Source organism: Leopardus geoffroyi, chromosome A2 (assembly GCF_018350155.1).
Source record: "Leopardus geoffroyi isolate Oge1 chromosome A2, O.geoffroyi_Oge1_pat1.0, whole genome shotgun sequence".
Classification (NCBI taxonomy): domain Eukaryota; kingdom Metazoa; phylum Chordata; class Mammalia; order Carnivora; family Felidae; genus Leopardus; species Leopardus geoffroyi.
The window spans coordinates 86,353,889-87,394,710 of NC_059331.1; the positions used below are offsets into that span (position 1 = coordinate 86,353,889).

The 1,040,822-nt window shown below is 36.6% G+C and overlaps 2 protein-coding genes, 2 long non-coding RNA genes and 1 other non-coding gene across 16 annotated transcripts; 1 reads left to right on the top strand and 4 right to left on the bottom strand.

Annotated features, from left to right (window-relative positions):
• Positions 1-238: 238 nt before the first annotated feature.
• HGF (hepatocyte growth factor) lies at positions 239-80,932 on the bottom strand. Of its 3 annotated transcripts, none has more exons than XM_045494624.1 (19): positions 80,819-80,932; positions 80,428-80,583; positions 73,605-73,770; positions 69,082-69,194; positions 67,486-67,600; positions 62,485-62,612; positions 56,694-56,814; positions 55,201-55,319; positions 38,983-39,157; positions 36,272-36,399; positions 27,472-27,574; positions 24,269-24,402; positions 18,024-18,062; positions 16,708-16,804; positions 13,858-13,932; positions 12,861-13,007; positions 12,240-12,346; positions 11,974-12,119; positions 239-4,141 (listed from the first exon to the last, which is right to left on the bottom strand). In XM_045494624.1, the coding sequence occupies exons 2-19, from the start codon at positions 80,507-80,509 to the stop codon at positions 3,965-3,967; spliced, it is 2,172 nt and encodes a 723-aa protein (XP_045350580.1). In that variant the 5' UTR covers positions 80,510-80,583; positions 80,819-80,932; the 3' UTR covers positions 239-3,964. The 3 variants fall into 3 exon arrangements, with proteins under 3 accessions (XP_045350580.1, XP_045350579.1, XP_045350578.1); XM_045494623.1 differs by having other exon boundaries at positions 62,485-62,627; XM_045494622.1 differs by lacking the exon at positions 80,819-80,932 and having other exon boundaries at positions 62,485-62,627; positions 80,428-80,730.
• Positions 80,933-239,336: 158,404 nt separating this feature from the next.
• On the bottom strand, positions 239,337-735,269 carry CACNA2D1 (calcium voltage-gated channel auxiliary subunit alpha2delta 1). Of its 10 annotated transcripts, none has more exons than XM_045494625.1 (40): positions 734,360-735,267; positions 643,284-643,365; positions 626,874-626,990; positions 470,432-470,491; positions 432,538-432,579; positions 410,744-410,873; positions 378,262-378,393; positions 359,745-359,814; positions 357,557-357,607; positions 354,848-354,947; positions 331,177-331,335; positions 326,120-326,224; positions 310,241-310,319; positions 309,308-309,357; positions 307,813-307,902; positions 303,977-304,054; positions 301,866-301,940; positions 301,532-301,606; positions 298,420-298,476; positions 294,299-294,370; positions 292,891-292,962; positions 290,621-290,682; positions 286,622-286,698; positions 285,327-285,347; positions 284,590-284,650; positions 278,030-278,127; positions 274,918-275,005; positions 273,743-273,805; positions 273,039-273,142; positions 272,097-272,183; positions 270,647-270,714; positions 270,225-270,263; positions 268,225-268,296; positions 267,036-267,188; positions 266,900-266,952; positions 265,312-265,367; positions 264,877-265,006; positions 262,818-262,927; positions 261,713-261,795; positions 239,337-243,459 (listed from the first exon to the last, which is right to left on the bottom strand). In XM_045494625.1, the coding sequence occupies exons 1-40, from the start codon at positions 734,452-734,454 to the stop codon at positions 243,343-243,345; spliced, it is 3,333 nt and encodes a 1,110-aa protein (XP_045350581.1). In that variant the 5' UTR covers positions 734,455-735,267; the 3' UTR covers positions 239,337-243,342. The 10 variants fall into 10 exon arrangements, with proteins under 10 accessions (XP_045350581.1, XP_045350589.1, XP_045350584.1 ...); XM_045494633.1 differs by lacking the exon at positions 734,360-735,267 and adding an exon at positions 705,095-705,242; XM_045494628.1 differs by lacking the exon at positions 470,432-470,491 and having other exon boundaries at positions 734,360-735,269.
• Positions 341,385-341,489, bottom strand: LOC123607740. The gene has a single exon (XR_006716889.1). It is a non-coding gene; the product is annotated as a U6 spliceosomal RNA (small nuclear RNA).
• On the top strand, positions 351,447-352,566 carry LOC123606386. The gene is made up of 2 exons (XR_006716259.1): positions 351,447-352,099; positions 352,343-352,566. It is a non-coding gene; the product is annotated as an uncharacterized LOC123606386 (long non-coding RNA).
• A 72,025-nt stretch (positions 735,270-807,294) lies between the features above and the next one.
• On the bottom strand, positions 807,295-810,806 carry LOC123607637. The gene is made up of 3 exons (XR_006716827.1): positions 810,657-810,806; positions 808,961-809,069; positions 807,295-807,556 (listed from the first exon to the last, which is right to left on the bottom strand). It is a non-coding gene; the product is annotated as an uncharacterized LOC123607637 (long non-coding RNA).
• Positions 810,807-1,040,822: the final 230,016 nt, after the last annotated feature.

Sequence of the window (1,040,822 nt, forward strand, 5' to 3'; positions counted from 1 at the left end):
AATAATTACATGTTACAGTGGAGGAAATCAAAATACATAGAGATGAATGATTTACTGACAACCACTGATAATGCCACGGATACAAGTTTGGAATAAACTAATGCCTATTTGTCTTAGTTTTGGGATTTCTTACAACAAAGTATATGTAATTTCTGTCAATGAGGTCATTGTTTTCTGCACCAAGCCCTAGAACAGATTCAAACATGCCCATGTGTATAATTATAATAAGAGAAAGGAAGCATTTTGATAAAATATTTTATTATTATTAAGAATAATAATATAATCATGGTTATAAAAATAGCAACTTTATTAACTACAGGAACTTTATATACAAGTCATAACCACAGTGTCCCCTTTTGGGTAAGCATCCAGCCATACCACTCAATAGGCAGCTTATCAATTTCCTATTTACACCAAGACAAACAGTTATAACATCCACAGTATTCCCTTTTCAGTTTCCTAAAGATAGAAACTTTCTGTGCAAATGGAAATGAACCTACTTAAAATTACACTGTCAAGATTTATAGGGACCAGAAAATGTTAACATTTTTCTTGTATTAGTAAATTCTTACTACAAAACTCAGTTGAACATTAAAAGCTAACTTCTTTTTGAACTTTATTGTGAGAGGTATTGACACACAACTATGTCTTTTTATTCAAATTGACTTTTCTCCAAATGAGTTTGTCTATCAATATGTAATATAATTGAAAGTAGTTATATTTGGAACCTTAGTTAATCAATTAAAAGTTTTTAGCAAGAGAGTTTATTAGAATTCCTTACCTCATGATTTCTATATTGCAATACCAGTATTTTTTTCTTAAAAAAAAATGAAATGAAGATATTTAGAAACAACAACAACAACAACAACAAAATGTCTGACAACAATTCTTGACAGTGCTTTTTTTTTTACCCCCCAAGAGAATGTTGCGGCTATAACATTCACTTTGTATAGTACCATTGGTACCAACAAGAAATATTCACAGGAATAAGTGAAATACAATTTTGCTATCACATGCCATTACTGTTATTTTTCTTGCCTTCCAGTGTCTCAAATTTCCCACAGTTTGAAACACTCAGATAGCAAGCAAGAGCCTGTTAATACTAGAAATTGATTCAATATAAACCATTTTACTGGGGACCTGCCCACAGCAAATAGGTAAAACTTATTACATATTTTACAATAAAATTAAGGAAGTATACAAAAGGATTATCACCCCTTCTGCACGGCAGAGGCATTATGACAAATATTTTAATTTTACATTACTATTCCTGGAAGACATAAGAAAATGTCCACAGTGACAACTGCACATAACCATTATTCAAACAACCCAAACAAAAATAGCATTAAAAACTTCTAATTTAAAAGCTCCCTTTGTCCATTACTCAAAATACAATGGATTTTGGATAACTTGGATTTTTCATTTTTTATCATTTATTAAGAAAAGAATGCCCAGGAAATAGTATCTTTACCAGAGAAAAATGACATTATTATTATCCATTGTCCTACCACCTAAAATAACATGGATCTTGTTCATCTTGCTTTTATTGTCAGTTCTGCTGACCTCCCTCTGTTACAAAGGGAACTTCCCAAAGCTATAACTGCTTTGTGTACCATGTCTGATGTTTCATGGGTGGTATGTTTTCACCCTTTAAGAAAATGGAAAACAGTGAATTCAAAATATCTACAAAGTTAGCTTCATCTTGTATCTAGGGAATCCCTATCTCTCGTTCCATGAAAATTTGGAAGAAAAGTCGTAAAAGAAATATTTTAAAATATGAGTTTTTAAAAGTATTAGAATTTCATAAATGTTTTACAAATATCGCTAATATATGACTGAATAAAATTTTGCCAGTTCAGCAAGAAAAAACTGAAAAATAATTTTTGGACAATATACCTTTGAAATTCCTAGTGTTTGGATTAGAATGATATATCATATAAGGAAAGAAAAATACAATCAAATAAGATGGTGGGGACTGACAGCTTTTTGGAAGTCTCTTTGCTTTCCCTGTTTCTTGATACCAGCACATATCTGACCATATGTACATATATATATATATATATATATATATATATATACATATATATGCAAATTGTGCAATAGACACACACACACACACACACACACAATATATATATATATATATATATATATATATATATATATATACATGTATGTGTATGTATATATTGCACAATTTGGATAGGCATTTCTCGACTTGCTGTCCTATACTCTGTGGACTAAGTTTTCAAGTAAATTTAAGAGCATTTTACTCAAGATTAAACAGTGTCCTATGAAACTTTTAGAGCATGATTAGGATCTCTGGCCTTAATTGACATTATTCAAGAGAAACACATGAGAGATATGGTGATACCGGATTGGGAGCATTCAAATAATCATTTTAAAATTTGTACGGGATGGTTTTGTGAAAATTCACAGCCTATCCTATTAGTCCTTGTGATCTCATTTCTTGACAAATACATGATTTTTTAGCTAATCATGTCAAATACAATAATAAACATGATAATCTGGTATTATCAGACAGAATACAAAATTCAAATGAATATTCCCCATGGCATTAGAAAGATGCCGAAGTTGTAAAATGAAATAAAACAAAATTAGAATACCTTGATCAAAATCTTTCATTCAGCAGATTTAACTCTCCTTTAAAAATATAACTGAATTCAGAGTTTAGACAAGCTAGTTTATTTCCTTTCCTATTACATTTTTCCCCTTTACTTAAATAAAGTTTTATTAGGCTAAAAGAGCTCCAGGTTAAGAAATGTATTCTGATTTTTTTCTTCAATATGTACTGTAATGCATAGTTTGATGGAAGTCTCTTTACACATCTTTGGGGATACATGGAACTTTTCCTCTGAAATAATCTTTAAAAATTCAAAGAAGGCGAACTACAAGCCAATCACCCAGCAAGTCTTATAATTAACCTACTTAAATACATTTTAAAGACCGAAACATTTTTAAGCTTCAATTACACAGTTATCTAAAACTAGTAAAAAGTATTTTAGGAAAGTAGATCTAAAAATATCTTTCATAAATAAGTGTCCCTAAATTTGAAGGAAAGAAATAATACTAATACACATATTACCCTCTTCCTTTTAAGAATTAGAAACTACACAATGACTAGGATGATAAATATGTTTAAACACCTAGATTAGGCATTACTTAACTTTGTGGGTCATGACCACACCTTAAATGCCAACCAGTAGAAATTATCTGCAGATTATTTCTAGAGAATGAGCTGGTCATTTCTGTCTTGCACCTTTCCTTAAATTTTCTACTGGTCTTTAGACATTTATAGTTTCCTCTTAAGGACAAACTATATAGGTAAGCACTCAAAATATTTAGAGGCTACATTAGATATACCACGATTTGAACTCTAGTGCATGCACATGTGCACCCAGGTAGGATTATATGGGTACATGATTTCATAAAAAGTATGTGTACCAGTATTACAAGATACACAGGAGGAATGAATGAAATATAGTGTATTGCGTATGAAAGGTAATATAATTTAATATAGAGCTACAGTTTAAGGGCACAGGTATAAATTGTCTTTGTGAGGTTAAAATAATGTTTAACTCATGGTTTATTCATTATTAAGAAATTAATCTTGGAAAGCAGCGTAAAGAGAGTAATTGAACTTTTCCATTAAATCTTTTATCATCCAGCAATTATACCTTTGCAGTTTTTAATCCATTCAAGTATCTTCAGGAGATATGTTACTACACTTGCATGTACCTTAATTCACTTCAACATTTACAAAATAACACTGACAAACGAAACGACAGAAAACACCCATAAATATTAATGAGCATCTTAACAAACATGACACTCAAGTAGTTGTCTCAGGATTGTTTTCAGTGACATTTTAATTCCATGTTCTCCGAAATCTTCTTTTAAAAGGGAATCGTACTGATGCAAGCCTCAAACACAGTTACATCAGCTATGACTGTGGTATCTTATATGTTAATATAATTTTGTGTATCCATTTTGCATAATATGCTACTCGGACAAAAATGCCAGGACGATTTGGAATGGCACATCCACGACCAGGAACAATGACACCAAGGACCATTCTCATTTTATGTTGTTCACAAACAAGTGGGCCACCATAATCTCCCTAGGAAGAAGACGTGCAACAATAACAACAAAAAAGTATTATTTTACAAACAAAAATTAGTAATTCATTAATATTTTCTATATAGATTGATATCTCAAATATACACATCTACACAAAAAGAATAACTGCAGCTATGAAGACGGAAATAGATGTTCTAGACCTTTGGTTGTATTTCTACAGAATTAGTCACGTAAAACTGAGAGAAGTACAAAAGTTCTCTATCGTGTTCTATTGTGTGTAGTATCCATTTAAGAATGACTTGTCTTATACAAAATATTCACTCATCTTTCTTTATGTTTATTTATTTTAAGAGAGAGAGCAAGCAGGGGAGGGGCAGAGAGAGAGAGGGTGAGAGAGGGAGAATCCCAAGCTTGCTCCGTGCTGACAGCACAGTAGGTGAGAGGCCAAAACCAAGGGTTGGATGCTAACCGACTGAGCCCCTAAGGTGCCCCTTCACTCATCTTCTAAAGTGGGTTTTGTCTTTGTTGAATGCGGACTAGTTAACACAAAGCCACTGATAGCTACTTAGAAGGTAGACTTTATATTTACTTTTCTTTTCTTCTGATATTCAGAATATGTTTAACATAGAAAATTTAGAAAATGTAGAAAAATCCAAGTACTTTTGTACCACACCTGTAATCATACAGGTTATGATTAATGCATATGATTAAATTGCATTAAATCTTCTTTTATTTCTAAAGCTTTTTGTTTTTCTTCCTTCTGTCTTGTCCCCAGAATTATTTTAACAAGTTAAATATAAATTGTAATTGATAAAATAATTTTATTTACTGTTCAGAAATTAGTTTTCTTGGCATAAAGAAAGAATACTCCTGTATTTCCTGTTGGTGTTGGTAATTAAATTTATATATTTTTTTTATATTTCATACTCCCCTTCATGGAAGGTAGCCTGTGATTTCATGACCTTTCTCTCTTTCTTTTCTTCTTTTTGTGCAAATGCCTATTATATTAAAGCATAGGTGCTTACCCTGTTTTATCATCAGATGATAGAAGAAAGATGAATAGATTGATAGATTGTTTTTTGTGTTATGTCTTTATAAAAATGTATATATTTATGCTTGTTATTATGTATAATCATTACAAATGTGCTGCATCATTTACATGTACCATGTAGCCTCCTAAGACTGCAGTGACTGGCTTTTGGCACCTCTTGTGTGAAGAAGAGTGTTTAGGACTATCTAAAATTTCCCATAACAGTGATGTGCTGAGATAAAACTAGACTACTGCAAATTTAGTTTTGAAAATACAGGTGTAAGAAAGAGAGCTATCAGCATTATATGATGGGGGAAATCAAGGTAGGGGTGAAGCTGGTGATAAAACAGCAAGGGAAATATGTTAGTCTAAGAGATTTCATATAAGCTATGCCACATGACTTAATAAATCTGAAGTTTTACCATTGATTACTGATACAAACTCTTCAAAGCAATTCACTTTGGAAGACTTTCACTAAATGTGATTCCATTGCTATTATACAAACATTTGGGAGATTTTCTTCAACTGTTTAGATTTCAGTGGCTTCAGGGATTATATTACCTTGTTTTAAATATAAGTCATATTAAAAAAACATTCTAGAGGATAAATACATTTTTGAGACATGGCAGAATCAATTTAAAATTTTCTTGTCAATATGGATAAAAAATAGGGGCGCCTGGTTGGCTCAGTTGGTTAAGTGTCTGACTTTGGCCCAGGTCATGATCCTGTGCTTTGTAGGTTCGAGCCCTGCATCGAGCTCTGTGCTGACAGCTTGGAGCCTGGAGCCTGCTTCAGATTCTGTGTCTCCCTCTCTCTCTGCCCCTCCCCTGCTTGCACTCTCTCTCTCTGTCTACCAAAAATAAATAAACATTTAAAAAATTGTTTAAAATATGGATAAAATACATATATGATAGTGTAATGAATAATTCAATTCAGTGATAAAGTTAGGAATCTTAGAATATATAGATGATAAGTCAGATTACAAGCTGTTCCTGATAAGCAGTTGCGAAACATTTTGAGTAATGGCAGTAGGGTGGGACAAGTGCATAGCTTCTTAAATGGTCGTGAAGATTGGATTGAGCTCAAAACTTTGTGTTTACTTAGTGTAAGTAAATAAGTAAACAAACAAACAAACAAATAAACAAATAAATCTTTCTCCTAGTAGGATTTCTATTATAATAATGGACACAGTAATACTGATTTACTGGAAAAACACCAAATTTGAAAGTGGTTATAAACACATAATCTATTTCTGACAATATCATTTTAAAGCAGTTTTTAAAACTCTTCAACTTAGTAAATATTTTCTTTTCAGGAACATAATATTAGAGCAATATATATAACACATGTATGTCAATACATATTTATGCTCCATATTTAGAGTATTTTCCTACATGTCAAAAGATACTTCATTATTGATTGAACTTATCCCATGCCTTACCGCATATAGTATTCCACAACTCCATAGCTCCTAGGCTTGGAGACTATGTCTCTTATATTCAAAATACATAAACATGCCAGTCAAAGGACACAGGGTGGTGGGGCACCTGGGTGGCTTAGGGGGTTAAGCTCCTGACTCTTAGTTTTGGCTCCGGTCATGACATCACAGTTTTGTGATATCTGTGTTCATGATCTGTGCTATGTACACTGCTGTGTGGCGTATTCCTGGGATTCTCTCTCTCCCTCTCTCTATGCCCCTCCCCAATTTGCACTGTCTTGATCTCTCTCAAAATACATAAATAAAATTTTAAAATATTAAAAAACAAGACATAATGGATAAAAAGCAAGACCCATGTATATATTGCCTACAAGAGACTCATTCAGACCTAAAGACCTATGTAGATTGGAAGTGTAGGGATAGAAAAGCATTTATCATGCAAATAGAAGTAAAAAAAAAAAGCTGGGTTAGCAATATTTATATCAGACAAAATAGACTTTGAAACAAAGACTGTAACAAGAGACAAAGAAGGACACTATATAATCATAAAGGGAACAATTCAACAAGAAGATATACAATTGTAAATATGTATGCACCCAACATGGAGGCCCCCTAATGCATAAAGCAACTAATAACAAACAGGAAGGGAATAATTGATAGTAATACAATGATAGTAGGGAACTTTAAGACCCCACTTACATCAATGGGTAGATCATCCAAACAGAAAATCAACAATGAAAGAGTGGCTTTGTATGACACATTGGCCAGAAGGATTTAACAGATACATTCAGAACATTCCATCCTAAAACAGCAGAATACACATTCTTTTCACTTGCACTGCACATTGTCCAAAATAGATCACATATAAGGCAACAAGTATCAACAAATTCAAAGAGATTGAAGTTGTATCATGCATCTTTCCAACCACAATGTTATAAAACTAGAAATCAACCACAAGAAAAAATCTGAAAAGATCGCAAATACATGTAGGTTAAATAACGTGCTACTAAAACAATGAATGTATCAACTAAGAAATCAAAGAGTAAATAAAAAAAATACATGTAGACAAATAAAAATGAAAACACAACAATCCAAAGTCTTTGGAAGGCAGCAAAAACTGTTCTAGAGGGGTAATTTATCACAATACAAGCCTACCTCAAGAAAAAAGAAAAATCTCAAATAAGCAACCTACCCATAAACCTAAGAAAAGAGCTAGAAAAAGAAAAACAAACAAAACCCAAACCCAGCAAAAGGAAGGAAATATTAAATATTAGAGCAGAAATAAACAAAATAGAAACTAAAAAAAAAAAAAAAAAAAGAACAGATCAATGAAACTAGGATCTGGTTTTTTTTTAAAGATCAACAAAATTAATAAACCTTTAGACTCATCGCAGAGAAAGAGCTTAAATAAAATCAGAAATGAAAGAGGAGAAATAGAAACAGATACTACAGAAACACAAAGGATTATAAGAGAATGTTATGAAAAATTACATGCCAACAAATTGGACAACCTAGAATAAATTCCTAGTAATGTATAACCTCCCAAAACTGAATCAGGAAGAAATAGAAAATTTGAACATAATAACTACAAGCAGTGAAATTAAATCAGTAATTAAAAAAAACACTCCCAACAAACAAAAGTCCAGGACCAGACATCTTCACAGGTGAATTCTACATAAACATTTAAAGAAGAGTTAATACCTATTCTCAAACCATTCCAAAAAAATAGAAGAGGAAGGGAAGCTTCCAAATTCATTCTACGAAGATAGCATTACCCTGATAGCAAAAGCAGATGAAGGGGCGCCTGGGTGGCTCAGTCGGTTAAGCGTCCGACTTCAGCTCGGGTCACGATCTCGCGGTCTGTGAGTTCGAGCCCCATGTCAGGCTCTGGGCTGATGGCTCAGAGCCTGGAGCCTGCTTCCGATTCTGTGTCTCCCTCTCTCTCTGCCCCTCCCCCGTTCATGCTCTGTCTCTCTCTGTCCCCAAAATAAATAAACATTAAAAAAAATTAAAAAAAAAAAAAAGCTGATGAAGACACTGCAAAAAAGAGAACTACAGGCCGATATCTCTGATGAACATAGATGCAGAAGTCCTCAACAAAATATTAGCAAACCAAATACAACAATTAATGATTTAAAAAACCATTCACCATGACCAAGTGAGATTCATTCCTGGGATACAAGGTGGTTCAATATTTGCAAATCAAACAATGTAATACATGACATGAGCAGGAGAAAGGATAAAAACCATAAGATCATTTCAATAGATGCAGAAAAAGCATTTGACAAAGTACAACATCCATTCATGATAAAAACCCTCAGCAAAGTAAGTTTAGAGGGAACATACCTCAACATAATAAAGGCCATCTATGAAAAACCCACAGCTAATTTCATCACCAATATGGAAAAATTGAGAGATTTTCCTCTATTATCAGGAAGAAGACAGGGATGTCCACTTTCACCACTGTTATTTAACATACTGTTGGAAATCCTAGTCACAGAAATCAGACAACAAAAAGAAATAAAAGGCATCCAAATTGTCAAGGAAGAAGTCGAACTTTCACTATTTGCAGATGACATGATACGCTATATAGAAAACCCTAAAGACTCCACCAAAAACCTACTAGAATTGATAAATAAATTCAGTAAGGCCACAGAATACAAAATCAATGTATAGAAATCTGTTGCATTTCCATACACTAATAATGAAGTAGCAGGAAAAAAGAAATTGAGAAAACAATCCCATTTACAATTGCACCAAAAGTAATGAAATAAAGTATACTTTGTTAAGTATAAACTTAACAAAGGTGGTGAAAGGCCTTTTCTTTGTAAACTATAGCACTGATGAAAGAAATTATCAATGACACAAAGAAATGGAAGGATATTTCATGTTTATAGACTGGGAGAGCAAATATTGTTAAAATGTCCATACTATACAGAGAAATCTACAGATTTAATGCAATCCCTATCAATACACCAACAGCATTTTTCAGAGAAGTAGAAAAAACAATCTAGAAAAGACCATGAATAACCAATGTAATCTTGAAATAGAAGAACAAAACTGGAGGTATCACAATCCTAGATTTCAAGATATACTACAAAGCTGTTGTAATCAAAATAGTATGGTACTGACAAAAGATAGACTCATAGATCAATGTAACAGAACAGAGATCCCAGAAATAAACCCAACATTATATGGTCAATTAATCTGCAACAGAGGAGGAAAGAATGTGCAATAGGAAAAAGACAATCTCTTCAACAGATGGGTTGGGAGAACTGGACAGCTACATGCAAAAGAATAAAACTGGAACACTTTCTTTCACCATACACAAAAATAAATCCAAAATGGACTAAGAAATAAATGTGAGACCTGAAACCACAAAAATCCTAGAAGAGAGCACAAGAAGTAATTTCTCTAAAATCATCTATAGCAACATTTTTCTAGATATGTGTATCCTGTGGCAAGGGAAATAAAAGCAAAAATAAATTACCGGGACTACATCAGTCATCAAAATAAAAAGCTTCTGCACAGCAAAGGAAGCAGTCAACAAAACTAACAGACTACCTAATGAATGGGAGAAGATATTTGCAAATGACTTATCTGATGAAGTTAGTATCCAAAATATAGAAAGAATTTATACAAAATCAACACCCCAAAACCGAGTAATCCAATTGAAAAATGGGCAGAAGATGCGAACAGACATTTCTCCAGAATATACAGATGGCCAACAGATACATGAAAAGATGCTTAACTTCACTCGTCAATAGGGAAATGAAATGCAAATCAAAACCATAATGAGACATCACCTGCCAGAATGGCTAAAATAAAAAACAATAGAAATAACAAGTGTTGGCCAGGATGTGGAAGAACAAGGAACCCTCTAACACTGTTGGTGGTGAATGCAAACTAGTGCAGCCACAGTGGAAGACAGTATGGAGGTTTCTCAAAAAATTAAAAATAGCACTACTGTATGATCCAGTAATTCTACTACTGGATATTTACCCAAGAAATATTGAAACACTAACTAAAAAAGGTATGTGCAGCCCTACATTTATTGCATCATTATTTATAATAGCTGAATTATGGAAGCGGTATTAAGGGCCCATAAACAGATGAATGGATAAAGATGTGATATATATATCTATATATATACATATACATATACACATATATACACACATATACATATATATGTATATATACATATGTATACACATATACATATATACACACGTGCATACAAACACACAGGAATATTACTCAGTCATAAAAAAGAATGAAATAAGTGCCATTTGCAGCAACATGGATGAATCTAGACAGTATAATGCTAAGTGAAATAAGTTAGTAAGAGAAAGATAAATACCATGTGATTTCACTCATGTGTGGAATTTAAGAAACAAAACAAAGAAAAACAGGCAAACCAAAAACAGAACGTTAACTACAGAGAACACACTGTGGTTATCAGAGGGGAGGTGGGTGGGGGAGTGGGTGGAATTGGTGTAAAGAATTAAATACCCTTATAATGATGAGCACTGAGTAACGTATAGAATTGTTGAATCACTATATTGTACACCCAAAACTAATGAACACTGCATGTTAACCACCCTGGAATTAAATTTTTTAATAAAATATAAAAAAATATTCTCAGTTTCAGAAATAATTTTAAAGTACAAAATGTGCATAAAAATAAATTAAAAACAAAATCTAAAAAAAAATACATGTAAAATAATGGTTTAACAGCTTGTCTATGTAAAATAGGGATAGGAAAACTGCCAAGTTGAAAGAACAGTTGCCTAACAAATGAAAATGTCCAAGCTCTTGAAACCACAAACTTTGACCTTTTGGTTTTTGAAAATAGAATTTGTTTACACACACACACACACACACACACACGCGCGCGCGCACAATGGCTTAACCAAAAACACATTTAAAAATTTAAAACCAGGCCTGTATCTGCTAACAAAATTACTAATGGGGTTCATTTAGGGAGAATTTGAGAAGATCAGATAACTTTAGAAAAACATTAGAAAAATGCAAACTACTGTATCAAACTGTGTATTGAATACTTTTAATTTGAACAGCTGTCCATTAGAGTTCTGGCTGCATTATTTTATTGTATTTGTTTTTTGTTTTGAGAGACAAATGTCATCATAGCTTGCTGACAATGAAACATGGATTTTCTTACTGTTTAAAGTAAGTGTAGAACAATAATGAAAGGTTATTTTTCCCAATTTCTGTCTCTTAGAACAAACTGGTATACAGGGGTTTTTATTTGAGAAAAATGGACCAAGATACCAAAGAGACAAAAAAGAAACAAAAAACAAACATGAGAAACTATGACATTTATTACATACTGTTTACTTAAAAAAACAAAAACAAAAACAAACAAAAAAAACCCTTTTACCTCACATGGTCCTGACACAATATTTTCGGCACCTGCACATATTTCAGACTCGTTCAGAGTCACCTTCCCTTGATGGTATTGGCTGCATTTCTCATTCCCCATAATATAGAGATGAGCTACTCGTAATAGACCATCAGAGTTGATTGCTAGAATGGTGTAAAAAATGCACAGTTAATGAGCACAAGGTAAGGTGAGAAAAAGGAAACAAATAGAATTGTTTTACATAAAAACATATGATATTGCCTTATCTTTTAAAAATAGCTTACATCCAGTATAACCCCAGCCATAAACACTGCAAGTGGTTTTTTCAGGAATGGTGCATCCATAATTAGGTAAATCAATTGTACTAACAAAATCATCCAGGACAGCAGGCCTGAAAATGGAAAATATAATGATAAATACCCTTGATTGAATCAACACAAAATTAACACATTGAAATTTGGTGTTAATTTGTAATATGAGATTAAGAGAGAATAAACAGTCTTATTTCTTAAAAGAGAAAAAGGGAATGTCTAATCCATTGTAGGTAGTAGAGGTGGGGGTAGGTAGCAGAGAAATGAATCATTTACTTGCTAAGTGGTCGCTGTATTTTTTAAATATTATTTTACCTATTAAAGTTACCAAATGATTACTCCCTAAGCTTTGGTTTTAGAGCAGGTTATTCAGACTTGGTCAAACTTCATTTATTAATTTTGAGAATTTTTAAGATGTCTTTGTCTCTTTGTACACACACACACACACACACACACACACAAACACATATGACATGTGACATATGCTTTTATAGTAAATTTACGTGAAAGAGAGAGAATAGCCACATGGCTAAAGAAAAAGCTTCAATAATTCCAGTGTCGGTTAAAAATACAAAACCTTCTCAAGCAACTAACCTAGCAAGCTTCAGTAATACCAGATCTGACCCTTCAGGCCCATATACCAGCTGGGACACATTTAGAACCTGTTTGCGTTTCTCATCTCCTCTTCCGTGGACATCATGAATCCCAAGCCAAGCTTCGTAATCTTTCAAGTCTTTGTTTCTAAGTAAAAAAATTAAAATGTAAAATACAATTTTAAATTGGGTAGTATTATTCAGGCATATGATCATTTTAGCTTATAAATAGGGCGGATACATAACCTAAATTTAAAATTTGAATCAAAGTATAATAAAGAGCAACACATTTGTTATGAGAGATTCTGAGTGTTGCAAGCACACATAAGGAGAAAGAGCCTTCAAACTGCTCAAATTCTAAATGGCTGTTTAAGAAAAAAACTCTTTTAGTCACACGTGAAAAATTCTCAGGTGAAGCACATCACATGAAGTATAATTTTCTGCAGATTTTCCTTCTTAGCTTTGTATATGTTTGGTTTATTAATGGGGATTGAGAATTTATACCAACAAAATCAAAGTGACTTTGATGAGAATTAGGAAGTAAGTTTACAAATGCTACCTCCTTAACTTTTCCTTAGGCTAATTATCATTAAAAATTAATCCCAGGATGCTTCTGAGCCTGGATCTACATAAGAAAGGAGAAGTGAGAATTGAGAGAAATTTGCTGGTAACTAAGAAAAGGATTTCTATCTGGAAATATAGAGTGCAAGTAGGAGGTGGGGGGAAAGATTATTTACATAATTCTAGCAAAATTCTCTCCCAAATGAGAGTCATGCCAATTGTAGAAAGAAGTGAACAGAAGTAGTACCCAGTACATAAATATCAATTAAGTCAAAGTAAGTTTTGCAAGCTAAATCTGAAAACAGAAAGTACATAATTTGTTCAACACTTGTTGGTGAATCTGTTAAATGAATACACATTTTAAGCCTACAAGCTAAATGGAAACCCTACATATTTTTGAAGGCTCAAAACAAATATTGGTTTCAGAAACACTTTACCGAGAAGGGAAACATTGTCTTGCGGTAAGAATCCAACTTTCCTTTATCAATGATCCTCCACAGATATGTTTATTTCTATGAGAAAGAGGAAAGAGAAACAAGTAACATCTGCGCAGAAAGGGTGCCTGCCAATTAAGGCAAAACCTATGGTTCCATTGTCAAAAATAAATGCATTTGAGAGGAAAATATAGAAATTAGCTCAGCGAGAATAAAATGAACAACTCTTTTACTGGAAAGATGATATTTGACGATTGAAGCATTAGCATTTTTTTCCTCATGTGATAACAAATACGAAATCATCTTTATTTTTGAGTAATGAGCCCTATCATTACACACTGAGATCCATTCCCATCACACATATTCACATGTGTGTGTATCTATCCTTGGGAGAGCAAGTATGTACTACAAATATAGAATATTTAGCATGAACAAAAATCACAAATAACAACAAAAACAATGTAGACCTATTTAAATTCAATGCCTGATTATAAAAATGCAACCCTGAGTTTTTACTTAAACCCTACAAACTATCTGATGGCGGCAACGTATATTTGGACATTATTTCCCTTCTTTCATTACCATTATTTATTTTTGAAATGTTAACTTTGAATATAGTGGAGTTTGAGTAAATTTGCTGAGCTTAAAGCAAGCAGTATAAATTTCACTTATAAAATTAAAACAATTTTATAAGACAAATCATCTAAGAAATTATTAAACATTTGTAGGGAATAAAAAATACTAGCACATTTACTTGATGATATCCTAAATCTGTAAATGCATTATTTTTTGGCAGAGAAATGGAAAAAAACACAACTTTTCCCAATTTATATTTCCAAAGAGTACAGATGTTCAATGCTTCAGAGGGTAATAGAAGAAGGTTCCCAGACTGAGACCACAATTATTTATGGCCAGTACCACAGAAGAGGCTAAGAGTGTATATCGAGTTTTAATTTCTATTCCTCTCAGTATGTGTTTTGGAAGAATAACTAAACAGCTGTTTTTACTGAGGACTTGGATTTAAAAGAAAAAAAATATTTTTTTTTCTAAAAGTTTATAGTACTCTGATCTGATGGAAAAGAGTTTCACCTGCTCCTCTAAGGAGGGAGACTTCTAAAGGACTATTCTTATACATCCTCCCATGGTCAGTAATAAATTTAGAAGTATATGCCTCTTTTTTTTTCTGGAGTAATGAGATTTTCAAAGAATCAGTAATTAATTCATATATGTGGAATCTTAGAACAAATTTATCATAAAGAAAATGAAACACTCTCTCCCCAAAATTGACAGTCTTCATTAAATCTTTATATTTCATAGTCAGCTCTAATATTCTGGTGAGTTTCAAAATTCTGTTTCAGTACTACACGCCTAGGACAGCTACACCACAATTATTGACATAAATATTTGTCAAATTTGGTGGCTTACTCTCTGCAAAAGGGCATATTAAAAGAAAACTTTAGGCCATCTTCTACCCAGTATCTAGAGTCTGATTTATATTTATATCAAATTTATGAATGCCATGCTTGTTAAGAATTAGTGTATTCATAAAAGAACTTCAGTTTCAAGTTGTCTTTATTCTACTTCAATTTCCCTGATTTAATTGTAGCAAAAGATGTACTTTCTACCTCTACTAGAAAGTTAGAGGTAAAAGAACATAGAGGGTCTTCAAAAAGAGGAGATATTTGAGTTGGTATTTGAAGAATGAGAAGTATTTTCCAGACATAAAATAGAGGAAGAAAGATACAGCATGTAGTGAGAACAACAACCTAAAGGCTTGGAGGGAGAAACATGGAATGTCTTGAAAACAAGGGGAAATGGGGCTAAAATGAGTGTATTTTGGGATAGACTATATAATGAGGTTCCAAGAGAGATAAAAACAAAGGTACTTTAACATTCAGATTACCATATGGTGTAATATATGTAATGTATAGGAAGTTGTAAGATCAGATTTCAACTAACTTCTATTTTCAATATTTAATTCTTCCAACATAACTAGTGATTTTAATTTTTATAGGAGTATATTGTCCAAAATGATTTTACTGAAACCATATCATGAGATATGAGAAATAGACATGTCAAGAATTTTTCATCCATGCTGAATAGTATAATAGCTAGGCTATCCAACATCAATATAGTTGGTTAATCTTTTTCTCAGTGATAGACTATTCTATAACTTAAAATTATTATTTTCATTAGAATGCAAATGAAAAAAATTAGAAATTAAAAACAAATATAAAGTTTCTGATATGATTACACATAAGCATGTTAGAAAATAAAGTCATGGGGCGCCTGGGTGGCTCAGTCGGTTAAGCGGCCAACTTCGGCTCAGGTCATGATCTCAGGTCCGTGAGTTTGAGCCCCGCGTTGGGCTCTGTGCTGACAGCTCAGAGCCTGGAGCCTGTTTCAGATTGTGTCTCCCTCTCTCTGACCCTCCCCCGTTCATGCTCTGTCTCTCTCTGTCTCAAAAATAAATAAACATTAAAAAAATTAAAAAAAAATAAAGTCATAATATCGTAGATTAGGGAATTAATTGCATGTGTTTTATAACTGCTTCAGTGATATCAAGGTATAAGTAGGTTCTCTGTGTAGTTGTGTTTTCTTAAAAATTAATGAAGTGTCACTTGTCATCAGAGACAATGTCAACACATAGGGAACCTCCATGAACATTTAAAAAGGCACTGTCTCTGAAGGCACAAATTGTAAAATCCGGAGCTATTTGGCAAGCAGAATCTGGTCAGTCTCCTCTTGTGCCCCCCTCATATGGGTGCCTATATGGATGGTACAACCATCCTGTTGGGAATATGACTTTGCAAATAATTCAAATACATGTGATTTGTGTCTATTAATAATTACCTGTATTTCAAACTAACCATCCATCCTACATTTGTCCGCGTTGGGATTCCATTTACAACTCGCAGTTGTTTTGTTTTGGCACAAGATATTACGGGATCTAAAAAGAGGACCAAAGACAACATTTTGACAAAACATCTTGCAATAATCAGTGCCTCTCAGTTTGCTTAAAAGCATGGTACTTAAACAAATGTAACTACTGTAAGTTTGTCAGAAGAACATTTGGAGGAAAGAAGGTAAGTATTATGACTATAGTGTCAAAACAGGCCTAAAATGTTTGCTATGTTCATCTAAGTAGACAAGTAACATAAAAAAATGAATTAACTCAAGGTAGACAGCATTGCCATAGTGAGAGTGGCTTTGCCCACCAAGCACTAAGTATAGGCTCTTCATATCTAACACTAATTGTTATTTCCTTCACAAACCTCTATACAAAATGGAAGAATGTTCTTTATAGTAGCCATTTCTGAATATCAATGGAAATCCATAGCCTCAATGAAAAAAAAACTATATTTTTTAATACTTCTTTTTTATGATAAGAATGTAGAGCCTTTTGAAACATGTTACCAGCATTGCATTTATTGAAATCGTATCCAGATGACAAAATTATTATGTCCAAATCATTAAACCCAAATGACATGATGCAGAATTCTTTGGCGTCAACTTTTTCCTGACCCTTCTCCGGATTCCTTGCCTTATCCTTTCTATTCCTGTGCATGGTCTAAAATTTCCGTTTGCTTCTTCAGACTGAGACAGAGCAGGTGGTCTCTTAAATCAAAATACTTGAGTATCTTCCTTCAGCCCAAGACATATGTGAAAATCAAAAACAAGCAGTTCTAAAAAGATTTTCATAAATTGAATATTAACCGAACCTCTCAATTTGTATCGTCTTTTACCTAGTGGTGCATGTCAAGAGCCTTAAAAACAGAGCAGGTAGACACATTGCGTAACTTTCCAACCTTCTGGTTTTATTTTTTTTTTTTCTGACTTTAGCATCCTGATTTTATTTAAAGGATGGTGAAGGTCCATTAATGTCCATTTTGCCCAAAATTATGAGTAAGATAAATGCTCTTCTCAAAGTTAAGTATAACATCTTATATTTTCTGATAGAGAATTGAATTTTGATGTTCAGTATGTAGTTGCCTTTGTAACCCCTTTACACAAGCACATAGAGAAGAATTTAATAAAAACAAATAGCTTAACTTATTTTTATGACAGAAGTTAATATAGTGATAAGATATTTTCCATGAAGAAAATAATGACATAACTTCTGACACATAGAGATTCGAATATACTATATATTACAAAAGATTACTTACGGTCTAAATTGACTATTGTAGGTGTGGTATCACCTTCACCTGTAAAATAAATATATACATATACACATAATTCATTCATACATATTTCTGTTATATAGAACCAAAAGTATATATTAAAATCCAAATATCCATGAATTGGATAACTTACTAAAATTTCACCATTTTATTTAAAGATAAAATGTGATAGTACGCTTTTAGTAATAATGTATGACTTTACTGGGTATTAATGACTTTACTGGGTACTGTGAGGAAAGCCCTATTTTATGGCTGTGGAGACACTCAGGTGTGTGGTTTGATGAGCATTGGAAGCTTAGATTACACTGCTGGCCTCACGGAGCAGCCTCATTCTACAGAAATGTCCCAGAGGTGCCCAACATGATACACAATGAATATTCCATTGAATAGCACTAATGCTTATTATTGTTTGCTTGAGCCAGTCATACGGACTGACTGTGTTTTGTTTGCTTGTTTGTTTTTGTTTTTGTTTTTGTTTTTTTATTGTAATTTGGACCTTTTATAGTTTTTCTGAAAATCAGTTTTATTTTGTTATATGGTTGAGGATAACTGAAACACCACATGCTTCACAAAACTCTTTTAAGAATTCTAGAAGATAGAGGGGCGACTGGGTGGCTCAGTCGGTTAAGCGTCCGACTTCAGCTCAGGTCACGATCTCGCGGTCCGTGAGTTCGAGCCCTGTGTCGGGTTCTGGGCTGATGACTCAGAGCCTGGAGCCTGCTTCCGATTCTGTGTCTCCCTCTCTCTCTGCCCCTCGCCCGTTCATGCTCTGTCTCTCTCTGTCCCAAAAATAAATAAACGTTAAAAAAATTAAAATAAAAAGCATTCTAGAAGATAGAAATCAATGTCACTAATGGAAAAAGAGGGATGACAAAATATAATTGCGTTTTGTTGGGATATTTCAAATACTGATTCTTCCACATGGTAACAAAAACAAAAGCATGGGAAAAATAACACTGGGAACTGCAAGTTAATTCTAACTAAAATGTCATAACTTACTTTTTTTTTTTCATAACCTCCCTACCAGGGTTTAATCTCTGCAAAGAGAAAAGCTTGGAAGATGCTAGGATTTGAAAATACTTATGCAATAATGAATGAGGCATGCAACATTTCCTGTAGTTTAATGTCTGACTGTTCAGAATTCATGGTATAGAGTTTAGTCAGGCACTATTTAGACCCAGCTGGTTGTTAATCCCAGGAAATGCCCTGAGCTCAAATAAACCAGCAGCAAAACAATAATGGCATATGGATTCCTGTGTAATACATGCAAATTTGACTGTTATTTATGGGAAATCTCATAAGAATTAATATATGCTAAAGGGTTGTTATTTATGTTCGTTTTCCAGATCTAGATATTTTAAAATGAATAAGGGTAAAGGCAAACATATAAATTTCATTATTTCCCTTTTTAGCTTATCCTTGGGGAGGGTTTTGTCTTAGAGTCAGCTGAAGTCAGTGTTTTAGCTCATAGTACAAATTAAGATTGAGGCCAACTATGGTCATTAAAACATCAAGGATATTGGTTATTCCACTCCAATCAATCACTTGAAAATTCTAAATTTAAAAACTAGATATTTAGTCCTTCTGGTGTTGTGATGAAAAACACTAGACTGACCATTCTATCCTTATTGTATATCAAGTTTCCTATTTTTAAGCATCAAGTTAATAGGTCAACAAAATACTTAGTTCATTATTGTAATTTACTACAATATTTACATTTTTAAAAATTTATAGATATTGTATATTTAGGACTTTAATAACTCGTAGTTATTATATACATATATTTCCATTAAACTGATATTTCTCATGCTTTAGAATAAGCTGAAATACCACTTAAAATCAGATTTCTGAAGATTCTGAATTGGTAACTAGATTATGAGTTTTTTAAAAAGCATTCTAGGTTCTTCTGTTGAACACTTTGAGCAAAACTTTGAGAAACTGCTCTCTAGGCCTTTTCCATTTTACCATCAAATACTATTCTTGCTTCTTCTTTTTGCTTTTCCCATACTATCTCCACCACAGTACTCAAATCTGAAATATACTTATTTATGATACAAATCTTTTGCATTGATTCAAGTTAAACTTGAAGGGAAACATGTCATTGATAAAGGGTTTACCTATGGAAGAGTAGGTAAATGTGTATGTGTCTGCGTTTATATGGCCTCAGAACCAGATATGAATTCTTACTGAAAAAAACCTTCTTGTAATGTATTCTTAGTTTCAACCCAAGCTCAAAACTTTATGGACATCACATATTTCTCCAGGCGGATATCTATGTTCCCATTCTCATTATATATTTTAATATGAATATATATTTGTTAAATTATATTTACATTAATGTCTCTTCTCTACACTGAAAGATAACTGAAGGTAAAAAAAAATATTGTTTATATTGTTGTATACCTAGCATGTTATAACATAGGGTTTTGTACACACTAGCAACTGAGTTTAAAATTAATAAGTGAATAATTAATACAAACTGAGATGGAAGTTAAGTTTGTGCAAGGCACTTATAGTAATAACCCTGGAAGTTGGAGTTGAAGCTCTTAACCACTACATTCTAAGTATTTAATACTGAAGATTTGTCTAAGATCTACAAAGTATGTATGTGCATAGGTAAATATATAGGCATTTCTACAATTTTATTTTTACATATCTGATAATCCTAAAAATGTATGTTAAGTATTGTTCTGTAAACATTTTTTAAAAAGAAATTAAAACTTTTGCATGTTTTTTAATACAAATGTACAGTGTGGAAATGATTTATACAGTCTCTACAGTTAAATAAATAAGAACTCAAATCTTCTAAAGATAAATTTTATTAGCCTTTCACCAGTGGGAAAATATAAATAAATCCTGGCTATAAATATTAGTTAGAAAAATGACAGTGTAAAAATATTTATTGAAATTAATGTTCAGAATATATTGAAATAAAAATGAGTTATTTGCAATAGCATTTAATCACATACTAGCAACACTCTGAAGTCTTTCAATAGCACATTACTAACTTTTAGTTTTAAAATGTTAGTTGAAAATATGTTTTGAGAACTTTTAAATTATTAGAGTCCTGTGTCAGTTAGGTTTATAAACCAAATTACACTTCTCAGAGATTATACAGGACCATTTTACTCTGAACTATGTCGGTGTGCAATAGAACTGTTTTAGAAGCCTGACATTCCCTTCTTCCTAGACCACTGGATATTTTATTAGCTTCCATCATTCTTTTTTTTTTTTTTTTTTAATTTTTTTTTCAACGTTTATTTATTTTTGGGACAGAGAGAGACAGAGCATGAACGGGGGAGGGGCAGAGAGAGAGGGAGACACAGAATCGGAAGCAGGCTCCAGGCTCTGAGCCATCAGCCCAGAGCCCGACGCGGGGCTCGAACTCACGGACCGCGAGATCGTGACCTGGCTGAAGTCGGACGCTTAACCGACTGCGCCACCCAGGCGCCCCTAGCCTCCATCATTCTTAATCATAGAGACGTCACAGAAAGATACCACCAGGTAAAGCTAATGTTTATAAAGAATAATCCTTTAACCATTAAAAAAAAAAAATTATGTGCCAGATAGGTAGGTTTCTTTGCTTTTTACTGCTAAAACTAGAAAGACATCTTCTGAAGAAGAACATTTTCAGGACCTAAGCCAACCCTAATATGGGAAAAATAGAAAATTAGGAACACACTAATTAATTTGAAAGGCTATGATTATAACTAATGAAATAAATATATGTAATATAATAACATATATGTAATAATATATAATTTATTTATAAGCATATAAGGTGTTTATTTACTATTATAGAGAATTTATTTATTAAAAATAGGTTGGGAAGTTACAAGTCACTTATAACCATACTAGATGAATATCATATTTAAGAAGTTTGCCTATTTATGATAAAATTTCAGAAATACGACTAGTGTTGGGGTGCCTAGGTAGCTCAGCCAGTTAAGCATCCTACTTCTGCTCAGGTCATGATCTCACGGTTCATGAGTTCAAGCCCACGTAAGGCTCTGTGCTCATAGCTCAGAGCCTGCAGCCTGCTTCTGAATCTGTATCTCCCTCTCTCTTTCTGCCCCTCCCCCACTCCCACTCTGTGTGTGTCTCTCTCTCTTCCTCTCTCAAAAATAATCATTAAAAAAAGAAAGAAAGAAACATGACTAGTGTTTCCACTTAAGGTAAGAAAGTATCTCTTTAATTTGCCATAAATTATGTGTTTGTATTTCATGGGTTTTTTTTTAAGTTTATTTATTTATTTTGAGAGAGAGAGAGAGAGCATGAGCAGGGGAGGGGCAGAGAGACAAGAAAAGAGAATCCCAAGCAAGCTTCACACTGTCAGCGTGGAGCCCATATAGGACTCAGACTCACGAACTTTGAGATCTTGAGCTGAGCTGAAATGAAGAGTCGGATGTTTAACTGACTGAGCTGCCCAGGTGCCCCTGTATTTCATGTTTTAAAGCAAACATCATTTCTTCATTTTAATCCTTTAAAATGGGTACTTTTGTTCCTATTTTCAGGGTACTTGCTACTGGCTTATGTCACAAGAGAAACATTCTTTTTTTTTTTTTTTGAGTTTTTTATATTTTAATTCCAGTGTAGTTAACATACAGTGTCATATTAGTTCCAGGTGTACAATATAGTGATTCAACAATTGTATACATTGCTCAGTGTTCATCATAATTGTACTCTTTAATCCCCTTCACCTATTTCACTCATCCCCCACCCAAGAAAAACATTCTTTTTTTTTTTTTTTTTTTTTTTTTAAATTTTTTTTTTCAACGTTTATTTATTTTTGGGACAGAGAGAGACGGAGCATGAACGGGGGAGGGGCAGAGAGAGGGAGACACAGAATCGGAAACAGGCTCCAGGCTCTGAGCCATCAGCCCAGAGCCCGGCGCGGGGCTCGAACTCCCGGACCGCGAGATCGTGACCTGGCTGAAGTCGGACGCTTAACCGACTGCGCCACCCAGGCGCCCCCAAGAAAAACATTCTTAAAATAAAGGGTGTCCTTTTGTAGACGTGAGATAGTTTAACATAATGTTTAAAGATGTTTGCTATAAACAGAGCTATGAGATATGTAGTCTAGTAAGATGGTCTTTTGCTACTGACACAGTTTTATAATAAGGCTTTTTCACTCAATACCATATGGAGGATATACTTCCATCTCAATACATATTATTCAGTGGTGCTCAATTAGGATGATTTTGTCCCCCAGGGGACTTTTGGCGATATTTAGAGATAATTTTTGATTCTCAATATTTTTTTATTGACATCTCGTGGATAGAGGCCGGGGACACTACCAAACATTCTATATTGCACAGGACAGCTTCCTACATCAAAGATTTATGCAGTACAAAATGTCACTAGTGCCAAGATTGAAAACTCCCAAGACATTTCTCTAAGCTGACTTCCAGACAAGCTTTCCAATTCACCAAGTTTCACAGTATTGAAAGATTTTAACTAGCCAGACCTTCACAAACATTGGGCATAAATAATTACTTTCTTATTTGCCAGTCTTATTGGTGAAAATGATCTTATGCTTTTATAATTTAATTTTTCTATTAAGTTTTAATCTATTTTTGTTTATTTGTTTAATTATACTTATTCTTTAAGATTCATTTTCTTCATTTTTCTCCTAAACTGTGACATTTTTTTTCTTATTGATATATAGGAGCCCTTTTATATGAGGTATATCAGACATATGTATTTTACATATATCTTTTACTTTAGACACTGATATTCTTTTAACAAAATCATCTTTGACTCAGAAATGTGGTGAGAATGCTCTACACTTTTTAATATTTGGTAAGGCACGAGAAGAAAATGAAATCAATGTTATTTCAGGTCTGTCTATGAGTCTGTTACTGGATGGGGGCTTTGTAAGAGCTCTGCTATACTCACAGCCTGAACAGTTAGTATTGAGAGGGAAGTCTTTATGGTGCAGTCATATTGGAACCATGACCATTTATTGCATATGGATTTCAAATGAGAATCTTCTGAGGAGGAAAATATTATTTAAAAGGTCATCAGAATGTCTCTTTGTCTACAAAAGAGATGAAGAAAGATGTGTGTGTGTGTGTGTGTGTGTGTGTGTCCGTCAGTCTGGAATGCATCCCCACTTTAGGATTGACTCCAGCCCTCCTATATTTCCACCTCTGATTAAGGTATCAATTTAGTGGAGATTCAGTGTATTTAAAATATTTCACCTGAAGAAGATCACTGAAAGTACTTACAACGAGAAATAGGACAATAATCCCATGGAATGAGAGGATTTCCCGTGTAACACCAGGGGCCATGGGCATCATCATCAGGATTGCGGCAGTAATTCTTATTCAGCTTACTAGCATCTGGTTCCCAGAAGATATGCCTGCATAAACAACAAGCTCTGAAGATCACAAGATGCTCAGTTTGTCCAACAGAAACAAACTGTCACCAAGAAGATAAAATCCTAGCATGTAACTTCCATTATAGAAACAACACGAGCTTCTCTTTGGCGTGAATTTTAATTATTTTATTTTAGACTTATTTTTTTGTTCTTACAGTTTGGAATCATGTGCTCTAACTCAGGAATTTGGAATATGCTACGCAATTAGACAGATAAAATGATGAGAAGTTTTGTGATTTGCTTCTATTTAATAATTACAGTGGTAAGGTAACAATACCCCTATTCATAGAAGTGCAGAAACACTGCCAGAAAAACAGCAGATGGCAAAGAAAATCAAGGTTATAAAACACCTAGAAAATGCAAGCTATTGCAAAAGTATTTTTCATGTTTCAAAAACGTAAGAAGCATGACTAGCAATATCATTATAAGACAGAAAGACACACTGAAAAATTAATAGTAATGTGCTAATGAAATAAACTCTAAAATATCATTGTTTATATAATTACAATAGATGATCTTCGGACAGATAACTGAGTAACACTTTCTCATTTTACATCTTACTAAGTTTATTACATAAGAAAAGCAAAAACTCTCTACGTTATTTTGTAAGGCTATGCCCACTCATATAACATCAGTATTTGTATTTATTTCGATGAGCTTAATACAGCCAAATCCCAAACGGCCATTTGGTCCCATGACTGACCAAGTCATGAAAACTGTACAAGTAACTGAATTTGTTTTGGATTATCAATTACTACTATGCTTGATTGTAATTAATGGGTCATTCAAAACAACAGAAAGATCTTGGACAGGGAAAGTTGGACTATCTTTCCAAACTCAGGTTCATTCCCTGGACTAATGACAACAGCAAACACATATAGTAATTACTGTGTACCAGATTCTATTATATGTGATTTACATATATAACCTTAGACCAACCTAATGAGACAGGCTATCTTATTTTTGAGGAAATAGTAATCCAGAGAAGCCAATTTTTCTAAGGTCACATGGCTTATTAGCAGTAGAGCAGAGGTTTGAACACCTGGCTCTTTCCAGAGTCAGTTTTCAAAACCACCATTCCGTACTATGTCCTTACTCAGTTGTAGGTTATTCTTAAACCAAAATGGTAACATGCAACTTATCATTCATCAAATTCCTGCAAATTGTTTTCAAATGACTTTTAACTATTTCTGAAGGTCCAACCCAAACTCAGTGAATTAAGAGTTATAACCATGAGTTTCCTAAATAAACACTTCCAGTGGTATGCTGGTAATGTTTAAAAGGGCACTCTGAGATGTATGTGAAGTCTTTATTTGTTGTCCCTGCTGATTTCTGCAGTGTAAATTCTTCCATCATAAAAACGTCAAGTTCCCAATGTGAAATCTCTGAAGGCAGAATTGGTACACTTGTCTGTCACAAGTCCATAAAAGCTAGGTCCATCCCACCATATTTCTAAAAATGCCTTCAAAAATATCAGTGTTGAAATATAGCATTTAATCTTAATCACACTAATTCTCACTTAAAATTCTGTAATGAATCTCTTTAATACTTAAGATAAAATCCAAAGGTTTTTTTTTTTGAAGTTTATTTATTTATTTGAGAGAGATGGAGAGGAGAGAGAACATGAGTGGGGGAGGGGCAGAGAGAGAAGAGAAGAGAGAGAATCTCAAGCAGGCTCTATGCTATCAGCACAGAGCCCAGCATGGGGCTTGATCCCACAAACCATGAGATGACGACCTGTGCTGAAACCAAGAGTTAGAAACTTAACTGACTGAGCCACCCAGGTACCCCCAAGTCTAAAGTTTTTAACACACCTTACAAGGCAGTATATGGTCTTGCTACTGGAGAATTTCTTGTCTGTGGATATTGACCAACCTTACCAAAATTATTTCTGATTTTCAACACTTCAATCTTTGGGCTTTAGGACAAGCTATTCTTTCTGCCTGAGGTACTCTCCTCCTACACTTCCTTTGACCAACTCCTAGTTAACATATATGTCCCAATTAATGTCCCTTTTTCTAGGAAGCCTTCCAGAGTGTGAAATCCATGAGGCTAGAATTCTGCTTATGTTTGAAATCCCAAAGCTACGGTGCCCAGTACAGTAGCTACTAGCCACATGGGGCTACTGAAGAATTGGTATGTGGCTAGTCCAAATTGAGAGATGCTTTAATTGTAAATATATACCAGATCTTGAAGCTGTAATATGAAAAACATGTAAAAGGTCTCATTGACAATTTTTCTATTGAATACATATGGAAAGGAAAAGGCTTTGGATACATTGGATTAGTAACATGTATTATATAAAATACTTTTGCCTGTTTATTTTTACTTCCTTAAATGTGACTGTTAGTGCAGATTACATGTGTGAAATGCATATTTATGTTAGAGAACACTGCTTTAGAACTGTCTCTACTGGTTTGTGAAGTATATTAAATGAAACCATGTCATCCACTAGTGAGTACATTTTCAAAGAGAATAAAGTTATAATTAAAATAGGACTAGAGGCCAAATAACAACCTCTCCGAGCCCTTACATCCTGATTCACACATATAGAAATATCTTCCACATAGGATTGTGGTGGCCAAATACGATCAAATGACACTAACTTTTTTTTCCTTTTATTCATAGTACGTATATTCTGAGATATTTGTTAAAAATCAGTTTTATGTCGCAACCATGTCTCAGATTTGCCACTTAATTATACAGTCTTATCAAGTCATACAGTTGCTTCCCAATATAACCGTATCATCCTTAAAAGTGGAGCCAAAACTTATGCCCACTTTTTGTTAACAGTTCCCATGGCACCTATCACAGAGCAGAACACATAGTAAATGTCCAATAAAAAATGTGCTAGATTGAATTACTTATCTAAAGGTTTGTTACATGGAGGGAAAAATGCTAAATTGAGTTGCACAGAATGACAAATCTAAAGCTTTTATTACCTTAATATAATATATAAAAGACTAGAAAGAAATAGCAATGTGCGTATCTGAATATACTATCTGCTGTTATCACTACATATTATATATTGAAAGAAAGAAATTTACACACCTGTGTAAGTCTTCCATGTTCTTCTCCCACATTGAACATGTTAGTCCAGATCGTGTTTTGGATAAATTGCCCATATAATTTTTGCCATTCCCACGATAACAATCTAAACATAAAATATATGGAAGGAAGTCTAATGAATACAAGGAAGTATAGAACAAAAACATTTTTTACAAGTATGAAAGTCAACATAAAAGTTAACACACTCTGAAATCAGTATAAGTCAAAGATACTCCTATATTTCAGATTAAAGTATCTTTATTTTCAACCAAAGTTTTCTTCCTCGAAATAAGGGTTTATATATCACACTACAAACTTAAAACAATCAAACAAAAAATTAAATGAGTGGCCCATAGGGACACTAAATAAATGAGAATTTTTACAATGGTATATTTATTTCTCAACATTTTCTTCTGAAAAAATTTGCTTCACAGGAAAGTCACAAGAATGATATAATGAACACTCACATACCCGTCACATTTGTTGTGTTTTGAATTTTGTCTTCCTGAGAAAACATTCTGAGTCACTCAAGCCAGCTGTTTTGCAAATGCTCTTTAATTCCATTTTGTCTGATTATTTTCTCATGATTAAAATCAAGATAAAGGCAGGATTATGGCGAAGATGATATTTTGTCCTTTTCACAGCAGTTTATCATGTGACGTAACATATTTTATCATGTTCCATTATTGGTAGTGAGTTTGATAATTTGGTTAACTGATGTAAAGGAAAATTTGGGGGACCTTTCAGACTGAATCAGCATCTTATTGTCAAACAAATGTTCATAAATGGCTTGGCCTACTTTGGTTGCTTTTGCATGAATCAGTGATTACTATGCTGGTTTTAAAATAATTGTTTTACAATTTCCTGCATTTCTTTATTTATTATCATTTTTCTGTAAATGAGAATGTTTTCTTCTCCCCCACTACGTCTATTTAAGTATTCAACTACTACCAGTAGTAGCAATAAAATGTCTGTAGTAGAAGTGGTAGTATACACATAGACTTGTGTCCTCTTTTTACTCAACATGATGATCTATTCCCATTGCTGATTTTGATACTCAAAATTGTTTCAAAGTTGATTGATGGAAGCCATTTTAAGCTGGTTTTATGTCTTTTAATGTGTCCCATGTGGTTTTATTTTTCACTTTTTTTCAATTGAATAATTTGTGTTTTATTAAACATTGATAGAAATGTCAATATTCCTAATTTTTAAATATCACAAAAAGGAAGTCATGGTCTTCCAAACACATGAGTTGCAGTTCTATATTTGAAAAGAAACACTTTCCTTATTTTAAAATAATAACACACATTTTCAAAGTGACTATCTATTAAACATTCCTGATTTTTATATGAATGAGCACTATAGATTTGACTATAAAATGTTATCTACAAATATACATCAACATTAAGACCATTTGTTTTAAATTTGGTAAACCATAGTCTATTGTCACTGGCTTTAAATATGCTTTGTATAATCATAATAAATAGGTATAAATCCTAATAACAATTTTACATAAACAATTTAATAATATGTTCAGGAATCAGTTAACATAATGAAAAAGAAATATGATAAGCATATTCAAAAGCCATGTTTTCATATCCATGGATCACATTTTGCAGTAGCACTATAAGAAATTTGGGCTTAAATATAAAAACTAAAATAGGATAGGATTTGATACAGATAATATCATAGTCATTCCAATACACAATAAAATTGCTCTCAGCATAAATTTGTAAAATCTCATACTTGCACATATGCAGAATATACAAGTGAATTCATTTTCCTCTGACAGTGCTTCCCTCCCCCCCCATCCCCCCCATGTTAGGAAAGTTTAAGTCTTCAGCAGTTAGGTAGTAAATTCTTTAGATAGACTCTTACTGAAGAAAACAATTGTACAATACAGTATGCTAGTACTATTTTTTTATACATTTTGAATTTTTGCACATACGCTTTCTGTGTCAGAGGAAGAGATGCTCCTAACCACCATCACCCTTTTATTTGAATACAGGCTATGGGACTTTTTATTTTAGAATAGATTTGACTTACAGGAAAGTTGTAACTTTGTACAGAGACCTCTCATATACCAGACAGTTTTCCCTACTTTTAATATATTACATCAGTATGATAGATTTGTCTTAAATATTAAGCCATACTGATGCATTATTAACTGGAGACCATATTTTGTTTAAATATTTTTAGTTAACCTAATATCCTCTTTTGTATTCTAGGATTCCACATGATACCACATTATGTTGAGTTGTCATGTTTTCTGAGTTCTTCTAAATATGACAGTTTTTCAGGCTTTCTTCTTTGATGACTTTGTCAGTTTTAAGGAAAATAGGTCAAGTATTTTGTAAACTGTCCATTTATTGGGTTTGTCTGATGTTTTCCTCATGGTTAGATAATGGTTATAGGTTTTTGAGAGGAAGACATGAATTTTTTATAACTTCTTAACTTGCTGGTGAAAGTTATTCCAGCCTCACCTTATACTCTCTTTGTCCCAGGCCTCCTAACATCATCAGTTTCTCTAAGGAACTCTTGTTTATTTGGGGAATGGAAAGTAAGTAGAAGACAAGAAATCGGTGCCAAATGTGCTTATTTCTATTTGGTGCCATCATTTCTAGTTCCTTTTATTTGATAGAGCTAGGTAGTGTATATGTGTGTGTGTGTGTGTGTGTGTGTGTGTGTGTGTGTGTGTGTGTGTCTAACTTCAGTCTAATACCACAGTTCTTCCTTCCATCCATTCCATTAGTGTGAGAAACCCCATTCCAGGTAACATTATGTTTGCCCATTTTCTCAATTCTACAATGTACACAAAATAATTTCAAAACTATGTCCCAATACTAACAAAAACTTACACTTTAAAGTTCAAAATCTATTTATAGTTATTTAGCCCTAAATATATCCCAGTGAGGCCATATACAGCCAGAAAATCATGTCCAGAAGTTAACTTAGTCTTTCTTCCTTCTCTGTAGTATTGGTATCTATTTTATATAGAGGGAGGCATATTGTTTTTGTTCCTCTTGAGGTCACTTTTTGAATATTGAAAACACTAACATTGCTTAATGGTTAAAACTATATGAAAATATATCTCAGAGAATTCTCATTTTTCCCTTTCCCTTTGCATCATTGTATTTCTACCCACGACCTACCATTACCAACGAACCCAATCTCATTAACATCTTGTTATGACTCCTGTATAATTCCTTCACTTTTTTTGGCTAAACTAATCAAATATATATTTGTAATATAAATGTACAGATTATTTTTATGTATATTCTATATATGTATTATTACATCCCATTTTTATTGCTAGTAGTACGTCTCTTTATTTATTACTAACAGAGTACCAAATATGTACTTTAGTGCTTTGCTTTTTTTTATTATCAATATATCTGAAAATCACTTCATATAGCTCACAGAAAATTTTATTATTCTTTTTGCAAATTTATAATATTTCATTGTGTGACTTTGCCAAAGTACATTTGAGTTGTTTTGCTATTACAGAAAATGCTGCAATAAAGAACTCATGCATATGTTTTTACATATTGTTGGAGCTGTATATTCAAACAGTATATTGTTGAGACAAAAAGTGAATGCATATGTAATCTTAATTATTGTAAAATTATGTTCGATGGGTTTTACCATTTTGAACTCCTAAGAGCAATGTATGAGAGTTCCTTTCCCCAAAAGGAAATGGATAACCAGCTTAGCAAAAAGATAGCTTTTGTCAAGCTTTTGAATTCTTACAAATTATATGTGAGAAATACAAGTCTCATAATGTGAGAAATTTCAATATTTATATTTATTTTTGTATTATGTGAATTTAAGCATAATTTCCTTGTGTTTGAAGGGAATTTATATATATTTATATATATATACACAAACAAAATACATAAAGTTATAAAGTTAAATATATATATAACTTTACATATATATATATAACTTTATGTATTTTGTAAAATATATATATATAGCTTTACGTATTTTGTTCATTACTTAACTTTTTTGATCCTTTACACTGGTTTCAGAATTTTTATATATGAAAAATATTTCCTCTTTACCTATAATATGCATTTCAACACTTACTTCCAAATTTGTCTTTTGTCTTTTGAATTTAATATGGGTTTGTGTGTGTGTGTGTGTGTGTGTGTGTGTGTGTGTGTGTGTGCTTTGCCATGGTAGGTTTTCAATGTAGTTTATCATATTTTTCTTTTATTGCCTCTAGATTTTGAGTGTTAATTAAAAATCATTTCACCATATATAGGTTAAAAAGGGATTCTTCCAAGTTTGCTTCTAGTATCTATATGGTTTCCTTTTTCACATTCAGATCTCTTATATATTTGGAGTTTATTTTGGGGTAATGGTGTAAGGCATGGATTTAATTTTATCATTTTTCCAAATTATTACCTTATTGATCCATTATTATATTTTAAAAGTTCGTTTTTTACTCAGTTATGTATAGTCACATTTTTAATATCATAAATCTCTCTAAGGAGTCTATTTCTCATTTCTGTGTTTTGTTCCAATTGCGAATTTATTCATTGTACTAGAACTACAGTCTGAATTACCAGCTCTTTATAAAATGTTTTAATATGTATAAAGTTAATTATCTCTAATCACCCTTATTTTTCAAGATTTTCCATAGTATACTTATGTATACTTATGTTTACTCTACCAAGAGAACCACAGAATCAGTTTGTTGGTGTCAGAAAAAGACATTGATCTATTTATTAATATCACATTAAATTTGTACATTAGCTTAGGAAGAATTGATGTATTCATGATGTTGTGTTCTCATATCAAGAACAAGGGATGTTTTTCCACGTTTAAAGTACACCTTTGTGGTTTTGAGTAGTGATTTGAAAATTTTATTACACAGATTTTACACATTTCTTTCTAAATTTATTCCTAAGTTTCCATCAGCTTTATTACTATTATAGATATAGTTTTCCTTTTAATTAAATCTTCAAACTATGTATGAATGCTACTTTAGTGATTTTTTTATTATTGAATTTAATTTTATAAGTATATTACTATTTACATCATTTGCATAAATAAAGATCAATATGATCTTTTATTTATATGGAATAACATCTCCAATACAGTGTTAAAGAGGAATATGTTATCTTAACTTGTACTTACAATGTTACATAGTAAAGAAAATATTATACATTCTTGTTTTCTTTTTTACCTTCATAAGAATGTCTCTAATGTTTCCTTATCAATTGTATACTACATATATCCCCATTAACTATATAATATATACTTATATATGTGTTTGTGTCTATACGTGTTTGTGTATGTGAGGATGTCTATGTGTCTATGTGTATATGTTAAAATGTGAATATATATTTTAAAGAAGGCTCTGTCTTAGCTTCTCTCTCTCTTGGTATATATATGGATATACAGATATGTGTGTAGAGTGTGTGTATATTCCAGAAAATCTCATTTGAATGTTTTTATGAGAAAGGAGTAAATTTTGTAACAGAAATTTTAAAATTTATTTACATTTATTATATGATTGCTTTTCTTAGGTCTAAGATGAATTATGTTATTGGATTTCTAAAACTAAATCATTTTTGTCCTTAGACTAAACTCCACTCAATCATTATGTTTTATATTTTAAGTCACTTTATTGGGCGTTTACTCAAATTTCATTTAAAATTTCTATATTCACAAATGAGATGTTTATTGTTTTTTTTTGCTACCTTCATCATGTTTAGATATTAATATTAATATTATATTAATAGATATTAATATTATAATTAATATCTAGATATTAATATTATAATTTCAACATTCCTTGTGGAAGTTTCACATATAATTTATTGTGCTTTACTGTATCTGTTAAGCTACATAGGAAGTTATGTAGCATTGAGATTAACTGGCCTGTGAATGCACCTAGGCACAGTATATTTTTGATAGGATGGTTCATTAATACATTTCTATATTTCTTCCCTAAGAATAGGTCTAATTCTTGGACTAATTGAACTGACCAGGGTCAATTCGTAATTTGAATTTTCTTAGTAAATTATCCATTTTTTTATTTGCCAAGTTTCTTACATGAGGTTATATAAAATAGTCTCATGTTTTCTAATTTTCCTGTTTCAATGCTTATTTCCCCTTTGATAATTATTATTTTATATTTTTGTCTTTTTTTTCTTATATTTTGTCTTCTTTTTTTCACTAGCTGGTGACTATTTTGTTAATTTTTTTCAAAGAACCATTATTTTGCTTTATTCATTAGTTCTAGACCTTATTAATATTTGCTCTAACTTGGTTATATTCTTTTTACTGCTTTTGGTTTATTTTTCCCCCAACTCTTTTTTTTTTTTTTCAACGTTTATTTATTTTTGGGACAGAGAGAGACAGAGCATGAACGGGGGAGGGGCAGAGAGAGAGGGAGACACAGAATCGGAAACAGGCTCCAGGCTCTGAGCCATCAGCCCAGAGCCCGACGCGGGGCTCGAACTCACAGACCGCGAGATCGTGACCTGGCTGAAGTCAGACGCTTAACCGACTGCGCCACCCAGGCGCCCCAATTTCCCCCAACTCTTAAGTTTGAAATTTCATTTACTTGTCTTCATTATTTATGATATTGATATAAGTACTTAAAGCTATGAATTGCATCCTGTTTACTGCTTATAGTGTGTGTTATATAATCTAATAAGTTGTGTTTGAAAAGCATTTTTGAAGAAAGTCTGTAATTTCAGTTTTTAGTTTTCAGTAGAGTTATTCAATATTTAATTGGAAGAGCATTTGATTATATGCTAATTCAGATGTTCAGTATTTAGGAAAATCTTTTCTAATAACAGCCTGTACGTGTTTGTATTTTCTGTTACATGGAAAATATAACAACATCCTTCTGTGTGTGTTTATGTGCATACATGCACACATATCACATATTTAACAATGCCAATGATTAGCTTGGCAGTATCATATAATGGCATAACCATTATAATTTCACAGCTCTATGTCGAATTGGCTTAACAGTGTCTCTTGAGTAGGACTTGGTTTTTAACTTGCCCTACAGAGCTTAACACAATGTTGCACTTATCAGGTATAATATATTGTTAAAAATAATATATTTTTTAAAGTAATGAAAGATCATTTCAAGGAAGGTTATATTCAATCCCAGCTGTGCTATTTGAGAATTTAGGCAAGCTATCTGAATTCATAAAACTGAAACTAATTTCTTCATCTTTTAATTTGTAGATTTATTAGATAAGCAACATCATCAGCTTAACTTTTAGAATCTAAAATTCTCTATTTATTACTTGACCCTTTGGTAAGTGATATATATGGATATAAAAAGCAGTTTAACATACATAAGAAGCCTTTTAAACAATTGTTTTCATTTGCCTCTATCTCAAATTAGCAGTGCTTGTTTACATGAACAAGACAGGGACAAAGAATATCCAGCTGGTACTAAACCTCACTTAAACACTGGTTTCAACTTTATTTCCAAATGACCTTTGAAATCTGCCAAAGAACAGTGAAATTGACTGAAAAGAGACTCAACCCCTCCTCCTTCTATAACTTTTCAGAATTGTTCATAAAAAAAAAAAATGACACTGCAGAAAAAGTTAAAGGATGGGAGATGTATAGGACAATAAATCTATGAGATGAACTTTAAATTTGGCTTGGGATGATTTAGGACTGACCATGATTAAATTTATGGGAAAGAATATGATTGCTTAAAAATCATAACCCTGAATTCATTATGTACTAGTAAATGCCCAGATTTCAACATTATTATTAATCTTTGACAAATGATTTCTTTTTTAAACCTAAATCATTTTAACTTTTCTGTACTACTGCTTCCTGAAACAATTATCTTCAATGGCATCTATGTTTACAAGTCAGTGGTAGTTTATCCCAAACCCCATTGCTACACATCATCTCCACTGCTAACACCCAGGTCCATATCGCTCTCCTCTTTTTACTGAATTACTGAAAACACGCAATGGATCCTCCTGTTTTGGCCCTTGTTAGAATCTCTAGCTGTTTTCTGTAATGCAGCCATACTCATTTGTTAAAATTGAAACCAGACAGATCATCTACATCTTTCAGAACCCCACAACAGAGTCCCTTCTCTTTCAGAGTAAAAGTGTAAATCCTTCCAATTCCTACCAGGCATATGTGATTTTAGCCCAACTGTTTTCTAACCACATCCTCTGCTATGGTCTCCCTTGCTTGTTCTGTACCAGCCACAGTGATGTGGTGTTTCTTTCCTTTCCCTTTTCAAGCACTGTCCCATCTCATGGCATTTTCACTTGCGGTTTCCTCTACCTAGAATGCTATTTACAGATACATGCACATGGTACATGATGCTCCCTCACCCCTTTGAGGTCCTGCTTAAATGTTCCCTTGATATGTAAGAGCTTCCCATACCGTTAAAATCTAATAGCAACACCATCTCCTCTACCTCTGGGACATTTTTCCCTCTAGCATTTACACAAATGAACTTATCATTCCCACTTCCCTTTTGCTTATTTATTTTCGTTGTCTGTTTGCGGGAATTTCTGGAGTCCCATGGAGTGAGAGAATTTTGTTTTGCTCACTAGTATATCCCCAGTGTCTAAAACTGTGCCTGACACTAGTATGCACTCAAATAAACAAATAAAAGTTGAACAAATGAACGTGTAAAAGAAATTCAACTGCAGACTTGGTGATTTTGTTTGCAAACCAGCAAAAAACCAGTGCAACAAGAAGTAGGTCCTCCGCTGTGAAATGTGTTCTCCCTTTAGGCATTAACCCTGAAATTAATCGTGCCCACCCTGAAAATGTCAGCTATTACCTTGTCCACTCGACACATCACATTTTGGAATTTGGGAGCAGTAGCCAACTCGGATGTTTGGATCAGTGGTAAAACACCAGGGTGACTCAGCTCCATCTGGATTTCGGCAAAAATTTTCTCGTAGGTCCCTATTGAGAATAAGCGCGTTAATGCAAACTGCCTGAGTTCTTACAAATGGGGAAACAAGCGCTATTACATTTCTAGAATCCCCGAATGCATGCATGTTTATAAACAGAGTTCTAAGTTTTAGATTTAGGAGAGTTATAACAATTTAGAATTCAGTATACACAACTGACACCGCCCATATGACTGAAATAAAGGCTGTCAGAGGTCAGTATTCTTTTCATGCCACAGGCCTGGACTTCCATACAAACACTACTGCCTCATGAAAGGGAAAAATAGCACCACCTCATTTTTCTTACTCATTCTCAACGCCTGGACTCTCAACTATTATAATTTGTAAACACTGGCCTATTATTTTTACGTTTTCACGGCCGATATATAATGTAGAAACAACATGTATCTCTCATTTAAAATGAAAGTTCTACCTATCCAAACATTTGACACACACACACACACACACACACACACACACACACACACAAAACACAATAGCTTTCTTTTTCTTGAATTCTGTATTCCTTTGATTTAATTTGCTGCATACATTTCTTTCCATTCCAAAATGCTGCTTTATTGATTTATAAAAGTGATCTCAAATCTTATAAATCTTATAAATCTTATAAAATCTTATAAATATTTCTGTAAAACATTCTCTTAATTCTATAGAAACCCTAACTGTTGGAGAAATCGTCAGTGTATTGCATAGACATCCTTTATGTTAGCAGTGATTTGATAGACACTTAAAGTGCTTAATCAGGAAAAAGTCTATATTAATATTCCCTATATATAAAAGAATTTTACCTTAATATAAGGTTCACGTTACATAAGACATGTAATTTATGGTTTGCTCTCCCAAGCAAATGCTCTCAAATTTGAAGCAAACATGGGCTTTCTCTTTAGAGACGCCCTGACAAATAATTTAACAAGATTAATATTCAATCTATTGGAAACTGCATTCTTTGTATCACTTAGGTCCAATCAGAAGTACAATTTTAGTAATATTCATGTTCACCATTAGAAACAGAGAAGTTTTTTGTTGTTTTTTTTTAAGGAAGAAACTTGAGTTCAGTTATAAAACCAAGTTAGTAGGTTATCTAGTCAAAATAGGTCCTGATACAAACTGGGTTATGTAAGATCATGAGAACAGTGATCGCTAATAGCTAAAGCCACTGTATAGCAAGCGATCATAGTTACAACCCTTATTAAAGCCATTAGCCTTCTTATGAAATGATAAAATTATTATGAAGAAAATCTTTTACTTTTTTTAACCAATTTATACTTATATTTTAAAAATGTGTGCCAGTATAAAATATGCGAATTCAGTTTTACATAAATTTTACACAAATTTGCTCTTTTAGATGAATAATTGCCTAGTTAAATTCTTTTGAGTATTTGTACATACACAGCTTCTTACTTGAGTATTATCACCAGTCATTAGAAATTAACAAAACATGTGAATGGCATGGACACTGTCTCCTTTGTGCCTCTTAACTAATCTCTTCTCATTCTCTTTGCTTTCTCTACTTTGGTATTTACTTCTGAGGTGTGAAACACATGGGTCAGGAGCAGAGAGAATTGCTCTGAAGTAAATGAGGGAAGCAAACCCACAATGACAAGTAAACATTTGTTATTATAAAATAATGAAAAAAATATTTATGTTTTTACTATCTAAGCAAATACATTAAATTAGCTAAAACAAGCAACGAACCTATAAAATATCTCCTCTCTCCAGTGGATGGGCCAACTCATGCTCATAATTCTCCATCTTGAAATGTTAAGCTCTCTTATTAAAAGCCAATTACATAAAGCCAATATATGTTATTTATAGGTGCTATTTCGGCAAAGCCACTATGAATGGCACGTGTGTTATAAATTTCAAAAGCAATCATTTTATGTTCCTCATAACAAGGTGGACAATTTAAAAACACATGGCATCGTGGCTGTTCTGTCCAGCAAAAGTCAAGCGGTGAAAAAAAACAGCCATGGAGAAGGCACATAGCGGCAATATAATTGATATTCAAGGGCAGTTCTTTGGCTTGATTCATCTAAATAATTGTTTTACTTTCCTACTCTTTAAAGGGAATCTAGAAACAGCAGAAAACATTCATTTGAGACTTTAAAAATAATATTTCTTCAAGGCCGAAAACACATCAGTTTACAATGTTGATTGAAATGAAGGCATGCCTCTTTTTGTAAAAGAAAAAAATGTAATCTCCCCTAAAATTAATGTGAAATTTTAAGAAGGCACTAGCTTGAAACTTGGCTGGCTATCATTATCCTTAAATGAGTTATGAAATGTACCTGCAAAAACAAAGCTGTGATCAGAAACCTAGAGGTGCGTTTTCCAAAATATGGTACTTCAGCTATCTGATTCAAAACTCACCTAGAGTGCTTATTAAAATGCATATTTGAGGTCCAAATCTCATATCTAAGGAATCAAAATATCTGTGTGGATGAATCTGCGTTTTAACTCCTGTTTATCTCTAGGCACACTAAAGTTTAAGAATTACTAACACAGGAATTATTAGAGTCACCATTCTTCCTCGTTTCCTGAGAGCCTGCTGAAATTTATATGTGCCTAATATACTCACTTGCACTTGAAATTTTCAGGAGTTATGTCATGCTGGTGAGGATACTGGGAATCCCAACGCTGACATGGAACTCCATTCCAGATGGAGTTGATGGTGCCCCGGTAACCTTCTCCTTGACCCTGAATGCATTCAGTTGTTTCCATAGGCACATCTGTGTCATTCATAGTACTGTGAGCTAGTGGTAAAAACAGCATTAAACTTAAGTACAATCTTTAAATCTTTCATCCATCTCTTAATGTTCTTTTGCATATGGATTACTAAGGTATTCTGTCACATAGGTTTTTATAATAATTGAGTAGAATATTATTTCAGTTATCATTATTGCTCTCTCACTCAGCCTAAAGGAGTGAGTTAACATGGTGGACTCAACTATAGAATTTCTCTGCTCATGAAACAGAATATTCTAGGAGCGGCTGGGCGGCTCAGTAGGTTAAATGTCCAACTTTGGCTCGGGTCATGATCTTGCGGTTTGTGAGTTCAGGCCCTGCATCAGGCTTTGTGCTGACAGCAAGGAGCCTGGAACCTGCTTCAGATTCTGTGTCTCCCTCTCTCTGCTCCTCCCCTGAGAGCATGCATGCTCTCTCTCTCTCAAAAATAAATAAACATTTAAAAAAAGAATATTCTAGCTTGACTTTATCTAGCCTAGTTTGAAAGAATGTCATCTAATAGCACTTAAATTTCCTGATTCTGTCTATTCATTCATTAATATTAGATGTACAATCTTTCTATTTATTAATTTTTATATATTTTATAATCACTTTTCTTACTTTAGAAATTGAAAAATATCTATGAGTACTATAGTGAACAATCAGGGAAATTAAAAAGCACTATGCTGTAAGTTTGGTCATAAAAAAAGTAAGAAAGGGAAAAGTTGATCTACAGAGCAGTTATCTTTTAAAAAATCAATTTAGGTGGCTCAGTTATTAAGGGTCTGACTCTTGATTTTGGCTCAGGACATGATCTCATAGTTTGTGAGTTCAAGCCCCACGTCAGGCTCTGTGCACACAGCGTGGACCCTGCTTGGGATTTTCTCTCCCTCTTTCTCTCTCTCTCTCTGCCCATCCCCTACTTTCTCTCTCTCTCTCTCTCTCTCTCTCTCTCTCTCTTTCTTTCAAAAATAAAATTGCTTAGTGTTGACACTGTTTTAAGTCAATTTATTGTTATTACTATCTCCATTCCAAGTTTATTTTCATTCAAATACTAAAATAGTGTATTTTTGAAAAAAATTTTAAAGGCATTTTACTTCCATATGTCGCTATAACTAACATATGCTGAATAGACAGTATTTCTGAAATGGCTATACAATTATTCCGAAAATTAGTTTGTTTAAATACATACAAAAGTTGGTAATGGCATTAACCACTGTTCTCCTCCAGTATAATAAATATATTCTAAGCTATGTTAATGTTTTAATCAATTTGTTGGCATTAAAAGAAATCAATTGTTCCTAGGCAGATTTATTTCATGCTTTTTTCCTAGTCCAAATATAATGCTTACCACATTCCATGGAGATCATAAAAATCTCAGTAACAAAGTATAAAAAGTACAAAATTAAAATTTCACTAATTTTAATTCAGTAGTGAAACTGAAAATATTTAAGGAGCAACTAAAATCCACACACCTTCTCAAAATATCATGAAAATGTTTATGATTCAATAGAGTAAAGTTATGTAAACTCCTCAGTTTCCTTCACAATCTAAATGGTCATTAATGATGCTTCTGGATAAAACTCACATTGCCACACTCTACAACAGCTTCGGATTTGAATAAATATCTTTGATTCATACATTCTGGAATTATATGTATCATTTCTCAAAAGAATTCAGAATTAGACGTGTCTTCAGAGGCTAAGGGTGTCTATAAAAGTTCCATATTTAATAGTGTAAATTCTTTTTAAATGGCTCCTCAATTTTATTTAAATTTATTTATTTCTTACAAATAATCACCAACCTACGGGACTTAATGTTTTATTTAATTGAGTTCCATGCAAACCAAGTGGAGCCTCAGTTTGGCGTTATTCTATGAAACTCCGTGAAAAAGGAGGAAGATTAATTAGTGACCACTTCAACCATTGGACTAGGTTGTATAAACAGATTTCCATGAATTGCCCTTCTAATAACAGTTCTTTTTAAAATATGCTTTTATTTCTTATGTATCTCTTCCACACTTTTATTTTTTATTTTTATTTTTTTAAGTTTATTTATTTTGAAAGAGAGACAGAGAGCCAGAAGGGCAGAGAGAGAGAGAGAGGGAGAGAGAATCCCAAGCAGGCTCCGCTAGGTCAGCATGGAGCCCGATGCAGGATTCAAACTCACCAACTGTGAGATCATGACCTGAGCAGAAATCAGGAGTCAATGCTTAACCATCAGAGTCACCCAGGTGCCCCTTGGCAGCTTATATATATCTACTTTAGGGAATAAAAAATTGTCTCAGAAATACCTTAAATTAAAAGGAACTTGAAATGGAGATAAGTAAAATGTCCAGAGATTGATCTGTAAAGTGGTCATTGAGAGTTGATTTCTGAGAATTAATATATACTGATATTGGTAACATATAGTGATTCAGGAAGAATAAAAATTATTGGCCTGGAAGAAATGACTTGTATAGAAAAAGTGCTACTTAACCAAGTCCTTTATGATTTTAATATTAAAGTTATTTGATGGAATAGACAGTAAGATGGATTTTATACATCCTCAGGAACTATATTTTATCAAAAGAAATACCAACAAGCAACTGTATTTCTGATTATTTGAATTAACTGTTAAATGAGTTGAGAATACTGAGTTGGGGGGAGGGGGCACATCTTTAAAAGGTGATAACTTTAGACAGTTAAAAGGTCAAGCTGGTACTGACATATTTTATATCTAGTTACAAAACTATGATGTGATAAAAGACAAAAACAAATGTCTCCAGAGACCCATCAATTCATTAGCTTAACATTTTAAGAAGAAAATTTTTAATCCCCCACCTGTTGGGCACAAGTTCCTGGGAAACAAACTTGTGACCTCAGGATGCAGCACCCAGGCCATGGCAGTAAAGTCAGAGTTAGGGCACAGAACAAAAGTACTTCAACTGCTCTTCTCAGGGACCTGATTGCCTGTCTTGTGTACTTCTACTGTCTTGCTTTCCTATGTATTTGTGTGTGTTTGGTTTTATTTATTACTGTCCCATTTTTCTCAAGTATTACTCTAACATCGTGAATATGTCATCAAAAAACCCAAACTTGACGATTTTCAATGTCAATCACACCTGCCTTTGCTTAGGTATGTGTCCATCACATCTCACTGAGAACATAGCTAGAGGCTGAGCCCATCAGAAATTACCAAACTCTGCTCCTTGGACACTACGATATCAATATAAGATCAAAAACAAATATAATTTCTAGAATGTGTTATTAGACAAGAATAATTGGATCTTCAATTTTTTTTCATAAATACCTTTGTAAAGTGACATTTTGCAGAAATAACCCATGACAGTTAAAATTTGAAACCATACATAGAGACTTAATGTCAAAACAATTTTAATTGAACTTTTTTTTGTAAAAGGGGAGATAATTAAATAAATATTATCATAATTCATGAGGAACTCAATACCTAGAAAATTCAATGAGTAACCACATGTTCATGTTTAGAAGATATTAACAGGATGGGATACTTGGGTGGCTCTTTAGGTTTAGCGCCCCACTCTTGATTTCAGCTCAGATCATGATCTCACAGTTCGTGCATTGAAGCCTCAAGTCAGGCCCCACGTTGACAGTGTGGAGCCTTCTTGGGATTCTCTCTCTCTCTCTCTCTCTCTCTCTCTCCGCCCCCCCCCTTCCTTCTCTCCTCCCCTCCCCCACTCATGCACAAACTCTCTCAAATAATAAATTCAAAAAAATTAAAAAAAAGAAAATATTAAGAGGAATCGTAAAATTTTAAAGCTAGTCGAAGATGAAAATTTTCCTAATTTGAGAGAAAAGTTTTCAAATTTCAAAAACCCTAAGTAAAAAAAAAAAAGGACTCCTTGAATAAGAATATTGTGGATATTGTGGAAGACATTTCACTGCTGATTCATCCACTAAAATCCCAGTGTCAAGTTTAGAGACCTAATTGTTGGTACTAACTTTGTACCTCAACTGCAAAGTTTCCTGAAAAAAGATTTAATTAAAGATTCTTTCACTTTTAAAAGTAGCAATCATAAAATCCTCATTTGGACAATTTTGTTGAAAAGTTTTTTTTTCTAAACTTCCATTAGTATAATTTAAAAACTTTGATATAAATTTAAGGAGCCACCAAATATTCACTTAAAGACAGTGTTAGTTAAAATGAGTAAATAAAACCCACAATTTTGGATTTGTTGTAAACAATTTGGATTATTTAACAGATTCTAATTTGGAGGTGGAAACTCAAACCTTTGGAAATTACAGAAATTACTGCACATTAATAAAAATACAACATAGTACAGAATAAATATAACTTTTCATTAGGCCTTTCTACGGACTGAATATTTATGTCTCCCCCAAATTCATATGTTGAAATCCTCATCATAAATGTCATGGTATTAGGATGTGAGGTCTTTGGTAGGTGATTAGGTCAGAAGGGCAGATGCCTCATGAATGGGATCAGTGCCCCTATAAAAAAGACACCACAGAGTTCCCTCACCCCTTCCACCATGTGAGGAATCTTCTAGTACTTTGATCTTTGACCTCTCAGCCTCCAGAACTGTCAGAAATAAATGTCTGTTGTTTATAAGCCACCCAGTCCATAGTATTCTGTTATAACAGCCCGAACTAAGACAGGCCCCAACAAGATATAAAAAAATATAATTAATAGTATTCTTTTTGTTTACTTTTATTTTAATAAGTATCCATAACTTTGAAATATATACCTCAAGCAATTTGATGGTTATGATTTTAACTGCAAACTAGCAGTATTGAGATAATATTTTTCTTCAAAAAGTGCCCTCTGAAGTTCGTGAGTCTGTATTTATCCCATTCGACATTCAACTGCTAAAAGTGCCTTCATGGGGCGCCAGGGTGGCGCAGTCGGTTAAGCGTCCGACTTCAGCCAGGTCACGATCTCGCGGTCCGTGAGTTCGAGCCCCGCGTCGGGCTCTGGGCTGATGGCTCAGAGCCTGGAGCCTGTTTCCGATTCTGTGTCTCCCTCTCTCTCTGCCCCTCCCCCATTCATGCTCTGTCTCTCTCTGTCCCAAAAATAAATAAATGTTGAAAAAAAAAATTTAAAAGTGCCTTCATAATGAAAAGCTATATAATTCTGGTGAAAATGTATAGAATAAATATCATAGGCCAAAAAAAAGATATATTAGTACAACAAGGTAACTAAATAATTTTCACCACTAAATAGGAGTTATTATGAAATTCCATACAGCTGTTGAACACATATTATCTGATGAGGATCATGTGAATGATTTTTCATAGACCATTTAACTGTGATACAAATGTTCCTTCTTTATTGCCTACGTACATATTTCCTACTCAAACAAGATGAATTATTCCTGAACTGTAATAAAATAGACTCCTTTACCTGTCCTACTGTATAAATACCAAAACTTGATGCAAAAACAAAACAAATGTTTCATGCCAGTTGATTTGGAAAAAGCTATTAAATTTTGGGAAAGCTATTCCTCTGGACTTAATACTTTATAACATGGGACCTGAATAAGGGAAGATTTTGAGGTCTCCCGTGACCAAAGTGGTAAAGAAAAGAAGCACAGAAATGTCCCTAAATATCAGCTGCAGTTGATCAAGTTTAGCCAAGGCAACATGTGTATATCTTCATATATACAAACATTTTTGCAATTTTGTGTCTACCAAGCACACTGAAAAATCCGAGAAACTCACAAATAAGAGAGCTCCTCACAAATAAAGCATTTTTTTCAGGTGTGCCAGTGGTGGCCACCCTTTGGAAGCACATGTAAAGATAGTTGTATGATCTTTCATGACCTATGAGTGAAGAAATGTTTTTTCTTTGATGAGTGACATAAAGTTTTCTGTTTGGAAATGCTTTTTATAAAAACAACATTGACTACTGAAATTTTGCACTGTTCTTTTACAACATAATCAAATATAATGGGTGCCTTTTGGAACATTAATTTCACTTTGCTGGTATGGATGTGTTATGATCTGATTGCTATAATATCTGGTGGGGACTTTAAGGTTTGAATAAATTTTCTGAGAGAATGAACATTAACTGTTATGTGATGCTTGGGACAGACATCCTGCCACCCAACAGAAAGACCACTAGAATAAGATGACAAATAATGAATCTGATCCATTTTCTCTGTGGAAGTCTTGCTGAGTTTTTGCCGAGAAACTTCAGAGCCCTGATGGAGGTCTGTGAAAGGCAACTGGAGAATACAAGTGCACATGCATATTACAGACAGCCATGCACAGAGTTCCATAAGCTTTCCATGAAGGATAAGTAAACCCTGACATTTACAGTCCCCCTTCTCCCCCAAAATCTAGATATCCCACTGGTGATACACTGTTGCTGTTGCTTTGCCTATAGCTAGGAGCAAGTTGCTCCACAGGCCATTGGACAAATATCTCATTATTCCTTGGAATACTTCTGCACAACCCACTTCTATTCCCAATTCAGCTACTGAAGAGCAACTGAAACATAGGATTTACTTTATGGTGGTCCCTAGAGATTGGGAACAGTGTGTAAAGCTATTCTCCCATCAACAGACTTGTGCTCTTTGGTCCGCAAATGGCAGGATCAGGCTCAATGAAAATTTAAAGAGCTTCTTGTTTTAAAATTGACATGGGAAAGTAGTATAAAGACTCCAAAGTACAAACCTCAAATTGCTTGCACGTTTGCTTTCCCTATGAGCCTAGAATTCCTATCTGAAACTTTTCTTTGGACTTTATCCAAGCCTTTACTGGTATAAAATGCTCAAGAGACAAGACTTTCACGAAAGGTCTTCAGTTCTATACTCTTATTCCTTAGAAGACGACTTGAAAAAGACCTCCAAGTATAAGATCTTTCCCCTGAGAAAGGGTATTGATGGCATTGTTTTTGTCTGACTCAGAATACAATGAGATTTCATTTCTATGAATCTCTGTTCTAGCCTTGGATAAAATAACAAGTTCTGAGAAATAAACAGCTTTCTTTAAGGAAGAAAATAATGTGCTAACATTCTTTTCCAAACATGTAAACACACTCAATTTTATAAGGTTAGATATTCTCTTAAAACCACACCAGTGTAGATTAATTACTAGAAGGAAGGATTCTTTTTATTTATTGTCAAACACACCTGTATTAGTCTGCTTGGGCCACCATAACAAAATACTACAGACTTAAAAACAACTGAAATGTATTTCTCACAATTCTGGAGGCTAGGAAGTCAAACATTAAGGTGCCAGCCAAGTTGGCCAGCCAAGTTGGCCAAGCCTTCCTGGCTTGTAGATGGCCACGTTCTCGCTGTGTGCTCATAAGCAGTAGAGAGAGAGAGACAGAGAGAGACAGAGAGAGACAGAGATCTCTTACTCTACTTATAAGGCCACTAATCCTATCAGATTGGGGTCCCACACTTGTGATCTCATTTAACCTTAATTACCACCTAAATGCCCTATCTCCAAATACTGTCACACTGAAGATTAAGGCTTAAATGTATGAATTTGTGTGTGTGTGTGTGTGTGTGTGTGTGTGTATGGCAGGAGGTGGGTGCATAGTTCAGTCTATAACAATACTTTGAATAGAAATCTTAGCTATCAAAGATCTGCCTAGGTAACATTTCTGAAATGGAGAGTTGTTTCATAGGTATAAAGTTTTAGTTACGCAAAATGAGTAAATTATAGAGACCTAGAGATCTGAACAACATAGTACCTGTGGTTAACAGTGCGACACTGTATACTAAAAAAAAAAAAAAAGTGTTGAGAGTGGATCTCAAGTTAAATGTTCATACACATACATTAAAAAAAGGAGAGTAATGGCAGGAAGAAGTTTTGGAAATCATTGATGTGTTTATTACCTTGATTGTGGAGATGGTTTCATGGGTATATGCATATGATCCAATCAGTCAAATTGTATACATTAAATATGTACAGTTTATATTAATTGCACCACAGTAAAGCTGTTAAAAATAAATAAAATGGCTCTGGACACATATGTGTCTAGAATTTTTAAAAAAAGAAGAAAATGGAGGAGAAAAATAAGGCAAAACATGACAAAATATGTCTATTTTTTGGTAAAGAAAAAGCCCTCCCGACAACTAACAACAAATGAACAAAAATATCTCAGGGAAGCATGAAACCTCAGGATGAGTTCAGGATGAGTTGAGGTGATAAGAAGAAAGCATGAAACAAATCTTCATGCATGGCAATATCTGAGAAAAGCTAAGTTGTCATATGAAAATCTAGAAGCATAAAAGACATTCCAGGAGACACACACACACACACACACACGCACAAACACACACAAATGAAAAACTACCACTATATAGGAATGTAACATTCATTCATTCAACAAATGCTTGTTGAATCCCTGTCTTGTCTGAGGCAATGTGCTGACCCAAAAAGAGACATGATCTGTGTTTTGATGGAGCTTACAAATTTTGATAGAGCTATTAATCAAATAATTTCAAAAACAAATGTAAAGACAAGGCTCTGAGAAGCACATAGGAGAGGTTTATTATGGTATAAATATATACTAAGGAATTTGACCAAGTCAGAGAAGTCAGATGAAGAAATGCTAACTGAGGAAATAGTAACTGAGTGGAAATTTCAGCAATTAGTAGCTGTCAACTGGGTGAAAAAGAATAAAAAAATTTTCAAGGCAGAGAAGAAGTTAGGGGTAAAGGAAATATAAATGAGAATATAGAAAATATGAAGCATAGGAAGTAAGCTATTCTGGCTGGAATAGAGAACCTTGGAGAGAAATGTGGTAGTATATGAGGTTAGAGATATGGGTAGGGAAGTAAAAGATGGTTTTGTTTTGTCTTTGTACTAAGGTAGAAGGAAATCATTGAAAGGTTTTTAACTGGTGTGTGTGTGTGTGTGTATGTGTGTGTGTGTTGCTAGGGATGGGAAATGATATACTCAGATTTTTATACCATTTTGTTTGTAGTATGAAGAAGGGATTGAAGGGAAAAACTAGTGAATATGGATTCATCTCCTTTCAGAAGGCAATTTAAATATTCAAGAAGAAAAATAACACTAATGGAAAAAGGAGAGAGTGAAATGGTTAGATTTGAGAGGTATATACAAAAATAAAATTGACAGTGGTGGGTCAAATGTGAGGAGTGAAGGAAAGATCATGTCTAGGATCATTCTAGGTTTTTGAACCTTAGATGTAATGGTGGTATCAGTCATACAAAGAGAGCTTGAAAAGCAGACTAGACCATCCTACAGGATAAAAGAAGAAAATCAGAAAAAGGTGATAGATGATAAAAATCTCCAACCAGGTGATTTGCTCTTGGTGAGAACTGGAAAACAATTTGACCATCCAACAGGTATATGCTAGTTAATGTATATCCTAATGGGACCACATCAGCCTTACAGGTCTGACATGTAGCAAAAAAGCTGTTTGCAGAGGAACACCTGGGGTTCCAGAGGTCCTTTGGGGGATCTCGGACCTCAAAACACTCTATTAGGACAATTCTAACATATCATTTGTGTTTTATACAGTGAAATTCCTAGAGCACTTGAGGTTTAACGTTCCAGAAAACTGAATGCAAAAGCAAATACGAAACACAAAGCCATCTTCTAATTAAGGTATCAATTGAAGAAATTTGCAAAAAATCTGAATTTGCAGAAAATCTAAAACACTGCCATTGTTCTCCCTATTTTTCTGACAAATATAGTTTTCACTTTAAATATGTTGTATTTATTAGCATCCAATGAGCTCGTCACTATTTTAATGAATTAATATTCTTTAAATTTACATTTTAATTTCTAATGCAGTACATATAGATTCGTATAGCTCACATACACAATTTGGGGCTCTCAATAATGGTAAAGAATGTAAAGATATCTTCAGTCCAAGAAGTTTGTGAATAACTGATTTAAATAATCAAAAAGATTTTCTATGACAATCAACCAAATTATAGCTTTTCAATTGCCAGAGAAGTATTTTCACTTCAGAAAAATATAATTAGTCCCAACAAATATTATTATTTCTCTCTAAAAAGCAGTGAACTAATCTATGGAACTGTTATTCAGAATATAAAGTTATTATAGTGGAAAACCATAAGAAAATCAGAATTTCACTCAGGTATTATACAGGACTCCCAATCTTGTTATATATTTGCAATGTCTAAAATTCCATATACTTGGAAATCTGTTAAAATTTATATAGCCAGGTAGAACCAGAAGTGGATAGTGCAGAGCAAAGATCACTCTGTGGAATACATGTGAAAGATGGTCATGGAATTTTTAAGGGAGAAGATTGATAAAGACACCCACTAGCCCCTTCAAGCCGCCATTTTAGAATTCACTTATATGCAGTTCTGCTCATTCAACTCAGAGTTTCTCAGGATAAATTGGTGAAATGATTCCCCTTATGGGACTCAGTGGGCCTACCTCAACATGGTGATGATGGATTTGACCCAAAACTAAATTTGAGTGACACTGACCCCTGGAATGATTGCTTTGCATATGCTCATGTTGCTGGAGAAGAAAGCCCGGTAGAGTAGAAAGAAGACAAAATAGGAGTAAGAAATGGGATGACATTCAGGGGTGTGGCCACAGAATACTCTCAGAAGCAGTGGAAAAGCATGGACCCTGCTCAAAGGGCTTTGTACAGGGATGTGATGTTGAAGAACTATGAGCACCTGGTCTCTCTGGATGAGGATAACTAACCTCCAGAAGATGGGATCTGCCCTTGAGTTTCTTCATATTCCCTCCTTTAGGAAGTCTCTGCACTGATTGACGGAGATAGAAACCCTATTGACTCAGAAATGGAAAGCTTCATGATGCAGCACCTGGACTTTAAACTTGCCCCTTCAGATGATCTGCCCACTCCATACTACATCAAATGTGGTTCCACAGCTTAAGTATGATTAAACCTTACGGCAACTTTAAAGTATTCAATTCCCTCTTTTCTACCCCTGTGCTTTTGATTCAGTGATTCTTAGTAGAAAATTAGACATGCACATTATACTGTTCCCTATGCATTCAGAAGGACATAGTCTATTCATAAAATTTTGAAACCGTTTTTCAGCTTTATTGAGGTATTAATTGTCAAATACAACTGTAATATATTTTAAAAAATTTTTTAATGTTTATTTATTTTTGAGAAAAAGAGAGAGAGAGAGAGAGAGAGCATGAGCGGGGGAGGGGAAGAGACAGAGGAAGACACAGAATCCGAAGCAGGCTACAGGCTCTGAGCTGTCAGCATGGAGCCCGATGTGGGACTCAAGCTCACGAACCATGAGATCATGACCTGAGCCGAAGTCGGACGCTTAACTGACTGAGCCACCAGGCGTCCCTGTAATATATTTTTTTAAAAGGTATATAGCCAAGATGTTTGTGAACTGTTGCCATTTGGGTAGAAATCGCTTTCTGAGGAACATGGTGCAAAGGTTTACTGAGAAGGCCTGTCCCGGCCACATTTGTCAGGTGATGAGCAACATTTATCCTTCACTTTCTGGGATACGTCCACTGATTCTAAGATTAAAAGGTTGGGAGCAAAGGGACAGGAACTAATTTGTGGCTCATTCAGCTTTTAACAAATAAAAGGAACAGACAGCAGTCATCAAAACCTTGGCTCCGAAAGGTGTGAATATGCCAATGTCACGGCAATGTCAGCTTTTACTTTACTAGTTCTTGCTAGTGCTCTGAAATTTCATTTTATCATAGACCTTGGTGTGTTTTGTTCACTTCTATGCCCCCAGAATCTAGAAAAAATTTTGAGGTATGAGAGCTAGTCAGTAAATATTTATTGAATAACTCCTATGCAAAAGGGGCTGACAATCTTCCTTGTGTTTTCTGTGTGCTCCCTGGAATTGCTGTTCTGGAGAAGTTTTTTCTGTCACTATTTACTTATGACTTTTCAAGACCTTCAGAAAAGACTGAATTTGGATGTGCTACGAGCATAGACATCGAGCACCTACATCTCAGCATAAGCAGAACTCAGCTTTCTTATCTTCCTCCTCAAAGTTACATCTCTCTCAAATATGCATCATCTACTCAGTAACTTAGGAAATATGTAAGACTTTGCTCTTTCCCTATCTCGTTTCCCACTACATCCAATTTGTCATTACATATTGGACATTCAGACTCTTCAGTATCATTCACCCTTCCTCACCTTGTTATGCTCACTGTTTACAGCATTAATTCACATTACTGGCCTGTTCCAATCAGCTCTTATCAGACCCACCTGCCTCCTGTCTCAGCACTCTCCTGCCAATTACTGGAAATATATAGTGATCTTCAGTTGGTGGAGGTGTGTTGGTTTTTGCTTTTGTTTTTTTTATTCCCATTACTAAGATAATTTTGAAAACAAAAATTTATGTTCTCCCACATGTTTTTAAGTTGACATCCACATTTTTTATGGTAAGTTTAAATAGTTGCAAAAGATGTGATTTCTAGCGTATGTTAACTACTGTCATTTTTACACCAAAATTTTTATATTGCACTTTAAAAAAGATTAATGGAGTGATTTGATATCTACCTGTTCTTGGATAAGTGTATATTATCAAACCCTTTTTCTCCTTGAATTAGTATTTCTATTCCACTTTACCCATGGAATGTTATTTGAATTTTTTTTAACTTTTAACTATTTATTTTTGAGAGAGAGACAGAGAGAGTGAGCAGGGGAGGGGCAGAGAGAGGGAAAGGGAGAATCTCAAGCAGGTTCCACACTGTCAGCATGGAGCCCAATGCGGGGCTCAAACTCACAAACTGTGAGATCATGACCTGAGCCAAAAGCAACAGTTGGACGCTTAACCAACTGAGCCACCCAGGTGCCCCTTGAATTTAATGTATTTTATGTTGGAGAGTCTTTTATTCTTAACCCCATCATACTTTTCTCAAAGATTTTTATATTTTGAAATTTATTTAAATTTCTTGTGACCATAGTATTCTAAGGGATAAATACACATGTACCCTACACACACATACAAACACACTTGCACGTATGTATGTATATATTCCAGATAGAGTTGTGTAATTATTAGCAGTACATAGATGATAAGCAGCATGAATATATAGCATTTGCAAAAGTCTCTTTGTTTAGTTTCCCCAAGGTTTTACACCCCAGGACAATGTACCAAAATAAAATTCAGGAAGGATGGGCAGTTTGGTTTTATTCGGGAAAGTAAGAAAGAGTAATTGTGAATGAGAAGGTAAGATTTTGAACTTGACTAACTCCTTAGTAACATGTACATCTCAAGCAGAAGATTTGGGGAAAGAATTAATCTGGAAGTAAAAGAGCTAGAATTTGAGCCTCTAAGCTGTCCATGTCCACAGACCCCATGAGAGTTTTGTGTTCCCGAGGGCTTCACAGACAGCAATCTGGAGGCTTCTGTAACCAGCTTATGTTGTACAACAAAAGTGAAGAGATTTTGCAGGTATAAGTCAGGTCCCTAATCAGTTGACTTTAAGTTAATTAAAGGGAGCTTACCTCAAGTGGCCCTGAGCTAATCAGATGAGCTCTTTAAAAGAGTATGTAGAGCTTTAAAATAACTATTGCCCTTTAATTAGAAATTGCCATTATTGCACATGAATATTCAAGTGGCATGCTATTCAAAATGTCTATTACATTATATTACACCTATTCCATGCTATTTTTTTGTCCCTGTATCTCCTTGACAAACAAAAATTCTTTCCTAAAATATCTTGTGATTTATTGTTAAATTTTGAAGTTAATGTTAAGGCTTTTAGAGGATTTGTGTAATAAAGAAAAATTTTGAAAATTAAGAAATTAAAAAAAATAAAAGAGGATGTAGAGGTCAGAGGCTGAAACTAGCAGAAAACTCTGCCATTATCCTTGAAGAAGTAAAATTCTCTGTTGTGGAGAGGGTCGTAGAGTAGGAAACATCAGGCAATCTTTCGGAGCTCAGGACCTCCATGCTGTAACCACAAGAATTCTGCCAACAACTGCTGGACTTGGAATGGGATACTGAGTCTTAAATGAGAGAGTAGGTCTGGCAGGCACCTGGGTCATGGCCTTGTGAGATCCTAAGCAGAGAATCCACCTGAGTCATGCCTGGACTTCTGACCCACAGAAATTATGGCATAGTAAGTGTGTATTGTTTTAAGCCACTACATTTTGGTAAATTGTTATGCAGCAATATAAACCTGTTCCACAGTTGAAAGCACCACCAAATGTCTTACTTTTGCATTATATGCTTTGCTATAAATGTAAGCAAGAATATTCACAAAACCTTATCTCTTATGCTTTCCAGAATTGCAGAATATCAACTTCCATTCATCTGAATAAGAGTATAGTCTCCAACTATACTTTTACAAACTAAAAGCTTTCCTGTAATGAAATATTTCTGAAATATTCTCCATGCTTAAGAAATGATTTTATTCTTCACTATATGGGTTTGGCTTACATGTTCTACTACCATTTTCTTAGCATTACCATCCTATACACACGATTCTCTGTTTAACAAAGCCATCTGAATCACAACATGTTAGTTGCATAATTAGCCAACACTTCTTTGGACAGAAGAGAAGAAGAAATCTATCTGGTAGTTAGGAAGCATCATATTTATTTTATTTCTTTTCTCTAACAGTGTCTTTTAAAATCACCAAATACTGGTTGGAAAAGAATAGGAAGGCAACAGTGAATGTGCAGATGATTATGCATGTGATCGTGTCTGTGTGTATGTATTTATACTGATCTTATTCCCGAGACGATTTACAGGAGTGCCTAAAAGCAAATATTTGTGCACACAAAACAGAAGGGAAACAGTTGGTTTATTGTATCTAAGTAGTCTAAAATGGTGGGAAGATTAATGAGATTTTAGAAGTCAATGAGTGGAACTACCTCAATCTATACAGAGAAACACTGTCACAGAAGTCATCTTTTATGCCAAGGGACCAAACAGATAATTCAGTTTCCTTAGAACATTGCGTTCACACTGCAGGTCTACCAGAGTCTGCGGTTATTTCACACATGCCAGACATGTCCTCCTTCTATGGGCTTTATTTGAGTTGTCCAAAACATTTCCTCTTATTAGCAGGTCTAGGTGGAGAGAGATTTACCTTGGCAGTATCACAGTGTGAATAATGTTGAATTAGGTTTGTTCAAAGGGATATCCCCATCATGCTGCTCTAGGAAGATATGCAACTACCTATTCTTATCCTCATAACTGTCCACTTATCATGCAGGGTGCTGGTACCTTATCTTATGTAGATTATTTCTCTTTGTACATTCCTCTCTATATGCATATCTTTATGCTGCCAAGCCCATTTCCAATGTTATTATACCTTAGCAAAGTCATGGAATTCTACTAGTCTTAGAGCATTTTAGGATCCAGCTGAAAAAATAAGACTTGTACCCATAGAAATTAAAGCATGCCTATATCTAACTATCCAGTATTATTTCAAAGAGTGAAACTGTGTAAGTTAACCATGGAGGAGGGGACCAAGCATACAGATTTAAAGAGCTACCATAAAGCAAGTGAGGTAAGAAGCTTTTACCATAAATTCAGGAGTGTTGGGTAAAGGCCAGTATATAGAAAATGACCACAGCACAGCTAAAAGACAGGTTTGAACAGAATACAGGCTGCGTACGAGGTCAGCCAGAGGGGTGGGGATCAGCTACTAGAGATTAAAGATTTCTCTGAGATTCTTCTATTAGACTTGTTATTTTTCACCGCAGCCTCTGTTGTTCACCAGAAGAGGCTCACAGTCAGCTGACAGCTCATGTTATGTCTGGGGAAGAAAGGTATGGAAAGGATACCGGGTTGGAAGGTAAAAATCTAAGGTCCTAGCTTTTAAGGCCCTAATGACATTATGATACTGCACACAGTCCCTGATCTTTTTTCTCCCTCTGTGGATATTTTTTAAAATAACATAAGAATGTTTAGGCCTTCATCATAAGTATAAATGTTTTGTGTTCACTTGCACACTTATCTCTTTCAAAACAATGACTCTGAAAATTCAAAAGCCTTGGATAGAATTATGGAATGCATTCCTAAAATATTAAAGCCTACACCCATTAAAGCATCAAGTAAAATAGTTGTTAACTTGTCTCACTAATAATCGCCTGCTTAGATCCAGGCTGAGAGGAAAAGGAAGCAATAAATTTGACCCTAACTTACCGCACATTTTAATTGCACAGTACTCCCAGGGGGTGTCAGGGTCAAGAGTATAGCACCATGGCCTCGGCTTGCCATCAGGATTGCGGCAATAATTATCATCAAAGCCCTTGTCGGGATATCTGCAAACCACACCAAGAAAAGTGTCATGTAAATCTGCCTGGAAGCACCACCCACCCCTCAGTTCACAAAGTAACTTTCGACGGAGCTTGGATACTACTAGCTGGGGAAAGAAGAGATTTCCTGTTACCTTACAAGAACTGCTGATTATCAACTATTGCGTATGTTAGCTTCCATATCTAGTAAGTATAGAACACATCCCTTTGCTAATAAGTTAGATTCATTTGGTACCTGTCCACCAGGTTGAGCTCCCAAACTGAATCCCCTTCTCACAAAGCCCAGTTAAGGACAGATTACATAAACACGACCTCATGTAGCCTGCTCATTAAGAAAACGGGTCTTTTTCTGGGGCAGGCTTAAAGTTCAAACTGAAAGTTAGGTTTCAATAGTTCTGTTACTGATGATAGATCAATTTTGAAAATAGAACCCTTCTAGGTCATGCCCTCACCTCCACCATGGGAGAGAGAAACTCCATTACACCACTTTCTCTGTACCCTCCTCCCTTTAAATTAACAGGGTCCTGAATTGGTGACTTGATTTTAATTGCTACCATATTCCTCCTGCACTCACTGAAAGGACAAGAGATTCACTTAAACACACACACACACACACACACACACACACACACGGAGTTTAATTTAAGAGAAAAACAAACAAAAAGATAAGAACAACACCTTTCAGAAAGATGGAAACAGAACTTCCCTTACAATTGTATTTTCATTCTTTATAACAAAAATAAAGACATTTTTGTCAACTAAAATATTTCATGTGAAAGGAATGAGCCATAGTAGACATATTTTTTTTTAACCATTTAAGCTCAAAACCTATTCCTGAGGAGAAATGTAGACGTGGTTGCCTGACTTCTCCAGACTGGCGATTTCAAAACACACTAGGATAAAGCAGCCAAAGAATTGTTTGCTCCATATTTCATTCCCTGTCTATGGGCATGACCTATGTCATGGTGTCACACAGGTGACCCCACTTTACCTAAGTCATTGAAGATGTGGCTTTAGAAGGACATTGGCCTGTATTTAGCAATAATGCCTCCTTCCATAGCTTGGACTGTGGTCATTACTTAATGGATCTCTGTCTTTTCCCTGCCATGGAAGGGAAAGAGGCAGCTTCTGTTAGTGCTCCCCTTCTGCCCCCCACTGATGCTCCTGTGTTTCGGACCATCCTGATTTCAGGGACTCAGTCTCCTCAGCAGAGACCGGTCAGAGGTGGGGCCAGCATTCTCATATGCCTCGTCTGAAGTCCCTTTGCCCCAAGACTATCCATAAATCATAATATAAGGAGAATTTCTCTAGCAGTTTGTCATGGAGCAAATAACACTTTGTGAAAAGAATCATTGGAAGCACGATTTGGTGGTATTTTACCTTTCTGGCAAGAATTTGTGCCGGTGTGGTGTCTGACGATCCCAGCGCTGACAAATCTTGCCTGATTCTGTATGATCCATGGGACCTCGATAACTTTCCCCATTGCAGGTCATGCATTCAACTAATAAAATTAAAGTACGGCATGTTAATTGCTTCTGACAACAAAATCAAGAACACCACCATTCCATTGAAAGAACAGTAAATCACCTGTTTAGCAAAAAGATTTTTATAACAACTTACATACCATTTTAACGTTGAATTGGGGTCTAATGTCCATAAAGAGTGGCATAAAATACTCCCTACAGAACTCTTCATATAGTGTAAATGGGATTTGTATAGTTAATGTCATAAAAATTTACCACAAGGCCAGGATGCTGCCTTTCTAATTTCTCAGTAACTGTCCAAAAGATACCCAGACTGGACATATAAGATACGCCCTTGGGATCTGCCCTTTGTTGGTCTAAAATGCAAAGAATTTCAGTGTCTGTACTGACAACAGAATAATTCTCTTCTCTCAGCTTACTCTCCAAACACATACGTAGGAAATATACAACTTACACTGAGTACAGGTTATACCCCGGCAGTTAATGTCAAAGTGAGGACCAGATAAACTTGAGAGATCAGCTTCAAACCTAAATCTGGTACTATTCAAAGAATAGGGTTATTTTAAAAGAACAAATGATGGCTTCTTTCTGTTACTGAATAACCATGTCAAATACCTGGGCAGGCTTACATTCTTAACTAGCCTAGGCTACAAGATGACCTGATATTGAACTCCTTGTACTCAGTGTTTTTATAATGTATAAGCTCATGTAATTATGCAGGACCCTACTGATGATTCTGTGAGGTTAATTAATAGTTCTCTTCTGGCTCGCCTCTTATGTCACACTGAAAACTCTGAATCACATCAGCTAGCTGAAAACGAGACTTCTCAAATGGACAGGTTGATTTGTAGCACAGCAGGCATCCTGTGGAATAAATCATTGGTTGGCTTTCTTACGAATCCGGCAAACTTCCCCAAACACATCATTTGTATCTTGTGACTACTGATCATCTAACTTTAGCCAAAGCAGGGAAAAGATATGGATGTTTAGCTTTATCCACTGGTATATAGCCTAATGAGTATCTGTAATAATTTGGGATATAATATTAGAATAATCACTTCTGTACCTTTGATTTGTATAATCTAATAGGACATTAGATTAACTTTCTAGAACATGAGGCCATTTGGCTTGATCCATCTACTTCTTTTAATGTAGCTTAATCTATGAATGACGACAAGGGACCAAGTCAGCTTCCTCTCGTGTGATTCCAATATTCCCCAGACACATCTCAGCTTTCATTCGAATGGGCCACTGACTTATTTAGTTCCCCTTTTCAAAAGAATGCCAAGAGTGATATCTTCACAGAAAACGATGTGGCATTTATCATTCTTTGCTCCTTTGTACTGAATGAAAAAGTAAACATAATACTATGGTCACACATAAGAAATAAGTATCTACATGTACAATTTCTATCCTTGTATAGTACTCAGGAATCAGAATATATCTATAATGTATTCTTTAGCAGATGCAGTTGATGAGAGTATATCACTTTCTAATGAGAGTACATATAATTATTTTCTATGAAGCTGTATTGTGGGGATTATTATAAAACATTTTTCCTGGACTTTAGGATTTTTAATTTTCATAAGGAAAAATAGCTACACAAATTAAACGGGTGATTCTATAAGATGACCACTCTACAGAATGAGTGTAGTAGATCAGTGCTTCTCCAAACCTTACTGTACATAAAAGTCACTGTGAGATCCTGTTATAGAGCAAGTTCTGATTCAGAAGATCAGAATTGAGGCATCAATCAATAGCTCTCAGGGGATGCTGATGATTCTGGTCCTTATAGGTCATAGTAAGTAGCAAGTGTGTGGATAATACATCCTATTCTAAAAGTCTTAAGTGTTTTGTGGCAATGGCTTTTTAGGAGAGAACAGATTTTACTTGGATACTGAAGGATGGATGAGATTTGGATAGGCCATTATGGAGCAAAATAACATAAAATGGTACAGAAACATAAATTACTATGTTACATTTATAGCAAAGTGAAGAGAGAGTTATGGATTCAGTCACAAACCTATGGAGCTATTATTTAAAAATAATAAAAGTTAGTAAGAATAACATTAGGTTTTGGTAGGCAATGAAAGTCATTGATGGGGTGGGAATTAAATGTGTCCTGTGATAGAACTGGGATGGTAAATATATTATAGTTACAAGTTCTTTGAGTACTCAGCACTTTTAACATATAAGACATCATTTGATCCTTGCAATGAGGAAAACAAGGCTCAAACCATTTTTAAGGGACTTACCTAAAACAGAAAATGTCAAACCTGTGCCTGGAACACTGGTCTTCTGACCCACAGTTCAGTGTTCATTCCATTCTTCCTAATTATCTTTTTGTCCCATGCTTTTGTTTCCTATGTGTTCTAATTGGTCATCCTCTTAAGAAAGACTCATAGCAATAATTTTAGAAAGTCGATCTCCCTGGCTTTTATAACATTATCTTCATTACCCTCTGCCTTCTTGCTTACAATAGGTTGCCCCTGTTGTATTGTCACCTATTGGAGGATGGAGAGAAGGAAAGCAGGTAGATTGGCCTTCTTACCCAGGCTGAAAAGTTTGTTGTTTTACTACTGCATCAAACCATCAGGTTACTTATAAAAAGTACCTCAAGAAAGCCAAAATTTAAACTCATAGTCACTTTTCAAACTTCCAGTATTCTAAGAAACTTCTAAGTTGTCCAAGCTCAAAGTCAAGCAGTAGGGATGGAGATCAAGTCCATCTCCTCAGGGAGGTAGGTGGAAGTTATGATCTATACAACACTGCAGAAGGTGAGGATTGGCCCTCTTGATCTATTTCCTTTGGGCTCTGTTTTTGCCAGTGTACTGTTCAACCGTTCTAGCAAGTTTATCCCTTAAAAACAGAAAACAAAAGCAAAATGCTGTCCTAGATGACATAAACTCAAACTAAATAAATGTTCCTATTCATAACTAGAATGGTTTTCTTAAATATATTTCTGGCCTAAATGAAAGTAGAAAACCATATTAACTGCACATGGATTGTAATATAAATAAGATTAACTTAGTATATCTCTCTCATCATACTAACCAAGTTACTCAGAACCTATTGTGTTCTGTTTTTCTCAGTCATAAAACGACAAGTGATCTGGGTTTACAGACTCTACAGACTAAAACTGAAACAACTATTTTGAGAATCCGTGCTGGTGCGTACTTCAGCAAAGCTGAATGTTTGAAATATGGATAGTTTCACAAAGCCACATTTATAAATAATTGTTTCATTTAAATCTTTGTTTTTAAGGATCTATCTCCACAGAATATGAAATTGTACACATAAAGTTATAGCAGAAGTATTTGGGATTTTAAGTGTAAGGCATTAAAAATAATGATTATGATTTAATAAAATATATTTACTTGACTATTTGACAGTCATTAAAAAAGACATCTGTTTCAATAACTGGTGATTGCTTTGTTTTAAATCCCAAGCTAATGTTAAAGCAAGAAATTGGATTTTAGATACCTCAGTTTTTTACAGTATTTGAATTATAATATTAATGCTATATTCTTTACATAATTGTTCTAAGTGTGATAAAAGTGCTTGTTTTCTTTAGGAATGCTTAATATATTTCAAAGATTAAATTTTTAAAAATAACATTAATCATTGGAAATCAGATATATTTCTTTTATGAACCAAACATTCAGATGCATTTCAGAAGATTATTTAGTCAAGAGTTAAATATAGTTACAAAAATCTCAAAAAATACACTTACATTATTTTGTATAGTTTGTATTATCCATGTTATAAACAGCTGGGTTTTTTTTTTCTATTAATTATTGACAGTGCTTTTTGTTTTAGATCTTCTTCAGTAAAATCCTGCTAAAGGATTATTCAGTATAGTGTGAATTTAAATATCACAGCTCAATTCACACTCCCTGAGATATGTTTAGCCTACAGGGCAGGTGTTTGTTCACTCATAAGAGGGCTATTCTAATACTGTCATATTTCTAATTGCTTCCAGAAAAAGAATATCCGCAACCTTTAATGCCACGGTGACCAACAGCATCATGTGCAATTAATAGTTATGAGCAATGCCCTTTTCTAAGGGAGGTGTAGTGACCTCAGATTATTAAAGGATAATAGAGATGAACATTCTAATGTGATGAGGATAACTGGAAACAGGATTTTTCCAATTACTTCTTTTCTAGCACATTTTTTCTATGTTGTCTATCAGTTCAGATCTATGCCAGTGTATTTTGATGAAGGTTGTTATAAACCAGGGCTGAGAAATCTCATTCCCACACGAACTAGACAGGTAACATAAATGCTAAGCTATTTAAAGTTGGACCAAGTTACGTTCCCTTGAAAACACTTTCCCAGGTCAAAAAAAAAAAACAAAACAAAAAATTAACAAAACTCCTTGCAATTGACTTTCAACCTCAGAAAACTGTGATATTGGAGAGTTCCCAAAAGAGCAAGGGTTTTTCTTCCATGTGTAAATTTAAAACAAATATTAATTACAGATTTACTCATACAAAACAGACTTGTGCATAACGTTATCACAGATCAGTTTATTATTTTTAAAAGAGAAGAAAACAATGAAGAAGTTATAGTGAACAGAATATGATACGGAATGGAAAGTAAGAATTTACAAACACAGATGGAACTGGCTCTAAGCACATGAAGTCAAGAATTTTAAATTAACTAACAACAGAAAACAAATTCACCTTCTCCGTGACAATTAAGCTAACAATGGCCTTTTTTATGTGATAAATATCAACCTGGTATTAAATGGATATATGGAAAAATAGTTCCAAAAAATGTGGTTAATAACAAACAGATACTATAAAAGTTGGACAGCCTTCCAGCAGCCCCCTACCCCCGAGTACGTCGAAATCCTACTAAACTTCTCTCAGAACTTAATCCGTGTGTCCTTTGGATTTTTAGAAGCTTAGTTTCTGACAAAACTAAAAAGCCAGCTATTCAGTAGCCAGGTAACTAAGAAAAATGAAACCACATCCAATGCTGAAGTGGTTACTCTTCCTTCTTGTCAGGCATGCAGTTTTCCAGTGCAAGAGGGGGGACAGTGCCCCGTTATGCTGTGAGAGGAGGTGAAAACAGGCGTGGACTTAGGGTGCCTGCCTTCAAGACAGCTGGGGAGCTACTACTGCTTTGATCTCTTCAGATGCTATTCTCAGTGGTGTTTAGTGTCAGTCTGTGTCAGATTTGCTTCTCACCAAAAGGCACACGGGGGGTATTGAACTTTCAGCGACCCCTTCCCATATTCTCTTCTGGGTTCATGTACTCTTGCCACACCACTTCAGAGTAGGTTTGACAAATTTCTGCAGAAGCAGGTGCTAGATGGATGGAATTAGCCTTACTCTTAAAGAACTAAGCTTCACTGGGTTCCTTTCAGGTGGTGTATGGGAGCAGATTTTGAGGTATGTGAACTCAAGACAGTAGATGAGGAAGCCCAAGCTTTTACTCTCCCCAGAGGGATGCCTCAGGCTCTGTTGAAATTCAAACTCATAACCCTTTTGCATTAATCTGATGATAATCAGTTTTTAAGACGTCAAGTAAAAATGCTCAGATAATTATCTTTAGTTGCATTTGAATGAACAACATATTTATTATGGTTTAATTCGTTTCTGTTAACCTTTAATGCGAGATGCAGTTCTACAGAAAGCGGGAGCTGAGTGCCCCACACGGCATTCAGGTTCATTTACCTTCTGAACACTGAGGAATGTCACAGACTTCGTAGCGTACCTCTGGATTGCTTGTGAAACACCAAGGTCCCCCTTCTTCCCCTCGAGGATTTCGACAGTAGTTTTCCTGTAGGTCTTTACCCCGATAGCTCGAAGGCAAAAAGCTAGTTTTAAAATGATAATCATTACAGTATAAGAGCATGCAACTTTATTTTTGGCCTATTAATTTTACTAATTAGTGGGTATGTTTTTCCTGAAGTACAGAAATCATTCTAGCTCAGACTTCCATATATATTAACTCAAGTTCATTTTCATCCATTCTTAAAATACTTAAATTTTATAAATACTCACCTAACTGAACTCCTACATTCAACACCATTAACAATGATTCATCTCTGGATTTGCTAAGAGCCAATCATTCTAGAACCTAACTGAAGTTTTCTGAACCACAATTTCAAAGCTCCACTTGAGCAAGGCCCCTAGGAGAGAATGGAAGAAACACTGCAGAAGGCCTTGAAATCTCACTCTTACAACGTTTATCCGAGATAATTATTTGTTTGTTTATTGCTTTTCTTATAAAGAATAGCCCCCCTTTTTTCTGCACAGTTGAGAAACAGGTTGATGAAGTAACACAAAGGGTCTAGAATCAAATTAAACCTGGATTCAAATTTCAGTTCTCTCATTTCCCAACTGGAGACCTCAGCAGGTAATTTAGCCTCTCTCAGACTGTGTTAGCAAACCTGTACCCGGAGCATAACCCTAACTTCATCACATCTTACACTTTATATGGTTGTTTTGAGAAGTTCAAAGAGATGACTGAGTAATCAACATTCAGTAAATGCTACTTATTGTTAAGCTCACTCTGCTTAGTAGTCTTTACCTTGTCATAGTGAAAAAAAGAATTATTTATTCTCTTCAAAAATTTGACTAATTTTCACTGTGGGGTTTTGATGCTTCCAGATTTCGTTCCTAATAGTTTGCCATTGCGTGCAGAGACTATAATGCATCACCTTCATTTGAAATGTCTAATACCCTAGTTATCGTTTTCTTATTAGCATAAAGTATTTCAACACAATATCAGAAGAATCCAAAGCTTCTTTTATTGTTTAGTACTTCTTGTGGCATTGGCCTCATGATGCTTTCATCTGCTAGATTGCACGTAAAAAAATCACAAGTAAGGAAGAATATATATCTGTGAATAACACTAAACACTGTTTTGAAAATCTGGTTACATTTTCAATATCCGGTTCATTTGTTGCTATAAAGCTTTATTTCTACTCTCACTGATTCTTGCATTCTAAATGGTGTTTAAATTAGAGTGAAGTAAAAGGACTTTAGTCTCTAAGTAAAAACCATTCAAATGTGTCTCGTACCCACTGAAACTTATTTAGGAATCATCATTTTTTTGTTATTATGTGACATAAAATATATATGGATGTTCATTGGGTACCAAGCAATATTTTGCAATGAAATTCTTTCATTTGGACATGAAATACACCATAGTTAAGTCTTCAGAAAACATAAAATATTGGTCAAAAAGAAAAAATCTATTCTAAGAGACTTAATAATAACCAAACATTTTCAAGGAAACTCTTATTACTACAAAATCCGAAATGTCTTTAGATAAAGTTTATTATATTCATACTACATTAGCATTTTAAATATGGGGAAACAAAAATTAGACATTAGGCCATACGATTGACAAAAATTATAATACAATTAAAGCTCATCATGATTTCACAATTCCTAATGGTATTTAATTTTCAAAGGAAAGAGAAGTCCTTTTTTTTCTTTAGCCCTTTTATTCCAGAATAACTTAAGATACCTTTTGTTTATTCCATTGCTTGAAATTTTCTTTTGTTTTTGCCAGTTTTTCAACTTTTCATAGTAAATATAACAAAATACTCATTTTTCTGATAGAATCAAAACTAACCTTTACTTCACATTTTTTTTCATAAAGTAATGCCTAAATTTACCTAAGAAAATGTTCCTATAACTCTATTTCATTAAAAAATAGAGTAGTAATTCGGGGGAAGTAATAGAATAATTAGTAAAGTAGTCTACAATCTTTAGACTTCTCTAAAGTATTTGTTTTACACACACACACACACAAACACACACATATATACCTTTCCTCTGGATTTGTAAAGCTAAAGAGAAGCTGTGAAAAAGTAGTGAACGAGTCAGTCAATGCTTTAGTCGTAAAAATACAAGTAAGGAAGAGAGAAAAAGTAGAAATCAAAACTAGACATGGCAGAAATATGAATAAAGTTTTCTCACTGGAGTTAATAAAAGAAAACTGAAAAGGAAAGATGCATTGCTTTCCGTATGAAATTCCTCTTTAGGACATGCAGAGGAAAGAACAGTCTGGCCATCTCTTCTTTCATTCTTTGCTGTAATAAGGCTTTTTACCCAGATTAGCTGGTTTTCTTTTGTGTCCTGAGGGATAGCCTGCTTTTCTTTAGCATCCTAGACTCAATCAAGGGATGAAGCCAGCCCTGCTCTTTTCACTTTTATGTGTTCATTCAACAAATGTTTGTGAGAACCTATTACATACAAACCCAGTCAATAGGCTCTGTAATAAACTTTTATTCACATATATATATTTGTGGTTCTTTTTCCTTGTTAGCAAGGCTTTAAGAGAGAGTAAAGAAATATCTAAAACTGAGTTATATCCAAATATACTTTGAAATATAAATTAGATCTTCTGAGTGCTAGCCACCTTTTCTTTTCTTTTAATATAAACTGCATTCATAGGAAACTTGATCTAGTCCATCATCTGCTTCATTAATGAATGCTGGTGGCCAATGAAGGATGTAGATGTAGATATCAAGTCACCTGATTTTCTGGTTAAGCTCCTATACTAATTTAATCATCTATCATCATCTTCCCATTAAGCCACTTGAAAAATATTTCAATCTAGAGTCAACAATAAATCACTCCTCCAAACAGATATATATATATATATATATATATATATATATATATATATATCTTTTTCCATTTCCCATACAGTTAATCTGTAGGTAACACTTAATTTAAAAGTGTTAAGCTCTCATGCAGATATTCCAATAAGCTGCTAATTGATGAAAATTGTTACTGTTGAATACAAAAAAAAAAAAAAAAAGATTTGGTTAAAAGCAAGATCTTCTCAGCCCTAAACCACTATATCACAAGGAAATGTTTGTTGGTAAAATAGCTGATTGGACCGGGAAGCCAGTTCCCAGGGAGATCTATTTCACATTTACTCTTCTAGCAGAGAATCACAATCATAGAGAATTTGGGTTGAAATAAGACCTCTACTGGGTCAGGCCAGTGCACTCAACTAGGGTAGGATTGATTTCAAATGCTATTCCTTTGTTCATGAAAAACTTAGATCTTGTATTTAAATAAAATGTTTTCCTCATATAGTATCATGGGAGAGACACCATGCAAATCCTCATGAGAGAACAAAACAATTATGCATATCTATCTATCTATCTATATCTATATATATATAGATAGATATTTGCTTTGTAATATAAGCATAATGCTGTATTTCAGAGGTATTTGTCTATTATCATAAGTAACTAATTTGGGAAAAATTAGTTGTTTTCTGCTATTGAGACCCTGTAAACTGATCAGCTTGGCCACTTACTAGCTAGTGTTAATTAGGCCGGATCACAGGTTTGATCCCAGCGTAGAGCAACTAACTTCTTTTCTTTCTATGTGGGCCAATTAACTCATCTCTGTTTACAGAAATAAAATCATGTTGCATAATTATGCCCCTCAAAAATGAAAGAAATGGAATAAAAAGCGATTTAATCAAGGCAAAGTCACCACCACTATTGCAAAAGCAGATCACAGCATGTGACCTACTGATCGGTGTTTTGTGCCCTGTTTCATGTTAAAAACACAGGCTACACAGTGACACTGGCTGAGCTCAAGATTCTGGCCATCACACTTACTAGTTGTTCATGACCTTGAAAAGTTACTGAAGCCCTTTCTTCTTCAGTTTCGCCATATATAAAATAGAATTAATAAAACTACTCACTATGTGGTTCTTGGGATATTAAATGAAATAAACAAGATAAACTGCTCAGCAAGATACTTGCTCCTGGTACACTAAATCTTGCAATGCATTTAATAACCAGAGAGGAGAATTGTTTTAAACTACTTCAGTTCCTGTTAAAATTATTTGTGAAATAAGTCTTGACAAACTGTGGCTATATTTAGTTCCTTAGTGGGTATTAGAAATCTATGTTTCTCCTCCATGATGATTAAAACTCTCAGACTAATGAGCCTCTGGATGCTGTGTTTACTCATCTTTAAATAGCATTCATCTGTTATAATGAACACACTTCTCTGAAGTGTAGACATTTAATTTCCACGGAATGAGAAGTTTTCTCCAGTTATTAGGCAATAGGTGAAATGGGAAAGCTGGTCAATCTGTGACATGAGTTATTAGCAGAGGTTCTCGATTTTGGCTGTGCTTAAAAAAAAATACCAGTGCCTGGATTATTTCCCTAAAAGATTCTGATTTAATTGGTGTGTGTTGATGCCTGGGTGGCGGGGTTTGTTCAAGGCTCATAGCAGTTGGTTTTAGTGTGCAACCAAGGTTGTGTACCACCACAGTTAAAGAACAGTCAGCCCCCAGGATCAGGTCAGAATCTGATCCGCTGCCTATTTATATCACAGTGAAAGCCTCCACTTGAGCTGCAGAGTGCTGTACCTTCTTGAAGGCGAAGAGAGGGGGGGAAATATATGTGTTTTCTTTAAATCACATTTTCATTACTTCTTCACAAATACCAAGATGTATAAGATGAGGTTTTGAGGTAAGATACTGTTAGGCCATACTTAATGGCGAATTTAGTCATCTTTGGATATCAGTCATGAATTCACATAACCCTTGGCTTAATGCAATTCAGTAAAGTTGGGTAAATTATTATAGAACTGTAGATTATTCTGAAGTACTAACATGAGATTGCTAACACACATATAAAAAAGAAAGGCTCTCCCCTCTTTTCTTCATGCTGTTCTTACCTGTGTTCATGTGGTATCATAGAATTCCAAGGCTGGCATTTGATGCCACTCTTAGTGATAGATACTGTTCCCTTGTAGCTACCTCCTTTGCCAATGATGCAGTTTCTAATGTAGTCTATCAGAGGAAAGCAGAGAAAAGTTTTATAACTATGTGTAGCATACTCTGTATATATTTAAAAAGAAAAAAAGAATTCCATCCAAATCTTTAGGTAATTAATGTTTATAAATTATCTCAAATCATACTGACATTTCTGGCCTAAAGTTTATAGTACTTAAAAAAAAAAAGACTACTTTGGAGTTTTAATTTTGTGAGTATATTTCTGGAAAATAGCAGAGATCAGTCCATGTTCTTAGTGGAGATTAGCCTGTATACTCAACTGGTCAGACAAATTTAATTTGGCAGAATGATTTGCTCAAATATACAGACCATTTTAAGAAAATATTAAAAATAAAAATTAAGTAATTTGCAAATTTTATTCAATTCAAAGAGTTACTTTAAGATAATAAAATAACTGACTTGTCTTTATCTCAGTAAAATTGTGTAAGTTTTGTATATGTGTGTGGGTATGTTTGAGTGATAGTTATATTACGTTCATTATTATTTTCTAAATTTTTGCTAACTTTAGTGCTGCAAAACTGTAGAGCAATTAATTTGACACAAGCCATATATTCCTATCAAATACCAGTATATACACTTGTTAGCAATCTAGAAGATTAAAAAATGGTCTTATACTACATTATGAGTTATGTTTAGGATTTACAGAATTACTGGGGTATATAGATCATCTAATTTTCTTTTTTTTAGGTCATCTTATTTTCTACCATAAATTAATTTTAATTTAATTTAAACATCTACCTTCGTAACAAGGAAGTATCTCCGTATATTACCAAATACTCAAATTAAATGGCACAGTATGATTTAAGAAAACGTTAAACTTGATTAAGTACTATTATTGTAAATACAATCCATAATTATTAATTCGTGTGATAAGAAATTTATTTGGTAAAATTCATATTTATATAACACTTTCCAGTTATTTCATTGATATATTTCTGCTTTGGATCAAAGTAAATACCTGTGAATACAATATCAAATGAACAAAATAGACACATTAACAAATAATATTATCTTAATTATTTTAAAGATTTATAAAGTATATAATTAGGAAAAGTCACAATTAATGTTTCAAAATCTCCACATTTTATTATCAGCAATCATCACTATAACATCAGTTATTCAAAGTTGTTAGAATTTAAAATACTATAAAATAAGCTCAAAATGTACTACATCTTAAACTATTAACTTAAGGTGGCACTTTCTAAAATGAACATGGGGAATATCAGTTCTAGGAGATGCTCCTAGAAATAAACAAAGAGGGAGGGGGCCAATATAATTATGGAGTGTTTAGGGAGTGTTCTTTTTAAAATACTATATTTAAAAGAGTCAAGACACTAGTATCTGTCTTAATGGAAGAATTGACTGCATAACAGATCTAGCATATGATAAAAAATCAGCAGGAAAGAGCACTGTAGCAGGAAATTACACATATTTTATACTTTATTTTGTTATGAAACATTTAGGGAGAAACTAGTTACCTTTGTTTTCATAGAGATCGAATTCATGACCAAACTCTTTTTTCACTCCACTTGTCATGCTATTGAAAGGGAACCAGAGGCATCGTTTCCTTGCTTTATCAAAAACAAAGGCCCTGAAAAAAATATCTAAATGAAAAGAAGGAATACTACTATTTATAAAGTTTTTAAAGAATGGGCACATGGTTTAGCCAAGGAGGGCAATATAAAAAGATATATGATTACATATGCATATAAAAATATGAGTGATTTTTGGACCTACCATTTTGATGGCCAAAGAAAGAACAAAATTAAGTTTTCATACATGTACATTTAAATATCAGAATACTGTTTGGAATGTTCTCATGTTATTCTAAATGATGTTTAGACAAATTAAGACTCAAACAAGCCAAATCAATATATAACACAACGCTTGGGTTACTTCTGAAGACTTTTTTTTTTTGTAAGTACACAACAAGTTGGAAGATTTTGTTTATAGTTATATACTAATGATTATATTTAAAATATCGTGATTAATTTCCAAAGTTTGTAGTTGTGTAAAGTACATTCTAAAGTGACATTTCCTAAAATGCATTAGACAAATCACCATCCAGGAGATTCTACTAGCAAAAGGGATCTGAAATCAAATATTTGGAAAATTTTGCATATTATAGAACTTCTTGGTGAGTTATAAAGCATGGAAGCTTATTAAAACTATGAAAATCTTGTTATTAGGATAGCTGTTTATGTAAGTCAATGTTTCCTAAATAGATTTGCTAACTTGGGAATTTTTAATTTAAGAAATCTATTAATAACCCATAACATATGCTTTTGATATATCGTCTTGAAGAAAATTACTAAAATGTGTCACTCCTACAATTATCATTCCTACAGCTAATTATATTGGATTTTGTTGTTGACTAAAAAAAGTCTTTCTAAAGTAAAATGAGAAGTAGACAAAGCCTTTCACTGAGCTTAGTAAAGAGCACGATAAAATTTTCAGCATATTAAATGCTACCATGTCTTACAATGTAGAAAATGAAGTTGGAATTCTGACCTGTTTACCTTCCTTTAAGAAATGGTACTAAAACTCTTTCTCACTATGTTCATGCTAATCACAATGTCATCATGTACAAGTATCCAATTAAAAGAAACATAGCATTTCTAAGAATAAGGATTTTTCACTTCTAATCCATATAATGTTTTGAGAACATATAGTTTTCTTATAATTTTAGATATCCCAAATTAGCCATTTATTTCTTAGCAATTTGCCAAATTTAAAATATTTAAATAAGGGGAAATAACTTTTACGAAACATGTAAAATATGTTATAAAATTATTTGAAACATTTTATCTTTTATCTCTATTTTTATTTATTCTATGTCCAAAATACCCCAAAAAATATATTCATAAACGTTGTGCTTAAAGATATGTTGAAGTATCTACCTACAAGAACATCTTACAGCTGAAAGAGTAATTAAAAGTAAATCATGAAAGTATATCTTTGCAGTGGTGGCAGAATAACTTACGAGAGAATTGGCTAATGATAGACTTGAATTTTGATCTGGTAGATTGTAGGCTTATGCAATACATGTTAAATTCCCTATTACTCTATTACAGCACCTTGGTGAGAGGCATGTTAAATGACTTTGAACACATAGTAATTAGATAAAGAGCTCATATAAACTAAACAAAAACCTAGCTACAAATTTTAAAGGTACAGAATCAATAACTTGCCACTTAAGTTCACATTAAAAAATAAAATCATGGGGCGCCTGGGTGGCTCAGTCGGTTAAGCGTCGGACTTCGGCTCAGGTCATGATTTCACGGTTTGTGAGTTCAAGCCCCACATTGGGCTCTCTGGTGACAGCTCAGATCCTGGAGCCTGCTTCCGATTCTGTGTCTCATTCTCTCTCTGCCCCTCCCCCACTTGTGCTCTGTCTCTCAAAAATAAATAAATTAAAAAAATATATAAAAAACAAAAGCATACCACACATATAATTACTCATCAATTAATAATATTGCTTTGACATGAGAATGCCTTGGAGGTGACTCATGAGTCCCATCAGGAACATGCAAGATTTGCCTCTGTGAATACACAGGTGATTGCATCCAAAAAGTGGGTATCAGAATTTCCAGCTTGCTGTCTCCATTCACCCTTTTCTCTCATTCCATTTAATGCCATATTCTCTCAGAAAAGTGTTTCCTTGTCTCATTTTATGTCTCCAAATAGAATGGATCCAAACAGTCAGATTCTAGAGTAGCATCTTGTTTTAAGTTTGACTTTAAGAGTCTTTATCTTATCCTTATTTTAATTATCATATTCCTTTCATACATGTAGATTTAGGTTTTCATACATGTAGATTTTTTTGTCTAGTTTTCTCATTATATATGTCAGAAAGGCAATCCCAATACCAGTTACTCAATCATGGATGGCGGAAGAAAGCCTCATATTTTCTTCTCTTGAGTCAAGTCATGGATAGCAATTTTCCGAGGAGCTTAGAATCAGGCATTCTGGTCATCTTTCCTACCCAGCAAAAAAAAGAACTTCAATCTCTGTAAAATCAATATTGTTGATAACTTCTCAAGAGGAGGTAGTGTTTGAGAATGTTCCACCCTGCACCCGTTGAATCACGGATGCTTTCATAAAGTATTACTGGTATTTTCTAAGCATTTTTGTATATTTGCCATTGCTTTTCAGTGATTCTAGTCCATATAACAAGCCTGCAAAAAAAAATCCTTTAAATCATTAAGAGTCTAATTTCAGAGTATCACAGTATGCCCATTCAGTTCTGAATAACTAATATATTTAGTGATTCCAAACACATATGTATATTTGGGATAGACAAGTGAGAAGGATGACACATTTCTGGGCAGAGGAACTTTGGCTGTACAAAGGTTTTATACATGTGGTTTTCTGCACAGGTTGCCATAAATTTGAAGACTAAATATAACTCAACCAGAATATAGTAGGAAAGTATGAAACCTCCTATGTGGGATATGTAAAGATTTTTAATCAGGTCACATGTGTTCTTTAATGCAGCAAAATCATTTTAGTTCCTCTTGAATAAAACAAAGGGAAAAGTTTTTCTTTTGTTTACTAGAGATAAGGCATGAAAAATGTGAAAATCGAGAGGTCACAATGCCTTCCTTACTTGTGGATTCAGGAAAGTGTGTTTTCAGATTCAGAGTTAAAAATCAATAATGAGATGAACTTCTCCCATTTCCTTCGACTCACCTTCCCACGCCTGTGAGGGGAAAATACAATAAATCTAACCTCCTCAATTGCAAAAAGAACATCACTGTAGATCTACACAGCTATGACATTGATTGAGAGTAGTTTTCTCTAATTCATTTTATACAATCCCAAGGCAGGAAAGTCAGGGAAAGAAACAGAATTATCACAGGAATATACATGCAAAGTCAATTCTCCACTCCCCTTGCCAGGAAATCTCTCCCAGAAAGTGGCAGTTTGGCAAGAAAAATACTTCCAGAGGAGTTATAAATGAATAGAAAGGAGACAGTCTCTCTTCCTACATCTGTCGAGGACCTTCTTGACCATACTCTTTCCCTCAGGCACCAAACACTCATTTATCTAAAAAAAAGGCAAGATGAAAGTAGGGTCACTTGCCCCGACTTTACTAAAATCTGTATTCATGGGACATGTCACTGCCCAAATGTGATCATGAATAGAATTCAAAATTGACAAGATACCACATGCAATCGTGTCAAAATAGAATGAGATAGGGAATAAAGGGGTGTCAAGTAAGTGAGAGGCTGGGATGTTTATGTGGAAGAATGGGGAAATGCATTTTCTTCTGGCAACTCAGAAAATTATACAGATGCAATTGTCTCCTTCATGGCCCGAAACTCCCGAGTTTTATCCTTGGGCTCACTGGCAAAGTAGGAAGGAGTTCTTCCCTGTGAGGTTAGGCAGGGAATTTCAAAAGATAAGAAAAGTCGCCTTTGGAATCTCCTCATACCTCTTTGAATTGCCCCATCACTTTTCACCTAAAACTTCATCATCACTATCCCCTAACTCTTTTTGAATAGCCTTTGCTGCTGACACCAATCCCTCTAGTCTTTTAATCTAATTCTCTCAACACCTTTTATTTCAATCCCTTAAGACAATGACGTAAGTTGCAGTAAATTCTGGCTCTTGCCCGACTTATATTCTGAAAATTCCTCCACTCCTCTTGCAAGAAAAAATAAATGTTTACTCTGAATAGAATAGTTTAAAATGTTGGATAAAAGGCAATCTAGTTGAATTTTAGTTTCTAAAGTTCAACTATTCATAAGATGAGAAAACGCAAATTCCATAACCAGAGGCACTGTGGATTCTAAATGATATCAGTTTATGTGCTCTCCCTTACTCACATTTCCATCAACTGGGAGCAACATCTCCTGTTATAATGAGTGAAAACTCAAGTCAAGCTTATACTTTTAAGGGCAAATTACATGAATCCAAAAAATGGGGGGAACCATGATGATAATTAGTAGATGCTGTATTTGGAAAGTTATCCTAAGAACAAAATGAAGCAACTTACTTGCAGGTGAATGGAAGTCCTTTATTCCTAATACATCTATTGGCACATTGGTCTGCAGTGTTCATTTTTTTTGTTTTTATCTTCAGTAATGGGTCTTCTTTAATTAGAGTAGTCTTTGCTGACTTTTTGAATTCATGAAGTGTGTTTCTTCTTTTCTTCTGTCCTTCTATTAATAATAATAATTTTTTTTTAAAAATGGAGGAAAAGCTTTTAAGGCTTATATAGAAAAAAAATGTCCTTAAGGATCATCCACAAGATAGTGATTTTATCTGACAACATACTAGATCTCCAGGGATTGGGGGTGAAGTGAGGTGGGGATTGATACTCTCAGATAGTTAAGAGCAAGAGAGGAATATTGTAATCAGTGAAGAATAAATAACTTGTCATGTAGAGTCACTCATCTACATTCTTTAAAATGAAATATGGTTTTAAAAATTAGGACAGAGTTCACTCTAAAGAAATAAATGACATGATATTCTCCAAACAGTATGTAAGCAAATGCCCGGGCTTATCATATCATGCTCTATAATTAAATTTGTCATTTCCTTCTACAGTTGGCCCTTATGTAAGTTATAGTATTAATTAGATAAGCCAACTCAATTACATGTGAGCAACTTCTCACTAGAAAATGGCACAGTGGATAAATTCTTCTGACTCTCTTTGAAGTATTTCATATTACTCAAGTTGAGCCCTTCTCGTTTCCTACATAAGTGTTTTCTGTGCTTTGGGGCACTATTTCTTAGTATCACTGAATTGTCTTGAAATCAAGCCAACTACTATAAATCAAATGTGTGTAAAACATCATCCTTTAATGTAGCAATATCATTTTTCTTCATGAAAGTATTCTCCAAAGCCCCTAGATAGCATGAAGCCTCCTATTAAAAACATGAAAAACAGAACTAAAACATCCTAAAAGACTTCATCTTGTAGATAACTTCAGAGCATCAAGCGCTTACTTCTTTATTCTCAACTTGCCCAAAGTTACCTAGTTTCTAACGATGGTCGCCATCTTCACAATGAGGATGAAAATGTCTAAGAGACTGCACCTATTGTGTATTAAGGAGAGGCATGATTGTGCCTCTCTTCTGCCTGCCAGTTCTTTTGAACATCCTTGTAACAAAAGCGGTAATAATATATTCATTCTTAAGACGAAGAAACTGAGACACAGCGAAAAATTAATTGCCCCTTAAGCAAAACTCATTTGAAACTCAACCGCCTAGCTTCAGAACCCCCATTCTTAAACACTCGTGATGCCATCTTTTTTAAAAGAATTATAAGAAAGTATGTAGAAATATGGCTTACAAATATTTTTTGAAGATCTGGTTTAGGGCTATCAGTAGAGAAGAAATTTGGATGGTAAGACAGGAAATGCATTCCTGCTCTTTATATGTGGTGAAATATGCCAAGAAAAGAGGGTACAATTTTTGTGCAGAAAATTTGGAAATATGGCTAGCAGAGTGAGGTACAAACAATGGCATCATACTCTCAAATTTGCCAGCAACCACTGGCTCCAGTTGGTTTATTAAACATGCAGATGCTATTCATTAATGTCTATCCTAACCTGAAGTCCACAATAAATAAGAGAAAACATGAAGTCCTCTAAATTTCTGGTTCTCTGTAAAACTCCAGAACACAATCCCCCAAAGACTGGTACTAATTTCTGTAATAATGTTTTCATTTTCAACTTTTCTTTGTCCTACAAGATGGAATGGCTATGGTACAACAGATATAATTTAAATGACATTTTAACATAGAAATTCAATCAACCAAATAATCTATCAACATGTTATTTATTGAGTGTGGACCAAATGCCTTGCATAACGTTGGCAGACAGATGATAATTCTGGCATTCTTACTGACTTGCCAAATGACTTTGTTTAATTACCTGAAATGCTAATATACCAATTACTCAATCTACAAAATGCAAGTTATGTTATATTTGAAGCTATTTAATTATTAAGTAAATATTTGGAAGTTAATTTGGATTAAAAAATGTTATTAATATGCAAAGTTTTAGCTTTGTTTTTGAAATTCCATTCTTTAATTTCTGGCATAGAGAACAAATTGTTATTCTCCCAAGCAAAGAAGTGGTATAATTCTTTTCACATTTTGGTTTCTGCCACAGGACCATGTTAATGGGAGATACATTTCTACATTAAGAATTTCTTGCTTTGACCATAGTGCACTATTTCTTAGGTGCTATGAAATGTTTCACAGAATAATAATCATCTGATTTCCTATATACATCTGAGTATTTCTTAGAAAAAATAGTAGTTAATGATGCTGAAAATCCAGTAAATAAAACTGTTGGTTAAAAGGAAATGTGCACATATACTATATATATGTGTGTGCACACACACGCGCGTGTGTGTATATACACACATATATGTTTGTCATATCTATGTCAAATAAATTCAGCTAACTAACAATACAGAATTAAAATTGGCCTCATGCATGTGTTCATTATACATGTCTAGGTGTGAGAGAAGAGCATAAAGCTAAATTTTAGAAGTGTAAGGCAAACATTAAATTAAGATATGCATTTTACTATTTATCAAATAAAAGAGGACCCCTTGTCAATGCCCCAGTTTCTTTTCTCAATACCATGCAATATGAAGGCAAGTATTGAAGAAAGAGGTCTCTGTGGGATTATTGTTTGTGTTTAATTCTACAGATCCTCAGTTGTCCTATTGAAATGTGTTAATGTGTGACTGTGTCTCACAAAAGTAGCCTAACTCTTGCTTGCTGATAAGTTTTTCCATCACCACCTTTCATCTAAAGATCAAAAAGCATTCAGAAAAGCAAACAAATCTACGATTTTCCTTTACTAGATAGTAGACAGGTGTGAAAAACTTGTCTGGGGCTACAGAGCTTATCAAAGACAATGGGAGCCAGGTATCAGGATTCCCTTTCACTATTTGTTTCTCATGATTTAGAAGCTTTCCCTTATAATTTAGTCATTTCTACTAGGTCAGTGACAAATTACTATAAAATGTGAAATTTAAGCTAGCTGTGTGTCATGTAATCCAGGCATCTATAAAACTAATTTCTTCCTCAATAAAAGAAAAATTCAAAACAGAAGTCGTTCAAAAACAGAATGTGAAAATAAAACTCCTTTGCTGAAAATAGTTTCAACTTTTTCTTCCATATGTATTAGCAACTGATGCTTGTTTTACTGAAAACAGTTAAAAGACCAGCTTAATTTGGGAAGAAACTCAAAGAAAATATCTTTGGATCAGATTTTTCTCTACTATTTTTTCTGCATAACTATTAGTTGAAGTTTATAAACAAAATATTGAAATGAAATCAAAGGGTGAGAGATCACTGCAATTTTGTCATGCTTTCTTGTACTTTAAATTACAACTCCTTTCTCCTCTTCTCCTAGTATAGGAAAACATTCTGGAAGCTATATTTCTTGAAGAACCTGAAATCCCTATTTTAGAATTGAAATCATTAGGATCTTAGTGAAAACCTACAAACAGAAAGTAGGGTCAAATGTATCAAGGTGCTTGAAGAAAGACACATTTCTCCCTCTGGTCCGTGGCCTCACACTCATTTCTCTCAGTACCTCATATATTTTCTTCTCTGTATGGTCTAACCATTGACTTCAAAGGAAAATCATGCAAGGAAAGGATTTGCAGGGTGTGGAAAGAAGCAGGAATCTGGCTCCACATATTCTGAGAAACCTACCCACATGATTAGTGATTAACAGCTTGAAGTGGCAAGATGTTAAGATGAAAGTACACAAATAATTAATGGAGGGAATGGTAGTGACTGGAGACTTTAAACTTCCCAAAGACAAGAATCATAAATACTAGTCCACATTTTCATTTTCATTGCTGTTATCTAAGGACTTGGATTTCACAGTTGGTATTTGAGAAGCAGCAAAATAGTCTCTTGCAAAGAAAATGGAGCAATAGTCAAGGTGAGATTCAGGGCCTCCCTTCTTCACCTTCGTTCGGCTTCCTTGGTCATTGTCATTGTCATAGAAGCCTCTGGCCGTCTGGTCTCCTCCCTATTTCTTCCAACAGCTGTTTCTCCACGCAGCAACCAAAACAACCACACTGAAGTACAATTTAAGTCAGGTATCTTGTCAACTCCAAAATTTCCAACTGCTACCCATGATGTTCAGAATACTTTGGCACACCATTCATGTTTGTGCATACGACCTTATTTTAGTTTCTAATCACAGGCCATGGTACTCCCTCTTGGTACTCAGGTACACCAATCCCACATGCTTACCTGTGCTCATACTTTCTCACCTCTATGCCTTTGGTCATTCTGTGTTCCCCTGACTTAGGTACCGATCATACTACCATCCATCTTTTCATACTCAACCTGGATACCACATTTTCCCCAAACTTCTTACACTAGAAATGAACTCTCAGTCATAGTATAATAGTGTTCCTAACACAGAGTTTTTCTTACATTACTTAGCAAAATGGATTTTTAAAAGGCAATTTCAGTTAATTTCACGGCTTCTGGCTTCAGTATAAATAAAAGAAAAAAAACAGCACATACTTCATTCTCATAGATTTGAGTCAGAATCTCAGCTCTATCCCTTTACTATGAAAAGATAATTAAAGTCTTTAAAATCAGGTGCCCCATGTAAGATGAGCAGAATAATGCCAATCTTATCAGAATTAAATAAGTTCTTTTAGAGCTTGGCCCATAACAGTTGCTCAACAAATGTGGGTTTCTTTCACATTTGTTCATCTTTATATCTTTCACAGGTTCCTGGGCATCAAGTGCTTATTTAGTGCTTCTTTTGTTACAGGGTACTGGATATTAGTTTCCAGTGTAGGTAGAAGCATATAGAGGGTAATTCTATGTAGACCAACTCCTATAAAGATGGCCGGGGTCACTATATTGCATATTTCTTAAGAAACTTTTCAATAAAGTATCTCCTTAACACATCCTGCTCATGATTGATAGTCACCTCATCATAGTATCCACTTTCATTCTCACATTGTATTATTTTACAATACGTGCAAATATAGACTCACGGGATAAATCTAAGAGCATAACAAAAGCAATTAACAATAAAAGCCCTAAATGTTCAATGTGAGATGATATAAAAAAGGACCAACTTTCTTGGTATGTTCTAAGAGGACTGTCCATATTCTCCAGTTTGGAGAATGTCAGAAAAAAAAACTATCAAAATAAACTTACCACCCAAACCAAGACAGACCCTCTTTTGATGACAATTTTAGCATTATCCACTTCAGGAATTATTCACAGCATATCTGTAATCCCCAATTGTCCTCTCCTTGCCTGCCAGCACACTCTGGGGCTGCATTCTCCCTATACTCAGGAAACGCAGTCATTTCAACATTAGCCAAAGTGAAACATCATTACGAATGTATATCTCCTGCCAAAACTCCGTAACGCATGCCAAAAACAAATAGACATTGTCTATGGTTGATCTACTGTTTGGGTTTTCCACATTGTGTTTCCCTCACATTAGCACAGATGATTTCAGGTAACCATATTGTACTTCAGACCATCAACGTTTCAATCTTTAAAAAGGAAAGCCCTCAAGATATTAGCCATGCTCCCAATTTATGCCCTAAACCTCCTGAAATCAGCAGTGTCTTCTGAGAGTTCATTTTAGCATGACATACCTCAAGCATGACAACGTGCTTGATTGAGCTAACTTCTTTTTCACCTCTTCAGAAACCTTACCTAAATGTTTTCAAATCGGCCCTTCCCACACAGTGTTGTTCTCAAAAGGACCACTTCACAAGATTGAAGAAGAAAGCCAGGTGGGCTGAATGTTTTTCCTTGTCAGTTAGCAAATTCTTGATGTTTTCAACCCTTGCATTACATCAGAGACTAGATCAGAGTTCCAATAAATTTCATATTTAACTTATCTCAAAAGATATGGCCAGTTCTCTGGTTTGTGTTATGAAAAGGCCATGTCTACCATGTGGGCATTTGTTCCATTCTTTTATTCCCCTGTGCCCACCCGTGGTGCTCACTACCTTCTCCCTCTGGCATCTCAGCCACTACCATGATAATACGACCAAATACAGATGTTTCCTCTTGCCCTGATAACAACAGAAAACTTCCCAAAGCGGCAAATGAAATCTCTACACTTCCAGGAAGGTAGTATGAACTCACCAGCAATTCCTTCCCAACCTATAAATTCAGGGGAGAAAATGGGAGGCTGAAAGGACCCCTTCTGCAGCTTTAATCAGAGTCACACAATTTTTGCCTCCCTTGCACTGCAGTTTCAAAGGGCAGACATCCATACCCAGACAGAATGAGATCTTAGAAGACAGGCTTTCTCTTTCATTTTTATAACATGCATATACTCAGGGCTTAATCTGCCTTCTCCAAATGAAAACCTGTATAAAGTCTTCATGTAGCCCTGAATGTTGACTGAGTGACGTGGGGTGGTGGAACGTCATGGAAAAATATCCTCTGGAAAGAAGTGAGTCCCTGCTGTACTGACAGTCCCTCTCCCCTCTTCAGACCAGACCTTCTGTTCAGCCTTCAACTTGTCCAAACCAGCAAAATTCCAGCCAGTGTTAGCACTTCATTCCTGTCCCACAGTCCACAGCTAAGAGGCTAAGAGAGCCCTGGGATTGGGTTGGGGGGTAGGGGGGAGCGCATTGAGGGGATGTTAATTATCATTGTAAATGCCTTGCAAACAGGAACAGAATATCAAAAGGAAGCATAAGGAGAGGTTTAAAGGACCCAAGCCACACACAGAGCTGAGGAAGGATGCTGGGGATGGGGTGGAGAGAGTTAGGAAAAGGCAAGGTTAGCAGGAGAGAGTTAAAATCGTAATGATGAAGAAGAAAAAGAGAAGACTAACCTGCATAGGGGATGGGAAGCAGAAGGAGGTGGAGGAGGACGTGCTGCAGCAGCAGGACTGGAAGAAGTTTGGTCACCCACATGGTGCTGCTGGACGCGCTGGCGGATCCCACTGGAGGAGATGCCTGGCTGAGAGAAGCCTGTTCCGACTCAGTGCCTAAAAGAACCAGTCGGCTCTGAGCTGCTTTTTATTGCGATGAGCTAAGTTTGTTGTGTGATTAACTGGAAAGATCTAGGTCTGAACTCCCTCTTACGGTAAGAAACTGTTTAACAACAGCCCTTTACTCTCTTCCACCCCCTTCCTTTCCTCACTAACCACCCCCCCAACAACACCAAAGAGATCCCAGCTCCCCGCGCCCCCCCCCCCAACTCTGCTTAGGAAAGAAACTTACAAAGAAAAGGTCACCTGGCCTGAGGCCAGCTCAATTTGGAAGCTCGAGCTCCAGATCCCTGTGGCTCCTATCCGAGTAGGGAAGGGAGGAGCAAGGCTCAGCCCAATAGCTAAATCAAGGGACAGGCAGAGGACCAATTCGCTAAATTTAAACAGGAAAATACATGTGTTTACATGTCTCTTTGGGAAAAGAGGAAGGGGAAGCAGCATAAGAAGAAAGCAAAGAGCTGCCTTTCAGTCAAATGTGCTTTAGCTCCTAATCTGTCTACTTTCACTGCTAGAGCAAACTAGGGATTCAAAACACTAGCACAGGTTCCTTGGGGTGTTAGAGACGGAGCAGAGAGGAGGGAGGCAGAGGAGGCAGAACCAGGCGGGTCCAGCCCAGGTAAAAAGAGTTAGGTAAGAAAAGGGTGTGGTATTGTGGGGTAAAAATAAACAAGCAAAATGAAAGCACCCACGGTGTCAGGTAAGAAAATTGCCCTTGCCCAATATCTGCAGGGCAGGCTGCTTTTTTCAGAAGCTGTACTACCTCTGCAATCACCACAAATGTGCCTGAAGTGCATAAAAGAAACTTGTCTGATTGAGGGTTGGCGATAAAATGTGTTCATGCTCTCTCTTAAAATGTCTAAGAGATTAGGATTGTCTACTGCCTGTCCCCAACAGATAAATGTAGCATGGACTATGTGTCCTTATACCACATACACACACACACACACACACATGCGCGCGCGCGCGCACACAGGCGTGCACCACTCTCATGCATCTATGTCTATATGGTGCGCATATCTTCTAAGACTAACTTTCACTGGAAATTTCTCAATCTGTTTTAATTCATAAATAACTAATGTGCCTCTCTTCTCCAGTTCCATCCCTCTGAATGCACCCACCAGCCTCCCTAAATCTACACTGAGAGATAAGGAGTTTGTGTGGATTGGCAGGAGTGGGGGGGACCCATGTCTGCAGAATCTGTGAGATCATTGCTCAGAACGCTCATTTTATTGAAAGGATTTGTCTTTGCATCTCCAGGTGATGCTCAGATTACTTTAGGCAAGATGGATTTATTTTGCTTTATTTTGGATGGATTCAGGGGAAGAGTTGCCCCCATGCATCTCTGAGATGCATCAACTAGGAACCAGTGTGTCTGCGGGCAGAGGAAGAGATAGCGGGTGTGATGTGAAAATGACCCTGGGGCCGCGTACAGCTTGGACGGAAGTGTATGTGAGCAAAATTAAAACCATTCACACTACAGCCTTCCCTTACTGCATGGCTCTCATCCCTCCTCCTCCAGCTCTGCCCACTCCCACCTCCAGAAAACACGCTTGGTTTAGGATTGCTAGAGAAGCTTGAGATTAAGATAATTACTTTTGAGCAATCTATACATTATATTACCATTTCCTTCTCTTTAATGATTTTCTTCTTATAAAAACAAAACCAAGCAAACTGAAAAGTCATTTGGTAGCCTCCCTCTACCGTCCCAAGTATCCATTTTACTTTCCTTTTTACTTTGCGATACACCTTTTTGGAAAATCTCAATTTCAGTGTATTGTCTGACCACGATCTTGAAAGGCCCTACAGCAACTCTTGCGCTTTATTAACAAGCATTCAAACTCCTTTTAAAGAAGTTAGATTTTTCTATAAATAAATACATGTAGGTAAAGAATAAAGGCGACCGATCTTTGTATTTACTTTCTCTCTCTCTCAGAGAAAGCAGAATCAGAGCCTTAAGTATGATTGCAATTATCATTATAGGTTTGCAGCAAACTCCATCCTGGGTAGGAGATTTAGGGCACCACAAGGAAGTTGAATAAAATTGTTTAATAGGGCACACATTTTCACAATTCTGAATACAATAAATGCTTAAACCTATCTATAATTATGTTTATATTTCTCTTTTAACAAGTTATTTGGTTTCTCTATGTTAAATGGTATCTAATATATAATGAGCTTTTAGTGTATGCTAAGCATTGTGACAAATACTGTTCAAAATTTGTCTTAATACTTACAATTTTTTTAAGTTTATTTATTTATTTTGAGAGAGAGAGAGGGAGAGAACCTGTGTGCACACACACACAAGCGGGGGAGGGGCAGAGAGCAAGGGAGACAGAATCCCAAGCAATCCCCCAGTGTGGGACTCAATCTCACGAACCAAACAATGAGATCATGACCTGAGCTGAAATCAAGAGTCGGAGGCTTACCTGACTGAGCTACCCAGGCACCCCAATTTACAGTAAACTTATATTAAGAAAAGATTCTCATAATTCCCATTTTTATACTTGAGGAAACTTAAGGACACTATTTCTATCCTGAAATAACTTCCACAGGATTCCAAAGGAATAAAGATCCAAGTGTGAGGTTTGAACAGTTTGTCACATTCCGTAGGATGGAGAAATTTCTGTAAGCCCCATGAGAAGAACCGCCTATCTTTCATTTAAGATTATAATCACCACTGTTAGCCCAGGAAGGAACACATAAACGATTCTCAATAATAAGCTACAAAATAAACCAATATATAAATACCTTAAAATCTCCCAAAACTATAAACAAATATGCAAATGAAATAAATTATTAATTGTGCTATTATTTTACTTTGTCTTGATAACACATTCTCTTTGTTCTTTCTAAATTATAGTAATGATGATTTGCCCATCCCTTGCTATTACCTTTATACTCCTTAGGTGTTAAACTATTCATACAAATCCCCCAAAATGTATCCGAAAATGTTTTGATGAATCAGAGAATCTTGCAAAGAAAATATTTTAACTGCTACAGTCTGTGTAATTACTTAAATACAGGATGAATACTCATTGCCAATATAATATCATTTTAAATCTAAGATCAAGGTCTCTGGTAAACCATGTACACTAGATGGATTGAATGGGAAAAGGTACATTGATGTACTCTCTGTTTCAAAAGGCTGCACGTAGTTTAAAACATTGTATCTTCACAAGCCCCATGTTTCTTAAGCACAAGTGATGTTTGCATTTGTAAATGGGGAAGAAGCTGATATGACCTTGTGCTTTGCAGACCACCGATGAGTTGTGTGCTCTTGGACTCATCATTTAACTTGTTAAGTGACTGGCACATGTGTGGTGTCATTCTGTTTAGTGCTTCTACTCCCATGGACTCAGTTTAGTCATATACTTGGCTTCGGATCCCAGCTATCTCATAAAATGTGTCACTAATTGAGAAAATTAATTAAACTCATATCTCAGTTTCCCTACCATAGAAATGGGACGCTATGTGCCAAATCTCAAATGTATTATCTCACTTAGCCACCCCCCCCCCACTTAAAAAAAAGAGATATATATATCTAACAGGTATGCATTTTTATGGTCACTGATTTATAGGTAAAGAAAGTGAGATTTGGAGGTGATATGTAACTAGCATGAGGTTAAACTGTTAATAAAATGTGACTCAAAGCCACAGCTGTCCAGGTATCAAGTCTCCACATTGACAGAAATCTAGCTTGAGAGATTTCCAACATCCTTCCCAGCTTTAAGATGTGATTATTCTACTTACCTGAAGTCTTTCGTGGTCATCATACAATTCTTACCTTCCACATCTGAGAAAGAAGCACCTGCATAATTTTTGGTATTGCTTATCTTTCCCATGCAACCTTATTTTCTCATTCTTTCCTTCCTTATTTGTTCCTCCCTCTAAATGGTATTTTGTCATCTATAGGCCTCACCACTGAATAATTCATGTTGACTATGTTTAATGTAGAAAATATTGCAAAATTCACTGTAATTTGTATTAATTTCCTTTACATAATATAGCTCATTTCCGGGTGTGTGTATAAAATGTTGGCCAACACATTAATTTGCCTTGACTTAAGTCCAAGGTGCAATCATCTGAATGTCTGTGTTCCCCTAAAGTGCAGACACTGAAATCCTAATGCCCAGAAATGATAGTATTAGGAGGTAGGGGCTTTGGGTGGAGCCCTTGTGAATGGGATTAGTGTCTGTAAAAAAAGTCCTCAGAAAGAGGACACCCCCCTTGCCTCTTCCACCATGTGAGGACACAGAAATGCACCATCTATGAACCAGAAAATGGGCCCTCACCAGACTGAATCCACTGGTGCCCTGATCTCGAACGTTGAGCATCCAGAACTGTAGGAAATAAATTTCTTTTGATGGTATGCCACCCACTCTGTAGCATTTTGTTGTAGCAGCCCAAATGGACTCAGACACAGGTTTCTTTAATAGGAGCTCCTAATGAAGAAGAAATATATATTCCAAGGATAAGAAAATTGTTATTGGGTAATTGATGTTCAGAAAACAGAATTTAAAAGTGTGTCTATGGGAATGCAAGCTGGTGCAGCCACTCTGGAAAACAGTATGGAGGTTCCTCAAAAAACTAAAAATAGAACTACCCTACAACCTAGCAATTGCACTACTAGGTATTTATCCAGAGGATACAGATGTGCTGTTTTGAAGGGACACATGCACCCCCATGTTTATAGCAGCACTATCAACAATAGCCAAAGTATGGAAAGAGCTCAAATGTCCATCAATGGAGGAATGGATAAAGAAGATGTGGTGTGCATATATATATATATATATATATATATATATATATATATATAATGGAGTATTACTCAGCAATCAAAAAGAATGAAATCTCACCATTTGCAACTATGTGGATGGAGCTGGAGGGTATTATGCTAAGTGAAATTAGTCAGAGAAAGACAAAAATCATATGACTTCACTCATACGAGGACTTTAAGAGACAAAACAGATGAACATAAGGGAAGGGAAACAAAAATAATATAAAAACAGGGAGGGAGATAAAACATAAGAGACTCAGAAATATGGAAGGTTACAGGAGGGGTTATGGGAGGGAGGATGGGCTAAATGGGTAAGGGGCACTAAGGAATCTACTCCTGAAATCATTGTTGCACTATATGCTAACTAATTTGGATATAAACTTTAAAAAAATAAAAAATAAAAAAAGTTTAAATAAATAAATAAATAAATAAAAGTGTATCTAATGTCTAGCACTGAACGGTGGTTCAACTAAAACTTTGGATCGTATAAATAACAGTTTTTTTTTAATTTTTTTGTTTATTTATTTTGAGAGAGAGAGAGAGGGAGGGAGGGAGAGGGTGAGACAGAGAGAGAAAGACAGAGAGAGAGAGAAACGAGCAGGGGGAGGGGCATAGTGAAGATGAGACAGAATCCCAAGCAGGCTCTGCAGGGCTGGGACTCACAACCTGTGAGATCATGACCTGAGCTGGCATCAAGAATCAGACGCTTACGTGACTGAGACACCCAGGTGCCCTCAGGTAAATAGCGTTTTTAAATACATAAAGCAGAATCAAAAAAAATATGAAACAAACAGGTATGGTGGCATATTCATTTGAAAAAATTGTTCAAGAGTGAGTGCAATGGTCCCACAAAGCCCACATCCATGCTGTCAGTATGATAGCCTCAAAGCACTTATGTAAATTCAAACTTAAGTAAAATAAAAACTACACTTTAAAGTTGCACTAGCTTTGTTCCAAGTACTTAATAGAGAAATGTGTGTGGCTAGTGGATCTCTTAGCGGACAATGCAAATATAGAATATTTCCATCATTGCCAAAAGTTCTATTAGATAATGTTGATCTAGTCTAAGATGATTAATATAAATGCCATCTAAATGTGTTTATAGGCTCAACAAGAGGAACACAGCAAGACAATGTTAAAGATGTAATAAAAAGAGAACACTGAAGAGTAATCTGTATATTGGTGACATTTAGTTTGAAATTCCCCCTTCTTTCTATTCACATTTTACATAGTTTGAACACGAATAACAGGATTTCAATTAATTTGTCTTTTGAACATAAAGTAACTATGACTGAAGACAGCTCATTGTTTGAAGAGTAAGTATAGACACAAGCACAGAAAAATTGGTCATGAGAAAAATCTTAGTAAAAGAGGTATTTTTAACAAAACATCTGTCTTCCACGGAATTGGATACAATCTGTACTTTCCAACAGAGGGTCCTGAGACTGTGGCAAGTCTTTGCCTATAACATAAAAAAAAAAAAAAAATGACCTAATTGAAAACAATAGACATGACTTTAGGACACATTATAGGCATAATGTAAAGTTTTTTTCTTTATTTTTTAAAATTCAACAGACTCTAATGTTTACTCAATCAAATCATAGACTCAGCCACTCACTCATGCATGACTTTTGCCACACTCCCAGGAAATCTGTTGCAGAGTTTGTGGTGAGACCACAAAGCAACATCCAGGAAAGTGACAGTAATAGTTAAAGTGCCTCATCACAAGGTAGGAATTGTCAAGTGAGTAAAAAAGCGGGGTTATCTTTTCTCTAGAAATATATCATATACACTTATGCAGAGATCAGCATTTTTTTCCATGCAGTTCATCAATGTCTCTATAAAGCAATAGTGTGGTACAGATTAAAATAAATTATCCAAAAATCAAAAGGATAGTCATAACTAAAGCTGTGTCTTGACTTTTGGGAATAGAGAAGACAGGCCTTGAGAACACCAGGAAATCTGAGCTAAAACTAAACTCTGTGATGCTGCCTTTTTAGTTTTCTTTTCTGAGCCATGAGGGGCCTTTCTCTGAATCCAGGGGGCCTAGTTAACTAACACTCATCACCTTGTGCTTAGAGGCCAGCTTTTATGTATTTCCAGGTGTTGGCTGCTTTGTTAAATCTGCAGTGCCCCCAAACTTATAAAGCTTAAGCATTCCACACCTGGCATGTTGGACACTGGCATATTAGTAAAATGTATGAACTTGGGGAATCGATTGCTTTTTTCTGAGTTGAGAATCCAACAAGGATAAAATCATTAGTGTAAGAAAAAAGGAATATTCACAATAAGGTACTTTTCAAAGCAACTGTTTAATCCATTTATTTAGCATCTTAAAAGCCACACAATAAAATTGAGGTTTCCCTTTTATTATATGTACATGTTGCATGTTTATTGTGGTCTTGGGGATATCTGAGGGCAACTCCATTTACCAGATGGCACTCAACACCAGGAATTACATTTCAGACTTGAGAGAAAAAGGCTTCACCTGGTGGAGCACTGCTTTTGTGTGAATGTGTAAGCCTGTATATGTGTATGGGGGGGGGGGTCTTTATAACATACGACATTATATATCATCTGGTCTATTGGCCCTACTCATGAATTACTTAAAATGCTACTTACTGCCATGATAGCATGGCCCCATGTAACATAAGAACCTGGGGGATTTTTTTAAATGACTAAGTTTGTTTAAAACTAGTTTGTTTAAATGATCTAGTTTGTTTAAAAGGCAGTATGGTTTAGGGTTTTTTTTTTTTTTTAATCTTATACTTAAATTCTTAATCTAAAGCCTGGGACTCCTCATTGTGAGTGGTAGGGTCTTTGGCTAATTCTTACCTCTTGAGTTTGGGAGTATTTACACTCATTGGATTCCTGGAGACTTATAGAGCCAAGGGATTATCAAATCCATCAGAAACATCACTGTTCTCTAGCCATGTAGTATTGAATATGAAGACTCAAATTCGTGGTTCCTGAAACTGTCTGTATTCCTTAATTAATCTTGCTATATTTGTATGCTTTTATAATTCACAATAATGTTAGGGAAAAAATAGCAAAGTTATGGAAATTGCCAAGCTTAAAGGACAGATGAAGTATGTTGTTCAATGTTTCAATCTAATTCTGAATAAAGAGAGAAAAATGAACTCTAAAATGAACAAAATGTTCTCACCCTGCGACTCTAAAACAGAATTATGCCTCATATATTGACTAGGTGATGACATTTAGCAGAACACCCACAATGAAGAACACCAGATTATAACTATCTTAAACTTACTTTTTATTTGTCCAGATAAAAGAAAAAAATGTCATAGAGTTTTCTGAGTCTCTTTTGCATGGTTAGTGTATTTGTTTGTTTATATGAATAAGAGTGGTTACAGCCTTCCCTTAAAAGTAAATAAAATATTTTCTTTAGCTATCTCTGTCTACCCCCAAGATAATATATTCATTCTAGCATTTCTTATGTTTAAAGGCGTACTAATATTTTCTCCAAGTTTTCTTTCCCTTTTCCTCAGAAATAAATTTCCAGCTCCCCAAAGTGCTATAAGCCTTGTGGTTTACTCAGCATCCTGAGTTACTTATCAGAAGAAAACATAGTGTCTTGCTTAATTTTTCATTCAGGATTTTTGTACAATACATAGCTTTAATGCCCTATGATATAACACATCTGGTTACGACTTTATTTAATTTTCCTAATGCATGCAAAGCGATAAAGTCAAAACCAACTGGTTCAAGCCTTAATTATACCATTACTAACTGAGAAAACCTGGACAAGTAATTTACTTTACTCATCTGAAAAATGATTATTATATCATTTCAGATTATAATTATCTGAAAAATAATTATAACAAGGGTGTGACAGTGATCAATAATTATATTTATTTTATAACTATTAATTACAGTAATGATTGATTAATAGCCATACAAAGTACGTGGGAAATATTTAGGAATCCAATATAATTTTAGTTATTATTATCCTTATTGGTACTGAAATATTTAAGATACTCTTTTGGTCACTTAATATCTCAACAGAAAATACCTAAATTGAAAGGCAAAGTGAAGATATACTCTTGGCATAATGGTATTAGGAAACCCCTAGTGTTTAACAGTTATTTAATCTAATATTTTGTTATTATTTTACAATACATTTTCAGTGACACTAAATATGAATTTAAATTTTCCAGCTGCATCTGTGTATTAACTAATCTAGAGAAGCAGAAAAAAACACAGAATTCCATGTGATAAAATATTGCAATTGAAAAATTACATATAAGTAAAAATTCTGATATTTTAAAATATAAAATTTGGGGCATGATCAACTTTGCATTGGATTCTTGTGTGGACTCATATCATTAAAATAATTTTCTTGAAGTTACTTAAGTGAAATATAACATACAGAAATTAATAGTGTTTATGTTTTGTTCCATTAAATCAGTTAAAAAGATTGAGTATCAGGGCACCTGGGTGGCTCAGTCAGTTAAGCAACTGACTGGCTCAGATCATGATCTCATGGTTCATGGGTTCAAGCCCCACATCAAGCTCTGTGCTGACAGTTCAGAGCCTGGAGCCTGTTTTGGATTCTATGTCTCCCTTTCTCTGGCCCTCCCCACCTCAAAAACAAGTAAAACATTAAAAAAATATTTTTTTAAAAGATTAAATATCGGGGCACCTGGGTGGCTCAGTCGGTTAAGTGTCCAACTTCAGCTCAGGTCATGATCTTGCAGTCCGTGAGTTCAAGCCCGCGTCGGGCTCTGGGCTGATGGCTCAGAGCCTGGAGCCTGCTTCTGATTCTGTGTCTCCCTCTCTATCTGCCCCTCCCCTGTTCATGCTCTGTCTCTGTCTCAAAAATAAATAAACGTTAAAAAAAAAATTAAAAAAAAAAAAGATTGAGTATCAACACGATTCATCCAAAAAATCCTTATGGACTCAATTTCTCAATGATAAAATATTAACTTTTTCCTATTTCCAAATCATTCAAGCTAGCCTCTCATTTGACATTCAAGTCTATAGAGTACACAATCAAAGAGATATTGCCCCCTTGCACTTTATAGCAAGCAGTGTCTAGAACATCCTAGTAACAACTAAAAGCTATTTAGACTCTGGATAGGCTTTATTAATTTTCCCTTAATATACCCAAAGTGTGTGATGTTTCTCTTCAAGCAGCATGACAAGATAGTAGTAAATTTACCATTTAATTGTATGCACATATACATATACACACACATGAATGCATAAATGAAATCTCTTGGTCAAAAACACCAAAACTACTCTAAGGAATACCAGTTTCCCAACTAGTGGACTGCTAAGATTTGTAATTGACCCAAAGTCAGCCAACTTACAAAAGAAAAAATTGAAATTAAAAACAAAGATCTACTTTTCCAGAACTCTCAAAGATCCCCTATTCAATGACACACATCTTTAGACATTGATTTAAGACAAAACCCAAGATCCATGTCCACTGATGCTCTACTGAGATTGATTTCAGCTCTAAAAAATATCAGCTTGATAGTATATAACTTGTAATAGCAAGGCTGAGGAGCTACTAACATGCATTAATGTTAGAATTGATTATTGATAATTATAACAATGCCTAATAATACATTTATAAGCATATACTTAAAAGAAATTCTAAAATGATATGTTTAAGTCTTTTGACTTGAAATCTTTTGACTTCAAACAATGAGATATTTCTATAACCATGTATAAATCTATATACAAGTGCTGTGTATTTCCTAAAACCTAAATACGCTTTCCTTATATCTTTAATAAATTGCTGTGTGTAACTTTCTATGAGCACTCTGCTAGGTGTACAGATATTACAGTGATTTTATATGTTGTGGTAGGCAGAAGAATGATCCCCAAAGTTGCCCTTGTCCCATTTGCTTGATATGATGAATGTTACCTTACACAGCAAAAGGGACTTGGTGTATGTGTTTAAGGTGAAAACTTTGAAATGGGAGATTATCCTGGGTTGGTAAGGTGGGCCTTACCTCATCATATGAGTCCTTTACATCAGAGAACCTTTCCAAACCTTTCCAAGCTGTGTTCAGAGAGACTTTGCTATGAGGACTGAAGAAAGGTCAGAGAAATGCAAATTGCGAACTTTGAAGATGAGGAGAGGGGGCCACAAGCTAAGGACTGGGGCAGATTCTTGAAGATGAAAAAGGCAAGGGAACAGATTTTCCCTGGGAACCCCCAGAAGGAACACCGATAGGCCATCATCTTTATTTTTTCCTAGTGAGACCCATGGCAGACATGTGACCTGCACTAACAAAAGATAATAAATTTGCATTGTTTTAAGTCAGCAAGTCTGTAGTAGTGATTACAACAGGAATAACAATCCATGCACACATGTTGTCTTAGTCCCTGAGTAGTCTATAAGCTCCTTAAAGGTAGAAGTTAAGCCTTACACTCCCCTGTGTCTTTCAAATTACCTATTTCTATGCTTTCCATTTAGCAAGTATTCAAGAAATTTTGACTGAATGATATAATAAGGAAGTTTTAAAAAATTATTTTTACTGATTAGGTTGTGATGGCAATCTTAATCTCATAGTGGTTTCTGTCTTGCCCTGTGTAATGATGCATTAACTGCTGTCCCAGAGAAGTATTTTGCAATGTGCTGTTTATTCAAGTAATCAGAAGAAAGCACCAAAATTACACTTGACATTGCAGGAAGATTAGCAAACAATAGTGCTGTTTTGAAAGACAGAGATCTGTATCTTTGAAAGGGGAAGTTGCAAAACTGTCTTTTCCTTTATCTGTTCAGATTCCTAAGGAAGGAGGATTTTACAACTAGTATTATCCTTGTTGGAGGCTCTTTTATATGCCTGGCACTCCTCCAGTTCAAGTTTATCTGATACCCTAAGTCTTCCCAAGGCCTCCTCTGGGATACAACTCCACATTCTTGTGCAAAATGTAACTGAAAAATTGATGTAGCAGTACAAAAAAAAATTGCCAAATAATTTATTTAAAAGGAGCAGAAAAATAGAGGAATTACACGACGTCTGTCGACCACAGATGGATTTTGCTAAAAATCCTGGCCTACATCCTGTAGGACCTATGAGTGTAAAGTGGGTAATTGAAAGTATTTTTGTCTGCCCCCCCCCACCTCATTGGCCCATTTACTATTTCTTGGATGACTGTTGTATTTACACATCTTATTACAAACATAAATCATATGTTAAAACCTACTCCAAATCTTGCACCTGCTGGGAAATGACATTAATAATCTTTGAGTGCCCAATGTACTAATAGATATGAGATCATACAAAGAAATAGGAGACATGATCTCCATCCAGGAGAAATTATCTTCTACCAATAAGCCTAACAATGATAACCTGAGAGAGCCACTAGAGATATATAAATTTATGTCATGTATTTTTTACATTTAATTTTATATTTCCATTCTTCTATTATTTTTCCCATGATTTTTAAACTGTTAAATAAGCAGAACTGGGTTTTAACCTCTTTCTTTCTTCCTCAGGTATCCTACTTTTTGGTCACTGTGATGGATACTCAGTGATATTCATCTGCTTACAGTTTCTTCAACTGCTTACAGTTTCTTCTTTTCATTTTATATATATTTTTTTTCATTATATACATATATGTATTTTTTAATTTGAAAATACATAGGGGCACCTGGATGGCTCAGTTGATTACGAGTCTGACTCTTGATTTCGGCTCCAGTCATGATCTCATGGTTCATGAGATTGAGTCCTATGGAATTGAATCCATGGGATTCTCTCTCTCCCTCTCTCTCCGTTTCTCTCTCTCTCTCAAAATAAATAAATAAACATTTTTAAAAGTAACTATAAATACCATCTTCATTTAGAAGTGTGCATGGGAAATCACCAACTTATCTCCCTTATTGATTTTGCTGTAAATAATTTAAATACATTAACTCAGAGCTTGAATAATAGTAGACATTTATCAGAGCCCTAGTTTAAGCATATCCCATATTTTTGTGAATATTTTTGTAAATCCTCATGACAAATGTATAGGCAAGTACTATTATTACCTCCACTTTACAGATGAAGTACTGAGTTTTACTACATACATTTAGTACATGCAAATGTAGGATTGGAATCCAAACCTATGTCACCAACCTACAGTAAGAAAAAAGAAATAAAAAAGAAGAAGAAGAAGAAAAAAAAAAGAAAAAGAGTAAAGTTCTGCACAGTCTACAACAGAGGATACAGGTTTTCCTCTAATTTGAATTTGATTAAATGAAGAAAATGGGGAGAAATCTGTTCCTTAATAATATAACTGATTTCTCCATTTGGTAGGTGACAGTATGGATCAGTCACTTCTCTTAATCATTACTCGTCTGCCCCATGCCCTGTATACATCTGTATAACCTTCCATTTCTTCTGAACCCTATTAGTGGTTACAAGTTTCTTGGACACTGAAATAAAACATTGATTCTAAAATGCTAGTTATCCACTGCTGTGAGCGACACCTTCAGCTAGAAGACACTCATCTTCTCTGACTTCTTCAAAGAAATCCATTATCGGGGCACCTGGGTGGTTCAGTCGGTTGAGCATCCGACTTCAACTCAGGTCATGATCTTGTGGTTCATGAGTGTGAGCCTCGTGTCAGGCTCTGTGCTGACAGCTCAGAGCCTGGAGCCTGCTTCAGATTCTGTGTCCCCTCCTCTCTCTCCGCCCAACCCCTGCTTGTGCTCTGTCTCTCTCTGTCTTTCAAAAATGAATAAACATAAGAAAATTTTAAAAAATGAAATCTGCTATCATTTTAGGTAGTCCTTTCTGCTGTCAAGCATTTGTACTGTTAGAAAGTTCTTCATTCGTACTGCTCTGAAATCTACCACCTTATAATTTTCATGGATTTGGTCCTGATTCTGCCTTTCAGAGTTGAGGAGAATAAGACTTCCCTTTTAAATACCTGAAGGTATATACCACTTCTTCAACTGAGGAACCTCATCCCAGTCCTTTCAGCTACTCATTTTCAGCTCTTACTTTTGTTCAAATGGCCTCTTAAATCACCAAGTTCAGAGCAGAATGGAACCCCATAAACATGATCCAGTCCACACAGAATACAACTCAGCTTATCTCTGCTCATGAATTCAAAATGAAAGAGATGTCAATTGGATTCACTTCTTTTAATGCAGAATCTGCCATCTATTGACAGGCTATTATATGTCCAGAACTGGGAAAGAATTTTGTATAACATCATACCATTTAATTCTCATAACAACCCCCTCGAGTGGGTACTGTGGGGAGCAAAGCATACTATTTCTGTCCAGATGCAAATTTTCTTTCTTCACATTTTGGTCACTCTGGTCTCTCAGTGCCCACTCAGTATCACTTCTTCAAGCAGCCTTGTGAAACTTCTCTTACATAGTTTGTGGATTTTTAGGAACAGTAAAATATAAAATGTACATAAATATATTTTATAGCAGTATTAAAACAATGTAGTAAAACTATTCCCACATAATAAATCCTCATAAATGCAGTAATTTTAAAGTGTTATTTTCCCATGTAATCCATTCTTTAACTCATGCTTATAAGGTTATGTCAGTCCATATATTTACATATAATTTGATTATGTAATATTTACCGATAAATATTTGGTCATAGGATTTTTATCTTTTTTTTCATAATTGAAATCCACCATAACTAGAAAAAAAATACATATTATTAAGGAAAAGTCATTTGGAACATGAAAGTCAAAAGAACTATACAAAAGTATCCATAAATCACAAAGAAAAGCCTTTGAAATATTTACCCACATTTAAAACCAGAGGCCTTGTTTTCCAACTGGAATGAAATTTAATTATGATACCGTTAGGATCAAGGATAACTGTCCAATAATGTGTTTTAAATTAACTAAATGACACCTTACACTCTTTTCACATCTACTCCAGGAACCCCCGATCTTCATAGTTCACAAAAATATAAACAGACTTGTCAGACCTCACTAAATTTATTAAGGTTTGGCAGAATGCCTGTGGGGGGGGGAACCATATTTCAGAATAAAATTTAAAATGAGCAAGAAAAAGAACCTCTTGAAAAGCTAAACAGCAGAGGAAAGCAGGTTGCAGCTAACTGGTAGAATAATGAGTTCCTTTAGTATTTATCTGTCATATATTTACCATTCCTTTTTTTTTTTTAATAAAGTTCTAAAACAGATTTACTGCAGACTGAGTTCTGCTCATTCTGGCAGATGTAATCAAAATCTTACTGAGGTAAAAATATGTGTCAAGAAAATGAGGGAGCAAGATGAAGATAAGCATATGAGCTAGATGATGCTGTCACCCATGCGGAAGCCTTACATTTGTTTTTACCTGCGTCTTGAATTTATATAGTACTTGGTAAATCACTCTTGGATCATGTTGGCTTAGCGGACTTTAGGGGTAGAACCTCAGACTGTGGCTACTTCAAAATAATGAAGGAGTGGATAAGAAGTCTTTCATAATCGTTATGGAAATAAAATGCATTTCACTTCCCATTCTTTAATTTCCTTATTAAGAAATTAAGAAAATATTAAGGAAAAATAAATGCACTTATGTGAATATATATTTACACAGCCAGAATGTGTGCAGAGAAATTACAAGTAGTAAATTCACAATTAGTCTTTAAAGTAATTGGTGGTTTGTTGTCATTATTCTTAACAGGTCATCTCCCCAAAACTGTTTACTTTTACTTACAAAAATTTTGATACTATTCATTAGGGATTTCTGGTGGTGGAACAATTTTCAAAGACAAATCCATTTTAATATATAAATATATTGATATTTGATTTAAGAATGAAAAACTTTTTCAGTAGGGTATAAATTCCCCAAGAGTTTATTAATGCGGTACATTAATTGTTTTCATGATTAGCCTAGTTCTCTGCGACTGTGATTAAAAGTCTATATAGCGTGTAGTCCTGTAAACAGAGGATATGGATTTTTCAGATGGATCTACAATTTAAACTGATTGTTTTTAATGACAGGAAGGAAAATAACTTCTGGAAAAAAATGAATCTTTTTATAAATTATTTTACTTTCATTCTTAAAATAAAAACAAAGAGAAGTCAACTTTTTACCTCCTATTAAATATATCATAACAACAAAGGCATTCAAGATAAAATAGTCAAAACTCAAACAAATTTGGAGACTAAACTGTTCAGTATATAATTACCCCATGAGTTACAGATTGAGTATAGGTTTCACTAAAATAAAATTTAAATGGTAATAATTAAAATGTAATTTTAATTTTCTGCCAAGAGAAATATTGTTTTCATTTTTGCTAATCTTTTCCAGCTATCGAACTACCACTAATGTTACACTTAACTCCAAATAAGGCCACTGATTTCAGAGGACGATGGTAATGTATAACAGACCAAATACTGTGTTCTGATAGAGAGAAGGACAATTCCACTTAACTGTTCAGAAGTTGCACATAGTATTATACTCTTTTCTATTGTTACTATATATTCATTACGTTATACAAATATGATATAAAAAGCACATGCAAATTTGTATTAAAAATATCACCATAGAAACACGTTAGGAATGTTTGAAGTCAAAAGCAAAAATACTGTAAATTTTTAACTTATTACTCATCTTTGATTGGAACCAAAAGTACAGTTAACAAATTAGCATCTAAGTAGGTCCTGCATATTTTTTATGATGTCTGCAAGTAGCCAGAAAATTTTCTTATAGCACAAGCATTTTTCTCACTTAGGTGTCCATGATAATTTTACCATTGCTTCCATTTTTCTCTTCCATTGCACATCGTACCTTTGGCTGCTCTCTAGGGTTTAGTCCTTCATTCTGTTCTTATGCCTAAAAACCTTCCCTCAGAAAATTGTTCAATTGTCAGGCATTACCTCCTTAATGATGAGTAATATGCTTCATTAAATTATGAATCCTCAGTATGTAACTCAACATTTCAGTTGAATTATGTACATTCATTTCTTCTTTATTTTACATTTTTTTTCTATAAAAACTTATCAAGTGTCAGGGCGCCTGGGCGGCTCAGTTAAGCAGGCAACTCTTGATATTAGCTGAGGTCATGATCTCAGGGTAGTGAGGTCGAGCCCCGCATTGGGTTCTGCACTGACAATGCAGAATTCTTGGGATTCTCTCTCCCCCTCTCTCTGCCCTTCCTCCACTCGTGTTCTCTCTCCTTCTCTCTCTCTCTCAAAATAAAAAAATTAACATAAAAAACTTTATCGAGCGCCTACTTTCTGCCAATAATAGTTCTAGGCTCTGAAGATACATTGGTGACAAGATAGACAAAGGTCTCTGGTGATCTGGAGATGACATTTTAGTGGGAGAGGACAGCAAACAAGTAAATAAATAATGACTAAGTTTATTTCAAATAAAAGGGCTATAAAGAACATCAAGCACAATGATACATTAGAATGGTGGGGTACGTAGGGATGGAAAATTTAGTTTGGGCTAGGGAAGACTAAGTGGGAGGGGTGACAAGACCAGAATATCCTAAGGAAATAGTTCTGAAAAATCTGGGACAGGGAATTTCAGGCAGAGGAAGCAGGAAGCATGATTTTAAAGCTATGTTTCCAGAATTAGCCCATCACCTGACCTACCCTCTCAATTATTTTCAGTCACCTTTTGGTCATCTCAATGAATATTTGGATATCAATTCAGAGTCAGTTTAACAGACCACCATATTAACTTCTTCTTTAAACCTGCTGTCCCTTTTAACTTTACAATGTTTTCATTGACATTACCGGTTTCAGATCACGAGATTCAGAATCTTGAATTAGCTGAGACTTACGTCCTTTTCAGGAAGCGTTGGCCATTATTCTAAGATGCTCTCCTGTCTCTTTCTTCTTACCTTCCTGGGTATGTCAACCTACACCAGTTATATGATTTCCTTAAAACATAATTTCTCCCCTGTAAAACAGGTGAGAAACAGAGCAGAAATTATCTCTGGATAATTTTTATCTAGTGGATATAGCATGGGTTTGAGAAGGAGAAAAACAAATTTAAAATGTGGCCCACTACTTAATCACTAGAGTATCAGAAATATGACAGCCTATTTTAATATCCTCCACCATATAAAAGGAGAATCCACAAAATAAAAAGGTATTTGCTTCACAAGGTTTTTGTAAAGAATAAGGGGAAGATATCACATAAAAAGAAATTAACAAATAATTAATGGGTGTTAAGTAACCTTTCTGTGCCCTTTTGATTATGGAACTAGAACTAAAGTAATTAATATAGGAGAGTACAGGTGATATAAAACATTTTGCCAATATTTTCCCCCTCATATTCCCCATGTCATCATCTGACACAAATTCTCATCTCTTCCCACTTGAATTTTGCACTCATCTTTGGATGCTAATTGGAAAATTCAGAATTCTTCTGCCTTTAGCTGTCTCACATCAAGCAAGTTACAATTGGGATACTGGAGCATAGAGCCTGGAGATTTAGTGTAGAGAAGGTTAGAGGAGACAGAAACTGTCATGAGAACAGAGTCTTGGCAGTTCAAGTACCATGTGATTCTTGCTCCACCACAGGGCTCCTTGGGAATGAAAGTCTAAGTTCAGGGTAAGGTAGAAGGAGGATTCAGAGCATATTATTAGAAGAATCTTCTCCATTAAACTGTGATCTTCTGGAGGTCAAAGCCAGATCTCATGCATTTCAGTCTCACCAGTGCATAGCACACTTCTTAGAATATGATAGGTGCTTAATAAATGCATGTATTTATTTTCACATGATGCTAGCGTAGTCGAGTGAATCTTCAAATGAGAGGAGGATATAATACTGAATGTGAAACCAAGACTTCATCACACTGCCAATGATTGAGTTTCTAAGGGTGCAGAGGTTTACATGAAGAAATCTTTGACTCCTGGCACTGTGTGATGTGAGTGACTGGTTATTCTGAAAGGACCACAATCAACGAGCCAGTTGGGAAGGGAGTCCTCACCCCATCCTGTAAACCCCACCACCACCACCACCACCACCACCATGAGCGGGACCTTCGCAGTTTCCTTTGCAGACTTTGCCAACATAGTGACTATAATATCATAAAGCAGGTCCTAGCCCTCAAAGATCAACAGAGAATCTCTTTTTGAAGCTGTCGTTCCCTACACTGGGAGGTCCAGCAAAGAGGGTCTTTTGTTGTGGTCGTTATATTTGTTTTCATTTTTGGTTTTGTTTTTGCTTTTTTTTTTAAACCAAGTTCAAGGCCAGAGAAGTGTATCGCCCATAAAGTCACCCCAGAAGTTCATGCCAGAGGAATTTCTAACAAAATGAATGGTTTCGAATGGAACAGCCTGCTACCAAGTTCACAGCTTGCAATCTCCCTGGAATCTGAAGTCTTGGATTAACCCGAAGCAAAAAGAGCCCCTCATTCTGATGCTTCTGCCATCCCTAATGTCTGCTCCAATCCTATGGACTCTCTAGGCTGGGCAAGCTAATTTGGACAACTAGATCTGTGCTCATACTTAAAAACCATTTTGTTTTATTCCTTCCAAATATACTTTTAGAAGAATCTAAGGAGAAAGTAGCAAAGCCTCTTTAAAAACCTAAATTCAAAACACAGCAGAAGGAACACAGGAAGTTTTACTGAGTAATTGAAGTGATTACATGCAAAGCACTTTCCCATAATCAAGGAGTTTCAAAGGAGGGTAGAGGGTGATTGACAGTGTTGGCCACCCTTGAAACTACATCTTGATTGGAGGAAATAATTACAAGCAGGGAGAAAGAGACCCAGTACTCTACATTTCCTTATTTTCAGATCTAATCTGGGAGAAGGAAGGCAATAGTAGAAAATAAAGTTTCAAAAGTTTGGAAATCTTGTTCCTGGGGAATAAGAAAGCAAGATCCCTTTTATTTATTCACTGAACACCTACTATGCTCCGAGTTGGGAGAAAGATCAAAAGATATGATGTCATGAAAACTATTCCTGTGAATCATAAACCTATAAAAAGATAAAAGGTCATTACAGATGTAATTTTTTTTCAAATTTTTATTTAAATTCTAGTTACTTAACATATAGCTCCTAAAACATTTGTTTCAGGAGTAGAATTTAGTGATTCATCACTTACATATAACACTCAGTATGGCTATTAACTTTTCAAGAAAGTAATTAGAGGAAAGTGACTAGCTATGATGCCAGATTAAGCTTGCTCTCTATCTGCCGGGATGGACCTCTGTATACACATAGGCACAGATAGACGCAGAGCAGTTTCAGTTGAAGCAGGCATGGGGGCACTTAACTCCAAGAATTTTAGAGGCCTAGGAAATCATTTGAAACCCACTGGGCTAGAAGAAAGTATTTATTCATTTCTGTCTGCTATTGATGCTTTGGCCCTTCAGAAAGATCCAGGCTATTTTCCTGGTGTCTTTGAAGTGCTTCAGTCTTCTTCTATCTTGTTCTTTCACACAAATGTTCTTACCTTTAAATCTTGATCTTTTTTAATTCTAAAAGAAGCAAAATCTTGACCATCTTCTCTGAAGTTTCCCAGATTTGCATTTATCTTTTGATTCCCCAATTTGCCTGTAGCGACTAGTAAAAATACAGTATTTAATTGTATAGTATTACTCACTCAGTGTATGAGTTTATCTTAAGCCCCCAAAAGTTCATGACATAACTACATCTTTTGGAGTCAGCTTTCGAAGGCATGAATCTTGGCTCTACCAATTGCCATTACCTATAAGTAAACTACTTACCATTTCCATGCTTCAATTCTTCATCTATAAAATGATGATAATATTAGTATTTTTCTTTTATGGCTACTAAGTAAAATAATGAATGTACAGTGTTTATCATAGTGCCTGGCACATAGTTAGTACTCAATAACAGTGTTTATCATAGTGCCTGGCACATAGTAAGTACTCAATAGATTTCAGCCACTATTATTGCTATCAGTATTATGTTATTTTCTTAAATGCTTGCTAAAATGGAATTCTGTTGAATAAAAATTAGATTAGGTCTGTTTCACATTCTTTCTCAGGAGAAAAGTGGAAACGTTTCAGAATGCCACCCATTCACAAGAATGCATTGCCAAAGCCAAATGGGAGGCAACTAGCAAATCCTGAATGGAACTGGCTAAGCAGAAAGTATATTAGACTAAACAATGAGGTCGGTGATGTAGGGGAATAAGGCATTTATAAGAAAGCATTGGCTTTGAAATCCCTGGTAACCCATGGTCAAGTTGGATGAGCAGAACTGTGATGTGGCCCAGCTGTCTTCATGCTCCTTCCATGTCGCAAGCATTTTTTTTATGATAGGCGTAATACCAATAATATTTAATTCTAACTTTAGGTATTCTGTCCCATTTTATGATTAAATAATTCCCAAAGATCTTTAGTAGACTTTGTAAAATTAATTATAGCTGCCAGAATTTAATTGGTCTAGAAGCAAATGCAAAACTTCGATGTTTTGGGAGACACAGATAGCCAACTACTCTCAGCGTAAGGCTGGACCACCAGTTCCTCTGTGTGTCTTACCTAGTGATAGAGACAGGGAACCACGAAATGCTGAACAAAACTTTAGGTTCTATCAAATACAAAAAAATATGACATTTACAAAATGAAATATTTCATAAATAGTATATTATGCAGTGAAGCACCTTAAAAAGATTTCCTTTAGCTAAGTTCATGTAAACTTTTTTTAATGTTTATTTATTTTGAGGGGTGCCTGGGTGGCTTTGGTTGGTTAATTGTCTGACTCTTGATTTCAACTCGGGTCATGATCTCATGGTCTGTGAGAGAGAGCCCCATGCCAGTCTCTGCACTGACACTGACACAACAGAGTCTGCTTGGGAGCTTCTCTCTCTCTCTCTCTCTCTCAAAAAATAAACATAAAATAAATAAAACAAAATGAAACAAAAGAAAACAAAATAAAAGAAAACAAAATAAAAGAAAAAATAAAACAAAATAAAATAAAATAAAATAAAATAAATATAAAATAGAATGTCTATTTATTTTGAAAGAGGGAGATAGAGAGTGCACGCACACGTGAGCATGTGTCAGGGAGGGGCAGAGAGAGGAGAGAGAGAATCCTGAGCAGGCTCCAAGTTCAGCTCAGAGCTCCATGCAGAGCTTGATTCTACAACCATGAGATCATTACCTGAGCCAAAATCAAGAGTCGGTCATTTAACCAACTGAGCCACCCATGGGCGCCTCGTGTAAACTTTTAAGTTTTGTCATTGTTTCTAATTTGGTTAGCATTCTCTGAGCCATCTTGTTAACTAAATTATGGTGACCATTGGCCCAGCACCATCTTATGTGTAAAAGAAGCTACTTTTTAAATAACTGAAATTTTAACTATTGTATCCTGTATGTGACACATAAAATAAAAACAAAATACTGAATCTAATTTTTAAAAAATAAACTGTATAAATTGTATAATCCATAGGAGACGTTTATGATCACACACCCAGACCCAAGCCATAGTGGTCATTTTGGGGAGAAGTGAAGAGATAGTAGTTTTAATTCTTTAATTATTCTTATTTTATTTTATTTTATTTATATATTTTTTTAAAGTTTATTTATTTACTTTTGAGACAAAGTGTGCATGAGAGTGGGGGAAGGGCAGACACAGAGGGAGAGAGAGAGAATCCCAGGCATGTTCCCCACTGGGAGCACAGAGCTCAATATGGGGCTTGAACTCATGAGCCACGAGATCATGACCTGAGCCAAGGTCAAGAGTCAGATGCTTAACCAACTGAGCCACCCAGGCACCTGTTCTTATTTTAAAGCCAAAGAATCATAGGATAGAATTACGCCATTCATTTAACATATATGGCCCTGAACAGTTATAATTCCTAATATACAAAAAATTATATATCTTTTATTATAGCTGTATCTATATGTGTATATAGGTATGTGTGTATATTGTATACACACACAACTATAGAGCTTTTTTCCTGTGCCATATATTGCTTAAGACATTTTACTCATTTAACAATTGAAATGACCCAATGAAATGTATTATCTCCCATTTTGTTGATGAGTAAACTGAGACCCAGAGTTGAATTCCCTAAAGTCACACAGCATTAAGTATCTACAAAACTAGCCAACCTGCAACCAACAGAAGATGGATGAAAAGAAGAATTATAACCATGAAAAGAACTTTTAGTCATGAAACAATAGAACATTGCATTTGCTTTTGTGAAGTCCTTAGCTATTTTATGGAAGAAAATAAATTTCCATTCTTCTGAGTTTGAACAACAGGAGTGTATGTTCAGGAGAAACATTTTAATCATTACTTATAAAGCTGATTTCTCTCCTGTTCTTTTTTTTAATTTTTTTATTTAACGTTTATTTATTTTTGAGACAGGGAGAGACAGAGCATGAATGGGGGAGGGTCAGAGAGAGAGGGAGACAGAATCTGAAACAGGCTCCAGGCAATGAGCTGTCAGCACAGAGCCTGACGCAGGGCTCGAACTCACGGACCGCGAGATCGTGACCTGAGCTGAAGTCGGACGCTTAACCGACTGAGCCACCCAGGCGCCCCTTTCTCTAGTTCTTAAATCACTCTTGCATTGATCATGTATTTGGGAGAGGTCTTGATCACAACACTTGCCATTTGTATATGTTTTATTAAAGATTGCTGGTTTTTTCCCTGAAGTTTATTTATTTTGAGAGAGGAAGGGAGAAGGTAAGTGGGAGAGGGGAAGAGAGAGAGGGAGAGAGAGAGAGAATCCCAAGCAGCTGCGCATTGTCAGTGCACAGCCCGATGCGGGGCTCAAACTCACAAACCATGAGATCATGACCTGAGCCTAATTCGGATGTTTAACTGACTGAGCCAGCCAGGTACCCTGAAGATTGCTGTTTATTAACAGTCATAACATTCCAAAAAAGAAACTTTTGAAAAAGATTCTTCAGCTCAGCTTGCTTTTTATCATTGCACCAAATAACTTCCCAGGCAGCAAGGCTGATGTCGTTTTATCTGTTCATCAGATTGAAAACCATAGTTTAAAGAGGTCAGGAAACTTGCCAATCCCTTTACATCGGACCAAGATGAGACTAAAAGCCAAGTTTCTTCATTCCTACCCCAGAGTTTTCAGCCACTGCATACTATCTTCTCACATCAAATAGTGCCTCATATTCTAGAAAGAAATCGTGATATAAGCACTGTGTTAGATGGTAGTGGATGATGTTTTCCCCTTTAGTGTTCTCCCTTCCCATCTTCCCACCCACTGTGATTTCACTTTCAGTATCCAGTTCCTCTGACTCTTCTTCTGAAGGTGACTGTGAGGGCTTGTGAATTTGTAGCCCTCTAAGCAGTCCTCAGGGTTCTCAGGCTTCCTTGCCTGAGAGAACAACCGTGAAGCACAATTGCAACTTTAGAGGCCCCTTATGGGGGCTCCTGCCTAGCTCAATCGATAGAGTGTGTAACTTTTGATCTCGGGGTCCTGAGTTCGATTCCCACATTGGGTGTAAAATCACTTAAAAATAATGATAATAAATAAAACATCAGGCATCAGGCCAAAGCAGCCCTTTGCAGGATTTTGCCTGTGATCACTCTGTTGTTTGGCTTATTTACCCTCCCTGTCCTGCTTCCCCCTTCTCTTGCCACTTTCCCCCAGGGTGCTTCCTTAATAAATCACTCATACCTGTGTCCTTGACTCAGAGTCTGCCTCTGAGGAACTTAATCTCAGACACAGCATTTGTTTATTATTATCAATGTTGTTAGTATTGTCATTAATAACTGAGATTTTGCTTTTTGTACCATAGAGTTTGTAATCCCATTGACTACTACACTCTTATGACACCTTCCTACCACTTCTGAAATCCAGATTTAGGCTGGCCACACTGAACACTATCTGTGTATACATTTTGAAAGTCCTCCTAGGGGCGCCTGGGTGGCGCAGTCGGTTAAGCGTCCGACTTCAGCCAGGTCACGATCTCGCGGTCCGTGAGTTCGAGCCCCGTGTCGGGCTCTGGGCTGATGGCTCAGAGCCTGGAGCCTGTTTCCAATTCTGTGTCTCCCTCTCTCTCTGCCCTTCCCCCGTTCATGCTGTGTCTCTCTCTGTCCCAAAAATAAATAAACGTTGAAAAAAAAAATTAAAAAAAAAAAAAGAAAGTCCTCCTAATGTCCAAAAGAGACTGCATATCTTCACGCATTCTTACTGCCTCTCCTACTTATCTCTACTAGTGGAAAGTTGCTAAGGAAGAAACATCAGTCATTTTAATTTTTTTAAAAAATAGTCTTATGTTAAATCAGTGCCCAATACGTACCTGTTCATGCATTTTGTCAAATAATTTTTATTACTTTTTTTTTTCATTACTACTTAGTTTACATTCTCTTTAGTCTCTTCTTATACTACTCTAATAATAGTCTACATTTCTTGGTTGTCTTCATTATGTATCCTCAAGTCTATCCCACACAGAACAACCTTGAAATATGACCATGTTATTTGTTTGCCTGAGGAACTGATGACTTTCCAGAGTCTGGGATACAAGCCCCTTTCCCACCCAACTCTAATCAAAATCTCCAGTCTCATTGCAGACAGATTCTTCTATTCGATGCAATGCCAAAAGGAGTCAAAACTACTCACAAGCTTTGTAAGTGCACTTACACCTTACATGCTAGTGTCGTTGGGTGTCCCTTCTGCCTGGAACACTTTTCCCAGTTTCTCTGGCTTATGCTTATAAGTCCTTAATCATTCTGTTTTATAACCCAATGCCTCCACTGAATTATCTTCTCTGCCTTCACCAGACAAAAGTAGTTCTTCCCTCCTTGTTTGTACAATGAGCTGATTATGATATTTGTCGCATGGTTTTATCTATAGTGTGTCTCTCTCTCTCTCACTTTGGACTCTTGGATTCTGTTTTTTTTTTTTTTACTTTATTTTTTATTTTTTAAAATTTACATCCAAATTAGTTAGCATATAGTGTGGACTCTTGGATTCTTAAGGGTTAGGACTGTATTAATCATCTGTGTATTTTCAGTTGGGGACACATAATAGTTGGACAAAACGTGAATGTTAAAAAAACAAATGATAGGTTTTATGAATGAAGAAAAGTACACGTTTTTAAAGTTTTCTCCTAATTCTGAGGTCTAAACTTATACAACTCTGCTGAATTACTTTGTTGAATTCAGAAGTTGTCCAGCCCACATCCCAATTCCAAGAAGGCCATTAACAGTGTCCCTAATACATATGGTTCACTTACAATGTGCTTGGACACAATATTCTGAGTTTCATTTCCTTGTCTGCAAATGGGGATAATTATATCTACCTCACACATAATATGTAAAATCAACAACAACAACAACAAAACTCAAGATGCTAATCAGCTTTTACAAATGCAGATATTACCATTGGCACTAAAGAGTAACAGCAAGAAAAGCGATAACCTTTGAGAGAGTGCCCATTGAAAGGCCATTTCTGGGAGAAAAGATTTTTCTATTATATTTGAACAAACGCATTCTTTTTTGAGAAAGCTCTAGGTCCACATTTCAGTAAACACTGCTCATCCACTTAAAATGTTAATGAAAATGTCATATAGTAATCTTTCAAATGACCAAAAAAGAATACTTACATCTCCAGAATTTTCAGTAACTAATAATCACATCAGACTGAATCATTCAAAATATTCCATTAGGTGACCACCAGGTTGCTACAGATTTGGCTGTTTCTAGATTTATTGTAAATAAATTTTGGATTAAATATCATCTCATCTCATGAAAACAATATATTTTCATTAAGAAACAGCTTAAACATTGGGGCACCTGGGTGACTCGGTTGGTTAAGTGTCTGACTCTTGGTTTCAGCTCTGGTCACGAACTCGCAGTTAGTGAGTTGGAGTCCCTGCTTCAGGCTATGCGCTAACAGTGTGGAGCCTGCTTGGAATTCTCTCTCTCCCACTCTCTCTCTGCCCGTCCCCTGCTGGCTCTCTGTCTCTCTCTCAAAATAAGTAAATAAACTTAAAAAAAAAAAAAAAACAGGTTCAGGGCGCCTGGGTGGCTCAGTCAGCTGAGCGCCTGACTTCGGCTCACGTCATGGTCTTGCAGTTTGTGAGTTCCAGTCCCGCATCGGGCTCATGCTGACAGTTTAGAGCCTGGAGCCTGCTTTGGATTCTGTCTCTCCCTCTCTCTCAAAAATAAACATAAAAAAAAATCAAAACAGGTTCAACATTGTAGATGTTTATTTATGTCTAAGAGAAGATCATTTGCTTCTAAATTTCCTTTGGCTCCATATAAGTCTTTGATCTCATATAAAATATAGATGTAGAAATTGCTGTATAAATATTGATTGCAATATTTATAGACATGCTTTGCTAAATCAAAATACATGAGAAAGCTTAAAATTTCCAGATTTAAATGATAACACTTCTGGCCATGCCTCTAAGATACTTTCTGTAAGCCCTACTCCTGATTTTTAAAAGTTTAAAATATACATATCAATAGATAAATATTTTTAGTAAAATTTCTGATTGATCTTTATCTCCCTAAGTAATGCCTTAAAGAACTGCATTTCTTTGTTATATGAAAAAACACACACACAAAAAAAAATTGAGGTGAAGTGTATAATGTGCATTATTCAGTGAAGTTCATGAGATGGTACAAATAGTAAGAACTTGTATTTAAATTACCCCAATGGAAATGTCGACATAGGTTAGAAATAGTCAAGGTGCAATAAGAAATGTGTTTGCCTTAAAACGTAGTGTATGTATTTCTTTATGGGTGGGAAAAATAAGTGGAAGCTACTTACCTGCATTGTGCTATAGCCCTGTATCAAAAAGGTTCAGAACAGACTTCCACTAATTAGACAGTGACTAAAAAGAACCCTCGTACAGAATTTTAAATCCCTTTAGCCAGTGTTGGTTAGAAAAGCTCCACCAGCACCAAAACACGAAATCAAAATGTAAATAAAGATCAAAGGCCTTGCACAGCTGGCCATGGTGGCCATCAATTCACACCAGGCTTCGCTGAGCAGTTAGCAAAATCATGGTTAATGGCTGTGCTGAGTGTCAGTGTCACCCTGCAAGCAGTGTATGGCCGGAGATCAGGGAAGGAAAATGGACAAGGGATTATAAAGAAGAGAAGCTGAAAATATCAGCAAAATCCCCGAGGAAAACTTTGCCCCACAGAGAATAAAAATAAAAATAAAAATGACTTGGGCTTTAAAACTTATTTCGCGGATTCATCTTGCAAACATTTGTTCTAAACTGCTTTTTGAATCTGTAAACATTTTATTTTCAAACAAAACCATAGGACATTATCAAGCAACCTTAAATAAGATTTGACACACGATGCATCATCGATGGCTCTGTTTAAATTAGGCATGCAAATTCCAAGTCACTTGCTAGGAATCAAGATTGAATTATATCTTGCTTATATGAGGTTGCTTTATGCACAGAGGCTTCATTCATGGAATAATTTCAAAGAACATGGTGATAAACATGAATTGAATTCTTTCAGAATGAGATTATTATACAGAGCAACAATGGGTGGATCCCTCAACTTGAGAAATAGAACATTTTCCCCTTCCCTTTATAATGCCCTTTAAAGTCTGTCTATAATACATCTGGTGTTTGTTCTCCTAGACTGAAAATAACTAGTAGACCACCAGTAATTTAAATTGTACCCTGTTCCAAGGATATTTGACATGTGGTCCCTTTGGAAGAACTAATGCAAAAAACTGGCTCTAACCCTGGAAATAAGGTTACTATAGACTCACAGAAGGTTGCAATTAACTAATATCAAGAAGGTTAACCTGCAAATTTCTCTCTCAAATACATACTAATCTCATTTGTAAACCATTTTATGCAGTTACAGAGAATGAAATAATAAGGGTTATAATGTTTAATTTTAAATCTGATTTCTTTTTTTTCTAAAAAGCAAAATAAGAAGGAAATGTCACATTAACTTAATAGTTACCAGTTTGCCAAAGAACACACACACAGTGAATTTATTTAATGTCTCAAGTTTATAGATAGATATGAGAGAAAGATTCCTTCTGAAGACCACTATATCTGTGTTTATTAAAACAAGTTTAAAAGAGAGAAATAAAACTTTATATTTGAAGGTCTTCTTCCAACATTCTCCATCGTTTTGATTTCCTAGCGGGGTAGAGGGAAAGGATAGACTCATTAGAATATTGGAGCACAAAGCACTGGAAATTATGTAATTTAACCACTGTACTTCATAGATCAGAAAACTAAAACAGATCACTGAAGTGATTGCTGTGTGTGCACAGCCAGTTACGGGCAAACATGAGCTAGAAGTCTGTTTTCCTGATTCAAAGTCCAGAACACTTTTTTACAATACCATAGTGTCTCTCATAAAATATTCTGCATCTATCACTGTAATTGATAAAATGTGACTAGACTTAACTAGAGGGTTAAAATGGAAGCATATAAAACTTGGTGACAAATTTAAATAAATTCTTGTATAAAAAAAACTTCTATTTTAGAATATTCTTTAATGGAGGTGGCAAAGAGAGTGATTTTCTAATTAAAGGAAATCATCTATTTACTTTTTTTCTTCTTCTTTTTTTTTTTTTTAATGAAGAAATCTAACCTGAAACATTTAAGACTTACCAATAGTTTAAAGAATTACTTCAAGGGCACCTGGGTGGCTCAGTCGGTTAAGTGTCTGACTGCAGCTCAGGTCATTATCTCACAGTCTGTGAGGTCGAGCCCCGTGTTGAGCTCTGTGCTGACAGCTCAGAGCCTGGAGCCTACCTCAGATTCTGTCTCCCTCTCTCTTTCTTTCAAATATAAATAAACATTAAACTTAAAAAAAATTATTAAAGAATTACTTTAGTTACACATTGACTATCTGGAACAAAGTGCTTCAACTAGATAGAATAGGGAGGTACATGTTTCTCCAGTGCCCTATGAATTTCAGTGTTGTTCATCCCTGCATAATAGGATCAGTTGAAATCCGTGGAATATTTCCTTTTCTACCTCTGCTACTTAAGAGACCATGTAATAGAACCACATACCAAGCTAAAACAGCAAAATTAAATTAAATTAAAAATGGAAACTGACAGAATTTTAATGTATATGACAATAAAATAGAAGATTTGTCTATAAAATAATAGAGACCAGTATATATAATTATCCAGAATAAGTAATTTATTGATCATTTTAGTCACTTGCATTTGCCCTGTAGCCCTGCAGCACCCTTTCCCCAGTGACTGCCCTGCCTCCTGTGCCTTCCGGTGTTTTTTTCTTGGCTTATCCATCTGTGGAAAAGTAGATAACTCATTTATTTCCTCCATGTAAATGTTAAATATGGAAACATAACGCCATTAAAGCCTAAAACTATACGTATTGTTGCACTAAAATCATTCTTGATTTTTATAACATATTCAAAATAAACTTGAACAACAGATGTGACACTAAAAATGTGAACAATTTGGCTGAAATGCAGGTCTTTAACACGGGGAGGGAGATGAGCATGTATTTGAAGGACTTAAAACAATATCACTAATAAAGTTAATAATCCCTATACGTAAACCCATCAGTATCTATGATGGATATTTTTACAAAAAAAATATATATTCTTTTACAAAACTACAAAGTAAAAATATTAGAAAATGTTACTTTCTGATCAGGAAATTTTGACATACTATTGACAAAATTTTACTCATGGAGATGTGATTCTGAAAAGTATCAAAAATCCACAAAGATATCCAGTGTGAGTAAAAACACTGTTTGGCAACTCCTTCATATTATGATCAAACTAATTTCTTTTTTTCTTTCAATGTTTATTTTTATTTTTGAGAGACAGAGTGTGAGTAGGGAAGGGGCAGAGAGAGAGGGAGACACAGAATTCAAAGCAGGCTCCAATGCGGGGCTCGAACCCACGAACCATAAGATCATGACCTGGGCTGAAGTCAGACGCCCAACCGACTGAGCCACCCAGGGGCTCCTGATCAAACTAATTTCTAAAATAAGTGTAGTTACTTTTATTTTTGAGACAAAAGTCACCTTGAAAGGGAGTATATCAAATTTCACCTCTGGTTCCCCTTCAAGGTCTGAAGAGAAGGTCTTGGAGAAGGTACAATGATAAAGTAGCTATGAAATCATCGAGATTATCGATGTGACTCACTGCTCCAATTTCTTAAAGCACACTTTCCTCATCTGAAAAATATGGAAACTAATAAATGCCTTGCAGAGTCATGTTGAGTTTCACAAATAATATATGTAAAATGCCTGGTGCAGAAGAAGAATATAATAAATGAGACCTGGTGTTATTAATGTCATAGGAGCACACAGGCCCAGCAACGCATGCAAGGAACTCCAGACAGAGGAAAGGAATAGAAAACACCACAATTTTGCTGGGTTTGGCTCTATTAAACATCATCTTGGCAAGAACAAATCATTTGTACGATGCAGCATTTTTTTATGCAGGTGCGAATACATGATTTATGCACTTATAAATAAATCTGGCTTTACACAGAGTTGACTATGTAAAATGGGACTTTCTTTTTTTCCTGGGGATTTGTGATCATGATGTATCTGTGTATAAAAGAAAGTGCAATTGTTGGGAATTCCTAACAATAGGAATTGTGGAAATGATGATGGTAGGGAATGCTGAGATGTTTGAAAATGCATTTTTTTAATGCTGTTATACCCAAGTCCATGGTTATGGTTTACTTAAAAAAATAATAATTCTGGTATCTAACATACTATAATCAGCATCAGTGTATAAGAAATAATATTCTTCAGGTAACTAGTTGAGAGAAAAAGAGTTTATAATTAAAATCATAGGCAGTTTGCTATTACAGAAAGATCTATATGGAGGGGAATCATTAAACCCAGGGTAAAAATTTGGTTGTTCACTTGCTAACTATGGGACCATAGATAAAACACTGGACTTTAGTTTTACTAACAAAATGGTTAGTGTGTCATTAGTTTTCCTTTCCTTTCCTTTTCTTTCCTTTCCTTTCCTTTCCTTTCCTTTCCTTTCCTTTCCTTTCCTTTTCTTTTCTTTTTTTTCTCTTCCTTTCTTTTCTCCCCTTCCCTTCCCTTCCCTTCCCTTCCCTTCCCTTCCTTTTCTTTCCTAATGTTTTTGTTTAGCCATGAATTTCTTCCTTCAGAAGAAAGTTTACTTATACGCCTGGTATTTAAGGCAGACAAAACTCCATGTTCTCTGACTGAAACAGAGATGGTACCCTAGCATTCTCCCAGCTTCCAGATTGGTCTGCATACCCTAACCATTTCAGTGTACCATGCAAGAAGCCCAGTTTGAAACAATCTTTTCAGGAGTCTTTTAACAGTAAAAATGTTTGGGCCAGTGTTTGACTTACAACAAGTGTTATAATTTCCTTAAGAATATATTTCCCTTTGTGATTATTCAAAGAAGAATAATTGCCCTTTCTCATTTATTTATAAAGGTAACATTTTGGCGTGAGTTATACATCCGAAAAGATAGGATGGTATAAAGCAAGTAACAGTGGGTTTGGGGGAGGGGGTGGCACCTGCATGGCTCAGCCAGCTAAGCGTCCAGCTTCAGCTCAGGTCATCATTTCACGGTTCGTGGTTTTGAGCCCCACAACAGGCTCTCTGCTGTTAGTGCAGAGCTTGCTTGGAATCCTCTGTCTTCCTCGCTCTCTGCCTTTCCCATGCACATGCTCTCTCTATCTCTCTCTCTCTCTCTCAAAAATAAATAAACGTTAACAAAAATTTTTTTTAAAGTAACAGCAGGTTGGGAGCGACAAAATTTGGTTTGGTTCCATCTGTATCCATTTACAGTCTGGGTGACCTTGGTCAAATCTAACTTCCATGAGTCTCCGTATTCTCAGATATCTAATGTACACGATGATTTCTACTTACCCCAAAATATTGTTATGAGCTTCCAGTAAGATAAATATACAAAATTGCTTGTAATATCTATAACACTCACATTCTGTACTATAATCACAGATTTCCACAGATGCTGCTTATAAATTTTTGTTCAATATTCAAATTGATTGCTAGTTCACTTTTCTCTTTCAATCTTTGAAAATAACTACTTTTTGCATAAAAATACCAGTTTATAGTCATCAGTAATATTGCAGAATTTTACACTTGCAATAATAAATATATTTATACTTTAATTCCTAATAGAACTGCAACATATGAAACACAAAGGCATCTTTGCCTCCAGGGCAGATGCGTATTCAGATATGAAAAATCAGTGTCATGACGTGGCCTGTTTCTTGTATTGACATTGATATGGAGATTAGCTTTCACGGGAATCCAATCACTTTTCATATATGAACTCAGAAGTGCCAAAAATGACATGGAAGCAGATATTCACTTTTCTGGCTTCCCAGAGGCCAGCACTGAAGATAAAGCCAATTAGCACATTTGGACAAAGTTTAAGTACTGAAGGAGAGCTTTGATGGGTCTTTAAAGGTATTTAAGCTTTGCGAGTTCTTTCTTGTTTTCCTTCTGTTCTTTTCTTTGTCTCATTCGTATGCTGTGGAAATGATTATCATTTCAAATCTCTCCAAGTGTAATTTGTAAAGATGTATTCAAATTTGCTTCCTTGTTCCAAGCACAGAAGGCCTGCTACACGGTGTGAGATCTGTGCAGCCTCACAGCCTCTGTGTTCAAAACATCTCTCTCTTGGTTTAATACTCGGCTGTGGTCATCTTGAAATCCTTAATAATTTTGAACAAGGGGACCTACATTTTTTTTCACTGAGCCCCACAAATTATGTGACTGTTCTTGGTTCTAAGTTCATGCTTTCTTCTTGGGTTAGTTTTATTCTCCTCATCGTTCACCCTGTTCTCTTTGTTCGATGTCATTTCTTCTCTGCCTCTCTCTAGTCATCTTTGGTCGTCTATTCATTTTTTTAAGGTGATCCAATTAAAAATATTTTTGGTATACGTGTGTATACAGGCAGGGTTTTGCCTACGGAGCTCTCCCCTCCCTGCAGGGACTTAAAGCTTGTTCTTGACATTCAACTCCACATTCCGTGGAGACGGGGAACAAATTTCTAATGAAATGCATTACTGATACAGTCACCTTTCAAGTTAGGATCGCTCCAACGTACAAATGAAAACCGACCCCTCCTTATCTGCCCCATCCAGCAGAATACATCTGGATAAAATATTTTCTAGGATGATCTGCTTGTTATTTTATCATCAAACATCTGACAAATAATTTGTTTCAAGAATTAAGCAATATAAAATAGTGGGATTGATTTAGTGGGAGATATGTGTTTTGGGTAGCTAAAAGAAAGCCACTTTTTAAGTAAGGTGGTTCAGGCATAGAAAATACTGAGGAAACTTCAGGATGAGATACTTTGGTGTTTTTGTGGACATGAGAAAATGTGAACCCCTCTATGTCCCCATGCACACACCTGCATCTTTTTAATAATAGAAAGTAGATGAATTGAGGAGAGTGGGTGATGTGCAGAGAAGCCTGGGGATGCTGATAAAATTTAGTAAATTTAATTTAGTCTCATTTAATCTATCTTATTCTTACCCATTTCCTTACTCAAAGAGTTCATATTTTAAAACTGAAGAATACCTCAGAACTGTAATCTTTCTATTAGTCAGTAATTCCTTTTTCAAATGGTGCTCACAATAATAGAAATTCACTATAATACCACAATTTGTGCAACAGAGGCACAATTTAAATTTGTAGCAAAAAACATATAATGTTGTATGTTATATTATTATACGTATATCATGGACATTATGGTGTATGATGGCCATATTTCCTGGTTTAATCTCTCAGTACACATTCCCATAAGTAAATTCATAAATAAAAAAATACCAAATTAAAATGAGAGGTCTTACCACAAAACTATTGTCACGTGAATGGCTTTTTGGTTCAGTGAACTCCCCAAATTATTTATAGACGTGTGTGGGAGGTACATATGTATGTGCAGGTGTATTTATATACATATACTTTTTTTTTCCCCTGAGAGGAGGAAAGCAAAAAAGACTCAGAGTTACTATCAAATTCCCACATGGTTCTTAACTTCAACTAACTTTAAGGACAAAAAAACTAAAAATACAGAGAAGTGACAGAAATTGGGATATAGTAGAGGGATATATTTCTTCAATTTCTTATCCTTGCCATTCGTAAATAATTTCATGATCATTATCTTGGAGAAAAATATAAAAGACATTTAGGATTTGGTGCTATGAAATTTCAATCAATTGATAGCTTTCTCTTTTATTTGGCTGTAATTGTTGTCTAGAAATATCCGATAGAAGCTGAACAGTCTGCTTGCTCTTTGTGAAGAAGGGCATTTTAAGAAATTACACCTTAAACTATTTTCATCTAGGGACTGGGACTGGCAGAGGACTTGGGCATCAGTGACAAGGAACTTTTCCTTTTAAATTGGTAATACCTGAAGTTTTATAAAATCATTAGCAACAGATTTTTTATTGTTTTTGTTTTTTAAATACACAATAATAATAATAATAATAATATCCTATCTAGACTAGAAAGACACATTTATCAAAATACACGGAGAAAGCAATTATAAACTATCTAAATAACAAACAACAACAAGAATCATCTTTATTTTTCCTAAAATGTTACTGATTTTCAACTGCAGCCTCATGTACTTAGGTTTGTTTTTGGTATGAACTTGATACTAGACGGTTTTGTAAATAATATGTTTACTATATATTTTCAGAATATATTTGATTGCCTACACAGTGTATTCAAGGAGCTCTGATTTTGCTTTTATCTTCATGAGAAGCAGCTGTAGGAAGAGTTTCTACGTTTATTTTATAACAGCTAGTGAAGGTGTTTGTAAATTAGTCCCACTGATTTATTAAGATCCCCGTTGTAACTTAGTACTGGCTTCCTAGGAAGACTGTGAGGACGGACAAATGTAAAGCACACAGAACAACGTCTAGCAGATAATAAGCACCCACTAATTGTCAGATAAGATATTGCTACTGTTGGCACTGCTGCCTCCCTTTGTATTGGACAGGGATCCATTTGGACTGATTGCCCAGCAATCCATTTCCCCTCATTTAAGACAACACTGATTTCCTTTTGCGGGATTGCCACTTTATGTAGCCTTGCAGGGAGTGTAAGTTAAGATGCCTCTCTTCCCCACCAGGGAAGCCAGTGAGGTCCCTGGAGGTTCCTTATGTCCCTGCCATGCTCTCACTGCCCCACACAGCAGTGGTAGGGACTCATGCAACACCCAAGCTTAACAGTCAGTCTCTCACTGGACTTCACATCCTGAACATTTACAGATATGGAGCTGTTTTTCAGAATGTCTGATACACCATTTGCTTTTTTAGGGGTGGCCCTTCCCAGCACTCCTCCCTGAAGGCGTTAGGTTGACTCTCTCCTCCATACTCCTGCACTCTGGCCTGGGGTTAGAGGTGAGGAGGAGAGAAGGCTGAGATTCCCATTCAAAGTGCTTCATTTTCTCCTGAAAAATTCTTTCTCTAAGTGCAGTGATTTGTGGTCTTACCAGATTAATAGATTACACGATCATTTCAGTTCAATATTCTCTCTCCCGCTCAAAATATTTTGCTTGATCATACTAATTTTGAACTGCTAAGTTCTACTAGCTATTGACATAGTGGGAAGAGGTGGGGGTAGACGATATGGCAAGAGAAGGAAAGCAGTTCTACATCTCAAGTGACCAGAGTAAATACTTGTTAAAGAAACAGGGGCAATGGAAACATTGGACTAATCTATTAGAATAGTGCCTGGGAGAAACCGTCAAACTCACAAGTCACCTTGCGATAGTTATAGACACAGGGACAGCAAGGAAGTGGACTCATTGAAGTACTATTGCCTGGGAAAGGCTGTCACACTGTTCTAACTACTAAGACTCTAAAAAGCCTGATTCCTCTTAGGTCCAAGCCTGGTTTTTCAACCTTCCCTTTGATTCTGAGAGCTCCCTTGTATCTTTTCAGTAAATTTCCTCAAGTTACCCAGAGGTGATTTCTGCTGTTTGAAACTGAAGACTAACTGAATCAATGCTGTACAATGTCACTTATGAGATAAGCTCCTGAAAATTAGTGCGACGAGAAACTTTGTTCTCCGGGCATTCTATTGCTTCCCACGAGAGACTCTACTCTATTTCTCTTTCTGCTTAGATGCTACAGAGTGTAGAGTAGAAATAGTTCATAACTGCCGCAGCTATTTTTAAGGTAGGATCATGGGAGAAAAAAATAATGCTCTCTTTTTCTCCTGTTATTTGCCTTATTTTAATTACATTTTACCTTATTTTCATTTTAACTACATTTGCTTTTTATCACCAGGTGTTTTCCTATGCTTAGATAGATGAATAAATTAAAAACTCAACCTAAAAGGAATTACCAACTCAAAGATAGAGATGGTACATTTTTATTTCAGATTATGAACCCATTGGCCCCTTTCCCTCTTGCTGTTCTCCTACACATACCCTAAAAGAATCAGCTGTGAAGACATAAATTTTTATTCAATGTAATAAATTAGTCTTTAGGTTTCTTTTATCAGATTTCTTTTAAGCCTGATATTTGCATATATGCATAGGCATGAACTTTAGTGTCAGTAAGTCAGATTATCATGAAAATTTGTGCAGTTTTTTTTCCTCTGGTATTTAATGTCATTGGACTCTTTTCGTTATATTTAAACTCTTCAGTGACACTCACTAATGATTAATGACCCACTGGCTCGTGCTGCCTTATAACATGAAAGTCACCGAAATGCCTTTTCCCTGGAGAGCAATTATTCTATGGAATAATATCCCCTACCTGGTACATTGAAGCCCCAAAGTCTGGCTGTTAAACTTGCAGTTGTAATTCGTGAAAAAGTCCAGAAAGCCAAGTTTTCAACTGCTGGGGATTTTATGCAGTTTCATTTTACTAGAAAAACTTGTTTCTCTTCTGCCTTTGCCTACAAAGATTTTGAATAAATCGCCAAAATGGCAAGAACTTAAATTAGATATTTGGATACCTAACTGGGAGCTATGTGTCTTTTAGCTTTTTTAGTTCATGAAATTATGCTGCTGACGTGAAAAAAATGCAGAAATTCAGGCGTGTGTGTGTATTCAGAGGCTCATTATTTTTGATATGACAATTAGACAAGAGGATGCAGCTTAGGCAGCAGAGTTACATTTTAAAATAGGATAGAATTTCAATATATAATTCTGCATGTAAATCTCTAGCCCTTAAAGTAAAAAAATGTTTCCTATTCTGATGCTTCCCCCATCAGAAGAATATTCAGAATATTTGTCTCAGGATAAATATATACATAACCCTAAATTATTAGACTTGTAAAATCTAAAGAAGTTATTCATCTCCTTAAGATATTTGATACTGAGGGATGTCTTGTTTGCTTGCACTATCTACATATAAAAAAATAATAATGCATGTTTAATGAGTCAGTTCCTAAAATATTACTTTTATGTATCTTCAACTGTTTTGATGCTGTGAAAGGTGCAAGTGATATTAGTTCTACACAATAAGTATTTATAGTCTTTCTGATGAGATAAATCCATCACACCCATTAGAAGACAATGAAGGCCCAAAGCATATAATACTGATGAAAATCATATGAATTCAGCCAGAAGAGAAATTATTATGAACTTTTGAATCATAGAAGATGGGGGACAATGATTTTGAGCTGAGTTTCCAAGTATGGTTATAGTTTGAATGAAAGGAGAGAGGGAAGAAGGAGGGAAGAGAAAATTATTCCGGACAAAGTTTGGAAGCAGAAATAAAGTGACTTGTGTAGGAAAGTGGATGGAAAATGGCCTCCCTCAAGCTGAGAGTAAATGTTAGACTATGGTAGAAAGTAGACAGATTAGCAAGACTTGGAGTCCCAGAAGTGTTTGGACTAGCTAGTGGCTGAGAATATTAACGGGCCACTGATCTGAGGCCAGAGTGGTGGATGATGGAGTGTAGGCCAGGGAGCCTTTCAGTAATTTAAGTCTGAGGTGATGAAAGCCCTGAGTAGTGAGGTAGCTGTGGGAATCAAGCAGGGGAGGCAAAGATGAAGGGATGATAACTCTTGGGGACAGATCATAATTAGACGATGAAGGAGCAGAAGGAGTAAAAGATGACTCCAAAATTTCTAGTCTCATTCAGATGACTAGAAGAATAACAGTGTCTGTGAGAGATAGGATGCAGTTAGGCCTTGATAAATTGAATGTAGTGGCAAGGCAGTTCAGTGGCAACACCCTACAAGCAGTTGGAAATATGACTCAAGAGAACTGCTGAAAGATCCAGTGTGTGTGTGTGTGTGTGTGTGTGTGTGTGTGTGTGTGTGTGTATATATATATATATATATATATATATCTTGAGATAGAAGTATTTCTATGATGACACTATGACACTTGGATGAGTGCCATAGACATTAATAAACAGGGCACTGGCAAACCTAAACTCATTTCAATTTTGATAGAAGTAAACATAAAATGCCATAGTAAGAAATCCATGTTTTCAAACATAGTATCTGGTGACCCCAGATAAGTGTCTCAGCCACTTTAAACACCAGTCTCTTTATCCATAAGCTGGAGTCAACAACCTTGGCCTTTCTCAGCTCGAAATAAAGTTTCTGAAGCTTTTCACTTGAGTTATGCTTTACACTTATAAAAAACAAAAACAAAAACAAAAAAAACAAAAACAAAAAAAACCCCACAAAAAAACGCCTTCTTAGTCAATTAGCCTATAAGTAAAAAGTCTTTTTGTGTGTTCGTATTTTGTATTATCTCTTAGTGATATAAAGATATATATATGTAAAAAAAGATATTTATGTAATGTATAAACTATATGTGGTGATTTCTGACTAACATGCACACATTTGTTACTTACTCTCAGCTACCTAACTAGCCAACTATGGGGCTTACCTGCCGGTTACTGTAGAGTATATCACTTACCTACCCCAACTGATGGGTAACATGATCCAACCAATGTCTAATAAGTCTCCTGCAACTAACCACCATCTGCCTAGCACCATTTCCTCCTGCTTCCCCAAAAGAGGCCTCTGGGGAACAGGAACATGGCGTCACAGACAGTGGTGTGAGGAGGGGCAGGTTCTGAGAAGAGCGCACACGGTTCCCCAGATACCATCAGGCTGTGAGCGGCCATAACATCCCACAAGTCTCCTGTTTCAGTAGTGGAATGAAAAGAACAGGGGCGCCTGGGTAGCTCAGTCGGTTAAGCGTCCGACTTTGGCTCAGATCATGATCTCGTGGTTCATGAGTCCGAGCCTCGCGTCGGGCTGTGTGCTGACAGCTCAGAGCCTGGAGCCTGCTTCGGGTTCTGTGTCTCCCTCTCTCTCTGTTCCTCTCCCTGCTCACACTCTTCTCTCTCTCTCTCTCTCTCTCTCTCTCTCTCAAAAATAAATAAACATTTAAAAAAAGAAAAGAAAAGAAGAAAGAGGCCAAGAGCAAAGTTGAGAGGGAGAATAAATCATGGGGAAAGAACAAGATGAAGTCCTTCTCAACCCCCAGCAAAGCATTCTAGAGCTCCTCTTTACCCCTATTCCACCTCTATTCCTTGTCCCCTCATTTCTGATACTTGCATTCTGTTGTGTCTCTTCCCTCCTCTATCTGGACTCCTAGCATTCCACAATCCTCAGGTCCAGGGCCCTGAAGACAGGGTCATTAGTCTAGAGTTGGACATAGTCCTGTTTATCATCATTCATCAACATCTAGCAGGACACAGAGATGGAACAGTGAGAAAGAGAAGAGAGGGGCACTTTTCAACCTTTGGAACTGTGGTACAATCACAACAGAGAACTTCCTCACCTTGAAGGTCACTGTTATAAAAGAAATTGATGTCACTGAAAATGTGAAGATTTTATTGTCCTTTTCGTCTCCACTATATGTGGTTCATCTTCAAAGATTTGTATTTACCATTTAAGCCTTGAGAATTTCATTTTATATTGGTCTGCTCGTAGAGTGTTTATTCCATTTTCTTAATCTCTAGGCTAAATCCAGTTATTGATATTTTCTAATTTCTTAACTTTTAATTAAATATTTTAGACCTTCTCTCTGTAATTCTATATGAAAGAAAGCACAGAATCGGTTTTTGGGTTTTTTTTAGGTTAGTTTTATTACAACTCTGCCTCAGTGGCCTTGGGCAAATCACACTGATGTCGTCTTTTTAAGTGTATGTCATCTGTGAAATTCAGTTCCCCCAGTGTAAACTTGTGATGAAAGTATTTGTCTTACTGGGCTCTTGTGACCTTAAATTAGGTAATGTACTTAGAGCATTTGGTGACTATTATTATTTAATAATAGCGTTAAAGCTCTATCTCCTATTACTTTTTAATGAGAGAATCACAAATGTGTTTTGCAATATGGGATGAATTCATTAGTAGAATGGATAATGAAATTAAGAAATCAAGCGGTATTCTGAATTAAACATTTTTAATTCAAACACTCTTGATTTTATAAAGATTTAAAAATTGTTTTCAAACAGAAAGGTTGCGTTCTGAGACAAAAGAAAGTTGGATAAAAATGGAGTTAACGGATGTCTAGAGCCTCAAACTAGTACATAAACACCTCTGTCTTCTTGGAAATAAGACCTGCTGGTCCTGATCTACCATCGGCTTGCCACAGGCAGAACTTTTGCTTTTCCCAGTTGTCACCTGCTCTGTATGTAAGTGGTATTTGAGCCCATGATCAAGGCAGTATCACAGAAACAGATAGGTAGGAAAATACCAGATGCCTGCTTTTGCAGATATAATAGAAAATAATTAGATGGTCTTAATATTGTTGTGAATGTATTTGTAAATATTTTTTTAACTTTAGCTTTAATTTTTGTTTTGTTTTAATGTTTATTTTTGAGAGGGAGAGACAAAGCATGAGCAGGGGAGGGGCACAGAGAGAGGGAGTCACAGAATCTGAAGCAGGCTCCAGGCTTTGAGCTGTCAGCACAGAGCCCAACATGGGTCTCAAACTCACGAGCCGTGAGATCATGACCTGAGCTGAAGTCGGATGCTCAACCGACTGAGCCACCCAGGCGCCCCTTTAATTTTTGTTGATTATTAGAATCATGAAGATTAAAAATAGAACCACAAAATTGTAATTATACGAAAAATAATTCAATACTAGAAATAGTTTGAAAGATTTACAAAATGCTCTTTTCTTTCACTATATACCAGTGTATTTGAGTACCAAGTTCACTTTATGAATAGAGGAATTATAAACTGCATCTGTATTCAATTGACACTTAGATAAATATTTTAATAGTAGAGTAATAGATACCCCATTGTAAGAAATTTTGCTAAACCTATGACCTTCCTGCAGGCATTTCCATATTTAACCAATAAGATGTATAAATGTATGTTTATTCATCTGAAAATTAGTTATATCATTTTCCTCTATTCATTCACATTCTGGGGGAAACAATCGTGTTTTGGTTGTAATATCTGTCATAAAGATATTGTGCAAACTGTTTGCAAACATCCTACTCTCAACAACCTTGAAGGGAAAAAATTAGATGTCCTCTATTCCATAGTTTGGCACATAGAATTCTCTTTGTAAAATATTTATTAATTTTAGAGGTCTGGGCTTTACCAAAGAGATAACATAGAAAGTAGATATACAACCGAGTAAGACAGAATTAGTCACATGTCATCTCAGCTTCCAGGACAAGTCATTTCATTTCCCTCTGCTTAATCTGTGAGATAGGGCTAATAATGCCTTTCCTACTAGGTCGTTAGGAGCAATCAATGTAGCATATGAAGACAACACATGACCTAGGAAAACTGTTAAACACCCTTACCATGCTTGGCATTTACCTGGGAACAGGAGGTTAAGGGCATAAGCATATGTGCACAGAACACACACACACACACACACACACACACACACACACAAAACTCTCCTCCTTAGGGCTGAAAGATGCCACACTACTGGTCTGAAAAGCCTTTCTTTCCTTCTCAAGAAACAACAGTTTATAAACGCAGACTCTGGGCACAGTCACATAAAATGCAACCTATTTAAATTAATTTTCTCTTCAGAACTCCTATACCTCACTCCACCAATCACAACAGAAACTGCAGGCCCTCAGACAGCAAAGCAGGGACAAAGTGTACTCTCTGCAGTGGGCAAGAGGCATCATCTCCCCTTCCTATCAGCTGGTTTACAACAACCTCCATTGGGGTCTCGGAAGAGTGCAGATCCAAGGGAAAGCCGTTCTGTTTGGGACCATTCCCAAAACATATTAAACTGAACATTAGAACAAGTTTTGAAAGGAAAAGAAATTTTAGAAGCCCAGCTTGAATGCTGCTTTGCTGTGTTGCTCTGGGCTTGTTGGCAGCCTGCCGGTAGGCACCTTGCATGCTCTGGAGAGAGGTCTTCTTAGACTTTTTCAAAATAGTTTCATCCATAACTGAACTGAGACTTGACCCCTTCAGCAATAAGCATGGGGTGGGGGAAGTTTAACTTCATATGTTGTCAGAGCAGAAATTACCAAAGTTAATTTAGGGAACTTAGCAAGGCATTATGGCAAAAATATATTTCCAGTAGTATCATCTTTACATTTTGTTATCTTCTGGAGTTGGCTTTGCCATGCTAAAAAGAACCTGGTTTCGATTAAACTTTTTGTAGGGGAAAAGAGAAGGAAGTGACCCCGTCCTCAGAATGAACTGAGTCTCTCAGGATTTGGGAGTGAAGGCACACTGTGAGACTTGCTTACAGTGGTCAGTGCAACATGCTGAACTTACCCCACCGGGAGATATGATCATGTGTCCATCAAAGCCTTGCGCTGACAACACACGGATTGCTTGCTGATGTGGCAGGATTATTTTTAAGTATTATTTAATGGTCTTGAGTCCCTTGTTGGGGAAAAAAAAAGCAAGTGAGAAAATAATTCCTCTTTTTCTTCTAAGTAAGGCAATGTATATCTGGAGGCTCTGACCACATCACTGAGACCTGATGCAGTAAAACAAAGTGCTATGTCTCAGCTGACCACTCCGATACCACACAGGAACCACTTTAGGAACAAAGAGAAGGCAGAAAATCATGTAATATGCACCCAAGAGCATTCATTTCTGAAATTCCCTTACAATATTTGTGAAGGAAATTAGTCACTGAATGAAGATCAGCCCCGTAGACTCTAACATGGGTGACTCTGAAAGTACGACGTGTGAACAGAAACACAGGACATAAAGTCACTATGGCCAGCGCTATTGATCCTTGAAAAGAAAGCAGCTGGGTTCTGCCGGTTATATGACTTGTTCCAAGTCTTCACAGTCTGACAGTTCCCTAAGGGAATTATCTGATCTTTGTAATTGAGAAGTGTAAAAACTTCATTTGATCAACACACCACACGTGGTCTGTAGCAAATATATTAATCTAGCTTACAGTAAACTCTGGACAAGCCAGAATAATTATCAGTTTACTACAAGAAATGCAGTTGCATTGGAAACTGAAAGCACTGCCCGTCTGACCAGCTCATTCTCTTTCCGTGGTAGACTGGGCTGGGGATCCAAACCATAACTTGAAGTGATAAGCACAAAATCAGAACAGAGAAAATCACCCATATCATCTCAATGAGGATCATAAGCTACAAATATAGATTATCTAGCTCTACTCTGGAGATTCTGGTTGGGGCATGGGGACTGTTGTTTAAAAGCACCTCAGATAATTCTGCTGCACTTGGGAATGATTGAGGGATGATCCAGTGGGTACTAGACTTGTTCTAGCACAATGAAATGTATTTACCTCCACATCAAACACATACCAGCCTCTTAACTAAACAGTTCATACCTTATCTCCTGTCCCCTGGACTTAGGTAAAAGAACACTTCAAGGGAAGTTCCTTCTCAGAATCTCTACAGCTGAGTAACTGTTCTTCCAACCAGCACTTTCTTTATTTATATACATCATTCACTTCATTTGATTTTGCTATAACCAGAAGTCTAACCTGTTCCTCACAGAAATTTCAGATAATAATATTATTTATGGAGCACCTATTGATACTGTAAGGACAGAGGCAATGTATTTTACATGTACTACATGTGAATAACATGTAATTACAATGTATTTCCTGCATTCTCTCATTTAATCCTCACAATTCCCTGATGATTTATTTCTATTTTACTGATAAAGAAAATGACTTTCAACCAAGTTAGCTGATTTTCCCAAAGTAAAACTTGTAAAAAAAAACTGGTGAAACTGGAAATCAACTATATGTTGGATTAATTTAAATCCCAGGGCCATCACCACAAGGCATATTGCCTTGTACACTGGTTTCATACTTCAACTCGTGAAGGACACTATTAATTCCAAACATGTGTGTGTCCTTTTGCTGTTCCTCTTTCGCTTCATGGTTTGCCTCCTTAGAGACTTGAGAGAGCCAATTGTCTACCAGAGCATTTGACTGCTCCAGACAAATGATTCAGGAATTTTATTTATGTATTTATTTTGTCCATTTCCTCATTCTATGCATAGGCTCAATGAGAACATACTTGTTATACTAAGCACACATTAGTTTAATAGAATATTGGGAAATGTTGAATAATAGGACACTTTTATTTTATTTTTAAAAAATTTTTTAATGTCTGTTTATTTTTTTTTAATTTTTTTTTAATTTTTTTTTTTAATGTTTATTTATTTTTGAGACAGAGAGAGACACAGCATGAATGGGGGTGGGGCAGAGAGAGAGGGAGACACAGAATCAGAAGCAAGCTCCAGGCTCTGAGCCATCAACCCAGAGCCCGATGCGGGGCTTGAACTCGCAGACCGTGAGATCGTGACCTGAGCTGAAGTCGGACACTTAACCGACTGAGCCACCCAGGCGCCCCTAATGTCTGTTTATTTTTGAGAGAGAGAAAAATAGAGTGAGAGCAGGGGAGGGGCAGAGAGAGGGAGACACAGAATCTGAAGGTGGCTCCAGGCTCTGAGCTGTCAGCACAGAGGCCCTCGTGGGTCTCGAACTCATGAGCCGTGAGATCATGACCTGAGCCAAAGCTGGATGCTTAACCAATTGAGCCACTCAGGCGCCCCAAGGAAACAACATTAAAATAAGTTGTTTTTGAAACAGAGATTAAATAATAATTTAATTTTATTGGGAATACACACATACGTGATGGAAAAGGACATGACTAATAATTGAAGAAAATTTGTTCTTAATTCATCACAGTATTCTCAGAAAAACATAAATTTCTTAATCTTGAAATGCAAGATGTCAGAACAGGCTCCTCCTTATTTTTGTTCCTTCCCTTCCTCGCCCATGATGGTAAGGTAAGTTTAGGACAGAATGTCTTTGGAAATAGGAGAAAAATACAACCAAAGACAACATTGACTTAGTTTTTATGGACAATTGGAAGCATATTAATTATTTAAAATCTCTTCCAGCAATGAAAAGTAGGGTTTTGCCACCTGCTTGCAAGGAGCATGACCTAGAGTCTCCGTTATTGCAAGGATATCTCTCCTAAGGACCACATCATGAGTTTGTGGACTTGACAGAGAATTGGAAAGAAGTTGAGGAGATGATGGGAAAAAAGAGATAAGACATTAAAAGGCTATGATCAAATGACTTCAGAACATTGGCAAAAAATTCTAATGGAGCCAAAAATTAACTCTGTAGGAAAAGTAAATAAATGTTTGACAGCATTAAACAGCCTCTAGACTTTACTAGCATTCGGTGTCATCTAAAATGATTATTTTCTTTCAAGTAGAAGACAAAGCTAAATTTCTTGCTAGATGTTGAAGACACAAGAGGTTAGTTTGTTATTCACATATTCTTCTAGAAACTTATCCAGCAATTAAACTAGTATCACTGAACCTTACATTCTGTCAAGTCCTACCATCTAATTTTGCAGAAAGCATCAATATACTTGACAGATGCCCCAAAGGGAAAAATGTTTATTCTACTCCTCCCTAATTCCACACTCCATTCTTCTTCCCTATTTGATTTGGAGATTGTTCAACTTTTATTCACTCAACAAACTCTTATTGAACAACTGTGATCTAGACACAGTTGTATAGTGACACATCCACCTGTAAATTAATGATTACCACTCGATGAGTTCATAACAAGTAACTTCCCAGGGCAGTTAGAGTCTTTATACTTTTACTCAAGTTCTCCCTTCTTGCTGTCATGTCTTACTATTATGGCCCCAAAATTAAACATCTTGTTTATATTTTAAAATGTAGGCCAAAGTTTACCTACTCTCTTAAGCATCCCTTGACCATTCCCAACCCTGTAGAGTATTGAACATCACTTCTTTTGTGCTTTAATTAAGCTCACCTCTGTTTCTATGATGATTCCTATGATACCTATATATCCTTTTAAATATCCATAGTGAACATATTTTATCTTTCTAATCAACTTTTGAAAAATCATTTCTCCCCATTTTAGTCCCTGAGTTTCAGAGGGAACTGCCTCCACTTTCTTGCTTGCAGGGTAGACACACAACCCTGATCAAAGCCTATCAAACATAATACTAAATTTCTCTGTCTACACTGAGTAACTTAGGGAAAACAAATGACCTGAGTGGTAAAAACCATATTCCACTATGAAACTGATACGGATACTTGACAAGAAAGTATCTCTTTTCTAAGATCACAATTGCTAAACATCATGTAAATGTGTGAGTGAAGCCATTAAGGAGTAAGAACAACCAAGAAGTCAAGAGAAAGAGGACGGACCCTAAAAGTATTATTTCAGTGCCTGGATTTAGCTTTGGCTGAAGCCATTCATACCGCCAGATATTTCAGCTATTCTTGCTAATGGACACTTTTGTTTGGGTTGTGTTCTCATCATTTGCAACTGGAAGAGTCTGCATTAATGTGCCCCGTTTGTCTCTGTCACTATACTGTGATGTAGAAATCGCCTCACTTTATGACCGAACTTGAACAAAATGGGCGCTCAGCTTATTCACTGATTAAAGAAATAAAGAATGAATGAAGGAAAACAAAAAAATAAACGAAGTATAGCCTAAGAATACAAGGAAAAAGACATCTCTTGCTAGAGTCCCAGTATATCAGTATTTTGATACCTTCTACCAAAATAAAACAAAACGAAAGTCTCCCAAATAAAAAATTAACTATTATCAAATTATTGTACTGCATATGCTGGGTCATAATAGTCATGATTCCTCAAAACAATCCGTAACATGGCTTACTCGGATTGGATGGGTTTAGTAAATATCTCAGGATAATCAACTCTTTATTTACTTCTTAACACCAAGTGATATCCTCTGGGTCCTAAAGTTATTTTAAATGGCACATGAGGTGGTGTCTCTGTCGGTTCCCTTGGGATTGGGTTTCATGGTCTAATCAGACTCACCATTAACAGTCTTCTTCTGGACAGGAGCAGAGCTAGTCTGGTGTGATGAGAGAGTGTTGGCCTGTGGCTCAACCAGCTCCACAAGTGTGCACATGTGGATTCTATTTTCAAACCTATGATTGATTTACTTTCTGACTATGGCAAACCACTCCATTCTCCCATATGATGCTTATCAACAAATGGTATCTGCTTAACTCATTTATTGAGAAAAATATAACCGCGTTTCAAAAATTGGGAATTATTTCCCATGAACAGTTTTTGCTTTTCTTACCACTGTGCTGTTCTGCAGGTGTGATTTACTACCTGATCAAAATAAAGTTACTTTGGGACAGTTATTTAAAAATTTGGAAATTTATTATTTCCTCCTAATAAAGATATTGACCTCTTTTAATAATTCAGTTATTTCTTTCATCTCAATTCCTATGTCATTTATAATCTCTAATGTAGAAATAACTTCTGAGGATGTATTGTTTTTAAAAGTTCTCCAGTTAGTTCCTAACCGATTGTAAACTACTCAGACAAGGAGGGATGAGTATTGAAGAAGCATTTGTTGATTTGACTTGCTGACTTTGGAACTTGATGCACTAATTATCAGTTTCCCATATTCATATATAGTGGGGTGTGTGTGTAATTTCCAAATGCAAACTACTGGAAGGAAAAAGGACTTATTTGGGACTTTTTATATACTTTTTTGATATTATACAGATTTGAGCTTGGTTGGGTTGGAAAAAATGTCATAGGCTGTGAAAAATAATTTGAGCTCCTGGATTACTCCTGTACCTTAAAGTCAAGAATTAGGAAAAATGAACTTAAGGGATAGTTTAGAAATGGTTCTGTTATTTGAAAACTGATAGAGGATTACAGGAGAAATTATATAACATGCTGTCATACATCCCAAATTTTCTTTAATTTTTTTTTTAATCTTACTTTTTGTGTTTGGATTTATGGTCAGAGTTATGCTGAGTTACTTTTTTGTCTTTATATTATGGAACACACTAAATAAGAACATCACTGACTGTTTCTTAAAGAATTGAAGAAAAAAAAGACTACTGGGGAAATTGTCTAAGCCTGACACTTTACAAAGAGTGTTGACTTATGATTCTGTGGCCACTGTTTCCATAGTCAGTGGTTTGTTCAGTATTTCTTTCTATTCGAGGATCTTTTTTTTTTTTTTTTTTGTAGTTTTTATGGGTTTTTTTTTTTTTTGCGTTTACCTACCCTTTTGCAAAGTACATACTGAAAGCTGTTTAAATTTTCCCTATGTCTATACCTTGTTACTTTTGTTTTTTTGTAATTGTTTTATTTTATTTCATTTCTTTATTTTAAATTTATCTACGTGCTCTGTGGTGACAGCTGACAGCCTGGAACCGGCTTCAGATTCTGTGTCTCCTTCTCTCTCTGCCCTTCCCCCACTCACTGTCTGTCTGTCTGTCTCTCTCTCAAAAATAAATAAAACATCAAAAAAAACTTAAAAAAAAATAGAGGTGTCTGGGTAGCTCAGTCAGTTAAGTGTCTGACTGTGGCTTTCGTGGTCTGTGAGTTCGAGCCCTGCAAGGGACTCTGTTCTGACAGCTCAGAGCATGGGGCCTGCTTCAGATTCTGTGTCACCCTCTCTCTGCCCCTCCCCCCCCCCCCAAAATAAGTAAAACTTCAAAAAAAATTTTTTAATGTATCTAAAAAGTGTCTTTCATTTTCTTTTTTCTTTTCTTTTTTCATTAATTTATGACTGCTTTTAACTGTATTTATACCCTTCATTATTCTTTCCTTAGGTTTATTTTGTGGTTTGTGTCTTGTTCTATTAAATGCTTAATTTAATCTTGTATGTTTATTTTGTATCAAATTAAGCAGCATTAATGTATAAGACTGAATTTTTCATCTGAGCCCAAGTTTAGCTTTATCTCATATAGTATTTCACAAGTAATGGCTTCAGTTTTGATATTTTCTATCTTGAATATTAAATATATTTACATACATATACATATGCGCACACATATTTATGTAAATGCGTGTGTGTGCGCGCTTGTGTGTGTTTGCGTATTTGTGCTGGATACTCTTTATTTCATTGGTGTTATTTATTTAACATCGTATTTTGGAATGTGCCTAAAATATACTATTTTTTTAATGTTATTTTAGAACATTTTAGAAGAAGTTTTGTTCTAGCACCATGGTATTTATTCACACATATATTTGGTTCAACATTAATTACCATGTGCATCTATATCTTTTTGTTTGTCTACTTGATTTATCTTGAGATCTAGGATTTCTTGAGTCACCTTCTTAATTCTACTGAGTTTCTATAGATTTATCCTTGAGAATCTGTCATTCTTGTTTTATATATTCAATTATTGGTGATTTGTTGCAGAATGATTTATTTTCTCGCTCAGAAACAGTTTTCTGTAAGTTTAGTGTGAATTCTGTACCCAAAATAAACCATTATTTATCTAACTACCTTAAAAACATTGTCTTGTTATGACATGATTTTAGGTTTTAAATATGAATACTTTATTATTTCCTAATAGTTCCTTATTTGTTAATTCTGTGATGATATGCTTTTGATTCTCAATTTGTTTCCTTGGTTGCACAATCTCTAATTTTTAATTGACTCTGATGTGGGGCGCCTGGGTGGCGCAGTCGGTTAAGCGTCCGACTTCAGCCAGGTCACGATCTCGCGGTCCGTGAGTTCGAGCCCCGCGTCGGGCTCTGGGCTGATGGCTCAGAGCCTGGAGCCTGTTTCCGATTCTGTGTCTCCCTCTCTCTCTGCCCCTCCCCCGTTCATGCTCTGTCTCTCTCTGTCCCAAAAATAAATAAACGTTGAAAAAAAAAATTTAATTGACTCTGATGTTTCATTACCTCATCCTTGATCTCCTGTGATATATTTTTTGTTTCACTGATTTCATGTTTCTTAACATTTGTTCTGGGTGTGAAAGTATTTTTAAGAAAATATTTTTTAGTATCTTGTGTAAATTCTATAAGGGGATTTAATCTTATATTGCATTTTATGTTCTTAAAATTGTGGTGGTGTTTCTTTTTATAGTGGTCAGAGGCTTTCTTTTCATCTTTCTCATATTTAATGCAAATAGTTTTATCTGAATATTTTCCCCCGTGTACAGCTGATATGCATCCCCCCATGATTCTTTTACTTTCATACCTAAAATTTCTTACTGTTTGCCTCAGATTATCATGAAATTGCTGGTTTGTGTTCTGTCTGTATTTTGAGGCTCTTTTTTTTTTTTTTTCATTTATTGAGAGAGAGAGAGAGAGACAGAGAGAGAGAGAGAGAGACAGAGAGAGAGAGAGACAAAATCCCAGCAGGCTCTGTGCTGTCAACACAGAGCTCCACTTGGAGCTCGAGCTCATGAACCGCAAAATCATGACCTGAGCCAAAATCAAGATTTAGAAGCTGCTTAACCAGCTAAACCCCCCAGGCAAGGGGCTCTTATTAAAAAAATAATAATGTTTATTTATTTCTGAGACAGAGAGAGACAGAGCATGAGCGGGGGAGTGGCAGAGAGAGAGGGAGACACAGAATTAAATGGGAACCATGGGTTCATCAGTAGAGGCTGTGTATTGATGTATTTGTGGATTTGGTCCCTGATCTTTTTTTTTAATCAAAGGTTTTATGTCAACTAGAGGTCTCTGCTAATCTAATAGAAGATACATTTGAATTTAATATCAAAGTCAAGTCATGAAGGCTTCATCTTTCCTGGACTCATTTGGAGGGTTGAGTTCCTCACTTTGCCATCCTTTCCCCAGCAGCACCCCATCTCCTGTCTTAGCCAGAGGGAAGAACAACAGACAAACTTTGTAGTGTCTAAATGGAACTTTCTTTGAGGCCCTTTCTTGGGTATTTTCACAGAGATGCTTGTGTAGCTCAACTTTTGTGTTTCTATCTGACAATCCATCTTTATCATGTTGGTCATTATCATTCTATGTTGCCTCTCCTGCCTCTCAGTAGAAACCTGGGAGAGGACAAAGTCATCCATCTTTAATGAATAATTCTCATGATGATGATGACATTTGCCTTCTCTTCCCCTTAGTTATCTGTCTGCAGATAAAATTAATTACTCTGGAAATGAGGTTTGCCAATTATTTAACCTGAAGTAATCCCATTTTCCACAGCTCAATCAAAATTCTGGGAGGTAAAACATTTGAAAAAAAAATGTTCTTCACATCCACAATGACAAATCCACCAAAGTACTCATTTTCTTCTGAAAAATATCCCTTTTAGTTTTCCTAGCTCTATAATGATGATGAGGAATGCAAGTCTTATAAAAAATTTCAGATTTAAAAATTTTCAAACTTCTATAGGCTAGGGTTTCTTCAAGGCTAACGGGAAGGTTATTTCTTTAGGTTTGCCACACTAATTTGTCCTGGTCAAGCCAAAATATCATTTTAGTTCATGTGGTATTTAATTGTGAACAGCAATGGCTGGAGAATTTTAAGGGTCACTAGGTCCAGATGTTTGGTCATTAGTCACCACCATATAACCCACCTTCAATATAATAAATATGGATAAAATAAGGAAACACTTCAGCCGTCAACAAGATTAGTGTTCAAGACTAATAGGAGCCTGATTTCTGCTTTTTAACTTTGTTAACATTTAACCCTTTGAGGGCAGAGGATTTTACTTGAAGTAAATCTCTCCTCACACACTCTGCTCTTATTTTCTGAAGTTTATATACCTTCATTAATGGCACGTCCATTCACCAAAGAAGTGCAGGCATGCTTTTAAGTATTTTAATACTTAACATCACACTTCATATCTTTTTCTTAACAACATATTGGAATGTTTAAGAAGGTGGTTTTGTCGGACAGTCAGGTAATTGTCTGATAAAGTGACCTATGTCTGTGGCTATGGAGCAGCCTATTTAAAAGAATTTATTGGACATATTGGGCTGATCTCTACTCCCCCATACAATAAAAAATCTTTTAAGAACCTCTCAGTGTGTTTACCATTTTTTCTGATTATATATAGAAAGAAAAGTAAATATCCTAAAATCTTTTATCTCACGGGTGCAATGGAAATAAAAACCTGCAAGCATAAGGTGCAGACCTTGGAATCCCGCCATACTAGAAGTCATTTCTGTAGGTTCCTCTGCAGAAAATCGGGGATAATAGCAATACTAACCAGGTACAGTTAATGAGATTATGTAGGTGTCCAAATAATGCTCATTTTCTTATTTGCAGAGAAATACAATATACACATAGTTTGAAAATCAAGTATGTACTTGAAAAAGTAGATGAGATTAGTGACTGCAAAGTGAAAAGTAACCAGTCTGGATACTTTTACTAATATTTTGCTGTTATTTTGACATTATGTAATACCTATGATATCTATTATTTTGCATCTAATCCTTTTATGAAAATTCTCACTTTCATAAGTAACCCTTTGACTCCATATTTGGGGAACTGTTTAATTTTTTTTTCTGTCAAAACAGTACTCATTCTGTACTAAGTCACTGTAATTCTGTAATAAGTCACTGAATTTTAAATGTATTTTTTCAAATCTTAATTGAAAAACAATTAAAAGAAAATATATATCTTTGGTCAGTTGATTTGGGTTATTAAGATCTATTTGTAATAAAGACACAATGGCAGTTGTGGGCCCCCTTGATTACAGATGATCTTTGTACTAGCCCATTACCTCAGAACCTTAAGCCTGGCTCTGGCCTCCTCTAGGCCTTGTGTCCCTCCTTGACCTATCATAGGAGCTAGGTGGCAATGATCCCAGTGAAATTAATTGTTCAAGTGAAGAAAAGTGGTAGGAAAACAATGTATCGCCCCGTCCAACCAAAATGCGAGAATCCATTGACCAAATCCCACAAAAGCCTTGGGAATCCTTTCTCTCTTCATGAATTGTATGGTTTTCTGTTTTCTTCTATTTCTTCCTCTCCTTACTCCTGCTTCCTCTTCTCTCTCTCTCTTCCTTTGATTCATTCTTTCCTCTGCTCCACACATTAAGACAAAAAATCTCATCATGTATGGTCTATTCTCATGGTGCAATGCATTTTTATGAAAAGAAAAAAAATAATTAATTTATTTCTATGGCTATTATATGCTTGTAAAAAGCCAAATTTTTTTTAAATTTTTTCTTTTTTTTTTTTTTAACGTTTTTATTTATTTTTGAGACAGAGAGAGACAGAGCATGAACGGGGGAGGGGCAGAGAGAGAGGGAGACACAGAATCGGAAACAGGCTCCAGGCTCTGAGCCATCAGCCCAGAGCCTGACGCGGGGCTCGAACTCACGGACCGCGAGATCGTGACCTGGCTGAAGTCAGACGCTTAACCGACTGCGCCACCCAGGTGCCCCAAAAAGCCAAATTTTTGCACGGACCTATATAATAGTTTTCTGTCTTGTTCATTATCTGTTGAAATGTTTTTGTATTTTAAAAACTCAATCAGCTTTTGATTTTAAGAACTGAACTCCAATATCTATTTACTTACCTATATTTTTCAGGAGCATTTTTCAAGACCATTTGTCGATCAAAATATATAAAATGGTTCCATTTACTGTGTATGTGTAACACACACATACATAACTATATATTGTTCACACCAGTGGATGCATGTATGTGCACAAACATGAAAATTAATGTCCATTTGCTCTTATGAATCTAGAAATAAACTTTCCAATGCTTACATCTATCCCTATTGAATCTGGGAAACTCTGTCACAATTTCTGTTATATGCTTTGATGAAGCTAGGAGAAAATATCCAATTTCTTTTTCAAATGTCAACCATACACTTTATAGATTGTTTTTCTCCATCCTCTCCTGTAACCCTTTTAGTTAAATTAGTACAGCTGTCTGAAAAATCAGATTTAAAGCCTTCAAATGTTTCCTTGGTCTTAGAACAGATCCCTCAGGAGACTTTCCACTAGAAAGGTACATTGGATTAGCATAGCCTGTTTTCCTACCACATTCTTTAAACAAAACTGACAGCCCCAAAATAAGGAGGACAATTTATTGTCAGGACGTGGGTGGAATTTCAGGAGAGGATGTATTTTCCCCCTCCCTGTATGAATTAGACAAAAATAGATTATTTAGGAAACAATTTTATACCATTTAAATGAACTACAGGAGGTCAAGGAAAATACCTAAAACTGGCAGGTGTCCATCAATGAAATGGATGCTTGCGAAGTGAGAAGAGGTTTAAAAGTGAAGAAAATTAGTGTATTGGCTTCGAAGAGCTATCAACCCAGGCCCAATTCTATGATAAAGATACCTGACATATGATAGCAATCTTGAGTGCACACACCATGATCTGGTTTTAGTGGAACGCACACATCAGTGGAAGCCGCGTTTATTGATGAGGCAGAAATAAGGAATCGTGAGATCTGAGACAGAATCTGCAACCCCTCAAGAGAAGAATGGGTTTAGCTATGAACACAGCACCTGCTGCTTTTCACCAAGTGAGATTTAGGGATTTTTTTTTCCTTTTAACTCTGAACAGAGAATTTAGACTTTGGATAATATCTCAGAATTAGAAAACACAACTCTCAGGTGAGAAGTAAAGGTATGTCACCAATTACAGAGAGGTAAATAATAAAAAATAAATAGGAAATATAGGCAAAATACAAAGAATGCTATTGCACCCTTCCAGTTGGGTGGGGGAGGAAATGTGACTGAATACAAACTTGTGTTTGGAAGATCTACTTGGCAAAGGAATTTTCCTCCATGCAACAATAGCCTTTGTATACTGGATTGTAGCTTCTGATTTAGTTTCTGCAGGCGCTAGTTGTGCTCGTGGTATAATTCAAAGAATGAATCACATTCTTATGTAGTGAAGTTCAAGAATCCCCACACAGATGACCTGCACATGCACCTTCACTTCATTATTTTAACCGCAAAATACACATTTTACTACATGTTAGGCAAAAATGCATCTAATTATGACTTGTCATGCATACCTAAATTTTGTTTTTTAAGAAGCCATACCAAATAGAATAGTCTTCCTTAAGGCGAAAAAAAAAAAAAAGCTAGACTTTCAACAACAACAACATATATAATTACATAAAATATATGAGAAAAGACGCACTATTTGTTGAGTATTTAATATGGGGCCAACACGTAAAGAACGTAGAAATCATTACTGCCATCCAGACATGAAAATTACTGAGGGATACCTAGATGGTTCAGTCGGTGAAGCATCTGACTCTTGGTTTCGGCTCAGATCATGATCTCACAGTTTGTGAGTTTGAGCCCTGTGTGGGGCTCTGAGCTGACAGTGCGAACGAAGCCTGCTTGAGATCCTCTCTCTCTTCCATTCTCCTATGCACTCAAAAATAAATGGATAAACCTTTTTAAGAAAAGAAAGATAATGAATAAACTGAAAGTTTACACCTCTTTTTATATAGCAGAGAATTAAGGTCACAGGTCTCACTGCTATGCTAGAAACTGCTATGCTAGTTTCTCACTGCTATGCTAGAAACCCAAAAGATGGGCAGGCAGAGGCAGAGAATCCCTACTTATCTGAAGCAGAAGCACAGAGCTGGACACTACAGCGAAGTCAGTTTCAGTAACAGGACTTCAAACTAGAATTGATGAGTTGCCAGAGACACAGTAAGAGCTAAACACTCAGAAGCGGGCCATTCCTGGGGGTGAGGGGTGTAGGGAGCACACTTTCGTGAGTTTTACTTCCAGTTGCCTTAACAAATTCTAACTGTGAAGATTTGAAAAAAATAATTACTTCATGCTTCCAACAGGAGGGGGGAAAGTAACCATTCTGAAATATGTCCAGAGCTCTCTGTTCTTAACCAGGTCGGGCCCCAAGGAAACTATTTTACCAGAGCCTAACTGACTGGGGTTTTGCCAGAGTCTAGCCAACCTTGGAAAAAAGAAATGCCCAATGCAAGCCACTGATGAAGCCTTTGACATCAGGAAGGGAAATATCCAACTCAGACACTAAAAGAATGAGACCTAATCATGGAACTATAGATCACTTTCCCTCCCACATTTTACCACCATATTAATATGGCTCCTATAGAATAACAAGAAAACAGCTAAAAGAACTTCAAACCTCAGACCCTGTTTAAAGTGTCTCTAGGAAAACCCAAAAACCACAAGGGGGGGGGGGGGGAGGTGGAGCAGTGCATGGAGACAAGGACACTAAAGAAAATTTTAGCCTCTGAAACCATAGCCACAGCAAATATAAATACACTATACGCCCAGAAGGACATAAAACCTCACACTAAAGGCCAATCTACCTCACTTCCTTTTACCCGACAGTCATGTCTGGCTTTTAACAAAAAATAGTAAGGCATAATGAAGATAAAAATACACTCTGTAGAGACAAAGCATCAGGACCAAAACCAAATATACTGCTCCCTAACCCTAATTCACAGGGGATACATTTCAAGACTCCCACTGGATGCCTGAGATTGTGAATAACACTGAACCCTATATATACTATGTTTTTCCTATACATAAATAGCTATGATAAAGTTTAATTTATAAATTTGATACAATAAGAAATTGACAACAATAATAAAATAGAACAATTATAACAATATACTGCAACAAAAGTTATTTGACCATAGTAGCTCTCTCTCTTAAAATATCTTCCTATATGGTACTCACCTTTCTTCTTCTTGTGGTACATGATGTGGGATGGTAAAATTCTTCCATGACAGGATGAAGTGAGGTGAATGACAGGCATCATGACATAGCTTTAGGCTACTATTGACCTTCTGACAATACATCAGAAAAGGATCATCTGCTCCAGACTGTGGTTGACCACCGGTAACTGAAACCACAGAAAACAAAATCATGGAAAATGAAATCATGGAAAGCAAAAAACGTGGATAAGGGGAGGAGGGGACTACAATATAGAGAAATTTTTAAATGATCATCTTGGGAATTTAAATTAATTATGATTAATATGGTAAGGGCTTCACTGGAAAGGCAGGTAACATGCCAAGAATGGATAGGTAGTGTATGTAGAGAGATGGAAATGCTAAGAAAAAATTAAAAGGAAATGCCAGAAATGAAAAGACTAAGAAAATAAAGTATGCCTCTGATCGTCTCATCAGTAGATGGTACACAGCTGTAGAAAGAATTAGTAAATTTCAAGATATGTCAATAAAAACCCGAAATGCAAAGAGAAAGAAAAAGATGGAAGAGAATATCAGATAACTGTGGGATGATTACAAAAGGTGTAACATATGTTGTAATGGGAATACCATAAGAGAAGAAAGAGAGTTGAAGAAATTTTCGAAATAATAATGGCTGAGAATTTTCTAAAATTAATCACAGACACCAAACCACAGATATAGAAAAATCAATCAAGCAATCAATCAAGCAATCCAAACAGGATAAATACCAAAATTCTATACCTAAGCACATCATGTTCAACTTTAAATAAATCAAAGCCAAAGAGAAAATTGTTCAAGAAGCCAAAAAAAAAAAAAACCCAAAAACATTACCTACAGAAGAAGAGGGATAAGAATAACATTGGATTTCTCTTCAGAAACCATTAAAACTATGTAAGCAAAATGAGAATGGAGTGAAATATTTAAGGTACTGACAGGAAAAAAAAACCTAAAATTTTGTTTCCAACAAAAGTATACTCAAAAGTGAGAGTATTTTGATGATTATAGTGTGTGAGGGTAGGCTCATTACTTGTGCAAATGTACTACTCTGGTGAGAGATGTTGATAATGGGGGAGGCTACGCATGTATAAGGACAGGGAACATTTGGGAAATTCCCCTCAACTTTTCTGTGAACCTAAATCTTTTCTAAAAATAGAATAAAGACTTTTAAACCATTACTTTCTTAGATTAAAAAAAAAAGTGAAGCAGAAATACTTTCTCACACAAACAAAACTTAGGAGAATTTGTGGCTGGTTGACTTGCCTTGCAAGAAATGTTAAAAGGAGTTCTTCAAAGAGAAGACAAATTAAATAGGTCAGAATCCCAAAACTACATAAAGAAAGAGTGATAGAGAAGTAAATGAGGGTAAAATATATTTTTTTAGTTTTCCTATTCTTACTTGAGCTAAAAGATAACAATTTGTTCAAAACAATAATAACAATGTATCTGGTGATTATAGCTTATGGGTAAGTGAAATGAATGGCAGCAATATTATAAGGGATAAGAGGGAAGAAATGGGCACATTCTGTTACTATTATTGCATTACGCATTAAGCAATACAGTATTATTTGAAAGTGATTTTGGATTAGTTTTAAATGTGTATTATAAACACTAGGGCAACTATGGGTCAGTCACCTTAAGTTTACATTTAAGTCATATAATCTATCCAACTTTGTGTTGTATTACTTATATTCTAATTTAGATGTGAAAATGAAATATAGTATAGAAGAAAACAAATATTTGTAGAAGAGAAAACTAAGGTTCATAGAAATTAGTTAAATTACATAACTGATACGTGGAGGACACATGATTTTAACCCATTTTCATCAGCTTTCAAATCTTGTCGTTTCTACCACAGTTTCATGATGCTTCTCATTTATGAGCTATCTTTAAAAGATCAAGGAGCAAACTCATCATTAAATGATCAAAGGAAATCAAAGCATAACATAGATAATATTCTTTCTTAAAAATGATATAATTATAAGAAATATATCGGGAAGTAGAAAATCTACTTGTCACATGTACAGTAAATAAAGGGTGACAGTAGAAAATACCTATTCAAAAAAGTACAATTCTTTATATTCCCAGAATGATACTGTTACCAACCAACTTAAAGGTATGAATTGTGAAAGGATGAAACACTGATGTCCTTCAGTGTTTTATAGAGGCATCCAAGTCCTACTTCACAATTCAGTACAAAGATTCATTAATTCCTTCAATAAACTCTATCCACCAGGTACAGCATGCCCTGAAGGAGAAGACCTCTGATATTTGTGCAGAACAGCTCTAATTGTTAGAAAGTTCATCTTCAGATTGTATTAAAAACTACCTTCATTAGTTCTAATTCTGCTTTTTGAATAAAAACCAGTATGTTTTGGAGCGCATGGGTGGCTTAGGCAGTTAAGTGTCTGACTTCGCCTCAGGTCATGATTTTGCCATTCATGAGTTCAAGCCCCACATCAGGCTCTGCGCTGACAGCTTGGGGCCTGGACCCTGCTTTGGATTCTGTGTCTCCCTCTCTCTCTGCCCCTCCCCAACTTGTGCTCTCTCTCTCTCTCAAAAATAAATAAACATTAAAAAACTATTTTTGATTAAAAAAAAAACCAGTACCTTTGCCACATGGTATATTTGGACATATTTGAAGTATTGAAGTATGTCTCATGAGTTGTCTGGACTAAACATTCTTATGTTTTTCCTTTGGGAGGAAAGTCATGACTTTCATTTTCCTAGCTGCTACCTTGAGGAATACTTCCAGATTGGTGGCCCATGCTTGCAGAGAATTTTGCTTGGCCCACACATAGTTAAAAACATTAATTGCCAAGATTAAAAATCAGAAGATATACATAATAATAAATACATTTCACATTTTCGGAAATATTTGAAGGTGTCCAGATCAAAGCTTCCTGAAGTAGTTGCCCCTTAACCAGGGCATGCACTACTCAGTTCAGCACACCCTTCACCAGCTATTGCCCCAGGCAGACCAACTGGCAGCCACCATTTAAACATCTTGCTCTTTCTTTCTCTCTCTTTCACACGCACTCTCTCTCTCTCGCTCCCACTCACTTCCTTCTCTTCCTGACTTCCTTTCTTCCTTCTTTCTTTTCATTCTGGTACCTTTACAACACATGCCTGGTACCTTAGGCAATTCAAATTTGTTCCTAAACCATATGTTACTATACTTCACAAAACTTTATATTCAGAACTAAGCACAGTACTGCATTTTTTTAGACCACCCTCTTTGATCATGATGAAGATAGCAACCACATTATATTTCTTGGGATCCAAATTAAGTTTGTGCTGAATTCACAGTCAAGTAAAATTCTCAAGACTGAAGCACCTATGTCTACACAGCTGGAATTCCTCGAAAACCACTTGTAGACTCAAAACTCCCCTACATCCTACAGGGATACTGGGAGCTCTAGCTAACAGACAAAACATAAGTCACTCCAGCAATGACGCATAGCTATGTTCTAATAACTCAACTCTTACCTTTATTCTCACTTGAGCCTTTATTCTGATGATTAGGTCCTTTGGCTGTGCGGAAGCTCCTGCTGGAACCTTGCCATTCCCGAACATGTGCCTGGTCTTTAGACTCAGACTTTAGACTGATGCTGTTACTGACCTTAAATGAACAGCAAATTCCTTGTATCTCAAAATGAACCCTGCTATTGGGTTTCCCTGTTATACCAGCATCGTGATTTGTCATGGCCTCCATTCTAGCTGCTGGGTTAATATGCCAGTTTCTGCACAGGGCTCTGGGCCCCTCCATGACAACCCTATGTCTGCAGACAGTGCCAGAACTAGGTCCGAGGCATTGTTACTGGTGCATGATGCTTCTGTTAAGAAAATCACACAGATTTTTTTTTAATATAAAAATAGCAGTTAAGTGATATTTTGTTCCATATCAGTTTGAATTTTTAGTCTTAATATTTAGTAGTGATATGATAATGTTGTATATGACTATTTTCATTTTTTATTTTTATTTTTTAAGTTATTTAATGTTTATTTTTGAAGGGGAGAGAGAGACAGAGCATGAGTGGGGGAGGGGCAGAGAGAGAGAATCTGAAGCAGGCTCCAGGCTCCAAGCTGTCAGCACAGAGCCCGACACGGGGCTCGAACTCACTTAAGCCGTGAAATCCTGACCTAAGCCAAAGTCAGACACTTAACCAACTGAGCCACCCAGGTGCCCCTTAAGGACTATTTTTATATTAGCATAGAGTTAGATTCACAAAATATTCACAAAGGGCCACATTTCCAATTGTTCTTTTCTTTCAGTTACCATCAACTTCCACGTTGCTCACTTTAACACCAAACCGTAAGTTATAGTTGGATTTTTTTAACCAGAGTGTTGCATTTTATGTCCCCTAGTACAATTTTACCTGGTTAGATATATATAACCTTTCAGTTCATTTTATAAATACTTTTACATCCTTGATTAAGTTGCTCCATATATTACATATTCATTCTGATTTTAAAGCTGGAAATTGATCATTATCCCTTTCTTATCTACAAAATAACTAAAGCAAACTTTGAACAGGCCAAGTATAGAGGCTTGTGGCTTGTTTCTACAGATAATTCTCTGAGTTAATATATTTCCCGATTTACTATGTCATTAGGACTTGAGTTTTAGTCTTTTCCCCTCTTCTTATTGTAATATTGATGTTTTTAAGCATTGGAGAATATTCTGTATATAAATATGGATTATAGCATTTAAAATTCTTAGTTAAAATTTCTTCACCAAAAAGTCCAGATAAAAGTGATAGGAATCTGGTGTATAAAAGATATAAATAATACTTGAATGTAGAATCTGCAGAACTTGGGCTAATTCAAACTGAAACAGGGAAAAAAAGCAGATTCTGGTCTGACTCTTAAGTCTATAAGGTGTGATGATGTATAAAGAGCACCACAGCTAATAAAAGATGGGGCTTAAGAAGGGGTGAGACAACAAGCTTTGTTTTAGATATATGGTATGTCAGAGTCCTGTAGAGTATCCAAGTACAGATACATAAAGCACAGATAGATGTATTAATTTAGAACTCTAGAAGTTCTGTATAGGAGGAAAAAGATCTAGAATTCAAAAATGAACAGGCATGATGTGAAGTCATAAGAAATGATTAACTTGCTCAAGAAGAGTGTACAGATGAGAAAGGGGAACGTGCAGGAAAAGAACACTGGGGGACATTACAGGACTTGTTTAAATTGTAATATTAACTACACCTTGGGTAAACAATATTGAAAAAGAAATTGGAAAACTGGCCAACAACTCCATACCAATCCCCAAAAAGAGCCACTTTCCAATGGTTTCATAGGGAAGTTTCCACACACATTAAGCTTTTCCAAAGCATTAAACAGGAGATTTTAACTGGGAGAGATTTTTGTGTGTGTATATCAGGGGACATGTGTAAATGTCTGGAGATATTTTTGATTGTCACAACTGGCCAAGGTGGTGAGCGAATGTTCTACGGGTGTCTGGCAGGCATAGGCCAAGAATGTTGCTAAAAGTTCTACATGCGCAGGACAGTTCCCACAGCAAAAAGATTATTGGTCCAAAAATGTCAAGAACCCTGACCTGAAGGAAAAATGTTAAGGTGGAAGTAGCTTATTCTCAGTTTAAATTCAAAGGTAAATGAAATTCCAAACTAAAACTACCAAAGATGATATGATAAAACCATGAGCAATGCTTACTTACAATTGTTGACGTAGTTACACCAATAAAATGTGAGCAAGTCCAGTGTTCTTATAAAAATAATATACCATGACAGAGAAGGCTTCATTTCAAGAGTACATGGATGATTCAACGAAAGTCAACCTGATAATAATATTGAATTTCAAAAATAATGGAAAGAAACTGCATCTCAACATATCCCAAAACATGTTTCATACAATTCGATATCCAACTCTAATTAAAAAAATAATAACCCCAGGCTAATGATTAAAACATATTTAGCATGGTAAAAATATATACAGTGTTTATTATAAAAATGCTATTCAACAGTGAACTCCTAGGGGCATTTCTATTAGAAATTAGGAACAGGAAAAGTGTGACAATCACTCTGTATTAGGTTGTAGAACATAAAAAGACAAGAAAATATCTGAAAGAAGTGGAAGAGGGGTGCCTGGGTGGCTCAGTTGGTTGAGCGACCGACTTCAGCTTAGGTCATAATCTCAGTTTGTGAGTTTGAGCCCCGCGTCGGGCTCTGTGATGACAGCTCAGAGCCTGGAGCCTGCTTCAGATTCTATGTCTCCCCCTCTCTCTACCCCTCCCCTGCTCACGCTCTGTGTCTGTCTCTTAATAATAAATAAACATTAAAAATTTTTTTTAAGAAGTGGAAGAGAAAAAGATCATTATCTACATAAAATATTTTTGAATGCATAGAGAATTCAAGAAAAAAGGAAGAAAAAATTCAAATTTTGAAAGTATACAGAAAATTTTATTAAAGCGACATTTAAAAAATCATTCATTTATTTCATACTGGGATTTATCAAGTAACCATCGAAAGTTAAAATTGTCATTCTGTTCAGTTTAATAATAATGGCAGTAAGTTTGAAATGCAGGCTTTATTTTGCTTTGGGCTCCCCACTGTCTCTTCCTCCTGTTTTACATAGTAATCTCCCCATTTTATGGCAGGGAGCTAGAAATGTCCGTTACATGCTGCCATCTAGATCCCAGAACCACTCTGGCCATCTGTTCTTTCTGAACCCATTATTTTCCTTTGTTTATAGAGATATCCTATAAAGGTTTCATTGATTTGAAGCTGATTTGTAAGAGTAGTTTTATTGCTTTCAATCAAAGAACTAAAAAACAGATATGTAGAGGACCAAAAGAAAGAAAAATTTAATCACAAAAACAAAAGAACACATGAGCAATTAGGTGTATGTTGCTCCTGGATGGGGAGACCCAATCAATAGAGGTGTAAGTTTTCTTCCAAATTAATGATTATAACTCTATGCAATCACAATTCCACTATTAGAAGTGTGACCCTTAACTAATTAATACTGTATTTTATTTGAAAAACAAATGCAAGAAAATAGGGCAGTTTTTACAAGTATAATACCGTGGCTCTTCCCTTCAGATAAAATAATAATAATAATAATGATAATAATAATAAAGAACAATAGGTCCTGTTTATAATAGAAAGGAACAAGAATAAAGGCACAGAGGAACATACATTAAAGAAATTCTGGCAGTAACTTCACATATGATAAATTCTAATTGAAAAGCAGTAAAAATTATTCAGTGATACCCTTCCCCCTTTGTAACACACACACACACACACATACACACACACACACAGATTCCAATTTCATTAACATGTTTAGATTTAAAGTATAAAACCATAAAAGTTTAAAACACAACTTTTATCACCTTGGTGTAGGGAGGACTTAGGTTTGGGGAGTGGAGGAAAGACCAAACATCATAAAGTTATGACTGATATATATACATTTACATGAAAATATAAAAATAAAAAACAGTATACAACAAAATTCACCACAAAGTTTAAAATATATTTGACAAGTGAAAAGATATTTTATCTCATTAGTAATTCAAGACTGCAGTTATAAACAAACAATCAAAGGCTGAATGATTGAACAAACCCAGTGAGAAGAAAACTCCAAACACTGTGGATAGAGATCAGTAAATTTATGAAGGGAAATTTGGTAAAAAAAAAAAAAAAAAATCCTAAGTGCATAACAATTTCTACTCAAATTTATTTCTAGAATTTATTAAAATGAAATAATGTGACAAAAAAACACGAATATGCTTGGTTCTTTGAACGTAATAGTAATAATTTGGAAACAGCCTGAATGACCCAGAGTGGTGGATTATTTATGAAAAAAAGTATAGCATAACCATGCAGAAAAATACTATTAAGTCATATAAAATCTGAATTATAACTAGAGGTAATGAACAGATATACACAAGATATCAAGTAAAATAGAGCAGGTTGCTGTATTCAGTATACAGACTCCACTTCATGGAGTACAATCCCAAATTATTAAACAAAGTCTGGAAGAATACACAACAAATAATTAGAGTGATTACTGAGGCATAGGAAATTAGGATTTTTAATTGTTTTTACTTCATCTATTTTTTTGTGCTGCTTGCATTTTCACACAGATCAAATATTATATTTATATATATATATATACATATATAATATATATATTTGTAATTGTAACATTATATACATATATGATATATATATTTGTAATTGTAACATTAATAGGAGTTCAATTTTGAAAGAAAAGTTGGGTCAGGAAACAAAAACAAATCATATATTTTGACCCAATAATCTCACTTATTATAGTTGATCCAAAGAAAATAATTCAAAATGAGAAAATCTGTAGAACTATTTTATTGGATCAAAGTTCATAACTGCAATTATTAAAACCAATAATGTATCCAACAATAATAGAATATGCCATTTGATCTATTACTATAAAGCTATTAAAATATATATATCTATTTTTTTAACATTTATTTATTTTTGAGACAGGGAGAAACAGAGCATGAACAGGGGAGGGTCAGAGAGAGGGAGACACAGAATCTGAAACAGGCTCCAGGTTCTGAGCTGTTAGCACAGAGCCCGACACGGGGCTGGAACTCACGGACCGCGAGATCATGACCTGAGCCGGCCGCTTAACCGACCGAGCCACCCAGGCGCCCCAAGCTATTAAAATATATTAATGAAGTTTTGTGAGAACTTGGCACAACATATTTGACAAGAATAATAAGTGACAAACAAGATATAAATTGTATGTGTATAAACATTACAGCTGTGTGCATACCGACGATAGACTGAGACAGGCATTATTAAGGTTGGTAGGAATCTTGTTAGTGTGTATATTTCCTTCACTTCTTCACACCTTCATAGGTTCTACTTTTTTCCAGTTTTACTCACTAACTTCTAAGCAACATGAGGGCAACGACATATCTATTTACCTATACTTTTCGAGTAACGTTATTACAATATTTCTACATACACAACTAACCGGTATTGGCCTTAATCTTCCAGAAAGAAAAAAATCACCCAGACAGGGAAATATTTTATAAAAAAAGAGAGAGGAGCCCAGTAAGGGGAGGCTGGGTGGCAACACACAGTGAGCACTGATACTGTTCTTTACTCGTGCCAGGCACTGCTGTAAGCATGTTACACACATTGACTTCTTTGATCCTCATCCTATGATGCAGGTACTATTGATAAACTATTTTACAGATGAAAAAAGGTGAAGGTAAATAGTCCTTAACTGCATATGAGCCCGGGTAGTCTGGAACATTCTGGCTCCAGAGGTTGCCATTTTTAACTACTCATGTCATCTAATATGGCTCTTTGGTATTGTTATTAAAGGAATATATACCAGAGGTGCCTGGGTGCCCCAGGTGGTTCAGTTAAGTGTCCCACTCTTGGTTTCAGCTCAGGTCATGATCTCACAGTTCATGAGTTCAAGACCCCAGTCGGTCTCTGTGCTGACTGCTAAGCCTGGAGTCTGCTTCAGATTCTGTATCTCTCTCTCTCTGCTCTTCCCCTGCTAACATTCTGCTTCTCTCTCTTTCAGAAATAAATAAATGTTTAAATAAATTTTTTAATTAAAAAAAGACAAAATTAAGAAACAAACTGCATATATTTAACTTACACAGAATCCAGACTCTTTGGGGGAATTTATCAGTCTTCATTATTTTTTGTTTTGTGGGTTTTTATTTTATTTTATTTTTTTGAGACAGACCAAGTAGATAAGACTGGCAATTGCAAAATATGGTTGGTCGAATTTTTCTGAATCATCTTAATGGATTGCTGGCAGTGGAACAGGAATTTCCATTATATAGAAAGGAGCAGCCACTAATTCTACTCAAAGCCAATCGACTGAAAGATTTTGCTCAAAAATGTTGTAAAGTCATTTGCAATGCAACACTAAAAGTATTTTCAGGGAGACAAAATGATTATTTTTAGCAGGGAGATTCTCCACATGGTAAAAATGTGTTCCCCACTTGTACTTTGTATGCTTTTGGTAAACTGTAAACTTTACAGATTAAGCTTTACACCTACTGTCAATGCAGTACAGTCAGCTACTAAGCTATTTAAATTGTAAGGATGACTAACTTGTACATCTTAGAGATAATGGTCTACAAACATAATCATGCCTTCATAAGAAACTTCTTTTTTTTCTCATTTCAAAATGATTTGAGACCACTGTACGCCTATAGCTGGGATGGTCCTATCTAGTCTAATGTTATTTTATTTTTTTCGTCCACTTGATGATAAGGAACATAATTATCTTTTCAGCAGATCTAACAACGGTACTGTGAGATATTAGACAATCTACAAAAGCAAAACATTCATATTTTATATCTCTTTCAGGTCAGTGAAACGGACAGTAGTGCTGTTCTGTTTTGTAATATATGGCAATTTTTTTTTTCTGATTTTGAAGCACCCCGTGCCTTCCAAAGAGAGTGGATCTTATGCCTCAGAATGATAACATACATAAAAGCAGTAGGAAGAATAAAGAAAATAGAGAAAGTATTCTTCTTCATCATTCTTATGTCTTAACTCTTGATGTCTTTTTTATTGTATTACATCTCTCTCTCCCTTTCCTTCAGTCTATATATCAAACTTCCCTCCTTTCATCCTACGTAAGGTAGATTCCCTGCTATTCATCACTCAGTGAAGACATCAGTCTACTTGGGGTAATGTCAGGGAACTTACCTCACATTCCAAAATTTTCATTAACTTATGTTTAAACAGTGGAAGTGGATGAGCCTTCAATTCACCATATTGTCACTAAAAAATCTAATGTATCTAGTTAAAGCATTTGTGATTCGATACTTCCTTTTTTGGTCTTTAAATTCCTACATCCATCACCTCAAATAGATCCTAGTTAGATTCACAGCAGGAAACATCAGGAAATATAAAACACGTGCGCTTTGATATCAGAAAGAACTGGGTCCCCGACCGTATTTACTATTTCATGTTTGTGAGTCTACCATTGACCTACATAATCTCTCAAAACATTGGCTTCCATATCTGTCAAGTGAATGCAGTAGTAAAGCCTCTTAAATTCTCATGCAGCTTCATATACATCCTCTGTCATTTAGTGAACGCTCTATGTGTGCTAAGTATTGTATATTTTTTCTTTCTATAAAATTAAATCAAGTCCTCTTTGGACAGCTATTTTTAAGATTCCTTAATATTCTTTCATACCTATATGATACGAGGTATATACACTCTTTGCCTCTCTGTCTTTACAGGCATGGCCGAATTATAAACCAAACGTTGTAAAACGTCCAAAGTGGTATGGTGTTTGTTTGAGAATTCGATGTATCTTACAGACTAATTTGGATTCTTGATGTTTAGTTTTCTCTTTCATTCTGCCTGCAACCAAGATGATAACTGAACAGAGATACAAGAAATGTTTACAGTTTAGTTTATCCTCTCGAGTTCTTCATTAACTTGCTGTGGGTGTTGTTCTTTTAAAAGGCCAAGGTTCATGGTTCTGTTTTTTAATTGCAATTCACTCTTTCCTACTTCTTCCGGGAGCATCGGCTTTATCACTGCTTGTGAGATTTACAGCGCTTCCTTCCATCGTCAGCTTGCTAATAGGCAGTTGTTGTTCTCCCTAGAGTCTCAACGAGGAAATATGAGCACAATGTAATTGCTACAGCTGGAATCGCATTCCACTTCAGAAGCTTCTTAACAGCATTCTCAGATGTGTGAATATCCATTAGTGACCCAAGGGGATTACTCCCTGGCACCAAGTTTACCTTTACGAGAGGCCTGGACGATGAGACTTTCCCCTCCCGGAAGCAGACGGTGAGGAGAGGCAAGGGGCACAGAGTTGGTGAATCCAAAAAGAAAACGTGTGGGGAAAGACAGTGCTTTTCAAAGGGAGGAATTCAGAAGGAAAACTATAACATTTGGCTTTGGGGGTATGTAAGTTTAATATTTATGTTGAGTAAATAGCTAACATATTTATCAAAACATCCAAGGGCAATGAGGCTAAGTAACATGACTTGATCTTCCTGTGTCTGTTTATGTGGATGGTAATTGACAGTAAGCAACACTGAACTTTCACTTCCTGTTCACTGTATCTAGGACAGACAATGCTGGGAGGATGACTCAGTTGCTCCAGCAGCAACTGCCCTTTGAGGAAAAAGCTTCCTGATTTCACCATGTCCCTTTTTAAATATTTCTACTCTTCCTGCCCACCCCCAACAGTTCTTCAGCTTCTCTTTTTGCAACAGCATCTCTAACCACGGTCCCCCTAGAGGTTATAGCAATCACAAGGCTCCCCTTCACAGTGTTCAGATTAACGGAGAAAAATTTTTGCACGGATGTGCCTATTTTACAGAAGAGGTTCACGGGTTTTCTTGCATAAATGATGTCTGCATTACTGCATTTGAGCCAACAATGTGAAAGCCTACCACGTGTTCAAGTAATACGCACAGTGAGAGGAGAAGCAAAGGTGAAATTCTAGGGTGAAATTTATGATTTAAACCCATGATATCAGCTACATGAGGAGAGAGTTCAATTCAGAACCTGGAAAGTATCTGGCCACATTGTACAGTTTTTCACAATGCCTAGTAGAAAATTTTGCTTCTAGTAAAAAATATACTATTTAATGAGTGTAACAAATATAAGAGTTAATAAGATATAGTTTAAAATGGCAAGTTTTGATCAAATGAATGAATGAATGAATGAATATAAGGATCATTTAATTAGAAATTTCTTAGGCAAGAGTAATGGCTTGAATGGTTCATGAACAGATGGGTATTCAGATTTCATCCATTAGAGCATGTTTCACAACCCTGGCTGCACATTAGAATCACCTAGGGAGCTTTTAAAAAAATGTTGCCTGAGCCCCACCTCCAGAAATGTTGATTTAATTGGTCTGTGGTGGGCCTAGGCATGGGTATTTATTAAAATCTCCCCAGGTGATTCTAATATGCAGCCAGGGTTAAGAATCACTACATTACAACCTTGCAGATAGGTTCTTAGAATGACTTGCAGGTTAGAAGAATAAACATATCTTGCTGATCTGTGAGGGGAAGGGAACTTTGTGTGTGTGTGTGTGTGTGTGTGTGTGTGTGTGAGAGAGAGAGAGAGAGAGAGAGAGAGAGAGAGTGAGAAGAGTATGGGGAGGAAGGGATATTGGGAGAGAGGAAGAGAAAGAAGAAAGAGAGAGGGAGGGAGGGAGAAAAAGAAAGAGATAGTCTGATTATTCCAAGTTATAATACTATAACATTTATTCAACAATCCCAATATATATATATATATATATATGTGTGTGTGTGTGTGTGTGTGTGTGTGTGTGTATGGAGAGAGAGAGAACATATATATATATATATATAGAGAGAGAGAGAGAGAGAGAGAGTTCTTACTATCACATAGTCTGTTAAGTATTAATGCTATAATAGTGAATATTAACAGACTGTTGTGGAGCTTATAATCTATTGGAAGGAAACAGACATTAACCAAATAAAGTAAAAATGCCTATGAAATTCTAAGTGGCAAAAGCCATGAAGCAAAAACCACATAGTGTTATAGGAAAAGGGTTCTGTATTCATTGGAAGGCATGGGTTTTCTGATGAAGTGATTTTGAACTGAGATCTTAATTACAAGCAAAGATGAGGAAGTGAAGTGATATAAGACAGAGGGAACTGCATATGCAAAGGACCTAAGCCAGTAAGGTCATCACAGAGACCAAGGGAAGGATTAGTTTGATATGTGCCTGGAAAAATAGGCAAGAGTCAGTTCATGCTTGTTGGCCATGTAATGTTGGTTTGTGAGATAAATTAAGGCTTTTGATTATTACACTAAAAGCTGAGGAAGTCAATGAAGCATTTTAAGAAAAAGTGAGGTATCATCATACTTGTATTTATAATGGCCATCTAGTCATTAGGAGGAGAATGTATTGGAAAAAGATAAGAGTAGATAAGGGAGACTAGCAAACTAGTCTGGGTAAGCAAAGGTAGAAGTCTGGCTTAGGGTGAGAGCAGTTCAAATGATGAGTAGTAAAGGATTTCAAAGGGCATTTAAAATACAGAATGTAGCACTGAGGTAAAAATGTTGAAGAAGGGAACCATGTTTGGGGAGAAGTCTATGAATTTTTTTTGTACATACCAAATTAGAGTTACTTTTATATTCTGTAAACGGAAATATCAAGCTAGTTATAGGTTTTGTGGGTCTGAGGCACAAATAAGAGTTTTTTTAATACGAAATACAGATTTGAGAGTCATTTGCAAACAAAGTAGGGTAATGAATACCATCAGATGAAATTCTTTGAGAGAAAGTATAGAGTTTGAAGAGAAGAGAGCCTAGGGCTTGATCTTTAAAAACATCTGGTACTGTGACCAGAAGAAAACTAGAAAAGCATGTCTTACATTTATTTCAAATTTTTCCCCTTTCATTTTCCTGCATTTATGTATCATGATATAGATGTTTCCATGAAGTTAGAATTCATTTAAACCAAAACATAGTCATTAATGTCTTTGTTCCCCACCAATAGACTTCTCAAAGTCCTAGATTCATTAAAGTTTTGTAATAGAAACACACAGAGATTGTTGTCTCCAACAATCTGTTGCTCAGAGGAAAATAGATGATACAAAAGGGAGTGAGAGGTTTAAAATTATTTTAACACCCAAAATGTTATGAAAATTAATATGGATCTAATCAATAGGGTGCTGGTAATTAACAACTAGTTCTCAAAAATGGAAAAAAAATTCAAATCTGGTTTAGGACAATTGTCCATTTTTATGGTGAAATATTCCCATCATGGCTGATTTCCATTTTCCAAAATGTCACTGAATTCAGAGTTTAGAAGAGATTCACAAAATCCATTCTTACAAGCCAGTTGGAACCAGTTTGAGATGAAAAAATGAAATCTCAAGAGACCACCCAGCCTCCATAATTTCATAGTCCTAGCAAATGGAACATCTGAAAAAGGCCAGATGATCTCATGAGTCCTGTGTTTTTTCTACTCGCCTTGGTAATAATAGTGGTATAGACCAGTGGTTCTCAAACTATGATCCTGGGACTAGCAGTCTCAACTGTATCAGTACAATTCATAGACATGCAAACTCACAAGCCGTCCTCAGACCTACTAAACTAGAAGATCTAGGACCGGGCAATGTGTGTTTTAGCAAACCTTCCAGGGGATTCTGATGCATGCTAAAGTTTGAGAATCACACCTGAACAATAATATCTTGATATTTGGTGGGTTTTTTTCCAAAGAATTATTATTCTCTCGGCCATTTTTCCCATAAGCCCTAATTCTAATAACAGTATGTATAGAACTGTCCTATAGGGAAATCAATCTGGAAGCTTTGTTAAATTCAACAAAGGGAAATTGAAAATGTAGAGAAAAATTAAGATCCTGATTTATTGTGCTGTGAACAGAATAAAAAATGGTCCCAAGGTGGAATCTGTAGCAACATCTTACTGGAAGTGAAGCCTAACACGGAGAGAAATTTTAAATTCCTCCAAGGTTTTCAGCTTGGTGAGCTGGAGGAACAAGGGTTCTACCAAAATAATAATTATTATAATTATTATATATAATTATAAGTCTTATCCACAGACCTATCCTCGTTTCTCTAAAATTTGTTGCTATGATTCCTTTTCTTTTGAACACACTAAGAACTATAAATGAATCTCAAATAACATATATTCTCCTTAATACTATTTTATTTCCAGTCTCTCCACTTGTGGATGCAGGGCTTTATTCATCTTTATATCGCTTGTAAAGTTTGGCAGAGTGTCTTTAACATAGTAGATAGCTCTAGTAACAGAAATACAGAATCTATATGTAGATGAATCACTTCATATGTTGAAGTGCAGAAATCACTTCATAAAGATGATTAATTTGGTCATATTCACTTTGACACCTCAGGACAATGGGATGCGTGAGGTGAAAATAGAAAGAACTATCGGAGTCAATTTTCCAGGAGTTGTCAGGACCACATAGAAACATTCAGACAAGATCCAATCAAAATTCTGTTCAGAGCTGCCTGGGTGGCTCAGTCAGTTAAGCCTCTGATGTTAGCTCAGGTCATGATCTCACAGTTCATGGGTTTGAGCCCCACATCAGTCCTGTGCTGACAGCTCAAAGCCTGGAGCCTGCTTCAGATTCTGTCTCCCTCTCTCTCTGTCCCTCCCCTGCTCACGTTCTGTCTCTCAAAAATAAGCACACATTTAAAAAATTAAAAAAGAAGCCTGTTGAAACCAATACATTCTTAAATGTAATAAGATTAAGTACAATAAGTACAATAAGCATGTACTCCATATATAATAAATCCCTGATTTTAGTGCTTGTCTGATTTGTTTATAGTTCCAATAGTTTGGGGTCCTAAAAGTGTTAACCCTCGCATTTTATATTCATATAGAAGCCAACCTCAATTATGGAAACTATTTTTATTTTTATTTTTTAAGTTTATTTATTTATTTTGGGAGAGAAAGAACACACAGGAAGGGCAACAAGAGAGGGAGAAAGAGAATCCCACGCAGCTCTGCACTGTCTGCACAGACCCTGATGTGGGGCTCGAACTCACGCACCGTGAAATCATGACCTGAGCTGAAATCAAGAGTTGGACGTTTAACGGACTGAGCCACCCAGGCAGAACATGTTTTTAAAATTTAAAGGTAGAATCATCCATCCAAAGATATTTTAAATGTTAATTCTATAATATTCTCCCTCTCTGACATATTTTAGCTAGATGGAAGAAATGTTTACATTCACATTTATGTATCAAAGTGTGCATAAACTTGTTTTCAGAAAATAAAATAGAAAGTCCCAGTAAGTTTATTAAATGAATAGACATTTTTGAGTTGGTGAGCAAAACTTAAGTGTGTTTGCTACGGGAAGGAAGGAAGAAGGGAAGGAAGAGAGAGAGGGAGAAGGAAAGGAAAGGGAAGGGGAAAGGGAAAGAAAAGAAAGAAAAAGAAAGAAGAAAAGGATTTGCATATTCTATACATTTTTAATTTTATTAAAAAATATTGTATTTTTTGGATACAGTCCCACTCCTTACATTCTTCTACCCTGAAATAAACTAAATTATATGGATCTGGGTAGCAAAGAGCTGCAACAAGATTCCTAGAATTGAAGCAGCTCTGTCCCTTAAACTATGACCTCAGGGAGTTTATTTCATATAAGTCTCAATCTGAAAATATGAGATAATAATAATACCTACTATAAGGTGTCGTTCAGAAGACTAATATTTTGTTCCAAATAGAGAAATTAGCCCAGCACTTGAATATCCCAAGCATCTAAAACCTAGATAAGCACATTTTAAGAGGTAAGGATTTAATTACTTGAAAGTTTCTCAGATAAAGAAATTCTTATTTATTTTTAGTTGGAATAATTATATTCCAGTTATGTTTTTGTTTAAAGAGTATTTGTCTTGTATTTATTGAACTCTGCATAGATGAAATAATATATATTAGATTTGCATAAAAAGAGAAGCAACAGATGAAATAAAATTAGACATATTGTTGAAATTAGAACATATATACATGGGTTTTATTTTACTAATTCATTCACTTTTGCATATAATTTGAAAGTATGTAATAAAAATACTAAGAATAATTTAATGAACTAGACTTTCCTGTGCCTTAATTCTTTTTGCTACTCTTTGAAAAGTTTGACTCTCAAGTAGGCGGCTGCCTGGACTGGTCATGGGCAACTGCCCATGACTTCAGAGGCTGCGAAAACATAGAAAGATCACTGAAGGTGTTGGGGGGGAGGGGGCATCCCACTGACCCAAACATGCAAACAAAAGGGATTTTTATGCAAAAAAAGAATATATTATATATAAATAAATTTTCAATAAATATGAATAAGAACAGTACTTTTTTATGGCTCAAAGATTTAGTAACCTAGTTAATTTAGAAAATGGTAAAGTTGGTGAGACATATTTACATATTGATTAGCCAGCAAGGAATAAGGCAATTTCAGATAAAGTAATATCGGGGTAATCAAAATATGGCAAATGGTGGCCAAATGACAAATTTACCACAACTATTAAAAAAGGGAATACTTTTCCAAACTTTTATAAATCTGCCCTTGTGGAAAAACTTTTTAAGTAACAGATATGTCACCCGTTGTTAAGTTATTATTGTGCAAAGGAGAATGTTTGACTTCCAAGGAATTTTGATAAGGAGGTAACTGATATGTTTTAATTAGACCTGCTCTTACAAATGTCCTAAATGAACCTAAAATTTTGGGTTCTATCTTTTACACATACAGGACTTTCTGACAACCAGATACTGGTAATTAAATATAGATCCTGTGTAAAGATGAGAAGCCATAAATCATAGTATGTTTCTTAAAATAACTTAATTTATTGTGTATGTATTTCAGAAAGCCTGGCACATGTTAACTTGCTCAAAACTAAGCAAACAAATTCTGTGATGTTGCACTCGAGGTTTGTTATTATTATTATTATTATTATTATTATTGTCATTAAGTGGTTAAAAGAAGCAAAAGAGACAAAGCTGTATTTAAAAATAAAACCCATTTGGGAGCGCTTGGGTGGCTCAGTTAAGCATCTGACTCTTGAGTTTGACTCAGGTCATGATCTCATGGTTCATGGGATCAAGCCCCAACTCAGGCTCTGTGCTGACAGCAGGGAGCCTGCTTGGGAATCTCTCTCTCCCTCTTTCTCTGACCCTTCCCCACCCATAGAGACACACACACACTCTCTCTCTCTCTCAAAATAAATAAGTAAATTTTAAAAGATAAATAAAAATTTTTCAAAATCCATTTGTTTAACCTCAGAAGAACTTCTTCTGATATTCTCATCCAAATCTAATCATCAGACTATTGAAAAGAGGTCATCTTCTGTAAAAAAGGGAAAGATTAAATTGGATAATATTATTTTTATAAATAATAGTATTACAGAGTATGTTCTTTAAACTGAATTTATTGATACTCATGGGCAGAATCCATGGCAGTTTTCTACCTAAATGGTTGTTTGCATACACTTTGATTTATATGCAAAGAATACATTGAGAAACCATGGAGGAACATCTTTTGTTGTTAACCTTACTTCCTTAGGTTATGGCAGTATAACATCCACGGGTATTTTCTTCTAACTTTAAGTTAATGCTAATGAGTTATGGTGTACAGGGAAAAAGTGCTTGGAGCTTTATCATCTGGGGGTACATTTTATTTTTCAACCATCCAAAGTCCCTCTTTAGCCCATAACATGGAATTATTATAGGATGTTACTCACCATTAGTGATAACCCTTGACTTTTGTCATGCTATCAAGTAGTAGGCTGGAAAAACAAGTTAGCCCTAGGTTGGGATATGCTCACAAACTCTTTTCCACTGCATTTAGACGGTATTAGTGTTAAGTTACATTGCATTCATCATGATGACATGAATACACACGATGCAGTGTAGGAACAGACACCTGACCCAAACTTCTAAACTCAGAGTCCTTCCCCTTCGCATGGGCACTTCTTGATACACTGAATAACAGAACAGTTCTTTCAGTTGGCTGGACAGGCTAATCCAAGCTGAGCACACTATAAATACGTGAGATGTCTCAAACTACACTCCGGACGTTGTGTATTTTGTTTTTTTGCATCGTATTTCATGTCGTATTTCATTAAGCTGCATGTTATTTTTTCTTTGTGCACAAATCTCCTGATAGAGATTGCCCTTTGGAATAGCTCATGAAATGAAGGCATACCCTTATAATAGAAGGCATAACTGGCAAAGAAATAAATATGTCTTGTGTTTGTCATATGCATACTTTAAAGGGAATGGAATCCAAATGTCTTTATTCTATTAGACATAAATTATCAAATTTTTGGAAGACTAGCCCAAGAAATGTTTGCTTCCCACTTGGAAGAAGAGTGTATTAACACATGTACATCAATCTAAATGTCATACATTCTATTTATGAACTGTAAGGAGGATTTAACAAACAGAACACATTTTCTCACCCGCATTCCTTTGTATCTCTCAAAAATCTCCCTCTCTCTCTCCCTCTTTCTCTCTCTCTCTCTCTCTCTCTCACTCAGTGAAGTATATTTTCTAAATTTTATGCAGCTCTCAACGCAGGAAGAAAATCTGTAGTCTGTTCTTCATTTTTTATTCAGATTTAGGAATAATACTGTAAGGAAATTGTGCAAAGAAATTGAACAGGAGTACTATGAGGACTGCAGGAGCCTATGATAACTCGATTACACGAGCAGATAGAAATTCTGTTTGTTTGTTGTTTTATTTTTTTTTATTGAAGTACAGTTGAAGCAGACAAGAGGATCAAGGTGTGTATGGAGAGAACCAACGGACATTCATGGTGGTTCAAAGATTATTGCACAGTTTTTGCAAAATGGTTCACATAAATATTTAGTTTGGGCTCCTAAATTAGTGTGACAGAGGAATGTATTTAATAGATACTAACCATATGAGATTACTAATGGTTTGGTTACTAATTAGAGGTTTGGGGCATTTTTACATTTTCAATCCTGTCATTCTTTCTCACTATCCCTCCAAGGTATTGATAGTTTTTTGGTCCTGATATCTAAAGGCAATAGGTATATCAAACAGTCTTTTTCATAAGATGCAAAAATCCCTCTCCCATCTGAAAATGGGTTTTTGGTAAGCTGCTTCCCCAGAGTTTGTTTTATAATCCAACCCCTGGTGGAAAATGACCCTCTAGAATGTTGGAGCTTTGGGTTTTTGTTTGTTTGTTTGCTTTTGGTTTAATTTTTTTAATGTTTATTTATTTTTGAGAGAGAGAGCGACGGAGACAGAGCACAAGTTGGGGAGGGGCAGAGAGACAGGGAGACACAGAATCTGAAGCAGGTTCCAGCCTCCAAGCTGTCAACACAGAGCCTGAAGCGGGGCTCAAACTCATGAACCATAAGATCATGACCTGAGCCGAAGTCGGGCACTTAACCAACTGAGCCACCCAGGCGCTCCTAGAATGATGAGGGTTTTATTAAGGATCAAAAGATCATGAATAACTATGAACCAAATTGAAAATAAAGAACCATTTCCTTGCTTTAAACATTTAAAATTGTATTAGGAGGAAATTTTTCCATTTGGTACTTAAGTATTTTTAATAACAAAGTAGTATCCAGCATCATGTAATCCTATTGATAATATCATTATCAATTCTGTTTTGAATTCTAGATTAATATTGTAGTAGGTTAAATACTGGCACCTGAGAAGATATGCCTGCATCCTAACCCTGGAACCAATGAATGTGATCTTATTTGGAAAAAAAAAAAAAAAAAGAGTCTTTGCAAATGTGACTAAACTAAGGATCTCAGAATGAGATGATTGTGGATTATCAAGATGGATCCTAAATCCAGTGACAAATGTCCAAGTGCCCGTATAAGAAATGCACAAAGGAAAAACAGGGAGATGAGGAAAAGCCAAGTGAACAGAGAGTCAGATACTGGAGTTGTACAGCCATAAGCCAAGGAATGCCAGAAGCATCCAGAAGCTGGAAGAGGCATGGCAAGATTGTCCACTAGAGCCCTTGGAGGGAACTTGGTTCTGCTGATACCTTCATTTCAGACTTCTGGTCTCCAAAACTCTAAGGAAATAAACTCTTTGTTATAAGCCCTCACTTTCTGGTAATTGATTATGGTAGCCCTAGCAAACGAATTTAGTGTCCAATGGAATAAATTGAAGAATCTATACCCTTCCATTGTAATTATAGACCATTAGAAAAGCAAAGGCAGAAGCTCTACTTTGGGTCATCACCAGATGCAGTAGGTGCTCAATAAAAATGCGTGCTACGTCATCTATCATTTCTTTTGATACCACAATTCATGTAAAGTGGCAAATGTAAAAGACAGAAAGTAAATATTTCAAATCCTGTGGGTTTTCAAAATTGTTTTAAATATGTAGGATGAGGGAAGCAAATTTTCTGCATTTCTAATGTTAGTGTGGAATCAATAGAAATCAATGAGACTGAAAGAGAACCACATAACTATCCATTGTGAAAATATACTCTGTAATACATGTCTTTTCTGTGAAAGGAAATATTCATTTGGAAAGACTGTCAATGTACTATAACTTGCTTTTGCCACAAAACCATGAATTGAACAGCACAAGAGTTATATACTGTTTTCATGTAATATGAGATACACACAAGAGAAAAAAACATAAAATGTCTCATATATGTTATGAAGCACAGTAAAAGAGCAAAGATGAACCCTCATCCCCATTCACTTAAGAATTAGCACATCAGGAATGAGATTTTAGCTTTGTGTCTCTTACTTGGTTTCATGCCCGTTCCTCTTCCACAACCCCGCCCCACCTGTATTGTTTTTCTTTTGTTGCTGAAAAAAAGTAACAAACTTAATGGCTTAAAGCAACAACCATTCATCACCTCAGAGTCTGAGTTGTGTGCCTCATGAAAAAAATGAAAGAATCATGGAGCTGTGCTTATTAAATACTCCACTGTATTAATAAAAACTTCTGTGTCCCAAAATGCTCGGGCCCAAAATGCTAGTTCCCAAGTCTGTTTCTAAGGTTTCTGGCCCAGCAGGCCCAGGGTATTTGGAACCACTTGAGAAATAGATACTAGAATAAGATGGAACTCTACATTTTCTCTTTATTTCCAGTACAGCTAGATTAGAAAATGAAGTTTGATTACCACAACAACCTCAGATGTCATACTCCTCCTTCTCCTGCAATCAAATGTACCTCCAGCCAAAAAAAGCAAATGAGAAACAGCAGAGCCTACTAACACAAGTTTATCATGGGGAAGAGAAAGCAGAGAAGAAAGTACACACCATGTAAAAGGCAATTTATGGATTCACACAGGAGCACAGGCTTTTCACATATTAACTCTCCTAAGCAGTGGACAGGATGTTGCAAGTCTGGGCTCCATCCCCCAGCCCATGCAGACCCTGGTGTCTGTACGAGCTGCTGCCTCACCTCAGCCTCTCCCTCCTTCAACCCAGTTTATTGTAATGTTGCCATCCTTCTGCACCTCATCCACCCAACAGGTCCTATCCCTCAAGAGACCATAGAAAACTTTAGCTAGAACATTGAGATTCTCAGAGTATGGTTGGAGACAGGAAGCCACATTGAAATGTGGGAAAAAATGTAATGGCCACCAATGAAGGGGCACTTTCAAATGTCCTTGCAATGAAGGAAGAAGATACTGAAGCATTTATTAATTTGGCACTTTCTTGACATTTGATTGCTTGTATTTCTTGGTTGATTATTAGCACTTTGTTCAAATAGTCACGTACACATCTATTACTCTGACTAGACTGTATGCATCTCATAACAGGGCATTAATCTTGTATTTCTGTTTACAGTACTCAGTGGTAATTGCTGGCTCTATAGGCACTCGGAAAGTTTAAGAAATGAAGATGTGTTATCAGCTATGAAACTTTATAAGTGACTTTAAAGAAGGAAGATAAATCTTAGCTAGAGTGATTAAGAAAAGATGCTGCCAGTTTTGATAGAACATTGTATCAAACCAGCTTGGCAGACTGACCTAGAGGAACTCATTGATCAAGATAGATGGCCAGAAGATCCGATTCTAAAAGCTAAAGGGATGAGATCAACATAGATTTGATTTTGACTGGTGTTTATGTCAAAGGTAGCCTGATCTAGTGCAGGCAAACCTGGCAACTAGAATCATCAGGGAATCACATTATGTTGGGTGGGAGGCAATACTATTGAGCAGGACAGTGGTTCGTTTTAAACTAGTACCCCAGTCAGCAAATGAAAGTACAGAGAGTACAGGGTATGGTGTTTATCCCTACAAGACAAGAACTTACATTGGCAGTGCAAGTGTGGGCTCTGAGTGCAGTGTTAAATCTAACAAGGGGATTGCAGTGCTAATTAGGAACTGAAATAAACTTATTGCAAGGAATGACTAAAAGGACTAGCATGTGTAAAAGGATAAGAGAAAACTCTGGCTTAGTGGGTTTTCTAGTCCAGAGCTCAAACATAGAAATATCCATACATAAAAGTGCCAACATCAAATATAACAAGCATTTTAATATGAAGCTAGCTTTGGCCAGGAGATTTTGCTTTCAGCGTAAAAGTAGGTGTGTATAAATTTGAAAGATACTCTAGAAGATGAGAGCTGAATACAATGCTAAAACTTTCGAAGAACAAACAATATCAATAATTTGCAGCAACGTAACAGCACTCTAAAGAAATGGTGATATGAAATTATAGTATCCATGCATTCCTTTATAAACCTATATTGCTAAAAGAGAATTATGTTTTTTTTTCTTCTGCAATCTGTTTTCTTTCCATAAAACCAGGATTCAAAGTGACATGTATTTGGTGTTTTTGTTTTCAAAACATATACTATCTTAATTTCTTGCATTCCTCTCAATGCACGGATTTAAGGAATTTTACTATATTTGACTGTCTTCATCATACGGAGACTGGAAACATATGACATGGAGCTTTATTAGCATCTCCTGGCAGTCTTCCTCACTTCATCTAGCATGGCACAGCGTGATCACGGATATCTACTTCTCTTCCTGGGCATCCAGGGAAAAGTGCATTTCCAAGTTCCCCTGAAATTGAATTGGGGCCATGTGACTGGCTTCACACTGTTAGAATGCGGCCTCTTCTAGGCCTGTGTGTTCATCCTCCCTCTGTGCTATTTCGACAGTGATCTCAGACACTGTATCTTCAAGATGGCAGGGTCACAAGACAGAGGACCTTGGGCTCCTAGGTCACCACTTGCCCAACCCATTATCTTTTTTTATGCTGTGAACAAGAAATAAACTTTTATTGTGTGAAGCCATTGAATTCACATGGTGTTATACACTACAAACACCAGCATTAGTTAGTTCGGCTACAACATCTAGCCTGAGTTAAAGGCCTTCCATTTCAGTGTTGCAAAACCATGTTTACATGTCTCATAACTTTTATCAAAGTAACCTTTTTTCAGTTTACTTCTCTCTATTTGGCTTGCAATATAAACACTAGCTAAACCAGCTAAAACCATTTTAAAAGCATTTGGTAAATATGTGTATTTTTATTATCATAGTAGAAGTTAAAGGAAATTTGAAGCTTCGTTTCACCCCTGAAATGAAGAGAGAATATAAAAGCAAGTGGGAAATTCACTAGTTCGTGCTCTGGGAGGAGGAATTAGGCCTTAATATAGAATCTGGCATCTAGGGAGCTGAAGTTTTAATAACCAACAGCGAGAGAAAACATGGTATTGGGTCTGAATTCAGGGTAGAGTTGGAAATGAGACTTCTAAATAAAGCTGGGGCTCAGAAGGTTTGACCACTCAAAACAAACAAAGTTTCTAAAAAAAAAAAAAAAATAGCTCTCTGTGTGCCATTGTAATGATAGGGAAATTTTGCCTATGTCAGGGCTTTGGTGGCAAAGAAAAGTCTTCCATGAGAAGTAAAAATTCCAAGGATTCACACAGCTCTGTACACATGGCACTCCTTGGTGGTGGGGTGGAAGCCGGGTTGGGGAACCTCTCGAATAAAAACCATAAAACCACAGTTAGAACACATCTGCCATAAGGAAGCCCCAGGAAACAAGGGGTCTGTCAAAATGGCCTTGTTAGACCCTCAGGCCAATCTGTCAGAGTGGCTATGCAAGACAACAGTTATTCTACCCCAGCATAAGAAAAATGTTTCTCCTCATTAGTATTGAAAGACATACATCATTAAAAGCCCAAATAAAGATGGAATTCTGGAATTCTTTTTGAGGATATTATATTAGCTTCCTAAGACTGCTGGAACAAATTACCACAAACTGGTGGTATTTTCTCACAGTCCTGGAGGCTAGACATCCAAAATCAACTTATTGGCAGGGTCACCCTCTCTTGAATGGCTCTGGGGGAGAATCCTTGCTTGCCTCTCTTGGTTTCGGTGGCTCCCAGCAATCCCTAACAGTCCTCGGTCTGTGGCAGCCTAGCTCCAATCTCTGCCTCTGTCTTCACAGGATCTTTCTCCCTGTGCCCCCTCTAGCATGTATCCAGCTCTGTATCTCTGTGTGTCTCCAAAGTTCCCTCTCCTTATTAAGACATCCGCCACTGGGTTTAGGGTCCACCTTAATCCAGAATGCCATCAAATTAATTATAACTGCAAAGACCCTATTTCTAAGTAAGGTCACATTCACAGATACGTGAGATTAGGACTTCATCATTTCTTTTTGGGAGACACAGTTCAACTCATGACAGATATATAAATGCTTGTGATAATTCAAAGACATAGGCATTCTCATAACTTGCTGTCAAGGATTTGGCAACTTTTCTGGAAGAAATTCAGGAATAATTATCAAGAGATGTAAAATGTTTCATTTATAATACAAGAATATTTAAAAATACATACTATCTATATGAAAGCCTCTAAATTACATATCAAATAATTTTAATATATAGTAAAAGGCTAATGAATACTTTAAAGTAAAAAAATAATTATGGGGCTCCTGGGTGGCTCAGTCGGTTGAGAGTCTGACTTCCGCTCAGGTCATGATCTCACGGTTCATGGGTTCGAGCCCCGCGTCAGGCTCTGTACTGACAGCTCAGAGCCTGGAGCCTGCTTCCGATTCTGTGTCTCCCTCTCTCTCTGCCCCTAACCCACTTGCTTTCTGTCTCTGTCTCTCTCAAAAATAAATAAACATTAAAAAAAAATTAAAAATATAATTATGAACCACATTTCTTGAAGTGTGATAGTCGTCTGTTAAAAGATATTTGTGTGTGTGTGTGCCACAATTCTTTATTTTCCTTTTCATATCTTTGTGTATATTTTTTCAAGTTTCCTCTAATGGGCATACACATGTGTCACTTTTATAAATCAGGAAAAAAAATTAAACAATGTTTAAAAATTCACCTATTCTTGGGGTCATTCCAGCTGCAATGACTTCTCAATCTCCAATTATAACAGACTGTATCTCTTCCTCTGCTTTTCTGTCTTTTGTTTTCCTGAATTGTAATCATGTCTTTTCTCAGGCACTTTTGATCAATCCTGTTATTGTTTTTCATGTCCTACTGAAATAATAATGTACTGTGTGTGATTACAGACTTGCTGAGGTAAATAGAAAATGATTCTGAAAAACAGCTACTGAAAAAAATCCACAATGCTACAAATATCTCTCAGCCACACATTTGGTGAGTCACATAACAGTCTAAAAGCATTCTGAGAAATTATGCTATTTTACAAATGTATCAGAGAACCATCAATGAAAGAGTGGCAAAGTGACCGTAGCAAGAAGGAAAAGAATCAAGGAAGATCATAATAACCCACAAATCAGAAACTGAGGAACTAAGTAGTTAAAATACACCGGACTTTTTGGATTATTTCAGTATAATGGAAGACTTCCAAACTTTTTGTGTTATCCTTGTTTCAATAAAACAAGGAGCCTAACAAGCAGAGTCACTCTTGAATGTAGAAATGAGCACATGCTGATAATGTTTTAATACCCAACGTGTGTTGTGCACTATGGTCTCGAGACCTATCCAGGCAATCCACTCTATTGGTCTGCAGTGTAGGAATTTACAATCTTGTTGTGAACAACAGCCTGACATTGGCAACCTGGGGCAGGGTAGGGATGGGGGAAGGGAGGGAGGTTAGTTAGATTAACTTTGAAGGTGAATTACTGGAGTATTAAAGTAACATAGAGTGATGAATTAAAAACAGGGAAGTTAGACTTGAGAGCATAAATTTAACACTGAATGAATATTGGAGTCAAGGAAGGCACCAAGAAAAACTGGGGCGCTGGGAAAGCTTGAAGAGAAGCATGAGCTTTGACCCAATCACTGGCTACAGTATCTCTGTTGTGAACATGTGTTCTGATGACTTCAGAGAGGACACTTGGTTGTTAGTGAACCTGACATTCAGTAATAGTAAAATGAAACATCCTGAGTTCCATTTGCCATGCAGTCTTCCTATAAACACCTCACAGATGAGAAAAGTCTTCAGATATTTATATATGATATTTTAATTAACTGAAGTTGTGTATGGAAGTTACAGAGATATGTAATTGCACGGAGATGCCACTACCAAATCTGTCACATACCCGTTCTGACGTGAGACTGTGTTTAACCACAAGCAATTATCAATAAGAAATGTATTTCAAGCAATGGCAGGCTATTTTTCTTATGCCAAATTGTGAACTTTAACAAAAATGACTTTGCTGATTGTTGGCCAATATAGAGAGAAATAATCATTCTCATGTGATTTTGAAGGTCATGTCAATTGGAACAGAATTTCTTGAGCCAAACTGCTATCTCTGTGAACTAGACCACCTTTATTAGGGAACTTTGCTTCTGGGAGTTCATCCCAAGAAGATATAACACAGTATATGAACAGCAGTATATGAACAAATGTCCATTCTAGTCTTGTTTATAAAATTTCTAAAATAGGAAAATAATATTCATATAACAATTAAAATATAATTACTTTATAATTATATACCTTATAGGAATTCATAGAAAAAAAATTGGGTCACATATTTACTTAATATGGGGAAGTGTCTCTGCTACATGATTTACCAAATGAAATTTTAAAGATTTTAACTATTTAGATTGTTAAGAAATGTGTGGTATGGCCCTGTTTTTATGTGGAAGATGTGATATGATAGATGCCAAAAAGTTGTTAGTCATGTGTGAGCAATCAAATGTATGTGTATTTTTTGCTTTTCACTTCCTTATAATTTCTAAGATCATACAGTAGCTGTGTAATAATGGCTAGTATCAAAATAAAATAGAGGAGGCAGTATATTCAATTCTTTCAACCATCTGAACTGCTAATTTGGATTGTCCTATATGGTCATCAGTCCTAAAAATCTTAGGGGCGCCTGGGTGGCTCAGTCGGTTGGGCGGCCGACTTTGGCTCAGGTCATGATCTCATGGTTTGTGGGTTCCAGCCCTGCATCGGGCTCTGTGCTGATGGCTCAGAGCCTGGAGCCTGTTTCTGATTCTGTGTCTCCTTCTCTCTGACCCTCCCCCATTCATGCTCTGTCTGTCTCTGTCTCAAAAATAAATAAAATGTTAAAAAAAAAATCTTAAAGCTAGCTTTTTTTTTTTTTTAAATGTTCATTCTTGAGAGAGACAGAGTGTGAGTCCAGGAAGGGCAGAGAACGAGGGAGACACAGAATCCAAAGCAGGCTCCAGGCTCTGAGTTGTCAGCATAGAACCCGAGGTGGGGCTCGAACTCACCAACCACGAGATCATGACCTGAGCTGAAGGTGGATGCTTAACTGACTTAGCCACCCTGGCACCCCAGTACTAGCTTTCTATTAAGTCTTAAAACACCACAGTTAAAACAATAGACAGAATTGCTATAAATTGTTTTAATTTATTGTGAAAACATTTGCCATTTAATATTAGGCTGTAAAATGGTCGTAATTACAGCATAGTGTATATGCAGGATCTTCCTTAAGCCTATGGACAATTTTCAAGCACTTAAACTTGAACAGTTTAAGTTATGCCTACGGTAAAGAGTTCCATTCCATAAATATTTATGGAGTACCTAGTATGGACCAGGCACTACTCTAGGTACTGGGAATAGAGCCATGAGCAAAACAGGGAAATTTCTGCTGTATGAAGCTCTCATTCTACTGGAGAAGGCAGATCATATCCTAATAAATAAGTAAACTCTATAGTGAAGATGATATGTAATATGGAAGAAAATAAAGCAGAAACGCCTAAATGGGCAGTGTCAGGCAAAGGGAGTGTTGCAGTTTTTACAGAGGGATCAGAGAGTCAGAGGAAGGGGCTAGTTATTCCCCATTAGCGCATGCAGACTTTTCTCTTCCCTTCTCTGCCCTGTCCTGCAGCCCAGGCAAAGGATCTTTACGTACTGCATCATCCACGCTTTCTTGTTCTCTGGATTCTAGCTGAGTTGGATGATGGAAGTTACTAGCAGGAGATCACAAGTGGGAGAGGTCTGGTGATTTATTTCTCCCTCCATGGGTCATGGTTGGGTTGTGGCTCTGGTCCACTTCTCTAGCCACAGTGATTGTTAGGTGACTTCTACATTATGGACAAAACTCTTGCAATTTCTTTCCCTCCCTTGCCTATCAAGTCTAGGGGTTTTCAGGGCTTCCCATCAGTGATTCTTTTGGGGTGCATTGCCATCCCCTGTTGCTTCTCTTTTCTCTGTTCATACCTGTATAAATAGTTCTTACATTAAACTGTTGAAATACTCCTTAACGTGTGCTGTTTCCTGCCTGTACACTTTATGACACTTTAATTTTTACAAACTTTTCCTCCCCCAAATAGACCTTCTACATTGTACTTGGAACTGTGTGTACGTATTTGAAGAATGCAAACGAGGAATCTCCTTGTTGGAATGGATGGGACCCTGCTAATTTATGGCTTGCATAGGTATTAGGATTACTCACACTACCACCGGTGGTGACATGGGGTGGAATGCTGGCAGAGGGTAAGGAGGTTGCAAATCCTGTGGTAGTGACGCTTTTAGTCACTATGGTGATTATAAAAACTGTGGGATGCATTAGCTTTTTCTAAATAACATAAAAGCATGACAAAAGAGAGGCACGCTTAAATTCCAAACTCAAAACATGAGTGGAAAATCAATGGACTCTCAGGCAGTTATGAAAGATTCATCTTATTTAAGCACAGGAAAGACATACCTGATGATCCAGCCCATGGGCCTGATTGCTGAGGTTACAGAATGTCAATTCCAATTAAGTATGTGATGCCTTCAGCCTCTTCTGAGAGAAAGATACAGGTTTAGCAGGAATAAGACCCTGAGATGGGGCATGGAGACATGTGGACAGACACAGACAAGTAGAAAGCACTCAACGCTCAAATCCTCAACAATCCCGAGGAGAGAAAACTGCATCTTCCTCCACTCCCTGCCCCCAGAGAACAAGCCTCCCCTTCTATAAAAACTTACACAACTTCACCAATAACAAGGAGTTACAGATGTTCCTGGTTGTCATGCACACCAATCCCCTCACCTCCAGGCCCCTGGGGAGATTCAGATCTCAGCACAGCCCGGATATAAAAGTGAAAACCCTGCTCAAACATAGGATCTTGCCTATTTGCATAGCCAGGAGTTTAGGCAACATAAATGGAAATTATTTACACAAGTATAAGGCCATAGAAGACAAAATACAAGATTGATTTTAACTGAATTTAGGGAAACCCACCTGGGATGGAGTTAATGTCAGCTCAAGGACTTGGGAGTACAGTTAGCAATAGCATGGTTCATTAACCAAATGAAAACTGAACTCAGTGGTGAAATACTGTCAATGAAGTTGAAATGACACTTCCTGACATGCTGAAGGAAGGAGTGTGAAGGAACACGTAGGCGATATTGGAGTGGATCTACTATTTTTTTAAGTTTATGTATTTATTTTGAGAGTGAGAAAGCATGCAGGCAGGAGAGGGGCAGAGAGAGAGGGAGAGATAGAGAATCGCAAGCAGGCTCTGCATGGTCAGCACAGAGCCCCATGCAGGGCTCGAACTCATGAACTGTGAGATCATGACCTGAACTGAAACTAAGAGTTGAACACTTAACACGAGCCACCCAGGCACCCCTGGTCTGGATCTACTTTGTGTAAGTTGCTCAGCCATCTCCTACTCCTTTCCTGGAAAGGCCAAAAGACACTGTCTTCTCCAAAGATTCAGTGAAAGCTCTGGGATGATTCCCGTCTGTTGGCCAGAGATAATGATGGGGGACGATGGACTGGACAAGGGATCTTTGAATTTAAATTTAATAATGAACTCCTGGTCCTATGTGCCAGAAGCAGGCCTAAGCTATAAGATGTAACATGACGGTTACACCATTAATCTTTCTCTACATCTTCCCCAAATGGAAGAAGGTGGTAGTAGAATTCTACACCAGAGATGAAAATACACAGACTTATTGGAAAGTTATTAGACCTCCACAGAGGTTCTTCAAAGAGGTTAATCCTTAGAAATCAAACCACCACTAATATCTAGAGATTAAAGTGGAGATTTACTGAAGTACAATGATACATGCAGTCTTGATTTGAGTCTGTCTGGTGGTGGAACCAGTAACCCATCCTGTGATTATTTACTCACCCCAAGAATGCACAGTAAGAATGTATATAATTAGTAACTGGCAAAACTACCCTTATTAATTACCTGATTGTGGACTAGGGGCTATTATGATAGAAAAATTTCATCTGTAGTGGAAGCCCCTATAAATGCTATGCTCCATCCAAAATAGAACATTCGAGACAAAACTGCACCGATAGGAGAATTACAGAGATTACCACTGTCATTAACATCCTGACAAATGCAGGGTTTGCAATTCTTACATCCCTGTTTAACTTGTCTCTTTAGCCATTACCAAACCAAATGAGTCTTGAATAATGAGTGAATTTTCTTAAGGATGATCGGTAGCTAGAGATAATCCCAGATGCTCTCGGTATATTTGTCACAAGTCCTTGGTATTTGATATACAGCTATTGAATAAGAAATCACTCTCTGTCAGTTCCCATCAACAAATATAAATAGAAGTAATTGAATGGCTCCTAGAAGGGCAGAAGAATTTTGTTCCCTGGATTGGCACAGAGAAACAAGTAAACACATTATGTACATTGTAATAGTCTAGTGTAATATTCTTGTAATGGACCAGCAAGATATCATAGTTCCTCTGGACTATAACAGAGGGAAGATTTGACACAGTCATGAGATAAGGTAGTGAACATATACTGTTGACTTTTCCTGGTGCAATTCAATTACCTCTACTTATCTTTGTCAAGGAGAAAAGACCTTTAAAATGGTCAATTTTGTAGCATGTCAAATATTATCTTGGTAGAGCTGATATTAAAAAAAAAAAAGTAGATTCTGGGAGGGTGGAAGGGATGGGCAATTGTGATTTTTTTTTCCTACCGAATCTGGTCTCTGACTTTCTCTGCTACCGTGATACACTCTCAGAAGCTTTTCTCCCCAGTGTGCATCTCCCAGACTCCTTGATTCTTTGGTCTCTAGTCAGCTGAAGACCTCAGCAGTCAATCACAAGATAGAAAGAGAGAGAAATGTCAGAGTATGTATTCCCTGATGAACAATAGTTTATTGGTATTTGTTTCCCTACCTACAGCCATAAGCTTCTGTAAACAGGTAACTTTCCTCTCAATATCACAGCTCCCATTGCACTCAGGTAACAGTGATTTCACGTGTGATTTCACTCTAGGGATGGTAATGGCTTCCAGCTGTTGCTAATCCTTGGGTGCTTTACCATGCCTTTCCAGCCTTTATAAATAGTCCCTAATTATCCTTTACGTTACACGTTTGAGCTTCCAACTCTTCTCCCAGAACCTCGGTGGACGTGGAAGCTCTGAGATGTGAGAAGGTAAGATTTGCAAAAATATTTTATGAAAGAGCAAAAGATATGGACGTACGGGGGAAAGCTTGCTCTATTCTTACAAAGGAGCAAATGCTAAGGCCTTGAGGCAAGAGTATAACCAACTACCTTGCTCAAGAAGCAGCAAAGAGAAATTTTGTTGAAGTGGAAAAAGCAAGGGCAAAAATTGTACACAATGAGGTTGGAAAAAGTAGATGTTAGAAAGACTATGAGATCAAGTAGGAACGGCAAGGTTGTTGTGGAGACTTTAAGTTTTATGCTGTAAAATAGGAAACCCACTGGGAAGTTTAAATGGAAAAGTTAAGTTGTTCAACAGAATCACTCTGGCTGCTGTGCTGTCAATAGAATATAGGGGCAAGCTTGGCAGAGATACTTGGAAATGATCTTGCAGTAATTCAGGCTGGAGACCCTGGTGGCTTGGATCAAAGTGATAGCTGTGGAGGTGATGACAAATAGTCACAGTCTCAATACAGTTTGAAAGTAAAACCAACAATATTTTTTGATTGGATAAAAGTGTGAAAGAAATAAGATACAAGAGTGACTACAACTGTTTTGATTAGAGCAGTGGAAAGACTAGATTCACCACGAATTGAGATGACCTTTTAATGGTTTCAAAAGAAAACCGAATACTCTTTGTTTATCAATAGTTCTTATGATAGCATTGTCTAAATACTATATGTCACAAGTTACAAGAATATATCACCCATTGTTATATTGTTATGTGGTTTTATGAAGTTGTTCTAAATAACCAGTTGAAATTTTCACAACTTAATTTACTCATTTTAAAGACCATGGGGTTTTTATATGTAATTTTCATAACAGCGTATGGGACTGTATAAACCAAAGAATTGTTTGATAATGACTCCTCTGTCTTTAGAATCATTCATTTTTTTTCCATATAAATAATACACTGTATTACTAAAGAAAATAGGCTGGGATTCTGAGGATCATAAAACATAGCGTCAAGGGTACTTTTTGAAAAAAAATTCAAGAAGAATTTACTACATGTGGTTAGGTCACTGACGTCAAAGCAATGATGTCTCTCAAGAACAGATGTAGGTTTTCAAAAATTTCATAAATTAAACACGCTGATTTCTTAGAAGTGTTTCAGTTTACAATAATTAGAATCTGATGTCTATTTAAAGGAATCTGAAGTTGTTACTGTAAATGGTCCTACAACTGACATAAGATAAAAATGAGCTATATTGATGAATTGTTAAGACATTGTTTAAGGCTCTATATTTTATTTTAAAAAGTTTATTGAAACTTTAAAAGAGAACTTTCTTAAATATTCAGACATAATTTAAATGAAGTGTGATTAAACACTGTCTACACATGGGTTCATCAAGGCAAAATCATGAAGTAAGAAAGTGTTGCCTTGAATTCCTTTTAATGCAGGCTTTTTTTGCATCCATTTTCTTCTGGATCTTAATCCTTTAGGAAACTATGTAATGATAGCCAACTGAAAGGCTAACTTCATCTCAGAAATCTTTATAATTTCAAACATAAGCCTGACAAGGGCAAAGGACATAGAAAGAAACTATCATATCTGAGTGTCAGAGATGATAATAATAAAATTTGTCATTTCACAAATCACAATAATGTAATATTTACTGGGCCTTGAGAATTTCAATGACATTTCATTGAAAATGTATTAAATAATTCTTAAATGACCCCATGAAGGTCCATCTAGTTAATTTGTATATATGGTATACCATGACTCAGATTATTAAAATGTATCCATTAAAATAATCAGTCCTTATACTACTTCATTCATGCCTCTCTAGGTAGAAAGCCAAATAATAGACCAGTTGTGGATGGATCTCCTAAACAAGTTTATCTCACCTGAACTGAACATCTAATGATATTGTCTGTTGGTCATTAACCAACACTTACTTAAAAATGAAATGTTATATCTATCCAACATGCAGTCCCCAATCCTTAAGTAGTATCAGCATATACACTCTCATGAATGATAATAGACTAAAACAAGCAATGAGATCTTGCTAACCCACAAAAATATAGAAGGCGGATGTGAAAGCATAAACAATTTAAATTACCTTTTTGAGGTAATTGTATTAATTTTGATCAGCATTTGAAAAGAACATTAAGGAGGTGATTAGGTTTATTAAAGTATGTACTTAGAATAGTTTTGCATAAAGGCAGCAATTCTGTTTTTTAAACTTCTCTGCCCCGTTTTAATACTATTAATTTGTATTGAAAAATATTCTTAAGAGCCCAACAAATGTCAATTTAAGTCAGACTACTGAACAAATTTTCAGAGTCTAAATTGTTGGAATCTAACTGCCCGAAACAAGAGTTTTGTCCTTAATTCCTCTACATTCCTAACCATCCAGTCCCATTCAATAATAGCATTTAAATATCTCTTCAGTGTATACATTTCTTTCCATCTTTATCATCATTGGTGTTATAACATATATGAGACTCTCTAAGAAGCTGACCTCTAGCCTTCACCCCAGTTTTTTACATCCAATCTCAAATTGCTCTGATTGTCAATACTGCAATGACAAAGATAGCAAAGATAGCTCTTTGTAATACAAATCTGATCAATTCATGTGTTTAAAGCCCCTTGGGGCTTTCCATTGTTCCAGTCATCATGCCCCAAATAAAAGCCTTACATAAGCCTATATGATACTTTCCAAAAAAAAAAAAAAAAGAAGAAAAAAAAAAAAAGACCATGCTAAAGTTCATTCAAAATCCTTCTTGATAAGTTAGATAATGAGACAATGCTACCTGTTGGTATTCCAAAAGGAGTTTAAGCCTTTGGTTGTAAATCTGTTCCTGGGGGTATCAGAAGTTGCCTTGAGCCCAGATACCATTGATATACCACACCATTTGTCTTATGAGTTCACACTCCCCCAAGGATGGACTGAATGCATTATTGCTGGTAGGAGCTGAGAGTAATGGTGGGTTTTGAGGACTCGATACCTTTTCTATCTTGCGCTGTTGATCGATCGTTCTTTCCATAGTAATCTCTTTGATGGCATTGCCCAAATGTCAAAGTTGATCTGGCTTCAGCTGCAATTGTTACTTAAGTCTCTCTCACTGACCTACACATACCTTTTCTTCTCATCTTCTCCAGCTTCCCAAACTGCCTATCTCTGTCCTTTGCCTCAGCTGTGCTGACTTGCTTGAACATTTCCTGAATTTTCCACATGCTCCCTTCCTTCCAGTCTTTGCACATGCTCTTCCCTTCACCAGTTAGCTTAGAAGTTCCATCTTTCTATAAGCTTTGTCTTTTTAAAGACTGGCTTAGGTGTTCCTTCTGTCCTACTCTATCATCCCAGTGTATTAATCACTCCGGATCTCCTCATCTAATTGAAAGTTTCTTAAGTGTTTTATGATTTTATTCCCAACACAGAGAGGTTTTCCCATTTAAAAAATAAAATTGATTTGATGCAATCACATTGAAATTACTTGCACAGCACTTACTTTTTTTTTTTAAACCACCAAATAAAAGTTAAAACAGTGCAGAATAGGCAAAAATTAACGTATTGACCATCACAATTGTTGCGATCCCTTGTCTTCACTCTACAGTCCTGCTCTCCCAACGCAGTAGACACCTAGTGGCCATAGAGAGGATGTGAAAAAAAAATCAAATTGTTTCATTTTGGACAGTCTATAAAGCCTTACATGATCCAACCCCATCTCCTACTACTCTCAGGCCTCCTCAAGCCTCTGTGGATATCTTGCAGTTTTCCCTGCATGCTAGATCCTTTCTTCAGGCTCCTTATATATGTAACTGTCTCTGCCCTGAGTTACTTGTATGACTCCTTTCTGGATTTAAATCTTAAACAACAACCAAAGGAATAGCTGCCCAAGGTACCTTGTCTAAAATATCCTTTCCTTGGATGCCACTGCTATCTTGCCCCATTCTAGTTTCTCTTTTCGCCACCTGATAGATTTGTGTGTTTACGCATTTCTTGACTCCCCTAATTAGAATATAAACTCAGTGATAACAGGGCTTTGTTTTATAAACAGGTATATTTCCAGTATGTTCAGTGAGTATTTCTAGAAGGAAGGATGGGTTACAATTTTTTAACTTATTTTTTTAAGCAGTTTATTTAATGCTTTAAATCCACCTGAATAGCTGACTTTGTCATACACTCAATACATTGGGTGTTTAGCCCTTGGTCTTTTAATTTCAAATAACAGATGGGTTAAATGGTAGATTGGGTGATTGTGTATGAATAATCCTTTCAGAATTACATTATAATATATTGTGAATACGGTGAAGATCTATAGATTATAAAACTTCAATAAGTAGATTATAGACACAGAATGTTTACTAAGTTTTGGACTTTTTCTTCAATGTTTATATTTTCACAGAGTTGTCACCATGGTATTAATTCCATAAATATTTGAGGATGGACCATTGCAAAACACTATGGGACATAGCAGGGATTCTGGCTGGGTCAATAACGATATTTTATTAGGCTATAATTTTATTTACAGTGGTTCTAGTGACGGCAAGGGAACCAACCTGGTCCTTCTGAAAAGCAAAATCATTTGAAAGGATTTTTTAAGCAGAAGTTATCTCTTTTCCTTTTAGCTTCAGAAGTAAGTGTTTGAGTACGGAGCTGCAGGTGGCTATTTTCCCTGCTTGGAAGAGAAGCCCATCTATAGTTGTATAAAGACCACTCACAGAAATAGAAACCAGTGATACACAAAATCTTACAGGCATTTGTGGTGTGGTTTGAGCTGCTCTGACTTTACAGGTGCCTTCTGATACTTAGGTGTTGAGCTTGGCTTCATTTCTCTGTTGCGGGGAAATAGATTCTACTTACATAAATGGGTTAGAAAAAAAGCTTCCGGCAGAAAGCCGCCACCACGGGGCAAAAACGCCTGAGGTTAGCTAGCGAAATACTGTAATGGATCACAAGTAACTTGTTATATCACCTGAAGGAAATTATGTTCCATCTGGCACCAGTGTACCTTGATCACAAACTCCATTTGCCCCCCAGACCCTTTGCTTCTTACACAAGTCAATGATTACTGTCTCATTGTTTTCTCCACATTCACTTGTATAAGAACTTGTTTTCTTCACATGGGTAATACCTTGCAAGCTCAATAAATACGGAGACGAAACCCCTGTTCAGGGCTCTAGTCTCCTCCAAGACATTAGCCTCTCTCATATTTAATTCTGTGTCAGCTCTCTTGCCGGAGAAGAGAGAACTCCAGACTCACAGTCTGCGACACTTGGTGCTACCACAAAACGTGTCCAATGCATTGCTTGTTATTGATTAAGCTAGTACAAACTGATTTCTGTCTCTGTAACTAAGACTTCTGGTTAACATAAAGATTATTCATAACAGAAGATTTAAAAAAGAAACATATACATGAACTCCATGAAATTTGATGCTGTTAAAGAACAGGGAGATAAATTAGTACTTGGAATTGGCCTCAGGACACTATCTGCACAAATAAAAAATCACATATATCAAGAGATACCATTTGGACTAAAGGCTGTGAGTATTTGAGGGAAAGAGGACATCACATAATTTGTTTACAATAGATATTTATATTTTCATTTAAAAAATGTTGAACTATTTAAAAAAGTAGATGATGAAGAATGTTTACTAATTTAAGGGAATTTAGACTAGATGGAGAATACTAAAGCTGTGTCTACACTAGTAAACCAAGTATGTATATTTGTTAGCTAAAATTTTGTCATTGCACAGTAAAATGACAATTTCATTTTGACCATTTTTCAATTGCTGCAAACCTCTCCCCATAGAAAGGCAACTCCAAAGACCTAAGGTCTATGAGATGGAGTCAGAATCTTTATTGAAGTTGTTTAATAGATTACTATACTGCAGGAATTTAACAGTGTGAAACAAGAGATCTATATAACTAAAAGAAAAAAGATTTCTTCATGTCAACAATTGAGCAAGGAAGCCCAGAGCTAGAGTTACACACAGATTGTGTGTAGAGACAAATTTTGGATCCATATGCTTTAAACTGTATCGTAAGGCAGTGAGTGAGGCTATTAGCCCTGGGGCTCACCTGCTCTGTGGTTTCACAACAACTGACACACAATCGAGTAATGGTTGGCACTTTGGGTCTACAGTCTCACAGAAAGGTGATGTGACTTCCCAGCTGTTGCAATGAATTACCTTCCAATAAAAAATGATATTTGTCACTTACCATATCAAACACCGATGCCACATATGTATTACTTGAACCAACTTCTGATTCCACAATGCCTTTGATTCCACAATTACCTTTTCATTAGGTAAAGATCATAATTCACAGTGGAAAAGAGCAGGATCTTTAAACCCAATCTGGGTTTGAAATCCGATTTTACTACCAAGCTTTGGGATTTAGGGAAAATGATTGTTTTATGCATGTTTCCCTAATATGAGAAATAGGTTGCTAATATGAAATATACAGTTAACAAAAATGGTGTAAGGGTTTGTCACATAGTAGTACCTTAATTACAGCCATTAAGACAGCCCATTAAGGCTGTAATCACAGCCATTGTTAACATTATTCAATATCCAGTTCAGTCACACTGAAAGCATTGAATAAAAGCCTCTTAATGAACAGTAACAGAATCTCTTAATATTTTTCTATGGAAAGGTAACGTTCACCAAACATACCCATGTATCTTTGTTGTTATTTTAAGAATATAGTTTGCTTACACTATTAAAGTGCTCTGCCAAATCTAGAAATATGATAAAATCATTGTGACTACAGTAAAAATGAGTGTAAATACTAAACTCTGAGAGATCAGGTCTGTGGAAGAATTATCTAGAATTGTACATCTAAAAGTGATCATGCTTTCCGGAATGGATCTGAAATCAACTGCCCAAATTTTGCCTGTAAGAATTTACTAAAAGTTGATACTAATGCATATAGTATCAATAGCTATAATTAACCTTTAAGACTTTACATGCCTTCAGTAGTCTTTGGAGAATAAAGCTTTTAAGAATAAGGTGACTTAATTGATTAAACAGCAGTACAATAAAATACTGATTCAGGGAGAATCAGGAAATTGTAACCCAGATCTCTCTCAGGTGTTGGCTATAATGTAATCCTAATTACTTGGGTTATAGGATTTTTCAACAACTTCTGTATTTGCATGAACAACAAGGCTACCAAGTAGGATTTCCTTGTAAGTCCAGATGAGGGTATAGTGTCAGTTTCATGAGTGACAGTTGATACTAGAGGATAACAGAACAGATGACAGGCCAATAATGGGAAAATAACAGGGGGCAAATAGAGCTTTCTGTATTAGAAAGCTGTATTAGATTGAGACCACACTCAACTCCTGATCCTTGACACTCCAATATTTCAGTAAAAGTTGTCCACTATTTTTATGCCTTATTAAGAAAATTAATACTGATCCATAAAACATCTGAAGAGCTTAGGATTCATAAGATTTAAATAGCATTCAATAGTTCAACAAATTTTTATTTACAAACTTCAGCAAATATTTCTCCATTCTGTACTAGGCCTTGGCATCCCTGAACAGATTTTCCAGAAATAAACTTGGCCTTTTGCTTCCGCTAACAAACTGACAGAACTATTTGTACAAGAGGTTTTTTTAGCTACAAGATAACAGAAAAAAAAAATGAGACTAATCGCTATTCAGAATCCCAATATTTTATTACTATGATACAATATTTTAATTGTGGGGCATATTTTAAATGAATTGTACTACGTGGTATTTTAGGAAAATACAAGGTTGGGTCTCCTCTCCTAAAAAAATAACAATAACAATAACAAAACAGTAACAAAATCTAAATTTGTTGAAGATTTAAATATAAAAGAAATTATGAAAATAAGCTAGAAGGAAATACAATTAAAACAACACAACATCATAGAAGTTGACTGCGTGAAAACTGTATGTATCAAAAGCCTCAGAAATAACTTTGGATCCTGCACTTTTGCTTCTAGGAATTGTGAGTTATCAATAATATATGTATATGCACTTATGTACAGAAAGGTTTGCTGCAAATAGATTGTTATTAGCAAAATATTAAAATTAAAAAAACAAAACCTAAAACTCAATTCCATGTCTAACAACAGAATGACCTGATTTGTTATAGACCTAAAAAGGATACTACATTTTTAAAGAACTTTAAATAAATAAAATGTTAATGATGATTCTGGAGTGGCAGAATTAGGATGATTAGTCTCTTTGAGAGAGAGAGAGAGAATCGGAAGCTGGCTCCCCAGCTGTCAGTGCAGAGTCCTACACGGGGCTTGAACCCATGAACCATGAGATGATGACCTGAGCCAAAAACCAAGAGTTGGATGCTTACATAACTGAGCCACCCAGGCACCTCTCTTTGGTACATTCTTTATTTTCAATTTTTAAAAGGTCACATTAATTTTGTGTTTAAGTCAAAATAAACATCAAACTAGAAATGTGGCATATATATAAATGGGACTTTCTCTAGTTTCCCTCTATGTGAGGAAGACACTTTACATAGTTGTTCAGTTAATGTTATCTTTTTTAATCTATCAGAGTTTTCGTAGGAAAACTAATAGAAAAACAACTGAGAACTTTCTGTAAATGTTCATTAAGTGAACAATACTAATCAGATTAGTTGAATTTAGCCATGACAGATTTCATTAAGGGATCTGGAACATACATCACATTTTTTTCTCCCATTTTTTTTTCCCTGAAAACAGAGTTTGATACCCTACATGTTCATGGTAGTGTATATGGGACAGTTTTCAAAAACCTTTAAAAAACCTATCAGAACCTCAGCAGGACAATATTCCTTTTAATGGAAACAACACAGAGGAATTGGAATGCCATCTTCCTCCAGAACATCCAGTTGTTGCCATCCTGGCTAAAACGATGTTTGGTGTTCTAGATTGAAGCAAGTTAGCGTAACAGCCAACACCATAAAACCATGAGAACATGGTCCAAAATTTAAAATATCTTCTGTTTAAAATATCTTCCCTTGTGGGGCGCCTGGGTGGCGCAGTCGGTTAAGCGTCCGACTTCAGCCAGGTCACGATCTCACGGTCCGTGAGTTCGAGCCCCGCGTCAGGCTCTGGGTTGATGGCTCAGAGCCTGGAGCCTGTTTCCGATTCTGTGTCTCCCTCTCTCTCTGCCCAAAAATAAATAAACATTGAAAAAAAAAAAATAAAAAAAAAAAAAATATCTTCCCTTGCTCAGAAACTCCATTTTGTCCAAATGTATTCACACTAACCAGATCTTCTATTCACAATTTGATGACTGATTCCTACGTATTCATTTACAAACACATTGTACTAATAGTATATTTAAACCATATGTAAGGGAACCTCAAAACTAATGTCATCTTCAATAGTTGAGTACAGTCTATTACCTGATACAACAGAACTGATAAGTGATAGCAGTTAATGGCCTACTTTAAAAATAAGACAAGAGGTTATCTCCAGGTGCATGTCTTTATGTATGGTTTCTACTCCCAAAATAAGTGTATGAGTTTCTGACATTAGTATCTAATGTCACTTAATATTCTATGAGCCAATGAAGACAATAACCCCTCTAAATGAGAGTTTTATTATGAAAATAAAGAATGGCTTATTTGAGGGGCTATAATCCTCTAGAAAAGTGAAGATAATTAGGATCAGGGATGGTAATACAATGAAAGAAATCAAAGTGATTGATTCATCAGAGTATAAAGATAATACAACTGACTTTCAGAAACACAAACGGCGTAGTAGAAGCAAAGGCACAACCTTGGTTCCAGTTGATAAGCTATCCCTGCCTAGAAGTGTGGCTGTGGGAAAACTAATAGCCACTTTTTAGTGAGGAGGTGTGGTAGAGGTAGAGTCCTCCCCAAGGAATGTGGTGGAGGCCTTCTCAGAGCAAAAGAAGGCGACATGGCCCAATCAACTCCTATGCATGTATGCATAGCTCTGACATGACTCTGTAACTTGGACTGTGTCCAATCAGACTATATGTGTCGTCATGTATGGGAGACAAAGAAGCAGACGTTGTATAAAAGGCTACACCTTGCTGTACTCAGGGCTCAGTTTTTTTTCAGGTATGAGCCTACTGAGCCTGTGTTGGCAGGAATAAAGTTGCTTCCTGCTGTCCTGTTTCTCTGTGCAAGAATCCTGCTATAGAGGTACCTTCACAGATGCCATAATGTGATTTTCCTAATCATCAAAAACAGTTGAAAGAAATTATCAGTGCCTGGCATATACTAGGTACTTAATAAGTATTTATTATTTTTATTACTTTTAAATATTTATGTAGGTTAGAAGAGAAAGACTCATGTGACACATAATGATATCAATTTCACCTGCCAAGTCAAACATGAGCAAATGTGTTTTAAACAAGTGTGTTTACACTAGACAGTTACATCTTAAATGTTCTCTCCAGCTCTAAAAACTGTCTTTTCTTGTAGCATTTCTTGGCCTTGAACAGTTGTAGGAACATTATCATGGCCTGTCCTTATCTACTTTCTCCCCAGGTGTACAGGGAATGATCACTCCTCTCCTTCAACCACAGGTATTTCTCTTGCTTGGGTCATTTTATGAATCCTCCATCCTCCCAACGCTCACAACAGCTGTTTCTGACTAGTCCTTGTATCACAGGTTAGAAACAGGAAAATATGATCAAGTACAAATTGACCATAACGACAACTTTCATGATTGAACACCCAAGATTTATTGGAAGTCATCAAAGTTACCAAAGATAGTCACAAAGATGATACTCATACTAGCCACAGCATTGTAAAAGATCTCAGTTTTGCAGATTTTTCTCCTGTATGTCCCCATGGAAGCAGAGAACTCCATATTTTAACTATAACCTTATAGGTAAAATTTGAAGCTACACATCTATAAACCTATGGATTTGAACCAATGTGTAACTACATATCTATAGTTCTATAGGGAGAGAAGTTTCCATTTTTATACCACCATTCTGTTTCACATGGTCAAAGCTGTTGATGGGTGTTAACCCCGCCCCCTGGCTTATCTACAGTTTTCTGTAGAGTCACTTAGACTCCATTTTGCTGGTCTTAGGGAAATACTGTTTTTTCCAGGACAAAATACCTGGTCACCCTGGTCTCTGACAGAGTTGGTATGGCTATGCTTTCTACAGCCTGTTCTTAGGATAATCTCCACAGAGTTGGCTTTTATGATAACTCACTTTAAATTCCTCATATACACTGTTGACATTCACGTATAGTGATGGTCCTCAGGTTTTTCTTCCATATGCCCTTGGTTCAATATTTATTGGTACACTTGGTCATGGCAAATTTTTCAGTTTCTTCTTTGTGTCTTTTTCACTACCATAGTCCTGGGCTATAAATGCCAGCCTGAAGAAGAGGTCAGCCAATATGCAACAAAGCATCATTGCTTCTGAAAAGTAAATCTAGGACTGTAAACAAAGCTCTGTTTGAATCATTATTTTTTTCAATAAATAATTTATTCCCATTTGGGGAGAAAATTGAGGTACAGAAATGTTAAGAATTGCATCTACATGTACTCAAAAAGCAAGAGTAGCACTCTGATGCATTGCCAGATCTTCCTGTCTTTAAAGGCTCATCTCTGCTCAGTCAGCAGCTACCATCAGCAACCAGACGACATTATTGCTTTCTTATACCTGATACCAAATCTGGGGCAGATGCCAGTTGATCATATTACCCTTGCCAGCTGAATCTGAACTTAACTGTACCATAGTCTTTCTCAAAAGAAATGCACACACGAGCACTAACAATTGGCAAAAGTTGGCAGGCAAATAGAAAGCTGTTTTCTATCACAAAGTTAGAGTGTTTGCGCTCTCTCTCTTTCTCTCTCTCTCTCTCTGAAATTTAGCTCTTTGTTTACATATCTGCAGAATGGGAGAATTGGACTAGGAAAGTCTCTACATCCTTTGGTGAGCTTAAAAAAAATGTAGTGTGGCAATCTATATATTCCCAGGAAATACATAATTTAGGGATTCCTAGGTATTCTCCATTACAAAATAAATATTTGAATTCAGTATGTTTACAGTATTAAAAGTAGTGTCACCTATGAACTCACATTCATTCTGCATCCCTTCAAACATTTTTCTTCAGGGTGGAAATTTCTCATGCTTGATCACAGCCCAAAGATAATTTGGTCCTGGAAAATACACACACAATATCTGTATTCATCTAGACGTCTTATCCTGTATATGAAGAAAAAGAAAAAAAAATGAAGAGCCACACACAGCTGAAATATTCCATGTGTCTTGTCTTTACTGAGGCATAGTCTCCTGAGAATAGCCATTTGAAATATGTTTTACAAATTGAATTTTTAATGGAATATATGTAGTATGAGGTCAGGAGAAATTCTTTAGTTACTTCTTTGAAGTTTAATGTTTTAAAAATAATGCCAATACAGACTGAGGGATCTTTCAAAATTACATAACTGTGGTTTAGTCTTGCTTTTTAACCTAGAGGTATAATCTTCTTCTCTTTGGAAAGACAGCAGCAAGGCACTGCTCTGAGAAACCTCTCTTTCCCACCCCCCCACCCCACCTTTTGGCCAGAATTATGCTCACATCTGCCCAGAGCTGAGGAAGTTCCAGCAACCACGTGCAGTCTCTGTGCTTTCAGCCTGCAGCCTGCGAAATTACTACCTGTGGGGTCAGATCCTTAGGGCATAACACTTACGTACCACCAAATGAAGGATTCCACAAAAGAGATGGAATGGGAGAGAAAAGGGAGTGGGGAGAGGGAAAGAAAGAAAGAAACTTCTGCCTATTCCACCAAAATACTCGTCATCATTTTGAATTTCATAGCGAGAGTTACAAAGCAGAGTTGGGAACGTGTGTTCCCTTGCAAATGGAAACAAAGCAAAATACTAGAATACCCTTAACAATATTTAGGAATACGTTTACAACAACAATAATATATTTACCAGTTGAAAACTCTGTGCCAGAATTTGTTTACTCATTACCTTAACTCTATTTACTATACATTATTACTTCCACAATATAGGTGAAGAAACTGAGGCCAAGAGGTATTTAATGAACCGTCCAAAGTTACGATTGGGCTTAAGCAGTGATGCTGGCATTTAACTCCCGGGCCCCTGATTTACAAATGTAGCCCCTGGATTGTGCTGTCCAATTGCTAGAATGGATTTATGCAGAACCTATGCATCTTTCTTAGAGCCTTTATAGCACCACAGAAAATAGTGTGTTATAATTATTTTGTAAATCTTAATATGACACAAGTGTGGAAAAATCTTTTTTTAAGCGTCTATTTATTTTGAGGGGGGGAGGTGGAGAGAGAGAGAGAGAGAGGGACAGACCATCTGAAGTGGGCTCTGCACTGACAGCAGTGAGCCTGATGTGGGGCTCAAATTCATGAACCATGAGATGGTGACCTGAGCCGAAGTCAAATGCCCAACCAACTGAGCCACCCAGGTGCCCCGAAAAATCTGTTTTGAGGGCTCCTCACTTGCGCACAGCCTTTGGCCTGTAAGCAGATGCTGTTTTAGGAATTCCCTATGTGACTCTCAGCTTTGCAACACCCCAGGACAACCCCTTCCGTCACCCAGTAGGGCGTCATATCACCATTCTGTCACTCTCTTGCATCTAACCAGATAATTTACTATAGTGTGTGGCAGGACAGTGATCTAGAAACTGGTGATTGTCTTTCTTAGGGGCCCTGCAGCACTCTACTATCTGTAGTGTATTGGATGGCCATGTTCCAGGGTTCTGAGAGCTACAGATGCCGGTTAATCACTCCGTGTCATAATCAGTGTTAGCCCCAGAAAACATCCCCTCCGATTTAGTATTCTGTTGGACATAACAAAAATTCTAAGGAATGTAAAAGCAATCTTGTGTTAATCAGATAGGCATGAATATATAATCAACTTAAAGAGGCAGGATGTGTAAATCTGTTTTCCCATTTTGTAGCACTTAATAGTTTGAGTTTAAATATCTGAATCATCATCAGTAAACCATAGCCTCACAGGTATCTAAAAATGAATTTGTCTGTCTCAGTCATCATTTAATTCCTCCTCCTCCTTCCCAACACTGGAAGTGTTCAAGCAGAGGGTGGTGGCCCGTGTCCCAGGGCAGTAATAGAAAGAATACCTATATTGATAGAAAGTTGGAATGAGATAGTTCCAGAGCCCATCTTGTTATAAGCAGTTGTGACTGTGGGATATTGTGTAGTATTGTTGTATTAGGAATAAAAAGAAGAATATAAATCTTAGGAGCTTTAAACTATTTAGAATACAATTTAAACCTAACCTGATTTCTGTATGAGTGGGGGTAAATTGAATTAGTTTTTTTTTTTTTTTTAATCTTTTGGCTACATTCCCTGCAGCTAATCTATATGGTTATGCCATGTGGTTGGGACAGGAAACACCTGTCTCCCTGCTTGCTAGCACTCACTTAACATGATCCCTGGCAAAACAGTTTTTTTCAGGCCAGTCGAATTCACCAGAGGTCATTTCAATATGGACTATTTCAACTTGTATTACAAACCATCAGTGTTTAACAATTTTCAAGCACTTTCTGGATATGAATCATTACATAGTCACCAGAGGTTTTTAAACTATTGTCCTGAGGTCCTCTGAAAGAGATCATTTGCAAATTTCAAATTCATTGGGATTTCGATACATAAAATACCTTATTTTTACATTTTTATTGTCAGAGAGAGAATATATCTCACCTTACAAAATGGAATGTGTATTTCTAGTTCTTTGTTTTAAAAAGCATAATAAATAAATCCATTCTAAGAGTTTCAAATGTCAATGCAATACATTTGCCTTAGGGCTTTTAGTTTTTCTTTTTCTTTTTACAGTGCTTGAAAACAGAATCCTCATATTTAATATCCCACTCAAGTTCTGGTTTTGAATTTTGCAATGCAAAGTTTGACTGTTACCACCAATACAGATGCCTCAGATAGGCTAAAAATTTCAGCTTTGGGAATGAGTATCTAGACTTATTTTATTTTTTTAACATTACCAAGGTTTCATAATTGGCAATCTGCCAAGAGTGACCAAGAAAACAATGAGTTTGGGCAATTGCTTTACTACCCCACTGGTGTGAGTATACTCCTTTCTACTACCCCAACCCCAACTTGGAAGGGTTAAGAGGCAAATATGGACATAAAAATAGCAAATTACAGAATATTTGTTATAAAAAACAATCCACAATTATTGCATTATTTAGTCATCCTGTAGAACTAATTGGTTGCTTGAGAGAGCTGTTGTTACCCCTGATTGAACTACTCTATTCTACCTATCATCATACAAAATGATTTGCTATCCCAAGTAAACAGCATGTGGCTGTCTCTGACTTACTATGACACTATATACCTTACCCCTTAAATTACAGTCTGCTCTATACCACGTTTTACAACCAGTTTAAAAAGGTCAATTTGACAGACATCAATATAACAGCATGTATCTTTAATGGAAACAAAAATTAATTCTATGCATAAATTAAAATTTGCTAACCTACCTGTGAATGGTTTGTAGACCATCAACTTGCCTTTGTACACAGGTAGACAACTAGCAACAAACTAGATTGAGTTGTCAGGCAACAAACTAAACTATAAAACCAATGTTTAAGTAGATAAAATTAGAAACGTTGGCAGACTTGCCTTCACTTTACAATACAGCCCAGCCTGATGCCACATCCCTCACCTCCAGGACCTGGAGAAGTTTTTGGATAGTCAACTGTTGGAATAATGAGGTTGACCCATGGTGAGGGAGGAGGTGGTTGGAGGAAACCATCTACAGCGTATCAAAAAAAAAGTTGCCGGGCATGATTTCTTTCGGGATCAATGTGCTTATACATGTAGAAATAGGCAGGCACATGTCACATTTTTCAGGAATATATCCCAATGAATATGTCTGTCTAGACCCAAGTAGTTCTCTACCAGCTCTCAATTTATTGCATAGTATTAAAAACTATATTACATTTTGGGAATCCTATCCTTATCAAGAGAATTGTGGACTAAAGATAGCTCAGGAGAACAGGAGCCAGGATTTTTCCTTTCAGCAAGAATTTACCAATCCCTACAAAGAAATATTTCATAATTGAAATGAATTGTTAAATTATCCCAGGCTTTATTTACTAATTTATTTTTTTTAATGTTTATTTATTTTTGAGAGAGAGAGCTTGAGCAGGGGAGGGAGACAGACACACATGCGCGCGCGCGCACACACACACACAGAATCTGAAGCAGGCTCCAGGCTCTGAGCTGTCAGCACAGAGCCTGATATGGGGCTTGAACTCACAAACCACAAGATCATGATCTAAGCTGAAGTCCGAGGCTTAACCAACTGAGCCACCCAGGCGCCCCTATCCCAAGCTTTATTAATCTAATTGGAGGTTTCAAAAAATAAGGAAAATAATAACTTATTAAATAAAAATGATAATGGAAACAGGGACCTACTGTTGCCTCTGAGCCAATGGCCCACACTCAGCTGAGCAAAGCTCATAAAGACCCATTTACTAAAATACCCTCTTCAACTCTCCTCAAAGTTTGAGCCTTATTTTCTTGTCAGCATGACTCAGCACATTGTAGCCAATCAGCAATAATGCAACTAACCAATGAGAATTACCTTCTATACACTTCCTCTCAAGTGATTCATAAACCTTATTGTAACCTTCCTGAAACCAGCTTCTTAGTGCTTTTTGGTTTTAAAGTCCTCTCTTTGAGGGCAGTTTGTTTCATACCCAGTAAAATGTCCCTATCAAGTGAAGTGCTGGGATTATTTTTGACACCCTTTACACATAAAATCTGTATTAATTTATTTTTTTTAAGTTAATTTATTTTGACAGAGAAAGAGCACAAGGTGGGGAGGGGCAGAGAGAGAAGGAGAGAGAAAGAATCCCAAGCAGGCTCCATTCAGTTGTTGCACTGATCCTGACGGGGGTTGAACTCATGAAACAGTGAGATCATGACCTGAGCTGAAATCAATAGTCAGATGCTCAACCGACTGAGCCACCCAGCCACCCACAAAATTTTAGGAAGGGAAGAAAAGAAGGCAAGACATTCAATAGTACAATTTAGAGGAAGTAAAATTAAAATTTTGACTTTGATTTGCAACCAGTCATGGCCTGAAAAACTTGGGCCGTATTTCCTGGGCAAAGATGCAGTGAGATTTCCCTGCTCTTGAACGTTGTCCATTGCCAGATGATTATGAAGACACAAATAGCTTGTAACCACTCTCCCTCCCAAAACAGGAAGGTGTTTCAGGGGAGGTATTTTGGGCTACTCTGCTCTCCATACTAAAAAGCAACAGCAAACAAACAAAAAACCAAAAAGCCGCAAAAGTAGCTTTGCTAATAAAAGATACAATTAGATCTCACTCCCCCACCACCTGAATCCTCACCTCTTCTCTATGCCTCCGCCATCTCCCACTCTGTGTTCACACAAAATGAAACTCTTTGAGTAAATCTGTTGATTTTCATTTAAGCGGATGTTTCGTAAGTTTGAGAGTCAATTTAAAAAAAACTAATTTCTTTGCGAGACAAATGACACCTTGCTTGTGGTGATTTCTCCAACAAAGACTGGCAAGTTCAAATCCTTGTTATTTGTATTGAAGCAGCTGACGAAAATGTTTTGTGTTGGAATTTGAAACCCAGAACAAAGTCTACTGTAGCAAGAGGTCTGGGGGATTTTGTGGAAAATAGTGGAATAGTTTAATTTGTGTTAAGTTTACTAAGTTCTTAAAAAAGGAGGAGACCCCAAAGACATTTGGTATGAAGGCAGAAATGGAACTTGGTTTAAAGAACAAAATCTCACAGCCAAGTTCTAAAATGACTAATTCCAGGGCACCTGGTGGCTCTTGATTTTGGCTCACGTTATGATATCATGGTTCATGGGATCAAGCCCCACCTAGGGCTCTGCTCTGTGTTGACAGCATGGAGACTGCTTGGGAGTCTCTCTCTCTCCTCTCTCTGCTCCTCTCCTGCTCGTGCACACTGTCTCTCTCAAAATAAATAAACATTAAAAAAATATATTAAATTGACTAATTCCAAAATAGAATCCTTCAAAACAGTAACCACCAAATTCTCTGCCACGTGTTAAAGTTCACAGGGGCAAAGGCACACAATTGGAGATAAAATTGACTTGTGATGAATAAAGAAGAGAAATGGAAATAGCCTGAATCTTCAGGTACCTCTCAGTCAACTCCTGTGTACAATTTGCCTCAGAGTAGGTAGTAACATTCTCACCCCCTCTCCACAATATAAAGTGGGATTCCCTGAATGCAGCCTAGGGGTAGTGGGCATATTAGATCTATCTCACATTTGAGTAGGGGGAGTAAAAGCTGAGACTGTGGCTTTAATCTGGGAGCAAGGTCTTTTATCACAGGCGTTAAATAGCAATGCTTTCTAAGTTACCAAGAGTTAAACTGCGTCAAAATACACCAACACTAGTAAACATAGATATGTGATTTCTTACAGGGTTTTCTAGATGCAATAAGACTCTGAATCACGGTTTCTTTTAATCTTCTATCTATTCTAGAGGCCATTGCAGTATGCTTTCCAGAACAATGGGGTCGTGCTTTACCCTCCCCCATTAAATTACTTAAAACCTGTTTTCTTCTTTCTCTAAAGAACTCTAATTGTCAAAAAATGGAAATAGCCAATTTTCTGGACAGATAGACATCAGAGTTCACTCACCACGAGTTTTTGGTGGGTATTCTTGCCTTGGCCTTATGGGCAATATTATGAAGCCTTGTGAAACATTAAGAAGTTTATTTATGTAAGCTGCCACTCTAGAGGAAGAGATGGGAGATGAGAAATTGACAACATGTGAACTTTTCCAATGCTAGAAATATTTCTGCAGAATGAAGTCAAGAGTTTATATATCAGCTTCACTACAGGGAAGAATCTGAAGACACCTGGGAACCTTGCAGACTTCTTTTGAAGATGACTTTTACTCAGACAACCTCAGAATTAGAATGTGGACTTCTTATTTCTTGTCTGACAAAGACAACATCAATAACGTATACCTTGCCAAAGATGATGTCAGCCTTGAAAACAGAAAAGATTTGACACGATTTCAAAGAAACGTCTCAGAGAATTCTGAATTTCCTTGACATAAACTGCCCTTATCTGGAGAAGTGGCTATGAAAATTCACTTTGTTTCTGTTTGCTAATGCTTACTTTTATGAATTAGGAGTTTTTGTACCCTGCTGTTAAATAGAAAAGAGTCAAAATTAATTGTCTGTTAATAATAGCATGTGTATTACCATGTGAAAGGCCACTTACCAATTCAAATTATTATTCATATCCACAACAGCAGCCTTTATGTTGAAAATTACTTCAAGCAGAATTAAATGAATTTGCACAAGTTGAACTTAGTTCCATTTTTAAGGGAAATGGAATTAAGTTTTGCAGCAAAATTCTTAATGAAAGATGTTTAATTTTTGAGATAGAATTTTTAAGTTTCATTACATAAAGGAAATAAACTTCTAATAAAATACAATGAATTTTAGGTAAACTTTTTGAAGTTTATATATGTTGATATATTAGAATAAACAGAGTTGGAAAAAGTTTGTAGATTTCTTCTGTCTTAAAAAGGTTTGTGGTAACAGTATGGTGCTGGCACAAAAATACACACACAGATCAATGGAACAGAGTGGAGTACCCGTACATAAACTCATGCTTATATGGTCATTTAATCCACAAAGAAGGAGGCAAGAATATACAATGGGATAAAGACTGTCTCTTCAGTAAATGGTATTGTGGAAACAGGACAGTTACGTGCAAAAGAATGAAACTGGATCACTTACTTAGTCTATATACAGAAATAAACTCAAAATGGATGAAAGACCTAAATGTGAGATCTGAGACCATGAAATTTGTAAAAGAATACATAGGCAGTAATATATTAGACATCTGCTTAGCAACACATTTATAGATATGTCTTTTCAGGCAGAGGAAACAAAAGCAAAAATAAACTATTGGGACTACACCAAATAAAAAAAGTTTTGCGGGGCAAAAGGAACCATAAAAAAAAAGAAACAAACCTAGTAAATGGGAGAATATACTTGGAATTAATATAAGGAATTAATATCTAAAATATATAAAGAACTTCTACAACCCCAACCCCCAAAGCAACAATCCGATTGAAAAATGGGCAGAGGACCTGAATTGACAAGTTTCCAAAGAAGACCTACAGATGGCCAACAGACAGATGAGGAGATGTTCAATATCACTAATCATCAGGGAAATAATAAAACCACAATGAGCTATAACCTCATGCCTGTCCGAGTGGCTAGTATCAAAAATACAAGAGATAATTGTTGGTGAGGATGTTGGCAAAGAAACCCTCGTGTACTGTTGTTGGGGTTAATTGGCGTAAGCACTGTGGAAAATAGTATAGAGTTCCCTCAAAAAATTAAAAGTATTAAATATATTAAAAATAGAACTACCATAGAATCTAGTAATTCCACTACTGGGTATTTACCCAAAGAAAGTGAAAACACTGATTTGAAAAGATACATGCACCCCAGTCCATTGCAACATTATTTACAATAGCCAAGATATGGATGCATCCCAAGTGTTCATCAATAGATGCGTGAATAAGGGAGATTTTATATATATGTACATACATGCATGCATGCATACATACTGGAAAATTGCTCAGCCATAAAAAGGAATGAGATATTACCATTTGCAAAACATGGATGGACCTAAAGGCTATAATGTTAAGTGAAATAAGTCAGATGAAGGACAAATACCTTATGATTTCATTGATGTGGAGCCTAAGAAACAAAAAGGAGTCATGAGTAAACTAATGATTGCCAGAGCAGGAGGGGTTTGGGGATGGGTGAAATAGGTGAAGAAGATTAAGAGGTACAAACTTCCAGTTATAAAATAAGTCATGGAAATGAAAATGACAGTACAGAAAATATAGTCAGTAATACTTAATAAATCAGTGGTTACAAAAGATTGAGTCATTTTCATAAGGTTTACTTTTTTGTTAGATTTTTCAATAGTTGGCCGTATATATATATATATATCCTGCCTGCATTAATAAAATTTTCTTTTTAATATTTTCTGATGATTAATAACAAATCTTCTGATTTTCGTAGTATAAAAATAGTTTTATTTTATGAACTCTTAATAACAGAGCCCCATAGATTTCTCTTCTATTGAATATACTTATTTGTAGACCCTGTTTATTAAGCATTATATTTTTAAATATCCTTAAATTCTTAGAAAAAATTTTATAGTTAGCCCCCACTTTGACATCATATTTATGAAAAGTATTCTGAAGATTCTGTGTTTAAATGTTTCAATATCCAAGTGTTAGTCCTTTTTCTTTTCCTTTTCTTAGATATATGTTTCAAGGGACGCCTGGGTGGCTCAGTCGGTTGAACGTCCAACTTCAGCTCAGGTCATGATCTCACAGTCCGTGGGTTCGAGCTTCGCGTCAGGCTCTGTGCTGACAGCTCAGAGCCTGGAGCCTGCTTCGGATTCTGTGTCTCCCTCTTTCTCTGCCCCTCCCCTGCTCATGCTCCCTCTCTGTCTCAAAAATAAGAAAACATTAAAAAAAATTTTTTTAAAAAGATATGTTTCTATATATTGAGAAAGCATGTTAAATTTTTCTAAGCTGTTTTCATATCTGAGAAAAACTTACTGTAGTTTTCAAACAAAAAATCATTCTAGCTGCAAATGAAATTCTTATTTTATAAATTTTAACTTTAAAACTGCAGTGATTATGTGATCTGGTGGTGTAGATCACCGTCTTCTGTTCCAGTCTGATTTTTGTTCAATTCTAAATAATTTTTATCCTGCTCTAAAATTTACATTGTAGAATAATATAAAAATCATATTTTATTGTGTTGATTTATATATTTTATTTGTATTTTTAAAATTTTCAATATTTATTGATTGATTGAGATACAGAAAGACAGAGCACAAGTGGGAGGGGCAGAGAGAGAGGGAGATATAGAATCTGAAGCAGGGTCCAGGCTCTGAGCTGTCAGTACAGAGCCCCATTGGGCCGGTGGGAGGAGGGGCTTGAAATCCTGAATGGCTAGATCATGATCTGAACCGAAGTTGGAGGCTTAACCAACTGAGCCACCCAGGTGCCCCTTGATTTATAAATCTTTAAATGTATATACTAAACTCACCATTTTCTCATGGTATGAGAAAAAAGTATAAGGAAAGGAATAGTTGGGTATATAGAGACTTACTATATGGTTTTTATATTAGTGCATTCTTTATTGCTTTTTTGTAATTTTGATATTTTATCAAGAATTACTAATTTTTAAACATTGATTCCTTTTATCTCTCCATAACATAGATTTTTGTTTTCATAAGTATAACCCACTTATTATTTACACTTCATTCCAATACTGGGTTGAAATAATTTCGTAGATTTGTTGTCTACTGAATTGATTTGATTTCTAGAGTGTCTATTTTATCTACCACCTTAAATACACATTTTTACTCAGCTACCAATATTTTAGTTAAAATCAGTTTAAAAATCTTATCAGGACATCTGGGTGGTTCAGTCTGTTGAGCATCTGACTTTGGCTTGGTCATCATCTCACAGCTTGTGAGTTTGAGCCCTGCATCAGGCTCACTGCTGTCAATGCAGGGCTGGCTATGGGTCCTCTTTCCCCTTCTTTGTCTGCTCCTCCTCCACTTGTGCTCAGTCTCTCTCTCAAAAATAAATTTAAAAATATTAAAAATAAATACATTAATTAAATAAAAATAAATTAAAAATCTTACCAAAGGGCACACTTGGGTGTCTCAGTCAGTGAAGTGTCCAACTCTTGATTTTGGCTCAGGTCATGATCTCCCAGTTTGTGGGATCAAGTCCTATTGTGAGACTGAAATGGCAGCGTGGAGCCTGGTTGGTATTCTCTCTCTTCCTTTCTCTGCTCTTTGCCTGTTCTTTCTCTCTCACTCTCTATATATATATCAAAATAAATAAACTTTGAAAAAATACTTAAAAAATCTTCTCAATGAGTTTTACATCTTACAAATATACATACACACACACACACACACACACACACACACACGCACACACACCTTTATTACTTTTAATTGCCTTATCACACTGTTTAGAATCTGCAGCCCATTGTTGAATGAAATGGTGAGAAAGGATATTCTTATGATGCTCTAATCTTAAAAGGCAATTATTTAGAATTTTACCAATAAGTATATTAGCTTTAGGTTTTTCAGACATGGCCTTTACTGCACTGTGCAAGTTTCCACCTCATTGCTAGTTTTCTGAGAGGTGCTATTGCAAATTGCTGTTGTATATTGTCTTTTTTTTTCCTGTGTTTTGTAACTTTTGAACCACTTTCACCCACTTTGTTAAACCCCTGCCTCTGGAAACTACAAATCTGTTCTCTATATCAATAAATTTAGTTTTTCAATTTCAAATATAAGTGACATGATACAGTATTTGTCTTTCTCTAACTTATTTTGCTAAGCACAATTTCCTCAAGGTCAATCCATGTTTCACAAGTGCCAAGAGTTGCTTCTTTTTCATGGTTGAATAACAGGCCACTGTGTGTGTATCACATTTTCTTTATGCAGTCATCCATTCATGGATACTTACTTGTTTCCATATCTTAACTATAGTAAATAATGATGCATTGAACATGATGGTGCAATTATCTTTTTGAGAGTGATTTTGTTTTCTTCAGATAAATATCCAGAAGCAGGATTGGTGACTCATGTGGTAGTTGTATTTTTAATTTTTTGAGGAATCTCTGTACTGTTTGCACAGTGGCTGCACTAGTCTACATTGTCACCAACAGTACAAAAGTGTTCCCTCTTCTCTACATCCTTGCCAACATGTTTTATGTCTTGTCTTTTTGAAAATCTGTTTTGACAAGTAAGGGGACATCTTATTATGGTTTTCATTTGCATTTTCCTGACAATTAGTAATACAGGGCACCTTTTCTTATACTTGTTGGTATACAAGATGTCTTCTTTGGAAAAATTTCATTTCAGTTTTTCTGCCCATTTATTTTAGATTTTTTTTTCTTTTTTGGCTATTGGGTTGTATAAGTTCTTTACATATTTTGATATTAACCCTTTATCACATAAATTGTTTGAAAATGTTCTCATTCCGTAGAATAAATTTTCATTGTTTTAATAGTTTCTTTTGCTATACAGAAGCTTTTTGTATGACGTATTCCCTCTTGTTTATTTTTGCTTTTTCGTTGCCTTTGCTTTTTGTGTCAAATCCAAAAAAGCATCGCCAAGACTGAGGTCAAGGAATGTATTCCCTGTGTTTCATCTAGGAGTTTTGTTGTTTCAGGTATTCCATTCACATCTTTAATTCATTTTGAGTTGATATTTGTGTAAGGTGTAGTAAGATAATGGTCCAGTTTAATTCTTTGGCTTGTAGCTGTCTGGTTTTCCAGGCACTACTTTTTGAAGAAACTGTCCTTTCCCCAATGCGTGTTCTTGCCTCTTTTGTTGTAAAGTAATTGATAATATATGTGTGAGTTTACTTCTGGACTCTCTATTCTGTTTCATGATCTATGTGTCTGTTTTTGATTGCTATAGCTTTGATTGCTATGTGATACTGTTTTGATTGCTATAACTTTGTGGTATAGTTTGAAATCAGAAAGTGTGATACCTCCAGCTTTGTTCTTCCTCAAAATTGCTTTAACTGTTCATGGTCTTGAGTGTTCAATATAAATTATAAGACTGTTATTTCTATTTCTGGGGGAAATGCCTTTGGAATCTTGATAAAGATTGCATTGAATCTGTAAAATTCTTTAGGTGGTATGGACATTTTAATAGTTCATCCATGAGCATGACATATCTTTCCATTTATTTATATTTTCTTTGATGTATTATCTTTGATTTCTTTCATCAATTTCTTACACTTTTCAGGATACAGGTCTTTCATTCCCTTGGTTACATTTATTCCTAGGTATTTGTATTTTTCTGTTGCAATTGTATACAAGATTATTTTATTAATTTCCTTTTGTGATAGTTCATTAATAATGTATGGAATTGCAACTAATTTTTACATACTGATTTTGTATACTGCAACATTACTAAATTGGTTTATTCTAACAGTTTTTTTTGGGGGGGGAATCTTGAGAGTTTTCTTTTTTTTTTTAATTTTTTAGTGTTTGTTTATTTTTGAGAGAGAGACAGGGCATGAGCAGGGGAGGAGGAGAGAGAGAGGGAGACACAGAATCTGAAGCAGGCTCCAGGCTCTGAGCTGTCAGCACACAGCCTGACATGGGGTTCGAACTCACACTGTGAGTTCATGACCTGAGCTGAAGTTGGACACTTAACCAACTGAGCCACCCAGGCGTCCTGAGGTTTTTCTATATATAATGTCATGTCATCTGCAAATAGAGACATTTTTACTTCTTTCACTCTGATTTGGACTTTTATTTCTTTTCCTTTCCTAATTTCCCTAGCTAGGATTTCCATTCGTGTGTTGAATAAAAGTGGTGAGAATGGGCATCCTTTTCTGGTTCATGATCTTGGAGGAAAAGATTTCAGGTTTTCACTTATGAATATATTAGCTGTGAGCTTGTCATGTATGTCTTATATAATGTCTGTATAGTAAATAAAGAGTTTTTTATTTTTATCACAAGTGGATGTTAAATTTTGCATTTATGTTAATCAGGAATATTCTGTCATTTTCTTTCTTTGTAGTGTCTATGTCCGGTTTTGGTTTGAGAGTGGTGCTGGCCTTGTAAAATAAGTTTTGAAGTGTTCCCTACTCTTTTATTATTTGGAAGAAATTGAAAAGAATTGGTATTAATTATTCTTTGAATGTTCGGTAGATTCACCATAAAGCTATCTTGTCCTGTACTTTTCTTTATTGGGAGGTTTTTGATTACTGATTCAATGTCTGCACTATTTGTCCTTATTTTATATTTCTTGATGATTCAGGTTTGGACGATTATGTGTTTCTAGAAAACGTACACTGAAGAAATGTATCCATTTCTTCTGGGTTGCCCAGTTAGTTGGTACATGGTTATTCATACAAGTCTCTTATGAGTCTTTGCGTATCTGTGATATCAGCTGTAATGTCTTTCATGTCTGATTTTGAGTCTTCTCTCTTGGTGATTCACGTCAAAGGTTTGTTATTTCGTTTTACTTTTCACAAAAACCTGCTTAGTTCCATTGATCTCTTCTGTTCTCTTTTAACTTCTATTTATTTCTGCTGTGATTTTTTTTCTTTCTTCTGCTAACTTTGGACTTAGTTTGTTCTTCTTTTGCTAGTTCTTAAAATAGAAAAGTATTTTTATTTGAAATATTTCTTGTTTTTCTTACATAGGCATATCTCACTATGAACTCTTCTTTCTTAGAAGTACTTTTCCTGCATTCCATTTTCATCTGTCTCAGGAAAAATTTTTGATTTTCCTTTAGATTTTTCTTTTTTGAGCCACTGGTTGTTCAGGAGCATGTTGCTTGATCTCCATTTTTGTGAGTGTCAATTTTTCAGTTTTCTTGATTTCTAATTTCATACCATTGTGGCCAGAGAAGAAAGATGTTCAGTAGGATTCAGTCTTCTTGAATTTCTTAAGACTCATATTGAGGCCTAACAGTGATCTATCTTAAAGAATGTTGCACGTGTATTTGCAAAGAAGATGTATTCTGCTGCTTTTGCATGGAATGTTCTGTAAATGTCTGTTCAATTCATCTGGTCTAGATTTCTTTTCATTTTGTCAGTTTTTTTCTGGATTTTTATAATTCCTTTGTTACTTTCTCCTCTTGCTCTCTGTGATTTGATGCTTTTGTGCAGTGGTATGCTTAGATTCCTGTCTCTTTATCATTTGTGTGTCTACTGTAAATCGGTGCTTTGTGGTTACCCTAAGTCTTAGATAAAGCCCTTTATATTTATGTTGTTGTTGTTGTTGTTGTTGTTGTTGTTGTTTTTAACTCCAACTTAGGTTTAAACTCATGGTAAAGCTCTAAAGTTGTATTCTTACTACATTTTATGTTGGTGTGTCAAAATTTATATTCTTTTATGGTGTGAATCCATTAACAAATTATTGTAGTTATGGTCATTGTTACTACTTTTGTCCTTCAATCTTTATACTAGGTTTATAAGTGATAAGCCTCCACCATTACAATGTTATATAATTCTGAATTTAACTATATATTTACCTTTACCAATAAGATTTATACTTTTATATGTTTTCCTGTTACTAATTAGCCCTCTATTGCTTCAGCTTAGAAAGTCCCTCTAACATTTGTTGTCTCACCAGTTGAATGATGATGAAATCCTTCCACTTTTGTTTGTTGGAAAACTCTTCATCTCTCCTTCAGTTCTGTAGGACAACTTTACCAGGTAGTGTATTTTGGGTTGACATTTTTTTTGTCTTTCAGCACTTTGGATAAATCTTGCAACACCCTTCTATCTGCAACATTTCTGCTGCAAAATTTGCTGAAAGAGTGGTTCCCTTGCATATAACAAGTTATTTTTCTCTTGTTTGTTGTAAGAGTCTCTCCTTGTCTTTATCTTTTGCCAATTTAATTATAAAGTGTCTTAGTGTGGGTCTCTTGGGATTTCTGTTTCTTGGAACTTTGAGATCTTACTAGATCGGGGTGTCTGTTTTCTTCCCCAGTTAGAGACGTTTTCAGCCATTATTTCTTCAAATAAGCTCTACCCCTTTCTGGCTCTCTTCTCCTTCTGGGACCCCTGTAATGCAAATATTTGTGCACTTAACTCTTTCCCAAAGGCCTGTTAGCTATGTTTACTCTTCTCCATTCCTCATTCCACCCCACTGATAGGAAAAAATTCACTGCACTTCTTGAAGTTTGAAGATCATCTTTTGTTTCATTTAGTCTGCTATTGAACCCTTGTTGTGAATTTTTCATTTCAGTTACTGTAGTCTTCAGTTCTGTGTTTCGGTATTTTCTTCTATTTTCTCTTTCTATTGAAATTATCACTTTATTTATGCATTGTTCTTATGATTTTGATAAACATCTTTATGGCCATTAATCTGAGCAACTTATGAGTGAATCGCTCTTGTCTATTTCATTATGGTCATTTTCAGAGGTTTTGTATTATTCTTTTATATGGAACTTCTTCCTCTATTCTTTCATTTTCTTGAGGCTCAAGGCTGGTTTCTATGTCCTTATTAAATAGCTATCATTCCCAGTCTTGAAGGAATGGTCTTCTATAGGAGATGAAACTTATCACTTAACCCTGACCCAGTGCTTAGTTGTTTCCCCAATTTTTGCCATTGTCCAAGCAGGCTTCTTTGTTCTTAGTAGCTCCCAACAGTCGAGAGAATTTTAATTAGCAACTAGATGCATGTTGCTTGGAAGCCAGACCATTGGCAGATTTTAAGGTATCCAAGTATACCTCTTTCAGGGGAAGGGTTGGAGATGGGCATTTCTATCTATCCTCTTTGCCCTGAACCCTTGGGGGATAGCCGGTTAAGAACTGTTTCCTTGTTTGCCATCATACCATTGAACCTGTGAACTGAGGACCCCTGGTCAGCAGAGCCAGGCTCTTAAGGGATGTGTTCTCTGTATGGCCACCACAAAGTTTGGGGTGACAAACTTATGCACAAGCTCCTTTCATGGAGACATCAGTGACCTGGATTGGTGCAGAGGGAAAGCCTGGAGATAGTACCCACTGGCCCCCTCCAGTCTCTGGAGAGGACTTGTCTCAACCCCTTAGATGGTGTTAAATTAGAAGCCTGTGTTCCTGCTACTACTTTTAAGATAATGTAGATAGTCCTCTTTCACAGAAAGACTGGACATTTCAGTCTGCTACCTGGGCCCTGGGCCCTGGGGGGATAGCCCTGCTTTGTTCCTGTGAATCCCTTAAGAATTACTTGTTAGTGCTCCATGTTCTTGTGGGTCTTGTGGATGCAAGCCCTGTTGGGTTTCAAAACTACATGTTTTGGGGACCTATCTCTGAGGGGAAAGTCTAAAAATTGGGACACCAGATGTGGTTTCCAAATCATTCACTCTTCAGTGAGAAGACAGGAGTTTTTAGTCCCATCCCAACTGTGTGTCACTGCCAAGCATGGAGTTTATGGCAAGAGTGTATCTGAGTCTCTGCTACCTATTTTGATGTAGTTTTTTCTTTACTCTGGAAAGTCACCCAATATGTAGGAGTAGAAAAGCTAGTTTCTGGATATCTTTGAGAGGTGATATTTCTGAGTATAGCTGTATATTTGGTATGTCCATGGGAAGAAATACATTCAGAAGCATCCTATGTCACACTCTTGAACCAGAACTTCCCTTTGCCCTTTATTAAAATTGCATTGTTTGCTTTTGTCATATGGTTGAGTTTCCTATATATTTTTTATATGAACTCCTTTTCAGATAAATATTTTACAAATATTTCAGCCATCACAGAGGTCATCCTTTTACTTTGCTGATACTTTCTTTGCTGTGCAGAAGCCTTTTCTGATGGGTATAATATCATTAGTCTATTTGTACTTTTGGTATCATATCCATAAAATCATTGCCCAGACTAATCTAATGTCCAATAGTTTTTGTCTGTTTTTCTAAAATCTAGTATTCTTTTAATGATTTTGGCGTTATATTTATCTCTATCATTCACTGATGTGATTTTTTATGTAACACATGAGATAAAGGTCCAATGTCATTCTTTTGCAGGTGGATACCCAATTTTCCCAGCATCATTTTTTGGGAGAATACTTTTTCTACATTGTGTGTTGTCAGCATCCTATTCAAAGATCAGTTGTATGGATTTATATCTGAGTTCTCTATTCCGCTCTGCTGGTCTATAAGTCTGTTTTTTCTGCCAGACCATACTGTTTGACTTCTGTAGTTTTGTAATATATTGTGAAATCAGGAAGTGTGATAGCTACAGCTTTTTTCTTCTTTATTAAGATTGGTGTGGCTATGTGGATTCTTTTGTGATTTGCTATGAATTTTAGGATTGTCTCCTTTTCAAAAATTCTGTAAAGAATGAAATTATGATTTTGATAGTACGTCACTTTGGGTGGCATGGACATTTTTACAATATTGATTCTTCCAAACCATGATCATAAGATGTTTTAACATTAAAAAAAATATTTTTAGTGTTTATTTTTGAGAGTCAGAGACTGATCGTGAGCCAGGGAGAGGGGCCAAGAGAGAGGGAGACACAGAATTTGAAGTAGGCTCTAGGTTCTGAGTTGTCAGCACAGAGTGGTGGTGCAGGGCCCAAACTCACAAACCATGAGAACATGACCTGAGCTGAAGTTGGATGCCCAACTAGCTGAGCCACCCAGACATCCCTTGATGTTTTAGCATTTATTTGTGTCATTAATTTCCCTCATCAGTGTTTTAAAATTTTTAATGTACATTTTTTTTTACCCCTCTGATTACTTTTTGGATGGTTCGTTGTTTGTGAATGGAAACAAAATTAATTTGTGTACATTGATTTTTGTATCCCGCAACTTTACTGAATTTGTTTATTCTAAATTCTGTTGAGTGTTTTGAGTTTTCTGTGTACATAACCATCTCAAACAGAGATGATTTCATGTGTCCCTTTCAGTGAGGATGTCTTTTACTTATTTTCTTACCTAATTTCACTGGATAGGGTTTCCAGTACCTTGTTCAATATATGTGACAAGGATAGTCATCTTGTCTTGTACCACTTATAGGGAAATATTTCAATTTCCCTTACTGATTCTGATGTTATCTGTGAATTTTTCACATATGGCCTTTAGTATGTTGAGGTAAGGTCCTTATTTTGCAATTTGGTTGAGAGTTTTAATCATTAACACTTGTCAAGTGCTTTTTTTCCTGCATCTATTGAGAATATGATTTTTTCCTATAATTTTGTTACTGTGTTGTATCACATTGATTTTTTTATATGTTGAACCATCCTTGCATCCCTGGGATAAATCCTACTTGATCATAGTGTATGATTATTTTAATGTGCTGTTGAATTCAGTTTGTTAGTATTTTATGAAGTATGTTTGCACCTATATTCATCACAAATACTAGCCTATAATTATTTTTCTTATAGTATTTTTGCTTGGTTTTGTAGTATCGAGAGTGATGCTGTCCTCCTAAAATAATTTTGGAAGTATTCCCTTTTCTATTTTGTTTTCTTTTGAAAAGTTTAGGACAAATTGGCATTAATTCTTTGAATGTTTGTTAGGATTCACCTTTGAAGCCATTAGGTTCTGCATTTTTCCTTAGGAGATTTTTTATTACCAATTCAGTCTCCTTATTTTTATGGATCTATTCATGCTTTCTAATTCTTACAAATACAACTTCTTATACATTGAATAATTCTAGAAATTTATTTCTTTGGTTATCCAATTTGTTGGTATATAATTGCTCATAAATATCTTTTATGTTTTTATTTATGAGGTGTTTATTATAATATCTCCTCTTTCATTTCTGATTTTATTTATTGAGTCCTCTCTTTTTCATAGTCAATAGAGCTAAGAGGCTATCAATTAACTTTTTCAAAAAAACAACTCTTTGATTTTTTTTATCCATTTTTTTTGGTTCCGTATTTGATTTATACTGCTATAATCTTAATTTCCTTCTTTCTGCTAAATTTGGACTTAATTTGTTTTCATTCTACTTTCTTGAATTGTAATATCAGGTTGCTTATTAGAGATTGTTCTTTTTCAGTAAACACATGTAGTGCTGTAAATTTACCTCTTATCTTTGCATTTTCTTTATCCCATAGATTTTGATGTATTTTGTTTTCATTTTTGTTTGTCTGGAAACATTTCAAAATTTTGTACTAAATTGTTACTCAATAAGGTGTTTTTAGTTTCCATGTATCATGAATTTTCCTCTGTTTTTACTATTATTAATTTCTAGTTTCATTCCATTTTTGTTGGAAAAGATACTTGAAATTATAAGTGATCCTTGAACAATACTTGTTTGAATTTTGCAGGTCCACTTACACACAGATTTTTTTCAATAAATACAGTGCGGTACTGTAAATGTACTTTCTCTTCCTTAAGAGGATTTGCTTTTCTCTTGATGCTTTAAAATTTTCCCTTGACTTTGGCAATTTGATTATAATATGTCTTAGTCTAGCCTTCTTTGTGTTGTTCCTGTTTGAGAACCTGTAAGTTTTATGAATCTTAGTGTCCACTTGCCTCCCAAAATAAGGAAGTTTTCATCCATTATTTAAGTACTCTGCCCTTTTTCTCTATTCTCCTTCTAGGACTTCTATGACATACATATTCTCTTGTTGGTGTCCCATAGATTTCTCCATTATTTTTTCTCTTTCTCTTCTGACTGCATAACTTCAAATGACCCATCTATAAGTTTGTAGATTCCTTTTTTCTGCTTGATCAATCTGCTGGGGCTCTTTAAAGTGCTCTTAAAGCTCTCTATTGCATTTTCATTTTATTCATTGTATTCTTCAGTTCCAGTATTTCTGTGTTGTTTTTTTTTTTATAGTTTCTCTTTGTCATGTCCCGTGGCTTCCTCATTTTTCTTAAAAAATATTTTGATTTTTGTTTTGTCAGACAATGTTTAGGTCTCCATTTACTTAAGGTCAATTTCTGGAAAAGTATTGTGGTTTTTTTGGTGATGTCATGGTTCTTTGATTTTGTGTGTGTGTGTGTGTGTGTGTGTGTGTGTGTGTTTCATAACCTTTCATTGATGTCTGTTGACTTGAGCAATCAGTCATCTCTTGCAGACTTTATGGACTGTCTTCCCTGGGGAAGGACCTTCATCTATGGGTAGATGTAATGATGCCACACAAGTGGGGTGTAGCAACTCTTATTCCAGCAGGGGTGCAGTGGTAATTATGGGTTAAGGGAGGGCACCATGTTGTATCCTTCTTAAAGTTCCGCCAGCTGAGGTCAGCCTTGGCATAGACTGTAAGGGTCCTTGGAAGCCAAGGTTGTATATTGCCATGGTGGTAACAAGGGCTGGTTGTGTCTTTGCTAGCAAAATCTGTTGGGATTTTTCTTCTTTTCCCCTGTGAGGGAAATTATGGCTAAAGGGGTCTCTGGCACTGGGTCCAGTGCATGGGCACAAATGTGGCAGTAGCAGAGCTGGGATCTGGGGAGTATGTGTACTTATGACAGCAGTGGTAATGGTGTCAGGAGTGAAGAAGTACATTGAATAGCCACAGAACTAGAGTCCAGGGTTCAGGGGTCAGAACAACTGTGGCACCTGGCCCAGGGTATAGCCTCACTCACTACAATGCATCAGTGTCTGACATGTAGGTATGTATAGAATGGTCACAGAGGTGGGGTCCAAGGCATGTATGAGGTTGCAAGAGAGGAGTGATGGGTAGGTGTACTATGTAGCCATGGATCTGGCTCTAGGGGGTGGGGGGCATGAAACAGAGATGTTCTAGCCCCAGGGTTTGGGATGAGTGTAGCAATAGCAAGTCCTTTCCCCTAGCCTTGGTTCATGAGTTTGGCCAATAAAAGAATTCAGAGCCAAGCTCTTAAGTAAAGGAGGGTTTAACAGCAGTTTAAGGACACTCTTAAGTGGGAGGGGCAGGGCAGGCAGGCCCAGAGGTGGCTGGCAGGTGCACCAGGGTTCAGGGCTTCCTTTTCTTTTTTTTCTTTAATTTGGTTGGATTATGGGTCATGGCCTTGTAGATCCTGAATGGGTTGCAGCCAGTCATCTAAGGGAGTCCTCCTACCAATTGAGAGAGGAGGTTTTTGGCCCTATTTGGTCCTTGTCAAATCAGTCATGGCATCCTTCCTCCACTGAGAGGAGGAGGAGGTTAAAACCACGTGAAAATGTATTATAAGGAAGCCATAGGTTACTGTAAGGCAGTGGTCATAGGGGAGAGTGTATTCGATGCCCTATGGTATGTCCCAGCCCTTTGGAACTTGGTTTCTGCCCTTTTATCAGTCAGAAAGCACCTGTTCCCTGCTCATAGGTGATTAACTGCCTCCTCTTTCAGGTGTAGGAGCAGAACTCCAGGCAGCTTCATCAGCTGTGTTCCACATATGTGAAGCCTTTTGTTAGTTGTTTGTTGCTTATTCCTTGTTTTTGTTTTTTACATTGGGGAGGACAAACACTGGGATCTCCTAGTCTGCTATCTTGTCGACTTCACCTGTTAGCTTTTCCTTCTTTATTAACTGTAATGTCCCTCTCCAATAATAAGAAACTTGGTTCCCACAATCCCATTTATCATATATATGTAATTATAAAATATATATAAAATATATAAAAATATATAAAATAAATAAAATATATATAAGTTCCTCATATATATGTGTATGTGTGTATATATATACATATATATATATATAAATATATATATATAGAGAGAGAATAAGTTCCTTTTTGTCTTTAGCCCTACAATTTCCAGTCAAACATTTTCCTAGGTTAATTAAGTCCTTTTTTTCTCCAACTTCCCCCTTCAGTGTGGTTATATCATATGTTGGTAATGCAATTAATCTCATTTGTCACAGTCTGCATTCCTTGTGGGCATCACTCAACATCCTGGTTGATCATCTTTTTTCTTTTTTCTAATATTGTATACTTTAATTCTTTGTGGTGTAAAGTTCTATGAGTTTCAACAATGCAGCATCATATATGCACCATTGTAATAGAACAGTTCCCCCGCGTGTCCTGTTTGTAGTTAACCTCGAACTCCACGTGAACAACCGTTAACAACTCCCGATCTATTTCCCATCTTGATTGTATTGCCTTCTCCAGAAATTTCTATAAATTAAATCATTTAATAGGTAGTTTTTTCTGTCTCTCTTTTTCTACTCAGCAGATCGCATTTAAGATATATTTGTATAGAAGAAAACAATACTTCATTTTATTTCTAAACCATATTATGTTGTTTCTTCAGTCCCTTCTTGGAAGACACATTATGTTTCTTCTGGTTTTAACTATTAAGAAAAAAAAAACTGTAATAAGGTTTGTGTGTGACCCTACGTTTTCAAATAACCTGGGTGAGTATCTAGAAATGTAATTGTTAGATCATATGGTAAGTCTATAATTATATTAAAAAATGCCAGAGGTGCCTGGGTAGCTCAGTCAGTTAAGCGCCCGACTTTGACTCAGGTCATGACCTCACTGAGTTGGAGCCCTGCGTGGGGCTCTGTACTGACAGCTCAGAGCCTGGAGTCTGCTTCAGATTCTGTGTCTCCCTCTCTCTCTGTCCTTCCCCCGCTCGTACTCTCTCTCTCTCAAAACATAAATAAATATTTAAAAATTTAATAAAAATAATTTAAAAATGCCAAAATGTCTTCCAAAGTACCTGAAACATTTTGAATTCTCTAAGCAATAAATGTCTCACATCCAAGCCTACATTTGGTGTGACAGGATTTTGTTTGTGGTTTTTTTACTTAATACGTGTATGGTGGTATCTCATTGTTTTGATTTATGTTTCCCTAATTAAAAATGAAGTTGAGCCTCATTTCATGTATTTTCCAACTATTTATCTTTGGTAACGTTATGTTCAGATCTTTTGTCCATATATTATTGGGTAGTTTGTTTTATTAATATTGAATTGTGAGAGTTTTTTTTAATATGTTGTAGATCAAGCCTTTTATCAAATATTTGATTTTCAAATATTTTTCCACAGTCTATGATTTACCTTTTTATTCTTTTAGTGTCCACTGAAGAGCTTTTTTTGTTTTTATAATGTCAAACTTACTGGCAATTTCTTTCATGGGTTTTGCTTTCTGTGCTGTCTCTAAAAATTGATCGCCAAAGCCAAAGTGATACCGATTTTCTTCTACATATTCTTAGACATTTTATAATTGTAGATCTTACATTTTGGTCTATGATCCATTTTTTGTATAGAATGTAAGCTAGATGTAGTGTTCCCTTTGATTCTACTATCTGGAAGCAATCATGTAGCTCTAGTACCTATACTATCTAGTTCCACTGTTACAAATAGCTGGCATTATTCATTTTTAAATATTGAGTAGAATTCACTATTGAAGTCATTTGGTCTTGGAGTCCGTTAAAACCTATCATTTTAAACTACAATTTAATTTCTTTAATAGACTTTAATCGCAGTTTGACAGACATAGAAATATTTGGTTTAACTGTCTCTTTTTTGATGTTGTGAATTTGTGTCTTTCAAAATACTGCTCCATTTCACATACATTATTGAGTTTATGGACATAGATGTTTTGGGTAGTATTTTCTTATTCTTTTAATCAGCAGTGAGAGCACCACTTGATACTGGTAAATTCTTGATAGTGGTAAATTGTATCTTTCTTTGTTTCTTTCTTTCTCGTTCGGTTAGCTTGTGTAGAGTATAGACTTCAGCTAGGAAAACAACACAACTTAAAAAAATACAAGGAGAAATGGAAATAGCAGGTTAGAAATAAGGAATTTTAATGTATATTTCTCTCTAATAAAGCAAGTGGATAATTAACAAGGAATATCGTAGGCCAAAATAATATAGTTAAGAAGGTACATCTAACTGATAAACATCCAAGAAATTATCTTCTTTTCCATGATTTGTGGATCAGTCACAAAAATTGACCATATATTACTTCACAAAGGAAACTTCCTAAAAATACAAACTAGTAGCACTATTATATGCAATATTCTCTGATGACACCATCCAAAAAATAAATATTAATAACTAGTACCATAAACAATTATGGTAATAAGCCCTATTGATTTAGGCCTTACTGGTTATTAAGCAGTTAACAGAAGCTGGGAGTTTCTGCCTTGTAAAACAAGGCAAAATGAGAGCAACTCAAACTAATTAGGACATATAATTCGTCTTTGAAAAATTACCAACTCGATCAAAATGTTTGAAAAACCACTGACTCAATCAAAATAGATACTGCATGGAACTAACCAGGTATATATAATTTTTGTTTGTTTAAAAAGTTATTTGTATACCTTCTTTGGTTTGTAGAATAAATACATAATACCTCATTTAAACTTTTTATAGACTATTTTATCAATCTGCACATTATTTCTGAGAATACTTCTAGTTTATTACATACTTTTTATGATGCTCTGAGGTAATTCCAGAAACATTAAGAAGTAATTTTATGTCCTATTTTCCATAGTTTATCCTAAAATTTTCTATGATTTTATTAATATTAGAATAGGAGAATTTGTACTTACAGAGTTCTTATCCTTCTAATGACATATTTATGATTTTAGATCATGGAGATCCATGTACTAATTGGAGATCAAACTGCTTCTTTAAAGATACAATAAGTGTATTTAATTCCTTACATTAGAAAATGTGGACTTTTAAATATTATCAAATATTCCAAGTGTAACAACATTTGGAATCAAAAGCTACTTTCCACACATTAAAGCTTTTATTACATAGTAGATAATACTGAAGGAAAAATAAATCTCTGAAGCTTGCCAGAATTTTATGTCCAAACAGAATTGATGATAATACATTTATTTCATGTTTAACATACTTCTAGCGAATTTCCATTTTAATTAAGTGGAGTTGTTTTTTTTTGTTTGTTTGTTTGTTTTTTCGTTAGTGGATTATTTGACAAGGCAACAAAGAGTGTCAGGAATAGATCTGTAGTCCTACTAAGAATATCTATTTGAAATGGGTGATTTAATGATGTGTAGTTATGACAAATAATCAGACACTTTTGTCATTATGATACTATTAAGATTGGACAAAATATTTTTATAGCAAAATAGAAAGTTAAAGGATTTATATTAATTTCATACAAAAATTAGTGACAATAGTCACCTTATTTACTTTTCCTCAGACTTCCTTAGAGACCATTTTAATTCTACACATTTGTTCAATTCGTATGCAAATTTGTTGAGTGTCAAAATGCTTATTTGTTTCAAGAAATGAAACTTAAACCCTACCTTCCCCTATAACTTGATCTTTCTACAATTATTCACTGAAAAACTCATTGGCTCACTAGCAACATAACATACTTCTAATGCCTTTTTCTCAATTCCTGCTTAAATCATTAAGGGTGGTTTCTGTCCTTAACACTTCATTGCAATCACAGTCATTAGGGTCAGTGATTTGCTGTCTAATACCTGCTTTGTTTAATCTCATAACACCATTAACTTAATGGGTCACTCTTAGTCTCCCTCCCCCTTCTTCCTCTTTTTTCTCCTCCTCTTCCTCCTCCTCTACCTCTTCCTCTTCCCCCTCACTGCCTGAAAGTCTCTCCTTTTTTGTATCTTCCCAATACTGGGTATGATGTAAATCTGCAGTGAAAAAAGTTAAAATAATTATTCCTTCTGCAGGTAAACTGTGTATGTACACATTGGCAAAAAAAAAAAAAAAAAACAAACAAACAAAAACAAAACAAAACAAAACAAAACATTCCAGAGTGTGTAAAAAATAAAACAAACTTTGTAGAGGACTTGAATGTCATTTCTATATTTTAGTTGAAACAATATGCCTCTCCTAAAATATATCATAAAATGAACATTAGTGATAAATTAACCATATTGCTCAAAGGGTGTAAAATGAATGACTTCTCCTGAAAAAAAAAATGAATACATACAATACAGTTGCTTTGTTAATTTAAGCATTTTAGAGGTCATTTTTCAAACTGTTTCCGTGGCCTAGAGCCAAATTCCATGCTTCAGGTGAACAAAAATCTATCCTTTCTAAATGAACAGTATGGACTGGCAGTTTACTTAGAGGAGAGAACTGTTTAATGTATTTTCTTTGCTATAACTATCAATAATGATATAAACTATAAAATGTAAAAAGAACCTCTTTGTGTAGTATAAGCACATTGCTTCACCTCTGTGTTAAGATAAATGCAGTTTGTACTCACAGAAAAACAAGCATTTAAAATGTAGTACCATGTCACATCAGTCTTAAAAGGCTTACTTATGTCTCAACCATATGGATGAACATCAGAAAAAAAAATGTCAACTAGATATATGCTTTTAGCAAAAGAAAAAAAATATTTGTGTTTTCATTTTCTGGCTTAAAATATTGCTGTTCTAAATGTTCTTTTGTTTCCTTCCAAAGCACATGAGTATTCCATTCATCTAAAATAATACCAGTGAGTTATGAAACTAAACTTTTCAGTGTTGCAATAAATTAATAATGGATATGAAATTATGAGATAAATCTACATAGCCTCTAGAACACCATTAACTCTTCACAGACTAATAATTTTTAAAATTCTGTAATCAGATTATTTTCTAATAAATCTCATAATGTATACTTCATGATATGATCTGAAAAGTAAGCTTTAATAAAAAGTGATGTTATCAAGGTTTATTGACTCAGTATGTAAGGACAGGGACAGGATTATATCTTTATAGCAGCAAATATAAAAATTCTTAGTAGTTTCAGTTGCATTAAATAGAATCGATTCAAACAGCACTATTTGTCTTGGAATCTACCACAAGGAAAAGTATTATTTGAAAAACTGTAATTTGTTTTTCTCTATCTGACCTATTTCACTTAGAATAACACCCTCTAAGGTCTGTCCATGTTGTTGCAAATGGCAAGATCTCAGTACTTTTTTTTTTCTTTATGGCTGAATAATATTCGTGTGTGTGTGTGTGTGTGTGTGTGTGAGAGACAGAGAGAGAGAGAGAGAGAGAGAGAGAGAGAGAGGGAGACCTTCTTTATTCATCTATCTATGGACACTTGGGTTGTTTCCATATCTTGGCTATGTAGATAATGCTGCAATAAACACAGGGGTGCACATATCTTTTTAAATTGCTGTTTTAATTTTCTTTGGTTAAAGGTCCAGTAATGGAATTACTAGATTCGATGGCAGTTGTATTTTTAGTTTTTTGAGGAAACTCCATACTGTTTTCTACAGTGGTTGCACCAGCTACATTCCCACCAACAGTGCACAAAGGTTCCCCTTTCTCCAAGTCCTTGACAACACTTACTTTTTTGTCTTTTCAATACTAGCCATTCTGACTGGTATGAGATGATATTTCATTGTGATTTTGACTTGCATTTCTCTGATAAGTAGTGTTGTTGACCATCTTTTCATGTGTCTGGTGTTTGTATGTCTTCTTTGGAAAAATGTCTATTTGGGTTCTTTGTTCATGTTTTAATTGGATTATTTGGGGATTTTGGTGTTGAGTTGTTTAAATTCTTTACACATCCCTTCATAAGATACAACATTTGCAAATATATTCTTCCATTCGTTAGGTTGCTTTTTTGGTTGTTGTTAATGGTTTTCTTTGCTGTGTGAAAGATTTTATTTTGGTGTAGTTCCAATAGTTTATTTTTACTTTTGTTTCCCTTGTCTGGGGAGACATATTCATAAATACGTTAAGGATAGTGATTATTTGAATGTAAAAGATAAAACTAACAGACTCTATTTTTTTAATGTTTATTTATTTTGATGGGGGGTGGGGAGAGAGAGAAAGAGTGAGCAAGCATGAGCAGGGGAGAGGCAGAGAGAGAGAGGGAGACACAGAATCAGAAACAGGCTCTGAGCTGTCAGCACAGAGCCCAATGTGGGGCTCGAGCTCACAGACTGCAAGATCATGACCTGAGCTGAAGTCAGATGCTCAACCAACTAAGCCATGCAGGTGCCCCTAACAAACAGACTCAAATACAGAGAACAAACTGGTGGTTGACAATGCAAAGTGGGCAGGGGAGTGGGCAAAATTAATGAAAGGGATTAAGAAGTGCCAACTTCGAGTTAGAAAATAGATAAGTCAAAGAGATGAAATACAGCATAGGAAATATAGTCAATAATATTGTAATAATGTTGTATGGTGGCAGATAATAACTACACGTACAATGATGAGCATCAAGCAGTGTATAGAATTGTCAAATCACTATTGTGTACACTTGAAACTAATAAAATATTGTATGTTGATTATACTTCAATTAAAATAAAAGAAAAATCCTGGATGCAAGAAATGAGGCCAAGGTAAGGGTGAACTTTGGGCAGTGAAAGGAAGGCTTCAGAAAAAACTAAAAAATGGAAAATGTGGGTCAGATCAGAAGAATAGAGCAATTATTCTACTGTATTTTAAGGAAGTGTAATATTATATCAGGGTTAGTAAACTGAATGAAACTGGTGAATGACATAAATCCCCCTCTTTCAGATTATCTTTCCAAGTCTACTTTTTATACATGGATTTCAAAAAGGAAGTGGAGAAATCAAGAACCAAACTACATAGCCCAGACTCGTATCTGCCTTATCTGTGATTGAATCACTAGTAATCAATACCATCAACTAGAAAATAATTCCTGCCTGAATAAAAACGACATATTTTTTATAGTCTCCCCAATTCTTTGATGTGTTCTTTGCTATACAACTAAAATATTATTGTTAAAGTTGTTTTGCTTTCTTATCTTAAAAAATACTATTTAGGGGCGCCTGGGTGGCGCAGTCGGTTAAGTGTCCGACTTCAGCCAGGTCACGATCTCGCGGTCCGTGAGTTCGAGCCCCGCGTCAGGCTCTGGGCTGATGGCTCAGAGCCTGGAGCCTGTTTCCGATTCTGTGTCTCCCTCTCTCTCTGCCCCTCCCCCGTTCATGCTCTGTCTCTCTCTCTGTCCCCCCCAAAAAATAAATAAACGTTGAAAAAAAAATTAAAAAAAAATACTATTTAATATATTATTTTTCTCATTTCATTTCATTTTTTTATAAGTGTGCTCTTTAATCACGATCCCTTATTTCATCCATCCCTGTACCCACCTCCCCCTCATAACCATCAGTTTGTTCTCTATGGTTAAGAGTCTGTTTCTTGGTTTGTCTCTTTTTTTTTTCCCCTTTGCTCATTTGTTGTTTTGTTCCTTAAAGTCCACATATGTGTGGGATCATATGATATTCATCTTTCTCTGACTTATTTCACTTAGAATGATACTCTCTAGCTCTATCCATGTTGTTGCAAATGGCGAGATTTCCCTTTTTTATGGCTGAATAACATCCCTGTGTGTGTGTGTGTGTGTGTGTGTACACATAAATATCACATCTTCTTTATCCATTCATCAGTTGATGGACACATGGGCTGCTTCCATAGTTTGGCTATTGTGAATAATGCTGCAATAAACATAAAGGTGCATATATCCCTTTGAATTATTGTCTTTATTTATAATTATTTATTTATTTATTATTTTTGGTAAATACTCAGTGCAATTCCTGGATCTTTGCATAGTTCTATTTTTAATTTTTTAAGGAAACCACTTGTTTCCATGGTAGCTGCCCCAATTTGCATTCCCACCAACAGTGCAAAAGCATTTCTTTTTTCTCCATATCTTCACCGACACTTGTTTCTTGTGTTTCTGATTTTACCCTTTCTGAGAGGTGTGCGGTGGTAACTCATTGTAGTTTTGATTGCATTTCCCTGATAACGCATGATGTTGAACATCTTTTCTTGTGTCTGTTGGTCATCCAGATGTCTTCTTGGGAGAAATCTCTGTTCATGTCTCCTGTCCATTTTCAATTGGATTATTTTGTTTTGGGTAATTGAATTGCATCAAGTCTTTATATATTTTGGATACTAACCTTTTATCAGATAGGTCATTTGCAAATATCTTCCCTATTTGTTAGGTTGCCTTTCAGTTTTATTGATTGTTTCCTTCACTGTGCAGAAACTTTTTATTTTGATGTAGTCCTAATAGTTGATTTTTGCTTTTGTTTCCCTTGCCTCAGGAGACATATCTAGAAAATATTGCTACAGGTGATGTCTAAGAGATTACTGCCTATACTCTCTTCAGGGATTTTTAGGGTTTCAGGTCTCACATTTAGGTCTTTAATTCATTTTGAATTTATCTTTGTGTATGGTGTAGGAAAGTGGTCCAGTTTCATTCGTTTGCATGTGGCTCTCCAGTTTTCCCATCCCCATTTGTTTAAGAGACGTTCTTTCCATTGCAACTTCTTCCTTCCTTTGTCAAAGGTGAATTGACCATATAATTGTGGATCGATTCCTGTTCTATTGAATTATATGTCTATTTTTATGCCAGTATCATACTATTTTAATCACTACTGCTTTGTAATATAACTTGAAATCTGGAATCACATCATCTCCAGTTTTGTTTTTCTTTTTCAATATTGCTTTGGCCATTTGAGGTCCTCTGTGGTTCCATACAAATAGTAGGATTGTTTGTTCTCGTTCTGTGAAAAATTTTGTTGGTATTTTGATAAGGATTGCATTAAATCTGTAGATTGTTTTGGGTAGTGTAGACATTTTAACAATATTTGTTCTTGAATCCATGAGCATAGAATGTCTTTCCTTTTCTTTCCATTGTCTTCAGTTTCTTTCATCAGTGTTTTCTAGTTTTCAGAGTGCACATCTTTAACCTTTGGTTAAATTTATTCCTAACTACTTTATTGCTTTTGGTGAAATTGTTAATGGGATTGTTTTCTTAATTTAACTTTCTACTGCTTATTTATTAGTGAATAGGACTGCAACAAATCAGTACATTGATTTTTATATCTTGCAACCTTACTTAAATAATGTATCCATTCTAGCAGATGTGTGTGTGTGTGTGTGTGTTTGTGTGTGTGTGTGTGTGTGTGTGTGTGGAGTCTTTAGAGTTTTCTGTGCATATTATCATATCATCCGTAAAGAGTGAAAGTTTTGGTTGTTCCTTGCCAATTTGGATGTCTTTTAATTCTTTATGTTGTCTAATTGCTATGGGTAGGACTTCCAGTACTATGTTGAATAAAAATGGTAACAGTGGACATCCTTGTCTTGTTCCTGACCTTAAGTGAAAAGCTCTCAGTTTTTCACCATTAAGTATAATGTTGGCTGTGGGTTTTTCATATAAGGCCTTTATTATGCTGAGGTATGTTCCCTTTAGGCTTATTTTGCAGACAATTTTTATCACGAATGGATGTTGTACATTGTCTAATGCTTTTTCTGTATGTATGTAAAATGATCATACAGTTTTTGTCCTTTCTCTTATTGATGTAATGTATCACATTGTTGTGCAAACGTTGAATCACCCTTACAACTTGGTAATAAATTCAACTAGACCGTGGTGTATGTTTTTTTAAATGTATTGTTGGATTCAGTTTGCTAATATTTTGTTGAGGATTTTTGCATCTATATTCATGAAAGATATTGGCCTGCACTTCTTTTTTGTGCCTGTATCTTTATCTGGTTTTGGTATCAGAGTAATGCTGGCCTTATAGAATGAATTTGGAAGTTTTCTTCATTTCCATTTTTTTGCAGTGGCTTGAGGATAGGTATTAACTCTTCTTTGCCTGTGAATATGCCTGGGAAGCCATCTGTTCCAGGACATTTGTTTGGGGGGAGTGTTTTGAATACTGATTTAATTTCATTGCTGGTAATTGGTCTGTTCAAATTTTGTATTTCTATCTGCTTTAGTTTTGGTAGGGTATATGTTTCTAGGAATTTATCCATTTCCTTTAAGTTGTACAATTTGCTGGCATATAAGTTTTCATAATATTTTGTTACAATTGTTCGTATTTCTGTGGTTTTGTTGTCATTTCTCCTCTTAATAATTTTGTTTATTTGGGGCCTCTTTGTCTCCCTCTTTTTTTTTTAATGAGTCTTGCTAGAGGTTTATCAATTTGTTTTTTATATTTTCAAAGAGCCAGTTAATGGTTTCATTGATCAGTTCATTTGTGGTGGTTGGTTTCTATATTACTTATTTCTGTAATATTTATTTATATATCATTTATCTAATCTTTATTATTTCTTTCTTTTTGCTGGGTTTGGCTTTTGTTCTTTTTATAGCTCCTTTAGGTATAAATTTAGTTATTTATTTGACATTTTTCTTCTTGAGGTAGGTATTTATTGCTATAAACTTTCCTCCTAGAACCACTTCTGCATCACAAAGATTTTGGACTGTTGTGTTTTTATTTTCATTTGTTTCATGTAACTTTAGATTTCTTTTTTGATTTCTTGGTTTCATTGTTTAGTAGGATATTATTTAACATCCATGTATTTGTGCTTTTTCCAGATTTTTTTCTTGTGGTTGATTTCTAGTTTCACAGTGTTGTGATCAGAAAAGATGCATGGCATCACTTCGATTTATTTGAATTTGTTGAAGCTTGTTTTATGGCCTAATATATATTTTGGAGAATGTTCTGTGCATTTGAAAGAATGGATATTCTGCTGTTTTGGATGGAATGTTCTCAATATATCTGTTAAATCCATCTGGTCCAGTGTGTCATTCAAAGCCACTGTTTCCTTGTTGAATTTTTGTTTGGATGATCTTTCCATCAATGTAAATGGACTGTTAAAGTCCACTACTCTTATTAAATGATTGTGGATTATTTCTTTTGTTTGCTATTAATTGTTTTATGAATTAGAGTGCTATCATGTTGGGGCCATAAATAATTACAATTGTTATATCCTCTTGTTGGATTGTCCCCTTTTTATTATATAGTGTCCTCTTTGTCTCTTGTTACAGTCTTTGTTTTAGGTCTATTTTGTCCAATATAAGTACAGCTACTCCAGCTGTCTTTTGGCATGCCTTTGCATGATAAATGTTTCTCCATCCCTTCATTTTAACTCTACTGGTGTCTTTATGTCTGAAACAAGTATTTTATAGGGAGCCTGTAGGTGAATCTTATTTTTTTTTTAAGTTTATTTTATTTTTGTGTTGGGGAGGGGCAGAGAGGGAGGTAGAGAATTCCAAGCAGGTTCTGTGTTGTCAGCACGGAGCCTGATACAGGGCTCAATCTCATGAACCATGAGACCATGACTTGCACCAAAATCAAGAGTCAGACGCTTAGCTGACTGAACCACCCAGGAGCCCCTGGATCTTGTTTTGTTGTTGTTGTTTTAATCCACTCTGTCACCCTATGTCTTTTGATAGGAGTGTTTAGTTCATTTACATTCAAAGTAATTGTTAATAATTATGTATTTATTGCCATTTTGCTACTTGTTTTGTGGTTGTTTCTATGGATTTTCTCTGAAATTTCTCTTGATTTAATGGATTGTCAGATTTCCTTTTGGATTCCTTTCTCTTTATTCTTTGTATACCTATTAGTGGCTTTTTATTTGTGGTTACCATTAGGTTTGCATATAGCATCTTCTGCATATAGCAGTCTATATTAAGTTGATGGTCACCTAAGTTGAAGCCCATTCTGCTCTTCACCCTTCCATGTTTTAGGTATATAGTGTCATATTCACATTTTTACAAATTTTATGAATTCCTTGACTTCTATAGAAATATTATTTTTACTACTTTTGTATTCTTTACTTTTTGTACTCTGACTTATAATCTGCCTTTCCACTCAAAGAGTCCCCTTTAGTATTTATTGTAGTGCTGGTTTAATAGTAATGAATTCCTTTCATTTTTGCTTGTCTGAGATCAAACTTTTAATCTCTCCTTCTCTTCTGAATGATAGCATTGTTGAATAGAGTATTCTTGGCTTCAGGTTTATCCCTTGTAGCACTTTAAATATATCATACCACTCCTTTCTCGCTTGCAATGTTTTTGCCGAAAAATCTGCTGACAGCCTTATGGGGTTTCCCCTTGTATATAACTGTCTTCTTTTCTCTTGATGCTTTTAAAACTTTTTATTTTTGGCTACCTGTTGCCATTTTAATTACTATGTGTCTTGGTGTGAACCTCCTTGAGTTGAATTTGAAGGGGGGGATCTCTGTACCTCCTAGATCTGGATATCTGTTTCCTTCCCTAGATTAGAGAAGTTTTAAGTTATTATTTCTTCAAATAAATTTTCTGCCTCCTTATCACTTTCTTCTTATATCTCTATAACGCAGATAGTTTACACTTGATGTAGTCACTGAGTTCCCAAAGAGTATTCTCAGTTTGCATTATTTTCTTTTCTCTCCTTTGCTCAGCTTAGATGCTTTCTGTTATTCTGTCTTCTAGGTCATTAATTTGTTTCTCTGCTTTGTGTAGCCTGCGATTTATTCCATAAATATGTTTTTAATCTCATTTATTGTGTTCTTGATCTCTGATTTGCTCTTATTTATATCTGTATTAAGGATCTCACTAATGTCTTCTACTTTTTTCTCCAGTCCAATGAATATCTTTGTGATCATTACTTTAAAATCCCTATCAGGTATATTACTTCTATCTATTTCATTTTGGTTTCTTGCTATGGTTTGGTCCTGTTCTTTCATTTGGAGATGTTCACTGTTGCCTCATTCTGTCTATCTGTGTCTGTTTCTCTGTTTTGGGGAAGCAGCTACTTCTCTGACTCCTGAGGATAGAAGACTTAAGAAGAAGAGATCCTGTAGTGCCCTGCATTGTCATGTCCCCTGTTTCCCAGGGCCTGATGCTTCAAAGAATGTCTGCATCGTGTGTGCTCTGCCATTTAGTCTTGCCCATTTTTTCCTTCAGTCCAGTTGTCTGCAGAGCCTCTCTTGCCTTTGTGGGCAGGGTCTGGTCCCCAGCAGAGGGTGGGGCATGTTTAACAAGGGGTGAAGTGTTCTTTCTGAGAAACAAGACCTGCTGCTGATGCTGGGGGATGCACTGGTCAGGAGATGTAGTGTTGGCAAGTTGTTTCTTCTGAGGGGGGTGCCCGGCAGTGCTGAGACTAAGGGGAGCATGTCTGAAGGGCAGATCCACAGAATCCGGAGGGGTTGGGAAGTGGGGCTTCGTGCAAGCAAGTTAGGTCAGAAATACAGGCAGTATTGTTTTCTATAGGTGGACTTTGTGTGTGTTGGGGGGCAGGGGAGGGAAATGGCATCAGCCAGCTCCTTTGCTTCTGGAGGGGACTCCCCATGATCCCTGTCTGTCCGTGCCATGCTTTGAGATGAGTAAATTATTTTCCCTCCCATCTGCCTCAGTGTTTTTCAAGCTGCTCATTCTAGGCTGTATCTGCAATGGCTGTTGGTAATGCTGTCTCTTAAGGTTGAAAACTCTACTTCCTAGGCCTCAGGGCTCTTCCACAGTGGAGCCCATTGTTTTTTTGTTTTTTGTTTTTTTTTAATTTGAGACCTTAAGCCTAACTGGTTTTAACAACTGACAAAATTTGGAAAATAATATGAAGATTCCTGATACAAAAGTCTTTTTTCCTTCCTTCTCAGTACCACTAGCTCCCTCCCTGCTGTGGACAGCCAACATCCATTTTACTTCCAGACCATGTTTTTGCCCTTCCTGCCTTTAGTTGTGGAGTTTGTTCTGCCAATCTTTAACTTGTTTTCTGGGTTATTTATGCTGATGAGAATGTTACTTAGTTGTATCTATGAGAGGAGGCATACTTAAAATCCTCCAACTCCATCTTTCTAGCCAACTTTATTTTTTCATGTATTTTTTCCCTTATGAGTTTTAAAGTAAATGTGTTTAGTGTTAAAAATAAATTTCAATTATTTTTGCTTTCTGTTAATTTAAAAAGTTAATGTAGTGATAATTGGCATCTGTACTATAGATTTTCTAATTAAGCTCAAAGAATGTTGTTCTATTTTAACTTCCTAGAAGTATTTGTTTTTAAATTTATTTTTCCACAATTCCTATTAGCATTTTTTCAAAACATTCTTTTCCTTACTTTCTAATTTCCTGTTTTTATGAAAGAAGACTCTTGATATTGTATGTTAATTTTGCACCCAACACTTTACTATATAACTTAGTGTTTACAATGCACTGTAAGGCTTAGCGAGTACTATTTCATTAACAAATAATGATAATTTTACTTTCTTCTTTCCAATTTTCTTAACTCATTTATTTTTTTCTTTCTCATTACACTGTTTACATGCTACCATTCAACGTGACTATTGATCTAAAGTGTCATATACCTTTGTTAGGTCATTGTGCAATTTTTTGTGAAAGAGGTATATTTTAGAATGTTTTGCAATACTGATAATCAGAAGGAATGAAAATATAACTATGAGAGAATGCTTTCTGAGATGTTTCTGAAGTGGAGAAGAGGACTGATGTGGATGGTGATTATTCCGAGAAATGATTCGTCAACCTCATTTTGCTATGGAAGTAACGAAGCCAGTAGTAGCATGTGCCTTTGGTGTATCCCTTGCTTTATCTAAAATTGTTTGGTTTGCTGTCTTTCTCCTAATAGGTTTCTGATGCTTATTGGAGTTCTGAAGCTACTCCTGCTGTCACCTCTACTACTCAGTGGTCTGTCTATAGTACTAAGAGCTAAGCGTTGAATGTGTAGATAGCTTTGGGTAGTATTGACATTTTAACAATGTTTATTCTTCCAATCCATAAGCACAAAATGTTTTTTCAATTTCTTTGTATCTTCTTCAATTTCCTTCATAACCTTTCTATCGTTTTCAGCATACAGATCTTTTACATCTTTGCTTAGGTTTATTCCTAGGTATTTTATGATTCTTGGTGCAGTTGTGAATGGGATTAGTTTCTTTATTTGTCTTTCTGTTGCTTCGTTATTCGTGTATAAGAATGCAACTGATTTCTGTACATTGATTTTGTATCCTGTGACTTTGCTGAATTCATGTATCAGTTCTAGTAGACTTTTGATGGAGTCTCTCGGGTTTTCCATGTATAATATCATGTCATCTGCAAAAAGTGAAAGCTTGACTTCATCTTTGCCAATTTTGATGCCTTTGATTTCCTTTTGTTGTCTGATTGCTGATGCTAGCACTTCCAACACTATGTTAAACAACAGTGGTGAGAGTGGACATCCCTGTCGTGTTCCTGATCTCAGGGGGAAAGCTCTCAGTTTTTCCCCATTGAGGATGATATGAGCTGTGGGCTTTTCATAAATGGCTTTTATGATGTTTAAGTATGTTCCTCTATCCTGACTTTCTCAAACATTCTTCTCAAAGCTAGAACAAGCGATCCTAAAATTTGTATGGAACCACAAAAGACCCTGAATAGCCAAAGTAATATGAAAGAAGTCCAAAGCAGGAGGCATCACAATCCCAGACTTTAGCCTCCACTACAAAGCTGTAATCATCAAAACAGCATGGTATTGGCACAAAAACAGACACATAGACCAATGGAATAGAATACAGACTCCAGAATTGGACCCACAAAAGTATGGCCAACTAATCTTTGACAAAGCAGGAAAGAATATCCAATGGAAAAAAAGAGAGTCTCTTTAACAAATGGTGCTGGGAGTACTGGACAGCAACATGCAGAAGAATGAAACTAGACCACTTTCTTACACCATTCACAAAAATAAAATGGATAAAGGACCTGAATGTGAGACAGGAAACCATCAGAACCCTAGAGAAGAAAGCAGGAAAAAACCTCTCTAACCTCAGCCACAGCAATTTCTTACTTGACACATGCCCAAGGGCAAGGGAATTAAAAGCAAAAATGTACTATTGGGGCCTCATGAAGATAAAAAGGCTTTTGCACTGCAAAGGAAACAGTCAAAACTAAAAGGGAATCAACAGAATGGGAAAAGATATTTGCAAATGACATATCAGACAAAGGGCTAGTATCCAAAACCTATAAAAAACTCACCAAATTCCACACCTGAAAAACAAATAATCCAGTGAAGAAATGGGCAGAAGACATGAATAGATAATTCTCTAAAGAAGACATCCAGATGGCCAACAGGCACATGAAAAGATGCTCAACGTCACTCCTCATCAGGGAAATACAAATCAAAACCACACTCAGATATCACCTCACGCAAGTCAGAGTGGCTAAAATGAACAAATCAGGAGACTATAGATGCTGGCGAGGATGTGGAGAAACAGGAACCCTCTTGCACTGATGGTGGGAATGCAAACTGGTGCAGCCACTCTGGAAAACAGTGTGGAGGTTCCTCAAAAAATTAAGAATAGATCTACCCCATGGCCCAGCAATAGCACTGCTAGGAATTTACCCAAGAGATACAGAAGTGCTGATGTGTAGGGGCACTTGTACCCCAATGTTTATAGCAGCACTTTCAACAATAGCCAAATTATGAAAAGAGCCTAAATGTCCATCAACTGATGAATGGATAAAGAAGTTGTGGTTTATATGTACAATGGAATACTACTTGGCAATGAGAAAGAATGAAATCTGGCCTTTTGTAGCAACATGGATGGAACTGGAGAGTGTTATGCTAAGTGAAATAAGTCATACAGAGAAAGACAGATACCATATATTTTTCACTCTTGTGTGGATCCTAAGAAACTTAACAGAAGACCATAGGGGAGGAGAAGGAAAAAAAAAAAAAAAAGGGAGCCAAACCATAAAAGACTCTTAAAAACTGAGAATAAACTTGAAGGTTGATGGGGGGGTGGGAGGGAGGGGAAAGGGGTGATGGGTATTGAGGAGTGCACCTGTTGGAATGATCACTGGGTGTTGTATGGAACCAATTTGACAATAATTTTCATACAATAAATAAATAAATAAATAAATAAATAAGAGCTAAGCATGGTCAGCTTCTCAAACGTGATACCAGGTACATTTGGGAAATACTTTCCACTTGTTTCCATGGTCACTAATGTTAATCCTGGAATGATAGCTTTCTTCACTGTGTCTTATTCCTGGTCAGAGCTTGACTTCCTTGAGGGGACTGAGCCCAATCCAGTATCTTGTGATCTGCCAGTTCAAGGGCAAAACTTTTTAAATGACCATGTAACTCACAAGTTTCCAACCTTGACAACATGTAATAATTATCTGGGGAGCTATAAAAACTTTATGCATGTCTGTTTAAACCCTACATGTCTGGGTTTCAATTCTAGATATCTGATTTCATTAGTCTAAGGTCGGCTCCACAACTGTGCAGTCAGTTTGAAAACCACTGATCTTACTTAACTCTAAAATACCATCTGCCCCTCTTCTCTATCTTCCTGGCTGACATTCTATCATTATATGGACGCCCATGGCTAACTATGGCCTAGATTCGTCTGGGCTTATCAATGTCCTTTGGCCACACTTTTTGTATTATCCTCTTCTAGATGCTCTATTGTCACCCTGGTTCACCTATCAGCCTATTGAAATCTGGTAGACTGTTCCCTCTCTTTATCTTACCTGAGCTGTAAGGACCATGCTTAATTCACACTTGAGACACTGATATGGGTAGTTTCTGGCAAAGCCAAGGCCTAAAACCAGGTGTGCTGACTTGCAGACATCTGTTCTTTGCATTATGCCTGCATACCTTTACTTTAGTTTATTATTTACTTTGCCGTGTTCTAGATTCTCCCTCTTTCCTCTCATTTGGGGCTAATACACTCAATAAATATAAATTGGTGATTATTTTTTTATTTTTTACACATTTTCTCCCTTTGTACACATATCTCATTTTAGACAATGCTGAAAAGATTATGATTCATTATTCCACATAATAACTAACAGCTGGAGTCAATTAAAGTGAGTCTAACTCATATACCACATGGTACAGAAGCTGGATGAAGTTTTTATTGAAGCTAGACATTGGTAATGTAATATGTAACATATACAGACTCCTTATCACGTTTCATTCCACATGTCCTTGAACTTAGGTGCTATAAGAAGGGCATGATCAGATGATGAGAAATTATAACATCTTCATTTTTTTAAATAACTTTTTCTTCTACCTACATCCCCACAAGTATGCTTTAAAATAAATTAGAAATGTAAACTATTATTCATACTATAAGACTAAGAGGATCTTGAAATAGAAAAATGTGACCTAAAGTATTTGATTACCAGTGTTTCTTATAAGGAAGTCATTAAATTCATTTGTGTGTGTGTGTGTGTGTGTGTGTATACTTACATATAATGTATATGTGTGTGTATATAATGTGTATGTGTGTATATATATATATAATGTATATGTATGTATGTATATATGTATGTATGTATGTGTTTCCCTTTAAGCCATCAAAGAACAAACAAGAGACCTTTTTGCTTTTTGAATTACCATTGATAGCCAGGATTTTCTATTTTAGGATTAATCTACTAGAAAGAAAAGTTAATCCAAATATGGGACTAAAAAATAATTTCTTAAAGATCATATTTCTGTAAATTAAGCTGTCATACCAAACTTGAACATCACACTATCTAGTTTAATACTTTGACCACTAAAATATTAAAGAGATATATATTTGGCCTTCAACAAATAATGGCAAATATTGTATTATTCAATGTTATATTATCAAATACAGTTGGACCGAGATTTTTTAAAAGTCATAAAATGTTAAAGTATTTTTCTTAACTGTAGGGAACTACACTCCCATTGCATTATATGCGAATTTCAGAGACATTCATAGACTTTAAACCTGAAAACAGAGCCTTACATTACATTCTCCACAGATCAGATCACATTAAGGACTAAACTCTCATTCTTTTTCACTAATTAGGGCAGTTGTTTAAGCAGTGAAGAGAAAAAGTTCACCTACCACATATAATTGATCAATGAGATAGAGATCTTTGGGAAAGGATGAATCTAAAAGTTTTTCCTCAATAGAAATGCTGTAGAGGTAGGTTAGTCTTATTTTATGATTTATCTTTATAAGTGAAACTCAATTTTTTTCTCTCATGTAGTCTAGTAAGTGTGTGATAGAAAACTCTGATTTCTTCCATCTCTAAATCGAGTTAGCATCTTCACACTACAGTCACACTACATATTTACACACTCTTTAGTATGTATCTTCCATGAAAATGCATAGTTACAACTTAGTTCAGAGATCCTTGGCTGTCAACAACATGAAGAAGATCAGGAAATTCCTGAATGTGATGCAAAATGTGGTTGAGACTGTGGAATTGGCTTGCCTGCTGAGGATTCACAGTAGAATGGGGCAAAGGGACTCTGTAGATGAGACTAGATAGAAGGATGGCCCAAGGTGTATTGGGAGATAGCGGAGTTCAGAGCATCACATACATGCAACAAAAAACTAAGGTGAGACCCAAATTGACAGGAGGAGAAACGCCAAGCTGCACTTCAAAAAAAAAAAAAAAAAAAAAAAAAAAAAAAAAGCTATACGTTTCCTTTGAAAGTAGAGACCTAAATTATTCCATCTGGGAACATAATTATTGCAATGGGGAGACATCTATCTATTAGGTAAAAAAAAATCTTCTGTAACCCCATAGTTATTAAAAAATTTTAAACACTCTATATTCATGCTCATATTATGTTCCCTCCCTGATAAATATTGAGCTTCTTCAAGATAAGAACAAGTTACCCTGTAATTCCACTGCAACATCAAAGCTTAAAATTCCTAAAAAAAGAAAATGGAGGCACTGGCTAACATCATAGACCAGACATGGAAGCTTATCAAGGACAGAGTTCAACATTTGGAGCAGACATTGCACACCTAGGTTCCTCCAGTTCCAACTCATTCCTTCTATCAACCAAAGAAGCGAGGGAAGAGAGGTGTTTCAAAGGCCCAAGTCTTAAAATCCTAAGTAGCTGAGTTGCCTTGACTGGCCAGGTAATTATTTCTCCTACCAAACAGAAATTGGGATTCATGAGCTAAAAACAAATTTCAATTAGGAACCAATATAGACACTATAAATGGACACTGTAATTGTGTTCATTTTGTAACTGCAATTATTTAATGTGTATTATAAATTCTGAATGCAATGCTCTGTCTTCTTCAGGATTTATCTTTAGAAGTCTGAAAACTACTATAGCCAACAGTTTAACAGCTAATGGGTCTAGGTACTATTCTAAGGATTGTAAAAGATAACTGTAAAAGATAAATGCTATTATTTTCATTTTATAGTTGAGTTAACTGATGCACAAGTTAAATAAATTGCTGAAGTCACATGATTAGTAAATTGCATTGCCTGACTCTAGACCTGAGGTGCTTAAATAACTACATCTGGCGCTTTTCATGGCAATCATACTTCCTCATTGTTTTTGAATGACTTAAAAAATGTCTTTGGAGGCTTTAATATCTCCTCGTTTATTCTGAAGTTAAACGAAAATATGTCTAAGTGTGAGTTTTTTTCCTTTTAAAAGTGTTTCTTAGGTCAAATCTGTGTTTGTCTCTCCTTGTCTTTTTTCTTTATTTTGTGGGAACTTTCAAATACTGGAGTGATAGGGGTTTAATTGTGGGGTACAAATCTCTACAGTAAAAGTCTTAGTTTTCCCATTGTTTATGCAAAATTTTGGAGTAAGTGCATAGGCAGAATAAGAACAGACTAGATTTTCTAAGATAAGTTGGAAACAGAAAAACTTAGTGACTTCAACAACAATAAAGACTGTTGTGCCCTATGGTTGATGAAAAGAGGGTTCTGGAATGGTAACAGTGAAAAGATCCTTCCTCAAGAAATGTCACATATTTATCTGATAATTCATAGGTCCTAACTATGTTCCTGTACAACCATCAGTGAATTTCCTTAGGAATAAATATGGATTGCTTGTGATTTGTGTTCAGGTTTAGGGAAAGATAAATGGGTGTCTAATGACAGTTAAATTCTATACTTATACTTTCACTGAATTTCAGCCCTATTTTCCATTTCTACACTTAATATTTCCTGACTCTGAGATGAGAGTTTCTTAGAGTTTCTTAGAAAAAAAAAATTGCTGCCAACATCTTTACGGCATATTTAAGGTTGGAGCTTCTCTACTATCTTTGACAGAAATGTTTATTTTTCTCACTCCCCACTCCTATTGCTGATGTTTACTTTAACTCTTGTTTGTAATTCATTCTGTTTATTCCAGTGGCATTTCACAAAATGGGTGTAAACTATGTGTGTTATCTGACACCTTGAGATCACCTTTCAGATCACCTTTTTTCACAAATCAAAAGGATATTGTAGGTATATTCTTAGAAGATTCACAAAATAAAGATGATATCAAAATGTTAAGTTTTGATGTCACAGTGGGATTATAAGGTTAACTGGTCTTTGTCTTGCAGTTCAAGATATATTAGGGGTGGGAGGTGGAAGATATATTACATATACAGTGTTAATTAAAAGAAAAAATAAATACATAGAAGTAATAATTGAAAGGACATTCTTCCTTTTCTCTACCATCCTTTATTTCGTTTTCCATATTCTAATTTTCTTGCTCGCTCAGTAAGTCCATCTGTACTCTGTTGTGGTACAACAATTGAATGTGGTACACATTCGATTCCTTCATAGGATTTTGAGAAAAATCCTACTCAATATTTAGGGTTTATTTCAAACATGACCTAAGGCCTCAGACATACTTTTATTATTGAACTTACCTAAGAAGCAGGCATTTTATTTTGTGGTGGAGCCCTTTCTTAAGTAATGTGGTGAAAACCTCAAGACAAGGGAGGGGAAGCTGGCTATGTGTACATATGCGACATTCCTCATGACTCTGTAATATAGACCACTCCATCAGACTGTATGTCTGTATGTTACCAAGTATGGGAGACAAAGAAGTAGAAATCATATGAAAGACTGCACCCTGCTGCACTTGCGGTTCAGTTTTTCAGGTACAAACCCTGAGCCCGTGTTGGCACAAAGATGCTTCCTGGAAAGAAAAGCCTCAGTGTCACGACTCTCTGTGTGAAACTCAGTCCTGTTACAATTTGGGCACACTCACCTAAATTAATATCTTTCTCAAAAACATGTTATATCCTTTAAAAATCTATATTTATGTATTTATTTTTAAACTTTTTAACTTTAAGTACAGAGAGAGGGGTCGGGGGAGAGAGAGAGAGAGAATATCCCAAGCAGGCTCTGTGCTGACAGAGCCTCTGACAGCACAGAGCCCAATGAGGGGCTTGAACTCCAGAATCATGAGCTCATGACCTGAGCCAAAACCCACAGTCAGAAGCTTAAGTGACTGAGCCACCCAGGTTCCCCTAAAAATTGACATTTGTAAGAAATTTAAACAAAATTGGTGTAAAAGAAAGTGTAGGGGCCAAAAGATTCATTAGGTTAAATACCTTCCTCCCCACCACCTACCAAATCTAAACCTATGACTTCAAGTACTATTATTTGGTTCTAAAATCTGCATAATTCCCTCTGAATTTTCCTGCTGAGAGATAGAGAAATATCCTACAGCTACTTTATACCTTGGCAAGTGAACTCATTGTTATTGTTTGCTTCTTATTTAGTCCCCCGACCCCCAATAAGACAATTTGCTTGCTGAAAGTTAAACACATTTACATAAACAAGCTACTGGGTCAACTCATGATATCTACTAAGAATCTAAATTTGATACAGGTGTTTTGAGGTCCCATGGATCTTCACGTTTATAAGATTGAATAGTGGGGGTACTTGCACTGATCTTAGCCTAGAACACAAGGAACTCCCTCCTGCTCAAGACACAAAAGTGGCAATTTTTCAGGCTACTCCACAAATGCTTTAAAACAGCACATCTAAAACTTTAGCCCCCAGTGGCCAAAGAGGCTATTCAAGCATGTTCTGTTTTTGTGTTCGGGTAGTACTTCTTTTAATGTTGGATTTTCTACTCTGACCTATATCAGAACTAAATACTAGTGGGATCTTCCTGAAGTATAAATTCTGTGCCTTTTTGTGAAGCATTTTGCCACTATTGTCACACTTAGTTCTCTGGTCCTTACATTTTTCTGAACTTCAGATGCAGAGTAGGTCATGACAGCAATTGGATTAAGAGAAGAGAGCATATTTCACTAATTATTTTTCAAGTACTTGGCAGAGTTGCTGTATAAAATACGTAAACATTAACAGCTTGTTGATTGGGTACATGAGCAAGAATAAGACAATGGGAATAAAAATATAGTAGGAGCAATATAAGTATGAACTCTTGAAATGGACATGGCCCGGTTCTATGAAACTTGAACAAATGCTTTCCAATGGGTATATTAAAACAAATTATAATCTTATTTGCTGAACTCATTACCTTACTGCTGTTAAGAGTAATGGAATGATTTAATAACATGCTCTACTTATCCATGATTTGGGATTTAAAGTTACTGAGTTCTTATCTTAGGGTTCTTGTCAAACTCTGATTCTCATGTAAAATGATATTACCTAATTTATGGTATTAATACCTATTTTATCTAGGAAAATACATGGTGGTAGATCATTAATACATGCCCATGTCTCATAGTTTTGAACACCGCAGTTTAACTACAATATCAGCGAAATTTGAGAATTATTTTCCCACTGAGTCACCACTAAGAACGGGAAGGGATGGACAAGAAGAAACTAAGAGTCAAGTATGTATTGATGTACATCTGGGAATTTTTAAAGAAATTAAACAGTAAGCAAATTCACAGCAGGGGTAATGCCACAAAATGGAAACAATAAACCCAAAATGTGCTCCTGGAATGTGCTTCTGGGAGCAACTAGACTACTTGTTCTTGAATTACAGACATTTAGATAAATTAATATAACTGATATTAGAAAAAAAAATTATTTTATAAAACATTTACTTTACTATTATAAGTACATATTACATACTTTAAAATAACAAATGTCCTAAAATTCTGCTATGTGGAATAATATTGGGCAATTATATGCAATGGAGATGTATCATGTTTGATAGTGAGGACAAAGACAAACTTTGGAGATGTCCACAGTTAATTCTCTTCATTCACTTGCACGAATTCACTTTTCCTGCCATAAAAAGTGACCTAATTAAATTTCAGGATCTTGCTAGTGACTGACACTGTAGTACTTAGTATATACCAAGTATTAATTTAACATTCACATTTATTAAGCCATTTAATCACAGCTGTAATGTCAGTACTATTGTTATGTTGGTACTATTACTCTTTTCAGTTTGTGGAGGCTTAGAAAGGTTAAGTAAGTTGCTTAGAATCACAGTACAAATAACGGGAATAGTTCAGGGAGAGGTGCTGGTCACACTAGGAGGGGTGGTGATGAAAACGGAGAAAAGTCGACAGACAATGTGATTTAGAAGTAAAATTGCTCAAAGTAAAGTATTGGTGAGAGAAAAGGGCATGGACTTCAATAATTAAAGGTTTTGGCTTGAGAACTCTGAGCATGATACTTCCATTTACTAAGCTGAAAGGGGGTACAACTGTTCCAAGAGAAGGAGGAAACTCAAGGTGGCAGAGGATATATTACAATCAGTTGTTTTCCTGCATGACTCTTAGAGATGTCTGTTTTCCTAGGCTGGGTTCTTTGGGAGACTCTGAAACAGATTCTTGGATATAAGTGGTTTATTGGGAAGTGCTCTTAGGAACAACACCTGGGAGGGAAGGGGGAGGGAGGGAAGGAAGGAGAGAAGGAAGAAGAGAAAGAAGGAAGGTATGGAGGAAGGAAGCAGCATTGTGCAGAGGGCTGTGTCATACCGTTCCAACAGAGATTTCAGTCAATGTTATGGAAAGCTCTGCCACTGGGATGTCCCCTCAGAGATGGACTGAAATGAGGTTGATGCTCCAAGTCCTCATAACCTCCTTATCTGCAGGTTGAGTGTGTGTAACTTGAGGGCAAAAGAGCTTCCTTCACCCAAAGGTAATTTGTGCAAATGGGTTTAGTTTGAGCTACAGTCAACTCTCACGGACCAGGCAAAAAAGAACGTATCAGTCATGAACACAGAATCTGGTGGTTGTACCTTATCCTCTCCTACATCTTTACCCAGGAAGAGCAGTCCAATTGGCTGTCAACTATATCAAATTGGATATAAGAATCTATTGGCTCTTATAAGAGATAGAGACAGAAAAGACCCGCACAGGAAAAGGTCATGTAAAGACAGAGAAGAAACGAGAAGCTGCCACAAGCCAAGGAATGCCTGGAACCACCAGAAGCTGGATGAGGCAAGGAAGGATTTCCCTCAGAGCCTTTGGAGGGTGTGCGGTGCTGGCACTGATTGCAGACTTCTGACTTCTAAAACTGAGAGAATAAATATCTGTTGTAATTTTCAAGACCTGAGCAACGAATATGATATGTAATCAGCTCTCTATGCCTAAGAGAGGAAATGATAAGAAACGAATATCCTGTGAGAATAGTAACAAAGATTTAGACACTGCGTAAGGAAAGCCCAGTAAGACATTCTGTGGTTATTTGTGAGTTCCTTAGATTAAGTTCAGTAATATTACACATTTTTCTCTAATTAAACATATGAAAGCCAGAGCATTAGTGAATATTTTTCAACAAGTTATTTTTATATAGCACATGAAAGATACACTAATAAATCTTCATAATGCATATTTGAGAATAACCTGGAAGAGAAACACACAAAATAAATGAGAACTGGACTCTGCTTTTGAAGCAGTGATACTAATTTTTGGTAGGCTAGGAGAAATAGAACAGACCGCAGAGACTTGATGGGATTTCTCCAGTGAAGACCACAGTCCCTTACTGCAATCAATGGCAATGTAAGAAGAGATTAAGAGTTGTTCTAAATACTCCCCTAAATAGAGACAGTGCTTTAAATACCCCATTGTTACTGAACTGTGACTTCTCTGATCTTAGCACCAGCAGGGCAGCGTTTGTGTTTGAAGGGCTCCAGATTCATAGAGTGAATGATTGCGAATGTCATAGAGTGAATGAAAGTACAAACTCAAGTTCTCAATATCCCATGAAACAAGCACAGCAAGGTTGGACGCAACTTAGGTCTACACTCCTTCTAGATTAGAGGGAGTTACCCACACATGCTCAAATCAGCAGCAAACCAGCTGATGGGGCCATGTTCTAATTTAATAATTTAGTATCACTTACCACCCTAATGGCATACCTTACAGTGGAGTGGCCCTGAGACATCACTGTGAGAGATTATTAAGACATGCACTAGGTGTTGAGAAACACCCACTGTAGTTTTGATAACACAATTTAAATTTTTTTAGATCAGCTTGAAAAAACAGACTTGCAGGTTTAGCTTAATCATTCTCCTAGGTTTTTTTTATTGATAATTCCCCTCATTTTCAATTTTTGTTTCACAGCATTTGTAATTATTTTTAACTGACAAAGAATGCAGTAAAAAAATATATGCAGACCCCATGTGCGGCATGATACATTAGTAGTCACTGTTAGAACTGTAGTTAAGCTATTCTTTCTATCGCTTGCTTTACATATATGTACATATATACACACATATGGCATCTAATGTGTACTTACCTTTAACCAATAATGTAAATTTGCTGATTATTTTGCAGTTTTGCTGTTTCCTTAAATTTTATGGCATTTGAATGTAATAGCATTTCATCATAAAGAGATTGAAATATCAAGACAGTAAATAATTGATTTTTTTTGAAGAAATATTTCCCATTACAATTTCTTCAGATTACAGACTATACTGATTTAGAGACAAGTGAAATAACCATAGGATTTGAGATTTCCTCCCCTTGCCTGTGTTGGTCAAACTAATTCTTCTTCTTCTTCTTCTAATAATAATAATAATAATAATAATAATAATATTGAAGGGCAGTTGACATATGGTATTGTATTAGTTTCAGGTGTAGATAATTGACTCAATGATTCTACACAGTATCACCATCTGCTTCACCATTACATCTATGTCTACTGTGCTCCAGATGTCTAATCATTTTTTTTAATTTGAAACACATTTCACATATAACATTGTGTGAATTTAAGGTTAATTTAAATTTAAGTGAATTGGATACATTTATATATTGTAATATGATTAACCCTATAGCAGTAATTAGCACCTCTGTCACATGACATAATTATCTTTTTAGTGGTTGGAATGAAGTTCTAGTCTCTTAGGAAGTTTCAGGATTATAATAACACATTGTCTATTTTCACTAAGTTGTACATCAATCTTTACGAGTTACTTAGTAGTCATTGTAGGTTCGTACTCTTAAAAAACATCTGCCTTACCTCCCTGCCCTCATCTCCTGTAATCACCATTTTATTCTGTTTCTTTTATGAATTTGACATTTTTAGATTCCACATATAAGTAATATCCTACTTCTCTCTCTGACTTACCTCACTTAGAATAATATACTCAAGGTCATCTATGTTGTCATAAATGGCAGGATGTCCTTTTTTCTCACAAAATAATATTTCATTATACATACATTTGACCCTAACATAACATGGAGGGGGGGGCTACTAAGCTCTCAAGCAGTTGAAAATCTACTCCCCAGAGTAGCCTATTGACCCAAAGCCTTACCAATAACACAGCAGATTAACACATATGTTGTAAGTTATATATATTACATTCTGTATTCTTAGAATAAAGTAAACTAAATAAAAAAATTATTTATTGAGATAAGGAAGAGAAAAGACATGTATAGTACTATTCTGTATTGATATATTTTTAAAAACTTGCTTTAAAGTGGACCTGTGTAGTTCCAACTGATGTTATTTAAGGGTCAACTGTATATAATACTTCTTGACTCATCCATTGATGGAAACAGGTTTTTTTCCATATCTTGGTTATTATGAATAATACTATGGGAAATATGGGAGTGCATATACCTCTTAAATGTCCTGTCTTTATTTCTTTTGGGTATCTACCCAGAAATGGAACTGCTAGGTCATATGGAAGATGTTTTTAATATTTTGAGGAACCTCCATATTTTTCAGAGTGGCTGCACCAATTTACATTCCACTAACAGTGCACAAGTGTTCCCTTTTCTCCATTTCCTTGCCAACACTTACCTACTGCTTTTTGATAATAGCCATTCTAAAACGTGTAAGGTATCTCACTGTGATTTTGATTTGCATTTCCCTAATAATAAGTGATGCCAAGCATCTTTTCATGTACCTGTTGGCCATTTGGATGTTGTCTTTGGAAAAGTGTCTATTTAGTTTCTCTGCCCATTTTAAAATCAGATTTAAAAATTGCACTGATTGATTGATTCCTATTGAGTTGTATGAGTTCTTTATATATTTTGAATATTAACCCCTTATCTGATATATAATTTGCAAAAATTTTCCCCATTCAGTAGGCTGATGTCATTTTATTATTCCCTTGCCACACAAAGGGTTTTAAGTTTGATAGGGTTTCATTTGTTCATCTCTGCTTTTGTTTGTGCTTTTATTGTTATATCTAACAAATCATTGTTGAGACCAATAGTGAGGATCGTTCTTCCTGAATTTTATTCAATAAATTTTTGGTACCAGGTGATATGTTTAACTCTTTGATTGGCTTCAAGTTAATTTCTGTGGGTAGTGTAAGATAGGTGTCTAATTTCATTATTCTGCTAGTATTTGTCCAGTTTTCCCAATATCATTCTTTGAGAAGAAGATCTTTACCCTATTAGGTGTTCTTGGCTCCCTTGTTGAATATTAGTTGACTGTACATGTGTGGACTTAATTCCAGTTTCTCTATGTTGTTCTATTGGTCTATGTGTCTGTTTTTGCACCAGTACCGTACTGTTTTTGTAATTGAGTCTAAAATTAGGAAGTGTGATACATCCTACCCTATTCTTTTCCTCAGGATTATTTTAGCAATGTGAGATCTTTGGTGGTTTCATACAAAATTTAGCATTGTTTTTCATTTCTGTTTATGTGAAGGATGCTATTGTTATTTTGATGGGGATTGTATTGAATCTATAGAAGGCTTTGGGTACTGTGAACATTTTAACGGCATTCTTTTGATCCTTGAACACAGTATGTCTTTCCATTTTTGGTGTGTCTTTAATTTCTTTAAGCAAAGTCTGGTAGTTTTTGTTGTGCAGAAATTTCACTTCCTTGGTGAAAGTTTTTACTGGGTATTTTATTGGTTTTGATGCTATTAGGAATGGAATAGTTTACTTAATTTCACTTTTAGATGTCTCACTATTAGTGTATAGAGATGCAATGAATTCTATATGTTAATTTTATATCCTGCAACTTTACCAAAATCATGGGTTAATTGCAACAGTTTTTGTGGAGTAGCTGGGATTTTCTGTGTACAAAATCATATCATCTGAAAATAGAGATATTTTTACATCTTCCAATTCTGATAGCATTTTTTTTCTTTATCTTGCTTAATTGCTCTGGCTAGAATTTCTAGTTCTATACTGAGAGGGGACATCCTGTCCTGTTACTCATCTTAGGAGTAAAACCTTTCCATTTTTCTGCATTGAGTATAATATTAGCTGTGGGTTTGTAATTTATGGCTTGTATAATGTTGAGGTTGTTCCTTCTATACCCATTACTTCAAGGTTTTTATCATGGAATACAATGCATTTTGTCCATTGCCTTTTCTGCATCTATTGAGATGATTATATGAGCTTTATCTTTCATTTTATTAACATGATGTATTATCTTCATTGACTTGGTATGTTGAAGCATTCTTGCATCTCAGGGATAAATCCCACTCGGTTGTGGTGTATAATCATTGTATTTTTTTTCTTTTTTCTTGTTATTTCTTTTTATTTGATAGAGAGAGAACACACAAGTGGGTGAGGAGTGGAGAGAGTGGATCCCAAGTGGGCTCCGGGCTGTCAGTGCAGAACACCAGGCAGGGCTTGATCTCACAAACCATGAGATCATGACCTGAGCTGAGATCAACAGTCAGATGCTTATCTGACTGAGCACCAGGTACACCCCGTGTATACTCCTTTTAATATCTTAAGTTCAGTTTGCTAATACTTTAGGAGCTTTTGCATCTATATTTATCAGGGATATTAGTTTGTCTAATTGTTTCTGAGATTTGGATGAAGACACTGAAGACCGTTTGGATCTTCCATTTAAACCCAGTGCAGTTTCCATTAGGCCCTGCTCTCCCCTTTGCCATGGCTTCTGTATTACCAAGGTCTTGGACTGTGAAGTGTTTTTTAGAGTTAGTAATATGTTTATTTACATGATTTTTTAAAATGAATTCTCTCGTGCTCTCCTGCAGTTTGTGTTGTGTTTGTATTTCACATCATTGTCCTCACTGTATTCGTAGTACCCAGCACAATAACTAATTTGAAGTTCTGGCAATATTCCTCACACCTTAGGAATCTTCTTAATGCTAATTTTTTTCTTTTTATTTTACTTTATCCTTTTTTTTTTTAATGTTTCATGTTTTATTTAAATTCTAGTTGGTTAACATGTAATGTTAGTTTCCGGATTAGAATTTAGTGACTCATCACTTACAAAGCACCCAGTGCTCATCACAGGTGCCCTCCTAAATACCCATCATCCATTTAGCTCTTCCCTCCAGCAAACCTTCACTGATGCCAAGTTTTTCTAAACCTGAAATCATCGGCATCAGAATTACTGAGTTTCTCAGGTAAGATATAGAGGCGTGATCAACTATTAGATAGTAACATAGTAACTGTTAGCATTGTGTTTATATACAAATATTTGAGGAATCGGTAGTTTAAATTGGACTGACAAGGAAGAGAAAGGGATAGGATATTACATGCTCTAACTGGGGAGCTAGGATGTGGACCCAGGCAGTCTGACTACAGCCTGGAATCTCTACAATGTATCTCATGGTGTCTTGCCTCAGTCAGAAATTTTTTTTAAGTTTATTTATTTATTTTGAGAGAGAGGGAGAGAGAGAGCATGCATGCACAAGCAGGGGAGGGGCAGGGAGAAGGAGAAACAGAATCCCAAGCAGTCTCCGTGCCATCAGTACAGAGCTTGATGCACAGCTCGAACTCACAAACCGTGACATGATGACCTGAGACAGGATCAAGAGTCAGACACTTAACTGACTGAGCCACCCAGGCACCCTTGTCAGATTTTGGGGTTTTTTTTGAGATTCTGTGGATGAAGATGGATAGGCAATCTGAAATCAAACAGAAATACTCATCATTCGAGTTTTTTTATAAAGGTTTTATTAGCTTTTTAGTAAGGAACAGCCATTATGTACAGAAACCAGATTTTCAAGTAGTGTAACTTCCTTTTCTGTTTTCTAACTTGCAGTATTATTTGCCAAAAGAATGAACCTGATTGGCAAAGTTCTCTAATACTATTTATAGAAAATCAGTGGTTCAACTTTATGAGACATTTGATATCATTAATATGACTTAAAAGGAACAGAATCTCCTATAGTAGGAATTGTTATTAGTGGGTCCTGATTATCAATCAGCATCAATGAGAACTTTCTTGATTGTCAGCTATGTACAGCTATATAATCTGGATCCAAAGAGAAAAATCAAACATTAAAAAGTAAAGCTTCCAAAGATTGCAATTGAGCTAAGATAGTAGGGTGTGCTTCAAATACATGTTCAAAAAAGGAGTTTTTTTTTTTTTAAATTGGAATGAATGACTTGCATCTAAATAGGGTTTCATAAAGTATAATTCGGAAATTACCTACATCAGAATTGTCACACCTGTAGTCTAACATGCCCCCAGTTACGTAATTCTGGCTGCACAGTGAAAACACCTGAAATTCTGAACTAGCGCCAAAGTCAGACATTTAATTGGGCCACCCAGGTACCCAGATCAGTATAATTTTGAAATTTAAAAAGAGATTGGGGGGCCACCTCAGTGGCGAAGTTTGTTTAGCAACTGATGGATTAACCAACTCTTGATTTCAGCTCCGGTTATGGTCTCACAGTTTGTGAGTTTGAAAGCTGGGACGGGCTCTGCACTGATAATGCCATCTCCTTGGGATTTTCTCTCACTCTCTCTTCCCCTCCTGCCTCCTCTATGCATGTGCGTATGCACACTCTCTATCTCCCAAAATAAATAAACTTAAAAGAATTAAATAATAATAATAATAATAATAATAATAATAAAGGGAACGGAGCACAAGAAATGACAAGTGATATTAGTTGGTTAACCATTTTGCTTTTTACAATAGTTATCATCAACTATTCATAATTTCATACAAGTTCCTTTTTTCTTAAACTAAGCAATTAGACTACCTGGAAAAAGGCAATCCTTCCCGGTATAAGAAATTGGCAATCTTACTCAGTTCTAGGTACATACATTGTTCTTATATCACTGAAAATGTTAGATAAACATTTAAAGATACATTAGGATCCTGAGATACTCAAAATCTATGATAATTATGGTAAAGCATTTTGGAAAAAAATTATGAACCTGAAAAAATCTCAAACTTAGAAATTTTAAGAGCATGCTTTTGGTAAAAATGTTTTTTAATGTATTAAGTATAATTTATAATCTGCTGTTTGAGTCTAGGTTTACACTTTAAAACCTTAGTGGCAGAAATTCAAAAACTGCCTAGTCTATCACTATAATAAATGTGTGGAAGAAGTTCTATGTTAAACCTAGCACATTTGACAGTGGTATGTGCTGAGTGATTTTATGGATTTCTTTTCATTATAATAGATATGAACTTGTGGCCTTAACTACTAATTTTGGCAAATTATAATAGTTTTCCAGTTATGGCAGTAATAATAAATTTCCTTCTTGAATATATTTATCTGAAAAAGTACAGTCCATTTAAAAAATACATTAAAGAGACAGCACTGTTGATTTATTCTAGTTTATAGAAAATGACATACATGCTCCATGAATAACTATACTTTAAGATATAAACACTTTAAGCATTAAGAAATACCCAATACCTTGAATTTGTTGGGACCTCATACTGGTACCTAAATTTTTCCAGTGGTAGCCCCAAACTAAAGGTCAGAGATGAGCCTTTCAGATCTAAAATTCTGAGGCCAGGTTGACGACTGAGGGTCAGTTGAGTTACCTTCCAGAAGAGACTGTCAGTATGTGTCTGTGGATGTGCAAAGGGATATTTTAATCCTAGGTTTACAACTCTGGGAAGTAATCGGGGTAAGGGATAACAGTGGATGTTTAATTTTTGTGTCTGTTTTAAATAGAGGCGTTCTGAATGTGTTTGCCAGCAGAGAGAAGGAAGCCTGCAGAAAGGGGAGACTGAATATGCTTGAGAAAGGAGAATTGATGAAGCAAGGTCCCAAGGGAAGAGGTGGAGAGGGGTTCGAGATGATTGATAGAGGAAATGAGGGTGTCTCTGGGGAGTAAGAGGATTGATTGAGGAGATAAATTGGTACAAAATAAAGCCAGATGTTCAAAAAACAAATGTTATCCACCTTACACTTTCATGTAGGCTTTTTCCTGTTAAAATGCCTTGATCAGAAACTAGAGGTCAGGTTTTCCAGTAATGACCATCGTTGGTGCTCAACATACGGCATTCCTCCCATGCATACTAAGTTTTCTCTCTTAAGAGAGTCCCCAGAAAGAAAAGCAGGCTTACTTTACACTAGATTCCACACAGTTTGGGGCTCATTAATTTATGAGGTGAGCATATGAGGGGACGTGGTAAACTGGTATAAATGTGAAAGAAGTGTACGGGTATGTTTGTTTTTTTTAATTCTTTACACTAGCCTTCACTATTTCAGCTGCTGTTTGCTAGGAGAAATATTTAAAAGTCATATGTATAAAACATAGGCACATTTCAGATATTCTAACTTTGTTTCTTTCAAATGGTTTTCCCCCCCAAGGAAACTTTTTTTTTTTTTTTTTTTTTTTTACAATTGAAGCCCAAAGTCTGAACTATTACCTTCCCACAGGCCTTGATGATGGCAAAAGCGATAGGAAAAGGGTCACGGCTAGGTAAATGACTTGCAAGCACATTTGTTTGTGAGTTGAGGTTTGTAATAGGAAAAGCACGTTGCTAATCCAAGATTTATTTTCATTATCTTGCATGCTCCCCACAGGAAGGCTTGATGAAAATACATTTAGGACAAAGACTTGTGTCTCTTTCAGCTGGATGTTATATAATTAATCCAAACTGTGGTGACTTTAAATGATAAACTTTTATTCTGAATATACTGTTTTTGCACAAGATTTAACACAACATTTTCTGGGATTATAAATATTTTTATAACAGTATTATACAAATTTTTACAAAATGTGTTTTATCAGGCTAGTTAATTTCCACAAAAGTGTCAAGAGAACATAATAAAGGGGAGAAAAGATCTTTTGTTCACAGAGCCAATTGGCCTTTCGCATGGATGCACACTGAGCATTTCAATAAAAGTATCCTAAACACACGATCCAACAATCATACAGCACAACAAAAAAGACAGCTTTGTCAGGCCACGCGGTAAACTCAACCAGCATCTATACAAGACAGTATCCCATTAGTCTCCGTGGAATTTCTTTGAGTTAATTATGTGAACTAGAAGTAAGGTAGATGAAACTATTGGTAAGCGTTATCTGAGTCTTTGAAATTCTGGAATTTATTCAACACTCGATACTTAAGTTGTATTGATTCGCTGTTTACAGAAAGGTACACGGAATATTAGCAATATTAACATTCGGCTAATGGGAAAACAACCAAGTTCTAGATAACGATGAGATATTTTCAGCTGTGGGCACGTGAACTCATTCTATTCTACACTTAAAAAAGTCACAATGTCCGTTTTGTTTCACAAGGTCAAGCTGTCTACCTCTAGATTTCTTAGTGTCAGCTAACGATCAATGGAATAGTTTAGAGTTTTAAATTAAGACATAGAATTTAAGCTTTGGTGGAGAGAAAGATTAAAATGAGATGTAAAATAGAAGAGAGCATCAAATAAGCAAGTAACACTTGGGTTGCAAAGGTCACTTAAAAGGGATACTGCCTATTTGAACCCAGTAAGGCCAGTTTTAAAGTTAATAAAAGGAATATTATAGGAAAACTTACAAATGGCAGCAACACTGTTTTGTTGTTTTTCCAAGTTACGCAGTAACGCCTCAAGCATTAGAAACATGAAAAAAGATCATACTAAAATCTTATAGGCCCAGGACCTAAAAATCTCGTCAGTCAAACTTGCTAACTATGTCATGTTAAAAACCTGTTACAAATATGGACCACGACTGGTGTTTGGCAGTAATGCTGGTTGTTCAAATGAAGAAAATATAAAGAAACCATTAATGCAAAAATCATTCCTGTTACTCAACACCAACGTAAGACTTATTTTGATTTTGTTCTAATGGCAAACTACATGAAACTGGATGAGTAGAGCCAAAATTAAATAAACCTAAGAGTCTAAAAGCTTTTTTTCTTGATCTCTTATATTGTTTAGTCTTTGAAAACCAGTATTTATAACAGGCTATTTAAGTTCTGGTCGACAATTAGAACTCACAGAAAAATCCTAAATTAAATATAACAGTGTGATGGAATGAGTGTTACTGTCTTTGAAAAAATGCTAAACGTACGAAGGCCAGTATTAGGCATGAGAACAATTTTTAGTCAGAAAGCACGTTCTTACCCAATTTATCACCATGTATGTGGGTCTCATAATATAGGTTTGTTTTATAACAGAAAAAAAAAAAGGATCATAGCAAGACTCGTGCACGTAAATATATTTTGATGGCAAATGGAATCAATAGGACCCTGTCAAGAGATGCCAAGGTTAACTGTGATGGAGGCAACAATAATGCAGTTGATGAAAACATACTATTTCAGTGACATTAGCCATGAAAACATATTTAATAGATTTGAAGGATAATTTTAAGGTAGTTTGTTGTATGCTGGAAGCAATTCAGTTGTTTTAATGTGCATCATATATACACACGAACTAACATAATTTGATATTTTGATATCCCCTTCCCAACACTTTCATGACCTAAAATAGTCTAGCAAAAGTTAACAAGAAGTTTTAAATATTTAATTAACAAACAACATGATTTAAACATAGTGTTACTAGAGTGAGAAGTTCCGTATTTTTTTAAATCACTTTGGTGTTTTCTAAAATGTCAATACCAGTTACAAATGAGACTACAAAATCACAACAATGAGATAGAAATGGTAACTGATGTCAACTCCTAGAACAATAGCTGGCAAAGTGATTCCATTCCCGCCCCCCCCCCCCATTTATAAATAAAAAATAGTTTAAATAAGGAAATATACACAAATGGTACCTAGGGTATACTGGTGGTGAGAGGGAATGACAAATGTATGCAAAGCTAAAAACAAAACAAATGTCTTTTAAGCTATGCTAAAGACGTGGTTATGTCTTTGATATGCAGAGCATATTAAAGCATGCTGGATAATGTTATTAAGATTTTGACTTAAAAATGACATATAAGAAAATTTCCAGCATATACACACACCAGAATTTGGCATGTTCAAAATAAGAACAAATGCATTTTGCCATAAAAAATATCTGCACACTTCTAGCGTTCGGCAGAATTGCTCACTTTAACTAGAATTACACATTCATTGTTTTTACCCTTTCTTCAAACACTGTTGACTCTTGAAAATTATTTTGAAAAGCATAAATAATAATCTACCATATTACTCTATAATGAAATATCTGATTTACTATACTAATCATTTTCACCAATGAGGCTGTATAAAAACAATTTTGATTATTCACAATCAAGTATTCATGTGTATACATACAGATTCAAGGTTTCCTATTTGTTCAGATTGTTATAAAACCCTCAGCAAACTGCATGGAAATTTTGGTCAAGTGATCATACCGCTTAAAATGGAGGGACAAAAGCAGCAGCAGCAGAAATGTTTGGATTTTATGTGCTACTATTCAAACGAACAAAGAGGAAACCTAGTATGAATCTTCATTGAGAACATATATGTACTCTTCAAAAAATAAATGTGTCAAATCTGATTTATGTACTTAAAATATCTGTACATAGGTTTTCAGGCAAAAGCACGAGTCTGTATAAAATCCATTAATTCCCATTTCACCATTTCCCTAACCCAATCATTCGGCATTGACATTGCACAGTATATTCAGAGTAATTGAACGACATTTGTAAAGATGACTTAAGTGCATTCCACTGCAAGGTTCAGAGTCTTACATAACAATAATGTCACTCAGTTAACTTTTCAAAGGACTATACTCTACAGTAAGAGAGAAACAAAAACCGAAAGTTAAAGTAGCAGCAGCATCATGCAAAATACCCTTGGTAACCAAAGTTCATTTATCACGAGAAAAAACGTTTTCCCCTCCCCCCAACAAGTTTCTCTTAGAGCTTTTTGAAATATCTGGCTAGCACTACATAACTTTACTGTGAACAAAGGAAACATTACATCGAAGCATTTATTAAGGGCTTACATTTATGAGGAAATAGGTAACATATTCAAATTGCACCTTCAAGCACCTTTAGTTTAATAGTGTCTTAGTTATTATTTTCAAACACCAATTCATTCTCTCAGCTAAACTTAACTGGTCATCATTTGTGTTATATTTTTGGCAGAGAAGCCATTCTTCATAAGGCATTTTATTTATGGCAAATTTTTTTTTGTAGAAAATTAGCCATTATTTCTATTTCAACAGATTACACCAATCTCTCTGTTTTGTTTTGTTTTTTTTTTTTCAATAACCGTTACTCAAAGCAGGAAATAATTTTTAACAGAAGAATACGTGAAGGCAAAAATAACTCCATTTTTTCCTCTAGAGATTTTCTTGGTAAAAGAACGAGAATTGCAGCAGGTCAAAATTCCATGTCAAGGTCAAGACAATTTGTATGATTCATAAACAGTATGGGGAGCCCTTTTACATGTAATCACCAACAATGCAACGACAAACTCTCAAATCATCCAATAGAGCATGTATAGAATTTTGCTTTGATGTTATACATAGATGATGCAGCATTCACACAAGTTCAAGGATCTGATACCCTGACATGCAGCCAGTGGGTGTCATATGAGTCTGCGCCTTACATTTATGCCATGGTATGGGCCCAGCTAGTGTTCTGCTGATTCCACAGTTGACCCTATTTTAATGCAACCAAGGGCTCATGTTTTGGCAGGGTCTGGAGTTTAATTATGCAGATTTAGTTTTAGAAGGTCACAACTGGCAGTGTCTGCTGCCAGATAAAAGCCAAAGTAGTACAAACTGGACGCCAATGATGGACCACAGGGAGGGATTCAATCCAGAAACACCACCACAGTCAGTATAATCCTCCTGTTGGAAAGAAAAGGAAAAAGAAAAATCCTGAGGAAATACTCAGTATGAATCTTGTGGAGCACCCACGTATAGTCCACTTCTCAACTCACCTTACAAAAGTGCTTTAGTTTGAATCCAAATAAATTACATTACCCTAAACTTTATAGTTCAACGTTCTGAATAAAGCAATTTCTCTGGTACTGTTTCAAGAATACCTTACATTTTGAGTTGCAGATTCTGATGATTAAGAAAGAAAACACATGAACAAAAAACGCTGTTAAGAGTAATATACTAGTTGCAAAAAAAAAAAAGGACAAAAAAACAAAACAAAACAAAATCTTCCATAGTACCAGATATTCTTCTTATATATTCATGAACATAAGTAAAAATAAAATTTACTAGCAGATTTTATAATTCCCAAGAATTATGATCTTAGCAATGAGGCTCAATAAGGCAAAGTTTGGGACAGGTAAAATCAATTTAAGAAACACACTTCTCTATTTTCCATATCCCTTATATCCAATTTCAAAGGTGAACATACCATACTGCACATGTAGCATCGGGACCTTCACCAAAATTAAAAATAATAATGCATTTGAACCACACCTGAAAGGACACTGTAAGAACATATTCAAAATAAAGAGCTAAGCTAGCAAGAGATGCTTGTCTAGTTTACAGAACCATGAAATACCAGCAATTGACATCTGCATGCCCCATGGTCTAGTGATGGCTCATGAAGTCATTAAGTTCCCTACTATTGAAAAAATTATCTTTTATTTTGTATTCCTAGGTTCTGTATTCTGTAACTTTTTCTACATCCTTAATTCCCTTTAATTATTGAATTTCATAAAAGGTGATTAGGAGACGGGTGCCTGGATGGTTCAGTCAGTTAAGCATCTGACTCTTGGTTTCAACTCAGGTCATGATCTCATGGTTGGTGGGATTGAGACCCACCTCCACAGCATGGAGCTTGCTTGGGATTCTCTTTGTCCCATTCTTTCTGCCATCCCCCGCATGCCTGCATTCTTTCTCCTCTCAAAATAAACAAATTAAAAAAAAAAGATGTTTAGGAAAGTAATTAGATATGATTTTTTTCTTACAGCCTTCACTATGCCAAGGTGCATCTTCCAATAATCAAAAGAATAGGCTACGTGAGTAAAGAACTTGAGTAAAATGTTCAGAATAATTTCACAGAGACTCTGAGCTGGTTTGGCTTGTTTTCCTCACTAGGGTTTAATACAGTACTTGCCACCCAATAAATAAAATTTCTTTGAGTTGCATTTTCAGGCAGAATGCTTTTTCTGTTTGTTAAAGAGATGTCTAAAAGAAACAAAATCTATTATGAAAAATTTATTTTTCATAATCAACTAAATATAAGGCAAAACATAAAATAATGATCAATTCTTGGTCCTCATTGTATTTGACTTGTCAGGAGCATTTGGCAATGTAGAATATTCTCCCCTTGCAATATTTTCTCATGTATATTTGCCTAACGCTTTTGGTTTCTTCCAAACTTGTTGAGGGTTCATCTTGCTCTCTTTGGCTCAACATGCCTCTCTTCATGCTCTCTACGTGACAAACTTTTCCAGGGGTTCTTTTTATTTACACTTTCTTTCTAGGTAATGTAATCTGGTCCTATAGCTTTAAATTCCACACATCTGTTAATAACTTCTACTTTTATCCTTTTTAATAGGAAATGATTTTTGCCCTTTTGTGTTATCATTTTTCTCTTTAAAGTCTGAGTTTCGGTTTAAATGGACAAATAAAATTGTAAGATATTTCAAGTGTACATTTAGGTGATCTGATACTTAGACATTGTGAAAAGATAACCCCTTCCCCCATTAAATAACATTTCCATTATCCACATATTTATCATTTTCCCCCTTTGGTGACAATATTTAATTTCACAGTGTTATCAACTGTAAGTCATCACATTTTATTAGATCCTCAGAGTGTATTCATAGTATAGCTGAAAGTTTGTACCCTTTTACCAAACTCTCCCTATGTCCCCTTAGGTACTGGCAATTACTTTTCTACTCTTTGTTTCTATGAATTTGATTAAAAAAAAAATTAACATTTATTTATTGTTGAGAGAGAGAGAGAGAGAGCATGAGCACGGGAGGGGCAGAGAGACACACACAGAATCTGAAGCAGGCTCCAGGCTCCAAGCTGTCAGCCCCGAGGCCGACACAGGGTTCGAACTCATAAACCATGTGATCATGACCTGAGCCGAAGTCAAGACGCTCAACTGACTGAGCCATCCAGGTGCCCCTATGATTTGATTTTTTTAAAATAGAATCCATATATAAGTAATGTCATGCGATATTTGTCTTTATCTAGCTTGTTTCATGTAGCATAATGCCCTCAAGGTCCAACCAGGTTGTCACAAATGGCTGGCTGTCCTATATATCTATCTATATAACACTTCTATATCCATTCATCTGTTGACGGACACTTAGGTTGTTTATATATATTGGCTATTGAAAAAATGTCTCAGTCAACATAGGAGGGCTTATGACTTTTTCTGGAAAAAAAATTTTAATGTTTGCTTTTGAGAGAGAGTGCAAGTGGGGGAGGGGCAGAGAGTAAGAGAGACACAGATCTGAAGCAGGCTCCAAGCTGTCAGCACAGAGCCCAATGTGGGTCTAAACCCAGGAACTGTGAGATCATGACTTGAGCTGAAGTTGGATGCTTAACCGACTGAGCCACCCAGAGGTCCCTATGTCTTTTCTAATTAGTGTTTTCGTTTTCTTCAAGTGAATACTTAGAATTGCTGATTCATACAGTTATGTTTTTAATTTTTTGAGGAACCTCCATACCAGTTTTCATAGTGGTCCCTCACACAGGATTCCCATTTTCCACATCCTTGCCATAATGGTGATCTCTTGTCTTTTTGATAATAGCCATTCTAGCATGTGTGAGGTGATATCTCATTGAAGTTTAGATTTGCACGTATCTCCTAAGTGATGCTGAGCCTCTTTCACGTATAGACATAAGATGGATATACTGCAGGTTCAGTTCCAATTGTAGATATCGAATAAAGTGAATATCTCAATAAAGCTACTCAAATGAATTTTTTGGTTTCCCAGTGCATATAAAAGTTATGCTTATACTATAGTGTAGTCTCTTAAGTGTACAATAGCCTTGTGTCTAAAAAAGTACATACCTTAATTTAAAAAATACTTTGGTGCTAAAAAATGCTAATCATCATCTGAGCTTTCAGGGAGTCATAATTCCCCCCCTCCCTCCCGCCCCGGTCAAGGGTCTTGCCACGATTGATGATGGCTGCTGACTGATGAGGGTGGTAGTTGCTGAATGGCTATTGCAATTTCTTAAAATAAGACAACAAAAAGTTTGCTGCATTGATGGATGCTTCCTTTCAAGAACAATTTCCCTACAGTCTGGGATGCTGTTTGGTAGTATTGTGCCCACAATAGAACTTCTTTCAAAATTAAAGTCAATCCTCTCAAATCCTGTTGATGCATGATCAACTAAGTTTACGTAGCATTCCAACTCCTCTGTTGTCATTTCAAAAATAGCCACAGAATCTTCACCAGGAGTACAACATTCTATTTCCAGAAACTACTTTGGTTCATCCGTAAGAATTAAACCTTCATTCATTCAAGTTTTTAAAAAAATTTCTTTAAATTCAAGTTATTTACCATACAGTGTTGTCGTGGTTTCAGGTATAGAACACAGTGATTCATCATTTCCTTGTAACACACAGTGCTCATCCCAACAAGTGCCCTCTTTAATGCCCATCACCCATTTAGCACATTCCCCCAACCCCTGCCTCTCTCCAGCAACACTGAGTTTCTTCTCTGTATTTAAGAGTCTCTTATGGTTTGTCTCCCTGTCTGTTTTTGTCGTATTTTTCTCCCCTTCCCCTATGTTCATCTATTGTGTTTCTTAAATTCCACCTGAGTGAAATCATATGATAGCTGTGTTTCTCTGACTTATTTCGCTAATCATAATATGCTCTAATTCCATCCACGTTATTGCAAATGGCAAGATTTCATTCTTTTTGTTCTCCAAGTAGTATTCCATTGTGTGTGTATGCATATATATGTGTGTGTGTGTATATGTATATATATGCCACATCTTCTCCATCCATTCAAGTTTTATCATGAGATTGCAGCAATTCAGTTACATCTTCAGCCTCCACTTGTAATTCTAGTCTTCTTGTTGTTTCTACCCCATCTGCACTTACTTCCTCTACGGCATTCTTGAACCACTCAAAGTCATCTATGAGGGTTCAAATCAACTTCTTCTAAACTCATGTTCGTGTTGATATTTTGGCTTCTCCCTTGAATTGTGAATGTTCTTCATAACATGTAGAATGGTGAATCCTTTCCAGAAAGTTTTCAATAAAGTTTGCCCAGATCCATTAGAGGAGTATCTGTGACAGCTATAGGCTTACAAAATGTGTATTTCCTAAATAACAAGACTTGGACAAGTGGAAATTACTCCTTGATCCATGGGCTCCAAAATGATGTGTTAGCAGGCATGAACACAACACGTATCTCACTATACATCTCTGTCATAGCTCTTGGGTGACCAGGTGCATTCTCAGTAAGTAGTCACATTTTGAAAGGATTTTTTTCTCCTCAGTAGTAGGTCTCAACAGTGGACTTCAAATATTCAGTAAACCGTGTTGTAAACAGATGTGTTGTCATCCAAGCTTTGTTGTCCATGGATAGAGAACACAGGCAGAGTAAATCAAGCCTAATTCTTAAGAACCCTAGGATTTTCAGAAGGGTCAATGAGCAGTGACTTCAGCTTCAAGCCACCAGCTCATTAGCCCCTAACAAGAGATACAGTCTATCGCTTGAAGATAGGCGTTGACTTCTCATCTGTAGCTATGAAGGATTTAGATGGCATCTTGTTTCAATAGAAGGCTATTTCTTCTACATTGAAAATCTCTCACTTACTGTAGCCATTTTCATTAATTACCTACTTAGATCTTCTGGATAGCTTGCTGTTTTACCTTATACTGTTATGTTATGGAGCTGGCTTCTTCACTTCAATCTCATGAACTAATCTCTGCTAGATTCAAACTTTTCTTTGGCAGCTTCCTCCTCTCTCCCAGCTTTCACAGAAAGGAAGAAAATTAGGGCCTTGATGTGGATTTGGCTTCAGCTTAGGTAATGTTGTGGTTAGATTGATCTCCTATGCAGACCCCTAAAACTTTGCCTTTTTTTTTTTTAACCATTTGTGTGTTCACTGAAATAGCACTTTTACTTCTAATTTCCTTTAAGAACTTTTCCTTTACATCCACAACTTGACCAAATGTTTTGCACAAGAGGCCTAGCATTCAGCACGTGTTGGCCTTTGACATAGCTTCCTCACTACCTTTTAAGGTAAGAGACATGTGACTCTTCCTTTCACTTGAACACTTAGTGACCAGTGTAGGGTTACTAAGTGGCCTCATTTCAAGATCATTTTGTCTCAGGAAATAGCAAAGCCCAAGGAGAGAAAAGGAGCTGGGGAAATGGCTGGTTGGTAGAGCTTTCTGAACACAAATAGCATTTGTTAAGTGTGTTGTCTTAAATGGGTGTGGTTTGTGGTGCCCCCAAACAATTAGAATGGTACTATCAAAGACACTGTGAAAACCGTATGTGACACAAAGACACCAGTGAGCAAATGCTGTTGGAAAAATGGCACAAATACATTTGCTTGAGGCAGGGTTGCCACAAACCTTCAATTTGTTAAAAAAAAAAAATGCAGTATCTGTAAAGTGCAATAAAAGCAAAGCGCAGTAAAATAAGGTGTGCTTGGACCTGTTGCCCATTCGTAGGAATTTGGGCAAAATTCTACTCAGATTCTCTGTCAGCTCTTTAATCAGATTTCTTTTGATATTATCCGACTTGATTTCTTTATACATTTGGGATACTGGTTGCTTATCAGATACATAATTTGCAAACAGTTCCTCCCATTGTGTGTATTGCCTTTCAAGTTTATTGGTTTCCTTTGCTGTGCAGAAACTTTTAATTTTGATGTAGTCCCATGTTGATTTTTGCTTTTCTTGCCTTTGCTGTTGGGATCAAATTAAAAAAAAAGAAAAGAAAAGAAAAGAAATAGTTGTCAAAACCGATGTCAACAAGATTGCTTCCTAGGTTTTCTTCTGGGAGTTTTATGGTTTCAGGTCTTACATTCAAGTAGTTAATCCATTTTCAGTTGACTTTTGTTGACAGTGTAAGATAGTGGTCCATTTTTATTCTTTTGTGTGTGGGCTTTCAGTTTTCCCAGTACTTTTTTTTTTTAATTTTTAGAGAGAGGGAGTGCGAACAGGGGAGAACTGCAGAGGGGGAACAAGAGAGAGTCTAAAGCAGACTTCATGCTTAGTGTGAAGCCCAATGCAGGGCTGGCTGCCATGACCCTGGGATAATGACCTGAGCTGAGATCAGGAGTCAGATGCTCAACCTACTGAGCTACCCTGGTGCCCCATCAGCACTATGTAATGAAGAGACTGTTCTTTCCCATTATACATTCTTGGCTCCTTTGTCATAAGTTAATGGAACATACACACGTGGGTTTACTCCTGGGCTGTTTCGTTACATTGATCTGTGTGTCTGTGTGTGCCAGTACCACACTGTTTTGATTAATGTATTTGTATAATATAGTTTAATATTAAGAAGTGTGATGTCTCCAGCTTTGTTCTTCTTTCTCAAGGTTGCTTTGCCTGTTACGGTTTTGTGGTTTCATACATATGTTAGAATCATTTGTTGTATTTCAGTGAAAAATGTCATTGAAATTCTGATAGGAATTTCAATGAATCTGTAGATTGCTTTGTATGGTATGCACATTTTAACAATATTTTTTTTTTAATTTTTTTTTCAACGTTTATTTTTGGGACAGAGAGAGACAGAGCATGAACGGGGGAGGGGCAGAGAGAGAGGGAGACACAGAATCGGAAACAGGCTCCAGGCTCTGAGCCATCAGCCCAGAGCCCAACGCGGGGCTCGAACTCCCGGACCGCGAGATCGTGACCTGGCCGAAGTCGGATGCTTAGCCGACTGCGCCACCCAGGCGCCCCTAACTATTCTTTTTAAAATTTTTTTTTAATATTTATTTATTTTTGAGACAGAAACAGAGCATGAGTGGGAGAGGGGCAGAGAGAGGGAGTCACAGAAACTGAAGCAGGCTCCAGGCTCTGAGCTGTCAGCACAGAGCCTGATGTGGGGCTTGAACTCACCAACAGTGAGATCATGACCTGAGCCAAAGTCAGATGCCCAACTGACTGAGCCACCCAGGCGACCCCATTTTAACAATATTCTAATTCATGAGAACTAGTATCTTTCCCTTTATTTTTCAAGTTCTTTTATGTTATAGTTTTTAGTGTTTACCCCCTTGGTTAAATTTACTAAGTATTTGATTTTTTGGCAGAATTATAAATGAAATTATTTTAACAACTTCTGTTAGTGTATAAAATAGAACTCATTTTTTACATTTTTTTAATCTTGAAATTTTACTAAATTTATTTGAATAAGTGGATTTCTTAGGGTTTTCTATATACAATATCATACCATCTGCAAATAGAGATAATTTTTTCTTTTGCAGTTTGGATGCCTATAATTTTTCTTGCGTATTTGCTCTGCCTAGAACTTACAGTACTACGTTAAAGAAAGTGGCAAGAATGGGCATCCTTGTCTTATTCATGGCATTAGAGGAGAAGCTGTTAGTTTCTGGTACTTGGCTGTTAGCTTCTTCTAATTTTACCATTGTGGATGATAGCTGTGAGCCTTTATTTTGTTGAAGTACAGATCATATATACCAACTTTGTTAAGGGTTTTTAATCACAGCGGATGTTAAATTTTGCAAGTGCTTTGTCTGCATTTATTGAGATCATACGATTTTCTTTTCCCCTTCACTTTATTAATATGGTTCACACTGGTTCACTTGTGAATGTGAAACTGTCCTTGCATCCCAGTTAATTGTGGTATATGGTTTTGTGTTGTTGGATTCAGCTTGCTAACATTTTCTTGAGGATTTTTGCATCTAGGTTCTTCAAAGATACTAGCCTGTAACTTTCTATTCTTGCAGTGTTCTTGTCTGGTTTTGGTATTATGGTAAGGCTGGCTTTGTGAAATGAGCTTGAAAGTGTTCCCTCTTGCTATATTTTTGGAAGAGTTTGAGAGGGATTGGTATTAATTCTTCTTTGAATGTTTGGTTTAACTCACCAGTGAAGCCATCTGGTCTTTGGCTTCTGATTGTTGGGAGGTTTTTGATAGCTGATTCGATCTGCTTACTAGTAATGGATATGTTCAGATTTTCTGTTTCTTCATGAATCACTCTTGATAGGCTCCATATTTTTTAAGAATTTATCAATTTCTTTTAGAGTTCCCAATTTTTGCCATGTATTATTTATATAGTTTCTTATCTTCTATATTTTGTGATAACAATTTTAATGTTTTTTTCATTCCTAGTTTTATTTTAATCCTCTTTTCCTTGGTAAGTCTAACTAAAGTTTTGTTTTTCTTTTCAAAAAAAAAAACAGTTCTTAATTGCAATGTATTGTATTGTCTTTTTGGTTTCTATTTCACTTATTTCTGCCATGATTTTTGTTATTTCCTTCCTCCTAGCATTAGGCTTCATTTGCTATTAATCCTTGAGGTGTAAATTTATTTAAGATGTTTGTCTATTCTTAATATAGGTGTTTATCACTATAAACTTTCCTCTTAGAACTGCTTTGCTGCTTGCCAATAGTTTTGGTTCAGTGTATTTCCATTTTCATTTGTCTCATTTGTCTGTGTGTGTGTGTGTGTGTGTGTGTGTGTGTGTGTAATTTCCCTTAGGATTTCTTCTTTGACCCATGACTGTTGAGTGGCGTATTGTTTAATCTCCACATATTTGTGAATTGTCCAGTTTTCTTTATATTGTTGAGATCTAGTTTGATACAACTGTGGCCAGAGAAGATGTTTGCTAGGATTTAAATCTTCTCAAATTTATTAAGGCTTTTTTGGTGACTTAACATATGTTCTATCCTGGAAGATGTTCCATGTTCATTTCAGAACAAAGTGTAGAATGCTGCTTTTGGATAGAATGTTCTGTAAGTGTCACTTAAATCCATGTGATCTAATGGGTTATTTAATTCCAGTGTTTGCTTATTCATTTTCTGTCTGGATGATTTATCCATTGATGAAAGTGGGCGACTGAAGTCTCCTGTTTAGTATTATTACTATTACTATATTGCTGCCTACTTCTCCTGTCAGATCTGTTAATATTTGCCATACTATCTTTAAGCCCCTTTATATCAGGTGCATAAATATTTCTAAATGTTATATCCACTTTTAACTGAACCCTTTATCAATATATATAATGATTATGTTTCTTAGTACAGTTTTTGTCTTGAGGTCTCTTGTGTCCAGGTATAACTACCCCAGCTTTCTTTTGATTTCCATTTGCATGGAATATATTTGTCTATCCATTTACTTTCACATACTTTAAGGTGTGTGTCCTTAAAGCTGAAGTGTGCAGTTTTGATTTGTTTTCCCTAATGACTAGAATGTTGAACATCTTTTCATGTAGCTATTGGCCATTTTGATGTCATCTTTGAAAACATGTCTATTTAGTTTTCCTGCCCATTTTTTAATTGTTTTTTTTTAAACTTTAATGAGTTCTTCAAATATTCTGGATATTAACTCCTTTTCCTATACATGACTTGCATTTTTCCCCCATTCTGTAGGTTGGCTTTTCATTTGGTTGTTTCTTTGTGGAGAAGCATTCAAAGTTGCCATAGTCCCATTTGTTGATTTCTGCTTTGGTTTTTTGTGCTTTTGGTATTGTATCCAAAAATCATTGACAGGACCAATGTCAAGGAACTTCTTTACTACTTTGTCTTCTAGGATGTTTTTTACTATCAGGTCTTATATTAAAGTCTTTGATCTTCTCTGAGTTAATTTTTGTGAGTGGTATAAGATAGGGGTCCAGTTTCATTGCCCTGCATGTGTTCACTTTTCCCAGCACCATTTGTTGGTGACTATCCTTTCCCCATGGGGTGTTCTTGGCTTTTGTGCTGAATATTAGTTGACCATATACATTTAAGGGTTTCCTTCTGGGCTCTCTTCTATTCCACTAGCCTATGTGTCTATTTTTGTACCAGTAATATACTGTTTTGATTACTATAGGTTTATAGTATAATCTACAATCCAGAAATCTGATACCTGCAGCTTTTTTCTTTTTCCTCAGGACTATTATGGTATTTTGAATCTTTTGTGGGTCCATATGAATTTTAGAATTATTTTTTTCTATTGCTGTGAATGCTGTTGGCATTTTGATGGGGGCTACATTGAATCCATAGATGTCTTTGGGTGGTACGGACATTTTACAATATTAAATCTATTTATGCTTGTGTTCTTTCTTTCAGCAAAGTCTTGTAGTTTTCACTGTGCAGCTCTTTCGCTTCCTGGAAGTTACTCCTAAATACTTTGGTTTGGATGCTGTTGTGAATGGGATAGTTTATTTCTTTTTCAGATGTTTTATTATTAGTGTATAGAAATGCAACTGATACTTGTATGTTGATTTTGTATCCTGCAACTTTACTGAAATTATGGATTGCTGCCAACAGTCTTTTGAGGGAGTCTTTGGGTTTTTCTGTATACAGAACCATCTTTTCTGTCAATACTGGCAGCTTTACTTCTTCCTTCCCTATTTGGACCCCTGTTATTTCTTTGTCTCACCTAAAATTCGAGCTAGGGCTTCCACACTATGTTGAATGAGAGCAGTGCTCATCTCTGATCTGAGAGTTAAAGCTCCACATTTTCTTCCACTGAGTATAATGTTAGCTGTGTGTTTGTCATATATGGCCTTTATTAGGTTGAAGTATGTTCCTCCATACCCCATCTGACCAAGGTTTTTATCATGAAATGATGTATTTTGTCAAAGGGTCTTTTTTAAATCTATTTATGTCATTTTTATCTCTTATGTTATTCCTGTGATTTATTACATTCAGTTCTTTGACTTTTTTGTACTTTTTAATATTTTCTCTTTATTGAAGTTCTCATTTAGCTTTTGCATTTTCCTCCTGACTTTGGTGAGCATCTTTATGACCATTATTTTGAACTCCTTTAGGGCTGTTGGTGGAGTTGTATCTTGTTGTTTTTAAAAGTTTTCTGTTTTTCTGTATCTTCGTTTTCCTGGACTCTGTGTTGGTTTCTGTGCATTTGAAAAAACACACCATGATTCGCAGGCTTGAAGTGGCTCCCAATAAGTGGGGGGGTGTGCCTTTAACTGTCTGTGTCCCATTGGGGATGATCTCATTCAGCACCTGGATGCAGGCTGATAGGAGGCAGAACCCTGAGGCAATAGTTTTTGAGGTATGTAAATAGACCCACCCCTTTTAGGGTATGACTAAGAGAAGAACATTTTAGTTGGCCTTCACTGTGCCGAACCCTGGGGGAATTTACCGTTAAGAACTGTGTATTTGCCACTGTCCCTCAATACCCAAGAAGATCAGCTCTACTGGCCACCATGGCCAAGTGATAAAGGGAGGTGTTTTTTGGGCAGCAGTCTTAAAAGCCAAATGCCAAATGGATCCACAAGCTCCTTCGGAGACAGACCAGTGACTTGGAGTATGTCACAGGGTCAAAGTGGGGGCATGGCCCACTGCCTTCCTCTGTCTCTAAGGAGGCCTGCAGTCAGCCTCTAAATGTGTGCTAAATCAGAGAAAGACTGGGCATAGGGCATTGATGTTTGGTCCATCTTCTCTAAGCCTTGGAAGGAAAGCTACAGTGAGTCCTCGGGAGCCTGTTGACAATTGTTTCTTTGCTATGGTCTTGTCTCCCTATTAGACTTTCAGAGATAGTTATTGGGGACACTGTACTTTGCATGGAAGCCTTAAAATTCCACTACTTGGTATTCAGACCAAACCCTTAATTCCTCAAGGAAGAGCTAAGAGTTAAAAATTCCCTCCTGATTACACGCTGCTATGCCAGAGGTAGGGATTATGGGGATAGTGTGTCTTAGCATTTCCTACCTGTTTCAATGTGGTTGTTTTCTCATTCACCCAATATGTATGGGTCATTCACCTCGTTTCTCCATTTTTTTTTTTTCCCAGAGGAAAGTGCTTTGTTTATAGTTACAGGTTTAGTGGGTCTGTGATATAAAGTGAGTTTGGCACTTCCCATGTCACGGTCTTGGACCAGAATTGCAAAAACTCACACTTTGTATCTTCAGACCTGAATTCTCCTGTGACCTCTGCAGGGATTGAGCTCTGCCGCCTCTCCTCTCTGATGCCTCAGAAAGGCCCCAAACTTGCCCAAAGACACTATTTTTTCTGAACGATACTTCTAGGAGAAGTGGATCAGGGCAAAGACAAGTCATCTGTGATCCCTCCCCGCCCCTCGTTTTCAAATGTAATCCACCAGCACATCCTCTTAACTTTAGCTTCCAAATAGATCTCCAAACTTCCCACTTCTCACTATCTTGTGTCTTAGTCACCATCACTTCTGGCCTAGACTCCTTCAAAAGCTGCCTCTCGTGTCTCATGGCTTCTACTCTTGCTTTTTCACAAATTTTTTTAACCCAAAAACAGTCTCCTTAAAAGCATAGGTCAAAAATTTTATCCCTCTCAGAACAAAACCCAAATGGCTTAGCACGGCCTACAAAGCCTTATGTAGTCCAGAGCTTGGCGGCCTCTCTGTCTTCTAGTATTCCTCTCCCCACCCCTCCAACTCACTCGGCTCCAATAACACTGTCTCTACAACAGGTCAAGGTGTGTACTGTCCCAGGGACTTCACACTTGGTCTTCTCTTGGTTCTAATAGTTTTCCCTTTAGGTTGGGTAACCACATAAAGAAACAGGATGCTCACTTACATTTGAACTCCAGATTAAAACAATATTTTTTAGTATAAATATATCTCCAATATCTCACACCCAGAAGAATGGTCTAATACACAGGTTGTATGGTACTACTTGATAAATGAATAGTAGGTAGTCAATAAAGCAGCACAGGTACAGCCTAGTTAGAAACACTGCAAACATAAAATAGTAATGTAAAGGCTTGGCTCTTGACCAGCTGCTAATTATGTGTTAATGTGATGGAATGGAAAATCAGTATACAAACAAGACCCATTCATGTAGTAAGGATATGTTTTGTCAAAGAAATTCTGGTTAACATAAAACAAATGTGTTACGAAAAGAAAAAAAAAATATCTCTAACTCTGATCCATTGTTTTTATGTTTATATTTCTAGTGTTTTTGAAATTTATTTGTTCAGTTGTGTTTCCTGTATGTGATGATGCCTGTTGCAGTCAGGGAGGCGGTAGGTGAGATAAGTTATTTGGAGTCCCTCAAGTCTGCAAGTTGATTTCACACAAACAAATCTGCCTTTTCAGTTTCCTGTCATCTTTTCTCATGTGTTTTGCATGGACAACTACATACACCAAGACTTGAAATTATTCTATGAAATAAGAGATACATTCTAAATCACAAATGCACAGATGTGGGAGAAACATTAGCATTTTCTCCACCTTAAAGATAGACCAAAAATCCCACTACCATTATAAGCAAGTAAATCAGTCTGATTTTTAAAGACGGTACTTTGTTTCAATTTAACACACTCAGGTAGAAAAATGATACAGTGCTAACGCTATAGGTACTTGTTTTTAAAATATGGTAATTTTTTCAATTTTCTTCTAGAGACTTCTCTCAAAAGACTCCTAATAAACATATCAGCAGAGAATTCCTTTTTCATTACTCATTAAAAGAAACAACACCTAAATTGTACTTATATGCATATGACTTTGCCCCAAGGCTCTCTAAGACCATGCATGCTAGTGGCTAAAATATTTTCAATTTTCTCTTGTGAAACATGTAACTTGCCCTTTCTTTCCCCAACCAGAATCACCACGGTGACTAATTGCACATAGTAAGAGCTCAATATTTTCTGAATTATACTCATTATGTTCAAAAGGCAAATCGCTGGTGAAGACATGCACCAAATAATGGCTGACTTTTTAATTTAAACTGCTCTGTAGTTAAGTCACCTACAGCAGCTTCAAAGAAAATGTATTCTTAAAATTATTTAGGTAGATGGAACTACACAGTCTAAGACTTTTAATAGGAATAAGTTCTCTAACAAACAATTTGTTCTCCTACACTGCACCATAACACAGTAACCACACTAACTCATGAAGTAGGTAGTATATGTGTTCAACTACACAAATGCATGTGTGTATTGTCTACATACACGTACCTACACATTCATTTTTCATGTACCCAGTAATCTGCTTTCATAAATTAGGTTTGCAGTTTGCATAAAATAATGAACTTTATCGATGATACATATTATTGGCTGGCTTGCTTTGATAAACCATGGCTTTATTTTTCTTTTGTTCTTTACCACTTAAATTGCCCCAAAGCTCTTGTCAAAAGGTCTCACTTGGACCCTTGGGTTTTAATGAAGTCCTAGTGGTCTATAATTGATACTCTTTTTGGATTGCACAGGATACAAGAGTCCTATCTTTACACAGTCATTCTATAAATGCTTAGATACCATCCATTAGAAAAGGTCAGAGATGACACCAGCATCCCAGCTTTCCTGTGAGCAGAAACTAACCCACCACACATTCCTGGGTAGCTACACTAGCACTGAAGCTTAGACTTTGACCTCTATTGGTCTTCAGTGTGAGGAACCACGGCCAATTATCCTCAGTATTTTTTGGTAATGTTTGTATTATTTTTTCAACTCTGTATTGTTTCAGAGAAAATGATACTTCTTTCGATATTATCTTATCAACACTCACATTGCATAGACGAGATTCACTGTTCAGTACTGATAACTGTGTTTCTAAATACTTAAGTCTTATTAATGTAAAGTATATGCCCTCTACATCATCTTCTCAGGACTATTCATTATATATTCCTCAAGGACACAATAATATTAGGAAATCCCTGGTGTGTTCTTTTCATCTTTCAAAAATTATTTCATTAAGATGTACTGATCCCATCCAGCTGAATCCACAATGCTATTTATTTTCTTGGTAAAGTTATAGTTATGGTGAGAAAGAAAAATATCAAAGAAAAATTCAATCATATTTTTGAGGGGAGAGTCTTAGAAGAAAAAAAGTAAATTCATTCTTACCTATAGATTTTTAAAGTAAAGGTAAAAATCTTTTACCTCCCAAAGGAGCTGACCTATAGTTTTGTAGCCTGTAAATCTTACCTAAAAATTCTATGACTGAGAAGTAAACTTCTGAATCAAAGGTGAAAATAGAGTAAATATTTATACTATTCCTCACCTAGAGAATATAATGTGATAATTTTTTACCCTTATGTTTTACTTTCATTTCTATTATCACAAATAGAGACAGGTATAAAAAAGACAACATGGAACCTATGATTTCACTACACTTTTCATATGTAAATGGTATAATCACAAAACATTACTTCAGAGAGCTACCTCTCTATCAATTGAAAACACAGGTTCATGCAGAGGGATCATTTCATTTTGGTCTTTTAATTGTCCAGGTCAGCTAGGTTTCTTTCACTTGGAATCCTGTGCCATGAAGACTATTATGTTATTAGCCCAGGAAAAAAACTAGTTTTCTGAGACTCCCTCTGATATCCCACTTTTCTCCCCCTCTGATGAGCACACAGCACTCACAGTAATGGCCATATCTCCATCTAGTGGTTTCCTAATCAACGAATACCTGGAGAGCAGTGAAGAAAGAACACCATCAAAGTTGCTCTAGTAACACTAACCATGAGGATCCCAGAGCATCAGAGAAGAAACTGCAAAGCTGTAAGTGAAACCATGAACACAAGCTTGGGGCCTACAACATCTATGCAGTCATACTAATAATATAATTCAGAAATTGGTCACAGGTTAATAAGTGATAATTTTAGCCTAGATACTGTAAGTCATTCTAAGTAAAATGAACTTAGAAATTGGAAGCACTTGTACTAAAATATTTTAATAGCATCAATATTGTGGTAGTAAAAAATATAAAAAGTTGATTAAGTCACATTTGTTTTAAAAAGAAAGGAAAGCATAGAATTATTGACTTAGAAAATAATGTTTGATAAAATTGAAATGGCTCATTAATTAATGTCAGCATCTTTTGAAAATTGAGATGACCAGCTCTAATAATTGTCCTCAGGGTATTTTTCTTTAGTAAAAAGCTAGACATCAAGAAACATATAATTTTTCCCGTACGGATTTAATCTTTATACAAAACCTTATAAGAAAATACTGATTTTTAAATAAACATAGGAAAAGGATATGCCGGGTTTGGGATTAGAAATTTAAGCCATATTTGAATTCAGCTATTTACAAAACAATATTAGTACTGGAATTTTAAAAACCTGCTTTCAGGACATTTATTATAATGAATTTAGGGACATGGATTATTTATTAAAATTTCAAGCCAAACACACACAAAAAGAAAAATTAGAGAAAGTGACTGACCATCCACACCACATGAAAACTTGCAGTAAAATGGAGATAGGAGCTGACATCATGGTACAGGCACGACTCGTTGTGCACATAAGTTGATCCTATTAATAACGGGCAAAGTAGCAAGTACAGGAAAAGGAAAGAAAACACAGAAAAGAAGACATACAAGATGAGATTTCATGCAGTTTGCTGGCAGTAGGCAGTTTATGTGAGCCTCCATCCAGAGCAGGGTCACAGTGACCATTGCAAATAAGCATTACCAAAACATTTCACTGCTAAAGGGACACAAGACGTTATTAGCAAGTTAAGCTACTGAGCAAGAGCCGTACTTTCACACACAGTAGGATGTATAATTCACAGGAACTTGAATTACTGAAAATTTGTCTCTGTCCAATCTTTCTCGTGCCTTGATGAAAACATAGAGTCTCCTAGGTTGGAAACATTTTAGGTAATAGGGTTTTTATGTGATCTTTGAAGTTGATTTGAGTGAATTTAATCTCAGGCTTTGGTGACCAGTGGTTGATGAGTGAAGTTTCCCCTAATGAGCACCACTATCCTTGGGCCCACATTCATTCTTAAGAGAATGATTTGACAGGGTCAAACTCCTGAAAATAGAGTAGATAGAACAACCAAAGTCCTCATATCTGGATTTGTGTTGAAGTCTAACCGCATCAAATGGAGAAAAACAACTAGCTGCCACTTAGAATCACTTTCTCCATCAAAGAGGAATGATCAGTAGTCCATGCAGAGATAATGGGGGTTTCCTGGCTAACACCTCTTGCTTTTTAAGTCTTATTCCTCATTACTGATTTTACTTATTTTTTGTTCCTCTTCTAATCACAGCTAACTGGATAATATTTATGAAAATTCCCTTTTTTTCTGTGTATTTGAGTAAATAAGTACATACTAGACAAGTCTATTCTAAATAAATTACAACCTCTATAAACGTACATTAATAGGTGATCTGACATTTTTTGGGAATAAACAATTCCTAAGATGATTCTGCTCTCAGTTTGTATGCTCATTGGAGTATGCAAGCCACTTAATGCAAAGGCACACCTTGAAGAGGCAGAATTGAGAAATGTTGTATTTAAAATTCGTTTTTCACATTAGGCAGAATTGTGGTGTGGCCTTTACGTTTGAGAATCAAGTTTCTTAATTAAAATGGTTTTAAAAACATAAAGCTGATTACATGCATAGTATGTCAGAAGATTGTTTCTTGGAGGAAGACAGCTGACCTATAGGAAAAGCAGCAATCATCTTTACATGACATAAGATGTTTTGCAAAATTTTATGAACTTAGCCCTCTGTAACTGACCTTGTCTAATACACGCAAGGTAAAAATGCAATTAAGAGAAATAATACAAATCTATGACAGAGTCAGGAGCCATGTTAAAAAAAAAAAAAAAGGAGAATTACAAAATATCAGGAAACTAGCTATGTCACAAATTTTTGAACATACCAAATAAAGACTAAAGAAGCACGTAAAAATAAATTTTGTATCTTAAAGATTGGAGTATCAATGAAGGGAGGCAAATCACATCATAAATAACATTTACTGTAATTACTATTGATGAGAAAATGTTTCAAATCATCAGATTGGTGACCTAGGATTGTTAGTAAATTGATGGGAATTGTGTTTGAAAGTACAGTTTCTGTTGCAAGGACAGATAGAAGAAGCAACTGTTGAGCTTACACTAACCATGAACAGTATTGAAATGAAAAATCTATCTACCAGCAAGTACATCATGTTAATGAGAAACACTATGATTAAGACATCATGTTTGAGTTAAAAATGTAATTTGTTTCCTTAAGTTCCTGAAGACAATGACTACTGAGTTAGAATATTTTAATACAATAAACCCTTGGTCTTACCAAGACATTGTTATCAAAGCAGACATCGGGTCCTTTTCGGTATCTGGGTTGCTTCACCATATCACAAGGATCTGGACCATCAGCTAAAGAAACTTGTTAAGGAATACGAAATTACTTGTTCTTTCCACACAGTTAAAAAAAAAAATATTTCCCAAAGCAAGGAATAGACACCTATGCCGTTAGTCTAGTCCCACATGACTAGTTCAAGTACTTAGGGATTTAAGGAAGTAAACGGCCACATAAATTCTTTTGTCACACTAGTGGCTATATGAAGAGATCACTGTGGTTTTTATTTTTACTCTACATGGTGTGGCCCTTGGCAGATGCAATTACTCAACAGTTACCTGTAAAGATAGAAGTGGCTGAAATGAGCAAATAAGACGGGAGCCATACATGTGAACCCGCACAAGGGAGCACAAGGGTGCTCCTATGTAGCAAGACAGAAATATAAACTCATTGGTAACAATAAACCCCAAACACAGCTGGGACTATTCCCGCCCCCCTCTGAAACAACATGAATAAATGAAAAAAGGACAGGGGGTCTGGTCTACAATGCTTTAACAGTCACTGGGCTGTCATTTAGCATATTTATAAGCATAAGCAGTTTGGTGTTAACGGCCACTGCAGATACAGCAAATGACAGGACTTCCTTCTTTTTTAAGGCTGAATAATATTTCAGCGTAGATGTACACCATATTCAACTCCATTTTTTGACTATGGAATGTTGACAGCTCTCCAGCCACACAAGTCCCAGCTAGCAAAAACCCAGCACTACTCCCTAATGGCCATAAATCCCCAAGCCAGCTGCCCCTGCCTGCATGCAAGCCGAAATTTCCAGATCTACCTGCAAACCTGCACTGCCTCCTCTACAAAGCCTCATTATATGAGCAAGAAACTGTTCATATCCTCTTGGTGCCTGGGTGGCATCATTAGTCTATACATTCAAACCACATTTTGCATGAGAGGTTCATTCTGCCTGGGTGAGGTAATCATGGCATGCTGTGTGATGTTATTCTCTTTATGAGCATTATCAGTGTGACGAGGTTAAAGAAGCATTACTTTAAGACGGTGTTTGATTCCAAGCATTTCTGATGTCAAAGGATACAAGTCTGCTCTGCTTGTATGAGCAGTCGTGTGTCACAGGGACAAGTCCCTTTGCTCTCAACCATAATGAATATTAAGTTGGTGTTCATAAGTTTTTCTACGTGAAAGATTCTGCAAAAGAAATAGTTATAAAAATCACAGAAAATGAGCATTTTTTTCTTTTGGGCAAAAATTAAAATCTTTCGAAGGTACTTACATATAATATGACATGTTGAAACACAAAGCATCACCCACATAAACAGTAAAACAAAATGAGAATACGTAGAAGGAAAACATCACCATGTTTTATTTATTAGCATGCACAGTGTATTACCTCTCTCGATACTAGAAAATTGCAACACATGTTTTAGGTGTCACCTTTGTTTTTCAATGCAAAATAAGCACTGCTGAGTTGTTGCAACCCGTAGAATAAATGTTTTATTTGACATGCTTAAGGAACTGTGGTATTTATTACTGAAAATAAACAAAATTACCTTATTTTACACATTAAAAGCTTTGGAGCCCACACTAAGCATCTTGCCCAAGCCAATGGCAAAGTACATCTAGACTAGTGCTGTTCACCAAACTACTGTGAAGATGGAAATGTTTTCTGCTTTTTCCAATATGGTAAATAGCCACACTATGCTATCGAGTATTTGAAACGTGACTAATGTGGCTGAGGCACTAATGTGTATTATTAGTTATAATTGAAACAGCCACCAGTCGTTGGTAAGTACTGAACTGGATAACACAGATACAGAAAGAATAAGGGATTGAAATTCCATGCAGTATTTTTTGCATGTCTTAAACTGCTTCTGCCACCGTTAGCAACCATGAATAGAAATGTTAATCTGTCACTGAAGATTAATTTCTTTATGATGATGTATTTTAAAAAGAAAAGGATTGTTTTCTTTTTCTCCATTGAACTTGGGGCACAAGGATAAAGCCAATCAAAAGCAACCATGATTCCACTTAATATCCTGATTACTTCAAATTGTAAAGATTTGTAGTCAATTTTTAAAGCACAGATTGCCATCAATGACATCTATTAATCAAAGGCCAAAGAATTACGAAACTGTTTGCTAAAGTGGATAGACTGTCTTGCTACGACACAGAGGTTTGCTAAAGTAAACCATAAAGTCATACGGACCAGGTCTGTTAAAAATTCACACTAGTTTCATTTAACTCCTTCCAGAAAACAGTTCTCTGTTAGAAACGTCTGGATCTCTTAGCAACTCTTCCAGCCCTTTCACATGCTCAGATATCCTCACCTCCTCACATTTCCTCCTTCCTAGATGAACATTTCTTCGAGAATAACCTGCCCTCCTTCGCTAAAAACAAAGTGCCTCTCCCCCCCATTCTCAGGGATCCTATGACATGGATTATCACTCTCTCTCATGACTTTGAAAAGGCCCACCTTGGCTTTTTCTTCTATCCCTTCTAGCCAAGTTAAATTCTCAATCTCTTCCAAAAATGGCTAAACATGTTTATGTCTGCTAGTGACTCACCTTAGCTTTGATTTTAGGAAGTGATATTTTCTCCTAGTTCTTTTAGTGTCAATTCAAAAATACATGCGATTCTAAATTTCAGTGAAGAGTAGAAGTAAAACACGTCCCTCCCTAGACTATCTTTGTATAAACCTATTTAGTAAGTAAATGTAAAATGAAATCCTGTATTTAGCTTAGACTTACTCAAAATGACGATTAATTCTAGTCTTACTACAGTTCATATTGTTCTACAACTTTAGAAAAACTTTTAAAGGGGTTCTCTTTTTAGACAAAAAGACATTAAAATATAACCACATTTCTCTTTGTTCTGCCTAAAAGTAGGTAGAATTTCATTCACCCTATTATTATAGTCAAAAGGATTACCACTTACCAGTTAGGATCAATCCTAAAGAATGTAAATTAAAAAAAAAAAAAACATTCAGCAAAACTAAAGATCTATTTCCAACTGTAAATAGTTACTCATGTCTCTCTCACACTCTAATAACAGTCTCTGTTATTTTCTGTAATGATTATAAAAGCGAATACAATTTCTTAGTGAAATCAGACTATCCCTAAAAGGAAGAAACAAATTACCTGGAACAGTTTCCACAGTCTAACACACCACTGAATGATTTACTGTCATTATCGAAGAAATACTGGGTCTGTTCAGTAATGCAGCTCTGCTTTGACAGAGAGGCTGTAAAGTCATCGTCTTCCATCTCAACTGTGGAAAAAACAAAGATCACCAGGAGGGGACGCTACAGTCAGTTCCAAGAACCTTCATTTCCATGGAGCAAAGCGCATGTATTAAGGGCAGGTCCCCTGCTTGGCTTATTTATTGTTGTCTGACGTAGTGGCAGTCCCTCATAGGCGCCCATTAAATGTCAAGAGAAGCAATGAATCCAACAGATAAGAGTTACAAAATAGAGGCCGACATGACATAAAAAAGTTTGCAGATCCTTGGGTCAGGGGAACTCAACACATCCCCAAACAAAATTTTATTAGGACAATTGCTGAGTAACTACATACCTGCCTCAAGAAGCCGTGGAAAGGTCAAACTCAGGAGAAACTGCTGTAGAATAGACCTAAATTGCAAATACAAATTATTATTGACAAAAATCTACATATTTCCTTTACAAATAATGCAGTAAAAACCCGAATAATCTTGCAGGTACACATACACACATTTCTTCCTCATCTGCTTGGAAAAAGTTGAGATCTTGCCAATAGAAAGTTGAGGAGTAGTTTTATATAATTATTTCTTAAACTTTACAAAACACCGTACATTTGTTTCTGTAAAAGAAGTCGCGAAGTCAGACATGTTAAGGACCGAGTGAGGGACCACTTAAGTGTGAAGAGGCCTAACAAGAAATGAGATCATGGAAAGTGGTACCTAGGAAAAGTGTCAATATTTCGTGCCATAGTTTTCTCATTCAGGGGTGCTTATTTTAGTTTTAGAACTCTATGGTGGAATAAAACACAAGATCAAACAAAAATGATTTTGTGCCATGGGTTTGCAAACCATTTACTTTACAATATAGACTGTATCTGTGAATACATAACGTGACATTCATGAACTAAAATATATACCTGTTAAATATAGGACGCTTGGCACATTTCACTTTTTCCAATAAATGACATTTGAACCAAATATTAGTATAGAATCATCTGGAATTGAATTCAGGAAAAAAAAAAAATAAACAGGGGGGTGAAGGAGGTAAATTCTGGCCAGAAAATAGCATAAAGCCAATCATAAAGTAATGAGGATTACTTTGAGATTTAAAAAACCTGAGTGAATTAATATTTAAATATCACTATCACAATAGAAAGTGCCATTTTTCACCAAAAATAGGATTTTTAATCTAAAATCTTTCTTACTTTCATAAACTGGTAGACTGATATGATTTTTTCTGGGAAAGCCTCACCATCAAACGAACGTTAAAGTTTAATCTACAAGGCATAAGGCTTGGGCAATGATAAAAAAGAAGGGAAAGAAGGAAGACGAGGGATCCCAGACACAAAAGGAGGTTGAGTTACTTGACTGACCAGAGCCCAACAATGATGCATTTGATCTTACAGACTTTCCACAGTGCTTTAAACAGTTTAAATGTATTGTTTTCATAGGTGGTAGGGTGTAGGTGAGGTGTTGAAGGAGGTAGGGAGGCTAAGTCAGTAAAAAGAGAGAATTAGATCCATTTCAGCAACATGATGCCTCTAAAACTCTGCCAGCCTCTGTTGGAATAGGAAAGAGCTGAAAAGATAAGTCATGATGCTTTGAATTTGATGACGGAGACATCTAATTTGGATACTGAAGGCAATTAACTGAAACCTTTAATAGATTGATACACCTAAAACTTAAGGAATTGGGTATAAAGTCTCAACAGATCTTGAAGAGGCTGAAGTCCGCATGAGCATATTGTTTTCATATGAAAAACCAAGTGACAGTAACAGTGTTAAATTGATCATTTTGTGAAAACTACCAGTATGTCATTTAGGAAACAAACAGAGTAGTTTCCGTAACAATTATTCACGTGTCACAAAATCTGGACTGTCCTCAAATTCTTTACTATTTCACCGCCCCTTTCTCATTACCAGTAAAAACACAATTGTGACTTACCAGGCAGCTGCAGTGGCCCACCAGCCAATGTGTAATATGTCGGCTATTGATGGCTATAAAAATAATGAAAAAGTCGTTACGTTAATCGACACTGAGTGTTCCTGGGAGAGGCATGGACGAGGTGGAAATTACTGACCACGTATGCCGAGCGATGCCCTGCTCCTTGTTTCGGTGCAGCACCAGGTTCACACACTGACTGATAATCGTAAGATTTGTTGAAAGCATAAACCGATATATTAACCAGGTGTCGCATCAGACTTGGGTCAATCTCTCCAAAAAATCTTCCAATCTGGAACAGAGGACAAAAAAATCAAGTTTCAAATTCACTCCACATGTTAACACCTCGACCACTGCGACGAAAAGAAGACGAACTAGCAACTAAAACTACTGGGGCTTAAAAACCAAAGCAATGAAGCTGCACGGGATATTCCGAAAGAAGTGAGAAGAGCTTAGTTAGGGGTTCTCATTTGCTCCGTGGCTTGGTGTGATGCATGTGGAAGGAATACACACAGTTAAGTAAGCATTAAGATCACAAGTGAATTCCTTGTGGGGAAGAGGAAAGCAGCGTGACGGAGAGAAATGGGTGATATTAGAGAAAGAACAGGAACCTAGGAGCAAACCTGAGGCTCATCAACTGCAGTCCATAAACATGGCCAGTTAAGAAAAAGCTCAGTGTTGACCAATTTTATCTTTTCTGTTCCTAGAAGTTTAGTTATTTACTTTGACAGACAGAGACAGAATTGCAAGCAGTCCCCATGCTGTTAGCGCAGAGCCCAGTCTCACCAACTATGAGATGATAACCTGAGCCAAAAGCAAGAGTTGGATGCTTAATAGACTGAGCTACCCAGGCGCCCCAAGATCCTTTCTTTTTAAAGAGAAACCAGAAATGTAGATTGGGAAATGAAATTAATTGGCAACGAATTCTAATTTGCTTAAAATCCCATTTGAGCCAAATAGCCTATATGCTGCCAACTTGCAAATTTGGGAATGGAAACTTCATCAGTTCAAAGCAGCCATGTATTAAGTTAGATATTACTAATTAATAAATATTTAATATGCAAACATTTTCTCAATTTCTGAGAGATTGACAATAACTACATGTTTTAATAGTAACTGTTATGACTAGAAAGGAAATTCAACTAATATCAGGAAACTGTATTTAGAATTATTCATTAATGGTTTATATTATATTTAGCATTTAAAAATTTATTTTATGACAGAAATATAACAACTCATTAATTTCTAGAATGGTTTGAAGGACTTTTGTAATGCCGATTAGGGAAACACACTTTGGAAACTGTACTTTGTCCCACTGTGGTACCTACCTGGTTAGTATAATCATCATGATTTGCCATCAGAAGAAACCCACCATCATCTAGAATCACACAATCCATTACCTACAAAAATAAAAATAACAATGAACACAATTTGAGGAAGGTTAGGAGGCTTCATTATCAGTACCTTACATTAGATAGATGATTTTATATATATATTTAGAAAGAACATACATGTACGCACAAGGGAGGAGCAGAGGGAGAGGGACAGAGAGAATCCCAAGCAGTCTCCCTGCTGTCAATGTGGAGCCCGACACAGGGCTCGATTCCATGACCCTGGGATCATGACCTGAGCTGAAATCAAGAGTCAGACGCTTAAGGGACTGACCCACCCAGGAGCCCCAGTAGACAGTTACAACAACAAAAATAGGAAAAAACTTCAACTTAAAGATACATGCTCCAGAGATTCTGATGAAATAAATTAAGGACACACACAGATTCAAATTCTCAGGGTTTCATACTGCACCACTACCCATTTAGTTAAAACTGTCAACTGAGTCTGAACAAATCAGAAGGTCAAATCAGAAATAACCTTTTTGCCATTTGGTCATCTAAATGATCCAGGAAGTTGGATAAGCCAAAATAATAATATGTAAAAACACACTAATATTTTGACAAAAAAGATACCTTTAAAAATGCATTGTAGTCACCATGCTTCAGACTAAATTAAAAAGCATGCAGCATAAGGATATTTATAACTACTTCATATTTTCAATCAAAATTGGTTGCGTAATTTGAAATATAAAAGCAGAAAACAAAACAAAAAAAGATCATGACACAAAAGAAATCAATTCCCACCTGGTTTGTATCATGTTTAAATGCATGGATCAGTTTAGTAATTTTTATTGTATAAAATGACAATTAAAAACATTGTTCTCAGAGTTGGGGACATGTGGAAGCAACTTGCTAAAACCTCGACTCTCAAAACAGTCTTTATAGTCTCTATTTACAAAGTCTATGTAAAATGGAGAGAGTATAAAAAATAACATCGCTGGCTTATAATTTCACATGACTAGAAATAAGATGATGTGAACCCACTGTTTGCCTTGGAAATAAACACATACACATAAGAAGATGGGAAGCAAATAGTGGAATTCATCCTTTGTATTCTGGGAATACTTTATGTAGTATCATTCTTAGAACATACTTAACATTTTTTTAAAAAAAATTACTTATTTTTGAGAGGCAGAGAGAGAGGGAGAGAGAAAATCCAAAGCAGGTTTCAACATATTTAACATTAAAAATTTTTTTATTTATTTTTGAGACAGAGAGAGATGGAGCATGAGTGGGGGAGGGGCAGACAGAGAGGGAGAGACAAAATCTGAAGCAGGTTCCAGGCTCGGGGCTGTCAGCACACAGCCCAACTCGGGGCTTGAACTCACAAGCCATGAGATTGTGCCCTGAGCCAAAGTCAGGCACTTAACCAACTGAGCCACCCAGGCGGCCTGAACATATTTAACGTTTGAACAAAGAAATGTCATAATGAAATAGAAGTAACAGGAGACAATGTAAAATCCAATCCATGTAAGTGGAATTTGATAAAAAAAAATAATAATAATAATGATGGCAAAATTGAACTCAAAAAGTTTTCTTGTCATTATGAATACTGTGTGAACAAATTCAGAGAAACTATAAAGGACAGGAAAGATTGCCTTGATAACCAGTAAGGCCACTTTAGTTAGAAACTTCCCACTCAGGAACAGAGCTGAAGATACTTAGAAAACTATCTAACACAATTGACATTGAGTACACTTCATACTGAAACAGGCTTTTTAAAATACTTTCCCTTAATATGTGAATATTTTTAATGGTTAGGAATTAAAAGAATTTATTCAACTTCTTACCTATAAATTAGTTCAAAATTTCATAAAATATTTTTTAGCATTTAATGAAAAATTCCTATATCAAATGACTTTCATCAATGACTTTATGATTAAAGTCTTAACAAGAGTAATGAAAAATTACAGTTAAAATTTTAAAAATTTTCTTACATCACTGTTTCTTTTGCAGTCACAAACTGGACCAGCACACTGAAAGACAAAAATACAATTAACCCCACACATTTTTAATAGAAAAAAGGATTTCCATGACACATTATTATCATGTTAGGAATCTGAGAATAATTTATCCAGTATCAAAGTAAGATTAAATGACAGTCTATCCCATCATAAAAAAAGCAATAGCTTCATCTTTGTAAAATATTAAGAGCTATCTAAACTAATATTTCAAGTTATATCAAAATATTTTTCCTCTTAACTAATTTAAAAAAGTCTTTCCAAAAATATTAACTCATAGTTCTGCTTAATTTAGTAGCACTGAAAATTATACATTGACAAGACTTTACTTTGACTTTTCTTATTTACATTTGACATGGAGTGTAGCATAAACGTTAGGAAATATATATATATCTTACCGGATCCCTGATTGATGTTTTGGTGAAATTCTCTATCCAAGAATTTACATCAATTTTAATCCCAACAACTGAAAAATGATGTAAAGAAGAATTGACACATACATAGAAAAAACGTGGCTGTGATTCTTAGTTATCTACTTTTCCTCTTATATTTGAGTATTTCTGAGCAAATTTAAATTTCTTGGAATTAAATTAATTTCAGCTATATGTTGAAAAGCGGACTTCATTGAAAAGGTGGTTTTAATGTCCATATAATATTTGCTATATGATAATTTATGTAGTGTAGAAAGTAGCATTAAATTTTGGGTTGAATGTTATGTTTATTACAGAGATTTTATTTCTTTGGGTTTTCATTAAAGAGACCGCTAACCGCTCTTAAACTATTAAATAACTTTCGTTTATATTCACAACATACTTTACTCGTTGGCAACCACCTCACCAATTAACTCATATATACAATAAGCTAAAGGGGAAAAAAAAGGTGGTAGTGTCAGGCATAGTCTTGTAATGTGAGGTCACTCCGGTGGAATGTTTTAAGAGGCTTCGCTAGCCCCACCAATGCGTGCATCATGTGCTTGAGAAATGTATGTCCAAAAGACAGATAGGTGGGTGGGAGGGTGAGTGAATAAATGAGCCATTGAGTGAATGAAGGAAGCAGTCAATGAGTTAGTGTGGAGGTAATATCTAGTTGAACCACTGAGGGGTAAAACAGCCCTCAGGAACAGGAAGGTGATCTATCTACCTTCTCAATCTGGTCTAATGTACACTCTCTTACACATTCAAATACGGAATCATACAATGAAAAAAAAAAAAAAAAACAACGCTTCTACTAGATGGCATCCACTTAATCCAGCCTACTTGCATTTCCCATTGATGTTCAGTTTTATGATTTGTTTTGTTTGCTTACTTGATTTTATTTTGGCAAAAAAAAAAAATCATTTTTCCATTTTATTGTAATTTTATATATATGTAAAAAAAAGGTTCTTACCTAATTCATTTTATCAGGCACATGGTATATATATGCTATAACTTATTTATCTTTTCCTTAGAGGATGGAAACTTAACTCTTCATGTTTAACTTACTACAAATATTCACACCCTTGGACAGGTATCCTTTTGTGTATTTCAAAGTATCTTCTAGGACAGACTTACCGAGTGGAAATGCTGGATCAATCTGGCATGTAGAATTCTGATTTGACTCCATTAATTTGAGCAGCAGTGTATACACATACACATCTAGGAAATCCCTCACCTCTATATAGTATCTGTTCTATTTTTCCCCAATCTCCTACATCATTGTATTTTATTTTCAAAACTTTGTGTATCTGTCTTTGACTTTATTTTGCTTAAAGGTTTCTGATGGCCTTCCTGGTAAGTACTGCCAGATTTTAATAGAAATATTTGGTCACATTTAATTTTGGCCATGTCCATATACCATATACATGCTTACCTGCAGGTTTAAGAAGCTTTCCTTGGATATAGATTTCCACAGCTTTGCTTACCATAATGCCTGATTCATAAGCACCAGGTCCGCTTTCTGAAAAAGAAGAAGGCAACAACAAAAAAGGAACACAGGCCTGTCTAGATAAGTCAAATAGTGAATTTCTCTTAAGAGGGATAGGTGGACGGTGTTTTGCTTAAGTATTCTAGTGTAGATAAGTAATGAGGAGGTGAGTTGTCGTCTCTCATCTTCCTCTACTGACCAGACCCATTGGAGTGTCTGTGGGATGTGAATTATTCAGCTTGGCTGCATCCATGTCCACAACATAATGGACGCAGGCCAAATCTCTGCTTCGTGACATATGCTAACTGAGTGGAGAGGCTGCTGAGGTGGAAAGATTGATCTTAGAACCCCAAACAGCCTTTGCATTTTAGACGTAAGTCCCTGGACAAGATGCCAAAATTCTCTGAACTTTGGTTTCCCCTTTTGTAAAAATGAGGCTGAATAACACCTACCCCCAGAGAAGCCCAGGAATTAAATTAGAAAGGTTTTGGGAAAGAATCCAATAAGATAGTTTAAAATGTGGCCTATTGATAATTTTCATAAGTAATATATTTAACTAAAACTGACTAAACTGATTGATGATGTCTTTAAAACTCATTACACGTTCTTTAATAGATTTGCCGTTTGTGAAATGAGGGATTATCTACATATGTTTCTATGCATTATGCATACCTGTTGATATGCTATCTCTACATTACTGGATGACTGTTTCCTGTGTGTGCATTTTACCTCAAGTAAATGGAAGCTTCTGTCCTTCCAATGTCACACTTATACTATACACCTAATAAGGGCTGTTCTGAACAATTATCGTTATTGGGGAAAGCAGGAAGTAATAATTTATCTAAAAAAAAGGAAATTGAGAATGGCTGAATTCTGAGTAATACTTACTGTTAAAGTAGGGAGCAGTAAAAACATAGTTGTCATTATCGAGACTCCTTTTATAGAAGCTATCCTCGTATGTTTCTGGATTTTCTTGCCAGTTTTCTCCAGCCCTAAAGAGGAAATGGCTCATCATTTTTATTCTTGAATCTGCCTGATAACCTACTTTTCTGTGAACATCACAGAATTTTACAGATATGTCTACATCTAATGATACTCATTAATAAGCAATAAATCACCATAGAATAGATAACAAGGGTCAGAAAAAGCTCTTGGTTTTGCTCTGCAGTTTTACTATCCAGGTGATGACGTACAAGTCACTTAATAGGTCAATTAATAGTAATAGGCCTCCTCACCCTAGGTGACAGACTATTTTGGAGACAGAGATAAGATCCATTGAAGAACAGTGAAAACAATGAGGTGCTATGAAAATATTGCCAATAGGCTATAAACTTTACGTTCAGTGTGTATGAATAGAAAAATAATCTCTTTTACTGTGTCTTAGATTTTGGAATAAATATCCAAAAGGATCACTGAATAATCATATAATAGCATTTTTAAAGAAGTAGGGTATTTTAATAATGTAAGTAATGTTAAATGACTCCATTTTAATCTAATAATCAGTTTCTCTACAGAACGGCTTCCTTATAATGTGCACATCCTCAGAGTAGTCGTGTAACGTACTGATTTCTACAGATGTTATTTGAACTTACTCCTTGGGATAAACTCTGGTAATCCCACCATCAGTCACAACGAACCGTGCTTTCACTCCCTTGCTAAAACAGAAGACAGAAGAAGGCAATTTTTTATTTCACTTGGTCTCCATAAGATAATAATTTAGGTGTTGATGACACAAAGAGAAATAAAATGAGTTCCTAACATAAAGGAAGACAAAGTAAATACATCAATACATGCAAACTAGGCTTTAATGTTGCAAATATCTAAGAAATAAAGGGAGGATGCTTAACGAGGTCACTTCATAGTAAAGACCAATACAGCTGCGTTTGGAAGATGGAATTAGCAGAGATGACAGAGACAGCAGGAAGATCTTACATGTGGAGCCAAGACTATGTTACAGGAAAGCTAGTGAAGAATGTTAAGTATTTGGTGTTATAAAAACAGAAGGCAAGGTGAGAAGCAACAGATAGTAAAGGTTCAAGGACAAGCTTCTTAAGAAGGGTCAGCTCATGAATAATCGTGAAATCCATGCTGGAGAGCTTCATCTTTATCCTGAAACTGGAGCTGCATTAAGAGGAAGGCTGGCAGGGGTGCGTTCTATGGAGGACAGAATAGGGGGTGTGGGTAGAGGAATCGGAGGCCCTGAGTATAGACTGAATATAAGCAGTGCTGTAATGTCTCAGAAATTGGAAATTATGAATTTGGCTATGAAGAAGACAGGACAACATTGTCGGAAGAGCTATTTAGCATTTGGTGACTGACTGGACATGGGGTGGAGAAGAGACCGTAAATGAGAATCACAATCAGATTTCTCAGTTTGTTGACTGGGTGAATAGTAGTGTTATTAAAAGGCCACTTGACTAGCATCCCTATTTTATCACAAACATGGAAATTCAGCCTTTTTAAATTTGGTTTGTTCCCACTGCAGTGTGTAAGTGTGGAAAGATAAGTACTGGCAGATGTAGATGTTAGTCCTGACACATACCCAACACTGGCAATACAAGCTGTCAACAACTCCAAGATGAAATTGTTACTAAATTAGTAAAATTTAAATTTATGAGCCCTAGTTTCCAAAAATTTCTCAGAGAAAAGCTAAATTGAAATGCAGGATATATATATATGTTATATATGCATATATATATATATATATATATATATATTCACACACACACATATATATATATATATATTAATAGGAACAAATACTTACATGTTTTTCTGCTTACTCCAGTAATTTTGGACAAGTTCATTTGTAAAGCCTGCATCCAGCAAGACTCTATTAATCAAATCCGTATTACCTAATATAGAAAAAGGATAGCCTCAATTACATCCACATAGTTTTTTCATTAGGATAATAATGAAACAAATATATTCTCTGTTTGTTAAAGCAATTTAGAGTGGATAATATTTCTATGAATTAACAACCATATCCAATATTAATTTTCTGCATGTTTTTGTTGTTCATCTTGCCTCACAGTTTTCAGGCTATGGCCAGAATAGAAAAGCCAATTCTAAAAGAAAATTATTTTGTAAATTTTTTCAAAAAGATATGTGAAGTATGTCAATCAAGAAACATTAAGGAAATAACCTTCCTCTCTCTCTTCTTTTTTATAGGTTAGTATGGCGATTCGAATCTATCATAATTGATGGACAATTTTATATGTAAATATAAAACTACATAATATAGTTTTTTCTTCGTTTGCTTTGGTGAAAGAACTGAATAACTTAGCACAGACCAGCACTATTTCAAGACTGGCTTTTGGAATCTGTCATTTCTGGAACAACCAGAGAGCAAAATAGCCCAAGTTCAAAGGTAATGAAAGGGCAGATGGCAATGACCAAGGGTCAATTAATACATATTCTTAAACAAAAAAACTTCACCTTCTTTCCTTTCTCTTGGTCCTGTGTTTTAAGCCCATGACACTGTGAATAACCTACAAATACTGAAACTTCACATTTATGAAAGAATTTTATTTTACCCAGGTAAGGAATATGTGGTCTTACTTAATATCTATTACTGTAAAAGGTGAGGAGTAGACTGGAAAATATTTTAGTTGATTTTTTAAATTTAATATAACTTCCAGTTTTAAAGGATCAATGCAATCCACAGTTTAGACTTCATTTTAGGAACTATTTTCATTATATTATGTCAGAAAATTAATCATTTTCACAAACAGTCCATTTGAAAAGTGAATGATGCAATTTAATTGCTGCAAATCGTTTTAGGTAAAAGAAATGAAACGATTATTCTAATTTGTGGTATAAATCACTCTTGCGAGCAATTTCACAATTTCATTCATATTTTAATTATACCATAATTTTAAAATCTGTCTTGAAATATGGCCCCTGCTGCATATAATACATAAACAGGTTATCAGTACTGAGCTTTACCATTTTATACACATATAATCTCATTGTTAGAATAGTTCAAAAAAGCGGGAGCCGGGGAGGAGATACGAACACGCTGAAAGACTCTACAGTGTAAACATTTAGGTAATAAATGAACATAAACAGTGAGAATTTTAATTTTAATGGTGGATTAAGTACTTCCATAAGCACAATCAAAATCGCCCAAACCCCTTTAAAGGAAGCCACTGAGATTTCAATCACTGATACTTTTAGTTTTACATATTATTTGATAACATGCCCTAAAATATGATTGAGAAAACTGTAGTATGTAAAACTATCAGAGGAAAATATAAATTTTATAGCTGTTACCTTTTTATAATTAAATCTCACACTTCACATGGTTATCTAAGTACCACAAGCATCCTATTGGATCACAGGAGAGGTGGATAAAAAACATGAAGTGAAATGAAGACACGGGAGAAGAGACAATATGGATATTAGCACTATGATACTGAAAGTACTTTTGTTTCAACATATTTATACTTGCCTAGGAGCTAGAGGCAACCAATTTATATTTTTATTAATTTTTCAATGCTTACTCATTTGTTTTGAGAGAGAAAGAGCGTGAGCAGGGGAGGGGCAGAGAGAGAATCTCAATCTGTACTGATAGTGCAGAGCCCAACGTGGAGCTCGAACTCAGGAACCATGAGATCACGACCTGAGCCAAAATCAAGAGTCAAATGCTTAACAGACTGAGCCACCCAGGTGCCCATAGAGGCATCCAATTAAAGGAATATTCAGTGATATTACACCAGTTCTTTCTTGGGAATCCTGTTATTTACTGAAAGGAAAAGAACAAGAACCATAACAATGGAAAGGCTCTGACTCAGAGTGAGCTGACAAGGAGTAGAAAGATTTGGAAACACTCCTATTCGGTCAGATCAGTGTAGACCTTCTCTACCCTGGCTGGTTTTCAGAGCAGCTAATTCTTGCTCTGGTAGCTAATGTTGATGATGCTAGGAAGTTACTTCTTTTTAGGAGATAAATTTTAATTTGTGAGACGCTTCAGTTCACTTCCTGTAACTGAGCAAGTGCCTTGTTTAACCCTTTCTGATAGAAAGGAAAAAGATTTTAAAGAAGAAGGAGAGGGAAGGGAGAAGGAGGAAAGGACAAAAAACTCAGTTATGGTTCCTTTTTTTAAAAAAAATTATATTTACTAAGGTAATTTTTGCCAGGCAGTTAATTTTCCTCTCATTTCCCATTTCCGGTACATCTTTTCCTGGTAGTACTTTTTTTACAGGATATTTTTAGGAGGAAAACACGGTTAAGATTTTAAATGCTAAGAAACCATTAATCTCTAAAAAGTTTTGTACTTCGAATGATGTAAATTTCTCTGAAAGAAATGTATTGGTTAAACACTAATTGTTAACATTTTTATTTATTCTAACTTATTTTACTTCATAAAGTGAAAAATGACAGAAGCATTTTTTTTACACTATAAAGTTAATGGTGATCAAAACAGAATGTCAGGATGAAAACAAACCATTGACTGACATATTTATACCTTGTTTTTATTCTCTTCATCTTAAAGCTGTTCATATAAATTGGAGGAAAGAGATAAATCTATAAATGCTGTATGTATTTCTCTATATGGCAAGAAAAATGCAACGAAAAACTTTCAAAATATCATAAAAATTAAGTTTCTTAAATTTGAAAGGATCAAGGGTAAAGGTGCCCTATTTACACTGAAACATTTGCAGGTATCTAATACTTGGCTTTGAAAATTTGATTTTACTTCACAGTGAAAGAAACATTCTTTAATACATAAAAGGCCAAACTGTTACATTTTACCACTAAAAATTTACAAAGTAAATAAATAAACCAGCATACCAACACACTGATCTGAACCAAGATTTGACCACTCTGGATATAACAATGGTGAAGCAATTATTATAAATTGGGTGTATACTTACAGGATGGGTTGTTTGGCGTTTTTCTGTCAATAAACTCATTGAAATTTAAAAGAAATTCGGTGTTATTATCTGATATCTTAAGTTCATTGCAGTAATCTCTGAAAAACAAAATATTGTAGGATATTAGCTGTGAAAGTCACAACTTTTTAAAAAGTACACAGCCTTTTATAGGAAGTGAAAACACTTTCTTTTACTACTTAAGTGACTCTGCAACCTGTTGAACAATATTTTGACTTAAGTAAAGGATGAGTCTTTAATCCCTGACTTAATAGAATATAACTTCAAATGAATCTGATTTTTGGGGGCCCCTGGGTGGCTCAGTCCGTTAAGTGTCAGACTTCAGCTCAGGTCATGATCTCACCGCTTGTGAGTTTGAGCCCCACGTCGGGCTCTGTGCTGACAGCTCAGAGCCTGGAGCCTGCTGGATTCTGTGTCTCGATATCTCTCTGCCCCTCCCTCACTCATACTTCGTCTCCTTCTCAAAAACAAACATTAAAAAAAACGAATCTGATTTTGTAACACCATAAACTGATTATTGGAAAATTGGCTGATCTTCCAAATGATGACACATTTCATTATAAAACTGAAAATTCCCATTCAGTAATATCATCGCTGGTCTCGAACTCCTGGGAAACATTAGTTACAGAATCCCCAAATTCTTAATTTTGTTGCAAAGCACAGATTTTGTCATTAGCAACAGTCCATTGTTGTCTTTAAAGTGAAAGCCTTAGGTGATTGATTATTGACAAAATGTTTATCAAATACCCAAGGCATTCTGTCAAATAAAATATTTCATGGAAAAAGAGCAAAGAGCACCTATTTTAGCTCTAAATTTGATCACACAAGTACTTTTCTGTGAGACAGCCAAGCACTCGGGTATGCAGAACTTCCATTTTCATGTCACTGAATATAAAATGACATCTACTCAAGGGTAAAGGTTCAATAAAACTAATAATTTTTACTGCTTCCACCAAGGGTATTTTATAGTGAAACGGGCTTTTCCCTCACATGGGTGCCTGGCTATAAAGATTATGATGGCTACCAGCACCCTTGAGTGCCCACTGCCTTGATTTCGGCTAAGGTATCAGCTCATCACTGCTTAGAGTGTCAGTGAAAATGTCAGCATGAAGAAAATGACAAACATCATTTCACAGTGCTACAAAAACACCTTTGACCTGGTGGGTTCTCTGAAAGGGCCTCTGGAACCCTGGGATTCTGAGAACCATACTTTGAGAACTGCTATCCTCGTTTGGAAATCGAGAACAAATATCAAGCAACATAAATGTCAGGCTGCCATTATTATAATGAGGTTCATACAACAGATGAAAAACAGTAAAATGTCAGAACTTCAAAAACAAACAAAAAAAAAACCCCACCAAACTTCTCATTTCATGGAAAATTTTAGTTTAGAGGCTTGGTTTAGAAAGGATGCACGTCCTTTACTCATTTCATTATCGACAGAGCTAAAATGGACTTCTTCCCACAATTAGCATTTAATTATAGATATCACATAGTATTCTTTTTCATTCTATTTCATCTTTGAAATGCCTCTCTCATTTCTGATAAAGAGCAAAAATATTCCATGTTTTACACTTTTCATCCATTTTTTTTAAATTATTTTTAATGTTTATTTTTGAGAGAGACAGGGTGTGAGTGGGGGGAGGGGCAGAGAGAGACAAGTAGACACAGAATCTGAAGCAGGCTCCAGGCTCCGAGCTGTTAGCACTGAGCCTGACCCAGGGCTTGAACCCACAAACCGTGAGATCATGACTTGAGCTGAAGTCGATGCTTGACGGACTGAGCCATACTGGCGCCCCTGGACTTTTCATCCCTTTGGCTGCACGTGTTTTAAAGATAGGAGGGGAGCCTGGGTGGCTCAGTCGGTTAAGCCTCTGACTTCGGCTCAGGTCATGATCTTGCAGTTCGTGAGTTCAAGCCCCGAGACGGGCTCTGTGCTAACAGCTCGGAGCCTGGAGCCTGCTTCAGATTCTGTGTCTCCTCTTCTCTCTGCCTGTCAATAATAAATAAATGTTAAAAAATAAATTAAAAAAAAAATAAAGGTAGGAATAATGCTCCAAGAATTTATATTTTACTGAGAGGTACTGGATAGTCTTCTGAGATTGATCAGCATTTGATAATCAACACACATGCTCAGATGTTGAAAGAGCAAGGAAATTGCCTAATCTGCAAAATGGGATGATACTACTAATTTATTATAGAGTTCACTGGAGCAGTAAATATAATCATTCACGTAAAAGGCTTCCTTAACATGTTAGTTGAGGTGGATGTTCATTGGTTTGTCCCACAAACTCTAACATTTCTTCCCTTCTCTCATATATACTCCATCCCTAAACACACGGGCACATTCTGCTCTTTCAGTCACCCCACAAGAATGGTACATATGTTAATCCTTGCTGAAGTGAACGATCATTTGGTACAAATTGGGAACCGGAACTAAAAGATATGTTTATCTTCCCTGTGAGTACAGGGACTTCTACCGTATTTTCCACATTATCTAACAGTAAAGCTCAGAAAGTCAGTCTGTGTGGCCTCCTAGTCAATATTTGGGAGAGATGAATGAAGAAGCTTCCTAGAGACAAAACACAGAACTGAGATGGAATGAGAGTCTTATCAATATAGCACATCTAATTTCAAACTCTTCTTATTCTGTTCTTTTATATTCTCCTTTCTAGCTAAAACTGGTTTTAGCAGTTTAAGACACTCAGTTACTTATCTTGACAAGTGGTAAGATTGCAGGTATTATTAATAATGATTTTTTTTAAATATTCTTTACATATTTATAGATTCTACAGGCACCAAATATATTTATTCAGCACCTACTCTGTGTCAGGCAATGGATGTGATGTTGGGTACTGAATAGTAGATAAGTCAAATAGATTCAGTTGTGGCTTTTTTGGGGGAAAGTAAATAACATTAAATGGGCCAGTAAAGGAAGTATAGTATTCTATAAAGCAGTCAGCAATGATGTCTGTCTAATCCAGTGAAAATGGGTAAGGAATTCCTAGATCAAGCAGCTTTGAAGTTGGGGTTTGGGAAGGGGTGGGGTGTGTCTAAGTACAGTCCAAAACAGAAGAGAAAATTAGAGGAGAAGAGGAAAAAAAAACAGCACATGTAGGAACTGAGAGAAGTTTAGTGTGGTTGGAATTTAAAGCAGAGGTTGGCCAACTGTTTGCTGAAGGGCCAGATAATAAATGATTCAGACTCTATGGGTTATGAGATCTATGCCACAACTAATCAATTCTGCCTTTGTAGTGAAAGCAGCCACAGACAATTCATCATCCAACAAGTATGGCTGTGTTCTAATAAAACTTTGTATAAAGCAGGCAGTCTATAGGCTGTAATTTGATGGCCCCAGATTTAGTAGAGTCTAAGGACCACACTGTTAACTGGGACCTAGTAAGAACAGTTTAAAGCTGTGATATAAAGTACAGATTATCACCAGGACACTACTGAGCTATTGGTTCATATTTAGCAGACAAGAAACATAATTTTATTCACATTCTAGAAACTCTCTCTAGTTACAGAAATGAGACCAGACTGGAAGGAAAGGGGGATTTGGAGAAGTCGGGAGATTAAGTAGGGAGCAGCTGCACCAGTTTAAGTAAAGAGAAAGCACTGGCCTGAATGAGAACAAAGGCAGCAGAGTTCGGCAGATATACTTGATAGTGTAAAATAAATTCTGTTTGACAAGACTTGGTGACTGATTAAAAGTTAGACACAAAGGGAAGGAAGCAAAGACAAATGCTTAGGAGACACTGACTGAAACACATTGAAGAGATAGTCCTGTTGTCTTCCATAAACAGGAATGTCTCAAATTGTGTAGGTAGACATTGTTTGATCCTATCTTGTAATGTAATGCCAATAAACCACATATTATGTCTGTTTTGTTTCTAGGCATCATGGCCATCTTGTGGATTTCAAAAGCATTGCCCCAAACTACAGACATCGGATAGATGGGTGGTATGTCTATAGACACAGAATAAGAGACCTTAAGCTAGCACCTTCATGTAAGTGATCTGCAGAAGAAAAGAAGCTCATTAAAGAGACTGAATATGCAGCCGAGGGAGGGAGGACGAAAATCAGAACAGCAAGAGGAGGCAAAGAGTACTCAAGAATTGTGGGATGGGCAGTATCAAACACTGAAGGAAATGCAAGGAGGAGAATCTCATGAAGCCAAGAATATGCTTTATTAACAGAGATGTACCTTATATGTATTCCCCATTTTCAAGAAGGACCAAAAATTCAGGTATCCTTAGGATTACATAAAAATTACTTTGAGGGGTGCCTGGGTGGCTCAGTTGGTTAAGCGTCTGATTTTGGTTCAGGTCATGATCTCATGGTTTGTGAGTTCGAGCCCGACGTCAGGCTCTGTGTTGACAGCTCAAAGTGTGGAGCCTGCTTCAGATTGTCTCTCTCCCTTTGCTCTTCCCCTGTTCTCACTCTGTCTCTTCTCTCAAAAATAAAGAAACATTAAAATAAATCTTTAAAAATATTAGTCTGAGTTACTCTTTAATTTTATGAGCTGTCTGCGGGTTCTTACAGTAATTTCTTTAAGAAGTATAAAATGTAAGAAATTAGTAACACACAATTCTGAATCTATGTTCTTCAACAGTTTAGCCTAGATTAATAGAATTATGTTAATTTGAATATTATTTTATGTGCCTGCTACAGAGTGTGAATCAAGAATTAAGGAAAGACGAAAAACAAAGCTGGAGGCATCACAATTCTCAACTTCAAGTCATATTATAAACCTGTCGTAATCAAAACAGTATGGTACTGGCACACAGACAAATAGATCAATAGAAAAGAATAGAAAACACAGAAATAAACCCACAACTATATGGCCAATTAATCTTCAACAGAGCAGGACAGAACATCAAATGGAAACAAGACAGTCTCCTCGGCAAATGGCGTTTGGAAAACTGAACCACTTTCTTACACCATACATAAAACTAAATTAAAAAATGTAGGAAAGACCTAAATGTGAGACATGAAACCATCAAAATCCTAGAAGAGAACACAGGTAGTAACCTCTTTAACATGGCCCTAGCAACTTCTTTCTAGATAGGTCTCCTGAAGCAAGGGAAACAAAAGCAAAAATAAACTACTGGGACTTCACCAAAATAAAAAGCCTCTGCACAGTGACGGGAGCAATCAACAAAACTAAAAGGTAACCTACAGAATGGGAGAAGATGCAATTACTGATACAATTCAACACCTCCCAAAATGAATAATCCAGTTAAAAAATGGGCAGAAGACATGAGTAGACATTTTTTCCAAAGAAGACATTCAGATGGCCAATAGACACATGAAAAGATATTCAATATTACTCATGATCAGGGAAATGCAAATCAAAACTACAATGAGATATGACCTCACACCTGTCAGAATGGCTAAAATCAACAACACAAGAAACAACAGGTGTTGGTGAGGATGTGGAGAAAGGGGAACCTTCTTACACTGTTGGTGGGAAAACAAATTAGTGCAGACATCTGGAAAAGAGTATGGAGGTTCCTCAAAAATTTAAAAATAGAGCTACCCTACAACCCAGCAATTGCATTACTAGTTACCAAAAGAATTCAAAAATACTCATTCAAAGGGATACACTCACCCCAATTTTTACTGCAGCATTATCTACAATAGTCAAATTATAGAAACAGCTGAAGTGTCCTTCGGCTGATGAATGGATGAAGAAGACGTGGTACATACAGACAAGAGATTAGTCATAAAAAAGAATGAAATCTCATTTGAAACGTGGATGGAGCTGAAGAGTATTATGCTAAGCAAAATAAATTCATTAGAGAAAGACAAATACCCTATGATTTCATTCATATGTGGAATTTAGGAAACAAAGGATGAAAAAAGAGAGAGAGAAACCAACCAAGAGACTCTTAAGTATAGAGAAAAAAACTGATGGTTACTAGAAGGGAGATGGGTGGGGGAATGATTTAAATAGATGATGGGGGGGCGCCTGGGTGGCGCAGTCGGTTAAGCGTCCGACTTCAGCCAGGTCACGATCTCGCGGTCCGTGAGTTCGAGCCCCGCGTCAGGCTCTGGGCTGATGGCTCAGAGCCTGGAGCCTGTTTCCGATTCTGTGTCTCCCTCTCTCTCTGCCCCTCCCCCATTCATGCTCTGTCTCTCTCTGTCCCAAAAATAAATAAACGTTGAAAAAAAAAATTAAAAAAAATTAAATAGATGATGGGGATTACAGAGTAATCTACATCATGTACAGTGTGTTTGTGTGTGTACTCACAAATGCAAATACCCAGCTCTTCATTATTGATGGATACACTGTTATTTCTAATAAGAGCAAAGTCTACATCTGTCTTATTCACTAGTGTATGCCTGAATCACAACATTGCTTAGCCTACAGTAGTTGCTTACTGAGCGAATGAATGAATAGAATGAATAAAATACTGTTGCAGTTTTAAATTATTGCTTCCCTTGGCTTCATGATTTGGCATGGGTCTGACTCAGAACTGTTACCAAAGACTCACCTATCCACACAAGGTATAGCAAATATATAAAACAAAACCAACCTTGGTGCTATGAATGTGTAGCCAGATTCTTCAAAATTATCCGGCTTCAGTGTTTCTGAATCTGCAAAGATAACATTACAGGATTAGATAAGCAATCCACAATATGCATCCTGAGTTTCTATGATAATAGGAAGATAGTAGAATGATAACCTATTAAGGGGGGGGGGGGAGGGTGGTGGTGAAGTACTTATATCCTAAATTGAAACACATCAATGAATGTAAAGGTTCTCAATACTTCATAATATAATTGCAAAATACATTTTAATTCCATAACACAAATTACACCAGTTATATTAGAAAAAAATGCTGTCTTCGAAGTTTCCCATTTACTCACCCTACAGTAACCAATCTTTTATATCAATGTTGCTTCAGAGTCATTTCATTTAAAATGTCAACGTAAATTTTTTATCAATATTATGGTAAAGAAAATGATTTCAATAAACTCATCAATGTCTTTAGTGAATTAGTAACATTTGTCATATTAGATGTAAATTAGTAAGAGGAAGCATACAAACACACAAGTATTTACGCCTCAGAAAAAACCTGAATGTGAAATAGGTTGCATATGAAAACACAAGCATATTCTTTCCCCCTTTTTTGCCGCTAAGGTTTGAGCGATCATGGAGGAAAATCTAGCAGATGAGAAGCACAGAGGATAATATCCAATAGGAATGGAAATATCAGTGGATATGTCAAGTGTACTAAACAAAGAAATTGAGCAACAAGAAAATACTTGCCCTTCATTTTGCCCTTTTTTGCTGTGAAAATCCATCAGAAAGAGAAAGCAGGGAAACAAAAAAAAGAGGGTAAAGCAAAGGGGGTCACAAACAATATTTTATTCAATGACTTTCTTGAATAAAAATATTGTGCATAGATCAAAGGTTTATTTATGTACAGCTGTAGTCTGGGAAAAAAAAAAGACATCTTTTGAAGACTGGAAGGTATATTCTGTCAATTACTACTAGAGCATCCTCTCTGTACTGTGGTTATTTCAAGGGTCTAGTTTGCAAAGTGTTTAGCGCGGGTGCAATACCGGTGATGTTACCCTCTATTCAGAAGCATTTACCAAACATCAAAGACCAACTAGTCATCCCGTCATTTATCAAGTGAAGTACTAGCTCATGCAAAGTTGCTGGTTGTCAAAAGACCATCATATCTATCTATCAAGTGAAAGTGTAAATATAAAGGTATAAATTAGCATAACGAGGGCGAGGATTGCAGAAAGCAAAAGAGAACTGACAAGGGAATGAAAGAAACAGTAGTTTACTTCAGGTCAGATGTAAAAGGTATATATACACATAATGCTTTTTTACTTATCACAACAGCAAATTTAAGTTAGTAGTAGTAAGTGATGTGCAAAGGATATGATGGTCATTTTACTTTACTAAATGTAGTTACCCCAAACAAAGATTAATAAGGACTTTAAATATGCACTAATGTTAATAGTTACTCCACATTCCAAATGATGCTTTAAAAAAATAATTCATTTGAGCTACTGAAGACATTAATTTAGATTATGAGAAGGAAGTTAATTGCCAAGCCAAAGACCAATGCAATTTCATTTATTCAAACAAAGTAGATGTGGAGCACAATATTATTCTCGCCAAATGCAAAAAAAAAAAAAGAAAGAAAAAGAAAAAAGAATAAAAAAAGAATAAAAAAAAAAAAAGATAAAGCCTTATTAGCACAGTGCCATGAGTAGAGACTATGCGATGCGAAACATTTTGCACCAGCTAGCAGACCCTCCAAATGACAGCGACAGAGGACACAGCACGGCAATGATTCTATGAGCACAAAGCAAGGCAGGGTAGGATGGTGGGGATGCCAGTGAGACTGGGTACCTGCTCATATTCTATCCACGTAGAATATTTCTTGTTCCTTGCATGTTTGGAATGGGTTAGAATCATTGCTGTAGATTTGGTAGTAACACCTACTAAAATGTATAGGCCTTGGGCATTCTAAAATCTAGACAGATTTATACATCTGATACTACGAGATAAATAGACTCTGGGGTCGCTTTCATAGTACTTACATCTGGCCTGAGTTATTGTCTCTTCTATTTTGGCTTTTATATAGTAAAAACTGTAGGTTGGTAATACCAAGGCCAAACTGCAATAGAAACAAGAGAAGCATAAACACAAACAAACAACTTAAAAAAAAAAAAAAAAAGACACATCCAGTTAATGGAAAATCCAAAGATCTTCCTCATGGGAAAGAAGAGACATATTACTGTGACAGGAAAACGCATTCAGTAAGTAGAGTACTTAATTCGGTCTTGCCATCCAGAGTCATCCAGTTCTCTATCTCGCATGAAATCAGAAGAGACACCAAGGAAAATAAGCTACTAAATGTGCCCATGAATTCACCGAGAAAGAAATGTGATGTGTACTGTATTTTCAGAAAAGTGTACTGAAATACTTCAAGTGTTAAAAAAGAATATTAAGGTTATGTTTAAAGAAAATAAATATTACACTAACTGCATACCCTTTCATGAAATATGCATTATGTTAGAGTGCTCTGTAGCAAACATCCACCGTTTCACAATCATAAATGGTATTATCATTTTTACTACGCAATGCATAAACCATCTGAAATATACCCCTTTGAGGGGTGAAATACTGACCATTTAAGACTCTAGTGTTTAGGCAAATTCCCCAGTGTCTGCTGATAAGAAAATTCAGATTAATTCCTAGCACTATGAAAGGCTGCCTGCTCATCCTATTGGTTCTTCCTACAGAATATAAAAGGGGTCAGAATATTTTCACAGTATGCAGTTTCAAATAACACAACTGCATACGTGTAAATTCTTCCACCCCTGAAATGGCTAATATATTTGTGTGGGACATAACTAATCATTCCATATCCACATTTACAGTTGCGAATAACCTTCGCTATGCTTTAGTACAGAAGGAAACTTAAGAACTAAGGGTGCAAAAAAATGAAGGTACAGGAAGATTCCCTGACCTAAGTATTTTCAAAAAGTGATGCGTGATTAATGTGACCAAGTGACTCATTTAGCACTCATTTTTAATACTTAATCTAAAATTTAGCAATGCACAGGAAAAGGTGTGCATTTCTAGGCTTCTGAGTATCTACATGTACTTGCAGATCTTCTCTTAAGTCACTAAAGCCGCATGTTTCCCAAGCTTTTGAGAATGTGCAACTATAATCTCATTATCTGCTTTTTTTTTTTTTTTTTTATGGACAGTACAGAAGAGGACAAAATATAAAATTCCAGGTTTTCTTTCTTATGAAAATATATGTTAAAAATAGAAAGGGGAAAAAAAGCAAGGGTTTATTTCCTACAATTTGTTTTTGCAGTCAAGATAGCAAAATGAGTGGATGCTTGTTACCTCCAATTCCCAAATCTTTCTCCTTCATTAAGTAATTCATAGACTATCCTTATGGGGAAAGGTCAGAGAAATAAAATGTTATGTAGATTTAATGAAAATCTCCCCATTCATTTTATAGGTAACTTCCTTTAAGTGGAGGGAGAGATTAAAATTAAAATAAGCAGTGAAATTAGTCTGAAAGCAAGATGACCTTTCATGATTCACTTGCCATTTATAAAATGTAGAGTAGAATTACTGAGCATTTGAAGATTGTCTCCTACAAATTCCTCTCAAGGGAAATTAGGACATTTTTATTGCTCCATCAGCATTTATTGCTAAGAGAAACTTCTAATTAAAACCGATAACGTTATATCATGTGGCTGCTGCAGTGTCACTCTCTAAGCTTGGGTTACATCTCATGTACCATAAAAATAGTGTTGAAACTCCTGAGGAACACAGGAGAAGTTTTAAAATTGACATATCAAATATACATTTTATTGGCCTGCATGTCTCAGGTTGTTATTAAGAGCTACACCTCATTTTATAGAAAAATAGTTACACTTAATTTATTTCCATCTCAAGGCAACGGTTATTTCTTCAACCTATAGCCGATAAGATCTTTACCAACATTTTGAGTCAATGATGTTGTCATATGCAGTGTTTGCTGTCTCCCTCCATATAAAATCAACAGACCAAGGCTGCTTTATTTTCTCCTAGGGATTAAAACCTAATAAAGCCAGCAGCCACCAGGTGGATGATAGAGCCCACGCAATATTTTTGTGACTCACATAAACATGGTTAACAGAGTTAAATGGAATGTAACGTACTTTTCAGCTCAATCATTTGTCTCTATGAAACTAAATTCATCATTAAAAAAAAAAAAGCATTCTATCAGAATCATTACTTACTATATTTCAAACTGTAATACCTAAATTACAACAAAGCTTAAGAAGGCATAAATCACTACATGAAATTTGGTACTTCATTCAGTAAATCAAAACATGCCAATTTCCCTCTCCCCCTCTTTATATAGATGTTATATTTTGTTCTCCATCGTTGTTTGTGAATTTATTTGTACAGCGATTCAAGGGAAGCACTTATAATGAAAATAGACTGAATCTGGCCCAAAGACGTAGATTTGGGCAGCAAATGTTTGGAAAACATGACAAAGTGGGGAAGGTGGGGCCAGAGAACAGTGACTCCATGAGGAGAGTGGTGAGAGGCATGACAGGCAGGCTGTCTGGGATAGAAACATGAGGTGAGAAGATCTGCCTTGGAAGTCCAGATTTAAGTTGGAGTAAAATGGGAAGAGAATAAATGTTTGTGAACAAGGAGCAACATACTCAGAATTGGGGTATCAATCTGGCCACGTTTGGTCCCATCACGGTCTGTGGGAGGGTAAGGGTATGCACGTAGGGGGCATTTGTGAGACTGTTACAAACACATTTAAACAAATTATAATGACTAAAATACTCTCAAAGTATAATTATGACTGCCATCATTGTTGACTCATTGTCAGGGTTAAAGAGATCAAGTTTTTCTAACTTAAAATTTGTTCGTGTAAGCAAAAAGGAAGAGAGCACACTCCCTCACAGTGAAGAGGAGATAAACTGAAGGATCGGGTGCTAAAAAAATCATCTATCTCAACGCTATTAGAGTGTGCTCCACAGACCTGGCTCATCTGCAAACTATTCCCAGCTCAGGACCAGTTAAGTAGAGAAATTGAGAGTAAACATTTAGAAAACTTTTCAGTAATTTGACAGACTAATTTTATGTCTGTAAAATCTATTAATAAAAACTTCAAGCTTGAATTTTAAAACCTTCTTAAAAGTTGACTTAGTAAATAATTTTTGTTTTGTTCTATATAAGTGTGGGTATGTCAAAAATAGCATCAGAAACAGTGGTCTATGTGACTGTACAGTGAGCCAGGAATTGAAATCTTATAGGACTGAGAGGAAGATGATCTAAGATTCAGAGAGAGGGATTTTAGGGAAGAGGAAGAGAGAATGAGTAACAAGGAAATATCCATAACAACCTCAGGATTATGAGCCTGTAGGATGTAGCACCACAGGGAAAGCCATGACCTCAGAGAAGAGTTACACCAAGAAAGCAAAGGAACTGCTCAGCGAGTGAAGAATGGAGAATTTTCAAGACACTACAGGGTATTAGTCTGTCCAATTTTCCAACGCTCAGTCCATTGGTGTGATCGGGATATTACAGACTTGTCACTAGGGAAGGTAAATTACCAACTGAGCATTTATATCAGATCATACTATGAGGTGGTTTTATTTTTAGGTTAATTTGCAAAAGGTAAGTAATGTAAACTAACTGAATTTAAGTGAGGAAATCAGCGGAAGTGATGACCTACAAATGACTAGGGCATTTTGTCAACATGCATTATTGCTAACAGCAATATATACAAATAAATCAAATAGATTTATATCACATATGTGTTCATTTCCAAATTTTATATTCCTAGCTTTTTTCCATCTTTTCCATTTTGAAAAATCAGAAGCTCTAATTTTAATACATTTCTGCATTGGAAAAAATAACTTTTCTGCTTTAATTACAATGAAAATGGTTTATGAAAATGCAAGGACTTAATATTCATCTATTATGAAAATTGCTGCTAAAAATAGGTGAAAGACCCAGAACTGAATACTCTGGTATACGATACGTATTTAAATCCAGTTAATTACCTGTAATCTGTGCCATTCACAGGAGTCCATGTATATGTCCTGTTCCCTTTGTCAATGTATCTCTAGAAAAAAAGTTTGATATGGTTGTTATCACCTTATAAATTCTATGTGAGTTCATATAAAAAGCAGAACGCTAAAATCTATTTATAAATACTGTGGTCATTCCAAACCTTCCTTCACAAACGTCTGCTCTAGTCTACATTTATTTGTTCTGTTATGGGTGTGTGTGTGTGTGTGTGTGTGTGTGTGTGTGTGTGTGTAAAGCAAAATTTTAGCACAAACATCAACATCTGCATCATAACTTTTAAAGTCTTTTTAGTGCAAAGTATTAGTAATTCATGCTGAATTATAAACCTCAAAACATTGGAAACATTTTCTAAAATACAATTTTAATATTAAAATAGGACTAGGATATGTTAAAGAAGCCTCAGATGTTTCCATAGTAGACAGCATTTATAAGAAACTGGTAATATCAGGACTGCAATGTACTGTTTGTACATCCAAATGTATGATTAGGATATTATCATTCTTATTAAGTCATTATTACAGTATTTAGCATAAGAGACGAATTACTTAGTACCACTGAAGGTTAGAAAAAAAATGAAATCCACCAGGGAAAGGAAGTACAGAGCAAAATAACGATGGATATAGAATCGTTCATAGGTCACTATGGAATACTAGTAAAGAAATTATCATTCTTTCTTCCATTAGGTATAGTGATGGCTATTATGCATCTTTACATTTGTTTTAGTTATCTCCAGCTTTATTATCCTCATCAGAACAGTAATATTCACTGAAATGTTACTTGGTGTTCGGCAATACACTAATCACTTTAAAATCACTGTCAAATTTAACTGACCGCTGGACTAAATACTATTATTTTCTATAATTTATTGATGAAATAAAAGTATCTAAGTCTTAAAACTTAATTTGGGAGAATAAAGTAAATGTATAATGCCAGATTCATTTTGTAACAACCATTCATGTTGTCTCCATACATCAAATATTCCTATGATTTACTGTATGTGTGTAGAGGACAGAGGCAGGAAGAACAGGAATTATGAGGTTTTTAGACTAGTAAAATTCTTAAAAAAAATAATGTTCACATACTTCATATTACTCATAAAAAATATGGCAAAAAATATGGCAAACTAGGAAAATATCACGGTGACTCAAAACAAACAAAATTAATGTATAACTTGAGGATAGAACGTGTAGGTCAAAGAGTTCTCATTGGCAGAACAACATGGAAAAGTTGGCACAATTGTTGAATGGTTTACATCTTTCTTCAAGGAGTAAGCGGGTCACGAGTATGGCTAAAGTCTAAGTAAAGAGAATCGACATTTCAACAATGACTGCAATTGATATATACGTCCTCCTGTCTTCTGGTACTGGGGACTCCTAACGGTATTAAGTGAGAAAAGCCACCTGCTAATGAATGATCCCATTTGGATCCTAGCTCCACCCTAGACAAAGATCTGCTGAGGAATTCAAGAAATGTATACATTTAAAAAGGATAACAATGTGAGGAAAAGGATGTAAGTTATATACATACACTTAAATTTCCAGGCTCCAAAGCCTCTGGATTCCATATATTTTTTTAAATAGTCAAATATGTGAATGTCTGTGTATTTACTCCACATATGACTGATAATGGATAGACACACTGCTCATATACATAGTTCCTCCACATCAGTATCAAACAATATGAGTTTATTACTTATTTGTACCAGTGATTTATGGGTGTAGTTGGGTTATCTCTTGATTTAGTTTCAGATTTAAATGCAAGGCAATTATAAAGTGCATAAATAGTGATGGAAGATACACCAAAAAAAAAAAAAAAAGTAAATAATTAAAACACCAAACAAAATAATATATGGAACCCAACAATTCGAAGATCTGCATGTAGAAATCATATAACACAGCTATTACATATTTTCTTCAATTCTGCATGATGAAATGGCTAAGAACATGGCACAACATTAAATTGTGTTCTATTTCCTAAGATGATTAAAAAATGGAGACATGAAATATAATTTTCAAGAATATATTGTTATTAATGTAAAACATCAAGAAACTTAAAGCAACATGCTTTAGAAAAATTAAAAAGAGTTAAAAATATTATTAAAAATACTCTTCCAGCAAAGACCTTAAAAAATGTTTACTTGAGACATCTCTGTTTTATAAATACTGCTTTAATACAAAAGACAAACTACCAATATAATTATGTATATATATGTTTTGTTTAATAAGCCTGACTTAATCCTTACCTCATCTTGAGATTTAACCAGAGTTCTGAATGTTTTTTCTCCACTTTCTCCATCGATCATTTTATTTCGAATCTAAGGGAAGATGAAAGAATCACTTTATTGCACGTATTCAAGTGACTACCATAATATGATTATTAAAGTATCGATATTTCAAGGTTTATACCTTATTTTACAAGAGACTGAATACAAATAGGCTGGTTGTACCAGTAGTTGTAGTTTTCTCTGGGAATATTCTTTTAAAAAGTTACCACATTCTTTAAAGTTACCATGTTACAGTCATTTTACATATTTTAAAATAATAAAGGTATCCTTAATTCTCTTCAGCTACCCCTTAATTTTTAAAATACAACTAATGAAAGAATAGTCGAGTACTTTATGAGACTGATTGTGAGATGTAATAGGTTAAATAATATTAAAGTCACTCAGCGGCATCAGAGTCCCAACCACCATGCTCTTTATTATTACATGATCCTGTTCTATCACCTGAACACACTTTATAACAAACATTCATTAATCACCTAAGACATCCCAGCACTATGTCTTGGTCTTGGGTAATAAAAACAAATAATTACATTCTATTGTTCTACAATGAGGGAGTCAATGTGTAAAACGCATAAAGCAAGTGCCTATTAAAACACACCATGACAAATTCTCAAAGAAATATGGTGGCCTTTGCATAGATGAGAGGAGAAGTTAATCCATATAAAAGAATCTTAAAAATCTTTGCTCTGAAGCGCAAAAGCCAGATCCAAATGCTGGTCCTGCTACTTACTGGCTGATTAATGAGACAAGCTGTTTAACCTCTCTGGACCTAAAATCTATCCTCAGTTCAACAAATAAAGATAATATAATAATAGTATCTATTTCAAAGGCTGTTGAGAATCCATGACTGACACATATTATGTACTTAATAAATATTATTATTAGTTATCCTTATTATTAAGGAAGACCCTCTCAGAGGAAATGGCATGCAGTTTTAGTTTTGAAATAAAATAGAAATGTTTCTGGCTTAAGTATACAAAGACAAACATGGCTGCTTTGCCCTTCACATTGCTCACTGGGTGGCTGGATGGTTAGATTCCCTCCAACTTTTCTTTTAGCTCTGTAGCAATGTCCTCCATCTCTGCGTTGTTTATTGCAATTTGTAAGTTATATTTGTACTGAAATACTTAAAATACCTCTAACTATGGGATAAGAAAGAAGGAAACTAATGTCACACCCAACTAAAAATACTCATTCCTTTTCATATGATCATTTGCATAAGAGAACCCCTAGAAATTTTAAAGACAAACAACATTCACCATTGTGTGGACAGGATCTACAAGAGAAGATAACACAATGACGCTGCTCAACAGATACTGTGGAATGAATGAACCCCAGGATCTGACCTGATCAGGCACACACTCACCTCCACCTTAATGTCATTCTCTAATTCTGCATCAAGGAAATCCAAAGTTACTGGCTCCTGAGATTTGGGGTTCTACAGGGAAAATAATAATAATTAAGCATATATGACATTGAAAACTGATGTTGTATGTAAACAGTTCAATGTATATTCAAACACAAAAATAATTACATACAAGTTACTTACCTAAGGTGTATTAAACGGCTGACAAAACAGTTATACAAAGATATATTGTTTTGCATACATGTATTTTAAGATAATAATAGAGTAGAGGCTTGAGCTTTCAGTGAAGCAAGAAAATTTTAATTTGCCACCAACTGAAGACAGTCTCATTTGGAGTGGTATGTTAGATACTACATTTATAATGACAAGTTCCGTGTGAATATGACAATCAAAGATCTACTTGAAACTTTTTTCCTTTAAATAGGATGGTAAAGGAACAAAATGAAGCCACGTTGATAACATACTTGGCAATAAAACAAAGGTAACATCTAAGTGATACACGTTTCTTTACTTGTGTTCTATAAAAAGTAAGAAATGAGGGAAAATGTTTTAAAAACTAACTTTGAATTTGCTAAGTAAAACTATTCTAAACATACTCTTCTTAAGATGCATAAAGACGCAAGTTTGCTTTATATATTTGAATCTTAGAAATTTTACATTTGAATTTAATAAATTAAGTAAATTTTATAAGATAAAATACGTGGTCAAGTCATAAGGACTTTAATAAAGATTACCTATTGTAATTAAAATCTAACTAGAATATTAATCCTTGGGTTCACTAGATATGGTTTTCTGCTTTAATGTCTCCTGCTGCTTCTTCTTGCTTGCTGGTGTGAATAAGTAAAATTAACTGTGGAATAAGGCATACTCTTTATTTCTATAACTATGTCAAATAAAACTGTTAGCTTGGCAAGTTTACCTCATATGACATTTAAAAATTTTCTCAATCATAAAATGAAGACTTATTTAACCATTTGATAAAAAAATACACTGATTATTTTATAACAATGCTAAGAATGTAATGTGCGATAATAGATTATCAAAGTTTGTTCGAATAATCAAATCATAATAGGTGTCGATAATTTTACAACTAAATGATTTTAGAAACTGGATTTTTAATTTGGACTAAAATAAATGCCACCAAAATGTGATAATTAATTAGATAGAAGTAATAAATACAAATTATGCTGTATTAGTGCAAGGTCACTGGAATTTTAGTGATTTCAGATTCACAGGCTCTTCCAAAATACATTTAGATTATCACTATTTTATTTATTTTTTATTTTTTTGGACCATCAATTGAACGAGATTATCACTATTTTAATTAAACACTGTTTGGACTGACTACCCAAAATAATAACAATAATTCAAATAAATTAAATAAACACTAACTTCAATGCTGAATGACATTATATATGGCATGTATTTATTTTATAATTATGACAAAAATGCTTTCTTTCAAGCTATAACTCCATTTAAATGATGACAGTTTATGATTCCTATGGGTTTTGATGAATGGATATTCTTAAAGGCAAATTAAAACAATAATCTCAACTGTGTCTCATGCTTTTATTTAAAAAATATTCACTGCTCATGAGCTTGATGTGTGGAATCAGAAGATTCTAGAATATTACAAATGACTATTAGACTGCTTAATAGGTGATAATACTGACCATTGTTTGGATAGCAATATATTGGCTCAGAAGCAAATATTCATTTGAAATGTAACATAATTCATAAAGATAAAATAAAAATCAATATTGAAAACAATTTTAATCCTTTGTTTAAAAAAATGAACCAAGAATGTCACTAACAAAAGGATACTCTAAATTGGACTATAGAATTCAGAATTGCTTCTTTAAAGTTCCCTGAAATAAATCCTCTTCACACAAACACCATAACAGCATTAAAAATTTAACATACTCACTGCAAAACAAAGTTAACATAATCAAAATGATAAAATATAAACATAAATAAGAATATTATCTTACATGCAATGGATAATGCATAGCATGACCAGACCCAAACAGCATGCATGGCGGAGGCATTATCGGGAAGAATTGGCAATATGAAGATCATGTCCCAATCCAACATATAAAGACACAGAGAAGAAAATGAAATCGTAAAAGCAAAATGTCAATGCAAAACTTGTACTTTTTAAATGGCAATCTAGCTGACCATTTTTAAAAGACCCATCATAGGCACAATGATTGAAAAATTCAAAAGCAGAAATTTATAATAAAAAAGCACCAAGTGAATTTTGAGAACAGGAATCCAGTCCCTTCATTCCTAATGCTTTTGTTTGATATTTTAAATATATAACACTTTTCATGTGTAAAATTTTAGTATCAGCTGACATAAAGACAACAACATTTGTAGAACTAAAAGGCAGAATGCCTTTAAACAGATTTTAAATAGAAATAATTAGTGCTTAGGATGATTAAAAATATTACATAGTTCAAAAAATATTCCTAAAATTCTAAAGTCTTGTATGGTTGCTAGTTTGCCATTTGAGGTTTCCTTAGAAAGAAAGTAAAAATAAAACAAACCATTTTTCAGGTTGTTTATTTTCAAATTATAACATTTACATGCAACATTTGAAAGTACTGTAAAAATGAAAATCTGCTAGGATATACATGAATGCAAAAAGTATAATTTAAGATAATACACAAAAAGAAGCATGCAAGGAGAGTAACAGGAGACAATTTAATAAATCAAGAAAAGACACTAATTTCATTTTAACCTCTACAGGAGTCATAAAAGATATGAAGACTGATGCAACAACATGAAGTTCAGATTGCACAGAGTTCTAGAGCTAGAAGAAAATTGAAGCTTCTTTTAATCCAGTGGCTCTGCAACTTTAGAACAACCTGGAAAGCTTGAAATACTATTCATTAACTTGGGTCCCATCCCTGGTCACATTAGTTCAGAATTTTCAGGAGATGGAGCTGTAGATCAATATATATATTTAATTTCCTAGGGGAATATATCACGTAGGTTAAAAAACAATTATTCAGGGGCGCCTGGGTGGCTCAGTCGGTTGGGCGTCCGACTTCGGCTCAAGTCATGATCTCACAGCTCATGGGATCGAGCCCCGCATAGGGCTCTGTGCTGACAGCTCGGAGCCTGGAACCTGCTTCGGATTCTGTGTCTCCCTTTCTCTCTCTGCCCCTCTCCTGCTAATGCTCTCTCTCTCTCTCTCTCTCTCTCTCAAAAATAAACAAACATTAAAAAAATTAAAAAACAACAACAACCATTATTCAATCCTCCTACTTTTCCAATGAAGAAGTTAAAGTAAAATGAGGTTGAATGGGGTAAAATAGTTGAATAATATCTTCTCAATATCATACTACCTGTCCATAATAATGCCACTAACTTTTTTTAGAGCAATGATAGGATTACATATAAAACATTAAATCATACTGAAATTCCTTCGGAATTCTGAAATTCTGTAACTGTAACAATTCTCATACTGTACATACTGTACTGTACTAAACTGTAGGAAGTATCCTCTCTGATTATTTTTAATGTAATTATAGAAATATGCACACATAAAGTAACATTTAAATTTTGTTGACAAAAGCGAAAAGATTTTGCAATGAACTTGTCAGGCAATAACAATTTACAATATTTATTTGCAATTCTGGGCATTTTTAATTAGCTTAAGAGAAGTTTCTCTAACCTCTAATCCTAAGATACACTTTAGAAATTCAAAGAAATTTTGGCCTGCAATGTATGGTTTACAGAAACTATCACACCAGAACTGTCTTTTTATTTCCACTTCGAAGTTAATTTTACAAGCACTTGTTAGGAAAACATGGATTGGACACTAATTTCACAATTTTAATAACAAATTTACTTTTAGAAGCCATCTCATTATAGTTGTTCTGATTAACGACATTACATAATTTGCTAGCAATCTTAAGTTAGCAAATGCATACCCCCTGCCATCATTAATAATGCTTTCGTTCCAGTTTGAGAAACGATGCTTATCTCCAACTCATGCTCTGGAAGCTTGATGTCAGGAAAGGCAGCATTAATCAGATGCTTTAGGAAGAGAAGCTTAATCTCAACTCTGATTTAGCATATTTGAAGCCACTGCTAACTTCATTCACAGTTACCTGAACATTGGGTCTCCTTTTTCTTAAATTAATTGTTGGTATACCTACACCAATAGGCTGAAGCAACAGAAAGGTGGTAATTCATCAAGCTACATTTCAACACAGGTAAGGCTTCTATCCTACAATCAATTTTGATCAGATATTTCCTTGATCAGCAGCAGGTATCACAGAGTTCATGACATGTCAACAAATAAAATGAATGTTTCAAAATACTGGTGGTGTATAAAAAATGTTATGTTAGTAAAAGTATTCAAAAAATTGTTTAGGAGCATATTTTAGTATCTTCCTTTTTTCCTAAAAAAGTACATATTTGGATACTGAGAAAAGTATTTTGTCTCAGACAACTTTAATGCTGATTCAAAAAAAAAATCCTGCAGATTTTAGAATTTACATGATTCAAATGTGTTAAAATATAATTATTATAAGATATTGAGAAGTGTCAACATTAAGCCCTTAAAATTTGTGGCTTTGTTTTCTGAAGTGTTACCAAATGTAGTATCTGTGGAACTAAAGGAGAATTTAATCCTAACACTGTAGATTTATTTTAAATATTGACTTCTAAAGTGTGGATTATGCACAACTTCCTATACAATAAATATTTATTAAGATTGACCAAAATAAAGTATCTTAGAAGTGTACCCAATCTGGTTATTTTTATGAAACAAAAAGTAAGAAATGTAAAATGCATTTTGGAATAAAGCAGGATACATAATCCAGTACTTGTCAAATGTGGTCATGGTGGAGACATGAGGAGATTAGCAATGATTGCTTAGAAAATTAGATATGTAAAAGGTTTATACCTACTTTATTTCCTGAGATTCTAGCCTTTTTGAAGGATACTCATACTGCCTTCTACAAACTACAAAATTGTGCTGAAATAATTTAAGATTATAATTTCAGGAAGAAAACACAAGGCATTCAACAAAGAATACTTGCAATAACACTAGACTTTGACCTTATTTAAAAAAAAGGGGGGGGTATTATGGAACAGCATTATCTTCCTTTATTTCTACTGGTAAATTTCTGATGAAAGCACTGAGAATAATTTTGTTAGTATACTAGTGGTTACCATATCTGTCCTTTGTACTTGTCAATTTCTAAAACAAACAAGATGTCTTACACTCTATCATCCTTTTATGCAGTTCTTTGGTCTACCTGAAAAGCATGCACCATCACCCACAAAACACAAATAATGTTTAATCTAATGATGAGAATTCACAAGCGTATTTAATTCACAAGCATAAATTTCAGAGAAAAGAACACATCAATTGTTCAAACGTATTTTAATGGTTTTGTAAAATAGTATTTTCTAAATATCTTTGTTGCACACTTGCTTCTAATAATTTCCTATGCAAAAATATGAAAAGTTAACATAGTTCTAAAAAAAAAAAATCAACTGGGCTGTAATAATGCTTTCTATAGAATTTATATTTTTGTTGTAATTATATGAGTGTTAGTAAATTATTCCAAATCTGAGAAAAATAGATGTTAACATCAAATAGTAGTAAAATTTTTCTATGTAAATAGTGCTTATCAGAAGAATATATAAAAGGGGGAAAACCTTTTTCAAATTATTGCCTTTAAATGATAGATTTATATACATTGTATGTACATTATTCTCATTATTATTCTTTATTATTTTGTCTGTGATATATTTTACTTCCTTTTGGAGAAGGGGTTAAGACCTACAATCATAAAAATGGGGATCCTTCACACCTTTCAACACGTTACATTGTTACTGCTTTTAAATCACTTCAGTTGTGGGAACATAAATTAAAATATATTGGATATACAAAAACCAAACAATGGCATTGCAAATTTTTTAAAAATCTTAAAAATATTTAAAAAGATACAAATTTTCAACTGTGACAAAATCATAGAATATTAAGCTAATCATAAATAACTCTATTAAGACGAACTTAACAGGACATATTTATAAAGGCCTGTGATAGACTAATGATAATGGGGAGAAATGTCTATACCATTTTTATAATAAAATAACCACTTTAAATATAGTGCAGAATGAGAGGCAGCTACATTTGATTAGCTAATATTTAGATCATGATGGAGTTTATATGGAAATAAATTCCCAAGTGAACTTTTAAAATCATCACATTTCCTACAACCACTTACTACGTTTTTGCATTCAATATCAATGGTTCTTAATTATCATTGATTTGAAAAGTATTTAAATGACTCAACATTAAATGTATGTGTGTTTATGAATATATTTGTGTATGTCCAAAGATATCACTAACATTAACTATTCGTGACTGAGGGAAAGAAGATAGTATGACTAAATCTGGATGTATTTCCCTCTAGCATGGGTTAAAGTATCTTCAGTGTTATCTCCAAAGTTAAGCAACAACTTGAAGATGCTCATAACTTACAATTATGTAATATGATTTTGCCAGTTTTTATTTCCAGATAAATATATTTCATCCTACCTGTGAAGCACTAATGGAAAGTGAAAGAAGCTGGATAAGACATTTAGGAAAATATTTCATATCTTAGCATAGAGATTAGAATAAAAAATTCATCTATGTGATTTTGTCACTTTCTGATAACTCCCTGATTAATAAACACCTCCCAGTTCTGAAGCTCATCCCATGGAGTTGTACTTATTGAATTTCATTCCTCTTTTTTTAAGCATGCTCAAAAGTAGAAAGAAAAAAGCACTTTGGGAGATGAAAAAGACAGATAATTACTAGAAAAAAGGGTGATGGAAAATATGATCTGTGCATAGAAGAACATTACTTTTATTTATCAGGTTCACACCCATCTGGGGCAATCTACCTTACAGCCTTAATCAAAATCCCAAGGGGATGTGTGAACTCAGGCATGGGGCGATAATGGCTGTCTTTGAGTTGTGAATATTGGTTAAATATTCCATAGGAATATGGGACAACTAAATTGGTAAGAGAAAATGAATAGTGCTTTCACACTTTCATATATTATAAACTGTGGTCTTGTCATGTATTAACATTACAGACCTAATGTTCCTTTATATTTAGTGCTATATAATGAATTTAAAGATGACAAATCTATTAAGAGCATTAACCATTAATTTTACAGAATTGCATTAATCACTGTAAACAAATTATATACATACCTTTGGCTGAAGATTTGGATGTAATAAAACATAACCATTAGGATCAATTGCAAAATAATAGCCATTGGGGCAGAGCTGGAAAAAAAAAAAAAATTAAAAATCCCTGGGTCACAGTCAGAAATCACATTCTTTAAAGATAAAAAATTCTTAACACATTTTAAAGCATGAAGAAAGACAGCATAGTATCTTTATATTATTTTAAAGACCTTAACATTTAGTTCATTTGGTAAGTTAACTACATGATTTTTGAGGATTACTTAAATGTTTTATAGACAGCTAAATTAGTACAGAACTCTAAAATAAAAAGATACCCAAAGAGCAAATTTCATCTTACTGTAAAACGTGGTGTTAGTCGCTTAATATCTTCCAAAGATACATCAACCCCCATCACACCAAGAATTAGCTGGTTCTATAATAAAAGATAGCAAAAAGGTAGTCTATTTTGGATTAAAAAAATGCACATATTTCTACACAATTATTATATATGTTCATCCTTTTGCTTGACAATAGTTATATTCCAATCTAGCTTAAACATTTTTAAGGGTGAAACAGCTTTTGATACCAATTTACAATGATTCCCACCTTTGTTTACCCAGGACTTTATTATTGTAAATGAAATCCTGATGACTGTGGCTAAAATAGAAAATGTAGGTTTTTTTTTTTTTTTTTTTTTTTTTAAGTAGACATAATGCTCAGCATGGAGCCCAACATGGGGCTGGAACTCACAACCCTTAAACCAAGACCTAAGCTGAAATCAAGAGTTGGACACTTAACCTACTGAGCTACCCAGGTGCCCCAGGAAATTTATTTGATGCCCCTTGTACTCATTATCTCTAATATTTAATTGCTACTGTACAGTCAGTTGTAGCTGTATGTGTGTTTGAGAGATATCAAACATGGGCATCCAAGCTTTAGTTGCAAGTCAACAAGGGCTATGTGGCAAACTGCTATCATAATCTTCTCAGGGACATTAAAGACGAAAATGGTGTTAAAATTTAGAATCAGGAATTTCAGTTTTAAATAGAATTATATAAACTAAAAAATAAATTAAAATGTTGCAACGAAAATTATAAAATCCATTCAATAGTTATCATGAGAACACCATAAATTTTGTGTAGGTGCACAAACACTGAGAAAGTTATATCAACTATATTCTTTTGTCATGGACCAATTCTGGTCTCAGCAAACCCTCCAAATTAAAGCAATCCCTTAGTCCATCTGAATAGTTACAGAATTACTCCTTTATGAGTTAAATTATTTAGAACCCAGAGATCTTTTAGAATGACAATGGGTTCCTGGGGACCCTGGGTGGCTCAGTCAGATAAGCATCCAACTCTTGATTTTGGCCCAGGTCATGATCTCACGATTCATGGGTTTGAGCCCCACATAGGGCTCGGTGCTGACCATGTGGAGCCTGCTTAGAATTCTCTCTCTCTGCCCTTCCCCTTCCCCCTCAAAATAAAGAAACTTAAAAAAAAAAAAAAAAAAAAAAAAACTAACATTTTTGATGGCCACATTATAAAAGTAAAGAGTTCAACTGAAATTTATAATAACTGAACAAATAGTAAGTGCAACAGACTTCATTATGCCATAAACTGGAAATAAATTCCCCTCCAGTCTGGAATGTCAAACAAAGCCTAAAATGAATATATAGTGTTAAAAAAAAAAAATTCTTAACTTGTCCCACAATCTAAAATTCTTTCTGATGCAATATAAGAAATAGGAATGCAACCCTATTTTAAAATCAAAAGTATTTTAAAAATGAGTGGAATCTAACAAGTAAAATTTTTCAGAATTTTTAAGTTGGTAGCATCTCCTTGCATTGACAATATTTCCAGTGCTGTAGAAATCAACATTTTTATGACACTCATGTAGTATTTTTCTTCAATCTTTAAAAAACAGAAAACAAAATAGAGCTCTTCATTTTTTTTAAATATTTTTTTGAGAGCTATTCATTTTATATCAGATGCTTAAGTTACATGATAATTTAAAAACAAAACAAAACAAACTACTGTCTGAATGGGAGCTGGAGGAGGAATGTTTCAATAAAAATACATACATACACCAGAGACAAACATTACCATGGTTGTGTTCTTTGGATTTTTCTTTCTGAGCTCCATGGATATCTTAGATACATTTAAAAAATGTGCACACAATAGTATTGCCCATCTGTCATGTAATTACTCCCAGGGACTGAACTTGTGTTCTCATCAGTTCATAGTTAAACAGAGTTAAGTTGAATCCTGACTCTGGGGAATCAGAGAACTTGACCTGCATTTCCTTTTTCCCAGGTGGTTATCACATAGGCAGCTGTTGCCTCTTACTTCTGGTCTCACAAGACAGTTACATTCTATGTATTTCCTTATAGAAATATCTTATCCACACTGAGCTTTGACGTCACAGTTTATCATTTATTATTATTAATTTTATCAATTAACTTTTAACCTTTAAGTTTGTCTTATTTTCAACTTGGCCAGTTATGTTGAAGACCGGAAGAGTTCCAGTAATGACAAGTCCTAGTTCCTAAAAATAGATTCAGAAAGAAAAAGGCAAATTAGACTTACAATTTAAACTTTGTCATTCTGAATTAGTCTTTGGTATTTGACACTGCATTTTATGGTTACATTATAAAGAGACACAAATACCTAGTAAATGATTTTGAAAGCTTTTTCACAATGTTTGTCTTTAAAAAATCAATTAAAACATCTGAGAAATAATGAGAGTCTATTAGGCAGCTATTGAAGCCCACAACCTCTACAATAATAGTCTGAGAGAGCACTGCAAATAACTTAAAATTATAAAAACTCAAATTACACTAAATATTTCAGTAACCCTGCCCCTCCACTCTTTTGTTCACAGGGATTCCATGAACAGAGTGATATTAAAATATTGTTATAGAATTTGTTTGCCTTCCTTTGTGTAGTTTCACTCTTAATTTTTTCATGCCCTAAGCCAAAGGCTTCATGTTAAATCATAAATGTATAGCAGAATAAAGAGAAGAAACAAGTTATCAATATCACATTTGCAATCGTCTGGAAAATACTATGCTGTTCTAAACAAGCAATAATGCTTCTAACACCCTCTAAGACAAATAGTATTTTTTGACAAAGTCAAATAATGTAGCTAACTGTAAGCATCAAATGCAATAGTCTGGTATAAAGCAGTTTAGTCTAACAAAAGTAATGACCTAGTGTCAACCAGCATGTTGATCATTTCAAATATTAAATGAATCCATGGAGATTCGTTGAAATAAGGCGATTTTCAAGTCAGAGGGTTTTTTTTTTTTTTTATTACTGCTATCTGCAGCCATTTTATATATATATATATATATATATATATATATATATATATATATATTTACCACTATTACCATATATATATTATATATTTATTTACCATTATTTCATTTGAAAACTACATTTTCAAAAAAAATCACACTTTAATTTAAAAATTATTGTTAAAAATTTCAAATTTGCTGAGAAAATATTAGTAATCATGTGAAAAATGACCCCAAATCCAAATCTCATGACCCTTGTTCTAATTCCAGAAACATCCTGGCTTCACAGAGAAATACTTTATAATTGTGCATATGAGAAACCCCAAAACAATGGGAACTGAATTTAAAGAGGAAGAACAAACAGAGAGAGAGGCTTTCACCAGAACAAGATACCAAACTGTTTGGGACAAATACAATTAAGGAATCAACCACACATAATTGGTGCATGATGATATACATGTGGGCTCCCTGTTCAGTTCTAAGCAAGAATATTCAACAATGGAAACATCCTTCAAAATGCAAATTCATATTCACAATGAAAACTTTCTACCTCAATAAAATCAGATTAGAGATAACTCATAAAACTGGACTCCAAAACACAATTCAGTAAATATTCCTTTTGGAGAGATTTCTATTCGTTATAATGCATAGTTTTAAAAAAAGCTAGCATGATACACGATAAAGTGTATATGAGGCAATCATTTTCTGCACATCACTTTGCATTTCTACAGAGTATGGTAATGTGCTTCTAAATATGGTAACATGTGCCCTAAAATGAGACACTAGACTTCTAACATAGGAGATGAAATCATCAATGAACTCCTTGGTACCCAATTTCCATTTCCTTCTTCATTGATTAAGCAGACAAAAAATTTGTACAAATTCCTAGGGAACAATTTAGAGAAATAAGACAAGATTTCTGCCCTCCTGGAATTTATCTGGTATTTTTATATTTTCTTGATTCCAACTCTTTCCATCTCTTCTTTTTATCCAAAGAATCTCACTTTATCTCCCAAATAAAATGAACCCTCCACAATATTGTTCCAGTCTGCTTCTGTTCTTAACTCCCATTAGCTCTCAAAGTGAGTGAGGTACCATTTTCCAACATACCCATCTTTTAAACTGTCACCATCTTTTAAACTCACCCTACACCACCCCCAAATATATGGCTTCTTTCTTCTGAATTTCCAGAGTTCTTTTCATTTTTTTTTTCATTATATTTTGTCTTGGAACGTGTTTACATTTTTTTTTTCTTAATGTAACCAAGATATACTGACCAGCATATATTGCGAATCTGCCACATGCAGCGATTACAGACAAGTAATTAGAAATACAAGACCATCACTTTTCATTCTCAAGTTGGTAAAAGAATGCTCTACGTGTCTTCTGACTAGCCAATTCATGTGCCTCTTTTTTTTTTCTTGCTTTACATTTAGTTTCAGCTTATAGAACAGCATGTTTAGAACCAGAATCTCTTCCTAATGTCATCTGTGCTATCAGTGAGAACCTTACCAACAATGTAGACGTGCTGGTTAATGAACTTCTGGTCATAGGAAATCCTACAGGGCATAATTATTGACTCCTCCTATCATACTCTGTCCTGTGATGGATTTGGAAAAATGAAACATTTTGGCCATAGCTTTAGATGACCATGTGACCTTAAATAAATATGTGATGTCAAGAAGGAACACTGGATAGTAATTTTAGCTAGGATTTGAGGTAAGCAAGCTTCACTTTATCTTTCTTAGCATGCAAAGCTGCTGTTAATAGTGTCTATTTTTCTTCCAACTTCCTGTATATGTTTATTTTACAAGAACCAAACGATAAGTAATTGTAAATGGACTGCGTGTTGCCCTTTGGGGTCAGGATTGCATTCAGGGAAGTAGTATCAGCATATAATTGCACTCCAAGGAGGAAAAAGGGTTAGTGAATCAGCATTTACTTTTCAGGGCTTAGGATTTTGGTTCTCTGTGGTATGTTACACATTAGTCAAATCATTAATAAAGTCTTCTCATCAAGATTAAGCATATGTATATATCTTAAGCATGATATTTACTATTTGCAACTTTAATACAAGGAAAGTTGGAGTTACATTAGATAGTTTTCTCAGTTTCAGCTCTAATGATCTTTTGAATAATTATTTGTTGTACGTTGTATGCATGTGCATGGGGTGAGGGGACTGTCCTGTGTGGCGTATGACATTTAGGAGCCTCCCTGGCCTCTACCCATGACATGTCAGCAGCAACCCCACCCATCCCAGTCACGACAACAGAAAATATCCATAGATATATCCAAATGACCTGTGAGTGGCAAAAACTCCTCCAGTTCAGAACCACTGCTTTGAAATATGATAGGATACTTAGATTAAAATTTGAGTTTCACAATGGACAACTTAACATGTTTTTGTTACATCACACCACATGTGATCATTTTAATGGCTTAGTTCCATAAAAATCTGGGGTCGAATCTCAAACAAGAGATGATATATAAAGAGGCTAATAGGTTCGTGATGATTTCAGAGTAGGGTCAGATTATCTTGCCTATTTAATTGCATGTACTTCTGAGCTTTGTTGGGTCTGGCTTGAGTTGTGGAGGCAATACATGCTTCTGCCAACTGAAGTCTATTATTAAAATATTTCAAAATTTTTGCTTAAAGTCTGCAGTAGCAGGGACTCATTCACTTGACTTTAGGGTTTTTGTTTTGTTTTTTTTTTTTTTTTACATAAAAATTCAGAAAGTTATTGAAATGCCTGTAAATTCAAGATTTGAGTTGTGAAATTCCACACTCTCAAGAGATCACCTAAAAAATAAAGTTAACACTTTACATGTATGGTTAGACAAAACGAGGTTTTTATTATCTAAATTCTAGCAAAGAAGGGTGTGATAGAAGGACTTTCAGAAAGGACTTAATGAATTGGAAAAGATAAATGTCACCTAGAAAGATGCAGAAATGAGCTGTGTGCTTTTGTTAGGACACTCTTTGGTTGAAAAGCCAATCTCTTACCAGTGCATCTAGATACACATTTGTCCACTGGACTTGCTTTGCTTTGTCCCCTGCTAAAACCATTGGTCTTCCCAGAACATCCAAGTATTCCTATATTTTAAAGAAAAAAAAAAATGTTAGGGGGTTGAAAAAAAGAAATGTCGTAGTAAAGACAAAAACAAAAAACTCCACAGAAGAAAATTATCTAAGAGTTAAAAATGAATATGGAATCAAAGTTATTAAGGGAGTAAGTGTATAATCATTTAACTGCCATTTTGGGTATACCATAAATGGTACGTCTACATACTTTGAATCAACAGTACTTAACTCATATTATTTATACAGTAGATCTACCCCCGTTTTTTTCTAATACCAAAACATTCTTTTTCTGAGGTACAGCCAATGATAGGTGAAATACGTTCTTTGTGAATTGTTTTATGTTAATCTAAACTATTTAAGGCTCTGTGATTTACTGGATGGAAGTGCACAAATTTGAAATCATAAAGCAGCCACATACTTGCTTTCATATCACAGACTGTTTGGCTGAAATTCAAAACTACATTTAAACATATCAAAAAATAAATGCAACACTGTGCCAAATAAGACATCAGACTCTAGTGCAGCTGCTGTTTCATTTCAACATAAAACACAGTCAGTATTCAGTTCCACAAATGCCATGTTATTTGTGCTACATCTTGCCTTAGTCTGTTTTGTGGATCTTCAGTTATGTTTAAAATTGAGTAATGGTTTTAAATTGTAACTTATGAATGCTTGAAAATAATATATATTTATATTAACTTAGTTGCTTCAATCTACGAAGTTATTTAACAGGCATATTTTCAGTTGAATGGTTGTAGAAAAATTTTCTCCTCGTTGTAATTTTACTATGTTTGAGAGAGCCAGCAGGCTCCATGCTGGGTGTGCAGCCTGATGTAGGGCTCGATCTCACAACCACGAGACTATGAAACGAGGCAAAAGCCCAGAGTCAGGCACTAAACCAAATGAACGACCCAGGCACCTTGCAGGTTTATTTTACATAGATAGATACATCTGCAGGGGTTATTTAGGAAGTATTTAAATTCTGATTAGAATCTTGTATAATTTGTTCAGATTAATTATTGCTTCCTTTTCTTTGAGGTACCTGCAACTGGAAGAAACTCACTTAAATGATCTGAAATGGGACCAAGTTCAAATTAAATGAAATGAGATTGCTAGTAAATTTTCATTTTACTAATTTTCTGTGATGTTTTTAACATCTGAAAAGAACACATGTAGTTTTTCACCTGAGTTTTGCATATTTGAAAACACTGGGAACCTTGATGTAATAATAATCAATATACATCACCATGATACTCATCCTTTTATTACAAATATTATGGATCATTTTTCATTTTCACCTATTTTCTCCAATTGAACATATTTAAAACAGAAAAGAAACATCTTATTCTTTGAGAGAATAATTTCAACAAGTTTTAAATACCTTGTATTTAAAACTTGTAATAACTTGTAATCCTACCTGAGTATTGATTCTTATCGCTCCAATGGAAGGAATTTCATAGTAATAACCTGAAACATATACATATTTTTATATATAGAGAGAACATCATAATAAATGACCACAAAATTTTTTTCTGGCTTCAGAGGAGAAAAGGCCATGTTTTTTTTCACTTTGAATTCAACAAATACTAATATACCAATATCATAGATGAATGTGGAAAATGTTTCCTTAACGCATATCCTTAACAAATGCACAGGCTTTGTGACAAACTCCACTACATAACTTAAACTGTATCAAATAACTGTGATTTTTCTATAAAACAGTAGGGAACCTGGCATCATTTACAATATTTTTATTATTGGAGAAATTATTAAAGATACATGATAATAGTATCTGACAATTATTGTATTCATATAAAATATTTGCCTACACAGGACTTTCCTAATAAACTGAGGTTCTTTTTATTGTTACATGATCAGTTTGTCAAATAACATCTTGTTTCGTTTTGTTTTCTGTGTATATGGGAAATATGGACTCACTACAGAAAATCTGAATTACCTAGGAATGTGTAAGAAGACTTTAAAAAAAAACTTAACCACTTAGAAAAAATGTACAAACATGTCACACTTTCTCATATGTAAGTTTTATATAATTCATGTATTCTTTCATTCTTATTTGATAAGTATTTACTTGATAAGTAACATTAAGTATCTATAAATGAAACACTGAATGATAATATACCACATCATATACCATATGATCAAATGTCTGAATTTTTATACACTGTCACATAATGTCAATGTTCTCTACAGAAAATTTGTTCAACATCTTAGGCTTGTCTCTCTTCCGATAAACATCAGCTACAACTTTATATTAAATGATAAGATGTAGCACTAGCATCTATCAATTGTTTTTTAGTAATAAATGTGGTGGAGAAAAGAGGCCTGTTACCTTTATTTTCACAGGCCATCCACTGAATAGGTCCTCTGTCATAATTATGTTGGCCAACTGAAAATGTGAATACACGTACCTGGTGAAGTGAAAAAGAGGGATCTGTTAGGCTGCATAAAATGGAACCAAATGGCAACACAAAACAGCTCAACCAAAAAATAAAAGCATGCTTTTCAGGTAATTAATGGGACAAGAAAAATGAAGGCCAGTAAATCTTTCAGGAAGTCACCAGACAGAAACCACATAACCTACACTCAACACAGACTTTAGTCTCTAAATTTGAGACGGCACTTGGGTGCCCCGCACCATGTCCCAACCCCTGTCAGAATCGTGACTAAGGTTTCATTAGCAGAAATGGGATCTTTTGGGCCCAACCAGCTACACCTGTCTCACCTGGTTAAAACATATCCACATACCTAGCCACTGCAAAAAATAATAAGTAAAAATAGTAATTCCCATTTCATAAATATGTGGGGTTCAAAAAAATTTTTTTAATGTTTGTTTATTTTTGAGAGAGACAGACAGAGCGTGAGCAGGGGAGGGGCAGAGAGAGAGGGAGACACTGAATCGGAAGCAGGCTCTAGGCTCTGAGCTGTCAGCACAGAGCCCGACACGGGGCTCGAACTCATGGACTGTGAGATCATGACCTGAGCCGAAGTCGCCTGCCCGACTGAGCCACCCAGGTGCCCCTCATAAGTATGTGTTTAAAACAACATACAGAGAAAGGAGGTCATTATAATTTTAGTTGCTTAAGGCAATCATACTTAGTGATAGTTTCAACTACCTCCACACCATGAAAATATTTTGTACATACATATAGGATTGTGATGTTGGTTATATTACTAACTTTCTACAAAGATGACTAGCATCTATAAATAAGTATGTTAAGCTTCCAGGATTTTTAAAGAGAATCAAAATATTGGCTGTTTCTAATGTGATGCAATACATGTAAATATTTTAAAACTATTCAATTCAACTGAGGTAGATTTTAAATTATAGGAATTTAACTGTTTACTGGAAGCCATTATATTTAATTATAAAATAATTTTATAATAATCTAGGATAAATTCAATGTCACAAATACTTAATAAAATGCCTATTTAGCATATATTGATTTTTACCAAATTAGTAATCTAAGAAAACCAGTATTGTAAGGTAAACATTTTAGCCTTTTCTAAAGATAAACATGCAGAAAATCACTTTTCCATGAATTCATGTTCTGGTTTGAACTATGTTAACAGCTTTTCTCTAATTCATGCCGATTGACTGTTTGAACTGACATTTTCTAATTGCTTTGCCTGTTTCATCTTTGCACATGACTGCAGAGCACAAATCTCAAAAGAGACTTCACATCTGTTTTCTGTTCCTCCACTGGTCGTGGCCACACAGAGATCACTTCATAACAATCCTGCCCCAAAATGTACATGGGAGATGTTGCTGTTTCACTTGTAAAGTTTTATGTGAGCCACCCTTAAGCTGCACAGGTTTGCCTCAGCTAGTTATGTGAGAAGCCATTTGGTGGACACATCTGAATTTTAATCATCTCAAATTCTAAGGGCAAGTGACACATTCTAGGTTGACAGAAGTCGGTGACACCTATTTACCTCCACTCCGTCAATTCCTCAAAATGTCATAGCTTCATTTTCTTAAATTTTGCACATTTATTTTCTTGGCTCTCTATATAGTTCTTATTTCAATATAGTGTCACTTCTTATGTAGCTGAACTTACTCCTAAATGGAAATATTTTTGTAAACAGGTATGCCACCCAACTGATAATTCAATTTAACTGCTATACCTTAAACAATTGTCACATGAATTCAAGGAAAAAACCCAGATGCTCCAGAAGGCACTTGGGAGATTTCCTTTGTAATGAACACTTGAAAGCATGTCTCAAATTTTCAATTTAAAGCACTGCTTTGTCTTGGTGTCTCTCTTACCACAACAGTGTTCTGGTAAAATATTTTCCATAAAGTATTTTCAGATAAAAAAAAAATAAGGCTACATGTATTATATTTATATCCCTGGAAGGTAAGCCTTTCTACTAACATAGGGGTTATACTTAGACACAGCACATAATTCTGACTGATGCTAATTCATCAAACAGTCCAAATAAACACGACTCAGCCAAAAAAACCTACCAGTAAAAAACAAAACAAAAACTTCCCCCAAACAACAAAATACTTGTTGCTTTGTTTTACTCCATAACTTTTGCCTAAGCCCCAGGTTTGCACATAGAAAGATCTGAGAAGTCATCCAAATTAAGAAATTCAGAATTGGAGCTGGGTGTAGAGGTGTAAAATTTTAAAGCACACTAAACATTTTGTGTGTGTGTGTGTGTGTGTGTGTGTGTGTGTGTGTGTGCTTCTTTTGTGTTCATTTTCCACATACATCCTCAGCCATTTGACTGAAAGTGGCATTAACGGACTGATTTATTCCCATATTACAGATTTATAATCTGTACCCCTTTCCTTAATTTTTATTTGCCTTCCTGTAGACTTTGTTAAAGACACCATTGTTCTGAAATTTTCCTCCCAATGGTCACTAAAATCTTAAGAACTACAAATTCAACCTTCTTTTTGTAATTTCTGCAACTGCCTTACCATTACTATATTTCCAAGATCTTTCGAAAATACCTAAGATGCTTATTTTTCTCTTGGTAGATACACACATTGTGCACACACACACATGCACTGCATATATTTTAATGATTTTATAGAATGCTTAGAATTTTCTAATTTCATAAATATACACCTAGTTGAGAAAAAATTCAATATAAAGCACCCTAGCTTTTAAACTCTTTATATAACAGTGAAAAAAAAAAAAAAACAACAACATAAAAACCATTTCAATCCCAACTGCCACACTCCTGTCACATTTGTTTTGCTTTACACATTTTTCCAGGTTATGTGAAAAGAATTTTAACTTCACTGATTTCATACACACGTGCAGTATACATGTTATAGTGCATGTTCACAATAAACTCGTGAAATTTAAAAGACTACGTTTGCACCCTAACTTTCCACTTAGAATTTTAAATGGTTTCGTTCTTCCTAGTCTATGCTATATTACTGCCACCCTGTGGAACAGTGAATAAAGTAACTCTAAAATTCCTAATGCCAAATCCACAGAGATGATGGCTGTCCCTTTATTCCTCTGACATTTTCCACTGCTTCAAAGGTATTGTTCTTGTTTACTTATAAATTTGGGGAAATAGAACAAGAGTAGTTTCTTGAAATATGCCCAACGTAAGAATTAAATCACATTCTCAAAGATCTCTATTGTTAGGGTTTTTAATTAGTATATTTGCATGGTCCTATTTAAAAACAAGTAAATGACATATAAAATCACTCAAAATACTTAATGAGTAGTCGCACAAGCTAACTATTTCATCTAAAGTCTCAAGCAAGTTACTTACTTTAAACCATGCCTACCAAGGCAAAGTCAACTTTGGTGGAGAAAAAATTTCTTTACTCATGCCTAGTAGTACATTTGTAATCACACTATGAGATTCGTGTAACAAATGCATACTGGAAACTTTCTAAGCGAAATAGTGCTAGAAAATGTGTTAAATGTTCCCTCACTAATCTGGATGATTTTAGTTAAGCTCAAGTTTCAAAATGTTTGCTTCTTTGAGAGTCATATATGACTCAGTCATAAATGGGCTTAAAATTATTTTTCATAATCCTGGAGATCAGAGAAGTAACATGGGAAGATAGTATTGGATAAATACTTGACTGGGCTGGAACAGTACTGTATATATCGTACCTGTTAAAGTGCCATATATATAAATGAAAATAAATATTAAATGACAAAAAAATGAAGAGCTGCTTGAGTGGTTTCAACTTCTTACCATATGGATCGAAGACAGGCTTTGGTGTTATTCAAATTAAATCTGTTATAACACGGAGCCTAAACTAGGCTAATAGTCAGCTAGCATACAAAAATGTGGACAGTTTCATTACACTTCTATCATGTTAAATCCCTAATCTTTTTATTTTATGTTATGCAGACTTGTTCAGTGAATGTCAGCAAACTTTTTGAGGCAAAATAAAGTATACTTAATACACGTACCTTTTATGTACTCTATTATTCTTAGGGAAGGAAAACTTTCTCCTCAGTTTTGTCTCGTGATTAGTTACATAAGCACATTCAAAAAAGTTAGGTATATAATTTTGCCTTCAGTTCCTTTAAAAACCAATTTTTCTCTTAACAGATTACTGTAATTCCAACAGTCTAATGTTGAATGTCAAGCCTGGCCCAGTTGACCAGAGAAAACTTTTAATTATCAACAAATTTGGAATATATTTAAAATATATTATTTTAATATTAAGTTTGATATTATTTTAAACAAATAAAATATATTATTAATTTGTTTCTTATAATACACCACTGTTTTATAACTTTATCCTACAATTTTGAACTTCTGCTAATCTGTTTTGTTTTGTTTGTTGAAGACTAAAATACTTGTCTTCAATTAAGATTTTTCCAAAGCCACAGGGTCAACCTATTTTAAAAAGCCATAGGAATTTCTTGTTTCCCAGCAGAACCCAGTTACTGGAAACTGTCACCTCAACAATTATCAGTTACCCAGAGTTCAAGTTTAATTTACAATAGGCAAATCTCCAAGGAATAATGGAAATGAGACTATGAAGAAAAGAGGCCAATAAAACTAAAATAAAAACTTCAGCTATCGAAACATGTTAGAAAAATGATGTCAGAAATGGGTTTTATTAATTTACTGTGTGTACTAAAATTTTTGGCATTAAGCCTATAAAAACACTAGATTGGACTGAATATTTTAGGAGAAATTTCTACAGCGGTTTCCATAATTCACAAGTGTACCAGAATCTGGAGCCTTCGAATAACCCACATCCCTAGTTTTATAGCATTATGAAATAAATAAAAGTGTCCAAATTCACCTTTCACACTTAATTTATTTTATAAAGCCCAACGATCTGAAAGCTACTTGCAGCCTGCAGAGTTTTGATGGCTTAGTTTAATCCATCTTAACCTCTTAACGCTGTGAAAAGCATGTCCCTTAGTGGTCAAGTCCGACTACACAGAAGGCTCTTGGGTGGGCAAATGATGATTGGCACAGCCACAAGGCGGCCCAGGAGAAAGAGACAGATGACCAGCTATGTGCAGTCCGCGAGACGTTATGAAATTTGGATTACAGATCATTTAAATTCTTAACTCTGCCACTTAGTAGCTGTATGACTTTCAACAAGTTATTTAACTTCTCACATTTTGGTTTTCGGATTTCCAAAATGGGGATGATGGTAATGGCAATAAAAATATTTTTATCCTATTATTATTCCCATTGTAAATGAAAGGATACATATAAAGCTCTTATGGTACATGGAAAATTATAAGATCAATCAATATGAACTATGGTAACGAAGATGATGATGATGATGATGATGATGAAGAGAACTACAACTTCCAGAGTCAAATTATCAGTATTTCATGGGCAACGTTTTCCATCAGTAACAAAACAGCATTCCATACCTCAAAAAGAACTCAAAATCATTCAAAATGACACCTTTCTAGAGGAGCAACTTTGGCTTGCTTTATTACATTTAGCGATAAAGACAAGACGCCAATATTGTCTAAATGCCACTGTGTCCATATGAGATATGTGTATAGGAAAGTTCCAGTCATCTGACAAAGGCAAGAATTTAGTCAAGGACTGTTGAATTTGTGCAAGCAAATAACATCAAACTACTTAAAAGAGGAAAACAAAAGGCATTCGTCATATAGGTTTTGCAGTCGTGATCTTTTTTTTAAATTTTTTTAATGTTTATTTTATTTATTTTTGAGAGACAGAGAGAGACAGCGTGAGCAGGAGAGGGCAGAGAGAGAGAGAGGGAGACCCAGAATATGAAGCAGGCTCCAGGCTCCAAGCTGTCAGCACAGAGCCTGACACACGTGAGGCTTGAACCCACGAGCCGTGAGATCGTGACCTGAGCTGAAGTCGGCCGCTCAAAGAACCAAGCGGATTTCTCTCTCCCATGTCCTCCATGTTGCATGCATAATGACATAGATACACGCCTTGGGATTATGTTGGTACTTAAAAATTATTAACAACGATTACAATGAATCACCCTCACGTTATCAGGTAATAAGGAAGTGATTTCTAGTTCTCCTACCCTCTGCATACATTTATAGTTCATGATAAAGGAAGAATAAGTGATGGGTACACTGCATTTCCAAGCAATCTGTAGCTTGGCCAAGACTATCATCAGCTGGGAGGTCGGAAAATAAGTGATAGACTGATTTAGTTCAGACATGCTTGGGTAAGGCCAAATACTTCATTGACACTGATAATGAGAACACTCATGAAAAACTGTGTGTCGGACTTATTAGAGTGTATGGAAAGATGCCATCAATACAATCATATTTTATATAAACTTAAACCTCCCTACTTATAAGATGATACATGCAAGAGTGGAACATCAATTCTGCTCCATATTTGAATTACATGGAAGTAAATATTGATGACATGATTATCTTTAATTTTTTTTAATTTTTAAGTTTATTTTACTTATCTTTGAGAGAGGGAGAGAGAGAGAATGCACGAGCAAGGAAGGGGCAGAGAGGGAGGGGAAGAGAGAGAATCCCAAGCAGTCTCTGCACTAACAGTGCGGTACCAGATGGCAGGCTGGGTCCCACTAACTGTGAGAACATTACGTGAGCCAAAATCAGGAGCCAGCCTCTTAACTGACTGAGCCACCTAGGTGCCCCTAAATGATTATCTTTTAAAAGAAGAACAAAGTTATTGCGTTGTTCTTACATTTTTTTTATTTTTGTATAGTTTACCTTAGGAGCAGATTGTGTATTTACAGGTATGTCTGCCATATCAGTAAACATTTAGCAACGACTATGCATCAAGCACTGTGCTACCCTCAAAGGATTCAAAAGTACATTTACAAATCAGCATAACCCCTACTTCATAGAGCTTCAAGCTCACCTCATAACGTGATGTTAAGATGATTTATTGTAATTGTCATCAATAAAGGTAAAATACCAACATAATCCCAAGGCATGTATCTATGTTACGTAGCCACATGTAAGATGTGACAGGAATATCTGTTCGGTTCTTTAAGATAATATATATAAAACCTACAGGACTATTGCATTTTGCTTTTCTTTCTTTCTTTTTTTTTTTTTTTTTAATTTTATTTGAGAGAGACAGACAGACAGACAGACACAGTGGAGGGAGGGACAGAGGGCACAGAGAGAGAATCTCAATTTGAGAAAGAGAATCTGAGAGAGAATCTGCTCAGTGCAGAGCCTGACAAGGGGCTCAATCCCACAAGCCTCGGATTATGACCTGAGCCAAAACTAAGAGTCGGACGCTCAACAGACTGAGTCACCTGGGCCGCCCCTGTTTTTCTTTTTAAAGTTGTTCTGTGTTATTTTTTAGAACAAGTTCCTTCATAGAGGGAAGTTCAAAATAAGAGAGCAGATAAATAATTAATCAAAAATGGTAACCTGAGAGAATGAAAACAGAGGAAAGATGGTGTTGAACACAGAATGATAAAGGGGTATGTGGGAAAGGGAGTGCTCTATGCTCTAGGAAGACTGAGCAGATATCTATGGTAACTGGAATGCTTAATCTGAGAAGAAAGCAGCTTCAGAAAAAGCAGAAGGGCATGCCTCTTTAGGTCCATTGATTTAACACAAACAAAAGGCCATCCTGATTGTCGGTGATACAATTCTATCCAGAGATTAATTCAAGTGTATTTTCTTTACATTTTCTGTATGTCTTCTTATATACTGTTTGCTTCATGTAACACTCAACTTCCATTTTTCACTAGATTTTAGATACTAAGGATTCTGTAAAATGTTTGGTAGTAGTATTACTCACACCTGAAGAGAATGTGTCTGATAATATTTTCCTTAGTTCAGGGAATAAAGTATCAACATTAATTTTATACTAAGAGAAACAAGTGTAAATAAATCTGTCAGAGAGGAAGACAGAAAGACACACACACACACACAACATGACTTTGACATGGATAATCTCTCGGCTGAGGGGCCAATGTTACTGGCGATTCCTGTTATCAACTCTACAGTAACTCCAGCATAAATAACACATTTGGTTTTTTGAACAAAAGCATATTTTCTATTCTAAAGCTGAAAAAGCTCTTAGTAACTGCTGCAAGTGGCATAATGTCTAAAATGAAGCTTTTTAGAAGCAGTGCATTTGTTATCCGGTATTACAATGTTTTACAAATCTCAGCGCCGCATATATTTAAACACTGCTTCCAAAGGCTTCATTCTTGCCCGATGGAGAAGCCACGCAAAGACAGTAGAGAAGGCAACAAATCACTTTCCTTACCATCTGTTGAAAAATTAATTGACAATTTTCACTGTTACTATATAAAACACATACCCAGATTCCATAATTTGTAACTTGGTTTAGATTTTAGTGGGCTACAGATTATTTATTTCTACTATGGATCTGACAAATAGGAAAGACTTTGCTAATCATTTTTTAAATAACTAAAAAAAAAGTAACAATGTATCTGTCATGCCGTTATAATTTTGGCGACACTTTATTTTGAAATCCATGCATCATATTTTCCATTTGTTCTTATTCAATTTACTGGTTATTTTGAAATTTTCACGTTACAAACTTTTGATGCTTTTGCATTTTTTGATTAATTCTGAGAAGTAAGCTAGGCATCAGAGGACTATTTTCTAACTGGCTAGACAATCTTAAGCGTGTACTGTTAACCAATCTTTTTGCCATTCTACAGAAAATCAAATATCTTTAATTTTGCTAGGCCTGGAAATTATCTTTCAACTCTGTGTCTGGTTTCACTTTCCTTTATTCATTTGTTTGGATTCTGTGATAGAGTTCATTTTAGTTTTGGCACCATTTTTAAGGAAGTGTCGTACACGCGGGTGAACCCTAAGGAACGGGACTGCTGCAGGTAAAGATCGTAACGTGAATGCATTTTAATATGGAACAGCTGTGTGAAGAGATTAACATGGACCCAGTTTTAAAGCCGTACCTATCTATAATCAGGTAGATTAATTCCCAAGAGTAATACACTTCCAAAGAATCCAAACATTTTGTTCTAATTCTTAAACCTTTTGGCCTCATTAAATTGTGCTGTATATCTGCAGCCTCATTCATCAGCTCTCCGGATGCACCTCATCACACTTACCTGGGTTGCTCTGAACGATTTCTAATGTCATCTGGGTGAAAAATGAATGTAAATGAAGCATTCAGCAGCCACGTTTATGCCAAGCAAGAGGCTTGCGGGGAGGGGGGGAGGCAGAATTCAAAGAGTAGTTTTCAGAGTTTTCTCTTAAAGCTCATCCAACTTTATGACTTGGTAATTTTGATATTTTTTGAAAACACAAGGGAACTTTGTTTTAAAGGACGTCTTTTAAAATAAAGTTATAATCAAATAGAGAATTTTTAAGAGTATTGAAAGCATTTTACTACATCTATCAAATTTTATTTTTGCACACTGGCCATTCGAAAAATAACATGGCTAGGGAAATTCTGAGTAATAGATTATGTAACAAATATTAATTATGCAGGTATGGGATTGGTAATACAGGGTTCTAGATCCTGTCACCATCAACATCTTTGCTGCAAGCAATTTCACTGCAAACATTTTGTGGTGTAAATATTGGCTTTAAGGCAATTTCACCATAAAAGATAAAATCATGAAATATAAAAGAGGGTCATTCATTTAAAAAGACACAACGAAAGATGGAAAATGAGTAACAAGATGTAAAGGAATTTATTTTGCGTAATACAAAATATTTGAATTTGTTCCAAACGTATAATGTGGATTCAGAGCGATACTGCAAAATTCACTGCTCTTATTTTGTGGGTTAACCTAAACACTGGTCTTCAAAGTCATTCATTCATTGTGTTATACTTGTTTTGGTGTTTTTGCTTGTTCATTTGTCTCTTCCCTCGGCATTATACTTTTTTTTTCCTCCTTTGTTTGCTAAAATCTCTTCCTTTGTTAAGAGAGGTATCAGTTTCCAAATACTAGGATGCATAATTGTCACTCAGTTTGCATTTTTTGTGTGTGCTGTGAAAGCCTTCTACACTGTTGTTTCTTCTTGGCATACTGGCACATATCCATTGATAGACATTTCAAAGTTCTATAGGAAATGTGGGTTTGCAACTCTGTGTCACAGTATATACCACTGTGAGGGCTAACAGTTATGTAATGCAGAAATACATAGAATAATCACAATTATACAGAATTATACAGTATAATACAGAAATACACACAATAATGCATTGAAGGAGAAAGAAATCTAACTTTCAACCAGTTTGAAAAAACAGAACTGTCAAACCAAACTACCAATCAATTATTTTTTTTTTTATCTCTTATGGCAAAATTGCCTTATGGCCATTTAGTTATGAGGTGAAAATAATTGCAAAGAAAATCCTTGTGGCAAAGATGTTTATGGGATTTTTGCTAATGGCAAAAACACTGGACATTCTGGGTCATGTACACCCTTACATGACAAAGGTAGACAATTAATTATCTTCCATATCAGTATCTGTGGGCTGTGACTCTCTCAGACTGAGTGGGTGGGTGGGTGGGAAGTAGGGAATTCTGAATAAGAAGGAGAAATTAGTTAGAAAGGGGTCCTCAAATTCATTCACAGCCATTTGAAGTCATATATGAAGTGCATATATATATATATATATATATATATATATATATATATATATACACACACACACACTACTTTTGGTGGGTGTATATACATACTCTATGCACACATATGCCCTTAGCAAAAGCAATTAACTATACAAAATGATGTCTTGGCCAAAGAAAAATACACTCAAAGGCCTGACTTAAAAGTGATCATCTGCTATCATCTATTCACTGTTAATTGATATGGAACATGCGAATACCAACAGATGATTTTTTTTGTTTAATAAAGTTTTCCCACATGAGAAAATGCAGGAAGCCATTACACTTCAAGGTAGAGTTCGTAAGAAGGACAAGACAGCAATTTTGCCATAAACGTAATTACTACTTGTTCAGTTCAGGAAGCTATGATCTGCATCTATCTGTCCCTCCTCTTTCAAGGATCTCTGTCAATTATTTTTCTGTTTTGTATCTATAAGCTTTCCCTGTATGTCTCTTTATGAACCTGTAACACAGAATAATGAATTAGCTCTTCCATCCTTAAAAACAGAGTATGGAGATACACACACACACACACACACACACACACACACACACACACACACACACCCATACCTGTGTGTGTATCTAAACTATGACCTTGAGTTGATGGTCTTAATTCCCCCGTGATATTTGCAAATATTTTAGACAAAAATGTTTTATATTCAGATTTCCCTTTTCTCACCCCTCGTTTACTTCTCAACCACCAGCTGGCTTTTATTCATACAATTTTATATTAGAAAGCTCATGCCAAAGTAGCACACATGGTCTCTTGTTACTGGAGATACAATGGACAGAGGGGATGCCCATTTAAAATAGATTAGGGGTGCCTGGGTGGCTCAGTCAGTAGGCATCCAGCTTCAGCTCAGGTCATGATCTCACGGTTTGTGAGTCTAAGCCCCACAAACTGTACTGACAGCTTGGAGCCTGGAACCTGCTTCAGATTCTGTCTGTCTGTCTGTCTGTCTCTCTCTCTCTCTCTCTCTCTCTCTGAAGTAAAGAAACATTAAAATGTTTTCAAAAATAGATATAGGGGTGCCTGGGTGGCTCAGTGGGTTAAGCGTCTGACTTTGGCTCAGGTCATGATCTTACATTTGGTGGGTTCGGGCCCTGCATCGGGCTCTGGGCTGACAGCTCGGAGCCTGGAGCCTGCTTCGGATTCTGTGTCTCCCCCTCTCTTTACCCCTTCTCCACTCATGCTCTGTTTCTCTCTGTCTCAAAAATAAATAAAAATTAAAAAAAATAAATAAATACGCATAAATTTGTATGTATGGATATATCTGTGTATGTAGGTAAGCATATATGTATAAGTGTGATTATCACAAAAACTTTGCAACAGCCACTGAAATTAGAATCACAGAAACAATCAAGTATGTAATTCCAAGAACATCTTAATGTTTATGTTAGGTAAAAATAACAATTAAATATTGCAGAAACTAAGCATTAATTTTCAAAGTTGCTTTGGCATTAATACAAGTGTGTGCCCTTAAGAAACGTGTGTGTCCATAAAGCACAGGAGTCAGTATGTGAGCAAACAGAGAGACTGTTGCATAACACTGGATTCATTAGTTTCACAAAAGTGAATGTGATATGAATCGTTTATCATGTGGTTTACTATGTCACAAAATGCTTTGTTTAAAAGTTTAGTTCCTATAAAAGGTGAAGGGGATGAGAAGCAGTGTTTGAAGATATTAATATTTAGACTGGACTTTTTTAGGATGCATAGAAGGAAAAATGGCTTTAAACCAGTAAATTCTTCATTTATTCAATTAAACAATTTGTGATAGTAGAGGATAAAAACTATTGCTTTCCTGATGACATAAATCCTCTTGTATTAAAACAAGGAAAAAAAAAACGTTTATGCTATGCCTTCAAGACATGTTATTGTGTTAATCCTGGATGCAAATACAGTTTTCAAGGAGAAAAAAATTACAAATGTAGATGAAAATTACTTCTTTTTTTATACATTTTTTATTAATTTAAGTTTGTTAAAATATATACTCCTTAAAATCAAGATTTGTCTGTGACAAATTCTGACATAATATGTAAAATTCATTGCCACATTAATTTAAGAATTCTTCCATTTTATTTTATTTTTTTAATTTTTTTTAATGTTTGTTTATATTTGAGAGACAGAGAGAGACAGAGCCCAAGGAGGAGAGGGAGACACAGAGTCTGAAGCAGGCTCCAGCTCTGAGCTGTCAGCACAGAGCCAGACATGGGGCTCGAACTCACCAATTGCGAGATCATGACATGAGCTGAAGTCGGTCGCTTAACCGACTGAGCCACCCGGGTGCCCCAAGAATCCTTCCATTTTAAAAGAAGAAAAATATCCAGAAGTAAGTGAGATTCCCGGTGGTAGGTTTGGATGATACATTAATAAAATAAAAGATAATTTATCTAAACTTGTATCCGTTTAAAAACAGTGATATAAATGGTGGGGCTTGTACTTACATACTTCTATCATAAAATCATATTCTTAAAATTATGACTAAATTTAAGGTGCTAAAAGGTCACTTCCAAATGATGAAAGTAAGATTAACTACTAGAATTTTGAGATACAGTTGAATTTTGATTAAATTTGTTTTGAGTTCTTTAAAATATGGTAATGTTAGAATTATTTAGAACATTTAAATAAGCTGAAAATTCCTTGCTCCAAGTTATTTTCATAATTACATATTTGTCCTTTAATAGAAATCCTGCTTCCAACTTTTGTTAGATAGTCTCAATTTATTTACTGTCATGCATTAAAAACTATCTCCAAATCTGAACTCGCTGCTGGATACCTAGAGTTCAGAGGTAAACAAAACACAGGCCCAGTCTTGTGGGATCTAGTAATCCAGAGAGGGGACCAAGGAGAGCTCCCATGGGGAGAGTACAGTGTAAGGGACATGTAGGATCCCATACAGTGTGCTTTGTGATCAGAGCACAAGCATCCAAACAAGCCTGAAGGGGAGGGGGGTGTCAGGGACATCCTCCAGGGGGTGATGATTGCCCTGAATTTTGAAAAATGAGAAGTTACTAAGTAAGGTAATTAAATATACATTATATCTTAGATTAATGCACCTGGGTCTTCCCATTTCTTTTCATTCTGATACTTTTTTGGGAAGAACTATTTATAACATCAAGTTATCATCTGAAAGTATTCAGTCAATGGTTCAATTTATTAACTTTTTCAAAAGAAATGGTTTCTCTATACAATTAAAATCACTAGGTCCTTAGGAAAAAAAAGAGAAAAAAACCTCAACCTATGGATGAAACTTATGTCATAACATAATTACAGTATATGTAAGTATTCAAAGAGTTGAGTATTAAAAAGATTTGTAGTGAATTTGATGTTTTATGTGTGTATGTTTTCAATTTTCGATCATATTGCTATCACATATAGGCTAAAAAGCACCTAGGAGTATTCAAAGTATTTTAAAAAATTTCGTCAATACTGTACCCAATTATTCACAATACTGTGCCTGCAAAACTATCGAAATATATTAATTCATCTTTTCCCTCTCTCCTTTTAATTCCTAAAATACATATAAAACAATCTACTAGAGCTCATGATGAACTACACCTCTCCAAATGGTGAAAACAGCAATTAAAACCAAAGCGAATTGGCATTTTCTTCAATAGAGAGTTCTTCTGGATCAATGTGTAATATCTGTTGGAATTCTTGAAACACAAGAAACAGCTTATGATTTATCATTACTTTCCTAATGGATCCTTAGCATTTTAGAAAACTGAATTAAGAATCATTCTCTTATCAAATGTGAAGAGTCAGTCAGAAAGTTGAAATAAGCTGATGGTGGGATTGCTAGAAAGATAGTTACAGTTGATATCCTTTGCAGTATCAGCAGGTTTAGGTACATGGATGAATGTTCGAAATAGGTCTCCCAACAATACTTTTTTCTGCAGTTACATAATCACTGAAACAAATATATTACAGCCTCAAAATTCCTGTCTTCACATTCCTCATTCCTTATGGAAACAGCACACTTTAAAAATATTATGCATATTAAAGAATTTGTCTAATATATTCTATTGAGTGTGTAAAACTGAATAAAGAAAACTTCCTCGAAAATGGGAAGCCAGGAGGGGAAGGGGGAGGTCTCAGGCCCTAACACCCCTCATCAGGTGCAGATCCCAATAAGAAGAAGTACTTTGCTTTTGCAATAAAAACAGCCTACTTTCCCACTCCAGCAGGAGAAAGAATTTCTCTTTGCCCAGGAACGAGCTCAGCCAATAACAAAATATCTCAACTCAGCCAAGGAGAAACCATCGCCACCCTGAACGCTGGCTTTCCTCCAGTGGGTTTTGGCTCAAGCAGTGGTTTGCAACTCTTTTTTTTTCCCTGCAGAGTTCCTCTTCTTTGATATGGATACTTGCCTACCACTTGCCATAGCTTACAATTCCTGAGCTGGAATTCTTCTGCTATTCCTGAATAAACCCATTTTGCTGATAAAATAACTGGCTGTTGTACTTTTTTTTTTTTAATGTTTATTTATTTTTGACAGAGAAAGAGAGCATGAGCGGGGGAGAGGCAGAGAGAGGGAGACACAGAATCGGAAGCAGGCTCCAGGCTCTGAGCTGTCTGCACAGAGCCTGACGCGGGGATCGAACTCACAGACCGTGAGATCATGATCTGAGCTGAAGTTGGACACTCAACCAACTGAGCCACCCAGACGCCCCTGGCTGTTTTACTTTGAAAGTTGACAAAATAAAAATGATTTTCAAATAAGGGTGCAATTTTTGCTGTTATAAATTGCTTCATTTGGAAATCTACAGAACAATGTCTATGAAGATAATTTTTAGACATATGTAGGAAGTTTTAGTATTACTATAATAATTAAGTGATCACAAAGTTTTCCTAGAAAAGATTAAACTGTTCCTATTTTTCCATTCTCTTCTGGTTACTCTCTTCCTATAACATTTTCTCATACAGAATTTATACATAAGAAACACATAGGATTCTATAGGTCCAAATTATTTTATTAATAAATTAGATAGAAGGTAATTAAGGATCACATAAAAAGTATTATGCTGAATAATTCTGTAACTGTGTCAGTGGTTTATAATCCATGATCCATATGACTTTATAATCAGCATGCTAATTTCCCCTCTTAGTGACCCTCCCTCACATCTCTTTAAAAACCATGTACATTGATACCATGAAAGAAAATACTAGAAAATCACACTCACTTTTTTATCTTTGTTGTATTTGGCAAATATCTCCTGGGCTCTCTCTTCTCCTCCATCCGTGAACAACATGATAATCTTATTGCAATTGGCTCTAGAAACATTATACTGTAAATAAAATTTAAAAAATGTGTATCATTCACACACAAAAAGGTAAGGAATATGAAGCAATAAGGAAAGAGCAAGAACACACTGCAAGGAAGGGTGTAGTATCTGTTCAGTAAGTATACTCTAAAGAACCAGTTCTCGGGTCAGGCCAGACCCATCTCTACAAGGGACTCTCCTCACCCCCCCAGATATCCATGGGCCTCACTTCCTTTCGGTCTTTGATCAAATGTCACCTATCAGTGCAGAATTTGCTGAAAATGGCTTTAAATTGTACTCTCTCTCCCAGGTTGTATTTTTCTTCATAGCATTTTACATTGTTTTATGTATACAGTATGTATTTTATTTGTTTGCATTTTGTTGGCTTCCCCTGATTGAATGTTAAGTGCTGTAAGGGCGTGAGGTTTTGTCTTGTCTGATCCTGAAGAGCCTGGCATGTAATAACCTCTCAGTGGTTGATTAATAAATGGATTTTAAATGAATGGTTATGTCAGTTTTATGCCTCTGTAATTGTACCAGAAACAAATAAGTGGTATTAATGAAAAATGTGCATACCCTTCCACATGTATTTTCAATCCATTGACAAACATTTTTGCTCCCTGTCCTCTTCCTTCACCGTATTTTATTCACTTTACCGCCCCAAACTGCAAACTTCTAGTTGATCCCTAACACCCAGCACTCTTTTATATCTTTGTAAAGGCTGATACCTAATCCCAGAATATCCTCCTATCCTCTCTCAATCTGCCACACATATTCGAATCCTGAAAGACTCAATTCCAAAGATAAATCCTCCCTTAAACCTTCAGGTCCCCAAAGAGTCAGACAGAGGAAAACAGTGATTAGCACCAAAGGGCCACTAAGATGAAGAACTAATTTAGAAAGCTGGAGTTCTCTGAGGTCTGAAATCATCATCTCAAGCTCCTACTGTTGTGAAATGTGTTTGCACAAGTGTTGAGAATAAAAGATTTCACTACTTTACGAACGCTCAGCTTCTCTGAAAATGTCAAGCCTCCAGCTCAGTACTGCTGAATGGAGGTATAATGCAAGCCAAATTTGTCATTTAAAAATTTTAAAAGCCACACTAAAGAATGTCTGAAAAATATCTGAAATTAATTCTACTAATATATTTTATTTAACCTAGTCACCCCCAAAATATTATCAATTGAACATGGAATCCATATGGAAATTATTGAGATAATATACATTTTTTTTTTTTCTTTCACACTAACTCTTCAAATTCTGGTGTGTATTTTATGTTTATAATGCATTTCAATTCAAACCAGCCGCATTTCAAGTCTCAACAGCCACATGTGATTCTGAGTAACATAAAGGCCATCACTGCCCTGGCCTTAAAATGATTACTATTTTTGAAAGAAATCATTCATTCTCTTGTAGTATTTAGGTTTCTTAAAAAAAAAAAAAAACAAAAAAAAAACATATCTCACTTTTCAAAGAAGATAAATCTCATTTCCTGTTGTAAAAGTTAATCAAGATAATATTATGCTCTACTGATGAAAAGATCCCATTTTATATAATGGCATCCCACTGACTAGGCCATTAGAACACTGGCAGTTAAAGCTTTAAACCAAGTATTATGAAAACTCAAATACTGACTAATATAATTTGTCACATTCAAGCATAGTTCTTTAAAGAAAGCCATCTGAAAATTGGACTTATCAAAAAGTTTCATATTTTATCATCAAAATGCTTTCGTGAAAGGTGTTGAAAATCCCTTAACTAGTATTAATTTCTTTGATGATTTCATTTTATCTACATATATGAGATGGGCAAAATAACATGTACCTAAAAGACTATTTCATAAAAGTGATTCAAGATTCTTCATTAGAACTTGGTTCCAATTTTGGAAGTAATGTTGGTATTGTTATTACTCAACACAAATACGAGGGTAGGTAAGGACATTGGGGCGTGCTGATCATTTGTGTAATTAGAATAGTAACGTTTCCCAAGAAGGATAGATATTAGGACATACAAAAAAGGCGGAATGAAGAAATGCTTTGCTTTCAACAACATTTTTCCCCAGGAGGAGCCTCCTGAGTAGACATGTGGTCCAGCAAAGTCAGCAACTAGTCAAAGGAAGTGCAACCATCTAAAGAATCACACAATCATAACAATTATATGTTACTGATTTGTAACAAACTAAGAAAAGGAAAGAACTCGACTATTTCAATAAAATGACAGTACAGTTGGTAACTTATTTTGTTATTTCATAACAAATTATATTATGTGTCTTCTTGCTTATCCTTGTATTCTGTGTGGCCAGTATACAGCCCAGAATCTATCATACTTATATTTAATTTTTTTTTTTGAAAAATGCATCTCCGTATATTTGTAATATTTTCTGAAATGAAACTGAGGACTAATTCAAATCTTAATTTAAGGTGTACTGTGGGATAAATGATACATTTAATTCTATTTGATACTTGCTTTAGGGATCTTAATAATAGACCTTGCAATGACAAACAAAAAACAGAGAATGACATTGTGCAATAAGAAGACGACTAGAAGTATTTGGAAGAGGTAACAAAATACTCTTCAACTTTGAATAAGGAAAGGCATGACATGTGGGAAAATTACTTTAAAATGAAGAACTGTAATACGTAAGGGACACATGGAAAGCAGACCAGATGAGACTGGCTTCAAGAATAACTGAGAACAGATTAAAAATAATTTACAATTGTAGAGGCAGTACGAGAGGCCAAAAGGAGTTAAATCATATTTTATCAGCAACTAGTAATGAATCTGGGAGTTAATGTGGCCTCTCTACTGAGACTGGCTCTGAAATAGTACATTAGGCTTGAGAGTCCTTATCATTTCACAACTGAAACCTGAATAGGAGGGAACGAAGTGAGGCAAATTAACAATACCAAGAAGAGCAATTAAGATGCCACCAACTTGGTTGACTCAAAAGAACTTCTTTGAAAAAACTCCACAAACTTGTATTTCTTTACTACAGAAAGAATACATCTTAATCTAATGGTCAATTACATTTGAATTTCAAAGTTCTGAGTTTTCATCCTTCTATGAGCCAACATTCATCATTTCATAAGCATATGCATTTTACCAAATGTAACTCCCCTGGGAACTACAACACTGACCTACTTGGCTTTTCTGTCTCCTTACTTGCTGATCTAATGCTATCTAATAAATATCACCACCGCAAACTCGATATGTCTGAAACGGAGCTATTACTACCCTCACATACCTCTACTTAGATTCCTGTGTTACCAGCCACCTAGCATTCTAGTCCAGAGAACTATCTGATTATCACCACGTCACCCTCCTTAACATTTTTTTTGCCTTTACTCCAACACCAGGATTTCTATAACAGCTAAACTTAGAACACTCGTTAGACCATGTCATTCTCATATTACAAACTTTTCATTTGCTCCTAAACACCTCATTAACTGATACCCCATGGCCTTTTTATTTCCCTTGCAGCTCCCGCATTGCTATGTCCCAGCCATGCCAAACCACCTGCCATTTTTCCAATGTGCCTTGTTGTCTTATATGACTGTGGCTTTGTCCATGTTGTTCTTTTTCTCTGAAGTGATTTTCCCCTCTCTCGTGTACCTACCTAAATTCTACTCATTCTTCAAAATCCTGTTTTCAAGGAAATGCCCCACTTTCCTGACCTCCTTTGGGTAAGTCAAACTCCGCCTCAGTAATGTTCAAATAAACACACTGTGAATGCCCTATAACGGCACTAACGCATTGTACTAGGAATGATGATTTACCATGTCATGCTGGACCATCTTGAGATCAGACAGCCTTGTTTACTTCTGCTATTCTAGCAATAGTAATGTGACAGGAAATTGTGAGGTACACAATAAATATTGGCTGAATGAACAAATGAATGAGGCAACCGATCAGTCATCTTGAAAACTATTTTAGAAGCCTTACTTAGGGAACAACCAAGTCCGACTTGCAGACAAGACTGCATTTAAGGGCCTATTCGGTGACTCAGCAAATATGGTTTGAATGATGAGCTGACTCTGTACCAGACACGTGCTAGTCATTAACTGTAGTAATAATGACCATGACTCCAATACCAAGGCAACAACCCACACTCACATGAGGTTTGCTATGTGTCGGGTTCTGTGGACAATCCTGTCTACGGCCCTCTCTGCTGTACATGCCATGGTGTAAGTGAGGAAACCAAGGTATAGAAAGGTTAGGTTCACACTCTCAACCATGGTGATAATAGTGCCTCATGAGAGATAAAAACCTGAATGATGACTCCTGCTCTAGAAGAGCTCAAAATGACAGACAACATGGCCACTTGAAAACACTAGTCCACAGCGTGAGGTACGTGCTATGGTATGGGGCAGGCAGCAAGCATGCCGGAGTCTGAGAGTCTAACTGGAGACGTGGATGGGTGATCTGGTGAGGGAGAGATCTTCACTGAGGAAGAAATTCCTGCTCTGAGACTTATATCCTATTCCCCTTAATGTCTGCCATTTGGACCTTTGTGGACATTAAGTAACAACTGTAAGAACCAAATAGATGTTTGAAACTAAAACATTTCTACCAACCACTGGATGACTGAAAAACACAAGTTTCCACATAAATATGGCAGCAACTGAAACAAGAAAAAAGAAACGATATTCTAAATATGCCAACTAAGTTTGAAGTGCTTATGCAAAATTAAATAATTATCGTATGAATGTTTCTTTTGGAAAGAGAGTTCAAAGAGATGATGGAAGAGAAGATCTAAAAGGAAAAGAATGTCTACATGGTGTATGCCTTTGAGTTCGGGATTTAAAAATAGAAGTAGTTCAAAGATTTCTACTGCCTGGACACATCTGCTTTTTAAATAAAAGAAAAACAACAGTTATGTAACTGATAGTTACTGGTAGTAGTAACTACCAGCCTACTGAAATTCATATGCTATGATTCAGTAATAAAAGAGAAAAGGGGATGGTATGGATACTTACATTAAGCAGCTGTTCGAAAGCAAAACTAAAGCCTTTCTTATAGTCTGTGATTCCTTTTGCTGTGATGTTATTCACTGCATCTTTCAGCACTTTCTTATTTCTTACGTTGGCTTGGACAAGGTGCTGAAAACAGCTCACATCCTGGGCATTGCTGTTAAACTGTGAAAGACACAAAAGTAAATACACAAATGAACATGAAAATCAATCACACAATTTTAGTTGCATTTGTGACTTCTACGTCCCAATCCTGTTGTGCTTTTTCTTTCATAAAGGAAAATGAGTAAACTGGTAACTGAAGTGCACGGAGGATCAAATAGCAATTTTCATCTAAGCCTCCCTCCTACTGTAACCCTGAGACTGTCACTCACCTTCATGAAGCTTAGCTTCTCTGATTATGAATTTGGGACTTTAATTATGTAAGATCCCTTTCAGCTCTCAAATATCCGAGCATTTAGAGGGGGGAAAAAAAACCCACAACAACAAACAATGAAATGTATTCAGAATCCAGAAATGATATGGAGCAGGTTCAAGGAGAAACTAGCCATTTGCTTGCCTCTCATAAGGAAAAGCTAGGCGGGAAAATATTACACTTAACGACAGGAATAGAGGGTTAGTAATTTTTCTACCAGGTTTAATGGAGGAAAGTAATATGAAAGAATTAGGAACAATGGGTGGCCTTTCAGAACCATCACTCCACAGCTTATATACAGAATGTCGTGGAATCATGAAGGCAAGGCTAAGGGCAATCAGGTCCTGGAAGACAGGTTTTGCTCTAAGTGACGAGTCCCTGAACCACAAGGATGCTACAGGAGGAGAGAATGTAAACTTTGATACCTGTCCAAAAGTGAAAATCTAACAATCATCACCAAAGTAGTATCACCAACCCCACAAAACGTGTTCATATAGTTCACTGGGCATTTCCAAAAGAACATAAGAACAAGAGAAGTAATGCAGTGAGATCCAGGGCACTGAGGTCAGTGGGATCATCCTACCGTTGATCAACTCTGCTATTTGTATGAGCCACTTGGGCTCTTGGGGCTTAGAGTCACATCTGCAAAATGAAGTTAATAATAAAAACATATTTTCTAGAAGGTAGGGGTCTGGCCAGATGAAATGCTGGAGATATTCTTAAAAACATATAATTAAATAATTTTAACAGGTGGATCACAAACCAAAATATAAGCTTTGTAACTGATCACATACTTTTATAAATGTAAAACATCATTCCTTTTTTTCCTCTGGAAATCATTGAAGCTTAATTATAAGGTGCACTGCACATTTCATTAATTCAATAAGCAAATGTTTACTATCAGCCTGTCATAGGTCAAAAAATTATGGCAGGTGATGGTTTTATGCCTTCAGACATTTAGTAAATTATGCACAAACATATACATACATGTAAGCACATATATGATGTCTGCCTTGTGCTGCATTTATTCTAGAAATATTAATCTTTTCCTCTTTGCAAATATCCTACAAGATAAGTATTATTACTATTCATGAGGAAACTTAGGCACTGGGAGGTTAAATAACTTGCGCATTGTCACAAAGCAAATAAGAGACAGGATCAGATTAGCACTGTGACACAGAGTCTGGGGGATTTTAACTATTCTTATAGAGCCTCTTACTATATTACAATATATTATGATTCATTCTGTAAAGCAATATAATATTAGTCCCTAGGAGACAATATCATGAGTGGGTTCTAGTTTGTACTGTGAGCAGTCAGGGGGAAATTCCTGTGAGAAATGACATTTCCTGTGATTCTAGAGAAATGTTTCAGTTAAGACTATGGAGGAAGGCAAAAAGAACAACAATGTAAAGGGCTATGATGTTAGGGGCAGGGAGAAGACTTTCAGAGAAATATAAAGGAGGAGAGTTTAGCTCACTCACATATGACTGAGGACAATGACATAAAAGGAGTTCAGAGAGGGAAGCAGGGCTAGATCATTCAGGGACTAACAGAAATGCTGAAGAATTGGGATTCGCTTTTCTGTCAAATGGTAAGTCACAGATTTTAAGCCACAAACAAAACAATTTAATGTAAAATTTTAAGAGATCATCTGAGCTGCTGTTTGGTAAACAGATTTAAGGTGAGCAATATTTAAAGGAGGGAAAATTATTAGAAGGCTATCATAGTAACCTAGCTGAACATAATAAGGGGCTCTTGATTTGGAGACGGTCAGAACAGGAGGGGGTACAGATCTATTTTGGAGGAAGAATCCACAGCATATGATGGTGAAGTGGGTGTATAGCTGAGGAAGGCAATAGTGCCCTAAATGCCATGCAGGTGTCTGACATGGGCATCAGGATGGTGGAGGGTAGCAGGAGTGATAGGTTCAGAGGTACTTGGGGAAAAGACCAGGGAAGTGTAGAGCTCAAGGGAGGGCGAGTTTTCATAACATTCAAAGTGTGAGACTCAAAAAAAATCTTGGCTAAAGGTTAAAAAAAAAAAAAAAAAAAGAAGAAGAAGAAGAAGAAGAAGAAGGCTTCAGCATAGAAATTTGGTTTAAAACCTTACATGTAACGATTCCAAACCCAGATAAAGACCGCACTAAAAAGGAGTACTAAAGACCAATTTCCCTGATGAACATGGATGCAAAAATCCTCAACAAGATACTAGCCAACCAGATCTAACAATACATTAAAAGAATTATTCACTATGATTAAGTGGGATTTGTACCTGGGATGCAGGGCTGGCTCAATATCAGCAAAACAATCAATGTGATACATCACATCAATAAAAGAAAGGACAAGAACCACACGATCTTCTCAATAGATGCAAAGAAAGCATTTGACAAAATACAGCATCCTTTATTGATAAAACACTCAAGAAAATAGAGACAGAAGGATTATACCTCAAGATCATAAAAGTCATATATGAAAGACCCCCTCCCTGCTAATATCATCCTCAAAAAAACGTAGAAAAACTGAGAGCTTTACCCCTAATGTCAGGAATATGACAGGGATGTCCACTCTCACCATTGTTATTCAACATAGTATTGGAAGTCTTAGCCTCAGCAATCAGACAACACAAAGGAATATAAGGCATCCAAATCAGCCAGGAGGAGGTCAAATTTTCAGTCTTCACAGATGAAATTATACTCTATATGGAAAACCCAGAAGATTCCACCAAAAAACTGCTAGAACTGGTTCATGAATTCAGCAAAGTTGCAGGACATAAAATCAATGCACAGAAATCAGTTGCATTTCTATACACCAATAATGATGCAACAGAAAGAGAAATCAAGGAATCGATCCCATTTACAATTGCACCAAAACCCATAAAATACCTAGGAATAAACCTAACCAAAGAGATGAAAAATCTGTACACTGAAAACTATAGAAAGCTTATGAAAGACATTAAAGAAGACAAAAAAAAAATGGAAAAGCATTCCATACTCATGGATTGGAAGAACAAATATTGTTAAACTATTGACACTACCCAAAGCAATCTACATATTCAATGCAATCCCTATCAAAGTAACACCAGATGAACATAAGGGAAGGGAAACAAAAATAATATAAAAACAGGGAGGGGGACAAAACAGAGAGACTCTCAAATATGGAGAACAAACTGAGGGTTACTGGAGGGGTTGTGGGAGGGGGGAGGGGCTAAATGGGTAAGGGACACTAAGGAATCTACTCCTGAAATCATTGTTGCACTATACACTAACTAATTTGGATGTAAATTTAAAAAAAATAAAAAAGTTAAAAAAAAAAAGCAAAAAGAAAGTAACACCAGCATTCTTCACACAGCTAGAACAAGTAAAAAATTTGTATGGAACCAGAAAAGACCCCAAATAGCCAAAGCAATCCTGAAAAAGAAAACCAAAGCTGGAGGCATCACAATCCCAGACTTCAAGCTGTAATCATCAAGACAGTATGGTACTGGCACAAAAACAGACACTCAGATCAGTGGAACAGAATAGACAACCCAAAAATGGACCCACAAATGTATGGCCAACTAACCCTTAACAAAGCAGGAAAGAATATTCAGTGGAAAAAGTCTCTTCAGCAAAGGGTGTTGGGAAAACTGGACAGCAACATGCAGAAAACTGAACCTGGACCATTTTCTTATATGATATACAAAATGAAACTCAAAATGGATGAAAGATCTAAACATAAGACAGGAAGCCATCAAAATCCTAGAGGAGAAAGCAAGCAAAATCCTCTTTGACCTCGGCCGCAGCAACTTCTTACTCAACACGTCTCTGGAGGAAAGGGAAAGAAAAGCAAAAATGAACTACTAAGACCTCATCAATATAAAGAGTTTCTGCACAGTGAAGGGAATAATAGCAAAACTAAAAGGCAACCAATGGAATGGAAAAAGGCATTTGCAAATGACATCTCAGATCAAGGGCTAGTAATCCAAAATCTATAAAAAACATCACATTTAACACCCAAAAAACAAATAATCCAGTGAAGAAATGGGCAAAAGACATGAATAGACACTTTTCCAAAGAAGACATACAGATGGCTAACAGACACAGGAAAAAATGCTCAACACCACTCATCATCAGGGAAATACAAATTAAAGCCACCATGAGATACCACCTCACACTACTTGGAATGGCTACATTAACAACTCAGGCAACAACAGATGATGGCAAGGATGTGGAGACAGAGGAACCCTTTTGCACAGCTGGTGGGAATCCAAACTGGTGCAGCCACTCTGGATAATAGTTTGGAAGTTCCTCAAAAAATTAAAAATAGAATTAACCTAGGGCGTAGCAATTGCACTACTAGGAATTTATCCAAAGGATACAGCTGTGCTGTTTCGAAGGGGCACATGCACCCCAGGGTTTACAGCAGCACTATTGACAATAGCCAAAGTATGGAAAGAGTCCAAATATCCATCGACAGATGAATGGATAAAGAAGATGTGGTGTGTGTGTGCATATATATATATACATATATACATATACATATGCATATATATATATACATATATACATATACATATGCATATATATACATATATACATATATATACATATGCATATATACATATACATATAAACATATACATACATACACACACACACACGCGCGCACACACACGCGCACACACACACACACACACACACACACACACACACACCAGAGTATTACTAGGAAATCAAAAACAAGGAAATTTTTCCATTTGTAAAAATGTGGATGGAACCAGAGTGTATTATGCTAAGTGAAATTAGTCAAAGAAAGACAAATATCCTATGACTTCACTCACATGTGGAATTTAAGATACAAAACAGATGAACACAAAGCAAGGGAAGCAAAAATAATACAAACACAGGGAGAGGGACAAAACATAAGAGACTCTTAAATACAGAGAACAAACTGAGGATCACTGGGGGCGGGGGGATTGTGGGTGGGGGATGAGCTAAAAGGGTAAGGAGGATTAAGGAAGACTCTTTTGGGGATGAGCAGTGAATGTTATACTAGGGGATAAATCACTGGAATCTACTCCTGAAATTATTGCACTACATGCTAACTAACTTGGATGTAAATTAAAAATAAAAATAAAAATAAAACTTTAAATACAAAAGGGAAGTAGAAAAATGAGTCCCTAAGACAACAGTTGAAATAAGTTTGCATGGAGGCAGGAAAAAAATCAGTAGACTGGGCTATTTGGGGTGACAAGAGGGGAAAAAATAGGTCTCAGGAGGAAAAACACTGCAGTTCAGATACAAAGATGGGGAATTCAAAGTGCCCACTGAACTCATCACATACAATGTCAGTGGAGGGGGCAGAGCCCCCCCCCCCCCCCGCCAACACTGAAGCACAATGGAAAGTGGTAGAACATGCAGAGGCACGTCTTCCACATCTTCAAAGCACTTCGGCTGGGAAGAAAGAAGAAAAAGATTGGGGTACCTCTAAGGGTAAGCCTGAGGTCAAGAAAAGGCTTCCCTCAAGTGGAGGGTCACTAGAGCAAGAGAGGTTCATATCGAAGAGCAAAGGAAGAAAAGATGCAGGATAGTAGAGAGCGAAATACAAAGTTCTTGTGAAGGTGGGAAGGACACTTACAGCCTATGTGTGGAGGAATGACCCTTGAATGTGCATCAACTTCAACGTTCCAGGTAAAGCGCACGGGCTGAGTACGGAATCTGGGTGTATGCATAGATTAGGGGTTGAAAAGGTGACAGTCAACATCTGAACAGCAAAGCAATCAATGTAAAGTAAGGGAGGGGGCACCTGGGTGGCTCAATTAGTTAAATGTCAAACTTCAGCTTAGGTCACGATCTTACATTTCTTGAGTTCCAGCCCCAAGTTGGGCTCCGCGCTGACAGCTTTGAGCCTGGAGCCTGCTTCGGATTCTCTGTCTCCCTCTCCCTCAGTACCCCCCCTCACCGGTTGATGCTCACTCTCTCTCTCTCTCTCTCTCTCTCTCTGTCTCTCTCTGTCTCTCTCTGTCTCTCTCTGTCTCTCTCCGTCTCCCTCTCTCAAAAATAAATGAACATAAAAAAATAAAAAGATAAAGGGAGGAGATGGAAGGTTTGGAGAGAGTACAGATAAAACAAGAAGGAAAATGTCCTGCACAGATAATTAATTTGAGTTCTTTCTCATTTTTATTTGAACACTACTTTCAGGTACATCACATATATGAAGAAAAAGCTCCAATACATATTTTTTGCTTTTTCCATAAAATCAAATGTTGAAAACTTAGTATCTTCAGATTTAAATTCCACTGCCTCTTTCATTCCATTCTTTGATAACTTGACACAATCTTATCTTACACATTCTATTTTGAAAACAAAAGAATGTGAGAATTCCCATGTTAGAACGTTTAAAAAAAAAAAAGTTTGCTAGTACATCAACAGTAAAATATCTGACTTTAGAGAATTATTAGAAATGGTTATAAGAGATGTTATTAACTGATTTAAACGATGAATCATGATAAAATTAGAAGTTATGCTGAAAATGAACACTAAATAACGTATTGCCCTGAGTCTTTTGGTTGGCCTTGAACTGCTTTTAACACATAAGAATGAAGCATCTCGTTAAGTCACTTTAACAAACTGATTAAATGTAAATTCAATTCATTAAATACAAATTCAGTGGTGTGTAACAGAAATTCTCTGATTATACTCATAATAAAATTCATAAATAATGCAGAGAAACGAATAGCTTACAAAGTGTAAGTCCCCAGAGCGAATCTTACCCTCCTAGGAAAGGGATGAGAAAGTTTAAAAGTTCTAAATTAGGCAAGTGTATATTTCACAGACACCTTACACTAGTCCGCTTTTAGAGTAGACAAAAAGAACAGGTTTATTTTCACAAGCTGAAACTGCAGTCTTTGGTAACATGTGCCTAGACGTCAATGTATAAACCACATATTTAATACATGAATCATACATATATTAAAAACCTTAGGGCAAAGTTCACTAATATAGTATTACAAAGTTTCGAAATTGTATCCTGTGAACAAAAATTGATTTAAGGAGGCCAGTTTTTGTCATCTACTAAGAAAATGCTTTAAAAAAAAAAATGTATATTTAACTGATCCTACAGAGTCAGAAATCCAAACTAACACACTGATTCCTTTCCTGATCCCAGAAAATTCAGCTGAGTAGATCCCTTATTAGAACTGCTGAGAAAATCGCTGCTAGCAAGCGGAGAGAGAAAGAAGTGTGGGTCAGAGTGAGCATGTGGGATATAAATCAAGTGGGACTTTGTATCCCTGCTCCAGCAAATGAACATTCATTCCTCTCCTCCTTCCCTATCACCTGTCCCTCTGCCTACCTGCAACACTTCTCTTCTCTTCCTCACTTGGTTGTTGTCCTTACCTCAACAGTTGTTCTTTACAAAGGGCTTTCCTGACCTTCTCTGACTAGATCCAACCATCCCACTGTAACCTCTCCTAGGCCTAGATGGATCTCTTCTTTACGGAATACAACACAGTTAAAATTTCCTATTTCTTTGTATGATATCCTGATAGATGTCTCTTTTGGATTAAAAGTCCACACAAAGAAAACAGCCATCCCACCATTGCAACCTTAGCACTTGGCATATAATAGTATGCTATAAATATCTAATGAGTATATGAATGGAGTTCCATTAGAAGACAGTGTGAAATGTTGACCAAAATCAAGTTATAGGAATGCCTGGGTGGCTCAGTCAGTAAAGTGGCCAACTTCAGCTCAGGTCATGATCTCGTGGTCTGTGAGTTCGAGCCCCACATCAGACTTTCTGCTGTCAGCGTGGAGCCGACTTTGGGTCCTCTGCCTCCCTCATTCTGCCCCTCCCCCGCTTGCATGCTCTCTCAAAAATAAATATTAAAAAAATCCAAGTTATAGATTTCTAAATGTAGAAATTATATTTTAGCTCTACAATATGTTCTTAAACTTGTATATTCCTAAATATAAGTATTCTGTCCAAATAGACACTATTCAAATACCCAAATGAAGATGTACGTAAAACACCTATCATAGAGCCTGACACAAAGTAGATGTTAAGTCAAGTGCAACTCTATCTTTTAAAAAAATAATTTTACTATAAACATTAGTATGCTCAATTCTCAAAACAGAACAAACCCTAGATTAATGATGAACAATATCAGCTTTAGTGGGCTTTAAATAAAGTTCACTAACAGGACGATACAGGTATCCTTCAAACACTAACTTAATGTCTGAAACAGCCTCTGAGATAACCATCAACAATAAATTTCAATGCTTCCAAAGAACCTTCCTGTTAAATATCACAGTCAAATACACCCATCAAATTAAAAGATACTTTCAGAGCTAAAATAAATCACTAACCTTTCAAATGAATTTAAACTCCTGGTTTTATAAAGACAGTATTTTTGTTCTCATGTACTCTGCTAAGTAAGAAATCATTTCACAAAATACTTCGGAGAGACAGAACTCTGTTCATTGAATTCACCTTGGATAAAGATGATGAAATGTTGGCACTGCCTTGATACACACCATAAGTCGAAGTAGCATCAAGTCCTTGGAAAGCAAATTTGTCTACAAATGGCACCCTCATGGGGTGTTCTAACACATCTTCACAGGGCACCAGGTCTACCTTTGAAATGGTTAGCAGGCTCAAGTAGTTTTCCTCTAGAAATAGTAAAAATTAGGGGTGCCTTGGTGGCTTAGTAGGGTAAGAGTCTAAGTCCTGGTTTCGGCTCAGGTTATGACCTCACAGTCATGGGTTCAAGCCCCGCATCAGGCTCCACAATGACCATGGAGCCTGCTTGGGATTCTCTCTCTCTCTCTCTCTCTCTCTCTCTCTGCCCTCACCCCACTTGTGCTCATTCTCTCATTCTCTCTCTCAAAATAAATAAGTAGGTAAACAACAACAACAAAAAACACCCACCTCAAATCCAGACCTGCCTGCTTTGAAATATGGGTAATTCTTGAAATTACAAAATACAAGTGAACTTATTTACATAATCTAAGTATAACAAATAATTTATGTAACAAATTATATTATGCAGGATTATTTATTTCGACAAATTATCTAAATTAAATAAACTATAATTTTGTGTGCCAAGTCTTTACAATTATGATATGAGAAGCTATCCACACTTTGGACACCAGATGGCGATGCAGGAAAATAAAAGCAAAGTGAACAGAGGATATGATCTTTAAAATCTTGGTTAAGTTTTTATTCCTATTATAAATATTTTTATTTTCTTATTTTTACAGGACATTTAAAAATGGGAAATATTATAAGGCAACAAAATGGTTATCCTAAAACTCAGAGAAACAGCTGATAACATTTATCCATACACATATGCACATAATCAGTTAAGAATGATTTTTCAACTTTTTTAGCTATTGCCAAATTAACTTCCAGAAATTGTGTGCCAATTTATAATATATTTGTAACAGTCTCACTCCACTTTCATGAACACGTAACATTTTTATTTGCTAAATCCTAAGTACAAAGATTATTTCAATCTTTTAATTACTTGATGGGTAATGATGTAAAACTTTTTCTCATATATTAATTTTCATATAATCTTGTGAGTTGTCTTATTTTTATTTATAATAAACAAAGATTTAGAATATATTTCTAGAACATTTTTTATTCCTTTACTATTTCTATTATTTCACCGACTTCTTACTGTCAATACTAATAATAAAAATATCAGCTAACATATATTGAGAATCACAACAGTGCCAGGCTAAACACTTTACATGCATTGATTCATTTAATCTTCACCAAGCTTACGGTTTTAGTTTTAGTTTTTAAGATTTAAAAATATGCAATGCTTCACGAATTTGCACATCATGTTTGTGCAGGGGTCATGCTAGTCTTCTCTTTATTGTTCCAATGTTAGTACATGTGCTGCAAAAGTGAACATTGGTTTTACTTTTAATAGTGTCCATTATACAATTGATGAAATGAGTCTCACAGTGTTAAGCAAAGTGCCCCAAATCACACAGCAACCAAGAGTCAGAGCCCTACTTCAAACCCAAACAATCTGACACACTTTCCTCTACGGTGTCTCATCATTTCCAACTGATACCAAAAAAAGTAAGCTGCCATATCCTGTCATGCTACTTTTTCCACACTTCCGGTTGAACTTTGGAACCTTTTTTTTTTTTTTTTTTAAATATAATTAAAATTGCATTTACCAATAAATTCTGGACAAACTGACATCTTCACATGAGTCACCTTTTCATGTCAAGAAGTTATTATTCCACATTCATTTCTGTATATCCATTTCAACTCTTCCACTTACACCTCATATTCTTTTCTCTTTTCTACAGTGCAGATCCAACATATATTATTAAAAGTATTTCTAGGGGCGCCTGGGTGGCGCAGTCGGTTAAGCGTCCGACTTCAGCCAGGTCACGATCTGGCGGTCCGTGAGTTCGAGCCCCGCGTCGGGCTCTGGGCTGACGGCTCAGAGCCTGGAGCCTGTTTCCGATTCTGTGTCTCCCTCTCTCTCTGCCCCTCCCCCGTTCATGCTCTGTCTCTCTCTGTCCCAAAAATAAATAAACGTTAAAAAAAAAAAAATTAAAGAATTTAAAAAAAAAAAAAAAAGTATTTCTAGGTAATTCATGATTTTTGCAAACATCATGAATAGGATTCTAATTTCTATTATTAATCCCTGTCCAGGGAAAACCAGAAGGGGTGGTCACCCTTGCAAGTTAGAGATGCTATAAATATCTTTGTTAATAGCACTATGGGACTTGAACACTCTAGTCCTCAAAATGACATGGTTGTTGCCCAACACTGGCTGCTGGTTTATGGTTTCCTTGGCCTATTGGATAAAAAAAATTGATTAAAAAAAGTTCTACTTTTCAATCCAATTTAAGAAAGTCAGGTCTAATCCAAGTCCTGCCTCTACAAAGTATCAATGTCCAAAGACAGCTGTTTCAATTATCTCCTTGGAGCTATAAATTCCTTCTTTCTGGAGGAGGGGGGGAGAGCTTTAGCACATCAACTGGAAAGGCCCCCAATTTCTAAAATCTTATTATTTAGATAAGATTGTTTTAACTATTAAAAGAATTAATAAAAGGAGTAATGAATTCTGTAAATGTCAAAAGAAAGTCACATTAATAAAATAGTGAAGATATTGACACAAAATTTATGTTTGCCTATAATTATAAAACATGGGCCATCTAAACTTTTGATAAGCATTTTTACTTTTAAACATATATTTCAATTAACGTGAATTACGATGTGCTGAAAATTCAGTCTGTTGACTTTTTGTTGAAATATTGAGTGAATTTCTGAATAAGCCCCAGTATCATTTTTAATATATTCTACTCATATTATCATATAGAAAACTCTTAAACAGCTCTAGTTATATGCATTTGGAGTTTCAAAAAATTGAGAGTATTTGTATTTAGCTCCCTGGCTCATCTCTACTTGATATTTATGTTTTCTTTCTCAACCATCATTTTGTCAACCACTGTGCAATCCTGATTCCACAGCACTTGTCCAGCTAGAAATATGGGCAACTTTCTCATTATCAGTCTTAAGATGTAACAAGCGTATCAGTATTATTTCTATCACAAGTTTTTTTCATAGCCCTGTGGAAATTTGAAAGCCAGCTCCCAAGGATGAAACTTTAATGAAATGACAAAATGATCATATCTACTCTGATTTTTTTCCTCTTTACCAACATTATAATGCAGAGTTTGACCAATATGCTAAATGTTTGTATGGTACCTGAAGCTGATTACTTGGAACATCTTTCCTAGTTGAAAAAAAGATCAGTTGTGAGTTTGGCTGGATTTGCCTGAAAAACTCAGAGAATGATATACATACTTAAAGTATTTACAGAGAAGAGATGCTAGAGTCAGATAAAATAAGTAAGGATGACTCTAATCATTTAAGAACACAAACATATTTAATCAGTGATTGAAATTTATTATAAAATTCTGACAACAACTATGTAAGACGCCCTCCTCCACGGTTATGACTAACCAAGAAATAGACTCAATTGAAAAAGCACCACTATGCGCCTTGCATTTTTTTCTTTTTCAAAAAAAAATTTTTAATGCTTATTTTGAGAGAGACAGAGAGAATGCGAGTGGGTTAAGGGCAGAGAGAGAAGGAGACACAGAATCCGAAGCAGGCTCCAGGCTCCAAGCTGTCAGCACAGAGCCCGACACGGGGCTTGAACTCATGAGCTGTGAGATCATGACCTGAGCTGAAATCGGACACTCAACCAAGTGAGCCACCCAGGCGCCTCTGCATTTTTCTATATACAGTAACATTTCAGTAAAACAGACAGTGTCTCTATAGTCAAAAAAAAAAAGCATCCATTGGTGGGGAGGTGGGAGTGCAGGGGTATAGAAAATAAACAACAAACATATATATATAAAGTATCAGGTGGAGAAAAATGCTAAGAAGAAAAAGAAAGTGAAGTCAAGTGACTGACAATGATTAACTACGAAGAAAAAGAAAGTGAAGTCAAGTGACTGACAATGATTAAAGAGATAGTATAACCAAAACTGAAATGACACTGGAGATTTGGTAGTCAAGGAGGTCCACTCTATTATGGAAGCACTTGAATGAAAAGAAGCACGCATCTATCTAGACTCAGAAGCATCAAGACTCAGGGTAAATCAGAAGCAATTTCTAATCTGTGCATACCAATAAGATACGCACTTAACAGAAAGAAGAGATCTATTTTTTTTTAAGTAAGGTTAGTAACATCACCACCAAGTTCTTTTAAACAGGAAACAGCATTTGGAACCAATAAATAGTTACCAGCATGACTTGGAGAAATTATATTCAACCTAACTCTGTTCCACTGAAATCAAACATATAAATATACATATATTTTATTTATTTATTTTTTATTTTTTTTTTAACGTTTATTTATTTTTGAGACAGAGAGAGACAGAGCATGAACGGGGGAGGGGCAGAGAGAGAGGGAGACACAGAATCGGAAGCAGGCTCCAGGCTCTGAGCCATCAGCCCAGAGCCCGACGCAGGGCTCGAACTCACAGACCGCGAGATCGTGACCCGGGCCGAAGTCGGACGCTCAACCGACTGAGCCACCCAGGCGCCCCTAAATATACATATATTTTAAAATATACTTCAATATAACAAATATTTGAAAAACTTGAGCATGATTAGGGTATAAACTAATGAAAAAAATTAAATAATGAAGATACCTATCAACAGAGCATCAGGTTAAAAAGGAGAGAGAACATGAGGAATGAAAAAAATTTTGGAATACTACATTTTCAAAATGTATAATCATTGGACACAATGTTAGAAAGAGGAATTAATTATGGAAAAAGGCACATGCTAATATTTGATATTTATAAGAGAATTTAACATGCAAACAGTCACTTTATGCCAAAGTCCGTTTCAATGGAAGAAACGACAAAAAGACTTTCACGTCTAGTTCGTGTTTTCAAGTTCTACCATAGACATCAAGATTCTCAAAATGTTTTCTAGAACCTTAGCAATGTGCTGAAAGGGGATTCTGCTATTCACAAATTAAGTTTAAGTCGATGCATTCTACAAGTCAGTACTTTAATGTAATATCAATTTATATTTTGATTTCTGAATTTACGCCTACTAAGTAATTAGGAACAAATATGAGAGCTTAAATAACTGTGAGCAGTTTGGCTAAAGTTACAGCTCAGGTCAGCCCCAGTCACTCTCTTGACCTATTGTCATGATTAAATGAATACTTGGATTCTGAATAATCTTACCAAGTCCTGACATGCCTATGGCGCATGGACTCTTTTCCTAGTCCTTCAAGTCCCAGAAAGTAAGTTGTAACTTTTATATTATTAAAAACAATAAATTAGTTCAAAAGAAAAGTTCTCCTTCAGCCTCACCTTAAGTATCACATTGTCATTTCTAAAACTGCAAATGAAACTAATTTCTAAGTACCAAAACTGCCTTTAGTGCACCATGTAATTAATGGAAAAAATATTTATAATGCTTGTCAACACCTTCTTATAAACTTTCCTTATACATGCAAAGCAATTGATTTATCCTCTGGCAATCTTTTTTTTTTTTTTTTTTTTAAACTAAATAACCTTGATTACGTGCCCTGTTATTATAAACTCTAAATTTGTCCTTTATTTGATAGTCTTCTCAAATAGAGTCTTCCATAATTTCTTTATGTATCTTTTAAATAGAGTTAAGTTTATAAAGCACCCAACTTTACCTTAAAAAGAAAAGCATATAAAAAGAGAGAACTAGGGTTCTTTTAATAAATCTAACTCTACTCATCCTGTCTTAATACTCCCCTCCATAAAGCAAATGGCTACAATATAAAAATATTCATAAACATCCATACTACTAATAATGCTGTGAATTAACCAAGATCTTAAAATCTAAATCAGCAATAAGCATTATAAGTTACAACAAGCTCCAGACAGATGCCTGTTGGACTTTGCTAAATGTACCTTCCTCCAGTACCTTGACTTCCCGATTTCCTCATGGCCTAGGACTCACTGGACAGGCTTTGATAAATGAAGATTCTGACCCTGACGTGTGGTGCCTGAGAGTCCGCATTTCTAACCAGCTGTCAGGGGCTGCTCTGCTTTTCAAGTCATGGGCCCCTCCTTACGTGGCAAGGGTATAAAGCTACAAAATTCTTGGTCACTGACATAAAAGAGAGCTGAATCGACCTAAAAATGTCTTGAAATCTAGATGATGACTATTTTATAAGACATGAAATGAAATTTCTGTCCTAGACTTCATGGCTCACAAAAATGCACTGGCACACCAATTATCTGTCACTTTATTTGTGCTCTGGCAAAAAGAGGGCCTGTTTTGTAAGGATGAAAAAACTCACTTTTAAATTTAAGTAGTGCAACAACTTACAAATGTGCTCATTATTACAGGCAGAGTAGCAAAGTTCTAAGCTACGAAAACCATGCCCTTGTCTAGGAACACACGAGGCATATTCTAGAAGGAAAACTCAAACTTAAAACACAGGAGAAAACGAACAATCCAAGCCATGTCTTTCTTGAAGATACAGTGCAATCTCATATTTAAACAGACCTCCAGCGTGACATTAGTTGGTGTTAGACTGTCAAGTCAAAAACTGGGAAGTACCTGAAATTTTATCCTATTTGCAAGCTAATGAGTCAGCCTCAAAGGTGGTGCATCGTTTCTATACAATTCTACCAGCGCCATCTAAGAGGCAGAGTCGTCTGTGGAGAGTGGGAAGCAGATCACTTAACCAGAGAGTCTTGCTAATGCCACCAGCATGACGCTGTGATCATCCCTGTCCAGCCTCCTGCTATGATGACTGTGGCTCCTTAGTCCTCATCCTGCACTTGCATTTAGACACGGTCATTTCCAGAATCGCTGTTTAGTGCCTACTATCCAGACAAAGAGCAGAGCTTACTTCAACTAATATCAGAGATACTATAAGGAAGCGTATTTTGATTATTTCTTTCTCATGAGTATTAAAGGCTACACTTTTTAATTTTTTTTAAATATTTAATTATTTTTGAAAGAGAGAGTGACAGAGCATGAATGGAGAAGGGGCAGAGAGAGAGAGGCAGACATAGAATCCAAAGCAAACTCCAGGCTCTGAGTTGTCAGCACAGAGCCTGACACGGGGCTTGAACTCACGAACCTGAGCTGAAGTCAGATGCTTAATCTACTGAGCCACACAGGCCCCCCCAAAGACTGCACTTTATAATGACCACATATTAGAAAAACTTCCAAGAAAAAAAGGGACTGAAAAATGCTTAATGTCACCAGAACATTTGCATCTAATTCTTAAGCAACAAGATGTGATCTTATTGAAACGCATGGCCATTTTCTTCCGTTGTTAACTTTTCACACACTGTTCATAATCAGCACACATTTCCTTGTCATCTTCCACTGGCTTGCAGTATTTTACTCTTGAAATGTCAAACTCCCTCAGTTTCATAAACAAACTCCACTCATTGTGTCAACAGTTGAAATGATGTCTGTAAATCAGAACATGCTGTGATTGAATTGTTGCTCCTATCATCTACCACTTTCTTCCATCAAAGCATGTAACCAGATTAGTAGGAAAACAGTCGTGTGATGCTTGCATAAGCTTTGCCCAACAGCAGGCTTCCTTTCTGCAACCAACAATGCCCTGGAGACAACAGAATCGCCCTGGAGATAACAAAGAACTCCCTAGGACATGACATTTGGGATGTAGTTCTGACATCTTACACGTGCATTACATGACTTAAGCATAACAATTACTGTTCTTTACAAAATATTAAGAGACTTAGAAATATAAACCTAAAAATGAGAGGCTGTTTTTCTGTACGGTGGGTCTAAGCAATTTTGTCAAGTGTTCCTATTGATTGTATCCCAACACTCTGGATGACTCACATGATCTTTGGTATGAGGCTGAAGAAAACTGCATGAGGGTTGTGGAAAAATTATCGTCAAAATTTACTGCACAATCACTACCAGGTTTTCTCAGCACCTTATTATAATGCCTCCCTGAAGTTATAAACACTAAAAGTGACATTGTTTCTTTCCTAGACATTCAGTTTCAGAGGAAAAAAAAAGAAAGAAAATACATGCACACCTGTATATGCACATGTGAACACACACACACACATACACACACACCAGCATATTAGATTTTGAAGAGCTTTTTCCTTAGAATTGCCATATCATTAAATTATTATTTTTTTATTTAATGAGAAAGGCCTGGTTAAGGACAAAACATAAGTTTGTTTTTCTCTTACCAAAAAGTTGCATCGTAATCAATTATCTTTAAATGTATCCATTTCAGGCATTTAATAACCCCAAATATAGCACGCTAACCAATAAAACTGATGAATTTTTGAAATTATGAAGTTAATGTGGTTGATGTTAAATATTATATAAACATGAATAAGACCATAGGAGCAAGACACATGATAAAGGAGGTAAATAAATATATAAAAAATTATACTACCTAGGCCAAATGTATAACCCAGACATAGTGTTTAAGTATTCATTTGCAATTATAAGATTAATCTAACTCATATGTGCTTTTTCAAGCCAAAATATGGAAAAAATTACTGAAAGAACTTCTCCACAAGAACATAAATAACAGTCTTCTTTAAAAATACATTCAGATTTGGGGCGCCTGGGTGGCGCAGTCGGTTAAGCGTCCGACTTCAGCCAGGTCACGATCTCGCGGTCCGTGAGTTCGAGCCCCGCGTCAGGCTCTGGGCTGATGGCTCAGAGCCTGGAGCCTGTTTCCGATTCTGTGTCTCCCTCTCTCTCTGCCCCTCCCCCGTTCATACTCTGTCTCTCTCTGTCCCAAAAATAAATAAACGTTGAAAAAAAAATTTTTTTTAATAAAAAAAAAAAAAATACATTCAGATTTAAAAGGGTTTTCTCTTTGCTTTTACAATCTAATCATATTTCTATCTTAGAATTTCTAACAATTCCAATATTTTGGAGTTTTATTTAAGTATATCAGATTTCAGGTGTTGAGTTTGCTAAGTCCTTTATAGATTTTGGAAGGGGGGGTGAGGGAGAGGGGAAAATGGGTGATGGGCATTGAGGAGGGCACCTGTTGGGATGAGCACTGGGTGTTGTATGCAAGTGAAGAACCACAAGGATCTACCCCAAAAACCAAGAGCACACTTTACACACTGTATATTAGCCACTTCGACAATACATTATATTAAAAAATTGGGGCGCCTGGGTGGCTCAGTCGGTTGAGGGTCTGACTTCAGCTCAGGTCACGATCTCACGGTCTGGTCCGTGAGTTTGAGCCACGCGTCGGGCTCTGGGCTGATGGCTCAGAACCTGGAGCCTGCTTCCGATTCTGTGTCTCCCTCTCTCTCTGACCCTCCCCCATTCATGGTCTGTCTCTCTGTCTCAAAAATAAATAAACGTTAAAAAAAATTTTTTTAAATAAAATAAATATATCAGATTTCACAAAAAAAATAGTAAATATATTTTAATTCTCCTCAAGATTCATAAATGAAGATGGCTGTGCTCCAATCCTGCCTTCTCCCTTAGAAAAGTTACTGGAACTCTGATTCTTTATCTATAAACTTAAGGATGGTAACAGTATCGACCTCACAAGGCAGTTGTGAAGACTGAATGAGTTATCATGGAAAACACATAGAACAGTTCCTGCCACATAAGCAGTGTTTAAAATACCACCTCATGACTTGTGATTACTTCAAGGTTAATAAATAAATAAGATCAACAATGAACACATATCTACCTTAGATCTTGTTCATACTGATTTTCTGAAGGGCACATCTATGGTGGGAATAATAAGCTCACTTAAAAACATTCAGTGACTTTTCAATCATGAAAATGTACTCATGATTTTTCTGAAATAATAAAATTAAGCAAAAGTATATAGTTAGTAAAAAAAATTCAGAGTTGACAAAAATATCTCTATGGCAAATGAGGGCCATAAAGAAGGAAAGTAAATGTAACTAACTAATCTACACTAAACAAGCCAATATACAGCAGCTGAGACCAGTAATAATTTTCCCTGGAAGTAGAGTGGGAAATCATGATGGTTTCATCTTTCAAATATCTTCCTGCATTATTTGCCTCACAATTTGCACGGGTTGAGCATTTCCCAATGTCCTTCTTCTTCCCTATTTGTGAATATGTAACTGAGTATTTTCATCATTTTTAACTTGAGATATTGAGATACATTATTTCCAGATCAAACACACTCCCAGTTCTTTCCACAAGCAACATATTCCATCTGCCAATAGGCATTTAGCTTACACAATTCAAGGTACATCAAGTGAGGATGCACAAGTAAGGATTTACCAAGAACTGTCAATGAACCAATAAAGTCTGTTGACCAGGCTCACAGAAACCACAGGGAAATATCTTACAATTATGTTTTTTAAGTAGTCAACAATGTTCTTTACAGCAATACATGTTTAAGAGCCATAATATTATTAAGAAAAGCAATGATCTTTAAGACTTGTCAGGCATTAAGAATCCCAATGTCAATCCCATCAAAATGATTTTATTAAGAAAAATTCAGGGCCACCTGGGTAGCTCAGTCGGTTAAGCATCCGACTTAGGCTCAGGTCATGATCTCGCGGTTCATGGGTTTGAGACCTGCATCGGGCTCTGTGTTGACAGCTTGGAGCCTGCTTCAGATTCTATGTCTCCCTCTCTCTCTGCCCCTCCCCTGCTCATGCTCTGTCTCTAAATAAACATTAAAATAATTTTTAAAAAGAATCATTACTTGCTAGCTAAATGTTGAACACCAAAAATATTCATTCAAAGCCATTTCTTCTGTTTAATCAGAAATCCTTTTAAAGCATATTTAATTATAGCATTGTTTAGTTTCTAGCTAAGGCAGATGCTGTTGGTGTCCCATCCGTATTTCCATGCGTGCCAACCCAAATTTAACTGGCTGAGATTTCTACAAGCCCTCTGCCTGCGTACATGTTGGCCTGGGAACATCAGGGTATTAACGTTCCTCGTGAGCAATTGTTAACTATAAATACTCCAGCACATTTTCCCCATAGAAGGGTAACTCTGATTCATGTAATCTGTGCTAATTCTCAGAATTGTACGGAGGATTAAACTGTATCACTCAGAGTGGTAATGTATTTGATAATCCATCATTTGTTAGTTCTCTCTCTCTCTCTCTCTCTCTCTCTCTTTGGCTTTTCACATTTCTCTAAGCATTTCCTAGAGTCATTTTCTAAAATAAACCATTTGTCCTTGAATCCTTGTCTCAGAGACTCTTTGTGGGGAAACCCAATCTAAACTGATACTAGCAGTGGTTTTAGGAAGCAGATCCGCAGAATGGGATTGCAGAATTAAGTCACTCACCAGTCGTGTGGCAACAAAGACTCCACTAGTAATTGGCTGTACACCAGTCATAACTAGAGTCAAGAAAACCCTTCAAAGGCTGTAGCATCCACCTTGCTTGTGCTAGAACGCAAACTTGTTCTGTGGCCCTTCCAGGCACTGGGGGTCCAGGCCTATCTCCCCCACCTCACCTTCCAGCCTCTCCCAGGCTCACGTACTCCAATCCCACCAGCTCCTTTCTGCCCCTCAGATGCACAGCCGGGCTCCCCTCTTCAGGCCCTCTGCACTGGCTGTTCCCTCTGGCCAGAATGGTCTTCCCTTAGAGTGCTTCAGACAGCCTCCTCCTCGGGCCTCAGCCCGAAGCTTGCCTCCTCGCAGAGCCCAGTTCTTTCTGCCCCAACAGAAGCAGCACCCGCTCTGCTTGGTGTCCCATCACCCACTTTCAGGGAACTTGCCGTTGTCCGAAATCCACCACGTCCCTTTGTTTCTCCCCACTGGAGTGTGGGCTGTGTGGAAGCAGGGGACTCAGGATGAGGACATAATCTATTATGACTGCTGTCCATGTAATAATAAGAGGACACAGCCGGGGCTACATCTACAGGGATGACCATCTATATAAACAGCAATACAGCAGCCATCTGGCAGCCAAGGAAGGACGCATCAGGAGACACTGACCCTGCCAGCACCTTGATCTTGGAGTTCCAGCCTACAGAATCATGAGAAAATATATGTGAGCTCCCCAGGGTGTGGTATTCAGTTACGGCAGCCCTGGGCAACTAAAAGACCAGGTTGTACCTTACTTCACCGGAGACACACATGTGGCCCAGATGAAAAAAAGTCTCAAAAAGAGGTTTTCAGAGTTCTTGCCTAGTGGGAATATATAATCTATGAAATATCTCCAATTACCTGGAGCTCTGGTTAACAAGGGGATTATACCTGCTTCCCTGACTACATCCCCCCTCTCCCCCGCCAGGGATGCCCGTCCAGTGAAAGGAGCAGCTTTAACTTCTCCCTCCCAAGGAGTTTCAGAGACAGATCTGTTCTTCTATGTTCAATACAAAATGATCTGACCACAAATCCCTCAGTTCCGTCTCTATGAATATACCCACTTCAAATGTGAAATTCTATCCACCAGTAAACAGTCATGAAATTTCTTGCCTAAATTCTATTAATTAAAATGAGACGTGGTGACATTCATTTTGTCCTATTTTATTTGCCTCGGAGTTCAACACTCTCTAGCTATGAGTAGGAAGCTCTAATATGGTTCTTGGGAAGTGACACTTTTAAAAAAGCACATTGGTTCTCATGTTAATAAATAATACTTTGAAAATGTAACACACATAATTGTTAATACATTATTATATAACATATTACCAGTGACATTTTCCACCTAACTGGAACAAAATAACACTAAAATTTGTATGGAACCACAAAAGACCCCAAATAGCCAGAGCAATCTTGAGCAAGAACTTGAGCCAGAGCAATCTTGAGCAAGAAAGCTAGGAATGCCACAATCCAAGATTTCAAGATGGACTAAACGCTGCAGTAATCACAACAGTATGGTACTGTCACAAAAACAGACACACAGATCAAAGGAACAAAACAGAGAACCCAAAAATAAACCCACACTTATATGGGCAATTAATCAACGACAATAGAGGCAAGAATATACAATGGGAAAAAGGGTCTTCAACGAATGGTGCTGGAAAAACTGGACAGCTGTGAGCAAAAGAATGAAACTGGACCACTTTCTTAACCATACACAAAAAGAAACTCAAAATGGATTAAAAACCTTAAAGTGAGATCTGAAATAACACAACTCCTAGAAAAAAATATAGGCAGTAATCTCTTTGATATTGGCTTTAGCAACATTTTTCTAGATAGATCTCCTCAGGCAAAGGAAAGCAAAAATAAACTATTGGAACTACATTAAAGTACAAAGCTTTTGCACAACAAAGGAAACCATCAACAAAACGAAAAAAACAACCTATTGAATGGGAGAATATATTTGCAAATGACATATCCAATAAGGGGTTAATATCCAAAATACAGAACTTGTGCAACTCAAAACTTCCCCCCCCCAAAAAAAAACCTCCCACAAAATACTAAATAACCCAATTAAATAATGGGGAGAGGACCTGAATATATTTTTCCAAAGACATAGAAATGGCCAATAGACACATGAAAAGTTGCCCAACACTACTAATCATCAGGGAATGCATATCAAACCCACAAAAAGATATTGCCTTAGACCTGTCAAAATGGCTAGCATCAAAAAGACAAGAAATTCCAAGGGGTGGTTAGGATGGGGAGAAAAAGAAACCTTCACACACTATTGGTAGGAATATGAATTGATGCAGCCACTGTGGAAAACAACATGGACATTCCTCAAAAAAAAAAAAAAAATTAAAACTAGAAATACTATATGATCCAGTAATTCTACTACTAGGTAACCCAAATTAAACAAAACACAATTCAAAAAGATACATGCACCCCTATGTTTACTGCAGTATTAAAATAGCCAAGACATGAATATAACCCAAAAGATAAATGTATAAAGAAAACATGAGTTAACACACACACACACACACACACACACAATGGAATATGACTCAGTCATAAAAAAAAATAATGAAGTCTTGACATTTGTGACGACCTAGAAAGTATCATACTAAAAGAAATGTCAAATGGGAAAGAACAGATACTGTATGATTTCACTTATATGTAGAATCTAAAAAACAAAACAAATGAACAAGCAGACAAAAACCAGACTCTTAAATACAAAGAACAAACATGACTTGCCAAAAGGGAGGTGGTTGGGGGCAATGGGTAAAATAAAGTGGATTGAAAGCTACAAACTTCCAATTATAAAATAAATAGTTCACAGAGATTAAAAGTAGAGTATAGAGAATATAGGCAACAATATTGGAATAACATTGTGACAGATGGTGATTATACTTATGATGAGCACTGAGTAATGTATAGAACTGTTGAATCAATACGTTGTATACCTGAAACTAATATAACATTGTATCTTAATTTTACTTCAATTAAAAAAAGCATAATACATTATGGATGTGTCCACTGTGAAAAATGAGTATTAAAATGGATAGAAAATTGCTATCTAATTATACTATCAAGTTACTACTTATTAGAGTCACATTGATATCAGTGGATACAGGGGTTCATTTCATGTCACCTGTTTCAGCTCCTGTGAGTGAACGAGAATAACTGTAGTGTTTTTTTTCTTCATATTACTTCAATTACTTCACTCATGGGGAAAGCCTTAGACATTTGACTTTGGCATGAAAATACAGGAGAATTAGTAACAAGATAGGACAGCTCATAAGATGGTGCTAAAATATAGATCAGAAATATCTCAGCCTATCAATGATAAAACACTATGAAGTATTTAAAACCAGGGGAAGATAGAAATTTCAGAATTAGTTCAGCAAAAATGCAGTCATCTTATACTTACTGAAGCTACATTCACGAAATCGTCATCTGAGAGGGTTTCCAACATTTCGGAGACAGATGTGCGGATCAATTTAAGTGTCAACCCACTAACACTTCCACTCCTATAAAGAAATGGGTGTGTGCGTGTTAATGACCACATATTTAAGCAACACCAGACATCCCGAGGAAAGGAGACTTTTGCACTAACTCTAGGTCACCTATATAATATTTAAATTATTTTGCCTTTAAAAATTCGTACTAACGAAAGTCACCTTTTTGATAGAGTAGAAATAAATTATAAAAAAATTTTGTCTTTCTTTCCTGTCAGCATCAGAACATATATGTTTCTAACTACAATGCTAAAAATTGTACGTCCAGGGACAATTTTAGGAAACAAGGGATACTTATAGAACATTTACTTATTCAGGAAAAACATACTACCAGCTCTGTTATCCAAGTTAGAAGGGGTTTCATCTTTATTTTTCTTGTCAGTACACATTCTATAATTCTAGGTGATCTCATCTAATTGTAAGATTCATCTCTAGGCAACTAACTCTTACTTCTACATGTCTAAAGCCCTGGTTTTCCCCACTTTTAGACCTCCGGCTGTTTATTAAACAACTACAGATTCTATGTTCAAAAAGGCAAATTACACCCAGACATACTTTTTTTCCTATTAATGTTCTTGGTACCAACCAGGCTGCATTTCAGTCATCCAATTTCCTCCTCTCTTTCAACCCTCCTTTTTCATTCCACTTCACAGTTGCCATGGAAGTGGATTCCTCTCCATCTTCTCTCCACTCAGCCTCAAGTGCTTCTTACCAGAAGCCCCTGAGCTTGGATAACAGCCACTCTATCCAGCTTAGTCTCTTCTCCTCCCCATGCAATTCTGGCAATATACCTCTACCTAATACTGTTAATAGCTCATAGTTAACTAGTAACTACTCAACAGTCATGTAGCCCTGCATTCAAAAACTTTCACAATCTTTCTCCCTTTCTTCCATCTGCTCAAAAGAGTTCCCCCAGATGTTCTCACCTAGGCCACTTTGCTCATGTCAACTGTTTTACTAGAAATTCCCTTCTCTTTCCTCTCCTCTCCGATGCCTACCTTATGAAATCTTAGCCCTAAACATTCTAATTTTATCTCCACAATGGAGTCTTCCCTGACACTTTAAATCAAAGTGTTCTTTCCTATGGACTTCTAGTGCTGTGTCATACCTTGTATCTATTACTTTCTACAATTATTTTAGTTACTTGGGAATAGGGTTTAGTTTCACTAATACACTTGAAGTATCTTTGAGAGACACCTTCATCATATTTGTCTCTATATTATCACATTATATACAGGAGACCTTCCATACCTGTCTGTTGAAATAGTCCTTAAAAATGGTATTTCAACTTCATATGTATTTTTAATTTTGGGATATGCATGTAGGTTCTAAAGATTTTAATATGAAAAATTATTTCTGAAGATTATCATATATCCAATAAGATTAAAATATATTGAATTAGCATTTAGATTTATACTTAGGAAGAATATCAGGATTACCATATGATATAAACTGCATAATAATTTAATTAAAATAAGTTCTGATTTAAATATATCATAAGAAATGAAATGAGAATTGACATGTTAGTTACATTTACTAAATTCATTTTACCTTCTCTTTCTCAGGATAGGTGATAGGGTTTTAACTTGTTTACTTCAGATCATTTTTTAAAATGGTTTTAAAATGTTGATACTAGCTTGTAATATGCATTTAGATGCCTACAAAACCTTGGATTCTTTTTTTTTCCAGTGTGGCAAAGAACATAAGAAGATACAACTTTTACTCAAGGAAAAAAAGCATTTTATACCTCATGTTTTTAATTTCTTGGCATTGCCCTTAAAAACTAAATATTTGGGGCACCTAAGTGGCTCAGTTGGTTAAGCATCCAACTCTTGGTTTCCGCTCAGGCCACAATTTCACAGTTCATGGGTTCAAGCCCTGTGACAGGCTCCGTGCTGTCAGTGTGGATTCTCTTGGGGTACTCTCTCTCCTGCTTTCTCTGCTCCCCCAACTCCACTTCAAAATAAATAAACTTAAAAACAATAAAAATTTTCAACGTTCCACAATTTTATCTTAAATCTTATTAGAAGATTATACACACAAAGCCCTTAACTTGAAGCAGTGAAAAAAATAAATAAAATGATCAATATAAACACTCCTGGAATTCTTTCCTGTATATCAGCATTCCCCTTGAAAAAGTCACAGTATTGGTGCTTAATACATTTAATATTTATCTATTTTGTGTCCAAATCCCTACAAGTTTTTGAATTATTAATGACTAAGTGTCAACTAAATGGTTCTATTTTGTGTGTGTGTGTGTGTGTGTGTGTGTGTGTGTGTGTGTGTAGCAGGAACTGCTAAGTTTTAGCAACCACATACTTTAAAACTTTTTAAGATACAACACAAAAAATTGGAAGCAAATGAATAATTTTTCAAAAAGCTCAGGCTTGAGGACTATGCCATAATTTTCAATTCCAATATAGATGCTCCCTATTTTCAATAGGAGACTATTTATTTTGTTACTGTCTTAATGTGGCTTCTTTGTCTGGATATAAAAGTCATCCTAACTGTTCTTCATCATTTTTTTGACCCAACCCATTTCTCAGTACCAACATGCTACTGTTATCTACAGATCCTCCCTATATTTTCAGTATATAAATATAAAATGTTTCACTACTCACACATCAACCAGAATAAGCATGTCTTTAGGTGATGCAGCTCCTTGGATGTACCTGAAACAAATACCATAGGAGTATTTTCTTCTCTTGAAAAATATTAAATAATAATATGCTTTGATTTGATATTTACTGATTTCTTAGTTGTGCTGGTTTCCAAGCAAGGCCCTACTTCCATTCTATCTGAGTAGACAATGTGCTTCCATTCACAATTCTACAATGTCGACTTTATAAAAGCTATATTTAACATAATAGAGATGTCAGAAGCATAATATTTAAAGTATGTTTTACAGACAGAACAAAAGATAAAGTGATGCATTCTAATATCAGAAACAAAAGAAATAAACTCTTGGATGTGAAAAACATCTATCTATCTATGCCTCCTAAATTCCATTTTGTTGGCCATGAGTTTGAAAACTCACTCTAAGGAATAAGGTTACATCTTATTTTCAATGCAAAAAATAAACACAGAAATAGCTAAGTGTTCTAGGAATACAAGAGAAGCAACTATCAACAGAAAATAAATACAAAGTAATTCAAGACAGAGTAACATATAATACCATTACCAAGAATTTCAAGTGGTGGCTCTCAAATTTTACAGTGTCTAAGAATCACCTGGAGAGCTACTTCAAAATGGTGATTCTCACAATGAACCTGAGCCCTACAAATTCACAAGGTCTGCATATTAAAGCAAGTCTAGGAGAGATCTATTCAAAGAGTTCAGTGACTGCAGAGGAATTAACTTAACTGCAAGCAGATGATGTCCAAAGATTATGCTCTCTGGCCCCAGAATGATGAAGAGGGAGAAGGGGACCTGACTTACCAAATAGGAACAGCTGAACCTGAACTCAACTTTTTAGTTACCTCTAAGGCCTCTATGCCCATGCCTAAATGTAACTTCTCAGAAGCCTGCTGAAAAACCTGCCAATTCGTTTTCAGAGAACATCCAACATTCAAGACTATGTGTTCATGAAACAGTTTATAACATGTACTCCAGTCTGTTTCTCTGCAAGAAGGTAAAGGGAGCAGGTCTGCCAGGATATTCCAAAGAAAGGCAAATCTAATTCATGTCTAGCATTTTAAATAGTCCTGGCATGCTTCTCATGGGAAGATGAGAAAACAGGATATTGTCTGCCTTTTCAGGTTGGCACCTTGCTTCTAAGTCTCCCCACAAAACAACAGGTTCCTGAACCCACTCTATGTGACGTCATAGTCTCAGCTTCACTTCAACAACCCATAGATCCACAGCCACCACACCTGGAGAAATATTAACAGGAATATTATATGGATTAATGATAATATCTGGTACTATTACAAATGGTGGGCCTTCATGTAAATTGCTACTGGGATGTTTAACAGGACATTTTTATAGTCTTAAATGAATTTCTTTGAATCAACCATTGTGCATCTTGGAATTTGTTTAAATGCTAGAAAGAAGTTAGCAATAATCTAAATAACCAATAATAGAGGATTTTTAACAATGTTAAGCATGTCTCTTATGTGTAAGCACTTATAGGTATTGATATGAAAGAGTAGATTACAATGCAATTTATTGTATAAAATGTGAACTCACAAAAAAAGATATGTCCACACATTAAATAACACTTTTAAAAAATAGAAATAAAATGCACAAGTTTAATAGTTGTTTCCCAGGGAATGTAATTATGAGTTATTGGGTATTTTTTGAGATACACGTTAGGAGAATGAGTTGCTTTAGTGAGGAACAAAAAAGGCTTCCTTTTGTGAAAATGAAACCTAAGCTATGTGACCATAACTAGGGGCAGCTTTTACCTTGGGACCAGTTCTCATTAGTTCACTGCCAGAGGCAATCTACCTTCTACTCTATCTAGACACTTCGTTAGAGCTCTACTCCAAGTAAGCTGAGCGCTTTTCAATAGAAAATCCCCACCAGCTAAAAGAGATTTAGAGACGACATTGAATGTAAAACTTAAAACTAGTCCATTTGAAATCATTTAAACACTTTTCATTATTGTTGCTCATTTGAACTCATCTTCATTGAGCTTTCACTGTATTTACTTATTAGAAGAGAAAAAAAAAAATACACCAGAGCTCTGTAAAACAATTAGACAATATTCATTCATTTTAAAATGGAAAGATTCAACTTTTTCACATGCAACAAGTGTAACCTTCTTTTGTCTAGGTCATCTTTCCATTACTACCTAAAAATCCTTACCATGGTCTTCTGCGTACATCATAAAGATCAATCTTGTTTGGAGTTCTACTGTTATCAACCCATGGAGAAGCTAAAAGAGAGAAATTAAATTAAAAACAGAAAAATTAAATCAAAATATTAGCTATCAATCTAAAAGATATTTTGAAAAGTCACAAAACACCTTTCACACTTTCCACTCTTAAATGTTATGAGCAATGTTAAAATGAGAGATACAATCCTTATGCCCTTAGTCTTTTTTAAAATGGAAAACAACACAGCAGTATTAAAGTTAACACGTCAATTTTCCTTTTTCACATTATTTCATAAATAACTTGTAGACAAAGGGATTTCCTGGATGTAACTTACATGTTTACCATGTGTCCAGAGGTTATACCTTTTATTTCTCCTCTACTAACACAAAAATTTACCTTAAAAGAAAAATTATTTGCCACAGATGGAACTGTACTTTCAATTATTTGATCTTTATATTTTCATTCAATGCTATACTATCTTGATCTATAAAAGATAGTTGTTTTTCCTGGATTGTTATTTATATAATAGCATAATTTTTAAAATATATTTTTTGACGTTTATTTTATTTTTGAGAGAGAGAGAGAGAGAGAGTGAGCAAACATGAGCGGGACAGAGGCAGATAGGGGGAGACACAAAATCTGAAGGTTCCAGGCTCTGAGCTGTCAGCACAGAGCCCAACACGGAGTTCGAATTCACAAGATCATGACCTGGATTGAAGTCAGACACTTAACCAACTGAGCCACCCAGGCACCCCAAGAGCATAAATTTTTAACCTTATTACTCACATAGTTGATAATGGCCAGAATGTTTGAGATTATAATTAAAAGATTAAATGAGAATTAAAATAAATCCACAAAGAACTATTTTCCTTAAATTTATTTGATTGATTCAGGTAAAATTCAAGAATCTTCTGTTAGTTTCGGAGACTTTACCATTTTGCAGCTGTCAGAAGAAAAAGAAACATTGTCTAACTGCATTGATTTTTTACATATAATTAATTTACACTTACTCTAAGTCTATACTTTAATTAAACTTAAATGCTTTACACACACACACAACTTAGACCTAATGGAGAATAATAAACGCTAATGAATCAGATGACAATTTTATGCTGAAGAGGTCCTCTCCTTGAACACATGACTCTTATGAAAATTTCTATTGTACATGACTTATGCCCTCGAATCTATTTTGCCTTCATCTTTATTTAAAACTATGGAAATTATGACAAACTTGACTGTGAATCAGGTTTATTAGCCAAACAAGATAATATGGCCAATCAGGATATGTCAAAAAAACAAAACAAGACAAACAAAAAAACAAAAAAACATACTTCTGAGTCTCTCCTTGACTAAGAAATTTCTTTCTCCTGGGCGACTATATTAGAAAATGACTTCTATCAATCAGTTTAAATATAGCACTACTCTAACAACCATTTACAATGTAGTCAATGCAACTGAAATGATAAGTTTACTTTCATTCCTGCAATCTGCACTTGCAAAAACTTAAAGCCACTGAGATCACATTTCACTTTGCTTTTCTTTTTGTGGTAGCACTGGAATAAAGCAATAAGCATGCTGGGAGACATGCCAGTTCATTTTCAAGTATTCCTCTATAATATGTGACTCCCCAAGCTGAGGGTCATCGTGGTAACTACAAATTTAAATGAATGATATCCTATCAGTACACTGCTGTGCTGGTTATACATTTATTGCCTCTCAGATTTAAATTCACCCATTTATCTTACTCTATAAAACCGGATCTGGGCTCTTTAAATATTTTTCTTTTATCAATGAACTCAATTTTAAGCTTTGTCAGCAGAAGATGAAAGAGAGACACTCAATGAGAAAGGGGATTTTGCTTCCTGCTGCTGATTTGTGTCCTCAAAGGCTCTTGGGACCTATGAAGCTCTCCTGATTTCTGGCTCCCGCATGTTCTCCAGCAAACAAGTGGCCAGCAGCACCCCCTGACGATTTCTGTAGTGGAGTGCCTTTCATGACACATTTAGAACCATACAGGGTGAATTATCAGCAAACCATTCCAGCGTGACACTGCAGCAACTTTTCGGTCATTTGGTGGGCGGTGACTATGTCTTCTATAAGAAGATCTGGATCTCGGTCCAGAGGCACCTGAGACTGAGGTTGCTTCCTTGGGCTCTCTATCTCAAATCTAGGGGTAGCTGTTCTTACATATTACATTAAGTAATACTATACCTGGTATTCCTGTATTATTCAGAGTAATCTCTACTTCTAGCTAATCCCCTATGACTCCAATCCCTGTTATTAGTAACAATTCTTAAAAAAATAAATAAATAACTTAAAAAAACAAACAAACTAACTTTCCCATTCAAAATACTGTTTTCTCTCTCCTGATTGGATTCAGACTGTTACAAATGATTGGGTGAGAAAACAGAAGTGAGAAAAGGCCACAACAACCACCATGAGTTGGAAGTGGTTAAATAATGAATTTGATAAGTGACTTAATGAAACGGTATTTGAAAGTCAGGTATAACTTCGACTTCTGAATTCTTTGCCGATGACATCTAGAATTTCTGCTTTCACTGTAAGTGCTAATTGAAATTAACTGTGATATGTAGTACAATGCTCCATAAAATTGAGATTTTTCTTTAAAGACAGATAAAAGGTTTGCAATTTACAGTATGAGCCAGCCCATTATATTTTAATATGGTCTATATTTAAAAATATTAATAGTATTCTCTTACAAGTCTTCTGAGATATTTACTATTAGGAAATAACCCTTTATTATACAAAATTAGGATATTTATATTATGGTAAAATTAAACATCGTGCTTTGTTCTGTGATATTACTAATTAATTCGTTGTAAAATCCATTGTGGCATTTAAGTGGTATATTATTTATAGAGGCTTAAAATTATGGAAGGTCAAATAGTAAAAAGGATAATAACCATATACTGAAATTCCTGGAAATAATCAGTTTCTTAATGATGCATAATGAAAGCCACCTGTTTTGAGAGGAAATTGGAGCTTCTAAAGTCCCGGTAAAAAGCACAATGGTATTCATTTTAGATGTCTCTCTTGCTTTCCACTAAAATTTTGGGAAGACAGGAGAAAGGAGTCAAGTCCAAAAAGGGGACATTTTCCTGAATGTCATCATTAATGGTGTTAATAGCCACTTATGAGAATGTTTTCTCCAATCAAAAATGAACTAGGGGATGTCTTTGACAAATCTACTACTTGACTACAATTCCATTTCACATGATATTTAGAGTGTGCTATGCTGGTTACTGAATCACTGATTTTAAAAGGTATTTAAGTGTACAATTACTCAGAATACTGAAATAAGTCTTAGAGAAATATTCCTGAGAAAGTAGAGCCAGTTTCTAGTTAATATACTCCAAAAATAATATGAGAGTGTGGTTTTTCATTTCAGCTGCTAGGAAATAATATAGCCCATAGTGATGAATTGAGGGCTAATTCTCTTGGTAGATGCACCATTTCAAATGATAGCTAACTGGATTTCCAATTAACAAGTTCAAATGCATTTTTCCAATTCTAACAGATGTCACATTTTCGATCACATGAAATGAAAAAAGTAAACTTCACATACTCAAAAATACCTTTAAACCCACCCTGGTCCTACTGGCCGGATCTAGTTGGTATTATGTGGATCATTATTTTAAGCTTGCCTTAATCATCTTTTATGGATTACTCACAATGGCTCTAACTTGTAAACTATGATAACAAATTTGGACTGTTTTTAAGCCAGAATTAATTCAGCAAGAGGGAGCTGTGTAGCTCACAAAATTTCCAAGAATCTGAATGTTGCTGCCCAAATACTACTGTCTTAGAAGGAATCTCCACATTCCCTAATTCATATCATGGCTCTCACATCAAAATCCAGGATGAGTCTCATTAGCAGAGTGAGGGTTACTGACCCACACAGAGATGCCAGAGAATCTAGAAAGGCAAATAGCTGGCCTTTCCAGATTCTGAGTTATGAGACGTGCTCTGCTCTCCAGTAAAACTTAGAATCTAGGAAATACCCAAAACATGGAAAAAGGATCCTCTCTCAGTTACGGTAACACAAAATAACTTAATGAACATTTCAAATCTTCTGCTTATCGGCACAGTTTATTTCCACTCACATAACAGTCTAAGTAAAATATTACTAGCCTCAGAGGCAGAGATTCCACTTCAAGATGGTATTCAATGACCTATAGCTGGGGATGCTTTTGCCTTCTTGAGCACTTGGGTTTCCAAGTCACTTAGGAAGCGTGGAGAAGGCATGCTCAAGTCACAATCTCAGGCTGTGACTTTCACTCATGTACTGCTGGTGCCGCATAGATACAGAGGAGGTCTGACAAGTAGACTCTCTGGGTAGGCACCCATTTCCAAAAGCAAAATTTCACAATGCAACGCAGGTACCTAACTCTGGTAGGTGGCTGGCGGCCTTGGCCTTTGGTACAGATGAACGACTAAATCAGGAGTAACATCAAATTTTCTGTTTTCAGCAATGTTTCAAGTAAGCCACCTTTAAAATGAGACACAGGAGGAAGGGCTAAATTCAGAACCCCGTAAATACATAAAAGATGTTGGACTTAAGAACAATTTCCACACTAAACCTTAGAACTGGGAATGTTTGTACAAGAAACTCACCGGAATAAAGTGAGTAGAAAACAATCCCATGTTGTTTTTGAGGTTGTTTTTGTTACCAAGGAAATCACAAGCCCAGTCTGCACAAATGTGGTCACTGTTGTGAAGCTGAAAAGTGATTTTGGGGCTCTAAACCTGCTGCGTAAACAAGATAGGAAAGCTGTTTAGCCCCAGGCACATCCTTCTTCAGATGTGGCAGAGACGGTTATAGACAGAAGGGTTCCTCCCACAGAATACTACCAGGAGCAAGCAGCTGAGTTAACCAAAAATTTCTCTTTATCCAAGAGTAAGCAATCTTTGTTTCTTACTTGAGGAACTATAATACACACATACCACAGAGCTGTGAGTGCTCTGTATTTTCTATCTGTCTTCAAACGGCAATTTTTATTCTGGTCATCCAGGAGACAGTATCATTACATTTAAGAAACGTGGATAATAATAGCAATAGGGCAGAGAAAGTAACTGGTATTCTGCTGTATGACAGTTAAATTAGGAAAAGTCACATACACGTGATGGAGAGAACTGCACATTATCAGAGATCGTGGATTTTTATCTGGATTTACTAACTTGTTGGGTGGGACTGGATCATGTCTACACAAAGGTGGTGAGTGCGTGCTATGTGTGGGAAAAAAATGTGTACACAGATACTCGGATTACCCGAGGAACAGCCTGTGACAGGACGTTACGACACTTTTTTTTTTCTCCATCCTCCTAATAACAGTACCCCCTAAGTTTTAGGTGATTACCTACTAGAGACTGTATTTCTCAGTCTCTATTGCCACAATGGGGCCACGTGATGAAATTCAACAACATGTGAGAAGTGATTGATGTACAACGTTTTGGTCACGCTGTTTGTCTTCCACTAAATTTTCCCTTTTTCAACTGAACCGTGACTATGGTCCTGTTGGTCCAGTTAGGGTCATACAGATGAGGACAATAACTGAAGGAATGGCACACAGATGGAACCACAGTTGCTGAAGACCTCACGGACCCCTAGGGTTGGTTAGGGTAACTTAACCAACTAATCTACCTATTGGGTAAGAGTTTTACCTGAGAGAAATACGTATAATCTCTGTCATGTTAGCCATTGTTTAAGTAACTGAATCAATCATGTGACCGGTTAGAACTTTTCCTGGTTACACAGACCTGAGTCAAGTTTTTGTTTTATTTTTAAGAGTATTTATTGATTTATTTGTTTAGAGAGATAGGTAGAGAGAGAGAGGTATTGATTGATTCCCAAGCATCCTCCGTGCTGACAGTGCAGACGGTGAACTGAATGAGCCACCCAGGTGCCCCAGACCTGAGTCAAGTTTTAAAGCCCGGAGAACATATGGGAAGTAAAAGCTTCGTAGAGTGTTTGAAACTTGCACTGTTTTTTTCTTATATTCCTCTATCTTCTTAGGAGAGCATCATTTTGCCTTTGGGGGACACTGCTGATAGCTTTATAATATTTATATTACTAGAATCCAGTTAATTTTGGTTTTATCATTCATCTATTAATGCTGTATTTTGGGGTACGCATGTTTTTTTTTGTTGTTTTTTTTTTAATTTTTTTTTTCAACGTTTATTTTATTTTTGGGACAGAGAGAGACAGAGCATGAGCGGGGGAGGGGCAGAGAGAGAGGGAGACACAGAATCGGAAACAGGCTCCAGGCTCTGAGCCATCAGCCCAGAGCCCGACGCGGGGCTCGAACTCACGGACCGCGAGATCGTGACCTGGCTGAAGTCGGACGCTTAACCGACTGCGCCACCCAGGCGCCCCATGGGGTACGCATGTTTTTGAAAAGTGACTGGTCCCCAGTCAGTGGTCATGCCCAGATGAAGTTTTCAAATGCTGAATGACTGAAGCTTTATGGCAAAGAGCCACCAAGGAGAAGGACAGGCAGAAAGTAAGACTAGAAAGTAATCACTCCAACTGAGTTAACACTCAGAGGAAGAATTCATCCTCCTCTCTTCTCTTTTTTTTTTTTTAATTTTTTTTTTTTTTCTCAACGTTTTTATTTATTTTTGGGACAGAGAGAGACAGAGTATGAACGGGGGAGGGGCAGAGAGAGAGGGAGACACAGAATCGGAAACAGGCTTCAGGCTCTGAGCCATCAGCCCAGAGCCTGACGCGGGGATCGAACTCACGGACCGCGAGATCGTGACCTGGCTGAAGTCGGACGCTTAACCGACTGCGCCACCCAGGCGCCCCACTTCTCTTCTCTTTAAAATAGCCTTGGCTGACTGGAAACAGCTTAATGTAGAACTTCACAAATGAGTTTTGGAGCTAGTCTACCTAGATTTTTCACTAGCTAAAGTACTTAACCTGTTGTCAATAAAATGAGAATAATAATTCCTATTTCCCACTTCCAAGGGTTAGAGTTAAGATTCAATGATACACACACACCAACACTTAGAATTGAGTTGGCATGTAATAAGCAATCCATTGTGGATATCAGAAAAACAGTATCACTGAGTCCCTGGATGTGCTTATTATAGAGGGATTTTTAAAATAGATTATTATAGCAGTGCCTGGGTGGCTCAGCTGGTTGAGTGTTTGACTTGTGATTTCAGTTCAGATCATGATCTCAAGGGTCATGGGATTGAGCTCAGCGTGGAGCCTACTTGAGATTCTCTCTCTCTCTCTCTCTCTCTCTCTCTCTCTCTCTGCACCTCTCCCTGCTCTCACTCTCTAATAAAAAAAAAAATAGCAAACAATCTCTTTTAAAAAATAAAATAGATTATTTTAAGATGTGCTTAGATTTTAACTGCTTACAAACACATTCCTAGGACTACAGCTCGAAATGTCATACCATTTCCCCATCCTACTCCCTCCCCAATGATGCAGGCTGCTGTCAACAAAATTTCCTGGGAATCTAAAAACTGACTACCTGAGGTCACCCCAGAAACTCTTTATAGAACACTGGCTTAGGTTAAGAGAGTGGGGTGAGAAAGGTATACAGGCAGGGGCCTGGATAATTGCAACACTATGCTTCTTGGCACTTTCCATCTGTCTTTTGTCTTTGTTTCATTTTATTTAGAAACTAAAGTCTCTTAAGTTCTATTCTGACACTTGTTTTTCAGTCCTAGTACCTGTCCTCTCAACCTGTTTATCCAGCTTAATTTCACAAATACTATTCATGATACACAAGGCTCTGTGTTAGGTGATGTGGGAAGTATACACCTACCCACACAGCCGTCTCTATTACTGGCACCGCAATACCTTTTAAAACATATGCAAAATAAATTCCGAGGTAAAATAAAATTTAATGGCTTTAATAATACAGACAAAAACCAAGTTCTCTGAGAGAACAAAGTAAAGAAAGATGGCTTTTGGGAAAGCCTTCATGCGAAAGGTGGTGCTTATATTCTGTTTTAAATGATTGATAAGACGCACATGACCAGAGATGAAGTTCTAGCATCAAAGCCCAAAGAGAATGAAGAGGTAGCCTGCAGAAACTAAAATAAAAATTAAACACACAAAAGGAGAAAAAAGGGCAACCTAACAGTGCATGATCAAGACTCAACTGCGTAGTAAGTAAAACTGGAGCTGGAGATTGGGTTAGCGTCTTTGAATGATCCAGATAACTTGTTGAAAAATTCATCAGCTGTCTCTTTGCAATGCATTTTAATTTCACATGTTTATAACTTTCTCTCTCACCTGTGAGGTCCTCCAGAGCAAAATCCACTGTTGTTAGTATGTGAATTCTTAGGATACCTTGTTTCTTCAGAAACAGGACTCTTGCTTGTTCTCACCACATTTTCCCCTTCCAACCCATACTTAACTGTATTGACTCATTAATGAGACAGTTTAGGATTTTAATTTAGTTTCTGAGCAATGAGACTTGACGTTCAGATGGTATCACTATTTTGGCTTGAGTGTGCCTTTGATGTCACCACGGTAATATGCCCAGGACATTTCTCTCACTTAGAGACAGCCAGCAGTAGCTCACATACAGATACAATGTATTATAGCCAAGGATAAGTCACTGCAGTTTTAAAATAAAAGCACTTATTACAAAGTGATTTTTGCTGGTAATTCTACAGATGCCAGGTAACCTACATAAAACATTTTCATTTAACATAAAGGACTATTTGTCAGCAGGAGCAGCAGAGAGCAAGGATAAATTAAGAGGTGGAAGTGGAATATTCAAGAAAGTAAACGGTACACAAAGACTTAATCATTTAGCTGTCCCAACAGTAGTTATTAGCTATAGCTCAGAAATTCGCTCGAAAACAGTAAGTTTTATCGAGAAAAACATCAGGATTTACTGGAAAATGATTTCAGATATGTACTACATACAGAAAAATGTGAACTTGGATGGAGAAAAAGTTTCCCATTTTGTAAGCTTAACAAATCCAATTGGGTAATATTGATGTATTTATAAAATAAAAAAATAAATCGCGATTCTACAAGAACAAGTTGCCTGTTTATGTAAATCAATAAATCTTAATGTTGGTGATGTATTTTAAGTTCTTTTTTTTTTTTTTTTTGGTACACCTAAGAGAAGTGCTTAAAAAAGTATGTGAATTTTTGAAAATATGTTAATTTTTCTCAATAAAATAGAGTGAAGATAAAATGAATTACGTAGCAAAGATGTTTCTATGTGTATGAAAATGGAAGGCATAAGGTATAGAAATTTAAAAGAAAAAGGAACAGAATGAGAGAGATCTTTTAGAAGTTAAAAAGAACTGAAGCTTTTTAGCAATACTTATTCACACATTTCATATGTAGTGTTGTCCACATCCAATCAGTCTCCATTTTCATATTAGCATCCTATTTAACCATTCTTTCCTGTCAACAATAAAACAAATCACTTAATGAATTTAAGCATGACTGGATCCATAGGTGATTACAAAGTGAAAAAGTATTACAACCCGTATCTGTGAAAAATAAGACAGTTTTAGTTACGAGACGAGGTTGTACAAAAGGCAACAAAAATAAGGCTACTGAATCATCTCTATAAATGAGGGTCATTTGAGAATTTCAAAATAGTATTTCTTTTAAGTTTATTTTTATTCATTTTGAGAGAGAGCAGGGAGCATGAGCAGGAGAGGAGCAGAGAGAGAGAGAGAGAGAGAGAGAGAGAGAGAATGCAAAGCAGGCTCTGAGCTGTTAGCTGTCAGCAAGGACACACGGGCCTCGATCTCATGAAACTGAGATCATGACCTGAGCTGAAATCAAGAGTTGGACCCTTAAAAGGCTAAGCCACCGAGGTGCCCCAAGAATTTCACAATATTAGTGTGTGTGTGTGTGTGTGTGTGTGTGCGCGCACCTGTATTTTACTGTTCTAAATCAAACTTACCACTGTACTCCCCAAATAAAAATACTTGTGGTATTTTATTTCAGCCCCCTGTGCCAACATTCGCACCTCCACTCAAACTAAAAATTACAGTCAACTTACACCTTATGTTCACCACTAAACTCATTTATTCTTTTTTATTGACATATAATTCAAAGACAACAATGTGGTAATTTGATACACTTGTATGATGGTGATGGTGTTATGCTAAGTGAAAAAATTCATACAAAGAAAGACAAATGCTATATGATCTCATTTATATGTGAAGAAGCCAAGCTCACAGAGAGAACCGCCAGAGGCTTGGGAGGGGGGAGTGGCAGGAAAAATGGGGAGATGTTGGTCAAAGGGTCAAATTTCCAATAAGAAGATGAAGAAATTCTGGAGATCTAATGTACAGAATGGTGATTATAGATAATAATATTATATACTTGGAAGTCACTAAGAAACTGCATCTTCAATGTTCTCACCACAAAAAAAACTAAGTGTTTCTCCTTTCAATCAGAATAAACACTGCTTTACCTATAGTATTCCACTGCTCACAATGTCTCTACTATTTTCCCACACATTAAATCCCAGACAAACTATTCTGACATTCAGGGCCACATAATTTGCCATTAATAAACCTTTTGATTTAATATCATTCTTCTTCTGTGACAAACTATTAGATTAACTAGGCTTGCTAGCCTCTGACAACACTTGTTCATTTCCTTGTTTTTCACTTTGTGTCTTTTTTCCTTCTAATTAGCCTTTGCCTTGTCTTCTTCAACTTGATTTTTCAGCCCGTAGTTCATAAACCAAACCTAGTCCATAACTCTAGTCAATAATTACCTTGTCTTTTTCCGAACTCCTACAGGCAATCTATTGTTACAGCTGCTCTAATTTATTTGGCATTTAATCAGTTAATGATTTGTATTGTAATCGAAATTTCAAGATGTATAAATTTTGACTTCCTAGTTGAATTAAAACTTCCTACAGATCAGAAACGACTCAGTCTTTTAAAACACACATTTGCAAAGAGTAACCGCATCAGAAATGTTTTTGTCCCCAGTACCTTTTCCTTTCTTACCTTGTACAGCTTCTGCTTTTTAGCTGCCTACATGACCATCTTGAAGGTAAGTGTATCCATGAGACCACTGAATTCTGGCCAACGTCCCACAAGGGGAAAGGCTCTATGTAAAGTCCAGCAAGTACAACTAAAAAGAGGGAGGGGGCACCTGGGTGGCTCAGTCAGTTAAGTGTCCAGCTCTTGATTTTGTCTCAGGTCATGATCACACAGTATGTGAGTTTGAGCCCTGCATGGGACCTCTGTGCTGACAGTGTGGAGCCTGCTTGAGGGATTCTCTGTCTCTCTCTTAAAAAAAAAAAAAAAAAAAAAAAAAAAAGGAAAAAAAGAAAGAAAGAAAGAGAAAAAGGAAGAAAGAAAACATTAAACATTGTCCCTTAAAAAAGAACACAATTAACACTGGTGGGCCTGAGGCTGAGGCTGTATTCCGATGACAGAGAATTAAAACAGGAATGTGGACCCCTTATTTGTGAAGCTTCCCTATCAGCCCCCATCTATACAACTGATTGATACTCTCTGACTTAAGTAAAAAAAAACTTCCATAGTGTAAAATCAAATTTTTTTTGTAGTTGGTTATATTCCTCATACACTGGATTTTAATGACTATCAGCATGAAAAAAAAAAAATAGTGTAGTCACTTCCATTTAAAATTTGTTTATACAGAGGTGCCTGGGTAGCTCAGTCAGTTAAGCATCCGACTTAGTTCAGGTCATGTTCTCCTGGTTCATGGGCTCCAGTCCCTCATCAGGCTCTGAGCCATCAGCCTGGAGCCTCCTTCAGATTCTGTCTCCCTCTCTCTCTGCCCCGCCCCCCACTTGTGCACACGCGGGTGCGCTCTCTCTGTCAAAAATAAATAAACATTTAAAGTTTGTTTATATAGTCATCAGCAAACATAATACATTTAGTTAAACCTTACATCCATTCACAAATATCAAAGTAAAAAAGTAAAAAAAAAAAAAATAGGAATTTTGAAAAAGATAATTGCTCATGGAAAGCAGGACTTCTATAAATACTATAAACGTCAAGGCTCCAATGCTATCCCATTTTCCTCAAATTGGCCAGAAACCTATCAAATGCCACCTTCATAATTAACCAAAAAGAAAACAAGTATTCTTTGGACTACACTGTCAGCTGCTATTTGATGCTTAAAATATTTTTGAGCTATTTTTCTCAAAGTAGTAAGTAACGCAGGGACAACTGACCATCCATATACTTCATACACAAGTTCTTTTGCATTGCATTCTGGCAAAAATCTATGCAGATATAACAACAAAGAGTCTTCTCCCAGAGGTATATTTAACACGAACTGAACCTATAATAGGTCCCATTACTGTAATCCCATGGTTTTGCTGTGAACAAATGATGGAGGGAAGAGAAAGAACATGTGTTTAATAAGACATTAAGAAAATGTCATAAGAAAATGAGTAGATTTTTAAAAAAAAAATTTAACATCCATTTATTTCTGAGAGAGAGACAGAGAGAGCATGAGCGGGGGGAGGAGCAGAGAGAGAGGGAGAGACAGAATCTGAAGCAGGTTCCAGGCTCTGAGCTGTCAGCACAGAGCCGGATGTGGGGCTTGAACTTGTGAACTGCGAAATCATGACCTGAGCCAAAGTCGGATGCCCGACTGACTGAGCCACTCAGGCACTCCCAAATGAGTAGATTTTTAGTTTATCTCTCTCTCTCTCTCTTTTTTTTTTTTTTTGCAAATACAACGAATTATCTAAAAAAAAAAAAAAAAAAAAAGAGTAAGTATTGCCTCCATTGGCATTTCAGTGAGCCACTAACTCCTAATTACAATCCCACTTACATCAGGAATTAGAACAATTTCAGGAGATACTAACAGGTAAATGAATAATTTGTACCTACGTTTTTATGATGGGTAAAAATTCACAACGTTGATAGCTCTTGAAAGCAGTTTATTAGCTTTAAAGTTAATTTATCCAAATCAATTAAGAACTTTTAAAGGAAAGCACTCATGAATTAAGCTGATTTGCCAGTGAGCACATACTCAGTGAAGATGTCACTAGACATGGGTGGCTTCAGCTATGCCAAGCAGCTAGTTGTACGACTAGGTCAAGTCACTCTTTTTACCCCACAGAACAAAGACTGTGGACTTAGCAAATGCCAAAGGCCTCAACAGATAAGGAGATAATGTTAGTCTCTGCACTGGAAATCCCTCCAACATCCCAAGTAACTGGTGAAGAAATAGGCTCAGAGACGTAACATGACTTAGCCAAAGTACACAACGAGGCTGATGGCACTTTTCACACAAATTGAGTGAGTGAGTGAGATTCACCTAGTATAGTGCTCCTCATATGATTACACAGCTTATCTACCTTCTACGTTGGAGACATGAAAGAGGAGGAAGGGAGGGGGTGGAGGAGTGAGAGTAGGAGAAGGAAGAGAAGAAAAAAGATACACAGAATCATCAACCAAATTAGAAAACAGAGTTTATGGATATTCAGTTCAAGGACAGATGTCCGAGTTCAACCCTCCACTAATTACTAACCAAACTACTTTTCAGAACTACAGAGGTGCCTTTATATTATGTCAGCTCTAGAAAGTTCCTTATTTGGAGCCAGTAGTTTTTCCATGTCATTTACATAACCTGATAAGTAGGACTAATGAGACTAGCTGACCATCACTGACTTTCTTCTATATGTAGGCAATTTGCTAAAAGCATACTTAATTATTTTCCTCTTTTAACAATTCTACAATTTATACTTTATTGTGCTCCTGCCTTTTTGCTGAAGTCTGTGGGTGTTTTGCAAAGGTGACCACCACATCAAGTGATAGAAGTGTTATCCCCTGGCTATATTGGTAGCCACACCAAGTAGCTCTGCTCTAAATTACATCTCAGTACTGAACAAGAGAATTTTTTTAGACTCTATTGTGAATCAGAGGGTCCTAGTATCTGAATTATTTTCAATAATTGCTTTATTTTCAATTACTATTATAATACATTATTTCCAATAATTGTGGCAAAAATTTGTAAAAAAAAGATAGTTGACACATTTTTTTTTACAAATATAAAATTTCTACACTTAGATTAATATAGGAAAGGGTGCCTAGGTGGCTCAGTCAGTTAAGCGTCCAACTTTGGCTCAGGTCATGACCTCCTGGCTTGTGAATTTGGGCCCCGCGTCTGGCTCCTTGGTGACAGCTCGGAGCCTGGACCCTGCTTGGGATTCTGTGGGTCCCTCTCTCTCTGCCCCTCCCCTGCTCGCAATTGCTCTCTCTCTCTCTCCCCAAGGTAAATAAACATTTGAAAAAGAGCTAAATATATACTTATGAAATAGATCTTGTTTGATCCTCACAATTCTGCAACATAGCGTGGAAGCTGATTTTTGCATCTTACCGGTGTAGAGACTCCAAGCCCGAGACAGAGGGTTGATGGATTTAGTTAAAAAAAATATAGGACACCCAGTTACATCTGAGTTTCAATAAAGATCAGATACGTTTCTAGTGTAAATACTTCACAAATATTGCACACCTATACTAAAAAATTCTCTGTTGTTTATACAAAATTCAAAATTAACTGGGCAATTTTTATTTTACCTGGAAACCCTACTGAGAAGTGACTTAACTAAGGTCATAGGCTAAACCTTCATTTTCAGACCAATTCCACCATCAGAGGTTACTGTGAGATACTTTTGCTTAGTCATTTGTTTACAACGCCTTCCATATTTCTATTTCACCTTCCTTGTCAACTCACTGTAATCTCAATCATGTCCTTCAATTTCTCACATGAAGAGAAAAATGAATTTAGGCAAATTATTCTAACTGATATTCAGTCTCATGAAAATGCCTACTGTTTTGTACTTCCAAAGTACTTTACAGTTTATTATCTCATTGACAACAACCTTCAGGGAATAAAATGAGGAGTCGGTGTTCATATTTTTCAGATTTGCTGATAAAGGCTGAGAACATTTAGAAGATCCAATCAGTATCTCACAGATACTAGGGAGATCTAAGTCTAAGGTACAAGTCTTGTTATATAAAAATCCAATTAAGTAAAAGTAACATATATTCTATTTCCTTTCATAGTAAGATAATGAACAATCTAAAAGGCTATTTTGACCTTTACTTTAACAGACACTCATCAGGATGAGCCACTCTACATTACCCAGGCCTGTTTCAAAATGGTAAGAGCTAAAATCAGAGAAAAAAGGATGGTTTAATAAGAAATTTTTAAAATCGCTTCACTTAGAAATAGTCTTTACACTCGGAAAAAAGCGTTAAATGTGTTGAAAACATGTCAGCATCAACAGAAATATGTTAGGTTGCTTTTAAGTTACAATATTGTCTTGGAGCATCTGGGTGGCTCAGTGAGTTAAGCTTTTGAGTCTTGATTTTGGCTCACGTCATGATCTCTTGAGACCCTTATCAGGCTCCGCTGACAGCCTGGATTGTCTTTCTGCCCCCCGCCCCCCCAACAGGCTTGTGGACGTGCGTACGCACATGCTCTCTCTCTCTCTCTCTCTCTCTCTCTCTCTCTCTTTCTCTCAAAATAAATAAATAAACATTTTTAAAAACTAGTGTCTTAATGTGCTTGATAACAGAGACTTGGTTCTATTATACAATTAATATTTAAAAAACGTCATTCAGGCTTTAAAAAAAGAAAAGGAGGAATTCTGCCAGTTGTGACAACACATATGAACCTGGAGGACATTAAACTAAGTGAAATAAGGTAGACACAGAAAGACCAATACTAGATGATACTCTTACATGAGGAATCGAAAAGAGTAAAGCGGTAGAAGGAGAGCAGAATGGTGGTTGCCAGGGGCTGGGGCAAGTGGCAAAGGGGAGGTATTAAAAGTTTCAGTTATTTAAAATGAATAAATCCCAGAGATCTTCCGTACAGCATAACATCTATAGTTAAAAATACTATGTTATACACTTAAAAATTTGCTAACCCTCTTATCACAAAAACTGTAATAATAAATAAGGGGGGGGGGAACCTCTGGAGATGACGGATAGGTTTATAATATTGATTACAGTGACGATATCAGAGGTGTATACTTATCTCTAGACTCATCAAGATGTACCCATTGTGTGTGTATGGCTTTTTATGTGCCAACAGATAATAAAAAAGAAAATAAAAAGAACTTAGGAACAGAGTCACAAAAGTTTCAGTTAGGTCAAGTGTATTTCATAGTAGGCAACAAAGTGATTTTAAATAACCTCCTCTAATGGGGCGCCTGGGTAGCTTACTCGGTTGAGCATCCGGCTTCGGCTCAGGTCATGATCTCATGGTTTGTGAGGTTGAGCCCCATGTCGGGCTCTGTGCTGACAGCTCAGAGCCTGGAGCCTGCTTCAGATTCTGCATCTCCCTTTCTCTCCGCCCCTTGCCCACTCACACTCTGTCTCTTGTTCTCTCAAAAAATAAATATTTAAAAAAATTTTTTAAACTTGAAAAAAATAATAAAATGAAAGAATGTAGAAGATAATTAGTAAAGTTAAAGGTTAGCCACTACTACAAAAAGAGCCATCTTTGAAAAGTGCTCATAACACAACATATTTTTCCCTCTTCCTCCTCTGGATCCTAGGTTTTCTCTCTCCTTTCTTATGCATTCTCTCCCCGTCCACCCCCGGCCAGTTCCCTTTCCTATTTCTCTTAGAAACTTTGTCTCTTTTTTCCTTCTCAGTATCACCAATTTTCCTCTGGTACCGGGCGCTTGGTTTTCCATTATTATGCTCATTTTCTCTCTTTTCCCACCTTTCTCTCCGTTGCTCATATATGGAATTTTGTAATGAGGCAATACATTTTAAAAGCTATATGATAAATGTATTCTTATTTTTATGTATTACTGAATAGGTCATCAGGTGTCTCACTACTGTATTTCAAAATAATACTTAAAATGTTTTGTAAGAACTGTTATAACTTTAAGGTTTATTATACCAGGCTTAGTATGCTTAGTAGTGCTGCTTTATTTTTATGATCTTATATACTAAAATTTCCAATCTACTGATGCATGATATTTAATGTATGAGTAATTAACTCAAGAGCATTAGGAAGGGTTGTATTACACTGAACATTTCTGCAAGAATTCTACTATTCTAACAACCTGTGGGGTAATACTACATAGATATTAATATCATTTTATTAACTCATGATTTTCTTCAACTTTGAAAACAGAACAAGGACTCTCCTCGTCCATTGGGTTTCTACAAAAGAAATAACTATCACCGAGCTTACCATCTGCCATTTTCATTCGTGCAGAAGTTCTATGTCTACCACATAATTTGAGCGCTATTCAGTCTGAACATGCCCACATACTTTTATTCGTTGTTATTGCCACACAAAGCTAGAGATTAGCTAATTTCTATTTCACACCCTTCTCACTGTGGTAACTTTTATTATGAATAATTCTATTTGTTAAAGATATTTAGAAAACTCAAGTCTCAAGAAGAAGTCCTCTATATACTGCAATTGTTTGAAGCCAAATTATCTAGCATGTATTCCATGACAGGCCATGACGTTGAGATAGACAATGCATTTTGTGCTTCTCAGCTTGTTCTAAACAGCAAAGTTAAAAATACCAACAGACATTTCATTTAAAGTCTTTTCAATAGGTTCCCAAGATCTATACTAGTCATTAACTTTTCCTTTTTGTTAAAGGTTTATTTCTCCTCACCGGCCTTTATAAGAATAAAGGATATTAAAAAAAGTTTATTCATTTTAATGTGTAAACTATATTGATCTTCATTGAATATATGTCATCACTAAGATACCTTCAAAAGTAATCCAACTTGACACTTAGAGTAGTTCTATTTTCTTTGAAATTTCATTTTCTTTCCTGTCATACTCATTTTAACAAATCCATACTCACTTATTATCGCAAAGCATCAACACTTCTCATATAAAAACACAAACTTGAGGGGTGCCTGGGTGGCTCAATGGTTTGAGCGTCCGACTTCAGCTCAGGTCACGATTTCATGGTTTGTGAGTTCGAGCCCCACACTGGGCTTGCTGCTGTCAGCCTGTCAGCACAGAGCCCGCTTTGGATCCTCTGTCTCCCCCTCCCTCTGCCCCTCTCCCTGTTCGTGCTCTCACACCCACACACACTCTCTCTCTCTAAAAAACAAATGAAACACTAAACAAAAGAAAACAAAACACAGACTTGAAATCTAGAAAGAAATATTTCATTAGTTTCTAAAAATTCTATTCCATCCTCTCATGTAATTCAACACCCTGCCCATGCGGAGGGATGGACCCGAATCCCAGAATTATTACAGGATTCATGATAACCTCTTGTTCCAGGTCCACAGACCCTGCTCACGGTGTCACTGCAGCCTGGCCTGAGGTCGGGTACCAACCGCTCCAGCTCTTCCTAAGCTGTTGTGGTTTAGGGTGGTTTGGGTAGATACAGAGCCATGCAAGGAAGAACACTCTTTCCTTATAAAAGTAGGGTGGTATCTTTTTCTTACAATACTGGAAAAGGTAACAGAGTGTTCTCAAGAAATATTAAGTCTGGTGCTTACAATTTTATTTGATGTCTCCTGAGTCATTGAGCACTTACCTGGATAATATCGGGCCAGGCCCGTGGCACTGCCAAACACCTGCCACAACAACGAAGGATCTTCTTCTCGATTTTTTTTGAAAACTTCATCTAAGGCACTTGTCCAGTTGAGTTCATTTAGCACGATTGTTGCTAAGAGAAACAAAAAGAAAAAGTCGTATCTATAATAATTGAGTCTGTCTTCATTTATTTGCAAAATAATGCTACATATTTTCATCACTTTACCTCTAAAAGTACTCTAATCCAGTGGCTACCCACAAGTTTAGACATGGAATGATTTCCTACAACAAATTTTTGTATGACAGAGGCCATATTGACATTTGGGGCTTGGTAATTCTTTGTTGGGGAGCTATTCTGTGCTTTGCCCGGTGTTTAGCAGCACCTATGACCTCTACCCAGTAGATGCCAGTATCACCCAGCCCACAACCCCAGTGGTGATAAGCAGCACGCTTCCAGACACTGTCAGAACAGAATACAAACAAAACTGCTCCCTGTTGAGAACCAGTGTGATGTATAAACCAGGCCAGAGCAGCTCTCCTGGGAGAAGGGGTGGGAGGCATTCCTCCCCTCGAAGCAGCTCTGAAGAAATCTACACAACACATAAGGGCACAGTTTGATCGCCACCCTCCCCTCAATTCTTGATGAATCTCCATAATAAACGAACATACTTTGATCTGTTACTAAAATTGGAAAGAAAAGATGTTGGTCATTTAGCATAGTTTATTAACTTTAGTTATACCATAGCAACAAACGTATAGATTCTGACAAAGAAAAACATTCATTCAGGGACTTGACAATACATCAGTGTTAGAAATAGGGAGTACCTGATGCTTTACTACTACCTTTATGAACAATAGTTCTTTTTTTCTGGTTACTTCAATTAAATATCAGAGGATGTTGCTAATAAGGGCCAGGCCATAGATCTTGATTCTTACTTATAACTACGGACTGATCTTGGATAGGTATTAAAAACATATGCCATTTGGGGTGCCTGGGTGGCTCAGTCGGTTAAGCATCCGACTTCGGCTCAGGTCATGATCTCATGGTTCATGAGTTAGAGTCCCGCATTGGGCTCTGTGCTGACAGCTCAGAGCCTAGAGCCTGCTTCGGATTCTGTGTCTCACTCTCTCTCTGCTCCTCCCCTGCTCACACGCTATCTCTCTCTCTGAAAAGTAAATAAAGATTAAAAAAAAATTTTTTTAACATATGCCACTCATATAATGAAAGATAATTATAATGTGAGATTTAGCATATAATTTATAATTATGGGCCTCCATGATCATAGTATCTCATGTCTAACATATTAAACATGTAATTAGCTTTGAATATTACGTTCCCTTTACAGAAAAAGATGACATACATCATCTCATATCCCCCTCCCCCTCCTTTATGTGTAAAATATGTACCACGGCCCTAGCAGATCAGGAGATTGCACCACCGTGCACTTGAGAATCTATGGCCAAGCCTAAACAATGGAAATGAGTTTGGGATAAGGACTGGAGATAATGCTTAACTCTTATTCTTCCCTGTGACCACAGCAAATAAAGGAAGCAAATGCAGTCACGGTTAAATCATGCCTGGTATTTTGTAAAGGTAAAAGAAAAAAAAAAAAAGCTTCTATTTAGAAAGATGCACAGCATCTGTGTTTATATTTTAAAGTTTATCATTTACAAAAAAAAAAAAAATGAAAACAAGGGTATTGTGAAATTGTTCTGGGACCAGCATCCTAATGCATTTCTCATTATTGAGAACTAACAAGATTTCCATCTTTATGGATGTGATTACTTGCAGAAAGATCAGTTGTGTGTGTGAATATTCATGAGCTGGGTCTGATCCATAGTGCATGTGAGATACTGGTGAATTCATATTCAAAAGCATGATCCAATGAACATTAAGTGGCCTGTTACATAAAAATTTATATTCACATAGATAACCTGAATACTCACTATTCATGAATATTTATAGTTATATACAAAACAGCACAGAAAAAGAGGAACATTGTACTTTTCTTTAAACATTCATGAGTTTTACAGTAATATTCTACTGAACAAATAATCATGTTTATTTATGATCCAGATACACTTCATTAATTGCCAATCTATTCTAACTTATCTCTTCAATTTCCTTGACTCTTTAATTCCCATTAAGCAAGTGATATCTAATTATTATTTTTAATAAAGTTTTATTTGTTTTTAAGGCTGCTAATTTTTTTCTTAGTTTTATTTGACAACAACTACTAAGTACCAGGCTTTGATATGCTGATTGTGAATTACACTTCTATGTATTTACGGGAAAAGTCAAGCTCTGAAATATTCTTATTATGGTATAGGTCTTAAGATTTGTTGTTTATACACCTGAAAATTCTTTTTCAGGTAAGATATTACTGAGGCAGATTTCTAAATATTTTTCTCAAAACTTGTGTATGTGCAAATAAGCTAAGTACAACAAAACTCTGTATAATAGGTGTTTGAATTGATTTTAAATTTCATTCATATGACAGAAATGATACTGTATACCTATCACATGTGCGAGGTTTTATACCAGTTAAAGATACAGATGCTCCCATTTGCCCTTGTACATTTATAAATATTTTTGAGTGCAATCATTATTCTATTACTCATTAACTTTACTTGAACGACCACAGAAAGAAATCAAAATTCAAAGAATCTGTCATGGGATTGAAAAGTTAGTGCAACCTCTTTAGATTAAGAGTTTGGCTATAGCTGTCTATCAAAATTCACTTGGTCTTTAATCCAAAAGTTCTACTTCAAGGGATTTTTATACTATGGAGAGAGTATGGATCTCTAGTCTTTAATCAGAAAACGTTAGAGAGACACTCGTTCAATTATAATGTTCAAATGCCTCAAAACACCAAAATCACAAAGTAAATCAACTGTTGCACTAGGAATTAATTGTTTTAACTATATTGAACACTTTAAAATGTAAAAAAAAAAAAAAAATATGTAAACCATCAAAGCAAACAAAAAAGTATGAATGCTATTTTAGATCTTTCTTGGTTATTTGGCTATATTTTTCTGATTCACAGTATTACATTTGACTAAGAAACATATCTTATTTTGGTTTCCTAGTTATCTGCTTAAACTTGTAAAATTCCACAGCTTCTCCAGAATTACTAAGGTGTCTAACATCTCTCCATTTCTACACTATTGGCGTAATTCAGGATAAACAATACTGAAATAACTGGGTAATCTGCAGATGATAGAATGAAACTAATGCAGGATATTGGCCATGCTAAAACAAGTTTATGTCATCTCCTGAATCTTTTATCTTCTCCCTGCAACCTCCATTATAATTACATACACAATTTTTTTTCTTTCTCTTATTTAAATTTATAAGTAGATGTTATTTAGGAAGATGTTTATAAATAATTCTTCTGGCTACCACTGGGTAGAAAGCCTAGTGCAATCAACAACTTAAAAGTTACTATTCGATTTTTCATTTTACATTATTAAAATCTAAACCTTCCACGATGAAGAAAAAAATGAGTCCAAATTCTTCAGAATATTATTTTCAGCGAGTAATACTGTTTAATAAGAATATGAAAGTGTACTGTTCATTCTCAGAAAGACTCAATACTCAAAAAGTAACTGTGGTATTCTGACTCACTAAAATTCAACAGACTTTCAGTTTCGGTTTGTGACTATATATTACAAAGATGTTTAAAAGCAATTACTTTTCTGTAGGTCATAATCTTTATTTGAATGTCCAGGGCAAGAAATAAAAATGCAAAGACTTTTATTTTAATTGCAGAAATACAGACATGAATTGGCAGCCAAAAAAAAAAAAATGTTTCATATAAGAATTTCATAACAAATTATCTTTTAAAAAGAACTCCAAATATTTCTTAGCCAAACATAACTTCATCCTCCTTCCAAGGAACTTAACTAAGTGTCTTTTGGCTGCTTGAAGAGTAAAATCAGTCCTCATTCTAAGTCTGCTTTTCAGAAATGAAGATTTTTATCTTTTAGAATATTAGATGTTGCAAAAAATAAGTCTTTTATAATGTGCAAGGCTAAGCTGTTAGAAGCAGTGAATGCTGGAAAAGCAAACCTTGACTCAGGGGCCTCTACTCTGAAAGGTAAGACAGAATTTCCCTGCTAATTGAATCAGAACGCCGAGAATACACATCTCTGTTCTTCTTATACTTAGTTTTCAAAACATGGCCTTGGGGTTCAGCAATTCTCTCTTGTAGAATATCCTATTGTTCAATCTGGCTTCTCGGCGGAACAAAGAAAACTCTAATTTCTAACAGCACAAAAGAAGTACCTTACATTTCCTGCTAATTCTTCCAAGATACATGAGGTAAATCTACATCTTATTTATGACATGGATTACAGAGTCATTGACAAGTTCTGAATGCCATTTTCCTCTGCCAATTTCAACCCACAAAGTGTTGCACTATTGCTCCCTTTTCAATTTGAGTACATTTTCTTGATTTACTCAGGGTTCAGGGCCTCACTGTGCTTGGAAGGCACTACGTGACTATTGGAAAACCTTAAGGTTATTTACAATGCCCATAAATGTCAACCACATCTTCCAAATGAAGCACAGGGAAGCTATCAAAATAAAAACGTAACAGTTATGATTTATTCCAAATATAAAATAATTTTGATAAGTCTGTAGCAAAAATGTGTTTTATATAACACACGATAGTTCTGACAAGTCTTTGATAAGACCTGTAGATATGAAAGCAGTGAAACAAACTAGATACTAAAATTATTTTTAATAGTGCTTGATATGTTACAGTTAAATAAGTAAAACTAGAGAATTGGCCAAAATGTTTAATATACTATTTCCATTTAATAAAAATGATCTATTATAGCCTGGCATTTAGATAAAATTGGCATTTTTATTTAAACTACTGCCAAGTGAGTAATATTTATTAAGCCTTTACTGCGTGACAGCAGGTGTGTTAACCATTTTCTATGCACCATGTCATTTAACTTTTAAAATGACACCTTGAGTGAGATACTAATATTATTTTCTTTTTAAATGACAAAAAAAAAAAGAAAAACCCAGAAAAGGTATTCAATTTGACAAAAAAATACAGTGAGAGCTGTAAAGACAGCATTCCATTGTGTTAGATTCTAAAATTTATAGTTTCTGAGCAATTGATTTCTAAGCTTTCATTATATGTGGAGCTCTGATTATCTACAATTTCAAATGCGGAACAAATTAAAAAAACAACTATGCCTCTGTAGCACAGTATTTCTCAATCCAGAGTGATACTCCTCCCCAAGGAATATTCAGCTACGCTTAGAGACATTTTGATTGTTGTGACATGTGGGAGGCTACTAGCAGGCAGTAGGGAGAGGCCAGGGAGGCTGCTAATTTCCTACCACACACAAGATAACCCCACCACAAAGAACTACCCAGCCCAAAATGACACCACCACCCAGGGTTAGAAATCTTGCTCAAGTACAAGTATAAACACAACACATTCAATGCACTATGTAAAAAGCAATATTCACGATGAATGGTGTCAACAAAAAGCCAAAACAAAATGTCTTCGAAGTTGAGAGGTAAGGTAATTTAAAAATAGTATTTCATGATATCAAGTTAATACTTTGGGCTACATTTCGAGACCCTTTGAGTTGGACAAGTTTTCATTTTAGTCTCAGAAATTCTAAGTAACGCATGATTCTCACACCTTAAGAAGTGAGGATTTTAAAGTTACCTTTTAATGCCATTAAATATCATCCTTTTCCACCTCCTGTGTTTATACATTCACAGTCAATTACAGTTTTGCTTTGTTTTTCTCTTAATGATTCAACACTTACTACGTGATTCTAAACTCATTGTATCTCTGTCACATTTGTTCATTTTATCCTGTAGTGCATAAGGTAGTCATTACAAGTTATATTTAATAGATGAGCTGAGCTGGTGTCACTAATTTTATTCATCAACTTCATCTCTAAAAAGAAAAATGTTAATAAGAAACCCACTGATCCAATTAAGCACACACACAAAAAGAATCCACTTTAAGGACTAGACAGGGTGCATAAATATTAAAATGAACGAATCTTTTCAGTGGATTTGGCTAATGGAATCTCATCTAATCCCAGTGTAAATGAAAGATTAATAAGGTACAGCGAGATTGGAAGACCAAATCTCCTCTCTCTAAGCGTGTCTCAGGCACTAGAATCCATCTCCCACTGTGGATGGGTCAACAGAAGTCTCTATGGCACACGTAGACCCTGATGAAGAGATAAGCCTTACTCCGAACACAGTGTGTTTGGTACAAATATTAAAAGGCCCTTGTCCTTGTCAGTTCTCTAACGCCCCTATTACTGAGATTTCTCTTCAGTTTCCCATAGATTGAGCACGTGGCTAATGCCCAGAACACAGCTGGAGTCCTTTAATGAAATCTGCACATTGTGGCGGGCCTAGATGGAGCTCAGAAGAATCCACCTGATCATTAGAGAAAATAAGAATAATGCAAGGAAAATGGAAGACCCTAGGATCTAATGTCATGTTTATTAATTGAAGGATTTTAATGTCACTTTCAATAAAACAGCGATTACTTGTAAGATTTTTCTTGCAAGCACCCAGGGATTCTGCTGAAGAAATATCCTAAGTAGAGGAAACAAGGTAAAAAGTTTGTTTCATCATTCAAGCATTTTAATTTTTTTTTCTAATATTATCAAAACCAAATAAACCATTAGTAACTTTGGTAGCTAAGAGCCTGTATCACTGGCACAACATTCTACTTACAACTAATCATTTAGCCCCTTATGCTTCTGTTGTTTTCATCTGAAAAAAAAAACCAAACAACAACAACAAAAAAAACAACACCACACAAATGCAGTAAGGATCCTTAGATAATCTGCAGGATTGATGTGATTGTCAAATAAGTTTATGAGTAAAAGGCAATCAGTCAAAAATGGCTAAGATTACAATCCTCTCCTTCGCTGTTTAAAACCTTCTAGGCTGTGGGGCACCTGGGAGGCTCAGTCATTTAAGTGTCTGACTTTGGCTCAGGTCATGACCTCACAGTTTGTGGGTTGGAGCCCCACATTGGGGTCTGTGCTGACAGCCTACTTCAGATTCTGTGTCTCCCTCTCCCTACCCCTCCCCTGCTTGCGCTCTCTCTCAAAAATAAACAAACACCAACAAAAATAAAAACACACAACTTGTATGGTGCGTATGTCTTTTAGCTGCTTTGCACAGATGAAAGCTTTCTTTTACAGCTCAGCTTATTATTTTAGTCTTATCAGTTATTTTCTTTTATTTGAACAGAACATTTCTTTTACATACAGCAATTAGACTGTAATTCAGTTGATTCCATAATGAAGCCACCTTCCTTCTAATTTATTAAGAAACTCTCAAATGATGAGATACTCTTCATTTGAATCATTTGGTTGAAATATTTTAATTTTAATTTTGGAAACACTGCATTAATTTGTAAATAGAAACCAGGAACTTCAGAGTAATTACCTGAAGAAGACATTCCAATTGCTTTCATTGATATTACTTCACCAAAGGTATTTTTATCATAAATTAAACTATTTGTAATTTAAATTGCAAAAAAAAAAAAAGTTAAATATTTGTTTCTATGTATTAGTATTATCTTTCAGGAAGCACAGAGCCTGTTAAATTTTGAACACATGAAAATAACTAAAAACGCTCTAAACATCTTTTATTTGAACTTTTAAAAGTGAAACAAAGTATGGGAGTTTTACAAAAAATAAAAATAAACCGAGGCCATTCAAGTGGAGTTGGAAGCCATGTGAGAATTAAAATGCAATTTAGACCAAATTTACAAGACCTCACACTGAGTTGTTGTTGTTGTTTTTTTGTTTTTTTTTTTTTTTTAAATTTTTTTTTTTTCAACGTTTATTCATTTTTGGGACAGAGAGAGACAGAGCATGAATGGGGGAGGGGCAGAGAGAGAGGGAGACACAGAATCGGAAACAGGCTCCAGGCTCTGAGCCATCAGCCCAGAGCCCGATGCGGGGCTCGAACTCACGGACCGCAAGATCGTGACCTGGCTGAAGTCGGACGCTTAACCGACTGCACCACCCAGGCGCCCCTATTGTTTTTTTTTTTTTTTTAATGCATATAACAGATTATGTTCCTGGTGGTACCCTTTCCTGAAACTCCCATTTATGAATTGAGTATACAAATGAAGGTAGTGTAGGCACAGGCTATTCCAGCTGACTGCCTTCCCACTCATAGGCCTGATGTTTTGAGGCCAGAAGAAACTACCTGACCTTGGAAAAGTGTTTCCCCCTCTTGCAAACCTCATCTTCCTCATGTGTACAATGTGGATAATCAGTGCATCTGCCTCATGGAGCTGTGTTGAAGATTACATGCACTTAGAACACTGTTTGTCACCTAGTAACTGCACAATAATTATTACCAGCCCTTATCATTACTATTATCTTATTTAGCTCTTAATATCCAGCATGCAAAAGATATTTTTTGAGAACTATCTTGATGGAACAATTCTGATGGAGCTGTAAGATGCTAGATGAGGAATTAAAACCTGATATTTTCCCCTTTCCTAAAGGCACATTTTCTCTTACCTCGACCCCAAATGAATGGCCAAAGATACTACTTCACTTTCCTGTTGTAAAGTCTCATGAAGAAACCAGTGTGTTAACTTTTCCAAAACTACTGGCATTATTAGAAGAGAATACAAACTGGAAAAAAAAAAAAACCATAAATCTAATGATATAATTCAGTGTACCGTGTGATTTTGGTGAGGAGGTAATTTTTACAATGGGATATTCCCAGTGGTCCCGAAATCAAACCACATTGGTGAATGCAGCTCTGAATATAGCCCAGACACACCAGAATTCTGGTAGAATAAAATACAAAAGACCTAATATACGCACCAGAGGCAAAAATGCACATGTATGCATGGAGTTATGAATACACAGTTCTGTTAAAGCTGAAAGGAATTACAGACCAAATGAGACATGGGAATTCCCTGGCCTTTGCTCTGAGACTGTCTAACTGCATACACAATTTAATGTCTACCATGTAAATCTGGACTGCTGAATTCACTAAGAAGGATCAAAAAGTATCGAAGCTGAAATAACAAGATACGGTTGAAGAAGAAGGATAACAAGGTTCCTAGGGAATAGGGTGATACTGTCAATGAGGTACATGCTGCCTGGTACCTCAGGGTTTGGGTCAACCAGTTTTAGAACAAAGAGCTGCCTGGTGATTTTAAGGTGGAAAGATCAGATGCACTGAAACATAGTATGCAGTACTGGCTGGCTATAATGGAGAAGAGAAATCCCTTGGTTTAAACACCATGCACTGCTTCACAGTGAAAATAAAACAAAACGAAACATATCTATGACACTAAGCTAGATTGTTACTTAACACAGTTGTGAATGAAATCTAAGATCATTTTTAAGACATGAGATTAACACCCTGTGTCTGTGGTTGCTCATGAATAGAGAATTGTGCCTATGTGCATACATGCAGAGCATGTAGTACGTATTTTGTTATTTATACAAACAGACATTTATGAAATACATCAACTGCCAGCTTTCAAGATGCTTACAACGTACTGAGCGTGATTGCTTCAGATTTTAATGTATGTGATATACTTATTGACACATGAAATTCATAGTTATCAGCCCTGGCTGCTGTGTTACTCAGCAAACAATTTAATAATAAATAATTATTGGGGCACCTGGGTGGCTCAGTCGGTTAAGCGTCCGACTTCAGCTCAGGTCATGATCTCGCAGTCCATGAGCTCGAGCCCCGCATCGGGCTCTGTGCTGACAGCTCAGAGCCTGGAGCCTGTTTCAGTTTCTGTGTCTCCTCTCTGACCCTCCCCCATTCATGCTCTGTCTCTCTAAAATAAATAAATGTTAAAAAATTTTTAAAAATAAATAAATAAATAAATAAAGATATTTTTCTATCTTAATAAGTCATGTGTTTTAAGTTTTCATTTATAGCTTAATATCCCACAAGGGTTTAAATTTATCAAGGTCCAGTTGGGGAAGAACCACAAGTTATTCTGACATAGCTATGAAATATAAATGATTCAACACCTAATCAAAACAAATAATTTGCACATAAACTATTAGAAATGGCTTACAGGTTTTTGAGCTGGTAAATGGAATTCGAAGACAGTAAATGACCAGGTCTTGTTGGTGCTAGCTCTTTGGTATTTCTTAACTTCTCTGACTCTATGACTATATCCACTTAGGACTTTAGCAATAGCTTTCAAATAGCTCCCTGCTTCCAATTTTAGCTCACTTTAACCCATTCTTCCCACTGTTGCCACGGTGTTCTACTTGGCAAATGCCCGCCCTAATGAAAAGTCTTCAGCTGTTCTCCATAAAAGCTGGTCTTAGATGGTCTTCTTCCCAGCCACCCGACTTCCCCTTTGATTGATTTTCTATGTGCCATAAGCCCAAGCTATAATGAGAGTTGTTCCTTTCTCAGAGGAAACAGTGCCGACGCCTCCCTCCCATGTTACTGCACATACTGTCTTCTCTCTCAGGACTTTATCTACCATGGCCACTCATCAACCTTCTTCCTTTTCTCTTAACACAGAGAGCATCACCTTCTCTTTATTGATTTTCCTACCCCACCTCCTTCTCATTTAGCAGAATGTGTATCTCCCCACTCTCCTATAGCTTTTTCTATAGACCTCTATCACATGCTTCCCACATTTCACTATCTTTGTTTATTTTCATGCCTATTATACTGTCCATTACTAGGGTAGACTGTACGTTATTTATTTTTCCTCCAAAACCTAGAATACAGTGGTCCCAGTAGGATGGGACCATTTTGTGTTTAATACACATTTACAGTTTTGCAGGTAGAGGCTGGAGAAAACCACACCTAGGATATCTAGGGTTGTTAAGAAAATGAAAATGATGCTATGTTTAATGCATAATAGGCATTCAGGGACCAGTAATGACTAACATGTTTACTCAAAAATAGTTAGAAATAAATGAAACAGTAAACAAATATGTGTGATTCTCATGTGTTAGGTCACCTTTTTAAGTTAGAGGTAATTTTCAGTAAAGGGTAAAACAATTTCAGTACATCCTTCATTAGGCTACATTCTGAGCAGGTACAAATGATCCAATGATTCCTTTTTCTCCCTTTAACCCCAAGTGGTAGGTGAATGGTATCATCATCTGAACTGGAGGAGTCCAATCATTCTGGTCCTCTTTTTGGCTTCACTTCAAGTTCTGTAATCGATCAACTGCTTTTAACATAGATGATTTGAAGAGCCAATATCACACCATAGCCCAGTTTTTAGGAAGCCCTTTAAATCAACCAATATTTCTATGAAGGTTTCTATTAAGTATCTACCAATTTTTCTGCTTCATTTCTTAATCACCTGATTTTCTATCAAACATATATCTAACAAACACTTAGTGAAATCCTATTCTGCGTCAGGCACTAAGTGAAGCTCTTGGGCAGAAGCTGGCAAATTTTCTTCGTGAAGGACCAGATAGGAAATATTTTTAGGTCTATGACCTACACGGTCTCTGTCACAACTACTCACATTCAAACTGTGGGAAAAAGCAATCAGAGCCAACACATTAACAAATGGATGTGACTGTGTTCCAATAAAACTTAATTTACATGGTTAAAATTTAAAAAAAAGATAAGAAATAACAAGTTTTGAAGAAGATGTGGAGGAAAGGAAGCATTGTATCCATTGATAGGAATGTTAAATTGCTACAGGGACTACAGAAAACAATAGGAGACCCCTCAAAAAATTAAAAATAGAAATCCATATGATCCAATAATTCCACTTCTGGATATTTACCTAAAAAAATTAGTAACACTAATTCAAAAAGATACATGCACTCATGTTTATTGCAGCATTACTTATAGTAGCCAAGATATGGAAAAAACCTAAGTGTCCACCAGTAGACAAATGGATAAATAAGATGTGGTACACACACACACACACACACACACACACACACACACACAATAGAGTATTATACAGTTATTAAAAAAAAGGATGCAATCTTGCCACTGGAGACAACATGGATGGACCTAAAGGATATTGTGCTAAATGAATTATTTCAGACTGAGAAGGACAAATACCCTATGATTTCACTCAAAAATAGTACCTGAAAATAAATCAATAAACAAAAAACGTAATCAGACTTATAAATACAGAGAACAAACCAATGGCTCCCAGAAGGGAGGGAGAGGGGGACTGGGAAAATTGGATGAAGGGCAGAGGGAGATACAAGCTCCCAATGATGGAATGAATAAGTCACAGGAATAAAAAAAACACAGCATGATGAATACAGTCAATGAAATTATAACAGTGAGGTATGGAAGAGATGGACGCTACACTAGAGTGAACCTAACGATGTATAAACTGGTCAAATCATTATGTTGTACACCTGAAACTAATTTAATATTGCATGTCAACTAGACTCAAATAAAAATAGAAAAATAGATGTAACTTTATTTACAAAAATAAGTAGTAGGGCAGTGGGTTATAGTTAGCCAACTCTTTCTTCAGAGCTACAGGGTCATCCAGTCAGGCCTTCTAACATCCTAGGGGAAGCGACACACAGTAAACCTGAATAAGTAATAACCTATCAGTGTTGTTTGTGCTCTTTAAATAATTAAAACGGGGATGTCATAGAGACGGAGTAGGTGGCTACTTTACATCAGGGTTTGAGTAATATTCGGTCTAAAGAAATATTTTAAGCTGAGACATGAAAGACAAAGAACTCTCCATAAAGCATTCTATGAAAACAATAGATACTAATGATACTGACAAGTTGGAAATTCAGATGGCAATAGAATGGCTTTATGATCTAGTACGATATTTCAAGGAGAAAAACTCACAGTTTCCTGTAACACTAAAATATCCAAACAATTACATAAGGCACAAAAGAATATATGACAGATTAAAAATGATTTGGGCACTTTCATTGTAATAAATGAAATCCTAGAGAGGGGCAGGTCTAATTCCAGCACTGTATTCAATCATTCAAAAAACATTTATTAATAAACCTTGACCGGGCTCTTGGAATTAAAATAAAAAAAAATTGTGAAAATTCTTCTCCAGTTGCTCTAAATCTGATAGAGAAGACAGAGAGATAAATCAAAGCATCTTTGATCAAATTTTGCTTCTGCATCACAGACTCTAGCAACAGCCAACTTGCCTATGAAGCTAAGTATATGTTTAGAGACTCAGAGGAGGGTGTGGTGGTCACTCAAGAGTTCCTGGAGCAGGTGGCACACAGATTTTTTTTTTTTTTTTCTATTTGTTTTGAGAGAGAGAGACAGAGGACGAGCAGGGCAGGGGCAGATAGAGGGGAAGACACAGAATCTGAAGCAGGATCCAGGCCATGAGCTGTCAGCACAGAGCCCGACACAGGGCTAAAACCCATGAACCGTGAGATCATGACCTGTTGCTTACACGACTGAGCCACCCAGGCACCCCAAGTGGCACACAAGATTTTAAAGAGGAGTGGAGAGGTGGTAGGAAAGCTGGGTGGCTGATTCAGGGAATACCCTGTGAAGGACACAGAAGTCTTGTCTGTTTTTGTTTTTGTTTTATTTTCTTTTTTAAAAAGGCATTCCAAGCGGTGGATGTTATTCAAAATGTTTGAATGAAAGAGGCATGTGGGACAACAGTGGCAGGAATAGGATTAGGGACACACTGCTAGGATGATCCAGAACACTAACAACAAAATATATTTATTCTGAGAATTATAGAGACCTATAAGCTGAAGTGCAAAATAAACATATTGGCACTTAATACTTCCCTCAGAAGCTATTATGAAGACTGTGCATTGGAAGCAAGACAGATGAAAATGGAGAAGATAAGATAGAAAGCTAGTATCATCAAGCCAGTGAGGAGTAACAATAGTCTAAAGCAAAAAATGAAAATAAAAATAAATAAAACCAAAAAGTGGTGGACCTGGGGAATTGTAAGGAGATTTAAAAGATGATTAGGAGAAATAATCTGCAGATCAAAGTGACATGATGGGAAAAAGGTAAAAAGGAGTCCTGGCTTTCTGTCTTGGGCCCAAATATCACTATTTACAAAGATATGAATATTAAGTCAGGGGGGATATTTGGGGACAAGCATGATGCATTCAATTTTAAGCATAATGGGGGGGCAGTGCCTGTGAGATACCATTAAAAAGGGTTATTCAGGAGGCAATTAGAGAAATGAATCTGTACCTTAGCTATGATATCTACATGGAAGAATCAGACTGGGGAGTCACTGTTTCAATAACAATGAGACCATCAGTTTGAATGAAGTTAGTTATTGACACCAAGAAGCTCTATAGGTCCTTAAGTATCAAAGAAGCTTTACTTAGCAAAGAGAGACTGCCAAAAGGAAACAATGTGGACCTAACTCTGATAAACAAGAACATCTTTCCCCATTAAAATAATCAGTGGGCAGAAGGCTTTATTCTCTCTTGTTTTCACTTAACAAAAAAGCAAAATGTGCCTTTCAAGTATGATTTTCACATCTGCATTAAATAAATGCACCAAATACAAATTCGATGTATCAATGAATGCCTCACAGTCCATCAAGAGATAATGTAAAGATACTGAAACCAATAAAAACCTATTATCTTCTAACACAGTTTTTTTTTAAATGTTGCTTTTAAAAATAGTTATTCACTTAAATCAAGTACGCAGGGATACAATGCCTGCACCTCTTGTATGTATAACACTTCAACTAAGACTCGCTGTGCACTTGGAGAAGAAGCAATTTTCCTTCTGCCTCCCTTAGAATGATGAGGTAATCTATTGTGCCTTTACACTTACTGAGCCTCAGGAGACGGAGGCTCGATGATTACATGGGCTTGTACGACCATCAAGTTCTACCACAGGAGTCGTACATGTATTATAAAGACGCTTCAAATTGCCGAACATGCTCTTCTCACCATCACTGTGTGGCTCTCTTCCGCAATTCACTCACAACCTTTGACTTCCAGAAATGATGTAAATCTGCATCAGCTGTGAATGCATGAATGCCAACCACCCTTATTCCTCAGAAGGCAAGAGTGTCGGGATTTAATTACTTAGAAACATCACATTTTTGTTCCAAAAAAGGAAATTTCAATCAACTTTCAGTAAAACGTCCTATCAGGAGGTAACAAACGGATCAATACTTTTTAAATTTCCATTTCATAAAACCCAAAATTAGGCGCAGGTTAAGAAGTAATAAACTCCATTTGATCTTAAACACAGTTACCATTCTGATATAGACACTGATGGCTTACTGAAATGTATTTTACCATTCTTCCCGAAATGTATTTTCTATGATATTAATCTTATTCATGTTTTTTAAAAGAAGCCTGTACTTTCTTGTCACTTTGTGTTCCATTCAAACTGATGGAAGCCAGAATCTTTTCTATTATTTGTCAGTTTCTCTGGCCTTCCAAATCAATCTGAAGCAAAGGCTTTTCATTTCTTTGATTCAACTGAAATTCTCTTATATTTATTCTATTAAAGTATCAATCTCCCATTTTCTTCCACTTTTATCTGCTATTCCTAAATGTGACAATGTCAACAATTTGTGTTTAAAAACAAAAGCTTGTGCATAAAAAAATACACAAAGATTAATGGAACAGAAGAGAGAGCCCAGAAATAAACTCAAGCATATATGGTCAATTAATTTATGGTAAAGGAGGTAAAATTTTACAGTGGGGAATGAATCGCTCTTAAGCAAATACTGTTGGAAATATTAGATAGCTATATGCACAAAGAATAAAACAACCAGTATCTTAGACAATACACAAAAACTAACGCAAAATATGAATTAAAGACCTGAATGTAAAATTTCAATTAATGAAACTCCTAAAAGAATACACAGGCAGTGAGCTGCTTGATATTGGTCTCAGCAACAATTTTTTGGATCTGACTCCAAAGGCAAGAGCAACAAAAGCAGAAACAAACAGGACTACATCAAACTAAAAAGCTTCTGAACTGTGAAGGAAATCATCAATTTACTGAATGCAAGAACTTATTTGAAAATCATATTTGAAAATAATATCCAAACACTTAAAGAACTCATACCACCTAATAACATCAGAAAGAAAGAAAGAAAGAAAGAAAGAAAGAAAGAAAGAAAGAAAGAAAGAAAGAAAGAATCCAGTTAAAATGCAGAGGACCTAAATAGCCATTTTTCCAAACAAGACATGCAGATGGCCAAGAGAGCCATGAAAAGATGCTCAACATCGCTACTCATCAGGGAAATTCAAATCAAAACCACAATAAGGTATCACCTCACACTAATCAGAATGTCAAGTATCAAAAAGACAATAAATAAATGTTAGTGAGAAAAGATAGAAACTATTTAACACCCTATGAGTAAAATATACCTCAATCCCCAGATATGTACTGTTAATTCTACGCATTCCGTTAGAATTGGCTTATGGTAGCAAAATATTTTGTTTATCATTGTATGTTTAGTAAACTCAGCTGAACTTCAAAGATTGAAACCTGCAGAACTCTGGAATATATCATTTATTACATAAAAGGAGACTGCAAATTAAAAGCAATGTTCTTCTGTTAAGTTTCTCAGGATCCACATAAGAGTGAAAACATATGGTATCTGTCTTTCTCTGTATCACTTATTTCACTTAGCATAACACTCTCCAGTTCCATCCACATTGCTACAAAAGGCCATATTTCATTCTTTCTCATTGCCAAATAGTATTCCATTGTGTAAATAAACCACAAGACCATGGGGTAGGGGAAGGAAAAAAAAAAAAAAAAGAGAGGGAGGGAGCCAAACCATAAGAGACTCTTAAAAACTGAGAATAAACTGAGGGTTGATGGGGGATGGGTGGGAGGGGAAAGTGGGTGATGGGCATTGAGGAGGGCATCTGTTGGGATGAGCACTGGGTGTTGTGTGGAAACCAATGTGACAATAAATTTCATATTGAAAATAAATAAAACAACGTTCTTCACAGAGAGGGAGACAAACCATGAGAGACTCTTCAATACAGAGGAAAAAACTGAGGCTTGCTTGCAGGGTGCTAGGTGTGGGGAAGTGCTGAAGGGGTGAGGGGCATTAAGAAGGACACTGGTTGGGATGAGCACTGGGTGTTACATGTAAGTGATGAATCACTAAATTCTATTCCTGAAAAAAATTACATAATTTGAAAAGAAAAAAAACAAAAAAACCAATGTTCTTCAAAGAAAATATACTTTCAAGGTTTCAGCTCACAATCTATTCATTAAAATACTAAAACCTATCTCGAAATTTGTTGAAGTTCATGTTCATAAGCTACTCACAATACTATAATAACTTTGACCAAAGAGCTATAAAAAGAAACTAATCGATTAATTCTTAGTTCACTGATATTAGAATACTTTTCTATAATTGATTGTTTTCTTAAATATTAAAACAGTGATTTAACTCAAAAAATGATTGAAAAAGAGGATGTGTATATGTGCTCAATACCATGTTGAAAACTTCTACTGGTGATGGTATTTCCATTAGATTAACGTTAAAATAATATATACCTGTTTTCCTAGGAAAATGAGGGCTGCTGATATAGCAGGATAGTTTTCTTAAGCTTATTTATTTTGAGAGAGAGTGAAAGAGAGAGAGAGAGGGAGACAGGCACCCTGTGCATGAGTGGGGGAGGGACAGAGTTAGGGAGAGAGAATCCCAAAGAGGTGCCATGCTGTCAGAGCACTTGATCTAACCAACTGTGAGATCATGACTTGAGCCAAAAACAAGAACCAGAAATTTAAGTGATGGAGCCATCCAGGCGCCCCAAGATAGATTTTGTTTTAACAGATCCTCTAACAATGATCTACTTATTTTATGTGCTCTCTTTTCATTCTCTTAACAGTCCTTTGAGATAAGTACTATGATATGCTTTATAATATTCTCACAAATGCCAAGTTTATTATATTTGTGTTTAAAGATGGTTTATTTGAACATTCACTAGACTATTGTCCTTTTCCTTTCATAATTTTAAACATTTCCTACCTCTTAATTTTTTTCTTTTTGCTATCATCTTCCATCTCTGTCAAAGGCCCATACTCCACCACTAGAGGATTTCTTCCTCAATTTTTCTACTTTGGAAATCTTTCAAACTGTTTCATGAGAATAAATACTAGACAATAAATTTAGACTTATATGATTTTAACAGTAGGACTTGGTTTATAAAACAGGCTGTAATAGAGTAAAATACAAGTGAGTATGAGCAGTGACTTCACTACAATTGAAATAAATAGCATTCTGCAATAAGATGATTATATACCTAATACCTGAATGGTCTTTAAAATTATAGAGGGCTGTTATTCAATTTTATCAATCAGATACTTGACAAAAGCTTCTATTTCTCAAACATTTTTAAAGATCCTTATCCTGAGTAATATTTTAAATTGATGACAAACATTTTGGCCCTTTCAGGAATTATTTTTCAAACAGCTATAAATCCTTTAGAAATAAGTGTGATGGAAAAATTTGGCTGTTTTTTAATATGGTAATTGTATTTTATTCCCTAGACTAGAAAACTTGAATTCAAGCTAAATACAAAAAGGAATTTTAAGATCAAAATACCAGAAATAACTAATATATATGCAAAATTATTGCATAAAAGTTGTTTACATTTAGAAAGAAAGGAGAAAACGTTTTTATAGAAGAAAGATGTTATTTTAAATTTGAGAATACAAAAACTTCAAATAATAAATGACAAAAACACAGAGAATAAAAGATTTCTTCCATTAACCTTTCTATTAGAAATGGAAAAAGGTGGCGTACATGTACTAAAAAATTATTTAAACACTAGATTTTCTTGTCATTTGTTTCTTTGCTTTAGGGTGGAGCGGGTAAGGAAAAAAAGTCAAAAAATTAGATGATTCTGGAAAGGGGTTGTTCTTCTATGGGTCAAGTATGCCCTCTGATTTACAAAACATAAAAATTCAATAGACAAGTCATTTCAAGTATTAAAGATACAAAATTAGCTTCTTTCATAATAAAGCCTTCCAATGACTCTGTGTAAATCTCCTGGTGGTGGGGGGGTGGGGGGGGTTGTGGGGGGAGGTCGTAAGTTCTATATCCCCCCTGACCTAATCACTGCTGTTAATTTCCAAACGATAGGCAGTGATTATATAGAAAGCAGAGAACAAATGGTCTTCATAGGCTGAAAGGGTAGTAATGAAATATTTCTTCAGTTGTGTTCCAGACTGGGAGAATATGCGACAAAGGACCCCAAGTGTCTATGGGAGCTAATAAGGAACTTCTCAGTTTCCAGTTACTATGATTCACAAGAAACAAAATAAAAACAACTCGTACACGGGAATAAACCAAATAGCAAGAACTTTGCTACTTCCTTTACAATGCTATATACCTTAAGCAATATTTTTCTAAAAGTTTAATATATTATTCATTAAATTAAAATTGTTTATGACTTGGTTTGCTCTACTGACAGTAAGTATTGACTAAATCCAATCTCAATACTTGTGTTGCTCATAGCCCCTTAACTTTTAAAATATCATCTTTGTATCTCGAGACAAAAGAGTCTTGGAATCTTTAATCCATTCAAAACCTTTCTTTTTTAATAGGATTTTAGAAAGATCTTTTAAATGCCTTTTTATATCTAGGGAGAAATCTGCTAAGATTTTATACATGAAGCAAAATGCCAGATGATTAAAAAATTCTCATCTCAAATTGCAGACCTCCATTTTCTCTCCAATTGTCAATCCCGTTTTCATTTGCCGTGAACACTACTGTCAGTCTGTTTGGAAAGCTTTTCTAATTTAAGATTTCATTATCTCTCTTCTTCAACCTTTGAATGGCCTGTCACTGGTTATACCCATCATAAAAAGCTAGCCAAGTACTTCTGATTTCCAGCTATCAAATTTACAGAGGAACTGAATTGTATCCACATCTTTTCATGCCTTCCCTCTATATTGCTTCTCAAATTTCTTTTTAGAAACAAAGAGACAGTGAATTTTTATTTGTAGTTCCCACTAAACAGTAAGCAAAAGGGGAGCAATAATTGTACACTTTACAATACCTCACAAACTCCTGGATATTCTGTTCATTAATAAACAAAAAAATTCACATTATTTTAACAGAGATCACAATAAAATGTGAAAAAACAAATACAAATTAAGGACATTTAACAAACATGTTGTATAATATCTCTCCCTTAAAAAAGGACACTGAGAAATAAACACTAGCTCTGAAAATAAATTATGGGAAAATCTAGGATATTCCTTAGTGAGGTATATGCACGCTAGACTGAGTGTTGGGATTTACGTGATCTAAACATGGGTGCCAGCCTTATTGGATGGGATACATTAATTCAGTATCAATATTAACCATGTTTGTTGACAAAAAAAATTTAAACAATTTTCTAAGTACTCAGAGAGAACTTAGAGAACATTATTCATATAGCTCCTAAGAACCACAGGATTTCCATTTGGCCAAATATATACCAACGGGAGAAAAAATTTGTAATGAAATACGGTATAAGAGACATACGCTACAACATTATCAACTATCCAACACTGTATGCTCAAACTGTGGCTGACTTGGTAACATCTGCTAAGACTGGCATGCATGAAGTATGTAGGATTCTCCTACAGTACCTTAGGTGATTCTGAGGAGGCAAATCTAAAATGCTTCTCAGGGTTATGGAAGCAACTAGCTCTAAGTTTTCCCATTGTATAAAGAGGTGTGTCTACAGAGACAAAGGAACCCAGGAAGAAATGTCTCAATAACCCATAAAATGTCTTCCCAAAACAGAGTCAGTTTAAATTATCTACAAGACCCATTATCTATCCAGCCCTGCCCTAAGCCACCCAGGCCAGAAACAAGCATCTTCTTCTTTCCCTTCCCTTCCTTGTTTGTACCTAGTGGATGTAAAATTCAGAGAGCTGCTAGGAAATGCCCTACCCTCTCAGCCCCTTTTCTAGGGTAGGCTTTCATTAGCTGTAATCTAGGGTAAGGAAGAAGAGTTAGTAAATGCTAAGTCAAATTTGGAATTTCAACTATTAGGAGAGAAAACACATTTACATTTCTGAATTGAAAGTTTTAAACCTGTTTATGACTTAAAGTGACCAAGGCCACTTTATTATTATAAAGTCACCAGGAAAGTCACCTTTATCCACAGTCATTCACTGAAAAAGGGTAGAAGGCTAACAAAATAAAGTTAGATTTTCACAACAAACTACATGTTACACTTGTACAACGAAATTATTCATACAGAACAAAGTGAGTTATACATCTTATCTGAAGTATTATGCCCACTTGTCATTCATACAAAATTTTCTGAATAAAAAGATTAAGTAAATTAAATGAAATATACACTCGTGAGACACTGATATTATATAGTCATATAAAATGGAAACCAGTGGGTAAAACTACTTAAGTTTTGTTTAGAACATGCCAGAAAAATTCTCCTGGAAATAATAAGTAGTTGTCAATAACACGGTAGGTGATATGGACACAACCACCATTATATAGGTTTATATTAAAGAAGTGAGTGAACCTTGCAATAGAAGCTATCTCAAGAGCTGATTTACAACTTTATTTTTAATGAGATCTAGGAACTTTAAAATTCCAAATATCATTATGGGTTAAAATATCCCTCAAGTTCAATAAAGAGGCTGAGATGCTTTGCAAATTGAACCAAGAACTGAGTGTTCAAAATTTAATCCATTTGTAGTGTGCGCAGAATATTATCTTCAGACTGATAAAAACAAAAACAAAAACAAAGCAATTTGTCAGCACCATCTTGGACACTGGGGACCATGATCAAATGACTAGACAATCAGGTTGTTACAATATTCTCTTTTAAATGTGACAAAACAAAAAGCAAGCAAAACCACACTTCAGTAACCATAAATTTCAACCTTTATATCTACAAAGCCTGCATATCCACTAAATAACTTAGGGAATTCGCCATGATCAATCTAATTGTTGCTAGAGATGCTTAGAATTGCAAATTCATTGTCTTTCCAATCAAGCCTATTTTTCTATGGAGTTCGGTGAACATTAATTGGTTTCCAGAGCATAAGTGTTTCAAGGGGAAGTACAGAAATCACGATTCTGAATTAAAATGAAAAAAGGGGGGGGCCCTGTAAATCCAAATATAGCAGCCAAATATTTCTAAATCATTATATTTCAGTACAAAGTGTGAAATATCCAACTTAACTTTTTCATGGCATGTCTTTTATTCTTTTAAGCCCTGAGTAGCTTGTTTTATTTATTCGTTTAAATGCTGAGTTTCAGACAATCACAGTTTTTTTCTTGGCAAATAAATTTGTGTTCAAGTCAGCCCTGATGGCCATAACAAAATACCATCCGCTGGGTGGCTTAAATGAGAAATTTATTGTCTCACAGTTTTGGAGGCTGGGAAATCCAAGATCAAGGTGATAGACTTTTTGAATTCTTGTGACAGGATTGTTTCCAAGCTTGTAAACAGCTACCTTCTCTTATGTCCTCACATGACCTTTTCCCTGTGTGTGCATGTAAGAACCTCTTCTTCTAAGGCTACCAATCCTCTAAGATTAGAGCCCCACCCTCTGGAAAAGGCTCATCTTACCTTCATTACCTCCTACCAGCCCCTATCTGATATACAGTCATGTTGGGGGTTAGGATATCAATGTATGAATTTTGGGGTAACACAATTTAGTCCATAGCAATGTAAAAAATCTCTAACTGTTATTACTAATTGTTTTGTTACTCCACAGTCTTAAATGAGTGACAGGATTAGTATTTGTACGATCAGAATACTATAGGCTTGGCCTTTGGGTTTACCTGTGATTTACATTTTGCCAACAGAAAACTGAATACTATATCACTATCTATGAAAGACATGTATTTCAGAAACACCATGAGAAAAAGGCAACAGAGTACAAACTCTACCTGAAAGGAACTGAGTCTCCTTATGACATACTTATTAAATATGATCAAATTACCCTATCCTGAAATCTACATTTTGTACTTCAGGCATGTCCTCAAAAAGTCTTTTTTTAGGAGTACTTACGATTTCAAAGCTCTACTCCTAATGAGGACGAAGGCTAATTATCTAAGCTAATCTTTTTTTTTTTTTCTTTTTTACAATGGATGTTTTCTTTGTTACAAAATGAAATATATTTTTTAGGGGTATCCTTATCAGATTTCCGATTCCATGACTGAAAAAGAACATTTTAGAAGAAGGAACAAAAGCTACTTATTAATATTATGACCATAGTAACATTTTACTGACCGCTCTTTAAAAACATTTACTTTTGTAGTCTTTCAACACACAACTCTGGAGTATGGAATGATGCAACCTCCAGAATTGCAGGAAAAAATACACTTTACATTAATATACACATTATTATATATATTTATGAATTAGCTAAAACAAAACATAAAATAAACCACATATTACTGCTAAAAACATTCTGTATTATTTTATCTTTACACAAATTTAAATTTGTGATAAATACCACCTCAAACAGTAACTCTGAAAAAAAAAAAAACAACAGATTAGAAGTGATGGTAATTTCTCTACAGTCCTTAATCACCAGAGCACTAGGGTGCATTGAGAAATCTCATCTTGGTGGGGCAGTCAATATGGATGCTCTCAAGTCAGGTCATGGTAGACTAACCAGAAATTTTAACAAGAATGAGTTACCATCCTACAAAATTTAGACTAATTAATTGAAAGCTTGTTTTGATCTCTAATATGTGATTATTGATTCTAACAGTTAAAATATTAACTTAAAATTATTTTTAATCATAAAAACTTAAATCTGATATAGTTTAGAGTAATAACATATGTTAATAATTTGAATCCCTAAAAAAATGATAGCTTTGTATTCAGCTTTGTATTACTTTGCTCTTTTGGGATATTAAACATAGGAATATGGAAGCATTTCCTATTTGACAGACTCCTAACATTATTTACCACATATAATTCCCACCATAACCAAGTGAAGTATATTATTTTGTTTTGAGATGAAGAATTTGAGTAAGTAATTCAATGGTAGGCATCCACTTCTTTTAGTCTCTGTAGTCTTGTCCATGAAGCACAACTGAAGCTCAGTGAAATGAATGCTTACTTTACACTTACCCATGATTACACATAGTGTTTAGAATTCTGGTATTTGAAGGTTCAGACCATTTTTTAATGATTTTAATGTTTGTTTATTTATTTATTTATTTATTTATTTATTTATTTATTTATTTATTTATTTATTTTTTGAGAAAGAGAGCGAGAACGAGCGCGCATAAATAGGTGAGGGGCAGACAGGAGACACAGAATCTGTAGCAGGCTCCAGGATCTGAGCTGTCAGCACAGAGCCGGATTCAGGGCTCAAACTCATGAACCCTAAGATAATGACCTGAGCCAAAATCGGATGCTTAACTGAGCCACCCAGGCACCCCCAAACTATTTTTTCTACTAATATAAAATAATTAGATTAAATGAGAATAATCATCAAAATTACCAATCGTATAAAATCTGAGTCAATTACAATAATCACTAAAAAAATTATGAGCTTGGAAAAAATAATGGGATGTTAATAGAAAGTACATTCTTTTTGGAAAGAATATGCTGAAAAATATTCTCACGTTCATTGTCTAGATTTCAGATATAATCTAAAATTTTTAATGGTCTTATATGGAGTATGATAGAGTTCTCATAATATTTTCTTATTATTGCTAATAATCAAGATATGACTTACTATTATCTATACTATAAATAGCCTTCTTACTAAAATAAGACTTCATTTCCTCAAAAGCTTTTAAGTTCCTTCCCTTAAAATTTTTACACAATTTTGACTGTATACTTCCAGTATTTATAGCTTATCTCCAATTGTTGTCTTATGGAGGTGAGTGCACTCTCCAATGTCATGTTGTATAGCAGCCAAGATGACAGGCATCCATCCCTACTTTATTCTTAACTTAAAAGAGACTAATAATATACTGACGTCTGCTATGACCTTCTAGTTGATAGGTTTCGGAAAATTATAAAAGTAACTTCCATGCCTAGTATGTGGAGAATTTTTGGTGCTGGCAGTGGTATTTTGATTACATTTTAATAAAAATAGGCCAAAGGGACACCTGGGTGGCTCAGGTGGTCGAGCATCCAACTTTGGCTCAGGTTGTGATCTCACCATTTGTGAGTGTGAGCCCCAAGTTGGGCTCACTGCTGTCAGCACAGCGCTTCGGATCTTCTGTCCCCTCATTATCTCTCCCCCATTCGCACTCTTTCAAAATTGTAAATAAATAAATAAATAAGTAAATAAATAAATAAAGGCCTAAGACTTTATGGAATGCTTAATATGCATCAATTGATATATTATATAACACTATCAGACATCTAAGCCATGTATTTTGTCATCATGCATTATTCTTCATCACTACTTGGTAAATGTTTTCTTTTGAATGTAACATTATTCATGAGACTGTACTATTATCTTTTTTTTTACTTCTTTTTTGTGCAATTTTTATTTTGTATAAGCAGTCACATGGATTAATAGTCTTTTCACATATTAATGTCTTCTAGTAACCTTTTTTAAACTTCCAAGCATTTATTCCTCAAAAGTTTTATAGAAATGATACAGCCTGAAGTATTATCTTTGGCCAGAAACTTGAATAGGTTTCCAATTTATTCTATAATTAGCCTACCACTGACTCCATGTGGATCACCACCATCCATTTTCTTACACTTTATAATACTTTGTTATAGGGGTGCCTGGATGGCTCATTCATTTAAGTGTCTGACTCAATTTTGGCTGAGGTCATGATCTTGCAGTTAGTGAGTTCAAGCCCCACATCGGGCTCTGCACTGATAGTGTGGAGCCTGCTTATAATTCTCTCTCTCTCCCCCTCTCTCTGTGCCCCTCCCCAGCTCACTCTCTCCCTCTCTTTCAAAACAAATAAGTAAACTTTATTATAAAGTAAAAACTTGGATTGAGAGTAACTTGTTCTGTGAGTATTCTGCAAGATGAACAAACGTGTATAATAAATTTTAAGAGTGATGTCTTGCAATGTATCAATGCAACACGGCAATGTCTTGCCAAATGTCATATGATCACAACTGATTCTCTGTCTCTCTCCCTCTTTCTCTCTCTCTCTCTCTCTCTCTTGCTGCAGGATTGTGGGTGATCATCTCTCATGTTCAGGCTGTGGGGGTGTGGCAGAAATCAGTGATGTTTTACAACATTGAAAGGTGCACACACTGACCCTAATGTATTTTTTGTCACTTCAAAGCACCTATAGACAGCACTTGGCTTTTCCATACCAGAATAAGCTTATGAATGTTTCGCTTCATTCTAGGTCAGGCTGCCTACAGCTAAGAGACCTTTTCCGCTGCTGCCTTATTGCCAGTTACATTGAATACAGTATATGACAAGAGTTCTTTAATACCCTACTGTAATCACCATCCATGTGAGCATATACACTGGCCCCCATGCAGAAAAAGATTCCATTGAGCCAAAACATAGCAGTGATTCCATTATAGTGTAAGTCATCCTACAACTTTCCAACAAGCCTCCTCTCTTTTGTTTCCCTCACACCAGCCATGAAGGTTTTCAAAGTAAGTTCAGGTTAATTTATTTTTCTTTTTGTTTTGTATTTTCTTTCTTATTTTATATTATATTACAGTATTATATTCATTTTTCTATGAATATTTTTGGGTTGTGGGATGCATCATCTTTACAACCCTCAGAGCTGTGAAGTCAGACAGCCTTATTTATTCCGAGGATGCCAATCTATTAAAATATCAACTTTCTAAATCTATAAAAGAGTTTAAAACAATGTAAACTATTCAATGTAAACTATTAATCAGCATTCTATAATTACATAATCTCCATATTTGGCAGAGATTAGTTGTCAAGATTTATAAGAGATTGTGAAAAGCTAGTTCTACAATTATCAGCAAAGGGAGGATACCTTTTTCCTCCAATGTTTATATTGGCATCATTTGAGATACTGCAGCTATATTTGAAAGATAAAAGAAATCAACATCAAGATAAATTGCAGGGGAGCGTGTGTCACTCAGTCAGTTAAGTGTCCAACTCTTGATTTCGGCACAGGTCATGATCTAACAGTTCATGAGTTCGAGCCCTGCATCCGGCTCTGCACTGATAGTGGGGAGCCTGCTTGAGATTCTCTCTCTCTCTGCCCTTCCCCAACACACACACACACACACACACACTCACTCACTCTGTCAATATTTAAAAAAAGATACGTTACAATGCCAGTATTAGTCATTATAAGCAGTTCAATTTAAAGGAAGTATAATTAGTAAAGCATAGGAGACTTTAAAAGGCAACACAATTCCTTAAAATTGTGTCTTCTTTTATCAAAATGGATACTCCTTAGTGATAAAACTTTATTTTTCAATTCCTAAAACGGAAGTAATTTCTTTGCTTACATGACAACGTAAGATTAGGACAAAAGTATGTAGTGCCTGAAAATGTTATGCATCTTGGCGGTTACTATGTTCCCTGTTATTGGATAGTCTTTTAGAACCGTAATAATTTTATAAATAAATATGAATTTCTATTGATAAATGACTATCCAGCATCCTACGAAGACATTCCCTATACTTGCATCTAAAATGTTTTAAAAAATTAATAAATTTTTGTGATTAAAACCACATTGTCTAAATAGTCAGTCCTTCTTTTCCTAGTTTCTATGTTTGTGTTTTTACCAGCCCAACAGATAAATTAGATCTGAAAATCAAGTATGGTTTCAATGCCCTCTAAAATCTAAGTACCAACCAGTGAAATTCTCAAAAGTGAACACTTTCAGATATGGTTCTAATTAAATGTACCACTCTAAAACTTTAAATATATCAATGAGCAAAGATAATCACATTTCAATTCCTGGGACTTTAAAAAGTAATTGCCTTTGAGAAATTAGAACAGAAGATTCCTTATGAGAATATAGTCACACAACTGTCTTAGTGAAAGAAGAGGCTGTTTCCTTCAGCTAAGCCTTCAATTAAAGTAAGCTTTCACATTTATTAAATTCAGAAACCTAGAACAATCCTGTGAATCTGATAGGTTCTGATGAACTGCATGAAGAGTCCCAGTAATTATTAAATTTTCAAGATCTTGTTGACATTTCTGATTTTACTCCTGTGTCATTTACTCACACAGTTCATAACATGGGATATGAATTTTAAAAGACTACAGGCCAGGCAAGGTCAGCATCTTCCTGATGAGATTTCAGCAAAGGAGGAGAAGCCAATATTAAGATAAATGAGACTAACCAAATAATGCAAGACAGAGCTTCTTTTTTTTTTTTTTTTTTTTTTTTTTTTAATTTTGACATATTCCAAAATAGGTCTTAGGATTTCTGAAAACACCTATTTAAATATTTTATCTTCTTTTCAAAATCAAAGTATGTTTTATTCCCTGAGACTAATTAAAATAATCTTCTACAGATGTGTACAAATAGTTCATTCTAAATGGGAAAGGAAAACATGAATAAAATTAAAACCTCTTTTGTAGAATACTAAAAACAAAACAAAAAAACGGTGTACCATGTCACGATATTCTTAAAAAAATTATGGTTAACCTTTGTGTCATTTTTCATGTCTGTTCCAGCATATAAGAGATGAAGACTTAAACTACGTGACTTCAACTAAAACAAAACAAAACAAAATTTCAAATAGAAGAGTAAGAAAATAAAGATTCTCATGCAAAGCGTATTATCTTAACTCCAATGGACAATTCCGTCTCCCAATTCTTACTCCCAAAGTAACAAAGTTAAAATTAACTCAAAAGTAAAATATCAGGAATTTCATTTATCATAGTAGTTAAAAATATAAAGATTGGAATTAGACTTTATTTGAAGTCTGATCCCATTCTTAATAATATGACCTTTCATTCAAGAGTGCTTCAGGGTCCCCTTCTTCAAAATTAACAAAGTTATAGTAAATAAATTAGAGAATACATTTTAAAAGGGAAGCATGGAGTCAACCAACTACTAAACTCAAAAAAACAAACAAACAAAAAATAGGTTGTTAGTATTTAACCAGGCCAATGCAACCTGGAGTCCTTGGACCCCTGTTCACAAAATGCATGCATAAGGTAATTTACTAGACAGGTGAATTAGGTGCTAATTATCTATGGAAAAATGATAAAAATATTTTTCACGTATTTCTTAAAGATCACCTCATTGAAAAACTAAGCAAAGTCACTTTGTCTTTATTTTTCTGGGTAATCTCCTGAAGAGAAAGCTTTCTCTTATCTTCAGCCTTCTAATAGTTTAACAAGTCTCTAAGTTGAAGAAAAAGCAAGTTGAAAAGGAATGTGGAAAATCTCATTTGGACGATTTGTTTTTTCATTTCAAAGTATTCTATAGGACTATGGCCCCAAACTGTTAATTATGATTGGCTCCAAGAGTTGCGAGTGCTGGCGACTTCCATTTTGTATGTTAAATAAGTATGCTTTATTAAAATTTGCCACCATGGCATACGATTTTTAGAGGGGAAAAAAAACTGTTTTAAAAATGTATAAAGTACCAATATCCTTCCTTGAGTATTTAATGAACAATTTGAGGATTTCTCGATAATCCCTATTAGACCATCTGAACTGCAAGGAAGTTTTCTACAGAGTGGAAAAAAATGGACTGCTTCATAGGAATATAAGTGGGAGAAAGTATGAAGAGCCTCATTTTATATATATGAAGGGATGGCAAATGGGATGAGAAAGCCACTGAGTACTCAGTGGGGTACAGTGAGTCTATGCCATGCTGGATCTGAAATGGTATCTCATGCGTCATCCACAGCAGGAAGTAAGTTCCAGGCCATATAGAGGCATCTCCTGTGCCATGCACATCAGTAAGTGTGCTCAAGCCCTCCTCTTCCCAGGTTATACTAGCCCAGGGTGCCCATGTACTGCAAAGAGCTGTGCAACAGACCAGTGGCTCTGGCTACCATACCAAACGTGGGGGGAAGTGGATAGAATCAGCAGTGAGGCAAAGTTCCCCAAAGCACGCATCCCACTTTCCCAAACTGCTAGATCCACATGAGATTAAAACCACAATGCTGTTAACCTTGTTATTTTTCTTTCCTTTGGGATTGGCAGCAATCTATGAACTTGCTCAGAGAATCCCTCTTGACTACTGAAACTGGACTAAAAGAAGACTTTCCCTTCAAGACCAAAAGGGATTAAGTAGGCAGGGTTCTATTCATGTCATATTTGTTTCAGTCATAGTAGTTTTTGCTTTAAATTTCTTTCACATGCAAGTTTTTCATGTAATATATATTTTAAAGTGTTACAAAGATTATTAAAAACAAAATCACTGACTTTGAGTATCTTCTTGGTATGGATAATGATTTTCAGGAATAAGGAAGGCAATCCCCAAATAGGAGACAACAAAATAGAAACACAATCATGAAAGCTTTCTCCCAAACTGAAAACACTCAAGTCGGCCTCAAGTTTCTTCAACACAGTAATGCAGGTCAAAAAACCAGTGCCATGGTATCCACAGACAACTGACAGAAAAATATTGTGACTCAAAAGTTCTATATCCAGCCAGTGTGTTCTTCTAATATGAATTCAATAGAAAGATATAATCTTAAAGTAAGATTATTTTGTTGGCATACCCAACAAACAGTAGGTGATGAAAAATATGAAATAAGGTAGATGAAGTAATTTTTTAAAAATGGGAAACACAATCATATAGCTAAGTACTGTCTAAATAGTTGTAATAGTTACAAAATACAGTCATGGGGCGCCTGGGTAGCTCAGTCGGTTAAGTGTCCGACTTTGACTCGGGTCAAGATCTCAGGGTTTGTGAGTTCAAGCCCCACATCGGGCTCTGTGCTGACAGCTCAGAGCCTGGAGCTTACCTTGCATTCTGTGTCTCTCTCTCTCTGCTCCTCCCCACCTCTCAAAAATGCAGTAAAACATAAAAAAAATAAAAAATAAAAAAAATACAGTTGCAAAGATCAAGATATTTCTTTTAAAAAGCACACAGTTAGAAAACTATTTTTACAAAGTGCATAATGGTTGAAGTTAAAAAAAAAAAATGTGAACCTAAATCCCAGGTAATTCCTAAAAGGACTTGGAATTAATAGTAGTGCTGGATTGTAAGGGAGTCTAATTATGTTTAATTCTCATGTAACCCCAGAAACTGCCTAGACAAACAATTCTGTTTCCATGATCAATAGAGACAAGTCATACATTTAATATCTTCAAAGAACTGATAGGAACAATATGTACTTTAAAAATTAAAAACAAACAGAGTGAATAATCTGATCAAGTTGGACTTTATGTTACAAAAAGAACCTTACATGCATTTAAAATGCCCTTTTAAACAATAATCTCACAGGAAATCCAAAGTATAAGTTATAACTTATATTATTAATCCCTGTACTTAGTTCACTCTGTTTAAATACACTTGACTTGTAATAAACAGTAACAAGAAACATTTACATACCACTTACTCTATTACTAGGTTGGCACTATTATGAAAACAAGTGTGTGAACTTACTTTACCTCAAATCAGTTTAGTCATTTTACCCTATTTTACAGGTGAGAAAATGCCCTGAAATTTAAAGGATTTACAAAGAAAAAAAAAAAAAAACTGCAAAAATTTAGCTTTGAACTAGGCCATCTGGCCAGAACCCAGAGAGTTCTGGATACCCAATTCAGTCTATAGCCTCTGTAATAAAGGGCAACAGAAGAAACATAGCTTTAAAAATCTCAAGTGGTCCTTTCTTCTTACTACTTACTTATGTGGGAAGGCAGAATACAAACTGGTTAGAGAATGGTGAACATGAAGGAACAAAACTAGGAGTGAACAAAGGCCCCGCTTTCTGGGTCATGGGTGGTCCTCAGAGATACAGATTGTACTTGGCAGGATTTGTAGTCAGCATTCTCACTCAGGCTCTGCCCTTGTTAATACATAGTACAAGTGTCCTACCCTGTGTTTTCCTAAGCAACTTACTGCCCTTCCTTTCTCTCAGGGAAGCCTTCTCAAGCAAGTCTTCCATTTCCCGGTTCTCTATTTCATTAGTCTTTCCCTAGCATTTCTTTTCATCTTGAGCCCACCATGTACTGAGAGGGAGATATTTTTTACCTATATCCTAGGGTAAGGGAGACACAGACACACACACACACACAGACACACAGACACACACACACACACACACACACACACAGGTCTAAAATGTACCACTATCTCCCTTTACAATTTGTCTAGGTCTATTTGTATTTGTGCACACTTGTGCTATATAGTTTGTATTTTTAAGAAAATAGATTTATTAGTTTTCAGCTTTCATGGCCCCTGGGAAGGCACAACGACCTATTCAACCAAAGCAGAAGGACATGCCCACTGGATGCATACTCTCCTACAAATATTCACATAGTGCAGCTCTCTGAACGTAAACTGCTAATGGACACCCCATTTCTTCTTTCACAGAGAGTTTACCATGGACTCTTCAAAGACATCAACAAAATTTGTTCCTTTTCTCCCCCAAACAGGAGATACAAAGGACAGACAAGAGCATGGTATTCCAAGAGTTGTTCAAATTCTTTTACTTACAGCCCTCATAGATGTCAGTGGGGATATGGACCGCTGCATGTTGATAGGATATCTGTCGTCCAAAATTAGCATCGTCAATAAAAACAGGTTTTATCCTTTGGCTGCCTGGCTCACTCTCATTTTTTTCAGGCTATACCAGAAAAGATAGACAATAAAAAGAATATTAAACTTAAGATAACAAATACTCTCACATTCAGGTCTTCATTTGCCAAAAGTATCATCTTCCAAAAAAAGATATCTACAGGAATATTTCAAAATAGAGTACCATGATGACATCTAACTCACAGACTTAATGTTGTACTCATTTTGCAATACAAATACAAATAATTGTGTTGTACACCTGAAACTGATATGTTATATGTCAAATACATCACAATAAAAAGAATCCAGCTGGAAAAAAAAAAAAAAAAAAAAACGTTGCAAAAGTAAGTAAAACATAGTACCATGCTGACATGAGACACACAAATTATATTCAGGTATTAACATTAGCACTATCTTTATATTATTCACATTAAAATATAACTTCTCTCATTTCCTCAATGTTGGAGTCACTCAGGATCATCCTGAGGGGACGAGGGCTTTTTCACATGCAGTATGTATTAAAATGTGCATTTACAAAACAGGATAAATTCCTTTAAATATAACTGAATTAAAATTACCCATTGATATATAGTTCACGGTCTATGCTACTAAATTTATATCATGCAGATGAGGATAATTCTTGGTTTGACAACTTATGGTAAACACCTGCAAAAAAGGTAGCAATGAAGGACTCTTTTATATCACGTTCCCTTTATTTTTGCAGGTTTTCCAGTTCAATCAATTTTTGTTTTAAAAATAAAGTATACTAGAAAAGATCTGTTATAACTAAGCACAATTAAATCTGAACTACAACCATTTTGCCTCCTGAGGTAGGAGGTAAAGTCCAATCGATAATGATGCAAGAAAAACCCACAGAAATTTAAGTTTGAAGATTAATTTTCTCTCTACTCAAACTAGGCTTTTGATACTGAACTACCTTATTGCCCTCCCCTGGCAGGAAACTTAGAATTTCACTCATTTATCCAAAATGTATCTCTCTAACATTTTTTGTTGCTGTTTTTGTTAATTGCATTAGTTTTTTTTTTTTCCAGGTCAAATATAGTTGTTTTAGACACTTCCCCGTTTTTAAATTAAGTTCGGACTTCTATTTTCAACTCAGTAGTAGAGTCTGTATTCCATATTCCAAAGTTAATCTCCTCAAAATGAAAACAAATCACATTTGATTCTTTTTGGCCGCACACTGCAGTGATGCAAAGAATCAACAAAGGACTTAATTGGATGACCAGAAAATTCCCTAATAAGCCTGGGAGAAAGTACCAACAACATCAAATCAGCAGGTTTAGAAAGAACTAACTGTATCAAACTTTCCATCCAGGTCTGAACATGTACATGACCAAATAACACATTAGTATGAGATACTTTAACAAACACACGTGTAATTTTTTTTCTAAACACTGGAAATATTTAGACATACATATGAACAATACGGTCTTTAAAAAAATTGGGGCCCAAAGTTCCCAGTCCAATCTATCATTAGGTAATGAAATCAATTTCACAAGTACTATAAACCAAAATATTTTTTAAATGAACGTTCAAGTTGGTTAGGACCAACTTTACAACAAACCATTTTTCTAAGGGAAGCGTTTAAAATATATATACAAGTACCCTCCATATATTACGATGAAGAACTATGTTGTGAAACTTGTGTTTTATTTATGACTATGCATGTACGTGTAAGTGCACATGTGAATACTGTGATGGAGTATTCTGATGAATTTTACAGAAATCTGTCATTGACAAAAATCTGTCACTGACAAAAATATTTGAGAACTCATCACTGTTTTTTATTTCCGCAAAAGCCATGATTAATAACTACCCCATAAGCAAACGGAATATAAAAAATAAGAGAAGTGCTTCAAGTCTAAAAATTGGCAAAATACTTTCATACAGGAATCACTAATCATACCCTTTTCTACAAGAAGGGTAGGTATGTGTAGAATGACGAAAGGAGAGAGAAGAAACAGAAGGAAAATAGAAACCATAGAGCAAAGCGAATTCTGAACCTAACATACCAGCCTTCATTGCAATGGTTATAAAGAATGAAAAGGATAACTGGGATTTGGCCTTGGATTCAACCATGGATTTTAACACATTTGAAAATTCACACTCCATTGTCGGCTCCTGAAAGCTACTGACTTGTGAAAAGGGGCACATTAAAACAAATGATTTTCAGTAAGAAGATGAAGGTAAAGAGGACACCAGCGAACAAATGACATGGCTATTTTTCTCCCCTGAAAATATTCTGAGAAATCTCAACATTTATTTTAAAGCAATGGTTTCTCAGAGTATGGTCCTTGGAGAAGTAGCGGCAATAGCCGCTGAAATTTTTCAAAATGTGTGCTCTCGGGCCCCACCCCAGACGTAATGAGCTGGGAAGGGGCTGAGCAATCTTCAGGGTAACAAACCCTCCAGGTGATTCTGTTACTTGCTAAAATTGGTGCTCCACTGCTTAAAATATCAACAGTTGCAATTAGACATTTTTATTTGGAACCTACTCATGAAAAACTTAGGGTTGATTAGTAACAAGCATATTAACAAACACCTATTTTTTTACCCTCCATGTAGAACACAGTTTCATGAGAGGAATGGAAATGGTAGTATGGGGAGTAATACTTGTCAGAAGACATTTCGAAAGACACTAATCCCTCAAGATACTCTAGGGGTCAGTGCCATGCGGACTTAAGTTAGGGAAATGTTGTTCCATTAAGAGAGTACTAACCTCACTGGCACATCAAAGACTCTTGAGAGAGGCCTCACTCCAGAGCTTAACCCAGCGTTCCCAAATGTATGCAACCCTGAGATTTTTTTCCATATAATACCACTTGCAAAGAACATACTTACAAAATGCCATCGAAAAGCCTATTGGGAACCATGGTGGCCTAGAGATTCGGTTCTATTCTGCTTGCATTAATAACCTCTCGAACTTGAGCCACTCACCATGCCTTGGCCTTCAGTTTTCTGACTTCTAAATAAGTAATGTTGGGCTACAGGTGTAGTGCTAATTTCATTGGGCACATCAGAATCACCTTGGGGAAACTCAGGCCCCACCAATAAAGACGTTGATTACATTGAGGAGGATGTCCGTTGAAAGAATCTCTCAGCTGATTCTAATATTCTCTATCTTAAATTCAGATCCCTCAAGCTAAGAAACTACAGTTATTTTCAGACCTGAAAAAATTATAGTCCCATTTCTATAGTTTTTGAAAATAACACATGATTTTTCATTAGCCTATCTTTCCCAGAAATTTCATTCACATCTATTTCTAGCGAGTTTTACTAGAAATATATGAAGAGTAGAAGGACCAGATGATAGATAATAGATGGATAATGAACTACCTGTGTGAATTAGGGCTGGGAATATATGTGTGCAAGTATTTCATTCAGTCACTTGAGACATATCTGCTGGCAGACTGGAGGAGAGGATTTATTGATATTAATGTTCATAGAAATGTCATTTAGTATCTAAACTACAAATAAGTTCAGCGATCAACAATAGCAAAATGTCATAATAACTGTCACAGAAACAATTTTATATTGTTAAAATAAAAGAGTAATTACATTGGGAATACACATATAAACAGTGTTCGTTTAAAGATGATTTTATGCTTAAAAAGTAAATGTTAAGAAAAAAGAAGGGAGAAAAGGTCTATTATTTTGAGAGAAAGAGAGGTAGAGGGAGAAATGAATGGATGAGTATATAGTAAATGTTAAAAGCACTTCAGTGGTTTTGTAGTTATGCAATATGACTATATCCATGTTTCTGTTCTCTTGTTTTTTCTTTTTTTTTTTTTTTAATTTTTTTTTTCAACGTTTATTTATTTTTGGAACAGAGAGAGACAGAGCATGAACGGGGCAGGGGCAGAGAGAGAGGGAGACACAGAATCGGAAACAGGCTCCAGGCTCTGAGCCATCAGCCCAGAGCCCGACGCGGGGCTCGAACTCACGGACGGCAAGATCGTGACCTGGCTGAAGTCGGACGCTTAACTGACTGCGCCACCCAGGCGCCCCTCTCTTGTTTTTTCTAATACAATGAACATGCACTGCATTTTTAATAAAACAGAACATTAATTTTTGTTTTAAGTCCTTTGTAGAGTGCTACTAAGCATTATATGATTATCTTACTAAAGTAAAAGTTGCTTATATTTCTTCTGAATCCTCTCACACTTAAAAATAATAAATTTTAAATACACTTTATGGAGATCCTCGCATGTTAAAATCACCATACACAGAGCTTTTCGGGATAATTTTAAAACAATATGTAGTTCTCAAAAAAAAAAAAATAATGTACTTTTCAACTTGTATAATCATGTACCTGGACGAGTTTTAATGCACAGTTGCTAAGTACATCAAGAAAAAAATAATATGGCTGCTCTCTGTGGTTCTCCTCTTTATGGTTTCCATAAACTCAAATAATTTCATAAGAATATTAATTTCTAAATGCAACTCATTTATTTCCCTAAAGTTATGATATTACTGTAACTTATGATGATCCCATCATAAGCTATGTCTTTGCCTATCTTGATATATAATGGCATTATATGGTATAATGGAAAATACAGCAAATTTTAGACACAAAAAAAGTGACTGAGGAAAGCAATCTGGAGAAAAGCTACTTAACATGTATTGTTTAATGTGTTAATGAAAAATTTCAAACCAATTTTCCCCCCCGGAATTAAGATTTCCTTGTTTAACAGAACACACAAGAGAAAAAAATAAGCATTTCTCTTTCCAGTATTTTTCCTCCCAAATTCTCCAGACCACCCCATATAAATGTGTACAAGAAACTAACCAGGTCTATTCTAAAGGAATTCGAATGCGTTTATTAGAACACATAAGTGAAACATGAGAAGTATGTTTGTCATACTAGTCATCTCAATACAATTTCAGTTATTGAATAATAGATTAGATCACTCAGAGACCAAAGTACAGGCAAATGTTGGATGGGTAGGCCATTCAATTTTACAAGCAGTACATATCAACAAAGTTAATTTGGAAAGTCAAAATGGTAAGTCTAGGAGGCTCTTGAATATTTAACATATCTCAAATGTACTCATATACTAAAATATCAGTTTTTAATGTTTTGTTAGTAACTGAAAACTTTAAAAATTCTACTGATAGCAAAATGCTCAGAAATTAAAAGTGTATACAGTTTACCTAAACTGCAGTAGAAACTACATGAATCACTTTGTCACAATTCAACTGAACATTCTCAACCAGAAACTTCGTTCACAGTCATAGTGTGGCCAGGTTTGATTCCCCCTGCTCTCAGTTATGTTTTGTGTTCAACAACACTGTGACAAAGTTAGTCGATACTAAGAATGGTTTACTGAGACTCTCTATAGAGACTTTCTACAGAAGTACCCCCATGGGTATTTCTATATCACTAATGAAAAGAAACAGTTAAATGAATGGTGTTTCGTGTAATGATACAATTTTTTTTTAATTTTTTTTTAACGTTTATTTATTTTTGAGACAGAGAGAGGCAGAGCATGAACGGGGGAGGGTCAGAGAGAGAGGGAGACAGAGAATCTGAAACAGGCTCCAGGCTCTGATCGGTCAGCACAGAGCCCGAGGTGGGGCTCGAACTCACGGACCGTGAGATCATGACCTGAGCCGAAGTCGGACGCTTAACCGACTGAGCCACCCAGGCGCCCCAACAAATTTTTAATAACTAGAGACTATAGCCTGGTGTATAGTTCTCCAGTATGTATTTTAAAATTTCTGCCTCTAAACACATCCTCTTCTTTTTCACAACTATTTCATAGATATTATTTACACCAGGGATCTGCAACTTTGATAATGTACCTGTTACGGATTTCAGATTTTTTTTTTTTTTAAGTTTCACTGGTAATCCCACTCTCTGATAAAATCTTAGATATACGCCTTTAGGCATGGCATCATCATTCAACATAAATAATGACCATGCATATATTATATTTAAAATAGACTCTCTTGGTCACTACATCTGAAAAATTTATGTGACCACTAGCTCACCCCTGGAATCTAAGCCTTCTGGGGTGCTGCATTAGTTAAGGCTGGTTACCTGTTCTGACCCTTCAGAGGAAAGCCTCCTTTTTAGTCAATCATTTGCAGCAATTAGAACTGGAGATTCGGCAGAGCAGCTGCCAGCTGAGCATGCCCAATTAATGAATAATGAATAGAGAGAAAAGGTGCCGAGCCTCATCCAGACTTAATTGCTGTGGTCAGGTTGTAAGGTCAGGCTGAATATTAAATAATGAATCCAGTTACAGTGGCTGTAAGAACACTGTTGCGTCTCCTAAGTTAATTGGTTTACATTGCTATTTTTTCCTTGAAGATGATATGATTCAGGGAAGTACTGAGGGGATGCCTAGTATTAGAAAGGAAGTGGGAGTTGGAGGACAGACGCTGAATTACACAGTAGAGACTTCAATTTAATACTGTAACTTTGTTTTACTGAATCCTAACAACAAAAAGAATAAAAATTTTAAATTATGAACTGAATAAACGGCCATATTGTCCTTGCAGAAACATATGACTTTAGCTTTTCATACTACGTTTGATGAAGAAATAAGAGATTTTTTTCAAAGGAATTCAGAAGATTTCTCCAGGTAGTTAAAAAGTCACAATTCCTTCGCTCTACCGTGCAGAAAGACGATAGCATTAATTCTTCAGGGGTAATTTATTCAATACATTAATAAAGAATGTTATGAAGTTAAAATCAAAAGCAAATTGGTAACATTAGCTGTCAAGAGAACACTAAAGAAACAATTCTAGTTCTTTCTTTTTTTTTTAAGTTTATTTATTTTGTGACAAAGAGAAAACACAAGTCGGGGAGGGACAGAGAGAGGAAGATGGAGAGAATCCTAAGCTGACTTCACACCATCAGTGCAGAGCCCAGTGTGGGGCTATCTATGTATATACATTTTGTAACTTGGACAGCGAGTCAAAAGCAAGTATGAATGAGAAATGAAACACATAAGAGTGAACTGAATTAGGGAGCCTGGGTGGCTCAGTTGGTTGAGCTTCCGACTTCGGCTCAGGTCACGATCTCGCGGTCCGTGAGTTCGAGCCCCGCATCGGGCTCTGTGCTGACAGCTCAGAGCCTGGAGCCTGTTTCAGATTCTGTGTCTCCCTCTCTCTCTCTGACCCTCCCCCGTTCATGCTCTGTCTCTCTCTGTCTCAAAAATAAATAAACATTAAAAAAAAATTTTTTTTATATTAAAAAAAAAATAAAAGTGAACTGAATTAACTCAAAAAGGGTTATCGATCACTGCAATAACTTGCTTATTACATGACATTTTAAAAGTTTATTTTATTTGAGGGGGGCGGGTGGAGAGAGAACGCTCCAGTGTGCTGGCAGCATGGAGCCAGATGCAGGGCCGGAACTCATGAACCATGAAATGATCTGAGCCAAAGTCTGATGCTTAATTTACTAAGCCACACAGATGCCCTCAAATTACATTTTAAACACATTTTTTAAAGTTTTTATTTATTTTGAGAGAGACAGAGAGAGAGAGTGAAGGAAGGGCAAAGAGGGAGAGAGAGAGAATCCCAAGCGGGCTCTGCACCACCAGCACAGAGCCCGATGCGGGGCTCAAACTCACGAACTGTGACATCATGACTCGAGTGGAAACTAGGAGTAGGATGCTGGACAGAATGATCCACCCAGGTGCCCCCCCCCCACCGCAATTACATTTTAAATGCAAAACTAGACATTCCTTAAATAAAATGCATTGAGGTTACTTGCTGATGAAAATTACCATAACATTCACAAAAAGTTAAAATATAAATCTGAAAACATCCTCAAAACAAGACTGATGCATTTTTAGTTTGCATGAAGGATGAATGCATGTAAACCACCTGTCCCAGGACCTGGCACAAGGAAGAATGAGAGCCATTAGAATCCCAATCGAGGTAAGTGTGATCACAAAAAGTGTTAGGGCAGCTTTAAATGCCATGGGTAATATGAAATTTTCAAATCACCATAATTAGAAAGGCATGTAATAAATATTACTGTATATGTATGTATGTATATATTTATATAAAGCGTTTTATCTTAAAAAATATATATTTATATATAAAAATAACAAATTGGGGAAAAGGTTGATAGGGTATTTTTCTCTTCTAAGAGATGATGAAATGGTATCTTACATATGAAGATCACTATGTTTTATGCTGGGTAACTATAAAACGCCCACATCATGCCAGTGAATTTTCCAAACTCAGTGAATATCATTGAGTTCTAAACAAATGCACCATGCAATGCTTCTGAAAAGAAAGGACTGGATATGGAATCTGAAAGAGTTATACATGCCACTACTCCATGAAAACTGAGAAGCGATGTTTAAACTATCCTTGCAAAAGGAGCATATGCCCACCAGCACAAAGCATTAGAAAACTGTCAAAAGAGATGCAAAAAAAAATTTTGAAAGCTTCAAAAGCCAAAAGGCAGAATCCTTACAAGAAATGGAACCTAATGTAATCTACGTTTTTACCAGGTTCACGTTTTTTTCCCCAATGAATCTTAATGTGGCTATATTTCACTCAGTGGTGCATGCATACTTCTAAGGTATCCAAGATAAATATCACTGGGGATCATGGATCAGATCAGTAAAGATTTAGGATGCGAAGTCTACCTATCTTTTCAATCATAGAGGCTTTATTTTACCTACTGCAAATCACCAGAGTTTAACAATTGTCAATGATGAAGCTGGTTGGATAAAATATAAGCTGAATAATTAAATATAGACAAAATAATGAATAGCCACAATAAACTAAAATTTTAAATCAAAACTCTCAAAAAATTTTAGCCTTAAGTCTTGACTTTTAACAGCTGCACCACAGGACTTCTATCCCTTCCAGGTGCCCAGGGTACAGGCAGGATGACACAGCACAGTGACTCACGGGTCTTGCTATGGATCATACCAACGGCGTGACATTCAATTCTGCGCACGATCAGATACCATGTGTTTGACACAGGGCAAGGGTCTAAAGCTCATTAAACTGTATTTGTCTTAACTGAAAATCATTACAATAATAGTATGTGCCACCATGGACTAATGTGAACTTTAAATGATACATTGTATATAAAGCATTTAGTGCCCAGTATAGAATAAGCATATAGAATAAGCCACTGGGTGGCTCAGAGGGTTGAGCGCCAACTTGGGCTCAGGTCATGATCTCATGGTTCATGAGTTCAAGCCCCGTATCAGGCTCTGTGCTGAGAGCTCAGAGCCTGTGCTGAGTTTGGATCCTGTGTCTCCCCCTCTCTCTGCCCCTCCCCTGCTCATGCTCTGTCGCTCTCTCTCAAAAATAAAATAAACATTAAAAAGTTTAAAAACAGAATATGTACATATATTTGAGTATTTTTATAATCCAACATATAGCATCCAAAATATTTAAACCATTTATTTTAGATTCACACACAAAAATGGCAATTCTGATCAAACCAATAACTATACAGAAGTAATTAATATTCTATTTCTATGCCATCACCTATTTGAGGATTCGATGTCATTCATTAAGAGAGCCCCACATAAAGGCTGCATATTACAAGATAGTGTAAAAAAAAGTTAGAAAAGAAACCTAGACTTTGATTCTTTCTTTAATAATCAGAATAGATTTCCTTGCTGTTTAATGCATACCTCTACTAGCTCATTCTAGAATCACATTTATCTGTCTACAATAAAATAAAATCATGCAAGACTGGACTTTTAAAATGACATTTAGATAGGACATTCTGTTGGAACTAATTTTAATGTAGACAAGATTCTAAGAAAATAAATAGCAACATAAATATGCAAGAGAACTCAGGAGACTAGACAAATGTCGCAGACAGGTCAGATTTTGAACATGATCAATACAATGAAATGTAGCAAATAAATCAATTCAATTTGTCGACTTGGGGATTTTGGGTTGAACTTACTTCATTTGGATTTTAGTCAGAAACATAGATCTTGGAATGAGGTTAATAAGGGTTTGTAATGATCTGCCTTCTTTTTACTTGCTCTGGGAATTAAGAAAATTGCAGCTTGCTGGTACAACTCAAGCCTTCCGGGGAATCTGCTGCACTAACCTTCAGGGAATTTAAGAATTTGTTGGGACAGATGTCTCTAAAACCTAAACTAAGAACCTCAATAAATTTCAAATGTAAGGAGAACATGAATGTGAAATTTCCTTAAAAAAATTGTTGCATTTGTAGCCTTGTAAAAAATATTTTTGACATTTAATTTTCCTTTCAAATCTGGTTGTAACAAACCTACAATGAGATGAAGACAAATTTCTGCACTGTGTTCACATTTTTTAAAGGTTTTTTGAGGGGCACCTGGGTGACCCAGTCAGTTAAGCTCTGACTCTTGACTTCAGCTCAGGTCATGATGTCAGCGTTGTGAGATCAAACCCCTCACAGGGCTCTCTGGTGAGCATGGAGTGTGCATAAGATTCTTTCCTCCCTCTCCCTCTGCCCCTCCCCTACTTGCATGCAGAAACATGCTCCCTCTCTCTCTCTCTCTCTTTCTCCAAAAAAATAAAATAAATACATGTTTTTTTTTTAAAGATTCTATTCTGAATTTTATTTTCTTGTGCACTGTCTTACATATTTTACACAAATACTAGTGAACAAATACATACAAACAGGTTCCACTTAGAGCTACAATCATTTCAAATAAACCTTGACTTTATTACAATCATATTAATAATTATTAGTTTTTAAAAATCCTACTCATTAGCATTCCTGGATTGCCTACTCTAAGACGGGAAAATTCTACATGCTTTGTATGTGTTAACTAACTTTCACAGTAACTGGGTGAAGTAGATATTCTATTCCCTTTATTTTACAGGCCAAGAGAGTGAAACACAGAGAGATGATATGACCGCCAATACCACCCAGGTAGAAACTGGCAGAGCTGGGATTCAAATCCAAGAAGTGGCACTCCAGGATCCAACCTCTTACCTACCACACTCTACTATCTCCTCTGTGCATCAGTGTGTACAGTGATTATACATGTGTCCTTTGTCATCATGAAAAGGGGAGAAAGCAGTTGCAAACGAAGTATCTTGGAGTGAAATGTCATATCTCTAATTTACCATAAAATAGTTAAGCAAATAATAGAGGATAATGATTATGGAGGTACTATACTATTCTGCCTTCTATGTATTTATTTTTTTGTTCCTGGTAAAAAGTTAAAAAACAATCCTACATTGAAAAAATTTCCACTTTAATGCTATCACCTCTTTGGAAATGAAATTCAAAAACTATTATTTCTCCTAATTATATGCAGAATCAGACGGAACTTTAGTCTGAGAGAGTAAATACAGTAAGCCTGATTTCACGTTTCACGGAGATTCACAGTCACTTAGCATATCAGATCTGCCCAGACGTGGAACCAAAAATCATGATTCTTATGGCACTTGTAGTAACTGCAAACAAATACTCTAACTCCGCTATTTATTCCCAATGTGAATCAGTTTTCCACATGGGGGAAACTACATTGTGCTGACATTACTCTTAGTCCTCATGACTGTTTCAGGGACCAAGAGAGGAGGGGGTGGGTGAGAGAGGATGAGAAAACAATGTCCACAGTCAAGGCCAGCTTTGCCATTCCCCTCTTAACTTGTTTCCACCAACCTTGACACAAAAACATTTTCACTTCTGCCATGCTTGCAGGAGATTTCTTAACTACTATGCAAATAGAGCACCACTTTAAAAAGTAAACATGTCCTTACAAATGCTATGCAAGTAATAGGAGTATCGAAACACATAAACACCTACCCAAACATGCATTATCTCAACAATTACTCCAAATTATTACTATTGCTAGAGAGAAACTGAATAAGATACTTACCTGGCACAAAAACAGACACATAGACCAATGGAATAGAATAGAAACCCCAGAACTAGACCCACAAACGTATGGCCAACTCATCTTTGACAAAGCAGGAAAGAACATCCAATGGAAAAAAGACGGTCTCTTTAACAAATGGTGCTGGGAGAACTGGACAGCAACATGCAGAAGGTTGAAACTAGACCACTTTCTCACACCATTCACAAAAATAAACTCAAAATGGATAAAGGACCTGAATGTGAGACAGGAAACCATCAAAACCTTAGAGGAGAAAGCAGGAAAAGACCTCTCTGACCTCAGCCGTAGCAATCTCTTACTCGACACATCCCCAAAGGCAAGGGAATTAAAAGCAAACGTGAATTACTGGGACCTTATGAAGATAAAAAGCTTCTGCACAGCAAAGGAAACAACCAACAAAACTAAAAGGCAACCAACGGGATGGGAAAAGATATTTGCAAATGACATATCAGACAAAGGGTTAGTATCTAAAATCTATAAAGAGCTCACCAAACTCCACACCCGGAAAACAAATAACCCAGTGAAGAAATGGGCAGAAAACATGAATAGACACTTCTCTAAAGAAGACATCCGGATGGCCAACAGGCACATGAAAAGATGTTCAGCGTCGCTCCTTATCAGGGAAATACAAATCAAAACCACACTCAGGTATCACCTCACGCCAGTCAGAGTGGCCAAAATGAACAAATCAGGAGACTCTAGATGCTGGAGAGGATGTGGAGAAACGGGAACCCTCTTGCACTGTTGGTGGGAATGCAAATTGGTGCAGCAGCTCTGGAAAGCAGTGTGGAGGTTCCTCAGAAAATTAAAAATAGACCTCCCCTATGACCCAGCAATAGCACTGCTAGGAATTTATCCAAGGGATACAGGAGTACTGATGCATAGGGGCACTTGTACCCCAATGTTCATAGCAGCACTCTCAACAATAGCCAAATTATGGAAAGACCCTAAATGTCCATCAACTGATGAATGGATAAAGAAAATGTGGTTTATATACACAATGGAATACTACGTGGCAATGAGAAAAAATGAAATATGGCCTTTTGTAGCAACGTGGATGGAACTGGAGAGTGTGATGCTAAGTGAAATAAGCCATACAGAGAAAGACAGATACCAAATAGTTTCACTCTTATGTGGAGCCTGAGAAACTTAACAGGAACCCATAGGGGAGGGGGAGGAAAAAAGAAAAAAAAAAAAAAAAAAGAGGTTAGAGTGGGAGAGAGCCAAAGCATAAGAGACTGTTAAAAACTGAGAACAAACTGAGGGTTGATGGGGGGTGGGAGGGAGGAGAGGGTGGGTAATGGGTATTGAGGAGGGCACCTTTTGGGATGAGCACTGGGTGTTGTATGGAAACCAATTTGACAATAAATTTCATATATTAAATAAAAAAAAAAATAAGATACTTACCTCAAGTTACTAAAAGTTTAATTAGAAAATACTGTCCCTGTGTACAAATACTATAGGGTAAGGTATAAAACCAGATTATGAGTAACAACTTGTTTAGAATATACACAGGAAGGAAATACCATTTGCTTCCTAGAAAAAGCAAGGAAGTCTTCAAGAGAAAGTAGTACTTGAGTTGGCTTTTAAAGAATACTTAGTATCTGATTAGAAAAATTGTAGGATATCGTCATCAGGTAGTTAGAGGAGAGGATATGTTTACATTAAGTAGCACACTGGATACAGGAATGACTGTCTTAAATTTCAAGGAAGGCTACGTGCCTTACATTCTTCCATGGAACTGTGGCTTACCAAATAATTTAGCCCAGCTACACCAGCAATTTTAAGTTTCAATCGGAAAACTTGTTTAAACAACTATAGTCATAATTTTTTATCATACTACACAATCTGAAGGGACATTAATTTTCCCCTTTACTTCAGCTACTGCTTTAGCTAAATCTGGCTGACACTAAGTATTTTTAAGCCCACCAATGAATATAAATACCACTGATCAAACTAAAGGAGTATAGAAAGTATAAAATGCCTGTGAGGAATTGTTTCATATCACAGTACTTGAAAAGCTTGGGGCGCCTGAGTGGCTCATTTGGTTAAGTGTCCGACTTCAGCTCAGGTCATGATCTCACGGTTCGTGAGTTTGAGCCCCGCGTCGGGCTCTGTGCTGACCACTCAGAGCCTGGAGCCTGCTTCAGATTCTGTGTCTCCCTCTCTCTCTCATCCTCCCCTGCTCACACTCTGTCTCTCTCTCTCAAAATTAAATAAACATTTAAAAAAAAAAAAAAGAAAATCTTATAACACAATAGCTCCCCACAAACTGACCAATTCAGATGTAGCCACTTGAAAGGTTGTATTCCAAAGGAATACTTGATCACCTTTGAATGCTTATTTTCCCTTTAACTGAGGCCATGTATCATCATTATAATAAACAAAATCAATAGACTACACTTGAATATAATATTCCATATATTTAAATCCCTTGGTGATAGACCAGAATAATAAACATGGAAGAATAACAGGAAACAGGAGATTCCCAATTTAATCTTGAATCCCACATATACTCAATTGATGGCCTTCTTTGTATGTTTTATGTATCTTTTGAAAGCTACTCCTTCATTTCCAGCTACTCATGTTCTATACTCTCAAACGCTGCCTGCACCTTCCCTTATATGTTGGTACGCTAAGGATTCTACCCTGTACATTTTTATTTTATTTTTTATGTTGCGTACATAGGTAAAGCAGGCTGGAGTTAAACAACAGGAGGAAGTGGGACTGTGGCAAACTGGAGAATGTATCACACCCCAAAATATTCAGACTCTCTTTGATTTTAACATTGTGCCAGCATACCGAAACATACCTGTAGGCGAATCTGGCTTTGTGACACCTGTAGCTTCACACTTGGCTGGGGAAATTTTGGACACTTGTTTTCAAAGTCTACTCATAAGCTAAGCATAAAAGTATTCCAGGCCAACTAAATACTTCGATGCCTACTAGAAATCTTCTCTTGAATATCCCTGTGCCAGTTTTCGGTATAAAAGTTCTTGACTTCTGAAAATCTTGCCTAAATCCTTTAAAAATCTTTGCTAAAAAATATTCCTGGGTCCAGTGTCCTAGCTAATGTTAATATATTCTCTCCTCTAACGAAAGAAACACTGTAGCCTTTCAAGTCTACAATTACATACAGATCTCTTTGCATACCTGAATACTTACTTCCATTAAACCTTTTTTTATTGTCTGTAATGCATATGCTTTGACTTGATCTATTGGAACACATGACTTAGGATTTACATCTCTGCATACTGTCTTCCATGTGTTATTTTTCCTTCCATAATTTTCTAACCTTTTTGACATTCTGGGAGTGTTGCCTGCTTCCTCTGTGAATCATTGTTGGATAACTTGCATTGTCAAATCTGTTCTTTCTTCCAACGGAATTTTTATTTTAGCAGTTTTGATTCTGATAATTTTATGTCAGTCTATTGGTCACAGTTCACTGGTTCTTTCTTTGGAGACATTAAGCATACATTTAATGTTTTTCTTCCGTGAAGTATCTGAAATATCTCAGAGGAAAAATGTCCTCTGGATCTTTAACCCTACAGTATTTCTACTGTACTGTTCTTGATCTTTTCATATTATTCCTCCACTGCCTGGTTTCTATTTTAAATGAAGAAAGACCTTTCTCGTCTCAGGATTAGGAAACAGTAAAATGGTACAGATTTCTTTCCAAGCATTTGCTCTGGCTTCTGTCACAGTTGTAACTTAAAAACAGATAATGACATAGAACGTATGCTATGGTTTCTGGTCAACAGTGTGCATTTGTGAAGGGCAAGTGTTTTCTTCAGAGACTTTCAATTCCAGTCCTTCGCATCACAGAGACCCACACAGGTCTTGGCTGAAACCCGGGGTGGTGGTGAAAGGGCATCCTTAAAAATGACGTGAAGTATGGAGCACAGAAATAGGAGACGCAGTAAAACCTTGGACTGCAAGTGACTTGTTGTGCGAGTGATCTGCAAGGCGATCAAACATTTCTAGTAAATTTTAACTTGAGATACTAGTGATGTCTTGCCATACGAGTAGTATGTGACGCCGAACGTTACATGATTGTAACTGAGCCAATGGTTCTTGAAATCCGCTTTGATATACAAGTGCTTTGGGTTACAGGTATGTCTCCAGAACGAATTATGCTCACAAACCAAGGTTTTACTGTATATAATTTTGAGTCTGGTATTCTTCATCCAGTTCGTATTTGTGTCAAGTGAAGATTCTGTTAGAACTTTGATTCACTGACTTGTTCAGAAAAATCCCTCACTGAGTGATTACTATGTGCTGGTTACTGTAAGAGCTCTGTCACCTGCTGTGAGTACAAGAGCTGCCCTCCAGGAAGTTACACTCTATGGAGAGACACCAAGGGAATACTTTATAAAGACTGGTTGTGCCTCCAAGAGGAAAGTGCCCACAATTCTTCACAAAATTCATAATGGCTTAGGAAAGAACTAGTAAAGCTTCATCTGTGTTGGGGTGCCTGGGTGGCTTGGTTGGTTAAGTGTCAGACTCTTGATGTTAGCTCAGATCATAATCTCATGGTTTGTGGGACTGAGCCCTGGTTTGGGTTCAGGGCTGACAATGCAGAGTCTGCTAAGGATTCTCTCTCCCTCTTTCTGGCCTCTCCCCCACACATGCTCTCTCTCAAAATAAATAAACATTAAAAAAAAAAACTTAAAAAAAGGTTCATGAGTGTCTTAAATACCAAACAAAGGCAATAATAACTGATGTGAATATCTTGACAATGAGCAGAGAATTAGGGATACAATATTTTAGAAATATTTATATATTAATAATGTGTAATATTATTAAAGGGATATGGATAATTTAGAAGTATAATATAAAATGTAAAACCATTTTTTTAAATATTTAATTGTTTTTTTTTAGATATTATATTTCTTTTTTTATTTTTTTTTTTAATTTTTTAACGTTTATTTGTTTTTGAGACAGAGAGAGACAGAGCATGAACGGGGGAGGGTCAGAGAGAGGGAGACACAGAATCCGAAACAGGCTCCAGGCTCCGAGCTGTCAGCTCAGAGCCCGATGCGGGGCTCGAACCCACAGATCGCGAGATCATGACCTGAGCCGAAGTCGGCTGCCCAACCAAGCCACCTAGGCGCCCCAATGTAAAACCATTTTAATAGCTCTTAAATGTTTGAGAAAAATGTCTAAAATCATATCATTGTCATGGGCATGGAAACGAAATGATGGATATGAGCGAAATGATGGTATAAAATGGAGAAAATGACCACCATCCCACTAGGCACGGTGACCGAAAAATAAATCCTCTCCCACTAACGCAGAACCAGAGGCAAAGTTAAAAATAATAACCACAGGCTCAGAATTTAGAATCCTTTAGTCTCCTTCAGGAGGCAGAACATTTAAAAGAGAAACTCTATTCAGCTTTCAAACATTTGTGTTACCATTCAAATAAATGAGGACAAATTTATTTAATGGATAACGTCTCAATATTTACTATTCTAATTAGTTCCTTTGTTCATTAGATATTAGCTGCTGATGTGTGTGATGATAAAACTCACATTCTACAATTTCCAATCACCAGATTTTAATAATGAATGTGGCTTTCTGAGTTTGAGCAATAAAAATACTACACACAATTAAATCAGTACATAAAAAAACCAGGACAAAGAACAGGGATGGTGAGCCAATTCAAACCAAAACAATGAGATGGCATTATGATTTGTGGACATTTGATATATAAAATATCAAGCACTGTTTGTATAAAGGTGTGAGTATCAGAGTCAATTAAATCCACCTACATTGCAAAACTTTTGGTAAGGTTTGTAAATTACACCATCCAATTTCCACAGATCAGCAAAAATCTTCAAAAAAAAATGTGTAACTACTAAAAAGCATAAGTGGAATATCAAAGTGCAACATTTGCTTACATTTCTTAACTTCTTTCACTGTAAGATAGTAAGTATTTCCCTTACAGAAAACAATTTGATTGTGATCAAAACGCATGCATGCGGGAGGACTAAAAAATAGTCAGTACAGCATATCACTTTATATTCATTTTAACTGTAAAAAGAATCTTCTCCTCAGTTCCAAGTTGGAGACTTTGACTATCTTTAAGTGATAGAAGTCACTGAGATAAGTGAGTGGAATTTTGGAATTAACTTCAATTCGTCAAGATGAGCAAACTGAAGGTATGTTCATAAGCTGCTAATTACTTACCAGTTAGTGTTCTCTCTGTTCTCTCTTTAGTAATAGAACCCTATACTTTGTTTGGGTGCGTGCCTATGTTGGGGGAAGATTCTAATATATATCCTGATTCAACTCAGCCAGGCTAGTCCCTAAGCTGTGGACATCAGATACAAATAAAAGTGATTTGTACAATTTCCAAACATACCCTTAAATGCAAAGGGCATGTCCTCTATTGACACTTGCTTCCTTTCTGTTATCTAGAAGGCGAAAATCACTGTATATATATTGAAGCAGCAGCCTTGGATCACAACATGGAAAAGCTACACTGAACTGAAGAGAGAAGAAAACTTGAGAAAAGGACCTGGGGGCCTGGAAGACTGAGACCGGACACATTAGGCCTTACCTCCAGATGTTCACATGAGAGAAGAATGAACTTTTGTCTTCCTGTAGCCACTTTTACTTTAGGTCTCTCTAGAACAGCCAAACCAATACACTAATCATTAAATGTGGTTCATTTTATTCAGCGTCTAAGGGTTTCCAAGAGTAATAATATTCTCATATCTAAAGCACTTTGAAATTCCCCAATAAAAAGTTTTAGTGAAGTATAAAATGAAATTATCCTACAGTTCTTAATAAATTTTCAAAAAAATTACATGAAATAGTACAATTCTAGCAAACTTGACCCTGTGGCCAGTATTCCAGGAATACTCTGAACCGTAATCAAATTTGTGGACCACCTAATCACCTGTAGCATGTCTTACCCAAGAGGCAAATAGTTGAAGTTTTAATATATTTTAAAGCTGTATGGGTGAGTACAATTTTAGGGGTGGAATGGAGTGTGAATCAAACCCTCTGATTCCTGTTTCAGCCCTCTTTCTACTATACAATTTTCTTTGCAAATTATTCTGGCACTGTCATTATTTATATATAAAGAAGTGAAAATAGTTTCTCGATATTCTGAGCATCATTTTAATTTTTTTCTGAGCATCATTTTTTTTTTTAAGTTTTAAATTTGCAAGTTGATATTTTCCTGTTTAGAGAGTCTTGATTTAACTTGCTAAAGCTCATCTCTTGGTTGAAGAAAGAGAATGCATCTTTTTTATAGATACATTTATAACCTATGGTAACAGTATAGACTCTTTGGGATGGGAGAATGCAAAAAACATGACAAGTTCAATAGGTTCACTTGTATTAATCCTTGTCTCTCTTACATGGAGTTTTATTTTAATATATGAATAAACATCTGTGTAGGCAAATTATGTAAACCTAAGCACAGAGCACAGCTCAAGTATTACAAGTACACAACCCATGTACTCTGTTCCACTTATCATGGACACATTGCTAACTTAGCAGCATAGTGAAAGCAGACTATGAATTATACTATTGTACTATTCAGTGGGGCAACTTAATATTAACAGGGATGGTACTTACTAAAAAGTTGTATCTACATTTGTTTTTTTTTTATTTTTTTATTTTCTAAAATCCTTTTTATTTATTTTTGAGAGAGACAGAGTGCAAGAGGGGGAGGAACAGAGAGAGAGAGGGAGACACAGAATCCAAGCAGGCTCCAGGCTCCAAGCTGTCAGCACAGAGCCCAACGCAAGGCACAAACTCATGAACCGCTAGATCATGACCTGCACCAAAGTCGGATGCTTAACTGACTGAGCCACCCAGGAGCCCCAGTTGTATCTACATTTGTGCACATGATTGTTAAAATCTTGAACAAAGAAAACTCGCTTTTACTATACAAAATAAAAATATAACTTTCGGGGCGCGTGGGTGGCTCAGTCAGTTAAGCGTCCGACTTCAGCTCAGGTCACGATCTCGCGGTCCGTGAGTTCGAGCCCCGTGTCGGGCTCTGGGCTGATGGCTCAGAGCCTAGAGCCTGCTTCTGATTCTGTGTCTCCCTCTCTCTCTGCCCCTACCCCGTTCATGCTCTGTCTCTCTCTGTCTCAAAAATAAATAAACGTTAAAAAAAAACTTTAAATAAAAAAAAAAATATATAACTTTCTAAATAATAAGAAAACCTGACTTAAATAAAACTATTTTACCTGACATCAAAAATATGACTTATTTAATCAGTTTAGAGGAAAGAAAAACATATTTGCAGTATCAGTATCATCTTTAGGTAACATTCAGCTTATGCTCATCAGTAACAGTATCATCTTTGTTGACCGGCAGGTTGGACCCAGCATGTTAATCCATTGGCTTTACTTTTCATGAAATCTTTGTTACACTTTTACAAACTAAATGTTTTAAAAAACTGTAACTAGTGCTATAGTAGCTCTAACTTCCTACCAGGAAAGATAAGGATTTTGCATATATATTTTAATGACTGCATAATTTTTAAATATCAAATACTAATCCCAACAGTGAGATAAAATGTACAAAAATAATGCTCACTTGGATACCAAACAATTAACTATTAAAATGTTTGTATGAGCCATCGGTTTGTCCTTAATATACCTCCTACCTAACTAAAATGACATCATACACATATATAAATATATATATTTCATGTATATATATATATATATATATACATATACATATACATATACATATACATATATGTGAAATCATAATTATATATATTTACCGTAAGAGGAGAGTTAGCACTGGCAAAGCACCTATGTCTAGTAAAAAGAAAACACTTTTTAAAATACTCCAAGTTCTTCATTTATTAAATGGAGAAAACAGTCCACTTTCTTCAGAGTGTTCGATAAACCATGGTGTTGAGCAGTTCAGTTGGTCCTACAACCTGAAAAGGTGTGTGGCATCTCAGACAAACCATATCTATTATGTGTGTGTGTTTTTTAAAATTATTTTCTGGAAGATAATTCTAAATAAAAGCATAGAAATGCATTTTTTGAGTCAGATAAAAAGAGTGTGAAGAACAAATAACAATTATTTGACATTTGTTTGACTTGTTCACTGATACATATCCTAAGCTCTCAGAAGAAAATGAAAATATAAGAAGCCCTCAACGCACATTGTTGGATAAATATGTTAAGAGTATAGAGATATTTCTCAAATATATGAGAATTTAAATGAGTTTAAGGGTCGAATTGTTGGCTATTTTGCAAATGCTTCCACCATAATCATAAGTTAGAAGTAACTTATTTGTTCTAAAATAATCCATGTTTGAAAATCATTGGACTATGTACATTACAGTCATTTATTTAAAAAGGCTTCCTGAACACCTACTATGCTTCAAAGATTGTCCAGGTAAGGCCAGTTGTTGTACAGCTTCCAGGATGTCATTCACATTGTACGTGAAATAAGTGGCCCCCCTGGTAAGGGCAGTTCAGGTCAGAGGAGACCTGCCTAGCAACCCTGGTAATAAGCGCCAGGCTTACAGAGATGGATGGGATCCAACCTCTGTCTTCCATACCGCTAAGGGATGTAGAGTATCACAGTCAGTGCTGTGGGCTGAGGTCTGGACAGGGTGCAATCCTGAGAAACACATAGCTTTTCTACCTAGGAAGATGCCAATGATAATTTGTTAGAGATGACTTAAGCACTACAACTCATCATTACCTCATTGGGTCACACCAGTAGTTCCGTTTATGCTATAGATCATTTTCTGAAAAACTCAACGTGCTAGGTCAGCTTGTACTGTAAAGCCAGTCATCCAAGCATAATTCAGTTTACCTTGGAATATAACGTAAAACTTCCAATACTCACATCAAGATCATCCTTTGCATTGTAGTAGACAACTTCATTGCTCTATAAAAAAAAAAAAAAAAAGAAGAGTGCTTTACTGATTTCAGTAAAAATGTAAAAATATACTGGATCAAGTTCTGAATACATTTTGTGCATATTTTAAATAATAAACCCCTCATGGAATTCTTTTCACAATACACTCCACAAAGATGCATAAAGATTAGCCAATATTTTGAAAAACATATTAAAATACTATATCAGTGATATTTAATAGTACATCTTGCATTGAGGATGAAGTATCTCAGTAGAGGTGTCAGAACCATTTGTCAAGAAAAACTGAAGAATTCATAAAGCAAAAAAGTTATATATACACCCACACCCATAAATCATGAAATTGTAGAGAATAATTCAAGAAAAAAATGTAAGAATATGGCTTAATACTTTGCTGACAGCATGACTTTTAAAAAATACATATATCACATGTTGAAATGATCGAAAAGCACATCTGCACAATATTGGCAGAAATTTCTGCATGAGGTTCAGAAAAGGGATCAAGAATAATTGAACTCAGATAGCAAAAGCAGGGGTGCCTGGGTGGCTCAGTCAGTTAAGCGTGAGGCTTTGGCTCAGGTCATGATCTCACGGTTTGCAAGTTTGAGCTTCACATCGGGCTCTGGGCTGACAGCTCACAGCCTGGAGCCTGCTTCCAATTCTGTGTCTCCTTCTCTTTCTGCCCCTCCTCCCTCCCTCCCTCCCTCCCTCCTTCTCTCTCAAAAATAAATAATTAAAAAAAAAATACTTAGGCAAAGCAATGAGATTATCTAACAAACTAACACTTTGCTATTGTACCAAAGTGGTGGTCAGCACTGGCTCTTGAAGAATAAATGTATACACCCATTTCTGCCAGCCGTCAATAATGCTGAAATATGCCATAACTATAAATTATGGACATAAATTGCATCAGAGTGAAAATGGAAAGGAAAAAAAAAATGAACAAAATGATTGTCGAGGAATTTAAAAGTTTCATTCCTTGAGGCTTCAAGACTAGTTCTATACAATGTCAGAATAATCCATTTATACTGATTTCCTTTTCCTTTCTTCTCCTGAACTGATTGAAGATAAAATCCATCTTCCATATGTCTTCAGTAGTAACCTGAGCACTATGTAAAAACACATTTTCCTGTGTCTCTTTAACATTTAAAACATGGATACTCTACAATTTTATTACAAGAAAACACAACAAGGGGTGCTTGGGTGGCTCAGTCAAACATCCCACTCTTGATTTCAGCTCAGGTCATGATCTCATGGTTTTGTGAGTTCAAGCCCCACATCGGGCTGACAGCAAAGAGCTTGCTTCGGATTCTCTGTCTCCCTCTCTCTCTCTCTGTCCCTCCCCCACTCACAGTGTCTCTGTCGCCCTCAAAATAAATAAATAAACTTTAGGAAAAAAAAAAGAAAGAAAAACAATGCACATTTAAAAACAAAGGAAGTTAATAAAAAATTCAATAAATTAGTGCTTCTTAAAATATATACCCCTTCACCCCACGCCATCTCCAAGATGTTCTATTGTCCTATGACGTTAGAATAAATAATAAAGTTAATTAAAGTCATCTCTTTTTGACTTCAGAGTCTCTGTATATGAATGCTCGTTCTAAATCTCCAAGAGTAAAACATGTCTTGTTTTGTTTCTCAAAGTTATTTAGAGCAAAATCTGCCTCCTTTTTTTGGTTTGAGAAATATATCAAGAGCGCCTTAGTTCTATAAAAGACATCTCTCTGGGACACCTGGGTGACTCAGTCAGTTAAGCACCTGATCCTTGGTTTCAGCTCAGGTCATGATCTCAAAGTTCATGAGTCTGAGCCCTGCGTTGGGCTCTGAGTTGGCAGTGCAGAGCCTTTTTGAGATTCTGTCTCTCTCCACCTCTCTTACCCCAAAAAAAGATTGAATACAGTTAAAAAAAAAATAATATCTCTCTGAAGATGAAACAAACCAAAGACTATATTAATAAATGATAGAACATATAATTCATAATAGTGAATGAAGCCATGAGTTTGAATTTATTTCATTTACAATTAACAGAACTTTAAAAATTACCCTTTAATTCTTCTAGAAAGATTTAAGTAGCTAAAGAATCTTAACATGCATAAAAGTTCTAATTTCTGAAGCATTTCTTACAGCATAAATTCTGTAACAAAGTTAAAATACAAAATCAGAATTCATCACATACATAAGAGAATCTTTTGAATCCACCCGAGTCCCAGATCTAATTACGAGTTTATTGATCCTTCTTGCAAACTCTATAATTTATACTTCAGAGACAATTTTCAACCTGAAATGTGGATTCCATCCAAAGATAAAATATTGAGTAAGTTTATCTTCATTTTAGACTTTATTTCTGCCAACTCCTTACTTATATTTACAAAATTGAAATCCAGAAAACAAGGTGAAATTACATTAAATTTCAAGTGAAGAAAATCTAAGTTTATTTGAGAATTTCCAAATGTTTTTCCTTCTGTTATGATACTGTATCTTATATAAAATCTTATTACTTTTATTTTAGAAACTCTATATTGCTTCTAAAACTTATTGAAAATGTGTATTGCAAAGCTTTTTTAAAAATTTTATGTATCTGCACAAGGCTTTCTAGACTCGGAAGATATGAGATCCCCAAAAATGATTTCTTATATTCAGTAAACTGAAAAGAAAAACCTTAGTCATAAAATAATACTGTACATACAACAACCATTCTCATTGTAACTGGGTATTTTCTAACCCTACTTTCAAAAAGGTCTTTTATACAATGTTCATTTCTTACAGGGTCAAAATATAAATGCAAAGGAGGAGCACCTGGGTGGCTCAGTTGGTTAAGCATCTGACTCTTGGTTTCAGCTGAGGTCATGAACTCACCATTCTTGGGTTCTAGCTCTGGGTCGAGCTCTGGGCTGACAGTGCAGAGCCTGCTTGGGATTGTCTCTCTCTCTCCCTCTCTTTCTGCCCCTCCCAACCTCTCTCTCTCTTTCCAAATAAATAAATAAACTAAAAAAAATAAATACATGAAAAGGAAACCAAAGTGTGACTTTTTAATAGAAAAACAACAAAACTTTAAGTACTTAATCAAATGTGTTCTTAGACATTTGTCGTGATTTAGTAAGAGAACAAGACCTTAATGGAATATGCACTTGATTACACCCCCTGCCTTACAACAAAATTTCTTCTTCACTAACATATGTGATACAGCTTTTGGCTTAGATGCATTTCTTTTTATAAATACACTTTCCCAAATCTTAAGCTTTGAATTGATAGCAAGCATATTCCATTATTCCCTTATTTTACCTAACAGAAAAGCTCAACTGATCCACTTTAGTAAGCATAAATCTGTGTAGGGTATCAGGATTTGGGGAAACTGTAACTGCATTTAATTTTTCAACCAGCACAACTTATGTGGCACTATGATACTAAAATAAGCGGCAAACATTCACAGAACATTTAATTTGTATAACCATACATAAATATTTTTTTCCACTCTCAGTTCTTCATGCCTTCTTAGAGAAAATTACAGTGATCTGCTTTACCGTGGCTTTTGTTTAGAGTTTCAGAATGGCCCAGGAATCGTTTTAAATATAAGCTAGAGGAAAATCCTAATCTGATGGAGTCATAATTCTTTTTCCTATCAGATTCATTTATAGCTATCTCTTCTGCTACGTGAAAATATATAAGATGTGTGTAGCTATGTTACACTAAATCAGGCTGAAATCAGATCAATCTTAAATGGATTGGGAAAAAAGACAATTCTTAGGAATAAAGGACAAGTCACGCTAAACCAGCCCAAATTTTGTGTTCCGGTGTTCTTTGATAGGAATAAATTTTGGTTAAGGTTAACTCAGACTAAAAGAAAATTAGGAGGCGTAATTGTATAGAAACAGTTAAATGTTTTTATAATGAGGGGGTGAGAATTAATAAAAAGGAAGTATCAGCTGGATTCCTTCTTCCTTTTGCTGATCAATCAGCTGTCCCCTGCCTCAATCCTACTTCGACTTTGTACAGCAGATTTTTGGGGTCTCCCAACCAACAGAGGGAGCCACACCTCACTCGTTCAACAGTACTTTGGCAACCTTAACTCTGTACCGTGTTGGAGAAATGAAAGTGAAGACTGTCCATATCCTGGCTGTAGGAAGCAAATTCTGGCCCTCCTGACTCCTATGTGGCAAGAGACTGAGGCGCTGAGACACTTCCTCTCATCTGCTATAGATGAGGAATATCTCTTAGTATCAATGAATGCCATGGCCATCCAAACCAAAACTTTCGCAGGTTTCAAAATAGGAGAGTTAAGAACTTCAGGTAGTTAAAACATTCCTCCTCTGTTTACAATCAGTTCAAGCATGTATGTGTGGGTGTGTGGGTGTGTTTCTGACTCATTCACCTCTCCTGTCACTCAAAATTCCCTCAGTCCCTCCTCCAAAAAATATATAGTTGTACCAGTGTCTTTTAATATTGTAAAAGTATGGCATACCAGCTAATTATCACAGGCACAGAATGCAAAATTGGGTCATCTGGTTTCTCCATTATCCTTCTGGCTAGATGTTTTCATGCACACTATTAACATCATCTTGTAAGGTATTTGCATTCAAATACAAAGATTCTTAGTGGATTTTAGGGTATTACATGCAGTGTGATAAGATAAAGCCAGCAACAGCCTCAAACTAGATTCACAGATTAGCTAAACCTTTAGAGAGCTATTTTCCATCATTTAAGCACCACCAGATGACAAGCACAAATTGTTTTGTTTCTGATTTTTAACCAAGTAGTTTAGTTATTTATTATCTCCTTGAAACAAATTTACCCAAATGTTCCATGCTAATATACTGCTGCTGCTTACTGAAATTGAAAACATCCCCTAGCAAGTTGAGAGATAAATTACTTCAGTATCTCTTTGTCTACTGGGAGTCAAAATTAAATCTGGACAAAATAGACCATTCCATCTTCAACGTGTATATTGCAAGTGACAGTCCCTTGCATGCCACTTTCCTATAAAAGTTGGCCTCTGATGAATAGGATGAATTTATGTTAAAAATCGGAAGCATAAATACAAAGCTTCCACGTGGAAGATGGTGCCAGCGAAAAGATTTAAATGTTGGAACTGAAAATTGAGATTTTATAGCCAACATCTGAAATATATGACACATTGAAAATTCAAATAGAGATTAACTTCCTGTCCTATTTACCAATTCTCTTTTCTTGGCTGTACACTTGACTCTGCACTTGATCCACAGCCTGACATATTCTGAGCAACCATACTGTCTGCTAATGTTGCTTCTCAAGAAAATCGCAGTCTTAGTATTTATCACTCTTCAGTTCCAAAACTGAAGTCAATCAGATGACTATTAAGGATACTCTTGTTATAAATGAATTGTGTTAATGGTTCCTGCCAACCAAGATCCATACTGTTTAGCCCAAATCAGTTATAATTTATGTTTCTGATCAATGTATCTTTATCACAATCTGACCTGGTAAACACACATGCCACTGCCGTTGACTGTGCTCAAGTCAACCATGGTACGTGGGGTGTGATAATCCGCACTGTGGCACTGTGTGAATAAAAGAACTTAGGAACCTATGTGTGTATGTGTGATGGCGTGTGCATGCATGGTGTGTGTGTGTTGGGGGTGAATGTGAGCAAATATTTCCAACAAGAGTTGAAAGTGGTTAAAGCCGTATATTAAAGACAGTGGTTTTTGTAAAAAAAAAAAAAAAAAAAAAAAAAAAAAAAAAAAAGTATTTGTGTGTCATTATATTTGTTTGAGGTTTGAACATGTAAGCATGCTGTGGATGAAAATAAAAAGGAAAAATAAAGACGGACATCAGAGTTGCATCAAAAGATTGGTGGTACCAGCTTACTGGACTGAAGACATGTGATAAACCCACATTCACATCATATGACAAGAAATAATAAAAAGGACCTTACACCTTCATCCTCACACACTCCTGACTGGAGAAACATCAACTTTGAATTAAACCAAAAGTTTATGCATCTATCCTAACAGCCACACTGTGGCATCTTGCTGGAGAAAATTACATGAACAGCCCTCACATAGAGTAAGTAGGTGGTTCTCATGTTTTGACAACTAGTAAACATGAGGATCTGCTTTGTTTCTTTGTTTGTTTCCGACTCAGAAACCCGACTGTCTTTGGAAAACTGTTTCTTCCAACCACGTGATTCAGTTGGCTAGCAAATTACACTACACTACTCTGACCACAGAAACTAACAGGTGCCTAAATCTATCCAATGATATTATCTCATTTCCCTACTCCCTTCTTAGGAAGATTTCAGGAGTACCTATGGTTGCAAAAACTGAAAGGTTTAATGAATCGTGGTGTGACAGAGGCTACTTCTACTAGCTCTCAATTACGGAATTTATTTTTTTTTTTCTTATGCTAGTTAGAACGTGTTTCTAAATCTTACAACTGATAGTACTGATACAAACATCACACTCCCTACAGTGTTTTTCTTTTTTCCTTTTTTCATCCTAATTTCCTGTCACTAACAGTCAATAGTATTTGCCAGAACGTCAATTTCTTTTGGTGGCATTATGGGAACATAACTGTTCTAGGCCTAATTCCACTCTCTGTGTCCCAGATGCCAACTCCTCCTGCATCCGTGAAGACCCATTCCTTCCTCATTCCTTTCCCTTTCTGTGTGTCCATTTTCTCTTTATTCGCATTCAGGTGGTTTGCAAAAAAGATGTGTGGTATAAAAACTCAGATGTATTCTGGCATAAATCTTCTTCTCTTTTCTAAAATTTAAAATTCTAGCAATTCTAGCAGAAGAAAAAAATCAAAGAGGCCAAAAAAAGAAAATCACAATTTTCTTAGCTCACATATAAAAAAAAAAATTGTATTTTTCTAATAGTTCTGATACACTAAAGGTAAAAAAAAAATCTGTTATTGCCAACTTAATATTTTATTAGTATATTAGCAAGTAGCTAAACTTTTTAAGATGATTTCTATCAATTTCTTTACATCAGCTTCTCATCAGCCTTTAGAAATTAGTTGCATTAGTGGCTCAGTCGGTTAAGTGTTTGACTCCTGATGTCGGATGTATCTCACGTTTCATGAGCCTGTGCCAGGCTCCATGACGTCAGCCCCACATCAGGCTCCGCGCTGATAGCTGGATTCTCTCTCTCAGTCTCTCTTTGCCCCTACCCTGCTCACGAGTGCGCTCTCTCGCTCTCTCAAAACAAAGAAACTTTAAAAAATTAGTGGCATAATAAAAAATGAAATAACTATACAAATATTTATTATATGTTTGAATATAACACCTTCTATTAAAGAAGATTGATATTGCTAAGATGGTTTCAAAGATTATCATAGAAAACTACCAATCATCTATTCTTTCTCTTGCTCTCAGCATTCATTCATAAGAAGAAATACATACTGAGATTTATATGCATGCCTAGCCTCAGGCTAGAAATCTAAATACATCTGCTTTTTTGAGACTGGTTGTGAAAAATAAACTAGTAAAGGGATGCCTGGTTGGCCCAGTTGGTTAAATGCTGACTCTTGGTTTCAGTTCAGGTTATGATTTCATGGTTCGGAGGTTGGAGCCCCGCATCAGGCTCTGTGCCATCAACCTTGGGATTCTCTCTCTTCTTCTCTTTTCGCCTCTCCCCAGCTCACATTTTCTATCTCAAAATAAGTAAATAAACTTAAAAAAAATAAAGTAGTAAGGTATTATCTGTCTCAATTTGCGTATTTGAAAGCTAAGAGGAACAGCAGTTGAATTGAATCTAAAACAGGTGTTCTTAATGCCCAGTCAAGTATTAACCCCTCTCATGTACTGTTATCATGAATATATAATAATCAACTTTTTAGAGACATTGAATTCCATAGATACCCTATGAAGTTCATCTAATAATAAAAAGAGTATCCAATAATCTTTGAGACACATTCATTTGTCTTGTCTCTTCTTTTAATGTTGCCTTACAATCTGTTTTAAAATAGGAATTAAATTTTTTTTAAGTTTATTTGTTGGGGGGGGGGGCACGAGTGGGGCAGGAGCAGAGAAAGAGGGAGAGAGAGAATCTCAAGCAGGCTTCATAATGTCAGCACAGAGCCCAATGCTCGAACCCACAAACTGTGAGATCATGACCTGAGCCCAAGGCAAGAGTCAGACATTTAACCAACCAAGCCACACAGGTGACCCTAAAATGTGAATTTAATTTAATACTAATTTCTTTAACCTAATGGAAGAAGAAAGACCTGGAGAATAACTTTGGCCTTTTAAAACTTACCTCTGCTACTTTTCACAAACACATTTTACATGTATTCATTGGGCAATTGCTATTATATATTTGTAATATTATAGTTGTGGTTTTTTTTAAGTTGCCACCATGTTGCTAGCAAACTGAAGTATTCCTTAATAACTGCCCAGCACATTAACCAATCAATGAGTCAAAGCCATCGCAGAAGAGTCTTTACAACAAAAGATACTAGACCCAGGTGTCCTCACTATGTTTAATTACCTAACTACAAATATGCTCAAATACTCCAACCCCAACCCACACTATGAGGCTGGTGACAAAATTGGAAATATCATCCTACATGGGGAAAAAAATTATATTCAACAAAGGAAATGTTCACCAGTTCTACATAAAAGAAATCAAAAACTAAGTTGAAAAAAAAGGAGGGATAAAATTGTTTTGATTGAATAGAAACAGCATTCTATTATGTGCCTACTCAGTGCTTGTACAAGGACTGCAATGTTGTGTGAACTACTATTGAATGGACAGATAAATGAATAAATGAGTAACATAAGCCTAGAAAGAACTACTAGAAATTCTAGACTAAAAATAACAGCAAAATACACACAAACATACACATGTGCACCCATACATTGCATCGGGGTAGAGAAAAAGTGCATAGCTCTAAAAAAGTTTGAAGTAAACTATAGACCACTTTCACTCTATAGGAAATCAAAGAGGAATTCCAATTGGACTGTGATTTTAGAGTTTCTTGGTTGTTGAAATTCAAAGATCAATTCCTATTAAACACTAAGAGCTGTAGCAGGTTATTTCTTCATTTGATAAACTTTACTAAGAATCTGCCTGTAAGGTGTTTTTAGTGCTCCAAATGATATTGATAAATATATTATTTAAACTGTAGAAGAAAAGCAAAAGTAGAATATCTGAAGATAAATATATTATTTTCTTCAGCTACTAAACCTCCCAGGAAATTCAGCCTAGAATTGTACAAACACATCCATGATGCTGAGGAACTTGTTTTAATCTCCTTTAATCTATAACTCTAATGTAGCTTTGGGTATAATCATCTAAAACATTAAAATTTAATCCACTAACATATTTTGTTTTCTATGTTTCTTCCTATTGACTTTGACAGCCCACAGATTTTCTTGACTCATGATCAAAGTCAACAGTTCTTCATCATAACAGTATATGATGTCCTAGTAATAGAGTCATGTTAATTTTATCCAATTGTAATACTAGCACTGCTTTTTCAAATTAATCATTATCAACTTCAGAAAATTATCATACTAACACAAAATATAAAGACTCACACTAGGGCCATTGAATTAGTGAGTATAAAATAATCTGGCAAAAATCAGAGCTTCAAAGAATATTAAGCTGGTAAATCAAATCAATTTATCTTTAATTGGACTTAAGGGGCTATAATAGTATCAGAAACAAGGAGGAGAAGAGATTTTTATATGTGTCCATTATGTGAATGGCATTTACGTGTATTACATCATTAAATGCTAGAAAATTCTCTGAATATATAATATGATCTTCTCGAAAATAATAAATTGATAAAAAACTTAATCAACCTTATATCATGGTAGTTTGCTTGTTGATTTCCTTTCCCCTTCTCCTCTCCATCCCAACCCCCACTATTGAGACAATTGGTCTCCATCATAAGGTGACAATTTGGGCTAATACATCATTGTTCAGCCTGGATATTTTATTAGGTTTAAGTTCTAACTGGCAATAGTCTTAAAAGCCCACCTTATTAAAGCAGAGAGGAGATTTCTACATTTTTAAAAAACAGATAACTCTATATACAACAACAAAACTAGAAATTCTAAACAATAAACTAGAGTTACAACTTAGCATATGGAATAAGTGATGTTCCTTCCCATGAGGAAATAGTTGCTGAGATTTTCTTGAGTGCGGGTGGAAGAGGAAAGGGAGAGCTAAGAGTAAACTACATATGATCTGGCTCCTCTTACAGGTAGAAAACGCAGCGAGAAAGAAAAGGTGTTTGGGAGAAATTCTAGAGCAGAGGGGAAAATGCCACCTTTCCTATTCAGGATTTTGGAATAAAGCCTTTTCATGCCTTGTGGATGCTCATGAACCTTTTTATGTTGTGGAAAACTTTTCTAACGTTCCCACTTCAAATCAAAGTTTAGGTACCTCTCATAGGACCTGATATTTTCCTCCTCTATATATCAGAGAGAACAACATTAGGTAAGTACCTCACTGGTTTGTTGTGTGGAATTAATGATGCAAAGATCAGCTAAACCCCCTTCCTCAATCCTTGTACTTAACACACTATATTGTGTTCACTCGTCTAAGCCCTGTAAGGCGAGAGACAGTATCTTGATCATCTTTGTCCTCAATGTCTCGTTGGAGGTCCATCAAAAGTTACGTTACAGGGACTACTGAACAAACCTGCCTTCCTCACAGAGCTGTTGAGTTACCAGCTTAATTGTCTTTATCCTCTACAGACAAGGTCTTTGAGAACAAGTTTCTACCACTACCTTTAGTTTGGTTCCCCAGAAGCAGACACTTGCTTAAGATTTAAGCACAGATCATCCATGTGAGAGGTGATCCAAGGACACACTAATGGGAGAGTGGAAAAAGGAGACATGGAAACAAATGAATTCAATAGGAGGTGTGTTAAAGAGCAGGTAGGCAAGCGCGGCTCACTTCTTCTCAGAACTGCTGTTTCTCAAGGGTAGTATTCACCCACACCAATGGTCACTGCTTGAAGGCTTTCATTTCTGTGAATTTCTGTTCCCACTGAGGGGGTGGGGGGAGCAAGCAAAGATTTGCAGATGCTTGAGTAGAAAACTATAGGAGTGTGTATGTGGGCTGAGGAGATGTGGGCAGGGAATCAACATCTATCATAGGCACATGAAGAGTATTGTTGAATTATTTACTGAGCCCTTGGCTAAATCAAAACATGGCTTTAAGCACTGACTAGTTAGCAGTGTGACTTCTTGGGCTTTGGTTCCTCAACTACAAAATGATGAGTCAGTTGATAAATATGGTCTCTATAATCATTCCACCTATATATTTTGATGTTTCCTCTAAGTGTTTTGCTTTAGATCACCCAAGAAGACACAGTAGCCGTGTTCATCTATTTCTTTCGGAGAGTCTTTGATTACTTTCTCTTCTCATGTGAACACTCAACAGATCTAAAGAGTTATCTTTCAATTCTGAAAAACAAAGACAAAGCTTATTCTTTTTTATCCACTTGCCATTCCTCTGACATATTTCTGTAAAAACATGTACAAGGGTAAGAAGAAGTTCTACATCACCATTTTTCTTTATATCTTGAAAGATCAGGTCAAAGTACATTCATTTATCCCTGAAAAATAGAAACTGTTTTTCTGAGGATGGACATGTTGAAATGGAACCATCCACAAAATGGCTTAAATGAAACCCTTTAAGACGTAATATGAAAAAAAATCAACCCCATTAATCCTACCAGATAACAATCTGGCAATCTCTTCATTATTGTATGAATTAGCTGTCCTAATCATGTAGGACAATCAGGTGGATCAACTGCTGCTACCTTTCATTCATGTAACGACATACCATTCATTTGTATTTAACCAAAGGAGAAATCAGTTTTTTCTAGGGGATAGATTACCGTTTCATGCTGTACTACCGCTCTGTGAAAATAGTTTTGCTAACACTACAAAGGAAAGAAGGCTGATGCAGAAGACATAAATAGAATAATTTCTGGCATTTTAGAAGCCCTCCAATCCATCTGAATAATACATAATTGCTTTGGAAACAAATTCTTAGTAGCCTATACTTCATTAGCCTAGTTTTAGTAACTGTATTTAATTAAGTTGTATTTCAAAGAGCTTTTTTAAATTCTAACTGTTCACTCAGATATAACTTGCCTCTAATTAAAACATGCATAATTGTTAAGTGTTAATGTATGAAAGCCAGAATCCAAAAGATTCTCAAGGAATCCATAAGACTCTCAAAACACTCCTTGTAACGTTGTATACTGCATTTCATCTGCTGTCCCAAATTTTTAAAAAAGAGAAACAGAGTAAGAAAATTCTGTGGACCAAGCTTTAGTCCTAAGGCATACTTTTAAACATTATTCGTTTTAATTTTTATAATGTGTAAGTTTTAAAGAAAATATAACCTTTGTTCTTAAGAGTATTAAAGATTTTTTTCCATATATTATAGACAGAGTTGTACCAAGCAGCAGCAACATGATGTAATACAAATGACAATTTAAAAAAAATCTGAATTCTATTCCTTGGTTCAATTATTAGTTTCTTGTGGCAAACAAATTAATCTATCCAAAGTTGTTTGTGTTCTAATTTATCAACTGGGCAAAAAACTTCAAAGGGTTGCAGTGATAACTTAATGTTATAATTTAACTGAAAGAATTTTGCAAATTTTGAATACAGATATATAAAATTAATATTATTTTCTAGTATTCAAATTACATTTAGATGGTTTTATACAGTTGTAACCAAGGCCATGATTTAAGTATCCAGAAAATATTTGTTTCGGTGATACAATTTTACAAAAAGAACAGAATAAGAGAAAGTTGAAATATCAAATGAAATTTTCCAAAAATTAAAATAAAAGCCATTTACCTTGCCTAAGTGTAAGTAATGACATACACATAGTTTTAAACAGGAAGTTGAGGACAAAGGAAGATTGATCAGCTAAAGAACTTGCCTAAATGAAGTTATTTCAATCACCAGAGGCTGGTGTCACTTCAGTGGAAAGCAAAAATCCTGCAGAGAAGTCAAACCAATTATAGAGTTGTCTACATTTTAAACTACGCTTCCAGATGTGTTACTGAACAAAGGAACACATCAACATACTCCTCTTTTGATCATGTTGACTTATTTCCTAGTGCATAAGAAGATCAGTATGAAAATATTCTACATTTAAAGAATCAAGAAATTTCAAAGTCAATATCCAGGTGAGAAGTGGGAAGAGAGGGTATTAGCAGCCAATTAACCTTCACAGACACAATTTCCTCTCTACAAAAGTGGAAGGCTGTGTTTTTTCCTCCCATCTGTGGTATACTTTGGCCACTAACATGGGTTATTTGTTGAGTAAAAATTAAGCGGTTCTAGACACACCCAAGAAAAATGAGTAAATTAAAAGGAAAGCTAGTGAAATTGTCATTTCTATTTTACATGTTAAAGGTAAAATTTTCAAACTATATGCAACACAGTACATGAGAAACCTAAAAATGATCAAAGCTAATAAATGGTAATATACATAACGTCCTTTCCATTCAGCAAGTTATACAAAAATCACAATAATGCAACTGACCTAGTATTGTTTGCAAATCACTTAAGATTGCTGAGAATAAGAAATCATATCTTAATAAATATAGAAAGTTGAGGCAAGTTTGAGCTAAGAATTTTTATCATGAGCTTTAGAAAATGTTACTATTTATAGCGCCACAAGATAAAATAGAGGACACCAAATTAAATATGAATTTTGAATAGTGAATTTTTCTCAGTAAAAAGTATGTTTCCAACGTATACAAAAGACATATTTGTTGTTTATCTGAAACTCAAATGTAATTGAGTATATTATGTCCTAAATCTAGTAACCCTAATTTGTAAGATACTATCATATCAATGAAATATATTTTATATTATTTCCACTTTATTGTATTTCCAACAATTTTAAAATTCACTAGTGTTGCAGGTATAATTTGGAAGGGAGGAAGATACTGTACCATTGAACACTAGCTTTGAAATTAATCTGAAACAATGATCTCAAAGGACTGACATAAAAATTACAAACTGCTCTAGCCTTTAGGCCTCCTAGAAAGGCCATGGAGTATTTGTTTTGCAAAGTTGGAATAAATCTTTAGTCAAATGCATTGTATGCTTCAATGGTATTTCTAATTTTGCAAATAGAATTATCTTGCATTGTTCATTTAATTATCATTTTGAAATATGCGAGGGTATCATCAAAATGATTGCATCTATAATCTAGCAATGTGTTATTTACCGATTGTTTGAGGAAAGTCACAAAAGAGAAAACTTGCTGTCGTACCTCCCATCCGGCAGATCACCTACGTTGATAGCCATGACCTGAACAGTCAGGTAGTTACACACTTCAATTCAAACCTTATATTATGTGATTCTTCTAACTCCACAACTAGGTTAAAAGGTACAACCTTCCCAGACAGAGGTCATTCCTGATGTCAAAGGCACACAAAATGCTGACACCTTGCTAAAACCCACAAATTAAGAATTTTAAGTGACACTTAAGTAAGGTTGTTCCTGTTGCCACCAGTTGTTTTGTTGAGATGATTAAAAGTCTAGCTTCCTCAGGAACTCATGAAAAGGACGCAAGACTATCTGCAATAAAAACTATAGACACTTACAATTTCTAAACTAAAGGCAAACCGGTCATGTATAAACAAAACAAAGTAGACTGAAAAAATCAGTGATAAATTACATATAATTAAAAAATATGTATTTTCAAGATTTTATTTCCCTAAAAGTTAGTTTAGTCATTGTAGACTTAATCTGCAATTTCCCTAAGTATAAAATAATAGCTCAATCACACAATTGAAGCTTGATCATTTCACTATTTTTCTCCAAACTTAATTTAAATGACTCTTGGATCCATAGCAGCATCTAAAAATGGCAAATTACGCAAAAGGACATAATAGACCATCAGCTCTCTACATATATAATACAAATTTATTTGTGATAAAATACCACTTTCACAAATTCGGATGCCTTAAAAATTGTAACAGTTTTATTGATGTCTGTATGACCACTTATTGATATTTAATTGACTAATCATTGACTCATACCTGGATTGGGTGTACGAATATCAAGAAAGTTATATATGAATTACTCTGATGGAGATTTTTCTAAATTCCTCTCTCCAGCCACCAATGTCCTTTAAGCATTATTGTTCTAAGGTATATGATTCCATTCTTAGAGCAAACTACAAAACACCTATTCAACAGGCTAGTTAAAATAAATGTTGCAGCAACAATAGTTTTCTAAAATTCAGAAGGAGGAGGGGCGCCAAATAGTCTCCCCACCACCTCTGTCTCCATACACCTGTATACAAAGTAAGTATTATACGCTTATATACAAAGACAATAGAAAACAATCTAATATCGTTCTTTAAGTTGTTGTTAATCCTTACCCGCACAAAACTTCAAGTGAAACATTTTAAGTAACGTATGAGCTTTGTACATGCACACAGGAAAAAGAGGACCTAAGATTACCAGCACTCCTTTTTCTTCCCAGAGAGAATACAGCACATGAAACATATATGCATGCTCTCATGAATACTGAAAAAGGCTTGCACTGAACTTGATGAGGTAAAGAATAGGATTCAAAAAATAAATGCTGGTTGATCTTTGTAGAGCTGTTATTTGTAAAATAAGGTATAAACAACAATAATGGTAACACTGTCCATTTATTAATAATTTAGCATACAAAACTATACTATCTCATGTAATACTCTCAATTATCAAGATGTATATTATTATAATCTACAGGTAAGGAAACAGAGGTTCAGGAAGAAAAGCCAATTTCTCAAAGTTTCTGAGTAGCAAAATGCAATTTGAATCTAGATCTATCTAACTTGAAAGCTCGTATAATTTCCTTTAGAGTGAATGTCCTCTTTTCATTTAATAATATCAGACTAGTATACTATGCATTTGTAAATATATTAAATTTAACGATAAACAATACAAGCATCCTCAGCATCGGAATACTTAGTCTTAAATCTCTCAATTTCTAAATAACAATATTCCCTCCTGGTTGGCTTCTAAAATGCTATTTTCTGCCATTAGTGAAAGAAAATCAGCTCATTGAAGCTAAAACTTTCCCTGAATTGATCTCTGTGCTTCTTTAATTCTCCCTGTTTATTGCCAGCAAGCCCAAGTGTAATGCAATTGACATAAAAGGAACAATGACAATCACAGGGTGTAAGCGTACATAAGGAAGACAAGGTTTCATCTGCTGAGAAAAGGGTGTCAGAAAATACTGTTTCGCTACTGTATATTTCCCTAGAGGGCGGCCAAAATAGCTCAAGGATGAGGGAAACAGAGTCAAGTGTGTTGGCAAAATACTATCATCTTTGGATAGGAATATATTGAGCATACCATATTTGCTTAGATAATGTCAAAATCCATGTATTAGTAATATTTTATTTACCATCTCATCTAATTCTTTGAACATTCAACTTACTAAAAAACAAAAACAAAAAAAGAAAACAAAACCGTTTGTAATGTGAATAAAACAGGCACAGAGGCTTTACAAAAAACCAGGTTTAGGACTACAAATGAATTTTTAAATCTTTAAAGACTTGGTGTTAATATGTAGGATTTAATATATAAGGGGCAACTGGGTGGCTCAATAGATTAAGCATCTGTCTTCGGCTCAGGTCATGATCTCTCGGTTCACAAGTTCGAGCCCCACATCGGACTCTGTGCTGACGGCTTGGAGCCTGGAGCCTGCTTCAGATCCTCTGTCTCCCTGTCTCTCTGTCCCTTCCCCACTCATGCTCTCTGTCTCTCAAAACTGAATAAACATTTAAAAATTTTAAAAATAATAAAATAAAATGTTAAACGCACACCAAAATGTAATTGCAAAATATGTAATGGAGTGACTTAAAAAAAAATAAATTTACACAAAAAATGTTGCCGCACTATGCAGTCAACTTAATTGTCCACACTTCTGCTATAACTCAATAAACCTTGCTTTTAAATGTGGTGACAGCACATATAATGCCTATTTAATTACCTGTTTTGTGGACTTCTTTTGCTTTCTATGTACTTTTGGTATCAGGTATCCCAGCAGGAAACCCTTTGTAACCAAACTGCTCTGCACAAACAAACCTGCAGGAAGCTTGGGAGCAGTTAAAGTTAAACTCCTGACATACATCAGTTTCTCAAAGGGAGAAGCTGGAAAATCCATCCGCAAGCAACTCAGAAATCAGCTCTGATTTTTCTATGTAATCGACCTACACTCTATAATCCCACATAATATATTGCTACCCTACTTTTAAAAGAATTATATCTCTCCTCTTACATTAACTGCACCTCTTTAAAAGTATATAAATCATTGAGAAAGAACTATAATTTTAGCATAATAGCAAATAAACTCTCATTTTCTCCCCAAAAAGGAGCTGCTCATATGCACAATCTCAAGTAACAAGTTCATATATAAAATCTCCATAAGCAAAATTATTAATCACTATTAATCATTTACATCTACTTTTTTTTTTTTTTGAAGTGGGCTAGAAGGGGAATAGAAATGGTAAGCCATGTAGATTTCTCTTTTTCACAAAAATATGCTTGGACTTTCTTTCTCAAAGGTTTTTGTAAAATTCTATAACCTACCATGAAAATTTCTTAAATTATATAGTTTCCACAATACCAAGTTGACTAGCATTAATGTGATTATATCGACTACCTTTCAAACCATGCAATAGATGTTTGATACCCTTTGAAATCAAAGTGTTTTGATGAATTTAATTTGCTCAACAGTAACCTTGAATTTTACATCACCTGAAGAAGTTTAAAGCGGTTGGAAGATAGAGCTTTCTTGGCACTCTCAGGCAGAGCTATGAATTATGGTACAACTGCCCGTCTTCGTTCTAAATTCACAAAGCTTTCAACATAGCCAAGCAGGGCTTTTATAGTTAGACCTTGGGTTTTCTTGTCATTGATGTTTCTTTCTGAGAGTCACAAAGCATGAATCAAGACAGTTTATAATCTTCAATGAAATACCCTTGACATTTGAGAGTACTAAGAAAAGGAACAATAGCAAGTAGGTCAAAAAAGCCCCCATGCCAGAGAACCGGATGTTCTAAAGTTCCACAACATTCTGTTGGTGTTTGTCCCACATACATTCAGATAAGAAAATAGAGAGTCTGATAAAAACGGCATTCAATGTGAACATCCATTGTTGGATTAAAATTATTCATGTTTTCTTCCACTGTCACTTGCAGCCACAAACTAATAACTAATTATGCATCAGAATATAGAATTAAAAGCTTGCAAGAAAAAAAGAAAACTCTGATATGAAAATCTAAGTTATCAGATCAAAAAGATGATTTCAAAGGGGCACCTGGGTGGTTCAGTCAGTTAAGGATCCGACAATTGATTTTGGCTCAAGTCATGATCTCACTGTTCATGGGATGGAGCCCCAAACGTCAGGCTCTGCAATGACAGCATGGAGCCTGCTTGTGATTCTCTCTCTCTGTCCCTCCCCGCTTATCTACCTCTCTCTCTCTCTCTCGAAATAAATAAGTAAACATTAAAAACAAAAGATAATTTCATGAACCAGAATTTCAGGGAAAGTTCATGTATAAGACAAACGTGCCAGTTCTCACCACTCCTATTTAACATAGTACCAGAACTCCTAACTAGGGCCATCAGGCGAGAAAAAGAAATGAAAGGTATCACAATTAGAAAGGAAAAAGTAAAACTCTCTATTTGTAAACAACATGATTTTATATATAGAAAATTCTAACCACTCAACCAAAACATTGCTAGATCTAGTCAACGAATTCAATAAAATTGCAGGATGAAAATGAACATACAAGAATCATTAGCTTTTCTATGCACCAAAAACAAAATTTCTGAAAAAGAAATACATTGAATCCACTTACAACAATATCAAAACAATAAAACATTTAGGAATAAACTGAATTACGGAGGTGAAAGATCACTATGCTGAAAACTACAAGACATTGATGAAAAATCAAAGACATAAGTAATGGTAAGGTATCTTGTGTTCATGGATTGCAAAATTAATATTGTGAAAACAGCAATACTACTGAAAGCCATTTACAGATTCAATGTAATCCATCAAGATTCCAACTGCATTTTTTACAGAAGTTGAAAAAACATTCCTAAAATTTACATGGAACCACAAAAGACCCCAGATAACCAACAAAATTCTGAGAAAGAAGAAGGCAGATGGCATCACAATTTCTGATTTCAAGCTACCCAATAGTAAAGCTAGACCCATCAAAACAGCATGGTACTGGCATTAAAAAAAAAAAAACAAAAAAAAAACAAAAAAACAAAAAACAACAACAACAAAAACAGACCAAGAGAACAAAATGAGAAATAAAAATTCAGAAATAAACCCAAGCATATATGGTCAACTCATATGTGACCAGGGAGCCAAGATACTCGATGGAGAAAAGACAGTCTCTTCAATAAATGCTGCTGAGATAATTGGATAGTCACATGTAAAAGAATGAAACTGGACCTTTATCTTATACCACTTACAAAAAGTAACTTGAAATAGACTAAAAACTTAACGTAAGACCCAAAATCATGAAACTCCTTGAAGAATACATAGGAACAAACTTCCTTGGCATGGGTCAACTGGTACTACAGCGAACTAAAAATTTCTTGCATGGTGAAAGAAAACAAAACCAAAACAAACAAAATGACCAACAAAGTGAAAAGACAACCTAAGGAATGAGAACAAAAATATTTGCAAATCATCTATCTGATAAGGGGTTAATATCCAAAATATATAAAGAATTCATAGAAGTCAACAGCAAAACAACAATGAAACATACACACACACACACACACACACACACACACACACACACAGAACCATATTTAAAAATGGGCAAAGGATCTGATCTCCAAATATGATATATGAAAGGTCAACAGGAAAATGAAAAGATATTCAGCATCACTAATCATTAGGAAAATGCAAATTAAAACCACAGCAAGGCATCACCTCATGTCTGTTGGAATAGCCATCACTGAAAAGACCAAACAAACAAACAAACACTGATATGGTTATGGAGAAAAGGGAACCTTTGTGCACCATTGGTAGGATTAAAAGTTGGTACAGCCAGTGTGGAGAACATTATGAAGGATCCTCAAAAAATTAAAAATAGAACTATTACACAATCCAGCAATTACACTTCTGGAAATATATCCAAAGGAAATGAAAACACTAATTCAAAAAGGTATCTGTACCCCCATGTTCACAGCAGCATTATGTACAGTACCCAACGCATGGATACAACATCAGTGTTTGTCCATGGATAAATGGATAAAGAAGCTGTGGCATATATGTTCAATGGAATGTTATTCGGCCATAAAAATGAGGAAATTCTACCATTTGTGACAACATGGATGGACCCTGAAGGCATAATGCCAAGTGAAGTAAGTCAGAGAAAGACAAATACTGTATGATCTCACTTATATGTGGAAACTTCAAAAACCTAATGGAAAAGGAGATCAGACTTGCCATGTTACTAGAGACGGGGTGAGGGAAAGGGGAATTGGAGGAAGATGGTCAAAAGCTACCTACTTCCAGTTATAAGACAAATAAGCAGAAGGAACGTAATGTACAACATGAGGACGATAGCTAACACAGCTGTAAGGTACAGAAGAAAACTGTTAGGAGTAAACCCTAACACTTGTCATCACTTGGAGATTTTTTTTCCTTTACTATTGTATCTTTCTTTTACTGTAATTACATGAGAAGATAGATGTCAGCTGAACCTACTATAGCAATCATTTCACAATATGTGTAAATTACCATGCTGTATGTGTTAAACTTATACAATGATGCATGTCAATTATTTGTCAATGAAAATGGGAGAACAAAAATTTCAAAGAAAACCCTATAAAAGCTAGAGAAATATCTGGGGAGCCTAAGGATTAACATCTATGCTATTAAAATAACAGAGACATTGATATTTTCTGTCAGATGGTTTCATTTCCCTTTTAGCCAAAGAAATAGGCTATAGTCATCTTGAATATATCATTTGGTCATTTTTACTCAGCATAAGGATTATGAATAAAGAATTTAGTAGTTGAACCATCAAACACATTTTAGATTTATTATAACTTGGATTCTATAATTTGTTCTCTCTCGAGTGTAATACTCTTTATTTATAAAACCAGAAACGCTCAGAACATGAAAACATAAAATACTTAAGATTTTCAAATAAAAGTCTGAAAATGTAAAATTGATTAGATTTTACCATTTGTGAGCTGTAAGACAATGGGATTCCAACACTGATACAAATACAAACAGCACAGAAATGCTTTCAGGACATTTTAATGGTTTAAAATAGCTATGCTAAAATATACATGTGTGGGTTTCTACTCAAAGCAAGAATATAATTTATCAAAATCAGTATTTTGATTCTGTACTGTGCTTGTATTTTTTAACATTTCACAGTTGTTGGGTTTTTTTTTTTTGAAATCTTTAAAAATATGTTTCAAAGGGGAAACAGCACATCTGTAAGCAAAATCAATCTCAATGAATGTAATGATTAGATTATATATATGTTTTTGCTGATGGCAGGTTGTTGTATACTTTGCAGATTCTACCTGGAAGCAAGCAGGAGGAACATAAGAAGCGGGGGGGGGGGGGGGGGGGGGACTAAATTTGATTGCTAATAAAACTTCAGTTATACTTGTTTAGGCAACATTGAATGTCATCAATTTCTTAATAATGTGACATCATTTATACTTTTTATTTAAAAAAAAAAGTTTTTTGAGAGAGATAAAGAAAGAGAGAATGTGAGCACATATGCATTAGTGGGGAAGGGGCAGAAAGAAAGGGAGAGAGAACATCCCAAGCAGGCTCTTCAATGACAGTGCAGAGCCCAATGCAGGGCTTGATCCCATGAACCAAGAGATCAGGACCTGAGCCAAAATCCAGGGTCAGACACAACAGACTAAGCCACCCAGGTGCCCCTATATTTCCTTTACTGAAGCTTGATTCCACTTCACAAAGACCTGTGTGAAGGCTTCCATGCATTATTTCAATTAAGTATCAAAATAACCATGTGCTATTGGTACCAATATTATTCCCATTTTGTTGATGAAGAAACTGCAGTTTAAGGATTAAATAAATAGCCAAAAATCACACTATATGAAATAATGAAACTCTTTTTGGCATCTTGGTTGGCAATCCTATTTATCAGAGTATGTCCCTTTTAACTGTAATAATTTTTGACTTAATGGTCCAGAAATAATTTTAGACTTAATATTAAAGTAGATAACCAAATATTCTGTTGAATGAATTGGAATCCGAAGCACACCCTGAATCAATACTTTTCATGTGCAAATGGTACCCCCTTTAGGGGGCTGTTAAATATCAAATGATTTATTTTCTGCTTTACAGAAAACACTGGTTTACATTTTATTTTATTTCCTTCACCATGTTCTAATAATTTGCTTAAAAGTAGAACTTATAATATCAAGCTGAAATCTAGGCAATAATCAGATATATTTTTGCAGGAACACTTGTGTTGGACATTCCCTATTTTGGCTTTGAAAATGCAATTAATTTTAATACTACCTAATGTTTTCTATTTTTTACCTAATAAATGCTAGCTGTAGAATGTGAAAAGAAATAAATCCTCGTAGGAAAGAGAAATGGCAATCATCATATCACCATAAGAAAAGCCATGACTTACGTGTTTTTAATCATAAGTCTCATAGACTTCCTAAAGCTTAAAAACAGTTTGGAAATATGCAAAGTATAGAACCTATTTTGGAAGGCCAATGAGACTATTCACCTTAGTGGAAGCCCTAAACTACCTTGGGATTCTCTCTTTTTAATTTTCCCACATCAAAAAAAAAAAAAAAAAAAAATTCTAATTTTCCCACATCATCTTCCATCAAATCAAGATTCAGGAATCCATGCACAGCCATTTCTTTGGAAAGGTGAAGGAAGAAAGGAAAACTAATGAAAGATAGCGAAACTAAAACAAAACGAAGAATTAAAACCATGGTTCCTCACAGTCTCAGAGAAATTATAGACCTATTCTTTAAAATAAGGGGTACAGAGGAGAGTGTCAGGAAAATAATGAAAGAAAATAAAAGATAAAAGAGTTTTTAAAGATGAGATTATTTATAAACTGGCAAAGGAGCTGCAGAACAGACAGAAAAGGGGGAGATGCAAAACAGATTATTTAGAGAAGACAGCTACATGAAAACAAGGAAGGCACAGATGCATATGAAAAGACCATCATTCCAGACAGGCTTCAGGAAATCATGCCAAATCGAAGAAAAAAAAAAAGGATGCTTTAAAAAGATTATATCAAATACCAATTATGGAAAACAGAAAAGGTGGTCCCATTTATATTAAGTGATATTCTTGATGAAAAGAGCATTAAAAAAAAACTATACAAAAATATTCAAAAAGATGTTGAAAGTTCACATTTCTGAAACAAAATTAAAACCGGAATACAAAGACACCAAACAATGAACAGTAAGATGTATTATTCCTAGTTCAACCTCAATATTGAAGAACGTATTAGGGAAACAGCAAAAAAAAGCAAGTCAATTCAGGATGGGTCCAGGCCCTAGAATCAGACTGGCTTGAGACTTCTTTAGAGCCACTTGTATCAATGACAGAACAATGAAAATTGTTTCAAATTTTGAGGGGGGTGGGGGAGCATATATAGCCAAAGATGCTTTCAAATCCAAAATGAAATCTCAGGAATTTGCAATCGTGCAAGAACTCAGGGATTAGAGCATCCTATGGATTTTCTTTGTTGAACTACTTGATCAAAAAAATCCATTGAATCAAACTATGAATTAAAAACACAAATAAATAAGGTCTGTATAGAGGAGCTATGGTAGAAGTTCTGATGACACCATTTAAGCCATCAAAATATAGAATGAGGATTAAACACTGTGGGAATTATGGTTTTAGAGCATAAGTCTTTGATAAAAATAATAATCTTATAAGTTTGGGGATGTATGAAGAAGGTGAGAGAAATATTAACATGTTGATATATTCATGGTAGAATGCACTCTCCTATCACAAATTCGTACATTCCGTTCAAATCAGAGAACTGTGATTTTTTTTTCCAGGTTATGTCATGAAAAAATATGTGAAAAAAAGAGATAAACAGATAAATTGAATATCATCATGCCCACTAAATGTAAACAAAGAATATATCTAGTATTTAAGAGAGATTTTAATTTTTCTTTTGTAGTGACCTATATATCACTTGGATTTTTAAAGTCATGATACTGAAATATTCTTGTAAAAACAATTAAGGTATTACTCTTTCAGAAGGAGAGTGACTGAGCAAGCCCGATTATTGTCACTATTGCTGTTTAGGTAATAACTAAACCCAACTAGATTGTTTTGAGCATCCAATTTCTTATTATAATTTTCTTTCTGATATTCAAATCTATTTACCGCTCAATCCCTTGTTTCTAAGCTTTAGAACTGCATTCAGACTGACTGTTTTTATTGTGATAATTAGTAAGTCCTCCGAAAGTGGTTGTCAAGCTTTCTTCCATCTTAATACACATGATAGATAGGTTACACCCCATCAGTTACACTGCTCTCTAGAGATGGATTCTGTGTCTTAGCTTCACCCCCATACGAAGTCACTGAGAACTCTCTGGGGAGGACATTAGGGAAGACTTTGAAAAACGAATTCCAGGTGGTTCTTAAAAGATCCCCAGGAGAATTTCCCCCACAGTGGTGAAGCACCATCACAAAGTAAAGCAATTCTTGCAATGCAGCAATTTGATAGTTTTTGGAATCTAATAATTTAATTAACATGTAATATATCCCATAACACACAATACTATAATTCCATGATAACTAATTTCCTATAACATTCAGCAATTACAAGCTCTATTACTTAGATCACAGTATGTCTTCTGATGAAGCAGAAAAAGGCATTTGTAACTGTTATTTTAAACCTGAATTCATATAAAACTTCACATTTTTTTTGTGCCATTAATCGTAACGTAATTTAACAGTAACATTTTGGACTTTTTTTTTTTTTTTTTTAAACTTGTTTTCACTTGTGCTGCCTTGATTTTAATACTGCTGCTACCATATAGGCATATCTTTCATGGGCAGTTTGAGAAAAGCAACACATTGCTTTCTAAATTCAGGTTTGTGTCACCTACACTACTGTGTTCTCATATTTGGTTGTCTTTTTGGTTTAAAGATTTTAAACTCCTTCATCTTACTTGATTCGCAAAACATTTGTGCCAGAAGGATATACAAAGCTGTGTCTTCCACTTGCTTATAAAACTGTTGATTAAAGCCTCATGATTATTCTCTTCTGTTTAATTGACAATATAAAATCTTATTTAACTATGTATATAAACCAAATTTGTGGATGCTACAGGGCAGTAGGTAGACTCTGATTCATAATTTGATTAACAATTTCAAGATTATCTGTCTACAGGCTGGGGTGGGAGATTGGACACCGACGGTGGTAATGGAGATGAAGAGAAATAAATAGTTGCATGATATATTTGAAATTGACAGAATTTACACATGGATTATATAAGGGGTTATGGCAGAGAAAGAAATTAAGGATTACTCTTTCATTTTGACTAAATTAACTTGGGAGAAGTTGACATTATTTGAGATGGGAAAATCAACAGATGAGCAGAATACTAGGGGAGAAAGTAATGGAAACAGCAGTTCATCTGAGCATGTTCGTGACAAGCAGGCAAGATAACTATTAATGGAAACAAGTGGTCAGTTAGATAAATGAGCCTAGAACTCAGAAAAGAGACCTGTGTGGAATTATATTTAAATACAATGAAATGGATGGGGTGTCCTGGGACAAAGCATGGGCAGTAAAGACAAGAGGGCTATGACAGCCCTAAATTTAGACAAGATTAGAGCCACTGTAAAGAAACAAGTACTAAAAAGGAAACTGATAAGGAACGGATAGTGAGAAAACAGGAAAATCGGCTAAGTGGGGTTTCCTGAAAACTAATAAAGTGTTTGAAGAAAGGGGAACTTGGAGGTGGTCCATTAAAATGATATCAACAGACCAATTATAAAGATCCACAGAATATGCCCATTAGATTCGATGACATGGAGGTAAATGCGAACTACAAAACAGTTGTGACACAGATGCAGTGTGCACTCAGACTGGACTGGGCTGGCCAGCGGGCAAAGGTGAAAATGGAGATTGTGCAGGTGTACATTTCCTTTGAATTTAGCAGTATAAGATAGCAAAGAAGTATGGTGAAGCTAAAAGAGGCAAGATAGATAGACTGATTTAATGACAGAAGATACCAAAACAAGTTTGTATACTGATGAGAAAGTAAAAGGAAAAAAGAAAGTCTTGATTAATTAGAGAGAGGATAGCATGAGGAATAAATCTGTTGACAGGCTGTTTTGGAAAGTTAGAAGATAGCAAAAGGCATAAGCTTCCAAGAAACTGGCCATTTTGCACGGATGGGGCAAGTTGGTCATTCCCCTAAAGTCCCATAGCATTTTTCTTATGTGTATTCAAATCTAGGGCTAAAGTCTAGCTACATAATTGTTGAAACCTGTAGATGAATATTTTCTAGGTTTCTTTCCATTTTTTTTTAACCTGTCAGCTTTAAATCAGGGATATCTCAAAACTTTCTTCTATCTACTTACAGACTCTTTTTTTTTTTTTTTTTAAACTAAGCTTATGGGTGCAATACACACTCTCAACATTAGCCAAAACCCTGTTTCAACAGCTTTCTTATACTCTGGACACATAATATCCCTCCCACTAAACCAGTTCACTAAACCCGAAGTCCTCATGGTCAGCTATCCCAGGCAGCCCCCCAAATCCAAATGTATCCTATTAGTGACAGAACTCCATGACCTACATAAATTGCCTGTTCCTCAAATTTAGGTTCTTTATTTTAAAGTTCCAAGTTTCACCACAGTGGTAACCCTTTAGAAAGAATGCTCTCTAGGCCGATTCTTCCATTCCTGAAGCATTCTCTTTGTCATAGTAATGTGAGCAAAGTAATTAACATAACTCTAACCCCACTAAATTGAAATTATTCCAGCATCTAATGTTATTCTTAAGATAAAAATTATCTCTGGGAAGGGAGTTATTGCCCCAGGGCCCCAGTCCACAAGGATCTGCAGTAAATAAATACATGTATTAGTGTCTATATCCCCTAACGTTCCCTTCAAATACATTTTTTTTTTTAAATATAGAAAGGTGCACCAGAGCTGTTTTAGGTAGCAAGCACACCAGAACTTCATACACAGATAAAGACAAACATCAAAAATAATTAAAGACTTAATTTGATACCCTCATGCCCTCTGCTCACTTCCAAATGGAGTCATTCTATGCGAATGCAGTCTTACTCCATAAATGAAATGTAAGTTAAGTAGAATTAAATCAGTTCAGTCAGTATTCATCTGCCGCCTCTTGTGGACAATGCACATTTTCCTTCTCAAGTTGTAACTAGCTGCACTTAACCACTAAAAAGGAATAGGCCAACTTTTTGGAAGAAATGCATCTAGAAGGAGGTAGTGCCTGCTCTATTAAAATGTACATTTTTGAAGACCTTCCAAAGTGCTACGCATATTTACATAAACTATCTCATTTAATTTCAAACAGGTTTTTGGAGATATGAATGTATACAGCAGTGGGGTCCTCCATGCTGAACCTGAACTATGACAATATAGATAGAGAGTTGAAAAAAGGTTTAGGAATCTGTTTTCACACATTCATTTGCTGGAGGTCAACAGGTTGTTTCCTAAAGGAAAAAAACATGGACGAGAGTTCAAAGGGACACTGAGGAAGAGGAGGATATGATAAGAAAAAAGTCTCCTCAAAGACTCCTAAAGAAAGGTGTTTACGCCCCCATTGAGAGAAGTATTAAATAAACCATGAATGAACTCTTTACTTCAGGAACTTTATGATACAGGGACTACGAGAACCAGCTTCAGAGCCCTGGTGATTAAAAACCTGTAGGGATGCTATTTTTGTTGTTGGCTTGTATGAGTTCCATATGTGTTTTCAAGATTAACCCCTTACCAGATACATGGTTTGCAAATATTTTCTCTGCAGGTTACCTTTCACTGTACTGATTGTTCCCTTTGTTATTCAGCTTTTTTTCCTTTTGTGAAGTCCCACTTTGTTTTTGTTGCCTGGGCTTTTGGTGTCTTATCCATGAAATCACTGCCACAAACAATGTCATGAAGCTTTTAGTCTAGGAGTCTTACAGTGTCAGATCTTATGTTTGAGTCTGTAGCTATTAGACAACAATATTGTCGAAGACAGAGAAACTGGAATCCTTGCACACTCTTGGCGGGAATGCAAAATGCAGCCACTAAACAAAACACTATCAAGATTACTCAAAATAAATAAATAAATAAATAAAATTAGAACTACATATGATCCAGCAGTCCCACTTGTGAGTATATATCCAAAAGAATTAAAATCAGGATCTCAGAGATACTAACAGTCCCATGATAGCTAAGATGTGGAAACAATCCAAAAGTCCATCAAGAGATGAACACGTCTACAAAGAGAAGGTAGTGAAAATAGCACACATAATATAATTTAGCCCTTAAAACGTAGGAAATTCTGCTACACGGAAACATGGATGGACCTTGAGAACATTATGCCGAGTGAAATAAGCCGGGCACACAAAGACAAGTACTGTATGATTCCACTTACATGAGGTATCTAAAATAGGCAAATTAATAAAATCGAAGACTGAAATGGTGGTTACCATGGGTTGAAGGGAGGGAGAATTGGCAAGTTATTAATCAACAGGCATATAGTTTCAGTTAAGCAAGGTATATAAGAGCTAAAGATCTGCCAGACAACATCGTACCTAGTCAGCAACACTGTATTGTACACATAAACTTTGTGAAGAGGGTAGATATCATGTTCTCTTCTTATTGCAATAAACTTTAAGAATTTGATATTTGATTTAATGGAGTTTTGCATTAGCTTCTACTTTTTTCAAATGGTGCATTCAAATATTATTTACCTAGGTTTTAGAAACCCCTCTATGCCCACAATCATATGAACAACTCATCTTCAACAAGCAGGAAAGAATATCCAATGGAAAAAAGTCTCTTCAACAAATGGTGTTGGAAAACTGGATGGCAACATGCAGAAGGATGAAACTGGACCACTTTCTTACACCTAACATAAAAATAAACTCAAAATGGATGACACACCTAAATGTGAGACAGGAAACCATCAAAATCCTAGAGGAGAACACAGGCAGCAATATCTTTGACCTCAGTCGAAGCAACTTCTTACTAGACATGTTGCTGAAGGCAAGGGAAACGAAAACAAACATGAACTATTGGGACTTCATCAAGATAAAAAGCTTCTGCACAGCAAAGGAAACAATCAACAACACTAAAAGGCAGTCTACGGAATGAAAGAAGGTATTTACAAATGACATATCGGATAAAGGGTTAGTATCTAAAATCTATAAAGAACTGGGCGCTTGGATGGCTCAGTCAGTTAAGCATCTGACTTGTGCTCAGGTCATAATCGCACGGTTAGTGGGTTCGAGCCCCCACATCAGGGTTCTGTGCTGACAGCTCAGAGCCTGGAGTCCGCTTTGGATTCAGTGTCTCCCTCTCTCTCTGCCTCTTTCCCACTTGTACTCTGTCTCTCCCTCTATCTCAAAAATAAATAATAAACATTAAAAAAATTATATAAAAAAATAAAGAACTAATCAAACTCAACACCCAAAAACAAATAATCCAGCGAATAAATGGCCAGAAGACGTGAATAGACACTTTTTCCAAAGAAGACATCCAGATGGCTAACAGACACATGAAAAGATGCTCAAAATCACTCATCATCAGGGAAATACAAATCAAAACCGTAATGAGACACCACTTCACACCTGTCAGAATAGCTAAAATGAAGAATACAAGAAACAACAGATGCCGGCGATGATGCAGAGAAAGAGGAACACTTTTGCACTGCTGGTAAGAATGCAAACTGGTGCAGCCACTCTGGAAAACAGTGTGGAGGTTCGTCAAAAAATTAAAAATAGAACTACAGTATGATCCAGCAATTATACTGTTAGGTATTTACCCAAAGGATACAAAAATACAGGTTCAAAGGGGTCCATGCACCCTAATGTTTATAGCAGCATTATCAACAACAAACTGTGGAAAGAGCCCAAGTGTCCACTGACTGATGAATGGATAAAGAAGATATGGTGTATATATATATATATATACGCACAATGGAATATTACTCAGCCATCAAACAGAATGAAATCTTGCCATTTGCAACAACATGGATGGAGCTAGAATGTATTATGCTAAGCGAAATAAGTTAATCAGACAAAGACAAATACATGATTTTATTCATATGTGGAATTTAAGAAACAAAACACACGAACATATGGGAAGGGGGTGTGGAAAGAAAAGAGATACAAACCACAAGAGATTCCTAATGATAGATAACAAACTGGGGGTTGATGGAGGTTAGGTGATCGGGGTAATGGGCTAGATGGATGATGGGTATAAAGGAGGGCACTTGTGATGAGCACTGGGTGTTATATGTAAGTGATGAATCACTGAAGTCTACTTCTGAAACCAATATTGCACTGTATATTAACTAACTAAAATATTTTTAAAAACCTATATGGTTGGGAATAGAGCCATTCACTCTGTGTCTACATAGGACACACTCTGACAGCCTGGGATGCACCAGGTGACAGCAAGCTGAGCAGAACTGTATTCTTCCATGGGGGCAATGATGGCAAGCAGAAAACAGCAGCAATGGGAGTTAGGAGATGCTCTCTGGCCTACATGAATAGCCATCCAGGGACTTTTGTCAACCTACTTGGTGAACACATGGACAAGTCATGAGGTTTCTAGAAAACATTTTCCTTGGTGGAAAGAGAGGGTTCATAGGAGCATAGAGAGGCTATTATTGAGCAACTAACAGAAATAATTATGCTGGTAGAGACTACAGAAGCAAGCATTTTTACATAAACTGATATTCAAAAGGCTGTTATTTTCAGAAAATTGTATTGCCAGTTAGTGGCAAAGACCAAATTCGAAACAGACTTGCATAATTTCAAGCCCAGTGTTCTATAACCATGCCACGGCTCTGGACAAATATACTCAGACATAAAAACTGCTGTTCTGGGGCGCCTGGGTGGCGCAGTCGGTTAAGCGTACGACTTGAGCCAGGTCACGATCTCGCGGTCCGGGAGTTCGAGCCCCGCGTCGGGCTCTGGGCTGATGGCTCAGAGCCTGGAGCCTGTTTCCGATTCTGTGTCTCCCTCTCTCTCTGCCCCTCCCCCGTTCATGCTCTGTCTCTCTCTGTCCCAAAAATAAATAAACGTTGAAAAAAAAAATTAAAAAAAAAAAATAAAAATAAAAACTGCTGTTCAAATAAAATTTTCACTATATCTCCAGTACAACTGACCATAATGTTTATAGTAAAAATAGATATCTCAAAACTACAACTAGGTAACTTTTAATTTAAAAAATTACATATAGGCTACTGTGGGTTATGCATGGTATACCAGACTACAATTTTCTTAGCAACGCATCAGCCCTAGTTCTTATCTCCAGAAAGTTTGCATTTCAGTGTTGAAAGAGAGTAGAAAAAGGAAAATTACGCAATGAGTACATATTTGAATAGGAATATATACTGGGTATAAGGGGCCTACAGAAAACAGACAACAAATCCAAGATTAGGGGATCAAACCCGAGAGGAAATTGGAAAGAGCAGATTCCTAGGCAGACATCATCAAAAAGTCTGAAGATGGGGGCTCCTGGGTGGCTCCCTCAGTAAAGTGTCCGGCTCTTGATTTTGGCTCAGGTTGTGATCTCACGGTTTGGTCCATGAGTTCCAGCCCTGAGCAAGACTCTGCACTGAAAGCATGGAGCATGCTTAGGATCCTCTGTCTTTCTCTCTCTGCCCCTTCCTCATGCGCTCGCTCTCTCTCTCAAAATAAATAAATAAAACATTTTTTAAATGTTGGAATGGAGGGCTTCCAAAATGTCAGAAGTTATTCTATTTGTATCTTCGGCATCAACCTTCTTTCCTTTGTACTGTTAGCAAAACTATCTTCACAGGGAGGCAGCACAGCAGTTTTTAAAAAGTCTGAAGATGAAGTAAAGAACATCGCCTTACAGAAACGTCAAGTTTCACTCTGTTTCGGTTTTAGAATTTCAGGATGATAACAGCTGCTGCGGAGATGGTGCAATAGAAAATTTAGGAAAAGTAAGATCGTAGCAGACCATGAAGGGCCTGGTCTGCCACTTACGCTAAACGGAGAGTCACTGAAACTTTTTAAATAAGGGGAAACAAAATGGACAGAAGGTTACAGGCCAAACCTTTGCAGACTATGCATTATGTATAAGTTGCGGTGATCTGTAAGGCTTATACATTTTTCTTCATCTTTTTATTTCTTTTACATAGTAAAAGAAATACATTTTATAAAAATTAATACAGTAGACCCCACCTTAATGCAATTAACTGGTGTCCAAAATTTTTAATAAAATGCAACCTAACTTACAGAGAGGTTAACGAAGTAGCTAAGTTTAAGACAGCTCTCTTTTGACAGCTACAAGTGGGCACCGGTAATCAACTCTAGCTTAAATGGCAACGAGGATGATTCTGGGTGCTGTGGATGGCTAGAATCTTTAGAACACGGGCACCATTCCAGGAATCTCCCAATAATTTAGCAACGTTTCCATCAGTTCAGGGTTAGGATACTAAGGCAGCAGACTGGTCTTGAAAATACAGAGATCCACCATCCATCTCCTCATTTCCTAAGTCAGTGATAGCTGTCCTTTGCAACTTCTCCCTCCCTTCCAGAGAAGGGGACAGAAATGAACGAGAAGCATTTACACAGTCCTATTTAGATCTAAGTTTACAATGTCCCAAACATATTATCATGATGTCTTACTTTAGAGGGTTCAATTGTACTGCCATGTACTGTCATATGAGCCTTGCTTTAACAGAAATAATTAGAAAGTGAAGTTAGGAAAATTATTAGTAACTATTTAAAATTATTAAATATGAAACCAGTGTTATTATATAGGTAATTGATATATAAATAGTTAGCTTCTATTTTTCAGTGTAAAAACAACAGCTAAGGAGTATCACCCAGAATAACTAACAATTTAAAGCCCATGGTTATTATTTTCAACTTTGCTTACTATAATGCTCTAACTATGGACATTCGTATGTATGCAGAAACAAAAAGAGTGAGCACCATAAATATACCTCTTTGCTATAAATTGGTTGCCTGGAATTTTGGGAGAAATCAGTTTTGTATTGTGGCCCCTTTTGATCTATCTTCATAAGGAGAAGAGATGGACAACACTCTTAAAAGAAAACAGTAGTAAAAAATTGAAAGACATGTAGCAAAAACATATTAAAATAGGCAACCTCTTGCTCCCAAAAGGGCAATTCAGGCAAAGGTAGAAACTAAAAAAAAAAGACTAAATCCAGTCAGAGTCTAAAATCATTTTGGTAATCTACTAAACTCCTTGATTTATTCATTAATATAGAATGCCACTCCCCCAATTTTTATCCCTAAAAAGTCAGTTCTTTCATATATATATCCCTAAAAAGTCAGTTCTTTCATATATACCACTGTATAACTTAGAATAGTGTTTATCTTTATACGAGGTAACCAAAATAAATATAGTATGTTTTCACAGTTCACAAACTGATAATTGTTTGTGCCTCAGTCAACAGAACTGATGGATTTCCATGAAATGAATAAGATAGATGAAATAATTAAATACATAAGGCCAGTGCCTATTAATTTAACTCTTATAAACACAAAACTTTAAAAGCAACATTTCAAATTACAATTTGAGCAAAGTGATTTTTTTAAAAATATATAAAAATAACTCTAAATTAGGAGAACCAAGTTAGCGTGATTGACACTCAATAACGTTCAACTACACTAGAAAAAAAATTTCACCTTCTAATTTAGCTTCTCTGTAAAGCTGAAGCTAAAAAAAGGCTCCTCAAATGTTTTATTTACTGGCCAATTTCGAGCCGTCTGTACTCAGTCTGCGCAGTAACACGCTGATGCTAATAAGCCATACATAAAGATCCTACTTATTAAAATACAAATTAGGCACCCCTTATGTTTATACATGTGTAAGTACAATTAATATTGCAGGCTTAGTTGGAAACAAAATTGCTTAAGTTAACCAACCATTGCAATGTAATCAAATGAGATTTCAAATGCAATTGGAAAAGATCTGTTTGGTAGAAATAACAGCAATTATTTCATGCAGAACAATTCCTTGTCTAAGCTCTCTTTTTGCTTCTCCCACCTGCCCTTAATAATCTGTCCATCATATGTGACATGAAATATCACCTTTAACACCCGTAAGTTGCATGGAGACCCGACAGGCAGCTGGTAGATACAGCTTATTTACAAATATTGGTTTGAACTTGTAAATGCATGACCGCATAAATCTTCATCCATTTAGAGCGTATGCCCTTTGTTACCGCAATTGTACATTCAATTGGGAACTGAGTGGCGCCAAGGGAGAGTGTGAATTACACGAGCCTTTCCTTGTTGCCAGCATTTCAGTGCTTTGCCTTTTGTTCTTGTTGTTCCTGAGATTTCTCTACATTAAAGAGTAGGAAGTGTTAATCAACATTTTGCCTAAGTAATATTAATGAAATTTGCCTACTAATACTTGAGGGAAGAATCAGAATATTGTCTCTTTTTGAAATGTTAATGTACCTTTTATGAAATCATTTCTGCCTTCTAAATCATCCCGGTGTTAAATTATTAAAGGGTGGCATTAAAGAACTATCGCACCGATGCAAATAGTTTTCTATCTTAAGAGATGAAAGGATTATAAAATTTAAAAAGAGGACATTTTGGAATACAGCAGCATTTAGCTCCAAATTAAACATTTTTAAATGTTTGGTTAAAGTACTTATAAAATTTGCAATTATTGTGTGTGCTCTCCTAAAATAAGGGGAAATTTAATGTTGATGATTAAATCTGATTTGTCTGTGGCTTGGAATGATTTGTCTAACCGTGGTACATATAGGAATTGAAGTATCATCTGATTTTCCAGAAAAAAAAAAGAAAAAGAAAAAAAGTGTGTCTCATTTTTGCAATATTTGAATCTGAAGATTAGGCCATCTGAATTCACATTCTATTCTTCAAACATAAAATAACTTACGGCGTTTCAAAGGGCTCTTGAAATAGGAAGGACTACTCTAAAGACCGGGTATGCCTGGCCTGGTAAGATATGGAAAATATCCATTCTCAGGGTACAAACTATGGCCAACACATATTCTGCGAACATTGTTGACGGTCCTTCAAGAAGGGTACTCAGGAAATGAGTTGACAGAGCTCTAAAGTGGACTAACCTGTTTTCCTTTTAACAATCTCTTTTTCTGTCAATCAATATGTTCATAGGGCCTAAATAAATTGTGAGGTAATCTAGGGGGAAATTAAGAACAGAATTTGTTCAAGAATTCTCTTACACGGTGGTCACTATTTGCCAAGAACTCCTAACACTCACTGAGAAAACCACTTATTTTCTATTTAACTGTGTACAATTTAGTAATGGCTTCTGTGTCATTGTGGGACCGATTCGTCTTCTTGCATGACTTATGCTAGCAGTGCCACTGTTTGGGGACAGGCACTGAGAAAGGAGACGACAGCGATGACATTTCAAGGTAAATTTTTTCACGTTTTAACATCTGACAGATAAGAACACATCTTAACATTGCTTACGCATCATAATTTAATTGGCTTCTTTTTTTCCTTTCCTTAGCGATACATAAATGATTGGGTGCCTTACAAGAGATGATGGCTAGGATTCAGAAAAATATGATAACGGTTAACACACATCAAGAGTTTCTTGGTTCCTCTACAATGGATGCCCATTACTTCTGCAAGGAGAATTACAGCATTGCCCAAATGTTGATTTAGTGTTAATGATTTTATGATATCAAGGAGTTTGCAATATATCTGGGCAAGAATCTCTTACAACCCGAAAGCGAGAACATAAGAGTTAAATAAAACAACACCAATGATATAAAGGCATTACTACATCCCTGCTTGCCAGCTTATTCTTTACCACATCATTTCTCCCTCGGAAGCTAAAAAAGACATGTAACTAATAGATGACTGAGAAAGATGACCAAATTCCTTTCATGCAAAGAAAAGTTTAGGAACAGCAAGGGAATATATTACAAAAGCTGATCCGCGTGAACTTAATGTTTTTTTGAGTTCTCAGAATTAAAACTAACTCAGAATTTAAACCAAGACAACACCAGTTGTACCATACCAACTCTAAGCAGAATACATGGTCTTGCTCTATACCTGTTATGCCTTTGCATTTCTTTTCCTATACCACCGCTGAGTTGGGAGGAAAAGAGCAATTTCCATTTAATATTAACTAACCAAACAGATGTCTTTGGGGGCAAATTAGTGTGGCTGCTTTTTGTCTATTTGAGAAACAACAACAAAAAATTCAACCTTGTTGTCCTTTCATCTAAAAGAAACTAACAACATTGTAAAGCCCTTCATTGGATAAGCTTAAAATCTGCCCTCAATACTCAAACTTACGTTTCTAACTTAATCACCATTTTTTTCCTTTATATATTATGGATGATGAATTGATCTTTGTTAACTTAGCTATGACAAATGATTATGGACTAAGCCTGTATCTACATGACACGAACCTCAATTTTGTGTTCTCTGAAGCACAACTTTCTTCCCTTCAAATTTGAGACTTTTGTTTACAACATTCAAAACCAATTTAATAGTACAATACAGCTGTCACCCATACCCTATTTTAAACATGCGCAAAATTAGTTACATGGAATTTTTCTATGATCAGAAACTATAGAGATTTTCACTATAAATGAAATAATTCAAATATGTAAGATAAATATTTTAACTATTAAGGGCAAACTTTTTCACTGTACCCCTGGCTATAACTAGATAGATCAATAGATAAGATGAGGTCAGTTGAAATACTGAATCCATTCATAGATGTATTAATAGATATACGGATAGATACACAGATATAGAGATAGAAAAAAGACGATGAAAGGATGGATGAACACATGAAGAGAAGGAAATACAGATGAAAGATAAATAAGCAGACAAAACTGATTACAAGGAAAATTTCTGCTATCTGTATAATTAGCAAAAGTTTATCAAAAACATATAGAAACGCTAATATCAACTGGAACTTCTGAAAGTAGACCACAGTAAAAGAAAGATTGTATCTAGCCAAAGTGGAACCAATTAAATTTTAGAAAGTTTAATTCATTCATTCTCACTTCAATCACACTGCCCACCACCAAGGTGACTGTAATATGCATATCATTCTCACACACTCAAAGTTATTAAAATGCATCTTGTTTGCCAACTAGTATATTCATATCTATAAATATGATTCAGACATTATAATGTAATTCTCTTTTAATATCATTAATTTTATAAATAACTTTGATTATAGGAGAACATTTCCAAAGACTTGTTTTAATATGGAACATAAGCAAGAACATCATGACTAACTTAATGGCCTGATTACCCAAAAACAATTTTTTTTAAATTTTTTTTTAACATTTATTTATTTTTGAGACAGAGAGAGAGCATGAACAGGGGAGGGTCAGAGAAAGAGGGAGACAAAGAATCTGAAATAGGCTCCAGGCTCTGAGCTGTCAGCACAGAGCCCGACACGGGGCTCGAACCCATGGACCTCAAGATCATGACCTGAGCCGGTCAGGCTTAACCGACTGAGCCACCCAGGCGCCCCAAAAGCAAATTTTTTAAAGAAACAAAATGTGGCTGTGTTTTGGTCTCATATCATCTTAAGATTCTATCACTCAAAAATCTTGATGTAATCATAACAATCAAACACAAAAAGTTACTACGTAAGTGGTTAAAAAAGGATCCTTACCGCAAAATCCTCTCTCCACTGGTGGGCTGCTTGAACCTTCTCTGCTTCCAAAGCCAAGCGCTGAAAAGGAAACATTGTATCTTAGAATTTGAATGATCACATGAATACACACTTGTGAATACACACAGTGCTGAGGTTTTCAAATCAATTATAAGGACGCAAAAAGCAAGAGAAAGTCCTTATTTACGATGCATAACTCCTCAATCAGTAATCTAATCTAAAGTTGCTATGTGTATATTAACTCTTAAGTAATATAAATAACCTACTATTCTTGAATACCGTTGCTTATTAGCTCTGCAGCAGCAGAGGATACGGGCACCCTGAGTGCTTTCTTTCAATGACTAACATTTCAGTTTTAGAAAAAGCTTGAATGAGTAGAGTATATTCATCTTGGTAGCGCCCTGTCTTTAGTAAATACCTTGATAGCATGTATTTCTCTATAAATAGAAAGGAAATGACATTGAGAGATCAATAAATATGTACTAACTACTATAACTGGCACGTTCTTAATAGCATATTAAGGTTTTTCTGCTTTTGTTTTGTTTTTACAAAAAGCCATAAAAATATAATAGTTTCCTTCTGGAGGAAATACATTCTTCTTCTCTCAGAGATAACCTGTGAGTACCAAACTATCAGAATCTGCACATCAACTGAAAATGGCCTGATTTCACATTCGCTCTTGTATGTTAGCATAGTTAGAGAATTCTAGCCTGACTTTTACTTTAGCGCTTTTAAAATGTTACTCTGTTAAAAGTTCAGCTGGAGATAACATGTCTGTTGTCAGTCTGCTAATGACATTTTATAGATAAATTCTATTTTTTTCTTTCTCTAATAGTTTTCAAATGTTTCTCTTTGTACTTCTCAGTGTTACTATTATGCTTTCCATGTGATAAGATTTTACAAGAGACAGTGACATTTAGGGATGAAGAACACAGATCTGAAAGCTGACTGCCGAGGCTTAAACACCAACCTTGCTGCATTCTAGCTGGGCAAACCTGGGAAACGTTAAATCTCTTCTGGTTTCTCAGGTGAATAATGCCAAAGCTGGCCTCACGGACTGTTGAAAGGATTAAATGAGTTACTACATGTAAAGTGCTTCAAAAGGTACCTGCCAGGCAGAAAGCAATGTAAATGTTAGCTATCTAGCTTTGAGGGTTAATTATGATTTCATTTTTATGCTGTCTCTTTGAAAAGACAACTTAACGTTGCGTTGAGTTCACCCGTGGCCTGCCTCCAACAGCTAGAAGACAGTGGCAGAAACAGGAAGAGATTACCAGTAAATACAATAAATATAAATATTAAACTCATTTTTAAGGACAGGAATAATCAGGTTTTAGAAAAGTATAAGTCTCGTAGTGGATTAGTGGTTCAAGAACAGTGGTTTCTGATCTTTCATTATGAACTATGCTTCAATGAGTACTCTTCCAAAGGAAGTCCAGACTTCACTACATAATGGAAACATATGTTTATGCCAGTTTTTATATTCCTACTGACTTCAATTCTCAGTTATTCAAAACCAGAATCTGTTCACTTTCTGAACTTTTAAGGAGGGATTACTGAGGGCTATAAAATACTGCCTGACGGGAGATCTTATAAACTAAGAATTCCTAAATCGAATTTAAAAGAAAACTCTCCAGTGTGCTTAAAAGGACAATGGTTTCAGTCTATCAGCCACTAGGAAAACATGGATTAGAAGAAGAGCTAGTAAATGTTAGAAATTAGACGAGGAAGAGTAACCGAAGGTTTTCTAGCCGTAACAAAAAGAAAAAGCTCAACAAAGCAAAAATCAAGGAAAAAGTGTATACATTTCAGTAATATTGCATTGCAATACTGCTGAAAAGTCAAATTCAGTGTGAAAATGTAGCAAAAAGTGAATAAAATGGCAAACTAAATAGAGATGGGAGCAACTTCTTTGTAGAGAAACTTTAGGATGGGAAGATAAAAGACAAAATGAGAAAATAAACAAGAAGCATTTTCTTGACAGAATTCAGAATACAAGTCTTCCTTTATTTTTAACAGGCAATACAAGAACAACTAAATGTTCCTATGTATACGGCAAACGAGAAACTTAAGCATTTTGTTTTTAAAATTTTTTAATGTTTATTTATTTTTGAAAGAGACAGAAACAAACACGAGTGGGGAAGGGGCAGAGAGAGAGGGAGACACAGAATCTAAAGCAGGATCCAGGCCCCAAGCTGTAAGCAGAGAGTCTGACACGGGTCTCGAACTCAAGAACCACGAGATTATGATCTGAGCCAAAGTCAGACGCTTATCCGACTGAGCCACCCAGGCACCCCAAGCATTTTGTGAATTTAAACAAAAATATTGGATAAAACATAAATAAGTTAAATAATTTTTTCAATGAAGAAATGTCAGAACTTTTCAATGTCTTTATGTCTTGGAGAAGGATGTTAAAATTTTTCCTTGCACAACACACACGAGGAAGATGTCCCACAAAGAACACACTCGGGGACATTCACCCTCAGGGCCAGACATGCTTTTCAAAGCTCCACTCTAACTGCCATGCTGTTATCGACCCTGGAAAGCATAACGAAGTACAACTTAACTGATCTGATCCAGAATCACATGGCTTATAATATGAACATAATCCATGTTTAACAAGCCATAATGACATTAATCATCACAGCTAGTTATTTTTAAAAAAAAGTGAAAGAGAGATGAATAAGGGCAACAAACTTCTAAAAGGCAATTCTCCCAGGAGGAGAGTTCAAATCACCTTTATTTCTGATTATTATACACATTATATATATACAATATATACATAATAAAATTATACGTATAATTTTTAAACACTAATTTTATGAAGTAATGCCATTTACTGCAAGACTTTGAAATGGCTGTAGAAACCTAAAGATAGATAGTTATGTACAAGAAAAAAAATGTGTATTTCAGAGGTTGGTTTGAAGCTTGAAAGTTGCTAAGTTTTATAGGCCCAGCTCAGAAATCTATAAATCCATCATCATGAAAGGCACGTCTGTTAACTTCTTTGTTCATTAAAACTTAATGAAATCTGTTTTATCTAGTAAAATTTGTGATAAAACATTCGACTGAACTTTACACTTAAGAAGTCTGTATTAGGAACTAATAGAAACAGCTGCTGATGGTGCTCTTTCCTGTGGCAAAAGACCAGCTAGCCATGACTTCTAGAAAACTGACATGTCTTTTGGACACTTCAAGTCCTTAATTAACTTCCATTCTGGTGACATTTTTACTTTTCAAGCCAATTATCTACTGTTAAATGCCATAAGGCAAATTGTGTTAAGACTGATAAAATTCCTACCTAATAAAATGTGAATATTTGCTCAGTGTATAACTATAGTTATGGCTATAGTAAGCATAATTGGCTATATAAGTATATCCTGTAATAATAACTTAATTCAGAATAAAAAACGTGTATTTTTTTCTCATTTAATTTACAGTACAGTTTAAGATAGTATCAAACATTAAAATCAAACCAAGTACAGATACAAAAGACACAACTTGGCACAAGTTCCTCTGAGAGAAAACTGGAACTGAATTCTGCCCTTATTAAGATACGCCAGACAAATTCATTAAATGGCTTTATTATAAATGAAACAGCATAGGTGCCTGGGTGGCTCAATAGGTGAAACTCTGACTTTGGCTCAGGTCGTGACCTCGGGGTTGGTGAGTTCAAGCCCTACATTGGGCTCTGTGTTGACAGCTTAGAGCCTGGAGCCCTGCTTCACATTCTTTGTCTCCCTCTCTCTCTGCCCCTACCCTGGTCACACTCTTCCCTCTCTGTCGCTCAAAAACAAATAAACATTAAAAAAACAAAAACAAAAACAAAAACAAAAAAACTAAAACAGCTTATGTGCATATGAAAATTCACATGTGTATATGAGAATAAGTATATATACAATGTCATAGATGTATTAATAATATACACATCCCTACCTACCTATTGATTTGAGCATTTAAAACAGAAAATCATTTCAAGACTATTTTGAGCACTCACAAGCTTAACAAAATGGACATGGACCTAAGCTTTCTGACTCGGAAGCTTACGCTCATATCACAAAAACAATTTTTAGTCTCCATTAAACTCATCAAAACTGTTAACATCCTCAGTCTTTTAGAAAACATATAAAGACATGGCAGTACCAAAACCAGAAACACTGATAGAAAAATATTTCAGGCTAATGGAAAATTTCCCAGCAAACGTTTAGAAATTGCTAAAGACTAAAAACACAAACAGCACCATCATATATCAGCTGGGAGGCTATCTTTACATAGGTCTTGCCCTCAGATCCTGAGAGAATAGTCTTTGTCAGAGAAAAAGACTTTGATATGCACTGATCTGTAAGGAGAAAAAACAAAAAAAAAAGGAGGAAGGAAGGAAGGAAGGAAGGAAGGAAGGAAGGAAGGAAGGAAGGAAGGGAAAGAAAGAAAGAAAGAAAGAAAGAAAGAAAGAAAGAAAGAAAGAAAGAAAGAAAGAAAGAAAGAAAGAAAGAAAAAGAAAAAGAAAGAAAAAGAAAGAAACAGAAATAGAGAATGGGAGAGGTTTATCAGATTAAAGAAAGATCAGCTCCCTTGAAGGCCTCTTCATTCTCAACCTTCACTTTTTTGTCATATCCTTATCTCTTCCACTAGCATTGAATTCTATCAGGTGATATGAAAGTCTAATAAGAGCAATATAATCATACAGTATACACTGAAATAATTCTATCATTTTCCTTAGCAATACCTGAATACATTTTCTCTTGGAAACTATTTTTCCAAACCTGTATATAATATGCTTCCTAGACTGTATGTTAATTGCAGAGGAAAAATATAAGTTTTCTGAAATATTTGACTGCAAAGAATTTTCTTTAATAGCTTTGAAAGGAAACCTTCAGGGATCATGACAGTTCAGTTAGACCCCAATAATGTTGATACTCATGTTAATATAAAGAATTGACTTAGAAACATCATTCAAGAAACATCTCTAAATCAAAACAATGTCTTTGGCTAGAGAATGTCAACATTTTTCTTTCTAATAAAGAGGTAATAGATATACACAATGGACGAATTCAAGTAAAATATGCATGTTATGTAATTAATGTACAAATAGTTAACACCCAATAAGGATTAGCCATTTATTGTGTTATGCCTATGTTGACAACTTTTTATTACTCTAATGAGTTTTGCCTATCTTCATCAAATGTTCTTAACATATCAAAAGAATCAGGGTAATCATTTGAATGGTCTAACAATACCTTCTGAAAATAGCTGACTTAGGTGACTGAACAGACTTTTATATTTTGAAGAAAAGTGTACAGGTACAAACAATTACTTTGGAGGTATAATATTATGATGGACACACACTTTTCAATCAAGCAGATCGGATTTCAAATTCTGGTGCTATTTGCTAACTACGGGATTTTAGGAAATTCAGTTAACATTTTATAGCATCGAAGATAAATATCTACCTTTATATTTTCTACTTATTTGTATGCTAATAAACTCAGTGGGGTTTGCTATTTGAATCTTACAAACATGACTTCATAGACTAGGCTATTTTACAACTATAATCACTGATGACCACTTCAACATGTACATACATGACTGAAATCAATGTAAGCACCTTAACGATTCATAATTTGCACTGTATTTTGCCCTACATAAAATCTCTTGCCACCACATGGTGGTCCAAAAGCAATTCAGGGAATATAGTGATTTAATACAGTAAGTAATAAAATGAGCTCAGTTTTATTTTATTTTATTTTTACCATAAAAAGAATGAGAAAAGAGAGCAGATCATTAGTGTTCTGCTTTCTCACCTTATTTTGTGAAATACTGAAAAAAGATAGTGAGGTGTGACATTTCCTTAGCATTTCTCATGCTGACAGGAAGTAGGGAAGACCTCAAGTAGACAACACCTTACTTCCAAATCTAATACTGTTTCATGTAAAAGGTAAAAATATTCTTCTCTTTCCAAAAGTATAAGCAAATAATGGCAAATAATGCACAGTGGTTTTTTCTAGCACACATAAAACAATGCATAAGCAATTTTTATTTAAATTCATATAAATATAGAAGCACCTGGATGGCTCAGTCAGGTAAGCATCTAACTCTTTAATTTTGCTTCATGTCATGATCTCACTTTTCCTGAGATTGAGCCTCGCATCAGGTTCCATGCTGACAGGGCGGAGCCTGCATGGGATTCCCTCTCTCCCTCTCTCTCTGCCCCTCCCCTGCTCTTTCTCTCTTTCTCTCTCTCAAAATAAATAAACTTTAAAAAATTCATATAAATATATATGCCCAGCAGAATTCTATTAAAGTCTTTGAGCAACTTACTATATCCTGGTGAACAAAGATATTACTATGAAAATCTTAACGTATAGAGAAATTGCTTTATATGTTTTTAAAATCACATCTGTTATACTTACATATTATTTAGAACATTTCTATAAAGAAACAATGGTACTATGAAAAAGATCTGTTGACTGAAGAAGGCAGGCTGGAAACTGGGATTTGAGATTAAAAAGTTACAAAATTCCAACATGTCAACGAGGATGAGATAAATTTGGCATTTTTCAACACTTGATAACTGTGATCTCTAGGTAAATACACATCCAGACTGGGAGGGAAAAAATCTAGGATAACACATATAGAGAGTTTACTTTTACTCAATAAATATTTACTAAATACTTGCTATATAAAAGTGTTGAGTGAATAAAAATATAGGACACAATCACTGCTTCTAAAGGGTATTTATATACATCCATGTACCATATAAAACTAGCACACACATACACAGACAATACACACAAACACATCATGTGATCAGTGATTGACAGATGATTTTCTAATGGTTACAATATACATGTTTTGCTAATTTTACTTTATTTCAGTGAAATTGTGCCATACAGAGAACAAAATTTTCAAAGTACTGCTTTTATAAAAAATGGAAATATCTCAAAATTAAAGAAGATGAAAGAATCTTTTCTTACATTTTTTTTAATGTTTATTTTTGAGAGACAGACAGGGTGTGAGAGAGAGAGGGGCAGAGAGAGAGGGAGACATAGAATCTGAGGCAGGGTCCAGGAGCACAGAGCCTATGTGGGGCTAGAACTCAAGCACCGATCATGACCTGAGCCAAAGTCGGACACTTAACAGAGTGAGGCACCCAGGTGCTCCATGAAGAGAAAAGCTTCTAAAGAGAGTACTGCTAGCCACTGACACTTTTCAGCCACAAGTCTTTTTATTTTTGTGATCTGGGGGGAGATTAAAAATACTGAAAAATAGTCTGAAATCCATTACTAGTATTAAAAATACTAGAAAAAATAGTCTGAAATCCATTACTCAGAATTCACCTTTATCCTTTTTTATGTTTGCTTTAAAACCTTTAATATACAAAATAAAATATTACAAGTAACCTTGAAATTCTCCTTCTTCACCTCCCTTGATCAATTTCCTACTCAGAGCAACCCCTGTAATGAATTGGTCTGCATCCTTTGGTATGGTTTGGAGTGTATTTTGTTTCACAATGTGAATGTTATCTGATGTTGACCCTGTTGATTCTTCTTTCTAAATGATAGGTTGCATACAGGATGAATGCCAAAGAGAAACTCCACCTGCTTCAAGGGGGGTGGCGATGATATGTCTAAGGAGAAACCACCATCCTTGCAAGTGATGGCTTACATTGAAAATGAGAATCTGGGGGGCGCCTGGGTGGCGCAGTCGGTTAAGCGTCCGACTTCAGCCAGGTCACGATCTTGCGGTCCGTGAGTTCGAGCCCCGCGTCGGGCTCTGGGCTGATGGCTCAGAGCCTGGAGCCTGTTTCCGATTCTGTGTCTCCCTCTCTCTCTGCCCCTCCCCCGTTCATGCTCTGTCTCTCTCTGTCCCTCTCTGTCCCAAAAATAAATAAACATTGAAAAAAAAATTTAAAAAAAAAAAAAAAAATGAGAATCTGGGGTGTCTGGGTGCCTCAGCTGGTTAAGCATCGGACTCCTGGTTTCAGCTCTGGTCATGATCTCAAGGTTCGTGGTTTGAGCCCCACATCAATCTCCACACTGACAATGCAGAACCTGCTTGGGATTCTCCCTCTCCCCCCTTTCTGTCTCCCCTCTGCCGCTTGTTCTGTCTTGCAAAATAAATAAATAAAGTTCAAAAAAAACCGAAAGAAAAGAAAATGAGAATTTAATGTCAATGAGTTTTGAGAAATGGTTTGCTGAAGGTTTTGGAAAGTAAAGATAATGCCTAGAAAAGAACTCTCAGGTAAACAAAGCTGGACCTATTTCTAAGGCCACTTTTTAGCACCACATCTCTATGCATTTAATGTATCTTCATCATTAGAACACACTTATTTCTTCTCTCCATCAAGAGATCATCATTCGTTCTGTGCAGGCATTTTTCATGCAGTTTGAAAGAAGCTAAATCAATACTTAAGCAAAACAACATATCCAAATACATGTCGATTCCCTCTCACTATAGAACTATGGGTTACTAAGCCCATGCTTACAAAGATAACTAAATGCTGTTTTTATGTTTTACTTATGCTTGCTTAAAATACGCTTCTGAAGACTTTCTGCTTTTGTTTAATGACATGAAACATGAGTACATAATTATAATCATTATCTTTTTTTCAAACTCACTTTTGTTTTTCTAGCAGAGCAATCCCAAATTGATTCCAAGACACAAAAGATACATTTTTAATAAAATCCTACTTTAATGTAGAAAAATATATTCTAGTGATTTGAAAAATTCCAACAGACTCTGATAAAATAACTTAGCACAAGTTCATCTATTTGAGTTTACTGAGGAGAAAAAAAGGAGTTTGCCATCTTGACTATTGTTTATTGAGAGAAACAGAACAGGCGACATAATATATAACATATATTTTAATTAAAACTATTCATAAATAAACTGACCAAGTGGAATAAAGTATGGAGTCTTATTATTTATATCTGTTCAAATATTTTAACACTCCTGTAAATAGTGGAATCATGACATAAACGAAGATTAAAATTAATAGTAAAACATTAATCTGTGATTATATTAAGCCAAATGACATATAAATCTTATACCATATAAGATGCAAGTAAGGCTACATGTTAATTCTTTTTCATAGCCTATCATTTTATTACAATGATTTGATTCCAAGCTATGTGAAATAAAAATCTGATAATACAAACACTATTTTTCTTTCTAGTGCGAGCTTTGGGGAGTATAATATATGCAAAAACATATAAATAAAAGCTGTTGAAATCAAGCTAGTCTGGAATAAAGAATCAGCATTTATTCTTCTGTTAATGGTCCAGTGAAAAAATCTTTTGGAACATGGCTTCTGGATCATGTTGTATAGATTTCAGCCTGGATCTGCCATATTCAAGAAATGCTTTTGAAATTAACTACAAAGCTTCAAGTCTAATCTTCAGAGATACAATTAGCTCCACACAAATTGGCAGACTCTTGGAATACAGAGGCCAAGGTAAAGGAGATATCATCCTGTAAGAACAGCAAAACTCCTTTTAGTAGTAATGAAAATAAATAATACACAACTGGTGATTATATTACCTTTTTTATAGGGGGGGTGCTCTACAAGCACCAAACAATAAAAGATTTAAGAAAACATTTTTTTAAGTAGGTTCCATGCCCAGTGTGGGGCTTGGCCTCATAACCCTGAGGTCAAGAGTCACATGCTCCAGCAACTGAGTCAGCTAGGAACCCCTTAAAATAAAGGACTGTTCGACTGAATTAATTTCTATATCAGCTATACACCTTGACACCTGCAAAGAATCACCAGAAAACCTTGTTCAACATATCTCATACAAACCCACATAACCCAGCACCGTCCAAACATTCTGATTTCTTTTTTCTTTATTTTTCTTCAATGTTTATATATTTTTGAGAAACAGAGAGAGACAGAGTATGAGTGGGAAGGGACAGAGAGAGAGGGAAACACAGAATCCGAAGCAGGCTCCAGTTTCCGAGTTGTCAGCACAGAGCCTGACACAGGTTCAAACCCACAAACTGAGATCATGACCTGAGCCGAAGTCAGACGTGCAGTCGACTGAGCCACAGAGACTTCCCAAAAGATTCTGATTTACAGACATGGTGTCATTCCTAGAAATCTACATGTTTAATACAATACACCTTTCCTGGGACTAAATCTTGCAAATCCTTTTCTAGAGGGTAACACTTAAGCTACATTAGACATAGGAATTTAATTACTCTTGGAGAAATGGTATTCTAAATAGAGGCATAATTTAATGGAAATCAATAAAAGTAACCCACTGCCTTTAATTAGTGCCACACAAAACTATACTCACTTCTCTCTTCCCTCTCTCTCTGTCTCCCTTTCTCTTTCTCTCAACAAACCACTAAATGTGAGTTCATTAGGTAGAGGAGGCAGTTATTTCACATCTATACACTTCCGATATCCCACACAATGTGTAGCAAGGGCAGGCACTCAATTAAATGTGTGTTGAAAATGTGGGAAAAATCATTTCCAAGTATTTTCAAGGTTTTATCCCAGTTGCATCAATATTTATAACAAGATTCGCTAAATTATCATCATTCATTATCATGATACTTTGAGAGGCCACAAAAGCTGTCTTCCTACATGACAAGCATCTTACTAGACTAATACAATTATTACGTAATTCTCAAAACTTCCTGAATTAATTCACTGTCACCTAATCCTTAAAAATACTAGTAAAATTTGGCAGTGGATGTACCAAGGATCCAGAGTAATCCATGTGATTCCACTCTGGAATTCTAGAATTAATCTATAATCCGTTGCTTTAGTCTCTAAATGTTGAGCACCAGTGCAGATTCAGAAACCCAAGAAAGAGTGTGGAGAAGGAAGAGAATTTGATCAGTGCTCGAGAGGAAAGAAAAACAGCAACAAGACAGTTTCTAAAACTAGGGTAGGCCTATTTCTGCTGATAGCCTGCTCCAGAGTCCTACATAGTTAAGCTACAACATCAAACTTTTACATAAGGAAATCATATACTTAGGTAATACGAACATATCCTCACTTGAGAACTGAATTCTGTCGAATACATCATACTAATTCCCAAGGCTTTCAACCACTTTGCCTACCAACAAATTGCCTACAAATATATCAAATACCAAATCTAAGGCATCCTAACTTGGTCAATTCATATCCTTACATGACCCCACAATTGCACATGTAGCAAATATTTTTCAGTACTTACAACAATAAAAGAGAACAATATAGTGAAAATAGCTCTACCATTTGGTAGGCATGTGACTAATAGTAAGTCAAATAACACCTTTTCACCTCATTTTTTTAAACAATAAAAGAAGGACTTTAGTAGTGCATACATCATGTTGTATTATAAGGATCATTGTAAAGTCATCAACAAATGGAAGCTACGATGTATTAAAAACTGAGGTACTAAGAAGTGACTGAAATTATAATGTTAATAAGCTGAAAATGTTGAAGTTGTTATCACCAAGAAATATTACATTACTACATTACTACTACTATTAAATACTGCCTCCGGGGGAAAAATCCAGAATAAAGAAAGTCATCAACAGGGCATAATTTTGTGGAGACTAGAAACATCAGAACTGCTATGATTGTTCCTCTGAACTTGTCCTTCTTCCAATCACCATGTTGAAGACAATTCTCCATAGGTCTTTCGTGTCACGTGAACAGAGGAAAGGCGAGCCTCTGCTTTAGAGTATCTTTTCTAGAATGTATAGCAAACAGCCTTGGAAGACAGAGGGAATAATTCCCTGCAGGGTAGAAAACAGAGATATTTTTTCACAGTAAAATAAAAATAATCCTGTAGGGCAAAAGTTAGGGAGGTGTTCTGGTAGGGTCCCTTTTAAACAATTGGGGTTTCCTAAGTCAGGGTTCCTCAGGTGTGACAAATCATAGCATAAGCAGTGCCCACTTGGGCTACTCAGCATGGCCTCCATTGGACTTGAGTGCCAGGAGTAACTCATATGAACATGGAGCCCATGCTGTCTATTGCACTGGGTATCATCAAGGCCATTGTGTCTGACTCAAGGAGTCTTCTGAATCTCTGAAATTGTGGTCAGATAGCTTGTTAGCTTACAAAAAGGTTAAAAATCTCATTTCTTGACCCACCACATCAGGATGAGTAAGCTTCCATAAAAATGTTCATTGACCCATCTCCATTCCTTCAAACTCTCACCACCATTTAACTGATGTCCTATTTATTCTATCCTCAGTTTTTTTTTTTTTTTTATGTTTCTCCTGGTGATTCTAATGCACACTAAAGTTTGAGAAGCACTGCTCTAAAATGAAAATTCACAGTATTGTTCAAACAGAAGTTTGTATTACATAACAGCAAGCTCTTACAGCTGTGGGAAATAAAACAACAAACTATTTGTTCTAAAGCCCCTTTTTTGACCAAATAAACCTGGTGAGTCAGACATACTGGAGATGAGTATGTGAGGGTGAAGTCCCTACCTGGATAGATACCAACTCAGGAGGTTAATCGTGATTTAGAGTTTTACTGCTACTGACTATCATAGCTTCTTAACTTGGAGACAATTGATGTTAATTTCAAAACAGCTAAAATAATAACAGGAAAAATATTTGCCTTTTTGACAAAATTTGTAAAAAGAATGCATACTATGTTGCAAATGCAATATTAAATGCATACAGAAACTCTAAAACTGTTACTGAATCCTCAAGAAAATGTCCTAAAAATAATGAATTGGCATTAATAAAATTGGACTTTACAACTTACAAAATTTTATCTTCTCTTTTTATATTTCTTCTCTGAAAAGTATCATTGAAACACACTACTTTGTATTTATAGTCTTTATAATTCCTTTCTTCCTCCCACCACCCCATTCTTGGATACAGGATACTATGTGGGCTCAAACCTTCTTAGTTCTTGGGAGCCCACTACTTAAATTTACAGAACCTTGTGTAGGTTACAGGGTTTTATTTTGTTTTTAATATGGTGATTGCCAAATAAAGCCTAAAGCACAGAAGTTTATACAAGGTAGAAAGAGGAAAATTACTATATCTATAAGAAAATACTCAAATCTTTGTAGGAGTCAGATAATATTAAAGAACTGATAAAGTACACAACCACTTTAAAAAGAAGGAAAAGGGGGGCACCAGGCCAGCTCAGTTGGTGGAGCATGCAACTTTTGATCTCGTGGCTGAGACTTTGAGCCCCATGTTGGGTGGAGAGATTACTTAAAAAAATAAATAAGTAAATGAAAGAAAAAGATATGGAAAGGCCGCTTTTCACTGTCGGGTACTTCGTGTGAGGCTCTGCCTGCCTTTAAATCTAAAAATGTATCAAAGTTCACATGGATTACATCAGTTTATGAAAATGGCAAAAACACAATTTAGTTGAATATGATGCAAATTGATGTAATAAAAAATGTGTAACAGATGAAAAGTACCTTTGAAATTTATTTTTTGGTACTTTATTTCTACTTTTTTTGTTTTTTTCTTTTTAAGAAAGAACAGAAAGGGAACATAAAGATTCAGCTCTTCAAAGGCCATAACAAGAGTCAAGAGTATATATAAATACATACAACAAAAAAAAACCGCGTACATTTATAATTCGCCATTAGTTTCATATACACATACATAGAAGCTCATATATGTAACAACAAAGTGAGAAAAAAAAGATTAGTAGAAAGGGCAGATAAAGAAGTTTACCAAATTTATTTTGCTGTACTATAGTGGAAACTAATTTAAAAAGTTTATCCTCTTAGTAAAGTATCATTTCCTTTGGCATATCATTTATGTTTCAACATTTGATAATCCCTAATGTGTTTACCACTGTATTTTCCTTGCCATAATTTAAGAGTTTTAATCTTTTTTTTTTTTTCAACGTTTATTTATTTTTGGGACAGAGAGAGACAGAGCATGAACGGGGGAGGGGCAGAGAGAGAGGGAGACACAGAATCGGAAACAGGCTCCAGGCTCTGAGCCATCAGCCCAGAGCCTGACGCGGGGCTCGAACTCCCGGACCGCGAGATCGTGACCTGGCTGAAGTCGGACGCTTAACCGACTGCGCCACCCAGGCGCCCCCATAATTTAAGAGTTTTGAAACAGATGGATTTATGAACTTTTCAAGTCAACCCAAAGACAGACATCCACTACGTCGCACTGCCCCTGCACTACTCTTTAAACAGATAATTAATGAAGGCCATGCATATACTACGCATACATTTCAATGACCAGTAAATGAGATAACATCTTAATGTTACATGATAACTCAAAATATTACATAAAGTGCTCCCTCAGCTATTCTGAATATAATTCTGAAGTCAGTTTTCATTTTTAGTTAAAATTGTGTGCGAGGCTTGTTTAAAAAGAATTCAGGAAGCCATAAAACATGTATTGATTTTTTAAAGTTAAGGCACAAATTATTTAATTTCTCTGCTCTTCTGTCCTTAGTCTATAAAACGAGAGATAATAACACCCATCTCACAGAATTGCTTAAGGATTTCATGATTTTGCCAAGCAAACACAGCAATGACATCTTTGTCAACATTGGCTATTTTTTTTAAATGTTTATTTATTTTGAGAGAGAGAGAGAGAGAGAGAGAGAGAGAGAGAGAATGAATCCCGACCAGGCTCCACACTGTCAGTGTAGAGCCCAACACGGGGCTCGATCCCATGAACCATGAGAGCATGACATGAGCCGAAACCAAGAGCCAGATGCTTAAAGGACTGAGCCATCCAGGTGCCCCTCAACATTAGCTATTCTGAATCAAGAAGGGAATAAGGAGTTCCTTTATGATACTGAAGGTTATAATCAAACAGGTGTAAATCACTATGGTCCACATACACTGCAGTGACCCAAGATACTGTCAGATTATATCAGCTTCAGCTATCTTCCATCCTTTTAATTTTACCACAGTGATGTGCCCTCTCCAGATCTCTTCCTCCCACTAACCCTCCCTTTGAATCTTATTATATCAAAGGGGATGTGTTGCCTTTACCTCTGGCGACACTTTGGTTGTAAATAATTGATCATTCTTGCCATGTTATCTTAATTTATTTTTTTAAATAATTTACCTTTGAGCTTAATTAATTCTCACAGGCTTTCAATTTGGTGAGTGGGTGGGGTTAAAACATGTGATCTTAGTAGGCAAATTTTCTGTTTTGCTAATGTTGCTATGGAAACACTCTTCCTCCCCCCGCCATTTTTGTTAATACATTGGGAGTGAATATAGCACACTCTGTGGTGAATAAAGGTGTGTACTGTGTGTTCCCTCCTGACTTGTATAATTTTTCCTCCTAAGACTTGGAAAATCACTATGATGTGTAAATCAGTCAATCAAATTGGTAAAATATAAAATTTATTAGCTTATTAAATATCAAACATCACCCACTGCAAATTTGAAAACAATAATGCCATTCCTGATTCCTCCTTTTCTAGAGAATGTGCTTTTTGACTTGCTGTAAAATATCCAATAGTTCCTTAGCTTTCGCTTTAACTTGAGGAATACTGTTATTACTTCCCCATATTCTCGAGTTTTTGTTTGTTTTCTTTTGGGTTTTTTTTTGGGGGGGGGGTGGGGTTGAGAGAGAGACAGCAAGAGTGAGTGTGAGAGGGACAGAGAGAGCAGGAGAGAGAGAATCCCAAGCAGTCTCTGCACTGTCAGTGCAGAGCCCGATGCTGGGCTTGAACCCCTGAAACGTGAGATCGTGACCTGAACTGAAACCAAGAGTCAGTCACTTAAGTGACAGAACCACCCAGGCACCCCTCTCAAATGGGTCTTTAATGATCTCAGTAAAAAGCTTCCAGTAACTGACATTATCAAAATCCTCTTAATAATTCGCACACTATTATTTCATGACTTTCTGCTCATACTTCATAGATAGGAACTTCCAAGAAGTGACAAAATTTTAAACCCTTGGCTCTCAAGTGGAAAGTTCAAAAGTCTTCTTTTTTTTTCCTAACAAAAGTTAAAATTGTATATTCATTACACAATGCCCATGATATGCTATTAAGAATAATGATGATTAAAATGTATGTCACTTTTTACAATTTATAAACTTTCTTTTACAGGTGACATTTCAGTTGACCATTATAATGAGATCTAAATAACAGTAAGGGATGACATCTTTTCAATACTTACTCTTTGCCAAGGAACTTAGAGAAATTATCCCATCTCTTTCCTACAAACTGGGTAAACGCTCGTCTTACCGAAGAGTAAACAGACTTCAGAGAGCCAGAAATGTAGGTCTAACTCTCTAAAGTCTGTCCACTCATCTGTAAATGAAGCTAGTGATAGTAGTAAGTTTGTAAGAAAGATAGATGGGATAATTCCTATAAAGGGCATGGCAAAGTGGTGAGGAGCAGGCATTTGAATAGACCTTTTCCAGAGTCCCTGCCCTTATCCCACCAGATGAAAGAAGTTTTACAACTTGCTCTCAACATAGTTTGTCTTCACAGAAGAGATACTAGAAACAATGAGTAATTATTTTCTTCTGAATCCCTATACATTGGAGAGAACAGATATGTATTCTTTTAAAAGGTTATTTTCGAGAGAGAGCATGAGTGACAGGGAGAGGCCAAGAGAGGGGGAGAGGGAAGATCCCAAACAGGCTCCATGAAGACAGCAGACAACCAGCCAGAAGCAGGGCTTGAACTCACTAACCCGGAGATCATGACCTGAGCTGAAGTCAGTCGCTTAAGCCAGTGAGCCATCCAAGCGCCCCTAAATCAGATTATGTATTAAACAAACAATTAAGCACTTGATTTTTTTTTTGTTCATTTTCTAAATTAGTAGCATCCTTTTACATCTGATTTTATTTTTCTCCCCCCATTCCCTGCACTCCACTGCCTTGCTGTAGCATTCACAGGCTAGGAAAACAGGCCAAATGAGATAAAGCTGTGTAGCTAAAAATTAGAAACCATTATCCACCCTGAGAACTCAAAAGTGGCTGTCAGTAAAAATGACTATCAACAGTGGAACAAAGAATCAGATCAAAACAAATAAAAAATACTCTGGAGGTAGGATTATCTCCTCTGAAACTCTACTGGCTCTTAATCCTTCCAGAAAGGTCTATGATACCTATGATTAAGAAGGTAAGGGAAAGGGAAGGACTGTATTTAGTTTGGATACATAAACTGTATGCACCCTGGCAACATTCGTATGGGCAGATGTGATGTTTCTGCGGAATTTATTACCCAAAGTACTTCGGAGTTTTCAGGAATATAATTTATCCTAAAGAAAGGGAAAATAGACAAAAACACATTTGCTGTAAGAAGGGAAGGCTTTATTTGGGAAAGGAGGAAAAGGTTAATGCTGAATGAAGCCTCTAACCGATTTTATCACAGACCCCCAGGACTCTGGAAAACAAATACTAAAAATCATTTCACCAAAATCTCTGTAAGAGACTAAAAGCACAAAGCAGTGTAACTTTGATGTACATTAAGAGCAAAACAAAATGAAGGGTGCAGGGTACTTCCTGTCACTGGTAATACTGAGGTGTCCGCAACCCACAGTAGGTTCAGAAGTTTATTATCAGAGATAGGTTATTATCACACCCATGGGGCGCCTGGCTGGCTCAATAGGTAGAGCATGTGACTACGGACCTCAGGGTCACAAGTTCAAGACCCACACTGTGTATAGAGATTACTTAAAAATTAAATCTCAAAAAAGATTTCATGAAACCAGCAATACGTATAGATGAGAATCATTTCATGAGAGAAGGTCATCAGAGACCTTCATCAGAGAAGGTCAAAAATAACCTATACATATATAGGTAAACATAATAAGAAACAAAAATGGCAACAGTCAAGATGTCTGAGGAAATAGCTTAGAGCCATCAACAAATTAAAATCGAATTAGTCAATCAAACATAGCAAAGTATTTGCTATGATCACATACTTTCTATGAGTAAAACTTGATTTGAGGAGCTTTGTAGAATGCTGTGATACCTGTAAACTAAATTGCATGCCCAAATCATCGAATATTATCATCTAACAAGAGCAAACGCCAAAAGGGAAAAAGTATAAAACAGAAGAGAAGTATACTCAGAGAATATTAGTTTTGATTAGATGGACTTGTAAAGAAGGAAGGAAGCAAAATAGGAATTTAGCAGAGAGGAAGAAAGTGTTATCTGGTGGGTAAAACAGAGAAAACAAAATATGGCGTTCATATTTAAGGCATATTGTTTGGCTTATCGAATGCCAAATAAATTGATACAGCACAAATTTGTCTCAGAAAATAAGGTAATATGCTGTTGAAAAGTATCACTGGTAGGAATGTGTTATAGGATCTACTTTCTTAATAACAGTAAAGAAAATTAGGTTTTTAGGAATCCACTGATTTCACCACTATCAAAGAAATATCAGGCCTACAGTGGTCTGGTCTTTTATTTAATATATAAGCCAACTATTAATGAGGTTATTTAATGGTTAAGCAGAGTAATAGAGACTCTTGAATGGAACTCCAGAAAGATACGGCAGGCTGTATTTCTGCCTAAATTCTCCCCTGCTGGGCCAAGAGAGCACAAAATTTTCTCCATCCAAGACTCACTAGGTTGGCCCAGACATACTACCCATTCCAAAAGTGCTTTTAAGTTGAAATATCCTTGGGAAGAATCACCACGAGTTTCCTCGGCATGGAATTAGTACAAATTAATTTATACTAGTTTTAGATAGAAGGATGGATACCAGAAAACAGGAAATGTCACAAAGATTTAAAAGCAAAGGAGAACCAAAGGATTATTTTTGAATAAGAGGTGTCATCGGATTACGGCCTATGTGCTTTAAGGTTCCAAGCAGCGGATCCTGGAGAGTAATGGAAGAATACAGAACCTAACTTGATTCTTACAGAAAAGCATACAGGAGGGAGAACTCATGCCAAAAAGCCTTCTGTAGCCAAACTTAACTTTCATTCACGGAGTTTTATCGAGCTTCTCTCAGGTTAGCTGCTGGAAATACATACATGAATAAAGAGTAGTAGCTGCATTAGGGCTACCCTGAGGGACAGACATAAGTTTTGCTTTAGGGAGAATTTAAACAATTTTTAAAATCGTGGTTGAATTAAAAGTCTACACTAAATAAGTGGAACAATAGTAGTCACAGACGTTATTACAGATATACTTCAAAGATAAGCAACTTAGAATGAATTTATCATTTGAAATAATTAGCTAACCGTACCTTGCCTACGGAAAAAAAAAAAAAAAAAAAAATCCCCTCTTGAGTTTGTGATCAAACAGTATAGTGTCCGATCATGGGAAATTGCCATTCTGGGGACTCTTTAGGGAACGCTTTAGTAGAGTCAGAGAAACAAAATTTTGCAACTGAAAGTAACCATGTTAGAAGCCGAGATATTGTTATTCACATCCACAGAATCATCTCCACGGCAAGATTGTACTGCTGTTGTTCTATGCATGAAGAACTTAGTTTACCAATTAGTTTTTGTTTATCCTGAATGTAAGTCAGTGTTTAATTGCTTCATACCCATAATTGCATTAACTGTGAATAAATTGTGTTAAATAAAAAAAATTGTTGTATGGCACAAAGGAGATGAATTACTAAAAGACAGTAGCAATCCTCTGCTCTCAATCAAACATGCAGGAAAGCATGGCCACCTAATGAGGATTCAGCTTCATTAACTTCCCTCCAATCTCATTTGTAATATACAAGACCACCAGATAATCAGTTTTCAGAAAGATAAATTTAATCACCCCAATAGTGTGTGGATTTGTTTACCCCACCGACACACTCTCTACCTTCCTAAGTGCAATCTCAGGGTCTCCTCAAACCCTAATACCGTCCTTTTAGAAAAGTCTCTGATAGGGCTATGGACTATTTGTTTTTTTTGTTTAATATTTTCCCTTTTTTCCTTTTAAATTTTCTAATGTTCATTTATTTTGAGAAAGAGACAGGGAGAGAGAGTGTGTGTGTGTGTGTGTGAGTGGGGGAGGGGGCAGATGGACAGGCAGATACAGAATCTGAAGCAGGTTCCAGGCTCTGAGCTATCAGCACAGAGCCCAACATGGGGCTTGAACCCACAAACTGTGAGATCATGACCTGAGCCGAAGTCGGACACTTAACCAACTGAGCCACCCAAGTGCCCCATGTTTTCAATTGAAAATAAAGAAATTTTCCCAATCACCTTAAATCCACCACCATTTTCTCCAGGCATTATGAAAAAAAAAAATATCAAGTCATAAAATCATGTGCTGTTAAAAATTAGAGAAGGGACCTTTGAGGTCACAGAGTCTCACTTTGCATAATGACAAAATAGATAATATAAAGGACCAGTCTTTTGGGGCAGTGAAAAGTCAGCAAGGGCAACCCCAAAATATTTTTGTTAGGAAGGAAGGCGTGCTATTGAGTGATACTACGAAATGACAAAATGTATCCCATTGCATTTACATCACATTGCATGAATAATTCACATTTAGTAAGTACAATGCTAATGAGGGCAAGAATAAACACTATGCTCATTAAGAAGATGAAGGCTTTATGTACAGCCTCAACAAATCTATGATCTATAATGATCTTTTCTTTCTTCTTCCTGATCTCTATACGATCCCATTAATATACAATTATTAAGAATTTGTAAAGGGAAATCTGAGATCTAAGGGGTCATAAAATTATTAATTTGTCTCAATCATTATTAGAAAATATGTACTAGCACCCTTATAGACAGTATATTTTATACTTTTAAGACATATTTTTGCATCTATTCAATGGAGGATTCTCCCATGTATATTTATTTAAGTATTTTTATAATTTATTTTCAGTCTGGGAAATAATTTTCCAAAAGCTATTAGTGTAAAAGACTTTCCAATATTAGCTTTCTGATAAAAGCTTTGAGAGGTTCTAAAGCAATCTGGATTTATCGAGCTGCTCTTCAGCAAAAAGGTGTTTAATTAGGTTGTCTCACACTTCTCTAAATCTGAAAACCTAATCACCACCTACAAACTCAAAGAACACAGGCAAGTTGCTTTGAATATATAAAACCTTTGGTTTTTTCCTTCCACTCAATTCCACCTTCTATCTGGCAAAACTTTGAATATAAAAAGTATTTTGTATTTTTCTAATCAAAGAGAAAGTTATATATAAAAAAGTCAAAGTCACAACATGAAAACACCCAAATAATTTTTTCTTCTCTTATTAAGGAGACATCTCTGTGTGTGTGCGTGCCTATGTGCGTGTATGTGTGTGCGTGCGTGTATATATAATAAACTTCAAGCACAAATGGGTATTTGAAAGCAGCAAATCAAAAGACAGGAACAAAGAAAAGTAAAGAAAATGGAAAAACTGAATTACAGTATTAATGGATATATTTCAAAGGAACAAGCTGTAATATACCAGCTTAGAAATGCTTTTCTCTCAATTAGGACTCACATTCATCTTAAAAATTCAAAGAAAGATCATCACAACGTACTGAGAGTTCAAGCCCCAGGCCCCTAAACAAAAATCTCACCACATAGTATGGGTACTTTTAAACATGTTTTTAGGTGCTAGCTTTTAATTGATATATAACATGCAATGCAACATTAGTTTCAGATATACAACATAATGATTCAACGATTCAATATATGACTTAGAGCTCAACACGGCAAGTGTAGTCACCATCACCAAATGTCACTATAATCTCATTGGCTGTATACACTTATTACTTCAGGTAACTTCTTAAAGTCAGGCTTTCTGAAATGTATGCATTTGAAAAAAATATTTGACTCATTTTTTAAAGCTTATTTATTTTAAAAGAGAGAAAAAGAGTGTGAGTATGGGAAGGCCAGAGAGAGAAGAAGAGAGAAAATCCCAAACAGGCTCTGTGCTGTCAGTGTGGAGCCCAAGGTGGGGCTCGATCCCAGCAACCTTGTGATCACGGCCAGAGCCATCATGAGCCGAAACCAAAAGTCATGGATGCCTAACCGATTGAGCCACCCAGGAAACCTGGAAAAAAAGGTTTCACTCTTAACTGTATCTCTCCACTAACCTCTTTAAGCACCAAGATACAGCTCCTGCCCTGAAGAATTTTACAACTTAATGTAGAGAAACAGAGAAGAAAATTTAAAAAAGAGGATGACTAATGCAGTGTCCTAAAGTCACTGAATATTCAAGGGGATTCCAAAGAAGAAAATAAGGGAAATATGCCATTTAACCATGAAGTACTGAGTGCCAAGCATCGTGCTAGGTAATTTCACAATAACCCTATCAACAGGAATTATTATCACTGTATTCAAGGTATAGAAACCCTTTTTATTTATTTTTTTTTTATTTTTTTTAATGTTTATTTCTGAGACAGAGAGGGACAGAGCATGAGTGGAGGAGGGGCAGAGAGAGAGAAGGAGACACAGAATCGGAAGCAGGCTCCAGGCTCTGAGCTGTCAGCACAGAGCCCAATGCGGGGCTTGAACTCACAGAATGTGAGATCATGACCTGAGCCGAAGTCGGTCGCTCAACCGACTGAGCCACCCAGGTGCCCCTAGAAACCCTTTTTAGAACTCACCCAAGGTCACCTAGCTAATTAAAACAAGAACTAAATAGGGGCGCCTGGGTGGCTGAGTCAGTTGAGCGTCCGACTTCGGCTCAGGTCATGATCTCACATTCTGTGAGTTCAAGCCCCGCGTTGGGGCTTGAGCTGTCAGCACAGAGCCTGGAGCCTGTTTCCGATTCTGTGTCTCCCTCTCTCTCTCTGACCCTACCCCGTTCATGCTCTGTCTCTCTCTCTGTCTCAAAAATAAATAAATGTTTATAAAAAAAATAAAAAAAAAAAACAAAACCTAAATAAAGTGAAAAATAAATAAAGTGAATCTCTAAAGATGGAGAAACAATTCAGAATTGAAGGTCTGGGTGGTGTGTGGCCCACAGAAAAGAGAGACTGATAAAGACGTGATTTCAATTTCTCAGTCTAAATGGAATGTGGGGACTGCATAGGGACGAAGCAGAGAAAAGAGAGCTGGCATTGCAGAAAATTATTTCTGCAAATAACGAACTCCTTCTAAGGAGACTAAATCCTGTGAAATAGACATCCACTATATTCAGCTGTGCTTCTAGCTGGGTTTACGTTTACCAGCTTGGGAATCAAACTTAGGCACATGGAATCACTCTGCATTAAGGGAAAATGTGATTACCAAAGAGGCAGTTCTACAGGGTGTGAGGAAGGGAAGAAAAAAAGGCACTTCAAGGTGTGCTGTGTAACGGAGAATAGACGGAATGAGAACAGTGACAATTACGTAATTTGGGAGAGTCAAAAAGACTTTTTAAATAACTGGGAAGCTTCTCAGTTTAGTGTTATTTTTGTAACAGATTTAAATCCCTTTTCTAACTTTTCCCTGAAATCTTTAGTATGACGTTCAGGATCACTTTGGGAAATCGAAGAAATGTGTTTAGTTTGAGGCCAACAGGCATGTAAGAAAGAGACTACATTTGTGGAAGCAGAGCACAGTTCAATACAAAAATGACATTGCTATTTTGTAAAAGCACAAAAATACTGAGACCGGGCTTTTTGAGGGAAACATTAAATGTTCAGCTTTGGATTTTGAGGTGCATATAGCAGCTGGGAATCTGGGTAGAGATTTCAATGTTAGTGGATGGGGAACTGGAGCTCAAAAACACCTAAGTTATTGACTTGATAGTCATCTTCTTACATCTGGAAATTTTAAATGTGACCATTGAAAGAGAATATAAAGAGAATGGCAAGGAGAATCAAGGCCAATCCTTGAGAAACATATTTGTTAGGCAGAAGGATCAATAAAACCAGTACAGGAAAACAAGAGCAGACATTTAAAATACTTCGGAGTCGGGGCACCTGGGTGGCGCAGTCGGTTAAGCGTCCGACTTCAGCCAGGTCACGATCTCACAGTCCGTGAGTTCCAGCCCCGCGTCAGGCTCTGGGCTGATGGCTCAGAGCCTGGAGCCTGTTTCCGATTCTGTGTCTCCCTCTCTCTCTGCCCCTCTCCCGTTCATGCTCTGTCTCTCTCTGTCCCAAAAATAAATAAACGTTGAAAAAAAAAATTAATAAAATAAAATACTTCGGAGTCGGTTCCATAATGCACATGCAATTACATTTTGGATAATAATAGTAATAATAATAATAATAATAATAATAATAATAGAGGTAAAAATTACAAAAAATTACAAAATAAAAATAATGCAGTTAAGTATTAAATCCATTCCCTTTGGCTGAGAGTCAACGATCTAGTAGATTTTCCTATGCTCTCTATTCAATACTCTCCATTGTTTCTATATTTTCTACGGAGATTTTCAAATGTTAATAACTGGAGCAGTAATCCATTTTTTAAAAATTTATTATAACATCTGCCTTAAATACTATGCACGCACAACACACACCATATATCTGTCTCTATACTTTAGAAATTGGTTCCAGGAAGTATTACTTTCTTATACAGTCGCAACTACCCTGGCCTACACAGAAAACATTAATATTTCAGTCATAATTTCCTTAAAACAACAAAAAGTTGTTTTATCAAGGTCACCTTCAAATCATCAGTTAAACTCTAAGCAGCTTCCATCTGTTCTAATTCCTAATTCCCTTTATCTGATGCTTTTTTCTGCCAAACTATACTGGTGAGCAACATGCTGATCTCAAAGGATGTACAAATACATAATCTAGGGCTTTACAGCTAGATATGTGTAGAAAAATACGTTTTACATGGCCTCGAACCCTTCACAATCCAGAATGGTAAACAAGGTCAAACATTCAAAAGAAATGCTTAAAGACTATTAACATTAGACACAGCTGGAAATATTTCTGAAGTAACTTCAAACAGTACACATTAACACATTATCTGGGGTCTTTTTGGATGACTAGTGGCCATATGACAATAGAAAATTAACCTCTTCTACCATGTGTGTCCAAAATGATCCTGGGCAAACTGACAAATATCTGGGATATTTTAGCGGTCTTTGAAATTAACAATAATTGCTTTCGTTGTAGTTTGCCAAATCTTCTGAGATGTGTGAGTTTGTGGGGGTATTTTTAAGTCTAAAAAGATTTATCATGCACAAGATAAATATCTCATTTATGTAGTGTATTAAAAAATCAATCTAGGGGCGCCTGGGTGGCGCAGTCGGTTAAGCGTCCGACTTCAGCCAGGTCACGATCTCGCGGTCCGTGAGTTCGAGCCCCGCGTCGGGCTCTGGGCTGATGGCTCAGGGTCTGGAGCCTGTTTCCGATTCTGTGTCTCCCTCTCTCTCTGCCCCTCCCCCATTCATGCTCTGTCTCTCTCTGTCCCAAAAATAAATAAACGTTGAAAAAAAAAAATTAAAAAAAAATCAATCTAGGCAAAACCTGCATGTGTGAGCATGTCTCAATCTTTAGAAGTTCATGCAACATTGAAGTAAGTATAGCAAAGTTAATGCACTGAATTTCATAGTTTTCTAAATTGTGGCAATGTTTTGGAAACCTCAAATGCTTGAGGTTTTAATCCTTCCCTGAATTCCACCCAAAATTGAAGGCAGTGTATTATTAAAAGCAAATGTATTTAACAAGCTAGTTAGGAGGCACCTGGGTGGCTTAGTCAGTTAAGTGTCTGACTTCGGCTCAGATCACAATCTCACGGTTCGCAAGTTTGAGCTCCGCTGTGGGCTCTCTGCTGTCAGCACAGAGCCTGCTTTGGATTCTCCGCCTCCCTCCCTCCCCCCGCCGCCTAAATAAATAAATAAACCTAAAAAGATTAAAAAATATATATATATATATATTTTAAAGGCAAAGTAGCTAGATACAACACTGGATATGTTTTAACTGTATCTTTGATTAGCTGCTCTAAAACCTGAAAATCCATTTGGTGGTCCCAAATGAAATCTAATAACATTTATAAATGCTTTCAAAATATTCCCTTTATCTATTAGGGATATTTTATTTACTTTACAGTGTTTTAAAAAATATTGTATCTGTATACTGCTTTCGGAGTAGACTGTAATCTGACTAAAACAATTTTGGCATCAAAATCAGAGGATTACATTGTTTTGTAGCAAATCCCCTTAAATGAGGAAGTTTCTGTTAAATTTCTCAAACGTATCAACCTATTAAGATTTCAAGTAGCTGCTAAAAGCCCTCCATATCTCCACATGAGTTGGCACCACACACTGGAAGAATCCAGACTGTTCTCTCGGGAGCTGCCCAGTAAAGCTGGGCATTGGTTCCTGTGAACGACCTCCAGCTGAGACAGCCTGCCAGAAGTGGTTCTGGTAGTCATGTCATGGCAGGAGAGCTCCTGTGATTGTCTCAACTCAGTCCTTCAAGATGACCAACTTCATTATGTTCTGCGCCAAATCACTAATAACGGTAAGCCCCTGTAAGTTCATTCAGGGTTAGGAAATATAGGTTCCTAGGCTGGAACAGCCAAAACTGAACATTTTCTTCCCTCAATGATTTGTATGGATGGGTATGTATGCATATGAAAGTACCATACAAGGGCTGAGGTATTTACACGGTGGCTCTCACACTCATTTTTCCCTAAATCGTTTTTTTGTTCTTTTTGTTTTAATCAATTATAGCCAGTAAGCTAAAGTCAAAGCAGACACATTAGAAATCTTAATGAGAAAAGAGAGCAAACAAAACCACATCGCATTTTTATTTGTATTTATTATGTCTTAATGAAGTATTATTTCTGAGAACATTTGCAGATGTGGGGAAATAGCGTCAGTAACAACGTTTGGCGAGGATCAGATCAGGGAGAAGAGAGAGTAGAAAGACAGTAAAATTATCTGTAAGGAAGGAAAGCAACATCTCTAATGAAAAGGAACTCTCAAGTGTATTCTATAATGAGATAAGAGAGTGAAAATACTTGATGGACTAAGGGTGAGCGGTATGGTACTTTTACATCTCTGCAGCACAAGGATACAGTGAGAGAGAGACAGAGACAGCACCTGCTCAAGAGACAGCTTCCAAGTAGTCAAATGAAGGTAATCAAAATAGACACAGGCAACAATTTGAATTCCACCTTTTGCATAAAGTATTTTATCTGCAATTTTTTAAAGATTTCCCACTAGTAAACTACCCTCAAAGTAGTTTTTTTCACATCTGTATATCTCAGTTTAATGATAACATGCATTATCAATTAATTTTCATTTATAAAATTATTTGAGTCTATTAAAGAAACTGCAACCCGGGTCAGGGATGCAGCTACAAACGGGATTCACATAGTCTTGTAAGAAAGATAAATAAGGGCACCAGGTTGATAGGTGATTGGATGGAAGTGAATGGGGTGCCGTAAGAACATATAAGGGAACACGTAATGGAAAATGGGGTGGAGTATGACATTATGGGAAGCTCCATTGGGAACATGATTCCTGAACTGCGTCTTAAGATCAAATAGAAGTCAGTCTAGTCAGGAAGGTGATGAAGGCTGTTCAAAGGATTTTGATAAGGCATAGAGCTTAGGATTGGAGGGCTGGTGATTAAAGATGAAGCTAGATAAATAGAGAAGAAATTTTTAAAGATCTTGCTTGTTACCAGAAATGGATTTTCTTTTTTTAATAAGTCTGTAGGACACTGTAGGTGCAAGTAGCTGCCTTTCTTCCTTGCAATGTCCCATTTCCTTTCCCTGACCCAGGAATGTTATCTCTACCACATTTTATAATTTTCTCATCACTTTCTAGAAAGAAAGAAAGAAAGAAAGAAAGAAAGAAAGAAAGAAAGAAAGAAAGAAAGAAAGAAAGAAAGAAACAGGGAAGGAGACGGAGGGAGGGAGAAAGAAAAAGAAAAAGAAAAAGAAAAAGAAAAAGAAAAAGAAAAAGAAAAAGAAAAAGAAAAAGAAAAAGAAAAAGAAAAAGAAAAGAAAAAAGAAAAAAAAGAAGAAAAAAGAAAACAAACCTCTGGCCTAATGAAATCTCTGTCAATCGAACTTTTCAATCCTTTTTCTTGTGGACTGTCTTGACTCAGGCATGGAAACTTGCAGAATAACTCACACTGTTTTTTACCAGGCTTTATACCTTCCCTCTCCAACCTGCCACAACCTTTATTAGTTGGCACAGGGGAAGGAGAGATAATGGCACAAAGGATCTTCCTTGGTTGCAAAGGTTACAATCCACTGTCAGTGGGTGTGAAGGAATCCTGTGCTAACTCTACTTCCTGGGAAGCCTTAGCAGTTCCACAGAAATTCTCTCACTGGAGATTTCTAAGTGCAGTCACCTAGAAATGGTGACTCCTTCCCCAGCTAGCCAGTGAACCTATCCATCCAATAGCCTAGCACTTTCAGTTGGGACATCTTGACTCCTACTGGGATCCTCTTTGCTTTTTATTAACTAGCCTCAAGGTGTGAGATTAGCAAAAGTTAAAACTACATTGGGGGATTATTCTGCAAATCGTACACACACAGTCTAATATCTCTCTTTAGAATAGGGATACTTGGCACTCACAATCCTCTGCTTGGGGCCTAGCCAAAACTTCCAGACAGGAACAGTCTCTTGTTAACAAGAAGTTTAATATGCTATGAAGTTTGGGTTTTATCATAAAGGCCCCTGAAACATTCTATGGTGGATGCTGGAAAGATAGAACAGACATAAGGATTCCTGTTGGATAGTTACAGCACTAATACAAAAAGAATACAATTGTGAGATCCCCCATTCCACCAGGGACATTAGGAATGCTGATGAGAAACAGATTCAAGAAGCAGAAAGGAATTAAATTGAACACCTGAAACTAATATTACACTGTATGGTAACTGGAATTTAGAAAGAAAGAAAGAAAGAAAGAAAGAAAGAAAGAAAGAAAGAAAGAAAGAAAGAAAGAAAGAAACAAACAAACAAACAAACAAACAAACAAACAAACAGAAAAGAGAAAGGAAGTAGAATTGAGAATTGGGCCTATATGACCTAATGATAGTGTGTGTGTGTGTGTGTGTGTGTGTGTGTGTGTGCGCGCACGCGCCCCTCATTAGTTAGTCTATTTGTAGATTTGTTTGCCTTCAAGAAAGAGCAAGAGAAAACAGGAGTAGCTGATGGAGGGGAGCAAAGTCATTGAAGAGTGGGGAAAGACATCCAAATAACAAGAGAAGGTTGTTGGACTTGAAAAAGTAGTGTCCAATTTACCTGAGTCAGAAACAAAGGAGATGGATGAAGACGGTTGCTGATGAGAACAGGATGGGCAGAGAAATTGAGGAGGTTCCCACCTGACATCCTCTATTGGATCTCTGAATGAGCAGAGGTCAGTTGTTTTCAAGTAAAGAAGGACAGGCAGAGTGGGAAGAAACTAGTACAGTTTTGAAATAATACTTTCTTTGGAGAAGTTAGTGAGGGCATCATATAGGGATAAGTAACATAGATTGTATATTCTTTGATAATTTTTCGAAGAAAAAATCCTTTTCTTATGTGAGTTGAAGAAAAGCAAAGTATTGCATAAAAACAAATCAATGAAAACTGGTGGCTACTTTAAGTATTTAGCTACCATATACATGATTTGGTTATTACAGCACAGAAAAAAAGTTGCTTCATTAGAGATTAAAATTTACATAAAGATTAATCTTTATTAAAGATTATTTAGTGAAAAACATGGTGTGGCAGAGTACAATAATTGGGGATGCTCAAAGAGAATATCTAAAATGTAAAGGTAATCCATTAGATGAATAGAAATGGGATACTTAAATTTTTACCTTATCCATGGTTTCCTAACATATCTGATATCTTAGGGGTTTCAGAATACATTATAAAATAAGCTGATTTTTATAATTCAAGGATATTAGAATGTTTAAAATCACGTATGTGCTACAACTCTGTAAACCATAAATCACAATGTAAATGTAGGGCATTCTGCAAAGACTTGACTTTAAAGGCATATAATTTATGAATATATGAGGCAGAATAATGATCTAAAAGTGTTCCTTTTATTGTGTGGTAAAATCACTTTTGATGCACTGTGGTATGTTCCAAGCACTTAAGAAACCTAACGGCTTTGTCAGACCTGGTCATTCTTCACAAATCCTGTTGTTAACATGGATGTGACATCGACATGAGACAGACAAGTTAGAAACCATTTTTCAGAAGAACGAAACATTCAATTTTAATTACTTTTAACATAATATGCACAAAACTAAGATTTAAGAAGAAAATGAAGTTACCTCTTTTATCCTTCTGATAGTTCTTTAAAAATCTATCTACCTGCTACCGTGTGATTCCAGTTACATTGTAACTTAGCTTGTTATCTTAATGTCACTAAGGTCTATGGGGGAATTTTATATATAGTATGTAATAAATTGTACAGATATATATGTAAAAATGTAATAAGATATAAAAATAAATATATAAATATATATGTGTAATAAAGGGAAAGCCCTTTTCTCTCACATATTGAAAAAAACTTTGGCTAAACATCAGAGTCTGGACTGAAAGCCAGGTACAGAGGGAGGAATCCCAGTCACTGTCCTTAGTGAGCTCACTGCCCTTTGGGCATCTCATTCATTTCCCTGCCCCCCGGTACAAAGCATCAACAAGTGGATATTACATGCTGTAAATCAAGCACCTGATCTTTTGCGACCAGCACAACCCCTCCACCAGTAGGTACCAGTAAGACCCCCATTTTACAAATGAGAAAACCAAAACCCAGGGAGGTTAATTACCTAGAGAAGCAGGATAGGAGGGGTATGTCAGTGGGGTACAAGAATACTACAGCTAAACTTGGCTCTGCCACAAATACTCTGTGTGAACCTGGTCAAGTCCTTTCCTCCCCCTGGGCGTCAGCATTTCCACCCACAAAATGAACACATGTAGCACTACTAGCTAGAAGGCTCTAAGACAGTGGCTCCCAAGTGCCGCTGCTCATTAGAAATACCTGGGAGCTTCCAAATGTCTTCATACCATAGGTAGATCCCAGACCAGTGAAATCAGAAAGTCTAGAGAGTGGGAACCAGGCAGTGGTGTTACGTAGAACTTTGAACAATTCTGTGTTATGATCTAGCTTGGTATGAGACTGGGAAAAGGAGCTGGTTCCTTCTATTTGCATTCAATTCAATCAAAAAGACATTTGAGACTGAAAATATATTAAAAAAAAAAAAAAAAAAAAAAGGCACATTCCCTTGCTCTCTGGATTGCCATCCAGGAAAGAAAATGGATTTTAGAAAGGAAACCTAACAAAAGTTTAATCCTCTGCTGCCCCAGAGAAACAGTTTTTGATCTTCCCTTTAATTCAAAACTAATGAGACACAATTTTCATAGGCTTTGCGAGGAGGTTTACTTAATGCCTTGAATTGGGATCAAGATCATTTCTTCTCATTTCTTCATACTCACAAGGAAGAGCTTGGATTTCCCTTGCCTCTGTCTTAATAGAAGTACCAAAATGCAGGGATTCTTGGGTGGTTCAGTCACTTAAGCATCCGACTTTCGCTTAGTCATGATCTCATGGTTTGTTTGTGAGACCTACCAGAAGGGAGGTAGTGAGGGGATGGGCTAATTAGGTGATGGGGATTAAGGAGTGCACTTGTTATCAGAACACTGGATGTTGTATGGAAGTGAAGAATCACTAAATTGTAAACTGAGACTAATAAAAAAAAAAAAGACAATAAAGCAAAATAAGGTATAAAAATTACTAATGTTTGTATAAACTTCTTTTCCTATAGACCCAACTAGAATTTATATTATGTGTTATTTAACAAAAAGAAAGGTGTAAATATTTTAACCTACCAGATATATCAATATATAAACATTCATATAGATATTCATAAAATATTCATATATTGATGAATCAACATTAATAAGGATATACCTTTGGATGTTAAAATAATTACATCTTTCTATTTTTATCCCAAAACCTTCCATATTGTCCTACTTTTCTTTAAATAGATGGCATATGCTTTTATTTAAAAAGAATATTTATATTTTGAAAAAGAATAAACACACGGTTGAGTTTAGCCTTATTTCTATCTTCTCCGTGATGAACGAAGAACATGATTTTTGTCCATTATTTGCATGGCTTTGAATTCACACCATATAATTTTCTGTGTGTTTCTTGATGTTTCTTTAACGCCTTCACGTTGATCCTTCAACATTTTACCTATTGTGTCATAACATGCTGCTTATTCGTGAATACACCCTAACAATACTATTCCATACTTTTTAATATAATGATCTTGAAAACAGTGTGAATACTGAATATCCAAAAGGCCATTATTGGATGAATGATTTGTATAAAACTAGTGAGTATTTAGGAATGTGAAGCTGTTTAGCTTATGTAACTGAAGCCAAATATCCAATAAAATAGACAATGAGTTATGTAGGTTTTAAGACCAGAAAACCTGCTACAGGGGAATGATGGTGCCTGTCTGTGTACTCGTGCATGTAAGCTAAGCATGGAAACAGATTTATGCACTTTACAAAGGTTTCTTAACAAAACATAGTTTAATAAGAATCTCAAAGGGTATATGTTTATTAATTATTTATCTCTAAAAATAGGTGGCTCCATTCACATATAGTGTCCCCTGTTCATTCACTCAGCAAATGCATATGAGGGACGAGTAAACACGAGACACTGAAAGAGGTGCTTGTGACCGAATACAAACATGACAGGGCTTACCTCCACTGTGTAAGAGTGCTATCGACCATGTCCACCTGTGTGTTGAGAATGACAGAGGACAAGGTGAGGGTGTGAGAAAAGGCTAAATAATATGAAGAAAGAGGTGTGTCCGTTAATGACGCTAAAATCTCAGAGAGAATTTCAGTGAACTTGTGCTGTATATATTTTGCTTTTTTGGGGTTAATTCTAATCACATCTTTTCGTCACTACAGAATGTGTATCACAAAGATACTTCAAACAATACGTGTCTGATGATTTGACCAGTATTATAGACTCAGAAAGATTACTTAGCAAACACTGCCAGATTACCAAACATGACATCGATTGATCGGACAATGATGGTGCTTTATCCACCTCCCTTCTGTGGACTTTAGGTGGCCAGGCACACCCATCCCTCAGCTACAGCGAGTTTTAGCTGCAAACAGTTTAGCTGTTCCAACTCAGTGATCTCTTTGCCTGTGTGGGGGAAATACTGTTGCAATAAAACTCTTCATAATTTACTGTAGCAGGTATCCAATAGTGGATCAAAACCAACTTGTATAGACTAATAAATCTTTTCCACAGCATGCAGGTTTTTTAACCTCTTGCTATTATTGTACATTGTTCATTTTTTTCACTCATATGTTAATTTACATCAATCTCTGCTATTGTAGGCCCCCGACTAAGTAATTTATCCTTTAAGGCTGGTCACGATAAAATCCCTTTGTGAGATTCTGATATTAATTTCTGGGAAGTATATTCTCTATATACAATCGCAGCAATAACTAGGACACAATAATTTCAGGCTTCAACAGTAACTACGAGAGCGTACTAGGACTTTCCACTGTTGGGAGATGACAGGGATAAAATAAGGGAGTAACTGTATGGAAAGACTTGGTAAGAAATATCCACTAATTTTTCAGGTAAAAAATGACTACAACCAATGATAATTAGTTACTAGAAGAACATAGATAGTCACGACTATTTATACATTATAAGTCACTTCAAATAATAGACTTCCCTATGAAAAGTGTTTTTAAAAACAGATCTACACAAATATAAACTCAACCCATATCATTTGTCATGGTTGGTGCTTTGAAGCATTAAAAAGCTTAACGAAAGAAACCTTAGAGCTACGGCACACTCTGAAATAGTTCCCGTGAAAAGACTCAATCAAGTTCCATTGATTCCCTCCAGCAATTTCAATCTTACTATATATGGAGTTTCTAATCTTTTTTTTTTATGTTGATAGACAACTTTAATTCTTTATAAAAAAAAATCAGCTAAATAAAAGTTAAAAAATATAAGCACATAGAATGGAGGTTTCGCATTAATGTCTACAGGATAATTTGTTTCTGAGGTATATGGTACTTCTATTAATGGTAACTTTAAAATATGTATTTAATAAAATATAATGTGAAGTTCTTTTTTCAACTTACGAATTAAATCTTTATTATTTTTGGAAGCATTATTTACAAACCCTGTGGGAATCAATTAATTTCACATAGGCCATAAATCGTCTTGTTATTTATGGCAGCTAAGTATATATCTACATATATATATACATATACTTTATTCAAAGATTATGCTTTTACGCAGGAAAAAAACTGTTATAAATTTACCTATTTCCTTATCTTCTTTCATGAATGAGAAAGTACAAGAGCTAAGTCTCCAATAACCATGAAATCAAACATTTATTTAATTGTGATCATTCTCGTAAGTAGCAAAATGTATATGTTATTTTATTTTTATTCCTTGTCAATGGCAACACTACCACTACTCTTAACATTCCATGAGGCAAATTGGGTATTTAGGAAACAAAAGAGTTAGCAGCTTTCAATTCAAATATTAAATATATGCAAAAAGATGCAAATTTAATTGCAAAAAAAGAATGTTTGCTGCTGTTTCTTCTGGCAAAGCCTGAGGTCTCTTACCTTTCCCCTTGGTCTCAGAATATCAGGAGTTAACCGTGCATTTGATGATTTGGTATGACAGCAGGGTACCAAATTTAAAAGAGGGTTAAAAATGATTGCTCCAATAGTGACATTACTAACATGGAATATAACAGCTGAACAAAGTACACTAAGTACATGGAAAACATAGGTATGTTTTTACGTGCCTATGTTATAGCTGAAAGCCAAAACGGGATTGAGGAGTTATAATTATTCATTATTTTACTGGTTCTCCTCACTCTTTAGAGGATAAGCATTTTTAAACCTTATAATCTTATAATTTTGATAAAAATGAAAAGAGGAACCAATGTACTAAGTGGAATTTAAACGTGTATAAAATGGTAAGAACCCCCTTTCCTGGTATGCATAGGGATTGTGAATGCTTCTCCAAGACAAATTACAGGATTTGGGAGCAGGAAAATTCTGCTGTAAACTATCCCTAGCTAGCCTGTTAATAAGCAAAATACCCTTACACAATTTAAAAATTCTCTTGGTGGGAAAGGGGGTAAGGGATGGTGACCAGAGGGGTGTTATATCAGTTCCTGGTTGAGAACATGATCAAAAGGCTCTAAAGGAGCAGATGGAACTGGGTAAACCTGATCTTATCCTAGTAGCTGTGTGATCTTAGGCAAATTACTGCTCTCTCTGTGCTTCAGTTTCTTTTTCTGTGATGGGAGTTTAATAACAGTTGCCCTCAAGCCTCACAAAACCATCATATGGATCAAATGAGACAGTGGCAATAAAAAAGCCTTGTACAAACGTCTCCCCAAATTATAACACTTTGCTCCATTTAACAGTTATCCTGTGTTGTACTTTTCATGGTTAATTAGGGACAATTTGAGATTTTTTTTTTAATTATGTAGTACTGTCTAATTTGAACACAAGTGTACTAATTTTAAAGTCTCTGATTTCTTTCAGATATCCAAGCCAGAAGCAATTCTAATCCTTGACCCTGTGTTACAGCCTTAATGAGGCTCCAGTCACCTGCTGGTAGCTCCAGTGTCAAAGGAAAAGAAGCTGGTACTTAGCAGGAATTTAATAACCTCTTTAGGGGTTGTTCTGAAAAATCTAGTCTTTTTTAACTGAGAACAACAACAATATCCTGGTTTTAATTGACTACTATGGATTTAGGAAACTACAGACTTTTCCAGTCCATGGTTTTTTTTTTCTCCTAGTGTTTTTCCAAATATATACAAAAAGCACACATAGTGGATTGCCTCGGAAACAAGTGTATACATAAATAGAAACCTTCTCTTTTCTTCATTACTGAAGAAAACTTTTGGCCTCATAAAAAGCTTATAAAGCTGTCAAGTTGTTAATGGCAAATAGCAACATGTCACATCGACTTGCAGTGAACTTGTACTATATACCTTAAGGGTGAGAAAAGGTAGCTGTCACTTTACAGAAGGAAAAGTGCTTCTATAATAGAGGGACAGAACTCAGTCTAAATGTTATAATGAAAGAATTGCTAAAAACAAGACTCAATTTCGGATTTGTTCCCTAAAATTGCTTCTTACTTTTTGAATGTTTAATAAGATATATATGTATATATATGAAGGATAGTACGTAGATTCTATTCTTTTTTCTTTAAGTTTATTTATTTTGAAACAGACAGAGAAACACAAGCCGGACAGGGGCAGAGAGAGAGAGAGGAGAGAGAGAAGGCCAAGCAGGTTCCCTCCTGTCAGAGCAGAGCCTGATATGGGGCTCGAACTCGGGAAACAGGAGATCATGACCTGAGCCGAAATCAAGAGTCAATTAACGGACTGAGCCACCCAGGCGCCCGTAGATTCTATTATTTGACATAAGCATTCATTTCAGAACATTAATGGCTTAATATCATAAATAATTTATCAAAAACCAACAAAATTTACAGTAGAAATATTATGGGTAATTATTCAAGCTATCACACTTACTTTTTGCTAGTTTTGTATTATACAAGTTCTATGCAAAGAGCTGAGCCTCAGATATATAATTATAATTAGGTTAACACAGGTAATTTCTCATATTTTTTCCAGTCAAAAATACTTTTTTTGAAGAAAAAAAAAAACAATCTCTTAAAATGAGTGACCCAGTCTTATCCTCCAGCTTTTAAAGCTATTAGTCATTCACTCATCTCAAGTTGCTTTCTTCAAATGTGATTTTCAAAAGATGACTAAAAATGATTTTGAAATCATTGTCAAGCACTTAATCAGAATTTTCACAACCCATTATGATTATCCAATTGTATCAGCTTACAAGTATCGAGAAAAAGCCCAACTGAAAAGTGATTTTCACGAATTGCTTTACAAAGTCTTATCAACGAAGTCACTGCAAATTCAAACACACATACGTATGCGCACACACACGGGGTTTTAAAGAAAATCCTGTAGAGCACATTTCAACCAAATATATCTGGGGAAAATTAAACTGGGAAATAGAGACTATTCACAGATTCTCAGGACGCCAGCAAACTCTCCCTAGCGCTACTTTTCATTTGTGAAAGCTGTCATAAATCTACGTCCACGGATCCACTTGCATTTGGCACAGGGGTTGGTAGATTATTTATTGAAGGGATTTCTGTCATACTGGGATTAAGATGTCCTAAAAATTCCCAAGTGGGCAATTCATCACAACACAATTTAGAGTGCCACAATAGACCTTGGTAACAAAGTGGAAGTGAGTGATAGGTGAACCAAAACCCCGGGCTGGATCTAAAGAAAGCAGACAACATATACCAATGGTGTCAATCAAACTGCCTCTGGAGCGGCTTCATGAATATGAAATAGGGAACAAACAGATTGGTTTTTCTTTCCTTGTTCCCAACAGTTATAAGAAGATATTCCAACACTAATGAGCTCATTTCTGTATACGCGCCAGGTAAGGTTCTATCTCTAATTCTTTCTTACAGCCAAAGAAACAAAAACAGGCATTGTTTCTGAAATAATGGAGACTGTGAAATGTTCTACTGTTGCCAAATTGCTCTCTATATAGCCCGTGCCACATTTTTGCACCGTGAACCAAAAAAACAGCTCGCCTCTTTGTTTCTAAAAATTAACAAACTAAAGTATATTTTTGGTACTTTCAGACCAACATTTACAACACAGTCTAAAAACATCCTCCATGTAAGTGTGAATGTTAAATCATGTTAATGTTTGCATTTAAAAAAAATTAAAAAGAGCTTCCAACTATAAAGCAAATGGCCTTATGTACCAGAATTCTTCTGAGACCAACAGTCATTAACTTAGTCAAAATCTCTCAACTTAAATATAAAATCAATTTTTTCACAGGTGCTAATATAAATAAAATCATGATCAACAAGAACCCTGCCTAGAAAATAGCATACACTGTACAAATATTGTCATATAAATGAATCAAGAAGATAATTAGTAATGGGGTTATTGTTTTGTTAACATAAGTTAAAAACAGTTCTCTTTAAAATTATACCAGATTTTCCGTAGTTTGAAGCTTTACCTCTAATTTTATTTGAAGTATTCCTCATCTACTCTATCTACTGCCTTGGAGAGATACATTTTTTGCTCATGTTAACATCTATGTAATTTGCATGGAGCTTACGATGGATGACAGTCATAGTTAATAGACATTTTTTTAATGCAATATTATCCTATGTCCTACATTCGATGGCATCTCAGCTTTAAAGAACATTAGTGAAATTAATATTTCCCTGACATTACTCTGATCTCCAAGCATGTTAATTGTCTCTAGCATTCACTGTAATACTAACCACTAATTTCCTTGCATTATGCCTTTGCCTATATGCTTTGTCTTCTCAATGGGACTGTGAGCTTCTCAGAGCAGAGACTAATTCTTCTATTCCTTCATGACCCCTTAATGCCTTACACAATGCTAGCACATACAACTGTTCTGTATATGATAAACCAAATAGTGAATGAGACTAGTGTTCAGCATAGAAATTTCCCTTGCCTTTCTGCCCCAGCTTTCTGAGAATTTCTCAGTCTTGGATCACTATATATATATATATATATATATATATATATATATATATATATATATATATATATATATATATTTATAAATATATATATTGCCTGAATGTTTGTGTCTCCCCAAAATTCATTTTAAAATCCTAATCCCCAATACAATGGTATTTGACTTGGGGCCTTTGGGAGGTAATTAGTTCATGAAGGTGGAACCATCATGAATGGGATTACTGCTCTTACAAACCACCCTGAGAACTCTCTTGCTTTTTTTCCACTTTGTTAAGGAAAACAGAAGTCTGCTGTCGGCAACCTGGAAAAGAGCTCTTACAAGAACCCTACCATGCAGGCATCCCAATCTCAGACTTCCAGCCTTCAGAACTGTGAAAAATAAATTTCTGTTGTTTATTAGCTATGCAGTAGCTGTCCCAGCTACAATGATACATTCTCATAGTCAACCGAACTCACATTACTGTTTGCCTCTTAATTCATCAACGTTTGCTACAACCCCACCCCTTCCTCCATCTTAGAGGAAACTTTTCCTTAATTTGGAAGACTCATCTCTCTTCACCTGTGCTCAGCAGCCTCCCTTTGATTATTTTTGTTTGTCTTCTCTTAGTCTACCCATCAACAGACATTTTCTCCTTAGAATACTGACATCCCCAAAGCTTCCCTAACCTAAAAAAAGAAAATGTGGTGTGTTTTTCCATTGGTAGCAATGGTCATCACCATGCACACAAGAGTTAAATGAGCTAATATTTGGTATATGCTAAGTACAATGTCAATCACATCCAAAGCACAGAAGAAATGGACATTATTCCCTTATCCCCAGTTTTAGGTACTAATAATGCACCTTCTCAATATATAATGTGAGGCACTTGGTCAAACAGCACATATTTAATCTTTCATAGAATTATAATGAAAGAAATGGCATACAGTCAAAATAATGACTGCGCCGCACATAGGTTTCCTTTCCTACATAAATGAAGAGTTATTTTGCCACAATATTGGATTTAAAAAGCCTAATATTCAGAGTATGATGGAATTAATGTTCTAAATAATGTATGTATGTATGCATATATGTATGTATCTGTTTATTGTTAATTTTCAAAGAGGTGGACTAATTTCCACTTGTGTAAGTATTTAAGTATTATAGATTGGGGAAAAGATATTGGTAGGACTGAGAGAATTTGTTGATTAAAAGAATATTAGGTTAAGCCAATAACTTTGTCTAAACTTCAGATATTTACCAACCTACTTCAAAAAGATAAATTTAAATTCCTTTTTACAGACAAAAGAGAGGTGCAAAGCACTTCAGGAGATCTTGGCTGGCCTCCTGCATGCACTCAGAATAGACAGTTAAGGTATAAATATGCCTCCCTAATGTGGTTCCAGTCAGATCCTCATTAAGGGTCTTTTTACTTCCAGTTTGATCTTTAACAGACAAAGCTAAACATCAGTACAACGATTCTTCCTTGAGGTTTCTATGAAAATAAATAAATAAATTAAATGACTGCAATCTTAAGTCAATTTTATCTTCGCTTTTCTGAACAAAAGGAACACTGGAGAAAATGATAAATGAGGAGAATAATTCTTTAAACTACATTCTTCATGGAAAGCAAATCAATTTGGTCAGTTGGAATGATTACAGAGTCTTTTATTGTTCCTCCTCAAACAGTGATTTGAGCACCTTTACAATGCTGGTTTTTCTCTAATATTAGGTTTAGTTTGATAAGGCTTTCCTGAGTAAGATCTTTTATCTACTATTCATTTTATCTACTGTGCGGATTGTCTAGGAGGACTGGTTGACATCAGAAGATTATAGACATACTGGTCGAAGTCATCATAAAAGGAATAAATAGCTCTGGAAAAATAGTAATGACATCGAATTTTCAGGTCTCTTGAACAATCTGGAAGATGAGACCTCCTTTGTGTTAGGGTGGAAGTTGAGAATGTCTCTCCTGGTCTATAGAACTAGAGAAGCAATAATTTTTAACCTTCACCTCTGACTTCGGTAGTAAGGGGTCAGAGGGACTAGGCATTGGAGAGAGTTTAGATTCTTGGATGGGTCTGTGCAGAGGTTACAGGGAATATGGCTGAGACCCTGGATAGAAGAGAGACAGCCAGCCTCTGTGGTTACAAACATGGATTTCTGCAGAACTATCACTAATAGCCAGCCCAGTATAAATTATCTGGGGACTTAAAAGGTCCATTCCCTTGGAGCTAGTAATTTCTCCTGTTCCTAGGAAAAATTCCATTTAGGGAAATAGAAAAGTCTAATGCACGAAAATGTTTAACAGAATTACCTCATCATTCTCCTATTGTTCCCTTTATTCCTATTAAGATCTGAAGACATGAAAATTGAGAAATAACATAGAATTACTAAAATACCTGTTCGCTTAATGAACGGAGCCATTACTTATGTGATAGAATTAGTAGATCAGTAACAGTATGTAGAGTAGAAAACATTTACTGAGCGCGTTCTATGTGCCAGGCATTGTGCAAAGAGCTTTCAAAGAATATCCATATGATGCAATATTCACAGAAGTTCTAGTAGATACCATTTTTATACAACATTTTTGTCTATATGCTTCTGTTTTCTCCCGGCACAGCATCTCTTCTTTGATAACAGCACCTCAACATTTGTTGTGGGGCTACTTCTCCCCCTTTCTCAATCCGTTTGCTTTGTTTGGGGGAGAGGGGAGGGGGTCAGCTAATAAGGGTTGTAACCAGGCCAAGTGGACACTCCACCATTCTGACCAAAGTGATGGGTTCAGGAAAAGACAAGGTCCCCAAGAAGGGTCGCTATCACTAGCAAATAAAAATGCAGGGTAACCGGTTCAACATGAATTTCAGATATACAAATCATTTCTTAGCGTAACTACGTTCCATGCAATGTTTAGGTCACATTTTTTTTTTTTTTTAATGATTCACTGCTTATTTGAAATTCAAATATATTTGAATTTTATCCGAAAATCCTACAAGGAGAGATGGTAAGACAGTCCAGCACTTATAGTGTACTATTAGATGAGAGGCACTTCGTACTTTTTTCAGAATTGCTAAATTTGGAGAACATATGCCTAGAGTTGCTGGGTGCCATCTTTTGTCCAACATGGGGGAAGTCTGCCCAGGAACGAAGCCTTCACAGATTAAAGCAGAGCCAAGGTTCTGATGACATCACTGGAACTCTTGGATCCATTAGGGCCTCTGGATTTGGGATTGGCACAATTCAAAGTTATCGTGCCAATATATTCCATTCTTTTATCTTTCTTTCCTCCTTCCTTCCTTTTTTTGAAACATGAGTTTGGTTTATGTCACATGGAACTGAAACATTCTGACCTGACATGTCCCATGAATAAAACACGGCTATTCTTTTGGTAGATTTAAGGTCTCAGAACAAGTATGTGGCAGAGCTGGGACTTAAAACATGTAAGTCTGGGTAGAAGTGTATTTCTTTCTTTCTTTCTTCCTTTTTTTAAAGTAAGCTCCATGACCAACGTGAAGCTTGAACTCATGACCCCAAGACCCAAATGTGCATGCTCTACTGACTGAGTCAGTCAGCCGACTATTCTAGTTCTTATCTAGACCATTACTAAAAGACAAATAGTGCCTTAGAAAACTGCAAATAGGTTTTTAAAAAATATATATTTACACACACAAACTCAAAGAAAGCCACTCTTAAGGAGCCAGTCCCTTTAAGACTGACAGACTGTTGGGGCGCCTGGGTGGCTCAGTCGATTAAGCGGCCAACTTCGGCTCAGGTCATGATCTCACAGTCCGTGTGTTCGAACCCCGCGTCGGGCTCTGTGCTGACAGCTCAGAGCCTGGAGCCTGTTTCAGATTCTGTGTCTCCCTCTCTCTGACCCTCCCCCGTTCATGCTCTGTCTCTCTCCCTGTCTCAAAAATAAATAAATGTTAAAAAAAAAAAAAAGAAGACTGACAGACTGTTGAATCCCTTAGGTTTATGCATATGGCTCACATATCTAGGGGCAAATTTATACCTCCAAATAATACAGAAGAAATATCTCTCCGTCCTCAGCTTCTTGTACTTCTATAAAACTACACTCCTTCACTTCAGACCACTTGGTAGATATGAAATCCAAACTCATTAAAAACCAAAACCAAAGACAAAACCTGTTCACAATTAAAATTATAGAAGAATATACACCTAAAACTTACCCATCTAAAATTTAATCATGTCACTTTCCTGCTTATAGGCCAAGTATACTTTCGCTATGTTGACAAATAAGATTTTTAATTATCTCGCCATGGCCTACTGTTCTCTCCTTATCTTTTGCCATTCTCTAATTGTACCTGCTGATTCATCATGCTGAATTTCTGGCAGTTCTGTACGTGACCCATGTTTTTGATTTTTTTTTTTTTTAACTTCCAAATGGCCTATGCTGTTCTGTGTACCTGGCATAGCCTGCTGGTTTCTTCTTCTCTTCCTTACATTTGAAAGGGAAACTACTGTATCTTCTCTTAGAAAGCCTTTCTTGATCTGTTACCACCAGATCAGTGGTGAGATAATGTTCTCAAGGTTCAATGGATAGGATGCCTCTTTGATGCTGTATTTACCCCCCTCATTACCCAGTTATACAGATTTTTTCCTGGGAGATGATTAGACTTGGGCAAGGTGGCTTTCGTGGGCTGTGTGCCATCAACTGTCAATTCTCTTGGCAGCCTGGAGAATAAGAACTTCAGTCCCCGAAGGGGGGGCTCTAAGTGGGGGGTTAAATGGGGCAAGAGAGCACATAGGGCCCAATCTGAAAGTTAAGGAAGCCTGCAATGAAACTATATCATCAGAAGTCAGGCAAAATATTCCATAATTTATAAAAACGAGGGACACCTGACTGGCTCTGTCAGAAGAGCATGTGACTATTGATCTCACTCAGGGTCATGAGTTTGAGGCCTACGTTGGAGATAGAGATTACTTGAAAAAAATCTCAGTATAAACGGGCATAGGTGACATCCATTTAAAATGAAAAGCAGCACAGGAGCATTTGGGTGGCTCAGTCTGGTTCAGGTCATGATCTCGTGGTTCGTGGGTTCAAGCTCCACATTGAGCTCACTCCTTTCAGCACAGAGCCCTCTTTGAATCCTCCGTCCCCCCCTCTGACCCTCCCCTCCTTGTGCTGTCTCAAAAATAAATAAACATTAAAAAAAAATAAAATGAAAAACAGCATAAAGGATTGCAGCAAATCCCTTGTATATACAGTGGTTTCTGTTCACAATACATCAGAATTACTCTTCATAGCAAGTTAAATATAAAGAAAGTCAATTAACTCTTTAATGTCTTAACAATAACCTAGTAAGCTAGGGGCACCTGGCTGGCTCAGTTGGTAGAGCGTGTGACTCTTGATCTCAGAGTTGTGGGTTCGAGGCTCACACTGAGTGTAGAGATTACTTAAAAATATTAAAGGGGCAACTGGATGGCTCAGTCAGATAAGCGTTGACTCTTGGTTTCAGATCAGGTCATGATCTCATGGCTTGTGGATTCAAGCCCTGCATCAGGGTCTGCACTGGCGGCTCGGAGCCTGCGTATGCTTCTCTCCCTACCCCCCTCAAAATATAAATCAACTTTGAACAACAAAAATAATAATAATAACAATAATAATAATAATAATAATAATAATAATTGCCCAGTAAGCTAAAAAGCATCTATAACCTTCCAAAGGGTTTAACTGTTATAAAGCAATTAAAGCAATTTAAACAACAGTAAAAGGAATCTGTTATTGAAAGCACCATGCCCACCAGCCAAGCTTACAAACAAAACTCACAAGTGTCCGTACTTGGCCCTAACTCTGTCTTTCTAGGTGATAGTGCCCCTCATTCTCAGAAAATAGACGGCAACTACAAAACATATTTTTCTCTAGCCTGACCACAATTCACATCCCAGATGAGCCACAGACAGAGCCCCTTGAGAAAGCTGCCATCTCCTGCTGTACCTGGCCAGGAGCCGACCCCCTCCCCACATCCCCCATGGTGCAGCTACAATCCTCTCACATCCTTACCAACAAACCTTAAAAGGCCCTACTGAACAGAAGCTGGGAGTCGACATCTCTGTTGATGTCTGGCCCCTCTCCTCCCTTGGAGAGTCAATAATCTCTGTCCTGCTTGTCGCGGTACTCTTCCCGAAATTCTTGGCCAACCACATCACCTCACCGGCCACCCTAACAAACAGAATACACAATTCCCGCTTCATCAACATTCTCTTCCTTTCGGGGAAACAACAGAAAAAATTATCACTTAAGTCAGCATTCCAAAGAACAATTACTTTAAAAGAAGCTTGTATAAAAAACAGTTAACTGTATATTAGAGTCATAGTAGCAAGCAGGGGATCATCTAATTTTGTTCCAAATACATCAAGAATCTGAGGCTTAGCACTTAACATTTCACATTCCGTGAAAAGAAATACTAGTTTCTCAGAATGTTTTGGCAATAAATGATATTATACAATATAAAATATATTTAATGCCTGCTGTAATTCATGAATGATATTTTATAACTATTTTAAAAATTACTGTTAAGGGTGCCTGGGTGGCGCAGTCGGTTAAGCGTCCGACTTCAGCCAGGTCACGATCTCGCGGTCCGGGAGTTCGAGCCCCGCGTCAGGCTCTGGGCTGATGGCTCAGAGCCTGGAGCCTGTTTCCGATTCTGTGTCTCCCTCTCTCTCTGCCCCTCCCCCGTTCATGCTCTGTCTCTCTCTGTCCCAAAAATAAATAAACGTTGAAAAAAAATTAAAAAAAAAAATTACTGTTAAATCTTTTCATTTATTCAGTATGTCCTATATGGGAAGCATTTCAAATAATTTTAATTGATTAATACTCCTTTAAAATCCAATGCCATCGTCTTTTAATTACATTGTATTACTTCTCTGCCATGAGTTCTTCTTTTATGCCAAAATCTCTTGGACAGTAATTATTTTCTTAAAGCACTGATATTAAAAATTTCCTTCACCTTAAAATGTTTTTTTGATTAACACTATTGAAATTTTAGCATCTTTCCCTTATAGTCACTTAGGATCCTCTCTCTTTCTCCTTCTCTCTGCCCTGGCACCCACGCCCCAAAATAAATAAACTTTAAAAAAAACTAGTCAAAAGCCATTTTGCCTCAAATTGAGATTCTTCCGCCTAATAATTCAGACTACTTTTCCACTTTTCACTTTATCACAGGTTTCTTGGCCATTAATTACAAAACTATGGTTCTTGATTCTTTAGTATATAGTGTCCTCAACATGAAGAGCATTACGTTGTGGACTTCAAAAGTAAAACTTTCTATGCTACAGAGTTATATAGCCTCAAATATATTTAACCATACCACATAGAGAGACTTGGAAATAGCCACGTACATTTTTAAAAGCATCTCAAATGAGCGCTGTGTAATTTTTCACAAACGGTATGGCAGCCCAGGACCAATTTGAGGAGATGTTCCCAGGTCTAGAATAATCCAATAGAAAGGTCAGAAGGAAACCGCAGTGAAAGTCCACCAAATCAGAGATCGGCAGACCATTGCTTGTCTTCGACACATGCAAGTCTTTGCAAAGCACTGCTGTATTCAATTTGTTCTACTAGAATATTTTGAAAGTAATAGAGAGCTTCTCTTTCGTCCCTGTATTCTCCTGACATCCTCACCTCTTTTGTTTCCACATATTCCTCACATTAATTTTCTCAGCACACAAAGCAAATTTTTTAGGCAGACTAATAACAGTAGACTATGAAGCACTTTATCAAAATCAATTGTGTTTGCTACATATTCATGAGATATTTCATTGTAAATATTCGGAACTTCCCTTTCCAAAAATTAAACTACTGATTTATTCATCCTTCTATGAAACATTCTGGAATTTAAAGCCTCACAATAAGACAATTTATTCCTAAGAACGATTTTAACTTTTGTCAAATATTTCAGCTATGCAAAGACCAGACTTCTGGCAAAATCAAGTAAGGAGAGTACAATGAATCCAAAAGTAAACAAAAGGAGATGATGTCCCAAATAGCTAAAAACATCCTTAAGTAGGCAACTAAAAAACTAGTAAATACATCTAATGAACAAAAACCAAAACAAAACCAAATAGCTATGGACTCAAAACACTTCCTCTTCAAACTGGCTATAAACCTAAATGACTATCACTAAACGTATAGATAGTTGAAATACTTGAGGGAGGAAGAAGGAAGAAGGGGTGAGGAGAAGGAAAAGGGGATGGGGGAGAGAGAGAAGGGCGAAAGAAAGGGGAGGGAAGAAAGGAGAGAGGGAAGAAAGAGAGATAAAGAGAATTCTGAGGAATTCAACAACTATTGTACTTTCTACAAAGATAGTATTGAAGACATTTTAAGTTGCATTACGTGATATCCTTTTTTATGCCACACAAGAAGAGAATTAGCTTATAGCCACTTCCTGTACAAAATGCAATTTCCTTTCTCTTCATGTCTGACATTCTCTATTAACGATAGAAACTCACATTCGTTCATTCCTATCACCCATCTGACTGGCCTAGCTTGTGAGTGATTTTTAATTTATTCCTCTCAACCACCTCCTTTCCGACCCCTTTAAACAATATACTTTGAATTACTAGCACGTAACACACACAAGGTGACAGCATTCTGAAGCTGTAAGATCTAAAGCAGGTGGCTAACCACAAGTAGAAATCAAGATTTATACTTCATGTTACATTTATGTCTCTTATATCTTGATTTCTTGTTTTGTTTTTTTTTAAATATCAGGGAAAAGACTATGTCTTTGACATAAAGAACTTTCATGGCCAGGTTCAAATAAATTAGATACATTTCCAAATTCAAGTAACAAAATATTTAGAAAAATTAAACAGTCAGGAAATTCCATTTCAGGTATAGATGCAATTTGCAATAGTTTTATAGCAGCTATTATATTACTGCTGCAAGCAAGATCTGGAGAGTTACGGTGAGGTTTTACACACAGACACACACAAAAACAGTACTTTTATCATGAGAGTGACCATATGTCCATCTCATTAATTTCAAATAGAAGAAAAGAAAAAAGTAAGTTTTAAAGCTATTAAAATTCAGAATAGTTTCAGGAGCAAAAATATCACTAATCTTTCCCACTCAAAACTTACCCAGTTCCTTCTTTGTCACTGCTGCTGTCATCATCACCAACGTCAACAGAGACAACACGTATTAATTTCATTTTCTCTGCAGCAGCTGAGTAACAGTCATAACACACGTCCGGCTTGGTCTCATACGTACAATGCCTTCTGGTAGAGAGGGATCTATTTTTCTCAAGAAATTTCGAGCAGTTGAAGTGGTTTACGTTATGCCATGAGCTGATTAAAATCGCAACAGTACATATTTTTGGCTGTTTTTTTTTTTCATGTTTTTATTTATTTTTTTGAGAGAGAGAGAGACAGACAGACAGAGTGTGAGTGGGTAAGAGGCAGACAGAGAGGCAGACACAGAACCTGAAGCAGGGTCCAGGCTCTGAGCTGCCAGCACAGAAGCCGCCGCAGGGATCAAACTCACAGACCATGAGATCATGACCTGAGCTGAAGTCAAACACTTAACTGACCGAGCCATCCAGGTACTCCTGACTGCTTTTAAAAAAGTAATAACAATAATAATAAATAAAAATTTCTATATGACCAACATAAAGAAATCAGCCTATGGATATGAGAAAGGAGCATGGGGAGCTAAGTTTCGCCTCAACGGTTTTCACGGAATCCTCCATTTCAGGACAGCTTCTTTCTGTGACACGAGTCATTAATTGTTAATTGTAAGCATTCATCAAAGAGGTGTTTTTAAAATGTGTTCATTTATAAAATGACAACGGTATAACCTAAGTAACTTACAACTGTCTGAGGTAGTTGCCTAACAAATATCCAAAACGGACAAGTGCTTCAGGAGGGCAGTCTTATAAGACTGAGACGTGTACAGTCTATAATCATATGGATGAAGGTATTATAGGTCAAATGTTTCCAATTTAGTAAGTGATAGCTTTTTTTTTGTTGACAATCATATTACAATATAGCATACTTCACAAAATTATTTTATAGGTTTTTTTTTAACTTGGAAAATAGCAAAAGTGACTGAATATTTGTTAAAAACTACACACAGGTCTAGGTATTTGTTGTCTGATCGCTACAAGGAAGAGTCTGACAGGAAAATACTTTTGAGAACTTAGTATTACAGGACTGATAGAAATCAATAGAATGACACTAATTACCTTTAAAACTCAAGAAGACACAGATTTTGTATTCAAATATCAACGTAATTCTACTATAAAAAATTAGCTGCCTGTTTTAAATGGATCTTATTTTGTATTGTTGAAGTCAATGCACATCTTTATGTCATAGACAACAACTGTTTATACCAGTTACTTTTCAAATGATTTGGTCTCATGACCTCTCTAGATTCTTAAAAATTATCAAGAACTCAAAAAGGTTTTGTGTATACGGGTTATAGCTATTAACATTTACCATCATTGAACTTAAACTGAGAAATTTTAAATCATTATCGATTCATTCAATAAAAAAAATTTCACCACATAATTTAATGGTATACTTGTAATGAAAAATAACTAGTTTTTAAAAGAAAACAATGAGAACGGCAAAGGTATATAATCTGAAAACAAAGGAATGTTTGAATAGCCTTTATTGATAATGGCGGATAATCTTTTGTGATAACTACGCTAAAAATTACAAGTAGACATTTCTTAGTTTCTTAACGATTAGTGCCTTGTGGAATCTGAAACCCTACCAATGAACTTTTCATTTTGACTTTTACATTAAGTCCTTTTGGTCAGTGTTGCACATGGAATGTATCCTTTACCTGTGCATGATTTATACCTTGCAGACCCTCTCAAAGGGTTTTGGAGACTTCTAGGTATCTCTGGACCATGCTTTGAGAACCAATGTATTTCAGCGTCTTAATATAAACAACTTCTAAAACAGCAACACATTATACACATATCAAATAAATATTATGCTTTAGGATTGAATATTCTCAAGGATCCAATCAGAGCTAACATACTGCCTTTGATTTCCAACCTCTGACCGAAGCGCTTAACTGTTGTTAAATCAGTTCCCTGTTACAAAAATATTAGTTTACCACAAATTCCAGTGGTATATCAAAATGGCTTCAAGACAAGTCATAGGATATTTTATATAATGCACTTTTAAAGTAAATAGCCATGATTTTGATATACAGAAAAATTATGTAGTCTCAAAGCTGAGAAGTTTTAGCTGATGAACAACCTGCCAGAAGCAATAAAAATGAAAATTAGAGGCTCCTTTTAATCCATGTATAATGTCAAGGGTTTTTACCAGTATGTGAGGAATCCCAACCTCCACTCAAAAGTTAAGACCCATTTCTTTAGGTGTTACAAGAGTGATTAAAAAGTCAGCAAAATGAGGACTCTGAAGGAGGATGAGGGAAGAAGAGACCAATTGCCTGCAAAATCGAAAGCAGCAATTCAAGATGCAGTTCAAATAAAAGACAACAGAGTGTAAGGACCCATGAGAGTTACTGCCACATGGCAGGGATTCAGACAACAGTCAGGAGTGGGACTTCTCAGAAGGGATACCTCAGAGAATAATGACCAGAAACTAATATGATCCAGGGCAGGTTGCAAAATGAGTGGCCAGAGAGACCTATCCAAGACTACAGATAGGTCACATATATACCTGTAACAGCAGTCAGATGTATTTGTGACTGCATTTATATGGATTTCAGTACTGAAGAATGAAGACTTTTACTCCATGGTCAACTGAACTTTTTGACCGTCTCCAACTGTAACAGAAGCAATGATCTATCACAAATGAGTTCTCCTCTCTGAAGACTTCACTGTCATCCTCAAGACACATAACCACTTACTTACCACTTTCTAACTTACAAAAGAACACTTAATCTTTTCCTTTAATATGGGCTATTATCATTTATTATACAGGTAAACTCTTGACGGCAGGTATCACGTCTTATTTATTGCTTATCCCAAGTGTCTAATATAGTACCTGCCACATACTAGATAATTATAATGATTATTTATACAATAAACAAACACCCAATTAAAAGATAAAATTCTTTCAGGACTGTTTTTTTAACTTTTTGGTTTACTATTTGCTTCTAGTGCTTTACCTTAAAATGCTAATTTACCATTCAGCTTGCTCTAAAATAAGTTTTATATTTTCATTTCATTGGATCTCAAAACATTAAAAACTCCAAAACCTCAGCAGAGGGACAAAATGAAGTATAGAAGGGGAGGGAGGGAAAAAAAAAAAAAAAGAACAAACAAACCTCTCCAAAACCTGCTTACAACCTCTTGTGGATTGCCCTCAATCTATTACCCTTACAACTTTTTCCCTCGGGGTACCTACGGGGGTTAAATTTATAGAATGTGTGCAAAAAAGATAGCTTAAACTTACCAGATAGTGATTGATGTGCTGTACTTGTAATTTTTCTTTTTCTCTTTCACTTCCAGCTATAGAAAGAGGATCGTGCTATATTTCCACTTCAGTGGCATGACCTTGGGCAAATCATACCTCTAAATGGCAATAATATTTCCAGGATGCCTGGGTGGCTCAGTTGGTTTAGTGTCTGGCTTTGGTTCAGGTCATGCTCTCATGGTTTGTGAATTTAAGCCCCGAATCAGCCGCTGTAGCACAGTGCTGAGCCTGCTTCAGATGCTCAATCTCCCTCTCTGTCTGCCCCTCCCCTACTTGCAAGCGAGCACACACTCACATGCTCACGCGCGCTCTCTCTCTCTCTCTCTCTCAAAAATTAAAAAAAAGATAAATAAATGGCAATATATTTCCCTTTTAGGGCATTAGATTGGACAGGAATTAGATTAGATTAGGCAGTGGATTAGACAATATATATGTAGGGCACCTGGCTCATGGTAGGTATTTAATATCTAATCAGGTCTTTTTTTACACCCTCACTCGCTATCAGACTAGCCCAAAACACCATCATTTCTAACTTAAACCACTGCAATAGAGCCTGATTCCATGCATGCCCCACATTCTCCACACAGTGACCACAGTGAGGCTTGCTACAATATAAATCAGGCACGTCACTCTGCGGCTCCTTCCAATGGGTTTCCCTTCCCTCCGCCTGGTAAGGCAGACACAACAGGCACCACCCCATCCACCGATCTCATCTCTCAATCTGATATTCCTACCTCTGGCCTCCTAGTGGCTCCTTGAACATGCCATGCACACTCTGGCTTTGGAGCATTGCTATAGCTGAAAATCTACTGCTGGAGTGCTCATCTGTTCATTTCTCATACTTCACTTCAATTGTCCACTCAAACATTCCTTTATCAGTCCATATTAGCATTCTCTCTCAGCCCCGCCCATCGCCTTTTCCTTCCTTGTGATTTGCCCAGGACCTGGAGCAGTGCCTGGTATATAGTGAACCTTCAAAAACATTTGCTGCATAAAATGCATATTGTAATAATTTCTAAAATTCCTAGGTAGCATGCAGCAGAAGTGTAAAAGCATGGAAAAACATTTTTCATTACTTTAAATTTGAAAATAAGAACATCGTTCATTAACTGAGTGCTTATTTACTATACACAGGCACCAAATTAACTGATTTGGTCCTCATGCAAAACGTAAAATACAGGTATAATCATTGTCCCCGTTTGGCGGTTGAAAAAGCTGAGGTGAATTCAGACAGTTATGTAAGTTACCCAAAGGAACGTAGTAAATAACAGAGTCTGGTTTTGAATTCCAGAATTCCGGTTCCAGAGACTTATCTGAATCACACACTAATTTCCAAAAGGAACTTCACAGCAAAAACACTCTGGTCTCCTCACAACATTCATTTTCCGGTAGGGTTCGTAAAATAATTTTGAGCTACTGTTACTATGTGTCGAATGATTTGTTACAATTCGAAGAGCATTTTTTCCTGTCATGTTAGGAAGGCTAAGAAATAAGACAGGACTGATTTCTCAGTCAGCCCACACTTGATAGTTCATATAGGTCTGAGGAAACATAGCTCCTTGTCTTAACAGAAACTGTGTGAACTGCCCCTGTTCATCAATCACATAGTGGCTGTTTACTCCTCCCCAGGCCACATTTCTCTCCACAAGCCATCGGGGTCTTCCCCTTAGCAAAGCTAAAATGTGCAATGACAGATGAAATTTACGCTTCTATTTGGATATGAAATGCAAAACTGAGCTGGAATATCCCACTGTTGGAAAACAAACTTGGATCACTAATGAGACACAAAATTTATGCTTGATAAAACTGTCCAGTGTAAGACTACATCAACTACTAAGAATCATGATAAAAATTCATACTTAGAATTACACCACAATTGTTCCCGTTCTTAGCTTTTTTTTTTTTTCTGTTTTCTCACTTATACATTATTCTTCGTCTCAGTGGCCTTGTCACTTTGTTGAGAAAATGGGTTAAACGTGGAAAATAAATTGACAGAAATAATGCAAGGAGCAGTAAGAATTACTAGCAGAAGAAGGATGTATGTAACATATAACCCATGCTAGAGTCTCTGCTGATTATGGAATTAAATCACTATGGACCCAGCTAGGATATAAGGGAAGAAAATACCAAGGAATTAAGATTTTTTTTTTTTAACTCCCTGAAAAAAGTAACCAAGTGGCTTATCTACACTGAACTTCAGTAAACTCACTGAAAATTAAACGAATTGCTTAGATCTCCCTTAACTCAAGTTCACTGAAGAACAATGCTGCCCGAAAATCATAAGATACCTATCAGAATTAGATTCAGGGGTTCCATCAATTTCTAAAAATCATTTTGCGAAATTTTGCCTATGGACTTACGTATCAACTTTTCTGTGAAAATTTTCATATCTCATGCCAATTTTTCAAGGGAATCCATGACTTAATAGGGGTTTAAATATTATTAAATTAAATACTATTCAATATAATTGTGACAAAATACTTGGTATTTGATATTTGTGTATTTTATATGGACACATATACATATATACATATGGAAGAGCATTATAAGACATGCAATCAAATCTTTCCTTGGGGGAAAAAGCCATCCTACATAAAAGAATGTCAACCCCTCCTCTATCAAGAGGACAGCTTTTAAACTGCTGGCTTTATTAATGTGTTTAGTAAACAGACGTGTTCCTTCTGATCTTTATTTTCTTTTAACATGAAGGCATTTCTAAAATGGCTATTTATGACCATTTGGCTATTTTATTATTTCTTTTCACATAAGGCCATTTCAGAATGGCTGTTTAATTGAGCACCTATGCATACTAATTAAGGCTTTCTATGCAAATGCAGACTTTGGGTAGGACTAAAGTCTGTAAAGAAACTGAACGCTATAAAAATTATTATTTATTCATCAATCAAAATAAAACCAATTCTAAAATGTCAAACATATGTTAGGACACCCAACATAATTCTACTTTAATGTTGTTTTAATACCAAATATAAAATTATTATTTCTTTAATGTGTCCTAGGAGTTAATTTAGTTAGCTTACTAGGCAGTCAGTTCTTCACAGTCTTTTGCAAAGCACAGGTGAATAATAGTCTCATTTATGGCCAAGTAACTTTCTTAAACCGAAGATACATTGATTCTCATTGACTCACAGAGATGCTAATAGCTCAAAACACTATCACCAACATGACCACAGTTGCGTCATTTATTGAGGGCTGACTCACACTCTGCTAGGCATTTCATTTTCTCATTTGTCCTCACAGCAGCCCTTCAAGAGAGAGACTGAACTGCATTTTAGATGAGGTAAGCAAGTATTACCTAGATCTCCGTTCTGGGATGTAGGCTATTCCTACTGCCCATTCTTTTTTGTTGAAAGGGAAGAACTGATTTAACTTCTCAGGCAGGTATGCAGGCTCTGAGACACTCTGTCACCCGGCTAGCATATTGGCTCTTGAGAGGATCGATTAAAAAGCAATTGAACTACAGGACCAACAGAGTAGGCTTCCCGAGTACAGATGAGGAAGGAGCTCATTCAATCATCCATTATATTAGAAATTAGAACAGGCCCATAGACTAAAAAAAGCAATTGATATCCTAAAGGAAGAAGAAATACAGGACGCAGCGGCTTAATTCCCTGGAAAGTATCTCAGCTGGTTATTCTGTACTCCTCAGTTAAACTCCAAATAGTGTGTTTTTATATTACTCTTTTTTTTTTTTTTTTGAGCAAGTAAAAATGTGACAAGTTAGTAAAATGCTGTTCAACTTTGTCTTTTCAGCCTAAAAGAACATGGCGCAGGATGGGAGGAATTGAAAATTAGTCTGCTGAAACTCTTGCCATGGTCTTAGATGACTCACAGAAAACAGCAAAACGCCTTTAAGAGCGGAGATATACAAGTGCAACTGATCTTCTGAAAGGAAAAGAAAATACACTGTATAAATGACAAAGTTGATAGTTTGCTATTGATTCTGGGCAAGGCTCCAGGAAGGGTTTGGAGCCCTAAGAAGATGAAGTAAAGTATCAGGTTAGTGAGTGGTTTAGCAAGCTACTAAAATCTCTTCCAAGCCTGAAAACAGATGCATCCATGATAGACTAGTTTGAGTTCTTCTGAGAAACATGGTCTCAGAACGAAGAAGAAAAATTCACTCAATTAGAACAGCTTCACAAAACTATCACAAGAAAGCAGTGTAGCCTGGTGGTTAAGAGCGAGTCCTCTGGATTTCATTCGACTTACTTCTGTTTTGCTACTTATTCCAGGTCCATAAACCTTCATCTAAAATCTTGAGGCCAGATAGTTTAGAATTTCCTCTTTTTTTCAAAGGTTTATTTATTTTTTGAGACAGAGAGAGCCAGCGCAAGAGCAGGGGAGAGGCAGAGACACAGATGGGGACAGAGGATCCGAAGTGGGTTCTGTGCTGACAGGAGAAAGCCGGATCCAGGGCTTGAACTCACAAACTGTGAGATCATGACCTGATCCGAAGTCGACATTTAACTAAGCCACCCAGGTGCCCCCCCCCTTGCTCTTTTTTAAACTTTAGTAAGGAACCACAATGAATATTCTGTATATTATGTTAATATTTCCAGCACCTGGTAATCAAACACAGTGAACTGCTTAAATGTTCCTACTAAATGGGTTTTTTAAAAAAGGCTACATATAGCCTGACTTCACTTTAACTCGGTTTCGGTCTCTGTAAATAAGGATTCATGTACCTGTACTTGTGTAACTTTAGGCAAATTATTAAATTGCTCTAAGCAGGTTATTTAATTCCTCTGAGTTTCAGTTTCCTCATCCTTAAAAGCAAGATGGTAATAGCAATTACCTTTCAGGATGCTGTCAGTAATTTAATAAGATAGTGTTATGTAAAATACTTCATATAACACCAGGAACAATCACACTGTTAAAATTTATAAATATATTCATTTTACAACTTTTGTCCTAAACCAGTGGATTTCAACATTAACCATATATTGAAATCACAAGGGATCTTTAAAAAAAAAAAATAGGAGTGCCTGGGCTCCCCACCCTATCTATTACAATGGATTCTATCTCTGCTGGTAGGGACAGTGCCATGTAGAATGTTCAGTCCGATTAAGAACCACTACTCCAAATATATGGTCACAGAGACTCAAGGTTTTTGTATGTTTGTTTGTTATTTTAATAGCATTTAATGGCTATTTCTGAACAAATTCACCAACAAGAGAGGGAATGTCCAGCTGTTGAACAAGATATGACTGCCACTTCATATAAATAAATTGTCTTTCCATTATAAATCTCTTAGATCAGTTTAGGAGGTATGGGCTTAGATTAAGTTAGTAGGTATTTTCTCATAGCTTATTACTTTTGGGAAAACTGACAGATCACAAGTCCAGCCCCCAAAATAACAAGCCATCAAGGCTTAGGTCCAACATATACCAAATATGAGGCTCTGACAGAGCACAGCACTTTCCTTACGCCCTAATGACTCCACGTCCAATGGTGCTTTCTGTGAGGACACCGAATATCCAAACAGACAATGCTCAGACTGTATGAAAACAGAACTCTGACCCACAACTTCAGAAGCAACCAACGTGGAATCCCAAACCATAAATGTGCAGCAACTTGCCCAGAACTAACAGAATCTGGTCAAAGACTGCTAACCCCGCCCCCCCCTTGTTTTTTGGGGGGGGTGGGGGGAGCTGGCTTCTAACTCAGAACAAACCAAAGAAAGCCAACTCTGCTCCCCAAACCAATCACATAAGATGCCCCGCTGCTTGCCAGCCCACCTCCAGCTTCCCACGCCAACACCCTCCAATCACAGCACAACTGAAGCCTTCCATGCTTCTCCCTCTATTGCTTTCCTGCTCCCCTCCTCACCTTTGAGCCCTGCCAAATTCAAGGGCTGGTGGCTGCTATAGAAAGCTCTGAATCAACAGCCTCTGTTTGTTTTTGTTGTTGTTGTTGATATGATCTTCATCTTTTTCCACAAACAGTATAATAGATGAACATGAATGTTAGGAATACAGCTCCATTTTCTGTTACCTTTCTCCAACTAGTCCCTTACTTTGTTAATTTTTAAACTGTGTGTTGAAGTATAACTTAAAGAAAAGTATGGAAGTGTCAAAATGAGTGAAGTTTCACAAACTACACATACCTGTGTAATCAGCACCCAAGTGAAGAAACTTCTGTATCTAGCAGCAACCCCCTCCCCACCAACACTCTCTTTTGCTCTCTTCCAGCACTACAGTCTCCCCCAAAAAGAGCAACTTCTATGCTGTTAATACCATAAAGTAGTTTGGCCTGCTTTGTCCTTTACTGAATTGGAATCAGAGAACAGTGTCTATATTTGGCGTCTAGCTTCCTTCTATGTCACGTTTCAGTTTTCCTTAGTACTGCCTGTTCTCACTGCCACGTGATATTGCCTTACAATGCATGTACCATATTCCAGTGTAATAAATGTACCACAATTTATGTTTCCATTTTGCTACCAATGGACAATGGGTCATTTTCAGTTTGGAGCTATTAAAAATAATGCTGCTAGAAGGAACATTCTAATGCACGTCTTTTGGCAATTTACCCATTTCTGCCAGGAATGCATCTACTAGTGGAACTGCTGGATTATACTGTATGCACATGCGCCACTTTGATAGATACAGAAATTACTCTGTAATAATAATAAAACAAAATATCATGGGAGTCACGCACTGGTGCTCCACTAAAGCAAAGAATTTACTGTCCAAATAGGCACAGCTCCAACCTTGCATTTTCTAGCATGCTGTTGTTACTTTTAAGAGTCACATTTCTGGGGAGCGCCTGGGTGGCTCAGTCAACGTCAGACCCTTGATTTCAGCTCAGGTCATGATCTCACGGTTCCTGATCTCAAGTCCCGCATCAGGCTCCATGCTGGCATTGCAGAGCCTCCTTGGAATTCTCTCTCTCCCCCTTGCTCTCTGCCCCTCCCCAACTCATGCTTGCTCACTCTCGCTCTTTCTCTCTCAAAATAAATGAATAAACTCAAAAATTAAAGTCCTATTTTTTTTTTTTTTTACTAAGGGGAAAAAAATGCCACAGATATTATGCCAGTTTTACTTCTAGAAATAATAGGCTATGTGAAATGTGATTTACATTTACTGGAAATATATATACATCTGAGAATACCAGTGTAATAAAAGCATCCTTGGCTTCCTTTTTATGTAGTGTAAAAAGAGAAAGAAGCTGCTCGCATTTTAGGGAAGTTAAAATTAAGCAGGACAAACTTCTCACTTATATAAACGGCTTGAGGCAGGGAGCAGGTCAGATTCATCTTCATATCCCCTGTATCTGTACCTCAGGTAGATAGGAGGCTCTGGCTGAATGTGGAATAAATGAATCCTCAAAAAGCCATGTCAGCTAATGTTCCCCTTGAAATGTTTTTTTAATGAGCTGGTAGGTTACTTGATAAAATTCATTACATCTGCCTTCCAAGCTCTTCCTTAGTTGTGTGAGCTTCTGGCCCCAGAGCACAGCGCTAAGAACCTGCAGACAAGCCGTGCCCCTCCGTGGGAGGCTGGAAAGAGCCTGAACTAAAAAAGGAAGGAAAGTAAATGTTTACATTTTACTCACTCTTCTTACACAGAGCACTCACCTATGTATTCACAGAGGTGCCCTCCAACCCTCAGGCCAGATGAAGAGAGATTCTGCTCTAATGTGCTTATACCCAGAGTTGAGCACAACAAGGGATGAAAGCAAGACACAGATTAGCCTCCAAACCAGAGAGTTTCCGGAGATCACAGCATATTCATAGTAGCAGCTCCATGACCTGCGCTGGTAGAATAATTTGCATCTGCCTTTACATTTCCTAAGACAAGTTTAGGTAAAAGTTCAGTGATCCGCTTTGGAGAGAACAAAACAGAGACAGAACTCCATGGTAAACAACTCAATTTTTTAAGATTTTAATATACTGCCACACACACACACACACACACACACACACACACACACACACACAAATCACAGTGTACAATAAATAGAAATCAGCATGTCAGGAAAAATGTTCTTGGTCTAATTAAAAAGCAACTGCTCTCATTTTTATTCTGTACTCACTCTCTACCTCACCTTATTCCAAACGTAAGAAAAAAATTATAACTCTAAAGGAACATTATCGCCCCAAATTCCACCATTGTAGTTCAGAAATATGAACTAATTTTCCTAATTCTTATAAAGTCACTGTTCAATTATATAATTTTCATAAATAATGTAATCAAGATATGCACGATCTTTTTAAGTTTTTACCCCATGGAACAACACTATATACACTGAAATAAACATTTCAAAATATTTGGTTTTATATAATTTATTTATATATATATAAATTTATATAATTTATATATTATATAATACTCTACCCAGTGGATACATTTGACTTCTAACTATTCCACCACTGTGTGACCTTTAGACCACAATCTTTTCCTATCCATGTTTGTGACCTTGCAGACTTTTTTCTACTTTATAAATTATTTCTTGAGGATACATGCCCAGCAACGGGAGTATGAGGCCAAATGGAATGAACACATTTACTGTCTCCAAAATAATTTGGACAGTTTTACAAATTTAATAGTAACAGAATTAAAATGTAAAACTAAGTAGCAGACGAAATTAGGATACCATTGTCAGTTAGCCCATACTCACATCACATTGATAAATGACATCTACAACATAAAGCTTTTTCATCTGGCTAATGCTCTCATAAAATGGTGCATATTTCAAAGTAACAAATGTTCACTTCTTTGTGTTGCCAACAAGACTGAAAATCCATCCATTTCCAACAGCAGACTGAGGTAAGATCTCCATGGAGGAAAAAGAAAAAAAAAAAAAAAAAAAACCTAACTTTTACTAAAAACACATCATGTGCCATACCTTATGCTACAGACTTTCTCATGTGTCATCTAATTTAAGGCTGAAAAGTATATAGTAACTACTTCTATTTTTACAAAATTCGGGGTAATGCATAGACCACGTTGTTTCTACTACAACAGCCCAAATACACAAGAAAAGAATTAATAAACCAATTACAAAGATGCTTCAGGAGTTCTCTTTAAGCAGAAGTGTTGAAACATGAAAAATCAGTGAGCTAACGTCTATGGCATATGAGCATTTAAGTGATCGTATAGAAGTCAACTTTCTCTTTCCTGACTTTGAGCTAATTATAGGGGAAAAAACACTTTGTAAAATTTATTTTAGGTGAAATAATTAACTCTAAGGCATCTTAGAGTGAATTATGTGTATGAGTATGTTTCAAAGAACATCTTAATACTTACATATCAGTATTTTCATAACATGACCAATTCCATAATTTTATACAGGTGTTCACAACTTTTCTCCTAGTTTAACTTACTGTTGAAAATAGTATCCATACAGAAAAGTGTATAAATCATGATTTTAACGAGGTACAGGTACTCATATGATGCACTTAGATCTAAAAACCAGAAATTACTAGCATTCCACAAATGTCCCTGTGCTCCAACCTTTAACACCAGAGATTAGTTTTGCCTTCACAGATGTTTTTTAAATCTAGCAAAGCTCTGATAAATTTGTTGTGACCTTTATCGAAGCATTCACTTAATTTCTGCTACCTCTTCTATTTCTTCACTGAAGAGACAAGTTTATCCCATGAGATCAAGTAAAGTAAACCTGATGAAAATGGTAATATCAAATTGGCGCTGATCGAGACAGATTTTGAATGTCTATCACTGGCACATACTATACATTATAAGACCCTTTTTTCCTCTCCACTCATACAACCATATCAAAACCAAAAAGAATGTTTCACTAAAACAACTCAGAGAGAGTAGTTATATTTGCATAACATGATTTATTTCTGCTTAGTTCACTACCATCTGTTTTCATATTTTAAGTAGAAAGGTTTATACATCAAACAATCTTATATAACTTTTGCATGCTATTTTAAAGAGAAATTGGCCCAAATCTGGATTATTTTTTTCTATGTATATAAAGTTGTTTCTAAAAAGTAGGACGTAAACTCTCCACATCAGTATTTTTTTTTTCAGTAGAAATAAATTTAAGGCCTTATCACAACTGTGATGACAACAATTGCTTGTTCCACTTACAATACATTGAAATATGCACAAAGATACATACTTCCTGACATCAACTGTTTTAATCTCTAGGTAAAACATCAAACATATACTGAACATAGGAGAAAAAAAAAACCTTCAAAAATTTACTTTCATTAATGTTTATTTTCTCTGAAATGGCTCAAGATGTTTTTCCTAATGAAGAGTAAAACAGGATAATGAGAAACTAGATAATTACTTTAATAAAAATGTTAGGATTTAATTACCAAAAGCATATATGTCATATACGCTAGTTCAAATCTTATACTATCTTAATAGGTTTTATACATTAAATGATATTTAGTTAACAAATTCAGCATCATATGAGACATACTTTTTTTTAACTGCTTATTAACACATCTAAACTGTCATAGAGGTGGGAGTAGGGAATGTGATGATTTCAAATGTTTTATTTACATAAGCCTGATCATTTATCTACTTACATAAAAAATTAGATATTTGACCGTACATTATCTTCAACCAGCTAATGTCTTTGTTACATATTAGACTATTTTGAGATTTTTGAAATCATAGGCTTAGAATTTCCAACAATATCATTTTAGAAAAAGATAATTTTTCTTCAGTCTTGGGAATTTTGCATTATTTGACCACCAGGGGGCCATAACTATCTTTGAATATTTTAGACAACCCACCTAGCAGAGAAAACTGAAAATGGAATCAATCGCTTCATGAAAATTAACTAGTGAACATAAGAAAACATCTATTAACATAAAAATATGATTTTTGAAAGTGAAGGGAGTATGAATTACCTTGATTTGTCCCATATATGCTATGCACTTGAAGACAGAAAATTTTTCCTACTTCTCTTTCCAAAACTGGCATTTACCTATACCTTCTGGACTCAGATCTTCACTTTAAACAGAATGAGTATTAGCTATGATGGTTTATAAGAGTTACTAATAAAGCTGTAATGGCTGAAGTGCCAGAAGTCACAACTTGGCAAATAATCTCTACTCAGTATCTAACTCAGTGACCGGAGGTGAAATGAAAACGAGTAAAATTACCAGGGCACGGTCACCAGGCTAAAGTAGCAAACTGAAAGATTACTTACAAGGGTATGTTTTAATTCTGTTCCTTTATCTTTTAATTAAATGACTCACAAACCAGGTAGAATGGCAAACTATACAAAGCAACTAAACCTTTTGCTCAAATATTCCCTATGGTACAACCAGCAAAATCAACTATTCCCTCTGCAGATAAAAACGTTATAATAATGCTGATCCCCTTAAAGAAACATTCTGAACCAGTGCTAGTGTAAAGTGGGAGTAAACCAATTATTTTGTACTCTTTTAGTCAGTGCCTGAGAAAACGTCATCTGGCACGCCAAGGGCAAATGGACTTTCATTGGCGAGGAGGAAGCTTCTCCTGCAGCACTGGCTACATTACGAATTTGCTATATCAAATGATTCTTTAAAGGCCAGTAACCCATTCTATTATCATACTTTAAATTTTGTTATACCAGGTAAGTGAGGTGTTGATGGTGGTGATGACGATGACAACAATGACAACAACAGCTGGAATAACTAAAAATTAGTCATCTTAAGAACACTGATAGAGGGGCGCCTGGGTGGCGCAGTCGGTTAAGCGTCCGACTTCAGCCAGGTCACGATCTTGCGGTCCGTGAGTTCGAGCCCTGCGTCAGGCTCTGGGCTGATGGCTCAGAGCCTGGAGCCTGTTTCCGATTCTGTGTCTCCCTCTCTCTCTGCCCCTCCCCCGTTCATACTCTGTCTCTCTCTGTCCCAAAAATAAATAAACGTTGAAAAAAAAAAAATTAAAAAAAAAAAAAAAAAAAGAACATTGATAGAGGGGCGCCTGGGTGGCGCAGTCGGTTAAGCATCCGACTTCAGCCAGGTCACGATCTCGCGGTCCGTGAGTTCGAGCCCCGCGTCGGGCTCTGGGCTGATGGCTCAGAGCCTGGAGCCTGTTTCCGATTCTGTGTCTCCCTCTCTCTCTGCCCCTCCCCCGTTCATGCTCTGTCTCTCTCTGTCCCAAAAATAAATAAACGTTGAAAAAAAAATTTTTTTTAAAAAAAAGAACATTGATAGAAGATCCAGGTGACTCAGCCGGTTAAGCATCCCACTCTTGGTTTCGGCTCAGGTCATGATCTCATGGTTCATGAGACAGAGCCCTGTGTTGGGCTCTGGGCTGGCAGCATGGAGCCTGCTTGGGATTCTCTCTCCCTCTCTGCCCCTCCCCCCTGCCTCTCTCAAAATAAATAAACATTAAAATTTTTTTCCTTAAAAAAAGAATATTGATAGAAGATCTATTGATGACTGTTCTAACTGTAAACTCTTATCTTCATTCTCATGATTTCATATTGTCTGAATTTAATTTTTCTAGGTTCTTCCAAAAATGTCAAGGAATACTGCCAAACCCCTCTGGTGGGTGGATATTTGAGTCTGGAGCAGGAGAGTTATAACAAGTCAATGGGCCACAGATAGGGGACAAGATTGGCCTGGGGGTATTCCTAAAATGTCACTATTGAGGAGGCCCAATGATGTCTCTGTACCAATTACCGATATTTCCATGCCTCACACTTCTCATCTACATCATGGAAATAAATAAACTCTCCACGTATCCTACTGATGACTGAGAGTATATCGCGAGCTGAGTAAGAGCCTTACAGGGATTAACACTATAAACTGTCCCAAAAACCTAAATGAAAGGTTTAGAAGCGAACAGAAAGGAGAGGGCTAACAACATTTGGCAACATTCTCATTCGTGTGGCACCATGCTAACAAAAGATACCTGTTTGTTAAGGGGAACCAGTATTTAAGAAGAAACACACACACACACACACACACACACACACACACACACACACACATACACACACACGAGAGGAAACCCTTCTCTAGAAACTCCTAACAAGTTCCCAGGTAAATCTCAAATTATGGAAAGTGAAAACCAAGTTTCCAGGCAAGAATGTTATTTTCTACACAGAATTTAAGAGGCTTTGTATCCATTCTGTAGCACAGGCTCATTATCCTCAAATGCAAAACAAAAACAATGTGATTCCAAGAGCCAACCTGCATTAAAAACAGTACGAATCAATAGTGTACTCAGCATCTGTATTCCAAACTAGTAGGTGCTCTAGGCATGCATAACTAATGCACAGTCTTTCCTACTTGTTTTTCAAAAGACCTTCAACAAGTTGCACTTGACATTCACAAAAGAGCACATTCTCTATGATGCTATTTCTCTCTTTAGTTTTAAATTAAATGTGACATTCATAATTTACTCTACACTAACCAATTGTGTATCAGAAAAAAATTGACTTAGAGTAAGCATTTTCTTCACTGATTTAAATTAGAATGAGGAAATCAAACAATGCTATTAGAAGTTTTGTCCCTTGCTTTTTAGTAGTGTTTCTTACATTAGGCTTTTTTCTAAAAGTATCTAACTTGATGATCCAACAGAAATAGAAGAAAACCCTTACTATTTATGAGTTCTATTTGACTGATATGTTCTTAATATTTCCTCACTTACGGCAGTTTCATGCCATAAAACTAACTTACCATCTACTGAAGGTGACTTTCATTCTAAAATTTAAATTTTTACATTGAAGAGGGAAATAAATTAATGAATAATTTCATTAGCAACAACTTGCTAAAGGAAATCTGTTTCCTCAGCAATGGTTGTATCCACTTACATTTCTCCCTGGGTATGCTAGTACAAGTATAAATAAAAATGTTCTTTATTTTAATGGTCCACATATATCATATACTAACCACAGTAGAAATAAAAATTATCGCACTAACTCTATGACACTGTGCTTACAGTGAACATATTTTAAAGTGACAATTTCTAATAGCTGGTTACTTACTTATCCAACACTTACATAAATTACACAAAAAACTCAGAAACAGAAAAAAGAATATGTTCTAAGCCCTAAAAAGAACTTTTCAAGTTATCTATCTTTTGTTAGTTTTTTTCTACTAGAATTATCTGGTATAAATAGGTTGTCTCAAAGCTTACTCATGTAACTCTGTTATTTTACAAGCAAATCATGACCAATCATTAAACTCACATGAACATTTTGATCTCCCAATGGGATTATTTTCTGAATGCAAGGCAACTGGTACAACTGGTGGCTTACCCAGAAACTAAAGATGTTAGCTACAAAATGAGATACAAAGCACACTTAGCCTCAATGACTTGAAACTGCCCTGAAAATGGACTTGAGAGTGCCTAAGAGTCTGAAATCTCCAAAACTTACATGTACTACAGGCCAGGAACTAGCTAACACCATAGGAGTCTATGAACATATAACTAACAGCCAGGTATGAACACATTAGTGCCTCTTCTGGGTGATTTGCACAATCTTTGCAAACTTTTTTTGATCACCTAAATCTTTTGGAGTCTGCCCCATTGTACAGCTCTAGATAACTGTGGATTAGGAGAATAAATAACAAAACCTGCTATAAAATCAATAATTCCTTGAAATGATTTTCGTTTTCATTTGTCAGAAAATAACATACTCATTTGAAACATGGTGGCACATGTAGGGATGTGTCATCCATTCTGTCTGTAGCTATCCTATGATGTACACAAGGCACCTCCAATGGTTCAAGGCTTCTAGGCTTTCGCACATATTTCATTTTTTCCCATAGCCTCTCTTCTATAATCTGTTGAAAACTAAGATTACGACACATAATTTTGAGACATCCATTAGATATAAACTAATGGAGCTCTGTATTAAGTTTGATTTAATTGAAATATATATATATATATATATAGAAACAAATTGAGGGACTGTCTTCAGTAAGTCCAATATAGCTAAAGATCTTCTCTAACAACCACAGTGAGGGTGACTATAAATTATTTTTACACTTGCCTAACAGGAAATGCCCATGGGAAGGATCCATTTTATGGTCTCCTTATATTCTAAGATCCCAGAAAATTACAGGTAAAGAATTTTGTGGAACAAACAACCTGCCAACTGTCAACAAACAGCCAGTGGCCATGGATCCTTAATACTGGAAGTTCTTGTTAATAAGAAGTGATCTGGCCTCTGGACTTAGCTTCCCCAGTTTATACTCCCAGGATCTATAATTTTAAAAATCAGTGTAATCCACTGAATTGTCTCTGTTGCTGCCTGCCATTTTGGGGAAAATCCCAAATTCTTTAATGTGGCATTCTTGTTGCTACCAAAAAGACACAGGAAAGAATAATTCTTTCTTCTATAGAGTTTCCCTATTTCCACCAAATTATGTTTTGTTTCCAAACATGTTTTTCATTCATCATTCCCTAGGTCAGGCAGTAACAGTACTATTCTTACTGCTGGCCCAGGACAAGTAATCACTCCTGTGCTTGTCAGAACCATCCACACAATTCTAACAGTCATAGCCAATATTAACCACAGACTCACATGTCTGTTTGCCAGAAGGGTCTATGGGTTCTTTGACAAGAGGAATCTTGACGTAGATACTTTTGTATTTTCAGTGCCATCACTATGTCTGCTATACCACAGACATTCCTTAAATGCTTGTTGAACTGAAACATTAAATAATATCAAACATGTAGTGGGTTTTGACGGATCTTTGTTGATACACTAGATGCTGCTTGAAGTCAAACATGGCAATTGAATTCATTCATCTTATTCTCAAAATTCATTATAATAATATTTGACACATGATAGATGGGCAAACAACATCTCTGTCGAATGATATATTAGGAAATGGACATTTTGAGATAAATAAAATATTACTAAGTAATAGATTCTTAGGAAGTTCCTTATAATATGTTGGAAGTCAATGTATTTAACTGATAGAAAGGAAAGAGCAATCCAAGAGATGCTCTAGTAGTAACTATTTTTAGTTTTATAATAGTATTTCAGTTACACCCATCACTTTTTCCCCTTTTCTCTGAACTAATTTAAGAGAAACACAATGTTAATTTAAAAATACTATTGTGTCAGGAAAACAAACAAACAAAAAAAAACATTAAAGAGGATGCTGCTAGTAGAAAGCTAGATCTTTTTGCCTCTAAATGAAAATAACAGTCAAAAAAAAGCTACATGTGGGCCTAATGTGATAAATTTAGAATATGTCCTTTTAAGAGATCGAGCCCCCATGAAGGCACCATATGAGAAATAAAATTTTAGCTCCACTCAATCATGATTCAATGAACCAATAATTTGAAATATTCAGCAGACCCAGTTCCTTGCTCCAAAAACTCCACTGCTACAGTTATGCCTCCCTGTTTCTTCCAAGTTTCTTTTCATTAATAATGATACCAGTAGCAGCTAAAAATAACTGTTATCTGACATTTCTTCTAGTAAATATATTGTTCTCTTTGGTGTGCATTTATGTAGTACAAAGCTTTTTCCTTAAGAAAAAGAGGGGGGGATAGTAAATGTGATGGGCTCTGCATTGAGAGTAGAGGCTGCTTGAGATGGTTTCTTTCTTTCTCCTCTTCCTCTGCCCCTCTCCCCTGCTCATGCTCTCTTTCTCTGTCTAAAATATAAATAAACAAACAAACAGACACACAAACAAATAAATAAAAGATGGTTTTGAGGTGTGGGTATTGAAATGCCTCAAGAATAGAGCTGAATTAAGAGTACACAAACTGAAGGATCCAAATCAGTCCTTAAAACAGCTATACTTTGGTCTCATAATTCCACAAGATGTATGGTAGGACTAGGACTGACATAACTCACACATATACTGAAATGAACATTTCAGATTTTCTCAGCAGTTATTAACCTGATTATGAAGCAGACATCTTTATAAGCTTTATTAATGGTTTAGACTAACAGATTCTTACTTATAAAAGATAAAACTATGTCTTTGTATTTCAACATTCTGGCCTAATTACTCTTCTCTTTTCTGTGCGTTGCTCTGCCCACTGTGAAGAAGTGCTGACCGGGACTACATTTTGCACCAATTCAGGGACTTCAGGAGCTCCAGGGAGCTGCTTAAGGTCACACCCGCTTAAGGTCAGGCAGCTAAAGAAAAGCCAGAGCCCCACAAAGCAATTTCAAACATCCTGGGGATACTTCCTTTGTTGGATCCATTTGGGGATTCATGACAAAAGGAGTCCCAGGAGATCTACTTGTACCATCACCATCTCATCTTTCATATCTGAATCTCTTAATCATTCTAGAATACTAAAGAGAGACTGAGAGGAAGAATGAATGTGTGGGTCTGTGTGCCTGTGCATGCACTGGTGCTAACAATAGAAGGAAGGGAAGGGAGGGGGAGACAAGGTCAGAAGGGTTAAGGCTGGGCCCAAGCACACATATGTGGAATTAATTTCTAGGTTTGGTGCAAATATGGTTACATCAACAGTATGAATTTAAATATAACAGCAAGCTATCAGCATAAATAAATGCTATTCTCTTTAATTCCTCTAGGAGGAAAAGTGCCTCACTATTCATAGTATTGTTGTATTGAAAACCCTGGTACAGGAGAAAATATAATTTCCTGGGCTGTAAGAGCAGAATTATGAGGACACCTCTTCAAGTGCTTTTAGGCATCAAAATAATATTGTTTCTAAAATAATTCTCCAAAAACCCTCAATTCTTGTATCTTCATAAAGAAGATAAAGCTGTCATCAAAAGGTTACTATGAGGCTTGAATAAGGGGAAAAAAGGTGAAAACGTCTAGTATAGTGCACGACCTAGATTAGGGATTAATTGACATTATGTGAATTTGAATACCCTTAAAGCAAGGTTAAACGAAAATTTCATTGCCAAGAATGAATAATAATGGATTAATAGCATAGAATAGCATGTAATACACTATACACCCAAATAGTAATGCAAAATGTTTTAACCAATTATCTAACCTATCTGAGACATTATTATCTTCAGCAGACAATATTCTAAGATGTAAAACTAAAGAAATTTAAAACACAGTTAACAGTGGCCATGATACTACAAGCAATTCTCATAATGTTAGATTAAACATCTTATTTGTTTCATATTCAACTTCACTGCAACTACTTCATTTTATTGTTAGACAAAGAATTTTATTTGTAGATTTTAAGTAATTTACACTCATTTATCCTAGGAAGATTTTTTTGTGTTGTATCTTTTTAAATAAAGTCGACTTTTTTTGCTCATATACTAGCTAGTATTAAGTCATGTATAGCAGTAATCACTGAAAGAACATGCCTCTGTCAAATGCAAAAGATCCTATTCAATAAATCAAATAACACGTGAGGGATTTTCATTATATAAAACAAAAAATTTTCCTTCTTCAAATGGACTCACTGTGCTGATTTTTTTTTCTTGATTTATTTTGTATTATATACATCCACATGTTCCAAATCAGTGTTGAGTCAGGCTCATATTGACTTTATTGCAAAAGAAAAAAACATACTTTGCAAAAGTAATGAAACTGTATTTCATTCACATTTTACTAAAATTAAGAGCGTGCCTTAAAATCATGTAGTATCAAAGTTAGGAAACAGTTTCTTGTACTATAAAAGTCAATCTTGTTTTAAAACCACAAGTTAAATTTTCAAGGAAATCTTTAAATTATTTAATACTTGGATATTCAACTCCGGAAAGTTATGATACTAAAATATTTTGGTATATGTCAAATAGATTTGTGTGATCTCAATATCTATTTAAATTGTGTACCAAAATATTTTAAACTGTGCTGTTCTGGTCATTTTTTTTTTTTTTTTTTTTTTTTAATAATAAAACCAAGCCTTTAGGGGCACCTGGGTGCCTCAGTCAGTCAGTTAAGTGTCTGACTCTTGTTTTTGGCTCAGGTCATGATCTCACCATTGGTGAGTTCAAGCCCCACGTCAGGCTTTGTGCTGTCAGCTTGGGATTTCTCTCTCTGCCCCTCCCCAGCTTGCTCTCTATCTCACTCTCAAAAAATAAATAAAAAATTAAAAGAAAACAAACAAACAAAAAAAAAAAAAAACAAGCCTTTAAACGTGGCATGGGAAACTGAACTGGTTCCCTCCATTTTGTTTCAATATACCCTCCACCATCCCACCTTCCACAAGCACCACTAAAGAAAAAGTTTTATTTATAATACACCTTTCCAAAGGAGAGAAGAAAGAAGAATCCTGGCTGGTTTTCATTATAAAATCATTTAAAAGTCAATTCTGCAGTATACTTCATACCTTGTCAATATTTTTCAGAGGTTTTCAAATATACATATTAGACATACCGTTGGTTCAAATCTTTTGCTGCAATGAGGAAACATTTCCAACTGGAACATATCAGCGACCCAAACATTTTCATTTTATTACCAGGAATTATTATCAATTTATAATTGAAATAGCCCTTACTGAATAACAACCAGTTGCCAAGCAATACAGTGTATTATACACCGTATGTATCTCTTCGTATATCTCTTTTAATCCTCACAATAAACCTATGAGCAAGGTGTCATGCTCTGCATCAGAGGTCAGAGGCTGAGGCACTCGAGGCCACGTGACCCACACACCCTCACACACCACCACCTGGTGCAGCCCAGAAGCAAACACACAGAGTTAGACACCAAATCGCAGACCTTTAACCTTTATTCTATACAACCCCGATGCCAAATCATAGAATTATTTACATTAAGCTCCAGCTTGTGAATTTTTTAAAGTATGGTTCCTAGTTCTTGCATTTAAATGTCAAAATTTCCATTTTCAAAGGTGACCAGAAATCCCATACTGGCTTTATAAAGGGAATAAAGACCAAAGACTTTCAAGAATTTTCTAGGCTGAGCTCACTATTTTTTCCACAGACTAATTTAGAGGTATAAAGCCTTTCATATTTCACCTTGATTTGTATCTTAAAATGAGAGGGAATAGAGTTTTTATTCATTAATTAATATGCACATTAATGAGATAATTTGTGGGTTTTATTATTTTTCAAAGGCATTGAGCTTCTCCAGGGAAAATATCTCACAAAGTTCATTCTTGTTATTGAAAATGCCATTTTTATCTCAATGGATAAATATTTCCTGTGTATATTCATTTATTAGGATTTTAATCAGCTTTAAATTCAAATCCTTCATGAAACTAAGGGATGAGGTATCCAAACCTTACATACAAATCCTTTTATTTATCAAAGAGGTTTCTCTAATCCCCTAAGACAAAAGGGAGAAAGTGAGCTTGAGAAACAAAGAAATCTACTGTAACTGTTAACCATAATTGCATTTCCAAATGGTCTGCACAGACATTTTATGTGCATATTCCATGTGTACAGTTTTACTTTTCCACAGCAGACCAACAGCCCTAACTTAGGTTAAACTAAATCAGAGAAGAACTTCTAAGAGATGTGCTTCCAGCCCACGTGCAAGTAAAATAATAGCATGGCCAAATGTCTTCACATCAGGTGAAATGAAAGGAAAATGAAATTAAACAAGGAACAAAGCCAGAAATAAAACACAGAATGCTCATGATTAAAGAAAGGTAATAGCGACAGAAAAACAAGGTCACATGAAGGAAAATTATTGCCAACACAAGTAAAGTTCTTCAATACTTTGGATTTTTTTTAAATTTTTTAAAATTTATTTATTTTGAGAAAGACAGAGAGTGAGTGGGGGAGGGGCAGAGAGAGGGAGAAAGAGAATCCCAAGCAGGCTATGTGCTGTCAGCGCGGAGCCCAATGTGGGGCTTGAACTCGCGAACCATAAGATCATGACCTGAGCCACTCTTAACTGAGCCACCCAGGTGCTCCAGGAATTCTGGATGTAGTGCCCACTCTTGCAGATTTCCTCTATGTGTAGTATATTTAAATTTTTACAAGTAACACATGTTATCTTATTTGACTTCATAAGTATATTGTGAGTAGCTTTCATTTTATTTCCCCATGCCATTCATGAGTAATTTACTACACAACGTCACATGTGCACACGGGTGGCAGGAGCAGGGCATGTCACCAGTCGTCTTATTAATTTAATGTTTTTGTAGTACACTGAGTTTAAAAGTGTGTGTGTGTGTGTGTGTGTGTGTGTGTGTGTGTGTGTATTAAAACTGAAGCCTGATTCTTATCAAGTTACACCTATTCCTTTATATAAGACCTCTCTGGTTTTTTCTCTTCAAAGTTTATTTAGACATCAGCTTATTTCAAATGGGTCTTAAAAATTTATTGAAAAATTTTTGGAGAATCTGGGGGCAAACACATAAAGCTAAACTGAAGCACCAGAGTAATATAAAGAAATCTCAGAAATAAAGAAAATGCAATGCGAGGCAATAGAAAATATTAACGCACAAACACGATTTTATCTGGAGATAGATAACATATATTTCTTACATTAGATGAAGTGCTAAACGAGAGGAGGCAAAGCAGTATTTCAGGAGTACCTTAAAAGTTGTGAAGGGTGTGGCTGCATGGTCATAAATGCAGACCACAAGTGTCCCACAAATTTATCGTCAGTAAGGTGCATAAATTGATGGCTTGATAAAGTATACCCTAGAGGTCTGTGTTGAAGAGTAGCTCAAAGATCAAAACACCAAAGCCTCTGAAAAATCTATTTCCAAAATCTTTCCTTAACAGTCTCAGCTTTCCAACTGTAACACACATAAACACAATTACCAGGATTATTTTAATTGTACAATTTTCACCATGTTCTACAACAGACAATTACAATGTGCTTTCCATCAAAATCATATGAATTATACATGTGAAAAAAATCTTTGATCATTACTGCCTCTCACACTTGGGAAAAGTGTAATAAAATTGAAAATGTAGCAACGGCTCAAAGCTGATTTTCTAAGAAAGCAGGAAGCATCCTCCAGCATGTCCACTCAAATGTAGGGAGCGGCGCGGAATGCAAGCAAGAAATGAAATGTGTTGCCCAGGCAGCAATTCCATGGCAAACCTCATGCGGGCCACACGGAACATGAATGTTTCATAGTATCAATGATTATGGTCTTACTCAAATCACAGTAGTCAGAGTTGAGGCGAAATTCTCTGAATCTCTTTGGCTTACAGCTTGCTCAGCCCTGCAATGATGCATGATTGTTTTTATCTCAAATAAATCTCTGGATAATTCTCTATTCATGCAAAAGTCTCCACTGTACAACTGAAATTCACCTCTAAAGGCTTTCAAGGAGAACAGAACTTTGTGGTTTGGTGTTTCTTTGGTTTGGAGGAAAAGCCCAGTAATAGAATAACTGTATGTAGTAAAATTGGGTGAAGATACTTGTTTTATAAAAAATAATGGAACCCCAAATCTTGCTAAAGGATAAGCATTCTTAAATATTCAGTAATTTGACATGTTGCAAATTCTTTATCAGCTAAACCCAAACACACACACACACACACACACACACACACACACACACACACGAGTTTAGAAAACCCTTGTTAGTTATGTAAAATTCATTTAAACAAAAGGTGATCAAATCGCCTTTTTCACTTATGAGAAATTAGCAACATTAGAGAATGAAACACATGCTCATGGTTTCTTATAAAAGTCCTGATAACTTCACTCTTTAGCATAGCAGAAACTATATGTTAATATTTGAACATATTTTCTTTGATAGTTTATAAGCATTTTATTTAATGTTATAGATGTGTTCTACACACCTGTATATAAACTTGTGGTCTCACCTTATTAAAAGGTCAGGTGTTTATACTGTCTGTGTATATTGAACCCATTGCATTCAGGGCAAACCTATTTCAGGTTATCCTATTAATAATAGCCCTTCAGAGCACTAAGCTTCTGTATCTGGGAACCCTCATCAATAACTATGTTTAAAAAAAAACAAAACAAAACAAAACAAAACACCTTAATGTATTCATGTATTTTATAAGTGTTTCATGTTCATTATAGAAAAAAACTAGTGGGGTGCATGGGTAGCTCAGTAAGTTAAGGATCCAACTTTGGCTCGGGTCATGATCTCAGGGTTTGTGAGTTCGAGCCCCGCATCAGGCTCTATTCTGACAGCTCAGAGCCTGAAGCCTGCTTCGGATTCTGTGTCTGCCTCTCTCTCCGCCCCTCCCCTGGCTCGCACTCTGTTTCTCTCTACAATAAATAAACATTTAAAAAAAGAAAAAGAAAAAAAACTAGTAACTACTAATAAGCAAAATGAGCAAATACTCTACAGACCACTCATTATCTTAAAGTATGCATTATACATATATATATATACTTTCACATTTTATGCATATACAGAGCTATTAATTTATACACTTAATTTGCAAATATTTTGTCACTTTAAAAATATACCGTGTAACTCTTCTGTTCACATTGTGGCAGAATGTGAATGTATTTTCAGGTCATAAAGAGTGTTACCAGGGCGCCTGACTGGCTCAGTCGGTTAAACATCTGACTTTTGCTCAGGTCATGATCTCAGTTTGTGGGTTCGAGCCCCACGTCCAGTTCTGTGCTGACAGCTCAGAGCCTGGAGCCTGCTTTGGATTCTGTGTCTCCCTCTCTCTCTGCCCCTTCCCTGCTCGCACTCTTTCTCTCAAAACTAAATAAACATTAAAAAAAAAAAAAAAGAGTGGTACCATAAACATACACGATTTTTAATGAACCAAAACACTCTTATTTATACCAAAATATCTAAGAAACATCACAGAACATTTTTTAGCACTGCATGAGAAGAATTTTATTTTAGAAATTATAAGCGTAGGATAAAGTTCCTTCTTTAAGCCGTGTGTGTGTGTGTGTGTGTGTGTGTGTGTGTGTGTGTGTGTGTGTGTGTAGAATGTTGGATGGGGGCAGGAGGGCTGAGAGAAGAGATTTTTAGCTGACAGAACAGTTGAAATTACCTGTACAAGCTTCTCCAGCTGGATGCTGTTCTATAAAAGTATTTAAACTTATTTGGGGGAATATTCAGACAGCTCTGATCTTTATGAAAAGGGCAAACCACCTTTGGCTGGTGATAGAGACACACATACCTATGGGACAGTGAGATAGAATTCTGGTGCCCTTTTGGCTCAATGCTATCAGTTGTGTTTATCAGCAAACTTCACTTACCCTCCCTTCCCCATAACTGAAGAGAAGGCTCCCACTCTAGGGTCTTCTTCCAGTTGCCTTGGACCACTGCTTGTCCACCAGAATTACCAGCCTTGAAAAGACAGGAAGCCACAACGTACTGGACAGAGTACAAGCTGGAGTTGAGGTCTGCTGACCACGTTAGCTTACCTTCTCTACTTGTAGATCTCTTGGAGATTTTTAAAATGGGGATTTGGAGCAATCCCCAAATGAAATAACATTTCAGCAACTAACTAATTTGGAATTAAACTACACTAATCATTTTCAAGCCAATTTGAGTGTATAACTCTTCAAGTAAACGTGGAGGGACCAACTGCTCCCCACAGAGCCCCCTGAGCTCGGCCATGCAACATATTCACTCCTGTGTCAGTTGTGTTGGTGCTCGGTCATGGAAACAGGCTCACTTGATTTGATGGCATCAGATAGAAAAAAAATATATTTTTTAATTATTAACTGTAAGTAGAGAACCTCCATGACTGTTTTCATCTAATTTGTTAGATTTCCCTGGGACAAATTTAATTAATGTTTTAACATTCTACATTCATTATTCAGTAATCCTGAACTTTGGAAAGGGAATGTACAAAGAACAAATCTGAACTCTATGAAATACATACACACACACACACACACACACACACACACATGCACACATACATACATACATTCAACTATACAGACAGTGGGAGACAGAGAGAGATGAGACCTAAGCTCTTCAAACAATAAACTTCCTATTTTACAGGATATGAAGGTAGAAAGTAACACAAATGTGTAAAAAGACCCTGGTATACACAATGGACACCAAGCAGCTTATAATGCACCCAAGCTAACGCTTTAAAATGCTGAGCAGGCCAAGCAAAGAATGTCTGTAGATGTCACACAGGCTCTCTTGTAGATTCTAAGACACCACAGGTCAGGACATGTGTATTAATAATAATAACCACACTGAAATAAGTGATGAAGTACTTCGTGCAGTAGGTTAGTGACGTCCACTTAGGAGTCGGGCATTCACTTTGGCTGCTTTTCCTAAGTTGTTGGCAGATTTCCAAGGATCCATACACACTGCCCATGAGAGTTCTCTTTTCTAATGGCCTTCCTTTTGGAAGACTGATAACCAGGGACAAGGGCACTTCTGATGACCTGAGAAAACAAGGAAGCTCTCTGGCTCACACAGGAACTAAACCCAGCTAAGACCAGATTTGACTGGTGCTACTTGTTTTCCCAAATACTTTGTTCTCACAATCATTTAAAAGAGGATTTTCATAATTGTGAAAATATAAGAGGGAAGATTAGAATCTATGTTTTCCTATTTACAAGGCTAACACTTCAAATAACCAAGTGATTCATTTTCCAAAAATCAAAGGTGACACGGTGAACCCAAGGTAGTAATATTTTTCTTGCACTTGATGCCATTTGAAACATGATTATTTGGATCAGTTTCATAAAATGAGCACAATATCAAAATGTTGCCCAACTCAGTTATGAAAAATAGTATTGGTACAGTCTACCAAAACTCTGCTATAGTGGGGTGCCTGGGTGCCTCAGCCGGTTAAATGACCAGCTATTGGTTTCGGCCCAGTTCGTGATCTTACAGCTTGTGAGCTCAAGCCCCACATCAGGCTCTGTGCTGACAGTGTGGAGCCTGCTTGGGATTCTCTCTCCCCCTCTGTCTCTCTGCCCATCCTCTACTTGCACTCTCTCTCTCAAAATAAGTAAATAAAACTTAAAAAAAAATCTGCTATAGTACTAGCAAGGAGAAAGGGTGGTTCCTTGAACACAATAATGAAAAAACATTGATAGTAAGGTTGCTCTCGTGAGAGAGAGGCCAAAAATCCTCACTTAAAATTAAATATAGAGGCTTTCCACTTTCTAAGGTGTCACAGAAGCACAGAGGAGGAACGCCGTAATCAGTAGATGCCACAGCAGTAAAAGATAGAAGAAATACTTCAAAGAGACAGTGTCTTAGTCCATTCTGGTTGCTGTAACAAAAATACCATAAACTGGGTGCCTTATAAAAAACAAACCTTGGGGCGCCTGGGTGGCTCAGTCAGTTGAGCGTCCGACTTCGGCTCAGGTCATGATCTCACGGTTCGTGAGTTCAAGCCCTGCGTCGTGCTCTGTCCTGACAGCTCGGAGCCTGGAGCCTGCCTCCAATTCTGTGCCTCCCTCTCTCTGCCCCTTCCCTGCTCACGCTCTGTCTCTCTCTGTCTCTCAAAGATGAATAAACGTTAAAATTTTTTTTTTTTAAAAAACAAACTTTTAAGGACGCCTGGATGGCTCAGTTGGTTGAGAGTCCAACTTCAGCTCAAGTCATGATCTCATGGTTTGTGGGTTGGAGTCCAACGTCGTGCCCTGTGCTGACAGCTGAGAACCTGGAGCCTACTTGGGATTCTGTCTCCCTCTCTCTCTGCCCCTCCCCAACTCGCGCACGTGCGTGCGCGTGTGCGCGCACGCTCTCTCTCTCTCTCTCTCTCTCTCTCTCTCTCTCTCTCTCTCAAACATAAACAAACATTAAAAAAAAAAAAAAAACCTTATCTCTTATGGTTATAGAGGCTGAGACATCAAAGACTGTGGTGCCTGGCAAACTGTTTCTTGTGAGGTTGTCTAGGGACGTCTTTTCACTGTAACTTTATATGCAGAAGAAACAAGAGAGCTCTCTTGGGCCTCTTTTATAAGAACACTGATCAAGGGCTACATCTTCATGATGTCATCACCACCCCATCTCACCTTCTGATACCATCACATGAGTCATTAGGTTTAAGTTTCAACATGGGGCGCCTGGGTGGCTCGGCCGGTTGGGCGTCCGACTTCAGCTCAGGGCATGATCTCACAGTCCGTGAGTTCGAGCCCCACATCGGGCTCTGTGCTGACAGCTCAGAGCCTGGAGCCTGCTTTGGATTCTGTGTCTCCCTCCATCTCTGCCCCTCCCCTGCTCATGCTCTGTCTCTCTCTGTCTCAAAAATAAATAAAAACATTAAAAAAAATTTGTTTAAAGTTTCAACATATAAATTTTGGGAGCTCACGAACATTTAAACGATAGCAGACAGTTACCCTAGGCTTGAGTCATAAATAATATACGGTAGTCAGGCACTCAAGCAGCATGATTAAAGGATTCTAGATAAGGACTTACAGGAGAAAAAAGAATTTGGGAGAAATTAGAGCATGGGACAATCTGGGAATTCTTCACAGGAACACACAGCTGGGTTAAGAGTACAGCAGGGAATAGATTGGAGATGAGGCTGACAAGGTGTGCAAGAGCCAGATCATGAAAGATGGATTTTGCCGTGTTAAAGAAAGAAAAGACATGTCCTTGGCTCTGACCAACTTCATGTGCTGGTGTTATATTTAGCACATCATCTTCAGCTTTGCCAACTTCATGGTTGCACAATGGCTAGAAAGAGAGCTGAAATCATCCTTGCTTTTAGCCTGTGGAAGGGTAAGGGTAATATGCTCCTAATTATCAAACAATATTCCTGAACTTAACTCTATAATCAAGCAGGAATCCTGTGCTGATTGGTTTTGGCAGATTTTATCTCCAATCCTGAAGTAAGTCGGTTCCAAACCATCAGAACCCACTCATGCAGCTGGACCTAGCATCAATCCAACCTAAATTTTATGATCAGTATGGTAGGGGAGCTTTGAGAAGGGGGTAAGTATGGAATGAGTAGTGAGTAGGCAACCAGCAAAACAATCTCCACACTTCTCCTGTAATAATGAAGCTTGAAAATATGTGGAGAGGTGCCTGGGTGGCCCAGCCAGTTGAGTACCTGACTCTTGGTTTCAGCTCAGGTCATGATCTCACAGTTTATGGGTTCAAGCCCCACATTGGGCTCTGTGCTGACAGTGTGAATCCTGCTTAGGATTTTCTCTCTCTGCCTCTCTCTCTCTCTCAAAATAAATAAATAATCTTTAGGGAAAATATTACATGAGGAGAGAAAAAGAGAAGTCAGAGCTGGGCCTATACAAATGAACGCTCATAAGGGGCAGGTAATTTGTTTCTTAAATACCATATAAATAAGACTTACCATTGCCTACTGATATATCCTAAAGATTATTCTCTTCTTTACCTTATCATGTAACTTAGGACAAAGTAATTGTTAGGGCTCCACAGTTAAGAGGGTGATCACTATTACAGAATGAGTCTAAACTTTAACTGTTCTTGCTTAAACAATGACTTAATATGTCACAGATCTCACATTTGCATAAATATCAATTTCTAACACTACAATAAGACATTTTAACTTAATTTCATATTCAGCATTCTGTTTTCAGTACACAGCATTCTTCCAGGAAATTAAGTATTGGCTTTTTTGTATATTCTTGTCTTCTTAAAAAGATCTATGGTTCACTGATAATTCCCAATACCTATCATTTGAAATTTTGTTTTCCAGCACTATCATTTTTTTTTCCCAAGACTATCATGGCAATCAAAACTCACTTCCCACTTACCACAAGAATATCTCAGGACTCGATTTGTATCATCTTTAACCATCATTTTCCCAGATATTTTTAAATGTTAAGAAAGTCTGCTACACATATTTATCTATGTCTTGAGACAGGATCAATAAGGAGAAGTCCTAAGAAACATAGCAAGTCAGTTATCTCCCTTTGAATTCAAAAATGTTCGGCGCTCGCTTTGGCAGCACATACACGGAATTCAAAAATTTTCATTAAGGCATGGGATGTAATAAAGAATGTTGATCTCTCATATTCTTCCATATCTCCCATCTCTCAATGCCATGAGGCAATAAGAAGTTCCCGAACAATATTAAACATAGCCAGAAACACCACCGGCTTGTGCCATCTACAGAATTTCCACATCTTTAAAGGGCTTATATAATAATGGTCAGTGTACTAGCACCTAAAATAGTTGCTGTTGTGATATCAGAAAACAATGAGATTTTAAATCTTTCACTAAGAATAATCAGGAGAGGGGGCACATAGGATTGGCATGCTGGAAAACTGTCTATATCCTCGCACGAGTCTGGGTTACACTGCTGTAAACATCTGTCAAAACTCATTCAGTTTCACATGAAATTTATCTATTTCATTGTACACGAATTATACCTCAAATTAAATACATACGGACATATATGAAATAATCTTAAAAAGTACAATATATTATCACTGTGACATTGCAATTAGATCCCTATAAAGCACTCGATTGAGCCGGAATTCATTCTTCCATTTCCTTTCTAGGCTATGTAAGTGATTTGGTGCTGCTCTGCCCTCTTTTTATTTTCACAATCATACATTAAAAACACTTTTTCAGCTTTTTATAGGCCACATGTTAGGTTTATTAAAATAACTCCCGGGTTAACTAGGAAATATCCACAGGCCCATTAGTGGTTATACAACTTGGAAGGTGTGGGAGACGGAATGCAAACCTGGACCTGCCTGCTGCTAAACGCCTAGTTTCCTAAGCACAAACATTTTTCTTGTTAATGAACATTAACATTTTTTTTTGTCAATGAAGTTATCAGTTGTAGAACTACGAAGTACACGTGAGAGTAAAAAGTCTAGCAAAATCACTTTATGTCTCTGATTCATGTACTTTTCACTACCTGAATTTGTGTGCCTTTCAAAATACAAGACTATCAAGTTCTTTATGTCACTTACTATATGTTACTTATTAGATACTACAATAATGACTGTTTTCCAAATATGTTTTACTCTGCTCTTACTTGTAATTGAAAATGAGTACTTGAATATGCTTCAGGAGAGACCGAATAAAGATACTACATACCGTGATTTTAATCAGCTTCCCTCCTTTGCAATAATAATAAGATACCATTCCTCTGAGCACTGGGGTGCTGGGTGGCTCAGGTGGTTAAGCATCTGACTTCGGCTCAGGCCATGATCTCACGGTTTGTGAGTTCCAGCCCCACATCAGGCTCTGTGCTAATAGCACAGAGGATTCTCTGACCCCCTCCTCTCTCTGCCCCTCCGTGGCAGTCTATCTCTCTGTTAATAAATAAACATTAAGACACACACACACACACACACACACACACACACAAGCACGCACACAAAACATTCCTCTGAATGCTAATGATATGCAAAGCATTTTGCTGTTTTATGTAGTTCTTACAGCCATGGTCCGAGGTCGTTATTCTTGGAACAGTCATTTTTTCAATCAGGAAAGTAAAGCACAGACAGGTTAAGTAACTCGCCTATTAGCAACAGTTGATAAGTAAGGGAGCCAGGACTTGAGAACTGGCAGGGCTACCTGGCCTTCTCACAACTACACTTGCCACACTTCCTCTCTTCATTAAGCATGTATTTGATCATTCATTAAATATATATGTACTGAGCGCCCACTGTACAAATCAATGGACACACGGGGTTCCTGGACCCAAGCAGTCACCATATAGGGGACATCACAGCGCTAAAAATGTCACTGCAATGCGGTAAGAACTAAGCTGTTTCAGCAAAAGAAGCGGCACTTAACCCAAATACATACTGTGGTAGGTGGAGAGGGTGAGCTGGGAGGAAGAGAAGGGAGACTCAAATCTAGGAAGGTTTTGTGGAGAAAGCCCACTCCTCAGCGTGAGAAATTAACCAGGTGAAGAACAAAACGCGTGGTGTTGCAAGGTCAGAACACAGCGTGTGGGCATTCAGAGAATGGCCAGGTGAGTGGCTTCAGAGACAGGAGGAAATGGCCAGGGAAATGGGGCGCATGCCAGAATGCAGGCTCTGTTCGGCTTTCAAAATCATCTGAGTTACATCCAGAAGGCAATGAGAAAAGAGTAAGGAATCTGGGGTAGAGAAATGAATAAGTTTTCAATGCAAAAAAGATGGCTGGCGGTAGTGTGGAAAATCAATCAAATCAAAGGGCAGTCAGAATCTAAAGCAAGGGGACAGTTGCAAAAACAGGTCAGAAATGTTAAGGGCGTGGACTGAGGTAGCGATGATGGCACAGCCAAGTGGCACTTCTTAAATTTCCTTAAAAGGGGAATCCACAAAGAGAGTAAGGAACCGTGTAAGCACAGTATTACTATATTTTATGTACAGTATAAAATCCAAGAACATTAGTTAAGGACATAACAATAAAATTACTGGCTATGGAAAATGATTTCATTCTACAAAGAAAACTGAAAGATACTGGTAAATATCTTAGGACAACCAAGAAGAATCTGGTAAGATGTATGATACAGGGATACAAAATAAATGTACATAAATGTCATATATTAAATCCTTCTGTTATTTTTTATTTGATAAATCTCAGGGTCCTGTACAATGTATTTTTAGCATCTGATTTTCACATTACAAATAAAGTACACTTAAGGTTTATTCTCCAGGAATTTGCAAGGTTTTTATTTTTCATTTTATTTATCTATCTATCTATCTATCTATCTATCTATCTAAAGATAGGGCAAGCAGATGAGAGGCAGAGAGAGGGAGGGAGAGAGAATGAATCCCAAACAGGTTCTGAGCTACCAGCACAGAGCCCAACGCAGGGCTCAAACTCACAAACCATGAGATCAGGACCTGAGCCAAAATTAAGAGTCAGACACTAAATCTACTGAGCCACCCAGATGCCCCAGAAATTTGCAAGGTTTTTCTAAAAGATTCCTTGTAGCTACTAAAGCATGAATTTAGTATATTCCCATATGGCTAAGAAACATAAGGTCAAATACTTTTTAAGTAGCAGGGTTTTTTTTTTTGGGGGGGACCTCTTTTCTTCCTTGACAACTCAGTTTAATGAATACCTTCACCTCCCCCCTGACTCTGTGCTTGGGGAGTATCTATTCTGACTTAAAAAAAAAAAAAAACTAATATCAGGGCACCTGGGTGGCCCAGTTGGTTAAGTACCTGACTTCAGCTCAGGTCATGATCTCAAGGTTCAAGAGTTCAAGCCCCATGTTGGGCTCTGTGCTGACAGCCCAGAGCCTGGAGCCTGCTTTGGATTCTGTGTCTCCCTCTCTCTGCCATTCACTCGCTCACTCTCTCTCTCTCTCAAAAATAAATACACATTAAAAAAAATAAAAAAAAAAACTAATATCAAAAGCTGATACCACCAACAGATTATTCATCTAATCTTTATTTTACCTTTAATAAGGAAAATACAAATTATATTTTTGCTCTGCCACATACTGAATAGGGGGCTACTAAAAAGTGGATTATGTATCGTGAAGGGCTTAAAAACATCACATCTTTCTCTCTTCTCACCTTATTCCATTTCTGCAATTTAATTTGGTTAATTATTATTCTATCCTTCCAAAATGAATATCAAACAAACAAAACAAATTAACATCCAGCATAAGTTCCTTGGACATTTTGTATTTTCATAAGAAATGCTTAATAGGAAAAAATTTTAGTATCTCATACACACACACACACACACACACACACATATATATATAAAATAGTGGAAAAAGAAAGTCATAACAGTTGCTTCTTTTCAGATATCTTTCACTGGTTCACTTTTCTTCAAATTTTCATTTGTGTAGCCCCATTTCTCCTAGTCTTAATTCTTCATGTGCCTTTTTGGTAGAGACTCCTAGTGGTGGGAGGAAAGAATGTGTTTCTGACCTATATGAAAACAGCATCATTTCCCATTAGGCTTTGAGTGGTCTCTCTCTGCCCAAATAAGCATAACATTCTGAGTCATATGGGGTCAGTCATATGTTTTGAAACAATAATTGCCAGAAGTATGACATTTTTATGTAACAGTGTTGATCCTGTATAAATGTTATGCTATCATTCATGTCTTTGCTAGCATATACAGAAGAAATGTACAGGCTCAGGGTGAGAAAAACTGGTCTCTCAGAAGATCTCATAGGGTACAGTTCATTACCGTATTTAAATTTACCACATTCCAGAGTCAAATTCTCAGCTTTAGAGATTTAGAATCCTGGTTTCATTAGTGCCCTTGAAGTAGATCTATCTCTTAAGTATGGATATAAAACTTACCTACTTACTGCATTTAGAAAAAATCCAAACTCAATGATTTATAAAGTTCTACTTAATCTGGCCTCTCCCTACCTCTCCAGCCTCATTGTGTCCTATTAGCCTTCTTTATACACGAAAGCTCTAATCTGGTCAGAATATTTGATTTTCTCTGCTTGGGAAACCATTCTCCTTCACTTGCTAAACATATGTTTAGCCTTTTGTTCTGAGTTCAAATATCACCTACTGATTGACTCCATACCTCAAAGTTGTTCTTTCCCTCTCGCTGTTTATTCTGTGTAATATCACATGGTCATGTCTTTTACTGTACCTTTCTCAGTGTCAGTGTATCCTGTCTGTATCACCACTCCAGAATATAAGCTTTCTGAGAACAAGCAATTGGCCTATTTGTTCACAGATTTATCCCAGGGCACATAACAAAGCTGATCCCATTAGTGGGCTCTTGACAAATATTTCAGTAATGAAATATTGACCAGTTCATAACTAACTCAGTTCATGAGATATAAGAAATACCACTTTCTGGATTACTAGAGTTGGAATAACCTACATATTTTCTCCCTGCATGTAAAACTTCTCAAAAATCCAAATGATAGCTTTTGAGCATGTGATCAGAATAAGATGCCTTAAAAGAATTACATAGTTAATAGGAATGAGTAGAAGGGAATGATGATGCATCTCAAGGACAGTCTCTCCAATGGTTCCTTAAAGATCAAAGATCAACAGCTAAATGTCTCCCTCTGGAGGTAATATTTAATCACTGCCAAAGGTTTTCTCTATGATCTCCCTTGTTCACTTAAACTAAGTAACCAACTGCCCTTCAGCTTAGTACTTTCATCCTTTAAGTGAATCCATTTAGTCAAATTACTGAAGCATTCATTCTAGATTACTAAAACTCATACTCCAGCGTTCCAATGTGTATATGTGCCCGTGCATATCAATTCAAATTTGACTATCACAGGGGTGTCTGGGTGGCTTAGTCAGTTAAGAATCTGACTCTTGGTTGGGGCGCCTGGGTGGCTCAGTCGGTTAAGCATCCGACTTCGGCTCAGGTCATGATCTCGCAGTTCATGGGTTCAAGCCCCGCATCAGTCTCTGTGCTGACAGCTCAGAGCCTGGAGCCTGTTTCATATTCTGTGTCTCCCTCTCTCTCTCTGACCCACCCCTGTTCATGCTCTGTCTCTCTCTCTCAAAAATCAATAAACGTTAAAAAAAAATTTTTAAAAACTCTTGGTTTCGGCTCAGGTCATGACCTCACAGTTCGTGAATCTGAGCCCTGCATTAGGCTCTGGGCTGACAACATGAAGCCTGCTTGGGATTCTCTATCCCTCTCTCTCTGGCCCTCCCCTGCTCTCTCTCACTCTTTCTAGCTCTCTCTTTCTTTCTCTCTCAATATACATAAATAAGCTTTTTTTTTTTTTTAATTTGACCATCAGAGTTTGATTTTCTTTCCAAGTTGCTGTGGGATGTTTCAACTCTAGGCTTCCAATTTATGAATATAATTTATAAAAGTATAAATCTATCCTTTCCTTGTACAACTCACTGTGTTTTCTAATACATTTTGCTAACAATCACATTAAGTTGGACCATAGGAGTAATTCTATGAGTAACTCATAGAGTAATATGTAGAACATGTTATCATTGTATGTATTTATGGGCACTGGAAAATACAGATACACTGGTATTTTACACATATAGCATAGATGTCAAGGAGACAATAAAGATTAGTGATGTAGAATTATAAGAACTGCTTTTAAAGTATATTTGAATTTTCAAAATGAATTTCCTGTCCTATTTAGAAAATGAGTCTTTTATAACCTAACTTATAACTTAATCATAGATGAAAACCTTAATTAAGTCATTCATCAGAAGATACTATGATAGTATTATTTTGAGAAAATAATAGTACTGAAATAACCTGAAACTTTAAGTTATTTAAAATTTGAAGAGCTTTTTAAATAAGATACATTTCATAAGAAAAGGCTTGATTCAATACTTACTCGGATTACCTTAGCCTCACCGGAAATAATGTACACATCACAACTTTCAAAACTTTAAATTCCTTACCTACAATATGTGCTAAGAATTCATTAGGAATAATGTCAACAACGAAGGTAGTAGTAACAAATCTAACCTAAATGATTATAATTTCGAAGTATTCTGTTTTGCTCCCCAAACTAACCAGAGTATAGTATATTGTCTTTGTTATTTGAATTTGTATCAAATTTTATACTTTTCATTTGGAAGGAAGCAAGGAAGGAAGGGAGGGAGGGAGGGAGGGAGGAAGGAAGGAACAAAGGGAGGGAGCGAGGGAGGAAGGAAGAAATAAAGAGATGGAGGGAGAAAGGAAGGAAGGAAAGAAGGGAGGGAGGGAGAGAAGAAGGGAGGAGGGAGGGAGGAAGGGAGCTTCTGTGAGTTTCACTCAAGAAAACAGTTTATCTTTCCCTCCTTCTATGATACTCAGTATGGTATCTTACATAAGGCATTTCAGTTGAGCAAATCAGCTCTAGTCAGCTCTGCTCCTCGAAGGGACTGGCACAGAATACGAGACAGGATTCTGGCCCCAAGCCTACAGCAGTCTATATTTTACCACCAATCATATACATTACCCCTGGCTTGACACTAAAAACACACACTCGGTGCCAGTCATCTATTTTCAGGGAAAATGCATATGCATCTTGGGATAATTTCCATTTACAACTGGCAACTCAATCCACTGAATTAAATCACACTCCCTATTTTGATTTAAAGCCAATGTGGTGATGCCTAAAATATGAATACAGGCGCTGAGTTACAACAACGAGATCACAATAAAGACATGAAGGGATTAATGAGAGTAAGAATGCTACACTCTAGGACTAATAAACCCCAAAACAGGTAGTCAAAACAGAATAACCATAAATATGTCTTTTTTCTCTGTATAATGTGTAATAACCTTCCTTTTAAGAAGTTATTAGGTTTGTTACACTATTAGACTATTTAGACTAGTTGGCACATTAAGAAAAATATACTAGTCCATGAAATGTGAAAATCTGGGGAGCTCTGGTAAAAGTTTGGCCATAAAGTAGAGAAGACACACGTGAGCTAGAGAAAACATAAGCTTGACGACTATTTGTGTTTGTAGCTTTATCTCAGAAAGATGGGAGAGATGAACACATGCATGAACTTACAAGCTTTGAGGCAGCAGCTGGCAAAATAGAAAAGAGAGATAATAAAATAAGGAACAGAGATTGTTGGTGAAGGGAGACCCCAATATTGAAAGAGATGGAAGGTAAATGTTTTTGCAAACAGGTAAAGCCATTAGCTTCTAGCAGAGGGAAAGACATTTTCTCCGGGACTGAAGAGAAAGACGTTCAAGTGGACACAGATAAAGTTTGATGATATAGACCTGAAAAGGGAAGGAATCCTGGCTCTCACTCTTATAGATAAAGTAAATAGAACATTCTCCATTCCAAAACATATATAATCAGAGTGCCTTTTTATTCCCCATTTCCTTAATCAGTTATAGTCCTGCAGTGCTGTTCTTGCTTACTCCTTCTCGCTATAGAAAAAGGGGGAAATAACACTTCTGTGAGTTTTAGCCAAGGACAGAGTTCCTTGGTTAATCTAAAAACATAGAAGACTATCCAGCTATCCAGCTCAATTGAAAACAACGGTGCACGTTGCTTGCCTTAATAAATTATTACTTTTTTTTTTTTTTTTTTTTGAGAGAGAGAGAGACAGACAGAGAGAGAGAGAATTTTAAGCAGGTTCCACACTCGGCGCAGAGCCCGATGCATGGCTTGATCCCACCACCCTGGGATCATGACCTGAGCCCAAATCAAGAATTGGTCGCTCAACCAACTGAGCCACCCAGGTGGCCCAAGAAATTTCTACTTTTGAACATTTCTGACAAGTATACCATTTGAGCCCTCCAGTCTTAGATAAACTTTTCTGAGTCATCAGCATTTACAGAACTAAGGCCCATAATTCATAATCACTAGTGTTCTGAAAAAACATGAATTTCTACTTTAAAACCTGGAGTGTCACTTGAAACAGTTTAGGATGACAAGATGAAATATATCACCAAGAAAGCTCCTCTGAAGGTATTTAAATATTAATCACACCCCTGTGTGATTTCACTCAATAACCACTCATGTGACTTAACAGAGGAATACATAAGCCAATACTTTTAAAAGTGTGGTTTCTGCTTATTTGAAGAAGACTGTAATTATTTAAGAAAATAAAACCCAGTAATTATTCCTAAATAAATACTGGGGTAGAAATGGATAATCAGTAGATGATAATGATGGATGGATGGATGGATGGATGGATAGACAGATAGAAACACAGACAGAAAGATACCCTCAGAGTATTATAAGCTCTTCTGGAATTAAGCGTCACCTTCTATCCATGAAAGGACCATTGTGTAAGGTCTCAATCCAAATCATTTAGGTGGTGGTAAGGTTAAAATGCAAAATGTATTTTTTTAATTTCATTTAAAATTATAGATATTCCAGTGTACTTCTGTATGTCTAATATTCACATCATATTTAGTGTTTAGACTATTTGTAAGCAATCTAAAGCCATGATATGAACCTCTCTGTGATATTTCTATGATGCATATTTGAGTTATTATGACCACAAGCCTGAAATTAAATGTGAACTTAAAGGCCCCTTCTGCCACTTACTACCATAGGTTCCAAATCTTGTGAGGTGGGCATTAATGTCCCTCCTTTATCAATGGGAACAATCAAGGACAGAAATGGCAAATGCTTTTTACAAATCTGGAGATTTCAAAAAGCTCTCTGTATATACATGGTTTGATTGTCAAACGGCTAATGAATAGCACTTGAATAAATATTTTAGAGTATTTTTTAAGTTAATTGTTTATTTTGAGAGAGACAGCGTAAGTTGGGCAAGGGCAGAGAGAGAGAGAGGGAGAGGGAGAATCCCAAGTAGGATCCACACTGCCAGTGCACAGCCCAATGTGGGGCTCAAACTCACAAACCAAACCTAGAGATCATGACCTCAGCTGAAATCAACAGTCGAATGCTTAACTGGCTGAGCCACCCAGACACCCTTTATATTTTAGAGTATTTTAGAAAAATTTCACAGCCTAAGAGATAAAATTAGTCTTTCTTGGGGCACCTGGGTGGCTCAGTTGGTTAGGCGTCCAACTTCAGCTCAGGTCACGATTTGTGGATTTGAGCCCTGCGTTGGGCTCTGTGCTAACAGCTCAGAGCATGGAGCCTGCTTTGGATTCTGTGTCTCCCTCTCTCTCTGCTCCTTCCCCACTCAGACTCTGTCTCTCTCTCTCTCAAAAACAAACATTAAAAAAAAATTTTTTTAATTAGTCTTTCTCAATTAAGCACATACTACTTTCAGTCCTAAATGCTAAACAGGTTATAAAGTTGACAGAAAACCTTAATTAATCATAACCATTCAGGAACACTGATATTGGAATGCTAAAGAACTGAGAAATTAGGTTTGCCTGCCGTCATATGCTCACCCAGGTGGAAGAGAGAAATAAGGCCCTTCATGAGGGCCCTTCTTTGTATGTGCAGTGGTTAAAGAGCCCAGACTCTGGAATCCTGTTGCTTGAGTCTGACTAGTAACTCAACCACTTAGTAGCTGTGTAACCTGGAGCTAATTTCTTGACCTCTCTCTGTTCCATTTGTTGCCATTGTTGTTATTGTTGTTGTTTTGGGTGGGATGGTCTATAAAACTGAGATGATTATAGTAGGTATGTTATGGGTTGGTGTAAGGATTAAATGAGTTAATAATAAACAAATAATAAATAAAGTACCTAGAATAGTACCTGACACTCATCAAGTGACATTTGTGGTCAGTATTAATGATGTTGTCATTAACATATAGTATGGGGGGCTCCTGGGTGGCTCAGTCGGTTAAGCGTCCGACTTCGGCTCAGGTCACGATCTCGCAGTATGTGGGTTCGAGCCTCGCGTCAGGCTCTGTGCTGACTGCTCAGAGCCTGGAGCCTGTTTCAGATTCTGTGTCTCCTGTCTCTCTGACCCTCCCCCCGGTTCATGCTCTGTCTCTCTCTGTCTCAAAAATAAATAAATGTTAAAAAAAAAAAATTTTAAACATATAGTATGGATGTTATGGGTTGGTGTAAGGGTTAAATGAGTTAATATATATAAAGTACTTAGAATGGTACCTGACACTCAGCAAATGTCATTTATGGTCACTATTAATGATACTGTCATCAACATCAACATATTACAATCCCACCACGATCACATGGAATACAAGTACTTTTTCCACAAAAAGTGAAAATAATGTCAAGAAGGCAAAAACAACAAATATTTGCTACTGGAAACGAAAGTCTTCCTTGAGGAGTAATGCTGTGCCCATGAAACAATATACAAATAATTCAAGCAAGACCCAATTACAAACGCTTAATCCTAAGCAAATATTTGAAATAGGCAAAACAGGACTTTAAAGATATAATTATCTCAACTTTTTTATTATCAAATGACTATATGATGGAACTTCTCTAAGAGTTCTGAATATATTATGGCTTTCTATCCTCAATACAGTCACATGAGGAGAAATTATTTGTACCAGTTGACAGGTGAAGAACTGGGCTTCAGAAAGGTTAATTTTCTCAAAGTTGCTTGGTTTGATAGAAGTGGATTTTGTTCTAGGCTTTTTTTTTTTAATGTTTATTATTTATTTTTGAGAGAGAGATCATGAGCAGGGAAGGGACAGAGACAGTGAGGGGGTCAGAGGATCTGAAGCAAGCTCCATGCTGTTTTTAACAGGTTCTCTACACCTACCCCAGTAGCTTTCAAATTGTACGAAAGTGCGTCTGAGGATACACACACATACACACACATACACACACACACACACACACACATATATATATATATACACACACACACACATACACACACATACACACACACATACATATGTACACAATCTATCTTATGCATGCATACACATATATAATATTCAAATAGTACTATGTTATACATACATATATATTATTATTAGAATATACATAAAACATTAGTCTAAAGAAACTTAGACTTCCTAAATAAAAACCTTACCATGTCTTTTAAATATTCAAGAGTTAGTGAGATCTATGAGGAGAGAGATAGATTATAAAGTATACCCAAAATGTATTGGATCGTGGCCCACTTTTTCGGGAATGTCTCCCATACCTTGGGTGAAGGGGTACACACTTTGGTAAGTCCTACGTTGTGCCATAACCTTTGTTTTCTTAGCAGCATGTATAGGTAGCGCTCAAAGAAACTTATTATCTCCAGATTTCTCTGACCACTCTTCCCGTTTTTTTTCTCACAAGGTCAAGAGTGACTGAAGCCAATCTACTATGTATCCCTTTTATGTATTTGCATTTTAATAAGCCTCCCTTAGGCTGATGAAATGTCATTGCAGGTCTCCATCAATGAAGTGTCATATCGCTTATCCCCATCAATGACGGGATATGAATTGGACAGAAAGAACACTAAGTACTGCAGATTATCATGAAGGTAGTAGCTCCACCTCTATGTAAGGATAGTACTCTACTTCATCATTTCCAATCAAATATAAGCCACTGTATGGCAGAGGTTATAAGCATTAAATGGAGAGAAGGGAATGTTAGAGATAATATTTTCATTCTAAGTGGAAAAAAATGGGGTAAACGCTTTTTGGTGTTGGTAAAGCCCAGGGTCTTACTGGTATTTTTCTTCCTTTCTTTCTTTCTTTTAATTTTTCTAAATATGGATTTATTTTTGAGAGAGAGACAGAGAAACGGAGGTAGGGAAAGAGAGACAGGGCATGAGTGGGGGAGGGGCAGAGAAAGAAGGAGACACAGAATCCGCAGCAGGTTCCAGGCTCTGAGCTGTCAACGCAGAGCCCAGCGCAGAACTGGACGCGGAGCTGGAACCCAGGAACCATCAGAACATCACCTGAGCTGAAGTCGGACGCTTAGCCAACTGAGCGACTCAGGCGCCCTAGTACTTTTCTTTCAATGACCTTGGCATTCAAATGTTAGAATGGATTAATCTTTCCCTGTGAATGACTTATTTGGCGATGAATGCCAATTTCAAATGCTAATGAGGAAGCTGACCAATCTGTGCTTTTTTTTTTTTTTTTTTTTGTGGAAAAGACAAAGCATGTGATGTTCCCATGCTAACAAGTAACAAGAAGCATTAGGTTTATTATATTTATCATTATTTTTCCTATTGTTATTATTTTATCATGCAACATCCACAGACCTACATGTAAAACTGCTGGAGGAGATTCAGTCACGCATGAGAGAGAAGACAAGAAGAAAGAGAGATATGTTACTGTTTAATAGAGATATAGATAGATATATAGATACAGATACAGGTACAGGTACAGGTACAGATACAGATATAGATACAGATATAGATATAGATACAGATATAGATACAGATATATCAACATGCTGGCGAAAAAAACATCATGCTTCAGTCATTTGGGTCCAGACAAACCGAGGAAACTTTAACCCGAACTGTGCTGACAGCTCAGAGCCTGGAGACTGTTTAGGATTCTGTGTCTCCCTCTTCTCTCTCTCTGCCCCTTCTCTGCTCATTCTCTCTCTCTCTCTCTCTCTCTCTCTCTCTCTCTCTCTTTCAAAAATGAATATACATGAAAAACAAATTAAAAAATAACAAACACTGCTACTCCTTCAAAAGCAAACATAACAAACAAAACCCACTTTTCTCATTAAAAACAAGAACAACAACAAAAACCTCGTAAGATTGACCCTATATCCAGAGAACGAATTCTGGAATTAGAAATGAATGTAACTGAATAAATATTACACAAAAGTGATTATTTCAATGGAACATTAATATATATTCTACTTAGGGACATCTTAAAAGAAATATATTAAAAAAGAAAATAAAGGTATGGATAGATTTAATATTTTTTCCAATTGTAATGGAATTAGAATTGTTATCCACCATTGTGGGCCATTTTTTCATGGAGTGGAAGAAAAAAGCTAGGAAAGCAAGGGTATGTTTGATTTTCCTCTAAATGGTATGAATACAGTCACTGGTATGGTAAGCATAATAAAGAGGTTTGCCTCAATCACTATGCAAAATGAAACGCATCACAATATGCTTTCTCCACCCCCCAAGAATAGGATGAGGCTGTAAAGAAACACATCATATGTTTTGTGGGGGTTTTTTCCTCTCTGTTAATTTGGAGAATATTCTAGTTTAACATTATTAGGTAGGCTCTCACTGTTTTCAAAAATTGCATTAGGCTCATAAACTCATCCTAATTGGCAGATTTAAAAAAAATGATGTTTATGTTTACAGATCCTAATGCTTTTGAGAAAACAGACATCCATTTCCATTTCTTTGCTTCTCAACACGTCACGCTGGTGACAGATGTTTCTGAACTGTTTCAATGTCCCTGTCCAAATATAAAATGCGCACTTAATGATACCCTTGTGTGTATATTTATAGTTCTAGTCATATCTTTATATATCTACAAAAAAACTGTTCCCCTTGGTAATTATATTTCTATTCAATATTAATGAATTATTGGCAGAGAAAGATCTTTTATGTATGTACGCACACACAAAGACCCGTTTTTGCACATGATAATGATTATGGATACACACTGTGTTTGCTTCAGTTTAAATGGTCACAATGTTTTATAGATTTTTCTTGTAAAAGCTTCAATGTCATATGCTTATTTTCAAGGCATGTCGTCAAGGTATCATTTATTGTGATAGAGTAAAAGAAATGCAGCTTAGTGTCAGCTCTGCTGTCTTTGACTAATCTGCAAGCCACCCACTTTAATGGCTCTTCATAAATAATTCAAATTTTAATTATGCTGCCAGCCTCTGACCTGAAGAGAAATGAAGAAAGAAAAGGAAAAGAATGGACAAGGGAAAGCATATCAGTTGAATCAAATTTTGCCTCCAGTAAATGACAGCGTCTCTAAGCTCCACTTTCTTACTCAAGGTGCACCTGCTTCCTGATCTATGATTGTTAAAAATAAAATGTCATCCAAGATACACCACTGATGATGGAACCATTTACTTCAAAAAGAAGAATTCTTGTCCTTATTTTAAAAAGCTGTATCTCTCTTTATCACATATATATACTCACAAATCAAAATATATACCTATATTAAAGCAGATTCTCCCAACTAGATGTGTCCTGTTTCCAATTTCAGTCTCTATCTTCTTTCCTGAAAAGTCAGTGCGACTCATCCCATTATCAAGCATGTTCATATCACTGCACTGACACATCTGATCTCTGCTATATTAAAAAAGAGACACGCAAGTCTTCTTCCAAACCCAGGTCTTATAAGTTATTGTTGAAGAGACCATGGCCAAATTTGTGGCTGGCTGAATAGACTTAGGAAAAACTAATTGCATCTGTCACAAGGAAAGCTGGCCAAGGCAGAGCTGACAGGCGATACATGGCTGAATGATCTCCTCCCACCTAAAAACATCTTTTAATTGCATCAGGTCTCTCAATACACAGTTGAGCATCTGCTCATTAGAACCAAAGCGCTATTCTCAAATTGAAATGCTAAATTTCACTGTATACTTTTTTTCTAAATATTGCCTTACAATTTCCTAAAGCAATGCAAACCTGATCATATTTTGATCTAAGATCTCCAGGACCACATCTAACTCGTGCATACTAATAGGGTTTTTTTTTTTCCCTTTCTTTTCTTTTCTTTCTTATTTTGGTGTCTATATAGTTTTGTTCCTCTATTTAACAAAAAAACCCAATGCATTTGGATTTCATTCAAGAAATCCCCAAATCCCATTTGCGATAGGTCCTTTTGGCTTATTTTGGGGACTCACGGACATATATTCAGAAATTATATTTAATCTGCTCTGAGTTCCTTTTCTGAATATCTGCCTTTTACTGCAAACCCTTATGAAAGTTTTAGTAAGTCTATTGTGTTCTATGTAAACGTATAATGTTGCTGTCTCAAGGATAAATTTATCTTAAAATTATACCTTATTCTTCAATCACCTGCCATTATTTGCAGCCCATTTTCCATTTCCTTATACACTAAACTTTTGATTTTTCAATCATTCTCTTCTTTATTTTCTTTCTCCCTTATCCAGGATTTGATTCTGAGAAGTGAGAGGCAATACAGAATCTTATAACTATATTTTTTCGTTAGCTATTTTTAGTGATTCTAACTCCATCTACAGGACGATAAAACAGTGAAAATATATGTAATTTATTTGGATGGAATATAGACGGAAATATATTTTACCTCATTAAATCATCTATTTGATCTACAAGATGATTTATTTCTTTGTGTGCATCTAGTGCATTATTTTTTATAACATAGAGAGACAGTCTTACAGGAGCCATTCAATTACCTTGAAAAAACCACAAAAGCATTTCTATTCAATAAGCCAATTTGAAAAATGAAAGAAAAACTGCCTGGTCTTTAGATAATAATAAGGTACATCTCCTTTGTCTATTTGAAATCCAGGTTTTGATTTAAGATTTATAAGTGCAGGAGCTACTGGTTATCCCTGGACAGAGCCCTTCATAGGTCTCAGACTGTTGGAATACGCTTGGGCTTCTACGGAATTCAATAAGTATATGCTTCTCCAAATACTCTTAAGTGAGTTCAGAAGAGCATTTGTGAAGATGGTTATACATTTACTATCACTTACTTGTAAAATAAATTGTAACAGCTGCAGAAATCAACTCATAAATAGTATCTTACGGAACCCCAAATAAGGCAGGTCAATGCTTAAAAGCCTTCTATCACTGTCTACTGGTGGAAAAGCTCTTTGACTAATTCTTAACAAAAATGTGTGTGACCTTTTTTGTTGTCCAGATAAACCATAAGAAGAACTATATTACTCTAAAAAAAAAAAAGGCTGAATCCAGGTAGTATTTGATTTGTTCTCTATCGACATTTCAATCCCAGTACAAACTACTACTGAAATACATTTTCATCTACCAAATTCAGCACCTGGAATATCCCAAGGAATGGACACAGAATCTAGCCTCCATAAATTGACAAATTAATTTAGATTCAAATAGCTTCAAGGCAAATATCAAAAGCCTCCCCCAAAATCCTTTATAAACAACAACAAAATTTGTTTTTCAGTGTATATATATTTGCTAAAAAAGGCTACACCGATGTTTCTATCTACATTTCTCTAGGAAGAGGATAAGCATTTTCATATGTTTATTGGTGTGTGTGTGTGTGTGTGTGTGTGTGTGTGTGTGTTTTCTTATACTTTGCTAGCTTTCCATTGGATTGCTAATTTTTGCTTACTGATTTGTTTAAAAGCCTGACTTTTTAATATCGATATTCATGATAGTCCTTAAGTGTCACAACTGTTTACATCACAGCATCAAGTGATATTGAATCCAAACAGGAAAACAGTTCAGAATAATTTGCTTAGTAACTACTCATCTCAAGACATTTGATTACAGCACCTAAACTTATAATATAGTGTTAAGGTATAATGTTATCGGATACTTGTCTGTTTCTCCCATTAGCCCTACATTCCTTGACTACAGGTACAAAAATAGAATTTTTTGTGTAACCAACATGTCGCACTTATATATACAATATAATACATGATATACAATAGACATATACAAATACATACAATATCAATAAATGATCACCTTGCTGAATTGAAGAAATGAAAGGTTTTAAAGCCAACCTCTATAAATTATAGATTCTATAAGCAGTCTTATTTGGACAACAAAAATCGACAATTCGTTAAGAATTATTTTACTATTGGGACGCCTGGGTGGCTCATTCGGTTAAGCATCCAACTTCGGCTCAGGTCACGATCTCACAGTTCGTGGGTTCAAGCCCCACGCCAGGCCCTGTGCTGACAGCTTGGAGCCTGGAGCCTGCTTCAGATTCTGTGTCTCCCTCTTTCTCTGCCCCTCCCCCACTGTCATTCTGTCTCTATCTCTCAAAAATGAATAAACATTAAAAAAAATTTTAAAACAAAATGGAGACACACTGTTTTGGATTTATTTATTTAATACAAAAATATGTTGGTGCAACCCAGTTATTCACTCTTCCTCCAATCACACACCATCTATTCTTATTTCTCTTCCCTTCCTTTTATTCAACACACACCAGACATCCCCAAAAAGAAGAGAGTTAATTACTAGAGTCATAAGGATCATGGCTGGCCAAAGGCTGAGAAAGTAGTTTGGCCACACGAGGCAAGGTGCCTGGTGTAATGATTAAACAGATGAAAAGCAAAGATGAGCTTTAGAGAAAATGGGAATAGAAAGAGAAATGGAGAGATACCTGCGACAAAAAATAAGACAATAAAATTAAGGATGGTGAATAGAACACGATGACAAGAAATCCTTACTAAGACAGGAAATCTGAGGAGCCTTTTTATACCTGAAGAGAGGGAAAAGACAAAAAAGCGTGTCCAGGCGGCTTTAATCCAGAGTCCCGATCTATGAGAGAGGATAGCAAGAGGACACCGAGAGGACAGTGGTTCCTTTGGCGGGCAACGGAGCACAAGCGTACATGGCATGGACAATTGCCAAGAAGCATAAGCCGTTCACAACAGAAGCCTGATGCTCCCCTTGCACACTGGTCCTTAGTGAAAAAGGCCAGAGGCCATCTGATTATCCAAACCAGAAACCTAAATACCTTCATGTCACTCATTGTTCACATGCAGTGGCTCAGTATGCCCTGTAAGCTCTCCTGTTTCATCTGTCACCTTCTCCCGCATATGCCCTTCAGACTGTCTTCATTTTCCAGGATTTCTGCAGCAGTCTTCACACTGGCCTTCCAAATCCGATTGTGCAGTCCTCTAGCCCAGACCCCGCTAAAGCTGCCAGTGTGAATTTACAATAAATCCACTTCTTATCCTCCTTCTTTAATACCTCTAAGAGCCTCGCGGCCACGACAGAGCTACCCTCACTAAAATAACAACCAGTGGGGCTTTACGTTTTTAATTCTCACAACCCTGCAAAGTGGACAGACACCATTTTCCCCATTTTACAGACAAGTCATAAAATTCAAACCCAAATGTGTCCACTCTCAAGAGTGCAGGCTTCTCAGGGCACATGTTATACGAGTCCCTTTATTACCTGGCCTCTACTTACCTCCCTAGTCTTGTATGTCCCCATTTTCCTTATGAGTCATAACTGCATTGTGCACTACCTGAAATCCCCCACGCTTTCTATTCACCTCAGGAGTTAGGAACTCTTACATAGGCTTCCATGGTAATTGTACATCTCTTAAAACTCTTTGTCTATCTGACAATCCTCACTGCCTGACTGTAAGTTATTTAAGTCAAAGACATCATCTTTCAAATGCAGCGTATCCTTCACCCCTATCTCAATGTCTGCAACATAAGAGATACTCAGTAAAAATTTTCTGAGCTAATGACTGAGCACACAGATACTAGGAAGAAAGTGGCAAGAAAGGATCAAGCTCTTCATTTATATTCTCCCCTCCTCCCCATGTCAATTCTTTTTTTTTTTTTTTTTTAAGTTCATTTATTTATTTTGATAGGGAGCAGGGAGAGAAAGAATCCCAAGCAGGCTCTGCACTGTCAGACCAGAGCCCAACACAGGGCTCAAACCCATAAACCGTAAGATCATGACCTGAGCCGAAATCAAGAGTTGGACGGTTCACTGACTGAGCCACCCAGGTGTCCCCCATGTCAAGTCTTTTTTTTTTTTTTTCCATATTTATTTTTGAGAGACAGAGCGAGACAGAATACAAGATGGGGAGGGACAGAGAGAGGAGGGACACAGAATCTGAAGCGCGTTCCAGGCTCTGAGCTGTCAGGACAGAGCCCAATGTGGGGCTCCAACTCTTGGACCGTGAGATCATGACCTGAGCCGAAGTTGGACACTTAACCGACTGAGCCACCCAGGTGTCCCCCAGGTCAAGTCTTAAACTGTGACTTCAAAGAATAAAAACACAGACAAGAGAGACTCTTACATTGATACATAGTTCTACCTTGTTGTTCTTCCTCTCTGGTTTCCATATCTTGAATTACAGATCCATCATTGGCTTTAGGTGATTAAGTCCATAGCTCTTCTTTCCTCAGCTATTTCAGACTTGTCCTGTTATTTATTGATTTTGCTGTTTTAGACTTTATTCCTGTGTCTTCATTCTCATTTGAGTGAGTAGCTACCTCCCTCCTCAGCAACCCACACTCGGGATAACCGCTATTCCGACTTCTGTTAGCACATGTTAGTTTTGCCTGTTCTTGAGCTTCATGTATATTGACTTATATAGTAAGTATGCTTTTCTGTCTGACTTCTTTGGCTCTTCACTCTGTGAAATTTATAACTATTGTTGCATGTAGCGGTATTTTGGGGTTTTCTTTTGTTTTTTGTTTTTGTTTGTTTGCTGTGCAATATTCCAGTCTACGAATGTGACACAGTTTATTTATCCAGTCTTTTGTCAAAGTACATTTGAGCTGTTTACAGCTATAAGCCACTGTGAATAATTCTACATGATTTTTGGTAGACAACTGCACTCATTTCTCTTAGGTATATTCTTTTTTATTTTTTTTATTTTTTTTTTTTTTTAAATTTTTTTTTTTCAACGTTTATTTATTTTTGGGACAGAGAGAGACAAAGCATGAACGGGGGAGGGGCAGAGAGAGAGGGAGACACAGAATCGGAAACAGGCTCCAGGCTCTGAGCCATCAGCCCATAGCCTGACGCGGGGCTCGAACTCACGGACCACGAGATCGTGACCTGGCTGAAGTCGGACGCTTAACCGACTGCGCCACCCAGGCGCCCCATCTCTTAGGTATATTCTAAGAACCACTGGATCATAGGGTTAGATACTACCAAAGAATTTTCCAAAGTGGTAGCTGTAAAAATGGGCATCCCCATGTCCAATGTCCAATTTCAGTTCTGGATGTTCTACACAATGGCTAACAATGAGCATTGTGAGTCTTTTTAAAAAACTTGGCCACTCTGGTTAATTTGAACTACAAACTCTCTTAATGTTACCATAAATAAACTCCCTTTAACTACTTCTTTAGCTCTCACTCACTGTTTGACTTATTTCATTATGGCCTCTCACTGCTCTAATACTCATGACTTCAAACTCCATTGTATTTTCTCCATAAGCATCTTTCTTGAACAGTATCCCCATCTGACCAACTACAAAGTCCTTCCCTTGCTGCAGTGGGTGTCATGTTGACATCATCAGTCCCATGAGACTCTGGCTCCATTCTCCACTTGCATCCTCTGCTCTTGCTTTTTTATGTCAACTGTCACCTCTATAAAACTACATATCTGCTACCCTTCCTCCAACTTCACTTGCCGTTAGGCAGCTACCAGAGAGCCAACCATCAGTTCAGATTCATCATGTAGGAAAGCAAAGCCACCGATTTCTCTAGAACATAGCTGTCCTCTAGAGTTTCCCCTTATTGCTCAAAATACCACAATTCATACGTTCAATCTCAAAACCTGGAGCCATTTATTTTTACTTGTTTCTCCCCTATAGGCAGTAACTGAATAAATGATCTTGATTGTTTCTCACTACATATCCATTCTTTACGCCATAAAATATATTTCTTCTATTACAATGGAAATTAGTAATTATAAATTGATACACCTTTTACCATCCATAAGTGAACCTGTTCCAGTGGGCCAAACTTCACACAAGCTTGCTAATTTTCAAATTGCTGATTTTTGTCCTCAGATTATCACGACTACCACCACCACCAACAAAGCAGTAACTAACATGTCATAGCTTTGAATACATAACATTCTTTCCCTTAAGCACCACAACTACCTATGGATAAGTTTCTTTTATTATCCCCGTTTGGAAGTTGAAAGAAACTGAACTTTTAGAAAGACGGTTGGTAATGAGAGCCAAAAAGATAAAAGGATTCAAGTGTAATGGCTGGAACCAAGGAAAAAACTAACTAAAATGTAATAATCTAATCAGTGTTTTCTTCTATCCTGAATCTACCTCATTTGGAATAAATAGTATTTACAATCCTAGACAGTGTAAACAATACAAATGGTCCATACACACAAAAAAATTGCAGATTTATAGAAGTCAAAGCTCATTTAAGCAGAAATCCACATTTACCAATTTATGAAACAGAATCTATGACAACTTTTTCCCTCACTATAAACTTCTAAAAAACAGGTGAGCCTATAAAACATGATTATAAGCAAAGCTGGAGCATTCCAAATTTTAAAAAAACAACAATTTTGGAAGCAAGGTAGTTGGATCGGATGACAAACGTGTAAACAAGCCCCGACTGAGTAACTTTCGTACTCTCGATAGTGCCGTGGTACATGAGTTGTCCGATAGCAAGAAGAGCTGTACCAACATGCTCAGTGCCCTATTAATATGCCAGGAAGACACTGGTAAAAACTATTCTGTGGCTTTCAACTATGTCTACAAATTCTCTGATCTTCCTTGCTTCAAGTGCAAGGCCTGACTTAGTGATTCATTGCTAACAAACTGCATAGGGTAGAAGACACAGTGTGCAATTGAAGAGATGAGTTCATAAAAGATACTGTGAATTCGTCCTCGTGCTCTCGTGGATTGTTCACAGTGGGGCTAGACAGCTATGACAGTCAAGCAGGATGTAGAGAAACCCGTGTGATAAGGCAATGATACCTCCTGCAGTAGCCAGCGAATCAACACACCTTGAAAGCAGACCCTCCACCTCCAGTCAAGACATCAGATGACCTTACCCATGTAAAGACATCATCTTTACCCACATAAGCAACTCCTAAATTCTGGACTCATGGAAACTGTGACAAATGTTCGTTGTTTTAAGCCACTATGTTTTGGGTCATGTACTATGCAGATACAGGTAGCTGAAACAGTGACATTATAGTAAAGAAAACTGACTTTGTGTCCTAAACAAAACCACAAAGAAAGATAAAATGAGATGCCATCTGTCATCTACCAACTTAGATATTTAAGAAATAATAATAGGGACGCCTGGGTGGCTCAGTCGGTTAAGCATCCAACTTCGGCTCAGGTCATGATCTCACGGTCTGTGAGTTCGAGCCCCGCGTCGGGCTCTGTGCTGATAGCTCAGAGCCTGCAGCCCATTTCAGATTCTGTGTCTCCCTCTCTCTCTGCCCCTCCCCTGTTCATGCTCTGTCTCTCTCTGTCTCAAAAATAAATAAACATTAAAAAAAAATTAAAAAAAAAAAGAAATAATAATAACCAGTGTGACAAAGGAAGTAAAGATGAAGACACTCTTATACACTGCTTACAATTTCAGGTGGAAATTTTGGCAAGCTGTATCCACATAATAATGGCTTCTGATATGGCTCCACCTTAGCAATCTCTGTGAAGGAAATCAAAGGTTTTGACATAAAAATGTTTGTGGAATTCATATTTGTGATACTAAAAAATTGGAGCTTTTAGAAATGAGCCACAGATCTCCGTATATCCATATAACTGTTAAAATTATATTTTATACATTATTTACTATTACATGATATTGTAATATTTTATGTATTATGTAAGACCGTTTTATGTATCATTACATTTGATGACCTTGACAAACACTGATTTTAAAATCAGCCTGGGCGGCTGAGTCAGTTATGCACCTGACTTCAGTGCCATGATCTCATGGTTCATGGGTTGGAGCCCTGTGTTGGGCTCTATGCTGAGAGCTCGGAGTCTGGAGCCTGCTTCAGATTCTGTGTCTCCCTCTTTTTCTATCCCTCCACCGCTTGCACTCTGCCTCTCCCTCTCTCTCTCAGAAATAAACGTTTAAAAAAAAACCATATAGGGGCGCCTGGGTGGCGCAGTCGGTTAAGCGTCCGGCTTCAGCCAGGTCACGATCTCGCGGTCCGTGAGTTCGAGCCCCGCGTCGGGCTCTGGGCTGATGGCTCAGAGCCTGGAGCCTGTTTCCGATTCTGTGTCTCCCTCTCTCTCTGCCCCTCTCCCGTTCATGCTCTGTCTCTCTCTGTCCCAAAAATAAATAAACGTTGAAAAAAAAAAATTAAAAAAAAAAAAAAAAAAAAACCATATAGAGTATAACTTCAATTTAATAAAAAGTTGCATGTGTACCTGCATGTGTTTGTGCCTCCATGCATGTGCATGTAAGTGGATATGGGCAGAAAGAGAAATAAAAGCACCTCAATGTTATTTATACCCGAGTGAAGAATTAAGAGTATACAGCTTAAACAATATGGGTTTGAACAGTGTGGGTCCACTTATGCATGGATTGTTTATAGTACATTACTGTAAGTGTATTTTTTCTTCTTTATGATTTTTTAATAACATTTTCTTTTCCAGAGCTTACTTCAAGATTATGTTACCTAATATAGGTAATACCTAATACATATAATACACAAAATATGTGTTAATCAACTGTTTATGTTATCAATAAGGCCTCCTACCGGTTAACAGTAAGCTATTAATACTTAAATTTTTAGGTAGTCACAAGGTACATGCGGAATTTGGACTATGTGTTTAGGGGGTCAGCGCCCTTAAATCCCTCTGTTGATCAAAGTCAACTGTATTTTCCTTACTTCTTCTACTTATCTTCTAAATATTGAGAAACCAATTTTTCTAGTGAGGAAAATAAACAGTCATTGCCACACACATTGCGGACGCTCTTCTAGAAGACCTTATGTCATCTGAATCTGGTTCCCTCTCTGAACTCTTCTCAGACACTCCCACACGTGCTCATTAAGCTCTAGTCATATGGGCCCTTCTGATCCTGGGACACAAAAACCTCCCTGGGCTTTAGGGCCTTTGCCCCAACCACTCCCTCCGCCTGGTGTGGCACCTCCCCACCTGCACATGGCTGCTTTCTCCGCCACGTTTTCCTCTTCAGCTTAGAGAATCTTTATTAACCATCACATTCAAAGCAGCCTGCCCAGGCAACAGATTAAGAATTATGATCCTCCAGTTACCAATCCTTGGAGCATGCTTTACAAAATCTCGTTTTAAATATTCTTTTGGTTTATTGTGTATCTCCCTTAACTTATACAACAGAAATTACATTTACAACAGGAAATTTATCTGTCTGGGTAACTGCTACATGTCTCATCCCTGGAAAAATGTCTACCAAATAGCAAATATTCAAGAAATGTTTCCTGAATGAATGAGTGCTGGAATAAATGCCTCATCTAATGTTAACTATCACCTATTCTTCCTCCCACCCCACCCCTTCTCGGCTCATAGGTATTGCCCTCCAATTTTTTCTTCTTCATTTCTAATGAGTTCTGCTTCCTCATGCACTGATGTGTCACTGCTGGGTTATCCTTACTAACCCATGACATAGGGTCAAGCAAAGTGGAGAATACTTCACCAACATTGTCTACAATGTGCAGGGGCTCAGATGAATGCAATAACTTCCATGCTGGGCGCCTGGGTAGCTCAGTCGGTTAAGCGTCCGACTTCGGCTCAGGTCATGACCTCACAGTTCATGGGTTCAAGCCCCACGTTGGGCTCTGTGCTGACAGCTCAGAGCCTGGAGCCTGCTGCTGTGTCTTCCTCTCTCTCTGTGCCTCCCCTCCTCGTGCTGTGTCTCTTTCTGCTTCTCAAAAATAATAAATAAATGTTAAAAATTTTAAATAAAATTTTATTATTAATTTCAATTAAACAATTAAATAAATAAATATATACTCCCATGCTCACAGAGTCCTAGAATACAAGCTCGTGGTGGGAGGTGATTATTTCTTGTTTGTTGGTTCTAATCCCTAAATCAATGTCTGATATATATTAGGCACTCGATTAATAAATGTCAAATGAATGTACTTCTGAATGGCTGAATGAGGAACAGCCAATACATTTTGTTCCATGAATCTATAAAGATGATTTAATGTAAGGGAACAGTAAAAAACAGACCAAATAAAATTGTACACAAGGACAATTAATCTAAAAGCATGTGACAATAAAAATATACTGAATGAAAACCCTTGCTCATGAACCCATCTCAGATGCAAGCATTGAGTGTGATATGAAATGTACACATTGCTGCACAATGCACAGCTTTTTTCCATCAAGCACTATTCTCTGAACTGCGAATGAAATCACAGTGTAAATTTATTACTACAATTAGACATCAACATTTACTCAGGATCTACAGCAAGATCCCTGGCTCGGCCATGTAGTTCCCTGAAAAGAATCGGAATCAATACCACCTCCAAACTGTTCTCCCAAGTAATCAAAATTTCAATACCACTCCCACTTTTATAACACTTCTTTACATTTAAATGCATCTCAGAGCACGTATCCAGCAGTGTTTGCCCATTATTTAATATTTTCTTTTTAACTTCTCTGATCTTCTTGAATAGACAGCGCGGCAATTCACCCAAGGTGAAGGCAGCACCCCCATCAGGTTGTTCTCTGATTCTATCAGTCCGGAAAGCAGCTCTGTCATTATCTCTGGAAGGGGTCTCTTGACAGAGAGCCCATAGTTGGTGTATGTGTTTCATATACTCTTCAGCGTGACAACAACCATCTAGCTGGCTCTACACTGTCATTTCCCCTGAAAACCTGTAATTACTTTCCACAGGCAATACTTCATCCTGCCAACCTGATTAAAGGCGATGTGCACCAGAAGCCAAAGAGCAGCAGGACTCTGACATCAAAGTGTGTACCTTGTAAACAACAGTGCAGTCGCATGCACACAGTAAGCACTAAATAATTGTTTGTAGAAGACGTTATATTTGCCCTTTGACAGACAGTGTAACTAATGATTTTCTGTTGAAGCATAATAGATTTTTAAAGAGCAAATTGAGCAGACCATAAGAGGCTTTGAACTGTCCTTTACTACAATTATCCCACTGTAGAAGATCTGCCATCCCAAGGTCTCCACTCACATCATCTCATTTACATCTACACCAATTAACTGTTTAACTGTTCCCATTTCTTCACAGATGTGACAATCAGACAAGCAGTTCTACTTTATCATAGTCTCAACCTGAACTGAGTCGGCTGATTAGAGTAATCAGGTAATCCTGAAGTGTCAAGTTATTTTAAGAGAGGAGTGTTTAGAGATACCATCCTCAAGAGGGACTGATAGCGCGATTAACTCAACTTTATAGTGGACATTTGTCTCAGTTTTTACTTATCTGTTTCTGGTTATTGTAACATCTCTTTGGTGACTTTTTCAAGACATAAAGTCTGTCGAGAAGTAGTAGCCACATCCAGATTTGATGTTAGAAATCAAAAGCTTGTTATGCTTGCCTTGTTTGCCTCTGGAACATGGCCGACCACTTGGACTCAGCCAATAAGAGGGACCTGTCCTGGATTTTGAATGAGGAGTTCATGACCCAGAGAAGGAGGGACAGTGACAGACCCATCCTGACTGTAGCAGCAACATCCAGTTTTGGGGGTATCAACAGCAGCTCCAGGTGACCAGTGCTAATGGGAGCTGTATAAGCCATGATGCCAATGCGCAGGGCTCATGGCAAGTGGGTCCTCTCTAGTCTGGCTCTGTATGCAATTTTTTCACTTCTGTGAATTACCCAAGATACTCTTCCAAATATATATGTCTGCTGTTTAAATCGTCATGTCTTTGTTATTTGGAACTGTAAAAAATCTTAACTAGAACAACTTCTGAGTAAAGGATACTTTGATAGGTTACACAATGACACCCTTTTATTTTTTAATTAATTAAGCTCTATGCCCAAGGTGGGGCTTGAACTCATAACCCCAAAATCAAGAGGCACATCTTCTGCCAGATGAGACAGCCAGGCACCCTCCCTTCTTCATTTTTAACATCAACTCCTGTTTGACCATTTAGAGCTGATTGAACTCACTACCACCTAACAGCCAATGGTTTTATTGGACAGAGTTTTCACATTTATCCGTATAGCAGCAGTGTCAGTATAATTCTGTATTGGAACATTTAATTGCATTTTGTCCTTTTCAGTCTTACATAACCTCTGTAAATTAGAAAAGTAAAATTACTGATACTAAGGATGTAAGCATAAGTATGTTTACGTTAAGAGGTGGGACAATGATAGAAATGTGATCCCCAAAACCAGCCAATCTCTAACCTCAACTGCTTATACATACATCTCCGTGAAATGGTTTGTGTGTGTTTACACAGAGACATACACACACATATACTGAAAAACAAAATTAAGATTGTGTCATAATAAAGAATAACTAGAAGTTTTTATTACTTTTAGCTCTCTGATACAGTTCCTTTCCCCCTTAATGTGTACATTAACTTTCATACATACAACTTTTAATAATGTATCACATACAAACCAGATGACCTACACATGCCAACCCATTATCATGTTAATATGATTTTTATGACAGAAGGAAGTTTATATTTTAAACAGCAATACAGTGGCATCAATAAACAAAATTAGACATCTTCCTGACAAAAGAAATTACCACCTTTGGATGATTCAAAAATTTCAAAAACCTTCAAAGCAAGATTCAAAAATGGAACTTTGGTAAAAATTTGTCATGCTGTTTCATTAATACTCTTATTTCTTTGGTGTAAACAAGTCAGATAAAAATTAATGAGGAGCACCTGGGTGGCTCAGTCGGTTGAGCATCTGATTCTTGATTTCCTCTCAGGTCATGATCTCAGGGTCGTGGGGTTGAGCCCTGCTTTGGGCTCCATGAGCAGCATAGAGCCTACTTAGGATTCTCTCTCCCTCTCTCTGTCCCTCCCCCACCTCTCTCTCTCTCTCTCACTCTGTAAAAAATAAACAAATATTTTTTTTAAATTAATGATAAACTACAAAATTGCCATTTAATCCACACATTTAAAGTTTTATTAGTTTCATGTATATAGAGCTTCCAAAATTTAAATTAACACTTAATGGCACTGGAGGGGGTAAAGGGCATTAGGACTTAAGAGGCAACCTTAAGCACTCTACCTGGCCACCACAGACACCCCTGTGTAAGGATCAGTAGAAGATATACATTGGTTCTTCATGGATTCAAAGGTTTCCAGGAATCTAGGCAAAACAAACTGACTTATTTTCTAGCTCTTCGTACTCCTACCCTTAGCCACCTAGCCCAACATTTCTAGTCAGAGAAGCTCTGCAAAAAACTCAGCTCCAAAGTTTTCTTCCTTTCGCCTGAAAATTTCATTGTGTTTTTTGTCAGCCAATGAAAAAAACAGAATCCACCTTGTTAAGGTGGTTCTCTTGTGACTGAGCGGTTTATCTGTTCCAGGGAGTACTTGTATTTTCAAAGAGCAATAATAAACAGAACCGAGTATGCTCTAGAGAAATACGTGAGGACAGGAACCTTTCTGCTCTTTTCCATTCCAGGATGCAATTTACTCATTTTCTAGCAAGAGACTGCCAATGGAGCAGCCACTGCAGAAAAGGTGCCAATATAAGCTTTAAGAAAATGCATATTTTGTAAATTAAGAGGCCATATACAGAATTTGGTTATCCACCAAAGAGTCTTTATTTCTTAGAAGCCAAAATAACTGGCCAATAATGGTCCCTCTGAGATGTTTCCTCATCATTGAATATTAAGGCTTCTAAATCTTGGAAATCACACAGAGATGAAGACCTCTTCTCCAAGTTTATTCCTACCTGAATGCAAATAAGTGTGTATGAGATGGAACCTAAACTAATTCCTTAACTAACATTCAATCTCCTCTTCTTGCCCAACGTGACATAGCGGCTATCACCCTGGACTGTGGGGTTCTCATCATTAAGTGTTGTCTCTGAAACACTGACCTGTTGTTAAGACCTGGGAATAAATTAAGTTTTCCCAAATAGTTCTTATATAAAATGCTTATTAGCAGTAGCTTGCAGCTTTATAGTTATATAAAAAAACAAAAACAAACAAACAAACAAACAAAAAAACCTAAAAGGTTATAAGATTGTATCTTCTGACAAGTCTAAATTTAGTTCTGGTAATTTTCATGTAATCTTGTCTCTGCTCACAGTTTCAATGATCAAAGGTAAATCATACTTGCGTGTCCTTAAAAACAAACAAACAAAAATTATAATAGCCATGACACTTTTCACGTCTTCAATTTTTTTTTTAATGTTTATTTTTTAAGAGAGAGAGAGAGAGAGAGACAGAGTGAGAGTGGGGGAGGGACAGAGAGAGGTAGACACAGAATCCGAAACAGGCTCCAGGCTCTGAGCTGTCAGCACAGAGCCCGACATAGGGCTCGAACTCACGGACTGCGAGATCATGACCCAAGCCAAAGTCCGACGCTTAACTAACGGAGCCCCTTCATGCTTTCATTTTTAAGCAATATGAAAAAAAAGTCATAGTGATTTAAAAAACACAAAATCTGGCATTCATTTATTAAAGTAAATCTTGTGAATCGAAAACAGACAACAATTAAAAATATACTGGTTTATGGACACCTGGGTGGCTCAGTAAGTTAAGTGTCCAACTCTGGATTTCAGCTGAGTCATGAATTCACAGTTAGTGAGATCAAGCCCTAAGTCAGGCTCTGTGCTAACAGCTCCCAGCTGACAGCTTGGGATTCTCTCTCCTTCTCTCTGCCCCTCCTCTGCTCATGTGCACAAGGGCACACTCCCTCTCTCTTAAAATAAATATATAAACTTAAGTGTGTATATATATATATTTTTTTTTAAATATAAACAATGTAATTTATCATGAACCATAAATGAAAACAAATACTACTTCTAATAATATTTGTGATTGTTAGGTTTTGGCAAGTTTCTATATCAAGGCATTACTGAGAATGTAAAAACTGTGTATTGTGTATGTGTGTGCAACAGAGAAATTATAATTTTCAGAATCTCAGAAATAAAAGACCTCAGAGAAACAAAACTAAAGGCTCACACAGTTAATAAGGAAATTCCGTGGCATTATTTGCTCATGTTAAAGTCTACCCAGATGAAACTTTGATGTGCATCACCTTAATGTATACCATAGACTGCACAAACCTGTCATCCGACTCTCAAGGTCTGTATTTTGCCACAAGTTCCTGGAGGATGAGTCTAGCTCTGGAACCAGTTAATGATCTTCCCTAAACAAAATACACATATTGTTTTTTGTTTGCCCCTGCTTTTAATTTGGAACCCAATTTAGGATCACAAGATTCTAGAGTTTTAGACCTACAAGGAGCATTTTATGTCACCTCATTCTACTCCTCTCTAAATAAAAGTAACTTCTTTGTCTCAGGTCAAACTGCAAGTAAATGGAAAAGCTAAGACAAGAATTTAGGTTCCCAATTTGGAATCCAGGTCAGAACTGTATCCACAGCACTGAGTATATAAATCAGGTTTCTTTCATCTGCAAATAACTGGAAACTCAACTCAAACTGACAAGATCAGTAAAGGGTTTATTTGATGATGGAACAGGGAAGTATAGAGGTAAGGTGTAATTCAGTGTTTGCTGCCTGGGCACCTCAGCATCATCATCAAGAAATCAAGCATCCTATGATCCAAAGGCCTTGGTCTCAGGAGAGCCAAGTTCCAGATAAGCGGGTAAAGAGGTTTCCCCTCCTCATACAACTACTGAAGAAGAAATCACCTAAATCGGTCCTTCTAGAGAATGGAAGGTCATGTGTTAATTAACTGAGCCCTAGGGTATTACAAGAACCAATCACCATTTCAAGAGACAGTACGTGTGACCAACTGGTCAGTATCATCCAAACAAAATGGAAGTTACATGAGATGGGTGGACCAGATGTCGAAGAGACAGTCACAGTATCTACCATGTAAGAGAATGTGGAGACATAACTTTTTTCACATGAGCAATTATCTACTAGTTGTCATTCCTTAGTGAACATTCTCAATTATATAGAGTTAAACTTCACATAGATAACCAAGCAACACGACCCCCAAAATCTTTAAACTTTGTGATGTGCCTTTCGTTTTGTTTATATAAATATTATTACAAAGAAAGCAGGGATAATTAAAAGACTATAAGTATACAGTGAATATTTTATAATGAGATATGCTATTTTTATTTAGATTTTATATCAATATGACAAATACAATATCAATATACATTAAATGTACATATATGGCAAAATGTTTACTTACATTTCTCATAATTCCATCTTAAAATGGCATTACCTCCTATGAATGTAAAGTCATAACTACTGAAATAACTTATAGTGATTTTCTTTTTCTGAGAGTAATCTATAAGATCTTTCATAATATTGTAAATATCAAGAAAACTAAACAAGCAAATGCCATATACCAAAGCTCAATCTAATCTGTTGTCACAATTATGTTTAGATTTACTGACTGATCTGGGGAAGGTGGAGAATGTCTGAACCAAGAAAGAATGCCAAGACTCATGTAGAAAATCTGTGTAGGAACTGAAACTCATGCATCCTGGGTAACCCTTGTAAAACAGTTAAGAGTCGAAGGCAGAAAGGTTAGTGGGACTTATGAGGAAGGCAGGACCTAGCAGGAGGGTATATCTGCTTCTTTCAATAGAGATAACCCAGCTGATTATCCCATTTTCTGACACTTACAACTAATTCCCATACTGCCAACAAAAAAAAAAATCATAATTCCATTTTTTAAAAATTTGTCTTAATATTTATTCATTTTTGAGAGACAGAGTGCAAGCGAGGGAGGAGCAGATAGAGAGGGAGACACAGAATCAGAAACAGGCTCCAGGATCCGAGCTGTCAGCACAGAGCCTGACGCGGGGCTCGAACTCACAAACAGCAAGATCATGACCTGAGCTGAAGTCAGCCGCTTAACCAACTGAACCACCCAGGCGCCCCCATAATTCCATTTTATTAAAGAAGGTACAGCATAAATAAAATTGTAAGATGGGAGAAGACTCACAGAGGGTATTCTATAAGGATATCCAACTCAATAAAATGGATTTCAAAGAGGGGCGCCTGGGTGGCTCAGTCAGTTAAGCCTCTGATGTCAGCTCAGGTCATGACCTCACAGTTCGTGGGTTCAAGCCCTGTGTTGGGCTCCATGTTGATAGCTCAGAGCTTAGAGTCTGCTTCAGATTCTGTGTCTCCCTCTCTCTCTGCCCCTCCCCAGCTCACTCACGTTCTCCCTCTCTCTCTCAAAAATTAATAAACGTTATCCAAAACAAAAAAAAATTAAAAAATGGATTTTGAAGTGAAAACTACTTCTGATACGCTCTCTTTGGATGCAATCTATTCTACATGTGTATCGTAGGGGAGGTGGAGCAACACAGGTACACCATGGAACTTTCTGTAAAATATCATAAATGTAAACACTGCAGGGCACCTGGGCAGCTCAGCCAGTTAAGTGTCAGACTTCGACTCAGGTCACGATCTCACAGTTTGTGGGTTTGAGGTCCACGTCCAGCTCTGCACTGACAGCTGGGAGCCTGGAGCCTGCTTCAGATCCTGTCTCCCTCTCTCTGCCCCTCCCCTACTTGCTCTCTCCCTCCCTCTCAAAAATAAATAACCATTGAAAAATGGAAACATTGCAATTCCTCCAGTGAAAGACCCTAAGAAACTAAGTGCCATGGCAATGGTGACTGTACTTTCAGAAATTTTCAAGTATCTTTAACTTTATAAGAGAACCTTAAACATCTGAAACAAGACACAGATTTTTGTATCTCACACTTCTTACCAAGTATTACAGAAATCTTTTTCCTACAATTGTGTTTCGACCATATTAGACCTGCCCTGAAGAGTACCAGTCCATCTGCTGCTAGAAAAGAATTGAAGTTAAAAAATATCATTTCAAAAACTAAATAGTATATCAATATTTTCCAGTCTGTACTCCAGAATTCAGCCTGACCTCCCTCAAACTGTTTAATGTTTCATGATACATTTTCAAAGCTACCTGCCCCCAAAGGTCCCTCCTGATGATAGAAGAGGAAAAGGTAAGGTTTACTCTATACAAGGAGAGGGCAAGGTGAATAAAAAAGATAAGCCAGGAAGGAGCCAGCATCGAAAGAGCCTATGATTTTGGAAAAGGTTAAAATTTACAAAGAGAGAATAGTTATTTATTCAAGTATTATAATATACAATAAAATGTCATTGACACTGGTAGACTGGCTAACAAGCAATTGGATTTAGGGATGAAGACATTAGAGAATTTTAAGAACAATATCTGTGAATATGGGAAGCAAGATTCTATAGAATCAGGGATTAAAGTTATATATTTTTGAGGGATAGTATAATGGAAAGATGCCGATAAAACTATACCCACAATCACTATGAAGAATATTCATTTTTAAAAAATAAACAAGTTTATTTTGACTCTCAGATATTAAATTGCATAATACAGGGGGAAAAAAACATCACTGCATGTTACTAGTACAGTAATATAAAAACAGATTAATGGAATTGAACTGAAAATCTAGAAACAGAGGTGTCATTTCAATTGCAGTTTTATGATAAATTATTTAATAAGTGGAGACATGATGTTGGAATCATTAGTTAACTATTGGGCTAGAAAGAAAAAAAAAAAAGGTAAGGTGCTCACTTCACTGCATGTGCCAAAATCCTTTCAAATGGATTAAGAGGTTAAATGCATAGAGAAAAGGCGGGGGGGGGGGGGGCAGTTTACAAAAACAATAAAATAATAAATTAAAGAAAAGGAATAATGTGGGACTTTTTCCTAAACAAAACAGTGAAGACAGAAACTATAAAGAAAAAGATGGATAACTACGCAAATTAAAAAAGGAAAGGCAGAGGCAAGTTGTAGGCAACGTGAACATCATGACTGGGTGTGCACAGCTGTCCAAGCACAGAGCCCTTTTAAGCTACGGCAGACACAGTCCTCCGTGCTCATCAGATCCGACACTCAGCTAACGAGTTTTAAAGGAATGATAAAGCAGCGTGAAATCCTAATATGTAAAAGCTCATACAAATAAGTTACAAAAAATAAACCCATGAAATAAAATTTGGCAAAAGACAGAAATAGGAAATTTACTGAAAAAAAGAAAAGCCAACTAACAACAAGAACAACAAAATACAAAATTATTCAGTCACACCGGTCACCAAAACAGGACACAGTAAAGTATCATTTTTTATTTTTTTAACTGAAAATCAGAAAAAAAAATTTCAAAAGAAATGTAGATAATAGGAGTTAAGGGTTGGGAAAGTAGGAACGTGGTAGTGAATCTAAGCAAAGTATATCGGAGGCCAGTTTAGCAACATGCATCAAAGACTTGCTTTCATACAGAATGTATGCATTTAAAACACTCTAGAAGAATACCAAGTATTCACAACATAACTACTATAATTCTAGGAAACAGATAAACCTTTATCTTCAAACATATTTATTACAGTGGTTTTTAGAATAAAGTATGAAAAGAATATCAAAATGTAATAAATATCTCCTATTACATCAATCTGGCATGAGGGGGATCTTAAATATTTCAGAAAAAATATGAAATCCTTACAGTATAGTTCTAAGGGAGAAAGAAAACTGCCCAATAGTAACTACAGTATTACATAAAATACTCAAGTGTGTGTATTCTGTCTCCCTTAACTTACATTCAGCTGTAGTAGCTCCTACCTCGAACTCTCTCCTTGTCTTTATTTTTCTCAATCTTTAACTCTCCTACATATCTTATTCTCTTTCTCCCCTCTCCTGGGGCAATATCCATGGTGATGAGAAGGAATGTAGCAAAACGTTAACAGTGGTCATCTTCAGGTAAGAAATTAGAAATTACTTGCTTCTATCTTGGAATTTCCCAAAATTTTAATAGAAAAAAAGTGAATGAAAAATGCAGAATATTTTTGAGTTAAGTAAGGATGACGATGGCTGGAAGTCAAAGGAAAAAGGAAAGTGAGACAGAAGCTTGAGTTGAGGCAGAGTGCCTGCAGCTGAGTACATTGTCCAATTACAGGTAGGGGTGAATGTGAGAGGGAGGAGAGGCACACGTGAGGAAGTTTGCAGGAAGGGCAATGGCACTCACGGAGGGTTTGTTTGTTTATTTTAATTAATTTATTTTGAGAGAGAGAATGGGAACATGCAAGTGGGGGAGGGGCAAGATTGAGAGAGAGAAGATCCCAAACAGGCTCTGCTCTGTCAGTGCAGAGCCCAATATGAGGGGCTTGTACTCATGAATCGTGAGATTGTGACCTAAGCTGAAATCAAGAGTCAGATGCTAGGGGCGCCTGGGTGGCTCAGTCGGTTGAGTGTCCGACTTTGGCTCGGGTCATGATCTCGCGGTCCGTGAGTTCGAGTCCCGCGTCGGGCTCTGTGCTGACAGTTCAGAGCCTGGAGCCTGTTTCGGATTCTGTGTCTCCCTCTCTCTGACCCTCCCTGTTCATGCTCTGTCTCTCTCTGTCTCAAAAATAAATAAACGTTAAAAAAAAAAAAAAAAAAAAAAGAGTCAGATGCTTAATCGACTGAGCCACCCGGGCGCCCCACGGCAGGTTATTTTACAAGGGTGAAACACTGGACTCATGCAAAGGACTATTATTACTACAGTTAGCAGTAGGCTACCGGTCTTGGCCAGACCTAAGCACCCAGCCACTAGCAGGTGCCTGGGGCTGTGCTATAGAGAAGACCCAACGTACTTAATTAATGTGGATCCTTGGACAAACTCTGAATAAACCTAGCTTTCTAAAAAAGAACCAAAGTTTTCCTTGTCTTGTGGGCTCTGGCTCATAAATGTTGATACAGAGTTTATAATTTTAGACTCTATTCTAGCCTCCATGTCCTTGAAAATAGTCAAGGAGAGCATCCTTTATTAAGAACGGAGAAAAGTTAATATTTGCCATGTTATCTATACCATCATATTCATCTTGGCGACAGACCTCTGAGAGAATCCTATGATGTTATAAACCTATTAAGCTTGCTCAGAGGCTGAGTACAGTGTAAGAATAAATATTAATGAAATCGGCATCACAAATGACTACAAATTAACGTGATCCCGTTGTGCACGATGCTGCAGTGGAAACGTCCGCCTGGACACAGTTCAGAGTTGTGCGAGGAAAGAGGACGAGACTACGATTACACGATGGCAAGGAGTCGGAGACGCAGCAGGGGTGGCCTCACTGCTCTATGTTTGGAAAACTGTCTTAAAGCCTTAACTGATGAATAAAAAACCACTGGTTTGTCCGGGTATTTGCTACTTTCCCTCTCACTGTGAGGGTAATATAGCATACAAGTTGAATTGTCTTTGTTTGGTTGTTTTTTAGGTTTATTTATTTATTTTGAGAAAGTAAGAAAGTACAAGTGAAGGAGGGCCAGAGAAAGAGGGAGAGAGAATCCCAAGCAGACTCTGCACTTTGAGCACAGAGCCCGAGGTGGGGCTTGAATCCATAAAATTGTAAAATGGGACACTTAACCAACTGAGCCACCCAGGCGCCCTTGGGACCCAGAATGGTCCTGTCCTTCATTCACTGGGGTCTGAGAAGACGCAAGGATCAGCTTGTTACGTAAAGAAGCCAAGGATGACCCTGGTAATGGGCTCCTAGGCTATTTCTTCTCAGCAGGCTGAGTCCTAGTCGCTCAAAAGCCCACCAGCACCAATCTCAAATTTTACAAACCAACTGTCCTAAAAATAGCCCAAAGGGATGTTTAACCACTGAGCAGCTGCCTCCTTCACATACTCCTGCACACCCCACACGTATGAGTCACAGAAAGCCCTGGGCCCTGGAGCCCCCAAGATACTGCTACCATTCACAGCTCTCTGACCCAGGATGCCCTGCAGTACTTAAGCAACACCACCTAGACAGGGAAGCCCCAGCCTGCTGGCCCTCTCCACCAGGCACTACCACACCCTCCTCCCCTTCAGGATGGTGGCCTCTGTGCCATAAGCTTGTGCATAGTCACCTGTTGTGAGGAAATTGCCCTCTCACGCAACCCTGTCCACACGCTGCCCAATTAAGCTTGTTGCATGTGACTGCCTCTCACGGTCATGTCTTTTCCCTCAATCACTCCCCAGATTCCTACACAGCCCAACCTTGAATACTCTTGCGGGTGCAGCCAGGTATACTTGAAGATTGCAAAGGGTCACAGTATACAGTAGCTACTCTTGAAGTAGTTATTTCCTGATTTACTTGTAACACATAAGGGACTTTAAAGGTTTGTAAACTCTACCTCTTAAATGAACCAAATAACTGTTATAAGAAACCTTAGCTACTGGGTAGGAGTGATAAAAGGTCTCAGAGACAGGACTAAAGAGACATATTAGGACAACTGTGGCTTGGAACACATTGGCTGGATCCACTTTGATAAACGGACCGTCTAACATTTTCTCAAAATGGAACCATTTGCAGAGTAAAAGGGGTGCTAAATATATAAATACATGGGACAACGGACAAAATTAGAACTTTCCCGGGCAAAAGGAAACATAAAGGTCCTCTAATCATTTTGGCTATAACACATTGAAGAATTAGAGACTAGAGCTCACAGGACTCTCAATGAAGAATATAGGTTATGTGTCTCTCCCACTTGGTGATGGATTGCATTAAATACGGTAGATAGGCACAGTCGACCAAACACAGTTAGGAGTATATATCTGAATGAATAATTAGGTCTGATGTTTGTAGATCGACGATGACAAAGGCACAGACAGAGTCCATGAACTTCTTGAAATATGAGAGTGCTGTCACGGATTATCCAATCGCCGTGTTTCTCCTTCTCCTTTGTCTTTTCTGTCTCCTTCTGTCTCTGCCCACCAGGCCACAGACACTTCCAACTTTTTCCCTTTCTCCTTCTCTCCCTTATCTACCTACATAGCAATTTTGTGCCTGTCAATAGCTTCCATGAACATCCATCTGTCATCCAGACAGCACTGTTAAGCTTGTTGCGGGAGACAGACCCCGATGATGGGGAAACACTCCTTTGTGGGCCACGGTGGATGGCATCTCTCAGAAATCTCTGCCCTTTCTATCATCCCCTGTCTATACTGTTGCCCTGCTTCTTTACTCTGCCACTCCCTCTATCCCTTCCTTGTTAGACTTTTTTTTCATTCAATTTTTTTAAGTAGGCTCCACACCCAACGTGAGGCTTGAACTCACGACCCTGAGAGTGAGTTGCATGCTCTACCAACTGAGCCGGCCGAGCGCCCCATCTTCTCCTTACACTTCTGAAGAAGCAATGGATTAACTACTCACAGGAAATTTTTATCCTCAAGTATTTGAACATATACCCACACATAAGTTGTCTATCCAGAAAAAAACAAAAAGCCCTCACTGAAATGAACACAAGGCTCAGTGGAGCTTTATGAACAGAGAGAGAAAGAAAGAGAGAGAGAGAGAGAGAAAGAGAGAGAGATAAGAATTCTATAGCTTTTTAAAATCTAAGACATTAAAATGCAACATTACAGATTGATTTCTTCAAAGTCTTTAATTTTCTAGTTTTGCTCTCTTCCCCAAGTTTCCCTACTCTTATATTCTGAGTCACTGACTCTGATTATTGATGTAGCACAGGCTGGTCGGGGGAAGGCAGATTAGATCATGTCTCAGTACCTCATCTGGCCTTAAAAAGCTTTAGTTTATTCTGATAAGAAAGAAGGAAGCAAAAATAAAAATGTTTTATTAAAAAAAAACTTCCCCTGATGTGTTTTTACTTCCTTAGCCCAAGTTACTTCGTCTTGTTGCCTTTTTAAGTGTGTGTGGGTTCTTATTTTTTCCTTATTTTTACCCCCATTTATAAAGATGAAATGGTCTCCATGAGCTGCTAGGAACATATCTGACTTATCTATAGGTTTCAAAAGCACAGCAGGTCCAGGGCATAGAAAAGACAGGCAGGGGCTCTCTGCCTCCTGTATCATTTAACAAGCACCTATAGATTAAAAGAGCGATTTCTTTTTTAATCATCAGATGATCTAATTTACAGTTCATTTACAATTTATTATCACTCTCCTTTGAACGCTCTTATTTTAATAAAATAGGCCTTCAGCCCAGGGCAGTGACAATTAGCACCAGTGTATTTTCTTTTCTTTTTCAAGGATTTCCAGAAAGTGACTTCAACACCAACTGTCTGCTTACTGACATACAAATCAATTAACACACGGGAGAGCTAGCCTAGACATTTTCCTTCTCCTTTTCCTCAGTGTGTCCCTTGTTTATTTTTATAAAATATTTCTTACTAATTTAAGTCATATTTAGCCAGGCAGTTTAGCAGTAAGGCAGCCTCAAGAATGGATGTTATACTTGGTTGGAATGTTCTGGAGAAAAAGCCATATTGAATTCTATGACATCTCCACCCAATCGCATCCCACTGCATAGTTTTGTTTGTTTTCAGTTTTCCTTCTCATACACAACATCTGTCCTATATGCTTCACTGCACCATCTTTTCAATGAAAAGAAAAAAATGCAGCTGAGAGAGGAAATGAATATCAAATGCAGAACTCCCAGGAGAGCTGACCCAAATTCTCAAAAGATAGCATTAAAATGCACTTTCTACTTTCAGATCTGGGATATCATAATATGATTCCTTAACGATTCAAATGTCATGTATTTGGCAAGCTATATTTGACAAGCCTTTAAAAAATGATGTGGATATTTAAAAAATACCGAGAAAACAAACTATGGCTTTCTCATGCCATAAATATAAAGGGATAAAGCTCTGAGAGTCACGAGGACTAATAATAGAACTTGTTTATATTCTTACTCTTACCTTGGTTACAGCCTTTCACACTGTTACGCTTTTCTCTGCTCTTATGTGGAGCAGAGCAGTGGATGCTGGGTGCTTGCTAACGCTGTCTGTCTGCTGTATGGAATATCAGGAATGCTTGAGGTACAATCTTCCCAAGTATTTTATATATGGGTCTTCAAGGGCCACAGAGTAAACATTCTCACAGTTGTCTTCCTGACATTCATTCCAAGATTAGAACTTGTTTTTGTTATTCAATATTTCTATTAAAGATGTTATTTTTTCCTGGCTCCCTCCGGTCCCATCTCTGTCCTCCAAAAGTTATCCTATCAACGATTAAAAGGAAATTGAGGGGAGGCAGGACTGCTTTGGGGTTAAGGATCCTAGGCGAAAGACAGAAGGAGCGCTCGTGTCAAAAGCTGGCTTCTTTGGATTCCCTACCTAATAAATAAATACACACACACACACACACACACACACACACACACACACACACACACACTTAGCCTCTTTATTAAGAATCACTGAATTGATATATTTTGTTAAGTAGTCTAGGCAGATTAAAAATTATTCCTACTTAAATATTTGTATCTCACAAATGCACACTTGTCTCGTTCAGACACTAGTTTAATATTCCATATCTGTAAGGAATCTGATGCTAATTGAGCAGGTTTTCTTCTGGTATTAATTTTAATTATTTAGAGCAGCATGTAGCTCTTCATAATTTCCCACCTGACAACTGGGACCCAAAAGAACAGCTGCCTATGGTTTTATGCTCCTATGAACACACTGGATATCAGAGAGTCAATAAGCTTAGGCATGAATTCTCTGTGTGTTCCATTGAGGTTATGAAAATGAATCCTTTTGGAGGAGTTCAGAGGGATCGCAACTGAGAATGATGTCCAAGCCACTGTGCAAAGTGCGATGACAGTCAGAGATCTCAAAGGAGCTGCAGGAAGAAGGGCTCCCTGCTGAAGTGAACACAGCCCATAGTTAAATAATAAATCACAGTCATGCAGCCAGCCCGTAACAGCCACTACCTATCAGAAAGGCACTATGACCACATAGTGCAAATATTTAGTTCCACACAGTTGTATATCTTGATGGGATACAAGTGAAGTAGTTATCTATTTGTCCTTTCTCAAGAAGATGAACACTATTTGTTGAGAGATGAAACGATATTTGAATTTATCCACTGAAAAAGGTATAATAAAACCTAGTTACATATAGCCCTACATTTAAATATACCCCCTAGCATGACTGTAAGAATCAAATGCCCAACATATACATAATTTAGCACAAACATCTTCTGACACCTCACATATTTTTTTCTTCTCTTGCAAAAGAACAAAAGGCTTCCTGCATGAACACAAGGTAGCATATTTACTCTCAGATATGCCAATTCATTACACAATGAACCATATGAATTATTCATTTTGAAGTTGCAATTGTTTGTGGACAGGAGTGTGCAGAGGCCCAGAATCAAAAGGTAAGTAACAAGAGGAAGAGAAATGGACACAGGGAAAAGGGGCTCAGCATTCCAAAGAATGTAAACCAGCTCTATAATTAATCCCTAACTTCAAAATATGACAAAGAAAAGTCTCTGTTTAAAAACAAACACTAAACATTTTAAGAAATAGTAAATATTATTCTCAGTGAGTAAAGATTTAGAGGGGAAAGAACCACACAGTGTAACCTACCATGGTCGCAATATAGTTCACTGATCCTGACAGTCTTTTGACAAATACTTGGCCAGCTATTGGCCCAAGCCAACTGAAATTCCAGTCTTCTCCAAGAAAACACTAACACTGACAGCATTTCAACGAATGTGACTTAAAAGGGAAGTGGTTGTCTTTTTTTTTTCTTTTTAGATAGAAATAGAGTGTGAGCAGGAAAGAGGGGCAGAGGGAGGGGGGCGGGGGGAGGGGGAGGGAGGTGGGGGGGGGGAGAGAGAGAGAGAGAGAGAGAGAGAGAGAGAGAGAGAGAGAGAATATATCTTAAGCAGGCTCCACATCAAGTGCAGAATCTAATGCAGGGTTCGATCCCCGACCCTGGGAACATGACCTGAGCCAAAATCAAGAGCCAGACACTCAACCAGCTGAGCTACCCAGGTGCCCCAGGCATTATCTTTCTAATATCTAGAACTCCAGTAGCTAGTAGAATGGCTGATATAGACCAGTGATGAGTAAACACTATTGAGTAAATCCACCTTATCACTGTCACCAGGATACTGACGTAATATGCTTTCCTCAAGACAATTATTATCCACTGAAAAGACTTTGCCACATCTGTCCTTTAACTCTTTTTCATTCCCTGAAAGAAGAACTTGCATCACTGCTGTAACTTCTGAAGTTTAACCTGGAAGCACTGTAGAACAAATTGAAGACGAAAGAAACTAGTAGTTGAAATATCATTTCAAAAGTTGTCACTATATTCCAGATGAGAGTACTCTTCTGGACTGAAGTAGTGTCTGTGAAAGAAAGACTAAGGAGAGAGGCCAGCATAACACAGGAAGGATCAAAAGGATGCCTCAAACAGTGACATGCGCGAGGCATAGAAGGACGATCTGTTGCTATTTCAGTCTTATTCAATGCAAAAATAGAGAATTCAAGAAGAAAACAGATATACCTTTCAGCAATATTATACTGAATAAAAATAGGCACACAGAAGAGTCCAAACTAAGTCGAGTTAATACATAATTTTATATAAGCAATATAAATGTAGTATATTTCCAAACAGAAACTGCATACAGTATGTTATTGTTAATTAATTTTTACTTTTCCTAAATAGACCAGATAGATGCTTAATTTAAAAGTCAATCAGGATTTCAAGTCATGTAAGAAAAAAAGAAAGCATTATATTTAAAAATTCTGCCACACCCTTTTCTGCTCCCAGCAGATTCCCAGAGCCAATCATTTTTGAAATTAAATTCAGTCATATTCAATCACACCCTCTTTTGTTCATTCAAACCATCTTTTGTTATATAACTTTATTTTTAAATATAACATGCTAAAACTGCTATATTTTTAAAATTTAGATAATATCCATAGAATGTCTTCAGTGAAAACTATTTAGTTTTCTTATGTTACTCCCCCTTCCCCATTACACACACACATAAACACTTTTTCCCTCCTTCAATTCTTCCATCATAGATAGTCACAACGTTTAGATAATTCAGTATTCAGAGTGGATATACTAAGATGGCAATGTAAATATTAGTCATAGCTAAGCCATTCAGTGTACCATGGTAACATTTTCTTTCTTTTACAACCTTTTGATTTCCCTGGAGTTATACATTGCCAGGTTCTTAAAAGAAATGGCCAATCCCATTGGTCAACACAATGAACAATCTATCTGCTTTGTGCTTTCCTGGGAGGTATCACTCCAGACCCCTCCATTATTCTGCACCTGTTTGGACTAATTGATTCCTGTCCTGCCACTCTGTTGACGTCTAGTAATTTCCTTATCTTTTCAATTTTCAATGTTGTGTTTTTGTTTTGTTTTGTTGAATTCATATACAGTACTGTATTCCTTTTTATTACTTCCCTCCTCATTTTGCTGGAGTCCTCCTACCAGTAGTTTCCTGAGAAAGAGTGCATGGGAGAACAATTTGCTGAGAATTTACTTGCCCTACCTCATGCTTAATTGATAGTTTGACTTGGATATATAATCTAGTTTAGAAATTACCATTCCTCAGAATTTTGAAAGCATCTCCCACTGTTTTTAACTTCCAGCATTATTCTTTACAAGTATATTGCCTTTGATTTTTATTCCAGTGTACTGTCCTTTATTTCTCTCCCCAGAGCTGTAATATCTTCTAACATTCTTAAACCTCTTGTCAATGTCTTTTCTTTCTTAGATTTCAAACTTAGTGATTCCTATCAATCTGGGTTTCATGTCATTTAATTACAGGAAATTATACATTGTATATATAATTGATATATATGTAAATACTTATATGAATACATGAATGTGAATTCATGATATATATTAAAATATATAATAAAAACCACATACATCCATACTTTGTCTTTCACTCCTTTGTGTTTCTTTCCCTAGGAAAGTGCTCTCAACTTTATATTCCTTCCCTCTACTTAGTGTTTTTATTTCCCTTATCAATTGTTATATGTTCTCTGAATTATATATAGCACTCTAATCTTATTTTACAAATATAAAATCTTTTAACTAAAGATTTCTTTATAGTTTTTAAAAACTTTTCCTCTGTTTCCTTAACTGTCTCTGTTGCCTCTGTTCTGTCCTTGTCTTCTTTTTATCCAGTTTGTCATTGTGAGTTTCTCATTATGTTCAAAACTTTCTTCAAATACCCGTAATCTTTGTCTTTCCTTATTTAAGAGTAAGGCATTGAAATGCTGATTAGAAGTTCTTTATGCACAGACTTCCTTTCTGACATGTGGGCTTTATCAAAGGGTGATCAGCTGGTGACCTGGCCATTTTGTTAGTGAATCCCAAAATGTAAGTCTCTGTAAGACTCACCTCTTGGGCCATTATCTACAGAAATTAAAAATCTCCAAACATCTCTCTAATTATGGTAAAGACTTCATTTAACTCTTTGGGTTTTCCTCTTCAGGTTGATGATACCTCTTTTGGAATGATGACACATTTCTCATCTCTTGGTTTCTTTGAGTCCAGAGCTCCCTGAGTTCAAACAAAGGCTGAGATCAGTGAAGATGAGATTGGGAATGGAACTTCTTCCAAACACTCTCAACCAGTCTTTGTCTTCAGTCCTACAATGAACTCAACCTTTCAAAGTCACCTTGTGGCTCTCATTTCTAAACTCTTGCAGAGCTCTGATGCACAAATGGGATTCTTTCTCAATGTAGTACGTATTGATCATATATTATCCCAATGCAGGCACTTAGCTTTTTGTTCTTCTAAGTCAACGATCACTGCTCTCAACTTTTGTTAGCATCCTTTATCTAGCAATATCTTCTCTCTTCTATAATCTTTATCTTCATGGATTTAAGCCTCAATTCTTAATATTACTTTAATGGCATTTGGGGAATAACTAAATAAACACTCTTGTTTAGACCATCATGCTTAATCATAACTCTAGTGAACTTTCAAATCATTTTGTTTAACAGTAATGTGAGCTGCGGTAGCTATATTTTGATATGGTTAAATATACTAGGAAATTTACTTCTTACTATTAGAAAGTACTTAAAATTGATAATAAAATACTTTGTGTTTATTATATAAAATTCAAAGACCTTTATCCTAGGTCTTTTTCTCTTGAATCGAGGAATTCAGAGTTATTCACACTTGGTGTTTCTATACGGTGGCATGACTCATCATTTATTTTTAAGGTAACTAGATTTTCTACTGCAACAAAAATATGACTTTTTGTGCTTTGAGATGAGGTTATTTTATTCTTAGGGAAAAAAAAAATGTTTAAACATGAAAAGACTGACTAAAGGTTAATAATAAGTTGTGTCATTAACTATCTCCTTAAAAACCTATTTCAGAAGGAGGGAATTTAGCATGCTTAAATAATTACAGTAGAATCCCTTGTAACAAAACAGATGATCACCCAGATGCAGAATAGCTGTATCCCTGGAGACCAGCCATGCACAACAAAATTTAATCTAACAGTCTAGAAAGCATCCATTCTATCTTTCTGAAACTTCATCAGGGGGTTACACTAATAAATTTAGAGATGATTTTTTTAAATTTACATTTTTGCCTACTTTTTACATTGCTAAAATGATTTTACTTTGTTTTTACAAGATGATATATTCACTTTATAAAAATCTAATTAACAAAAGCACAAAGAAAAAAATTAAATCAGTCCAAAACATATCAACTGAAGATAACAAGTTTACAGAGACCTATAGTTATCAATATCTTTACATGGTAAAGTAAAAAGGTAACAGGCAGAAGACATGCCATCTAATTATCAGTTGCACAAAATCCTTCAAGGAAGAAAGTAAAATACAAGGCATCATTATTTGGGAAGAAAACACATATTTCTAATATCCTATTTGCCCATTTCCTCAAATATTCTAGAAAGGAAAACAAAAAAAAACCCTTGTAAGTCAATGTAAAATGGTCCTTCTTAGAGTAAGTAACAAACATCAGAGGAGAAAAGATTCAACCATTCAATCTCAGTAACTAGAGTACCTGCCCCGCCTACTCCTATGCACATCCAGGAAAAAAAAAAAAAAAAAAAAGTTATGTCTCCACTATGCTCTGACTCAGACATTGTACTTGGAGGGGTGGTTTCAAAATTTAGCAGGACAAACTGTTTAGTGTATGAACGTAAATGAGTCACTCTTGCTATAACAGAGGACAACTTTATGACAGCAGAAAGGACTAAAGAAAAGGGGAAAATGGGAGATTACTACGTTAACATGTAGATACTGAATAGGAAAAGCTGTTTCAATAAGTGACCCTTTTAAAATGGGGTTAACATCTCAGAGGATTTGTGACATCTGAATCAGTCTGCTCAATGTGTCCAGTGAAATGTTTGCAGCCTTAAGAGCCACAACTGTTACAGGAGATGATGCTTTGAACTACAATTAATTAGGAGAAAGACACATAATTAGGGGCACGTGGGTAGCTGAGTCAGTTAAGCCTCTGACTTCCACTCAGGTTCCTGGGTTAGAGCCCCACCCCCGCCTTGAGGCCCTGTGCTGACAGTTCAAGCCTGGAGCCTGCTTCAGATTCTTTTTTCCCTCTCTCTCTGCCCCTAACCTGTCACTCTCTCTTCCTCTCAAAAATAAATATTAAAAAATAAATTAAAAGAACATAAAAGGAAGACACACAATTAGAAACCTTGTCAGAGTAGCAGGGAAGATTCTGATGAATTTAGAAGAATTTAGGCCTAAGAGACTTAACTGCATATTTTTACAAGCATGTCTGTTTTTAAAGCTGCCAAACTCCTGTTCACTTCAGAAGCTAATGACTTAAAATGTAGCTAATCCATTCCCTGACCCCATCCCAACCCCAACAAGGTAAATTATTGTCTCCTATGTGTTATCATTGTACCCTGTATGCTCTTCATGGTTTCACATGTTGTACAGCATCCTGATTAATTGTACATAAATATGAATTTAAATTCTTGTATCTCCATTATCTATGTACCTGGCTAATAGTCTAATAACCAATAAATAAATTTCTAACACTTGACAGCAAAAGGATTTCTTCATGTAGTTGAAAAATGCCTATTATATGCAAAGATCATTTTATATTTCAGGATCTAGGATACTATGTTTATTCACTTAAAAATATCGTATTGCATGCATCACTCCATTCAATAGTATGACAACAACCTTGACAATCAATGTGACATAAAAGTCTCTGGACAGCTAATACTGAATAAACATACTATGCCCTCCTACCTTAATTTGTGGGGAAGTGTGTTTGAAGGACAATCTACCACTTGCTTTTGACAGGTAACTTTATCTGATTAAAAGTGTATTTCCTCTAATCTTACTGAAAAAAGCTGTAGAATAGAAAGAACATACAGAATTTGATAGACTGGCAAACCTCAAGCACGGTCAACTTTCATTTTCAAAGAAATTAAAAAATAGAGAAGTTTTAGTGTATTACAGAATAAGAAGCGGCCTTATTAAAAAATATATATAGATTGCTAAGATGGAGTGGCTACATTTATTCCCAAGGTTACCTTTAGCCTTTTTAATCTAGCTCACTAATATCTGTGACTTATGGCTTTGTTCAGCTCATTCTATATAGCACCACCTCTTAGGAATGTATTACATTTAAAGTGCTGGAGGCCAGTAATAAAGAATGTTGCTATATAACACAACGGGTAAAAAGTAATCTTAAAAATTATTATATATTCATTCACCATATACAACCTTATTACCAAATGAGACCCAATCATAATTTTTTCCAATTACTCTTTTGTAAGGATATATCAGAAACAGAATTTAGACTCAAATAGAGTATAACTGAGGTTTTAATAAACAAAATAAAAACAACTTTTCTTCTTAAATGCATTTAAAAAATTATGAAACGCATGAGTAATTAGAAAATGTTATTCAAAAACCTTTCGATTCAATACAAAGAAATATTTGCAGCTATTGTAGAACATAAATGCTAATTAGAATTACTAAATAACATTTAGTATGAATTATTTAAGTGCTGTAATATGTAGTAGCTCTAAAGATCTACATTACATAAATATCTTTTATAAACTAGGAATCCAAGGACAATGTAGACATCCCCATAGAGATACTCCCATGTTTACAGTCCTGTATTTACTAATATATATTAAAGAAAAGGACTGTAAGTACAATTGCCACTAAAAGATAATAATACAGAGTCACATTACAAAGTCCTCTGAGATTCCACTAGTTTCCCCTCTTACTTATCTATTTCAGGTGTTGCCAAAATTCAAGTTTTCCATTCATTTCTATAATACTCTTAATTTCTAAATGACAGTATCTTTGGTCCTTATCTAAACTTGGAAACTAGAACTGATGAATTGGTTTCCTTTATTTATTTTATTTTATTAATTTTACTTATTTTTTTAAACCTTTATTCATTTTGAGAGACAGAAAGAGACAGAGCATGAGTGGGGACGGGGCAGAGAGAGGGAAACACAGAATCTGAAACAGGCTCCAGGCTCTGAGCTATCAGCACAGAGCCCGACGCAGGGCTCGAACTCACAAACTACGAGATCCTGACCCAAGCCAAAGTTGGATGCTCAACCAACTGAGCCACCCAGGCGACCCTCCTTTATTTATTTTAAATTTCATATTTATAGTTCAATCACATTAAGGAATTTATTTAACAGGAAGTGTCCCACAAACAGTTTTTATAATGGTGTGAGTTAAAGTAGGCACAATTTGATTAATAAGTAAAAATAATAGTAAATGCCAAATCATTTTTGTCCAACTTGGTGAATTGGGAAAATATAATTTCTCTCTAATATATAGACATGGTATTAACACTAAAGGAAAAATATAAAAGTTCATCTTATACCAAAGTATTATCAGTGGTCTTAGTTGTTTTTTGTTTTGTTGTTGTTGTTGTTGTTGTTGTTGTTGTTTTTGAAGGGGTATGTTAAAGTCGGTTCATTTACTTTGTCACTTTTTGGTCTTTTTTGGGTTCTCAGAAACAAGAGCCAAGATTGTTTCATGTAAAACATGAGAATACATGTATATGATTTCAAAGTGTCCTCAGTATTTTTCCAAACTTTCAGTTTTGTTATTATGAGTAGCAATCAAATAAACATGTTTCAAATTCATTTCTAAAGCCCTAAATGAATTGGATTACAAAAAAAAAAAAAAAAAGAACGTTAGACCACTAAGGAAACAGAAGTATATTTTAATCAGTAAGCAACTTCTCATTCAGTAAACATTTATTAAAAAATCACAGTGCATCAGGCACTATGTGAGGCACTGCAGACCTAAATGAAGAACAAAAACTGAAATGGGCCTTTATGGACATTGATTAGGGAGACAATGAAATAAATAAACAGAAGCTTTAATAATTGTCAATTTGTTGTAACTGCTCTAAAGGTAATATAGGAGCTGTAACTCAGAAAAACAATTGTGGATGGGATGTCTGATTTAAACAATACAGTCAAACATGGCTATTTTCATCAATGGACCTTCACACTGAGATCTAAAGAATGGAGATAAAGAAAGCACTGAGGTGGGAGAGGAAACAGAATATGCAAATACTCTTACATGAGAATGAGGATAAGAAGGCCCAAGAACAGAAGTATTTTGAGAGGTCAAGAAGAATGAAATGAAGTCAGACAGGAAAAGATAAAATGGATCAGACAAGAGCTGATAGGCCTTGAGAGAAATACAGATTTTATTCTAAATGAATAATATTTTATATAGAAGTAAATGGGAATTCCAAAAGCTCTTCAGTGATTTCACGTACAGATGTCCACATAAAACAAAATTGAAAACACTAATTCATATAAAACTAGAGTTTTATCCAGAATGTGTATTTACAAAAAAGCATCAGTGTTTTGCTTTATTTTGCTATCTTAAGTGTGCAGGAAAGGCAATTTTTTTGTGCTAATTACTGCCATCTCCTTAAGTATGATCACTATCGACTTTTTTTTTTTCTACAGAGGGCAATTATGATAGTCAACCAAAGGAAGGCTTCTGAAGTCAGCATTCAGGATAGTGATAATTCATATCTAATCTCTATATATGCCTTCATCAATTAAAGTTAAAATATTTAAAATGTTATGATATGAACATATACTTTCTAAACTTAAAATATCCATTATATTCATATAATCTCTCTTTCAAAACAGAACAAAAATATTTCATAAGGAACTACTATCTGGATTACTGACATCAATGATTATAAAAAAGAGCACATAGATGGCAACTTCCTAACTTAAATTTTACCAACAAAAGTAGAAGTTGATAAATAACATCCAAATTTAACTAATTTAACATTGCAATTTAAATTTACACACTACAATGTCATTGTTATTGCACAGAAGTTGCAAGGGTAGGAAAGTGAATAGCTAAAGGAAGTTATGTTATCCTAATGGAGTGACCTTATGTGATTACTTTGGTGAATATTTTCTAAGTTAATTAATCTAAATATGCAAATATTTTATATGCACTACAAAGTATTACTTGATGTCCCAGGCATACATAATGAAAAAACAGAGATGCTAAGAACAGCCTAATAGGGCTTCTTTTTATATCCACTGGAAAAAAAAAAAAAAACTTATCTAATTTTCATAATTTCATATCCTAATTCTTTTTTTAATAAGTTTTTAAATAAATAAGGAATCTTTGCATTAAACTGTACATTATGTTTGATAAATTATATACTTCTATATAAAATACTTCTGTATTCTACAATAAGAATATATTTAAAATTTCTTTCCAGAAAAAGAATGTTCCATGAACATATAAACTCTATAGAAAACCAAAATCTTCACATAATTGTGCCATTAAAAACTCTAGATTTTCAAAGGTTTGGTAATTCATGCCACATCATAAAGGATATTTTAATTAGGGGCACCTCGGTGGCTCAGAGGGTTGAGCATCTGACTACGGCTCAGGTCACCATCTCAAGGTTCCTGATTTCGAGCCCCACATCAGGCTCGCTGCTGTCAGCACTGAGCGTGCTTCAGATCCTCTGTCCCCCTCTCTCTACCCCTCCCCTGCTTTCACTTGCTCAAAGATAAAATAAACATTAAAAAAAAAAAAAACATCTTAAGTAATGATAAAATTTTCATTTATGTAGCTGACATAGATTTTCAAATGATAATCTGGAATGCTGGTAAAGTGTGAATAGGTACCCTCAAATACTGGCACAAACTTTGAGAGATCAACTTGAGGATACGTAGTCAAAAGACCTAAAATATGCACACTCCCAGCACTATGATATCTAATTTGTACAATTTACTCACAGGAGTCATCCAGAATTTGGAAAATACTATGTACAAGAAGATGTAACCCAGCATTACTTACTCATAGAGAAACAGAAGTCAAACCTAATTGTCTACTGAAAGGAGACTGTTAAGTAAATTGTGTTATGTCCAAAAGATAGTTTAGATAACCATAAAAAAAACATGTTATAAAGGGATACTCAGTAACAGAGCAAAATCTGCAAACTATAGTGATATGTTAGGGAAATGATACAACATAATTTTTAAGATCCAAAGCACCAGTTGTTACCAGTTTCAAATGGTCCCAAGTCTACCGTTAATTTATCTTATGATTTTGGTAGACATATTTATCTGAGTTTCAGATAGCTTCTCTCTAAAATGATAATTATGAAGATTAACTGAGATAATAAATTTGAAATATTTATAGGAGTCTGATCCATGCATGTACATGCACTCAAAATATGTTGGTATACCCTAACTTTTCAAGTAAATATAGTAGAATGATATACGTGAAAAATATAAACCATGGCTACCTCCAGATAATAAGATTTTAAGTTTTTCTTATTCTCATTATTTCTTACATCAAACATGTATATTTTATAAATCAAATAAATATTTGTAAAATATTACTGTATTACTGTAAAATAAATAAGTCTATATTTAAAAACAAACTATTATATATGGTACCAAAGATTTCTACCAATTGTTTATTTTTTTTCAATATATGAAATTTATTGTCAAATTGGTTTCCATACAACACCCAGTGCTCATCCCAAAAGGTGCCCTCCTCAATACCCATCACCCACCCTCCCCTCCCTCCCACCCCCCATCAACCCTCAGTTTGTTCTCAGTTTTATTAAGAGTCTCTTATGCTTTAGCTCTCTCCACTCTAACCTCTTTATTTTTTCCTTCCCCTCTCCCATGGGTTTCTGTTAAGTTTCTCAGGATCCACATAAGAGTGAACGCACATGGTATCTGTCTTTCTCTGTATGGCTTATTTCACTTAGCATCACACTCTCCAGTTCCATCCATGTTGCTACAAAGGGCCATATGTCATTCTTTCTCATTGCCACGTAGTACTCCATTGTGTATATAAACCACAATTTCTTTACCCATTCATCAGTTGATGGACATTTAGGTTCTTTCCATAATTTGGCTATTGTTGAGAGTGCTGCTATAAACATTGGGGTACAAGTGCCCCTATGCATCAGTACTCCTGTATCCCTTGTCTACCAATTGTTTAAATATACTGTTTTGTTTTTTTTTTACATTTATTTATTTTTGAAAGAGTGAGACAGAGTGCGAGTGGAAGAGGGGCAGAGAGAGAAGGAGACACAGAATCTGAAGCAAGTTTCCAGGCTCTGAGCAAGTGTTCAGCACAGAGCCCAATGTGGGGCTCAAAGCCATGAACCGTGAGATCATGACAGGAGCCGAAGTCGGACACTTAACCGACTAAGCCACCCAGGCACCCCTAAATATACTTTTAAGTAATATATGTTCTTCTCATCTATTTTTATTTATACCCATGCTTTTATGAAACAATCATGCCATTCTAAAAGAATCAGATGAACAAATAACATTTTAGCCATTACATTTTCAATCTTAATGTTTGATTTCCTTTCTAACTGACTCTCAAAGAGGATCAAAGGTTGCCAGTACAGACAGGTAAATACTTTTGGTGTGCTTGATTACATTTTTCTTCTATTTGTTATATTTGCCATCTTAGCCTAATTAAAAATTAAAGAAAAAAATCAAGTTATATTTGCCTTCATTAATCTTTTAAGGACACAAAAGGAATTATTCTTGTGTTCAAAATGCTGAAAGCATTTACTCTCCCAGTCAGCTGTATGTGCTGGGTCATTAGAGAATGTGAGAAAGCCAGAGAATATTGTTTTCATCCAACTCTTCTGAATACCAAGATAATGAGACCTCTGGTAAAAACAGTCTTCTTAGTTGTTCCCGTAGCCAGCATACCAAATGAATGTACAGACTGTCAATGATATGTAGGCAGTATTGCAAGGAAATTTCACATTAGGGAGGTGTGCTAACTTTTGGCAATCATCCAGCTCCAGAGACAAATATTTGGTTCAAACTTCTGCATGCCACTGTCTCGTTTAAAAAAAATATTAAAACCTTATTTAATTCACTTGATTCAGCTTTGGTTAAGAAATAATCATCTATTTTATGCAGTAATTTTAAACAGCAGGCCTTCTCTCCTGACTCAAATGTCCAATCGCCCTAGCAGCAGTAATAATGGTATTTTAATATGGTAGAGAAATGCAAGAGATAAACTTATCCATCATTACACCCATTATAATATGGAGACTCAAAGCAAATATAAGTGATAACAGTGGCTTCAGTGCCCTGCATTCCAGCACTCTATCTCATGTAACACTCAGCGGGGGAAAAAATGACAAATAGCTTTTTCTCTCTCTTGGTCTGGATTTTTAAGTGTATCACCTTCTGGTATAAAAGTCAGCTATCTCTGGGTAAGTGGATCTATTAAGATTTGCTTTAATTTGCTAGGGCTGCTATAACAAAGTACCACAGACCATGTGCTTAAACAACAGAAATTCATGTGTTCACTTTCTAGATGCTAGGAGACTGAGTTCAAATCGTCAGCTGGGTTGGTTTCTTCAGAAGCCTCTCTCCTCGACCTAGAGATTGCCATATTCCCTTGTAGCTTCAGATGATCCTTCTTCCGCGCTCATCTGTGTCTTAACCCTCTCTTCTTATAAGGACACCAGTCATATTGGATGAGGGCCCACCCCAATGATCACCTTTTAACTTAATTACATCTTTAAAGATCCTATTGCCAGATACAGTCACATTCCAACTGGGTCTCTAACAAGTGAGTTCCAGGAAGGACACAAAACAGCCTATAACAAGATCCAAGAGGAAAACAAAATGGTACACAGTGTCTTTTCCCCAGTGGGATAAAACACTTACTGGAAGCTGTACAGACACGTCACATGAAAACGGAAAAGTAGAAGATTTAGGAAAAGATAAAATTTAGCATCTATGTTGCCATCACACTTATCCCAAGTGTGGATGCAGTTCCCTGTGACATTCTTTGACCTCAAAAAGCCAAGATGGATCATTTGTGCAACTTGGGGTGTGTGTGTGTGTGTGTGTGTGTGTGTGTGTGTGTGTGTAAGCACCTTAAGGAAATATGGGTGAATATGACACAAGTGCATTTTTTTCCTGATCTTGCAATTTTTGTATAGGTTTGCAGTTATTTTAAAGTTATTCTTAAAATAGAAACAACTTGGAAAGAAATACAACAAAGAAATAAGTTGAGTGAAGTTTTCCTTGCTCTAGAGGCTGAAAATGTGCTGGCAGAGTCTAGATAAGAGAACTGATGAACAGCTCTATTACAACATGGGCCCAAAGAACCCTTTGCCTTTCAACCCCTGTGGGATTCTTGCATTAGGTATATTTCAATCACCAGACCGTAAACTCAGGAGAGATAAAAATTATAAGTCCAGAGAGAAGATTATTTAAAATGATCAGGGGGTGCCTCGGTGGCTCAGTTGGGTAAGTGTCCAACTTCGGCTCAGGTCGTGATCTCATGGTTCGTGGGTTCCAGCTCCACATCAGGCTCTGTGCTAAACACTTGCTTGGAGCCTGGAGCCTGGAGCCTGGAGCCTGCTTCAGATTCTGTGTCTCCTCTCTCTGCCCCTCTTCTGCTTATGCTCTATCTCATTCTGTATCTCTCAAAAATAAATAAATGTAAATAAAAATTTTTTTAAGTGATGAGAATATACTTTAGTGAAACAGAACATATGAAGGAGAAAGATGAACTCGTGAAAAAAAAATTAAACACGGGGAGTAAAATAAAAAAAAAAATATGAGTTTCCATGAACAAAAAATTAAGCTGATGACTTAAAAGAGGCGGTAATCCTTCTGGAAATCTGAACCAGTAGCCTGAAAGTTCAAGTGCAGGAAGTTCCAAGCAAAGAAAAAAGAGAGAAATGGAAATAAAGGAAAAGCTGACCATCTGTGGAGAAGAGATCTAGGCAACACACTTACCATGCAAATCCAAAAATATTTTTTTAAAAACATAAACACTATAACTAAACATATACTATAAAGAGGTGCACTTGAGCTGGAAAACGACCTGAGTCACCAGATCAGAATGGCTCACTGAATTGTAAGATGGCTGGATCAGAAATGACCCTCAGAATTATACCCAGGTAAAATTCTTAAACTTCTCTAAGAAAAACTCTTATAAGTTTTGAGACAGAGTGAACATGCTACACTCAAAGGAAAAAAACAGACTGGCCTTAGCCATCTCATCTGAAGCATGGAGAATAGAAGACAGTGAGATTAAATCCACAATGTACTGAGAAACAAGGCTGGAGCCCAAGAGAGAAAGATGCACTACGTGGGAACGTAAAATTTAAATGCTTAAAAAATAACCTTGAAAGGGAAACTGAAGAGATACACACACTATCAGGGAAATCCCAATAAGAAAAAACCTGTCTTTTATAGTTGCACCAATAAGACAGAGGAGGATAGCCAAAGTAGGGGAAAAACAGCATCAGTGTGAAGAAACAGCACACCTTATTTGGGTCACTGAAAAAACAAGGGAAGGGAAAGGAGCCATGCATGGATTCAAAAAGCATAACAGAACCTCTGAATCAAATACCAATGGGGAAAACAGAAAGAAAAACGCTTTAAGCAAAGTGGGGGTGGGGACAAGAAAAGAATAAGAGGCAGCAACTTTCAAAAACAATAAACAGTAACATGCAAGGAATAAAATTGTGTTGCTTAGTCAATAAGCTACATATGAAACGACTGGATTCTCTGAATTAAAAAAAGGTACATTAAATTAAAAAATTAGGAACTCAATATATATTAAAAGGACCACCACTAAAAAAGGTTGAAAATGTTGCAGAGGGGAAGATAAAGATACGCAAAATAAACAAATAAAATAAAGTGAGACAATTATACAAGGACAAGTGAATTTTTAAGAATTCACCAGTTTAATTAAAAAAAAAAATGTCATTCTCTCTTGAAGAGATGAAGAAGGTGAGGAAATTAACACTCTAGAAACGAAATCCTGAACAAGACATAACACAATCACTGCATTTCACAACATAGCTAATTTCATATATAAATCCACCAGTGCCCACAAATATCAGTTAATTAAAATGTAACTTATTCTCTCATCCTTTTTCTCAATAAGTTGTTTTCTTTCTTGTTTTAAGTAAGCACTACATTCGATGTGGGTCTTGAATTCATGACCCCGAGATCAAGAGTCCCATGTTCTGCCAACTGAGACAGCCAGACTCCCCTTACTAAGTTGCAGTTAATCAGTGACGATGCTTTGCAAATACTGGATAATATTAATTAAAAAAAAATGTATATCAACGCCACCAGGTGGGAAGCAGTTTTAAAAACACATTGTTTGCTTTGTGGTATAGGAATTACAGGTACAGGAAAACTAAAAGATATTTGCAAAAATCAAAGAGCTAATGTGTTATCTTACTTGACACATGACAATATCAGAATCACTAAGCATTACTAAGGAAATAGATATCAAAGTGGGTAGTCTTAATTATTTTATATAATAATTTAACTTCACCATGTAAAATAACTGCTTTAAGCATATATAACATACTATTCTAACCATTGATAAGGCAGAAAGTTTCATGTTTTGTCTCTCACAGAGTACTGTTTATTTGTGTTTGAGTATAGGTCCTCGGTAACTCCAATTATTTCTTCTCATTACTGTCTTTATAAACATGAGTCAAACGATTTAGTCTCTGATCAAAACTGGGAAAAAAATAATATCCAAAATCTTCAGCATTGCTGGTTCTTCCTATAATTCTTCTCTCACCACCCCAATTTATCATAGAGAGAAAAATCCATCTCCTTACAAGGAGATATGTCCTTAAGGTTTTTTTTTTTTTTTTCCCCCTCACTGATGAGGAGAACTAAATATACTGGAATAGTTTTGTTATCTGAATATTAAGAAAGGACAAAAGCGACTGATTTGGCAATACTCGAAGAGGTAACACCACAAAGCGAATCAGAAAAGCACACACCAGTGTCACTGAGGGTACACGGGGCAGACCCCACCCTTCACTGGTTAGTGTTAGCTAAATATTATCAATTCTTTTTTGAAAGAGAGAGAGAGTGAAAGAAAGAGAGGGAGACAGAGGATCTGAAGTAGGCTCTGTGCTGACAGCAGAGAGCTTGATGTGGGGTTCAAACTCACAAACCACCAGATTGTGACCTGAGCCGAAGTTGGACACTTAAGCGACTGAGTCAACCAGGCGCCCTAATATTATCCAACTTTTAAACATTAGCTGTACCGTACATAGGATCTGGCATTTATATAAGCTATCAAGAATCTTCTGCAGTTCACTGCTTCTCTAAAATGTACACATTATTTTCCTTTTTAAACACTGTCACTAAATAGAGAAGCGGGAAATTACTATTGTCACACAAACACAACCAATGCATGCCCTGCCGGCTCCCTCTGTAATGGACGCCTACTTATGTGGCAATAAAACACTGGCAGATCATAGGGATAATTCCCATGTGTGTGCGGCTGAGAGGAAAAGTATGGCCTGCCTTGACAGGAACTGCCTTTAAGTCTTTAAGCTGTCCTCCTTCCACTATTTATTCAGTGCACCTTCTATGCAGCTGAGAAATGCTGTGTGCATCACTGAGCATGTCTGAAATATTTCAGGGAGAGCAGCTGAGGATCTTTGCGGTAACTAAAACATGGTAACTTTTTCCAGGGCAGGCATTAGATGCCAATTGCTGCCTCTGAATATGCTGATTTAGCTTCCAACAGCGATGGGGCAATGGGTGTGAAATGTCAGCTAAGGACTAGAGACTACCATTTGGTGAAGGGAAATTTGATCATGGAAGTGCAGCAACATTAAGCAGCCCTGATTTTCCTGGCCAGAAGACTCGCAGACATTTGACATCATCGAAATTAAAGAGAGAGCTATTCCCCCCTCCAAATTCCCAAAAGATAACATCACTCTCAATATAAAGCTCCGGTAAACAATATGAGGGCAAAAGAGTAACAGTGAGTACATTAGACATCTATAACTTTTATGAAGCACAAAAATTCTAAGAGAGTTGTTGCAAGTTCTTTGTATTCTACTAAAGAAACTCAGCTGGTTCCAGGTTTGACCTTTCCCACCCCCATCATGCCTCTCTTTCTCTCTTTAACAGAGTAAGAGGTCTTGTCTTTTTTTTTTTTTTCTTTTTAATGTTTATTTATTTATTTTGAGAGAGACAGTGCACTCATAGTGCACACACAAGCAGGGGAGGGGAAGTGGAAGAGAGAGAGAGAGAGAGAGAAAGAGAGAGAGAGAGAGAGAGAGAGAGAGAGAGAGAATATCCCAAGCAGGCTCCATGCTCAGTACAGAGATGGATGCAGGGCTCGAACCCACTAACCATGAGATCATGACATGAGCTGAAATCAAGACTTGGATGCTTAACCAACTGAGCTACCCAGGTGCCCCCAAGAGGTCTTGTCTTTTAGTTACATACCATGCCTTGCTTTTCTCCCTCTCTCTCTCTCTCTCTCTTTTTCTCTCTCTCTCTTTTTTTTTTTTTTTTCTCTCTCTCACTACTTACTTTAAAGGCAGACTGCCATATGCAATGCCTCTTTTGGATGAGTCTCTGAAGCTCGGGTACCCCAACTACTCAGGTACCCCTGACTGAAGATCGACCCTCCTCTTTCTTGGAAGGTCATCCTCTTTGGCCAAACATGCAACTTCAGGAATGGTGAGGGAGGAAGGGCACACCACCTAACCAACCAGATCAGCCATACCAACCCTGGTGATCAGTGGGGTGACAAACGTGAGGGCCACACCTCCCTCACATCCAGTTTCTCACTATCTGTAAGTAAAAGTTGGTGACTTTAAGGAGACCTTATGTTTAGAACTGCAAGTGATCCACTGAGCTCTGCATCTCTGCTTATGACCAACCAATGCTTTTGGAGCTAGAAAAATTTACTTATTATCTATCTATCTACCTATCAATATTAAAGTTGGTTTCACTGGTTACAGTGAGAATAATTATGTGCATGATATTTAAGCACAAGTTTAGAAACAAAAACAATTCTGATTGTTTTAACTTTTACCATAACGGTATATGGTGTAATATCTAGACCAGAGCTTCCCTAAACCACTTCTGGAATATATTCATTCATGGGCGTAGAAGTCCCAGGACAGTATGTGGCTTGCAGATACTCTAAAATGGCTCATTTTCACGCATATGCGCAAATAATTACACTGAGCTTAATAAAATGATTTAGGATTCTGTGATCTCTCTCTGCATCAGCAGACACCCACACATTTTTTATGAAATGCCTTTCTAACTCCTTTACTAAATGCCTTACAGGAATGGTAAAGCTAGATCCGCTCTTGTTCCCTCCATTCCTTCTTTCTTCTCTTTCAGTCCTTCTCTCCTACACACAGTCATTAAAATTAAAATAAGCAAGCATTACCACTTCTTTTGTACAGCACATCTTATATAAAAGAAAACATAATAATCTTATTTGGAAAGAAAAATACGAAAGTAGAACCACACGACCTCTGAAGATACTTCAAAGTTTCCAGTTCTATACTTCCTCAACTCAACATATTCTACAAGGAGGAGGAGGAGGAGGAGGAGGGGAGGAAGAGGAGGAGGAGGAGATAAGGAGTAGGAAAACAAGAGTAGTGAAAGGGGGAGGAGAATGGAAGAGAAAGAGAAGAAATTATTAAATGGAATAATACATGTAAAGTACTCAGCAGAGGTAATGACACATAGTAAGTCAAGACAGAATGAAGAGAAAAGCTGCTATAAAGCTTGGGAATTAAATGGATCTGGATTGAAATACTTGGGCAAAATATGTCCACAAAATAGAGATATTAATACCAATTGTGCAAGTATGTTATAAGGATAAAATAAGCAAATGCAAATAAAGTTTTTAGCTCAGGTCCTAGTATACAGTAAACACTTAATAAATTATTGTTATTACTGTTATCCTATTTAAGGCATTACATAATGTATTTGTTATTTTTAAAACATTGTAATATTTGAACTTACAAAAGTCATCATTCTCTACTGAGAAATGGCAGGGATTAATTTCTTCTCAATGGATATATTTAGTGAATCAAAATATAGTTACTAAATAAAGGCATGAGAAATTATTTACTCTATTAATGTATTTTGATCTCCTAAGTTTAAAAAAAGCCCATTCAAAAGGGGAAAGTTGATGTGTGCAAAGTCATTTAATGAAAACTCAAGAGTCAAACTCATTATGATTAACTACAAGCAAAACTGGCTATTGAACATCCACATAACAAAGAAGTATTCTGAGCACATAAATATCATACTAGATGATTTATTTAATTCTCTTCCTTTTTAAGAGGTTACATTATGTCATCGTGCAGAAGAAACAAATGGCAAAGGCAGTAATATACAGGGCAATAAATTCTCTGTAAACTCTCTTATAGAAAATGAGTCATTATTATTTCTTATTAGACTTTTGAGTCAGCTGACCTAGACTTTCTGAGAAAAGACAGTACAAACAATCACAAGCGATTGGATTGTCAGGCAACAACAGACCAACATTTATAGGAACAGCTGCAATTGGGAAATAATGAATCCTGGGACTAAGTGAATGAATTAGTCACAGAAGGAGTAGACAGTCTTTTGTAACTAATGCCTCGGCTTCAAGACACAACTTGGTTTTTGCTCTTAACGGAGCCTCGGTGGTGTCAGATGCCCTAGAATACAAGGTCTGCCGGCAGCAGGATCGCTCATACATGGTGGGGCATGTCGGCACGCTGCCTGTGGCTCAGAACATGCTCACAAGATAGAGCATGTGAGCTAGTATGTACCATCAGTAACTGAAACTCTTATACTGAATATTTGTTTGAATAAATCTAGAAGACAGATGTTTGCTCCAGCTACCCTGTTAATTTTGTACTGATTATGTTGCCAACAACAAAGGCACTAATCTGTAGAGAACAGTATGAGTTTTTGACATGATTATAATAATTAAGCCTATATCTATCATTTAAAATTAAGTCCTGCTTACAGAACCATATTTAACTTACAACAATGGCCAAAGGCAACCTGGTGACTCCCACCTGACTCTATCGGAAGCCCTGCTGTTTAAAAACAAATGTAAAAAAAGAGAAAGAAGAAATTAATGGAAATGTTAAAGATTTCAATTTCCTTAATACAAAAATGTAAATGCCCCATGTTTTTGACTCAACCATCCCAATTATATGACTTAATTCTAATAAAATAAAAATAAAAATAATATCCATATGTAAAGATGTGCTGTGAATAGTATTGCCTATATCAAAATTATAAAAACAGTGTTTCTCAGTAGGAGACAGGAGACTATTTTAATATATAAAATAATATATTAATATAATAAAATACTACAAAGCTATTAAAAATGATCATATGCATTATTAGTCTCCAGTGACATAAACATCTCAATGAAATATTGGTAAATAACACACATGAACATGCATGCTCATACACACACACACACACACACACACACACACACACACACACAGAGCCCTCATGGATAATTACCAAACTGTAAAAGAAAAAAGTAGTTTTTTCTAGAGGACTCGTAAGAGAATTTTTGTTTTCATCTTACTCTCTATTTTTATATTGATTAAATTATTTACAGCAAGGATGTACTTATAGTTATCAACGTAAGTTTAAAACACATCAGAATCATCTAACATATATATCGCTAATGTACAACCCACAGAGAATAAAGAGCAGCTCTTACTGTAACTGGATCACATGCAAATGAAAAATGGTTAACTTGCAGTTATACTGTGATTTTTCAGAGTATTCCCTTACAAATTAGCATATTTAATCCTGGCCTCTGTGTTTTAAGGAAGTTAGAGAACAAATTTAAAAAAAAATAATAATTTTAGCGCTCATTTACTTTGGAGAGACAGAAAGAGACAGAGCACAAGTGGGGGAGGGGCAGAGAGGGAGGGAGACACAGAATCTGAAGCAGGCTCCAGACTCTTGAGTTGTCAGCACACAGCCCGATGCGGGCTCCCACAAAGTGTGAGATCATGACCTGATCCAAAGTCAGATGCTTAACCGACTGAGTCACTCGGATGCCCAAGAATAAATATTTGATAATTTCCAGAATACAGGACAGAATGAAAAAGTAATAGAAAACACATCTATATATATAGGGAAGGAAAAGAATTCAGGGGTCCTTAGGCCACAGAGCTTAGCATATTAAAAACTATAGGCTTTGGGGTACCTGGGTGGTTCAATCAGTTGAGCGTCCGACTCTTGATTTCAGTTCAGGTCATGATCCCAAGGTCATGGGATCAAACTCCATGTCAGGTTGTGCTTTTGGGCATGGAGCCTACTTAAGATTCTCTCTCTCTCTCTCTCTCTCTCTCTCTCTCTCTCTCTCTCTCTTTCTCTCTCTCTCTCGTCTCTCTCTCTCCCCCTCCTTCCCTCCCCCCAATCTCTCCCTCTGCCCCTTCCCCACTTGTGCTCTCCCTTTTTCTAAAAGTTAAAAAAAAAAAAAAAAAAAGCATAGGTCTTAAAGAGTCAGAGATACCTGGGTTTAAAACCACTTCCATTTGATACTCTGAGTTAGATGATTTTGGTTTTGTTTTGGTAATACCTCTAATCTTCAGGCACAATAATGTATCTGCCACATAAGGTTGTTCTGCAGCTTAAATTTGTTGACATATAACAAACTGAACACAATGCCTGGCAATAAGGACTCCTCAGCAAGTGAGAATCATTGTTAGTTGCTAAGAACACTAAGCTATGATCAGTTGATGGTTCTTACCACCCTCAACCCCTGCAACACACACACACAAACACAAAATGAGACATTCTTGTCAGGAGAATGCCACTGAAATTTAATGCACACAGAGAACAGAAAACAAAATAGTTTTAGATTAGACAAAGATGTGGATGTGAGAAATGATTTCTTGAAAATCAAGCTAAGTGGCAATAACCGAGTATTACGATTGTGGCAGTTTCATCACTAAAAATATTTGAGAAAAAAACAATACTCTCCCTTCACTTTGGTGGTTTAGACATTAACCTGCCTGAAAGGAAAAGGCCAGAAAAATGAATTCCCAAAATTCCTTCAAGATGTATGGTTCCATGACACTTTACTTAAATTAACAGGGCTGTCCATCATTCTAATGGTAAATTGTGTCAGGGAATTTTAAGGAAGACACAGCTCATCGTTGCAAATGTAGTTCTTGATTTTATCAACTCTTAACTCTAAAAAGATTATGGAGAATAGATTTAAAAACAAAAAACAAAAAACAAAAAAACTCCTGTCTATCAAAAAACAAAAAGCTGGGATAGCCCTCTTATAATGGGCTTCTACCTGCAAGTTAGTAAAAGCTAGAAAATGAATTCACCAAAGAAGGTTTTAGAGTTTATATAATTTGTGGTAGGATACTAAGGGGTTAATGGGTAAAAACATGAAGTAAACATCACTGGATTAAGAAAAAACAAAGCTAAAGACTTTTAGGAATCGAACAACCCCCTGGAAGTTCAACCCCATACATGGCTAAAACAGCGCTTACCCTAAACACTACTTGATCAGATTCTCTCCCAAAGGATGGCATGCTACAAGTTCCAGCTACAGATTTTATGAATCAAAGAGGGTGGCCTTAGATTAGCCTGTTTTCTCTCTATTGATTTTTACACAAAACACCATACTAACACATTTAAACCAGAGGTTTCTATCTTGCTGCTGGGATGCGTTTGCAATTTTGTAAAACAAAAGTAGAAAGAAAAATGTTTTTTTTGTTGTTGTTTTTTGGGTTTTTTTTGTTTTTTTGTTTTTTTGTTTTTTTTTTTTTTTTTTTTTTGCCTCACTTTGAGATTATCTTTTAACAATCGTCAGAGGTTTCATCAACTCCCAAGTCACCAGGAAAAGATCGAGGACTATCATCATGGGAACAGCACAGGACGAATCCCACGTCCCGATTCAGTTCCGCCACTAATGGATTACCTGTGTGCAAGGGCTGGCCAGCCTCAGGAGTGTGCCACCTGTGCAGTCAGATAGGCCCCACAACTGGTTTATTGCTCCGCTGCTGCCATCTTAAAATTCTTTATCACTTTCGAAGCAGGGCCTCACATGTTCATTGTGCACTGGGCCCACAAATATTGCAGTCTTTTCTACCTATATGAGCTTTGCAGGTCACTTCTTGCATCATATTCCCATTTCTTAAATGTAGTCAACATATCCAACACTCCCTTTCACACTGATTTTTTTCATGCATGCTCTATGTTATAGAGCACATATTTACTTTGGTCAAATTGTCAGTAGAGTAAGGTTCTTACTGATACCTTATTTTTTTTTTTTTAAGTTTTTATTTTTGAGGGGGTGGAGGGAGAAGGAGAGGGGAAGAGCAGAGGATCTGAAGCGGGCTCTGCACTGACAGCAGAGAGCCCAACGTGGAGCTCGAACTCCCGAACCATGAGATCACGACCTGAGCCGAAGTCGGACACTTAGCCAACTGAGCCACCCAGGCACCCCTCTTACTGATACTTTAAGTGTTACTTTCAGATCCTATGGAATTAAGTCAATGAAGACTATGAAAATCACATTTTCAAAGACATTCTTTTACTGCAAAGAGACTATCTGTTGTCCAAAACCTTCCTTGTTTGAACACCTTTCACTAAAACATTAGGTCCACTGTATGTCATTAGTGTTGCTCTGTATCTTAAAGGTGTATTCGGCAACTATCTCTTTTTCAAAAGTGTCTCTTTTTAGATAGTCACTTAGTGCAGACACTATTTCATTGAAAGAGGGAGGGAGAGAATACTCTCTAGCACTGAGCACTTAACGACAGAAGGTATTGCCTCAAAACACTTCACTGCTACCCTTTAAATAATATATTGATGAGAGCAGCATACAATAAAAATTAAAACACGGAGTGTGGTACAGAATACCAGCACAGTTACAGGTATATGGATCTGTTTCCCTCTTAGTGTAATTTAAGAGGTCCGAAACACAGCACTTAGTGTTTCCCAGCCCAACTGTTTAGCCCCAAATTCCTATCATTGTAATTATATTAGATTTAAAAATCCATAAGGATGCTTCTAAAGAGTGTAATCTGAGAGAGGAACTGTGTGTGGCGGCATAGCTAGGCATTTCCATTTGGCACGTTAAAAAATGGCATCAAGAAATACAGACATCACCCATTGAAGCCAGGAATCTACTTCAGAAAAATCTGTTATTTGGAGTGAAAATTCTGATGGTCTATCATTTATTACGCTGAATGAAAAAACAATACATAACGTATTTGTATCAATCCGCGCCCCCAATCAACTTTTTAAAACTTAAGTAAAACAGTACAAATGTGCTTATCAAATGCCAAAATGCACTAAAAAGTATAAGAAACTCTTAGAGTGTGAGGTGCTAGAAACACCGCTTCCTGATGAAAAGATAAATAAGACTGTTAACAGACAATCAGTCCTACTTGGCCAGTCAATGCCAACAGAAAACACGCACCTCTCCTCGGTTGGCGCCTGGCCTTCTCTTCAAAACATCTACACAGGATTCTGATGTGCTACTAACTGCATTTGGAATGCAAATCAAGACTCTTCCCAGATATCACATTATTTTAAAAAATATTGAGTTTGGAGACCGTAAATATAAACAGTTGCCTTATAGGCATCAGCAAAACAGAAACCAAGTAACAAAAATATCTTACTGAGAAATCTATCCACTCTGTGAAAATTGGATTTCAAAATTCAAGAGTCATTCTATTGAAAATACATTAACTGGAAAGACATTCTGCAGGTTATGTATGTCTGTATTTTATTTAGTAGATAAATTATACTTTACGTATGTGTTAGACGCTATAGGGCAAAAAATATATATATACATACGAAGATGCTAACTTTACTGTAGTGAAATCTGAAGGTATCGTGAGACCCATTAAAGGTAAAATGTCACTTTTAAAGAGAGATCTAAGTTGACTGGAAAAATGACACATAAATATACTTTGGCTAAGATTACTGAGATGTCACATAAGTGAAAAATATGGTGCATAGAGCTAAAAGCTATATAACCTAAAAACAAGAAGTCAAGCCCATCTCATTCTATTTAAGACTTGGTCAAGACACATGTTTATTTATTTACTTACTTACTTATTATTTTTTAAGTAGACTTCACACCTAGCCTGGAGCCCAATGCAGGGCTTGAACTCACAACCCTCAGATTAAGACCTGAGCTGAAATCAAGAGTTCAGATACTTAACTGAGCCAGTCAGGTCCCCCCAAACCACTAATTTTTCTGAGTTTTAGCTGATGCACTATGAAGGTTAAATGAGTTACTGTATTAGTTCTTAAAATAAGAGGCCCTCAGGAAGCACCAAGCATTTTGTAAATATACTTAAGTGGGTTTGAATTATTTGCCAGCTGCGTAATATTGAACAAATTTTTTTAACTTTATTTATTTTTGAGAAAGAATGAGAGAGCATGCGCACACAACCAGAGTAGGGGCAGAGAGAGAGGGAGACAAAGAATCCAAAGCAGGTTCCAGGATCCAAGCAGTCAGCAAAGAGCCTGACACATGGCTCAAACTCACTAACTGTGAGATCATGACCTGAGCTGAAGTCGGCTGCTTAACCAACTGGGCCATCCAGGCACCCCTAAAACAAAAATTTTAAATTCTCTAAACTTTCACTTTCTCATCTATAAAATGAAGACAATTCTACCAATTCTGCAAAATATAAACTATGCTGGAAATCTATGGGAAGTGCCTACCAAAGTGTTGGGAATGGACCAGAGCAGGCATTCAGTAAGTGCTAATTATCAATGTGCTCATCACTATTAAAACTCTAAAAACCTTCACACTTTTCCATCTAAGTACCCTGCTCACTCACACATGCCTCAACCTTGTTATCACTACAATTCTCAACTTCTCCAATTTCCACCATTTACCACAATTCTCGTTTCTCTGACGTTCCCTATAAACTTACACTTTATCCACATGAAAATGTCTACTCTCTTGAAGCCATAATTCTTGACCATTACGAGACCCTATGTATTGTAGTTCATGACCTCAAATATTGCAACTACTGTTGACTACTTTTTAAGTAACCTTGATGTTTACAGAATATCTTCTGCCAATCCTCAACCCAAGGTGGATTTGACATTTGTTTCATCTACTACCACTCATATTGTGCCAAGCCTTGTTAGAGAAAGCTGATTTGACTGTGCATGTCATCATTATATTGAAGGAGTAGGACTCTACATACATACATACAAACATACATACATAAATGAAAGCTGTGTTTTGTTCTCTTTTCTCTTCTTCTTTAAAATGAATTTTCTTGGGACATCTGGCTCCATCAGCTGAGCATCCAACTCTTGATTTTGGTTCAGGTCATGATCCCAGGATTATGGGATGGAGCCCCGCATCAGGCTCCACACTGAGTGTAGAGCCTACTTACGATTCTCTCTCTCTCTCTCTCTCTCTCTCTCTCTCTCTCTCTCTCTCTCCCCCTCTGCCACTGTCCCTAGCTCATGCGCTCTCTCTTGTTAAAATAAAATGGAAAAAATAAAAAATAATATTAATGTTCTCTAGACATTTTTCCCTAAAACACACACTGAATCTTGAAAAGGTCTTGATGTAGATCCCAGCTGGCTGTATACACATTTTCATTAAGGGTACATTTCTTATTCCCTCTTACAACCAGGGATTACCAAATGAGATGGACACAGAAATAACAGAATGGGACTTCTGGAATCTCTTGAGCTACCTACATACCGATTTCTTTTTACATGAGAGAAAATAAACCTGCAATCTGTTTAAATCTCCCATTAGTTGGCTTGTCTATTAATCATGTTTGAACATAATTTTAAGCCTTACAGATTCCATAACTTTTCCATTCAGCATTGTATGTACGACTTTGATACCTAAAAACAATCTCAGCTATTCAAGTAACATATCTAATCTAGGTTAATAATTAAAAGTCTAAGCTTAAGTTAAAATGTATTTGTGTGTCTATGTATGTGTGTGTATATATGCACACACACACACACATACACACATATGTGTGTATATATACATACATATATTTGTATATATGTATACATATAGTGGTATGCTACTCAGGGATCAAAAACAATGAAATCTTGCCATTGGCAACAACATGACTGGAACAAGAGTGAATTATTATGCGAAGTGAAATAAGTCAGTCAGAGAAAGACAAATATCATATGGTTTCAGTCATATGGAATTTAAGAAACACAACAGATGAACATAAGGGAAGGGAAGAAAAAATAAGGTAAAAACAGAGAGGGAGGCAAACCATAAGAGCCTCTTAAAGACAGAGAACTGAGGGTTGCTGGAGGGGAGGTGGGTGGGGGGATGGGCTAAAGGAGTGATGACCAATAAGGAAGGATTTGTTGAGGGGCACCTGGGTGGCTCAGTTGGTTAAGCATCCCACTCTTGGTTTCAGCTCAAGTCATGATCTCGTGGTTTGTGAGTTCAAGCCCCACATCAGACCATATACTGACAGTGTGGAGGTTGCCTGGGATCTCTCTCTCTCTCTGCCCCTCCCCTGCTCACTCTGTCTCTCCTGAAATACGCAAATAAACTTAATTTTTTTTTTTTTTAAAAGAGGGTACTTGTTGGGATGAGCACTAGGAGTTATACGGAAGTGATGAATCACTGGGTTCTACTCCTGAAACCAACAATACACTGTATGTTAACTAACTTGAATTTAAATAAATAAATTTTAAGAATAAAATAAAAGGGACCATTTATAAATAAAGTCATTAATTAATTATGAAATGAAATGAATTTGCAATCCCGTTACCAGCTTGGTACTAGTTCAGGATGAAAAAAACTTTCAGGTTAAGGAGTGTGGGAGATTTCTATTTCCACTCTCTGAGCTATTCCTCCTGATTCCATCTGGACTCCTCCCCCACCCTGCTTACCAGCTCACAGGTGCTAATTTTAGCAACAGCACTAGGAGAAGCTAACAATGGAAGGCCCTTTCTTGACTATAATTATGTGTCGGTCCTCTCTGGGAGTTGTAAACGTTCAACACAGACTTGTTCCCCTCTTAGGGTGCTTTCTGCATTGTTTGCAGCAACGCAGTTCACACAACTGCAATGCCACGCTTCTGTCTGCCATTTACACCCCTATCCCTCAACCTACATCGACCATTTTCCTGTTAAACTGGCTTTGGCCTTGGCAGGAAGCCCTATTGGATCTAGTCACAGACCAGCTCTGTCGTATAACGCCCACCTCTGCTTTAATGTGTGTGTGTAAGCTTGTGTCTAATGAAGACACCTTTCATTGCTTAGCCACCAAGCTGGTGTGCTGAGCCTCAGCGCTTCATTATTAGCATCCAGAAGTATGTATCAAATCCAAATAAATACAAGTCATCTCAACTGTGCAAGACAAATAGTAGACTCCCAGGTCCCTTTACCACTCAGATTCAAAGGGATGTATATAAGCAATCTGAGTAATCCTCTCAAAGACATTTATACTAACCCTAAAGAGAAGAGTAAGCACACTTTTCTGCTGGGAACACAGAAACAGCACATTGTGTATGTTTCCAAAGTTAGTTCTCTTATTCTCCTCAATCTGGATAAATTTATAACCTTAAGATAGATTTTGAACTAATGGTCAACACAGACACACACACACACACACACACACACACACACACACACACTTTCAGAGAGCTCTTTCAAATTCATATGTAGCTTAGGACCTCATTTTTAGAATACGAAGGTATTTTATGCCTTCTGTTCTTTCTCAATGTTAGGAAAGCCCTTGGTTTCATTTATCAGCCATTTAACTTACCCACAGCAGAATCCTTTCACTTTTTCTTACTCTGATGCCCCAAATCTTTAGTATGGTCCTCAAGACTTCCACAGTCCCTTCCTTCTTTGCATAAAACATTAACTTCTACTTTACCAACAGACGTAGTCATCCAGTATGACTTTCATATTTTCTCTATTTGCAAAGTCTCTATTCATATTTAATATCGCTTCGGTCTCAAGTGAAAAATACCAGTATGTTTTCAAAGATAAACTGCATGACTCTGATCTTCTCTGTGCCTGCTTTTCTGGAATCAACCTTCAACATTCACATTTTTTTCCTATTTTGAAATGTCATAGATTCCTTCCCTTCTGTCTATAAACATGTTTTTATGTCCTCCATTCTCAAAAACAAACAGAAAAGCAACACAAAGTCTTTAATAGTACTCCAAGTTTCTCTTTCATTGTCCTACCAAACTTCATGAAAACGCAAATTTCTTGTCAATTTCTCACTTCATAATCTCTTTTTAAAACTGTTGTCTTTATTCTGTTCCAATAAATTCTAATGAATCTGTCATGACAAAAACAAACTAATAACTCCTAATACCCAAATACAACACACTTTTTATTCTTCAAGTCTCTGAAAAATTTCACGTCTTCCTGAATCTCTTTACCATCAATTTGGACCAGTTTTTCTGATATTTCTTCCTGTATTTCCAAGTTAAACTCTCTTAAGGTAAAGGCCAGGAATCAGCATTTTCAGCAAACCCTAGAGGCATTGCTGAGAAACATGAAAGAGACAGAAGTATGAGTTCAAAGAAATGAAAACAATTTGATCAAACAACCAGGATCTCATCCTTCCAGAAAAAAAGACCCTACTTTAATAGTCATTGAAAACATTTGCCATTTTGTTCTTTTCATTATCTAATCTTAAAGTCAGTATCAAGGTTGAAAGAAGAGCTGGGCATATTACAGTATTCAAAGTTTTATAATAAATTGGAAGTAGCTTTAATTAAAGTTACCAGGACACCAGAGGGAGACAAGATACGCCCTAATTGGAAAAGTGTCACTACAGAAATTCAATTATTATAACCTTAATCCTATTTGCTTTGAGCAAAATGTCTGGAAACCCTCATTGGTTCAGCAGATGTCCTTGGCCTGGGCAGGATGGTGAACCATGAAACCACTGACTTCATTCACCTCTATGTTTCAGAAGGCACCACTGGAGGTTGGATCATTTTGCTGAAGAGCTTTCTCCCATGGGCTATTCATGTACAGTTGCAGATTTTTCAGCCTAGATTAGGCCAAAATAAATGTTGATAACAATGTTAAATGATTCATTGTGGTTTGGGTTTTTTTTTTGGGGGGGGGGAGTGGAGAGGGGTAGGCGCTACTTGTAAACATTCTTTGATTGGAGACTGTTTAAGAATAATCCAATAATGTTAGCAGGATAATCATCACACAGCCATTTTCTGAGACAGAGATGTAACAAATGTCAGAAAAACAGTCATGTAGTAGATAATCTTAGGAATAAGATGGTTTAAATAACCAGTGTGGGTTTAGAGAGGGGGAAAAAAAAACCCAACTGTAGTCAGATATCTTCAAACTGAATTCCACCACCACCTCATTTTATCTATACAAGCCTTGAACAAGAACGCTGGTCGTGTCTGAGTTTCCTCATTTATAAAATACTTATTGTAGATGTTGAACATGCCTACTTCATAGGATTTCTATAAGAGCCTCATGAACATCAATCATCAGATGCATGTTTCTCTATAGTCACGAAGACAAAACCAAACCAAAACCAACAACTCTTTAAGTGGAAAAGTCTGTTTTGCTATAAGAAAGATAGTTTTAGGGCCAAAGCAACTAAAAATTTTTATATTGGTTTCTCTTTCAGCTCTAAGGTTGGTTTATGGAACAGATAAAATGACCACAGCTTAAAATGAGTGTGACTAAAAAGTCAAAATCAATACTGAAACTGAGAAAAAGAAAATACTGGTAGAAGTAGTACAGAGTTTTACATAAACAAATGTGAGAAAAACAAAAAGGAATAAAATATGTTGTAATTCAGTTTTAAATCAACAGTTTGTAACAGAATTTAGAAACTAAGTTAAAAAAACATAAAATCTGTACATGTATGCACAATAAACTTTATCACGGATACTAAACATTAATCATTTCACTAAAATAAATAAATAGAGGAAGGAAGGAAGGAAGGAAGGAAGGAAGGAAGGAAGGAAGGGAGGGAGGGAAGGAGGGAGGAAAGATGGACTCCAGCTGCCATTTCCTTTAAAATAAATGCCAAATTATCAACTATAAGCTGTTAGGAAATTTCTTTAGTAGATATGTGAGAAAAAAAAACAGTTCAATTTACTTCTTTTTCATAGATTTTACATTTATAACATAATCTCAAAGACACCTTATGTTGCTAATCTTGATACGGAAGAAGAATAAAGGTTTAAAATTTTTCACATTCAAATAAAAAAGAATTTTTTTTCCTTTTTTTTAAAAAAAAAAATAACATTTATTGTTTTTTGAGACAGAGAGAGACAGAGCATGAGCACGGGAGGGTCAGAGAGAGAGGGAGACACAGAATCCAAAACAGGCTCCAGGCTCTGAGCGGTCAGCCCAGAGCCCGATGCGGGGCTCGAACTCACGGACCGCAAGATCATGACCTGAGCCGAAGTCGGACGCCCAACTGACTGAGCCACCCAGGCGCCCCAAGAAATTTTTTTTTCAATACGGTATTATTTTATTTCATGAGTCATTTTCTAGAGATGGGTAATTGATCTAGAAGTCACTAAAAAAAATTCATAGCCTTCCAGAATATTCTACCAACTAAATATCCAATTCCTAGTCAATCTGAATGAACAGTAATTTATAGCACACTCCCTAGCCTTCATTTCTTCCGCTTTATGATTATACACTTTTTTCAGGACAAAGGATATACTTATGTGTTATCTGTAAGAATGCAGATCTTGAAGTCAGACACACATGAATTTGAATGCTGTCACATTCTAGCTAACTCAAAGAATAGTTCTTGTACCAGAAACATTAGCACCACCTAAGATCTCATTAGAAATGTAGCATCTCCAGCCAGGTCTCCTGAATAAACAGGTACATTTTAACAAGAGTCACAGGTGAAGTAAATGCTCATTAAAATTTAAGAGGCAATGGCATACATTAGTTATTAGATAAATTTCCTTGAGCAAATTAGAGGATTTCTCAAAGACCCTGTTTTCTCATTGAAAAAATGAGACTAATAATGATGTCTAGAGCTAAGTTTTATTATGAGAAATAATTAAATAATGCCACCAGTAAGCACTCATAAGGTCTAACTGGTATTAAATTTTATCATCTCCTTCCAATTTGTATATTCATTATTTTTCCAGTGTATTTACATATGGAATTATATTGGCAACCCACCCAGATAAATTAAAGAAAGCTCTTTTAGTCAAAAAGTCTGACTATAAGCCTACCATAAAAATAGAAGTTAATTAATAATGCCATCTTGCATTCACTTCCAGTACAATGTAGCACCTGTTTTTCAGTTGGTCGCAAAACATTTCCCTTTGATATAATGTGTTTTCTGTTTTTGTGGAATCAAAACAGTTAAATAAAGAATTTAGTTTGAAAACAAACATGACTCTTTCTCTCTGGCATAAAATCGAACTAATTCCACATTTAATTAGCCATTGTGATTTCTAGATTCTGCCATTCAGGCACTTGGGATAGTCACTGATCCCCACAGGACTCAAATAATGTACCAGGTGTCTAGAACTTCAATTCTGAATGACAAAAAGAAAGTCACAATAGGCTCCATTTTAATCCAATTAAGGCAAGATACATCCTATTTCATTCTCTGACCTTTTTTCATGAGACTTTGATATCCAGATTATCTGCTTCTTACATATGGAGGAAAAATGTAAGCTGATAAAAATCAAGATAATTAGAATCATTTTCAGCTGTCAGAGAGTAAATATTAATCACAAGTAAAAAGTACCTATCTTATTTTTATTAAATAAACTTTTATTGAAAACACATTTACATGTATAAATGATGCTTAAAAATGGTATCCACATACCCCAAATGGAAGATAATAACACTTTTAATCTTCCAGTACTGAAAGCTTATTTTACCATGGATAACTCACTGATTTATTTCTTAAAAAATTAAATGTTTCAACTTCGGGCAATATGGCATTTCAAATATTCCAAAGAGCTCTCCTGTTACATTACAACAGTATCTTGGGTATTTTAAGAAACAAAGATTTATAAGTGCCAAAAAAACAGGCAAAATTTCTGAGTGCCAACATATATATAAAATAAACTAAAGATCTTGATTGTTAGTGATAAGTAAACAGGAAATTCAGAATTGTCCTGGGACAAATACTTGTAACACTGCTGTGATTTATAGTCTAAGAGAAACTAAACATAAGCTCGAGCATTATATCTAACAGAAGACATATAGGAACTTCACAAAGAAATTGTAAAACTCTATTGAACGGAATAAGAACATGCTCAATGGAAACAATAGCATATTTATAAATAAAAAGACAAAATATCATAATGATATCGATCTTCCCAATTTGGTCTGAGTCAATGCAATCAAAATCCCACTAAAGATTTTCTTGGATATTAACATGATGAATCTAAAACTTCGATTAAATGGGAAGCTTCCAGAATACTCCAGATCCTAATGAAGAAGAAAGAATATGGTGAGGGACTGGCTTACCAGGTATCTAGCTTGATGACTGGAGCTCATTAGGGTTATGCAAACTAATAAATGGCCTTAAGAAGATTGGTTAGAAAAAACAGTTAATTTCAAGGGCAAGTGAACATTATATACTGACATTAGTTGGTAGGTGGAATAAATTAAATCTGAAAGAACTTTTTAGAATGGGATATAAAACAAATGTTTATAATCTCAGCATAGGGAAGGATTTCTTAAAATATATGCCCTAAAATACGAATAACTTGTTAAAAAGATGACTTTGACTACACTAAAATTAAGAACTTATTTTATCAAGATATACCATAAGGACAATGAAAAGACAAGTCCCAAGCAAGTCAGAAAAAGATATTTCGGAAGCCTGAGTGGCTCAGTCGGTTAAGTGTGTCCGACTTCGGTTCAGGTCATGATCTCACAGCTCATGAGTTTGAATCCCATGTTGGGCTCTGTGCTGTGCTGACAGCTCAGAACCTGGAGCCTACTTTGGATTCTGTGCCCCTCTCTCTCTCTCTGCTCTTCCCCAACTCACACTCTGTCTCAATCTCTCTCTCAAAAATAAACAAACATTAAAAAAAATTCCTTAAAAAAAAAGATATTTGTATTATATATAACTTAAATGAATCACTATCAAGAATACATAACCTACAAATTAATTTAAAGAATTAAAATACACAAAAGATCTGAACAGATATTTCACTGAAGAAACAAAACTGGTGAATGAATATAAAACAAAATGTCTGCCTCATTAATAAGAACCAGAGGGGCGCCTGGGTGGCTCAGTCGGTTGAGCGGCCGACTTCGGCTCAGGTCATGATCTCGCGGTCCGTGAGTTCGAGCCCCGCGTCGGGCTCTGTGCTGACAGCACAGAGCCTGGAGCCTGCTTCAGATTCTGTGTCTCCCTCTCTCTGGCCCTCCCCCTGTTCATGCTCTGTCTCTCTCTGTCTCAAAAATAAACATTAAAAAAAAAATTAAAAAAAAAAAAAAAAGAACCAGAGGTACATTTTATACCCATTTGATTGTCTATAATTAAGCAATCTGGGGCACCTGCATGGCTCAGTTGGTTGAGCATCCGACTTTTGGTTTCAGTCAGATAACAATCTCAGGGTTTCATGAGTTCAAGCCCAACATCAGACTCTATGCTGAAGGTGTGGAGCTTGTTTTGGATTCCCTTTCTCCCCTCTCTCTCTGCTGCTCCCCCATTTTCTCTCTCTCTCTCAAAATAAATAAATAAAACTTTAAAAAAAGGTTTTTTTGATAAAAAGAGGTATGACATCACCATTTAAAAAGTTGTTTTGTTTTTTTTTTTAATAAAAAGACATGTGATATCACCTTTTATTGTCCAGAATACGGATCAAAGGAGATTTGTATATAGCTAGTGGATGTCTAAACTGATACAACTATTTCGGAAAACAATTTTCATACTTTTGCAAAAGTGACTTTATGAGTACTCTACACTCTACTAATTTTACTATCATGTATATAACACTCTACAGATATCCCTGCATGTATGAACCAGGAGACTTGTTCAAGAAAATTGAGTAGCACTATTCATAGTAGCACTCATCTGGAGATGATTCAAATAATAATTTACCGACAGAGAATAAATGAACAAACTGAGATATATGCTCATAAAATATGCTCATACTATTTATTTTTTTTTTTTAATTTTTTTTTTTCAACGTTTATTTATTTTTGGGACAGAGAGAGACAGAGCACGAATGGGGGAGGGGCAGAGAGAGAGGGAGACACAGAATCGGAAACAGGCTCCAGGCTCTGAGCCATCAGCCCAGAGCCTGACGCGGGGCTCGAACTCACGGACCGTGAGATCGTGACCTGGCTGAAGTCGGATGCTTAACCGACTGCGCCACCCAGGCGCCCCTATGCTCATACTATTTAAATGTGAATAAGAGTGAATGAAAGCTACATGCACACACCCAGATAAATCATACAAACATAACGTGGAGGGAAGACAGCAAGTTGGTAATGACAACACACAGCACAACGTGGTTTTAATAAAGCTGGAAAACAAGCAAACCAATAATCATCTTGTTTCCCAACACATCTATGTGAGGCGCATCTATTTTTAAAAAGAAAAGAAATGAGTCATCAGATATTTGTATACTGGCCACCTCTGGCAAGGAGGGAGGGTGATCAGAAAGGAGAATACTACAAAGGCGGTTTTATGAGCGTTGGCAATATGTGTGGCTTTTATGTTGTCTAATAGATTTAAACATTATTATTATGCATCACAACTTACATATGTATAAAGAGATGTCTGGACCAATTAAATATACTGTTCTTATGTAACAGAATCCTCTAAAAAACAAACCAATAATTAGAAATAAGGTTCACAATGAAACTATGATATCTCACCTTTTAGGAACATATTACATGGACACAGTACCCAAGGTAAAGAAAGCATACTGAAGAAAATAAAGTATGAAACATAAACAAGTAATGGAAAATAATGAAATGAGCAGAGCCCATTTCAACTCACCACCAGGGCTTTGGATCTGTTGCTGAGAAGTTTCTCAATATCCCTGGCTGCAATTTCCACCAGCTGCCGTGCATTATTTGGTTCCACAGTATACAAATCTTGATACTTCTCATAAATCTGCCGGAAGGGAAAAGATAATTAATAACTGCGTATGTGGTTCTTAAGTTCACAGAATGTATTGTAAACCATAAACAACCGATTAGAAAGACCCACTCTTTCCTTTCTTCATTTTGATCTTTTTGGAGTTTGGATGTGTCAAAAGTATCTATGTAAATAAAAATCTGCTGCCAGACCATGAGTTTGCCAAAACAGCAGGTCATGTTAACAGCTGGTAGGAGATCTTGTACCCCAACGATCCGTGTATGAAATTTTGTGACTTGAAATTGTACCTCCCCTAATCAAAACCTGGTATTAACTGCCAAGAGGATGACGATGATGATCATCATCATCATTATTTTAAATCTTGCTGCAAAACACTGGAAGGGAAGCCCAGGAGGTCAAACTTGGAGGATGTGTACAGTGCACAAAGGTAAGAGGAAGGGGAAAGAAAGAAGTTTTCGAAGGAGACTTCCCACTGTTACCGCTGCTCAACAGCTACAACCGTTGAGGTCAAATTGTATGCTGCTGAAGCTCATGCAAAGAGAGAGTCAGAGAGGGAGAGGGAGGAAGAGGAAGACTAAGAGAGCATGAAGCTCATGCTAAGTCTCATCCAGGTAATACACACAGCTTTATTACACAGAAGAGTTGAAGATCACTGAGGCCTACGTTAAAGTTTGGTTAGAACTGTACTAGTGCAAATAATTTTTATTAGCAAACTCAATCCCTGAAGTTTTTAGATCACTGAACCACGCTATGCCAAAAGTAAGCTTAGGCAGGAGCAGCAGACTATAATTTTGCCTCCCATCAGTGTCTGTGCAAGGATTTCCCTAGAGTGGCATAAGAAGCACCTGGTTTGCAGAGCCTGTGCACTCCTGGCAGAGAGAAAGAATTCGAGAAAGGTGGGGGAAGGGAGAAACAGTGGCCATGCTTGAGGCTGCTGGGCTTAGCAGAGGAGGAAATCCCTTATGTGCCCAACAGATGGGCTGCACATGCATGACTAAACCATCTTTGAAAGCCGGGGCCTGGCAGGTTTTTACGGTCTTAGGAGACGTGAATCCAGGCACATGCAGGAACCAGTTCAACCCTGCTTTTGCTGGCAGAACTCCAGCTTTCTGCAATACTACCAACAGGTTCTATAGCCCGGTCAAGCTGACCACAGATGCCACTGATAAATACTGGTTTCAAATATACACGGATGCATATGCTAACATTTATTACAGAACACATTAGTTTTACACGAAGCCTTCATTTTTTAAATGATTCAAAATTAATAGTTTTAAAATATTTAAGTGAAACCTTAACTCCTGAACTTTTTTACTTAAACTCTGAGGTTTTTCTAATACTTGTTTTTGGGGTTTTTTTTGTTTTTTGTTTTTTTTTTTAAGTTTATTTATTCTGAGAGAGAGAGAGAGAGAGAGAGGGAGAAAGGCAGAATCCTAAACAGGCCTCACACTGTCAGCGTGGAGCCTGATGCAGGGCTTGAATTCACAAAACCGTGAGATCATGACCTGAGCTGAAATCAAGAGTCAGATGCTCAACAGACCAAGCCACCCAGGAACCCCTAATACTCATTTGAACTTTCACCTTGTAGGTTTTTCGTCCCAACTATTCAAGGCACAGTAGTCTACGCATATAAATTCCCCATATTTAGTTTTGTTTGCATATTACTGGATTGCTTACACTTTCTTGCTAAGGGGCATATTATTGAGTCTTATTCTACAGACCAGGTTGTCCACAAACAACTCCATCCAACCTAAGCCTCTCTCTTTCATTTTAGCCTAAGATGACATCCAGGAACACGAACTCCTTAATAGATTAATTGATTTGGGAAACAAACAGGTAAGCCTCAACATCGCTGTAATTGATCCAGGACATTTAGTTCTTTGCGGTAAAACCAATAAAGCTAATTAGCGTGAAAGGCAGTTGTGCTTTGTACCATTAATATTGTGTTCGCTTCTGTATGAAGTCTGACCTTTTTCCTATGGTACAGGGACTGCAACAGAAGTCAGAGTTGGGAGAGATTAGTCCCAAATACACAATCTGTACTTCACAGTATGCACCACACAAAATGTCACTTAAGTCACTACCTACGTATGCCAGATATCTTATAGGTTCTTTAAAGGATGAATGGATTATGAATCAGAAGTAAAAATTCAATTCAAGTATACACAAATCCTCTCAAATATATACACAATATTCTCTCAGTTGGATTCTATAGTAATTTTTAAATCCTTAGGGGGAAAAACAGTATCTAACTTACAAATAAACTTTAAATAAATGAGGTCAAGGAAGCTGAAGTCTACAGCCCCAATATAAATATCCTGTTGTACTTTTTAATGTATAAAACCACATTTGAAATGTTTTCTTGGTGATCAAAATGAATTAAGACCATATAACTGCCCCACCAAAAGAAGTAGTTCTTGTTTCTGGTCTTAAAGAATGTAATATTCTTTGTTGTTTTTGGTAGAGGTACTGCAAAGGCTCTCAAAAACTCTCCTGGTATATGTTTAGCAAAAAGTTTTCAGAGGAGAAGAGTTCAGTGGATTTTTAAGATTATATGATATCTTGCTATAAAGTACCTACATTTATAATTCTTCCCACCACTAAATAAAACCCTATTTCTACAATATTTAGTATGTTAACAGAGTTGGGGTTTTTTTTGCTTTTGTTTTCTTTTTTAAACAGAACCTTGGGGAACCTGGGTGGCTTAGTCGGTTAAGCATCCGACTTCGGTTCAGGTCATGATCTCATGGTTCAAGAGTTCGAGCCCTGTGTCGGGCTCTGTGCTGACAGCTCAGAGCCTGGAGCCTGCTTCGGATTCTGTGGCTCCTTCTCTCTCTGCTCCTCTCCTGCTCACATTCTGTCTGTCTCTCAAAAATAAATCAACGTTAAAAAAATATATTAAGAAAAAAAAAAAAAACAGAACCTTAAGTATCTTTTCTTTTTCTCTTCCTGTTCTTTTTATCTTTTTTTTAAAAAATAACTGTCTGTTTCACCATTTTATCCAAGCTCTTTCCAGGAAATAAATAAATAACTAAATAAATAAAACAAAAGAGCATGGTATAAATAATTTGGGTTTTGCCACCCAACAGAGGTCCATTAAAATCATATGTCAATTCCTCATATGCTGTATGACACTGGCTTCCATTCCTTCTACTAGAAAGAATACATCACAACAAAGAGAATCCTAGACAGGATGTTTTCCCTCCTGATACACTAATACGCTTTAATTTTTCTATAGTTCAAATTCTCTCACTTCCATCCTTGCCACAGATTTTAACAGAAAAATGTACCACCTGTACATTCTTGCTTTCTTACAATCTTAATTAACTGGGTTTAAGGAGCATTCACTATTACATTTGGAGACAACAGAGAATATGGTTTCCCTTCCTTTTTTTCACTGGCAACTTCTAAGTGTCTTTGCTCCAAATCCATAGTTCCCACATAATCTCTAGAAGGAGAGTACATTTAAAAATAACCTCTTGGCACCTGGGTGGCTCAATAGGTTAAGCACTTGATTTCGGCTCAGGTCATGATCTCACAGTTCGTGGGTTCAAGTCCACTTTTGGCTCCCAGGGTTGGAGCCTGCCTGGGATTCTCTCTCTCGCTGTCTCTCTGCCCTTGCCCTGCTGTGTGCACTCTCTCAAAAATGAACAAGAAAATAATAATAAAAATAAAAATAACCTCTAATATCTAAAAAGTGACACCACTCAATGATATAATTGCTCACTGAACATACAGAAATGTTTCAGAAATCATAAGACTTACTATACAGATATCCCAGAGATGCTTACTGAAAGTGAGGTAAGTTTCCAGGTTTGCGATGACCTAGAATATTATATTAGCAATCATTTTTAGGCATCTACTCTATAGCACTCTGAGGTGTTTCACATACATTATCATTTACTAACTTTAAGAAACTTAAAAAGTACATTGAATTAACTACCGTGTTAGAATACCGAAATTCAGGCTTTGGAGTTATCAGAGTGGAGACAGCCTGGGTCCCCAATTTCACATCGTGAAGGAGCAAACCACTGCCCAGAGCAGTAGAAAGGAAAATGGTAACATGGTAGGTTTAGGCAAAGTGAGTCTGCAGTGCCACTCTATACCGGAGATGTCCCTTGGTTTCAGCAGGATGTGGAGAAATAGGAAAGATTGTTGGAATGAGTAAGAAAGGGAGCTAAGAATTAATCCCTCTGCTAGAAGATGGCCTCAGGGCAGGATCAAGGGAACCCCAATGCAGAAATTGAGGGATGGACAGTGGGAAGCAGAGTCCCAGCTGAAGAATGATGGTGCGACGCACCCAGACTCGAGGACCCTATGCAGGCTAAGGAGCCTGGCCAAGTTCTTAGTAGCACCCATATTCAGTATTTATAACAAGAGAACAGAAAACAGCACATACACTGCACATCTTGTCACAGGTTTCCCTTTGTGCCCAGGTGCCAAGGAGTAAAGTCAAGAACATTAGAGATCATGGGAAGGCAGTTTAAACAAAAGCTTCAAAATGGCAGGACTAAATCTTTTTCCTTTGGGAGAGAGAATGGCAGATCATGAAAAAGTTCTCTAAAAGGAAACAGAAATTCTTGCGTACAGAATCTTAAGTGTGTATAATTTTGACCACCCCTTCCCTCAGTACTTGTACATTAACTTTCCTCCCATGGAACTTGTCCAGAATAAGCAACCCAGATTTCTGCCATGCCCATAGCCATCCTTCTGAGAAAAGCTTTCCTTGTGACAGTCCCTAATGAAAGAAGAGTCGTAGGTATTTCCTGACAAATGGGTAACAATATTCTACTGTATGACCTTGCCTTTGGCCCCTGGCCAATCGCATCAGAACATATCAGATCTAGAAGCTGCTAACTTCTGACTCAATAGCCTGCGAGGAAACAGGTACAAAAGATTTGTACAAGCAGTGACAACATACTGAACCAATCAGATTCTCTCACCACAGGACAACAGTTAGGTCGATCAAAGGCACAAACAGCAGAAATGAAAAGACTAGTGGAAGGAAAGCAACAGGCACATACCACAGAGTGACACAAGTGATGGCTATGGTAGGTGGAACACTAGCCCCCCCCACCAAGGTATCCACACATATATGTGAATATGTGCTGTTACATGGCAAAGGGGAATGATGTTTGCAGATGGTAATGGCTCAATCAGTTGAGTGTCTGACTCTTGATTTTGGCTTAAGTCACAATCCCAGGGTGGTGGGATCAAGCCCCACATCAGTCTCTACGCTGAATGTAGAGCCCACTTGGGACTGTTTTGGATTCTCTCTCCTCTCTCTCCTTCTGCCCCTCTCCCCCATTCACACTCTCTCTAAAATAAAAGATAAATATTAGAAAATAAATTAATGCATTAAATTAAATGGAAAAGAAAGAGGTTATCCTGGTTTGTTCTGGAGGGTCCAATACAATCACAAGGGTCCTTGAAAATGGAACAGAAAGATGGGACTGTACACAGGAAACCAGAGAGATCGCAGCATGAGAAGAAATCATTCCAATGTCGCCAGATTTGAAGACGTTGGAAAGGGGCCATGAGCCAAGGGAAGGACTTCTGACCCACAGGTTGTAAAATAATAAATCTGTGCTTTAAGTCAATAAGTTTGGGGGAATGTGTCACACTAATAATAGAAAACTAAAACAATGAATTAGTTGTGAAGAGCTCCAGCTGAGAGGTAACAATAATAATCAGCCTCTGGATAGTGATTCTATAATAAACTCCCAAGTGAGTCATTCTGTCAAAAAATAAAAATGCTAAGAAAGACCCCATGCTTTGAAGATTGTGATTAACATTATTAATTACTACTTTGCACCTTCATTTCATTACTCATTAGATTCATGTCATTCATTTCAATCATTCTGTTGAGAAATGGGTAATTTCCGTTCAACTTTACAAAATAATGAAATTATCTCAGGACTCCAACAATGACCTTCACAATAACATGGGATTCTGAGAAGAAATTCTAGAGAGAAAAGCTAAAAATATCAAAATAGATGTGCACACATTGTCCAAAAATATATACGAATTGGATGAATAAATATGATCCTACCTCATAATAATGAGAGGGATGAAAACAAACTGTGACATGACTCCCACGAACATTCTAATTTCACTGCCTTTTCTGGCTAAGGGGAGTAAATTCAAACATCTTCAAGGCAAATGCAGGTAGGAAAAGAGATGCCTTGTCACTTCAACTGCTTTAGATACTCACAAAATCAATTTCACTTGCTTTTACTTGAATTTTGCAATGCGGGATGGTTTGGTTATATGGGTTTTTTCTTCTTTATTAAGTGTTCTGTGGGCTTTTGAACTACTTGTTCCCTAGCAACTAAGAATGTCTTGTTTCTAAAAGATGTATTAGCACAAAAAGAATGATATAATGTTCTTTCGTGGTCACTTTCAAAGATCAAAGTTCCCTTACCTTAAGAAATTTTCAAATGATTCACAAGTATAACAAAGTCTTTCTTTTTATTTATCATAAGTTACATCATCACAGAAGCAGGCCAATAGAAAGGGATGTTCAGATATGTCAAGAGTCCTTCATGTCAGGTAAAGAGTAGTGACACTGGGTCTGAATTTGTCTTAGAATATATTTTACCAACAACAAAGAAAAATTTTAGAAACCCTACTTCCTCTGTTAAAAATTAGCTGTTAAAAAAATGAATGTTGCCATAAAGAAATATGCAATATTTACTAATTAGCTCCTGATCTCTTCAAATACTCCCTACCTACTCTTTAATTAAAACAGTAAATGATGCAATCTCATAAATAAATGTCAAGTTTTTTTCTAAATGTCTCACTCTTTAATCCTCTTTAGTACACTGTCAGTTGTGTTTAACACAATTAGTAAAAATCGCTTTAAAATATAGCATTTTGTTTCCTTTCCCATGTAACCTATCTTTCTGAGATAGGCTACCACCTTTGAACTTTTTTATGGCTAGAGATTTTTTTATTTGACTACCTTTTTTTTTTTTTTTTTCCAAATTGTTATTGAAATTCTAGTCAGTTAAACTACAGTGCAATGTTGGTTTCAGGGGTACAATTCAGCGATTCATCATTTACATACAACACCCAGTGTCCATTTTGGCTACTTTCAAGTAATTGCAAACATCATCTAACATTCATAGTTTATTAAGCATCACATTTGTTATATATTTCATATTTCCTTTAACCAGAATGTAAATTTCAAGAGGACAGAGATTTTGTTCATTGGTACACCCCAGCACATAAAACATGGTCTGCACATGGCCAGTACTCGTATCTACTGATGGCAGGCAGACAACACCTAAATGGTCATCACATCCTAAAAATAGACTAAATACACAAAAGCAAGGTAATGATCAATGTGAAGATTATTAGTGTTCCACTTAAGAGGGGGAGAAAATTGTGCTGTCAGAATTCAGAGTAAAATAAAATCACATGGATTATAGTAGTCAAAAAGATGCAATGACAGCCACACTTTGAGGGAAATATATATTAATATGGGAGGAAAGAAATCAGAATCTGTGTGATACAAGGAATTATTATTAGAAAATACAGACTGAAAGGCAAAATGAGACACACTATCAAGGAAACCTATAAAACTCAGGGTACTGGTTTATACCATAGAATATGGTCAACTCCAAGCTCTCTTGCTCAGAACTTCTAGTAAAGTTAATTAGCACACAGCAAGAATTCAAAATATAACATAGGCCTGTTTACTATGAACCTCAACACACACACACACACACACACACACACACACACACACACACACATATATGTGCTCACGTAATTATATACATATACGCACATATACATATATAATTGATCATGTTTGCGGGCTCCTGGGTGGCTCAGTTGGTTAAGCATCTCGACTTCAGCTCAGGTCATGATCTCTCCATTCATGAGTTCAAGCCCCGCATCAGGCCCTGCGATGACAGCTCTGACAGAGCCTGGAGCCTGCTTCGGATTCTGTGTCTCCCTCTCTCTCTTCCCCTCCACCACGCTCACTCTCTCTCTCTCAAAAATGAATAAACATTAAAAAAATAAAACAATTGATCATGTTCTTGAATTTAAGGTGCATATTTTTCTGATAACTATACCAAACCAGCATTCAAATAACAAACACAAGAGTTCAAAATACTTTCCCTACTCCTTCCATATGATACAACTTTTCAGCTGGGACACTATCACATTTAAGATGAGACATTACCTTTAAGAAGAATATTTAGGAAGAATGAAATCAGAACTGGAGAATGTTCCACAGTATATCCTGCTACTTGCCCTAGTTCCTATTAACGAGAATTTAATGGTGACACTTTCCAGCTTGCATTAGATGGCAGAAGGACCAGAACAAGTAACAAGCACAAATATGCCTGGGCTTTCTCCAAACTACACATCAGAACAGGTGATAATATTTAACTAGAAGGTTAAATGCAAGGGCTCATTCCTGGAACACAGAAACTAACCTATAACAAAGACTAAATTGAGCGAAAGAAAGAGAAAGAGAGAAAGAGAAAAAAAGAGAAAGAAAGAAAGAGAGAGAGGAAGGAAGGAAGAAGGAAGGAAGGAAGGAAGGAAGGAAGGAAGGAAGGAAGGAAGGAAGGAAAAGAAAGGAAAGGAAAGGAAAGGAAAGGAAAGGAAAAGAAAAGAAAAGAAAAGAAAAGAAAAGAAAAGAAAAGAAAAGAAAAGAAAAGAAAAGAAAAGAAAGAAAAAGAAAAGAATTCTTCAGATTTTAGGTTGGAGACATTTCATACATAAGGTAAAGAGTAAGTTTATCTTTAAGAAGGCTCAGAATTAGAGGTGCCTAGGTGGCTCAGTCAGTTACGCATCTGACTCCTGATTTTGGCTCAAGTCATGATCTCACCGTTCATGAGATTGAACCCTGCATCAGACTGTGCTGACAGCTCAGTACCTGCTTGGGATTTCCCAGTGCCGCTCTCTGCCCCTCCCCCACTTGTGCATGCACGCACGCTATCGCTCGGGCTCTCTCTCTCTCTCAAAAAGAAATAAACATTAAAAAAAAAGAATATTCAGAATGTTTTTTTTAAAAAAAGAGTATTCAGAATTAAAACAAGAAAAGCGTTAAGATACATATAATAAGAAGCCACCTACTTGGGTTTTTTGTTTGCTAATTCCAGAGATAACATTAACCTAGCCTCTTTCACTTTGCATATCTGGAGCCACATATGAACTGTGTGTGTGTTTTGAGTAACAAATTCATAAGCAATTAAAAGTACAAGAGATCATACTAGATTCTATTAAAACTAAATTAAAAAATAATTAACCATAGGCTGAGTGAGCTGCTTGCTTAATGTCCCTAACCCCAAATGACCCAAATTCGTTTTACTGCCAACAAAATAATTTTTAAAAGCAGCACAGTTTAATTTGCTCTTAACCATTATACTTAACAAATGGCTTTTCTAAAGCAAAACTGCTACCTATCAATGCTGATAGACAACTTTACAAATTTATATTAACACAAAGAATCCCATACGTTGATTCTTGCCTCAAATTTTTCAGTCCTCCTAGAGCCGTTTTCCAACCCGAGAGCTCCTGACAATTTTACCAGATGACTCTTTGTTGTGAGATGGTGTCCTGTGCATTGTGGGATGTATAGCAGCATCCTTGGCCTCTTGACTCTAGATGCCAGGAGCACCCCCCTCCTCCGGTTGTGACCATCACAAACGTTTCCAAGCACTGACAAATGTCTCCTGCCCCTGGCTGAGAACCACGGCTCTAGACATAAAGGCATGAAATGTCTTCAGGAAAAGTAAATAATGATGAGCTGTATGCTGTACCCTGAGAGTGTGCAGTAGCAGATGACGGTCTTTTATGCCATTCATCTTCGTGCTAGAGAAGCTGCCGCGTGGCTACATCACGTAGGGGTTCTTAGCCTCCATCTTCATTGTGCTGCTCACGGACAAGAAGAGAGCACAGGCGGCATTCTATCATTCCCTCTGTAATCAGTATTACCCAACCATTAGGTTGCTCTTTGGAAAAACAACGAATAATCATTTATCCCTTAAGTACTAGTACAATGTAAGCAGGTGTTAAGTACTGATTGATAATGGGACGGATTAGTAAAAGAAAAAAAAAAAAAAAAACCCTTTTATGAGTCTTTTACTATTCATGTTTGTGAACCCATAGTACTTCATTTAAAAACCAGTTAATAAAATACTGAAAGTCACCATCACATTAGAAATGCCCTGGAGTTTATTCCATACCTTTAAAAACGAATGTAATTAACCACTGCTCAAAAAAATTAGCTTCTTAATTTAAACCTCCAGTGGATGGGTGCAGGGAACCCATACTCTCTACTGATAGTACTCTCTGAAGTCAAAATAGACTTCTGGCTAGAGAGAGAAAAAAAAAAGTGGGTTTTTCCCCTAAAATAACTGCAATCTCAAGTTGCCTACGTAATTATGGTAATTGATTTAGTTACAACATTTCCTCATTGAGAGAATAAGGCAATGCTAAATAAAACCAGTAATTCTGGGTTTGCTTCTTTGTTTTTTATCTCTTTCAAAATATAGTCTTCACAACTGCTTCTTAATATCAATATCCAATAAGGTTATATTTGAAAATTAATTGTATTACTCTTATAAAATAGTAATTATGCTACATTTGTAAAGTAATATGAAGATAAGGCGACATTTTAAAACATAAAGCTACATTTTAACATGACATAAGCATTTAACGTTTTCGTAGCATCTGTGATGACTTTCCCGGTTCATTTCCTATTTCCTTTTTCCCCTATAACATTTCTGCGAGGAAGAGAGAGTGTTAAGATCTATCTCGCTTGACAAGCAGGTAACAGGAAATCTAACACCACCCAGCTACTTAGCTCTCCCCAGAGTAGAAAAGAAAACCCCAGCCCTTGCTGTTGCCTCAGCATCTTGCTGATTCCTCATCAGAATCACCCATGATTAATTATGTTCTTCTCTAGAGTATCTTCTTTTGTAAATAAATTAATATATTAAGCTCTCCACCACCTAGAAAATGAATATTCTATTTACATAAGTGACGTGACCACAATGTCAAAGTAAAAGCATCAGTCTATTAATACCATGAGTTACTAATGAAATTATTCACTTAAAACATTTATGTAAATACTAACTTAATTAAGAGTACTGAATGCTCAATATTTAGACACATTTCATAGTCACATCTTTGAAAGCATATTGAAATATGTACGCATTGATTTTAATATAATCTTAATGTATGAAATCACAATAGTGAATCAAAAGCCAGAAAATTCTATGATGATACCCGTGCAGAATGATTTTACCTCCAAAAGTACAATTCGGGGGGGGGGGGGGGCGGGGGCGGGGAGGATTCACCAATTTTCTTAAAAACATTTGCATATTCTAACCTAACATGTTAGAAATGCAGACAGAATCTGCATGTAAGAAGAAAGCCTTAAAACAAGGTGACACACATTGTGTCAACTCTCTTACAACGCTAAAGGGATAGAATAATGTCTGTTAACAAAAAGACTGGATTCCCAGAGCATCCTGCATTGTCAAAAACTACAACACAACATTAGAACTGAAACAGAAGGTAAGTGTCAGATATTGTGGGTGAAGATTTCAAAATGCGTACGTTGTTAACACTGTAGGAATCACCCCTGCACCTGAGATAAATACAAGAGGAGTCTGGGAAGCTTACAAATCATCCAAAAAAGCCATAAGAAAGGCTTCATATTATATGTAGGATGGGAAAGGAACAGAAAAGGAAATGTAGCAGAGGCCTCTTGCGATGTCCAGAAAGCTACAAATGTCTCTGCCTCTGGCCACGGGGATACAGAGGGAGTTAGGCCTTTACTGTCCCTGGGCGCCAGGGTTGAGGCACTTAAGTCCCCTCAGGCACAGAATTCCAGGAGTTACTCACTCACTCTGCAGATGGTGCAAGTTTCCAACTCTCCAGAGTGCCTCCTTCAATTCTGCACCCCCTGAAGATCACACGCCTCGCCTCAGTCTAAGTTCCGCTGGTGCCCGGGCCCCACCCGACCCTCACCAGGAAAAGAGACCTACTTGGAATGACCTATTTGAAAAAACTCCACCTCTCTCAAAACATCGTCTTCACACCAGCTTCCTAATATCAAATATGTGCTGCTTAGAGGCGAAGGAGTTACTACAGACTTAAACAAACGTAAATGAGAACCATCAGTCCAATTTTTTTAATGAACAGGAGGCCTCAAGGAAGTCTTGGATTCCTTTGGGGGAGGTGGAAAAAAAAAATAGTCCAAAAGGACAACAAAACTCGCAGATGGTTGTGATTTGCTTACATTATTGTGATTTGCTTTCCACACAGCAGGGTCGGTCAGGGGACCAACTGAGGATCTCAGACCTATTTGCAGAGTTCTGTTTTCTTTTTTTCTTTTTTTCACTTTTTTATTTATTTATTTTTTCAACGTTTATTTATTTTTGGGACAGAGAGAGACAGAGCATGAACGGGGGAGGGGCAGAGAGAGAGGGAGACACAGAATCGGAAACAGGCTCCAGGCTCCGAGCCATCAGCCCTGAGCCCGACGCGGGACTCGAACTCACGGACCGTGAGATCGTGACCTGGCTGAAGTCGGACGCTTAACCGACTGCGACTGCGCCACCCAGGCGCCCCTTTTTCACTTTCTTAAAGAGCTGGGGAGGGGCAGAGAGAGGGAGTGAGAGAGAAAATCCCACAAAAGCTCCACACTGCCAGTGCAGAGCCCAATGCGGGACTCAAACCCATGAACCACAAGATCATGACCTGAGCTGAAATCCTGAGTCGGACACGTAACCGTGTTCTTTTAAAACAACTTTTTGCAGAATTAAAAGTGTCTTTCATTGAAAAACAAACAGCAGTTTGTTTTTATCGATTCATCTTTAAAAAAGTTCCTCACAAAGCAAATTATCATTCTTACAGAACCCATTAATTCAGAATATCTGATAATTTAGATACTGGTTGAAATTTAAGTATATTTGTACATGAAATATTTTATCAACATATTAAGTGAGAAAATAGTTGCTCAAGAATGTTTTACAAACTTAAAAACTTTGTTTCCAAGAATACTAAGACCACCTTAATTTTTTTAATGTTATCTATTAGTTAATATATGATCATCAGCCTCTCTCGACTTGTCAGCTACAGGAATTCATAGGTCTATGTGTGTGTGTTTAAAAGTCATAAAATGGGACTGCTCAAAGATTTCAAAGAAGACACAAACAAATAAAAAAAAAAAAAACATCCTTTGTTCATGGATCAGAAGAATTAATATACTTCAAACAGCTATACTACCCAAAGTCATAATCCCCATCAAAATACAAAAGGCATTTTTCAAAACATAGAAGAAGAAATCCTAAAATCTGCATATGGCTTGTTAAAAACAGAAGATAATATTGTATTATAGGTGTATGTAAAGTGATAAATAACATTACAATCGTACTGCAATATATAAATGTATCAAGTAACACAATGTACATCTTCCATTAACACAATGTATTAATCATTATCAATCTTCCTGGGCTAGTATTTAATGATGCCATAAAGCAATTTTTATAAAATTAGAAAGTTGCCTTCTTTTAGCTATGTTGCCTCATCGTAGCTGCTTCTGAACCTTCAGGTAACAAGCTAGTTCTGTCCTGTGATGCCAGGAAAAACAGATCCATTAAATAATTAGGGAAGAATCACCATTTCCACAATATTAAGCATCAACCTAGGAACCTGCTAAATTCCTCTATTCAACTTTTGATCCTCACCGTGCATCCAATACCCCCAAACTCAGCATAAAGTTCACTCTCGGGGCACCTGGGTGGCTCAGCAGGTTAAGCGTCTGACTTTGGCACAGGTCATGATCTCGCGGTATGTGACTTCGAGCCCCGCGTTGGGCTCTGTGCTGGCAGCTCAGAGCCTGGAGCCTGCTTTGGAATCTGTATCTCCCTCTCGCTCTCTGCCCCTCCCCCGACTCATGCTTGCTCTCTCGCGCGCGCACTCTCTCACTCTCAAAAATAAATATACGTTGGGGCGCCTGGGTGGCGCAGTCGGTTAAGCGTCCGACTTCAGCCAGGTCACGATCTCGCGGTCCGGGAGTTCGAGCCCCGCGTCGGGCTCTGGGCTAATGGCTCAGAGCCTGGAGCCTGTTTCCGATTCTGTGTCTCCCTCTCTCTCTGCCCCTCCCCCGTTCATGCTCTGTCTCTCTCTGTCCCAAAAATGAATAAACGTTAAAAAAAAAAAAAATTAAAAAAAAAAATAAATAAAAATAAATAAATAAATAAATATACGTTGAAAAAATAATAATAAAGTTCACTCTCAAGTCTGGTGTCCTTCAACTCCTCTGAGCTTTAAGTTTCCATGGCCAAAAAGAAATGCAACCCTTTAGCCCCTATCAAGGACCTTTTCTTTCTAGGCAAAAGGATAGGGGCATATGGAATCATTTATCTATGCAAAATAACACTCTTTATGAGCCCCAATACTTAATTTTTTTCCAATAATAGATTCTGCATTCTCTCTCTCTCCCGTCCCTTGATATAATATATAATTATATTATTTGTATATTTTTTCTGTCACATAGTTAGGTATATGTCTCATAAGCAAAACACTGTGGGGATTTTCTTTCCTCCTGTCCGTTCTATTTTTTTATCCAAATGCAGACTAGGCCATTTATTCATTCATCAATATTTGCAGTATTCTTAGTAACCTGTGCTTGATAAAGCATAATGGAAATCAGGTAAGTTGTTTTTGGTTTTTGTTTGTTTTTTTTAATGATTCATTGCAAAAGGCAGATTCGGCAAAAGGGTTTACATCTTAACACCAAAAGTAAAAGTGAGGTCAGCCAAGAAAGTGGTTTCTGAGGCTAGAGAAACCCTGGAGTGAAGGACAGCTCCTGAGAGCAGTTTATTCTTAATCTCAAACTGCCAATAAAGAGAGTCATAGAACTTCTAACCAGAATCTGTCAAGTCTCATTTCTTTTTTCTCATTCCACAAACTGTCACTTTCATAGAGGCTTGCCTTATTATCAGACACGATTTCATTTTTTTAACCCATCGTCCAATAAGGAATCATTGCAGATCCCAAGCATCACCTTCCAGTAAGTAGCTTTCCGGAACCTTTGTGCCCACAAAATGGAAATTTCTGAGTAGTACAGTGTCAGTCTTCTGAAGAGAGGAACTGCATTTCTGTCAATCGTTGGCACCTGAACGGTGCCTGGGACATACTATGTGCTTAACAACTGTTGATGAGAATTAAATTTAATCACTGTTATTCACAAGGAAACACTTTTCATTTCCAAATGTATTCCCTATCTCCTCTCACAGATATTTGTTTCTTAAGATACTTTTGCATGTTGAAACTTCCAACTGGTTTATAAAGAGATTCTAGAATAACTTTTTAAAGTATTTGTTAGTAGGTTTCTTTATGAAATTCAAACAATATATACGGTAACCATATATTCTAGTTTCTGCCTGGGAGGAATATTCACATATAAATATTCTTATCACAAATATTCATATATCATACATATATTTGCTTTTATATTATATCTCACCCCACCAACTCCTCACGTTTTTGGAAAACAAAAGGTCTCACTGTAACACTAAGAACACAAGATAAAAGTACTTTCAAATTATTACATTACTTACACTGGTATCGAAGTAGTGAGACTGTAAAGAAATGACATTTAATTTTTTTTAAAATCTCATGGAAATTACATGTAAATGCTCTTTTCCAAGGAAAATAATCTATATAAGATGCTATACAAATATTTATACGCTGCTATCATTTCCAAGAATCATTTTAGAGTGACTTTCATAGCCATTTCATAAATCAGAAGAAGAAAACATATTTTATAGTGTCTCCTTCTCTTACACAAAAATCTTTATTACCCATCTCAATGACTCACTCTAGTCTCCAGACATGGCTATAAACACTTTCCAGCCATTTTTAAAAATAATATCTACCCTCAAAAAAAGAACATGTGTTCCCACTGAGGATATTCAAAAGAATCCATCAAGGACTTAAAGTCACCACGGTGTGAGAGATTCTAAAATATACCCTGAAGAACAGGCACATGAAACCCCACTATGAGTTTTAGGGGAGTCTGCACATCACATGAACTCATCTAAGGTAAGGCTGTGTGTAAAGTGTAAAGCATGGTGAGAACGCGACATTAATTGCCGGGAATGACATTCTTTGCTCACAATAACTAGCAGGTACCAAGGGTCCTTCTCAGAATCTCACTACCCGATGCACATGAAAAATCACATCCTATTCATAATATAGAAATGCAGTTTCCTAGAAGACAGAGTTGCATTCAAAGATTCACAAATGTCTTGCAGTTGTACTCACATCAACAAGCTGATTGACTCCACTTGCTGTTTTTGCCAGTGTGACAAGGTCTTCTTGCATCTTATCCACCCATGACTTGATACTGCAGAAACCAGAAGAGAATGTTCCATCAGAACTCTGGCAAAGCCAAGCCACACGCATTCGATATTCGTGCCGTACATAATTCATTAAAGCGCCTCGAAATCTCTCCCTCCCCCCAAGTTCCTACTATGTCCACCCTCCCAACCCATTCTCAAATTACAAAACCAATGAACCTTTAGGGTCTACTTCTTAGGATGGTGATACCCCACAAAACATAAAAGAGCAAATGACACAGATGTCTTGTTCAACATAAGGGTATTCCCTTAATTTTTATGAAAATTATATTAATAGTTACTAAATAGATTATTCTAAACATGGAGCATCTGGGTGGCTCAGCAGGTTAAGCACCCAACTCTTGATTTTGGCTCAGGTCATGATCTCATAGTCATGAGATCAAGCCCCATGTAGCTTGGGATTTATTTACTTATTTATTTTCTTTCTTTTCTTTTCTCTTTTTTCTTTTTTTTTCTTTTCTTTTCTTTCTTTTTCTTTCTTTCTCTCTTTCTCTCTTGGGATTTATTTTCTTTCTTTGTTTTCTTTCTTTCTTTCTTTCTTTCTTTCTTTCTTTCTTTCTTTCTCTTTTTCTTTCTCTGTCTCTTTCTCTCTTTCTTTACCTCTCTCTCTCTCTCTCTCCCCCACCATTCCCACTCTCCCCCTTTCAATATAAATAAATGCACATTAAAAAAAATTAACTAGGGGTGCCTCGGTGGCTCAGTCAATTAAGACTCTGACTTCAGCTCAGATCATGATCTCACTCACGACTTGTGAGTTCGAGCCCCACGTCAGGTTCTGTGCTAACAGCTCAGAGCTTGGAGCCTGCTTCAGATTCTGAGTCTCCCTCTCTCTGCTCCTCCCCTGTTCGTGCTCTCTTGCCCCTTCAAAAATAAATAAACATTAAAAAATATTTCTTTTTACTTTAACTAAATTTCATCCTTTAGTTTGTAAGTCTTCTTAATATAATACTAAGGAGGTGTTACAGGTAGAATATTTGAAAAAAAAGTAAGAAAATATAAATTCTTTTAAATTTTTCATAATTCTATTAGACAGTGGATAACCACTGTTAATATTTTGATATTCTCGTCTTTTAAAATTATTTCACATAGTTGAAAGCCTATTATGTAAAATTTGTATCTCTTGGTTTGCTTAGGTCATACGACAAATACTCCCTCGTGCCATTATAAATATTTTATAAACATTGTATGTTAATGGCCACTTAATATTCCATTATCTCTACATGCCATAATATGTTTGACCATCCTTTTTGGTTAAAATATAGAGTATCATCAGTTTTAACCACTGTAAATTACACAGCAGCAAATACCTTACTGAGTAAAGTTTAAAACTATTTCATTTCCTAAGCCAGACTTTTAAATTTGGAATTTCTGGATCAAGCCTTAAGTTTTAAAGAAACATGTTGAGCATTAAAATTATGACGGGAAGATTTCAGTTCAAATCCTTTTCATGTATATACTTCAGATTAACGAAATGGAGACCTTAAAATACAAGTTATGGACATCAGGACATTTTAGAAAAGCTTAAATCAATGGTCTTATTTCTTCCTGGCATTAGAGACATTACCAAATAGCACACAATGTTCCCCCCTTCAAATCAATATAATTTAATTTCTAATCCCTTCATATATTTCATTTATTCATCCTTATTTATAAAAAGACATAAAATGTGTATTCTTTTCCGCCCATACAAATATAAGAAAACACTAGTAAGAATGATAAGAAATGATATATTTGAATTTGAACTTCTGTCTACATATATATGACATCTGTATTTATCTTTTCCTTACGTATCCTACTTCTTCAAATTTGATTAGTATCAAATGTTCTTCCACCTTTAAGAGACCATATCCAAGAGTGGTTTAGAAAAGTGCTGTTTTGAAAATTAACTATGTGGGCGCCTGGGTGGCTCAGTAAGTTAAGCGTCTGACTCTTGAGTTCATTCAGCTTAAGTCAAGATCTCACGGTTTGTGAGTTCAAGCTCCATGTCAGGCTGTGCTGACAGCAGGAGCCTGCTTGGGATTCTCTCTCTCTGCTCCTCCCGGGCTCATGCTCGCTCACTTTCTAACTCTCTCAAAATGAATAAAAAAGCATTAAAAAAAATTAACCGTGTATTTCATAAGTGTTCAATTATGAGATTTAACCACGTTTGTCTTTCTTTTCCTTGAATAGATAAGAATTCCAATAGAACTACAATGTTACCAACTTTTTGTCAGATAAATTTAAATATAACAGAATAAAAAATTAAATGTGGGGGAAGAAAGCATAATGCAATAAAGGGATCTAAATGAGGTATAGAAGAACATATAAAAAAAAAAGCTGATAGGGCCGCCTTGAAGGCTCAGTTGAGCATCCAACTCTCAATTGGTCAACCTGAAAGGTCAGGTAGTGATCCCACGGTTGTGGGATCAAGCCCCGTAATGGGGCTCTGCACTGAGTGTGGAACTTGAGTTTTGCTCTCTCTCCCTCTCTCTCTTTCCCCCCAGCTAGAGTGGGCTCTCTTTCTCTCTCAAAAAGTACAAACACACACACATACATACATACATAAGTTGATAAGCTAAATAGGAAGAAGGAAAACAGAAAGTCACCAAAAAAAAGGAAGAAATGCCTTAAAGAAAAACACAGAGAATTGACTTACATGTGAGGCAAACTAATTAATACATAAAAGCTGGGGGTACTTGCACACAAATGAAAATAAGGAAGAATATCTACTAAACCATGCTATACAAATATGATTTTCAAAGGTAAATAAATATCAAGAAACAAAAAATAAATACCTGGGAGGAGGTTATAGAAAGAAAGCTATAGAATCGTTAAAATGAAGGCTACAAACCACATTATTCTAATACTATGCTTTCTGCTGTTTATAAACTGGTGCATATTGTAGGGGCCAAAGGCAGGCCACCATGATGGACCCAAGATGTGCCACTTTAGCATGAAAATTATTTTAAATTAAAAGCAATCAAATTCCAGTAGATTTAGGAAAAGCTCTTTAGCCCCTCAACTGTCTGCTTGTATATGGAAGACAGCTATGTATAGAGATTCTTCCTTACTTAAGAAACATATCTACATAATAGGGAACCTCTGTTTTTGAATAATCTCCTTTTACCTTCTTGCTAATGGTCTTTCTCCCCTTTGTAACCTCAGACTCCATTCCTCCCCTTAGCTTCATACAAGTGTCATGTTGCTTCAATGTCTTTGAAATTTCCGTGTCTGTGTGGATTCCCCACAGGTATGCTATTAAATTTGATTTTCTTCTATTAATGTGTCTCATGTCAAGGTGATTCTTAATTCAGCCAGAAAGAGCTTCAATGGCAGAGTGAATTCTTCCTCCCCAATAATACATTTGAAAAACAGTATAAATATTAGTATTCTTATTACTATTATTAGATAAATAACTGTATTAGATACTGTTTATTAGATATGTACCATTATTAGATAAATAAATTGTGCTCCATTTCTACACTAAGAATAATAAATTACAGTAGGGAATGGGCAGGCGCAAAGACCACTGACACCATTTTCTAATTCACATCATACTATTTCAATTCTCCAAACAGTTACTCAACAAGTCCTAAAACCCCGAGTATATAAGTCACCTCTTCCCAAGGCACCTGGGTGGCCCAGTTGGTTAAGTATCTGTCTTAGGCTCAGGTCAGGATCTCACAGTTCGTAGGTTCAAGCCCTGTGTTGGGCTCTGTGCTGGCAGCCCAGAGCCTAGAACCTGCCTCAAATTGTTAGTCTCTCTCTCTGTCTACCCCTCCCTGCTCACGTTATGTCTCTATCGCTGAAATATAAAATAAACGTTAAAAATCAATCAATCAATCATCTTTTCCCAAATGTAATTCTCAACATTGACAAATAGAAGTATTATATATCCCCGGGGCTACTGGGTGGCTCAGTCGGTCGAGTGACTTCGGCTCAGGTCATGATCTCACAGTTTATGAGTTCGAGCCCCACGTCGGGCTCTGTGCTGACAGCTCGGAGCCTGGAGCCTGCTTCTGATTCTGTGTCTCCCTCTCTTTCTGCCCCTCCTCCACTCATGCTCTGTCTCTGTCTCACAAATAAACATTAAAAAAAAAAGAATTGTTATATATCCATTTCGCTAGGCAACTGAAAGACAAAGACGATATATGTGAAAAAACAAAAACAGAAACAAAAAACCCACAACTCACGCGTGAATTCTGACTTATGCTAAAGTGATCCAAAACGTGCATTCTAACTTGACACCTGAGTGTACTGTCACTGCCAGTGTTCATTGAGATTAACCTGTTTTGGCTGAAAGTAATCGAGGACCTATCCACTCTTCTCACCCCCAATGACAACATGTCAAGAACACTTTATAGGAGCAAGGATTATTTTTCATAGATATGACGTGCTACCTGGTTTTTCTAAAATTCATGAGTAGTATGCCTTTCCAACCTGGAATTCGAAGATTATAATGACCAAGAAATAAGCAAAGATCCCATTCATCAGAAAAGGGAAAAATTACACAAGGCAAAACTCATAGCTGCAGATTCTTTCTTGGACTTTCTCTTTCTCAGTAAATTGTCAAGCACATACGTACAATCACTAAGCTCTATTTTACTACCGCCAGAAGGTACCATGAAATTTGAGACAATTAGAGAGGATATATCCTTTTCATGTAATAAGAAATGAATACAGCAGTCCACAAGGAAGAATTCATTGTTTGCTCTTTGTTAATCCACTCAACAAGAACTCACGTCTGCTGGAGATATCAAAAACTGCAGATGCAGAAATGACAAATATATGCCTTATAATCCACGCTCAATCCTATGACCCTGGCATCATGACCTATGCCAAAATCAAGAGTTGGATGCTCAACTGACTAAGCAGCCCAGGCACCCCTACCCTTCTACGTTGTTAACTTAGATAAAACTTAGACAATAGAACGCAGGTTAACAAAAGACAGGTTTAGAAGGGGAAAGCACACATATTTATTTAATACACGTTTTACATGACACAGGAACCTTCATAAGGAAATGAAGACTCAAAGGGTTAAACCTGAGTGGTGTTCCTGCTAAGTGTGATAAAGACTAGAAAGTCATGGAAAGATATAACAGAGCAAAGAGTATAAACAAAGTGTAGTAAACTAGGGGGAACTTAACAAAGACTATGCATTCACATTCTTTTCTCTGTCCCTTGTCTTCAGAAATAAAGGATGCTCCTTTCCTCTGGGGTTAGGGAAGGCAATTTTCATAGGAAGGGAAGGTCAGGAAGTCTTTGCATGTGACATTTCTCAAACTCCTTCAGCTTAAAATATTCCGTACCATATTTGGGGGTAGTGTGTCCTGAATTCTAGCAGCGGGATACATTTCAGGACCAAGAGATAATCACTTAAAGTTTATCAAGTAGTAATGCAGGGAGATGGATGGAGAAGACTTTCTGGAGTAACAGCTACTTGAAGTGAGATTTGAAAGATGAGTGGAATTTGACAAAATTGAGAAAGCACATAAACAAGAATGAAGGCAGAAGGAATATAAAAGATGGCCTAAGTCGTCTGAATAGCTGGCTGGTTCGACAAATGACACAGAATGGGAGCAGGCATGGCAGGGACAAAATTGAGGCAGATAGATGGTCCAGACCAAGCGTCTTAAATAACATTCTGAAGCATTCAGAATGACTTCCCAAAATAATGGAGAGATCATGGAAAATGTGAAGTTAGAGAGGAACAAGAGCAATTAAGTATCTATAAACATCATGAAGTAATTTTTTCACACAGCTAAGTGGACAGTGGCTCTGAGGGAAAATGAAAAATGAGAAGGGAGGGTCTAGATAAGAAATGATGGGGATTCAAACCAGCCCAGTAGCAGTAAGAGGAGACAGAAAAATGGAGGAGAGGTCAAGTACGAGAAATTTTCTCAACAAAAATTCTGAAGTATGGACAACAGAATTTCATGTTCTACTGGATATAGACAGTGAATGGAGAAAGGATTTTAGAATGATTCATGGAGTTCTTCAATTAAACAGTAATAGGACATTTTGATAGAGAAAGCACAGAAGGAACAATTTAGAGAGACACTGATGAGTTTTTATTGGTTCAATTAGATATGTTTTGGGGAGATCCATGTGGAGATATTCAGTAGGCAACTGAATGTACTAGGTTTGGGGTTGTCTGAAGTTTAATACGAATATAAAGATTTGATGTTTACGATGTATGTAAAGGACATTAGGTAAATCAACGCATGACTCTCAAAGGACAGTGTATGGAAGGAGGAAGGAAATACACAGTACTAGAACTGTGGAAAATAATGTTTAAAGAACTGGCAGAGGATCTGAGTAGTAGCAAAAGAGAAGAAAATCCAAGAACAACACTATCATAAAGCCCACAGACAGGAAAAGTCTCCAGAGAGGATGTAGGTATAGAGTCATCAAATAAGGTGGGAGAAGTCTACTCACCTTATGTGTAAGGAGAACGAGAGAAACACAAATTGAAGCCTAGTAAAGAATGAAGTACAAAGAGTTAGTACTTATCTTTGTTTTTTAACATGAGAGATTGAAGCATGCTTCCATGTATAAGAACAGAAGTAGAGAAGGAAACACTGAAGATTCAAGAGTGAACATGTAATTTGTTGACAGAGCAAGGTCCTTCAGAAGACTCTAGATCAGGCTTCTTCTTGTTCACCCCTTGTATTCCAAATATGAGAGTGGAGATTAAATGAATAAATAAGCATAACACAGGAGACACCCAATCCATGGCTAAAAGGGAGGATACCTCTTCCATGGAGATAGAAAGGAAAATGTAAAAGCTTTTAGGTAAATGGAAACAACCAGAACAAGTTGATCAAAAAGTTGAGACATTTCCACTTACTGGTCTCTATTTCTTTTGTAATAAAAGAGACAGAGTCATCTGTTCAGAGATGAGCAGTGGCTATTAGGTAGGCTTGCAGAGAAAGCTTGGAGGTTTAAAAAAGAGCATTAGCTGGAGGGTATTTAAAGATGTGCCCTATACTGAAGGTCATCATTTTTTTTCTGGTAGTAATCAGCATAACTGTGTGACTTTCTTCACTATCTCTTGACTGGAGAGGGAAAGAGGAGAGAAAAAAGGCATTCAGATAAATATGGGGCAGGTATCAGCAGGCAGGAAAGGATAAGGAAAAGTGAATTGCAGGACCTAAACATTTCAGGATCACTACTCATTCTAAATAATGAAGACACCAAAAATCCCATTAAAGTGTTATAGTATTATATTCATAAACAAGGTCTCTTTTCCAAATCTTTTTTCTATGAAATAAAAAATCCTATTAAACTATTTCTTGGGAGATGTGGAAATACTGCCACTGCCGAACTTCAATCCTTTCTCATTTTTTGTTAGCTTTTAGCCTAACAATCTTCTAAAAGAACATGCTTGGAGATGAAACAAAGGAAGTGGCCCGGATACGCATACCCCACTTGACATCACTTAAAACAATATATGCATTTTTACAGGACAAATTCCTAAAATCACCATAAAATAAAAGGGATTGCTCACAGAAAGTTTAATAGTTCGAACGTTTTCTCTTCGGAATATATATATATATATATATATACACACACACACACACACACACACACACACACACACACACACACACATGCTACAATCTCTGACCAATGCATATTTGATCATATAGATACAACAGAAATTAAGTAACAGGTATACTATTTCCGTGAGAAAACACAATGGATTTCAAACATTACTTACTCTGCTTGGCTCGTTAGAAATGAAACTCCCTGGCTTCGAGACTCAAGTGGTAACAGAGGCTTCACTATTATGATAGCTTTTGAGCGGGATAGGTAGTCAGGAGAGTAACAATGGATGGTGTTTGCAGCAGGAAATCATAGGAAGCTCTCAAGAACTGAAATGTAGTCAATGTACGCATGCAACAGAACATTTCCTACCCCTTCGCTACCCCATTTCCCATTTTTACACTGTCCTCTTGACCCATGGTTCCTTTAACTCCCGGGACCCTATCTCCTACTCTTCCTTCTGTATTATTAAAAACGTTTTGGGGGGGGGGAGGGGCACCTGGGTGGCTCAGTTGGTTGAGTGTCCAACTTCACCTCAGGTCACGATCTCATGGTTCGTGAGTTCGAGCCCCACACCGGCCTCACTGCTGTCAGCACAGAGCTTGCTTCAGATCCTGTCCCCCACTCTGTCTGCCCCTCACCCACTCATATGTGTTCTCTCTCTCTCTCTCTCTTTCTCTCTCAAAAAAATAAATAAACCTTTTTTTTTTTTTAAGTGTATTTATTTTGAGAGAGAGAGAGTGAGCATGAGAGGGTCAGAGAGATAGCGAGGGAGAGGCATTCCCAAGCAGGCTCCACACCACCAGCACAGAGCCTGCCCCTCAAACTCAGGAACCATAAGATCATGACTTGAGCCAAAATCAAGAGTCAGATGGTTAACCGACTGAGCCACCCAGGCGCCCCTATCTATATTATAGTCTGACTCCTTTTCATCCTCTTAAGATCAAATATTGTTGGTTTCTCAACATCTGTATTTGATCCTTTCCTCCTTTCTCCGTTTTCTTGATTTATACTGCTTCAAACTCTTATACTTCGAAGTACCTGGGTGGCTCAGTCACTCGAGCAACTAACTCTTGATTGTGGCTCAGGTCATGATCCCGGGTGATGGGAATGAGCCTGTGTCTGGATCCACACTAAGTGTGGAGCCAGCTTGATATTCTTTCCTTCTCTCTCACTCCCTCCCTCCCTCTCTCCTTCCCCCCTCTTCTAACCCCCCCCCACTCACTCTCTCTCTCCAAAATATATGTGTTAAAAAAAAAAAAACACCTCATGACTTCAACTATCACCTCACCTATATAAGCTCAACATCTGAGCTCCAGTTATATCTTAATGACCACTTGCTAGATCATTCCAACTTGATTTCCATCATCCTTTCTCAAAATACCTCTAAAACTGAACTCAGTATCTCTCCTCCCCATGGTACGAACCCTCCTGTATTCCTTCTCCTTGTGGGAGTTTTGATAACAATAATCTTCTCAACCCATGCCGCCAATTCTTTCATCATATCCCTCCTCCAATCCTTTGTTAAATAACAGCCTTTCAGCATTTCTTCCCAGCACATAGTTGATAGCTAAATGCATTAAAACCTTATTTTAATGCCAAACTCCACACCAAAGTGATAAACAGTCACTCTCTCACTCAGTTATCATAAAAACTAGTTGTTTGTTTTCCAAAGATGAGAAAAGTTATAGTTGAGAAAAGTTACACAACCCAACCTTCCAGCATCTTACTTTCTAAGACCTTTCACTTCAACCAGCCTCGCGCATTTCCACGCGTGGGGTGGTCCATTTCTGTGTTCTGCTTTGCTCTATAACCTCTCCCTGAAATTAATCCTCCACCACCACTATGATGGGATAAATTCCACAAATACTCTAGTATCACCTTTCACAACCCTCCAAACTAAAAATTTTCTCCTCTGTCCACTCAGCTCCAAAAGCATTTTAATTGTACTTGGTGCTTATTCCCCTGTACACATTCAAGATTAGATGGATGCATTTTTATTCTCATTTAATCCTCAATATGTTTATTATAGTACCCTACATACAGGAGGCACACAGGCATTTATAGAACCCATAGAAAAATATGTTGAAATGAAATGTCATTGCATTATTATGCTTTTAAAAAGCACAGTTATATTTATTATTTTTTATTTTTGTTTTTCAATATATGAAATTTATTGTCAAATTGGTTTCCATACAACACCCATTGCTCATCCCAAAATGTGCCCTCCTCAATACCCATCACTCACCCTCCCCTCCCTCCCACCCCCCATCAACCCTCAGTTTGTTCTCAGTTTTTAAGAGTCTCTTATGCTTTGGCTCTCTCCCACTAACCTCTTTTTTTTTTTTTTTTTTTCCTTCCCCTCCTCCATGGGTTTCTTTAAGTTTCTCAGTATCCACATAAGAGTGAAAACATATGGTATCTGTCTTTATCTGTATGGCTTATTTCACTTAGCATCACACTCTCCAGTTCCATCCACATTGCTACAAAGGGCCATATTTCGTTCTTTCTCATTGCCATGTAGTACTCCATTGTGTATATAAACCACAATTTCTTTATCCATTCATCAGTTGATGGACATTTAGGCTCTTTCCATAATTTGGCTATTGTTGAGAGTGCTGCTATAAACATTGGGGTACAAGTGCTCCTATGCATCAGTACTCCTATATCCCTTGGGTAAATTCCTAGCAGTGCTATTGCTGGGTCATAGGGGAGGTCTATTTTTAATTTTCTGAGGAACCTCCACACTGCTTTCCAGAGTGGCTGCACCGATTTGCATTCCCACCAACAGTGCAAGAGGGTTCCCGTTTCTCCACATCCTCTCCAGCATCTATAGTCTCCTGATTTGTTCATTTTGGCCACTCTGACTGGCGTGAGGTGATACCTGAGTGTGGTTTTGAATTGTATTTCCCTGATAAGGAGCGACGTTGAGCATCTTTTCATGTGCCTGTTGGCCATCCGGATGTCTTCTTTAGAGAAGTGTCTATTCATGTTTTCTGCCCATTTCTTCACTGGGTTATTTGTTTTTCGGGTGTGGAGTTTGGTGAGCTCTTTATAGATTTTGGACACTAGCCCTTTGTCCGATATGTCATTTGCAAGTATCTTTTCCCATTCCGTTGGTTGCCTTTAAGTTTTGTTAGTTGTTTCCTTTGCTGTGCAGAAGCTTTTTATCTTCATAAGGTCCCAGTAATTCATTTTTGCTTTTAATTCCCTTGCCTTTGGGGATGTGTCGAGTAAGAGACTGCTACGGCTGAGGTCAGAGAGGTCTTTTCCTGCTTTCTCCTCTAGGGTTTTGATGGTTTCCTGTCTCACATTCAGGTCCCTTATCCATTTTGAGTTTATTTTTGTGAATGGTGTGAGAAAGTGGTCTAGTTTCAACCTTCTGCATGCTGCTGTCCAGTTCTCCCAGCACCATTTGTTAAAGAGACCGTCTTTTTTCCATTGGATGTTCTTTCCTGCTTTGTCAAAGATTAGTTGGCCATACGTTTGTGGGTCTGGTTCTGGGGTTTCTATTCTATTCCATTGGTCTATGTGTCTGTTTTTAGCACAGTTATATTTATTAAAGTGCTTTGTTTACTAATTTCTTCTTCTTCTCTCCATAATCCACATCAGAAAAAAATGAACTGCAGGACCCATGCATCTAGAAAAATCACACATTTTTGAAAAAGTGGCAAATTTTCAAAATATGATTGAATATTATAAAGAGATTATTAAATCTCTAGAGTGAACATTTTACCATTCCAAATCTTTCAAGTGTATAATGAATGCCACAGACGAGAGAAAAAAAATCTTGTAATCCTTCTCCGCCCCTATAGTAACTCAGAGTCAACTAGCAGTCTATGTTTCCAACTGTTTAGCGATGTCTGCAGACTCGGGCTAATTTGGAGCATTCACTGTGAAATCTCTCAACAATTATTTTATGGAATAATTAAGCTAATCTTTTATATCGTGTGCTTCACTTTATTGTACAGAAACAGCCAACATTTTAAAGCAAAGATATAAAAAATTCAGGTTTTCACTAAATTTGAAAGAAAGACACTTGCCATGCAATAAACACTGTTCCCTTCGAGGTCAGATTTGCCCATTAAACAGCTTTCAAAAGAGTAACGCACAGCTCAGGAAACTCTTTTTTCAAAAAAAAAAAATATACATATATAGTAATCCATTTCATTTTGCATGCACTTGAGGAACATCAAATTCAGAACAGCACAAATTACACCCTGTTTAATCTATTGTAAAGTGTAATTCTTGAGTACAAAGAGTCAAGTCTGCATAGTTATCTATTTAATTGTTTTAAATGCTACAGAGAGAATGTACCTCTTTACTAGTTGGAACAATGGAGCTAAAGTGATAGCTGAGAAATGTTATAATGGGTCCTACCAAGACTAACTGTCCTTCCTTGCTGTATTTGATGTGGCAAGTCCTCTAGAAAAGAGAGAGAGGTGCATGAAGCCCCTGCTATCAGTAAGGACAGGATAGTAAAATAGACATCTTTCTTTCCACACCCTCCTTGAATTACCCCACTAGCAATTAGCATAGAGACTAAAGCAGAAGAGGAACAGGAGACACACAGAGGAAGGTAGGGGGCTGTGAAAGTAAGTCTGCACCCTTTTTATTTATTTTTTTTTTTAACGTTTATTTATTTTTGAGACAGAGAGACAGAGCATGAACGGGGGAGGGGCAGAGAGAGAGGGAGACACAGAACCGGAAGTAGGCTCCAGGCTCTGAGCCATCAGCCCAGAGCCCGACACGGGGCTCGAACTCACGGAACGTGAGATCGTGACTTGAGCGGAAGTCGGACGCTTGACCGACTGAGCCACCCAGGTGCCCCAACCCTTTAAAGCTTTTGTCCTAAGCATTCTCTGCCTATACCACTATTCTTAAGAATTAATTTTAGGGGCACCTGGGTGGCTCAGTCGGTTAAGCATCTGACTTCAGCTCGGGTCATGATCTTGCGGTTCAGGGGTCTGAGTCCACGTCGGGGTCTGCACTAACAGCTCCGAGCCCGGAGCCTGCTTCAGAGTCTGTGTGTCTCTCTCTCTGCCCCTGCCCCGCTTGCGTGCGCAAGCTCCCTCACTCTCTCTCTCTTTTCAAAACTAAATTTAAAAAATTAAAAAAAATTTTTTTCAATATATATGTATTTATTTTGGGGAAAGCGCAAGCAGGGAGGGGCAGAGACAGAAGGACAGAGGATCTGAGGTTGGCTCTGCACTGACAGACTGACACAGCAAGCTGGATGTGGGGACTGAACTCACAAACCTGCAAGATCACGACCTGAGCTGAAGTCAGATGCTCAACCAACCTAGCCACTCAGGTGCCCCATAAATAATTTTATTTTTAACCCAAGGAAATAGGAGACATAGTTATATCCTGTGGACCTGGGGAAAAATTTAAATATCACAAGATCTAACAATCCGACCATTTCAGTTATGTTGATATATATATATAAAGAGCTTATTCATAAATTTGAAGTAATAAGATCATATATTTCAAAAGTGTTCTACTTGCTATAAATATCCCACCAATGCCACACTGCTTTTTGTTATATAATAAACCACCCAGAGTGTTCCTGCAGTTGGATAAATATAACATAAGTAAGCCAAAGATGTAGATAGCTTAGACACACTATTCTGCTAAACAGGCATTTCTGATAACATAGATAACTATAGAATTAAACTTTCTTTTGGTGTAAAAAAGAGTGCTTGGTAACTGCATTAAATCTAGGATTGTCTGTGAGATGGGTGTTATGCTAGGAATGTGAGTTCCTGAAATTATTCTCAATTGAAACCATTTTCAATAACACTGCTGCTCTGTTTTTAGAAAGCTGTTTAGATCTGTGAAGTGCTTAAGTATTCCGTTTTTATCTAGAGTCAATCCTGTAAGAAATGCAGGGAAGGATGCGAACATGCTAATCAAAGTGAAAAGGTAAAATACTGCAGAGTAAAAAACCAAAAAAACAAACAAACAAACCAAAAAACAGGCTTTATCACTAAAATCAAATTTTAAGCTGTTCATGTTCCTCTGCCTTCACTTTCTGTGGGTCTTCTGCTGCTCCTGTGTGTGTGTGTGTGTGTGTGTGTGTGTGTGTGTGTGTGTGTGTAATCTGTGTTACAAACACACGTACTCCTAATTCTCAAAAACCAAAGATTCACCATACTTCCTTCTTTACGTACCATCTTGGATTGATCTTTGTTTTATCCAAGCATTTTTTCATTGCCTCTTTAGCTCATATATGTTTTTGCCTCAGCTCCAGCAATTTGCTTCCAGCTTCCAAGAGAACAAATGGGCAATACACTTTACAGGGGACATGAATGTAGTTCCAAGGATTAGCTGGAAGGGGGAGGGTTCTCGTGTGAGGGTTTGCTCCCTTGAGGCCCCAAGAGCTTTGTTTGCTATCCTTCCCCATCACGGCCAGTTACAACCCGCAGTATCATCCCCTCTAGCCTGCTGCCAGTGGAGGTGCCCCACATGGCCACACAATCTGCTGCTGGGGTTTTTATAAAACAAATGAACTGAATTTCTATGTGCTCATGACAAAACCTCCTTTCATCTTACTGAAGATCTTCCCTTTCATGGTTTATCTGTATTTTTTTTAGCCATGGTAGATTGTTCCCCAAATTTATTTTGGCCTAATTCAAGCACGTGAATATTACTGAATGCCCTGATAAAAATCTCATTTCCTTTCTTCTATGAATTATTAACTGCGTGTTCATAGCATCTTTGATATTATAAAATACTGAAATGCTTATTATATTTGGATTCTGATCTAAATGGCCAATCCACTTCCTTATACAGATCAATACCTGCAGACAAGCCAATTTCGCTGCTTCACAGTTTTGTCATGTTATTCAGTCATGTTTCCTGGAGTTACCGAAGTCCCTGCGGCTCCGCAAAATCATCTTTCAAGTCTATGCTTCGGATCCTACTTCTGGGCAATCTGAGTCTTCAAACCCTCAGAAATTTTTCTTTCTGAGTTTTTAAAATATATATAGCCTGTCCTACAAAATGTCATACATTTTGGTATATGTATTATGTGACTATTATTTTTCTCCAGCAATACTCAAGTTCAGTGAATGGAGAGTCCACAGCTGATAATTCTGCATTTGGAGACTATCTGGCAGAGTTCTAAGCATACAGTAGACACTCAACAGATAGCAGATAATATCTATTGAGCGCCTATGTGTGAGGAGCTGTTCTAAACACATCCTGTAAGGGTGCCTGGGTGGCTCAGGCGGTTAAGCATCTGACTCTTGATTTCGGCCCATGTCACAATCTCACGGTTCGTGAGTTCAAGACCCATGTCAGGCTCTGTGCTGGCAGCACAAAGCCTGCTTGGGATTCTCTCTCTCTCCCTCTCTCTCTCTCTCTCACCCCCCATCTCTGTCCCTCCCCTGTTTGCTCTCTCTCTCTCTCTCAAAATAAATAAATGAATTTAAATAAAAGTAAATAAATAAACATGTCATGTAAACATACTCTAATTCTTACAAAAATCTATCGAGGCAGGTATTATGTTGAGTCTTTCTTTACAGATAAGGAAACTGAGCCATAGAGAGGTTAACTTATTTGCCCAAGATCACAGTTAGTAAAATTAAGCAATGTGCCCTAAGAAGCCAACAGAGTAAACTGTCTAATAAATGCTAATCGACAGGGTGGCCTGAAATTCAGCTTGGGTCCCATCATGAAACCACTCACTAGAAGTCCTCAACTCTTCTCTCATCAGAATTCACAAATGTCTCGTGTCTTCTATTTTACAGACCATCAGAGTCCTGGGTTCTAGGTCTGCTTCACTGATGTAAGGAGAGAAAATGGCCATGACAGAAGTCTTTTGTTTACATTGCAGAAGAAAAGTTATAGTTAGGAAATGAGGATTTGAATAATTGAGAAAACCCAGATTATTTTCTTCCTTAAAAGATCTTTGTGGAAACATGCACAGGATTACTGAAATGCTACAATTTTTCCTCACATTAAGTTTTTAAGTTCTCAGATTATCAAATAAACAAGCACTATTTGTTTTATGGGGGAAAAAACAAAATTCACTGCTTTCGTTAACACAGCATGGTGGTGTCAGTGTTATGTACAAGGCCGATGACTCTCCTATTATTCACAACATGCACACAGATTTGACATCAAGTAGCAGGTTAGATGTAGAGCCAGCCCTGATGTGTTTCTAAATATAAAATATTCCAAAAGCAACATTAAATCCTTCAAATATGAATGGAAAATATGACTTTCAGCTGGCCTTCATTGTCCTCACAATGCAGGTCCAGATACACAAACAAATGCAAGAATATAAAAGCCTGGGCCCAGACTGACTCATGGGGCACTCCTTTTAAAGATAGCCCGTAGTGTAATTTGTCTGACAGCTGTTCCAGGACAGAGTTTATTTAACAATCAAAAAGCTGTCAATGCAAATGTATTAACTTGCAAATGAGAAAAACAATAACTCTCTTTCTGAAGACCCTCAGAAAGGAACACTGTAAGGGTAGCCTATCACCTGCATTTTTATTTCTTTAGCATTAAGCACGGGATTCTAGAAAATGGGAATGAAACCATCAAATTGGAAATAGTAAATATCTTTTCAGCTCAGGAACCATATTGCGATTTAATTGCTTTCAACCTTTTTGTCCCCACAGACACGTGGTTCTCTTTGACCCTCTTTGCCTGATCAACACATGCACTGCCCTCGTGCTCCCGTCTGAGGGTCTGAGCACACAAAGCGTGCCAAGCACAAGATTGCTTCTTGGGGAGGAATTAGAGCCAGCCCTCCTTCCTGACCCGCTCAATATAAACATAGAACTAAACTGGTTGTTTGAACCAAACTGTTGCTCTCCATTAATGCAGCGAAATGAACAATGAGAATTGTATTTAGAAATGAATTTATGCTTATCAAATGGCGAAAAAGTTAACAATTTTTGCACTAGGAAATAACTCCTAGCAAAGAATAGGAACAATAAGTAAAAGGTCTATAGAAGTATCAGAGTAATAGAGGAAAAGAAGTGATTTCTGGTTTCTTGGTCGCAATTTGAAACATTTTTATTTGAATGAAGTTTTTCAAATTATGTAATAGTTGGTGATGTTTAAATAACAATAGTATAAAATTACGACCTTTTATGTATTGTACATGAAAACAATAAGTCTAGGCAACTAATTAGAAAAAATTATCAAGGAGAAAAAGCACCTTATGGAGCTAAAACCAATTGAAACTTTTAGGTCGCTGTCAGTAAATTTTAAAAAATGCTATGAAGCATGATTCAGGTATGTACAACTACTTAGAAGACCTTTTTAAATCCCCTAAAGATATTATTTTTCTACTTGAAATGAATCCTTAATATCAGATGATTTGCTATTGGCAACAAAAAAGAGGCAATAAAACGATGAGTCTTCGGTATATTTCCCCTTTCCAGGAACAAATAACATGAAGATTTCTGGTATTTAAATTATTTATATAAACTATGAAGTAAACACTTCAAAACACAATGGTTGATGTCCTTATAGAAAGTGTGGTTGTGTGTATCTTCCACATTTGAAATAATTCTTCTGCAATTAGAAGGAAAGCCTTAAAAATGGATCTCATTCAGTCATTCAAGAAACAGTGGGAAGCATGTCACAAGCCCTAGTGAAAGGACGGTGCTTTGGTAGGATGGCACGTCCATGCAACCCGTCATCTTTAGGAAAGACGCAAGAATCACAAAGCAGCCAGTAACATGAATTAAACATCAACATTCAGAATGAATTGTTGCAGAATGCTCATTGTTTTGTTGTTGTTGTTAACAGCCATCCTGTCACTGTTACTGGTGCTCCATTTAGAGTACATCCCAATGTGGATTTCAACAAGCATTTTTAAAATGGACCACCCCTGTATTGTAACATGAAAAGTCTGAAGATTCCTAAAGCCAGATGTATGAATCATACGTGACTCGGCAGCCTTCCACAGGCTCGACAGCCCATACAGTCTCTCTCCAAATGTTCCCTTCTGTATAAGAGAGGCTGAATGGACTCCTCTTATTGCTGGTCAGAAAATACAAAAGGATTTGAATGTAGGCAACCCGTTAGAATTCACACTATCTGTTTAAGTCACCTGTAGTAATAAAAGGGGGGGAAAAAGCCCACTGGAGCATCTCTTGCTATCTGGCAAGCTGTCTTTCCGGCTCTCCACGGTGGATGTCCCCAAGCTCCGGATTATCTCTCCTATCTCTTGATCACATCAGGGAAATGGGAGCCTCATGGGAATTTACATCACCTTTGAACACCTTGCAACTAAATCTCTAACTGAAGTTATATGTCCAATTAATGCAGGTCATAAACATTATTTTCTGTTCTAGAAAGCGCAGAAGAAGAAAACACCTTGGCCTTGCTGTCCAGTTTCCTATTTAATGGAAGCTGCTGGTATACATTACCCATGAAGAATGATCATGCTGATGCTCCTAAATACTTCCTAAGATAGGCATTCATCACCTTACTAACAACCTTGTTGTCTGGGGGCAAAACTGTTAGAAAGTTCTTCTGGATACAAAGGAAATTATGTCATATCTATCTTACAAACTATTAGGCAAGCATCTAAATAAGATATAGTTTTGGGGCACCTAGGTGGCTCAGTCAGTTGGGCGTCCAACTTTGACTCAGGTCATGATCTTGTGGTCTGTGAGTTCAAGCCCCGCATCTGGCTCTGTGCTGACAGCTCGGAACCTGGAGCCTGCTTCAGATTCTGTGTCTCCCTCTCTCTCCCCCTCCCCCACTTGCATATCCTCTCTCTCTCTCGCTCTCTCTCAAAAATAAACATTAAAAAAATTAAATAAGATCTTGTTTTATATATATTCTATATGGTTTTTAATGGTGATTATTGATTTGTAATTTACAACTAAAATTATTAAAACTTCAGGAAAAAAATTAAAAGTATCTTCAGACATCTAATTCCTAATGCCTAGCCAAAAAAAAAAAAAAAAAATAGATACAACTGACTTGATTGTGGCCATATGACTGTTATTTTTATTTGCCTTTATACTTAGATGTAAACAGAATGAAAGGGGTGAATAAAAATATATGTATATAATGAGCAAAATGAGAATTTGTATCTTCTCCCTGCTATTAAAAGAAAAGCAACAAGCAGCAACTAAGGGCAAAAGAGGTAATAATGATTAATAAACATGCATGTAAGTTTAAGAGAAACATTTTTCTGACCAAGGGCTAAGTTCTAGGACCTGAGTTTGGGGTTTAGGAGTGAACTGCATCAACCCTCCACCCAGGTTCTTTCAACTCCCTATCTACGGAGGATCCAATAGCTAATGTCCAAAAGCAAATCCGGAGCCAAGAATCAAAGAAGCAGCCCACAGGAACAATGGCTCGAAGGGGCTGGGCTAAAAGAGTGCAGAGCTCTGGGAAGAGAACAGGACTGGAGCAAGGATACAGCAAATTCCAACAAGAGAGTAAGTAACTTCAGAATTACGGATCAAAAAAGCATCCCAAGAATTTCATAAAGTGATTGAGGACTTTTATCAAAAGGACTCTTTATCAAAAGAGTCTCTGCTTTGTTGTCTACCTCTGGTTACAAAGAGAGCATCTAAAAGCCCAAACAGGTGCAGAGAAGTAGCTATGAAGTGGTGTTTAAAGACCTCTACTGTAGGAGCGTCTGGGATGCTCACTTGCTTGAGCACCCAACTTTTGATTCTGGTTGAGATTATGATCCCAGGGTCGTGGGATTGAGCCCCATGTCAGGTTGCATGCAGAACCCTGAGCATGAAGATTGCTTGCTTGAGATGTTCTGCCTCTCCCTCTGCCCCTCTCCCCACTTGTGCCAGCTTACTCTCTCTCTCTCTCTCTCTCCATCTCTCTAAAAATTAAAAAAAAAAAAAAAAGTTTAAAGACCTCTACTCTCTATATAATTCCTTCCTCTGAAATCCCAAAGCATGTCATGCAAAATACTACTACAATGTGAAATTAAGTTGGTTTTCTTATTTCTTTAAGACAACTGAAGTTAAAGAAGTAATTTCTTAAAGTTAATGCCAGGGCTCTAATTAGAACATTATGAAAACAAGCAAATTTTCCATGGATGAATGGATGGATAAAGAAGTTGTGGTGTATATATAAAACGGAATAGTATCCAGCCATAAAAAATGAAAAAGTTCTGCTATTTGCAAAACATGGATGGATCATGAAGACATTATGCTATGTAAAATAAGCTGGACAGAGAAAGACAGATAGTGTATGTTCTCACTTATATGCAGACATTAAAAACAAGAAAAATGACAACAACAACAAAAAAACCAAACTCACAGAAAAAGAGGTCAGGCTTGTGGGAATGAGAGGAAAAGGCTGAGGGGGAGGGGGAATTGGAGAAAGGTGGCCAAAAGGTACAAAATTCCAGTAATAAGATGACTAAGTACAAGGGATATAACATACACCATGATTAAAGCTAACACTGCTATATGGCATCTAGATAAATTTTTAGAACAATAGATACTAAGAGTTCTCATCATAGAGAAAATGTTTCCCTCCTTTTCTTTCTTCTCTCTTTCTCTTATCTATAGGACAGGACACATATTAGCTAAACCTATTGTAGTAATCATTTCTCAATATATATAAATCAAACCATCAGACAGCATGCCTTAAATATTTACGGTGATACAGGTCAATTATCTCTCAACAAACTAAAGGGGGAAATTAGAACCGTGTTCCTGAATCTCTCAATCAGTTTGCTCCTGCCAGATTTTTCAGAAAGTCCATGGAAATCACTTTGGATAAATTCAAGTACAGGGTATATACTCTCCACCTGAAGAAAACACCTCTGTCAGGTAAAGGTATTCTAATTTCCATCCAAGGGGGGTTGTGTTCTCTAGGTTTACTCTTCTCATTTAACCAAAGGGGCAGTTTGTGAAATGAATGGGCAGACAAGAGAATTAAAGGAAGAGACTCCATGGTGCCCATCACAATATCTTTCCTTTTCATTAGAGAAATCCAGGAGTGAACAGAGCTGGGAAGCCCAGGGGAAATAACGTGTTCCTGATTAACCAACTAACTCTCCCTGAATTTGTAACGCAGCTACCTCGTAGCAGAGAAGATTAAATGAAAGAAAATGAAACTGAAGAAATTGAAAGAGATTCAATGGACCCAAAGGAAAAGAAAGAAATCAAGAGATGGAATGAGGAAGAGGGACACATAGAAGCTGGGAGGAGTAGGGAGGAGAATAGAAAAATAAAAGAGATCAGAAATAAATGCACATTGTAAAAAATGAATGTGAAATTTCTTTTAAAAAGATGAAAATCGACTTCACATTTGAAAAAAAACAATTGGCTCATCACCAAAAACTTTAGATAATGCACTATATATTATTGTTCAAATATTCACTGCAACTTTTAGGATATGCAGTTAACAGTCCTATAGACTAAAATGATATAGCCTTTAATCCAACCATGATGAAACATATGGTTGCTCTGGTCTATTTCACACAGAACTCAGAAGGCAAATCTCTTACAACACTTTTTAATTTGGAAGAAAACTTTTTGTTTCTGTTTAATTTATTGTTAGGAAAAATAACGTTCATTGATCTTTACAGTTCAAGTACACATCTTTTCAGTGTGGACAAGAAAGTTGAATAACACTGGGTTTCACTATGCAGATCAATAACGTATCAATAAATGAATGGTGGTTTGTTTATCACACTCATTAGGGTGGCTCCCTGCAATGGAGTTCATATTTGTGCATCTCTACATTTTAGCCACTCTTATATTTAAACATTTCCATAAAAGACACAATTTCAATTATTTCACTCCACTAAATACTCAATAGCTATAGCATATGCTATTGCTAAACCTTGGGCAGCCATCTTTCACATTCTCTTTAGGAGTTCTATGCAGCTAATAAGGAGGGCTTTAAAGAAGGACTGGTGGTATATTATTTGATTTGCATGACCCTACAAGTTATTTTCTGTCGAACGTGGTGCATGACACAAGAATTGGGTAATCAAGCTACTACAGGGAGAAGTGCTTGGTTGTTCTCTATAATCTTAACTGGGGGTTTCTTGACTCCTTAATACACCAGCTAATGAACTGGAGAAACGTCAGCACTCAGACTCAATGGAGGGAAAATAAACCCAAATAAATAATTCCTGACCCAACCATTCTCACAGATCACTCCTCGTCACGTGCATTCTAACATACAGCCCCATGCACTCACTAACATTTTGGGTAAGAAGAGATTAGGATCTGGATCTTGCCACTCCCTGCAGAATTTGACACCATCAGTAAATAGCATGTTCTTGCTTGCTCTTTCCTCTGCCTACCATGTTTTCCCTCCACGCCTTCTCATTTCTTCTCATCCCTTTAAACCCCAGGACAATTGACACCACACTCCTAACCACACTAGCTCCATCCATCGTTTGGTCCTGCCTCCTGTCCTTCACATTGGGCCTTTATGGATTCTTCAGGATACTCACAACCGTGCAATTATTATCATTTACTTGGATTCAATCTCCTTCCTCTAATACACTGTGAAGAGTACAAGAGGAGGTCTTTCTTAACTGAAACCAGAAGCACTTAACCTTGCCCTGGGATAAAATAGTTGTCCAATAAAATATTAATTAAATAAATAAAGGAACAACTCTTTGCGGGGAAAGCACAGAGAACAGTCAAATGAGATACTTGCATTTACACATAAGGCATGGTAAACAAGGCTTCCATTGAAGAAGCATGGTCTTATTTCCAATAACTTGTTTGTTTTCTCAAATGGAATGGAAAAGAATGGGCAAAATATTCTTGACTGACATAGAGACCATTACATTTCTGTTAAAGCTGCATGCAAAAAAAGTTACATTTCAAATTATGAGTTTTCATACAAAACATCCATTAAATTATCTCAGGTCGTTCTGGAATAAGAAAAACAACGACAACATTGTTTACCTATAGCAAAACTTAGAAAATTCAAGAGAGAGGAAGCCAATGCACCGCTAACTGCAATAAATCAGAGAGTAACAATTTCTGGGCACCGTCCACCGCTACCAGCTTTGATCCAGGGTTACATACCACTAGCAATTCGCTCAGCTACCTAGGCCTCAACTGCCAGCATGTGCTTTGATGATGGGAACGCACCCCATCACTTGAGTTGCAGAAACTCAACCCAGGTAGTTCCCTAGAAGCTGAAGTATCAGCACACTAAGGTAAATATTGACATTCTTCAGAGAAAAACAGCTACACAAATTCTGGGGAAATACACAGAGGTTACTCCTTAACCCCGTGTGGCTTTGCCAATTGTTAAAATTACTTTTTAAATCTCATTAAGTTCTGGGAAGCAGGAAAAAAAAAAATGATACCATGGCTGATTTCCCATTCAAAGTCAAAAGGAGATTCTGAAATTACAGTGCAAATACAATATCTCTCTTTCTGCATTTTTAGATTTTAAGCAATTCATTGTACCATTTCACTTTAAATTGTTAGAGACTATTAATTCCAAGAAATGTGTTATTTTACTTCTTTTACATATGATTTAATCTAGCCTCAGTTTTCTAGATAGTTTCTAAGGGCCTCACACTCCCTCTATTAATAAACAATAACAAGAACAAAAATTAAAGCCCTAGGAATATGTTACTCATAATAACTAGAGCCTATCATTTTACTCCCTGTTCAGAAATTTCCAGGTATATCACGTAAGTTACATTTCACCGTTTTATGAGAAACTTCCAAGAACTAGCATCTCCTGTATTTTCAATCTCATCTCCTATTGAGATTTTCTTTTGCTGGAAATAACAATGATCCTGCATGAATCTTACTCCAGAATTACATGAGTCCATCTTAGGATCATTTTGTATAAAAAGCCAGAAATTTGAAATAATTTGAGTACGGGGTGTCTCTAACAACATCACATACTGGTTTTTTTTGTTTTTTTTTTTCCCCCCCTATGGTACAAGCTCTCCACTCTGTATTCTCTCTGCTGGAAATATCTCTTACTTGAAATCTTCCACCTAAAAAATGTCCATTCATCCTCTAAAGCTAACTTAAAATATTTTCTTCTCAGTATATCTCTCCAGGATATGGCACAATTTACTTATAATATCCAAAGGGTATTGTATTTCAGAGTAACTATGTGTTTGTCAAGGTCTCCATTAAACTTTTAGCATCATGGTGACAATGAGAATGATCAATGTTTGACACACAGGAAGAATTCACTAACTGTTGAATAAATAACATGTCCTCTGCCTCCAGTACTTTCTGCAATTAGTGTTTCAGAGCAAATATAAACACAAGATCTTTTGAAATGACATTAAAGTTTCTTCTGAGCATAAATTAATATGTATACATTAATTACATTTTGAGAAATACAAAAAGTTATCCTATCACCAAAACAAGCCCCTCCCAAAAGACTCTAAACTAATCTCATCTATGGACATAAGCAAAAAATCTATATAAAATACTAACCAAATCAAGACAATTTTTTTTTTTTTAATGCACCATGACCAAGGAACTTTTATTCTGAGAGAAACAGATATTGCAATATTAGGATATGCCAATATGTGGACATTATTAACTGTGATCGAAAGAATCTAAGTAACCTTTCTGTGTCCATTTCTTCACCTTATAAGGTTGGAAAATAAAATTATTTAAGGCAAAAAATTCTACTAGGAACAATCCCTAGAAGATACTGAAGAAACAATTAATGGTTACTATCTGATTATTTTCAATTTATTTTCAACCTGTAATATAATCCAGCAAATTAAGTGATTAAAAATGAAAATAGACTGATTATTTCTATAAATACCCCCAACATGTCTTTATGAATATTTAATTTTTATTATTGCTAAAAAATAAATAAGTTAGACAAAGAAACTTTCTTAACTTTATAAATATTATTTACCAGATACGTGAAAAAATACTTAAAAGTGAAATACTTAAAACATTCTACTTAAATCAAGAACAAAAGGAAGAAATGTCCATTCTCATTAGTAGAAAAAATGCTCTAACAGAACTCATAGTGAATTTACTAGGACAAGAACAGAAACAGGAGGCATAAATATTGGAAGGGAAGGCGGGGGGGGGGGGGTGACGCAGGGGGAGAACCTTTATTATGTGCAGACAATATAACTGCCCACAGAACAATCTAAGACAATGAAGTGAAAAACTACTAAACTAACACACAGTTTAATTTCCAGTGTGAAATTTTACAAATTATTAATGAAAATTTGTAAACCATGAAATAGAGTAACATGCAGAGGACTAGAAAATATCAGGAAAAAAAAAAAAAAGATTAAAACTATTAAAAACAAACCCTACCTCATCGATAACCAATTAAACAAGACACACCAAAATATTTTATTACACATGAGAGCAACGAAAATTTTCAAAGATTGACAAACACTGGGAGACATATAGCTAAATTTACCAGATAGATAGAGACAGAGATAGAGACAGAGATAGACATAGAGATATATACTCTCAAGAAGGCAAATCAGGATATCTTTATGAATGTGAAAAACATCCATTCCCTATTCTTCTCTAGTCATCTATCACAAGGAAATACTCCAAGATAGCCACAAAGTGATATATACAAGGATGCTCACTGGGACATTATTAGTAACAGGAAATAAAATCAACCTAAACATAAAAGGACCCCTTAAGTAACTGAAGATATATCAATACCATGGAGTACGCAACAGTTCAATGACTGAGTGGAAAATGAAGGAATAACAAAATAATTAATGCAAAGATCTCAAGATCTTCAGTGGAAAAGCAAGTCTTAATAAGGCATACAGTAGAAAGTTGTCCATATGTACTTATAGATAAATAAATATTTTACTCTATAAGCAGGCACACAAGAAGTTACATGAACAGTGAGCCTTATTGGAAAGACACAAATCACACTGGTGACAGTGGAACAGGTAGTTAAAGCAGAGAGAGGAGTCATAAGAAGTGGCCTCTATAGTTTATTTTGTACATATTATCTGTTTAAATCTCTTGCAACATGATATATTATAAGGTAATAATAAGAGAACTCTTAAAGGCTAATTCACAATTCTCCTTAGACAGATACGGTCTATCAATAATGAACAAGAGTTGGAGTATTTCCTTCCTCGTCAGCAGTATGACAGTAACTGTGTTAAGTTCATGGGCTCTTGGTCAGACTTTCCTGAGTTTTAATGTGAGTTTGGCTGTTTACTAGATGAGGAAGGATAGTTGCTCTATCATTTTAAAAATGAGACTGGTAATGGTATATAACTCACAGGGTTCTTGTAAGGATTTAAAAAGATCTTACCTACGGAGTGCTGAGAGCAATGCCTGCAGTGTATTAAATCTTCACCACATTGTTTTGGTTGCTCTAAAAAATCTATAATATTAGGAACAGAAACTTAAGGTTGATAAATAAATGTATACCTAATCTATATTCTTTGTTTTTCCAAGAAAGGACAGTTATTTACATTGGAATAACTGTGCCTTTTACATAAAACTATACTGAAAAAATCACTTATTCCAGATAAGACTTTTTTTGAGAGAGAGAGAGAGAACGAACAGTAGGGGAAGGGCAAAGAGAGAGGAAGACAGAGGATCCAAAACGGGGTCTGTGTTGATAACAGAGAGTCCGACACGGGGTTCAAACTCACGAACTGTGAAATCATGACTTGAGCCAAAGTCGTACACTAAACCAACTAGTTGAGCCACCCAGCTGCCCCCAGATAAGACTTGAAAATTAACTTTCAATATAATGAAATTCTATAAGATGCCTAATGTGCTATTTCACTGCAAGACTACAGGCCTTAAATGTTTTACAACTGTTTGTCATTTTCATGTTTTTATTAAATTTCCCTCTGTATCTTTTCCATATTTAATAAACATTCTATTATTAGAAAAATAAAATCAACTGATCTTTAATTTTATATATTAAATTAAGAAGCTCTAAAACTACAGTTATTTGGCTTATATATCATATTTAATATAAATTCATAAGACAAAAAGTGTGCTCACAGTATTAACATATAACTTCTAACATAATAATGTCCAAAATAAAAATATAGCAAATACTAAGATGAAATAAGCTACAAACTTCAAGATATTGTGTGACATCATTGTAGTACTGTAGTTCCAAAATTATTGGCTAATTGTGGCATAATCGTTATTCAAAAAAAATTTGTCAATCCTCTGGAAATTAGTATGAGACTTCTCACTGCATCTAAGATATGCATGAATTAGTTCCCTAAGAAATAACTTCCAGAACTGGTTAGTACAACAAATAGAAATAAATTTAATAGGGCAAAGTCTTATTCTGTATTAAATTATAGCAGTATGTGTTAAAAAACAGATTTTTATTTTTCTGATCTTACCTAAACCATAAAAGAGAATAATTTGATTTAAACTTAGAATTTAGTTTGCAGAGAAGAATCTTAGTAAGTATTTATAAAATCTTAGATATTGATAAAATTAGGAAGGGCAAGTCCTGCAAAGAATCTACAACAATGGATAACTGAGTATCACTGTGTCAAAAATAAAGAGAATGGCTTACAGCTTTTTTTTGGTATTTTTATATTTTACTATCTTCAGGTATAGCCAGAGACAAAAGACAGATAACTAACACGAACAAGAACAATACCAAACTGAGAAATGAATAGACTTTAGAATTACCAGATTGCTACAATACTGCCATAAGCCACGTAAGCCCTTTTCTTTTGGAAAGAGGTTTCTAATTCAAGTCACTATGATCAACAGCTCTTTATTGTTTTTTTTGAATATAACATTAATGTCCTTTTCCTTTGTTAAGGAAAACCACACAGTCCACAAAAACACTCCAAACGCTTATAGACAAGGTGATTAAACAAGATCAGTCTTCTACTCAAGCAAGCCTCAACCATTATGATTCATTTTTAAGAACTTAATTTTCTGTGCTGTCAATTCCCCCTTTTTAATTGTTACAGGATCTCATACATAATGCATAATTTTATTAAAACACATCGTACTGCCTTGTGACATAGCATGAGTTGTCAAGTAAAACGTAATCATCTTTGGCCTCAACCCAGCCATTGACATCAATAAAAATGAAAATTACGCATATGAGCTGGCTAAAAAGGCTTGTATACTGTGGCATTCATAACTCCCTAGCTAATGTAAAGAATACTCAGCTCCTCAGACACTCTCCTCTCTGTTACAAATCTTTTCCTGTTCTGTTTTCAAGCGTTGGATTTATAAATACTCCTGGTTCTTTACTGAATGAGTCTATGCATTATTCTATAATTTGCAAACAGGTTCAGTGTGATCATATCACCTAAAAAAATATACAAATGGTGTTTCATTTGCTTATATCTAGATACATCTAGGAAAAAAGAAAGTTATAGTTTTAAACAATATAGCTTTAATTTCATTCAAAGCCATATTTTCTAAAGAAAACCCTCCCAAGAAAAGGCTACTTAACAAAAATTGTATTACCCATGGGAAGCCCTCCTTCTGTTGCCAGCTAAAGGTTGACAAGGGTCACTCCACACGAAACTGGACATGAGTGACATTCAAGGGAAACCAGTTCAATATACCTCACCTCCCAGGGAACATTACACTTCTCCAAGACAGGGTAAATGTTTTAAGGTCAGAAGAACACAATGCCTGTCAAAGTGTTCCGTGTATGTTAAAAAGACAGGTAATTTAGGAAGAGTCTCTGACATTTAAAAGAGAATCATGCTTTCACAGTCTCCCCCTCCTACAACTTGACACGTAATTAACCATCAATACAAAACAATATAATTGAACAGATGTACTAGTCATTAACAGGAATTACCCATTCTCCTATCAAATCAGAATGTACAGAGAGGGCTCTACTTGCAATTGGTTGACTTAATTGCCTGAAAATTCCCCAGAGAAATGTACAAATGGATCAAGACATCTCACACACACACACACACTCACACACGCGCGCACACACCCCACAGCAAACACAGGTGCTCCTTCTAAGCTTTGATCCATGTTTTTGTCATTGTTACATCTATCTTTGCAAATGAGAATTTATGGTGGCTGCAATCAGTGCTAGAAGATCAAATAAATAGATGGTAAAATAAATAAAACTAAATGAAGGGTAACAGAATTCAGATTTAGGAACAGCTTCATAAGAATTTCCTAGATGGCAATGCTTGTCATAAAACAGTTGTTTTAAAAAGAATTTCTTTTAGTAAAAACAGAGTACAATAAAAAAATTTTTCCAAAACAAAAACAAAAATAAACACAACACAAAAACCACACACGCATAGAACAGGGAATTGTATCCTCTGGCAATTTACTGTGCAACATTTGTTTCGTCACAAGGACCTGATTCACAATTACTGCAGCTCTACGGTCTGTTGATTAAATCAGCCTATAGCCATCATTAGGGGAAGCTCAGAAATCCTGAAATGTGCCAAGCAATTCTCCTCACTTCATTACACAAGGCAGAGAATCCAGAAAGTTAACCCAATTACGTTCTTCTGTCCTTTGATTAATGGCCCTCCAGGGTATGTATATAGTATCAGTATCAGCCGACTGATGACTCAGTTTACCTTCATGAAAATCCCCTTCAACAAAAGCATTTGAAAAGTAGGAAACAAGGAATCTCCGTAAAGGGTTAAGGATGTAGCTAAACTGTACAATTTACAATTTAGAAGTCACATTCCAGTTTTCTAATCCTTAACAAACTAAAGTAAGGGCATGAAATTGACACAATATAGGAGATTTATTCCAAAGAATATTATATTGGATCTGAATTTCTGCAAATAACTCATCAAATTCCCTACTGAGGTCAGAGATATATAAAGAAAAAAATGAGGAGAACATATATAAGAACACAACTTTCAAACGGAATGCCTCTAATACACGCACACAAAGCTGCGCGCGCGCACACACACACACACACACACACACACACACACACACCAGACATTTAGGTTTGCCACTATTCTATCTGTCCTATCTCATCATGCATAGGGCCTGCAGAAATACATAAAAGCCCCTGCCTGATACCCTATCACCCTAAGTCATATTTTAGGCCACTAGAGAATACAAACACACTGGTGGCTGCTTGCCTTTCAGAAGCTAGAAATGATAATGTCAGGCATTGTCCCTGGGCATTTTCAGTGACAAAGATTTCCTACCAAATCATAAAATCTCTCCTATTGAAACTGCACATACCTAAATGCAATTCCAGCCATCTCTATCACAAGAGCACAGACGGACGGAAGGGTGGGAGTGTGTGCCCTGCTCAAGCCTCTTCCTGTGCAAATGTTCCCACTTGCCCCGGTTCCATGGCCTCCCCTCCCCCTCTTCAGACTACATATTATCTACACTGCTTAATCACGTAGTGCTTCCGACACTGCTTACAATTCTGTATTTGTTATTTCGTATCATAGTGGTTAACAAGCTCCCCATGTGTACTTTCTCCTCCATAAAGATGCAGGGTTTTGTAGCAGGACACACACATGTGTATTTAGCACAGTGGTTAGCAAATATACACTGGTCCCCCAAATATTATTGATTTCCTTGTAGACTCTCTTAATTGCCTGCAGCCCCAAACAGTGTGTCTATGAGGTCTCTGGGGTGAAAATCAGTTACTGGCGATTGCCTCAGGCTCTTGTGGCTCCAAAAGCAATCTTAATGACTGCAAACACATTCAGTGGTTGCCCGTTGGTGCAACAGACCACATGTCACTGCGATTCCGTCAGCTAGAGCTGGGGGTACTGAAATTAGGTGTCACAAAAAGGATCTTCAGGGCACTGGGCACTCGACCTCTTACGAAATACAAGAAATCTGTGGGGTTTACCTTCAAAAAAAAAAAAAGTCTGGCTGGTTTTGTGCAATTCACCAGCTTAGGAGGTTGGTTACAAAAAAAAAAAAAAAATTGGTTGGATCCCAAACATCAACAAATTTGGTTTTAAATTCTTAAAATGTATTTTCAAATGACTAGGAGCTTTTAATAGATATTTCCCATCTTGCAAGATGGCTTAAGCAGCTCAATAAATACCTGTCATTCACATGCTAGAAATGAAACTAGCTTTAAGGCACACAGCACCACTCTTTGGGTTCACCCTATTGTTATCATACGTATAAAACAGTTGGGAACACGACGATGCCAGCATAACACTCATGATTCTCAGTAGATATTTTCCTTGGTTTACTTTCCTATCACAAGGCTAATGTTCTTTTCAAAGAAAAACAGCCTAGATAGAAAATATAACCTTTGATTATGAACTGTATATTCTTTTCACAGTGAGTACAGGATATTCCAAAGCAGCAGGTATCTTATTAATTCAATAGTGTCAGCAATGGTTAAACTTTTCTCATCTGAAAAGAACAGTTCCACACTTCTTTTCCAAATATATACCTCTGTATCTAATTTAGAAGAGTTCATGTGATTACACTCTCAATTCTATATATGCATGGAATTTCCATATAGTACCCAGCCCAATTAAATTTTTCCTCGCGACTAGCCTTCTCAGACGCTGACGAGTAAAATATTTGGCTTTCAACAGCATTTCAGCTCACTGTTCATGAAAGTAGGTTGTATTGAGCAATGTCAAGTTTATAGTTATAAGAAAATCTCTTAGGCAATGGAGGAAAACAGGAAACCAACCAAGTTTAGAATAAAATGCTGAACAATGAAATGGAGGGTTATTAATTCTCTTGCCACTTGAAGTTTGTTTTCCACCCTTTGGCACGCTGAGATAATTATATACACATGACACTATTATACGTGCTGTTTGCCTACTTCAAAACTGTTCTCCAATGCAAGTATTATTGATTGAAGCTTCTGTGCATTATGTTAAAGTCACAAGAAATTACCTAATTTCCACTGGAGCTAATCCATTACTCAAATTTTGTCAAGGAAATCCTGGATGTATTGTGCAAAACTGCCAGGTTCCATTCTTAATAAAAATTGATTGTTTTTTAGCTGGGTCATATAGTCAACTTTAAAAATCTAACACCTCTTCTTTTGCCAAAATCTAACATTCCAGTTATTGATTAAAGCTTCAAAGTTGCTCTGGAAGGTATTAGATTCTCTTTTCTATTTAGGACAGGATTGTTATATTAGATCAATACAATTGTGACCATGTGTTGGATTCAGCTCTTCTCATCAGCTTGTCGCAGCCTATATTTTGTCTACGAGTTGGTATGACCAGTATGGCTGTTAGGAAATTTGAGAAAACTGTCAAGAATGAAGGCTGAAAAATCCAATAAAGATTGTAAGAGAGGAAATGGTTTTGCTTTCTGCCCATCACTTAAAACACCTGTCTCCTTCCTCCCAAATGGAAGTGCACCTTGTTACCCTCCCCTACTTAAAGGAAGGAATTTATAACCTCATTGGTCTGTACCTGAAATATTCATTGGCCCGTGAATACTCATAAACAGGAGTCACTGTGGCACAAAGGGCAAGAATACTTTAAGGGAAAAGATCTCTCTTTCCCTCTCTCTTTCTCTCTCTCTCTCTCTCTCTCTCTCTCTCTCATGCACTTTCTGTTTTTGCCACAGGATTATCACACCTCAGCCTGTATTATTCATGTTTTCAAACTCCATCCAGTTTTAAGAGTTTGCATGGAGAAGAAAGGACAAATTCCCTTCGTGCACCTAGCTTCCTCTTTCTCTTTTGGTCTTGCTTTAGCTGTTGTTGTTTCCACAAATACAGGAGCATTCTGGCCCCAAATATTTAGATTCACAAGACATTATTTACAGCTAAGCCATTAGCTCCAAAACACTGCATTAGGCTATCAATCACTTCTGAAGCATCTACAATAGTATTTTATACCCTGAATTATGTACCAGTATATACAATTCCTCTGAAAATCCAAAAACAAGAGCAGCGTTTGGCTGGAATTCCTGAAGTTTAAATTTTTCTTTGTTAATAGAGTCAAATTACACCAAAGCATTTTTTTTTAATCCCAAGAAAGATCAGCTGTGATTTCTACCTGATGGGAAATACAATTGGCCTTCCTACTCTATACCATTACAACCACGACTGCTAGAAAGTCATGTCAAGTTGGATCCACAGAAGATTAAAGAAAATCATTAAGACCTGTGGTTGACATTAAACACAAAACATAAAAAGCCCCTCGGCGCATCTCACCTGGGAGATGAAGCTATTTAGCGGTACCTTTCTCTTTCAGATATTGTGAAAATAAAATAAACAAAATAAAATAACAGATTAAAAGGATTTAAGAGTATTCAGCATGTAAGTGCTCAATGAATAGCAATGGTTATAGCTATATGGAACACTATGAGTCATGACAAGCTCACTGTCTTCAGAGTTCCATTTTATTTTCATATTTTTAATTGAAAGAAGAAACAGCTTTAAGTCGATCCATCATTCCCCATGATTTTCACTCATAGCCCTAAATTTCTGATACTTCCATGTCTACTTCTGTCAAGAATTCTCTGGGCTTTATAAAAATATCAAATTATTACTCTTCCTAGAATAGGATTCCTTGCTACTTTAGCAACCTAGTCTCCTTGAAAGTAATCTAATTTGTCAATAAACTTAACTACGTAAAATTTTGACGCTGAGACCTGAATCCAACATTCAAGTTGTCATCTGACCAGGGTTAAGTTCTGGGTCTCAGTAGGGATGGCAAGTTTTGCTTACAGTCAACTTATAGTGCTGCCATTGCTCCTGAGTGGGAGTGTGTGTGTGTGTGTGTGTGTGTGTGTGTGTGTGTGTGTGTGTGTGTGTCATTCCCAGGAGCTGCATCCAAACCAGTTTGCAACTCTTATTAAGGAATGTAAACTGAAACTTAAAGGATTTATATTTGTTCCTGTTAACCTGTATTTTTCTTAAAATGAGGATGGGGGGGGGGAGGGGAACGGACTGGAAAGGAAGTACTACTCTTTCTTTTGTGACCTGTACCAGTTACTTTTTTATCCAAAGTTTCTCAATGTGTTTACCCAACCACATGCGTTATAATAAACTAAATGCTTTTAAAATTACACATTTGCTGGTCCAGCCCCTGGTCTGCTGAATAATGAATTTCAGAGCATGGGTCAAAAGAATTCATGGAAACATAATTCATAAGACTTTTCTTTTTCTCATGAAGCTATTAAAGATTTACTTCTCCCCAGAAAAACATTTCAAAGACAACCTTCATAAATAATAGAAGCACCTACATTTTTAACAATTTAAATTTTGTAAAGCACTTTAACAAATATAAACATTCTTTCATGATTACCCTTATAATAATTACATGCACTTATAAAAATAATCATGTATATCTAATTTATTTACATTTATTTGAACATCTCCAAGAACAGCATTTAGGGAAATGTGTGTATGTAAATATTTGTACTGTCCTCAGACATATTCAAGTATTACTGACTACTCAGAAAATTACCTAAAATTTCAAACTTACTATACTTAATATGTTCACTACCTGTTTAAAAATATAAAAGTAATCCATGGTGTGGAAAGTTCTAAAAAGAAAAGTAAAATTTCCTGTCATATCATGCCCAGTTCTATTCCATGAAGATATAACCAATTTTTCCAGTTTCTCTTTACATTTCCTGTCTGGCCATGTTCATTCTTGAAATAATTTGTTTTCACCTCCATTTCTTGATTCTGCAGCTGTAAAAAGGGACTACTCACCCCTGTGAAATGTATGGAAAGTAACTCACATGTACCACCTTCCTATCTTCCCCCCATATATCCATCTTTCTTTCTCTCCTCCTTCTTCCAACTTTTCCCAGTTATAATTTTATTTTTAATTTTCTATTATTTTCATCTTAAGAATGAAATTGTACCTTAAGAATCTATTGGACCGTCCATAGGCTTTAGGCAATATTTCTCATTCTTAAGTATGAAAAGTAAAAAAAAAAAAAAAAAAAGTGCCTTGCCCCCCCCATCCCTTCATCACTTTCTCTCCCCCATAACCCACCTTTGTCCCATTAAACCATTACATTGAAATTGTCAACATTCATACATTTACATTCTATTCTAACTGTAATGGATTTCTACATTATCCAAGAAGCAGAAAGTTTCTATTTGGCATTAAAGCATGGTTCATTTCAAATCTCACATTTTCTCACCTCCAAAGAAGTTGAAAAAATTTAAATAGAACAATTAGTGTTGTGACTGATTGTAAAGGTATAAAAAAGTCAAATAAGTCTACAACTCCAGCTTATGGCTTTAAGATAATATCAACTTTGCATCAAAACTTCGTTTATATCAAAGTCCATATAGAGAGAAAATATCTCAAGATTATTGGTTGTTTCAAGGATAAATTTGGAGAATTGATCATTTGATCTTTTGTGTATTGGAGTAATCTGGAAGTATTACATAAATAAAATCCCACTGTAACCCTAGATAGTCTCTTAGAACACATTTTCATAGAGAGTTAGGTGGCAGGTAGGAGGGAAAAGTATCTGTTGAATAAGCATTTTGATGAGATATACTGAATTTTCACCAAACTTTCTAACCTACCAACTACTCTTTCACTGTTATTGTATGTAAATATGTCTTTAAGAAGCAAAAAAGACAATCAAGATCCCAGGGACCTAAAAGAATATATTCTCAAGTTATTTGTGACTGCTTTTATCATTAGCCTAAGGAAGAAAAACAATAATAATTGAAGACTGTTGAAAAACATTCCTCTGGAGTCGATTTTATTCGTGGATCAAAGCTATGTTATTCTTGGACCACATGATCTTAAAACCCCACAAAATTATTTTGCCTGAGTTTCGCCTTGCTGTTAAACACTCAACTACAATGGAAAGAAGTTTACAAAATCCAGTCTTCTAGTTATTAATCCTTCAACAACTCATATATTGAAAACCCATAGAAACATTTTTTCAGATCTAAGAAAACTAAGTAAAGGATTTGAGCTGCCCTCTAAAATGAGTACATACTTCTACATACAAATTTTATAACAGATTTATTTCCCTTCTTACTTTATCCTCTAGGAAACTCAAGAATGAAATCTACACCCAATTTTTTTTAACAATGCAATATCCTGTGGTTTATATATTTGGGTTTAACCTACTCTAGTCTTGTACTTACATTTGCCATTTCCTGTCTTTAGCTCATATTATTTTTATATTCTACCTATTATGTTCTTATAAGTGAAAAATATAAGTGTATCATATGATATCAAAAGAAGTACAGTTTTTCCTAATAGACTTACTTGCCCGTATTACATACGAGACTATTTTAAAAACCATACATCAAGGAGATAAACACAGCATCCTAACCTGAAGAATGCATCCTCAATAAAGACAGTTCAAAGCCCAAAGTAATAGAAATGAAGTTCAGGTTGAAGCTGGGTTATATGCATACAGAGTTCTAGTAAGAAAACAGACATATGTGTAAATAACTGTATATAGCAATTATTTTACATTTATGGAAATTTCCTGATTTTCTGGGAGCCAGAGTTTGGTCCTTCACCATGAAAATTCAGTAGAATTACAGCAAAAGGAGCACAGAAGCAAATAGCCCTTACCCTGGCTTCTGATCCTGGAGCCCTCCTCTGTCAAGTGGGTGATTTAGACCCTAAAGTATTCTTTTGTCTTCTTTGTCTGAAGTCATTCCAAGATTAGTTTGTGACTTGCTTGAACATGTTTCACAGCAGTGATCCTGGGCTATCCCATTCACTTCTGACCCGCACCTGCTCTTTTCAAGTGTTGCACCAAGAGTGGCTGAGGCCTCAACAGAGGCGTGCTGGCCCATTCACTGAGACTATTCAGAGAACTGTCAGGGGAGGGGCAGTGGGCGGGATGGAGGCCCTCCAGAAAAGAAAGCAAAGTGACCCCTTAAATCAGAAAATGACCTTCTATTTGTCGTTGGTTGTCTAAGTAAGTGTAAGAGGACCACCTCCTCCATAATACGCTTTGTGATACCATAAATGTTACACGACCTAAAATGGTGCTTCTGAAAAGATTGGATGAATTATTGGCATTTAACACTAATCAAGTGACATGTTTAGATATACAGAAAGAGTATAAAATCTATTATATGACTGGCATTCATACATATTTATTATTGTTCTAAAAACAAAGCATAAATATATTTAGAGACAATTCTGCAGGAAAACATAAAATGGTAGCATGGGAAGTGCAGATGACGTAATTCTCTCCCTGTCTACAGTTTGGGATTCAGAAGTTCAATTGCTTCTACTGAAACAGTACTGTGATTCTTCTAAACCTTCAGTTCCACAGTAGTAGAAAGAGGACTCACTCTGATACTATATCTAGTAACCTAAAAGTCAACAGAAGTTGTAAAATTAATCGCTAGGGATATTTACACATTTGCCATTTAGAATACAGCCTTGATTAGAAAATAGATCATAATTCACATTGGGTACTTTTCTCTACTAGACGAATTTACAGAACTTGTGTTTCAACTTCTTTTACCAAGATTTTTGGGCCACTGATCTATTCCAAAAGAGAAAAATTGGCCCTAAACTACACTTTTCCATCCCAAGGATGTTAGTAGACAAGATTGCCAGCTGTACCACTGCCACTTTGAACTGAAAACTATTTGCCGTTCAATTATTCATATCCAGCCCTTGTTTGGAAGAGAATGCACTAAGGAGAAATAGAACAGCAAATGCAAAGACTGAAAAGAAAGAGGATTTTTAATAGTTACGATGGAAAGAAGCATCATGGAAGAATGACAATATTTGAACAAAGGACAGAGACAATGTACTCAGGAATTATAATAAAAATGGACAGCATGCTCGGTATTCATATACACAAAATAAATCAGTAGCAAATATGTATGAAAAGTTGGATGAAATGCAGAATGAGCTGAAGCTTTCAGAGTAGGACCAAGCACTGTGTTTATTTCTATTGTTTTACGTCTATCCCTAAGCTCTGCTCTCCCTGGACCCATCTCCAAGGGGACTTTCATCCCTTTGGCCTAAATCCATCTAATTTGAACGAGGTTTATTTGATCTTAATGCTTATTTACTAATATACACATGCTACATTCCTATCTTATTCAAAGTTCTTTTTACCCAAATTAAAATTTCTGGCACTGCACTTAATAAATATTTATAGAGTACCTCTTTACACTAAGGCATGTAGGTGACCAAAATTTTACATATTTGAAAAGCCAAATGATTTTTTTATTAAACTAAACAAGCCAAAAGCAGCTTCTGGAAAAATCTGCAAGTATATATGAAGTGTATATGAGCTAAGCATAGCCAAGTGAGTGCTGAAAATATGAAATGGTGGAATAATACAGAAAAACCAGTTCCTTTTCAGCTATATAATTAAATCCTTCACTTACCAAGTTTCACATGACATAAATACTAGATAATTAATGCAACAATTGAAAAAGCTCCAGGGTTTTTGTTTGTTTGTTTTTTATTTAATTTTAATGCTTTGGATTGAATTCTGCGCCCTCCCCCCCAAATCATTTGTTGAAGCCCTTATCCCTACTGTGACTTACCAGGAAATAGGACATATAAGGAGATAACTAAAGTCAGATGAGATTATGAGGGTAGGGCCTCCATGATGGAATTAGTGGCTTTATAAAAAGAAAAGATGTTCTTTCTCTGCCAGTGAGGACACAGTAAAAACGTGGCGGGCAACCTGGGGAAGAGGATTCTCACCAGGAACCAAATCGCCTAGCACCTTAATCTTGAACTCCTCAACCTCTACCACAATGAAAAATAAATGTCTATTATTTAAGCCACACAGTCTATTATCATATTTTGTTATAGCAGCCCAAGCAGACTAATACAATTTGTTGTAAAATATTTTGAAATTAAAGTAATAGATCCTTGCTAGTAAAATGAGGACAAAAAAAGAAAAAGAAAATACCCTAGAATTTAGGTTTCACAATACGAAATGAACATAGCATTAAGAGGCTAAAGATAAAAGAATGTAAAGGTTATTTGTTTGCCTTGTACATAATGACAAAAGTAACTGGTTGAGGAAGAGATATTTTTCATATAATTTGAAATCAGTGGAAGTTAGGGCAGAAACCAACCGAAAGTGAATTCCACTGCTGAAAATAGCAAAGATGAAGTTGTTTTTAACTGAATGTTGATGCAAGACACAAGGGAAAATGGGGCATGATGTAAGAATCAATTAATGCACATAGATGGAGCATAAATCACATTAATGTACTGAAATGCTCCCATACTGTTAGCCCCTCCTAAAATCCTGGGCCCAGTGCAAATCTTTCTTCCCTGCCAATAGTTCCCTCCTCCTCGTTGCAACATCTCCTAAGAAACTTCACCACTTCACAAGACAGTGAGTCGAAGGATTCTCTGCCTTCCTTCTGGATGGCAAGCTCCCTCAGGAATAAGATAACATTTTGCTCAGCTTGTGCTGCGCTTGTCCTTCTCTTTCCAGCCCTGCTACTGGCTACCCAGAGAGGCTGGAGAGCCTCCATTCCCAGTGCTGAAATAAGAAAGATACCTCAGAATTTCAAATTGGAATGGATTGTAACTTACTACAGAAGAAATTAGAGTATCTTTAGAGAAAGGGACTTCTTTATAAATATTTCTTCTGCCCCCACACCTCTATCCTCCACCCCTCATGTCTACAAACGTCTCTCACTGATGCCCATAATGAATAAATGAGCGTGAAAGCCTGGATCTTCAAAATAGAGTTGAAATTGTTCTATTTTAATTTATCTGGTACATGTGGGCTAAATGGGATTTACAAACAGACCTGGGAACATGTTGTTTGTTAGGATAAAATATACTATTTGTTTTCCAAAGAATTCACTTACAAATACACTTTCGGAACACTACAGAGAAGTATCCCCTATGCTGGATATACTTTTTGATATCGTATTTGTTTGCTTTTTCACTACATAGCATTAATTACATCCTAGCATTAATAGTTAGAGTTGTAAATGCATCTGGAAACAACTGAGCCAGAATTTTTCCAGGTAATTTCCAAATATTTTGGGTTCATGGAATCACTGTGCCTTCTTGGAAGCTTTTGCAAAGTCCCTAGAGACCATCAGCTATCGTTAAGTAAGTGGCAGCTTTTGCTTGTACAAATAGCAATAACCACCACCATAAGCACACTCGACAAGGGGAAAAAAAAAAAAAAAAAAAAAAAGGAAAACTGTAGTATTGAATACCCTTCCACTTTAATCAACCAGATTCCCAATTCTTATTTTGTACTGCATTCTTCTGGGAAACTTTTATATCAAATGCAATTGCACATCATTAGAAAGTGCAAAATATACAGTACGTTAGAGATACATATGCACATGAGATTGAGGGAAGAAATTAGTTCTTGTTTCAAATTACATTTTAACAGAGTCATAACCTTTTGAAGCCAAGGGAGAAATAGCAGAAATATACAATGCCAAGTATGAAGACAGTCCCACACCCACTGAAAGACTCCATATGCCAAAGTACCTGATCTGTTGTTAATCACTTCATTATACAAATATACTATGATAATTTGGCTTTTAACAATCTATTAAAAATCGTTATATCTATCTCAGGCAATTAGATTAGCACCCTCCACATACACACACACACATACATACACACACACACACACACACACACACAGAGTTAACATACACAGTAAAGTAGTAGCAATTTAAATATATATCATGTGGTTAAAGAATAGTGGTGATATTTAATTATTAATTATTGCACTTAAGATAGTTGTCTGAAAAAAAAAAAAAAACCCATCTCCAATGGCCATATGTCCTTTATAAATCATTAAATGCCGTTACTGTGACAGCTAGTGAAGTAATCCATATTGGTAGTCCTTCCCGGGTTCAATTTTTTTTTTTTTTTCAACATTTATTTATTTTTGGGACAGAGAGAGACAGAGCATGAACGGGGGAGGGGCAGAGAGAGAGGGAGACACAGAATCGGAAACAGGCTCCAGGCTCTGAGCCATCAGCCCAGAGCCTGACGCGGGGCTCGAACTCACGGACCGCGAGATCGTGACCTGGCTGAAGTTGGACGCTTAACCGACTGCGCCACCCAGGCGCCCCCGGGGTTCAATTTTTTTATAAAAAACTATGATAGGGAAAGATAGCATAAAATAGAGAGGGAAAGGTTAGGACCTGAGGTCCCTGGGTGGGGAAAACATGTGTTTTGGAACAATGCTGGGAGGTCTCACCACAGCAGACCCTTCGGATGTAAGGTTCCTCTTAAGAATGTACCAGATACAACCTACCCCGCCTCAGGTTCCCCTCAGGAATGTATCTAAAAACCGAAGTATGGCCATAGACCACTCCTCATGCAATGGAAACGAGCCAATCAGGAATGGACAGCCCAGTACCTAGAGCTATTAAGCCAATAAGGGTAGGACCTGAGAAGGAATAAGGGGAAAGGGAGTGGGGCGCTGACCCAAACCTTACAAAACAAGGGTCCTTGCCTAGAGTCCACAGGCATTACTTTTGAATGTCCCCTTTCTGTCAAGAGAGCTTTCATACTATAATTCCTTTCTAATCTTATACTCCAATAAACTTTTGCCTGATGCTCATTTCGTGTTCACCCCTTCATTCTTCGAAGTGGCGAGACAATGAACCCTGGGGATTAAGGTAAAGAATCCTGCAACACAACCATTAGAAATGATACTAATGAAAACAAAAATATTTGCGAAAGAGCTTAGAAATAACTGTAGCATTTGTACACTGCAACATTTAAAGCATTCTTTGCTATTGCAATCCCCCCCAACACCACTTTAAAAAGGGCACTTTGTTTAATATTATTCTCCACGTGAAACTGAAGATCACTGCTGGATCAGTGAAGTTCAGATCGGAGTCAAAAGCATACGCTTTTAAGCAATATCGTTAGCTTGTTTTGTACTGCCAAAGTTAATGCTTCTTCAAATTCGCAAATGTTTTATCATGCTTGGAAGTGCCAAGGGTGGCAAATTTTATTTATGAAGTTATGTTATATCGATATGATGATCCAACAATGAACGTTACCATGAAAATACCAGGTTTCGCTATCCTGAATTGCCTCTTCATTCTCTGAGGCACTCAGACGGCCAGGAGGGATAACTAATAAAAACCTATCTTTCCTTCAAGAGTTCAGACATCTTCCATTTCAAAATACCTGAGACCACAGCAGTAAGAATTTTGTTACTTCTTCAGCTAGATGCAAATGCGAGGTAGCAAAGAAAACTAAATACATTAGAATCACATAAATTGTTCATGTATACAGTGAAGGTTGCTCAGTTCAAATTTACATCAGAGTTAATCTCCTCATCTGACTTTCCACTGGCAGAGAAAGAAATACATGAAAACAGGGAAGAAGGACTGACTTTCTCCTTATAAATTCACTTTTCTTCCATGAATTAGAAAATATTCTACAAATTTCACTATATTTGACAATCAAAGGTGGTGGCTACGGTATTGTTTTGGTTTGGCTTCCTTTACCAGGGGTGACATGGAGGTATGACTGGCTAGAGAACAGGTTAGAAAATAAATTCCAGATGTTCTAACCACCGGTACACTGTTCTGAGAGCAAAATGCACAAAACCGCAAGAATCTGTGCAAGTTGGCTGCTCATGTTTTAGAATATTTTCCATCTCACATACGATCCGCGAAGGCCAGAGCATCGATGCTCTGGGCAGCTCTAGGGTAGTCAAGAGAACAGCAGTAGGACGTAGGCGAGGAGGCAAAGAACAGTCAGCAAAATTTAGGGGCGTCAAAGATCACCAAACTTGAGGCTCACTTGCTTCCCCAGGGTGGCATTTTCATCTCAGGAACATAAAAAGCAAAGAAAGACTGGCTTGAAATTAATATGAGGCTCTGTACAGTGTTCACCTTTTGCAGACAAGATGAGAACACATAAATTCACTCTAAAGGTAGTCTGTTCATAATCTTGCCTTAAGAATTGATAATCTAAACTTTGTTCTCCAGAAAAGAATTGTAAGAAAGTATGCAATTGAAAACAAAATTTAAGGTAAATCAGACAATAAGAATGGAAGATTTTTTTTCATGTTTATTTGTTTACTTTGAGAGAGTGGGGGAAAGGCAGAGAGAGAGAGAATCCCAAGTAGGCTCCGCGCTGCCAGCATGAAGTCCGACGCGGGCCTCGATTTCACAAACCGTGAGATCATGACCTGTGTGGAATCAAGAATGCAATGCTCAACTGACAGAGCCACCCAGGTGCCCCAAAAGATTATTTTTAAATCCATAGACTATTTGCTTTTATAGACAGCTATCACTTTGGCTGTCATTTGTACCCCAAACATTTTAATGCACACTAGAGATCTGAATCCTCACAATAGGTGTATCGGACAAAAAAATGAATTCCAAATATCATTTATTACATATACTCTGATTTTTTTATAAAGATTTCCTGATTCTTTACTTCATCTCCATCTTTAAATATTTGTTGCATGATCGGGGTGCCTGGGTGGCGCAGTCGGTTAAGCGTCCTACTTCAGCCAGGTCACGATCTCACGGTCCATGAGTTCGAGCCCCGCGTCGGGCTCTGGGCTGATGGCTCAGAGCCTGGAGCCTGTTTCCGATTCTGTGTCTCCCTCTCTCTCTGCCCCTCCCCCGTTCATGCTCTGTCTCTCTCTGTCCCAAAAATAAATAAACGTTGAAAAAATAAAATAAAAAATAAAATAAAATAAATAAATAAATAAATATTTGTTGCATGAATAAAGCTGCATTTACGTGCACAGTAATATAAGGTATTGTCTCTACTAGAACAATCTCCCAGTCTCCCTCCCCCACAACGTTCTCATTACGCAGTTGGTCCACTTTGCTGAGAGTTGGGTTTGATGCCTCATGCTCACCTGATGTGGGACCATACAAACTCTAGTTCTTGTTTCCCAGATTTAAAATACAGGTAGCAATACCTAAATTACTGGGTTGTTAGAGGAATTACAGAAACTAGTATATGTAAAACTAGTATATGTAAAACAGAAACTAGTATACAGTATATAGTATAAGCAAGCAGATAAGTTAAATATATCTCACACGCTATTCTGTATTGTTATTTAAGTTTTCAAAGATGGACATCAGGATCTCAGAGAAGATAGGGGTAGCAGGAATTTCTCTGGGATCTTAAGGGGTTAGGATAGGACAAGCAAAATCAAGATGAACTAACGCTGCAGAAATCTGCCAAGGTTTACAGAGAGAGCTAGGTGGGTGTGACTCATCTGAATGACAATCAGCAGAACATTTTCCTTTTAAATTTCTTTTAACGCTTATTTCTATTTGAGAGAAACAAAGAGCGCGAGCAGGGGAGGGGCAGAGAGAGGAGAATCTGAAGCAGGCTCCAGGCTCTGAGCTGTCAGCACAGAGCTGGAGGCAGGCCTCAAACTCAAGAAAATCGCAAGAGCCAAAGTGGGAGGCTTAACCAACTGAGCCACCTAGGAGCCCCTCAGTAAAACATTTTAATGTCCTCAAAGTCAGTGAAAGAAGCTGCAGAAGAAAGATTGGAGAGACCAACTCTTCTCTTAGGTCTCAACCTGCATTTAACAAGAAGTGAGGTTACTGGTCCTTACCTATGTGCTAACCTTCATATTCTCTTGGAGTAAAAGAAAACCCTGTTGGGAAAGGTGAATATTCATTCTCCCTGCTTTCAAGCAAGTGTACAACCTAGAGTTGAAGTAGAGTGGAGAACTGAGAGACTCTTTAGGATTCCTTAAAGAAGGTCTTAAGAACTACATCATCGACAAGCAATAGCCAATTAGCAAAGAACTGAATAGCAAAGAGGCAAAATACTACTTCTTTTAATTTTTTTTTTTTTCCAACGTTTATTTATTTTTGGGACAGAGAGAGACAGAGCATGAACGGGGGAGGGGCAGAGAGAGAGGGAGACACAGAATCGGAAACAGGCTCCAGGCTCCGAGCCATCAGCCCAGAGCCTGACGCGGGGCTCGAACTCACGGACCGCAAGATCGTGACCTGGCTGAAGTCGGACGCTTAACCAACTGCGCCACCCAGGCGCCCCGCAAAATACTACTTCCAAAAAAAAAAAAAAATAGTATTTAGTCATCAGTGACCGTGAACGGGTACAGTTCCAGGGATCTCGGGAAGCCTGACCCCCACCTCCCCCGCACAAACGACTTGAAAGACATCCTTTTTCCCTTGAGGTGCTTTCCGTCCGCTATTGGATGGCACCTCCCCCACACTCATAAGTATAAAAGTATGTATCCAATGTTAATCAATGAATAGAATAACAGTTATAACACTAAAATGAATTTTGTAATGTTAATCATAGCAATTGCTTTCAAAGAAGTATTCTTTTACATGGTGCAGTACCTCTGTATGCGAAGGCTGATTTTATTTCAGGTTGATGCTGTCAGGACATTCACTCTTTTTTCCCACTACAAAAACATAAAAGGACCTTCTTCCAAGGTACACTGTGTAGAAAAGTGGGGGGGGGGGGAGGGGGCGGAACTGCCAAAAAGCTGTACTTCTAAGCAAGACAACTGGCCCATTAACAAATGTCTCCGTCAGTATTTTACCATCTGCTGTTTGCTCTGTACTTGTCAATATTGAGCATCACTCACAGTTCATATGACCGTATAAACTCTCAGAAAGCAGATTACCAAGGTAAAAAAAAAAAAAAAAAAAAGCAAATTCAAAGATGGTTTTAGAATGTGACTACACATTCACCACGCAAGTGTATAATTAAATGATTAGGAAGTCTACAAGCTTCATGTGTCAGGAGGAAATTCCTCATAATTTCTAACGGTGGATTAAATAGGACTGGCAAGTTATGCAATCCTGTCTCTACTTCTCCCCCTGACTCACCTGACTTTTTACCCACTCATCCAATTCAGAAGCCTCAGCTTACCCACATTAACCTGCTCAAATTCAAAACACAGGGAAATTTTAATTATTGACATCAAAAAGGGAAATCGATATTATGGAAAGCCAGGAGAATGTACAGCACAAAAAATATTATATTTGGCCTTTAAAGACCTTAACTGTTTTCACACAACAGACTTCTTCCCCTTATGTTTTGCTTCTCTGCATAGATTCAAACCAAACAGAAAGCAGGGTTTGTTTGCAGAGATAAAGTTGGTGGTCCTACATGGCAGGATTTAATTTTTTTTAATATTTATTTATTTCTGAGAGAGAGAGAGAGAGAGAGAGAGAGAGCAGGGAAGGGGCAGAGAGAGAGGGAGACACAGAAGCCAAAGCAGGCTCCAGGGTCTGAGCTGTCAGCAAAAAGGCTGATGAGGGGCTAAAACTCACAACCATGAGATCATGACCAGAGCCAAAGTTGAACGCTTAACCAACTGAGCCACCCAGGTGCCCCCCTATATGATGGGATTTAAAGGGAGCTGGAAAAATCAACTTCCTTCCCACCTGCAATTAGTCATTCCTTGTTTTATACAACTTTTTCTTTCCTGAAATATTGTTTTATTTTAAAATGCCCCTGTGAGGGTTGACAGGTTAAATCACTATCAGTTTAAAATGAATGAATTTATTATTATGGTTGAGAAGATAAAACAATACATGAACAATAACTGACTCGGGAAAACAGGAGAATTATTGCATCCTGTCTCATGTCAATGCACAAATTCTATTTACAGATGTTTCTCCTTGGATTTAAATATTCAAGTGTCTCTGTAAGTCATTAGAAAACAGCAAAGGTAAGAAAAAATATATTAGCTTTTTACCTTGAAAGATAATACTCCCCCTTTCTTAGTAATATTCTGGAAATGGTATCAATTTGATCTTATTATCAATACCATGAGTTTTACAAATGTGAGGTTATAAGTAATCTGTCTTCCAGCTCATTCCTGTAAGATCTGAATATGATAAAATCTCATACCTACACAAAGAAAAAAAGAAAGAGAGAGAAAGAAAGAAAGGAAAGGAAGGCAGGCAGGCAATATCACTTGAATTACCTTGAAACAGCGTCTGCATGTAAAATTTTTACCTATATACAGACATGTACTATTTTAATGAAGTAACGGAAATGAAGGTCATCTCGCAAACACAACAAACAAATGCTAAGGATGTTCTGAATATAAAGGAAGCAGAATCTGTGCTAAAGGCTACAGAGACATGTTCAAATCAGACAAGGGCTCAAATAATAGTAATGAATCCATATTAAAAAAAAATACAGGCAAATAAAAAGACCTAATAAAATATACGTTTAAATTTGTAAGATTAAAAATAATATTTAATCCCTTGGGTATTTTATTCCAACGTAGTAGCAAACAAAAATGTATTTTCTGCACATTCTTAAATTATTTTAATGTAATCAAAACTAAGACTTGAAAAAAATTATCCAGCAAGTAAAATCCATTTACAAGAATATTTGCCAATGACAGCACCCTCTTGGGCATAACTACTAAATGCTGCATTATATGTAAACTAGAGCTTTCATTTGCATTTTCATGATATAAAGAATCAGACTTAAAAAAACCGTGAAAAGAAATATTTATTCTTGATATTCAGAAATGTAAAATCAAATAAACCTGCAAAATAACTAGACACTTGAGTTGCTGATATATGTACATATATATAATTTATATACAATTTCTTATTTATAGGCAGACATCTTACAGATTCCGAATGAAATATGAATGAGAAAAGAGCAGAAACAACCCTTTATTGAAATAAGAATTGGGGAGCAGTTGAAAGTTTAAGTGAAAAGGACTGAAAAAAAAAAAAAAATGCCAAAGGTCAAAAGTGAAAAACACTTATTGAACCTTTGGTAGGAGGCAAATATACACTGCAAGGAATACTGAGAAAAGATGTTCAATTCCTATTCTCAAATAATAGATAAGAAAAATTTAATAAAATAAAGTACATTAAGCACATCACTAGAGACAAGTACAAGGTCGAATGGGACCCAGAGGAATGTTTGATTAACTCTGGAGCAAAGGGGGAATTGGAGGGGGTCAAGGAGGGCTGCAGGTGGACAGAATTCTGGACAGTCTATCTGATTTTCAAATCAGAATTCAGAAATTATTTTCATAGTCCTTTGCTCCTCTTTATAAATTTTAAATAGCTTACAAGAAAAGTGACACAAGAAAAAGAAAAAGAGAAAGAGAGAGGGAAGGAACAAAGAAAGAAGGAAAAAAGAGAGAAGAAGGAAAGGAGAACGGAAGGAGAAAATAGGAAAGGAAGAAGAGAAGAAAGAAATGGGGAAAATACTGAAATTATCATATTAAAATTTATCATAGATAAAATCTGTCATACAAAGATGACAAGTAGGTGGGTGGGTGGGTGGATGGATAGGTAGATAAAGTAAGTAGGTAGGTAGGTACTTAGCAGGTCAGGAAAGAGACAAAAAGAGATTATCAACCTCCAAGATCATTTGCCAATTAGTCTAATGCACAAACATTTTTTGAGAGCAATGTATCTTGCATATAGAACAAAGAATAAGGACCATTCCCAAAGGAGCAACATGTACAAGTTTATTTGGGGGAGATTTTAGGGGCTTGTTTGGTTTTGGTTTCTGGTTTGTTTTCCTAGGATCCTTTCTATTTAAAAAAAAAAAAAAAAAAAAAAGATTTCTCAAAAAAATGACAAACATGTCTGGCTACTATTAACATGGACTATATTATAAAGTTCCTAAGCCCTGATCATATTGGAAGCTCTGAGCTTCCAAATCAGTTTTATGTACTTGGGGTAGATAAATTACACATTAGCCATTACATTTAATTACCTATAGTTACTGCACATAAAACATGAAGAGGTAGAGAAGTAATAAGGAAGAGAAAAACCAAGCCATAGCACCAATGGCTTAAGTTACTAGCTTCAAATTCATAATAAACCCAAATATCAGAAGTAAACGAATCAAAGGCCATTTTCCTGTGAAAGGAGGGGAAAAAAAAAAAAAAAAAAAAAAAACAGTAAGTATAACAGGAAAAGAATCAAAGAGGTTTAAAGCCACTTCAAACCTTTATTAGTGAGGAGAACATAAATCTATTACTCCCCTCTCTCTGTTTTACTAAATAGAACTAACCACCAGATTCTAACACACTTTATCAGAATGGAGAGTCATTCTGCAAAACAACATCTCTCTTACTTGAAAGAGTTTACATTTTCCTGTCCTTTAAGCCTCTCTCACCCTCAACCACAAAAACAGAAACTAACAATGAGAATCAGAATAAGTGACAGTAACAACTAGCATTTCCCATTTCTCAGAAATTATGGGAAGTGGTCTACCTTTAAAGCACCTGATAGGCAGATAATGCAGGCATTCACTTTGCAGAAGTATTTATTGAATGCCTATTACATATGTAGGATATTATTGTAGACATTAGGAATACTATATTGAACGAAAAAGACAAAAATTGCAACTCTGACAGACTGTACCATCTACAGGAGTAAAATGAGCTGCAGAGACCTTAAAAGATAACTTGCTTAACATAACGTACTTACTGAGTGACTGACAAGGGCAATGTCAAGCGGTCTAATCCCAGTGCTCGTTCCTTTAACCATGTGCTTTGTTGCTATGGAAGTCAAATCATACTTGCCAGGGCTCGCACACGGCATTCTGCTTTTCAGACTGCAGATTTTTCCACTTAATATTATATTAGTAATTCAGTGTAATACAGTTATAGTTAAAAAAAAAAAATAAACCTCTAAGCACAAAACTCACATTAAGTATGAAAAGTGAAAGTGTTTATTCTAAAAGTGTTTAAGGAAATAAACTGAGTATTATGTTGTTCACTGATGTGAACTGTTGGTTACAATAAGTAATTTGAGTACAATTAATAGTCTAAAGGAAGTTAGAATAGCATGCTTGTCTACCTGTACTTACAATACAATAGTTCAAACTTTACTCAATGTTTAGTAGTAAGTGTATTTTCCTCGGCCTATAAAAATATCTTGTAGCAGAAGAACGTGATAAAGTCAGGCCAACAACTCATTTCAATAGTCTTCAGTCTCCTCCAATGTATGTAAAAAAAAATAAAGTGAGCATAGGACACATTCCTTTTATTTTATTATTATTATTTTTTTTTTTTTTTAGAGAGAAGAGATGCCCTCTCTCTATCAAAATATATAAGTAAACTTTAAAAAAGCCTGGGGCACCTGGGTGGCTCAGTCGGTTAAGCATCCAACTCTTGATTTTGGCTCAGGTCATGATGTTGCCGTTCTTGAGTTCTAGTCCCGTGTTGGGCTCTGTGCCAACAGCATGGAGGCTGTTTGGGGTTGTCTCTCTCTCCCTTTCTCTCCCCCTTCATGTGTGCATGAATTCATTCATTCATTCATTCATTCATTCATTCTCTCTCTCTCTCTCCCTCTCTCCCCCCCCCACCTCAAAAGTAAATAAATAAACTTGAAAAAAACAGACACCCAACCGAGACACCTAGGTGCCCCCACTTTGGAATTCTTTAGATCCTCTATTTCCTCCTTTCTGAATAGTTATACACTTTCTGTATTTGTATTTACAACATTTTTGATTGTGATTATCCTTAATAATATTCATTTTGCCTAAAATTGAGCATTTGAAAAATGCAAACGTCTGTGCTGATACAGCCCACAAACGAGTAGAAAACCTGAAGGTCTATCAGTGATTACAATTTAGTCGGTGTGCTAATGAAGTATTTACACAAAGGAAGAGCAATATTAGCAAAGATGGTGGCATTTCACGGTTTCTGACTACCAAAGTTTTTGAGAATATAGTCATAATAACAAACATGCTAAGCACATATGACCTCAGTTAAACATCGTTGCCCTGTTTTGTGACAGGCAATGTTATACAAATGAGACACACAGAGGTTAAGTAACTTGCCAAAGTAACACAGTAGTGGAGTCAAGATTCCTATTGCTGACTAAATAAGACTTTCAACTGGGTCTTGAAAGATGAAACAGTTCTTAGTAGATGATAAAAGGGGCGAAAGACAAGCCAGGTGGTGGGAATTATACGACCAACAGCAGAGTGTCATGAGCAGGGGAAGGGACCGGTGAGACCAACCAGTAGGATAGGATTACAAGGTGGACAGAATGGCCAAGGCAAAGCCTTGGAGAGAGTCTGTGTCCAACTGCTCTTTCCCCTAAATATCTAGAGATGAAGTCAGTCCTTACACATCAGGACCGTAGGAGGCTGAGATCAGAGAACAGCCACTTCAGCACAAGAAAGGACTCAAAGACCTTAGAGCCCCTATCCTAACAGCCCCTTCCTAACAGGGAGGAGACTCACAGAGGAGGAAACAGCACTTTGCAAGAGAAGGATCATGATTGCTCCAGGATTCTTATTGCAGCGAATCAGCTAACTTACTCTTCCCATATTAAAGACAAATATTCTGTTCAGAGAAGCTTATTTTTAACAATATAGTTTTCAAGTCACAAGTTTATGGGTTTTTAAAAATTCTTTATTATTCACTATGTGTTGAATGACGTATTTATTACATAAATACCATGTGTACGCGCACATGTATATCCACACTAATATATCCAGAGAAGTTAAATGCTGCTGTTGGACACACGACAAATAAAATAAACGTAATTTCAGAACCGCTTTCCTCATGTCTGAGTGAAATCTCACTACAAAATCACTGCAATTTTTCCTTCCTTCTTTGCTCCCATTCTCCCTCCCTTCATCTTTCCTTCTTCACCTCTTTCCTTCCTACCTTTTTTTTTCCTTCTCATTCTTTCTTTTAATTATAAATTGAGAGTTCTTTTGATATTGGAACAGAGACCTTTCTACATTGCAGTAATTCAAATCTAACCAAAAATATCACCAATATCAGGCCAGATTCTAATTATTATGAAATCAGGTTTCCGGCTTCAGCAAAGTCACAATCAGCACTGAAATCACTCTTGCTTCCACTCATTTCTTTTTATCTCTGTTGTGATTTAACAAAAACTGTGTGGGTTAAATAGCTATGTAGGAATTGAACTATGCTTACAAGATAGAAAAAGAATTTAGAAAAAATACTGTTCTTGGGTGTCTGGGTCGTTGAAGCATGTGACTTCGGCTCAGGTCATGATCTCAGGGTTGTTGCGTCCGAGTCCCACACTGGGTGAGCTCGAGGCTTGCTTCAGGTGAGCCCCGCTTCTCTCTCTCTTTCCCTCACTCTCTTTCTTTCTGCCTCTCATACAATTGTCTCTCTCCCTCACTCCGTTCATTTTCATGCTCTCTCTCTCTCTCAAAAAAAAAAAAAAAAGTAAAAGAAAAAGTCAAAGGAAAACAATGTTAACAAGTTTCAGTTTATATTTCCCTTCTATAAACTGGCAGAGGGGGAAATTGGTGACAATCCCATGTTACAGGTTCAAATCCCTCTCTGTGTAAATGAGCAAAAAACTAAAAGGCTCCATCTCCCTTCTCACCTTCTTTTCTTTCCATTTTATAACCTCCATTTAAAAAAACATTTAAGCTCCAAAGTGGGGGTGCTTAGGAGAATCACTACAACTCACCTCTATCTTCTCTAGGTTAAACACACCTACAACTAATAGTGAGCATTCTACATTTAAGTCACCAACACACATTCTTCCAATTTTCCAGATTTATAGCACAATTCATTCATTTATTCAGCTATGTTTCTTTGACACCCACCAAATGCCAGCTATTGTGTTAGGCATTAGAAATAAAAGATAAGTGGCGCCTAGGTAGCTCAGTCAGTTGAGCGCCCGAATGTGGCTCAGGTCATGATCTCAATGTTTATGAGTTCGAGTCCCGCATCAGGCTCACTGCTGAGCCCACTACAAGCCCACTCTGGATCCTCTGTTCTCTTCTCTCTCTGCCCCTCCCCACTCACACTCTATCTCTCAAAAATAAATTAACTTAAAAAATAAAGAAATAAAAGATAAATGAGACACACATTCATTCATTCATTCATTCATTCATCCCTTCAATATGTTGACCTTTCTTACAGACTGGGGCTACAGCAGTGAATAAAAAGGCAAAAATCTCTATCCTAATGGAACATGCCTTATAGTGAAGAAGGTAAAAAAAAAAAAAAAAAAAAAAAAAGGTGAGAAACAAATATTTAAATAATTGCATTACCTAAATCTAAGCGCTAGAGAAAAATACAATTTGGGAAATGGGATAAGGAGTGTCAGAGTAGAGCTGTAATTTTAGAAGGTGGATGAGGTTTAGTTTCTGTTTTCAAAAAACTCATTTAAAAAAGGCTTATTTAAAAAAGTTTTTTTTAACTTTTAAAAAATATATGGCAAGACAATGTGAGAGATGTTATGAAGGTTATTAACAAAATGCAACTTATCTAACAGAAGGAGCTATGAAAGAATCACAGAGGGAAAGAATCAGCTGTAAAAGACAAGAAGACATGAACAAAAGGGCTGGGCAGGACAGGCAAAGGAACAGTATATGCAAACTCACAGAGCCAGTAGTTCAGCGGTAGCTTCTATTTTTCAGTGTACAACAGCAATCACCATTGAATCCAGAGCCTTCCATGTCCCAGACACCCGCACCTTATTACCCTCACAATATATTTGTGGCTATATTAAAGTTGTTCCATTTTTTAAAATGATGAAGTGAGATCAGAATGAAATCTTTCAATCTTAACAAACAGGTCGAGGCCAACGAGTTGAACTTGATCCTGTAAGCAATGCAATCCACTGAAATTCTTCAAATAAAGAAGGAGCATGGTCACATGTTTGTCTTTGCTTGCTTGTTCCCTAAGATACTGGACAGCAATGTGGAGGACAGAATGTGGGATTTGGTGACGACAATGTTAACATATTATTATTTTTAATAACAAAATGCCCTAAGAGGTGGAAAAGGCTTCCTCTAAACCAGTATCACTGGGGACAGAAAATGGGGTAAGGAAAACATGTGGTAGCCCATTGATTCTGGGTGCGAGGGGTACAGAAGAGCATAAAAAAGGGAAGTCCTGGTGAGCCTAGGTTTCCTAGCTTAGAACACTGCAAGGGTGATGCCGTCAGCCAAGAGAAAAGGAAGACTTTGGATAAGAAAGGATGGGGTGGAGAGTGCTCTAGTTTTGAACTCGTTAAGTACATTCTTGGTGATACTCAAGGCAAGATAGCCAGATGATAACCAGACCCTGATTGAAGGTCCTAAAGGTAACACGTTTAAGAACTGCCAATAAATGTGTCTTTGTATTTGTAGGAGTGTTTTTGTTAGCGAGAGACAGAAAACCCAAATTGCTAACTCATTTAATAGAATTATTTTTAGCTTACTTGTTAAAAATCTCTAAAGATAACAAGGACTTCAAGTGTGCTTTAATTAGGACTCAGTTCTTTCTCTGCAGTTATTTCCGCACTGCCTTCTTCCCTGTATCATGTCATGACGTTTTCCGTTAGGGTAGCAACATCATGTAACAATCCCCAACTTGACACGTGTCCTACAAATTTCAGAAGATAAATTTTCTTTTTTCTACCTACTGAAAAACAACCCTAGACATCCTTCTAAACCAACTTGCATGTCATTCCCACCATTGTCAAGAAGGATGGGATTGCACTGATTAGCTTGGAATTGGAACTATATAGATACCACATAGTGGGGGGAATGCAGAATAAATGCTGGAGAAGCAATCCCAGTGTCCCCCTCGATTCCAAGGCTGACAGTGGTCTATCATTCCATTACCTTTAATGAAAAACTTTTTAAATCACAGCTGAAAAAAAAACAAAAAAAACAAAAACAAGTATTGTGCTAAGATTTCTTGACTTCTTAAAATTGCCTGAACTTCAAATATCACCCAAGTCCAACCAAACACCTTGCCAGATGTAGCAACAATGGAAATATGGAAGTTATATGATAAAATATATTAGCAATGTAAGCACTGAATAGTTTTCATGTGAAGGGATAACATCCAGTGCTGTTAACTGAGAATTCACTTTCTTCTCCCTTTCTCTGCTCCTCACCCTCTAATCCCTGTACTGAGTCAGTAGTCAAAAGAGGATACCAGAGTACACAAACCAAAGAGGCAAATTCTTGGATGGGAGTTCTCAATAAGTTCTTGAGACGTGGAAGTGGCTGACAGACACCAGTGACCTGAAGGAACCTCATGGTTGCAATGAGAAGGATACAGAGTGACATGCGCAGGAACATGCATATCTAAGGATCTGCAGTGGGGACAAGGGTCAAACCAGATTAGCTCCCTTTCAAAGGATATTAGATGAACGCTTCATTTCCAAAGTTTAGAAGCTTAATTGCCACCCCTTGTTCAAACGGATTAGGGGAGAATCCTTATAATTGACTGAGGTTAGTTGTAAGTGTAAATGTAAGCTTCCATTCTCTTTGGTCATTCATAAGGCTCAAATTTAAAATTTAATTGCGGAGGAATAAATATAATTAGATATCTTACATACTTACTTTTATATGCATTACAGAAAAATTACTGAAAGCCACATTCTTTAATTCCACACTTGGCACGATGAGATAGCTTTAACAACTAACTCACTTTTCACACCCTCAGTGAATACGAACTTTACTCTGCAGAAAAGAAAACCATGAGACTGTGCTGTATGTCTCATGTAGTTCCCCTCCGTGGTCAACAGAAAAAGATATTTGCTGGATCAGTGAAGTCCAGCGAGAGCAGTGATTTGCCAAATATGACCCATCAGGGCACTGGGAATTTCGGATTCGATTTCAGCATTTGTTACTGTCACTCAAGTACTAAATCTATATTTACTTGGGGCAGTGAGTGGAGATTTAAATAGAAGAATCCAAATCATCCAAGAATCTTTCCTTTCCTGAGTTAGCTGATTTTGAGAATTATTCTCATTGAGCTCAAGTGTTTCAAAACTGGTCACATAAAATTCTATTGATACTACAATAATTTTTTTAAGGTAAAATGGGAGGGTTAGCAAAAAATATTGATATTTTCTTTAACGTTTTTTAAATTATCTGATTAATCATTTCAGTCACTGTTCTGGGGGGTTCCTAAATATAAGATATGTCCAAAGGCATAAGTTTCAATATATTGAAAGACAAGAAGTGCTCTAAATTTGGGGCACCTGGGTGGCTCAGTCAGTTAAGTGTCCGACTCTGGCTCAGGTCACGATCTCACAGTTTGTGAGCTTGAGCCCCACGTCAGGCTCTGTGCTGACAGCTCAGAGCCTGGAGACTGCTTCGGATTCTGGCCTCCCTCTCTCTCTCTCTCTCTGCCCCTCCCCCGCTCACGCTCTGTTCCTCTTTCTCTCTCTCCCTCTAGAAAATAAATAAACGTTAAAAAAAAAAAAAAAGTGTTGTTAAAAAAGAAGTGCTCTAAATTTAAAAGTGAAAATGGGGACTCCAGGGTGGCTCAGTCGGTTAAGCAGTTCAAGTCTGAATCTTGATTTTGGCTCAGGTCATGATCTCACAGTTGGTGAGAGCAAGCCCCACATTGGGCTCCATGCTGGGCAAGGAGCCTGCTTTAGATTCTCTCCCTCTGATCTTCTCCCATTCATGCTCTCTATCTCTCTCTATCCCTCAAAAAATATAAATAAATAAATAAATAAATAAATAAATAAATAAATAAATATTTAACTTAAAAACAAAAAAAGTGAAGATGCATGACTTAAGACAATCACAACATGAAAATAATAGAACATTAACACATTTGTAAATGTGTTTATTAAATGTGCTAGAATTTAGCAGAATCATTTTTAAAAAGACATAAAATTAAGATTTAAAATCAATATGCCAATTAGGATATACAAATAAGTCCAACTGATGCAAACAGAATTCTATTTCCAAAGCCAGGGAAACTACTTCATTTCTAAGTAAAGGCAGGGCAACATTCCTGGGCAAAAACAGAAACAAAAACAAACTAAAACAACTGACTAAAACTACAGGAGCTGATCAACAGGAAAAGGAAGCACAAAGTCTGGAATTCATACTGGGGCTGAGGGGCCAGGAGCAATGTTGTTGGTGGAATTCAGAAAGGGATCCCAAAGGCTATGGCTCAGTATGTACTTCTGTATTTATATAATGCAAATGATCACGTGTATAACTGGAACTTCTTTTCAAATATGGGGATTACGGTTTGAATGCTGTTTGTTGGAAGACATTCCCCAACCTACCATCAAAGAGCATCATAGTCTCAACTCTCTTCACATTTGGGTTCACAGTTTGGATTCTTGTGCTATAATTAAAAGGAAAAAGATGTCACTAATGGGGGAGTTGTACATGTGTCCAGGCACAGGGTTTATGGGAAATCTTGGTACCACCTTCCTCTCGATTCTGCTGTGAACCTAAAACTACTCTAAAAAATAAAGTCTTCAATTTCTTTTTTCTCACTTTGGAGAAGACTTGGCTCGGAAATCATAGTTTTGATGTTCCATGCACTGCTTTTTTTCTGTAAATCCTTCCTCATCTATTTGAATCTTGGAAGCTTTTTGTTTATTTGTTTTTTGACTCGCTCCTTTGTTATTTTTAAACTTTTTATTTTCTTTTCAGCTTTATCCAGGTAATTATTATTTTTTAATTCAGTAATTACAATGAATGAACAGTTATACTTAAGTCATTTCAAATGATAGGCCCACATATATAAAAACTAGTCTCAGTAATCAAATGTGCTATTTACTACCCCTCTAAAAATATTATAAAGAGGTCAATCAGGCACATCTGTTAATGGTAAATATCTTCTGTCCAACTGAAGAATGTGACTGGCACAGACACAGAACTCCAGCCCAGCTCAACCTAACAGCTGCTTGACAGTTGTCTTCAACTCTGTGTTCAAGGGTTTTCTGAGGGATCTGCCTGCCACCTACATAGTGTGAGCTCACGTTGCCAGAGCTATGAAAATATATTTGAAATTCAAAGAAGCAATGGGTGTGACATCCATATTAGATGACCTGCATGTGGGATAGAGGTTTTCATATCACTAGATAGGTAAAATAACTGTGCACAAATGTCTCAAATTTTCTGCACCTCTATAAAATGTATACTCCTTGTATCCCCCAACTATTGAAAGAAAGATCACCAATGTTCTAATACACTTATCAACTGCAGTTTACTAATTATCTGCACACTGGCCACAAAAATGATGAAAAGCAAAGCTTGCTAAATTATTTTTAATTGAGATATAATTGACTTCACTACAACACTATGTTAGTTTCAGGTATACAACGTAATGGTTTCACATCGGCATGCACTGTGAAATGATCACCACAATAAATCTAGTCATCATCCATCACCATAAAAAGTACCAAAAAGGACTTTTTTTTCCCTTGTCATGAGAATTTTCAAGATCCACTCTCCTAGAAAACTTCAAATATATACTACAATCCCACCGACCATAGTCACTAAAATGCAGCACACCATACCCCCGTGACTTATTCATTTCACAATTTGAAGTCTGTATGTCCTGACTCCTACATGCATTTCACCCCCACATACACAACTCTCCCTCCTGGCAACTGCCCCTCTGTTCTCCATACCCATGAGCTTTGTTTTGTTTGTCTGTCTGCTTTGTTTTGTAAATTCAACACACAGGTGAGATCATATGGTATTTGTTGTTCTCTGCCTGACATTTCACTTATCATAATATCCTCCAAGTCCATCCATGTTGTCACAGGTGGCTAAATTTTTTTTTTTTGACGATTCCTTTTAACAAAAAATAAATGAAGTGCATATGTCCAAATATAATTTATTAATAATAATAGCACTGAAATAGAATTAAGAAACAGCAATAATTATCATGAGTGAGAGATTCCATGTCTAAGACTTAACATTTGGTGCCCATAAGGCTTTGAAGATTCCTTGAAAACAACTTGATGGCTCTATCCTCTGCTCCATCAGAGCTTGAGGACACACAGACTGGGTCAGAGCACGGCAATAAGAAAGCCCAGGAAGAGGTTCTAATGCTTGATGAGGTCAATTATACTCTGTGCCATAATACTGCACTTAACGGTAGGTAGTTTTTTCTTTAAACAGTGTCAGCCATCAAGAAAGTTCAAAAAACATGTTGGTCGAATTTAGTGAATCATTAGACCTTTGCCATAAAGAAGAATAATACCATTTTAATACATAATTTGTTTTTCTCTTGCTTGATATATTCCCTCTTTTATAACCTCTCAAAATGTGAAATCTCTTTACAGCTATAAAGAAACATGCCAACAGTGGTATCTTTCACAGGCTTACATATCAAACATTTCATAAAAAGAATGATGTGTACAATGAGATGAACTGATTTCCACACTCTAAGTAAAAATTAACATTTGAAACACTAGGATGTCACAGCATGCAACATACTAACTCGTGACAGAACTATTTTTAAAAAGTTTATGCGAGGTAAAACATAAAGGTTCAAAGAACACAGACAAAAAGTAGACAGCAGAAAAATATTTTAAATGCTCCCTCCTTTTCCATGTTGGCAGCTTTATGTGAGTGGATGGGGAATTTTAAAATGTCATTCAGACCAACACTTCTGATACTATCTCTGACTGTTCTTTTCTCATATTTTTCATGTAACTAAATTCTGCCCAATCTTCCTATTATTTCTCCTTTCCATCTTCCACTTCCATTTCTTTATCCCCTTAAGTTGAGATCATCAAGGACACTGCAAAAACCTCAGTGACCCCTGGGCAGCCTTCTTCCCCTAGAATCCATCATTGTCTCAGCTGGGCATGCAAAAACACCATTAGGGACCCAACTGAGACAGAGCAGGGACTCGACCTGGGTCCCCTCAACAATGACTGCAAAATCCAGCACTCTTTGGCTGCCTCCATAAGAAAAAAAAAAAAAAAAAAGCTAAAACTCTATGCCTCTGGAAGAGCATATCTTGCAGGAATGGAGGAGGACGCTTACTACAAAGACTGGCGAGGACCAGACCAAACCAATCTGTGCCAACGTCGAGTCCGGTGCTGAACTTTCACCAACTTTTCCCCTCATTATGCTAAAAATCACATCCAGACGTGGGGATTAAACATGCAAATGAAACATATGATGTATGAAGAAGCATGTTCTGTCCACTGTACCAGCGCACCCAATTTCCTGTATTTCCCCACTACTACATGTTTAAACATCACCCATTACCTGCCTCAGCCCCTTTAAAACAGTCTCTGGCCATTGTTCTAAGAGCCAGTCTGATGCTCCAGCCATGACTGGGTATCCCTTCCGCCCAATTACAAGCGCTCATCAACACAACTCTAGTCCCAGGGACTAGCTACTGTGTAGAATACGATGTGTCTTCAATAAATAGTTTTTTAATGAATAAGCATTTTTTACAAAGCTGATATAATCTATACATCTCTGCCATATTAATGTTCCAAAACACCTCAAATACACTCTCCCTTCAAAAATCCTTAATGGCTCCCCACTTCCATCAGAATGAAATCCAAACTTTGGACCCAGCTTTTTTTAATATACTTCCCTTTTGTCTCTTCCCATTCTTCCTTTACACCAGGCAGCACAGCAGAGTGTAGAGAACCTTGCTTTTGATACCCCAAGGCTTACGGACTGTGTTGGAATTTTGACTTGATGACTTACTAAAGCATAATATTGTAAACACTTTGGATCTCATGTTTTACTAAATAAAAGTAATACCTGACAGCAGCTGTAAACACGAAATAATAGCAAAAATACACTCAGCAGACAGGGCACACAGAAGACGAATTGTATGAATTCTATCAATGCTGCAATAACCTTCCTTTTTGAATCAGGTATACTCTTTACCTTTGTTTAATACATTCCTCCTGCTAACCTCAAGTGGGAAAATTCAAAGTACTATAACTGCACCTACATTCTGTTCATTCCGTTAAGGCCATCTCAAAAGCTACCCTGTTTTAAGACAAACACATCATATTCAAGCACCAAGCAGGTACACAAGAAGTAATCAGCCAATAAAGGATGGTCCCAAGACAACGTGATTCCATGAAGAAAATTTATCTACGAGGAAAACCTAAACAAGTCAGAGTTAGAGATCTAACCTCAGCACTTGTAAACTGCCAACAAAACTTTAAAGAGACTGAAATTTCAAGAGAAATGCCGTGATGGGGAGGATTTCAAACCGACAATCTAGTTAACTTTACAAGCAAAACACCTGCTGTAAAGTCTCCATCACCGCATGTGCCCAGGGACGTCACTCTTTCTGTGCATGCTCTAGCACTGCTGTATATTGCTGAGAAGCACAAACAGCTTTGGAATGTTAATTATTTCTTAAACTCTATTAGTTCCTCCTGACCATACATAAATTCCTTGGGAATAAAGTGGCAAATCCCTTAGTCTCTCCATCGGTCTCCTACATGGTATATATTAAACAAATATTTGATTGACTCTTACGTGTTCCTTATTTGGTAACGAAAGCCTTGTGGCTTTTTAAATTAATACTAGTATGCCTTAAAATGTTACTTTCTGCAAGTGATGCAAACCAAATATAATTGGATGCATATACTTGTGAATGTACCTTACATAGCTCTCCAGTGTTTAAAAGATGTCAGTGTTTCTAATAGCTTTTAATACAAGAAAATGACATATGAAGAAGTGGACTGTGGAACCCAGATAAGGTATATAGTGGCAAAAGCAGAACTAAGTGCTGTAAGTTCTCTAACTCAGTGGTTTGCAGCCATGGCTACAAAATAAAACCGCCTGGGGAGATGTTTTTTTTAAAAAATATCCATGCCAAGACAATTATCATAGCCTCTAGGGTAGGACCTAGCTGCTGCTAATTTCTGAAGACTTCCCAAGTGATTCATATGTGTACCCATGCTATAAAACCACCTTACCTCTCCTAATTCCAATGAACAACATGACTGCTGACAATTCCTGAAAAAGTTATTGTCTAAGATCTCTTCTACTCACTATTGTTTTCTGGGTTTTAAATTTTTAAGTACTTGAAACTGTGGCTCTGAACAATACCTTTTAAAGTGCTACTTTTGGGGCGCCTGGGTGGCGCAGTCGGTTAAGCGTCCGACTTCAGCCAGGTCACGATCTCGCGGTCCGTGAGTTCGAGCCCCGCGTCGGGCTCTGGGCTGATGGCTCAGAGCCTGGAGCCTGTTTCCGATTCTGTGTCTCCCTCTCTCTCTGCCCCTCCCCCGTTCATGCTCTGTCTCTCTCTGTCCCAAAAATAAATAAACGTTGAAAAATAAATAAATAAATAAATAAATAAATAAATAAATAAAGTGCTACTTTTACTTTTGTCTTGAGTCAATAGCATACTCTGGATAAATCTCTAAATAAGAGTTCCTATGATTACACCCATACACAATTTTAATAAGAAATAATGTGCTCTGCTTTTATCGTATACACACACACACACACACACTCACACGAATGGTATATTTTTTGTGGCACGGGACACTTATGATAGCCTAGGTTATATAAGGGAGAACCCGAAATATTCTTTTTCATCCTCTCCTAATCAATCAATCCATCATAGCAGTTTAATCCATTCTTTAACTATTTTGTAATCACTCCTGCACCACCACCTACACAATACCTTTTCATTCTGATTGCCTTCACCTTAAGAAATAATACATGTTAACCAGCAGCAGAAAAATTACCTCTCTTATGAGCTCAGGGGGGCTGATGAAGCACACTACATCAGGGGTGGCTGACCCAGGTGACTGGCTTGTGACAGTCAGGAAGTCCCTCACACCTGTCCGGGGAGGCAAAGACTGCAAGAGAAAGGGCGACTGTGACAGAACAGCCACATCAGGGCAAACAATGCCCCAGACTGCCGTTAGCAGAGCTCTAAAAATAAAGCTACAAAAGCATTGGGAAGGCAGAATGAATTCTTAACACTTGTTCTCTGCTATTTTAGTCTGTTATGAAGCAGGTGACCTCAGTACCAAGCGATGAGTCTTTTAACTTTCTGTATCCCTCACTTTCAGAAATGATCCCCAGTTATGCTGATCATGACTGAATTCATTCCAGCTGCTTCAAATTCATAATCGTGAAGAGAATCTTTTCTAATCTTTCAAGACCACTCTCATAGGATTACATTCTAAAAGAAGCTTCTTTGATATTCATTTGCCTATTTTACTTTGAAGATTTCTTTCATATGTATTATTCTGTAAAAATGTTTATTCCATTAATACTTTATGTATTCTTTTGGGGACTCACATCCAAGAAGCAAGTTAAGAGAGTCATTAATTTATCCAGAGAAACAGCAGTTTAAATGTCCTCCATTTAAAAATCTCTGCTTTAGAGAAAGAAAACCTAGAGACTTCCTAATAATATTATTATATATTAATTATATATTAATATTAATTATATATTAATATTAATTATATATTAATATTATAATAGCTGTATATCAACATAACTAATAATTGTATCATAGTTGTTAAAATACAGTATGTTAAGATATTAATAAATAGTAATATTTAATGACCCAAATAAGGTCATCCTTACTTTAAATTCTATTTTAAATGCTTAGTGCCTGAGCTGTTCTGCCTGGGAGGCAATATAACGTTGTCGCTGAGAGCAAGAATAGAATCAGACAGATCACAGGCATATCCCTGTCCCACTATTACTATCTATGTAGCCCAGAAGAGGACATTTAATTGCTCAAGACCTCAGTTTCTTCTTCTTCACTTATAGAAGAACATAATGTCTATCCCCACTTTAGAAGGTGGAGGTCAGAATTAAGTAATATAAGTAAAACGTTAGCATATTGCCTGGCACCTAGCACTTAATAAATGCTACCAATTATGGTTAGTGCTAATAAATTATTTCTCACTGAGCAGCTGAAAATCAAAACATCAAGAAGCAATGTTATTTAAAATGTTATTGATGTTCTTAAATAGGCACATAACATTTATATCCAAGAATCCAAAATTTCAAAAAAAATTTTTTTTTTCCTCATATAGGTATGTGGACACCTTGCCTTTACCCATTTTTTGGCATATAGTTCACAGGAGCTAATACAGGTAGAAATTATCCTGGGGATTTTTTTTTCTGAATAGTAAACTTCACTGGAGGAACATTTGTATTTTGGTACGATTCGCACAATGGGCATACACAAGAGAGGTCTCAACTTGACAAGGTGAAAACTTTCAAAGGAATTCAGGATACCTCAGGATGTTAAACTCCTCACCTCAGGCCAAAACATTCTATTATTATATTCTCCCACTGTCTGTCTCTCCACCTCTCTCCATTTCTTTCTCTCCATTTCTCTCTCTCTCTCTCTCTCTCTCTCTCTCTCTCTCACACACACACACACACACACACACACACACACGCACGCATGCACGCACAGACACACAATCTATATTTGAAAATCTCACAAAAATCCTGGGTCACGGTTAATCATGATCTCTTTACCTAAATCTCAAACAACGTAATTGAGTTACCACCCACCTAAGTTTCACTGAACACATGAGAAGTAATTTTAAAAACTAAACTTTGATAGTGTGGGAGGGGGGGTGGGCTAAATGGGTAAGGGGCACTAAGGAATCTACTCCTGAAATCATTGTTGCACTATAAGCTAACTAATCTGGATGTAAATTAAAAAAAAAAAAAAAAAAAAAAAAAAAAAAAAATTTTATTAAAAAGTAAACTTTGATCAAAAAACTGGCCGCATTTCATAGGCATTGCCTCTGGACCCTTGATCAGTCTCCCCAGAAACTGTTGGGGAGTTCAATGACATGTCTGTATCTGTGTTTGAAGCTATCTGTGCAGGTAACTGTTTAAACCATTTCCTCTGCTTTGCTTCTCAAAGAAGCAAGCAATCAGTTGTTAGTCTCCTGGTAAGTATTGGTTTTATTTTTGAGATATATACTAAACTGCTTCTCACCTTACTCTTTAGGCCAGAAGTCATCAATTCTCAGTATAAATGTGGAAAATTATGCAGAAGCCTCTGTAAAAAGAATACTTGATATTCAAAAGGTCTATTTAGAGTAAACATTATACATCTCTCTTGAGATTTTCAAAACACTCTTAAATTCAGAATTAACTGCAACACTTCACAAGTTGTTTCAAAGATGCAAAATGATGAGAGAAAAAGCTCTAAGATGCATATAAACCACTTAAATATTAACAGTTTGCTAGAAGTGAGGTATTTAGTTCACTAAATTATTTTAACCATCATCATTGTATCTTAAAAATTAACGAGATATTATTTGAATTAGTCCACATATCTATTTGTAGCTGTTACACAAACTAAACAGATATCCAAAGACTACATTCGTGTTTCTTGGGTAACTTTTCTGAGCAATTCATAATTGGGCATTTCTTAAGTCAATCACTTTTTATCTTTTATAATTTGACTGAGAAACCACTTTTCTATCTGTGCAAAAGGAGCTTTGTATTGACTTAATTTTCCCTGTGCAACATCTAACATTTACCCTAAGAAAAATGGGTCATCAGCAAGTTTATTTCTATTCATGCCCTGATTTCTCAGCCAGAGAAGTGATGTGTCTGCATTTCCAGGCCTGGGCAGAGAAATGGCTCTCGAGAGGTCTTCGTATCTCTGCATGGCTACACAGGTGTCATGCTTATGATGAACATCTTTCTAGGGGGCTCCAGGACAATGGCTGACATTGGTTTGGCCCTAACGCCTCATTATTTCTTAGGAAAAGAAATGGAGCCTATTCTATCATGCATACTTTATGGAAAAACTTTTGGAATATTTTCTTAATTACAATCAGAACAATTGTAAACCTAAAATAGTTTAGGGAAAAAATTTAATAAAAATAAAGCTTTAAGATAATAGATGTAAATGATTAATACATATTTAATATTGTTAAACCTGTCTGAGAAATTATCTAAGGTATGATCTTGTTCTATTGGCTTTGTTTCTTCAGGGACAATGTTTATTAAGTTATCTCATTAATTTTTTTTAGGTTTATTTTTATTTTTGAGAGAGAGAGAGAGAGAGAGAGAGAGAGCAAGCGAGCACTAGCAGGGAGGGCAGGGAAACACAAGGAGAGGGAGACACAGAATCTGAAGCAGGCTCCAGGCTGTGAGCTGTCAGCACAGAGACCGACGTGGGGCTCAAACTCAGGAGTCGTGAGATCATGACTGGACCTGAAGCTGGACCCTCAACTAACTGAGCCATCCAGGTGCCCCTTCATTAATTTTACTAAGGAGTATATATGTTACATATACATAGCATATAAATATGTATTATACGGATACACAGACAATAATACACATCAAATTATTTTATTAATAGTAGGGGCGCCTGGGTGGCGCAGTCGTTTAAGCGTCCGACTTCAGCCAGGTCACGATCTCGCGGTCCTTGAGTTCGAGCCCCACATCAGGCTCTGGGCTGATGGCTCAGAGCCTGGAGCCTGTTTCCGATTCTGTGTCTCCCTCTCTCTCTGCCCCTCCCCCGTTCATGCTCTGTCTCTCACTGTCCCAAAAATAAATAAACGTTGAAAAAAAAATTAAAAAAAAAATAGTATATATTACCACAAATATTAAAATTTACCTTCCCCTAATCCACCTGCCAGAATTTCAGCCACTAAAAAATACTAGAATGATAAAGCAAGATATGACTGTAACACAGTCACAGTTTCAGCATCATAGCATATAAACCCTGCCGTCTAAACTCCCTTTCAAACATAAGATGAGCTCACAAAAAGCTAGATACTTAAATAGAGCCCAACCACCAACCTTCGTGGTGAATGTAAAGTTCCACAAATCCAACATCGTCACTCTGTGAGGAAAATGAACAGCCCAACATCACTTGTCACTATTGCGCTCCACAGTTGTCAAAGTGTTCACATACACATTCCCTCACCTGACTGTCACAACACCACAGTGAACCCACTAACAGCATCTGAATGTTTACCGCAGAATGAGACAGTACACAGTTATCACGGACCCGTGCCTCACACAAAAGCCAAAGTGACAAGAGATCCAACACAGTGGAGAAAGGAAGCATGTAACGAAGCAAGAAAAATAATTAAATAGTGAGAAGACCTATTACCCATAATTCCAGACGAAGAAATGTTGAGTATTAATGTGTGGCAAGAGGAGCCAGGAGTGTTAAAAACACACCAAGCATTTCATCCCCGGAGGCCAGGGCGAAAACACTGTCAAGTCCTGAAAGAAAACACACGGTATCGATTCAGCCTACAAGTGATTTTTATCCATTCTAGGGAGGTGTAGGTGTCCAGAATGTTCACTGTAAAACTTTTTTCTTCAAGAAGGTGAACACAGTCCCAGCAGTAATACCTCAAAGTGAGCCTGACCTCTGATTCTCTAAGGCTGTCCATCCTGGGAGCATATGCCTCTGTGAAACTCTGTACATAATACACAGGTCAGAGCTACCCGTTTGTATTTATAATCACATCATTAGCATTCCGAAAATGTGCACGTTAACAAATTCATACTATTCTAACTTAAAATGTCCCCAAGTGGAAGGAACTATTATCACATTACCTTCTTTTAGAAGAAGGAAAAAAAACTTTAGAAATTGGCCTCCTGTTTTTTTTTTTGTTTTTTTTTTTCATTAAACAAATCTTTAAAAGCCCAAGGGTTTTCTTTATTTCTTGAAAAGTCTATCTGGCAAGAATCATCCTATTTACCCATCACACGTTTTTCCAAACCTGGAGCCGATCCATTGGTGTTACGCCAGAGAGGAGTACAGGACAAAAACATCAGATATAAGTCTCTCTTTGTAAGAGAGTACTAGAAGAACTCCCTAGACATGTAGTGTGGGAGCTGCATGAAATTACCTGGAATGTTTGCCTTTAAGGCCTAAAACACAAGCTACATTGCACATACCTTCATTCTAGTCAGGTAGGTTACGTATGAGTCTTCCGCAATACATAGATTCTGTAGGACTATGCTTCATACGACTGGGATGTTTTGTTGTTTTTTTTTTTTGTTTGTTTTTAGCTTAAATATACTGCACCTTATCTTTGGGAATATCAGGTTTCTAAATCTAGATTTTTTTATCAGAGGAAAACTATCCAGAAGAAAAGCAAAACGGATGGGTGAGTATATGGAGGGTCTGGGTACACGTACCCAGTAAAAGATCATTTGTCTGGAAGCATAAATATAGAAAACATTTATAACTAAATGTTCTAAAGGAATTATTTTGAATCACGCTCTGTTTGAAATGAAACTCTTGCGGCAATTGTGGCATAGGATGACAAGTATATACCAGGCCTTAAATAACTGAATGCAATGTCAGGAACATCCCTACAGAGCAGCTCAGTGTGATGGTGCTGGCATGAGTATATGCCAGCTACCACAACAAAGTGTCACAAACTGGGTGGCCTAGAACAACAGAAATGTACTGTATCACAGTCTGGGGACTAGATCTACAAGATCAAGGAGTAAGCAGGGCCATATTCTCTTTGAAGGTGGTAGGCCTCTCTTCTAGCTTCTGGTAGTTCCTTGGCCTGTAGTAGCACCACGTCAATCTTCAAGGGGCTCTCTCCCTCTCTGTGTACTGGGGTGTACATTTTCCCCTTTTACAAGGATTATCTGTCATACTGGATTAGGCCACCCTCCCAGTATGACATAATCCTAACTAATGACATATGCAAAGATCCTGTATCTAAGTGAGGTCTCATTCTGAGATTATGGGAGGTCAAACTTCAACACATGAATTTGGGGCAAATATAAGTCAACCAATGATAGCGTCCCATGAAGGAATTTAAAAGCAGTCTCACAGGTAATGCATAAATTGGGATTATTCCTTACATTAATGATTTGCAAAACTTGTCAATTCATAGCTGTTTAAAAACTTTAAACTGCTACTAATGAATAAATAGTAAGTATCTCATTTCTTAATGTTTTTAAAGGAAGAAATGCTTCTAGGATATGAAGAAGCTAGACCAAGTGCTTCTCGATCAGTGTGTATTTTAGACCATATCTACAATCCAGACATATGTTTAGAAGTTTATATATACTCAAATATCTCTGCTATATATCACATTTTTACAATATTAATATATATTTTAGATTTCCTAATGATGACACCATAAATCGGATCACACACTAAGGCCTACTGGTGAAATAGCCTAAGCACAGGGTATCCACATAATTTGCTATCTAAAACTGGACACTTCTGAGAGTGAAAGGGCATTATTAACAATTAGGCTGGACAATATGCAGAAACCAAAACAGTCCAAATCAAATCCAACACGAGGGTAAACAAAAGGAAGAGCTGAGCCGAAGCAAAATGCTGGAAGGTATAGAACAGGTTTCACCATATTTGTCTGCAGTACAGAAAAGGAAAGGTGTGATTATTTTGCTCATGTATGAATAATGAGTACTCCCAAAAAAGGAAGAAAAATATGTGGAAATGTAGTAGGTTTTCCATATAGTGGGAGCACAATATATTTTTATTTTTGTTAATAAAATGATATGTACAAGAGAGGTATCTTAGGACAGTATGAAAAGGAGATATTCATCACAAAAAATGAGTCTTTCTAGCCTCTGCTAAGTCAACCAGTTGAATGGATCTGGAGTACTTTAAGAGCCCCACATAAGCCAATCACATTAAAGAGGTAAAATACTGTATTATTTCTTTGAAGTCAGAAGAAAAAGAAGCAAAGAAATTACTTTTTGACCAAATCAAGGGAAAAGATTATCTTGGACCATTCTGGGTTTCCATTTTCCCTCATGTAATAGCGTTCCCTCCTCACCAATGTAGACAGCGCTCACTGGGATTACTGTTTCGATGCTATACCAATTTGTGTTGTCATTCTTGCAAGTGCACTGACCTTAAAGAGAAAAACCCTGCATGTAGCTGTTCTCCACTTACAGAAGTAGATGAGCAGAAACACCTGGTATTCTTTTCATACTCATCAGGTTATTTTTGGTATGTGATCAGGCCAGCCCTATACAATTTCAAAGCCACGTACAAGAGAGAACACTATACAATACACCTACAATGACGTTGAGTAGTACTGTGAGTTTGTCCCAATAGTGTTCTTATTGTCTTTGGGTCTCTATTAATTGTTCCCCTCTGAAAAAAATGGAGCACTTTCAGCCAAGAAAACCTTCATTAGTTTTCTAAGCATCTTTCCCAGGTGAAACAAATACCCCTAACAAGAGTGTGTGTGTCCATGTTAATTACAGTTTGCCCACAGGCCACCCTGGCAACTGTCCAGAATTTCTGGTATCTACAAAGCATTTTATGCAGTGTGCACAAGGACAGGATGGATTGTCTCATTTCCGCTCCAAACCCAGCAGGAAAGAGCAGACACCAGCACGATTCTGGTAAAGACATGTTTCATTGCAACATTTTCCTTCAGGAAATTCACAGATCTCCAGGAACAAGGGAATTATACCCCTGTACATTTGACTATATGTTAAATAATTACACTTCCTGCTTCACCAAAAACTAAATTTAACAGCTTAATTCAGAAAATATTTTGAACTAGCCAATTTACCTCTTTTAATACCATACTTATTATCAGGGATTAATGAATAAAACTCACTGATGTGACAAACGTTAGCAAAATGCAAACACCACATAAGCATTGTGAAACTGAGCCAGAAATAGACAGCATTGGCAACAGGAATACATTTCATGGGCCAATTTATTGTGCAGATTTCACTTTGATCAGTGGTTCTCAACCAGGGGTGATCCTGCACCTCAGGAGACATTTCACAATGTCTGGAGACATTTTTTATTGTCATGACTTGGGGACAGGTTGCTACTGGCTTCTAAGAGATAGAGACCAAAGATGCTGCTAAATATCCTACAACACACAGGACAAGGCCTCATTATAAAGAATGGTCTGGTCCAAAATGTCAATAATGCCAAGCTGGAGAAATGGATCCTTAAATTGTGTGGAAAAATTAGTGGTTTGGTTACAAATTCCACATCGTAATGCTATCTTCCCTAAGTGCCCATTAATAGACATTAATAGTCATTTTCAGTCAGATTTCTCTGATTGGATTTTTCTAACGTGTCAATATTATATATTATTACCAAAGAGTAAAAATTATGAAATATAAACAAATATTATAACATTAAAATAAAACAATATAGCCTTTATCGTGCTGTATCTGAATTTAGGAGCAACCAAAGATTGGTAAGAAATATACATGATTTAAAGCTGTATTGCCTGCAATATTAAGAATTCCAAAAATCCCCTTCCACTTTTCATCCCATTATCAACTTGTGATTTTGTTTACTTTTCAAGATAAAACATTGCTTTTAACCTACCACATCTTGGAGGCCAGAAACAGAATCGCTCTCACTGTCAGATAAAAGCATGAGAAAAGTATTCAGAAATGTACCTAAGTGGATATAAAGAGAAACTCCAGTTCTGTCTCTTAAAAAATGCTGGACTATCTTCTTTGTAAAACATTACAAAGAATACCCTGCTTTAAGTGTTTTGAGGTCCTTGTTTCCTTATTTTAAACAACAACAATTTTGCAGAGTATTTGCCTTTGATAAGTTTGTATTATGTTTTATGTGGAGCCACTTTTCAACCTTCAATTCAGAACAACAAAAAATAGAAATATCAAAGCAAAAAAGAAATCAAACCAAACTTTCCTCTAATGTTAGTTGTATCACTTAGTTCTTTAAGTTTATAACTCAATTATTTTTTACAATTCTTTAAGTGCGCATCCTTGAAAACATCTTTGTCCTTCTCATACTAATGGTCTGCCCTTCTTAACCTACTACACTGGTATTCTACTACCTGTAATTTGATAAAATTGCACTCTTAATTATTATAAAATATCACATATACCCACAGTTCTTTACTGGTCATGCTCAGTTTATTTCCACTGCATATATGCCAATAGCTATCAAAAGTGATGATTTTTTTATAGTAATATCTGATATTTAAGAGAAGGAATCTGAAGTCAGACAGAAAACCCTAAAAACCCATTCTTTCAAAACTTGTTCCTTGACTCTATGCCAGGACATTGGTAAGCACACTTCAGAAGCAGATAGTCTAGACATTCCTCTTCTGACATAATGTTTGGCAGTTTCATTACAAGGTGGAAGAGAACTACAGGAAAATCCTCTCTTTAAACATATGGTCTGCACTGGGGTGCCTGGGGACCTCAGTTGGTTGAGAGTCTAATTCTTGATTTTCACTCATGTCATGATCCCAGGGGCGTGGAATAGAGCCCCAAGTCAGGCTCCACACTGAGTAAGGAGCCTGCTTAAGATTAAGATTCTGTCTCTTGCTCTCTCTATCCCTCTCCCCAGCTCCTGAATGCTCTCTCTCTCTGTCCAAATATATATATATATATATATATATATATATATATATATATATATATGTTTCCATATATATATATATGTATACACACACACACACACTCATATATATATATAGTCTGGATTTATATGGCCGACACATTAGAGATTTATCTGTGTTAATGAACTCTTTTCAAATGATATCTCCAGAAAGACTCTGTTTTCAATGGTTTGGGAAAGAAAAATTCCTTTGAGATTTTGTTTTGTTTTTAAGAGAGTGGGAGGTTTCAAATCATGAATGGAACATAAAAGCAAGAATTTGATCAACCAAGGAAAAGCTTGTGGACACTTGATCTATCAAGAAAAGAATAAATATTGTGACACAAGTAGAGAGAAAGTAAGGCAGTAGACCTAAAACCACATTTAACAGTTAGTGACTGCCTCCTACACCACTAAATATAATGCCCATGTCACTTCTATAGTGCTCACAGGCAAGTAGGACTGTTCAGAATTAATCAGATCAGGTAAGCATAAATGTGCCTTAATTCACAATCTAATTTAAAATGAAGATGGTCAAGAAAGAGAAAGAATAACCCAAAGACTTTCATTTCAGAACCATCTAAGATTAATGGAATAATCTCATAATTCTGAAATAATACCTTGGCTTCATAAAAATTACATGATGTAACAAAGGTTTTTGGTGCCTTATCCATACATAAGCTTTAAACATATTTTCCCTTCCTACTGTTTCATGTAGTTCTAAGAAAAAGGCCTCACCAACCCCTAACCAAAGATGCTCACAAAGAAAATAATACTTTTAGATGTGACACTTGTAAGACATATGGTTCTAAATTCTCACCCACATTTTCAGCCAAATTACAAATGTATTAAATGAAAACATTCATGTATGAGGGTCATCTTGTCCAGATGTTTTAAATGATATGCACATAAGACATAATAATAGTTAATATTTCTGTAATAATTAAATGTAATGGTGACCAAGTGTTGGACAATTTCCATTGGTAAGAGTTCTGCATGTTTCTTACAATCATGGTCTTTGTAATGCTAAATTACCCATTCTCTTTCTTGAAGGGAATTTTCACACTACATAGAAACAGCCACAAATTTTAGTGTAAGATCCATGAAGTTATGTTATAAGGGAATTTACCAATAAGGTATTTGTGTGTGTGTGTGTGTGTGTGTGTGTGTGTGAGAGAGAGAGAGAGAGAGAGAGAGAGAGCGCGAGCGAGTGAGCTTATCCTGAAAATCACTTAGAAGGGATAGCTACTCTGGGAGTTACAGCAAGAGTTTGTCTAGCACTGTCAATATTGGCACTGTTATTGGCTTGCTATCCTACCTATTAGCTGGGAGATGCAGCATCTTTATAAAAAGAGCTGTTGAATTCAATTAGTTTTAAGTGACCCACAAAAGGACTGAATGAGGACCCCTCGAGAGATTCTTAAAATATATAATTCTGTTTTTTAGGAAACAACTTTATCTCAATGGTCGGGAAAACTAAGTGCTTGAGACAACTGTTGAGAGTTAAGTGCATAGTGCTAGATTTTACTCAGAAGAGATTGCATAGAGGGAAGCCTGGTGGCTCAGTCGGTTAAGTGACCAACTTCAGCTCAGGTCATGGGTTTGTGGTTTGAGCCCCACATCAGGCTCTGTGCTGACAGCTCAGAGCCTGGAGCCTGCTTCAGATTCTGGGCCATCCTTTCTCTCGTCTCCTCTCCTGCTCACACTCTATCTCTCTCTCAAAATAAATAACATTTAAAAAATTGTTTTTAATAATTTAATGTGAAAATCTATATTTTAATGCCATTTTTAGACTGAAAACAGCAATTTAGTTACCTTAAACAGCTAAACGAATTAAACCAGTGTTCCTCAGATTGTGCTCTGCAGATCAGCTCAAGGAAAAGTATAGAAAGAGTGTTTAGACACTTTTGCAACAGTTTAAAAAAGTAATGTTATGACTATTGAACCTAATTATTTAAAAACAAAATTCATATCTTTTTAAATTCCATTTTTCCATTCACTGATTTTCATTGTGTTCTACAAAATACCTATTTTCAATGGACACGAAATTTAGGAAAAAAAAAAAAACAAAACAAAACCTCTATTCCTTTTGCATAGGTAGTGCAAAAAGCACCGCATTAGACAATTACTCTGGCCAGAATCCCCTGGTGTCAGCAAATTAATTAGTGCTACAGGTATAACAAGGGAAGTCCTGAACCAATCAGGCAATCAGCAGCACTGCCAAACTGAAATGACCAGGTATAGGGAGGGCAGAGCAAAAGAGCACCTGTTTGCAGAATAGAGGGGCCCCTTTTTAAAGTTAAATTTACCAAGTACCAGTAGTTAGTTATTGTGAAGAAGCTTCTTATGATCATCTTCTCTTTAAGAAGAGAAGACATAGCTATTCACCTAAATCAGTTCACGGAAGAGGAGAAATTTTATATGGATGCTTTCCATTACAAATGTACACTTCTGCATTAATACTTGATAACTGGGGCATTAGTTAGAAATGCTACTCTTCCATATCAAGATGTATTTAAAAAAGAAATGCTGGGGCGCCTGGGTTCCTAAGTCAGTTAAATGTCCAACCCTTGATTTCAGTTCAGGTCATGACCTCACGGTTTGCGAGTTCGAACCCCACATCTCGATTGGGATTCTGTCTCGCTCTCTCTCTGTCCCTCACCTGCTTGCTTTCTATCTCTCTCTCTCGAAATAAAAATAAAAACCTAAAAAAAATGCTCATTAGGATTTTAGAAAATCACCTAGTTTATACAGGCCAGGAAATGCAAGTAATTTTAGGAGATTTAAGATATCATGAAGTAGAAACCTTAACTTGGAAATAACTTAAGCCTTTATATTTCAAAAGAATTGTCTTATAATTTTTCCACACATTTGTTGACGATTTTGTGTAAATCGGCTTAAACCATAGCAGAGAGAAATCTTTTCTTTGTAGAGGGTGAAAAGTTCAGCTAACACCAGTAATGAGTTGTTAGCGAGCTATTGGAATTTAGTCTCCTTACAGGATGGATCAGAACCAAGGTGGCAAAGCACAGGGTGCCTGGCAGCAAAAGGACGATAGGTCATCTGACTCAGCATTTCCACTGTTGGTGAACATCTACAGCTGGAGAAGAACGAGTATCCTATTTTCTGGTTGTTGGTGTGATAGTAAAACTTGTGGAAGAAAGGATTCTCTGTCGGCTCCCACAGATCATCTGTGCTCCTGCAGTGGGGGTTGGGCATGCGATCAAGAAGGGATGTCACTCCCATGACTAGGTTGTCCCATGGCAAAGGCAAAGGGGTTCTGTAGATGCAGGTAAGCTCCCAAACCACTTGATTCTGAGTTAATCAAAAGAGCGATGAGCATGGGTGTTGTATTCAATCAGGTGAAAGTCCTTCAGAGAGACTGGGCTCCTTTCTGAATAGATTTTCCCGCTGGCCTTGAAAAAGTAAACCACCCTATTCCGTACCTGCGGGGTCCTCATGGAAGTGATGTGCACGTGGCCTCTGGGACCTGAGAACAAATGGAAGGAGGGAGGAGGTATTCCTAGTCCACAAAGAAGTGTGGACAACTACATAAGTTTAAAAGAGTAAGAGAAAGTAGCCCAAGAAGGGAAAGCAGACCAGTCAACACCTACTGCAGCCTTGTGGTGCCCCGAGCCACAGCTAGACTCCTCACCATGGAAACTATGAGAAAAAAATACACTGTTTTAAACCACTGGGTTTGTGGTAATATATTATGCAGTATTAGAAATACCAAACTAGGGGCGCCTGGGTGGCTCAGTCGGGGGAGCGTCCGACTTCAGCTCAGGTCACGATCTCGCGGTCCGTGGGTTCGAGCCCCGCGTCGGGCTCTGGGCTGACAGCTCAGAGCCTGGAGCCTGCTTCCGATTCTGTGTCTCCCTCTCTCTCTGCCCCTCCCCGTTCATGCTCTGTCTCTCTCTGTCTCAAAAATAAATAAACGTTAAAAAAAAAAAAGAAAAAAAAAAGAAATACCAAACTAAAATAAATAAATGAATCTAGTAAATTCTAAACAAGGGGCTCATGTTATCTACTATCTTCATATAAAATGCCTTTGTGAAGATTGCTTTCATTCACTGTACTTTAAATCGGTAGACAGGACTCAATCTTTTTTATATCGTGTGATTCAAATCTTCTTTGCATAAATGCCGAGAATTTAAGAATATCCTGGTTTCTCTCATTTAATCACACAATTACATTAGGAGGAAAGCAAGCCAACTGGGCACAAGGGAAAGCCACACCGTATGTGATTCTGCACGTGCATCTCTAAACTTTAAGATGTGTGATAAGCTCTAATAAAATTCTTCTCGAAAAATTAGAATGGAGGGGAGCCTGGATGGCTCAGTTGGTTAAGCGTCTGACTTTTGGTTTCGGCTCAGGTCATGATCTCCCAGTTCATGAGTTCAAGCCCCACGTAGGGCTCTGTGCTAACAGCGCAGGGCTTGCTTGGGATTCTCTGTCTCCCTCTCTCTCTCTCTGCCCCTCCCCCACTCTCTCTCTCTCTCTCTCTCAAAATGAATAAACTTTTAAAAAGAAGAAAAATTAGAATTGGTATTTTCAGCAGTATAATTGATTTACACTGTTTTTTAAAAACACTGGATAGTATTAATTTATCCCTCACGGTAAGATATGATGTATTTATTGCTAGTCTTAAAAAAAGGTGTGGAGGGGACACGGGTGCCTGAATGGCTCATTTCGTTAAGTGTCAGACTCATTTCGGCTCAGGTCAAGATCTCACGGTTCATGAGCTCCAGCCCCATGTAGGGCTCTGCACTGACAGCACAGAACTTGCATGGGATATTCTCTCTCTCTCTCTCTCTCTCTGTCCCTCCCCTGATCACACTCACTCTCTCTCACTCTCTCAAAACAAATAAACATTTTTTTTTAAAAAGGTGGGGCACCATTCTATGCTATACATAGTATCACAATTATTGCGGATACAGTTTTAGAGTTGCCAGCTTCAGATAACTTTCAACAATTACAAGAAACATATTATCCACAGAGAACATCTAGTATTTATTCCACAAAGCAAAAGCATCAAGTGACAACGGGACATTATTCTTCTGTACATAAGAATGCTACGTCCCTGACTTCATTATACATTTCTTAAGTGCAATTCAAGGGTAGCACAGAGTACTAAAAAGGGCAGAAAACATCAAACTTGACCATTTTTGATTTCAGAAAGATTAACAGAAACGAAACTGAAATAGAAGGGGTAGGAGGTGGGACCTTTTCCAAAGCATACCCACAGGCACTGGAGTACTCAAGTCCCAGGAAAGATCTAGTTTATGTTCAACAGACACACTAATACCACGTCGTTAGGTAACAGTTGGGTGCTGAGCAACTAGATGTTAGAAGGTGCGAAAGCCACGTATTCTTCAGGTCCCATATCGTTTGTGATGGAAACAAACAGGAACCCAAGTCACCTGATCCACAAAATTCTCCTGCTTCTAATCACGTATTTATTTGGTACTTTCTATGTGCCACTGCTTTACATGAATTAACATTCTTTTAAGTTTATTTATTTTGAGAAAGACAGCGTGAGTGGGGGAGGGGCAGAGAGAGAGGGAGACTGTCAGCGTGGGGAGCCTGATGCAGGGCTTGAACTCATAAAACCGTGAGATCATGACCTGAGCTGAAACCAAGAGTTGGATGCTTAACCAACTGAGCCACCCAGGCACCCTGAATTAACATTCTTAACTCTCACAACTTTATGAGGTTTTACCAACCATTCAAGTTACCCCAGCAATAAATGGAGAGCTGAGCTTAGAGCCCACAATTTTAACCAACCAGGCAAGTTCCATGAGAGAATTAAGCCTAATGTTCAAAAGCATCCATTCGTTAAAAAGTAACTTCTCTAGGGGCGCCTGGGTGGCTCAGTCGGTTAAGCGTCCGACTTCGGCTCAGGTCACGATCTCACGGTCTGTGAGTTCGAGCCCTGTGCCGGGCCCTGTGCTGACAGCTCAGAGCCTGGAGCCCATTTCAGATTCTGTGTCTCCCTCTCTCTCTGCCCCTCCCCTGCTCATGCTCTGTCTCTGTCTCAAAAATAAATAAAAACATTAAAAAAAAAAAAAAAAGTAACTTCTCTATGCTTCTAGAATGGTACTAGTTACAGACCACTTTTGAGAGAACTGAAAAATAGTCTCCCAGATCATTATCTGTGTTCTGTGGTTCAGATGAAGAAGACTGGTTAGAAAGGCTGCAACCACACCCCAGATGAGCACTTTTTACAGCTTTGAGTACTTGGCAGTGGCATATAAGAATGTGTACTTGATGATACTTAGCATGAATCCAACACCCAAATCCATTTAAAAGACAGGAGACCTGAGTGTCTTAGTAGGAATCTGTTCTAATTTGGTCGAGAGGGTATGGTCCCAAGTGGCAGGTGATGTAGCTGAGCATCTCTTCCAGTGACGTAAACCCAACTTCAGACTATAACTATGACGTACAGCATAAAAAAAAAAACCTTAAACCCAAGCTCAGAACACTGAACAAGGTCTGGTGTGTTACATTTTTTACTTAGTCCTCTCCTTTGATTGCCTGTTCCAGAGCAGACTTTCTCCCAATGTTCTAATCTGTTTAACATGCGCACAGTAAGAGACTGTTTAGAAAAATTAAGTAATTCCTAATACAGTCCAAAGACAGCCCTAGGAGTGGATTAAAACTGGGAGAAAGACCTCAACTTCTACTGGTTTCACGGTAAATAGAATGAGAGAAGCTAATAGTCTCCACCCTTTGTTCAACCAATTCAGTGGGACATACACATACCAGGACTTGATGGCCTCTCATTTAAGCCTCATAATCTCCCCTACAAGGTATGGAATGTGACTGCTCTTCTATAGAGGGCAAAACTACAACTCAGGGAGATTAACTTCCCATGGTTACATGGGCTCTATTGGAGGCAGGGTTTAACCTTCACATTACCGGCCTCAAAACGCTGATTCTTTCAACCATACCCGAAGGCCTACCTTGAGTTCTAGAAACTTCCAGAAGACACTAGTCTGGTTCTGGATTTTCTTGAATGGCTACCAAATGCTTCCTAGCAACTTTTGGAGGCCAGTCGTGCAAAATGGAATCATTGGGGGTGATTTGATGGGAGAGTTGGAAGATGAAAAACAGTGTGATCACAGGACACAAAGCCAACAAAAAATTACAATTATAGTCAGCAAGTATACATCCCATCCCATCCATTTTGATGTTCCAATTATTCCTAATGAAATTTGCAATCCTTCATATGTATGATAGCACTGCTGGACACTACAAAGCATTTTCATAATATCTTCTAAATATATATTCTACACGCACGTAACACATCTGAATCCCTATGTGTATTCTACTGTTTTATTATTTCCACTTCATATAAGTCACTATATATTTCTATTATATACAATGTTCACATATACTAATGTTACATACTTATGTTTATGTTTATATAGAATGCATAAAATATGTAATATTACATATTATCTTATGTTTACACTGTTACATACGGAATAAATATAAACATCATATATAATGTTATATGCATCATATTTATATATGCCATATAAATATGATTCCCTGCAATTATGGTGGGGATGCAGAAGAAAACAGGGAAAAAAGAAAAAGAGAAAAAAAAAAACAGATTTTGAGTGGCATGTTGGTCTCAGGTTTTAGATCCCTCTGCATATTATAAAAACGGAATCCCAGGGGCTACTCTGCTTCACTTATAGAAAAACCCAGAAGGGGTAGGAACAAATCCAAGGCTTGCAACCCTCAAAGCACCCCTCTGTCATGGTCATTTACACCCAGGGACTCAGCTGGCTTTTAGACACCACACAGACAGATTGTGTCACATCTGATCATTTAAGGAGATGAATGACCTCATCTAATTACCATACATGGTTTGCTCTGTGATGAGTTACCATTCCCCTAAGCTTATTTATTACCATAGAGTATTAATATAAATTTTAAACAATTATTCACCAGCAGACCTAACACCATGTATCAATCCCCTGGGCCCCGAGCTACACATGCACAATACAGTTTTACCTCATGAAAATTAATTCTGATTTCTACATTTATATCAACAGGACAATCAGGTGTTTTGAGAGACAACCAAGCCTTCTACATGTTTAATTTAGAGCAATCTGCACACCCTCCATTGTGCCCATCCTCCTGAGGCTTCCCATGGCCCATTTGTCTGTCCCCTAACATTTTCGCAGATGCATATTTAGTCAATTCTAATATAATGTCAAAGCAATGAAGGGTTTGGTATTTTTAAAGTGACAAACATCATAAGAATTTTACACATTCCTTTCTGTGGCAAATGTCAAGATGACTGCCATGACGAGGCAGGTTCCTGGCGCTTGAAAGCACGCTGCTTCAATGGTATCACCAAGTTGTACTCATGAGTCATGTTATTAACGCCTAGCTTCATCTAAAACATCCCTTTCCTCCAGGAATCGATTAAACATGGGCAGGAGTAATTTTATTTAGGTGTTCAATATCTCACAAGATAAGAGTTTGTGATACGCTGACCTCCCTTTATACTGCAAAGGGAAGGGGTGGCGTTAAATGAGTCCAACTAATCATCAGTCGGATGAGTCAAATGAAAATTGGCCTTTTCCAGGATGCTCTTGGCAGATTTGGACTGGCTTCTGTGTTGGTTGCTAAAAATGCAACTGGTCTCGATTTTACTATTCTGTGCTCACCCAATTTGTAGAGATGTCTGGAATCATTTCTATAAACATTAAGGACACACGGCTTTATTAACTTTCCCATATTCTGTCTTGAAGCTGAAAACTCACATCTTTGTTTGAAAATGAGAGGTTATCAGCAAAGGGATGACTTTTAAAAATAGATTCAACCTCCTGTGGCACGCTTCTCATACAACAGGTGCTGGCCGAAATGTCAAGATAAAACACATCAAATCCTCTATGGTTCTGCTATCTTCACGGTCCCTTTTAGGACACAGGTTGTGTCCTTGACCCAGAGACAGAACACTTCATTCCCTCTACTCCTTTCATCTCCTGTTTATGATTAAAGGCTACACAAGTTTTAGGAAGAGACATTTCTAAGGCCTGCTAAGCAATTCCTCTACCCATTCATTTCAGGCTTTTCTAACGGCCCGAGTGATATATTAGCACAATAATCTAGCTCGCTAAACCTTAGTCATCAATTCATGATCTCTTGAAGGCAGAAAAATCACATGTGGTACAAATAATAAAGCCTGCCCATTAAACAGTCCTTCAGAGATCCCCAAGCATCCTCTCCTTTGATCCTCATAATATAACACTGTGATTCAGGATTAAGTTAATATTATCCTTGTTCTGCAGAAGGAGAAACTGAAACTGAGAGTTAGTTTTGCTCTGCTTTACAATGGCTCCTCTTTCCACTGGACCTCACTGCTGGAATGAGAAGCCATCCACAAGTGGACCAGGGCGGATGCTGACATACCAAAGCTCCTGCCGTAAAATGGCAGCAAACTACAGCAGGTAAGTGTAAGACGCTGTATCAAGCCAGGTGGGATCTAATTTTAGCTCCTAAGAAAATTCAGAAACATTCTTCATACTCTAAGTTTCACTTTCCTCATCTGCGAAACAGGGAAGATACTAATACTTATCTTAAGGGACTGGCTTGAAAGGTGGATCGCTTAAAAAACATGCAGTGTTACTTTACAGTGTTTGGCATATGGAAGAAGCTCACAATGATCAGGAAGCAATATTACAATGACTGGAAGATAGTTGTCAGTAATTAGTGTCCAGACATTCTGCAGGAAGAGACCTCAAAATTAGCTTAAATACAGTGTGAATACCTACGGGAGAGAAAAAAGGGCAAAGTCACAAAAGGGAAATAAGTAGCCCATTCTTCTCATCTGATTCTTCTCATCTCTTGTTACAAACCACAAGAGTAGTTTTTCCACACCGAGCTGGGACCAATGAGATCAAGACCGATTCTTAGATCCAGTGGCACCTGTGATCCTCTCCATTCATTCAGTCATATTGGAAACTCAGGGAACCACTGTGATGGCAGCTGCCCCAGTGATTTCCAGACATTCAGGAGACATGACATGCCTCTGTAAGGGGTGACCAGGGACAGGCTTTGCAGGAATATCCTGTCAGTGCTTTGTTATCCTATCACATTCATTATTTTGTTTTCTCAAAAACGATCTGCCGCAATTCAAATTTCTGCCCCATGCTTAAGACTAGACACTGACAGTAAACGCACTATAATATGCCAAGTAACAAATACATAATGCTAAATTGGCAAAAGAACTATTTGCTTTTTTTCCCTTTTCACTGATACCTGTCATCTTTCTACCGTAAACAAATGCACATATTAAAACCGCAAAACCACACAGACCTTCAACATCATCTCTCCAAAACAAGGTAGAAGAAAAAGACAAAAGGGAGCCAAAAGTTGCTGTGTCCCAAGGGACTCTAGTGAGGAACTGGAGTTTTGTCACTATCAAATAGAGAAAAACACTAGTTGGTGCATCTCAAAATTTGGACATTACTGATGTGTATGTATTACATTTCTGAATCATGTCATTCCTTCTTGAGAATGGAATCTGTAATTTGGAACACTTCTCTAAAAACATCTCCAGCAAATTAAAAGTGTGTCTATCCAATATTCCAACCATCTGCTCTAATTCTCAAGGCTGTTTCATATTTCAGAAGTTACTTTGTAAGACATTGTTTTTCCTCTTGATCCCTTCCTCACCTGCCTCTGTCAGAACACTCACGCATCAATCATGGCCTCTCTCATCTCTCATCTGCGCCATTTGGCCTTCTCCCTCTGATAAACCCAACCCTCCTGTCTGGTAACACTTATTTGGTTGTGTCTACAACCTTCCCCACCCTCCAGGAGCCTTTTTCTAAAAACTGTCTCTTCTTAAAGAAAACCAGAGACTGGAATGAGAGGTGATCCTGACGGCAGCCCCACCCCTTTTGGCAGTTGTTGGTACATCCTTGACCTTAACTCCCATGATTAATCATCCAGCCACTACCATTGAAAAACATTTCCTCTTTTGATCTAACATAGTCTTATGGGTTTCTGCTATGTACAGTCCCAAATGACCTAATAAAACTCCTAATACTGTAAAGAAAAGAATGCCAACTCCCTTAAACTTTCTTTTCTAAACTGACTATATCTCTCTTTTGTCACATTGCCATTCCTTGAAAGAATAATCTGAACTTGCTGTTATATTCTCACCTGCTACCAACTCAAGGCACTGAAACCATACTTCTGTCTGCAATATCTACTGGAACTGTTCTTATTTTATCCAAAGCCCCTACAGATATGTATTTCTAATCACTTAATAGTCTACAGAGACACTGAAAACTCAAAATGTCCAACAGTGAAACGATTACCTTCATTCACCCCCATCATTCGTCCCGTGTTCTCTAGTCTACAAAGTTCACTGTAGCATGATCTACCCAATAGAGATCTTAGAATGATCTCTGACTTAGCTCTTCCTGATTCCCCAAATCCCACAGCACCTGAAATTTTACTTCTCGATCAGGTTTCACGTCTGCTCTGCTGTCCCCTTGCCACTAATCTTTTGTGGACCCTGGGCATCTCTCACTCTGGGAATGCTGCAATGGTTTACTAAGGGCTCTCGACATCTCTGCTTTAGCTATCGGCCCTCTTGAAATAGTCATCTACAAACTGGGATTCAACTTTTTTCTTTTAATCTTTATTTATTTTTGAAAGAGAGAGAGAGAGACAGAGCGTAAGCAAGGGAGGGACACAGAGAGACGGAGGCACAGAATACAAAGCAAGCTCCAGGCTCCAAGCTGTCAGCACAGAGCCCAACACGGGGCTTGAACTCACAAGCGGTGAGATCATGACCTGAGCCGAAGTCGGATGCCCAACCTATCTAGCCACCCAGATGGCCCTACAAACTGTGATTCAAAACATATTACTTTTATTTGTAATGCGAACAAATCTCAGCAGGAAGACCAACATTGTTTGTGAATGTAGCGCTGGGATCCCATAAACTTGCACGTTGCTGTGAACGCTGCCCATCCCCTACCTCGGGTGAGGTAGAAATAGAGCCCTGATGCAAACATCATATAACCTGGACTCAAACCAACGGCCCCATCCCAACAACATCTCTTCCCACCCAGAAGCCCTATGCCTAATACAAAGCAGACTTTCTTCAACATGCTAGGTGCTTCTCCTTGCTCATGCTCTGACAGATCCCACAGCTTTACAGCGGGCATTGAAACGTAAATGCCTTCAATGGGGACTCCCTTCCTCAGTTTGGATACTCAGTATATAGTTCAGTGCACTACATAATTGGCACTTAATAACAATAACTGCATTAACCATTAAATTACATTTGATGTTAACAATATCTGAAGAGATGTTTAAAAAAGAGAGTAACTTACAAATATTTTTAAAATATAACATGTACTACGTACTTAGAGGTCAGAGGTCTTCAACGTACTAACTAGAAGCCTACCTACCTGCAAAGTTATTTCACTTCTTATAATCGAATTGAAGAAATTGACTCCTAGAATTTCTTTTTTTTTTTTTTTTTTTGATGATCAGTAAGCTTTTACTAAAGTGTTATACTTTAATGTTTCTTATCCAAGTAACCATTTTCCCATGGGTTTCCTAAAAAGATAATGTTTAATTGCTTCTATCTTTTGAGATCTAGACAATTACATTGTCTTTTGTATCTAAGGTGCGTGTCCATAGTATAAATATTTAGGCCTCTATAAATGAATATTACGTGTGGCCAATATAATTTCTAGGATAACCACACTCACTTGGGAAATGGGCAAAAAAAATGAAAATTAAAAAATAACCAATCGCCCCCTTTAGCATCCTTAATGTAAATTTGCACCATGTAAATCAGAAAGCTCCTTTGTCTGCCTCACAGACACATGCGTCATTTCTCATGGCATTTTCACCACAACACCTTTTGATGGCTTTTCTAAAACAGATTTTCTAAGTGTGCCTAAGCCCATTTATTTTCCTGAGCCATTCTTCCCTTAACCCTCAAAATAAGACATCATTAATGCCTAACCATCCCTTTATATAGCCTGACAGTAGGCACCTTAGACAGAACAATTTTATTAGCTCTTTCTCCTCTCTCTCCTAATTATCCCCCACAGTATGTGGGCAAATGTCAGAGGAAACAATTGTCTAGACTGTTTGACAAGTGTTGATCATGTATAACAGATTTATGAGCACATCAGAATCCCTCAACAATTTTCCAATAGAGAGAAATATTTGAGAGTAAGAGAAAGTCCTCGGAAATAGTCAAAGAAGATTCACAGAAGTAGGCCCTGAGGTCTAATCACGGGTAACTTGGGAGAGAACAAACCAAAAACTCTCCATTTGATCTGGTGTTATATGCAAATAATAATAAATTATGATTAACAGTAAATGTGTAGGTGTATGAAAGAGAGACAGAGAAGCAGCAATTAATTATCTGAATAAAAGAATACAGAAGGGTTTTTTTTCTTCTTTTTCAGTTTGCCAGGAGAGAACTATAATAAATTTTTAATTACCCAGGAAAAAAGAATTTCAAATTGACAGTAAGATTATCCCCAAATCAGAAGCATTTAAATGGACAACACCATTATTATCCATTGCCATCATTTCTAGTTTAAGTTGTTCTTCCATTTATGATATAGAATTTAAAATGTATTCTATTTTTTTAATCCAGCAGAAGCATATGGTTAAAAAAAAAATCAGCAGAAGCAAATGTTAAAATAACATTTAGCCAGAAATATACCGCATTCATATTCAAAGAGAACTTTAAATATTGCTTCATATGTAACAACCTGATTCTGCATTATTGAAATTAACTGTAAAAGTGTGCCAGTTTGTTAAGGCCACAGTGTCAACCTCTTCCTTGTTTATTATCTCTTTAAAATCTGTATAAATGGCAATTTTAAGGGAGCAATAATATTGAATGACTACAAATTACACAAATCTAAAAGTTTATATTTTGCAAACAACATTTTTAAAACTGTTCACACTTATCCTTTGTTCCTAAAGCATGTCACACCAAAGGTTTAATTCGTACACATTTCTAAGTATCCCACATCTAAATGGCAAAAATAAAAATTGCTCAGTATGCAACGGCCTTTTAATAGGTGCCCAACATTTCAAGTGCAATACCTTCTTTCCCACAGTTATTTTGTTAAAAAGACGACAACAGCTTCTTGAGAATCATACTTCATTTGTTAGTCATCAATTATGTTAATAACTTGTCTCTACAGGAACTGAGGATTACAACCTGGTTTTTGTATACAATATCTCATTTGATTCTTGACAAATTATTTTGAAATGCTAGTGTTATAAAAATATTCTGAAAGAGATTCAGTCCCTAAAAACAGTTGTGGATTGGCAGAAACTTGTTAATAAAATTGCCCTAGTGAGGCTTTTCTACCCCAGCAAACCACTTGACGAAGGTTAAAAAAATACATATGTGTGCGCACACACATTTGTATGTATGTAATATGTGCACACACACAAATATTCCCTAATAAGCAAAATACTATAATATAGACAAATTATCTTGATTATGCTATGTTGATATTTTGAACCCTCACGGGAAAGGTAAAAATCGTAGTTTTCACAAAGTACTACACCATTTTTAGTTCAGTTGACATTAAAGTCAGTTGCCTTTTTTTTTCAAATCTGTAAATATGCCACAACCAGTTTCATGATTTTGTCCACACACACACACACACACACACACACACACACACACACACAAATAAATCACGGGTAAGCTACATGGTCAACCATCTCCATACAGTTCCAAGTTTACTGGAAAGCAACCATATGAAAGGCTTGGGAACATCTGTGGTACTAAACATAGTCCATGAAAAGACAAAGTGGCTGACACTGTGGGACACAGCGTCTGATGCACACTCCAAGCCAAGTCCGCAAATGCGGACTGGAGGTAACAGAACAGAGTTCCTACCCCACCATAAGCAGCTTAAATGCTTTTTTGAAATATGACAACAAACAGCTCTTTTATTACAAATGATGGAAGGCTGACACATCAGTAACAACCAGATGTTACTTTTTAGAAATAATGAAACAAATTCTGATTTTTTTTCAAACTTCTGAGTATGATTTACCTTAGAACTCTGATTATGTCTATGCCTGCAAGATAATGAAGGAAATAAACAAATCAGGTGATTTCCCTAAGATATTTTATTTTAACCATTTAAGTCTCCATTTTAAGGTTATAAATCATTTGAAGACAGACACTAGAAAACAAGACGTGAATTGAGAAGAACAGATTGCTTTCTTGGAAATCTGTATCTCTATTAACAAATACGAAAAAGAAATTTCTGTGTATGTGTTCTATATAATTGTACTCCAGAAAACATATCAATTTAATAATAGTTTGTTATGGGTACAATATTTTAAGTTATTTTAAAAGTTCCTAAATGCATTGCTATTTCTTATATATATTTCTAAAAGTAAATAGTAAATTTGAATACACAATTTGCATGTCTTTTTTATATTTTTGCAAAACCTTACCAGGTGTAAACCCAAAAATGAAGAGTATTTCATTAGGTTATTTTTTATCAATGTTGGACAAAAAATAGAAAAGTATCTGTGTAGTCAGGTTTCTTTGAAGAAAAAGAGTGGTAAAGTTTCTATTTTCACAATGAACAGCATGCTATAGATTCTAATTTTATATACATTTATTAAGTTAAAATCAAATAGTGAAAGCTATACAAAATAATAAAGGTACATTTTATCTCCTTTTTTGTAAGCCATAATAACCTTAGATTCATGTACCTTTCAAAAAAAATTCTTTAGACTATATACATTACATTCTGCCTAATGCTCATTCAAATGCCAATCCAAATAGCTACACGTATACCCAAATATAAACATTAAGAAACTTAACATCATGCTACTACTTACCTGAAAAATATATGTATTGTTGCATATTTTAAACGTACACCTGTGGAGTAATAAATGTTATCTTACGATTAAACTTATGAGAACAAATTAAAGATCTGAGAAAGGGACTTACTAATGTTCAATGTTTTTAGGTTTTAATTTACACTTAATATTTTATCTCATATCTCATCTTAGGGCACATTTCCTTGTGCATGTAGTACGTGAACAGAAACTGTTAAGCTCACATGAAAATAATTATGTCACTTCTAACACATGAAAAAGATATGCATTCCACTGTTATGACACAAATAAAAAAATTATTTTCCATAGTCTTTAAATATATATTTGTCAAATAACAGAAAATATATTTACATCTCAAGTATTTAAACCCCAAAATACTATTCTCTCATGAGATATATTTTTTCCTGTAGATAGCTATAATTCCTTTTAATAATTTATTTTATTACACAGTTTATACATATTATATAATAATATATTATTTTAATATATTTATTCTATTACACAGTTTATATTAAAAGTTTATATTAGTTTATATTAAAATCCCCATATACCAATGGGCTCTTAGCCAATTATTCTTGGCTGATTGGCATTTTGATATGACTGAGATAAAAGTTTAACGTTAACAGTAGTTACACTACAGTGTTTTTCTTTAAATATGGATTTGTAAATAGATTCTAAAATAAAGAGCAACAGATTTAAATTAGCATTACAATACTGGCCAAATACATATTATCCAGAGTTTTAAAATAGAAGTGTTTTTGATTATGTGCCAAGAAATTATTTCTAGAACAAGCAAGAACTCCCTCTTTGAAAACTATATCTTAAACTACCAATATAACATGTGCGTACTATAACATAAAAATGATGTGTTTTCCATTTATATATAAACCAATATACATTAGATGGTTGCTACCATATGGCATATTTATGATTCCCACTTTACTGAGACAATCATTTCCAGAAGAAAAACCTAACAGCAAAAAAAAAAATTGCATCAAAATTCCTTTCCTGGTAGGGTTAAAAAAAAAACAAAAACAAAAACAACACTTCATTATTTCAGGGTTAGGTGTTAGAAATAAAACTTTAATCACATTTACTGCACTTTAATCAAGAAGAATATGCTGCATGACAATATATGGTAAAGCATAAAAAATAAAGAAGGTATTTAGAATGATACACTATTTCTTTTTATTATAATAAAACTTAAGCCTTTAATATTACTGTAAACACTAGCTAAAAAAATTTAAAGTTTGTATTAGTAATTCTAACTCAAGTCCCACCCACTGAGTGCACAATTAATTTTATACTGTCTCGATGGCATGTTTCTCCTCTTAAACTACTCAAAAACTATTTATACCACTTTTTCTGGGAAAAGTAAAATTGTCAAAAAACAGAAGAATTTATTAATGATTTCTAGACAAATTTAGAAATAGGACTGTAATAATTTGCCTTTAGTGATACTCTAATCTTTGTACTGAGTTTTTATAAACTTGAATTTTTTCCCAACCATTTGAGATTTATCATGGTAAACACTCCGTATGAATTGTTTTCTTGAAAGAAAAGCAAATGGCACACCTTGATGAAATTAATACTGTACCTTTTTAAATTTCATGAAGTTTATTCAGAAATCTACCAGGAAGGACAAATGTCAACTATCATTTCTCCTGTCCTTAGAAGATGGTATTTTAACTTTTCAAATGAATTACTGAAGATGCAGAAGCCTTACAAAAATAGTGTTAATATTACCTACAGGAGACTGACTTAGCTCTACAAGGTCTTTTATTAAGCGCTTATTCCACGAAATAATTAACGTTTCACTATTTGAAAATGTCTTCAATTTCCTTTGTTAAAAAATAAATTTCAAATCCTTTCAAAGAAAAGAAATTGTGGTTTCCTAGTTCCTTTTTTCACCAATTATTTTCTTTCTGGTCTCCAGTGAATTTCTGACAGTAAACATTGAATTATTTTAATTTTAGGAAAACATTTTTTGTAGATACCCTTCTCAAAAATAAGGATTTGTTCATTAATATTTTACAATGGTATGTTCAGGAATAGAAGGTTGTATTTTGTTGCACTTTAAAAAGCCATCGTTTTCCCCAATGGGGTGATGGTGTATTCCCTCTGAATGAAACAAATATTGATAAATTGTCAGTTAAAAAAACAACATGTTAAAAGCATGTAAACTGAACACACTGATTCCTTTTTAAAGAGCCACTTCTTCATTTGACACAAACGCAAGGGAGTCACTTGAGTTCTAGCTTTATAGGCCAAGCTACAAAAAGAATAAAAAAGTAAATCACTAAAAGTGTAATTGCCTACTAAGAGTGAATTATTCTGAAGCATCTTTAAAGTAATTCTTACTCTATATATTTCAAAATATCCGCTTGGAACTTCCTGCCAATTAAACTAAGACCTACAGATGGTATTTTCCCTTTTGCTTCATAACAAAAAGGATCTGCAATCATTTTTATGGAAGATTATCTAAAAAGGGACAGGACTGTAAATCAGTGACGAAAAATATTAGACACTCCCCTTCTCCGGGTTAGAATGGGCATCCTTCAGATTCTTGCACCGGCACCTAATAAATACTTTAAGCTGCATCTTAAATAAGAGCTACAGGGTTTCGACTGGTAAAGATTCACTGTTAGCATCCACCAAAAACTCCAGGATTCAGCACTCAGCCAACAAAGGACAGCAAATAATTCCCAACAGCATAAATACCGGGAAGGCTACCTTGGGCTTTGTTTTTGTTATGTAAAATGCATTAAAGTGACTCATCCATTTAAGATCACCTACTCTTAGAAGCTTTAAAGTACCTTTAAGAACCAAAATAAATGCTTTCCCGACCTGCCCCATAGGCTATTCAGCGCATTTTAAAACGTGTATATATTTTTATGAGCTACTGACTTTGCTTCTTTTTTCAAACCCAAGAGAAGAGAATTATTTTTCATTCCCTTCCTGCCGTGTGACTATACAGTTACCTTTAAGCGCTCTATTTCCAGAGCAGCAGCGAATTTTTTAAGTTATTTTAGAAATGTTAAAAATAAGAGAAAATTGCAGGAGACTCTGGAGACGATCATCCCTCCCTCAAAGAATAGGTTCTATTCATTTTAAGAACAGGAAAAGCTTGTCTACCGGCACTTAGATGCTTCAAATGCAGGATGAGGAGGCTGGATGGTGTGGTCCCAGGACCTGTGAGACCCCCAGGTGGACAGCACTCTCAGCTGCGTTGGGTGAGCACTCTTCGTTGGAGAATGACTGTCAAGTGCGCCCAGTAATTTGGGACCTAAACGAGTTTGGGTACCAGAGCAGCGGGAGAGCATCCCCCAGGGCCAAGTGAGGGAAGAGTCCACGCTGCCCTAGCAAGCCAGAAATTACCTATTTGTAAAACACCCACCCAAACGCAACTTGTTACCGGACTGAGTCTGATGACAGCGGGTATCCGGCTGGAAACTTTTTTCGCCCCAGCACAGCTAAACTCTTTCAGTGTAGGGAATCCTTGCAGAGCTGGGCGGAGGCGCCGCGAGTCGTCGGCGGCGGACGGTTCCCGGGACAGCCCGGCCCCACCCAGGCGCCCGAGACGCCGGTTCGGCGCGCATTCCGGCGGCGAGCCGCGCGCACCTCCCACCCCGGCCTCTCCAGATCCGAGCCCGGCTCGCTCCCCACCCCCACGGGCTGAAAAGCCCCGCTGGTCGGGAACGGTCTCCGCGCCCAGCTCCCGCCGCACCCCTCGGCCCGCACTCCCGGCCCGGCGACTTACGTGACGGCCGAAGGGAACGGCTCCTCCGACGAAGGGCCGATCAGCCAAGATTGGAAAAGTGTCAGAGTCAAGGCCAGCAGGCAGCCAGCAGCCATCTTCGCGATCGAAGATCAATCCCGCCTCCCTCCCCGGCCGGGGGAAGGAGCGGTGCTGGAAACCGCGGGCGGAGGACCAGGAGCACAGTCCGCCCGGACCGCGGGCGTCCGGAGGGCTGGCGCGCCCGGGGCCGGAGCGCGGACGGGCGCGGGGGGCGGCAGGGGCGAACCCCGCGCGGGGGAAGGGGCGGCGGCGGGCGGACCCACTAGCGCGCGTCTGCTGCTCCGCGCCGCGGCTGCCGCGCCTCCGCCGCCATCAAGGGCGACTTTGGAAACAGACCTGGGCGAGTCCGCCGGCGCTCGCGCGCTCTCGCTATCTCTCTCGCTCTCGGTTTCCTGCCTGATTTATTCTCCTGATTGCTGGGGAGAAGGCGGAGGCGGAGGCGGGGGCGGAGGAGGGGTGACGGCGCTGGGGAGGGGGTGGGGGTGGATGCAGGAATGGGGGAATGGCAGGCGGAGAGACTTGTGGCAGCGAGAGGCTCCGTCTGGCTTCTCCGGGCAAGTCAGAGGGAGGTGGCTGGGGGTGGGCAGCAGGAGGGCTGGGCGTCAGAGCAGTCGGGCGGAGACGGGCCCGGAGCAGCCCTCCATACAAGGCAGAAAGGAACTCCCAAAGTCGGCGTCGGCTTGCTCCCGCCGCCCGGCGGGAGGCGGGGGAGCGGACCCAGCCCCGCGGGGCTCCCGGGGGACAGCCAGCCGCCCAGCGGGCATCCACAGGCTGCAGAGCTCCTGCCGAGTACCGGGCTCGCGTCTTCGGGGGTTATTTTTGCACCAGCAGGCAGCGTCCCCCCAGCCCTTCTCCCGGGCGCAGAATCCACCGCCTGCCTAGGAATCGTGGAGAAGTGATGTGACAACAAATGTAGGAGGGGTTTATATTTGCATTTTAAAGCACCAGTTTCGACTCTACCAGGTGGCACTATTTATTTGCCCTGGAGTGCCAGAGGCGAGAGCCTCTGGCGTGGCTTAAATGACAGTTGTGCCAGCGGCCCCCTTGTCCAAGTAGGGCTCACCTGACGAGGACGGAGCCTCAGGGCCGGGCTGAGGACTGTCAGAGAAAGACCTGAAACTGTAAAATCTTTCCAGACCTGCCGTTTAGTAGGACACAGGGGTGAAGGGACGAATTCTCCTTCCCAGAAGAACAGTGCTGGGGAGAAGGGCTTTCTAACATCCTAGTGACACCACCTCCAGAAGGTTCAAAACGCCCTGCTTTAGCCACTGGGCTGCCTTGCCTTGACAGGGAGGGATGCTGCAGGCTGAGTGCACTTCCTCAGTGTGAAAACACGAACCGGGGATACAGCAGGAACAGGTGGCAACTTGCGAAACGGACTCGAATGCGGAGGGGGAATGAAGGGAGGGGGTGGGAGCAGCAATGGCGGACCCGTTTCACCTCCACCCCCGGGAGAAGCATTGGCAGGGCCAGCTCAGGCCTTCTAGAAAGAGCAGAAGGGTCTGGGATTAGGCCTTTCCCCAGGGCACAGGCCTCCTTCAGGAAGGAAGTGGTGTGCCAGGGGTGGAAAGGTTTCCTTGAATATCTTAAATTCTTAAACTCCCTATCGTGCTGTACTGGGGCACTTTTGGCAGGAAGTGAAAAGAATGCCATTTCTGATGCAAAAGGTATGACCATCCTGCATATGCGTAAAAGCTGTAATTAATGGGGTGGCTGTAAGATTTTTCATTAGCTCTTTTTTGAGTTTCAGGAGGAGCTTGTGAAAGGAGAATTTATTAATTCGAAATTGATTTTCCGGCTTCTCCCCAAACAGAGAAGACCAATAATACTTAGTAGCAAAAATTTTTAAATGTATGTGATTTTATGATTCTTGACCTGGTGATGTTTTCTTCTTCCTTATTCCTTTTGTGTGTGCCTTGTTTGTTTTCTTTATATTCTCTACGTCTCTAGCTTGCTCTTTCTTTCTTTCTTCCTATTCTGAGTGGCCTCACAAAAGGCACCCCACCGTGACTTAACTTAGTTTGTTTTTTCCTAAGCATGGAGTGTGGCAGCAGGAGCCAGCAAATGAGAAATGCAGTGGGATGTAATGGGACTGAGAACTAGAGCTTGGGAAGGATATTTCAGGTAAGTGAAGATAGACTTCCACTCCAAATTTAGATAACCAAATAGTCAACTCCTTCATTTTTTGTTTCAATTTTTAATGATTTTAATGAAGGTTTTCCTTCGCAGCATGGGGATTACGAATAGCAGAATTAGATGCCCATTACTGTCTACGTGATATGTTGGTATCATAATAGGCTCCCTACATAAAAATACTGTATCATATTCTGTCAATTATTTCAATGATGACTTCAGAGTTCCTACGAAGGAAGTGCATCCTATCCCATTGACAGCTAAGAGAAAGAGCTTAAAGAACAAAAGGAATGTAATAAACTTCTAGAGAAGGTAAGTCAGCCTTCACAGTTAGCTTTTGGCCTTTGAGACAGATCTCAATTTCTTCGGATCCCTCTGACGAAGCACTGTGTTCTCTAATATCTGAAGCTGTTGAAGAAACATATTGCTTCTATAATTCTTTCTTGAAGGTGTTGGTTATCAACTGTAAGCCTAAATCATCGCTTAATGCTTTGTTGTGAGGTTTGCTCTTAAAGGCTTTATCGGTCTAAACCTTTCTAATGAGGATATTCAAAATGTGGCTTTTATTTCTAAAGTATGATAACTAAAAGAGGATCAATTTCACAACCTAGCATTATGTGCCTGTTGGATTAGCCATAGCCTCCTACAGTGCATTGTTTCAGCTCAGTTATTTTGCAAAATTCCGTGGAAGCCAGATCATATCCCACTAATTTTAATAAAATTTTGCCTATTCACCAAAACTATTGTTATTCCAGGTAAAATATTTATAAATCATAAGGATTGATGATGAAACTTGTCTTATGGGCTATCCATAAGCAAGAAGTCAGAAATCAATATCTACTATGCATTTAAGAGGAAATAATCTAATAAGGAAGATTAATGAAGATTTGATGTCTCTATTAATCATTTCTAGAAAAAAGTTTAATCCAAAATATTTAGTTCATGGAAAGCATTGACTTTTACTTATGATCAACTTATTATTTCTAACTTTTGGCTAACTCTGAATTGTTACTATAAGTAAATGTTTATGTACATTTTATTTTTATTAAAAATGAACAAAGAACAATATGACCTAGGAGCCATGAAATTTTCCATCTCCTTTTTTGTTTTAGCTTATACTATGCATATTGGTAGCATAAAATTCAATTTTTGTGAGCATATTTTTGTATGTATGTATAAATGTTTTTGTATAATTTTTCAATAAATGAAATCTGATTTCTTCAACATTTTTGCTTTAAAAATAAGACAATGTAACTAAAATGTCTTATATTTTCTCTTATGTGCAAACACACAAAGAGACTCTAGAAAGAAAACTAATTCTCCTTGGCCAAAAAAAAATTTAAAGGCAATGACTAATTTTCTAGAGTTTTTGGTATACATTAAGAAACTAAGAAAACTGTGACAACAGGCCTTATTTATTTACATGCAAATAGCAGAATAGGACCTGTCTCTGAGGTAAAGATAGTGTGAGAGCCAGAATCAGAAACACTTGCAATGTGAGACGGTATGCTCCTTTGCACACACACGAGTGCCAGACAAAGCCAGAGTTAAAAACAAATCGACAGAAAGCTTCAACTATCTCAGTCCTTGGGGAATGTTTTCAGGAGATAGGAATAAGAAAAGAAAGCAACTCAGAACTATCAATTCCCAGGAGAATAGTTAAGGGCATGTGTAATGGTTTTACGTCAGTGTTCACATTCAGTATTTTTAAACTAAAGCAGCACAGAGGCCATTACAGAAAGCACCATGGAAAAGACACTACCTGAGATGAAGAAATATGGTCAAATATCTCCTACAAACAAGAGAAATATTTAGAGGACATTTTTGAGGGGCCCAAGTAATATAGTTATTGACAAGGCATTAAACTTTTAAGGAAAGAATGCACACAAAGTAACATTAAGCAAGTACTAATGGATAATGCTAAATGGATACAAAGTAGCATTGAATAATACTCATTTGAAGCTTATTGTTTGCCCATCAGAATCCTATATTGACAAACTTCTGATTTAAATATGGAGAAATATTATCAGTTATATTAATTACCATCAAAGTTTGGGCTCAGTTGGTTAAGCCTCTGACTTCGGATCAAGCCATGATCTCGTGGTTCATGGGTTCTAGCCCCGCGTTGTGCTCTGTGCTGACCTGACTGCTCAGAGTCTGGAGCCTACTTCAGATTCTATCTCCCTCTCTCTCCCTCTCCCCCCCCCCCCTTCTCTCTCTCTCTCTCTCTCTCTCTCTCTCTCTCTCGCTCTCTCTGGAAAAAAAAAACATTAAAAGAAAAATTGTATCAGGTCTTCGACCAAGCAATAGCTTTAATGCTACTCTATTTTTAAATTTCTGTTAATAGATTTCTTCATTCATCCCTTTTTCTGTTTTTCTCCTCCTGCTCTTCTCCCTTCCCCATTAAACACAAGCCCATCTCAGAAGAAGAAATCAGTACCTACAGCATGACTTCTCATTAAAAACAAAAGCAAAAACAAAAGTTATTAAGCTTGAAAATCTAGATTTCATTGTAAGATCTTTTTTCACCCTAGAGAGTTGGAGTTGTTGGTTACTTCTTGTTTTGTTTTTGTGTTTGTTTTTAAACTGTAGGGAATAGCACAAAATATGTGGAATCCATTTCCTTATGCCTACACAGAGGGAAGAATTCAATTATCTCTCAGTATTCGTGAGCAGCAAAGATAAAACCAAACATAGTAAGAGATAGAGGGTAACATTTGAAATGACCCAAACTAACAAATGTGTCACTCCTTCCAGTTTGGGGGTTTTATTTTAATTGTATGGATGTAGGCTCTCATGGGAGACAAAAAAGGAGGATGGTTGACTGATATTTTTCTGATGCTATGTTTTTAATATACTTTAAACACAATAAACCACCACTGTAACCTAGCATATTTCTGTAAGATTGTAGGTGTGTTTGGACCAAATTCACTGCTTATACGGTTAATACAGAATTAATCTATTAAGTGTCCACAGAAGCACCACAAAAGGGTATGGCCGGGAATTTCACCCTCTGCAGTAATGAGTAACGGTGAGAAAAACAAGAGAGCAATCATTTTATTTTGATAAGCACAGATTTTAGATTTATGTGATTAAAATTCCTGCTATTCTTACAAAGAAAACATGACTACCTGGACCTATCAGTAAACTTAGAGTTACAATCCTAATTCCATTGATAGATGTCAATAATATCACCTACTTTACTCACCTGTCACGGATGGGAGATACAAACTTCTAAGTTTGGTATGTGCAAACATTTGAAAAGAGTACAAATATGTTTATATAGTAATAGCAGATTCATCTTAAAAGGTGGTGGGGTTCTAAGGGTTTCTTACAATTTGGGGAAAAAAGATACTATGATGCCTAATTATCTAAAGGATATTGTTTGTATGCTGTATAATTTCCTGTTGTTTTTTATAATTAATAATATTTAAATATTTTATACCTTTAAAACCAAGAATAAGGATTCTAAAAAAAGCTTGCATGGCCTACAAATGGAATTTGTACACATTGGTTTTCTTTTTCTTATTCACAATTCCTTAAATTTTACTCTAAGATGACCCACACTTTAAAAATACGATTCTCTCAGAATGTCCACAGCTAGCTACAAGAGTTGATTTCATAAATTGGCCAACTTGGGTGAAGACAGGCCAATGTAAAACAGCAAAGTGAGCCCTGTGTTTCAAGCTAAGTATATTTACTACCTGCAAATGTTACTGCAAATCTTTGTGTTACACAGAGATCCATCTATTTTTGCCAAGATGTCATTCATTGTGGACAGAATTTATAGGGGTAGGATACCTGCAGACTAATTTTTAGTACATTTAAACCAAAAGCATAACTCTAAAATATCAGGTGGATAACTTCAAAATGAAAGCTTTTATTTTTGTAAATTCTAATAGTATTCACTAATCCAGCTCCCGTTAATAATGATTTTAACTTTAATTATGTCATTCACATGGTCAGTAGTAATTATCTGTAATAAGAATGTGCATGAAAACATTATGGTTAGGAGTGCTGTGTAGACGAAGTCATCTGTCTCTATTAGTACCTTCAGTCCCTTGTATTCAAGACTTGTTTTCAATATTATTTTGGGATTTCTTATATATTGGATTGATTATACAATTCATTCCTATTTCTCAAACTATGTCAAATTTCTCCACTTGAACAATGACACAATACTTCTCAAAGATGAACTCTCATCATAAACTTAATGCCTACACGATGACAGCACTTCAATTCCAGCCGTAACAAATGGCCATGATTCATCAGTGGTCAGGGACAGAACCCAGTTCTGCTGTGTTTTCCCCTTTTCTTCCCCAAGTTAACTAGCCAGCCCCACTCCGCCCCTTCTCCACCCCTTCTTTTGATTTTTTTCTTCCCCAACAGACAATAGTTGAGTGTCTTTAACACATGACCAAAAGAGGGTTGTTGTTGGTTTTGTTTTGTTTTGTTTTTTGTAAGTAGTAAGGAGAAAAGGAACTGGAAAAAGTTTGAAATGCAAAAAGAAATTATCCAAAGAAAAATGGAAATATAAAGGAAGAAATGGGGGGGGGAGGGGATCAGTTTGTTCATACAACACAGATAAACACGATGCAAACAAAAGAGAGGTAACATAGAGACAGCAAGAAGTGTGAAGGCCAAAACTGCCTACATAAGACACCAGTGCCATAAAGGAGGCAAAAGAGTAGGACAAGTTTGCTTTAATATTCCATCAACCTAAAATTTTTACTAATCCATAAAATATCTAATATTTAGTATCTCCCTACTTGTAGGAAATATTAACCTTTTAAGATTCTCTGAAAGGAGAACACATTTTATAACATTAATATTTAACCACTTTTTTAAAATTAAAAAAAATGATATTTAAGTGTTATATAAGGTACAACTACTATAACAAGTTTGCAAATTCGCTTTGCATTTGATATGCTCATAGGCAGCAATCTGATCATTTGACATGCAGGATTTTTCTATCAACTCTAATGAAAAACATCACAAGCCATTTCATATAAAATAGTGATTTGTATGAAACAAACACTTTCATAGTAAATCACTCATCAAATTTAGAACCCACTTTCTTTCCATGTTCAACCTTCGCAACCACTACTCTCTCCCGATACCTTTTTTCAGGAAAAATTCATCAACAATCAGAAGGTGTAAATGGGATTAGGAGGGAAGGGCAAAAGTGCTTTAGCCGCTTCCGTGACTTTCTTCTCACCTCAAAAAGTCTTCACATTCAGAAAACGTTCAAGAGTCCTGAACTACATTAAATGGCATATGCCCCAGCCTCTGTCCATGTCTTACATTAACTTGTTCTTAATGAGAAACTTTGAACTCATTCATCCCCAAGACCTCCATCAAACACATTCTTGATTCCAGATACTCTGCCGAGTCTTGAAATGACTAGAAATTCGCAGCTACAGAGAAGTATGGTCACATGCAGTGGTGTGCTAGAAATGGCACAGCTATACCTAACCACAAAACTTCGCTGTCATTGAGTAGTTCAGGAATGGAGGCCAAGTCCCTCGGCCTTCCTGAGCGTTCGTTTTAAATTTCTAAAGTTGGGAACAATCCTGTGAGGATTAAATGATACAGCATGCCATTCATTCATTCATTCATTCATTCATTCATTCAGCTTTTTCATTGATTCGTAACCACACCCCAAGTGAGGGCTGGAGCAGGACAACAGATAAAGAATTTAGTCATGCGATGTGAAAAATGTCTCCCTCTCTAATGACTTCAGACTTGAAATCTATAAGACATTATTTTAAAGAGAACAATAGCCTCTAAGAACAACGAACTAGTACATAGTATACATTTAATGAACTCTGTGGTATACACACACCCTAAGGAAGTACCATTATTTTTCTCATTCTTAATTTATATATATGCTTTAAAATGTACATATTATGTTAGTACACTAATGATCAATAAAGGTAGATTCTACTGATTTAGTGTGTAACAACAACAACAAAAAAAGAAAATAAACCATTTTCAAGGCACAATTTATGTAGGAAAATTTAACTGGAAAAATAGTTATTGGAAATGTATGATTTTTTCCCAGTTTGTTTTTTAACAGCTTTATTATATATAATACATATATCATTCAGTTCACCCATTTAAAGGATGTGTTCTAATGGCTTTTAGTATTATAGAAGATTGCCAGTATCCATTTTATTTAAAAAGATCAATCATTCCATATTTATACTGGGACAGTATTTGGTGAGATCCACAAGTATTAGCTGTGTAGACACATAACAAATATTCATTCAACTTAACATTAATGTTAGACAAATTTTGATGACCTTGATAAATGATCAGACTTGATACTTAAATGATACTACAAATTCCTGATGACTAGTGTTTTATTTTCCCCAAATATGAAACTTTAGCCTATATCCTCCACATAGTTCCTTTAAGCACTTAATCACTATAAAAAGTTTGTATTGAAACTGACATGAAAAAAAATCATATGAGCACACCATGATAGATTCATATAAATTCAACAGAATTATACTTCATATTGGCATATGCACCTGCTTCTTTATTTGTATCACTTACATATGTGTTATAGTTTATTTTGTGTTGTCATCTTTGCACTTGTACAATGAGAAGAGTGTTTATGATACTGAAGTATGTGAGATCATAAATGACATCTACATTTATCGGATACATCAACTCTGCTTCTGCATTTAATCACTGGCTAGAGCTATTTACTGTTTTGTGTGCTGTTCTTCCATAAACAGCAATACCTCAGTGGGACATCTTCGGAGTACTGATTCCTCTTCCTTTCAGTGGAGACGAGGAAGACACATTTTACAGAAATAAAACATCCTCACCTTGATCAAGGAAGAAGCTTTGAAAATGGAATATGAAACCAGGAAAATTAGATCAATAAAATCTATAAATGCATTTCATTTTGATAACTTCTGTTATATCTTCAAATAAAGGATTTGTCATTTTAATTCTCCATGAAGTATTAAGACAATGGACTCAATTCAGTGCTTTCTCACTGAAGTATTTTTTTAAAATTAAGTAAAAATATCTATTAAATACTGTAATACTAACAGTGATCCAAAAATACAGGCCATCCTCAACTTACAAACATGTTATTTTTATATGACTGTTTTGAACCACAGGCTTGCATTTTCTCATAGAAAGAACATGGGGATTTTCGTCAACAACCTAAGCATGGCTTCAAATTTCTGTTACCTTCAACTCCTAGGGATGTGATCATGAGTTCTAGTCATAAAGTCTAACAGACTTCTAATAACTTTTAAATAACCTTGGAAATACCAAATGATTAACATAGATTGATGGTCATCACTTAATCTTATTAACAGCATTAAGAAGAATTTATTATATTTCATTAAGGGGGAAAAAAGAACATTTGCCTTTGACACATGAAGCATATATGGGTGAGTACATCACAGAAATCTAAAGAACTCACCACATAGCTGGAGTCACACTAGAAATGTAGATGTGTCTTCATTTGTTTTTCTGTAAAATTACCATCTCAGTCGGTCATCTTTTCATTTATTATTAAGAGCTTCCCAAGAGCCTAATATTCCGAGAAGAATTGCATGCTTCATAAATTTCTATAGTTCTATTTGCCACCCCAAAATTGGATGAAATGTGTGTTTGTCTGTTATATATAAATGTTTCTATGAGATGTCTACTTCTTTTCTAGTCTTAGGATGCATCATGCCCTTTGGTATTTAAAAAAAAAAAAAAAAAAAAGTTGTGTATCTTTCACCTTGAATCCAGAATTCTAGGTCAAAAACTCTTGAAAACTACATGACAGGTGGAATGTAAAATGGGTCAGGTGCTTTGGAAAACTTTAGAAAATGTTAAAGATGCAATGATCATGTGACCCACCAATTCCACTCCTAGGTATTCACTCAAGAGAGATGAAAAAAATATGTCTGCACAAAAACTTATCCATGAAATGTCCACAGAAGGAATCTTCGTGATAGCCAAAAAGTAAAAAGCCAAATGTCCATCAATTTATAAGTATACAAATACAATGCAGTAAAACCATTCAATGAAATATTACCTGGCAATAAACACATGCTACAACATGCATGAACCTTGAAACCATGCTGAGTAAAAGAAGTCAGTCACAAAAGACCATCTATTATTTAATGTATTTTATGGTATGTCTGGAAGAGGCAAATCCATAAAGACAGAAAGTACCTTAGTGCTTGCCTTAGGATGACGGTGATTTGGGGGATGGGGAGTGACTGCTAATAAGTGTAGGGTTTCCTTTTGGGTGACGAACTATTCCAGGATTACCTGTGATGGTTCCACAACTTTGTCAATATACTAAAAACCAGTGAATCATACACTTTACGGGACATATCAGCTATATCTAAATTACATCTGTGCTACATAATGTCTAGTGCAATTTACTCGACTACAAATTTTATATACAATACTGCTTTTAATCAAGTACCTGGGCTAGCAGTAGGCACTCTATTGAAGGAAGCAAGACAGGTAAATAAGCCAAAAGCATTACATGCAGAAAAATTAAACAAAATTTGCTGCTGTGTTCATTTCAGGTAAACCCAGTGTAACCGAAATCTGTTCTAATTATCCTCCTAAGAGCCAAGAGAAATTCATGGTACAGGTCAATCTGTAGACATGAGGGTTTGTCCTCCCCTGCCCCCTGCCCCAAGCAGATTTAAAGGGGATATTCAGCACCAGTGCTTTGAGAGAAAGGCTGGCCTGAGGTGCTACTGGTAGAAAATCTTAATGACAGGAGAAAGCTATAGCTCTAATTTTAAGCTAGAGTATCATACATCAATGGTTCTCAAATTTGTGCATGCCTCAGAAGCACTCAGTAATCTGCTGAAACACAGATTACTGGCCCCAGCCCTGAGTTTCCGATCCAGGAGATCTGGGTGGGACTTAAGAATTTGCAAATGACATGGATTCTACTGGTCAGGGGAATTCTGCTGATTATTTGTAAAGTGAATATTTAGAAGTTGGCCATGCTGTGAGGTGGGCCAAAGAAAAGTAAGACATTAAAAGACATTAAGAGACATTAAGAGACAGTAAAAGAATGACACACTGAATACAAATTGTATAAATCAATAACTTGGAGCAAACCTTCCAACACTGGTGCGCTATCTCAGAACATGGTGAGAATGGTGATTCAGGGAGGTGAGTTTTATTATCAGGTGTTACTGTTAACACCAATTCCTGACTTAAATTGCCTGTCAGATCCGCTGCTGCCTTTCATGTATCAAATTCCCTGATCCTGATCCTGGCATGCCCCAAAACACCTCCAACAACATGCGAGGCCAAGTTGGAAGGCTGCTTTTCAGCAGGAGAGGACTGTCAAAGACTTCCTCTTCCCAAGGGTGAAGATGCCTCAAGGCCATCTGCCTCTCCTACTTGGTTGAAAGCCTCATTATCTAATTTATGCATTAGGTTAGTTAAGAAGTGCATTCAAATGCATAAACCATCACCATGGAGGCACCTCTTTCACTGACACCAAAATTTCCATCTGTCGTTATCAAAAATCGGTTAATCAGATCAACTAGATACACCTTGAAAGGAGATTTCCAGGCACTAGGAGAAGTTATTTGGGTTTTGGTAAAAGCAAACAAACAATAAATAACCACAAAGAATTATTAACAAAGAGCACTTCAAATGTAGTCTTAGATGTTTCTTGAATATACTTTGTGTGACACTTTTATGTATTTTGTACGTATGTATGTATATGAAGGACACATGTATTTTTACTCTTTGTTATAAGACTAATCCCCATAAGGGTCACAGATTCCTTTTAGAGAACAAAAGCAAAAAATAAACAAGGCTTTTTATAGGTTAAAAAGTAGAAGATGGTCTTAAGCCTTGGGCAGAAAAGTAATCTAGGTACTACAAAGACAGTATGATTATGAAAAAAAATTCAATCAAGTATAGAATTGTAATCAGCCTTCCTCTTCTCCCAATTACCTGAGTCTTCCAAGGAAATCTGTATCATCCAGAGACAGATATTTTCTTCTGTATTTCTATTACGTCAATATGAATAAACAGCACTAGCACAGAGATTAGCTCTGGTGGGGACACAGTTTAGGTTACCATAAGGTTTAGGAGTTTAAATTATAATTTTGTAAGCATAATGACTCTTGAAAAACATTTCCAAAGCTAGGTACTGTTTTAACTTATAAGAAATACTGTGTTGTAATTGTAGCTATTTGATAATTTGCTATGCCACTCAGTATCAGTTTATGTGATGGAGAAGGCTAATTCCTGAGTTTAAATTAAAACATAAGAAACATTACTAAACTACCTTGATACCGTAAAGAGAGTCAAAGTCCTGAAATGTTATGGCTAAGTTAACAATTTACAGAACTAAATAGGTTAGTTCCTGTCATGATATGCTCAACCTTTGCAAGTGTTATTACCTATAAAATTTGGCTCTATTTGTACCCTTTTTATATAAAACAGCAACTGTAGTTAATAGTCATATATATATTTTTTCTCCTTAACACAAAAATTATTCCATATATGTAAGGCATATATATTCACATATACCCTAACATAACCAGGACCCATAAAAAAAAAAAAAATTGAGGATTATGCTAAATTATATCAAACAATGTGCTTTATCTTGTCCTTACTTTGAAAGGAATATTCAACAGGACTTTTTTTTTTTGTTATTTTCAGCATTTTTGTACCTAAATAGTCACAAATTTCAGCATTGATTAAAACAGTCACAGAACTAATTATTTATGTACTCATGCTATGCCTTTTATAAGTTTTGGTGTTTTAATAGGGAAATGATGAACCTATCCTGAAGTTAATTTTTTTGTTTTATAAAATTAAGGGCTTTTTTAACCCCTGACTGCTTAGTCAGGGAACTACTATATTAGGGAAACAGTGATTTATGTGACAAATAATACCTTATATTTTAAAGATTTAACATAGAAGAAATGTATTTCTTTGCTCATTGAGTACTCCAATGCAGGCTGGATTGTCACCAAGCAGATTTCTCTTAGCGGTGGTTCAAGGAGCCTGGTTCTTTCCTTCTCATGGCTCCTCTGTCTCCAAGGCCGTGGAGTCTTGAAATCAGAAAAGGAGAAAGGACACCTAACAAGAAATCTCCACTTCTTAACTTGAACGATATCACTTCTACTCTTGTTCCTTGCTAGTTAACTAGCCAAATGGCCCCACCTGGATGCAAGTGGGGGTTGACAAATGAGGTCCCTGTCTGGGTAGTAACTTCCCATAAACACCACAGAAGCTAGAGCACAAATTCTGGTAGCAAGTTAGTGGTCTTGGCCGCAGCCTATACATCCCCTGACCATCAAATATCTGTGCTTCCTTCTTTCCACATACAGAAACTTCTGTCTTGTAAGCTAAATTCCTGTCCTTTCCCGTAATCCAGCCCCATGTCAAGGAACTCTACATAGTTCACAATTCTCTCCAATTCATTCAAATTTGGTTCCCCATGACACAACAACCCCAGAAGAACAAGTTCCTGGCTACCCCCATTACCACACACCAACAGTATAGAGGTTACTGTTACAAAAAGTTCTCATTTGCAAAAGCAAGAATAATATACACACAACAGTTACTGTTTCTCAGCAAAGACAAAATCCTGCTGAGTAGACATGGTGAAGCACATGTACGATTAAAGATGTTTCATGACAAGGCGCTGATTTCTGACTCTGAAATGTACTTCCTTATCTGTTATTTTCAATGGCTGCTGCATCTAACCCAGTGCATTATCCTTCATGACTGTTTCTGAAATCAACAGTAAGGAGTATATACCCACCACTCCATATGGGGTAAGAAGCATATCCCCCCACAAAAGGTTTACATTTTGATCCCTAAAACCCACGCATATGTTATATTACAAGGGAAGGGAGAATTAAGGTTGCAGATAGAATTAACGTTGCTACCTAAACTTAAAATGGGGAGATTATCCTGGATTATCTGGGTGGGCCCAATACAATCAGAAGATTGTGGAGAAGGGAGTCAGGAGAGTCAATGTCAGAATAACACAGCAAGACAGACTTATCTAGCCATTGCTGGCTTTGAAGACAGAAGGAGGACATGATCTAGGGAACGCAATGGTCTCTAGATACTAGGAAAGGTGGAAAAAAAAAGTTCTCTCATAGAGTAAGAAACACGGCTCCGTTGACATGGTTATTTAAGTCCAGTGAGACACATTTTAAATCTCTGACCTCCAGAACTATAAGATCATAAATTTGTGTTGTCTGAAGCCACTGCATCTGTGGTAATTTGTAACAGCAGCAATAGATTTTGGATCACAATTCCTGTTATTATAAATTTGAGGGGACAGAGACCTTTCTTTGAACAGCTGTAGGCTTTTTCTTTCAGGACAGGGTCATGTTTTGTTTGGATTTGGTTTTTAACAACAGAATTCTCTAAAATTTAGAGGCTTCTGATCTCATTACTTCCATCAGTACCAAGTTATAATAACCACACTCAAAACTTATTTCTTTGACTTCATACTCAAATCTGCTTTAGTTCTTTTTCTCCCTCCCTCCCTGTGTCTGTTTCTAAGATCAGTTTCCTTAGTGCCATACGAAATCATAAACTTCTTTGGAATAAGACACTCTTAAACCAATCTTTGCCATAGGGCTGAACTTTTCATCCTGGTTTTACATGGTCCCTGTTCTTTCTTGTAAAATTCCATGAAGTCATATAAGAAACATCCAACGTGCACTAGCTTCATTATGGTGTTTTTTCCTATTTGTTTTTGTTGTTGTTGTTGTTTTCATCGTTTTAGATAGAGCTATAGTTTTGGAGGCATGCAGTATCTTTTTTTTTTTTTTTTCATGTTCATTTTTGAGAGAGACAGAGAGACAGAACACAAGTGGGAGAGGGGCAGAGAAAGAGGAAGACAGAATTTGAAGCAGGTTCCAGGCTCTGAGCTGTCAACACACAGCCCAGCGCAGGGCTGAAACTCACAGATTAGGAGATCATGACCTGAGACAAAGTCGGACTCTTAACTGACTGAGCCACCTAGCTGCCCCGGCAGTATCCTTATAAAGTTCTGACAATAACAATTTGATGAAATGTTCTTACACTGCAGAACATGAGTCTCTATGTTCCTAGCATATTATATCAACTTGATGATCACCTCCTGACAATTAACCAAAGTCACATATTTTAGGTTTTTGTTCTGGTACCACCCAGTTTACGGAATCACTTTCTGTATTAGTTTAGGAATGTTAACAGTTGTTACAAATACACCCATATGTTTCAGTAGCTCAACAAAATGGGCAATCACTTTTTAATCTATTAACAGTACAACATGGAGGCTTCGCCCGATGTTATTGGCAACACAGTCTCCATTAGTCTCGTGGCTTCAGCCTCCCTAAAACTCTGTCACCTGAAAAAGGATGCAGTGAGGAGAATGCAGTTTATTTATTTTGAGAGAGGGAGAGGAAGAGAGAGCGAGAGGGAGAGGGAACAAGCGGAGGGAGGGGCAAAGAGAGAGGGAGACAGAGAATCTCAAGCAGGCTCCACACTGTGAGTGCAGAACCCAACACGGGGATCAGTCTCAGGAACCATGAGATTATGACCTAAGCTGAAATCAAGAGCTACAGACATTTAACTGAGCCAACCAGGAGCCCCTGTAGCCTTTCCTTTTAAAAGATTTGATATAAAAGCAACTTACAGAATTCCTGCTCATATTTCAGTGGGGAGAACTAATTACATGACCCTGTCTAGGAGCAAAGGGGTTGGGAAATACAGTCTTTTTTCCAAGCATGGACTTGCCAAAGTCAATTTTATACTATGGGAGGAGGGCTACATATTTTGTTAGACAGTTAGCTGTCTTTGCTACTAATACATATTCATCATATTCAAAACAGTACTTAAAAATTTTTCTTATAAAGGTTTTGCTAACTAGGACTATGTCCTCAGCCAAGATGGAAAACCACTGCTTTAGAAGTATGATGCCACATCCTAGGAGAAGGAATATAGCAAGCACAAAAATGCTGAGTAGTTGGAGAACTAAGTAAGTGAATAGCTGACAGAGATAAAGGTCAGGGACACACAAAAACTGTAAAACACTGCAGGGGGGAGGAGGAGAAGGAGGAGAAAGTACAATGGTCCCTACAATTTTGGACCTTAAAATGTCTTTAAGGAAAGGCAGTAAGCAAATAATATACAATCACAAAAAGTGAAAGTGCGATTATAAATGAAAAGCATAATATACTATAAGAAAGTTCAGGGGCATTTGGTGGCTCAGTCGGTGAAGCGTCCAACTCTTGATTTCAGCTCAGGTCATGATGTCACTGTTTGTGATATTGAGCCCTGAGCCCTCCCTCAGGCTCTAGGCTGACAGCATGGGCCTGCTTGGGATTCTATCACTCCCCCTGACCAGCATTTCATCAGGTATTTTAGAGATGCTAAAAGACTGAACCACAGGACCAAACATTTAGAAAACTGAAGAAAATAAAAATAGACCTATAGGGATCCAAATAGTGGGAACAGCAGACGAGGACAACCAAATAATTATGTTTAAAGTGTTCAAGAAAAGAGAAAACTATCGAGAAATAAATGAAATGGTAGAAAATGTTGTCAGAGAATTGAAAGCTATATAAAAAAAGAATACAATGGAAATTTTAGAACCGAAAAATAGCTGTGTTTAACAGCATATTGGACATGCAGAAAACAAGATTAGGGAATTGGAATACAGATTTATGCAAACTATCCAGACTAACGACAGAGAGGAGAAAAAGAAAAATACAGAAAAGGGTGTACAGACATGTGAGACAGAGGGTAAAGATCTAACACACATGTAATTGGAGTCTCACAAGGAAAGGAGAGAGAACAGAGCAGAACCAGAGAGAATGGGTGAGCATTTCTAAAAACTGATAAAAAATGTCAGATCAGGAACTTAGGAAGCACTGTGCAATTCAATCAGTAATACAAAAAGAAACTCACAGTTAAGCATGTAATAGTCACACAGCTAAAAATCGGAAACAATGAGGAAATTTTGAAAACAACCTGATGAAACAATAGGGCCAGAGGCAGGAACGAGTTTGTCACATTCAAGGAAGAAATCTTAAACACCAGTCAAGACTGTTCAACTTTAGTTAAACAAACAAACGCAAACAAAAAAGAGGAGTAATTTCATATGAGGTTACAAAAGGAAGAAATAGCGAGAATTATATAGAATCCTCAAGATGCTAATGAGGTTAGATTTTATCTTAGGGCTATGAAGACTCACTGAAGGATTTAACTGAGGGATGACAGAATTAGATATAACACAACTAAAAGTTTATGTTTGCAACTCTGAGGAGAATAGATTGAGGGCAGAGGGGTGACAAATAGGGGAGACCAGAAATCTGGTTATCTAGGAACGAAAGGTATTTACAATAAGACAAGGCACATTTGCAACAATTGAGGCACAAGGTCAGAGAACAACTATCAGCAAGAATTACTTGATCATTGGTCTCTATGCGTTGAGTGAGATCTTGTAAAAATGCCTCCAGCCAGGGATACTGGGAAGGCTGAAATTGCTGGGCGGAGTCCAATGATCAATTATCAATGATCAAAGCTAGGGGAATGGAAGGCTGCCAGATGAGGACCAGGGGAATTTGATACGGCTCATTCCCCGAAAAGATATTGTGTCCATTATTTTGGTTTCATCCATATGATTTAAGAACTGTTGAGGCTACATATAGTCATCATGGGTTTAAAAATCTACTTGGGTTAATGGATTAATGGAAGTTAAGTAAACTAAAAATTGTTAAGCACTAGCATCAGACACTGGTGCACGTTTTATATATATCAGCTCACTGAACTTTCACAAATACCACGTGAAGGAGGTCTAACGCCCCTTATACAAATTGAAGCTAAATTTAAATGATTTGTTGAGATTGAAAACAAGATTATGAAACTTTTTTAGAAAGGCACACTGCCAGGCTTCACTGACTTTGAAGCCTGTGGTGTTCTCACTGTATCTTGATCTGGAAACTCTTTAGATTTTCTTCACATCCTCATCATACTTAAAGTATAGACTAAGGTGGGGGGTGGATTTGGGTTCCGTAGCAAGTTGGGCTGGAAAGGATGTTATCACTGTTGTGTCAGGTTGTGGAACCACAGGGTAGGGGAATAAAGGGAAGGTGACTCCCTTTTGATGATTATTCTGAGCTTTATTTTTCCATCTTGATGAGTCACATATAATTTTATGATGACTTCTACTAACTACAATGATAAAATATTAATAAGCCTATGTCATTCCACGGAACCAAGTCATCACAATGATGGAAGAAATTAAGAGATGGTTATAATATTTACTAACATTTCTGAAAAACATATAGAATCTTACCATCTTTCCCTGTTTGTAACCATTTGTGATGGTGTCCGTGTATAAAACTCTACACCTGGCAATGTCCTCAGTGGGTTTCAAGGAAGACTAGGCAGAAAATATGGAATGTATTAGCCAATTTTGTTCTTTAATTAAAAAAAAATTGATGTTTATTTATTATTGAGAGACAGAGAAAGACAGAGCGTGAGCAGGAGAGGGGTAGAGAGAGAGGGAGACACAGAATCTGAAGCAGGTTCCAGGCTCTGAGCTGTCAGCACAGAGCCCCACACGGGGCTCGAAATCACAAATCACGAGATCCTGACCTGAGCCAAAGTCAGGCGCTCAACCAACTGAGCCGCCCAGGCGCCCCTCCAATTTTGTTCTTTAATCAAAGATTATGTACCACAAAAAAAAAATCCTATGCATTATATAAGACTTACTATTTCTCTAGGAAGAAAACGAAGGATTGAAATAGAGGAAGATACAGTAATGCATGAAAATGCATTTAATAAAAGTGACCTAATGTCTCTGTTACAGATTCCAAACTCCCTATCTCACGAAGGAGGACCAGTCTTGAGAAGAGGCAGGAAACTGTAGAATTTCTTGAAAGGTAAAGATAGAAGCTCAGATTTTAATCTTCTAGCTCCTGAAACAGTTTGCCTGATTTCCATGAGAATGAGCAAAATTCCCATAAATGACCTAGATGTATCTTAGAAAAGACAGGGAAGTTCATGGAGACTTTGCCAGGTAGGCTTCAAGCCTAACACTTACTCATTATCTGGGCACCATGATTCTTGGAGCATTAAGAAAACAGCCTGTCTGTAATGGGATTAACATCCCCACTCTGCCACTTACCAAACTTGTGACTTTTTAAAGTTTACTGGGATTGTATTTACTTCAGTTTAATAATGTGAAAAATGAAAATAGTAGTAGAGCCTCTACCTTGAAGTTACTATAATTGTCAGATCAGTTAATGTATCAACTGAGAATATTGTCTGGAAAATCACTACTGCATAAACATTAGATACTACGTTATCATCACAGTTATTTCAATGTTATTGTTAATATATATCATCATAACCAACATTTCTCTGTTTACTAGGACTTTCCCTTTGGGATTTCTGTTTTGCTCACACAGACTGGTTAACTATTTTATTCTCTCTTAGATGTTATTTTCTCCCTTTACTTTTCCATGTTTTTTTTTTCCCTCCCTCTCTGCTTTCCTTTATAACTCTATGCTTCAAATTATTTTACATTTAATATTTGACATACACAAAATATTCATAACTGTAAGTTTTAATGAAATGTACTAACTTCTACTTGTATGAAATACAATTAATAAACACTCCAATACCTACCACTTGAGTTGGAAAATAAAACATTCCCAAGATACCCTGGAAGCCCTTGCTTACCATGCCCTGGTTCTACCACTCTCCATTCCGTTCACTATAAATTCACTAGTATCTTGAACTTTCTGTTTGTTGTGACCTTATGTATAAACATGTTTATCTCAATGTAATTTAATCAATGTATTGTTTAATGTTGCAGGAATCAAGACTATATACAAATGGGATTTTACTGTATGTAGTTCTTCATGTTTTATTTTTCTTCTCAACTTCATGACTCTAAGATACACTCACGCTCATTTTAGCTACAGATCATTTTTATTGCCGGTGAGCATTCCATGGTATAAATTTACTACAATTATCTGAACCATTTCATTGTCCAGAGGGCTTTGTGTAGTTCCTAATTCTCTGCTGTCATCGACCGTGTTCCTGTGAACATTCTTGTACCTATTTCTTGGTTCATATGTTTGAGAATTTCTTTAGGACGTGACCCTAATAATGAGCTCTTGGATAGTGAGGTATGCACAATTTTACTACATAATGCCAAATTGTTTTCATAGGAACCACCATCCCGACTAACAATGTATAAGAATATGGGTTACTCCAGAGCCTCGCTTACACTTGATGGTATCTCTCTCTTTCTCTCTCTCTCTTTTTTTCTTCCTGCTACAGCAAAAACTTAAAAGGAGAATGACCTGGAATTCAGAATATAAGGGTTTATAGCATTCTGTGGGGCCAAAAGGCAACCATCATTTTTATCATAGTCAATTGACAGTTTTACCTTTGAAACTTCCAATATTTTTACAAATTTGGCAGATGAGAATATTGGAAAGAGTAGTTTGCAAAAAGTTAAATTTTTCACTAACATAATTGGCTACCCCATGATCAAGCACATAAAAGATAAAAAAAAATATAATTCTTTTTGGCTAGAGGGTGGGGAACATATCACTGTTATATGAACACGTTGACAAGCTGGAGGGTGTTCTCTACAGAAAGGTTGGGGATCAAGGATACAGAGATAAAATTCTTCCACCTTGTGTTTTTGGAAATGGCATTGAGTCGTGCCAGCAAAGCTCAGTGTGGAGGCTGACTTATCTTAGGAAGTTTTCATTCTACAGCTCTGTAAATCCAATGACAAAAGCTTGAAAAAAAATCAGATGAAACGATTTTTCATTATTGAATATTCTGTTAATAACTACACAGTATGCATGTTTCTAATGATTAAATGGATAATGAAAAACAAATTTATTGATCCATATTTAAAGTCCTTTTTAAGAAAAATTCCTGTGGTTTCCAATATTACAAGTATAGACTTTGGTCCCATAAGCACAATTTTGAGAAGGACTCTTTTGGTCTTTCCTAACTACAAAATAAAAGACTTTCAATGGAGAAAGTTAAGATGAGTGTGTGTGTGTATGTGTCTGTGTACGTATATATATGGTGGGGGACTTGGAGGGTAGACAACGACTGCTTGGGAAGCAAGAAGTCTTGCAAAAATTATCAGGCCCACAAAAATTCCATTTGGGCTGCCAAATTTGCATTAGTCCCGCCCACAGTTTGAAATGTCACCCCACCCTCTCCTTGCCATCTGCACTACCACCTACTGATTCCTATGTCTCTAGTCTTAGAGAACAGAAGCATCTGCCTATGACAGGCACATTCGGAATTGCCCCCCAAACACAGATTCAAATGAAAAAATTTTTAAAGTATATATGAAAGTCAGGATGTACATTTTAGAGTCAGAACTTTACCATCAGAAGGTTTTCAAGCTGGTTCCTTTTTCTCTGATTTCTTCTATACTATAATAATACCATAAAGAGCATTTTTATGATGGATCTAAAATCAGGTAAGTTAGGAACATACAACCTGGGTAAACTTCTTTGCTTGCTGCTACTTAAGTGACACTGCTATTTTTCTAAGGATTATTTTCCATTGATTAGTTATTCATTCAATACAGTTTTGAGCCATACAAGGATATGAAGAAAAAAATCAGTAAAATATGTTTTCTCTATGTTTGAAGACCATGATCTAGAGCTATCTAGAAGATATATAATATATGGCACATACAAAAAAATCTTAATTGTTTCGTGGCAGGGTTAGAGGGAATAAAAAACAAAAAAGTGAATTTTAATAATTTTTCTCTCAATATATCCAAGATATTATCATTTCAACATGTAATCCATTTACAAAGTTTTATTGTGATACTGTGTATAACTTTGGGGGAATATTATTTATTTTAAAATCTGGTGCAATATTTTACAATTATAGCACAACTCAATGTGGACTAGCCAACCACATTTCAAGGGTTCATGAGTCACATGTGGTTGGTGGCCTCTGCATCATCATCACTGCATGTGGACAGTATAGTTTTAGCAGAGAGAAGACATTTATTCATCATTCTAAAGAAAATAGGAAATAAATAAATACAATACCATCAAGGGAAAATGGGAGTGAGAAGGGGTATTTACAGCTCAGTTAAAAAGACTGGGAATGTTTTCCAAGAAGAATTTTAGGCCAGGGACTGATAATAAACAGGAATTACACTTGCAAAACAGAGAAGCACAAGAAGACAAGGAGAATTTTCCAGGCCAAGTGAGTAACTCTGAATTAAGTCCACTACAGGGAAACATACGCAATAGCTATGGTGACTGATTTTATATAATAGATAAATTTTCAAGACGTAATGGGAGTATGTAGAACAGAATAATTCTGGGATCAGGAAAGAAGGCAAGATTGTAGCCAAGACTTGAAGAATGGATAATTGTCTTAAAAATGGATGTGAAGTGTTGGGGAAGAAAGAGGGCTTCCCAGGCAGAGAGTTAAGCTTAAAGCTGTGAAAATGGCATGATAGTACATGAAATTTGATACAGTTCCTTTAGGCCAAAAATTAAGGTGTTAGTGTTAGTGGCAGGAAATGAATCAAAAGTGTAACATGGGAGCCAGATCATGAAAGGCTTTGCTTGCCAGGATAGGTAGGAACTTTATTCCGTAGATGATCGCCATTACTGAAGAGCAAGCCAATGCCATGATCCATGATCAGGCTGGCACAGTAGAGCCATCCATCTGCAATGGAGAGGCACATTCAGAAGGAAGGAAGACGTCAGGAAGAAATGCCATTTAGGTGGTCCACAGTCTCTCAAACTGCCTTGTCTCTATTATCTGGGAAATTTCAAATGTATTAACACTCAAATTCTTATTTGACTCTTGCCCGGTAATTTCATTTACAATCATGAAATTGTAGACTTCTGTTTATTTTAGTGTGTTAGTCACTTTAGGCTGCTGTGAGAAAATACCATAGACTGGGTGGCTTAAACAATAGAAATTTACTTTGTTATAGTTCTGGAGGCTAGAAAAATCTGGGAACAGGGAGCCAACGTATGAGGGTTCTGATGAGAACTCTACTCCAAGCTTGTGGAGAGCCAAATTCTTCCTAGGTCTTTACAAGGAGGAGAGAGAGCTGGTGTCTCTCTATATCGAGATAGCAGCCCTACTAGATTAGGGTCCCACCCCCACAAATTTATTTAACCTTATTCACTTCCTTAAAGATTCTCTTTCTAATAGAGCCACAGGGCTAGTTCAGGCTTCAACATAAGACTTTTGGGAGGACATAATTCGTTCCATAGCACAGCCTAACCAGACCAAGACACTTAGTCCCTATCTCTAGGTCCAGACCGCTTTGGGTACTGGAAACCAACCTGCTCCCTGGTAGGGATAATGTTGGAAAAGTCTAGAAACTGAGCAAGGCAGCCTAAAAACAGCTTCAAATCTGTTCTTTTTCTGTGTAAACCGATAAACTTGGTTGTTACATTTTCTTACATACGAACCTATCACATTCTAGGCACCGGAGTCCTATAAACCAAGAAAAGGCTTGCTTCTAGATACCCATGTTCTCCCCTTGGTAACTCAGAATTTTTGCTTTGTCACTTTGCCATTCCTTATTTTGCGACTGCAGTATAAACCTGTCCTTTGATAAGAGAATCCAGTATCCTACTAGCTGGACACATAGTAACTTCTCATCATGTCTGGAATCGATAGCTCGAATCTAATTAGCTTTCAGGTATTGACTGTGTCTTAAGAATCCATATATATTCTTCAAGATCTTAAATACCACCTAATGAATAAGTTTTTTTTTTTCTGATTTCATCCATTGGAAATGACTTCTCTTTCATTTGAACTCTATTTTGATTTCTATATTGTATATACAAATATTGTATATTGTATATTTTGATTTGTATAGTTGTATATTTTGATTGGTATATTTTAAAGAATGTGCTTTCACTATCCAAATTTTCTCTTACCCTTTTTTTTAAATAGGATTTGCAACTTGTAATCAACATACTACAATGTGATTTCACTACAGTGAGAAAAACTGTAAAAAAAAAAAAAAAGTGATTTGGCTTTAGGACAGGAAAGGTATATGTTCATCCTCCTTTGAGAGCGGTCATCAACAAGTTTGCTAATGTATGAACATTTGATCGAAGACATAATAATGAAGGCAAGGAGCAAGCTACAGGAACATCAGGGGGAAAAAGTTTCCATGGGCCTTGATGCACATGCTCCTTGTCTTGGCAGAGGACTAATCATCAGGCCAGGGAGACTATAGAAGAGTAAGCAGTAGCTAATGAATGCATGAGGCAGGTACCTAGGGACCACGTGAAGTGGAGCCTTCTAGGCCACAGTGAGAGATCTGGATGTTATTGTTATTGCAGGGTAAAACCATTTGTAGGATTTAAGCAGCAGACAGACATAATCGGACTTTTATCTTATAAGTATCATACTGACATGTGTGTGCACACACGCAAAACAGATTTGAAGTTGGCAAGACTAGAATAAGGGAGACCAGTTAAGAAACTATCACAAATGTCCATTCAAGAAATGACACTGGCTTAGGGTAATGTGGTGCTAGCAGAAATGGATGGAAAGTAACCAGATTTTAATTGTATTTTGAACTCACAGACGGCCAAACGTGTTGATGGATTTGAAACTGAGTATTAGTTTCCGAGTGATGTCAAGGCTGAGGTTCAAGATTTTAAACTCAGCAACTGGGGAGAGTGAACATTTATTGAGATGGAAAAATCAGAAAGAGGAGTGGACTTGGGGTAAGAAACCTAAGATTTCTGTTTTCGGTATGCTAATTTGGGGAGAGTATGCTAATTTTAAGAGTTTAATTTGTCACGCAAGTGGAAATGTTGAGCAGACAAGGGGGTCAAGCTTGTTAGAATTCAAAGGTGAGGTTTGGACTAGAGATACACATTTGAGACAAAGAGGTAACCTACGTCTATTCAGATGTACCCACTGTCTCCTAGATCCTTATTGGCTTCCACTGTGTTGTGGTTGCTCTCATGATTTCCCTACCGAAATGGGCTCTGACTCATTGAAGCATCCTAATGACACTCCCTGAAGCTCTTCATTCCAGGCATTTGTACTTCCAGGTAAAAGACTTCCCGGTCTCTACTGGTCACACCACTCTTCCATTGCCCCGGTGCTCTTTCATCTAGACATCTCTTTCCTTTGGGGCTTGGCAAGGATCACAATGAATTCTCCAATCATCTTTCAGCTTCTTCCATGGTCAATCCAGGCAAGTGATCTATTAACCTCAAGTATTTTTAGTCTCCTCTGAGAGAAGCTCAATACTTCCACAATGTTCTTCAAATTCACACATCTCATGGGGAAGGGAAAGGTATGTTTCCCTTTCCTTAGAATTTCTCTCTTCTCTCTAGTCTAGAAACTTCTCTAGCCTTCTTCCACAAAGTGCCAAGACTCATTTTCTCGGTGTTTCTCAGACGTCACTGCAGATCTGAGCACTCCAGCTGGGAGGGCTGACATCTTAGTATGCTAACGGAAGTTTACAGAATTTAGAAAATCCTTTTCTTTTCTGCATCACCTGGAATTTAGACAATTGCTTTGCAAGACATCCCCCAAATCCTACTTCTCTTCTTCAAAGCTGAAGAGCTATTTCTTTTTCTTTAACAGCTTTAATTCTACCCCAACACGCAGACACACGCATACAATAGATGATTGGTAGAAGATTACATAGCATAGAAAGATAAAAGAGCATAGCAAACTAACATGTTTCAAGGGTATTATAACTATTACATGTGTTAAGGTGTATGACAATTTCTTTATTCTCTTCAATACTTTATGAACTCCACCAGACACTGGTTTTGTTTCATTAATTTAGTCACTAATTTAAAAATATTTACTGAATCCCTACTATGGTCAAGGCACTATCCTGGTGTTAAATATATAGGGGTGAACAAGACAGATGTAGTCCCTAGCCTCACTAGGCAAACTGCGAGGAAGAAAAAAATATAAGATAATGGGATATCTAATGTAGCAGTGAGGATGCTTCCTGTCTAAAATTATAAGGAAAAAATAAATTTTTGGTAAGGACATTGAATATCTCACATAACGAAGGCGGAGCTAGAAAAGTGCCTGGATGATTAATTCAGGAGCTCGGCTACCTCATCATTTACAGAAATTCTTCATTATTTGCCATTTTTATGTGCATTGGTGAGTCCTTTTTGCCTGGATATCTTCAGGAATTCTCTAACAGCTGAGGGTGTCTCAGGTATCAGATACCCTGGGGTAGTAAAGGGAGCATTCCTTTTAAGAGATACAGTTTTCTAGAACTGTCAAGGCTTGCCGCCTACCCAAGGCATCCTCTGAATTGTATGACAGATTTATGCCTAAATGGGTCAATTGGCAATAGTCCGGGATGACCATTATTGCCTTAAAATAACCAAGACTCATTCCTTGGAGGTAGGAAGGACCAGTTTCCCTTGAAAACTCTGTTCTTCTAGGTGATATGAATCAAATCAAGGTTCTGTCATCAAAGAAAAATGGCTGTATAATAAGCAGCTGGAAGTGTCTGCTATGTGAGTGACTGGTTTCGAAGGAGTGGGAGCTCCGAGAAATCTTGTTGAGATAAAATTGAGCTAAGATGTGACTGATGACAAAGACACAACCATGCAGAAATCTGGGGGAAGGCTATGCAAGGCAAAGTGAATAGCGAGTGAAATACACCCAAGATGGGGAAAAGTGTGCTGTGCTTCAGGTGCATGAGAAAGACCATCTGACCGAAGTTGAGAGACTCGTTGGGACAGCGGCAAGAAGAGAGGGCCAAGAAATGAGCACTAAAGCTGAGGTGCTCAGAGGCCCCTGTAAGGGGTGGTTTCACTTCTATTCGAAAGTGGAAGTCATTGCAAGAGGTTAAACCTGGGAAAATTTTAAGTCATCTTAAAATGGTCATTCTAGTTGCCATATAAGAATAAACTACACTGAAGGGTAAAAACATTTAAGAAGGTAATCTAGTACAACAGGCAAGAAATGGCAACAGCTAGGACAAGAGGTGGTGAGAAAGAGTCAGATGCCAGGTTTATGTAGGAGTAATGCTGACACGACCCGTTAATGAAGTGCTTGTCAAGAATTAGGAAAAGAGAAAAATCAAACATAACGTCTAAGTTTGAGGCCCAAGCAAATGAGCTGATATGTGTGGGGAATTCTCAAGAAGAAACCGATCTCGTGGGGCTGGGGGAGATCAAGAGTTCTTTTTTTGCATGTGTTGAGTTACATAGGCTGGTTCCATGGTAGAAATATGAATACAGAGTTGGATATATGAGCCTGGATATCTGGACAGAGTTTTCAGCCGGAAACATAATTTGGGTAATTAGAATATGGATTCGATTTGCAGTTAGGGACCTGGGTGAGATCACCCAGAAAAAAGTTTGATGGAGAAGAGGGCTAAAACTTTAACCAAGGGCATACTGAAATGTACAGTTTTATCACATGAGTAAAGTTTAGCAAAGTAGCCTAGAGAGGAGCTAAGAATTTGGAAGAAGAAAAACCAAGACACTGTGGCATCTAGAAATCATAGACAGAAGTGCTTCAAGGCTGAGAAGTAGCCAACTTGTCAACGCTGCAGAGTGGTAAAGAGAAGGCTTTAGGATTGACTAATGACTTCAGCAAAATGGAGAATTGTGATGACCTTGAAAGCAGCCTTTAACATAGTATATTTTCTATAAAGAATTGATGGGTAATATACAAAATCAATGTACAGAAATCTGTTGCATTCTTATACACTAATAATTAAGCACCAGAAGTGGAATTAAGAAAAGCAGTCCATTTACAATCGCACCAAAACCAAGAAAATACCTAGGAATAAACTTAACCAAAAAAATGAAAGACTAGTACTGTGAAAACTATAAAGTACTGTGAAAACTGATGAAAGAAATTCAAGACAACACAAAGTAAAGACATTTCATGCTCATGGGTTGCAAGAGCAAATGTTGTTGGCGTGTATATACTACCCAAAGCAATCTACAGATTTAATGCAATCCCTACCAAAATACCAATTTTTTTTTTCCCACAGAACTAGGGCAATCCTAACATTTGTATGGAATCCAAATAGTCAAAGCAATCTTGAAAGAAAAACAAAATTGGAAGTGTCACAATTCCAGATTTCGATTTATATTACAAAGTGTTAGTAATTAAAACAGTATGGCATTGGCATAAAAGAGACACATAGATCGATAGAATAGAAAAGCAAGTCCAGAAATCAAACCACAATTATATGACAGGTAATCTTCAACAGTGGAGGAATGAATACACAATGGGAAAAGATATCTCTTCAATAAATGGTGTTGGGAAAACTGGACAGCTATCAGCAAAAGAATGAAGCTGATCCCTTTCATTAGCCATATACAAAAATAAAATGGATTAAAGACCTAAATTCGAGACTTGAAATAACAAAAATGCTTTGAGATATCACAGGCAGTAATTTCGTGGACTTTGGCTGGACCCACACTTTCTAACTATGTCTCCCGAGGCAAAGAAAATCAAAGCAAAAATAAACTGTGGGGACTACATCAAAATGAAGAGTTCCTACACAGCAAAGGAAACTAATCCACAAAACTAAAAGGCAACCTACTGAATGGGAGAAGATATTTGCAAATGACATATCTGATAAAGGATTAGTATCCAAAATATCTCAGGAACTGGTACAACTCAGCAACCCCAAAAAACCAAATAATACAATTAAAAAGTGGGGAGAAGACATGAATAGACATTTTTCCAAAGAATACATCCAGGTGACCAACAGACACATGAAAAGATGTTCAACATCACTCATCATCAGGAAAATGCACATCAAAACTACAGTGAGAGATCACCTCATACCTGTCAGAATGACTGAAATAAAAACCACAAAAAACAACATATGTTGTTGAGCATGCGGAAAGAAAGGAACCCTCCTGCACTGTTAGTGAGAATGCAAACTGGCGTAGCCACTATGGAAAATGGTATGGAGGTTCCTACAATCCAGTAATTACACTACCAGGTATTTACCCCCAATACAAAAACACTAAGTCATAAGGAGACACGCACCCCTCTCTTTACTGCCTCATTATTTACAATAGCCAAGACATGGAAGCAGCCCACATGTCCACTAAAAGATGAATAAAGAAGAAGGGGTGTGTGTGTGTGTATGTGTATATATATATATATATATATACACACACACACACACACACACACACAATGAATTACTCAGCCATAAAAAGAATGAAATCTTGCCTTTTGCAAAGACACAGAGCTAGAGGATAATACTAAGTCGAAATAAGTCAGAGAAAAACAGAATCATATAATCTCACTTATATGTGGAATTTAAGAAACAAAAGAAAAAAGGAAAAAAGGGGGGGGGGCGAGCTGAGAAACAGACTCTTATGTATAGAGAACTGGTGATTACCAGAGGGGAGGTGAGTGGGGGATGAGTAAAATAGGTGATGGTGATTAAACAGCACACTTACGATAAAAAATAAAAATAAATTAAAAAAAAGAATTATTGGATGGAAATGATATTCTGGTTTGCCTTATTTTTTTTTAATTTTAAAATTTAATGTTTATTTATTTTTGAGAGAGAGAGAGAGAGAGAGAGACACAGAGCCAGAGCGGGAGCGGGAGAGTGGCAGAGAGAACGGGAGCCACAGAATCTGAAGCAGGCTCCAGACTCCGAGCTGTCAGCACAGAGTCCAACATGGGGCTCAAACTCATCAACTACAAGATCATGACTTGAGCTGAAGTCGGATGCTTAACTGACTGAGCCACCCAGGTGCCCTTGGTTTGCTTTATTTTCTATCTCACTGTTGTCCCAAATTCCAGTTGTGATTGAAGTCTAAAATGTAAACAGTTTTATTACAATATAATAAATTGTTTTTACTTTAATGTTAGCTTAATGATTATGCATTCTTAAACAGCATGATTTAACATATTGTTGGGAGTAATTCTCCATAGGTCTCTTGAATTTTTGTACAATTTACTAGTAGAGAACCTGAACAATTTTTGTTCTGGACTATTTTCTGGAGGACGTTTGTATAGGGAACAATTTTATACGATGAAAATAGTGTCTCTCTCTGGAACAAAAAGCTGGTTGTGTATAAGTAAATGTCTTCTTCTGGGGTAAAGGCCCATCAGACTTCCTGTCCATTATAAACGATTTATCCCTAAACTCAGCATTCTTCTCCAATAATGTAACCCACACCGGCTGTGAGTAACATTTGTCCCTCTTCAAATCTTTCTGTATAGATTGGGGTGTAAGCTTAAACACAGATATTTTGGTATCAGCTGATACCATGAAAATAAGTTGTTTTTCTTTGACCAGAAGACTTCTGTCTTTTGTCAGCCAGCAACTATGAAATTGTGGCAGGCCAACTTGTTAGCTCACAAGTATGACAAAATTTCCAACCCTTTGCAGTACTTGATACATATATATCTATACTTCAGCGATCTAAGCTAACTGAAAACAACAATTTATTCCCAGAGTTTAATATTTAGCTCACAGTAAGTCTCCTGGGACATAAAGTGTTTGATCTATGACAACGATGCACTTCACGCCTTAACAAAACGATTTTGACTGCTATTTCTACCAGGAAAAGAGCCGTTACTTGCAAACATTTAGTTAAATGAGGCATCTTGAATGGAGAGCATATATTAGAATAGGATTTGTTAAGCTTTCCACAGAGTCTACCAAATTTTGGGGTTGATATCCTACTTTTTTTCCTCAACTGGACATAGAAATTATGTCCTGAAAAGCATACATTAATTCCTATGAAGAAGCAAAAACAAAAGTACTGTCATTCTGTTGTAACAAATATTGCTTCAGTAATACATGATAATTTATTTCTGCCTTTCTCACAGACTCAGAATAATAAATTACAGAGCTAAAAGAGCATGAGTTCTAACTCCAACCTTTGTAGATAAAGAAACAAAAATTCAGACATGCTAAGGAAGTTGCTTTCGTTCGTTCCAATACCTGGATTGAATCTGGACTTTGGATTGTCAGGTAATTTTTTCTTCAACAAGGCTTTATATTGTTGCCTGTCTTCTGTTCCCTGTTAATCTCTTACTGCCAAGGAAGAGGAAAGTTTTGAAAAATAATGTATATTGAAGAGAATAATGTGTCAGGCAAAGGAAAGAGAAAAGATGAACTTTAGAGCTGAGGCTCTCCAGTCTTCTATGGCATGCTAGTGCCAGCAAATTCTACTGAAAAACAAATGACCCATAGTGGAATTTCATAGTCTTGCTCACTCAAAAAAAAAAAATATCCTATTGTCTAGGAATACAGAAAAATCCTTATGAGCAAATCATCCACAAATAGGTGATGCTGGATACTGTGACCACCATCCCCACATCCATTTATTCCTTTCATTCGTTTCCTGGTCAATTAAGTGACTAAATCAAATTTGTGATTATTTAGCATAAAAGCTTGGAGCTTGATATAAACCCACACACTCCCTGAATGTTTTTCCTATACAACAGGTTTTTAGGCACAAAGAGATAGTAAGTGACAGTCCTTGTGCAACTAGAGGCACCACAAGACTTTTTACTAGACTGTGAATCAATTCAGATTGCGTCATGTGTCTATATTTAATTGTTCCTTCAGAGAAGGTACAAATTTAAATTTTATATTTATTCTTTTTTTTTTTAATTTTTTTTTTTCAACGTTTATTTATTTTTGGGACAGAGAGAGACAGAGCATGAATGGGGGAGGGGCAGAGAGAGAGACGGAGACACAGAATCGGAAACAGGCTCCAGGCTCTGAGCCATCAGCCCAGAGCCTGACGCGGGGCTCGAACTCACGGACCGCGAGATCGTGACCTGGCTGAAGTCGGACGCTTAACCGACTGCGCCACCCAGGCGCCCCATAAATTTTATATTTATTCTTAAGCCCAAGAGCAATCTTCTGTTTATCTGAAGTTCCAAAGTTGATGGTTAATTCTTCTTGTGGAGCCACTAAAAAGTGCACGAGGAAACTTTCCCTATCGTTGTTTCCTGTTACATGTACTCTTGCTTATGACTCTGTGGAGTCAGCTTGACCATGAGAATGATTGATTTCTATCTCTAACTAACCATGAGAATTTTGTTTTAAATCAACTCCAATAAGCTTCTGATTCTACTCTTACTTTAGGGCTGTAAAGCTAAGCTATCCTATTAGCAACAGAAATAATATGATCCGTCAAGCTCTTGATATTTGGCTAGCAACTAGGAAGTTCATCCATTGCCAGCTAACCAGTGAGAACTATTTTTACTGACATCAGTCATTTCTATGTTTAAGTGAGAAGCAACAGTGTGGAGAGTCTGAGCACAGCAGTTAACAGCTGTTATGACAGAGCCATTTTTCCTTTAAATTAGCATCAGCATTATGTCCTATTGCTCGTTAAGATCTCTTCTGAGGTCTTTCTAAGTCTTTTAAATGTACTGGAATTTTACAGTTAAGAAACCAGTGGCAAACAGAAAAAAATATAACTTAAACCAATATCTACATGAACTCATCCTGATCTGTATGAACAGCTGATCTTTTTTAAAAAAAAAATATGCAGAATTGTCATGTGTCATCTAACAGGAGTGAGTATATTAACATGCTCATTCCTAAATTTGCCGATAGATGCCACTTATTATTTAATAAGTGGGATTCAGTTTCACAGCACAGCTAAATTTAGAGGCAGTTTCATTACTCATGAAGAGACAAACCAAAATGAGTTTCCCATGAAGAATTAGCTAAGTTAAAGTGACTCTCTATATGATCACCATACATTATCCTTGCAACTTAAAAGCTGTGACAAAAAGCAGTGTTCTGTCTTGTAAGACTTGCCCCTTCTGTCTTGTTGGCCTTGTGACATCTTTGCTTTCATCATTGCATTCTGATGCCTCACTCTTGCGATTCTATCATTTCCTTATTAACAAATATAAGTGAGAATACCTTAATATTGTTCTTCTATTTTTTTCTAGGAAAATCTTGGCCAACTGCTTCCATTTTTATACTCTTATTCCTCTCGCAGCTGGTGCGATTCGCTCATTGGTTTTATGTCACGATAATACCAGTAAACAAAACTGTCTACAGCGTTACCACTAAGTGACGGTTGTACGTACTCCTGTTCATATTTTAAACTCTCTTGATATTATAGGCTTTTGTTAGAGTGAAGTAAAAAAGAGTTTATCTCTACTGCGTTGTTAAATTACAGCTAATTATATTTCTAAACTATCGATAAATGGATAATCTATTGCACTTAGCCAAAACATTATTCACTTATGGAAATTTATGTAAGTGCTCTTTTCAAAATTAAATCATCAAAGGAATTCACTAAAATGGTAGCGAGGAAGTTATCTTAGCAAACCTATTTACAACTTAATAGGATCTTTGAAGAGATCATATAACTGCTTTAGACAGTTCAATTTTAAAATTAGCTTAAATTATTTGCAATAAGCACAAATAGAGACACAATTCACCTGTTTTGTTTACATTTACCCACGAGCATTTTTTTTTCAATAATTCGAAGCAAATTATTAAAAACTGTGTTGTATACTTTGCAAATACTTGCAGGTGTTCTTAATCTATTACCTACTCTGCTATACTAGGCTTTCTTCTCAATTCTTACGTAACAGTCGGCCCCAAATGCTGCTGCTGTAAAATTAATTTTCTTAAATTATGCATCCTGCATCATTATTTTGTTGGGAAACATTCAGTGAGTCCAATTTTCTCTTCGACCAAGGACAAATGATTTAGACATGAAAACCGTCCAATTTGAATCTAACCTCTTTTTCAAACCTTATTCCATTTTGCATTCTTTCACAGAATCCAACAGTCTACAGAACTAAACTGTAAGCTGTTGAGTTATTTTTTGGTCAAAAACACATTCAGGTATTTTAATTAGAGTTTACCTTACTGAGATAGTAACTTTTAAACTCTTTGATTATGCTATACACTTATGATAAGCGGTCACATGCTCTTTTTTCATCTGATATATACTAGTACTATTACTAATATTTATTTATTTATTTCTGGCCGAGGTAACACTAACCATAGCAATGCTAGTGGATATACCACGACATGTTTTCCAATCTGCAGAACGTCATCTAGCAGTCACTCGTTCTTTTCTGAAAACCGTGATGAGGCTACCACACTTGGAATTATCTTCAGTTTTCAAGTAAAGAAAGTTGTCATTTGCTTGATATAACCTAAGTGGCAGTGGTAGAAATAGAATCTACATCTTTGGTATTAATCCAATGGGTGTTTTTTGTTTTTTGTTTTTTTCATAGTAGCAAACTGCATCAGGATCATGTTATCAGATGAACGTTGTTCAGTACCATCAACATTATTATTACATAAAAAAGGAAGACAGGCCAGGAATCAAAGTAGGATAATTGTTCTTAAGTAAATACTAAATATGATTAAATCAATATCATTAATTATATAATTAAATACATACTAATATAGCTCTTACAGCCTACCAAAGCAAATATGAAAAGTGAGATTAAAAATGTCATTCAGTTCTTGTGACACCTGCAGCAGCATTATATACACTATTCAAACGTGACATGAAACTGAAAACCGGATTTTTAGGTCATGGAGTTCAAATTTAAGATCACAGGAGCTTACAATATAGAAACAAATAATAAACAACCAAATATGGGTGTAAACTTCAAGACTGCACGGTAACGGATGAGCACTTGATAACTTTTAACAATATGCTGTTCCCAAGAAGTGGAACGTAATTACTTCCAAATAATTGAAGTAAAAAGCCCCCACTCCTTACTGGCATGAGATATGGAGCAAGTTAATAAACCTCTGTCTCTCCATTTTTTGTTTTTTTGTTTGTTTGTTTGTTTACTAATTGAGAGCGACAAAGAGAGAGAGGGAGAGAACACACAATAGTGGCAGAGGGCAGAGAGAAGGACAGAAAGAGAATCCCAAGCAGGCTTCGCACCATTGGTGTGGAGCCCAGTGTGGGGCTCAAACTCATGAACCTGAGCCCAAGTCAGATGCTTAACTGATTGAGCCACCCAGGTGCCCCCTGTTTCTCAGTTTCTTTATCGACAGAATCAGATAATGAGAGCACCTACCTCATAAAGCTTGTTTTGAGGATTGGATGAGGTAATTCATCTTATACAATCAAAATAGTATTTTGTGATTAAACAAGATCATTGTGGACTCTGAACAGTGCCTGGTTCAGTAATGTCAGCCTTCAACACCATTATGTTCATAATTGAAAATAGTAATAAGGAGCATGTAAAATTAATACTTGTAAATTTGAAGAGGAAACATATACCCAAAGATTATACACTTTCCCACAGCAGTTTCAGGTTAAAAAATAAAAGAACTAAATGTCTACCTGGAAATGCATAACGAAGTTGATTTCAATAAATCTAACGCATGGCTGAAATGGAGACACTCTGAAGAAGTGAGCTGTTGTGATTATTAAAAAGTGAATTTGGAATTTATCAAGAATTATAATCAATCTAAACATTCTTCTTAAATGCATTACCAGATTTCTGTTCTATCATAGTGTGTGGTTATGCCTGAATAATGCACTTCATATTTTTAAAGTGTTGGTTTATTTTTGTACATTGACTCTATTGGATTTATCTAAGTGATAAAAAATCATAACTGAAACACAAAATGAAACATGAAAGTAATTAGTCTTAGCTTTTAGTTTGTTTTGAAATAAATCACTTTAAAAATAAATGGCAAAATGTCACAGGATAGACACAGGAGGGCTCAATTTCTAGTCAGGTGGCTGAAATCATCGTGTTTATAAATCATCTCAAAGTGTAACTACGACTTCTTATAATGCACTCTCTGAAGACAAATAATACCTTTAAATATAAATTGCCACATATTGATTAAATGAAGTGTTGTTTCGCAGAAATCCTTTCGATATTTGGAACTGTGATTGTGTTTTTCAATTCACCCTCTAGTGGCCTTAAGCCAATACTGCATTATCTCTTTCAGGTCACCAGACCCTGTCCTCTCTCTGGTTAACAGCTGTTTCACAGAACAAGGTTAAAAGATTTAGTTATACCTCCAAATTCATGTAGAACAGTGTTTTGGCCAGGGAAAGAAAATGGATTTACTTCCTTGCCTTAATGATGTTAACAGATTAAGGACTCACGTCGTGAGTTGTGCTACCCATTTATTCTTTTCTAATTAAGCATTTTTGTGGAGGATGTCATACCTTCAAAATGCACTCTCAAGATCCTTGTGGAGGGAAAAAGTAATCTATAGTCTTCTGAATGTTCATCTTTAAATCTGTTTTATTTTTACATTTTTTGCCTTTGAATCAATTTTATTAAAAAATTTTTTTAATGTTCATTTTTGGGAGGGAGGGGGAGGGAGAGAGAGAGAGAGAGCGAGAGAGCATGAGTGGGAGAGGGGCAGAGAGAAAGGGAGACACAGAATCCAAAGCAGGCTTTAGGCTCTGAGCTGTCAGCACAGAGACTGGGGCTCAAACCCAGAAGCTGTGAGATCATGACCTGAGCTGAAGTCAGACGCTTAACCCACTGAGCCACCTAGGCACCCCAACTTTAAGTCAATTTTAAAATAAGAAAGTGGTAAAAGATTATAAACTTGGCAAAAGAAGAATAAATTTACACATTTTACTAATTTTATATGGAAGTCTGAGATAGATTTCAGTTTTCCACACAGTGGCTAACGAATGACAAAACATCCAACTTTTTTAAGTTCAGTCATTTATGTTAATATTATACTGGCTTGGGTTTTGTTTTTGCCATAATGTGAGTCAAGCAAATGTGAAATAGTCTTATTACTAGAATTACATAGATTCCCCACAATGGCAGAGAGTACACATACAAAGTGATTACTTGCAAACAACCATCCAAATAACTTGTCATTAAGACCCATTAAGGAGAAAACCAGGCTGCAGAGATTTTTTATTTTGCAAATGACTTTTTTTTTCAATAATTTTACGAGGGAGTTCAGAATTCAAATATTTATCACCTAGCAGAATCACTGATGACTATTTTTCAGACGAGCCGAAATGCAAACCAGAGCTTGTTATCCGGAGTTTTTTACACAAGACACATTATAAGAAAGGGCATGACGTATGCCCGGATTTGCCTTACATCTGTTGTCACAGATTCATTTTTAACACTGCCCATTGTAACTCTCAGATGTGCCCCCATTGAAGATAATGATTTATATTGTCCCCTTAGCTATAAGACACTAGTAGCTCCCAAGTATAACCCATCAATAACAGCATGTCACCACTAAAACCTCCTACCCATTATTAGAAGTAGCCAGTACCAGTCAGCGGTATCCACTGCAAACTATAAAAACTCTCTGAGGAAAACATACGGAGGAAAAAAGGAATTTCTTGGAGGATATGAAGAGACAACTGAAGAGCCTGTGAACCAGTACACAGGGAGTAGCCCAACTCCTGAAGGCTAAGTCACAGAAATTAACTTAGGGTGCCACAAAGTGGCATTATGTGCCTCAGTTTCATGGTTTGTAGCAATTCTGCTGAGATTTCAGGTCCAAGATCAGGGACTGTGATCCATCTTTGGTCCTAGGTCCCTCCCAAAGCTGGGGAAGCTCAGGGCACTTTCACTGGCCATTCCGCCAAATCAGCTACAACTGGGAAAGCAGAACTGGAGGGACCCGGCAGGCAAACCGCAAATGTCCACCATGCAATGCTGTCGGGTCTTAGGAAGACATCAGCTCAGAGGATGGTTCAACAGTGAGAAATCCTCTTTTAGAATTTGAATCCATACTTAAGACTCATAAAGGTATTTATATCATTCTTTCTTATTTTTTAGCAACTGTTTTAAGTTGCTTTTTTACAAGTTTATTTTGAGAGAGAGAGAGAGACAGCGCACGCGAGCCCATGCGCATGGGGTAGGGGCAGAGAGAAAGGCAGAGAGAGAATCCCAAGCAGGCTGTGCACTGTCAGCGCGGAGCCTGAAGCGGAGCTCCAACTCACAAACCGTGAGATCATGACCTGACCCCAAGTCAGACGCTTAACCGACTGAACCACCCAGATGCCTTGTTTTAAATTTCTCCATCAGTTTGCTTTTGCAAATTCTGTCAGGTCAAAGCAAAGAGGCCTGTAATGAACAGCTGCTATTTTCAGGTAAGCACGTTCATTACTTTTTAATTGATCCAGATCTTAAATTTACACCTTTATTTACAGATGCAGTGACTCAGGGACCAAATGAAAATATTAATATAATGTTTGGGATCCATACTTCTTAATTTGGTGTTCAATATCTTTCACAACCAAACCCAATCCTATTTTCATCTCTCCATCACACACATTCAACATCCTGGGAAATAAATCTCTTTACCACTTTTTAAAAAAATTGTTTTTCAACATTTCTTATTGCAAGACAGAGCATGAGCACGGGAGGGGTGGGGTGGGGCTGGAGTGGACACAGAATCCGAAGCAGGCTCCAGAGGCACAGAGCCTGACATGGGGCTCAAACTCACAAACCGCAAGATCATGACCTGAGCCGAAGTGGATGCCTAAATGATTGTGCCACCCAGGCATCCCTCTCTTTACCACTTCTAAACATGTAAGGCATTTGGTTGATCCTTTGCCTTTATGGATCTCCTTATTATATTCAGCTGTGATGCACGCTTCAAGGACCAGCTCAACTTCTACTTATGGGAACAATTTTAACTTACTGTCTCAGGTCAGAGATGGCTATCTCATAACTGCTGGGCAACTGCAGTGTCTTGTATAAATTACATTTCATGTGAATTACATTTGCACAATAGCATACAGTTCTTAAGGGCCAGAGATTACTTCTCATTTTGTATATCCACGGCAGTGTTCCGTGACATTTGTTGATTAAATACCAGCCCTGGATTCAGGTAGCAATAATCAACATCTACAGATAAACCAACATAATTGTTACGGTCTCTGCTTTTTAACTATATATATCACAATTACTTTCCTACCATGCCTACTAAGTTTATTTGAGAAAGTCTCCATATCTTTTAAATAACATTGGGATCTTAGCCAGTTAGGCCAATGAGCTCATATCTGTTTAGAGATTCAGAATGAGGGCACTACTCTCGCTTGACTCTAGTTGATGTAATTCAGTGTCCTTTTATGACCTGAAAACTGGAGTGATGATCATTTTAAAAATGACTCGTCCTGTAATTCCATGCCTTTGAATCATTCAATCAATTTCAATGTTTGCATCAAACATAACGCAAAAGAGCACTTTCCTTTAGTTTCTTTATATCAGATAAGCTCTGTATACTGCTCCTAAATTTTCTGCAACATAGAGTTGCTGACAAATCATCAAACATTTGGCTGGTTTTATATAAATCTTTGAAAGAGCTTGGAAAAAATCCAAAAGCAACATACAATTCTCTTATTAAAAACATCTATTGCTGCCTAAAGTTTACTCACATAACTACGGTCTTGGTATCTTCAAATGCTAGGATTTTTTACTAAAAATATGTACCATAGATGGTAATTGCAGATTCCTTTCTATCACCTGTACTGGAGTTGTCTGGTGCACAAAAAAACTATTTTATTCTACATATACACACATATAGTTCAATGATTTAATTAACCTCATTTTTAAGATAGGTAGACAAATGATAGATAGAGGTCACAAATTGTCCTCTGCTCTTAATTGCGGATTCTAAACTTCTACAGAAATAACTTTAAAATGACACTGAAAATCTATTAATTTGTTTTTATCACTAGCTATTAATGTTTGTTCATCCAGTGATGTTCCCCTCCTTGCAAGAATTGTCCAGTTCAAGTTTTGACGTCTATAGTTTTTCTCTATAAATTAAGATCTACAGATTCTTTGAAGGTGTATATGCTTATCCGAACATCCAGTCTAACCAATCACTTCATATAAGGATAGTTCTTTGTGACTTGACACATACACAGCAAATGGTTTAAAGCTGTGGCATTGTCAGGTCAGAAGTGCATCCAATTCTCTAAATTTAAGTGACACAGTACAGTTATTGGAAAGCATAGTGTTCATTTAATCTTCTATCAAAGCAAACGTATATGCTTTAAAAGTCTGAGGCACTATAATGTGCAGAACTGTGGCCAAGATCACGCTGTAATTACCTCAGTATTTATTAAGTATAAATATCAATATGCCATATTGTAGAAAGTTGCTACATTCACCTAAGTGTTATAAACTCTATGTTTATTTTATCTTTTTGATCAACAACTTGTCAAATATCATGTCCTGCTACTAAAAGAAAATGCATAATGTCAAAAATAAATATGATTCTTCCAACATGATGGCATCCTTAGTAACCCACCCAAGGGGTGCCCAAGGGCATTTCCTCCCCTTTCATACAATCTCTCTACACACATCTCTATGTCCAAGCTTTGGTGTCCAGCTTTTTTATGGGGGTTTCATTATAAACACGACTGACTGAATCATTGCCCACGTGAATGAACTCAGTCTTCAGAGCTCTCTCTTCCTCAGGGGTCAGGCTAATACGGGGCTCAGAGCCTCAACCCTCTAATCACATGGTTGGTTTTTCAGGCCTGTAGAAACATCATTCTGAGTCACCTTCTCACCTTAAACTATGCAGGGGTCTACCACGAGTCACCTGGTTGGCATAAATTATCGGAGTCCACCATGAAAGCAAAACATTTCTGTCACTCAGGAAATTCCAAGGATTTGAGGCCACCTATCAGAAACGAGGGGCTAAAGCCAATAAAATTCTCACTATACACCACCCTAGCCCAAATCACTATTGTCTTTTGCCTGGACTAATGCAAGAGCTTCCTAACTGGTATACCTCTTACCCTTTTATTTTCTTACAACCCATTCTCCACACATCAGGTAAAGTGTTCCTTTTAAAACTTTGGTTAGGGCGCCTGGGTGGCTCAGTCGGTTAAGCGTCCGACTTCAGCCAGGTCACGATCTCGCGGTCCGTGAGTTCGAGCCCCGCGTCGGGCTCTGGGCTGATGGCTCAGAGCCTGGAGCCTGTTTCCGATTCTGTGTCTCCCTCTCTCTCTGCCCCTCCCCCGTTCATGCTCTGTCTCTCTCTGTCCCAAAAATAAATAAACGTTGAAAAAAAAATTAAAAAAAAATAAATAAATAAATAAAATAAAACTTTGGTTAAATCGTGTCATTCCTCGGCTCAACACCTTGCAGTGGCTGCTCAATTCACTTAGAGTACAATCTAAGGTTTTACCAAGGCAAATAAGGTCCTACATGACCTGGCCCACAGCCACCTCCCTGAACTCATCTCCCATCAATCTCCTCCTCCTTCATTCTTTTGTAGCCATGACAGTTTTTTAGCTTCTCACATTTAGTGAACATAAAAAAGAACTCCGCAGTTATTCTCACGCGCTTCTCCCTTACTTCACCTTTGGCGTATTTCTCACCTATGGCACAACTCCACTTATTTGCATATCGTTCGAAAAATTCCACTGAGTAATCAACAGTCTGAATACAGCAGTCATCAGCCGAGATTATTAAGTATAAGCAATTGAACACATTTAAAACTTTAGACTCACTGGGGCACCTGGGTGGCTCAGTCAGTTAAGCATCTGACTTCGGCTCGGGTCATGATCTCATGGGTTGTGAGTTCAAGCCCCACATCGGGCTTCGTGCTGACACCTCAGAGCCTGGAGCCTGCTTTGGATTCTGCATCTCCCTCTCCCTCCGCCTCTTCCCCACTTGTGCTCTTTCTCTTTCCCTCAAAAAGAAATAAAATGTGAAAAAAAAAAACCTGTCAAGAAATCTAAAAAAATAAATAAAACTTTAGACTCACCATATTTTAAGAGGAAATTCTGATTTTAAAAGTGAGACATCGATTATTTTTTAATTGACGATATTGTATGTGTCAAATTAATAAAAAGCAATCTAAAAATATTTTACACCAATTAGTGAATGTTTAAATGACTAAGCGCTCATTTACTGACTAAAATAATAAAGTATTATGGTTGGTCATTTGTCTTTGAAATAAGAGCACTACATTAATACACTAGCGTATGAGACGTTAAAGTGAAACAGGAATTGACAAACTATTTCTTCAAAGGCATAGATGGTTATTTTCAGTGTTGTACACGGTCAAGTTTCTGTCACAACTACTCAACTCTCCCATTGTACTGCGAAGGAGTCATACACAACATGTTAATCAATAGATGTGACTGTGATCCAAACAACCTTGTTTATCAAAACACGCAGTGGGTAAGACGGCCTGTGAGTCACAGGTGAACTAGAAAGGGTATTATGGTAACTGATTATTTGTGCCAAGCATAATTTTCTTAATGCAGAGCTAAAAACAAGACAAAACAAACAAAAAAACACCCCCAAACTACCCAAATCAACTGGATGCTGAAGGTCATAGGGGACTTCAATTAAATAGCCTGACCGTCCTCGTGATAAAATTTACCATAAATAAAATCTATCTGTTTGAAAAATGTAAATTTATTTTCAGACTTCCACCTCCAGGAAGATGGAGTATATGTGTGTTTTTTAATTTTTTTTTCATATTCCTCCCACTAATGACAACGAAAATTCCTAGACATTATACATAAAACAAAAATAAAAAAACTCAAACACAGGGAGAATGCAGGCCAGCTTGAGATCTTGAGACCAGAAAATAAAGTATGATGTTAAAGAGTGGGTTTTCTTTTTTGCCTCATACATCCCAGACTGGATGCTGGAAAAGTGGCAACCTGGAAATACAAATGGGGCAGACAAAAATAACTCCAACAAAAGCCTGTTCTCTCTAGCTAAATGACTAGGAAATGGGCAGCTTAGCCAGAGAGAAACATTTTAAGCAATAAATAACTGCTCTTTGCCAGCCAAACGCCAGAGGAAAAAAACTGTGGCTCCAGCTCTCTCCCGCATCAGCCAAGGAGGCAGAAAGTTTGTCTCTAGGTTGGAACAAGGTTCCCCAACCCACCTTCCTAGCGGTGCCAGAGAAGGCCAGGCTGGGAGCGAGGACTTTGATCTCCACTGGGCAGCAAGAGAGCGCACCCTTTCCACATTGTTCGTGGAGACCACATGGGAAGCCCGAACTTCCACTACCAGCTGCAGGGAAGGAACACCACTTCCCTTCCCCAATAGGATGATCTGAGACAAGGACTAGTGAGGAATCAGGACTTTCTCAACATCCTTGTGATAATGAGGTCACTCTTTCTGGCCGGAGGTCCCTGGGGACCAGGACTCCTATCCCCCTCTCCCCAGTAGAAAGGAAGCACACACCTAAACCTCCAAGCCAGGGTGGTATCTATCAGCAGAGGCCAAGAGTGGAACTAGAATTCTATCCTACCCTGCAAAAGAAAGACCCTCCCATGTCTCAATGGAGGCTGAATGGGATGTTGGATTTCTAACCCTTCCTGGTAGTAATTAAGTGTTCGTCACTTCCTTTCCCTGATGCAGCAGTATCAGGCAAAGCCAACTAAAAAAGTCTTCTATGAAATCCAGAGTCTCATAATTTAATGCCTGAAATATTATATCATAAAGAGAAATATGAAGACCATAGTTTGATTTTAAAAAGACAGCAATATAAACATTGAGACAGAGAATTGTCTGACAAAAAGTTTGAAGCAGGGGTTTTTAAAAAGGATTCAACAAACATTACAAACATGCTTGAAACAAAAGCAAAAGGCAAGTTGCAGAAAAGAAACGGTTTCAGCAAAGAAACAGAAGGAAAATGGAGGACTGGAAACCGTAGAAAGGAAGTATGTGATTTCTGTAATTAAAAAGCCAGTGGACAGATTCAACAGTAGAATAAAGAGGATTGAGGAAAGAATCAGGGAATTCTAAAATAGAACAACAGAAATCACCCATTGGAACAAACGAAGGAAAATAGACTTAAAAAAATTAACAGAGCCTTGGGGACTGGCGGGACAGTGACACAGGATCGCCACTCCTGTCATTCTAGAAGTCCTGAAAGGAAAACGGAGAGAGGGCAGGACTGAAAAAGTACTAAGGCATTATGACTCAAAAGTAGACTCTAGAACAATGAGGAACTCTCAAAACTCAACGTTAAGAAACTAAACAATCAGAAATGAACAAAAGGCATGAAAGGTACATTAAGGTGAATTTCAGGAAGTTTAACGCCCTGATCCTGTTGGGAGTCAGAGTGAACATTAACCAAAAAGAGGAACTTTTTCTTTTATTCAGCGTAAGGTGGATTATTTTTTAACTCTAATAAAAGTGTACTCAGTCAAATGCACCTGCAGAGAGCAACTAATGATGAAAAGTGCACGTGTGACTTACAGGGCCATCTTTCTGCATATCAGTTATTTTGTTAATACCACCTTTAAAGGGTGTGTTTTACCCTGAGAACTGTTTCCTTTCAGAGGATTGCTGTTACTGAATATAAAAGGCTGATGATGCTAGCAATAATAACAGTGATTCTCACCATAGCATTTTGCTATGACTTAATAGAAAAAAATTACTAAGAAATATTTATTTTATACATGAAGGTCCAAGACTGCAAGGCATACTTCTGGTTTTATACCATTCACCTATCGGTGTGAATACACAGCATTGCTAAAGACTACATGGCCAGGTAATCCTTGGGGATTGCCTTGGGAATTTGGGGGAGCAGCTATTAGTAATATATTATTCAACACTGACTTCTTTGGTTAAGGTTAGTCATTAATTTATTTCTACTGACAACTCAATGTAGAGCAGCCTTGCTAAGGGTCTGTGGGAGATACTTGAATTTTACAATATCCATGTCTATGTCTGTACCAAGTTAAATAATTCTACAAAGCTTCCCTGATAATATTCTCAACATTAAGTGGTTATATATGAGTAGTCAGAATTCTGCTTTAAACAAAGATTTGGTCAGTAAATATGCTGACAGTTTTTCCGTATTTACAATAAATGGTCTAAGCTGAAAATATCTATCACGTAATGACCAAAGGATAAGTTTTTTTTTTTTTTTAATGTTTATTTTTGAGAGAGGGAGAGAGAGAGAATAGGGAAAGGGGCAGAGAGAGGGAGACAGAGGATCCAAAGCAGGCTCCGTGGGAGAGCCCAATGTGGGGCTTGAACTTGTGAGCTGTGAGATCATGATCTGAGCCGAAGTCAGACACTTAACCAACTGAGCCACCCAGGTGCCCCACAATTTTGCTACATGTGATTACACACACACACACACACACACACACACGTTTATATACACCCACATACATATATAAGTTGCAGACTTAATCTTAAATAACTAAATGTGCTTCTCCTAAAAGTAATTTCCTAAATAACCACAATACCAATGACTTAGCCAGAATGACAATCCATCTCCCAACCTCTCCCGCCTCACAAAAAAATGCGATCCAGAGAACCTATAAAGAGTTATCATTGCTGATGTGATTAAATTAAGAACTCTGCGATGGAGAAAATATCCTGGAGGATGTGAGTGGGGCCAATGTAGTTACCTGGATCCCTGAAGGTAGAAAACCTTACCCTGCTGGGGTCAGAGGGAGATGTGAGAGGGAAGAGAGGTGAAATGAGAGAGATGGAATGTTGCTGACTTACATGATGGAGAAAGGGAGCCAGAGAGCCATGAATGCTGGGGGCCACTAAAGGCCGGAAGAGGCCAGGAAATGAAATCTCCCTTAGGGCCTCCAGAAAAGAATGCAACTGTGTCAATACTTTGATTTTAGCTCCATTAGACCAGTGTGGGACTTCTAGCCGACAGATCTTTAATAAATCTGTTGTTTTAAACCAAGTTTGGGGCAATGCGTTGCCGCAGCAATAAAAAAAAAAAAAAAAGGTAACTATTTTCACCTGTAAGAAATGACAATCATTTCATGTAATCAGTATGCAGTCCACGTTACATTTTTCTGTAATTGTCTCCAAAATATCTTTTATAGTTAATTTTTTTCCAGATCCAAAATCCAGTGAAGATTTACATATTACGTTGGTTGTTTTGTCTCTAGTCTCTTTTAATTTAGAACACTATACTTGCCTTTGTTTTTCATGACACTGACTGATTTACTGAAGAGTCTAGGTCAGTTGTCTTGTAGAATGTCCCTTACTCTAAATTTGTCTCAGTGACTTCCAGATAATTAGATTCAAGTCAGATAAATTCTTGGCAAAGACACTTCATAGGCAATGATGTATACCTTTTCGTTCCTTCAAAACTTGAAGAGCATAATGTCAGATTAAAAAACTTGGCGACACTAAGTTTGATCACTTGTTTGAGATGGACACTAATTTCTTCATCGTAATAAGCTATGTATGTGCTTGTAATTGACAGGTTGTCGATAGACCAGCATTTTGAGAGTTGCAAATGTCTTCTTCCCCAACAACTTTTCACCCAGTGGCTTCACCACTGATGGGATCAATTGACTGAAGATGGTTATTTTCTCATGTTATGATTCCTTCTACATTCATTAAAATAGAGACATTTTTTGGTAAATATAAGATTTTCTATTTCCCCCTCTTCCCCCACTCTCGCTCTCCCTGACTCTCTCTCTCTCAACAATAAGGTTACTTAAGGAACTCTTAATTCAGTGCATTAGAATCCATAAGCCTCTTCAAATCAAATACTGTGCTCTTTAGAATCCCACTCATCTCAGAGAATTTCCTTCCTTGCAGGGATAATAGGATACCCCAGGTTACCTCGTACGTTTTCTGTTACTAAACTGTAATCAAGCACTTCTGCATGAAGAGGAATCTCCAGTTGCTTTTAAAGAGGAATAAAATATAGAAACCAAGACCCGAGGGCTATGTGCCCTCAAAGCTCCATGAAATGGATGCTAGGTTATTGATTTTTCAGCTTTTTTCTTCTCTATACATTTCTAAGTATAGCTTTAGCTTCATCCCATATGTTTTAATATGAAGTATTTTATTGTCATTTAAAATTTTCTATATTTTCTAAATATTGTGATTAAATCATCCAGAAGATTACGGTTTAATTTTTAAACCTTTAAGGATTTTGGTGGGAGGTGTTGTTTTTCATTTCTAGTTCTGTTGGTCTGTGACTGGAGAAAATACTTTGCATTATTTCAGTACTTTGAAGAATGTGGAGATTTGCTTAGATGAGCATATTATCAAGTGTGAACTTAAATGTGAATTGTATTTAGCACAGATGTAGTACCTATTACTATTTTAATTAGGTGAACTTTCATAGTCCTGTTGTTCAAATCTTCTATATTCTTAATGAGTTTGTTTTATCTATTCTATTAGTTTTAAAGGGATTAGTGTTAAAATCTCCAACTACAAACGTGGATTTCTTAGTTTTATATATTTTTGTTTTATATATCTTGAGGCAATGTTATCAGGTATCTACAAATCTAGGATTGCTATATCTTCCTAGTGAATTGAACCTTTAATTATGAAATACTGCTTTTCTGATGGTAATGACTCTTGCCATATATGAGTAGACCTTTATCAGCTTTTTAAAGTGTTTGCATGTTTAAAACAATTCTTTTATGAAGGAGTCAACATGGCGGAGAAGTAGGGGAAACTGAAGCTCCCTCCTCCCTCACACACAGCAGTTTTGAAGCGAGACTTGGAATTCCAGGAATCTGGGCTGCAGAGCAACAGAAACTTCTTCAAGGGCCCACAGGGACAACTTGGCGGCCCATAGGTGTGTGACTGCGAATTGGAAGAGATAAAATGGGCTGCATAAGCAGGGAGGGGAGGGATCCCCTTCTGTGGAGGGACAAAAGGAAGAGAAAGAGAGACTGTGGAAGTGTAGGATTATATGTGGACAGAGAAAAGGCACGGACCGGGAAATGGAAAAAAACGGAGAATGAACCAATTTCTAACTGATTCTAGGGTTGTGGGGCTTTCTCTAGACTGGGGACTGCCACCCTGTGCATGTGCCTCTGGGAGGAGGAGAGCCAGTCCCGGGCACAGTAGTGAGCTCAGAGGTGCAGCTGGAGAGAGCAGTCCCCTCCCTTATGTGCTGTGGAAAGAAGATACAAAGCTGCTCCAAAGTGCCTGCCAGACAGAGGCCCTTAGTGGACTGGCTGGTGGAGTGGTTCTGCACAGAACTGGGGAGCACGGAGTGGGAACCTTTAAGACATTGGGATTTGAATCCCAGCCATGCGCCTGGAAGTCTTGGGGGCTGTGGAGCGAGACAAACCGGCCCACTCGTGCTAGCATGACGCTGTGAAGCCCTTTGTCGCCTGAGTGGAAAGGCACTACCCCAGAACAGGGCACAGAGAGTGAGATTCTTTAAAACATCGAGGTTTGCATCCCAGCTGAGTGCCGGGAGGCAAAGAAGACTGTGGAGTAAAGCAAACCAGTCCGCTTATGCCCGTGTGGCACCATGAGGACGGCCTGAACAGAGTGGTCTGAGACACCTGGTTTGGGAAGGGGAGACTGGAGTGTCACTATTTTTCCCCCATAACCAACAAGGTGGGGGGCTTCAGGGAACAGACAATGGGCCCACAGTGAAGGCAGGACCCACTTACACCAAACCATGCCCCTCCATGCCTGGTAGCGGCATATCTACTGCAGCAAGACTGACACTGACCAAACCAGATGGCCCCTCCAGACCAGCACAGTCACCCTTTCCAAGGCAACATCAGATACTGGTCCAGCAGTTTTGATTTTCTGACGTGATTCTTGGTCAATTCTTATTATATGTGTGTGTGTGTGTGTGTGTGTGTGTGTGTATTATTATTATCATTATTATGTTTTTCCTTCCTTTTCTTTCCTTCTCTATTCTGGTTATTCTGGCTGTTGGTTTGTTTAAGCCAACATTTTTAATCTATTATTTTTGCACCTCTTCTATATCTCCTTTATTTTCCTCTCTCTCTCGATAAAGCCGTATAAGTTCTCTGATTCTCTACTTGATCAATTTTTTTTCTTTTTCCCTACCCTTGTCACTTCTCTCTTTGTACGGGATATGGTTTCTTAAACACACACACACACACACACACACACACCCTTTTATACAAATATTCCAGGGTTACTTCAATAAACAAATCAAAGCACACCTGGTGGAAGCTGTAAACCACCCCTACGAGTAGGGAGAGAAAGCAACCAGAGTCACAACAAGAGAGCATGCAACACACTCCAAAAACACCTCCTGAAGGTCCAGGCCCTGGAAGTTTATGACCCCTTTTTAATATAGTATGCTTGCAGGCGCAGGACACATAACAAGCTATTAAAACACATAAGTGACAGTAAAGTAGCCCAAATGACAAAACGGAAGAATTATCTCAAAACAAATTCCAGGAAGAAATGACAGCTAGAGAATTGCTCAAAACAAATATAAACAATTTATCTGATCAAGAATTTAGAATGAGTCACAAGATTAATAGCTGGACTTGAGAAAAGCATAACAGACAGCAGAGAATCTATGGCTGCAGAGATCAAGGAGCTAAGAAATAGCCATGATGAATTAAGAAATGTTGTAATGAGGTGCAAAATAAACTAGATACAGTGACAGCAAGGATGGAGGAACCAGAGGCAAGAATAAGTGAAGGGAAGAAAACATTATGGAAAGTGATGCAGCTGAGAAAAAGAGAGATCAGGAAATACTAGACAATGGGGGAGAATAAGAGAACAGAGTGATTCAATGAAATGTAATAATATCCCTATCATAGGAGTTCCAGAAGAAGAAGAAAGGGGCAGAAGGTTTACTTCAATAAATTATAGCTGAGAACCTCCCTAATCTGGGGGAGGAAGTAGATATCCAAATCCAGGAGGCATAGAGAACTCCCTCCAGATTTAACAAGAATAGGTCTTCTCCATGGCATATCATAGTGAAACTGGCAAAATACAAAGATAAAGAGAGAATTCTGAAAGCAGCTAGGGACAAATGGACCCTAACCTACAAGGGTAGCCACATAAGGGTACTATCAGACCTGTCCAATGAAACTTGGCAGGCCAGAAGGGAGTGGCAGGAAATATTCAATATGTTGAATAGGAAAAATATGCAGCCAAGAATCCTTTTCCAGCAAGACTATCAGTCAGAATAGGAGGAGAGATAAAGGCTTTCCCAGACAAACAAAAACTGAAGGAGTTCATGACAACTAAACCAGATCTGCAAGAGATCCTAAGGGGGACTCTGTGAGTGGAATGCTGCAGAGACTAAAAAGAACCAGAGACATCACTACAAGCAGAAAACTTACTGATAACACAATGACACTAAATCTGTATCTTTCAGTAACAACTCTGAATGTAAATGGACTAAATGCTCCAATCGAAAGACATAGGGTATCAGAAAGGATAAAAAAATAAGAACCATCTATATGCTGTCTAAAAGAGACTCATTTTAGTTCTGAGGACATCTTCAGGTTGAAAGTGAGGGTATGGAGAGACATCTACCATGCTACTGGAAGTCAAAAGAAAGCTGGAGTAGCCATACTTGTATCAGACAAACTAGATTTTAAACTAAAGGCTGTACCAAGAGATGAAGAACGACATTATATCACAATTATGGGGTCTATCCATTAAGAAGAGCTAACAATTGTAAATGTTTATGCCCTCAATTTGAAAGTCCCAAATATATCAATTAATCACAAACATAAGCAAACTTATTGATAAGAATACAATAATTTCAGAGGACTGGAATACTCCACTGACAGTAATGGACAGGTCATCTATGCAGAAAATCAATAAAGAAACAAGGACCTTGAATGATACACTGGACCAGATGGACTTGACAGATATATTCAGAACTTTTCCTCCAAAAGCAGAGTGCATATTCTTCTTGAGTGCACATCGAACATTCTCCAAGACAGATCACATACTAGGTCACAAAACAGTTCTCAATAAATATAAAAGAATTGAGATCATACCATGCATATTTTCAGATCACAATGCTATGAAACTTGAAATCAACAACAAGGAAAAATTTGGAAAGCCTCCAAATGCATGGAGGTTTAAGAACATCCTCCTAAAGAATGAATGGGTCAACCAGGCAATTAAAGAAGAAATTAAAAAATTTATGGAAGGAAATGAAAATGAAAACACAAGTCCAAACCCTTTGCAAGGCAGCAAAGGCAGTCATGAGAGGAAAAGACGTTGCAATCCAGATCTATCTCAAGAAACAAGAAAAATTCCAAATATAAAACCTAATCACACACCTTAGAAGCAGTACAGCAAAGAAACCCCAAAGCCAGCAGAAGAGAAATAATAAAGATCACAGCAGAAATAAACAATATAGAATCTAAAAAACAGTAGAACAGATCAATGAATCTAAGAGCTGGTGTTTAGGAAACACACACACACACACACACACACACACACACACAAAACTTGATAACCCCCCACCCAGACTTCTCAAAAAGAAAGAGAACCCAAATAGATACAATCTTGAATTAAAGAGAGATCACAATCAACACCACAGAAATACAATTATTAGAGAATACTATGAAAAATTATAAGTCAACAAAATGGACAACCTGGAAGAAATGGACAAATTCCTAGATACCCACACACTACCAAAACTCAAACGGGAAGAAATGGAAAATTTGAACAATCTATAACCAGTGAAGAAATTGAACCAGTTATCAAAAATCTCCCAACAAATAAGAGTCCTGGGCCAGATGGCTTCCAAGGGGAATTCTACCAGACATTTAAAGCAGAGTTAATATCTATCCTTCTCAAGCTGTTCCAATAAACAGAAATCAAAGGAAGGCTTCTGGATTCATTCTATGAAGCCAGCATAAACTTGATTCCCAAACCAGACAGAGACTCCACAAAAAAAGGAGAATTACAGGCCAATATTCCTGATGAACATGGAAGCAAAAATTCTCAACAAGATACTAGCAAATCAAATTCAACAGCATATTAAAAGAATTATTCACCATGATCAGGTGGGATTCATTCCTAGGCTGCAGGGCTGGTTCAATATTCCCAACTCAATCAATGTGATAATCATGTGAACAGAACAAAGGATAAGAATAATCCTCCAACACGTGCAGAAAAAGCATTTGGCAAAATACAGCATCCTTTCTTAAACAAAGTTGGGATAGAAGGAACATACTTTAACATCAAAAATTCATACATAAAAAGCCCATAGCTAATATCATCCTCAATGGGGACAAACTGAAAGCTTTCTCCTTGAGATCAGGAACACGACAGGGATGTCCACTCTCACCACTGTTCTTTAACACAATGTTGTAGTCCTATCCTCAGCAATAAGACAACAAAATGAAATAAAAGGCATCCAAATTGGCAAAGAAGTAGTCAAATTTTCACTTTTTGCAGATGGCATGATACTCCACATGGAAAACCCGAAAGGCTCCACCAAAAAGCTGCTAGAATGGATACATGAATTCAGCAAAGTCACAGGATACAAAATCAATGTACAGAAATTGGTTGCATTTCTATACACCAATACTGAAGCAACAGAAAGAGAAATAAAGAAATCGATCCCATTTACAAGTGCATGAAGAACCATAAAATACCTAGGAGTAAACCTAACCAAAAAAGGTAAAATACCTGTATGCTGAAAACTACAGAAAACTAATGAAGGAAACTGAAGAAGACACAAAGAAATGGAAAAACATTCCATGCTCGTGGATTAGAAGAACAAATATTGTTAAAATCTCAATACTAACCAAAGCAAGCTACAGATTCAATGCATTTTCAATCAAAGTTGCACTGGCATTCTTCTCAAAGCTACAACAAACAATACTAAAATTTGTATAGAACCACCGAAGACCCCAAATAGCCAAAGTAATGTTGAAAAAGAGAACCAAAGGCATCGCAACCCTGGACTTTAGCCTCTACTACAAAGCTGTAATTATCAAGGCAGTATGGTATTGGCACAAAAACAGTCACATAGAGCAATGGAATAGAATAGAGAACCCAGAATTGGACACACAAATGTATGGCCAACTAATCTTTGACCAAGCAGGAAAGGGTATCCAATGGAAAAAAGTCTCTTTAACAAATGGTGCTGGGAGAACTGGACACCAGCACACAGAAGAATGAAACTGGACCACTATCTTACATCCCAACAAAGAAAAACTCAAAATGTATGAAAGACCTAAATGTGAGACAAGAAATCATCAAATCCCTAGAGAAGATAACAGGCAACAACCTCTTTGACCTCAGCCACAACAATTTCTTGCTTGACACGCCTCTAAAGGCAAAGGAAATAAAAGCAAAAATGAAGTATTGGGAATTCATCAAGATAAAATCTTCTCTACTGTAAAGGAATCAATCAACAAAACTAAAAGGCAACCAACAGAATGGACGAAGATGTTGGCAAAGAACGTATCAGATAAAAGGTTAGCATCCAAAATCTATAAAGAACTTACCAAACTCAAAACCCGAAAAACAAATAATCCAGTGAAGAAATGGGCAGAAGACATAAATAGACACTTTTCCAAAGAAGACATCCAGATGGCCCACAGACACATGAAAAATGCTCCACATCATTCATTATCAGGGAAATATAAATCAAAACCACATTGAGATACCACCTCACACTGGTCAGAGTGGCTAAAATTAACAACTTGAGAATCAACTGATGTTGGCAAGGAGATGGAGAAATGGGAACCCTCTTGCTTTGCTGGTGGGAATGCAAACTGGTGCAGCTGCTCTGGAAAACAGCGTGGAGGTTCCTCAAAAAATCAAAAATAGAACTACCCTATAACCCAGCAATAGCATTGCTAGGAATTTACCCAAACGATACAGGAGTGCTGATTCATAGGGGCACTCATACCCCAATGTTTATAGCCGCGCTTTCAACAATAGCCAAATTATGGGAAGAGCCCAAATGTCTACCAACTGATGAATGGATAAAGAATTGGTTTATATACACAATGGAATACTACTTGGCAATGAGAAAGAATGATATCTTGCCATTTGCAACAATGTGGATGGGACTGGAGGGTATAATGCTTAGTGAAATAAGTCATTCAGATAAAGAAGGATATCATGTTTTCACTCATATATGAAACTTGAGAAACTTAACAGAAGACTATGGCAGAAGGGAAGGGGAAAAATAGTTTCAAACAGAGAGGGAGGCAAACCCATAAGAGACTTAAATACAGGGAACAAACTGAGGGTTGATGGGGAGGGGAGGGGAGGGGAAAATGGGTAGTGGGCATTAAGGAGGGCACTGGAGTGTTGGGATGAGCACTGGGTGCTGTATGTAAGCGATGAATCGCAGGAATCTACTTCCCAAATCAAGAGCACACTGTATACACTGTATGTTAGCTAACTTAACAGTAAATTATATTAAAAAAATTAAATAAAACATTCTTTTACTTCTGATCTTTATATCTGTTTCAAAAATGTCTTCTGTAGGGGCGCCTGGGTGGCGCAGTCGGTTAAGCGTCCGACTTCAGCCAGGTCACGATCTCGCGGTCCGTGAGTTCGAGCCCCGCGTCGGGCTCTGGGCTGATGGCTCAGAGCCTGGAGCCTGTTTCCGATTCTGTGTCTCCCTCTCTCTCTGCCCCTCCCCCGTTCATGCTCTCTCTCTGTCCCAAAAATAAATAAAAACATTGAAAAAAAAATTAAAAAAAAAAATGTCTTCTGTAAACAGCATAGGTAGTTTTTCTCATTTTTAAAAAGTTCAGTCTGACAAATACTTGTCTATTCATTTGGAGCATTTAACCTACCAACATTTACTCTAACTACCACTATATTAGAATTCAAATCTACTACCTTGTTCTTTATACTCTACGTGTGTCTTTTGTGTGTCTTTTTCCTCATTCCCCAATGTATTTTTTTCTTACTATATTGTCTGCTTTGTTAGACTGTTAAGTACATATTCTTTTAGTGGTTACTCTTGTGATTACATTGCTGACTTATTAAAGTCTAATAGAAACTAATACCCAGCATTTCCTAGACAATGTAAAGACAGTGGAATGTTTTAACTGAGTTTATGCCATTCTTGCCTTATGAATTGTTATTAAAAGCATTTTAAGCTCTATAAGACATTGTTTTTATTGTTTTATCAAGTCAATGTTTTTTCAGATTCACCTGTATTATTTAGGCTTCTCATTGTTCTTTATTTCTCTTGTATCTCCAAGCTTCCTTATTGAACCATTTTTGTATAAGCAGAGCCTTAAAGCACATCTTAGAGGTAATTACTGAGACAACAACTGTGTAAGCAAATGATTATGAGATATAGTAGGGATATGGAAAACGAGAGATGGAAAGCAGGAAGTTTAAAGAACGAGTAAGATAGCCACAGAAAGGTCTATTTGTAAAAGGGCTTCTGATGCTTTGTAGCTGACTGCTGGCTTGCAGGTTTAAGACACTTAAATCATCCAAGACTAGGAGTCAACTTTAAAACATAGATGAAGCACTCAATTGGGACAAAACTGACTTTGAACCATGAGAGAACTTGGTCCAAGGCTAGTTGGAATGACATGTTGTGAATAGTATTATTTCACGTAGATTGCCTTCTACTCTTTAGAACTTACCGATAAGCCCAAAGAAGGAAATGGCTAGGAAAAAAAAAAAAAAAAAAAAAAAGGCAAAAGAAGAGATAGTATATTTACTTTAAATCCATTTAGCATGTGGATTCTGAGACAGACAGTCCTTAATATTTTTATCCTTCCTAGCTTTTTGATCATAACCAATTGTCTCAGTTTCTGATCTGTTCATTTCCTCAACTAGATAATGATATAATGAAATTGATTACCTTCCCGGGTTCTGGGGAATAAATGAGATTATTCATGTAAAGTGATAATAGGTGGCTTGTGCCCAATAGGAGCTCAATAATGTCTGCCTACCACATTCACACATATACAAATGGTTATGTGTGTATGTGTCACCCAAATATAGAAGTCTTTTGCTTTTATGGCTCATGAGTCGTCTAAAGGAATGGAGAGCAATATGAATGGGAGGACCCTGATACACAAAGAAGAACTCAAATATGTACTGGATGGTATTGGTAACTCTCTCAGATCCCCATCTCACATGGTATTGGTAACTGACCAGCAAGCCCATTCACCCGCTGCTGTGTGTGTTAGTGGGTATCAACTCACATCTGCCCCCTGCAACCTAAGAACTGATGAACTGTAGTCATCTTGCCTCAAAGGCTGCCCCTCACCCAGGCCTGGGAAGACCGGCACGGGAACATACAATGGCTGCTCCCCTTGCTCAACATGGAAATAACTTGTTGGTCTATTCCCTGCTTAGAGCCTCCTCTGGGTCTCAGACTAAAACTAGTCTATAACTAAGACCACATTCCTGCTCTATCCTTCTTCCATCATTTCCCTTTTCCTAAAACATCATTTGAACAAGAATCCTCTATCTCAGGATCGACTTCCAAGGGAAAAAACTTAAGACAAAAGGAGATACAAAAACAAATCTCAGTAGCCTTGAGGGTAAGTGAACATCACTGGAGAATTTTTTTCCCAGGATCCAGATTAAGTGATCTAAGACATTAAGCACATAGAAACATCCTAAGAAATACTTAATGGACATTATTTCCACTCTTCAACTAACCATAGTCTTGCATGTTACGAAAAACCTTTGCTTTTTCTTATTGAAAGTATTATTCTTATTAAATTACACTTTAACTCACTCCAGGGTCATGCTGTGCCCTCTCCCTTTGGAAGTGGCAGTGTTGATGTCTCTACTGGCTTGTCTAATGGTAACAATAGGAACAAAACATGCTGACATTTCTTGAGTACTTGTACTTCCCAATAGCTGTTGGAAGTCGTTACATGGATTAATTCATTTAGTCCTCATAATTGCCTTATGAGTTAGGGACCATCATTTTCCCAGTTTCAAGGAAAAGAAAATAAGGCACAGAATTATTAGAGGCAAATTTTCATGCAGTAAGTCAATAAATGTTGGGGCGCCTGGGTGGCTCCGTCAGTTAAGAGTCCAACTTTGGCTCAGGTCATGATCTCACAGTTTGTGGGTTTGAGCCCTGCGTTGGGCTCTGTGGTGACAGCTCAGAGCCTGGAGCCTACTTCTGATTCTGTGTCCCCCCTTCTCTTCCCCTCCCTCACTTGTACTCTGTCTCTCTCAAAAACAAACATTAAAAAATTTTTTTTAAATGCTAATTAAGCTAGCTCTTCCTATTTTAGCTCTTCCTATTCCTAGCCTTTTTTTTTTTTTTTTTTTTTTTTTAAATTCATTCTCAAGTTAGGTACCATATACAGTGTATACAGTGTGCTTTTGGTTTTGGGGGTAGATTCCTGTGATTTATTGCTTACATACATAGAGCCAACTTCTCAATGTCAGAGTTCATAGAAACATTAGGATTCAAACTCAGCCTTTCTGAACCAGAGCTCATGTTTTTAACCACTGCCCTCTTACATTCCATATACTTGGAGAGAGTAGCGGTGATACAATGGCTCCTCTAGGTGCTGGGAAAGTCAAGACAACAGATTCCCTCTGGAACTTAGGAAAAAGGAACATAGCTCTGCCCACACGTTGATTTCAGTCAATGAGACCCATTAGACTTCTAACCTACAGAAACGCAGGTAAGAAATTTGTGCTATTTTAAGCTGGCAAATTTGTGGTCATTTGTTACAGTAGGAATAAGAAGCTAATACAGAGGTTCACTGAGATGATATGTACCAGGAACTGATCCAGGTACACAGCTGGAACACAGACCTAATCTCTAAGTACTAAGTATCATTATTATTGGTGTTACTGTTATTATTTATCATTAATGATATCGTTCTGAATGTCTGAGAAGGCCTCAAAGACCAGTTGTACCATGGATTGGTCTTGAAATACTGACAAGCAGTAAACAAGGGGAAGTGCCAGATAGAAGGAAAAATGTTGGCAAAAATATAATAACGGAGCAACACGAGATTGACTGATTACCGGGTGTTGGAGGCCTTCAGTGACAAATTCCATTATGTTGGAGACTTTTACAGCTGGTGATACACTGGAAACTGTTTTCAAGCGTTTAATCTGGTACATAATTAACTGGCAACAGGAAAAGTTCAGGAAAAGGATACGGACTCCGGTATTGAGGTAGGAATGTGAATTAAGGAAGTGCAGTGGAAGGAGAAAGAATGGCATGGATAGGAGTTTCCTGAGGACTGGCATTGTGTCTGACTTTATTGGGCACAATAAAGAGGGTGTAGCAGTAATGGTCACTGCATATACACTATACATTAAGCAAAGGAATCACTTATTAATAAGACCCAAAACATGGCTTATGTCTCTAATGTAAATGTTAATCCTCCAGGTTCTGGGTTAACATCTGACATATTTCTTTTATTCTAAACGCACAGGTCAGTGTTTCCACGTAGGCTCAAAAGTATTTATTTTTGATGGATTTCATGATACTCTTCCAACTTAAGAATGAACTAGAGCTCTGCGGAGAAGCCAGAATGGAAGATTATTTGAATACCTAGCAAAAGGTCACAACTGAATCCTCAAGTGTGGGTCAACAAAATCTTACCATGTAGTCTATACAATGAAAAGCTGTGAATGGTTGACCCGGTGATTTCTAAGGTTGCCCAGAATCCGAACTTCAATCTTCCCATTTCGTGACCAGTGCCCTTAGAAATATTAAACTAATAATTGTTAATGATTAGTTACCACAAAATAGATCTATCTCCGACCTTGCGGTGATTTTTAATTACCAAGTGTAAATCTTAAGGAGGCAGACACTGAAGGAATGAAAGTACTTGGAATAATGGTTTAGAAAAAATTAAGGTGTTATTTCTGTATTAGCAAGGATTCAAATGCTCTTATATGTTCTTAACCAAAGAATCATCATCTCTTCCCACTCATAAAATCAGTTGCTTGCATACTTGGTCTTTTAACACTTAAAATGTCATACAGTTGCAAGATGATGTTTGTTTGTGTGCATGTGTGTATTTTGGAAAAGGTGTGTTTGCTGATAAATTTAAGACAGCATGGCTACATTTTATATGGCACATAACCTCAGCACTGTGAAATATTGTCATGGTTACCTGCAAAGTAGCAGGATGTATGCGGGTGAAAGACAAGGTTCAAACAGTGTAAGAATAGGCTCTTTAACAGAAACCAAAGATTGTGGACAAAGAGAGGAAGGTGGAGTAAGGTAGGAGGAAGTGTGGGCCAACCAATGTTCAGCTGGTTTTAAAATAAGACATTGGCTAAAGAACTATTTTCTGTAGTCATGATCGGATAATTATTACTTTCAAATGGCTGTGTCTCAGAAATAGGTTTCCGTATGGAAGAGGCCACCCAGGAAATTTAAAGAAAGTAAGAGTAAAAATATAAGTGATGCAAATAAGAGACTTGATTAAGAAAATACTGAGGGTGTTCATGAGGACATAGTGTGGTCTGCTGAGTTCAGACATTTTAAGATTACTGAAAAACTTAATAACCTAGTTGGCAAACATAAACTCATGTACCTAGAATACTTCACCGTTTTGTTTTTAAAGTACTTTGCAAAGATGATTTAGTGTTTATAAACCTTCTTTGAAAGAATACAATTTCCTTTTATAGATATTAAAAGTCTTCATTATTGGGGCACCTGGGTAGCTCAGTTAAGTGTCCGACTCTTGATTTCAGCTTGTGTCATGATCCCAGGGTTGTGGGATTGAGCCCCAGGTCAGGCTCTGCACTTAGTGTGGAGCCTGCTTAAGATTCTCTCTCTCTCCCCCTTCCACCCCTCTCCCATGCTTGTGTGATCTCTAAAAGGAAAAAAAAAAGTCTTAATTATCGCTCAGAGTAGTCAAAAATCTGGTTTGATTTATTTGTAACAATTTCCTCACTGTTTCACTTCGTTTCTCTTCATCAGCTTGGTCAAAGAGCACTATTAACTTTTTATTTTTAGAGTGTTCTATAAATCTAAAGGAAAGAGAAACGGATGAAAAAGAATGAGTTTATTTAAAAAAATATAGATCAGTCAATAGTAAATTCAACAGCAAGCACCAATGTAAGTGTTGGAATAATAAAAACTATTAAGATATGGTCTCTGTTATTGGGAATCTTACAAGAGGGAGAAAAATGCCACATGCACAAAACAGGTAAGCAGACAAATGTAATGAGACCACCGTTAGGCTGAGGAGCAAAGGGATTTGGGGACTAGAGAACAAAGAGCAATTAAAAGGAAGCTGAATTTGTCAACAAAAATTATTCAAAGCAGAACTATGACACATGCTTGTTTACTATACCTAAAATGGAGAGGCGAATTAATACTTAACACAATTTTCTTAATGTCTCAATTGAGTAAGAAAACCAGAAATATTCTCATTCAAGACAGCAACAAATCCTTCACGAAAAATATAGATTTCTTCAATCCTGTGATTCCAGTTTAACTTGACCGGTTCCGTAAAAATCTCAGATTGTTTTATAATTGGAAATAATGTTATTTTTCTTCCAATTGACTTAAAATTGCCTTTAAAATATACCTATAGCAGGGGTCCCTGGATGGCTCAGTTGGTTAAGCATCCAACTCTGGATTTTGACTCAGGTCATTATCTCATGGTTCCTGGGATCGAGCCCCATGTTGGTTCCTCACTGACAGCATGGAACATGCTTGGGATTTTCTCTTTTCCTCTCCAGCTCATGCATACTCTTTCTCTAAATAAATAGACTTAAATAAAAATAATAAAATATACATAATATAAACCCAGGTTGAAATGCTCAACACAATGGAATAAAGTTTGCCAAAAAATAAACAACCTCATGACATAGGATCAGATTTATGAAGGCACTCCTTCTACGAAGTTAACTTTTCCCCCTAATAAATATTTTAGTGCTATCAACTCTGCAGTTTAAATTGATGCTCAAGATGCACAGGAATGAAACTAGTAAGAAAGGAGCTATGGTTTTCCTGTCCTCAGGAGAAAAACCCTCAAGCTGCAGAAGGACAGTTTTTCTCCAGGGCCCAATTATAACACAGCCAATTATGTTTTGTGATGCGTTGACAATTCTCCTATATGCCCATAGAATAAAACTTTCCACTTGTATGTGCTCGGATTTGCCAACGCATATTCCAAACATGGCTCCATTCATCAACCTCCCTTTCTCTCCAAAGGGGAAATGGGAGCTAAGACGTGTTCCATGAGCTTTCCCGAAGATGTCAAATATACAGATACATTAAAGAGAAGGCTGCTGAGATTAAGCCAGGGTCCTCAAAGCTAAGAACCAATGGAGATAAACAGTTTCAAGGGATGGCACGCTTTTTTTTTTTTTTTTTTTTTCCTGAAAAAATACTGCAACGACTCTTGTGCATCCCTCTCTCTAGTACTAAACAAAATCTTTTGAGAATAGGGATCTAAGATCTCATCTGCAGCCTAGTGACCCTCAATCCCTGACATGGCTGTGACCATGCTGTGAAGAAAAGCAAGCATATCGCTACACACTAGAAGCTCTCTGGTTGTCCTAATTAGAAAAAAGATTCAGAGCGCAATATGAACACTTGCACAGGACAGAATCTTTTCCCACGAGCTTTTGATGTGGCTTCCCTTTAAAGTGAATTGAGCTGTCATTCTTTTTTCCTATAAATAAAAACTTACTGTTTTAATGCCAGCTGGTTTCCCCCACTCAGAATTTATAATAAAAAGAGGATTTTTTTTAAAGAGTGAGGTTCTTTTTTACCCTGCTTAATAACAGTATGTCTTCTAATGCCTTATTTTGGTTTTCTAAAATATATAGTCAGATGGGTGGATGTCTCAGTAGGTTAAGTGTCTGACGTTTGATTTCAGCTCAGGTCATGATCTCACGGTTCATTAGTTCAAGCCCCTGCTTGGGACTCTCTCTCTGCCTCCCCCAAGGGGAGCCAGCCCTGGGTGCAGTGGTAGGTGAGAGGCTCAGTCCGCAGCTGGAGAAAGTGGTTCCCTCCCTGGAGGGCTGCGTGAGAGTACAGAACCTGCCATCCCTGGGTGCAGTGCCTGGGCGGAGGGCGCAGTCTGCAGGAGGAAAAAGTCCCCGTTTCCCTGGAGTGTTGTGGGAAAAGACAAAGGCTGCCTGTGTCCGCCACCCCGGGCGGCTTGCGGTGAGGGCAGCGGCTCTCATCCCACAGTAGAAGGCGGTCCTCCCCGAAGTGCGCTGGCACAGACAAAGCCAGCCGGGACCACATATCGCTGCACTGAGAGGCACTTCCCCAGTGCCAGAGCTCACTGAGTGAGACTTTGAATCCTAGCCAAGCAAAGGGTCAGGGGAATTGGCAGAGCGAGAAGGCCCACCCTTTCTGCGACCAGGGCACAGTGAGAACAACTCAAACAAGTCCACCAGTCCGGCTGCTTGGAGAAGAGACTGGGAGATCACCATTCCCCCGCCCCTGCCCACCACGACCACAACCACCACCAAGGTGGGGCCTCAGGGATCACCCCCCAGGCCCATAGTGGGGCTGGGTCCAGAAAACGCCAAACCATGCCGCTTTGCACTGGGTAACTGGTCTCCACCAGAGCAGCACAGACCCTGCAGATAGCTACTACCTACAAGGGATGAAGCATTCCCTGGATTAACTCTAGGTCAATTCTGGATATATAGATATCCCCCCCACACCCCATTCCTCCTCCTTATCTCTTCCCTCCCCTAGGCTGCTTACTCTGGTTATTGGTCTGTCTAAACAGACATATTGAATCCACTGTCTTGATACATGTTCTACACCTCCTTCTTTACATTCCTTTCTCTCTCTCTCTGGAATAATCAAGCCATATCGTTTCTCTGGGTAATTTTATCTTCATTTCGATTTCCCCACCTCCTTCTTTATTTGCCTTTCTCTTTGTCTGGAAAAAGCCCTTTAGTCTCTCTGCCTAATCAATGCTTATTTCTCCCCCCCACCCACCCCCGCCCCTGTGATTTCTCTCTTTGTATATGCTCTCCCATCAGCACCGCCTCCACCCTCTTCTTTACTTGTAGTCGGTGTTTTGGGGTTTTTTGTTTTTAGTCTTTAGGGTTTTGGTTTTGTTTATTTGTTTGTGTGTTTGTGTGATTTGTCTCCTGTTTGTCTGTTTTCCTTTACAGGGCTACTCCAAGGGACAAATCAAAGCACACTTGATAGAGGGTCCAAAATATTACTTTGAGCAGGGTAATAAAATAACCAAAGTCACAACAACAGAGAGCAAGTAACAATCCCCGAAAAAACACCTCCTGAAGGGCCAGGCCCTGGACAGTGTGTGATCCTCCTTCAATAGAGCAATGCCCACAGGTGCAGAGCACACAAGCTTTTAAAACGCATAAGGGACAGAAAACTAGCGAAAATGACGAAATGGAAGAATTCTCTTCAAAAGAAATTCCAGGAAGTAGCGACAGCTAACAAATTGATCAAAAACAACTTAAGCAACATAATGGAACAAGAATTTAGAGTAACAGTCATAAAATTATCGCTGGGCTTGAAAAAAGCATAGAGGATAGCAGAGAACCTATTGCTACAGCGATCAAGGGACTAAAAAATAGTCATGATGAATTAAAAGTGCTATAAATGAGGTGCAAAATAAAATGGAGGTGGCCACAGCTCAGATTGAAGAGGCAGAGGAGAGAATAGGTGAATTAGAAGATAAAATTGCGGCAAAAGAGGAAGCTGAGAAAAAGAGATAAAAAAAAAAAACAAACCAGGAATATGAGGGGAGAATTAGAGAACTAAGTGATGCAGTGAAATGGAACAATATCCATATCATAGGAATTCCAGAAGAAGAAGAGAGAGAGAAAGGAGCTGAAGCTATACTGGAACAAATCATAGATGAGAACTTCTCTGATCTGGGGAAGGAAACAGGCACTGAAATCCAAGAGGCACAGAGAACTCCCTTCAGACGTAATTTGAATCGATCTTCTGCACGACATATCATAGTGAAACTGGCAAAATACAAGGATAAAGAGAAAATTCTGGAAGCAGCTAGGGATAAACATGCTCTAACTTATAAAGGGAGACCTATAAGACTAGTGGCAGACCTATCTACTGAAACTTGGCAGGCCAGAAAGGAATGGCAGGAATTCTTCAATGTGATGAACAGAAAAAATATGCAGCCAAGAATCCTTTATCCAGCAAGTCTGTCATTCAGAATAGAAGAAGAGATAAAGGTTTTCCCAAACAAACAAAAACTGAAGGAATTCATCACCACTAACCCAGCCCTACGAGAAATTCTACGGGGGATCTTGTGAGACAAGCTACCGGAGACATCACTACAAGCATGAAACCTACAGACATCACATTGACTCTAAACCCATATCTTTCTATAATAACACTGAATGTAAATGGAATAAATGCTCCAAGCAAAAAAAATAGGGTATTAGAATGGATAAAAAAAAAACAAAAACAAAAACCAAGACCCATCTATTTGCTGCCTACAAGAGGCTCATTTTAGACCTGAGGACATCTTCAGATTGAAAGTGAGGGGATGGAGAACTATCTATCATGCTACTGGAAGTCAAAAGAGCTGGAGTAGCCGTACTTATATCAGACAAACCAGACTTTAAATTAAAGGCTGTAACAAGAGATGCAGAAGGACATTATATAATAATCACAAGGTCTATCCATCAGCAAGAGCTAACAATTATAAATGTCTACACGCCGAATATGGGAGCCCCCAAATATATAAAACAATTAATCACTAACATAAGCAACCTTATTGATAAGAATGTGGTAATTGCAAGGGACTTTAATACTCCATTTATAACATTGGATAGATCATCTAGACACAGGATCAATAAAGAAACAAGGGCCCTGAATGATACATTGGATCAGATGGACTTGACAGATATATTTAGAACCTTGCATCCCAAAGCAACAGAATATACTTTTTTCTCGAGTGCACATGGAGCATTCTCTAAGATAGATCACATACTGGGTCACAAAACAGCCCTTCATAAGCATAAAATAATTGAGATCATACCATACATACTTTCAGACCGCAGTGCTATGAAACTTGAAATCAACCACAGGAAAAGGTCTGGAAAACCTCCAAAACATGGAGGTTAAAGAACACCCTACTAAAGAATGAATGGGTCAATCAGGCAATTAGAGAAGAAATTAAAAAATATATGGAAAAAAATGAAAATGAAAATACAACACTCTGAATGCTTTGGGATGCAGCGAAGGCAGTCCTGAGAGGAAAATACACTGCAATCCAGGCCTATCTCAAGAAACAAAAATCCCAAATACAAAATCTAAAAGCAACCTAAAGGAAATAGAAGCAGAAGAGCAAAGACAGCCTAAACCCAGCAGAAGAAGAGAAATAATAAAGATCAGAGCAGAAATAAACAGTATAGAATCTAAAAAAACTGTAGAGCAAATCAATGCAACCAAGAGTTGGTTCTTTGGAAAGATAAACAAAATTGATAAACCTCTAGCCAGGCTTCTCAAACAGAAAAGGGAGAGGACCCCAATAGATAAAATCATGAATGAAAATGGAATTATTACAACCAATCCCTCAGAAATACAATCAATTATCAGGGAATACTATGAAAAATTATATGCCAACAAACTGGACTACCCGGAAGAAATGGACAAATTCCTAAGCACCCACACACTTCCAAAAATCTCTGCCTCCCCCAGCTGTGCTCTCTTGCTCTTTCTCAAAATAAATAAACTTACTATATATATATATATATATATACACACACATATCTATATATCTATATATCTATATATATATATATATATATATAGTAACTTACTATATATATAGTCATATATAGTCATATATATATGATCAGAAAACCTATGATAATAAGAGTATCTTTACACTTATTAATAAATGTTTTTACAACACACTTAGAATCATAATTTTAGAGATGACATAGGTAGACCAATCTTTCCATCTGAGCTGATCAATTTTACAGGATTGAGCTTGAGGTCCACAGAAGGTCACTGGCCAAGGTCTCCTATGAGAGTCATATATGGTACTAGGCCTAAGATCTTCTGATGGACTTTTATTTTTCCTTAGAGGGTGAAAAGGATTTGAATCAAATATTTTATTAAATCAATCAAAAAAAAAAAAAAGAAGAAGAAGAGGCAGCAACAATACATTAACGATTCTGTGTCAACAGGGTAGACTGAAAATGTAAGCTTATGTCCTTTCTTTCCCCAAATCACATTACAATAACAATGACAAAATTTTTTAAATTGTTTCCTACTACAGCAACAGAGAGGACAGGAAGGTAGGGTATCAACAGACAAGGGGTTTTACCAAATATCTGGAAAACAACAAGTGGAATGAACAATGCCAGTACATAGGGCAGGCTGTGGGAATCTATTACACATTTCTGACAGAGGAAATGAAGAGGAGGGAGACCAGATTTGAACATGGAAATATGTATTACTGAGCACTAGGTATGTGACACCCTATCCCCAAACCTCCACAAAGAGAACAGCTTGCTGCTGGCATGTACCCAGTAAAACCTCCACTACAGTATAGTTTTTGAAACAACTCAATGGAATTCTGGTATGAGGGAAAAGAGAGAGAATGGGTGTTGGCATCCCAGCATAAATTTTGGAATTTAAGTCAAATAGCATAAAAGTCAGGTCCTTGATTCATCTTCAAGAAAGTCAGTAAGCATAATCTATGCATTAGATAAATAGCCCCCTTTCCCATTGCTTATGAACCAATAATCAAGATGTTACTCATATTATCATTATGAACTGATAATCAAGATATATGAAAGTATGAGACAAAAATAAAAAATAAAAACTTTTAAGAGGAATCTAAGGTAATTTGAAGTAGATAAAATAAGAAAAAAAATCGTTGTTTTCCTGGAATGCATTCACTAACAAAGTATATGCATGAAAAGTAGTTATTGGTTAAAGCAGAAGTAGCAATGGAAAAAAAAAAAAAAAAGAAACCAAAACAACTACCGGAGAGAAAATGCACAATTGAGAAACACAGACCCACATTAACTTTAACAATAAAGAAGATCTCTAAGAACATAGACCAAAAGAAAGTAGAACAAGCAAATGTAGAAGTGGAGTACGTAGGTGCCTCATTAGGTTGAGCGTCTGACTCAATTTTCAGCTCAGGCCATGGTTTTGTGGGACTGAGCCCCACACCGGACTCTGTGCTAACAGCGAGCAGCCTGCTTGGGATTCTCTCCCTCCCTCTCTCTCTGCCCCTCTCCTGCTCATGCATGCACTCTCTCAAAATAAATCAACATTTATTATTTAAGAAAAAAAAGAAATGTAGAAGAAAAATCTAAGAGAGAAGTGATTCACTTAAAGGCCCCAATATCTGACTAAATGGAGTTCAGATAGAGACTAAAGGAAGGAGTAGGAATAGCAGGAATTGTCAAAGAAAAAAAAACAACATACCACTGGGACAAACGCATGTTCACATCGAACACTCCCATGGAGGGATGATGTGGAGGAATCAACAAGAGCCGAAGGATAGGGGTAACATATTTGAAATTGAGAGGGTGAGTGCACATTCATGAGGGGTGAGAGCAAGAGTGAGAGAGATTTGAGGATGTACTTTGGCAAAATAATGGCCTAAGAATGACTACGTCACTGAATCCAGAAAAGAATGAATTTAACCCGTAAAAGAAATAAAGGCAAGTCCCCTGGTGACAGCCATATAGCAGCAATCTGTCCCATGTGAGAAGGATGAAATGATGGCTCCTGGAAGTGACCTTCAGAGGAGAGAAAAATTTCAATACTGAGACAATATGCCTACAGATTTAGAATAAATTAAAGATATAAAAAGGTAATAGCAGTAATCAAGGTAAGAGATAAAGGTGGTAATGGAACAAGTGAGAAAATATTGCATTTGGTTTCTTTTTTTTTTTTTTTTTTAATGTTTATTTTTAGAGAGAGTGAGAAAGCATGAACAGGGGAGAGGCAGAGAGAGAGGGAGGCACAGAATCTCAAGCAGGCTCCAGGCTGTCAGCCCAGAGCCCAATGTGGGGCTCGAACTCACAAACCGTGAAATCATGACCTGAGCCAAAGTCAGACGGTTAACCGACTGAACCACCCAGGCACCCCATTTGGTTTCATTTTGAAGGTAGGGTATTTGATGGAAGATTGCATGTTCAACATGTAAGAAAGAGGAGGGTCAAGTCCATGCTCAGAATTCTCATTTTAACACCCCAAGGGAATAAAAATTGGTCCTTCACAACTCAAGGGTCAATTATCTGTACAAGAACGTGTGGTCTAAATATAGAAACATAAATCCAATTTAGAACCAAAAATCTGTGGACTTCAAGAAAAGCAAATGTTGCTTTTCAAAAAAAAAAAAAGAATGCCAGAGAATCCAAGAAAAATAAAACTGTTCAAAATATTCATGATCCAAATATAAAACTAACCAGAATGTGGCATTAGACTGAGTCATTCATTTATCCCTTCCTTTATTCATTCAGCTATTTAACAATGAGCTCTTATGTGTCAAGCACTGTTAGATATAAGGAAGAAACCACAGTGAACAAAACAGATGTATCTTTTCTAAGCCTTCATTAAGTGGAGGAGACAGATGATAAACAATTCAAAGATAATATAACATAGTTAAAGTTACCTTGCAGAAAACTAAAACACTGTCAGAAAACAGAAAGTGATGAATAATATACTTTTAAAAATGATGGTCAAGAAAGGCTTCCTTGAGGAAGTAAGATTTAAGCAGAGACCAGAGTTAAGCAGGCAAAGCGTCACCTAGAATCTATAGGGGAAAAGTTGTTACAGAAAGTGTAAAGATCCTGATGCAGGACCATGCATTAGTATCAAGGACACAAGTGTGGCTCAAGTCCAGTGAATAAGATAAAGGGCAAAAAGACAAAAGGTTGTAGAAAAAGTTGGGTGCCAGATCATGTAAAGAGTTGGTATTCTCTTCTAAGTGGGATAAGAAGTCCATGGAGAGTTCCAGATACTGGATCTTATTTACATCTTAAAAGGGTTGGTCTGGACATTACGGGAGATGATCAGAGCAGAGGCAAGAGTAAGAGTATGAAGTAATTTAGGAGATGAGAGCAGTAATTCAAGGGAGAGATAGGTATGGTTGTGGAGGTATTGAGAAAATGCTACATTTAGGTTGTATTTTGAAAGTAAGGCTGACAGGATGTGCTTCAAGATTGGATGGTTCAATGTGAAAGGAAAAGCAAGGTCAAGTGTGGCTCCAAGATTTCCATTTAAAAAATTTAGTAAATAGTGCTGGAATTCACTGAGACAAAGAAGAATGGGGTGTGGCTACTGCAAGTTAACACCTTTGCCGTTAAGATGATTTCCTCTACCATGAGTTTCAACGGCTATTTGGAAAAGCATAAAAATGATTCTGACTCTTAAGTCTAAATTGTCCATCTTTTTCGCCTATGGCAATGCACATAGGAACCTACCACTGCCGTATGGAGGAAAGAAATGGAAACAGTCATACTTTGGGCAAAGTAACCTCTGTAACTACATCCATGTGTGATCAATACGTATGTATAATATATAGAAACACATGTATAAACATAGATCCCATGTACACATTCCTGTTAAAGCATCTATGAAGCACTTTTTAAAAATTGTTCATAAAAAGATATCCTAGGTTTGGGAACCGCAGAAGCAGAGCATGACACAGAAATCTGGACGCCTGTGACTTAGCGAGGGCATGCTTTTCAGGAGGAAAAAATCCTAACCAAGGAAGGGAGAAGAGCAGGGCAAGAATGGGGAAGGAGCCGAGCAAGAATCTGGTCTCTGTAAATTCGAGACTTCAGCATGATAGAGGAAGGAACCTCCAGAGCATAACTGCATGTGTAATTCCTTTCACTGTGGGATAAGGGACTGGACTTGGTACCTCTCTCTGGATCATTGAGTGACTATGTGCTACCCTGGAGGGGAGGGATCTAACTCTTGGATGAGGTGGCCCCTGTTGGCTGAGGACAATTCTCTTAAGAAAAAAACAACTGGGGCTTTTAATTGCCGAAATTTACAGCAACTGGCATGTGGGTGCACTGGCCTAATAGAGGTGATATGGATGCAGAATGAGTGGGAACAAACACAATTCTGAACAGATTAACAAACAACCAGCATATGAGATTGTAGGTTAAGATTATCTATCCAAAAAATGCAATACAATTTAGTATTACTAAAAGTTCCACCCTCTAAATTATTAAATAACTTTTCTAAATAGCTACAAGGTCAAGGCAAAATTCAAAACTAAGATTACAGATTAGATGATCAAAGCTATACTTATAAGCAAATTTATTTTATGAGGTATTGTCACGACTCATTAGGTGAGATTAAGAAGTGTAGTAAGCACTCACCTCAAGAAGTCTGAAATAACAAAAATAAGGAAAAACAGCAAATGAGTTGTAATAGAAAATTTTAAAAATGAGTCTACTATCTCTAGTGTTTTCTTCCACTTTCACAGTTTTATTAAAGGTATAATTTACATACTATAAATTGCACATATTTTTAAAATTGATTTTTAATTTATTTTTTATGTTTTTATTTTTATTTTTGAAAGACAGAGTGTGAGCGGGGAAGAGGCAGAGAAAGGGAGACAGAGGATCCGAGGTGGGCTCTGTGCTGACAGCAGAGAGCCCAATGTAGGGCTTGAACCCACCAAATGTGAGATCATGATCCGAGCCAAAGTCAGAGGCTTATCCGACTGAGCCACTCAGGCACCCCAAATTGTACATATTTAAATGTACAAATTGATCTTGTGACATTTGTGTATACGCATGAAACCATCACCATAATCTAGGTAATAAATATTTGCCACCCCCAGAGTTCTCTTCATGGTATTTTGGAATTTATCTCTGGTATCAACCCAAACAACTACAGATCTGTTTTCTGATACTATAGATTTGCAATTTCTAGAATATTACACAGCACGACTTTTTTTTTTAATGTTTATTTTTGAGACAGAGAGTCAGAGCGTGAGCGGCAGAGTTGCAGAGAGAGGGAGACATAGAACCTGAAGCAGGCTCCAGGCTCTGAGCCATCAGCACAGAGGCCAACGCGGAGCTCGAACTCACAAACCATGAGATCATGACCTGAGCCAAATTAAGATGCTCAACTGACTGAGCCACCCAGGTGCCCCCACAGAATGAGCTTTTTTATGTCTACTTTCACTTAGCATAATCAGTTCAATTTTTTTCTTTTTGTGTCTATTGATTTGATCCTTTTTATTGTCGGCTGTTACTCTATTTTACGTCTATACTATAATTTGTTCATCTATATATCTGTGGTTGAACATTTGGGTTGTTTCCAGTTTTGAGCTACCACAAGACTCCTGTGATCAAGAACAAGGCAAAGGTGTTTGCACTCACTGCTTCTAACTAACATTGGATAGAACATTCCTCAAGGCAGGGAAATGACCACATTTTCTCTGTTGCCTTCCCTGCACTTCACCCTATCAACTCTTCAGGCCATCAGCTGGGGTAACTGTAAGGTTCACCTTGTTTGTCTTCCCTCTTGAGAGACAATTTTCATGGCATCTTGACATGTTTTGTGGCAGCTTTTGTCCTGGAATAGCTTTTCAAAAACGTTTACACAGCAAACAGCGTTAGAAAACAGAGATAGTTCTCCCTCTAGAGCAGAGGGGAGATTTCTGACCAGGGTAAGAAATGTAAGGTCTTCCTCCAGAGCAAAGGTTGGCCAGGCTTGCTAGATTTTCCTAGTAAGATTGGGGGTTCTTCTAAGTTCAGGGTATTTCTCCTGTAAGATACTCCCAGTATATGTAGAGTTAACTTTTCATCCTCATAATGGGACTTGAGATTGGGAAAATCCACTCCACATTGTTACTATCTCTGCTACAAGTATCAACTGTCCAAATCCATTCAGGCAGTCTCCTTGCTGACCCAACCTATGAAATTGTGGCAAATCAACCTCGCAGGTGCCCTCATGCTGCTCCTTAGCGACTACCCGACTACATGACAACTCCTCTTTAGGGTAGCACCTTCCTGTGTGGCCTGGTCTTAAGTCTGAAAATCATGAATATATTTCGCATTGATTTTTAATTGTTTCAGGTGGGAGAGTAAATCCCGTTTCTGTTTCTTTATCATAGGTAGAATAAATCCCCTAGACTTTTTTTTTCCAAACAAAAGTTAAAAATAATGAAAACAGATAGCAGTTCTATTCAAGATCAATCAGAGGAAACAAATTCACAAAATGAGAAATAGAAGCCATGTAACATATCCAAAAAAGACTAAGTATTATAAGATGATACTTGTGGCAGATACCACTTATGACTGACCTCCAACTTTTGCCCTTAGGCACTAGGGCAGTCCATGTGGACATAAATATGGACAAGGAATGGTAGGTAAGTGGAAGTCCAGTGACTAGGGCTCCCAGGAAAAATATTTTTCCTGGAAAAATTAATGGTGTTATCCATTGCTTTTTTTTTTTCCTGTTTCATTCATTTTCCTGCCTGGTAAATGGACATAATGCCTGTATTATGAGAAGAAAACATGCTTGATAAAGACAACCATTCATACAAACAGAGTCCGGGTCCATGAAGGCATGCATTAGCAACTGTACCATTAATGGACCACTTACCTCAAGATGTCTTTCCTTCTTTTCTGCCTTCCCTCCCTTAGTCCTTCCCTTTCTTTCTTTTAAAAGAAAAAATCGGGGGTTGCCTGGGTGGTTCGGTCAGTTGAGCATTTGACTTAGGCTTATGTCATGATCTCGCTGTTCATGAGTTTGCGAGCCTCACATGGGGCTCACCCCTGTCAGCCTTTCAGCTCAGAGCCTGCTTTGTATCCTCTGTCCTTCTCTCTCTCAGCCCCTCCTCTGCTTGCGTGCTCTCTCAAAAAAATAAATAAAACATTTAAAAATAAATAAATAAATAAATAAATAAACAAATCTCTATTCAAGCCAGTGGCATTTGGATTTTCTGTTATTTGCAACCAAATACATTTCTGGTAATAACTGTAAACCCTGTGATATTTTGCCCTCCTTGCAAGCTAACAAATTATCCTGCCACAGTGTCTGTGCTGGCAGAAGACACAAGACTCCTGAGGTCGAGGCATAGGATGTGTCATGACTCAAGACAACTTCAGAAACTAGAGTAACATCATTTTATTGTGCCAGTTCTTCACGTTCCAACTCCCACAAGGTATTAGGATAAGAGTCCTACCACACAGTGGGTTGTGTTACACAAGAGAAGACTCCAGTCTTTTATACTAGGCTATAAGCAAACCTTTGGGAACTTTGCTGCAGGGGGAGACATCTTTATTATGGTAGGTAGCAAAGTAATCTGTCCTCTGCACTGTTATGAGACAAAGTTTCTATCTTCCAGGGCTGCTTGCTATTTAAATATTCTTGAAAAGATAACCCAGGGAAAAAATCTCACAATGCATTCAGAAATATCTTGAAGGATTGCCAGTTAATGCCTCTCTCACAGGATGTGCAGAACTGTGAAACTGATGGATTATACGATTAAAAACTTTGTCCTTTTTATTCTGTGCTTTAAATTTTTTCCAAATGACTAAATCTAGATGCAAAAACATACATTTAAATAAGCTCAAAAATTAAAACATTGGATAAAAGACTAATAGCAGAGGAAACTGAAAGCAGTTACAAAAAAAAAAAAAAAAAAAAGAAAGAAAAAGAAAAACTATCCGCTCTTTTCCTTTCTTTTTCATTCCCTTCTCTTCCCAAATAATTTTGCTCCTAAGGCATTAGGTGGGGAATAGAAAAGTAGGTGTCCACAGTGGGGTGGGAAGGGAGTTGCCCAAAGTAGGACGTCAACCCAAGTAGTTATAGGAGTGGTCCATTGTGGGAAGTCAGAATGGAAACAGAAGGATAGTCCTTCATGGGACTTTGGCCTGAAACGGATCATTAGCACCTGGGCAAAATGAAGACAGCATCCACATCGGGATGGTGGCCTAATATAAGATAGCATGTCAGAGATCAAAGTGTGGGAGGAAGGGAATTATATACTGGGCTCAAATGGGTTGAGAGGGGCATTCATTCTAGTGAAAAGAAGGCCACTGTGGAGAGTTAGATACGAGAAGGGACCAGAATGCATCTATGTGAAAAAGGACTGACAGTGAAAATTTGAGAATGATTATAAACAAGGTGTGGATCAAATAAGTTAATATATTAAGCCTTATGGGAGCCAGATTCCTCAGTATTATAGAAGGAAACTGGTAATAGGGAAGGGAGAAAACTACAAATGAACTCTGTGGTGTTGAATTGGAACTGGATGTATTTGTGTGAACTCAGAGTTGCTGGTGTATAAATAGATAAAGCAGTAAGAACAGTGTGTATGTATGTGTGTGTCCACACATGTGCATATATACACACATATATTCTCAAGCTCTGTTCACTGTCTGCCATCAATGACACCTCAATAACCTAAGTCAACATATAGCCCAGATTTTGGCTTCTCAAAACCATTTCTACTAAAAGCAAGCAGGGCTCTTAGAAGAAATGGTAACATCATACTTGCAGCAAGGAAATTTTAAGATGAATCTGGAACACTTTGTGCCAGAGAAAAGGCAATGCTCATACAATGATGGGACATGAGAAAGGGCTCCCATTGGTCACATGAGAAACAATGTAAAAAAGCCAATAATGAGAGTGATGGATTATAGCCCACTGAATAAAAGGAGAAATTATGAATCTATACCAATTTAAACGAATACAATTAATAAATTGAAAATATGATGAAGAAGAATATTAAATGGCCTCACTATCTCCACACAAAGTAGATACTAATTTCAAAAAGAAAATAGGAACCTTACAGTAGGCAATCCCAGGAGACACCATCTTAACCAAGCGAACCACCAAGAGCGAAGGGAAAAGATGAAATCGTGTGTCACTTGAGGATGCAAAGAGGACAATGCAGCCACTTCCGTCACATTCCTTCCAAAGACAAACTCTGAATCTCATCATGAAGGAAAACCAGAAAAATCCAAATGGAGAAGCATTCTACAAAATAATTATAAACAATAGCAATGTCAAGGTCACCAAAATCAAGCACAGAGGAACTCTTCCAGACTGAGAAGACTAAAGACATATGAAAGCGAAGAACAGCCAGTAATTATAAACTGAATCATTTTGCAGAAAAGACATTTTTTTTGAACAAGTAGTAAAATTGTACTGGGATCTGACAATTAGATGGAAAAATGTATCAGTATTAATTCCCTCACCTTTATAACTATATTATTGTTACACAGAGGGGAAAGTCCCTGTTTATGGGAATTACATAATATGTTGTTTGAGAGTGGTAGGCTATCAGTTTGGGAAACTAAGTTTCAAATCATTCATTTAAAAACCTTACTGTTCTGTAAATTTGTGATTATTCCAAAACAAAAACAAATTAAAAACAAAAATGTCTTGACTCAAAAATATTCTCAAAATTATTCTGAAACCAGGTAATGTGATTCCACACTTTCAAAATGTATTATTTCATATTTTATGGGAATATATGATCTTCACACTATTAACTAGTGCAGAATCTAGACCGAGGAATAACATTTCAATTTGGTTTATGAAGCTATCATCATTCTGACACCCAAATGCCAAAATACGGTATGTATGAGATAGAGCAATCATTTCTGTGAATGTAATACAAAATCCTAAATCAAATACGACCATTCTAAATTCCATAGTAAATCATGAGCATTAGGGTTAAGAGTAGGAATAGAAGTTCAATATAAAATATAATGATTAAATGAATGGGCACTCAGGGAAAATAATGTGGCCTTGAATCCTTGGGTGAACTTGGACGGGTTACCTAACCTCTTTAAGCCTCAGTGTTTTCCTTAATAATCTACTCCACACTGTTGCAAGAAATAATTGACATATACATACTATATACTATATATATTTGATATTATATACTATATATATATATATACACACACACACACACACACTACACACTATATATATCTTAGCTAATTATTAAAAGTAGAAGACACATCTGTATTTATCAGTATTTATCTAAAATACTGAGTAGCTTCCTTTGATGCTAAAAGAACACTTATTAAAGTATAATAATATACCTAACAGGACAAAATATACACATAAACACACAACTAGCACTAAGGTGATTTTTTAACAAAATAAAGAATATAAGCCTCTATCAGTCATGTATTGGTGTATAACAAACACCTCAAAATTTAGAGGCTTATGGAGACAATCAGCTCATCCCTCTCTCCATTTCTGTGATTCAGGAATTCAGAAAGGCCTAGACAGTTCTGTCTCAGAGTCTCTCATGATACTGTAGTCAAGTTGTTGGTGGAAGCTGCATTCATGTGAAGGCTTCCAAAAGGCAAAATGTTTTGTTTCCAATGTTGCGAAACCTCACGGCTAACAAGATGAGGTTGGCAGTAGGACAAAGGCCTCAGTTTTTCTCCAGCTCCAAAGCCTGTCTTTGGGGCTTCTTCAGTGTCCTCCTGACATGGTTCCTGGCTTCCCCTACTGTGAGCAATCCAAGAGAGCAGGACTGGAGCTCCGATGTCTTCTATTCCCTAGATTTAGATGTTATTCCATCAGCTACCCGCTACTTACATGGAGCAGAGAAGTGTCAATACCAGGGATGAGGGATCACTGGAAACCACGATGGAGCCTATCACAGTATCTTAAGCCAATAGCCAACACCTCGTCTCTGATGAAACTTGGGGTAGACAACTTGTAGTTGACTACACAGCCCTCTCCCAAACCTCGTTTTGTAGTGACATCCACAAACCACAAGTTAAATGGTGATCCTTCTTATTGGAACTGACTCAAGGTCATGGCTACAATTATTTGGTCATAGGACTCAGACCAAGTCAGGCAGTAGCCCTTTCCTACAAATTTGCCTTGGGACAAGCAGCTTCCAATGTAAGCCTGGCTATCCTCTTAAAAGTATGCTATCCTCAGAAATGGTAGTGAGTGGTAACTTTGCAATGTAAGAAAAAAAAATGAGGCAATATACAAAAAGAAATTTATGAGAAGTGGAGAGAAAATATACACTGCAGTAGTTATTGGTTTGTCCACTATGGAGCATCTCTTTTCACTTTTTAAATTCTCAGCACATCTGTGTTCCCTGTAGGTAGTATCAGATATGCTCATATCACTCCTGACTTATGGAGCAAACCATACAACCAAGGCAGGGCTGATCATCACATTCCATCTTCTGGAGGTAACAATGGCCTGGGGCCTTGTAAGCATAGTGAGCATTTGTTCTCAGTGAATCTCAGATTTTTAAAGACACTTGCTCTTTCCTGAAGGAATGAGAATGCAGACAGCCTTTGGATACACTGGGTGTCATGTTGGAATCAATTTTAGGATAAAGATGGCACAGAGAAAGAGAGAAGCAACAGTAAAAAAACTTACCCCTGTTAATACATTTGAAAAATTATGCTCAGTGTCCTATGAAGCCTCACCCATCTCTAGACTTCTCATTTATACAAGCCAATAAAGAATTTTTTTTTTAAACCTAGAGGCATCTTTATTTTGCAATTATCAGAATGTAGAAACACTCCTTTTTTTCTCCCTCAAAGATTTGCCGGGAGGTAACAATAATTCCCAGATCTCTGGAAGTTACCTAATGCGAGAGTATTTTTAGAGCTGGCCATATTTTCACATTTCTTTTATTTACAGGGCTTCTTTTCTCTCTTCTTGTACTTTAGTGATAAGTTAGGCCACTAATTATGCAGGCTGTAGGCACAATGGGGATACTTTTCTCCTCACGTAATCGTCAACCTAACAAAAAGCCTTATTAGTTCTTTCTTCTGGCCTTCATAATACAATTTGAATTCATATCCATATTCCACACAAGACAGTTTTTCTGTATTTCTGTTTTTTCTCAAAATTTTAATTTAAACATTTCAAATTCAGAGAAATATTGAAAAAAATTTACAGAGAACACCCATAAATATTTTACCCACATTATTGACCGATTTTTAATAGTTTTCTCATTTGCTCTCTCTTCTTCCTGTGTGTGTGTGTGTGTGTGTGTGTGTGTGTGTAGACACACATACATCCACAGATACAGATTGTTTAACTTATCTTTTGCTACGATTTGTGCACCCCAAAGCTTAGTAGCTTAAAAGACAATTGATTATCTTTCATGGTTCTATAGGTTGACTGGGGTCCACGGAGTAGTTTTACTTGGGGTCTTACATATGATGTATACTACATTGTGGCACAAGTCAGCTGAAGGTTTCAGTGAACTGAACATTCTCTAGGACCCACTCATGTGGCTATCATCCTTTGGCCAGTGACCCCTGTGCTTAACTGCATTTTACAATTTTCTGTGTTTCTGGCATGTGAGCCCTTATAGACTAGGGAGTAACTGCCACCCCCAGAGCTAGCCAATTCTTAGAGATAACAAATGGCTCGTCAGGGAAGCATGCTTTTGTGCATGTAAACTAACCAATCAAAAGTTCATATTCTTTTACTACCTCCTCTCTCTGGCTTTTACACTCCAGTCAGCAATATTCCTCTGGCCAAATCATCACAGCGCCAGGTACCAGATCAGTAAAGACAGATCCTAGGTCCCAGAGCTTGCTGAAATTATTCAAACTAGGCAGTCCCAAAACTGCTTACTTGGCCTTTCCTTTTCTATGGAGACCACAATAAAGACTGCTTCTCTGTACTGTCCCCTCACTCCTTCCGCTTCCTGAACCACTCAGGGGATTCTCTGAGCAGGCTTGTGTGGTGTGGTGCATCACCTTCTCTTGGGAATTATGAATAGCAAACTGTCTTTACAATGAAAGTTGTTTTCTGATCTGTTGGCCTCACTGCAGCTCAACAATAAAAACTACATTTAACAACACCTCTCTATGGAGCTTAGGCTTTGTATAGCATAATGAGTATCCATAGGAAGTAGACTCTTCCAGTCTCTTAATGCTTGAACACAGATGTTAGCACAGCACCACTTCTGCCATAGTCTATTGGCCAAAGCAGTAATAAGTCTGCTCAGATTCAGGCGCGGGGTACATGAACCACACATTTTACTGAAATGAACACCAAAAACATTTGTGGCCATGCTTAGTCTGACAGAGTCCATCTTCTATCCTTCCCTCTCATATACAAAATATATAGTCTCTTCCCCCTTCGCAAGAACTCAGTCTCCTATTACAGCATCATTCTAGAACCTTATCATCTAAATCCAGATACAGGTGAAGCTACTGGGGTGATGTTCGTTGCATATGGTGGCTTTCAAGCTGAAGGCCTATAAACAGTCAAGTAATGCGATGTCCACAGGCCAAGCATAAAAGAGTGAAGCCAAGATACAATAATCCCAATAGACATTCCCACTGAAAGAGAGACAAGAATGGGAAACAAATCATAGTAGTAACTGCTCCAAGCAATTCTGAAATGTAGCTGAGCACTTGCCTTAACTGATGAGGGTCTCGTCCCCTTCCCTGGTAATGATTCTTTGAAATTCCTGAATCTAGGCATGGGTTCAACTGGCTGAGTTATCCTGCCATGTTGGTAAAACCAAAACCAAAACCAAAAACAACAAAAATACCAGCCTGTCTGGACACCTCGGTGGCTCCGCTGGTTGAGTGTACAACTTTTGATATCAGCTCAGGTCATGATCTCAGGGCTGTGAGATGGAGCCTTGTGTCATGCTCCACACAGGCTGTGGATCCTTGCTTAAGATTCTCTCTCTCCCCCTTCTCATCTCCCCCACTCACACTCTTTCTCTCTAAAATAAAACAAATACAATAAACAAAAACAGTCTGTATTTGCAGCTGAAGGGATTTCTGGGGTTTATACCTGCCTTTGGAAGATTCAGGGACCACAGGCCCCTTTTCACTTTCTACTTTGTTTCCTGTGAATCATTATGGGATTCACTCCATTCTCTAAAAGTCACACCCACTATCTCTTCAGACAGGCATTTCTCTATTTGTACCTCGTGTGAAGCTCTTATGAGACAGTGCCCCTGAGGCTCCTAGCAGTCTTGGAAAGGGACTACAAGGCAACTTCTTCAGATCCTTAGAAAGTTATTTGCTGAACTGAAATGCTCAAGTAGATCCTTCTCACTGCAGAAACAAAAAGTCCTACAGGCACATGCAGGATTGGTCTTTGCCCTGAAGTTATTACTTATTTTGTATTTTTGGGGGGGGAGGGGGGAGGGCTGGTAATATGAAACCATTTTATTTTTAAATCTACAAAGTCCTAGCTCTTTTATTTTATAATTTATCAAGAATACACAACCCAGGCCCTCTCTCTATATATATTTATCATATATAATAATATATATATTATACATAATATATTCTAGTTTGCTAGAACTGCCATAGCAAATTGCTACAACTGGATGACTTAAAACAACAGAAATTTATTCCCTCACATTTCTGGAGGCTACAGGTTCAAAATCAAATGTTGGTAGGGCTCTGCTCTTTCTGATTATTCCAGGATATATTGTGTTCCATTCTTTTCTCTTTGCTAGTGGAGTTCCCAGAAATTCCTGGTATTCCTTGGTCTGTAGACACATCACTCCAAGCTTTGCCTCAATTGTAACATGGCACTTTCTTGGGTGTCTGAGTGTTTACGTCTTGTCTCCTTCCAAGGACACCAATCACATGGATTAGGATCCAACCTGATAACCTCATCTCAACACATTTGCAAACACTACTTGCAAGTAACAGAGAGTGGGAGTTAGTGTTTTAAAATATCTTTTTGCGGACACACTATTCAATCTAGAACAAGCAGATAAAAGAAACCAGTTGTACTTTCTATCTTCCTCCTAGAAATCTTCCTAGCCAGAAGACAAACTCATTGGGTATGTTTTTTATTTATTTTTTATTGCAGTGGCCAGTGTTACCAAACTTTGCTTTCCAACAAGGATCTTTTCTCTCCATCTTGAACTAGTATTTTCAAACCGTTATTAAGTCTCCTTGAGGTTCTTTCAACGTCTACCACTCAATCCTAAGTCAACGCCACATGTTTGCTGTTTTTTAATACTCTCTCTCTCTCTCTCTCTCTCTCTCTCTCTCTCTCTCTCACACACACACACACACACACACACACACAGAGTTATATAGTGAAAATAATGCTCAGAAATCATGACAATACAGATCATGTCTTGGTACTTGGCAAATGTCTGGTAAGAATTGTGTTGTTCCCTTTTATTACCACAGTTATGATTACTTGATTCAAGAAATTTAATCTCGATATAATTTGTTTACTTCATATTATCTCCTAGTTTTTTCCAGTTTACTAATTAGGTTTTTTTAAAAATCCAGAATCAAATGAAAGATTTCACATTTCAGTGACTTGTTATATCACTTTTGCTCACTTTGATCAATAATAATTTTCCAACTCTTTTTTGTCTTTCATAACCTAAACATTTTGGATGAGTTTGGGTGAGCTGTTTTGAAGAATATCTCAGATACAAAAAAATAGTTTGAATCATACAGATGCTGATATTTGGTTACTTTTAACCTACAAAAATGAAATTGCATATGATTCAACAAATAAATTGGTGATATTGTCTTTAGACACATAATATCAGTTTCATTACTGGTTTTATTAAGTTTGTTTTTTTATTTTTATTTATTTAAATCCAAGTTAATAAAATGTAGTGTAGCACTGGTTTGAAGATTAGAATTTAGTGATTACTTACATGTAACACTCAGTGCTCACCCCAACAACTGCCCTCCTTCATGCCCATCACACATTTAGCCCAGCCACTAGCCTACCTCCCCTCCAGCAACCCATAGTTTGTTCTCTGTATTTAAAACGGTTTGCCTCCCTGTTTTTATCTTATTTTTCCTTCCCTTCCTCTATGTTCATCTGTTTTGTTTCTTAAATTCCTCATATGAGTGAAGTCATATATTTGTCTTTCTCTGACTTATTTCGCTTAGCATAATATCTTCTGGTTCCATTCATGTAGTTGCCAATTTTGATATTTCATTCTTTTTGATCACCAAGTAATATTCCATTACATACACATGGCACATCTTCATTATTCATTCATTCGTCGATGGACATTTGGTCTCTCTCCATACTTTATTGTTAACAGTGCCTCTGTAGCATTGGGGTACATGTACCCCTTTGAAACAGCATTTTTGTATCCTTTGGATAAATACCTAGTAGTGCAATCGCTGGGTCATAGGGTAGTTCTATTTTTTAAGTTTTTGAGGAACCTCCACAGTGTTTTCCAGAGTGGCCGCACCAGTTTGCATTCCCACCAACAGTGTAAGAGGGCTCCCTTTTCTCTGCATCCTTGCCACCATCTGTTGTTTCCTGAGTTGTTCATTTTACCCATTCTGACAGGGGTGAGGTGGTATCCGATCATGGTTTTGATTTGGTTTCCCTGACGATGAGTGATATTGAGCATCTTTTCATGTGTCTGTTAGCCATTTGGATGTCTTCTTTGGCAAAGTGTCCATTCATATTTTCTGCTCATTTATCCACTGGAGTATTTGTTTTTGGGGTGTTGAGTTGGATACGTTCTTATTACATTTCAGATATTAACCCTTGATCCAATATGACCTTTGCAAATATCTTCTCCTGTTCCATCAGTTGCCTTTTAGTTTTGTTTCCTTCACTGTGCAGAAGATTTTATCTTAATGAGATGCCAATAGTTCATTTTTACTTTTATTTCTCTTGCCTCCATTGACTTGTCTAGTAAGAAGTTGCTGCAACCAAGATCAAAGAGGTTGCTACCTGTTTTCTCCTGTAGGATTTTGATAGTTTCATGTCTTACATTCAGGTCTTTCATGCATTTTGTATTTACTTTTGTGTATGGTGTAAGAAAGAGGTCTGGTTTCATTCTTCTTAATGTTGCTATCCAGTTTTCCCAACATCATTTGCTGAAGAGGCTTTTTTCCCCCCATCGGACATTGTTTCCTGCCTTGTTGAAGATTAGTTGGCCATACGTTTGTGGGTCCATTTATGGGTTCTCTATTCTGTTCCCTTGATCTATGTGTTTGTTTTTATGCCTGTACCATACTGTGTTGATGATTACAGTTTTATAATACAACTTGAAGTCTGGAATTGTGATGCCTCCAGCCTTGGCTTTCCTTTTCAACATTACTTTGGCTCCTCAGGGTCTTTTCTGGTTCCATACAAATTTTAGGGTTGTTTGTTCTCGCTCTGTGAAGAATGCTGGTATTATTTTGATAGGGATTGCACTGAATGTGTAGATGACTTTGGGTAGCATCGACATTGTAACATTATTTGTTCTTCCAATCCAGGAGCATGGGATGTTTTTACATTGCTTTGTGTCTCCTTCCATTTCTTTCATAAGCTTTCTATAGTTTTCAACTTACAGATCTTTTACCTCATCCATTGGGTTTATTCCTAGGGATCTCATGGTTTTTGGTGCAATTGTAAATAGGATCAATTCCTTGATTTCTCTTTCTGCTGCTTTATTATTGGTATATAGAAATGCAACCAATTTCTGTATGTTGATTTTATATCCTGCAACCTTGCTGAAATCATGCATCTGTTCTAGCAGTTTTTTGGTGGAGTATTTTGGGTTTTCTACATAGACTATCATGTCTTCAATGAAGAGTGAAAGTTGGACTTCTTCTTTGCCAATTTGTATGCCTTTTATTTTTGTGGTTTGATTGCTGAGGCTAGGAATTCCAGTACTATATTGAACAACAGTGGTGACAGTGGACATCCCTATCATGTAACTGACCTTAAAGGGAAAGTTCTCAGTTTGCCCCCACTGAGGGTATTACCTGTGAGTCTTCTGTATATGACCTTTATGATGTTGAGGTATGTTCCTTCAATGCCACTTTCTTGAAGGCTTTTATCAAGAAAGGATGCTATAATTTGTCAAATGCTTTTTCTGTATCTTTTGAAAGGATCATATGCTTCTTATCCTTTCTTTCATTAATGTAATGTATCATGTTGATTAATTTGAGAATAATGAACCAGCCCTGCATCCCAGAAATGAACCCCACTTGATAGTGATGAATAATTATTTTAATGTATTGTTGGACCTGGTTTTCTAGTATCTTGAGAATTTTTGCATCCATGTTGATCAGGTAAATTGGCCTGTAGTTCCCCTTTTTAGTGGGATCTCTGTCCAGTTTTGGAATCAAGGTAATGCTGGCCTCATAGAACGAGTTTAGAAGGAGCCAGAATTACCCAGGTGAGAGCCCTGAAAAGAGGGCCTCTCCAAAGTGAGAGATTCTCCTTGCATACAATATGAAGTAAGTGTTGTGTTGTAGAAAAGTATCTGGCGGGATGCCTCGGTGGCTCGGTGGGTTAAGTGTCTGAGCCTTGATTTTGGCTCAGGCCATGATCTCACAGCCATGAGACTGAGCCCCGCGTTGGGCTCCACACGCTGAGTGTGAAGCCTGCTTGGGATTCTCTCTCTCCCCTTTCCCTGCTCTCTCTCAAAATAAACATTTTTTTTTAAAAAAAAGTACATGACAAACAAAAGTAAAAGGTAAGAAAACCACAAGGAACTGCAGGTGGCCTGAAGGACGGAAAAGCAGTCTTAGCTGACAGACAGTGAAAGAATTTTCAGCTCCACAGAAATGCATTTTGCCCGGATTGTGACTTGGGAAGAATATTCTGTGTCAGGCCTCCGGATAAAAATGTAGCCCATGGACATACTACAGTCCTGTAAGACGCTGAGCAGAGCACCTAATTACACTGTACTTTGACTCCTGATGCATGGAAACCATGAGATAATAAATGCACGCATTTTAAATTGCTAATATTGTGGTAATTTGTAACAGAGCAATTTAAAGCTGATATACCTGATAAAACACAATTAAACAGTAAGTAAAAGAAATCAGTTAAGAAACATGGAGGAGTAAGAGAGCCTTAACTTGCCTTGTTTCTCAGATACACCGGAACAATAGTTACATCTATAAACTGACTGGAAATGACCTGAGGTCTAGCAGAATAGATCATCCACAGCTAGTCAGAGAACAAAGGTCACATCAACAAGGGTAGGGAGGGTGGAAATGTGGTCAGAAACCCCATCTCCGGCATGACTGATCACACAAAGGAGGGACGTCACCACACAGAGAAGCAAGGGGACCAGAGAATAGCTCAGGCACCCCCAGGGAAGAAGACCCACACTAGGAAGACAAAGTGCCCATATCTGGCTTTGCAAACCAATAAGACTCATTTCTGGGAGAGCCGGAGGGTGATAGGAAGCTAAGTCCCTGCCCATAAAAAGCTAGCAAGCTAAATAACTCAGACCGAGACATAGCACAGAAACAGCAACTTGAAAAGCACCTTGGGTATACATGAATGAGATTTACTGACTAATCTTAGAATGTGTGCTGGAGGGGCAGGGATCTTCAGATTTCTCAGGAAATGAAAGTGCCGGCAAGCACCATGTTTCTAGCCCTCCCCCAGCCTAGATGGCCAGACTTGAGACGCAGGGCTAAGATTCTCATTTCCTTGCTGTGTGCTCTTCCCCAGCATTCTCCTGCAGAACTATCCCATCCAACTTACTTGCACTGACAGGCAATCCTATAAACCACCTCCCACCTGCCACACGACAGGCAGCCCTAGCTTACTGGCTCCACTCCAAAGCGACTCCTGCCCTGGGGAGTGGGAGGAGACAACCTGCACCCCAGCAAGCTCACAGTACCTGCAGCTCAGCGTCTTAGCTGGCTGCACAGGGAGCCAGCCCCGCCCTTAGGTGTGCCCGCAGCTGTGCCAAAGAGAATGACTGCAGAGAGCCAGGCTGAAGGCTGACCCCGCTCACCAATGAGCTTACGGGGGCTAGAGCCAGGTTCTTCAACAGTGCAGGAGCACACCTTGCCTAGTGCACTCACAGTAGGCAAACAAGTCACTGCAACCGGGTGGGCTGAAGGCAAATGTGGCTCAGCCACGAAAAGAAGGTGCAAGCAGTCCACATACAGAACACGCCTAGAGCACCTGGTTTGGGTGACCAGGGTGGGGCTGCACTACTGGGCACCGAAGGACATTTTCTACCTAAGGTCACTACTTTCAAGACCAGGAGACACAGATGACCTACCCAATACATAGGAAGAAACAAAAAGAATTAGACAAAATGAGGAGACAAAGGATTATGTCCCAAAGGAAAGAACAGGACAAAATCACAGTAAAAGAGCTAAATGCAGTGGAGAGAAGCTATACGCCTGATACAGAGTTCAAAGTAATGGTCATTCAAGGTATTCACTGGACTCAAGAGCAGATGGACTCAGGGAGAACTTCAACAAACAGAAAATGAACAACAAAACAAAAAGGAACGAAAGTAGAAAATAGCTGAAATGAAAAACAGACTAGAGGAAATTAACAGATTAGGGGAGACAGAAAAATGGATCAGCAAGCTGAAAGAGAGAGTAATGGAAAGCAATCAAGATGAAAAATAAAACAAAGAAAAAATGAGAATAGGTTAAGGAAACTCTGTAACATCATTATGTGTAGTAACATTTGTATTATAGGGATTCCAGAAGGAGAAGAGAGAAAGAGGTTGAGAGAAAACTTATTTGAAGAAACACAAGCTGAAAACTTCCCTGCTTGGGGGAAGGAAGCACACATCCAGGTTCAACGAGCACAGAGAGCTTCTAACAAGATGAACCCAAGGAGGTCCACACCAAGACACAAAGTAATTGAAAAGACAAAAAGAAGTGATGAATAAAGAATATTAAAAGAAATGAGAGAAAAATCATATACGAGGGAAACTCAATAAGGCTATCAACTGACTTTCCACCAAAACCTTTTCAGGCCAGAAGGGAGTGGCAAGATATATTCAAAGTAGTGAAAAGAAAATACCCATAACCAAGAATACTCTACCTGACAAGATTATCATGTAGAATTGTAAGAGGGATAAAGAGTTGCCCCGGAAACCAAAAAATTAAAGGAATTTATTGGGGAACCTCGGTGGCTCAGTTGGTTAAGCGGCTGACTTCAGCTCGGGTTGTGATCTCATGGTTCATGAGTTCGAGCCCCACATCAGGCTGTGTGCTGACAGCTCAGAGCCTGGAGCCTGCTTTGGATTCTGTGTCTCCCTCTCTCTCTGCCCCTCCCCCACCTGTGCTCGGTCTCTATCTCTCAAAGGTGAATAAATGTTAAAAAATAAATAAATAAAAAATAGAGGAGGTTATCACTAACAAAACAGCCTTACAAGAAAGGTTAAATGGAATTCTTTAAATGGAAAGAAAAAGCCATAACCAGAAGAAGATTATGAAAGGAAAAAAATTTCACAGGCAAAAGCAAACATATAGTAAAGGTAATAGATTTATTACTTAAAAAGCCAATATGAAGATTAAACACAAAAAGTATTAAAATCAATTATATTTATAAAATTTGCTAAGAAATATACAAAATAAAAAAATACATGACACTGTACACATAACATGTGCAGGGGGAAATTAAATATTTTTATATGTCCAAACTTGAGCAATCATCAACTTAATACAGAATGCTATTTACATACGATGTTATATATGAACCTAATGGTAACCACAAATCAAAAACCTGTAATAGATACACAAAAAATAAAGAGAAAAGAATTCAGGCATTACATGAAAGAAAGACATCAAACCACTAAGGAAGAGAACAGAAACAAAGGAACAAAGAAGAACTTCAACAACACCAGAAAGTAACTAACAAAATGGAAATAAATGTATACCTATCAATAATTACTTTAAGGATAAATGGACTAAATGCTCCAGTCAAAACAATAAGGTGACTGAATGGATTAGAAAAAAAAAAGAGCAAAAACAAAAAATACAACACCCCATTAAAAAAACAAACAACAAGACTCATCTATATGATGCCTGCAAAAGACTTACTTCATACCTAAAGACACATATAGCCTGAAAGTGAAGGGACAGAAGAAGATACTCCATGCAAGTGGAGTCAAAAAGAAAAAAAAAGAACAAAAAGCAGGGGTAACATCTAAAAATAAACCATGAAACAAAGACTATAGCAAGAGACAAAGAAGGACATTAGATAATGATAATGATAGACGTCAATCCAACAACAGTATGTAACACTTGTAAATATCTGTGCTACCAAAACAGGAGCACCTAAGAACCTATAGAGCAAATAAGACATAAAGGTAAATATTGACAATAATACAATAATAAGAGGGGACTATACCATTTCACTTACATCAATGGATAGATCATCCAGAAAAAAAAAAAAAAAAACAACAACAAGGAAACAATGGCTTTGCATAATACATTACACCAGATGGAACTAATGGATATACATAGAACATTCCATCAAAAACAGTAGAATACACATTCTTTTCAAGGGCCCATGGATATTCGCTCTTCAGGATAACATGTTTGGCTACAAAACAAGTTAATTCAAGTAAAACAAGCAAATTCAAGACTGAAATCATATCATGCATCTTTTCTGACCACAACAGAAACTAGAAAACAATTACAAGAAAAAAAACCTGAAAAAACACCAACACATGAGGGCTAAACAACATGCTACTAAACAACCAATGGGGTAACAAAGAAATCAAAGGAGAAATAAAAATTTGAGAAGACATATTAAAAAAAACACAGTGGGGGTGCCTGGGTGGCTCAGGTGGTTAAATGTCAAATGCTTGATTTTGGCTCAGGTTGTGATAGCACAGTTCATGGGATTGAGCCCTGCCTCAGTCTCTGGGCTGACAGTTCAGAGCCTGCTTGGGATTCTCTCTTTTTGTCTGCACCTCCCCCACTCTTCTGCACAGATGCACTCTCAAAAATAAATAAATAAAAATAAATAAATAAATAAAACTATTGGGATGCAGCAAAAATAGTTTTTAGAAGCTTAAGATAGAAGGTAGGAATATAGGCCTACCTCAAGAAACAAGAGAAATCTCAATCTAACTATATACCTAAAGAAACTAGACGAACAAACAAAGCCCGAAGTTACTAGAAGGGAGGAAATATTAAAGGGCAGAGATAGGGAGGAGGTGCTGGAAGATGGCGGCATAGGAGGACGCTGGGCTCACCGCGCGTCCTGCTGATCACTTAGATTCCACCTACACCTGCCTAAATAACCCAGAAAACCGCCAGAGGATTAGCAGAACGGAGTCGCCGGAGCCAAGCGCAGACGAGAGGCCCACGGAAGAGGGTAGGAAGGGCGGCGAGGCGGTGCGCGCTCCACGGACTGGCGGGAGGGAGCCGGGGCGGAGGGGCGGCTCGCCGGCCAAGCAGAGCCCCGGAGTCTGGCCTGCAAAAGCGGAGGGGCCTGACGGACTGTGTTCCGACAGCAAGCGCGACTTAGCGTCTGGGAGGTCATAAGTTAACAGCTCTGCTCAGAAAGCGGGAAGGCTGGAGGACATAGGGAGGGAGAGCTGCTGAGCCCCCGGACGACAGAGCTCAGTTTGGTGGGGAACAAAGGCGCTCGCCAGCGCCGGCCATCTCCCCCGCCCATCCCCCAGCCAAAATCCCAAAGAGAACCAGTTCCTGCCAGGGAACTTGCTCGCTCCGCGCAAACACCCAAGTCTGTGCTTCTGCGGAGGAGCCAAACCGCCGGCAGCGGATCTGACTCCCTCCCGCTGCCACAGGGCCCCTCCTGAAGTGGATCACCTAAGGAGAAGCGAGCTAAGCCTGCCCCTCCTGCCCCTGTGCACCTTGCCTACCCACCCCAGCTAATACGCCAGATCCCCAGCATCACAAGCCTGGCAGTGTGCAAGTAGCCCAGACGGGCCACGCCACCCCACAGTGAATCCCGCCCCTAGGAGAGGGGAAGAGAAGGCACACACCAGTCTGACTGTGGCCCCAGCGGTGGGCTGGGGGCAGACATCAGGTCGGAGTGTGGCCCCGCCCACCAACTCCAGTTATACACCACAGCACAGGGGAAGTGCCCTGCAGGTCCTCACCATGCCAGGGACTATCCAAAATGACCAAGTGGAAGAATTCCCCTCAGAAGAATCTCCAGGAAATAACAACAGCTAATGAGCTGATCAAAAAGGATTTAAATAATATAACAGAAAGTGAATTTAGAATAATAGTCATAAAATTAATCGCTGGGCTTGAAAACAGTATAGAGGACAGCAGAGAATCTCTTGCTACAGAGATCAAGGGACTAAGGAACAGTCACGAGGAGCTGAAAAACGCTTTAAATGAAATGCAAAACAAAATGGAAACCACCACGGCTCGGATTGAAGAGGCAGAGGAGAGAATAGGTGAACTGGAAGATAAAGTTATGGAAAAAAAGGAAGCTGAGAAAAAGAGAGATAAAAAAATCCAGGAGTATGAGGGGAAAATTAGAGAACTAAGTGATACACTAAAAAGAAATAATATACGCATAATTGGTATCCCAGAGGAGGAAGAGAGAGGGAAAGGTGCTGAAGGGGTACTTGAAGAAATAATAGCTGAGAACTTCCCTGAACTGGGGAAAGAAAAAGGCATTGAAATCCAAGAGGCACAGAGAACTCCCTTCAGACGTAACTTGAATCGATCTTCTGCACGACATATCATAGTGTAACTGGCAAAATACAAGGATAAAGAGAAAATTCTGAAAGCAGCAAGGGGTAAACGTGCCCTCACATATAAAGGGAGACCTATAAGACTCGTGACTGATCTCTCTTTTGAAACTTGGCAGGCCAGAAAGAATTGGCACGAGATTTTCAGTGTGCTAGACAGAAAAAATATGCAGCCGAGAATCCTTTATCCAGCAAGTCTGTCATTTAGAATAGAAGGAGAGATAAAGGTCTTCCCAAACAAACAAAAACTGAAGGAATTTGTCACCACTAAACCAGCCCTACAAGAGATCCTAAGGGGGACCCTGTGAGACAAAGTACCAGAGACATCACTACAAGCATAAAACATACAGACATCACAATGACTCTAAACCCGTATCTTTCTATAATAACACTGAATGTAAATGGATTAAATGCGCCAACCAAAAGACATAGGGTATCAGAATGGATAAAAAAACAAGACCCATCTATTTGCTGTCTACAAGAGACTCATTTTAGACCTGAGGACACCTTTAGATTGAGAGTGAGGGGACGGAGAACTATTTATCATGCTACTGGAAGCCAAAAGAAAGCTGGAGTAGCCATACTTATATCAGACAAACTAGACTTTAAATTAAAGGCTGTAACAAGAGATGAAGAAGGACATTATATAATAGTTACAGGGTCTATCCATCAGGAAGAGCTAACAATTATAAATGTCTATGCGCTGAATACCGGAGCCCCCAAATATATAAAACAACTACTCATAAACATAAGCAACCTTATTGATAAGAATCTGGTAATTGCAGGGGACTTTAACACCCCACTTACAGAAATGGATAGATCATCTAGACACACGATCAATAAAGAAACAAGGGCCCTGAATGAGACATTGGATCAGATGGACTTGACAGATATATTTAGAACTCTGCATCCAAAAGCAACAGAATATACTTTCTTCTCGAGTGCACATGGAACATTCTCCAAGATAGATCATATACTGGGTCACAAAACAGCCCTTCATAAGTTTACCAGAATTGAAATTATACCATGCATACTTTCAGACCACAATGCTATGAAGCTTGAAATCAACCACAGAAAAAAGTCTGGAAAACCTCCAAAAGCATGGACGTTAAAGAACACCCTACTAACGAATGAGTGGGTCAACCAGGCAATTAGAGAAGAAATTAAAAAATATATGGAAACAAACAAAAATGAAAATACAACAATCCAAACGCTTTGGGACGCAGCGAAGGCAGTCCTGAGAGGAAAATACATTGCAATCCAGGCCTATCTCAAGAAACAAGAAAAATCACAAATACAAAATCTAACAGCACACCTAAAGGAAATAGAAGCAGAACAGCAAAGGCAGCCTAAACCCAGCAGAAGAAGAGAAATAATAAAGATCAGAGCAGAAATAAACAATATAGAGTCTAAAAAAACTGTAGAGCAGATCAACGAAACCAAGAGTTGGTTTTTTGAAAAAATAAACAAAATTGACAAACCTCTAGCCAGGCTTCTCAAAAAGAAAAGGGAGATGACCCAAATAGATAAAATCATGAATGAAAATGGAATTATTACAACCAATCCCTCAGAGATACAAACAATTATCAGGGAATACTATGAAAAATTATATGCCAACAAATTGGACAACCTGGAAGAAATGGACAAATTCCTGAACACCCACACTCTTCCAAAACTCAATCAGGAGGAAATAGAAAGCTTGAACAGACCCATAACCAGCGAAGAAATTGAATCGGTTATCAAAAATCTCCCAACAAATAAGAGTCCAGGACCAGATGGCTTCCCAGGGGAGTTCTACCAGATGTTTAAAGCAGAGATAATACCTATCCTTCTCAAGCTATTCCAAGAAATAGAAAGAGAAGGAAAACTTCCAGACTCATCCTATGAAGCCAGTATTACTTTGATTCCTAAACCAGACAGAGACCCAGTAAAAAAAGAGAACTACCGGCCAATATCCCTGATGAATATGGATGCAAAAATTCTCAATAAGATACTAGCAAATCGAATTCAACGGCATATAAAAAGAATTATCCACCATGATCAAGTGGGATTCATTCCTGGGATGCAGGGCTGGTTCAATATTCGCAAATCAATCAACGTGATACATCACATTAACAAAAAAAAGAGAAGAACCATATGATCCTGTCAATCGATGCAGAAAAGGCCTTTGACAAAATCCAGCACCCTTTCTTAATAAAAACCCTTGAGAGAGTCGGGATAGAAGGAACATACTTAAAGATCATAAAAGCCATTTATGAAAAGCCCACAGCTAACATCATCCTCAATGGGGAAAAACTGAGAGCTTTTTCCCTGAGATCAGGAACACGACAGGGATGCCCACTCTCACCGCTGTTGTTTAACATAGTGCTGGAAGTTCTAGCATCAGCAATCAGACAACAAAAGGAAATCAAAGGCATCAAAATTGGCAAAGATGAAGTCAAGCTTTCGCTTTTTGCAGATGACATGATATTATACATGGAAAATCCGACAGACTCCACCAAAAGTCTGCTAGAATTGATACATGAATTCAGCAAAGTTGCAGGATACAAAATCAATGTACAGAAATCAGTTGCATTCTTATACACTAACAATGAAGCAACAGAAAGACAAATAAAGAAACTGATCCCATTCACAATTGCACCAAGAAGCATAAAATACCTAGGAATAAATCTAACCAAAGATGTAAAGGATCTGTATGCTGGAAACTATAGAAAGCTTATGAAGGAAATTGAAGAAGATTTAAAAAAATGGAAAGACATTCCCTGCTCATGGATTGGAAAAATAAATATTGTCAAAATGTCAATACTACCCAAAGCTATCTACACATTCAATGCAATCCCAATCAAAATTGCACCAGCATTCTTCTCGAAACTAGAACAAGCAATCCTAAAATTCATATGGAACCACAAAAGGCCCCGAATGGCCAAAGGAATTTTGAAGAAGAAGACCAAAACAGGAGGCATCACAATCCCATACTTTAGCCTCTACTACAAAGCTGTCATCATCAAGACAGCATGGTATTGGCACAAAAACAGACACATAGACCAATGGAATAGAATAGAAACCCCAGAACTAGACCCACAAATGTATGGCCAACTCATCTTTGACAAAGCAGGAAAGAACATCCAATGGAAAAAAGACAGCCTCTTTAACAAATGGTGCTGGGAGAACTGGACAGCAACATGCAGAAGGTTGAAACTAGACCACTTTCTCACACCATTCACAAAAATAAACTCAAAATGGATAAAGGACCTGAATGTGAGACAGGAAACCATCAAAACCTTAGAGGAGAAAGCAGGAAAAGACCTCGCTGACCTCAGCCGTAGCAATCTCTTACTCGACACATCCCCAAAGGCAAGGGAATTAAAAGCAAACGTGAATTACTGGGACCTTATGAAGATAAAAAGCTTCTGCACAGCAAAGGAAACAACCAACAAAACTAAAAGGCAACCAACGGAATGGGAAAAGATATTTGCAAATGACATATCAGACAAAGGGTTAGTATCCAAAATCTATAAAGAGCTCACCAAACTCCACACCCGAAAAACAAATAACCCAGTGAAGAAATGGGCAGAAAACATGAATAGACACTTCTCTAAAGAAGACATCCGGATGGCCAACAGGCACATGAAAAGATGTTCAGCGTCGCTCCTTATCAGGGAAATACAAATCAAAACCACACTCAGGTATCACCTCACGCCAGTCAGAGTGGCCAAAATGAACAAATCAGGAGACTATAGATGCTGGAGAGGATGTGGAGAAACGGGAACCCTCTTGCACTGTTGGTGGGAATGCAAACTGGTGCAGCCGCTCTGGAAAGCAGTGTGGAGGTTCCTCAGAAAATTAAAAATAGACCTACCCTATGACCCAGCAATAGCACTGCTAGGAATTTATCCAAGGGATACAGGAGTACGGATGCATAGGGGCACTTGTACCCCAATGTTCATAGCAGCACTCTCAACAATAGCCAAATTATGGAAAGAGCCTAAATGTCCATCAACTGATGAATGGATAAAGAAATTGTGGTTTATATACACAATGGAATACTACGTGGCAATGAGAAAAAATGAAATATGGCCTTTTGTAGCAACGTGGATGGAACTGGAGAGTGTGATGCTAAGTGAAATAAGCCATACAGAGAAAGACAGATACCAAATGGTTTCACTCTTATGTGGAGCCTGAGAAACTTAACAGGAACCCATGGGGGAGGGGGAGGAAAAAAGAAAAAAAAAAAAAAAAGAGGTTAGAGTGGGAGAGAGCCAAAGCATAAGAGACTGTTAAAAACTGAGAATAAAGTGAGGGTTGATGGGGGGTGGGAGGGAGGAGAGGGTGGGTAATGGGTATTGAGGAGGGCACCTTTTGGGATGAGCACTGGGTGTTGTATGGAAACCAATTTGACAATAAATTTCATATATTAAAAAAAAAAAAAAGGGCAGAGGTAAAATGTAGATTAAAAAAAAACAAAAAGAAAAGATAAATGAAACCAAGAACAGTGTTTTTGAAATGAGAAACAAAATTGACAAATCTTTGGCCAGACTCATTGAGAAAAGGAGAGAGGGCTCAAATAAATAAAATCACAAATCAAGGAGGAGAGAGATCACTTGACACCACAGAAATATAAGGAATTACAAGACAATACCATAAACAAGTATATGGCAACAAATTGGACAACCTAGAAAAAATAAATTCCTAGAAACAGTCTTCTGATATTAAATCAGTAAGAAATACAAAATCTGAACAGACATTACTGGTAACAAAATTTAATCAGTCATCAAAAAACTACTCACCCCAGAAAATCTAGGACCAAATGGTTTCACCAGTGAATTCTGCCAAACTTTAAAGAAGAGTTAATGCCTATTCTTCCCAAGCTATTCCAAAAAGTAAAAGAGGAAGGAAAATATCCAAATGCATTCTATTAGGCCAACCTTCCCTTGATACCAAAGCTAAACAAAGACAGTGAAGAACAAAAAAAAAAAAAAAAAAAAAAAAAAAAAAATGAAAAGAAAAGAAAAAAAAAAAAGAAAAGAGAGAACTACAAGCCAGTATCTCTGATGTACGCAGATGCAAAATTCCTCAACAAAATGTTAGCAAATCACATTTAAGAATACATTAAAAGGATTATTCAGCATGATCCAGTAGAATTTATTACAGTGATGCAAGAGTGATTCACTATTCACAAATCAATTAACGTGACACATGACATTAACAAAAAGGATAAAAATCATATGATTATCTCAATAGATGTGAAAAAAGCATTTGAGAAAATACATCAATTCATGATACACACTCTTAATAAACGGGGTTTAAAGGCAACATACTTCAACATAATAAAGGTCTTATATACAAACCTCATATGCAACCTTGAAAAACTGAAAGCTTTTCCTCTAAGATCAGGAAATAAACAAGGATGACAACTCTCACCACTTTTATTCAACACAGTACGGGAAGTCCTAACTGCAAAAATCCGACAACAAATCGGTAAGTAAGAAGTAAAACTGTCATTCTTTGCAGGTGACATAATATATATAGAAACCCTAAAAACCTCACCAAAAAATGATTAGAATAAATTCAGTAAAGTGGCATGAAACAAAATTTATATACAGAAATTTGTTGCATTTCTATATACTAATAAGTAGCAGAAAGAGAAATTAACCAACAATCCCATGTACAATTGAACCAAAAAGGATAAAATATCTAGGAATAAATTTAACCACGGAGGTGAAAGACCAGTACTCTGAAAAACATTAAGACACAGATAAAATAAATTGAAGATGACATAACTAAATGGAAAGGTATATGATAATCAAGGACTGGAAGAATATTTTTAAAATATCCATATTACCCAAAGCAATCTATAGATTCAATGCAATCCTTATCAAAACACCTACAGTATTTTTTTTTTTACAAAACTAAAACAAATAATACTAAAATTTACATGAAACATAAAATACCTCAAATAGCCAGAGAAACCTTGAGAAAGAAGAAGGAAGTTGGAGGTATCACAATCCCAGATTTCAAAATACACTACAAAGCTGTAGTGATCAAAACACTATGGTACTGGCACAAAAAGAGACATGGAGATCAATGGAACAGGATAGCCGGCCCAGAAATAAACCCTTATTATATGGTCAACTCATCTATGATAAAGAAGAGAAGAATATACAATAGAGAAAAGGCAGTTTCTTCAATGGTGCTGGGAAATCTGGACAGCTACATGCAAGAAAAAAAAAAAAAAAGAAAAAAAAGAAAGAAACTGGATCACTTTCTTACATCATGCATAAAGATAAACATAAAATGGAGTAAAGACCTAAATGTGAGACCTGAAACCATAAAACTCCTAGAAGAAAAAATAGGCAATCATCTCTGAGACACTGACTTTAGCAATGTAGTTGTGGATATGTCTCCTCAGGCAAGGGAAACAAAAGCAAAAATAAACTATTGGGACTATACCAAAATAAAAAGTTTTTAAAAGTTTATTTATTTATTTTGAGAGAGAGCATGTGCAAATGAGGGAGGGTCAGAGAAAGAGACAGGGAAGAGAAAATCCCAAGCAGGCTCCACGCTACCAGTGCAGAGCCCAATGCAGTGCTTGATCTCACAAAATTTGAGATCATGACCTGAGCCACAGTCAAGAGTCAGACTCTTAACTGACTGAGTCACCCAGGTGCCCAAAGCTTTTGAAGAGCAAAGGGAATCATCAACAAAATTAAAAGACAACCTATTAAGTGGGAGAAGATATCTGAAAATCATATATATCTAATAAGGGGTACCAAAGTATATAAAGAACTTATACAACTCAAAATGCACAAAAACAATCTGATTTAAAAATGGGCAGAGGATCTGAATAGGTATTTGTCCAAGGAAGACATATTGTCAACAGACACAAGAAAGATACTCCGCATCATTAATCAGAGAAATGCAAATCCAAACCATAATGAGGTATCACCTTATACCTGTGAAAATGGCTAGTATCAAAAAGGTAAGTTATAACAAGTGTTGGCAAAGATGGGGAGAAAAGGATCCCTGGTGCACTGTTACAAGAATGTAAACTGGTACACTGTGAAAAACAATATGGAATTTCCTCAAAAAATTAAAAATAAAAATACCAACACCATATGATACAGTGATTCCACTACTGGGTATTTATTCAAGGAAAATGAAAACACAAAGTTGAAAAGATATATGCACCCCTATATTTCTTGCAGTATAATTTACAATAGCCAAGATATGGCAGCAACCCAAGTGTCCATTGATAGGTGAATGGGTGAAAAAGATGTGATGCCTGCACACACATGCATGAGTGCACACGCACACACCCCACCCCGCCAGATGTGGAATACTACTCAGCCATAAAAAAGAATGAGATCTTGCCATTTTCAACAACATGGATGGACCTAGAAGATGTTGTACTAAGTGAAGTATGTCATCCAGAGAATGATAAATACCTTATGATTTCACTTATATGTGGTATCTAAAAAAACAAACTGACAAATAACTGATAAAAAAAAAAAAAAAAAGAACCCTACCCAGACTTTTAAATACAAAGAACTGATAGCCAGAGGAGAGCCAGGTGGAGTGAAGTGATGAACTAGGTAAAAGAAATTAAGAGGTACGGACTTTCAGTTATAAAATTAATGGGTCATGGAGCTGAAAAATATAGTAAGGGCAACAGAGTAATATTGTAACAGCATCCTACAGTGACAGATGGTGACTACACTTATCTTTGCTGAGGATTAAGTAACGTACAGAACTGTGCGATCATGGTGTTGTACACATGAAATACAAATTGTATGTCACTGTTATTTAATAAAAAAAATGAGTAAGAACAAAAATTAAACCAGCTATACAACTTTGTATCTAATATAATCTTATTCAGAAGGTGTATATCTGCTTACATGATAAAAAGATTGGAAGAAATACAACAAACCATTAAGATTATCTCAGGAGGATGGGATCACAGGTGATTTTTCATAGTCCTTTTAATTCTTCCATGGATTTTACACACTTACACATTCAGTAAGATAAACTTAAAAAGAAATACTTTTTTTTAAAAAATCGGAAGTAGATAATTGATAAAAACACAAAAAGTGGTGATTTTCGCTGAGCAGGTAACATGGTCTGTGTCCCAGACTTCACTCTATCTCTAAATAGCTACTAAGCCTACAATATTTTTTGCCTGAGTGGCAACAGTTAATTCCTAACCTCCTTTTAACATCTCATATTTCAGTCGTTTTATTCCCTTTACCGAATAAAAATTTCTTTGCCATATTCACTGAAATTTAGTGACTCTTTTGTAATATCTGCAGATTTTCTTTTGAATTTAAAGTAGAACTACATGAAACATCATTAGGATCAGTCTCCTAATATTAATACATAACATGAATGCTTTACGTTACTATTTATTTACATTACTATTACATTACTACAAAACTCTTAAATACATCCTTAAGTCTTACTTCAATATTGTCCCCATCTTCAGTTAATCATCTTCAGCATATCATGTAAGACGAAATGTGTATTAAGATATTTTTGTTTTTAGAGAGAGTATGCCAGTGGAGGAAAGGGGCAAAGAGAGAAGGGGAGAGGGAGAGAGGGCGGGAGGAAGAGGGGGAGAGAGGGGGAGAGAATCTCAAACAGGCTCCATGCCAGTGCGGAGCCTGATGTGGGGCTTGATCCCACAATCCTGGTATCATGACCTGAGTGGAAATCAAGAGCTGGGTAGTCAACCTACTGAATCACCCAGGTCCCCAAGATACTTTTAATTATTTCAGAAACCAATCTTTGAACAGGACTCAAAATAGATTCTGACTTTAAAGCTATAGCACATTGTAAGATAATTTGAGAAAGCGTTACCATAAATTACATAACAATGAGAAAAAAAATGTGTTATTACTCAGAAAAATGTCCTATTTGTAGCTTCCTTGAAAGACAGTGGGAGTAGCTAAATTAACACTAAATACAAATTAAGTGGAAATTAAGCCAGACTAGAAGTAAACATGTACTTTTTTTTCTGAATGTTTGGTCAACACTGGTCAATATTGCAAGATTAAATATATGGATTTGCATTAATTGTTAAAAGGACTAAGTTACTAAATTGATAAGACTGCATATATAACTCTATTCTACATTTACTCTATTTTATTCAGTCACTTCTTATATGCCATTTTTGTTGCTATGGTTATGATAAAAGCCAATGTGTTCTAAAATACTATCACATAATCCAATCTAAGAGAAAAGAGAATAGCAAAAAGATGAAGAAATAGATGGTTAGTTGACTTCCAAATTTTGATAGATGACAAAATTTGTTTACAAAATTAAGTATTTTTAATAGGAAAAGAGCCCTAAAGTGATTGCTTTTATGGAACGATCCAGCTTATGTGAGAATTTCTAAATGCAAAGAATGTACCATAGGAAATCTTGAAGTATTTGGGTCTTTTTGCACACTTTTTGGTATATGATACAATGATTTTGTAAACTAAAATTATGAAAGGAGGAAGAGTATCTTACGTCAGGATACAAATGAGAGCCACCTTGTCTCCCAAAGATGTGAATCAACTTGGTTTGGCTTCAGGGGCTTTCTAATTCATCTAACTTCAAAAGCGTAAGGGATTACCTATGGTTTATTACATCATTTCATTAAAAATGATAAATAAAATGCCATCTCGTATCTTCAATTTGCTTTTTAGTATTTATTTGGCATGTCAAGATTACAACTTTCCATGTAGTGACTATGAAATGAGACTATTAGTCTATATGCCGGTTTATGCACTGCAGATTGTTCCTGAAAGGGACATTAGCAAAATTCTCATCCAGTATTGCAGTTTTTTTCAGATTATTTTCCTGCAAGGAGTGATGAAATAACATTAAATTGTATATGCACATTCTATTTAAGAAATATGATATATAGAATTTTATAAAACTTTAATCTTTTTTTTTTTTTTTTTAATTTGAACTATATGCCATATCAGGGCACCTGAGTGGCTCAGTTGGTTAAACGTCTGACTTAGGCTCAGGTCATGATCTCGGGGTCTGTGAGTTTGAGCTTCGCATTGAGCTCTGTGCTAACAGCTCAGAGCCTGGAACCTGCTTTGGACCTGTGTCTCCCTCTCTCTCTGTTCCTCCCCCACTCATGCATGAGCGTGCGCACTCTCTAATACAAAAAAAAAAAAAATGTAAAAAATATTAAATGCCATGTTAAGAAAATTTTCTCAAAGAAAACTAAATGTATCCAGATGAAGAAGGTAAATGTTGTGGTACCTCAAAGATAAGTATTTATCCTTTATTTCTTCACATTTTATTGAGTTTACAGACACAAAAAAAGTTACTGTTTTACTGAAATTCACAGTAAAATCAGTAAAATCAAGTAACTCTTATTTTTTAAATTTCAAATTAAAAATACCATAATAAACTACTACCATTTTGACATGGCTAAGGCATTTTTCATTTTCTCCTGAAAATTACTTTTTATATCAGTTATTATGCAGGAAGCATTCCATGTAGAAACAAATAAATATATATATTTTTACTAAAATTTTTATGAGTATTTCAGGCATGCTGAATTTATTTAACAGCTTTGATGCAGAAAAATCATTTTAGATTATATTATCAAAGCCTACTTTTCTTTTTTTTTTTTTTTTTTTTTTTTTTTTAAGCATCTAGGGCCCGAGATGATATATGAAATAGCAGAATGGACAAAAGCATTATCTGGGAATATATGACACACAAAAAGTAGATTAATTAAAATGGAATTTGTAACATCCATATAGAAAAGTATTGTTGGACGATATCTAATCATTAGTTTGCCGGGTCTTAAACTAAGCAGGAGCAATATTGAAGGTTATTAATCATTCAATTTTCACAGCAGTGCACCAGCATGATTTTATTTAGCACAGCCACTCGCATTATTTTGACACATTAGAAAAAAAAAATTCTAATTGGCTTTCACATTCTCACTTCCACCAGGATGTTGTGTTAATCCATTATTATTTCACATGGTATGTGCTATGTGGCATGTCGCAAGTTCTGCCTCGCTTCAGATCTGCTAACAAAGTTTCATTGTGCCATCCATGCATTCCCTTTTATCACCCTCCTCTCCTTCTGTTGTGGTGATCATAGAAACATACATCTTCAAAAAAAGTAAAGAAAGACATCAAATCTACAGTAGTACTCTCTATTTAAACCCATGTGGAATCGCACTGTCTGAAGAGCTGAGAGCTTTGTGGATTGAAGGGAGAGGCAGAAGAGCCCCTTGGATGAATGCCCCCCAAACCTTTGTTTCTTCATTTCATTATCCTCAAGCAGCTTCATCAAAGTCTATCACTAAGAATTGTTCACTACCCTGATTCCACCAAAAGATAAAATGACTGCAACAGAAAAAATCACCTGAGAAACATGGTATCGATCCTTTTATGACTCCATCACAACCTTTGTTTGTTTATAAACAAATCTTTTACTGAAATGCGCTAGAAGAATGATCTGCCTGAAAAATACTTTCTGGGTTTCAAGGACTATTTCGTATCTCTCTTTTCTTTGCTAACGGTTATTAGTCCCTCACTGCTTCCTTCACCTCACTTATTATCTCGCCTTAAATCGGATCCGTGAAATGAGTAGTCATTTAGAAACTGGGAATTCCTCCCACTGAGTTAAACTATGCACATCTGCTCAGAGGCGCCCTACCTTCTCTGTTGGACACTCTCCCTGCTTTTATCAAAGGTGAACTTGAACTTCCCTGTTTCAGTTCTAGGTCCCATCCGCTCTCACCTCAGCAACCTTGTGCCTGTAATTTCTCTCTTCCTAACATCATCAATTTCTTCCTATCCACTAGATTACTCTCATCAGCGTGCAAACATGCTTTAGTGCCACTTAAACAAAACCCTCTATCCCACTTCCTCTCCAACTGTCACCATTACTCCTCTTCACAACGAAACACTCTGAAAGAGATGCCTGCAATTACGCTCCACATTATTCACCAACATTTATTACCCGAATTTTGCCACTCTTTCTTTTTTCTCTCTTCTAACTTTGCTCAGGTATTTGAATATAAACCTCAGACATCTGATCTCTTTGTTCACAAATACATCAACATAGACCTCTCAGATAAAGTCATTTAAAAACAAGCACAGGGGTGCCTGCTTGGCTCAGTTGGTTGAACGTTGGACTTTGGCTCAGGTCATGATCTCGCAGTTCGTGAGTTCCAGCCCGCGTAGAGCTCTGTGCTGACAGCTCAGAGCCTGGAGCCTGTTTCAGATTCTGTTTCTCCCTCTCTCTGCTCCTTCCCGGCTCATGCTCTGTCTCTATCAAAGATGAATAAACGTCAAAAAAAAAAAAAAAAAAAAAAAGCAAGCAAGCACAATGCAGGGGCGCCTGGGGGTCTCAGTTACTTAAGTGCCTGACTCTTCATTTCTGCTTAGGTCATGATCTCACAGTTTGTGGGTTTGAGGCCCACATGGAACTCTGGGCTGATACCGTGGAGCCTGCTTGGGATTCTCGCACTCTGTCTCTGCCCTTCCCCCGCTTGCGCTCATGCGTGCTCTCTCTCTCTCTCTCTCTCTCTCAAGAAAGTTAAGTACGACAGTAACCATACTTAACAAAAGAACAGTAATCCTGAATAATTTAATATCCATTAAATGTGTTAATTTCAAAATTTGTAAGTGCTTGCAGTCAGATTCTGAAATAAACACACTGCCAAGGATTCCCACCTGAATAAAATAAAGTCACCTTTCTTCCCTACTTCTCCCCTTTTTTATAAAGTTAATTTTTTAAGCTTTTACCAATGCCAGCCCACCCCATCTCCTACTTCATGCTCAACAGATAACTTCTCTCCTACTTCAGAAGGAAAACTGTTAGGAAGAAAATCCCCCAACATCCTCCTACCGAATTAGTAAAAGTACCCACAAAAACACTTGAGTTTGTTTCATTAAAACTGGAAGTCATGTTTTTCCTACCTGAGACTTCCTCAACCCTTAGAGAACATGCTCCAGTGATTATTCTAGTTCAACCTATTTTTTTTCTGCTTATTCCATTAGCTTTTTAAAATGCTTACATTTCAGAAATAATGAAAGAACTCTCTTTTAGTCCCCCAACCCTCTCCAGCTTCTTTTTCATCCTGATTCATAACAAAACACTTTGAAGGATTTTTTTTTTTTTTTTTTTTTTACACTCATCATGAATTCTTTCTTACCTCCCACTCACTTCTCAACCCATGGCAATCTGGCTTCTTCCTACCAACGGTTCCCCTGAAATTGCAGTTGCCAAGGAAATTAGCAATGTATACCTCACTAAATCAAATGAGCATCTTTCAGTCTTACCTTTAGTGTCTAGAACTATGTTGTCAGTCTGGGTGACTCCTCCTCTCTTGAAAACTTTTTCTGCATTGTTAAACATAACATGATTTTGGCATACCTCAAACAAAACAAAACAAGACAAAACAAAACCCAGCACGCTCAGCTACTAGGAGCCACCCCCAAAAGAATGATTTTTAGTCAACCACTACTTCTGTTAGAGTGAAATTACCAGAGAAGGATCTTTAACTTGACACCCTCTGGGGGAGTCAGGGTGGCTCAATACGTTAAGGGTCCGACTTTGGCTCAGAACAATTCCTGAGTTCGAGCCTCACAGTGGGCTCTGTGCTGACAGCTCAGAGCCTGGAGCCCGCTGTGGATTCTTTGTCTCCCTCTCTCCCTCTCAAAAACAAACAAACATTAAATAAATACAATAAAAAAAAAAGTAAGACACCCTCTGGAATGCAGTATGATCATAGTTCCAGGATTTGCTCTGCTTCTATTTTTTATAAATTCAATCTTTGCTGCATGGAACTCTCATTAATTCCTAGTACCCATTTCCTTCATTTAGAGAGTTTTAATCAAAGAGTTAAATACTTAGGAGAAAAGTCATTCTTAAAAGTGTATTCCTTTTTATTTGATTTTACTCAAGGCAAACAAGATTTTCTTTCTTTAAAAACCAGCTAATTAGAATGGGTGAACGGAATCTGGAAACAGAATTCCTGATCACTATATCTAAGAAATGTTTATGTAGCTGATAAGGCAGTATTTTTTTTTTTTTTTTAATTCTAGAGCCCCAAGGATTTAATTAAAAGTGGATTCAAAGAATGAGTAGAAGACCTCGATAGGTCTCACTGGACAAGCCATTTTTATAATAATTAGCTACAATTCTCAAAATTCTATTATATATATTGGAACATCCTCAGATTAGATGCTCTAATATATACATGTGACTCTTATTGCTGATTTATGAGTACAATATATCCTAGCCAAATAAAATAATTGTTGATTAAAATAATCTTACTAAATGTATTTTGTAAAGATACTTTAATAGGTTTTAAAAGATATATTTAAAAAAAATTTTTTATTAGCATTACTACATAAACAGTAATGCTATTAAGAAGAGACAAAGACATTCACAATTGGGTATGTGACACTGACTTACCATCCTTGTTGTCTGCTCGATAACCACTTTTGTCTTAGCTCTGATGCAGTACAGAGAATTCTAGTTCTATTATTAAAGGAAATACCATCCAGACTCTTTGTCATGCATTTTCTGACATCATATATAATAATGCATTGATATTGGAAAAAAGCTAATTACTTAGCTCTTATTACCTGGTAGTTATCACAGAAAACTTGATTAAAGTCAAGGTAAGCATAACATTAATTCTGTCTTATTTGTGCATAAATTACTTGATTGTGATCTGGCTGTACTTTCTACTGAATTTTTATTTAATTAGTTCAAAATTAATATAAGTATTTTGGAGTACTTATTCCATAACTGGGAAAAGCATTATCATTACATAGTGAATTATGTAGCTGAATATGCTATTAACTTCTATTTACTGAAATAAATACAGATGTAAGTATACCATTACATAAAACCAAGAAAGATGTAATGATTACAGATGGCATATATATGACCAGTAAACTCAGACCAAGGATTCAGGAAGTCTAAGGATCCTGAAGATTCTAAAATGTAAAATGCAAAATGTAAAACTAGTTGTGTTAATGTAGAGATTATAATTTGTTTATTTTAATATGAGTAATACCCAATTTTCACAAGACTGTCAAAGTGTGAAGTTAGTTTACTTCACATATACGGATACACATTCTATCAATTTTTTATCTATGTCCATGAATATATCAGAAACTTATAGTAGTGTATGAGTAGGTAAAATGTAGTGTTTCAAAACACTAGAAAGTATTAGAAATATTTATTGAAATTAATGAAGGTAAAAGATTCATTTATGCAAAAGAATGCATCAACATTCAGGACAGACTCCCAATTATAGAGAAACTTATGAAAATATTGTACAATTAGCAAAGATTATTCATTCTAATAAACTAAAAATAACACAGGTTCTAATAATAATATATTTTTAGGTTACTGGGGTTCTATTGCCAATAGTATATTGAGGTTGACATACAATAGAATGTGACTATGTTGCACCTAGGTTTACACTTGAGATCCTAGCTACCATCAATTAGAAGTAGGCAGCTCCATGGCTTACTAGAAGGAATATCATCCTCAGTGTTCATCTCGGATTTTCCCATGAAAGACAATGAGCATTTATTTGAGTGTAATTCAATTACACTAGTAGTTATTTATTCAAAAGCAATTATGCTAGTAGATATTTATTGAAGAGAAATTCTAGGGAAATGAATTACCCTAGTAGATGTTTATTCACAGGAAATTTAAGTAGATATTTATATCCACACAACACTTGTACATGAATGTGTACCACACATTTACTTCTAAAAGTCCAAACTAAAAAGAATGCAAATATCCATTAAGAAGTGAAAGGATAACCTATGGAACATCCACAGAATGAAATACTACTTGGTATTCAAAAGGCGTGAACGGCTGCTGTCCACAAAATAAATATATCTGAGTACCTTTATACTAATGGAAAAAATAAGACACAAAAGATTATATACCATGGGAATCCATTATACTCTGGAAAAGACAAAACAAATCTATAGGTCAGAGGCATTACATGAGCCAAATGGAGCCAGGTATAAAAGTGTTAGCTCTCAAAGTATGCAAGGAGAATTGTATGGGTAACCAAAGTACTAGGTATACTTTTATTTAATTTTTTTTTTATATTTTATTTTATATTTGAGAAAGAGAGAGAGAGAGAGGGAAAGACAAAGGATGAGCGGGGGAGGAACAGAGAGATGGAGACAGAATCTGAAGCAGGCTCTAAGCTCCGAGCTGTCAGCACAGAGCCCGATGCGGGTCTTGAGCTCAGGGTCAGTGAGATCGTGACCTGAACCAAAGTCGGACACTTAAACAACTGACTCACCCAAGAACCCCAAATGTACTCTGCATACTTTATCTTTCAAGGTAGACGTCACTTCCTTTGGAAAGTCATTTCTGGTTCATGTATTTTTGTTGTCCACTTCCTATAATTTTCTTTATTATCCTCTGTTACAATTACCAACTGATTCCTGCTTCAAAAAGTATACCTTTTTGGGGACAATTATTTTGATTTGCTTTTCATGGGATTCTATTATTTAAGTCCATACTAACCAATGGAAATTTCTTTGATGATATAAAATATCTGTACATGAATAGTCCATATAATAAATACCAATGATACGTAGCTGAACAAATAAATTACGCTTGTCATACATTTTTAAAAATTTTTCAGGGTGCCTGGGTGGCTCAGTCAGTTGGGCATGTGACTTCAGCTCAGGTCATGATCTCACAGTCTGTGAGTTCAAGGCCCACGTTGGTCTCTGCACTCACAGCTCAGAGCCTGCTTCAGATTCTGTCTCCCTCTCTCTCTGCCCCTCCCCTGCTCACACTCTGTGTCTCTCTCAAAAATAAAATAAAAACATAAAAAAATTAAAAATTAAAAAAACCAAAATTTTTCTTGCAGAATTGAGAAGTTTTTTTGACATATGATTGACTTGTCAGCGAATGTGGACTCTCTTATCGCGCACTTTGTAAAGAGGTAAAATGAATGCCAATTTCTTTCTTTGATGGTATTTTACTCTCTCAAATATGGGTAGTGGCCTCTGGCAGCTTCTGCTTCCTGTAATTCAGCACCCCTGTCCTCCAGAGATCTTCTTTGTTATAATAAAAGTCTTGAGATTTATTTTGATTTGACTGTTTAGGTCAGATCCCACTACAATTAATCCCAAGGACCAGCAAAAAGTGATATTTAGGATAGAAGACTAGAGTTTACTCCTTTGAAAAACATTTGGACTGAGAGTCAAGAGGCAAGGTGTTTTCCAGAGAAAAATCTGGATATGTGTGCTAAAAATGGGGAACATGTAAAAAGTGGCTGAAAAACCCTTAATGTTCATTCAGAGATGTTCTAAATAATTTGAACTCTTTGCTTCTTTTGAAAAGAAAGGATTTAGAAATCTTTTAGTAAGGAAAATGTGTTATGCCTTTTAGTGTCAGAGTAATCAAAATGATTACATTTTGGGGGACATAATGTGTCCCCCAAGAAAATTCTACCTACTGTTTAGCTTATTCCATTAAGTCTAAAGTGGGTAACCTTGACTTATTACTTATTACCTTGTCTTTATTACTAATACTTTCAACAAATATTGATACTTTTGTTGATTTTTCAATCGTAAGTGGGGTTCATTGTGTTGGTTTTTCAATGGTTACTTATAAATAAAATCATGGCAGCCAAAAAGCCTTAGTTCTGAGATAGATTTCAAAGTATTTAACTGATGAATTTTCTGGCTATAGAAAATGCATCCTACATATTCTCATTGGTTGTTCAATGTCATTCAGTGAGCAAATTGAGAATAAAACTCATTTCTCTCCTATATTAGTGTATTTAGAGATCTCTCAACAGTCGACAATTCTCATATATTTCTGGTATAAAAAAAGATTGCTTTTGTTAAATGTAGTTATGATAATTAATAATATTCATGCATTCTGAGGTGAGGGATACAAAAGGTTTAAATACAAATAAAACAAAAACAATAGGACGTAGAAGGGAAGAGAGGCCCTCGCATAAATTTAACAAAGGTCCAGTGTTTGGAATTTTAAAGTGAAGTACATGTCACATGAGCAAGAGGGTCGCATATTCAAATGACATAGGCTAGTGTACTACTTCTGATGGTAAAAGAAATGACATCTAAGTAAGTGAAACTCTGGGTCATGTGTTGCTCTGAACTTTAAAAACAGCTGCAGTAGTCTATCACATGAAGACTATAAAATTGCATGTGTTCTTTTTTATTGATTTTTATGTAAGGCACACAATAACATATGGTAAATGGGGTGGGGAAGGTTACATTACCATTTTCTTGTTTACTTACCCTGAGGTCTCTTTACACTACACATTTTCTTTACAAATACATGTCATCTGAATCGTTTGTGTAAATACATTCTACAACATTGTAAAAAAACATATTCTTTTCAGGTTTCTCTCTGAGGCTTGTTTTCTTTGAGGTATCTGTTGCTTTAAAATATCAGGGGAAATACTCAAAATCAATTCTATTCCATTGTAGGACATAAAAGGACAGAAGATATTTTAGTATGATTTAAGAACACAGTGATTTTCTTTAGCAAGGCATAAGTCCACTCTTGATCTGGTCATGTAGAAATTCAGGTTGATATCCATCACTCATTTCTAGAAGTTCTGAGGTCCAATCATAATAAACTACTATTAAGTTATTTATTAACTGGTACTTCGCTAATCACTGCTAGGTACTATGTTAAGCACTTTATGTACATAATATGAAACTTCACAACTCTGTGACAGAGGTGTTATTATATAATCTTCATTTTACTGCAAAAGCAGCAGAAACTTAGATAACGATAGTCAGGGTTGCAGGGTCACTGTCGGTAGTAGATGGAAGGATCCCAATCTCCACAGGATCCTAAGCCTGTGCTCTTATGCTTAGTGTCATATCAACTGCCTCATACTTATTTCTCGTAAACCATCATGTTACTTGAGACCCTCATGCTTTTATGTATTCAATTTTCATTGTCAAAATTGTCCTTATTCCTGTCCATCAGAAAAAATCTCTGTAAATCCTGCCTCCAAAATCTCAGATTAAACGTCATCCTCTTTTGTCCCTCCACTCTACACCATGATACTTATCATAGGGCACAGTAATTGCTTGTTGGCTGATAAGATTTTTCCTCAGGCTGTGAGTTCCTTGAAAGTAGAGATCGTGTATTACGTATCTTTGACCCTGTAATCTATTGTGTCTTAGCTCTACAAAAGGGGTACGTGAAGGGGTCTTTCTGTAAAAATAAAAATAAATGAAACAAATCTAATCAAAAAGGGATACATGATAAACATGAACATACTGCATCATTACATATATCTGATAATTTACCCTATTGTGTAAAGAATGGTTGGTACAACCCATAAGTAAGATATCTTACCGTTACCTCATCAAGCACATAATAAAATCTAGAAAAATGTTACATCCATTCTTTTTCTTTGTCTTTCCTTTTTTTACCTTTAGGTGCGAACAACGTAATTCAACCCTTACTGAATCTACAATGTGATGGAGATGTGAGAGCTCTCCTAAGATATTAAACTGGTCTCTGCTGGCCAGACTGTCTGCAAAGGGCAGAGAGCTCCATGCTCAACTGCTTTCTCTCTCCTTTGTCCTCTCTCCAATTCTTTGCCCTATAAATCTCCTAAGACGCTTCCTTCAGCTTGGGTTAACAATAAAACACTACTTGATCCTGTTTTGCTTGGGCAAAAGTGACAGGAGAATGGTGCCCATGGGGTTTCAGGTGGGGCCTGAATGATCAGAAACCTCCCCAGTGGTCAGAGCACCAGATAACATAGCAAAAATAAAACTTTATGGGGAGGGCTGAAAATGGCAGCAGAGGAAGTTCCTGAGCTCACAGTCTCCCATGGAAACAATAAAATTGGTAAGTACATATCTAATGATTCCCTCCAAAGGGGATCCAGAAATTGAATCAACAGAGTATCCACAGCAAAGGACAGCATGGAGATGGGAAGAAGAGACAGAGGTACAGTTCTGCTCAGTAAAAACCGCATTCCAGGCATAGAGCTTCCTAGTCGGCAGGGATCTCAAAGGTATGGAAATTTTCTCAGAGGAGAAAGAAATTTGAACTCCACATCAGGCACCCTTAGATCCCACACAGGAGAGATAAGCCTGTAAAACCCTCGCATTGAAAACCACAGGTAATATATTCAGGAAAACTAGCTGTAGGGAAAGAAAAATCTTCTCTTTAAGGGCTTGCATTCCACTCAACGTGGAAACTAGTACAAAAATACCAGATCAAGAGTGCATACATCATACGCAAAGTAGAAATGCTTACTAATCATTTTTAAAAATTTTTTATAGTTTATTTATTTTGAGAGAGCAAGCGAGCATGAGTGGGCAAGGGGCAAAGAGAGAGAAAGAGAAAGAGAGAGAGAGAGAGAGAGAGAGAGAGAGAATCCCAAGCAGCCTGATGTGGGGCTCAAACTCACGAACCATGAGATCATGACCATGAAGACATGAGCTGAAGTCACACAGTTAACTGACTGAGCCACCCAAGTGCCCCAAAATGCTTACTAATCTTAAAGAAAATGCCAGAGAGCCAGACAGCAGCTGGGCCTCTTCCTGGAGATTAAGACACTGATGGCAGCCATTTGTTCTATCTTACTTTAACATGCTAATCCCAATGCCACTTAGGAATTCTCCCTTATTCCTGCTAATGCCAAGGGATGCACCCCACTGAGAGCCCCATATAATCCTGCACTTCGGCTGGGCCTCACAGGCCCAGTCATCAGTTATCACAGGACAATAACTCTGCCAATTAGCACACCCCCAGCAGTCACGGCCCTGCCAACGCAGGACAGCAAGTGTAGCCCACATAAGAAATACCCCTGATGCACCTGATTCAGTGGCCAGAGGTGATTGGGCTTCTGGGTTTCACAGGACTACTGGGTGAAGGCTACTCCTTCAAGATTAGGAGACACAGCTGAATTACCTAATAGACAGAAACAAACACAGAGACTTAGGCAAAAAGGGGAGACAGAAGAGTATGTTCCAAATGGAAGAACAAGACCAAACTTCAGAAGAACTAAATGGAATGGAGATAAGCAATTTACTCAATAGAGTTCAAAGTAATGGTCATTAAGTGCTTACTAAAGTCAGAAGAATAGATGAACAATGTGAGAGCTTCGACAAACAGAAAACCTAAGAAAAAATCAATAAGAGCTGAATGATACACTCAAGAGAATAAACAGATTAGAGGATATAGAAAAATGCCATCAACAAGCTGAAAGACAGGTTAACAGAAATCACCCAAACTGAAGGGCAAAAAGAAATGTAAAAAAATGACGATAGTTTAGGAGACCTCTGAAACAACATTGGGCATACTAACATTCACATAATAGGGTTTCCAGAAAAAGAAAAGGGAAGGAAAGGGGGAGAATTATTTGAAGAAATAATAGCTGAAAGCTTTCCTAACCTGGGGAAGAAAACAGACATTCAGTTCAAGGAAGAACAGAGGGCCTCAAGCAAGATATACACAAAAATATCTACACCAAGGTGCTGTATAATTAAAATGTTAAAAATTAAGATAAAGAGAGTATCTTGAAAATAGCAGAGATTATCAATTAGCTATGTATAAGGCAACCCCCTTAAGACCAGCCCTGATTTTTTAAGAGAAACTTTGTTGGCCAGAAGGAGTACCATGATACATTCATCATGCTAAAAGGAAAAATAAACTAACCAAGAGTACTTTACTTGCAAGATTATCATTCAGAAGTGAAGGAGAAATAAAGAGTATCCCAGACAAACAAGAGCTAAAGTAGTTCATCACCACTAAGCCAGCTTTATAAGAAATGTCAAAGGGACTTCTTTAAGCAGAAATGAAAAGGCCATGACTAAACAGAAGAAAATATATAACAGAAAAATTTCACTGGTAAAGGCAAACATTTGGTAAAGATAGATCAACCACTTATAAAGCTAGTATAAAGGTTAAAAGATGAAATGAAGAAAATCAACTATATCTAGAATAATTAGTTAAGGGGTAAACAAAATAAAAAGATGTACAATGTCAAAGACGTCAGATGTACGGGAGGGGAATAGAACATAGTGGCTGTGCAATGCATTCAAAGTTAAGAAATGACCAACTGAAATAGAAGGCTATAAAATAGGATGATATATATATATATATATATATATATATATATATATATGAACTTCATGGTAATCACAACCAAAAAGCTAAAAACGATCCAGAAAAAAATTTAAAAAATGTAACCCAAACATAACACTAGAGAAAACCATGAAACCACTAAGAGGAGACCAAGAGAGTAAGAAAGGAACAGAGAAAAAAGGCAGAAAACAATTGGAAACAGTTAACAAAATGGAAAAAATACATACTTATCAATAATTATTTTAAATGTGAATAGAATAAATGTTCCAATCAAAAGACAAAGTGTGGGGGGGCGGTGAGTGGCTGCCTGTAAGAGACTCACCTCAGACCTAAAGACACATAGAGAATGAAAGTGAAGGGATGGGAAAAAAAACATTCCATGTAAATGGAAACAGAAACAAAGTAAGGGTAGAAATACTTCTATCACAGAATAGAGTTTAAAAACAAAAACTTAACAAGATACAAAGAAGGGCATTACATAATGGTAACAGGATCAATACAGCAAAAGGATATAACAATTGTAAATACCTATTCACCCAACAATGAAGCTCTCAAATACATATACAGCGAATATCAACAAACATAAAGGGATAAATTGGTGATAATACAATAATAGTAGGGGATTTCAACACCCCATTTACAACAATGGACAGATCATCCAGGCTGAAAATCAATAAGGCAACAATGTCTTTAGACCAGATGCACATAACAAATATATACAGAACACTGCATCCAAAAACAACAGAATATACATTTTTTCAAGTGTGCATGGAACATTGTCTAGTATGGTTAGGTCACATGTTAGGTCACAAAAGAAACCTCAATAAATTTAAGAGAATTGTATCTTTTCTGATTGCAATGTATAAAACCAGACATCCATTACCAGAAAAAAAAAAAAAGGACACACACAGGGACGCTAAATAACATGATACTAAACCACCAATGGGTAAATGAAGCAACGAAAGAAAAAATAAAACACAGAGAGACAAATGAAAATGAAAATATAATGATCCAAAATATTTGGGATGAAGCAAAAACAGTTCTAAGAATGACATATATAGCAATATAGGCCTACATCAGCAAAAAAGAAAAAGCTCCAAAAAACAATTAAAACTTACACCGAAGGGGCACCTGGGTGGCTCAGTTGGTTAAGCGTTCAGCTTTGGCTTAGGTCATGATCTCACAGCTCATGGTTAGAGGCCCACGTTGGGCTCTGTGCTGACAGCTCAGAGCCTGGAGCCTGCTTTGGATTCTGTGTCTCCCTCCTTCTCTGCCCCTCCCCTGCTCATGCTCTGCCTCTCAAAAATCAATAAAAATGTTAAAAAAATTTTCTTTATAAAAACAGAAATAAAAAATAAACTTACACTTCAATAGACTAGAATAAAGCCCAAGATGAATAGAAGGAAGGAAATATACAGATTAGAGCAGAAATAAATGACAGACTAAAAGGTCAATAGGAAAAAAACAAAACAAAAGAAAACAATGAAACCAAGAAGCAGTTCTTTGTAAAGAGAAACAAATTGATAAACCCTTAGCTAGACCCATCAATAAAAAAAGAGAAAGCACCAAATAAAATCAGAAACAAAAAAGGAGAAATAACAACTGACAAAACAAAAATACAAAGGATTATAAAAGAATACTGTGAATATTAATATACCAACATATTGGACAACCTAGAAGAAAGGGATGATTTCCTGGAAATGTACCATCTTCCAAAAGTGAGTCAGGAAGGGATAGAACATCTGAACAGATCAATTTTTTTTAAACATTTATTTATTTTGAGAGACAGAGACAGAGCATGAATGGGTGAGGAGCAGAGAGACAGAATCCGAATCAGGCTCCAGGCTCTGAGCTGTCAGCACAGAACCTGACATGGGGCTCAAACCCATGAACCATGAGATCATGAGCCAACCTGAAGTCAGACGTTTACCCAACTAAGCCATCCAGGTGCCCTTGAACAGATCAATTCTTAGTAACAAAATTGAATTGTTAACCACCACCACCACCACCACCACAAAATACTACCAAAAAATAAAAGTTCAGGACTTCTAAAGAAGATGGCAGGGTAGGCGAATCCTAAACTCACCTCATCACATGGATACAACCAGACAACACTCACATCAGGGTAAATAACCCAGTCAACAACCTGAAGACTGGCTACCATAACTAAATGCACATCAAGGAGGGAAGCAAGGGAGAAAATAGAATCTGGAGCTGTAGCTAAACAGATCTGTGGGAGGGAGGGATGCCACAGGTGTGGAGAGGGGAAAGAAGCATCTCTGCACATCAGGTGCCCCAGGCAGGGGGAATCCACATGGGAAAGATGAAACTCCATACTATCGGGCTTTGTAAATCAGAGGGGCATCATTTTTGAGTTCTTTCAATCAGTAGGGCTTAACACCTAGAACTTTAAAAATCAGATGGCTTTGAGAGAGCTGGAGGGTGGAGTCCCAGCCCTTAAAGAGACAGCAAAACAAAGCTGCACAGAGAGACAGTACAGATCCAGCAGTTTAAAAAATGCCTGGGGTGTACCGGAGGGAGGTTTGTTATTAATCTCTGAGTGTGTTCTGGAGGGGAAGGCATCTTTGGGAGACTTCTACAGGAACAAAGAAGCTGGTGGGAACCATTTCCCTCCTCTACTCCCTAGCCTAGATACTTGGATACCTGCAGGAACCAACACAGAGCTAGCACTCTCCATCTAGCTTCCTGACAGCACCCCATACCCCTATGGTACCCTGCAAAAACACCCCCTGCAACTAGGCCTTTGTGCCTGGTCTCCTCCCACAGCAAATAGCTGGACAGTTACATGCAAAAGAATGAAACTAGACCATTTTTTAACACCCTATGCAAAAATAAACTCGAAATGGATTAAGGACCTAAAAATGAGACCTGAAACCGTAAAATTTCTCAAAGAACAATTAGAGGCAGTAATTTCTTTGACATCATCCATAGCAACATTTTTCTAGATATGCCTCCTGAGGCAAGGGAAACAAAGCAAAAATAAACTATTAAGACAACATCAATATAAGAAACTTCTGCACAGCAAAGGAAACATCAATAAAATAAAAGACAACCTGCTGAAGGGGGGAAAATAATTGCAAATGACATATCTGATGAAGGATTTATATCCAAAGTCTATCAAGAACTTATATAACTCAATACTAAAAATAAATAACTCCATTAAAAAACGTACAGAAGACATGAACAGATGTTTTTCCAAAGAAGACATACAAATGGTCAAAAGACACATGAAAAGATGCTCAACATCACTATTCATTAAGGGAATGCAAATCAAAACCACAATGAGGTATCACCTCATAGTTGTCAGGATAGGATTATGAAAAAGACAAAGAAATAGGAAGTGTTGAAGGGGATGTGGAGAAAAGGAAAGACTTGTGGACTATCGATAGGAATACAAATTGGTGCAGCCACTGTAGAAAATAGTATGGACATTCCTCAAAAAAATAAAAATACTATAAATCCAATAATTCCACTACTGGTTAGTTACCCAAAGAAGACACAAACACTAATTCATACGGGGTGTATGTGCATGTATGCATGTGTGTGTGCATGCGTGTGTAATGGACTATCAGGCAGCCATCAAAATGGATTAGTTCATGCTATTTGGGACAACATGGATGGACCAAGAGGGTATTAAAGTGAAATAAGTCACGCAAAGAAAGATAAATACCATAGGATTTCAATCAGATGTACAATCTAAAAAATAAAAGAATAAACAAAAAGCATGGCAAGAGCTATAAATACAGAGAACGAACTGAAGGTTGTCAGAGTCAAGAAGGGCAGGAGTATGGAGAAAAGAGGTGAAGGGGAGTCAATGATACAGGCTTCCAATTAGGGAATTTATAAGTCACAGGAATAAAAAGGTACAGCAAAGAGGATATAGTTGATGATATTGTAATAGTGTTCTATGATCCAGATGGTAGCTATACTTCTGCTGCATATGGCATAATGTAGAGAGAAGATGAATCACTATGTTGTACACCTGAAATTAATGTAAATTGAATCTGAACTATACTCAAATAATTTTTTTTTAAATCATATACTATGATCGAATGTAATTTATGGATGCGAGGATGGTTTGATATCCACAAATCAATCAACATGATACAACACTTTCACACAATGAAAAATGAAAATTATAGATGATCACCTCAAAAGATGCAGAAAAATCACTGGACAAGAGTCAACATACATTTTTGGTAAAACAGGTACACAGGAAATGTATCTTAACATAATAAAGGCAATCTATGACAAATCCACAGCTAACATCATGCCTTACAGTGAATTTTCCAAGATAAAGAACAGGACAAAGATGCCTACCATATCCACTTTTATTTACCATAATATTGGAATTCCTTGTTGGAGCAATTAGGCAAGAAGAAGAAATAAACGACCTCCAAATCAGAAAGGAATAAATAAAACTGTCACTATTTGCACATGACAAAATACCGTATGTAGAAAATCCTAAAGCCTCATGATAAATTGACATGACTGCAACCATTTATTTTTTTTAAAGTTGTATTTATTTATTTTTTGAGAGACAGACACTGAGACTAGGGGAGGGGCAGAGAGACAGGGAAGAAGAGAGAATCCTAAGCAGTCTCTGCACTGGCAGTGCAGAGCCAGACGTGGGGCTCGAACCCACCAAACCATGAGATCATGGCCTGAGATGAAATCAAAGAGTCAGACATTTAACCAACTGAGCCACCCAGGTGCCCTGACTGCAGCCATTTTAAAAGAGAACAGTAACAACCACTGATGAGAAACTGCCTTAACATCTTTGAACCTGGTCAAAACCTTTGGAATGAGCAAAACTGCAACTGTTTAAACAACTGCCTGAGAAGTCCGTGGGAGAAGGGACACCCTGATCATGAGACCAATGGTCGTGGATTTTCTGAAGATAGAATAAAGACTTAATCAATATGTAACTGAATAGTTGTTAACACCCACAGAAAACTTTTTCTTCTTTTCTTCAACTGAGGTAATTGCCCTGCTTCCTTTCCCTCATAAAAACCTATTACTTTCCCCCTACAAATGGGGCAGTATTTGGGTTTTTACTGAATCTGTGCTTCCTGAATTGCAATTATTTTATCCCAACTAAATGTACGTCTGTCTTTCATTGTGGCTCTTTATTTTCAGGTTAACATATCTGGTGTTGGAAGTGATCTCACCTTCATGGACTGGGGTCTTCTGGAAATGGGTGTGGCATTTACAGCGAGCCCCTTGTGCTCAGCTTCTACAAAAAACTGATTCCTCCTACTGTGAATTTTCTCAGGCTACCAACTTTCCTTTTGGTAGCCTTTTTTTTTCTTGATTCTAGAAACAATAACCCAATGTGGGTGTTATCACCCAAGGACACAATGGTCTCTGCTGGTTCATCAGCAATGCTATTTGGGAGGCTTTCCCTATGTGGTAAATATCCAGGTTAATCTGGAAGAGCTCTCCTTGGTAGAGTTTCCCCATTCATTGCCCACTTTTCCTTAAGATGAGTTTCAGTTTCTAAAAATTCCTCAGAAATTCCTCCCTTGTAAGCTCCAGCTGAGTTTATATTCAGAAATTATGGCTCTTCTTCCTGTAATTTTGTATCTGAAAGGACTGTAATTAGTGATGATGATTTAAAACCACTGTGGCCAGTCTGGAGCTCCTTTGAATTTCCATAACTTGTCTTTTTGTACAGTTGACTTAAAACACTATAGATTTCTAATGAGATCTTTAATTCTAAAAAGTTAGCAGTGCCATTTTTCAACACACTTGCTTAAAGAACTACGGTATCAGAAAGCCGTAATTTTCTACAAAATGACAGTCTCCTTATGTCATTTTGTGTCCTGAGATTTTCATTTAATAACTTAGGACCCTCTGATTGGACAGAAATGTGGGTAACACCCCTTTGTGGCTAGATACGGCTGAACAAAAATGTGGGCTACATTTATATTTTTTTAATATTTATTTATTTTTGAGAGACAGAGAGAGAGAGAGAGAGCCAGCATGAGCAGGGGATGATCAGAGAGAGAGGGAGACACAGAATCCATGCTGTCAGCACAGAGCCTGACTCCAGGCTCAAACTCAGTAACTGTGAGATCACGACCTGAGCTGAAGTCAGAAGCTTGACTGACTGAGCCACCCAAGTGCCCCAAATGTGGGCTCAACTTAATTTACAGCTAGGGTCGTACCAAACGGCTGCCAGTCATCAGGAGAATTACAACCCAGAATAACTATGACCATTATGAAGAACAACGGTTTAGATAAAATAGGTAGTATGTTTAAAAGCACAGTCCTCAAAATTCCAGAATAGCTTTATCAAAAGTTTTGCTGCAAAAAGCTAACGGGAAATTAAAGATATAAGATGTATCTACAGGAAAAGACATCAAGCTCAACTCTTATTTTGACTCAGGTCATGATCTCCCGCTTGTGAGATGGAGCCCAACATTGGGCTCAGTGCTAGGTGTGGAGCCTGCTTGAGATCCTCCCTCCCTCCCTCTCTCTCTCCCCCCCCCCCACCTTTGCTCCTCCTCCACTCTTTCCCCACTCTGTCTCAAAAAAAAAAAAAAAAAAAAAAAAAAGAGTGACATCACTTATAAACAAAAACTGCTAAATAATGACCCTACAGATATTCCCATGTCTACCTTCAAAGGAGAGCCCCCACATGGACACCATCTAGAGTTGAGACTCTGAAAGATTTCCTCATCAATTGCTATTCCCTAAAATGAAGCAGGGGAAATTAAAAGTTAAAATTAATGGGATTATTTAATACTGCCAGATATATTTGCTGTTTGTTCTGGCTGAAACCTGACAAGATACATTTTTGGGAATTTTAATAACTCTATGATCAAAAATTTGGCCCAAATGAAAGCTGACTTTTAGAGCCTCCTCTAAGCATACATCAGAGGCTTATCTCTGTAAGACAAAAATGTTAACACCTGCCCCGATATATTTTTTTTTAAAGTACAAACATCAGGGAAATAATTCTTACCAAATGGAGAACACAAGAGGAGAAAAGGTCATTTGAAATTTAGGGGGGAAAAAACCCCTCTAAAATGTCTTCCTAAAATTTTCATCTAGTTTGTACATTCACTTGTGTCTCAGATGCATGAATATTAAAATTTATTTGGTTAGGGGCGCCTGGGTGGCGCAGTCGGTTAAGCGTCCGACTTCAGCCAGGTCACGATCTCGCGGTCCGTGAGTTCGAGCCCCGCGTCAGGCTCTGGGCTGATGGCTCAGAGCCTGGAGCCTGTTTCCGATTCTGTGTCTCCCTCTCTCTCTGCCCCTCCCCCGTTCATGCTCTGTCTCTCTCTGTCCCAAAAATAAATAAACGTTGAAAAAAAAATTATCTTATAAAATTTATTTGGTTAAAGACCAAATAAAGGCATTTCTAAGGATTGAGCATACTAAATTCTAAGGACAAGAAACAAAAACTAACCCAAATGTTCTTCTTTTCTTTAAGTTTATTTTTGAGAGAGACAGAGACAGCATGAGTGGGAGAGGGGCAGAGAGAGAGGGAGAGGGAGAATCCCAAGCACTAACAGTGCAGAGCCTGAAGCAGGGCTCGAACTCTTTGGAACCGTGAGATCATGACCTGAGCTGAAACCAAGAGTTGGATGCATAACCGAATGAGCCACCCAGGCGCCCCTAACCCAAATGTTCTTCACATTCATGTGATCTGGAAAAATATTCAGTATTAAAGCTAGTGTAAGTATATCAGTTTAATTGACATAGACTTAGCTTTAGACTTATCAGCATTAAATATAAAACATTTATTCTACCTCGGTTAACTAAAAATAAGCTCATGGTATCTCTGTTACAACATTTGTCAACAGTAACTTGGTGTGATGAAACTTTTACTTAAAAATAGCTCCCCGGGCGCCTGGGTGGCTCAGTCGGTTAAGCGGCCGACTTCGGCTCAGGTCATGATCTCACGGTCCGTGAGTTTGAGCCCCGCGTCGGGCTCTGTGCTGACAGCTCAGAGCCTGGAGCCTGTTTCAGATTCCGTGTCTCCCTCTCTCTGACCCTCCCCCATTGAGGCTCTGTCTCTCTCTGTCTCAAAAATAAATAAACGTTAAAAAAAAAATAAATAAAAAAAATAGCTCCCCAAATCCTTCTGGTAAAACTTTAGAGATTTGCTAAGTTAAATAATAGCAATTTAAATGGCTAGATCATTTCCAAACAGGACCAAATATTAAATATTACTAAACATAGGTTTGTCTACTTTTGGCTTCTTTGACACAAGAAAACTAAAGATAAATTTGGGTTGGCTAAACATATTTTATACTTTATTGAAAGACTATACTGTGAAAAAGAACATGTTCATGGAAATTATGAAATTTATTCACAAATTTGTCAACCCAAAGAATGGTGGTATAACACACAGTTCATAATTACTTCTTAGTTTTTTGCTAGAAACTAAGGCTTCTCAAAGTTAAGAATTCTAATAGACATAATTAAAACTACTAGAAATATTAAGGGAAACATCTCTATACAAAAAGAATAGGATGTGTGCTTTTGGTAACAGAAGATATGCAAAACCGGAAATGTATTTTTGAAGAAAAAGAAGGTAATTTTGTCCTAAACTAAGGCTGGTTATTTAAAGAGAGAAAACTTAGGAAAAAAATGTGAATGTAAAAAAAAGTTGCAGAAGGTCTGTGGAAGAAGAATCTTTCAAAAGGAAATTTCATGTTTGGATAAATTGGCTAGGATTAAAATTTATTTAAGAACGAATTTTAGGGGCACCTGGGTGGCTCAGTTAAGCGGCCAACTTTGGCTCAGGTCATGATCTCGTGGTCCGTGAGTTTGAGCCCCGCGTCGGGCTCTGTGCGGACAGCTCAGAGCTTGGAGCCTGTTTCCGATTCTGTGTCTCCCTCTCTCTCTCTGACTCTCCCCCATTCATGCTCTGTCTCTGTCTCAAAAATAAATAAACGTTAAAAAAAATATTAAAAAAAAAAAAAAGAACGAATTTTAATATCAACAGTACACTTGGGGTGAAGCTATAATTTGGTCTGTACTCTCTGAAAAGGACAGTTTCTTGTGCCCTTGGTCTGCTCTTGATAAAAGACTAAAAGATATTTCCTTAAAAAGGGCTTTACGGTTCTTTTGTTTAAACTGAGTGTTAACTAGTCAACCTTCTGTATTTGACTGAAATCTTTATCACCATGGTTGAAGGAGTAACTGAGTTATGTTTCATTGTATCATTACGGCTTATGACCCTCTTTGATTAAATGTTTTATAACCTTTTAATATTTTAACAAGCTTCCCCCAATTTATCATTTGTAATTCCAGTTATCGTAAAATACTGGGTTACAAAAAGGACTAAATTTTTTTTTTCATTTCTATTTCAATGAATTCTCATAGATCTTTAATGATGGACAATAAAATCTATAAAGATTGTGGCACACATGGGCAAAATCCATTCTACTTCCCGCCCCCCCCCCCGCCCCAGAAAAAATGGTCCCTTATTATCAGACTTTTTCTATCCTGATGTCCCTGTAACATGGCAACAGTCTGTCCCCGCACTAGAGAAATTAAGATGAATTAAGAATGGTTAGTTTTTGCATTCCTTCAGCCATCTTAGCGCATTTAAGAAAATCTATTTTGGTCCCGAGGTCTCAGTGGTCCCTCCTTCCACTAGACTTGTCACTGGGATTCTTTCAACTGCCCTTGCTGTGGGTTATTGTGAAATCTGTTTCCCATTTGGGGCACAGCTTCCACAATCTCCAATAATCACCACACCTAATTCGCTGGACAAATTACACAAGCCTTAAAGGAAATCTTACAAATTTCTTCAACTGTCACTCTCAATCATCATGCAAGATCACTGAAAAATAAAGGAAAAAGTGGACCCAGGCAGAATAAATGTTATTTACCAAGGGCCAGATGAACTAATACAATTTTTTAATGAGTTTTTGTCTGAAGTATCACTGATTTTGAATCTTTTGTTTTTCCAGATTTGAGAAAAAAATATTTTAGTTTTTAAAGTTTACTTGTTCTGAGAGAGACAGAGACAGTGTGATTAGGGGAGGGGCAGAGAGAGATGGAGAGGGAGAGAATCCCAAGCAGACTTCACACCATCAGCACACAGCCCGATGTGGGGCTCGAACTCATAAAACTGTGAGATCATGACCTAAGCTGAAACCAAGAGTTGGAGGCCTAACCGACTGAGCCACCCAAGCGCCCAAAGGAAAAAAAAAATTTAAAGCTGTCGACAATTCGGCAAAATATACTTTTGTAAACAAAAATGAAACAATTATCTTTTTTCTCCCTACTTGATCTCTTCAGAAAATATTATTAGTTATTCACATAAACACAATTAAATCCTATTCTTATTACAGGATAAAATCTTTAAAATTGGCTACCTCCCAAGGCTTTGACTAAAATGTCACGTTTGATGGATATATACAGAGACTTAGGTAGGACAGAGAGCTTTAAGAAACTGCTTGAAAAAATCAGCCTGAAACCTTACTTAGAAAGTTCCAACAAAATAGTCTTTTCCTTAACTGGCTTTGCATTTCTGTTCATTTTTATTTATCTTTTATTTTAATCCCAGTAGACATAACATATAGTCTTGTATTAATTTCAGGTGTACAACAGAGTGATTCAACAATTCTATGTGCTACTCAGCGCTCATCACGGTAAGTGTACTCTTAATTCCCTTCACAGGTTTTAGCCATCCCTTCAACCACCTTCCCTCTGGTAACCATCACTTTGTCCTCTACAGTTAAGAGTCTACTTCTTGGTTTGTCCTTTTTCCTTTGTTTCTTAAATTCTACATCCAAGTGAAAGCAGACAGAATTTGTCTTTGACTTATTTTGCTTCTCGTTATACTCTTAAGATCTGCCCATGTTGTTGCAAATGGCAAGATTTCCTTCTTTTTTTTATGGCTGAATATTCCATTGTATATATAGACCATCTCTTTTTTATCCATTCATTTATTGATGAACACTTGGGCTGCTTCCATAATTTGGTTGTTGTAAATAATGCTACAGGAAGCATAGGGATACATGTATCTTTCTGAATTAGCATTTTTATATTCTTTGGGTAAATACCCAGTAATGTGATTACTGAATCACATGGTAATTCTATTTTTAATTTTTTTTTTTTTTTTAGGAACTCTACACTGTTTTCCACAGTAGCTACATCACTTTGCATTCCCACAGTGTGCAAGGGTTGTCTTTTCTCCACATCCTCCCCAACACTCGTTTTTTGATAATAGCTATTCTGACAGGTGTAAGGTAATTATCTCATTGTAGTTTTGATTTGTAGCTCCCTGATTAGTGACGTTGAGCTTATTTTCATGCATCTTTTGGCCTTTTGTAGGTCTTATTTGGAAAAATGCTTATGTCTTTTGTCCATTTTTAATTGAATTATTTGTGTTTTTGGTGTTGAGTTGTAGTTCTTTACATGTTTTGAATATTAACCCTTTATCCAATATACCATTTGCAAATATCTACTCCCATTCAGCAAGTTGTCTTTTTAGCTTTGTTGATTGTTTTCTATGCTGTGTAGAGGCTTATTTTGATTTAGTCCCAATAGTTTATTTTTGTTTCCCTAGCCTCAGAAGACATATCTTGAAAAATGTTGCTATGGCTGATGTCAGAGAAATTACTGCCTATCATTACCTTCTAGAAGTTTTTATGGTTGCACCTTTATGTCCTTAATCAGTTTGCTTTTGTGTATGGTGTAAGAAAGTGGTCTAATTTCATTCTTTTGCATGTAGCTGTCAAGTTTTCCCAGCACCATTTGTTGAAGAGACAGTTTTTCTCCCATTGTATATTCTTTCTTCGTCAAAGATTAATTGACCGTGTATTTATGGGTTTATTTCTGGGCACTATATTGTATTCTATTGATCTATATGTCTATTTTTATGCCAGTGCAATACTGACTTGACTTTTACAGTTTTATAGTACATTTTGAAATCTAGAATTGCAATGCCTCTAGTTTTGTTCTCCTTTTTCAAGATTACTTGGGCTATTCAGGGTCTTTTGCAGTTCCATGCAAATTTTAGGATTTTTTAGTCTAATTCTTTGAAAAGCACTTTTGGTATTTTGACAGGGATTGCATTAAATGTGTAGATTGCTTTGAGTAATATGGACATCTTAAAAATATTTGATCTTTCAATCCATGAGCATATTTCCATTTGTTTGTGTTGTTTCCTATTTCTATGTCAATGTTTAATAGTTTTCAGAGTACAGGTCTTGTGTCTCTCTGGTTAAGTTTATTCCTGTGTCTTTTAGCATTTTTGGTACAGTGGTAAATGGGATTTTCTTAATTTCTTTTTGTGCTTCCTCATTATTAGAGTATAGAAATGCACCAGATTTCTTTGTATTGATTTTGTATTCTGTGACCTTACTGAGTTCATTTGTCAATTCTAGTAGTTTTTTGGGGGACTCTCTAAGGTTTTCTATTTATAGTATGTCATCTTCAAATAGTCAAACTTTTACTTCCTCCTTGCCAGTTTGGGTGTCTTTTATTTCTTTTTCTTGTCTGATTGCTGATTACAGTATTATGTTGAATAAAATTGGTAAGAAGAGATGTCATTGTCTTGTTCTGATCTTAAAAGATCTGTTTTTCACCATTGAGTATGATATTAGCTGTAGTTATTTCATATACAGCCTTTATTATGTTGAGGTGTGTTCCCTCTAAACCCACTTTGTTGAGGGTTTTTCTCCTAAATTGATGTTGTACTTTGTTAAATACTTTTTATACATCTATTGAAACAATCATATGGTTTATCTTGTTGATGGATTTGCAAATACTGAACCATTTTTCATCTCAGAAATAAATCCCACCTAATCGTGCAAGATTTTTTTTAATGTATTGTTGGATTCTGTTTACATCCATGGTCATCAGAGATATTGGCCTGTAGTTCGTTCTTTCTCTCTCTCTCTTTCTGTAATGTCTTTGGTTTGGGTATCAAGGTAATACTGGCCTCAGAGAATACGTTTGGAAACATTCCTTCCTCTTCTATTTTTTAGAATAGTTTGAGAAAAATACCTATTAACTCTTCTTTAAGTGTTTGGTAGAGTTCACCTATGAAGTGGTCTGGCCCCAGACTTTTGTTTGTTGGGAGTTTTTTGATTACTGATTCAATTTCATTGCTGGTATGCAGTCTGTTCAATTTTTTTTTTTATTTCTTCTTGATTCAGTTTTGGGAGTTTCTACGTTTCCAGGCATTTATTCACTTCTTCTAGGTTGTCCCATTTGTTGGCATTATACTTTTTCATAATATTCTCTTATAATCATTTGGATGTCTGTGGTGCTAGTTATTTTTCTTCTTTAATTTCTAATTTTGTTTATTTGAATCCTCTTTTTTTTATGAGTCTGGCTAAAAGTTTACAAATTTTGTTGATTTTTTCCAAAACCAGCTCCTGGATTCATTGATCGATTATTTCAGTTTCTATTTCTGCTCTAATCTTCATTATTTCCTCCCTTCTACTGGTTTTAGGTTTCATTTGTTCTGTTTCTAGCTCCATTAGGTGTAAGTCTGGTTGTTTTAGATTTTTCTTGCTTCTTAGATATGCCTGTATTGCTATAAACTTCCCTCTTAGAACATATTTGCTACATGCTAAAGATTTGGACTGTTGTATTTTCATTTCTCTCCATGTATTTCTAAATTTTCTCTTTGATTACTTGATTGATCCATTCATTGTTTAGTAGCATATGATTTAACCTCCATGTATTTGTGTTTTTTTCAATATTTTTTCTTATAACTGATTTCTAGTTTCATAGTGCTGTGGTTGGTAAAGATGCATAGCATAACTTCAATCTTTTTGAATTTGTCAAGACTTGTTTTGTGGCCTAATATGTGATCTATTCTGGAGAAGAATGTGTATTCTGTTTTAGGATGAAATGTTTTCAATACATCTGTTAAATCCATCTGGTCCAATGTGGTATTCAAAGCCACTCATTCCTTATTCATTTTCTGTTTGGATGATCTAGCATTTGATGTAAGTGGGGAGTTAAAGTCCCCTATTATTATTGTATTACTATTGGTTACTTCCTTTATGTTATTAGCTGTTTTATGTATTTGGGTGCTCCCATGGCAGTTGCAAAAATATTTGATTTTATCTTTGTGATAGATTGTTCTCTTGATGATTATATAGTGTCTTTCTTTGTCTTTTGTCTATTAAAGTCTATTTTTCCAATATACGTATTACTATTCTGGCTTTCTTTTCACTTCCAATTGCATGATAAATGCTCTTCCATCCTTTCACTTTCAATCTCCATGTGTCTTTAGCTCTGAACGGAATCTCTTTTAGGCAGCATATAGATAGGTTTGTTTTTTCAGCCATTCCATCAACATATGTCTTTTGATTGGAGTGTTTAGTCTATTTACATTCAAATTATTGCTAGGTCTGTCCTTATTGCCATTTTGTTACTTTTTTTTTTTTTTTTTTTTTTGAGAAAGAGAGAGAGAGGGAGGGAGGGAGAAAAAGAGAAAGCATGTAAGTAATGTAAGTAGGGGAGGGACACAGGAAGAGGAAGAGAATATCCCAAGCAGACTCCACACACAGCATGGACTGTGATCACTATAGTGAGATCACAATAAGCCAAAATTGAGTCGGATGCTCAGCTGACTGAGCCACCCAGGTGTCCCTTGTTACTTCTTTTCTGGTTATTTCTGAAGTTCCTCTCTGCTACTTTCTTTTCTTGCTGTCTTCTGTCTTGGTTTTCTGGCTTTCTTTGGTAATACACTTGGATTCCTTGTTTGTTTTTTTGTTTGTTTTGTTTTGTTTCCTACCTATTACTGGTTTTTGGTTTGTGATTACCAGGAGGTTTGTACAGAATGTCTTCAGCCTAATGCAGTCTATAATAAGTTGATGGTCACTTAAGTTTGAACAAAGTCTTTTCTCCTGCCCCTCCCCCCACATTTTAGGTATATGGTGTCATACTTCCCATCATTTTATTTTGTGATATACTTATTTTTACTGCTTTTGTGTTTCCTGCTCTCCTTTCTCCTACTTACAGTCTTTTGTTTCCAACGAAAGAGTCCCTTTAATGTTTCTTGTACAGCTGGTCTAGTGGTGATGAATTCCTTTTAACTTTTTGTTTGTCTGGAAAAATCTTTATCTCCCTTTCTATTCTGCATGATAGACTTGCTGGATGGTGTAGTCTTGGTTGCAGGGTTTTTTGTTTGTTTGTTTCCTGCACTTTGAACATATCATGCCACTCCCTTCTAGCCAGCAAAGTTTCTGCTGAAAAATCAAAATAGCCTATGGGGTTTCCCTTGTATCCCTTTTTTAAATATATTTTTTTAATATTTATTTTTTGCTGCTTTTAAAATTATCTCCTTATCGCTACTTTTTGCGATTTTAATTACTATATAACTTGGTGTGGACCTCCTTGGATTTTGTTGGGGAGTCTCTGCCTCCTGGATGAGGGTTTCTGTTTCCTTTCCCAGATTTGGGAAGTTATCACCTACTATTTCTTCAAATACGTTTTCTGCCTTGTTTTCTCTCTCTTCTCTGAGAAGCCTATAATGTGCAAGTTACTATGTGTGATGGTGTTTCTTAGGTCCTTAAGTCTATTTTCATTCCCCCCCCCCACCTCCTGTTCAGCTTAATTGCATTCCATTACTCTATCCTCCAGATCACTGATTCATTCCTCTGTTTATTCTCATCTATTTATCCCCTCTAGCGTATTTTAAAGGTTAGTTATTGAGTTCTTCTTCTCTGTTTGGGTCTGTCTTATGTTTTCTATCTCTTTGCTGAGAATATAAGTGAGGTCATCCAATCTTTTGTCAAGTTCAGGGAGTATCTCTATGACTACTACTTTAATTTCTCTATCAGGCATATTACTTATGTCCTTTTTGTTTAGGTTACTTGTTATGATTTCATCTTTTTCTTTCATTCGAGACATTTCTCTGTCTACTGATTTTGGACAACTCTCTAGGTCTGTTTCCATGTGTTAGAAAAGTCAGCTGCATTTTCTATTCTTGAAAATAGTGGCCTTATGAAGAAGAGGTCCTTAAGGCCCTGCAGTTCCATGTCCCCTGCTCACCAGAATGTGGCACTTCAGGGGCATCTCCTCTGTCTGTTGTGTACACGCTGCTTTTGTGGCTGAGGTACTTTTTCCTTCATACCAGTGTTCTATAATGGCTCTTTGTGCCTATCGTGGGCAGGGTTGGGCCCTGTGTTGTTGGTGGCCATTCTGGGGCCACCTTGGGCTTGAGTTGAGTCAGAATAGGCATTTCCCAGAGATGCAGTAGCACTGAACTGCAGAGTGCTTTCCCTGTGTTGTCCCTTGAGAAGCTTTTGTTGGTTGGTAGGGCCTGCAGTCAGACCAGCTCTCTCCCCCTCGCCCACTTTCAGGAGCCACAGCGTGACTGGTGTGTGTGGTGATCTTTCCCTTTGCTTGGGGCAGGAGTTGCTTTGGAGGGGTATTGGCCTCTGTTGGGGTTGTTTTGCACACCACCATGCTTGTGATATCACTTTTTACAGGCTCTGGCCAAGCATATATTAAAAGGGAAAATCCACAGAACACGAGGCAGGGCACATAGTGCCAGCAGGGTCTGTGTCCATCCACTGGGGGGAAGGGTCCTGCTGCTGCTGGGGACTGAAGTACACTGGGTTTGAGGAGATCTATCTTGAGAAGGGTGCTGGGCGGAGGTGGTTGCTTGTTTGCAAGTTAGGTAGTGAGTACATGCTGCACTGGTTCCCACAGGTATGTGTGTGTCTAGGTTGGGTGATGGCACCTGCTGACTCCTTTGTTCCTGGAGAAGTCCAATGATCCCTGCCCCTCAAGCACATGCTCTGAGATTAGTAGACAAACCTCCCTCCCCTATACCAAGGCCATTTTCAAAATGCTGCTTTTATGTTGTATCTCTGTGGGGCCGTTTATTATGCTTTCTCTTTAAGGATAGGGACTCAGTTTCCTATCTCCCTAGGTGTTAAGTGCTAATAACTTTAAAAACTTGTGAAATTTAGCCCCTCTGGTTTTCAAAGCCTTCTCCATGCAGATTCCCTGACCCTGGAGTGCCTGGTATGAGGGTTTGTTTTTTTTGCCCTTCTCTGAGCCTGCAGAGTACCTCTCCTGCAGACAGTCCCATGGGCTCCAACCATGTCTCCATTCTTCCTACCCTTTTCAATGTGGCCTCTCCTCTGCATTTGGCGGTGGAGTATCTGTTCTGCCAGGCTCTGGGTTATTTTCTAGGTTATTTACACTAATGTAGTGTTATCTAGTTATATCCATGGAATGAGGCGAGCTTAGGATTCTCCTCCCCTGCCGTCTTCCCCAGAAGTCAATAAAGTAATCTTAAAAAAAAAAAAAAAAAGATTATATAGTCTGACACTAGTCTTGCTGCATTTTTATAAATAGGCCAAGCTTAAATTATTTTTATGATTTAAAAAGGCGAGTAATTATAGAAAAATTATGTTTATATTTTTCCTATTAGATTGTAGTCCTTTAGACTGTCTTTGATGTTTGTTATTCTCCTGTAAAGTGGACTGGATCTTAAATTTGTCTAGTTTCCTCAAATGTCAGGCTATGACTCTACAAAATAATGTTTCCAATTTTCTTCCACCTTTCTGATTTGCAATCAGTAAGAACAAAGACTACCCTTAAATCTCCTTGGAGAGAACATACCAGGTCTTCCTGACTATCCAGATGGCAGCCAAACATCAAGGAGGTGAGCCTTGAGTACGTATCTCACAGCTAAAGAAGACTCCACATGACATGTGGCCCTGTACAAACAATGCACATCTACAAATCAAATTAACTAAGAAAATGAAACAGACAACATCTGATATGGACAGCTAGCCCACCAGATTTTGCACCAGGCCTGAATAGTCATGTGTGTTGTTCTGGTTCTGCCATTAGTTTTTTTCACATTAGATCTCCTTTACAATATTGAACTTCTTAAATTGGTAACTCCACACTTCTCTGGCTTGCCCCAGAATATCGATCCTCTCTTGAACAATAAAATGAAGTCAAACATTTGCTATAATAATTATTGTTCCTGGGGTACCTGGGTGGCTCAGTTGGTTAAGCATTCGACTTGGGCTCAGGTCATGATCTCACAGTTCGTGGGTTTGGGTTCAAGCCCCATGTTGGACTCTGTGCTGACAGCTCAGAGCCTGGAACTTGCTTCAGATTCTGTGTTTCCCTCTCTCTCTGCCCCTCTCCTTCCCATGATCTCTCTCTCTCTCTCAAAAATGAACAAACATTTAAAAAAATAGTTAAAAAATCATCGTTCTCCTTTCACCTTACTATCTTTGCCTAGAACGATGATTCCATTGTCTGCATATCGCATACCCTTGCATATGGAGTAAACTTCAACTGTTGGATTGGTCATCAGAGGCCCTACTCTGTACATGAATCCGGAGATCCTCTAGTACATTTAATTACCAATCTTTGTGCCATTCCCACTCTAGCTTCCTGTGTTAATTGTACTGTTGAACTTCATATAGAGTGAGGCTTAGTTGGACTCTTCTTAGGACACCTTGCCAGACCACTCGAACCAAGGACTTGAAGGATGATACTTGTAATCAGGAAAATGTAAAGGCTACCTGATTTCTGCCAGGTTCATCATACTCTATCTACAGAGAACCTTCTCAATTTTTCATACTCTTCTTTTTCATGCTAACGACAACATAATTTGTGCCTCATTAGGGTATATTTTCACTTGTATTTGGCAAAAAGAACTATGGGGAACACAATGTTTGAACCTCTATGAAAATGAAAGTTACTGTGCGGTTGTATTATTAGTTATGACTATTTCACTGTATAATCAACCAGATAATCAGCATTAGGCATCACTTTTGAATTACTTGACAGACTAAAGCGTGACAGTGGTTGCAAAAGACTGCTCAATGTCTAGTGGTGTCTATCCCAGTGAAGGTGCCAGGTTTGGAAGATTAATTACTTTTTGCGTGGGTAGGCAGTGCCATAAATAAATACATGATCAGAAATCTATCTAAAAGCCTGGGGGATTATGCTAACACTGTTGCTCAAGCAATAGCTTCCCAAGAAAGATTTCTGGATTTCCTTGCAGGAGTAGTATTAGCTAATGGAATTGTTTTTGATTACCTCCTAGTTGAACAGTTTAAATACAGTTCCCACTGACACTCCATGGTTCTTTGATCTTTTTTTGTTGGCTGCCCTCAGGGATTGCTTCCTGGTTCAAGTTAATCTTCCAATTTGGACTCAGCATTTTGTTTATTATTCAAATTGTTTCACTGTAAAATTTGGTCTCCCTTGTATAGCTCAGTGTTATAAAGAAATCGCCCAAATAATGGTCACTCAGCATTTTGAAATGATCTCTAAGCCTTATGAGACATCACATAAAGAAGCTCCAGAAATTGCAGAAGACACTTAGCCTTAATGGAACTTGACGTGAAGCCTTCCTCTGCTCTGCACTGTAGTTGCTCATATGTGGCCAATGGCTCCAAAAGAAATCACTTTCCTTCCTCCTTGGGACATGACACACCAGGAATGGGCCTTCTTAGCAACCATGAATCGATAATGTTTGATTGCTGACCAGCATGACTTTCTAATAGCCTAACAGCAATGCTTTCCAATGACTGATCAATGGTGCTTCTAATGGCTGATCAGTGATATTTTTAGAGATTGCAATCAAAAGGGGTAAATGTAAAAGGGACACCACTGGAGCCATTTTCAAATAGAGCCAGAGTAGGCACTGCAGAGAAAGTGCCTTTGAATAGTGCCCATCTTTGAATAGTGCCCAAACCTTTCAACTGGGCAACATGGCAATTGTTTTAAGTAAATGCTTGAGAGGTTGGCAGGAGAACAGATGTCCTGATTAGAAAGCTGATGGTTGTGGATTTTCTGAAAAGAGCATCAGTAGTCAGTCAATGTGTAACTCAGAATAGTTTAGCTAGTTAACACCCACAGAAAACCTTTTTTTTTTTCCTTCCTTTTCTTCAACTCCTGTAATTACCCTTCTTTCTTTTCCACTTAAAAAATCCCTTACTTCCATTATAGAACTAGGACATTATTTGGGTTTTTACTTGAATCTATACTCCCCAAAGTGCAATTCATTGATCCCAAATAAACATTTGCTTGCCTCTCATGGCTATTTTTAATTTTCAAGTTAACAGTATCTGCCAAAAACTATTAGAATAAATGAATTCAGTAAAGTTGCACAACATAAAATCAACCTCTTGTGTTCTAATACACTAATAACGAACTATCAGAAAAAGAAATTAAGAAAACACACTCATTTACAATTGCATCAAAAGAAAAAAATACCAAGACACCTGGGTGACTCAGTCGATTAGGCTTCTGACTTCGACTCAGGTCATGATCTTGCAGTTTGTGAGTTTGAGCCCTGCGTCAGTCTCTGTGCTGGCAGCTCAGAACCTACAGCCTGCTTCAGATTCTGTGTCTCCATCTGTCTCTGCCTCTCCCCTGCTCACACTTTGTGTCTCTCTCTCTCTCTCTCTCTCAAAAATAAATAAATATTTTAAAAAATTAACGAAGAAAAGTAATAAAATACCTGGGAATAAATTTAACCAGGTAGGTAAAAGACCTGTACTCTGAAAACTGTAAGACACTGATAAAAGAAATTGAAGATGACACAAATAAATGGAAAGATATACTATGCTCATAGATTAGAAGAATACTGTTAAACTGTCCATACTACCTAAAACAATCTACCAATTCAGTGTAATCAGTATCTTAATACCAATGGCATTTTTCACAGGACTAGAACAAATATTCCTAAAATTTATACGGAATCACAAAAGTCCCTGAATAGCCAAAGCAATCTTGAGGAAAAACAAAGCTAGAGATATCACAATCCCAGATTTCAAACTATACTACAAAACGATAATAACCAAAACAGTACGGTACTGGTACAGAAGCAGACACAAAGATCAAAAGAGCAAAATAAGAGCCCACAATAGAAATAAACTCATGTTTATATAGTCATTTAATCTCTGACAAAGGAGAGGAGAATATCTGAAGGGGAAAAGACAGTCTCTTCAATTAATAGTGCTGGAAAACTGGGCAGCTACATGAAAATAAATGAAAGTAGACCACTAACACCATATACAAAAATGAACTCACAATGGATTAAAGACTTAAATATAAGACCTGAAACCATAAAATTCATAGGAGAAACCCTTGGCGATAAGCTCTAGGACATCAGTCTTCGTGATTCTTTTGGATGTATCTTCTCAGGGAAGGACAAAAAAGCAAAAAAACCTACTCGGATTATGTCAAAATAAAATGTTTTTTTCATAGCAATAGAAATTATCAACTAAACAAAAAGGCAATGTACTGAACATGAGAAGACATTTGCAAATAATATATTTGATACGGGGCTAGCATCCAAAATTCATAAATAATTCACAGAACTCAATATAAAAAAAATCTGATTAAAAATGGGCAGAGGACCCAAAGAGACTTGCTTCCAAAGATGATATGTAGTTGGCCAACAAGCACATGAAAACAAACTCAACATCACTAATTATCAGGGAAATGCAAATCAAAACCACAATAAGGTATCACCTCACATCTGTCACAATAGCTATCACCAAAAAGACAAAGGGTGCTTCGGTGGCTCAGTCAGTTAAGGGGCCAGCTCTTGGTTTCAGCTCAGGTCATGATATCGCGGTTTGTGAGATCGAGCCCTGCATCAGGCTTCGTGCTGACAGTGTGGAGACTACTAGGGATTCTCTCTCTCTCCTCTCTCTCCACCCCTCCCCATGCTCAAAAATAAATAAATAAGTATTACAAAAGAGAAGAAGAGTAAGAAGAAGCATTGGGGAGGACGTGGAGAAAAGGGAACACTTGTGAACTGCTAGTAGGATTGTAAATTAGTGCAGACACTGTGGTAAATAATTAAAAACATTAAAAACATGTTAATATGATCCAGCGATTCTATTTATAGAATTATAGGTATTTACCAAGGAAAACGAAACCACAAATTTGAGAAGACATATGCATCTCTGCTAATCACAGTATTATTTATAATAGCCAAGATACAGAAGCAACCTAAATGCCCACTGATAGATAAATGGATAAAAAAGATTTAATACACACACACACACACACACACACACACACACACACACAGGAATATTACTCAGTCACACACACACAAAATGAAATCTTGCCATTTCCAACAAATAGATGTATCTAGAGAGTATTATACTAAGGGAAGTCAGCCAGAGAAAGACAAATATCATAAAATGTCATTTACATGTAGAATCTAAAAAACAAATGAAGGAAACAAATAGACTCATAGCGATAACAAATTGATGGGTGCCAGAGGGTAGGGGTGGTGGTGGGATGGTCAAAGTGGATGAAGAAGAGTACAAGGCACAAAATTTCAATTATAAAATAAGTAAGACATAGGATATAATGTACAGCATAGGACATACAGTCAATAATATTCTGACAACTTTGTATGGTGATAAAGGGTAACTAGGCTTATGTGGTGATCAGTAATATATTATTAGATGATGTAATGTATATAAATGTTGAATCCCTCTTTTTCACCTGAAACTAATATTGTATGTCAATTATTCTTCAGTAAAAAAAAAAAAAAAAAAAAAAATCCCACTGGAAACATTACTCTCTTGTTAACATAGGTTTTATAAATTCTATTAAAAGGAATTTCCATATTTAGCTCAAGACTTACACTGGCTGCCTTTTGTATTCATGTGTATGTACGCCAGGCTTCATAATGTAGGAGCTAAGAAAGCAAATCTCAGGGGCACTTGGGTGGCTCAGTTGGTTGAGCATCTCACTCTTGATTTTGGCTCAGGTCATGATCTCACAGTGATGATATCAAGCCCCACATGCTTTGCATGGAGCCTGTTTAAGATTCTGTCTCTCTCACTCTGCCCCTCTTTCCTACTTACAATTTTTCTCTCTCTTAAACAAGAAAAGAGAATGTAGGGGCGCCTGGGTGGCTCAGTCGGTTGAGCATCCGACTTCGGCTCAGGTCAGGATCTCACAGTCTGTGAGTTCAAGCCCCGCGTCGGAGCCTGGAGCCTGCTTTGGATTCTGTGTCTCCCTCTCTCTCTGACCCTCCCCCATTCATGCTCTGTCTCTCTCTGTCTCAAAAATAAATAAACATTAAAAAAAAATTAAAAAGAAAAAAGAATGTAAATCTCTATATGCTTATAAACTATTAATCCTTATTCTATTAGTCTTTTCCTTCAAAGATGTCCAAATCTGGCTGATTGTTACAATCACCAGGGAAACTTCCTTAATTCTAAACCAACAGGTAAGCATTGGAGCTATGGAACCTTTATTTTATTTATCTTTTATTTATTTTTGAGACGGAGACAGAGCATGAATGAGGGAGGAGCAGAGAGAGAGGGAGACACAGAATGTGTCAGCACAGAGCCCGATGCGGGGCTCAAACCCACAAACTGCAAGATCAAGATCATGACCTGAGCTGAAGTTGGACACTTAACCGACTGAGCCACCCAGGTGCCCCTGGAACCTTTATTTTTAAAATATCTTTTAATTTTGTGGGTTTTGGAAGTACTGTCTTAGACCCTAAGAGTAATCAAAACATTCTTATCAACAAACACTATTTACCATTTCTACCCTTCATATCACAACATACTTTTTCCATTATTTATTATAAGGCTTCATGTCTCTGGAACTACCTTAGTTGTGAGGATGCAGTTTGAGGTGAGATGCCTGAACAGAAAAACCTGAAGACGATGAAGCTGCCACCATCTTGGTTTGGTAACGATATTATATTCAGTTAACAAGTATTTAAAGTGCGCCCTTAAGACTAATCCAGTTTGGCAAGTGCCAGGACTGGAGTATAAATGGGGCCTGAAGGACACACAAAAGAGGGAATGCTAAATTATATTGAGGGGAATGAAGTCAAACTTCACAAAATAAGTACTTCTAAGTTACACATTTAAAATGAAGACCAGTTTTGGGGGTGCCTGGGTGGCTTGGTTGAGCAGCAGACTCTTGCTTTTGGGTCAGGTCATGATCCCAGGGTTGTGGGGATCAAGCCCCATGTGGCACTCAGCACTAACAGCACTGACCCTCTTTGGGATTCTCTCCCTCTGCCCTTCTTCCCTGCTTGTGTTCTAAAATAAAAAAAAAAAAAATTTAGACAAGAATAAAAAAACAAAATGAAGACCAGTTCTTGGAAGACACATGTTTGCTGCGGTAAGGATTTTAGACTTAATATGCAGTCAGTAAGGAACCAGTGGAAGTCTAAACAGACAAAGTAACTTGACCAGAGGTGAAAGATCTGTCTATTCAACAACACACAGTCCATAGTCAGAGTTAAGAATGGACACGGGGAGGAAATTATAATGATTTGGTAGTGATAAAGATGGACAGCAGATGTTAATGAGGGGCTATATATTTTTTTCCATAAATATTTTCTGTGGGGGAACAAAGTGGTAAGAAAGACTTCCAGATTTTCTGCAATCAGCATCTAGGATAGGTAATATTTTCACTGAGCACAGAGGAGTGAGTTTAGAGAGAGATTTAGTGTTCAGGTTTGGGGATTTTGAGTTTGATGCATTTTTGTATCATCCAGAAGCATTTCTTTCGTAGAGATACAGATTTTGGAAATACTGTCATTAGCACAGGACAACTTCCAGACACCAAAATATTATTTCCATACCGTTTTTCTTGTGATCTCAGCTCTCTGTTCCCTGAATTAGTAAACAAGTGCTGTTATAGTTTTGACATCTCTGATGTTACAAAGAAATTTCCCTTTTTATTTTCAGCACAATCCCTGGCTTGTAACTGGTTGAATATACACTATAATTTTCAATCAATAGCTCAAGGACTCAAGACATATAGACATAAATGTTAAATATTGGATAGAGGGAGAAAATCACAATACACTAGAAAAGACATGACTTGACAAAGGAGAGGACACCTAGTCAGGCTTTGAAGAATGAGTAGGTTCTGAATGAGCATACAGAAGAAAACACACTGAACTTTATCAGTGTTTTAAGAAACAACAATTTTACATATATGTACTGCCTTAAACTCCGTTATGGTCCTGTAATGGTCTGTTCAGGTTTATTTTTTTATTTATTTATTTTATTTATTTATTTATTTATTTATTTATTTATTTATTTTTATTTTTTTTTCAACGTTTATTTATTTTTGGGACAGAGAGAGACAGAGCATGAACGGGGGAGGGGCAGAGAGAGAGGGAGACACAGAATCGGAAACAGGCTCCAGGCTCTGAGCCATCAGCCCAGAGCCCGACGCGGGGCTCAAACTCACGGACCGCGAGATCGTGACCTGGCTGAAGTCGGACGCTTAACCGACTGCGCCACCCAGGCGCCCCTGGTCTGTTCAGGTTTAAAAAAAAAAAAAATCTAAATACTGTTTCTTTACACTGTTAAGAGTCACCAACCTGTACTAAAAGAAATTTTAACAGATTTAAGATGACTTTGGTCCTTCAAATTACATCTAATATGGGGCGCCTGGGTGGCTTGGTCGGTTAAGCGTCCGACTTCGGCTCAGGTCATGATCTCGCGGTCTATGAGTTCGAGCCCCGCGTCAGGCTCTGTGCTGACAGCTCAGAGCCTGGAGCCTGTTTCGGATTCTGTGCCTCCCTCTCTCTCTGCCCCTCCCCTGTTCATGCTCTGTCTCTCTGTCTCAAAAATAAATAAACGTTAAAAAAATTAAAAAAAAACAAACAAAAACAAATTACATCTAATAGAAGTTTCAGTGTATGTGTTATTTCATTAGAAGGAAAAGAAGAGAACCAAAGCACAAATTACTATAAATAGGCAAAGTGTGGAAAATTGTATAAAATTGGTTGATGTTATCACCCACAGAAGTAGGCATGTAATTAATGCAACTCTGTAGCAATAAAATGAAGATTAAACCAGGTAAATTTATAGACCTAATCCTCTGACATTTGCATTCAAAGTAGATATTGTGAAATTTCAGTGCTTTATGGATATAAGATGCTTAGTAAGATTTAGCATTGTCTATGCAATCACTAAACATAATTTGTGTCAACAACGGCATAAATGTAGCATGGGCAAGCTGTAGATAGTGATAATAGAAGCCCATGAGCTGTGTAACTAAATAAAGTTAAAAAATGCATTGGACCAGGATGAACACTAATATGATGGCAGAATATTTTATCCCTTTATCCCAATTTTAACTTTAAAAAATTCTCAGTTTAATCAACAATATTAAAAAAAATACTTTCTTATATTCTTGATGTCAGCTCTGATTAACACCGAATTATTATTATTTGTATGTTATTCAGTACTTTCCTTTGTAGAGGTAAGGTTCCTTTGTACAGGTAATTGATACATCACTCAAAGAGAATTCTAGACTTTTTAATATTAATTCATGCTGCTCTGGGTGATATAACAAACACTGAATTCATAATAAAGATCTTTCTTGACTTTAATAGAGGCTACAAAAATGAGAAATACCGCAGTTATTGGAGTCCACTTTAAAGTCTTCACCTCCTCAATATTAAAAATAAATTTGTCATGCAATCACAACCAAAAGCTTTAATTTTTTCTTCCCTCGAAGGCCTTACTAGGTCTAGTTGGGTTTAGGAGGGAAAGGAGCTGCAATGAGCTTCTAAGGAGAAAGCACAGTTGACATGTGTAGAAATATTGCTAAGACTCCCCCTGGTTTTTAAAAGACATTTCAGCAGCTGGTCTTAATTCCTGACAGTTTTATTTCTAATATCATCTGGTTGACATAAAAGTGCCCCTGTTGGTTTTGAAAATGAGGAGAATGGGAGTGGGCAACCAGTGTAAGAGCGAACTCTAATGCATCTGAAGTGGTAATTTTTTTTTTAACTGAAAGGAGAAAGGAAAGCAGTTTGGTCTAGGAAAACACTGATTTTCCCAATTCCCAACTAATAGTAAATACTTACTTTAAATCCTTTTTGTCCTGTTGCACATAAAAATGCGGTATGGTCTTGTTAGCAGCTTTCTTGTTGATGAAGCGTTTTATTTTTGGCACGTTTCATTACGTGAAGTGATGTGCCTGACAAATTGGCTTCCGCTTCTCTGTCATGCAAATAGAATCCATCCATACTTTTCTCTTAAGCACTTTTTGCAAAGTCATTAAGAGTAAGTGGGGGTGGTCAGAGGCACCTTTGGTTTGCACCGAATAAGTCAATGAAACAATAAGGGTAGGTCATTTAATATAGTTGTAATCGATTGCTGCTGTTGCCTTTCCGGCCAAGCTGTTGTGCAGGAACAGATTTTTAATTAAATAAATAGCTGGGTCGACAGGCAGGTGCGCCTGGGCAAGCAACCTGCCCCGGGATTTGGTTTGCAGCAGTTGCTTGGCAACACAACACGGCCGGTCTCTGAACAACAGCTGCACCCTCTGTTAGCAGCTAGCAGATGTTCACACCTCGGAGAACGGCATCAGAAATAATGATTTGCGAATAATAGTTTGTGCAGCTCTCTAATAAACAAGAAAAAAACCCAATAGCTCGCATGACAGAGGTCAAAGATATTCCAGACTGTCATAGTGAATGTGAGTTGGGATCCAGTGAAATTATTAGCAGACAATGAAGATAAACTATTACTGGGTACACTGGAGCTAAAAAAGGAAGAGAAACTTATATATGATGCTAAGTGAGAGATGTTTCCATATACATTTCATTTCATCTCCTCATGAACTTCTACCGCGGTATTAACTGTATTTCAGCAGATAAGACAGTAAATTACAGCGAATTTAAGTCACCTATCAAGTTTTCGCTATTATTTTAGTGTGCTCATTTTAAACTGGGTGGAGGGCAGAAACCAACAACACACTGTTTAACATGATACAAGAGAAAATATATGTAATAATGGTTACTACTAGCAACTGGTAGCCATGTCAATTATAACTACTTTCCTTTTACTGTGTCTATAGGATAATGCTTAAATTAAAAAAAAATAACGAATATTTAATACACAGTAACTTGATTTTCCATTAATTAAAAATTATTATAAAATGTGGGAAGGAAATTCTTAATCTCTCTGCTCGTAAGAACATATAATTAAATTCTGATAAACCAGAACCTCCTACAACTTTAATCTTATCTGATTATCCCATGCAGTGAACATATGGCCCCAATTTTAATGTTCCTTTTGGTACAAATGCAGTTGAATGAAAAAGAGTATTGTGTATTTGCATTTGGGTAACATCTAGAAAACTGCTTCAAAATTTATTTAAAAATTTTTCTTGTTTGTGTTTTACAAGAGGTTTAACAATGTCTCAGGGCAGTTTGTGAGCAATTTTTCCCCCCACCCATCATCCTAAGCATGCATGGGGTATGAGATCCATAGTACCATATAGGCTACATAATCACACAGAAAAATCTGTCTTCTCTTCAACCTCACACACATGCACAACATGCCCTTTTCTTTAATTTATAATAAATGGAGATTGAGTAATAAGGAAGTGACGCCAATATAAAAATATATGAGGAATTTTTCATTTTGCTTTTTTTAGTAAACAAAGTATATTTTCTTTCAGAGTCGTGCTTAAATAAAAAACACAGCTTCACAAATACTGTTTGTTCGTCGTAATCATTTCCTGTGACTCTTTGGATGAAAAATGTTTATTCATTTTCCTCTTTAAAACCTTAAGACCTGAAGTTACCTCAACAGCATTTACCAGTTCTCACATTTTGTGATCGTATAGTTACAGCTTCTTTAGAAGAAGAAAACATCTCAACCCAACGATTGAATATATAATTTTGTGATAGAGCATTTAGAGTAATGTAATGTGTAGTTAATATACTAAGTTAATCCTTGCTGGGTCAACAAATAGGAAGTTGCAGATAATAGGTTTCTTTCCTTGTCTTTTCTAAGATATAACAAATCTAATCAATCAGGCATTATATGTCTATATATAGATATATAGATATCGAATTGGATACCTTAAAAAGCAGGACTTTTAAGAGTAAATCTTTAAGGGAAGAATAGTTTTTTTGAGGAGGACAGTATTTACTGCTTAGGTATATTATTGAATTCTAGGGGGGAAAAAAAAACAATGCTGTCATTTCCCCTGAAGACAGATTAAATGTTCAATACATTGTCGACTAATACTCAAAAAAACACTTCATTGACTCATCAGTGTCACATAGGTATTGAGGGCTAGATGTAGAAAGTGCCCTTTTCAACAGCTTGTTCAGGCTGAATTTTTAGATAAACTAGGTCATGTAAAGAATTTTTCAGCATCAGGGCTGACCACTCTGGTTTATGCAAGTAAATTTAATTTGTCAATGAATCAACTGTCCTCATAGTCGACCTCCTCATAGGACACAGTAGAAATCTTTGATTTACAAAATTGAAAGGAGTATGATATTATAAAGGACTTTTATTACATCAAGTTTAAAATATCTAACATGTGGGTAGGACTATCATTGCAAAATAGGAAAAAGAACATTTGTCTTTGTAGTATCATTTAAGGAATTCTGTGACTATGTCCTAATATAAAGTAATGAGCATTCTACATCACTTCTATGATATTATTGCTAAAAATACATGACCCAGGGGCACCTGGGTGGCTCAGTCAGTTAAGCGCCCAACTCTTAGTTTCAGCTCAGATCTTTATCTCAGGGTTGAGTTCAAGCCCTGCATTTGGCTCTGCACTGGGCATGAAATCTACTTTAAAACACACACACACACACACACACACACACACACACACGCACACACACACACAAATACATGACCCAATGTAATCATGAGAAAAAGATCATATAAATTGAAATTGACGGATAGTCTATGGCATAATTTGCCAATATTCTTCAAAAGTGGGAAGGGCCTTGAAGGGCCTTTATCAAAAGACAGCGAAGACTGAAAAGCTATTCCAGAATTAAGGGAGAGCATGGAGAAATTGTAACTACACGCATTGTGTGACTTTTTTTTATTGGATCCTAGACTAGAAAAAGAACATCAGTAGGGCAGTTGATAAAATCTGAATAAGGTCTATGATTAGAAAACTGTATTATATCAATTTTTTGGTTTCTGTCATTTTGCAGTGTTTCTATAAAACGTTAACATTTGAGGGATCTAGTTAAAGGATCAACAAGAATATTTTAGACTATTTTTTAAAAATGTATGTATGAACAATTTCAAAATGAAAAATAAATTTTTAAAAACTCATTAAGCCAATGGTGGATACAAGTCAGTACCTATGAAGAAGGAATCCTATATTAAGTCTTTGTTAACATCAACATCATTTTCTTTGTGATGGTGACTGACATCATTAAAGATAAAAGGAAATGCATACATATACACACAGATCAAACCAGATTCCTGGAGAGTAAAGTCCAGAGTTATAAATACTGTTACAACAGAAGTAAAAAGGGACAGTTTGGAGCAGACCAGGGTGTATGGTCGCCCTATTTAGAGACTCTACTTACAGAAAAACTTTCTGGGTTTACAAAGGAACAGGCTGTAATGACAATGACTCATCCATCTTCGTATGCAAACCACTTGGTACAGTGCCCTGCACAGTAAAAACTCAATACACGTTTATTGAACCACAGAGGAGCTGGCAAAGAAGTTAGCTTCTTTTAAGGATATAGTGGTATATTTCATCTGTTTCACAGTTTAATCTGGGACTGGCTACTCCACTCAGTAAAGGATGTTTGGGAAGATGGATTTCTCACCTTGTTATAGTTTCATAATTATGAACATCCTTTATATTTATTACCACATATACGATACAAATTCAAGACCCAATTGGTCCTGTACACTCAGGAAAGGGACTCGCAGAAAGAAATGAATGGGCTACTGAGATGGTCAATAGAAATACTAGGAAGGTCTGTGGTTAAAAAAAAAAAAATGAGTACTTTTACCTCTTTAGAGGAAGCACACGAAATGAGTCATTATTGACTAGAGAAAGAACTTGGTGGTGGGCAATCTAATTGTTGAATGTGCTCCCCTGGTGGTGTAAATCAGAAAATCATTGAACAGTACTAGTTCCCAAATTCTCTCTCATCACACATAACAACAAAAGCCCAGACAATCAATCAAGCAATTCATTCAGAATCTGGTGCTGTGTCAAAGAGGTTGCCAAATGCTACTTGTTATATACTGCAATATCCTTCAGTAGGTAAGAATATAGTTTTTTGTTTCCTTGTAATAAAAAGTAAATCTTAATATATCCTTGCTGTCTCCCACAAGTCAAACATATCCACAAAGCCTTGGATGGCTTCAGACCATCTGAAGACAGCCCAGTTCATTCCCCCTGATGGGTTATAAGTCTCAGCTAGTAATTCCATATTTATATATAGATGGCTAATTTAAAGGAGTAAATGTTACCTTAACCCTCCTTGATTAGTTTTCTCTAGTTAGGGAATAACTAATAAAGCTTGTATATATTCGCTAACTTTCAACAAGGAGAACATGAAAAGATTTTTTCTATATTCACCAATTTAATAAGTAATTCAATGTTTTCTGGGCACCTGGATCGCTCAGTCCGTTAAGTGTCTGACTTCAGCTCAGGTCATGATCTCATGGTTTCAAGTTCAAGCCCCAAGTTAGGCTCTTCACTCACAGCTCAAGCCTGGAGCCGACTTCAGATTCTGTGTCTCCCTCTCTCTGCCCCTGCCCAGCTTGTGTATGTGTGCTCTTTCTCTCCCTCCCTCCCTCAGAAATCAATAAACATTAAAAAAATAATTCAATGTTTTCTAAGTGTTGAAATGTATTTATTTAAAAGGCAAACTGATTTATGGAAAGCGTGAGGAATGGATGAGGATTGTAGAACATCATTAAAGTGTGGTGAACTCAGCAAAAATCTGCAAGAATTTGTTGGTTCTATTTAGGGGAGAAAATCATTTAAAAACACACAGAAAGAAACTAAAACATTTAGACACTAGGATTATATTTATATGACAGATGAATATAGCTGCTGATCTTATGTAAATACCTATTATTTAAAAAGGCTTAAATGATATTTTTATATTTTATGAAAACAGCTTCTCATTTCCCCCCCGCAAGAAAGAGAAATTAGAAATCAAGCAGGCCTAAGTACTTATTATCTACCTTACGTTGAACTGGAATGAGAACATTTAAAGGAATTAGAAGGGGGGAATGGAGGGAGAACTAGAAAATATTAGATATGCTACATAAATAGCCGAAACTATGTAGGACATGAATTCACAAGGAGAAATGCAACTGGAGATGTTTAAAAGCAAAATGTTTTCTCCATTATTTTTAAGATGTCTTCACTTTACTCCTAGTTTTACCCATACGTGTCTCTGAAAGCTTAACGGATCTGTGACCCTTTAAAACTAGACAAAAATTCAGAGACTGAGGATGGTAATGGAGTAGGAAATAGAAAAAAAAATTACATGTTATTTCTTTCCTCATCTTAGAGTAGAAACATAAAGGAGAGGACCAAGTTTGACATGGTCTACACTTCTTGGAGACAGAAAATATGTAAATGAGTAGTATTTTACTGCTATCAAATTTATATGGGCCAGGTACAAATCATGCATGGGAAAAATTCCCATTTTACTCTTAGTTTAGCATGAATAAGAAGAAGCTGAGTTACTTGTAATTATTTAAAAGTAAATACCTAGGCTTTATCTAGCATCCACACTACACATGAGGTATATTCATAGTTTCATGAACCACAGTCCCACCTCTAATCTCAGCAAATATCGTCTATAACTTCAATGTATTATATATCACAATGGACTGCCTTAATAAATCTTTAAGAGTATCGTTTCCTAGTGAGCATAATATAGAAGCCAGTGAGGCTTTAGAGTGAGCTCTTTCTTGGATACTCAGAGCCTGGGACAAGGTAATTGTTCATCTTTTATGTAAATAGGCGGTTGATAACAAGTGCATATTAGAACCACCTATAGAGTTTTCAAAAAGGTTGATGTCCAGGTCCCAAATCCAGACCAATTAAAGCAGAATCTCTGTGCTGAGATCAGGGAAAAGAGATTTTTTTTAAAACTCACTAGAGGCTCAAGGGGAGGTAAGGTTGATGAACATTGATTAAAGTGCTTTAAAAGGGATCAGGCCCCGGGGCACCTGTGTGGCTCAGGCTGTTAAGCTTCTGCCTTTCCCTGAGATCATGATCTCATGGTTGGTGACTTTGAGCCCCACATCCAAGTTCTCTGCTGTCAGCACAGAGCCCGCTTCAGATATTCTATCCACCTCTGTCTCTGCCCCTCCCGCTCTGTCCCCCTTGCTCTCTGTCCCTCCCCCACCCATGTTCTGTCTCTCAAAAATAAACATTAAATAATTTTTTTAACTAAAAAAAAAAAGGGATCAGGCCCTGCCAGTGGTCGAATCCTTGCTCCCAACATGCTTCTGACCCCCAGCTTTGTGAACTTGGCCAAACGTCCTCATCTTCACTACTAGGATGAAAATAGAAAACTGTCTCATGAGATTGTTAAACAAATTAAGAGTTAATATTTATAAAGCAGTGAGGGCAACAATAACTGTATACATGTCTGTTAAATAAACATTAAAAATAAATCAGACACGGGGGTGCCTGTGTGGCTCAATCAGTTGAGTGTCCCACTCTTAATTTCAGCTCAGGTCATGATCCCAGGGTCACGGGATGGAGTCCCGTGTCAGGCACCGCACCGAGTGTGGAGCCTGGTTAAGATGCTCTTTCTCATTCTGTCCGTCCCCCCAACTCATTCTCTCTAAAAATTCAATCAATCAGTCATCACTCAGGCTTTGGGGGTGAAGGGGGAGAAGTTTTAGGATAGTAAGGGAGTCAGTGTAGCCATTTGGTGTCCTTAGAGCTGGAGTCCTTATTGCAACTGGAACATCATTCAAGGTTTAGCTGGGACTTCATCAAGAAGTCCAGTTAAATAGACAGAAATTGGGATATCTTGGCGCTTTATTTAGTTGTAAATGACACAACTAAAGCCGGCTAAAAAAAGTATTCATGCACATAAGTGAAAAGCCCAGCAGCTCAAACAGGATGGTGAAGACTTTCCCCTCTTTCTTGCCTCCACTTTCCTTTCCAGGCTTTATCTTGGGACATGCTGTTCCTCGTTATAGCAAGTAATTCCTTCTATCACATGTGCCACTCAGTAACTCAGGTAAATAGAGATCTTCCTTCCCTCTCTAATCTCAGGCTAAGCCCCAAGTTTCAGGGTCTCTGCTTTGCTCTGCCTAGGATGATGTCAATGTGCCTTGGCTTTCCTGGCTCTCCTTGTTTGTTTGCCTAATGATTAATTAATTGCCAAGTCCGGGGGAATTTGATGCTCAAATTAATTAGACTGGAATCATATGCTTTTGTGGGGAGGCAGGGTTGGAGCTAGCTTTACAGAAAACACAGAGACAGAGTGAGGGATTAACAATCCTTTAAAGAAACAACAGGTGATGTTACCAAGAAAAGGAAAGGGTTCAGGGCAGGTTATTAACAGGTGTCACCATCGTTAAAGAATAATAATTCCATGCTTCTTGGAGGCTCTTCTAACTAGGGGGTTCCTAAATCCAGCTAAATTCAGAATCTATGGGGTGGCACCTTTATTTTTTTTTTTAAATTTTTTTTTTTTTCCAACGTTTATTTATTTTTGGGACAGAGAGAGACAGAGCATGAACGGGGGGAGGGGCAGAGAGAGAGGGAGACACAGAATCGGAAACAGGCTCCAGGCTCTGAGCCATCAGCCCAGAGCCCGACGCGGGGCTCGAACTCACGGACCGCGAGATCGTGACCTGGCTGAAGTCGGACGCTTAACCGACTGCGCCATCCAGGCGCCCCAGGGGTGGCACCTTTAGAAATGCTGGCAAGTATCATCTTCTCTCATTGTACAAAGATTTCCTACTTGTTAATTCCTGAAATTTTCTCAAGAGAGGGTGAAGCATTTATGCTCAGACCTAAAATGCAATGCAACCCTGGGCTAAAGAATTCACTTATCTAAACTCAAATTAAAATATAAACTGTCGTGAGATCTCTCTGGGAGAGAGAGAGAGAAAAAAAAAAAAAAAAGGTTTTGACAGGAGGCAGGAAAAGAGAAGCCAAGGAAGAAATAAATGACCACAGAAGGGTGAAGCCTTGGGCACTCTGGGCAAGCATCCGGTTTCATGTGGCTGCCAAGGCTGGCCGTGTCCCCCATAAGAGCTCTCAAAACTAGATTCTCAGCACATTACATCCTGGCAGCTTAGAGCATGAAATGCAGTTCACGATTTCACAATGTGCCTAAAGTACCTTTGATTCGAAATCAATCCTTTGGGTGGTTGTAGATGGGATGGACTGTGGATGCCAGAACATTCCCTCAATTCAGAGAAGGATTTGATTGTTTGACATTATGTGAATTAAATACTGTGGTTATTGACTAATTTCTTTCACATTTAAAGATATTGTGGAGACATCATGTAGACAAGCCAGTTTCAGCACAACCAACTGCCAGAAATGACCCTGTAATCTTAAGACTTCAAAACTTTTACCTTGGAAACGTGACCCTTAGAACACTGACAAGGTCTGCTTTTCTTTCTCAGTACTCTCATTAGTGTTGTGTTTGCTTCCCTTCTAGTCTGGCTTGCCGCACTCGTCATCTTCATTTCCCCTGGTTAACAAGTGTCTACTAAGAGACTTCCTGCTAGATTGCAGCCCACACAGTGCTCCATGCAGGATAATAAAGGTTTTAAAAAATCAACTTCTTTGTGACCTCTAAGGTCAACATGTTCAATCTCTACCTTTAAATTTGTTTTCAGGGGCGCCTGGGTGGCTCAGTTGGTTAAGCGTCCGACTCCAGCTCAGGTCATGATCTCGTGGTTTGTGAGTTCGAGCCCCACGTCGGGCTGTGCTGACAGCTCAGAGCCTGGAGCCTGCTTTGGATTCTGTGTCTCATTCTCTCTCTGCCCCTCCCCTGCTCACACTCTCTCTCTCTCAAAATAAATAAACATTAAAAAAAAAAGTTTAAATTTGTTTTCATTTTTTTTTCTATGAATCTGCAATGATTTCCCTCTCCCCTTTCTCTAACTTCTGCTTCATTTTGCTGCCCCTAAAACAGAACCATGGGTCCTTATTTCCATGATTTGAGAGGCCTCAGGTTTTCCCTAATTCCTTTTTGGTGGATCCTTCATCTTCCTCACACTCTACATGTAAGTGTTCTTTTGACCAAATTCCCTTATTTTCTAAGCTGGGTTTACTGTCCTTTCTATGTGTTCCCGTAAGGTTTTATTAAAGAAGCAATCGTATTGCACTGTAATCAGTTGTTTGCATGTTGATACCCCTACATGAACTCAAACCTGAGAAAAGAAACTGCTATCAATACCTGTTTTTACTCTACTAAGCAGCTCACTGCCTACAACTGCAAATAAACTCTTTTCCCCTCAAAAAATATATCTGAGATACCTTGCCTGAAGGAATTGTGTGACAGACAGGATCAGGCCACTGCAGGTGGAAGTTACAGTGGAATTAGAGGTAATACTTTATGGCAGCTGTTCCCCAAACTAGAAAATTAGAGTCCGCTTCCATTCCAACTCTAGACTTTCAAAATCTTGGTCAATCACCAGACAGTTGTGATAATTTGCAAACCAAAGTTCTATACTTGTAGGTATATATATACTTATGTGTAGCTCAGAAATAGGACAGTGCCTTTTGCCACATTTAAAACCATGTTAAATCTCTATATAGATGGATTCTTTTTTTAAAATTTTTTTAATGTTTATATTTGAGAAAGAGAGAGAGAGACAGAGTGCGAGAGGGGTAGGGGCAGAGAGAGAGAGGGGGGGACACAGAATCCGAAGCAGGCTCCAGGCTCTGAGCTGTCAGCACAGAGCCCGATGTGAGGCTTGAACCCACGGACCATGAGACCAGGACCTGAGCCGAAGTTGGACGCTTAACCAACTGAGCCACCAAGGTGCCCCTTTACAGATGGATTCTGATACTAAAAGAGTAACTGAATATCCAAGATTTTGTGAACGTACACAGTGATAATTTCATTACAAAGAAATCATTCTGTGCATCCTGTAAGATGCACATATCCACCTGACCAATCAAATCATTTCTAGACATTTGTACGCTGATGAGAACAGTAAAATATGAAGAGAACAATAATGGTGGAAGTTGACAAGAGGGAACAGACTCTTGATCAAGTAGACAGGTTGGCCACAGTTAGGAGAGAGGCTACTCTCTGGGCCAAGACACAGATGGGATCGCCTAAATCTTCTTCTGTTTCTCTTTTCACATTCAAGTACGTAGAGGTTCATTTGCTCAGTATGAAGAGGTGATCGAAAGATGAATTTTCAACAGACTGGGAGGGCAGTAAATGACTTCCACATGGCTGAATCCATTGGTCCATTCTCAGTTGGGCCATTTGAATGATACACAGCCTTAACATTGTCTGGCACTCCCTCCTTAAAATACTTCAATCACGTGTTTTCTCAATTTTCTCCCAACTTCCTGACCACTCCCCTCTCAGCCTCATTGGCTTGTTCTGCATCATGTCTCCAAACTCTCAATTTGGAGCGTCCCACAGCTCAGACCTTGAACTCTTTTCCTGTCTGCACTCCCTAGGTGACCTTTTCCATTTTTCTAACTTAAAACCCATCTGTGTGTTATGGTTCCCAAGCTTCTATCTCCAGCCTATATTTCCCCAGTGAATTCTAGGTTAGCATATGCAATTACATACTCCGTGCCTCCACTTAGAATCGTGCTGTACCTTTCAAGCTTAACGTGTTCAGAATGGAGCCCCTGATATCTCCCCAACCACAAACCTCCTTCTTCTATATTCTTTCCACACTTAGTAGTAGTGGTAGCTCCAGTCTTCTGATTATCCACACACAAACCTGGGAGTCACAATTGGCTTCGCTCTTTCATCACACTTCACTTAGAATTCACCAATATAACTTTTTGTCTGTATTTTCAAATTCTATCTGGATATCGATCTCCAAATAGATCACACTTTCCCTAATTCCACTGCTACCACTCTGATCCAAGCTACCATCACCCTCAGCCATCTAATTAGCTACACTTTTTTGGCTTACATTTTCTTTTCATCCATCTACTCCAGCTACATTACACACCTCACTGTTCCTAGAACATGCTAGGCACGTTCCCAATTTAGGGCTTTTGCACTTACTATTTTCTCTGCCTTGAATACTGTTCTCTTTGTTAGCCATATGGCCTACTCCTTAACTCTCTTCAAATCTTTTATGGATGTATGGAAAAAAATATGAACGGATGTATATCAAAGTGTTAACTTTAAAGTTTATAGAACACACACACACACACACACACACACACACACACACACACACACGCTCAACTAGTTCTCTCCAGATGGTGGAATTTAAGGTAACTTTACGTTTCTATTTGAATATATAAATATTTTCTTAGTGTATTCCAGTGAAGATATAATAATGAAACTCTAATATATTTTCAAAACATTTTTAATGTGGTGAGTCTTATGAATTATGAACCATTAATGTAAATTAAATTTAAAGAGTCCCAATTCACAACGATTACACTAATACATTCTTCCCTCATGGACATAGCTATTTGTACTAAGTGTTTTTGGTGTTTTTTTTTTTTTTTTTTTTTTTTTGCTATATTCCCATTACTACAATCTTCTCTCATCCATTACTCAGTTTCACTGGGTACACACTGGTGAGGATATAGACACCCAACAGTAGAGGTTTACAATTGCATTTTAAAATTTTGTATTCACCTTCTACAGTTTTGATAATGTAGTATGAGCCCATTTGGAATTGCTTACACTACAATGAGCACTGCGGGAATGACTGGGATCCCTGTGATGAGACTCACAGTAACTAACACTGTTGAGAAGTCCCTGTGCCTCCTGATACATTATAAACACACTCTCTGATCCAACCTCAAACTGGCTCCAAAGAGCTACTACTGCTGTCCCCTTTTAAATGTAAGCAAACTAAAATGCAGAGAGATTAAGAGATTAATTTGCCTAAAACAGAATAAACCAAGGGGCCTAAATTCAAAATGAGGTTTGACTTCAGTGGCATTGGTCTTGACCAATATACTTTGCTGTAACACAAAGGTCAATTCTCTGATAATAACCTCCAAAAGATGGGGAAAATATTAAATCTAGAAACAGGAAATGGGGAAACCTAGCAAAGGTAGTTTTTCTCCTGGCCCCAAATAACTGCCAAATCTCCCTCAAATCTGATAAAATAGCTGTGAAATTATTGGTTAAGACAAAGGGTATAAGGAAATATGAAGAAACATTAACTTCTACCCATTTCCCTATTACAAATTGGGTATAATTGTCAACAAGATCTATACCACAGATTTCTTATGTACAAAATCAGTGTTTTCGATTCATCTTTCTGTAATAACACTTTAAATCTAAGCATTACAAAAAGTTTGTTTTTATCAATACTTGACTCAAATGTTGAAATATATATATGGCAATTCACTATGACTGTTGGAATCTCAGAGGCCAACTTTACACTACATTATTAAAAACATGAGTTGGGGCACCTGGGTGGCTCAGTGGGTTAAGCGTTCAACTTTGACTCAGGTCATGGTCTTGCAGTTCATGGATTCGAGACCCACATCGGGCTCTGTGCGGACAGTTCAGAGCCTGAAGCCTGCTTCAGATTCTGTGTCTCCCTATCTCTCTGCCCCTCCCCTGTTCACATTGACTGGCTCTCGCTCTCAATCACTCAAAAATAACATTAAAAAAAAAAAAGTGAGGTTTGATGAATACATTTTGGATCCCTATCACGTCAATAGAGTGGTGATAGGAACCATCACAGAAAATGAAGTCCAAAGACATGATGTTACATATTTTCAACAGGTGTGTCAACAGCAGGCCACCAGAATTTTTCCTACTCTTTCCATGAAGATGAAGCTGGAAGAAACAGGTTTGTGCCTTTGTAAATGTCTATCTAATGTGAACAAAGTCTCAAGAAGCTGATCCTTAATAGCTATAAAGTAAAGGTTGAACATTCCCAGCTTCTTGTAATGTTAATTCATGGCTGGCATCCTCTGAAGAACTTTAAACACAATGAACACTGGGGACATAGTATTGCCTGGCTAATCAGCATGAAGTTGAATGTGGAAAGAGACTGGCACTGTTACATGAACACGCTCTGAGCTGATCCATGATGAACCTTTGGGAATGAATCACAACTGTCCTCAATGCTTTTATTATGAAAAAAAAAAAAACAGAAAAATGAAGGGAATGGAAACTCAACTTAATCCCGTCTCGATAAAGGTATCTGAACATGCAGTGGAAAAAAAAAAAAAAAAAAAGACTTGGACTCTGGAAGCTTCAAGTGAACTTCAGTCAGGAAACTTCATCAGACCATTCAATGTAAAGGTATCTAGTTTGTGACAAGGGAGTAAAATGTTGAGAAGCAGTGAGGAAGAAGCATTCGTCCTAAGTAAAACTCGCCTGTCCCCCAAAATGTTTGCCTTAAAAACACAACTGCATAAAATAAAAGGTTGCGTTATTGCAAGGTTAGTAAGTACCCTGTGATCTGTTCCAGCCTCCCCCTATTTCCGATGGGTTGGCTGCTGGAGGGAAATCCGTCCCTGCTATGGTTTGGCGCCATCTGGTGGAAGTTAGGATCCGGCTCTAGAAGCAAGGAGCCGATTCTGAGTCATGCGGCTGGACACACAGGACTTCCAGATCGGGACAGCGATTTCTGGAACCTCCCTGTGAGTCGATACCAGTTTTTTCTCATCAAGAGCAGTATCAAGAGAATACGACCCATGAGAATATCGTAAATGAGGCAATCCACTCTCCTTCTTGCTCCCAATATAAAGGTTGGGAGGCGTACAGCCACCAACCCCCGGTCACATTATATCCAAATTGATGTCACCAGAGCATTTTACTGACTTTAGGCCTATCCATAAACTCCCATTCAATCTTAATTCTGGCAGCTAATGCTGAAATCACTTATTCTTAGAGAAATCATTATATTGTTTCTTCATTTCTTAGTTGACCATCCTTCCAGTTTCCAAACTCTCCAACTTGGGGTTATTCTAAGATCCCTCCTGGGTAGCTCACTCCTTCTATAGTACTTTTCACCTGTGAAGGTTTCAAGTTCCTCAGCTTAGTTTTGCCTCAGTATCCACTGCCCTGTTGCTTCATAATATTCAAAAACTCTGCCATTCTTGGCTGTTGGTGGGAGTGATCACTTGGATTTAGCTTTGCTTTTGTTTATATCATTTTGTATTTTATAATCTTCCACTGAGAAATTCAAATTTTTATTTTTGAGTTTCTCTGACCTTTTCAAAGAGATTCAGAGAAAGAGAAGCAAATGTGTTTGCTAGGTAGTCACCTTGATAGGGAATGTGTGCTCCTTTTCAACAGGTGAATTTATTAACCTCCAATCTGATAGCCAATCACTGTTCTCCACTCTGTTATAGAGAACGATTGTGTTGCTTCCAAATTCTTACGCTGAAGCTCTAATGCCAATCTGATGGTATTTGGAGATGGGGCAGTTGAGAAATAATTAGATTTAGATGATGTCCTGAGGGTAGGGCCTTGATCACAGGATTAGGGCCCTTAAAAGAACACACACCAGAGAGCCCCTTCCTCTCTGGAAGACGTCATGAAGGCAGCTGTCTCCAAGTCAGGAAGAGGGTTCTTACCATAACTCCCCAGCCATGGTGGCACCTCGATCTTATACTTCCCATCTGCTAGAACTGTGGCAAATAGGTCTATGGTTTAAGTCTCCCGTTCTGTAGTATTTGGTTACGGGGTCCAGGCTGACCGATACACATTTCATCCTTTCTCGGATGTTCAAGTGTTGGTCTATGCCAGAGGTTTGTTAAGCCTCATTTTTTCCTTTTCATTTTGAAGATATTATTTTTAAGTAATCTCTGTAGCCAGCATGGGGCTCTAACACACAACGCTGATATCAAGAGTCACATGCTCCACCGACGGGGCCAGTCAGGTGCCCCCTTTCGTTTCTTCTTCAAATAATGTTTTTTCAGTATGTGAAAGTGCTTTCTGACCCACACCAGTCCTTTAATGATAAGTGGTCCTCAAGATCCTCTTAACCCTATTTAAACACCACAATTCTTATGCAAATATGGACTTCTCTGCACAGAATGGTAGTACTTATAACCACTGCTTATACTTGGTTTGTCAGAAGAGTTTACATTAGGCACAAGTACAGAAAGCAAGTATTACCTTTTTTTTTTTTTAAATGTATGTTTATTTGAGAGAGAGAGGGAGAGAGAGAATGTGTGAGCAGGGGAGAGGGGTAGAAGGAGAGAGAAACCCAAGCAGGCTCCACACTCGGTGCAGAGCCCAGCATGGGGCTTGATCCCATGACCCTGGGACCACGACCTGAACTGCAATCAACACATCAAGATATAGATGTTCAAGCAGCCAAGCCACCCAGGTGCCCCAAAGTTTGCCAGTTTAAATCTTGTATATATAAGAAGACAAGGTATTGGAATACACAGATTATAAACAATGAGGATTTGTATCTTTTTTCAGATTTCTTTTAGTCCACGTTTATTGGGAATCTTGGTCTCACTTCACTCCTCTATGCCTCTGTGTTCTTTTAGGTAAAATTAGGATGAGGGATTAAATACTCTGTGTTATGTCTCAGGACGAAAACTATTAACTGTATTGATATCATCCTATTTGTGTAACACTGTCATAGCCACAAGGTGCTTCCATATGCTATCAGTTAAATTGCCAGCAGCCTCGAAGGCCAAGTATTCTAATTTACCATTTTACCAAGAAGAGCAATCAGGCTTTAAATCATTGATCCAAGTGAGAAAAAAATGGTAAGCAGTGGACTCAAGATGCAAGCCGGAATCTGATTCCAAATTTCAGGTTCTACCATCCCACACTATTTCCTCATCTGGGAGATCAGTGATGTACTTATTTTTCCCCCCATTAGTCTCCCATTTAATGGCTTCTTGAATGTCAGATTAGGTTTATTCTAGGGTGATACAAAATGTACTGTACACAACTGTTTCTCTCAAGCCATTTCCACAAGGCAGTTCTACTTTCAAAAGGACCCTCAACAAACATGCAGCAAATCCCAGACTGCTCTGCTTCCCACAGTCCCTTGCCTTTCAAAGTGGGATGTCTATGAATTATGGAAAAGGGGCAAAGATTACTACTGGGGAGAGATGATGGCAGATATTTTAAGAAAGTGAAACCAGGTTAGCAACCTAGTATTGTTTCTAGATTAGCTTGTTACCTCCATGGAAGTCCAAACAACTCTAGATATTGAGGAGAGAGACCAAAAGGGCCAGTTGGGGATTAAAACAAGTTCAGGCTTTGATGCACTGGGTTCAGGTCTTGCCCTCCTCTGACAAGTTGAGTAACCTCGCTCGATTCTGATGGATTAGACTCTATGTTTCACCTGCAAAGTACCTACAACATGGGGCACTGGGGAGGCTACAATGCTACGAATGTATAAAAAGCACCCAATACAGTATAAAGAGCATTGATGGCATCCTAAAATATTATGTCTGATTATATAAGAGACAGTTCAGTGAAACTAGCTAATTAAATCTCTGCACCCATTTACAATTTTATCATCTAAAAAATATTCTAGACTATTTTTAAAAGATGTTTTAGGGGTGCCTGGCTGGCTCATTCAGTGGAGCACACAACTCTTCATCTCAGTGTTGTGAGTTCAAGACCCACGTTGGATGGAGAGATTACTTAAAAATAAAAATCTTAAAAAAGGATATTTTAATACTACTGGCACAGTAGTATAAATAACGTCAAACTATTCGTTTTGACTTGAGAAATCCATGCTTGCATTTAACAAATTAATCCGATTAGTAACTACCGCTAAAACATTTACCAGTGCTCTCTGTTGGGGAACAAGATGAGTATTTTCTTTGTCCTCATAGAGTTTGCATCTTCCACTTAATGGTGTACATACGTATGGCTGCATTTTTTAAAAAATCTTGTCATTGATAAGTCAAAATTTACTTTTAACTTTGGTATAAACTTGCCTTGACAACTCTAACTCCCACAAGTAAAACAAGGCAAGAGATATGTTTGGCAGAGCAACTATTTATGTCCTATCTTCTGTGTTGCCAGGGTGATGGTAGCAATATTGAAAACATTGGAGGTGGTTGTTTTATTGGCAAGGATCCTGACTTTCAATTCCAAATGCAAGGACTGTAAAAAGCAAAATGTAGGCTGGGGTGTAGGCAGTGGACTGGCCATGCCTATACGTCAGCTAGATGAATGGATTATTGGTGATTAACCAAATGTGGATGCTGTTCTTGGAAGTGTAACACTCATAGGCAATATTTTTGTAATAATATTTTAAAACTAATGAAAGTTTAGTGATTACCTCAAATTTTTTTTCCAAAATCTAAAGCCTGATGTTTGTTTGCTTTCAAATGTTAGTTTTTTTGCCCAGATTTCTCTTCCTCTCCTTTCAGTGGGAAACAACTCAAAAGATGTACTAAACTTTTGATCCCTCCTTTAAGAATCGAAATATTGTCACAGTACAAGTTCAGCTAAAGAATTTTTTAAACATGTTGATTATGTACATTAAAGGGAATAAATTCATATACCAATGCTGAAAAGACAAAGTCATCTGTTAGGTCGGCTGGAAGTTCTGTCTTATATGAAAGCACCACATTTGTGTATAGACATGGATGGGGGTAACCAGCTTGGGACTTCTTTCCTCCCTCACCAACTTCATCCAATCAATCTCTTAGCTTCAAGCCAAGCTAAGGCTTGAGGTATTGGGGGTTGACCTTATCAAACTTCAGGTCTTCCACCTGGCAGTATCGTGAGACATAGTATGGTACGGAAAGAAAAAGAAGGATGGTGATAAACCATGACTATAGTTCTTAGTTTTGTTTTTTTTTGTTTTTTTTTTTAAGGATTCAAATACATTTTATTTCTTCGGTTACACCATCATGAGTAGAAAGAGTGCTTAGATGAGAAGGTCGTTTTGAGACAATTTTGCATTAGAGCAACTATAATGGTTGCTGATCTATTCACTTCTTTGTGATTTTACCAACAGAAGACAGGTTCTGTTCTTTTTTTTTTTTTTTAATGTTTATTTTTGAACTAGAGAGAGTGAGCAGGGAAGGGACACACAGAGAGAAAGAGAGAGACAGAAGATCCAAAGCAGGCTCTGCACTGACAACAGAGAGCCTGATGTGGGGCTCAAATTTAGGAACCTCAAGGTCATGACCCGAACCAAAGTCAGATGCTTAACTGACGGAGCCACCCAGGTGCTCCCAGAGACCAGTTTCCATTCTATTTCAGTCTGTGCTATTCTAAATATCCCTACAATAACATAAAAAGTAGTTCTGCTGGCTAGCACAGCATTACAATACTTGTGAAAATCCAGTGAATATTTTATGTGCCTCTGTCTTGCCATAATTTGCTGAATGTTTCTATTCTGGAGATACTTAGTATATTTCTGGCCAAGGGAAACATCATGAAGGTGTGAGAGGATTGCATTGGATTGCAGCTGCTGGCATATTTCATTGCAAGACGCCCTGGTAGGAACTCAAATGCTCTTCTCAGAAACTTCTAGATTCTGCTTCTTTTATGACGAGTTTATTATATTATAAAGAGACGCACGGTATAAGGTAAGGGGGTGGAGAGAGCATCCATGCCCTGAGTACACCCCATCCTCCTAGTACATCAATGTGTTCACCAACCCGGAAGCTGCACTGTTGGGTTTCTTGATCCATGTTAGGTTTTGCCAATTATTTGCAGTGATATGATATTTGAAAAGCAGGAATAATACGGAGACATTTTATATGTTTGACCTGTTTTGTTTCTGTTGGTGATCAGATCAGTCATATCGATATGAAGTGTGTTTTTTGGTTGTTTTTTTTTTTTTTCCACCAGTTTTATAACTTTTCTGCAGAGTTTTAGTGTCTATTTTCTAGCTTCTTGGGTTTTGAGAAAGATTTTACAGCCAGCTCTGGAGGCCCAAAATGGAGCTCACTTCTCCAACTCTTGCAGTAATTTAAAAATTACCTAATCCTCTGTTAAGTTACTTTTTGCTCAGAATACCTCAACTAGTTTTGATTTTCTATACGAAGCCTTGTTTGATATACAGCGCATGTTCTTCTCTGTTTAAAAAATTCAACACCTAACTAGTTTTTATGGGAAATTACCCAAATAATTACCATCATATTGGAGAGGATGTACTATGACAAATTCCTCACAATTATAGATGTAGCTTTGATTTTTCAGCACAATCTGCTTCTTTCCCAAATTCATTTATTCACAATGCAGTACATTTAGCACATCTACGTTTTCTTAGATTTTTCTCCCCTCCAACTTGTTTATTGCCATCTACCTTTCTACAAATTCTTTTTTTTTTTTTTTTAAGAGAGAGAGAGAGACAGACAGACAGACAGAGCATGCGCACATCTCAAGCAGGCTCCGTGCTCAGTGCAGAGGCTGACACAGGGCTCGCTCTCAAGACCCTGGGATCACAACATGAGCCAAAATCAAGAGTTGGACCCTCAACAGATTCAGCCACCCAGGTAGGACTCTACAAATTCTCATTCTAATCCCACACTTACATGATAGACTTCCTATGATCATTTAACCAGAATTAATCTTTTTCTTTTATATCTAAACTAATCTAGCACTGTGTTGCCTTTGATCATAGAAAACTCTAACACCTGAACACTGATTATTCTATCCCCCAATTTGCATCATTTATTTACAAAAATTTACCAAATACTTAACTATGAGCTAGTTATTGAACTAGGCACTGGAGATATGAAAATACAGTGTCTTAATGAGCCTGTATCCTAGTAAGATATATCATCATTAAACAAATAGGCCTAAAATAAATAGTCAAGTGTCAACTCTCAGACGTTCCATAAAGGAAAGTATTGTGTGCCTATACAAGAGAGCTTATCTGGTTTGAAAGTTAAGGCAAGCTGCAGGATCACTGGAGGTGGTCCCTAAAGAATCATCAGACACTTAACGGAATGGGGAAGAATACTGGAAATGTGGCAGTGCAGCGAGACTCCGGCTCAAACGAGCATTCTATAAGGAAATGAAGTCCCTGCCCCTTCTACAGGGAGCCTTAATCCGAGTGATTCTAAAGGAGCCTCTGTCTCACTTTACTTTGCAAGAGGAGGAACAATTCTGTCCTGGATAGAATAACTCTCATCAAAGAACATACTTTCCTTTCCACAGGGCTCACCACACCCATGCCTTCAACTGTGTCCCTTCTACTTCCCAATTTTTTTTACACATACACATGGTGGTGGTGGTGGTTGGGGGGATGTTTGTCTCAACTATGGACAAAATAACACCCTTATTGACTACTTACCAGGGTCCAGGTACTTTTACATTTATTTACCTCTATGTTGGCACTTGATCTTCATAATAGCCCTATGAAATCGTTATTTCAAAAGGAGGACACTGAAGCACAGAAAATATTAAGGACTTACTAGATTCTGGATCTAAGCACCACTGAGTGTTTATCGTGTGCTAAGTATAACTGAATAAATTCTATTTTCACAGTTACTATTATTCCCATCTTACTGAGGGACTCAGAGGCCGGGAGATGGACTTGCTCACAGTTACAGAATTGTGTGGTGAGGTGCGGATTTCAAGCAAATCCAGTCTATGCCGTACTGTGCCACTTAGGACTGTACAGTTTTCCAGGGTTCATTCTGATCCCTTAGTACAGCTTTGCAGGCAGGACTCTCATGTCCATTTGGAGCCTATCTCTGGACAAATTGGGAGCTTAGTGCTTCTATGTTCTCAGTTTTGGTATCTAGTCACCAATTCTGGGACAACCAGAGAGTTCCCACCCACCATCCGGTTATATACGTGAAATGTCTTCTATCTTTCAATACACTTTTGTCTCTTCTAGGCTTATACTGAGAAATGCACACAACTTAATATTAAAAGTAAAGAGAATAGGGGTGCCTGGGTGGCTCAGTTGGTTAACTGTCTGACTTCAGCTCAGGTCATCCTCTCACGGTTGGTGGGTTTGAATCCTGCATCAGGCTCTGTGCTAATAGCTCATAGCCTGGAGCCTGCCTCGGATTCTGTGTCTCCCTCTCTCTCTGCCCCTCCCCTGCTCATGCTCTCTCTCTCCCTCTCTCTCAAAAATGAACATTAAAAAAAATTAAAAAAAAAATTTAAAGTAATGAAAATACAACTAAGGTTTAAATTGCTTCAAATAAATGTTAGGTTAGCTAAGTCTACATGCTTGTGAAAAATGCCTAATTTTGGATGATCCACAGCATCACTTACTTCTGCTAGTTTGGATCAGTGAGAACTAAACTAGAGTAAAAAGATATCGTTAATATATATTCACCAAGAAAAAAATGTGAAAATAGCCAAGATCATTTTGGTAGCAGGGAGACCAGCACAATCAACAGATTATCTGTTACACATATGACATGCAAAAAAAAAAAAAAAAAAAAAAAATGATCTGGCCACACTCAGATTTCTCTGCCATTACCTGAAAATGTAGAAGAAGCAGGTTTTTCAACAGGTCTTAACTTGAACTCTAAGGATGCCTCTGGAAGAATATTGGGGTGTCAGTAAACAGAAAATTCTATGCAAAATCTGAGTCATATATGTCTATTTTTTTTCTGGGGAACGAGTCCATAGCTTTTAGCCAGTTTCTAGAATGGTTCCCTAAGAAAGGTTAAGAAACACTGATGGGGGAGCACATGGCTGGTTCTGTCAGTGGATCATGCGACTCTTGATCTTGGGGTTGTGAATTTAAGCCCTATGTTGGGTGTAGAGGTTACTTTAAAATCACACCAAAAAAAAAAAAAAAAAAAACACTGATGCAGGCATAGTGATAAAATTATCAGTGCTAAGTAGGTCTAAGAGAATATATTCTATTTATAATGACAAAAAAGCATTCATTCATCCTTCCCAGTTAAATAAGAAAACCATGGTTTTAAAGACAGACTAAATAAACCCCTAAAATAAGCATTGAGTATATACCTCTGCCCTGAAGTAAAAATGAGCCCCAGGCAGATCAATCACCTGGAACTGATTTCCCGGCAGCAAACTTTTCCTGGTAGCAGCAGCCCATTTTACCCTTATTTTTGATCTTTACTTTTATTTGAGGTGATTACAAGTGAGATAAAATTAAGATATGCAATATTTTTTCAAATTGAAATGTTCTGATAAATAAAGTCACATAAAAGAATTCTTCCTTCTACCACGTAACTTCCAGAAGCACAAGGATTCGGGTCTCATTGGTCATAGACATATTACAGTAGAATAATCTAACGGATAGCCATCTTCATTGCACAAAATTGCTACTTCTGCCTTAGGTAATGTTAGAAGGTCACCTTATAATTATACTGTGAGTTTAAGAAGTTATTTTGTTATCTACTAATTTAAGCATAGAAAAATAAATTTTTATGATTTAGAACCCAAAGCAAAGAAAGGAAACGTAATATATATGTGCATATATATATACATGCCTAAGAAATAATTTTTCAACAATTTTATACATACTTAATGTCTGATTTGGCAGATGGCACACCTATTTCAAGAAATATTTAACAAAATCTCCCATATAAACACCAACTTGGATGATACACTGGATCATATACACTTGCATTTTTCCTATCTCTGAATAATCCCCCTGCGTTTGTATTGTATGATGCTAAAAATGTCTCCAAAACAAAACCCAGCCTCACAGATGCAGAGAAAAGATTGGTGGTTGCCAGACAGGTGGGGATGAGGGCCAAATGGGCAAAGGAGATTAACAAGTACCAACTTCCCCCTCTAAAGTAAGTTATGGGGATGTAACATACAGCCTAGGGTGTATACTCAGTGACATTGTATTAACTTTGTAAGGTAACAGGTAAGTAGATGTATTGTGGTGACTATTTTGCATTGTATACATATGTTGAATCACTACGCTAGACACCTGAAACAAATATTGTATGCCAATTATACCTCAATAATAAAAAAAAGTCTTCAAATTGTATAGTCACCGCACCTCGAGGTAAAACATCCTCTGAAGACCTAATGTTAGAAGATTTTCCAAAAGACTGAGAGAGTACTCAGAAGGAACAGATCTGCAAGCAAAATTGCCCCTAAAAACAAAACAAACAAAAAATCATCCCAAAAGGGAATGGAAAGGAGAAATGGAAAAGAAGGGCGTGTCCTTTGTGACAGAGTCTGCTGGAGGCCTTCACAGTCCGTTCTTTCTTCTTGATGTGTGACTGGGTTATCCTTGCCCTGGTCCTTGCAGTTGGGTGTCATCCTGTGATTGGTTTATCTAAAACGGAATGACTGGAAGTACTCTGTGTCAACTTTCAGGCCTAACTTTTCAGAACCTCACCTTCTTTTCCTACTTGTATTCAGAATGACCGGGAATGAAGATGATGTAAATGTCCTAGAGAAGCAGCTTTTCATTCTTGACCCAAGAGTTATCAGTGGATGGAATTCAACTTATCTGTGAAACTTAGTGAATAATTTTATCTTCATTTTTATTAATTTATGACTCTCTTCTGTTGAAAATTTAAACGGTAAACCACAGAATTAATAGTACTTGTGGCTTTAGAAAATACAGAAATCACAGATATTCTCAAATCCTGTTTCAACCACTGCAAGTATCTTAAAATCCTGCTTACGTTCACAATTGCTTCAAAATTATGGTATTTATGGCTGTAATGTACGCTTTCAAAATAGAAGAATTTAGAGTGTCAAAGAAGCACACATTTATATGTTTTAATCATGGTATTTCAATGTTATTTGTTTCCTTTTTAACCTGAAGCATTTTATTCATGTATCTAGTAAACACTACACAAAACGACAAAAAAGGTTTAAGAGCTGTGCTTGTCCTGGATGATGGGAGAATAACGAACTTGGAAACAACTGTATTCCCTGAATGCCAACACAGAGCTTCGTGACAGCCTTGAAGATGCAGCTCCCCTATTTCCATGGGAAAAGGAACATTTTTGTTATTTAAGTCAATCTATTTGTGGGCCCTTTTTACGGCCACATCTGATGCATGTCCCAATATATCCTTGTATTATCAACTTTTGTTTATTACAGAAAGGAACATTTACAATTTTTTGCCAGAATTAACAGAATAATGCTCAGTATCACCAATTAACAGGGAAAAGAAAATCAAAGCCACAATGGGATACCACTTTATACCTGTCAGAATTGCTAGTACCAAAAAACCAAGAGATACATGCTGGGGAGGATTTAGAAAAAAGGGAACCCTCACGTATCACTGGTCGAACAGTGTATAGATTCCTCAACAAATTACAAATAGATATACCCTGAAATCTGTTAATTCCACTACTGGGTAGTTACCAAAAGGAAACAAAAACACTAATTCAAAAAGACACATGAACCCCTATGTTTATTGCATTATTTACAGTATCCAAGATATGGAAGCAATCCAAGGGTCTATCAATAGATGAATGGATAAAGAAGATGTGCTATACACCGCCCCCTGACACACACACACAGGCGAGTAATATTCAGCTATAAAAAAGAATATTATCTTTTCATTGGTGACCAATAGATGGACCTAGAGCATATTAGGCTAAGTGAAGTCAGACAGAAAAAGACAAATATCGTATGATTTCACTTATATGTGTAATCTAAAAAATACAAATGAACCAAAAAACCAGAGTAAGACTCAAACACCAAGAAAAAACTGGTAGTTGCCAGAGGAGTAGGGGGTGGGGGGTGGGCAAAATGGGTCAAGGGACATGGGAGGTATGGACTTCCAGTCATGGAATGACTAAGTCATGGAGATCAAAGGTACAGCATAGGGAATGTAGTCAAAGGTACTGGAATAACATTGTTCGCTGGTAAGTGCTAGCTACATTTTTAGTGAGCAGAGTGTAACATATAGAATTGTTGAATTACTATGTTTTACATCTGAAAGTAATATAACATTGTGTGTCAACTATGCTGCAATTAAAAAAGAATTAAAAAATCTTTTTAAGAATTAAGGTAAGAATTTTTGTATTAAAATTAGAGTATTCAGTGCTTTAATACAATAAAACTTAGGTAAATATTAAACTCTTAGCAATAAAAACTAAAAGTAATAGTAACTTTTCAGTATATTTTTCTCAGAAGTCCATACAACAATGGAGTCACTGAATCTAATGATCTAAAAGTTCCATTCAAGGCAAAGATCAACAAATGTGTACATCCCTTAGGAGCAATCAACAATCCCTGTAAACTCTCATCATTTCCATTGCAAGCATCTGCTCTCTGATCAAACCATCCTTCAAACCCATATAAACAATCTGTTAATTCCATACAAATTTTACTTTTTCAGGTTTCTCTCAGGTACCCACGTCCCTCATCAGTTTACACCCCACAGCCAAACTTTAATTGTTATCTTGCGTATACCCCAAATCTCTTCCATATCTTGTATTCTCTACCTCTGCCCAAGAATCAGTTTGACTAGAAGAAAAACATGTCGCCATAATTAGCACTCTCATCTAAACCTCAAGATCACGAACTTTAAGTGGGCTATTGGAGCAATCTATTATCACACAATCCTAGTCTATTTGGTTTTCTACTTTCACAGTATCTGAGATTCTTGGTCATGGAGATTTTGAAGAGAATCGATCTTTTCCTAGCTCCCCTTACCTAATTTACAGAAGTACCACTGTGAGCATCCTGTACTTAACCTTCACTCCTGTAACCTGCATGGTCTGTGCTCCTTTGCAAAATCCCTTTCTCCACTTGTACATCAAATTCCATTTCTTCTCTCTGTTCAGGGACAGGGCTCACACAATCACCCTCTGTACTTGATCATTCTCATTGGCATATAGAATACGCTGTGATTTCTCCCACTGTTACAAAAATTTTGTCTGGACCCCACATTCCTCTGCAGCAACTGCCTTATTTCTTTTTTTTTTGTTTTTATAATGAAACTCTTGGTTGTCTATCTTTTCTATTTTCAATCCCTTTCTTTTTTTTCCCTTCAACTATTCAAAACAGCTTTTGTTCAAACTCCAGTCCACCAAGAGAGTTTTCAAAGTTACTAGTGACTTAACTTCAGTACTGGTAAATTCAACAATCCGTTCTTGGTCCACATCTTACCTTGTCTATGAGCGGTATGTGCCACAGTTGGTGACCCTTTCCTTGTTTGACATATATCCTACATTTCCAGGACAAAATTCACTCTTGGTCCTTACCCCAATCCCCAATAACAACCACACTTCCTTACGCTTTTGCTGTTTTTGTGTTTATTTTTTGTTTTTTTCTTCCAGACCTTATAATAATGAAAAACTCCAGGGCTCAGGCACTGTCCCCTTAGGTATTTTTTTATATTCTCACACTCCCTTAATGACCGCAAATACCATATATTTAACTGACATTTATGTCTTCAGCCCACACTTCTCTGAACCCCAGGCTCACATATAAATCTCAAACTGAAAAAAGTGAACTCATGATCTTTCTCTCTAAACATACTCCACCTGTAGTCTTCCCATCATAGAAAAATAGCAAGTTTATTTTTCAGTTTTTCAGAACAAAAATATTCAAGTCACCCTTGACTCTTCTGCTGTAACGTTCCACATGAATTAAGTTTTGTCTAAGCTTAAAAAGACAAAAACCTCACCATCTTCTTAACAAAACATAGTCCAAGGCACCAACATCACTTACCTGTATTATTGTGATAACCTTCTGACTTGTCCCTCTGCTTGTGCGCCTTCCCCAACTGCAGTGAATTCTCCTTGCTTTCCACATGATCCTGTTACAATTTAAGTCCATAGAATAGAATTAGAAAACAAATTGTCAGTTTCATTTAAAATAAAATCGAGGGGCGCTTGGGTGGCTTAGCTGGTTAAATGTCGCACTTTGGCTCAGGTCATGATCTGGAAGTTTGTGAGTTCAAGTCCCTTGTCTGGCTCTGTTGCTGACAGCTTGGGGCCTGGAGCCTGCTTCGGATTCTGTGTTTCTGCCCCCCTCCGCCTCTCTCTCTGCCCCTCCCCTCTTCTTGCCTGTGTGCAAGCTTTCTGTCTCAAAAATAAACATTAAAAAATTTGAAGAATGAAATTCTCATGTCTAAGTCCTAAAGATCTGCCCCCTGCTATGATGTTGTTTCCTACTCTGCTGTCCCTGATAACCCACTGGGTCCATCCATTATGTTGACCCTGCGCTTCTCATATACACCAGGCATGCTCCAGCCTCCGAGCCTACAGAAGTTTTTTTCCTGGATGCTCTTCCCCAAGGATTCTTTTTAACAGTCCCAGTCACTAGGTTTAAGTCATTGCAGGAGTTCATCTTCTCAGGGAAGTCTTTCCTCATCATCCTTCTCTGCTTCAATTTTCTCCATAACTTTCATTGCCTTCCAACATTCTATGCTTATATCCTTTTGTTTATTGGTTTTCTCCTCCCATGACAATGTGAGCTTCATGAGAGTATTTTGTCTATGTTCTCTCACTTAAAAAAGGTACTGACACATAGCAGGTATTTGTCAAGTGTTAACTCCCAGTATAGGTTTTATTATGACTGACCTAAGTATTGTTAATACATTCTGAGAAAGCAGTTTTAAAATTCAAATTTATCAGAAAACTAATGGAAACTTTTGATAGCATTAATAACCCTTATTTTTTAAAGGTACCCTTGATTTCTCCTGGGAATGTTAAATCTGCTCCATTAAATTAAAAAGTCCAAGTTAACTTTAATTCCCAGTTAAGAATTTAAACTTTGCAAACAAAATGTTAAATGGGGCTTTATAGATCTATAAAATGGAATATGTAAGATGACCATAGGCCATAAATTAGGTGAACATGTATCCAATTCTTTAAAATTTTATATTATGAAATATATTTAGAAAATAATTTACACATTCAGTCCAAAAACAGATAACTGCCCCACTCACATGAAGCGTAATAAAATATTTAATGTTTTAAGTCCCTATGTGCCACTCTCCAATTACTACCCTTCCCCACCTCTAAAAAGTAAACCCAAGAAGTTGTGTTAATCAATCTTGGCTATGTAGTTTTCCCATATATGTATATTTCCATAACTAGATTTATTTTGCTTAATTTTGGAAACTATATTAATGTAATAAATACTATAGGCTTTCATCTGTAACTTTGTGTGCCCGTTGTCATGCTTCTGAGATGTAGCTATATAGATTGGCTTCTCTTATTCATTTAAAATGACGATCTTTTGAACATTCTTGATTATGGCTTGAGGACCATATATTCAAAAATTTTATTAGGCATCATGATTTTGTGTTCAAAGAAGTTATGCTACTCCCAACTCCTGTGAGCACAGTATGACGGTAACCATTTTTTCACATCCTTGCTGTTATTAAAAGTTGTCAGTTTCTATTTTTGCCTAATGAACATGGAATGATATTGTGAATTTAAGTCACCTTTTCTTGATTACTAATAAAATGGTCACATAGTGAAATTAAAAAGTTGTCAAGTACAGTTTCATTTTTTATCCCCCTTAAGAACTTCTTGTAATTTTTAACCTGATTTTATTCATACCACCATTTCATAAAAGATATTCCCTTATATTGCCACCTTAAATAATTTGTCTTTTATATTTAACTCCTTAACCTGTTTGAAGTTATTTGAGTATAGATGAAGTAGAGTTTTACTCTAGGACCATTAACCAAATGATCTATTTTTTCCCTACTTACATACTTTCTATAGATCTCTGGGTCTATTTATGGGTTCTCCCTTTCCGTTCCTTTGTGAACTCATCACTAATACAATACTACATTATTAGTGAAACTTTAAAATGGTCTTAGTATCTGATAGATCTCATCTCTCTAATGTATATAGTTTTTCATTACCAATTAGTCATTTTGACCCACTTCATTTTCCATATATATAGTAAGTAAGCTGATTTTAAAGAAAATTCCATTTAAAAGTGTAACCTGCCACATTTCTCTCCCCACTTCGGGTCATTTAGTTGCCCCTCTTTTTAGTTCATAGTCAAATGTGACCTTCTAATATACTAAGTGGTTTATGTATTCATATGCTTATTGTTATTTTACTTCCCTCTCACCTGTCTGCTACCCAGGTGGACTATAAACTCAAAATTGCTCAAGTTATTTTTGGATGTGTTTATGTGTACATTTCAAGCACCTAAAACAGGAGAGGCTTGGGCAGGGACAGGTACTCAGTAAATAGTTGCTGAGTAAACAAATTCAACTTTGATTCATGACTCAATCACGGAAAACTGCCATCTTTCTAACATTACATTTTTCTAATCCATGGACATGGTATCTTCCCATCTATCTAGATCTCTAAACTATTTCAATACAGACTTCTCAGTGTCCTAAGTTTTTATGTGTCTTTGTAGATTTTTGTGTAACTTAGACCTTTGTTTTCATTGACACTGGTTATGAACTTGATGGTATTTTTTGCCAATTTTTTCTATTAAAAATAATTATATTTTTTTGAATTTATTAAAATGTAGAAGTAATTCTCTTTTAAAAATGTATTTTTATTTTTAAAAATATTTTTTTTTTCTTCAACGTTTATTTTATTTTTGGGACAGAGAGAGACAGAGCATGAATGGGGGAGGGGCAGAGAGAGAGGGAGACACAGAATTGGAAACAGGCTCCAGGCTCCGAGCCATCAGCCCAGAGCCTGACGCGGGGCTCGAACTCACGGACCGCGAGATCGTGACCTGGCTGAAGTCGGAGGCTTAACCGACTGCGCCACCCAGGCGCCCCAAAAATGTATTTTTAAAAAAGCTGGGTACAACATCTGGGTTTAATATTTTGTTACATTTACTGAATTATACTTTTCACACTGTAAAATTCAACCCTTTTAAGTGCCTAGTGCAATGACTTGTGATAAATATGTACAATACTATCACTACGCTCAAGATATTGAAAATTTACCATTGTTCCAAATATTTCCTTTGAACCTCATTGTGGTCAATTCCATTCCCCCACACCCAGTCTTTGGCAAACTCTGATCCATTTTCTGTCCTTAATATTTTACCTTTTCTGGAATGTCATATAAGCAGAAGCATACAGTATATGGTCTTTTGTGTCTAGCTTTTTTCTTCAGTGTAATGCATTTGAAATTCATCCATCCATACTTTCGCATGAAATGAGGAACTTTCCTTTTAATTGCTGATGGCATCACATTGTATGGGTGTAATGCAATCTGTTAATCCCCTCACCTCTTGAGGGATATTTGAATTTTTTTCTATATTGTAGCCATAGAAGTTCTCCTTCCTCCTGGGTAAATTTCTAGTAGAATTACTGGAGCACATGAGAAATTTTCTGAGTAAGAAATTCCTAACTTTCCCAAAGCGTACCACTTTTTTTCATTCCCACCATCCGAGTAATATAATCCTGGTTGCACTATGTTTTCATCAGCACTTGGTATTAAGATGCTTATTTTTATCCATTCTAGAGGATAACCAGTGTCATCTCATTATGATTTTAGTTTATATTTGTCTAGTGACTACTCATGTTGACTTTCTTTTCATGTTCTAATTTGTCTCTTATAACTCTTCTCTCAAAGTCTCTTAAATTTCTTGCCAATTTTTAAATCAAATTTTTGGCTTATTGAAACATGAAGATTATTTATGTGTTTTGGATGTAAGTCCTATTCTCCCCACCTCTAAAGTAGCCTTGAAAATCATCAGCCTCCCAACCACAGGAGCTATGAAAAGCAGCAGCCTTACAGCCACTGGAGGGGATAGAATGAGTGTGTGGCTTCTCAGGAAGCCCCATCCTCAGAGCATTATCATTAAACTGTCTTGTATCTCCCTGAAAATGTCTATTTACAGAGTATTGTCATTATTTAACCTGACACAGAGCTTGCTTGCTGGATTTATCTGATATAAAACTTATATCCGGAATTAATAAAAAAATTTACAACAATAAGACAAACAATCTAATTAAATTTGCATCAAATATCTGAATGAACATCTGCTCAAAGATGGTGTACAAATGGCCAGGAGGCCTATGAAAAGATGCTCGACTTTAGTCATGAGGGAAATAGAGTCAAAGCCTCAGTGAAATAACCACTCCACACCTAATAGGATGACTATAACCAATAACACATATAATAAGTGTTGACAAGGTTGTGGAGAAATGGAATCCTAATATATCACTGGCAGGAATGTAAAATGGTGTGGCTACTTGGGAAACAGCTTAACAGTTCCTCAAAATGTTAAATAAATATAATGTTACCGTATAACCCAGCAGTCCACTCTCAGGTATATACGTAAGATAGATAAAACCATGTGTCCCATAAAACCTTGTATACGAATGTTCATAGCAGTGTTATTCGTAATAGCCAAAATGTGGAAACACAAATGTCCATTAACTGAGAATTGGTAAGCAAATGTGGTACATCCATACAATGAAATATGATTCAGTAACATAAAGAATCAGTAGATTCATGTGAACACTGAATGACCCCTGAAAACAGTATGTTAAGTGAAAAAGTCTACCATAAATCACCACATATTGTATGACTACATTTATAGGAAATAGTCCGAGTAGACAAATCTGTATAGACAACAATACATTAGTGATTGCCTGGAACTGTGGCAAAGGGTGAGGTGTGGAGTAACTCCTAATGGGTTCTTTCTGGGGTGATAAAAATGTCCCTTAATTAAGTTGTGTTGACAGTTACTTAGCTCTGTGAATATACTAACAGAACTGTATACTTAAACACATAGACATACAAGAAGAATACACCATTTTGACACGATTAGAAAAATTAGAAAGTGTGGGAATGCTGCCAAGGTTGGACGATAAAGAGCAATGAGAACTCCTCATTCACTTCTGACAGAAAGACACATTAAGGGGGCGCCTGGGTGGCGCAGTCGGTTAAGCGTCCGACTTCGGCCAGGTCACGATCTCGCGGTCAGTGAGTTCGAGCCCCGCATCAGGCTCTGGGCTGATGGCTCGGAGCCTGGAGCCTGTTTCCGATTCTGTGTCTCCCTCTCTCTCTGCCCCTCCCCGGTTCATGCTCTGTCTCTCTCTGTCCCAAAAATAAATAAACGTTGAAAAAAAAAAAAATTTAAAAAAAAAAAAAAAAAAAAAAAAAAAGAAAGACACATTAAGGTTGTCACTTTGAAAAAATGGTTTGAGGTCATCTGGATGGCCCAGTCGGTCAAGCATCTCACTTCATCTCAGGTCATGATCTCACAGTTCCTGAGTTCGAGTCCCGTGTTGGGCTTAGCGCTGATACCACGGAGCCTGCTTCAGATTCTCTGTCTCCCTCTCTCTCTGCCCCTTCCCCACTCACTAGCTCTCCCTCAAAAACAAACAAACATTAAAAAAAAAAAAAAAACTCCACAGTTTTATGAGGCACATGGTGGTTCAGTTGGTTGAGCATCTGGCTCTTTGTTTCACCTCAGGACATGATCTCATGGTTCGTGGGATCGAACTCTGCATCAGGCTGTGCATTGACAGTGCAGAGACTGCTTGGGATTCTCTCTCTCCTTCCCTCTCTGTGCCCCTCCCTCACTCTCTCTTCAAAATAAACTTAAGATCTTTTTGAAAAAGACTCTTCAAAATAAACTTAAGATCTTTTTGAAAAAGACTTTCGTGTTTAGCCAGCCATTGCATGCCTGGATATATACAATAGAGAAATGATTGCACACATGCACTAGCTATCTTCAGGAGCCCTGTTTTTATTTATTTATTTATTTATTTTTTATTTAAAAAAATTTTTTTTTTCAACGTTTATTTATTTTTGGGACAGAGAGAGACAGAGCATGAACGGGGGAGGGGCAGAGAGAGAGGGAGACACAGAATCGGAAACAGGCTCCAGGCTCTGAGCCATCAGCCCAGAGCCTGACGCGGGGCTCGAACTCACGGACCGCGAGATCATGACCTGGCTGAAGTCGGACGCTTAACCGACTGCGCCACCCAGGCGCCCCAGGAGCCCTGTTTTTAAGAGATAAATATGAAAAACAGAATATCCACAAAAAGTGAATAAAAATGATATAACATTCCCATAAATACATTTCCCCTGTGAAAGTGACAGAACTATCCCTCACATATTTAATATCTAACTAAATAAAAAATTAAGTACAGGACTGATTAAATACTTATGTATAGCTCAGTAAGAGAAAAATAAAGAACTTTCTTAGGGAGAGATACGTGATAAAGGTATAGAGAAAAAAGTGAAAGATGAATATAAAATTCTGGTTAGTGTTTATCGCTCTGGGTAGGAAGAAGCACACAGGACACTTCCCAGGTTGTGATAGCTCGGTGGGTGTCATTCCTAATTAAATCCCCTGCAACACAACTCATTGTACATTGAATATGTAGCCATGAAGTGGAAACGAAATGGTGATATGGGAGCAAGGCATCTATTTTTTGAAAAATAACAGATGGTTAAAAATTACCCCTGAAAAGTCTATTTCCCAAACTCTAAGGTTGTCTAAATGTACAATTAATATTAAATGTACTTTAATATAAAGTTAAACAATTTTATGTAAGAATGTATTTTATTAATACGTATCATTTATGTACCTATTTGAATATATAATGTGTATGTACATATATGAATATGTGCATGTAACACACACATATTTGAAAAGAAATCTCAGATGTATTTTTTAAGCAAAATTTGTTTATATTAAGAGCACTTTTTTATTAAAAGCATTTGAATTAGCATCATTTAAATATTTTACTGAGAAAAAAATATTTCAAACGTATGTGTGGCAAGCAATGAGATTATGTTATTATGTAATTTTCTTTTAGACTTTTGAAGTATTTTTATTCCTTTGCTGGTCTTTTAGTAGTTAAATATTTTCTTGATCATTATTGATTTTGACTTCTTATCTTGCGGCAGGCAATTTTTATTGTTCTATGTGGACTTTTGTGTTTTCACATTAAAATCACACTCGGTGAGATTTTATTTCTCTCAAGTAAAGCACAAAAGGGGAAAGATCAGTCTATAATAGAACAATGTAGTGAAACCATAGCTGAAAAAGATCTGGCAGAAGCACAACTCCTCTCTAAGGGCTAAAGGTTACCATTTGTTACCATGCTATCTATTCTCTACCACTAATGAAATTGAAAAAGAGCTTTTTAAAAGTACTTTCTATCTTCCCTATTTCAAATTATTTATACTGGCATTAATAGACACACTTAATATACATATCAAGTATTATTCGTTAATTCCTTGCTATTGGTGTATTGACTTAATGTGTAAGTTAAAGGTGCACAGTAAGGTATTACATAGCTTTGTCCCCTTGTTCACAACTTATCTTATTGTGGCATTACAACGGAACCTTGAAGCCTTCCTCATTTCCATTTGTGCATCCATGCATTTAAAAATTAATTCAATAGGGGCACCTGGGTGGCTCATTTGGTTGGGCGACCAACTTTGGCTCAGGTCATCATCTCGCAGTTTGTGAGTTCGAGCCCCACATCAGGCTCTGTGCTGACAGCTTGGAGCCTGAAGCCTGCTTCAAATTCTGTGTCTCCCCCTCTCTCTGCCCCTCCCCTGCTCACGCTCTGGGTCTCTCTCTCAATAATAAATAAACGTTACAAAAATAAAAAATAAAAAATAAAAAATCGATAACATATTTTAGTACATTTCCTTCCTTCTTTTCACAAATATTTACGGTTAACCTCCTGCCAGGCACTACGGTTGTTTCTAGAGATAAAATAAGGGTAAGCAGATAAAGGATCTGTCTTCTTGCAACTCAGAATCTGTACGTGGAGACAGCAAACTGTGATTACCACTTAAAACATTGTGACCAATGCTGCATTGTGACTAGCGGTACCAACAGAGGTGTGGGGTGGTTGGGTTGAGGAATTCGAGGTGGAATTGACAGGAGGAGGGTTTAATAAAGAGAAAAGCGCGGAAAGAGCTGAATGGTGGAAGGAATGAAGGCCAGAAAGCAGAGAGGGCAAGAAGAAATGGGAGATATAGTGAAGATACAAACCTTAGGGGGTCTCAAGTCACACAGGATGTTATTAGCTATGTAGGTTTTTGGTTTTGTTTGTCTTAGAAAACACTGGAAAGACACTGAAGCAACCAGTAAGGTGGAGACACCGCTCAAGTCAAATTTTGAGAACACGTGGCTCCAGTTTTCAGCAAGAGTTCCTTTGTTATTCCCAGCGGCCACTACTCCCTGCTCTGCTCTCCTGGTGAGTTGCGTTTCTCACCATAACCATGTGTTAGTGCTGCAGTTCTCCAAAAAAAAAAAAAAAATCCAACTCCTACAGCAGCTTGCCTTCTTGCAGGAATCTCAGTTTGTCAACTCTTCCCAGAATTTAAATTCTTCTAAGATTCATTAGATATTTAGTTCTCGTCAAGTCTAACGGGCCATAAATAACTTTAAAGGTACCCTTACCATATGATGTGGTAAGATGTAGAGACACACACAAAGTGCAAAGGGTAACTAACAGTTGGGGGAGTAAGGTACTCTGCCTGGAAAAACAGGGAAAGCATGAGAATAGGTCTATTTTATGGGGCCCTGAAAGGTGTCCGAAAGGTTTTTCGTTGTTGGGTGTGTGTGTGTGTGTGTGTATGTGTGTGTTTAAAGAGAAAGATGGAAACAACCTTCTGAGAAAAGGGAATTTTATGCAATCATAGCTGTTTCCTGGGAGATAATTAGAAATTTGATGTATGGGAAAGGATAGAGGGAGTTTGGGAAAGGAGCTCCAGATGAATTCTGACAAATTTTATGACAGGATAAAACAGATTCCATCTTTGAGGCACTAGCGAGCCATAGGAGGAAAGAAAAAAATCAAGCTGGGGGATGCCTCTCTGGTGGTTCAGCTTAGAACTGTTGTACCTGCTGGTACGTTTAGAATTCATCTCCCTGAATGTCCATTTACTGTACGTAGCTGCCCACCCTTACTTTGTATCGTGTGTGAAGACCGACCTGCTCGTATGTTTTACTTCAGTGACCAGTGATTTGGCTTACTGTATCTCCCCTTTATTCTTAGCAACAGAGGAGGCATATGGAAGAGAATTTATGCTTACCCAGAGGCCATGCAGCCATCTAAACTAATAGGCTTTCGTCTTTAGTTTGACTTTCAAGTCAAAAAAAGTTTTGGCCTTCTCTAGAGACCCAGGAGTTTCCACTTCCCCAACGAAATACAACAAACATTGCTGTGAGATAGTGAATATTCCCTCCCTTGATTAATGAATTAAAGTTATAACTTAAAATATTTGGCTCATCAACATGTATTGTCTGTTTTATTAAGACAAACTGATTATAACTTGCGAAAATAAGATGTAGACATTGAAAGAATGGGAAAATCAATGTTTGAACACAAGGGCAAATGCCAATTTTTGAATTATATACAGTGATGATTCATGGGCACAGCCATAAATCTTACCTAACAAAGCCCATCTATCTTGGGGGATTGTCAGGAGCATATGGAACCTTCAAGGTACTGTAGTGACTAATGACTATTTGTAGACAAGAGCGAAATTCCAGCTTAATGCCTATGACTACATAAGTACATGATAAAAACTGTAATGCTATTGGAGCTTTTTTTCACATCTCTTGTGGACGCCAGAAGAGAACATTATTACTAAGACATCAAATGATCTATTTAAAAGATTTTTGCAATAATAGAATAGTCATACTCAAAATTACAGCCTGTGTTTATACATATAGATTTGTGTTTAGACATACAATCTATAAACTGGAAAATCTCTCATGCCCTCATGGAACATTTGAAACATTTGGAAGTGCTAAGGAATTGTGAGGTTAAGACCTAATTCACATCTATCTATTCCTCCACTGATCTTATGGCTAGGACAGAAAGCCCTGATTTAAAACCTGATGTGTTATTTTTAGGGAAGTGGGGAGACAGGGGACAATGTTGCTCAACAACACTAAACAACAGTGCTCAAATCAGAGTGACAGGAAAAATCTCCCCTTCAGCATCTAGACAGCACTGACAATATGTGATGATCTCTGCTATGCTTTTTCTGTTCTCTGTAAAATTGAGCTTAAGGGCACATTGGTGGCTCAGTTAGAACATCCCACTCCTGATTTTGGCTCAGGTCATGATCTCACGGTTGGTGGGTTCCAGCCCCTGTGTCAGGCTCTGTGCTGGCAGCGTGGAGCCTGCTTGGTCTTCTCTCTCCCCATCTCTCTCTCTGCCCCACCCCCAGTCTATGCTGTTCTCTCTAAAAATAAAGCATTTAAATTGAGCTTTGAGTAAGCAGCCTAATGTCTGTTTCATTTACTCCACCAGATCCCGTTTACAGAAAGCTTTCAATAACTACACAGCACTGAGAGACTCTATTTCTAACTTCCTTCAGGATCATTCTTTATGATAAACCAGCAGGTTGTTTCTGTGTCTTGAGAGCCAAGGGACCAGGTGATGAGCAAAAAGCAATGAAAGGATTAGACTGGGGGAGATTTTCAAATTCAGCCACCAAAAACCAAATAAGCAGAATTATATGTACCCTCTCCCAAATTTAGTTAAATATTTTGCTTACAAATAGAATAAATTTATCAGAGTTTTTTTTTTTTTTTTTTTTTTTAAATTTATCTTTGTTGAGAAGGAGGGAGAGCACAAGCAGGTCAAGGGTAGAGACAGAGGGAGAGAATCCCAAGCAGACTCTGCACTGCCAGTACACAGCCCAGTTTGGGGCTCAAACTCACAAAATGTGAGATCATGACTTGAGCTGCAATCAAGAGTCAGACGCTTAACTGACTGAACCACCCAGGTGCCCATCAGAGTAGTTTTATATGTGGACTAAGACAAATTCAGAAACCATTAACAAAAAAATTCAAGGTGTCATGGTGGGTTTTAAACCTCGTATCTATAAGGCTTTGTTCTATCCCCTCGGAGGGAGTCAGACAATTGTGACAGAACAAACATAGATTATCTTTGGCCTTAGACCATTTTTTCTACATGTCTACAATTGGATTTTTGTTGATTTCTCTCTGGAATTAATTATAGGCCAGGTCAATTTTCCATACCCAGTGAATTCTGTAGAAATCTTTCTACAATAAAACTTTTGATTTGTAAAAGTTATTTGGTACATAGTCTACTTTCCTTGCAATTTTAGGGCTGATTATATCCATGAGATTTGTCATTAATAACTCAATTAGCTTTCATAGTACAATCTCTGATACTTTCCTTGTTATGATCTTTTATCACTGCAACAATACCCCAGGAAACTTTTATTATATAGCTTGAATAGTTTGTGATTTATTGATTTGAGGATCATTCAGCAACCACTTAGCATCCATGATATATTAGATAAAAAAAATATGTAGCTGTTTTGTGCTCTTATGGAATTCTCAATCTGTGTTTGATGAAAACATTTTAAGAACTTCTGTACCAGAAAACAGCATGCAAATTAATTATACAAATAATGGAATCAAAGGATTAGAAATATGAGGTGAAAAACCCATGAAATCCATTTATGATTAATTTTTGCTCTAAAAAATGAATGATTCTACAAGTTTCCTCAGTAATCTTAAATATTTGTACATTAAGAATAGTTTTATTCACAACTAGCATATTTCATACGTTAAAAAAAAAGTCTCCTTGGAGTGCCCAGGTGGCTCAGTCAGTCAAGCATCTGACTCCATTTTGGCTCAGATCATGATCTCACGGTTCTTGAGTTTGAGCCCCATGTCAGGCTCTGGGCTGACAGTGTGGAGCCTACCTGGGATTCTCTCCCTCTTGCTCCACTTCTCCCCTGCTTGTGCTCAGTCTCTCTCCCAAGATAAACTTGAAGAAGAAGGAGAAGGAGAAGGAGAAGGAGAAGGAGAAGGAGAAGGAGAAGGAGAAGGAGAAGGAGAAGGAGAAGGAGAAGGAGAAGGAGAAGGAGAAGGAGAAGGAGAAGGAGAAGGAGAAGAAGGAGGAGAAGGAGAAGGAGGAGAAGGAGAAGGAGAAGGAGAAGGAGGAGAAGGAGAAGGAGAAGGAGAAGAAAGAAAGAAGAAAGCCATTTACTTAAAAAAAAAAAAAATAGCCTCCTTCCTCAGACATGTTAGCAAGTATTTCATGCTCAGTCTCACTTTCCAAAATTTTCTCATTCTGACCTTTGTAAACCCTTTTACAGCTTCACATTCTTCCTTAAATGAATGGTATCAGGTCCAGTGTGGGTTCAAATGATTCTGAGTCTGAAACATTCTGTCATTCTTTGCATCCCAAACTCTTCCCCACAGCTTAATTCCCTTCAAGACTAAAAAATACAATATTGCTGACTTGGATTCAGTAAGCTTATGAAAATACATAGAGACAGCTATTATTTATCATTTGCTTTTTTTCCCCTGAGTTTTAAAATTTATTTATATTGATGACCATCATGATACTGGATAAAACGTCATATCGACTTGCAGTAAATAGTGTGACTTCTCATTTTTCCTACGCTAACAGGGACAGATTTACTGTCCCTGCGATGCAGATTTTATTTGTTCTTCCCCCTCCACCACCATTATCTCCTTTGTCTTTTCATGTTTTTACTTAAGATACTCTTGCTTGTCCTCAAGTATCCTCCATCAACTTTCTCCTTTATTAACCGGCCTCAAGTAGCCACTTCCATCTCTGGAATGCCCTAGCAATGATTTGATGTGCAAATTAATTTGACCACACTTTCATTCAACAGTATGACTTGTCAAGCAAAGCCAAATAAAACAGGCACAAAGCCGTGTCTTAAGGAAGCTTACACTCCAGTGGGTGAGACGGACCAAAAACAAAATAAATGCATGATTACTTAACAGATTAAATGGTGAAAGGAGGAAAAAATCAAGCAAAGGTGATAGGGAGTAGGTAGGTTCTGCTTGTATTTTGCATTTTTTTTCCCCCTCTCGGTTTTTCTGTCAAGTTCCACTTTTTCAAAAGCATGATTCTGGAATGTCAGATTGCATATAAAAAAAAACTGGAGAAAGAATTTGAGGCTCTAATTTTAATCCCTGTGAAGGCTGCTCAGTTTTCATGCTACTCTTATTGAAGTACTAGGTGGCCTTTTAGGTTGTGAACAAAAGCCTCAGCAAGGCTTCAACTACTATTTTAACTCCTCTGCCCTGTGAGTCAGCCCGTTCTGCTCAGCTTCTCAGCTGTTCCTTGCGGAGTCGTCTTGCGTAGTGCACCATTGGTGGAGAGGAAATGGGCTGTCAAAGGAGCTGATAATTTCAATTAGTCAGAGATGGCATCTGCGCTGAGCACGCTGTAATGACACAGCTTGTTAGCTTTTGAGCAAGGACACAATCTGCAGGATCCTGACAAAGAGCTGAGGTTTCCTTGAACTGATGCTTCTTCACCAAGATGCTCATGTTTGACAGGCTGAATATCTCCTATCTGCAGTATGAACTCTACAGTCTGTTCAGGCCTCATGGACAGAGGTCATCGGCAGAAACTTCTCAGTCAGGAAGTCCCGAAGTGCCAACGTTATCTACGACACCTAAAGTGACCATTTCTCAAATCTTTCTCTACTACACTTCACCTCGAGTCAAATTAATGTCTACAAGTATCTTTTTCTAGAGACCCAACAATATCATAAAATCCTCTTGCTCTGTGTTTCTCTCACCTTATCCAGTGGCCTACCCCCAGTTGGAATCTAGATAATAGGTGATTAAAACCTATCTCCAACTTTCTCCTCTACTCTGGTCATCTTTGTTTCTTCCTTGTTTTGCAACATTCCAGGACCAGAAAGGACAGATTTTCATCTTCTTGCCAAGTATCTTTCCAGTCACCAGCTAGACTCCAGGACCTGATCTTTTTTTACTGCCCACCTGCTTGTATGCATGGATTTTTTTCCTTCAGCTCTTTGTTCCAGTTTATCTCTTAACGCAGTCAGAAGACCTAGTGAGTATCACATCCCATGATGCAAACCACCACTACCGTTCAAGCAATAGTGACTGCCCTGAAGAGTTCTGACCAGCCCAGACCACCCAGACCAGTTTGAACTCAACCTCCCACTCATGCCTATGCAGATGGACCACACAGTGACCCATGAAGTGACCAACAGTTACCTTTACCGCATTCTAATACTAAAATCCTAAAATATCCTCCCACTGAGGAGCCCAAGTCTCATGTACATAACACACAATGCACGATTAGGCATGTTTCCTTAAGGCATATGTACTACCTTATGCCCACCTCCACATACATTAACAGTGTTCTCCCATCAAAATATTCACCCTAACCCTAAATAAAAGGAACCCATTCACCCATGCTCAGGAAATCTCAGCTTTGGGAGCTATTCCCCTGATCTCCTTATTTACTGCAAATAAGGTTTCCTTTGAGGGACAACCCTAAGGTAGTGTGGTTTCTGTGACTCAGCCAAGAGCAAACTCATGTGAGTCTGGTTACCCTTCTATCACCAGTTTTGGGTCTAAGGTGTTGGGTAAACATTGTCGAAGAATCCCCTGTGCTGAATCTTGAAATTTTATTTAGCAAACTACCTTACCATGAAACAAAGTCTTGATCCTATTATCTTACAAAAGGATACAATTTCACCCCATCTGCCCTACCTCCTTACTCTGGGATGCTAATTCTCAAGATCTGGGTTGGCAGATTGAAGAGCACAAAAGGATCCTTATTTAAGGAGAGAAATTGAAATACTTCAGTTTAATCTTCATATAACTTTAGCTCTGATAAAGTAGGTAAACTCTTACTAAATAATACCCTCATCAATGTGTCTTCTTAAACTTGATCTGATGGGGCACCTGGGTGGCTCAGTCGGCTGAGTGTCCGACTTCAGCTTAGGTCATGATCTCCCAGTTCGTGGGTTCGAGCCCCGTGTCGGGCTCTGTGCTGACAGCTCAGAGCCTGGAGCCTGTTTCAGATTCTGTGTTTCCCTCTCTCTCTGACCCACCCCGTTCATGCTCTCTGTCTCAAAAATAAATAAATGTTAAAAAAAAAAATTTAAACTTGATCTGATTGTGCCATGGCAACTCAAGAATTTGTGTTAGCTATCAAATCCCAGTAACATATGAAAGAATCTAGCATTTGTTCAGACTTTTACTCATTACCAAAGTCAACCGGAAAGTAGTTGAATGTAAGTCATTATGTACTAAGTATTCTAAAAAGAAATGTTTCTCTAAACATGCAATTTTTCACAGGTGATTTAAAAAACTTCCTGAAACCCCAAAGACTGTAACTTGGTAAAAAGGAAACAGGTGCCTTTTACTGTTTGGTTTTATTACCCAAATTTGCACAACCTCTAGTCCTATGTGATTAGTGACTGGCAGAGAGTTGGTGTTGAAAGTCAACTGCTAACCTTAAAAAATACAACTGACAGTATTTTACCAGCAAAAGATGGATTTATTTAGGAATAAGAGAGAATTGTAATAAGGGATGAGCAAACTATGGCAAAACCATAGGCAAGTCTACCAAAGGAGAGGAACAGACTCTTCTTCTACAGAGTGAAGAAGATGGGAAGGCTGTTATAAAAAGTCCAATGGACTAAACTGGGAGCTCATAGTGGCCTTTCATTGGCTGAACTATGACTGTCTCTCATTGGCTGAGCTGTTGCTGAGGGAGGAGGAAGAGTTCCTTCCTCCTGCTGCTATAGTAAGTAGTACCTATTGGCTAAGTCTCTATCCTCCTGTTGGGTCTGCAAGGGATATTGAGCTGGAGGGTGTGAGAGCTCCCCTGGTGAACCTCCCCCTGTCCATTTTAGTGAGGCTTCCCTTTATTATTTTTCACCAGATTCACTACTCATGTTCTCTAGATTTTAATTACAATAATATTTTCCACTCTAGTGCAACATTAAGCCCTATTTCCATCATTAAGAATTTATTGAGTTTAAACTCGTTATGTGCCTCCAAGTAAGGAGGAAATAAAGCACATACAGGCTTCAGCATGGAATAGATTACAAATCAAGAAGCATTTGGGAACTGGACAATGACACTTGAGGACGCTTAATTCTGATCAAAAGAAACAGAAGTCTATGACTTCTGCAATAGGGGCACTCTTTTCTTGTTATTTTAAGAGCATGGACCCTGGAGACAGACTGCCTGGGTTCAAACGCTATCTCTGGTATTTATTAGCTATGTGACTTTGGGCAAGTCTCAAAATATTCGCTGTTATATTAGAGACAGTCTTAGCGGATAATGTGCTTGTAAATACACTTCCTTCAGATTGGTCTGATCATGCCATTTCTACTTAGGAGACTTTCAGCAATTAAATTCTAGTAACTTGTGTGAGAATCTAGATTCAATACAGGCTTTTATTTTCTTATCTCTGTATACCAGTTCTCACTTGTAAAATGGAGATAATGATGATGCATGTCTTACTGTGTTGGAAAGAGTAAATGAATTATTGTTTATAAAGCACTTAGAAGAGCCTGGAACATATTACATACTAAATAAATGAAAAATCAACAGACGTTCACAAGCCATTTTCCTACTAAAAACTCAGTATTATAGGAAACACTTTCTAATTCCAGACTGGACAAAGCAGAAGAGTTTATAGGGCTAAAAATTACATAAAGAATATATAATTTCCTTGATAACAAAAAACTGTAGGAGGCCTCTCTCAGGGCCCATTTTGAAGGACTTGAACTTTCTTAATTTTAGGAATGCCTAGACCTTTGCATAAAGATGGAACAGACAAGTTCTGTAAATAAAATCTAAACTGCAAATAGTTGTGTGTGGCAACTGTTAGAAAATGCCATGGCAGTAAGACAGATTATATATATATATATACACACACACACATATATATACATATACACATGTGTGTATATATACGTGTGTGTGTATATACACGTGTATATGTATGTATATATGTAAAATAGTTCTGTATTTATATATATATGTATATATACACACACACACATACACCTATACATTTATCTGCTTAAATAACTGAGTGGTTTTCATTTCATAAAGCCCTCCAGGCACTTTTAGTAAATATTCTTGAATAACCAACAATTAAGAGTCATTTCTTCTCAATACTTATACAGATGGGTGTCTAAATTAGGAGAACTCTAAAAATAGGCAGTCCAGGTACATTTGATAACATGATGCCCTATTGGTAGGAAAATACTGTGTGTCATCATAAGGTTACATACATTCATAGGAACTTTTTTTTTCAGTTTTATTTCAAAGTGAGCCTTTAAAAATACACAAATATACGAACTTTTATTTATAATAGTTCATGTAAGTGGTATTCACAGTTTTTTCAAGCCTTTATACATCGTATTTCCAGATACTAATTGGCTTTTGAACTTCTATCTTTATTATTCTCTAAAAAAAGGTATTTTTCCAAACCAAGCAATCCACTCTTAACCATAGAGAAAAATCTGATGGTTACTAGAGGATACTGCAGTGGGGGCGGGGGGGGGGGGCAGAATGGGTGAAGTGATTAAGGAGTGCACTGGTGATGAGCACCAGGCAGAATATGGAATTATTGGGTCACTATATTGTACACCTGAAACTGGTATGTCATTAGTCAGGCTGACCTTCCTTTCAATAGCTCAATTTTAGTTGTTTCATCAATGTTGTTTTTAAGCACATGCTTTATGTTTTATGATTCTCAGCTTGGGGTCATCACAAAATGACTTTTTAAAAGTCTTACTTGGCAACTTAATGAAATGTAATTATGACGCCTTAAATTCTTTTAATTCATAGGAGCATCTGTGGACTTTCTGAATAGTTCAACTCACAGGGTCCCTGTGAAATGTTTGATCATGTTAAGATTAAGCACACTGGTCCTGAAGCCTACCTCCCCCAAGTTAAATAAGAGTTCTGAACCCTGTTAGTTGTATTATCATGAGCATATTACAGAATCTCGGTGTCAGACGCCATCTGTGAAACAGGGATGATAATATTGGACTCATAGGGCTATTAGAAGGGTTAAATGAGTTAGCACATATATATAAAGTACTAGAACATAGTAAAGGCTATTATTACTATGAGCTATTATTAGTAATGAACAGTTCCTTTCTCTCCATCATCACTTCGTTCACTCTCTTGGCATGTGGTTATTTTTTTTTGACCACTGGCGTGATTAGTCCTTCATGTTCTCGTACAATCCACTTTGCTTGCACTATTTGGCTTACTCCTTATTCTTTATGCTTCTTCCATGAAACAGAATCGTTATTTGTACTTCTGCAACAGACATATAAATACAGGTCTAAAAAAGGAACACATCACCTTACTACCTGCTAACATGCATTCAACTATCTTACTAAATGACCCTAATTTTATTTGATCTTTACCTTTCTACACTATCCTTTCTCTTGAGTGTTGTTTTTCCTCTTCCTTTTATAGATTTAGTGTTTCAGCTGTCATCTTTAGCACCATTGTGATCACCTGAATGCTCAAATTATCAAATTACCATTAAGAGCTAGTTTAAGTTGGATATTGACTCTTTTTAGCATTGCCCCTGTAACTGAACAGTGTTTAAGAAGATTATCATCACCACCCTTACTTCTGTCCTGGCACATCACATCCATCATCCCCTAAAAAGTACTGATTTCTTACAGGCAAGAGAACAGGACAGAGCTTGAAACTGATACCAGAAGTGCACTGGAGAATTTGGGTCAGGAGGAGGATCTCTGGGAGAGAGACTTGGTTCTTGGGCTGCTTCTAGCTGGAGCCCAATTGGGTCATAAGCTCCATAAGCTCACAACTGATCTCAATGTTTAGGAGTTCATCTCAAGCTCATTCCATTTTTTCCCAATATGTTGCAATGCTGCTTCATACTTTTAGTATCTAATTGCATCTGCCACTTAAACTTCCTTTGACTCTGATAACAAGGTAAATTTTTGTGCTTAAATATCAAGTCCCCTCGGATATTTCCAGCCAAATAAGCCTAAGTTTCATGTTTGCCCAATAGCTTACTAGTGATAAGAATTTTTCTTTGATCTGTTTCAGCCCTAGCAGTTAAAAGAGCATGAAGCATGGAAAATTTCCTTTCTAACCAAAGAATGTCTCCTAAATACAAAAAAATATTAATTTATGTCCTATTGTATTAAACCTTTCTTTTCCCTCCCCCTTTCTTTTCCACAAACTCAAAATCTCCATGTTCTGATTTCATACCTCTATTTTGTCTTAAAGCAATCAATAAATCAATGTTGATGAACAGATAAAACTTTGTGTACTGGTGTGTACATATGGTAATACTTTCAGTCCCATTGACTTATCATAAAACAATCACAATCCAGTGATGTGACAAGCCCTTGGAAAAGAGAATCCCAAGTTGAAACTCATTTCCAACCCTTACCTTCTCGGCCTTCTAGGCCCTTAGAAATACACCAGCATAATTCACAGATTTTGATTAACTGTACATTGAGAAATGATAGTTATAGGTCAGGTCCTGTAACAAGTACTCCACTTCAACTCTGTACCTAACCCTTTTCGGGTTCAGTAAATGACATGAATTACGAGTAAATCTAACTTTTAGGTTTGGTATCAAAAGACACCATGTTGTGTTTCCTCTGCAGAGATGTACTTCTGTATAATCTCTGAAGAAAAATTGATTTGGTAAGATTACCACAATAAAGACAGGAGAAAAATTCTCAGTACATCCATTTGCCAACAGTTAATGTGCTAATAACATAGCAAAAGTACTTTGAAAAAAAGATTTTAATCACATTTCTGGCTGTAGCACCTACTATAGCTCTAAGACTCAGGGCAAGCGCATCTAATTGCTTTAAGCTTTTGTTTTTTTTTACATTTAAAGTAAGATTATTATCTGCCTCTTAGAGTTATTTTGAAAATTCAAGGAGTTGAGATTTAGAAGGACAGTGAACATTACTAGCCATCTGTGGAAGTTACTATTAAATGGGTTTTCTTTACGGATTCCATGATCCATAAGGCCCTTCTTCCCTACTCAGTGTAACAGTATTATATGTAGATTTTTCCCGAAACATAGTGAACTGTGACAATCTTCAAGACGTAGTATTTTTAGAATGCATTGAGCAAAACTTTAGGCAGTAGTGTAAGAGATAAGAGCTCTGCATAGATCTCAGGCTGTAGCCCCTCTAAAAAATCCCTTGATGTTAATTTGAACCCAACCTTTCAACCAGAGAGGTATTCGGCAGTGTGGAAAAGATACATGGGACTCCTTGATCTAATACATACTCCCTTTGACCCAGGTTAAGCTGAACACTGAACGTTTCATTAGTATCTCATTTAGGCCTTTCAAAATTTAGAATAACAATTTGTGGTTTAAGACTTACAAAGTTGTTGTGAGTTAATTTATGTAAAGCTCTTGGCTGATATGAAAGATAAGATTTATGTCTTTCGTGTCGTTCAGTTGGAGCGTCTAGGAGTGTGGCCACGCATCTTTGGGAGAAATATTTATGAAACAACGATGGCCACCATGTATTGCCACAATGAAGAGGACTTACCTTGGGGTAAGTCCAATACTTGAGGTTTGATACCTGAGGTTTGATAATTACATTCTTTATATCTAGAAATGTGATGTCATAAACACGGTCCTGGAGCCCCTTCATATACAAATGGATTATTACAGTTACAGTAATATTCCCATTTGTCCTCAGTACTATTTGGGACTAAAACTCCCAAGATTGTGAGCAAAGAGGCTCATAAGGGTGCCTGGCTGGCTCAGTTGATAGAGCCTGTTGACTCTGGATCTTGAGGTTTTAAGTTCAAGCCCCAAACTGGGTGTATAAATTACTTCAAAAAATACTATCTTTAGAAAAACAAAAAGATGCTAATACAAGAACCCCAAAATACGTGTGTTAATAATCTATTAGCCACACCCTTTGTAACTTATTTCACAATCCTTTGCTATTTATTATCAAACAGCTCTTATTCAATGACCCTGATACTGAATTCAGAGATTCTTGATGTCCTAATTTGTTTATCAATGTACCATGTAGCTACAATAGGATAAAACAGAATCCTCAGCATTCATATCTGGTCTAGACTGCACATGGTATACAGGTAAGGCCATTATTTTAAGGTATGTTCCTTATCCAACAAATATTTATTTTCAAGAGACAGAGCATGAGCAAGGGAGGAGCAGAGAGACAGGGAGACACAAAATGTGAAGCAGACTCCATCTCTCAACTGTTAGCACTGAGCCCTACACGGGGCTCCGACTCACAAACTGTGAGATCATGACCTTAGTGGTAGTTGGAAGCTTAACCGACTGAGCCACCCAGTCACCCCAGTATGTTCCCTTATTCAAACGACATTGTCCTAATAAAGGTGGTAAATGTCTGTTGTGTGTGTGTGTGTGTTTAGGACAATCAGTTCTTGATGAACTATAATCCATGAATAAACTGGATTAAGATAACATAAAAGCTCGTCATTTTTGCTCAAATATTTTTCCATTAGTATCTTTTTGGAAATTGACATAGCCAAGTAAATTTTTTAAGTTTTTATTCACCTCAAATTCAATATTAAGTTCTTGTAATTCTCATTTTTTCAATGCTTTCATTATGCTATTTGGTGTTTTTATTAAAGCTGTCCACCAAGTATTTTTAGTTCTCCTCTGACCACACAGAATTGGACTTCTCTGATCCCATGACTTAGGCAGTGGCTATGTAACCTACTTTTATCCAATGCCATGTGGATGGAATTTTATGTTTTACTTTGGGAGGTGGAATTTAAAAATCAACTATTTGCCCCTCTCTTTCTTCATTCCTGTCCCTCTGATCCCAAGCTTGCCATGTTGAACTCAATACTCCAGATGGAGGCTGTTTAGTGTCACAAAAGGTAACAATGCACTGGAGAGACTACAGAAGACATACAATGAAAATGGAGCTTGAATGATAAACTTTTGCCTTTTTAGACTGGAGAGAGGTGGAGATTATTCCTGACTGCGGCATGAGGTAGCTTAGCATGACAGATACACTATTCCTTTTAGATATATCTTTTTAAGACTTCCTCCTTTGTTAAAATTACTATGAATTACCAATAGCTTTTGTATTCTTTAAAACACGATCCATTGGGGAGAGAACATAGTGTAGAAATAAATGTTTAATGACCAAAATTTCTCCACATTTTGTCAAAGACATTAATTTGCAGAGGTAACAAATCTCAAGCTTTAACCATCATCTGCAGGCTAAAGATAAATGGTCGAGTTTCCAAGATTTGTGAAGAAAGAAGTAAAAAAGCCTAAGGAAAAAATATATATATACAGGTGATTTAAACAAAACTTGATTGCATAGAGTAACAAAATAATGCCCAATGTGTTAGAGAGTATAAAACTGAATTGTAGTAGGACAGTAACATGTAAGTTTGGGAGATGTGTTTTAAGCACTCTATGGGAAAGAGAAAAAGGTATTGATTACCATCAAATGTTAAGTTTCACATGTAGGTAAGTACTGAAGTTATAGATATAAGGTATAAACATTCCTAAGAGGAAAGGGAATAAACAGGACCATAGGAAATAATCAACCCAGAATTCTATAGCCAAAATATATTTTTTTATTTTGGTAATATAATTTAACCCAACACATACAAAATGAAAATGAATTGGTGATAGATACATACAAAACTAAGCCAATAAAAAAATTGGTAATAATTCACATCACACAGGGGCAAAAAAATATACAAGAAAGGCAACAAGCATAGCACATTACAAGATTTATCTATAAATAAGATTTTCATAGTTCCAGTAATAACAGGGGTAATTTTTCTAATGAAAATGGACTTAACCATTTGAAATGCAGCCAAGAAAAATGTAAATGAGGAAGACCCTAAGCATGCAAAATTGGAAGTCAATATAGATTACCTCAAACTGGAGAGGGAGAAATGGTTTTAGAACATGTTATTTAGAAATTGAGGCAAGTAAGAGGAAGAAGAGCTGGGATTGGAAGAGTTTGTGCCTGGGAGTGACATCCAGGGAATAGGTCGAACTGAGGCAGGACACTAGTGTTTTTGCATTAAACTAATTTTAAAAATGACTTTTAAAACTAAAAATATCTTAGTATTTAAAAAAATTATTTTTTATCTTTATTTTTGACAGAGAGAAGCAGAGAGACAGAGTGTGAGTGGGGGAGTAACAGAGAGAGTGGGAAACAGAATCTGAAATCTGGGGCTCGAACTTGGCAACAGGGAGTTCATCATCTCAGCCAAAGTTGGACGCTTAACCCACGGAGACACCCAGGTGCCCCTAACAGGTTTTTAAAGGTAAATAAAGACATTCAAAAGTTGCATTTCCACTTTAAGACTTCTATGCTAGTAATTGCCCAATTAGAATTCCAGTCCAAATATCAATCCGGACTCATCTGTCTTAGCTTTCTCAGTAACCCCACTATCGGTTTCATTTGTAATTCTAACTGAGCCCCTGATTTCCAAAGCATGCTGCCTATTCCTCCCCGCTCTCCCCTGCTTCCCTCCCTTGTGTTTTTCCCCAGCAGAGCATAGCACCATTATTCAGCCAATCACCCATGTCAGAAAATTAAAGGTCATGCCTCTCTGATTTACTCCCAGCACATCATCACTGAACCCTCTAAGTTCTGTCTTTAAAATATCTGAATTGGTATTCTTTTTTCCATTACTGTTGATGCTCATTTAGCTCTGCTACTACTGAACTTAGTTATTCATAGATATGTCATGTACTCTCTTACCTTTAGCTCTCATCATCAAGTGGCCCTTCTGTTTGGACCCATTTTCGGTGTTTCTCTTTTAGGGATGAGCCAAAGTACTGGTTCTTCCAACAAGTTCTCCCTAACATAATCATTCCATTACTATGGTTTTAGCCTAGTTATCACAATGATACCTATCATAATAACTGACAGTCAGGAGATAATTCTATTTCAAGTATGAATGGATCAACTGAATTACAATATATAAATTTGAAGAGAATGGTTCTTATTCTTCTATCATTAAGTAGCAGTCATTTTTAGCTTACTGAGGGATAGGTAAAAAACTATTACGTGTCAGTTTTACCTAAGTTCTATGCTGCCCAGATTACGTGTTTTAATGGGACATCCAAATGTTTTGGCTATCATCTGCAAATTCACACATCATGGCTCTTAAACAGAACACAGGAAACTACCTGTCAGAGTAGGTGTTTTCCTTAACACATAGAGTGGCAGAAAGGTCTTTCTACCTAAGGAAGGGTCTTCTGCTTGGTAGGTTAAACTCAATGTTAGAACACTGTCTGCTTAACAGACATTGACATGAGATTTAGTTATGCCTCCCCACCCTACCCCACCCCCTTTCATCTCTTAGTTGAACAACTGTCAGTTTGCCAAAAAAGACCTCAACCCTTACTCTGCTAGGCTGTCAGAGAGATGCATATTCATTTGGGACTGCTAGGGACAGGGTCAACTTGGGTGGCTATATTTTTAGATGAAATTTATTTTATGTTAAAAATTTCTTCCGCACATTAGGATGGAATTTTGACAGCTCAGGGGGTAAATAGTCACAAGACGTTGCCAAGTGGAAAAATTCCAGTAGCACTCACTTTAGGAAGAACTTAAAATCAAAGGACTGTTGTATATGGAACATAATTACCTTTGTCATTTCATTCAACTTTTCAGCATTGCAACTTTCCAGTAGCTAAACACATTAACTAGAATGAATCTATTTTCAGATTTTCTCATACACATTTTTAAGTAGGAGGTGGCAAAATACAAATATATTGCCACGTACTTACCCCATCTTGTTATTCTGTGAATGTGATTTGGTAGGTAAAAGTGCACTGGGAAACAGAATTCATATGTTCTCTTCTGATTCATTCCTTATATTGTGACCTTGAACACATTACTTTCTACAAAATGGTGCTGTTATGTCTTGCCATTTGGCAAGGTTATAAAAATATTTTTTAAAATATTTGTTTTTAAAGTTTATTTATTTTGAAAAAGAGAGAGAGAGCATGAGTGCAAGTAGGTAAGGGGCAGAGAGAGGGAGACAGAATCCCAAGCAGGAGCCATGCTTTCAGGGCTGAGCCCAATGTGGGGCTCAATCCCATGACCCTGTGATCATGACCTGAACCGAAATCAAGAGTCAGACGCTCAACCAATTGAGCCATTCAGGTGTCCCTACAGAATATTTATGTAGAAGAATATGTTAACTCTATAATGCTTCAGAAATGCAAAATATTATTCTTCTATGTTTATTTTAACATTTTAATAAACACTGTAGTTGTATATTACAATACTTATATGATTCTATGTGTAATATATTTATAACTGACGTGTACTATAGCTCTATAATTATATATTAAAATTGTACCGTTAAAATCTCCAAGCAAAATAGATTTGTTGTTTACATCATTTGTCCATAGGCTAAGTTTAGTGAATGGTTTTGTCAAAGCAGGAACAATCCTCCAGAGTAGAGGAGGACTGAGCTGTGAAGGGACTTGATACGATTAGGCATTCAGAGATGATTTGTTGTCAAAATGGAATAGGATAGTTGTCATTCGTGCTTTTATTCATTCATATCTACTAGTCCTCCAATATATTCGAACTGCTGTTAAGTAGCTTTCTGTTAGGTGTTGAAAACAGCAAGATGACTATCATTCTGCCAGTTACCTGTGCACAGTCTAGTAGGGATATAGCAAGCTGAAATTTGTAAGATATTCTACAAATGCTACAGAGTGCTGTGAATTCACCAAGCAAGAGGCATTAACTTTGAATGAAGGACAGGTCCAGAAATGTTGCACAAAGAATCGTCTAAAAGGTGAAGGATGAGTAAGGGGAGAAGGAACGAGAAGAGAGAAATTTAAGTGGTGAAGGAGAGCATAAAGTAACATACCCAGTTAGGGAACGTAGAGCAAGATGGTGCCTTAGGATTAGAGCACATGGTCAGGAAAAAGTGAGGATTAGAGAAGGGAGACAGATGATGAAGAGCTTCTTATCAGGCTAAGAGACTTGAACTGTATTCTAAAGATATTGGGCTATCTTAAAAAGATTAAAGCAGAAAAGTGTCCTTGCCAGATTGTGTTTATTCTTCAAGTAGTGTGAAGTATTTACTCCAGTATCAAGAGGTCCGAGTATAGGGGATTATTTTAACAGTTTTAAAAATGTTGAAGCTGTGAAAGCAAGTGATTTTCATGGAGATAAAGATTTGGGAGGTGTGGTCGTGTATTTTAGATGTTTATGTGAAAGAATGATGATGAAATGTGGGGGGCGGGGAGGGGGCAACATCCAAAGTAGGGTTCTTGTATGGGTATTAGCAGTGGAAAAATTAGATTCACGTAAAAATGTAGTTGAGGGTATGTTAGGTTTTACTTTTAGAGCATTCAAAAGGAAATCTTTCCTAAGAAGTCATGTACACAAACTTGATCTCTGAAGAGAATTGACAGGTATGAGAAATTTTATCTACAGATTTCCATCTTAATTAAGTTTACTTAACGGAATGGACATGGAATCACTTTTTAAAGAAGAAAAACGGGGCATGGTCTATCATTTATGTTTTAAAAACTTCTAGCTCAGGGGTGCCTGGGTGGCTCTGACGATTGCCTCTGACTCTTGATTTTGGCTCCAGTCATGTACAATCTCACTGTGAAGGAGATGGAGCCCTTTCCTGACAGCGATGAGCTTGCTTGGCTCTCCCTCCCTCTCTGCCCCTCCCCTGCACATACGCGGGTAGGCGCGTACGCATGCGTGGTTTCTCTCCAACATTTAAAAAATTAAAAATCTAAAAAATTGGTAGCTCAAAGATGGGTTTGTGGTTTTGAGTTAGTCTTGCTTTCTGAGGAAAAAAGGGTAATGTCGGTATATATTCTAATTGCTCAAGTCCCATTAGCTGATGGGCTTTCAAGAATATGATTACATTTCTTTCAGTAAATATATCTTTCTTCATGTCACTTATGTTTTTAGAAGTGAAATATACATTGTCTAAGACAAGAAGCATTATTTTTTTCTATTTCTTGGCAAGATACCTCCGTAATTTTCATCTATTGCCCATTAACATTCTGTGTGACTATTTTGTCACTAAAACTTCTATGTGCCTATTAGTGAGTCATTAAAAAAATGAAAAATTATGCATCCTGTCTTGATCCAAGTTTTTCCTTTCTACAGTACATTGTTATTTCTTCTATCTTTGAAAATATTCATATTTTTCAAGACTTACTTCCATTATTCTAATGTAAAACATTTGATCTTCTCACCCCTTCCTAATCCTTAAGCATTAATATCCTATTTAATAATTTTGTATTATTTGAAATACCTACAGATATATTTAGTACTATATTCAGAACATTGATTGAAGGTTTTCTTAGGGTAATTTTCAATTTTGAGACAAAATTCTTTGATCAAGGTGGATGTGCTTCCAATAATTTATGCAGTAGGGCACAATCCACCAAATTTAAATATACTACAGATTGACTTTCTTGCTCACATATGGAAACAATTATTAACCAAATGTGCCATTTGTACCATATACTGTCTTAAAGATTTAAAATAAATAAAAATTATTAGTTTTAAGTATATAATGCACACAAGGTCAATTTTGATTATTTGTAACAAGGGTCAACAAATTTTTCTGTAAGCCTACATAATAGGTAATTTTGACTTTGTGGATAAGAGGTAAAGTTGAGGAAATTATCTAGTTTTTCATTTTGCAGAAACAATTTTCCACAATTTTTATTGACAAATAATTGAGTATAATTTTTATATAATAGTAATAAGTCTAGTAATAAGAATAAAATTATTGGGAGGTAACATTTTGCTTAACTGGTAGAATTTAGTGTAATCCTATCATCACATCAATTGAAAATGTTTGCAAGAGGGGCACCTGGGTGGCACAGTCGGTTAAGCGTCCAACTTCAGCCAGGTCACGATCTCACGGTCCATGAGTTCGAGCCCCGCATCAGGCTCTGGGCTGATGGCTCAGAGCCTGGAGCCTGTTTCCGATTCTGTGTCTCCCTCTCTCTCTGCCCCTCCCCCGTTCATGCTCTGTCTCTCTCTGTCCCAAAAATAAATAAAAAAACGTTGAAAAAAAAAAAAGAGTATTAGAAAATGTTTGCAAGAAATATTCTTATGTTGAAGTTCATACCAAATGAAACGGTAGGCCAGATGTGGCCTGTGGGGTGCAGGTTTTCACTCCAAGTTAAAGGATGCTTTATCAAAGTTTGAGTGTTTTAAAAAGTGTTAAGGTTGCAAAAATATTCATTGTAGCTACATGATTTAATGAACAGTAACAGAAATGAAACCCACTAATAGGAGCTATCGAGAGGTCTGGAAAATCATGATCCATATATTGTACCTTTTTATCCCCTTCGTGTTTGGTTATCTCTATCCTAAGTCAAAGAGTGATTGTTGGGAAATGAAAGAGGGCTCTGTGAAGAGGAACTACCATGCTGTAAATGCTACGTAGTTTTTACCCTCCTATGGGAGCTGTGCTAGGGATCCTTTTGAGGACTTAAAAGCGTACATTTGTTTTACATCTCGCAGACAAACATTATGTGTATACGGTTCACCTAGTTTTCCAAAGAATTAGGACAGTAACTACAAGAGGCTTCCCATGAAAAGGGTTGGACCACTCCATGCCATCTGTCCATGTAGTACGACACCAAAAGCCATGACACCAATTCTCCCCTGCATAGTTAGGGACCTGACCACTATGTACAGATACAGCGCTGGCCTCACTGATGAGAATTAAGGGTTTCCTAATCTGATTTTAAGCCCGCTATTTATTTATAAACTGAGACAACTCACGGTTAAGCTTCTCTTTTGCTCCTGCTCTTATACCACTACCGTTAGCAAGGCTGCGTAGTTATCATGGACTTTCCATCCTTGTCCTCGAGACTTGATCTCACCATGTTGTCTTTGAAATCAGAGACTGACTTCAGTCATCGGGCCAGCTCCAATTGTCCCCAAGGCCAGGGTTCTTGCCTCAGATTTGGAGACTGTTTTGAACCCCAGCCTTGAAATCAAGGCACTGCTACCTGCTTTGGACCTCTGGACACTACACTGTGGTCTGTCTGCATGTTAAGAGTCTGGCCAATATCAGAATCTTTACTGCAGAGCCGTGCTACTTCTCAGGAACGAGGTTTCCCAAATGCCTATGCATCATCTGGGCCATTAAATGATCAAGTTGTCTGAAAAAAAATAAAATTTTTTCGTGGGAAATTGCTTAATATATTTTGGTTTCTGGTTTAGGTCTTTCCCAATCTCGAAGTGCGTATGTCCTTCAATCTGAGGAACAGTACTCACTTTAAGTGTTTGATATTTGTCTTCAAATGAAAAACTGATTAATCATCACGTTTGTCTAAAAGTTTTAGAGTTTTAGTAGATCAAAAATCCCCTAAATGTGGCTGGAGGGTGGTTGCAGTTTACTCCTCTGTAGTTTTCCCAGACAGTGATGGCCTCTCCACTACCTCTCATAGCCAATTAATCTGCTAATTGGCAAGATTTCACTTTGTCCAGTGACATGAAGATCTGTCCCCAAGGATGAGTGTTTGGCAAGGGATTATTTACGTATTTTACCAATCTACACATTAATGACTACAGGGCTCAAGTGTCTGGCCTCAAGGGACAGTACTACATGGTCGATCAATGCCGAAGTGGGGGCTAAAATGAATGCTAGCAATTCACCAAGTGACTACAAATCAGAGTGACTGAATCTATTCATCACATCCAAATCTGTTACAGGAAATAGGCTTGATGAAACACAATAACTTCATCCATACAGAAACAACTGGCCCTATTCATCAAGAAACGAAGACAACACCTTCATATTTTTTCCTTCAAAACAACTCAAGTTTTCGTGGAAACTTTCTATATTCGTCTGAACATCTTTGTGTTTTACCTGCCTGTAAGCTTATGATTGCTGTCATTTTGTCACCTGAGAGAATATGATATTAGGGTTGCATTCACCAAGCATCAACAAGGTGTGTATGTGAACATACGTTTATGTTCATTTTTGTATTGTGCTCGTCAGGAATTTTTATTAATTGTCAGCTTGCTAAATTTACTATTTAACCTTGAAACTATTGTAGTCTACACAACTAAAAACGATTTTAACTGGCTGTATTTTGGAATAATCCTTCTGCTACATTTTCCCACTTATGCAAATGCATTATGTAACAAGAATCATCTTAGATGTATATTATGCAACCGGGTCACTACTGAAGAACTGAAAATACCACAGAGATGGAAATAAATTTTGGAGTAAAAAAATGTTTTAAAACATGCCAACACCTCCAATTCCCCAAGAGCCTCAGCTTAATCATGATCAGCTCTGTAGTGGGAGACCGAAGGACAATCACAGGAGTGTTGTTTATCTACTTGGAGAAAATTCATTACCTCCAACATTATTTGACATGAAAACAGATATACCTCTGTCACTGCTTTGACCTCTCTAATAAGATGAACAACTAGGCTGAAACATTTATTGATCTGAGCAAAACCCATTCCACCGGAAATAGACAATAGATGCACAACAGTGTAAATGAGGATTTAACATCAGTTCCAAGTAGATTGGCTATTAATCTGGAACCTTAAACAACGCAACTAGCTGTTTGGCAGTCCCACCTTTGATTGGAGGTAAACGAGAGAAAGGACTTCTGGTATTACTCAGTAGGCAATATTTCATGAATATGGGTTATTCTGTATGAAACTTGTAAATCAAGGACACCACCCTCAGTCTGCATTCCATGTGTGTTGAATATTCAAAGTGTTCATCATTTTGAAATTAACTTGCCTTGCTCTTCTTTCTAAAGGTAACAAGATATATTTATGAATGTGTCAGGGCTTATTGAACAATTGATTCAGGTGCTCTTTCACCATTGATATTTATAATATTTCTATTACTGCCTTACAGAAAATGACACACTAACAATAGGTTAAAATAAGGCTTATATGTGATAAGGTACAAACAAAATTTTAAATGAGTGTTTTAAACATTTAAATTTGTTTAAGTTAGCTAGAAGCAATTTTATAAACTTTACCAGTACCAGTTTGTTTTTTTTTCAAGTCCTTGCATGGGTTCTATTTTTCATAGTTTTAAGGACTTAAATTTAAAAATATTTAATGTAAGTTTTCTGAGTAGCTAAGGACCAGGAATCATTCAGTAATTTTTTTTTGATTCGACTGAATTAAGCTATTCATGTGTCTTGGGAAAGGGAAAGTTGGGAAAGCAGAACAGGATGATGGAATCTGAGTATTCCCATTTCTCTTGAGATACCCTTTCCTGTCATTAAATAAAAAACAACTTTATTTAAACTTCATATTGGATGAATATATATCTGCCTGATTAGACTTTGTGCCCATTTAGTCAAACTTATAAAGAAGAAGAATGATGTGTGTTTACTGGAGCAAATAATTTGTAGCAGAGATACATGAATCATTCAACATATTATCATATGATCTCAAAAGAACTCTTGTGCCAACTCATATGCTATAAATATTAGATATGCCATACTGAAATTGCTTTTCTTGCCACAGGGATTTACTCACAAACTCTAACCCCTCAACATTCTAAATATGGACAATGCAATGATAAATGTCATTAACCATTCCTCTGTCTCTTGGTTCACTTTTTTGGGGGGTCTGGGGGGGAAGGCCTATGGAACTATGTTGTTTTGCTAGACGTCATGAAGAGTTGTCCAGAGTCTGTCTTCAACAGAGACAATTATTTTTCATGCAACAGAATTACAAGTTGTTTTTGTTTTGTTTTGTTTTGTTTTTGTTTTTTTTTTTTTTACAATTCCTGTTTAATGAAATTCACTATAAATTTTTGAATGAAAACAATTATGAAGACCTTGCTCAATTATAAAGTCTATTCCTCAAATTTGGACCGATTTTAAATTTTTTAAAATGTTTAAGTTTTGAAAGAGACAGAGACACAGAGACACAGAGACACAGAGACACAGAGACACAGAGACACAGAGACACAGAGAGAGAATGAGAATGAGAATGAGAATGAGAATGAGAATGAGAATGAGAATGAACGAGCAGGGAAGGGGCACAGAGAGAGGGAGACACAGGGAGAAGCAGGATCCAGGCTCAGAGCTGTCAGCAGAGAGCCACATGTGGGGCCCGAACTCATGGACCGCGAGATCATGACCTGAGCTGAAGTTGGATGCTTAACCTACTGAGCCACCCAGACGCCTCTAGACAAACTTTTTAATAATAATTTGTGATAACTTCCCCATCAGTATCCAATTATTGTCCTTTCTTTAGTCATCTGAGAATTTCTAAGTATATAGTTGATAACATCATCAGGAAACAGTTATGAAAATGGACTACCTCGAGATTTCACCCTCACATAGGTCAAACTTGCTTGTAGGTCAACCAATTTATTCATGTTAATTTTCTTAACTGTTCAATTTCTTAGTGCAATTGCTTTAACTAATTATTCACTAAGAATTTTAGATGTCGTACAAGTAAAGGAGTAAACAGAATGATGAAATAATTGTGGTCCTTCCTTTGAGACAAAGGCATTTTGGTCCTGAGATATAGTATTAGAGTATCCTGAAATATAGTTATCAGCATTACTATTATTTGTACTGTTTTGTATATACACAACACTTTAATGTAGAAGAGTGTTCTCATTTACATTTCTCATTTGACTTCTAAGCTTATCTTAACAAGCCGCTTACATAGGTAGGTAGGTAAATAGATTTATCATTGATACGCTGGTAGGGAAACAAAGCATTTCTGAGACTTGTCCAAGGTCCTATTTTGAGCAGCCATAGAGCATAGATTCCACTCCTGACCTTTTGCCTTTTGGTTTGCAGGGGTTTTAAGGGTTGCTCTTTCTTCTACTAGACCCTCATTTCAGTAATATGTACTCACTTTTCAATACAGGAAGCACGTGACCTAATCGTTAATACTTTTGATTGTTGTTAGTAGAGAAAGGTGAAGTAGAGTGAAAAATTCTAGGATCGAATACAGTATTACAAGCCTGGATTGTGTGGCAGAAAATTACTACCAAGTTGAGGTACTTGAATTTTATGTATTTTCATAATTTTATACAAATACATAAATTGTCCCTTTCAAAGTTTCTCTTCTTTCCCTTTCCATATCACATTTTGGAAAAACCAGCTGTTTACAAAATTCCCTGGACTTCTCCTTCACCTTCACACACGAGCTTCAATCCTTTAATTTCACTACCTTCCTCACAGCAGCCTATTAGTGATGAAATGAACTTTCTGGAAAGGCTAGCAGGGCTGCAGATAAAAGCTAAAATTCAGGGATGACCATCTCCATAGATGGCATCTTATTAATAGCTAGAGTCACTAACATAGTCAATTTTATATTCTCAGTGTCTAACAGTCTAGCATATAGTAAATACTCAGTATTATTTCATCATTGAGTTCATACATTCTGAGAGTCACGGAAGGGGAACTGCCAAGAAAGAGTCAGTAACGTAACCACCACAAACCTTTACAAAATTACAAATTACCCAGAGTAATAACATAAATTAAATTTGAATTTAGATCACTTTCTTTCGTCTTTTTTTCCTTCTATGCATATAAGGTACATGTGCTTTAATAGAATGCATGTATGGATTTTTATACCAATAATTCTGCTTAAAACTTTAAGAAGATATTTATACAATTATAATATTGCTACACCTATTTTGTGTAAATGTTTATTTATTTTTGTGAGAGAGAGAGCACAAGCAGGGGAGGAGCAGAGAGAGAGGGAGACACAGAATCTGAAGCAGGCTCCAGGCTCTGAGCTGTCAGCATAAAGCCTGATGCGGGGCTCGAACCCACAAACCGTGAGATCATGACCTGAGCCAAAGTCAGACGCTTAACCAAATGAGCCACCCAGGCACCCCACTACACCTATTTTTAAATGGCTAAAAATAGTCAACTACATGGCTATAGAAATTGACCTCAACATTTCTCCATTAGAGGTCTTCTAGTTTGCCTCGATTGCTTTGGATGTTTTTTTTTAATGATTATCTGTTTGTACATATAGTTGTTAAACACATTTGGATTATTTCCTCAGAATAAATTTCCAATCAAAAAATTTAGAGTAGGATATAGTTTTTAAGGAAGAAAGGTTTTCTCATTATCCGGCTCAATTTAATTTTCCTAAGCAGTTTTGAATATACCACTTGTTGTGTGACTCCGTCTTATCTTTATTCTATTAAATGTGATGGAAGAAAATGTAAACCTAAGAAAAGCTAGTAAAAACAAGATATAAGGAGCCAGCCAGGTATCTTAGGCTGGATATTCCCCTTGCATACTTTTAGGTTCTGTCATCTTGGTTGCCTCCTGTGTCTACCAACTGCCCAGAGAGCACCACTGGCTAAGTGCCCCCCCCCCCTTTTTCTTTAGTCTCTCAACCCCCTACCACCCCAGCCATAAAAGGAAGCCAATGCCAATGTTTGGGGCTCAGTCTTTGGAGAGGACTCCAATGGGCCAGCACCAGTGTGCAATCAACAGTCTTTTCCTGATTCCCTGAGCTTGTGTGGCTTGTCTCTTCCTGGGCACCGAGTATTTATTGTAACAAACCTACCCAGCTAATTGATTTTTTTTTCTTTTGTACTCTGGAGTTAAAATTTTTGTTTGCTAATCAATGACAGATATTGTCTCATTTGTAATAGAATTTCACTCTCGAATTTATTCATTCATCCCACAGTATTTACTCCATGCTTATTCTTTGCAAACACTGGTTAACGCTAAGAATTTAAAGTTGGGAATAAAATTCTTACTTTCACATAGTTTACAGTCTATCGTGTACAGAAAAGCCAGAGAAGCAAGAAGTAATTGCTGGTGTTCATCTTTTTCCTTTTATAGATTGTTATTAAGTAGTTCACATTATCTGACAAAATATAATCCGAGAACTTTTTTCTAGGGCACAGATAAAAAAAAGCAGATAAAGCACATATTGGTAATATGAGCTGAAATGATAAACTGAGCACACAGGGGCTGAGGTATAAAGCATAGGGATTGATTTGAAAATGTCAAGTGAGCCTTTTAGTAAGATATGAAATGCAAACTTCCTGTAAACAACTTAAAATGCTAATGATTAATAAGCTCTTCCCTTTTATTAAACTGCCAAATTCTCTTGTGACATTAAAATGTCCTCCCTCCACCCCAAATTCTTTCCAAAATTCTTCACTACTATCACATCTATTTATAAAAGAACTACAATTAGCATTCTGTTCATTTTATTCAATGATCACCTTTAGGACATTGTAATTTGAAAAGCTAGAATGATTACATCACCTATTTAAGTCTATGGATCTATCTTGGAACTTAGTGGAGCTAATATTTAACATTTCTATCAGTGTTTTGTAATTTACAAAACACCTTGCAATCTGCTGCAAGAGCAAGGGAGAGATATTGAGTCAGCCTTCTTTCAGGAGCATGGCGTGGAAAGCCATGAAATGTCTAGCAAGGCACAATCCGCCAAGGACACTTACTATAAACTCTCTTTCCGTCTATCTTCAGGATTTTCTCCTTCAATATCTTTGTGTCTCACTAAGGCTGTTCCCTGTTCAATTACCAACTTTTTCCAACTGAAGAATTAAAAAAATTCTACCAGTACTCAAGGTCCCTATCTAATTTTGCCGGTCTCTGTGTTCGTTAATGTGCTGGACAAGTTGATTTCCTATTTGTTCCCATGGCATTTTGTAACTTCCATTATGCCATCCACATCCAGCAATACTGCTGTTTTCTGTTCACTTCCCTCCCTTTGCAAGAATTCAGCACCTAGGACTACTCCTGACTTGTGCTTGGTGCTTATGGAACATCTAGTGACTGGTGGCAGAGTGTGAGTAGTTTAATTGTTGGGATGTTTGGAGTACTGAAAGTTAGGGTAGAGGTGCAGCCCATTTGGACATACCTGTAGTACTGAGTGTGGAGATTCTGGGGAAGGCAAGGAAAGAAAGTAGAGTAGAATCGACAGTAAATCTATTTAAGATTCCACCTATAAGCATTTGTAACAATAAAATCCTTAGGACTTTTGCAATGAATAAAGCCTTTCATTTCACCTGAAAATTCTATGGTTTTAACCTGAGCTCCAAAGTTTTTTCTAATTGAATTATTTTATAGGTAGATCATTTTAGTATTTTAATTCCCTACTGATGAAAATTTAGCTTTTTCACCAGTTTTTATTTTTGATGAAGTAGTAATTATTTATAGTGTAGAGACTTTTTCTAACAGAATATTTAAAAAGAAGTGGATGAATAAAGTATTATATTATTCCAGGGTTTTATACCTTACCTTAGAGTATACCAACAGTAACAAACTAAATCTATCATTGATACTTATTCTAGAGGGAAAAATTGTAACAAAAGGACAGGTCTTCAAAGCCTTATGACAAATTCCTAAAGCAAGATGTATTCCTAATTTAACATGGCTTAGATTTCTGAAAGGTAGAAGGTTGATGATACTCAATATTACCTAACTCCCCAGAGGGTTTGGAGCTGCACCTCAATTATCTCCTACGTTACTATTTCCACAATCATTTACGTAGTATTTATTTGTATTACTTATTTTGAATAAACATCTTTCCCCTTTTTCTCCTGATCAATGTTTACAGCTTGATGAATTACAAACAAACTTTCAGTTTTCATAACTTTTGAACTTCACTGCCATGTATAGGGGGTGGTAAACTTTAATGGTTTTTGAGGTTGCAATACATGCTGTTTATGCCAAACTATACACAGCAGTCCATAATTCATGAATTCACAGATATCAAATTTACTATGAAAAAATTTCTAACTAGGCACTACATTGATCATATCCTCATCTCCCAAATATTTAACTTGAATGAGTAACTTTTGCTTCTGTAACTAGTTCCTTTTCTCAAGCTCCTGGAACACTCACATATATTGACCCTATATTGGCCATAATATGTAAGATATAAGACCGAAGCCAGGGGCTGGGGGCCGGGGGGGGGGGGATTTTTCTGATCACATTTTATGTTAAACTAGGTACTACAAAAAGAAACCCCTAAAAAACTATAAAATTCCTACTCTCATAACAGTAAAACCATAAAAAAAATATCTCGGTAAAAATTCTTGTGTCAAAGAGGAAACAAAACCTAAAATAAAATTTCTTAGGAAAAAAGTGATAAATGATTTATGAAACTGTCAGATTTAATGAAAACAGTAAAATCTGAGCTTGGGAGCAAAGAGAACGAAAGTCAACTAATTTGGGAAGAAAGTATTAGATAAGTGAATTAAATCTTCAGATCAAGAAACAAAATAAAAATGAACATAAAACTTCAAATAGGCAAAGGATGTCATCAGGAAAGATCAATTACATAATCAAACTAAGTATTATATTGTTCAAGATGTTTTTTTAAAATGGCTAGGTAGGGGCGCCTGGGTGGCGCAGTCGGTTAAGCGTCCGACTTCAGCCAGGTCACGATCTCGCGGTCTGTGAGTTCGAGCCCCGCGTCGGGCTCTGGGCTGATGGCTCAGAGCCTGGAGCCTGTTTCCGATTCTGTGTCTCCCTCTCTCTCTGCCCCTCCCCCGTTCATGCTCTGTCTCTCTCTGTCCCAAAAATAAATAAACGTTGAAAAAAAAAAATTTAAAATGGCTAGGTAAAAAAAGTCATTTGCAGACCTTTTAAAAATACGAGAATAAAAATATACAACACAAGCATTAGAATGGGAGACAAAAGGTACAGTGGGAATTCAACTACAAATGTCTACTTTTTCAAGTTTTATTAATGTATTGGAAAAGAATGATTTGTAGCAAAATATTAATAAAATTGACTATGGGAGAGATATAAATTGAGACCTATTTTTGTGCAAGGAAATGAGACCATAGTCAAAGAACCACAATTTCTCTTCACGTGACAGACATGGTGAATTCTATAAAATACTTCAGGAAAAAGCTTCTTAAATTGTTTAAACCATCCTAAAGCAGGGGCACTTGGATAGCTCAGTAGATTAAGTGTTCAACCTCTGCTAAGGTCGTGATCTTACAGTTCATGAGTTCGAGCCCCGCGTCGGGCTCCATGCTGACAGCTCAGAGCCTGGAACCTGCTTCAGGTTATGGGTCTTCCTCCATTTCTGCCCCCACCTCTCTCTCAAAAATAAACATTAGAAAAAATTTAAACCATCTTAAAGCATAGAAAGGAAAACTTGAATTCCTTTAATAAAGCAGATAGATCTTTCACATAAAAACATTACAAAAATAAAAGAAAACTACAGAATTCCACTCATGTCTATTAGTTACAAAAATCTTATTACTAGGGGGAAGAAAGTCATTCAACATAACCAAGTCAGGTTCAATTTACAAATGCCCATGTGTTTCAATGTCTTTAAACCAAGTTATAAATAGACCCAAAGATACAAATCATAGAATCTTTTCCATTGAGACAAAAACATGTTTGCTAATATTCAACTCATCAATATTTAATATGCATTCTTAACATAAATGTTTCACTAACTTAATATAGCATGACAGATTTAATAATGGAAAAAGTTTCCTTAAATTTAGTACTAAGAAAGTCTAGTATCGCTTCGTTCAATATTTTGAAACTCTATAAGCTCAATTAGAAAAGATGGAACAAAACTAGAGATTTCCACTTCCAACCAAGAACAAGTAATAAAGACAAAAGTGGCCCTGTGGTCTTAGGTAAGACACACCCTAAAAGTCCTCCCAGTGAGTTGTATCCATTGTAGGCTGGCCCTGTCATCTGTGACTAGCCCACAGAATCCAGCAAAGGTGAAGGGATTTTACAAACAGAGACCCAACCAGTTGATTTTGAGTTTTCACTAAGTAAGTTGTTGCTCCTGGGCCTGGCTTTAAAAAGCTGGCCTAGCAATAGCTGGCCTGCCATGTCCTAAGAGCGTAGGGAACAACATGTAGTCTGTAGGAGCCGAGAGCAGCCCCGGATGAGAGCCAGCAAGCAGACAGGACACCTACAACTCCAAGGAGCCGAAACGTTATTGTTCTGCCAAAACCACACGAGCGTAGACAAGAATTCCAAGGTCCAGAACTATCGGTCCTTGCAAACACCTTGATTTCTGGCTTGTGAGACCCTGACCAGAGGATCCAATTATGCCATGTCGGGACTCCTGATGCATGGCAACTAACCCATGTGTTGTTTCGAGCTGCTAGGTTTGTGGTGGTTTCTTACACAGCTATAGAAATAGACACTCCAAGTAACAGACAATAAATGAAACAAACCATAGTTTTTAGACTATTAGATAACAAGCAGCACAGGGGAATAGAATAACCACAATCTGGGAAATACAGAGTTGGATGATCTGACCAGCTTCCTGCTTGGAATCAATGTCAGGCTGCAATGTCAGTCAACGCCAGGATGAAGAATCTAAAGATGCCTGTCGTCTCATTGGGTTAGAGAGGCTGAGATCAGAGTTCAGGAAGACCCAACAGCTAGACTTTATGGGGTACTGTCCTAGAAGAAAATTACTGAATGGGAAAAGAGAGGGGCCTAGGCACTTGCAGAAAAGGTGTTTTTCTTTTTTTTTTTTTTTTAAGCTAGTCTTTATTAACTCCCTGCCACAACAAAACCTACAATGATTTTAAGAAATCCAACACAGCCAGCCATCAACAAAGTACAGAACACATTATCTGGTATCCATTAAAAAAGTTACCAGGCAGGCAAGGAAGAAAACATATTCCTTAATTAGGAGAAAATTTAATAGGAACCAATCCTGAAGTAACCAAGTCGTTAGACCTGGAACACAAGCAGGAACTAAAACTGTAACTGTACATATGCTCTATACGTTCAAGACAGCAGAGGAAAACAGGAACATGATGAGAAATGGAAGATATCTGAAAAGACACAAAAGGAATTTCTAAAGATAAAAGCACTATCTTAAAAAATACACTTAGACACTGCAGGAAAAAATAAATCCATAAACTTCAATAGAAATCCTCCAAAATGAAGCACATTAAGAATCTGGCTCCTGGTTAAAAACCTGTATGTGATTTGGTAAGCCTAGCATAAGCCATGAAGAGTCTCTGACAGGCCAAGTGGTGGTGGGGGGCAGGGGGTGGAGCAGAGGGGAAGGGCTGGCAGAAACTGCCTTCCCCCAGAAGCCTTGGTACACAGCCAGTGCTTTCCAGTCTCTGAAGAGAGTGATGGTCAAGGACTCAAGCCCATCTGGCTGGACATGCCCTTACCAGATCTGCATTCCTAGCCCACGCAGCTTCATTTCCATTTATCTGTCTTCAACTATCTCTCCTGAGGTCTGCTTTGGTAGTGTAGTTGACTACAAAGAAGCTAGAAGATGGTTTCCAAGATATATTTTAAACTTTCAAAAGGGTCAGAAGAAGGTATACACTAGGTTTAAAACTATGGAGGATGTGTTTGTAACACACCCACAGTAATACATAAACTCGTCTATGCCTAGACTATGTCTGGGGAGTTCTTATTGCATCCAGGTCAATCAAGTAGAAGCCTAGAAATAGGACAAATTTATCACTATATACCTTAAACTTTGAAAAAACTCATTTAAAGTTCTTGGTCAATTAAGAAATTTGGGGTCATCAAAACTATTCAACATTAGCTAACTCAAGGCATTTTTCCTTGAGGCATTTTTATATCCTCATACAGTCTAGGAGTTATTCTTGTAAAGTAGTCTATTTACAAAGTACTGAACTTTGGTTTTCAAAAATTAGCTGGAGTTTTAAAGGAGTGATCTGGAGGCCCCGTGTGTATGGGATTTACAGCTTTGCTTCTATTTTACTTTCCATCAATTGACTTCCTACACAAGCCTCGTCACCTGCACACTATTTACAATTTTTATTTTGACGTGTTGATCTCTAATTTACCTAGTAAATCCTAATAATGTGATAAAGGTAATCACATTAAAATCACATATAAAAGTTGTAAGAAATACGGTATGTGTATATGCAGACTATTGCCAGTGATAGAAAATTAAAAAAAAGAAACTGAGAAGCTGCAAGTGAGCTATTTGATTTGCAAAAATCAAGGAGTTTTTGCAGACTTCCTCCCTAAACAAAGTCTACTAAACCTCCAGAGAGAAACAAAGATAGGGTATGTAGAAGGGCAGAGTTACCCACTCATTTTTCTGTGAGTAGATATAAAATCTTTCTTAGGAACTTATTCTATTCCTTATGCTATTCATGTTCTTGTATAGTCCTCAATTTGAAGGATTTACAAAGATCTCTAATATATACTTCGAATTGTTCATTTTTTTTGTCCTTCATGCATCAGGCCATGTTTTATTTCTTACTTCACCACAGTTATTCAAATGAAATCCTTATGTGCCTTTGTCCGGCTGCCCATAGAGTGAATGCATGTGAGGGAAGCATCATGCTTTTCATTACAGTCTGGGGATTATCTGGTGGAGGCAAGAGTGTCTTCCTGGAATAAATTGTCTACAAGTTCAGATATTTGATGCTATGACACGTTGCAGTAAGATCACTAAACAGCATATAGGCAATCAAAGACTTGCTGCCTTAGGACACGACTTCATATATACCAATTTAGCAAGAAAAAATTTTAAAAGATAATCTCCCCAAACTGCCACAATCGCATATAGCAAACACAGTATGTAACAAGCACCATGACTCTGGGAGGACTTCAGCCTTCCCATTTATAGAATGTATTTGTGCAGATTACATTTTTTTGCTTTATGAAGCTAACATGACTGATTACTGACATATTGAGTAAAAATAACAGGTATATGAATAAAGGTGCCCATTACATCATTCCTATAGTATTTTTTTTTAAAGTTGGAAATAATCTTGAGATGATTCCATAATCATCTTACCTCAATATAATACAACATTATACAAACATCTAAACATGAAGGTATCATGCAATATTTAAAAAGCAAAACCACATGCAATGGTGTTGATCCTAACTTATTAAAAAAAATTAGGCATTTCTGGGGCTCAAACTTGTGTCTTGCTTTACTTTAGGAGATCACCTCCTTCAACATGCATGGCTTCTCCAAGAAGTGGCGTATTAATCAAAAGTTTACTATGAAGAAAAATGTCTTATGAAATGGACACAGATCAGACAACATATTTTGTCTTCAGTGCCCTGCTATAATTTAGTGCTTTGAAAAGGCAATGCTGAAGGTCTGTTCTGAGAATGAAATACACTCCATTTATTTTCCCCGGAGTGAACAGCTGTAAACCTAGATGGCTATGCCTACTGGTGAGGACCTAAGAATATCAAGTTACCCTAATACCAGTTTAAATGGGCCCAATGTCAAGAATAGTTTACAGGTATCTCTTGAATCTTATTACTGAACATGACAATCTAAATTGATATTCAGATAAATTTGGGTTGAAGTATATAGTTTAACAAGTGCTTTTTCACAAGCAATCTCCAGAGGTATTCCCTAAAAAGACATTTCTACTGCATTTATTATTAATTCCTTGGAAAATTTTACTTTAAATTATCTCTTAAACTGAACCAAAGATTCAGGTTCAACAAAGTTGCATAGATGGAGATAGACCTGTGCCAGGAAGCAGTTTTTCAATTAATCCAATTCATTCAATTGGTCCTTCTTCTGTTCAAGCTCGGCAAGTTTAATAGTTTCTCTGTGATACTCTTTGTTCTTAGAAAGAAATGAGGACAAGAATACTTTTATTCTTCAACAGGTATTCTCACTGCTGAATTTGTGATGTACATTTCAGTCTTCATTCTCTGACTTCTCTCAAGTATTACTTACTCCCTAGAACAGAGGTTCTTCCTGTTCCTGCTGGGCCAGTAGCTCATAAAAACCTCTATTAGGAGAAACGTGCCCACAACCCAACAGTCTCACCTTAGATCAATTTCCACAACTTCAATCAGTTTCTCTTTTGACCTCCAGAGCAGGGCTGCACAGCCTGCCATAGACTCACAGGCATGACATGGCAGCAGAATCCAGATCGGACTTTTCAGCAGAAAAATATGGGACTTAGCCTCTTAGCTGCTTATTACAGAGGCACAGATGCCTCTCTGAAAGCTTAACAGAAGGTGGGAAACTTTATTTTAAAGCTTCATCTGTGCATAAAGAAAAAAAGTGAAAGCATATCCCTTCAGTTTATTATATTTGTTTATTAAACTAAAGAGAGTGGCCGAGCACAGAGTTAAAAGTCATTTTTTTTTTTTAATGTTTGCTTATTTTTCAGAGAGACCAAGAATGAGTGGAGGAGGGGAAGAGACAGCAGGACAGAGGATGCTAGGTGGGTTCTGCCCTGACAGCAGAGAGCCCGAGGTGGGGCTTGACCCAAGAACCTTGAGAACCTGAGTCAAAGGCAGAGGCTTAATGGACTGCGCTAACTTTTAATAGGAGTTTGCCTTTTATTTACTGATTACTTGCAAGTAATTCATTAAATGAAAGATCATAGATTTAGGAGGATGGTCTCCACTTACCAGGTCTAAATTATTTACAGGGTTTATTTTTATTACTTATGTTCTAGTTGAATAAATTCAATTTTTCTTGTCACTTAACTATACCTACACAGTAATTCCACTGTCATCAAAATGTTTAAACATTTTCTCCATGTTCATTTGAAAATGAATTAAATGTTTCCTAAAATACAAAGTATTTGCTTTTTTGATGGAAAATGGTATGCAGTTTATATCCAATGAACGACTTTTAATTTTTAGTGTAAGCATTTTTTTTTAAATGTTTTATTTTTGAGAGAGCACCAGCAGAGGAGGGCACAGAGAAATAGGGACAGAGGATCTGAAGCAGGCTCTGTGCTGATAGGAGTGAGCCTGAAGCGGGGCTTCAACTCAAGAACTATGAGACCATGACCTGAGCTGAAGTCAGACGCTCAACTGACTGAGTCACCCAGGTACCCATTTTTTACTGCAAACATTTGTAATACTCTATCCATATCAACTTTTCTGTTGGGTTTCAAGTTTCAAGAATGATATATGTAGAATGAGTAACTAGGGGAGAAGGAGGACATCTGCCTAGCCAGATGGATCAGGTAAACTAATTCTAGCTATAAATCAATGAAATAAAAGATGTCCCAAGTGAGTCATCTCACCTTTTAAGCAGATATGCAATCTCTACAGTAACAGCTTACTGTCTGGGGTATTTATTCCATATATTTTATTGAACATCTATGGCAGACTAAGGTATCAAGATTTAATAATACTACATTTCTTTCCCTATGAAGCTTGTAGTCTAATGGGCCTAGGAATTAATCTACCAATTAATCATGAAAATATAGTATTACTTGCACTGCAATAGAAGTGGGTACTGTGTCATAGGATGTAAGTAAATGGTCACTAATTGCTTCAGGTAGGTTGTGCAATATCCCCATCTCCATTCTCCATGACATTTGTTCTTACAGTAAAAAATGGACAGGTTTCCATGTGAACTGAGGAGATGAGCCTTTCATCCATAGGACACAGTTTATGCCAAAGCACAAAGACCAGAAGGGTCCACAGGTGTTGCGGGGGCCAAATGCTCATAGTGGCCAGCGCGTGGAGTTTGTGCGTGTAAGTTTGGCAAGAAGTGAGGCTCTTCCCACAGTGCTTAGGGCTTAAATGGTCTTCTAAACCATGCGAAGTAAATTCAGTTTATGTTGTAGGAGAATTTGCAAGTTTGGAGAATGACATGATCAGCTCTTCTCCTTCAAAGACTGGAAAAAGAGAATTCTAACAAATACGACACTCTAGCACTGGCAAAAGAGTGTGTGCATAGTTTGGGCAATTACAAAGGTTAGAGAATGAACCAGTTACTAAGAGCAAAAGGAGGAGGGGAACGAAAGGTTTTAAGAACTTGGACCAACACAGTCATGCAAAGTGGGTGACTTTAGGAGGAGCAGTGACCTTCTGTTTTAACACAGCCATCCTCCAAGACCTCACAGGGAGGGAACCAGGGACTCAAAAGACTGAACTCACTTTCTTCTCGTTGCCATCACTTGCTGAGGCTTTCCACTGCCACACCCTGAAGCCAGGGGGCATGGAGCCAGGAGGAGGTAGCTAGTGAGTGAATCTTGAAGGACAAACCAAAGGTGTCTAGTATTTTAGTGATCCTAATTTAACAAGAGTTGGGAATGGAGAGAAGGGTGGCATTTAAAATTTTATATATATATATATATATATGTATAAAGCATAACCACTAGAATGTGGTCGAACTGTACCAGTGAGTCAAAAATCATAGTCAAATACAACTCCATGATTTATAGCTTGGGTACAAGAGGAGAATCAAACGGTGTTGCTGATAGGACACTGTGATTCTTGCTCCTTCTACACATCTGAACAATTTCACTACCAATTCTAGAGTGAATTATTCTCTCATCCTCATGTGTAGGATCATCCTCTTTTGGAGTTCTTAGTAACTAAATCATAGCCCTTCTTATTTTGCCATCTACAACACAACCCCATCATTTCTGTCCATCACTGAGAATTCTAGCCTGCAATTCTCATCTTTGCCCAATTCTAGGTGACCACAAAATTCATATGCAGTAGATTTGTTAGCAACTCGATCTAGTTTCAGGTGTTCTGTCTCTGGATGACACCTTAATCTTGACATCTCCCAGCACCTCTACACTTTAATAACTTCTTATACATTCTCAGTTGTATTTAAGAAATATTGCCTATCAGCACTAACTCTGACAAGCTAATGTTCTTCCAGCCTTCTCCTTTTATATGTGTTGTGTATATTGTGTAAGCTCATTAGAAAGGAGAGAGAATCCTAATCAGGATGTATAGCCCGGAGGCTGACGCGGGGCTTGATCCTGTGCAAAGATACACAGATAACTCAGAGGAAAGGCCATTTATTCTGCCTATCAAAGTTAGGCTTCACAAAAAATGTAAATGCAATACCTAACTTGAATACTGGAAGATTACAAGTTTCTCAGTTCCACAAAAGGCAGAAGGGAATTCTCTCAAGAGAAGATTATGCTCAACCATATGAAGGTGTAAAATACTACACATGTTAGAATTTCCAAGTAGTTCCTTGCTACATAGAATGATGAGGGATGGCAGAATCCCAACGGAAAAATAGTGAGAGCAATTTGTATGAACTATTACTTTCATTTTAAGGGCTAATATAATGATAGACCAAGAAAAACAATTTTTACAATCAGTGTATCAATTCAGTAAAAGAGATCTAGTAAGATTTAGAATGTCCACACATTAATGGATAGACTGGAATATAAAATAGGCCTATATATGAGCATGACCTACCTATTCTATGAGGCAACCAGACTTGCTTTTTTTTTTTTTTTTTTTTAAATTTTTTTTTTCAACGTTTATTTATTTTTGGGACAGAGAGAGACAGAGCATGAACGGGGGAGGGGCAGAGAGAGAGGGAGACACAGAATCAGAAACAGGCTCCAGGCTCTGAGCCATCAGCCCAGAGCCTGACGCGGGGCTCGAACTCACGGACTGCGAGATCGTGACCCGGCTGAAGTCGGACGTTTAACCGACTGCGCCACCCAGGCGCCCCCAGACTTGCTTTAAGAAAATACCATCAGAGGCTGGATTGTTCAAAAACAAGTTTATTGGGGGTACCGCTGTGGCTCAGTCGGTTAAGTGTGGGACTCTTAGTTTTGGCTCAGGTAATCATCTCAGGGTTCTGTGGGTAGGATCAGCCCAAGGTCAGCTCATAGCACAGAGACTGTTGACGATTCTCGCTCCCTCTCTGTGTCCCTCCCACATTCACCCTCAACCTAGCCCTCTCCTTCTCTCTCAAATAAACATGTAACAAATTATCTAAGTACAAATTTATTTTTTTTTTTTTAACAGTTTGAAGTTGAAGAAACCAAGAACACACATGCAGACACAGGCCAGCTTTCTGGTGTCTCCCCTTACATGGACACTTATGGGATCAGGGCCCCACCCTGTGACTCCATTTAAACTTAAGGATTTAGTTTTTATACATTTTTTAATGCTTTTAAATTTATTTTTGAGAGAGAGTGCAAGCAGGGGAGAGGCAGACAGAATCTGAAGAAGGTTTCAGGCTCTAAGCACTTAGCACAGAGTCCAACACGGGACTCAAACTGATGAATTGAGAGATCATGACCTCAAGTTGGATGCTCAACCGACTGAGACACCCAGGTGCCCCAAACCTCAATTATTCCTTTAAGCCACAGTGGAGGTTAGGGCTTCTACATGGGAACTTTGGAGGGACCGATTCATTCCACAGCATTCCACCCTGACCCCAAAATTCATCCTTCCTGCATTCATGTACTGTACCTTTATTACATCCCAGTAGCCTCAAATGTCTTAACTTATTCTAGCATCAACTCTCAAGTCTAAGGTCCCAAGTCTCCTGTATGTATCACTAAATCAGATATGGGTAAAATTCCAGGTAGGATTACTCAACCTGAGGCAAAAGTCCTCTTCAGCTGTGAACCTGTGAAATCCTACAAGTTACGTGCTTTCAAAAGACAATGGTGCAATATGCCTAGGATAGGTGTTCCTATGCCAAAGGGAAAAGGTGGAAGGAAAAAAGGGGTGATAAATCCCAACCAAGTCAAAAAGCTAGCGAGGCAAATTCTTTTAGATCTTAAGTTTGATGTCCTGTCTTTCAGGCCATATCACCCCTATGACTCTGTGGGGCGGCACCACCCTGACAACAGTGGGCCACGGGCTTGCCTCTAATGCATAAGGGAATGTCATCATGGCTCCCAAAAGAGGCCCCACTCTTTGAAATGAAGGGGGAACCATGCTTGCCCCCAGACGTGCAGTCAGAGGGGGAACCCTGAACCACCTTTAGGGACATTATTATTATTATTTTTTTAATGTTTTACTTATTTTTAGAGAGAGAGCGTGAGTGGGTGAGGGTCTGAGCTAGAGGGACACAGAATCCGAAGAAGGCTCCAGGCTCTGAGCTGTCAGCACAGAGCTTGACATGGGGCTCGAACTCACAAGCTGTGAGATCATGACCTGAGCTGAAGTCAGACGCTTAACCGACTGAGCCACCTAGGCACCCCAGGGACATTATTTTTCTTGAATGGTAAAAGAGGTTTTAAACTGAATAGCTCTATGGTCCCATCCTGTACAATCAAAAAACCCCAAAGGCTTTCTTTCATTTCATCCTGTGTCTGGCTCCTTAAGTGCAAACCTGGCTTCGTTTCTGACAGAATTCCATCTCTATCCATGGCTTCTGTTGAGAAAGATGATCCAGTTAGTGGTTTGCATCCATATTAGACTCTTTATCAAGCTGTTTGCTCAGCCACACCCATAGGGTTCTTTTCTTAAGAAGCTTTCTCAGTTTCTATCATATGGACAGGCTGGGGATTTTCCCAATCTTCAGGTTCTGGTTCCTTTGGTTAACAATTCCTTCAAATTCTCTCCTCTTGAATTTTACTGTAAGGAAAAAGCAAGCTGCTTCCTAATTTGCTTACAAACTTCCTCAGTGAAATACCCAAGTTTATTGCTTACAAGTTCCAGCTTCCAGAAAACACTAAAACGCAACTCAGCCAAGTTCTAGGCCACTTTACACCAAGCATTGTCCTTCCTCTAGTTTCTAATAAGTTGCTCATCTCCATCTGTGGCCTCAATACAAGGACCTTTAATGTCCTTACTCCTTCCAGCGTCCTCTGCATAATGATGCATGTACCCTGTAAGACAAAAGCTTTCTCTCTGGCTCTCCTTTCTTTCTGAACCCTAACCAGAATCATTCTTCATGTCCTTATTTCTATCAACAGCCTCTTACCAGTAATTTCAGCTTTTCCTTACAAGTTCCTCACAACTCACCCCACCTCTTATTACCCAATTCTTTTTTTTCCTTTTTAAACATTTTTTTTTTTAAATGTTTATTCATTTTGGAGGGACAGACAGAATGCATGATCAGGGGAGGGATAGATAGAGAGGGAGACCCAGAATACAAAGCAGGCTCCGAGCTGTCAGCACAGAGTCCAACACAGGGACAGTGAGCTATCTGGTGTCTCTTCTTATACACACACTAATCTTATGGGATCAGGGTCTCACCCCATTGACTCCATGTATCTTTCTCTCCTTACTCTAAATACAGCCACACTGGAGGTTAGGGCTTTAACAATAGTGTTATGGTTACAAGAAACATTCAGTCCATAACATGTAGCTACACCTCAGCTATTGAAATCGTGAAGCCCATTATTCTACACAAACGATCAGCCACTCAGTTGGATACAATGGCCAATTCTGTCAAAGGCTAAGCCTTACCCTTTTTAGGTTCAATTCTCAATAGAACGTGTACTTATGATCTAAGTACATAGACTTTATTTTCACAATTATTGACATTCCTCTTTCCACAATTAAGTTCTGAATGTTTTTTTACACTCAAAAATTTCCCTTAGCACATGTCTGTAACAGATTGTGTAAAATGAGACCACTGATAGGTGGCTATTCAACACAGGACTGCAGCTCTTCCTCAAATATTTGCCAGACCAGACCAGCAGCTGACCAAGTCCGTTAACAAGTGCAAACATCTCAAGTGCTACACAGATCTAATAGCCTTAGAATAAGTAACACATGGCCTCACCAAGTTCCCTAAAATGCCAGAATAGCTGTCCTTCTGTCTCCGTACCACAATCTTCATTTAACACCACCTCAGACTAATAGCATCACCACTGCCTTCTTCGGTTCATGTCATGAATTTAACTGGGAATGCTGTGTGCCATTCATCTCACGTTTATTTTTCATTAGAAATTCACAAAACTTCCTTGCAATGAATCAAGGATTCTGTGTTGTCTGTTGTAGCCTGGTCATTCTGACTTACAAGCCAAACCTAGCATTTTAATGTCAAATGTAGACCTGTGAGTGGGACTCGGTGCAGCTTCACAGCTCTCTAGTCTGTACAGATGGATCTGCTTTCACCCCATGTGTCATTTTTGTATTAAATGAACAGCTTCACCATTAAGTGCCAAAGGAAAATGAACTTGTTTTTATTCCTTGGTGAATGAATTCAGGCTCTCATTCAAGCATTTAAAAAGTCTCAAGAGAAGAACTTCGGAGGTTTCAGGATCAAGATACCCACATATGGAGAAAAGTTTTTATATTATTGAAGCATATTTAATTCTTTTTTTTTTTTCCTTTTTGTCAATCTCCTGCAAAATAATGTCCCTGACCACCCCTGATGCTGCTTGGCAAAAGGAGGGTGCAGATCCTGGAATTCAGAAGTATGGGTTGGTCATTCATGATCATATAGGAAATACTTCTAAATGCTAATGAGCCCTTCATCCATCTTTCTGAGGACCTTAATCACAACCCTATCATTTTGACTTTACACTTGATTCCTCTGTTAAATAAAGATCCTCAGGGCAGGAATGGGTCTTATATAGCTTTACGTTCCTAGGACATTGATTAGCACATAGCAAATAGCACAAGCATTTATTTTCAAGTAGTATTTGGGAGCATCAGAGCAGATCTTCCAAGTTTAACAGATGGGGATCTTTAATCTGAGGCATGGCTCTAACACTGGAAATCCGGTCACCCTAGGCACATATAATCAACACCTATTATTTTCATTCCTACCATTGTTCCCCTTCCCCTCTTTGTGTTAAAGAACCCTGAGGTTTTTTTTTCACCTTCTCAGCTAAGAGGATGTGGATTGGGTGGTAGGACCTGATCTGCAGTTGGAAAGACGGTCAAGGGATAAAGGCCAAGTAATATAGCTGGAAGACAGATACATCACCCAAGTCAGGCCTTCGTGGGTAAGCCCAGAGGCTGAGGTTCCTCAAAAAATCCAAAATAGAAATACCATATAATCCAATAATTCCATTTCTGGATATTTGTCCAAAGAAAATAAAAACACTCCTTTGAAAAGATGTATAGGGGTGCCTGGGTGGCTCAGTTGGTTAAGCATCCGGCTCAGGTCACGATCTCACGGTCTGTGAGTTCGAGCCCCACGTCGGGCTCTGTGCTGACAGCTCAGCCTGGAGCCTGTTTCAGATTCTGTCTCCCTCTCTCTCTGACCCTCCCCCATTCATGCTGTCTCTCCTGGTCTCAAAAATAAATATTTAAAAAAATTAAAAAAAAAAAGATGTATGTAGCACCCCTATACTTATTCCAACAGTAATAACCAAGATATGGACACAACTCAAGTGCCCACTGTTGTATCAATGGCTAAACTAGACACAGTGGGTGTGTCAAATGAACTATTGCTCAACTAGCCATAAAAAAAAGAAAAACTTGACATTCATGACAATATGGAGTTAGAAACTATTAAACTAAAGTTAAAGACAAATACTGTATGATTTCACTTTCGCCCACAATCTAAGAACTGAAATAAATAAACACAACAAAACAGACTATAAATATAGAGAACTACTGGCTGCCAGAGGCAAGGTGGGTAGAGAGATGGGCAAAATAGGTGAAGGGGATTAAAAGCTACAAGCTTCCAGTTATAAAACACCAGTATGAAAAGTAGAGCAGAAGGAATGTAGTCAATACTGTACCAAATTCTGTGTTCTAGCAGATGTTTATTACACTTCTTGTAGTGTTGTATAAGGTCTCGAATTATTACATCACTATACTGTGTACTTGAAACTACAGTCACATTGTCAATTATACTTCCCTAAAAAGAACCTGGGGAGAGCCTCTTGTCATATAAACCATAAAACAATGTAGTTCTAAGTTTGAGGTCCTTTATACCAGGGAAACAATCCAGGGATAGGGGATCAACGGGGGGGGGGGGGGGGGGGGGGGGGGGGGGGGGCGGGGAGGTAAGGGGTATATAGTGCCTCACCAGTGGTGTTACAAGAGGCTATGCACCGATAGGGCATGACTGGGTAGGAGGTCCGGGATTTCCTTAGAAGGCTAACAGGTTCTATTTTCTAAGGTTAGGCAAGCTAGCTAAACTTGAGATGGAGGATTGTGATTGTTATGTCTTAGGATTCCTTAACAGGCGTTTCCCTTAAGGGCAGGCTGACAGGTTTTGATTTGTGCCCAAGGCGTGGCTGCTAGGGCAGCCGCCATTTTGTGGGTCCCCGTATAGGAATTAACTATCATTCACTTTATTAGGAGTTAGCAGAAGAGATAGAACGCAGGTCCTGATGGAATCATGTGAACACCAATACAGACCTTGCACCTTGATTCTTTTCTCAAATTTTTAGCAATGCCAATCAATAAATCCTCTTTAAATATTCAAAGCTTTTTGATTAGTTCTTTGATATTAATGATTGAAAGTTTCCTCATTCCTTAAGTTACTTAAACTCATATACACGGTCTACATGTAAAAAAATGAAAAACATAACTGGATTAAGAGGTTTTAATGTAAACTCATACATTATATATGAAGATCGAAATAACAGCCAGTTCTTTTAGAGCTTGGTGTTGCAGGTACTGTTCTAAATGCTTTACGTGTATTAACTCCTTCATCCCTGTAAGGAGTCTTTGAATTAGGTATTTTGTAGATCAAGAGGTTAAGGCACAGAAGATTCAAGGAACTTGTTTACAGCTATGGAGCTCTTCTATGGTACACTGAAGACTGAAGCCGGCTCAGTCTGGCTCTAGAGTTGGTGTTCCTCGTCCCTGTCCCTCAGCAGTGCTTCTGTCCCTCAGCAGCCACTCTGTCCCTCAGCAGTGCTTCTCAAGGCCTCCCTGTTTTCTCTAGAGACTCAAAACTTATCACAAAGTAGGGGCTCTGCAGGCTTATTCTCTTGGCTCCTAGTATTTGTAGGTGTTCATTATTTAAATAATTGGCTTCTACAGCAACTGTGGCACCCTTCCTACAGGTGATGTTACTTTAAAGCAATTGTCAGGTTGGAGTCGGCTTCCAAAGCACCTGCAGGTGTTTAAGCGCCACTGCTGGACCCACCCCCAGAGCATTAGCATTTCCAAGGAGTTTCAGGTGAGGCTGAAGCAACTGACCCCCACCTCCCCTCTTGGAAAGACACTTACAAAGTTAATGTCAACAAAGTGTGGCCACTCCCTTTCATTAATCATTAGCTTTCTCCTGATCAAAACACATGCGGAAAATGCAAAGAGTCCATGCCGAAGAAGAGAAGTTTGCCTCCCATAGAGGCAACTAGGTGCCTCAGTCAGTTGAGCATCTGACTTTGGCTCAGGTCATGATCCTGGGGTCCAAGAATTTGAGCCCCACATGGGGCTTGCTGCTATCAGTCCAGAACCTGCTTTGAATCCTCTGTCCCCCTCTCTGCCACTCCCCTGCTCCCTCTGTTCCAAAAATAAACATTAAAAACTCAAGTTTTCCTCTTATTAAACACTAGGTCAATTTCTATCACCTGAGCACCAAACGAACAAACAAAAAAAACAAAACCCAAACAAACTAAGAGCAATTCTGGTCTCAAAAGGTTTCTTATAAAAATAATACCTTTATCTTCTAACAGCTCTTTAACACAGGGATTCTTAATCCAAGTAGAGCAAAATGAAGGCTCATCAGTCCAAGGAGCTTGTTTAAACTTGTACAAGTTGTGCAAACCCTCTCCTTATATACAGAAATACTATTGACAGAGTGGTTTCTGTTGAGAGTGTTACAGCCTTCAGGAGTACATGGGTGGAACACACACACGGAAACTCCTTCTCCAGGACAATTCTTCTGAAAGCAAGAAAAGCAGACTACAGAGTAAATTCACCTGAAGAGCTTTCAAAAAACATCGACACCCCAAGAACAAGACAAAAACATTACAACTTCTGGAAGTGGGAATGTGTGTAAGATTTTGTTGTTTGGCTTCTTATATACCTTTTACCTCCTCTATTACTCATGTCTGGCTGCCATAAAAAATGACATAAACTAGATATTTTATACAAAATATATATATGTGTGTGCGTGTGTGTTTCTTACCGTCTGGAAGTCAGGAGGTCCAAGGTAAAGACGCAGGCAAGGGAGGCACTTGTTTTGAGGCCTCTTCTTTGGGGTTCTAGGTGGTTGCCATCTTGCTCTGTACTCACGTGACTGAATCACGTGTCCAAGCCCTAGGGGCGAGAAAGCCTCAGGGCTCTGTTGTCTCTTTATATAAGGGCATCAATCCCATTAAGAGGGCCCTGACGTCATGACCTCATATAACCCTAATTACCTCCCCAAAGCCCTAGCTCCAAAAGCCATCACTTTGGGAGGTAACGCTTCAACAAGCTAGTTTTGGAGGAAACGTTGAGGTCGCCTCACCTTCCCAGGTGATTCCAATATGCGGCCTGAATAACATGATTCTTCTATGGACTGCAAACCAACTCCTAAATTGTTTTGTGTTTTTAACTTTTCCTTGGTCCCTTAAACTATGCAATACAAAGATTTGGCTGAGGAAGTTACTCCATAAATATTTGTTGAATAAATAAGTTGTGCCATATAAGGCAGAGGGCTTACACTAATATTCTTGGCATGCCGTTATACCATTATGAGAAGCCCTGCTTTAGAATTGAACGTTTTTCTCTACATCTGCTACTTAATTTCCGAAAGGAAAATTTTCCATTATTATGTCCATGAACAGAAATATCAAACAAAATCTTCACCCTTGAAGAAGGCAAATTTAATTCGTGTTTGCAAAAATTGTAACAGTTACCTACGAATCAACAGTTACCTGATTTTTAGATTAAAAAAAAAAAAAAACTTTAAAACTATGCTTTCATTTTCGAGTGGTCCAAGAAATATCACACAAATAACATACAGACCACAGTTGTTATATCAAGAGATGGGTAAAGACAGTATCCACTCAATTGTTTCTCAAATGAGGATTTTTCTTCTAGGTATACCGAGTTGGCTTTTAGTATATCAGAGACTTTCTTGAACTCTCTCTCAATATCACATATTGAGAGATGCTGGATTTGAAATCACGTCCACTAAGCAACTAGGGATGGGTTAGCATGCCTCTCAGTAGCATATGGAAGTTCACAGGTGCTTGTTATCCTTTCCTGATTCCACTAATGTTATCATGAATAAGAGACACAAAGAATGCGGGGCTTTATGTACCCAATGTTTTGGTTCCTGGATTCAAGCATTTTCGGCAAAATATTACTTTCTTCTAATTAGAAAAAAGTAACAGTAGGAAACTATTAAAAACAGCAGATATGAACTTAAGTATTATTTTTAGCTTCCTAAAAATTAATATATTGTTTTAATAAACTCTTCACTACTGAATGTCACTATAAAGAATCATCTGCCAGTGTTCACACGTTCAAGAGAATGTATTAACATTTATTACAGCAAATGTCCTCATTAATATTTTATAGAATGGCTGGCACAGAAAGTGGCATTAAATCTCTGAGAGGCTGCTGTCTTGTTTATTTTATGCCTTTTTTTGAATTTTGTAGTAGCAGAAGAGAACCAAGATTTGTAGGTGATTCCACTGAAATTTTAGAAAAATTTAGAGCACAGTCACTATTTTTATCTTACTCATTATTTGCTCTTTCCCATTCTAAATATAGAATGTTAATCAGTAAGGAGATAATATATTTGGCTTACAACAAAAATAGATAAGTAACTATTAACCTTTTATTTTTTAATTTTTTATTTTATTTTAAAAAAATTTTTTTACATTTATTTGTTTTTGAAAGACAGAGACAGACAGAGCACAAGTGACGAAGAGGCAGAGAGAGAAAGAGACCCAGAATCTGAAGCAGGCTCCAGGCTCTGAGCTGTCAGCACAGAGCCCGATTCGGGGCTTGAACTCACACACCTGCGAGATCATGACCCGAGCTGAAGTCGGACACTTAACCGACTGAGCCACCCAGGTGCCCCTAGTAACTATTAACCTTTTAAAAGAACCCTTGAACATGGCTCTTCCCTATGTCAGACACTGCGAGGCATCATGGAAGTTTGGTGGAATTTCTTCCCTCTTGCATGCCTTTACTATAGAGCGGTACTTTTTTATTTTTTTTAAATTGTATTTATTTATTTTTAAGGGAGAGGAAGGGAGAGAGCATGAGAAGGGGAGGGGCAGAGAGAGAGGGAGAAAGAGAGAATCCCAAGCAGATTCCACCCTATAGGAACAGAGACGAATGCAGGGCTCAAACATACGATCACGTGAGATCATGACCTGACCTGAAACCAAGAGTTGGACACTTAACCGACTGAACCACCCAGGCACCCCTAGAGAAGTACTTTTTAACAGAATATTCTATGATGATAGAAATGTTCCATGTAGTACATCACGTAGTACAGCAGCCATAAGGCACATGTTCCTTCCAGCATTTGACATATGCCTACCAAGGACCAGGAACTAAACTTTAAGTTGTATTTAAATTTACATTTGAATAGTCACATGTGGCTCATAGCCACTGGATGGAGTGGCCATAGAGGTTATAGAGGTTGTAAAGCTTAAATCTCATTTTCCGGGTATTATTCTGCAGTTGAATGTGGCCATGTATCACAGTTATGATTGATGAGACTGTATCACAGAGTGGTATGATAGCAGGGCCACTTGATATATAATAATAATACAATGGTTATCATGGTGATGATGAGAAGGAGGATGGTGATGATGGTGATAATGGCTACACAATTACTGGAAAGGCTGAGTGTCCTAATTTACCAGTTAAGAATGTTTTCTGTAGCGAGAAACAGCTTTCAGGAAATCCATGAAGGATGCCATTATTATCAGTAGAATAAATAGATCTATCCAGACCCACTGAAAAAAAGGATAATTCCTTATTAATCCCAAATACAATTAAAATAAAGAAGAAATGAGTCTACCATTTCCAGAATCCTTTTCAATGACAATCTTCCATTCCTTTTTTTGCCTTGCTCACTATTGTGCTGTTGTTGTTGTTGTTGTTGTTATTATTATTATTATTATTTCTCTTTGTTACCGTCTTTCTCCCAGAAACACCACCTTAACACACAGTCACTGGCAACATTTCAACAAGAAGTAATCAGCTAATGCTATTAAGTAAAGAGTAATTCCATAGGTTACTCTACTTTTAGGATTATACCTCTCAAAGCAATAAATTCAATATTAGAAAAGTTGAATGTTCACTTAGCAGGAAAACATCCATTCTTTGAGTCAGCCCTGAGAAATAAGACATTTAAATCCTTTAAATAATGTTACAAGGCCATTAAAATTTTCTGAACAAGCAGTACGTATGGCCAGTCAATGAGAGAGTGAATAATACAGGATTTATTATTCTCCTGATTAGAGATGTTCAATGGTTTCCTTTTGTCTAAAAAGATAAATCCCAAATTTCAGAACATAGTCATCGCTATTTCCCTAAACTATCTATGACATACACCTTGTCTTCTCATACACTGCATGTTCTATCCCCTTCTAACGCTTCACCATTAAAGGAAAATGCTCCTCCTCCCCATGCTTCCTGGCCTTGCACTTCCTTTAGCCTGATTCTTCTTCCGCCCTCTGTACAGCAAACTACTTGACCTTAAGTTTCAACTTGAAGAGGTGCTTCCCTTTCCCCTAACAAAGACAGCCTCCATCACACTCAGTTCAGTTATTTTTATGTTCTGTTATTTTTTTTTTCCCTTTTCTATCTGTAGAATCTATATTCTAAGACAGCATGGAAGGATTTGCTGATCTCTGTATCCATAATATAATGTCTGCTATGTGATAAGCATTCAAGAAATATTTGATAAATTAGTTTATCAGTTAGTTCAGTCCAAGTTAGGCTGCACTACACACACACACACACACGCACACGTACACACACACGGATACACACACACGCACACCTGAGTATATATTCATTCTGGACAACCAAAGGCAATTTCTAGCTCAAGTTATATGTCTGCCACAGGTTGGATGTGGTTCTGTTCTATGTTGTCTTCAATCCACGTGTCAGTCCAAAGGAACAGGCCCTGAGACATTGCTGGTCTCTCGACAGAGCCAGGGGAGATGCAGAAGAACTGTGCAATGGTTCTTAAAGCTTCTTCTCGAAAGTGGTCACTTCACTCACAGTTTATTGGCTAAAACAAATCATACAAGATATACATGGCATGGAAATATAAAATCTTTCCATAAGGAAGGGAAAAAATCATAATACAATTTAAAACAATCATCCAGGGGCGCCTGGGTGGCGCAGTCGGTTAAGCGTCCGACTTCAGCCAGGTCACGATCTCGCGGTCCGTGAGTTCGAGCCCCGCGTCAGGCTCTGGGCTGATGGCTCAGAGCCTGGAGCCTGTTTCCGATTCTGTGTCTCCCTCTCTCTCTGCCCCTCCCCCGTTCATGCTCTGTCTCTCTCTGTCCCAAAAATAAATAAACGTTGAAAAAAAAAATTAAAAAAAAAAAATAAAAATAAAACAATCATCCATAAAATCCCAAAACTGACTAATGACTTGTTAAATAACAGGCCTGGTGCTAAGTACTTTACATAAATGATTCCCAGGACAGAAAATTTGAGGCTCCTAGAGGTCAAGTCATTTATCGAGTGATACAGCTAGTAAATGTCAGCCTAGTGATGAAGGTAGTTTAATGTGAAGATGGAGCATATGAGTCTCCCCACAAAGGATTAATAAATAAATATAATTTTCAAGAAACAGAGTGGATCTAAAAGCAGGCTGCCTGTCAAAAACCATGGTTTTGGTTATTAACTAGATGAGAAAGTACACATGTTCTCACACAGCCCGTCACACATCTCTGTCTAGGGTCGTGGTTCTTAACCAGGGCTAATTTTGTCCTGGAAGGGGCTTATGACAAGGTCTGGAGACATTTTTGTGTGTGTCACTACTGGGAAGGGGGAAAGGGCAGGTGCTATTGCCATCCAGTGTGTAGTGGCCAAGGGTGCTGGAAAACATCCTGCGATGCACAGGACATCCCCATAACCTACTCAGTCTCGGACGCCAGCGGTGCCAAGGTTAGGTCTAGACCACGGATAAAATATTTAGGTCTCCTTTAAATAGGAAAGACTAAGGGGGCGCCTGGGTGGCGCAGTCGGTTGGGCGTCCGACTTCAGCCAGGTCACGATCTCGCGGTCCGTGGGTTCGAGCCCCGCGTCGGGCTCTGGGCTGATGGCTCAGAGCCTGGAGCCCGTTTCCGATTCTGTGTCTCCCTCTCTCTGCCCCTCCCCCGTTCATGCTCTGTCTCTCTCTGTCCCAAAAATAAATAACCGTTGAAAAAAAAAAAATTTTTAAATAGGAAAGACTAAGTTTTCTGAAAGTAAATAATTATAGGAAGTCATTTTCTAACTTGATTAAAAGCGTATCCTTGATCTTTACTCCGCATTATCTTAAAACAACACATAGTTTTGGTGTTCACATTTTCTACAAACTATCCACGATTGATTAGGAAACAACTCAAACTCTGCACGCAAGAAGGAGGATGCCGTTCAGCAGGAAGGTGACATTTTGAGGAGAGGCTTTGAGCACCACAGGATGTGGTCTCCAGTCAAGGAGGTGCAAAGACTGAAGCTGCTATGAGCTCAGTCAGCTCTTGGAACCACAGCACTTTTGATGCAGTCTAGCAACATTTCTCCTCTCCTATGTCTGACAAATGCACTTTATACGAATTAGCTAATGACTCAAGGGTTTTTTTTTTTAACGTTTATTTATTTTTGAGACAGAGAGAGAGCATGAACAGGGGAGGGGCAGAGAGAGAGGGGGACACAGAATCTGAAACAGGCTCCAGGCTCTGAGCTGTCAGCACAGAGCCCGATACGGGGCTTGAACTCACGGACTGTGACGTCATGACCTGACCCGAAGTCGGACGCTTAACCGACTGAGCCACCCAGGCGCCCTGACTCAAGGGTTTTAATAACGAAGATTCAAGTAAATAATCAGTAGCATTAATGTCCATTTGGCCTCCTCTTGTTGAACAAGGGTAACATAATTTGCACAGTATAGGCGGTATTTTTTAGATACTTGGTTTTTGATTCATGATATGTCTTGGATTATTTCTAAAATTTTTCATGTTACTGCAAAGTTTACAAGTGTTTTTCAGGGTGTTTTATGACATACCGAGGCCTTACAAACAACTTCACTGATCAATTTATGTTTCAACAGATTTTTTATTTACTTTCCTGAATGCGTCAAATGATTTCAGTTGTGTCGTTATATAAAAACAGAATGAAGCAAATACAAGTTTTAGTATTAAGATACCTCAAGCAATTTTAGATGGGGATGTGCGTTGAAGAACCAAATAGTCACTGTTGAAAATCCTTTTGCTGACATTTTATTCATATAAACAAAATTGATCTGTTTATGCAGGTCAGCTATGGTGAGATTTTGAGAAAATATCCTACTACGAGAGTTGCGGAGGTTTTTCTACAGAGGACAGATTTTTAGGCTTTTCAGGCCTTATGCAACTACTCAACTCTGCATGGTAGCACCAAAGCAGCCACAGGCAATACATAAGCAAATGGGGGTGGCTGTGTTTCCATAAACATGACTCACAACAACAAAAATGGGCTGGTCCAAATTGCTGGGTAGGAAATAGTGTGCTGACCCTTGCCCTAGTCAAATGAAAAGAGCACTCACCACTGCATAGAAGGAAAAATTTTCCTTCTAATGAGTTCATGAATACAACATAACCTCTCTAGCCAGGTAATCAACGCTCTCTACCATCCAACCCAAACTGCATTCTGAGATTTTTTTTTTCCTCGTTACGTTCCTTTACACACCCTATACACCAACCTAAATATTCTCTGCTCTCTAGGAGATTGAGGAATCCCATGCCCGTTGCTCCTACTTCCCTTATAATACTCAGCATTCTATGTCAAATTTCAGCTCTCTATGTGATGCTAATGCTGCAGAATGACCCTGTCACTGTGTGCCCTTGACCCTGCATCTAACATGAGATGTGGAAACTGTAGGGTTGTGGAAAGAGCAAAGGTCTTAGGCTGAGACACATATAGGTTTGAACTTAGCTTTGCCACTTGTTAGTTATGTGACTTTGCACTAGATACTTGACCTCTTTGAAACCGCTTTTTTTTTTCATCTGTGATATTCGATAATTAGTACCTGCACAGAGGAATTCTGATTAGGAATTAATTATACAATTCAGTGAGGTGACATAGACAGGTGTTCAGGGAAAGTCATGTATTTTCCACTGCTACTCACCTCTAGGGAGTCACAAGCAAAAAATCAATTGAATAAATAAAGTGCTTCAAAGCAAAGTCACCAGGTAAAACTTTTGTATTCTTATTGAAAATACCTAAGGCAGTATAGTCCAGGGGGAAAAGAGTCATGACAATGAAACAGATTTTATGTATAGAGAGAGACCCAAGCACCTAGGGGTATTAGATTGATGATAATTGTGGCATATCAAATTTTCAAGTACAAAAAATTATTATTCAATAAATGCTATAGAAAGTACTGCTAATTGGAACAAACAGCAATATATATATATATATATATATATATATATATATATATATATATATATATATGTTTCCAATGCTCAAAGGATTAAAACATAAAGAAAAAGTGAGGTGATTAAAAAAATTGAGGAACGTGTGAGTGAATCTATCCAGAGAATTAGAATATGGAAAGTCTTTTGGAATAGCCATTAATTAAAAGACTGAAAATTCTGAGGGGCACCTGGGTGGGTGGTTCAGTCAGTTGAGCATCCTCCTGTTTTTTTTTTTAATGTTTATTTTATTTTATTTATTTTTTTTTTAAATTTTTTTTTTCAACGTTTATTTATTTTTGGGACAGAGAGAGACAGAGCATGAACGGGGGAGGTGCAGAGAGAGAGGGAGACACAGAATCGGAAACAGGCTCCAGGCTCCGAGCCATCAGCCCAGAGCCCGACGCGGGGCTGGAACTCACGGACTGCGAGATCGTGACCTGGCTGAAGTCGGACGCTTAACCGACTGCGCCACCCAGGCGCCCCTTAATGTTTATTTTTTGAGTGAGAGAGAGAGAATGAACAAGCACATGTGTGAGCACAAGCAGGGGAGAGGTAGAGACAGAATGGGGCAGAGGATCTGAAGCGGACTCTGTGCTGACAATAGAGAGCCCGATAAGGGACTCAAGCTCATAAACTTGACCTCGTGATCATGACCTGAACCAAAATCTAACCGACTAAGCCACCCAGGTGTCCCAAGCATCCAACTCTTGATTTCCGCTCAGGTCATGATCTCACGGTTCATGAGTTTGAGGCCCACATAGGGCTTTGTGCTGATACTGTGGAGCCTGCTTGGGATTCTCTCTCTCTCTCTCTCTCTCTCTCTCTCTCTCTCTCTCTCTCCCTCTCTCTCTCTCCACCCCTCCCCTCCTTGCACACTCTCTCTCTCAAAATATATAAACATTAAAAAAAGATTTAAAAATTTGACTTTACAGAATCAACAACAAAAAAGCTTCTAGATGACAATAGATTCCAGAAACAAAATAGAAAAATAACAAGTTGAAAATAAAAGTATGCATATAACAAAATGGTAATTTTCTTAATTTACAAAAAGCTTATTATGCAAATCAATAAGAAAATACGAGCAAGCCAGTTTCTTTTTTTATTCAGGTTTATTTAAAATTCTAGTATTGCTAACATACAGTATTATATAGTTTTAAGCATACAATACAGTGATTCAACAATTTCACACATCACCTGGTGCTCATTTCAACAAGAGTCCTCCTTAATCCCTGTCATCTATTTCTTACACCCCCCAGCCCCCACCTCCCCCCCCAGCAACTCTCAATTTGTTCTCTCTACAGTTAAGAATCCTTTCTTGGTTGTCCCTATCTCTTTTTCCTTTGCTGGAGCAAACCAGTTTCTTAAAAAAAAAAGGAAGGCATCCTCCAAAAAAATACGAATGATAGTAAATCATATGCAAATAATGTTCAATCTCGATAACAATGGGAGAACTGCAAATTATGAAAACAATGTATTTTTATTCTATTCAATTTACAAAAGTTAAAATACTTGATTTTTTCAGTGCTGGCCAGGGTGTGGATAAGTGGGCTGTTTCATGCATTGTTGTTGGGAATATAAATTACTCCATCCTTTCTGGTAGACATTTCACAATGTCTGCCAAAATTTAAGATACTTACACCTTTAGCCCACTGCTAGAAATTTAATCTATCAATTTGTCCAAATTTATGTACAAAAATATTCAGGGCAGAAATTTTTATAAGAGCAAATGCTGAAAACAACGAAAATGTTGTTCATCAAAGAGGACAGAGTAATACATTACAATATATGAATATAATGTTATACTCGGCCATAATAATAAATAATGAAATGTTGATATATGTACTACTAGGAAAATATCTGTAAGCTCTATTTTAATGAAAAAAAGAAAGATGCAGAATTATCTGTTAAGATCCCTTTTGTGAAAGTAAACTTAAAACTGGCTGTGACTACCCTATGACCCAGCAATAGCACTGCTAGGAATTTACCCAAGGGATACAGGAGTGCTGAGGCATGGGGGCACTTGTACTCCAATGTTTATAGCAGCATTTTCAACAATAGCCAAATTATGGAAAGAGCCTAAATGTCCATCAACGGATGAATGGATAAAGAAACTGGTTTATATACACAATGGAGTACTACGTGGCAATGAGAAAGAATGAAATATGGCCTTTTGTAGCAACGTGGATGGAACTGAAGAGTGTTATGATAAGTGAAATAAGTCATATAGAGAAATACAGATACCATATGTTTTCACTCTTATGTGGATCCTGAGAAACTTAACAGAAGACCATGGGGGAGGGGAAGGGAAAAAAAAAGTTAGAGAGGGAGAGAGCCAAACCATAAGAGACTCTTAAAAACTGAGAATAAACTGAGGGTTGATGGGAGGTGGGAGGGAGGGAAGGGTGGGTGATGGGCATTGAGGAGGGCACCTGTTGGAATGAGCACTGGGTGTTGTATGGAAACAAATTTGACAATAAATTTCATATTAAAAAAAACTGGCTGTGAGTATATGAATAAATGAATATTTTGGGAAGGGGAAGGAATCACAATAAAGTTAACAGTGGGTGTTTTAAGGAGAGGGACAGGTGGTAAGCATTTTGTAATTTCCTGGAAAATAAAAATTTTCTACCATTATGTAATACTTTACATTTTTGGTCATATGTCTTTGTCACAGCAGTCAAGAGGGTTATAAGGATGCAGTGCTACATACTCCAAAATTACTTAGAGTAGATCTTTAGTATTGTCACCAAACACACACACACACACACACACACACGCAATGTGAAGTGATGGATGCATTAACCATCTTGGTCTTGATAATCATTCCACATTGTCTATCTATATCAACTCATCACCTTGTCTACTTCAAATATATATAATTTTATTTGTCCATTATTCCCAATTATTCCTCAATGACTAGAAAAAGTGTGTTAAAGATAGAGGCTATTTTATAGTTTCTTCCGTATGTTAGGAAAAAAATGAATCAATATTGTAAATATGAATATAGAACACACACATACATATATGTTTTTAAAGATTAAACTATTCTCAAGAAACTGTTTCCAGTGAGAATATGTGTTTTTTTACTAGAGTGTGTTAAACATAAGGTAGATATGGAGAGAACAAGATGCTAAAAACCAAGGAAATGATCATTTAACAGCTTGTGGATAAATATATCTTGGTTTCTGTCAATTTTTCTGCTCTCAGCTACTATTTCTTAAAATATTTATGATCTCCTAAACACATGTTGTTGAGTATTACCAGCTCCACATTCTTTTTTCATTTATGTTTGATTTTGTAGGACTCTGTCTTTTGTTCTTTTCCTTTATTTATATCGATTCCATTTTTGTTTCCAGAGAATGTTAATGGCAAGATTTGAATGTTTACATGGCCAACACCATAATTGTAAGAGTATAAGTAGCTTGTGCATTGATGTGTACATTATATTTTTAACCAATAAATGGACTGGCTAATTTGAAACAAACATTGGGTTGGTATTTTGAATAGAGATAGTCTCAAAAATAATTTTTCATAGGATGTGGAAAATCTAACTACATTTAATACTTGTAATCAACACTGCTTTCAAAATATTTTTGAAGGGCAGATGTATAGTTTGTAGTGATATTGTAAGATGCTAGAGAAAACTGTAGAACAGAGGCACCCCTGCTCATGCCTCTCCTTACTGCTATTCCACAACTACTGTGTCTGTCTTGAGTCACCTTTTTTTCCCACTTGCCACATCAGCTTTCCAAAGTGGTCATTATACTTCTCACAACCTGTATATTAACAGTTTCCTTTTTTTTTTTTTTTTTGCAGAAAATAAACAAGTGTCCATCAAGGGAAGTTAAAATAAGGGTGAATGGGGATAGGTAAGATGAAGACTGTATAAAGTTCCATCTGGGGGTGTGACATTGAATATCTCAAATATGCTTCACCGTATACCCTAATAACATCCTGTGTTCCATTTACTTGTCTCTCTCTCTCTCTCTCTCTCTCTTTTTTTAAGAGAGAGAAAGTGTGTATGCGTGCCATGAACACACAAGCTGGGGAGGGGCAGAGCAGAGGAGAGAGAGACAGCACCCTAAGCAGGCTCCACGCTCAGTGCTGAGCCGTCAGACTCAGGGCTCAATCACACAACCGGGAGATCATGAACTGAGCCAAAATCAACAGTCAGATGCTTAACCAACTGAACTACCCAGGTGCCCCATCTCTCTATAATTTTTATTGTCTTATTTCCTATTAGAGCATAAATTTGGGATTTTTGTTTTTAACTTGGCATGTTTGCTATATAGGCTTTATACAAGTTAATGTTGGCTTATTATCCTTCCTTGGATATTAAATTTAATGAAGCACAATTATGGTTTCTAACAATAGTACTAGTACCAGAGTTCTGAAGATTCATTTAAATGGGTCTTTTCAAAAGTGTGCCTCAACATAAGAAGGGTTCAAAGAGTAAGTTAAAATAATCACCTGAATTCCTTAAATCAAACACAAAGAGTTTATTTCTATAGACACTGTTGACCTTGCCCCAGAAATCTTACCTTAGATGCTGGTTCTTACAGAGATGGAAGAAAAGGCTAATGAAATAGTGAAAGATCTTTCAAAATGTAGAGGGACTTGGACCAGTTACACCTTTTTCTGAAACTGACCTCCTATGCTTGGGGCAGTGTGGTGAGACACGTTCTGTCTGCCAGATGGCAGACACACATCTCAAGGAAGAGACCAAGATTGTACAGGCCAGCACAGTCTTCGCCATGTTCTTCAGTGATTGGAGGTCACAGCCACTTAAGGACCGTCAGTATCATACTTGTCAAAGATTTGAGGCTTTCAAGTGTGACTTCATCCTTCTTCCCCCTACAACTAAATACCTATGTCTGACACTTCCTTTTGCTTTTTCCTATAATCTTATGGAGAACAATTATTCCTTCCAAGGCTCATCATCTGAAGAGGCTTGTTTTTATCAAGCATTCCGTATTTCTTCTCTTTCTTCGACTTTTAGATCTTTCTCTGTGAGCTTTCTTTTCTGCGTATAAATATACTCATTTCTCTTCATGTTTAATAACTAAAAAGAAAGAGAAGTAAAGTTTTGTCTTAGTCTTTTTTTCTGGCTATCAGAAGATCTTAAGTCTTACCTTAATGGATAGGCATTTTAGAAGAGTATATTTTTTCCTTCCTGACTTTGGTTCATTACCTACCACTCCTCAACCCACTGCAATCTACTTTCTGCCTTTGTTGCTCCCAAGGCAGCATTCGGGTCAAAGCTGTCGAGGTTTGCCAACACTGGAAACAATGGACAACCTTCGTGTTTTACTTGACCTCTCAGTAGCATTCAGAGGTTGACCCTCTCTAGTATTTCTAATTAAAAAAATACTTTTTTAAAAAAAATCTATCTTCTCTTAAGTCTCCTGCTGCATTCTAGAACTCACTTCATAACTGCCTTCACTGGATTTTGCCTTTAATACCTGTTCTGTAAATGTGGCTCTTGCCAGAATTCTTCTCTTTCCTCTTCCTTTAAGCAGACTGAACTAGGTCCACAACTTGTACCACCACCTTGAACTTCACAGTTTCCAGACTTACATCTTGAACTCTTACTTCCCTCAGACATATATTCAATGGCTTCCATGACATCTCTGTTGGGTGCCTCATAGGCTCCTCAAACTCCACACAATCAAAACTGAATTGCCTCTCCTTATCCGCTCCAAAACTGCACGTTCTCTCTCCACATCTGCTAATAATAGGAGGTTTCTTCTTAAAATCTATTTCTCCTCCATATTCTTTACCCAACACATCCAAATGCATATGTAGTTTGGTCAAGTGTCACCGTTTGAAATATCCTTCCGTCACTCTCCTTCCTGGCTCTACTAGCAAGTGGGGGCACTGTCTTGATTCAACACGTAAGGCAATTGCTTCATTGGCAGCCTGCTTTTGTGGTGGAGCTCTAGAAATTCTTTCTATATGCTCAGGTTTCCAAATTATCCTATTTGTCCATAATAAATCTCTTGCTGCTTGTTTTAGGGAGAACAGACTCGGTTCACTAAAACTGGATCTTAACCAATACAAACTACCAAAGCAATTTTCCCATACAAACATTTGTTACTCTCAATCACATTTTTTTGTTGATGTATCCATTTCCTCTACTTGACTGTGAACTACTTGAAGACCTTATCACTGTAATAATGTACACAACAGACATTCAGTATTCAGAAATTGAACGAATTCATAAACAAATGATATTTCTAAACAAAGATAATGTCATAGTAACTGCTCTGTGTATTAGGGACTATTGACAAAATAACATTATATTCAAAATATTAATCAAAATATCACTTCCGCTTAATATGCTAAAAATATCTTTCTGTAAAAAAATTATTCCCTGAGACTTCACAGTTTTTCTCTAACAGTCATATCTCATCTCCAAATTTTCTTTGGTCAAGAAAATCCCTTTTGTTGTTCTAGAAGTTTTCATGCATGATTTCATTTCCTTTGTTGCACTTGAAAATAGAAATTGAAGTTATAAAGTTATAACTTTAAGATACATTGATGCTGTCAAACTGAAGGCCATGTAATTTATTCCTTGTGTTCCTCCCTGGTTCTTAGCATGTCAAGGATTACTAGTCACTTTCATTAAACACTATGACCCGGGAATGAAAATCCAAAGATATTGCAGGGCTTGTCAAAACAGCATAGCTCTTTTTGTATCTCTTATGCCATTTATTTTAAAGTTTAAGAAGCAGAAGACAAAGAGGGTTATTGAATAATGACATAATTACAGTTAATAATCATGGATGATAATAAGTTATAAATGCCAGTTAGTAGTGCTTATATTCAATAAAGTCAGCTTGGAATAAGGGTTACACAATTAAATGTCTTCAGGAATGGGGCAGGTTATATCATCAAGTGAATTGGGCGGGGATTGAACTTAATGAGTGGGGAAGGACAGAGGGAAATGGGATCATTCTAATGGTCTTAAGGGGTTACCACTGCTCAGGAGGTGTGAATTGCTGTGATGAAGGAAGGCGTGGCCCACTCTGATTTTCGAAAAAGAAAGCAGGGACCTAGAGTTTGTATGAATTCTTCTGAATTTTAAATGTTGCCAAATATATCAAATTTACATAAAAACAAAACTAAACCAAAACTGTGCCGAGTCCGTTTTAGCTCGTTTAGCTCCTGGGTGCCAAGTTTAGATTAGAATCTATTAAGAGGAGGAGAGTTTCATCAACACACGATGGTTCCATATAATACATCTGCATTATGTTTCTAGGAATAAATATGTATTTTTAATTGCATATGTAACAAAAGCAAATGGACTTTGGCCAATGATTTCTGAAGTGCTGTTTTTTGTTTTTGTTTTTTTAATTTAATATTTAGATCACTGTTTAGGAACCTAATCATTGCTTTAGTCGGACGTTAAACAAATGAAAAACTGAGTGAATTAATAGCATATGGGAGAAGAAAGTGACTGCAGAGAAAGGCCTAATCATTATTATTTTTTAAAGCATGGATCTTGACGTCAGGGACTTCACAAAGCCATTTTTAAAAAGTGAGTATCTAAACACAAAATTTAATTTAATATAGAAAACAATCAATCATTGCGACTTAGTAAAATGCAATTAGCCATTACACTTAGGCCAGGCAGGTGTTTATTAGTGTATCAAAGCAAATCCATTCATACAGGAATTAATGCTCAGGATAAATAGAAAATATAAGAGGGGAAATTATTCACTATGTTTGCATATGTATATACTTGTGATTTTATATAGATATATGGTATACAGCCATGAATGACTTTTGTATTTATCACCAAAAGAATATCAGGTTAATTACTCAAGTTTTGTAGTCAGACTTCCTGGCCTCAAAGGTCAGCTTTAGTGCTTACTAGCTGTGTACTCAAGTATATTACTTGGCCCAACCCTCAGTTTCCCCACATCATAGGGTTGTTAGGAAGATGGAAAAAGAAAAGCACGTGAGGCAGGGAATGTCACTTCGTAAGCACCTAATATTTTTAGCTCTTATTATTTGTTATCAAGCATGTCCCTCAAAGACGTTTGATTGGTTAATGGACTACTTCATGTCATGATTCTCCAAATTTTTCATCTACTGAACAAGTATTGTAAGTACTAGATATTAGAGCAAGAATGAAAGAAAGATACAGCTTCTATCCTGGAAGCGCTCAGTTATAGTAGAGGAATATATAAATGACAAATATATACATGACAAAAACTGCCAAACAATGTGACTTATGCTAATAGGGATTTTTATTTTTTATAAAATGTTAAAAAATGTACAGGGACCAGAAAGGGTCAAAGAAGTTTAATATAGAAGTGGAATTTTGAGCTGAGCAAATCTTGCAGGATGTGCAGAAGTTTTCGACATGGAGGAAAGGAAGGAATCCAGAGTGAAGAAGCAAACAGAGCATCGATTATGTGACAGGAACATTGTTATCTCTCAAGAGCATACTCAGCCTAAGTAGGAAATGGGGAATAGTTTTGACTCACTGAATTGCAGGAAGTTGAGAGATCTGGGTCATCTTGGAAAGCATCATCATAGATCAAGTTACAAAAGGAAAGACGAAAGAAAGAAAGAAGAAAGAAAGAAAGAAAGAAAGAAAGAAAGAAAGAAAGCCTTCATATAGAGTTTCTCATGCACTGATCTCTAAGTTTACTTACATAACCTTTTAATTCTCAGAACTCTATGAAGCTAGTACCTTTATCATCATCCCATTTTTACAGATAAGAATAATAAACACAATTATGTCACACAAACAGTAAATAGTAGGATTGGATTCTGAGTACAATGGTTCCCAGAAAGCCTTACTTTGTCTTTAGGCGGTTTTCTCAATGTAAGCTCGATGGGCTGCTTAGAAATGTTTATATGTTTAAAGATAGTCATTTTACATGTAATGATATAGGAAAAAAGGAATAGTTAGGTCCTTAAAACATTGATTTTATGGTGATCATTTTGGCAAAAAGAGTTATTTTCTAGAATTATTTATAATTCTGTATAGTTATGTTTTTATGATCAACTTGTTTATTTGTGAATTTTAATGAGTATCTCCATAACTCATGAAGAAGATATGGGATTTCAGAGGCTGTACCCCAAATTAATTATACTGATGACCTTATGAATAACATTAATAATATATCTCATCACAAAATACATAATAAAATAGGCTTCACAGTGCATGAAATACCAACACCAGTGTTAAAAATAGTAAAATATTAGCAAGTGACAAAATTATGTACCCTTTTCTTAAAGCAAAGGACTTTACCCCGCAAGCAAAACCAAAAACCAAAAACACTGAGGTCAATTAAGCTTCACACTCTAGGCCCCACTTGTTTCTCTTCCAGAAAAAAAAACAAAACAAAACTGTATGGTGGATCACATCAGCCCTTTTCTTCTTAATCACTTCAGCCTTTTTTTTGCACAGCAAATTCCTAAAAAAATTGCAGTCTTGGTGATATTGTGCTTTTCTTGCTGTTCTGTCCATACTTCAGATTACTAGAGTTTAATAGAAACTATTAGAAAACTACACAAGTGGAGTCCCTAAAACCCTGTGGACCACAGCCTGGCCTGGAGCCTGTAACCAACACTGCCTGGTAAATGGAGATTTTCCTTGGTTGTTAAAGCCATTGCTTATCAAGGCTATTTTCTTCAGGTCCCACTACCTCTCTTTTCAGCATCAAAATTCTTGAACAAGAGAGGCACCAGGGTGGCTCAGTCGGTTAAGCCACTGACTTCAGCTCTCCTGGTTTGTGGGTTTGAGCCCTGAGAGCCCCTCACTGGGCCCTGTGCTGACAGCTCAGAGCCCGGAGCCTGCTTGGGATTCTGTGTATCTTTCTTTCTCTGCCCCTCCCCTACTCATGCTCTGTCTGTCCCATTCTCTCAAAACTAAATAAAAACATTAAAAAAATGAAAAAAAAATTCTTGACCAAGAAAGTGAGATCATTAAGCAAGAGGTCTCTTAATTCCCAATTACCTACCTAGAGATTCTTATGTGTCCACAGCCTTTAATTGCTCACTGCCTCAGATATTCAGGGTCCACTTTCTCTGATGTGAGCACATCTCTCCATAACTCTCTCCTCTCTGATCTGCCCTCTGCTGTGTCTTCAGTCTCCACCTGCTACAGATGAGCACATTTCCCTTGGCAGTCTACTCTTCTCCACAAGAATCGTCAAAGAAGTGGATGGGAGACAGATTTCCATCCTCTTTCTCCCCTGTGCATTTAGAACCTTTCTCATCACCACATAAAGCTGAATATGAGGATAAGCTATTCTTAAAGGAAAGATCAGACTAATGAGAGAGAACTATAACCTAAGAAATTGTGTCAAATGTGACTGTTTCCACCATAATTTAAGGGAAAAGCATTTAAGAAGTAAAAATTTCCTGAAGATCTTAATTCAAATAGAGTAAGGATCTTCCAGAAATTTAGAATTTAGAGTTGTGATGTATTAAAGCTGCAGAATCGAGTCATTTAAATGTCAGCTCTGTAAGAAAATGATCTATTTGTATATTTATACTAAAAGATACCTGGAGAGACACTCTGGATTCTTCTTTGCCCAAACTCAATTGTACAACTTTTCTTTCATTTCTTTGGTATCCTTTGAATAAAGTGCTTTTTTGGCCAAAACAATCCAGTGGGTTTCATTTGCATGTATCTGAAGGTGGCCTATCTACTAACACATGATATATACATGAAGGAAAAAAATCTGGGGACCATAGGGAAGGCCAGCAAGAAGCAAAAGAGATGCTCGGTATCATCAGTCATCAGGGAAATAAATGCAAAGTAAAACTACAAAGAGATATTATTACAGATTCACCAGAATGTCAAAACTTAGAACATGAAACAATACCAAGTGTGGCTGAGGATATGGAAACATTGGAAACGTCATATACTGCTTGTGGGAGTGCAAAATTGCACAGCCACTCTGGACAATAGTTCTGCAGTCTCTTGGAAAGCGACACGTATACTAAACATGTAACTGAGTAATTCAATTATCTTCTGTTTACCCAAGAAGGAAAATAAAAGCATACGTCTAAGGTAACAAGCCCATCTCTTGCTCTGCATTTGAGAAGACTAATTTTGAGGATTCTACAGATAGAAAGGGCATCTCAGAAAGTTACATGAATTGCATTTATCTCTACCTGTTATGTTTATATTTTATTAATGAGAATTCTCCTTATCAAACATAAGATAAAGGGGAATATGTCTAGGTTTTTCTATGAAGCCCCAAATACCGCTACCAGAAAGTAATCAACTAGCAATTCTCTCAAAGGCAGTCTGAATGAGATGAGAAGATAATGTTTTTTGATTTGCACGTTTGCCAAGGAAACTTAAAAAGTTCTCTGTGATCTCCATGCATATTCCTTTAGAGATGATTCTTGCTTTTTTTCTTGGATGAAAATCTACTTTTTTCTGAAACTAACGTTGCTGAGTACAACCTGCAATATAAGGCTTTATAAATATTCTATTCAGATTTCTCAAAAGATTTAGTTGAAATTTTACCTATGATGACAGATGGGATAAGGAAGACAGGGCAACATTCTTTACTCTGCCTATATTTTGGACAGGCAGGATTTATGTTCTTGTTTTTCACAAAGGACAAAAGATGCCAGGCTCCTCTCATAAATCTATTTACAGTTGCTGTGGAATAAATATCACAGCCAAATATTTCAGTGGATTAATTTCGGGTTTCAAAGAGCCATTCTGTTTCAAAACGGGGAAAACATGAAATGATGGAAGAATGGTATCGGGGTGGGCTAATAAGTGTTCAAAAGCCAGTTTTCCGGAAAAAAAAAAAGAAAGAAAAGAAAAGAAAAAAAAAAAAATTCCCGGCCCTGATTTGTGGCATTTATTGTAAATATTCCCACCGTTTTCGATTTCAAGTCACCAGTGTCCTGTTAACTGGCTTACAAATTCCTAGAACTTCAACACTGGTTTTTGCAATAGCCATTATAAGCTGGCTGCAGCAGCCACTGAATGGAATGAGATTTATTTTTAGCGAGCAGTTACGAGCTCATTAATAGACATGATCAAAAGAAGAATTACAGTTCATCTTTGAAGTAAAAGTGGACAATAAACTTTAGCCCTTATTACACCAAACTTGAAATGTTACTGCATTAACGCTTTAATGTAGAAGAAAAAAATATATAAATGATCCTTGGAAAAATGACACAAAATGTCTTTTTCATAGTGTGGATTGCTTTGGGTGTGGTCCTCCTGCAAGTACCTGTTTACTTTGAGATCTACGCTTGGAAAAATAAACCATGGAAATTAGGAAGTGAATGGAAAACAGTCTTCCTCCATTTAAGGTCATTCCACTGGTGCATAACAATTTCTTGGAATGGCCTCACAAGAGCATGGCAAGTGACCAGGATAATTCTTACCTATAGACAAGGCCAGGAGTAAAATAAAATTAATGTACAAATAATATCTCTCAAAATAAATCCAATGCATATAAAAATGAAATATTCATAATAAAATTTAATATTCTTAGAAATCAAAGGAAAAATCCAAAGAAGAGAAGGTCCAGTCAAATAAATGGGAAATTCTCATGAGATAAGCCCCACTGTCATTTTACACATAAGGTAACCACAGTTCAGAGAGATTAAGTGATCTGCCCAAGGTCGCACGGCTGGTAGGTGGCAGAGCCAGGACTCAATCCAAACTCTATGCTTTTAACCATTAATTTACATTTGATGCCACTGTCTGCTAATATCCCTTTAATATTATAGTTTAGGATTATCTATGCGCTGGCTGTTAGCAGAAGAGGTTTGCTCAGATTTCCTCAAGTAATGTGTGACTATTAAAAACAGAAATTGTATTGGGCCGCCTGGGTGCCTCAGTTGGTTAAGCATCGGACTTCAGCTCAGGCCGCGATCTGTTTGTGAATTTGAGCGACACGTTGGGCTCCCTGCTGTCTGTGCAGAACCTGCTTTGGGTCCTCCGTGTTCCTCTCTCTCTGTCCCTCCCCTGCTTGCCCTCTCTCAAAAATAAACAAACATTTTAAAAAAGACTTAAAAAACCCCAGGAATTGTATTTTCTGGCCAAGTCCATTGGGACTGAGAAACACACACACACACACCCACACACACATTAAACTTTCAGGGAAGAGATAATAATTGCTGTAGCCATAATTCATAGGATGTTGCAGTAACATTCAGAATTCAATGCAACTCTGGCTTTTTTGTGATCTTGTGGCCCCTCTGCAGCCAGAGTTCAGTGGTCTCTACTATCGAGCTGTGGGATTGATTTGCCTCCACTACTTTTTGTGCTCTAATTTCCTGGCTCAAACTGTAGTAAAAGAAATTCTGATTTCTCGGCCAATTAGCATTGTCCTTATGTAAGGAGAGCTTTGTGCCAGGCATGTTCGTAAATGACACCGGGTTATTAAGGAGAACAAAGGAATACGATGAATAGGGACTTCAGGCTCCAACAACTAGATGGATGTCAGTGTCTTTCACCGCCATAGAAAAGACAGGAGAATGAGGGGATAATAATTTCACTGTTGGTTGACTTGAGTTATGGTACCTACAAAAAACATGGGAGGGGCTAGTCATTAGCAAGAAAACTTTAGGGGTCTATAGGTGAGGAACAGCCCCCTGCCCAGTGACCCATCAGTGTGCTTGTCATGGTTAAATCAGAGTGTCACGCAATAGCTTAGTTTCATATTCCTTCTTTCATATCTTCATTTTAAAGTTGTGTTTCAATTAGATATTTAAATTAAATCCCAATGCATTTTGGGTGTGAAATTTTAATTAAAAGTTGGTACACTATGGTTTTCTCATGTAAATTTGTTGCTTGAAGGCTGCCTGGCAAATAAAGAAAGGATAAAACAGAAAATGTCTTTGAGGTAAACTCAGCAAAATCATAGATGCAGTTCTTCTGAGCACTGCTGAATTGAAAATCCCTTCAGAGACGCGGGACGGAAAATATTTCTGTCTGCAATACTGCGCATTCCCCAAACTATCCTCTTTTGAAGCAGTCATTAACATCTGCATCCTCGGTGCATCGTGTTTTATGGCCTCACTGTAAGTGACAACATTAAACATCATTAAAAAGGATAATTAGAATAAAAATGGAAAGTTCCACATATCCTTTGAAATACATCAGATGTAGACTGTCCTTGAAACAAAAAAAAGGGCACAATAATAAAGTTAATCTTTTCTGCCTTCTAAAATACATGGACAGAATAAGAAGGAAGTCTCCGGATTGCTTTAAAAGACACAGTTAATAACTCTAAAACAAAACGCTAAAAACAGCAAATTTCACTGCTTTATAAGAACCTTAAGTAAGTGAAATAATGTTTTTTAAGGTAATTCAGTAGAAGAATAGAGAAAAGCAAGGCACGCATAAATGTCTCCTTGAAGGAACCACAGAGTCAGACAGAAAAAATTTATTTGCAGGATTAGTGGAAAATTAGAAACAAATTATAAATATCCAACCTAAATATAAAACACCCATGTAATGGCACGTTATATGCACGTTATCAGATATGTGTTCGAAGTGTAGCTAATAATAAAAAAAAATCCTTACACTACAGCTGTAAGTAAAATAACTCTATTAAGAATATGATTTAAAATCATAAAATCAGATATGTAGTAACAATTGTCTATGTAGTCTCCTCCAGAATCATTCCTTGGAACACAAATAAGACTAACAATTTAAAAAATAAGGTCGTTTTTTAGATAGTTTCCAGGAAATCTTTCTATCAAGTAAACTAAATACCAGCCTAAGAGTTCCACAGAGATTCTGGGAATGGAATGCAAATTTGGGGGAAATGGTTATCACCTGCGACGCTGCTGACTCTAGCGTGAGCCCTCTGCTCCCGCATGGGGAGATTGAGGTTTAATTAAAAAGATCATTCTTGTTTTGTTTAGGAAAAACGTATGCTTCAGCTTTGGGTTAAGGGAGAACTGAACTGGTGCGTGTATTTTTTGTTTATTATGCTTCACTCTTTATTGCAACCGCAGCCTCTAAACAGCTTTCTGAAAATTAGTATACAGTCAAATGAATGCATTCTTCATAAACTGTTTTTTAATAAAATGCATACAAATATACTATAAAAAACAGAAAATGAAATTAAAAACATTAAAAATTCCAGGAGAAAAAATAAACATGTGTTTCTGATGAACAGATTGGTCACTGTGAGAAATACTTCCTAAATTGGTATAAATTTTGACATGCTAGAGCTGTTTTATGAATTCGCCAAGGCACTATGAGAGTGAGAGCCATGATTTCCATTAGGAGTGAATTTACATTCTGCTTTAGGGGAACAAGATTTCTTTCACTTCTTCACCATTCCGTGATAAATACTTAGTTAGTCACAATACTAGCCTCAAGCCTATAGGGGGATTAGCAAGTAGGCACTGGAAAAGATTGACAACTCTAAATGAAAAGATTGACAAAGTCCTGACTCAATAAACAGGGACTGGTTTTTCCCCTCAAGTTTAATATTGTAAATGGGACCATATTTTTTTTTTTTATATAAAAACCACTGTAAGAGTTAAAGGATCCAAAATAAATTTAAATTTTAATACACATATGGAGGAAAACCTTAAAAATGCTCATATAATGAATGCTAGGACTAGGCATCTTAGTGTCACTGAGGACAATTTGTTAAGATCTCTACAAAAGGCTTCCTTTTATAAATCCAGATGGAGCCTAAACATCTAGCTGATGCTCAAGGACCTAAAGGTCATGGTATTACTTCCTGTCACTGCTGAACATCACTGACTTTAGGATGTGCCTTGCAGACATTCCACGGAACCTTGGTGACTCACGGAATGGACCAAGGTCCAACAGTTTGAGCATCACTTGGAAGCTAATTAAAATGCAAAATCCCAGGTACTACTCAAGACTCAGTGGATACGAATCTGCATTTTGCCAAGATTTCCAGGTGATTTATATGCACGTTATCCTGAGAAACACTACTTTAAACTCCACCAGATGGGATCCTCACCTTCCTTAAAGATACACCCTAATCTCACAGGTCTTTTAATTTTTTTTTTCAACGTTTATTTATTTTTGGGACAGAGAGAGACAGAGCATGAACGGGGGAGGGGCAGAGAGAGAGGGAGACACAGAATCGGAAACAGGCTCCAGGCTCTGAGCCATCAGCCCAGAGCCTGACGCGGGGCTCGAACTCACGGACCGCGAGATCGTGACCTGGCTGAAGTCGGACGCTTAACCGACTGCGCCACCCAGGCGCTCCTCACAGGTCTTTTAAATCACAACTATTTCTTGAGTACGATTTCACTCGCCCATTAAAATTACTGAGTTCCAGACTCCTGTATTTTCCAGTTCTCCCTCTAAGTTGCACTGGTTGAAGTTTCTTCGCTGGGGAGTGAGAGTTTTTGATATTAAGGTACCTCAGAAAGGAGACCAATGAACCTAGGTTTCTCAGATTCTCCACTTACCATTAACTTTTCTCTCAAGTACTTATAATAGTAGACATATCTTAGATTTTGAGATTTTCCTACTGAAGCCCTCAGTTGCTCTACATGAGATACAAGATTCCCATTCTTCTTATGACTTAGACCCTATTTTCCTAAAGGAGACTTCTCCTTAGACCTGGTGAAGGTCTCCAGGTAGACCTGGTCCTACCCCCAAAAGATGTATGCCTTAGAAGAAGTGATTACTTATGTAACAGGTTTCTCCAAATGTCACCTTTTCTTAAAGGAGGTCAAGTTTCTTCCAGTTTCATCAGAATGAAGTTTTGGAAAAGCCCTCTCAAATAAAGTAAGCTGATTTTATATAAACAAACAGAGTTTTAATGACTCACTGCCTCAAGGAAGAACATATCACACTGACAAGTCCAAAATGGCAATTCATTAGGGGAAGTAAGAGCAAATTTTTTATTGCTTATGCATTGAGCTCTGAAATTCTTAGGGCAGGATATCAGAAGCAGGGTAAGTATTTGGATTGGCTGATTTCATAAGTTATGAGAATCATCAGACATTAGGGTGGTGCAATCACAAAATTGAGAATGGCATTCTGTTTTTCGGGAAGGTGAACGAGAAAGGCAATGGCACTAAATCTTACATTTTCAGAAGTTAAAATCTCTATTTTGCAATTATTCACTGTATGAGTCATACTTCAACAAGACTTCAAATGCACAAATAAAATATGGAATGAAATGCCATCTTGCCCTCGCCAACTAAAAGCTAGGTAAATTCTATCCCTATACTCTGTGTTTAGGTTAAACACTTGGTTTTATAAAACAAAAATATTTCAGAATAGGAAAATAATTATCCAAATCCTTCACTTAGCGGATGTGAAAACTGAGGTATAAAGTTTCTGTTAACTACTCTGAATCCATTTGCTCATTCTTTCCCTTGTATGATAAGGCTGCTAGTTAGCACTTAGAAAGCCTGTCTCTGAGATTATGATGTGCGCAGCAAAAAAAGACTTGGCCCATGTTTTCCTGTAACATAATTTAATGGGTGAGATACACATATGTCAGAGAGTTACACTAATGAATGCATGAAATTTATTGGAGCCCCATGATACTGAAAACCAGCCTCAGTTAAAGAAATCTCCTTACCCTTTGTATCTAGGAGATGGCTTACTGCAGATAACTGTGATGCCCTGTATGATTTACAGAAAACAGACCCTCCATATTCTTATTTTTTGCCTTACAAATGAGGAGTTGAACGTCTTGCCCCCATTGATGAATGGGAACAAAATGAGTGCTAATTAAACTTTGTTTAAACTTCTCTCCTTCCTGGTGCCTGAATTTTGACCCACTTCCAGCCCGAGCTTCATATGTTATATGCATACAGTTTCTCTGCAGTATACATTGGTTTTAGTATAAAACATTCTTTGCTCTGTCCAATCGTTAGGTAGCAGCTAGATAGGAGCAGTGGAAGGAAGGAATGCTTCTGGGCAGAGTCCCACGTCCTTGAGGGGGAACTATAAGGACATGAATTGGAGGTAAGGATAGTGGTAAATAGGTTACACGTTAGAAGGGATGGTGGGCTCAACATCCTGACCTTGCAGCCTCCGAGACCATGAGGCGAACAGCCCAAGAGCCCCAAGTGCAGAGACTGCACTCACTTCTTCCAACCTCGTAGGGTCAAAAACTCCCCTCCCAACCTGTGGGAGGGGTGTCCCGCATGACCGGAAGCACCCTCCATTAGTGACCACCCCACCCAGCCCAGAGAGACCCAAAAATGTCCAATCCCAGAAGAACCTAGGGGCCCTTCCACCATGGAGAACCTGCTGGCTCTCCCACCTTGAGAGTGCACTTTCACTTTAGTAAAACTGCTTTGTGCTTGCTACCTGCCTTCTGCTGTCTTTATTACCACACGGATCCTCACATAAACGTTCTCATGGGGAAACCAAGCACTGAGACCTTTGTTTTGTACTTGACAAGTTAGATCATGAAATCAAAGCTGCTCCTGAGATCTGTCTGAAGGCCTACAGAAGGCTTCCTTGAAGAAGGGACACTTGGGGCGCCTGGGTGGCGCAGTCGGTTAAGCGTCCGACTTCAGCCAGGTCACGATCTCGCGGTCCCGGAGTTTGAGCCCTGCGTCGGGCTCTGGGCTGATGGCTCAGAGCCTGGAGCCTGTTTCCGATTCTGTGTCTCCCTCTCTCTCTGCCCCTCCCCCGTTCATGCTCTGTCTCTCTCTGTCCCAAAAATAAATAAACGTTGAAAAAAAAAAATTTAAAAAAAAAAAAAAAAAAAGAAGGGACACTTGAGTTGAAGAGGGAAGTGAAGGTGGAGGAGCTTCATGGACAGAAGCCTGGTGAGTGTCTAAAATCTACTGGAGACACTGAGGGCTGAGTTCTCAGGGCAGAGCCAAGCACAGCCTGGAGAGAGAGAAAGGGAAAGGGGTAGACAGGTGAACTGCCACTGGGCAGGGCGGGCAAACTTATTCATTCATTCATTTAATTTTTTTTTTGCTTTAGTGCATATTACAATATATACATGTATTAAATCCACATGTTGTATACCCTAAATTTTACATAATGTTACATGTCAAATGTATTTCAAAAGAAAAAGGAAAGAAAAAGAAAGAAAAAGAAAGGAAAAAATAAGACCGTGTCTTGGGATCTTGCTTTTGTACGGCTTCCTCTGTTTTATCATCAGTGTCAAAATAAATTTCAGGCAACTGTAATATCAACTTTATACTTTATTTTTTTAAAGTCTTTGAATGTTTGTTTATTTTGAGAGAGAGCAAGCAGGGGAGGTGCAGAGAGAGAGAGAGAGAGAGAATCCCAAGCACACTCTGTGTTGTCAGCACAGAGCCTGAAGTGGGGCTTGATCTCATAGACTGTGAGACCATGACCTGAGCTGAAGCGAGGAGTCTGATGCTTAACCCAGGTGCCTGTCAAAGTGATATTCTAAAAGTCTATCATGTTACCACTAAAGATTCACTTGATTTTAGCTAGATTTTCACGTTCATTTTGATATTTCTTGAAAAGAGCTGGCAGAAGGAAAGCCACACAGCATTTATATTCTGAGTTTAATTATACAACTTAAGTTTTCCATATTTATACATTTGCATTCTTTGTCCTCATTTTAACTTCTTTGAATTATTAGATTCAAATTCTCACTCCATCCATATTTGTCTAATGTGAAAATCTTCAAAAGAAAAATTGAAAGAAGTGTGAATTAAGCACCCAAATACTTATCAACTGGATTCTATAATTAATATTTCATTATATTTACTTTTTAGCATAATATACCCATTCATATCATTAGCTAGAACTCAATACTTGCTTACAGTTTCTTTTTCTGGTAAGTTTACATACAATGAAATATAGAATCTTAAGCGTAAGGCCACTAAAGTTCTCTGAAAGTCTCTTATGTCTCTTTCCAGTCATTCCCGACCCCTCTCGCTTCCAGGGTTAAACGACATTCTAATTTTTCCCCCAAAACTTAGTTTTGCTTGACCCAGAACTTCACATAAATGGAATCATTCACATGTTCTTCATATATATAGAATTATGTATGTGCCCTTTGTGTAAGGCTTAAAAAAAGTTACTGAGCAAAATGCTTTGAGATTCATTCATGTTGTGTATTAGTCATTCATTGTTGAGGGCTCCATCTTCTATAGTATGGGTATGGCACAGTTTATGGTTCTCCTAATGATAGACACCAGGACTGCGTCTAGTTTTTTGTTGATATGAATAAAGCTACTATGAACATTCTTATAAAAGACTTTTTGTTATATGCTTTCGTTTCTTGGTCATAAATTTAGTCTAGGTTAATTTTATAAGAAATAGCTAGGTAATTTTTAAAGTAGTTATGCCATTTAACACTCCCACCAACAACGTTTGAGAGTTTGTGTTGTTCCCAACCCTGCTAACAATTATCGCTCTCACTTTTTAAAATATAAGCCCCTCTAATAGGTCCGCCCATATTTAACTTAAAGAAAAAATTATGTAAATATACTTTTTCCTTTATTATGTAATTTCTCCATTGAGTACACCCAACTATTCTATTTATTTTCAACCCTTCCTGAAGTGGTTGGAGATACCACTCAGTGTATTAATATCTGGGCAAAATGTACCTTTGTTATTTGCATAACAATGAGAGACCTTGTAAATTAGGGAAACTAACCCTTTTGTATAGATACAATGAAATCTTTGACTAATCGCCTTGAAAAAGACGCTAGGATTCTTTTTTGTTTTTCTTTTTTTTTTTTTTTTTAAGAAGCTGGGAGTCTTTCTCATAACCAGAATCCTTTCTCAGGCAACATTGACAAATGGCCATCTATGTTCTGCTTGATGTCAAAAATAACAGAATTATCTACTTTGCATGGCATCTTGTTGCATGTTTAGATGCTCATGTTTAGCTGATATAGAATAACTCCAATATGATTTTTAATTTTTATGAAATACATCTGAATATGACCATGTGGTATATCATTCGTTCATTCATGAATGTCTGTACTTTTACAACAAAGGTAACCACATACTCCAGACAGTTTCTAGGCCAGGTATACAGGATTCAGTAGTGAATAAAATCTCCTCATCATCATGAATCTTCCAATTTAGAAATAAACCATTCACTTACAATGCTAATTACTTGGTTTGGGCTGGTCTCTTTTTCACAATACTAATTAGCGCTTGTAGGTGAATTCTACCTGCTCTACAGATGTATTTATAGCAATACCAGGAAGAGATTTTTTTAGTCCAGGTTGATGAAAACAATTTATGAAAATAATAAGATATTGAACATATAGAATTACATGATTACCACAAATTTAATTATATACAACAAAATCTAGGTTTCTGATGTCAATTTCCAATTCTTTCTCGCTGAGGAATTCGTAAGACTCCTTGACCAGGTTTGTGTCAGAGCACTGCTTTGGTTATGGTTTCATTTGAATTTCTCTTCTGGAGACATCATATTCCGCTAATCCTTTTCTGAACACTTCTATCGTTTTTTTTTCTCTTGCTGTTTTGAGGGCCCTTGTCCTGTACAGTTTCTTTCTCCAATAGCCCAAAGGACTATATTTCCAAAAACCCTCATTATTTGAGAATGACCCCATTGACAATTTAAGATGTCCAAAATGAAACACTTTTTAAAATATTTACTAGAATATAATAATACCCATTAAATAATAGAATAAATAATTTAATTAATTGAAACAAGAATATTGTTTTCTTTTTTTTTAGTTTATTTATTTAGAGAGAGAGAGAGTGAGCATGAGTGGGGGAGGTGTGGAGGGAGAAAGAGAGAGAGAGGATCCCAAGCAGGCTCAGCACTGTCAGCGCAGACCCTGAGGCAGGGCTCAAGCTCATGAACTCTGAGGTCGTGACCTTAGTCAAAATCAAGAGTCAGACGCTTAACTGACTGAGCCATCCTGGTGCCCCAAGAACATTGTTTTCTTACACTCTTTCCCATTTACCATATCTAGCATGTTAAATATTTTTAGATCAAAAATTCCCTAAAAGCCAATGCTTTTCTAAGTTAATATTGTACTTTCTGTAGATAAGAAGTATATTGAAAGGCATTTTCTAAGACTTTTCCTGTGTTCTGTGAACATACTTATAATGGCTGATTTAAAGTCTTCCTCTAGAAAGCTCAACATCTGGGCTTCATCATGGGCAATTGCTAATGGCTGCTTTTTTCTTGTGTACGGGCCATACTTCTTTGATTCTTTACATGTCTCTTAAAGTTATTATTTTTTAAAGTTTATTTTGGAGAGAGAGAGAGAGAAAGAGAAAAAGCATGAACAGGGAAGGGGCAGACAGAGAAAGGGACAGATGATCCTAAGCAGATTCTGATGTGGATCCTGAGAAACTTAACAGAAGACCATGGGGGAGGGGAAGGGGGGAAAAAGTTACAGAGAGGGAAGGAGGGAAACCCTAAGAGACTCTTAAAAACTGAGAATAAACTGAGGGTTGATCAGGGGTGGGAGGGAGGGGAGGGTGGGTGATGGGCATTGAGGAGGGCACCTGTTGGGATGAGCACTGGGTGTTGTATGGAAACCAATTTGACAATAAATTTGATATTAAAGAAAAAAAAAGCAGATTCTGTACTAACAGCAGAGAGCCCAATGCAGGGCTCGAACTCACAAACTGTGAGATCATGATCTGAACCAAAGTCATACACTTAACTGACTGAGCCACCCAAGTGTTCCTGTTAATATTATTTTTTGTTAAAACTGGAATATTTAAATAACGTAATGAGCTAATTCTGGAAATTAGATCCCCCATCCCCACTCAGGTTTGTTATTTTGCTGTTGTTGTTATTTCTACTTAGTGAATTTCCTGAACTAATACTTCTAAGTCTATATTTTTTGTTGTGTGTGGTCACTGAAATCTCTTTCTTACCTTAGTGTTCAGGTAATGATTGAATAGAGATTCCTTTAAATGCTTTGAATGAATAAGTCCCCCAGCTTTTGCCAAAGAGCTGAGGTGTGTGTGTGTGTGTGTGTGTGTGTGTGTGTGTGTGTAGGTGTGTTTCCAATGCTCCAGCAGGCAGGTTATAACTCTTCCTTAGCTGTCACTTCCATCTTGTGCAGAGCCTCAAGGTCAGCCAGAAGTGAGAGATAATAGCCTTCTTAGGTCTTTTGTGTTCGTAAACACAGCCCTAAATATGCATGTGGACTTCAAAATTCATAAGAACATATCAAAGTTTTTCACAGCCCACTATGGACCCCCAAGATATCTGCTTTTCCTTTAAGTTTTTGGTCAGTATGTTATTAGCTCCAACTGGCAATGCTATTTCAGGCAGTTCAATGTTAAACAATTGCTGTTGGTTGTTGTTTTACTCATGCCCTGGTGTTACTAGTGTTCAGCAGAAGGATCTCTGAGTTGAATCACATAAAACTAGCCCTAAGGCTTTTTAGCAAGCTGCCAGTTAGGTCAAAGAGAGACAGTTCTTTTGGGGATAGGGCTTTTAGAACATTGCAAACTGGTCTGATTTTCCAGGGCCTGCCAGGCTACTGTTTTTCACAGTTATTGGGGTTGCGAGGCTTGGGTTTTCAAGGCTCCTACAGAGCAGGGGAGAGAGGGTGAGATTAGGGCACTTGAAATGCTACAAAGCTCTGTTTGTACTAAGATTCCAACTCTATTTCTTGAATAAATGCTCCCCAGCTTGTTGCATAACTTTAGTTAATTTCCAGCATACTGAAAATGTTTACTTTGCCAATGTTCTCATTGTTTTTTATGGAAGAGTAGATTTTTGGAAGTCCTTTCTTTGCCATCCCATGAGTTAGCTTTCTAACTTGCAAATCCTATTATTACAAGTGGAAAAATGCTACCATCTCATGACACTAGCAAATTAATTTATATTTTCTAAATGCTTTTCTAGCCCTCATTTATATGAATGCATTCATACACTAAATCAAGATTTACAGTCTGGTTTCTTTTTTCTTGATACAAAGTCATAAACATTTTCTGTTTCTATACCTCTAATTTTGTGTTCTATACTATCAACATCTTGTAATTTAATGCTTCTTTAATTCTTAGATCGTTGGTCTTCAACTGATACTTTCCCTAAAAAAATCGGTGGTGTCTACTTTCATACATATGACATGTTTCTTTCTTCCTTTGGATCTTTTTATTTTGAAAATTTTCCCAGTAGCAGAATTAGCAGATCAAGAGGTTCTTACTTAATTTTTTATTTTATTTATTTATTTTTTTTCAACGTTTATTTATTTTTGGGACAGAGAGAGAGAGAGCATGAACGGGGGAGGGGCAGAGAGAGAGGGAGACACAGAATCGGAAACAGGCTCCAGGTTCTGAGCCATCAGCCCAGAGCCCGACGCGGGGCTCGAACTCACGGACCGCGAGATCGTGACCTGGCTGAAGTCGGACGCTTAACCGACTGCGCCACCCAGGCGCCCCCTTACTTAATTTTTTAAAAGTACAACACACCGGGGTGCCTGGGTGGCTTAGCTGGTTAAGCATCTGACTCTTGGTTTCGGCTCAGGTCATGATCTCATGGTTTTGTGGGTGTCAGCCCACGATTCTGCTTGGGATTCTGTCTCCCTCTCTCTCTGTCCTTGCCCCACTCATGCTGTCTCTGTGTCTCTCAAAATAAATAAATAAACTTAAAAAGAAAAAAAAAAGTACAACATACTTTTCAAGGCAGGACTGTGTTAATAGTTATTTATCATTTATTTCCTCTCTTTGCTTTTGGCAGGTGTCTGCAGTGTAAACATCTCCCAAATCTCTTTATTTTATGAGGTTACAAGACCTGGCAATCACAATTTCTTTGGTATACATTTCAAAAGCACTTATACATCTTGTCTATTTGTACTTTTTATAACATTTCATGAAATAACTATTAGGATTAAGCTTATTGGAACATATTTGCTATTTAAACTAAAATGATCTTTATTAATGTAGCATTTATGTTAAAAGCTTCACTGGGTTGGGGGTGCCTGGGTGGCTCAATTGGTTGGGCATCCGACTCTTCATTTCATCTTGGGTCATGATCCCAGGGTCATGGGGATTGAGTCACATGTGGGCTCTGTGCTGAGTGTGGAGCCTGCTTAAGATTCTCCCCCCGCCTCCCTTGCTCCCTCCCTCCCCCCCTCTGCCCCTCTCTTCAGCTTGTATGCTCTCTCTCTAAGATTAAAAATAAAATAAAATAAAATAAAATAAAATAAAATAAACGCTTCACTGGGTAATTTTAAATTTCCTTAACCCACTGCTTCTAAAACTTTATTTTGGCTATTATTCAACTGGGAACTCTTGTTCAAGTACAGATTCTGAATGAGCAGGTCTCGAGTGGAGCCCAAGAGACTGTATTTCTAAATTCGATCAGCAATGGACCACACTATGAATAACAAGACCTTAAGACACTCTTGTGCACTTATATTGTTGACCAGACCTGTAAGAGGATGAATTTAGTCAAGTTAGTTTTCTTAGTCCTTGTCAGATCTTATCTTTAAATCTTCCCCTTCCTGTGTTTGTGTGTTTATATTTAAAGTAATCTCTACATCCAAGGTGGAGCTTGAACTCATGACCTCAAGATCAAGGGTTGTATCCTGTACTGACTGAGGCAGTCAGGTGCCCCAAAATCTTCACCTTCTTTGTGAAAACACAACAGGATCAGGTTCCAAATGGGGGACAGATTTAACAGTAATTCCTGGTGTATCTCAAGGATCTGACAACCTCCTCCTTGTTAGCTTCTCACTCCTCTAAAGGCATCATCCTATCCTTTCTCCCATTGATCTACTCACCAGGAGCCTCCTTTAGAAACCATCCCTTAAAGTTGAGGGCTAGATAAAAACACCCTGACACTGTTCACTGTTTGTTAAATTATGTCAAGGATATATATTGTTCCGAAAAAAATATATTTTTTGTATTGCTACTTACTTTTTTTCCCTGATTTTTAAATGTATAATTGAAACTAGGATTATACCATATTCCCACGAGGTATAAGCTTCAGAACAGTAGGCAATGTTTCCAGTTGCCAAGACCTTATGCTATCCCTATCATCTTCCGTTCTTTTTTTTTAATTTTAATAAAAATGCAGACAGATGGCTATTTAGATTTAGTAAATGGATTAAAAACATAAAGGACATTTATAAGGATGCGATTGTCAGTAGGACTTAGGATAATAGTTGATTTATTGTTTCATTTTTTAAGTATTGCATTAGAATTCTCTTTTTTAATGGAACTGAATCTTATTTGACTTAGATGAAAATAATTTCATGTTCAGTTAAAAAATTAACTGCTTTGTATAGTTTAGCAATATAAGCGAGCTTTGTAATATTAAGTAGGTCACTTATGTCCATATTTAAGCAAACCAGAAGGCTCTCATGACAACCATACTAGATAGTGCAGGTCTGAGAAGAGAAATTCTTAAAAATATGGTACCCTAAAGATGATAGTGGATGAGGTGTGGAATAGATAACACAAAATAAGTCTGCTAAAATATCCTGGGATGTATAGAAAATCTGCGGACTTTATCTTAGTGTAAGATGGCTTTAAACCGATCATCACCTGACATAACATAGCGGAAGCAAATAAGGCAAGTATCTTATTTACTACATTAAGACTTCAGATTATTACTTTAAATGATTAAGTACAATAACAAACAAATCCAAAGATAACTAGGTGCAAAACGTAAATAGATCTCAGCAGTGAGAAACAGCAAAAACAGTAATAGCAGCAACAGCAGAAACTACTCTTCAAAGACTTAACATATTGGAATGATCACATTCAAGCTGTAAAACTATTATGTCAAATATATTTAAGGAAGAAACACACAGGCTCAGAGATAGTAGCTGAAAACAGGAAAGCAATCAAAATGATGAAATTATTAAAATGAATCAAAAACTTATAAGAATAAAAATAAATGACAACAATAAAAAATTTAAAAAAAACTAAATCAGTTAAAAAAATTTTTTTTAACGTTTATTTATTTTTGAGTCAGAGAGAGACAGAGCCTGAACAGGGGAGGGGCAGAGAGAGAGGGAGACAAAGAATCTGAAACAGGCTCCAGGCTCTGAGCTGTTAGCACAGAGCCCGACGCAGGACCCGAACTCACGGACCGTGAGATCATGACCTGAGCTGAAGTCGGACGCTTAACCAACGAAGCCACCCAGGTGCCCCTACATCAGTTTAATAGTAGATTAGACATAGCTAAAGAGAAAACTAGTGAACTAGAATTTATGTCAAAATAAAATACTCAGAGTGTAGTTACGGAGAGACAAACAGCAAAGAAAAAAGAAAATACAGAAAAGCAGAGAATTGAAATAGAGGAAAAGGTGAGAAAAAATAACAGGTTTAATCACAATCCCAGAAGGAGAGAAAAGAGAATTGAAAGGGGCAATATTTAAAATAATAGTTGTTGAGTTTTCTAGAACTGATGATAGACTTTAATTAAATTCAAGCAGCCAAAAAAAATGTGAATCTAGATAAATAAAGGAATTCTAGATGTGGATACATCATAAAGAAGCTGAAAGAAATAGAAAATCCTTAAAGCATTCAGACTAAAAATGACAGATAACTTTTAAAGTAGTATTAGACTAAGAGAGAAAGGGAAAATATATGCATGTAAAAAGAAGTGAGATCCTGAACATATAGAAAGCAATTGGTCTTCAAATGGAGGAACATGTACTCTGTTGTAACTAGAAGGAAAAACATGGTTTTGGTTGAAAACATGTCTACAGTACAGACTCATGGATGAGATGAGAAAATTCCCACCACTCACGTATGAGTCAGAGTAGAAGACAATACTAGGATTTTAAGCCATAATGAGTGATATTAAAGAACAATTATAGCAATGTGCTACATTAGACCGTAGCTCTAGCTTGAGAAAAGCAGATCTGTGGACAGAAGATCTGCGAGATTCTTGCAGCAGAGTGGACCAAATGACTGAAGGCAGGAGGCTGGCTGAACTGGCAAATGACAAGCAGCATGCATTTCAGAATATAGTCCATTTTTTCAGCAATTTCCACAAATCCGTAGGAGGGGGAGCCTGGTAAAATATGCTACGTGCAATCAAAAGTTCTGAGGTTCCCAGCTCAACATTAAGTTCCTATATGATTTCAAAGCCTGGCGGAATCTGAGTTCTCTAGTTTACATATACAAGGAAATATCTACACAAGAACACAGGTTGTATTCTCTGTCACACTCACTCACTGATCTCAGACTCCTCTCTATGTGGACAGCGAGCTGCTCTATCACATTTTCTTGCCCGTGTCTGCAGGGAGGCAGAAAGTCCTACCATGTTTCTCTCCAGGTTCATCTTGAATATAAAGTTGTAGAGAAGCTCAAAGTACGTGGAAAGCTCAAAGCCCATTCCCTGGGCGTTATTTTATCGATTCTCATTTGTGAAATGGCAATAGTTAAGCACATTGGAATATTTGAATTAGTCTATTGATACAATCACTAGTTTAGTTTGAGAAAGAGAGTAAGTAATTTATGAGCCCGTGTTCCAGTTACAGTGTATAATGTATTTGAACAACTGGGCAAATATTTCTTAAATGAATAAAAAAGAGGTAAAGGGCAATTAATCACTGGAATGATGGTACATAAATGGCTCTAACAAAAGCAATCGTGGGGATTATTACATCCTAAGGGAACTGCCAAGTACTCACTCCTCTTAACTAGCCTCCAGCTGCTGAGGAAGTATCTTTGTGATGTATAAGGTAGCTCAAATCAGGACTAAATTGAGTGATTACAAATTCAACATCCCTCGAGGTAAAAATTATTTAAAAGAACAGTAACCAATTTTAACCAACAATAACAGGCTTTTTAAAAAAAATATTGTGATATTTAGATTTACAGAGCATTCGACTTAGACACATTTAGAATTGGTGTCTTCTTACAAGTTATAAAGTGGTAAGTTTGCTACTCTGCACAGAGTAGCACCTCAATAAGTGAATGCCAATTTCAGGGCTGAGTGGAGTTATTATTTCAGTGTTTTGCTTACTATTGTATTCCTAGCACTTAGGTCATGCCAGTACACTTAGACATACCATAAATGTTGCTTGAATTAAATTGTTGCACTTAATTATAATAGTAATAGTCATATTACAATGTTCAAGGTCAAAGTTTAGAGCACAAAGTAAGGTTTTTCAAAGATCTTTACCTAAAATTGGAGTAAAGATGAATGCTGTACTCTACATTATTATGTGTGTCTATGTTATATTATTCTCGAATATACTCTATATATTACATAATTAAGTATACAGTATATAATTGAGTATATCAGAGAAGTATGGTTTGTCACTAAGTCTTTGTCTGGTCTTCCGTTTGCATAGACTTCTAAAACTTAAATTCTGCCAAGTGGTTAGATATGGAGGTTGACGTGAGTGTGTGTGTGTGTGTGTGTGTGTGTGTGTGTGTGTGTATTTAATGTATTGTTTACAATGAAAAGTGTAACTGTTAGGTGGAACATTGTAACCTTTGAAAGGGGAATAAAATTATTTTCACATTGACTTTGGTGAGTATTGGATCTAAACTAGGACTTTGTTTTGATATTTTAACGGATAATTGTATCCAACCATATTTTGCTTCATCACTTCCCCTTAAAGGGTTGGTAATGACAAAACTTACATTTTGGGACTCCTCCTAGAACAGTTAGCAGGAGCACCGTATGTGATATCTTTTTTTAATTTTAAATACAGACCAAACCATTCACCTCTTCTTTTCTTGACCTGACTTTTTCTTTAACAAATTAATTTCATTGTTCAACTGTAGATAAGCTAATAGGACTAGAATGAAGTTCCATCCAGATTTCTTGTTTGAAATGTTGATGCTCCCAGAACTTCACAGACACTCATTTGATCTTCATGTAATGCTCTTTGTTCTATATATACTTTCCTTCCCATTAGGTACTTTTGACAAGATAAGGCATAATTACCCAAGCAGTCAAGGCAAGCTTTAAGTCTGGAATAGTTAATAGTTTTTGCTTCTAATTCAAGTTGCTCAATAAATGAAATGGATAGAGAGGTTGGTGAAATCAGGTTAGTAGCAATACCTTATATTCACACGACATGCTATATTTTATAAAGCGCGCTTATAAACATTACCTCAATTTATTTATCATCCCAAATCTTCCTGATTTGGATTAGCCCAGTTTTGTATGTGTGTCAACAAGGCTTAGAGAGGTTAGGTCCTAGCTAGCAAAAAAAAAATGTGGAGAAGCCCAGGGCTATGGGTGACAATTCTCTGCATATTATGATGAATGCTGGTTGGATAGTAATCAAGTTGAAAGAGAAGGTCTGTCACATGGAAATAGAATGCACCAATAAGTAGGTACTTAGAGGATTGCCAGAAGTTAGCGGCTCAGACAGTAAGTGAAAATGATATAACATAATATTGTGATAGGAATGTAATAGAGATAGAAACCAAGTGAGTCACTTTTGTAAAGATGGCTATTTTTGAAGCCACACAAAATGAAATTTAAAGTATTAAAGTAAGCTTAAGGATATAAGTTCTCAAAAACAATGCCATATATATTTGTTCTTTGACCCTTGGAATGTTCTTTATTTATTCAACTGAACTTAAATATTCTTTGATACTATAGCTGAAATAATACGCATTCAAATTTTGCCACCCGCTTGGTCAATTTTCTTGCTCATATTCTAAACATAATTTTCTTTTGACCTTTCGTTTATGAAATAAATATCTAGCATGAACTTTGGAATATGAGTTTGAGTTCAATACATATTCATCAAATATATAATACTTTTATTGACACTGTTATTTTTTGTTTGTTTGTTTCGCCATTCTCACAGAGCACACATTATAGAATTTGTGAGCAAACATTATCATAGAATATTATTCAAGACATTGACAGGAAGATAAAAATATTTTAAGAATATTCAAGAGCATCTCATAGCTAAATATCATTGTTATAATTCAAATCTAACTTGTCCCAAATTCTCCATGAAAAAAGTAATCTTTACCTAATGTGTTAAAGGCAATAATAATCTCCCAAATAGGACATTAATATGTATGGTAGTTTTATGAATCTTTCATGATGTAAGATTTTTCTTTAAAATAATAATTCCTAATTTGAGTAAAAGTTTCATGTTTCTGTGAAACCTCTGGGGTAGAAATCCAATAAAAGAAAATGCATGCATCAGAGAGTTGCTGGATATTCTCTATTTCCCTTGATTCCAACTTTTACTCCTAGCATAAATACTATGAATAACTCAAAGGGTTAGTTTTTAATAGCATTTTTTTATATCTCAGAATATAATTGATCTAATACTAATAATTTTTTGGCTACCAGAGTCTATCAAGTATTGTTTTAATTTCATACCCTAAGTGATAGAAAAATGACCATTATAAAATGAATTTTAACAGAGGTAATTTGGCCAGGGACTCTTGTGGTTTGAATCCTGGTTCCACTGCATCATTACTTGTTAGTGAACATAACCCTGGAAAAAATTCAGCTACCCATCACAAAAATTCTATCTATATCTGTGTATGTGCATAGATACAGATTTAATTATATAGATGTATAGAGATATGAATGCATAAATACATGCATGTATATGTGTGTGCATGTATATATGTTTTGTGTATAGTGTAAAAAAATGCCTGTTTTTCATAAGTTTGTTGTGAATAGTGAATGAGGTAACATATCTAACGCACCCACAACATTCTAAGCAATTAATAATTAGTTTTAAAAAAGCCATGATAATATCTAACCTTTATTGAATGCTTAATATGTGCTACACTGTGGAGATAGATTAATGAATAAGATAGCTAAAATAGATAAACTCAAGAAGTTTATAACCAGTAAGAAGTGAAGAAACAATAACCAGGTAAAATAGTAAATAAAGATGATTTAAATAAATCGTCCAAGGATGCTGTGGAAGATATCTAGTGAGAGAAGTGCTTTAGAGAATGGAAACCTTTTCTAAAGAGAAACCATTTGACCAGAGGCCAAATGAAAGAAAAGTCAACTATATAAAGAGCTTGAGTGAAGATCATAATGTATTTAGCTAGCTTGAGGAAGGAAAAGCAGGCCCATTTAACCAGGTATTATAAGGAGAAATTGTTTATAGGATTAGATCTGAGGGGAAGGCAGGAGCCAAGGCACACACATTGTTGTAAATCATAATAAGGAAGTTTGGTTTTATTCTAGAATGTTCAAAAGCCACTGTTCTAGGTAGGAGAGGGGTCATGATCAGAATTTAAGGGTTTACTCTGGGTGCTGTGTGGAGAATGAACTGTAAGGATGTGGGAGTGGAAGCAGATTGGCCTGGAATTATTGTAAATTGGTCTGATAAATATATGATGGTTGTTTATATTAGGACAGTGCCAATTAAGATGAAATCCATCAAATGGTATATTTTTAGCAGTTGAATCAACATGAATTGGTGATAAATTAGCTATGGGAGAGGAAGATTGAGAAAAAGACACAAAATAAGAATAGCTTCCATATTTGCAGCTTGAACCCCTCATTAACTGATGGCCTCATTTCTTAAGATAAAAAATAAGCAGAAGGCATTAAAAAATCAAGTTTATTAGCACTTACTGGATTTGAGATGTCAATTAAGCACTCTGAGATGTCAAATAAATGTATGGAGTTGAGGGAATGAGTCTGGACTAAATATTTAAGTTTGTGACTCATTAACATATAGATGATATTGAAAGTCACAGGACTAGATGGATTTATCTAGAGAGAATTTAAAAATGGATTTTCATTAATGATACAATACAGTGTGCTATGGTTTCATAAAATATTTTACTCGTTTAATCTCATCTACCTCCAGAATTTTGCTCACAGGATAGGGGGTGTTAGGGGGAAAAAATGTGTGAAATTTAGAAATGGTGTTGTTGCTGGTGGAACAAACACAAAGAATTGATTTGTCAAACAAGGTTTATCAAAATTATAGATCTTACTATTAAACTTCATATAAATAATCAAGAAGCATAGGAAAAGATCCAGAGTATGGCTCATCAGCATCTTCCTCTGTGCATTGGACCTGCCTTCTGGCCCAGAGTAATAGATAAAGTCTCTGAGCCAGCTGTGCTGGTTATCTAACACAAAGGGGAGAATTTCAAGTTATGAAATACATCCATTTTGTAATTGCAGAGTTATATAGCTCACATGGCATTCTCTAGGAAGCTTTCCTGGATAAACTCATAGATTTAGGCTTGTCCTGATAAAAGTCTTCCAACAGACAAGGGTTTTCCTCCTAGAATGTACCAGTGCTTTGATCCCTGGAGAGTCAATTAGCATATTTACATTGAGATTAGACAAAAATCATCTGGGATCTTTCTTTGCTGATAACGTTTCCTCCCTAAGTCCAGTAAAGGGAGAGAAATGGACCACAGGCTAGCTGCTTAACTCCTTTCTTCCAGCTGGTATCATCAGAAAAAAGGCATGACCATGGAAAAGAGCATACAGGTGAGATGGAAGGAAATGTTTTGGAGAGAGAGGACAAATAAGTAAAGGAATGAAGAGGGTGGAGTACTGGTTTTGTCATTCTTGTGAGAGCTGAGGTCTTGGAAAATTAGGACAGAAGCAGGATTAAAATGAAAGACAACCTCTTAGGAGTCTTTTATTAATGAGGGAGAATGACTAGCATGTTGGAAGATGGCAAAATTAAGAAGGCATAAAGATGATGTACTTGAATGATATCAACTTCAGAGGAGGAGAGATTTTTGATGGGGGAAAGAAGAAAATTTTGTTCGAAAGTGGTTGCGTCAGAATAAAGCATATGCATACTCCCATCTCCTGTCTTCTTGATGATTGGATGTCAGAGAAACAGGCGAACAATTAAGTCTTTTTTTAAGAGGGCTAGAGGAAAAGTGGTATCCTTGGGGATTTAATCTAAGGGGAAGAAGATTAAGAGGAACTTCATAAAAAAGGAAGAGATAAAGGAAAATTTGGGAAGACAGACTATAGGGTCAGATTAGTGAACCAGAATCATGGGTTGAAATTCTTGGCTGTTCTCAATAGCCATGAGGGTACATGATACCACTGCATTTGGATGGGATTAGTCTGGGGACCCTCTTAAAAGGTCAGTGATCCAATTCGCCTTTTTCCCAAGTAGGGTCTCCAGGCAACTTTACTTCTATTTCTGCAGATTCACTACACAAAAGGTGAGTGAGGAGGTTAAAATGAAAGGAAATAGCTATTTAACATTTTATATGTTTCTTAAATGTATTTTTATAATGTTTACTTTAGTGTAAAATTGTATTTAAGGTTGATGAACTTGATGGAGAATATATAGTTTTTAAGAATATTTCTTAAATGGAATTAGTGAATTAAAATTAACGCAAAATGGCTAACTAAATAAAAGATACCTGAAATTTGCATAAACCATCTTAGAAACTGGACTGTTCTGCAGCCTTAGGTTCCTCCTCCTCCTCCTCCTCTTCCCATTTCTTCTTTATCTATATATGAATTAAACATTATATAATATTTTAAGAACACCTTGTTTAGAATATACTTTAGCTTGAAATGAAATTCTTTTTATTAAAAAAATCTGCTATGAAAACATCAGAAGCTTAAAGCCATTCAAAGACAAATCTGGTTAATAAAATGTGAAATCAAGGTGAATAATATTGTTTTTAAGGGAAATATAATATGATCATAATATTTAAACTTTAAAAATACATGTTGAAGATAATTCCAAAAGTGGTAACTCCAAAGATATTTTAGGAGGTTATAATATTAAAACAAATGTTTGGCAAGTTAAGGATAACGTGTATTTAAATAGAACACCTCTGGAGCTTGTTAAAACAAATATAGACTATTAATTTACATTCATGGAATATAAATTATGTCTCCCAAGGGGCAGCTGGGTGGCTCAGTCTGTTAAGTGCCTGGCTCTTGGTTTTGGCTCAGGTCATGATCTCATGGTTTCATGGGTTTGAGCCCCACGTCAGGCTCCGCACTGACAGGATGAAGCCTGCTTAGGATCCTCTTTATCCCTCTCTCTGTCCTTCCCTTATTCACACTGTCTCTGTCTTTTTAAAAAAAATAAAATAAACTGAAAAAAAATTATGCCCCCCCCCATCATATTTTCTTACAATCCCAAATTGTAATCTGTTAAACTGCCAAACTATTCCCATAGAGCAGCGAATGGTCAGTTTGTTACACTTCCATATATTTTGTTGGTAAGGATAAAAAAAAGGCCAGATAGCTTTAGATTGTTTATTACTTGAGGCACAGAAGACAGCATATACTTCAAGTCCCATAGTGGTACCGTCAAGGTGGGTCAAGATAGCTACTTGCACATGGCAGATCTGTGTCACAGCTGAATAACCTTGAGACTAAGGAGATCTTGGTCTTGTTTAAGAGTTGATGGAAGATCTACCCCTCCTGCTTTCTAGAAAGAGACATTATCTTTCATACCATGAAATGTTTCCAGGAATGGAGACTTTAGATTTATTATCCTGTGATGTAAAGCAGTCTCGTCCCTGTTTTGGAGCAGTTTTGCACACATCCTTGAACAAAACTGTCAATGCCTTTTGTTCAGAAGAGCTGCAGAAATACCAGAATTCGCTCCCAATACATGTATGATGAAAAAAAAATTAAGTGTTTATTTTATTTTCAAAGAGAGATGAAGCATGAGCAGGGGAGGTGCAGAGAGAGGGGGGGGACAGAGGATCTGAAGTAGTCTCTGAGCTGACAGCAGAGAGCTCGACGTGGGCTCGAATTCACAAGCCTCGAGATCATGACCTGAGCTTAAGTTGGATGCTCAACTGACTGAGCCACCCAGGCACCACTGTATGATGAAAATGTTAAAGGAAGGTATAGTTGAAGCCTAAAATAGTCTAGTATAGACTATCTCAAATTACTTCAAGTTTAAAAGCAACTCTTGTTTTCTAAAAACTATTTTCTAGTCCCCAATGAAAACAACAAATAAAATAGATGTCAAATATAAACACCAGAATTAATAAGAAGAATGCTATTGTTTTATATTATCATTGGGTATACAATAATTTTATTTTTCTAACATTGTCAGGAAATGACCCATATAAAAGAGTTTTCCAAATCATTAAAAATTAATGTTTCAAGAATACAATATTGCCAAACATTTCTTAAAATTTGTATGATTTTGGTTTGCTGATCTCTTACATTTAGGAAAGCTGGGGATAGAAGTTCTCCCACAGTTTTAGGCCAGTTTACAAGCCCATGAACTTCTAAGTTATGAAAGTGAATGATAGATTAGTTTAGTTTTAAGGGTAAGGCCTTTATACTTTCAATTTAGATTCTCAGAGAATTTTTCCTGTTATCCCCAGATTTGCCAGTGATTTTCAGAGGACTGAGTTGCCAATTCTATCACTCCTGGATAGTTTTTGACAGAAATCCTACTCCCTTATCAGTTCCACATTAAGATTCATTAAGACTTTACTTAAAAGCTATAAGAAAACCAATGTACAACTCCTAGTGAATGTCTAGAAAGCATCCCAGAATGCAGCCAGTGAGCACTTGGGAGTCAGAGATTAGTACAGAATTGCTAATTTGGGAAGGTAAGGTCTGCTGCAGGCCAATCTAAGCACTGCCACATTCCTAGCAGATGTTTTCACCTAGCTTTTACTATGGTACACAATAGAAAATGGCACTCGAGAGACCCATGGCCACTTTTCAAAATAGCCTCTATCATCTTTTCTCCATTAAAGATATGTTGTAACAGATTTGAACATAAAAAGTGTAAGCAAGGAAATGAAAATCATCTATAATCTTATTACCTACACAGCACCACTGTTCACATTTCAGCTTCTTTTCCATGATGGCTTTCCCTCTTCCCTCTTCCCTCTGTATAAATATGTGTGGGTCTAACACTGGCGACATGAAACTCATCGTTTTGCATTCTGTCTCTTTTTTCACTTATATCACGACCCTTTTCTCATGTCAACATTTTCTAGTCATTTTCAATTCTTGAGTTTACCCTCCACTTCTGTGCTTTTAAATCCTTCCTTTTACTCATCATCCCTCTAACTCAAGTTGAATTGACTGCTTTCTTGTGTGCCCAGGGACTCTTGCCAACAGCTCCATCAGAACTGTATGCTTCTGTTTGCTATTTTTTGTCTCTGCCATTAGATTGTAAACTTCTTGAAACCAAGAGCAATGTCTTTCACCTCCACATTTTACCTGAAGGACATAGAAACTCATTAAAAGTTTGTGGAGTTACTTGATAAACACAGTTTCAGGGTCAGTTCACGTATTGCCTTTTTTGTGGTAATTATATCCATGGGAAAGTATTATCCCCCTTTTTGAGGCCTTTATATCACTTTGTTTTTCTTAGTTTTTTTCTTTATATATATAATTTTTTTCTCAGGAAAATGCAATCTTCTTGAAGGCAGAAGCAATGCTATGTCTGATGTCACCTCCCTCCAAGGGCCCTGTAAAGAACTTACAGAGGAAACTGTCGTATATTTAAGTTGAATCAGAAAGCTATATCTGATTATTATTTATATTATTATTGATTATATTTAATTTTGATAGGTTTAATTTTAAATATCCTTATGAGAGGAGATTTTAAGAAGATTACTTGGTATGACATTTATATGTATTTACACAAACTATTATTCCCTTGTATCTCATTTTGTAGTAGACAAGTCTATAAAATTTTTTGTGATTATGATGGCATGTATATTTATTTAAGACATTCTAAATGATTTCAATCAAAAGTCACTTTCTAAAACTCTTTCATGGACAGCTGTTTGGTTTCTCTCTCTCTCGCTCTCTCTCTCTCCCTGTTCCTCTCTTGTCTGATTTTTCATAAAACGAGGGCATTATTTTGGCCAGATTTTTAGAATTTATCTTCTGAAAGAGTGTAAGTTTATGCTAGGTTGTGTGATGTTCTCTCTTGTTCTACAAATGCACATTTTTGAAACTGTAATATAAATATTATGATTCATAAAAAGTGAAAAAAATATGGCACTATTATGACCTGCTGTGTTCATTTTTCTAAAAATAACTCATATTTATTACATTTTCTTATTGAAATTTTAATATGTGAGTAGTATAGTAATAAAACTGTTCCCTAAGTATGTAATGGGTGATATTATGTTGTTAACTATCTACTTTACATTATCATTATACATAATTTTGACATTCATAAAGGTGATTGAATATTATAATAAAGTTTAAAGCAGCTATACCATTTTTCAGTTTTATTTCAGGTAACAGAATATTTTGTTCCAAGTATGTGGTAACCATAGTATTTGAATATCTAAGTCCTATATATGGTGTTCAAGCTGTCATGTTCCATTAGAAATATCCTTGGACTAAAAATTAAAAAAAAACTGAGGTTTTCAATCCAATTTCACTACTACACCAGAAATCACATGAATTTAAACAAGTTCTCATCACAAGTCCAGTTTCTTTTTCTGCAATATTCACTTCAAACACTCAATAAATATTTCCTGAGCACCTGCTCTATTCCAAACACTGAATGTCGGGTTGAAAGGCAGAAACTCTAAGAGACTAGTGGTGTCAAAGTAGAATTTTCAAGAAGTTAAATACATAACTTGTATATAAACATAAATTGAATAGATATCAAATCTTTAATTCACAAATTAATGATAGAACCAACAAGGATGATTCAAAGAGAGTTGGAAAGAATGAATACTTGAACAAGATGGCTAATTAGATAGAAATGTAGTTAATGTCCTACAGGGCAATAAAACTGTTTTACTATAGGACAAGCATCATTTTGGTCTACCAGTTAGTGACTATCCTTATCAAATTATATGTCCTCCAAACCAATCATACAACAGCAAGTCACACAAAGGCACATATTCCTAGCAATCAGATATTCTCTGGCTGGGCCTGACAATGCTCCATGAAAAAAGACAAAGAAAATAAACCAAACCCTCCATTTACAAGTTTTACATACTTAGCAGAGGGAAAGGGAGGTCAGGAATTCAGTGAATAAACATGGTAAAGTACTTTGACACAGGCAGGAGCAAGTTACTGTCAAATTACAGCAGAACAGCACCTATTGCAGACTGTGGGACAGGAGCAGAGACGTTTTCAAGGGAGATGCTAGGATGCTAAGAATATTTTTCCTGAGACGTGAAAAACAAAAAAAAATCAGGCAGTGAAGATTCTTTCAGGAAGAGAAACAGGAAACAGAATAATAAGTGAGGACTGTGCCTTCGATTTTTGAATGACTATTTATTGTGTGTAGCATCTGAGACAAAGAACGGTAGGAAAGAATTAATCTGATAAATGAGCATATGCAGGGGTGGGAAGCTGATTTTTTTTTTGATAGAAAGATATATCTGACTCAGAAACTCTAGAGAAAATCAAATAGTCAAAAAACAGACACAACCTTAGTATCTGCAGGAATGATTCAAATACTTTGGGAAAGACAATCAATTGGGAACAATTTTTGACATCTTGACCATGAATTACCTGCCATTTTCAGAAAGTACTAGTCCTGGTACTATTTATTATTACCTTCTGTTGTCATAGTTTCCCTACAGCAACAGCTACTGCAGTTTGATGTTATGATTGTAGGTTCCAGAGGGACACTTATTCAATTATATCATTGTTCTCAGTGACAGACCCACACAATTTTATCATTTGATTTGCCTGTACATGGAAGGGAGGTGCTTAAGCCCACTTTGCAATTTCCTCTTCAGCCACAAACCTTGGAATCACCATTGCAACAATTAAATTTTTGTTTGGTTATATTTGTATCACCACACTTTCTATTACTTTAAAATTCATAATGCTTTTTAAGTCCTTTTTCTAAGATAGAAAAAAAAAGCATTGTTGAAATTCTTGCTATGCCAATTTTGGGCAGCTGAAACCTGACAATTAACAATGTACAGTTATTTTGTTTCAAATATTTCTCATTTTCTTCTAACCTAGGTCTTTAGAAAACCAAAGAAAAAATAATTTTAAAAGGCGTATATTCACATTATTGAATAAAACTGTATTCGTTTGTAATGGTAGCTTATATAAAACTGTGCATAATAATCTGTACATTTTATACAACAGAATTCTAAGGGGCCATTTTGTTTCTTTTTTTTTTTTTTAAGTTTATTTATTTATTTTGAGAGAGAGAAAGAGACCACGCACGGGAGCATGAGCAGGGGAGGGCCAGAGAGAGACAGAGAGGGGGACAAATCCCAAGCAGGCTCCATACTGTCAGCACAGACCCCGACGTGGGGCTCCATCTCACAAACCATGAGATCGTGACCTGAGCTGAAATCAAGAGTTGGATGCTTAACCAACTGAGCCACCCAGCATCCCCCTAAGAGACCATTTTCAAATCCATTTTGAGTGAAGATGTGATTTGAATCATTAATCTTGCTTACCTAGAAAACGATCTATTACATATCCTAGTTTATTTCTTACAAGGAAGAGAGAAGCAGCCCCTGATAGCTAGGAACTGCTCTCGAACCATCAGTTAAACCTTGGTCTTGGTAGCTCCTGACCTGGTGTCTTGGCACTCTCCTGTTGACCATAAATAATTTTATAGGACACCAATATCAGACAATACAACAGATGCCACCAACATATGTGACTATGATGGATGCAGACCAAAATAAGACTGCTCCATATTAATGTCTAAACAGATAAAAATGCAAATATTATCCAAAACAGAAAGATGACCAAAATCCTCCTATCCTGGCTAACTTGAGTAAGCACTGCCTCTTTACTAATCATAGCTTTAGCCATTCTTCCCTTGTCCTAGATAAGATTCCTTAAGATGCCTGTAGCAGACCAACTCTAAGATGGCCCAGTTGTCACACCTTCGTGTAATCCCTGTCCCTTGAATGTAAGCAGAGTCCCTGATTTGGCTTTAACTCATAGAATATGGCTAAGATGATAAGATCTTAATTCAATGATTATATTACATAAGATTATAATTCTCATCTTGCCAGTGGACTTTATTGACTAGCTGTCTCTTGCTGACTTCAATGAAGTAAGGTGCCATATGAAGAAGCCCATGTAGTGAGGAACTGAAGGTGGCCTCCAGCTGACAGCCAGCAAGGATCCAAGGGTCTCAGTATGACAACTCATAAAACAACTGAATTCTGCCAACATGCACAGGAACATGGAAATGAATCCTTCCCCTAGTGAGCCTTGAGATGAGACCACAGCCCCAGGTAATACCTTGATTTCAGCCCTGTGAGAAGATCAAAAGAAGAGAATTCATCTCACCTATGTCTAGAGTCCTGACCCAAAGAACTGTGAAATAAATATGTACTGTTTTAAGCTTCTAAGTCTGAAGGAATTTTTCATGCAGCAATAGATAGCTAAAGAAGTAGCCAATTCTAGAATTGCCCCCAATTCCTGACAACATCCAATCCACAAACAGTCCAAAGCTTCCCTCCAGCTGTCCCCAAATCACCTAATAAAAGCCCAAATTTTATGATGCATTTGTAACACACTCTTTCTGAATCATATCCATGAATCCCCACGATGTGCATTGTTTGTTCCAGTGATTACTGCACCCCATCCCCCAATTTCATTCAACCTTAATTTGTTTGTAGTGGTTTTAGGCCACTGGACATTGACACTCGTTCCCTGTCTTTTAACACTGAGGTTAGTTCTGTTGAACTGTTGTATCTGTTGTTCTGTAGTACGTGTTGAACACTGTCCTCCAAAAAAACCAACAGAGGCCCTGATTGATCAAGCAAAACTAAGTGTATCACCCCTATTGCAGAACTTCACTTGGCAGTCTTAGTTGTATCTTAAAATGAAGAATTTAGGGGAGGATATTTGTAAGGTTTTAAGGCCTTGGCTAGATGATTTTAAAGTGGGCCCTGCAAGGTGAAGAACCGTTTGGGACTGAGGTGAGTTAACGGTAAAATTATTATGGATTGATTAGTTGATACAACAAAATAATGATCTTGAAATGAGCCTTGATGAACAAATATTTTGATTATTCAGCTATTTTAATTTATTCACCGTTATTTTTAGAAGCAAATATTTCCTGGATCAAATAGCTAAGTCATGTTTCCTTACTCTTGCTTATTTGTTTAACACAGGCATGTGAATATATGAGTTTGTCTCAATATTGCTTAGCACGGGGGCAGGGAATTGGACAGGTTTCAATTTTCATATCATTATATCATGGTCTTTGTTGCTACTTTTAGGTAGTGGGCTGCTTAATAGCATAGTTTAGTTCAAATTTCACTTTCTGTTCTGTTGCCAAGAAGGATGGGCCTAAACCTAGTTACCCCATATTCAATTCTATTTACTTCATTTCCATCTTCTCTCATTCTTTTTGCATCATAGGGATCTATAAAAATGTAGCAGGACAATAAACAAAGGAAAAGTACTTAACATGTTCTTTTTTGGCAGGATCTTAGTCTCAGGCCTGAGTTAGGAGTATACTCCAAACTGGGCATAGCATGCATGTTCTGGCTTGTTTGAGTAATGCTATTAAAAATCAGTCCTAGGGGCAGCATTTTAGAATTTTCCTGTTTAACAGACTCTCATGCTCTGTCCTAGGATTATACTTAAATTTTTCCAATAATGGGAATAATAACTTATTTGATAATGTGGGACATTTCCTACTAATTAAAATCTCCTATGACATAATCCTAGGTAAGAATAAAAAATCTTTGGAAAGGCATTACCTTGTGGTAATATGTAAGATTTACATCTTTTTAATAGCAAATCCGTATGGTCTTAATTCAAGACAGGGGCTCTTTTTTTTTTTTTTTTTTTTTTATTCTTGCAGCTTTCAGTTTCACCAAGTTCCTAACTGCATCTCCTATGAATTTTCTCTATTCCATTTTCCGGCTAAGTAAAGAAAGGCAGTTTCTTCCCTTAGTCTTGCCAAGAAAGAAGTGCAAGTATATAAAGTATGAACTACATATGTACATTACAGGTATAATACAAACTTTCATAATGACTGGAGATGTAGACTGACCACCGATTTAAGGCATATCAAGTGTCAGGAACAGATATACACATCATGAATTTGAAGTAATTCATTCTTCTTTAGTTCATGGAAGAAAATAACTTCCTATTTTTTTCCCTTCTGAATAAGGGCTAGGTACAGTATAATAGGTACACAATAGTTGTTGATTGAATTTGAGTCTAATTAACTCAACAGATACGATACAGTTCCTTTTACATGCCAATTACTTTTCTAGGTGCTGGTAATCTGTCAGTGAGAAAAAAGATCTCTGTCTTGTGAAGCTCACACTCTAAAAGATGCAGCCAGACAGTAAATAATACATATAGCAATTAAATTATTTGGTTTCATAGAAGGTGATAAGTACTATTATCAAAGAAAACCAGAGCCTAGGAGAAGTTAAAGTGGTTAAGAAAAAAAAAATATTTTATTCAGAAACTATTGCAATAGGGGGAGAAAAAAAGAGGTCAGTACAGAGTTGTGTTCAATACTGAATACAACAAGGAAGGTGGGACTTTATAGCCAAGCTGTGGGGTAGAGGGGTCAGTGGATGGAAAATTACTAAGAGGAAACATAGGAGTAAAAGGGGATTTCTGGTTAAACCAACTTGATAGGATTCTTGATGAAGCCAGGCTAGAGTGATCAGATCCCTAACCTGGGGGATGGTATGGGATGAAGAATTTGATCAGACATGGAGGGTGATCAGTTATTGAGGGTAGAAGATTCTTGAGACACTGTCTTAGAAAGATTCTTGCTAAAAGTAGGCTCCTAAGGATAAGACCCAAGGAGATAGGGCCTAATTGAAAAGGAGCTCACTGGACCTTGTCTAGAGTTTGGTGAAGAAGGGAAACCTAGTTACTATGTTAAAAGCAAAAAGTAGAGAAAGGTGAGAGAAATGAAGAACTGTGGCAAAGGTGTTGCTGTATTAGAATTGTCAGGCTTTGGTGAGAAGGTAGAAGGTGCCAAACCACTTCTCAGAGGAGAACTTTTCTATAGGAAGAAATAGCCAGAACAAAGGTTCCAGAAGAGTGTTCTTAGCATGTTAGAGAACGACAAAGCCAGTGTGGTCAGAGAAGACCAGATGGAGTCAGAAAAGACATTTCTGGGGTGCCTGGGTAGCTCAGTTGGCTAAGTGTCTGACTCTTGATTTTAGCTCAGGTCATGATCCCAGGATCATGAGATCGAGCCCCATGTCAGGCTGTATCCTAAGTGTGAAACTTTCTTAAAATTCCTCTCTCCCTCTCTGCTCCTCCCCTGCTCGTACTCAGTCTAGAAAGAAAGAAAGAAAGAAAGAAAGAAAGAAGAAAAGCAATTTCTCTACTTGTTTCATTCCAGAGTTAACTAAGACTTATTAGATCAAATTTCTCTTTTTCAAAAATCACTTCCATGAATACCAATAGCCAAAGAAATATGGGAAATATTTTGATTGTTTATTACTCCCCATAATAATGTTAGTGGTAAATGGCATTTATTATTACGTGTATTATTTCATGATAAACGGATCTCATTCAGATAAAAGACAAATGGACAAGACCCAACTATATATAGTTTACAAGAGACTTAGTTCAGCTTGAAGGACACATGCAGACAAAGTGAAGAATAGAAAAGATATTCCATGCAAATGGAAACCAAAAGAAATCTGAGGTAGTATACGTATGTAAGACAAAATAGACTTAAGACAAAGACTCCAGTAAGAAACAAAGAAGGTCATTATATAATGATAAAGGGGTCAGTACAATAAGAGGATATAGCATTTATAAATATTTGTAACCCAACTCAGGAGAACCTAAATATATAAAACAAGTATTAACAAAATGAAAAAGAGTAAATATACAGCAAAACAATATTAGTAAAGGACCCCATGTTCATCAATTGATGGATCATACACACAGAAAATAAGAAAATTTTGCACTTAAATGAAATGTCAGACCAGAGTTATTTAACATATTTACAGAGCACTGCATCTAAAAGCAACAAAATATATATCTCATGTACACATGGAACATTCTCCAGGAGAAATCATATGTTAGACCACAAAGAAAAGTCTTAAAAAATTAAAAAAGATTGAAGTGATATGAAGCATCTTTTTCAACCACAATGGTATAAAACTAGAAGTCAATTACAGGAAAAACACTGAAAATTCATAAATATGTGGGAATTAAACAACATGCTACTGAACAACCAATGGGTCAGTGAATAAAAAAGAGAAATAAAAAACATCTCAACACAAATAAAAAAAGAAATACAAAATACCAAAATTTATTGGAAGCAACAAAGCAGTTCTGAGGGGAGAGTTCAGAACACTAAATATCTACATTAAGAAAAAAGAAAATCTAAAATAAACAACTTAATATTACACTTCAAGGAACAACAACAAAAAAGAAGTCCATGTTACACAAAACTAGAATGAATAACCCTAAAATTTGAGTGTAACCACAAAAGACCCTGAATAACCAAAGCAACCCTGAGAAATAAGAAGAAAGCAGGAGGTATCACAATCCCAGATTTTAAGGTATACCACAAAGCTATAGGAATCAAAACAGTATGGTACCAGCACAAAAAGAGACACATGTATCAGTGGAACACAATAGAGAGCCCAGAAATAAACCCATGCCCTTATAACCAATTAATCTACCACAAAGGAGGCAAGAATATACAATGGGGAAAAGACAGTCTTTGTAATAAATGGTGCTGGGAAACTGGACAGTTACATATAAAAGAATAAAACTGGACCACTTTCTAGCACCATACACAAAAATAAACTCAATTTGGATTAAATACCTACATGTGAGACCTGAAACCATAAAAATCCTAGAAAAGAACATAGGCAGTAATTGCTCTGACATTGATGTAGCATCATTTTTCTAGTTCTATCTCTTCAGGCAAGGAAAAGCAAAGCAAAAATAAACTATTGGGACTACACCAAAATAAAAAGCTTTTACACAATGAAGGAAACCAGCAACAAAACAAAAAGAAAAGCTAGTAAATGGGAGAAGATATTTGCAAATGATATATTTGATAAGGGAATCATATCCAAAATATATAAAGAACATATACAAGCCAACACCAAAAACAAAGCAAAACAAAACAATATGATTAAAACATGGCTGGAGCGCCTGAATAGACATTTTCCACAGAAGACATATAGGTAGCCAACATACACATGAAAAGATACTCAGCATCACTAATCATCGGGGAAATTCAAATTAAAACCACAACTGGGAATCACCTTACATCATTTTGAATGGCTAAATTCAAAAAGACAAGAAAAAACAAGAGTTGGCAAGGATGTAGAGAAAAGGGAATTTTTGTGCACGGTTGATGGAAATGTAAATTGGTACAGTAACTGTAGAAAAGAGCATGGACAGTCCTCAAAAAATTGAAAAGAGAAATAGTGTATTATCCAATAATTCCATCATAGAGTGTTTGCCCAAAGAAAACAAAAACACTAATTTGAAAAGATATGTGCACCCCTATGTCTATTACAGTATTATTTACAATAGCCAAGATATGGAAGCAACCTAAGTGCCTATCAATAAACAAATGGCACACCATGGAACAGAAAAAGCATATGTAGAAACAAACAAAAAACAGAATCACATCTATAAGTAGAACAAACTGATGATTACAGAGGAGAAGAAAGTGGGGGGCTGGGAAAAATGGGTGAAAAGGGGAGAGATAAAGGCGTCCAATTATGGAATGAGTCAGTCACAAGAAGAAAGGCACAGCATAGGGAATACGGTCAATGATATTGTAATAGTGATGGAACCGGACAGGTGGTAGCTACATTTGTGGTGAACATAGAGTAATGTACAAATTTGTCAAATCACTAAGCTGTACATCTGAAACCATTGTAATATTGTGTGTTAATTATACTCAAATTAAAAAAAAAATGAAAAAAAGAAACAAAAAAGAAACAACCCACCATCAGTAGAGGCAGGAAATAACAAAGTCAGAGTGGAAATAAATGAAGTACAGACTAAAAAGAAAATGGAAAAGATAAATGAAACTAAGAGCTCGTTATCTGAAAAGATAAATGAAATAGACAAATCTTTAGTCAGTCTCACCCTGGAAAGAAGAGAAAAGATTCAAATAAAACAGAAAATGAAAGCAATGTTACAACTGGTACCACAGAATTACAAAGGATCACGGGACCACAATGAACAATCATACACCAACAAATTGGACAATCTAAAAAAAAAAAAAAATGAATTGCTAGATACATGCAACCTACCAGGACTGAATCATGAATTAAAAAGAAAATCTGAATAGACCAATTACTAGTAAGAAAATTGGATCAGTAATAAAAAATCTCCTAACAAACATAAGTCTATAACCAAATGGCTTTCCTGGTGAATTCTATTAAACATTTAAAGAATTAACACCAATCCTTCTCAAAATCTTGCAAAAAATAGAAGTGGGTGGAATACTTCCAAATTCAACCTACAAGGCCAGCATTACCCTGGTACCAAAACCAGCCAAGGAATCTACAGAAGAAAATCACAGGCCAATATCCCTGATGAACATAGATGCAAAAATTCTCAACAAAATATCAGTCAACTCATACATAAAAAGGATCATACACCACAATCAAGTGGGACTCGTTCCAGGGATGTAAGTATGGTTTGATGTCCACAAATCCGTCAATGTGACATACCACATTTATAAAATCAAGGTTAAAATTATATCATCATCTCAATACAGAAAACACATTTAACAAAATTTAACATCCATTCATAAAAACCCCCAACAAAATGAGTATAGAGGTAACATACCTCAACAAAATAAAGGTCATTTAGGACAAGCCCACAGCTAATAGCACACCCAGCAGTGAAACCTAAAGCTTTTTCTTTAAGATCTGAAACAAGACAAGGGTGCCTACTCTTGCCACTTTTATTCAGCATAGTGCTGGAAGTTTTAACCAGAGCCGTTAGGCAAGAAGACGAAATAAAAGACATCCAAATCAGAAAGGAAGAAGTCAAATGGCCTCTATGTGAAGATGACATGACATTATGTATAGAAAACCCTAGAGTCCCTTAGAAAACTGTTATATCTAATAAATTAATTCATTAAAGTTTCAGGATACAAAATCAATACACAAAAATCAGTTGAAATTCAATATACTAATAGCAAACTATCCAACAGAGAAATTAAGAAAATCCCTTTTGTAACTGTATCAAAAAGAATAAAATACTAAGGAACAAATTTAACCAATGGGGTGAAACACAAGTGCAATGAAAACTGTCAGACATTGTTAAAAAGAAATGGAGGAAAACACAAATGGGAAACATATTCTATAATCATGGCTTGGAAGAATTAATATTGTTACAATGACCATAGTAACAAAAACAACCTATAGATTCAATATAATACCTAGTGATATTCTAATGAAATTTTCACAGAATTTTACATGAAACCACAAAAAACTCAAATAGCCAAAGCATTCTTAAGAAGGAAGAACAAAGGTGGAGGCATCATGCTACCTGAGTTCAAACTGTATTACAAAGCTCTAATCATCAAAACAGAATGGTTTTGGCATAAAAACAGAGACATAGATCAATAGAACAGAATTCAGAGTCCAGAAATAAACCCATGTGTATATGGTCATTTAATCTGTGACAAAGGAGGCAAGAATAAACAATGGAGAAAAGACAGTGTCTTCAGTAAACTATTGGGAAAACTGGACAGGCACACAAAAAAGATGAAAATGGACCCCAATGTTACACCACACACACACACACACACACACACACACACACACACTCACACCCTAAATGGATTGAATACTTAAATGTAAGACCTAAAACCATTAAAACCCTGGAAGAAAACATGGGAGCGAACTCCTTGACATTGGTCTTGGTAATGATTTTTGGATTTGACACCAAAAGCAAAGGCAACAAAAGCAGAAATCAACATGTAATACCACATCAAGCTAGAAGCCTGTAGAGCAAAGGAAACCATCAACACAATAATATAGCAACATATGGGATGAGAGAAAATATCTGCAAATAATTGATCTGATAAGTGGTTAAATATTTTAAAAAATCATACAACTCAACAGATAAAAACAATCTGATTTATGGGCGCCTGGGTGGCTCAGTCAGTTAAAAGCCCACTCTTGGTTTTGGCTCACATGATGATCTTGAGGATTTGTGAGTTAAAGCCCTGTGATGGGCTTCTCTGTCTCCCTCTTTCTCTGCCCTGCCCTTCCTCTCACTGTCTCTGTCTCTCTCAGGATAAGTAAACTTTAAAAAATACTAAAAAAACAAAACCAAAAAACCTGATTTAAAAATGGGCGGAGAATCTCAATAGACATTTTTCAAAGAAGACATAAAGATGGTCAACAGGTACATGAAAAAGAGCTCAACATCATTAATCATCAGGGAAATACAAATCCAAGCAACAATGAGATATCATCTCACACTTTTTAGAATGGCTATTATAGAAAGATAAAAGAAATAAAAAGTGTTCATGAGAATATAGAAAAAAAAAAAAACAAATTTGTGCACCACTGGTGGAACTGGTGGGGTACTAGAGAAAACAGTATAGAAATTCCTCAAAAAATGAAAAATACAACTACCATAGATCCAGCAATTCCATTTCTGGGTATTTACTGGAAGGAAACAAAGCCCTATCTCAAAAAGATATCTGCACCTCCATGTTCACTGCAGCATTATTTACAATAGCTAAGACATGGAAACAACCTAAATGCCCATCAATAGAGGAAGAGATAAAGAAAATGTAGTATATATATAACAGTGGAATATTATTCATCCATAAACGAAAGAAATCCTGCCATGTGGGAGGGTTTGGGGGGCATTATACTGAGTGAAATAAGTCAGACAGAGCAAGACAGTACTATGTGATGTCACTTATATGTGGAATCTTAAAAAAAAAGGCATAGATACAGAGAACACATTGGTGGTTAGTAGAGGCAGAGGTTGGGTGTGTGCAAAATAAACAAAAAATGGTCAAAAGGTACAAATGTCCAGTTATAAAATAAGTCCTAGGGAAATAATGCACAATGTGGTGACTATAGTTAACAATACTATATTGTACACTTAAAAGTTTCTAGGAGAGTAGACCTTAAAAGTTCTTACCTCAGGGGAAAAAAATACTACTATGTGTTGTAATGGGTGGACGTTAACTAAATTCATTATGTGATCTTATTTACTTATTTTTTTATTTATTCATATAAAATCATTGTGTTGTACACCTAAAATTAATGCAATGATGCATGTCATTTTTGTCTCAATGTAAAAAAATTAGTGTTCCACATAGGTCTAAAAGGGCCAGATCTTTATACTCCTACCTTGCTCAGTCAATAGAAGTGGGTTGCTCTCACCTCCATATGGGTGGTTCTCTGCAGTGGAGGCAGAAGGAGCTGATAGCTGGACACTGTCTGAGCATCAGAGCTGGAAAGTACACCCACATGTCTACCACAGGAACTAATACAAATGTTTCAGGTTAGGGCAATTATGAATTAAGTTGCTACCAGTAGAGTAAAAAATAAATAAATGGAAACATTAATTTTTAAAAATCAAATTTTGGAATATAAATAGACAGACTTCCAAGTTCTAAAAGTAAAGTCAAGGCAATGAAAAATACAAAGACCTCCTATCCTACGATTGCTCAGATTACAGAATTTCTAGTTCTTTGTCCACGAACAGATTTAAGCTAAGTTTCTCTAGTGATTAGTGACATCTAGTGGCACTTCTTGGTATAGCAAGCAATAATTTTAAAACCTGTTTTCTCCGTTTTATCAAGAAATACCAGTTGTTAAATTTGTATGAAAAGAACAGATATTATAGGTGCACCAGAAATACTGAAATACTAAATAAACCATTTAAAATATGTTAAAATTGTGACATAGGAAACAACCAAATGTAATGAGTGAGGCGCTACCTAACAGTCTCCACATTAATAGCTCAGATGTTCGAAACTAGACATTAGGTGCAGATTTTGAGAATTAAGTCCTTGTCTTTTTATCAGAGATTATCAGACTCAAAGAATCAAAGGCACTTCTCAAACCACAAAGAAATTACAAGTGCCAATCATTCCAGTGTGGGACCAGATGATATTACTGCTCGCTTGAAGGTAGAAATGAGTTTTTTGTTTTTGTTTTTGTTTGTTTTGTTTTCATTTTTATGTTAGCTAACCTACAGTGGATAGAGTATGCTTTTGGTTTTGGGGGTAGATTCCTGTGATTCATGGCTTACATACAACACCCGGTGCCATCCCAACAAGTGCCCTCCTCAGTGCCCATCACGCATTCCCCCCCTCCTCTGCCCCCCATCAACCCTCAGTTTGTTCTCCGTATTCAAGAGCCTTTTTTGGTTTGCCTCTCTCTCTGTTTGAAACCGTTTTTCCCCACTTCCCTTCCCCCATGGTCCTCTAAGTTTCTCAAGTTCCACCTATGAGTAAAAACATAAGATATCTATCTTTCTCTGACTTACTTCACTTAGCATAATACCCTCCAGTTCCATCCACATTGTTGCAAATGGCAGGATTTCATTCTTTCAAAATGAGAATGTTGTAAGAACATTTAGTCCAATCACATAAAATAACCAATTCACTCATAGCCTGCTTTACATCTCTTAAGCTCTAAATCTTGATGGTTGGTTCACTTCACTGGCCCCTCAAACTTGTTGACTCAATTTTTGGTGTCATTGTTCTATTGAAAGTTCACTTTTTAATTTAATCTGTTACCTTGAGGCTGAGGTTTATTTCCAAATGTATTTACTTGTTGATTGATTGATTGATTGATTGACTCAATAATTTATGCTTTGGAAACAGCGCTGCCAGGCCCCTGGAAAGGTTCCGGAGAAGCACTAATCTGGGAATCATGAGCCCTGCTCTGTCACTGTCCCTATGAATGCAGGTCACACTTAAGTGCAGGTTTCAATTGTTTTATCTTAAAAATGCGGCAAATAGAGGTGCCTGGGTGGGTGGCTTAGTCGGTTAAGCCCCTGACTTTCCGTTTCAGCTCAGGTCATGATCTCAGTCTTAAGAGTTTAAGCCCCGCCTGGAGCTCTGCCCTGACAGTACGGAGCCTGCTTGGGATTCTCTTTCTCTCTCTATCCTTCTCTCTCTGCCCCTCCCCTACTCATGCTGTCTCTGTATCTCTCAAAATAAATAAATAAACTTAAAAAAAATGAGGCAAGAAATTTATTGGTCTTTATAATTATGCTGTTATTATACATGGCCTTATAATAAGTACATTATTACTACAATGCTGTATCATATTATTAATATTATTTCCTACTCAATCACATACTTCAATCTTGGAAATTACAAAGGTAATATGGTATTTTTCCCTGGAAACTTTAATCCAGTTAGAAGCCTTAAGGATTATCACAGAGATAGGAAACCTAAGATAGAAAGGAATTTTTAACTGTTCTACAAAATTGACAAAAATGAAAATACTGATATATGTTATTTAAGAGAAGTCTAAATACATACAGCGCTATAAACATTTTAGACCTATGGAACAATATTCTGCTAGCTGTTGTCACTGGATTTTTAACACTTTGTTTTTTGTTCAGTTTTCAACTTCACGAGTGTAAAATTAAGGAGGTAAATTATGATACTCATTTTAAAGAGATGGGATTGGTTGTTTTAGAAGAAGTTTTACTAACTCACTATTGCTATACAATATTTGAATTGCTAATAGTTTACATGCATCACTCAAATACAAATTAGATACGTGAAATCAGTAAAACACTTTATATTTGTTTTTATTACATTGTGTAGCATAAATTTCACTGGGATATTTTTGTGAGACAGCACAAAACACCTTTTCTACGTATCATTTTCTACAGTGAAAATGCCAAAGCATCACACTTTTTTTCAATGTACTGCTCACCTACATCTTCAAAATTAGGGGGTAGATGTATTTCTGAAGAGCCAGAATAAATATTATTTGATTTTAAAATCTTGATTTTTAAATATCAAGGTAAAAGATAGAGTTTCAAAATAGGTGATTTCAAACATCATTGTAGGTAGAGCAGTTAAACTTAAAGACATCAACCAATAGTTTTTTAACTTCTTTGGTGATAAGAATCATAAGGGACATTTGCTCAAAATACACTTTGGTATGTCCTCTTCCCTGATCTGCTGAATTGAAATCTTCAGATATAATCATACTTAAGTAATGATAGGGCAGTGAGCATTCAATCACTTCATGTGAAATGTCTGGCACAGTGTAGGGCATAATATAAGACCTGAAAAGTATTAGCTGTGGTTATTCCTTACCATCATTATCATTATTACAATGATTTTAATCTTATAATTGATATCATCATTTAGGAAAAATATATTCACACTAGAAAATTTGTGTAGCTTTTAAAGCCCTAGAAAAATTCAACTGGGAAACAAAAATAAGTCGTACTCATGTTTTCATATTTATTTTTTATAAATCTTGAAATAAAAATGTTTTGGAAGTTTGTTTTTTTTTTTTGTTTTTTGTTTTTTGTTTTTTTTTTTTGGTTTTTTGGTTTTTACTTCAAAGAGTTATACCACCATCTTGTGGCAAAATGACTACAGAGCAAAGACCATAAATTACCAGCTTGTTCCACAGTTATGAAATATTTAAAAATTATGTATATGAGAGCAAACAAATGAAGTTCTGCAAATATTGGTCAATAGGTGTGAATGAATAAATGGAAAAATAAACAATTAGATTCCTAAAGAGAGAAGTAAAATTTAGAAATCTAATTCTACGTTGAGAATTGAAATCTTTCAGAGGCAAGAAGTTGGCAGGTTCCTGTCTTGACAGGTGCACAAGCCACTCCAGGGCCTGTAAAGAGCCCAGTGACCAGCTGCCTTGTGAGCTTTGAAAAGTCTGTCCTGTCTGGGCATCAAGAGTCCCAGTGAGAGAGAACGCAGCTAAGGTAGGACCCTGTACAAATGTGTAAGCCAATGGACGCTCACCATAACAAATCTGTACATGTAGACATCACATACAGAAAATGCACATTCCTGAAATTATTTTGTAAGTGTCTTTTTCAAATCCCCTTAGAAAAATACTTAAGACGAAGTTTACATCAAATCTCAGCTTTCTACTTCCCCTCTCAGAACATCTTGATATTCAAAATGGTGGGATAATTGGCTTCGAATGTCGGCACAACTTTCTTGAAAGTTTTATATTATTTCAATTTCATTCAAAATGAATAGCCAAAAAGGAAACATTTATCTAATTTACCACCTTATGTGAAATACTTTGATTTTCATTATTCTTGTGAAAGCTTTCATTGACTCAAATATAGGTTTTACGACTTACCGACATCTTTCCAACCAGATGCAAACTAATTTTTAAAGCAATTTGGCACAAAATAATTAAGGGCTTGTAAGCTCCTTAGTGTTTTCCTATTTTTCTTTTAATGAAACTTCTTTGAAGCCACCTTGACATTTCCTATTTAATTCTCACTCACCAGTGTCCAATTATCACTCTATTAACGTATACACCAATAGTGGCTTTCTTCATTTACTTTACCACACCAAAAATTAGCAGGAGATTACTCATGAATGTGGGGGGGGGGAGGCGAACATTTCCTATTATAGAGTTCCCTGAATTTAGAGAGCCATGAAAATCCATAAACTAACATAATTGGAAAAAATGTCCCCTCCCCCCTTTTTTAAGCATCCTTAAAAATGGGAAGAGACAAAGATGAAACCTGAAAAGACCATCAAGACTCCTGGCTATCGTGTGTGGTAATGTAATGATCCAAGTCTTCAACAGAGTGTATTTATTACTCAGTGGTTATTAAAAACTTTCTAGATGCAATGCACGAGGCATCCGTGTATACCGATTAAGCTAGACCTGAGAAATGTGGTTGTCAAAGAGCTTCTTGGATAAGGAAAAGACAAAAACACCATGGGAACAATTCAAGGCATAATAGCAGCAGCTAGCAGATTTCAAAGATGGGAGAGCTTAGTTCTGAGTGCACCACCCCAGGGCTAGTCATGCTTTCTCTCCTGGCCAATTACTACTTAACACAGTAGGACTATTCTCACCTTCTAGAAACTTGCCCTCTGTTGGCTGCTGCTGACGACCAGTTGCTGATGCAGGAAGACAACTTTTTCTTCTACCCATCTACGTTTTTGACCAAGGCCCCTGTAACAAAAGACAGGTTAACCAGAAAAAAAAAAAAAAAAAAAAGCTTACACATTTTTATTATGAGTCTCACGTGACACAGGAGGCTTATAAGGAAGTGAAGATCCACAGAAGTGTTGAAACCTGAGTGTTTTTATGCTAAGCTTGATGAAGAGTGGAAAGTCGTGGGACACAAATGGGTATGAGCTTAGTGAGGTAAATTGGGAGAATAAGCAAGGCTTGTTCTTCCCCATTGCTTTCAGAGTCATGGAGAAAGGGATGTGCCTTTCCTCCAGGTGCAGGGAGGGCACCTGTCTCATGAGGGTTTTGTGCCCTGAGTCCCGGGAAAGTCATAGAGTCCTTTCTGCATATGCTGTATCTCAAATTTCTTCAGAATAAATATTCAGTATGCTAACAGTGTCATCTTTTGGAGTAGTGTGTCCTGAACCGTGTCAATGTTTAAGACCCGCAGCCTCTATTTTAGGGGACCACAATTAGATTCATCATAAAACCGTACTCACTTGGTGGCTTCGGATTCCAAGAGTAAATTGTTCTGCATACTTCTTCGGAGACACGGAAAGCGTGATATTTGAAATGAGATAAAAAGGGTGATTATTAGATGGGCAAAAAGAAAAGCCCACACACATGGCCCTGGGACAACAGGGAAATAAAGGCGTTTTGAGAAACTGTGAAGTCAGCATGGCTGCAGCAGAGAAAAAGAAGAGTAAACCAAGAGGCCGAGCAGGGGCTGAATCACACCGCCTTTGTTGATTCTGTCCTAAAAGCAATGGAAAACCGTTGAAACTTAAAGCTGGTGATGAATTGATGAGGTTTCTCTTCCAAATGAAAGTTTCCTTCAGACAGTTCCTCACTGCCAAGTGCCATGACTTGTAGCTCATGTCCAGGACATCTGCTTCCAGAGTCCATTTATCAGGTGTGGGCACGTGACTAACGTCAGCAGACCCACAAGTGGCAGGTGACTAATGAACTCGGGGCCAGTCTGCATATGATTTGCTAGGCCAAACCGATCCCTTTCTCAGGAATTTCAGCTAATACAGATAAAATTCCAGTTATTAGAAGCTATCATATAGCTGAGAATCTGTCCAGAGAAGCCATGATTAGTTGGTAACATTCCTAAAATTAGGATTGATTTTGACTTGGAAGTAAAATCAGGTACCTCTGTAATTATTGAGTCATTTGTAAGGGGCCTCTTATATATACCAACACATGTGCTACCTTTTTATTCAATATCTGAAACCAAGATTTTTGTCTGTTTCTAAAAAGGCAAAAATGTATAATATGAATTTATTTATTTCTACTTAATGAAGTTTTCACTCTTATTTTTTCTTCCCCCAACCCACAAGCTTCCTGCTGATTTGATAAAAATGAATTTCATGACACAGTGAAGGATTTATGTGTGTGTGTGTGTGTGTGTGTGTGTGTGTGTTGTCTATATACATATGCATCTCACTGTCACTTTCCAGGAAAACTTTTTTTTTTTTTTTAAGGAGAGAAAACTGGGAGAAGATCTAATTGCTTAAATATAATAAGAGGTTTGTTAAATAAATAAAGGAGATTTTGGGGTTGAATTAGTGATGAGTATATCTAAATTAGTTAAATGTAATAGATAAATAATAGCTCAAAGTGAAACAAAATGTTGTCCAAGAAATAAAAAGTAATCATAATATACTAGATTTATTCCGAAAAACCAAAATCAAAATTTCACTCTTACTAAATTGAAAGGATGTGTGTGTATGTGTGTATGTGTGTAATGGGAATGGAGAGGGGATAGGAAAAAGATATAAATCCTCATCTTCCAAAAAGGGAAGTTAACAGATAATTTCAAAGAGAAAATACACAAAGTATAAACACTTATAAATGTGTTCTATGCAGATACAAAGGTAGATACCAAAATATTAAATTGAAAAATTCAAAGGGGTTGCCCTTGGAAGCAAGAAGTAGAATGGCAGAGAGTAAAGTGCCTAATAGATCCATTTGATAGTTTAAGCATTGTGTCAGAATTTCCGTAATTAAATAAACACCAATGATGAGAGGAAAGAAAAAAAGGAATGAAAAATAAAAGAATCTAGAAGCATATCACAAAAAGAGAAGATATGTCTTTCCATATGGTTTGAATTTGTAACGACTAAGGTATATCATAATGATAATAAAAGACTTATTTTAAAAACTAGATATCTACAAAAATTAAAAATTCACTAACACACTGGTCCAGCCAGCCCATTCTACAGTGAAGATTTTAGTATTAACAGCAGCTTTTGGACGGATTTAAGGAAAGAGACAAACCTTTTTGTTCCTTTAGTTTTATCACTATGGGGTTATATTTACATTCCTTTTAAATATTTTAAATATATAGACACTTTACCCCACCAATGTAAATATTATTTTTCTCTTTTCCCTGTTCTGGTGACAGTAATATGTTCTTCAACTATTACAGGGACTTGAATATTTCAAGAAGTATTTTTACTTAATTACCTGATTCTGCTCATGAGGCTTCTTTTAAAAATCATATTAGTATTTTAAAATCTAAAAAAAGTAGGTGTAGAGGGAACATACTTCAACATAATGAAGGCCATGTATTACAAACCCACAGCTAGCATCATGCCTGGTGAAAAATGGAGAGCTTTTCCTCTAAGATCAGGAATAAGACAAGGATGTCCACTCTCATCACTTTATTCAGCATAGTACTGGAAGTCCTGTCCACAGCAATTACACAAGAAAAAGAAGTAAAAGGAAACCAAATTGGTAAGGAAGAAGCAAAGCTTTCACTATTTGCAGATGGCATTTTACTTTCAATAAAAAACCATAAAGATTCCACCAAAAAAACGTGAAAACCAAAAACCAGAACAGATAAAGTGAATTGAATAAAGTTGCAGGGTACAAAATTAATACACAGACATATGTTGCATTTCTATACACTAATATGAATAAGCAGGAAGAGAAATTAAGAAAATAACTCCATATATAATTGCTCCAAAAATAATACAATACCTAGGAATAAACTTATCCAAAAAGTGAAAGACCTATATTCCAAAAACTATAAAACACTGATCAAATAAATTGACAATGACATAAACAAATGGAAAGGTATTTCATGCTCATGGATTAGTATTGGTAAAATGTTCATACTGCCCATAGCAATCTATAGATTTAAAGCAATCCCTATTAAAATATCAACAACATTTGTCATACAACTAGAACAAATAATCCTGAAATTTGTATGGAACTACGAAAGACCCTGAATAGCCAAAGCAACTTTGAGAAACAAGAACAAAGCTGTAGGTATCACAATCCTACTTTTCAAGATATACCACAAAGCTATAGGAATCAAAACAGTCAGGTACAGGCACAAAAATAGACACATATATCAGCAGAACACAACAGAGAGCCCAGGAATAAACCCATGCTCTTCTAACCAATTAATCTACAACAAAAGGAGGCAAGAATGCACAATGGGAAAGGATAGTCTCTTCAACAAATGCTGGTTGGAAAACTGGACGGCTACATGCACAAAAATGAAACTGGACCATGTTCTTAGACCATCCATAAAAATAAACTCAACATGGATTAAAGACCTAAATGTGAGGCCTAAAATCCTAAAACTCCCAAAAGAAAACATAGGCAGTAATTTTTTTAAAATCTGCCACAAAAACATTTTTCTACATATATCTCCTCAGACAAGGGAAACAACAACAAAAATAAACTATTGGGGCCATACCAAAATAAAAAGCCTTTGCTCAGTGAAGGAAACCATCAACAAAATTAAAAGGCAACCCACTTAATGAGGGAAGATATTTGCAAATAATATATCCAATAAGGGGTATTATCCAAAACATATAAAGAATTTATATAACTTAACACCAAAACAAACAAACAAACAAACAATCCCATTATAAAATGGGCAGTGGACCTAAATAGACATTTTTCCAAAGAAAACGTAAAGAGGGCCAACAAACACATGAAAAGATGCTCAACATCATTCATCATCAGGGAAATTCAAATCAAAAACAGAATGAGATATCCACTCACACCTGTCAGAGTGACTAAAACAAAAAACCCAAGAAACAACAAGCATTGGCAGGATGTGGAGAAAAAGGAACACTTGTGCAATGTTCGTGGGAATGCAAACTGGTGCAGCCACTCTGGAAAACAGCATGGAGTTTCCTCAAAAAATTAAAAATAGAACTATGCTATGACTCAGTAATTGCACTACTAGGTATTTATCCAAAGAAAACAACAATGCTAATTCAAAAAGATGTATGCACCCCTCTGTTTATTGCAGCATTATTTACCATAGCCAAGTCGTGGAAGCAATCCAAATGTCCAAATGTCCATCGATAGATGAATAGTCTAAGAAGTGGTGTATATATATATATATATATATATATACACACACAGAATATATGTATATATGTATATATATATATATACAGAATATATGTGTGTGTGTGTGTGTGTGTGTATATATATACAAAATGGAATATTACTCAGTCATAAAAAGAATGAGATCTTGCAACAACATGGATGGATCTACAGGGTGTAATGCTAAGGAAATAAGTCAATCAGAGAAAAACAAATATCATTTAATTTCACTCATGTTTGGAACTTAAGTAACAAATGAACAGACATAGAATAAAAGAGAAACAAATAAACAAAAGAACCAGACTGTTGAATATGGAGAACAAACTGATGGTTGCCAGAGGCGCAATGGGTGGGGGGGATGGATGAAATAGATAAAGGGGGTTAAGAATACACTTATCTTAGTGAGCACTGAGCAATGAATAGTATTGTTGAATTATTATTTTGTACACTAAAAAGTAATATAACATAGTATGTTAATTATATTCCTTTTTTAAAAGAAGTTTATTTATTTATTTTGAGAGAGAGACAGAGTGGGGAGGGGTAGAGAGAGAGGGAGAGAGAATCCCAAGCAGGTTCCACGCTGTCAGTGCAGGGCTAGATGAGGGGCTTGAACTCACAAACCGTGAAATCATGACCGGAGCTGAAACCAAGAGTTGGATGCTTAACCGACTGAGCCACCCAGGGGCCCCATTAATATTTCAATTAAAAGAATCATATTACTATTCTGACATGGGGAAAATTTTTCACATTCTCCAACTTTACTAAGTACACTAAGTATCAGACAGTTCTGGTCTATTTTAATATAAACGTAGACTTTGGAATATGACTAGACAGGCTTCATTATGAGCTCTATCACTCAAAAGCTGTGTAGCTCTCATCACATTATGTTCTCTTTCTGAGTTTCAATTTTCCATTTTAAAAACGGGAATTATACTATATACATTATGTGTGTAGTAAAGATTATAATTTATATAACGTACTAGGTACTCATTGAATGATTATCATTGCTATTAATTTTAGATAGTTGGGAAAGAAAAGGAAACACATTGGAATTACATTCAAATTTCCTAAAACATAATGTCTCTTAAAATAATAGAGCTTGTGCTTTTCTTTGACATAAAATACAGGGGAATAGTCCTGGGGCATTCCTAAAAGGCAGTCTATTTTCTGTTTGCTACAGGAATTGCTTTGGGAATCCTTTTAGGACAACTTGGGAAGGATATCAGCAGTGTTGAAAGATGTAAAGACTGAATTGGGTTTATAGTAAACACAATTTTCTTGAAATAAGGGACTCCTTCCATACCTCCTAACTATACTCTTTGCAAAAATAGGCCTTATGTGGAAGACAAAGGTATCTACAAAGTATTGGGAGGTGGAAATAGGGAAATGTACATTTGTATGGCGTGTGTACATCTTCTCCCTATGTATCTCTATTTAGATGAATAAAAAACTAAAACACTTTTTTTTTTTTAATTAGAGAGAGAGAGAGAGCACGTGAAGGGAGAGAGAGATAATCTTAAGCAGGCTCCACGCTCAGTGCAGAGCCGGACAAGCGGCTTGATCCCATGACCCTGGGATCATGATCTGAGCTGAAAAATCGAGAGTCAGATGTTCAGCCGACCAAGCCACCCTGGAGCCTCCACAACACTCTAAATAGAGATTTTCCTATTATGGACAGGAAATGATAAAAGCAGAAGGCTGAGGACCCAAAGCTGTCAGAAAAACCTGACTAAGTCTCATTAGTCATTTAAGAAATAAATCATAAATTGATCACAGTAGAAGGACATTTGTCTCCAAGGGACTGCTCAGTACATATTTTGTGTATCTTTCCATTAGTGGGATCATCACTGATCAAAGAGTTCTTGTTAGTGCACTAGGTATAATCATGCAGTGTGTTTTTCATGGCCTTAAGCTGAACTTGTGGGCTCCACCAGAGGGCATTATTCACAAATGCTGCAGCAGGGGAAGCGCGCGCCCTCTCTCTCTCTCTCTCTCTCTACGCAAACACACACACATATGCACACCCCCACACATACTGTAAAATATATACTGTATATACTGTAAAAGCAGTCTGTAAAAATACTATAAATACATATATACTGTAAACATACATATGCACTATATATACACACTATAAACAAATACTGTATACACTGTTAAAATATACTTTAAAATACATATAATCTGTAAATATACATATATATTACATATGCTATATGTGTATATATATATATATATATATATATAGAGAGAGAGAGAGAGAGAGAGAGAGAGAGAGAGATTTGAATCTGGAATTTCCAGCCTGTTTCAGTCTCAGATCTTTTTTCCTTTTGCAGGAGGCTAGATTCAGGTAGTTACAACATAACATATAACTTCAAGCTAAGTTAATTCAAGCTAATATAACAGAATTCATAACATATTTCCCCTAAAAAGGGGGCAATAAAAAACACCAAATTTGATTTTCTAGAGAGAGGTTAATGACTAAGTAGAATATTTTAAAATATTTACTACAAAAAGATTTTTTAATTACATTTTTAAGAATGCTTGGATAAGTTACTTCCTTTATGGATCTGAGCTGCTTTATTTAGTCCAGACTTGGGAAGAAAGAAAAAAAACACATTTTTTATGCCAACTTAATAGCATATCTCAGGTGGGGGGAGAAGTGATTGTGTGAGAAGTTACCCACGGCTGGAAAAGGGTGCTTAATAATGAATTCCACACAGCATTAGAACAAAACAAAACACTGAATAATAATTAACTTTGCCTCTTAGGCGAGTATCTTAAAATATTTATGCTATACTTAAAAACAATATTCCTGATGTCAAACTTATTCAGGGGATATGGGGAAACTGACAGAGGAGCCCAACTCAGGATTGCTCATCTCCCTAGGGTCTCCTGATCTCAGAGCACCGTGCGAACAAATATTCAACAGGGAGTGGGGGCAGGGCTCTCCACGGCCAAGTCAGGCTCAACTTCACCATGATTGGAAGAAAAAACTTCTAATCTCTCTCTCATCTTCCAACTCAAGATTTCAATAGTTAGTTTTAATGTTTCTGAGGACTATGGGTTTGAGTTTTGTTTTTTTTTTTTTTGTTTTTTTTTTTTTTTGTTTTTTGCTTTAACACATGTGTATGTGGCCCCCAGCCCTGAATCTGTCCCATTGCACAAGGGGACCTCAAACATTAGCTCACACTGGGTAAGATTTAACACATTGAGGGCAAGGTGATACTTTCCACAGTGACCTTTTTTCCTTTTTTTTTTAAATGTTGTTATTTGTTTATTTTTGAAAGAGAGAGAATGAACACGAGTGAGGGAGGAACAGAGAGAGGGGGACAGAGGATCTGAAGCAGGCTCTGTGCTGACAGCAGACAGCCAGATGTGGGGCTCAAACTCACAAACCATGAGGTCGTGACTTGAACTGAAGACAAGACACTTAACTGACTGAGACACCCGGGCGCCCCCCCCACAGTGACTTTTGATAATGTTGATGATAGTGAGGAAGATGAAGAACAACACTATGCAAACAGAAAAAAAAGACAAGACAGAAAACAGACAACAATTATTCACAGTTAGGGCAATAGGGCCACATATGTTGCATCTGAGGCCTTAGATCTCAATGGAAAAATAATTTCCGTCTCAGTGACATATCTGAGTGCACCTAGGTGCTGGGATTTTTTTCTTCCTTAGGAAGAGACAAACTTTCACATTCTGCTTACAAGAGTTCTGAACAACTGCAGGGACAGCAGCTCTGAGCGTTCCTTTGAAGAATGTCAAAGGAAGCACTTCAGGCTCTACTAAAAGGGTGCTGCACCGTCATTAAAAGCCAGTTAAAATTCAGGAACCAAAAGCATGTTTACACCAGGCTAGAACATTCTTTTTCATACATTAAAAGACCAACAACTATCTAAAATGATTTAGATAAATCATTTGACTAAAATTGTTTAGCCAAAAAGTTCCCCCCTTGTTTACTCATCAATGAATAAATCGTGGGGCCAACGCTATTCTTTTCATCTTAGCATTTTTAGTGTTTTTTAAAATTAAAATTAAAGTTAATTTAAATAAAAAAAATTTTTTAGATGTTTATTTTTGAGAGAGAGAGAGGCAGAGTATAAGTAGGGGAGGGGCAGAGAGAGAAGGAGACACAGAATTTGAAGCAGGCTCCAGGCTCTGAGCTGTCAGCACAGAGCCCGACATGGGGCTTGAACTCATGAGGTACGAGATCATGACCTGAGCCGAAGTCAGACACCCAAACAACTGAACCACCCAGGTGCCCCTTTCCCATTTTTTTAAAGGGAAAACTTTACCTCTCCAATATCATATTTGGTGTAAGAAATGGACTGTTTAAGGGAACTATATTCATTTGGATTAAACATCTAACATATACTTAAAATAAAAACTTGTACTCGGCAGTAACCAACATTCAATGGACGCTGTTCCTAATTCTAAACTTCACCCCCATTTTCCCAGAGTCTATGGTTTTAATTGCCACTGACCTTCTCTAGCTTATGTTTCTGTACTTTTCAGTGGATTCTTGCAAATGACTTGTGGCGGCTGTGGCGATGCCCACTCCATGGAAACCTGCTGGTGGGGGAGCACAGCAGACCGACACCTTTAGCTGCCATTCCCATGAGCACAGGGGCCACCATGCCAAGGCTGCTCCTGGCCAATGGCTGAGCAGGGCAGGGGGACTAGAGCCAACCTGTGCCTGCCTCATGTGACACTCCTCTGACGAACAAATTTTCCCTAGAGCCTCTCCTTGGCTTGTCCAAGATTTTCTCAGAACTCTCCGGTGGTCTAAGGCTCCCTTTTTCCTCAGTCCTTATCTTGTCATTCTTGACACTTCTCATCCTTCTGTCTCTGTCCGAAGGCTCTGCCTGCCTGCTTCTCCTGCCCACTGCTTTATCTTTCACGGGCAATATCCCAAATCCCTTGCACATCCAGTCCTGCCCAGGTGTTTACTTCTGGAAGGATCTAAACTGACATGAATGAAGAAATGTGAGGGCTTCCTGGTCCTCCCACAAAAGTGGCAGCCCACCAATTGCTGATGATCTCCTGAGTGGTGACTCCGGAAAAAGTCCCCAAGGAGTGGAATAGTCTCAATAGTGTAATGACTTAGAGCATTGGAAAAATACACAGTGAATAATGCCTACAAAGACAGCAGAGTTGACTGATTACCACTAAATTGAATTGATGTCTTCTAGAGGAATAAGGAGAAATTGAGGGCAGTTAACAAATAGCTAGATTTAAGTGTGACAGCCAGAGGGCTTCTTTGGTAGTTTACACAGAAGTTCTTTTTCCTTGCGAGGAAAGAGCAGATGTGGTCAAGGAGCCAGATTTCATGTTAGAATTGCAGAACTCCAGAGACATCTAAATGTTCAGTAAAGACAATACTGGTGCCCTGAGGTCAGGACATTAGTTGGAAAAAACTGGAACTCTGACAGAATTGGAACACCTGAGTGAATGCTGACCCAGATGGCCTTAATGTTCTCTTCAACGTGACTAAACTTTAGAGATACTTCTTCCCACCTTTAAGCTCCTGACCGACCTCTCTTTCCTCAGAGCATTTACTTTGGAAAATGTGTATTGTAATTTTTTTCTGACTCCTTGAGATATAAATCCTTTTAAAAGCCTCCTGCTTTTCAACTCAGAAAAATCTTTTTCTAGGACCAGAGGGACATCCCTTCCAAATATAATCATCAGGAAAGACAGTATGCCATCTTCTAGTCCCTGGGAGGATAGGATCCTAATTTTCATAGACCCCAAATAGTAAACACAGATGGCCTAATAACAGAGGAAAACATTTGCAAACTCAGTGTGCAAGATACATGCCATCCATCAACCTTTCCAACCCCCGTATCTTCCAGCATTTTTTCACTGGTTAATCTCAGAGCCTAAAAACCTTTCTGCCCTTTGTTTGGATGGAGTGGAACTCAGACTGACTTCTGTCCTCTCTCCTTTGTTTCAATAGCCTTGAATAAAATCTTTCTAACTCTGTTTAACATTGTCCTGTGCAAGTTTTGCTTTGACAACACCCTTGGAAATTGTAGTTCTTGAGATCCCTCTGACCCTGCCAAATTATACAGAGAAAGAGGCTGTCCTTCCTTAATGAGATCTAGCATTTCTTATGTGCACAAAGAGGCTTCAAGACAACAGGGGCCCCTCTCAAAAGTTACCCCTTCTCCCATCCTGGCTACAAAGCTGACAAGTACGATTAAATTCTGGCATCACTTAACTAGGGATATGATGGACTGGATAAGAGAGATTGCATTCTACACTGAAGAAACTACAAGAATGAGCTACCAGGTACAAACAGGAGCCGAGGGAGTTGAGATGTTGAGGGTGCTTGATCAAAAGGGCCAGAATTAAAAGCTAATGAGAACATTTCATTGACTTGGCAGCCTTTTCTTGGAATACTATATTTTACACCTGTAAAGGCAGGGTCCTGTGGGAACCAGCATTCAGCAAGGCCATCAGGAATGCATCGGTGGTGTTTAGTGGCACCAGCATTCATGAGAAGTTCAGTGGTAGCTCATCTAGGAATGACATGGCAGTTTGTAGGAGACATACTCACAGAGCTTCTCGAATGATTAGTATTCATGAGGATGACTTGGCCTTGAACTAAGTGAAGCTAGGTGGCAGCGCTTAAGTGCCAAGTGCAAGAGACCCACAAGAGTAAAGTAGTAGTTTGTGGTGGGGTGGGGGGGTTTGGCCTTCAGGGAGGTATGAAGACTGTTAATGGAACATGACATCACGGGGAGCAAAATAGGCAGGTGGCCAATGAGTGTGCTACTTAGCATCTACAATCAGAAGCAGGCTACAATGGAGGAACAGGAAGCTGAAAGCTGTTGCCTCAATAAAAAGTGGCAATTATTTGCCCAGTTATCAAACCTAAACCAATCTTGAGATCCAGAATCCACTGACTGAAGAGATGACCATATGCCTAGGAGTAACAGGTGTGCAACACCACAGCGAGTATACAATGTAATAATTCTCCAAATTATTTTTGGGACTTATAGCTATTTTCTCATGTGACCATATACTAGGGAAAGGGAAATAAATATCCAGAGGTCTATTGGATACAGAATCTGAGTTGACACTGATAGGTAGAGACTCAGCACATCATTGTAGTCCCCTAGTTAGAGAAGAGATTACAGAAGCCATGTAATAAATAAAATCTTGCTGAAGTCTGGCTTGGAGTGGATTCACCGTATCCACAAATTCATCTGGTGGTCATTTCCTGGTTTCCAAATAAGTGAATTGTCATTTGGCAGTTTGAGCATTCTCCATACTGGGTCCTTGTCCGTCCTTCCTTCCTTCCTTCCTTCCTTTCCTTCCTTTCCTTCCCTTCCTTCCTTTCCTTCCTTTCCTTCCTTCCTTTCTTGCCTTCCTTCTCCCTTCCTTCCTTCCTTACATTCCCTCCCTTCCCTTCCTTTCCTTCTTTCTCCCTTCCTCCTTTCCATTCCTTCATTTCTTCCCTCCCTTTCTTTCCACCCTTCCTCCTTCCCTCCCTTCCCTTCTCTTCCCTTCCATTTGCTTCCTTTTCTCTCACAGAGAGAGAGAGAGAGAGAATGTGAGCAGAGGAGAGGGGCAGAGGGAGAGAGAGACAATCTTAAAAAAGGCTCCACACTCAGCACATAGCCCAACACAAGCCCAATCCCACAACTGTGGGATCATGACCTGAGCCAAAATCAAAAGTTGGACGTGCAACCAACTGAGCCACCCAGGCACCCCAGCCTTAACATATCTGATTCACCATTCTGGTTCCTGAAGAAACTGAATGCATTTTGGAAAATGTAGACCACTATAAGCTCAGCCAAGTAACAACTTTGGTCACAGTTGCTACACTACAGGATGTGTTGTTGCAAGAGCTGATCAGTAAGCCTTTAGCTACATGATATACAGACATGGGTTTTGCAAATGCACACTTTTTTTTGTAAGCTTATTTTGTTTATTTTGAGAGATAGCAAGGGTTAACGGGGAGGGGACAGAGAGAGAGAGAGAGAGAGTGAGAGAATCCCAAGCAGACTCCACACGGCCAGCACAGAGCCCAATGTGGGACTTGATCCCACCACCCTGGGATCATGACCTGAGCAGAAATCGAGGGTCAGATGCTCAACCGACTGAGCCACCCAGATGCCCATCAAATGCATACTTTTTAAATTATGATCAGCAAAGATCAAGGAAAAGTTATAATCATGTGTAATGGACAACAATATTCACTTCTTCCTCAGGGCTATATTCACTCTTCCTCCCTTTGTCCTAATTTATTCAAAAGAAATCTGGACCATCTGAACATTTCACAGATTATCACACTGATGACATTAAACTGATCTGGGTAGAACAATGACAAAACCAACAGGTGGTTAGTATGTTAGAGAACTTGCTAAGACGTATTTCAGGGAACTTCTAGTTTAGTCAAGTTTTTAGCGTCTAGTGGTCAGGGGCATTTGAGATCTCCCCTGTAAGGTAAAAGATAAATTGATACATCTTCCAATCCCTATCATATAAAAGGAAGCACAACACCTGATAGAAATTTTAGAGTTCTGGCTGAAATACGTGCACATAGAAATGCTATTATAACACTTAAGTACAATAATATGGAAGGCTTCCAGCTTTGAATGAATTGCAGAGCAAAAAGGGTTTCACAATTTGTCCAAGGTATGGTATAAGCAGACCTACCACTTGGCCCATGTAATCTGGCAGGCTTTATATTGTTGGAAATGTCAATGGTGAGAAAAGATGGAAGGTAAGTTTATGGCAAACCCCAGTGGGAAAATCATAATATGTGCTAGTGGGATTCTGGAAAAAAGCTACGCCATCTGCAATAGAGAATTATACTCCACTTGAGAATCACCTGCTGGCATAACACTTGGCCCTGGTACAGAAACTTGGCCATGGGGCATCAAGTGGCCAGGTGTCTGGAACTGCCCATAATGAGCTGAGTTCTCTTAGACCCACAATGACATAAGGTCAGAATGCTCAACAGCAGTCCATCATAAGTTAGAAATGGTACATGTGAGATCAAGTCTAAAGGACAACATAGGGCACAGGCCACCTGCATGAGCAGATGGCCCAAACCCCAGGTCACTTGCAATGATTTTACTAGGTGCTCCTTTGTGAGTAAAATCCCTATGAACAGCTGAAGAAAGAAGGAAAAACCCAAGCTTCATTATGGATGGACAGGCTCAGTATAGGAGTACCTACTGAAGCTGGATGATAGTGGACAGCAGTGTTGATTGATAATAATAGAGACAATATCTTCCCAGTGGGTAAAGGTGCAAATGGAGAATGTGATCATCATTCTTTATAAAAAGGAAGTGACCTTAGGGGAGAACAGATATAGATTTCTGGATATTTGCTAATGGCCTAGTAGGCTGGTTGGGAGCATAAAAGGAAAAGATTGGAAGATCATAGATAAGAAAGTCTGGGATAGGGGCACCTGGGTGGCTCAGTCTGTTAAGCATGTGACTTCAGCTCAGGTCATGATCTCATGGTTCGTGGGTTCAAGCCCCACATCGGGCTCTGTGTAGACAGCTCAGAGCCTGGATCCTGCTTCAGATTCTGTGTCTCCCTCTCTCTCTCTGCCCTCCCCTACTTATGGTCTGTCTTTTTCCTCTGAAAAATAAATAAACATTAAAAAAATTAAAATTAAAAAAAGAAGGTCTGGGATAGCATGTGGATGGACGCGTTAGGAGTAGGCACTAAGTATAATTTTTGAATCATTTGTTAATGGCTAACAGAAAGCATCCACCAAAGAGAAGGCACTGAACAATGAAGTAGACAAAATGATAGGACCAGTTGACATGAGCCACTTTTGTCACTGGCCGTTTCAGAACTGACATTTTAGGTACATAAATGGAATGGCCATGGCCATAACAGTTGTATTTCTTCATCTTAAGCCAAGATTAGCTAATGTTTATGTTTACTGGTTTGTCTTTTAATTTTTCCCCATACCTTTCTATTGTGCTTAGAATCTAAAAGCCAAGAATCACAGCAATTATATAAATAAGTCATGAAGTCCAGAAGAAAATTACCAATGCCAGAATTATGTAGCAAGACAGAGTTCTACCAGAAGCACAGTAAATTCCACAGAAAGTGAGCCTTATTTTGTTGATTGCATATTTTTAGATATTGACTCAGACTGAATTTTTAAAATCTTGTTTTAAAACTTGGCTAATTATAGCAGCTTTTTTGGGGGGGGGGCTGGGAAATTACATAAAATGGGTAGCAAATGAGTCAACAGAAAGTTTTTATTTAAGGAATGCAATGCTGTTGTCATTTTCTTAGGTCTGTAGGGAACTTTGCGGATTATGTGGTCCAAGCCTTTATTATGGGAAAAATAAGGCTTTGAGAAGGGAGATTGTGTTGTAGTGTAATTAATGGCAAAGGTGTGATTAGAATCCAGTTAATCTTACTTTCAAATGTTTTTCTACTAAGTAATAGAGTCTCTTGAACATAGAATCATGTTGTTTGAAATTACTATGGTTATGCACATGAAATTCCTATTCCTTGAAACAAGTGACTTCTTAATTTCATTGATCTTAATGATGGCCCTGAATAACTCTTGCATTGTCTTCTTTCAAAAGAAGAATTAAAAATGCAATTCAAGAAAATGTTGGTAATACTGAAAAGTGGGAAAAGTGATAGCAGGTTGAAAATTCCCAAATGACTAATTTGTCTCAGTCATTTGCTCACATACTTGCTAGTGAATATCTTTTGGAAAATGGTAATTCATCTATTTCACCCTTGTCACTCTTTCTTTGATTACCAGGTATCTTCCTGAGGTGAGGTTGTGGATTTTCCATCCTTAATTCTAAGATCTCATTTAAAATTTTTGTACGCTTTTGGTCAGTTTGATTACAACATCTCATCTTTCTGGGTTCTTATTTCTATTTCAGATTCTCAACTTCACGTTATTTCTGGGTCACTAGCTCATGAGCATTCCACAATGGCTTTCCTTAAACTTCTTTCTTTTCTTTTCCAGATTCCTCATCAATACAAGCAGTTTCATCACTTGGATGATGATACTGAGATCACAAGGTGATAAAACCTTATCTGAGAATAATTCTCCCCTTCTCTTTGTATTTTACAAGTTCAGTACACTTGCTGTAAAATATTTTTATTACGTAAAACAAATTTTGTGCCATTGTGATCACTTACTACTATATTCACTGGCAAAAAATAATTAATGACAAGAAATGTTTTGTCAAAATTTGTAAGAAAGAAGGTAGCACTTGTCTGAGATTTCAATGGAATGGTAGAGTCAGGAAGGGAATCTTATGTAAGTCTCAGAAAGTTTAAGCAACTTTTCACCTCTCCCGTTCTCTAGAATACCAAAACTCACGGAAGTCTTTTACTATTATACCAATGTCATTCTGGTCTCTCAACTCTCTTACCTCTTTTTTCTCTTTCCACACTGCATTTCCTCTCAGGCTATCCCTTCACTCTCAAACCTCCTCCTTCTCAAGTTCTAAGACGGATGTAGTTCTCTGTTCTGTCAGTGTGTCTCCTGATTTTGATTCCACCTAGTTTTTGCCCTTTTTCTCTTCCAGAGAAAAGGAAAGTGTGTGGGCACCTGTATGTGCATGTGTGTGCATGTATGTGGGTATGTGTTGGAGAAAGGGGTATGATAAGAAGTAATCAGGTGACTAAGGTAGCCATAACAGTTCACCCAGCTTAGCCAAATGTTAGATGGGCTTTTTCCTGTCTCTAGGTCCCTCTTGTCCCTTTCTTAGTGCCCGCTTAAGTTTTATTTTTTACCAGCTTCATCAAGGTATAATTGATAGAAAAAGCCACATATTTAAAGGATGAGTTTGGACGCATATTAACACCTGCAAAACCATCACCACAATCAAGGTAACACATATTCATCACATTCTAAAGTTTCCTCTTGTCCCAGTTTTTAGTGGTAAGAATACTTAACATGAAATTTATCTACTTAAAATTTTTATGTACACAATACAGTATTGTCAACTACAGCCATTATATTGTACGGCCATCTCTAGAATTTGCTCATCTTGCATAACGGAAACTTGTATCCAATAGAACGGGAACTCCCCAGTGCTCATGGGATAGTTAAATAGGAAGGATTTGCAATACAGTCCAAACGTGATAATCCAAGAAACTGAAAGATGAGTTTTTTTTGATGGCTTGCCTTTGAGGGGGAGAATGAAAGAGAAGATGGCGTGAAAGATGTTGTCCAGTGTTTTGCCATAGCTCTGGCAATAAGAACCACTGAGAAGTTTCTATAGGAACACATTATGGTCAGATCTGTATTTCAGGTAAGTGACAGGTGGCTGTGTGGACATGAGGCAGTGAGGCCATGAAGAGGCTGCTGTGCAAATCCAAGTAAGAGTTGAAAATTCTGAGGGAGGTTTAAATGAATTAAGTATTCTGGGTAGCTATAATTCAAATTAATCTGCAAGTTCTAATTACTATTAAAAGGAAGTAATTCAATCGAATATGACTTTCATTTAAATGTCTGCAGCAGTAAATTTGAGTAGCCCTTTTTAAGGCAAGAGTTGAAGTGTTCAAACCTCTAATCAATTGACAATATAGTTGAAATAATAATTTCACAGGAAGAACAGAAAATTAAAGTAAATTCTCCAGCTCAACAGAATAAAGCTGGCCCCACACCAGAAACTTTTCTTCATTGAAAGCAGAAATGTCATCTGAACATTTTGAGGTCAGTATGAGCTTGATAAGGAATTACATAGGCAATGAAAGAAAATTGGTCTATTTTGCTAATAATCAGTATTGTCCCTGGTTCAGCTCTCTTGTTTCAAACTTTTAGGTGCAATTCTGTATACATTGAAGAAAATGGTAATCTCTTATTTTTTGGAAACATGTTGTGAAGTATAGAGACTCTTAAAATATGCCTAGAAATATTTCACTTGTGAAATTTCCCATTCATAAACAAAAGACAGAATCAGATATGGTCATTTCTGAATCATGACACTTATTTCATAGCAGTGTCATTATTCCCCCAAATCAAATTATGCCACTTTATGCAATCTGATTCTGATAATTATAAACCTGTCTTTTCAGCTCTTTTTTATCATTGCAAACTCTGCTTGGAGAATAGTTTCCCAGCATTTCTAGAATAAGCAAGACATTCATAACACTTTACCCATTTACAATATTCCCTTACCCTTAACTCTTATTCTCTTGGTTCAGCTGGTAAATTCTATTCCCCTTGTAAGGCTTTACTCTTAGTTTTTCTTTCCTGTAATTTGCCTGATTTGCCCTTGAAGAATTAGTTATTTCATTTTCATATTTAATGTTTTATGTGTTTCTTTACCTCAGTCCATTGGTCTTTACTTCCCTCTTTGTCAATTACACGTTCTATGGTCCAGTAATTTAGAGTAACCATGTCCTGAACCCCGAATTTCCTTGCGTATCTTTTGTCTAATCCATTTATTAAGACTGAATCTCATTAAAATTTACCATGTCTGTTCTCTTCTCTTACATATAAACACCAAGTCAAGGCTGGGGAAAGTCATGCGGCAAGGCAGATTCATGTCACCGTGTGTTGTCACTAAGCTCAAAAGGGCCTCAGCATATACAGTATTAATTCTCTTTCTACTTGCTCTTCCCCTCCTCTGCAGGACAATTTAAACCTCCTTTATTCTCTTCAACATCAAACCCCTATTCTCTTCCTCTTCACTGTAGGCAGATGACCTCATATCTTATCTCAATGAGAAACTCATAGCCATCAGAAGGAAACTCTCTTCATGTCCTCGTATCAAACATATAGTCTGTCTACATTTGTACTAATAATCTCCATTTTCTGTTGTTCACTAGGGAAGCAGTTTTTTACCTTGGTTACATACTGACAATATCTAGGGAGCTTTAAAAATCCCTTACACTTGGCCCAAGAGGCAGGGAGGATGATTTAAATAGTCTGGTTTGGAATTTGGGTATCCGTGTTTTTTAAAGCTCTTTGGATGATTCTACTGCGGAGTCAGGGCTGGGAGCTGACTGTTGGGGAAATTTTCCTTTCTCCTCCTGAAGGGGGGTTGTTGCACAAGTATCTGGGTTCCATCTTCTCATATTGCACACTAAAATATATTCATTGCCTCTTCTCTGTATATAGCCAGGCTGGAGAGAATCATTCCTTCTCAAGTATGTCCTTCCACATTGACTTCGCAATTTATTTACTCCTGTCTCATCTTAAAAATCAAACCAAACCAAACCAGCTGACTGACCAACCAACCAAACAAGAAACTTTAGATTTCTTCTTCCTACCTGTGATGGCCGTTTTTACGCATCGAATGTAGTGGCCGGTTATCCAAACACGACTTGAAGCACCCTGTGATAGTATTTTGTAGAGGTGATTAGCATCTCCAGTCAGCTGACTTTAAGTCAAGAGCTTGTTCTCAGTATTCTGGGCGGGCATGCCTGATCGCATCAGCTGAAAGGCCTTAAAATCTCTTAAAAGCTTAGATTCCAAATGAAGGAGTACCACCTGTGGACTGCAGTGTCCATGTTCTGCCTGAGTTTCTAATCTGCCCTGATACAATCCAAATATCTAAAAAGAATTCAATACTTGTTGAGTCCATTTTTAAAAATTGGTTTCTGTCCCCATCATTCCACTGAAACAACCTACAGAAGTTATAATTGACCTTATGTTGCCAAACACATTGTTCGTTCTTTTTCCAAACGCTAAATTTTTAACTCTTTAATACTTAATTCTTGCTCTTTTGAAGTTGTGTTCTTTAAATGCTTATTTATTTTTGAGAAAGAAAAAAAACACAAATGTAAACGGGGAAGGGGCAGAGAGAGAGAGAGAGAGGACTCCAAGAAAGCTCTGCACTTTCAGAACAGAGCCCTAAGCAGAGCTTGATCTCATGAACCTGAGTTGAAATCAAGAGTTGGACGCTTAACCGACAAGCCACCCAGGTGTCCCTGAAATTGATTTAAATTGTGAAAAAAAAATACACAAAACAGTGTGTGGTTTAAATAATAATTCTTTTGCAAGTATACGTATAATCATCACACAGATTAAGAAATAGGACATTGCTAGTATCTTCGAAATCCCCTAAACACTATTCCCTAATGACACCTGCTTTATTCCTGCAGGAGAAAACCTATTCTTTCATGATAATCGATCCTTTAATTTTTTTCATGGCTCTTAGAACCATGCTGTATTTTGGCGGGCATTTTACTTTTCCTCCGTGTATTTGTGAAATGCATTCATATTGATATGTATAGTTCTGGCTTATTCATTTTTACTGTCTTGAATTATTCTGTTGCATTGCTGCACTACAAAATATCCATTTTATTACTGATGGATTTGGGGGTTGTTTAGAGTTTGGGGCTACCATGAATGATGCTGCTATAAATACACTTATAAGGATAATATTCAAAAGACTTAACGATGTTTATGGCAACGTCACACACCAGTCGCAAGTTGCCAAGACCATCTGAATGGAAGCTGGACACTGTACCAGTATGTATTGGCTAAATAACCATCTAGCGTACTTGAATAAGTGTGCTGACCAACATGTTCAAGAGGTTTTCTGATGGCTGTAGTTTTTCTGATGTCTGAGCGCCATCACTGAATTGTAGGGGATGGAAATCTTCAATATACAAGGAAATTTCTGGCTATTTTTAAAATGTTTGCACCAATTTATACTTATGTCATTGAACACTTAATGAGAATTCCATTCCAACATTTGGCTTCCTCAGACTAGATTTTTTTTTTTACTCATGTATGCACATATTATATCATTGTAGTTTAAATGGAATTACCCTGGAAAATAATATTTCTTAACCATTTGGATTTCTTCTCATCTAAAGTATCTGTCGAAGTGTTTTTCTTATATTTCTATTATGTTGTTTTTCTTTTACCTTTGATTTGTGTTATATATTTTTCACACTAGTCTATTTTTGCTCATTTATCTTATATATCAAATATCTTTTCTAATTTTTTGACTTTTTTAACAATCTCTTTATAGTGTCTGCGGAACAGAAGTCTTAACTTTTATGTAGTAGTATTTACCCAATTTTTCTTCTGGTTAGTGTACCTTGTTTAAGAAATCTTTTCCTCATCTAAGTTTATGAAATTATTTTTCTAAATTATCCTCCATAGGTTTTATAAATTCGCCTTTCATATTTAGGTCTTTAAAATTATATGGATTTTATTCTTGAAAACTGTGAGAGACAGGGTCCAATATCATTTATTTTTATTTTTTTAAGTGGCTACCCAATTGACTCCTGCTATTTTTTTTTAATATGAAATTTATTGTCAAATTGGTTTCCATACAACCTAGGGCTCCTCCCAACAGGTGCCCTCCTCAATGCCCATCACCCACCCTCCCCGCTCTCCCACTCCCCATCAACCCTCAGTATAATTCTCAGTTTTTAAGAGTCTCTTACGGTTTGGCTCTCTCCCTCTCTTTTTTTTTTTTCCTTCCCCTCTCCCATGGTCTTCTGTTAAGTTTCTCAAGATCCACCTAAGAGTGAAAACATGTGGTATCTGTCTTTCTCTCTATGACTTATTTCACTTAGCATAACACTCTCCAGTTCCATCCACGTGGCTACAAAAGGCCATATTTCATTCTTTCTCATTGCCAAGTAGTATTCCATTGTGTATATCAACCACAGTTTCTTTATCCATTCATCAGTTGATGGACATTTAGGCTCTTTCCATAATTTGGCTATTGTTGAGAGTGCTGCTATAAACATTGGGGTACAAGTGCCCCTATGCCTCAGCACTCCTGTATCCCTTGGGTAAATTCCTAGCAGTGCTATTGCTGGGTCATAGGGTAGATCTGTTTTTAATTTTTTGAGGAAACTCCACACTGTTTTCCAGAGTGGTTGCACCAGTTTGCATTCCCACTAACAGTGCAAGAGGGTTCCCATTTCTCCACATCCTCTCCAGAATCTATAGTCTCCTGGTATGTTCATTTTAGCCACTCTGACTGCCATGACATCCACATCTGAGTGTGGTTTTGATTTGTATTTCCCTGATGAGGAGTGACGTTGAGCATCTTTTCATGTGTCTATTGGCCGTCTGGATGTCTTCTTTAGAGAAGTGTCTATTCATGTTTTCTGCCCATTTCTTCACTGGATTATTTGTTTTTCGGGTGTGGAGTTTTATGAGTTCTTTATAGATTTTGGATATAGCCCTTTGCCTGATATGTCATTTGCAAAGGGAAGGGAATTAAAAGCAAAAATGAACTATTGGGGCCTCACAAAGATAAAAATCTTCTGCACTGCAAAGGAAACAATCAGCTAAACTAAAAGGCAACCAACAGAATGGGAAAAGATATTTGCAAATGACTCCTGCTATTTAATTGCAAATTCATGGGGATTTGCAGATCTGCTCCATCTCCTCTGTTGTATATAAAGTATGCATTGTGTGTAAGTATGCTGGTCTCACCATTTCGTTCCATTGTTCAATTTATGTATCCTGTGTCAGCACTATATTCTTAATTTCTATATATATATTTTAAAATTAATGTTTATTTTTGAGAGAGACAGAGAGAGAGAAACAGAGTGAGAGCAGGGGAGGGGTAGAGAGAGAGGGAGACACAGAATCCCAAGCAGGCTCCAGGCTCAGACCTGTCAGCACACAGCCCAACGTGGGGCTCGAACTCACAGACTGTGAGTTCATGACGTGAGCTGAAGTCGGACACTTAACTGTCTGAGCCACCCAGGCGTCCCTTAATTTCTGCATCTTTATAATGTCTCAATATCTTTCTTGGCCCTGTGTTTCAACATAAATTTTATAATCAGTGTATCAAATTTCTCACACACTTAAGAAATGTAATTGCATTGAATCAATGGAATTGCGGTTTGGGAAGAATTTCAGATCACTACTATATTCAGTTTTTCAATCAATGAACATTGTATTTAGCTCTTATTTAACATCTTAATTTTTTTTAACATTTATTTATTGCTGAGAGACAGAGAGAGACAGAACACAAGCAGGGGAGGAGCAGAGAAGGAGGGAGACACAGAATCTGAAGCAGACTCCAGGCTCTGAGCTGTCAGCACAAAGTCCGATGCGGGGCTTGAATCCACGAACCATGAGATCGTGACCTGAGCTAAAGTCGGATGCTTAACCAACTGAGCCACCCACGTGTCCTAGCTCTTATTTAATACCTTAATAAAATGTTATTGTTTTTTTGGTAGAGGTCTTTGAACTCCTTCATTAATTTATTCCTAGGCATTTGATACTTTTGATGCTAGTAAAAATCATTTCTTGAAATTTTCATCTTCTGATGATTTCTTGTTCACATTCAGAGAAGCAATTTATTTCTGTACAGTTTTTAAAATTAGTAAACTTGACAAATTTTCATATATTTACAAATTGTTGATTGTTTTGGATTTTCTACACACAAAGATGTATAATCTACAAATAATTATAGTTCTTTTCTCCTTTCTCACTTCTTACTCCTTTACTTGTCTTTTTCTTCTCTAGCCTTGACACAATGGCCGGAAACTCTCATAAAGGTATTGAAGAGAATGGTGATAAGAAGACATATTTGCTTTGTTTCTGGTCTCAAAGGAAAAGCCTTCTATCCATTTACCAGCAAGGTGTTGTTGTTGTTGTTGTTGTTGTTGTTGTTGTTTGGTTGTTTGGTTTTATTTGGTAGATAACAGTCAGCAGACTTAAAAAGTACTCTTCTATTTCAAGTGTGTTATAAAGTTTTTATTAGAAATGGATTTTGAATTTTATCAAATATGACCCAGCATCTTATGATTTTTGTAACTTAATATAGTAATGTACAAGATTTCATTAATTCATTTTCCAGCATTGAAAAAATCTTGTGTAACTGGGATAATTCGACTTGGTCATGATTCTTACCGCTTTCATACATTTCTAGGTATTTGGATCTTCGCGTATACATTATTTATCCTACCTGATAATGTTAACTTGGTCTTCTTTCTCCTCTGATTGTCACAGGTCTATTAATTTTATTGAACTTGTTTTCAAAGAATCAAATTGTTGGAAGGTCATTTTTTTATTGAGTAATCCATGGAAATATTCCTTAATTTTTACAAATAATAAAATTAAATTATTATATAAAATAAAAGATAAAATAAAAAATAAAATTTTATTTTATTTGGGATTGTCATTTAAACCGAGGAAAGGATTTCAACATTTTTATTATCATAATTTGAGTACTTTTTTAAAGTTTATTTCTTTATTTTGATAGAGAGAGAGAGAGAGCGCACAAGCAGCAGTGGGGCAGAGGGAGAGGGAGAGAGAGAGAATCCCAAACAGGGTCCACACTATGCAGCGCTTGATGAGGGGCTTGAACTCATGAACATGTGACATCATGACCTGAGCTGAAATCAAGAGTCGTATGCTTAACAGACTGATCCACCCAGGTGCCCTGTTATTACTTTTTAATAGAAAACTATTTCAGCTCAATTTCCCATAAAAGCTTTAAAATGTAGATATAAGGACTTTTCAGCTTGTAAATGCCTAGATAATAAAGTCAAAAATTCAAACTCATTACTCATCATCTAATTACAACCTTTTAGAGATCTTATTATCTTCAAAAACTGTTCTAAGATACTTGTTTTACCTAAGAATGCTCTTTAAACATTTTTTTTCTTAATGTGTATTCATTTTTTGACAGACAGAGACAGCACGAGTGGGGGAGAGACAGACAGAGAGGGAGACACAGAATGTGAAGCAGGCTCCAGGCTCGAAGATGCTAGCACACACCTGACGTGGGGATTGAACCTATGAACCATGAGATCATGACCTGACCTGAAGTCAGATGCTTAACCGACTGAGCTGCTCAGGCGCCCCTTTCCTAAGAATACTCTTAAGAGTTTACCTTAAGTATATTAGATACTACACTGGATACTACACGTGATCTTAGTCAAAAGGCCAAGAAGTAATACCATATCAGATAAAACCTGATCAATCAGTGTCAATATATTCGTAAATTTAGTTATTTTATAGACATAAATAGGAAAGTAAAAATTCAAGTTAAATAAATCCCCTATGCTGTTTTAAGGTTAAGAAATGATATACAACTTTCTTGCCATAAAAAGAAACTTATCAAAGAATATAAAAAACACATAAGCTTACTCAAAGCTGTCCCCAAATCATTAAAAAAGGAAAATTTGAACATTGACAAGAATAACAGTTTCAATGAATTAAAACACATCAAATTTTGAATCACTAAATTCTACCCCTGAAATCAATATTATACTATATGTTAACTAAAATTTAAATAAAAATTTGAGACAATAAAAAGTAAAAAAACAAAACATGTCAAATTTGTTTCAATCCTTGAGTTAGCAATGATAATAAAAATAAAAGCATAAACTTTGTGGTCTTCTTTGGAGGATGATAGGGATTACTTTTTTTGAAAAAATGGTAAGCAGTTAAACAAAATTGTCCAATCTTCTCTGCCTTTATCCTAACTTTCCTATACAAACTATTCTACT

Bases quoted from the DNA above. Each gene is read 5' to 3' on its own strand.
- CACNA2D1 (XM_045494625.1), bottom strand. From the start codon at position 734,454: ATGGCTGCTGGCTGCCTGCTGGCCTTGACTCTGACACTTTTCCAATCT. The intron at 626,991-643,283 runs GTGAGTACAACT...CCCTTCCGGCAG, and splicing joins GAGTCAATCAGCTTGTTGAT to ATTTATGAGAAGTATCAAGA. The intron at 298,477-301,531 runs GTATGTATATAA...CTGTTGCTTCAG, and splicing joins ATCCAAATCTTCAGCCAAAG to CCTATTGGTGTAGGTATACC.
- HGF (XM_045494623.1), bottom strand. From the start codon at position 80,509: ATGTGGGTGACCAAACTTCTTCCAGTCCTGCTGCTGCAGCACGTCCTC. The intron at 55,320-56,693 runs GTAAAATACCAC...TGTGGTTTGCAG, and splicing joins CACAAATTCTTGCCAGAAAG to ATATCCCGACAAGGGCTTTG. The intron at 4,142-11,973 runs GTAAAAGGGTTT...TCTTCTTCCTAG, and splicing joins TTGTGTCAGGACCATGTGAG to GGAGATTATGGTGGCCCACT.